Source organism: Mustela putorius, unplaced genomic scaffold (assembly GCF_011764305.1).
Source record: "Mustela putorius furo isolate JIRA1106 unplaced genomic scaffold, ASM1176430v1.1 tig00000151_pilon_pilon_pilon, whole genome shotgun sequence".
Lineage (NCBI taxonomy): Eukaryota > Metazoa > Chordata > Mammalia > Carnivora > Mustelidae > Mustela > Mustela putorius.
Genome location: NW_025421296.1, coordinates 4596468 through 5749900, shown reverse-complemented (window position 1 = coordinate 5749900; position 1153433 = coordinate 4596468). Strand labels below are relative to the sequence as shown.

The 1153433-nt window shown below is 38.6% G+C and overlaps 5 protein-coding genes, 1 long non-coding RNA gene and 1 other non-coding gene across 15 annotated transcripts; 4 read left to right on the top strand and 3 right to left on the bottom strand.

The window, feature by feature from the left end:
* Positions 1-217702: 217702 nt before the first annotated feature.
* On the top strand, positions 217703-828391 carry NKAIN3 (sodium/potassium transporting ATPase interacting 3). Of its 2 annotated transcripts, XM_013046102.2 has the most exons (7): positions 217703-217794; positions 554518-554655; positions 563738-563818; positions 688762-688959; positions 787658-787718; positions 814657-814726; positions 824067-828391. In XM_013046102.2, the coding sequence occupies exons 1-7, from the start codon at positions 217741-217743 to the stop codon at positions 824074-824076; spliced, it is 612 nt and encodes a 203-aa protein (XP_012901556.1). In that variant the 5' UTR covers positions 217703-217740; the 3' UTR covers positions 824077-828391. The 2 variants fall into 2 exon arrangements, with proteins under 2 accessions (XP_012901556.1, XP_044931678.1); XM_045075743.1 differs by lacking the exon at positions 814657-814726 and having other exon boundaries at positions 824067-828390.
* On the top strand, positions 325176-325279 carry LOC123390917. Its single transcript, XR_006605505.1, has one exon. It is a non-coding gene; the product is annotated as a U6 spliceosomal RNA (small nuclear RNA).
* Positions 828392-860108: 31717 nt separating the features above from the next.
* On the bottom strand, positions 860109-882204 carry GGH (gamma-glutamyl hydrolase). 2 transcript variants are annotated; one of them, XM_004772943.2, is made up of 9 exons: positions 881973-882204; positions 878592-878706; positions 873936-873986; positions 870867-870951; positions 868179-868320; positions 865689-865795; positions 865517-865607; positions 862212-862349; positions 860109-860544 (listed from the first exon to the last, which is right to left on the bottom strand). In XM_004772943.2, exons 1-9 carry the CDS (start codon positions 882073-882075, stop codon positions 860423-860425), a joined length of 954 nt encoding a protein of 317 aa, XP_004773000.1. In that variant the 5' UTR covers positions 882076-882204; the 3' UTR covers positions 860109-860422. The 2 variants fall into 2 exon arrangements, with proteins under 2 accessions (XP_004773000.1, XP_044931677.1); XM_045075742.1 differs by lacking the exon at positions 881973-882204 and adding an exon at positions 880223-880611.
* Positions 882205-882250: 46 nt separating this feature from the next.
* On the top strand, positions 882251-907341 carry LOC123390898. 2 transcript variants are annotated; one of them, XR_006605484.1, is made up of 3 exons: positions 882251-882679; positions 888011-888120; positions 907275-907341. It is a non-coding gene; the product is annotated as an uncharacterized LOC123390898 (long non-coding RNA). The 2 variants fall into 2 exon arrangements; XR_006605485.1 differs by having other exon boundaries at positions 882251-882794.
* TTPA (alpha tocopherol transfer protein) lies at positions 897594-916352 on the bottom strand. Its single transcript, XM_004772944.3, has 5 exons — positions 915959-916352; positions 909202-909355; positions 904121-904314; positions 901948-902058; positions 897594-899796 (listed from the first exon to the last, which is right to left on the bottom strand). Exons 1-5 carry the CDS (start codon positions 916160-916162, stop codon positions 899623-899625), a joined length of 837 nt encoding a protein of 278 aa, XP_004773001.1. The 5' UTR covers positions 916163-916352; the 3' UTR covers positions 897594-899622.
* Positions 916353-955839: 39487 nt separating this feature from the next.
* YTHDF3 (YTH N6-methyladenosine RNA binding protein 3) lies at positions 955840-995119 on the top strand. Of its 6 annotated transcripts, XM_004772946.2 has the most exons (6): positions 955840-956144; positions 956638-956662; positions 959976-960121; positions 962449-962534; positions 971498-973096; positions 991997-995119. In XM_004772946.2, exons 3-6 carry the CDS (start codon positions 960064-960066, stop codon positions 992018-992020), a joined length of 1767 nt encoding a protein of 588 aa, XP_004773003.1. In that variant the 5' UTR covers positions 955840-956144; positions 956638-956662; positions 959976-960063; the 3' UTR covers positions 992021-995119. The 6 variants fall into 6 exon arrangements, with proteins under 6 accessions (XP_004773003.1, XP_044931675.1, XP_004773004.1 ...); XM_004772947.2 differs by lacking the exon at positions 959976-960121 and having other exon boundaries at positions 955841-956144; XM_004772948.3 differs by lacking the exon at positions 959976-960121 and having other exon boundaries at positions 955909-956042.
* Positions 995120-1009023: 13904 nt separating this feature from the next.
* On the bottom strand, positions 1009024-1009302 carry LOC101685870 (small nuclear ribonucleoprotein E-like). The gene has a single exon (XM_045075807.1). The coding sequence runs from the start codon at positions 1009300-1009302 to the stop codon at positions 1009024-1009026; it is 279 nt and encodes a 92-aa protein (XP_044931742.1).
* Between the last annotated feature and the right edge of the window lie 144131 nt (positions 1009303-1153433).

Below are 1153433 nucleotides of genomic sequence, written 5' to 3'. Positions count from 1 at the left end.
ACAATTCTTGGGGACAGGACTTTCCACTGAGAGTTCCTACCTTCAAGATCCTGTTATCCCCCATGGCAAGAGTCTAGTATTCTAGTTAGGCTTCTTGAAGGACTGGAGACACATATTTGCAATCTCTGTGAGCTTCCTGAATAGAAAATTACCAGGGGTACACTCATGATAACTGCCTAAGTACCGTGCATTCCATTGGGCATAATTTAAAAAGGATTGTTTGAGTTATCTTTATTTCTCAAACAGAAAATAAATATAATTAGCCTTTTCATTATTACTAGTCTACACTGAAAACAGAATTCCTATGTGTGTTGATTCACTCTTTAAAAATAGTGACTTTTTCTTCTCAAATTATCATATTAATAATTAAAAATAATTATGTACATTAATATATATCTATTCTACTATCATATATATTATATATCATAATAGATGTACATATAAATGCTATATTATGTATATAGTATAGTAGATATATATACAATATCTTATGATTGACATAATTCAATATGTGAAATGTCTGTTAGACACCTATCACACAAACCATTATAAATGTATATATAGTATATCTATTTGGTTTGATACATATAGATACAGATACAGTTTAAGTACAGATACACTTTACTATATTTAGATACAGATATAGTTTATCTGTATCATATATGCTATACTAATTTAGTATTTTATAGAAATATATACACAACCATGAACACACACACAGGTATAGTTTCATGATTTTTCTCCCTTGCCATTTACGTTTACATTTGTAAACACTAAGCATATTATATAGTAGTTTTCTGTGATGGCAGTCAAACAGATTTTCATATTTTGAATCATTTCAAGGTCAGGAAGAAATAGGAGTACCCTCATGTCTTTGAGCTGTAAATTAGAAGAAATGGACTACTTGGATTACTAACAACTTAGATGGCTACGTTATGATTAGGAAAATGTCTTTTTTTTTTTTTTGTAAGATCTTGAACCTCAATGCCTTCTTAATTGTGAATCTTGTAAAGTGTTCAGAAGTGACATTATTTTTTAAAGTTCATGTCCATTAAGCACAGTATAGCCATTCCATTGTAGTTAGGAAGATACTAGAAAATGCTGTCTTAGAAGAGAGGCTGGTAAATTAGAGGCCAATGAACAAAAATAAAACACTTCTGGCTAGGAAACTAATTACATAAAACAATGTGGAAAAATGAAGCTTTTATTTTTAGAAAGAGGAGGAACTAAAGTTAGTCTAATCTACTCTAATTATATTCCAACATATTCTGACTCTGTTTCTTTGAAAGGGCATGTCTGGTAGTCTTTCAGAACATTTGCCATATTTCTTTCACATAATTGCAACTTACCCATCGTATGAGCTCCATCATGGTAACAAATTGAATAAATACATGCACAAATGAATTAATGAATAATCCTAGCTTTGACCATAGAATCCTGGAGAGGCTTTCTGCCGAACTTATTGCAGACATTTGATGTATTAACCAGAATCAGTGGATAAGACGACAGTGAATGGCACTCTTTCCCACGCAGTTCCGGCTCTTTTTGTAGGAGCACTGTCAGTCTCTTGTGACCTCTTAGGTACACAGTGGCCATACCTTTATACTTTGTGCTCGCACCCGTATTTAGAGAGAGACAGAAAAGGACATCACTGTAGCTATTAATCCTGATATTCCTTACCCCCCACCAACCTGCTTATGCTACATTAGGCATGTCCGCTATTTTTCATCCTGATTAGAATGCTATTACTGGTCTAGCTTAAAATAACTTATTTCATCGGGTATAGTTTCATGGTTTTTCTCCCTTGCCATTTACGTTTACATTTGTAAACACTAAGCATATTATTAAAAGCTGTTAAATTAATAGGACATGATAATCTTAATAAAAGCATATAAGTATATGTTATAACCTACACATAGAGGCCACCCAAAACTTTCTACCCAATTCCTGGGCTCCAGATTCCCATGTAGGCTGTTTCCAAGGTCCAGGTACTGGTTTTCAGTGCTGTGGAGTGAGTACTAGGCTGGAAGTCAACAGAGCTAGGCCCTATCGCTGATGAGAAGCATAGCAGTGACCTTGGACAAGTTTCCTAACCTTGCTGAATTTCAGTTACCTGATACATAAATTGAGACTCATGTCATAGAATTGCTGAGAGCATCAAACATGTGCGATTAATTTAAGACAATACAGAATACATCATTAGTAGATGTGATTAAAATAGTATGGGTGAGTTGAACCTTTCCCTACTTTCATCTTTTCATTTAAAATGGACAAATTAGACTGAAAGATAAATTTAGGTCCTTCTATTACTACAAGGCTACAAATTTAATATACTTCTTACTGGGCTGCACCAAGAGTAGAAACAGTTTCTACTTTTGTGTTCTTACCAAGGACAGTGTTGCCTGAATGAATTTCCTACCATACAAAAAAAAATACAACAAAAAATGTTGATTCTTCACTGTCAAGATATGTGCCTGCGTGATCCTCATAACCCTTGGAGCCAAATCTTATGAATCCCAAGACAGCAGTATTTTTAATATGCAGCTTATATCCTACTATCCCTCATTTTTCTTAATCTCAACCATACATTTCCTCTCCTTTTGCAGGAATCATGCCCACATCAGTGTTGTTTAAAATAAGCACTCTCTACTGCTTATAACATAGCAATTGCCTTCTGTCATTTAATCTATTTTTAATTATTAATTCAACAAACATTTAATGAAGACCCCCTTATCTTAGGCAGAAGTGGGCACAAGAGAGTGAAAAAGCAAAATCCCAGTGCAGCATCAAGCAAACAATTTTAGCTACAGCTGTAATAGCTGGAGGGGATTCTGTATGAAGAGAAACATAAAGTAAGATACAATAAGGGATTTCTGAGTGATAGAAAAAAGATGTTTTTCTTTTCCCTCCAAAATTGCTACCAAAAAATTCACTAGAAGTACGCTTTGATACTAAAGTACCACTTCAAAAGGGATGACTACAAATTAGTAGAGGGTTGTATTGGGGATATTTTCCAAGATTTATGAAATACCAAATCAGAATATTCGCAAATCTACAGCAGTATAATTATAGTCGGCATGTGTTTATGTATTTGCCACATGACCAAGCTCAGCTGGTACCACTGCAGCAGAGGTGAGCTGTCTAGCTGAGCCTTGATCAAACTGCCAGTCTACAGAATGGTATTATGTTGCAAAACTGGGAGCTAAGCACCCATCCTGAGACCACAGGAGGAGGCCGCTGAACAAGATGAGTCTATACCCTATGAATATGGAAATAAAATAGAGACTTTGGTCCTTAGTGACATAACAAAGTAAGAGGAATTACCTAGTTGTCAGGATACTGACAGTTAGATAAATTGGCTTCCATTGTCCCCCCTACATTGGCATTATTTTATTCATCTTTCAAAATCACAGGAGATTGAATCCAATCGGTTTGCCTTAGGCCACATGTTCTTGCCTTGGCTCAGGGAAGGCAGGCCATCTCAACAGACACTACCACCACATTGCATTATTGTCTTTTTTGTCTTTCCTCAAGAAGAACATGGTAATGGGACTGATTTAATAGAAGATAGGAGAATAGATGCTTAAGAGTTACAAAACCAAGTGTTTACTACATGAAAAGTCTGTTTTTCCCCACAAACATATACCTTTATATAAACTAAGCATTCTTCATAACTTTATTAATTAAATTGGAATTAAATCAAAATAACATTTTTTAAAGATTTATTTTTAGTGGGGGAGGGGTAAAGGGAGAGAAAATCCTCCCCTAGTGGGGAAGCCCAACATGGGACTCGATCCCAGGAGCCTGACATCATGACCTGAGCTGAAATCAAGTCAACCGCTCAACAAAGTGAGCCACTCAGGCACTCTCAAAATTACATTTTTTTAATCTTTTTTAAAAGATATTGTTTATTTATCTGACAGAGAGAAAATGTCATTGAGAGAGGGAATACAAGCAAGGGGGAGTGGGAGAAGGAGAAACAGGCTTCCGCTGAGCAAGGAGCCTGATGCGGGGCTCAATCCCAGGGCCCTTGGATCATGACCTGAGCCTTAGGCAGATGCTTAATGATTGAGCCATCTAGGTGCCTCTCAAAATTACATTTTTATAGAAGGATTTTAGGTATGCCAAATAGTATACCCTGAAAATTATTTAGTTCCATCTAGATTTTTTTTTTTAACATACATGATTATCCGTATATACATCTCCTAAAATTCCACCATCCAAGTTAGAGGGTCTTGCTTTCTTAAGATTTTATTTGTTTGACAGAGAAAGATACAGCAAAAGAGGGAACAGAAGCAGTGGGAGTGGGAGAGGGAGAAGCAGGCTTCCCGCTAGGCAGAGAGCCTGATGCAGGGCTCTATCTCAGGACCCTGGGATCATGACCTGAGCCAAAGGCAGATACTTAACCACAGAGCCACCCAGGTGCTCCCAGGGGGTGTTTTTGAATGACATTTGTAATACTGTCACAAATACATTCCATTTAAAGTAAGTCCACAATATATTTGTCAAAAACATATAAAAGCAAAACTTTCATTTTTAAAGTAGATTGTGTAAGAGAAAAAGGGAGGTGAGGTTTCCTTCCTTCCATTATTTCCAATACACTTTCCTAATAGTATATAGTAACTGAAAAGTAATGAGAGATGCAAGCAATGATGAAGTCAACATGGTCAGGGATTGGGTCAACAGATTTATAATAAGTTTTTCTACCAACTTGAAGAACTTAATCCAAAATACTATTCTTTGGACATTTAATGTATCTCCTTTCCTTGTAGCAAAATAGACAGGGAATGTTGACTGATGGTAATAGGAAATGATAAACTTTGCTACGGAAACTTGGTGATCCGTTTCCAAGTTTCCTTGGAACCCTGCATCAAAGACAAATGATGTATTTTATGGTGACTAACATAACAATAAAAATTTAAGAAAAAAAAGACTAAGTACAACCCATGAGGAGAGGAACAGGGAACTGGGAACATCCAGTCCCAAGGGATTAACAATCAGCTGTATTTACAGACTGCTTACTGCAGGTTAAGCACTGTATGGGCATTATTCCTTTTGATTCTCACAGCCTCCCATAAGTTGAATGTTATGATCCCCAGTTTACTTAAAAAGATGTTGAGACCCAGCAAGCACAGACAGCTCCCAGTAATTCACCAAAGCAGGATTCCAATGCAGGCCCACCTTACCTCGAACCCTTCTTTCCACAACAACGTGCCACCCCTACCACTGTGACTTCATGGGAAGACTGAGCCTTCCATTAGCTTCTCAGATCTAATCATCAATACTTATGAACTTCTATTACTGGTTATTAAGCCCAGAATCATGTAACTAAACTGCTGATTGCTGCTTATTTGTATCCTTTTCCAATGCAGTCCCTCTCACGGCAGCTCCTCAAAGAGGTTTCCATCAGGTAATCTTAACCCTTTGTCTCACTCTGTTCCTATCACTGCTTTCTCTACAAAGAAGAAAGATGTGTACAATTTTATTATTATTACCATTATTATTATATTAAGTCTTAAAACAATTCTGAGGTAACCTGAAAAAGGTTGATTATTCCTAATTTACTGAAGATAAAACAATCTGATGGTGCAGATATCCAGCATCCTTGAGTTAGAAAACAATGTCGTTGCTACTTGACCCTGTGTCTGCTCTTGCTGCCGCCTCCTGATGGAGGTCACTGCATTAATCACTCAGTCAAGGCACTGGGCAATATTCACAAAGGGGCAATGCTAAAGCTTCAATTTGCAGTTTGCCTCAAACCAAACTCTGGCCAAGTTTACATTATGTGAATTATGTCCCTAAGTTTATCGATTGCTTTTTGCTATTTATTTTGTGAAAAGAACATAATTAAAATGTGATACCACCTGGGGCGCCTGGGTGGCTCAGAGGTTAAGCCTCTGCCTTCCGCTCAGGTCACGATCTCAGTCAGGGTCCTGGAATCGAGCCCCACATCCGGCTTTCTGCTCAGCAGGGAGCCTGCTTCCTCCTCTCTCTGTGCCTGCTTCTCTGCCTGCTTGTGATCTCTGTCTGTCAAATACATAAATAGAATCATAAAATAAAATATGATACCACCTTATAGCACTTCAAAGAAAACTAAGTGCTTCATTTTTATTTTTCCTTCTTGCTATTCCTTACAATCTATCTGTACTGAGGTTTCAATTTTTTGTCTCTATTTTCCAGACAGTAAAAACAGGGCAAAGTGTGCCTGCTAACAAAAACCATTATAGACGATGAGAGTTTTCTTCTAGCTCATTGCTCCTGCTCTTATCTCTCCCAATGCAATATATAAGAGATGATGTTGACATGTTGCCAAAATCTAAAGACTTTCAATATCCAAAATATTTTAAAATATATTTTTACCAAAAAAAAAAAATATTTTTAAGTAAGTGGTTACCCATATTAACTCTAGCCTCAGATATGAAAACCCAAAAGAGGAGAAATAGGATGGAAGGTAAAATCATACAAAAAGAGAATAATAGCTACAATGTACCACTGAGCATGTGCCAGGCATTTTGATAAGTACTTCATATGATATTTATCTTATTAATCATCCCTTGCTATGGCCTGTATGTTTATGTCTCCTACCCCCCAAATATATGTGTTAAAATTCTAACACCCAATGTGAAAGTGTTAGAAAGTGGGGCCTTTGAGAAGTGGTTGGTCATGAGGGTAGAGTCCTCATGTGTGGAGTGAATGCTCTTATAAAAGAGATCAGATGAAGTTCCCTAAGCCTTTCTACTACTTTAGTGTAGAAAGAGGAGTTTATAACTGGAAGAGGGCCCTCACTCAAGCATTCTGGCACTCTGATGGCAGACATCCAGTCTCCAGAATGGTGAGAAATAAATCTGTATATAAGCCACTCAAGCTGTGGTATTTTGTTATAGCAGTCCAAATGGACTAGACATTACCCAAACTTTAGAAGGTTGGTTTATAGAAGAAGAATCTGAGACTGTAAGAGGTTAAAATAGCTTTGCTGATAAGTGGCAAAGTCACAGTTTAAACAAAGGACTTAAATGGACTCTAGGGCCATCATTCTTGGTCTACTGGCCCTACTACCTCTTTGATAAATGCTGCCTTACACCTACTTCTATAAAAGCTCAAGTTCCAAGGACACCTGGGTGGCATAGTAAGTTAAGTGTCTGCTTTTGGTTCAGATCATGATCCCAGAGTCCTGGGACTGAATTCCTGCTGAGCAAGGAGCCTGCTTCTCCCACTGCCTACTACTCTCCCTACTTGTTTTCTCTCTCTCTCTGACAAATAAATAAAATCTTTAAAAAAAGCTCAAGTTCGACAAAGATTCTATATTGTTTGGTACCTACTGTTTTTTCATTGCTACTAATAATAGTTCTTCTAGATATTCTCGTTCTTTTTTAATCTATTCAATTTCTTCCGTGTCAAGATAGCTCTATATTTGAAGAACTTCTCCTAAAATCTCCCCATGAAATTTTGAAAAACAGAACTCCCAGCAGATAGCATTCTTAAATTATTAACACCCATATTCACTCACTCGTAACCAACTACTGACTTACTGTGCCACACTCAAATAAACACTAGGGATATAAAGATGAGCAAGAAGGAATCTCTACACTTAAATAACTTGATATCTGGTAAGAATGTGCTGCAGAGTAGAAAATTACATAAAATGAGAAACAAGTGTTATAATGTAAACATACAAATAAGCTTCCAGAGATTGGAGGCAAGTGTTAGAGAAAAATAACTCTTGAGGGAATCTAAAAAGGCTTCTTTGCTGGGTGTCATTTGAGCTTATCCTTGAAGGATGAAGAAAAATTAAGCGGAATAATGAAGGAATAACTCAAAGCATCTACAAAAGTGTGTTTTCTGAACTGTAGATGCTCTCTGTGTATTACTAAGAGGAAGAAAACATACATGATGAAGAAAAGACACATTTGGATTAGAGATATCTTTGGACTCTGGACCAGATGGTGAACTTACACATGGATAGGTTATTTTCAAATAATGACATCATTTTATGACTTCCAGGTAAAATGTTTTACATTTTTTAAAGTTCCAATTTAAAGATACAATGTTTATTTATTGAAATAAAAATAATCAAAAAACACTGCATACAATGAAATGGATCAATAAATCCTACAGTGATCCAGTTGTGTTCCTCAAAATGTTATGTTATAAAAGTGAATTTTTCACATTTATTAATATTACCAAGACCCCCTCTCAAGAGTTGTACTGTTATTGTTGTTTTTTTAAATTGTCATTTTCTAGATTTACTCCCCAATTCTATTCTTATGGGTAGTCTGTAGCTGGTGATCAAGAACTATATATGAGGTAAGTGTAACTTTCACAGAGAGTGATGTGCTACATGTATCAGAGAGTGTGACTGGCTTACAAAACATATGGTAATAATAAGTTTGAGAAAGATACACACAGTAATGGCTTTAGAATATGCCGCATTTCCCAAGCTCTTTGTAAATTAGTGAGTTTTAAATGTATTTGTTTGTCATCACATCTGAAAATGCAGATATTCCATCTTCTTGAGAAAAAGTCAACTTTAATGAGGCTAGCAGCAAAACATTAAAGTAATAGTGTAGCCATTAAAGCCATGTGGAAATTTTTGCCATGATTTTTCATATCTGCATGTTATATTTAATTGCAACAGAAAATGTTGTAGCCTCTAAAAGTACGTACTTAAAAAAAAAAAAAAAGATTTTATTTATTTACTTGAGAGAGAGAGAGAGAGAGAAAGAGTGCACAAGTGAGGTGAGGGGCAGAGAGAGAAGCAGACTCCCTGCTGAGCAGGGAGCCTGGCACAGGACTCCAGCACCAGAACTCTGGGATCGTGACCTGAGCTGAAGGCAGACACTTAACTAGTTGAGCCAGCCAGGTGCTCCAAGTACATACCCTTTTTAAAAGATGAATTTACCTTACAGAAATGCTTCTTAAAGAAATTAACAGGACCACAGTACATCAGATGTTGCTTCAATGTGTGACTCTTCATGAGGCCTTTTTCCAACTTGCCTTCCCCCAGTGGCCCATTGCTGTCCCTTTATTCCCTGAACTGGCCACCATAGTTCTGAGTTTGTGCTGTTGAAAAAACGAAGCACAGATCCTTTCAATTCTTTAGCACATTCTGTGTCACCTTGGAAACTAAATGTGTGTATCAGAAATCCCACTCTCCAATCTCAAGCTCATCAAGTGCTATAACCCTGCCCTAATTACAGCATCCACTGCCAAGTGCTTGTCTGAAATGTAGGTGAGTCCTCAGTGTAATGAGGATAATTATTACCTTTTAAGATATTTTAAATGGTTAAGCTCTTACTGTAATTAATTACAAAGAATTTTCTTATCTGGCAGGGCCAGGGAATGGGGTATCCTAGTTAATGGATCAACTGAAAAAAAAAAAAAAAAAAAGAGAAAATAAAAGATCTTAGTACTCCAGAGATTCAGTCTGGGCCTGTATGAGATGATTGGATTTTGCCAGAGTGCTCTCCCTCAGCCTGAAGACCATGACATTTCACCATCAGATATCTAAATAGCAGCAAAAGAATTTTGAGAATTGTTACCAACCCCAGGTTAAATGATCTCCCACATTCTTTCCCTCTTCTAATTTATAGGCTTTCCTCGGAGAAAAGATGTGGGATTGAATTTGTTGCCAGTCACCATTTACTGAGCTTAAGACAATGTGAAGCAGTAACAGGAACAGCAGCAGAACTACCATGGGGAGATTAACAACGTCTTTTTCACTTTTCCATTCATGTGGCATAGGAAGGTCTGTGTATTTGTCAAGCTGTACTAAAGTATATTGCTTTTTCTCATTGGTTTAGGTCAAGGATTCCATGTCAAAAATCAAACCAAAGTGATCAAAATGGCCCATTCTGGTTAGCAGTGCAAGAGGTCAGTCTTGTTTCTGAATTTCATTTGCACAATATTTCAAGTTTCCTTCCTACCCTGTTCCAAATATATAATATATTGTTTGAACACCATTGTTTTTAAAGTATTATGAAAGTTTTTTAAAAATGTAGTTGAGGGACGCCTGGGTGGCTCAGCTGGTTGGACGACTGCCTTCAGCTCAGGTCATGATCTCGGACTCCCGGGATCGAGTCCCGCATCGGGCTCCCAGCTCCATGGGGAGTCTGCTTCTCCCTCTGACCTTCTCCTCGCTCATGCTCTCTCTCACTGTCTCTCTCTCAAATAAAAAAAAAAAAATGTAGTTGAGGGACGCCTGAGTGGCTCAGTTGGGTAAGCAGCTGCCTTCGGCTCAGGTCATGATCCAAGCGTCCTGGGTTCGAGTCCCACTTCGGGCTCCTTGCTTGGCGGGGAGCCTGCTTCTCCCTCTGCCTCTGCCTGCCACTCTGTCTGCCTGTGCTCGCCCTCTCTCCCTCTCTCTCTGATAAAATAATCATAATCATAATCATAATCTTTAAAAAAATGTAGTTGAAAAAACACTGTGACCCTAGCTAAGATTACAATGAACTGCCCTCCTTACCTGACTGTGTCACTGAGCATAGTGCCCACTTAGAGGAGCCTGCTTTCTTCTGGAAGCTGTGGAGTATGCTCATTTCTTGAAACTTCTTCCATAACCTCCACTGTAGCATTCACTCTCACCTACTTGTCTGCTGCCTGGCTTTTTCAATCTCCTTTGCTTGCTCATTTTCTTCATCTTGCCTCTTAAATATTGTTGTCCCTAGGATGTTGTCCTCAGCTCTTTTTTGTTTCTGTTCTGCTCTCTCCTTATGTGACACACTCCTTTCATATAGCTTAAATTATGCACCAAAACGTTTTCAAATCTAATTTGATCTCCATTTCTGGAATCTCCCCTTAGCACTGTCCCAAATGCCATCATACGCTTTAGCTAAATAGCATGGAACACGGAGTTCTTGCCACACTCCTCAACCCTGCCCCTCCACTTATATTCTGTAAAGCAATTAATGCATTGTAAATACCTGGTCATTTAAGTTGAAAACATCCCCATATACTTCAAAACTGATTTGTTACCATGTCTTCTCAGATATTGTCCAGAATGATTTTGAACCCATTCCCTCTCTAACTTTCCCATAATCATTAGGCTTTGGTTTCTCCACCCTGAGTTCATGCTAAAAGCTAAAAGCTAAAGCATAAACTAATCTCCCTGACTCCTATATGTTCTCTTTCCTATCCACCCTTAATACTGATACCAGGATAATTTTTATGATATAAGGTATTATTTTGTCTGTCCTCTGAGATATTGCTTCTCCACTTTCACTGAACAATGACCAATATGAAAAGTCCTCAAAAATCTGAGCCTAAAATACACTTCTAATCTTTAGTTCTCCTACAGTAAAAACAAATTATAAGAACCTAAACCGCTGATATTAAATCTTTTCTGTAGAGTCAATGCAACTTCCCAAAGCCTTCTAAAAAATAAACTTTAAAATATTATGGTTTAGGGGAGCCTGGGTGGCTCAGTTGGATAAGCTTCTGCCTTTAGCTGAGATCATGATTCAGGGTCCTGGGATAGAGCTCTGCGTCGGGCTCTCTGCTCAGCAGAGAGCCTGCTTCTCCCTCTCCCTCTGCCTGCACCTCTGCCTACTTGTGCTCTCTCTCATTCTGTCAAATAAATAAATAAAATCTTAAAAAATATATATTATGGTTTGGAGTTAACTGTTGAGTCCTATCGCCATTACTAATACCTTTCTCTAGGATCTTTGTCAGCAAACTTTGTGATGACAAAACAAGCAATAAGGAGCTCTGGGCTGTATACACTCCATCAACAAAGGATCCAAGCCAGAAATGGTCATGACTTTGCTCACCTCCTCTTGGAATTTTATATCCAATGAAAATATTCTTCAGAGTTGGTGAAATAAAGACATTTTCAGATGAACAAAACCTGAGATAACTGAAAGCCCACACATCTGCCTGCAAAAAGTGCTTAAAGAACACCTTTAGGCTGAATAGAAATGTCTACATAGTTCTATATCTGAATGAAGGAATGAGGGCCAGCAAAAAGGGGGAAAAAAGTTTGCTAAATATGAAAGACCTATTTTTAAGGTCCTAATTTTCCTTTTTCTTTTTTTTTTAAATAATTTATTTAAAAGATTACTGGAAAGCGATATCAGCAAGATGGCAGAATAGGAGGTCCCAACCTTCATTCACTGTCCCTACCCCCCGACCATGGAATTGCCAATTTAACAACCATTCATGGATGAAAACAGCTTTATCAGGGATCTGGAAGCCAGGTGAGAGATTACAGCACCCCGGTGGAGAAGGGAGAAGAGCTGATTGGAAAGGGTGAAAACCTGGCACAGTGCAAGAGAGAGAGAGCCCCCCACACCCCGCCCCAGCCAGAGAATTCTCCCCTGCCTTACATGCAGGGACAACAGCTCCTTTTCACTGCAGAGTAGAATTCCTTGGTTTCAATGTGTGATTGTTTAACTATTCACCCTTTGAAGGACATCAGGGCTTCTTCCTGTTTTGGCCTATTATCAATAAGCTGCTATGAACACTGACACATGGATTTTCGTGTGGACATTTTTTTGTTGTTGTTGTTTTCATTCCTATGAAATAAATGCCCAAGTGCATATTCTAAGTCATATAACAATTGCATGTTAATTTTATAAGAAAGAGCCAAGCATTTTCCAGGTGGCTATACTATTTTACATTCCTACCATCAATGTATGACTAATCGAGTTTCTCTGCATCCTTGTAAGCATTTGGTGTTGTCACTACTTTTTATTTTACTATTCTGAAAGGTATACAGAGATACTTCATTGTGGTTTTAACTTGCTTTTTCCTAATGGCTAACTATATTGAGCAACTTTTCATGTGCTTAGTCTCATTATAGGTATATGTTTCAGTGAAGAGTCTGTTCATGTCACTTGCCCATGTCATAACTGGATTGCTTGGGAATTTTTACCTTTAGGTTTGAGAAATTCTTATGTATTCTGGATATCAGTCCTTTATCAGATAGATCGCTTTCAAATATTTTTCCTGAGCTTGTCTTCTCATCCTTCTCAGAAGGTATTTTGCAAAGCAAAAGGTTTTAATTTGGATGCGGCCCAGGCTATTAATTTTTCCCATTAGAATCATACTTTTTGTGTCAAATCTCAGAGCTCCTTGCTTCATTATAGATTAGTAAGACTTTCTATGTTCTTCCTCCTAAAAATTGTTCAATTTTATGTTTTACATTTAAGTCCATTATCTATTTCAAGTTATTTTTGTTTAAGGTGTGACATTTAGATTGTTTTCTCCACCCCCCCGCCCCTAGATTTTACAACTGTTCTAGCTTTTGCACCCTTCTGACAAACCAGTTGTGTGGGTCTGTTTCAGGGTTCTCTATCAAGCACTACCTTAGCACATTTATTGAGCAATTGCTCTTTTAAGCAATATGTGTACTTCACCAATATATACTGTCTTGATTACTGTAATATCTGTTAAAACTTAATGTAAGATAGAGAAGATAGAGTGATTCCTTCTTTTTTATTCCTCTTAGTCAAGACTGTGATTTTCCATAACAATTGTAGAATAAGCTTGTCTATGTCTTCAAAGACCGTACTATCTGATAGAAATTGCACTAAATCTATCCATCAGTTTAGAGAGGCCTGACATGCTTACTCTGTGAGTCTTCCAATACATGAACACAATATGCATCTCCATCTATTTCATCACCCTTTTGTAATTGTCCACATACAGATCCTGCACGTGTTTTATTAGATTTATACCCAAACATTTGATTTTGGGGATAGCAACTGTAAATGATATGTTTTGAACTTTAACATGTTTGTTTTAAATGTATAAAAATGTATTTAATTTGGTGTATTGCTATTATATACTGTGACCTGGTTAAAATTACTTGTTAATTCTATGATTGTTTTATTTCTTTAATCCCAGAGATGTTCCATACAGAAAACCATGTCTGAATCAAATCTGAAAAGAGAGGGAGTTTTATTTCTTCCTTTCTAATCTCTATGCCTTTTCTTTTTCTTGTCTTATTCACAATGGCCTGAATTTCCACTATTATATGGGATAAGAATGATGAGAGTGGGGTCCTTGCCTTGTTCCACTATGCACTGAATTGTTTCCTTCCCCCAGTTCATATGTTGAAGCTTTTACCCCCAATGGGATTGTATCTGGAGATAGGGTCTTCGGGAGTAATTAAGGTTAAAGGACATCATAAGGATGGGGCTCTGATCTGACAAGATTGTGGCCTTATAAGGAGAGAAAGGTCGCTGTTCACCTTCTGTCTCTCTCTGCCATGAAAAATGAGAAAGTGCCCAACTGCAAGCCATGAAGGAAGCTCTCACCAGAAGCCAAACATGCTGGAGTTCCAATCTCAGACTTACAAGCTCCAGAACAACAAGAAAACAAACTTCTGTTGTTTAAGCCACCCTGTTCACGGTATTTTGTTATGGCAACATGTGTTAAGACGTTATCAATCTTAGGAGGAAATATTCACTCTTCCACCATTGAGGATGAATTTAACTGTATGTTTTTGGTAGATGTTCTTTATCAGGGTGTGGAGATTCCAATCTATTTCTAGTTTGCAAGAGGTTTGTTTTGTTTTTCATCATGAATGCGTATTAGATTTTGTGAAATGCTTCTGTGTCAACTGATAAAATTACAAGAGTTTTTTTTCTTCATTCTGTTCATATGATGGATTTTCAAATATCGCACTAGGCTGGTATACCTGGAGTAAGTTCCATTTGGTCATGCTGTATAATTCTTTCTATACACTGTCAGAATCAGCTTACTGATACTTTGGTGAAAATTTTTGTGCTTTATTTCATGAAATATATTGGTCTCTAGTTTCTGGTTTTTTATATCTTTTTCTTATTTGATATAAGGTTAATACTGGCCTTGTAAATGAATTGGAAGATATTCTCTCTCCCTTCTTTTTAAGATCATGAAAAATTGGTGTTCTATTTTAAATGTTTGGAAAAATTATCCACTGCAGTCATCCGGGCCTGGACATTTTTAGGTGTTACATTTTCCTTTCAATGTGTCTGTTCTGATAGATTATGCACAAATACCATCATGCAGATACCTACCCCTTTAATTATATTATTCATTGAAAAGAAATAGGAAAATATTAGCTTATTTTTTCCAAGTATCTTAATGTCCTCTCTTTATAATTTTTCTATTTATTCATTTACTTATTTACAGTTTGATTGAGGTATTATCACATACTATACAATTTACCCATTTAAAGTGTCCAAGTCAATGATTTTTAGTATTCTTAGAGCTTTGTAACCATTATGACCATCAATTTTAGAACATTTTCATCACCTCAGAGAAAGTCCCATACTCTTTAGTTAGCACTGTCCTAGACGCCACTTCCTCTCTTAGCTTTAAGTACGTGCCATTTTACACCTAAAATATTTTATTCTGGGGCGCCTGGGTGGCTCAGTGGGTTGAGGCCTCTGTCTTCGGCTCAGGTCATTGTCCCCGGGTCCTGGGATCGAGCTCCGCATCAGGCTCTCTGCTCAGTGGGGAGCCTGCTTCCCCCTCTCTCTCTCTGCCTGCCTCTCTGCCTACTTTTGATCTCTGTCTGTCGAATAAATAAATAAAATCTTTTAAAAAATTTATTCTGCATGAAATCATGTAGTATGTTTTTGAACTAGCTTTTTTTCACTTAGCATGTTTTTAGGGTTCATCTGTGTTGCAGTGTGTATCAGGTCTTCATTCTTTTTTATGGCCAAATAGGATACCATTGTATGGATATACTGTAATTTTTTATCCAATTGTCTATTGATGGACATTTGGATTGTTTCCATATTTTGACTAAAATGAGTAATGCAGCTAGAAATATTTCCATACAAGGTTTTGTGTGCACATGTTTTAATTTCTCTTCAGTATATACTTAGTGGAATCATTTGATCAAATGGTAACTCTATGTTTAATCTTTTGAGAAATAGTAAAAGTGTTTTCTTAAATGGCTGCACTGCTTTCTGTTTCCACCAGCAATGAATGAGGGTTCAAATTTCTCCACAGCCTTGTCGACATTTGTTATTATTTGAATATTGGAATATATGATTCTAAGTAGAATCATATATTCCAGATAAGTGTGAGAATTATCTCAATGTGGTTTATATTTCCCTGAAGACTAATGATGTTGACAGTCTTTTTGTTGCTTGTTGGCCATTTTTATATCTCTCTTGGAGAAAAGTCTATTCTGTGGTCTTCCCCGCCCCCCCATTAGTGTCATTTATTACCCTGGTTTTAAATGGTCTTGATTTCACTTATTACCTCTAATATGATTTCATTTTTGCATAGCTTCCCCCCTTCCTCTGCCAAAACACATAAAATGTACACATATTTTGTGAGCTATTCCTTCCCTAATCTTGTTTCCTATGTGGAAATTTCTCTTGTAGGTCACAGGAGAATCTCAGATAAAATAAGATCTTTCTGCCCTCCCCTCAATGACAAATCTGATCATCTTCATGTACAAACTTATATAGGAAAAGTGTTAAGGAAGCTAATGGCTTGTAACTTTGTAAGTACTTAGGACATTATGTATCTTTATGGTCACATAATCATTGTTTCTGTAGTTTAATTAAGAAGTTTCCTTGGTGTGAAAATTTTTTTGATCCATTTAGGAGAAGTAAAGATAAAGGAAAATAAAACGAAAACACAAAGTAAGGTAGTAGAAATAAGCCTAATGTATTAGTAACCACAATAAAATTAGAGTGAACTAGTAAATATTATTTTAAAAATTAAAATTATAAAATAAAAAAAATTAAATTAAAAAATAAGATCTTATGTCCACAAAATCCAGATTATTCTCCATCTTTTGTCATATTGTATTATACATAAACCATAGTGAAACATAGACTCTCTCTCTCTCGCTCTTTTAAGATTTTATTTATTTATTTTCAGAGAGAAAGAGAGAGAACAAGCACAGGGAGCCGCAGGCAGAGGGAGAAGCAGGCTCCCCACTGAGTGACCCTGATCCAGGACTCAATCCCAGGACCCCAGGATCATGACCTGAGCTGAAGGCAGCCGCTTAACCAACTGAGCCACCCAGGCACCCCTGGAATCCCTTACCATTTCTTTTTGTCTGTGTTCATATTCTTTCAGTGTGGTGTAGTATATAATGCTGTTATTTTATAGTTTTTCTTTTTAGGCCTTTTTATTAAATTTTTTAAAAAATCATCTTATTCTTTTTAGCTCATGAATGCTAGTTCATTCCCCTAGAATGAATTCGTGTTAGGCAAACAAAACTTTGGTAGTTGTTGAATTTCTGATTTACTAGAGTAGTATTCTCCTTTCCCTGTTCCCATATGCCATTTCTCTTATTCTCCAATTTCTGGGCTACCTTCAATATGTTTTATAATTTCCCTCCTCTGTATACATTATATCAGTGTCACAACTGTTCTCCATGCTTCCTGCAGTGCATTCATTTATTTTTAATTCCCCTATTTTTTTTTTTTCTGCATCTCTATGGTGATTCCTGGAACCTGCAAGAAACAACTTCAAGCACCCTTCTGCAGGGCTGCATATGAAGCCTACATCCTTGTCTATACATAATGCTGCTTCTAAAAACCAAAATACAAGAATGCTGAGTGTGAAAATAAAAGGCTTAAAGAATTGACAATGGAGAGAATAAAATGAAACAACCACTGCTAAGAGTTCTTTAACATGGAACCAGGAAGACATTAAGGATGTGGGGCTTGTGCATATCTGTCTCAAATTCTTAGAGATTTTTGCTGAGCTCAGCTAAAAACCAAGCCATCTACTTATGTTATAATGAACATAAATGAACTTTCTGCATAACATTAGCGCTCGCAACCAGTCACACTTAGATTGATGTAAATGTGGATAATGCAGCACCCATCACCCTTTCTTCAAAACAGCTTATGTAAATCACCCCCCATTTCTCTTTAAAAACTAACTTCTTTTGTCTCTCCAGAACCCATTTTTTATTTCAGTCAAGTCGGCATCCCCCAGATTGCAATCCCTAAGACCCCAAGTAAACACACATATATTATTTTGCAGCTTGCAGTTTTGCCTTTAATTGTTTGATAATACCATCCATGTGGAAATTGTTTCCTTGGCTCATGGGCTGGATGTGAGCAAGAAATCAGTCCAAGCACTAGTAGAAGGACCCGACCTGCAGTTCCTCACCTTCAGAAGCCATGAACAGAAAAGCAGTATATGATGGACTGGAGCAAAATGGAGAGCTCAGGGACTATCTATCAGGGCCTAACTTATGGGAATTGTGAACATCCCAGCCTGTGCCGCCTGTGCAGTGTTGCCTCTGCAGGGGCCCACATAAAGAAAGCCCACAGCTCTCCACTGTCTCTCGGCCCGCAAGAACGACCCGCAGACGAGGTGAGTGGCAAACTTCTTTTATTACTAAAGCTAATGTACTAATGCTAATGGCGGCCGCGCCGCACCAAGCACTTACAGCAGTATATATTCACGTGTGTACGCCCCCCTTCCTGCCCAATCAGAATGCCGTGCATGCAGTGCCCTCGTGCGCTCTTATGTAACCGAGCAGGATTCTTTTGTTCTCTAGCAGTGATCATGCATATATCTCTTGGCTCCTAGTGCTGTTCACGCGCCGATCACGAGCGCGCCCACATTCTCCTCAACCAATCATCCTCATTTCCTCAATCCACGGGCACTCCCGTCTACGTGACTCCTTGCATCTGCTGGATGGCCCTCCACACTCCACTCATACCATTCACCAGGTCACATTTCTCACTGCCAGGAGTGCATGGTTATGCTGTTGATGCTGTCCTAGTCAGAGGACCCTTGTTAGTCCCGAGTTTTCGCATCCGAGAGACCACCAAGGAGCCAAGCACCGATGCAATCACATGAGGGTTTATTTGACAAGCTTAAGCTTGGGCCCAAGTATACCTGACACAGCGAAGTAGGAACTTGGGCCCCGAACCAGATTACAGTCAGAGTTTTAAAAGGCAGAGCAGGGGTGGACTCCGCAGTGGGTGAGGACCAAGGGGATTAGGGATGATGTAAGTCTCCAAGGATTTTTGGAAGCAAGGTCTCCAGGACCTTGAGGGGCTAGCTATTGTTGGGAGAAAGGTTATTTATTACCAATAATACAAATCTTTTTGTGAGACCCTTTAGGTGTATATCAGTGGGCCATATACTTGGGAATGATTCTGGACACTATCTTGGAGGTTTGGAGATAAAGGAATTGTTAAAGTAGACTTACAGGATCCTGGTCGGACCTGTTGGGGTAAGGGGTTGGTCAGGCTAGGATTGTCCTTAGCAAAACCTCAAGGTGAGGGCAGTTGAGTCCCCAGGGGAGAGCCACTCTGTCTGTGTCAAGGGCTTGTCAGTAGGTAAGGAATTTTAATGATTTTCTTCTGCCTGTTTCCCACATCAGCTCAACTTGAGGTGGGATGGCCTTAGTGTTCTCAGCCTCCACACCCCAAAGATACATTTGTGATGGTGCGTGTATGTGAATGCGTGTGTACGGGGGGTGGGGGAGCATGTACTTCTCCTCCCATGCTTGCCCTCACTCCAGGCCTGGCCAGGAGTTTATGCTCTTACCTGACTCAACTCCTGTGCACTTCCCCACATGATTGATACGCTAACTCTTTACCTACCCCCTATGCAGGAACATTTCTGCCATTGAGTTTTCCCACTGCTCAGGAGATCTGTAACAGTTTCCTCTGGTCATTCCTGGACCTTTCCTAGGTTGTCCTCAATCCAGGCTGCCTCTGCATTTGCAGTCAAGCCACCTATCTTTCCATCCTAACATTACATTATATTCCCTTGTCTCTCCTTTCCACCTTGATAGCTGTATCAATTTAGTTTAAAGTCCCCATGACCCCTTTAGAATGACAGAGAAGAGCTATATATTATTTATGAAAGAGGTGAAAGGAGACAGGGGAAAGTAACACATAAATTACCAAAAAGAAAAAAATGGGTGATAGGAAGGATATACTTTTTTTTTTTAGAGCTACTGGATACATACTCCTACTGTATAAATGTGCACACTCATACCAATGTTTAAGCAATAAAAATACAAGAGTCATTCACTTCTTCCACCCCATAAGTCTTCAAATGTGCAGACTTCTCTGTTTTAAGTCCTAGCTAAAAGAAAAAGTTACTTTCTTGATACGTCCCTATGTTTTTATAAATCTATTTCCAAGTGGTCCAATAGTCCCATAAAATAAGTATCATTGTACTGGTTCTAAAAATTTAAGCCTTTTCATTTGATCCTGGTAGAGAGTAGCAAAGTGCTTTAGACTGGTGCTAGTGCAAGTCTAACTAGCAATTTTATAACCAAACTATACCAATAATGATAACAAATGTTTATAGAGTGCTTATCACCTGCCAGGAACACTTCTGAGCACTTTACTCATTTTGTTTTATTTAAAGCTCATCTCAGCCTTGTAAGGATGTATTCTTGCAATTGAGTATATTAAGGCACAGAGAGTTTGAGCAATTTGTCCAAGCTTTTCAGTAAGACACAGGCAGAACATGATTTGTCTACAGGGAATCAAACCATAGAGCTATTAGTCTCTATCACACCTTTATGCAACTCCTTAATAAGATGCACTACTCTGTAGCATGCCATTTTGTATTCAAATTGACCTGAGTTTACCCAGACAAACATGTACAACATTAGGGGGCACCACACACATAAATACAATGTAAATTGTGTGCCTTGGAGAGAAGGACAGCAATAAGGCCTTCAGCAACATGAAATTTCCATGGGATTGTTCTCATCTTCATAATACTTCTGGACTTCTTAAAAAAAAATTATTTATTTATTTGGCAGAGAGAGAGATTAAGCAACTTAATCCCAAGTAGGCAGAGAGTCAGGCAGAGAGGAGGAAGAAGGCTCCCTGCTAAGCAGAAAGCTGGATGAGGGGCTCGATCCCAGGACCCTGAGATCATGACCTGAGCCAAAGGCAGAGGCTTAACCCACTGAGCCACCCAAGTGCCCCGACTTCTGAACTTCTAAAGTCGAGTCAACAGGTCAAAAGAAAACGAAGTTTGATTAGAAGAGAAGTACTGGGGTATACCTGGGTGGCTCAGTGGGTTAAGCCTCTGCCTTTGGCTCTGTCATGATCCCAGGGTCCTGGGATCGAGCCCCGCAATCTGGCTTTCTTCTCATCAGGGTGTCTGCTTCTCCCCCTCCCTCTCTCCCTGCTCCTGCTTGCTCTCTCTCTCTCTAATAAATAAGTAAAATCTTAAAAATTCTTAAAAAAGAAAAAAAGAAGAGAAGTATTGGTGTAATGTTTCTCCAACTCCAGTCAAACATGCAGATTTCTGGGTCCACCTTCCAGTGTTTAGTGTCAGTGGGAAGGCTAAAAAGGATTTACAGTAGTACTGACACAGGCAATGCCCCGAAGGTACAGGAAATGCTATGGTTTGACGGGGGTGACAGGAGAGGAGTGCGGTAAGCAGAAATTGTATTGTCATCTCTGGCATTATTTCCCCCTTGCCTATTCCATCATTATAAAGCTTAAGCTTGTGTTCCCTTTTCAACCCTTGCTCTCCCATATTCACTTCATCCCTATCAACTTGGCTGTCCACCAGCCTTCATAGTTTTATGCTTGGGTGGGTTCCATGGTATATTGTTACTGTGACCCTTATGGGTTGGCCCACATTACAGAACTGGGCAGTGGTATTAGTCCCTGCTCTTAGGCAGCATTCTTTCAGACTGTTCATCAACTACTAATTTGCGGCCATGAATTCCAGCCTGCATGGTAGACTGTCTAGTAGCTTACGTGGCTGTTTCTCACTCCCCTCCTTCCTTATGCAGGAGACCTCTTTGACCAAGACAGTTCCTGTTGATTCTCTTGCTTTTATGCTTTGCCCACAATATCAGGCTCACTATCCCTTCTGGACACCAACTTTCCCCCTGTGCCTTGACGTCATTTTTCTAGAAGATGGCTGTCCTCTAGAGCTAGTAACTCAACCACCCAATGTGCCTAGAAAACACTCAACTATCATGGAGAAAGTAAAATGTGATTTTATTTTAGATCCCAATTTGTCTTACTTTTTTCTAAGGAAAACTGAGCCGAACTACGTTTGGATAGATGCAGAATCCAAGGAAGTATTATTAAAGGACTTGGGAGGAAGTAGGTTTTAAAGACACTGACTTTTAGAAAAGGTTTTTTGACTCTAGAGAGAAAGACAGCTTTTAGAACAATAGGATTGTTTTCTAACTTTTCTATGAAAAATAAAAGCATATTCCAAAGAGAAGATAAGATGACATGATTTCTATTCTTAATAGGCTGGTAAGGCTGACTGAGGATATAACACTGAACTTGTTCGAAATTAAGAGGTGACAAGTGACAAGTATAGATGCTACATATCACAGGATTTCAAAGGAGTTGGGGGGAAAAAAACCCACAACAATAGAGGCAAGTCCTGAAAGGGCTCAGAAAAGAGAGAAAAATTGAGTTAAGCTGTGAAGGATGAAAATAATTGGAAAAAAGCATCCCAAGATGTCCTATTTAAATGTCATATGACGTCCATATAGGAAACTCGGGAGGGAAATGATGAGAGAAATTTATTGCAAAGTTAAAAAACTGCTGAAATTCTTGAGTGCCAGTAAAAATATAAAAATAATAAACTTCATTTTACTGTCAAAGGGCAATAAGGAAGTGTTTTCAATACATTCTTCAAATCTGACCTCTTTGAAGATAGGCAGTAACAATAAGAATAAATGTTGTGCCACAGACCTTTCTTAGAGAAGTCCTCGTCAGGTTTTATAAAGCTCTTTCCTTCAGTGAAAAATCCAGTTTTTTGTGTTCCTTTTATTCAGCTAAAAGAATGATGATGATGCCACCATCAGGAATGTGGAACATACGGTTTTCCATTTTCTATCAGAAAACTCAAAATCTAAATGTTATAGAAATTGTAAATGCTGAGCAGAAGACATTGAAGCAACTTGCTGTACTTCAGTGTGTAATTACAAATCCTCCCTGTGGTCTTCTCAGATATTCAGACCTGCCAGGAACTAATTAGCTGCTGCAGCTATGGGAAGACATGGCAACACAATTCCGTATCTGAATCTGAATGGCTGCAAGGTACTTAATTTGAACAACAGAAGAATTAGAGGGCAGCGGTTAGCAAGTGTATCAGCAGATGGAGTATGCTGCCCAAATGGCTCTTATTCAATTTCAAAAATGAATTGCCTGAAGATTTATTTGGGGATTTTTTTCCCACCCTTTAGAAAGACTTACACTGTAAATACCAACAAGGGAAGCCATCACTCTGTGGTGTTGCCCTGGAGAAGCCAGTATGAGTTTCTAGTCAGCAGCAACATGTGAATGAGGATTAATGGTTGAGGACATCAGGGTCTCAACAGCCAGGCTTCCACGAAGCCTGTGTAACTGAGGCAAATGACAATACCAGCCCACCTGGAAACAACTATCTTTGAATATTTGGGAAATATATTCTCAGTCTATTACCTATGAAGTACCCACACCACTAGTTATTGGTTTTGAACACCACCCTGGCTGGTCCCCGAAGAAGCAATTCACTTTTTAAGTTTTTCTTGAATCCCTTTGCTATTATCCAGAGTTCTCCAGAGAAGCGGAATCAACAAAGAAGATTTATATCTACATCCCTATTTATATCAAGAGAGACAGACACAGGAGAGACAGACAGACACACATACACAGAAACAGACACATAGAAAGAGACAGAGAAAAAGATTTATTTTAAGGAACTGGATCATGCAATTGCAGGGCCTAATAAGTCCAAAATCTGTAAGACTAGCAGGCTGGAGACTCAGGGAAGAGTTGATGTTGCAGCTTGAGTCTGAAAGCCATCCGGAGGCAGAATTCCCTTTTCCAAGGGAGTCAGCCTTTTTCTATTCAGGCTGTCAACTGATTGGATGAGGTCCACTTACAATAAGAAGAGTATTATTATTATTATTATTTATAGCTAACTTTTTTCAAGTGAGGCAATTAGATGTGTACATGTAATACATCCCTTCATCTGACTCTAAAGCACTTTGGATACCTCTGGATTTTCTTTTTTAAAGAGTATCCTAAAACTATTCATTAGAATGTAAGATTATTTTCTAAATTAAGAAAATAATAAAACAAGGGAAACAATAAACAAATAAACAGATACCTGTATAATCATCACTAAGACTAGACAGATGTTTTCAATTTTCTGTTTGTTATTGGTTAGTTTTAAAGAAGACATGGTAAAGACACTGCTAGGCCTTACCTCTGCCCTTCTTAATCTCCTTCCATCCCCCAAAGTAACTACTATCCTGAAGCCAGAATAAATCATTTGCATGTACTTTTGTGCCTCTCTCCAATAAAACTTGTATCCATTAAGAGTGTAGTGTTATAAAAATTTATATCAATTTTATCCTACCATGCCCATTCTTTTGCAACTTTTTCTTTTCCTTTTTTTTCTTGGTGTCTGCTCTAGAGAAACTTGTGTACAGTTTATGCGTAAGAGTTTTAAAAATTAAGTGGAATACTATTGGGGTGCCTGGGTGGCTCCATTAGTAAAGCATCCAACTCTTGATTTCAGCTCAGGTCATGATCTTGGGATTATCAGATTGGGCCCCATGTCAGGCCTAGCATTGAGCACAAGTGTGCTTGTCCCTCTCTCCCCCAGCTCCTCCTCACACTGCCTCTCTCTCTAAAATAAATAAATAAATTTAAAAAAATATTTTAAAAATGGAACACTATCTACCAGCTAAAGTAATTGTATAAAAGATACAGAATTTAGAATTTTTTTTAGAAAAATTTAGAACAATAAAACAATGTAAACTGATTTCTTTAAAACTTCTATTTTTAAAAAGATGACTTCTTTGATAATATATAATACAGAATAACTTCATTTAAAAAAAAACTTGGTGCCATCACTACTTTATCACACAATACTTCTCTATATATGTAAATCCTTTAGTTCATGTTTTGAATCCTGTATTAAAGTCAGCTGAAGGATGCAGGATTTCAATATTACATGTGATAAAACAACATGTAAGCAAAACCTCATCTAACAAAAACAGGAGAATAACTTTTCAATTTCCAAAAACAGTCCCCCATAGGCTATAGTTGTGAACAACAGATCAGTGATGTCTCGGGGCGCCTGGGTGGCTCAGTTGGTTAAGCGGCTGCCTTCAGCTCAGGTCAGAGTCCTGGGATCAAGCCCAGTATTGGGCTCTCTGCTCAGCAGGGAGCCTGTTTCTCCCTCCCTCTCTGCCTGCTTCTCTGCCTACTTGTGCTCTCTTTCCATCTCTCTAATAAATAAAAAAAGAAAAAAGAAAAAAGAAACTCCGTCTCTCTCAGCATCTTGATTGATATGCCAACTTAGTTCTGCAAAAGCTTTAGATAACTCACTGTGTACATTTCCAAATTGGCAGTTCCAACTGTTACAACATCTAAACTGCCGTAAGTAGACAACAGTACATTATTTTTACTATTACCTTCAGACTATTAAAGCTATAGTGGTATGAGAAAAATGTATGTGCACAAATTGCTGTTGTCAGAAGGTATGAAATCAATAAAATAGTATTGTACAGTATTTCAATAGAGCAGATGTCTGGTAAAGTAATGGTAGCTTGAAATCTGTTAGTAAATAAATGTTCTGTAAAACCATGCAAGAGAAAGCAAGTGTGTCAGAGTGTAAGTAGTACACCCTCCAGTTCAGGGGATGAGGCTTAGCAGACATTCTCAGACTTGCCAGCAGGGTCCAGGTAGGTCACACTGAGTATAATGCTCTTCCATAATAGAACTCCTCACAACAGCAATTACAGTGTTATTTGTGTAATTATACAATTAAGGCTTTTCTCGCCTATCAGACACAGGTGAATGAGGTCAGGAACTATGTTCAAACTTTCCAAGACATCATAAAAAGGAATCAAGGTGAAAAAATTTACCAAAATAATTAAAACCAATGATGTCAATGAATATGCATAACAGATCAGATTATTTTTCTTTGCGAATAGTCTATTGCTGCATAGTAAGAAATTCTGCAAAAATGGTGAGAAACTTAAAAGAGTTACTGACAACCATTATCTTGTCCAGAAATGACCCATGCATGGCACACCTCCTGTGACATCCCAGTACTGAAACTTTGGCAGACTTCACCCAGAAATCTGGGGATTCTGCCCAGGTGAGCCCATAAATGGCTTCAAGACATCTCATCCCAGTGCAGTGGCCTCTTCCAACCAGTCAGGTTTGGCACATGAGAGAGGACCTACTTGCCATCGAAATCAACCACTCTGTTTAAACAAGAAAAGCTAGGCCTTAAGCAAAACCTCTTTCCCCCTAAATCTGAGCCAGCTCTCTAACCTCTTCCAGTTAGTATATGATCTTTTTAAAAATGATCTTCATTTTGATTTCTATGTTTATTCTATTAATTTCATTCTAAGAAGCTATCTCAAATAGTAAGCAAAATGTCAGTGTATAATAACGTACAAATATAAGAATTTTTCTGAAGTCACATAACTAGGTCTAGGCCAATACTCTAGTCAAATAGTAGTTGTACTTGTGAAAAACACATCTCAATGGGAGAAACATAACATTTGAGGATCTTCACTGTCTTTTATTGATGCCAAATACAGATACTGAAAATGAACACCTAAGTATATGCTACTTTCTATAGAGATCTGGACATTTCCAAATCATTTTTGCCAAACTCTTGTTAATTTAAAGCAATAAAAATAGGTAATTAATATATAAAGGCTGATTTTACCCTCCTGGTTGAATTCAGATCAAATTTGTTACAGAAAAATTATATTTTTATTTCAGGTACTTAATTCATATACTGGTTCAATAGGAGTTGCAACTTTGAGGTATTCCAGCATTTTAAAAATGCCTAAGGCATTTATAGTGGATATATCTGTTTTGTCATAACATTTTTCACATGACTATGATTTGTTGTGAAATTCTTGGTTATAACTGCCTCAAATTATATTCCCATGAGAAAATATGATCTATTTGTGATATATATACATATGGGGGGGGTGTATGTGTGTATGTGTGTGTGTGTGTGTGTGTTAGTATACAGGACTGCTGCTTCAATCTTTGACCTGGGTGGGGCTTGGTGATAGGGAAGTAAGAACAAGCCCTCTGGGTACAGGGAAGAAAGCTAGGGCAAATGCCCCGGCAAAGGGGAGTTTGGCATCTTTGGGAATAAAACATTTTGCAGTGGCTTCAGTGGATATAGGAAAGGTGATACAGTCAGAGAACTATGGAAGATTGTCTAGGCCAAGTCTAGGTTATAAATTTAGATTTTAATGCAAATCAATTACAAAGCCATGATTGAGTTTTAAGTAGTGAACTGACATGACCAAACTTACCTTTTAAAATGATTTTATTCCTTTTAACTTTGAATTATTGTTATTTTTGTAAATGACTTCTTTGCAAACTGGCCAATAAGTATCTCAAGGTCAGGAACAGGTTTCAGGTAATCTCTTACTCTTCCACTCATAACTGCTTGTGGTGGTTGATTTTAGATATCAACTTGACTGGGCCAAGAGGGCCCAGATATTTGGCTGAACAGTATTTCTGGGTATGCCTCTAAGGGTGTTTCTGGATGAGATTTACATTGGGTTCTGTGAACTGAGTAAAACAGATTGCTCCCCAGTGTCATTGGACCTCATCCAATCCATGTGTAGCCTGAATAGACTAAAAGAATGAGTAAGGAAGAATTCTTTCTCTTTGTGTTTGACCTGCAACATTGGTTTGCTCTTGCTTTTGGACTTAAACTAGGACTGGAGCTCACACCATTCGTTCTGCTGAGTATGGATTTCTCATTCTCCATAACTGCATGAGACAATTCTTTATAATGAACTTATTCTATACGCATAAAATATATAATTATGTAATCTATAATTACATACATATTTCATATATTTAAAATATATAACATCACATATAATATGTTATAAATTATAAAATAAATATTTATTAGTATTGATTTGTATTGATCTATTAATTATATTATCTATTGTACAACATATTACACATTATAACTAAGAACTCTATATATGAATTACTATACATTATATATTATTGCATTATATAATAACATATTATAATATATTATGTATGATATTACTATATATTATAATATGTAATTATATAATGCAATAATATATAATATTATATAATAATTCACATATAGAGTTCTTAATTATAATATATTATAAATCCCCTATTGTTTCTGCTTCTCTGGAGAACCCTAAAACACTATTCAGAATTATGACCAAGAGTAAACAATCATAGAATGTATGAAAGAACAAAGAATGAATGGATTACTGAATAAATAACCGAATATAAGAACAAAATTTTAATATGAATAGGATTAAAAATGCATATTGGACCAATTCTGATCACCTCTAAAAACTTAATGGAAATGAATAGATGTTTACATTAGTGGGCACTTAAGATTTATTGTCGGAGATGTAATTAGTCCCTGAAATTATCTTTCTCCAGAGGTTTGTTTATTTTCTATTCCTTGCATTAATTTTCTTGTTTTACTTAAGTAATCTCTAGCTGATTAGCATGCATTTAAATAGCTAGGATAATTTGTTAAATTACATCTTTACAGAGTTTAAATTATTATAATTATATATTATAACAAACAATTATAAAATAAATATGATATTATAAGAGTAACAATAGGTAGGATAGCGTCAATTCAGTAAAATATTATAAACTTGGAATATTAATGTTATTGACTTGAACTCAAATATTATCAAAAATAAAAGCTTCAGAATAATAACTTCTTATTTTAGTCTGAATCTATTGTATTTTGTCTACCTAAATGCTTTCCAAATGGGTACAATGTAATTAAAAAGGTTTTTTAAAAGCCAAAATTCTCTTTAGATGATGAAATCAGTGTATTAAAATGTTCTCATGCTTTTCTAAATATGAATGACAGCCTCAGATATTTTTCCAAAGTCTGATTTTCACTGTCTATAGTCTTAGAATAGATAACTCAAAATATATCTCTGTTACCAGAATTAATCTGTACATTTAGGCATGTAAACTGTTGTCAAATGTATTTTCCAATGGTTGCCACATCTCATGTGCTCTTCTGCATGTGGCCTGGCCACCCCCCACCAAGAGGGGGAATCTATTCCTCTCTCCTCTTGAAACTGGTTGGGTTTGTGACTGCTTGGACCAAAAGAAAATGAAGGAAGTTCTGCTGTGCATCAGACAAGCACTGACCTTTCCTTTCTTGGCAACTTCTGCCTTCTATCTTCTGGAATGTTCAACCTTAGAATTTATTCTCTTACTTAGAGGTATTCCCTCCATAGTATACTTACGACTGCCGTACAGATGACATATTTAATCAAATACATATTTATTTAATGTTTGGCTGCCTCCAAAAGAATGCAAGCTGCTTTTCACTGTAAAATCTCTGGTACGTGACAAGTTCTCAATAAATATTTGTTGAGTCAATAAAATAATGCCTGGCCTGAAATCATGCCTAGTCTGAAGGACCAGAATCAGTGGAAGCTTCAAGCCCAGACAGAATGCCTGATTTCCTGTAGTTGAGACCAATGAAGATAGATGAGAATAAGACTCTAAGAAACCAACGGCATTTTCAAGAATAGAGTTACGAGAACCCAATTTCTTTTCCTTTTACATTTAATAGTGAGAAGGAGTTAAGCCCAAGAAGGGATTTTTTTTTTTTTTTTCTGTTCAGCCTGATAGGCATGAAGTCCTGACGGATATACGCAGTGGTATGTTAATTAGGGGAAGGAATTGGTGAGTTTCTACAAAAATGCAAATTTAAATATGCTTCTAACTTAGTAAGTTCACCAACATTAATGTAATAAGCTCTACTTTTTAACAAGGATACAACATAAAAATATTTCGTATATACAAGAGAAAAACAAGCTTCCATTTTGGGTGACAGAGTAATCAGGATCAGACCTACCTTTCCTACCCTAAACAACTATCAAACTCTGCTAAATAGATGAAGCAGCTATTTTTAGCATTGGATAACAGGAAGAACGGGACTATGATTCATAAAGAAGAAAACATGAGATAAGCACTACATAGACTCTACTCTCTGCCTGGGAGTGCTGTGTAGATCCCAGTGTAAGAAGATGGAGAATGGAGAAAAATGACCCAACCAACATGGTAAGACAGAGATGTGAGTTTATGAAATGTAGGTGAGGAGGAAGGAGTTCTATCTTTTTGATGACCTATGCTGGGAGTCTCTGGTGTCATTTCTACCACAGTCAGAGGCCCACTCAGATTCTAGGGAAGGGAACCTAGGACCCATCTCTCTCTTTTTTTTGTTTTTTAATCATCTCCGATTTTTACTTTTTTTTAAATTTTGTTTTGTTTTGTTTTGTTTTTAAATTTTTTTATTTTTTCAGCATAACAGTATTCATTATTTTTGCACCACACCCAGTGCTCCATGCAATCCATGCCCTCTCCAATACCCACCACCTGGATCCCCCAACCTCCCAACCCCCGCCCGTTCAAAACCCTCAGATTGTTTTTCAGAGTCCATAGTCTCTCTTGGTTCACCTCCCCTTCCAATTTCCCTCAACTCCCTTAAAGGAAATAGTCAAAAAAACAAAAAGGCAACCCACGGAATGGGAGAAGATATTTGCAAATGACAGTACAGACAAAAGGTTGATATCCAGGTTCTATAAAGAACTCCTGAAACTCAACACACACAAAACAGACAATCATATCAAAAAATGGGCAGAATATATGAATAGACACTTGTCCAATGAAGACATACAAATGGCTATCAGACACATGAAAAAATGTTCATCATCACTAGCCATCAGGGAGATTCAAATTAAAACCACATTGAGATACCACCTTACACCAGTTAGAATGGCCAAAATTAGCAAGACAAGAAACAACATGTGTTGGAGAGGATGTGGAGAAAGGGGAACCCTCTTACATTGTAGGACCCATCTCTTGAGGGGAGAAATGTTAATGGCACGTTGGTGCAAGAGCTTGTAAAATGGAGGAGCTAATTGTAGCCATTCAATTTGCCCTAATAGTAGTAATTACCAAGAAATGGACTAAGTATTTTGTCTCAGATCTGATTCTCCAGGAAATTTTACATAAAAGTCAAGGAACACTTAGGAAGCATTTGCTGTATCTGGGACACCGATTTCCCCTTTAGAATTCATGGACTTCACTGACAGAGGCAAAAAAATAAATAAATAAATAAAAATAAAAAAAAAATAAATAAAAGAAAGGATAGAACTTCTCTTCCACAGTCCAGGGTGCCCTATGTGAGTAGGGCCAACAGTGCACACTCTACTGTGGAAGAGGTTGCAGGTCTTCATCTACATTGACAAGTGTTAGTCTACACTCTCCTCTCTTTCTAACAGCTACATAAATTAGACTCATATGTTTCAAGATGGAACTGAATGTAGCCAATATTGCTGTTAACCCCAGGAACCACTTTAGCTGGTCTTTCCTTATTTTATAATCACTCATTACTGTGATCTTCTTCTTCTTCCCCCTTCCCCAGTCATGAAGTTAGCTTTACTTTATTCAACAGGATTAAATTTCCTTCTGTGTATCTTTGCCTTTGGACACAATCATTACCTGAAAGGCAAGATTCTTTGCTTGCACTGGGATTATCATTTGTTCTCTTTAATCATTATACTTAACCTTCAATGGCAGTTTCCTTTAAAAATTACACATAAAAAAGTGCTTTACATCACTTGGCATCAAGGAAATACAAATCAAAACCACAATAAGATACCACTTCACACCAGTCAGAATGGCTAAAATTAACAAGTCAGGAAATTACAGATGCTGGCGAGGATGTGGAGAAAGGGGAACCTTCCTACACTGTTGGTGGGAATGCAAGCTGGTGCAACCACTCTGGAAAACAGTGTGGGGGTTCCTCAAAAAGTTGAAAATAAAGTTACCCTATGACCCAGCAATTGCACTACTGGGTATTTACCCTAAAGATACAAACATAGTGATCCGAAGGGGCACCTGTACCTGAATGTTTATAGCGGCAATGTTCACAATAGCCAAACTATGGAAAGAACTTAGATGTCCATCAACAGATGAATGGATAAAGAAGAAGTGGTATATATACACAATGGAATACTATGCAGCCATCAAAAGAAATGAAATCTTGCCATTTGGAATGACGTGGATAGAACTAGAGGGTATTATGCTCAGTGAAATAAGTCAATTGGAGAAAGACAGCTATCATATGATCTCCCTGATATGAGGAAGTGGAGATGCAATGTGGGGGAGCTTGGGGGGTAGGAAAAGAATAAGTGGAACAAGATGGGCTCGGGAGGGAGACAAACCATAAGAGACTCTTAATGTCACAAAACAAACTGAGGGACCAGAAAGGGGGGGGGGGAGAGGATGGTGGCATTATGGACATTGGGGAGGGTATGTGCTATGGTGAGTGCTGTGAAGTGTGTAAATCTGGTGATTCACAGACCTGTACCCCTGGGCCTAATAATACATTATATGTTTATGAAATAAATGGGGCAAATGATGAAATAGAGAATGAAAAGAAATTAAACTACCAGCATATAGTTTTACATTCTAAAATTAAAATATATATATATATATATATAATCTTCAAAGAGTTGTATTTCTCATGTCCTTGGAGAAAAGATGTGTGAAAGGGAAAGTGCCAACATTACTTAAGTCACAAAAGGGCTTTATTAATTCATTTGTGCACACCTTCCCATATAATTTACCTTTTCCTAGATAAAGGCTAGAAATATTTACATGTAATATACATATGTCATATTACATGTAATATACATATGTTAGCCCATATCACTCCTAATGTGTGCATTTCTAATGCCAAACTTGAAAATACCTTAATTGTTTTAGTAATATCATCAGTCTGTCTGAATGTTATGTGTGTGTGTGTGTATATATATGTATATATTTTAGCAAATAGATTTTTTTCAGCAAACAGACTTCTTCAATTTGTATTATATTCCATGAGTTTCCAGAAAAATACAACTTTAGCTGTGATTGGCACAAATTTTGATTTAGCTGTACTTTATAAGGAATGTATTAATACTTGAAGTAGTGATCTATGGGCTAAATCAGCCCATTTCCTGTTTTTTGTCAATAAAGCTTTATTAGAGCAACTACAACCACTTGTTTATGTATTGTCTATGGTTGCTTTTGTGCTACAAATGGCAGAGATAAGTGGTGGAGACAGAAACCATAGTGCTACAATGCTTAAAACATTTACTCTTTCTGGCCCTTTACCAAAAACATTTACAAGTCCTTACTTTAGGACAAAGGAAATCAAACTCAAAAATGAAAGTCAAAATATTCATAAATTCTCATCCTCAATAGCAATACCTCTGGTGGAATGTAGGTACTTCAAGAGGGTTCCCAAACCCTTAAGAAGTTCTCAAACAAAAAGTACTTTAAATTTAAGCCAGCACACATTTTTCAGGTATGTCGTAGTAACAGGAATGATTATGGTGTCTTGGAATGCAGAATAAGTTTGTCCTTAACTAAAACATCACTTTCTGGTGATTTAATGAGGTTATCCAGGCAATTTATCTTTATCATATCATTTTTCCTATGCCCCTGCTAATCTGTATATTAGTCTTTTATAAGTAGCAAAAGCAATCTAGGGCTTTCAATGCCCATCAATACCATCACTGGCTCAAATTAATCATAATCACAGTGATAAAAACAAAGAAACAAAAGAACTTTCTTCAAATTGAGGACACTGATACTTTATTACTTTGATTACTCTGATTCATTAAGAAAGTGACTTTATAGATTGAATGAAATTTTTAGAGTACAAATTACTACATTATCCTAGTTTCATTTCATAACTTCAGTTTTTGATTTGAAAGACCATGACATTCTATAAGAGCTACCAAATTATACTGGAGGGTCAAGAAGGGTGAGACAAACTTCACAAATGTGAAGTACCAAAAAATACAGATAACCAAAGAAGGTTATAATTGCTACATGAAAATCACATGGAGCCACAAAACTCACCAGAAATCCAAATGTAAGGAATATTGAAATTAATATTAATTATTTTTGTGTCTTAGAGATCTTGTTTTAAGAGACTCTGATATTCATTCATTTCCTTTTTAAGATGCACTCAGCCAAATCATGTCAGTGCATTATGGACATGTGGCAGTCCCAGCATGGAAGGACTGCATAGACAGTGATAACTTTATTTGTGGTCCATGTGAAAAATGAATAACCATGGGGTGCCTGGGTGGCTCAGTGGGTTAAGCCTCTGCCTTCAGCTCAGGTCATGATCTCAGGGTCCTGGGATTGAGCCCCACATCAGGCTCTCCACTCAGCAGGGAGCCTGGTTCCCCATTTCTCTCTACCTGCATCTCTGCCTACTTGTGATGTCTCTCTCTGTTAAATAAAGAAATAAAAAAAAACTTAAAAAAAAAGAGAAAATGAATAACTTTAATATGGCTCATTAGACATTTATATAAACACAAGTTTAGTTCTTTCTGACCACATAGTAAGACACAACAACGGCAAGAATTGAATGGGCTTAGGGGTGGGGGGTAACATGAAGATAATTTTCTCCCTTAAACTATAAATGTATTTTCTAGGTGTTTTTAATACTTAAAAATTACTCCTGCAGAGAACGTAATAGGCTACTGCAAATCATTTACACGTGACCTGAGGGATGCAAAATAAAAGGAACTTTAATATGTATCAAAGTTTATTGTTACTTTTACAATATAACTAAATGTACATAAGAAAGCAGCACTGTAAGCTATAGCCAACATAAATGGGCAATTCTGACCTAAAAGCCATAGCATAGGGCTGTATGAGCAAAATAGATCATTCTGACGGTCTTAAGTGCTCCATGGGCTTTAATATTTTATACCTTTCCTATTTGTTAATGTTCCCAGTCAAACACAGTTATAAATTGGAATACAGCAGGTTGACTGGGACAGTGGTTCAGGAAATCAGGCATGTATTTAATGGATGATGGATAAAGTTAAGTTTAGTTTCTAAACTCTGTTTTCATGCACCTATTTCTCAAACATTACTTCTTAAAAATTTAAATAATGATACTGTTATGCTGAAAATAAATAAATGAAAATAAAATAAAATAAAAAATTTTGAATGCTTTTATCATTTCATTCAAAAAGAACCTATCCTCATTATAGAAATTCAAACATGACAGAAAAATATGAAATATATAAAGTAGAAAATGCACCATCCCTGTGACTATCTACCTCCTCTTTCAGCCAGAAAACCAATTGTTAATTGTTTTTACATGCATATACTAATATAAACATAAATATATATGCATACTATGTGAGGAAATGCATACATGCATATACTAATATAAACATAAATATATATGCATACTATGTGAGGAAATGCATACATACATAACTGTTTTTTTTTTAATAACAAACATTTTTTGGAGCAGCTTAGGTTCAGAGCAAAACTGAGCAGAAAGTAGAAAGACTTCCCATATATGAATAGCTTCTCCCATTATCAGTATCTCCCACCAGAGTGATAAATTTGTGGCAATTAATTAATATACACTGACACTTAAACTGGAAGTTCATATTTTACTTCATTTTTGGTGTTACATATTCTATGGATTTGGACAAACGTATAATGACATTTATCTACTAAAGTAGTGTCACGCAGAATAGTTTCACTGCCTAAAATACTCTCTCTGTTCTGCCTGTGCCTCCCTCCCTCCTAGCCCCTGGTAGCCTCAATTTTTTTTCACTATTGCCACAGTTTTGCCTTTCCTGAATGTCATAGAGTTGGTTACACAGTATGTAGCTTTTCCAGATTGGCTTCTTTCCCTTTGTAATACACATTTAAGGTTCCTTCCTGTCTTTTCACCCAGCTCCTCTGATGCTATCCACTTATATAACCATAGTTGAATTATCAGAACTAAGAAATTAACATTGATATGATACTATTAACTAAACTATAGGCATTATTCACATTTAATTCATTTTCTCCCAATGTTCTTTTTTTCTGCTCCTGAATGCAATCCAGGATCCTAGAATACATTAAACTGTTGTTTTTTTAGTCTCTCCCAATTGGCTAAGTTCCTCATTCTTTCCTTTTTTCATGACCCTGACACTTCTTATGGGAATGGTCACATGGTTTACAGAATTTATCTCAATTTAGATTTCTCTAATATTTTCTCATAATTAGACTGAAGGTTTTATATTTTGTCAAGAATACCATAGAAATAATGTTTTCCCTTCTTGGTACATGATGTTGCCATATTTACTACTAGTTGTCTTAACCTCAGTCGCTTGATTAAAGAGGTGTATGCTAAGTTTCTCCACTATAAAAATAACTATTTTCCCCTTTATAACCAACAAACATCTTGGGAATTTATTTTAAGGCAAGGTTAATATCCTATTTTTAAAATTCATTTTATTTCTTTTCAGTGTTCCAGAATTCATTGTTTATGCACCACACCCAGTGCTCCATGCAGTATGTGCCCTCCATAATACCCACCACCAGGCTCACCCAACCCCCTGACCTCCAAAACCCTCAGTTCGGTTCTCAGAGTCCACAGTCTTTCATAATGCCCTCCTAATCCTCCCAATTCACTTCTCCTCTCCATCTTCCAATGTCCTCCATGTTATTTCTTATGCTCCACAAGTAAGTGAAACCATATGATAATTGACTCTCTGCTTGACTCATTTCACTCAGCATAATCTCTTCCAGTCCTATCCATGTTGACACAAAAAAAAGTTGAATATTCATCCTTTCTGAGGGAGGCATGTTTCTCCATTGCATATATGGACCATATCTTCTTTATCCATTCATTCCCTGAAGGACATCTTGGTTCTTTCCACAGTTTGGTAACTGTGGCCATTGCTGCTATGAACATTGGGGTAGAGATGGCCTGTCTGTTCACTACATCTATATCTCTGGGGTAAATATCCAGTAGTGCAATTGAAGGGTCATAGGGAAGCTCTGTTTTTATTTCTTAAGGAATCTCCACACTGTTTTTCCAAAGTGGCTGCACCAACTTGCATTCCCACCAACAGTGGAAGAGGGTTCCCCTTTATCCACATCCTCTCCAACACACGTTGTTTCCTGCCTTGTTAATCTTTGCCATTCTAACTGGTATAAGGTGGTATCTCAATGTGGTTTTGATTTGAATTTCCCTGATGACCAATGATGTTGAGCATTTTTTCATGTGTCTGTTAGCCATCTGTATGTCTTCTTTGGAGAAGTGTCTGTTCATGTCTTCTGCCCATTTTTTTGAACTGATTATCTGTTTTGTGTGTGTTGAGTTTGAGGAGTTCTTTATAGATTCTGGATATCAGCCCTTTGTCTGTAATGTCATTTGTGAATATCTTCTCCCATTCCATGAGTTGCCTCTTTGTTTTGTTTAATGTTTCCTTTGCTGTGCAGAAGCATTTGATCTTGAAGTCCCAAAAGTTTCCTTCACCTTTGGAGATACATGTTGAAAGAAGTTGCTGTGGCTGATGTCAAAGAGATTACTGCCTATGTTCTCTAGGATTTTAATAGATTCCCACCTCACATTTAGATCTTTTACCTATTTCGATTTTATCTTTGTGTATGGTGTAAGAGAACGGTCGAGTTTCATTCTTCTGTATATAGCTGTCCAATTATCCCAGCACCTTTTATTGAAGAGACTTTTTTTCCCCACTGTATATTTTTCCCTGCGGTGTTGAAAATTATTTGACCATAGAGTTGAGGGTGCATATCTGGGCTCTCTATTCTGTTAAACTGGTCTATGTGTCTGTTTTTGTCCCAGTACCATGTTGTCTTGATGATCACAGCTTTGTAGTAAAGCTTTAAATCAGGCAACGTGATGTCACCAGTTTTGTTTTTCTTTTTCAACATTTCCTTAGCAATTCAGGGTCTCTTCTGGTTCCATACAAATTTTAGGATTGTTTGTTCCAGCTCTTTGAAAAAAGCTGGTGAAATTTTTATTGGGATGGTTGAGAAAGTATAGATGGCATTAAAAGTATAGATTGCTCTAGGCAGTATAGACATTTTAAGAATGTTTATTCTTCCTATCCATGAACATGGAATGGTCTTCCATCTTATTGTGTCTTCTTCAATTTCTTTAGTTTAGTTCTGTAGTTCTTCAAGTACAGATCCTTTACTTCTTTGGTTAGGTTTATTCTTAGGTATCTTATGGTTCTTGGTGCTATAGTAAATGGAATTGATTCTCTAATTTTCCTTTCTATTTTTTCACTGGTAGTGTATAATGTCATTATACACTGATTTCTGTACATTGATTTTGTATCCTGCCACATTACCGAATTGCTGTATGAGTTCTAGTAGTTTGGGGATGAAGTCTTTTGGGTTTTCCATATAAAGTATCAGGTCATCTGAGAAAAGAGAGTTTGACTTCTTCATTGCCAATTTGAATATCTTTTATTTCTTTCTGTTGTCTGATTACTATTGCTAGGACTTCTGGTACTATGTTGAACAAGAGTGGCAAGAGTGGGCATCCTTTCTTCCTGTAAAATTTTCACCCAAGAATTTCAGCATCCATTTGTGGAGCTTGCCTATAAACATTATTTCTGCAGTGTTTCCTTCATTTTTGTATTTTGTGTTTTGTAATTTTATATTTTGCTCATTTCTTCCAAAACTATTATTAATTAGAATTCTTAAGTCAAAACAAAACAAAACAAAAAAACCTGCCCCTTCTCTGCCATTCATCCACCCACCCGTCCATACACACACACACACACACACACATATGGACTCATGGATATTTATTTGATTCTATGGGTTATAATCCATTACTATGGTTACTTATTTTATTGATCAGTTTCTCCAGCTTTGGCCAAACCTGGGTTTTTCTAGTAGGCTTCTATGTACTTTTGACTTGTCTCTGTGCTATAAGTACTTTTTTATTCTTTGGCATCTTAAGATGTTCTAGGCCTGTCTTTTATTTTTCTCTGCCCCGGTCCTGGAATCAACCAGGTCTCCAAGGAGCCCAGGTTTCTTTGATTGGAAAACAGTATTTAGAAATCAAGATCTAGACAATAATATACTCATTCAACAGGCATTGCTTATAGGTCCTCTCAGTGAACAAAGCAAGGAAACATATGCGGGTATAGTAATCTTTATGTGCATGTGCAAACACACAGGTATATATGCATGTATGTGTGCATGTACATATATATATACACTTATACACATATGCATACATATATATGTATGTGTATGTATTTGAATCAGAGGTATCTATATTACCTCACAATTATGTGTGTGTGTGTATAGCCATGAGTTAATATTGATACCTCTGATTTCAATCAAATACTGTGAAGTTCTTTCTAGATTCCTATTCTTTACCTTAATTCTAACTACTTTGTTAGTAAGAAATCTGGCTCTTCTTATCTGCTATATATATTCACTTATCTGTTTCATGCTAGTAAACACATAAAGTACTTACAGAGCTAACACATACACTTGCAAGAAACAAATATACTAATTAGAATACAGTATTTCTGTACAGATTTTGTTGCTATAGTTGTTGTTATTGTTGCTTTTTTTTTGGCTTTAGCCTTACAGAGGTCCATTAAAATACTGTCTTCCAAAGTTCAGAAGGTTAGTTCTCTTCTTTTCCATACTGTTCAATGTGATTGTGATATTTGTTATATATGTGAATTAAATTGTTACCATTTGTTCCTCATTTTGGACTCCTTCATATGCTACTTGATTTAATTAATTAATCTATTTATTTAGTTACATATTGATGTTTGGAGGTATGTAAAACATTACTATGTTTAATGGTTAAATTATTTAAAAAAAACTCATTCTGAAAAGCATAACTCCCTTTTCATTTCTACCATTCTACCAAAAATACCATTTTTATTCTCCTTTTCTTTCCCATCCAACCCCTTAGGCAACCAAATTCTCTTTAGTTTCTGCTTTATCCAGCATTTCCTTGAACAGATGACCAGATATATGAATATTTTCTTATATATCCCTTTCTCTTACATGAAGGGTAATATACCCTCTTTTAGTCAGCTACTTTCTCTCCACAACCCTGATTTTATACCCATAATTCTGCCTTTTCCACAATGTTATGTTCCATATAAATGGAAGCATATAACGTGTAGCCTTTTAGGGCTGATGTCTTTCACTTAGCAAAAACCATTTGAGACTAATCAATATTGGTGCATGAATCAACAGTTTACCTTTTTTATTGCTGAAGTGTTCCAATGAATAAGTATACTACATTTATCCATTCATCTGTTGAAAAACATAGGGCTGTTTCCATTTTTTACTGACTACAAATAAAGATGCTATATAAATATTGGGGTACAGGATTTTGTGTGAACTGAAATTTTCACATTACTTGGGTAAATAACTAAGAATAGGTATGCTGGATTATATGGTAAATTGTATGTTGAATTTTTTTTTCAAAAATTGCCAAAGGATCTTCCAAAATGGCTATACTCGTTCATATTTCTACCAGCGATGACTGAGAAAACTGACATCTTGCTGAGTCTTCCAATCCATGAAAGTGACTATCTTTCTATTTGTTTAGATATTTAAATGTTTTCATCAATGTTTTACAGTTTTGAGCATAGAGATCCTGCATTATTTTGTCATTATTTTAAACTAGTTCCAAGATATATGTAAGTAAGAAGTACGTACTTTACAAGTACGTACAGGTACGTACTTCTTACTTACATATATCTTGGTACTAGTTTTTAAAGTATTTAAAAGTATTTTTAATGTATTTAAAGTATTAAAATGTAGTTTAAAAAGTAAATTATATTAAGTAAAATTTATTAAGTAAAAATTTTTAAGTAAAATTCCATTTTTTATAGTTGAATATAGGAACAAGTTGACTTTTTTTTTTCCTTGACAAACACTGAAGGTATTTAATGTATACAACTTGATGCATTTGGAGTTAAGTATACCCATTATACTATCACCATAATCAAAATCATAAATTTACCTATTAATTCTAAGTTTCCATCTGCTTCCCTTTATGGAATATTATTTAATTCAATTTATTTAAACAAAACAAAACAAAAACAGTTCTCCCATTTCCCCCACCCCCATTCCCTTACTTTGGCAACCACTACTGATCTGTTGTCTGTATGAATATGCATATATATATACACATATAATGTATATTCATAATATATATCTATTAGATTCCACATGGAAGAGAGATCATACAGTAGTTGTATTTCTCTGATACCTCTATTTGACTTATTTCACCTAGGATAATGCCCTCAAGGTCCTATGGCTGAATATATATATGTCAACTTCCTTATTCATTCATCCATCAGTGGATACTTGGGTTATTTCCATACCTAAGCTGTTTTAAATAATACTGCAGTGAACTTAAGGGCACATATAACTTTTCAAATTAGTGTTTTTCTTTTTGTCTGATACATACCCAGAAGTGGATTTGCTGGATCATAGGGTAATTCTATTTAATTTTTTGAGAAACCTCCATACTGTTGTCCATTGTGGTTACACCAATTTACATTACCACCAAGAGCACACAAGGGTTCCCTTTTCTCTATATCCTCACCAACATTTGTTACTTTTAGTGTTTCTGATCATGGTCATTCTAACAGATATGCCGTGATTACCTCATTGTGGTTTGGATTTACAGCTCCCTGATGACTAATACTGTTGAGCATCTTTTCATGTACCTTATTTAGAAAAATGTCTATTCAGATATTCTGCCCATTTTTTAGTCAAAGTGTTTGAGGTTCTTATGCTATTAACAGTTGTTCTTTATTTTGGATTTAAGTTCCTAATGAAATATATGACTTGCAAAAATGTTCTCCCATTCAGTAGACTGCAATTTCATTTTATTGATGGTTTTCTTTTCTGTGCAAAAGCTTTTTAGTTTGATGTAGTCCAACTTACTTATTTTTCTCTTATTGCCTTTACTTTTGGTGTCAGATTTTAAAAAATCACCACCAAGACTTAGGTCAAAAAACTTACCACTTATGTTTTCTAGGAGTTTTATGGTTAAAGGTCTAATGTTCAAGTCTTTAATCCACTTTGAGTTAATTTTTGAGTATGGTATAAGACACTGTGCTTCTTGGATGTATATATTGTTTCTTCTTCAAATGAAGAAAATTTTCAGCTATTATTTCCTAGACAGTTTTCCTGTTCCTTTCTCTCTCTTCTCTCTTTGGGACACATATTTTGTGTCCCACTCACATGCTTAATGGTTTCCAACAAGTCTCCAAAGCTCTGTTTATTTTTTTTATATTTTATATTTTTACATTTTTTTTAACCTGTTTATTTTCATGAACATTTCCCTTTCTGTTCTTTAGACTGGATAGTCTCTATTCATCTGTCTTCAAGTTTAGTGTTTATGCTCGCTCATACCTGCTACTGAGCTACTCTACTATATTTTTTGTTTCAATCATTTTACAATTTTATAACTGCAATGTTGGGAGAGAATTTCCCAAGTCCCTCATTCTGGTATTTCAGAAATACTGCTTCGGTGAATTCTTTAAAAATTTCTCATTAGCACTGTCTTTCAACAGTTTGGTTTGTCAAGGCATGATTTTCTTTATATTCATTTTGCTTAGGTTTTCCTGAACTTTTTGAGTAGGCATGTTAATGTCCTTCATCAATTTTGTAAAATTCTTGGCCATTATATTTTTAGACAATTCTTCTGTCCTCTTTTCTAGATCCTCTTCTTCTGGGACTTAAATTTCAAGTGTGATAGATCACATGATATTGCATCATGTATCTCTATCATTCTGCTATTATTTTTTTTAATATAATTTTTTATTTTTTATAAACATATATTTTTATCCCCAGGGGTACAGGTCTGTGAATCCCCAGGTTTACACACTTCACAGCACTCACCAAAACACATACCCTCCCCAATGTCCATAATACCACCCCCTTCTCCCAAACCCCCTCCCCCCAACAATCCTCAGTTTGTTTTGTGAGATTAAGAGTCACTTATGGTTTGTCTCCCTCCCAATCCCATACCCACTTAAGCCCCCATGTTGCATCACCACTTCCTCATATCAGGGAGATCATATGATAGTTGTCTTTCTCTGCTTGACTTATTTCGCTAAGCATGATACACTCTAGTTCCATCCATGTTGTCGCAAATGGCAAGATTTCATTTCTTTTGATGGCTGCATAGTATTCCATTGTGTATATATACCACATCTTCTTGATCCATTCATCTGTTGATGGACATCTAGGTTCTTTCCATAGTTTGGCTATTGTGGACATTGCTGCTATAAACATTCGAGTACACGTGCCCCTTTGGATCACTACGTTTGTATCTTTAGGGTAAATGCCCAATAGTGCAATTGCTGGGTCATAGGGCAGTTCTATTTTCAACATTTTGAGGAACCTCCATGCTGTTTTCCAGAGAGGTTGCACCAGCTTGCATTCCCACCAACAGTGTAGGAGGGTTCCCCTTTCTCCTAATATTTTTTATATTTTTTGCAATCATTTGGTTTTATATTTCTTTGGTTTTTGCTTTTGTTTTTGTTTTTTTCCAAAGATTTTATTTATTTGAGAGAGAGTGAGAGCATAAGTAGGGAGAAGGGGTCGAGAGAGAGGGAGATTCAGACTCCTCTCTGAGTCTGGATCCTGACACAGGGCTCTATCCCAGGATCCTGAGATAATTACCTAAGTCAAAGGCAGACGCTTAACCAACTGAGCCACCCAGGACCCTCCTGCTTTTGCTTTTATAACATCTTTCAATAATTTCCCTTCAAGTGTTCTTTTTTTTTTTTTTTTGCTGTTCAATGTACTGGTCAATGTACTATTAAGTCACTGAATAAATTTTCTACCTCAAATACTGTCTTATTCTGTAAATTTTCTACTGAAAATCTCATTAATTTTATACTGTTAGTACAATATTTTTAAGTTTCTTAACATACTTTAAAGTGGTTATTTCACTTTTTTTTTTTCTGTTAAAACAAATCCTTGGTTCTGCTATGGTTCTATTCTTTATAACAATTTTTTCTTTCATTTTTGGTCATACTTTCCTGAATTTGTGTTTTTTGTTTGTTTGTTTGTTTTTGCACGTCATGATGTCTTATCGCATGTTGAAACTTCTGCATTAAAAAAAAAAAAAGTCGGTAGGAAAACATTATATCTAATTTCAAAACAGAGGACATTGAAGTTCCTATGGAACTGGATCTGATATGGATTGTGGCTTTTTTCATTTAGTTCACTTTTGGTTTCAAATGCTTTGAGGGTAAGATCAAGATTCCACATTTCAGAAGGAATTGGGGTCTATGGACTATGAACTCTCAAGGTCTTTTTATGCTTTACATGCATCTTTTGGGGATGCTGGTGAGTTCAACAATACCCTCTCCAGCATCATACACTTCAGGAAACTGTTATCTGACTTTCTGTTTTGGCCTCAGCATGTAGCATATTTCCATATATTTGGAGCCTTTTGGGGAAAGAATTATGGACGGCTGAAGAAATATTTTGCTTCTGGGAATTTTTGAAATAGAATTCATCTTGTCATCCTTCATGCTCCTTTAGAAGTTTGGGTAGTTTCTTCTTATATATGGATTGCCCCTTGTCTATAGAATATTTTACCTCTTGTCCACTCTGCCCTAAGCATAAAAGTAAGGAGTTTCTCTTTTTCTAGGAAGTTTTTATTTATTTTTCTCAAGTTTAGTTATTTTAAGATTCTTTGTATCTTCACATTAAAAAAAAAAAAAAACCTGGGGAAATTGGAAGGGGAGGTGAACCATGAGAGACTATGGACTCTGAAAAACAATCTGAGGGTTTTGAAGGGGCGGGGGGTGGGAGATCGGGGTACCAGGTGGTGGGTATTGTGGAGGCCACGGATTGCATGGAGCACTGGGTGTGGTGCAAAAATAATGAATACTGTTATGCTGAAAATAAATAAAAAATAAATTTAAAAAACCTGAAAATCTTTTAAGAAATGACTTTTTAAAAATCATCCAAATTCTTTGGTTGTTATAGTGAAAGCTATAGCTTCCTGGAGCCTTTAAATACTAACCAGAAGTAGAAGTTTAACTCCAGTGCCCTTGCTAGGAATAAACAAAGAAAAAAGGAAGTATGCCATTTAGAGGACAATGGGGGAGGGCAACAATGGGGGAATTTCTATGTTCTATTCAATCTGACAAACTGAAATCCATATACAGTTAGCCCCTGAACAATATAGTCAAAAATCTATGTACAACTTCTGACTGCCCCAAAACTTAACTACTAATAGCCTACTATTGATAGGAAACCCTACCAAAAACATACACAGTTGATTAACACATATTTTGTACATTACATATCATGTACTATATTCTTATAATAATGTAAGCTAAAGGAAAGTTATTAATAAAATCATAAGAAAAAGAAAATATATTTACAGTATTGTACCGTATTTACTGAAAAAATTCACTTTTAAGTGGACCTGCCCAGCTCAAACCCATGTTGCTTAAGTATCAATTATACATACATACACATATCAGATTATATTATATACCAGATCACATATATATGATATATATATATATCAGCCAACTATATATATATATACATATATATATCAGATTAAATACAAACTATATATATATGTATTTTTACATAGATATATATATATGTATATGTTTCAGATTAAATACAAAGATATTGTTGGAACAGAAGTATTTTCAGTATAGTAAAGGAAAAATCTTTCCTCAATACAGGTAGGTATATTACCAAATACCAACAATAAACACAAATTGTTTTTTCATTGATTGCACCTCATTTTCAGTGGCAATGGCTGTTCTATGCAAATACACCGAGGAAGCTATGCCAAGAAAATATCTGATAACATCTGTCTGAAAATGTTCAGAGCACTCAACACTTGAATCTATGTGGGAAAGAACAAGTGTAAATGTTTTTAAATTATACTGAATGTGTATGGAGACTGCCAAGTCTGACTCAGTAGGTATAACATAGGGAGATACAGTCTGAGTATGGAATAGTCTCTGAAGGGTGAATGCTTCATGCAAAGACCTTTGTGGGAAGTATATTTGTTTGCCCCTCACCGGTGCTTGTTTTTTGGTTTGGACTTTTATTTTGCACTCAAATGCTGCTAAGTTTGGTCTTTCTATGAACTGAAGAAATGGACTGAAAGCAGTCAGAATAATATTAAAAGAGAAGTTGGAGCTGCACAGTAATTATCCTAACAGGTCTCTAACATGTACCATCTCTGTTATTACTAGGTTTATGAATAGTATACTGCACATAAATGAGCCTTCCTTATGGAAAGAGAATATATTTTGGAAAACAGTGGAACCTGGATGTATATCCAAGTATATTCTTCAGCAACTGGGTGACTTTTGACCAGATGCACATTAAAAGAGATCACCCTTTTAAAACTTAAAACCTTTCCAGAGCTTCTTAATGAGATTACTTAACATATTCTACAAGACTGTACCATCCTCTAGTCTAAGTTAGGTTACACGACAGTTTAACTTTTATAGCATAACCACACTGGTCTTCTTTCACTTCCCCAAAGCTCAGCACTCCTCTGGCTTATAAGTTATATATTATATATTATATATATATATATATATATATATAAATTTAACTGTATGTTGTCTACAAGGACTTCACTTAACTATAAATATTCAATTAGTTTCAAAACAAAGGGATGGAAAAAGATATACTGGGATAACATGAATCTAAAGGAAGACTAAGTAGTTACATTAATTTCAGACAAGTAAAACTTTGAAAGCAAGAATTTTCAGAGATAAAGGGTGGTATTATATAATGTTAATATATCAGTTCTCCAGGAAGGTATAATCCTCTTAAATGTATATGCACCCAACAGCAGACTGTCAAAATACAAGAGGCAAAAATTGACAGAACTGCAGGCAGATAGACAATTCCACTATTCCACTTGGAGATTTCAGTACCACATTTTCAGCATTGATAGATAAGACAGACAGGAAAGACTTAAGGATATAATTGACTCGAACAACACTATCAATCAATGGTATCTAACTGACATTTATACACTACTGCTTCGAAGAGCAGAATAAACATTTTTCTTAAGCTTGCATGAAACATTTATCAACATAGACCTCATTCTAGACCATAAAAAATACTTTACATGTATTAAAAAATAGAAGTCATACGAAGTGTGTTTCAGACCACAATGGAATTAAACCAGAAATCAGTAACAGAAAGATAGCTAGAATAGCTCCAAATATCTAGAAATTAAGCAACATAGCTAGACACGAGTCAAAGAAGTCTCAAGAGAAATTTAATTTGAGCTAATTAAAATACAACTTGTTTAAATTTGTGTGATACATTGAAAGCAGTGTTTTGAGGAAATTTTATAGTATTGAATGAATTTGTTAGAAAAAAAGGAAATGCTTAAATCAATAATTTATATTTCTGTCTTAGGAAACTGGAGAGATTAATTTATGTCTAAAGCAAACAGAAGAAAAGACATATTAAAAATTAGACCAGAAATCAATGAAAATGAAAATAGGAAAACAAGAGAAAAATCATAAACTTCAACGCTGGTTCTCTGAAAATAGACACACAAAATTATTAAGTCTCTATCTAGATTACCAAGAAAAAAAAAAGAATACACAAATAACCAATACCAAAAGTTTTATAAAAGGGTTTATCACTCTGAATCCCATGGACATTGAAAGAAAAAAGAAATACCATAAGGAATTCTATGTCCATAAACTTGATAACTTAGATAAAATGGACCAATTGCTTAGAAAACAGAAACTGCCAACACTTACACAAGGAGAAATGGATGATCTGAACAGATCTATCTATGTTAAAGAAATGGAAGCATTAGTTTAACATCTTCAAAAAAAGAAAGCACCAAACCCACATAGTTTTAATAGTGAATTCTACTAAATATTTAAGGAAGAATTGATACCAATTCTTCACACTCTCAACCAGAAAACAGAAACAAAGTGAACACATCCTAATTCAAGTTCTCCAGCATTACTTTAATGTTAACCAAGACATTATGAGAAAGAAAAACTGCATCAAGAATACAGATGTGGGGCACCTGGGTGGCTCAGTGGGTTAAAGCCTCTGCCTTCGGCTCAGGTCATGATTCCAGGGTCCTAGGATCAACCCCCACATCAGGCCCTCTGCTCAACAGGAGCCTGCTTCCCCATCTCTCTCTCTCTGCCTGCCTCTTTGCCTCCTTGTGATCTCTGTCTGTCAAATAAATAAAATCTTAAAAAAAAAAAAGAATACAGATGTATCAGATGTATCTTGATACAGAATACAAACTATCGAGAATACAAATGTAAAGACATAAGAATCTTCAAAAAAATATTATCAAATTATATCCAACATTGTATGAAAAAACTATGTCTTATAACCAATTGGGATTTATTCCAGTTATGTGAGAGTGATTCAATATTTAAAAATTAATCAATGGAATCTCCCTATCAATAGTCTCAAAATGAAAAATGATACGACTATATCATTTGACACAGAAAAAAAGATATGACAAAATTGAACACCCTTTCATGATAAAAGGTCTCAGAAGACTGGCATTAGAGGGGAACTTCCTTAGTTTGAGAAACAGTATCTCAAAAAGCTACAGATAACATCACACCTAGTGGTGAGGAATTGAACATTTTCCCCTGTGTTCATAGACAAAACAAGCATGTTCTCTCATCACTTCTGGTCAATGTTTTACTGGAATTCAAAACTACTGCAATAATTCAAGACAGGAAAAGAAGGGGCACCTGGGTGGCTCAGTGGGTTAAAGCCGCTGCCTTCAGCTCAGGTCATGATGTCAGGGTCCTGGGATCGAGTCCCGCATCGGGCTCTCTGCTCAACAGGGAGCCTGCTTCCCTCTCTCTCTCTGCTTCCCTCTCTCTGCCTGTCTCTCCACCTACTTGTGATCTCTGTCTGTCAAATAAATAAATAAAATCTTTTTAAAAAAAAAAAAGACAGGAAAAGAAGAAAGTATTCAGACTGGGAAAGAAGGAATGAAACTGTCTTTGCCCACTGATGACATGACCCTTCATGTATAAAATCCCAAATAATCAACAAAATAAAATTTCTAGCTCTAATAACAGGTATAGCAATATTATTCCTTCAAACATTTTTGGCTTTTCTCCATTTTGGGAACTCAAATTAAACATGTTAGACTGCTTTACATTTTCCCACAAGTTATAGAGGTGTTACTTGATTTTTATAGTTGTTCTTCTCTCTGTGCTTACCTACCTATCATCTAATTTTTGCTATGTCTTAAAGTTTATTGAATAAAATTTTCAAAAATATCTGATAACATGTCAAACCTATAAAAAATTTTTTCATCTCCCACATTGTCTTCTTCTTGTCTAGAAATAATATTTGGTTCATTTTTATGATTTCTCTCTCTCTTGACTTTAGGTTTACATTTTCTTTAAATTCTTATTTATTTATTTTAGAGAGAGAAAATGGATGCGTGTTTGCATGAGTAGGGGCAGGGCAGAGGAAGAGAATCTTCAAGCTGACTCCCAGCTGAGCACAGAGCCCAATATGGTGCTTGATCCCATGACCCATGAGATCATAACCTGAGTCAAAAACAAGAGTCAGAACGTCAACCAACTGAACCACCTAGGTGCCCCTACATTTTCTTTAAATTCTTAATTATGTTTGTAATTGCTCCATCAGAGGCCCTTACTGATTCCATCATGTCTGTCATATTTGCTTCTTTCTATAGTCTAATTTTTCTTCTGGTTGTGGCTAAGACTGTCCTGATTTTTCATATTCTAGTAAATTTTAATTGGGTACCAGCCATTTTGTTCATTGTATTTTTGTCTAGAGTGTTTTAGTGTAGTGTCTGCTCTTAAGAGTTTAAAAAATGGTGAAGTTTGTCTTGATAAGTAAGTTATTTGTGGAGCAGCTTGATCCTTTTGAGGCTTATTTTTAAAACTTTTTAGGGTGGGTCCACACTAAATTTACTATAGGTGTAAATCTGCCTTATTTCTGAGAGGTGATTACCCAGATTTCTCTGCTGAATACCCTAATTGTTCAGTGAGGCATCTCCACTATGGCAAGTTGTAACTTGAACATTTTAAAGCACTGGGTGATCTCTGGGAATTGTTTATCTTATAACAAAGAGTATATCTTTGCTTGACTTCAGGGTACTTATCCTATACATGAACAAATTATGTTCAGCAGCAAACTCAAGTGGCACTCTCTGCAGATTTCTGGTGCTCTTTTTCTGCACACATCTCTTCGCTTCCTTACTCTGCTTTTAAACTTTTGGCTACTACAGCCTCATTAAATGCAATTTCTGTCTCCTAAATTCAGCAAATTCTACAAGGTCTGCTCTTATATTGTGATTCTGAAAGTACCTCCATGAAAAACCTCAGGATGACTTATAAGCTTCTTTGTTTAATTTTCTCAGGATCATAATCCTGTCGTAGTTGTTGTCCAATGTGTAAAATCACCTGTTTCATAGATTGTGTCCAATTGTTTTTCTAGTTGTTTATGCCAGGAGGCAAAATTTAACACTGGTTACTCCAACATGGTTTACTGTGATATTGGAGCTTTTCAGGCTTATTCTCCTTGTTACAATCAGAAAAGCCATCTCCTGAGTCTTTTTGCCTTCTGGCTAGATGTTAAACTCGTGCAAATATAAAAAGGTTCCATGAAATTATAAACTGTTATTCCACTTGGGGTTTGAATACCATTCTGCTATGAGTTGTGAGTGGTCTCTTGCATATCTCTGAGCGAGGGAGATTTGATTTCCCAGTTCAATATGTACTAAGTCATCAGACAAGACTTAGGGCATAGAGTAATGCTTAGCACTGACCCTTGATCAAGTATAAAGACAATGTGGAGGTGAGTGCTGAGCAACTCTACAAATCATTGTAGTTTTCTAGATAGCAATATTAAGGAACACAAATACTCATTTCTTGGATTCATTGCTGCATGCTAATGTTGACACATAATAACTCTTTGGTGACATAAAATCCATATTCAAATCACGTGGTCCAGGACAAGTGGTAATTTTTAAAGTGCAATACCTTTCACTTAGGCTATTCCCCATGAAAAGATCAGAGACAACATTACAAAGTATAATGTATAATATTACAAGACATAGAAAAGCATGTTAATGTACCATGTTTTCTCAGGTAACTGAAGTATATACCCTTGATTTATACCAATGTCACAGAGACCCTTTCTTCTTACACAGTAGTTTACTAAAATAATTCTGTAACAACAAGTAATTAAAAAAATACTCCCAAATTTCTTGTTTAAGAACTCAAAATTATTGAAGAGGGCTAGGCTGAAATATTCCTCTACTAGGAAGGGAAGGCTGAGTGGAAATTCAATAGTATGTCCAGAGGGACAGTTATCCCTCTAGAATTTGTGATGATTACAGACTGGAAAAAAAAATTCACAATGACTCTGTTTCCCCTGAGAATCTTTGAAAGGTCAGAGACCTGTAGTGTGCATTCCCATGATTACTTTGATGATCTGGCCATTTCCCAGGAGAAAAATTAATAACTTAAGGGTTAAATAAAGAGAAATGACTAAACTAGAGACCATTATTTTTTTTATACATTCCATTTTCTTTTTCTTAAATTTTTTTTCAGTGTTCCAAGATTCATTGTTTATGCACCACACCCAATGCTCCAAGCAATACATGCCCTCCTTAACACCCACCATCAATTTCCCCCAACTCATTTCTCCTCTCCATCTCCCAATGTCCTCCATATTATTCCTTATGCTCCATAAGCGAAACCATATGATAATTGACTCTCTCTTCTTGACTTATTTCACTCAGCATAATCTCTTCCAGTCCTATCCACATTGATAACAAAAGTTGAGAATTCATCCTTTCTGATGGAGGCATAATACTCCATTGTGTATTTGGAACATACTTTCTTTATTCATTCATTTGTTGAAGGGCATCTTGGCTCTTTCCATAGTTTGGGGCCATTGCTGCTATGTGGCCATTGCTACCATCTGGGGTACAGATGGTCCTTCATCTGGATCTTTGGGGTACATACCCAGTAATACAATTGCAGGGTTATAGAGTAGCTCTATTTTAAATTTCTTAAGGAATCTCCACACTGTTTTCCAAAGTGGCGGCACCAACTTGCATTCCCACCAACAGTGGAAGAGGGTTCCGCTTTCTCCACATCCTCTCCAATACATGTTTTTTTTTGTCTTGCTAATTTGGGCCATTCTAACTGGTGTAAGGTAGTATCTCAATGTGGTTTTGATTTGAATTTCCCTGATGGCTAATGACGTTGAACATTTTTTCATGTGTCTGTTAGCCATTTATAGGTCTTCTTTGGAGAAGTGTTTGTTCATGTCTCCTGCTCATTTTTTGATGTGATTATCTGTGTTGTGTGTGTTGAGTTTGAGGAGCTCTTTATAGATCCTAGATAGCAGCCCTTTGTCTGTAGTATCATTTGTGAATATCTTCCCCCATTCCATGGGTTGCCTCTTTGTTTTGTTGACTGTTTCCTTTGCTGTGCAGAAGCATTTGATCTTGATGAAGTTCCAAAAGTTCATTTTTGCTTTTGTTTCCTTTGCCTTTGGAGACATGTCTTGAAAGAAGTTGCTGTGGCTGATGTCAAAGGTGTTACCGTCTAGGTTCTCCTCTAGGATTCTGATGGATTCCAGTCTCACGTTGAGGTATTTTATCCATTTTGAGTTTATCTTTGTGTATGGTTTAAGAGAATGGTTGAGTTTAATTCTTCTATACATAGCTGTAGATGACATATCTTTTAAGAGAACCAGGTTAACTAAAATAACAGTCTAGTTGTAAAATGTTTTGATACATGGAAACAAAAATGAAAACACAATGGTCCAAAACCTTTGGGATTCACAAAGTGAATTTTAAGTGATTTTAAGATGGAAGTTCATAGCAATATAGGCTTACTCAGGGAGCAAGAAAAATTACAAATAAACAACCTAATCTTACACCTTAAGGAGCTAGAAAGTGAAGGACAAACAAAAGCCAAAACCAGCAGAAGGAAGGAAATAATAGAGATTAAAGCAAAAATAAGTGACATAGAACCTTAAAAAAAAAAAAAAAAGAACAGGTTAACAAAACCAGTAACTGATTCTTTCAGAAGATCAACAAGATTTATAAATCTCTAGCCAGACTTATTAAAAAAAAAAAAAAAAAGGAAGAGAACAGACTTAAATAAACAAAATCACAAATGAAAGAGAAGTAACAACCAGTACCACAGAAATACAATGATATGAGATTACGATGAAAACACTATATACCAACAAATTGGACAACCTAGAAGAAATGGGTAAGTTTCTAGAAACATATAACTTACCAAAAGTGAACCATAAGGAAGTAGAAAGTTTAAACAGATCAATTACCAGCTGGGAGAATGAACCAGTAATCATAAAATTCCCAACAAACAAAAGTCCAGGACTAGAAAGCTTCACAGATGAATTCTACCAATCATTTAAACACAAGTTAAGGGCACCTGGGTGGCTCAGTGGGTTAAAGCCTCTGCCCTTGGCTCAGATCATGATCCCAGGGTCCTGGGATTAAGTCCCGCATCTGGCTCCCTGCTCAACAGGGAACCAGCTTCCTCCTCCCTCTCTGCCTGCCTGCCTCTCTGCCTACTTGTATTTCTGTCTGTTAAATAAATAAATAAATAAAATCTTTAAACACACACACACACACACACACACACACACAAGTTAATACCTATTCTCCTCAAGCTCTTCCAAAAAATAAAAGAAGAAAGAAAACTTCCAAATTCATTGTATGATTCCAGTATCACCCTGATACCAAAAATAGATTAAGACACCATAAAAAAGAGAAAAATATCTCTGATGAACATAGATGCAAAAATCCTCAACAAATTACTAGCAAACAAAATACAGCAATACATTAAAAAAATCATTCACCATGATCAAGTGGGATTTATTACCAGGATGTGAAAGACCCCTCTCCCCTTGCTAAAGGCTTGTTTAAGTAACCTGATGTCCCCACAGCACCCCCTCTCCCCTTGCTGAAGGCTTGATTGTCCCCATAGCCAGATGGCAACACATACCAGGATGTCTATTGTCTGTGATCACCCGGTCTGTCAAAAGAAAAGACAAATGAGGAATAGAGTGTACCTGGGACTTTCCAGAGTGCTGAGCCAAGGCCCACCAGAACAAACCGTTGTGTCCTTGCCTTAAACCCAGTGCCTGACAATGCTTGATTTAAATTTACCAATCAGATCCCTGTAACCAAGCATCTGCTTCTGTAAGCTTGCTTCCCGCCACCCCAACCCTGCCCTATATAATCTGCTCCCCAACTTAGCCCGGCGCGCTCAGCCCACAAAGGCTGATGCATCCACAGGCGCCTGTGTAACAAATAAACCTCTTGCAATTTGCATCCAGTGGAGGCGTGCTGTTTGATTCTTGGGTGCGGCTCCAGGGTCTTTCATTTGGAGGTTCCACCGAGATCTCTTGAAGTCCCACCCAAGACTCCAGCCGGTCCCCACCGGGAGGTAAGCTGGCCAGTATCCGTGTCTCTGTCATCCGTGTCTCTGTCTCTCTGTTTGTCTGTTTTTCTGTTCCGTACAACAATGTTGTTGCTCCGTATTTTGGGGCAGGCTGAGAAGGAGTTGATGAACTCAGACTTCTCCCCTGCTGCAACCGAGGGACGCCTCAGGGGTTTCAGTTTACTCCAGGGGACGCCTTGGGGTTTCCGAAGAGGGCCATTATCTTGGGCCACCTGTCGGTCAGAGAGGATCTCTCGTTCCTCCTGACCATAACCCGTAGTCTCGATTTCCGAACCGAACCCGCACAGCAATTTCTATTTTTGTCTCTTGTGTCCAGGCTATCCTGTCGACGTCCTAAGTGTCTATATGTTCTTTGTATCAGTTATGAAGGTAACATTCTGTTTAGGGGAAAATGTCTGATCCGCTTGAATCTGAGGAATGCCTGACTGTATGAATGTTTATGTGGCTCCAATGCCTTTGGCTACGGAGTCTGAGTGGGCTGCACCCTGAGTCTCGCGGAGCGTCATATGGCATAACGGTCATCTACTCCATGGAGTAGCCTGGTCCGGGGTTTATACGGATAGACCTTAGCTAAGACGCTCCTAAGTTCCCGCGAGGGACGCGAGCAGGACAGCACCTGAAAGGTCCCCCTCCCCTTGTCTGCAACATTGTACATATCGGAAGGAAATATAAAAGATAGGTATTAAGAGCTAAAACCAGATTCAATGAGTCAGCTAGTAAATTTCCTCCTGACATATTGGATAATAATTATGTAAATAAGCCTTCTTCTAGTAAACCCAGGTTGCTGGGCCATCCCTGGCAAAGGGGACTCTGGCTTTATTTCTCTCTGTTTCTCCTAATAGATGTGGGAGCTTCTCCCTCACTCACTTCCTGTGTTGATGGCTATAACTGGAGCCAACTGGGGTTGGTGTGACTCGGGACAGAGACTATAGGGAATATTCCCAAGCAGCTGCTGAAACTCTTTGTTTCGGGGAGGTTTCCATGTGTTCTCTGGCCTGACTTAGACTGCCTAACCCCTCCCTGGCTAATGGGAAAGCATGGCATCTGCTCCTCTGTTGGGCCTTATGAGTTCTAAAACCGGGAATCTTTTCTCTGCCTCCTGGCAGCGCTTTGTTTCTTTTGTTTCCCCCTTACGTGTTTCTGTACCAACGTGTGTGCAGCCTGCATGACTGGCCTCTAGATCATGCACCACAGCTCCTTCTCTCTTCACTGTCAAGGAGCAAGAAGAGCACCCCCTGGACCTAACACCCCCTCACTCCAGATCTTCCCAACCATGTCTCAGGTAAACATTCAAAGTGGAGTGGGTCCAGATGGAACGTAAATCAGTGTTGGAACTAAGTTAAGTTTATTGGTTTAATTAAGATAAAACCTGTCTTTTAAGTTATCAGCAGTAAATGTAAAACTTTGAAGTTTACTGAAGGTCAAATAAACTCATGTTATTTATTAAAATTTGTTAGCAAAGAAATAACTAAACTGATGGTTAATTGTCTGTCTCAAAGTTCTAATGGGTAATTGCTGAAGTAGCTTTCAATGTCTTTGGTAACCTGAAAGTTTTAAAGTTTTGCTTGGATGACAAATGGAATTAAATTGTGGACATCTAGGTCTTAACCAAACAGAATAAAATGCTAAGTCGTTAATTACTGGTTGTAGGTTTGTGCTTTTGACTTCTTACTGCAAAGAAACTAAGAGTATTTAAATTTGTTGGTAAACTTGTTTGCCACTTAACTGATTTATAAATTTGCCACCTGAAGAATTCTGTTGAAACAGTTCACAATTGGTTAATACTTAGTCTTCACTAGAGATTAAGGGGTTTCTAAGAGTATCAAATTCTGCTTAGTGTAACTAAGACTGATGGAAATAAGGGAAACTCTATAAAAAATAGATGATAAATAAAAAAAATTTAAGGAATGGGAATACATTTTGTTGAAGATAAAGGAAGGTAATTTTATCCTAAATGAGATGGTTGCTTGGAAAAAAAATGGCTTAGGACAAAACCTGAATGCAAAGGAAAGTTATAGAAAATTTATAAAGGGAAATCTTCAGAAAAGGAATTTTAGCTATGGTCAGGACGGACTAAGATAGACTAAATGAATGGGTTTTTAAGGTACATTACATTAGTACAAGACTAAAATTCTCTGTTCAAAGGATAAAGTTTTCTTAGATTAATTGATCTCCTGTTACGAGAATGTAAATGATTTTCTCTTTGCCTGCCCAGAAAAACCAGTTTCTATGTTTTGTTTTATCAGGTGTTTAACATCCCTAATTATATTTAGGCATGTGCTTCAAAACTTTCTAAGATCTTAACAAATGTTGACAAGATTTAAATTGTAAAATCTCTTTAACTCAGGCTTTTCCTTGATATATGAAGTTGCTCATAAAATACTACTGAACCAATGATAAACCTTGGATTACATTTGGGAAAATACTGTAATTACTCTAGAGATTCTATGCACTTCCTAAAGTTTTAATGTTTTGAGAGATCATCGCTTGATACTGTAATTATGGAAATGTTATATATCACAAAAATAACCTGATTTCCTTGCAGCTAAATTGTAAACTCCCGTGTCTCTTTAGCTGTAACCATATCCATACTGGGTTTTTGTCATTTATAATTATTTTAATTCTCTTGAAAAATGAGTTTTATCTTCAAGGAGATTCCTATAAAGGACTTTCAGGACAAATACAGATTTTTGATCTACTTAAAAATCCTAAAACTGAAATGGGTAAGAATTTCCAAAACAGACTAAAGCCACATTCACTAGATTTAGTAACATGGGACTAAATGAACTAAAAAAAAAAAAAAAAAAAAAAAAAATTATAATGTTATATCTCTTAATGTTTTGTCTTACTTTAAACATTGCTGGTTCTCTCTGATGTTTGCTCTTCCAGACTAGGGATACTTCCTCCTAGTTATCTGTAACTTATAGAAATGTAAAAGTGCTCATTTATAAAAGAGCTCAAAGCATTCAAGCTTTTCTCTCTATCTGAACCCTCTGAAACCAAAAGGTCTCAGTAAGTAAGCATTCTTCCATGACAATCGGTCATTTGCATAAGTCCAATAAGAATCTGTTCTCCTTGTAACAGGAAAGAATTGGAAACACGGGTTATTTTACCAAGGCTTTGACTGGAATGTCATATTTAAAAAGACTCGGATATGACCAGACAGTTTAAAAGAACTAAGGTTGACTTTATGAAACCTGGAGCCATAAAGCCCCTTGGGACTGTTGGCCTGATACCTTGCTTACAGAGTTCCCAGCAGCCTCACCAGGTGAGTAAAGAATGTCACTCCTTGGTAGGTGCGGTCTCAGAAGAGGAATTCGCCCACTGAGGAATTCGCCCAAATCAACAGGTATTGCAGGCATGCCCGATGGCCAGTACAGGGCTTGGCATCTGGCCCAGAGAGGCTACTAAAAGTTCAACCTAGAGATTCCTTATTAAAAGTTCCAGCAAAGCAGATGCTAAAAGATCTATTGATCACACTCATTGTTCTTGCTGAGCTTATGTAAACAATAGGCCAAGTTTGTCAAAACTAAACTTGTTTCACAAGTGAATTAGTCCTGATTTGGCTATCTCTGTAAATGAGGGTTATTTTAGAGAGAAAAATTCTGTTTTAATAACACACCTTTATGGATGTTAAATTCTAGATTTGATTGTCTTTAAATGTTTGTTTACCTAAGCTAAACAATTTGAGGTAAACTTCAGAGAAGTTGTACAATAGCTCCTTTAGTCAATCTTATTATTTTGTGGGGATATTAGCAGACCCCACGGCACATGATTAAACAACTGGAATAATGAAATTGCCTAAAAGCCAGCATACCACACTCTTCTCCCACTTGACAATGATCCTCTGTAATCAGGATATTGTTAAGGTTAGACCACTCAAAGATCTTCTTATTGGTTTCATCCCTTAATCATATTTTATCTAGAGGCCACCTCCGTTGAGGTACAATTGCAAACAGATGCTTTAGCAAAACCTAAAACAGCCCTCATAAAAGAGCCTCAAAGCTCACTATGGGACAGTCCCTAACTGTAATAATGTCACATCAGGTCCAGATTTGTCTTAGTAGCCAAAGGCCACCAATGGATGATGGAGGCCGACTTATTAAATACTGGGCTACACTAACAGAGATGCCAGAAATAAAACTTAAAATTTGTCAAACTTTAAACCTAGTTACCTGTATGCCTGAACCTGACCACTGTACTTCTTTCTCTATAGAGCAAAAATGTTCAGAGATTATTAATCTAGCTTATTCTATATGACCAGGTTTAAGATGCTCCTGTTAAAATTACGAATGACAGTTGGTTTTCTGATGAAAATAGTTTTCATAGAAAGAAGAAGAAAAGTTAGGTGTGCCATAGTGCTCACTAGCACTTTGCCATTGCCAAAGCCTAAGAATTAACATTTATACTGACTCCAAATATGCCTTCCTGGTACCACATGCCCATGGAGCTATTTAGAAGGAAAGGGGATTTTCCTGGAATCATGGGCGCATTACTAAAACCATTACAACTCCTGCTAATATCCCCAACTTGAAACAAAGATGAACATGATCTGTTTTTAAATGGTATGATCACTTAGCATCCATTTTTGTTCCATCTGCGGGACTAGGGGATATCATGTGGCATGTAGAAGCCCTTAATAAATATACTACAAAGGCACTCAATGATTTACTAAATAGCATCTCCCAGCTTAATACCAAAGTGTCACAGATACGCAAGGCAGTCCTACAAAATAGGATGGCCTTAGATGTCCTGACAGCAGCCCGGGGCAGCACATGTGCAATTATCAAGACAGAATGTTGTGTGTATATCCCAGACTATCACAAAAATGTCACAGGACTAATAAAAGATATGAATACCCAAATTAAGGCCTACAAGATCCTTCTCTCTCTCTCAGTAAATGGTTAAGTTCCTGGTTTGAAGGAGGACTATGACTGAATCTCTTTTTTGGGCTTCTCATTCTTATCGCCTTAGTAACCTTAATATGTTGCTTTGTTCCATGTTTCTCTACTTGGTGCCAAGACTCCATTGCTACAATGACTACACCACGACAGACGATCCTTGTCGCGCGCAAGAACACCTCTTCACTGTCAGTGCTGGATTCAGCTGCCTCCACCTTTCGAAACTCCCTTATACATTCCTACCCTGATCAATATTGACCTCAGTAGGTAGAGACAGCTCTACACCCCTATTCAGCACGAAGAAGTTATAGAAGATGAGACCTTCCACTTTCAACCACCTTAAAAATTTAAGCGTCAAAATTGTTCAGGGGGGAATGAAGGAGCAGGAGGCTGGCTAAGGACAAAGCAAGAGCTGGAGCCTTACATCCCCCCTTCACCCATTCCTCTCCATATGTGTAGCATTCCTCAGGCACCCCTGACTGCCATAAAATGATAAATAGTTGACTTGCTAAGATCACAATCCTGCAGGACAGGAGCCTCCCTTGGTTTACAAATGTCCTTGAGATTACAACAAAGAAGTTACCTTATCAATAGCCCAATTTTCAATCGGCCCTTGTATCTTAAATAAACTCGTACAGTTTGTAAAAGGTCACTTGTCAGTAATCCAGACAATGGTACTGACACAGCAATATCAACTAATTAAACAGACCGGCTCTCAAACTGACTTACTTCATGAACAAAGCGAATGGATATAGGATTCTATCCATGATAAAGAAAAAGGGGGGAATGAAAGACCCCTCTCCCCTTGCTAAAGGCTTGTTTAAGTAACCTGATATCCCCACAGCACCCCCTCTCCCCTTGCTGAAGGTTTGATTGTCCCCATAGCCAGATGGCAACACATACCAGGATGTCTATTGTCTGTGATCACCCGGTCTGTCAAAAGAAAAGTCAAGTGAGGAATAGAGTGTACCTGGGACTTTCCAGAGTGCTGAGCCAAGGCCCACCAGAACAAACCGTTGTGTCCTTGCCTTAAACCCAGTGCCTGACAATGCTTGATTTAAATTTACCAATCAGATTCCTGTAACCAAGCATCTGCTCCTGTAAGCTTGCTTCCCGCCACCCCAACCCTTGCCCTATATAATCTGCTCCCCAATTTAGCCTGGCGCGCTCAGCCCACAAAGGCTGATGCGTCCGCAGGCGCCTGTGTAACCAATAAACCTCTTGCAATTTGCATCCAGTGGAGGCGTGCTGTTTGATTCTTGGGTGCGGCTCCAGGGTCTTTCAGATGTAAGGGTAGTTCAGTATTTACAAATCAATCAACATGATACATCATACCAATAAGAAGAAGAATAAAAACAATATGATCATTTCAATAGATGTAGTAAAGTATCTGATGAAGTACAATATCCATTCACGATAAAAGCCCTCAACAAAATAGGTTTAGAAGGAATGTACCTCAACGTAATACAGGTCATATATAAAAAACCCACAATGAACATCATACTCAAAGGGGAAGAATGGAGAGCTTTCCCCCAAAGGTCAGGAACAAGACAAGGATATGAACTCTCACCACTGTTATTCAATATAGTACTGGAAATCCTAGCCACAGCAATCAGAAAACAAAAAGATAAAAATGGATCCAAAATGGTAAGGAAGAAGTAAAACTTTCACTATTTGAAGATGACATAATACTATGCACAGAAAACCCAAAAGACTCCACCATAAACTACTAGATCTGATAAATGAATTCAATAAGTCACAGGTTACAAAATCAATGTGCAGAAATCTGTTATATCTCTATATACTAATAATAAAGCAGCAGAAAATTAGGAAAACAATCCCTTTAACAATTGTACCCCAAATAGTAAAATACCTAGCCAGAGGTAAAAGACCTATACCATTTGAAAACTATAAAACATTGATGAAATAAATCGAAGCTGACAGAAAGAAATAGAAAGATATTCTATACTCATGGATTAGCAGAACAAATATTGTTAAAAAGGCCATACTACCCAAAGCAATCTACAGATTTAACGCAATTCCTATCAAAATACCATAAGCATTTTTCACAGAACTAGAAAAAATTATCCTAAAATTTATATGGAACTATGAAAGTTCTTGAATAGCAAAGCAATTCTGGAAAAGCAAAGCAAAGGTGGGGGTTATCACAACTGCAGACTTCAAGTTATATTACAAAGCTGTAGTAATCAAAACAGTATGGTACTAGAAAAACAAAAACAAAACAAAACAAAAACACCAAAACCCAAAACCAAACAAACAAGCAAACAAACAAACAGACACAGATCAATGGAACAGAATAGAAATATTCTATGGAACAGAACAGAAATAAATCTACAATTATATCGTCAATCTTTGATGAAGCAGGAAAGAATATTCAATAGGAAAAAGTCTCAATAAATTATGCTTGGAACTCTGGTCAGCTACATACAAAAGAAAGAAACTGGACCACTTTCTTACACCATACACAAAAATAAACTCCAAATGGACTAAAGATTTAAATGTGAGACCTGAAACCATAAAAATTCTTAGAAAGGGGAGCATGGATGGCTCAGTGATTAAGCATCCAACTCAATTTTGGCTTAAGTCATGATCTCAGGGTTTTGAGATCAAGCCCTGCTTTAGATTCTGTGTTGGTTATGCAGCGTGCTTCAGATTTTTTCTCTCTCCCTCACCAACATGCTTTCTCTCTCTCTAAAAAACAAACAAATCAAAACCATTGAGAAGAGGCAGTAATATTTCTAACATCAGCCACAGCAACATTTTCCAGATACATCTCCTGAGACAAGGTAAACAAAAGTGAAAATAAACTATTGGGGGACACCTGGGTGGCTCAGTCACTAAGTGTCTGCCTTGGGCTCAGGTCATGATACCAGGGATCCTGGGATCAAGTTCCACACTGGGCTCTCTCCTCAGCAGGAAGTCTGCTTCTCCCACTCCTTCTGCTTGTGTTTCCTATCTTGTTGTGCCTCTCTCTCTGTCAAATAGATAAATAAATCTTTAAAAAAAATGAAAAAAAATGAACTATTGGGACTACATTAAAAAAACAAAGAAACAAAAAAATTCTGTGAAGAGAAGGAAATAATCAATAAAACTAAAAGGCAAACTATTGAATGGGAGAAGACATTCACAAATGACATATCTGAAAAAGCGTTAGTATTCAAAATACATAAAGAACTTCTATAATTCAATACTCCAAAAACAAAAAATCCAATTAAAAATGGGCAGAAAACATGTACAAATATTTTTCCAGAAAAGACACAAGATGGCCAACGGACACATGAAAAAATGCTAAACATCACTCATCATCATAGGAATGTAAATCAAAACACAGTGAGATAGCACCTTAACACCTGTCAGAATGGCTAAGATCAAAAACATAAGAAACAAGTGTTGGTGAGGATGTGGAGAAAAGGGAACCCTCTTGCACTGCTGATGGGAATGCCAACTGGTACAGCCAGTCTGGAAAACAGGACAGAGGTTTCTCTAAAAATTAAAAATAGAACTACCCTTGTAATGCACTAATCACATTACTTGGTATTTACCTTAAAATACCAAAACACCAAAAACTTTCCAAAACACTAATTCAAAAGTATATATCCAACCCTGCGGCACTTGGGTGGCTCAGTCAGTTAAGAGTCCATCTCCTGACTTCAGCTCAGGTCATGAAATCAGGTTCAAGAGATGGAATCCTGCATCAGGCTCCCTGATGAGCAGAGAGTCTTCTAGAGATTTTCTCTTTCCCACTCTGTCCTTGTCCCTCCATCAAATAAGTAAATAAATCCTTAAAAATAAATTTTTAAAAAACCCAAAGCAAAAACAAAAAACCCAAAACAATACACACAACCCTATGGGGGTTTTTTTGTTGTTGTTGTTTTGTTTTGTTTTGTTTTTTTGTTTTTGTTTTTTAAATTTCCTTTCAGTATAACAGAATTCATTGTTTATGCACCACACCCACTGCTCCATGCAATATGAGCCCTCCATAATACCCACCACCAGGCTGGTCTAACTTCCCACCCCCCACCCCTTCAAAACCCTCAGATTGTTTTTCAGAGTCCAAGACTCTCATAGTTCATCTCCCCCACCAATTTCCCTCAACTCCCTTCTCCTCTCCATCTCCCCATGTCCTCCACGTTATTTCTTATGCTCCACAAGTAAGTGAAACCATAAGATAATTGACTCTCTCTGCTTGACTTATTTCACTCAGCATAATCTCTTCCAGTCCCATCCATGTTGATACAAAAGTTGGGTATTCATCCTTTCTGATGGAGGCATAATACTCTATAGTGTATATGGATCACATCTTCCTTATCCATTCATCCGTTGAAGGGCATTGTGGTTCTTTCCACAGTTTGGCCACCATGGCCATTGATGCTATGAACATTAGGGTACAGATGGCCCTTCTTTTCATTACATCTGTATCTTTGGGGTAAATACCTAGTAGTGCAATTGCAGGGTCATAGAGTAGCTCTATTTTAAATTTCTTAAGGAATCTCCACACTGTTCTCCAAAGTGGCTGCACCAACTTGCATTCCCACCAACAGTGGAAGGAGGTTCCCCTTTCTACACATCCTCTCCAACACAAGTTGTTTCCTGTCTTGCTAATTTTGGCCCTTCTAACTGGTGTAAGGTGGTATCTCAATGTGGCTTCAATTTGAATCTCCCTGATGGCTAGTGATGTTGAACATTTTTTCATGTGTTTGATAGCCATTTTTATGTCTTCATTGGAGAAGTGTCTGTTCATGTCTTCTGCCCATTTTTTTTTTTTTTGACCTGATTATCTGTTTTGTGTGTGTTGAGTTTGAGAAGTTCTTTATGGATCCTGGATATCAGCCTTTTGTCTGTACTATCATTTGCAAATATCTTCTCCCATTCCGTGGATTGCCTCTTTGTTTTGTTGACTATTTCCTTTGCTGTGCAGAAGCTTTGATCTTGATGAAGTAACTAAGTTCATTTTTGCTTTTGTTTCTTTTGCCTTTGGAGACATGTCTTGAAAGAAGTTGCTGTAGCTGATATCGAAGAGGTTATTGCCTATGTTCTCTAGGATTCTGATGGATTCCTGTCTCACATTGAGGTCTTTTATCCATTTCGAGTTTATCTTTGTGTACAGTGTAAGAGAATGGTTGAGTTTCATTCTTCTACATATAGCTGTCCAATTTTCCCAGCACCATTTATTGAAGAGACTGTCTTTTTTCCACTGTATATTTTTTTCCTGCTTTGTCAAAGATTATTTGACCATAGAGTTGAGGGTCCAAATCTGGACTCTCTACTCTGTTCCACTGGTCTATGTATCTGTCTTTATGCCAGTACCATGCTGTGTTGGTGATCACAGCTTTGTAGCAAAACTCCAAATCAGACAACGTGATGCCACCAGTTTTGTTTTTCTTTTTCAACATTTCCTTAGCAATTCGGGGTCTCTTCTGCTTCCATACAAATTTTAGGATTATTTGATCCAGCTTTTTGAAAAATACCAGTGGAATTTTGATCAGAATGGCATTAAAAGTATAGATGGCTCTAGGCAGTATGGACATTTTAACAATGTTTATTCTTCTGATTCAAGAACATGGAATGGTCATCCATCTTTTTGTTTCTTCTTCAATTTCTTTCATGAGTGTTCTGTAGTTCCTCGAGTACAGATCCTTTACCTCTTTGGTTATATTTATTACCAGGTATCTTATAGTTCTTGGTGTTATAGTAAATGGAATCGTTTCTCCAATTTTCCTTTCTGTGTTTTCATTGTTAGTGTATAAGAAAGCAACTGATTTCTGTACATTGACTTTGTATCCTGCCACATTACTGATTTGCTGTATGAGTTCTAGTAGTTTGGAGATAAAGTCTTTTGGATTTTCCATATAAAGTATCATGTCATCTGAGAGAGAGTTTGACTTATTTATTGCCAATTTGGATACCTTTTATTTCTCTTTGTTGTCTGATTGCTGTTGCTAGGACTTCTAATACTATGTCAAACAAGAGTGGTGAGATTGGGCTTCCTTGTTATGTTCCTGATCTCAACTGGAAGGCTGTGAGCTTTTTCCCATTGAGGATAATATTTGCTCTGGGTTTTTCATAGATAGATTTTATGAAGTTCAGGAATGTTCCCTCTAGCCCTATATTTTGAAATGTTTTAATCAGGAATGGACGCTGGGTTTTGTCAAATGCTTTTTATGCATCAATTGAGAGGACCGTGTGGTTCTTTTGTGTTCTCTTATTGATTTGTTCTATCACATTGATTGATTTGTGAATGTTGAACCATCCTTGCAATCCAGGGATGAATCCCACCTGGTCATGGAGGATAATCTTTTTAATGTGCTGTTGGATCCTATTTGCTAGGATCTTGTTGAGAATCTTAGCATCCATATTCATCAGTGATATTGGTCTGAAATTCTCCTTTCTGGTGGGGTCGTTGCCTGGTTTGGGGAATCAGAGTAATGCTGGCTTCATAAAAAGAGTCTGGAAGTTTTCCTTCTGCTTCAATTTTTTGAAACAGCTTCAGGAGAATAGGTGATATTTCTTCTTTGAAAGTTTGATAGAATTCCCCAGGGAATCCATCAGGTCCTGGGCTCTTGTTTTTTGGGAAGTTTTTGATCACTGCTTCAATCTCATTACTAGATATTGGTTTATTCAGGCTGTCAATTTCTTCCTGGTTCAATTTTGGAAGTTTATAGTTTTCCAGGAATGCATCCATTTCATCTAGGTTGCTTAACTCATTGGCATATAACTGATGATAAGAACTTCTGATGATTGTTTCTATTTCCTTGGTGTTAAGTTGTGATTTCTCCCTTTTAATTCATAATTTTATTATTTTGGGCCTCCTCTCTTTTCTTTTGGATTAGTTTGGACAATGGTTTATTGATCTTATTAGTTCTTTCAAAAAACCAGCTTCTAGTTTCATTGATGCATTCTACTGTATCTCTAGTTTCTATCTCATTGATCTCTGCTCTAATCTTGATTATTTCCCTTCTTGTGTATGGAGTTGGATTAATTTGTTTTTGATTCTCCAGTTCTTTAAGGTTTAGAGACAGCTGGTGTATTCTGGATTTTTCAGTTTTTTTTAGGGAGGCTTGGATGGCTATGTATTTCCCCCTTAGGACCGCCTTTGCTGTATCCCATAGGTTTTGGGCCAAAGTGTCTTCATTTTCATTGGTTTCCATGAATTGTTTAAGTTCTTCTTTGAGCTCCTGGTTGATCCAAGCATTCTTAAGCAAGGTGGTCTTTAGCTTCCAGAAGTTTGAGTTACTTCCAAACTTCTCCTTGTGGTTGAGCTCCAGTATCAAAGCATTGTGATCTGAGAATGTGCAGGGAATAATCTCAATCTTTTGGTATTGGTTGAGCCTTTATTTGTGACCCAGTATGTGGTCTATTCTGGAGAAGGTTCCATGTGCACTCGAGAAGAATGAGTATTCTGTTGTTTTAGGGTGGAATATTCTGTATATATCTATAAGGTCCATCAGGTCCAATGTGTCAATCAATGCTCTTGTTTCCTTATTGGTTTTCTGCTTGGATGATCTGTCTATTACTGAGAGTGGCATGTTAAGATCTCCTACTATTAATGTATTCATATCAATATGACTATCTTGATTAACAGTTTTCTTACATAATTGGCTGCTCCCATATTGGGGGCATAAATATTTACAATTGTTAGATCTTCTTGGTGGATAGTCCCTTTAAGAATTATGTAGTGTCCTTCTGTATTTCTGACTACAGTCTTTAGTTTAAAATCTAATTTATATGATATGAGAATCTCTACCCAACCTTCTTTTGAGGTCCATTGGCATGAAAGATGCTTCTCCATCCCTTCACTTTCAGTCTGGGTGTATCCTTAGGTTTGAAATGGGTCTCTTTTTGACAACATATGGATAGGTCCTATCGTTTTATCCAATCTGCAACCCTGTGTTGTTTTATGGGCACATTTAAGCCATTCAGATTGAGAGTGATTATTGAGAGATACGTTTTTATTGACATCATGTTACCATTAAGTATTTGTTTCTATAAATTGTCTCCATATATTTCTGCTCAATGATATTCTTAGTATTTTTCCTCTTTTATAGAACCCCCCCCCCTTAATATTTCCTGCAGTGTTGGCTTGATGGTCATATACTCTTTTTTAAACCTTGCCAGTCTTAGAAACTCTTTATCTCTCCATCCATTTTGAATGTCAGTCTTGCTGGATAAAGTATTCTTGGCTGCAAGTTCTTTTTATTTAGTGCCTTGAATACATCTTCCCAGTCCTTTCTGGCTTGCCAGGTTTCTGTGGACAGGTCTGACGTTATTCTGATGGGCTTTCCTCTGTACATAAGGAATTTCTTTGTCCTAGCTGCTTTCAAGAGCTCCTGTCTGCAATTATGATTCATCATTTTCACTATCAGGTGTCTTCAGTTCTTTCTAGATTCTGTGATCTTGGGGGCAGACCTGTCTGCCTCTAGTACAAGAATGCTGGTTCTATTTGCCAGATTGGGAAAATTTTCATGGAGAATTTGTTCAACTATATCTTCTAGTCTTCTTTATTTCTCCTCCCCTTCAGGGATTCCAATAATTCTGCCGTTGGAATGTTTCATGGTGTCATTTATTTCCCTAATTCTGTTTTTGTGCCTTCTAAGCTGTTTGTTCCACGTTTCCTCCTGATCCTTTTACTCTATCTGTTTGTCCTCCAGATCACTAATTCTACCTTTGCCTCAGTTACCCTAGCTTTTAGAGAATTTAGATTAGATCAGAACTCATTGAGAATATTGTGAACATCATCCCTGGTGGCTTTCACTTCTGCCCTAATCAATTTCATTTTGTCATCCATGGCTTTCTCCAAACTACATATTGCCTGGATAATTGTTAGCCTGAATTCCCTTTCTGACATATTGTCTATGCCCATATCTAACAGCTCTGATGCAGAAGGCCCCATCTCTAAATTTTTCTTCTGTTGGGCATTCCTCCTCCCAGTCATTTTGGTGAGAGAGGGCTGAAAATGAGTAGCTGAATGTATCGACCATGGTGCAGGCAAGGTGTACCCTGGAACACTTCTGAGCAATCCAAAGCCCCACCCAAAAGAAAGAAAAAAGAAAAAAAAAAAAACAGAGAGAGAGATAGAGACAGGAAAAAAAAAAAAGAAAGAAAGAAGAGAAGGCCCAGCCCAAATGGGCCCCAAGGTAAGATTTATGAAGTATACAAACAAAAAGACTGACAAAAGTAGATGATGAGATAAATAAATAAATAAATAAATAAATAAATAAAAATGAAAAGAGCCTGGTCAAAAAGAACCCCAAGTGTCAGATTTATATACTACCAGGACAAAAACAAATACACAGAAACACTGGAGGAAGAAAAAGATAGGAGAGTGGTTATAAATTCTCAGTGTGGGCCAGGAAGATTATTTTGATTCTTCCTGGATGTATCATAATATCTTTGTTAAAGGACTCAACTTTCCTAAGATAAAGGGGTATTAAAAACTAGTTTACCTATAGGGGTACCATTGATTGGGGAAAGGGGATTTCCTTGAAGCTTAATTCTATATGAATATTAAAAAAAGGATAAACTAAACTAAAATTAAATTTAAAAAGTTAAAAAATAAAAAAGCAAAAGAAAAACACAGGTATATGTATCAAAAAGTTCAGGTAAAAGGTTATTATAGAATTTGATGTACTGGACATCTGACTGTGATGGTAAACAGGTTAAAAAATTATATATATATAGGGGCACCTGGGTGGCTCAGTGCATTAAAGCCTCTGCCTTCTGCTCAGGTCATAATCCCAGAGTCCTGGAATAGAGCCCCGGGACCTCTGCTCAGCAGGGAGCCTGCTTCCTCCCTCTCTCGCTGCCTTCCTTTCTGCCTGCTTGTGATCTCTGTCTGTTAAATAAACAAAATCTTTAAAAAAAATTATATATATATATATATATATATATATATATCTATATATATATATACAAAATGAACCAGAATAGTGGGAACAAATTAAAAATAAAAGTTGTATCTATGAAGTACTGGTGGTTGTCCTCTTGTCTTTGTTGTTGTTGTTGTTTTCATTGGTTTCCCAGGGGAGGGGCCTGCTGCATTTGTTTTCAGGCAATATTCCTAGAGTTAAGTCCTCCTGCCCCCATCAAGGGGGTGGGCTCTGAGGAAACCAGTTTTTCAGGCTTTTGTTCTCTGGAGGTTTTTTTTGTTTGTTTGTTCATTTGTTTTTCTCTCCCCTTGGCAGCTTTTGATGATTTTTGGAGGGTTAGAGGAAAGCAAACTGCACCCAGACTTCCCTCTCAGAGAAAAGTCTGTTCCCCTCTGGGTGCTCTAGAGCACATAAATTTCCCCTCAGCCACTGGCAAAGCACGTTCCCAGTCACGGTCTCTGGGGTCACAGGAACTCCCGCTTGTACCCCAAAACTATGATAGCCGTGGCTGTCTGGGCAGCTCCAGACTGCCAGAGAGGTCCCAAGCAGGGATAGTGCCCTGAGATTTTCCCACTGGCCCAGGTTGGGAGTGCTCAGACTCTCTGGGTCTGAGAGAGTGCCAGGGGGTGTCTGCATGCACCTCTGGGGGTGTGGGGGGAGCGTGACTCAGACCCTGGTAGCGCAGCGCACACGTGGAGAGAGCAAAAGGCTGTAGTTCTACCAGCTGGTGAGGCTCCCTCACCCTCATGGGAGCTGCCACCCAGAAGGTCTCAGGTGCGCTGGTGACTCAGGGACCAAAACCTGGCTTCTTTGCCACATTCCCTCTGGCTCAGCACCAGCAGTGACTGTCCTGGTGATGAAGTCCCAGAACCTAAGTCAGGTTCGGTGGGGTGAGGAGGTTCGGAGCCGACGACTAAAGAAAGAATTCTTAAGATGTCGTTGGTGCAAAAGGTGATTTATTAGAGCACGGGGACAGGACCCGTGGGCAGGAAGAGCTGCTGCTGCCCCGGGTTGTTAGGAGTGGTTGGTTATATACACAGGAGTTGGGTAGGTGAGGACAAAGGGGTGTTCAGAAGGGCTATTGGGGCAAAGAATACTATCAGGATATTGAAGGCTTAGTTGCTATCAAGTAAAGACAATTGAGAGTCTCCTGGTGGAATGTTACATTCCTGCTATCAAGCATCCTTGTTAATGAGATTTAAGTTTAGAAGAAATTTGACTTTATTTACTTTTCCTTCTACTTCCACCTCCTTCGGTATTTTTATGGAGGGGAGGGTGACATTAGGCTTGAGGAACTGAGTTCTGTGTCTTTGGAAATTGGGCTATTGATAAGGTAACTTCTTTGTTGTAATCTCAAGGACATTTGCAAACCAAGGGAGACTCCTATCGTGCAGGATTGTGATCTCAGCAAGTTAACTATTTATCATTTTATGGCAGTCAGGGGTGCCTGAGCAATGCTACACCTATGGAGGGGAGCGGATGAAGGGGGGGTGCAAGGCGCCAGCTCTTGCTTTGTCTTCAGCCAGCCTCCTGCTCCCTCATCACTGGGTTGAGGGACTTAAGCCCCTGTCCCTAACTGCCCCGATTCCTACAATCCCCCCACACCATGATCCTTTGCTCTTTCTGAGTGCTTTCAAGCAGACTCCAAGTTAATGCTGGTCCCCAGTCCCAGGGCACTCTTGTATTGGGGTATTACTTTCCAATCGGTCACTTTTGGTGGCTCCCTCTCTCTTTTGTTTACCTTACGATTCAGTCAGATGTTCCCACTCCTCTGTACCTGCCCACTGGCATCTTCTGCCCCTGTAGAGATCCAGACGTGTATAATTCTAATCTCAAGCAGATTTCATGGGGGATCAGAGTTCTTGGGTAGGTAATCAGCTCACTTGAGGGTACAGGTTGAAACAGCGCCTCCTCCTACTTCCCCACCATCTTGTCTCCTCTCATCTACACAACCCTGTGTTTACAGCAGCATTATTTATAATAGGCAAACTATGGAAGCAGCCCAAGTATCCATCGAGAGGTGAATGGATAAAAATATGGTAGATACTTATATATACAATGGAATATTACTCAGCCATAAAAAATACTGAAATCTTGCCAATTGCAATGACATGGATGGGACTAGACAGTATAATGCTAAGCAAAATAAGTCAGTCAGAGGTAGACAAATAACTGTATGATTTCACTCATATGCTGAATTTAAGGAACAAAAAAAAGAGAGAGAGAAACAAACCAGGAAGAGAGAGAGAGAGAGAGAAACAAACCAGGAAACAGACTCTTAACTATAGAGAAGGAACTGATGGTTACCAGAAGGGATGTGGGTTGGTGGATGGATGAAATAGGTGAGGGCATTAAGGAGTGCACTTGTCAAGATGAACACTGGATAGTGAATGGAAGTGCTGACTCACTACATTGTATACCTGAAACCAGTATAACACTGTATGTTAACTATACTGGAATTAAAAATATTAAAAAATGTTTTTATTGCTTTTTTTCATCTTGCATAGATTATCATACATCAAATGACTATATTAACAACATTTTATTTATATTTCATTAGATACGTATAGTTCTTAGCACAAGTTAATTAACTTTCCCTTTTTATAAACCTCTATCAATTGTTCTCAGAGGATTTCAAACGATAATTAAGCTTACTCTAAGGCATTTTCACAGTCTTTATTACCACCGATTGCTAATAAGACAGTAGAAAGTAATTCACTTTTTTCAGGTAATTAGAATATTTTTGAGAAGTCTTTGTTATTTTTGAGTATGATAAAATCAATTACTATAGCAACTGTGCTTTTCAGACACAAGCTGGCATTAGAACAAACATAGGATGTCATTTGTTTCATTTTGTTATATTTAGATCTTTCAATAGGCTTATGTACATAGAATTAGGAGTGTTTCCCCATCATCCATATTTCAGAATTCACAAATTCAAATTCAATAGTGGTTACTGTAAGTTTTATACCTCAATAAATTCAGCACAAATCAGTTAAGCCTGAGCTCCAGGCATGTAAAAGAATATAACTGCCAGAGAAAAAGAAGTGTTACTAATATTTTTATTCTGAATTACAAACAAGTTGCACTTAGCTGTAGTAGAGAACTTTGTAATACATTTATATTAATTCATGATCCTGTCTCTAATGAGCATTCTAAATGACTGAATAAAAATTCAGCACATTTAGAAGAAATTTTTATAATAAAGAACCACAAGAACATTTAAAGAAAGTAAAAATGCCCCTGTAGCTGTTTCCAAACCAAATAAAGAACAGACTTTATAATTCCCCATTTTTCTTTTTTTCTTTTTTTTTAACCGGGCAGTCCCCATAGTTAATTGCAACCATTCATTCATTCATTTAGCAGACTAATAGACAGCAAAGTAGTCTACCTCACCCTGGTAATTTTTTTTCTTTTTTTAAAATATTTTATTTATTTGATAGAGATGTAGCAAGAGAGGGAACACAAGTAGGGGGAGTGGGAGAGGGAAAAGCAGGCTTCCTGCTGAGCAGGGAGCCCAATGTGGGGCTCAATGCCAGGACCCTGGGATCATGACCTGAGTTGAAAGCAGACACTTAACCACTGAGCCAACCAGGAGCCCCCTTTTCTTCCTTTTTAAATTTTTAATTTTATTTTTCTTACTTATTTCAATTTAAATTCAATGAGCCAATATATAAAGTACATCATTAGTTTTTGATGTAGTGCTCAATAATTCATTAATTGCATACAATACCAAGTGCTCATCACATCATGTGTCCTTAATGTCCATCCACCCAACTCCCTTTCCATAACCCTCAGTTTGTTTCCTGAAGTCACGAGCCTCTCATGGTTTGTCTCCCTCTCCAATTTCTTCCCATTCAGTTTTCCCCCCTTTCCCCTATGATCCTTGCTTTATTTCTTATATTTCACATATGAATGAAACCATATGATAATTGTCTTTCTCTGATTGACTTACTTCACTTAGCATAATACCCTCCAGTTTCATTCATGTCAATGTAAATGGTAGGTATTCATCCTTTCTAATGTCTGAGTATATCCCATTGTATGTATGAACCACATTTTATCCATCCATTTGTTGAAGGACTTTCAGACTCCTTCCATAGTTTGGCTATTGTGGACATTGCTGCTATGAACACTGGGATGCAGGTTCCCCTTCTTTCCAGTACATCTGTATGTTTGGGGTAAATAACCAGTCATGCCATTGCTGGGTCTTAAGGTAGCTCTATTTTTAACTTCTTGAGGTACCTTCAAAACTGTTTCCAGAGTGGTTGTATTAGCTTGCATTCCCACCAACAGTGTGAGAGGGTTCCCCTTTCTCCACATCCTTGCCAACATTTGTTGTTTCCTGTCTGGTTAATTTTAGCAATTCTAACAGGTGTAAGGTGGTATCTCATTATTATTTTGATTTGTATTTCTCTGATGGCAAGTGATGTGGAGCATTTTTTCATATGTCTATTAGCCACTTGTAGGTCTTCTTTGGAGAAGTATCTGTTCATGTCTTCTGCCCATTTTCTGACTGGATTATTTGTTTTTTGGGCATTGAGTTTGAGAAGTTCTTTACAGATCTTGGATACCAGTTCTCTATCTGTTATTCATTTGCAAATATCTTCTCCTATTACATAGGTTGCCTTTTAGTTTTGGTAACTATTTCATTTGCCATGCAAAAGCTTTTTATTCTGATGAAGTCCCAATAGTCCATCTTGCTTTTATTTCCCTTGCCTTTAGAGACCTGTCCTGAAAGAAGTTCCTGTGGCTGAGGTCAAAGGGGTTACTGCCTCTGTTCTCTAGGATTTTGATGGATTCCTGTCTCACATTTCGGTCTTTCACCCATTTTGAGTTTATCTTTGTATATGGTGTAAGAGAATGGTCCAGTCTCATTCTTCTGGATGCAGCTGTCCAATTTTCCCAGGACCATTTATTGAAGAGACTCTCTTTTTGATTAAGAAAGTAACACATGTTGGAGGAAACCTCTACCCCAGACTTTAAAATCTAGGCATAGGAAGCAGAGGTGTGTTTTTCAATCTGAAGAAAAGTGTTGCAAACTGCTAGAGAACTACTCTTCACAAAGTCAATATCCTGGCATATACTGTTATAATGGGTACATCATGCTACTTCACACCTTCATGCTTTTTTGCCCAACTTCTCCTTCACTTGGCAGGTCTTTGTCAATCTCTGCATCACATCATATATGCCTGGTAAGCACACTCATTGCTGAAGATTGAGTTCAAGCTCACCTCATTTACTAAGTCCTCACTGAACATTCCCTAATTTCTGTCCAATTGACACTTCTATTGTTTAAGAGAATTAGGGCATGGCGTATGTCTCTGATTAGTCAAATAAATTCATATATTTTTTATTTACATAAATACAAACATCAGAAATGTAAATTCCCATTCATCAGCACTCTTTTCTGTAGCTACTTTACATAATGGTGAAGAGTGGATGTTCTGGATTGGACCAGATTTGTTCAAATTTCAGCTTCATTATCTACTAGTTGCAGAACATACAAGTTAAAATTTATTTAACTTTGCTGTGCCTCAGTGTTCCCATTTAGAAGCTGGGGATAACAGCAGCTATGTTCAAGGTAACTTGAAATTAAACATTAAATTAAATATGTATAAAGCAATATAAGTATTTATGCATTAGGCTATCCAGTAAAGAAATTCTGCATATCCATATCCACAGGCAAATTCAGAAAGGAAAAGACACCAAGGAAGTATCCTTTGAATGAGAACTCTCCCAGTTTCTCCAGAAAATGAACTCAGCCTAAGAACAGGGGGCAATGTTACCCAAATAGGCTACTTTTCTAAAGAACAAAGCCACGGAGCATCAGATTCTTTCCTGGCACCAATGCAGCACAACACAATCATGTTTAATTAAGTAACTGGTGTTTGGGAGGTCACCAGGAAACAGACCCTTTCATACACACATTGGTGCATGAATTTAAATTAGTACAAAAAGTTTAAATGATGGTTTGTTTACAATATATGCAACATCCTTGAAGATTTGCATATACTTTAGCAAGTAATTGCGCTTTCAGAAATATATCCTGATAAAACCATCAGTCATGCATGCAAATACATATGAAAGAATACTAGAGCTTCATATGCATTAAAAAAATAAATAAAACTATACAGTGTCCAATAATAAAGTTAATATTTAAATTTTCCAGCAACAGGGTTATTTTCTTTCCATAAAATAAAATTTTATGCAATCAATAAAGTTACATTGTGGGATATGTACCATAAAGAATGTTTATAAAATATTATACTGTAGTCATAGTTTGTACTTCCCTTATACACATGAGGCAGAAAAGAATGAAAGATTTATCTATATGTCTAATCATAAATTTATACACACCCACACAAACATATACACACACATGTGCAGCATGTGCACATACAACTCAAATGGGTCTGAACAGATCTGTACCAAAACTCACTACTGACAATGATTATCAGTAGGTAGTGTCGTTATGCTTACCTGTATTTTCCAAATTTTCTACCATCAATTTTTATGATTTTTGTGAAGAAAACAATTAATGTTCAGAATTTGACCTGTGCTTCCTTTCTCTTTGGTAATGCTATTTAAGTCAGGATCCTAGTACTTTGTAAAAGGTTCTCACCATTTATTCCTCCATCTTTATTAGGGGTGTGATCCTGGCAGTGCCAAGGAAGGAACTGAAACTTCCAGAGGAACTTCCTTTGTAGAAGGAGCTTCCTTTGTGGAACAGGAGTAAGATTTCTGAGTTAATCTTATAAGAATAGTTACCTCTTCTCTTGAAAATATTAACCTAGCTAGCTGGGTGCCAGGTGAGTCTGCATAGGCACAAACAAATTAATAATGGCTTGCCTGGGACCAAGAGAGCTGGGAGAAAAGGTCCAGTTTGGAAGAAAGTTGATGTTGGCTGCCTGGTTGCTTTGGATTATGCCCTCGAACTCTGTAATAAGTTTGTTGGCCTATAAACAGTGAGGATGCCTAACCAAGCTAAATGTTTTAGCTTGTTTTAATGCTTTTGTTCACAGTCAAAAGTGAATCATTGAAAAAAAATATTTAATGCCGAGTAAAAATTAAAGAGAATAACAGCATTTTTTCTAGTAGGAACAAGAGGGTAACCCTCGTCTTACATCTACAAAACTCTTCAGGTAAATAAGAGCCAACATAGTCATCTGAAGTGATAAAATTTGCCCTTTGATTTTTATGCTATAGTGTCTAATCTCTATAGGACAAAAAAGGTCACTGCACAAAATAATGCCACAGCAAATTTTTATTAAAGACTTACACAGTAAATCATAGAAATTATATAATACAAATGATGAATATAGTATTAACTATCATTTATTGCTTATCTACTTGTGTCAGATATTTTATATGATATCCATTCATCCATCCTACAGTATATATTGAACAGTTATTGAGGGGATGCCATTAACAATACAGAAATGACTTCTGCTCTCATAAACAGACTAATGAAGGGTAGAGGCATTAAACAATCATCACCATTAGTCAATTTCCATTGTGGTCAAAACCATAAAAGATAAGTCAAATGATAGGGGAAGACTTTGCTGAAGAAGTGATATGAAAACCATGAGCTACAAGATGGGGACAGAGAGACATTCTAGGTAAAGAATGTAGTATGTGGTACACTGAAAGTCAGGTATTATCTCCATTTGACAGAGAATAACAGAGAAACTTGGGGATTTAAGTAACCACCATCATGTGATTTAATTTAAGTCCCAATGGGCAAACAAAAGAGCCAAAATTTGGACCCAGATCTACGTGACATCAAAATCCATCTTCTGAAATTTTTTATAATAATTGGCTTGATTTCATCTGAAAAAGGTTCCCAAAACTCTAATTCTGTTTGTTTACTCATTTTCTGCTCAAGTACTTTTTTTTTTTTTTAATGTATGGGGTTTTGCTTTTCTTTCTCTACTTTTGATTATGTGAAAATCAGGATAATTGTAATGCTTATTAATATTTAGTGGATTAATACAAAGATACACCTTGGAGTAGCAGTCTAGGGTAATCACATCATCAGATACAATGAGCATTTCAAAGGATTTAAAGAGACTCTAAAGTTTAGAGCCCATTTTCAATACCCAAGCACATATATCTCCTATATTGTTAAGATATATAAGCCAGGGGTGCCTGGGTGGCTCAGTAGGTTAAGCCTCTGCCTTCAGCTCAGGTCATGGTCTCGGGGCCCTGGGATCGAGACCCGCATGGGGCTCTTTGCTCAGCAGAGAGCCTCTTTTTCTGCCTGCCTCTCTGCCTACTTGTGATCTCTCCATCAAATAAACAAATAAAATCTTAAAAACAATAAAGATATGTAAGGCAAATAGTCTTATGTGGACAATGTGAAAGTTTTATTCAGATACCATTTTTTAGTAAAAAAGTTTCATCATATTGGTTATTGATAAAACATTTTAAGTGTGACCAAAAATTCATTTCAATATATTTTGCATCAAAGAAAGACTCCATAAACGATAAACAAGACTTATTAATAAACATATCATCAGATCACATGTTTTTGGTTGTAATTTCACTGTGGTCTATTCATCTTCAAAAGTATTACTACAACTATCTAATACTAATAAGATGGCATTATAACTCATCATCTGAAAATTTCTCTCAAAATACAAAAGAGGCACATTACTTTTTGGAAAACTGGCAGATCATGTATAAGATTTTCATGAGAATTCACTTTCATCACCCCAGTACTGACTCTTTTTTTTAGTACAATATTAGACTGAAGGCTGTCATTTGATACCTCTGGCCGCCTTCTGTTGTGTAGAGAATATATTAGAAAATATAAATTTTGACAAAAATAAAGCCCTGGGACTTGACTACTAACATTATACTTTTATAGAAAAATACTCATTAGGTAATAGAAGTTCTAGCTTTGGGCCCAATTCTACACTGGGAGTTGACATTTTTAGAATCATCCCCTGAGAATTGAATCTGCAAAGAAAAATATTAAACTCTACTTGTACACAAAGCCTGTTCTTTGATTACAGTGTTCAGTTTTTTAAGCACTTGGAGAAACAGCATTCTTGTTTCTACTATTCCTACTGTCCATTCCTTTGCATTCCTTCCTCTCCATTGTGCTAGCAAAGTCTTTACATCTCAACATTTTTAAAGGCAGACCATGTCTGAGTCCAGGATTTAGTCATACAATCATGTAAACTTTCAAATACACCCACTAATACTCACCAACTTACTAATTCCTCGTAAGTGCACTCACATCAATCATTTTGGTCTGATCCTCTGTTATATTCTCTTTTGTCTAATACCCTGAAATCAACTCCAGGATATCTTTCTCTATGCTTTTGCAATGCTTCTGTTGTATTATCTGTTTTTTCCTGATTTAGACTTTGTACATATCTCCTGGCATGCTGACACAGATACAAACACTAGCCCAGTAGGACCTTCTCATTAGTCATCAGGTTCAGAATATAGGTTCACTCCTCCAAGAGCTTGAACTAGCCAAACAGAATCAACTCTCATCTCTGAGGTCTGAATTTTGGTTTAGTGGGGCTCATTTTCCATGATTCTAAATTTTAATAGTTCCCACTTCCCCCCAAATTACCTTTCCCTGTGAGAATATACACTTCCTATAGATAGGTATAAGTATATAATATACCTAACAGGAGATGTACTACCATAATATCTTAATGTATTCTTTTCATATTGTTATCTAGTTTACAGTTCTGTGAGCTAAGCTAACAACCCTCTATAGTAAAGTCTGTGTTAAAATAACTGCTGCAATCTCTGTCTTCTGAGCAGACAGACTGACAACAGAAATTTTTTTTAGGAGTGGCCCCAGGAAATGTCCCTCAAAATGGGATTTAAGAATTGGCTTTCTCATTTCTCAGAGCTTGAATACAATCCCATGTTCCTTGCTAATGTCATAGGATGCTGCATAAATATGACTAATCACATGTGGTTAATGTTAATGAAGTGCCTTCTCAAGCAAGTATCTTGGGGACCATGAGGTTTCTGCCCTGAATCTTATCACAATAATGCTGGCTAAAAAAAGGTGACATGGGATTAATGTCAGGCTGGTTAATGTTTAAACAACTGATTCTTAAAAAAAAAAAAAAAGCCAACCTCTTTGGTGAAAATATTCCTACCTGGCCAGTATCAAGTTGTAAATGTGATGCTACTGAACATGGAGTTGGGAAGAGATGCACACGTCATCTTCTGCTAGCTGGTATAAGGCAGCTCTGATCTGCGGCTGCATGAGATTGATTTTTATGACTGCACTGGAATTCTTAAAAAAAAAAAAAACAATTACAAACTCAAGTCTGTAAATTCTTTTCTTAAAAGAATTTATTTATTTATTTGACAGAGAGAGATGACAAGCAGGCAGAGAGGCAGGCAGAGAGAGAGGAGGAAGCAGGCTCCCCGCTGAGCAGAGAGCCTGATGCAGGACTCCATCCCAGGACCCTGAGATCATGACCTGAGCCAAAGGCAGTGGCTTAACCCACTGAGCCACCCAGGCGCCCCACAAGTCTGTAAATTCTTGGGTCAAGTTACGATCAGAGAACTAAAGAACTTCTATAGCAGTCTTTAAAGAATCTTATGTATGAAGCCACAGGGAAAGTTTTTTCTGAAAAAGTAAGACTTTTGTTGTGAAGGTTGCAGACCTATAAGATAAGCTGGATTCACAGTTTTTTTTCAAAATTTTTACGTGAAAGTGAGGACTATCACTGGGAAAATGTGGGACACCCTGAGGCTTAAAACTGGGATATCTGTGTAGGCTAGTTGAAGCTGAAGCCTCCAGGTCACATTAACACTTCCTTGCAAGTAAGAACAACCTGTCCTCCTATTTCTGAGAAAATCAGTCTCCCCTTGTTAGAATATCTTGCCTTAAATAAAATAATCATGAATATTATCACCATGGGCCTTTTGCCTTCCTCTGTCATGGTTCTTGGAACATGGGTGGTGCTGTAACTGAAGTAGTTGATTTTTTTCTTTATGAGAAAGAACACTTTATACACCGATTCTTAAAGCATGTTTTTAGGGACAGTAGCATCTGCATCACCAGATAACTTAGAAGAAATGCAAATTATTGGATCCCACCCTGGGCCTACTGAATCCTACAGAAATTCCGGATGTGCTCAGCAATTTGTTTAAGAAGCTCTCTAGGAAATTCTGATTCACGCTTAAGTTTCAAAATCACTGTTTAAATTCTGCGCTGAGCAATTTACAACTTTATTTCCTAGATTAGGGGGAGAAAAACTTTAGCATCAATCAAATTATGTTTTTAAAAAGTTATACAAGCTCTTCTAAGATTTCACATACACATTTCACATATTATAGGTAAATGCAATCTTTAATGAAGGATATTATTCTCCCTTTTTATAAAAATATATGTATATGAAATTTATATATTTGCCATATTAAGTCAGTAAGTACTTACGGGATACCATATATGTACCCACTCAAGTGCTAGGCACTAAGGGACAGAAGAAGAATAAATATATCTTTCCTGAAAAAGACATCAAAATGACATTCTATTTATCATTTGTGGTGATTAAGATAAATATTCTTTAGTTTTACTCTAGCAAGCTCCATTGATTAAAGATCTCACAATCCTATTAAGGAAATGAGGCTTATAAAGTAGAAACAGTTAGTAATTAGTACAAAATAATTTCTAGTCAAGTGACATCTTGTATAGTATAAATCATGAATGCTTCATTTGTTAGAGTAGAGGAATTATTGTGAATTAAAAGAGTAGGAAGTCTTCATTGGAAACACTTGAAATGCGGCTTAACTATAAGCAACATTTCTAGAAAGAATAGGATGGAGGGTTTAAGCTACAGAAGAGCACATTAAGTATAATGGCAAGAAGGGGGAAATGAGTAGACGCGCAAGGCAACAAGATGAATGTTTAGAGTAGTTGAAGATATAATTTAATTAAATGAGAGCTTAGTTATATTAGATATTAATACAATGTAGACATAGTTATATTAGTAATTTAACCTCTTTTAACACTACGTAACCCATGACTTACGGAGGGTTTGAAAATGTGACCAGAAATGAATGGATGTAAGCTAATTTGCCTGAGGCCGGTGACGGGCAATAAAGACTAGGCAGGAAAATGGAACAAGACAAGAGAAAATACTGGAGTCGTAGTGGAGAGATGTACCATTTGATCCTTGATTTGACCAACAAGAGATAAATCTAAAACAGGAGACTAGCTTTAGGAAAGGAAACAGTATGACTGCTGAGACCACACAAAATGTATCAATGCATTATCATCTCATGCATTTTTGTCATTCCATCAATGAGTAGGCCAAACTTCTTTGCTCAGTTTTTCCCCTTACCTACCATATTCACCCTTCTGAATTTTATACTGCAGACTGAAATGAGGAGGGGGTCACAGAAGAAAAGACATGAGTAGAATTGAACTAGGAAAGACATTTTGGGGATGGTGGAAATAAGCCATAAGGCATAAGGGATTTAAATGAGAAAGGAAAGCAAGAAAACTAAGTACTGCCATGGCCTATGTTTATCATTCACTGCATGTGCAAAATCAAAGAATACTTGAGTTATTTTGCAGTTGTTTACACTTACTGTAAGTGTTCTGTGTGTTCTTTGCTCTGAGATTGGACCACATGATTCATGTCAGGGTATAGTGAGCATCAAGTTTATATACTATATCTGGTACAAAAAAATGGATCTCTTAAGTAGATCATGAGTTACCCTTCAGCTTGTTCATACCTCTAATGTCTGAAGGAGATCTACACTCTTCATGACTTCCGAAGAAAGTCACCTACTGCTTCCCAATCACTGCCCGAGAACTGTCTCAACGCTGGGAAGGGAGAGGGAATGGAGACAGGCACAAATGTCCTGGAACCATTTGAAACAAGCCTAGAATAGCCTTTAGATAAACCCCCTATTGTGAGTCATGTCATCCTGACCGGGACCCTGAAATAATCACTGTAACTTCAATCATGACTTATATTACTATTATTTTTAGAAAGTATATTTGTGGTTCTCTGAGAAGAGAAAAATATTTTTCTTTTTGGAATCATCCACAAGTTACCAGTAGTTTTCTGAGTAGATAATTATAACAATAACAACACTAAAAATGTTTATTGAGTACTTACTATGTGGCAGGAGCTATTCTAAGTGCTTTACAGGTTTTACATGTAAACCAATCCTCATGAGAAGGGTTCTATTATTCTCACCACTAATCCCAGCTAGTGAATGGTATCAGTAGGATTTACCATCAAGGCCATCTACCATAGATTCTTTGTTCTAAATATTGAAATAAATTTTAATTTGTCAGTGATACATCTAAAAAGATTCCTCACAAAATAGCTGCAAATAAGCCATCCTGAAAAGATGTTCTTAATCTTTTCCTGGAAAGTTTTAAGAATAGAATATTATTACTTCCCATGATTAAGTATAGCCTAATATTTGCACAATTATTATAAATGAAGTTTCATTTTATGTTTCAAATCCAGTGTTTCTCAACCAGGAAAGGTATCATTCCCTGGGGACATGAGGAAATGTCTGGAGACACTGTTCGTTGTCAAAATCAAGGGTTGCTGCTAACATCTAGTGGGTTGAGACCAGGGACAATATCCACAAAAAAGAATTATCTAGATCAAAATGTCCATAGTGCTGAGGTTTAGAAATCATCATGTAATCTAAAACTGTTCTCTTTCCATTATTGTTAAAATAAGAGAATTCATTTCAGTAAGTACTTACTAATCTCTTTCACCTTCTACATTTAGATTATTACATGCTTTCAGGACTCCATTTGCCAAGTTACAACCAGAATCGTGACCTTTATCACTAAATTGTGGGTCAAGCCATCATTTCTGCTTCCATTCTTTTTGTTCTTACGTTTCATTTGCAGCAGTGTAACTTCTCTAAAGCCTATAAGACAATGACTCTCTGCTCCATATCTACCAGTAATTTCCTTTATGGTATAAAATCAACCCCAGCGTGCCTGGGTGACTCAGTTGGTTGAGTGTCTGCCTTCGGCTTAGGTCATGATCTCAGGGCCAAGGGACTGAACCCTGTATTAGGCTCCCTGCTAGGTGGAAAGTGTGCTTGTCCCTCTCCCTCTGCCCTTATCCTTGTTTGTGCTTACTCTTTCTCTCAAATAAATAAGTAAAATCTTAAAAAAAAAAAAACAAACCCAAACTGAAAACTATGACATGCAATATGCCACAGGATTTGGCTGTTACGTAAGCTCAGCTCTTATTACCTACCCAAGATGCTTAATTGTCACTATTTTCCAGGCCCTGGTCTTTTCACTGTCCCATGAATACACCAAGTTTAACCTCATTTCAGGGCTCTGTACTTGGATTTCCTCTGCTATTTATCATTTTCTGAAATAATCTTCTGTCTTTATGTCTCAGTGTTCCATGTTAATTATAAAAGTGTAAGCTTCATGATAAAGCACTTTGTCTTACAAAGTCCATTACATTCCTTATGTCTAGAACAATGTCTGAAATGTAATAGTCCATTAATAAATATTTGTTGAACAATGAATGGATTACTGAAAGAATGAATAAAATCTAAAGGCTAGATTGCTTAATACTATGGATTCAACAAAGTAAACAGTATCTATCCCCCAATCTTCAAAAATGGCCACTTTCTATTCAAGGATGTAAAATATAAAATGACACTCAAAGAACAAGAATGAATTATCCAGGTGGAGAGCAAGGAAAAGGGCTTTTGGTGTGAGTCTCAGGGTTAAGAGGTAGTTGAGCCTATGGTAGGGGCAGCATGGTTGTGCTTGGACAGGTACAGAAGAACCATACTGAGGCTAGATGTTAGAAAGGCACATCACAAAGACCTTATAGACATTAAGAATATGGACTTTATCCTGAGTGACTGGAAGGGTTTTAAATCAATAGGCAATGCTATCATTCTACATAGTGATCAAAGCTTGGAACCTGAATTAATCAAGCCTGCAACGAAACCTCATCTGCATAAAGGGTAGAGAGTTGATGATGAATGGAGGGTTCCTGCTAACGTTTATAACCCAACATTCAGGATTGAATTTAATTCTGTCATTCACCAAGTGAATGACAAAATAAATGGCTCAGTGCCAGTCAAATTCTGAATCAAATGACACTTTTCTACCATCTACCATATATTAAACATTTCACAAACTGCAGAAGACATATTTTTTAACTAGTGAAATCACTTCAGTTGTGAACCCTTCCAGAATTTTCCATTTTTAATAAATTGATTTAATTTTTCTCTTCTATTCATGTGCAAATCTGCTAAATTATGTTTTGCAAAAAGTAAAGTGGTCAGATTCAATCAGACCATTCATTCATACCAGCCAGGGCTCTCAGTAATTACTTTTTATCTGAGATAATTTTAATTTGCCTTCCATTTACATAATAAAATCATTTTGTATCACTCTACCTAGAGCTCAGGAAGAATATTTTAGAATATCAATACTGTGTTTTTTTCATTCTTTCATTTGTTTAACAATATTTATGTATATCCTACTATGTGCAGGGTGATCTTACTGTAGTCATATTAAGCACAAAGATTGTGATTATTTGTGAAGCTCAAATATAAACAGTAATTTGGATGTCTATGAAAAAATAATCCAGATAATTTAGGAACAGTTTGATTTTGGGGGGGTATATATAAATTAGATTGGATTACCTTCACAAAATATAAATAAATAATTTTATTTCAGTTTGTAATTTGTAAACCAAAATTAATGAAAAATAATTTATATGTGAGTATGTTTTAAAAAATGGCTTAGTGTGGTGCATAGACAATGAATTCTGTTACGATGAAAAGAAATTAAAAAAAAAAAAGGCTTAGACCGAGTCCAGGAGATCCTGTAGCTGTAATTGTTTTAATTAGAAAACAAATCTTACTTACTATTGTATTCTCTTTATCTAGCAGTGTTTGACACAGTGTAAATGCAAAATATATCTTTGTTTAATGGAACAGAGTAGAAATAACTATCTTTTTTCCCCCCTACAAATCATTTGGTTGTTAAATTTGACTGATGGGCAATTTATTTAAATGTCTATGAAATCTCCTATTGGAAACTGACTCCACATAATTATGTTCTCACTCTAGTTAGCAACATTTGATACTTACAAAATCAAGGTTATTATCATTTTCCCCCTTTCATGTGTATGCTATTCAATCACTTTTATCACATGGACACCTGTGATTCCCTAAAGATGAGCTTTTGTTTGTACATAAATAATTTATATTCACATTTTTTCCAACTATCAATTTTAACTGATGTTGAAATATGGACAATTTAAGGCATATCATTATTAATATTGAAATAATGTGAAGCTAAGATAGGAGTTTGTTCTGCATTAATGAAGCCCTTATGCAAACTATTTTCTTATTGTCAATTAGCAGGGTAGAAATGTAAATACCAATCTCCAAGGATTCACGAACTTGAACACATGGCAACATCAGGCTTTTAATAGCTGATTTAAAAAAAAAAAAAAAAAAAACTTTGCTGAAACTATATGCTTAATAAAGTTTTAAACCCTGAAGTAAAATTTAAATTTTAGATTAAGCAGATGTGAGAAATGAATCAGTCAAAAGAAAAGAGAATGAAATAAATACATCCAGTCAATGCATTTCCATGGCTTCCTTATCTATTGTAGAATAAATCACAAATCTTAGACTTATACTATCTAACCCCTGCACCTCTCTGACTGCATCTCTTTGTTTTCCCTTTACTAACGGCACTTCAACCACAATGGCCTTCATCTTTTTTTTTTCAGTTGTATTAAGTTATAATTAACAAATAGTAAGCATATACACTTAGAACATTCAACTTGATATTTCAGTATATGTGTACATTGTGAAATAATCACCATATCAAACTAATGAACATATCCATCAATACACTTAGCATTTTTCCTTCCTTCCCTCCTTTCTCCCTACCTCCCTTTCATTCATTTGTTAGTTCCTTCCTTCCTTCCTTCCTGTGGCAAGAACACTTACCTCTTTCTGTTCTTCTAACACATGAAGCTCATTTAGCCATAAGCTTCTCTTGCTTGGTGAGTAACTCCTTCCGATCAGCCCATGATTTCCCACTGGTATTTAGAACAGTTAGATCAATACTATATTTTAATTTAAAAACCAAATCCAAACCAAATAATCTGATTTAAGAAAAAACATGGAATATCTGGATTTAGACAAATGAAGGTTTAAGTCTAGACAGACACTTCTTGGACTTAAACCATCCTTAAGCCTTCTTAGTTTCAACTTCCTCATTGTACAATCTAGGTAATAATAATCTTGGCTTCACAGGCATATTATATTAAAGGCATATTATTGAAGTTTTAACATATAGTAAGCAATCAGTTAGTGGCAGCTAGTAATAAAGAGGAACAAAAAGACAAGTGTGGTTTTACCCACACACACTCTTTCAATATAAGCATTCCTTAGCTTCCTTTACATTATTCTCTGTCCACTTATAATTTTAGTCTGCCATTTTCTTATACTAGTCAAAATGGAGGCTGCCAGAAGTTTAGCTTGTTTCTACTAAGTTTGTACTTCTTATTTTTAATAAATCTGTACAACTGTTTGCTGCACATTATTTGTATAAATATATATGCTAATTAACATGACAGTCCATGTTTGACTAACAATGCTTGCATTCTAAACGCACGGGGTGCAGCCAAATTGGGTTCAGGGTAATTTTGTTCAGCTAAAACTGCCACCAGCATCTGGCTTCCTCAGGCTTTTCATTCAGGGGCCACAGTGAGAGGATTTTGGAGGCAAAATGAAGAGAATCTGCATATGAGCCTTTTGTTCAGGTAGGACAGGTCTGAGCATTTCAGTGATCTCACCCAGAGGGGGTATCATGACACCTCCAAGATAATTGTAATCAAAACTCCTAAATATAGCTCTTCAAATGATAAAGTAAATTCTAACAATGGCTCATGCAGGTATTTTTTTTTTCTTACAATGGGCATCAGTAACGTTTTCACCACCAGCACAAAGATAGCAAGTATGTCATCCATTAAGAAAATTAATCAAATATACTTAAGCTGGGTAACATTTTGAAATTTAACTAATTTTTACTGCTATTTTGAGTAATTCTTCTTCCCTTATGGACTTGCCACAATCAAAATTAAATCTTAAATTGAGACTTACTATATAAGAGGAGCAGAAAGTATAAAATAAAACATGAAAATTTGATTTTTGACCTATAAAATAGGCCTTAAAAGCCACATTAGATCCTATTTAAAACTCAACTTTAAAAGCTTAAAATTAGGCTTTTCTTGGGAGAAACATTTCTGAAACCCCAAAATGGTGACAGCATAAAGAAATAAGAACACACGTTTAAGAAGAATGCATCGTGATATAAGAACAAATGCTTCTGCAGCAGAGATGAAGCCTCAGGGAAGGATAAATTGGATTAATAAAAGCAAGAATTAGTGCTTCTTTCCCCCTTCTGTGGGTAAATCTCCAAGGGGATAGATGTGAGAAAGAAAGAGCCCTTAGATATGTTTCCATATATAGCCCTTAAATATATTTAGAGAGAGATATAGGCCTTCGATGTAGAAGGGCACTCTAAAAATAGGAAGTCTGAAGATTTAGTGGAAGGGTGAAGAAGCAGACAAACAAAAATGGTGGCCAGACAGAAGGAGCATATGCCACTCTCCTCAATCCTCTGGATCCACAGAACATCAAGGAAGAGCCTAGGAATGTCTTCCATGACTCTATAGAGATTTAGGTATGGCACTGACCTAGTAAAAAGATCAGCACACGTAAAGTGTTTGTGCAGTGGTTCTCAAAGTGGGGTCTCTAGATCAACAGAATCAGCATAGGCTCGTTCTATCCTCAGACATAATGAATCAGAAACTCTGCGAGCAACGGTGGAAGTCTGCATTCTAACAAGCCCTCCAAGAGATTAGCAATATTGGAAGTGTGTATTCTAACAAGCCCTCCAAGAGATTTTGGAGTGGTTTGACAACCACTGCTAGTGGATGCTTCCAGAGAATAGAGGATTGCCAGGAATTGTGCGACAGGAACCAAGTCAGGAGGCAGGATGGATGGGCAGAACTTTAGATTGGTTGAGTTTAAAAGTGAATTATCTGTGAAATTACTAAATTTGTAAAAGATCAATCTGTGATTGATTGGATTCAGTTTTCTGCATCAGAAAAATAGGGACTTAAATAAATATAGAGAGAGATATATAGGTCTTCTTATTCTCTTAACAAAAAGACTTAAAATTTTGTATTTCTTGTGTACCTTACGGGTGACATTGGAAATCCATGCATGCTACACATACAATGTTTTTATCCCAAGATTTTAAATTATTCTGTATGAAAGGTATATATGTAAGATGTCCATATATATATATATAATAGATATTATATGAACTGTGTATAATATATACATAATATATACGAGTTCTATACATCACAAATATATTTGAATTTTTTACCATTGTCTATATAAATACATATATACAGGTAATATCTCTCTATATATGTTATATATGTGTGTAAGATCTCTCTAGGTAGTATCTATTAATCTATTAATCTTTCCCTCTTTCCCTCCCTTCCTTTCTTCCTTTCCTTTCCCAAATCTCTAAACGCCTTTAAAAAGTTACATAAGCCTGTTATAGGAATAATAAATAGTAACTGACTTATCTAATTCATTGTCACGTGTGTGTGCGTGTGTGTGTGTGTGTGTGTGTGTGTCTGGTTATGTCTATGGGTATGTGAGTATATTCATGCATGTGCTTTCTTGAATACACAAAGTTTTTTTTTTATCTAGCACTTTGTCTAATTACTGTGGCATACTTTAGTTCGGGAGAGCACAGCCACAGGTCATTAAAATGTTCTGTAATCATTAATTTTTGTACATACTTTTGAAGAGTAGCAGAATATACCACCCCAAATATGCCTTTGGGGCATAAAAAATATATTGAGGTGTTTGAAAGATAGCAAACAAAAACCAAACAAACAACAAAAAAAAAAGATAGCAAACAGAGTAGCAGTTCTGAAAACAAAGAAGTTACACTTCTGTAACATTAGAAAGGGGAGCCTGAACCAGGAAGAAATCTACTACCAGAGAAATTTTTTTTACTTGAGAAAATCATGTACATATCAGAGCAGCCCCTTACCCCAACTTCAGAAACCCCAAATTCCTATCCCTTTTCTTAGCTCAGGATGGTATATATCCTCAATAGTCTCAATTCTCTGGGTACCTTTTGAGTTTCATATCTTTGTGGGACTCCCATATAAACAAACGTGCCTAATTAATTTTTTTTCCTCCTGTCAATTTGTCTTTTATAACAGGTGATGGGGGGGGCACTGAGCCAAGAACCTAGAAATCTAGAGAGAAGGGTTTTTTCCTCCCCTACACTTTCTTTACAAAATTCCATGATGCACACAAGAACTGGAAAACATTAATTCCATGACTATTATTAAAATAGTAAAATGGCATTAGGAAGGAAATTTTTTCCGTAGCCAAAAATAATGCATACACACAGAGAGGGAAGGAGAGAGAGTGAGCGAGCTACTGATAAGGGAGGGAGGGAGGAAAGGAGCAAAAGTCAAATACCTCACACTGAGATAAACAATTTTCTCTATATTTCATCTGTGGAATACTGAATTGTATTTCAGATATTTTGGTCCCTCAAAAAACAGTGACAGCACATTACTGGATTGTCCTTTATTTGCCAATACTGTTTATCCTACACTTTCCCTAAGCACAACCTCTGTGAAACGGCATATAGGATTGCGTTTCTATCCTGTCTGTTCAGTGAGTCTTTCGTGCTGATACATCAGTGCCTCTGCACTTGCTGTCAGGGCGAAGATGTGTGCAACATGTATCCTCTGGTATTGCAGTTCAAGAAACCATCGTGCTGAATAGAAAATCAATTTTCATGTTTCAAGTCCTGTAATTTATTAGTGTTACTGTTGAAGAAGGTGGTTATAAAATTTTTATTTAATTCTAATCAGCATCTTTTAAAGAATACAACCACACATAAATTATAATGGTTGAAAAAGGAAAGACAATTAAAAAAAAAAATGCTATTTCTTCATTCACCCTGACAAACAGAGGTATAACTTGGTGGATAATCTCCTTAGGGTTTTTTATTTGTTTGTTTGTTTTCCACTCCTTTATGACCAACTAATTATTCTGTATGCTGGACTCTCATTTAATAGTTCAATAAATATAATATATTTGTGGTTTTTGTTGCATAATGTAGGTAAAATAATTTTTTGAAGTTAATATACTCACAGGCTCCCAGAACAACTCAAATATCTCACATTTCCACTAATACTATTAATAAAATTACATTGTAAACTCCCTCTGTAAACTTGTAGTCTAACCCCAAAATGAGCTTTAACCCACTGAATGAATCTCCTGATAACAGATTCAGTTTGATTTTTTTTCTTTACGAGAGTACAAACTTTCCATTATAAGATGAATAGGTCTGAGAATTAAAAGTATAAGATGATGATTATAATAGGTAACAATTATCATATAGCTGATAAGTAGAGATGCTATTGCTAAGAAAGTAGAACTTAAAATGGGCTCATGTTCAGTGTCACTTAACTCTGGATTAAAGAATATGTCATATTTTATACCCTCCATTCTAAAGCAGGAAGTATATCTCAAAGTTGGTATTGTTCTCTTTTTAAGAAATTATTTTTCTACCTCTAGAAATACTATTTTCACATGTATTTTTATTTCTTGTCCATAGGATTTTATAGTTTTTCCTATCATTCCATACTCAAACTTTTCTCCTTATATTCAAATAAATTTTCTTCACACTTAAAGTCCTTCTTCCTATGCTTATTTCTATGTTCTCATTTTCAACTATTCCCAATTCCAGGTATCTTTTTAATTTTACCTTGTCTCTGGAATTCCTATCTTATTTCACAGCCTGGATTATATCCTTAGTTCCATCATCAAGTTAGTGATTTCATTTAACTCCTTTTTTTAAGGATGATAAAAATGAACCATCTCTTTGTCTACTCGTATCTTCAACATTCAGAAAGTACAGAACATCTAACTTGGCTACCCCAAAAAACCCAGGGAAGTCATCAAGATGCCATCAGTGGCATTCCGAGAGGCGGGAACTACTATTCTCCTCATCTACCTCCACAAAGTGAAAAGGTATATGAAACCAGGCAGATAACCGTTGCTCTCAGAATGTTTATCCTTACATGGGATAAAAAAGCAAATACTCTTCTCAGACTAAACTGAATATCCAGTTTATTCATAGAAAAAGCATTTGAAAAAGATCAGTAGTGGTGGGTATAATGAAGGCACGTGTTGCATGGAGCACTGGGTGCGGTGCATAAACAATGAAGTCTGGAACACTGAAAAGAAATAAAATAAAAATTTTTTAGAAAAGAACACTAATTCTCTAAGATAGTGCATTACATTGTTTTAAATAATCCCCAAGGGGGTCTGAAAATTTAACTGGATTCCTTTCAGTTATGAAATTATATCAGGAAGCAACTTAATAAACAAGATATTTTGCTCTTTGCAAGAGCAAAGGCATTGAATAATTTTCCTTTGTAACTCACATGCCTATATCTATTTAAGGAATGCCAATACAGAACAGTATTTGTAATTTCCCTGTTTACAGAATTGTCTATTCATTAAATTTTAAGCAAAGGAATGGGTTAACTATTCAGTGAGATTGAGCCTTTCCTGAATCCTAAAATGAATAATGCCTTAAAGCATGATTTCTTCATTTCGTATGGCAGATTATCCAAATTAAGATGTGTTTGAGAGTAACTTGGAAAGGTTATGGGAAACCATTGCCATGCTTATCTCATATTCTATTTCAACTTACAAAGTTAATTAGTCCCAGATAGAGGAAACTTTCATCTTTTCGAGAGAAACGTCTCTTTCCCTAGCTGGGACCCTCTCAGAGACCAGGTCAGCCATGCTGCAGCTTCTCCAGCCATACTGAGGGCGTAAATTCAATTCAGGAATGTCTTCGGAGTCCTACTGAAGCCTTTTTCCTGGCTTTATCAGAGAGCCCTGTACTTTGTGGTTTTGGGATATTACTGTGGCCCATTAATAAAACTGGGAAGCTGACTTATCATTTGGCCATAAAATTCTTTGCTTGTAAGTGACTAGACCATGTAAAGGTCAGGGTAATATGGCAAATAAAAGCTCTTGTAATTTAGGTACAAAAAGAGCAGGGATGAATTCCCAGTTCAGAGACAACCTGTGAGAAACTGAGAAGTTTAAGTCCACTGAGGCCTCGTTTCTATGTTAGGATAATTTTACCGTAATGCTCATTTGAAAATTACAGATAAATGTAAATTGCCTAGAATAATGCCTTATAAACAATATATACAGAATTTGATAAGAGCAGCAGATTAGGTGTGAATAAAAATTAGTTTTCTTAATGGCTTGTGATAATTTACCACATTCATGATTTTCCATATTCATTAGGACTTAAAAGGGAAGAGGCATTATAAGCAAAAATTTACTTGGAAAAAGAAAATAAAATTTCGAAATCATGAAATAAATCCTGGCTCCAAATGAAATCTCCAATTATTAAAGACGGAAATAGTCTAAATGTCTAAAAATCAGAATTACAGGTTTTGTACGTCAAAGCTAAAAAGATAAAAAAGTATTGTGAAAAGGCACTTGCAATGTTTCAAAGTAACTCAGACGCAAAAGCTTTTGCATTCAATTTCGAAGAGTATAGCAAACAGACATGACATTTTTTTCTAGTACCAAACCACTACAAAAAGTCTATACAGCTCTGGGTAACCTGGGTGGCTCAGTTAAGTTGAATTCTTGATTTCCGCTCAGGTCATGAGCTCACGGTCCTGGAATGGAGCCAGGCCTTACGCTTTGGGCTCAGCTAGGAGTCTCCTCCAGATTCTACCACCAACTTCCTCTGCCCCTCCCCCAGACCCCTACCATCTCCCACCCCGCTTGTGCTCTTCCTGTCTCTCTCTAAAATAACTAAATAAATCTTTCTAAAAAGTCTATATAACTCGGGGCACCTGGGTCGCTCAGTGGTTTAAAGCCTCTGCCTTCCCCTCAGATCATGATTCCCTGGAATCAAGCCCCGCTTCCGGCTCTCTGCTCAGCGGGGAGCCTGCTTCCTCCTCTCTCTCTGCCTGCCTCTCTGCCTACTTGTGATCTCTGTCTGTCAAATAAATAAATAAAACCTTTTAAAAAATAAATAAAAATAAATAAATAAGTCTATATGACTTATAGAAGATACGCAGGAATAACGAATTAATTTTTCAGAATTCTGTGCTCACAGGTTATAATTTCTTCTATTAAATAATAGGGTACAAGAGTTAAATATACCAATGACGAACAGTGTAGCCTTTGAGAGGGTTTTTGAAAAGTGATTTTCGTTTCTATAAAGGAAATCATTAATTTCACCAGCTATTTACCTAGGCAACGGAAAGCTTTAGTTGCGCAATTATTTAACTCATGCAAACTATTAAAAGTACTCCCAACTGGCTCAGGCTCACCTGGAATTCCAGACGACCTCGGTAAGCCAGCAAGTGCACTTCCGGAGGACCCCGGGGCCTAGACAACCTGTGTGCCCCTCGGAAACCCTCTCAGCACGACAAGTGTATCCAACATGGACCCACGTGAGCCCTCCCCCTCCCCCGCACAGCCCCCACTCCTTCCCGGGCTAAGTTCTTCGTGCGCTGTTGGAGACTGTCGGAGAAGATGTGACTGCCACGTGACCACTGGTTGCCAGGAGAGCAAGCACAGGCTCCTCCCCCTCATCCCTCTCCCTGAAACCACCCAACACCAGGACCCACTCTGGGAGGCAACCTTGAGTGAGCAAAGTGTTGTTAAGACAGGCTGGTCTGTCCGTGCTTGTTACATGATAAGCCTGTGGAAACCTCTAAAAACAAGACTTGGGCCAGCAGACAGGCATGGAGATCTGGACTTGTCGCCGTGCAAGACAAGTCTTGTAAATTCCTTTGCTTGTGAAACCTGGCACGTACAAATCTGGAGTGACCTGCCTCTTTCTTGAGGCTCTCCTTGCCCTCCGTGTACTGATTTTGAATGTCACCTTGGGAATGACGCAAGGCTGCAAATCAGCGTGTTTTGTTGTATTTGATATTGTATACACATTTGGATATTTGTTACATTGTTGTCCCATTTCACACAGAGAGTCTTGGAGCTTGAAGAGGTTAACTCACCTGGCCAAAGTGAAGGATTGATGTAGCAGGGCTAGAATACAGATCCAGATCAGTCTGTCCCCTGAGCACCCACTCTTTGCCCCCTGAACAGGTACTCTTTCCATCCCTGAGGACCTTGGGTCCCTTCAACACTGCCTTCCACTCCAACAGAATGACTGGCCTCAACTTCTTGATGAAAGATTGCACAGCAGGTTTGGATGAAGATATTTGAAGTGAAAGTTTACATTGCTGATTTGGTGAGTTTATTTTTTGGAAAATACCCTTTACTGTGATATTTTTCTCTGTAAGTGCTTGTTTAGTTGCATCCTACAAATTTAGAAATGTTGTATTTTTATTTTCAGTTAAAAATATTTTACAGTTTTCTCTTCTGAGCGCACATTCATTTGCTCAAGAAGTCTGTTCTGAAAATCCTTAACTCCATTAGATTGTCTTGTAGAAAATGGGTGAGCTGTGTAAGTGTGGCTCTGTTTCTGGAAACTATAATGTTTCATTGACCTATTCTTTATCTTTATGCTGGTGCCACATATTCTTGTTTATTTTATGTTTATAGTACACTTGAAATCTGATAATGTAGTCCTCTACCATTTTTGTTTCTAAAGAAAAAAGTTATTTAGAATATTCTAGGTTGTTTGCATCTCCTTATAAATTTTAAACTCAGTTAATCAACTCTTAGCAGAAGGAAGATGTGGAGGAGAAGAAAGTAAAAGAAAAGACTTCCTAGGATTTTATTGAATTTATATAGCAATTTGGAGAAAACTGACATAATAATGCTATCTTTTAATCCACAAATATGATCTCTTTCACTATATTTAGGTCTTCTTTAATTTCCCATAGCAGTATTTTGTACTTTTCGATATATAGACTTATATGATTTCTGTTAAATTTTTATTTTTGTGCTGTGCTAAAGTTTTTTTGAATCATTTTTCTTAAATTTCATTTTCTAAAATTTTGCTACTAACAAAGATTCTCTCATTGACCAATGCTACTCAGCCTACCCTGAACATTTCAACTAGGCCTTCACATTCAGACTTCTGTGTTCATGTCTACATTGTCCAGTTTTAGTAGAAATCCTGCTAAGATAGTTTAGCTACAATTCCCCATCTTTCCTTTCTGATCTCCCTTGATACCTACTCAAGTTCCTCATCCTCCACCATACCCCAGGTGACTTCTGGTCTCCTGGCTTGCCTTCTGCAACAAACTGTGAAGTCACTACAGCCAAAATACCCCTAACCCATGTGCTTCTTAGTAATTTTCCATCTGCTGACCCCCAACTCTCCTTGGCTATAAATTCCCACTGGCTTGTGCTGTACACAGAGTTAAGTCCATTCTCTGTTCCCCTGCAATGGTCCCTGCACCAGTCACATGGCCTCCCTTGAATAAAGTCTTTTACAGTGCTTTAACAAGTGTTGCTGAATAACTTTTTCTTTAACAGTTAGAATGAATATTTTTTCCTTAATACTGCTACTTTTAAAAACATAGTTAATTTACATAATTTTATATATATATATATATATAATATATATATATATATATATATATATATATACAGGGAATTTATTTCTGATATTCTGTAAAAGGTCCATGTGCCCATGTTCATGAGGGATATTTGTCTGTAATTTTCTTACTTTGAAATTTCTTTCTCAGGTTTGGTTATTAGGGATAAGCTAGCCTCATTAAATGATTAGAAGAGGGTTCCCTCCTTTTTTCCTTCTGAAGGAGTTTGTCTGCAGTTTGTGTCATTTCTTTTTTAAGTGTTTGATAGAAGTCACTGGCAAAAGCCTCTAAGCCTGGAGTTTTAATTGTGAGTATGGTTTGATCAAGATTTCTTTTTATCAGGTAGGTGAATATATTCATATTACTTTTATCTCATCTTGTGTCTTATTTGGTTTTATTTTTAAATGAATTTGTCCATTTCATCAAAGTTATTATATTTGCTGTGATAAAATTTATATAAAGCATATATACGGTCTATAATTCATAGTCACTATTTTGTGTAGGATTAGCCTGATGGGAGCAAATACTGGAAACCATTATTGATTTGATTTGATTATGGTAATCATACATAAGTGCCTACATTTTAAGGAATTAAAAATGTAAATAATAACTGTCAAGAATGCTAAAAATATATCTTGTTTGATTAACTGAGAAGGAAATCTTTGTATTCATTCTCTTTGGAATTCTAAATCCTTTAAAAACTAGTTACCTGATGGGATATAGATTAACATGTAATGTTTTTGCTCTCATAATTAGTTATATAAAAGTTTAGATATCCTATTGTGTACTGCAAATAGATATTTTCAGAGTTCTATTCCTTTTTCATTTTCAAATGACAAAAACAGGTCTACACAGTAAATATTTAATTTTAGCTATAATACTCTTTATATTTACTTTTTTTCCACAAATGTGTTTTATTATTATCTGCATTGTTTCTTTTTTTTTTTTAAGATTTTATTTATTTATTTGACAGACAGAGATCACCAGTAGGCAGAGAGGCAGGCAGAGAGAGAGGAGGAAGCAGGCTCTCCGCAGAGCAGAGAGCCCAATGCAGGGCTCGATCCCAGGACCCTGGGATCATGACCTGAGCCGAAGGCAGAGGCTTTAACCCACTGAGCCACCCAGGCGCCCCTGCATTGTTTCTATCTTTGTTGCTTTGCTTATGCTGGTGCTTATGTTTACAATTTAATGTCCCCATTTTTATCCTTCTTTGCATGTGTGAATCTTGCTTGTCAGAAGTCCTAATCAAAGATATTTTCTCCATGCAGACTTGTCTGATAATCTTCAGTCATAGTGATTTCTCACTTCTCAACCTCTGCAAACTTATTTATTACCCACTCTGTGGCCAAATCACTTTCAATCTTGTCTCTAAATTTTACCTGTATATGCCTCAGTTCCTCACACTAGAAAGAATTGTATCTATGATATTGTAATTTATAATAAAAAATACATATTTGGTGTTTGCCCTTGTTTCTGGCACAGAGCTCATAGGGATATCCTAAGTAATGAGAGAGTCTAAGTGATATGTCTTTTGCTATATTAATGAGAAGAGTTGGGCAAAACCCCAGGCAGCCTAAGGATGGGGGATGGTTGTCCATGAAGCCAATCCTGTCATTAAAGGGTTGGAACTTTCAGTCCCTTCCCATACCTCCAGGGTAGGGAGATGGTCTGGAGATTGAGTTAAATCATTAATGGCCAGTGATTTAATTAAGCATGCCTATTAGTGAAACTTGCACAAAAACCCCAAAAGAGAGTGTCCAGAAAGTTTCCATATTGGTAAACTCATTCAGAATTGGGGAAAGTGGGTTGCTCTAGAAAGGTCACAGAAGCTTCACATGCTTTCTCCATCTATAGCCCTATGCATCTCTTCCACTGACCCTTCCTGAGCTATATTCTTTCATAGTAAACTGGCAATCTAGCAAATAAAATATTTCTCTGAGTTCTGTGAGCCCCTCTAGCAAATTAATCAAATCCAAGGAGGTGGTTATTGAAACTTCCAATATCTGTAGCCCATTGGTGAGGAATACAGATGACAGCCTGGACTTGTCACTGGTATCTGAAGAAGGAATGAGTTTAGAAGGACACTGTTGTGGGGTGGAACCCTTGAGCCTGTGGAGTCTGATATTGTCTCCAGGTCAATAGTGTCAGCATTGAGTTGAATTATAGGACACCAAGCTTGTGCCCAGAGCATCTCTTGATGGTGTGGGAAGACAACCTCCTCCCACCCACACAAAGATCAGATTTGGTGACCAGAACTTTTAGTATCCTGTTTAATTTCAACTGTATTCCAGCCCATTTGTGCAACTTCTGAAGTTAGTGTGTAAGAGTTGAAAGAAATGACTATTTTTACTTTTAGGCATATTTGGAATTGGGATTGGGATATTCTGATGGTTGCTTTGGGTTTATTTAATCACACTTGTGTTTTTAAAGGCCTGGGTTCATTTGTTGTTTATTAATTCAAAATTTATTATATAAACAAATATCATAGTATTCCATTGTCTTACATGAGGACAATGATTTATTGACAAATACCATATTTAAAATAATAATGCTTTGTACTTAGAAAAGATAATTCACATTTCTTGTATTGAGTAGTTGTATTTCCCCCTCAGCCTCTCTTTTACACACACACACACACACACACACACACTCACACACAAATACAGTATGGTTTTTAATGTTCCATGTTTCATAAGACTCTATTCTATTTTGATTCTTTGCTCCAGTAAAGGATTTCAGTGAATTCCATATGCAATAAATGCCCTCCTTTTGATCCTATTGTTCCGTCTTCATTATAACCAGTCATGATGTCAGGGATGTTTTCTATTGCCCCCTCCTTCATAACCCCCTCCCAAAAACAAATCTAAAATAATTACAAATCATTTACCAGGATATATCTCCTGATCACTTTAGATTTTATTTCTAAAGTAATAAGTAAATTATAGTAGCAGAAAGAGGAAAGATATAGTAAATTGCTGAAGATCACTAGGAGAAAATTGTAAATATTACAAAATAATACTATTTTTATGTTATTTCTGAAGACATTGCCTAGGTGCTAAAATGAATTCTAAAATCCCATGAATTTAATTTTTAATAATGTTCCATCACACTATTCCTGTGGGAAAATAGAAATATACTAATAAATGCAAACAACTCTTTTTTGTGTGATAAAGGGAAAAGAAAAGAAATACAAAATCATACAATTTTTTATTTTTTTTATTTTTTTCAAAATCATACAATTTTTTAAAAGATTTTATTTATTTATTTGAGAGTGAGAGAACAACAGAAAGAGCAGAAGCAGGGGAGGGACAGAAGGAGAGGGCGAATCAGACTCCCCATGAGCAGGGAGCCCAGTCAGGGGCTAGGTCCCAGGATTATGACCTGACCTGTAAGCAGACATTTAACCGACTGAAACATCCAGGTACCCCCTAAAATTACACAGAATTTTTGTTAAAGAAATTCTTTTGTTTTTAAATTAGTGCCACCAAATATATTCAAAGTATCTATATAACTCAGGATGTTTTTTCCTTTCCTCTATGGGGAGGGAGTAGATGACTCTTTCAATTCACTTAATACTTTTTCAGTGCAACCTGTTATACACCAAGATACACTACCATTTTCTCAAAGTTAAGCATTCCATGGCAAAAAAAAAAAAAGTCAAAAAAAGAATGTTTAGAGTTTTAATAAAGCTAGAATACTTCTTTGGACAACTGTCAGTTTAAGATATTGTTTCTCAAATTTCATTCCTTATATACTCTCTTCCTGAATTTATCCATACGCCCAACCACAGCGGGGGTATATGTGTGATTTACTCTGTCTCTGTTGGATGGATGAACACAGCACAGCTTCCTTTAGGCATCCTCTAATTAATAATAACAATAAAATTGGGTATTAGATACTAGTTATAAATACATGAAGTATAAAATAAATAAGTTTTAAAAGTCTCTTTCTGATATGATTTAAAATTAGCTGAGGTCCCCCCAGTGGTAGAAGAAACATTGACCACAGTGACAATATGGCTAGCCCCTCCCTCCCCTCCCACATCCTGAATGCAATTGACCCTTTGTGCCAAGTCCCTTCTTTGGCTTCACAACTCCAGGTTTAACACCGGACTCACATCTCTCTCTGGTCTTAACTATTTCTGCCTACGTACCTTACCCAGCCATTCCCTGAAATTGCTACCGAAGTCAGACACATATTATATTTTATTTATTTTTCAAACTTTTTTTTTTGAATGCCATTTCCCTTCTTCTCTCTCCCTTCTATGGTGAAGTCCCTGATCCTTATTTCCTACACCTTTTCGGAGAGACCGCCCATTGTCTGAGACAGACACTTCTCTGACACTTGGAAACACTGTGCTTCCGTTATCCTATTCTAACCATTTAGTAGTTAATTTGTTACGACCCTTTTCCCTCCGATTACTAAACTTTATTCACACATTATGCCAACATGCTGAGAAAGCCTGCTGCCGATATAAAAGTTTAGATTGTTTGGAAAATACCAGGTGGCTATTAGTGCTTCTCACAGTCTGGAAAAATCTGATTTCCTCACCTACTATTTGAATAGATCCTGCCTTGCATAAATTTGATAGTTTTGTATAAATAATGCCAACATTTTGTTCTATCAAACATTGAATTACAGTCTCGACACTGTTACATTATTCAACTATTTCAGGGGTAAAAAATATAGTGTAAAAAATTGGTGTCAGAGCTCAGGATAAAAGCTCCATTATATTTGAAATAGCCAAGAAGGTCTTCTCAGAAGAATGGGAGTTGAGTTGAGATGACTGACAGACAAAGGCGGAGGAAAATGCAAGAGGTCAGGGAGGTCAAGATGCTTAAGAGGAGTAGTAAGGAATCCTTTGTGTCGCAAGCTTCAGATACTGGAGATAAATCTGCACATTAGACCAAAGATGTTTTATAGAGATTCTTTGACTCCATACTAGGAATCTGAAGGAGTGATCGTGCTGCAGGATATAACCATCTTAGTAGTAAATTATACAACTGTTGGGAAAGCTGGGCCATATTCAGATGAAAAAGAGTGCAAAGAGGAGATAAATTGAACTCCCAGCTTAAAAGTATTCTGTCATGAGCCATCATCTATTTATTGAGCATTTATACACAGAAAACATTGGCTGGTTTCAAGGGCAAACAGAAAACAAAGGTAACCCAGACACAGATTCAATCTTTTTCAGGTTTACTCCTTTTAAGTGAATTAAGTCTTGTACACAAATAAATATAATTCATGATAGCAAGTATTAAATGCCATGAAAGAAATAGAGTAAAAATATTTTCAGAGTGCAAAGGATGACAGCATTCCTTCCTGATAAGGAAGGTAAGGATGGCATGAGAGAAAAGAATGACATTTCATCTAAAGACTTAAATTTAGGAAAGCGTAACCACACTCAGTCAAGGAGAGTGAATTTCAGCTGTGGCAAAAGGAACATGAGTAAATGCAAAGATTTGGAAAGCTTGGTGTCTGTTTGGAGAAGAACAGATAATTCAGTTTGAAAACTATGTCAATTCCGCAAAGGATGCTCGCTTCAAGGGCACATTGACAGGTTGGACACTATTTATTCAAGTAATCGTTAATGAGTAAACAGTTCTTTTTTTTAAGCTCTAGTCATCCTTTTATTCATATTTCACTGAGGTCAATTTTACAAGTGAGGTAGAAAGTGGAGGTCAAAGGAATAAAGAGTCAAAGTCAGCTAGTATCATCGTTGAATTTAGTGTCTCTCTCTGTTTCACACACACAGTTTTTACAATCCCTTCCTTATATTTCCAGCCTCTGTCAGAGTTGACGGTCATGCTGAGATGGGAAAACTCGAGCTTTCGTTGCATGTTTAATTGAAAGGACGCTGCCTTCTGTCCCTTGCTGCCCTTGGCTTTCAATCCATCTAAGGCAACTCTGAATGGGAGTCCCCCTCAGCCACCTGCTCTTGCAGCTCTCTGTCCATAAGTATGACTACATGTGGTATCAGGCAGTGGTTCTCTATTGCTTTTACAGTATTTCTCAGGAAGATCCTATAAAGAAAGCATTTTCTCGGGATGCCTGGGTGGCTCACTTGGTTAAGTGGCTGCCTTTGGCTCAGGTCATGATCCCAGTGTCCTGGGATCAAGTCCCACATTGGGTTCTTTGCTCGGTGGGGAGCCTGCTTCTCCCTCTGCCTCTGCCGCCACTCTGTCTGCCTGTGCTCGCTTGATCTCTCTGATAAAATAAATAAATAAATAAATAAATGATAAAATTTTAAAAAGAAAGCATTTTTTCCTTCTATTGCTCTCTTCATAGGTATATAATTAGTGCTAAAATTTAATGAGGGTGATAAAATTCTTAGAATCAATGTTTATGTAATTCCTTGTTGCAAATCATACTTGTTAGCACATCACTTGGAAGTTGGGCTAAAATAAGTTCCTGGGTCCTAAACCCCTCCAGTCTATAATACTTTCTACTTAGCTATCAAGAAAAGAAAGGAAATACACACAAATACCTTGGGGATTAGCATTCTAAGGTGTGTATTAAGAGAGTGTGTTGTCAGCAAGATGGCCAAATAAGATGTCCATCACTCTTATTTCCCCCTCAACAGCAATACTTTGGTATCCATCCATGGACAAAAGTGCTTTGTAGGAGTTTTCGGATCCAAGTAGGGAATTGTGAAACCCTGGTGCAGTCCAAGACTTAGGAGAGCCATTTTGAAAAGGCATGCCCATACCCAGATAGCTGACTCACTAATCGTGGTCCAACAATAGGCACAGAAACAGTGCTATCCCCTTGAGGACTTGGCCACACCCCATCTGGCTTTATTTCTATCACAAGCACCATAGCCAGGGGACTCAGGAAGAGTTTCACCCATCTCTGCATGGGGTAATAGGCATACAGACCTTAATCCCAGCTGTGGCCCCTGAATGGCCTATCAATGGCCCCAGCCTCTCTTAGTCATGGTTGAGGAGCCCCTGAAGAACACAGATTTAGTCAGTCACACAAAGAGCCTTTAGGAAGTCCAGGAGACTGGCAGAGAAGTTCCAGCACAGCACTGGAGGAAAAATATCTGAGATTGGATGCTTCAGAGGGGTAAGAGGAACAGTCTGACTTTCCTTGCAACACCTCTCCCTCAAGGCAGCACAGCTCCCATGCAGAGAGAGCCCTTCTCAGGTCATCTTTTGCCTTGCAAGGAAGTGTGAGCACGTGAGTGCTCACCTTCCCCGGCCATGTAGGGTGATGCCAAACAGGCCATTCGTGTCGGGGCACAGAATAGAATGTATCAAAGGGACTTGTCTTCCACTAATTAGTTATTGGCCTCCACTGGGAGGCCTACCCATGAACTTCCGGGGATGCCTCACGTGTGAATTCTCCCAGCTGGCCCAGGGGCATTCCCAGCCTTCTGTGTGCCTCACCCACACTGACACTTGTCACATGAGATACTCCCTGTGCATGTTCCCAGTGACAGCAAGAGCTTTTGCAGATGGTTAGTGATCATGTGCAAAATCCTGGCCTGAATCTGCAGGCCTGGGGGGAAAGAAAACAAAGCAAAACTTGAGCACACAACACTGCCCTACAGAAAGCAAAAAGAAGGTTGTCAGCACCTGGTCTGGCTTTACAGGGTAGAGAAAAGGCATGAATGTTTAAGAATTCTGCCACTAGAGGAAGTGAAAAGTATGGAGCAAGCATATGCACAGATCTGAGAAAGTCTCCGGATCTCTAGTAGGGCTGTTGGAATTTCTCTCCAAAAGTCAGACAGTAAAGACGAGAGAAGGTAACTTCTCTGTTTTCCATAGTGTGAAGATTTTAAGGAACACACAAAATCAAAGAAGTATGAAGGAACACAATAATTTACTAGTAATTGAATCCAAACATGTAGAGATGTGCAATTACAAAATGAAAAGGCATTCTGTGGAATGGGAGAAAATATTTGCAAACCTTCTATCTGATAAGGGGTTAATATCCAAAATATATGAGAAACTTATACAATTCAAAAGCAAAAAAGCAAATAATCTGATGTAAAAGATAGGCAGAGGGGCGCCTGGGTGCCTCAGTGAGTTAAGTGTCTACCTTCGGCTCAGGTCATGATCTCAGGGTCCTAGAATCGAGCCTTGCATTGGGCTCCCTGCTCATCAGGGAGCCTGTTTCCCCCACCCCGCCTACTGCTCGCTCTGCATACTTGTGATCTCATTCCCTGTCAAATAAATAAGAAGAATCTAAAAAATAAATAAATAAATAAATAAATAAAAGATGGGCAGAAGACTGAAGAGACATTTTCTCCAAAGAAGACAAACGAATAACCAATAAATACATGAAAAGATGCCCAACATCACTAATAATCAAGGATGTGAATATCAAAACCATAAGATGTCATCTTACACCTTTTAGAATGGCTGTCATCAAAAAGACAAGAGATTACAAGTGTTGGCATGGATGTGGAGAGAAGCAAACCCTTGCACACTGTTGGTGGGAATGTAAATTGGTGTAGTCACTATGGAAAACAGTATAGAGGCTTCTCCAAAAATTAAAGATAGAACTACCATATGGTCCAGCAGTTCCACTGCTGGATATTCATCCAAAGAATATGAAAACAGTCTCTCAAGGAGAGACCTACATCCCCATGTTCATTGCAGCATGATTTATAATAACCAAGAGTTGGAAACAAGCTAAAATGTCTGTTTATGGCTGAATGGATAAAGAAGATGTGTTATATACATGAAGTGAATCTGCACATGTCATTTGACCTGCTCTTTGCCAAATATTGACATTTGAGATGAAGGTGGTTCAGCAGTTTTGCTAAACTAAGGACTGTGAGTTCCAATACAACTCTAGAAGTAATTACCAAAACAGCTAAAATCATTCAGATAGTCAAGAAGGACCTCTTCATGTAATCACCAAAGAAACTGGAGATCCTCTTGGGCCTCATGGAGAACCAGAGCACCGAATGCATTGGGCATAGCTGCTGTCAGTAAGCTGACAGTTCTCAGAAAATAATCAGTAAATTCCAGCTTCTTAAAAAAAAAAAGTCATTTCGTCATCAAATGTTAGCAATGTTGCAGTTGAATAAAAGCAGTAAAAATGAAAACAAAGGTGGAAACAGAGTCCTTAGAAACAATACAATGAGGAAAAGCTGTACAAAAGGTTGGAAGTGTCCAAACTGGTCATTCTGGGTAACATCAATCTATAGTTCTTGCTACACTGGGTACATTAGCACAGACTCCTGGAAATTTGTATTGAGTTGATACTGGATGGGGAGTTCCAAATGGGCAGTGGCAGTATTGCCCCCAAATTATGTGTGGAATTCTCAGTAGAAAGACAGTCTAACATTTGTTTTATTAATGCTCTGAAAATTCTTCCTCTGAGTTCTGCTTTTTCCAGTTCTCCCAGTTGGAGAACGAGTGATCCATGTTCTCTTTCTTGATGGAAGACCAGTAGCTAGGGCTTCTGCTGCCACTCAAGTGGCACCATGAGCTTGTCTCAACTGAAGGAACCGAGGAGTGGCAAAAGCACGCAGGTGACCAGGCAACATGATAGGGCAGCACTGCTCTCCCCATTACGTTAAATATCATATGACAGTGTATAGCCTGTTTATACTTCTCAAGTAGTTCCTGGGAAGCAGCTTCTACTGAAGTGAATGTTTTCATTTTGTTCTGCAGGCCCTGGAGTTCTGAGCTGGATTTGAACCAGCTGGATTTTTTTGTTTCGTTTATTAAGGATCTGAAGAATATGATGAAAGATGGGATTGTGAAACATTTTGATAAAAGGAGCCTGGATGATATTTTGATGAAAAAGGATGTGCTAGCTAAAAATACATTTTAGAGGGGCGCCTGGGTGGCTCAGTGGGTTAAGCCGCTGCCTTCTGCTCAGGTCATGATCTCAGGGTCCTGGGATCGAGCCCCACATCGGGCTCTCCGCTCAGCAGGGAGACTGCTTCCTCCTCTCTCTCTGCCTGCCTCTCTGCCTGCTTGTCATCTCTCTCTGTCAAATAAATAAATAAAATCTTTTTTAAAAAATAAAAAATAAATAAAAATTAATACATTTTAGAAAGACTAAGATAGTTGTTAAAAGGCTGATTTGGCATTAGAGCGAACTGGATTAGGGTCCCGGCTCTACCACTTGCTATGGGAGTGTGCTAGAGCAACCTTAAACAGGCTTCCAATTAACCAGCCCAAAAGAGGGTTAGTGATATTCCACAGGCTCGCTGTGAGAACTGAAAAGGGTGATGGACTTAAAATTCACTATAATTCCTGACTCACAGTCTGCACCCAGTGGCAGTTGTTATGCTTATTGTTCTTTTGTAGAATAAGGCTGGGAGGGCTCTCAGTTTTCTTAGGTTAATCATCACCCTTATATGTGATGTTAGCACAGAGTCCAACCTAGGGTAAATCCCTGGTCACAAAACCAGATCCCACCTTTAGAGAGTCCCAGGCAACTTGTAGATAATACTGTGAAATGGATTATCAGTAATAATAGAGGCTGGGAGGTATTTTAGAGAACGTTCTAGGCAAGCTGAGAAAATTGTTTCAACAAAGCAATCGATCGATGTTAATTGATGCATTTGGTTTTGTGACTTCTACATACTCTGAACTCCTGATTGTTACTATGATAGCAATTATTGAATAATTTGTATCCACTTCTCCCCCAAATCTTATAACTATATTGTAAGGCAGATATTATTAACCACATTTCAAACATTAAGACACAGAAGACCAAAATGATTAGGGAACATACTCAAGATCAGAAGCCAAATTGGCAGAGCCCAGATCTAACTCTAACGTGCAGCTCATTTTGTTCTCTCTCAGCCTTGGATTCCTAGCAAATCCTAAATACCATACTTGGATGGGAGCTCCAGTGTTTGGCAGGCACTCTCATGGCTATTTGCTGCATTTGGTGGGGGGATGCACTGCCATTCAGTGCTGTTTCCCTGAGATCAGTTCCCAACGGCTGTATCAGTGATTACAGATTGCAACAGCACTTCCTTTGGCTTGCCTCTGGGAGTGGGGCGTAGGGACAAATGCCCCCAACATGGTCAGTATAAACAGAGGAAATTGTTTGCCTCACACTTCTGGAGGCTAGAAGGCTGTCATCTTTGTCAGTAGGACCATATTCCTTCTGAAACCTATTGGGGAACCCTTCCTTGCATCTTCTAGCTCCTAGTGGTTAGCCGGCAACTTTGGCTTTCCTTGGCTGTCAGGTACAGCATTCCAATCACTCACTGCCTTTATTGTCACAAAGTGCCCTCATGTGTATCTGTCTTCACATGTTCATCTTTTTATAAGAACATTAGTCATATTGGATTAGGACCTATGCTGCTCACGTATGACCTCATTTTAACTTACTTTAATTACATCTGCAATGATCCTGTTTCTAAATAAAGTCACATTCTGCAGTACAGAGGGTTAGGGATGTCAACCCTTTTTTAGGGGACACAATTCACTCAACAGAGAGACCTGCTTCTCTCATTTCTCTTTTCCATACTTCCTAAAGCATGGCCTAATCTACAGTCAGGACCACCCTGGTTTAGAACAGAAATGCTGTCTTCATAGAATAAAATAGAATTCCAAGAGTCAGGAAAATATGCTGTTGATCCTTATGGGATATCCCTGTTGGCTTCTTTCTAAGCATCATTACATGTATTAAAAATAGGATGGGAAATAAATAAAAATTAAGTGTGCCTGATACACTTAGGCAGAGTGGAAATTAAGCCATACCCCTTCTGTGTCCCAGCCTTTATGATTCCTCAGTAGAGCCAGTCTTTGAGACTGCATGGAAATGTTAGGAGTTGGGTTAGAACCTGCATCAAAATGTCACTTTATGATCAAACATTTAGGAGAGAGCCCATAGCCTAGAGGGAGTGCAGATGGGCAGAGAAGAGCAGATGGAATGAACGAGTGGCTGCAGTGGCCACCTGCAAAGCCACACTGTCACAGGCACAGCAGCCTAGTGTGCAGCCGTAGACACTGTAATGGGGACATGCATCAAGCAGGAATTAACCTGGACCACAGCTGCTGTGAGAGCAGTTGACTGGGATGATTCTGGGACTCAGACCCCAAGCAGAAAACAATCATTCCCACTAGAAAGAACTTGAAACTATCAGTAATGCCACACTGTCTTGAAAATTAGTGGAAGTAGAAAGATACTATCCAGATTTTTTTTTAAAGGAGCTCTCTGATTGCATCTTTGAAAGATGGCAAACAGAATCAAGCCAACAGAGGAGGTCGATCATAGGATAATAAGTTAAGATAATAAAAATCAACATGCAGGATTTCCCTTAATGTCATTTCTGAGTACTCACAGATGGAAAGGAAAAAGAATGAATTCTGCACATTTTTGGAAAAGCCTTAATGGGGATTAGAGAAGAGGGTGAACTTTATGTTCAAAGTAATGCTGTACAATGTTAGTCCAATTATCATTAATAAATAACTACTTGCAAAAGTCTCACATTAACATATTCTCACATATAGGTATTATCTGAACCCCCTTTCTAAAAATGTGGGAATCCTGGACACTGTTTATTGCAGAAACTTAGTCCAGTTCAAGGAAAAGTGGGCACATGTGAAAAGGGGTTCAGTCGGGGCACCTTGGTGGCTCAGTGGTTTAAAGCCACTGCCTTCGGCTCAGGTCATGATCCCAGGGTCCTGGGATCGAGCCCCGCATCAGGCTCTCTGCTCTGTGGGGAGTCTGCTTCCTCCTCTTTCTCTGCCTGCCTCTCTGCCTCCTTGTGATCTCTGTCAAATAAATAAATAAAATATTAAAAAAAAAGAAGGGGTTCAGTCTTGCCCGGGCCACACTCTGTGGAACCCTGGGGTGTTGTTGATTCACAACCCTTAGAGCCTACCTGGTATAATCTGGAATTGGCCCCTATACTCAGAGGGCAGGGAGAGATCAAAGAAAGAGGTAGGCCACCCCAGGTTGGGAGGCGGCGATTTTAATAAGCAGAGAGAACTTAATAAGTGGGGCCTGTCTTGGGCAATAGCAAGATAAGTGGATCCCCACACCTGCCATTCAAATCTTTTAAAAGTTTATGAAGATGCCCTCAATTTAGCTACGTATATCATGTAGGTGTTTTCAACACCACACATCACCTTCTCAAGGCAGTGTTCTTGATGCACTCTGGGAGCAGGAGAGGCAAGCAGAACCACATGGGTCAGTTGGCAGTCATGCCTTTTTAATGACATCTTCCAACAGGTGTCAGGCTCTTGGGGAAGAATTTCAAATGAAAATCAGGCAGACCATCCAACCAGTTTATTTATCAAAGGGAGCAAGGTAGAGAGGGAGGTCCAAGTTTGAGACCAAAAGTACAGCATCAGGAACGTGGGTGAGAGCAAGTGTATTCTGAACCCAGGATGTTCAGAGACGCTGGAGGAATGTCCCAAACCAGGGAAAGGATCTTTTATAGAAGATTCTTGGGTGGATCTCAGGCAGAGGAGCAGGAGAAGACACAGAGTAAATCTGGACTGGGAGCTCATTTCTTTGTCATTTGTTATGTGACTTAGATGGTCCCAATTCTACCTCCTTTGGTTTGTCCGACCTACAATTAACCCTACAAGCATGGCATCATAAAGTGAAATAGAGGAAACAGAGCCAGCAGCACTCCTTTTTGAATGGCAGTGACTGGCTGGGTGTCATCTACTCTACTATGAACAACAAGGGCTTATCACAGTAAAATGTCATAGCATTACAAACATCATGTCTTTGTGCCGGTAGAAATAGCTTGAGGAAATATGTGGTCATTTGACACCAAAGTAACCTATGTGAATTTTATTTTCCAATGTTAGGGTTCTGTATACAGGAATTTTTTGTTTCCACAACACTGAATTTTAAAAAACTTAAAGACCTTTGGGCTTGTTTTGTGAATCCTTGCAATATTTTCCTGAGGCAGATGGAGAACAAACACCTTCAACACAGGTGTTTAGATGATCCATTGTACTAAATTATATAATTACAATTATAATTATATTGAGAAGCACCCAGTACGTCTTTTTTTTGGTGGTGTTGTTCCACGCATGCACTCCCATACCTTGCTCCCCTATCAGGATTGTCCTACGTGGGTGCCCATCTTCTATGAAACAGTGACTGCATTTTCCACAGCCTTTCAGGACATCTGCCAGTGCTACCCAAACAAATCCGCTATAATTAGTGAGTTCTAATGTAAATGTTTAATGGAGGCATGGGATTCTTGTCTGATTACTTTGCTGCTGCAGAGAAACAGGACCTAATTTAACATTAAGCCTGTAATTAGCAAATAGAGCTCTTTTGCTAGGGTAAACTAAATCCCTTGCATTTTGACAATAACTTGCACTCAAAATTTAAATTTAAATAACCTAGATAATCATAGCCCTAATTTGAACAAACTAACCTGGTCAATCTCATTTTAGTTGCTTTCAAAAGGTAAATCCAAATCCCTAATTTCTTGAGTGGATTTTACTAGGAGCTATTACTTTGTTTGCTTTTATATTTTTTTTAGTCCTATGGAAATCTTCTACTCCTTCCATAACTCCTCCTTTTCTTTTTCTTTTCTTTTTTTTTTTCCCCCAGTTCTACAGGTACATGTCTGTGTATTCGAAGCTTATGGATTTTACAGTTCATATTAAAACAGCTCAGATATAAATGGTATAAAAAGTCTTAATACACATCTTTGGTTCCCTTTATCAAGAGAAAAAGGTGTCCAGTGGTTCCATGTTTTATGTTCCAAAAGGAGCAGTAGTTTGAGCCATTCTGAATTCTCAGTGTCTCAGAGCACTTGGCCATGGCTGTTGTTGAACATCAGTGTCTGTTTATGACCAGGGCAGCTGATTTTCCTGTATATTTAGTGACATAGATTAGGATGTGAAGACAGGATGTCATTTTTTTCTGCAGTTATTGGTAATGGCAAGATCTTGGGTGTGGCTGTGAAAATGTCTGAGGAGAATGGATGGATGAGACCATGTTGGAGAAGTGATCTAGTGACTGAGAGGCTAGAGTATGAGGAAAATTAGCTACATGTATGCTGAAATTGTCAAGAATAAAAACAGTAGAAAGCCTCTTTCATAAAAGGAGCTAAGAACAAAAATCAATAGAAATGAATAGAAATAATAAAGAAAAAAGGTTATAAAGAGAATTATCTGATACATGAGACTGCAAGCCTGAGGGGTCTTTAGAAGGAAGTAAAAATAGTTTGAAAATAGCAAGGAAGAACAAGTTAGTCACCTGCTCTACCTTCTAGCACAATGCACAAGGTAAGAGAGGACAAAGAGGAAGTAAAGTCTTTGGGGGAGAGCCAGGTTTTATAACATCAAGAACATGGAAAGGAGGATTTAAAGAAGGGGCTAAGCATGTGGAGAGATTTGCTGATAATGGAAGGTGAGGTCTAGAGGGCATGGTGGAAAGGATTCAGAAGTTAGAAGTGGGAAAAGGGTTCAGATAAAGGGATCTGATAAGGGTGTAGAAGCTCTAGGGGCATCACCGTGTTTAGACCCAGCATGCTTGTGATGCCTGTTGAGGGATAAGGAAATGCTCTTGGCGCATGCGTGCTTTGATTGCCCCCTCAGTGATGAAACAGATTTTGGAGAAGACTGCTGTTACAGCAAATGAGTAGGCCAAATTTTTCTTCTGATGTTGAACAGAACTAGGTGTGACTCAGTAACAGTGCCCTGGTCTATTCCAGATACTCTCTATACAGCATTGCCTTCCTTCATTCTCCAAAATACGGGACTTCCTCGAATTCTGCAATGGTCCCTATCTCAAATACATTATTGGGAGTACAAGGGAGCTAAGAAATATTCAAGTTTAATCTTCATTTTACAAATGAGAAAATTGAGACCGAAAAGGATTAAGTACTTTGGAGAACATCTTGCTGAAAGTTAATAGGTCAGAATTATAATTCATATATCTGAATTCTTAAACTTTCAGTTAGGTTTTTTTTTATTGGTTTTTGGGTTTTTGTGTGGTTTTTTTTCCTTACTTTCAGTAAATTTTGAAGTGCCATCTTTTGGCTTCTAAATTATAATAGCTTTAATCACTTAAAAAAAACAGTTTGAGTCAGAAAATACACAGATTATTTAATTCACAAACTGAAGCTTTTAATGTGGTAGTGTTTTGATAATAATACGGAATGTATTCGTATTTCAAACATTTTTTTACAAAATACCTAATACTGTTGAATGAACAATATTAACTTGTGGCCAAGGTAATGTTTTGGATGACCTAAAGACTGAATAAGGAGTGTAAAATTGGAGTTAATCTAGGAACTGCATGTGATGATAGTCTGAGTTCTCTCCTTCAGTCTCCCTGACAGTAAGGAACAAGTAAGAACCGGCATTCCTGCATTGGAGACTGTATCTCTTCAGTCAGTAGGTTTTGAGCTTCCTTTATGAAGGGTTTTTCTCAGGGTGACATTGGACACTAATCTATATTTTTTAAGTGACAAACATAAAGCCCTTGACTGGTATGTTATTACACACCTGAGACATCAAGGTGATTGTATGCTTAAATTCACCATTTGCTGTGGTTTCCTTGTTGCAAAAATTCCATCTTTTTTTTTTTTTTGATAGGATATAATGCCTGAAATATGATTTTATACTGGTCTTTTTGTTTTGTTTTGTTTTGTTTTGTTTTGTTTTGTTTTAAGCGGACAGAATTCTAGCATAGAAGGCAAAGAGTAGAATTTAGAAAAGGATAAAAGAAATGTAAAGAATTAGGTGGAATAATATGTATATTACATTGCTACTCTGTGATTTTCCTTTTTCTATAATGAAAGACAAAAGATTATTTAGGTTGAATTTTATCCCCCCATACACAACTTTCAAGATAGAGCAGTATACACATTCAGTCCAACTTAACTTATAGATGATTGAAGGTCTGAATATACTGGTTTCCAACATTACTACATCCCCTGGACCTCCTAGGTGATATTAAGCAGGTTAACGTCAAGACATCAGTTCAAAAATAAAAGATATCTAATTCGTCAGGTTATGGCACATTAAATCTTCAGCATTAAAATATAATTTTTCTGTAAGTGTTAATTTTCTGTAAAAGATTTCAGTTTCTAGAGAAGCGGCTTTCAGGCTGTCTTTGGTATTCTAAATAAGTTGCTTGATAACTTCATTTTGTAGCTGATAATTGCGGTATGATAGAGAATCTCCATTTCTGTGTTCTGCTTCTCCTGCCTTTATATTTCCTATTCTCTGTACATTTAGTGGGGAAAAAAGAAAAATTAAATGTAAACAACTTATGTATTAACTGCCAGCGTTTGCTTTGCATTCTTTTTTTGTTTTTTAAGATTTTGTTTATTTATTTTTCAGAGAGACAGGCAGAGTGAGAGAGGGAACATGAGCAAGGGGAGTGGGAGAGGGAGAAGCAGGATTCCTGTGGAGCAAGCAGTCCGATGTGGGGCTCCATCCCAGGATACTGGGACCATGACCTGAGCTGAAGGCAGACGCCTAATGACTGAGCCACCAAGGTGCCCCTACCTTGCATTCTGATACAGTATTTTTTCACCCTATGGAGATATCCTTGTTACTATTACAAATACTGGCGAAAATAATGTTCCATTGGGAACAATCATCCAAACTATTTTACCCTTGTTTCAAAAGAAGGTGTAATGTGACATATCAAACATTGTGTTTTTGACAGCTCAGGAGAGCACTACTTGCTCCATGGAAATTACTGTCAGTTAGAAACTGAATTTCTTGGCTCAAGCTGGCCATATTTTCAGAGGCATCAGAGTAATTCAAGAAAAGGAGGCAGGGGAAAGGCTCTGACTCTTAATCTAGCTTAAAAGACGTAAATAACAGGGTCATTAGACAGAAAGTTTAAAACTACATAAATTAATCAGAACTTCTGGAGGCATATTATGAATCCTAGATGAGAGAAAAATATTAGAGCTAAACCATTTCAAATTTTGGGGACATGAGATTCCAGTATCACTTCATATTTTTCCTACATGTTCCTTACAGCAATATTTGCTATTTCATTCTCCTGCAGATGAATTGGTCATGTGTCTCCAAGGGACTGGGCAATCTGCTTATGTGGGATTTTCTTCACATGACCTGCATTAAAATTATTTAATTATAACACGAGCTGTATTTCCTTTCTGAATTGCAACCAGTTTGTATGTAGAAGTATAATTGATTGGGACAAAACAGAATTTTACGGGAAAGCTTAAACTTACTATATTTGCTTAAAAATTTAACATGAAATTAAGGATGAGAAACATTAAATTCAAGTTAAGAAAGGACTCTCCATATAACACTAATTTCCTTGAATATTTCTCTTTATAGTTTCCTTGCCTCATGTCTTTTAAGTTTTATAAACAAAATTGAGAAAAATAAATCACCCATCTCTCCCCTTTCTCAAAACTTTTTATATTTTTCATTACAACATAGAAGTTTTTTGTATTGAGGTAAGGCAAAATGCATCAGTCATTCAGACAATAATACGCCTAAGAAGAAATAGAGAAGATGTACAAGATTTTTTTTTTTAATAATCTTGGGTGATATCAAAGAGCTATCAAGTTTATGGAGAATTAAGGGACTAATATCTAGGGAAACAAAAAATATCCAAGAGGTGATCTGGCTATTAAGAGGGACCAACTTTCTCCTAGATCCTGGATGTCTTAAGAAGGTGAAGAAATCTTCAAACAATTCACAAACTCATGGAGCAAAAACTGGAGTTCAAGGTCTGTAAAGGTGCTTGTTAAGTGCCTAGGGCTCTGAAAATCACTCTAAAAGAAAAGCTAAATTGAAAACAGACCAACCTCCTTAAAGATTTAAACTAGATGAATATCATCTTCCTACCTGATTGGATTGAGATTATATGACATCTCTTTTGTTTTTAGGCTCCTGTCAAAAGTCAGTGCAAATTTTCTCTAGAGAGAGATAATGTCATTATAAGTGCCAGTGACCTTTACAACTATTCAGATTTAATATCCACTGATAAGAAAAAAAATACATAAGTAATAAGTATCATGGCAAAGTGGTGCCTGAGTGGCTCAGTTGGTTAAACATCTGCCTTCAGCTCCGGTAATGATCTAAGGGTCCTGAGTTTGAGCTTTGTGTTAGGCTTCCTGCTCAGTGGAGAATCTGTTTCTCCCTCTTCCTCTGCCTGCTGCTCCCCTACTCCCTCTGCATGTGCTCTCTCTCTCTCTCTCCAGTGTCAAGTAAATAAATAAAATCTTAAAAAAAAAGAAAAGAAAACATGACCAAAAACTAAGAGAAATGATAAAAACTGAAGCTATCAAGAAATTCCAATAATAAAAGCCCTTTCTGGAGAAATAAAAGAACTAAAATCTAACCAAGGTGAAATCAAAAAAGCTATTAATGAGGTGCAATCAAAAATGGAGGCTGTAACTGCTAGGATAAATGAGGCAGAAGAAAGAATTAGTGATATAGAAGACCAAATGACAGAGAATAAAGAAGCTGAGCAAAAGAGGGACAAACAGCTACTGGACCACGAGGGGAGAATTCGAGAGATAAGTGACACCATAAGATGAAACAACATTAGAATAATTGGGATTCCAAAAGAAGAAGAAAGTGAGAGGGGAGCAGAAGGTATACTGGAGAGAATTATTGGGGAGAATTTCCCCAATATGGCAAAGGGAACGAGCATCAAAATTCAGGAGGTTCAGAGAATGCCCCTCAAAATCAATAAGAATAGGCCCACACCCTGTCACCTAATAGTAAAATTTACAAGTCTTAATGACAAAGAGAAAATCCTGAAAGCAGCCCGGGAAAAGAAGTCTGTAACATACAATGGCAAAAATATTAGATTGGCAGCTGACTTATCCACAGAGACCTGGCAGGCCAGAAAGAGCTGGCATGATATTTTCAGAGCACAAAACGAGAAAAACATGCAGCCAAGAATACTATATCCAGCTAGGCTATCATTGAAAATAGAAGGAGAGATTAAAAGCTTCCAGGACAAACAAAAACTGAAAGAATTTGAAAATACCAAACCAGCTCTACAGGAAATATTGAAAGGGGTCCTCTAAGCAAAGAGAGAGCCTACAAGTGGTAAATCAGAAAGGAACAGAGACCATATACAGTAACAGTCACCTTACAGGCAATACAATGGCACTAAATTCATATCTCTCAATAGTTACCCTGAATGTTAATGGGCTAAATGCCCCTGTCAAAAGACACAGGGTATCAGAATGGATAAAAAAACAAAACCCATCTATATGTTGCCTCCAAGAAACACATTTTAAGCCCGAAGACACCTCCAGATTTAAAGTGAGGGGGTGGAAAAGAATTTACCATGCTAATGGACACCAGAAGAAAGCAGGAGTGGCAATCCTTATATCATATCAATTAGATTTTAAGCCAAAGACTATAATAAGAGATGAGGAAGGACACTATATCATACTCAAAGGGTCTGTCTAACAAGAAGATTTAACAATTTTAAATATCTATGCCCCCAATGTGGGAGCAGCCAACTATATAAACCAATTAATAACAAAATCAAAGAAACACATCAACAATAATACAATAATAGTAGGGGACTTTAACACTCCCCTCACTGAAATGGACAGGTTATCCAAGCAAAAGATCAGCAAGGAAATAAAGGCCTTAAATGACACACTGGACCAGATGGACATCACAGATATATTCAGAATATTTCATCCCAAAGCAACAGAATACACATTCTTCTCTAGTGCACATGGAACATTCTCCAGAATAGATCACATCCTCGGTCCTAAATCAGGACTCAACCGGTATCAAAAGATTGGGATCATTCCCTGGATATTTTCAGACCACAATGCTCTAAAGCTAGAACTCAACCACAAAAGGAAGTTTGGAAAGAACCCAAATACATGGAGACTAAACAGTATCCTTCTAAAGAATGAATGGGTCAACCAGGTAATTAAAGAAGAATTGAAAAAAATCATGGAAACAAATGATAATGAAAATACAACGGTTCAAAATCTGTGGGACACAACAAAGGCAGTCCTGAGAGGAAAATATATAGCGGTACAAGCCTTTCTCAAGAAACAAGAAAGGTCTCAGGTACACAACCTAACCCTACACCTAAAGGAGCTGGAGAAAGAACAAGAAAGAAACCCTAAGCCCAGCAGGAGAAGAGAAATCATAAAGATCAGAGCAGAAATCAATGAAATAGAAACCAAAAAAACAATAGAACAAATCAACGAAACTAGGAGCTGGTTCTTTGAAAGAATTAATAAAATTGATAAACCCCTGGCCCGACTTATCAAAAAGAAAAGAGAAAGGACCCAAATAAATAAAATCATGAATGAAAGAGGAGAGATCACAACTAACACCAAAGAAATACAAACTATTATAAGAACATACTATGAGCAACTCTACGGCAATAAATTTGACAATCTGGAAGAAATGGATGCATTCCTAGAAACATATAAACTACCACAACTGAACCAGGAAGAAATAGAAAGCCTGAACAGACCCATAACCAGTAAGGAGATTGAAACAGTCATTAAAAATCTCCAAACAAACAAAAGCCCAGGGCCAGACGGCTTCCCGGGGGAATTCTACCAAACATTTAAAGAACTAATTCCTATTCTCCTGAAACTGTTCCAAAAAATAGAAATGGAAGGAAAACTTCCCAACTCATTTTATGAGGCCAGCATCACCTTGATCCCAAAACCAGACAAGGATCCCACCAAAAAAGAGAGCTATAGACCGATATCCTTGATGAACACAGATGCGAAAATACTCAACAAAATACTAGCCAATAGGATTCAACAGTACATTAAAAAGATTATTCACCACGACCAAGTGGGATTTATTCCAGGGCTGCAAGGTTGGTTCAACATCCGCAAATCAGTCAATGTGATACAACACATCAATAAAAGAAAGAACAAGAACCATATGATACTCTCAATAGATGCTGAAAAAGCATTTGACAAAGTACAACATCCCTTCCTGATCAAAACTCTTCAAAGTGTAGGGATAGAGGGCACATACCTCAATATCATCAAAGCCATCTATGAAAAACCCACCGCAAATATCATTCTCAATGGAGAAAAACTGAAATCTTTTCCGCTAAGGTCAGGAACATGGCAGGGATGTCCATTATCACCACTGCTATTCAACATCGTACTAGAGGTCCTAGCCTCAGCAATCAGACAACAAAAGGAAGTTAAAGGCATCCAAATCGGCAAAGAAGAAGTCAAATTATCACTCTTCGCAGATGATATGATACTATATGTGGAAAACCCAAAAGGCTCCACTCCAAAACTGCTAGAACTTATTCAGGAATTCAGTAAAGTGTCAGGATATAAAATCAATGCACAGAAATCAGTTGCATTTCTCTACACCAACAGCAAGACAGAAGAAAGAGATATTAAGGAGTCAATCCCATTTACAATTGCATCGAAAACCATAAGATACCTAGGAATAAACCTAACCAAAGAGACACAGAATCTATGCTCAGAAAACTATAAAGTACTCATGAAAGAAATTGAGGAAGACACAAAGAAATGGAAAAATGTTCCATGCTCCTGGATTGGAAGAATAAATATTGTGAAAATGTCTATGCTACCTAAAGCAATCTACACATTTAATGCAATTCCTATCAAAGTACCATCCATCTTTTTCAAAGAAATGGAACAAATAATTCTAAAATTTATATGGAACCAGAAAAGACCTCGAATAGCCAAAGGGATATTGAAAAAGAAAGCCAACGTTGGTGGCATCACAATTCCGGACTTCAAGCTCTATTACAAAGCTGTCATCATCAAGACAGCATGGTACTGCCACAAAAACAGACCCATAGATCAATGGAACAGAATAGAGAGCCCAGAAATAGACCCTCAACTCTATGGTCAACTAATCTTCGACAAAGCAGGAAAGAATGTCCAATGGAAAAAAGACAGCCTCTTCAATAAATGGTGCTGGGAAAATTGGACAGCCACATGCAGAAAAATGAAATTGGACCATTTCCTTACACCACACACAAAAATAGACTCAAAATGGATGAAGGACCTCAATGTACGAAAGGAATCCATCAAAATCCTTGAGGAGAACACGGGCAGCAACCTCCTCGACCTCTGCCGCAGCAACATCTTCCTAGGAACAACGCAAAAGGCAAGGGAAGCAAGGGAAAAAATGAACTACTGGGATTTCATCAAGATCAAAAGCTTTTGCACAGCAAAGGAAACAGTTAACAAAATCAAAAGACAACTGACAGAATGAGAGAAGATATTTGCAAACGACATATCAGATAAAGGACTAGTGTCCAGAATCTATAAAGAACTTAGCAAACTCAACACCCAAAGAACAAATAATCCAATCAAGAAATGGGCAGAGGACATGAACAGACATTTCTGCAAAGAAGACATCCAGATGGCGAACAGACACATGAAAAAGTGCTCCATATCACTCGGCATCAGGGAAATACAAATCAAAACCACAATGAGATATCACCTCACACCAGTCAGAATGGCTAAAATCAACAAGTCAGGAAATGACAGATGCTGGCGAGGATGCGGAGAAAGGGGAACCCTCCTACACTGTTGGTGGGAATGCAAGCTGGTGCAGCCACTCTGGAAAACAGCATGGAGGTTCCTCAAAATGTTGAAAATAGAACTGCCCTATGACCCAGCAATTGCACTATTGGGTATTTACCCTAAAGATACAAATGTAGTGATCCAAAGGGACACATGCACCCGAATGTTTATAGCAGCAATGTCCACAATAGCCAAACTATGGAAAGAACCTAGATGTCCATCAACAGATGAATGGATCAAGAAGATGTGGTATATATACACAATGGAATACTATGCAGCCATCAAAAGAAATGAAATCTTGCCATTTGCAACAACATGGATGGAACTAGAGCGTATCATGCTTAGCGAAATAAGTCAAGCAGAGAAAGACAACTATCATATGATCTCCCTGATATGAGGAAGTGGTGATGCAACATGGAGGCTTAAGTGGGTAGAAGAAGAATAAATGAAACAAGATGGGATTGGGAGGGAGACAAACCATAAGTGACTCTTAATCTCACAAAACAAACTAAGGTTGCCGGGGGGAGGGGGTTTGGGAGAAGGGGGTGGGATTATGGACATTGGGGTGGGTATGTGATTTGGTGAGTGCTGTGAAGTGTGTAAACCTGGTGATTCACAGACCTGTACCCCTGGGGATAAAAATATATGTTTATAAAAAATAAAAAATTAAAAAAAAAAGACATTCCAATAATAAAGTTACTGAGTAAGTGTTATTTCTGTTTATGATGAAATACCTGTGATTGGCATGCACAGGGAAATGAAATGGAAGATTGAGAATTTAGCTGAATGACTATAAAAAGTACAAAACAAATTCTACAATGATAACATACAGTAACTGAAAATAGAAACTTAATCAATGAATGTAAAGCAAATTAGACATGGCCATAAAGAGAATTAGTAAACTGAATATTACATTAGAAAAACATCTGATAACATTGCCTGTAAATGCATGAAGCAAGAATTCATATTATAAGATAAACTAGGCATGGGGTGCCTGGGGGGCTCAGTGGGTTAAGCCTCTACCTTCAGCTCAGGTCATGGTCTCAGGGTCCTGGGATGGAGCTCCACATCTGGCTCTCTGCTCAGCAGGGAGCCTGCTTCCCATCTCTCTCTGCCTTCCTCTCTGCTTACTTGTGATCTCACTCTCTGTCAAATAAATAAATAAATAAAATCTTTAAAAAAAAAAAAAAAAGAAAATTAAGAGGGAGATAGGTAGTATAAAAAACAATCACAGATTAGAAGGGACCAAAAAAGTCAAATGTTGTTGATACGAAAATAGAATGTTTCTGTAAAAGAATAAATAAAATAAAACTTTTTAAAAAGCTTACTAAGAACAAAAGAAGAATAGATACAAACGACCTATACTGGAGTGAAAAGGAGATCTCACTGTGTATCCTATAGACAACAAAAATATAATACAAGAACATTAGGAACAACTTCATGCCAATTAATAGCATAAGGAAAGTGCAACTTTCACAAGTAAGTGAAACCATATGATAATTGACTCTGCTTGACTTACCTGTGGAGCATAAGGAATAGCATGGAGGACATTGAGAGATGGAGAGAAGTGAGTTTGGGGAAATTGGGAGGGGAGACAAATCATGAGAGACTGTGGAATCTGAGAAACAAACTGAGGGTTTGGGAGGGGAGGGGGATAGAGGGTTGGGTGAGCCTGGTGGTAGGTATTACAGAGGGCACATATTGCATGGAGCACTGGGTGTGGTGCATAAACAATGAATTCTGGAACACTGAAAAGAAATAAAATAAAACGAAAACAAAAACAAAACAAAACAAAACAAAAGTGCAACTTTCCAGAATACTACTACTTACCAAAGCTCACTTAAGACAATGTAAAAAAATCTTAACAGTCCTATAGCTAGTCTTTCCACAAGGAAAATTCCACAGTCAAAATACAACAATGAAAAAATTCTACCAATTTTGAGGCAAGAAATAACACTTTTTTCACATAAACTCTTCTACATATAGAAAAAGGGGAACATGTTAAAACAAATTTTCTAAGTCCAAATTCGTTGAAACCAAAATTTGTCAAGGGCATTAGTAAAGATTATAAGCCTATACATCTTGTGATTTAAATGTAAATATTCTAAGTAAAAATCTAGGAAACAGCATCTGGCAATATTTATGAAACTTAATGTATCTTAAATAAGTTGGACGTATTTCAGGAATTTAAAGTTAATTTAACATTAGAAATCCCATGCTGTGGGGGAGGAGTCAAGATGGCAGAGAAGTAGCAGGCTGAGAATACTTCAGCTAGCAGGAGATCAGCTAGATAACTTATCTAAAGATTGCAAACACCTGCAAATCCATCGGCAGATGGAAGCGAAGAAGTACAGCAATTCTAGAAACAGAAAAACAACCAGTTTCTGAAAGGTAGGACTGGCAGAGAAGTGAATCCAAAGCGACAGGAAGATAGACCCCGGGGGAGGGGCTGGCTCCCGGCAAGCAGCGGAGCAACAGAGCACAAAATCGGGACTTTTAAAAGTCTGTTCCGCTGAGGGACATCGCTCCAGAGGCTAAACCGGGGTGAAGCCCACGCAGGGTCAGCGTGGCCTCAGTCCCGCAGGGTCACAGAAGGATTGGGGGTGTCTGAGTGTCGCAGAGCTTGTGGGTATTGGAACAGGAAAGCCGGCTACAGAGACAGAGCCGACAGTAAGATCACAGCTCAGGGTTACCTTGAACCAGTCACAGTCTCAGTGAACTCGGAGCGCGGCCCAAGGTCAGGCAGATGGGAGTAACTGGGTGCTGTTCTCTGAGGGCACAGTGAGGAGTGAAGCCCAGGTTCTCGGCTCCTCCGGGCCGGAGACCAGGAGGCTGCCATTTGTATTCCCATCCTCCGGAACTCTACGGAAAGTGCTCAGGGAACAAAAGCTCCTGAAAGCAAACCCGAGCTGACTACTCAGCCTGGCCCCTGGTAAGGGCGGTGCAATTCCGCCTGGGGCAAAGACACTTGAGAATCACTACAACAGGCCCCTCCCCCAGAAGATCAACAAGAAATCCAGCCAAGACCAAGTTCACCTACCAAGGAGTGCGGTTTCAATACCAAGGAGAGCAGCAGAATTCCAGAGGAGGAGAAAGCAAAGCACGGAACTCATGGCTTTCTCCCTGTGATTTTTTTAGTCTTGCAGTTAATTTAATTTTTTTCTTTTTCATTTTTTTTTCTCTTCTTCTGCTAAAATTTTTTTAACTTTTACCCTTTTCTTTTTTAACGTTTTTTAACTAGTTTATGTAATATATATATTTTTTCTTTTTTATATTTTTCTTTATTCATTTTCTTTTTTTAATTCTTTTCTTTTTTTTTTCTTTCTTTCTTTTTGAACCTCTTTTTATCCCCTTTCTCCACCCTCACGATTTGGGATCTCTTCTGATTTGGTAAAAGCATATTTTCCTGGGGTTGTTTCCACCCTTTTAGTATTTTACTTCCTCCTTCATATACTCTTATCTGGACTAAATTACAAGGCGGAAAAATTCACCACAAAAAAAAATAACAAGAGGCAGTACCAAAGTCTAGGGACCTAATCAATACAGACATTGGTAATATGTCAGATCTAGAGTTCAGAATGATAATTCTCAAGGTTCTAGCCTGGCTTGAAAAAGGCATGGAAGATATTAGAGAAACCCTCTTGGGAGATATAAAAGCCCTTTCTGGAGAAATAAAAGAACTAAAATCTAACCAAGTTGAAATCAAAAAAGGTATTAATGAGGTGCAATCAAAAATGGAGGCTCTCACTGCTAGGATAAATGAGGCAGAAGAAAGGATTAGTGATATAGAAGACCAAATGACAGAGAATTTTGAAGCTGAGCAAAAGAGGGACAAACAGCTACTGGACCACGAGGGGAGAATTCGAGAGATAAGTGACACCATAAGACGAAACAACATTAGAGTAATTGGGATTCCAGAAGAAGAAGAAAGAGAGAGGGGAGCAGAAGGTATACTGGAGAGAATTATTGGGGAGAATTTCCCCAATATGGCAAAGGGAACGAGCATCAAAATTCATGAAGTTCAGAGAACACCCCTCAAAATCAATAAGAATAGGCCCACACCCCATCACCTAATAGTAAAACATTCAAGTCTTAGTGACAAAGAGAAAATCCTGAAAGCAGCCCGGGAAAAGAAGTCTGTAACATACAATGGTAAAAATATTATGGATAAGCTGACTTATCCACAGAGACCTAGCAGGCCAGAAAGAGCTGGCATGTTATTTTCAAAGCACTAAACAAGAAAAACATGCAGCCAAGAATACTATATCCAGCTAGGCTATCATTGAAAATAGAAGGAGAGATTAAAAGCTTCCAAGACAAACAAAAACTGAAAGAATTTGCAAACACCAAACCAGCTCTACAGGAAATATTGAAAGGGGTCCTCTAAGCAAAGAGAGAACCTACAAGTGGTACATCAGTAAGGAACAGAGACAATATACAGTAACAGTCACCTTATAGGCAATACAATGGCACTAAATTAATATCTCTCAATAGTTACCCTGAATGTTAATGGGTTAAATGCCCCAGTCAAAAGACACAGGGTATCAGAATGGATAAAAAAACAAAACCCATCTATATGTTGCCTCCAAGAAACACATTTTAAGCCCGAAGACACCTCCAGATTTAAAGTGAGGGGGTGGAAAAGAATTTACCATGCTAATGGACATAAGAAGAAAGCAGGAGTGGCAATCCTTATATCATATCAATTAGATTTTAAGCCAAAGACTATAATAAGAGATGAGGAAGGACACTATATCATACTTAAAGGGTCTATCCAACAAGAAGATCTAACAATTTTAAATATCTATGCCCCCAACGTGGGAGCAGCCAACTATATAAACCAATTAATAACAAAATCAAAGAAACACATAAACAATAATACAATAATAGTAATGGACTTTAACACTCCCCTCTCGGAAATGGACAGATCATCCAAGCAAAAGATCAGCAAGGATATAAAGGCCTTAAATGACACACTCTACCAGATGGACATAGAGATATATTCAGAACATTTCATCCCAAAGTAACAGAATACACATTCTTCTCTAGTGCACATGGAACATTCTCCAGAATAGATCACATCCTCGGTCCTAAATCAGGACTCAACCGGTATCAAAAGATTGGGATCATTCCCTGCATATTTTCAGACCACAATGCTCTGAAGCTAGAACTCAACCACAGAGGAAGTTTGGAAAGAACCCAAATACATGGAGACTAAACAGCATCCTTCTAAAGAATGAATGGGTCAACCAGGAAATTAAAGAAGAATTGAAAAAAATCAAGGAAACAAATGATAATGAAAATACAACGGTTCAAAATCTGTGGGACAAAACAAAGGCAGTCCTGAGAGGAAAATATATAGCTGTACAAGAAACAAGAAAGGTCTCAGGTACACAACCTAACCCTGCACCTAAAAGAACAGGAGAAAGACCAAGAAAGAAACCCTAAGCCAAGCAGGAGAAGAGAAATCGTAAAGATCAGAGCAGAAATCAATGAAATAGAAACCAAAAAAACAATAGAACAAATCAACGAAACTAGGAGCTGGTTCTTTGAAAGAATTAATAAAATTGATAAACCCCTGGCCCGACTTATCAAAAAGAAAAGAGAAAGGACCCAAATAAATAAAATCATGAATGAAAGAGGAGAGATCACAACTAACACCAAAGAAATACAAACTATTATAAGAACATACTATGAGCAACTCTACGGCAATAAATTTGACAATCTGGAAGAAATGGATGCATTCCTAGAAACATATAAACTACCACAACTGAACCAGGAAGAAATAGAAAGCCTGAACAGACCCATAACCAGTAAGGAGATTGAAACAGTCATTAAAAATCTCCAAACAAACAAAAGCCCAGGGCCAGACGGCTTCCCGGGGGAATTCTACCAAACATTTAAAGAACTAATTCCTATTCTCCTGAAACTGTTCCAAAAAATAGAAATGGAAGGAAAACTTCCCAACTCATTTATTCCATTATATATATATGGACCACATCTTCTTTATCCATTCATCTGTTGAAGGGCATCTTGGCTCCTTCCACAGTTTGGCTATTGTAGACATTGCTGCTATGAACATTGGGCGTGCATGTGGCTGTTCTTTTCACTACATCTGTATCTTTGTGGTAAATACCTAGTAGTGAAAGTCCTGGGTCATAGGGTAGAATTATTTTTAATTTTTTTCTTTTTTTAAGATTTTATTTATTTATTTGACAGAAAGGGAGAGAACAAGCAAGGGGAAGAGAGGGAGAAGCAGGCTCCCCACTGAGCAGGGAGCCCAATGTGGGGCTCAATCCCAGGACCCTGAGATCATGACTTGAGCTGAAGGCAAATGCTTAACCATATGAGTCACCCAGGCACCCCTATTTTTAACTTTTTGATGAGCCTCCACACAGTTTTCCAAAGTGGCTGTACCAACTTGCATTTCCACCAACAGCGTAAGAGGGTTCCACTTTCTCCACAACCTCTTCAATATTTGTTGTTTCTTGCCTTGTCAATTTTTTCCATTCTAACTGGTGTAAGATGTAAGTGTGGTTTTGATTTGAATTTCCCCAATGGCTAATGATATTGAATAATATATTATAATGTTATTGATTTTTCATGTGTCTATTAGCTGTTTGTATGTCTTCTTTGGAGAAGTGTCTGTTCATGCCTTCTGCCCATTTTTTGGCTTGATTATTTGTTTTTTGGGTGTTGAGTTTGAGAAGTTTTTTATAGATCTTGGATACCAGCCCTTTATCTGTAGTGTTATTTGTGAACATCTCACATTTTCTGGGTTGTTTTGTTGACTGTTTCCTTTGATGTGCAGAGGATTTTTTTCTTGATAAATTCCCAAAAGTTCATTTTTGCTTTTTTTCCCCTTGCCTTTGGAGACATGTCTTGAAAGAAGTTGCTGTAGCTGATGTCAGAGAGGTTACTGCCTATTTTCTTTTTGATGGATTCCTGTCTCACATTGAGGTCGTTTATCCATTTAGAGTTTATCTTTGTGTACAGTGGAAGTGAATGGTCGAGTTTCATTCTTCTGTATATAACTGTCCAATTTTCCCAGCACAATTTACTGAAGAGACTGTCTTTTTTCCATTGAATAGTTTTCCCTGCTTTGTCAAAGATTAGTTGACCGTAGAGTTGAGGTTCCATATCTGGACTCTTAATTCTGTTCCATTTATCCACGTGTCTGTTTTTTTGTCAGTACCATGCTATCTTGGTGATCACAGCTTTGTAATATAGCTTGAAATCAGGCAACATGATGCCTCAAGCTTTGTTTTTCTTTTTCAACAGTTCCTTGGTGATTCAGGGTCTTTTCTGGTTCCATACAAATTTTAGGATTGTTTGTTCCAGCACTTTGAAAAATGCCATTGGTATTTTGATTGGGATGGCGTTGAAAGTATAGATTGTTTTGGGCAGCATAGACATTTTAACAATATTGATTCTTCTGATCCATGAGCAGGGACCATTTTTGTGCCTTCTTTTCCACCTTTTTGTGCCTTCTCCAATTTCCACCTTTTTGTGCCTTCTTCAATTTCATTCATAAGTGTTCTCTAGTTTCTAGAGTATGGACCCTTCCAGTAATTTGGGGGTAGAATCTTTTGGGTTTGCCACATGAAGTATTGTGCCATCTGCAAAGAGAGAGAGCTTGACTTCTTTGCCAATTTGAATATCTTTTATTTCATTTTGTTGTCTGATTGCCATCACTAGGACTTCTAGTAATATGTTGAACAATAATGGTGAGAGTGTGCATCCATGTCATGTTCCTGATCCTAAGGGAAAGGCTCTCAGCTTTCCCCATTGAGACTGATATTCGCTGTGGGTTTTTCATAGATGGATTTTATCAAATTGAGGAATGTTCCCTCTATCCTTATACTCTGAAGAGTTTTAATCAGGAAGGGATGCTGTATCTTGTCAAATGCTTTTTCTGCATTAATTGGGGAGACCATATGGTTCTTCTCTCTTCTCTTATTAGTGTGTTCTATCACAATGATTGATTTGCAAATGTTGAACCACTCTTGCATCCCAGGGGTAAACCTCACCTGGTCGTGGTGGATAATCCTTTTAACTTACTGTTAGATTATCTTAGCTAGGATCTTGTTGAGAATTTTGGCATCCATATTCATCAAGGATATTGGTCTGAAATTCTCCGTTTTGTTATGGTCTTTGCCAGGTTTGGGGATCAAGGAAATGCTGTCCTCATAGAAAGAGTCTGGAAGTTTTCCTTTTGTTTCAGTTTTTTGAAGCAGTTTCAGGAGAATAGGTATTATTTCTTCTTTGAATGTTTAGTAGAATTTCCAGAGAATCCATCAGTCCCTGGACTCTTGTTTATTGGGAGTTTTTTGATCAATGCTTCAATTTCGTTACTGGTTATTGATCTATTCAAGTTGTCAATTACTTCCTGTTTCAGTCTTGGTAGTTTATAGGTTTCCAGGAAGGCATCAATTTCTTCCAGTTTGCTTGGTAATAATTTCTAATAATTATTTCTATTTCCTTGGTGTTAGTCGTGATCTCTCCCCTTTTATTCATCATTTTATTAATTTGGGTCCTTTCTCTCTTTTTTAGGGTAAGTCTGGCTAGTGGCTTATCAATCTTATTAATTCTTTCAAAGAACAAGCTTCTTCCAGTTTTGTTGCTCTGCTCTACTGTATTTCTGGTTTCTAATTTATTGATCTCTCCTCTAATCTTAATTATTTCTCTTCTTGTGCTTGGCTTAGGCTTTATTTGTTCTCTGTCTATTTCTCTAGGGTGTAAAGTTAGTTTGTGTATTCAGGATTTTTTCATTTTTTTCAGTGAGGCTTGGATGGCTACGTATTTCCTCCAGGACTGCCCTTTAGTATCCCATAGGGTTTGGACATATGTGTTTTCATTCTCCTTGATTTCCACAAATTGTTTAGGTTCTTCTTTGATTTGCTGGTTGACCCAGACATTCTTAAGCAGAGTGGTCTTTAGCTTCTAATTATTTGAATTTCTTCCAAATTTTTTCTTGTGATTGAGTTCCAGTTTCAAAGAATTATGGTATGAGAATATTCAGGGAATAATCTCAATCCTTTGATATCAGTGAGCCCTGATTTGTGACCCAGTATGTGGTCTATCTGGAGAAAGTTCCATGTGCATTTAAGAAGAATGAGTATTCTGTGGTTTTAGGGTGGAATGTTCTGTATATATCTATGAGGTCTATCTAGTCCAGTGTGTCATTCAAAATTCTTGTTTCTTTCTTGGTTTTCTGCTTAGATGATCTGCCTATTGCTGAGAGTGAAGTGTTGAGATCTCCTACTATTAACATATTATTACCAATATGTCTCTTTATTTTGGTTAACAGTTGGTTTATGTAATTGGCTGCTCCCATGGTAAGGGCATAGATATTTAAAATTTGTTAGATCCTCATGTTGGATAGACCCTTTAAGAATGAAACAATGTCCTTCTGTATCTCTAACTACAGTCTTTAGCTAAAAATCTAATTAGTCTGATATGAGAATTGCTACCCCAGTTTTCTTTTGAGGTCCATTCGCATGTAAAATGGTTCTCCATCCCTTCACTTTCAGTCTGGATCTATCTTTGGTTTCAGTGAGACTTGTCGACAGCATAGAGATGGGTCATGTCTTTTTGTCTAATCTACCACTCTGTGCTGTTTCATGGGAGCATTTAGGCCATTAATGTTGAGAGTGATTATTGAAAGATATGATTTTGTCATTGTGTTGCCTGTGAAGGCCTTGTTTCTGTTGATTGTATCTATAAATTTCTGGTCTATATCACTCTTGGCATCTTTCTTCTTTTACATTTCTTGCAGGGCTGGCTTAGTGGTCATGTATTCCTTCAGTTTCTGCTGGTATTGGAAGCTCCTTGTCTCTCCATTCATTCTGAATGACAGCCTTGCTGGATAAATTATCCTTGGCTGCATGTTCTTCTCATTTACTACCCTGAATATGTCTTGCCAGCCTGTTCTGGCTTGCCAGGTCTCTATGGACAGGTCTACATTGTTCTGATGTTCCTCCCTCTGTATGTAAAAAAAATCTCTTCCCCCTCGCCACTTTCAAGATTATTTCCTTGGATCTAAGATTTGCAAATTGTACAATTATATGTCATGATGTCAGTCTGCTCTCATGATCTTGGGAGGGGTCCTCTCTGCCTCTTAGACGTAAATGCCTGTTTCCTTCCCCAGATTAGGGAAGTTCTCAGCTACAATTTGTTCAAATATATCTTCTAGACCTCTCTTTCTCTCACCCCCTCAGGGATCCCAATAATTCCAATATTGGAATATTTCATTGAGTCACTAATCTCTCTCAGTTTGATCCCTTGGGTTTTAATTTGTTTTTCTTTTGCCATCTTGATGTCTTTCTTTTCTCTCATTTTATCCACTATCTCACTAATTCATTCTTTGCCTCATTTACCCTGGTAGTCAGTTTAGTATCCAGTGTAGACTGCATTTCATTCATAGCATTTTTAAGTTTGGCCTTATTAGATCTCATCTCTGCCCTTAGAGATTCTATATTGTTGCTAATATTTTTCTCAAGCCTAAATATCACCTTCATAATAATAATAATTGTTGCTCTGAAGTATGTCTTGGACATCTTGGTTATATCCATATCCATATCCATTAGTTCTGTGGCAGAGGCACAGCCTCTCAATCTTTCCTTTGTTAAAGGTTCCTCCTCTTAGTCATTCTGTTGAGGGGTAGTTGATGGAATGTACAGAGTCCAAAGTATTGACCACAACCAAACAAGATGCACCTGTTTTATAGGGACCTTAAGGTTGTCAGCCTCTTGTTCTTCCAGCCTGTCTTCTGGGAGAGGGGCCTGCTACACTGTTACTCAGGAAGCCCTGTTTGGGCAGAGTTGCCCTGCCCCCTGTTTGGGGTTGGTGATGGGCTCAGTAAAAACCAGTGTTTTGCAGCTTTTGATCTAGTCTCTTCCTAGAGTCAGAGTGGAAGTGACCATATCCAAACCTTTGTCTCAGAACAAAGGTTGTTTATGTCTCAGAGAGATCACAGTGCACTCTTCATTGAGCTCTCCAGGCCACAGTGTCTCTCTTTCTGTCTGTGCTACTAAGACTGCAGCATTCTCAGTTGTGTGCCCCACAGCAGCATTCCCAGCCCTCGCTCCCAAGGTCAGACACATCTCTGCCCTTTGTGCCTCTAAAACTGCAAACCACTGCTGGTTTGCACGTGCACCCCCATAGCTCCAAGTTTCAGTCTGGGAGCTGCCCTAAAGTCCTTTCCCCACAGCTATCGGTCTGTAAGTCTGTGCCTGGTCCCCCATATGGGAGGCTTTGCCTTCCTGGTGCAAGGTCACAGAGGCTCCTTTCCCCTTCCATTATCTTCTGATATCTGCCCACAAAATCACAGCTCCCCACTTCATACCTTGAGACCAGCTGCTGAAGATATTCCGTCTGTAGAGATCCACTTATATCTTCTTACATCTCAGGATGATTTTGTGGGTGTTCAGAATGATCTGGTGGGTATCCAGCTCAATTCAGGGGACAGGCTGAAATAGGGTCCCCTAATCCTCTGCCATCGTTTTTCCTCCTCCTGGAAAAACACTTTTGATAAAATTCATCATTGATTTGTAATCATTTAAAAAAGGCTTTATCCCTGTAGGAATAGAAGTAAACTGCCTTAATCTAATAAGAACAAGTAACTAATCTGAGAATAATCTGTTGATTAGTTGCTGTGAGTATTGTAAATAATGATATGCATAATTATTTTAGATGCCAGCCAAGAACATATTTATTAATGAAATATTGATCACTCCACTAAGATTAGGAATGAGATAAGGATGTCTACTATTACCATTTCTGTTCCACAGAGTACAAATGGTCATAATCAATGCACTAATGCAAGAAAAACATATAAAATACATGAAAATTGGAAAAGTAGAAATATCACTCACAGTATTTAAAGATGGATTTAATTATATATTAAATTATTAACAATAAATTATAAATTATATATTAAGATAATTTACACAATCACACCAAAAAGAATAAAATACTGAGGAATAAACTTGACAAAGGATATGAAAGACCTGTACTCTGAAAACTATAAAATATGATGAAAGAATCTGAAGATGACCCAAAAAAATCCATGTTCATGGATTGAAAGAATTAATATTGTTAAAATGTCCATAATAATTACACAAATTGCATTACAGGTTCAATGCAATCTGTATCAAAATACAATAACATTTTTCACCAAACTAGAATACATAATCCTAAAATTTGTATGGAACCACAGGAGGCTCTGAATAACCAAACCAATCTTAAGAAAGAACAAAGCTGGAGGTTTTACAATTTCAGGTTTCAAGATATATTACAAAGCTATCATGATCAAAATGGTATGGTACTAGAAAAAAACATACATATAGATTGAAGGAAATTGATAGCCAAGAAATAAACCCACATCTATATGTTAAATTAGACAATGACAAAGGAGACAAGGATATACAACAGGAAAAAGATAGTCTCTTTAATAAATGGTTCTGGGAAAACTGGACAGGTGCATGCAAAAAAATGAAATTGGGCCACTGTCTTGTACCATACACAAAAATAAAACTCAAGGGGTGCTTGTGTTGTTCAGTTGGTTAAGGGTAATTTCAGCTCAAGGTCATGATCTCAGAGTGGTGAGATTGAGCCCTGTGTTGAGCTCCATGTTGGGCATGGATCCTGCTTAAGATTCTGTCTCTCTCTCCCTCTGCCTCTGCCCTCCACCGCTCACATTCTCTCTCTCTAAAAAACAAATCAAAACAAAACAAACCCTCAAAATGGACAAAAGACCTAAATGTGAGACCTGAAACCATAAAACTTCTAGAAGAAAACATATGCAGTAATCTCCTTGACATCAGCCTTGGCAACATACTTATGGACATGTCTCCTCAGGCAAGAGAAACAAAAGCAAAAATAATCTGTTAGACTACACCAAAATAAAAAGCTTTTGCACAGTGAAGGAAACTATCAACAAAATGAAAAGATAACCTACGAAATGGGAGAACATATTTACAAATGATCTATTTGATATGTGGTTAGTGACCAAAATATATAAAAACTTACACAGCCTGACACCAAAAATCCCAAATAATCCACTAAAATAGGCAGTGAACCCAAATAGAGATTCTCCAAAGAAGGCATCCCGGTGGCCAACAGATAAATGAAAAGATGCTCAACATCACTAGTTATTAGGAAAATGCAAATCAAAACTACCATGAAACATCACTGCACACCAATCAGAATGGCTGTACATCACATAGAAAAGAAAAATAACGAGTGTTGGCCAGGATGTAGAGGAAAGGGAATGCTCATGCACTTTTGTTGGGAATGTAAATTGGTGCAGCCACTGTGAAAAACAGTATGGAGTTTCTCAAAAATTAAAAATAGAAATATCATACGATCCAGTAATTCCACTGCTGGGTCTTTTATCCAAAGAAAATGAAAAGACAATTCAAAAAGATATATGCCTGCCTATGTTTATTGCAACATTATTTATAATAGTCAAGATGTTGAAACAACCAAGAATCCATTGATAGAAGAATAGATAAAGAAGATGTCTACATACATACAATAGCCTATTATTTCACCAATAAAAAAAATGAAACCTTGCTGCTTGCAGCAACATGGATGGACCTAGAGGGCATAATACACAGTGAAATAAGTCAGAGAAAGACAAATACCATATGGTTTCATTTAATTTGTGGAATCTAAAAAAAATAACCAACTGTACAAACAAATAAAAAAAGCAGGAACAGACCTGTAAATACAGAGAACAAACTAATGATTGCCAGAAGGGAGGAGTGTGATAGGGTGTGCAAAATGGGTGAAGGGGACTGTGTGGGAGGTACAAGCTTACAGTTCTGGATGAAAGGTATAGCATAGGGAATATAGGCTATGCTATTATAACAGAGTTACGTGCTTACAGATGGTAACTACACGGTGTTGAGCATAGCCTAATATATCAAGTTGTAGAATCACTATGTTGTGCACCTAAAACTCATGCAATATTGTATGTTAACTATACCTCGATAAAAAAGAAAGATATAATTTATATATCTCTACAAATAACTTGTAAGAATTAATTTCTAAGTTATGTAATAATGCCAAATAAAATATCAATGTACAAAAATTATTTGCATTTCAACATGTTATCAATAAGGTGTTTAAAAATGAAATAAATTTATCACTTATAATTGCAAAAACATCAAATAGTCTATCTAAAAATTCATGTAAAAAAACATGGATCCATATACACTTCTGCATATAGAAATGAATTTGGGGTGGGTACTGCTGTGAAACATGAAGTAAACAAAAACTTTTTCAAAGATAATAGCATGAAGAACAACAGAAATGCTCATTCATTACTAGTGGGACTACAAAGTGGTATGTTTACTTAGGAAGACAGTTTGACAGTCTTTTACAAAGTTAACACAGTCTTACCATATGATCCAGCAAACATGCTCCTTGGTATTTGCCCAATTGATTTGAAAAGCCAACCCCATACAAAAACCTTCCTGTAAATGTTTATTGCAGCTTTATTGGTAATCTCCCAAAAATGGAAGCAACCAAGATGTCCTTTAAAAGCTGAATGGATAAAATGTGATTCATCACAATATTATTATTCAGAGATATAGAGAAATGAGCTAAAAGGTCACAAAGACAGAGGGCAAAATATCAAAGGCATATTACTAAGTGAAAGAAACCAGTTATGTAACATTCTAGAGAAGATAAAACTATAAAGACGTAGATCAAACATAGTGGATTTTTAGGGGAATAACGTGATTCTTTGTGATAATATAATTGTGAATGCAGTATATTATGCATTTGTCAAAACTCTTAGAACTATGTATCACAAAAAAAATGGATGCAAAATTTTAATTATCATTTAGGAGTTTGGGATATTCCAGAAAGAAATGCAGACTGTGACAAGGAGGTCTAACTGTATTACAAACAAAACAACCGAAAGAATCTCCCTGAAGGGGTTGGGGGGAAGGCGATAAGCTGAGTATTGTTAGAAATGAGCCGCATCTATGAGACAAAAGATATAAGGAACTACACAGAAGCACTGTATTCTAATCGACAAAGTTGTTTCCCATGGGATTATGTGTTACCAATTCTGACAGTTCTATACATGTATACCAGAATGGAACAATTAAGTAAATGTGTGACAGATAGTGGGAGCCAGATTCCTCACTGTTGGAGTGGGAGATTACAATAAAGTGAAAAGAAGGGCCTAAAAATACCCATGGTGGCATCAAACGAATTCATGTTTAGCTTAATGTAGGTACAGATGGTTGTATATAGAAATATTTATAGATCTATTTAAATACACAGGTTATATATCATGTATATTTTCTGCTTTTTGGATAAAATGGCCTAAAAGAAATGACATCCCTATTGTAACTTGCATAGATAGCATCCACATTTTGGTTTCTAATGCTATTCTCTAAAAAAGGGACCAAGGCTCCTTGAAGAAATGGCTGATTCTAAGACTGGGACAGAAAATATACAAGATGAGCCTGGAGCATTTGTAGTGCCAGAAAATAAGAAGTAGCTTAAAAAACAAACCAAAAAACCCAAACCATATTGATAGGAATATCAAAAAAAAAAAAAAAAAAAAGGGGGAACACTGACAGAGCTCCCAGTGACCAAAGCTGAAACAGTTTGAGCAACAAAATGAATAAATAATACTGGATTATTCAGAAATAAATATCACATTTATACATATATAAATAAGAGATTGAATAAATTAATAAATGCAGAAGAGATAAATCTCTCATGCAGAAGAATTCCAAATAATTTAAATAAATACTCTCCACTTCAGGAGGGGAAGCATAACTCTCACTCTGTAGGTATGTGTTGCACATAGTGATTTTCTCCCAAAATGTATGGTAACGGGGCTAAAACTTTATAATGGAGAAACCTGGCAAACACTAACTTCAGCCAGGTGATTAAAGCCAGTGTCGACAAGTCATTAATCATACTGGTAGTATGTGTGCTTATTATGACGTAATGATAACAGCTCTTTACCTCTGTGATCTCCTCCAAGTACCTATAGTTCCAGCTTATCATGAGAGAAAACATCAGACAAATTCCAGTAAAAAGATATTCTACAAAATACCTGGCCTATACTCAGCAAAACTGCCAAGGCCATTAAAAACAAGGAAAGTCAAGGGGTGCCTGGGTGGCTCTAGTTGGTTGAATGTCTGCCTTTGGTTCAGGTCATGATCCCAGGGTCCTGGGGAGCCTGCTTCTCCCTCTGCCTGCTACTTCATTTGCTTTGTGTGCTCTCTGTCTCTTTCTTTGTCAAATAAATAAAATCTTTAAAAACAAAAACAAAAGCAAAACCAAGGAAAATCAGGAAACTGTCACAGCCAAAGAGAGAGGACAGCTAAATTTAATGTGGAATCCTAGATGAGATCCTGGAACAGAAAAAGGACATTAGGGGAAAATCTAAGGAAATATAAATAAACTATGATCTTTAAGTTAATAATAATGCATCAACACTAGTTCATTAATTATAACACATTTATTGGGGTGCCTGGGTGGCTCAGTGGGTTAAAGCCTCTGCTTTCAGCTCAGGTCATGATTCCAGGGTCCTGGGATCAAGCCCCACATGGGGCCCTCTGCTCAGCAGGGAGCCTGCTTCCTCCTCTCTCTCTGCCTGCTTCTCTGCCTACTTGTGATCTCCATCTGTCAAATAAATAAATAAAATCTTAAAATTGTAACACATTTATTATAATAATGTAAAATGTTAATAATAGCAGAAACTGAAGGTGGGTATATGGAAACCGTACTAGCTTCTTCATTTTTCTGTAAATCTAAAACTTATAAAAATAAGTTCCCTTAATTAACTAAAGTTAAATTAAAAATGTGATGAACATTTAATAACAAATTAGATATAAATGAAGAGAAAATCAAAAGAGATCAGAAAATATCATCCAGAATAAAAGAAAGGAGACAAAAAATAGATAAAATAGAAAAGAGGTTAAGAAGCTAACAGAAGAGAGTGAGTGCCAGACATGAGTTCCTGAAGGAGAGAAAAGAAGGAATGGTGCAGGGCAATACTTCAAAAGGTAATAGCTTACCATGTTCCAGAACTGATGAAAGATCTCAGTCTTCACATTCAAAATCCCAATGAACCGAAGCAAGTTAAATAAGAAAAAACACATACCAAGAATCATCACAGTGAAACTGTAGAAAAATCAAAGAAAAAAAATCACAGTAGCAGCCTTTCGGTTGACAAGTGACTTCTCTAAAGCAAAATTGACAGCTAGATGAATGTCTCTGGTGTCCTAAAAGAGAATGACTAGTAACCTTGAATTAATGTCCAGAGAAGTTATCTTTCAAGAATCAAAGTAAAATGAGCACTTTTTTCAGATAATCAAAACCCCCAGATGCCTGCTACTTTAAGCCTGTTCATTTTTGCATCAAACTGTATAATTAAATGAGGCTGTGAAATTACCACTCTTAAATCTTTTAAGTTTGTGATGATTCCCCTAATCCCTGCTATTTTCCCTAACAAGGTAGAGTACTGAGATTTATGATGTGCTGCTCAATAGGAAGAGAGGTGTCCAGGGACTTGGCCCTATATAATCATTGGTTTTGGTCGATGGCATCAATGTTGGGATGTTGCCTGCTGTCTACTCAAGATATTACATTCAGGAACTGTTAAAAATAACCATGAAATGGGATTGGAGTTTAGTTTTTCCAGGAGGTTAATGTGAAAACTTCACTGCCCTTTTATAGCTCATAAGCCCCAAATAAGACTCGGGGTTTGAAACAGTGTTTTGGGTTCCCAGCAGTTAGCTCAGAGACAGTGCCTGAAAGCATGTGAAAGATTTGGTATTTTCATTACACTAAGGAAGTACCCTGGTAAGTGGCTTTTGGACCCTCTGATTATGGTTAGGGAAAATCGCACTAGGGCATACATAATGGATATATTTCAGGGTTCATTTTGAAGTCCACCTTGCTTTCCTTTATTAAAGAAGCTCTTGCCTGTGAACGATTTCAGGATTGGGGAATGAGGGAAGATTGAACCCATTTGTTGCAATGGCACCTGACAGCCTTTTGTTCCCCAAACCCGAATTTTTATTTTCATTTTTGATTTTCTTCCAGGAAACTATGTTCAATTGACCATGACAATACTGTGAATCAAAATGTGTTTACTGTGCCTGTCCTACTGCTTCTTATGATAACCATGCTTGCCTCATACGGTGCTGTGGCTTGGCATTTTGTCACCCTGGGGTCTGGAACATCTCTTATTCTCCATAGCAGAACAGTGCGATCTCCCCAAGTCTTGCTATAAATAGGAATTTGATTTTGGATAAGCACAGGTGGTGATTTAATTAACTAATCTAGCCATTTTATTCCATGGAGTGTTACATTTCTTTCTGGGTTTATGGATAGGAATTGTCACCGCCACCTGCCTTATTTTGCCTGGAACCAATTCCAGCCTTTGCTTGTTACTTGTAATGTTGCTACCCTGGGTTAATTAGGGTTTTGGGATGCAAGCAACAGAAACCCATATTAAAAAACGAAGGAGGTTGATCAGGATATTAGTGGAGAAGCTCACGGAATGGTTAGGTTGCTGGGCGCCATATTGGGAAAGCAGAAAGGAATCAAGGATCTCTGAAGAGGGGGCACGGGTGGAGGTGAAAGGGATAGCAGTTAAGGGGGGGGGGCGATGGGGATCTGAGTCACCATAGTTCATGATCTGTGAATTAGTAGTCCCTCAAAAATTATCATGTTTTTTGCTTCTTTAATCCTGGCAAACTTCTAAACACAGCAAAAATTCAAATGTATGTAGCATACTCCATTGTAATTGCTCTATCAAAAATTCACAAAAGTGTTATTGCAAGTCTATTTTGACATTTCTGAAATCACTTTTTTATTCATCTATTTCCATCAATACAGTAAGAGACAAGAGAACAAATAGTTAAGACAATGAGAATCGTGTTCTATCAAAACTAGTAACAACTATGCTACCTCTAAGCATGACCTTCTTTAATCAGCTTATAAATATCTACCCCCCCCCCAAATAATCTTAAGGTAAGAAACTGAGTAATTATTAGAACAGTAGGTACTCAGATTTCTGGTACAAAATCAACTTGGTAAGTTTTATCAAAAGTATTCAAGAACATGCTGTGGCAATTTCCAGGTTTAAGAAGTAAATGTGCTTATTAGATTGGTAATAGGATGCAAAGTTGAATTATCCTACATCTAAAACCAGGTAATTACCATTAGGAAGGCTTTTATAAACTGAATTCAGGAACAAAAGAAGTAGAAAAGTTCACAGACCAAAAAAATGCAGATTTAGGATATTGGAACAAGTATAACAGAAGCGCTTAGGTGGCTCAGTCATTAAGCATCTGCCTTCTGCTCAGGTCCTGATCCCCAAGTCCTGGAATCAAGCTTTGTATTGTGCTCCCTGCTCAGTGGGAAAGCTGCTTCTCCTCTCCACTTCCCCTGCTTGTGTTCCTGCTCTCGCTATCTCTGTCAAATAAATAAATAAATGAAATCTTAAAAAAAAAAAAGTATAGCATATAAGAGCTAAGGAGACAAAAAGAGCTGGATGTTTCAGATCTTCAGAAAAATAAGAAACAATTCACATTTCTTCTTTTCTTTATCTGCTGAGAATATATTGCCTGGATAAATTAAAGTTGATCCCTGGCTGCTAATGTCATTTGGGGAGACACCCCGTTCAAAGCTTCTGGGGGCTTCTGCAGTAAGAAGAGAGTTCCCCCTACCAGGGAACAGAGAGAAACATTTGGATTGGTTGAACTATTTAGAGCTGTATCTAGAAATATCTTGTAAATGGATGGATAATTACCTAAACTGTCTCAGTTGTTTAGAGAAACATCAGACAATTCTAAACTCAGACTAGATTAATGAAGAATAAATTCTTTCTCCGGCCCTTTCTGCTGTGGCTTTTGAGTAACTTGAACTTGCTTGCCAACTTCAGGGCAGGCAAGGAATGAACGCATGTCTTAGCCATAGTTGTGCTCGGGGACTGGTGACCACAAGGATTAAAAGTCAGAGATTGTCTTCCCGAAGTTGTAAAATAGATTCATGGTCAGTGGAGTGGGTACAAAGACTGAAGTGCAGCTCCATGAACTAATTCAGACTAATTATTTCATCCCAAAACAATCAGACTCAGGTTTCCCTTTAATCAAATGAAGATGCTCATCTGTGAGCTCATTCTGGATTGATGTTCCCATGCTCTGTATTTACTCATTAAGGGAGAATTATTTTATAATGAAAAAAAATTACTGTCACGTATTTCTTTTAAACAATTTTGTCTTTGTCCAGTACTGTCAGACTGAATGCTTATTCGCTGTTAACACTAGGGGTCAGGCTAAGAATAGTCGTTTTCTATGCTATTATGATCTCTATCAGATAGTATAAGTACCTTGAAATTTCAATTTTTTTAGTTATGTGTTCTGAATTTCTATTATATTATTAGATATAATATATCTATTATATATATATTTAGATATATATATATCTATAGATATAATATATCTATGATATATATATAATATATATATATAATATATATATAATATTCTATTATATTTCTATTGCCAGATTACTCATGCATGATTTTAAGAAAAAAAAAATAAAGATTTTCCCTAAAAACTAAAAAAGTAAGGAAATAAAAATACACTTTCAGAGTTTTTAATGCCAGTATTACAAATGAAAGTCTAACAGGCATTTTGAAAGTAAATCTTACAACCCTATGCAGAGTTAGCAATCTCCATTACCTCTACCGAAATACACTACTGTTATGTGCATTTTCCTAACCTTCCCTACTTCTTGCTCCTATTCTTTTCTCTACCCTGTGGAATTATACAGACTATGACAAAAGCAAGAGTTTGCCACAAACTCAAAATAATCTTGAAAGTCAAATAAATGCAGTCATAAAGATGGGAAATTAATAGGATCCACTTTAAAGTTATTTTCCAGTGGATTTTTACCATCATTTTAACACCTTTATGGCTCTAGGTATTTATGTTTGTTAACTGATTAAGAGTATAGGGGCTCCATATACACAAGCGGTCTCTCACACAAATGCACACAGAAATACACACAGTTTGATTTTGCATAGAATTGGTAAGTTATTTCCCTTTCCATCAGTAATTCAAGCAGAGCAGGGAAAAGTATAAAGGTGTGGGCACAGCTCAAAAGAGTTCAGAAAACATTTACAGCTTCATGGGCTATAAAAGTAGAACTGTTCTCAAAGACAATATAAACTGCATTCCTTGATCGAACCTGCAGGGAAATGAAAAAAACATCTTCTGTGTGCATCCCCATCATTCATTTGTCACTTATGTGCCAAGGTAGTGGCAACTGTGTTTCTTTTTAACCAGTATGAGTTAGTGCTAGTGGATCTTTAAGACATTTGTACCCACTGAAAGAAGAGATTCTTCAAGAAATTATTCTTTTTTCAAAGAACCAATGTAATCAGCCATCTCCATGTGACAGTTTTTGCCTGAAGAAGTTTGTTAAGAAGTTAAGACACTGTGCAGCAGACAGGAAAGATCTTCCTAAGCGAAGTTTTTGCGCTTGAGGCAAATACACGGAGCTCCAGGAAAAGAAGCCATTCTCCTGTCAGTCACTTCAAGCATGCCCTGACCCAGTGTGCTTCCTAACTGCCTTTCATGCTCTCGGAAAGCTGAGGGCCGGGCAAGCTCTGGCAGCCAGAATATTTGGATCAATTGACCTTTTATGTCTTTTATTGTTTCCGCTGCCCTTTAAATTCCCCATTAATGCTCTGTTTTCTCCAGAGCATCTTTTCAAACCTAGAGAAGTAGGGTATCTCTTTGTGGACAGAAAATGCTGACACCTCACAGATGAAGCTTGGCAGGTGAAGGGCTAAGAACAGAGCAGACATTCCCTCCCTCTTTCTAATGTTGCTGGTGGAATAGAGAACACCTCTTCATTCACCTGAAGTTTTGGGCAGAAGCCCTCTGCCTTCTCTTCCAGTGGTGAGGTTAGAATAGAATGGATTTTTTTTTTTTTTAAGTTGAGTACATTTCTTAGAACTGTTGCCACCTTTATTCACTGACCACACAGTAGCTGGGTGAGACGCTTTTCTGTTGTTCTGGTCCTCTTGACCCTGAGAAGCTACTCTCCTGGGCTTTCTACACCATCCATGCTTATGCTCTCTCTAAACCTGAACAGTGTGGACCATTGAACCCTGAGGATGGAGAACTTCTTTGTTCCCTGACACAGTCAGCCAGAGGGAAAAGGAGATACCAGACAAAACAGTGGATATTTTTCTGTATATTTCACACTTGAATAACAGCGTTAGTTTGGTGAAACATTGGAAAATACCAGGTCAGCCTGTTGACATTAACATTTTTTAGTTTACACAAATGCAAGGCAAAGAAATTTCAATTTAGTCTTTGTCTGTCCTCCAGCTGATTATGATCTAGAATGTCCCCACTGATACAGATAAGAAAATATTCAAATGCTTTAGCATTACTAAGGATGTCTGGAATTATGTGCTCGTGATGTGCATATTCTTCACGTGTATAGATCTTAATTGCTTGGTTCTCTTTATATATACATTTATGTGTTCATTAAACATCTTGGGAATTATTCATAATAAGTAAATATACTATAGTGACTTCTGATTTAAGAAGGTCTTGCTGTGGATCTGTTTGGTAAAGTAAATAATCCTTGCCTAATTATTTATCCCATGTATTTATATTAGTATTTGGCGTTTGATACATTTAAATAACATGAGTTACATAAATACATGGAGTATTTTGTGTTTATAAGAGATAAGTAAAAATGTAAAGGCACAATTGGTATCATGAAGATATATTATTTATGTACAGAATTGCAGCATGGCATTACTTTGTTAATAAAATTAAAAGCTTTCTTTTAATAGCTGAATTAAAGCCCACCTATGCTTACTGATATACTGATAAGACAACTCGTATTTTGTAATTTTTATACATTTTTACAATTATGTATTTAATTATACAATTGTTCTATGTGTCGTGTCATTTCTTGCTGCATTGATTGTGTTTACTTTCCATTTTATATTTCATTTACTATTTAGACTAGTTGATTTTTTTTTCTAGTAATAACCTTGTACTTAAGCCTTTCTAATGCTCTTAGTGCCCTGATTTCTTTTATAAACATAATTATTTGTTGATTTTTAGTAGTATCTTTTGGCTTTGCCTATTGCCTATACAAAAATCACTGAGCTTATTACACGTTCCTCTTTTGCTCTCCTTTCTTCCATTATTTTAGTTGCATTATTTTTACTTTGTGAGAACACAAATACTTATTTACCATTGTTTCACCTTCCTGCATACCTTAGCCTCAATTTTAGTTCTACACTTCAATAGAATAAATGCTTATCACAATTCCTTTTGCTGAAGAGTTTGCATTATCTCTTGGTTGGCTCATTCTCTAGAAGATTCTTCAAGAGCTTGAGATTAAAGTATAACCTGGGTTCCTGGACATGTAAAGCCATTTTTCTATATCCTTGATAGTTAAATGACGGGTTTTCTGAGTATAAAATCTTTGATTCACTTTCTTTTCATGGAAAAATGCTACCTTTTTTTTTTTTTTTTTTTTTTTTTTTTGCTTTTTATGTTGCTTTTAAGAAATCCATTGTCAGTCTAATTCTCTTGTCCTTTTAAATTATTGATCATTTTGCCTGTAAGTCGAAAGGATTTGCTTGTAAGTCCTAAAGATTTTTTTAAATCATTAAAGTCTTATGGATTTATTAACATACATCTTGGAGTTAACCATTGTTAAGGTCCAATCTGACCAGCTCTCTCGCCTTTAAAAGTATCGTATGTCAAAACATACCTTACCACAGCGAGTGAGTGCAAATAATTCAAAGGATGATAGCTCAGGCAAATGCAAAGTGAGGGGAGTCCCTCAGCCAGGACCTTTTGATGTCTAGGCCTAGAGAGAGACAAAAGGTCTTGGTTCTATGTATATATGACAGGAACCCACCAGGGAATTTTGAATAATGCACACAGAAATACACACAATATGCCAAGGGTGGACCGACTTCTAGCAGTCGCCCTAGTGTGGGGGTAGGCAGATGAGGAGGTAGAGCAGCTGTGATTCCAGCTGAGGTATCTGCTGCTGTCATCCTAGAAGTGTTAACAGTTCAACCCCAGTGTCACTTTGCTGTGAGTGACTTACCGCCTCCAGCTTTATTTCTCCAGAGGCATTTCCAGAAAGGCTCTCAGGTACCTACTGGGTGTTTTCTATAGTTAGAAAGAGTTTTCATTTTATTTCCAGGAATTTTTATATTAAGAAATTAAATATGTGTTCCGTTTTATTATTTTGTTTTTCAATGTCAGAGACTCCCTATTATATGATTTTTTCATATTTGTTTATTTTGCATTTTAACCATTTTGCTCCTCACCCTTTTGACTTCTTAGGTTTACTCATTTTTATTCCTCTGATTACTTTCCTACCTTTCTCCAAAGTCCCTTATTAAATATTTGTTAAAGTCTTTTCTCCCTGGGGCACCTCATATCATTCAGACATCGATGCTATTCTACTTTCTTCTCCTGCCCCACTCCCTCCCCCCTTTTCCACCTTCCCTTCTTCTCCCGTCCCTGTCCCTCCCCCACCTCTTCCTTCTTTTCCTCCACTTCTTCTCTGAGTCCGATCAGCTTATATTTTATTTCTTTCTTAACATATACTTTTCTTATTTTGGCTATAGGTTCACAAATGCTTGTCTGAGGTTATATAATGCAGTTTGCAATATTATGTAAGAGTTTTCTTCTGCTTTGTGGTTGGTTTCCTGAGAGAGAACTTGCATCGGGTGAAACATTTGATTCCCTCTGTTTTCCTCCTGCAGGAGCAGTGCGTGGGTATGACAGTCCAAGTCCGTGCCCTTAGCGGACAGGGTGCCGGTGGAATGGGTTGCAAAGTTCCTGTTTCACGAATGGGAAATTCTTGGTTTGTTTGGTGTATTTGGTTCGTGTGAGAAGAGCTTGGATGCCCTTGATTTTATTGTTTTTATTCTTTTTTCTAGCAGGATCCCAATATTCCCCCTTTGCTTCTTTTTTTCTTCTTTCGCCTTTCAGCCCACAACGGAGGCCACTCCCTTTCTGGTACACTCATCCCTCAAAAACAGTGTTTCTCAGTCTCGTCACTTTGAGCCCCACACACTCTTATGTCCCTTCTCTGCTATCAGTGCTCTGATTTATCAGAAATACATTTCAGGGGGCGCCTGGGTGGCTCAGTCAGTTAAGCATCTGCCTTCAGCTCAAGTCATGATCCCAGGGTCCTGGATCAAGCCTAGTGTAGGGCTCCCCACCTAGCACGGAGCCTGCTTCTTCCTCTCCCTCTGCTGCTCCCCCTGCTTCTGCTCACACTCTCTCTCCCTCTCTCAAATAAATAAATGATCTTTAAAAAAAGAAATATTTAAATATTTTTCAGTTATTTCACACTTACAGTGGACTTTATCTTTCTGAGGGGATCTTTAGATCAACCACAGACGTTTCTCCTCCAATCCTCTCCTCCTCAGCAGCCTTCACAGCCTTCCTCCTAGCGCCCTCCCCGTCTCCGCCTGCTGAAAATTGGCATTTACTTACAGGTCACTGGAAGTTTGTGGTGTTCTCTGAATTCTAGTTAGGCCATTTTCCTGGTTTTATTTGTAATATTGAGTGAGAAATAATACAAAGGAGTAGCCAGTGGGGAGAATGTAGTGTCACAAAGGCAAGGGATACAATTGTCTCAAGAACAGTGGAGTAGTCTATGTGGCTACAAGAAGGTTGATTAAGCTGAAGATTAAAAACGAAACGTTGGTTTAGCGTCATCAGTGGCCTTAAAAAGAGTCTCACTAGTGAGCAGTGGGTACAAAAGACAGAGAAAACAACAGGAGAAAATGGATACAGTACATACAGCAACTACAGAACACTTAATTGAGAAGATTAATTATAAAAGGTGTTTATATTAATTATATTTATATTAATTAGGTGTGTATTTAATGTGTGGTAACTGAAGGCACTGGGGGGTCAAAGTTTTTGCTTGCTTGTTTCAACTTTTAATTTAAGCGTATACTTCCAAAAGCTACATGAATCTTAAATATACTTGATGAATTTTCAGTAACTCAGCAGCCTGTAGACCAAAGAATAGAATGTTACCACCTTCCTACAAGCCCCAGAATTCCATGCTGTCATTAATTACCCTCAGGAGATCAATCTCTATACTAATGTCTGACACTAGTGTTGACAACTCTTTCACGTCTTTCTTTGCAGTGCACTGTATTTGTGAGAATTACTCACTTTGTTGTAAGTTTTTCATTCTCATTCATTGATGTTTAATGTCCTACTATTGAATATACCACAATTTATTTATTTATTAATATGTTGAAGGGAATCTGGGTATTTACACGTGTTGGACTATTATGAATAAAGTTGCTAGTACTAGTCATAATTTTCTAGGTTATAGCGGCGTATTTTCTAGTATATGACTTTTGGTGAACACATGATGAATTTATCTAGAAATGGAATTGCTGGGTCATAGAAGACATACATATGACTATAGCCAAACAATTCTGCAAATTGTTTTTTCTTAAAGCACTGTATAAGAGTTCAAGATGTTGAATAATTTTGTCAACATGCAGTTGCCATTTTAAGATTTCATTTTATCAATTGCGCTATGGTTTTAATTTGCATTTCACTGAACACCAGAGAAGTCATCTGTTTATTGGCCCACTGCACATTGTCTTTGAGAGGTGTCATTTCTAGCCTTTTGCTCATTTTTCTCTTTGATTAACTCTCTTTTCCTCACTGATTTGTAGATATCCTTTTTACATTCTGAGTATGAGTGATTCACTGATGTATACAAATCTATTTTAGGATATGGGAAATTTTAAGTATATTTGTGTATTGATGGCAATAATTTAGCACCTCAAAATACAGAAGTAAAATTGCAGGAGAGAAAGTCTTGAGTAGGCAGTAGGTGATAGGAACGTCTAGTAGGAGGGGTTGGCCATTGTGCCTATCTTGTATTTAACTTACATCTTTGTTTAGAGTTAAATGTTTCTATTATACTATTGTAGATGTGATATTTTAATTCAATAAAATTGTATCCATGTATTGGAATACCTTTACCTTCTAAATAAGGAGAATCTTGATTTAAAAAATAATAAAAGAAAGGCTTTTTGCATGTATATAGAAAGGTCACGTATTTTCTGCTGTGCTCACTGGCTTTCTCTTATGAGAACATATGCCACTGTGCCATGGTATTAAGTCTTAGAATATTATCATTGAATCATTTAACATTTTCTTTTTTGCTGTTCTTCTTTAAGCTAGTCCTTTAAAAAATATTCATTGTATCTGATTATATTCTTGTCTTCTTTTAAAATTTCACTGGTTTTATGGAATATTCTGAAGTATATTTTCAATTACTCACTTGAAATTTTCTTTTTTTCTTACATTTTATTTTTGTCTTTATTTTAGCAAGCTTTTAATTTTTTGGAATTTTAAATATCTCTCTTTTATCACATTTATTTATATTAGTCTCTATGATTTCTTTCATATTTTTATTTTTGCTAATTTTTAAGCTTTTTAAATTTAACTATATATAGAAATATTTTAAGAGCAGGCATTTAAGTAATTCATGCCCTATTTTGAACAGTTTTGTTCCTTCATTTGGTTTTCAATGGATCTTTGGCCCTTTCCAACCCTTTCTGTAGCAAAATGTGTAATCTAAAATCCATAGTCTCGGCTTGCACAGTTATGGGTCATAAGACAATTTTTATAATAGGTGGCCATTGAAAAGAAGAAAGAAGTTGACTGATAATTAATTCTATTCAAAGAAGGTGCCTCCATTCTAGATTAATTTAATCAAATCATAAGCCTTTGTGAGGTTTAGGTGATTTCTTTTACACTTCTGTATACTAAGGAGAGGTTGACTAGGGCCAACGTTCTTCATTATATCATCTCAGATGAAGACAGTTTCTTCTCTGTGGGATCACCTAACAAACAAAAAACAATCTCCAGAAAAAGCAGCATGACCTTGTTTGATATTTCAGAGCAAAAAGAATCCTGACTTCCTCTTTTACTTTAGGGTAAACTTCTTAGTACTTATGCTTATGATTTTAGAAAGCATCATTTTTTAACAAGACATCTGTCTCTGAAAAGTTAGCTGGAAAGCATTCAGGAGATAAGTCTCAGTGGCCTTTCATTGATAACCAAACTCATTATCATCTCATTCTGAGTCCTTCTCTGAGGGAAATAGCTTTCCCTCAGTCAGTTCTGCCCCACTTCCTCCCTCACTCTGGGATATTTTCCATCTGCCTTGTGCTATAATCGCCCCTCCAAATGTCCTCTGTCCGGTAGGATTATAGATCCTTAGTTATCTTCATTGTTCATTATCAGTTACCCAAATGTGAAAGTTTATATGGTAATTCTCCTCAGCTGACTTCTCAGTTTGCCATGCACCTCTGCATAAAATGTACTCTAGAAGCTGGAGGACTTTTCTACCAATAGAACTGGTGAAACTTGAGGTGTCTTAACCTGCATTAGGCTTGCCATATCCAGTAAGCAAATATGTCTTTTGAACCATGGTTGCATACCTTTTCTTTCTAAATTTCTGTAAAGCAAGTGATAGCCTATTTTTATATTGGAAAAACTCCCAGACAATACTTCCCAGTGGCTAACATTACAATTATAATAATACAGGTCTTTTATTTTTCCTCTTTGACTCCAATATTTTTCTTCTTCTTCTAGATGCCTAGATTTAAAAATATAAATTCTCTTTCTCCAAAACTTTTGGCTCTTTCCTCTCTGGCTATAAAGGAAAAAAAAAAGGTAGAGATAAGAGACCTGGCCATCTTAATTCTAATTAGTGAAGGTGGGAGGAAAGTGGCAGATTATCATTGACCTCACAGGCAAACATTTTATTTTTTTTCCCATTTTGCTGTTGATACTTCATAGCGAAAGATAGCATGCCTTATCATTTATAGCTCTCCTACCAAAATTATCTAGGGTCTTGCTTTTACAAAGAATGCTTCTGTTGGTGGTATCATCTATATCCTGACAACTGGCATAATTATTTCCCATGATCAGAATACCATACTTGGTAATGACATTATTAAAGACTTATGATTGGTCGATCGAGACTTGGAAGGTTGATTTCCCGTGGGCTGCTGATTTCCTGATACCCTTCTGACTCCAAGGAAAATACACCTGACCAAATAGACCAATGAGTCAAAGAAAGAAGTCAGCACTCGAAATCTAAAACAGTAAGGTGAATTTGTTGCTTATTGGACAAAGAAGAATTGCACTTGCAGGATACAGTCTCTCTGAATAAAGCAAATGCTATTCTCATATATGTTTGGAGAAGCATGAGTTTCGGGATCAGTGATGTACAAAAGCAAGACCTGTTAGGGATTCACTGATCTTTAGCTGTGGACCGTTGTTTATTAGACTGTGGCCACTGCTGCTACTTTCAGAATATGGGGCTGTCACAAAATGTCTGGCATCCAGATGTATGATTACTGATTTATGGTTTTCATTGATCAATTGAGATTGTTTAATGCCAGATCTGGGAGTTACTTGTTACTATGACCAAAAAACAATCAATCTTTTCCTAGGGAAATTAAAATGTTTTATTTTTCATGAGATATTTTTACACACTGATTTGTACTAGAGTTATAGGTGCCATGTTTCATCTGCTTGACTATATTTTAGCTCCTTGAGGGACCTTGCCTTATAAAATGATATCCCCAAAGCACCCTGCATAGCACCTTATAAAAGCAAGTCCTCAGTGTGTTGAGAGATGCTACATGACCAGCCTCTGTAGGAACTTAGCCACAGTACTATCAGACAAGAAGCAGAGAATCCTTTTCATGGCTTCAAAGAAACATGAATGTGTAAATAAACAAAATATTCAGGCAGAGGTTGCTATAGTCACATCAGACATCAAATCCCCTAGGATACAGAAAAGAGAAAGAAAACTGGGATAGAAACCAAAGCAAAACTAGAAGGCACAGTTCTATAGGATCTTCTTAGTCTCTCTGGCTCCTCAAACCTGTATTCCTCTATGAACTCACCTGCAAGTCCAAGTCTGGCCTAGCTTCTCAGCGAATAAGATCCTCCTCATTTTTCTTTGCTCTACCTTTCCCCAGCTCAACAGCAACTCAACATAATTAAGCTAAGTTTTAATAATAGATCAAAAAGCTAATAGAGATGTGATCTATTGCAGAACATAGGGCTCTCTTTGTGTCTCCACAAGCCGTGCAGTGTTGAGCACTGTGTACTCATGCTGGTAGCCCTGAGTCTTACACACTTGGTCCACCCACTGATGCTAATTTAAAAGATTAGGCATCTTTCAGGGCTCCAGACCCACCTGTGAGTCCAGAGATTCATCTTAAAAGTTTCTGTACTCTCGTTTACTCTAGCTTACTTTGACTTGCAAAAACAAGGCTGGAATTGTTGAGGCTCCTTGAATATCTGAGAATGCCTAGTTTTGTGCTCTGAGACAAGCCTCTAAGACCAAATCAGCAACTGCCAGATCCTCAACTCAAGGAGGAGCCACCCTAGGGGGTCCCGTGTCTTCTCTCATCGCGCTGTGTATTTTTCAGCAATCTTTTCATCCTGAACTCAAACACTCACAAGATGTAACTGACATTTAAATATTTAAAAGGTTGGCTGATGAGAAGCGGATACAAAAGCAGTTTTGGATATTAAGAGGCATTGCTCTAACAACACAGTTTATAGTGCTGTGCGACCATGTGAACACCTCTATTAGAAACATCTGTTATAAATTGAATAGTGAGTAAGATAAGAGGCACAGTAACACAATCCATGCTTAATATCAAATTGAAAACCAATGGAAAGGGGCGCCTGGGTGGCTCAGTGGGTTAAGCCGCTGCCTTCAGCTCAGGTCATGATCTCAGGGTCCTGGGATCGAGTCCCGCATCAGGCTCTCTGCTCAGCAGGGAGCCTGCTTCCCTCTCTCTCTCTCTCTCTGGCTGCCTCTCCGTCTACTTGTGATTTCTCTCTGTCAAATTAATAAATAAAAGCTTTTAAAAAAATTTTTTTAAAAATAAAAAAGAAAACCAATGGAAAAAAGTTTTGATAGATGTCAACTATTTATACTCAATATGAAATATATAAAGATGATGGTATTATTATGTGGTTTTAGAATATGGTATAAGATGGGGGTATGAACTGTCCCTGTGGCTCACTCACACTTTGTGGCAGGTAATGAGTAATGGAAAAAAAAAAGTGAATTGGAGCAATAAGACATCACCAGTTATATACTGTTGCCCCCTGGGATCCCTCAGGAATTCTAAGCAGTAGGAGCACACCAAAAAGGCAGGAGTCCAGCATCTTTCTTATCCTGATGAATATCTCTCGGATAAACAAAAGAATGAATGAATGGATGAGATCCCAAGACTTGCTTCTTTGGGGCCTGAAAGAAGACTATGGCAAACTGTGAGCATAATGGAGAAGAGTTTAGTATTAAGGAAATTGTGCAAGTGGAAAAGAAATTAATAAGGAAAGGTTACTTTGAGTAGATTAATAAAGCTAAGATCAATAAAAAGGAGAGAGAGAGAGAGTCACTTCAGTTCCATAGTTCTGAGTTTATAAATGAAGCACAGATGTTTGGGAAAGATGGATGTGGGTCTTTGGCCTAAAGGTGGGGAGTTCCACAGAGCAAAGGAAGAATGTGGTCAAACGATGATTTGTGCATATGAACACATTACTAAGACTCAGAATTTTCTGGTTTGCTCTGTAGTGGCTCTTTTTAACCCATGGGTTTATGCAGGGACAAAGCCCAAAGGAAAGCCATCATGCTTGAGATGGAAAACAAGCACAGAAATGATAAAGATTTGGCTGTAGAATTGAAGAGCAAGAAATGAGTGCGTGCAAAAAAAGCTACAGTGGTAGTCGTGAGAAGGCATGATGAGACAGGCTGTCTGATTCATTAATGGTGGGAGAAGAAATGTTTAATATTGTTCTGCAAAATTAATTTGTAGACTGAACCACATATTAATTTGACCTTGTAATTCCATTTCTCAGTATCAATTCTAAACACTTAGAAGAGAATTGAAGTAGAAGTAATAAGACATACGGTGCAAAAATAATTATCCTAATTAATACTAAGTTTAAAAATAAAGGTAAATTAAAGATGTTAGATCTATTGAACAGATGTAGATAACTTCTACAGTGATGTTTTTGAAATAATTTTACTGATGTCGTTCAATGGCTATAAAATGAAACCAAGAGAAAATAAGAGTTTACTATATTGTTTATGTATATAATATATAAACATATTCACAGAAATATATACATTTAAAAAATAAAACCAAGGAGGGAGACCTGCGTGGTTCAATTGGTTAAGTGCCTGCCTTCAACTCAGGTCATGATCCCAGGTTCCTTGCTTGGCAAGGAGCCTGCTTCTCCCCTCTCCCTGCTGCTCCCTCTGTGTGTGCTCTCCCTCTCTGACGAATAAATAAATAAAATCTTAAAAAACTAGATAATATACAAAAATATTAGTATTGCTTATTTCTGTAGGGATAAACTTTATATTCTTCCTTTTCCTTATGATTTCCTGAATTGTCTACAATAAGTTTAACCTATGTATTACAACTTAAGGAAATGAAGTAATAGGATTGAGTGACGGCCTGAAGGAAGAAGGGAATAAAGAGATATATCCTATGATTGGTCCTTCCAAAACTGGACTGACTAAATTTCTCTCTCTGATGATGAAACTGTTTTTCTAGGCTCTGACATGACTGTTCATTATTAGAGACCAAAATAAAAAGTTAAAAATTTCAGTGTATCCCCCAAGCTCCTAGGCAATTTTTTAGCAACCCTAGAAATTGCATAACTAACCCAGATGGAAGATGACTAACATAAGCTCATCACCTAAAATAATAGAATAACTAATTATACAAAAGCAATAGTTGATGATAGTACTTTTAAATATGATTTGAGTAGGACAGACAAGAGGAAAGGAGTAACATGCATGCAGTTTCTGATTCAGGCCAAGTACTTTACATGATTCATAAGCCCATTTCTTTGGTAAAAGACAACCAGAATGTGGACTCTGAAAATGAGTAGAAACAGGGGTGCCTGTGTGGCTCAGTCATTAAGCGTCTGCCTTCAGCTCAGGTCATGATCCCATGGGATCGAACCCCACATGGGCTCCCTGATTAGCGGGAAGCCTGCTTCTCCCTCTCCCACTCCCCCTGTTTGTGTTCCCTCTCTCGCTATGTCTCTCTCTGTCAAATAAATAAAATCTTTTTTTAAAAAAAAAGGAAAATTAGTAGAAACAGGCCATGGAGTCCCCCAGTTATCTTTACTCTGCATAGCTACAAGACACTTAATTTGATAACCATTTGTATCACCTAATTTGCACAAGAAATAAAAACGAGTCTTACCTACAATTGAGGTTCAGATACACAGTGACAATGTACAACTATGTCTGGCAGACATCATGGTAAGGAGGCTGAGCTTTCAAGGTCATCTGGGTGAGAAAGCAGATGAGCAGTAAGAGGCAGGTTGTGCAGTAAACCTCCAAGGGCTTATAGAAACTTTCATTCATTGAAGATTGGCTGGACCACACTTCCATAAAGTGTGGAAATGTTTGTGTCACAGGTTAGTACACTTCGGAGAGGCCCCACTGCAGAGGAGGCATTAAACATTGGAATGAATAGGATGATTCATCTGGTACATGTCAGGCAGCCTATGTTATCAGCCATCCCAGTGCCTAAACAGTGAACTCCAGAATGGAGTAACCATTTCAGCAGAAGATGGAGAACATAAATGTGGCAAGATACAGTGTTTTTCTTACCAAGGCAGATCTAGCTGCTGCCATTACTGAAACATAAATCAGTAGGAGTATAATAGTCCAGTCTATGAATCTAACACCATTTTTTAAACTTACCTCTATTTTTAAATCAATTAAAATATTTTTGTACCACGTGTTTCTTATCTTTAGAATTGTAATCACAAAGTAAAATGGTATTAATATTTGTCTGATTCTGCAAGGTAATTTTGCTGAGAAGATTTTTTTAAAAGATTTTATGTATTTATTTGACAGATTGAGATCACAAGTAGGCAGAGTCAGGCAGAGAGAGAAGAGGAAGCAGGCTCCCCGCTGTGCAGAGAGCCCAGTGCAGGGCTCCATCCCAGGATCCTGAGATCACGACCTGAACCGAAGGCAGAGGCTTTAACACACTGAGTCATCCAGGCACCCCTGAAAATATTTTTTTAAAAGATTTTGTTTATATATTTACTTGGAGAGCACACGTGCGCATTAACAGGAGGAGGGGCAGAGGGAGAGGGAGAGAGAAAATCTCAAGCAGACTCCACAGTGAGCACAGAGCCGTACTGGGGGCCTGATCTCACAACCCCAAGATCACCAAGACCAGAATTGAAATCAAATGTCAGCTGCTTAACCTACAGAGCCAACCAGGTGTCCCAGTTTTGCTGAAAATTTTAAATAATTTTCTCTACCAACGTTAATGGTTGGGAGAGCCAACTGTACCTTCTCCTGACCTTTATGACTATAGTTTCCAATTAACACACATTCACTTTCCTGTTCCCCAACTCTTTAGCCAAATCCTTATAATTTCCATGCTTATTTTCCATTTTAAGCATTACAACTTCTCTTCTAGATACCAGTACCAGGTTAAAGTATACTCTGTAAAGAAAGAAAACCAGCAACTTGCTAGTAGGTTGATTATACCTGACATCCTCTACATTTTAACAGACATTTTTTCATTGTGATCAGATTGATCCCTATTCTAGGCCTGGTTTTGTCTTTCTTGCCTGCAGTATGTCAGTCAGGACCATTATCAGAAGGATTCCTAGAGTATCTGATTGCAAACACGGCACTTCATGTAACACTGCTGTAGCAAAGAAGATGCAGCAGTAGGCACGTGATTACGGTATCCTCTGGTTCCACATATACTGCACCATGAAGTGTTTGTTTGAGGTAGTGTAATGTTCCCTTGAATTTGCTAGCTTGGGAATGACATCCTGTGCTATGCTCTTTGCCAGTGTGTTGTATACACTTTAAATCAGTGACCACTGCACATGGTGCATTATCCACATGTAAAATACATGGGTTCAAAAATCAAAGTGGAGGGGCACCTGGGTAGCTCAGTGGGTTAAGCTTCTGCCTTCGGCTCAGGTCATGATCTCAGGGTCCTGGGATTGAGCTCCTCATTGGGCTTTCTGCTTGGTGGGGAGCCTGCTTTCCCCTCTCTCTCTGCCTACTTGTGATCTCTCTCTCTGTCAAATAAATAAATAAAATCTTTTTTAAAAATTATAAAAATCAAAAAAGAAAATTATAAAAATCAAAGCGGAGTGGTAGGAGTGGCTCAGTCACCATCAATTTCAGTGGCTGACTTGGTGAATTTTTGGTACAGTTCTAGGATCTGCAGCTCTGGAGATCTCAGGTAGCAGAGGACAGCATGATGAAGGTCCCAGTGAAGGTCCCGCTAAACATTAAAGCTATGGCAGTGGGCAATCATTGTGTACTTCAGTAAGTCACTTCATCCAATCTTTACCTCTGAGAAATCTGAGGTAAGAAAAGATGAATCTTTCATTCATGGAGTGGGTCTTCCAGGTAGTTGTTGGTGGAAAGTTAGTAGTTCTTACATAGTACTCAATCTTTGCACAAAATGTATGTGTTTCAGAAACACCATCAAGTAAAAGCTTTCAGAATGAGTGACAGTGGCATGGAAGAAAATTCTAGGGACAATAGTTCCACACTCTCAACTCCTAGGAACTCAATACTATGGAGATAGAGTCCTAGAAATTGTTAATCGTATATGTCCAAGGATAGCCTTGAAGTGGAAATCCAAAAATTGATTTGCTCTACATACATGCAAAGCAGGCTCAAGAGCCCAAACACTGGAATTCATTGTTTTATAAACTCGTTAAAGAAATACTGCTTTATCTACCCTGTTGATGACAAAGAATGATATTATATGGGGAAAAAAAACATGGAAATAGAAGACTATGAGTAACAAAATTACTGAGTACAACTGTACATTGAATGTGAAGATGTTTTAGGGCACTATAAGAAATTTGCTCCACTTATTTTCTTTAATGTATTCACAGATGGAATCAGTGATAAAAATTCATATGTTTTTAAATAGAAAAGAGGTTTTTTCAGAAGTATAAAATACAAATTACAAGTGATAAGAAACATTTTATTTTGTGCATCTTGTGGCTTATTTTCTTGCTCAGTAGTATATCAAATAATGATACAATTAAATAATGATATAACTTACAATCAGTTGCATTATGTATTTAATGAAATAAAAAAATAACTGCCTTAGTTAGCATTTTATTCCTCTATAAGTATCAGAAAGCCTGTCCAACAGTGGAGTAAATAAGAATGTTTATTATGTCCTTAACAAGAGATCTCACAGTTGATTTGGAAACTCAACAATGTCATCAATGAGCCAGATCTTTCTTTCCTTTTTCTGTCATCCTGAGTATGTTGGGTTTTCATTTTCATGCCGGATGCTTCATTGTTGCAAGATGTCTTCTGTGTTTTTAGACATCACATCTATTTTCAAGGTAGCAAGAAGGTAAAAGAGGCAATTTATGAAACCTCTTCTTAAAGGAAACAAATGATCTTACCTATCTAACTAGTGGAGATTTTCTTATGTCTCCCTGATGAAAACTGCTTGATAAACCAGTTTATCTAAACCACAGTGGTAAGAGAGTCTGGGAAAGTAAGTATGGAGAGGAACTATCATTTAAGAAAGCAAGACTTTTTTTTAAAAAAAGTGTGTATATTATTGAACAATCCAAATAGCCATACTTGGTTGGAAAGCAGGGCAAGGTTGGATTGCAAACACGGGGGAAGAGTCCTTTGGATTGAGTGATACAGGACACAAACAATTTGTAGAAAGAGGAGGATTGGGTGAAAACAAGAGAGCAGGAGTGAGAATGAGGAGAGTTCTGGCTCTGGGATTCAATCGGTAGCATTCATCATAAAGTCATGGACAAACTGTGTCCAACTTGTTCAGTATCTCACTCTTTCAACAGGAATTATATTGGAACTTCAGGCAGCAACATTTTCATGGAGTTACTGATGTCTCATCTACTATTACTGGTTCTAAGCTCAAGTGGTCCTCTGATTTTCTTAGTTGGAGTGACTTGACACTTACTTGAAATTCCTCTAAGAGGTAGCCTCTAGTATGTTTCGGGTTCTAAAAGCTCCACGAAGAAGCTAGGGATCAGGATATAATCACTCTGTCTTCAAATTGCATGGAGATCTGGTTAAAATGGTTTCTGGCAACTGGCTTTATTCTTTTGTCCTTGTATGGTACTTAAGTCTATTCAGGAACTAAGTTCTTACCTCTTAAACTTAGGAAGCTCCTTGACTAGGTTCCAAAATATAGTCAGTCGACCCTCTCCAAATGCTGGAAATCATTATTTTCTTTCCTGCATTAGAATTATTTCAGTTCCTTGTCTGATCCTTTCCACCGTGCAGTAAATCCATTGAATTCAAGAACCGCATCTCCTTTCTATCCTTAACAGAACTTCTCACTGAATGTACATAGGCAGGGGATAAATCTTGTTAAATGAATGGATATAATGAATTAAGTAAGAATTTTCATCAAGTGTCAGAAAACCTCTGAGAGAAGTCAAAGTCCAGAAGAAAGGCCAATTGCTCTATAGGATCTGAACTCTCAAAGACCTACCTAATTCATTCTTCAAATTCATCTAGAACCATGACCACTTCAAAGTTCTTACAATGATAGCCACAATCATACATTATACACACCAACATTAATTACCCATATGGCCTTCCAGAGATCTATCAGTCATCAGCTATTTGCTTATGTGGATTATAAGCCTATAAATAATCCTCTTTGTCTTGTGGTCATTGTGCCCTCTCACTAAAGGTCTATCCTTCTTTTCAATCCTCAAAGCTTCTATCTTTCCTTCAATTAATGCAAGCTTCCCATAGTTAAGGCTTCCACTGATACAAATACAAGCTTTCCACTCAGATATCCTCAGTTCTTCCCAAGTCAGTTTCTTAAGGGGCTGCACCAGCTATCTCCTGCTGCAAAACTAAATTACTTCAGAATATAGTAGCTTGAAACAGAAAGCATTTCATTATGTTTCATGATTTTGTACATCAGAATTTGGGCAGTGTTAGCTGGTTGGTTCTTTTCTGTATAACTTTGACCGTAATCTTTCAATGGAATTCAGCTGGACTGTTCTAGAAAGTCCACTGGCTTTACTCACATGCCTGCCAATTGAAGGGTCATATCCAGAGAGGTGACTTCAGCTGGGCTCTTCACCTTCCCCATGTAGTCTTAGATCTTCCTGTGGTATCTCCAACTGGGAAATCAGATTTTATAACGATAGCTCATAGATTTAAGATATCAAGACAGAAACTTACAGTTCCTAAAGTCTAGGCTTGCAACTGTTATAGTATCATTCCAACCCATCATGCTGGAATGCTCCAAGGATCTTGTCCAGTGTAGATTCAATGGAAGGGAAATAGATCCAAACTCTCAAAAGGGAAATTTTAAGTAACACAGACATGGTTTCTTTGCTATCATCTTTCCTACAGCCACAAGTTATTTACATTTCTTCTCCTTGCAGAATTCATTCACCTCCAGCAAGATGCCCAAAGTTTCGTCCCATTTGATCCCATTATGGCATCATCTCAAAGTCCATCATCTAGTTATCTAAAATCAGGAGCAGGTTTGGAGGAAGTTCCTTGAGAATGGTTCCTGGAATATGGTTCCTCTTGCTCTGAAGGCTCTGAGCTAAAGAGACAAGTACTCTGTTTCCTACACACTCAGTATACAACGTGAGACAGTTACAGCAACCACAACAGACATCTACCTTCAAAACGGGGAAAAATAAGAGGCACATAGCTGATCCATAGTGACTCTGAATCTGGCCAGGTGCACGTTTCCAGTTCTGGATGCCTGGGAAATATCCCCAATGGTATTTGGATCCACCGTTTGTGAATTTGGGTCATCCTTCCTTTCCCATAAGATATGCACCAGGTGCACTGTATGTACTCTTCTCAGGGTACTTCCTTTCCATAGACTGTTAGGAGACCAATAACAGAATTTTTCTTTTTCATTTCATACTGTTTTAATTCAGTCTTTCAGCTAATACATTCTGTAGGTGTCTAATTTATCAGATTATTTTTCCCTCTGTTAGGTAAAAGCCATACTTACATTACTTCTCAAGATGGCCACTTACCTGTCTTGGGCAACTGGTGAGGGTCTTGGAAAAAACAACAACAACAACAAAAACACTTAACATTCTTAAAAATACTATTGCCCAACAAAACAATCTGTGAAGCATACCCTTATATCTTTCTGAAGTATTAAACGAAGGGTTGTACAACCTCGTCCTGACTTCAACCTTGCCCAGATACTGAGTCTTACTGACTTTGGTTTGAATTTTGCTTTAAGACCAAATCCTACTTTGAGAGTCTTTTGCTAGCTAGAAAAACGTTCCTGGGAACTCTTTATCTTCTCCAAATTCTTCTCAAAAACAGAATAATGCCCACTTCTTTTTTCATGTTTTGTAATAGACTATTTTATCATAGCCGGCATAGTCAACGTTTCAGCATTCTGTCTAGAAATCCACTTAGCTAGATCAATGAGTTCAATAGGTACATTTTTTTAATTTCATTTCTGCAGGTCATAGGCGTTGCCAAACGTCCTGGCATTATATAACCAAAGTTTCCTTTTCCTCAGTTCCAATAATGTGCTCCTCAGTCTCTCTCAAGTATTCATGAACCTCCCAAGGCTCTTCCAGCTTTCACTTCTAGCCTCCTTGAGACCATTCTAGGTTCTTTCTGCCAGGTCCCAAAGTCACCAGTTTTAGATTTCTGTATGGCAACACCTCACTCCTGGCAACAAATGTGGTTCCAGTTACCTTTTTCTCTGGAACAAAGTACCCAAACTTAGTGGCTTGAAACAGCAATCATTGACTGATAACCCCCAACTTTCTGAATCAGCAGTTTAGGCAAGGCTAACCTGGGTGATTCTTTTGCTCTGGGGAGCATCAGTTGGGATCAACCAGTGGTATTCAGCTAGTAGGGAGGCTTATCTGAAGAGTTCAAGTCCCCTCACTCACTGGCACCTTGGAGGGGATGTTGGGAACTTTGGGCTTCCTTGAGCTTCTCTTCCTCTTCATGTAGTCTCAGAGCCTCTCCACATGGTTTTTATAGAAGAGTAGTCAGATTTCTTAATGTGGTGGCTTAGGAATCTAAGGCAAAGACATAAATGGCCATTCTTCCTAAGGGAATGACTCCGAACTGGCATAGATTACTCTCACTGTTTTCTATTGGTCAAACAGTTACAGACAAGCCCAGATTCAAAAGAAGAGAAAATAGAGCCCACTTTTTGATGGGAGGAATGTTATTTACAGCCCTGGTCTTACTCCTCCCTCAGTGTTTATTTTCATAACCTAATGTCATGCTATGAGTCAGACATATGAAAGCCTTTGGAAAACAGCCTGGTACCTCAAGGTTCCGGCAGCATCAGCACCAACTTCAGAAGTTTGCACATCCAGCAGACATGCATTTTTTTTATAAAAGCAGTTTCATACCGACTCACCTTCCTCTGTCCTCCTCCAGCATCACTCTCCTTCGTTTCTTATACGTAACATCCATTTCCTTCTTTGCCACTTCCATTTTCTCCCAGGTAACTGAAGAAAGTCTATCCAACGGTTTCTCCCTCTTTCCTCTCTGGTGTATCCTTTCTCTTTTATCTATATGCTAAACAAAATATTTTGCTTAGTTCTCTTCAGTGTGTCCTCACTTCTTTTAGCCCGTCCTCCATCCTCATCCCATCTCTGGACCTTTCCCTTTTCTCTCTCAAATTCCCTCTGAGTTTGCACTTGGCCAGCCCTTCCTGCCTAAAACGTATGGCACCTTTGAAACAGTGTTCTCTTACAATTCTCCTGTCGGCGTGTGTCTTCTAGTGTATTGTAAGGCGTACAAAGACAAGGGCCTCATCTTTTTGATCACTACTCTATGCCAGCAGCCAGAACCGTGCCTGGAACACATTTGGTGCTCAGAAATTGTTTGTTCAGTAAATAAATTAAAATGATACCATCAAAATTAAATGAAAATTATCAATAATGTTATACCCATTCACAGGAAAAAATAAGTAGAAAGTGTTAAAATGAAATGACAAAGGTACACACTGTCAAACCAAGGAACAAAGCCGATGAAAATGCTAGTATGTTCTTTGCAGCGTTTCTACATAAATGTCCTTCTACCTCTTGCAATTCCACTGTTCAAGATGAAAAAGCGCAACACAAAAAACCTACTTCCAATCCATTCATTCATTTATTGTTAAGGTTAAAGCAGTGTTATATTCATTCTTTAGGCTAAATAACTTTTTGGAGGCTCAGCAGGCAAGTAAATCAACATTGTTCAACAATAAAATTCATTCTCATTTCCTAAAGCCTCAGATTTTGGAGTACAGCCATGCTACATGGAATACTGCCTAAACAATCTATGAGAATGAAAGAATAAAAAGGCTAGATGCCATTTAAAAATAGCATGGTACAACCTCATTTACATCTTCAGGTTCATGTATAATATGAATGGAGGGACATTTTGGAAGGTTCCTAACACTTCTCTTGTTTACTGAATATAGGCAGTAAATGAAGGTTGCATGTTTTGGAAGACTATCTCCATTCTCACTGCATGAGTTTTATTTTATTTTTTTATTTAAATTCAATTAGCCGACATATCGTACATCATTAGTTTCAGATGTAGAGTTCAATAATTTATCAGTTGGGTATAACACCCAGTGCTCATCCCATCACAACTGCATGAGTTTTAAATGCTACATTAAAAACTGGTATATTTCCCCCTCCAGAGTGTAGTATCAGTGCCACATTTGCAATCAGTGAAACTTGGTAAATATCTTCCAAGGCAGCAGGATTGGTTTAGTACACCATAAATGCTCATCACTGCCTCTAGAATATTTTATGTTTGCTTTCTTCACATACTGATAAGATATAATTTTTTTCAACACAGATCATTGATTTTAAAGCAAATGAATCACAGAATGCCAGCCCTGTAAAGGACCTTGAGAAGTCATCTCTCCCATATCCTTGCCTTCATATGAGTTCACCCTAGCCCACTGTGGATAATGTTCATTGATTCCGGTTTTGAACGCCTTTGTAGGAAGAGGGTCCTTCAATTTTCTTCTATAGCACATTTCAGTGTTTAATAACCCATAAGGCTCTCAGGAAATTCCTCCTTATATCCATCCTAAATTACCAACAGCACATGGATTTAGAGTTCAGTCTTAAGTAAATGGAATAAATTACCTATGCTATGGAAACAGACAACCACTCTGAATTTGAGAAAGTGTTGTCTGTGTGAAATAAACTGAAAATATTACTTCTCAGGGATGGAGTAAGTGATTTTCAATCAAGAGCCTTCAACTCCACAAAGTGCTTGTGCTGCGGCAGCCTGGGTGATTGTCATCAAATGGTCTTGGCGAAGCCCTGCAGGGCACTTGTGAGCAACCTGAGCACCAGGGCCAACACAGAAAACAAAATATGAGCCATGACAAGGAGTCAGACAAATTGTGGTCAAGCCGTACAGGTGATGAGTTATGCATACAGGCAGGCATTCCATGCTGATCTCAGCAAACACACTATGTCTGAGCAGACAAGGACAGGCTGAGCCAAAGGCTCCGCAAGAGGGGACATCGCCAACAGAGACTCTCTTCTTAGGAATTTTTTTTCTCGTAAGGCTGCATTACTGTGATTACACAACTTAAGTATTCTCAGGTGAAGTTCTTCCTTTTTGCTTGCCTTCTAAATTCTTTTTTTCTTCATGTTTGACCTTAGCGTTTTTGATAAATTCATTTTGATAAATTCTGATGGTGAAAAGTCAAGAGTTTACATGAACAGTATATGCTATGGATTGAAGAAGATGCTGGTTAAAAAAATAAGCTACTTGAGTTGGCTGGTCATGGAGCAGAGTCCTTATTAGTGGTGTAGCTTTGAGTAAATTATTTAACTTTTTTAAAGCTAAGTTTCTTCAACAGTAAAATAGAGATAACTATATCTAGATCATGAGTTTGCACAAGGATTCAGTGACATATTTCATGAGAAAAGCTTAGTCCTTTTAGCTGTTATCTCACTAGTTAATGTGTGCAAGCATGAACAGTTTACTGTTGAACACAGTTTAGTGTTGACTAAAGTAACTTCATTTATTTTTAATTCAATGAGCATTTGCCTATTATGTACATAAGTATAAAATTCTGGTTCAGACCTTTGGTGGAATCAAGAATAAATTAGAGAAGGTTCTCAATCTCAATCATAAGAAGAGATATGAGGCTACCTAGCACAATGTGGGTACTCAGTAAATATCTGTCAATCAATATTTATCTCAAAAAATGAAAAACAATCACTATAATGCAATATATAGAGATATTGGTACCAAAAAATGTAGAGATAAATGTCATTTAGTTGGGGGGGAGGAGGGAGTAGAAAATTCCAGATGTGTACATCAGAAAAGTGTCATGAAGAGAAATATTTAAGGTTTATGTGGTCTTTTGGACTGAGGTATATTTGTCCCATTTGTCTTCTGAACATCACACATTATTAGCACTTCTCAATATCTTGTTTTTCTGCTTTAGCTGTCCCCTTAAAAGGAGATTAAAATGAAGTCTTCCTATGTTTAAACATCTACAGATCAGTAATGGAATCAGCAATCTCCAGTGAGGAATGTTTCACTCCTCAATTCAAGAATACTTTTTTCATCCATGCTCAAGTCTGTGTTCCCCCATGTATGGTTCTCCCTGTGGTCCCCCCTCTTCTCTTTCTGCAGCCTCTCCCATCTCTTGATTTATTCAGTGCAGTTCAAGTCTCAAGCACTGAATGAATAAAATCCCTTGACCTTCATCTTCATTACCTTCTTTCACACATCAGCTCTACTGCTTAAAAAACCTAGTTCATGAGATTTCTGTTTTCAGTCTATTGTGCAAGGAACTTAGATGTTGCTGCTCCATTCTAAAAACAAGAAAAACCCTGAAGAACTCTTCTTAGAATAAGAAAAGATGTGAGGCCACAGGGCAAATACTAAACCAAATGGACAAGTTTTTTGAAAGATGCAATCTGCCAAAACTCACACAAGAAGAAACAATCTGGATGGACTATATCTAGTAGAGAAATTGAGTCAATAAACAGTAATCTTCCAAAACAGAAAGCGTCAGTTTCAGATGGATCCACTGATGAACTGTACCAAACATCTAAGATATAAATTATCCAGTTGCCATCCCAAAGGGAAGAAAATGGAAGGAATAAAGAAGTCACTATTCCCAAGCAATTTTGAGATTCAATTTTGAGATGAAAACCTCCATCAGTTTCTAGGCCTAAGAATAATCCTCTGCACCTCCTGGCTCCATCTTCTTAGCCCATGGCTCCATCCTCTAGGAATGAGGTTCTACTCTGTGGTCCTCCTTATGCCCTCTGAGTCACTCCTCCTTTTTTTTTCCCCCTAAGATTTTATTTATTTGTCAGAGAGAGAGAGAGAGAACACAAGCAGAGAGAGCAGCAGGCAGAGGGAGAAGCAGGCTTACCACTGAGCAAGGAGTCTGTTGTAGGACTTGATCCCAGGACCCTGGGATCATGACCTGAGCCAAAGACAGATGCTTAAGTGACTGAGCCATGCAGGCATCCCTCATTCTTCCTTTTTAATGAAGAGGAGTGTATTTGTAGCTGAGTGAGTTATGCCAGCCTGGTTCCTATTTATGGAATCCAAAAACATTTTTAAATTTCATCCTCTCTGTCCCTTTCAATCCAATCTGGCAATGTTTCTGCTGATATAACAGTTGCAAAAACTTTGTGGGTTTCCCACATATGTCACAGGAATTCACTCCATTAGACAAAGGCTCATTCAAAGGTCTTTTCTGGATAATTTCATCTCTATTCCTGGCTTCTGTTGATAAGACTGAGAGGATCAATGATTCATATGCATTATCTCTTAAAATAGTTTTTCATGTAACTGAATGCTTTGACCTTTTGATTCTTCCCAGGTACTGGCAAAAGGTTGTCTAAGCACACCCCAGGCTTTCTCTCCAGAGCTTTGTTTTCTGACAGTGAATCTCCTACTATTAGCATCTTTAACAATCCGGTTAAGTGAGAATTTCCCAAATTATCAAATCCAGACTCCTTTTTGCTTACTAGTTCTTCGCTCAGTTTACCTCTTTCCTCCCTAACTTGACTACAATCAACATGAATAAACGAGGCCCTATCTTCAAAACTTTGCTCGGATAAATATCCACATTTATCACCTAGAAGTTCTGCTTTGCACATAAGTGTATGAAACAATTAAGCCAAGATTTCTGCTACTGTATTAGAAGGATCTCATTTCCTCCAGTTTCCAGTAACATGTTCCTCATGTCCTCTGAGTCCTCACCATCAGCCATATTTCTACCAAAATTCTGTTTCTGATGATTTAGGTATTATAGCAGCACCCCCACTGTTGGTACCAAAATAAGTACTAGTTCCTTTTTGCTGTTGTAACAAATTACTATGAACAAAGTGTCTTAAAACAAATCACATTTGTCTTATATTTTTGAAGGTCAGAGGAATAAAATTAGTTATACTGGGCTAACGTGTTATCTGTCAGAGCTAATTCCTTCTGGAGGCTTTGGGGAAAATCAGTTCCTTGCTTTCTCCAGTTTCTAGAGGCTGGGGTATTCCTAGACTCTCGGTGACTTACTCCACTTTCTGGTTCCTTCATCACATTGCCTTATGATTGCTAAATCAGTCAATATTAGCACATATGCTTTTTTCTTGATTTCTCTTTGCTGGGGGACCTGATCAAAAGCAACCATTGTTACTGAAAAAGCCAGTGAAGAAATCAAAAGAGAAGAAAAAGGATTGAATTACTCTTTCTTGTATGCCTCATGGTTATTCTTTTCTGAAAGTTCAGGTGGTTAAAGAAGTGATGTTAAGAAGACCCATACTCCTAACAAAGTCGGGTTAACAAAGATAATAAATTTTGCTACTGACTTTGCATGTTATCCTGAAATGCATTTGGTTATCTGAGATTTTGGCTTAGAGTGTAGATATGGAAAAACCTCTGTAAGGAATGTTCCATGACCTTAATCCTTTTTAACGTTAAAAAAAAAAAAAAAACGCATCAGAATCTTTATTCCATGAACTTGGATCATTCTTGCTTGTCGTTTAAATACCATGACCTTGACAACATTTCTTTCAAATGGTATATTAGGAATAAGCATTGGGAAATTGGAGAGAAAATTGAAGACTGTTTGTCAGCAAACTGTGACATAAGCTAATAAACACTGCTAAACTTGTTGCTGGTGGAAAAGCAAGGGGAAGGGCAACATACTGATTTGGTGGAGTGTACACCATTTGGGGTTCTGATAAAGATTATAATAGTTTGTATAATGGTCACAGTGTTGGATGTGTGAAGGAATAAGACTAGAAAAAATGTCCAATGAGGAGAAGTCAAAATCTGAAGAAGTGATAATAATAAATGGAGCTTTTTCATTTTGTGCATGAGATGAACTATTTCAGTATTTTCAAAATGTGGTGGGAGAATTTAGACATGGGATGTTTAGAGATGGAAGAGCAAAAACTAATGACAGGTTACACACATTTCTGTACTGTCAGGGAGCAAGAATTCTTGTCCTCTTCAAGGATCCTTCTAGCTGGATGAAGAATCAAATTAACATGAGACAGATTAACAGGAGAAAAATTTATTAGAGTATATATGGGGCATCTGAGCAGGCATGGAAATTGCAAAGACAGGCAAAATGAGGTACATATGTCATACGGAAATAAGGAGAAGGAATTAGGGGTCTGGGACTTCAGATGAAAGGAATGCAATTCACGGGGCAGTAAGAAGTAGAGCAGATGTTTGGTAATTAGATGTTCGCCCTGCCATATAGATAGGTCACTCAGATAAAATTTATCTCTGCTAATAATCCTTCTTCTGGGAAGGTCCTCAATTTGCATTCTTCTGTGTAGTTATGGAAGGGGCAAAAGTTTCTCTTGAGCTGGTAGGGTCTCAATGACCTTCAGCTCAGAATCATCTTTATGCAGCAGCAGCCCATCTTGGGGTTGTCGGCCTTTGGCCCCTACAGTTCTAAGAGATATGCATTATAGATGAATTTTAGAAGGAAGAAGTGGAGAAGGAGCATAGGACAATGAGGAGGAGGAGAAAGGAAAGGTGAAGAAGGAAGAGAAGGACACCAGCAGTAATAGCAATGACAATAGGAAAGGTCTACTAGCCCCTTGAGTTGCTTTGATCGCATGGCTCTGGAGAAACTGAACCGGGAGCAGTCTCTTGAAGCTGCACCGGGGCTTGCACAAGGAACAACTCCACAAAACCTGTGACAAGGGCTCCTCCTGGAAGCGGGTGTCCTTCCGGTCATGGTCAGCACTCAAAGTTTAATCTCTGCTCAGCACTGTACTAGGCGGTTTATATCTATTAAATCATTTAATAGTTACAGCAATATTATGAGATAGGAGGAATTATTATCCTTATTTAACCAATGAGGAAAATGAAGAACCAAGAGATTAAGAAATTTGCTTAAGCTAGTCAGTGCCGGAGCTGGGATTTGAACTAAGGCCGTCATGTTCCAGTCATATTCGCATGCTCTTAGCTACTCTGTTACACTGCCTCTCACACTAAATTAGAAGAGGGAGCATATTGAAATGGAAGTTTTAATTAGTATCCACTCAACCCCTTGACCTCTGGCCACCTGGGCAGGGTGAGGATAGATCAATGCATCTCATTTAGAAGCATGGCCAGCAGCGCTGATCAAATTCAGGGAGAACAACAACAGGAATCTAAAAGAGTCACAGTCTGATAAAAAAAATGGTAATGGCTTGTGTTTGTTTAGCAATATGTATCATCTCATTTAATTTCCACAAACATGCTGGCATCAGATGGGAACTATACTTATTTTACAGATGAAAAATAAAAATAAGATTCAGTGAGGGTGGAATTTGCTCAGGGACATTATTTCCAAAAAAGCAAAGAACAATAGGTTTTTTTTTTTTATCAAATCATGTTTTCTTTCAATTGTGTCATGTTGAAAAATTATTATCTGTTGAAAAAAATTATCAGTGAGCATATATGGAATTTTCTATATCAGAGGTAAGTATAAAGAATATAATTGTGAAAGCCACTGATGAGAGGTCATAGAAGACATTCTTTCCCAGGGTCACCTCTTCCAGCATGCCCTCTCGGGGACTGGCTGTCCTTGTTAAAACAGTAAAAACAGGATTGCAAGTGATTTCATTGGCTTTCTGCTCTCCTAAACCAATAAAAGTTAAAAGTAGAAAATGTCTATGCTATCTAAAGCAATCTACACATTTAATGCAATCCCTACCAAAATCCTATCCATTTTTTTCAAAGAAATGGAACAAGTAATCCTAAAATTTATATGGAACCAGAAAAGACCTCGAATAGCCAAAGGAATATTGAAAAAGAAAGCCAAAATTTGTGGCATGACAATTGTGGACTTCAAGCTCTATTACAAAACTGTCATCATCAAGACAGCATGAGATTGGCACAAAAACAGACACATAGATCAGTGGAACAGAATAGAGAGCCCAGAAATAGACCCTCAACTCTATGGTCAATTCAGGGAGAACAACAGAGGATGTTGCAGGAAAAGAATGTCCAATGGAAAAAAGACAGCCTCATCAACAAATGGTGTTGGGAAAATTGGACAGCCACATGCAGAAAAATGAAACTGGATCATTTCCTTACACCACACATGAAAATAGACTCAAAATGGATAAGGGCCTCAATGTGAGACAGGAATCCATCAAAATCCTTGAGGAGAACACAGGCAGCAACCTCTTCGACCTCAGCCACAGCAACTTCTTCCTAGAAACATTGCCAAAGGCAAGGGAAGCAAGGGCAAAAATGAACTATCGGTATTTCGTCAAGATCAAAAGGTTTTGCACAGCAAAGGAAACAGATAACAAAACCAAAAGACAAATGACAGAATGGGAGAAGAAATAAAAATAAGATTCAGTGAGGGTGGAATTTGCTCAGGGACATTATTTTTAGAGTATATATGCAATCAACATATCAGATAAAAGGCTAGTATCCAAAATCTATAAAGAGCTTAGCAAACTCAACACGCAAAGAACAAATAATCCAATCAAGAAATGGGCAGAGGACATGAACAGAAATTTCTGCAAAGAAGACATCCAGATGGCCAACAGACACATGGAAAAATGCTCCACATTACTCAGCATCAGGGAAATACAAATCAAAACCACAGTGAGATATCACCTCACACCAGTCAGAATGGCTAAAATTAACAAGTCAGGAAATGACAGATGCTGGTGAGGATGTGGAGAAAGGGGAACCCTCCTACACTGTTGGTGGGAATGCAAGCTGGTGCAACCACTCTGGAAAACAGCATGGAGGTTCCTCAAAATGTTGAAAATAGAACTGCCCTATGACCCAGCAATTGCACTACTGGGTATTTACCCTAAAGATACAAACGTAGTGATCCAAAGGGGCACGTGCACCCGAATGTTTATAGCAGCAATGTCCACAATAGCCAAACTATGGAAAGAACCTAGATGTCCATCAACAGTTGAATGGATAAAGAAGATGTGGTGTGTGTGTGTGTGTGTGTGTGTGTGTGTGTGTGTGTGTAGTGGAATACTATGCAGCCATCAAAAGAAATGAAATCTTGCTATTTGCAACAACATGGATGGAAACAGAGGGTATTATGCTTAGCAAAATAAGTCAATCGGAGAAAGACAACTATCATATGATCTCCCATGTTCAAAGTGGAGATGCAATGCGGGGCATTTGGGGGTAGGAAAAGAATAAATGGAACAAGATGGGTTTGGGAGGGAAACAAACCAGAAGAAACTCTTAATCTCACAAAACAAACTGAGGGTTGCTGGGGGGAGGGGGGGTCAGGAAAAGGGGGTGGGGTAATGGGCATTGGGGAGGGTATGTGCTTTGGTGAGTGCTGTGAAGTGTGTAAACCTGGTGATTCACAGACCTGTACCCCTGGGGCTAAAAATACATTATATGTTTATAAAAAAATTAAAAAATTTTTTTAAAAAGTAAAAAGTAGAGGGAAGTGGGACTCAGTTCTCTAGATCTCTCCTCATTCTGTAAAATCCTCTGGCTCTACTGAAAGAAATTCACTATCACTATCCATTTTAGGACTGATATTCAAAATTTTGTAACATTTGGTATGGTTCAGGCCCCCACCAACCATGCAGAGGTTGACTGTGGGGGTCAAAGTTACTCCTCCAGGTGGGCCACAGTAGGTGCAGAGAAAGCTCCAGGAATCCAAAAGATGGGTATGTCCTTGAATGGCTTAGGATAATGGTCACTTACTCACTAGAAAAAAAATATTTTAATATTTTAACACCAGCATTGGCCTACCAGTATGAACTAGCTAAATATTAACACTTGCTGCGTTCCTTGAGAGCAGAAACTATGTTCTGTTTTTCATTAAACACCACAGGTCCAAAAGCCTTGATCTACAATTGTGGGGGGGGGGAAACAAAGTAAAATTGTCCCTATTCCTCATTTGGCTGCAAAACCTTTTCTATCTTGTAAGAGACCATTTATAAACTTCATGATTCCCAAGTGAATAGTCATGATTTCCACTGCTGACACATTCATGTGTGTGATTACAGGATATAGCTCAGGGTTACCCTGTGAATATATATATATATTTTTAATGGAAGATGCATGCACTGTTTCACTTTCCTAAAATATACAAAATTCTACATTCAGAAGCACATCTGTTCCCAAGGGTTTAGTTTGAATCAAGGGCTATGTGCAAATACCATCTAACATAGTATATGTTCTGGGATAGAGTGGCTTTGAACACCAAATTCTACACTGTTGAATGTACATAGCTTTTAAAATTTTGCTTTTATGAGAAAAAAAGTAGTAAAGAGAGTGAGAAAAACCAGTTCCTGCTCAGATGTAGTTTACCTAAAGTCAGAGTCAATATTAATGGGATTGGCATCACTTCATTGTTTTCTCCATGAAGGACAGGATTAATCATTCACATATGGACCATTTTCAAACAGAGATCCTAGATAAGAGGTCCAATGACTAATTCTGCACATAGATAATTTCTTGTGGTCATATGTAGAACCCCACATACAGAGAATATTCACGACCCTTTAAATTAGTTATAATGTTAAAAAGCAAGATCAATGCCAATTCAGGGAACAGGGCACTTCACTTTGCCCAGAAATGTTTCCAGTGTTCAAAGATACTCTTACAATACATTGTGAATCGTCAAATTACCTTTTATATGCTTAAAGTGATTTAAGATATATAAGGTCTTAGCCTTTAAAGCTACCAGAAATTGTCTCACTGGAATAATGTGAAAGAAGTATCATTGAAGATTAAAAAGAGAAAGGTAAGAAATCCTAGTGTTTTAAAACAGAGTCATGTGAAATTTCTGCAAATGATTTATCCTGAACCCACTGGAAATCAAGTTTTATCAATGAAGCATTCTTATGGAATCACATTCACTATAATTTGGACAGGAAATGAAAGGAATCCCAGAATAATATGATGATGGGAAGGTGATGGAGGTTTTGAAATCTAAAGAGATTGATGGCAGAGTGGGGGGGAGGGGATATTCCCTATGGTCAGAAAGGGAAAGTGGGAGTGGGATAGAGAGAGTCAACAACCTAAAAGGCTTGGAAATTCTGGGCAGTGAGAGTAGAGCTGACGTGCTGTCTTGAAACATGTGAAGAATGAATTCACAGGCAAGACACAGGAAGCAAGCAAATCCACTGCAAGACCATTGCAATACAACAGGGCTAGAGAAACTGAACCAGAGGAGTGATAGTGAGGGTTCCAAAGCAGAGGAAATATAGAATATATTCCATTTCTCATGTTGCCCTTCTATTTCAGATCTCAGAATCACGCTAATGGGATGGTGACTTGGGGCTGATGGGCTGGAGGCTGATCTACTTTGCCTCTTTTACATATTTCTACATATATATAGAGAGAGGGGAAACCCTGAAGATTAATAAGTATCTACAAGGCAGTGGTTAGAAATGTGCATGCTTCATGAGCAACTGAAGACACACAGCAGTCCTTGCACAATTGCCATAATCTGATGTATTTCTCCATTGTTCTCTGTCATGGTTGTAGGGAAAAGAGCGAAGAATGATGTGCAGGCCTGCCCTTGGTGAGGTCCAACTACAGCAGCACTGATGTTCCTTTTTTAATCAAAGCATCATTATTCTTCTTGATAAACTCTGAGAGTAATGGAAACTACATTGAAGAAAGGAGACTACAATTATATGAGATCCCTTTTTGCTGGGCTGAAAACAAGTGGAAGATAACATTTCATAGAAATCACTTGCATTATACCATAATCCATCAGGTTATTAAACATTTCTTTGAGGATAAAATTCTAAGGTTATTAATCTATATAAAACCAAGTTCTTTAGCCTTGAGGAAAGCTGAGAAAATTTCCCATGGGAACTTCTACTCTTCTCTAAGCCTGAAGAAAAGAACCAATTCAGGTTTTTATTAATAAACGTTTAAATAATATAATGCATATTGTTTTTTAAATGAAACGCCTCTTCAATTAAGTTTCTTTATGTATTTGATCTGCTGGGAAGCATTTGTTAGAGCTTTTGAGATATGAATAATTTAATGAAATATTAAGAACTGGATAAATACGTGTTTACCTGTCTCTTATAATTCCCTTACTGTCTGTTACAATATATTGATATTGGGAGATGTTGCTCCATTGCATTTTGTAACGAATCTTATAGATACTTTAATATAGCTAAGTTGTTTACTATTATTGATGATGTAAAAATAAAAACTATTTCCTGATGTATAACTTATGAAAAATGAGGTTGCGTATTTGAGTGTTGAGCAAGTTTATTGCTCCGAGTAGTATGGGAATTAGCTTGTTCTGTCACTTTGGGCACCTCACAGCTAGGCCTCAGTTTTTCTATCAGTAAAATTAAGAACAAATAAGAGTGATTCTGCCCTCAAGGTATACAGTATATATTCTGGGCACATTTTTTCATCATAATTAAAATATCAGTAATAACACCTATTGTGAGGAATACTTAGAAACCCATTTGTGATATATTATAGGTAATTAATATATATGTTTTAATGAATATTCTTTCATTCATTTCTTTTTTGGGGGGGGCTTATTCCCAGTAAAACTGCTTGTGTACTATTTTTTTCAATCCTCCTGGGCAGAGACAATTAAGAAAACCTAAAGACAGAGATATCTTTTCCAATTGAAAAATTCAGCATCACGATATGGATACTTTCTAATACACTAACAAGTGATTCTGGAAATGCCAGTAGATTTTTTTTTGGTTAGGTTCCTTTCAGAGTCTCCATTAGCAGTTCCTTAGAGCATTCTGATTCAATGATAAAAACATAAACTTGGAGGGCCTGGCTGGCTCAGTCAGTTAACATTTGCTTTAGGCTCAGGTCATGATCTCAGGGTCCTGGGACCCAGCCTCACTGCATCAGGCTCCCTGTTCGCAGGGAGTCTGCTTCTCTCTCTCCCTCTGCCCCCACCTCCCTCTCATGATCTTTCCCTCTCCCTCTCTCTAAAATAAATAAACAAAAATATAAACTCAAGATTTTACTCTCAACATTGAATCATGAAGTTCTGACCACTGGGAAACACGGTCAGAGAAGCTTATCCAGGGAAGAAATAATTCAGCGATATACTTCAGAAGATGATCTTTACATGTACTTTTTATTACAGTGCCTTTACTCATTTGGAAGTGATGGCACGTAAATCAGTTATTGAAATGTCTCTTTAATAGCTATTCTTAATCTTTTGAGATGAAAGAAATTCACCAGGTAGGTATTTGTGAACAGATCTGCACTATCCTTGTTTCAGTTTCAAGTTAGAGGAATCACTGATTTGTTGAACCTTTCCTCATATGCCTTCTTAACTCAAATCTTTATCCCCACTGGGATTTCTTTGAAAAATAGAGTAGTAACTTCAGCCTACCTATCCATTCTTATTCCTTCAGTGTTTGTTGAGCTATATCTGTTGTCTTATATCAGCTGTCCGTATCTAAAAGACATTTATTTGCCCTTATGTATTTGAGAATTCCACTCCATGATTCTAGAAGCAAATTGGATTTTTCAGAACTTAAACATCTTTGTTGGGTCCCTGAATCTGATAGATCTTTGGCTTTTTCAAGCAATGCTATATACTACTTTGTATATTAGACCGCCTTTAGTTTGGGTGAGTACTAATTCCACTCAACATGTATATAACAAGCATCTTCTATAAATTCAGTATTGTATTAGACTCTGTAGAAGACTGCAAAAAGAAGAGAAAATCATCTCCTCACAACTCCGAGTCCGGGGTGTATTCCCTCTGCAGTTTTCTTTCACTGTACCTGAGTTCGGAGATGTCCTGCATCTGCATCTTCCTCTGTGCTCCAGTTCTCAAGCCAAATTTCATATTTTGCAGCTAGAGTATCAACAACTATGTGACAAACCTAAGCATACCAGTAAACTGTGTTCCTCACATGTCCAATTCAGTAATCTGATCCGCATGGCTGGGTGCCCACACGGTACACCAAATATAGATGACTACAAATCAGAGCAAGAACTGGGGCAGAGTGGGTGGCTCAGTGGGTTAAGCGTCTGCCTTGGGCTCAAGTCATGATCCCAGGGTCCTGGGATTGAGTCCCACTATTCGCTCCCTGCTCAGCGGAATGCCTCCTTCGCTCTCTCCCTCTGCTGCTCCCCCTGCTTGTGTGCTCACTTGATCTGTCAAATAATTAAATAAAATCTAAAAAAAAAAAAAAAAAAAAAGAACTGGAGCTGAAGTGACTTCTTTCCAGGCTAACTAATTTTAGTTGGGTAATTAGCCTTGGTCTGCCTGGTAAATTACTAAGTAAATAAATTATCTAGTATCATGATTTCCCTCACTTTTACCCTTGTACACACCCTTGTATCTCCTTGATAAGCTCTCATTCTCCATCTTCCTTTTAGTTTGGACTGGGTTTTTTTTTCCCATTGTCCCAATCGAATGCAAGTAACTTTTGCCTGAGTGCAACCATCAGTCTGTCTGACCTGTTTTGTTGAGTTGAGACACAGAAATTATTATTTTATCTTGTTCCTGGGATTGGAGCTTCTCTTCCCAATGGTCCCTGGAATCAGTTCCAATGAATACTGCACATTGAGCCATGTGCTGGGTCTCAGTGGCTTTGGAGTTTCCTTTAACATGGGGAGGAAAAAAATTCAAAGCTGAAATCAGATCTACCAACCAGAGCCAACTCCTGCAATGGCGGTGTGAGGGTGTGAGTTTCTTACCTTTCAAGCACCTTCCTTTACAAATCAGTCTGCACTCCCAACAAATGTCACCTTTTAATAACATCATTATTCTTCCAGTCACCCAGACTTCAAACTGCAAAGTCATCTTTGGCTCCTCTTATTCTTTCTTGTCCTGTATTCACTTATTTTCCCAAGATCTAATTTGCTATGCTTGTCATTTCCACGGCATAATGACTGTGTCGCTTCCTTCACCTTACATGTCATATATCATTCTCTTCATTGTTCATCTAAACTCCACGTTTTCTGCTCCAACCCGTCGTGCATACAGCCAATCTTTATTAGTATTATGTTAATAATATTAATTTGCTGTTCAAAAGTTTCCAGTGATTTCTTTTTTCCCCACAGAAGAGTGACCTGGTTTTAGAAATTGTGACCTTGCTGAGTATGTCCTCACTCGACCTTATTTCTCACTTACTCACATTATAGCTTCTTATCCCAGTCAAGCTGGCCTGCTTACTGTCCCCAGAACATACATCCTCATGAGTCTTCACTCACTGTTTTATTAAGATCTCTGCATGAAAAGGATGGAAGATTTAACTTGGATGATTTGAAAGATTTTAATTGAAGAGTACTTAAAAAAAAAGTATGGACAGAGGTAAGGAACTCTCTTACCTCTGTAAGGTAATTCCCTCAGGCTAGTATCAGTGGGAATTGTGACCAGGACTAGATCAAAAAGGATCAGAGGCAGAAGTAAATGCTGTAAATTGCAAAGGAAGATTCACGTTGCTAGGATGACCAGAAGAGTTTTTGTGATGGGTGGAAGATCACAGGCAGTCCCACAGGGAATGAGCCAACAGAATCAGTACCCTAACATTGCCTTCTGCCCTCCTTTGGTCTCCTGATGGGAGCTTCCCGTGGCTATGCCCACCAAAAGACTGATGGAAAAGGAACATGGTAATGTCTCCTAAAAAGGTCAGCCTGCTGGCACACAGAGGGGAGTGAAGGCATAAGAAGAATTTTGTAGCAAAAAACAGGAGATATCCAGCATATTTATTTTATTTTCCTTGAATGTGTTTTTACCTTTACTCTATACCCTCCTGCTTCCTCTCCACTTATTATTTTTTTTTATTTCTATACAATGAATACACTCTTACTGGTGCACAGTTTTATGAGTCTTTACTAGTGCATAGAGTTGTGCGGTACTATGGCAGTCAGGATACAGAACATTCTGTTATCCCCTTGACCTGCTCATGGAGTCACCCCTTCTCCCAATCCCCCAGGCTGGTCACCAATGACATACTCTCTTCCCCTGTAATTGAATCTATCCCAGACCATAAATACATATATAGATTTTTAAGTCTGGCTTCTTTTACCTATCAGATCATATTGGAGATTCATCCCTATGATGTATGTCAATTGTTCATTTGTTTTGAATCACTGAAAAGTATTTCATTGTATTATATTATAATTCATTATATTATTTCATTATATTAATGTGCCACAGTTGAAGTAATCCATCCACCAGTTGAAGGACATGAGAGGTGTTTCCACTTTGGTATTATCATAAATAAGTGTTTATAAACTTTCATACAGCTGAGAATCTTACCTGGGGGTGCTATTGCTGGGTCATATGTAAGTGACGTTTTACTTACAAAGCCTTTTGTGGTTGCACTGAGTAATGTTTGGTTTTCGCTTGCTTCACTCTCACTATAGTGCTTGCTGTTGGCATTTTGTTTGTTTTGTTGGTCATTCTAGCATCTGTAGAGTAGTATCTCATCATTTAGATTTCCAATTTGTGATGACTAATAATATCGAGACTCTTTTAAGTGCTTAGTTGATAGTCACATTTATCTTTTTTGGCTCTGTCCAAAATTTTTGCTCATTTTATTTTATTGGACTGCTTGTTTTCTCTTTATATTGATAGTCATTCATATCTTATTATTTGGAAAGTGATTTATATATCATATATATTATTTTTATAGTCATATATTTCTTATTATTTTGATAGTCATTTATATATTTCTTTTAAAAATAATTAAAACTATACAAAAGAGAATCTGTAAACTAAAACAATATTCAGAGACAAATTCATGACTCTTAGTACAAATAATAAAAATGTGAAGTACTGAGGCATACATCACATATAGTGCTTTCAAATGTTTCTTCTAGTTTGAAGCTTATCTTTTCGTTGTCTTAAAAGTGGCTTGGAAGGAGCAGGAGAGCAAAAGTTTATAATACTGAAATAAAAAAGGGAATTAACCACAAAATAGAGGATTTTTTAAATAATAAGACATATGTTTTATAATACTATTTGTATATGTTTGAAAAACAAAATGAAACACTTGGTCTTATTGAAAAAATGCAATTCACCAAATTTGACCTCAGAACAGTCACCAAAGAAGAAGTAGAAGAGGTAGCCAATAATTACAGAAAAAACACTGGACCCAGATGAGGGAGCTCTGACAAACTTTTAAAGATGAGATAATAAAATGCATTATAAGATGCTACTTAAGCTATTTGAAAGCATAAAAAAAGAAGAAAATATTCCAGTTTTGTATTATGATTTCCTTCAACATAATGCAGGGGAAACAGGTGGAGGGGTGGTGGGAGGATACAGATGGAACAATACTTATCTTGAGTGGACAACCATGCAGGTTAGGTGGTGAGCACAAGAGGGGCAGTTGTGCTCTTCTCTGTAAATTTGAATTGCCTGAAATGCTGCGTAAGTGTGGTCTTTAGTAAACGCATAATTTTGCAGTGACTATATAAAACATTTCTGAATTAAAAGTAAAAAAAAACAGTGATTAATAATAATAATAATAATGAATAACAGCAAAAAATCAGAATCCTATCAATAATAAGAGATTTGAGCAATAATTGGCAAGCTGAGACAAGTAAGTAATTGAAATAAAACTTAATAAAAAAAAGGATACGTAAGTTCTAATATATAAAGATAGGCCAAATCTAAATGTTTCTTTGAAAAAGAATAATGCAGGGGCACTTGGGTGGCTCAGCTGGTTAAGCACCTGCCTTCAGCTTAGGTCATGGTCCCAGAATCCTAGGATCCAGCCTCACATTGGGCTCCCTGATCAGCAGGGAGTCTGCTTGTCCTTCTGCCTCTCCCCTCCTGGCTTATGGTGTCTCTTCCTTTCTCTCTCTCACTGTCTCTGTCTCAAATAAATAAATAAAATCTTTTTTAAAAAAGTAATGCAAATAATATTCTCTGACCATGATACATTAAACTAGAAGTTAATTTTTAAAGAGGGTGGAAATTCTTTATAGCCATAATTTTAAAACTTCCTTATAAATATCTCTTGAGTCAAAAGGAAAAACAAATTAAAATGGAAGAATTTCTTTTAGAAATAATTAAAACTGTACAAAAGAGAACCTGTAAAATCAACTAAAACAGTGTTCAGAGACAAATTCATGGTTCTTAGTATGAATAATAAAAATCTGAAAGGTTGGGGCATCTGGGTGGCTCAGTTGGTTAAATTTCCAACTCTTGATTTCAGCTCAGGTCATGATCTCAGGTAGTGGAACTGAGCCCCACATTGGGCTCCCCACTCAACACAGTGTCTTGTTCAGATTCTCTTTCTCCCTTTCCCTTGGCCCCTCCCCCTGGTAATGTGGACTTGCTCTCTCTCTCAAATAAATAAGATAAATCTTTTTTTAAAAAGTGTAGAAGAGGGGCCTGGTTGCTCAGTCAATTAGGCATCTGCCTTTGGCTCAGGTCATGATCCCAGAGTCCTGGAATTGAGGTCCACATCTGGCTCCCTGCTCAGCAAGGGGTTCTGCTTGTGTCCCTCCCTCAGCCCCTCCCCCCATTCCTTCTCTCTTTCCTTCAATCTCTCTCTCTAAAATAAATAAAATCTTTAAAAAAATGAAGGGGAATTCACTTCATAAAGCAAGAAAGAACAAAATAAATACAAAGAAAGCAGCAAGAATATAGTAAGAAAGATAAAGGGGAAATTAATAAACTGGAAAAAAAGAACATGTAATATACATAAATACACAAACTGGTGTTTTGAACTAATCACCCTAATAGACAAATCATTAGCTAAGGTAATCAAGAAAAAATGAAAGAAACATGAAAACACAAAATAAAAATGTCAAGAAAGGTACCTTTTGAAATTATAGGCATGTTAAATTTGTAAGAAAAGACTACACAATTCATTGTAAATCTGTTTGAAAACATAGATTAAAAAGCTAAATTTCTGGGAAAACAAAATTGACAAAACCAACCCCAGGAAGGAGGGAAATTTTGAATTTCAGTGTCCTTAGAAGAAGTGAAGAACTATATCAAAGTATTGCACCCCCAAAAGGACCTCACTCATGTTTTCACAGAGACTTTTTGCAAACCTTCAAAAATCAAATAATGCTATTGCTATAAAGCTATTCCAGGGTTTATGAAATAAAGAAAACTTACAAATTGATTTCATGAAGGGAATGCATAATGATCCCCAAATCTGAAATGATTGCAACAACAATTGCACAAACAACCAAATCACAGATCAATCACATAGATATTGATGAAATTTATAAAAAATCATTAGCAAATAGAATCCAACAGTGCAATAAAAAAGATGCATCATGACTAAGTGGGGTTTATTCCAGGAAAATGAAGACAAATCAACATCAGCATCTTTTTTTTTAAACAAGATTTTATTTATTTAGTGAGAGAGAGCAAGAGCGTGTAAGTGGGGAAGAGGGGCAGAGGGAGAGGGAGAGAATCTCTAGCAGATTCCATGCTGAAAATAGAGCCAGGTGTGGGACTAGTCTCACCACCCTGAGGTCATGATCTGAGCCAAAATCAAGAGTCAGTCAGTAATATCCACTACTGTTAATTATTATTTTGGAAGAATAAGCCAATCCTTCAGACAAGATAAAAAATTTTAGGCATAACAATTAAAAGAGAGGAAAAAAATTATTTTGATATGTAGATTTTATCATAATATAGCTTGGAAATCAAAGGCAATCAATGAAAAAATTAGTACAAACGACAGGAGAATCAGTAATTCTCAGGTTGTAAACTTAAAATACTAAAAAAAAAAAAAAATGGCCCTTTTATAAATCAAACTAAAACAGGAAGTATGTTAGAAAAGAAAATCACCAGTTACTGTATTCAAAATTGTAGAAGGTCTGCCCATTTGATTGAACCCATTTTTTCTGATTTTTAGTGGTATTTTAGATTTTTCCTCCTTTAGGCTTTGCATGTATATTGTTAAAGATATTTTTGAATATTTGGTGTTGCTGTTACAGTAATACTTCAATCAAAAGATGTCCGTATTTCCCAAGTTAATGTATAAATTTCATGTGATAACACATTCCAACAAGTTTAATTTTATTTTCTTGGTCTGGATCCATACAAACTAATCCTAAATTAGTAATATTTTAAAATATTAAATAATAAATAAAGGAGAACCTTCTGGAAAACCCTGAAAAATTAGAATAATTGAGCTGCAAGAGACCAACCATTTAAAAACATGAAACCTCTATAATTAAAAGAGTATACCTCTTAAACAGATTGATACAACAATTAAACAGAATGGAATCTAAAAACAAGTAAAACGTGGAAAATATGTGCAATCTCAGGTACTGAAATGATGGAATTTTTAATTATTAGTTTGGAACACCTTAATAGCCATTTACAACAAGGTAATTTAGAAAGCATACCTTACATGACTCACTTCAATGAACTAAAAATGACTGAAATGTAAATGTATAAATTAAATCACAAAAGTATAAGGGGTAAGTGAGTGAATTATTTTATAATATGGGAGTGAAGAATGCCTTTCCAACTAAGATTCAAAATCCAATAAGGGGAAATGATTAAATAAGATGTGTGCAATTTCATTTTAAACTTTCATTCTAGAATGATACACCACAACTTTATAAGAAGACACATGAGAAAATACTTGCAACTAATACTATAGATAGAGATGCAAATTCTGTAATGTGTTCACAGGTCTAAAGAGTCAGGAAAAGAGATGACTTCTAAAATGGCAGGGTGAGTACCTCCACGGATGCTTGCCCTGCAATACAACCTAATGTTGTGAATATTAGTTTAAACCACCCTCCTAAAACACATATAAAGTCCCTGGAAACTGTGTTAAAGGTATATAAAAAATGAAGAAATATATTTTTAAAAAATCTAATAAATCTGGTTTAGAACAGTCTTTGTCACTTGACAATGACCTACTTCCTTCCTTCCTACCCAGCTCTGCAAGAAGGACACTCCACTCCTCAGGCAAACGTGGTTAAATGTGGTTAAGAAACAGTCAACAAACCAAAAGACAACCAACAGAATGGGAGAAGATATTTGCAAATGACATATCAGATAAAGGGCTAGTATCCACAATCAATTAAGAACTTACCAAAGTCAACACCTAAAGAACAAATAATTCAATCAAGAAATGGGCAGAAGGGGTGCCTGGGTGGCTCAGTGTGTTGAACTTCTGCCTTCGGCTCAGGTCATGGTCTCAGGGTCCTGGGATCGAGCCCCGAGTCGGGCTCTCTGTTCAGCAGGAAGCCTGCTTCCCTTCCTCTCTCTCTCTGCCTACTTGTGATCTCTGTCTGTCAAATAAATAAATAAAATCTTAAAAAAAAAAAAGAAATGGGCAGAAGACATGAACAGTCATGTCTGCAAAGAAGACATCCAAAAGGCCAACAGATACATGAGAAAGTGTTCCACATCACTCAGGGAAACAAAAATCAAAACCACAGAGAGACACCACCTCACATCAGTCAGAATGGCTAAAATTAACAAGTCAGGGAACGACAGATGTTGGCAAGGATGCAGAGAAAGGGGAACCCTCCGACACTGTTGGTGGGAATGCAAGCTGGTGCAGCCATTCTGGAAAACAGCATGGAGGTTCCTCAAAAAGTTGAAAATAGAGCTACCCTATGACCCAGCAATTGCACTACTGGGTATTTACCCTAAAGATACTAATGTAATGATCCGAATGGGCACATGCACCCAAATGTTTATAGCAGCAATGTCCACAATAGCCAAACTATGGAAAGAACTTAGATGTCCATCAACAGATGAATGGATAAAGAAGATGTGGTATAGACACACACACACACACACACACACACACACACACACACAGGAATACTATGCAGATATCCAAAAAGGAAATCTTGCCATTTGCAAAGATGTAGATGGAACTAGAGGGTATTATGCTAAGTGGAAATAAGCCAATCAGAGAAAGACAATTATATAATCTCTCTGATATGAGGGATTTGAGAGGCAGGGCGCAGGGTCGTGGGGAGAAGGGAGGGAAAAAATGAAACAAGATGGGACCAAGGAGGGAGACAAAGCATAAGAGACTCTTAATCTCAGGAAACAAACTGAGGGTTGCTGGGGTGGGGCCGGGGGCGGGTGGGTAGGTGAGAGGGATGGGGTAGCTGGATTATGGACATTGGGGAGGGTATGTGCTATGGTGAGTGCTGTGAATTGAGTAAGACTGATGATTCACAGGTCTGTACTCCTGAAGCAAATAATACATTATATGTTCATAAAATTTTTTAAAAAAGAGAGAGGAAGAAAAGAAAACAGGGTTCCCTTTCCTCCCAGTTCCTAGTCAAGGGCAGTGGTATCTTCCGGGGGAGGAACAGGCTGCTAGGATTTCTTACTATCTTCTCAGCTCCATGTTGCCTAGGCTAAATTCCAAGTATGCTTCGGGGGTTAGAGCTTTCCTTGTCCTGGACCCACTGAGAGAGCAAAGTCTCTGCTCTAGGCCTGGAAGGTCCTAATCCTCTTCCCCCTAGACCTCTCATATATGGAGGTTCAAAGCTGAAAGAGGCCAGCTGAGATGACCTAAGTCTGCTACCTCTAACCGACATCCTGCTCATGAATCAGGAGTGTCCCAGCTCAAGAGGGGCTCAGAGAGAGAGAGTCATGTCAGGGCTCCATGGCTTTCCCAAAAGAAACAGATTTATTTGGAGCTGAGTGTTGGGGTGTTTGAGTCTATTTGGGGCTGAGTGTGGGGTGTTAGAGCCCAAGGTTCTTTCAAAAACAATGCAGCCATTTCTGGAAAGCTAGTAAGAAGACGCTGGTAGCTGCACTATAACAGCTAGCTAAATCGAAGGCCAACTACCTCATCTGAGAGAAGCAGAGAAAGAGACAGAGGGGGAAAAAAATGTCCTCTGGGGATGAGAACAGAATTCAAATACTGGCCTAAAAAAAAAAAAAAAAAAAGGAAAAGAAAGGATAAAAGAAAGAAAGAAAGAGAAAAAAGAAAAAAAAGAGAAAGAGAGAAGAAAAGGAAAAAAAAAAATCCCTCGCAGAAGCTAGCTGACCTTAGAGAAATGTATGCTCCAAGGCATTACTGAAAACAATAGAGCAATTGATCAGCTATTAGTGCATCCAACAGCCACAGGCACAATCAGAGGTCCACGGAAAGATCAGAGAAAGAGACCAAGAGAACCCTGCTCAGATGGCAGCCCTGGAGGGACTGCCCCTGTCCTTGGGCTGCACCCTCTGAGAGGGGATGGCAGGTGCTTTCCTTGTCCGCTGGCCAGTATTCCTCAGGTGACAATCCTGAGGAAGAGACCAAGAGGTCCTGCCTTCACTGGCCCTGACGTCACAGCACTGTTGGAGCACAGCCAATAAGCACCTACTGATGGGTCTGTGATCAAAGGAGCGAGACTGATACAAAGCTAAGGCCAAGCAAAGCTTTATTTCCAAGCATCGAGAATCAAACCAATGGGTCAGGGCTGCCTCTCATAGAGAGAGCGACCACTCCCTGCCTCACAGACTAACTTTTATAGAGCAAAGTTTATGTGGTTGAGCATGGCCATAGACAGGGGCCAATGAGATTGCAACACACAGAGAAAGCTGCACAGTCATGCTAGGTCACACACGGTTGGCCAATTGAATTACAGTTCACCCTATAGTAGCTATTTGAACTAACCTATCACCTTGGTCAGAATTGGTGCCCAAAAGTCAGGGCCCACATTCTTTTTTTTTTTTTTCTTTTTAAAGATTTATTTATTTATTTATTTATTTGATAGACGAGATTACAAATAGGTAGAGAGGCAGGCAGGGAGAGAGGAGGAAGCAGGCTCCCCGCTGAGCAGAGAGCCCAATGCGTGGCTCAAGCCTAGAACCCTGAGATCATGACCTGAGCTGAAGGCAGAGGCTTTACCCCACTGAGCCACCCAGGCGATGCGAGGCCCACATTCTTTAGGGAGATAGTGATTGGATGTCTCCACCTGGCCTGACTCATCCTTGCATTCGGGCTCTCTTATCTTCACCTGACCTGACCCACCCTTGTATTTGGGCTCTGTTATCAGGGACTGGTCGACCATATTTTACTGGTTTCCCAGACTTGCTTCTAAGCAAGTTCCTCGGAGTAGGGGGCGGGGCAGGGTCAGTTTAAGTTTTACTGCATAAACAACAAAATCGCTGTTTAACCGGGATGGAATCGCATTGGCTAAGTAGGCCCTTACACTACTAGCAGCCTTTTTGATATGGGAGAGAATAAATCCCAACTGGACTGTAAACCAGACCTCATGCCTGCAACTTGCTGCTGTCCATACAATGGGGAGGAAGGATACAAGGCTCAGAGTTTTGTTTCTCCAAACCTCCTAGGACTCTGTTGGTAAGTCGTATGTGGGTAGAGGGGAGGGGTAGGAGTGTAGTTTGCTTAAGAGTCTGGGTACCTGGGGGTGCCTGGGTGACTCAGTTGGTTCAACATCTGCCTTAGGCTCAGGTCATAATCCTGGAGTCCTGAAATAGATGTTGGAGCCCCACATCAGGCTCTCTGCTAGACAGTGAGCCTGCTTCTCCTCTCCCTCTGCCTGCTGCTTGCCAGCACACTCTCTGTCAAGTGAGTGACTACAAATCTTTAAACAATAATAAAAAGAAGCTTAAAAAAAGAGTACAGGTACTAGGACATTCTGATTCAATGGTCCTTGGTGAGGTCCCGAAGCCTGTGTTTTTAATAAGCATCCCAGGGACTTTAAAGACAATGACATTTAGGGGCTCCTGGATGGCTCAGTGGGTTAAAGCCTCTGTCTTGGGCTCGGGTCATGATATCCGGGTCCTGGGATCAAGCCCCGCATCGGGCTCTCTGCTCGGAGGGGAGCCTGCTTCCTCCTCTCTCTCTGCCTGCCTCTGTCTGCTTGTGGTCTGTCAAATAATAAATAAAATCTAAAAAAAAATAATAAAAATGAAGACAAGGACATTTAGATCTCAGTGCTTTACTTTAAACTTACTTTATATTAGTGTATTTTACTTTATGTTAGTGTAATTCTCTCCTATACTTTTTAATTTTCCTTAGATTTATATATGTTGAGAAAACTGTTAGTCTTTTGGGGATGTAACTATGACCAGAATTTCAGGAATTACGTCTATGTGAAAAGGTAACTTAAAATCATTTAATTAATGGATTCATTTTATCCACATTTCAAAGGAAACTTGGTAATATATAAAAAAAGAAAGTTCTTGTACACACCTTCTGCATTAAGCACTCTAAATGAGAAGTTATTCAACTCAGTAGCTTCATAAAGGAATACCTTAATTTCAGATTACTTGTGGCACACAACAAGATGTCAGTTTTCCTCCTGCTCCTGTCAGTCTACTCCTAGTCTGTACCTCTTCTATTGTCTATTCAAAATTAGTAAGGAATAGTAAATATTCTTTTCTTGTCTTCAGCAATGATTTTCGAGTTCTCCATGACCTCCGTTGGCCTGTGGAGTGCAACAAAAACATTCCTCACTCTCAAAAGCTTGAAGCCAGAGCCTCCCATTCAAAGAACTCATTGATGGCATGTGCTTCTAGAAAATTGCAAGAAATAGCATACGGGGGAATTAAAAAAAAAAAAGAACTTCTTGGATGACACATCAGTCCAGCTTGAATTCTAAACAGCTGCAAGAAAAAATGTCCCTGAACTCAGGACCTATTAAACTCCAATGTAAAAAATTTTTGTCCACCCTAACAATGAAATGTCACTTTTCATCCCTTTTCCTCTATTTAGAAAAATAAGAGCCATATCCCATATCTCAAAGGCATGGCTGTGGAATATACAAGATTTCAGTAAATAATTTGGGACTGGAAACTGCTAAGTGCTAAGTGTTATTTTAACTGTGGCGCCTGAGAGCATCTGTCAGCATTCCTCCGTGTTGCGTTTGGGTCTGGGAGTTCGGTGAAGGCTAGTCATCCCATTTAGCTTCTTCATGACTCATTGATCTAAGCTTTTAGACACTGCTTGAACTTCATGTTTCTTAGAAAGTTGTTAGAGCTAGTCGCAGACGGCTCACTGGGGACACCTTGGAGTGCCCCAAAGCAATATTAATGATAGCTTGAACTGGATATGTAAGGGAATCTGAAAGGTAAAAAATTATAGGCCTATAGGGTATATTTCCTTCCAGTGCTTCCAATTTTGCTCTCGGGTAGACTTTTTCTAAAAATATGTTATCTGAGTGACTTAAAAATTCCAGTAGCAATAACTCGTCTGGCTGGGACTGTGGGTTTTCAGCATCTCCACCAAGTTTTATGGTGAAGATTCTGCAGAGCAGTAGAAATCTGAAATCTGGCACCAACCCCAGACTCATACTGCTCCTGGGCTCTAAATAATAAATATTCCTTATCCAGTATTCCATCCAGCTACCCTTCCAGCAGGCACGGGCACATTTGTTATCAGTAGAAAACCTGAAGATTCTGGAGCCATTTTGTGTGTTTTAGTTTGGTTTCCTCTGAAAGCAGAGCTTGAGAAGGGGTTATAGGCCAGGTAGTTTGTCTGAGAGGTGATCTCAGGAAGCATGAGTGAGGAAGGGAGAGAAACAGAAAGACACAGAAGGAGGAAAAGGATATAAGTGTGCATTGTTGTTTCCGCTGCCAAACCTGGCAGTTTGTTCAGAACCTCTGTGAAATGAGCAGACTTTCTAGAAATGTCCTCCTGAAAGTCAAGAGGCTGAAGCCGTTATTCACTGGCACTCATCTCCCATTGGTTGAAGGTCACTTCCAAGGGTATTTGCTTCAGGCTATGCCTACAAACAGACCAAGCAAGTTCCACTGGCATCTCAGAAAGCCCTGGAGGGTTGATGCAGGCCATGCTCCTAAGAGGTACAGCAAGGTGAGTCAGAGTCCTCACACCTCTGTCCACTGCAGGTGCAGCGGGAGATGAAATGCACCAGTGGCATCTGCTACAGTCCAACCTCCTGCACTGTTCACACAGCAGCATGTCCCTTACTACATCCACTCAGCCAGTACATTTTCAAGGTGGAGACTGGTTGCAGTTTCTAATAGAAAGCTTGATGTGGGCAGGTATACTAGAAGAAGCTACTGTCCTCCCTACTGTAGCTGGTGTCAAGTCCAAGGTCGGAACTTACCATCTCTCTCTGCAGCTGCGCCTTCTGGATTTCCTGCCCCCTCAGCCAACACTGCTGCAGAGCTCAGTTGCTCACCTGGTAGGGAGATACAGACCTTCCTCCCAGAGGGATCCACATTCTTGATTGCTTTGCCCCCCCCACCTTTTTTTTTTTTTTTTTGGCAATGGTTGTTAGGATTATCCAATAATCATCAGACATAGGAAGGCCCCCGGGGATCCCCAAGTTGCAGCCATACTCCTCTCTTGAGCTTCTGATAGTAACCAGAAACAATTACACTAAAAACAGAATACCTTTTTTTCCTGCTGAAATAAGGAGTCTAAAATTATGAATCAGAGCTCCAGTTTCAGGGGAAATCGGCCCTCACTGTTCGTTGGTGGAATATTTGTTGTTGCTTCTCCCCACCTCCCTCCGCTCTGGACCTCTAATCCAGGGGGTCCTTAGATCTGGAGAGCACCTGTCCTGCAGCTGTGTTGCTGCACATGATGGAGAGTGAGGACATCCACTTGTACCTTTGTTTGATGCGGATGTCTGAGAGTCCCCACCGCGGGCTTCAGGGTGCCATTATTTCCTATGAGGGCCCCATGAAGCTACCTCTTGAGATTACACATTCAGCCTCCACTGAGCTCTGAGCCCTAAAAATGAATTCTGGGATGCATTTATGGTACATTTTGCTCTATGGTTGCAGGAGATAGTTCAAAATGTTGCCATGAGCCCTAGGCATCACTGCCCCAGGCTGAGAGCTGACCAACCTGCTTCTAGATTCTCTCTTCTGTTCAAGCCTTCTAACCTAAGGCAATCAGCAAAAGTGAGGCAAATCCATAGTCTTCCTATTTCCCATTGGCTCATATGGCTCAGGTGCTGGGGCCACGGTGTCACGTGATGCTTGCCTGCGTCCACCCCTCATCCCTATCATATCACCTCACATATGCTTTAATAATCATGATGCGGGCACTCCAGGGATGACGGTCCCCATCTAATCAGAAATGGGGTGATGCTCTGTCGTTGACAAGATCCTGTCCTTGATCCCGTTGTTCAAGAATCACTTCCTGTTCCTGTCTTAGCTTCAGTTACGTTACCCTAAGAGGAGAGCCTGTGACAAGGATTATAACCCAACTGTATGGGGGTTTTTTGTTGTTGTTGTTTTGTTTCTTTTTTCAGAGGTGATCGCAGGGGAATGAGGAAGCAGGGAAACGGAGACAAGATTGAAAAGATGAAAAGCCAATACAAGAGCGCATTATGAGGAAGGCTACTGTAATCAGCAGTAGCTCAAGGTTGCCGGGACTGCTAGAAATGGAGAGAATGCCTCCAGAACTGTCTAGGGCCACCCTTCACCTGACAGAGCCACTATGTATTCTGCCCTTCGAGGCTGCATGTATGCATAGACTGAAAGAAACGAGATCCTACTAAGATGGATGAGAACGAAGGAGAGAATGGCAAAAGATGCAGGGTGCTCGGTCTGTTGAGCTGGCGGCACAGAAGCAGGCTGAGCTTCCCGGGAACTGGCCACCACAGTCAAAACCGAACAAAGCTGCTGTGAAGGGAGCCTGTGTCACTTCGCTCCCTGAGGTGTTCCGGGGAGGAGTAATCCCATCACCCAACCTAACACCCTCCCCACAGTGAACCTCATCCAGGGGGCTGCTCTGCCCATACCACACCAGCACGGGGGGTGGCTGTGTTATTCATGTGTGGAGAGCAGCCCAAGATTCCCAGCGGACTGCCCTGCAGAGGACACAGGCTGCATGTACAAAGGGCTCACAGGTCTTCTTGCAAATTGTGCAAAAAGCATCCTAGGGAGCAGAGCCTCATTTCCCACCACTCCTCACATCGCACGTCAGGGTCTGACCACACTGATCTTGAAATCCCTCCCCAAAGACAGGAGACTGGGGGTGGTGGTTAGCACAGGGCTTGAGGGTGATAGACCGACCGGTTTTAGATCCTGCCCCTAAGCCATGGTACATTCTTGGTCAAGTTAAATGAACTGGCTGTGCTTTTGCTTCCTCAACCTGAACCTGAGGAAATTACCTCTTCCAGACACTTATCTGAAGGATTACATTTTGGTTTTATGTGTTTATGTACATACGGTACGCAGTGTGTTTTGTACATGGCCTGGTGCATAGTAAATGGCCTGAAAACATTCCCTTTGGGGAGCAGCTTTGGCCTGCTGGGTCTGCCCAGTCTTCCCCATCTTCCCCCTATGCACTTCTCCCATGCATCCTTCACAGCCTTCCCTCTGATCTGTCCTGTGATGGCCTTAGTCAGGGTTAGTCACCACACAGCGCTAACAACATTCACAGACACCTGTCATCATACAGGAGACATTGCCAGGTGCCTTGTGAAACACAAATGTCTTCTGCATCCCCCCCCCCACCTGTATCATGCTAGTAACCCTCTTATAAAAGAAAATCACTTAACTCTTATTGACAACACGTTACCATTGGAAGACCCAGGCTATACTTGTCCATCTCTCAACAAACATTCTGGTAAACCAGTCTGGTCTCTTCCATAGGTAGAATCTGAAGTTTGTAGAATCAAAGTCTGATGGCCCCCTTGGGTTTGTAGATGGCAGGCTTGTGCTACCTCGGGTCCTCAAAGAACCAGTTTCCCGGGCAGGATTAGACATGCGTGTGACTTACCCGGGAAATGTCAGGAAGGACGGGTGTGGGAGGGAATAGGTACAGGAGAAAAGAGCCTTTAGGGGTGGTGCCTTGTGAAAAGAGAAGGGACTGTAAGGGCTGGTTGGGTGGGAAGGGCCTCAGACCATCACGCAGTTCTGAGGTATCTCACCCCATTGATAGGAGGTCCCCAAGCAAATATGGCCTGTCAGAGGACTCCCACATGAGGCAAGGTGGCCTGCTGTCATGGCCCTGCCCTTCTCCAGCACTGATGGGGGCAGGAGGGCGAAACAGGGCCTCAGCATCCGGACTGAGCCCTCAGCAGTGTAGCAGCTGGAGGTTCTCAGGAGGCTCTCTAGAAGGGACCCTCTCCACGGTTGTCACAAGCCTCTCTCTTTCCAAAGCAGTACTCTCCCATTTTGCATCTTCGAGCACACATTATTCCTGGCTCGAAGTCTCTCAACAGCTTAGAGTAACATTTGTCGAGCCCAGCAGACTGGGACTCATTCCGAGCAAAGTGTTGTAGGCCTACACATCTAGACCCCATGCGAAGTCCCAGATGATCTGAGCAGAGCGTAATCTGCAAGGACGCTTTGAGTCAGGCAGGCAGAGATGATCGCTCTGATACTCAGCACTCATTATTTCTCCCATGAATGACATTTGGCCCAGCTCATCATTCAGGCTTCCCCGGCCCCAGATGTGTAGAATTTTAAATGAATAGTTAGCTAAGTTTGGGGTGTACTGAATGTTGATCTCTTCTGAGCAGTTGATTGCAGATGTTTTTGCTGCATCATTGGGCTTTGGCTTCTAACCAAGTCCAGGCATCTCAAGCAATGCCTTTGACAGATCTGGAGCTTTCTGTCTCATTCAGTGAATCGTTCCTTCATTTTTCCATCCCCTACACATTTCTTGTTAAGAGATGTTCATGTGAGCCGCGGTTGGCAGGTTGAGTGGAGAGCCTCAGACGCTCTTTTAACGGAGAGCTTTGTCTCTGTCCTGTGCTTTATCAAACAGCTTCACTGGCACTATAATGAGTTTGCCAAGTTCATCTTTTGTCTCTATTGATGAGCATTTGGCTGCTTTTTTTTTTTTTTTTCCAGGAGGGAATCTTTCTCTATCTACGGATCAATTTGGACTTGACGTTGAAAGCTAAGACTTCCTTCTATTTCTGAGCAGTTTTGTGGATAACCACCTTCTACAGTCTGTCAGTTCCAATGCTATTTAGTATCTTTCCTAATTTAGTGTTAAGAGCATTGCGGAAAATATAAACAACCTGGCACTTCTGAGACTTGACACTCCAGCATTAGTCAGTCGCAATTCATCTGTTTGCTTGTTTGTTTCTTTTTGATAACCAGGGACACAGAGAGGCTTTATCTTGTCAACACCCTCTACCATGGCAAATCGAATGCCATGAGTTTTCTCTTTTAGGTGGAGTGACATAGTTAACTAATTTTCTGTTTGGGGGTTGAGGATGCACGAGAGACTCTTGATTTTAACTCCCCAAAGAGAGCTGTGAGTGGCAGCTTCGATCTGTTGAGGAGATCATGCTCTCAGGGTCTGAGAATCTCTGTGGGTAACTCTACTGCTTCCTAAGCGATGAGGTCCAGGTAGAAGAGTGTCCTCCGGAGGAGGCAGCTGGAGACTCTGCGATGAAGTCACTGTTTAAAACCCATTCAACGCTGAAAAGAATACTTCCTCCTTTGACCACCATCTCCCTTCTTACTACAATCATTATTTAAGGATGTAAGTGCTTCACAAACAGCAGCTCATTGTTTTTCAAATCAATTTGTGAGGTAGAAAAGGAAATGGAAGCTTAAAGGCATCATCTTTATCAGGTCTGAGATGGTGATTTAAAGCGATGCCCTTCTACTGCATGAAAGTAGTTTGATCATTCTACATAATGTTTGGTGTCACCTTTCTTTTTCTACATCGTCTTATTTTTAATTAGGTTCCAACTGTGGCATCCCAAATCAAGGAGTAGTGTATCACTGACAAAAATACATGGATAATAAGTCATGCGTTACAGACGGTCTTGCATTGTGCGTACACTTTTCTTCTGCTGGCTCTTTCATTCTCTTTATTTACGGCAAGAGAAAAGAGCTTTTTGTCTTTTTCCTTTGGATACATTTTATACGCCTTGTATTGCATGTTCTGCCTTGTTCTCCTGGGGACAATGCCTGCTGCTTTGGCTCTTTGTTTCTTGCCTTCCATCAGTGTGGCCACTTAGCAGTGTTCTCCTCTCCTTGACCTTGAGGTCTGATATTTAAGGGGTCTTCTTGCACTGTGTCCCCCACATGACAATGAGAACACTATGACTGCCTGGGACCCACTGGCTGTCCAATTCCATTAAGTGAAAATTTATGGAGAGTAGTTCCATGGAGTTATAGGGACACATGCTTTATGATGATTATTATTATTGATTGTATAGGTTTCAGTCCCTTTCTAAACCTGGTATCCAGGGTGCACGGTGAGGATGGAGAAGGTACCTGTGACCTTGGACACAGCTGTTTGCTTTCCTATCATTTGTCCCTGAAGTCTAAGTGGTAGGAAGTCTTTTCTAACTCTTTTATAGACACTAAAGTGGATTTTAATTTTTCATGGTGGTTTTACTTCCTTAAAAGTTACAGTTTTTAGGACTAATCCTCTTTAGATTATGATCTCCAGGCCCTAGAGTTTAAAGTGGAGTCAAGTTCCAACGGTATACACCAAATTCAGGTATGGGCCCAGGCAGACTGCTTCAGGGAAAGCATTTTCAGGCTGGAGGCTTTTATAAAAACATTCCAGAAGAAGAGAAGAAATTATCAGAACTTATTTCTGGCCCTTTATTGTTTTACTCTCCTTTCCAGTTTCATAGAGAGTGACTTTTTTTTTTTTCCTTTTGATCAAAAACAAAGATTGCAGTACTTTGGGGAAGACAATCATTCTATGATATAATCCCTTTCAATAGATGAACACCCTGAATTGTAACAATCCAGAAATGATAACTGATGCCCCACAGTATCCCCAAAGAGGAAACTTAGCGTGATTGGGTTCCCCTATCTGACACATTTCATGTCAGGTAAGGAGAATATCTGTGTGCCAGAGGCCACGTCTGGTCTGTCAGCAGGGGTTTCAGGGAGGGCTGGAAGTGCCTGCCTATGGAATGGTCATCCTGGTCAGTGACTGCTTTGGAAGCCATTGACCTAGTTAACGGTTGTGGGGAGGAGGAGGTCCCAGCGCTGGGTGACCTGTGTTAGAGAAAAAAAAGTCCTGGGGGATAAAAAAGAGCCTCAGGGATGGACTGGTGAAAAGCTCACAGAGAACCATCCAAATGGTGAAAGCCTCTATAGGCTCCATTGTCTTTGCTGCAGGCGGTCTGGGACCTGACACCCCACTGCGATTTTAGGATGAAGTCAGCCCAATGCACAGGGTTCCGTATGTTAGCGCTTTTGCCAGTGGTCCTAGGGTGAGAAAAAAAGGAGCTGTGAATTCCACAAGATGAAGAGAGAGCCTCACCTCTCTAATGCCCCATCTCTCTACCGTATAATGCACCGGAATCTCAGCACAGTGATAAATCATCTTCCCTACCTCACGACCTTATACTCCTCTGTCCCTGATATTCTCATTACATGGAGATGGAGAATAAGTTAAAGAACACTAGGAGGTTTTAACCTGGGCAAGAAAGGAAGGGTGGGCAGTAGTGCAGAGAAATGGCTGTGACCTTGAAAGTAATGAGAGTCCATGACTTTTCCTGCTTCCAGCCTTACAGAAGCCTTTCCAGCAGGATGTGTGTACTGGTTATTTTATTTTGGGTGCTTCTGGATATTCTGTATATTTTTGTATATTTTAAGATGTTCCAGCATCTTAAAAACCTTTTCTGGCTGGGAAGAAACCACACCTCCTAAAGCCAGGAGCATCTAGACCAAGCCTGCCTTTTATATGCAAACTAACCAACCCAGAGCCCCACCTCCTCTCTCTGGTTGGGGCACCTGGAGAAGCAACATGCCTCTGCCCAGATTACAACAGGGCCAGGTCGTGGGAAATTAGTGACCACGCCTTAAACCTAAGGAACCTACCGGAAATCATTCAAACAGCCAATCCTAGCAGTCAGTCCTGAACCGTTTACCCCTCCTTGCCTTGCCTTTCCCTGGAACTCCCAATAAAGGGTCTAACCTTCACTTCCCCTGGTCCTGCTCTCAGCCTCCTCACCACCCTGCATCTTCTCCACGTGGTCCCGCATGCCATGTCTGCACCTGTGAGTGTAAAACCTTAGTCTCCCATGTCCAGCCACACCTGGATGGGTGATCATTACATGCTTTAAGTGTGCTCTGAACAGTTGGGAAATATCTGTAGACGTCTATGACAAGGGTTACAAAAGTGGCTTTTCTTTTAATAAGAGAATTTCTCAACTATCCTTTTCACTTTATTGGACTCGGAAACCAGGCACTGTGCTTGGCCCTGGGGGGATACAAGGATAGGATGTTAGGGATGGATCTCTGGAAGATCAGAGAGTCTATGGGAAAAGATGCATAGAAACAAATAATTGGATATTTAGTGCCGAATGAGAGGTAGACAGCTTGGGGGGGCAAGGCCAGAAGGGAGGGGTTGCCTCCCTTTACATATAGGAGAAGATAGTCTGGGAAGAAGGATCCTTGTTTAGATCCTTGTTTATATACATAGTCAAGTCACTAAATATATATATATATATATATATATATATATATATATACACACACACACACACACACACACACACACACAGACTCACACACACACTTGACTTTTTAAAAAACATTTTATTTATTTATTTGTCAGAGAGAGAGGAGCAGAAGCAGAGAAAGCTGCTGGCAGAACAAGCAGAGCAGGCAGAGGGAGAAGCAGGCGCCCCATGGAGCAGGGAGCCGGATGTGGGATTGGATCCCAGGACGCTGGGATCCTGACCTAACCCAAGGCAGATGCTTAATCCACTGAGCCAGCCACCCAGCTGTCCCTGTACTCGACTTTTTAAAGCAGTTGTATTGACAGATGTCCAAGTTAAGAGGCTGTATGTATGAATTTCCAGGAAAAGTCAAGCATTGTGAGGAAGTTCCTTGAAGAAACAAGTTCTCGGGCTAAAGGTTTCAGGACTGATGGTGCTTGGCTAGTAAAATAGATGCAGAATAAAGCACTTTTAAAATGCTCTATTCTCACTGGACATAAAGCTTATGAAATGTCTGATTTTTCATTACAGATAATTTCTTTAGATTTTACTCTACTCCTGTAGAAAATACTCAACTTAATAAAGAAAAAAAATTATTATCCTCGTCTCTACACAATAATTTTTTCCACTTTGTATTATATATTCTGACTAATGTTCGTATAGTTAAAAAGAGAGAAGAAGAAGAAGAAGAAAGGAAGGAACTGCCAGTCCTATTACACTGAAAACTGTGAGCAAATACCCCCTCGACCATTGAGTCCCTAGTAGTGTCGAAGGCATCTATCCTTAATCTTGCAATTTTTAGAACATATAATACATATAGAGTAGGAGACTGTTTTCTTATTACGTAACTCATGAAAATGACTCTTATTGCTTTATGGTCCCCTTACACACATAAAGAGTAAGGAAATAAGGCTTTTCTCATGCCGTCTCCTAAGAAAGTGCTTTGTGAGCTGCGAAGGCTGGGGTGGGGAGCCCACTGCTGCTTTAGCCAAACTCATGTTGCAAAGAATACAGGATGTGTGTGCCATCTGGATGGGGAGATGGTGCACAGCCTGGCTAAACAACTCCTTCATTTAATTCTTTCCTTTTCATCTGTCGGTAACACAATAAAGGAAATTAAAATCAGTGATCGATTGTGTTGGAGTACATTATCATCAGGACTGAATCCGCAAACAGTGCACCCAAATGAGAAGCTGTTTAATCACATTCTTTTTTTCCATGTATCTAACTCGGTGTATCAGTTATTTATTTAACAGTTATTTTATTCAAAAGAGGAAAAGAAATTTATTTATTCCATTTGAGTGCTTCTCCTGTGTTAATATGTTCTATTTTCCTTGATGAATTTATTCTTAGGAAAATATACAAAAAATTTTATTTATTGAGGGGAAATCATTAGCATTTAACCCCTTTGATACTACTATTTCAGTTTTCCCCTTTAACTATTTGTTATTACTTTATTTATTTTAGTTCATAGAGGTTGTGGGTATGAATTCTGACATTTCAATAGGAACATTAATTTTCTTCATTAGAAATGGCAAAGGGGTGCTAGTCCTTTTACTAATTCAGACTATCTTAGTACCTTAGCTTTCAATGGGGAATTAGTTTGATACCCCAAAAATAGAGGGGAGAAAACAATCCAAAACCCTTTAATGATCAGATTTTTTTTTCCAAGATAATGCCCTAGAAAAATGGCTGATCTGTTGCCTGATATTTGGTTAATTACTCATGTGCTCACAAAGACATTTCATATTTCTAAACGGGTTATGGTACCGAGAGTGACTAAAAGAAGCTGGTGTTATACGGTGGTTCACTTAAAAAATGCAAAATGAATCTGGACAAAAGTTTGAGATTGTTTTAAAAGAATGTTCTTCTCTCCCCCCTTTTAGAGTATTATACTTGATAATTGGAACAGTATTCATGTACTTAATTAACAAGTATATATAGAGATCAATTTTGGAGAAGGGAGCACCCCAACTTCAGTGTTTCTAGTCTCTTTAAAGTGGATTACAGTTGTCCATAGTAGGTAGTTTCGATGATGATGATGCAGCATTTCCCAGAATTCACACAACTGTCACATTTCCAACCATCTGCCTAACCCCTTTGTTCAAAAAGAAGGTCCTAGGATAAGAAGGAGCATTGTGGCTTTGGGTTAGGACTCAAGTATGTTACACTATCCCGGGTCATAGAAGAGACTTATAAATGTTACATTTATAAAATAATGTTTTCTAATTGGGTACTGTTGTTTTATAACAACTTCATTGATTTTTTTTTTTTTTTACTTCAATTTTATGTATAAAAAATCTGTTGAGGGACGCCTAGGTGCCTCTGTCAGCTGGGCATCTGTCTTCTGATCAGGTCATGCTCTTGGGTTCCTGGGATGGAATCCCACATAGGGTTCCCTGCTTAGTGGGGAGCCTCCTTCTCCCTATGCCTACTGTTCCCCCTGCTTGTGCTCTCTATAAAATACTGATTATGTTTCAACCTTCAACATGATAGCATTGATTGTTTTGTTATAGATAAACATATCAGGTTAAAAAAGTTTTCTTCTATTCCTATTTTCAAACGGAGCTTTTACTATACATGGATATTGGATTTCTCATGTATTTTTTCTTGCATCTTCTGAGATGATCCTATGGCTTCTCTCCTTCAATCTGTTAATGTGGTAAATAACATTAAAAGACTTTCTGTTGTTAAAGTATTCCTGCATCACTGGTTATAAGCAATGCCATTATTCTGTCTTACTGAGGTAGATAGATATCCATCCATCCATTCATTCATCCACACATGTGCCCGAGCATACACACCAGTCAACTTAGTTTTGTCACAGCGTCAGGAGAATTTTGCATCTGTATTCTTAAGGAAGTTGGCATAGCATTTCTGTGTCATCTGCCTAGGGGAAAACAGACTGAAAGCCACACGCTAGAGGGACATGCCTCTCTTTCTGTTCCCAGTATCTGAACCTATCTCCACTGGTGGCTCCAGGCATAATAAGACTGCAGTGGCAACCATTCCGGAAGTACTAACAGCATTGCTTTCAGCAGCAGCACTGCGGGGTCCCCCATGGAGCAGGCTACAGGGGCAGCAATGGGAATAATTTAGGAAGTAATAACAGTATTCGCTGCAGCTGGAGCCCCTGATGTGCGAGTCCTCATGGTGGCAGCGCCGACGACAGCAGTAATGGCCACTCCCAGAAGTGTAACTTTCCTAGGCTTTTGCTTAAGGAGCTGGATTTGGACTTCCGAAGCCTTGGGGCACCTGCTACTGACCTCGGGACGACATGATCACTCTTCCAAATGAGAAGAATCAGAGATTTCTTGTCGTTACAAATTTTTGAACAACCTGACCTTTTCATCCGTTGCCCCAGATAGCCCTGTATCTGGATTTCTCTATGAAATGTGATAAATAGGACTCATTTGTGAGCCTGCACAGTGTTTAAATTCTTATTTAATTGCCACTGTCGAAAAATTGGGAGAGATCACATAAAAATACAGTTTTCTGCCTTCTCTTGACAGTTTTCAAGAGAGGGCAGTGCTGATCCAGCTCCCTGCAACGCAGCAGTTGGGTGATGCTGAGCAATGGCTGCCCTCCCCAGTTCACCAGTTTCCCCAGCCAGACTGCTTCCACCTCATACCTCCCGCCAGTCCTGTGCACCTTTTTATTTGCCACACCACTGTAAATGGTGAACAGGCATAGCAGAACTCCAGGAATATTATTTATTTTCTTCGCTTACAAGGCAAGATGTATTTTATACATGACATAAATTGACTTAAACTTGAGTTGTAACGTTGAGAGCCACCTGTAGCTGTTAAATAACAAGTAATTAGATTAATCACATCAATGTCATTTTAAAATTAATCCATAAAGCAGGGTTTTTGTAGTAGTCATTGGTGTTTTCTGTTTTGTTTTGTTTGCTCTTTGTCTTAAGCCTAAGTTTAAAAAAAAAAAAAATGACATTATTTGTGCCAGATTCCTAACTCTTTTTGGCTTTGGATTTTTTTTTTTCTTCCATGTGTATGAATCCTTTGAAGTCAACCAGGGCTGACTGCGAGAGGACTCTTTGTGCAATCCAATCAGGCTAATTTCAATTTTAAGTGCAGGAGACAGGCATGCTTTTCATCGTCTCCTTTGTGTAGCTATGATGGATTGGCTAGTGTTGAGTTAGTAAGATTTCCAGGAAAGGACAGTACAAATGCTGTCCTAAGCAGCCTGTTAATAAATAGACCTCAAGTCTTAAAATCTCCCACTTGCTATTTTATTTTAACAGTAGAATAAAGGTTCACTAAAGCACAGACTACATTTCACTTTGCAGTTTCATCTCAAAAGCTACCAGTATTTACATTCCCACATGATTCTAATAAGAAGTGCAAGTAAGGAATCCCTGTCTAAAAAAATTTACAGATTTGTAAGAGTAAGAGAAAGGAGAGTTTCAAGTTAATTTAAATATACTCTCTAAACATATTCCTGTTTTTCCTTAATTATTTAAAAATACTTTCTAGAAATCTCTTTTCCAGGGATTGTTGGTAGAATACAATGAGATAAGCTCTTTGATACCTAACTAAAATTATATTTAAATTATTATCGTGCGTGTGTTTGTTTTTTGTTGTTATGTGTAAAAAAAATCAAATCATAATATGACAAGAAGCATGAGCTATGTGAAACTTAGGGAATAATTAAAGTGTTTCCTGATGAGTTTCTTTACTTTTTATTGCTGGAATTATTCCAAAAGAAAGAGAAAAACAGAAGTATAAAATAATGATCAACAAAAAAAGAAAACCCAAATCAATTATGTAAACGAATTCAATATCAATTTTCAATTAAAATCAAGAGAATTAGAAAAAAAAAACTGTACTAATCAAAATAATACCAACCTCTTACTGCACATTCACCATAGGTGTGGGGCATTTCCAATGGCTTTATGTTAATTTACTCCTATAATCTTCATAATACTTCTGTGTTAAATACCTTTATCATGATTCTTACTTTACAGAAAAGGAAACAGAAGTAATCTGTTTCTCAACTTCATGGAGCTAATCCCTGATAGTGGAATTTGAGCCTAGGCAATAGGAGTTTGGAGGTTTTACCACAACACATTGCTGGCTCTCTTTTGCCATGCATACATGTTTACATGATTATTCACAATCACACTTTGCTAATGCTTTTTCCATTAGAAATGCACATTAAAAACACCTTTAGGGATCTCAGGGTACATTAATTCTATCTAAATCTGTCCCATACCCTCTTCCCCAGGTCAATTTCAGTTCGATTGAAGTACTTCAAGATCTTTGAGGTCAGAAGTAGGAGTCTGGTGAAGCTTGGAGAAGGGAGGAACAGTTAGATAAGACTTACAGAGCAGTGGACATCTAGTAAATTCATGGGATATAAAATCAATGTACAGAAATCTTTTGTATTCTATACATTCATATTGACACAACACAAAAAGGAATTAAGAAAACACAGGGCACCTGGGTGGCTCAACACAGGGTTAAGCCTCTGCCTTCAGCTCGGGTCATCATCTCAGGGTCCTGGGATCAGCCCCTGCATCAGGCTCTCTGCTCATCAGTGAGCCTGCTCCCCCGACCCTGCCTGCCTCTCTGCCTATCTGTGATCTCTGTCTGTCAAATAAATAAATAAAATCTTAAAAAAAAAAAAAAGAAAGAAAGAAAAAGAAAACAATCCCATTTACTGCACAAAAAATAATAAAATACCTAGGAATAAATTTATCCAAAGAAGTAAAAGACCTGTACTCTAAAAACTGTAAAACACTGATGGAAGAAATTGAAGTCAAAGAAATGGAAAGACATTCCATGCTCACGGGTTGGAAGAACAAATATGGTTAAAATGTCCATACTATCCAAAGGAATCTGTAGATTTAACACAATCCCTATGAAAACACCAACAGCATTTTTCACAGAACTAGAACAAACAATCCTAACATTTGTATGGAATCACAAAACATCCCAATAGCCAAAGCAATCTTGAAAAAGAAGAAACAAAATGGGGTATCATAATTCAGACAGAGTTATATTACAAAGCTGTAGTCATCAAGGCAGTCTGGTACTGGTACAAAACAGACATATAGGTCAATGAAACAGAATAGAGAACCCAGACATAATCCCACAATTGTATGGTCAATTAATTTTCAACAAAGGAGGAAAGAATATACAGTGGGAAAAAGTCAGTCTCTAACAAATGGTGTTGGGAAAACTGGACAGCTGCATGCAAAAGAATGAAACAAGTCCACTTTCTTATACCATACACAAAAATAAACCCAAAATGAATTAAAGATCCAGATGTGAAGCCTAAAACCATGAAAATCCTAGAAGGAAGCATAGGCAATAATGTCTATGACATTAGCCATAGTGCCATTTTTCTAAGTATATCTACTGAGGCAAGGGAAATAAAAGCAAAAATAAAGGATTGAGACTACTTCAAAATAAAATACTCCTGCACAGAGAAGGAAACGATCAACATAACTTAAAGACAACTTACTGAATGGGAGAAGAAATGTGCAACTGACATCATTGATAAAGGGTTGGTATCCAAAATATATAAAAAGCTGATATAACACCCCAAAACAATTGAATTAAAATTGGGCAAAACACATGAACTGACATTTTTCCAAAGAAGACATCCAGATGGCCAACAGACACATGAGAAGATGCTCAGCATCACTCATTATCAGGAATGCAAATCAAAACGACAATGAGATCTCACCTCACATCAATCAGAAAGGCAAGATCAAAAACACAAGAAATGACAAATTTTGGTGAGGATGTGGAGAAAAGGAACCTTTTTGAACTGTTGGTGGGAATGCAACTGCTGCAGCCACTGAGGAAAACAGTATGGAGTTTCTTTTTCTTTTCTCTCTCCTTTTTCAAAGATTTTGTTTATTTCTTTGATAGACAGAGATCACAAGTAGGCAGAAAGGCAGGCAGGGGTTGGGGGGAGCAGGCTCCCTGCTGAGTGGAGAGCCTGATGCGGGGCTCGATCCCAGGACCTTGAGATCATGACCTGCACCGAAGGCAGAGGCTTAACCCATTGAGCCATCCAGGTGCTCCAGTATGGAGATCCTTAAAAAGTTAAAAATAGAACTACCCTGCAGTCCAAGAATTGCACTACTGGGTATTCACCCAAAATACAAGAACACTAATTCAAGGAGATGCATGTACCCCTGTATTTATTGCAGCAGTATTTACAATAGCCAAATTATGGTAGCAGCCCAAGTGTCCCTTGAAAGATGAATGGATAGAGATCTCATACACACACACACACACACACACACACACACACAAGAACATTATTCAGCTATAAAAAGGAATGAAACTTGGTATTTGCATCAGCATGGATGAATATAGGTAGTATAGTGCTGACTGAAGCTTTTCAGTCAAATTTTTCTGTCAGTCAGAGAAAGACAAATACCACATGATTTCACTCATATGTGGAATTTAAGAATCAAATGAACAAAGGAAAAAAAGAGCGAGAGAGACAAATCAAGAAACAGACTGATAGCTATCGAGAATGACTGATGGTTACCGGATGTGAGAGGTTGGGAGGACACACTAAATAGGCAGTGGGGATGAAGGAGTGGGTGTGTCCTCAGGAGCACCGAGGGATGTATGGAAGTGTTGAATCACGCTATTGTACATCTGAAACTAATAGAACACTGTATTTTAAGAATACAGGAATTAAAATTTAAAAACTTAATAAAAAAATCAATAGGTTAGGAAAAAAAAAAAAAGATTTCCTGGAAGGTGGGAGCTGTTCCTGGCCCCACATTACTCCCAATTTCTCAACCTAGAGCAATCTACCCGAAGTCCATTCAAACAATTACTGTTCTATTCTAAAAAAAAAAAAAAGGAATTGAATTCCATGGGACCAGGATGTAATAGCACCTTTCCTTCCATCTCTCTATGATCTTTGGTCTCTGGGTCACACTTTTACATTTAGGAAGAAGTGTAGTGCCTGGTTCATGGATTTTGTTGTTGTTGCTGTTCCAATTCTTGTCATTTTCAGGGAGGCAGAGTTCCTTGACCACTTGATATCTAACTATTTCCATTTCTAATCAATGTTTTTCTCCCTCCCTACTGTGATTGTGATTTGGACCTTTATATCAGCCAGCATTCCTTCATCTTTGGAATGACCTAAACCACTTTCTGCATCTAACACTCAATAGAAATCGATCCTGCCAAGGATGCTCTCTAGTCTTCTTCCGACTGAAATACTGGCCTTCCTTTCTCACTTTATGCTGCCATGTCCCTCCTTCTGGAAGTCTCCTCCTGGGTCTCTCTGCCTTCTATTTGTTGAGGATAGTGGAGTCCTCTTTCCTATATAGACTCCAGCAGACAGTGCCAGGGTTTCATAATGTAGTCACTAATGGAAATTGCACAACAGAGGATAAATACCTAATAAAATTGCCTATAGGAAATGGCTTAGGATGGTGACTTTCTAAAGCATGTATTATTAATGGAAATAACAACTGGTGAAATTTCAGGGTCCTGCTGCGGTTAGACTACACCAAAAAATTTTATTCGAAGACATGTTTATTTTGGCTTAATAGTCAACTGAACATGAAAAAATAATTGAATTATCTACATCAAGTCATTAAAATCTGTCCTTATGCACCCACATGTAACAATTCTACAAACAAAACAAGTTTTTATGTGTGCTTCTCTTTGAAGACACTTTATGCAATATAAATTGTTGAATCATTAACTTTCAATTCAGCCAACAGCACTATAACTTACACCCGAACCGAGCTTGTCTAACACGTGCATTTTCTCCATAGGTCAGGTAACAGCCTTCTAGTGCTTAGGGGTACTAGACAGCACTTCTGTACTATGCTTGGAGGTCATTTCAAAAACAGCAGAAGTCCCAGCAAGAAGGACAAACGAGCAACCGACACGGCTTTAAAATAAGCTGTGAAAGGACACTTGTTTACAGCACAAGAACTGACACGAGAAGGCGAAGTATCACGTTGCTTGCTTTCAGATGGGTCCCTGTGCCGCAGGCATTGAAATTTTCCCCTGCTCCGCACATGTCCCAGAAGGACTGCAACAGTGCTGGGTGTTGACTTGGGGATTACAAATAGATTTTAGCTAGCTGGTGAATTTGCAAATATCAATTGTGTGAATAATGAAGACTACGTATGTTGTACGTGTGTAGTCATTAGTGTATTCTCAGGGTTTTTGTTTTTTTAAGATTTTAGTTATTTATTTGAGAGACAGAGAGAGAGAGAGAGCTCATGAGCCGGGGCGGGGGTGTAGGAGGAGAAGCAGACTTCCCACCATGCAGAGAGTCCAATGCTGGACTCTATCCCAGGACCCTGGGATCATGTCCTGAGCCAAAGGCAGATGCTTAACTGACGGAGCCACCCAGGTGCACATGTTCTCAGGTGTCTTTTACTGATAATGGTACATGATAAAGCATGTTTAAGAACTGACCTGTAGACTCAGGCTCACGTTACTCATTCAGGCATTCCAGAAGCTTAATAATCCAGTCACTAATTATCTCTTCCCACTAGTCTTTTGCTACTACTGCTACTGCTGCTACTATTACTACTATCACTTAAATGTTCCGAGGTTTGCAGTCATTTCTTTGTAATCTTCCTTCTTTCAGACCGTGAGCTCTTAAAGGGCAAGGGCAAAGGCAAGTTTGTGTACCCCAACACTTGTTACAGTGCTTGATTCATTGCACAGTCTCAGGAACTATTAGACCTAGCACTGTTGTCATGACATTATTTTGGGGAACACTGTACTGGATCATACGAGAAAAGAATGCTCTTCCATGTAGAAGAAACCAGTAAAAGAAACCAGTTAGAAGTGTCCAGTGTCAAAGAGAGATTCTGAGGAAACAGAAACTCAGGGCAAACATGCGATTTGGAGATGGCTCTCATTGAAAGGGCACCTCTGACAGCCAGGAAGTGGAACAAAGGAGATAAATTCAGATGTGTCCATTTTCAAAGCTCCTGTTCTTTCTCTCAGGTCATGGTGTCTCTGTTTCAGATAGAGGCATGGAAGGAGAGGAAACCAGATTTGTAGTTTGCAGTAGCTTTTGGTGTTCTATATTAGGAAGGGGTGATAGTTAGGTTTGGCTAAGTGCCCCGGATTTAGCCTATTCAAGTCTTTGGATTCCCAAAGGAAATCCCAAAGACAATGGAGTTTCTAATTTCCTGTTGGGAAAGCACAGTTCAGATTGGTCTTCCTTGGTGAAACTTGCATCCCTGAACTGAGAACTTTGTGACAACTTTTGACTAGGGAGAAGAATGTCTTAGAAATAGACTGTCTTCTGGGCAGAGCTGCCGGGCATCACGAGCTAGGCTTTTGCTCCAGGCATTAAAAGATACGCATTAAGATTGAAGCCAAACTTGTAGTTAGAATCTGGATAGGAGTGCCCAAAGTTTTCCTTTCTCATTCATTATCACAAATTAGTATTGTCATGTACTTTGTAATATGAAGACAAAGCCATCTACCTCCCCATCCTTTTTTTTTTTTTGATTGTCTAATGATGTCTATGCTTAAAATGATGGTGATGCACTCAGAATATTTGTTGTATTTACCTTCACCTGTATCCTATGACTTAGATTCAGTAGTGGTGAGAGGAAGTTTTGCCTGAATTCTTATGCCTTTGTTCAAGTAATCACATGAGAAAAAACTGCCTGTCATCTTTATGTTAAGTTCAGAGGACCCACTCCTCTCTTACGCAGAATAAGTTAAATGTACACAGGCGACTCCTTATGTTGGTTATGATAAGAAGATTGCTTTTTTCCTCCACTATCCCTTTGCAAAGCATTTTGATAAAACTTCCTCTCCGTTTGCTTACAAATACTTAGTAACTTCATCATTTTACATAAACTGTTAATTTCCACGAAAAATGTTCTTTCCCAGCATAAGATAGAAGCATGTGTGAATTTAAAATTAAATCATCTTTATGTCTGTCTTTGAGAGGCTCTACTGAAAATAGGGTTTGCCAGAAACACCAATGATACCATAAAATATTTAGCGCTGTCCATACCAAAGATAACAGCAGACAAAAATCTTCCAAAGCACTTATATCCGGCATGGGGCCAGCCAGTGTTTGAGGGAGTGACAGGGTGGTCTAGAAGACTTACCTGCTGGGGCATCTCAAGTACTCCAGACAGTGGGTATGAACATGACCCCTTCCTTGCACAGGGACAAAGGGCAAAGCACCTGGCAGCAAATGTTGGTTTAACCACTGACTTAGCTTTTTGGATTTGCATCCTCACTGATTCCCATTTTTGCTCCGCGGAAATCTCCCTTCCCCTCCACTGTCCATTTGCCCATGCACTCATTCAAGGAATGTTTATAGAATGGGGAACTATAAGGAGGAAGGCAGCACAAAGAATGAGCCAGGATGCTGCCTTCGACACTCCGAAAAAGTTCTGGAGGACTTGGGCATGATAGGCCTGTCCTTTGGGATTATAGCTCTCTGTTCATAACATTTTCGTTACTGTCAACTATTTTTAAAGAAATATTTTAATCTCCCGACCTAATGGGATTCATGGATGTGACAAAGTTCTCAGTGTTTTTATGACTGCCTCCTTTACCTTGTCTACCATGATATAAGGAAATAAGACATAGTATTTATAGAGTTAAATATGTTTCTTCCCTGCATACCTTCTCTACTCTGTCAAGGAAATAGCAAAAATCAAATTCTTATCACTTATTGAATCACAGTACATAAGAACAGCTATCGTGGATTCAGGGTCTTTTGTACCTAATGCAAATCCTCAATTCATGAACAGAGAACATAAAACTGGAGAATTGGAATGTGGTGAATTAAGTGGGGGAAAAAAACAAAAAGAAAGAAAAAGCATAAAAAATCATCTAAGCATCTTTTAAAAAATTTTTTTAAAGATTTTTTTTTTTTTTAATTTGACAGGCAGAGATCACAAGTAGGTGGAGAGGCAGGCAGAGAGAGAGGAGGAAGCAGGCTCCCTGCTGAGCAGAGATCCCAATGGAATCCCGGGGCTCGATTTCAGGACCCCAGGATCATGACCTGAGCCTAAGGCAGAGGTTTTAACCTACTGAGCCACCCAGGCACCCCTAAGCATCTTTTTAAAAAATGGCCAATGGTAGCATCCCACATGCCAGACTTAAAAGGGGAAAAAAAAAAAATTAAACACAACAACAAAAAACTTGTAGACATGAAATAGTAATGATGTTAGTCATAGATAACTGTATCTCTTATTGCAAGACTATATGTGGGACAAAATTATTTTGCCTCTAAATTATATTACCTAATGATTAGAGAGAATAAACTGATCATATAAGATTTCATAATCTGGCCTACATTACTACTGTGACAGAACAGTGAATTTAGCCTGACGGAACAACACAATAGCCTACATCCTACCCAGGTTTATACAGCACCGTTGCCCACACTAGGATACAGGTGTATACACTTCCTGTTCCTTCCGTCTCCTCAGCCCCCCACTGCAGCAGGCTTCAGGTTCAGCTGCCACTCGAGAACAACTGGAATTCCATCTGGAGTCATGTTCTCTAGCATAGGATTGGGAAAATGGGTGACAGTAAAGTATGTAAGGATGGGCTTAACTCACATGGGCTTAAATATTGGGTGTTTCTCCTGTTGAGGAGGAGACTAGTGTGCACAGTAGTTTCTGCATGTAGCTGGCTGAGCATCTAAAAAAAAATGCAGATTTCTAGATCCCACCCTGACTCATTATAAAAGAATTGGGTTGGGATTGTTTATTATCTTTTGCTTGAATAACACTGTAACAAACACTGCTAAAAGGCTAGGTGGCATACAAACACTATCTTCTTGCTCAAAAGGTGTGCAGGGTAGTTGGGTCCAAGCTGGGCTGGGTTGGCCTTGGGTTCAGCCTTGCCCCACATGTCTCTCATTCTAGAACACACCCTAAGAGACAGTAGCCATATGGGGCTGTCATTTTCATGGCAGAAGGCAGAAGCAAGGGGAATGAAAACATGTGATGGTCCTGAAAGCCCAATTTTGGACTGACCCATCCTCACTTCTGTCTGCATTCCATTGGTCAAAGCAAGTCACATGATGAAACCCAAGGCCAAGACTTGGAAGGTATACTCTGCCCCAAAGGGGAGAGGGAGGAGCAATAATCACTTGGGGTGGGGTGGGGAGTGGGGAGGTCTGAGGGACTAGATGTATCAGTTCTACAGGTTACTTTCATGAAGTCAATCCTATTACCTGTTAGAGGATTGCCATTTGGGGTCACTAGAGAATGTGTCATAGCAAGAGAAATGATGGGCTCCATTCCTTCAGGAGCTCAGCAAATACTTATCATCACTAACATGCACTATCCAAAGATAGAAAAATGTTAATAGGCCAAATATAAGTCAATAACAGAGGACAATTAAGAGTAGAAAGGTTAACAAGAAAATAGACTCTTTATACACATTGAGGATGGAAATACGTGTATCAAGGAAGGCTTCTCAGAGGAGGCAACACCTAGCCTCAGCTACATGATGGATGAATGTTGTATAGAGAAGGAAAGCATGCAAATCCCCATTTTCTCAGGCTTTCCCCCTCCATCAGCTAAATGGGAGGTGAGTGGCGCCTGTGATGGAAGGACCTGAGTCATGTGCTTGCTGGTGGTAGGCGAGGACTAGGAGGGACTATAAGAGCCCTCATTGACTGGCTGTGTCTGTCCCTTATTCTGGGTACTTCTGGTTATTTTAGAACCAAGTGAATTAAAAGATATAATAGCACCTTAGAATTATAAACCTGGGCAAAACATTAACATGGGATCATGCCCAGCTTAAGAGGTGGTTCACATTGCAGAGACTGTCAGTCAAGCAAAATCATTGATTGTATGCATTTATGGCAGCAGAACCATGACAACATTGTTCTTCTGGCAGCCTTTTTATTTTTAATGTGCATTGACGTGTGTCCCCAAAGGTTCAAGTTTAACTGCAGCTGAGCTGGGCCTCTCTCTCTCCATCTTTCTACCTGGGGAGTGTCTGTTATCCATGAGACGTAAGGAATAAAACCCAGCTCATTAATCAGTATGTCATCACATGACTGGAATTAACTAGTAAAGCAGTAAAGCCTCTGAGTTGATATGATAGCAAGTATCACAGGTGTATGTTTCTGCTTCCGTTTCAAAGGAAGACACCATCTGGAAGTTATCCTTCCTGCCAAAAGGAGTAGAAACATAAAGGCTCCTGTCCTTTTCCCAATTAGAACTCACAGACAGAATGAACTCTGCTAAATAGAGCAGCTCTCGTTGGAGATCTCAAGGACTGACGAGAGGCAAGCACGAGAAAACTCTTCTCAGAAGCAACTTTTTCTGCATACAAATGATAATAACTTTGTATTGGAAATGGAATTTGAGGGGCACCTGGTTGGCTCAGTAGGTTAAAGCCTCTACCTTCAGCTCTGGTCATGATCCCAGGGTCCTGGGATCGAGCCCCACATCAGGCTCTCTGCTCAGCAGGGAGCCTGTTTTCCCCTCTCTCTCTCTGCCTGCCTCTCTGCCTACTTGTGATCTCTCTCTCTGTCAAACAAATAAATAAGATCTTAAAAAAGAAAGAAAGAAAGAAAATGGAATCTGAACTTCACACAAACAGAGACTGAGATTGTTTGGCATGAGGGCAAGATTACTCACTGGAGATCATTGTGATACAGAGTCTTAGAAGTAGGCTTGGCATAACCTATCAATGCTGGAAGAGAAATACAGACACAACCGATACAGAGCTTTTGTTTTTTGGTTTTTTTTTTAAGATTTTTATTTATTTATTTGACAGAGAGAGAACACAAGTAGGCAGAGAGGCAGGCAGAGAGAGAGGAAGGGAAGCAGGCTCCCTGCTAAGCAGAAAGCCCGAGGCCGGGCTCGATCCCAGGACCTCGGGATCATGACCTGAGCCGAAGGCAGGGGGTTAACCCACTGAGCCACCCAGGCACCCCGCAATACAGAGTTTTTATAGCCACCTCTCACTAAAAGTGTTCCTAATCCTTAGTGAGGAGGAAATAAGAAATTCATGTCAGCACTCCCACTGTAAAATCTCTCTATGTGGTATATTGTGATGCTTGGTTTAATGAGCATAAATTAGATGCAGTTCTGAGTCTGTGTTGTGGGTGAAATCATTATCTGCCTGCCTTAGTTTGGGCTTTTACAGAAGCAGACCCTTGGATGAGACTTCAAGTGCGAGTGCGAGCAGGTTGTTTGCGAGAGAATTCCTGGAAACCACAGCAGGGGAGTTTGGGTGTGAAACCAAGGGGAAGGGAGAGTGAAAGGTGGGCGATGAAACCCATTACTCCCATGGGCTGGGAAGCTGGGCAACTCTGGAAATGGTACAGAATATGCACTTCAGAGTCATCTCTGAGGGCCCAGGCAGCTAAGGTATTTGCATATCAACTCCTACCAGTCGGGGCTCAGAGTTGCTCTTGGGAGGTGATGTTTCCAGAACTGCAGCCTGCTTCATATGCAAAGTATTGGAGCTGCCAAAAGGAAGTGGAGCCATGTTTCCTGAATGGGATGGGCAACAGGATGGGAGTGAGACAGCCAAGGGCAGTTTGTATCCCCTGTTGGATGCCATCTTAACAAGGCTTTCTCTACGCAGCATGTACTGCTTGGGAAAATTACTTTTGCTCATTTCCCACTCTGTCCCAGAACCAGAGATGTGGCCACTAACCTGAGGACCTCCTCAGGGTTGTTGATAACCCCAAACTTGATTTCTACTTTTTACTTTAATCAATTTATTTTTATATATATGACTTACATTAAAAACTGAACTGTACCATATTTACACTGTACTCAAAATTTGTCAGTTCCATGGCTCAGTATACACGCACTGTGGAAAACGTACTAGGCGAACCTAAGGGGAAAAGACACTGTCTAATAAAATGTACTCTTCTGTGGTCACATGTATATATGATTGTTTTCTTCTTTTTCTTCTGTGGTGATGTGCATCTCTTTCAGGTGAGACCATGGCCTTACTGAAGGCACATTTGGGATCTAGTGAACACAAAGGGAATCTATGCTAACTGGCCTTGAATGCCATTCCTAATTTTTAAGACTGCCTCAGAAGATCACAGTGATCTTACTAATGACTATTCATTTTTGCTCATTACCAATCATAGTCTCTTATTTTGCCATTCAAAAAATAAAGGGAAATTATATGATTGTACTATCTTTATGGTTTAAAAATGTCTAGATTTCTTAAATAAAAATACAAGGGAAAGGGGCACCTGCATGGCTCAGTTGGCTGAACATCAGGTCATTATCTCAGGGTCCTGGGATTGGGCCCTGCATCAGGCTCCCTGCTTGGTGGGGAGCCTGCTTCTCCCTCTGCCTGCCACTCCCCTTGCTTGTGTGCTTGCTATCTCTCTCTTTCTATCAAATACATAAAGTCTTTAAAAAAAATGCATGGGAGGGGTGCCTGGGTGGCTCAGTGGGTTAGGCCGCTGCCTTTGGCTCGGGTCATGATCTCAGGGTTCTGGAATTGAGGCCCACATCGGGCTCTCTGCTCAGCAGGGAGCCTGCTTCCCTCTCTCTCTCTCTCTGCCTGCCTCTCCATCTACTTGTGATTTCTCTCTGTCAAATAAATAAATAAAATCTTTTAAAAAAAATGCATGGGAGAAAGCAAAAGCTGGTTCAGTGTAAATTGTAAGCTTATATCACTGATTTTTAAAATAACACAAATGTATTTATGTGCACTGGTATAATTTTGAGGGATTTTAGATGCATATTAAATTACCATGGACAAATAAAAATTCATCATTCATATATTACTAAAAAAGAATTTGCCCCACATTAGCATGAGCTAATGTACTTTACGTTAGGCTTTACATATCTGATGGACAGCCTCTTCAGGACTGTATATGCCTACTCCACATGTGTAACACATTTTATGTGATTGTTTCTTATTTTTAATGATTTATTTTGGAATAAAATCTTAGACTTACAAAAAAGGTGCCAAAGTAAACCAGAGAGATCTCATATGTTTTCCTTAATGTTACCATCATGCGTAAGCATTCTGCAATAATATGGGACTGATCCTTAAAACAGACAGATGTGAGGAAACTGTAAGGGTTCATTATCTTTAGAGACAAATTCTCTCCATAGATGGTACTGCAGTGGAGAAAAGTGTCTTTTTGTTGTTGTTGACTTCCTTTGTTGGCCCATGGAAATGATCTATTTCATAGTCTGCCTTTTACTGGCCCTCCTAAACATGGGAGAAAAAAGGGAAAAAAAGGCCTTCTCTTTACGTTGGAATACTTAATGCAATCCAGTACATATATAGGCAGATAGAAGAACGCATACATACATACCAAAATGGGTTGGTGGCATTGGGATTTGCTAAGACTTTGTATTAATGTTTTCTTTTTACTTTGAGTTATGCTATCTTTTCTCTTCCTTTGTTTCTGCCAATTATTAGGGGTCTAGCTAAGCCACCATGCAGAGAAATCGGATCTGATCTTCTGGAAACTTGAGAATAACAGAGGGCAGGAGAGCAAATGTTAATGGTAGGAAGGAAGTGTTTGTCTCCAGTTTGAGGACTCTGACATAACAGGCGTGCAGTAATGTTTGTTGCATAGAAATCAAGAGTAGTTGCCAATACTCGGCAGTAAATTAAATGGTGAGAAAAGCTTGAACTTGTCGGTGTCAGTCAGGGCTGCTCAGTGCATGACATTAGAAAAAACTCTAAATGCATATCACTGCAATACTAATTATGATAATAGCAACAACATGATCAGTGTTGTTAGACCGCTGAAGAGTTATGATAGAGAAATATTAATGGAGGCTTATTTTTTAACCCAAACAGAAATAACAAATGGTGTTTGGTTGTCCCTTTCACATTTCAAAACTAATTATTACCAACATTTCTTGAAGCAAGATATACCAAAGGAATTTCCTCACTCTTTCTCTTTCATAATTCTTGCCTCCTCCAGGCTTTCCAGCGACCTTCAAAACTCCCATACCACTTATCCACACCCCCTTCTTCCTCACTTCACCTCCCAATAAAACAGCCCCTGGGGAATCACTTTTAAGTGGTGTGATATAGAGTGCATTCGATAGCAAGATGTATCTCTCTCCTCAGGGAGAAAAGGAATATTGAAATGATAACTGCCCCCTCTACCCTTACCCTCAACCTTCCGGAACATTCACTGCTATGCATTCCTCGAATCACACCTAACTCTACATGTGTTTGGCCACACAAGTGTACTGAAACCTTCACAACCAGGCTTCAAACCCTGCACACGTGTGTCTCCAAATTTTGCTCCAGTGTAAACTTGATCTTTGCTCAAACTGAGCAGTCACACCATTAGTACAGTGTCTGTCAATTAGGACATTGTCTATTCTAATCATGAACTGAAGCCAGTTGTAGGAAGAGGTGTAGACGATTATAATTTGCTGACTCCAAGAAGATGCCAAAGAAGGGGCCCACCATCAAGCAGGTGCTAAAGAAAAAGCACGTATTTCATGCACGTTTAGCAACTTTTCTCAGTGAAGATAGAAAAATGCTTGAGCAGACTGTACATTATCTTCGTTGAACAAAAATGCAGAACTAGAAGACTTTAAAAAAAAAAGTGAAATAATTAAGGTGGCACTTTAATTCCTTCAAGCTCATGAATCCAATCCTTGTACAGCTGACCCTTGAACAACACAAGTTTCAACTCTGGGGATCTGCATATACATGGATTCTTTACAGAACAGTACTGTTGATATACTTTCTCCTCCTATGCTTTTCTTTTCTTTTTTTTTTTTTTTTAAGATTTTATTTATTTACTTGACAGAGAGAAATCACAAGTAGATGGAGAGGCAGGCAGAGAGAGAGAGAGGGAAGCAGGCTCCCTGCTGAGCAGAGAGCCCGATGTGGGCCTCAATTCCAGGACCCTGAGATCATGACCTGAGCCGAAGGCAGCGGCTTAACCCACTGAGCCACCCAGGCGCCCTCCTATGCTTTTCTTAATGACATTTTCTTTTCTCAAGCTTACTTAATTGTAAGAATACAGTAAAGAATACAGTATATAACACATATTACATACAAAATATGTGTTAACCAATGATGTAATCACTAAGGCTTCTTAGTGGGCTATTAAGAGTCAAAAGTTGGGGGCGCCTGGGTGACTCAGTTGCTTAAACATCCAACTCTTGGTTTTGGCTCAGGTCATGAACTCAGGGTCATGAGATCAAGCCCTGAGGGGCTCTGAGCTCAGCGTGGAATCTGTTCAAAGATTTTCTCCCTCTGCTCCTCCCCCACTCATGCACTTGATTTCTCTCTCTCTCTCTCTAGCAAATAAATAAATAAATCTTTTAAAAAGTTATACTTGGATTTTTGACAGTGGGGGAGTCAGTGCCCCAACCCTTGAGTTGTTCAAGGGTTGACTGTGTTTGAAAGTCCTATGAAATTTAGAAATTTGCATTTTATATGTGGTCTCTAGATGAGCTCCCTCCCACCCAGTCCTCTTACTATTGATATAGACAATTTGATTCACTCTGGACTTTAAGGGAGATAGGAGTAGAGTCTCTCAAAAGAAATTTTATTAGGCGTACCTGCTGGACAGGCTCAGTCAGAATAGCATGCAACTCCTGATCTTGGGTTGTGAATTTGAGCCCCACATTGGGTGTAGAGTACTTATTCACTTAAGTTAAAAAAATAAATAAATAAATAAAAATCAAAACCCTAAAAAAAGGATTTTACTAAGAAATTGAGAAAGAGAAGAAAGAAAAAGACAGACTAGAATGTCCTGTATGCATATATATATACACATATGTTTAGTACTTACTATCAACTACATTTATGTGTGTATAAATATATCTGTATACATGATGTGGGAGCTCTGATACTAAAAGTGTCCATTATTATAAATTAACATTATTTCTGAGTGGAGGAGACAGGAAATTACAAAGTAAACAAAAACCTGTTTTAAATGAAAATGCAGCAGAATGGGGTGCCTGGGTGGCTCAGAGGGTGAAGACTTTGCCTTCGGCTTGGGTCATGATCTCAGTGTCCTGGGATCGAGCCCCGCACTGGGCTCTCTGCTCAGCAGGGAGCCTGCTTCCTCCTCTCTCTCTCTGTCTGCCTCTCTGCCTACTCATAATCTGTCTGTCAAATAAATAAATAAAATCTTTTAAAAAAGAATAGAAAAGAAAATGCAGAGGAGTGACTGGAGTGTGATTTCGGACAGTGTGGTCAGTGAGGCCTTGCCGGGACATGACATATGGCTGAGACCTATGTGACGTGAAGGGACAAGGCACATGTGGCTGGAAGATAAAGAACAATGCAAGCCTTAGTCCTCTGGGGCAAGGCATACCGTTTATGCCCACTTTACAGAGGCAAGCTAGACTGAGGGAAACAAGGTGACTTCTCCGAGATTGATAGCTAGGAGGTGGCATAACCACTCACACATCAGATCAGCTGTTCTACTTAGATTATCATTTCCTCCTCAGCTTACCCACAGTCCTCTCCAGACCTCACCCTTTCCATTGTTCTGTCATTTGCTACTGTCTTCTCCACCCCTGTCCCCGAGAGACAGGTCATTCTTCTTTTAAATCTTCCCTACCCTCACAGAAAGAAAACTCTGTGATAGCACTCAGTGCTAACTTTCCTCACACCAGGCTCTACTCCATTCACTCCGCGGCTCTCCCTTCCCACCACCAAGCGCTTGACGGGAAGGGAGGGAATATATCATTTTCCCTCCTTTGCAAACCTGGCAACCAGCACGGCCCTTGACCTAATAAGCAATGTAGAAATGAAGCAAGTAAGACATGTTTGAGGGTGGGAATGAGGAAGGAAGGAAATGAAGGGAGGGAGGAAGATTTTTAGTTCGCGAAGCAGTTCAATTTAGCAAATGAGAGTAAGAGACTGCAGTGAAAAATAAAGGTAACTTCACACAATTTTTAGACTTTTATAGCATCCTCTTATCTTTGCTTCTTCCCTCTTTGAAAGCCAAATGCATTTTCAACTGTCTTCAATGATTCCAGGAAGAAACTCCAGTCCTGGTCTATCAGTAGAGGGGGCAGTGGGAAAGGGAAAGATACTGAAGACTGAATTGGTCCCCTGAAAGGACACTGCCTGGGTGTACTGACTGGGGGTGGAGTCAATGCAAATTCTTATACCTACTTCCTGGAGAGCGGTTGGCTCCAGTGCAGGTGTTTCTTGGGTCCTAAGCTTGAGAGGCAATGGTGAATGGGGTGAATGCGTAAATCATGGAGCTCTTGAGTCAGATTACCTGGCTTTGCCTTTCTTTTCATCTGTTCAGTAGCCATGAGACTCCCTGTTCCCATTTCCATATCCTTTTACTGGGGATGCTCAAGGTGGTGCACTGATCTCCTAGCTCTTGTGAGGATTAAGTGAATATACATAAAGCATTTACACTGGTGCCTGGTGCCTGGCAAGGACCCAGGGTGTGCTAGCTACAAATTTCATACTTTCTAAATAAGTAAATAAAATGATGATAAAAAAATTTATTTTGAGGAGAGCATATGTAATGTGGAGAGAAAGCAGGGACACTATGTTTATTATCATCATCCATCACAATCGTTGGACACGAAGAGACTATGATAATTTCTGGAAGTTGTAGATAGATTTGTTCATTTCCTCTGCTTCTTCAGCTGCCTCCTACAGCTTTCAGAGGGGCTGATGCCTGAAACTTTCTGTCCTGCCCTTTAAGATACGCTAAATCATTTATTTGTCAGGGTCCATTTTTCCTTATTGTTTTCATTCATCATAAATCGTGATGGTTACATTTATTGTTGATAAAAGAAACGTTGATCCTTCATCCCTTGATGCCTTAAAGATTGAGTCAACAACAGTAACAACAACAAAGGGTTCTGACTCCATTTTCTTCTTCTCTATGATAATTGCCAGAAGTGGAACCTAAACAATGAATGTTTTTGGCCTTTTTATGGTCCCAAATCCTGAGGTTATTTCTGTGTCCCTATCAAAATTTCAAAGTTACCATGCAAAGATTTTTCTGGGAGCTATAACTGTTTTCAGTTACAAATGTAGGTCCTGGAGGTACAGTTCAGAAAAAGGCAGTAAATCGCAAAACAAAACAAAACAAAACAGCCCATAACTCCCTTTCATGCCTGCAGGAATGACCTTCCATGTGTAGAATGAATGTTTTAAAAATGCAAAGATCTCTCCTTTTCCTGCTAACCTACCACGAAGGACCCAGGAGGGCAGCAGTAGGTTAGAAACCGGGTTTCTGTGCCAAGTCCTGAAGAAAGCCTCTTGTGACAAATGGCCCGGAGGCTTGCTCCCTGCTCTTCCAGCATGCTGGAGCGACTAGCGTAGTTCCACCAGGTATGGCAAAGGTGCCCATGAAATTTGACTTTGGGCCCCAAGACCTTTGATCCGCTGCAGACCTCCTCTGCTCTCTTCTATTACGTGAGCCAGAACCAGAGAGTCTCCTTGGGATTCATGGAGAGTTAGTCTGGGATTTTAACTCTCTCTGGGACGAGGTTTTATTTCCAAACCCTTTCTCAATTTTTTTCGGAGGAGAAATCATATCCTTATCGCGGAAATATTCTCCATTCCTCGAATACAGACACGCATCCACTTCTCTCTCGCCTTGTCTTCTCTCCTGCCTGGCGACAATTTCAAAGAGCCCTTAGTTGGGAAACCCAAAACAGAGCTCCTCGTGGCGTCCCGGCTCACCCCGCGCTCCAGCCGGCGCAGCTCTTCGCTGTCTCCTCCTCGCCTCTGGCCACGCCAACTCGCTCCAACTTTGGCTCCCAGGCTCCAGCAGGGGCGCCCTCTGAGCAACCGACTGCTGCGGGCCGAAGCGTCCCCGGCCCCGGGAACCCCGAGCCGCGCTCCCAGAGTCGGGCGGAGTAGACGCGCCAGCGCAGCGCCCGCCCGCCCGCTCCTCTCCGGCCGCCGGAGCTCGCAGCCTCGGGTCCCGGAGCTCCGCCCGGCGCTGTGCGACGCTCGCCCCACCGTCCCTGGCTGCTCGCCTCTGGGACCCGCTTCTCCGGACACCAAGCCCTCTCGACTCCCACCCTCTCCACCTCTCGGGCAGCTCAGCAAAATCCAGTCCCCTCCACTACACACGCCTCCGAGGGCGCTCCCCAGCCCCAGCGCAAGCCCCAGAGAGAAAGCCCAGGCCGGGTCTCCCCAGCTAGACCGGCCGCCGAAGGTCTCCACCACCGCCGCCAGCCGCCCCAATTCACGCTCATTCATATTCATCATTCTCATTCTCTCTCTCCCTCTGCCTCTCGCTCTCCAAAGACTCCTAACAAGACTGGCTGAGCCTCCTCAGCGGCACTCCCTTTCATTCATCGCCTCCCAACACACACACACACACACACACACACACCCACACACACACACCCACACACCCCAACCCAGACAGCCCACTCCACTTTTCAGACGCCCACCTCCTCATACTCCCCTCCCCTAAACAGACTTCCACCCACTCACCATCTGTAGCCTCCCTTCCACCCCCCGCCCCGCCCGCCCGGCTCCCCCTCCCCAAGAAGCAGACCTGCACAGTGGGAGGCAGGGACCCCGCCAGACGCTCGGGTCGAGCGCGCCGGACCGACCTCTGCCCGCCCGGGAAACTAACAAAGGCGGTGCGCCAGCCCAGACCCCAAGAGCCGCGAGCGGCGGCCGCGGGCCGGGCAAGCGCCGGGCGGGGGCTGCTCCGGAGTCGGGAGCCGCGGCGCCGGAGGACGCAGATCTCTCCCCGAGCGCGCCGCTCGGACGCCGCCGGCACCATGGGCTGCTGCACCGGGCGCTGCTCGCTCATCTGCCTCTGCGCGCTGCAGCTGGTGAGTGCCCCGCGCGCCCCCGTCCCGGGACCGGCGCCTGCCCTGGGACCGGCCTCCCCGGCCCCTCTCAGCGGACCCTCGGACCCGCACCTCCTGGCGCCGGGTGGCGTGTGAGCTCGGAGCTCCCGGGGGCTCCCGCCTCCCCGCCGCCTGGACTCGCACTGCCCTCCCGCCCCCGGCGCTCAGCCGGTTGCCCTTGCCTGGCGGGAGGGCGCGGTCTCTCCCTCTTGGCCCCGCGCTCGGGGGGTCACCGCGCACCCTGCGGGCGTCGCCTTGGAGGTCCGGGGGCCGCTGCGGCGGTGCCGGAGAGTGAGCGATTTCCCCGCACCGCCCCCCCCCCCGCACCCCACCCCCGGTTGGACCGCTGGCTTTAGCACCCTCCGCATTCCTGCCGAAGTTTCCCCGGGGCTTGTGGGCTTTCTTCTCGGGATGATTTCCAGTAACGTTGTTTAATTAGAAGGTGCTTGCGAGTGCTCAGGCTCTGAGCAGACAGAAACCGCTTTAACTCTTAGAGTTAAGACTAGGGTGAGTCTTACCTTCAGCAGTTTGAAAGGTGGTGCTTGAGGAGTCTTGGATCTCCAGGGAGGAGGTCTGGCTGTGTGGTTTTTAAACAGAGTATTTCAGCCCCTGCGCTATCAATTTCCTTTTAGATTTTGTTGAAATGTTGCTGGTTCAGACAGCGACAGACTGACAGTTGTCATCAGGGAGAGAACAGAGTGGAAGGCTCCATTGGCAGGGTGGCTTGCCGAGGGAGAGCCTGTACTGGGAGGTGAGAGATCCAGAGTGAAGGGGAAAAAGGCTTTCATTTTAGTGTGTGTGTGGGGGGGATTGCTTTTCTAACATATGTCCTATAGGGACCTGGATCTGTGGTCTGTTCCATTGTCACTTGAGGTCAAGACTACAGACTCATCGTGTCAGACTTGTGTGTGTGAAAGATTCATAGACATCTTCTCCTTTTACACTTAAATTCTGTACATGCTTGGCTAAGCTTTCTTCAAAGTGTTGTTTTTTAAAGTCACAAACATTAACTAGTGTATTTTGACTAGCAAGGGGAAAAGCTTTTCAGTGAACTTTACTGAGTAATGTCAGCCCTTGCAGGACTCATTAACTGAGAGATGAAATAATGCTCTTTCTTCGGTAGTTAGCCCTTGTTCCCATGAATGTATTAAAAGGTTTTACTTTTCTTTTGCTTCAGTGTTCCACTCTCCCATTAAAACCTCACTTTAGACCTGTTCTTCATTGTTTACATAATAGGTGCATGATTTATGTATTTATAGACTTGCAATCAGGGGCAAGTTTTCTTTATGTCTATAGGCTAGTCCCTTCTGTCCTGTTGAGGACATATTATACAAGAGGAGTTTCCTGAAAAATAACTTAAGAAATCACCTGTACATGAATGTTTTCTTTCACTAAGGAAAGAAGGTCTTTGGATAATTTACACTTCGGTTCTTAGAAATGAACATGGCTTATAAATTGGAAAAAACTGAATAAATATTTAGTCAACTCTTGACTCTGCAAGATTATCATTAGGCACCCTGGACTGCATAATGTATAATGGCATAATTCTTTCTGTTGTACATGCAAATAACACGTAAGGGTTTTTGATGCAGTGGATTTATCAATACAATTATGATTTCCTTAGTTGGTGGTATAATACATGTGATGATGGTATGTTTGGGTTTCAACTATCAGCCTGGAATGCCTCCCCTTTTCACATACACCATCTCAACTGGTACAAACGCAAATGACTCTTTAAAACTTACCTCATAATTCTATCTTCTCAGTGAAGTGCTCTCTGGTGCTCCAGGTAAAAACATTCACTTCTTTTCCTCGAGTTGCATAGCACTTTGCTTTTTTCTCTGTTGGATCACATTTCATCTTCTATCATTTTATTTGCCTCTCTCATCTCTAGACTGTAAGCAACCTGAGGAGAAGGATTAAACATTATTCATCGTTGCAAAACTTGAGAATTCTTAAGAGAGCTCATATTAGGAGCTGAAATGTATTTTTTGAATGTTTGATAATAATTAACATTTGTAATCCACACAGGGTTTTAGCATAAGCTGTTTTATTTTACTCCTAAAATTATCCTTTGAGGAAGACACTCCTATCACTAGTTGGCAGATAAGGAAGATGATACTCAGAGTTAAACAACTTTTCCAAATCAATAGTTTTCTCATGGTAGACAGGTGTGATGGTAAACCTTTAATAATTGGGTCTCAAACAAAACAAGTATGTGTTATATTACATACATTATTACATTATGATATTGTATAATACATTATGTAGAGTGTATTTAAAGAATGTGTAGCATTCACTTGACTAATATTACTATGTCTACTAATATATGTAATGTTCTTTATCATAAATTTTATATAGCCAGTTTAATGCTGCAGATCTTTTTGTTGAATTTGGTTAACACTTGGTTCTGTAGTTCTGATATGAATGATGGATGATGTCTTTATTTACTTTGAGGAGTAATAGGAAAGTGAAACAAGGAAGCCAGTATTGGAATTTCACTCCATCAGTGATGTGATGTTGGTTCACAACCTCAGAAACCTCTGGGGTGAAATTCAGAACTGGCCCTATCTAGAGAAAGGAGGAGAGACTGAAGGAAGAGGCAGGCCACTCCAGATTGGTAGGTGGTAGATTTCATAAGCAAGGTAACTTACACATGAAGTTGCTACAAGATGAGTAGGTCATTGCCCCACCTTCTAGAACTTAACAGAGTCCTTCACTGGGATCACTCAGGTATATCATCTGGATGGTCTGAATAGCACACTGCTTTCTCAAGGCTGTGTCCTTGAAACGACACCAACAGTGGGCAAGATGTATATTCCAACGATAGCGGAATATAGTAAGGAGGCTTGTATAGTCCTGGTCCAGCTCAAGGGTCAGCTGGCAGTCTCGTCCTTTCAATGACCTCCTTCTTCATCAGATTTCTTTGCTGAGTTGGGTAATCATTTTCACATGCTGGAAAATGTCCTCAGTTTTTTTTGTGTGCGATTGACAGGATAATGACATGGCACGTTTTAGGTTTAATGTATGTTACTAGAAAACATTCTCCATGGCCTTCTGAAGCCTAGATCATCAACAGAACAGAGTTACACCCTGATTTTTAGCATTTGCCAATTTCTTTGGTGTAAATATTCCCACCTTGGCCAGTTTTAGGTACACCATTACATAGTATTTCTAGCATACAGATAAAATAGGCATAAATAACCTCAAAAGCATGGTGAAACTAAGACAGTAAAATTGGAAGGGATATGTTTTAAATATTTAGTACCTCTGTTTTAATATTATTTACTTAAATTTAAGTTTATATAATTTAATTTTAATAATTGCTCTAATTTAATAACTGGCTCACAAAATCGTAAAAATGTAACTGACTCTGAGCAGGTATAAGCCAACTCCAACATGCCACAGGGTAAAACCGGTAAAAACTGGGTAAGAAGATCTAGTGTTCTTTCCACTGAAACCAGCTGTCATTTTTTTCCCTTTCATTTTTTTTTTTTCCTGCTCCCACCAACTGTTGGAAGTTGGAGGTTATGAAGCAGTAAATAAGAGTGGGTGTTGAGAGGGGAATGGCATGTGGAGAACACATTTGCTGAAAAGAATCTGCATGCTAATGACTAAGGGTAACTATGCAGGTCATTAAAAGATGGCACATTAACTCTTTCTAAAAGTTAAAGAAACAAGGGAAGGTTTTTATTATCTCATTCGCATTTCCTCCACACCCTGCTCTGGACTGAAACATCAGGCTGGGAATAGGAATTGGAGAGAACTCATTTTTAGGCTTGTGTATTTGTGAGCTTTGCTTTGCAAAAATCTCGGTCTTTCTACTTTCTTTCTCTTGGTCATTTCCCATCCTTACTTTTTCCCCATGCTTCTACCCCTAAGCAAATTTGTGTATTTGCCCCAGATTTTACATTCCTGTTCTTAATTCTACTAAATGAATTTACAGAGGAATTGAGAAGCCTGAATGCGCATCCATAGAAAACTGTGCCAAGCAATCCTTTCTGAAAAAGCCATTCACCACTGTGTAATGGATTCATCGGGTCACCTAAGGACTTTAAATATATATTTTTGTAAGGATACTTTTCATTTTCCTTGTTTTCAAATAATGTGTATTCTATGGTAATCTAGAAATAAAAAGGAACACCTGATCATTGGCTTTTAGTAAATCATTTTTAGTCGCCACATTTAAAGAAGTCTTAATTGCATTTTTTTAAAGTCTAAAATTGACTCCACACGCCACAGAGCCATCTTCTTATAGGGGCCCCACTGACCTGTTGAACTTACTAGGTTGGCAGAGATTGTTTCCGCAAAGCTTAAGACATTTTCTTCATATCACAGAGGAGACTTGAAGACACATTCGACAGAACTTTTGTCCCTGGTTGTTGTATTATTAGAGGAGATTTATTGCGTCACTTTATGGAAAGGTGACAGCCATATGCCTTTTAGACCTAATAATCAGCAGAACAAAATTGGAAACTTTTGCTTTACAGACCTATAGTAACAGAAACCTTTAGAAAATTTATAGAAAACACACAGCTTTGATCACATTCATAGTCTGTATGTTTTTATTTTAGAGACCATCCTTTCACATTAAAGAAAACTAGTGTTGTTTTTTTCCCTCACAGGGAAAACCAAGTTAACTTTCTCTCCATACCACATTCAAGCTATCTTGTCACCACCTGTGACCCAGTCATGCTGAGGTAAAATGTGTTGAGAGGTGTCTGAATGATGATGGTGTCCTTCTGGTAACATGTTTTAAACTTAGTTTTATGAAATGTAGCACTCATCTGGACGACATATTTGGCAGTGGATGCAGAGATACATTTATTTTGCTGTGTAGATATACTGATACTTTTGCTTTAATATGTTTTTCATTTTATCAGCTCTTTCTTTTCTCCTATGAAATATAATCCTTAATCATTTAGTTTCCATTCCTCCTCTTTATGGAAAAACTCTGGTTCATTTTATGAAACTGAGGAACAGTTAAGGAAATGAAATTATGCTTAGTAACGAGACTGGTGTTATAACATGGTTGCCATTGAAATCCTTAAAATATTCTGCATTAGCAATTTTTTTTTAACAAATCCAGATCCATTTATAGCTTTCTTATTATCTTGTTATTTAAGTATGCATTCGAAGTATTGGATTTGCTTGGGAAATAGTCTATTCTTATGGTGTTGTTATAGGTTGATTTGTGTGTCCTACCTCCCCACCCCCTGCTTCCCAATTTTTATTTTGAAGTCTTCATCTCTGGTAATTTAGAATCTGATCTTATTTGTAAAAAGCATGATTGCTGATGTACTTAGTTAGATGAGGTCATATTGGAATAGGGTGGGCTCCTAATCCGAATGACTGGTGTCCTTATATAAAGAGGAAACTTGGACACGGGTATGCACGGAGGACGAATGCCATATGATGAGGAATGCAGAGGTTAAGGTAATGTTTCTACAAGCCAAAGTTTGCCAGAGAAGCACCAGGAGCTAGGACAGAAGCATGGAACCGATTCTCTCTCCTGACCCTCAGAAGAAAACAATCCTGCCAAAACCCTGTTAGTCTAGCCTGCAGATATCCAGCCTCCAGAACTGTGAGACCACATAATTTCTGGGGTTTAAGCCACTCAGTGCTATTGTATTATGATAGCCTTAGCCAACGAATACTAATCTTTTATTTTTATTCTTTTATTTTCTTAGGACACTAATCTTATATTTCTTTGCGTTTATCTCTTTGTGTATGTGCTTATTCTTTTAATGGACTTTAAGTGCACAAAGGGCAAAGACTTTGATTTACTCACGGGATCTTTCACTCTACCCTACAAAGGGTAAGCACTCGGTATATATTTGGAGAATAAATGAATACATAGATGAATACTAAACTTTATTGAATTTTTTAATGTGCCAGACATTATTCTAGGTACTTTATGTCTATGAAATCATATCGCTCTCACCACCACTCATTTTAGAGATTGAGAAATTAAGGCAAAGAGAGTTTGAGTAACATGCCCAGAACCATACAGCTGGAACCAGTGTTCAGATTCGAGTCTGCACTCTCTTTACTTTGTTCTATGCTTCTTGGACCTGAAATAATCAACAACATTGAACAAATATTCAGAGTCCCTAAGCAGGGGGCATACTGGTGTGAATTATATCTGAGGGCTGAAGGGCTGTCAATAAATATGTAAACAAAGATTAAGTACTCACAGATGTTGTCCCGTGTCATTAAGGAGATGAAAAGTGTTCTTAGATGGGGTGGTCAGGACGACTTCCCAGAATCTGGAAGCTGATTCTGAACGAATGACCAGGAGTTGGTCATGCCTCTCTTCACATGACGACTCTTGGTCATTCTCAGCAGAGGAAACCGAATGGTCAGAGTTGCCAGTTTTAAAAGAGCATAGTGTGTTCCTAGGTGCACAGGAGTCCAGTGTGGCTAGGGTGCAGTGGGAGAGACTGTGTGCTGTGAGCTGGTGTTGGCCACGTGCTTTGACACCTGACTTTGTTTAAGGAGCAATATGGAGCCATTGGAGCACAGTATTTTTTTTTTTTTTTAAGGAATTTTTATTTATTTGTTTGTCAGAGAGAGAGAGTTCATTCAAGCAGGGGCAGCAGCAGGCAGGGGCTCCCCGCCAAGCAGAGAGCCCTACACCGGACTTGATCCAAGGACTCCAGGATCATGACTCGAGCTGAAAGCAGCCGCTTAACCCACTGAGCCACGCAGGCGCCCCCATTGGAGCATTTTAAACAAAGTCGTGCCATCATCTGACTTACATTTCAAAATACCCTCACTGCTCAGTAGAGAACAGATTAGAGGGAAACCAGAGGAAACGGAGTCAGGATGCTCTTCGTTATTCTGAGCAAGAGATAATGCAAGTCAGGCACATGTCATAACAGCACAGATGGGGAGAGGATGGACTTGAGACATGACTTAGGAGGTGGGACACCTAGGACTTGCTGATCTACACATCTTGTATAACAGAATATAACTGGTGCTTTTCACCGAGAGTGCGAGAATTGGGTGTTGTGGGGGTGAAGGTGGAGCAGGAGTGTTTGCCTGGAAGCATGAAGGTTCTGTTGGAGACACTTTGGGATTCTGATACCTAAGGCCGAGTACCTGTAAGGTTTATGAGCTTGGAACTCAGAGGGTAAGACTGGACTAAATATTCAGAATTGAGGCTTATGAGCAACACTGGTCTTTAAAGCCCTGGATGAAATCACTCAGAGAGAGAGAGAGCGTAAGTGCTCCAACATGGAAATATTTGTCTATACTTGTCTTACTTTATTCTTCATAAAATGTCAAGTGCTATTGATTTTTTTTTTTGGAATTTTCCCCCATTTTAATCAAATCATTTTCGTTTTGGTCACTTCCATGTTGGTTTTTCTTTTGCCTAGTTTGTTTGTTTTGTTTTGTTTTCCCCTAAAAGGGTAATCCATATCATAAGATTTTGAGAAATAAATTACTTTCTTTCCCCAGAACTTCATTAGTACTTTCTACTTAAAAACAAAAATTACTTTCTTCATCTTTTCCACCATTCTGTTACAAATTTTACAATGTATATTTTGGGATTCTAGGAAAAATTTGGACAATTATCTTGATTACATAAGGAAGACTTTCAAATACTTTCAATATAAGCAATTCTGACAATATTACTTGAACTTTGGGTATTAGAGACAAAATGCACATTAATATAAACTTTGCAGAGTTTCTTTGCAAGAGTTTGCACGCATGAGCAGAAGAAAGAACAGATCTATATATGTATATTTGGACTGTTTTCTTAAGCATTTGTTTTTTTTATCAGGTGAAGTATGTTTTGCCTAAAATAGCAGGATTCAATTGTTACTTAGTAACAATGACTTATTAAAGATAAAAACAAAAGCCAGAACAGAAAACACAGAATTTGAGGGCTTTTAAGGCAAGATGATAAACAAAGTAGAAGAATGTCCCCCTTCCTTTCTCCCAAGGTCCCAGTGTCCAAATGAAACAATAATAGTGCTAGGAAGAAAAAAAAAAAAAAAATGGAGCCAACAGATGACCAGCACAATGGAAGAGTCCAGGAAGAAAGGAAGCAGAATGTATTTGAGAGAGCCAAGCCTTAATCTAAGGTTGTGTGCTTTGTGCGCTGTGTTGAGCTGTGTTCTGCTTGCTTCAAGTGGAGCCCTGACATGGGGCTGCAGAATTGGCTGCCTTTTAGTTTGGTATTTTTTACAGTTAGCTGCCTAATGTCATTGTGGAGGTGATATGGAATAGGAGAATAAATATATTAATTGTTTCGAAAGGAAAGCTCATTAATGGGTAGCTTTTTAGGACTTTTTGGTAGTTCAGACAACAAGAAGACGAAAAAGACAACGGAAATGATTATTTTTAATTGCTCATTTTGATTTTCTTGTAATACTTCTCATGTCACACTTGGAGGTGATTTTAATATTAAAAAGTGAGATTTTTCAAACATCATTTTGGAGGTGTTCTAAATGTCAGTTTTAGGGAGACTATTTAGCAAAAACTTGATAACGTTCGAGTGGACCTTCTTTCTTAGGTGCCTCAAAAATTCATGCTTGCTAAGTCCCCATTAACACTAATTGATATTAAGTGTGTGAATCTTCATACATTTACAACAGAATATAACATTAGACTAAAAGATGACACTTTATCAATGATTAGTATTCACAATGCCAGTTAAAATGTAGTACAAGCAAATGACACATCACACAAACTCATTTACATTTTTAATTTGGTACATTTTACAAACATACTCGAATAAAATAGGACACAGGCCCTAAATCCCTTTGATAGAACATTTTTATTGTACGGTCTAGGTAGAGAATTGGAGAAGAGATATTTTAAGATGGGCATAAATAATTCTTGTGAAAGCGTTGCATCTTACTTGATGCCATAGGAAAGGTGAAACTTTTGAACAAGTGGATTGTTGTGTTTGCTGCCGGTGAGAGAATCCCCAGTTCCTTGATTTGGAGGAAAAGCGTCTGTCTATTGAGAAAGAGATACAAGAGTGAAGGCCAGTGGGCAACAGGGGTTGGGAAGCAGGGCAAGATCATGGCAGTGTTAATGATCTTGTTCTTTTTTTTCTGGTGGTTTTTTTTTCCTTTTCTGCATAGAGGAGTATTCTTTGGAATGGTTTTCCTGATTAATTGTATTTCAGAATTATAAAGTAGAATTAAGTGTTTGAGTTTCTTCTCTCCACTCTCTTCATGGGTGGAGAGAATGCTTTTCTACAGATGCCCAGTTCCTTTATTAACAAGAGGTATTGGAATAGGATTTTCTATCAGATTCTCGTAAGAGATATGAGGTCAATGGATGTGATGATAAGTTGTAAATCTGTTTCTGACGGTTTCTTTCGATTCCAGTAATTAGAGACTTGGCTCTACTTTGCTATTGATTAATATGTAGTATAATAAGTGCTTGCATGTGGGAAGCCCTGGGCGATAGAGGTTGATTGGTTAAATCGGTTAATTAAGGTACAAAGAAGAATGCTCTACACTCATATGTTTCCTGTACTGATAACTAGCTGTAAGTGAGCATAATTAAGATAACGGGAAATAGAAAATCCTCGTTAATGGCAACTCTTTATCAATTTGTATTTAAAATATAAATTCTTGATGAGGGAGCTCTTGTAAGTGATAGTTTAAGAAAGGTAGTGCATCTTAGATTTGTGGGGTGCTTAAGAAATTAATCTAGAGCTGTCTTTAGCACCATGGCAGGACTATGCATGATTCTTCAACACTGAAGACTCTCTTGTTGGTTCTAAAATATCTCTGAGAATGGAAATTTTTACTATTAGCAAAGTCATCCTTATGTTTTTTCTTTTGTTTTCCTCAAATATTTTATTTATTTATTTGACAGGGAGTGAGCAGGAGAAGAGGGAAGGGGCAGAGAGGGAGAAGCAGGCTCCCCGCTGAGCAGGGAGTCCCAAGTGGACTTGATCCCAGGACCCTGAGATCACATTCTGGGAGCCTCAGGTCACAACCGGAGCCGAAGGCAGATGCTTAACTGACTGAGCCACCCAGGCACTCCTGTGTTTAAATTGAATTTCTCGGGCTTTGATTTCTAATTTCTCTTCTATACACATCCCTTTTATTTGGATGAGGAAGAGCGGGTGGAGGGAGTGAGGCCCTGGAGCTGGCTTGTACCAGCTGGGGAGAGTTCGCGGTTACATTTCTAGAAATTCTGTGAGTCGGTTGTTAAACCCAGCCTTCATTAAAAATTAATTGTATACATTTTAAATTAAATTAAAAACTCAACCCTTCCTGGTTATTTTACTGCATCGTACCATGAACTGTGCTATCTATTGTGTCCATAAGATAGAACATTCTATAGAGCAGGGTGCTGTTGACCTTCTCTTTCCAACTCCACATCTAGTGAGATCATATTGGTAACTAAAAATCTATTATGGTGGAAGTATTTACATCAAGAAAATACACAAACAAAACAAGTCAGGCCCTCCCGCCACCCCTCAGAGGCAGATATTAAACATTTACCAGCATGCTACGGGGCCGGGGCTTTCCTCAGAAGAAAGCCAGTTTTCTTGTCCAAGGAGGGTCTGATTTATACGCCCTTAATGTAACTAATTAATGCATGAATACAAAGTATATTTCCTAGCCTAAATGTTTTATTTATTGCTTTGAGTGCATCTGTAAAATTGTTTAAACATAATGGAGGAGTTTTTATTTTCAGAAGTTCCAATATTAACTGCTTTCATATAATAGCTCTCAGACCTCCCTGTACATTGTAGTTGGTAACTGATTTGTGACTACAGGATCCAGAATTGATAATAATTCCTGAATTTCATTTCTGGGTGACCAACTGTGCTCTAGAATCCCTCACTACAAGGGAAAGCTGTTTCTCCCTCGTGCGTATTAATCGATTCCCATGAGTGCTGGAGGACTTACTCCAGTGCCCGGCTTGGCCACCTGGTTGTGTTAGTGGTTCTAATTAGCTCCTTCCACAGGGATGCCAACTAATCAATGGCAAAAAGATCAGAATACCTCCTTGCATCACATCTGGTTCTTCTAGGCTTCGGATGGGCTTCAGTTTTCTGTTCTCACACTGAAAATCCTCAATGTCATTCCTGAAGGAGGCTCTCGGAAGGAGATTCATTTGAAAACACACTGAAAGATACTTATTTTATTTACTTACTAAAAGTTATTTTTTGAAAAGTAAGCATTGTCACAAATTGGAATAAAATCTATGGCACCTCAGTTGCCTTGTTTCATTCTTTGAACATCTCTGTAGGCAGATAATTAATATAGTCCCATTTCCAGATGAGCAAACTGAAATACAGAGAAATGAAGGAGTATATGAAATTGTTAAGATATGGCTTAAGCCATCAGAAATGTAGGAATGTGGGTAGCAAAATTCTATGTGTGTTACTTTATGACTGGATTAAAAGAGTCATTTTTTCTGGGCTCAGGCCAAACCTGCTGGAAAGACTAATTATTTAAGCAAGCAATTTCTTTACATGAAAGATAATTTTAAAAATGTGATCCAGGTGATTTAAGTAATAAGAAGAGACACTGTAACTCTTTGAAACAGCTTTTATATCCCTTCTGCTTCTGTTAGTAGAAGGTAGCTTCCTCATGATTGATAACTACATTTGGAGTCCCTCGGGAGGCACCCCATTTTATCCTAAAACAAAAGAATGAAATGCAAGTGTTCTGCCAACCAGATACTCCACAATTTTTGCATGCTCTATTTTCTTCAACAGATAAACTGCTTCTGAAATGCTTTCACTGTCCAGATATAACTTTCTTATACCATCGAGACTTCTACTCCCAAATATCCTTTCTCTCCGTGAGAGTTTAAGACATATATATATATATATATATATATATATATATATTTTTTTTTTTTTTTGTTGTTGTTGTTGTTGTTGTTTTTTCCTCTTGATGGGAAACAGCTTCTTGGCCTTGGAGTGTATGACTGTCAAAGATGGGAATGTTACAGTCACACCACTGTCTGAGAGTCCTAAATACAGAGCCAATTAGAGAATCATTAGGTGAAGCCTCCGAACAATTAGGAAGCCTGCAAAGATCCTCTCACCGTCTTTTCAGCTGAACAGAGAGCTGTGGTTGGAAATACAGATGGAGTCGTCCCCGGGGATCTGTCCTTCACACACATGGTTCTGTTGACGCATTTCACAAGTAGGAGACTTAACGTTTTGTAACATTTCATGGACTACATCACACAGAGGAACATTGCTCATCTATTTTTAATATGTTTGTTTGACTAGTCCTGAAGTATCTGTATACATACTTTTTAACTCCTTCTCCACTGATTATATTTTTATTGGAGGGCAGAGGTTTGGGGGAGTTTTTTAAAGATAAAAGTGGTAGTTTGATTTTCTTTTAACACAATACAAAGTACAGAATGCCAATTTCCTTCATATACTTTTCGATGACAAGCCCATTTGATAGTTGAAAAAAATATGAATGGGGTCAAATTTAAGATGCATTGTTTTTGTCCTATTATATTGAGGAAATAATATGATTCTCCTATTTTAGAGGAACATATCAAAACTGATGAGATAATTATTTTTAAACATTTTCAGACATCTGAACTTTATATTTAATATTTATTTATTTAAAGATTTAAAAAATTTATTTGACAGAGAGAAAGAGGGAGAGAGACCGTGAGAGAGAGCACACAAGCACAGGGAGTGGGAGAGGGAGAAGAAGGCTTTCTGCTGAGCAGGGAGCCCCATGTGGGGCTCGATTCTAGGACCCTGGGATCATGACCTGAACCGAAGGCAGACACTTAACGATGGAGCCACACAGGCACCCCTGTATTTATTATATTTTTAGTCATTATAAAATTTGATTCAATTAAAAAATTTGAAATGTTGATTAATGGCTATTCTACCAAGGAAAGTTTGAAATGCCCATAGGGAAGGGTAGTTAAAGCTCTTTTCTAAAAAGAAATACACTTCTTTGGTCACTCTGTATTTTGCATTATATTTAATTACGAGGTAATCTGAAATTTAGATTTGAGTCAAGCAACACCTGCCATGCCTATGTGCTTTCTGTGACTCAAAGCGAAAGGAAAAGCAGTGGAGAACACTTATCCCGCAGGCATCAGATTTGTGGTAATGGATGGTTAGCTGCTGCGTAGCCATGATTTTCTTCAGGGTGGTCTGGAGCCCTGGAGGTTGACCTCATAGGGGCAATCACAACTAGGTGGTAGGATTAACGCTGTAAGAACAACATTTAATGTGATATAATTTACCCCAAGATAGCAGCAGAGTCAGATGACATTAGAAGGATGTTGTCCAGATTGAACTAAATGTGAGTTAAATGATAGTGCAGTAAGTCATGGCAAATTTTATCAGCTTTATCTATGTAAGCCTAAGGACTAAAATCATTGAACATTTCTGGGAGTGTCTGATAATCAGACTTATTTTCTTCTATTACGTTCATGCACAGGGGAAGTGGTGCTTTTGGTGGGACTAAATAAACTACATATTCATGTATAAAGTCCGTTCTATGCAACAAGCACAATCTGCAAGAAGGTTCTGGAGATAACGATCTTAACAGTAATAAGCTACGAACAAAAGAGGAATGACCATCGAATATTGGAATGCACAAATACAGACATGATATGTAGCCATCCACTCTTGTTGGCATTTATCAGATATGTTTAAAGAAAAGAATATGATAGTTTCATGTTTTCGTAGTGAAGTACTTTGAGAAATGTACAATCAATTTTAAAGGGAATGCTAATTCGGAAACAGTTCAGAAGGAAAAATGAAGGAATTCGGATTACTTAGCTTAATGGTAGATTGTTGGAATAACAAGATGCTATTTCAAAACGTTGAAAGGAAAATAACCCCACCCCCCACCCCCACCGCCGTTTTCTGCATCCCTGGAATCCTGGTCCTACTGTGCATATTCTGACTCACCCTAGTTACTGAGCCAGTGTTCACAGAGTCAGTTCACAGTACATATGTCATCTTCAGCTTCTCATTGGTTGCCAGTAAGACTTTAACTCATAGACTTCAATATCTTTTTTTTCTTAGAAACAGAAAGAATGGAAGACAATAGTATAGCAAGATTGCGTATTAAAGATGACCTTTCCAAAGGTGCCCCGTGTTGCTCCTTACCCATGTGGTTCCTGAGCTTTCTTGGTGGTTCCTAAGTCGGACAACTGATCCCACACATATTATTGGCTTGGGCCTATTCGTGTAATAAGATGCAATAACTTAGCACTGTATTTAGTTACATCCTTAGCCTGTGCTTTTTGCATCAGTCTTTGACCACCATGAGAAATGCAGACGCGGAAGTTTATACACCAAGTGTCATCACAGACCCACCTCACTCTGCAAATCCCAGCTGCAGCTTGATCTGTTCAGCTATACATTGTGATGATAAAATTGCAACATGACAGTGCCTATGCTACTGCTCCTGTGACCACCGTCTGCTGCTGTCACCCCATGAATTCTCTCCTCTGTTGTATTTTTGTGGATGTGACACTCTTATGGAGACTTTCAGAGGCCACCTGGAACAGTGTTTTATGATCTGGCCTTTTCCATCCATATGGCTGAGAGAGGAGCCATGTGACATTATCCAGCGCGGTCACTTCCTTGACAGAAGAGAAAAGTGACATCAGAAACTCGTACCTTATGGCAGCACATGGCAGATAAAAACAGGTGCATAAATGGTACCATTACAGAAAACAAGTTTGATGTTAATTTAGGTGTGTAAGTGATCAATTAACTGTCTACTTCTCGAATCATTGTTTAAAATTATCACCCGGACTTTGAGAGTAAATGCACATTTCTTTCTACTACTCCATTTGCTATAGATATGTGTGTGTGTGTGTGTGTGTGTGTGTGTGTGTGTGTGTATAAAGCCACAGCAGTGACTGCTCTATAATTACTCTCAGGCAAAATGGCAGGCATGATCAAATTCTATAAACACTTTTGTCTGAACAATGTGTGTTGTGAAGCTGTGGAAGGAGGTTTTGGAAAATATCTCTATGAAGATTTGAAGAATAGAGTAGATCGGGGCTACTTATTTCTAAAAAGATAGATGCAGCTTATATTTGTCATTTCCCTTAATTGTGATAGATAGGTGTATATATTAAGTACACACACACGATTTATTATAGAAATTGGTTTATGTGGTAATGGAGGCTGAGAAGTCCCACCATCTGCCATCTGCAAGCTGGAAGACCAGGAAACCTGGTGATATAATTCAGTCTGAGTCTGAAGTCTTCAGAACCACAAGGGCTGATATCCAAAGGCAGGAGAAGATGGATGTCCCAATGCTAAGAGAGCAAGTTCTCCCTTCTGCGCATTTGCTTTACTTGGCCCTCTACAGACTTGCTCAATGCCCACCAGCATTCATTCCTGAGGGTGATTTACTTTTTTTTTTTAATTTAATTTCTTTTCAGTGTAAGAGAATTCATTGTTTATGCACCACACCCAGTGCTCCATGCAATACATGCCCTCCATTATACCCACCACCAGGCTTCCCCAACTTCCCACCCCCTGCCCCTTCAATACCCTCAGATTGTTTTTCAGAGTTCATAGTCTCTCATGGTTCATCTCCCACTCCAATTTCCCTCAACTCCCTTCTCCTCTCCATCTCCCCATGTCCTCTGTGTTATTTCTTAGGCTCCACAAATAAGTTAAATCATATGATAACTGACTCTCTCTGTTTGACTTATTTCACTCAGCATAATCTCTTCCAGTCCCATCCATGTTGACACAAAAGTTGAATATTCATCCTTTCTGATGGAGGCATAATACTCCATAGTGTCTATAGACCACATCTTCCTTATCCATTCGTCCGTTGAAGGGCATCTTGGTTCTTTCCACAGTTTGGTGACCGTGGCCATTGCTGCTATGAACATTAGGGTACAGATAGCTTTTCTTTTCACTACATCTGTATCTTTGGGGTAGTGCAATGGCAGGGTCATAGGGAAGCTCTATTTTTAATTTCTTGAGGAATCTCCACACTGTTTTCCAAAGTGGCTGCACCAACTTGCATTCCCACCAACAGTGTAAGAGGGTTCCCCTTTCTCCACATCCTCTCCAACACATGTTGTTTCCTATCTTGCTAATTTTGGCTAATTTTGGTGTAAGGTGATATCTTAATGTGGTTTTAATTTGAATCTCCCTGATGGCTAGTGATGATGAACATTTTTTCATGTGTCTGATAGCCATTTGTATGTCTTCATTGGGGAAGTGTCTGTTCGTGTCTTCTGCCCATTTTTTGACATGATTATCTCTTTTGTGTGTGTTGAATTTGAGAAGTTCTTTCTAGATCCTGGATATCAGCCTTTTGTCTGTACTGTCATTTGCAAATATCTTCTCCCATTCCATGGGTTGCCTCTTTGTTTTGTTGACTGTTTCCTTTGCTGTGCAGAAGGTTTTGATCTTGATGAAGTCCCAAAAGTTCATTTTGGCTTTTGTTTCTTTTGCCTTTGGAGACATACCTTGAAAGAAGTTGCTGTGGCTGATATCGAAGAGGTTACTGCCTATGTTCTCCTTTAGGATTCTGATGGATTCCTGTCTCACATTGAGGTCTTTTATCCATTTCGAGTTTATCTTTGTGTACTGTGTAAGAGAATGGTCGAGTTTCATTCTTCTAAATATAGCTGTCCAATTTTCCCAGCCACTTCCATCCAAAATCTATGGGATACAGCAAAGGTGGTCTTAAGGAGGAAATACATAGCCATCCAAGCCTCCCTCAAAAAAATTGAAAAATCCAGAATACACCACCTGTCTCTACACCTTAAAGAACCGGAGAATCAACAACAAATTAAGCCAACTCCACACACAAGAAGGGAAATAATCAAGATTAGAGCAGAGATCAATGGGATAGAAACTAGAGATAGAGCAGAACCTATCAATGAAACTAGAAGCTGATTTTTTGAAAGAATCAATAAGATTGATAAACCATTGGCCAAACTAATCCAAAAGAAAAGAGAGGAGGCCCAAAATAACAAAATTATGAATGAAAAAGGAGAGATCACAACTAAAACCAAGGAAATAGAAACAATCATCAGAAGTTCTTATGAACAGTTATATGCCAATAAGTTAAGCAACCTAGATGAAATGGATGCTTTCCTGGAAAACTATAAACTTCCAAAATTGAACCAGGAAGAAATTGACAACCTGAATAGACTGATATCCAGTAATGAGATTGAAGCAGTGATCAAAAACCTCCCAAAAAACAAGAGCCCAGGACCTGATGGATTCCCCGGGGAATTCTACCAAACTTTCAAGAAGAAATAACACCTATTCTCCTGAAGCTGTGTCAAAAAATTGAAGCAGAAGGAAAACTTCCAGACTCTTTTTATGAAGCCAGCATTACTCTGACCCTCAAACCAGGCAAAGATCCCACCCAAAAGGAGAATTTCTGTTCAATATGGATGCTAAGATTCTCAACAAGATCCTAGCAAATAAGATCAAACAGCACATTAAAAAGATTATCTACCATGACCAGGTGGGTTTCCCTGAGTTGCAAGGATGTTTCAGCATTGACAAATCAATCAATGTGATAGAACAAATCAATAAGAGAAGAGAGAAGAACCACATGGTCCTCTCAATTGATGCAGAAAAAGAATTGACAAAATCCAGCATCCGTTCCTGATTAAAACGTTTCAAAGTATAGGGCTAGAGGGAACATTCCTAAACTTCATAAAATCTATCTATGAAAAACCCAGAGCAAATATCATCCTCAATGGGAAAAAGCTCACAGACTTCCCATTGAGATCAGGAACACGACAAGGATGCCCACTCTCACCACTCTTGTTCAACATAGTATTAGAAGTCCTAGCAACAGCAATAACACAACAAAGGGAAATAAAAGGTGTACAAATTGGCCATGCAGAAGTCAAACTCTCTCTCTTCACAGATGACATGATACTTTATATGGAAAACCCCAAAGACTCCACCCCCAAACTACTAGAACTCATACAGCAATTCAGTAATGTGGCAGGATACAAAGTCAATGTACAGAAATCGGTTGCTTTCTTATACACTAACAATGAAAACACACAAAGGGAAATTAGAGAAATGATTCCGTTTACTATAGCACCAAGAACCGTAAGATACCTGGGAATAAACCTAACCAAAGAGGTAAAGGATCTGTACTTGAGGAACTACAGAACACTCATGAAAGAAATAGAAGAAGACACAAAAAATGGAAGACCATTCCATGCTCTTGGTTTGGAAGAATAAACATTGTTAAAATGTCTATACTGCCTAGAGCAATCTATACTTTTAATACCATTCCGATCAAAATTCTGCCGGTATTTTAAAAGAGCTGGAGCAAATAATCCTAAAATTTGTATGGAAGCAGAAGAGACCCCAAATTAAAAGGAAATGTTGAAAAAGAAAAACAAAACTGGCAGCATCACGTTACCTGATTTCAAGCTTTACTATAAAGCTGTGATCATCAAGATAGCATAGTACTGGCATAAAAATAGACACATAGATCAGTGGGACAGAGTAGAGAGCCCAGACATGGACCCTCAACTCTTTGGTCAAATAATTTTTGACAAAGCGGGAAAAAATATAGAGTGGAAAAAAGACAGTCTCTTCAATAAACGGTCAGGGTGATTTACTTTACTGATTCCAATGCTAATCTTTTCCCAAAGACACCCCCACAGGCACTTCTAGGAATAATGTGGATGTTCCCCCTACTTTTGTTGAGAAATAATTGAAACACATCGCTTGTATAAGTTTAAGGTATACAACACGATGGGTTTGATTCACATATGTGGGAAATGGTTATTAAGTAGGTTCAACTAACATCCATCATGTCATATAGATACAATGAAAAAAGAAAAAAGAAAAGAGAAAAAAGAAAAAAAAATTCCTTGTGATTAGAACTCTTAGGATATACTCTCATAACAACTTTCTTAGATATCAGATAGCAGACCCCAAATTAAAAGGATGAAGTCATCATGTTGTACCTCGAATCTCTAGTACTTACGTATAACTGGAAGTCTGTACCGTTTTTGCCCACTTCCTCCAGTCCCTACTCTGGCCACCATGCCTGACCCCTACCTCCAGTAACTGATTTCTTTTTCCAGGAGAGTTTTTTTTTTTTTTTTTTTTGTTTTTTTTTTTAAAGATTCCACACAGAAGTGAGATCATATGATATTTTATGTCTGACTTATCTTACTTAGCATAATGCCTTCAAGGTCTATCCATGTTGTTATAATATGTAGAATTTCCTTATTTTTTATAGAATAATATTCATATATTTATCACAACTTCTTTATCCATTCATCCACCAGTGAACATTTAGGTTGTTTCCATGCCTTAGTTGTTGTGAATTTGCTGCTATGAGCATGGGGGTACAGATATCTTTTCCAGTTAGTGTTTTCATTTCCTTTGCCTATATTCCCAGAAGTGGAATTGCTGACTCACATGATAGTCTTTTTTTTTTTTTTTAACTTTCTGAGGATCCTCCATATTGTTTTCTATAGTGGCTGTACCAATTTACAATCCCTCCAACAGTGCACAGGTGTTCCCTCTTCTCCACATCGATGCCAGCATTTGTTATCTCTTATATTTTTGCTGATGGGCATTCTAACAGGTGTGAGATGAAATTTCATTGTGATTTTAATTTGTATTTCCCAGATGACTAGGGATGTTGAGCATCTTTTCATGTACTTTGGCCTCTTTCTTACATTATCTCTGGAGAAATATGTATTCAAGTCCTTTGTCCATTTTTAGTCGGATTATTTGAGGTTTTGTTTTTATTGTTTTTCTGTTTTTTTTGCTGTTGAGTTGTATGTATACAATCTTATATATTTTGGATATTAATCCCTTATCAGCTATATGATTTGTAAATATTTTTTTTTCACATTCTATTGATTGTCTTTTCACTTTGCTAATGACTTTTTTGGAGGGGGGTATATGGAAGCTTTTTAGTTTGATCACTCCCATTTATTTATTTTTTATTTTGTTGCATGTGCTTTCGGTGTCCTATTTCCAAAATCATTACCAAAACTCATATCAAGGAACTTTATTTCTGTGTTTTCTTCTAGGAGTTTCATGGTTTCGGGTCTTATATTTAGGTCTTTAATCCATTTCTAGTTAATTTTTGTGAATGGCATAAGATGGGGTCTAGTTTAATTTTTTTTTAAGTGAATATCCATTTATTGAAGAAGCTCTCTTCTCTCCATTTAGTATTTTCCTCCCTTGTCAAACCTAGTTGACCATATATACTTGGGTTTATTTCTGTGCTCTTGATTCTGTTCCGTTGATCTGGTTGTTTTCATGCCAGTACCATACTGTTTTGATAACTGTACCTTTATAGTATAGCACGAAATCAGAAAGTTATGACTCCAACTTTGTTTCTCTTTCTTAGGATTTCTTTGGGTATTCAGGGTCTTTGTGGTTCCACATAAATTTTAGTAGTGTTTTTTTTCTACTTCTGTAAAAAATGCTCTTGGAATCTTGATAGGGATTGCATTGAAACTATAGATGACTTTTGGTAGTATTAATATTGTAACAATATCAATTCTTTCAGTCCATGAATACAGGATGCCTTTCCATTTTTATCATGTCTTTTTCAATTTCTTTCATCAATTTTTTTCAGAATACAGGTTTTTAACCCCCTTATTGCATTTATTCTCAAGTATTTTATTGTATTTGATGCTACTGTAAATGAGATTGATTTATTTGTTTTTCAGAGAATTTATTATTAGTGTATAAAAATACTACTGATTTTTATACATTAATTTGTATCTTGCAACTTTACTGAATTCCTTGATTAGATCTAATAGTTTTTTCATTGACTCTTTGGGATTTTCTCTATATAAAATTATATCAATTGCAAATAGAGTTAAATTTACTTCTCTCTTTTCAATTCTGATATCTTATTTCTTCTTCTTGCCTGAATGTTTTCTAGCTAGGACTTCCAGTATTATGTTGAATAGGATTGGTGAGAATGGGCAGCCTTTTTTTGTTCCTGGTCCAAAATGGAAAGCTTTCAACTTTTTACCATTAAGAATGATGTTAGTTGTGGGCTTGTCATGTATCGGCTTTATGATGTTAAGATATATTCCTTCTTTGACTAATTTGTTAAGAGTTTTTATCATAAATGAATATTGAATTTTGTCAAATGCTTTTTCTGGATCTATTGAAATGATCACTGGATTCTTTTCCTTCATTCTACTAATGTGGTTTTTCACGTTGATTGATTTGCATGTTTTGAAACATCCTTGCATCTCAGGGATAAATCCTATTTGATCATGGTGAATGATCCTTTTAATGTGCTGCTGAATTTGTTTGCTAGTATTTTATTGAGAACTTTTGCATCCGTGTTCATCAGGGATTTTAGCCTGTAGAGAAATAATGTTTTATCAACTATCCAGCGATCTCTTAGCCCTGTCAAATTGACACATAAAAATTACCATCATGCAGCCATTATTGAGGAAGAAAGATAAAACAAGAATCTTTCAGTAAATGTTTATATGCATTTATTAGGTACATTCCACTTGCAAAAGCAAACATTTTTGACATTTGTTTATTTTTAAAATTATAAATTTTAATTATGTGATTTCACTTAAATGTGATATAAAGCATATTTTATATTTTAATGATGTCATTGAGTCAGTTCCCTTCTTTTTTTATTGACACTTAAATTTTACATTCTTCTGGGAAGCTCTGCATTGCTGAAACTTCTTTGGTTGCATTTTCAGGACACACTTCAGTATGTGGCATCAAAACTGTAATTAGGTGGCTTTAAATTTGAAGGTACAAGGAAATTTGAAACAATTCCAAACTTTTAATATTGCTTACTGCCTTCCCAATCAGTTTGGCTTAAGATTTCAAGTATCTGGAAGTCTGTGGATTCAGATATGCAGTGTAATTCCTGCATTATCATATATAACCATAGTGAAAATTAACAGCACCCTGGGGACATATTTCTCAGGATAGTTCATGCCCCACAAAACTGATCTAAATTGAGCTCTCCTTTACTTCAAAAGGAGCTCATTCTTTCTTTCCCTCTCTCCTCCTTCTCTTCTTTCTTCAACTGTTCTGCTTTCTCTTTGTCCTTTTTTCTGCCTTTCCTATCTTACATTTGTTTTCTACCTTCTATTAACTTCATGTAGAAAAAAGGGAGTTTGAAAGGTTCATAATATATTTTATAATGTCATGTATTATTCCAAAGTGCCAGTTTACTTTTGTACATTATTATTCCCATTTGATATACTTGTAGCATTTAAAATTAACTCATTCCTAACAAAAAGACTATCTGTGAGGCTTTTTAGAGCTTCATCTATGAAAACACAACAGCAAGTGCGATTTGGTAGATATAAACCAAATTTCAGAAGCCATTCCATTCATTCATTCTCCCAATCATCTATTGATTTATTCATGACTTTATTCAAGTATAATTACTGAGGGCTACCCATGTGCTCTGCACCGTGTCAGACGGCTGAATAGGGCAGACATAACTTCCCCCTCAAGGACTGGGGTTGTGTAATGATAAAACATAGTTTAATTAAAACATAGACCAGTGGAACAGAGTAGAGAGCCCAGATATGGACCCTCAACTCTATGGTCAAATAATCTTTGACAAAGCAGGAAAAAATATACAGTGGAAAAAAGACAGTCTCTTCAATAAATGGTTGCTGGGAAAATTGGGAAGCTGTGTGTAGAAGAATGAAATTCGACCATTATCTTACACCATACACAAAGATAAACTCAAAATGGATAAAGGACCTCAACGTGAGGCAGGAATCTATCAAAATCCTATAGGAGAACCTAGGCAGTAACCTCTTCGACTTCAGTCACAACAGCTTCTTTCAAGACATGTCCCCAGAAGCAAAGGAAACAAAAGCAAAAATGAACTTTTGGGACTTCTTCAAGATCAAAAGCTTCTGCACAGCAAAGGATACAGTCAAGAAAACAAAGAGACAACCCATGGAATGGGAGAAGGTATTCACAAATGACACTACAGACAAAGGGCTGATATTCAAGATCTATAAAGAACTCCTCAAACTCAACACACACAAAATGGATAATCATGTCAAAAAATGGGCAGAAGACATGAACAGACACTTCCTCAAACAAGACATACAAATTGCTAACAGACACATGAAAAAATGTTCATCATTGTTAGCCATCCGGGAGATTCAAATCAAAAACACGTTGAGATACCACCTTACACCAGTTAGAATGGCCAAAATCAACAAGACAGTAAACAACAGGTGTTGGAGAGGATGTGGAGAAGGGGAACTCTCTTACACTGTTGGTGGGAATGCAAGTTGGTGCAGCCACTTTGGAAAACAGTGTGGAGATTCCTCAAGAAATTAAAAATAGAGCTTCCCTATGACCCTGCCATTGCAATACTGGGTATTTACCCCAAAGATACAGATGTAGTGAAAAGAACGGCCATCTGTACCCTAATGTTCATAGCAGCAATGGCCACGGTCACCAAACTATGGGAAGAACCAAGATGCCTTTCAATGGATGAATGGATAAAGAAGATATGGTCCATATATACAATGGAGTATTATGCCTCCATCAGAAAGGATGAATACCCAACTTTTGTATCAACATGGATGGGATTATGTTGAGTGAAATAAGTCAAGCAGAGAGAGTCAATTATCATGTGGTTTCACTTATGGAGCATAAGGAATAGCACGGAGGACATTGGAATGTGGGGAGGAGAAGTGAGTTGGGGGAAATTGGAGGGGGAGACGAACCATGAGAGACTGTGGACTCTGAGAAACAAACTGAGGGTTTTGGAAGGGAGTGGTGGGGGTTTTGGGGAGCCTGGTGGTGGGTATTAAGGAGGGCATGTATTACATGGAGCACTGGGTTAGGTGCATAAACAATGAATTTTGGAGCACTGAAAATTTTTTAAAAAATTAAATTAAAAAAAAAAGCATAGTTAGTTACAGTAAATGTCTGAAGCACAGAGGATTATAACATGAGTAATTGTTTTATGTCAGGGTGTTTTTGGCTGAGGTTTATAGTAAGATTGTGGTTACTATTAACATGACCTAAGAAAATATTTGGAATAATTTTTGTTTACTATTTTCCATTAATGTATGACTGTCTATGAGAAGAATTAAAAATCAGAGCCTGGCTGGCTCAGTTAGAAGAGTATGCAACTCTTGATCTCAGCTTTGTGAGTTTGAGCCCCATGTTGGGTGCAGAGATAACTTAAATAAATAAAACTTTATATAAAATGATTTCATCCTGGGGTGCCTGGGTGGCTCAGTGGGTTAAAGCCTCTGCCTTTGGCTCAGGCCATGATCCCAGGGTCCTGGGATCGAGCCCCCCATCAGTCTCTCTGCTCAGCAGGGAGCCTGCTTCTCTTCCTTCTCTCTCTGCCTGACTCTGCCTGCTTGTGATCTCTGTCAAATAAATAAATAAAAATCTTTAAAAAAATTCATCCTTATCCCAAGGAGTTTATATTCTTGTGACTGGAGACAATTAAGTAAATAGATAATGTCAATGCAATGTTCTCTAATACAGAACTTAACTCTGTGGCTGTGAATAGGCATCCAGCACAGGTTAAGAGCAAGGCACGAAGGGAGGCTTCCAGAAGAAAGTTGTACTGGTACAATGTGCAGGATGGTGGCTCAGTGTCAACCAATTTGGATAAGATGACTGATTAATATGGTCATGCATAAATAATTCATGCACAATATTATTGTGAACAAAGTAGCAGGTCAAGCCACATGGAATGCAATGATAACTGAAAGAAAGAATTATCAATAAGCAATGGAGTTTTCTAGTACAAAAACAATCTACCATACCTCCTCCACTAGAGGGAATAATAGGTGTGAGCATTAAAAAAAAATGCTATTGCACCAATATGTTCCTTCACAAATATGCTAAAATTTCTTGATGGGAGTCTTAGTGCCTCTTGGCCCCTCAGAGGGACGTGATAAGGGAATCCCAATCAAGGAGCCCTGGACTCCACTCTTGATTTTATTCTGTAAGACATAGAGGCTATGAACATTTTCAGCAGAGCAGTTAAGATTCTATGTTTTATAAAATACTGACGTCTAACTAAGACTTTATTTGGGAAAGTGGTTTTACCGCTGAGAAGACTCTTAAACCCACTAGTTTAGAAAGTGTTAAGTGGTTGACTTACTGAAATCTAGATTATTTATTTTTATTTACTAAAATTAAAAAAAATCTTTATTAAAAATTCTTACTAGGAAGTTTCCAGATTTAAACAATCAAGATTTTTCTCTTCACATGCATACCTTCTCAATAAATGATGACAAGTTCATTTAGAAATATGCACACATATGAAATAAAAATGATTATTTTAAATACATATTATCCAAACTTCAGACATGTTCAAAGGGGAACATAGCACAAAACAGTTAATCTACACAGTATGGCTTTTAGGGAACTCTTGAGAATTGTGACACATATTCCATTGAAGAAGTGAAGTAGCCTGCATCCATCACTGCCATTATACAATAATTGTATTTAAAGCAGAATTTTTTTAAAAAATTTATTTTTATTTATTTGACAGACAGAGATCACAAGTAGGCAGATGGGCAGGCAGAGAAAGAGAGGAGGAAGCAGGCTCCCTGCTGGGCAGAGAGCCGGATATGGGGCTTAATCCCAGGACCGTGGGATCATGACCTGAGCCAAAGGCAAAGGCTTTAACCCACCGAGCCACCCAGGTGCCCCTACAACATACTTTTTTTTTTTTTTAAAGATTTTATTTATTTATCAGAGAGAGAGAGAGGGAGAGAGAGTGAGCACAAGCAGACAGAATGGCAGGCAGAGGGAGAAGCAGGCTCCCTGCCGAGCAAGGAGCCCAATGTGGGACTCGATTCCAGGATGCCAGGATCATGACCTGAGCCGAAGGCAGCTGCTTAACCAGCTAAGCCACCCAGGCGTCCCTACAACATACTTTTTACTACACTGTATTATTTTCAAAAGTGTAGTAACTCTGTTTTCTGAGTTATAACAGATAACAAATAGAACTTTCTTTTTGTGTTCCACAGTTGAAATTTTGGCTTTTGTAGATTATTCAGGATTTTAGCAATAGAACAAATGAATCAATTCGATTTTCTTTCTTTCTTTTAATCATGAAAAAACTGTATTTAGATTTAGCCAGCTGGACTCAGTTTAGATGATCCCAATTTTGTTGGCAACATCCAAAGCATCATAGTCAGGGGCCAGTCAAACGTATGCCTTCTTCTCTCCATCAGGCCTGATTAAGGTGTTGACCTTGGCTACATCAATGTCATAGAGCTTCTTCACAGCCTGTTTGATCTGGTGCTTGTTGGCCTTGACATTCACAATGAACACAAGTGTGTTGTTGTCTTCTATTTTCTTCATGGCTGATTCAGTAGTCGGGGGAACTTGATGGTGGCATGGTGATCAAGCTTGTTTCTCCTGGGGGCGCTCTTCCGAGGGTATTTGGGCTGCCTTCGGAGACGCAGAGTCTTGGGTCGTCGGAACGTAGGTGATGTGTGGATCTTCTTTTTTTTGTGACGGTGGATGCCTTTCAGCACCACTTTCTTGGCCTTCAAAGAGTTTGCTTTGGCTTCAGCTTTGGGAGGAGCAGGGGCTTCCTTCTTAGCTTTTGGCACCATCTTTGTGAAAGGGCTCAATTCGATTTTCTTGCATATATTGTTTCCTTACAAGGAACCCATTTGTTTACTTTTTAATAGATTACTTAATCAGTGAGCTCTGGTGAAATTTCATTGGGATTTCAATGTTTTGGGGTCAACTATTGGCAGATTCTTCTGTTTTCCCCATTTGTCACATTGCTATTGGCAGATAATATGCTACCTGAACATGAGTCTATTTTATATTTGAAAATGGTTATCTTCTCTAAATTATTAGTCTGTGCCGACATTCCAGATGATCACTTTTTAGTTTATTTTTTAATTATTTGTATGTATTTCCCCCTATTGTAAGGATGGAAGTTTTCTGTTCCACTTGGTTTTGTATTCCTCACAATGCACCCTGATTTACACGTAGGAGCTGCTCAATCGATATCTGTTGAATTTTGGATAAATGAGTTATTGTTTCCTGTAACATCAGGATGCTTTCGGTTATACAAAGCAAAACACATAGATAAAAGTTACTCAAAACAGTGCTATGCAAAATGTGATCCACAGATGGGTATCAGCACACAAACTTCATTTCTGATCTGTAAGGAGCTAAGTAATTAAGTGTTTAGAAACATTCATAGCAATTTGAATTTATTGTGACATTCAAGTGTCTGACCATTAACCTAAGAATTTGTTTTTATTTTACAACAGTTTTTGTTTTCAACGGATCAAAAAAAAAAAAAAAAAAGCACACAGTTTATTACAGAGTGTTTGAGAAGCCCACATTTTGACACTGTTTCTTATTAGATCTCACATAACAAGAAATCAAGAGGGAAATAGGTGCTGGGGTTGGTTTCCCCGTTCAGCAATGTTAGGACTGAAGGTTGGTGTTTCTGGGAATCCTTTTCTTCTACCCTGGTAACGATATGCCTTCAGTGGTTTCAAGTCTCATGTTTTCTCACCAAAATACTCATCTCAGATAAGAAAGAGGTAGATGAAAAAGAGCCTGCCTTTCTTGTAGTGATCTTTTCATCTAGAAAGGGAATCTTTTCCAGATTTCTCCCTGTGCTTATTTGACTAGATTTGGGTCACCCGCCCTCCCTCAGTCAATCCCTACAGAACTCTCAAGGGCCAGTCAAGCATGACCCATCCTCTAAGAGGGCTACCTCCCTGCACGAACAGAGCCGGGGTTCCAACAGCAAGGACTAGGGAATGGCTGTTCTGCACATTTCTCTACAGACCTAACATTATCAGAAATTGACACAACCACTGAGGATATTTTAGTAAGTGGGGAGGTATAATAATAGCTCCAGTTGATAGAATGCCTGTCGTCCTAGGTATTTTATGTGATTCTTCGTATTTTGTACAACTATCCTGTACATAGCCAGTGTTACCCTATTTCACAGATAGGGAAAGGGAAAGAGAGAGTTTAACCATCTTGCCCAAGGTCACATCCCTGGGAGGTAAAGCAGAGCTTAGGAATTGAGCCCTGCATCACGAATGTGTCCACCCAAGTTCTTTCTACTGTGCCATGAAGGCCAGTTTTGTTTAATGCCATTGGGTGATCAGGCAGTGCATGTGGTATCAGAAACCTGGGAAGGGCTGACCCAAGGAAGTGACTTGGGTAGATGCCCTTATTTATTTATTAGAAGGTTTTATTTAGTTATTTGAGAGACTGAACAGAGAGAGCAGGCACAAGTAGGGGTAGGGGCAGAGGGAGAGAGAGAAACAGACTCCCCCCTGAGCAGGTAGCTCAATGCATGATTTGATCCCAGGACTCTGGGACCATGACCTGAGCCACAGGCTGACGCTTAACCGACTGAGCCACCCAGATGCCCCAAGCGATGTTGTCTTTTAAATAGGTAGTCTGAACTAACTTAACCTTTCCAAGTGCTCTCTTGTACATGGGTCTATACTTTCTTACCTTCAGGGAGAAGTCACTCTGCTGCTGTCTGAAGATCACCCTGCCCCATACAATGGCTGTCACTATCAGTTGCTGACCCAAGTGTCAAAGACTCCCTCTCTTGTCATAGGGTTGGACCTAATATGCAGATAGATGTATTCTCTGTAATTTTGCAATCTGAAAGACCATTGCTCAATAAAACTCTTATACATGGTGGATAAGTAGAGCTTGAAACTTGACTAATATGTCAGTACTGTGTATCAGCCACACTGAAGTTTACCTAGGCTTTCATGGACTTTCAGAAACCAAAATGCACCCAAAAGCATGCCAAACACCCAACTTTGAAACACTTCTTTACAACAAAGCTCTTTGGTAAGCTGAAAATTGCTCAGTTTATGGGGTTTTGTCTCAGTCCTATAGTTTTTCATATTCCAATTCCCTAGAAAATTGCTTTTGAGATAAGTTAGATGATATATCTCTGGAGCAGTCCTTTTTTTTTTTTTTTCCATTCTACTGCAGATCTGGGCGTATGATCCTAATTATCTTTGACCATGTTCCTTTCTGCAGGTGAGACTCTGTTCTGGTTAACGCATGCCACATAGCAAAGTTTATAGGTCTGTGAAAATAAGATTTGGAACAGTTATGTTTAATGCCCAAATATGTGGATTTTATTACCACTGAAGATTTTAGCATTTATCAAGCTATGTGTGTCCACCTTTAGGTATGTTTTTCCTATCACAGCCATTTATTATCAATTATACTCAGTTGTGAGATAGTTCAAGTCAAAATTTTAACATACATGACATTTGATGATTCTCATTAATGTTGCCGACTCTGCCTTTGGATGGAAAACTCTAGCATGTACGTAATGTATAATTAAATATCTTCCTCAGATTCACCATTTCATCAGAAGTTATAAAAATAACAGTTGGGGTAAAATAAGTCCATCCATTGTCTAAAAATTTCCATGCAGTTTAGGTTACATAAAATAAAAGTAATAATTTATGTTGAAGCACAACTAATGAAAAAAAGTTTAATGAATTAATTTCCTTTTAGCTCATCTGGAGGTCTTCATGCTTTTTCCATTGTTTGGTAACTCAAATATCAAATGTTTATCTTGAAAACATGTTGTAATATTGGTATTGCAGTAATGAGGATGGCTATGTTGAAATTTGGGATGTCTTGTGAAATAATTTATTATTCTTCTGAAAAGATTAAAAATTGGTATTAAAAATACAACTGATATTTTTAGATGTCATAGCATATATATTTCTCATATATTCCTAGTGTTGAACATGAAGCATATTTATTCTGTCTCCAAAAAAAATCTCAAAGTACTTATAAGGCTGCTTTAATTTTACTTAAAAATAATACAGAGAGTTGAAAATTGAAATTATAAATCAGAGTGGATCTATTTCTACCTGGATTGGAATAAATAAAATTTACTATGACCTAAAGTTGCAACAGAGTAGTTCATGACAGCAAGATAGAGCCACAAATGAGAATTTTTTTTTTTATTGCAATAAGCTCTATGACTTGTCTGTTCTTACTATTGTCTTTATGCCTGAGATTTGTGGCAAGCCCAGAAATTGGGAATTTTAGAAAGAAGGCTCTATGTGGGACTGACTCAGGGAGAGAAGTGAGGATAGCTTGGTTTTGTTGTCTGTGATGAAATGTCAGGGTGTGCCTAAGTATAAATAAACCCCAGCTCTCGACTTGTAGTTTTAGGAGGTTTGCAGGGTAATATGAGCTAAGAATTTCAGTTACCATTTATCAAGCCAATAACATAATGCTTTCTTAGTGTTATATTTTCCATGTAGTGCAGAGTATCAAGAACTGTATTTTAATTCTTTTAGGATACCAAGGGTTCCCTTGGTGTGATAGCATAGGAAACGATTTAGAATCTTTTACCTTTTCTTTTTTTTTTAATTATGCTTTAGAAGTCGTCTACTACAATCCCTTTCTTCTGAGAATATGGAACTAATTTCTGCCGTCATGTTTCTTCAGTGGGCTGAAATCCTGTGGTTCTTCAGCTTTATTCTCCATAACACTTAGCGAAAGTCCACAAGGATCTGTGGTGAGCCAGGGGCAATTTGCCTCCCTGCTGCGGTTCGAGGCAGGATTTGAGGGGTGCAAGTGTTGCTCTACTTGCATAGCTCAGTCAAGCAATTCATAAGAAGATGTGGCTAACGATGGAAGCAGTAATGGGTGGTTAAGCAGTGGGAGAAGTCTGCCCTCCAGCCAGCCTCAGGTGAAGTGGTGGGATCATAGTGTCTTGCGTGTAAGGGGCACTCAGTAAGTATTTGTTGTATAAGTGAGTGAAAGAGGGAATAGATCGATTGACTTTGGGAGTGGAAGTGGATCCTAGATTCAGATCAGTCAATATTTTTTCTTTGAAATTCCAGAAACATTATTATCACAGCTGGGTTCTTAACCTAGGACAGTGGTGCACCCTTCTGCATAGCTAGGGCATTTAGACTTGTGTGAGGACATTTCGGTTATCATGGTTTTTGGAGTGGTGGGGTGTAGGGGGGCTACTGGCACTTAGGGGCTATCAAAGGGCTGAGATGTGAATGCCCTTCCATGAACTGGGAGTCCGGCACAGTGAGGAATTCGTGCATCAAATATTAAACAGCATCCCACTGAGAGCTGAGTCTCCATCTGAGTTCTCAGAGAGGAAGCTTAGAAACAACAGAAGTCATCTCTTTATTAAGTATCCAAATACCCTGTTGGACAGATAGCTTTCAGAAGATGGTCCCTTCAGTCTTGGTAGGCCATTTAGTCTCTGTTGGGACAGCTCAAAGCCATTGTAGCTTAAAAGCAGCAATAGGAAATACATAAATGAATCGATGTGGTTTTGTCTCAATTAGATTTTATTTACAAAAACAGGTGCGGGGATAGATTTGGCTCTTGGGATAGTTTGCCAACCCTTGTTCCATACTTAAAGAATTACTTGGTTAAAATCCAAGTGTAGTATTTTCCTATATCCGTATTATTGTATTGGTTTCAGCCAGTCATTCAAACCAGCTGAGAACCTCTTGAATTTTAATTATCCCAGTTCTGGTTATCCAATAAAAAATTAAGCTCTTTTTCACTTTGTGTCACCTAATACATATATCTATACTTCTGTCGAGTTATTCTCCAAACCAAAACACAGACACCTTAAACAGAATAAGCCTACAAGTGACTCTGTACCATGTAACTAGTTTTTTAGTTTAAAATGATTAGCGGCAGGGGTAATAACTATGTCTGACTAGCATCGTTTAACCATCAGTTAATTCATGAAACTACACTACAGTTATATTACATGGTATACTTGCTGCTTTTTCTCCCATGAATCAAAAGGGGATGGTCTGTACTGTATTTTCTCCCTGAAATCAAGATGTGTGCCTTTGACATGTTCTTGCTTGCCACTCTATTAATGCCAACAAAATTAATCTTGCTCATATAAGACCAACTTTTGGTAATTCATCTCTTCACTCGTATATCTTACAGTTTGCCAAGAAAAGATGTAAATCTGATCAGTCTGGTTCTTGTACCTGCTCCTTTTAAGATATTTGCCCAAATGTGTAACATGACGACACAAATGTCTGACTGTGGTCCTGAGCTCATACTTAATGGATCCAGTAGGGCCCTGGGTGGGGAGGAAGGAGCTAACATAGTCCCAGCTCCTTCCTGCCCTTCTCAAGGACATTAGGGCCAAGGGCTGACCTCCACTACACATCCTGTGAACATTTCAAGGAGATGTAGTCACAGATTATCTAAGAAGTTTATGGCTAAGAATGTTTTTTATAGGGTTTTCTAATTGAGCTGCCTATTATAAATAAACCAGGAATTTACATGATATAGAAACCTGAAGAGTGATAGTCATAGGCGTTCTTTATCTCCATGAGGAATAAAATATAAAAACTAAGAAACCCTAAACTTTTTTTTCCTGAGACAATTTGCGCAGGTGCGCGTGCACGCACACACACACACACACACACACACACACGTGTGCGCAGCACTCATCTGTTACTCTGAGACCAAATTGTGTCCCGTTTCAAAAAAGGAATTTTTTGGAAAATGTGATAGATCAGGGCTCTTGAGATTACAAGTGTGCCTGTAGTTACTTTTACTGTCAAAGAGGAACAATGCCTGACATTAAAGTGATGAGAACAGATCTTAATTGGTACTAACTGTTGTTACTAGTTACTAATGAAACTCAAATTCAATTTATACAGAGACTATGGGCATTTTATGATTATTATTTTTTAAAGATCTTGTTTATTTACTTGAGAGAGAGAGAGAGAGAGTGCGCATAGGGAGCCCAATGTGGGGCTCCATCCCAGGACCTTGAGATCAGGACCTGAGCTGAAGGCAGAGGCTTAACCAAACTAAGCCACCCTGGCATCCTGAGATGGGACATTTTAAAGGGAGAAGGAGGGAGTGGGAGTGAGCAGAGGTTTTGTAAAGTCAAGGAAGTGAAAAATTATAAAAAAGCAGGAACTGGGGGTTGGTCCCTGTGAATCCCTTTTGGGTTTGCCAACTGGCACGTATGGAAGTCCATCTCCTCCCACAGAGACTGCGAGACACATATGTTCGGGTGTTGCCTGGAATGAACAGTAAATTTTTTTGTCAACCTTGAGTTTTCTCAGGCAGGCACTTTGAGGAGGATGAGGGTCATTCTAGGGATGTGACCTAGACCTGTTAGAAACTATGTTAGTTTAGGTCCTTTTAGGTCAAACAAACTATGTTTGTTTAGGTCCTTTTAGGTCACAGTGGATGGGCCTATTCAAGAAGCAGGCTCAAAGGAACCTGACTAGAGTTTTCAGACAGACCCTTTGTCACTACCCTTCACTCATCCTTTGTGAGATTGATGCTGTCTAGGATCCATGATTCCCTGAAGTCAGCTGTGATGATGTCATTCTGGGACTCAGCACTGGGAAAATTCAGTTGGGCCTGAGACTTCTTTGAGTTTTTTCTGCCATTTTCCCCAAGCTGTAAGCCTACTACTTCAGTTGTCACATAATTACTTCAGTTTTTTTTTTTTTTTCTTTTTAAAACCATATACTCTTGTCTTTTCCAGTTTAAAGGCCAGTTTCATGAAGAACTAGTAGAGTAAATCTAGGTGCTATGAAACATGGTCAAATATTATTTATGTTAAAGGAGTAGAGTGTTTTGTAACTTGTATTTAAAGTATTATTTAGTATAATTTAGTGAATCACAGTATACATTTTTTGTCTTCTATAACTTCTCTAATACTAATATTAGTATAAAATGATTTCTGTGACTATTACCATAATGTGAGCCTTATAATTATTTTAATGTTGAAATCAAGAAAATATATTGAACAATATTCACTCTTCTGAATTTTGAATCTTACCATTTATTTTGTTGGAATTTTCTATGACTTTTTAGATGCTGAAGAAGAATAACTATTCAAGGCCATAGCTGTGTAGGCCTTAGCTGTGTAGAGACTCAGGGTGTCTTTTCCCTGGGTTTAAATAGGACCCAATCAGTTGGAAATGTAGGAAAAAAAATTCAGATTGAAGAGCATGGAAGGTTACTAGTGTAGGTCTATTATGTCGGTTCTGATTTTTATTTCGTAAGTTAGTAATTGAGGAGAAGTATTTTAGAATGGTGACAAAGCTCTACATTGCTAAGCAACATCACTGGGCTTAATGAGAGAAAGCTAGAAATAAAGCAATTATTGTACTTCATATGACCTTAAGCTTTATCCTAATGACCATTTATAAAAATTAGAGATGATGTGCTGTGTACTATGCATATGCTTCATATTAATTTTGCATTTACCTAGATATTCAGCTTTGTCTATTAAAATTATGTTTTTTGGTGTGTGTATTAGGTTGACATATTTCCCATTTTATTAGTTCATCTATTCATTTCAGGCACTATTCCATAGAGTGCTAAGAAAAGTTAAAATTAAAAGGCTAGGAATTTATAATTACTAGCAGTCATGCTTAAACTAATGGGAATGGCAATTTTCAAAGCTTTCTTCAGTAGGAATAGGTTTGAGTTATTTAAGTCAATCATCACAATAAAATAATTATTTTGACTGTGTTTATTTTATTTTTTTAAACATGTTCTTTATTTGAGAGAGAGAGAGGGAGAGAGAGAGCACAAGCTTGAGTGAGGGTAGGAAGACATAGAGGGAGAAGGGAAGCAGACTCCCCGCTGAGTTCAGAACCCAAGGTGGGGCTCAATCCCATGATCCTGAGATCATGACCTGAGCCAAAGTCAGACAGTTCACCAAGTGAGCCACCCAGGTGTCTCTTGATTCTTTTAGAATTCAGCTAGTATTTCTACAGTTTATTTTCAGTGGTTAATAAATGCATATTTTCTATTTTTCTGAATTTTATCTTTCCTAGTATTCCATACTTTTACCACACAGGATACTGTTCTTTTGATCTTTGATATGCATATTTTTCTTTTGATTTGCATAATTTAATGAATTGTTAATGGTAGTTAAATTTTATTGATCACTGAATTTCAATTTTAATAATTATGTATAGAATACACTTTTCAAGAGAAAATGCCCCCAAACTACTTTTGAAAATCAAGGATAAATACTATTGAGTTTGTCATTAAAGAATAAGTGTATTTCAGCTAAGTTTTTAACGAACCTGCAAACAGTATTGGGTAGAATATTCTATACATAAGATAGCTCTTTCTTAGGGTATTTTCTGAACTGTGTAATTACTAGTTTGTAATTCAATAGGAAGAGATTCGTATTTTTGAGCATCTGGTTTTCTCCATTATTAAATTTAGATCTGCGCAGGTTTGTGGAGATGTATAGAAGTGTAAGTGGATGAGTGTTATTGATGATGGCTATATCAGCCACGCAGACTTCTGACCCTTCTGGGCAGTCGAGTGTTGCAAACTCTCCCTCTGTGGGCTGTGGGTTGTGGGTGACGACTGACCTCTTTCACTGGAAAGGAAGATAAGTCATTATCCTTCATGTGACATAGCTTGTGTGGTATTAAAATTTATCACCTTCTCTGAAACCATCTACTATATGGCCATCTTTAAAGTTGAGATGAAATTTATTTGTATAAAGCTATTTCCCCAATTAGAAATCCAAAACAAGGGGATTTAAATCTTCTTTTGATTTACGGAAAGGATTAAGATAAGTTAACATGGGCTTAGGATATGGCCTTGAATAAAATTTACTTTATTTATTTTTTAAATCCTGCTTTAATTACCTGTAGATTTCTGCTTCTGGAAGATGAAGTGACCAATATTGAATTACTCTTTTGACATAAACAAGTATAACGCTGGGCAAAATAGATGAGGCAGTGGTTTTCAGGTGTCAGACATCACTTAGTCCGGGACTGTGGCCTTGAGAGAAGAGACACTGTAGGGTGCTTCCTGAAGGTGAAACAGGGGCCTCCCCGGATAGCAGTGGTGACAGGTACTGGGGACTCAGGACTGAAATTTGTGGAGCAGAATGTAGAGAGAGTCTGTGGAACTAAGGAATTGGTGTGATTATGTCTCAAGACACTGGCTGTGGACTGGGCCACACACACTCGTAGTAAGGCTCGGTGTAGCCCAGCACAGAGGCTGCTGCAGGACCAAGAGATGAACATAGAGATGATGTCCTACCGTCCTAGGAGACACTGGATTTCTTGTGGAGCATGATTCAGGCAATTGGTACCACCAAAAGCCATGTTCAGGAGAAAGGGTCATTACTCTAACTAAAATAAAACAAATAGTGAATAAAACAAAACAGACCTGCTATATAAAGCATAAAACCATTTGTGTCAGGATACAGAGATGCCGCCACTAGTGTAACAAATACCAATATCCTTTAAAGGAGGACAGTGTAATTCAGACCCCACATGACTTGACTCCATGATTGCCAGAATAAAAAAAATATATATTAGATATTCAAAGAACCAGCACAATAAATAAAAACATGATCCAGAATTTAGAGGAAGAATAGACAACAGAAATAGACTTCTGGTTGGTTAAAGTATTGGAATGAAGAGACGAAGACTTTAAAAACTTTATTATAACTCTGTTCAAGAATATTTAAAGGAGGGGCGCATGGGTGGCTCAGTGGGTTAAGCCGCTGCCTTCGGCTCAGGTCGTGATCTCAGGGTCCTGGGATCGAGTCCCGCGTCGGGCTCTGTGCTCAGCAGGGAGCCTGCTTCCTCCTCTCTCTCTCTCTGCCTGCCTCTCTGCCTACTTGTGATCTCTCTCTGTCAAATAAATAAATAAAATATTAAAAAAAAGAATATTTAAAGGAAAACATGTCAATGATGCATGAATAGAATTCAGCAGAGAAACTGAAAGTAAAAAAAGAACCAAACAAATTCTGAAACTTAAAAGTAATACATCAGAAATGAAAAATTCCTGTAATGGGCTTATCAACAAATTACTCATTAAGAGAAAAGAACTTAAAGAAAAACCAATAAAAAGTGTAAAACCTTAAGGAAAGAGATGAAGTATTATAATAAAAAATGAATAGAACCTCAGTGACATGTAGAGCAATATAAAATAGAGAGAAGAGGATGAATAAAGAAATAATATTTGAAGAAGCAATGACAGAAGTTTCCCGAAGTTATAAAGAAAAATCAACTTACAGATTCAGGAAATTAGTAAAGCCCAAGAAAAATAAATACAAAGAGAACCAAATGTTATAATCAAACTGTTGATTACCTAAGATAAAGTCTTCAAAGATGCCAGAAAAAAAAAAACAACAACAAAAAGACTCATGATATATAGGGAGTATATATACACACATACATACATACATACATACAAATTATGGGTAATATTTCATCAGCAACAGTGAAGGCCAGAATGATAATGGATGTCACCTTTAAAGTTTTGGAAGAAGAGGGTGCCTGGGTGGCTCAGTGGGTTAAGCCACTGCCTTCGGCTCAGGTCATGATCTCAGGGTCCTGGGATGGAGTCCCGCATCGGGCTCTCTGCTCAGCAGGGAGCCTGTTTCCTCCTCTCTCTCTCTGCCTGCCTCTCTGCCTACTTGTAATCTCTCTCTGTCAAATAAATAAATAAATCTTTAAAAAAAAAAAAACTTTTGGAAGAAGAAAAGGTCACGTGATAACTTAGTGTACTACACCAAGTTAAAAATGTCCTTCAAAAGTCATGATAAAATAAAGAAATTTTCAGATAAACTAAATCTAAAGCAGTTTATTGCCATCGGAACTGTACTGTAAGAAATGCTAAAGGAAACTCTTGAAGCTTGAGAGAAATGATAACAGAGAAAATGAGATTCACAAATAGCAAAGAATAGCATCGGAAATTATAAATATCTAGATAAATATTTTTAATTTATTTCCTTAAAAGACAAAAATAAAATAATGGCATGGCATTATGAGTATTATATTACATAGAGATGTAAAAGATATGAAATAGGAATGGTATGAATAAATGGAATTATATTGCAATAAGATTCTTATATTTTACATGATGTAGAATATTAATTTTTAAGTAGACTGTGATAAGTAAAAGATGCATTTATAACCCCTACAAAAAATATGAAAGATAGTTCAAAGAGGTATAGCTTTGAACCAACAAAGAACATTAAAAAAATGACTATGAAGAAAGCCTAAAGAGGACTTGACAAATTAGCAAATAAGTTATGATGCTATAGAAAATTTCAACACAAAATAATTGCATCAAATAAATTGATTAAACACTCCAATTAAAAGCTGTATATTGTCAGACTGGATACAAACTCAGAACCTTGATATATGCAATTAAAAATCAGAGGTGGGAGTAGTGCCTAACTGGCTCAGTTCATATACAACTCTTGATCGCGACTGGTGAGTTCAAGTCCCATGTTGGTGTAGAGCTTACTTAAAAAAAAAAAAAATCAAAGATGGGAAATAGATGAATGAATAAAGACACACACACACACACACACACACACGGAACATTGTGCAGTCATTTAAAAAGATGAGATCTTGTTCTTCGTGACAACATGGATAGATCGAGAGAGTATATGCTAAGCGAAATAAGTTAGACCGAGAACAATAAGACAAATACCATAGGATTTCACTCATATATGGAATCTAAAAAACAAAACAAATGATGAAACAAACAATCAAGAAGCAGAATCAGACATAAATACAGAGAACAAATTGATGTTTGCCAGAGGGAAGAGGGAGAAAGGGATGGGTGAAATAGATAAAGAGGGCTGGGAGGTATAGGCTTCCAGTTATGGAATGAGTAAGTCATAGGAGTAAAAGACACAGCATAAAGAATATAGTCAATGATATTGTAATAATGTTGTATGGTGACAGATGGTAGCTACACTTTTGGTGAGCATAACAACATGTAAAGATGTTGAATCACTATGTTGTGCACTTGAAACTAATGTAACATTGTGTGCCATCTATATTCAAATAAAAAAAATTTAAGTGTGTGGATAGACACATCATACTGCTTTGTTATATTTGAAAGCCATCCACTAAGAGAGTAAATATCAAAAGTTCTCATCACAAGAAAAAGAAACATTTGTGCATGTGTGTTTATCTATATGAGAGGATGGATGTCAACTAAATTTATTGTGATAATCATTTCACAATGTATCACTGTATACATTATTATGCTGTATACCTTAAACATTTACAGTGTGGTATGTCAACTGTATCACAGTACAATGAAAAAATTAAAAATTAAAAAAATCAAAGATAAAGATAGATATACTATGCCAATAATGAACATCAAGAAGCGAGTGTGCTGGGGCACCTGGGTGGCTCAGTGGGTTAAAGCCTCTGTCTTCGGCTCAGGTCATGATCCCAGGGTCCTGGGATCAAGCCCCGCATCAGGCTCTCAGCTCGGCGGGGAGCCTCCTTCCTCCTCTCTCTCTGCCAGCCTCTCTGCCTACTTGTGATCTCTGTCTGTCAAATAAATAAATAAATAAAATCTTAAAAAAAAAAAAAAAAAGAAGCTAGTGTGCTTTATGAACATTAGACGCAATGGAAATCAGAAGAAAAAGTATTGCCAGTTACAAAGGGGTATTTATAATGATGAAAGGGTCAATTCAAAACAATCTTAAAGTGCATTCAAATTTTGTTTACTTATTTATTTGACAGAGAGGAGAGAGAGCACAAGTAGTCAAAGTGGTAGGCAGAGGGAGAGGGAGAAGCAGACTCCCTGCCAAGCAGAGAGCCCCATATGGGTCTCAGGACCCTAGAATCATGACCTGAGCTGAAGGCAGATGCTTAACAGACTGACCAACCATCTGACCCCTTAGTGTGCATTCAGTTATTAACATAGTTTTAAGACACATTAAGCAAAACCACCAGCACCAGAGGGAAAATTAGATAAAGTCACAATCAACAATTTTAACAACTCCTAGTAAACAGTAAGAAAATCAGACAAAAAGTTAGTCAATAAGGATGAAAAAGAGTCAAACTACACTTTAAGCCAGATCAACATGACTATTATTTATAAAATAATATACTCAAAAACTGCAAAATATATATTCAACATAATCCCAATAAAATAATCTTAATTTTTTAAACAAATTGATAAGCTGATTCTAAAACATATATGGTAAGTAAAGGACCCATATATACAAAGTAATCACGATAAAGAACAAAGTTAGAGGACTCATACTACCTGGATTTAAGATTTGCTATAAGCCTACAATAATCAAGGCAGTATGGCTTGGCAGAAAAACACACACACAGATTAAAGGAACATAAAAGTATACAATAGATTCACATAGCTGGTCTATTCATTTTTGACAAAGGCCCTGAGGCAACTGAACGGAGTAAGAAAAATCTTTCCCACAGACAGTGCTGGAACACTGGATAGACATATGGGAAAATATAAGTTTTAGCCCCTATTTAATTTCATTCGTGAAAATTAATTTGAAATGGATCATAGACATAAACATAAAAGTTGAACTTGTAATTTTTTAGAAGAAGACATGGGAGAATAGCATTGTGACCTTGGAACAGACAAAGGCAATATACAAAAGCATTAACCTTAAGAGAAAAAAAATTGATAAATGGTAGCTCATCATTTTTTCTTCTTTTCAGAAGAAAAGATGTTCATCAAAAGACAAATTTTGCAAATGAAAAGACAAGCCTCTCACTGCAGAAAATATTTGCATTATACCTTCCTGACAAGGGACTTGTATTTTGAATATTTTAAGAACTATTGAAACTGATAATTAAAAGACAAATAGCCCAATTTAAAGATGAGCAAAAGGCTTGAAGAGATACACAAGAATATCTGCAAATGACAAATAAGTATATGAAAAATACTCTCAGTTATTGTTCATCAGGAAAATGGGAGTTAAAATCGCAACAAAATCCTATTTTCTATCCTCTAGAATTGCTAATACTAGGGCCCCTGGGTGGCTCAGTCGTTTAAGTGTCTTTCTTAGGCTCAGCTCATGATTCTGGCGTTCTGGGATTGAGCCCCACATGGAGCCTCCCTGCTCAGTAGGGAGTCTGCTTCTCTCTCTGCCTCTTTCCCTTCCTCTCCCGTTCCTGTGTTCTCCCTTGTTCTGTCTCTCAAATAAATAAAGAAAATGGGGGAAAAAAAAAAGAATAGCTAATGCTAAAAGACAGAGAAATGGTGGTGAGGATGTGGAAAAACTGAAACCCTCACATATCAGGATATAAAATGGTACAGATGCTTTGAAAAACTGGCAGTTTCTTGGAAATGTAAGCATACACTTCACCCCAGAGTTCCACACCTTAATATTTACACAAGAAAAACGAGAACATATATCTCAAAACAAAAACTTGTTCACGGTTTTTATAGTTATTTTATTCGTATTATTCCCAAACCGAAACAACCCAATGTCCTTCGATGGAAGAATGAATAAATAAGTTTTTGTATTACACACCAAAGAGAGACTATGGATACACACAATAATGTGAGTTTCAGAAATATTATATTGAGAGAAAGAAGCCAGACAGAAACTTCTAGAAGGAAACATGGAAGTTCTTACTTTATAATATGTGTATTTGAAGTTCAAGAACTTTTATTGTGATAGAAATCAGAATGGCAGTTCCTTATGGCTCCGGGAGGAGGAAGAGAAGTTGAGTGGAAGGTGGCAAGTGAGAACTTTCTGGAATGGTGAAGTTTCTGGATCTTCACTGGGTGGTTAGCTAAAGCAGTGTATACATTTGTCAAAGCTCATTGAATTGTATAAGTAAGATTTTTGCATTTCACTGTGTGTAAATATTTCTTCAATCAAAGAGATGTTTAAGTATTCAGTTGTAGATTCCCTTTTATGCACTACAAGTCCGAATGTTTTTGATGTTCCCAATTGTAGAAAAATTGTTTTTTGTGTGTTGCACGGTTACCTGCTAATTAGCTTTCCTAGTGCCTCATTTTCATGGCTACAGACATTATACTGTCAGCACTCTTTAACTCAGTTCTGCATTTGTCCTTTCATTAAAAGTCGTGTTAGTGCAGAGACCGTTTCTTCCATCTTGTTAACCATTATATCCATTCTCTGTAATGGCCAATTGATTGTTAATAAATTTCCCATGGACTCCTGAAAACAGGTAATTAGACTATTTTACTTTCAAGGTCTGACTTTCCGTGTCTTTTGATCTGAGGCTCCTATTCTGGATATAGGGAACATACTCCTGCTAGAGTTGTGGATACTTTGTTTACTAAGCAGATGGTTTGACAGAGTGGGCATGGGTGCAGACCTGTGTGAGGAGGTTACCTGGGCTGACTTAGTGGCTCTGAGGGTGTCAGGAATGGGAGAAGAGCCCATGACATGACCAAGCACTCACCAGACCTGCGGAAACCGCCCCAAACAGAAGCTGCACTCATTATATAACTTCCGAAAACCAGTCATCTGGAATGCTTTTGCTTACTGAGTTTCCAAATAAACTGACAATATTTATGCTTAAAGCTTGCAAGTATGGCAGGGTTGCTGCGCTGCTCAGTCGGTTAAGCATCTATCTTCAGCTCAGGTCATGATCTCAGGGTTCTGGATTGAGCCCCCTGTCCGGCTCCAGCCCCCTGTCTGGCTCCCTTCTCAGCAGGGAGTCTGCTTCTCCCACTTCCCCCGCTGCTTCCCCAGCTTGTGCTCTCTCTTTACTCTCTTTCTTGTCTCTCTTTCTCAAATAAGTAAATTAAATCTTAAAAACAAAAAACTTGCCAATGCAGTTATAGATTGGAAAGTTCTTAATTTCAAGCCACGACTTCTAATAGTCTACATTTTAGGTGATCCGTGGGCAAACACTTTATTTAAAACATTCTATGTTTTACATATTTTAGAAATAAATGTAACAGGCCTGTGAAACTCTATGATTCATCTAGGGATACATTTCCATATTTTTTACAATGAATTGATTTAAAGGAAAATCATACAACAGGCAGCACAAAAGTGGCAGGGATTATGAAGGTGATACGTGAAAATGAACGTCTGAAAATACATTCATATGGTTTCACTTATGCGTGGAACATAAGGAATAGCATGGAGGACATTAGGAGAAGGAAGGGAAAAATGAGTGGTGGAAAATTAGAGCCGGGACAAACCATTAGAGACTATGGACTCCACAAAACAAACTGAGGGTTTTAGAGGGGAGGGGCAGTGGGGAGAGGGGTTAGCCCAGTCCTGGGTGTCAAGGAGGGCACGTATTGCGTGGAGACTGGGTGTTATTATGCTAACAATGAATCATGGAACACTACATCAAAAACTAATGATGTATTACATGGTGACTAACATAACATACACACACACACAAACACACACATAAATTAAAAAAGAGAGATTACTGTACCAATGTTCATTGTACCAGCGTTCACAGCAGCCAAGATGTGGAAACAACTTACATGTCCATTGGCAGAGGAATAAATAAGGAAAATGTGGTATATACATACAATGGAATACTATACAGCCTCAGAAAAGAAGAAAATTTCGCTATATGCCACAACATAGATAAATCTTGAGAATGTTATACCAAGTGAAATAAGCCAGTCAAAGAAAGACAAATACTGCATCATTCCACTTATGTGAGCCATTAAAATAGTTAAATTAAAAAAGAAAGAAAGAAGGAAAGAGAGAGAGAGAGAGAGAGAGAAAGAGAAAGAATGAAAGAAAGAAAGAAAGAAAGAAAGAAAGAAAGAAAGGAAGGAAGGAAGGAAGGAAGAAAGAAAGAAAGAAAGAAAGAAAGAAAGAAAATACTATTCTTGTCCATGGAAAAGCTGAAATGCCTTCCTGGACTGCCTTGCTAAGAACTATGAACTCCTTCTTCAACTTTTTCTCTCTTACACCTGAGATGTCTCATCCCAGAATGCCACCTGCCTCCTGTATGTCTGAATATGTTCCCCAGAGGAGAGGCAGCCCTGAATGCATTTGAGAAGTGGGGTCGCTACTGGGTGGGGTTGGTTACTTGACACTGGTGCTGGCTGGTTTGGGAAACTGTGGAACTCTGGGATATTGTCTGTTTTTTGGTCATCATCACCCCTGTGACTAGGATTTAGGGGGACACAGTGGTGGCCCTTTCTCTTTTTCTGCTTCCCGTGGAGCACCACTGTTCTGGTTAAAATGGCGGACCCTTGTGGTACTTCATTTCCAAGAGCATGGCTCATTCAAGATCCAGCAGTAATGAAGCACAGTGCAGAGAATTTCAATAGGAAGAAGGGGGGTAAAACATGGTGTAAGTGAGAATGCAAAAATAACTCCGAAACTAGAAAATCTTGCGTGTAATTAGCTAAAGAGAAGCCACTCAGAATTCTTAGACAAGTGTAGTAGAGATGGCCTCAGTGACATCCCAGTTCAGTCGTATGGATGTACATGCCTCTGTGAGCAAGCTCTTGGGGGAACATTGACCTTTTAGTCTTCAGATTCTTTTAGTGAAAAATGGCAAAACAGTATTTTAAAGCACTGGTCCAGGAATACTCTGGAATGACTGCGTCATTTCAAGTAGATAGATGTCTATTTCTGGAAGATAAAAAGACGCTCTTCTAGGATCCTTCAATACTCATTATAAAACCTCTTCTTTAATCTTTCCCCTGGTATATCCCACGCTTCACCAATTTGAAGGCCCCCAAATACAGGTATTCACTAGAGAAGAAAAAGCCACTGTAAAATTGAGAATGTATGCCTTCTAAGCCATTGATCTGAAGTTGCCAGCTATAAAATCTTGACAAAATATTGCTTCTGCTACGTTATATATTTTATGACAGAGAAGAGACGAGAGAATACACAAATACATATTGTGCACCTCACCTACAAAGATCCTGTCAGCTCCTTTTTGGAAATTCTGGTTTTTGTGTATCTCATTATCAGGAGCTCTGATGTCATTTTAAGGTGTCCTTGGAATGAAAATTACAGTTTAAGAGGCTGAACCTATGACCAACAAAGGCCAAGAGCAGATTGTTACATGGAATAGAGTCGTCAGAGGTCCCTGAGCCCCATCCTGGGCTCTGTCCTGTGCTCTGGTCTAGCCTCTCCTGTCCCTCGCTGGGCTCTGCGTTAGGATTTTAGGTTCCCCTCCATGTGGTTCTCAGAGCACTCTGTGGCATCACAACAGTTATTGCTCTCACTGCCCCTTCTTGAGCCATTTTCTGAATTTTGGATGAAACTCAACCCCCAAGGCCTTTCGGTTCCATCCCTGACCAGTCCTTTCTCTGGAGTCGATAGATCAGCTTAACACACATCCCTGCAGACCTACCTGAGCCAGGAAGCCTGAAAGCAGTAAACTTTTTTTCTTTATTTAGAGCTTTACATGATTTATCAACTCAATTTTCTATACTTGTATGTTGGTGGGGGGAAGGGAAAAGAAAGGCTAAATTAGATACAACTTTTCTCCTAGAAAATGGAATGTGTATTATGCATGTGGGCATATTTATTTATGATGTACAGTCTTCCATTTACTGGACTTGCAGTAGCTTACATATCTTTTTAAAGTGCAAGATAAGATACTTATTTATGTCTGCATCCCAAATGTCTAGCCTAGTGCTTGGTATATTATAGATACTCAGTAAATGTTTGTTAAATCAAATTGAATTTTAAAATAGAGCAGAGATGGTTTATAGGAAGGAAGTGATCATACCAGATGTCTGAATGCAACAGAATCTTATCACTGGGCCATTAATTTGACTCTGAGCTTCCTAAATTCAGCACAGTATTCCCTTTGTAATAAATTGTTCAGGATTTAGTTTCTGACAGAACAGCATATAAGCCTTATTTTGAAAGTAAAAGAATATAAAATTTATCTTAGCAGGCCAAATATAAAAAAAAAGGTAAAACACAGTGGTCAGTATCTTTGACTATGGCTTTTTGGGGTCCTATTTATATAAAAGAAGAAATAATTTTAAAGTGCATAGTTCTTATTTCTGTACTCTGAAAGTAGAAGGCACAATACTATACCGTATTTCAGTGCGGAGATCCTCTGTGGGCCAGAGATAATGCTGTCTAGGAATCTTCTACTTATATTCCACTTAAATATAATAGGACTTGTATAATTTAAATGAATGGATTCCTGTTAAACTATCACTTTCAAATATTAATATTCTTGGCAGGTTCCCAGTGCCAATCAGTTTGTGATTCCCTAGCAAGAACCAGCAGCCCAGCTAGTCTCGGTTTCTAATTTACAGAAACAATCCCAACATGAGGAGGCCCTGTTGACATTCAGTGGTGGGCAGATTAGGAGCTTGATTTGTGTTCTTACTGGAGAGAAGCCAGTTCATTTCAGTATAAGATTGAGATGCAAGGGAGTTTTTACGGGGGAGCTAATGGAAAACAAGTCAGTGGACTTTGTACTTAGAATATAGATACTTGGACAAATGTTTTCTACTATTCTTTGTTTGTTTTTAGAAAATTTATTATGATATATTTCTAAATTTCTTGCAGATCTCTTTCCAGAAAACATAAGAAAGAATGAAAGGACAGTCTCAATGTATTTCAAGTGTGACAGAGAAATTCCTGGATTATTCCCTCACAATCTATTTAAAAATTCGTGGTGGGTCTCCATAGCCTAAAGAGAAGTACAGATTCTTGGCATACTCCTTTCACAATCCAATTCTATTCTTGCTTTCTCTGTCCCCTTTTCTCCACCCTCCCCATGCTATCTCCCTGCCCACCTCCCCTGTGAAGCACACACATCTCATCCCAGCAGTTCATGCTCTAACCATGTTGGCTTGCTCAGCCTTGGCATAACCTGTACTTTCTAGTCTCTGTGAGTTTTCTCGTCTAATGACTTCCCATCCTCACCTGTCAAGAGCCTATCAAAGACTTCCATTCCCACAACTCTATATACATATGTATGTTTATTATATACATAGGTATATTTATTTACAATAGTCAAAATATGGAAGCAGCCCAAACATCCATCTATAGATGAATGGATAAAGAAGATATAGTGTGACAATGGAATATTATTTAACCATCAAAAAGAATGAAATCTTTTGCAATGACGTGGATGGAGCTAGATAGAGTATAATGCCAATAAAATAAATCAGTCAGAGAAAGAGGGGCACCATATGATTTCACTCATATATGGAATTTAAGAAAAACAAGTGAGCAAAGGCAAAAAAAGAGGGTGAGAGTGGGGTCAGCCAAGAAACAGGCTCTTTACCATTGAGAACCAATAGAGGGGAGTGGGGTTGGGGGAATGGGTTAAATAGTTGATGGGGATTAAGGAGTGCACTTGTCATGGGGGAGCACTGTGTGATGTATGGAATTGTTGAGTTAGTATACTGTATACCTGAAACCAATATAACACTAAATGCTAACTCTAATGGGATTAAAACAAATCAAATATATATATTTTTTTAAAAAGGAAGACTTCCAATCCCAGTTTATATAGTTCTTCCTTGAATCCTCTTAGTAAAATAAATCTTTTCACATGATTTTGCTTCCGTTGTGTCTTTTGGTACCACCCCATTATTTCCTGAGGTGTATATTCTTCATCTACACATGAGATTGTCAATTCCCTGAGAACAGTATTTTAATCAGCTTTTATTACACATAGTCCAGTTCTTCCCTCATAATGGATACTCAGACAGTATTTATTGAGTTTATTTGAAGAGCTTTGACAAAAAGTATCTTTCCTCATTCAACATTTCTAATTGAACTGCACAAAATAATCATAATAAAAATTGTAACATTCAGCACTTTGCTCAGTAGGGGTTCATTAACAGATATGTCTTTCTAGTCTGAAGCTTTCCTATAGAATTGAGTCAAAGTAACCTATTAATTGCATAGTTCAGATTCTTGAGAGGACCCAAGGCTTCTACCCTTCCCCAAACACACAATCATATACCTTTTCCCATTTGGGGTCATGTTCTGATATTTCTATCAGTTTTTAGGAGTGAGATTTTAAATGGATCCTTCGATAACTTTTCTCTCCTGGAAATCCACGTGCCCTCTGTGTCCTCCTCAGACTTTAGGAGGTCTAGCAATACCAGGGTTGGTTTGCAGGGAAAAGATGCAAAGTCTTCAATAGAATGGTTTCTTTCCTTGAATTTCTTTTTGTTCATCTCAGTATCACAGTAGTCGGCCCTTGCAGACCCAATTAGGACATGGATATAGAGGAATATGTCCTCGCCTACGACAGGGGAAGTAGAGTAGATGCCTGGCTTATATGAGTAAATAAACTTTATTTATTGTAATTTATTATATATAATTACATAGTAAATAATAAAACTGATTTAGTAGTAAATAATTAGTAAATTAAATGAGTAAATTTTAGAAAGGGTAAGATTGTTTCGGACTCTTATTTTTATATCCAACAAAATTGTTTAATAAAATGGCTTAATATTCAACAAAAATGCATTGGTGCAGCTGATAGGTGTGTCAGACAGTCATCCTAATAATTATAGACTCAGTGTGACTCCATGACAATAATCTGTGCTTTGGAGTTAGGCTGATTTGAATTTGAGTCCTGGTTCACTGACTAGCAATGTAACCCTGGACAGTGTAATAACTTCTGAGCTTCTGTATTGTTATCTCCCAAAATAAGAATATTAACACATTTCTTTGGGGATTATTCATATGCGTCTATTTCATAGCTTTTAAAAAGACATTATTGAATGCTTTCATATAAAATTTAAGATCACTTTTGTAAAAAGTCGTGGCTGCTGGATTTTAATAAAAGCTAGATTATATTTGTGTATTAGAGGACTTGGTGTGGGTGTGAGTGTGTGCATGTGGTATTAAGTCTTTTCCTCCAAGAAAAAAATTGTATCTTTCCACTGGTTCCCATCAATAAGATTTTCACTTTTTTTTCATAGATTTCCTGTCTTTCTTGCTATAAATGTATTCCTTAATATTTTATAGTGGTTTTCTGGTTTTTTGTTTGTTTGTTTGTTTTTGTTTTTTTAACCAGCTGAGGATGAAACACATTCTGATTTACATTTCCAAGTGCATCTTGTGAATAGAGAAAACCTATTGATTTGGGTATATTCATCTTGTATCTGAGCACCTTCCCCAAATTATATATTAATTCTACCAGTTAGTTTACAGTAGAATATCTTATACTTTCTGATCCTATCAGAAAAAGATGCATTTTATATTTTCTTTTTTCTAAAGGTTTGTATAGATTATTTAATTTTCATGATTTACTGCATTCAGTAGAACCTCCGAGACTATGAAGTAAAAATGGAATAGCAACCATTGCTTTCAGCTTTCTGATATCACATGGGTTGATTTCAAAAAGTTGAGGATAATATATACTCTTGGTTTTTGTAAAATCTTCTCTTCTGGTTTTACACAGTGGTTTCCTTGGGATCAAATGCTAATTTGAGTTTTGGTTTTTTTTTTTTTTCAAGTGCTTCCTTGGCATTTGAAAAATGTGAAGTGACACATGAATTTCCTTCCTTGAATTTGTAGATATGGTGGATTTTGGTAGCAGACTTTTTGGTTGCTTACTTCATTGCCATTCCTCCTTCTCCCTTTTTATCTTGCTAATAGAACTCCAATTTATACCTTGATCTGGAAAAGGGTGGCCTCTAAGAGCCCATTCCTAGGGATGGTTAGTGTTACCCCTAAGGTAATTGGTGTAATTGACATCCCATTTCCTTTTATCAGAGCTCAGTCTAAAACCAGGCCTGTGGCATAGTCTAATCAATGAGACCTACGACGAATCCTTCTCTGGTTAACAAAAGAAGAAGAAGACCCCACAGATCGTCAGGAGAGAAAGGTTTTATATTTCTGCCTTCATTCCTGTGTGACCTCTAGTGTGAGGACATGATTCCAGGAGCTGCAGCAGCCCTATCTGCTGGGAGGTAAGGGAGAATGAAGGCAATGAAGAGTCCGTGTTCTAAGGATGGAGCAAGAGAAAGGTTAGAAAACAGCTTGGCAGAGATTCGGGGCAACTGAAGCAATGTAGCAATGTAGCTGCATGATTTCTTTTTTTTTTTCTTTTTATAAAAATTTTTAATTTTTAATTTTTTTATAAATATATAATATATTTTTATCCCCCGGGGTACAGGTCTGTGAATCGCCAGGTTTACACACTTCACAGCACTCACCATAACACATACCCTCCCCAATGTCCATAACCCCACCCCCTTCTCCCAGCCCCCCTCCCCCCAGCAACCCTCAGTTTGTTTTGTGAGATTAAGAGTCACTTATGGTTTGTCTCCCTCCCAACAAAATCCAAAATCCTGCATGACCTGGTCCCTGGCTTCCCTCTTGTCTTGTTGCCTTTCCCCATTGTCACGGTGCTCCAACCTCACTAGGCTTCTTGCTGTTATAAAACACAGCAAGAGGGGTGCCTGGGTGGCTCAGTGGATGAAGTGTCTGCCTTTGGCTCAAGTCATGATCCCAAGGTCCTAGGATGGAGTCCACATCGGGCTCCCTGCTCAGCAGGGAGTCTGCCTCTCTCTGCTCCTCTCCAGGCTCATGTTCTCTCTTGCTCTCACTTTCTCAAATAAGTAAATAATATATTAAAAAATAAAACACAGGAATAGTCTTAATTCAGGAATGTTTCAGGGACTCCCCCTTTTCCTTCTGCCTTGCTAAACTCCCCCAGGTATGTGTGCTGCTTCCTGACTCTCTTCAGGTCTCCGCTGGATTGTCGCTTCGACAGAGTATTTACAAGAGCATCTCCCATCGGGTTCTGCTTCCTTATCCGCTTTTATTTTTCTTCAGACATCTTTACCATATGAAAACGCATTATGTATATATCTTATTTACTGTCTTTCCTTAATTTAATAAAAACTCCATGAGGGCAAAAACTGTATGGCTTCATTTATTGTTGGATCTGGAGTACTTGGAAAAATAACTTGTATCCAGTAAGTCAATCAATACATAGTTGTTGAATAAATGAAAATACATTTGTTATAAAGTTATCCTTTCCCTCTGCCTGCCCTCCTCATGAGATTATTTTCATTGCTTTTACTTTTCCATTTTTCTCTACCTAGAGGTACACCAGTCTTCACCGCGATTCTAGGGTTTACTGAAATAATTTGGCGCTCTTAATTCTACCCTGTATTAGTCTTTTTCTTGCAGTGTATATCTTCAATTTCAAGGTTCTTTATTAAGTTTTTTTTTTTTTTAACAAATCCCCAGTCAGCTTATCTTTACTCATTTTTGTAAAAGGGAGCATTCCTTGCTCACCACTGTTTCTTCTTTTTATCCTCTTTTTCCTCTTCTCTCTATCCTCTTCACCACTTTATCTTCTATCTCTTTGTCCTCTTTTTGCAGTGTCAATGTCCTTTAGCTGAAGACCACCAGGAACACACCTGAAGTCGAGCAAGTTGAATCTGTTTGTGACAGTGAGTCGGCTGATACCATAAGAAACCCATGGGGAGCCTGAGAGGATGATAGAAAGGATTTACAGAATTGAGGTTTATGTTTAGGGATTGGGGGAATGGTTTAAGGAATTAGGTTGGATACTGCAAGGAGCAGATGTAGTTGTATGATTATGCATCTTAATAGCTCTTATCTTCAAGGAGGGTAGGTATGAGTGAAGCTACAGTTAAAATTGCTAGAGTAGCAGACACCATTGGTATTAGCTGGGAAAGGAAGATGTCTGCTATTTTCTGGTTTGGACAGTGTTCAGATTTTGGTCCGAGTCTGGACATGATTATAGAGTAGTCTTGTTTTTGACATGACCGTCGAGGACAGAAGGGTTTTGTCTGATGCTCATGTGCTATGAAATTGTTTATGTTCAATGGGAGAATGCCAAGACCTGGCTCTGAGCTACTGGAAATCAGGGGCTGCTTTCCTCTGTTACCCTATCTTTACATCTCTATTCTCTTTCAATTATTATCTCCTTAAGTTGATTTAAGTATTTTTTCTCTTGTAAAGAACGTGGATGATGTACTATCTGAATTTTGCTATTCCCCAATATCTTCCTTTCACTCTGACACATAGATGGTATAAGATTTTGAGTTTCGTTCTCTCATTTCAGTAGATAGTAAAGGGCATTCCAGTGGCTTGAGACTGTACAGTTGAAAACATAGTCAGATGACACTCCTATATTATCTCCTTCGTAGGTGGCTTATTCTTTTTGTCTGGAACATTGGAAGATATTCCCTATTTTTGAAGCTTAAGAACTTTCACCAGAATTTGCCTGATCTCTTTTTTCTTATTTTCATTCTTAGATTGTGTTTCCATTATTTGTTTAATTACTGTGACTCTCCCAACTGTTTCTTTTTCTCCTTCTGAAACTTTTTATTATTATTATTTTTTTTAAGTTAAATCTTCTGTATCTATCCTCTAGCGTGTGTGTGTGTGTGTGTGTGTGTGTGTGTTTGTGCTCATATCCTTTGGTGATTGTTCAGAAATCTCAAGTATTGGTTTTCTGTAAATGAAGGAAAAGAAATATTGAAGGACTTTGGGCATTCTCCTTCCTGGAAGCATTCTTCCTGTCCCCTGCTTCCCTAGTCCCCTTGAAATCTCACTGCTTCAGGAGTTGGGGGCACTCAGCCCACTGTTTCAGCTACTTGTTGCTCTTCAGAAGGACAGGATGATGTGGTCCTTTGGTGGGGAGCTGATGTCACTCTTCCCCTAGGGGTCTATAGGTCTCTGTGATCCAAACTCATGCTTCTTAATGCTGATCTCTGTCTGAGAATGGGGATAAAATTTTCTACTAACCATTTTCATAGACCTTACAATAGACTGAGTCCTCCCTAACTGTCCATAAACCTAGAAACCATAGACTCTGGAAAAGCTGCCATACTGGAAGGGAGGATAAGGGAGCTGCACTTTAATTTCTGTGTTCCCATAATTCTCTGTGTAAGATTTTTAGAGCACAATTCTGTCTTTCTTGCTACCCTCTTTGGTTGGCAAGTCTATTAGACATGACTTTTCCTTAAATTTTATTTACTTATGTATTTCACAATGTTTATTGAGTAGTTACGTTGGCCATCAAACCTCTATGTACTGAAGCTACAGCAGTGAACAAGACAGGCAAATCTGTGCTTCCATGAAGTTACACTCCTAGTAACCTCACACCTGACGTAAATGTTCTGCCTTAGCCAATACCAACTTGCACATTGGGGAATTAAGCTAGTACATGTTTTTGTTTGATCTGCAAGATTACGTCAAGTCATTTTCAGAAAGCACCCCAGTTTTGACTAGAGCAACATTGCCTTGTCTTAATGTTTGCTGTGAATTATAAAATTCCATTTGGGACTAAAGATATTTTTATGTTTGGAGAAGAGAATCCATATGAGGATTCCTTCCGGGAGAAATGGAAGAAATGGAGGCTGAGAAACTTGCTGTTATTTCCTGCTGGGATACAATTAAAGGAGGAAAAAGGAGAAATAGGGAGAGTCTGAATAACTTCCAGGAGGCAGCCATGTGAACACAACTGCTGGAAAAGCGTTTGACTAACTAAATTAAACGTATCAGTGTGAACTATCTACAACCTATTTCATCACGAACCATCACTAATTTGTAAGGGGATTGAGCATGATGGGAACTTTGAAAGTGCTATCCCGAATAAGCATTTAAAAGAAATTCCATGTGGTTGTGTTTGGAAATCTTTGAATTCATCATCTCATATTCAGGGATGGATATAGCTTATTTACTGGAGTAAAAAATTAGAGATAGTCTACAGTTATTACGATTAACATCTTCAAAAAAAAAATCAAGAAAGGACAAGAGTTCTTTCAAGTGATTGAAAACTTGGATTTTCACGGTTGAATGTTAGAGAAACTGTGTTAGACTTGTAAATCTGCAAATCCGCATCCAGAGGAGAGAAAATAAATACGTTCCTTTGGTGTCCAGTTGCTGTAGAAAGGCCATCTGTCCACAGATGTTCATCAATTAGGGAAACTAGAAATATCTAAATATTTGTGAGTTGTTACAATAAGATCATATGTTGAAAAATAAAATCCCTTTCGTCTACCTTTTTAAAAGTCTTTCTAGATTGAATTTGTATTTCAATCACATCAAGTTTCCTTTTGAAGTAAAGCAACTATAATGAATTTACTCCTATTTGGTCACAAGACTTCTCCCACCAGATTCCATTACAATAAGATGGTTAATCTCCCCATCCACTAATCTGTTTCTTATCTCAAACAGTATTTGATGTAACAAAATTAAACATTATTTATCACTGTAAAACAGTGGAACAAAATAATTACAAAATCCTTTGGAGTTTACTAAAATAGCTTTGTAAAGATATTTTTGAATTTAAAAAGCAAGCTAATAATCTTCAACTTGCATTTTCAGCCTGTCTATTTAATTTTCATGAGAATAACCCCAACCAGAGTGTATTATAAGTTTAAATAGGATTGTTGGGAAAAAATATTTTTTCAGCATTAATAAGTGTCCCTTATAGTGATAAATATTTAATTTCTTATCTCTTTTGTTGAAAATTAGAAAGTGTTTAAAATGTAACATGGCAAATGATATTTTTTTCCTTATTTTGGCTCTCTAAATATTTAGAAATATTAATCTTTATAGACTTTCCTCAAAATGAAAAATAAATCCTAAAAACCATGTATGTCGTAAGAGCATTTTCTGCTAAAAGACATCTGATGTTGCCTGTCAGCCCTCAGTACTGTTATAGAGATATATTTTCCAGAATCAAATACTGCAGCTGGAAAAGTTATTATTTTATTAGAGCCAGGCAATTTTATTTTTAAAAGTGTTTGGTTTGTATTTGTTTTTTTGAGGGAGTGGGAATAAACCCAAATTGGAAGATAAGAAATAGTTTTACGTTTTTAAGATTTGTTTATATTGTTATTAGTGTAGTCAGAATTTCACGAATAGTTATTCTTTATTTTATAGGGGAGTAAACTGATATTGGGGAAAGAAATTTATTAGGAAAATTGAAGACACTTTTGAAGGTCGAAAACCTTTTTCCGAATTTTCTTTTAATTAAATCTAGCTCTATGTAAAGTAGAATAGAACATTATGAAATTAACCCAGAGAGCTAGTATGTTTAGGCCAAGAAAACGGAAATTGGTTCAGTTATTGAGCACAAGATAACCCAGCTGGCTAGCTGAGATCATGCATCACATATGAAATAGATCTCAGGAGTATGTCGAGTGAGGTTTCTAAATAGTTTCTCTATGATTTTTTAAATAAAGATTTAATTTATTTATTTGACAGAGAGAGATCACAAGTGGGCAGAGAGGCAGGCAGAGAGAGAAGGGGAAATAGGCTCCCCGCTGAGCAGAGAGCCCGCTGCGGGGCTTGTTCCCAAGACCCTGAGATCATGACCTCCAGCCGAAGGCATTGGCTCAACCCACTAAGCCACCCAGGCGCCCCTCTCTGTGATTATTAATTTATGTATCCCTAATGGATATAGGAAAAATATGAACTAACAGGTGTTTGGTACGATGTACTTTGCAGTCTTTTTCTCACTCAATTTTTAAACTAGTTTCAAGAGGAAGGTACAGATACTTACCACCTGTCAACAGAAGGCTTCTGGTTAATATGTAACTTGGCAAGACAAGGAGTGGCCATTTGGTTTCCAGAGCCTAAGCCCTTAACCCAGGCACCGTACTGGCTTCTGTGCTTTTAACCACAGCATCACACTGTTCTTTTCCTTATTGGTTAAGTGGATACTGAGGGCCCAATCACTCATATTTCAGTACAAGGCCTGGGGAGGGAAACCATGTCTGTTCAGATGTGCAGAAATGCAGATTACAAATTTCTTGAGTTTAGGACATGGAATTTTTTGTCTTTGCATTTGCAAGGCCTACCACCCGGTGAAGCTCATCATCATAAGCATTCAGAAAGCCAGAATACTGCCCCACATAAGTCGTGCTTATATTTTCTTTTGTCTACCTAAGCCTCACTGTTTTGTTTGTATGGTTTTAACTGAAGTAGAGTTGACAAGCTATGTTGTTTCAGTGATTTGACAACTTTATATATTATGCTATGCTCACAAGCATGCTACCATCTGTCACAATGCAGTGCTATTACAATACTACTGACTGCATTTCCTATACTGCGCCTTTCATCCTCATGACTTAATCATTCGATAACCAGCAGCCGCTACCCCCTTTTCCTGTTCACTCATTTTGCCCATCTCCTCACCCCCTTCTTTCCCTCTAGCAACCATCAGTTTGTTCTCTGCATTTATGGCTTTGTTTCTGCTTTTTGTTTATTTATTTATTTATCTTTTTATTTATTTATTTATTGTTTCTTATTTTTGTTTTGTTAATTCTTTTTTTTTTTTTTTTTTTTACTCCACATATAAGTGAAATCATATCGTATTAGTCTTTCTCTGTCTGACTTGTTCCTTCTAGCATAATACCCTCCAGGTCCATCCATGTTGTTGCAAATGGCAAGATCTCGTTCTTATTTAATGGTGGGTAATACTCCATTGTGTATCTCTACCACATCTTCTTTATCCATTCACCCAGCAATGGATACTTAGTTCCTTCCATATTGTGGCTACTGTAAATAATGCTGCAGTAAACAAAAGGGTGTCTATGTGTTTAAGAATAAGTGTTTTTGTTTTCTTTGGGCAAATAATTAGTAGTAGAATTACTGGATCGTAGGGTAGTTCTATTTTTAATTTTTAAAGAAACTCCATAGTGTTTTCCACAGTGTCTGTACAAATTTGCATCCCCACCAACAATGCAAGAGGGTCCCTTTTCCTTCATATCCTCACCAACATTTGTTATTTCTTGTCTTTTTTGACTCCAGTCTTTCTGACAGGTGTAAAGTGATATGTCATTGTTATTTTTTAAAATTTATTGTTATTCTTTTTTCATAATTTTGGTTTACGTTTCTTTGATGATGAGTAATATTGGGTATGTTTTCATGTATCTTTGGTCATCTGTATGTCTTCTTTGAAAAATGTCTATTCAGGTCCTCTGCCCATTTTTAGTCACATTATTTATTTTTGGTGTTGAGTTGTCTAAGTTCTTTATATAATTTGGATTTAACCCCTTATCAGATATATCATTTAAAATATCTTCTCCCATTGGGTATGTTTCCTTTTGTTTTGTTGATGGTTTCCTTCACTGTGAAAAAGCTTTTTATTTTGGTGTGGTCCCAGTAGTTAATTTTTGCTTTTGTTTCCCCTGCTGGAGGAGCTATATCTAGAAAAGGCTGATATCAAAGTGATTACTGTGTATATTTTTTATAGGAGCTTTATGGTTTCAGATCTCACATTTAAGTTGAATCTATTTTGAGATTATTTTTGTGTATGGTAGAAGATAGAGGTCCAGTTTCATTCTTTTGCATGCAGCTGTCCAGTTTTCCCAGCACCATTTACTGAAGAGTCTGTCTTTTCTCTGTTGAACATTTCTACCTCCCTTGTCATACATTAACTGACCACATACGTTTGGGGTTAGTTCTGGTTGAGCCTCATTTTTTGAAACTCCTTGTTTAATTATAAATTCATAACTTAATATTCATTTAAAATTCTTCTTGTTCTTTTTCAAAGGGGACTCCTAGAGCTCCTAACAGAGACTGAATTTATAAATAAAGAGCATCACCTGGGTGTTCTGAAATTCACTCATATCTTCCTCTTCTTGTTTTTCTCCTCTTCCTCCTCCTTTTCCTCCTCCTCCTCCTTCTTTCTCTTTGCTAGCAGGAGAGCTTATCAAATGGGTGGAGACTTGAGCATATTTATGGATTCTAGAATTTTAAAAGTATGGGTGAGAAGCTGTCTAATGCAATCTTCTCATTTAGAGATTGGGAAAGTCAAGATCAAAAATATTATCTAAGATCAGACAGCCAGTTTGTATCACATATCACATCTAGGGCTCTGTGTATCATAATACTGGCTTACCAAATGAGGGATTATATCTAAATGCATTTAGCTCTCATTAAGTTCTGTATTTATGCATCAGTGATTCCTTGAACATGCTATCCTTCAGGCACTTGGCTTGTAGGGCTGTCTTCGTGCCTCTGTGACTTGTGTGGCTGTCCAGACCCTGTGCTTACTTTAATTGCCATTCTGATATTCTTAATAATCTTGTAACAAGGGGCCCTCATTTTCATTTTGCACTGGGTGCTACAAATTTCATAGCTGGTCCTGTATACTGGACATTGGTGACACAGAGGTGAACATTCGATCTTTCTTTGAGGAATACATAGTCTGATGAGGAGCTGGAGGACACATCGAAGAACAGGACTGGAAGTGAGGGAGTAAATTAACTTTGCCCAGAAAGAGGAGGGGAATTCCAGGAGAAAAGGATAACAAAGAGTTATAGAAATCAGCCAGTGTTGAAATGAACTGTTCCAGTGGCTGTGGTGAAAAAAGCAGTGGGCTTGGGTATGATGTCAAGGGAGAAGAGAACCTGGAGGATGGGAAGCTGAAAGTTATTGCCCTTGTCTCTGCTGGCGATATTGAGGGACTGAACAAGTTCAACAACTATGGGACTGGGAGGTTTGGGGTTTGAATGCATAGGGTTGATGAGAAGTTCACGTGGAGAGTGGGCCAAGATGACTTCAAGACTTCATGTCCAATGCCTGGGTGGGTGATAAATGCTATTAATTTAGACAGCAAATAGGGGCGGGGGGTGGCAGCAAACAGAGCATATTGGTGCTGGTATGAATTTCGTCTCACCCATTTCACCAGTGAATCTTTCTGTGAATTCTCAAACTGCAATGACTTCCACGCATTGACCACCTTCTGCAAACCTTCTTGACTTTTCTGTCTCATCCTTCTGCCCCACCTTTCTTTCACCTTCACATATTTTATACATTTACCGAGTGAAAATGGAAGCCACCATATTCCCCCTCTCCCTACCATCTATCATCATATTTCCCTTCTTTTTACCATTGAACCCACCTTTCCAAGGGTGGCTTAATCTACTCCTGATCCCTTAGCTTCTGGTTTCTCAGGTGGATGTGTTTTCTCTCCATTTTCTTCTTTTTCTACTTTTTCATTCCTGTTAATGTATAAAGATGCCTTTTATTTCCCATTAAAAAAAAAAAACACAATTTCCCCTGTTCTACATCATAAGAATATTTCTAGGATATTCTCCTAAAAATCTCTCTCTACTTATTTTGACACTTATCTTTACCCTTTTCCAGTTTACTCATCAACCCACATAATATGGTTTCCAATCCTGGTAATCTATTGAAATGGCTCTTGCATGTGGCTTTCTTTTTCTTTTTTTTTTTTTTTAAAGATTTTATTTATTTATTTATTTATTTATTTATTTATTTATGAGAGAGAGAGAGAGAGCATAGGCAGGCAGAGTGGCAGCAGAGGCAGAGGGAGAAGCAGGCTCTCTGCCGAGCAAGGATCCCGATAGGGGACTCTATCCCAGGACGCTGGGATCATGACCTGAGCCGAACGCAGCGACTTAACTAACTGAGCCACCCAGGCGTCCTGCATGTGACTTTCTTATTGCAAAGTCTGATATTCACCTTCCATTCTTCATTTTGCTGCTCCTGACCATTTTCCTTGAACTCTCTTTTTGATGAACTTCTGTAGTGCTTTTTTACTTTCTCTCCTTGCAAGATCTCTGCATATGGTGTCTGCATGTTATCACAAGGCAAGAATCAGCCCTGGAGGTGACCTTCTTTCTTACTTCATCTCTTGTCACCTGCTGTCCTCTCTTCAGTAACCTCTACCTCCTAAATTTACCTCCCTGAACCAGCCCTTCCTTCCTGATCCTTGCAGTCTGTTAGCTGTATACTTCCTCACTGGTCTCTCTAGTGTAAGACTTCCAAAGTGCAGCCCTTGATCCCCTCTCTGTCACCCATGTCAACATCTTTGGCCAACTCGTCCATCTCTGACACCTGTTCCAGCCAGTTCTTCTTGACAGAAACCTGAGAGTCTCATGCTCCCCCTCATTTCTTATACCTGGTTCATCAGCAAATCTTTTAGGGTTCATCTCCCAACAGCTCTTGAATGTATTTGCTTTATTCCATTGCCATGACCGTTAGCCTGTGATAAGCCACCACCCCTTGCTGGACGACTACTAGTATCGGCTAGATAGACCGCTCTACCTCCTCTTATTCTCCATATGGCAGCCAGGATTCCCTTTCAAAGAATAGCCCAGATCGGATTCTGCCAACAACATCCTACCCCAATTACGATCCTAAACCCCAGTCTATAACTGAGATTGTATAATCCATGCCTTTCCCTATAGCCTGACCTCCTGCTGGCCTGACCTCCCTGTGTCTGCTTGGCCACAGCCACACTGGCCTTTTTTTCTGTCCTGCAAAATCCCATGCTCTTTCTACCCAGAGCCTTCCCATAAGCCACACCTCCAAAGAGTCGCTTACCCTACTCTTTGTTTTTAAGGGTCAGTGTAATGTCACTTTTTCTAGAGAAGCCTTCTGTTACTTTCTAACCTCATTTTTGTCTTTCATGGCATTTTCCCAAGTTTAGCTGCATATTCATTTGGCGGACTGCATGGATCCCCAAGACCATGTGCGGTCCATGTGCGCCACTAGATCCTGATCACTCACGGAGTCCCAGCGACAGAGTGGGTCCTCAGGAAGTCCTTGTCAGATGGTTGAATGAATCTGGAGAAGTTAAGGATGAGAAGAGAATGTTTTCCCTGTACTTCTAAGACATAGCTTCTCTGAGTTGAGGAATACCCATCTCTTACAGCTAAGCAGTTGGTGTTTTGTGTACTAACATCAAATTGCTACCAAAGTCAAGTAAATGTTTGATTTGGTGATTTCTCTCTTGTTCATAAAATGTATGGGGATCTGTGGCAAGAATTGTACGATTCTATCATTTTTTGCTGTTTTTTTTTGTTGTTGTTTGTTTTGTTTTGTATTCTTTTAATTTGGTTCAGTTTGGTTTGGTTTTTGGAATCAATTCTGAAAACTTGGTGAAGAGAAGAACCTCCTTTCTCATCCGTAGCTACTTGCATTGCCTCTGTACTCTGTGGGGCAGGGTGTCGGGGTGACAGGTGCCGGATAAAGCCCTGTCATGGGTCTGTGTTACAGGAAATGGAGCCACATGCAGTGGTTCTGTGGCCCACCACAAGGACAACTACTGACCACAGGTTATGAAGTGCTCTACCCCGTTTATGCAGGTCTGTCTTCCAGGGCAACTGAGTGTCTGGTTATCTTGCTGGAGTCAAGGCTCCTCAGATGGATAACTTGGGGTTAAAGTGCAGAAGGGTTTTTTCTGCCTTCACAGAAAGGTTTGGCTTCAATCACTTTGTTGATTGTTCCTGCATAGATAAGATCTATATTAAAGATCATTTTAGGGACACATTTTTATGAATTTAAGAGTTAATCGTAATTCAAAACAAAATCTATGAAATAACTCTAGGTTGTGGTGTGTCCTTTATGTAACAGACCTGTATGAAGATGTTCACAGATGGTATATTCAAGGGTTTTTTTAGTTCCTCTTAGAAATGGGACACTAGGGCGCCTGGGTGGCTCAGTGAGTTGGGCCGCTGCCTTCGGCTCAGGTCATGGTCTCAAGGTCCTGGGATCGTAGCTCCTTTAATATAGGTCCTGGGATTGTAGCTCCTTTAATATATGAATCATTACAAAATATAAATTACAGTGGAAAAGAGAGTGTATAGAAGAAAATAAAGTGTATTTATAATAGTAGTAAACTTCATAGAAATGGTAAAGGTCTACAAATAGAAGACTACCAAACTTTATAAAGAATAAAGATTTTAGTACACAAGGTCATTGCTCTATTTTGCAAATATTAAATATATAAAAAGTATGAATTCTCTGTAATCTACTTCGTATATTTAAGGAAATTAAATCACAATTTAATTTTAATTTGCATCAGGCTCTCTGCTCAGCAGGGAGCCTGCTTCCCTCTCTCTCTCTCTGCCTGCCTCTGTCTACTTGTGATCTCTGTCTGTCAAATAAATAAATAAAATCTTAAAAAAAAAAAAAGAAAAGAAACGGGACACTAATGGAACAATACGTGGATGTAGAAAGGCTGTATTTTATCACTTTTGCCAAATTTTTCTTCATTAAAAAAAACAACAACACTACTTTGTTATCAATCTGGGAGTATATTGTAAACTGAAAAATGTGCTACTTTGACCGTGAGTGTGGGTCAGGAAATCGTAAAGTAGAGATTTGAGGAATGATGGTGCTGTCAGTGTTGAAACCCATAATCAGAAAAAGAGTCACTTCTCTTTCACTGGGAGGAGCTGAGTGCCTAAATTATGTTGACCTCCTGTAGTAGTTTTAACAGGTTGCTGTTGTTGACTGGAAGCAACATTCGCATCATCTGTTTGGACCCTAGTTTGTATGTGTGGTTGTGGCTGTAATGTCCATGTGTATGTGGGTGGGGAGGGATGGGGGGAAGCCCTCCTGAGAAGTGGCTATGCACTAAAGATGAAAAAAAAAAAGCTATAATAACCTGAAACATAATTATATTATTTTAATTCAAAATAGACAAGAAGAACCCTTTTGGAACAGATGTATAAACAAAATTAAATTAAAGGAGAAGCAACAAATGAAATTATAATCCTACTGATATATCTCTTATCTCTATCTGGGGAGCATAATTAAATAAAGTTAGGTATGGATCGTAATGAGGTTATCCACTCAAATGGAAAAGCAAAGACAGACTTCAGTAAAAAGTTTTATTTCTAATTATAAAAAAATAAAAATCATGGTTGATTTTAACCTATTATTACCAGCTTTGAAATATATAGTTCTAGTAATTAAAATTAAATGAAGTAAAATGTAGTTGGGATAAATAAAAGTTAAGAAAACCCTATTTAATTAAAATATATCTTTGTATTATAATTTCTAGAATTTATCCTAATTTTAATGCTTGATATCAGATGGGAAAAGTCACAAAATACCTTTTTCATATAAATAATTTAAAACGTTTAGAGAATTCAGCTAGCAAGGAACACTTGTGGTGGGGCAGAGAGTGTAAGATAGTGTCAGAAGGTGCTCTGAGCATTTTTGGTCCATTGAATCCTTAATATGATCCTTAAAATGTTTACTTTCTTTTCTTCTCAGTCAGATTTTGTAGCTCCTTTAATATAGGAATCATTATGAAATATAAATTACAGTGGAAAAGAGAGTGTATAGAAGAAAATAAAGTGTATATTGTAATAGTAGTAAACTTCATAGAAATGGTAAAGGTCTACAAATAGAAGACTACCAAACTTTATAAAGAATAAAGATTTTAGTACACAAGGTCATTGCTCTATTTTGCAAATATTAAAATATAAAAAGTATGAATTCTCTGTAATCTACTCATATATTTAAGGAAATTAAATCACAATCTCAAAGAGAAATTAATTTTTTAAAAAGATTTCATTTATTTATTTGACAGAGAGAGAGAGAAAGACCAAGCCCAAGCAGGGGGAGTGGCAGAGGAGGAGACAGAGAGAGAAGGAGAAGGCTCCCGCTGAGCAGAGACCCCCCCAATGCAGGGCTCCATCCCAGGACCCTGGTATCATGACCTGAACAATTGAGCCATGCAGGCACCCCACAGAGAAATTATTCTGAAATTCACTTGAAGTAAACAGTAGTAAAATAAAAATTAAAAAAAATTTAAGCTAGTGTAGGTATATTAAAAAAATTAATTTAAACACAGACTTTTCTTGTTTGGATGAAAAAATAGAGCTCTAAAACAGGACAGGTTTCCTACAACTATTTCTTTCTATTTTGGAATTTAGTAAATACTGAAAGAAGCATTACAAAACAATGAAGATGGAGGAGGAATACTTACTTAGTGGAATTGTGAGACTGATTAGAAATTTAGGGAAAGATCCCTATAAAACTTACCCTAAGCAGTCAGTTTCTGCAGAAAGATAGTTCTCTCTTTTTTTAAGATTGGGAAATCACAAAAGAAAGTATCTATGATTACCAGAAGAGTAAAAATTGTGTGGTGAAAATTAAAAAGTCAAGCAAAAGATTAATATTTGCAACAGTATAATGAAGATTTTTTATACTGAGTTCAAAAAATAATGAGAATTATTAAAACTTAATAAATGAATGCCAAATGACATTTCTTAAAAAATGAAGATAAGACAATTTTCCAAGAATAAAAGGTATACTCAAATAAATTATAGAATATCTTCTTCATGGAAAAATAGGCAGCATCTTAAAATAATGGTAAAAAACACAGGTAACAACAACAACAACAAAAAACAAAATAAAACAAAAAATATAGGTAGCTACAAACAAAAATTCTTGGTGCAAAGCAATAAAGAAGAATGCAAGACACAAATTTGGTGCAATCTTATTATGAGGTATAAAAATGTCTTAAAACACAAGAAGGGAATACACACATTATGAAATTTGCATAAAAAAGTTGTATAAAGGCTACAGGGTGTTTTATTTTTCCTCTATTAGAAAAGCTTTCATTGTCATCATTTTATAGTTTCTAAATTAAGGATAAGCTTAGAAAGTTTACTAATAAGAATCTGAACAAGTTCATGTACTTGAAAAATAAAAAGCAGAAAAAAATTATAAATTTTTTATAATTACTTTTATTCTCAAAAGTTATACTGTACCCATAAATATAACATTTCCCATTTGATTATCATGATAAATATCTATTTGAAATAGATATTTTATTACACAAGAGAATACAAGTGATATCTTTAGGAGTGGATGATATAAACTGTGAAGTATATTTTTAGCGCTAATAGGGTACTGATTTTAGTTTTCATTTGAACTACTGTTTCTTGTAGAGTGCCACTGGTGGGAAATATGATAATCGTGGGTGTCCTTATTTGTCCTTCTTTTTACATATCTAGCATGCTTCTCTCAGCCAGCTTCCAGTATAGACCCATTTAATCACCTGTGTGAGAACCATCCCCACAATCTTCCTTTAGCTTTATTGTCCACTGTCTTATATCCTCAGTGTCATTTAGCTCTATACCTCTTTCCTCTTCATGTCTCTTTTGTGTTACAGGATCCCTCTGGGTGCTTGGCGAGAGGCACTGGGTGTTGTCTGTAGGGCCAAGGAGTTGGGTTGAACTTTATGGGAATACATATTAATCTGGAAACTACGGAAGGGAGGCCTAGTTCTAAATTCCAGAGTGGCGAGTCAGGGAGAAGCTAAGTCCAGGAGGGAGTCTGGTGGGTAGAGAGGATGAATGAATTCAGAGTAGGAAGCCAGGAGATAAGATTTTACAAAAACCAAATTCTAATTAAATGGAAGGAGGACCGTGCTAGAAGGCTCCAGAAGCAAAATAAAGAATAAAGAAAATGAATAAAGAAAAATATTTTGTGAATAAGGAAAATATTTATTAATAAATAAATATAAATAAAAAATATTTAAATGAATAAAGAAAAATATTTTCATTCATGTCACAAGTATTTCCTGACGGCCTGCACTGGGCACACCCTGGACAGGACTGTGACAGTGTGATCATTCAAGAGTGATGGAGTGTGAGAGCCTGAAAAGGATTTGTGTAGTGAGAGGACAAGCAGTGAAATGATCTACTGGAGGTACGACATGAGTGTGTTCAGTGAGCCTAGTCCGGTCTTACATGTTGTGATTGGCTCTCCCTTTCAGGAAAAGTTAAGACAGCACTAAGAATACATATCATGCCTTCAGGAACAGGGAAAAATTTTCTTTACATAAACAACTATCTGAATCTTGTAGTGCTTCAAGCAGTACATATTGGGAATCTATATATGTTAATGCTATAGTTGCCATTGTTTTCTGATAATGTTCGATGTACTGGAGTGGGCACATTTGTGTACACATTACTGCAAATAGACCTTTTCTATTGCTAACCTTCCCAGAATTGGGTTTCCATCTTTCTCAATAGACATTTCCTAGCAAAGAAGGGGTGTGTGTCAAAAGTATACTCCTTTAGCATATTTTGTGATGAAGCATGCCAGTCAAATAGGGAGAAGAGTGGTGAGTCATGATTCTTGCCCTTGATTACATCTATGTCCAGTGACAGATTGTACAAAACTTTACAGATTGAAAGGGAAAACGTGAAAACACAAGCTCACGCTGAAATACTAGTTTAAAGAGATGAACTAGATATTGAGAGGGATAAAAGCTTTGATGTTTCATTCGTTAAGCTTTAGCGTCCCAAGGATATGAAATTAGGCTACTACTTCTCAATTTGTTGACTCAGCCATTTAAAATACTCATTGGTGCACTTGGGGAATTGTTAAGAATTATAGCTTCTTAAAGTGCTGGCCACTGCAGTCCTGTTCTCCTTGTCCCACTTCAGGTCCCAGGGAGTTAGTCTGAGCACTTTTTTCCTATCTGACTATGGTCAAGATTTATGGTTTTTCTTTTAAATGTGTTAGCTATAACTCTAGGCTCTAACAGTGATGACGATGATGGTGACCATAGCTACGGCCACATTTCTGGAGGACTTATTTCTCCAATAGGAGCATTTCAACTTGAGCCCTCCTGTCTCTTTCCCACTGGGAGTTGGGGAAGATGACTGGCCTGAGGCTTGCAGTTTGGGAATGGTGTGCAAATTGCAGGAAAAATGAATTTTTATCTCTTGATATGTGCTAGGTAAAATTAGAGCTTAAATTACCATGTCTTCCAGGAAGTGAAAGTCAAGATCACAATTTAAAGTAAAGATTATACTTTATGAAAATATTTTAGTGAGATGTAATATAAATTAGGAGTAACATAGTATCTATATGGTTTTAAAAGCTTCTGTACTTTTGAACTCGTGAAGTTGATTCTTGCAAGTCCTGTGAAGTAGACTTGAAAGGCACAATTCTGTCATCATATTTTAAAGTGAGGGAACCAAGGTGTACAGACCCTAACTGACTTGCTTGGAGCAGCAAACTAGACAGGGAAAAATCTTCATGTAGGGAAACTGCAAACTGCATGCATAAATCATTCAAAAACAAAACAAAACAAAACAACAAAAGGAAAAAGAATATCTTGTTTCCATGTTACTCTGTCAATTTCCCTTTGTCTCACTGAGTCTTTAATAAAGTCTTAATATTTTACAACTGGTCCAGCAGAGCCAAATATAATTAAATTAAGCAATTTCACTTGGCCCAGAGTTGTGGCGAGGAGAAGCTTGGATCAAGGCCTGTAGCAGCAGGGGTCTTTGAGAAATCCCTATGGGGAACAAGTATCAGAGCAATCAGGGCTAGCTGTCCCAGTTCTCACCACACTTCTCCCTGGAATCCCGGGGAGGCTCAAATTCTTGTTCTATGAAGGAAGCCAAAGATACCCTTCTCCAGGGAGTATATCCACTCTTGATGGTCATCCTGGCTCTCAACCACATCGTGAGTGTCACTGGGAACTGCCCGACCTCTACTGTCTTAAACTCTGTTCCCTGGATCCCAGCTCCCACCACCTGCTTCTCAACCACACTGAGTTATCAATGTCACATTCCCTGTCAATTCCTCCCTTCCAGTTTTCTCGTTCATCTCGGGAGGTTTACCTCTTCCACCTTAACCATGAATCTCCAGTTCAGCTGTGCTTCTGTCAGTCATTTCAATGCCATTTACCGATCTGCTGTAGCTACCCTACAGATTATCAGCCCTGTGTCAGTCTAACCGTCCACCTGCACTCGGGTTTTTGAACGATGTGGAGAAAGTGAGTCACTGTTGTATAGTTTGTTGCCGATACACATTTAGAGTCTATAATTAAGCTAGACCTGTAGAACTTTTATGGGAATTATGCTCTTTTCCAAAGATCATGTGTTCACATTCCTCAGAATGATTATTCCAGATCTTAATGCATCACTTTAAGCACTTATGTCACTAACAGCCTTTCTCATACTGAATAAAAGACAGGCTGAGCTGGCTTAAATGCTTATTTTCAGACCTCTAGATACATCTATATTCATAGAACTCCTCCCATTCTTCTGGTAGGATTGTAGTGGTGTCTCATTATTTTAACATGCCTTTCCCTGATGTCAGCTTGGTTAAGCACCCTTTTCGTATACCTGTTGGCCATTTGAATCCCCTCCTGTATGATGCCTGTTCAAGCCCTTTGCCAATTTTTCAGTTTTTTAAATTAATTGATATGATGGCTGTTTATGGATCCTGGATATAAATCTATTAGTATTTACCTATGTCACAAATATTTCTTCCCTTGTGTGGCTTTCATTTTTACTTCTTTTTTTTTTACTTTAAGGATTTATTTATTGATTGATTTGATAGAGACAGAGATCACAAGTAGGCAGAGAGGCAGGCAGAGAGAGAGAGAGGAGAAGCAGGCTCCCTGCTGAGCAGAGAGCCTGATATGGGACCCTGGGATTAAGACCTGAGCTGAAGACAGAGTCTCTAACCCACTGAGCCACCCAGGCTCCCCTCATTTTTACTACTTCATGGTTTCTCTCTTGTACGTTTTCAGGCTCTTCCTTTTTCTGCTGCCTCCTTCATGAACCTGATTCCTTCTAGTTGTTAATATATGTGTTCTTAAAATCCGCCTCCTTTACCCGTTCTTAAAATGTCTCCACATGCCCTCTCTTTTTCCTCCACTTTTATTTACTTCTCAAGTAAACGCAGTCTTCTTTTACCTGTCATTCTTTGAAAGCTGGCTGTAACAAATGCTTCCTTACCAACAAAGGCCATAGATACTTTTGGTTTTCTTTTTTCTTCTGGTCTGATTTGAACTCCCTGGAGTAATTTACTGACTTCTCAGTCCTACTCGACTCTCCTCTGCATCCCTTGACTTTCTTGTCCTGACTGTCATCTCCTGTTTACTCAACATTTATTGAGCAGCTGTTGTAGTCCAGGTGCATGGAACTGAACCTCATGGAATCTCCAGTCAAGTGGCAAAGATTGAGTCTGGAGAAGCAGATCATGGTTCAGGATGCAAAAGAGAAATATCAAGGCTTTGTGGGAATAAGAAGGATCCAGACTCGTTTGGCGGATTGTAGGGAATGAGGAAGGCTTCCTGGAAGAAGTGGTGTTTCTACTAAGACTTGAAGGAAAAACAGCACAGCTGCCATCAATCCACCACATTTTATAAGACTACAGAGTTTGAAATTGTAAGCCTGTTTGTTTGTTTGTTTTTCTCATTGAAGATAGATGTCTTATTCTTTCTTGTACTGCTCACACCACGTGCTATGGCCCACCAGTAGTAATAACTCATTGAGTAGTCAAATCATATGTTATGGTGATTTTGAATCGTACCAGATATATATATAATGCTTGGATCTTTAACCAGGAGTTATATGAAGTTTGGGATGACCTTAGTGATTGCAAAATATATTTGAAGGACCACAGGCTGAGAAGGCTGCAAATACAGACGCTCCCCTTTAATTCTTGTAGTGAGGCCCACTGCAGTTTTTTCTACACAGCACTTGGCTTTAATCTTCCCCATATAAAAGTGATTTAGTGGGTTACTCCAGAGCCTGGCCATTTGGTCTAGGTCAGTAATGGTCCCGAACGAATAACCTTGTGCCACTGGACTCAGACTCAGACACAAAACACATTTCCCCTGATGTATTTCTCCTCCATTGTCCTTAAGTATCTTGTAAATAATAGCCTTTACATGTTATGAGCCTTCTATGGACCAGATTTTGTACAAGGTGTTTGGTTAATATTATCTAAGACCTCAACTAGTTCTGTGAGATAGGTATTTTATAGATTAGGAAAATGAGGCACAGAGACACGATGTACCTAGTACTGGATCCCACTGCTAGTGGTGGTGGGCGATTTGAGCTCATGCGTCTCTGACTCTACATCCTTATCACTTAACACATCTCTTTTCAAACTCGGCACTGATCTTTTCCTCTGGTTCTTTAAGGTGTCATTTACTCTTTGGAGACTGAAGTGTTCAAGAGGAGGGAAATCTGATTGAAACTTCAATCATCCATTCATTCCACAAAAGGTTTTGTGCCTCATGCATGGCTGTGTGTGCCACTCGTCATGCTGTGTACTGAGGTTGTATGAAGAGGAATAGCACGCAGACCCCATCTTCAGTGAACGCACAGGTGGTAGGGAAGAGAAGCCAGTAAACGAGTTGTTCCATACAGGGAGATAAGGGCTACCAGAGAGACCCATACAAGGGTTGGAGTACAGCCCAAGCAATGAGCGGGGATCTTTCTTAGCATGGCCGGCATTAGGTAGGCTTCTTGAACTTAGTATCACCGGTCCAGGGACCTCTAATTATCACCCCAACATGCTGAAGTATATGGCTAGACTTGTTCAACTAAAAGACAACTGGCTTAAGTGCCAAGGTGATGTAGCCTGGCCCGCAGGGGTTGTAACTCTTTGAGCTTCTCGGTACAGGTCTATATTCCAGCTTCCCACACTGGTGGGATGAGCAGAGAGGCCAACCTTTGGCTCAAAAGGATTCCTCTGGCCTACTGTGAAGGTGTTTTGTTGCTCTCTCTGTCACCCTGGTCCTCCTATCACTGTTGTGTTCTAGTGTTTGTGCACATGCTACCAACCAGCGCCAAGCTGCAAGGGGCCTGAAGGCTGCTGTGGTGAGGAGTGCACACCCCCGTCGCCTGATAGCTCTCTGATTACCTTTCCCAGGAGATCCTAGGGCTTCTTGCAACTTACAGCCTCTCGGTCCTGGGGAAAGAGCAGAATCAGGATTTAGTCACCTTAGGGCTCCTGAGTGGCTCAGTCGGTTCAGCGGCTGCCTTTGGCTCAGGTTGTGATCCTGGGGTCCTGGGACCAAGCCTCACATTGGTCCCTGCTCAGTGGATAGCCTGCTTCTCCCTCTCCTTCTGCGCAACCCCCCGCCCCCGGCTTGTGTGTGCGCGCTTTCTCTCTCTCTCAAATAAATAAATAAAATCTTAAAAATTAAAAAAAAATAAAAAGGATTTAGTTACCTCATTAGACTTTCCCGTGCCTCAAGCTACACAGGAAATAAACAAAAGCTACTCAGCCTGGGGAGGTAAATGGGAGCATCCTCAGATTTTTGTGTTTTGGACTCTGCCTTTCTGTCTGACCCCTCCCTCTCTCCTGCTGTGTCTCATCAGGATACACACACACACATACACACACACACACTCACACATTCTGAGGTTCCTGTGGGTCTTAATATGACAAAAACAACACAACAACACTCCAAAGTCAGTCCTTCCTTCCTTTTTATTTTATTTTATTTTATTTTATTTTATTTTATTTTTATTTGACAGAGAGAGAGAGAGAGAGAGCACAAGAAGGCAGAGGGAGAAGCAGGCTCTCCACCAAGCAGGAAGCCCGATATGGGGCTCGACCCCAGGATCCTGGGATCATGACCTGAGCCAAAGGCAACCACCTCACTGACTGAGCCACCCAGGTACCCCCAAAGTCAGTCCTTCCAATTTGAGCCAGTCCTTTAAAAGAACAATGGCATATAAAGGAGTGGCATATAATGGAAGTAAATATGAGGGTTACCTGGCGCAAAACCAAAGTCAAAATTAAACCAGGGATATTAACAGGGCTTTCAGCTCTGGATTTCATCTACAAAAGCCCTACTGAGTGTTACCCTATCCCTGTACCCTTTAGAAAATTCTAGGTTTTCAGCAGCTGCCACCACAGGCTGTCCCAAAAATAGCCTGAATGCCACTCCTTACTCAATCTGAGTGTTCCCACTTCCCTAATTACCCTATAAGGCTTCCAAGATGAATAAAAACATGCCCATCTAGCACTGCCCCCTTGACATGTTCAGAATTCTCAAATGCAGCTATTCATTGAGGCATGACTTGGCAGTGTTTTCTGTTTCAGGTTCGCCAAATGGGTAAACCAAGGGCATTCATGTGGGTTACCTATTCATTAGAAAGAAAGCACTTCTCTCTTCTTGCTCATTAGACTCTTCTCCTTCCCTAAACCACATGAATAAAAGGCACCCTTTCTTCTTTTACCTCAGCTGGGTTCCCAACTTCTTTTGCAGCCCTCTTTTATCAAAGGGAAATTTACAGGTCAGGATTTCAAAGAGGAGGCATTATTTCTTGGTGCTATACAGAAAAAGTAATTAAAGTTCATTATACAAAAGCTGTTTCTCTTTAGCTTTTTTGAAAGAAGTTGTATCAATAACAAGGAAACTGTAAACATTAATTTCAAAAATATCATTTTTTAAAAATTTATTTTTTAAAAAGATTTTATTTATTTATTTGCCAGATAGAGATCACAAGGAGGCAGAGAGGCAGGCAGAGAGAGAGAGGAGGAAGCAGACTCCCCGCTGAGCAGAGAGCCTGATGCGGGGTTTGATCCCAGGACCCTGAAATCATGACCTGAGCTGAAGGCAGAGGCTTAACGCACTGAGCCAGCCAGGTGCCCCTTACAATGTCATTTTAACTAACCTTATGCTTTGTTATAGTCACAGACTAGCCCAGGTTAGTTGATCATCAGGCATGTGAATATGTCCATTGGAGGCTTGGGAGTGATTTCCAGCTTTTGTCCATAGAAGCTACTTGATGAATATTTGCTGCATCATGATGTAACCCTTATCCTCTCCATTGTCGCAGAGGTGAGAAAAACTAACAGCAGGTCACCAAAGAACGTGCTGCAGAGGCTCATTTCCTTCTCAGTAACCAAAGCATGTTCTTCTTAGTAAACAAATGCATAAGGGAGAAACAATGATGACAGGACTTAATGTGGTGCTAAGATACTATTATTTAAGGTGTCTTTGTCGAAAGATGCGTGTCCTGGGGTTTCTCTTAACAACAGTGACCTACAAAGGTTTGGGCTGTTAACTCTTCCCACTCGTGCCTCCGGAGAACACAGTGGCGTCCTGATCACGCAGCAAGTCTCTTGAGCTGCACCCTGAACTCTAATGGGTGGAGTGGGTGTACAGTGTCACAGTTTTGTTCCCTGGTCATGATTCTGGACTCCTGCAGACGTTTAAAAACAAGGCCTAGAATTCAAATAGAGCAGGGACGAGTGGGAAAACGTGTTCTTCAGTGGCTGATTTACTGTTTCTTTTGAAAAGAGCTGAGCTCTTGGGTCACTAATTCTGTAACAATTAAAATGAAATGTGTGAAGCTGTTGAATGATGCCTGGGTGAGCCTAGTAACCCAGGGAGGGCTCCAGTGTGTGAGCTCCAGTGTGTTCTCATTTACTGAAGTCATCACAGGACTCTTAAAATAGAGCCAATGACTGAGGATCTAATTTTTAGCCTACTCATTTCCTACCTCAGACATTTTTGAAAAAATTTTCCTCCCCAAGACGTGTTTGCTAACACCTAACTGTTCTTCAGGGTGCCCACGTGAGCTTTGTCCAGACCAGCTAATGCTGATTTTGCAGAAGAGATTGCCTTACAATGAGGACCATTTGGAAATGGTAGCTTCAGGGGGTGAAAGGATTTGCATACGTAATTCAGAAACCATGAGAGAATATGGTTGACTTACCAAACAATAGTATTGACAGGCACTCTGTTACTTTTCTCTTAAATTGGAGATAATACATCCAACGTAGGAATCAACTTATTTTTCAAAAACTTCAATGTGAAAAATAAGATCATTTCAAAAGTCAAGTTGCTAAGATTGCAGAATCTTTCAAAGTAGATATTGAAAATATTGCCTGGTCCATAAAAGAAATGCAGCACCTAAAACTCAAGGCCTAATGTCTTTTTTTTTTTTTTTAAAGATTTTATTTATTTATTTGACAGACAGAGATCACAAGTAGGCAGAGAGGCAGGCAGAGAGAGAGGAGAAAGCAGGCTCCCCATGGAGGAGAGAGCCTGATGTGGGGCTTGATCCCAGGACCCTGGGATCATGACCTGAGCAGAAGGCAAAGGCTTTAACCCACTGAGCACTCAGGTGCCCCAAGGCCTAATGTCTTAATTTTAATGTTATAGGATTCTAGGTGTATAGAATAAAAATAACCCACGTAAGCTGCAAAAGTTGTTACAATTTCAGGACACATAGACACTTAACACATATTTGATGAACTGTAAGGATGCAAATAGGATAAAGAAAGAACAAAGAAATTGAGAGCCAACAGGTATGAGAGACTGGTCTCACCGTTGCCGTGTCCTGGGTCGATGACTTCAACACTCCAGGACTAATACTCTGATTTAGTTGTTTCACCTATCAGGAGTTTAAGCACCGTGGAATGCCACAGAAAATATCTGCCTCTGTTCAACTTGACGAGAGGGACAGACAGCATCCTGCTGTGATCTGTGATCATGTCCTTGACATACGGATGTTCAGGGTGAAGTTCCTACGTTGGCAGAAGCTACTCCAAAGTCACAGGAAAATTTATTTTTGGGTGGACCAAACCTTGCTTTGGAAAGTCTGGAAAGATGAAACGTAGGGAATAGCACATTGCCTCGCACCGAATAGCTTTTCCATGAGCAGTGACTATTATTAGCATTATATTTACTGTAACACGTCTTACCCTTGATTATACAAATCATAAAGAAGTATTTTCTTACCTTTTAACCCTCAGAGTTGCACATCCATTTTATTGCTGCTTTAATTATTGGTAACTGTTTTGAGAAGCGATATTTCTATTAAGTATGACTTGAAAGCTTTGATGGTTATAGATCATTCAGCAGAAATTGGATTTTAGGAGAAAATAGAATTTGAGCTAAGATATTTCATAATTTATACAGATAGTAACGTTGACAAGAGGATATTGCAAAAACTGCAACAGCCTTAAAAACTCAACGTTAATGCGGAATATGGTTGTTTATTCATTAGGATGGACATGTACCGGTAAATTTCACAAAGTGTCCACTGGCTTTGTTGTTTTTCACTGACAAATGTGCTCCCAGAGTTTTTATGTACTTCCACTAGTTTTTATTTATTTATGCATCTATCTTTATTTTTATTCTATTTGTTTTCTTTTTTTAGTTTAAATTTTGTTAGTTAACATCCAGTGAGGCCACTTTTTTTTTTTTTTTTAAGGTAAATAACTCGTGATTTCCTTTCCAAAGACAATGGACGCTGTACTTCTTCCTCTGCATGTTTCTTTAAAATACCTGTCCAGTGTCCTGTAAATCTCCCCAAGGTCTAAGCATGACAGTGTCTCCAGGCCCACCTTCTTTGTTCTTGGGCGCTAATGTGTGGTAATGGGTGGAAAATGGTAATGGTGGAAAAAGAATGAAAGGCCATTCCCTCCTTAGAACCCCTTCTGGGTTCTAAGAACTTGTGGTTCTTGGGTATATTGTTAGGTTTGAGGACCTTGATTCATTGTCATGTGTCACTTTGACAAATGGGCAGCTTGGCCTGAGCCTTGAACCCTCTCTACTCTGCTCTCTAATGATTCAGCCATTGCCCTGAGTTCTGGTCAATCAGTTTGGCCACAACATAAGAAGTAGGGGATGGTGACTCATCCTGGCCTAGCACTTCAATCTAGTCAGCTTTCTTGAACTATTCACATCGCTCTTGGAATTTTGTTCTGTAATCAAATACTGTGATTGAGCTTCCTTTCCATTCATAAGTTTTAAACTGTTTCAGCATTGAAAGATGCAGTGTATACCTGTCATTAATTTGCCTCTACTTGTACTTTTTCCTTGTATTTGTTACATTTCTTACTGTTCTAAGTGCTTGATGATTTTTTCTTACTCTTTACATTACTGAATTTTAGTATAGTGAGAATTAAATTTTATAATTTTTTGCTAAGGAGTTATTTTTATTGAGATATAATCAACATATGATTTGATGTTCAGGTGCCTGATAAAACAATTTGCTATTTGTATGTACTGCAAAATGATCACGACAATAAGTCTGGTTACCGTCCATCGCCACACACAGTGACACACTTCTTCCCTCATGACGAGAACTTGTAAGATCTACTCTCTTAACAACTTTCCAAAATACAAAATAATAATGTTAACTACAGTCGCCATGCTGTGCATTACTTCCCCAGGCCTTATTTCTGGTATAACTGGAAGTATGTACTTTTTGGCCACCTAGAAAGTTCTTGAAGGAGCTCTTGAAAGGACTTGTTTGCCTTGTACCGTACATGGCAGGTGGGTAATGTTGAGGCATTGCCCATGAATTCAGAGTTAAGAACAATAAAACAGCCAAGAAAGGTAAACTGTTAAAGCAGAATACAGGAGGTAAGAACTGAGCTGTGAAAACCTTAATGAGAGTTTTCCCCAGTCAGAGAAACATCTGACTGAATATATTCATTACCTCAAGAAAGGATGTGTCAATCACGAGAAGGTGGCGGGGAGAAGGAGGAGGGGCAGAGGCAGGTATGGCTTGGCAATAGAACACAGAAGAGGGAATCAGAGTGTCACATTTGGACACTGATCATTCAATAACTGATAGTTTTGGTGAAGTGATAGGCTTGGCCAAAGAGCCAGGTAATAGAATTTCATGTTCAGGGTGAGTGACTCACCACTGAGCAGATAGACACCTCAAACCATCCTAGCCCCAAGGCTATTACCCTTTGAAATCATAGAACTTGCCTGGTTCTGATCCCTGGACTCACCAAGAAATATGAACAGGGAGAGCGGATGTGGGTCATGACCTCATCAGTTCTGCTACAGTCTTATTCCTCCCTGTACTTTAGAAGAGTCAAGCTGCATTCTAATCTACCACTTTGGTTTTTGTGAGCTTGGTAATTTGAATACCCTCCCGAGAAATGATTCACCGCTGTAGCGTGCTCACATTTCTGAGTCTCTGGAGCGGAGGGGCCTGTCCTTGTCTTTCTGCTACCACTCCAGAGACGTTGGGTAGCTAAGCAGCTGGCTTCTGGGGACGAACTTACCACCCCGCAGGTGATTCCATTTTTAATGCCCTCTTACCTAATCGCTTTAAAAGAAACAAACAGCTCTTTTTCTCCTTATGGTCTAACCCTCACTCCTTTCTATTAAAAATGTTGCACAAAGAGTTTTATTGTTCTGAAATTCAGTGGAGATCAACAAGTCAAAATTTTACTTATGAACATATTCTCTCTGCTTTTTCTCTCCATTTTTTTCTCTTGTCTTTTTCTTCCTCCCTCCCTTTGTTTCTTTCTCTCTTTTTCTTTCCTTTCTTTTTTATTTTTCTTTTTGACTTCATTTCATATGCATTTTTTTGAGCACGACTGTGTGCCAACTGCTAAGTTTTGTATTCTAGATATACAAAAACCATATAATCTTGTAAGAAGAAAGAGACACATGATCAAATATGCAGTAAAAGGTTAAACATATTTTTCATTGTGGCATGAATTCAATTTAACTCCACAAGTGTGGATTACACTTCTCTTGTGTGCAAGCACTCTTTTGGGTTTTGTGGGAGATGCAAGAAACCAGAAGTCTTGGTTTTAGGTTGTTATGATATTAAACATGCAGGAAATATAAAAAAAAAAACAACTCTAGGCAGAATGTGAGAAATCTTATGTGAATTGTACAAAATATTTTTGTAAGCAAAAAGAGATAGTGCTTCTAGCTGAGGTATTCTGGGTTAAGGTGACTGGTGTCAGGTTGTGCAGCAAGACTGTTAACTGAATTTAAATGGAATGACGTGAAGTCAGGGCAGAGGGATTAAGGTAGGGGGGCAGGATAGGGTAAGGTAAATAGAGCAGGTCAGAAGTGACTGAGGTGCTTAGGCTTAGAGATGACATTCCCTCAGCATAGGACCGTCCACATGTAGCTGGTCAGGAAAGCAGAGCACTTAGTTGGGAGCTGTGGTCCAGGGTAAACAGATAGGGCAGGCTTGGCTGGATGGCTAGGTTGAAGCCAGAGCCAAAAGCGGTTTCCTCAAATAGCTGTGGGAGAAGCCAGTTATTCTGAAAATTGTTTAAAGAAAATTATACATCTTTCACTGCGTATAGGCTGGAGTAGTCTAGTCAGCTGCAGCCCTGACAGACTCCTCAGACAGCCAGCTTTCCTCACACTCCGTGTCTGAGGATGATGTGGTAGCTTGAGGACTTGGTGTTTGTGGGGAATGATGCGTATTTCCTTCAAGCTTGTGCAAGCGTGGATGTTGAGACAGCTGAGTCAGGGACTCGGGAGAGCCTTAACTCAAGGTAAGGAACTGGAAGTCAATTTGTATGGCGATGTTTGTCAGAGAGGTTTTGTCAGAGAAGGCAATGATGAAGAGCTATAGTTGAGGAAGATTATTGTTCCAAAAGCAAGTCTGGATACAGGAGGACTTTTATGGGTATATTGCCACCTCTTTGGAAGAGGTATGAGCGTGGTCAACTAGAATAATTGTATTCTATATGAAAGGTCATCCTCACGGGACATGATGGAAATGGAATCAATAGAACTTGGCGATCAGTTGACTATGGGCAACAAATGAAAAACAAGAGTCATGTCATGCAGAGAACTTGAGTCCAGGTGATAAGCCAACTTCTGTAAAAAGGAAGGTACCATTAGGGGAAGTGGGGAAGCCAGCAAGTGCATAAATAGATTTGGAAACAGAACTTTCAGATCTGCTGAGAAATCTTGTGTTTCACAGCTGAAAGGCTACCTGTACAGCCCACTGACAAATGGGGTGGAGGTACTTTGCTTACCATCAAAATAAAATACATATCCTCTTTTGCATCACTCTTGGAAAAGTGAAGCATCTATGTAAGTTTATATTGCAGTTTGAAAAGGCATTGTTGTTAGCCTCAAGTTGCCTCGAAAATTAGTGAGATCTAGACCATTTAGAAAATACCCTGTTTTATCCAAATAAAGAAGATTGAATAATTCTGTAACTCAAAATATCCACCCATTATGAAACTGTGCTCAAGTTATATACCAAAAGTTGCTTTGCTTTATCAAAGTGGTATTTATTTTACTTTGGATTTTGAATTTAAAAAATAGTAGTGTTCACACATACCTTGTATGTGAAAATTGAAACAAATTTGTTTAATCATGATTTAAGAAGTTGCAAGTGTAACATTAAAAATGTTATAAACTGCTGAAAAACTTTCATTTGAATTGCTAAATTATATGTGCTTATAAGAAGCATCTTATGTTTATTGTAACAGAAAGCTGCTCTGTCTGAATATTTCCTATTTTGAAAATGTGCATTCAAGTCACATTTAGGTCTTGAAAAGCAAGGAGCTGCACATCTTCTAAATTACTACCTATAACCTCCCAAAGTCTTGAGTTTGTTACCTCCAGAGAACCAACCATGAGACTTCAGAACTTTCTAGTTTATTTGTATGATTTTTGGTTGAATGTAGATAAGTATTGATCATTGACATTTTCGGTACTGTTGAAAATAGAGATATGTTCTATATCATGACTTAGCAGGAGGCAAAGATTTTTAGATTTTTTTGAAGCCATCTTGGTTGTTTATATGAAATTTTTGACATATCGGTAGATCTCTAAAAATACCATGCAAAGTTTAAGCTATGTACCATAAATTAGAAAAAATGGAAAAAAATTCCTGAAATTTTTCTGTTTCCCACAATTCTGCTTGGAAATATGTGTCTTGTGTTATTCCTCAATTATACATTAATTCATAAAGCCTGATAAACAAAGAAAAATTATTTTTAAAGAAAGATTTATTTATGCATTTTAGAGGGAGGGGAGGAGCAGAGAGAGAAAATTTCAAGCCGACTCTCTGCTTAGCTCAGAGCCCAACGCCAGGGCTCAGTCTCAGGACCCTGAGATCTTGACCTGAGCCAAAACCAAGAGTTAGACGCTTAATCAACTGAACCACCCAGGGGCTCTGTGAAGAAAATATTCTAAAAATAATTTTTATAAAACAGAAAATTATTATTGATACAATGTCAGGCGGGTGATCTAGTAGTATAACTTGTTCATTGTATTCATAAAATAGCTTTTGTTTTTTTCAGATTGCCTTCTTTATACTGAATCCTGTAAAATACCTTAGTGTGAGAGATAATTATAGGCTAAAAGAAAAGGGAAGATTTAAGTTAAACTAAAAAAAGGAAAGGTACTTAAGGACTTACAGAGGAGAGTAGATGAGGCTGGTGAAAGCAAGCATTTGGTTCCTCTTTTAAGTATTAAAACTTGGTCATTTAAAACCATTGATTAGGAGAAGAGCTAAAGGACAGGGAAGACCCCTATGTTTAAAACATTACAAAGCAGGCTGTAGATATGAATCCTTAAATTGTGGAGAAGAACAGTTTTATATTAGAAAGTATTTAGAAAATAGTCTCATTATATAAATATTACCACACTATGGTAGATGCAAGAGTACATGGGACTTCCTCTTTTTATTTATTTATTTTTTGAATATTTATTTTTTTATTTTAGAGACAGGTGGGTGGGAGGGGTGGAAGTAGAGGGAGAATGCCAAGCAGAATCTCCACTGGGTGAGGAGCCCAACCCCGGGCTTAGTCTCAGGGTCGTGAGATCATGATCTGAGCAGAAATCGAGTCAGATGCTTAACTGACTGAGCCACCCAGGTGCCCTGGGTCTTCTTCCTTTCAGATAAATAAAAATAAATAAATAAATAAATAAATAAATGATTAAAAATAAAAAATAAAATCATTAGCTTGTTAGCTGGTTAGTCTGTAAGATTCTCAGGGTCAAATAAAATAAAAGTGGGTATTGCCTTCCCTTGGGTATCTGGATGAGCCACTGATTAAGCTTAGAAGCTGGTTCTGTTGGCCTATCCTTACGGGTTGTGTAATAAGATCTGCACAGACCCAGAGTCTGCTGTCATCTGAAATGCAACAAAGATGTATGCATGAGACCCACCACCAACCAGGGAGTGACCCCCCTGCCACAGAGTTCGCCATGAAGTTGGGAGTGCGTGGGGCCATGGTAGTGACTCCAGGATCACTCTGAAGGTGAGACGGTTTCTCTCCAGGCCTGGAGGATTTCAGCAGCCAATCTAGAGTCAGAATCAAGACCACCCAATACCCACAGTCAGAAAAAAAACAGCACAGCACAACTTCTGGTCAAAAGGGAGGCTCCTTTGTTTCTCAGATTCATCTCATGACTGAGTCATACCTGAAATCTCAGCCCTTGAAGAATCACTGCTTAGATGCAGGCTTTGATAACTTATTTGAAAAACCTGTTCAAACCAAATCAAACCAGCGAACCAACCAACAAAAAAACTCAATCAACACAAACTGTAAACATGTGGAAAATGTAACATTTAAGTTGTTTCCTGCCATTTTGCATCTTAACTTTATGGCAGAACTGACCAAAATTTGTGTGTTTTGGTGAGGAGATTAGCAGAGAGGGATGCTGGGTAAATGGTGGAGGAGGATAGAAAGGGGAATAAATGGGCTGTGTGTTCTGTGCCAGGTACTGTCTCATTTATTCCTCAGGAGAGTCAGTATTATGAGCTTTATTTTTAGGATGAGGAAACTGGACCCTGGAGATGTGAGTAGTTTGAAGTTCATTCTGATCATAGGTGGCAGATCTACCCTTCCAAATCATGTCTGTCTGACTCCCAACTCCATGATCATTTCGGTGCCTGAGACTGCTTTCCCATGGGAAGCCAAGAATTAGGAGAGGAGCCCACAACTCTGTGAGGCCATCTTGATGACTTCTTCTTCTTCTTTTTTTTTTTTTTTTAAAGATTTTATTTATTTGACAGAGAGAAATCACAAGTAGACGGAGAGGCAGACAGAGAGAGAGAGGGGAAGCAGGCTCCCTGCTGAGCAGAGAGCCCGATGCGGGACTCGACCCCAGGACCCTGAGATCATGACCTGAGCCGAAGGCAGCGGCCCAACCCACTGAGCCACCCAGGTGCCCCCATCTTGATGACTTCTACGCTGATGGCGCAAGAAGGCATACATGTGAGGGCTGCACCTTAGAAGCTATACTTGTCCTGGGTCACCCTTTATCCATTTTCCAGACTGGCTCAAGTCCCATCTGTGATCCTTGGTACCAGTGAGCATTTATCTTAGTGGTTTTCACGTGGGGATGTGCATGCTACCCAGGACACATGAAGACTACTGGAGGTGTGCTTTCTCATGGAGACTTTTAGGAGGGGCAGTTTCCAAATTCTCACCTTCCATATTGTCTTTCATAAAATTGTTCTACCTGAAATATGCCTGTGGCTGAAATGGGCTACGTCTCCCACATTCCCATCATCAAGTTTCATTCTCCCATTCTGCAAATTAAAGGCTCAACTCTTTCCCATCCTTTTTTTTTTTTTTTAATTTTTATTTATTTAAGAGAGAGAGAGTGTGTGTGCACAGAGGGAGCTTGAGAGGGAGAAGCAGACTCCTCGCTGAGCAGGAAGACCAATGTGGGACTGGATCCCAGGACCCTGAGATCATGACCTGAGCTGAAGGCAAATGCTTAACCCACTGAGTCACCCAGGCACCCCATCTATCCCGAATTTTATTGTAGTGTATGGTTCTAAAGGGTAAAAATCACTGGAGGGCCAAAGAAAGGAACATTCAAAATAGTGATGTTAGTATTGAGAGAAAAGATAATATACAGTGACAGAAAATGAAAATCTTAATTATAGACAGATTTTTGGAGAAAAGTAGAATAGATTGAACAAATGTTTTCAGAAAAAAAATACACATGGAAATCAAATTTTTAGGGCATGTGAAATGTCACTATGAGTTCAAGTAGAGAAGGGAGCTATATAAAATTTCTGATCCTTAAAGATCATTCATGTCTTTTGAAATAGATGATGTTAGGTTCACTATAACATTTAGATTCAATGGAACTTCAAAGAACTCATTAGAGTTCACTGATACATCAGTTGCATATAATACCCAATCTTCATTACATCATGTGCCCTCCTTAATGTCCATCACCTTGTTACCCCATCCACCCCCACCTCCCTTCCAGCAACCCTCAGTTTTTTTCTTATAGTTAAGAGTCTCAGCAATTTTATTTTAAAGTACTTTAAAGTATTTAATTATAGTATAATAACAATTATATCTTTTGCAACTTTTTAATCTTTTTAGATGTCCAATCCATAAAAATAAGTTAGTTTGGGGGAAAAAAGATTGAGGTTATGTAAACAAGCAATGTCGGTGCTCAGTTGGTTGAGCGTCGGACTCTTGATATTGGCTCAGGTCGTAATCGCAGGGTCATGAGACTGAGCCCTGCATTGAGCTCTGTACTCAGCATGGAGTCTGCTTGAGATTCTCTCTCCCTTTCCTTCTGCCCCCACATTACCTTTGCATGTGCACTTTAAAAGTCTTGCTAGGTTATAGGAGATGTTCTGAGTTTATAATCACAAAGACTGCCATTCCCAAGAAACTACTGGTAGAAATCTGAAGATTTGAAGCTGAATATTCAAGTCTTCTTCCTAATGAATTACCATACGTGTTTCTGTCTCCAGTTTTCAGTAGACAGAAAACTGATAAGAAGGGCTGTATGAAAATAAAAGTCAGATGAGCAGTGAGCTGACATGGGAACAAAGCGAGTTTAAATTAGCTACTTCTAGCCACCACCACCCCCATCCTGTTATTAACTACTGTTTCCAGCAAAGAAACAAATGCTTTTTCTCTTTGTCTCTTACAGGCTAATTATGCATGGTTTTAGATCCTTAAAATTGTTGCAAAATGCAAATTTGTGTAAACTCTCTTCAAGCCCTTCCTACTATTGATTTAATAGATAATCGAGACTTTTCCTTCAGGAAATCAGTTCTACAGGTTGAGCAAAGTTTTCTCATTGTTAAAGGTCATTTAAACAATGAAAGTTGTGTCTTTGAAAAAAAAATTTTTTTGCAGAATTTTATTTAGTATCTCAATTTTCTTTCCCTTTATTCTGAAAGCTGGAAAAATGATAGCACAGGTATTGATACACAACTGGCATATAAACTTCCCCATGATGTAAGTCAGAATATTTCTTTGGAAGAGCAAGTGCTCAAGGCATAAATGTCAGCAATTTTTTAAAAAGCTTGTATTAATTTTAAGGAGCTGAAGGGGAAGGAGTAGATATTACTGATGGGAATAATAGACACAAAGGGCTGAATGGATAAGGAGAATTTTTTTTGTTGTTGGGGGGGATTTCTACATATTTCACTGCAGGCTCCGTAAAGCATGAAAGTCTGTCCTTTCAGAAACGGGATGGATAAGAATTCCAGCACCTTTTGTAAAAGGAAGCAGACATTAGCATACCTGTTCACAGTGTACGAAAGCCCACATGCAGACCAACTGCCAAGCTGCTTATGGTTGAGTTTCTGTGCTGTGGAGTTTATTTATTTATTCATTCACAACGTATTTCAGGGGGCTACTGTGTATCTAGCACTGGAGATCTTGCTGTCAATAAGAGAAACCCTATCTGTGGCATGAGAGAGAGACACAGCAATGTTTTCAGTTAAAGAGAACTGCAATAAAATGTGTGTGTGCACTGTTATCAGAATTGTTTACGTTACTTGTCTCTCTCTGTTAGACTGATTATGAGCATCCTTTAGTGGGTGAATCCATCTGAGAAATTACCTCTCTCAAGTTCCCATGAAGGCACTTAGAATAAGTTTATAAATTAAGGAAGGATTTAAAATACTCTGAGTTTAATACAATTTTGAAGAAAGTGTAGAAAGCATAACTGGATAAAAAATTTAATTTCCTAAATTACTGGGCACATTTTAGCTCTTTCAGTTTTTCATAGCACACCAGAAAATTCTCCTGCTGTATTAAACTGTCATTCTGCTGACATGTTCCCGACTTGCAGTCTAGCTGTAATGGTGGCCAGTGTCACTTGGGTGTGCCATTATCCAAGCCTTCAGTCAGGCCTTATGGTTCCCACTGCAGTGAGCAAGTGAAAAGGCCCCGTCTTGCTCTAATGACAGCCCCAAGATATATGGAGAAACCAGACCCCTGTCCTTGACTTTAGATTATTGTTCCCTGTTAGGCAGCATCAACCGGATAGGAAGCTGATCTTTCCTTGTGAAAGTGATTCTCCCTTCTGTAATCATTACCTGGCTTCCATTGGGATGTTAGCCTGTATGACATACATCTTCCTCCTCAGCAGGAGTAGAATCTAATGATCAGCTCCCCCGACCCTCAGTTATGTTACATTAGGTTTCAGAATTTTCTTTGATAGGTAGTCTTATTCTTAAGTTGAAGAGAATTCTGTCCATTTGAGGTACCCCTATGATGACTGTATCTTGCCAAATAATATCTTTGCCAATAATCAAAACATTGCATCCTTTACACCAGATATTTTAATATGTAATTTACACTGTATTTCTTGGTAGCAAACACTTATGTGACAAGGCTCTGTCTGTAATCATGAACACTAAACCCAAAATTCTCCAGTGAAGGGAAGTTCTTTGTTACAGGAGATTAAATCTTGAGAACTCAACCTCGTGAAATTTGAGGATGAGATGATTTGCCCGGCTTGCTTGCCTTCACTAACTGTGCTCAGCTTGGAGGACTTTCCTGGGGATAGAATGGCCTGGTGTTTGGTGTCACTTGATCTTAAAGGAAGACTTAATAGATTTTTTAAGACACAATCATCATCATATAGGACACATTTCCTTTTTCCGACAAGGATAGCAAATCTGTTTTGGCCCTTGTTACGGAAGTAACAACCCACAGCTTAGCTGACTTACAGTAGTTTAAAAAACAAACTAGAAAGGGAAATATTGATGAAAATGGAGTTCAGAGAAAGCTCTTGTGTAGTCCATTTCCAGAGTTCTACAAATACAAATTGTAATGTGAACATAATATCACGCATATTATTATTTTACAGATTTCTGTTACATATATTCAGAGCACTTTCAGCCCAGGACCCACCCATCTATTGAACATCTTGACCTCAATTTCCAGGGGAGCCTTAGGGAGCCTTTAGGATTTGTTGCAAATGCTAAGGATGGATGATTTTTAATGCTGTTGGAGTCACCCAATTGTCCATAATACTTCCCGGGAGCTGATTTAGCAAGGGAGCTAGTTTTTGAAGGTTGTTTGTCTTGGGCAATTAGAATAAGAGGGTATCCCTGCTTCCAATATCTAAAATATAAAATGTATCTGAAAGCATATTAACTTGGGGCAATGACAGAGGTCAAAGATGTGGCCACCTTGGTCTAGTGCAGCAATGTAATAGTGTAAATCACTGCACTGGCAGTGAGTTTTCTTAACTGAAGTGCCAGTAACACTGTGAAATAAATGAGTGAAATAAATAAGAGCAGATTGATGTATTTTCATCAAGCTTCCCTCTGTTACAAGCAAACTCAAATTTTGTTTTTGAAGAGTGGATGCAAATATATTAGTATTTGTTCTCCCTGGTTACTGCAGAATATTTGAATATTTCAAAACAAGTTTTTTTTTTTTTCCTGCTAAGCCATATTATAAAGGAAAGCACTATTTAATAGGCATCTGCAAATACTTGCTGAATAAATACTGTATGATGAACCTACTGTAAGTTTTGAAGATCTTATAAAGGTGAATGAGAAAATTAGTTAAGGTAATAAAATTGGGTCAGTGTGCCTGGGTGGCTCAGTCAGTTGAGTGTCTGACTCTTGATTTCTGCTCGAGTCATGATCTCAGGGCTGTGGGATTGAGCCCTGTGGTGGACTCCGCTCTCGGAGGGGAGTCTGCTGGAGAGTTTCTCTCTTCCCTCTTCCTTCACCCCTCCTCCACGCTATCAATAACTCTCTCTCAAATAAATAAAATACATCTTAAAAAAAAGATCATGTCATAGATGGGAAGAAAATATTTATAAAATATATATATTATGAAGGATTGTTATCTGAAATATACAGAGAACTCTTAAAACTCAACAATAAGAAAATAAATGATCCAATTAAAACAAGGGAAAAAGATCTGAACAGACACTTCACCAAATATAGGATCAGCATCATATGTCACCAAGAAATTTCACATTAAAACTACATGCTTATATAAATTTACCCAAAGAGGAGATGGACCCTTGGGTTGCTTCCATATCTAATCTTTTCTAATCTAAAAAATAAACTTATTTGTAAAAAATTACATTAAAAATCTGATTGCATACTCTCTTTCTCTCCCAAATTCAAACTGACCTTTCTACCAGTAATTAAAGACTAAGATTGATTTGATAACAATGTGTTGAATTAATAACATGCATGTTGGAGATGAGTTTTTTTTTATATTAATTTATTTATTTTCAGCATAACAGTATTCATTATTTTTTCACCACACCCAGTGCTCCATGCAATCAATCCATGCCTTCTCTAACACCCACTACCTGGTTTCCCCAACCTCCAACCCCCCCCCCGCCCCTTCAAACCCCTCAGATTGTTTTTCAGAGTCCACAGTCTCTCATGATTCACCTCCCCTTCCAATTTCCCCAAACTCCCTTCTCCTCTCTAACTCCCCATGTCTTCCATGCTATTTGTTATGCTCCACAAATAAGTGAAACCGTATGATAATAGACTCTCTCTGCTTGACAATGCATTAATTTTTTCGAGTATAAGTTGACACACAGTGTTGCATTTTAATGCCTTTTTTTTTTTTTTTTTTTTGGAAACATTACACAAGAGAACTAAAACTTTAAGTGCCAGTCTCTTTTAAATGGCCTATGTTAAGCTGAAAAAAAAAAAAAAAAAGCCAGAAAAAGCCGAAAGAAAGCACTAAATTCCCAACCAGTCAACAGAACAACAAGGCACATTTAAACCATTTTGATTGCTCCCTGGTAAAGGAATGGGATCTTTGAAGATTAACAGTTTGATAAGTCACAGCATCCAACCCGTGAAAATGAAATGTAGCTTTCCATTTTGCTGATAGTCCAAAGTAGCAAATTGGTTATTCTCTTTCTTGGCTGCAAGCTTGGGCATCTTGGACATTTATGTCCTTTACTGGTCTAGGAGAAAAGATAGTATATAAAAAGAAATGTCATCTTGCAGTGTTTTTCTGTCCCCTAATCCCCTAGTTATTAAAGTATACAGATATAATGAATATTTCAACTTTCCCATGAAAATGAATTCAGATGGAATTAGTTCAAAAAGAGTAAATGTATGTACTTTTAATCTTGGAAAAGATTGCTGACACTTTATTCATTCTATATAGTACAGCCTTTTAATAATTTATCCTCTATTACATAACCCATTTTCTGAACACAAAATGTCATTTATTAAATATAGTATCACTGTGTTATCTGTGCCCTTACTTGTAGGGAAGTCGGGGGAATTCAACTTATGATAACTATAATTGGTTTAAATAATAACGTAAGATCCATATGATCAGCACATTTTAGGTGCTGAATAAATACTTGTTGAATGAAAGAGTGAAAATTAAATCAGATTTGTGTATATTAACACCCAATAACATTAACTACTAATTTTAAGGATTCTCTTTGTGTATTAACTAAAATTTTTTATCTGGAGATCATTGTAGATTCATGTACAATTGTAAGAAGTAATACATTGAGTCCCATCCATACTTTCCCAGTTTCCTCCAACGGTAACATCCTGCAAAACTATAGTACAATATCACAATCAGGTAACTGACATTGACGAAATCAAGATACAGACATTTCTGTCACTACACAGATCCCACCTGTTGCCTTTTTTTCTTTCTTTCTGAGTGTTTTTGTCCAATTCTTTTTAAGGTGTCAAAATACACATAACATAAAATTTACCATTGTAATAATTTTTCAATGTGTAGTTCAGTGGTGTTAAATACATTTTTTTATTGTGCAACTGTAACCATCATCCATCTTCAGAACTCCTTCCATCTTCCAAAACTGAAACTCTACTTATTACACAATAACTCTCCACCCCTCCATTCCCTTGGCAACCACCATCTCACTTTTTGTCCCTATGATTTTGACTATTCTAGGTATCTCTTATAGGTGGAATGATACAGTATTTGTCTTTTTGTGACTGGCTTACTACATTTAGAATAATGTCTTCAAGATCTACCCATGTAGTAGCATATGTTACAACTTCCTTACTTTTTGAAGGAATGTGTTCATTCCTTATTCATTCACTCAGTTACTCATTCATCTGTCAATTGACACTTGGGTTGCTTCTTTATTTTACCTATTGTGAATAATGCTGCAATGAATACGTGTACAAATACTTCTTGGAGACCCGGCTTTCAGTTGTTTTCGATATATACCTATAAGTGGAATTTATAAATAAAAATTTTTATAAATAAAAATTTATTTTTAATTTATTGAGGAATTATCAGCTTGTTTTCCAAGTAGTCACACCATTTTACATTCCTACCAACTGTCCATAGTGGTTCCGGTTCCTTGACATTTTGGCCAACACTTGTTCTCTCTCCTCTCCTTATCTCTACCCTTCCTCTCCTCTCCCTTCTCCCCTCCACTCCTCTCCCCTCCCCTTCCTTTTCCTTCCCTCCCCTTCCCTCTACTTCCTTTCTTTCGTTCTCTTTTTTTCTTTCTTTTATAGCAGCCATCCTAATAGATGTGAGGTGATATTGTGGTATTGATTTGCATTTCCCTGATGATGAGTGATGTTGAGCATCTCTCCAAGTGCTCTTTGGCCTTTCTATACCTTCTTTGGAGAAATGTCTATTCAAATTCTTTGCTCATTTTTGTGTTGGGTTTTTTCTTTTTTTGTTGTTGAGTTTTAGGTGTTCTGTATATATTCTGGGTATCAACCCATTATCAGATATTTGATTTGCAAATATTATCTCCCATTCTGTGGTTTGCCTTTTCACTCTGTTGATTGATCATGTCCTTTGATGCACAAAAGTTTTAAGTTTTCATGAAACCAACTTACCTTTTTTTTTTCTTTCAGTTACCTTTGCCTTTTGTGTCATATCTATGCAATCATTGCTAAATCCAATATCATAAAGCCTTTTGCCCCATGTTTTCTTCTAAGGGTTTTGTATTTCTAACTCTTACATTTAGGTCTTTGATACTTTTTTTTTTTTTTTAAACGTAATCTCTATATGCACCACAGGGCTCTAACTTACAACCCCGAGATAGAGAGTCACATGTTCTACTGACTGAGTCAGGCAGGAGACCCAGTCTTTGATCTGTTTGAGTTAGTTTTTGTATATGTTGTTATGTGAGGGTTCAACTTCATTCATTTGCATGTGGATATCCAGTTTACCCAGCACCATTGCTGAAAAGACTGTTTCTCTCCCCCATTATATGCACTTGGCACTTTATTGAAAATCATTTGACTATAAATGTGAGGGTTTACTTCTGGACTCTATTTTATTCTATTGGTCTCTATGGCTGTCTTTATGCCAGTGCCAAACTATTTTGATTACTGTAGGTTTCTGGTAAGATTTAAAATCTGGAAGTGTGAGTTTTCCGATTTTGCTCTTTTTTAAGGTTGTTTTGGTTGGTTGTTTTTTAAGGTTGTTTCAGATTCCAAATGAATTTTAGTATGGATTTTTCTATTTCTGCAGAAAAAGTTATGGGGATTTTGATAAAGATTATATTGAATCTATAGTTCACTTTGGGAAATAGTGACATTTTAACAATATTATGTCTTCCAATTCATGGACATGGGATCTCTTCCCATTTATTTATGTCTCTTTTTGTTTCAGCAATTTTTTTAGGGTTTTCCTTGCATAATTTTTTTTGAATGTTTGTTATTTTAAAGCAATTACCTTAATAATGATTTTTTTTTCTTATTGGCTCAGTTCTTAGTACATTACCATCATATCACAATGTTGCATTGTATATTGATCCATCCGGCTTATTTTATTTATAGGCAGATAGAGAAGAGCTCATCAATTGTGCCTGTGAGCTAAAAATGTGATAGAACAGTTAAATGACATTTAATGCAGAATAGATAAAAAATAGTGTCAATAAAGGGGCACATGGGTGGCCCAGTTGGTTAAGCATTTGCCTTTGGCTCGGGTTATGATCTCAGGTTCCTGGGATCGAGTTCTGCATTGGGGGTCCCTGCTCAGCAGAAAGTCTGCTTCTCCCTCTCCCTCTGCCACTCCGCCTGCTTGTGCTCTCTCTCCCTCTCTCTATCGCAAATAAATAAATAAATAAAATTTTTTTAAAAGCAGAAAATAGTGTCAGTAGACAAACCTATGATTATAATAATTCAGCTTTTGAATTGTATCTCGCTAAGCTCAGCATTACCTTCTATAGAACTCACAAGTCTAATGAAAGGTAAAATAGTTTAATATCCTTTGCATTGTTTATGGTTCTCATTTTCTTGCTTAATGGACCTGCTATTTCAGACATTGTTTTCCTTTGCTTTTTAAACAGCTTAAATGTATCAAAATACCCATAATGAGACAAGGCCTGTTACAAGTAAAGCATGAGAATCTATGGGTAGCAATATATATATTTTTTTCTTTTCAAAATGTAAAGAGATGATGTAGATATTATCTCACGGAGCTTTCCTGCCTGCTCAGCCTTCTGGGAATAAATCACCATATGCTGTTAAGCCAGTCCTCATTGCTCCAGATAGTTTATGCAAAAGAAGACCTTAACAATCCAGAGTTTGTTGTATCTATTTTTTTCTAGTAGAAAAATATATCTAAAAGATAATAAATCAATCTTTTACATATTTAAATTCTCCAGAGTAATTAACCCCAAACTTTGCATAAACTTGTTTACTTTTTATTCATTTGCTGATTTATTAATTAATTCTCAAATATCCATTAGGACTTCTAGGGCTAATTGCAGTGCTGTGCACTGGAGACTGTGAGCTCCCCAGTGATTCCCGCCTCCTGCTGCTCTTGCCCTTGAGTCGGTCCCCTCCCACACTGCACCACATTTTGCCTGTGTGACTAACAGAATATTGCAGAAATCATGACGTGGCACTTCTGAGCTGTAGCTTCCATCTTGGGCTTTATTATCTCTTGGATCACTCTGCCTGGCAAACGATGATGGGAAATGACATCATCCGCAGCTCTGAGGAGTGGCCCATGTGGTGAGAGACCCAAGTGTCCACCACCTGTCATGTGAGTGACCTGCCAGGTGGAGACTCAGAACCAGTCAAATTGCACATTGGCTGCAGCCTCACAAGGAGCCATGTGCCAGCACCATCTGGAAAAATCTGCTCTTGAATTCCTGGCTTGTAGAGCCTATGAGATAAATAAATGTTTGTTCTTTTACTCTGCTACGGAGGGGATCATTTTTCACACAGCGCTAACTAAATGAATACAGAGGTCCGTAGACGAGCAGGACAGTGTCCCTGCCTTCAGGAAGCTTCTACTTCAACAAAACTAGGGTTGTGCTGATTTACTGCTCAACTAAATGTAGGTGCAGTGAGGGCACACAGAAGCAGCTCCTCTCAGTCTTGGAGGCCAGGAGCAGCTAAAGAAACGGTGCCTAATCTGAGGCTGGAAAGATGAAGACAAGGAAGAAACCAGAGGGAAGCTTGGAGAAGAAGAAGCACAGTGATCCAGAAGGGAGAGGATGAGTGAAGGCCTGGGAAAGAGAGAAGCAAGGAAAGTATTTCCCAGGGATGGGGTTCACAGAGGGGTAAGGCAATGGAGAGTGTTGAAAACTGAGGATGGAGAGGTGAGGAGGTAGCCATTGAGGAGAAGTATGGAAGCTATAGGAAGGAGTTTGACTTCTGTCCTAAAGTTCTAGGACAGCCACTGAAGATCTTTCGGCAGGTAGTTGGCTATGGCTGAGGGGCAAGGCAGGGTAAGTCCAGAGACAAGGACATGCTGGCACAGTAATAGGAAGTAGTGGTGGGAGGCTTTGCTCGATGGAGGCTAGTGCCTGTGGACAAGGTGGTTTTGAGACATATTATTGGGTTACAACTGGCAGAATTTGGCACTGACATATATAATTAGGCATATTTGTCTTTCGCTTTCTATACTAAGAACCCAGGAAACCTAAGTCACACCTGCCCCTCCCCTAGACCAGCTCTCTCAGTGATACACATCACTGAAGACCCAGTTGCCCAGACGGAGACCTGGGAATCATGGGAAACATCTCCCTTTTCCTGGCACCTGTATCCAGTTAGCACCCAGATTTTATTTCTTTCTAATGTCTGAAATACTTCTTTTTCTTTCTTTGCCTATTAAGTAGTGTTCAGTAAACACATCTTTTCCCTCAGTTATTGTGATACCTTCCTCACAGTCTTGCCCCTAGCTATACCTTCTTTAATTCTCTGTGCTCTTGCTAGAGCCATTAAAACAGACACATGCATGTACATACAATCACACACACACACACACACACACACTCACACACACACATGCATGTTAATGTGAGCACCCTCCTCCCTGCTCAGACTTGTTTCAGATATAGGTTCCCTATATCACTAAAGTCACAGTCCAGGCTCTGGTTGTTCACTTCTCTAGCCTCCTCTTGTCCCACTCTTTCTCCCCCTTCCAAAGCCCTATGCACAGCCCTATAAACTACCGGGGTCCTATCTGTCCCTTCCAACCTGTGCTCACCTCCCGACTGGACCCCCTCCTCTTCTTTCCCTAGCTAACTTCACATATCTGTGAAGACTCAGCTCACATGTTATCTCTCCTTGGATTCCTAAGTTGAATATCTGATTCCCATCTATACTGGCTCTCATCCTGGTATATGTAATTTGTGGTTCACAGCTGTCTCCCCTACTGATTGGCGAACTCCTTGAAGGCAGGAACTATCGCTCATGCTCTCAGTACTGTGAGCACAATGTCTGGCATAAAATAGACAATAAATGTCTATGAAATGGGTGAGTGGGCAGAAGGAACATTGTGTTCCAACATCCCGCTTGTTTTTTCTGAAGGCTAGAATCCAAAGAACCCAGTCCTAAGCATCAGGGGTCTTTGTTCATCTTTAAGAGTTGGGAGAACTTGACCAAGTCTTTCTTAGCAGTGGGAGGAAGGAATTTGATTTTTATCCTGAGTGAACAGAAAAGTGAATTAATACACTGTAGGGACAAACATCTCCCAACTCAACTAATTTATGTGGTTCCTGAACTGATGGGTTATTGTGTATTTTGGTCTTTGTGAAAGACCAAAATAAGCAGTGTTTTAGAGGAGTACTTTTAGAATGATCATGTGTGACTTTATTTCAGGTATGATTCAGCCGTTGTCTTTCCGGAGTGTTCTCTGAAGTCAGGGAGATCTCCCCAACTGGATGACCTGGGCAGAAACATGCTCTGACTGATCATGATATGAATTTGAAGGGAACAATTAAGGAGTTATTTCCATTTTGGTACTAATAGCAAGCCTTTTTACTTCTACGCCCTTCAACCTGTGTGCATTTCAGCTGCAACTTCAATGGAGGCTTCTGTCAGGGCTGTTAAAAAGACTTTGAAAAGGGAACATGTGAAATCATAAGTGCTTCAGAAATAAGAACTTGCCTTTCAGTCCATTACATTCTTAACCCCTTGTTTCTGCTCAAAAGACTTTGTTAAAGGTCAATAAGAATGTTTAAACAGCTTATGATTTAGGGACGCCTGGGTGGCTCAGTGGGTTAAAGCCTCTGCTTTCGGCTCGGGTCATGGTCTCAGGGTCCTGGGATGGAGCCCCACATTGGGCTCTCTGCTCAGCAGGGAGCCTGCTTCTCCTACTCTCTCTCAGCCTGCCTCTTTGCCTACTTGTGATCTGTCTGTCAAATAAATAAATAAAATCTTTAAAAAAAATTAAAAAATAAACAGCTTATGATTTAGAATTCCAGGAAAGCATATTGTTCTTATTCTAAATATCCATTGTTCATAAGTAACTTGGTTTGGTGTATTCTGAGTTTATATTGTGAGTACAAACAGTAACTCAGCATCACAAAGAATTAAGCATAAACCAGACTGAAACCTAAATTTCAAAGCCTCAAGCTAAAGAGAATGTACATGAGCATTTGTAATTTGGAGTGACTTTCCCAATTAGACAAATGAATAACATAACATCTGCATAGTGCTTTGAAGTTTACAAGAAAAATTTTCATACGCTTTTAAAAAATTTTGTTATAATGATTCAGTGATATTGGTAATAGTATCATTTCATTCTACATATAAAGAGACTGAAGTCTGAGAAGGTTATGTGGTGGGCAGTTCTACTAACCTAAGAATGAGTTGCCATGGGAACCTAGGTCTCCTATCTCTCCTTCTACTTGGTATGACATCCGCTTTCTGTTTCTGTTTTTGTTTATTAGTTTCTTTACAAAATTTTTTTTTTCTAGCACGATTTACAAGATGGTGTATGAAAATGCATAAGCTAATACTTGAAAAATATTTTTGGGTTTCCCATTACACTAGCATAGAAATACATCATTTTACCATCAACTTTTCCTGTAAGAAATAATTTTTTTTATTACATCAAAAAGCTAGAGCTACTGGTCTTTAAAGGATATTTCCTTCAAGTACTCATTGGCATTTTTGAACTTGTGGTTCATTTCACCTTTTTATGACTCCAGAAATTAAATGATTCTTGGCTGTACATCAAAAGATTATCATGTAGTTATTATTTATTTTTATAGCTCAGGTGAATCTGGTACTAGCTTATTATAGTGTGTGTCCCATTGGCCAAATGAAAGCAATCTGGAAATATGACATGCATTTTTAATAATAAAAAGGCAATAATTCTGCATTCTGCAGAGGTGTACCAGCAGCTACTTAAGTGAGGTTTAATGTCAAATAAGAAATACTGTGATGCCCTTACTGAAATCTTGTGATAGTCACATTTATCTGGTCTTTTCCTGAAGTCAGGTGTAAACAACCACTTTGAAAGAGGATTTACTAAGCATCAACTTCATGTATCATTTTTCTTAACTTGTATACCTGTTATGATAAAGTAAAAATAAGCAGTAAAAACTTCCCTTCTGTTTTTAGAGTGGTAGGTATTCTGAAACATTGATAGAGACACAAATGTATATCATTAAATGCTTTACCTATGGCTTCGGGCCCAAGTATCATTATCTCAAAGTATTAAGAAAGAGTAACTAAAAGCCATAGAAAACTTATAAATCTCATTTTAGAGAATAATTACAGTTATCCATCACCAAACTGCTGGCTAGTAATGGCATTGCCTCATTGGATTTTTTTTTTTTTATCCTTTTTTATGGCTCTGGCCTTTCTTCAGGTGTTAAGTCTATAAGCCATTTAGTGGATTTGAAAGGCTAGGAGGAACAGAAGCCTGGAACGCTCTAGTCCTGTGACTTTAAAAAAAGAGCCTTGACACACTATGGAGAATTATCCTAAATATTTGGAATTTAGAAGTGCAAGGCCATGTAGAGATTACCCAGTATTGGTAATATTCCAAAGATATGTTGTATGTTATCAGCAGTGTTTATAATAGACAAAGAAGTTCTACTCTTACGCTACCTCCTGTAGGAGACTGTTACTCACTCAGTGATGTAGACACCAATCAAGTGTCTTAAAATAACAGAAATTTATTCTTTCACAAATCTGGAGGCTAAAGTCCCAAATCAAGATGTTGGCAGGGCTTATTCACTCTGAAGGCTGTAGGGGAGGATTCATTCTTTACTTCTGGGGCCTTACAGATGCATTCCAGTCATCGCCTCTGTCTTCTTCTTCTAAGGATGCCAATCATTGGATTAAGGTACACCCAACTCTGTTGTGATGTAACCAAAATCTGATTGCATCTGGAAAGACCTTGTTTCTAAATAAGGCCACATTCACAAGTTCGGGGAGTTTGGACTTCAAGATCTCTTTTTGGGAGACCTTAATTCAATCCGTAAGAGATCATACTTTTCCCAACTCAATGATTTAGGAGATTGGATATATTGACAATGTGTATTTTTAGTACCAGTGTGAAATGTGTGTTTATTACCCATTGCTGTATAACGGATTACCTCAAAACTTTAGTGCCTTAAAACTACAACCAATGTATTATATCTCAAGATTTTGTGGGTTGAAACATAGGCAGAATTTGGTAGGTAATTCTTCTCTGTGTGGTATTAATGGTGGTATTCAGCTAGTGGCCCTCCCAGAGGGTTGAAGATGGCTTTTATTCACAGCTAGGAGGCTGTGGATTCAGGACTTTTCCACATACTCTCTGAGAAGGTTTTATGTGGCAGTTTAGGGCGCCAAGAGTATGTAACCCAAGAAAGAGAAACTAGAAACTAGAAACTTTTAGTCTTTTAGTCTTTTAAGGGCCAGGTCCAAAAATTGGGTGAGTAAAGCTTCCACCCTATTCTTTCAGTCAGAGCACCCCCAGGTTTAAGGGGGAGAAGGATGACTTTTTGCAGAAGGGGTGTTGTCTACCTTCTGGTCACAGATTACTTCTATTCCTCCTACATTAAAAAAATTCACTTCATTTCAACCTTGCCTTGAATTTAAAGAAGCTGATAGTTAAATCAAAGCCATGTGTGGGTGAAGGTCTCTTGAGTATGGTTCCTCTCAGGATAAAGACATGTGAACTAATGGGAGAATTGGTCTCCCTCCTTCCAATATATAATGCTCAGATAGGGATAGGATAACCCTAGGTTCTCCTCAAAAAAGGAGAAAGTGGGAGGCACATAGCAGTTACTGTTTTACACTGATTTAGAAATCCAACCAGATGCAGGTCACTGGATTCCTGATTAGGGTCTAGACTTTTTCCCCTAGAAGTGCTTGCTGTGGCTCTTCGTTCTGACCTCTGCGTCAACCCTCCTTTTCTGCAAAAAGTTTATAGGGCTCTTGTGTATCAGATAATCCAGTTCACCAACCAAAACACACATGCACATCATTTTGAATATAGAGCTTGAAAATGTAGCAAATTATACAAAGAAGCCATTTTGTCTAGTTGAAAGGGTTTACCAAGCATATGTTAAGATTCACAAAGGCTTTCTTTTCTGGCAGAGAGTGTCTAAGATGTATAATTCTTAAAGACCTGAGAAGCCCTTTGGAGCATTTACCCCACGGCCAGGTGGTAGTCCAGGTTTAGCCTTTGTCTTGAGGTCGTTTCTGACTTTGCACATCCATTGCTGTGGAGCCTGAGATGAGAGATGGTTTCCTTTTTCACATCCAGCCTGCCCCGGCTCCTTGGTATTTACTTTTAATCTGCTCCCAAACTCAGTCGATCCTCTGTTCGCTCATCGCTCTTCCCGTATTTCGCGTTTGGCGCTTCCTCCAGTCTGCCAGTTAGTCTTCTCTGCTGAGTCCACACATTCATTAGGTCCCTTTTTCCATTTTCTTCATGATCACATGCAACACTCGTGCCAAATTTTCAGCCAATTCTGAGAAAGTATCCCATATTCTCCAGCTTCCAATGACATATTCTCACTGACCCTCAGTGCATCACCAACATTCTTTTCAAGGCCCTTGCAGAGTTTACTAACAATTTCTTTAAAGTCCTTCCACTAACAGTCTCCTTGAGCCCCTTCCTGCTTCTCTTTGCTGCCTGATTCCAAAACGATTGACACATGTCACGGGGTTTATGCAACACGACACTACCAGGTAATGAATTCTGTTCCAGTTTTCTACTGTTGCATAAAAATCTACCCTAAAACAAGTGGCTTAAAACAATAACCATTTTATTAGACGTTGTGATTTTTGTGGATTAGAACTACAGGCAGAGCTTGGGTGAGAGGTTGTTCTGCTCTAGCTGGAATCATCTGCAGTCCTTTGGAGGGGCCTAGAACCCAGATCAGCAGACTTTGTGTGAAGGGCCGTGTAGAAAACAGCGGGAGGTACTGCCTATGAGGTTGTAATGTGCAAGTCACTACAGGCAATATGTAAATAAGTGACTATGGCCGTGTTCTAATAAAGCTTTATTTACAAAATTAAGCAGCTGCCCTACAGATCACAGTTTGCCAGTGCTTGATCTGTAAGACCCAAGAAGGCTTCGCACATGCGCCTATTACTTTCATGAAGATGGCTAGAAGGATAGACTTCTTTCCCTCTTAGGTAGACACAAGACTTCTCTCCATGGTTTCTCTAGGGTGGTAGTCTAAATTCTCACACGGAAGCTGAGGCTCCGCAAGTGAGAACTCTCAAGAGACAGGAAGTGGAAGGTGCCAGGTTTATGAGGTTTAAGCTTAGAAACGTGCACTGTGCCATCATTTATGCCGTTTTCATTGGTCAGTGCAATCACAGACTACCCCTCCCAGATTGAAAAGGAAAAGACATGACCCTTAATGGACTCTCTTAACGGAAATAGTGTCAGATAACCTGTGACCATATTTAATCCAACATAATGGGTGACTTTAATTTAACTCACTTATATATGAGACATCTTCCTACCCTCACCTTCTTACCCCTACCCTTCCTACCCTGTTGTAACTGGGCACAGATATGAAAACAATAATCTAAGATGCAAAGCAGAATGAAACATATCAAGGACAGGAACAAAGTCTGTGAATAAGGAAAGGGTTTTCCTCGACTCTCTCAGAAACCCTGTCTGCAAGTTAAACTGCCAAGGGAAGATAACAGGAAAAATACGTGCAGATTTATTCAATATAAGCTTTATGTGACATGGGAGCGAAGAAATGAAGACCTAAAGGAACAGACCTGAGTGTTTTATTCTATGTTTAATGAAGGGCAGGTGGTCATGTAGAAATGAAGTTACTATAGTAAACTGGGAGAAATTCAGCAAGGCTTCTTTTTAGGAAAGGATCTTCCTTTCCTGGACTAGAAGGAGAGTACCTTTAATATAAGAATTTTAGAATCTGACTCAGGGGACAAAGGTTGGGGGAAGGTCACACTGACCTGCTCTTCTGGTTTTGCAAACTCCTTCAGCTTGATATGCTAAGATGCCATATTTTAGGGTAGAATGTCCCAAACCACATTAGTTCCCTAATATAATAAATCTCAATATAGGCATGTGTTTTATAAGTAGTCAGTAACTCTTGTTTTATCTCTCTTACTGACCAGTGTAGTGGTTTTCAATTTGTTTTTAATTGGAACCTATGATTTACATTGTGACCCAGAATAGAGATGCACAACATATACACAACAAATACACACACACTCATATACACTCATATACAAAACAACTGTCTTCAAGTGACAGTCATTCTAATCCTGTACAGTGTACTTTGATATTTTCCATTTTCTATTTTTTCTATTGTATTTAATTTTTAGAACTTCTCACCATTGTCCCCTGAATTGATTTTGCAACTGCAGATTTAAAAAAAATTTTTTTTTTGTTTAAAGATTTTATTTATTTACTTGACAGAGAAAGAGAGAGAACGTGCGTGGGATTGGGGTACAGAGAGAGAGAGGGACAAGCAGACTCCCTGCCGAGTGGGGAGCCCAATGCCAGGCTTGATTCCAGGATCCAGAGATCACAACTTGTGCCGAACTCCGATTCTTAACTAACTGAGCCAGCCAGATGCCCCCACAACTGCAGTTTGATTTCATAATCTGTAGTTTGAAAAATAACTGTCCAGAAGAGGCAGAGGACAAAGAGTCTTATGGTCATAGTTGCACAATAACTTATTGTTAAAATTTATTCCTACAAGAAGATCTGGGAATTGATCTAGTAGGGGAATATGAAAGAACTTTTCACACCAATTCTTTGTACAGTGGTTTCTCTGAAAAAACATATGCTGAGTATCTTTTGATGTGTGTTATTTGATTCTCTGCCAATGATGTGTCTGTTAATTCTGAGCTGCTCTGATAAGATAGTAGTTTGAAGGAACCATAAAACCTTAACTTTGGTGGGTTGCCAAAATAACATTATGCCCTTGAGAAGTCCACATTTTGTGAAAAAAAGTTTGAAATTTTTCTAGTTTGTGTTGAAACTGTATATTTGTATCATGTTAAGGCATTGAACTAGAAAAAAATAGGGGGAAAATGACCTATTGAAAATAATTATTTGATTATAAATAATCAAATTATGAAAATAATTTGATTATAGGATTCTTTATGACAAGTGTACAATGTGGCCATTCTTTAGTTTTACACTAAACAAGAGTGTACTCAGTGCTTGGAATGCAGCACTAAACAGGACCTCACAAATTTGCCGTCATGGAACTTCCATTCTGCAAGGACAGATAGAAGAAAACAAGTAAACAGACAAAATATCTGTGAAATGGGACGGATTATATGAAAGGAGCAAACATGAGCAGAAACTGAGAATGTTGGAATCAGCTCTTGACAAAGAGTGGTCAGGGAGGGTCTCTCTGAGCAGGTGACAATTAAGGGAAGAAGCATGAGAAAGGAGCTGCCTGTGATTAGATCATGGGGAAGAGCCTTGCAGGGACTAGGTAGAGTCCGGGATCAGGATGTGGTTTCTGTGTGTGGGAACTGAAACCCCAGAGTGAGTGAAGCCTAGTGAGTCAGGCTAGGGAGTTGTAGGAGATGGGAGTGTGAGGGAGGTAGCCAGGAACCCATCCAGCAGGGCCTCAGAGACCACAGTAAGGACTATGGAATTTTTTTCCCCCCTTTAGCCCAAGAGGAAGTTACTCATGTGCTTCTGTAGGAGAGGATGAATTCTGGTTTATGTTTTAAGAAGCTAAAGTTTTACTACTGTGTAGAGATTGAACCAGAGAGAACCTTTTTCTCTTAGACTGTAGGGGAGGAGAAATAGGTTTTCCTCTGCCGTTCTTGGTTCTTGGCTGTAACATCCCTCTAATAAAAGACAGACCAACAGGAGAAAAGCCAACAGAAGTTTAAAACCAGTATACCTCCTGTGTGCAAGGTAGGTACTTAGGAAAATTGAGTTAACTCTCCAAAATGGCCCCAAACTTCTCCACCTAAAGATAAAACAAATGAAGGGTGGGGAGTCGTGGTAGGTTATCAGAAAAAACTCTGTAAAAAAGGATAAAGTTGTTATGCAGATTTAAATCCAAGCCTTATCCACTGATAAGAGTTTCTAGAGATTTAGAGTCATTCTTTTCTTTCTGATACAGAGAACCAGATATCCTGGGCTGCCTGGGTGGCTTTGGTGGGTTAAAGCCTCTTCCTTTGGCTCAGGTCATGGTCTCAGGATTCTGGGATCCAGCCCCACATCGGGCTCTCCGCTCAGCAGGGATCCTGCTTCCTCCTCTCTCTCTCTGCCTACTTCTCTGCCTACTTGTGATCTCTGTCTGTCAAATAAATAAATCTTAAAAAACAAAAAAAATAGAAAGAGAGGGAAACATCCTTACAAATGAAGATTTCTCTTATAAACATAAATGCTTCTTACAAAAGGATAACTTGAATTTCATTTTAGGTGCTTTTCCTGTTTGCCAGTTTTAAAAAAGTAACCAGCTCAAAATAATCAATGTGTCAAAGAGGTGTATTTTGAGGGTGGCATATTCTGCTCCCCTTCACTACCTATTAAAATAATGACATTTTTATGTATCTAGAAATTGCTGCATGTACTTTGGTGCTATTAGATTACTCTTTGAACTGTTGGCTACAGCATGATTTCTGTGATGCTTATTTTAGAATTCACAGGACATACAGACAACTCATTTGTTCGCCATTAACAAATCTGAGACCTTTAAAGGTGTAAGGGCCTATTTAGCCAGAGCAACCTCACCTCGGTTGAACAGTCATTTTGTTGTTTATTCAGTAAAACTTAAATTGACCGTGCCCCACCTTTAAATAAGGGGAACTTATTTTAAAGCAAGTCCGGGAAACCAGTCCCAGGTAACAAAGCCCAAATACAAGGGTGGATCAGCTCAGGTAGCGATAACAGCCTGAATGCAGGGATGGGTAGGGTCAGGTGGCGACTTCCAATCAGTAAAGTGGGCATACTGTCTCCCTAGCTATGAAGGAGTGTGGGCCCCGCCTTTTGGGCGCCAGTTCTCACCAAGGCGATAGGCTAGTTCAAATGTCTATTATAGAGTAAATTGTAATTCAATTGGCCACCCCTGTGAGACCTAGCGTGATTGTGCAGCTATCTCTGTGTATTGTAATCTCATTGGCCACCTGTGTGTGGCCAGGCTCAACCACATGGCCTTTGCTCTATAAAAGTTAGTCTGGGAGTCACGGAGGGGTCACCTCTTTGCAAGAGAAGTCCCTGGCCTGTCAGTTTGATTCTAGATGCTTGGCGGGAAATAAAGCTTTGCTTGACCTTTGCTTTGTATCAGTCTCACTCCTTTGACCATGAACCCATTATTGCGGGACCCAAAATGGGGGACCCAACAAAGGCAAGGTAAAAAAGCAACAGTGGGAATTTAGAAATATTTGTATTTACTTATAAATTCAACAGGGATTGCTTTTCAGGTAACTGTAGTATACCCTGTCTCTTACTTTACAGTGCATAATTTGGTTCCAAATATATTTATAAAGTTTTTTAGGACAAAAAGAAGGGGATGGAAATCCTTACATTTTGGGCATCTGGGCTGAATAGCATGTTAACAATAATAGGAAGTCTAACTGAAATTAATCCTAGAAATTACTGAACTTGTGAGTTAGAAGAAACCTTAGAGTTCATCTAATCAAAATCCCTATTTTACTAAGAGGCAGAAGAGGTCACAGAGTTAGTTGGTGATTCCTTCAGTCAAGGTAGAGTATCAAAAGCAACTGACTTAAACTATGTGCATTAACTCTCTAAAGAAACTACTTCACAATAATGTAATTCAATAAAATACCTTCAGTTTCTCCATAGTTTTTGCGTTTTCCAAAGAAGAGTCCAAATTGATGCCCTTTTGTATAATCCAACAGAAAAAATTATTTCTAAAATTTAGATCCAGGAGGCAAAGCAAAAGCAGAAATTACTTATTTTGTCAATAATGGTATCCGTGAGGTTCATCATGTTTCCCTTTTTCACTTTGTGTCCAGGAGCCTCAGAGTTAGATTAACCAGATTATAGAAATTTTCTCCCTTTTCATTCTGTTGTTTCTGATTTCCTGTTCAATTCTCTTATTTTTTTTGTAGGCACATTTTTGTTGTAAGTCACTCCAAAATGCCTTTTGAATGCTATTGAACTATAAATTATTCAGAAAAAACAATTGTTAGGGACAAAGTCAAGACTGTAATTTAGGTCCTCCAGCTCTCAATCCAAATTTCAACCCATTGCGTCATTGTTGAGAAACATTCATATCTCTATTTTTTCCCATTAGAGAAAAATAAAAATTAGCTGTTTCTAGTACTTTTGTAAAAAAAGGATATGGGGGCACCTGGGTGGCTCAGTGGGTTAAAGCCTCTGCCTTCGGCTCAGGTCATGATCCCAGGGTCCTGGGATTGAGCCCCGCATTGGGCTCTCTGCTCAGCGGGGAGCCTGTTTCCCCTCTCTCTGCCTGTCTCTCTGCCTACTTGTGATCTCTGTCTGTCAAATAAGTAAATAAAATCTTTAAAAAAAAAAGGATATGAAGCAAAAGAGAAGTCTGTCTACATCTGTCTCTATAACTTTGGCTATAATTTCAAAAAATTCATCACACCCTTAACTCTCAAGCAAAAAAAAAAAAAAAGAGAGAGAGAGAGAGAAAGAAAGAAAGAAAGAAAGAACAATGAAAAATTGTTTTGTTTTATTTGTTTAGAAATATGGAAGTATTTTATTGACCCTCAAAATTGTCCAGTCTTGTATGAATGCCTATATATTCACAATCAAAATCTGGGACAAATTTGTGTTTTCTTTTGCACACAGACTGTATCCACAAAGACCAGTGCAATAGAAACCTTTTACATGAAGCTTTTCCTCTCTCACAAAAGTGTTTGGGTTCTTGCTTTCTGAATCCATTAATGTATTTGAATATCACCCAGTCACAAACTGTGGGACATCAGGTTGTCGGGCCCCCACCATAGCCCCCCACCCCTGCCCAGTGGAGAAGGCTGAGACTTCCGCACAAAGGCATACTCAGAGTTCTTGATGTTTTTCATCTGGTGACACCGTGTTACACAGGGCTGCTCTATCCCTGGTGCACTGAAGGAACTAAGGGTTACTACTGTCACTGCAGCCTCAGCCAGCATGGCACAGCTGCCTAATGTTCTCTGAAAAGAATATATTAATAATGTCAAAAGTTGGGTGAAGCCATCAGTCATGACAAGAGCTGCCCTTGAGAGGTTAAGATTCTGTCTCAGAATCTATTGGAAGCCATGGTAGATGTTAGAAAGTTGGAGTGGGGCATACTTTCATATAACTGCCAATATTCCAATAATAGCCTTTGGGAGGAGAAACTGAGAATATACTTGTAGAGGGGGCACATCTGATGAGAAGAGCTCAGTGTGGAAAATACAAGCAGAGAATGTTATTTCCAGCTGGTACACATCATATTTCCTTTATTATCATTATTATTGCAGAGGACTAAGAAATGACATTGATTATTACTAATCCTTTAGAAAATCACTTTGGGGCCCATGTTATGGTATGTAGCCCATAATCCCAACTGATTACATTGCATTCAAATCCTGATTTTGGGACATGACACCTGGACTACTCTGGGCAACAGACTTAATTTCACTTTACCTCCCCTCTTCATCTGCAAAAGAGGGATAATAGTAGTACCTACCGTGTAGGATTGTACTAAGGATTAATGAAGTAATATTTATAAATTGCATTGAACACTGCCTGACATAAAGTCAGCAGAATTTGAATAGTTATTATTTTCATATAAATTTTCCTATTTACTCAGTTGGAAAGTTATTTTCCTAATAAAACATGATTCTCTCATTCATATATAAATCATAAAACTCCTTACTTTTTCTCTTGGGACTCAAGTCCTTCCAGCTCCATTTTCCAGGCATCCCTGAGGACCACTCAGGAATGGACTGCAACAGTAATGGGTGGTCTTAAGTCCGACTCCTGGGCCCCAGCATCTCCAAGAGGATCCTTTCACTTTTTTCCTTGACCAAAACCTCTTCTCCTAGGCTCAGAGGGTAAGAGTTACTCCAGTTTTCTGTCCCTCCTACACCATGTAACCCAGAGTTCATTACCTTTTTTTGGTAAAGCAGCCAAGGACTGCTTTGGCTACCTCTTGAAGCCAATGAATTGCTTCTCAGAGTAGTATTTTTAAATGTATAAAATAAAACACAATGGATGACAAAGGAAATCAAAGATATTGAAATAACACTTATCAAAGTGTTTTTAAAATGTTGCAAGAATGTATGTGGTTGCTTATTTCTACATTAAACAGCAAGCTTTATCAAAGGACCTAATAACTTCCATCATTCCAAAGTGGTGAGGAGCATAACCATTGTTTGAAAAGAAGTATAATAAGTATCATCTGAAATAAAATTAAAATACTGTCATTTTTATTGGCAACAAAGTCACAGGTAGTGCTAATACTACTATAGTTTGTTGCCTACATTCAGTAATTGAAGATGGTGATAAATTCCAATTCGATATTAGTGAAAATAAAAATATATTATTTTCTCATTTAAGTTGACAGAATCCCAGAATTCTAGCCAAGGTCCCTTAGTGGATACCATGTCAAGGATCCCTGTTCTAATCCCAGATTGAATGAATACTCATTCCTTTCTGGTCTTGGAGAAGGAAGGAAAGAAGAACATTAGAATGGGTCAGCATCCCTGACCCAGACTGCTGTGCACCTCTCTCAACAGCATCCTTGGACCTCATCTTCCCAGTAACCTACCCCCACTGTCACTCAAGGCTATTTTCTAGACCCTTGGCTTCCTACTACCATTAGCTAGTTTCTTTCTTTCTTTTGATATAATTGACATATAATTTTTGTAAGTTTAAGGTATACAATGTGTTGTTTTGATACCTTGTATATTTTAATAACATTACCACCAGCATTACCTAACACCTCCAAGAGATCACAAAATTTACATTTCTTTTTTGGGGAGAGAACATTCAAGATCAAATCTTTCAAGAACTTTCAAGTCTACAATACAGAATAGTTAACTATAATCACGTTGTTGTGCATTAGATCCCCAGAACTTACTCATCTTCTTGCAAGTTTGTACCCTTTGACCAATGTCTCCCCAGATCCCCACCCCCACCCCCAACCTCCAGCCCCTGGTAACCACCATTCTACTCTGTTTTTGAGATTTCAGGGATTTTTTTTAATCTCACATATAGATAATATCATAGAAAATTGTTTTCTTTGTCTGATTTATCTGATTTAGCATAACGCCCTCAAGGTCCATCCATGTTTTTGCAAACGACAGGATTTTCTTTTTTTCTCATGATTGAATAATAATCCACTTAAGGCTATTTCTATGTCTTGGCTATATGGAAATACAGCAACAAACATGGGAGGGCAGATATCTTTTCAATATGCTGTTTTCATTCCTTTAGATATATATACCCAGAAGCTGGATTGTTGGATGATATGGTGGTTTTATTTTTTATTTTTTTGAGTACCACCATATGGGTTTTTTTTAATAGTGGCTGCACCAATTTACATTCCCACCAACAATACCATTTCTCCGCATCTTTCCCAATACTTATCTTTTATGTTTTTTTTTTTTAAAAGATTTTGTTTATTTGAAAGAGAGAAAGAAAGAGTAAGCAAGAGAGAGTGAGCACAAGCAAGGGGATCATCCAGCAGAGGGAGAGGGAGAAGCTGACTCCCGGTTGAGCAGGAGCCTGATGCAGGGCTGGGATCATGACCTGAGCAGAAAGCAGGCTCCTAAATGCTGAGCCACCCAGGGGCTCCTATCTTTTGTGTTCTTGATCAGAGCCATTCTAATAGATGAAGTGCTATCTCACTGTGGTTTTGGTTTGCATTTCCCTGGTGATTAGTGATGTTGAACATCTTTTCATGTACTTATTGTCATTTGGATGTCTTCTTTGCAAAAAAGGTTATTCAGCTTCTCTGCCCATTTTTAATTGGATTGCTTTTTTTGTTATTGAGTTGTGTGAGCTCTTTATATATTTTGGATATTTGCCTTCTATCAGATATATGGTTTGCAAGTATATCATTTCCAAAAATTTTCTTTCATTCTGTAGTTTTTTTTTATTTTGTTGATTGTTTCTTTTGCTGTGAGAAAGGTTTTTAGTTTGTTGTAGTCTCACACGTTGATTTTTGCTTTTGTTGTGTGTGCTTTTGGTATCATATCCAAAAAAAATACTGCCAAGACCAATGCCAAGTAGAAATTTACCCCTTATGTTTACCTCTAGGAGTTTTATGGTTTCAGGTTTCATGCTTAAGTCTTTAATCTCTTTTGTGTTAATTTTTGTAATTGGTATAAGGTTAGGGTCTAATTTCATTCCTTTGCATAAAATTATCCTGTTTTCCCAACACCATTTATTGAAGAGACTAGCCTTCCCCTACTGAGTATTCTTGGTTTCCCTGTCAAATATTACTTAACTATGTGTGTGAGAGTTTATTTCTGAGCTCTTGATTCTGTTCCACTGATCTCTGCCTGATCTTATGCTAAGACCACACTGGTTGTGATTACTATAGCTTTGTAATACAGTTTGAAATCTAGAAGTGTAGTGTTTGCTTTGGCAGCACATATACTAAAATTGGGACAATACAGAAGTTAGCATGACCCATGCAGAAAGATGATCTGCAAATCCATGTAGCTTTCCATATTATTTTTTAAAAAGAAAATCAGGTATCACAATGAGTCCAGCTTTGTCCAATGTTTTCTTGCTTTTCTGTCAGCGTGATTATATCTAATGCTGAAAGTCAGGTATTGAAATTCCCTACTATTATCGTGTTGTTGTCTGTTTCTCCCATTTTTTTTCAAGATTTATTATTATTATTATTATTATTTTGAGAGAGAGAGAGAAAAGAGAGAGAGTACCCGAATGCACATGAGTTGGGGAAAGGGAAGAGGAAGAGAATCCTTAAGGAAACTCCCCACTGAGCGCAGAGCATGATTCAGGGCTCAGTCTCATGATCCATTAGATCACAACCTCAGCCAAAATGAAGAGTGGGATGCTCAATCAACTGAGCCACCCAGGTGCCCCTCTCCTATATCTCTTAGTATTTGCATAACATATTTAGGTGCTCCATCATTGGGTGTGTATATGTACAGTTATTATATCGTCTGGATGGACTTGACCTAAGTCACTTTATCATTACATAATGACCTTCTTTTTTGTAGGTTACCATTGTTGGTTTAGTTCATTTTGTCTGATATATGTATAGGTGCCCCTGTTTTCTTTTGGTTTCCACTTGCATGGGATATCTTTTTCCATTCATCAGTTTGGGCCTAGATGTGTCCTTAAAGTCAGTCTCTTTTAGGCAACATATAGTTGGGTCTTGTTTTTGTTTTTGTTGTTGTTGTTGTTGTTATTTGCTTGTTTTGAAATCTATCCATCCACTCTGTCTTTTTGATTGGGTAATTCATTCTATTTACATTTAGAGTAATTACTGATATTTAAGGACTTACTAATGCCATTTTCTTAACTGCTTTCTGGCTGTTTCATAGTTGTTGTTTTTTTTTTAATTTATAGATTTTATTTATTTATTTGACAGAGAGAAAGATCACAAGTAGGCAGAGAGGCAGGCAGAGGAAGAGGGGGCAACAGGCTACCTGCTGAGCAGAGAGGCTAATGTGGGGTCAGTTCCAGAGCCCTGAGACCATGACCTAAGCCAAAGACAGAGGCTTAACCCACTGAGCCACCCAGGTGCCCCCTGTTTCATAGTTTTATTGTTACTTTTCCCTCTCTCTTATTATGTACCTTTGTGGGTTGGCGATTTTCCATGGGGTCTCTTTTTTAAAATCTTTTCACTAAACTTCTGTTATTATTCTGTTGTCACATTAAAAATTCCCTTGTTTAGTAAAAGTACTAAAAACTGTACTTAGTATGCTGTTTATAGGAACTAGCCCTTTGAAATGAATGCAAAATTGCTGTGGTATGGAGACCACATTTTGATTTCTCATAAAAGAAATGGGAGCCATTATGGGCAATGTATAATGACTACTCAAGTGTTGCTTATTATTTTTGAAGTGAATACTGCTAATATAAGGGAATATGTCAACAAGTTTAGGATAAAAAAAAGCAACTTGAAAAGGCCTTTCATTTTGACATGGAAGTGTGGATTGATTGTTGAGATTCAGAAATACATTTGACAAACAAGCGGGTAGGTAGGGGGTGTTATAATGGCTTTTGGGTCATCATAGCCCTTGAGCTGGATCTTGATGGACTTCTCTGAAAACCGAATAAATAAAGCACTTTTTGAGGTCAGTGTGAAGTGAGGAATAGTAAACATCAAATAGTCCATTCTCTGTGACTCCCATTTAGAACAGTTGATGTCAATGGCAAATATACTGTATATAAGCACATGATGTACTAATGTTCATCATGTATATGTATTATACATAAGCATGTAAATACATACTGTGTTTCTAGATATCTATATTTTGAATTACTGTTATCACAATAATACTCATGCTTGTGGTATTTCAAAGTTCTATACGGTAGGGGGAAGAACCTTTAAATGGCATTTTAAAATGAGAACGTTTGATTGCCTTCTTTTTTGAGATTTTTTTCCCCCCCCATCTAGGGAGTTCAATATTTATACATAGGCTTTTAGTAGAGAGTAGTGCATTGTGTTTTCTCCACTCTATATTTTGCTTTTCTTTATGAAATGGCAATGCAAAAGGGTGAACTGCATGATCTACTAGCTACTTTATAGTTTCTAATTGCTATATTTTTAATCCTGCAACTCAGTTGCCTGTATGTGTTGACTGAAGTCAGTTTTCCAGCATGCTAAATAGGGAGTGTTAAAATTAAGAAATTTGAAATTGTGTCATGTACCATATAGGCTATAAAATATGAAATTTCAATAATGTTTAAAACTTTTTTACCTATTAATGAGCTTCATTTTCTTGCACTAAAATGGTCTTGGAAATAATCACATATACATTTCAAAGGCTTTAAAATCATCCACATACACAATAAGTGTGTATGAAGGGGATGATTAGATCTCCAATTTTGCTTTAGAAGGTATGTAAATGGTAAGACTTGGCTATTGCTGGGTCTGCCAGATGCTTCTGCTTTGATGTTATGGAGGTTGGGCTCCACATACCACCAGAAAGATGGATCTGAGTCCTGTTATCCTATATTAGCAATTCACTCAGGAATCATCAAGGCCACTGCAGACCATAATACTTAAGCCGGGTTCTCCATGATTCAGAGAAACCACAGGGTACTATAATTCAGTGACCATCACACAAGAATTCAGATTGTGATTCAAAATGGGCACAGTAACTTCTCAGCAGTTTTATTATACAAGTAAATGAATGCTGAAACATCCCAGTTTATCTTTCATTTATTATGGTCAAACTAAAATTCTAGTAATGAATGATAGCATACAATAAGGGAACTGTGGACATTTAGAGAAGTAACAATGGCATACATTCTTGAAGAACCAGTTCAAACTCCTGCTTTGGATAGATACAGTTACAAGTGATGCTTTCCATTATAAACTGTAAATTGGTTCTGGATGATAGAGTAGTAATTGAAGGCTTTAATGTGAAGACATCTACTATAAGTTCAGTTCACTAAAATAAGAGTGCTTGGATTGTCTATGTTCTCTATAACTTAAAATGACATTTATATGAAGGAAAATAGGAGCTTTTGTTGAATTAATTTTATCCAAAGAGGAGAATATATTGGTGCTTTAGACTGTGGGAACCTCAGGAGCCCATGAAACTATTAATGTAGAAGTCACAGTGGAGATAAAAGAAAATGTTGGGTATTTCCAGATATGAATCTTGCCTTTTCTAAAGAAGATATCAGAAAAATTTAGAAGAAAGATTCATCTCCATGTTCAAAGATTCTGAAAAGAGAGATCATCTAAGAATGGATAAGAGACATTCAAAAAGCAAATCCTGACTATACAATTACAAATGATCCTAATGCAGATGAAAAAGTAAACATTTCTATGAAAATATAAGTAGACATATAATAAATCAATCTTTGAAAGGAGATGCACATAAAAAGAGCACAGAAAAGGTGCATAACTAAGTAAGGATTCTGAAAAAAGAGGAAGAAACTTTTAAAAAAATGCCCGAAAGTCTAAGACCTAAAATGGGATGTTGTTTTGAAAAATGTTAATAGTTTTAAGAAATAATTTTGCAAAAATAATTGGTGCAAGGATAACAAGAAGGATGTGATAGGCTCACTCCTGGGATTAATAAGCACAAGTTACAAAATTATAATGAGAAAGCAAGAACTAACTATTCCTCATTGCTTCCATTTTGTCTAAGTACAAGAGTGAACTTCAAATCAAAAGGAAGAGACTCTTCATCATTCACATAAGAGATCAGACAATGAGAAAGTACTTAGTTATTTAAATAAGTCAACTCTCAGAAAAATGGTTAGGTCTTAAAAAGAGTTTGAGGATATGATCTTAGATTCACTGTCAGTGTATATATTTTTTTTTCTCACAGTCATTTTTTTCTATGAATATACTAGGTTGTCAAAGGTAAGCAATCTTGATCTTTATTTCAAAAATTGAGGAGAAGATAAACTCAAGCAACTACAGATTATTATACTATTTATCTCTAGTGAGGGCTAATAAACAGAGCACAAGGTGAGTATTTTGAAAAGAATGTAGTGATCACTAGGACATCTCCTGGGTTCACTAAAAACAAGTCATCTGACTTAAATGACATTCTCTCTTTTTGTAGGGTCACTAATCCCAGAAAGTCTGCTTGTCGGGTTTGTGGATAACGTGGTTTTTTTAGGCATTGCAGTTAAATTTAGTGACATTACCAAAACTGAAAATGTTTCTGTTGGTTTGCATGAAAGGAAGAAACAGACAAGATGATTTCTATCATCTGTCTATCGATCAGTCTGACACCAGAGGGGGCAATATATATTTAACAACATTAATGTACAAATGGTCAGTGGTTTCAGTTTCTCATGGTTGCTCACAATTTTTATGGGAGCCCCTTGCATCTCTGCCTCCTAAAAATAGCGAACACAATCTTAGCTTGCTTGACAGCCATGCAATGCTGAAATTAACAGAACTCTTAACTGAGCAGTCCTCATCTGGAGCATCCAGTCTTGCTTTTGAGCTGTGAGCTTTAAGACAGACCCTAATAAATATGAATTTCCTCACCTGAGGAGATTGAAAACCATGTCATATGAGAAACTGTTGAGATGGCTGGGGGATATTAGTGTGGAAATGATTAAGCATGATGATTATATTCCAGTATGAGAAAAATCATCTGCTCTACTTGTTGCTCACCCAAGAAGTAGAACTGACTAATGAATATGAGCCAAAGCCTATCTGTCCCATTCAAAAGGGACCAAGAGTGTCCCTGTTTTCAGATCCCGGGTTTCAGATAAGTCCCCTCCATTTTCAGATTTTCAGTTTAAGTTTAGCAGAAGTGTTAACTGGCTGCTTACTCCTTGAACTTGACCAGGTTATTATTCAAACACACCTGACCTAGAGTATCTAATTCTAGTAGTAATCATTTGATAAATAACCCCGTATGGACAACGAGTCTAAGTATTTCCTGAGCCTTAAGCTATTTCTCAGTATTTCTCCTTTTTATTTCTCAAAATACATCATTGTATTTCTTTTGTCATAGTTAATTGTGCAATCAAGCTGTGTGTACAAGGTGGTAGTTAGTTTCCCCAGATACCTGGAAGGCCATGTGTCTTCATGTGGAAGTATAGCAATGGGATTTAGAAAAAGATTTATTTATTTACTTGAGAGAAAGAGAGAAGGCAAGAGTAGGGGGAGGGGAAGAGGGAGAGAGAGAGAGAGAAAATACTCGAGCAGACTCCCCACTGAGCATAGAGCCTGACGTGGGGCTTAATCCCAGGACCCTGAGATCATGACCTGAGCTGAAACCAGTAGTTGACCAACTTAGCCACCCAGGTGCCCCACAATGGGATTTTAAAAATACTTTATTTCAGTAGAGAGTGTTGCAGTAAGCTCCTCTCCTCTAGAAAGATGGGAAGATGAGATAGCTGAAGTTGGAGAAGGGAATGGATTTCAGGAAAGCTAAAACCTAGGTTTGGGCAAAAACCTAACCAGACAGATAAAGATTGGGACTGCCCATGGGTGGTAGAGAAGACAGACTGCAGTTTGTCCAGTTGGTAGATACCTGCATACATTAGTGGATAAAGGTGGTTCTAAACATAAAATCTCGGTAAAGTTGAGGGAAAGAGAAAGCTTTAAGAAAGATGTGATTGGAGAAGCAGAGGTTGAAATTTGCTGTCTGCACAAACACAAAAGCTAAATAAATACGTGATTGGCATAGCCCTGGGTCCCACCAGAATCAAACACACAGAACTAGTTGGGGTCTTTCTAGGAAGAGGAAGCAGGTCAGGCTTATGACCAGGCTGTTGAAGTCCCTGCAGTTCATGGGAGCCTGAAAGGAATGTGGTCTCTCAGGCCATTTCCATCTAAAAGATAACTGTTCAACCTGTCCCAGTATCAGAGCGTGAACCGAGATGTATCAGGACCCTCTCCAGGTGAATCTCTGTCCCACACCTACCTCCCATTTCTCCCAGAGTCTGAAGACACACTTGCTGTCAACCTCCTTACAACTTTGAGGGTTGAAGTTGTGTTCTGGCAAGAGCTCTATTCTCTTGACAAATTAGTATTTACATTTAGCTCAGTGTGGTCCAAAATATGTTGGAGCTCTTTTTGGAGTTTGGAACTCTCATGGGGATATAAAATGAGGCAGCTGCTTTGGAAAACAATATGACAGTTCCTCAAAAAACAAAAAACAAAAAAACAAACTTAGAATTGGCATCTAGCAGTTACACTTCTGGGAGTATACCAGAAGAAGTGGAGAGTGAGACCTTGAGGTTCGTATGTTCGTAGCCGCATTCTTCACAAGCCCAAAGCTGGGAACAATCCAAATGTCCACTGACAGACGAACAGCTAATGACAAATCTGTACAATGGAATACAGATTGTAATGAAGTCTTGACCCATGATACAACAAGGTTGAACCTTGAAAACATTGTGTTAAATGAAACAACCCAGACACAAAAGCACAAGTACTTTAGGACTTGACTGACGTGAGACACCTAGAGTAGTCCGATTCATAGAGACAAAAGTAGAATGGGGGTGACCACAGGCTGCTAAGAGAGAAGAGGATGTGAAGTTATTATTTGATGGGTCCAGAGCTTCTGTTTGGGAAGATGAAAAAGTTCTGGAGATAGTGATGATATTTGCACAGCAATGTGAAACACTTAATGCCATTGAACTGCATGCTTAAAAATGGTTCAAGTGATACATTTTATGTATTTGATTTTTAAAAATATTTTAATTTTCTTAGTGTTTGGATCAGTTTTAGATTTACAACAAAATTGAGAGGAAAGTATAGAGAGAGATTTTCTTTTCTTTTCTTTACTTTTTTTTTTTTTTAAGATTTTATTTATTTGAGAGAGAGAGAGAGAGAGAGAGAATGAGCATGAAAGGGGCGGGGGACAGAGGGAGAAGCCGGCTCCCTGATGAGCAGAGGGCCTGATTTGGGACTTGATTCTGGGACTCCAGGATCATGACCTGAGCCGAAGGCAGTTGCTTAACCAACTGAGCCACCCAGGTGCCCGAAAGTATAGAGATTTTCCATATAACCCTGCCCCCGCCCCCAGTATAATATTATTTTCGTACATTTTTTCTTTCTTTCTTTTTTCTTTTTTTTTTACTAAGGATAAATATACATTGACACATCATAATCCCCCAAAGTCAGTAGGTTACCCTAGGGTTCACTCTTGGTGTAACACATTCTATGGGTTTGGATAAATGTACAATGACACCCATTCATTTTTATAAGGTCATATAGAGTATTTATACTCAGAGTCCTCTGTGCTCTGCCTTTTCATCTCTTCCTCCCTACCACAGGAACCACTGATCTTTTTGTTGTCTCCATAGTTTTGCCTTTTTCAGACAGTCATAGAGTTGGAATCATACAGTAGGTCGCCTTACCAGATTGCATTCTTTCATTTTGCAATATGCATTTAAGGTTCCTTCATGTCTTTTCATGGCTTGATAGCTCATTTCTTTTTATCAATGAATATGGAATATGTCATGTATATTTTAATCATCATAAAAATATCAAAATATGTTGCCTTAGAGAATAATGAGCTCTTTGTCACTAACAGTGATCAAGCAGAGGCTGGATCTATAGAGACAGAGACAGATTTAGATACAGAGATAAAGTTGGGTTTTTGTTGTTGTTGTTGTTGTTTGTTTTGTTTTTATTTTGTTTTTGTTTTGAAAAGTGTCTTACAGCTACAGAGACTGGAGGTACAATCCTGGCCCAGTCACTTACTAGCTGGGTGACTTTGGACAAATTACAATTTCTCCCTCCTCAGGCATCTGATTTATAAAATATATAGTTCCTAAATTGAAGAGATGTTAGATCAACCAAGTAATATGATAAATACGAAATTGCCCCAAACAATCCATTTTGTGGTTTACCAAATGCCCATTAAATGTTAATTTCTGCTGGGCTAATGTACTGAAACGTTCCTTATAACGCTTCAGAATTTATGATTCTAGGAGGAAGTAGCTTTAACAAAAAGTGATGATATTTTTATTTTGAGATACTGTGTGGGTAATCTGAATCCATGGAAGACAGGGTTGCAGAAGTCATGTTCCAAGATGGAGACCAAGATTTTCCTCCTGGGCAGGGTCAGTAAAAGTTATGGTTGAAAAGAGGGATGAAGCTAGTGGTTTGCTCAAAGACCAGGGAGATGTCAGCCAAGAATTGGAGAGAGGACATATCAGAAGAGAGAATTATGCTCCTGGAACAAGTCAGACTACTTTTTGGAGCAAGGACGTTTAGGGAAGTGAGGTAAGGGTGGGGCTGGATGCCGAGTTGCTTCTGCTGTGAGCGACCTTGCTGTTGAACTTAAGCCTGTTTCTTATCTCCTTGCCTGTGTCCTGAGCACCCACTCCGTTCAGTGCTCTGATCAAAGCCTTTCCAACAAGCCCTGAGAGATATGACAATTCCCTTCTGCATCCTACACACATTTCTTTCATAACACATATATCATTTTATTCACTTATGTTGATTCCAACCTATTTATTAAACTTTAAGTGCTTTGTAGGGAGAGGCAATGTCTTCTCTGTCTCCCCAGAAGTTACGGAGTAAGTGAATTAAATAACAAAGTCGTGCAGACAAGGAGGCTAAAAAATGGAGGAGCCAGGCAGACATTCTGAAGGATTCTTTGAGGGAGAAGAAGTAAGCTAAACATCATCTTCTTAAATGGCCTTACCTCTCTCAGCTTGGAAGGTAACTGATCTAGATCTTGAAGAATTAGATAGAAAGCGGTTGCTTTGCTCACTTGACAGGACTTTATCTCACATAGTCTGAATGTTATCTGAACTCCCAGTCACCACAAGGACATTGCATGTTACATTCCAGTTCCTGGTGGGCCCACGTTCTCCCCACTGCTCTGCAGATTCTGCAGGACCACCAAGGTGCACCTTGGGGCACTACCACTGTTTTCTCTCCTAGCCAATGGCTCCCATTGCATAGGCAACACACTCATGATTGTGGGGTGAATGAGTTAATGATAATAATCTAAAAAAAAAAAAATCTCAAGGATTTAAGCCCTTACATGGGCCCACTGCCTCATAATTATTCCAGCTTCAGGGGCCCCGATTTCCCATTCTCAGTCCAGTCAGATAGACTTATGACTTGGGAGTCTCTACCAGTCAGAAGAACAAGAGTCTATCTGCTTTCTTATTAACCGATCAGTAATTAAATCAAATCGACAGCCCAATCCCAGAATGGAGGAGCTTGTGACTTTAAGATCAAAACCTACAAAGCCTCAGGTTGCAGCCCAGGACCAGACAGACCTGTGGCATCAGTATAAATGAGACCCGTGACAAGGGTTAGATGCTCCTTGATGTATAGATCCTTAAGTGAATGTCTGCTTCCTTTACACAAGGGGAAAAAAAAGTGAACTCTGGGACAGGGTTAGTTTAAGTATAGTCTAATAGTTTCTATGTGCATTCTTAGTAAGAAGTATTAGTCTAGGGATTTTAACGCAATTAGAATTTAAATTCTAGTTGCTTGCAAGAAATTACTTTTCATTAGTACTGTGATCTGAAATGGTTTCAGAAATCCCGTGGCTGCCAAGGCACATATTTGATGCATAGCCTGGATCCCCCTTGGTTAGCATACTTGTATTCATTCATTCAGTGATTATCCAAAAAAATTTTGAAGTATGAATGGGATATTATCTGTTTTATAAGGAAATTAAGGCTATCAGATGTATCACTAGATAACAGACTCCTCTATTTTGTTAGACACTTTATGAAGGCGGTAATTATGGTTTATTAATTTTTATATCACAATACCTTTTATAGTTCCTGGCACATAGTAGGCATTCAATAAATACATTTTTATGACTGAGTGAATTTCCTACTCTTATAGAGAAGTTTTATCCAACATGAGTGAATACTTTTTCTTACCAAACGTGAAGAGTGACAATTTCTCATGGTTAATATCACTGGAATTGAAATAACCACAAAGGCAAAATTTAAATATAAAATAGACCAACTGGTTTAAGATTTCAAAGGCATGGTGTTAATAGACATTTTCAGGTTCTGGGAGAACCTTCAATGCTAAAGCTCTAATTGAATGGCTTCTTAAGGAAGTGAGTGTGCATGAGGGATTTGAGAGGACATTGATTACAGCTCAGGAAGAGATGTTTAAGAGCTGAGGTTTTAACTGAATAGAGCATGTTTTGTTTTGAAAAGTAAATGCAAAACATTCAGGTCATTGTTTTTTTTGTTTGTTTGTTAGGAAAGAGGAAACATGTATAACTCAAAGCATTAGACACATGGAATTTCTTGGAAAAGCACTTTTAAGAATTGTTAAACAATAAAAACACAAAACCCAAGAACCATTTTGCCAAGGATATTTCTCTTCTTAACATCAATTATATGTACTCATCGATCTGCAAAGATCATCTAGCCTAGGTTGGTTTCTTCTGAGACAAGTCAAGGAGGGAATGTAGAGAATTGTATGAAATGTGAAGGATCTGAGATTTTAAAATTAGCAAATTCACTGGTCCACAGTTCCATGGATGTCGGTAGAAGACCCAAGACTCCTGGGTCAGAGGTGGAAGTTTATGGCACACAGGAATGACACTAGTCAATCTGTTGGTTATTGTGGTCCCAGTCCCTGACCCCCAGGACCCACAGGGGAGCATGGAGAAGGCCTTCTGACACATGCACACATGGGTTGCATTACAGAAGAGCCCTGAGCTTGAGAGCTCGGAATCTTTTCCAGAGGGTAGAAAGCAAGTCTTCTCTTCCCTCCACAATAGTATTTATCTTTATTACCCTGCGGTGTAAATATGCCTGCCCTTTTCTCTGGAAAGAGACACTGGTCTTTATCTTCCAAGGCTATTTTCTATCCAAACATCCTTGAAGACAGTCCAGAATAAAGGACAGTCGATGCCTCACTCCCAAGAATTGCACAAATGTGAGCAATCCATGAAGAACTGTCTCTCCACAGAGGTGAACCGCTTACGAAAGGCTGCGCAGCTGTCTTCAAGCATAGGCCTCTTTTCACGCCACCATACTATTTCCGCATAAACACCCAAGTCACAACAGCATTTTTAGAACACACAGCTTTTCATTTTCTGGAAGGCTTGCTGCTTCCAATTTCAGAGGCAGACTTTGAAATCTTCATGACAAGATTTAGAGCGTCGGTCCTGGATATTGTCAATTCCTGAGTCCACATTGTTTAGTGCCCCCGTGCTTGAAAGTCAATATTGGCTTCCCAGTTTCAGTTTTGATAGGATTTGATCAGGTGTTTCTTGAGTCGATGGAAACAGTGGTGGTAGTAAAGAATGGAACAGCACCCACATGTCAAATAAGCCTGAATAGAAGGCAGCTCATCGTAGACGATGATGCTCCTACTTTCTGTGTAGGAACTCATATTTTTGTCCAGTCTGAATGTATAACTCTTGGAGATGCAGGTGAAAATCTACAGCTTATTTACAACTTAAACTTAAATTAAAATTTTAATTACTTGTACACACTTCAAATCACATACGCAATTATATGGTATATTAGTTAAAGGCTTTTTCTCACATATCCTAAAACAATGTTATTCTCATTCTTGGCACACATCTTCAACATTTAGAGCTGCTTTGGGATTACCTACTGTAATTTTTTAGGACTGTCATTTCCACATTCATTGAAGCCCTTTAAAATTCAGTAGTTTTTTTTTTTTTAATGATGTTGTCACTATAAGATTTATCTTAAACCATGAATTCATTAGGTAAGTTGTAGGTATGTCATGATCTCTAACATGGAAGAAAGCAATCTACCCCTTCTCAAGGCAATATTTTGAAACTTTTGAGTACAGCATTGGCAAATATGAGGACATAACCCTGAGCATTAATCCTAAATCCAGGTTCTATTTCTTGCTTCCCCCGACTTCTGTCAGTTCATCCACCTGAGCTCCAGAAACAACTCAAATAGAATTGGCTGAGAACATTTTAGACTAATGCAATTTCTTCAAAAGACAGTTAGTTATGAAGTGCCCTGAACCAGCAGAGATTTTGAATATAAGAACTTGAATATAGGAAAACTCCACTTTACTGAGAGTTGATTTGAGGGATGGAGGGTTATATTATACATGTGGTAAATTAGGTTATTTTCCCTGAGTAATTTACATTTCTGAACCTATGTTTCTTATCATTAAAATAAGAAAAACTGTGTATACTGCTATGCCTTAGCATTGTAGGGAGTGTTGGGGAAAATAATGTGAACGAACCTTACAAACCATAATTTCCATGTGTTTGTGTCTTGGTTTGTGACGTCACATCTCTGCCATTCTCGTCTTGATTGTTGCCATCCATGGTCACCTAGCCACTTCACTTCAAATTTGGGAGTCACTTTGGATCTACTCCCTTATCAAACTAATTGCCAACTCCTGCTAAAATTTTTCTCGTGGATATATGCTAGTCTTTCTACTTCTCTCTTCATAACCATTCCTAGCTTTGTTCTGACCTTGCTCATTTTGTTTGACCGGCCCCGTGATCACTTGGCGTTCTTTTCCTCCCAGCCATCAGAGTCACTTGGCTTAAATGTGAATCAAACCATGTCAGTCCTAAGACTAAAATCTCTAAATGTCTCCCATTTGCCTAAACATACCTATAGTGCATTTTTTATTACCAAGTTGTATAAAAAATATTCTCTTAAAAAAAACATTTTAGGGGCGACTGGGTGGCTCAGTCAGTTAAAGGATCTCAGGGTCCTGGGACTGAGCTCCGCTTTGGGCTTCTTGCTCAGAGGGGAGTCTGCTTCTCCCTCTATCTGGCCCCCTCCCTGCTTGTGTGCTTCCACTCGCTCTCTTTCAAATAAATAAATAAATAAATAAATAAATAAATAAATAAAATCTTCCTGAAGAAACCATTTTATAGTGATAAAGAAAATTAGAGGGGCGCCTGGGTGGCTCAGTGGGTTAAAGCCTCTGCCTTCGGCTCAGGTCATGATCCCGGGGTCCTGGGATCGAGCCCCGCATTGGGCTCTCTGCTCAGCAGGAAGCCTGCTTCCTCCCTCTCTCTGTCTCTCCCTGCCTCTCTGCCTACTTGTAATCTCTGTCAAATAAATAAATAAAATCTTTAAAAAAAAGAAAATTAGAAATTCTGTAGAGTATATTCCAAACTCTTATTGTTGACAAATGTTCATTTGCATATTAAAGTCTCTTCAAAGTGTTGGAATAAAGATATTTCTTTCTTTTCCCAAATAATGTTATATTCTCAAATTATTCAATGATCAGATTCTTTTGTTTGACAACCAACGTCAGTTATTGCTCTAAGAAAGACACATAGGACCATGCAAGCCTACAACTAAAGCTGACAGAACTACTGAACTTGGTGCAGGGCCTCTTCTGCTCTCTCCATCCTCCCTTCTCAACTGACCTGTCCTGTTTCCCTTGACCTGAAAACTCTAGTCACTGTCAGCAGAGTTTACGAGAAAAAGGGGGTTTGATTTTCTCAGAGACTGAGATATAATCTATTATCTTCAAGTGCAAGTAAGTTATACTATTTTAGCTCTATATATTTATAATTGTTCTTAGGCAATAATATATCACCTAGTTTTTTTCTTTGAAACAGACATCATCAGGCTGTCCGTTCTTTGTAGACAGCACATATATTTCAAAGGACTCATTGAACACTAGATTTCTTTGGATTGACATTTTAAAAGCAAACCTATTGCAATACATTACTGATTCACACTGTGGAAATAATGGATGGAAAACCAGCATACAGGATATCAACTTCTCAAGCCTCTGTGTTGTTAGTATCTCGGGTACGGATATGGAGGAAAGGCTGGAGTTAGGTAACTGATGCTTTCACCATGAAGTACATAAGTTTTTAAGATTGAAAGTTGAAGCTAATTAATGTTCTTTGACTTTTTTTTTTTTTTTTAAACACTCAAAGGACCTGAAGTTAGTAGTTTGATAATTAGGCTGTTCTTCATTTTCAGACAGAAATTAGACATTATTAGGAATGCTGAAGTACTGGGCAGGTCAATGGCGCATCATTATTAGAGCCATTTAATGCATTTTAATGGTGGTTGATAAGGTACAAAATGCTACGTAAGCCAAAAGAAGAAGTTTTATTCCATTATATGTGAACTGTAGATATAAATGAGCTCACATTTGCATTTAGTATGCATCAGTTCAAAAAATTAAACATTTCCTCTTAGATGTGAGTCATGGAATATGTAATTTGTAAGAGATGACCACAGCTGAAGCCAGCACCCGTCATCCACCCAGGTGCACCTCCAGACCTGCTCATACAAATTGTCCCTCACAGGGAGTTAAGGAAGAGATTTCCTCAGCACTTGGGTTGCTGAAAAGCCATGCTTTAAGTTGTAAGGTTGATCGGTTGAGTAAATAGTTCATTCCATTTATATTCTCATATTATTAGTAAATATAAAACAGCAACTTACATGTTAATTGTCTTATTTACATCAAGCTTACAGATTTCACTGATTTATATAGGGAAGAAAACAAACAAAGACAAGCAAAACTATAGTGCAAATACATCTTGTGCTAAGAATGATTCCCGTTTTCGGGCACTTCGGTTAAGCGTCTGCCTTCAGCTCAGGTCATGATCCCAGGGTCCTGGGTTCGAGCCCTGTGCAGGGCACCCGGCCCAGCGAGGAGTCTGCGTCTCCCTCTCCCTTTGCCTCTCCCCCCTGCTCATACTCTCGGTCTCTTGCTCTCTTTCAAACAAATAAATAAAATATCTTAAAAAAAAAAATTCCAGTTTGTTAGCCATGTTTTAACATTTTAAATGTTTTTACTGATTCCCATAAGATAATATGGGAATAATAATATTATCCCATTAGATAATATTCTTATATTTAAGAATTAATTTTCTTAAAGAACTAAGTGTTGGAATTTGAAGTAATCAATAAATAATATCTTTTCTGTTGGTCTAATTTGGAAATGAGACCAAGGCACAAGCAGCTGGAGATAAAAATATCACTTTCTGTTTTTAACCGATAAAGAGCTACTGGAGCTTATAGCTTATATCTGTTGGTAAGTTAAGTGGATGTACTAACATTTCATGATCGCCAAGCTAGACCATGGACCACTGCATCAGAGGGGAGATTCAAGTCTGCAGAGCAGGGACACTTATCCAAGATGGCTGCCTCTCTTTGGTCCAAGGGAGGAGGACAGAGACCAAATTCCCTGTGCTCCACCCCCTGAGAGGACCAGTTGCTGTCACCTACCAAATGACTGTTCCACAACCCCACAACTGAGGGAAATAATAAAGATGAGATGAGAGCCAGAACAAGTCTTCTCTCAAAAACCAGAAGAGTGACACCAGCATCTTTCCCACTTAGAAACTCTCACTAATACTCCGGATGTGGGTAACATGCTGTGATTTTTGGTAGGTGCACATGTACTTTTACTCTTTTTTCTCAAGAGGCCACTACCCTATTGTCTTGCGGGAAGCCATGGGGAATCCAAGTGTGCCTTCATTCTGCTTCCCTGTGTGAAACATCAGTGAAGCTTGTTGATAAAATTCCTGCTTGACAGGACAGAGCTGGAGTCCAGAGCTATCACAATATAAAAGGCAAAGGAGAAACAGTCCTGCTGTCAAGCCCTGTAAGGCCCAGCAGCCTCAGCTGTGACATCTCTCTGTGACCCATGTCGCTACTTGGCCTGCCACATCAGAAAACTCACTTGAGCATAATACAGCCTCATCGCGCTTGGCCTGGAGTTCTTTCCAGGTTCCACACTGTGCAGCGCCCTCGGGGGAGGGCTTCCCGGGAGAGGCAGAGGTGTCTGTCTGGATTATGGAGCTGCGGGGTAGCTATCACACTGGTAGCTGTGGCTCATCGTGGGAACGTCTGCGCGTCCACATGGGGATCTCCACACGGATGGACCGCTTACTGATGGAGCTTCCCAAGCAGCTTGTGCTTAACCCCCTGATTATTTAAGATCAAAGAACATTTCAATCAGGACATAATCAGGCGGGGTTGCTTGAAAGAGAACCAGTTTTTTATCCTTTGGGAACAGTGAATCATTCTTTCACAATAGCTATTGAGGGCATAGGAAGGCAGAAATACGTATTTCCTAAACCTCATGGTGGTTCTGGACAGCGAGAGTCTTTACTCTTCTCCTAATGAATTATAATGCAGGTCGCTAACATGTTTAGAATGGACTAGGCACTGTTCTAAGGGCTTAACATTAATTAACTCATCTAATGTGAATTAACTCATGAAGCCTCAAAACAACCCAACAAGTTTATACTAACTTTATTTTAATTTACACTTTTTTCTTTTTAGAGATTTTGTTTAGGGGCACCTGGGTGGCTCAGTGGGTTAAAGCCTCCGCCTTCGGCTCAGGTCATGATCCTAGGGTCCTGGGATCGAGTCCCGCATCGGGCTCTCTGCTCAGCAGGGAGCCTGCTTCCTTCTCTTTCTCTGCCTGCCTCTTTGCCTACTTGTGATCTCGGTCTGTCCAAGAAATAAATAAAATCTTTAAATAAGATAAAAGATTTTGTTTATTTATTTGACACACACACACACAGACAGTGAGAGAGGGAATACAAGCAAGGAGAGTGGGACAGGGAGAAGCGGGCTTCCTGAGCAAGGAGCCCTATGTGGGGTTTGATCCCAGGACCCTGCGATCCTGACCTGAACGAAAGGCAGATGCTTAACGACTTGAGCCACCTAGGCACCCCTATAATTTATATTTTCATATCATAAAAAAGTATGGGGTTCTTAGGTTAAATAACCTGTTGAAATTCATCCACTTAGAAAATTTCAGAACAAGGGCTCGAGTTGGTCTCTTAGCCAGAGCACATAACCCTTATGAGAAGCCTCTTCTCAGCCATATAATGTAATTGTTTGTTATCCCTAATAAACTAAGTGCAATTCTAGAAAGTGAAGTCTGTGACTTGTGGTTATTTTGTAAGTTGTAAAGGAAATTATAACTAATGCTATTTATTAGAAAGGATTTTTAGTTTGGGGTTTGATTTCAATGGCATTTTTAGTAAATGAATTTCTTTTTATGGGATTTGGTCTTAAGCCTGTGGGTCATTGCTCTTCTCTGCCTTTCATGTTCATATCTGAAGTAGTACATGATTTATTCGGTTGTTTCCTTTTTTACCACTGGTCTTTTCCTCCCTCCACTAGCATCATAAGCTTCATGGATTAAGTACTTGGCAATAGTAAGAACTCCTTAAATATTTGTGCAATGACTGAATGAATGAATGAATGCAGTTAAGAAGTTATTTATCTAGCTTTCAGTGGCCCCATTTTCTTTCTTGTTGCAGCTTCAAACAGAGGATAACTGCTAATAACTCACATTTTGTAGGGAGTTGAGACAAGTGAATTAGTGGAAAACCCTTGCAGGTCCATGAGTGTGTTAAATGTTGTACTTCATGACTCATCTTTTTAATACGAGTATGTGCTTAGTGATTCATATTCTTAATATAAGTAGGTACTTACTTATTTTTAATTGATGTAAAGTGAAGTGAGCAGAAGAGTTAAGTGTTTAAAAATAAAATGGCCTCTGCCATTCACAGCAGTTGCAATAATGAACAATCTTGTGCCTGTTTCTGCCTCCAGACTTTGCACATGTGGTTTCCTCTTCCCATGGAGCTCACTTCCTTCCCATTCTCCGTGTTAAGTCCCATTCTTTCTTTAGATCTTAGCTTCCATGTCTCTTCCTCTAAGAGGCATTGCTAGGCCCTCCAAGATGGACTGTACTACCTGCTTTGGTCACCTTTATAATGCACTGTTACTTATTCTTTTGGTCTGTTTCCCCCAACTAGACTCTATACAGTTGACCCTTGGCAGCACAAGGATTAGGGGCACCAATCCCTCCTCCTGCCACAGTCTAAAATCCACATATAAATTTTGACTCCCCCAAAACCTAACTAATAATAGACTACTGTTTACAGAAGCCTTACCAAAAACATAAATAGTTGACTAATGTGTATTTTATGTTATAGGTATTTTGTACTGTATTCTTATAATAAAGTAAGCTAGAGAGAAGAAATGTTATTAAGAAAATCATAAGAGAAATACATTTACAGTAGTGTACTGTAAAAAAATCCACATGTAAGTGGACCCATGGGTCTCAGACCTGTGTTGTTCAAGGATCACCTACAGTTCTTGATGGTTGAGATTCTCTCTAGCACTGAGGTTAGCATCTGATACAGCAAAGAATTTCAATCAATATTGAGTGAGTGAGTGAATGAATGACCACCAATAGCTAAGCAAGTAGAAGTACTATTAGAATTACTTTCAGATAAGGGCGCTTGGGTGGCTCCGTCGGTTAAGCATCTTCCTTTGGCTCAGGTCATGAGCCTATGGTCCTGGGATCGAGCCCCGGGTCAAGCTCCCTGTTCAGTGGGGAGTCTCCTTCTCCCTCTCCTTCTGCAGCCTCCTACTTGTGCGCTCTCTCTCTCTCTCTCTCTCTCAAATAAATAAATAAAATCTTTAAAAAAAAAAAGAATTACTCTTAGGAAATGAATTTGGAAAACAGAATAGAAGCGGGGTGCTAGAATCAGAAGGACAAGCTTAGACTGTACATCAGAACGCAAGTGATCACAGTGGTTTCTGGCTTTTAAAGAGCTGGATATGGATTTATCAGCTCATGCCAGGTAATTTCTAGTCTTCTGTGTCAATTCCAGGAGCAAGGAGAATGGACTGTAGCACCAAGAAAAAGAAGCACAGATAACACTTGGTGAGGAAACAGCCGCTGCTGTCCCTGTGAGTCACACGCAGGGCCAGTTTCCCCGTTGGGTACACCAACCCATGAAACAGGAGAAACTGCAGAACAGAAATCATAAAGTCCAAAAAAATAAATTGAGGACATCATAAGGAGGAGAGACATAAAGGAATAGTGTGGGAGGACAGGAAAGAAAGAGTGTCAGTGAAAATATGTAGAGAAGGCGGGAAATCTCGGAAAGAAACAGTAATAACTGAGCTCTGTTCTACAGGCAGTGCCTTGTAGCTCATGCTTACTGATCCTGTTCCCGTTCTTCACGTGTGACTCCCTCTGTGCACACAGAAGGCATCTTCTGGGGCTTTAGATTCTCTCGGCAGTGAATCAGCATGATGATGGCCAGGGTCTTATCACTGGGGATCCTTTTCTGGAATATCCTTTAGCTTTGTATCCTCAGCTCAGATTTTGCCTTGCCCGAACCCTTCAACTGGGGACAGTGGGTGGCTACCTAGCTGTCTGTCACCCTGAGCAGTCTTTCTGGACCTTGATGTTGTCCTTGTAGCTGTTCTTCTTCTGGAAGAGTTGAATAAAGCCATAGTACTGTCCCATGGAATGAACATGCCATCAGCCATGTGACTGAAGATACATCAGCGTATCTTCTAAAACGCTACTCAAATCTTAATGGTTATTATTGGCATAAATAAAATATATTATTCAAAAGAATACAATACAAAGCTGTAAATTTCCAGTGTCTTAAATAACCAGAGGAAAGAGATATTTCTATCTGGAATGATCACACCAAAATGCCAGGGATTAGAGGAAAATAATGTTGTGTCTCTCCCACAAGCTAACCCCTGAGCAAGCCAACATTTATCACAAATTCTACGGGTGAGTCTACTCTCTCAATAAGATAGTTTCTTTTTCTAGCAGAAGAAATGAATTGCTAGTCTGAAATGGGGAAAGTGTTTAATCAGTTCTTAATGTCTTTCATCTGTATTTTCAATACAGATTAGGAATAGTGAAAAAACCTATGTAGAATGATGCAGTGTAACATAATAATGGGGAATGGTTACGCAGAGGATAGTTCTCATTTGATTTTCCTTCTCTGTCTAGAGGTTTATGTGACTTAAAAATTTTTCACGTAGCCTTTTCTTTAAAACCCATTGGGGTATAAGGAAAAGGGAATGTTTATTAGGCATGTTAATGAGTGAATGAATAGTTTTCTATATGTGCTCTGTGCTCCGTTGTAGTTCCATTAAAAGAAAGCACTAAAACAAATTAGGGCATTACTTCACGTGTATATTAATAGATTCAAACCTATTAACATACCAAAAGTCAATTAACAAAATTGAGACTTATAGCAATGCCTTAAAGGTGATTGTAAAACCTTTTTAATTTTTTTCCTCCCAAATCCTTCAACTTCTCTAACTTGGAAAGTTTATGAAACTATAGAATGTGATTGTGAAGAATTTAGCCAAGCCAGTGCTCTTACTAAAATTGTTGGCCTACATCTAGCTCCTACATCTAGTAATTTTTGACATTGATTAGAATCTGGAGTTTAGATTTTATTTTTAAGGGTAGCAGCTTATATGATAGACTTTACCATTTTCATACAGTCATTTCTCTCCTGCATGGAATTTCAAAATCATTACAGGTAATTTTACTCTTCTATTCTTCCCATTTTAATTGATTTTATTACCAACAGGATATTTCAATTCAATAGTTCACTTAAGCTTTTCTTGCTTCGATCAATTAAAATATACATGTGTTAAACATCTTTATTTGCAGAGACATTGACCAAGCTGTTCTTTAGGACTAATCAGTAGAGTTTAAAGAGGGCTTGTTAAAAGATCAGCTCCAATAGGGACAGATTTATAATTTTTATAATTTTTAAAAGATACCAGAGGATAAAGAATCAAAAGAGACAGAATCTAAAAATTGGAATCTAGTTACCTTGGTTTTCAAACCACTTTGCTTTTTTTTATAATTGAGAGGGTTGTTTAAATTAAGAAGATTTGATATTTTATAGGGTATTATTATTATTTTTTGATCTATTTCAAGCATGCAGAAAAAATATATATATATAAAAACCCGAACACCTGTGTATCTCTTTCCAATCCGGTTCTCTCTTGTCCTCCGCATTGCAACATTTGGTGTTTATTTTTCCCCATAATCTTTTTATACTTCATATTTATGGACCTATAAACAGTATGGTATTGTTTTGCATATTTAAGCTTTCTTTAAATATTAGTACATAAAATTTAAATATGTATGGTATCACACTATTATTGCTTTTTCTGCTGAACCTAATGTTTTTGAGGCTTATCTGTATTGACACATGAAGCTTTAGTTCACTTACTTTCTTTTCTTTACAGTATGTTATGCAGAAGAATGGACATTTATGTTATTTCTAGTTTTTATTATTACAGGCTCTGGCACAATGAGCCTATCTATCTGTCTATATCTATATATTGATATATAAATATATATATATATAGAGAGAGAGTCTGTCTGTATATTTATATGTACAGAGATACATAAATATATATATATATATATATATAATGAGCCTGTATATGTATCTCCTATACACATGCTACAAGAGTTTCTCAAAACTTATAAGAGTGAAATGGATAAAGCATGGCCTAAACACAAATCTTCAGCTTAACCACGTCCTAACGTGGCAATTTTCATTCCTCCCTGCAGGATACCAGAGTGTCTATTGCTCTGCTATCTCATTGCTTTCTTACCCTAAGTTTTTGCTTATCTTTTGAGTGAGAAGTGATATCTCATTGATTTGGTTTGCATTTATCTCAGTAGTGTGAGCTTGGACATTTGCAAATTTGCTTTAGATTTTTTTCAAAAATATTCAATGAAAGTGCACTCATTAAAAAATCGGAAAAAGAAAATTCAGGAAGAAAAAGATTGCCTAACGTTCCATTATTTACTGAGAAGTACTACTTGCATTTTCTATTTCAATACATTTCCTCAATGTCTCATTTCTTTTTGAATATTGTTTTTTGTAGTTACGACTGTATATCATAAGTTGATTTTAAATAGAATGAATTCATGTTCTAGTTGGAAGATAAGTTGGAAATACCTGTTTCTGGATGAATTATTAGTCTGCACCATAAAATATATTTTTCTTTTTCATAAAAGAAAAATGACATATGCCATTCAATAGGTTTCAGATGTGCCAAAAAAAAAAAAAATGTTCCTCAAGAACCGTGACAGTGTTGATTACTGTAACAACGTGGCTTTTATGATAGGAAGAAAAGAATGCTTTGATTAATAATTCTAGCTCCATGTTTGGTATTGTTATTTAAGGAATATTACCAAGAATGGAATAATGAACACCATCTATTGTATGAAATAATCATTAAAATTGCAAAACATTCTGTTTGAACTCTGGGCATGAATGTAGCTTCAGAAACTCATTTCCTGTGAGTGGGAGCGGGACAGATCCAGAAGAAAAGCTGTAGGAATGGTGCAAAGTCCAGCAGCCCTCTGCACAAAACAGGATGGAATATTTTGCTTTGAGATTGAAACCCTGTAAAGGTGGATTCACCAGTCCAGTCTTCTCTGAGCCCTGAGTTGTAAATGCGTTTCTGTTCAAGACTGACTGTAGTAGATCTGAAAGAACATTTATAAACATGAGTACATAAGTGTGATATGTCCTGAGCCTTAATATACTGTGGTTTTAGGGGCACCTGGGTAGCTCAGTTGGTTAAGCCTCTGCCTTCGGCTCGGGTCATGATCTCAGGGTTCTGGGATCGAGCCCCACATCGGGCTCTCTGCTCAGCAGGGAGCCTGCTTCCTCCTCTCTCTCTCTGCCTGCCTCTCTGCCTACTTGTGATCTCTATCTGTCAAGTAAAAAAAATAAAATCTTAAATATATATATATATATATACACACACACACCGTGGTTTTAGCCCTTCTGTTGCTTTAATACATCAATAATAACAAGGGGGTTGACAACTCACTAAATTATTCACAAAGTTCTGTCAACATTAAGCTCTGTCCTTTTGAATTTGATGTCCTAGGAAAGCTAAACCCAGGCAACATATTTCATTGTTGTTGTGATTTGGGGGATAGCCTATTTTCTTACTTCTCTCTCTTTTTTTATCTGTCTCTCTCTTGTTCTCCCACCCCTCCTCTTCTCTTTGCTTTTATTAATATTATTACTATTATTTTCTTTGTCCTTTCAAGATGCATATATATCACTACATATATGTCACTTTCTGTTTTTTCTGGCTGGAATGAAATTTGTGATTATATGCATAGTGAGAACTTCAAGGAGATTTCTTGAATTAAAAACTTAGTTCCATTTTCTTTTATTATGACTTCTGTTTCAGTTATTGCTTCTTCCTCAGGGACAACTACAACCTGTGGGTTAGAGAACTATTTTCTGCTCTCCATATTTCTGGTGGTTTTCTTGTTTTAATATCTTTAGTTTTTCTTCTGAATTCTGGGAGAACTTTCCATGTGCTCCAGTTTTTCTAGTGTGTTTTCTGAAATGTAAATTTCTGCCCTCCAATGTGGATTTTAATTCTGTTTTTGCATTTTGTAGTAATTTTAATACGCTTGAATTCATTCCTCATTACATATGTCTCCCTTTTATTGCATGCTGTTGTTTTTAATTTCAGCCTATTCTGCTTTCTGTGCACTCGTGGAACTGTTATAGAAGTTTCTAGAATTTACTCCTGATAACTATGGTAAATTATTTTCAGTGATTTACCTCTCTTTCATTTCTTGTAAACTAGGCTATCTTTCCCTTCTTTGACAAGGACTTATCAAAATGTCATTGCTTTTCTGCTTTGCCTTTTTTCCCTATTTCTAACATTTAATGATAGAAGCATGTGTCAGAATATAACTTAGTCCTGCTTTAATCAATCAACATAAAATGTCTTTCACTCTGATTAGATTTTTTGGGATTGAGAAAAACAGTATTACTTAACTGAAGATTATAACAAGGAATTTATAAATATGTAGATATGCTTGTGAGTCTTTTGCCTCTCTGTGTATGAGTGTTTGCTTTTAAAAAGGGGGAAAAGTATATGTTAGGTTATATGCAGTTATATACTTTAAAAAGTATTTAGTCATATATAGAAGACATTAGCTTATACTATCATTTCTCTAAAAAGATACAAAATGCCATAAATAGATGCATCTTGATTTCTCTTAGTGATGTTCTTCTTTTTAAGAGGGTGAGTTCATTATTTTCTCTGAACTCTGTACTAATATATTTCCCATTTATGTTTCTAACAAATACCTGATTTTCTGCTTGAAGGAGAAAGCTGTCAGCTGAACGAATTCCTTTAGACATTTTTGTGCTTGCGAATATTCACATCACATGTTTTGTGTTAAAATTAAGGAGCTGGAGCAATAGATGCTATTTAACTAGGGGTATGCTTTCTTATAGTTTTGATATAATTTGAGTTTTATATACTTGTTTCTATTCTGGCTTCATCCTGAGATAGTGTTTTTGATTTTTTTTTTTTTAAATGTTTCCAGGTTGTTTTGCAAAGATGGCAACCAATTACAATCTAATAAAACCACAACTTTATGAAGTATTTACAAAAGAGCAGAACACACATTAAGGCAGATAGATCACCTTGGGTAACACTCCGTTAAGTAAGAGCTATAGTTAATATTTTATTAAAACCAATTTGCACGAAGACATTGATTTTTAAAACAATAGCTAGCTTTTACATTCATTATGGCACAATGGAAAACTTCCAACAATAAGGGAAGGCTGAAGGAATTCTTGTCCTATCTCCTTTTTGTCAAAGAAATAAGTCTCAGATGTTTGCCTAGATATAAAGGTAAAATCAAACATCTTTCCATTTACCAATGTCTGATTTTTAAAGGATGCAGTAATAAGTTCAAACAGGCTCTGTTATTAGGAACTCAAATGTACTCTGTTATGAGTGTGCCTTTATTTGAAGAAAAATAGGCTTTAAATGTGGATGTGAGGTAACCATTAAAGGAAGAGATGCTACCTTCAAGTTCACAGTAAGAGAATGAAATCTGGGCTATATCAGAAGAATAAAAATAATTCAGAGGAGAAGCATAATCTCAAAACCAGAGGCTCTAAATGGGAGCATAGTTTAAGAGCAATTCAAAGATCTAAAAATGGAAAACTTGACCATACAGCCTTAAATCTTCTTAATGACAAAAAGGAGATCTATAAATTAAAAAATACCCTTCGGTTTTGGAATGGATAAATGGTGGTACGTCCACAAAATGAAATACTCTTCAGCAATATAAAAGAATGAACTACTGATATGCACAAAATGGGTGAATCTGAAATATACCAAGCTAAGTAAAATATACTTAGCTAAGTAAGCTAAGTAAAATAAACTGGACTACATATTGTATCATTTGATTTATAAAATATTCTGGAGAAAGCAAAGCTAAGGAAAAGTGATTGCCAGGGGCAAGAGTGACTTTATTCCAAAGGAGCAAAAGGGCATTTTGTGGAGGTAATGGAAATATTCTATTACTGGATTATAGCAGAAATGAGCTCATTCTCTGCATTGAACACTATTTGTGGAACTGTCCATTAAAATGGTTGCATTTTACTGTTATGGTAATTATGCCTTAAATTTAAAAATGGAAAATATGTGCCTTCAAAAGGTTTTCAGATTAACAAAATGACCAATAAAGATGAAAGAATTTATCAATTTGTATTTGCAGTTTGGGTATAAAAATAAATGTTGAGTTAAAAGCATGCACACTTGTGTGTACATGTGTAATCATTTCAAAGTCATTCAAAGTTGTTCAAAAGTCATTCCTAATAACACTGAGTGTGTTCTGAGACTTAAATTTTCTTTTACTTTAGTCTGTCGAAACCCTGGAAGGACAGATCTACAGAATCTACTCAGGGATTTTAAGAAAGAGATGACCTCGTATTAGAAACTAAAGTAGACTTTACTGGCATGAGGCTTCCAAGAGCAGTTGAGTGGGCATTGATAGAATTTAGTTTTGACGTGACCCAGTTGGGAAATTCTGGTAGAAGTTGGGCATACACGAAAAGAAAGACTGTAAATCTGAGAAAGCATGAATGCTGCATTTCCCGCTCTGCTGTATTGCCTGTGACTTGTGGCTCCAAAGCTTCTTGCCTTTCCATAGTGGTTTAGTCGTAGTTTGATTTGAGTATAAATAAGGCTTTTCGGATGATCCAAACAATTTTGACTAATGTGGTAAAAATATAGGAAAGTCATGGTCCTATGCTATATGATGTTGCCATTTATTTACTCCTAGTGGACTGTTGGTACCTTTGAGACCTAAGAAATCACTGCTGCTGTCCTAACCATCTGAAAACAGCAGTGCTGCTTCTAAACATGCTGAAAGTAAGCAAAGGAAGAATTTTTTTTTATTAACATATAATGTATTATTAGCCCCAGGGGTACAGGTCTGTGAATCGCCACGTTTACACACTTCACAGCACTCACCACAGAGGAAGAATTTAATAATATATATTATATTCTCTTCTCCCCCCTGCCATATTAGTGCATATAATATTTTGTCCTCACAAATCTTTCAATAAGCAGGCATAATTCATCTATTGCTTGAAAAGGTGTCTTTCATGTAAATTTCAGCTGACCTTTGGGTTTCTGAGTAAGTACTTAAATATTTTTGTTAGTGATGTCTGACCTGAAAGTCCTATTGGACTTTCCAGTGAGACTACTGAGTAATCCTGAAGACTAGCTAAAATGGGGTAGAGTATTTCATTGCATTTTTATCTTTTTTTTTTTTTTAAGATTTTATTTATTTATTTGACAGAGATCACAAGTAGACAGAGAGGCAGGCAGAGAGAGAGAGGGAAGCAGGCTCCCTGCTGAGCAGAGAGCCCGATGCGGGACTCGATCCCAGGACCCTGAGATCATGACCTGAGCCAAAGGCTGCGGCTTAACCCACTGAGCCACCCAGGCGCCCCTCATTGCATTTTTATCTTTATTTGGATGACTTCCCTATGCTTTCCTCACAATTAAAAGTCAAAATAGCCAAAATTCTGATGCAGAAGGATAAAGTGATAACTAAGACCTCTTGTTCTTTCTTTGCCTTTTATTGTCCATCACCTTTTGATCTTAAAGTATACCGTTTAGCAATTCCCTTACCTATTTTTTTTTTAAGATTTTATTTATTTATTTGACAGAGAGAGATCACAAGTAGGCAGAGAGGCAGGCAGAGAGAGAGGAGGAAGCAGGCTCCCTGCTGAGCAGAGAGCCCGATGCGGGGCTCGATCCCAGGACCCTGAGATCATGACCTGAGCCGAAGGCAGCGGCTTCACCCACTGAGCCACCCAGGCGCCCCTCCCTTACCTATTTTTTAAGGGATTTTTAAAAATTAGAGTTTCTATTATTGATTTTGGTTAGGAAAATAAGCATTCTTATACATGCTGTTAGGGCAAGTGAATTCTGGAAAACGATTTAGCAATTTTTTTTTTTTTAATTGTAGAATTCATACATTTCCTTTGACTCAAAAATTCTGCTTCTGGAAAATTAGCTTAAGAAAGTAATCCTGGGTTATTCTAAAATAGCATAAGAAAGGGCGCCTGGGTGGCTCAGTGGGTTAAGCCGCTGCCTTCGGCTCAGGTCATGATCTCAGGGTCCTGGGATCGAGTCCCGCATCGGGCTCTCTGCTCAGCAGGGAGCCTGCTTCCTCCTCTCTCTCTCTGTCTGCCTCTCTGCCTACTTGTGATCTCTCTCTGTCAAATAAATAAATAAAATCTTTAAAAAAAAGTAGCATAAGAAAGTCAGTATGGAGCTATTTGTAATAATTAAATGTCAATTGTGTGAGGTACTATGTTTTATCTCAAATATTATCCTTTTTTGCTCCAGATAAATAGAGGTTACTCCAAAAACCTATAGAATTGTAGATGAATTTTGAAAAACAAGAAAGTCTTCTGTTGAATGTTCTGTCTTTAGATAGGTAAAATATGATTAGAAAATTCTTCTGGCCAGATTTAGTTTTATGGACTCTGGGGAAAAAAACCTGAGGGTTTTAGAGGGGAGATGGGTGAGCCCAGTGATGGGTATCAAGGGGGACACGTATTGCATGGAGCACTGGGCGTTATATGCAAACGATGAATCATGGAACACTACGTCAAAAACTAATGAAGTACTATATGGTGACTAACATAATAAAATAAATGAATACATAAATACATGAAGAAGATTTCTATGTTGAAATTCTTCATTTTAAAAATCAATATGACTTCATAAGAGTTAACTAGAGTTCTTAGAGTAATTATCAGAAATCTCATTTACTTAGCAATATTTTTTGGACCCTTTATTCTTACGAGAGGGCGGAGATTATACCAATCTCTTTTGCTCCCATGTCTTATTGCATTCTGCCAGTTTGGAAATTTAGAACCCTTCTAAACCAAGACTTTTGGATAAGTTATTTCAGACATTCAGTTTAGTTCCCAGGAAGAACCTTTCCAGTGGAAATAATGGATCATTTGATGTAAAATTGCAAGGCAAGCAAAGCAAACCAAAAACTTACTTAAATGAAGATATAGGTTACACTTTATTGCATCGAGGAAAAGAGTGGTCATTATTTGCAGCAGTCCATCGACAAAGATACTTTCTTACCACAAAGAGGTTCATTGTCACTTCAATAAGTTATAGACTTGACTCCCCATGCCCTCTGTAGAAATTATACTTTTTGACCTCAGAAAGCTACCCAGCTTACGATACAATACATACATACAATGAGAATGGTATCAGTGGCCTGCTTTGGAAGAAAACCACTTTGGCTAGTGCAATTCACTAAAAATTCCATGGAATATTTTCAGTTCTGGGCCACAGATTTCTACAGAGTCTGAGTCTTAATTCATTAGTATTGACAATCGCAGTCTAACTCTGGTAGGCCTAAATTGTTAAAATTATGCCATGGTTTCCCCAGGAGTGAAGCAATCCCTCAGGTGCCTGAGAATTCAGGAGTCCAGGCCAAGAAGGATTATTTGGAAGCTTTAGCAAAATGAGTGTTTTCCCCCTGGCAGTTTGCTGCTAGTTTTCAGCTATGAGTTCGATCCATGAAATGAGGGTTTCTTAGTGGCAAACTACGCATCGATGCAATGGTGTGACTTTATAGCTTCCCGGATTCTGCTAGCAAAGGAAGCCCTGGCAAATGACGCAGTCCTAGAAGCAGGGGTAGGGAGTGGATTTGGATCTTTGAAAGGCATCTGGCAAAGTCCCAGTCGGTGGAACCTCAAGCAAATGTGTTGTTAAAATTCGAAGTTTTTAACCTAACTCTAGTCAGCAATGTTACAGTGTGTTACGTGCGACAGCCCGTGTGTCATGGCATGGATGGCAGTGCTACAGCTTCTCCCTGTCCCATTTGAGTAAAGGGGATCATTTGCATATCGAACTTCTGGCAAAAATAATCACAGCTAAAATCCACGTGCACAAAGAGAGGGCTATCCAGTCTTAGGACAACATTTACACAGTGGGCTTGTTAATTTGTTTTGTTTTGTTTTTTAGATTTTATTTATTTATTTGTCAGAGTCAGAGAAACTGAGAGAAAGAGAGAGAGGGAGAACACACAAGCAGGGGGAGAAGCAGGAGGAGACACAGACTCCCTGCTGAGCAAGGAGCCCGATGCAGGACTCTACCCCAGGACCTTAGGATCATGACCCGAGCCAGAGGGAGATGTTTAATGGACTGAGCCACCCAGGCATCCATACACAATGTTTGTTTCCTTTATTTGCAGATTTGTTAATCCTTTTATTATTTCCTATGTGTAAATGCTCTGTTCCCCCCTGCCCCAAATTAAATAATCCCTGCTCCTTTAACTGAGATGTATCATTTGAAACAAAGTGATGATTCTCAACATTGAAATAAAAATCAGTCTTGTGCATTTTGAATAAACCAGACAGGCTTTTTCACCCACCGGCTGCTTGATCTTCAGCCAGTATTTTTCAGCTCAGACATTTGAATCTGTCACCTGTAAAATGGGAGCAATATGATCTAGCCTCTGTTCCTCACGCAATGTGAAGATCAGTTAAGTCAGTTCTACGAGCACGGCGAAGGATAGTGCAAAGGCTTTGTTACCGTTGAACAAGCACTGCAGACTTTTCCTTGGAAAACACGTTTGAGACCCATAGCTAGCATGCCCTGTCAAGGAGCTAAGTAAACCCCACACCACAACGTGATTCCAGGGGTGTGTCATGGCAAGAGCTCAGATCGGAGAGTGGAAGCTGGTTGTCTGAGCTACTCAGTAGGTGTGAGCCCACGAGTCATTTATTCAGGCAATGAATTTCAGCTGGTTATTGATTCATAAGAACACGATCGTGATATATTTAGGACTGTCAAGTGTCAATCCCACCTACCCAATTTACTGATTAAAGAGACTGGGATTTCATAAACAGAGTATATTCAGAACATATCCTTCCACCCAGAGAGGCTGTTTGGGATAAAGGCCAACCAGTTCCAGAAAGAGTCTCTGACAGTGTTAATTAAGATGGGTAACTCACGTGCACTCTTAAAACTCCAATTAGGAAAAAAATCTATTGGACAACAGTAACTTCTCAGGTTTTGTTTTGGACAGATCTTCCGTCCATGTGTGTGGTTGCTGTTGTTGTGTGGCATTCTTGTCTGTAGCAACTTTGGCTGATTCTTTCTGCGACCTCATGTTTGCTTAAGTCCATGTGCAAAGTTCTTACTTGATATTGGGCCCAACGTTAGGTGCTGGGAACACTGCCAAGGAGAGGGCAGACATGATCCCTGGTGCTAATGAAAACCATCCAGATAAAATAAAAAATGCAGGGGGCGCCTGGGTGGCTCAGTGGGTTAAGCCTCTGCTTTCGGCTCAGGTCATTATCTCAGGGTCCTGGGATAGAGCCCTGCATCAGGCTCTCTGCTCAGCAGGGAGCCTGCTTCCTCCCCTCTCTCTCTCTGCCTGCCTCTCTGACTACTTATGATCTCTGTCTGTAAAATAAATAAATAAAATCTTTAAAAAAAAAAAAAACTTACTAAAAAAAAAAAATGCAGAATTGCCACTGTTGAGAGCTAGGAAGGCACAGCGTATCAGGCCATGAGGACTTCCCCATGGAAGAGAAAGTCACTACAAGAGCGTGCAACTTCTCTCACTTTACTCTGGGAACTAAGTGTTCTATATTCATGGACACTCCGCACGTGACATACTATGAGGTATTAAACTAATAGACTCTGACTTGGAATTCAGAATATGTGCATGGCTGGAGAAAGGCCTTCTCTCAGGTCCTAAGCTCTTTATCTTCTTTTATTAACTTTGCCCTGAATATATCCTCTTCCTGGTGACTCTGGAAGGTCTAGGCCCAAATTGCATCTCCATCGGCTCTCACCTTGTTCCCATCTCTAGTCCACTAGCACCCCCGGGAAACTGAAATCCCCGCCATTTGAAAATCAGGTTTTCTAAATAGAGACTCCCGAGTGATACATTGCTCTCCTCAGGGGCCTGCCATTGTCTGAGTCCCCCTGTAGCTTGTGCCTTCCGTTAGGCTCCAATGACATTTTCCCTGTGGACAATCTAGGTTCAGACTCATGTTTTCACACGTAAAGCTGTGATGACTGCCTCTAAGTCTTGCTTCTGGACTCCAGCTTCCAGATGTATTGGAAAGGTCCTGCCTTCCCCTACACTGCCATGTGGTGCTACGACTCCAGACCTGGTTGTGACAGTTACTTCCTGAAGGAAGCATGAGTGCAGCCAGTGGGGAGTCAGAAGCAGTTCGGATGGCCACCTTCAAGAGGGAGGTGATACTCGCGTTCGTCCTGCACAGCAGATTGAACTGACATGGGCAGAGAGAAAGGAAAAAGAATGAAGGCCTTTCCTGGTTGAAAAAAAATCACGGGAGCATAAATGTCAATGGGAAAATGCCCAAGTTGTACTGGAAAGCAGTGGATGAACTTGTGGGACGTGTTTGGTTCTCAGCACATGTCCTGTGTGCCAACCACGTGCTAAGTTCCCCCGAGATGTTGCAGATTAGAAGGTGACTAAGATTCTGTTCCTCAGATTCTGACGGGGAAGTCAGGCGTTGATCTGAAAGGAGAAAGGGGACCATGTTATGGTGCTTTCAAAGGTTGAAATATGTTCAGACCCCATTTTTTCTGTAAAAATACATTTTGGATGTGGCTCTGGATGATTTAAATAAATGATATAAAACATTTTTCCCTCTAGATGGTGGCGGATATATATCTAATCTTACTGTCTTATCTAGAATGGGGTCTGTGGAAGATACTTGCTGGAGTCACAATAGCTACTTTTATGCTTAACTACTTTAATGCATATATTTATGCATATATATTAATTACTTTATGCATATATATTTTTTCTCTATAGAGCATGAAATAACCCAGTAGGAAGACCTACGTTTTATGCAGATGAAGCATTCTATACTTTTTTCATGAAGTTCTGTCATTAGAAAACTTTAGTATATAAGCATAAGTTTTGATGAGGAGGTTAATGTAATGGAAAATTAACAATAGAATAAAAACACATTTTACTATCTAATTAGCATTTAATTAGGACTGAATTTTCATTTCTTCTATTAAAAAATGTTTGCTGGGAACCTGTGTGTTCTTCTTTCTAAAAATTTCTCCTCTTTTTCTCTCTGCTCTCATACCCCCCCATACCAATACATAATTTTATGTATATGAGCACATTTTTCTCTTTATTCTTCCTTCGGAATAAACCTCCCAAATTCCCTTATTGGGGCATGTAAAAAATTATTGCAGACTTTATTTTTCTTATAAATGCTTCATTTCTTAGAACCATTTTTGGTATAAGAGCAGTCTCTTTTAAACATTTTGCTTGATTGTTAAGCACAATTTTTGACAGACTCTGTACATTTAAGGGATCAGAAAAGAGAAGACTGAAAATGGTGCTTATTTTCAAGTCCATGAAGGGTGTTAATGTGCTTCCCCTATTATTGCCTTTACAGATTAGAAAAGATCAAGTGCTAGATTCTGTAACATCGGTAGATATGACCTGTATTTCCTTTGGCACAGATTCTCCGCTAAGAGCTCTTAACACAGGTAATCTCTTCAAGCTGGCGTTTTCACTGTACAGGTGAGGATAATGAGACTCCGGCAGCTTATCAGCATAGAGCTGGAACTTGAATCTGAGTAGACCTCCCTGCCATTCTGTCTTACTGTCTGAAGGAATTAACTGTATTTAGGAAAAATTTTCCTGGAAACTAAGGTTGTTAAGTCGTAACATGGATCTGTAAAGGAGTTTGGCAACTAGTATATTAACACGTTTAAAGACATGATAAAATGGTTTTGTTTGAAATGGCTTACAGAGGCTTCTGCCTGAAGAATGAGAAAGAGACAACAGCCTTTGATAGGACCTAGGATGTCACAAGGGGATTTTTTTTTTTTAAGATTTTATTTATTTATTTGACAGAGAAAGACAGTGATAGCGGGAACAGAAGCAGGGGTTTGGGGGCGGGGGGTTGGGAGGAAGAAGCAGGCTTTCCGCTGAGCAGAGAGCCCTATTCGGGACTCGATCCCAAGACCCTGAGATCATGACCTGGACCTGAGCTGAAGGCAGACGCTTAACGACTGAGCCATCCAGGTGCCACACGGGAGGATTTTTAAGTGAATACATATTTTGCACTTTCAGAGGTTAAAGAACTCACTCATGCCTCCATGGGATAACCTCACTATCAATTGTCTCCAGGCTTTCTCTTTTGCCCTAAGTCTAGTTCTTTCTATTTCTCCCAGATACCACTTTCATATAATGAGCTTTCCATCTCTCTATCCTATGAGATAAGGACCCGAGTAGAGGCTGGAGCATTCCAGGGATATCTTCAGGCTTATCAAGACAATTAAAATAAAAGAGAGAGAGAGCAAAAGACAATTCAGTGGGTGGATGCCCCAGTTGCCAGCATGGGTCATCAGCACCCAAGGAAGGCCCTTTGCTGAGCATGTGTCTGTCAGGGCCCTGAGGGAGGGGACAGCTAGCAGGGCTAAGAGCCCCGTGCTGGTATCAGAGAAGCCTTGTCACAAGAAACCGATAGGAGAGGCGGTCTAAAATCTGTGAGATAAGCAAGCTTCCATTTTCCACCCTGGAGTTTCCAAACTTGAGTAATTTCTGTTTAACATTCAAGTGAGATAAAATGAGAGCAAAACAAAGGAAAAGCTCCCTCAATTATTTTAAAACATTATAAAAGCCTAGGTTTTCACAATCTACGGCTGCTACTAAAAATGTGGGCACTTAAAGCAGATCACAATAGGTGAGCTCAATCAAACGTTCATGTGTGAAATATAAGCTCTGTTGTAAGCCATTTTGAAGAACTATAATGCCAATAAAGAGCAAATGGTAATGGATTTTTTTTCCCCCTGTGAGGCACAGATGGGGACTTTATAATTTACTTCTGATGGGGCCTATTGAAAAAATCCTATTGTGTTCTACTTTTGAGTATCCCTGTTTTTAAAAATATCAATTACTTGGTTTTGCAATTAAAAACATAAATTAACTACGCTTTATTCCATATTATTTTTTCTAGAATCATAAAGGTGAATAAAGTACTATTTCCATACTTATCCACGACCCTTTATTACTTCTCAATGTTTGAAACTTTAATTAGTTTGCTTTTTCTTCCCCTTGGCATTGATAATTTTTCCTATGGTCAAAATTTTTACCTACTTCTTTATGGGAGGACCTTTAAGAATACAGAGAATCAGTTTTCTTCCCCATTCACCAAGAAATTTTTATGTCGCCCATCAAGTTGAAGCTAAAAGTTTATTCTTTGCCTAAAGCTTCAAGCAAGCATGAAACCACTTTGATACGAGGGTGCCTTTTAAGTGTTTCCTTCAGTACCCACAGGAGTCATCTGATCCTTTGCTTAAAAAGTGCTGTTTCATTAGGATGGTGCTTTCTTTAAATTAAGGGGGACGAATTTTACTAATTAGATTAACCATGGAAATGAAGTTTTGTTTAGCAATGTGAAGGTTTGCTGGACCCAAAGTAGGCAAAATGGCCAGTTATGGAAAATAGTTGGATTAAACAGATTTACTCTGGTCTGGGACTCTGATAGATGGGATGGGGAGATTTTGGTCCGCAGCCAGCTCTAGAGCCCAGTTCTTCTGACTGCTAACTTAGTGCTCTTTCCAGTAGATGATAGCTGGTTTAATATTAATATCAATATATACATATTTATGAGTTCTTTCCTAGATGTGAACATAGAATTTTTACCCAGCCGCATGTGCAGGTTGACTTTTCTCTCTTCTTCCCTCTGGTTCACTCCATCAGTCCTAAGCTAAGAAGTTGTTTGTTAGGAAGGACGAGGGAGCCTGTGACCCCTTTTTGCCCCCAACAGTGAAGAATTGCTCTCTATCTTTCGGGACTGCACTGTATTCAGATATGAGCTAGCACCATGTCTAATATTTTGAGTATGAATCATCCAAAGATTCAGTGATTTTATTTTTTTACTTTTTAAAAAAATTTTATTTATTTATTTGACAGAAAGAGAGAGATTGTAAGTAGGCAGAGAGGCAGGCAGAGAGAGGGGGAAGCAGGCTCCCCGCTGAGCAGAGAGCCCTATGTGGGTTCGATCCCAGGACCCTGAGATCAGGACCTGAGCTGAAGGCAGAGGCTTAACCCATTGAGCCACCCAGGAGCCCAGATTCAGTGATTTTAGATGATTTCTTTGATTCTAAGGATTTGATATAGACAAGGAAACCAAAATAATATAAATAGCTTTCATTAAAAAAGTCATAGTCAAAAATACAGAGACTCCAGATACCACGAGGTTTTAAGGCTTAGAACCTACAGATTCCCAAGGGCAACCAAGTCAGAGGTAACAAGTAGGATTACAGTGGGATATCCTAAATTAAGAAATAAATCAAAGATCTATAACATATCATTGTAGTTTGTTGTAAGAGATCTTTTCGGTATTATAAAGTGCAAGTATTACATAGAACATCTGTTTGGCAGTGTTTTGTATAAAGGAGGTGCCCTATACATATATATGCTGAATTCATTCATCTTGGAAGCCTCCATTTGTTGAAACTCTCATTACCCATGGGGTGCAAGGATCTTTCAGGAAGTATTACATGACACAACATAAATTTAGGATCAGAACCCAGAGAATCTTATCTGTTTCTTAGAGGCATAAATTTTCCCCGAAATAGTGCTCCACAATGTAGATTATCATTTTCATTATCATCATCATTTTCATGAGCATCTAGAACATCATCTTCTTTTATTGAGCACTTTATACCAAACTTTCTACAGACCTTATCCCATTTAAATTTCAGCCATGACCCTCGGGAGTATTATTTGCCTCATTTCACAGATGAGGACATCGAAGTGTCAGGTGGGTATTCTTTTTTTTTTTTTTTTAAAGATTTTATTTATTTATCAGAGAGAGAGGGAGAGAGAGCGAGCACAGGCAGACAGAATGGCAGGCAAAGGCAGAGGGAGAAGCAGGCTCCCCGCCGAGCAAGGAGCCCGATGTGGGACTCGATCCCAGGATGCTGGGATCATGACCTGAGTTGAAGGCAGCTGCTTAACCAACTGAGCCACCCAGGCGTCCCATGTCAGGTGGGTATTCTTATTTCCATTCACATATTATAAACTGAGGCTCAGAGACATTACGGTATTTACTTAAGTCACTCAGGTAGGAATGAACAGAGCCACAATCCAAATAACCCAGGTCCTACTTCAGTTCAACTCCTGTCAATTCTGCATGATTTCACAGTTAACATGGAGAAAGAGAATTGTTCAATTTTTGTTTTGGTTTGCATGCATAAAATTCATTTGTTTTTGGTATAGGTCTATGAATTTTGACAGATGCATAGTGTCATAAATCTACGACCACAATCAATACACAGAATAGTTCCATTATCCCTCCAGATTCCCTGTGCTATTCCTTTGTAGTCAAACCCTCTCCTACTCCTAACCTCTGGAAACTACCAATATGTTCTCTGTCTTTATTCCTTTCCCTTTTTCAGAATGACACATAAATGGACTCTCCAGTATATGGCCTTTTTGCCTTGTCTTCTTTCACTTAAAGTAATGGATTTGAGATTCACACAGCTTGCTGCGTATATCAACGTGGATAAAACGGATGCTTACAACTACCATCATTTATTTATCCATTCAGCAGTTTGGGATGGCTTCATCCCAGGACTGGTGGTTACCAGCCTATTGGCCAGTGAGCCTCAGTTCTCATCGGCATGATCTCTGCTGCATTAGCTTGGGTTCATTCATATGGAGGCCCCTGTGTTCCAGATCTGTGGATGGAGTAGAGCCTGTGCTCTGGCCCTTCCTTTCTCTTGATTGTCTAAGCATTTTCCCATCCTCTGCTGACATCTAATTGGCTACTATTCTGTGGACCAAAGAAAGTCACTCGGCTAAGCCCCAGGGTTGTGGTGTGGAGAAAATGACTCCACTTTTTGAAAGATTACGTGACAGTCACATTTCAAGTTGCATAAAATCAGGAAACTTACTTATTACTCACTTCAAATTTCAGTTTACTCATCTTTAAAATAGTTATAATAATATCCATTTATAGGATTGTTTAAAAAATTAAAATTTTTTACTTTAAATGGAAAGCTCCTAATAAAGCCTCACCATTGATGATCAGTAGATGTGATTATCCCTGGGTTATCTGGCAAGGTTGCTATTAAGCAAAAAACACTGGGATATAAAGGACATGATTGATCTCTCCCAGCAAGGAATGCTAGTCTCTGATTGTTCTGTCGCCTCAGTATTATTTTACATTAGTTATTTAAATTAGGTCTAATTTTTAAAATAAGTGGTAAATATGAATAATAAAAATAATAAATGAATCAATTTATAATATGATAACTCTTCCTTTCTGACTTAATGTGGCTACTGGGGAACAAGTTAAAAGCAAAGCTTATCTTGTGTATTAAGGTATACAGTATAATTCCAACAGCTGATACTGTAAGGCAACACGATATAGTTGAAAGCCTGTTGGGTGGTGTTGGAAGATCAGAGTTCGAACACAAACTCTACCATTTACTGAGTTGCCTCATGAGAGTTACTTAAACTTGGTTTCATTTCTCTCATCTGTAAAATGAGACTTTAAAAACTCATTTCGTTCACTCCACGTGCCACTGTGAGCATCAAGTGAAATAGTGCACTTGTAAACTCCAAATCGATACATGAGAGAGAGGAACAGAGGTAGTAAGCCATGCATCCCATGCACATGATAACAGATTACACTTGTCAGGATTTGGGATGCACATGAAAGGTCATAGTGCTTTTAGTAAAATTTTCTGTTAATTCATATGATCATCTTTACAGATGGTCGTGAATTCCCTCCTAGGCCAGGCCAGGCAGGTAGCATAATTGAACTGAGTAGAAAACAACAGAAGTGGTAGATCCTGTAGTAAACAGAGGAGCTCTCGTCCCATGGAACAGGCAATCAGCGACCACTATTTACTTCTACATGAATGTTGCCGCCTGGAACCCTGGGCCGCATGGTAGAGGGGCCCATGTGATTTTTCAATAAAGCTGGTATACGACATTTATTTAATTGTTTGCCGAGGTAAATATACCAAACACACAGCTGATCAAGTTAAAGTATGCTTATGGTGGAGTCACCGTGCGGGCTGCCATTCACAACCTCTGATGGAGCATGTCACTGTCAGCTTAGTTCTGCCGTCTTTATGAAACCTGCCATGCAAAGCGATTCATCTTACCTTCAACAACTTGTGCTTACATTCAGAAAGAACCCTTTTATTTTATGGAGGGCACATGTGAATAAATAGATTCTCACCTTTGTTTCTCTTAAGGACAATCTTACTCCAGTTAGAAGGACGAAAAAGCAAAAGCCTGACTGTTGTGGCAATACTCCCCCCTGTTCGGCACATGTCTTGGTGCCGTGGTAACACTTCGGGAAAGTCTCTTAACCACCATCTTTATTTATATAATGAAGGCATTGAGGTAGATTAAATCTGCAGTAATTCTCACCTCTAATATCCTATGTGTCTACAGTGAGACTGGTAGTAATTATAATTTTAAACATACTGTTCAATGTGGTTTTCTGTCTTATCTTGGGAAAGGAGAAACAGTTTAACTCTGCTAATGGCATCTTGTTGCATACAAAAAGATTTCTCTTTTATATAAATAAACAAATATTTTTCCAAAAGTCCTCCCATAGTCCATGGTGTTTTTAGCCTGGGTAAATTTAACTCATATGCCTTGTTATTTAATGGTATTGTGGGGTATCAGAGTAAATTATTATCTATTACCATAGAAAACTGGCTTTTAAAAATATTTAATACTTTCTCCAAATGTTTGTTCAATAGTAGACTTTAATTGACTAATTTGGCACCATAACAATATATGATACTAGCTTCCTGTGAATCAATATTTATATTACAGATGTTCTTGTGAAGGATGAAATGTCTCGGTTTTTATAAATGTGTATTTTAAGACCCCAAAAGTGTTTTCTTTTTCAGATTAATAATTTATATTGATTATCTCTAACATTCAAACCCTGTTAGATTGCCTTGTCTTTGTTCATTTATAAATATAGCCACTTTCAATTTAATGTTAAGCATTATATGTGGGGCATGAATTTATATCATGATTTTGGAAAAAAAATCTAAGAAAAAATTTGTCATACTTGGCCATTGCTTTTTCAGATCCAACAAAATCATATATGGTTGCAGATGAACTTAGACTTAGGGTAGTTGGAGAAAAATCTTCAAGCATTAAGTGGACTAAATGCAGTTCATATCTAATTAGCTACTTTTATCAAAGCTTGGCCATTAGATTGCACACCAAGTCCTACCTTAGGCACTTTACGGTCATTACCTGAATTAATTTTTAAAATAACCATCAAGGTTGCATTATCTTAATTTTTTAAAAAAAGACACCAGAACTTAGTGAGATTGTCCAACTTTCTCAATTACTTTGTCTCCAAATTGGGATTTAAGCCAGCTCTGCCTGCTGGTAGATCTCTGAGCTATCAGAGACAGCCACTGAGTGCTCTTGGGCATAAAGTGTGTGCCATCCATTTCCAGACAGTAGTCCTTTCGGTTGTAACAGAAGCTGTAGCTCACCAAACACTGTGATCAAGCAAAAAAGTGCGCTATCAGCTTTCTTTCTTATTTTTTTATTATGTTATATTAGTCACCATACAGCACATTATTACTTTTTCATGTAGAGTTCCATGATTTATTGTTTGCGTGTGATACCCAGTCTTCCATGCAATCCTTGCCCTCCTTGATACCCATCACCAAGCTAATCCATCCCTCTTCCTGTCTTCCCTCTAAAACCCTCAGTTTGTTTCCTCGAATCCATAGTCTATCAAGGTTTGTCTCCCACTCTGATTCCCTCCCCCTTCATTTTTCCTTTCCTTTTCCTAATGTCCTCCATGCTATTGCTTATGCCCCACAGATAAGTGAAACCATATGATAATTGACTTTCTCTGCTTGACTTATTTCACTCAGCATAATCTCCTCCAGTCCCATCTATGTTGATGCAAAAGTTGGGTATTCATCCTTTCTGATGGCTGAGTAATATCCCTTTGTATATATGGACCACATCTTCTTTATCCACTCATCTGTTGAAAGGCATCTTGGCTCTTTCCATAGTTTGGCTCTCAGTTTTCTTAATGGGCCAGACTCCTCACACCCAAAATACAGACCTCTCTGGTGAAACTGCACAGAAAACAAGAGCAGGCCTCCAAGTATCAGCTTATATTGGCCTCATCTGCTTACTCACAGGTAGAGACCTTGGGAAGGACAGGCATCCTAACTGAAAGTATTTCAGGCAGGGGGTGGGTTGGGGGTGGGGCAGGAGGCAGGGAGCATTGCTCCCTAGAAACTGGAAACAGCCCCTCTTCTTCCCACCGGCACACATTTCAACCACAGAAGAATGAGATCCAGATTATCACCACATACAAGATTCCTGTCCTTTAAAACCTTGATTCCCCCACATAGAGAAACATGGCCCAAATATTCTAGCTCCCAACCTACATGGGTTCCTTTTCCTGTGGACAAGAGAAAGAGAGAGAAATACAGGTAGAAATGGCCTCCCCCAGCACTTCCATATTAAGACCAAGGTGGAAATGAGAAGGCTGTGTAATAATGTCCCTCTCCGGCCATCCCAGGGCAGGCCTCAGGCACGTGTGCAGAGGAATTCTCTTGGCTGCTCTCTCTTTAGGGTACAGAAAGTGTTTGCTGTCACCAAATAATTCTCTCTTTCCTCTTCCCAATAACTTATATTAAATAAATTTGCAGAAAATGAAGACTCGGAGTATTTTTGTGTAGCATATCTGGATGTAGAAATAGGTACAGGTGGGTATTCAGGAGAGCTGATGCAAAGCAGAGTAACTCTCTATTGGGTAGCTTCCTGATGCAGTTTCGTAGTTGAGGGTAAGGCAATTAAGTCTGTGCCATTTTAGTATCATTTATTGTACAGTAATAATAATGATTTATCTTAGATAATGTTACTTTTTAAAAGATTTTATTTACTTATTTGACACAGAGAGAGCCCGCACATGAGAGAGAGCGTAAACAGGGGGAGCAGCAGACAGAGACTGAGGGAGAAGCAGGTTCCCCGCTGAGCAGGGAGTGCAAAGCGGGATTTGATCCCAGGACCCTGAGAGCAGACGCTTAACAAACTGAGCTACCCAGGTGCCCCTGGCAAAAATTAGGCAAATTATTTTGCCTAATTTTTGTTACTGTTGTTGTTTGTTTGTTTGAGAATAATGAAATTCAGTTCAGTCTAAAGAGAGTCTGATTTGTCTTTCCTGCCTCTGCGGGGATCAACTTCCTGTCAGTACTGGAAGCAACAGTTGCCTGCGCAGATGTGTATGCCTTTTTTGCTTGGCACCCTGGGAACTTCCCTGGGTGGCTCTGTGGAGTCCACATCTCTGTCACAATCTCACTGGTCAGAGGGATGGCTTTTATTCACACAGTCCTTTAGAGTGGTCTTAAATAAAATGGCAGTAATTGGGTTGATGGAAATAAAGATCAAATTCCGGGTGTAAAATAAGGCCAAAACCATGAGATAACATTACATAAAAAAAGCATGTGTTGAGATTATACCTGGTGTTAGGTAAGAGATGGGAGAATGAAGTCAAGGACAAACAATAGTTAATATGTAGAAAAGTAATTTGGATAGTGAGGGAAGAAGAGAAAAGATAACCTTGAAATGGAATAAAACAACGTTAGGAAATCCTGTGGATAAGAAGTGAAATGCATAGAAGTATGACTTCAAAATAGATTTTAGTGAAAATGAAGCAATAGGAAAATAGTGCCAATCTTTGAAATATACTCTGCAGATTACAATAGGAAATATTAAATACTACGTTAAATTTTTAAAACTTATATTATTCAATGTAATATGAAGACAAGTGTGTGTGTGTGTGTGTGTGTGTGTGTGAGAGAGAGAGAGAGAGAGAGAGAATATTAGATTCATTTGGGAAGAGCATATAGTATCAAAAACATCACAAACATTTTCTCATGTTTTATAGAGTGAAATTGTTATATGGCTTATTCTGTCCCAATTGAGATAATTTTGATTTGGCTCATTAATCTCTGACCCTTTCCTAGTAACAACAACCACTAGACAACTTGATAAAGTTCTACTTAAAGCCCTACATATTTACTTAGTAGAAAAAAAATTAAGATTGCTAAAATACCAGAGCTGCCAAGTATTTGAACATTCTAATAAAATAAGCTTATGAGAAAATTTTCAGAACAGGTCCATACTTTTGAAAATTGTTATTATTGAATATTTCCACTCTGTGGAAATAAGTAGATAAGTTTATTGGCAATTACATGATTCCAGAGCAATTCAGAACTCAATAAACATGTAACATGGAGAAATGTTTATTGCAGACTTGTAAAGAGCATTTTGCTAAGTATAACTTTTTGAAAATATGTAAAATTGGTTGGACATTTTTGTAGCGGAGTGAAGCTCACTTTTAGAGTTATTTTGCAAGTCTAAGGATAGAAGTTAGATAAGCTTTACTATTAATTATAATGGGAAGTTGAAACATTTGAATTGTTTGGGGAAATTCTAGCTACATAAACTTCAAAAGTTATCTTGGTTTCTTGGCCACTTCATTATGCAAAGAAAAGCACAAATGTATTATATGCATTGAACCATTAAATGGCAGTCCAGCGAGCCATTAAAATTAATAGGTCATCCAGGAACAGGATAGATATAGCAGGAGGGGGAAAAAGCAAAAACCAACAACAACCATGTTGATTAGCTGTCAAAATATTGCATCTGTTTGGTAAGATGAACAGAGAAGCAACTATTTTTGGTAATTGTCTTTCCATTTCCATCACCATATTTTGTAGATGTTATTGTCTTTAAAAGCAGCAGATTAGATTTAAATAAAAATATTCTAACTCCTCTCTTCAGAAATACTAGAAATGAAATGTATGAGTTGGAGATAAGAAAACTTGATTTCATATTCTGCACATTCAATCTCCTGAACTAAATAGCAGCACAATCTTCACATTGACAATGTGAGGAGAAGTGTTGGTTTATTGACATAAAACGTTAAGCAAAAGGTTAAGAAAGGTAATTGCAGTGCAGGCCCCTATATTCTTTTTAAGTAGAATCTGTGTTCATGGTTCGTAGAAAATGTAAATGAAGCATTATTAGCTAGGAAGTGATGCCAGGTGAAACAATTTTCTTGAAGAAACCAACGTGTTTGTATTTGCAGTATCACTTGATATTAATCAATTTATAGTCTATAAATTGATATCACTTTATATTAAAGTAACATCACTTGATATTTCATCAGTGTTTGAGGAAATTCTTTGCTTCATCAGAAATTCTTCCTTTATGGCATCATTTGGTCTTATAAATAATTTTTGGATAAGAAAAGCATCTTATAAATTTGATGTTACCATTTTTGGTAATTGTCTTTCCATTAAAAAAAAATGATTATGAATTTAAGGACTCAAACTTTACTAGTTACCATAGAGGCTTATAAAAAATGTTATGAAACTTGCTCATTATGGAAGGTCATAAAAACATTAACACTTATCTACATGATGCATATATGCCACTGTCGCAACTAGACAGGCAAAATAAGGCTTCAGTTTGTAGGAAAGCACAAATGTGCAAACACATACACACAAATGCACACGGTAACTCATCCAAACAATAGAATGGACCACAACAGTCTTTAATTTCCTATATTTTTTAAAGTATATAGGAGTTAAGGACTATCATGCCAGAAGGCTGAAAATTACCAATAAAATACATTGGTAATATTCTACTGCCAAAATTTACTTCTTGTTTACTATGGATAAAAAGATGTTACGTTTCAGATCTTATGAAAATTATAGACCAATCCATAATCTAGGAGCCGTGCTAAAGAATTCATAAAATAATGATAAAGACAATATATATGTTGTAGTCACAGATTCAAGTGGCCAAGAATGCAACAGTATTTTTTTGCAAATGTTAAACTTCAAAATCCAGGTCCCTATTCCCTCTGATGTGGACAGTTTGATCTACTTGGATAACACTGGAAAATTCAGTATTTTTTGGTGAATTCAAAGTTTAAACTCAACCAGATTTGAGCTCTCAGTCCCCCCACTCCTCCATCTGATGGCATCTATATTCCAGTGTGGGGGCTTGGGACTGTGGCTCGTGGTCCTCAGGGAGAAGGACATCTGTTCTATGGTCATCCACCATCCTCTGTTGACATTCATAATGGTATCTTGGAGCTGCTAGTCTTTGCTAACTGACCCTGTCTTTACTGCATCCACTGCTGGAGACAGCTCACATTGTTTCTATGAGTATGATGTTTCTGTAGTCTTTCCTAAGAACACTTACTGTTTTAGTCTTCACCCAGAAATCAGAGGTCTCATCCCCAATCAGATACCTCTTCTCCAAAAGGAATATCTACACAGGACTTCTTTAATTCTCCTTCCCACTCCACACTTGGACTTTTCCTGGAGGACTGGTAAGATACAAGAGCCCTTCTCAGAAACCTGCATTAACTGAACTTCTTGCCTGCCTATGCTCGCTGCCTGCTTGTATCAGTTACCTACTGCTCTGTAAAAGCCACTCTAAATTAGTGGCTTAAGACCATCCATTTTTTTTTTGCCCATGAATAAGCAAGCTGGGTTTGTTTTCTGTTCATCTTCTGTGAGGTCATTTAAGTGGCTGAGGTCATATGGAGTCTCAAGTCAGCTGATGGACCCAAGGTAAATCTACCCCCATATCTGGTGCCTCAGTTAGGATGGCTAGAACAGCTGAGAGGACCAGCTGGACCTCTCTTTACACAGATTCCCCAGCCAGTAGCTCAACTGCTTTCCATAGCCAGAGTCCAAATGCGTAAAAGCTGCTGCTGCCAGGCTATTTACACACAACTTGTAGCCATCTTGGTCAAAGCAAACCTAAAACTAGCTCAGATTCAGAAGAAGGGGAAAATAGTATCCTAGCACTTCATGTGAGGATAAGAAAAATTAATACAGACTCTCCACGCCACTGCTGACAACTTTCTCTGTCTGAGCGGGAAAGGAGGTTCTTTGGTCAACATGAATTCTCACCTCCTCTTAAGTCCTTTCTGTTCTTGATATTTTGGAGATTCGGACATGAACATTTATTTGCTAAAGGTTTTGAGGTTTATTTTAGGTCACAAATTAAAATTTGGTTGCATTTGCATTCTCTCTTTCTATGAGGAAATACAATTCAGTTTCAGGGTCTCATTTGAGTAGTGAGTGGGCCATGGGAATGGGAGGGGACAGTTTTAATAAACAAATGTACATAACTTATTGGTTAATATATCACCTTCTTCACATACATATTTTTGGTTCATTTGTTTAAGATGGGGCATATCTTTCATCTCCCTGTTCTTAGGAAAATGCTTACTTAAAAAAAGATGTATTATAGAAAAATTTTGAAAATTTCACTCATTGCCGCAAGAATCACTTTCGAAACCTCACATTCTAAGAGAAGTTGAAATGTATGCAAGTGTCCCCTTTGGAGAAGGTTATTCTGTTATTCTAAGGGTGGATCTCTGGTCCGAGAAGGCCCACTCAGGATTTGCTCACGCCCTCTATCATTGTAGTACTCACTGAGGGCTTCATTGGAGTGAAGGGCCACTTCAAAGCCTCTTCAAGGCCAGAGCCAAGAGGTGATGTAGCCCAATAAGATCACAGGGACCCCTCATTTCATTCCTCTCCATATTGAGAGTACAAGCATTTTGAACTGAGCAGCTAACACATAAACACTGAAACACATCATCTGAACGATCACTACAGATTAAGCTAATTTATCTGCTGTCTCCTTTCTGACTCGTGGGGGAGAATGAATGGAACTAACCGTGTAGTATGGAGTAGAGACCTAACAGTGTGTAGTGTGTTAAGCAGAGAAAATACACTTCTATTGAAAAAGATAAGACTCTGTAGAGTAAGACTCTACTCTCCAAAATAGTAGTCACTAGCTTTGTGTGGCTATTGAATACTTAAAATTTGACTAGTGAGACTAAGGGAGTTAATTTTAATTTTAGTAGTAGATACCATATTCTTCCATCAGTCATAACTTTACTGTTTTTAGTAGTTATATTCTCTAAGGACTGAAAATTTACTATCCAAATTGAGATAAAACACATACCAGATTCCAGAGACTTAATATGAAAAAAGAATGGAAACCTCATTAATAATTTCTATATTGATTACATGTTGAAATGATAATATATTGAATTAAGTAAAATATATTATCAAAATTAATTTTACCTCTTTCTTTTTATTTTTTTAATGTCCTGCAAGGAAATTTAAAATTACTATGTGGCTCACATTGTATTTCTGTTGAACTCCCCTGGAGCAGACTCTTCAAGTTAAAACTCCCAACATCATTTAAGTGTCCTGAATATCAACTATTATTTAAAAATAGAAATTTTACTTTTTGTTTTATTGTCCTAAGAATATAAATTATAATTTCATTTATGGCATTAACAACAATTTACTGACAACCTACTTTGTATTAAGTCCTTTGTGAAGCATCTGGAATGTGTTGTACCTATGACATAAGATTTATGATCCCAATTTTACATATGAGGAAGCTGAAAGTCGTAAACATCAAGAAAGATTGCATTGCAATCAGAGGTAGAATACAGATTTGGGGTCTAACTCCAGAATTTGCCAAATAGGATTTTTTTGGTTAAAATTCTTCTATTAGCCCATAGTTTATGTATTTAATTCGGTATTCATTAGATATTCCAGAGGGGACAGATTATTACAAAGGTGCAGAGGCTACAATGGCTGTACTGAGTTGGAAAAAGAGAAAGAATGCTAGTGACTGAAGAGTTTTGTGCAAAGAGAAATGAGGTTGGCAGGGGCTCAACTGCATAAGGACAAGTGTGTATTTGATTCTAAATGACCCAAGTCCTTGAGAGTCATTGACCAGAGGAGTGACATAATCTAATACCCATTTTAAAGGACTACCCTGACCTGTTTGTAAAGAATTCATGTAAAGGGTCAATATAGGAGTCAGGCCACCAAAGAGGTGTTTTTGCCATTGTGAGGCATGAACTGAGGACTTGAGGACTACTACCGAATAGTTGAGGGGTATGTTCTCGAAGTAAAATGAACAGAATTTGTTAATGAGAGGTATTAAATGAATTTATATTGTTTCTTTGTAAGTGTCTTGCTGAAAATTTAACTCCTGGATTTAGTGGAGTGAGCATTTCAACATCTATTTTTAAAGGCTAGATGGTATATAGTACATGGAATGAATGAGAAATACCGGAATGTGTCAGGTGCTTTGGTAATGAATCTCAACAAAATGGAAAAACTAATAGGAATCTGGGCTGGATTTGAGATAAAGACATGGAGTCCAAGGTTGTACCTTCAGTCATTCACCCATCATTATTATTATTGTTGTTGTTGTTATTTAGCACTGTGCTAAGAATGAAAATGCAACAAACAAGAAAATGAAAAGAGTTCTTTACTCTTGTGGCACACTTAGTATGCATCTTGGAGTTACATTAGTGAATTCCTTATGTGGTGCACATACGACTATGATGAGGCTTTGTTGGATTTTGTATTTTCTTATCTACTTATTAAGATGAGGCAGTGAGAGATGGTGCGTAGGAATCCTCTTGTGTCCTCATGCAGGTTAGTATTGTCTTCTGGTTTAAGAGTTCTTCTGTTAGTTCTCTGCTTGCTGAGAGCAATGAAAATGATTCTGGACGAATGTAACATTACCTGTCCACCCAATGAATTCTCTCACTTAATCAATAAATGAATTAACATTTTTTAATAAAGGGTGTTATTCCATTGTCTGGCTATACCATTTTGTTTCTCAGCTCACCACTTGATGGACATTTGCATTGTTTCCTATTTGAAGCTCTTTGAGATATTCTTTGGAGTGTTCTAGAAGAATCGTCTTAAAACTCCCAGCTCATGAATAGCATTTCTACTGTGAGTGGCATTCTTTACCATGTTCAGGATTTTAGAATTTCATGGGAATGCCATTGGCCTTGTGGCTGTGAAGATACTGATCCTTACTACCATCTTGACATGTAATTAGAGTAGAAAATAAATTTTATCATCCCATCTGTGCTTTTAATTACCTATTTCCTCAAAAAAAAAAAAAAAAAAGAAAGAAAGAAAAAACAAACCAGAGATTCTAAATTCACACTTTGTTGTTTTGTAGAGTGAGGATTTGATGGTATCAGACTTATTTTGTTTAAATTAAAGCATTTCTATCATGAAGTATGTAGTTCTTTTTCCTTAGGAGCACAAACTACTCTATGGGCAATAACTCATTCAGATCTTCACATTCTGTGGAGGGTTATAGGTGATAAGTAGTATATCCAATTTATAGGGAGGACAATTGAAATAGAGTGATGTGGAAAATTGCTCTGAGTCACTGAGCACAGCTCTAATGGAACTCAGAATGGAATCGGGGTCTCTCGACTCCCAATTAGTTCTCCATACACTAGATCACACTACCTGTGCCCTCAGTCCTTGGCAAATAGATGATAAATTTTAAATAAAGCTAACTCTCAGTTACCTACAATTATCTGCAGATTCTGTTTTACAGTCATATCATTGATCTCTAGCTGGTTATGAGGTTTCTGCTGGCATCCTTCTGGTTAGCTGTCTCATTGTTACTGTGCAGAGGCAGGAAGAAAGGCAAATAGAAAGGCACTGATGGAAGCAGAAGGGTCTTGCGTGTGGGAAACCCATAACCTAGAAAGTTTGGGGAAACAGAATAACGGTTGGAGAGCTGGATGGTGAGGATTATACTGCCCTCAATTTCATGCAGATAGATGCAAATTGAAATGACATCTTAACCTTATATATCATTTCCCACATATAAAGAAAACATAAAGACAAATCTAACCCACCACATGAATGAGGAGCCTTTGAAGCTAGAGATTGCAGGGTTCCTCATGGTTCCTGCCCTTCCATTCCAATGCACTATCTAGTTTCTGATATCAAGGAAATGACGAATCTGTAGGTATATGGTAGTCATGTAAAGATTTCCAGACAGGGGTGGGGGCAATTAAAACAAATATGTCACAAAATTCAAAAGGAAATTATTTCAAATTCTTAAATTTCACCTAAGTAGTAATTTAGTCATGGTGCCTTGAAGAAGTAAACTGAACTATGGTCAAGATTAGCCTAACGAATGATTACTATGCTGTTTTATTTATTATTATGTTTATTTTGATTCCCCCATGATTTCTAACGTGTCTTCTTGAAGATCAGATTTGGCTGTGCAGGTTAATATTAGAAGTCATAGCCATAGTTTATATGCAATAAAGCCATTCAACTTTATTTTTTTTTTCTTTGGATTACCTGGAGATATTTAATTTTTTTTTTTTTTAGAAGATGAACTTATTTTTTTTTTTAGAAGATCAACTTAGGAAACATATTCATTTTTGAAATTTATTTAAACAAGTGATGATCATATAAAAAGGGAAAATGGAAAATATGGTAAGTCTTCAAGATAATATAAATGGTGTATGTGATCTCTGAAAGGGGCTTTCTCTAAGATTCTGCTTGACTGGGAAGACGTGTGTCTCGTGAATTGTATTCCAGCACTTAGGACAGTGCTTTGTCTATAGGCAGCTGTCAATCAGCATGTTAATGGTCTAAATGAACAATGTAGAAAATCCAATTTCAGGGACTTGTAGAATGCAAAGGACATGAAGAACTGGAGAAAGTAAGCATCAGTTTATCATTTAAGGTATTTCAGCTACAGAGGAAATAAGAAATGTCTTACAGATATAAGAGTTTTTTTTAGCATTGTCAGAAGCTGAGAAAAAGGTTCTAATGTAGCAGAGCCAGCGGATGGTATAGGAGAGAGAGGAGTGTTATATAGGATAAGATTCCTGGACACACAGGAGGGGATGGGACCCCAAGCAGAAGTAGCAGGTTAGTCTCAGATGAGAGAAGAGAGATTCCTTCTGTTCATTCAGAAGTGAGGAGGAAAGGGAGCTCATAATTAAGGCTGGGCAGTTGGGAGAGGTCCTCTATGGTGGATGCTCTCTGTTCTACAAATTAGCCCTTGCATGGAGAATGACTAGAAGTATTAACCGTGGAGATGTGGAGAAAGCATGGATAAGAAGAGCATGAGTTCCTGGTGGCACAGTCACTAAGATGTGGGACTCTCTTGTGGCCATTGCCCCCGCAGGAAGGCCCAGGGATGGAAAAGGAGATCATGGTCCACAGAACCACCTCGTCAAGTGGGTCCTTCCACAGTCCCTGAAATCACCTAGATAGTGGCAGGACTTGGGTGGAGATGAAGTCTAAGCACCAGTAGTAGAGTCTTCAGTAAATGTGGAAAATGACAGGGAAGTAGACAACAAAGACACGGAGAGTGGCCTTGGCCATGTGGCCTAAACTGAGTGCATACTCAAGCAAGTTAAATATTCAGACTAGATCAGATAATGAGCCAACAAACTCTACCAACTGTGATAAATCTGGCTTTCTGTTTTCTTGATAATAAATACTTATCTTTTTATTCAGTTTTTCCTTATATAAGGACGACTACATGAGAAAAAAAAATCCCACAGGAATATTTCTAATTGTGCAATAGTTTGTTCTCAAATTAGAAAGGGAATCTAAGCTAGAGTTATTTGCACAATTCTAAAATAAGGATTTTCAAAAGTGTAGACTGATTAATGTAAGCACCAACTGCATTCCTGTTTATGTGCCTTTGATAGTAAAATAAATTATTATACATACACACCCTGAATGTTGTATCAGAATCCACTTTTCATTATTTATCTAAAGCTTTTTGGGAAATGCGATTGCAAATATTAATGTTAAAAGCTATTTTGGTTACTCTCTCTTTAATAGCCCCATGATATTATCTTTATAAATATAGCTTTAAGTTGGCTCTTTCTTTTTCAATTATTTAAGGAGGTAAATGAAGAAAAAAATTATAGATAATATGTGTATTTTCAAGTATGATTTAATTAATCTTCACAGTTGCTAAACCAGAAATAGAGTGATCACTTCCAAGTTTACAAATGTGCTAGGTCAGTACATTCAACAAAACTCTTACAGGAGTCCCAGAAATACCTGCATTCCAGTGAACTCAAGTTCTTCAATCCTTGGAGAACCATATTTGCATTTTTGCATTGCTAATTTTGGTAATGCGAAAATATTTTGCATTGATAAGGACTTTTATTAATGCAAAACAGACTTCTGCCCTAGTTTTACATGGTTTTAATATTAATAACAATATGCCTGAGATTATGCCACATTTCAATGTCAGTAAATCGGTGGGTGGAACAAAATGTGAATAAATTATTCACATACAAACACGAGCAGTCTTGTTTTTCAAAAGCTGGGCATTGGGGAATAACAGTATAGGTGAGAGAAAAACAAACTGAATAGGATGCCGCTGCAAATGGAAAAGGGCACACAAATACATTTTGGAAGAAGTGCGCATTGCTAACTTGTATGTGGGCATCATTAATACGGAGTCAGTTTCCATGTTAAATCTCACAGATGTTTAAATAAACAAATACAGGGGCACCTAGGTGGCTCAGTTGGTTAAACGTCTGCCTTTGGCTCAGGTCATGATCCCAGGGTCCTGGGATTGAGCCCCACATTGGGCTCTATGCTCAGCAGGGAGCCTGCTTTTCCCTCTCTCTCTGCATGACACTCTGCCAACTTGTGCTCTCTCTCTCTCTGTCAAATAAATAAATAAAATCTTTAAAAAATAAATAAGTAAATTACAAAGTGTAAAGTCTAACAGCCAAAGATCAATTTTATCCCACTTTATTCTAGTCAATAAATATTCAGTGACAACTATGTGCCAGAAACTGTGCAAAGTGCAGATAGACAACATGATTATAAAAACTTTCTCCCAAAATGTGAGTTATCTGGATTTATTTTACAGATTCTCACATCTTAGCTTTGACTTTATTTTGAAATAATTATGATCTCCATACTTGATAGGCCTATGCTCACAGAACTTATACATAGTAGGAATTGCATAAGTATTTTTATAAGGAACAGGAAAATCAAGGGAAGAATGGATAAACATTATATACTTATATTCTGAAAATATTCATTTCAGAGAAATAATGTGTTGTGTGCAAAGAGAATTCAAAGTAAAAATACCTAAAAGTAAAAATACTCAAGAATAAGTGTAACTCCTGAAAATTTTGAAGAAATGAATGGTCTGACAGAACCACGCCAATATTCTCTTCTGAAATGTGGTTTAGCATGTCTGAATTATATTCCCCCTGAACAGAAGAGGAAAAATACTACTGAGCCCTTTCTATAAAGACGAAATATAAAAACTGGGACTAATTTATAACTGAAATAGTCTGACCAGCCAAACTAATAAAATAAAATTTGCTTCTGGGCTTTGTGAGAAGACTTTAAAGAAAAAAAAATGTGTGTAAAGAAAGATTTACATTTGGCTCTCCACTTCTGTCTCCAATAAGCATTGCATGATTGTATCATTCATTCAGGGAGTGACATACTGTGAGTTTGACCCCGTACAATTCTGCACATTCGTAGGCACTCCCATTCAGCACTAAGCCTCCCTACCTTAACCCGTGACATTACATTTTTTATTTCTATTAATGCAGTTAAAAATGTAGTTTAGGTGCAACTGGCTGAATTCAGTTTCCAAGGTTTTGTCCCTAATATGATAACAGTTCTCAAATTAAAACCCATCTGGACCTCTACATTTCCTCATGATAAAGTCCATGCTCTTAACAAGACTAATGCAGCCCTAAGTGATCGACCCTCTAGCCTCAAATCTGGTTTCTCTGTCCCCAAGGTGGGTGTGTTGCTGCTCTTCTGACAGTGTTTCCAGCAGCTCACCTTCCTCTTAACTCTGGGCCTTGGTAGTTTTTTTGCCTATGTTCCTGGAAAACTTTTTCCTACACTCTCCCCTTGGCTGTGTCCTCCCTTCTCCTCACATTTCACTTTACTCTTTACTTCCTTAGGGAGAAAATAGGTAGATCCTGAGATTTGGGCCAGATATTATGTCTTTTTACTTACTTCTGAATTCCCAACTGCTAACACTCTTACAGGCCTGTATTGGTTATTCATTCATTCATTTACTTACCATTCAACAGTTATACACTGAGCATCTTCGATAAGCTAGTCATTGCTGTAGGCATAGAGAATACAGTAGTAAATTAAAATTCCTTCCTTTTGGATCTAGTAATGAATAGCCAAGACAAAATAATTTCAGAGAGTGGTAAAGGCTATCAAGAAATAAATCAAGAAGAAGGTAAGATGCTCACAGGCTTTAATTTGAGCTGCTACATAGCCATGTGATGCACTGAAGATAGGGCATTCTAGTAAGCAGTAGTAGCATGTGCAAAGGCCCTGTGGTACATGAGCTAAGCAAAGTCAAAGGACAAAAGCCAGCCAGAGTCACTGGAGCAGAGTGACAAAACTGTGGAATGACAGATCACGAGGTCAGAGAGCGGGCAGGAGGTACTTCAAGTGGGAGGTTACAAATCATGGTACAGTGTTTTGATCTCATGTGAATTGCTTTTGGAAATCCTTAGAGAATTTTGGGCATGATGTGACTTTTGCTTTAGTAAAATCACTCATTGTTACTTAGAGAATAAAACAGGGAGTTGAAAGCAGAGAAAGAGAAGCTGGGAAAAGGGCTGTTACAGCAGTCTAGGCAAGATGGATGATGTGGCTTTGACTAGGGTCAGCAATGAGAAATGACTGGATTCAGGATCTCTGAGGAGATTAGAGTTGGCAAGATTTTCCAACAGATTGAAGGTGAAAGGTGATAGAAAGGTGATAGAAATTTGGTTCAATTTTGTTGTTTAAATTAAAGAATCATAAGAAAAAACTTGGATTTTAGAAGCCTGCAAAGATGTTTCACTTGTCATAATTATGTTTGCAGTCATTATAAGGGAAAAGTTAATACCTGAAACTTCTAAATGCACATCATATAAGTTTCTTCTAAAACTTAACTAGTGTAAGGCTCTGCCTGTGGGACTGTTTCCACAATTATCATTGGCCAATCAGTATTTATTAGTGTTTGTTAAGAACAAAGACTCAAATTTACTGCCTAAGTTTTAACCTGTTAGTGGTTTTGTAAGCTGATGCTTATAGCATCTCTTTGCCTCCTTCTTGATCTATAAAATGGAGGTAATAGAGGTAATAGTAGAAACTGTCTTCATATATTAAGGTGAGAAACACAGGAGTTCATATATGTAAATCACTTAGAAACCTGGCATAATAATTCATACTCAGCAGTGTTTGTTATTATTCTCTACCTTGGACAGAACTCTGGTATCCTGTAGTGATAACACTATTTTTTTATACTTGAGGATTAATATCTGTACTGCTTATAAAATGTCGGTACCATAAGAGCCAATTGCATTACCATTCTTTTCTATCAAAGGCTGGTCTCCTATTTCTCTGGGAACTTTCCTGCATAGTTTCATTCCTTCCCCTCCTTAACAAGGAAATATGTTAAAAAATGGAAGATGGAGTGGGTTGAATGGAGTCCTTGAATGGAGTGGGTTGAAAAAGTAGCATCAGGGTGAATCACATACATGCCTTTGGGAAGACAGAAGCTCTGTGGGACTCCTTGAGGATTAGGGCCATGAAGGAACCAAACAGTGACATGGACCAGACTTCACTTCACTTGCAGTAAATACCACAGTGAAAAGTAGAGGATGGATTCTTTTACCCGTTGATGTCACAAGCCATGCTGTCCAGCGTCCAAGTGCCCATGATGAAAATTGCACAGCCCACAGCCAAGACAGAATGATAAATAACAAGTATTTCTTTTATGTTTTCCCTTTTTTTTTTCTCTCATCTGAGTTCCTCTTAGCTGAAAACTCACATGTCTCCTCTTAACCCCTTACTCCCCCCCAAATACCTACTTCCCTTACTCAGTTCTCCTTTTTTTTTTTTCTCTTGTTCTTTATTCCCTCACTCTTTCTTCTTGCTTCTGAACACAGCTTCAAAAGGATAATTCCATCAGTGGTTGGACTTTCCTTAGAAGTTGGGAAAGGAGAAGAAACTAAAACCACATTTGTCTTTAGTGGACTAGAAGAGGGAATGGGAAGGAAAAAAATATATACACTTATTCGTTATTTACTGTTTCCATAACCTGTATCCCTCTCAAACACACCACATTTATTATCTCGGAACGTGGATCAGCAGTATTTCACAAGATACCACACTGGGTTAAGGTCCTATCTGAAGGCTTACAGAGGACCTGTTTCCATGCTTGTGAGGTTGTTGGCAGAGTTTCAGTTTCTCGGAGGCTGTTGGGAGCAGACCCTCAGTTCCTATTTGGCCTTTGCCTTGAGGCTACCCTCAGATTCTCACCGTGTGAGCCTCCCATACATGACACTTGCTTCATCAAGGCAAGCAAGGAAAACAGTCTACTAAGAAGAAGGAGTCAAAATCTTATGCACGGGAATCACAGAAGTAATTTCCCATCTCTTTTGTGACCCTGTTGCTTAGGAGCAAGTCACTAGGCTAGAAGGTAGTCGAGGGCAAGGGCTTACACAAAGGTGTGACTATCGGAGGCTGGGATTTGGGGAGCCATTTGAGAGTTGGCCTGCCACAACTAATAATTTTTATTTGGTCACAAAAGTATAAGAATTTTATAGCCTTTTTTTTTTCTTTCCTAAAATTACTCTCTAACGTTAGCTTTGGCTTTTTTGTTTGTTTGTTTAGTGTATGTGGTATATGTGTCTGTCGTGACCTCAGTTCTGTTTCTCTGACCCAATTGTCTACTGATTTTTCCCACCCTTAGGTTAATACTAATTAGCTCATGGCTGCTTCCGGTCCACATCTGAATATTCCCTCCTGGTTGAGGTAATCACGTAGATCAGATTATACATGTGTGTCTGGGTGTATGTACATATATATTTAGACATACATATATATATGTCAAAAACATCGAAATACAATAATATATTTCACTCTTATTACTGCTCTTTCACTCTTTCACCTGTTCCTCTAAATTATGGAGCTCTTAACTTTACCTTCCATGTATTCTGGAATACACCCCATTTCTATGCCATTTCTCTTGTTTTTGTTCCCCACCCCCACCCCCATCTATGACCTCCTCCCTTTTCTCTTTGCCTTAATCTTGCTCATGTTTTAAGTCTAAATTCATGTGTTCTTGATGGGTCTTTGTCTCTTTATAAGCTCACTAATTTCTCCCTTATCTTAACTAACAAAGTATTAATAATTTATAACATATAAAGTTATCACTTGACTGTAAATTATTTTGAACCAGTATCCACTTGTTTGAAATTTATGAGTCTCCTTTCTCTAATAAGTTCTTTGATCAATATTGCTCACTGCACTATAACCAAGGATGATTTATATTAGTCACCACTAAAGTTTAATGAAATATTGTTCCAGTGTCTTTCTTAGGGAAGTCATGCCTTATACTTAATCTCTAACCTCAATGCCTAACATTTGGCTGAACACACACAAGGTATTTAGTAAATGCTTATTGACCTGGTATGGGGAATTATTAAATATTTAAGGCATGTAGATAATTTCATTGAATATGTTTTCAACATCATAAAATGTAGAAGGTTATACCTTTCTAGAATTAGTATCTCCTTCAATGTATAAACCGTATGCAAACCCTTAAGAGGGACCCTGCATAAATTTAGCAAACACATAGAATTTATATGATGCCCAAGAGTTTTTCTTCAAACACAGGAAAATAAAATTGTAAGTTGTTCATGATTAAAGCTAAATATTTCTTTAAAACAAAAGGAAAAATAGGATACTTTATTCATTCTCACTTTAAAATAATATTAATTTATATTCTAAGACTATTGTTCCCCAGTTTCTGGGGTCTAAACTTTGCTCAAACACTGGCCCTGCGATAGAATTTTGTACTTATAATGTTAAAATATTATATTTGTGTACATTTTTTTTTAGATTTAAAAGCATTTTTTAATGAATTTCCACTGATTTAAACAAAGATCTTTAAGTACAATAAATATTTGAGAATTTTCTTCTTCTAGTATGTATCCTTTAACACTACATCTGAAAAGGGGAATTGTATTTTTCTTAAATTTGTATGTGATTATGCAAATAAAATAGACCACTTCATTGTTCCATGCATATTTTTCTGGAAAAGGTCAATGAAAAACATTCATTTAGAATAAGCCTCAAGTGGTGTTGCAATTATTTTTAGTTGTTAGTAAAATACAAACAGTTTCCTTTATCATAATTTAGTTAACCACATTGCTGATGCTGTAATCACGGACTGTCTTAGTACATCCAGGCTATTATAGCAAAAGTAACATGAGCTAAGAAGCTTATTAAAAAACAGAAAGTTGTTTCTCTAGTTCTGGTGACTGGAAGTCCAAGACCAAGGTGCTGGCAGATTGGTGTCTGGTGAGAGCTGATTTCTTGTTTCACAGATAAACCTTTTCTTTGTGTCTAGATGCTGGGAAGGGTTAGGGAACTCTGTGGGGTCTCTTTCATAAACGCACTAATCCCAATCATGAGGACTTCGCCCTCAATACTGAAGCACCTCCTAAGTCCCACTTTCTAACACTATCATTTTGGGGGTTGGACTTCAACATCTGAATTTTGGGAGACATAAATATTCAGACCATACCATCGACCATGTTCAAGTGTTTGTAATAAGCTAGATATATAAAGGCAAGACATTTACATAGAGTTTTTCTATGCAGAATTCAATTGGAATGATTTTTAAATATTGCTTTTTACTGATTTTCAAAATAGTGCATTGTTATTATAGAAAAAAGGAAATCATAGGAGATGTTAATAGAGAAGAAAAAAAAGGCACAGGTAATATCACCACTCAGAGATAACTAATTAATATATTTATGTAGTCCTCCCTTTTTCTATGAGTGTATATATATGTGTGACTTTTTCTTACTTTCAGAAAACATGTGATCATAGAAGTAGGTTCTTTTTTTTAACTTAACATTGTATTGAACTTATTGCCTGACAACAGACAGTTTTCAAAAATATTATGTGTAGTGGCTATATTATAATCTATCATATATTTATCTACCATAAATTTTTTATGTATCACAGTTTATGTACCATGTTTTATGGTACATAGTTTATGTACCATATTTACCATACTATTTATGATGCCATATATGTATCATATGTACCATAGTTTATTATCTTTTTTAGATATTTTGATTCCCCCCCCTTTTTTAAGATAATGAAACTTTGAACATAGCTCTAGGTATTCATTACATTATTCATCACAATAGATTTCCCCAGTGGAACCACAATCTCCTAAGACTCTTGATAAACACTTTCAAAAAATCTTTTTAAAGACTGTATGAGTGTATATGTGTGTCTAGGGCCAATAAGTATATTTGTGCATTTATGTTAATAGCAGCTCCTGGAGTTGTGACGTGCAGAACTCCCACAATTAAACTTTGATTACTCCTACCTCCAAAGTACGAGTGTACACATCTCACTTAATGTCACTAATATAAATATAATCACTTTTAAAAACAATGACATTACAAAAGATGCAAAAGCCCTGAGCATCAGTTAAGGTTCAGTCTTGATTTAGCAGAGACTTAAAAAAAATGTGGTGTAAAGAAGGTAGAAGTTGGTTTTTCCTCTTACTCAGGGGTCTAGAGGTAGGCAGAGGGGGGACCATATCTGGGAGTTGGGTTCTTTGTCACAATGTTTTCCAAAGACGCTTGCTGTTGTAATTATGTTTCCCCACCACAGCATTTTGCTGCCATCCACTTGGTCTAAGTTAATACATCCCCACAACCACCATGTTCCAAAAAGGTGATGGAGGAGGGGTATAGCTCAGTGGTAGAGCATTTGACTGCAAAAAAGTGATGGAAGAAAGTGAAAAGAAGAAAGGGGAGCCAGAGCTTTCCTTCCTTTCAAGGATACAATGCAATTTGCTTATAAAACTTCTGTACACAGCCTATTAATCAGCACTGAGTCACCTGGCCGAAGCTGCTAGAGAAATTGGAAAACAAACTGTTTATATTGGCCTGTTCTAGACCCAGCTAGAAACAAGGATTAATTGAGAGAAAAAAGAAGAGCAGTTTTGAAGGATGGTCTTACCTTGCCATACAGAGATTCTTAAATTTACCCTGTGTTTGATTACTATAGAGGGTGACTTTTTTTAATACATTTACACAGTTTTGTGAATTACAGAATAGTTCCCTCTGCTAATTTTTTTAATTATAATTTTTTATTTTTTTAATTTCTTCTCAGTGTTCCAGAATTCATTGTTTACGCACCACACCCACTGCTCCATGCAATACGTGCCCTCCATAGTACCCACCACCAGGCTCACCCAGCTTCCCACCCCCTGCCCCTTCAAAACCCTCAGATGCTTTTTCAGAGTCCATAGTCTCTCATGGTTCATCTCCCCTTCCAATTTCCCCCAACTCCCTTCTCCTGTCCATCTCCCCATGTCCTCCATGTTATTTCTTATGCTCCACAAATAAGTGAAACCATATGATAATTGACTATTTCTGCTTGACTTATTTCACTCAGCATAATCTCTTCCAGTCCTGTCTATGTTGATACAAAAGTTGGGTATTCATCCTTTCTGATGGAGGCATAATACTCCAATAGTGTAATGGACCATATCTTACTAATCCATTCGTCCGTTGAAGGGCATCTTGGTTCTTTCCACCATTTGGTGACTATGGCCATTGCTGCTATGAACATTAGGGTACAGATGGCCCTTCTTTTCACTACATCTGTATCTTTGGGGTAAATACCCAGTAGTGCAATTGCAGGGTCTTAGGAAAGCTCTATTTTTAATTTCTTGAGGAATCTCCACACTGTTCTCCAAAGTGGTTACACCAACTTGCATTCCCACCAATAGTGTAAGAGGGTTCCCCTTTCTCCAAATTCTCTCCAACACATGTTGTTTACTGTCTTGTCAATTCTGGCTATTCTAACTGGTATAAGGTGGTATCTCAATGTGGTTTTGATTTGAATCTCCCTGATGGCTAGCGATGATGAACATTTTTTCATGTGTCTGATAGCCATTTGTATGTCTTCATTGGAGAAGTGTCTGTTCATATCTTGTGCCCATTTTGACATGATTATCTGTTTTGTGTGTGTTGAGTTTGAGGAGTTCTTTATAGATCCTGGATATCAGCCTTTTGTCTGTACTGTCATTTGCAAATACCTTCTCCCATTCCATGGGTTGCCTCTTTGTTTTGTTGACCATTTCCTTTGCTGTGCAGAAGCTTTTGATCTTGATGAAGTTCCAAAAGTTCATTTTCACTTTTGTTTTCTTTGCCTTTGGAGACATATCTTGAAAGAAGTTGCTGTGGCTGATATCGAAGAGGTTACTGCCTATGTTCTGCTCTAGTATTCTGATGGATTCTTGTCTCACGTTGAGGTCTTTTATCCATTTTGAGTTTATCTTTGTGTATGGTGTAGAAGAATCTTCAAGTTTCATTCTTCTACACATAGCTGTCCAATTTTCCCAGCACCATTTATTGAAGAGACTGTTTTTTATCCATCTTTTCCTGCTTTGTCGAAGATTATTTGACCAGAGCTGAGGGGCCATATCTGGGCTCTCTACTCTGTTCCACTGGTCTATGTGTCTGTTTTTATGCCAGTGTTATTTTTCCATTTGATTTGGTTTTTGGCAAGATTTTTGTTAAATTATTATTATTTATCACATTCATTTCTTCAAGTATTTTTATAATGTTTTTGGTTTCTTGGAGTCTTACGGGTGATGTGGTCAAAATCTACAATGACAATTTTGTTTCTTTTATACTTAGGAAGTTTTCCCATTCCTCAGGATTATATTCATCAATATTTTACTCTAGAATTTCAAAAATCAGCTTTCACTTGTAATTCTCTTTTTATCTGCAGAAGTTTTTGTTTGTTGGCTTTTTGGTTTGGGTTTTTAAAAATGCTAAGAAAAGAAATATCCAACCTGATGCTTGTTTTTTTTTGTTGTTTTTTTTTAATATTTTATTTATTTATTTGACAGACAGAGATCACAAGCAGGCAGAGACACAGGCAGAGAGGAGGCAGAGAGGAGGAAGCAGGCCCCCTGCCAAGCAGAGAGTCTGATTGGGGCTCAATCCCAGGACCCTGAGACCATGACCCGAGCCGAAGGCAGAGGACTAACCCACTGAGCCACCCAGGCACCCCTGATGCTTGTTTTTTAACAAATAATTAATGGGTTTTCTTTACTAACTTAAAAAATAATTTATTTGACATTATATTGAAAATTTCATAAAATGTGTTGTGTTCTTCAGTCTAGCATCTCTTTAAGGATTGTCAGTTCTATTTTGTTGCCCTCTCCCAGACCGATTTTGAGCTAGGATGTGTGAGTATGGAGTATTCTAGCATGATCCATTCAGGATGTTTGGTGTGACTATACATCACTATCAAATACTTTGCCTATCACTCTTGTTCTTTAGTTTTTGCTTGTGTCTCACACTCTAGTTTTTCTACCTTAATGGAATAATAAATATTTATTTGGTAATTGACACTTCAAACATTTTCTTAGCTTTTCTTACTTATTTGTTCTCTCAGATTTGTTTGGTCAAATTTTTAAACAGCTAATTTGCTTTTGTTTGGGACTGTATTAAAATGTTAAACGGGAGGGGTTAGTTGATTTTGTAACACTCTACCCTTTTATTTATAAGCAGGGGTGTATATTCAAATATACTTTGATGTCTTATTGAACTCTTGTAGTTTTTTAAATGTACATAAAGCAAATTTCTTTTATAGTAATTTTTAATATTTTACATTTTATATTGCTATGGGGAATCAAATATTTTTCTAATATAACTCTAGCAAGAAATGTTACTGGTTATTACGCATCCATCTTTTACATGACACTTTACTGAATCATCATATTAATTTAAATAGTTTCTTTACTTCTTTTTTTTTTTAATTTATTATTTAACAGGGAGAGAGAGATATCACTAGTAGGCAGAGAGGCAGGCAGAGAGAGAGGGGGAAGCAGGATCCCTGCTGAGCAGAGAGCCCAATGCGGAGCTCAATCCCCAGACCCTGAGACCATGACCTGAGCCAAAGGCAGAGACTTAACCCACTGAGCCACCCAGGCACCCCTCTCAGTTTCTTGATTACACATTCATCTTTTCTTTTAATGAAACTTGATCTGTTATTTCTGTTATATGCCTTCAAACATTGGCCAGAACTTCCAAAATAAGTGACTAATATCTATCTTCCAAACTTTTTCTAATTTGAATTGTAATCCCTCTAATATTTCACAGATTTCAGGGTATGGAGGGGAATATATTCTCAAAGATATGATTCAGTAGATCTGGTATGTATACAAAGGTGGTGAAAAGGAAGTAGATTATGTAGACATAAAAAAATCCATTGGATGGATCATAACCAAAATTAATAAATCTTGAAAGTTTTCAAGAGAATTACATTTTGACAATACAGAGGCAAGAAAAATGAGAAGTTCTGATAAGCTGTATTATGGATTAAGGATGTATTTAACACTTGGAATTAAAGTTTACTAGGTGCCTATGTTCCAGTAATATATAGATATGTGTTTGTGTGTGTGTGTGTATATAACTTTGACTTTTATATATACTTTTGCTTTTATACACACACACACACACACATATATATACTTCAAAACTAGGAAAAATGGTATAGAAAAAGCTTTTTATGTTTAAATTAGTATACCTTACAATAAAGTGTATTTGAAGGATCATTTTGTTATTACTTTTAAAAATTATTCATGCAAAGATTTAAAGTACAAAATAAAAATAAAAATGCCTAGGAGTATCTTTCCTGGCTATACTGAGCATTAAATGAGCTCTGGAATATTTCCATCATTTGCCATTTAAACTGAGTAAATGGGGAGGGTGGGAGAGAATGGGAAGAAAAATTATTCAGTGATACTCTTCTTATGATGCTTTATTCCAAGGTGTAATCACTTCTTAACGAAGTGCATGGTGTGCTATTAGCAACGACTCCACTGCCCGTGGCAGGAACCCTGAAGACTTCATAAGAGCAGTCAAGGAAACGCGAACAGTGGTTCTACTCTTCTAGTGATTTTCAGCAAATGGGATTCAATTAAGCACAATAGATAGCTCTTCAACTGGTCTTAAAAAGCCTTCAGAGGATGTGAACATGCCTAAAAAGAACAGTATTTCATGAAACCACTGATTGTTCCTTTTGGCAGAGGACCTTAGCCAGCAGTCCATATTTAGCTACAAGGTATGACATGTTACTTGCTTTCAGTTAAAGATAACATGAAATACCAGAGAATTTTAGGAAACAACTTACATACAGTTATTATTTTAGCATTAATGACTCCTGTTAAGTGCTATCAGAGTGGAAATTCTGACACCGAGAAGGGCATTTACCCAGAATACTTCCAGGTCAATGATGCACCCTATAGTGTTTCTATGTAGTGTTGTTAGCATCCAGTGTTCGGAACCTCACAGATTTGGGGTTGGATCTTAGGCAAATACCCCACCTGTCTAAATTCCAGTTACTCATCTGTGAATTAATAATTATTTAGAAATATTATCTATTTCTGCTTTTTTGGCTTATGAAACTTGAGATGATAGGTTGTGTGTGTGAGAGAGAGAGAGAGAGACAGAGAGAGAGAGGCAGAGAGATATCAGAATAGTCTGGATCATAATAACACTAAATACATGATGTTTCTTCATCATTATCATCAATATCATCATGATCAACTTTGTACAGTCATGAAGTTGCTGAATATCTTAGCCAGGCATATTTGTGTGTGTGTGTGTGTGTGTGTGTGTGTGTGTGATGTAGTGATTAATGATACATAAAAAGCTAATATGACATTCTAATATTAGTTCTACCTAGAATCTACTCTTCCAAAACCTTTCAGTTTTTATTGTAAGCTATAGCACAGATGATTTCAGAGCCTCAGTTTTGCAGTGAGGCATTTGTGGGTGTTTATGTATATTCCTCAAGGACATTTTGATGATAGTCTATAAATTATGGAAATTCCCTTCATCCTTTCACTGCTACAAATGGCTCAGGATAATAATGTCATTAAGAATTCATACCCAAGAGGAGGTGAGACTCCTTCCCTCCATCCCCTCACTGCCACCTCTCAGGCCTCGATCTTGGGACAGGGCTTTAGCTTTTCTAGGAGCATTCTAGGGCCCACAAGGACTCATGCTTGTTCCTCACCCTCCAGAAAGCTGCAGTTCTGCCCATCAAGGATTCATTAGTAATACTGAGCCTCTCGTTTCCTCTATTATCCAAAGTCAAGGATTGCTTTTCTCTAGTTTTACGACTGTGAGGGATCCTTCAGTGCTTTCTCTTGTGTCACTATCTGCTTCCGTTGCCTTTCTCCTCAAAGGGTATTTTACTCATTATCTATAGATGGTCCTCCATTAGGCCTCCCTTTGGACATATTCCTTTTATAAGAATTGCAATTTTGTCTTTCTAGAAAGCAGAGCCTGACAAAGAGGGCTGATGGCAGGTATTGTATGGGGCAATATGATCCACAAAGAATGAATGAAAAAGAGGGAGAATTAAGGAAGGAAGGAAGAAAAGGAGTAGGGCATCTGTCTTTATTTAAAATTCTTATATTTGGCTCATCATTGATTTTTCAACTTAACTTTGAGTTTCTTTTAAAACTTACTTAAAAATATTCAGTATATTCGGTACTTAGATGTTGAGGTCCTCTTAATTTTTCATCCAAAGCAAGTGCTTACCCACCGTGCCCCAGTTCCAACCCTGTCTGTGTCATGAGTTATCAAGCTGGCTGCCAACAAGTGAAACTGACTGTCTGATCCAGGACCTTTGTTCCTCAAGGTGTACTGGCAGAATTTGGGGGCCATCCAGCAGTGGGGAGGAAGTGGGAAGAATGTATGAGTCATCTTCCATTTCTGTTGCTTTAGATTTTATTCAATGGGTATTGTCTCCTTTGCACTCCAAGGGTATGCATGTGAGAGCACGGGGAGTGAGAGGCACATAAATGGGCAGAAGATGAGGCACTGTGTGGTTGTGGTTATACCTGCATGAAGGTGGTCAGAGGTCATCCAAGTTGAAAGACGGAGCAGATGAGGTAGAGAAGATGTGAAAAGGTGACTAAGAGGAGTCTAACAGAATCTATCCCTGGCACTATTCAGCCACTTCAGTGCCCTCCATTGGGTATGGCTGCCATAATAAAATGAGAAAAAGCAAATGGCCCTCACTTCTTCCCAGAGAGAGAAAGAATGTGTTCAGTCAGTTCACAGGATGTGCTTTAAGATGGTAGCCAGTAGCACTCTCTGAAAAGCTTAATGCAAGCAGGTTAGTGGAATCAGCTAGAGTCTCTGTTTCTGTAGCTGGGCTCAAGCGTGTGATTGGTATTTATTGCCTCCTTCCTCCACTACACATTCCAGATTTCCCTCACTTTTGCACAATTCTTGGGCTGACCCATGTGACTTGCCTGGTAGGGTGACTTAAATCTTCCTTTCAGGGCTGTCTAAATCTCCTTTTTTTTTTTTGCTGTTACTTTTTCTTTGGTATTTTGGGGTAATGGTCATTGAATTTTCTAATTTACTCTCAAAACTGGTCACAGAAGTACCAAGAGATGTCCTATGGGATTGCTTGGGTCTCAGACTTACTCCTCCCTGGCCCCACTTTTCATGATAATCACAAACCTTTACCTCCACCAGTACAGCAGCTCCTTTATTTGCTTGTGGATCTGCTGGGATGAGGAGCTCAGCAGGAATCCGGATGGCTGTGACTCCAAGTCCCGTGGTACCTTAATATGTCCTTTAGCAGAAGCATTCCCCTTTGGGATTTAGGATCTCTAACCCTGCATAGCCTAAAGCTGCAGGGCTGGGCACATGTGTTCTACCAGTGGGTCTCTGCCAGTGATTGTAAAGAAGGGCCAATTCTATTCTATCCCATGGCTTCAGGACCCAAGCAGTCCAGCTCATGGGGACACGGGAGTATATATTGGCAATCAATTCAGTGAATGGCTTGTGTCCTGGACATCAGCACTGCAGTCCCACAAGGTTTTGGTTTTAAGCTTGTACTTTAATTGAGGTTTCATCGGGCCATCTCAGTAGTCATGTTTATAAACTGACTACTTCTGAGTGACTGTGTACATGAAGCCAATGTACATGTCATGATTGGTCCACTTCTTTTATTCTTAAAATAAGTTCCTTTAAGTGAGGAAATGCTATGTGCAATACCGTTCAGGTACCTATTTGGAAAGTCATGCTTCCAAAGGCTCTGCAGCCAGGGAAAAAATATGGAAGAGTTGTTACCTTGGAGGAGGATAAATCGTTATTCTCCAGGGTGGAAGACATCTGATGTAACTAACTTGCTGATAAAGGCCAGATCATATTCCCAAGTCATGGTGTCACAAAGAGGGCTCAGGGTAAGTTTTTGCTGCTCTTAGGCTTGGGTGTTCAGCAGTGGCAGTCTAGGTCAGTCTTCCAGAAAGGGAATCTGTGCGATTATATCTATTCATGCCCTTTATCTCTGTCATCAGTACCTTCTGCTCATGGTATCATTATACCTTGTATAACCCTGACATAATCAAGAAGTTCTGGCTGCCATTTATAGGATGAGTCCTCCTGCTTGTTTAGAGCTTTCACATTGGTAGATGCTTTCCAAAGGGCATTAACACGTGACGCTCTCTGGACCTGCTGAGGCCCCGTCCCAGATATGTGCCTTCCATCAAGCGATGGGCTACTGCTACGTCCACCTGAACCCGTGCCTCAGCGGATATGATTACATCCAGCTTCACGGGGTAGTTCCAATTGCATAGGTGATTTGTATTCTAAAGCCAGACATTTATTTAAAAAATGTAATTGGCATTTCCATGTTACACATTTTAATGTTTAGGTATTAGAGTACTAAAGCCTAGGTTTGAAAATAATTTTTTTGTTAAAATTTCCTATTTCCTTTTGAAGCTATTGGCCTTAAGTATATCAATAATAAAGGAGATATAGAAGTTGTATAAAATTTGAAGATTATTTAGCCTTTAAAAAATAAGTGTGTAGAGTATTACACATTTTGGGCTTCATGAAGTTTGGGCACCATTCAAATAGGTATCTTCTGGATTACTAAGTTTGAAGATTTACATTAATGGAGATTACATTAACAGTAAACCAAATTTTAAGAAGAAAAATATTCTCTGCACAGTTCATAAAAACAGGCTCAAATAGGAATTAGGTCCCCTTTCAGATGTCTTTAAATACTTAACCATAAATTAGTTTTTAAAAACATTGCAGTGGATTTTATTACACCGTGATCCTTAAAGTTTTACTAAGATAGGATTTTGTTAATGTCTGCTTTTTATTCAACCGAAGTTCAGAGATTAAACAGCCATGCTACTTAGGAATAACATCAACATTGAAAGACTTTCTTTAACACTTCATCAGGCGACTATGTCGGATCTTAAACACAGCCAACAGCCCTTTCAACATGGTCAGGCATCCATCTTAGCCTTCGTGGCTGAAAAAGCACAGCACAGGGGTTTAGAGATTGCAAACCCAAACAGCTGAGTGCCTAGGACAGTCCCCACCAGGAGACGGATCTTTCTCCTGTCCTCAGCTCCACTCCTCCAGCTGTCTGCTCCTATGCAGAAAGTGTCAACTTTCTTGTGCCTTTGGGTACTAAACTCTGGCTGTAGCCCAGCCAGGCAGGTGTTGCAAGGTGAAGAGAGGTACAACACGGCTGTGAGATCCATCCTCCATGATCTCCTCAGCTCCCCTTCCATTGGGGAGTTAGGGAGCAACAGGTCTTTTAGAAAGTTTATACCAAGTTCAACTCCTGTTGACAGTTCCTGAGCACAGCTGTTTCCCCTGGCTTTCAGTGACTTAGCATTCCTGAACTGAAGTCTAATTGTGTATGCCCTGGGTGGTGCAGAAGACTTGGTCCCCCATGGCTTTGCTCTTTGGGGAAGTAGCGTTTTTGGAGAACACCACATGTTATTTGCCTGGGGTGGAGTTTATTTTTCTATCTCCACTGAAAACGCTGCAGGAGAATTTGGCTTTCAGTGGGAGTCCATCTCTCTCTCTCTCTCTCTCTCTGCACCTGCCTAACAATGAGAATCTGCTCTCCATAGCAAACCAGTCTGCAGTTCCTCACCATTTGGGACCAAAAGTGTATTGAATGCTTACAATATGCTTTATGTTTATATAATGTAATCCTTATAAGAACCCTCAGGCAGAGGTCCTACTGTCCCATTTTTAAATATGGGAAAAACTGAGATACAGATTAATTGAATAAAGTGTAGCTATGAAGTCTTCCAGGTAGACTATGGGGAAGCTGGAAGACAAACTAAAACCTGTAGAACTCTTTACAGAGTAGTGTAAACAGGGCCTGAATTTAGGTCTGTGGTTGATGAGTTCTTTATCTCAGTGTTACAGATAACACTCAGATAACAAACCTACCGAAGAACTAGAGAAAACGAAGATACATGGTGTTATTTTGTTTGGGGGTAAAATGTCAGGCAGTAAATTACAGATTGTGTTTACAATGATTGTTGAATGAAATACATCATTAAATATCTAAAGCAGCAAGATTTCTTAAACGCTCTGTCATGATAAGGATTGTTTCTCATCTGTATTGTCTTTCTGTGCAAAATTACGTGGTTTGAATGAACAATACTTTAATTGATTTTTAAGATTACAAGTCTTTCCCTTTGTAATGACCACTGCATACTGCAGCAAAATTGGAATGCGGAAAGTATTCTGAATGCCTGGTCAACCAAATGAGATCCCTAGTGACTGTGAGAAGAATTCAAGAACAAAATTTCAGCTTTCCAGGTTTGCTTAACGCTTTGCTGAAGGCTTACCTTTTTAAACCAACACTGGGGTGACTTAGAAAATCACAAATAGCAAACACATGCACATGTCCCATCACTCCTATCTTGCATTCATGGAAGACTTGACTAATCAATTACTAATCACATGCTCTTTCCCATTGAAACTGAATGTTGTCTCAGACATTTTTCAACATGGGGGCTTGAGGCAGCACTGAACATTTGCCTTGAGTTATTACAGGTCTTAATTTTATTTTCCATCTCTGATGTAGACATCTCTACCTGCACATAAGGCTAAAAAGGAAATATTAATTTCTTGTTATGCTTTTTATGTATTGTCCTAGACAATGGAAATAGAACAGTTAAAAATTAAGATCATTTTTTCTTCAGAGTAGGCAAACTTGTCGTAAGAGACCGATGACTACATTTATCTGTTGATGGATAAAGAAGATGTGGCATATACATATATAAGTGTACACACACAACACACAATGGAATATTATGGAATATATATGGAATACATATGTGTATGTTCCATAATACATGTATATGGATATATGAATATACATGTATATATTCCATGAGGGCCCTGCATTGGGCCCTCTGCTCAGTGGCGAACCTGCTCCCCACTCGTTCTCTGCCTACCTCTCTGCCTCTTGTGATCTCTATCTGATGAATGAATAACATCTTTTTAAAAAAATGAAATCTTGCCATTTACAATGGCGTGGATGGAACAAGAGGGTATTTAGCTAAGCGAAATAATTCAGTCAGAAAAAGACAATTATTATATGATCTCACTGACATGTGGAATTTAAGAAACAAAACAGAGGATCATAGGGGAAGAGGGGAAAAAGTAAAATAAGGCGATACCAGAGAGAGAGAGACAAACCTAAAGAGACTCTTAATCAGGGGAGGAGTCAAGATGGCGGAGAAGTAGCAGGCTGAGACTACTTCAGCGAGCAGGAGATCAGCTAGATAGCTTATCTAAAGATTGGAAACACCTACAAATCCATCGGCAGATCGAAGAGAAAAACAGTAATTCTAGAAACAGAAAAACAACCACTTTCTGAAAGGTAGGACCAGCGGAGAAGTGAATCCAAAGCAACGGGAAGATAGACCCCGGGGGGAGGGGCCAGCTCTCGGCAAGTGGCGGAACAACGGAGCACAAAATCAGCACTTTTAAAAAAGTCTGTTCCGCTGAGGGACATGGCTCCAGAGGCTAAACCGGGGCGAAGCCCACACGGGGTCAGCGTGGCCTCAGGTCCCGCAGGGTCACAGAAGGATCGGGGGTGTCTGAGTGTCACAGAGCTTGCAGGTATTGGAACGGGAAAACCGGCTACAGAGACAGAGCCGACAGTAAGCTCACAGCTCGGTGTTACCTTGAACCGGTCACAGGCTTGGTGAGCTCGGAGCGTGGCCAGAGGTCAGGCAGACGAGAGTTACTGGGCGCTGTTCTCTGAGGGCACACTGAGGAGTGGGCATCCGGGCTCTCGGCTCCTCCAGGCGGCCGCCATTTGTATTCCCGTCCTCCAGAACTCCACGGAAAGCGCTCAGGAACAAAAGCTCCTGAAAGTACACCCGAGCGGATTACTCAGCCCGGCCCCTGGTAAGGGCAGTGCAATTCCGCCTGGGGCAAAGACACTTGAAAATCACTACAACAGGCCCCTCCCCCAGAAGATCAACAAGAAATCCAGCCAAGACCAAGTTCACCTACCATGGAGAGCGGTTTCAATACCAAGGAGAACAGCAAAATTCCAGAGGAGGAGAAAGCAAAGCACGGAACTCATGGCTTTCTCCCTATGATTCTTTAATCTTGCAGTTAATTTAATTTTTTTTTCTTTTTCATTTTTTTTCACTTCTTCTGCTAAAATTTTTTTTAACGTTTACCCTTTTCTTTTTTAACGTTTTTTAACTAGTTTATCAAATATATATATTTATTCTTTTTTATACTTTTCTTTATTCGTTTTCTTTTTTTAATTCTTTCCTTTTTTTTTCTTTTTCTTTCTTTCTTTCTGAACCACTTTTTATCCCCTTTCTCCCCCCTCATGATTTGGGATCTCTTCTGATTTGGTTAAAGCATATTTTCCTAGGGTTGTTGCCACCCTTTTAGTATTTTACTTGCTCCTTCATATACTCTTATCTGGACAAAATGACAAGGTGGAAAAATAAACCACAGAAAAAAGAACAAGAGTCAGTACCAAAGGCTAGGGACCTAATCAATACAGACATTGGTAATATGTCAGATCTAGAGTTCAGAATGACAATTCTCAAGATTCTAGCCGGGCTGGAAAAAGGCATGGAAGATATTAGAGAAACCCTCTCGGGAGATATAAAAGCCCTTTCTGGAGAAATAAAAGAACTAAAATCTAACCAAGTTGAAATCAAAAGAGCTATTAATGAGGTACAATCAAAAATGGAGGCTCTCACTGCTAGGATAAATGAGGCAGAAGAAAGAATTAGCGATATAGAAGGCCAAATGACAGAGAATTTTGAAGCTGAGCAAAAGAGGGACAAACAACTACTGGACCACGAGGGGAGAATTCGAGAGATAAGTGACACCATAAGATGAAATAACATTAGAATAATTGGGATTCCAGAAGAAGAAAGAGAGAGGGGAGCAGAAGGTATACTGGAGAGAATTATTGGGGAGAATTTACACAATATGGCAAAGTGAACGAGCATCAAAATTCAGGAGGTTCAGAGAACGCCCCTCAAAATCAATAATAGGCCCACACCCTGTCACCTAATAGTAAAATTTACAAGCCTGGGGTGACAAAGAGAAAATCCTGAAAGCAGCCTGGGAAAAGAAGTCTGTAACATACAATGGTAAAAATATTAGATTGGCAGAAGACTTAACCACAGAGACCTGGCAGGCCAGAAAGAGCAGGCGTGATATATTCAGAGCACTAAATGAGAAAAACATGCAGCCAAGAATACTATATCCAGCTAGGCTATCATTGAAAATAGAAGGAGAGATTAAAAACTTCCAGGAAAAACAAAAACTGAAAGAATTTGCAAACACCAAACCAGCTCTACAGGAAATCTTGAAAGGGGTCCTCTAAGCAAAGAGAGAGCCTACAAGTGGTAGATCAGAAAGGAACAGAGACAATATACAGTAACAGTCACCTTACAGGCAATACAATGGCACTAAATTCATATCTCTCAATAGTTACCCTGAATGTTAATGGGCTAAATGCCCCTGTAAAAAGACACAGAATGGATAAAAACAGTATCAGAATGGATAAAAAACATAACCCATCTATATGTTGCCTACAAGAAGACACCTCCAGATTTAACGTGAGGTGGTGGAAAAGAATTTACCATGCTAATGGACATCAGACGAAAGCAGGAGTGGCAATCCTTATATCAGATCAATTAGATTTTAAGCCAAAGACTATAATAAGAGATGAGGAAGGACACTATATCATACTCAAAGGGTCTGTCCAATAAGAAGATCTAACAATTTTAAATGTCTATGCCCCCAACGGGGGAGGAGCCAACTATATAAACCAATTAATCACAAAATCAAAGAAATACAGCAAAATAATACAATAATAGTAGGGGACTTTAATACTCCCTTCACTGAAATAGATCATCCAAGCAAAAGATCAACAAGGAAATAAAGGCCTTAAATGACATACGGGACCAGATGGACATCACAGATATATTCAGAACATTTCATCCCAAAGCAACAGAATACACATTCTTCTCTAGTACACATGGAACATTCTCCAGAATAGATTACATCCTCAGTCCTAAATCGGGACTCAACCGGTATCAAAAGATTGGGATCATTCCCTGCATATTTTCAGACCACAATGCTCTGAAGCTGGAACGCAACCACAAAAGGAAGTTTGGAAAGAACCCAAATACATGGAGACTAAACAGCATTCTTCTAAAGAATAAATGGGTCAACCAGGAAACTAAAGAAGAATTGAAAAAAATCATGGAAACAAATGAGAATGAAAACACAACGCTTCAAAATCTGTGGGACACAAAAAAGGCAGTCTTGAGAGGAAAATATATAGCGGTACAAGCCTTTCTCAAGAAACAAGAAAGGTCTCAGGTACACAACCTAACCCTATACTTAAAGGAGCTGGAGAAAGAACAAGAAAAAAAACCCTAAACCCAGCAGGAGAAGATAAATCATAAAGATCAGAGCAGAAATCAATGAAATAGAAACCAAAAAAATAATGGAACAAATCAACGCAACTAGGAGCTGGTTCTTTGAAAGAATTAATAAAATTGATAAACCCCTGGCCAGACTTATCAAAAAGAAAAGAGAAAGGACCCAAATAAATAAAATCATGAATGAAAGAGGAGAGATCACAACTAACACCAAAGAAATACAAACTATTATAAGAACATACTATGAGCAACTCTATGCCAACAAATTTGACAATCTGGAAGAAATGGATGCATTCCTAGAAACATATAAACTACCACAACTGAACCAGGAAGAAATAGAAAGCCTGAACAGACCCATAACCAGTAAGGAGATTGAAACAGTCATTAAAAATCTCCAAACAAACAAAAGCCCAGGGCCAGACGGCTTCCCGGGTAATTCTACCAAACATTTAAAGAAGAACTAATTCCTATTCTCCTGAAACTGGTCCAAAAAATAGAAATCGAAGGAAAACTTCCAAACTCATTTTATGAGGCCAGCATCACCTTGATCCCAAAACCAGACAAGGATCCCATCAAAAAAGAGAGCTATAGACCAATATCCTTGATGAACACAGATGCGAAAATTCTCACCAAAATACTAGCCAATAGGATTCAACAGTACATTAAAAGGATTATTCACCACAACCAAGTGAAATTTATTCCAGGGCGGCAAGGTTGGTTCATCATCTGCAAATCAATCAATGTGATACAACACATCAAAAAAAGAAAGAATAATAACCATATGATACTCTCAATAGTGCTGAAAAAGCATTTGACAAAGTACAGCATCCCTTCCTGATCAAAACTCTTCAAAGTGTAGGGATAGAGGGTACATACCTCAATATTATCAAAGCCATCTATGAAAAACCCACCGCAAATATCATTCTCAATGGAGAAAAACTGAAAGCTTTTCCGCTAAGGTCAGGAACACGGCAGGGATGTCCATTATCACCACTGCTATTCAACATAGTACTAGAAGTCCTAGCCTCAGCAATCAGACAACAAAAGGAAATTAAAGGCATCCAAATCGGTAAAGAAGTCAAGCTATCACTATTCGCAGATGATATGATACTATATGTGGAAAACCCAAAAGACTGCACTCCAAAACTGCTAGAACTTGTACAGGAATTCAGTAAAGTGTCAGGATATAAAATCAATGCACAGAAATCAGTTGCATTTCTCTACACCAACAACAAGACAGAAGAAAGAGAAATTAAGGAGTCAATCCCATTTACAATTGCACCCAAAACCATAAGATACCTAGGAATAAGCCTAACCAAAGAGGCAAAGAATCTGTAATCAGAAAACTATAATGTACTCTTGAAAGAAATTGAGGAAGACACAAAGAAATGGAAAAATGTTCCATGCTCCTGGATTGGAAGAATAAATATTGTGAAAATGTCTATGCTAAAACAATCTACACATTTAATGCAATTTCTATCAAAGTACCATCCATCTTTTTCAAAGAAATGGAACAAATAATCCTAAAATTTATATGGAACCAGAAAAGACCTCGAATAGCCAAAGGAATATTGAAGAAGAAAGCCAAAGTTGGTGGCATCACAATTCCGGACTTCAAGCTCTATTACAAAGCTGTCATCATCAAGACAGCATGGTACTGGCACAAAAACAGACACATAGATTGATGGAACAGAATAGAAGCCCAGAAATAGACCCTCAACTCTGTGGTCAACTAATCTTCAACAAAACAGGAAAGAATGTGCAATGGAAAAAATATGGCCTCTTCAATAAATGTTGTTGGGAAAATTGGACAGCCCCATGCAGAAAAATGAAATTGGACCGTTTCCTTACACCACACAGGAAAATAGACTCAAAATGGATGAAGGATCTCAATGTGAGAAAGGACTCCATCAAAATCCTTGAGGAGAACACAGGCAGCAACCTCTTCGACCTCAACTGCAACAACATCTTCCTAGGAACATGGCCAAAGGCAAGGGAAGCAAGGGCAAAAATGAACTATTGGGATTTTATCAAGATCAAAAGCTTTTGCACAGCAAAGGGAACAGTTGACAAAACCAAAAGACAACTGACAGAATGGGAGAAGATATTTGCAAACGACATATCAGATAAAGGACTAGTGTCCAAAATCTATAAAGAATTTAGCAAACTCAACACCCAAAGAACAAATAATCCAATCAAGACATGGGCAGAGGACATGAACAGACATTTCTGCAAAGAAGACATCCAGATGGCCAATAGACACATGAAAAAGTGCTCCATATCACTCAGCATCATGGAAATACAAATCAAAACCACAGTGAGATATCACCTCATACCAGTCTGAATGGCTAAAATTAACAAGTCAGGAAACAACAGATGCTGGCGAGGATGCGGAGAAAGGGGAACCCTCCTACACTGTTGGTGGGAATGCAAGCTGGTGCAACCTCTCTGGAAAACAACATGGAGATTCCTCAAAATGTTGAAAATAGAGCTACCCTATGACCCAGCAATTGCACTACTGGGTATTTACCCTAAAGATACAAACGTAGTGATCCGAAGGGGCATGTACAATGTCCACAATAGCAGCAATGTCCACAATAGCCAAACTATGGAAAGAACCTAGGTGAGCATCAACAGATGAATGGATCAAGAAGATGTGGTATATATACAGAATGGAATACTATGCAGCCATCAAAAGAAATGAAATCTTGCCATTTGTGACAACGTAGATGGAACTAGAGCGTATCTTGCTTAGTGAAATAAGTCAAGAGGAGAAAGACAACTATCATATGATCTCCCTGATATGAGGAAGTTGTGATGCAACATGGGGGCTTAATGGGGTAGGAGAAGAATAAATGAAACAAGATGGGATTGGGAGGGAAACAAACCATAAGTGACTCTTAATCTCACAAAACAAACTGAGGGTTGCTGGGGGGAGAGGGGTTTGGAGAAGGGTGATGGGTAGGATTATGGACATTGAGGAGGGTATGTGCTTTGGTGAGTGCTATGAAGTTCATAAACTGGGAGATTCACAGACCTGTACCCTAGGGGATAAAAGTATATTATATGTTTATAAAATATTAAAAATTTAAAAAATAATAAAAAAATAAATACAAAATGGCTGGGATAAATTAATAAAAAAAAGAGACTCTTAATCATAGGATACAAACTGAGGGTTGTTGGAGGGGAGGTGGGTGCTGAGGGGGGTGGGCGGATGGGTTACTGGTGGTGGATGTTAAGGAGGGCACATGATGTAAAGAGCACTCTGTATTATTAAGATTGATGAATGACAGGCTTGTGCCTCTGAAACCAATAATACATTATCTGTTAATTAATTGAATTTAAATAAAAATGTTTTAAAAAAAGAAACCAATTATTAAATCTCAATTACTTCATCAAATAAAAATTTGTCACTTGTACAAAGCCCATTGCAGATATTACTGATTAGGTGGCTCCATGGGGGAGCTGTCACCCAAGGAGTGTTGCCAGACACCCTGCTCCTTCTAACCTGTGGCTCTGCCATCTCCTAGCTTACTGAGAAGAGAACCCGAGAACATGTGTGCTGTTTAACCCCGGCAGCCTGGAAGCGACATCAATTATGTATATTCACATCCATTAGCCAGGGAAGGTCACATGGCCTCAACTAAATGCAAAGAGACTAGAAAATTTATTACTGACTCGACTTCTTCTTCCTAAGAGAAATTGTGGAAGGACAACCTGAATGTTTTAGTGGTCAGCTAGTTAAGTTGGGGAGAAATAGGCATGGTACTTTACTCATGGAATTTTCTAGTTAATATAAGCTTTAGTCCCCATCTGTTTGTTCAAGTTCTTCATTTCTTTTTTTTTTTTTAAGGATTTTATTTATTTATTTGAGATAGAGATCGAGTAAGAGAGAGTATGAGAGGGTAGAAAGTCAGAGGGAGAAGCAGACTCCTCGCGCAGCTGGGACCCTGATGAAGTACTCCATCCCAGGACCCTGGGATCATGACCCCAGCCGAAGGCAGTCGCCTAACCCACTGAGCCACCCAAGCACCCCAAATTCTTCATTTCTAGCAGCATATATGTCCTTTTAAAAATCTAAGATCATATAGATGTATAGTGTCTAAATTTCAAGCTATCCATTTTTCTTGAATTAACATAAACTTGTGTGCCTCTCTATTATCGGTATTCTTTTTTTAAAATATTTTATTTATGTATTTGACAGACAGAGATCTCAAGTAGGCAGAGAGGCAGGCAGAGAGAGAGGAGGAAGCAGGCTCCCTGTCGAGCAGAGAGCCCCATGCGGGGCTCCATTCCAGGACCCTGAGATCATGACCTGAGCTGAAGGTAGAGGCTTTAAAACCGAGCCACCCAGGCACCCCTGTCACTGGTATTCTTATTCTTCATAGCTTTACCATCACAAAGCTGTCTTTGGCACTTTCTACTCTCCCTTACTTAACCAGATCTATCCAGTTTAGAAATAATGTTAAAATTATTTTTCAGCGGGGTTTTTTTTTAATACTTTTCCTCCATTCCCCCAATCCTATATCAACTTGAAATTAGCATTGCCTTTCTCAAGAGGTATTCCTATTTCCATCCAAATCACATACTTTTCACAGCTGGCAAATTTATCTCCCCATGACTTTTTCTAACATGTGATTTTTATCCTTTTTTTCTAACATGTGATTTTTTTCTAACATGTGAAATTTCTATATTTATACTAAAGTTTCCTTTTTCAGTACATACTGACACCTCATTTTGTTAGGATATGCCCGGGCATGAAGCATTCCCTATCATTGTATCTAGGTGAACACTGACTTTGTGGGAGTAGTTCTCTAGCTGTTGTTTCTTATCTTCTCTGGTTTTGAAAGGAAACCACACCCTCTGCTGCTTCCTCCTTGTGAATTTTGGATACTAAAGCGGAGGGTTTCTCTATGTATTCTTTAACTCATTTTCCCAGGAAGGGAAGAATTATTCTAGACTGCACTGTTTAATATGATAAGTATGAGTCACATGTGTCTATTGAACACTTTAAGTGTGGCTGGTCTGAATTAAGAGGAGCTCTAAGTTTCAAATTCAGTTGAGATTTCAAAGGCTGAGAACAAAAAGGTAACGAAATATTTCCTTTAAAATTTGTGTCTATTTTTGGTATTGAATTAATATTTTGGATACATTGGATTAAGTATATGATTAAAATTAATTCCATCTAGGGGCACCTGAGAGGCTCAGTGGGTTAAAGCCTCTGCCTTTGGCTCAGATCATGATTCCAGGGTCCTGGGATTGAGCCCTGCATCAGGCTCTCTGCTCAGCAGGGAGCCTGCTTTCTACCCTGTCTCTGCCTGCCTCTCTGCCTACTTGTGATCTCTGCCTGTCAAATAAATAAATGAAATCTTAAAAAAAAAATAATTCCATCAATTTTTTAAAAATTTTTAGTATATCTCAAAGGAAAATTAAAATTTCACATGCAACTTACACATGTTCTTTGGACAACCCCATGCTAGATAGGCTGTTTTGAAAATACAAGTGAATGAGTTTGGTTACATAGCCTTTGTGGTTAAGTAATGGTCATGCTATATGCTGTTTAAAAAGACTGATGCTGTGAATCTGCTGTTGATTTGGTTTGGAGTCCATGCATAAGATACATTCTATTTTTTCTACTTTATATTGTTTTTCCTGGTAAGTTTAATCATGAAAACAAACCTTTAAATATTCTGAGAGTGTAATTTGACTTGAAAAGTCATTTGAAAAAGAATGATTAATGAATGCACCAGTTGGTCTTAGAAAGTGTGCTGGCTTTCTTCAAAATACAAGTCTTGGCATTCACTGTGACCCTGAATGTCAAAGACATGCTTCCTTGATTAGATTGTTTTGTTCTAGTGTCACAGCCTCAACAATACATTCCTGTTTTGCCTACACCATATTATTTGAAAATCCACTATTATATTATATGGTGACATAGACTGTAGGTACTTAAATGTTTTACTTTTATGAAAAATTAGGATATCTGTCAGAATAGAAAATAGCATTTAACATTTCTTCTGCTTTCATTGATTGATTGATTGATTGATTGATTCTTACAGTCACAATTTATCTCTTTCACATTTTTCCCAAATTTACTTCATCAAGTAATCATCAAGACCATTCAGTCATTAGGTTGAGAATGTCAGGTCAATATCTGTTTAAGTCTCTCAGGTCTAAAATGAAAGTCTTGTCCATTTTGAGAGGATAATGATGAGAACAGTGAATCTGCAGTGACTTCATTACCTAATTTCCATTTTCATGAGGATAAAAGGCATTTATGAAAAATTTGATCATGGATATTTGTTAAGAAGTCCTTGTTAACTTCTTAAAGTAAACCTTCCTAAAGAGGAACTCCACCAATCAGTGAGCTGAGTTGTAATTTTTAAAAAGCTAATTATTTCAGAATATGAATTTAGGGTGAGAATCCACTTCTTTGATGGTCAGACAATGCAATCTTAAAGTGAAGGGATGTGTATAAAAAATCAGTAGTGGCTAGTAGTCATTGCCATGGTGACAGACACCTTGAACTGTAGGTGGCCTTTTGCGTATGACAATATTACCTTGTAAAAACACATTTCTTTGGCAATCCAGCACTTATCATTGGGTAGTTCCTCTTAAGAGAGTTTGTATACTGTGGTACTTTTCCCAGGTTTGCTCTATCTTCTTGATTCTTTGTTTTTGGTTGATGAATTAAGAGCTTTAGTAAAATAACCTCGAGTGAATATTTCATAGAGACGTTTCATAGAAGAAATACTGAAGAAATTTCTGGTTTTCGTTTTCCACTGTTTGCTTTCTAGTTTGTTTGTTTGCTGTTTTTTTTTTTCCTGTTCTTTATTAAATGTATCCTTGTTGAGATGTTATTTCACAAACTGGTGATTTTGGTAAGAAAAAACTGTAATCTGCTTATGTCAGTTAGCTTGACCACCATGTAGATAAGGTGGCAACATGGGTAATAAAGACCATATGGGAATCTCAGAAAGCACTTGTAGGTGATAAAGATTCTCCCGGGCTTGAGACCTTTGTATAAGGTAGTGCGTGATTTATATAAGGTAGAGGTGATTTGCTCTTGGTCTTGATGGAACCTACTGGTAGTGTTGCTATCAATCAACAAAGGGAGGTCAAGATGGTCATTTAGCCCAGTTCTTTATTAATCCAGAGAAGCTGTAAATATACATCCTTGATATTATCAGCAAACGAGCTTATTTTTATGACAAAATTATTAATATGATAAATGTAAGTTCATACATTTTATAATATTTGGAAATGTAGTGCGTTGGTGTTTTGCTTTGTTTTCTTTTGGCATTGAAATAAAATATTCCCAATTCCTCAAAAACTGGAAATATCCTAGATCTCTCCAGATTTCTACAAGGTTCTGCTATCATCTACTGAAAGAGTAGCTAAAAGACACCGTGATGGATTGGAAAAAGCCTCCGAGGCTATAATGTGCTCTCAGATCTTTGCTGTAGTAGCTGCTGGCTGAGACAGCTTCAGTTTCCTTACTAAGGTATAGATAATACCTTAAAGGATTTTTTTTTTAAGATTTTATTTATTTATTTATTTGACAGACAGAGATCGCAAGTAGGCAGAGAGGCAGGCAGAGAGAGAGGAGGAAGCAGGCTCCCTGCTGAGCTGAGAGCCCAATGCGGGGCTTGATCCCTGGACCCTGGGATCATGACCTGAGCCGAAGGCAGAGGCTTTAACCCATTGAGCCACCCAGGTGCCCCCTTAAAGGATTTTTTGAAGAAGAATTGAGGTAATGTGTATTGTGATACTGATAATTGCCAGTTACAAAATAATCATTAGCCAAGAATGTCATTAATAAAAGAGATGACTGATTAGTATTTTTTTTTCTATACACAGAGAATGTCCCTTTGTGCAAAAGCTCGACCTCTTTCATTCTGACTAATGGAATCAGGTTTTCTAGGTCTTCTCTCAGAAGAACCTATTTATTGCTAACAGTGGACCCATTGATAGGTACACTGAAAGTGTATCTTCTGCCATCTTTGTTTATGAACACACTGCTGTAGAGTAGAAGTCTTTGATGCTCCATGGGAGCATGGCTATCAGTTCTAGTAGACTCCGTTCTTTATGCTACAGCTGCACTGGTAAATGCATCTACTAAATGCATCTACTCTTTTTTTTTTTTTTAATTTGAAAAAAAAATTACTTATTTGAGAAAGAAAGAAAGAGAGAGTGAGAGCAGGGAGTGGGGTAGAGGGGGAGGGAGAAGGACAAGAGCCTGACATGGGGCTCCATCTCAGCACCTGAGATCATGACCTGAGCCAAACAAAATGAAGGCTCAGAAGCTTCGCTGAATGATCCATCCCAGTGCCCTGCATCTCTTCTTAGCATGTCCTTAAAAGAAGCCAATATAGAGACTTTGCATTTCAGAGTTAGTATTTTTCTGCAGTAAGAGGGTAGTTTAAAAAACTGTCTTAAATTAGAAATACGATAGGGCTGTAAATGAATTATGAAAATCAACCCCTGGCAGTGAAAGCATATACTTCTGTGAAAGCATATTCTTCTGTGGTACAACCAGTCAGAATGCAGGAAGATAGAGGGCTCGGCATAGTGGGTGACTTCTTCTAGGAAAGGAGCAGCCAGGAAAGAACCGTGGAAGGAATGGAAGTCCATGGAGCTACTGAGTAATCGGTAGGGTGTCTGTAGAGTCTGAAGAGGGAAGCAAGCACCATAAACATGGCACAAAATGAGTTCCAGTGGAAAGAATCTGGCTTCCTGAGGAATGGCATAGCAGTATGATACAGGATAAAATTCGTATGAGAAAGATAGGGAGATAATGTATTCTTCACATTCTACAAATAGGAATGACTTTGCATTTTATATAATTGTTACTTGGAAATCATTCTTCCTTTCATTAGGTGAGTTTTCTTAGGTCACATCTGAAGACAGTTGGAATCAGAGAGAGAATCCTGTGGTTCTTGGTTGGGTTACTTTAATTCTGACCATTAATCAGGCTGAAAGTGGGTGTTCTGAAAACTTGAAAACTAATTCTTTAAATATATTTGACAAAGATCATAAAGAACTAACATGTATCTGATGGGTTTTTCACTTGTAAGTCCACTTTTTAAGTTAACTATAGCTTGTGTTCAAAATAAACATATTAATAGCATTTAATTTATCAACCTTATTCTTTTATTTGCCCGGAGCTCTGGTTGAGCTGATTTATGTGAAGCTGACTAAGATAGATGACCCACAATAAACCAATATTGTATTTGTAATTGTGAATTCGGAGAGGTGAGTGTGGGAAACAATAATAATTTCAGGTGTCTTTTAACAACTAGATTAAACTATCACAAAATGAAACAAAATAGTATCTTTGTCTTTGTTCTTACCCAAGGCTTATATCTGAAAAGCGTTATTGCTGCAGTAATTGATTTTCTTGTATTCTAAAATAACAAAGAATTTTTAAAATGCTTTCAGGTAACCTTAAAAAAAAAAAGGTGATTTATTTTCTGCTAAGTCTTGTTAGCAATCGATGGTAACAAGGACTGTAAAAGTGCCTTAGAGAATGCTTAATTATCTGCTTGAGATGCTCTAAGAACAACCAAAAGAAAGGCATAGAAAAAGTTAATTAACTTTCTCTAAGAACTATATCCACCCAATTAAACCATAACTGACATACAGTTATCCCACGTCATAACCTTTTCGATGTTGAAGTATAAGAGAGAAAATCATTTTTAGCAAAAGAAATAAAATAAATAATAGGAATTGAGAACCAAACAGTTGACTACGTGGGTTAACCTCCAAAAGCTTTTCATTTGATCATTTCACTTTTATAGTCTCCTCAATTTACTTGTCCTTAAAAGATGGCCAAAACACTCAAAATAATCCATAGAAATGCACAAAGAAGGTCTCTGATGTTGTAAAAATACTAAGGGAAATGGGCTCATTATGATGGCTCTTCACAAGTCTGAAATCATCAGAGATGAGAAATCCCTGCAGAAGTGCTTTTATTTAATTTCCTAGATGAATACTGCCTTTCCAGTCAAGGAAAAACGTAGCCTAAGCGCTCTTTTATCACTTGGAGGAACTTCAAGAGATAGGAAAATTATTTCCTTACAAAAATAGACAATCATTTTAATGAGCTACTTCTATGTTAGGAGACAGGACTGTAGAATGGTCTAAATTTGTGACCCAGAAAAACCCTCTATCATATTGATGTGACTTAAGGGCTTATGCATCAAATTAATCTGTGACAGAATTAGCAAGATATTTGACATCTGTCACAGTATTGCACATTATCTTTTTCCATGCCGTCTTTGATCTTCCTTGAGAGCCCTGTCAAGGGAAATCGCCTATCTAACAGAGAATGCATCCCAGTTTAAGCCCTTTAGCCTGTACCATGTGTATTGAATTTTGAATATAGATTTAATATTTGCTCCAAACATTTGCTTATCTCTCAACCTGAGCATGCAATAATGAGTTTAAGAACCAGAAGTTGTTTTATCCCTTGGAATCTGACTTGTCATTTAGAAGATGGCCGTGAATTTTACACTACCTCGGTCCTCTTGACCCCAAAGCAATTCTTAATATTTGATTAGCACTCAGCATTGTCCATTACACCTGAGCACTTGGTCCATTTCAGCGACGTGGTCCATTCAGAACCAGGGAACTGAATCTGTCTTATTCTGAGCATATGACAGCTCACTAATCACTCAGAGTAGTTTGTTGCCCTCTCAGTGCCAAATGGAATCCTCTTTAATTAATTACTCTGACAAAGCATTTTATGTTTGTGAAAGTTTAATAAATGTTGTGGCCCTTTAAAGGTAATTTAACGATCTTGGCATTTCTTTATTTTTTTTTAATTTCCCCGTTGCCTTCCTCTCTCCCTCCTTTCTTCACTTCACTCCTTCCTTCCTTTTTAAGTAAGCTGTAGTCCCAGTGTGGGGCTTGAACTCACAACCCTAAGATCAAGAGTTGCATGCTCTACCAACTGAGCCAGCCAAGCACCCCTAGACATTTGTTTAGTCAAATAAAATATTAATGATTTCAGTTCAATACAGCTGAAAATGTAGTGTCATTAAAGGGCATTTCCTGCTAACTTTCAAAACACAAATGTGTGGGCCATCTCTAAGCAGAAGCATCAGTGTCTTCTAAAACATTCAGTTTATTAGTTCAGGTTATCAATAGTCTCTTGGTAGGAAGTGCGGAACCAAAATGATCAACTCATAGAATTTGGTTAAGAAAAAGGAAAAAACCAAAAAACAAAAACAAGGGGCCTGGTGGCTCTGTCAGTTAAGTGACTGCCCTTGGCTCAGGTCATGATTTCCAGGTCCTTGGATCAAGCCCTACATCATGCTTCCTGCTCATCAGGAAGTCTGCTTCCTGCTCTCTCTCTCTCTCTCTCCCCCCGCCCTGCCCCCATTCTGTCCCTCCCCACTGCTCATTCCTTCCCTCTCTCTCTGTCTCAAATAAATAAATAAAATCTTTAAAAATATAGGAAGAAAAAGACAATAGGTTCACCAATTATAAAAAAGGTACTACTTTGGGGGTGCCTGGGTGGCTCAGAGGGTTAAAGCCTCTGCCTTCGGCTCGGGTCATGATCCCAGGGTCCTGGGATTGAGCCCTGCATCGGACTCTCTGCTCAGCAGGGAGCCTGCTTCCTCCTCTTTCTGCCTGCCTCTCTGCCAACTTGTGATCTCTGTTTGTCAAATAAATAAAATCTTAAAAAAAAAATGTACTACTCTTGTAGGGTATGTTGCTAATGGGGGAGGTTATGCCTGTGTGGGGACAAAGAGTATATGAAAGATATCTGTACCTTCCTCTCAATTTTGCTGCTTTAAAAATAATGGCTTAAAATGCAAAAGACAGAGTATTTACAGATATTAGTAAAATAAAAATATAGTCTTTCATATTCATCTCTTAGATTACTAGAAAAAATATAGGCAAAGTTAGAGCAAATACTGTCTTCACAGATTTGGTAATATTATTTACATTTTATAGTGATTTCTTAAGCCCTATGTTCAATGAATCCATTTTTAAAAGCTCTTTCAGAGATGGGAATTTAGGTATCTTTTTTCTTTATAAGATGATGGGGATTTTTCTTTAACCAAGTCCCAAATTTGGGGGTTATTACTTTAGATTTCATTGACATTCAGTTTAATTAATTGAAGTGGACTAAAAGGAGTTGGACATTTCCTTGGCTGAAATATCTATAGCTTCTCCCTTGTGTGGTTTTGAAACTAAGTCTTTAATGACTATGAAAGTCAGACAAAAGCATAGAATCAGACCTTTCAAATCTTGTCAGCCTTTTGTGTGTTTGATTTCCAGCCTACAGTCCATTTGTCCTGCATATTTTTATTGAGCACTGACCAAGGGGGAGAGTCTTTGCTGAGTCCCAGTGATGCAGGTACAAGCAAGACAGGCTCACTCTCTGTCCTTGTGGAGCGTATAGTCAGTGTGCGCTTCCTGCTGAGCACACCAAGGCAAATAGGAAAAGAGCTGCTGAAGGAAATAAACATGAAATACACAATCACAGCCCGAGATAAGGGCTCCCATAGAGATCTGTGTTGACATTCTGGAAGAAGAGCTCTACTCTTTTTAAGAAAGTCAGAGACATTGTTCTTCATCCGGGGACATTTGTTCTGTGATGTGAAAGACATTTTGCAGGATGGGAATGCTACTAAGGTGGGTCCCGGAAGGACTCTGCTCTCAAATTTCACAAGGTGGGAGAGTGGGAGGGGGAGAAAGAGAGGGCGCACAGTGAAACAAGGAAGAGAGTGATGGGCAAAATGTGGGATGAGACTTCAAATGATGGGGGCTTTACTCCCATTGGGACCAATCAGGGAACAATTCCTGGGCACAGTGACACGCGAGGTAGCTAGGACTATCGCCACATGCTTTTCAGTCCTGAGTAGGTCCTGCTGGGTGCTGGGGTGTTCTGCTTTTCCACAGCCTGGGCTATGTTTGATAAAGACCCAGCGATGTCTAATTTGAGGAGAATTCTGAGGAACGGTCACTTCTTTTCCCCCAACTCTCTACTCCTACACCTGATACAAGTAACGAAAGAAATTACATCATAATCAAGCCATTTCTTTCTATAAAGACTTTAAACTATATCTGAAAGGACATGCCACTGGATTTAAGTAAAGATTTTTTAAAAAACGTCTTTTGAAAAGCGTGAGTCCTGGATATGTTTTGTGATGAAAAGGGTTTCATGATGATTCAAGCTGGAAAGCATTCATTCTGTAGACCTCTCTTGAAAACCAACTATACCCATGTGTGTTAAGGAGCTTAGAAATCCTGTGGTTAAAAAATAAACAAGCTGACCTTGAACACCTCTCTCTTCCGTGATTTTTCACAGAATCTCTGTTCACTGAAAGAGCTCTGAGATACATCCATCATTCTTTCGTATCATGATATGCTCCCTTTCCCAAGAGCAGACATTAGCCAGGAGAGTGCTTGAGACTCTGAGCTCCGAGTAAGGGATGGAAAGATGAAGGGTGGGGACAGGGAGGAAGAGGGAAGGAGAGAAAAAGAGGATGAAAATAAAATGAGGGTTTTTGATAAACGGACAAATTTGTAGTCATCGCTAATCCCTCTAGCTGCTGAGGTAAGACCGTTCAGGCTCTGCAATTCTACCCTAGGGTTTGCTGATGGGTTTTTTGTGCCCTACCTTTGGCTACTGGAAGTGTGAAAACTTTATTGGACCTCAGGGCTAGGCTTTTTGATGGTTAAAGGCAATTCCTCCTGGGGGCCTAATAACCAGCTCGTGATTCACAGCGACATCAGATTCCGACAACTGAAGGTTGTAGACTCAATAAAATCTCTCCCAACACAGCTCCTTTACGTGTACCCTTACCAAATCGATGTGCTGACAGAGTTACAATGTGAGGGGTATGCAGATTGGATTGCTGGGCAAATGGATCATAGGTAGAGTAAAAATAGCCAACTTAAGGAGATGTATGAAGTAAACGAAATAATTTTAATCCTTACAAACTCGCATTGATAAGGAGTTGTGGCTAAAAGTAATTATGCTAATTTTTAATTAGCTGTGCCCCTATATATAAGTATATATAAGTGGCCCAAAGATAATATTCACCTCTTTTCACCCCCTTAAACTGATGAGAAATTAACAGGTATTGTTATTAAAGATTACAAAGTAGCATATATTCATTAGAAATGTGGAAAATACTAAAAATATATTTCAAATATAAAAATCACCTCTCTGGTGATAAATAATGATATTTGGATGTATGTCATTTTAGGAATTTTTTTCCTAAAATGTACATCTAAGCAAGAATAAGATTTTAAAACTTCGTATCATACTACAAAAACTGTTTTGTAGTCCTTTTTCATCAAACCGTGATGACAAAGGGTGCCTGGGTAGCTCAGTCAGTTAAGTGTCCAACTCTTGATTTCCGCTCAGGTCATTATCTCAGGGTTGTGAGATCCAGCCTCGAGCCTGGCTCTGCACTGGGTGGGAGCCTGCTCGAGATTCTTTCTTCCTCTCCCCTTCCCCACTTGCACTCACGTTCTTGCTATATAAGTAAGTAAGTAAATAAATAAATAAAATAGTTAAAAAAAATGTAGTGACAGTACTTTCCCTACTCATTAAATATTGTACACAGTATGCCTTTATATGAACATACTGTAATTTTTAAACATATATAATCTTCTCTTTTATTCTCAGTGTTTTAATCTCATAAAAATATGCTGAAATAAATTCTTAGCTGTAAATCTTTTTGCTTGCCTTCGATTTTTTGTTTTCCTTCAAAATAAATTCCCAAAGGGGAGTTGATGGGCTTGTGTATATGAACGTATAAAAACTATAGCATAACAGATTGTCAAATTGCCCTTCGGATATTACATATCCACAGTCCACCAGAGGGTTTGTGGAAGGGTCAATCCTCTCCCCATCCTCACTAATGAATGAAGGTTTTAAAGTGTCAAGAAGTTTTGTTGAAGTCTCTTATCACTCATATTTTACTCGAGTTTTAGGAGCTGAATTCTAATTAAGGCAGTCAGGTGAAGGTTTTCTGGTTCCTGAGTGAACCTGAATTCAGAGCTAAGAATTGTACATTAAAGGTATTTCCTGAGAAGAGTCTAAACTGGGCAGACATCTTTTACTTATTTAATTAGTATTTAATATGGATATTTTGAATGAGGCAGAATAAAGCCATTACATTCTTTCTTGTCAGATTAAGTGGTTATAAAGCAGCTGTGAACACCAGCTTAATGAATGTAGAAATTCTACTTTACTATTGATAGATTCCAATTCTCATCGTTTTTGTTATTAGTTGTTAAATACACAATAAGGCAATTATATTAACACATGGAAATTGAAGACAGCCTCCTTTTTCAGATATCTGTTTTGTTCACTTAATTAGAAGTTATCACATGTTGATCGATATCCTAAAGTAACAATGATACAAATGTCCAGTGGCTTTCCACAGAAATGCTACAGAATCAGAAATCTACCTTGCAGAGTGAATGGTGATGGCTTAGGCGACGGAACAGATGCCATTTGCTCAGCAGTTTGCATTTAATCATGCTTCTCAAATGTGGCAGGCTTTGCACAGACAGAATTAAGGAATTAAGATCCCTGCAAAGTGAAAAAAAAAAAAAAAGTGATTTTGATGTGTGAGATACACCCAAGGGGGGGTGCGTATTAATATGAATTAGTGAGATACACCCAAGGGGGGGTGCGTATTAATATGAATTAGTAATTACATTTCAATCTGAATAGCATGTGCCAAAGTAAATGAAAGATTGTTTTAGATTTTTCCATATATTGTTTTCCTAATCATTTTAATTTTCATTTCATGAGGTTAAAATAGAGGTAAATGAGTTAGAAAGGAGAGATGTATGATTGCAAATTGCTATTATGAGATGTGAAATTTGCAAGATTGTTAGCTTGGGCAGAAGTAGAAGAGCTTTCTTTTGGCATCGAGAGGCTGAAAAGCATATGAAAAACTGTGAGGCCATTAATGACCTACAATATCAGTCAGAATAACTGAGACAAGAAAATAAGTACAGTTCCCCTTAAAGAATCATTATAAAACATCTCCTGAATAGAAACAAAACTCTAACCCTCTTAGTTAAAGAAAGAAAAATTAAATTCGCTTTGCAAAATAAACTCTCCCAGGCTTAAAGATCTACACAGATAGCAAAATATTGAGATGTTTTATTTATACACAGTCTCCATTTTACGTGTGGATGTGGGCATCCTGAAGCATTGATTGATGACTGGGCAGTGTTTTTCTGTCACTTCTAGCAATGACTTAAAATGACTTATATCTGCCTTCGGCTCAGGTCATGATCTCAGGGTCCTGGGATCGAGCCCCGCCTGGGGCTCTCTGCGCAACAGAGAAACTGCTCCCCCCCACCTCTCTGTCAACTTGTGATCTCTCTCTGTCAAATAAAAAAAAATCTTAAAAAAACAAAACAAAGCAAAACTATGAACTTAGAAATGTCTCATGGCAAAAGTAATCGCCACCGTGAATATTTATATATGAGCAAAACTGGAAGGGTCTTTGATATCCAAGTAGGAAGCTTAGATAAAATTATGATGGTCCATCTTCTTGATGGCATCAATAAAGGTATTTAAATTTAGGGTTAGGAAGAATTTATGATGGCTTTGGGAAAGTGCGGCAAAAGGGGTAAGTTATCAACTATGTAAAAACCTAAACATAACTGGAAAAACTACAGATGTCAACAAAGACTGGAAGAAAACACAACAGAGGTTTAACATTATTTGGTCTTCTGTGCATGGGTCTTGGGTGATACTTTTTTATCTTCCTATGTTCCCAATTTTCCAACTTTTCTGTAATGAACATATTGTTTTTATAATTTCATAATGCTCCCTCCTTTGCAGGGCCCTGTGGCTCCCGTGAGCAGGGATGAGGTGGAGGGAGCATAGGATCACTGCTTGCTGCCCCCCACCCTTTCTTCCAGCCCCTTGTTTTGCCCTTCTTTTGACAAGTTTCACATTTTTCTTGTATTTCTTTCCATGGGTCATGGTCCCTTCCTAATCTGGAGGGAGAGAATAAAATTAATTTTTGTTCCTTCCTTCTTTAGCGGTCCTTTGTAGGGGAATCGTGCGCTCAAATCAAACGCCGTGTTTCCAAATAGAGTCACATTTACACTGACGTCCAGTTGCAGTGGCCGGAAGCCCCGCCTCCCCCTTTCTGTGGCTTCTGGGTACACCAGTGATTCTATTAGCTCACAGACCAGTCCGTCGCCCAGAATCACCTTGGGCCACCCACCATATTGTCTTTCCTCAAGTTCCACTTCTCAAAGATACCCTTGAGGCCAGTGGCAGGAAAAGCCACCAGTAAGATGCCATTCTCTGTGCCAATATCCCCAAAGTTGCTGTTCCTCAGGTGGCAGAGCAGTGCTGGTGCTGGGGAGTGGAAAAGGCCAGTGTATCCGAAGTGTGGAAGCAACCAGGAGGTGTGGCACACAAGTAGGGGAAGGAGGTAGGCAGACCAGTCATGCAGGACCTTTCCAGACAAATTAATTAAGGATGTTAGGCTTTATTCAAGGGTCGCTAGGTAGCTCTTGCAAGATTTTAAGCAGGGCAGAATGATCTATCTGTTGTGAAAGGTAAATGTTGACTCCGGCTATGGTCCACATTTGGGCAGCGGGGGTGCGGAGGGGATGCACCAGGATTAGCATCCACGTCCTCTGGGTCATGCCATGTGGTCGCTTCCCACCACTTCCAAGAAGGCTCTGAAGAAGGACAACTTGCAAATCACAAATTGAAAAGGAGGCATCACATTTTAGGAAGCTGGTCGGACAATTACCATGCAGCTCCAGCTTTTCCGTTAGTATAATTTTGATCCGGGCTAGCCCAGGCTTTCACTTCTTAAAAAGATCAAACTTAGCAGGTATTTGAGCCTGGAAGCAAGAAAGCAAATTAAAAATACCAGCATCATTTTGGCTAACGAATAGATTTCCTTCAAGTGTCTCCGCGCTTCAGCATTCATCCTGAATTAAAAAAAAAAAAAAAAAAAGTATCCAGCACACAGATTGTTCCCCCTCGAGTTACTCTGGGTGTCAGACTTGGCAGTCTTCGTACTCCATCCAATCTAATGTGGACTCATTAACATTTGTACTTAGCCACATGGACTCAAATGCTGAGTGTTCGGAACATTTGCAGGCAGATGTTATCAAAGATGTTCTCTTTTCACAGTTTCCTCTGTTCATTTGCATTGAACAGCCATTGCCACCAAAATGAGGTGCAGGCTACGGACGTTTTTCTTTGTTTGCTACTAAGTTACGAGCATGTGCTTGTGTTGGGGAAGCATTTTACTTTACTGCTTTGAATTAACTATTGTTCCAATCCTGGTTTAGTGTTGCTTTTGTTGTTTGGCTTACTCTGTTGGGCGGGAGACACTATTAATGTTGGGGGGGGATCTTTTTTGCATGCATTTGGATGACGATTTTAATGGGAAGATGTTCTGGACCCACTTTTTCAGCAAATTCTCCTTTCTTCTTTGTAACTGGGATTGGATGCCCTGTTTTTCCGAAAACGTGCATTTTGTTTACTCCCTTCTGCCATTCCAAGGTCAGGGCAGTTCTTGAATTAGCAAAACATCATTATCTGTAATATTGATTTGTCAGTCTTCTTAGTTACCTTCCCTGCTGGACACCGAAAAGACCGGGAAGATAAATACCAAGGACAGAATCCAACCCAAACTAAAGGTGCCCTTCAGGTGTGAATTTTATGACTTCTTTGGTCTTGTTCAGAAATTAATGTCAATCAAAGCTCAACCTCCACTGGGGATGAAAAGCTGATCCAGACTCCGAGAAAATTTGCAGCTGACAAGGCAGCATTTGTCAGCGGACGCGGTAGGAATCCGTTTAGCCAATATATCGACTAGTGTGTCACTTTCGCCAAGTCTTAGAAATTAAGGTTCCCTCCTGTTTTCCTAAGCCACAGTCTAACTCTGCCTTTCCTTCAGGCCTCTCCCATCTCCTTTCATTGCCCTTAGGTCTCCTTCATCTTCCTACTGGCTGGTTTCATTTTTCTGCCAGCTGGTTACCCACCTGCAAACGCGTTCATGCTGGCTCCTTGGTCTTCGGTCAATTTCTCATGGCTGTACCTTCTCTCCTTTCTTTTTCTCATCAATAGAGCGCTAAGGACTGTGCAATAAAGTTGGCAATGACATAGCTTCACCGTCAGACATTTTTTACTCTCTTGACACCCAGTGTTCCAGAAAGATTAATCTGGCCGTGGGGTGCCACAGGCAGGTGGATCAGTTTTGTGGCTATTGCAAGAGTGTATTAAGTGTGAGGCAATAACGGTTTGCACAAAACTTTGGTTTCGAATACCCTGAATTATTTCAGAACTTCCATGACTTGCGCACGTTCTGCTCCCAGCGTCATCCTTGGAGCTGATGAATGTCCTTTCGAACGACCATATGTCCTCTTCCATTCTGAAGGCTTCATCTGGGGGTAATTAGTTAATGCCCTAACTTGGATTATCTGTTTTCTGTTCTGTTTCTATTTTGTTTTTACCTTTTGTCACTACGTCTGTAGTTTTAAATACAGGTAATCTATAGGTCTCATTGGTTGAAGCAAAGGGCTATGCTTTTTCTTCTTTTTCTTTTTCTTTCTTTTTTTTTTTTTTTAAGTAGCACACGATCTAACGGATAATACGAAAGAATTAAGCTTCCTACTATTTTTACTCACTATAGCTGTAGTTTTTTGTTTTGTGTTTATTTTGCTTCTTCTTGGTATGTGTTTCTATCTGATTAGATAAGTCACTCCCCCCGCCTCCCTGTCCACCAAGTCCTCATTATAAATGTGTTTAGTAAGAGTTAATATAATTACGGAGCACCTGGGTGGTTTAGTCGGTTAAGCGTCTGCTTTCCACTTGGGTCATCGTCCCTCAGTCCCAGGATCCGGCCCCACATCGGGCTCCTGCTCAGCAGTGGGGAGTCAGCTTCTCTGTCTCCCTGTGCCTACTCTTCCCCCTGCTTGCACTTCCTCTCTCTCTCAAGTAGATAAAATCTTAAAAAAAAAAAAAAAAGAGTTTAGGTTTACAGTGTTGTCTCTTAGTGAACAGAGATAACTCCCATTTATTTGGGTCTTTGATATCTGTTAGTAGGGTTAATAAGTAAAGTTTTAAAATAAAAAATTTTATAATGTTTTATTCATTTATTATAATTGCAGGAATTCCTAGATATTTTGTCTTTTTGCTAGTTGGAGTATTATCTTACTTTCTATTTTATTTTCTATACAGTTGTTCCTGATGTAGAAGAATTCTTTTAAGTTGATCTTGTATCTGACAATTTTCCAGAACTGTTTCATTATTTTGAATTTATCTGTTAATTCTATTAGATTTTCCGTGTAGATGAATATATATTTGTCAATAATGACTTCTTATCCCTTTTCCAGTCCTTATACCTGTTTATTTTATCTTATTTCACTTTTTAGGAACTTCAGTACTATGTAGAAACAAATAACATAACATAACATAAGGTAAAAAAATAAAATTCATAAGTAACCTCTTTGCTTCATTTCCTCTTTTAAAAAATATGCGCCACTGCTGTATATTTATGAAAATTGTTAGGAGAGTGAATCTGGAGAGTTTCTATCATAAGAAAACAATTTTCTTTCTTTCTTTTTGTTTTTTTGTATATGAGATGATGGATGGTAACTAAGCTCGTGGTAATTGTTTCATGATATATGTAAGTCAGGTCATCATGCTGTACACTGTAAACTTATATATTACTTTATATCAATGTTATGTCAATAAAACTGGGGAAAAATGTACCAAAGTTAGTCCATTAGTATATTGCCTTTATCGGGTTAAGGAATTCTCCTATAATTTTACTTTTCTCAGAATTTTTATTTTGATACTGAATTTCATCAAATACCTTTTAAATAAGAAAATCCTATATTTTTCCCATTAATTCATTAGTTTGATCAGTTGAATTGGTATACCTACCAATTCATAGTAAAACATGCTTATATACCCAAATCAAATCTTACTTGTATGTAACGTATTCTATTTGCTAAACTGATGTAGAGGAACTAATTTATTTAATTTGGACTTTCTTTCACACTTGAGAAATGTCCATACAAATTTCTTTTTTCTTCATTATCCAGTTTGTATTATTCGTCACTTGAAAGTTTAGTTGAATTCTTTGTAAAATTTTCTAAGCCTTGGATTTCTTTTGGTGGAAAGAAAATGTGTAGTTCACATTTTAATTTTTCAATAGTAATTGTCAGATTCATTAGACCAATATTACCAGTTTTGGCATTTTGTATTTTCTTAGAAATGTATCTTTTTTAAAAAAAAATTAGAGTTATTAGCATATGGATGAAGGTCATATTATTTTAAGCTCTTATATCTGGAAGTATTTCTTTTCTTAATTTGTTTACTTAGATCTTTTCACCTCCCATCTATATTTGAGAAAAAAGTCATAACAGAAATTTGTCTAACTTTTAGTATTTTCAAAAAACCAGTTTTGTTTGTTCATCTCTTTGAATTGTTAGTATTTCTTGGTTATGTTACTGATTGCTGACTTTTAATTTTATTTTCTTTTTATTTCTTTGGCTTTCTTGTCTTTTCCTCTTCTTGTTTCTTATCTCCTGTGTTTTCATTTCCTTTTGTTTTCCAATAAATCCATTTAAAGCTGCAGTTTTTCTGTGCCCTTTATTAGCTGTTGTGCCCTTTGTTAGCTGTGTCCCACATCAGTTGATGTGTAATTTTTTTTGGTCATTTAACTTTAAACTGTTTCTCATTTCCCATACTATTACCATTTTACTTCATTTACTTAGTCATAATTCTTAGTAACAGATATATAAAGTTTTTAGTTATTTTTTATTGATTTCTAATTCCTCTAATTAGTGAATATAGTATGTATGATATCAGTTCTTTGAAGTTTACTGAGGTTTCCTTTGAGAGTAATTTTCACCATTGACTTTTGTGTGTGTTCCATACATACTTGAAATGGTTATTCTGGTTAGTACGAAATTATGTATGTATCTGTTAATTTAAGCTATGGGTCATCTTATTCAGGAGTTCTAGACATTTCTTTATTCTCTTATCTTTACCTATCAGTTTCTGAAAGAGTTGTCTTCAGATTCTGTCACCGTTGTTCATAATTTTTACTATAGATGTGATAATTGACTCAGTTTTATGTCAATATAGACAAATACATACATAGATATGATATTGGGGCCTTTTCACTTATGATTATTTTTGGTAGTGTATATTGTCCTTCAGTGTGGCTTTTTTCTATTTTTTTTTTAAGATTTTATTTATTTATTTGACACAGAGAGAGAGATCATAAGTAGGCAGAGAGTCAGGCAGAGAGAGAGGGGGAAGCAGGCTCCCTGCTGAGCAGAGGTTCTCAATCCCAGGACACTGAGATCATGACCTGAGCCGAAGGCAAAGGCTTAATCTACTGAGCCACCCAGGCGCCCCTTCAGTGTTGCTTTTAATTTACTTTTGTCTTAAATTCCACTTCATCAGCTACTTTAATTACCACTACTAATTGTCAATTAGTTTATATTATTTTCTTATTTTATCATTTTCCTTCTCTCCTCACTTTATTTTTAATTTTTCTGCATCTTTTTGTCATTAATGTATAGCATTACAGGTAATATAATATTGTTAAATCAATTTTTTGATAATTAATTAATATGTTTAAATATATCATCTCCCCTCCATTATTTTTTTCTTATTTTCTGACTACTTTTTATAGTGTAGACCTATGTATTTTCTCCTTCATAGTCTTTCTTTCCTTTCCATCTTTTTGACTTTCCAGTGCTTTCTACTGTAATTCCATCACCTGACCACTTTTGGCTGTGTTCCTTTGCCATCCAACTTATCAAATTAGGTCATTTTTTTATTATGTTTCCACAACTGTTATCTCCAGTTAGTTCCTCCTTTAAACTGTTTATTTTTACCTCTTATTTTTATTATCCTCCCTTATATCTTTGAGGATGCTTATTAAAATTATTTCACCTCTCCTTTATTATTTCTGTTTCCTTTTATGAAGGTTTTCTTACTTAGTCATGTTTGGAGTTTACAGAGATATTTTTCTTCATCAGGCACTATTTGATAGGTATTGGGATAATTGTTTTTTGTTGTTGTTGTTTTTTTAAAGATTTTATTTATTTATTTGACAGACAGAGATCACAAGTAGGCAGAGAGGCAGGCAAAGAGTGAGAGAGGAGGAAGCAGGCGACCCGCTGAGCAGAGAGCCCGATATGGGGCTCGATCCCAGAACCCTGAGATCATGACCTGAGCCGAAGGCAGAGGCTTAACCCACTGAGCCACCCAGACGCCCCTGGGATAATTTTTAATGCACACAACAAACCTACAAAATAAATATATTTTTAAAAGATTTTATTTATTTATTTGACAGATATAGACCATAAGTAGGCAGAGAGAGAGATGAAGGGAAGCAGGCTCCCTGCTGATCAGAGAGCCTGATGCGGGGCTTGATCCCAGGACCCTGAGATCATGACCCAAGCTGAAGGCAGAGGCTTAACCCACTGAGCCACCTAGTCTCCCCCCTACAAGATAAATATTAAAAGTATTCCCATTCCACCCATTAGGAAACTCTGCATCAAAAGATTAAGTAGCTTGTTCACATTAATGCAATGAAATGAGTAATGGAACAAGATTAGAAGACTTGCATTCTGACTCTACCAACACCCCTTATACTATACTATTAATCACTGTAATATATTCAGAGGGTTAAAATAGATATATTCTTCTCAATAACCATAAAAAATACAATGAAGGGAATAAGAAAGAGTGGTTATTCCGGGCTTATACCGAATGATTGAGTTATTTGGAGGATTTGGAACTTGAGTTGTTATTTTTCATGAAGATGGGGTATGGGATTATCAAGGGGTAAAGGAAATAGAGTTAGTAATTTTTGATTTCTAACAATATGCCAAGCATTACTTTAAGCATTTTACATATACCCTCAGAAGTAAGTGATGTTATTATATCCGCTTTTTTATAAACAAAAACATCTCTGAGCCCCAGAGATATTAAAGAAGTTGTCCAAGGTTACATAGTAAATGCTAGCACTGAGATTTGAATCTGGAGCAGCTCATTCCTGAGTGCATTCTCCTATTTTGGCTTTACTTGTCTTATTATACAATTACACAGAGCAGAGAAGAGGCAGAAGTTGGGACTAGGGAATCAAGGAGGCAGATTAAGAATGGTGGCTAGGGATAGTGGCAGCCCCATTTTATACGGGCCCCCCCATGTCCTCTGCAGTCCTTTCTCTTGTCTTCCATATGGTTTCCCCTCCCCCAATAAAAATCTACCCTCAAAATGGAAACTGCAGTAACCATATTTCTTCTGAGTCTAATGGTAAGAGACTACAATAGAGGAAAACTAGAGACTCCAGAGCATTTCAGACCTATAGCTATTTGTGCTTGATAAGCAAGAAACTGAAAACCATAGAGTACAACGCACCTTTAAAGAGATGAGTGAGGGGCACCTGGGTGGTTCAGTGGATTAAGCCTCTGCCTTTAGTCATGAAGAGCAGAGGTCAAGTCTCTGCTCAGGTCATGATCTCAGGGTCCTGGGATCCAGCCCCGCATTGGACTCTCTGCTCAGCGAGGAGACTACTTCTCCCTCTCTCTCTGCCTGCCTTACTCCCTACTTGTGATCTCTCTCTCTCTCTGTTGAGTACATAAATGAAATCTTTAAAAAAAAAGAAATAAAGAGATGAATGAAGGAGATGTGGTGACAACAATTCAGAGTAGTAAGAAAGTGATGAAGTGTTACAATAGCAATTGGTAACGTACAGACAGTGACAACTAAATATCCTGAAAAGTTTTTCTGTTCTGGTCTGAGTTAAAATGCTCATATGGGTTCATTATGATTGCTGATTTTAAGATTTGACCGTAAGTCAAAGAAGTTTAGGTGAAACTATCAAAATGCTTTTGATAGTTGCTGAGTTAGCTGACAGAAGTTTATGTAAAGTGGTCGTAGGGTCTTTCTTAGTAATAGCCTAAAGAGGAGATCTTAGGCATATGAATAGCACTTGAGATACAGTTAGTATTGTCAAAATTCCTTGTGTGTGGCATCAAGATCTTGACCCATGGCTAGCTTTTACTGGTTTTCAATAAAAACCATAAATTATTAAAACATATGGGGAAATTGGAGGGGGAGATGAACCATGAGAGACTGTGGACTCTGAGAAACAAACTGAGGGTTTTGGAAAGGAGGGGGTTGGGGGGTTGGGTGACCCTGGTGGTGGATATTAAGGAGGGCACGTATTGCATGGAGCACTGGGTTTGGTGCATAAACAATGAATGCTGGAACACTGAAAAGAAAAGAAAAGAAAAGAAAATGGAAAAAATAAAAAACAAAAAAATGGGTATTAAGGAGGGCACGTATTGTAGCAATAATGAATCTTGGAACACTGAAAAGAATTAAATAAAAAAATGTCAAAATTAATAGTACATGTTGTTTTCTTTTTTTTTTCTTAAATTGAAGTATAATCGGCATATAGTATTCTGTTGGTATCAGGTGTACATGATAGTAATTTGATATTTTTAGACACTACAAATGATCCCTATGATAAATCTAGTTACTGTCTGTCACCATAAAAAACTATTACTGTATTACCAACTGTATTCCCCATGCTGTACATTAGGTCCCCATGTCTTAGTTATTTTATAACTGGAAGTTTGGACCTTTTAATCCCTTTCACCTACATTTAATACATGACTATTTTTTAAATTGCGGTAAAATGTACCCAATATAAAATTGACCATTTAAGGCATTTTTTAAATGTACACTTCAGTGGCATTAAATACATTCACGTTATTATTTAACTACTACCAACTTCCAGAAATTTTTTGTCGTCCCAAATTGAAGCTCTGTACCCTGTAAACAGTAACTCTGTATTCCCCTCTTTCCCTAGCCCCTGGTAACCTCTGCTCTACTTTGCACATTTGTGAATTTGATTATTTTAAGTAATCTGGATTGTTCACTTTGCTTAATGTCTTTAAGGTTCATCCCTGTTGTCACATGTGTCAGAATTTTCTTCCTTTGTAAGGCCAAATAATATTCTAGTGTGTGTGTGTGTGTGTATGTATGTGTGCACGCATATACATACATACACACATATACATACTGCATTTTGTTTATCCATTCATTTGTTGATGAACATTTGGGTTGTTTCTACCTTTTCGCTATTGTTAATAATGCCAATATAAATATTAGTATGAAAGACTTTCCTTTTACACATATTATTTAGGTATCTAAAAAAATGTATCTTTTGGAATTAGTGCAGTTTGACAAGACATGAGAGATCTTACACTTTGTGTTACCAAGGTGCCATTCCTGGTGAGATTTTTGAAGCATTTTGTGAGTATTAATTGTAGTTAAGAAGACCATATAATTTATCATACAAACCAGGGTGAAAACAGAAAATAGAATGATTAATATTCACCAGAGAAAATAAGCATTAATCAGGACTGTCTCAAGCAAACCAGGCCTTGTAGTCCTCTCATCTTTTAAGAGGTAATCGAATAGAATCTTTAGTTTCTATTACCAGTGACTGGTAAACGTGAAGTGGAATTATTTTACTTAATCTCATTGGAAAGTGAGGTCTAATAGGAAGTATGGTTAGTAATGTTAAACCATGAAGATTCTATATAGTGAAATAAAGTCAAATCTATTTGTTTCCTTTGAGTTAACCACTTATAAATTCTTTGTTATTTGAGGAAGTGCAATTATTAATAGAGTTAACATCAAATAGATATCTAGGTGCCTGTTGTTTTCCATTGCTAACACTTCTGTCAATAGTCAACCCAAATACTCCATGAGAAAAGAATAATTGGACACAATATGGAAGAATCTTGTACTTTTTTTTAATTCTCTGACATGGACATAGCCAAATGATCCACATAAAAAGGTCTAATAATTATTTCTAAAAGTAATGGATAATGTCTGGCTCTCATGACTTCTTCTTCATTTACCAGAAGCAAAAATTCAAATACTCCAGTGATCCATTCATCCTCGTAGCCAATTTGGTTCCCCACTTTAAATGTCCAGATATAGGGAAGGAATCCTGAATATATCCATATGATGAGTCTTCCAAGTCAGAGCGAAATAAGATAATCAAACCCAGACATCTTTAATTCTTTTGTAGAATTACTGGAGGTAATTAGTGTTTGTTGAAGGAATGGAAAGTATTAGGTGTTATTATTCCTAATGAAAGGAAATAATCTTGATAAGTTAACATAAGGGAAAAAGACAACCTAGATTTCTCAAAATTTTGAATTTCAGAATCTAATTAAGACATGGAGTTTTATGAATTTTATTTCAAATATCCATTATTGGATAAAGATGGGAAAAAGTTGTGAATTGTTTTTTTTTAATCTGTTAATAAATAGCTAAACTTATAATTGATAAATTGACATGATAGTTATTATATATGAGATAACATAATTATCTTTTCTCTCTGGCATGCCACATTTACATCTTTGTGAGTTTTTTTAATAAAATATTTTTCACAAAAACAAAAGACACCCTATAGTTAAGTTCTGCTAAGTCTCTCATATTAGAAGATGATCTTTAAATAACATTATTTTTAGCAGACAACTTTAAGAAGCTTTCCAAATATTAGTCAAGTAAATATCTGTATATTGTGGTCACTTTATATTGGATATACACAATAATATTATCTTTCTTAGAAATTTTTATTTCATAAATATTTCCAATTATTGTTTGACCAACTGTCCAAATTATTCCTTTTTTGTGAAAATTAAGAGATGTTTAATAGACAATGCAAACCATAATTTTATCTCAATATAAATGAATGTACATGTTTCCAATGAGTTAGCTATCAGTTATCACAAATAGCAACAAGGACCTTAGAGCTATGTTAGAAAACTGTATAGCTGGAATTCAGCTCTGCAGTCTCACTTGCTTTCAAGAGAACATCATCCATTCCAAATCAGTGTCACAAACTCCAAAAGACCAGGGGAGTAGGAGAGAGGGGTGTGCAGAGTGGTGAATACAGGGGCCTGTACACAGGTGATGGACAGAAATACAGCTCTCAAGGAAAGCCAAATCAGATGCTTTTTTTGTTTTGTTTTGTTTTGTTTTAAACAGCTAAGGACAAAGAAAAGCCCATGGCTTTCACAAAATGACTTTTCTGCCAGCCCCAAACAAGTCTTACAAAGAGATTTATAATAAGTCTATTGACTTTAAAGGACATTTTCAGGACATCTACATTTTCAGATCATTTGAACTACCAAATGGTAGACCCTTTCCTTCGAGGTTCAGCCGCAGAGTTAGCGTAGTCCAGAAGCTCAGTGTTGGATTTGCAAATACAGTTCATTTTACAGAATTGCCACCTTATAAACAGCAAGCGTCTCCCATTCCACCCACCCTTCTCCCTTCTCCTCCCGCTTCCCCATCCCAGTCTGGCTGGGTGCAGACCATGCTCTGCAGAGAGGGAGCAGTGATGAGGCTGCTCTGCTGCTTTGGAGGGAGATTCTAGAACCCACCAAGGAGGCGGAAGAGGACGAGGGTGACATGAAGGAATTGGAGAACGGGGCTAAATCCACGGAATTGGTCCAGGGCAGGCTGGGACCGGCCAGACGCCAGTGGCCTGGGCAGCGGGCAATGGGGTGCACATGCGGGGCTGGCAGGATGTGGTGCAGGCAGGTGGGATTATAGAGGGAACATTTGGGAAAAGGACTGTTTCACTAATTTCGCCCGCTAATTCTCAGCACATTCTTGTCTAGTTCCTCCTGTTCTAGTGCTAATTCTGCCAGGAGCTCATCTTCGTCCAGCTCTTCTCCAGATCTTCCAGGTTTTGAAATCACTGCTGAAATCTCCTACAAGTCAGCAATGCCCTGCATTAACTCCCCAATGTTATCCATGTTTGTGGTGTTGTAGGCAGCCTTCATGGCCTTGGCCGAATAGTCCATGTTCTTGAGCCTATTGGTGTCACTACTGATGATCTCCAGGGCCTCTCACTGAAATTTCGATGGTCTTCGTGTGCGCTTGACAGGCACCAGTGGCTTTTTATGCCTCTTCTTGGGCTTTAGTGACCAAAGAGTTGTGTACTTGTTTTTGGTGCTGTGGTTTTTAGTGGCAATCGTCTCCTCCTAGTCTTGTCTCCAGGAGTTCCTGCTTACTTAAGTCAAATAAGTCAAATTATCCCTTTTTAAATAAGTTGTCCTATGTATCCATAAGGCTTTATTGATAAAGGAAAAATACACATGTAAATGCTTTCCTTACTTGTTTATACACTCAAAGCATTTAAGGAAATTATGTATGAACTCACTCTGTGTGTGTGTCTCTCTCTGTTTCTATTTCTCCATATTTTATATATACATATGTATATTTCATATTGCCCACTATTAATACAGTATATAATACTATGTATTATATATAATTCCACATGTACATACATAAAAGTTTCTCAATTTCTAAATCAAACTTAAGGCTACAAAAATCCATTTATGTAACACAGATAGGATGACAATTTGACTATTGAGAAAGGCAGCTGAGAAAGTTTTTAGAACTCAACCTGAGATAAGTGACTGAGTTGTGCAATGATCCAGCCATTCGTACAAACGCTAAAATGAGATTATTTTTCTCAAAACTGGTGATAGTCTTTGAAGTTCAATTTAATAAATATAAAATTATCAAAGATGAATCAGCCCTAAAATTTGATGCGTAAAAACAAACAAACAAGACCAGATTGTCATCTAAAATAAAATATCATTAAGCTTTCTTTGCCTGAGTTACCAGATACTAATTTGGAAAATCAAAGCTAGTGGTGATCATGTATTCACTGACAGCCAAATATTAGAATTTTGTAAAGTTTACCTATAATGATTTCCATTTTGGAGGTGAGAAGCTGGTTCAGAGAGGTTCAGTAACTTATTCAAGGTCAGGGTCTCCTAAGTGGGGAAGGCAAAACTCGGTCATTTTTGGTTTGATCTCAGCAGTCAAGGTGTTTTCTCTACCCCAAAATGTCTACTTAGAAGGTTGGGAAAATTTCTTTAAGAAACCCAAACTTGGGATGCCTGGGTGGCTCAGTGGGTTAAGCCACTGCCTTCGCCTCAGGTCATGATCTCAGGGTCCTGGGATCGAGCCCCACATCGGGCTCTCTGCTCAGCGGGGAGCCTGCTTCCTCCTCTCTCTCTCTCTCTGCCTGCCTCTCTGTCTACTTGTGATCTCTGTCTGTCAAATAAACAAATAAAATCTTAAAAAAAAAAAAAAAACCCAAACTTAAAAAAAAAAAAATTTCTGGGGCACCTGGGTCGCTCAGTGGGTTAAGCCTCTGCCTTCGGCTCAGGTCATGATCTCAGGGTCCTGGGATCGAGCCCCGCATCGGGCTCTCTACTCAGCGGGGAGCCTGCTTCCTCCTCTCTCTCTCTCTCTGCCTGCCTCTCTGCCTACTTGTGATCTCTCTCTCTATCAAATAAATAAATAAAATCTTTTTAAAAAATTTTTAAAAACTATTTGCCCAAGATTTTTTTTAATTTAATTAAATTTTATTTTTTTTCAGTGTTCCAAAATTCATTGTTTATGCACCACACCCAGTGCTCTATGAAATACGTGCCCTCCATCATACCTACCACTAGGCTCACCCTCTGTCCAAGATTTTAAGGCAGCATGGTATGCTGGGGAAAAAAATAATAAAACACATGATCATAGGAATCAGAAGGGGCTAACAAGTTTTGCTGATTATTAGTGCGATCGATGACTTTACTTTTCTGAACACTAGCACTTAAGAATGGTACTGTTTGCTCAGCCTCCCCACGTGAATCTCGTATAAGAAAGCAGCAGATAAGAAAATGACCAATTATAGCATTTTCAAAATCATGAGGACTTTCAAAGGTAAGAAGCTAGTGGAACTTATGGCAAATAGAACTTATTGCAGCGCTCTACAAAATGAATGGTTATCAGTATCTTCTTTACTATGATCTAGTTCATCTAGGAACAAATTATCTTGTAGGTTATATCTGAATTCTCAGTGGCATTGGATCACGACCATCTCAATACATAGTATTTAGGCTTCATGAAAGCTCTTATTATCTTTATTTATTTATTTATTTTACTTTATTAAAGGTCCACAGCTCCTCATCTGAAATGCTTAGGGTGCGATGTGTTTCGGAATTCAGAACTTTTCCGGTTTTAGAAATGTGACACATAGACTATAAATTTTGTAAATACCCAGTGGAGTCTGAGACAGAAGTCAATAATCAAACACATTAGTATTTCTGCAGAGTAATACACTAGAATTCTCGCAAGGAGTATAAAGCCTATAAATAGTTTCTTGCTAGATTCAGGTTGGGTTGCTGCCAAAGGAAGAGTGCTAAAACCATGAAAAACTACATTTTCAGATTTCAGATATGTGGATGATGGGTTAAAGCCTATTCGTATGTTTAGTTTCAGAATTATAAAAACAATACCAATATATTTTAGAAGTTTTAGAAAGTGGAAAAGAATGCAGAGGGCGCCTGGCTGGCTCAATCTGTAGAGCATGTGGCTCTTGACCTCAGGGTTGCGAGTTTGAGCCCCACGTTGGGTGTAGAGATCACTTAAAAAATTTTTTAAGAAATCTTAAAAAAAAGAAAATGCAGAAAAATTAAAGAAAAAGCCATTCATAATTGAGAAGAGTATTCTATCTGCCGGTGTCTCTCCTTTTATATGACTAAGATATTCTTCAATATCATGAATATTTTTAAGATGTTTCTAAAATGAACATAAAAAACAAAGGAAAAGGACAGCAGAGATAGAAGAGGTGTCTCTGCAAGTCAGTGACAGAAGATGTAGAGGGCGATTGTTTTAAAAATCTCAGAACTTTTGTAATTTTTGTGAAGAACAGCCATTTAACTGGAGTCTAGGTTTTTTTTTAATTAATTAATTTATTTGACAGAGAGAGATCACAAGTAGGCAGAGAGGCGGGCAGAGAGAGAGGGGGAAGCAGGCTCCCTGCTGAGCAGAGAGCCCGATGAGGGGCTCGATCCCAGGACCTTGAGATCATTACCTTAGCTGAAGGCAGAGGCTTAACCCACTGAGCCACCCAGGTGCCCCTAGATCTTTAATATTATAAGGGATATGATACAGTATGGATTTTAAAAATGCTCAAACTCCATATAAGGCATCTTTCCAGCTTGCTTTCTCTCTTTGGCCCTGGCGTCCAGGAGAACACAGTTCCTACTTGGAGTATTCATCTTATCAATGTCTGTTGAAGAAGCAAATGTTATCTTAGGATTTTCAAACTATGTGGCCTTTTTTTTTCTTTTTTATGGTTTATATTTGCTAACTCGAATGTTTACCATGAGAAAATGTCTACAATGTGATCTTTGGAAGGAACTCTGAATACTTAAAGCACCCCAGAAATCTCAAATGTTTTTCTTATCTGAGGTTGGACAGCTTCATTTAAGTGAAAAAACAAATGGCCTTTAGAAGCTGGACTCAGAAAGTCCTGGGATCCACTAGTCTGCATACTTTTCCAGGATTGCACAGTATTGTATTTACAAACACTTTATTTTTGAGATTCTAAGTGAATGAAACAAGCCTAAGTTGAGAAACCAGGCTTAGTCTATCTATAGTCTATTAAATGTGTTTGACTTCTAGAACGTCAGCCTGCTGTATTTCTCTATCTGTATTTGACTGGAAGCATTAACAAATGGGGAAGGCATCAAATATTTAGAACCCATGAAGCACTCAGGACTGTCAAAGTGATCTATTTCACATACATGGCTTTATGCTAGGGCTTTGTCCTAGCACAAGATTTGTCCATTTATGTCAAATATAGCTACAGTTGCCATTTTCTTTGATTTCAGTCAGTTCTAACAATAAACTTTGAAATACCCTTAAGTTCTGTATCTTTTTTTTCTTTTCTTTTCTAGCCTTTGGGTCATGTGTACATGATTGAGAGGAGTAGAATTCTGTCTTCAGCATGAGTGAGTTTTAAGTACTAAAACACTGAGAGGTAGGTTTATGGTCTAGAAAGAGAACAATCCCCAAGCGCCCCGCATCTACTCCCTTTACTTCTTGACGAGTTTATGCCTTATTGACTTGTCAGAAAAAACTTGTCTTTATTGAAATTTAATAAGCTATATTAAAACAGTACATGACATAGACCACAAGGAAAGCTACCACATGTGGTCCTTCTTTACTGGATTTGTGATCTGTCAGTAGTGGATACAAATGGCTTTGACCCAAGTGAGTCTTAGCAAGAAGATAAATGTGTATCCACATTATCTCAAACCAGAGCCTCGGGGAAGAGCAAAATATACATTTTTAATTTCAGCATTCTTTGTACTGAGGTTCCTAGTGAGTTTTAATGGCTATTTATTGTTCTCTGTACCTTGGAGGGGGTGGTAATTATAATGTGCTTTTGGTGGCTGATTTACTATTCTCAATCTTTATTTCAGTCATTTCTTGCCCTCCACCTTGCTGTCTTTTGTGAATTCATGCAGAATATTATAACCTTATAAATCAAAATCTGAGGCTAAAAACTTACTCTAATGTATCAATTTTTATTTTAAGAATTCCAGTAAATCTGCAAAGTCACTGTCTTTATCAATCAGATATCAAGTTTTAGTGTTATTATCGAACCTCAGTACAAAGAATACTGAAATTAAAAATGTATCATTTTGCTTTTCCCTGAGGCTCTGGTTTGAGATACTGTGGATACACATTTATCTTCTTGCTAAGACTCACTTGGGTCAAAGCCATTTGTATCCACTGCTGACAGATCACAAATCCAGTAAGGAAGGACCACATGTGGTGGCTTTCCTTGTGGTCTATGTCATGTACTGTTTTAATATAGCTTATTAAATTTCAATAAAGACAAGTTTTTTTGTTTGTTTGTTGCAATTTTTAGTTTGAACAAAGATATTTTTGCTGTGCTTATGGTTGAGTGAGCTAATAAAGGTTCTAGTGTACCTTTACTATTTGCTAGAACCTTATTTAAGGACTGGTAAGAACACACAAAAAAAAGTCATCTAGATTTGTTAAAATCATCTGAATGAAGTTCGAAGGGAATGGTGTTTGAATTAACCTGAATCTTAATCTCCAACATTCAAAACAAATAAATGGCTACTGATTTTTAATATGGTCTTAACATCTGTATTATTTTAGAAGTATTCATGAATGTGAACCATGGATGATACTTGGTGTCAGAGAACAGATAAGGTGGGAAAGTAGGACAAGGACAAAAAATATGGCTTTCCCAGACCCAGAAGAATTACAGGAACAAGTGCTGGGATCCTGCCCCAATTACATCTCAAGCATCTTAAATACTCTGTTAACAAGCCAATAGTTACCTTAGGTCTGCACCCCTAAAGCGCATGCTGATTAATCAATGTAATGATAGTAATTATAACACACCCACAGACACACATACGTGTGTGTGTACATGCTTACTATGCATGGGCATTGCATTACACACTTTAAATAATGATTAATTTCACCTTTAAAACAAGCCAGTGAGGGGCTGGTGTTATTATCCCACTTTACCAGTGAAGAACTGAGGCTCAGAAAGGTTGAGTTGGCCTGTCTAGGTCACACAGCAAGTGAACCGCAGAGCTAGAAGATGGAACCCAGGCAGTTTGGCAGAGTCTTGGCTATTAATCATTGCCATGTTCTCTTTCATATGTCTGCAACATAGCTCAGGATCAGAAACTAGAACCTTGAATCCTGCAGAAGAAATTTTGATCCAATTATTAAATAATTAAGTTATTTGGAAGAATGTCATATTATTTTGGTGTGATATACTTTGAAAGCATTACACTACAACCTCGTATAAGAGTAAGGTGGAGATGATTAATTAATTTATTGATTTAATTTCTTTCAATTAGTTTGAATTACATTTGTTTGGAGAAGAGGCAGCTGTCATCTATAGCTCTGGTTATTGTAATTTTAAAGCAGCATATACCTATCATAAAATACAATTAACTAAAAATCAAGTGCTCTCCATTGGATATGCGCACTCTCACTTCTCCTTTGAAACAATCCCAGATGCTGAAAAAATCCAATGGCCATTCCAACATGAATATCAAAGAGAGCAGTGTGATGAGCCTCAAAGGATTCCCCAAATCAATCTGTAACTATTTAGATGGTCATCCAAATCATGCATAATATATGATTATAGATTTATAGATTAGATAGACGATTTATGTAGAAATTAGGCTCCAGTTCTCAGAAGTACATGCTTTCTTATGAGATTTTTTAGAAGACAAGCAAACTGAAATTTGTCATATATTTTCTTTTTTTTTTTTTAAAAGATTTTATTTATTTATTTGACACACAGAGAGAGAGAGAGATCACAAGCAGGCAGAAAGGCAGTCAGAGAGAGAGGGGGAAGCAGGCTCCCTGCTGAGCAGAGAGCCCGATGTGGGGCTCGATCCCAGGACCTCGAGATATGATCTGAGCCAAAAGCAGAGGCCTTAATCCACTGAGTCACCCAGGTGCCCCTCATATATTTTCTAAGTAACATGTACATTGCTACTATCTAAAGGAAATAAATATTTCTACAAAGTATTTGAAAAAGACGTTGAGTTCTGCATATTTTCCTCACCAGTCTCATCCTGAGCACGTTATTTAAACACACACACACACACACACACACACACACACACTCTCACATTCCCATACACATTTCAAGACCGAGAATAATATTAGCAATTCCCTTCTCCAAAGGGATAGGTGTTAGATATTGAACTGAACTTTGGCCAGCGAGGTCAACACCTGTATCTGATAATTCACAAAGAAAGGTTAAAAACACTTTACGGTAGACAAGTTACGTGGAAGGTATTGAGTTCACAAAACGAAAATTGGGTTCAAACAAATGTCAAAGCGATGTGTGATAAAATCCCAGTGTCCGGGAGCCTGGGTGGCTCAGTGGGTTAAAGCCTCTGCCTTCGGCTTAGGTCATGATCCCAGGGTTCTAGGATCGAGCCCCGCATCGGGCTCTCTGCTCAGCAGGAAGCTTGCTGCCTCCTCTCTCTCTGCTGGCTTCTCTGCCTACTTGTGATCTCTGTCTGTCAAATAAATAAATAAAATTAAAAAAAAAAATCCCAGCGTCCTTGTCATCTGCCATTTTTCTGCATTGATTATTACTCTCAGAATATTCCAAATAGCAGTTGACTTACTTAGCTAGACAGGTCACCTGGAATATGTGGAGCGGTAATAAATACCATGTGAGTCATCTGTTTCTAGACTCACGCTGTTTTTAGATATTTGGAAGATCTAGGCTAAAATATGCCATAAAAACTTTTTTGTAGAGTTGCAAGAACTGATTGTTTCAAACTGTGGATATAGATTACTTAGCATCATTTGTAGTCAGGTTTCTTGAGACTTTAAATAATTTGTTATTTTTTAATCCTTTTGTTAGTCTCCTAATTACCAAAGGGTTTCTTTTCTATATATTATAGAGATGGTGATAGGGAATTAATCTAAGCTTAATTAAGCAGTATTCAGAGTCATCAGACATTAAAACTGGAAGCAACCTACAAACTTCAGAATCGGGGGCCCCTTGGGTGGCTCAGTGGGTTAAATAAAGCCTCTGCCTTCGGCTCAGGTTGTGATCTCAGGGTCTTGGAATAGAGCCCGGCGTCCAGCTCTCTGCTCAGCAGGGAGCCTGCTTCCCCCTCTCTTTCTGCCTACCTCTCTTCCTGCCTCTCTGTGTACTTGTGATCTCTCTCTTTCTCTCTCTGTCAAATAAATAAATTAAAAAAAAAAAAAGCTTCAGAATTGACATCTCACTTGCTAGGCAAACTATCTGAGACCAGAAGAGCTAACGCGGCTTAAAGATTACATACTTAGTTTAGCAGAACACTACCCATTCATCAGCAAACTACTTTTTGCTTACCTATTTATTTTCTAGGATACCTTGATTAGCAGTTAAGAAATTTGAAGACCACAACATGTTCCACTCATTATAGTAATGAAACTCACTCACCATACTCAGGAAAAAACAGCACACACAGGGGTGCCTGGGTGGCTCAGTGGGTTAAGACCTTGGCTTTTGGCTTGGGTCACGATCTCAGGGTCCTGAGTTCGAGCCCTGCATCAGGCTCTCTGCTCTGCAGGGAGTCTGCTTCCTCTTCTCTCTGTCTCTGCCTGCCTCTCTGCCTACTTGTGGTCTCTGTCAAATAAATAAATTAAAAAAAAAAAAAAAACGGGGCACGTGGGTGACTCACTTGGTTAAGTGGTTGCCTTCAGCTCAGGTCATGATTCCAGGGTCCTGGGATCCAGCCCTAACATCGGGGCTCTCTGCTTAGCGGAGAACCTGCTTCTCTCTCCCTTTGCCTGCTACTCTGCTTACTTGTGCTGTCTCTCTGTCAAATAAATAAATAAAATCTTTAAAAATAAAAAAGAACACAACAAAAAACAGCACACACACACACACACACAAAAGGGGACATCTTGGGAAGATGGAGTTGGAGGAAATTATAGGTGATGTCCACAGGGAATATGATTACACATTCAGTAATCTTTACACGGATTTGAAATTGCTAGCTTGTTAACAGAAAATAGTTTAACTTGAGGACTTCCTTTTCACTGTTCTTCATTGTTTTTAACGTAGGGAGAATCTTAAGAAATGGAAGGGGAGACGACTTTTCCACCTATGTGAGAACCCTGTTCCTACTGTACACAATGGTCATGTGGATAGGGCACCTAACTAGCTGAATCAGGTGGCTTGCTTTGGAAGGTTTCCTCGGGATAGTTTATACTTTTACCTGGAGAAGCGTGGTATAATTACGGAAGTCAGCACTTGCTTTGAACTGTATGCCAAAATTTTGATTTACCTCAGCTTTAGTATGACTGTTTTCCATTCAGCTGTGTGATTTCTGAGTTACTTCAATTCTTGGCCAAATTAAAAGAATCGTAAATTGGATCAAGGTAATAAATCATCCTAATGTACCTTGCCTTCATTAAAGCAATTCTTGGAGTTCTACATACAGATCAAGGCACTCCCTTTTTAAAAAGATTTTATTTATTTGAGAGAGAGAGAGAGAGAATGAAAGGGGGAGGGGCTGAGGGAGAGGGAGAAAGAGACTCCCCACTGAGTGGGACACTGATGCAGTGGGGCTTGGTCTCAGGACTCCAAGATCATGACCTGAGCCGAAGGCAGATGCTCAACCCACTGAGCCCCACAAGCCACTATTTTTAAAGAATTGAATAGTATCCATGACCTTCTATTTTGTTATACATATCACATTTTTAATTAACTGGTTTAAAGCATTTGCCTTTCTTAGTAGACTTTAAGTTCCATGAGTGCAGGTACTATGTTATTCTATCCATCAGCATATCCTCAATACCTGGCATGTGGTGGGTACTCAATTCATATATATTAAATGAATTAAAATCGCAACCCAGATCCTGAAAGTTGAGGAAACCACGCACATGGGAAGTGTTTAAATTGGGATTGTTCTTTTTGTTTATTTAAATTCATTTGATGAACACATAGTACGTTATTAGTTTCAGAGGTAGGTTATGTGATTCATCAGTTGCATATAACACCCAGTGCTCAGCACATCTCGTGCCTTCCTTAAGGCCCATCACCCAGTCACTCCCTCCCCCCACCCATCTCCCCTCTAGCAACGCTCAGTTTGTTTTATCGCCCTCTCTGATTTTATCTTATTTTATTTTCCCTCCCTTCCCCTATGACCCTTTGTTTCATTTCTTAAATTTCGCATATAAGTGAAACCATATGATACTTGCCTTTCTCTGATTAACTTATTTTGCTTAGCACGATACTTCCTAGTTCCATCCATGTCAGTGCAAATGGTAAGATTTCATTTTTTTATGGCTGAGTAATATTCACAAACACACACACAAACATACATACATACCACATCTTCTTGATCCACTCATCTGTTGATGGACATCTAGGCTCTTTCCATAGTTTGGCTGTTGTTGAACATTGTTGCTATAAATATTGGGGTACAGGTGCCCCTTCGAATCATTCTATTTGTATCCTTTGGGTAAATATCTACTAGTGCAATTGCTTGGTCATAGGGTAGCTCTATTTTTAACTTTTTTTCTTTAAAGATTTTATTTATTTGACAGAGAGATCACAAGCAGGCAGAGAGGCAGGTAGAGGGAGAGGGGGAAGGAGGCTCCCTGCTGAGCAGAGAGCCAGTGCTGAGCAGGGAACCCAAAACCAGCCTCGATCCCAGGACCCTGAGATCATGACCTGAGCCAAATGCAGAGGCTTAACCCACTGAGCCACCCAGGTGCTCCTATTATTAACTTTCTGAGGGACCCGCATACTTTTTTCCAGAATGGCTATACTAGAGTGCATTCCTACAAAACAAGAGGGTTCCCCTTTCTCTGCATCCTTGCCAATACTTGCTGTTTCTTGTCTTGTTAATTTTTGCCATTCTGAATGGTGTGAGATGGTATCTTGCTGTGGTTTTGATTTATATTTCCCTAATGTCAGGCGATGTTGAATATTTTTCCATGTGTCTATTGGCCATTTGTATGTCTTCTTTGGAGAAATATCTATTCATGTCTTCTGACCATTTCTTGATGGATTTTTTATTTTCTGAGTGTTGAGTTTGATAAGTTCTTCATACATCTTGGATACTAGCCCTTTGTCTGATAAGACATTTGCAAATATTGTTTCCCATTCTGGGGGTTGTCTTTTGACTTTGCCAACTGTTTTCTTTACTGTGCAAAAGACTTTTATCTTGATGAAATCCCAGTAGTTCATTTTTGCTTTTTTTTCCTGGTCTTTGGAGACATGTCTACTAAGAAGTTGCTGTGGCCAAGGTCAAAGAGTTTGCTTCCTGTGGTCTCCTTTAGGATTTTGATGGATTCTCATCTCACATTTGGGTCTTTCATCAATTTTGAGTTTATTTTGTGTATGGTGTAGGAAAATTGTCCAGTTTCACTTTTCTACATGCGGCTCTCCAATTTTCCCAACACCATTTGGTTTGACAGTGTAAGAAACGGTCTTTTTTCCATTGGATATTCTTTCCTGCTTTGTTGAAGATCAGAATTGTTTATGGAGACAGGACCATGTTAGAGAGAGATAAGAAAGTCATCTTCAGATATTTGGAGAGTCCTTAAACAGAACAGATTTTTTAAAAATTTTGTTTACTCAGGGATAACATGGAGTTCTGGCGCTAATACTACATGTTTTGGTTCAGGAGGACTTAAAATTAAAGTAGAATCTTCACACATGAACAGAGAGGGCTATCTTGCAAAATGTCAGGTTCTCTGCCACAAGTTTTTTTTCCGAGATGAGATAATTTACTTTGAGTGATGGGTGATAGAGCAGATTCTTTCAATCTGGTCAGGGGATAAACATGCTGACGTTTAAATCCTCTCCATCCATGATCCTTTGGATTTTTGGGGGGGATAGGATGGTTTGTATGATTATTTTTTGTTTGATTTCTGCTTTATTGAGATCCGTGATTGTATGACATTAATGTGACTGAGCACACAATGATTTCCACTTGTGATTTGTAATTTTTATTTTTCCTTTTCTAAGATACTTCCTAATTTCATTTGAAAATCTATCTTCCCGTTTTTCTAGCTGTGAGTTCTTTTTTCCAGGTTGATAATGACTGATAAAAAATATTGAGTAAGTCATGATTTATGGACAGTTTACCCATTGATTCAAATTTACACCAGTAGTTCTTACCATATTAAATTAGGCATATGTGGATATAATCAGAAAGCATTTGAGTCTGTCATATATCACAAATTACTTTTTCCTATCATGGCCATTAGCACCTGCTTATACTACTCAATTTTTTTTTTTCCAGGGAGGATTTAGTCAAGTCTTTTTCAAGTGGATAAAATAGGCATGTAGCCAAATTAGCTAAGCCACTACACTGTAATAGGCTCACTATTGATCACCGACAGATTTTCTGTCTCTTTTGTTTGGATTGTGTCTATAGGTAGGTCCCAGAGGGGAATGGTTGGTGTATTAGTCTAGCTTTATCTGGTCTTCAAATGCTCTAGTTTTACACGAAACAAAAATAACAGCACTACAATAGACAACTCAAAGCATATCATCATCTTCCTGTCTGAGTATCTGCAAGTCTGACTCTGTCAAGATTAATCTCTCTGTGTTATTCAGCTGCTTAGTTGAGGCTGCTGTTTCTGAAAGAGCCTGTGTCTTAAATTCAGCCATCTACTGGATTGTTTACTCCTCATGCTATCTCTACAAAGACTTATCTGCCAAACCTAGAGAGTAAGAAGAATTACAGAGAGGGCGTGTGTGTGTAAATGTTGGTGTTAAATGGATTAATGTTTATAAAAAAGGAGTGAGGTGTTTTAAAAATACAAACATGTCAAAACATACCTGGCCATGGAGAGGAGACTGAAGAGTGAGGTGTGGTTGGGTTTGGAAGTTTTCGACCCAACCCTTTGATGATATGAATAATGACTGTTGATAATTTAGCTCTAGATTCTGAATCAGCTGTCACTCTGAAGGACAGGCAGAGACCATGTCCTTCTGGTCATCTTGGTTTGGAAAAGCAGCTGAGACAGATGGTTTTCCAAGTCTTTCCCTTGTAGAACAATATGCCTTTGTCAGATGGAAGATCTTCTAATGCACTGACCATCCGTTTGACAACTAGCTTCTTCCCAGAGCATATGTACTCCGTATGCCAGCTTTGCAAACCTCGGTTTATGACATTTTCTTTTCATAGAATGACCTTTTTTTCATATTACAGGGTACTCAAAACATTCTGTCATCCCCACATTCTAAAGGCTGCTTCTTCCTGCTACCTGTGTTCTCAAAGTTCCCACTGCATTCTGTAGGGTTAACTCGTGCAGCATTTCTCATAGTTGGTCTTTTATGAAATCTTATTTGTTCTTTCTTTCTGTCTCCTTTTACATTTCAAGCTCCTTAAAGGGAGGATTGACATTTCTATTCAGTTTGTTATTTGTACTCAGAGCTATGTTTCTTTCTCTTTTTTTAAATTATTATTTTTATTAACATATAATGTATTATTTGCCCCAGGGGTACAGGTTTGTGAATTGTCAGGCTTACACACTTCACAGCACTCACCATAGCACATACCCTCCCACCCAGTGTCCATAACCCAACCACCCTCTCCCTACCCTCTCGCCGCCCCCAGCAAACCTCAGTTTGTTTTGTGAGATTAAGAGTCTCTTATGGTTTGTCTCCCTCCCGATCTCATCTTATTTCATATTTTTCCTTCCCTACCCACCAAACCCCCAACTCTGCCTCTCAAATTCCTCATATCAGGGAGATCATATGATAATTGTCTTTCTCTAATTGACTTATTTCACTCAACGTAATACCCTCTAGTTCCCTCCACGTCGTTGCAAATGCCAAGATTTCATTTCTTTTGATGGCTGCATAGTATTTCATTGTATATATATATATACCACATCTTCTTTATCCATTCATCTGTTGATAGACATCTAGGTTCTTTCCATAGTTTGGCTATTGTGGACATTGCTGCTATAAACATTTGCATGCACGTGCCCCTTCGTATCACTACATTTGTATCTTTAGGGTAAATACCCAGTAGTGTGATTGCTGGGTTGTAGGGTAGCTCTGTTTTCAACTTTTTGAGGATCCTCCATGCTGTTTTCCTGAGTGGCTGCACCAGTTTGTATTCCCACCAACAAGATAGGAGGGTTCCTCTTTCTCCACAACCTCTCCAACATCTGTCGTTTCCTGACTTGTTTTAGCCCTAATGAATGTTTCTATGTAGGAAGAAACAACAAAATGTGCAATGAAAGTAAGTTTGGTCCATTAAACCCGAGTTTAATAGAACCCAGCAAATTCTGGATCTCTTTTAGGCACAGTACAAGGCTTATTAGCAACTAGCATTCATTTTACCTTGGTAAATGTTAAAAAACAATGTAATTCATTTTGCAACACAACACTACTTAGCAGAAATACAAAAATCCCTAGTGTGTTCTACATTATAATATTGTATATCTTCTGCCATAGAAGCTAGCAGACATATCCTAAAATGCACCAAGGGTCTGGTGAATGCAGGTTTGATATTAAAACTCAATCCCTTGGACTGAATTTTGTGGTATTTAAAAACTATGTCACAACATGGAAAACTATACTAACTCTTGGCAGTTTGCTCATTTTCATTGCCCCCAAAGCTGAATCTTTTTCACTAACTGCTTTCATTTTGTATATAACCTTTCCTTTGGCTTGTGTGTATTTGTAGATATAGATCTCCATATTCTGGGACTAAAAGTAAAATGTTAATTATGGGAAACTAAGTGAGGGATTTACAGGAACTCTCTATACTATCTTCACAACCTTCCTGTACATATTGTTATTCCAAAATTAAGTTTATTAAAAAATAAATAAGTGAAATGTGCAGAGTTTAGAAAGCATTCTCGGATTAAAACTCAGAAAACTGGTGCATCCCTCAATTTCTTTTAGATCATGAAGTCAGTAGACTAACTCTTGAAAATCAAACAATTATTAACCTATCATCTCTCTAAGTATAAATATACATTTATATGTTTGTGTTTGGATTCACATAGAAGCAAGTTAAAAAGAGAACAATTAATATTATTTGAATCATAAAATAACATTTAATATGTCAATTAATATGTGGGCCTTTGTTTTATTTTTGTTCAACAACATTTTAATGCTTGTTAGAAGTTAGAAGCTAAAGATTATATCTTAAATGCTAGTTAGAGTATTCCATTTGAAGATGTTCACCTATATATCTGAACAATATTATTCTAAATCTTCTAATATAAGAAAAGTTCCCCATGAGGGGTCAGGAGGACCTTCAGGTATAACTATTTTTGGAAAGCAAAATTGTTATTATCAGCTAAACTTTCCAGTTATTCCTGGAAAGCATCAGAGGAGGAATCTTTCTTCATATCAATGACATTTCACATTCCTAAATATATGATTTAGTTATTTATACCTTGAAACAGAGATATACTGTAAATGATCTGTCAATAACTATTTTATAGTGCAACTTAAAATTTGTTTGCAAAAATATCTGGCACTATAATTCATATGTGAACATGGAATGGATATTTCAACATACAGGAGGAATTTCTGTTTTCTAATGCAGTTTCCTAAATGGCTTTCTGCCTATTTGGAAAACATTTTAAAGACTGATACAATATAGTGTTTTCAACTATAAAATGGGAAAGTATCTATTTACAGCTTGCTTTCTTTAGAATATTCAACTCAAACATTTTTATAGACTAAATGGATTCCCTAAGTCAATAATATCCAGAATTCTAAGTTTATGTTTTTCTTAAACTGCCATTATCATATGCATTGCAAGTAATATACCATCATCAGATTTATACTCTAATTGTAAGTTGCAAATGTATAATTACTAGAATTTAACCTCTCCAAATTGATGTAATTCAACCTAATTATCCTGGCTACATAAATGCCTGCTAATCAGCAAGAAAATACTTAAATAAAACAAGAATGCTAACACAACAACAACTACAGAATAAACAAACTTTAAAAGAAGGAAAAAAATCAGGAACTAATTACATCTCCAACAATAAATCATAAATGCATACTATTTTAAAGTATTTTCCTTAAAATAAAATGAAGTCTTTTTCCTGTTCACTTAGATGTGGCCAGAATTGTTTCAGGTATGTGTTTTGAAAAGCAAAATTGTTATTATCAATCAACTCTGTCCACATTGACAGTTATTCCTGTATTTTGTCTCCATTTCAGTAAGCCATCTGATTTTATTAATTTAGTAAACATTTATTCTCAGCTTGTTATGAACTGGACAAAGTGGAGTGTCAAAGAAACAGAAACAGTCCCTGTCCTGAATCTAGTTAAGTTGCTTGCTTAAATAACACTAACTCAAAGGAAAAAAGACACCATCATTTTAAAGTTTAATAAAATCCCGTATTTGTTTGTTTTACTCCCTAAATGACTCCCCATGGGGCTTAAATTCAAATCCAACTTTTTTTTAATAATTTTTTATTTTTTATAAACATATATTTTTATCCCCAGGGGTACAGGTCTGTGAATCACCAGGTTTACACACTTCACAGCATTCACCAAAGCACATGGGATTATGGACAAATCCAACTTTTAACCATAGCCTTTAAAACCCTATGTGATCTAGCTCTGACCTCTCCCTTCTGTTATCTCCTTGCTCTCCAGCTCTCCTGTGCAGCAGCCACAGGAGATGCATTTTGACTTCTGAAAGGAACCTCACACATTCCTGCCTCAGGGCCTTTGCACTTGACTTGCTCTTGTTACTTCTGTCTGGAAAGCCAGCTCTTGCTTCTTCACCTTCCTAGACCCCATAAGACAGAAATTCTAGGAATTGCTTTATTCACATCACTTTCAGGGTTTCTTAGAAACTGTATCAAAACAAACAGATCATATATGTCCCTAGAAAAGAAAAGAAAATATTCCTAACCAAGAATTTTATAGCAAAGAAATCACAGACATGATCAACAACCTTGTGAGAACAAAGATAACACACACTCTTAACTCATGTAACCAGTTTGATAATCTTGAAACACCTTGTCAATGAGTGCTTCTTTTCGATCAGTGTATATAATTAGTGCTTATAAGTACACGACACAAAAATACAATCATTTCTGTCATAAATTTACCTGAAGTTAATATGGAAGCACATAAATCAATAAAGCATGAGTCATTTCATTAAGTGGTATTTTTACTGTTGAGAATTTACAAGACTGAGGGAAGCTGAACTGCATGGTCCAGATCTCTCTTAAAAACTACTAAAGTAGGGGGCACCTGGGTGGCTCAATGGGTTAAGCCGCTGCCTTCAGCTCAGGTCATGATCTCAGGGTCCTGGGATCGAGTCCCGCATCAGGCTCTCTGCTCAGCAGGGAGCCTGCTTCCCTCTCTCTCTGCCTGCCTCTCCATCTACTTGTGATTTCTCTCTGTCAAATAAATAAATAAAATCTTTAAAAAAAAAAAAACTACTAAAGTAGGTTGTGGTCATGTCTTCTTTGTCTCTCTGTGACTTTCTTTACACACAGGAGAGTCACTGTGATGCTCATATATTATGTCTCTTCCACTGAAAAAAGTTTTTTATTTCTGAGCTTACTCAACATTTCCCCCTCTTTTTTTAAACATGGCCTGTGGATTTGCCACAAATACATAGTATATGTCCAGAGTCTTAGGTCTCTGAGCAACTAGTCATGTGACTTTAAGAAAGACCATTTGAAAAATGAGTATATTTTATATTTGATATTTTGTGTAAATGTATTTTATGTAACAATGTCATTGAATAGAAATGAGAATCATGAAAAGAGTAGGGGAGTACATTAACCAGAAGAGGTACCAGAGCTGGCTTGAAGATTTTAAAAGAAAGGAGGTTTGGCCTCCTTTGGGTCTGTTTTCTTGTTTAAATACCAAAGGATTATTCTAGATTGGGGGAAGCAAGTAGGTCCTCTTTTTGTGCCAATTGATATTGATTAGAAGAGGATGTTGTACTGTATAAAAAAGTGTTTTGAGGCCATATATGGGCTTACTGAGGAAGAATACAGATTACTCCTTCAGGTTGGCCAGGGACACAGAATTCAGAAATGGTGCAGCTGTGCCATGTATTGGCAATTCCTGTCCAGGAGGAGAGTTTCCAGTGTTTCTTTTTAAGTTTCTTCACTGTGTTTGCACAGTTTTTCACTATGTGGAAAACCATTTGCCAAAAGTCAAAAATAATCTAAATCCACTATTTATCCCCATCGATTTCTATTTTGTTCTGCTTCGATTTGAAGAAATTTATAACAAATATATGGCCACTACTCCCCTTTTCTTATGTCCTTAAAAGTCCTTAGTTCTGCTTAATGTCTTTTCTGTGCCTCTGGGTAGGCCTTCCCATAATAATTTCCACCACCAGAATGAATTGTCAACTCCTGACTTGTTTCCTCTGTCTTTGCCAGATTCTCAAGATCGGATCAACTAGTTTTAAGTTAGGCAGCCCCAATTCTAACATTTAGTGGAGATCTGTTAGATTTCTACCTTCCTCATAACAATCAAACTTACACTCATCCAACCCAGCATTCTGTTACTTTTCCTCAAGTCCTGAAGGCCTAGAACTTCATTCCTTCCTTAACCTCTGTGTTGACCTGGATCATAAATCTAGGTTGTTTTCTAAAATATGCTAGTCCTCCCACCTGAGCTTCTTGTCCCTGACACTGGAATCCCATTCTCAACTAGTACCAATGGCTGGAGCTTGCATCATGCCCTCTTATTTTCTTTTATCAACCCACGTTTCTCAGGGATGGATTCTAATGTCAAATAATAATAGTCATAATAGAAACATGCTTTTAGCGAGTCATATAGAAGCAAAGCCTGGATTGTCTCATCCTTAAAACAATGTATTTATTTTACAAATGGGAAGTCAGGGGCCTAGGGAAGTTAAGTAACTTGCTGTAAGTCAAAAAGGAGGTGAATCATGGAGTTGAATAGAAGTCCAATGGCCTGGATCCAGACCTATGCTCTGAGTGAGCTCCTGCTTTTTGTTCCTCTGGTAATTCCAGATGGGGTCTGGAATTCTGGAATTCCAGATGGTCACAGATGGGGTGGGTACATTGAGAAGACTTGCCTTCTCAGGACTGGTGCCCAATAAGACCTCTCCATTGGGATGCTTCCCCTCATAGCCCCTTAACTATTTTTATGACTCTATTATTAAATAAATGTGTTCACGGGGTTTTGCTTGGTACTGGGGTTATGTAACAAACAAATCAGGCACTGTCTCTTCCATCCATCTAAGCATCTGGCAGAGGAAAGAAACCTTAATTACATAATTTTACGAAGAATGGCTTCCTTGGGGTTGTGGTAAGCTTGCTAAGGAAGACTGGGGTGCACCAAAAAAAAAAAAAAAAAAAAAAAAAAAGAAGAAGAAGAAGAAAAGAAAGAAAGAAAAAAATGCCTACAGCAGGACCCCCAGACTTATTCTGGAGGGTTAGAGAATCGCTTCTTGGCATCACCAGCTCAGGTGGACAGCTCACTGCTTACTGTTTGACTCACGCTTGACTTCCGTTCCTGGCTCAACCACAGCAAAGTTCCTTTAGCCGAATTCCAGCTGTGAGCCCGGTCCCGGCATGCTTTGTGGCTCTCTCCGTTCACAGCAGCCTCATCTCCACTAATAGAGGTTTTACTAAATATATTAACATATTTCAAGCTACCATTACCTTATCAGACCTCTGCTCTGCTGAAATACTGAGCAATATTGTTTTATTGATTGGGTACCTACTGACGGTAGCAATATGCACACGTGCATTATTCTCATAGCACTATAGCTTTAATAGTCTGGAGGTAATAGTGAAAGTAATTTACTGTCATCTATATATGGCGGTTCGAATGCTGTGGGAGTTAGAGCTGCCAATTTGGAAATTCTGGCCTGCATACAAATGAGTTATCTAAAGTCTTTTCAGAACTAACTTGATAAAATCAAAGAGCAGGAAAGACCAAGTCTCTGAAAAGCCTCGCTGATCTCATTGCCATACACAAACAGAATGGATGAGAACAGGGTTTTTGTTTTGTTTTGTTTTGTTTTGTTTTAAGAATGAAACACAGATGAATCTGCCTGTATCCTGAGTTTTCAGTGGAGTCAATGACAGGGACTGAATGGGAGTTTGCTAACATGACGGCTTAATTTAGTGCTCTGCATCTTTCCACTACCCGCATTGCAGGGTTTGGCGCATGACCTGAAGACAGACCAGAGGTTTAAGAGAAGAAAACACTGAAACATTTGTTTTTGTTTTTTTTTTTCCGCGCCAGTGATAACACTAAGACTCTTTATGTACTCAATCATTCAATACTTTATATTATCAAGGGTTAAATCTTAAAAAGAAGCAAACAGAAACCTGCTATTGTAAAAAAAAACTCACTTTATAGTCATTGCTTTCTTTGGCCTAAATGCTTTTTTTTTAGGAAAAGGAACTTCAGTTCTATAAATATGTGTAGATCTTATTGATTCATTTTAACTGCTGGATAACATTTTTTGGATTCCGTTACACAAATCACATTTCTGTAAACATTGCACAAGAACGGAACAATTAGGTTGTTTCCATTTTTTGTTTTACTGGCATCCAATGATTCAGTGAAAATTCTTAGACATAGCTCCTTGAGCAATCTCATCTAGTTTCTTTAGGATAGACACTCATAAAAAGTGGGAGAAAAACAAATTGTAAAAAGTTATGTGCAGCTGGATTCCAATTATATAAATCTTTAAAACTCACAAACATATTGCTTATGGGTGAATTTATTCATATTACAGAAGTTCAAAAACATGCATGGAAATGATCCACACCAACTTCAGGAGAGAAGGCTTCTAGGGAGGAAGGGGTAAGGGACAGAAGCAACATTTTAGCAATATCTGTAACATATTTCCTTAAGAAAATGATCTGGAAGAAATTGCAATAGGTTAACATCTGTTCAATCTTGGTGAGATAATTACGGAAATATTGTATTTTTCTTATGCTTTTAAATATGCTTGCAACGTTTTGTAAGTTCTACGAAACATTTCAGGCTATTATTTAGAAGAGGAAAATCGTGTATGTACCATAAAAACATTAGAGCTATTGGTAAAAAATCCTATATGCACACACTCCCCTGCCTCCTGTGGGAGGAGGTACATAGGAGTTGGAAAACTGGTTATGAAAGATGATCAAATCCCTCATAGCAGAAGGATTCATGTGGCTATTAACCTAAATGGCACTTTGTACTTTAACTCACCGGGAGAAGCGCTTAGAAATCTTGGGTGTTCAGGGAGCTGACTCACACATGACCTGATAAGGACCATTCAGCCTCCCTCCTGGGATGAGGTGGACTCAGTTATAGGCAGGACTCAGCCTCTGAGTGGGAAGGAAGTTACAAGGCCTTTCAATTGCGCATGACATCAGAACTGGGTCAGGGATTCGTTATAAAGAACACTGGAGTTGAATCCACAAGACAGGTGCGTCTGTGTGGTTCAGACTGTGTGGCAAGGTGGGAAGCCACTGTGGCTGGAGTCAGCCCACCCGACTTTGAATGATGGTCAAGATATGAAGCATTCTGAGACTCAGTTTCTTTACCTCGAAAGTAGGAGTTAACCCTGCCCTGAATGATATTCTTGTCAGAGCCAAATGAGATAACATGTGAAAGTTCTTGGCACCTTAAAAAAAGGTCTTTTCCTCTCTGCAAATAGAAGGGAAAGTCACTGGGGGTAAAAGAGGAAGGAGACAAAGAGAAGCTTCCACAAGACTTCCGCCCACCCCGTCTGAGGTGCCCATGCAGAAGGATCTGAGAAAAAAATCTCATCTCTGCTGCCCCTTTCTTAGACCAGAGAATAGGGCTGGGGTGAAGTGCTAGATTGTACATTGACTGGAAACAGTTGGAAATGAGCGACAAGGGTATTTATTAGATTATGTGTGTATTCCTCAAATGGGTTGGGACACAGCAATCCCTTGATTCTGTTACATGTTAGGGGAAGCTTGCCTGTTCTGACCATGGTGCTTAGCACTGAGCATCCTTGTTCGCATTCTGACCGCTGGTCAGAGGAAAGGAAAGGTATTCCAGGAGGACCGTCCGTCTCTTCTAGGAGAGCTGCAGCAACCCAGACTCACAGTCACTGCTTGTGTCCCTGATCTCTGCTCTGTAAGGCAGTCTGACACTTACAGTCTGACATCCCAATGTCAGTTTCCAGTAGATGATTTCGAAATCAAGTAAGAATCTTTAATACAAGCATTCTCTGTCTGCTACCACTCCTGCTCACTGCTGCTTTTTAATTCTCCCTTTATTCAAATTAAATACCTTACAGTCATTCAGAAACTCTGCCTTATGTTGTCACATCTTCCCACTGTCAGAGCAGTTAATTAGCTCTTGGCAGGTCTGAGATTCTGAAGAGCTCAAAAGATGATTTGTAATTGTGCACTGAAGTACAGCAAGTTGCTGCAAATAAACATGGTTAAAAGTCTATTGTTTGGCATTTGTCAATTTCTGCATGATCTAGATTTCCATTTATTTGTCAGAAATAGAAAGTCTTATTTGTTTCACATTCCTGGAGGTAGAGCCATCATCATTTCTTATATCCGAACAAAGGAAGACTGTAAAACCGAAGGAAAAAACATAAAAAGGAAAATGGGATCTTATTGAAGCAAAAAGCCCTATAAAATCTGAAAAGGGCTTTGCTATGGAAGACCTATACCATAAAATTGATTCTTATTGCTACTGTTACCTTTAAAGAGGTCAAAAATGAGAGACTTACAGCTAGTCTTTCTTATTCCTCTTTGCCAGCAAAATAGAGTCCATTCTTCTTAGATTGGCATTCAGAATCCTCAGGGGTTTTGAACTTGACATATTTCTCTGATCATTAATCCCATAACTTATCTGCATACACATTATGTGATCATTTTGAACATCTCAGTCCTGCTTTAAGAGCCTGACTTAATTTTCATCTGCTTCTAGAAACTTCTTTCCCTACTAGTGGCCCTTCCCTCTTCGTGAAAAATTTAGGAAAAATATAGGATGTCCAGTGAAATTTGAATTTCAGATAAATAAGGACTATTTTTCCAAGATAACTGCATGCAAGTAATATTTGGAATATACTTTACCTAAAACTGTATCCCTTGCATATCTGAAATTGAAATTTAGCTGGATGTGGTATATTGTATCTGGCAACCCTAATTCTTACTCTGGACTCTCGGGAGATTAAGTGTCTTTATCATTCACTTATTAGCGACATTTCCAACTGTTTTGTTGTGTGCCTTCAGTCAGGTCTTAAGCCCCTTAGAAACAGACAGGAGGGATGCCTGAGTGGCTCAGTCAGTTAAGCAACTGCCTTCAGCCTAGGTCATGATCTTAGGGTCCTAGGAAGAGTCTGCTTCTTCCTCTGCTCTATCTCTCTCTCTCAAATAAACAAAATTAAAAAAAAAAAAAAGGGTAACAGAGAGGAATTCCACTTCCAGTTTGGATACAGAAGGATGTGCAAGATCTCAATTCATGTGATAAAAATCAGAAATTTCGGGGCACCTGAGTGGCTCAGTTGGTTAGGCAACTACCTTCGGCTCAGGTCATGGTCCTGAAGTTCCCGAATCAAGTCCCGCATCAGGCTCCCTGCTCAGCAGGAAGTCTGCTTCTCCCCCTGACTTCCCCTTTTTGTGCTCTCTCTCTTTCTCTCTCTCTCATTTTCTCCCTGTCAAATAAATAAATTAAAAAAAAATTCAGAAATTTCCAGGCAACATACAAATAAAAACAATCCTAGTTTTTCTTAAATATCTTGAAGAGTGGAGGGTACAAATAAATTTTAAAGATAACACTAGAGGGAGAAGTGGATGGAGGTGAGGCCAGTTTCTAGGCTGTGGTAACAGAGCCTGGAGCAGACCACAGGCTAAGGAAGGACTGTCTTTGCTCTGACCAGCAGAAACCAGCACATGTTGGGCAAATCTGTATTTGAATCTCACGCTGCCCCAAAAACAAAGGTAATCCTCTTTGTCTAGTGATTCCCTCTTTGGGAATTGTACTGAGTAAGCAGAAGCTGGAAGCCCAGATAGAAAATGGAAAAGACCTCATGGTCTTGCAGCCAGAAAAAAAGACCAATACCTACAGAGGCATAATAATAAATATGACAGGATAAGAAACAATGGAGACAAAAAGAAAATAGAACAAAGGATGAGAGAAATGGTTGCCCACAGATTCACACTACCAAAAATGCTAAAGAGAGTTTTTCAGGCTGAAGGGAGATGGTGCCAGGTAGAAATTCAGATCTACAGTAACAAAGAACTTTGATAAAGATTTTTTATAAAGGGGTGACTATGAAACATCATTTTCCATCTTAAATTTCGTAAAGGTCAATTAAAATGTCTTACACTGTATGTGAAAACATCTACTATTAATTCAGGGTTGATCATGGTAAATTAAGAACGCATATTAAAATTCCTAGAGCAACTATTGTGAAAACAATAAAAAAGAGGAATAACTAAAAAGCCATTGTAGAAGATATGAAAACATACATGTTTATATCACTCCTCTTCAGGAAAACAAAACAACAACAACAACAAAAAAGTAGAGAGAGGGAACAAAGAATAAGAAAGGGCCAAAAAGAGAAGAGAGACCTTGTGTCCCTCTGGAGATCTCTCTGTCTTGAAGTACTTTAATTATTCAGAGCGAATAACAAAGCTATGACATTTTCAGCTCAGAAAAAAGGATCCATTTCAACCCTGTTCTTTGTGAACCCTGTGTGAGTCTGCAGTCATCTGTGCTCATGACTTTTTTTCAACAGTTAATTGAGATCCAGCTTATATGCCCTAAAGTTCACCCATTTAAAGAATACAAGTCAATATTTTTAGTATATTTACAGAGCTGTGCAACTGTTGCCATAACCTAATTTTAAAATAATTCATCATCCTCAAAGTAAGCTTGTCTGCATCAGCCCTTTTCTTCTATCTGTTCTATTTGTTAAATTTGGAATGGTGGGATACTCTGCGTTCACTGAAACGGAATGTCTACTGGTCGCCTCGACGGTCTGCAGTCACCCACGGGTGGTTTTAGACACCAGAGTTTGACAGCCACCTCCATGATGCTGCTCTTTTCTCCCCAGATCCATGGCATTTTGCCTCTTTGTGAAATCTAGGGAGTTCACAAAGATCTCGATCCTCCATGGTGAGAATGGTCTCATTGAAATGAATGGTCCATCCGGGGTTCTGGCAAAACCCAGCTCCCAAAGCACAGCCCACATTGCCTTGTTTGTGATGTGCTCCCCAGGGTGGTGCAGTCTAAGGGCCCCTGACAACTCACATGGATTTAAAATTTAAGATTGTCGTTAAAGGATACGGATATTTAAACTAATTAGTGTAAAACATAGGTAGTTAACAAGAGGGTGGGGTTCGATGTGGTCAAGCGTGGCTCACTGTCTTTCTGAACTTGAATTAGTTTCTCAAACTCAGGAACCTCAAGTCCTTTCTCTAGAACAACACGTTTTTCATGAGGCTGTGATGAGAATGAAATGAAACAAAAGAAGTCGATGACTTGGGGGAAAACACCTGGCATGTGCTGAATACTCACTAGATGTTAATTATTATCATCATTAGAGTTTATGGCTCACAGTTCACCTTAGGATTATACTGGGACCAGTTTGAAGCGTTTCACTGCTCTCTTCCACCAACAAGTAAGAGGCTTAGATTTTACAGTCGTGGCACTTATTTTATAAGATTCCTGTCACCAAGGAATACATATTTGAAACAGAGAGCCAAATGCAATGTAATAAATGGTTCATCTTATTCAGATGGAATTTAGAAAAGTGGAGCGTACGCATTTTTAAAACTATTATTGTAGAAGCATAGACTACAATCATGTTTTGTTTGCTATTAAAGGGCTGTTAGAAGCCTGTGTATGTTGTATAGTTAGTATCTGTTTGTTTCTATGGTAATTCAAAAGACTTTGTACCCTCCTTCACCTACACCTTTTTGGGATTATTTATTGACTTCTATCTGTCTGTCCCCTTTCGTTTCATAAATAAGATCCTGCTTTTCTCTGACGTTCTGAAGTGGTCACAGGAATTTTAAAATTAATTGCTATGTCAAGACTAGGGGGAACAGGAAGAGAGGGAGTACGCTGTGCCTTTAGTATGGAAAGAAGTGCAGTTTGCTGCAAACATAGAGGCAGCTTTGATTGGGGAAAACAGAAAAAGGACAAGAGCAATCAGGAAACTATTACAGATCTCCCAGGCGGAGGGGAAAGTCAGTGGGGAAATGTTCATGCAGGGAGGAAACAGCTGGTTAAAACTGTACAGAGTATCAATCATGTGGGGAAATATACATGGACCTGAGCAGCATGAGAGTCAGGCTCCTTGCCAAGACTGGAATGAGGGCAGAGATGGGCTCAGATTCACACACACACACACACACACACACACAGGCACGTACACACACACGCATGTACACACACACACACACACACACACACACGAAGGCATCTTTTGGAGTCCTTTGCCAGAGACAGTGACAACAGCTCATTCTGTTTCCAGGGGCAGTAAGAAACGTTCCCGTGGTGCTGGGATGAATGGAGAACTGTGGGCTGTCTCTGGGCAGGCCACTGCAGAGGCACCTGGGGAAAAGAGCTGTACAGGCTGTGATTTTCATTGATTTCATGGCTCTCAAAGGGCACTGCTGCTCTCTTATCCTGGCCACAGAGCCCAGGAAACAATTCTCCCAATGGGATGGTTTCTTACAGCTTTCTCTTTTATACTTGCATTTATTGAGCTTCCTTGGGTGAGACAAATAGTTTTTCCAGGAGACAAGGGTACTTGCTTTATTGTGAGAAGGGGACTTTTAGGAGATGTATATCTTAGGATGGAGAAAATCCCACAGAGAAAGAAAATGGAAAAGAGGGATGCAGCAGTAAAACAAAGACAATTGTTGTGACTCCCGTTGAAATATAATCAACAAGAAAAGGACTCATGCAGGTGCAGACCAGAAGTGGAGAAAAAGAGGAATGACATTCTGAGAACTAGGGCAGAGAGAAACAGACCCACCTATAAAATAGAGGAGATTAAAGAAGTAATAGAAAAAATATATTAAGTAGTTTTCAGAACCTACTTTGTATCTAGGAAACAAGCTAACTTCTGTAAGTTCAAATGAAAAAAATATGTATATGTAAGATTATTTTTATAATAGAAGCATTTAGATTATTTTTATAACAGAAGCATCTAAAATGGAGAGTTCTTTAAGTTTGATTTTTTTTTAAGATTTTATTTATTTATTTGACAGAGAGAGAGAGGGAACACAAGCAGAGGGAGTCTGAGAGGGAGAAGCAGGCTTCCTGGTGAGCAGGGAGCCTGACGGGGGGCTCAACCCCAGAACCCCAGGATCATGACCTGAGCCAAAGGCAGATGATTAATGACTGAGCCAACCAGGTGCCCCTGAAATGGAAAGCTCTTTAAAAAACCCTCAACATCGGGGCGCCTGGGTGGCTCAGTGGATTAAGCCGCTGCCTTCGGCTCAGGTCATGATCTCAGTGTCCTGGGATCGAGCCCCGCATCGGGCTCTTTGCTCAGCGGGGAGCCTGCTTCTCTCTCTCACTCTGCCTGACTCTCCGCCTACTTGTGATTTCTCTCTCTGTCAAATAAATAATAAATAAAATCTTTAAAAAAAAAACCCTCAACATCATACTTTTTATTTTTATTGGACTGACATAACCTGGAAATTGATAAGCAGAGAAAGTAAATGGAGAAATGTTCTGTTTTATTATACTTTGTAGGTAATATAGTAAGGTAAAGGTTTGGAAATAACCAGGTTTTCATGATCATTCTGTCTTACACCTAAGATGCTTCTGAGACCTGAAATAAAAATTGTTCTGTAGAAAAAAGATTGGCAAAAAAAAAAAAAAGAAGAAGAAGAAGAAAAGAAAAGATAGTTTATAAAATGAATCCATATACTGTGTGCTTTGGGGAAAGCAAAAAATGGCCACATAAAAAGTCAAGCACAAGAGGGACAGTAGGTGAAATTGTAGTAAACATTAGAATAGTTAAGTTACTTCCAGGGGAAGAAAATGCTCTTCAAATAAAACAAAGAAAAATCCTGAGATGTTCAAAAAGAGAGTTCTAGGTTTCATTACAAAAGTAATTCGATTAAAGGTACAAACATGTCAAAACTGGTAAAATTTTACAGGAAAATATAACCACTGAAGAAAACAATGCAAATGAAAGACATCAAAATTATAGAAATGTGGGAATTTAGCTGGACTTTTATGTTATCTTTAGCACTATATAATAGTATATAATATTGAGTTAAAAAGGATGAAATCTATGCAGAGTGTTTTATATTCGCCCTGAGAGAGGGTGATAAACAGCCAGTATATAGCCTATAAATAACAATTTAGAAATGAAAGCAGGCTATAACTAGGAAAATGTTTAAATTGTGCAAGATTCACAGGATGGACTCTCTCTTAATCAAATAATGTCTTCTCTAAAGAAAAGTCGAATTTGAAATTGAGAAATAAAGTACTTACAAATGTATCCACCTAACCTAAATTAACTGTCATTACTATGTAAATTATGAAATCAAGAAGGATCACCTAATTCTCTAAAGAGTTACAAGCTCTAAAAGCTCTCATATATGCAAAGATAAAGGAAAAGTGCATTCAATAATTAAAAGGACAAGTCAAAATGTCAAAATACAAAATTCGAACCTAAAACTTCAGGAAACAACTTTTTTTTTTTAAAGGAGGAGGCTGTTATCTTCATTCTTGTGTTCTTTGCCTATGAGTGCCTATTTTTGACACAAGTTTCATCCTCACCACTGTGGTTAGAAAGTCATTATATGCTTATCAATTTTTCATATTACGGATGTTCTACAATGTTTAGACTCTTAAAAGAAAAAAAATCATACATAGTCCTATTACTCTAACACTTGCTTGTAATAGTAACACTTATTTTTACTTTTTCTTGTCTATGCTTTGTTCATAAGCTTACCAATTCTGACACAGTAATTATAACATAACTTTTTAAGGAATGTATCCTACCTACAGCCTGGATCTCTGAATTTCCAGACTAACCATTGTTGTGTTGCAGTCTTTATTATACTCTTGCCCTGAAGCACCCCTCCTGACTAGCAAAACTAGATTTCCATGGGCTGTCACTTCCGCTCTCCAAATATTCTACCTTTCATTTCCTTTCCAAAGTTAAGGGAATATTAAAATTGTTCATGTGTCTCTGACTTTCTGATTAAAGTCTTGTGTATGCACATCGGTCTGGGCTGTATATTGCCTCCTAAATGTTCATCAAGGGGACGTTACTGCATTTTGAAGTGGACTAGTTCTCCGTTGAAGGGAACATGAACCACCTTGGTTTTCACCCACTATGTAGGAGTAAGGCTCCACCTTTCCTTGTGACAAATAAAAATGCTTCCACATGTGGTACGCCTGGGTGGTACAGTCAGTGAGGATCTGACTCTTGGTTTTGGCTCAGGTCATGGTCTCGGGATGATGAGATCAGGCCTGCATTGGGACCCTGTGCTCAATGTAGACTCTGGTTGAGTTTCTTTCTCCTCCCTCTGCCCCTCCCCCCATGCTCTTTCTCTCTCTCTCTTTCAAATAAATAAATAAACCTTAAAAAATGGTCCCACACATTCTAAAATTCTGTTTCAAAAGTAGTACTACTCCCACTGAGAATCACTAATGTGTGTGCTAATGTGTGCTAATGTGCTAATGTGTGAGAATCACTGTGTGTGCTAAAGATTCAGAACTGAATAGCCACAAATGTAACATGATCCTAGAAACATGACAAAGAGTTAAGCATGCCAAAGTGTCTCCTTGGACAGGCTTCCTGAAATTCTCACCACTGGTCATTGCCTCAATTATGTATACAATGATAAAAACTAAACCAATAAAACGTATGTCACTTTTACCATATGTCAGACTATATTAAAAGCACTATGTATGTATAGTAATTTAATCCTCTACAGTGAACTCTCTGTAAGGTCCCGTTATTATTTTAATTACTATTCCCATTTTACTGATGAGAAAACTGAGAGAGAGGTAAAGGAAATGTAACTAACAGAGCCAAGTGTTCAGCTGACTAGTAGAAGGGTCAGTATTTGAACCAACACTATCCAGGTCCAGAGTCTATGCGTGCTGTTAATTACCACATTTGGATGCCTTCATAAAAGTTAAGACAGGCTCCGGCTGCCACTGCTAACATAGACTGTAGAAGGGTCAGTATTTGAACCAACACTATCCAGGTCCAGAGTCTATGCATGCTGTTAATTACCACGTTTGGATGCCTTCATAAAAGTTAAGACAGGCTCCGGCTGCCACTGCTAACATAGACTGCACATTCCCTTGGAAGAACAGAAAGTCATGCAGTATGCTGATATTTAGCTATACTATATAGATGGCTCATCAAATATAAGATTAATATAAGACATATATATGGTACCAGGGAAAATACAGTCATTCAGACCCAGCTTCCTGTCATGAATCTACCACCAAGTTGTATAACCATGCACTTGGCAAACATTCATTGCATATCAATATTAGTATTATCATCACTATTAGTAATGATATTTATTTATTTATTTATTTGACAGACAGATCACAAGTAGGCAGAGAGGCGGGCAGAGAGAGAGGAGGAAGCAGGCTCCCCACTGAGCAGAGAGCCTGATGCGGGGCTCAATCCCAGGACCCTGGGATCATGACCTGGGATGAAGGCAGAGGCTTAACCCACTGAGCCACCCAGTCGCCCCTATTATTAATGATCTTCATTATGAATATAAGTAAAGTAGCCCTTTGTCACAGTGCTTTTCAACCACATAGTTCTTTAAAATCAACTGGAAAGGTTTTTTAAAAATCCTTCTTTCCTGGGCCATATAGCATACCAAATGAGCCAGAATATTAGGGGTGGAGGGGTGAGAATGGGGCCCGTTTATTCTATTATTGTAAAGCTCCCTCAAATAATTCTGAAGTGCAGTCAGGATTAAAAATGACATTGATCAGGGGTGCCTGGGTGGCTCAGTTGATTGAATGACTGCCTTCAGCTCAGGTCATGATCCTGGAGTCCCGGAATCGAGTCCCACATTGGGTTCCCTGGTAGTCAGGGGGTCTGCTTTTCTTCTGACCTTCCCCCTCTCATGCTTGCTCTCTCTCACTCTCTTCCATCTCTCAAATAAATACATAAAATCTTAAAAAAAAAAAAAAGAATGACATTAGTCAATTAAAATTCATATGCCCTGCGGGGCAGCATTGTGGATGTCCTAGTTTTCTGGGCACTGCGCTAGGCATGGAGGAGGTTCTCATGCAACTCAGCACTCTGACATAGAGATCACACAATGGGGAGATTTACTACACAGACCCTGGGATCAGGCAAATCTGGCCTCAGACAGGGTCTCCACCACTTCATCTGTTAATTTGCTGGGTCTGTTTCCTTACTGTGTACCCAATGTGATCTGTAGGATCTAGCCTATGGGGGCTTGAGAGACCAGGACATGCAGTATTGGACTTGATGTGTTACTTAAGTGAGCTGATTGCTCACTGAGTATGAGGTGTCTCAGAATTCCAGGATGTAAGCGTTTTAGCGGGAAGTGACTTAAATCTTGATTAATTATGTTGTTATTATCACCATTTTTAGAACTGTAATTTATTAAGCATCTGTTCTATCCCAGGTTCTACATAGCTTGTCTCATTTAATCCTCAGAACAATCTTAAGAGAAGATGCTATCCTCCAGATTCTTCAGCTAAGGCAAGTGATACAGAGAGAAATCGTGTTGCCCAGACTCACATAGCTTCCAAGTGGTAGAATTCAAATTCACATCCTTGCTCAAAAGCCCCTGCTCTCTCCATGATATTCATATTGTCTTGGGTAAGATGGCTTGAGTTACCATTGGACTGCCAGCAGCAACTTGTCAGGTCTGAACTCACTCCAAATTGTCCTTAATCTTGAGAATAAGCGATCTGTCTTGGTTTCTGAGGGGAGGGGTGTGCCTACAGAGACTAAGATCCTTCTAGAAACAGTGGATGCTCTCAAAAAGAGAAGGTGAGGGAGAAGACAAAATATGTGTATTATTTCTCTGATCCTGACCGCTATTGCTCTTAGAAGAAGAGATAAGAGATAAACTTACAGGCCCAGAATTCACCTCCAGAAGTAAATCAACCTTATTAACAATAACAAAGTTCATTCCATGCAAGTACGGTCAGCATATTTGTGTCTCCCTCCCTGGCAGAGGTATTCTAAATAACAACAAAGCAACGGACCAAGGTGAAGGGATGGGAATGAAGAAAGACAATGAGAACGATCCTAGCTGCTTCCCAGAATATTCTAGAATTTAATTTAATTTTTTTTGAACCAAAGATTTTTTTTTTTTAAAGCAACATTTGGCTTTTATATAACCTCTCTCTTCACAGGAACTTAAATGGGAATAAAATCACTGATAGTGTGCCACGTTATAGTGTTCTCAGGATACAGTTGGAGAAGCAGGAATTAAATTATCATTCCTGTTTGGATATAAACACTAGAGGACAGAGAATTGGGATTTCCTAAAGTCCCCCAAAGAGAAAAAAAGTCAGCTCAAGGCACTTTTAAAATGTTCCTGGAGGAGGAATGCCTCAGGGCTAGTTGAGAAAAGCCCTGTGTTTCTATTGAAGTAAAGGGCAGTTCTGAACTGTACTCAGGGGGGAAAAAAAAAATCTTGAATAACTTTTGAAGAAGCTTTCTTTGAAGCTAGACCCCAAAGTCATGAACTTGTGGAGCCCACTGAGGAGTGGTGAGTAGTAAGCTCTGAGGAGATGGGGGAAGGAATCAGAGATGGGGTGTTTTTTCTCAGTGTCTATACAGTGCAGAATTTCTGAAGGCAAAATTGAGAAGTGTTCAGAATAGAATCATTCCCCAGCGATCTGCCAAGAGGCGTGAGAAAGGATACTGACGGGGAACTCACTCATCCCAGGAAAACTTGAACAGCCCCACCAGTCCTGGACCAACAGTGACTATAATACCTGAATGGCTGGCTGGAGACATTTAAAAACCCAATATCTCTCATGCTTTTCATATTTATAATCATGATATCTTTGTCCTTGCATGTATTTGATTGATTTTATGACAGGTAATGCTAAATTGTCCCTTGATTTAGGTATTCACGATGATGTTAATAATTGTTCGAATTATCCTTTAGTACCATTCTTCCTCTTATACTTCCTGCTCCAGCAACACTTAATTGCCATAATTCCTTGCATATAGCACACCACTTCTGACATTCATGCCCTCTCCCTTTTATTCCTCCCACCGTTTAGCCAACTCTTACTCATCTTTTAAGACACCTGCCAGGTGACACTTTCTCTAAGAAGACTCCAGGTTGGGTGATGTATCCATCCCTTGTAGACATAAAAATGTCTGTGCATGACTCTGTCATTGGACTTAACCCATTATATATTAACTATTTATTTCTTTTACCTCAACTAGAACCATGAGCTGCTTCAGAGCCATGACTAACTTCTTGGCCATCTTTAAATCCCCACTAACTAGCAGAGAGCAGTTATGTTAATATCTAATGGAATGAAAATGTCTAGGTCATCTAGAAATCTGCAGAAATAACTAAAGCTGAAAACTCACTTTACTGCCTCCTTATGACTTGTCAGAATACATGACAATAGGTCCACTAACCAAAGAAATCATCCTGTGTTTTGAGATACAAGTAAATATTGAGTGTGATACAATCCTGTGTTACGCAGAGCATTCCTCACTTGAAAATAGGTTAGATTCCACTCAATTGAATATCTCATTTCTCCGAATCTCAGAGTGTATTGCTGAATGAATCTGTGCTGTGAGTGGTGGTCGGGTGCCCATACTCAGCCCACTAGTCCATAAAATCCTAGGTAATCCACACTGTAGCTGACTTTCCTCCCCTGAGAATACTTGCATTGTTTCTCTTCACTCAAATGCATTATGGACTCTGGAGACCTTCAGTATTCTCCTATCGCCCCATTATCACTTTCAGAATGATAATTCCCATTCCTACCCCAAATCCTTCTTCCTCCCTTGCAGTTTCCTGTCCTCTTCTTTTGCACTCCCTTTCACTCATTTTTATCTTAGTGTCTTAGACAGCCCAGGCCCCTGTACCAAAATACCGTAGACTGAGCCGCTTAACACAGGCCTGTATTTCTCATAATTCTGGAGGCTGGGAAGTCCAAGATCAAGGTGCTGGTAGGTTCTACGTCTGGTGAGGGCCCTCTTCCTGATTTGCACACTGCTGTCTTCTCATTATGGTTTTTCTTTGGTATGTGCATGTGGAGAGACCTCAAATCTTTACCTCTTTTTATAAAAGTGTTAGTACCATTAGGAGGGCCCCACTCTCATGATTGAATCTAACCTTAATTACCTCTAACCTTAATTACCTCTAAGAGGCCCCACCTCTAAATGCCATCACATTGGGGATTTGGGGTTTCAACAAATGAATTTGGAGGGGACACAAAAATTCAGTTCATACCACTTAGATTCTGACTTTCCAAGACTTACAAGTGTCCCCTCTTCTCCATCACTATACCTACTACCTACGTCAGGAGCAAGCATTCTTATGGCAGTGTACTAATTGGTCCCTCCATTTCAATTCAGCCTCTCCTCAAATCTATCTTCCGCCTTGCAGACACAGTTACTGGCAAACAAACCTGTTAATAGACACATGAAGTAAAGGGTTGATATAGAAACTTAGCGACTTATCTCTAGCAGATGATCAAATCGGCAAGTACTGCCCTCTTACGGAAGACCCTTTGCTGGCTTCCCGTGCACTGGGCTAAAGTCTACCATTTCTCATGGCACTCTCTGATGGACTCCTGTTTTCCTCACTGGTCTGATATCTTATCACATCTCATCTCCCACAGCATGCTCTTGTCAGACTCTCAGCTTTTCCATGTCTCCATGAGTCTCCCTCTTCCCAGGATACCTCATGCCCAGTCTTCTTCCTACTCTAGCTCTCAACCCCCACAATTTGTCCACTTAAAGAACGTCTACTCATTTTTCACAATTACTCAGCTTAAAGTTCTTTTCAATAAAGTCTTCCTGACCCATTGCTCATTCCCCAGTAGTTGAACTGATCCTATTTTCTGCTGTGTGGGGCCACTGTCTCATGCAGATCTCTGTCATAGCTAGCTCTTTGTTATGATTTTTAATGGGGAGACAGCACAGCATTTACTCTGAGCTGGATCTGATTTCAAATCTCACATTTCCACTCACAGGCTTGCAATGCAGGATGATTTGCTTAGCCAAAACTAAGTGCTTTTTTAATAGAGAGAGAGGAAAAACAAAACAAAAACAAAAACAAACAAATCAGGGGTGGAGTGGGGAGAATGGAAAAATGTCCTCCAGTTTATCCTCCAAGATAAATAAGAATCTATTTCCTTCCTTCTCACTTTGTGAGGTATTTCCTGTCCTCTCAGATGTAGATAAGGGACCCAGAGTGAGGGAACCTTAGTCTTCAGCCTCACTTCCTCTTGCAGCTGTGAGTACAGCACAGAAGAACTCAATGTGGAAACTCCAGTCATCACCAGCCAGGCACAGATTTTTGCTAGGGCTGCATCGGCAATGAGGTTCGCAGGGATTCCCATTCAGGTGTGGACAGTATTCACTAGGCTGTGGATTCAGCCCTTCATCCAGCCATAACAAAGAAATCCTGTGTACAAACCTATCATTGAACTTACAACATTATATATTAATTATCTACTTGCTTTGGTTCACCCAACAGGAACTGAATAGTCCTGGTTGGGCAGTGCCCTGAGCCAGAAGGACACATGATTGTCCATGATTGTCCCAAGGTCGAGGCCTTTTTCATAGCTTATGCATAGCAGGGGCAACTCATACTTGGTTCCTTCTGTCCTTACAGCATCAGAACGGGGACAAAAGTCCTAGACAGAGGATTGGTAATGGTGGTCCTGAGAAACCATGTGTTATTAACTCAAATGTATTTTCTTAAGAGCCATTCCTAAGGAGTTTGGAAAACTACATGGGATCTGCATGTATAATCTCAAGTCAGATGTGTTACATGATTTTTATTTGTTTCCACTACATTGAAAGGAAACTAACATTTTTATAGCACAAATATGCTATATCTTGTTTAAACAAATCATTTGTTCATGTAGTCATTCAGTAGATGTTCACTGTGTACTATGTTCATCGTCTAAGCTGTATGTCTTCTATTGGGATCCGTTTTTTGAGGACCTTTTTATTCCACGCCTAAGGAGTCTGGGCCTTATTCTCTAAGTGTGTAGACCAAGAGGGCAGTGGACTGATGGGAACATAACCCTGTGTCATGCAGAGCAGTTTTGAGGATAAGATGAAGCAGTGAAAGCAGGGAGATCCATTAAGAAATGATAGCATTTATTAGGGGGAAGAGAATAAACTCTAAATAGGGTGATAACCCTGGCAAAACAGAAGAGAAAATGGGTTTGAGAATGATTCTGTAGGTCGACTGGTAAAATTTAATGACAGATCAGATCAGAAGCCTGAAGAGAAGTGTTTTAGCCTGAGTAAGCAAGGGATTGATGATTCATTAGCTGATTGGGAACTATGGGTTCGGGGCAGGGCCGAGGGGTGACAGTAAGTCCAGGTTCATTAGCAAATAGTTGCAAATGAGAGTGTCTGCTTAAGAGTAAGATCAGGCTTGGAGGTGAAAGAAAATGGGGGAACTAAAGCTGTAAGAGAGGATTAAATCACACAAGGCATGCAAAGCAGAAACCAACACTGCTGAGGACAGAGTCCTGGGGGGTGAGGGGAGTGGGGGCACCAACACTGGAGACACAAGTTAAATGAGCCGTCAAGGAGACTGAGAAAGAGGAGAGGAGAATCAGAGAAATGGATGGAATGGTGATGTAAGACAGTTTCAAGAGGGAGAGGTAGACATTGAAGTCAAGAAAAAGAGGGTTCCAAAAAGTGGGTAATTATTTATCTCAAAGACGGAAAGTCGTATAAGGAGTTCGCTCACTGTCTGCTTCGCTTAGGGTCAGAGGGTTTCTTTCCTTGTCTTCTCCTCCTCTTCTTCCCCCTCCTCCCACCCTGCTTCCTCCTTCTTCTCCTTCTTATTCTTCTTTTAAATATTCTTTGTGTAAATTCTCTCATCTGAATATTTGATGCTCCAATAGCTAACTTTTTAGATATTTGGAACATCTCCTCGTGGTAATCTGAAATATGGCTCAAATTAAGCTTGAAAGCAAGTTTCATCTCTGGGACAGCTAACCACAAGCGAAGTAGGCTGACTTTCTCACTTGCATTTGATTTTTGACGTGGTATCTTTGACCTAAGGCTATCTGAGAAAGTAATATCCTTTATTACAGTTTCACAAACACACACAGAGGAAACTTCTGACACACACCATGGAGTGGAAAAATAAGAAAGACATTATTAATCTTCCCAGGGCAGTTTTCCTGTTATTCTTATTACTGCGTGGGATTTTCTTAAGGCTCTATAAATGGTGAGTGGCAACAACTTCATTTCACATCCTCTTTCTCGGGAAAGGCTGCAAAGGGGAAGAAGAAAGGAATGGGGAGGAGGGTCATTTAAAATAGGGGAGATGACAGTTCGGGGAGTTCTCTTGCTACTGTGAGGGTATCTGACGGGGTAACAGCATGGAGGCAAGCAGGCTAATGGAATCAGTCATCTCACACAGAACCAGCCTGAGTCCACAAGCACTAACACCCTTCACACCTTTACTGTCTCTTTCTTTCCGTTAGACTCTCAACCAGAATTCCCGAGGTCCACACCATGCCAGGTCAGAGAGTTCACATAATCAAGATAAAGGCCTAAACATTGAAAATATCCTAAAATGAGTGAATTAGCCTCCCTGCACTTGCTGCACAGCTCAGGCAGTCACTGGCCATGCTGCACTGACCAACTTGAGAAGGCGGAGCACGTGCTCTGGTTTGGTTTCCAAAATGGCACAGGTAGCGCTAAGGAGCTGAAAGAATCTGTACTTCCTTTGTTTTCATAAAAAAAAAAACTCTAAATTATCGGGTTTGCTCAATGGGAAAAGGACAGCATGGATGACAGAGTTTGAAAAAGTTTTGAGGAAATATGACAGGGAACAAGAGATGAGTGGGCTTTGGACATGGACAAATTGAGAGGCCTGCTTTGTAACATGTAAATTCATTCCTCCTTTTTTTAGATAGGAATCTGAAAGAAATGGTACATGTTATATTTTTGGAGGTGAAGACACATACCATGTTTTAATTCAAATAATAATGTTATGCTATAAAAATAATTAAATTTCCATGTTCGCTTTGTTGGCGACTTTTTGTCTTATTGTTTCAGTGATATTCTCCTTTGAAATTTTATTTTTTTTCAAGAGTTTTGAATATCTACATTGTCAAATATGATCACAAAATACATGTGGCAATGCAACGAATGATGATTTGGTAGAAGGGTATTATTCTTAAGCTATAGTGGTGTCATTCAATTCCAATATGACCATGTATCTTGTAAACCTATCACACTCTCTTGAAATGTGCCCATTGTTATTCTTTATTACAGCTGCATTTAGGCCAGTTCTATTGCCTGCTACAAATTACATGTGGGAATAGCATTTGGGGAATGTACCAGAAAAATGAAAAATACCTGTCCATCCTGGAGGAATCTTGATGTGATCAATAAATGTGAGAACTTCACTTTGTAACTTGTTAGATTTCTAGGAAGGCAACTAGACCACTGGGGAGATTTATTGGTCAATTTCACTGTTGGCATTGTTTTATTTTAAAACCTAATTTGTATTTTTATAAGCTCAAGCATTGCATCTTTAAACTGAAATTTATAAAGTTAGATCACTTTGGCTGAATGGAATCCAGTGCTGCAATAAATTTAGCAATAACCTAACCAAGTTTTAGCTCAACCTCCTCAGAGCCCAAAGACACTACCTCATTACCTGCTTTTGCTTGCTTACCCACAGAGAACATCTCAGTGTTCTGGATGCGTTTCAGACTCTACCTTAACTTGGTGCCACTAAACAAAATGTTCTATGTGCTTTAAAGTCTTTCCTTCTTTCCTCTTCCTAATTCTGACCTATCTCTCAGGGATGAGCTAAGTGTCAACTTCCTTGGGATTTCATAGCGCCCTTATGCCCCTTTATCATAACACTTCCCACTTTATATAATTGTTCCATTCCCCCATCCCAATAGATGAGTTCTTTGAAAGCAGAAATTCTTTCTTCTTTGTCTACACTATTACCCACCTGAATGGGTAGCACATCATCTTGATAAATACTTACTATGGATGAGTGAATAAGTGAGGTCATGTCTAATACGTTATTTTCTGGGAGCCCTGTTCTCCTTTTATTTCATGCAAGGCTTATGGTAAACATGAGTGTGTAGGCTCCTTATCATCCTGGGATAATGGGGTTAGTAGAGGCAGCTAAGGATATCTGATGGAGCTGCTGCTAATGGAAGATAAAGAATAATCAACCGCTATGAGCAATACAAAATCTTTATTAAACTTAAGATGCTGAGGAATATGTGTAGGGCTGCATTCATCTGAGAGGTAGTTAGCTAGTGGGGCCTGGAGTTAGTTAGACTTTGATCCATACTGTGACTCCTCCACTTAGCAGCTGTGTATCCATGACTTCCCTTGTAACTGAAGGGGCCACCTAACTTTGCTGGCTAGAGTAAATGACATTGCATATGCAAGTATCCTGGCAGGTTATGCTACGAAACAGCAGACATGCTAAGAGCTCAATTAATGCAAGTTATGACTGTTACTATTAAACATATGACTTAATTTTCAATTTATTTATTTTACAAGTTAAACATACATTTGTTTTGGTCTTAAATTGAATGATACATTAATAGCATTACATTAAAAACTATATCCTGAAATATTTAAAATTAGGTAAGCCTTAAATTATAAAAACATATTAACCTCATCAAGGAACTGTAACATGTTTTCTAGGAAGGTATCTGAGTATATGAAAACTTGAACGTTCTTGAAGGTCTTTGTAGGCTTCCCTATGCCTTGCTTTTAATATCTGAATACTGGAGAAATTTTAAAAACCAAACTCCACTGTAGGTAGATTCTAAGAAATAGCAAGTTCAGAAAATGAAGACAGAACACTTAGCATATTCAAAAGAGCTGTGAGTTTGCATTTTGTTTTAATTATGTTGTTTGCTCATAAGAAATATCAATAAGGCAATCAATAAACCAAGTACATGATACACTGAATTTAAAATAACTTGTAAGTGCTATCTGAGACTGAATTTCCTATCTTGCAAAATGAAATTCTAACATCATCCCTTCCTTAATGTTGCCTGCTGCGTTCCATGAATAGTCAGAGCATGACTTGTATCGGGGTACTGCCAAGAGTAGCCCATGGTACCAGAGATCTGGCTTCAGGTCCATCTCCATTGTTTTGTGATACCTGATCCTAGGTAAATTTGTCAACTGAACCTAGGTTTTATGTTTTATAAATTGGGCACAGTAAGCCCTAATCCAATTTTCTCAAGAGTTGTTTTGGGAGTCAGATGTTAAATAATTTGGAGACATGTAAAGTAATATAATCAAACTAGTAAGTCATAGGAGCTGTGGTCGTCTTTCTGATAGGTCAGTTTGGCTAGGTATAGTCCCTAGTTATTCAAACACTAATCTTGGTGTTACTCTGATGGTGTTTTATGGGTGTGTTTAAAGTCCATAATAATTGACCTTAAGTAAGAGAAGTTATTCTAGATAATCTGGGTGCCCTGATTCAGTCAGCTGAAAAGGTTAAAAGCAGAGCAAGTCCTCCCCGAGAGAAGAAATTCCACATGTGCCCTTGCCTGTGGGGTTCTAACCTGCCCTTTGGGAAGGTCTGTGATGAATTGCAGATTTGCTTAGCTGGGCCTCACAATTGTAAAAGCCAAGTTTAGGAATGTGGGAATATATTAACTCACTGAAAAACAGAAATCCATGAATGTTTACATGTGATTAATAAAGTATAAAGTTAGGGACATCTGGGTGGCTCAGTCAGTTAAGCGTCTGCCTTCAGCTCAGGTCATGATCCCAGGGTCCTGAGATCGAGCCCCACATCGGGCTCCCTGCTCAGCAGGGAGTCTGCTTCTTCCTCTCTCTCTCCCTCTGCCCCTCCCCCCACTTGTGTGCTCTTAATCAAATCACAATGCTGATATCACGTGGGAAAAGCAGGGTATCAAGTCATAGTGGAAAGAGCAAGGGCTTTGGAGTCAAAGAGACTTGCACTATGATCATATCTTGGTGAACCATATCTAATTGCCTGACCTTGGATAAGTTATTTTTAACTTCTCTGAAGCTCTTTGATATTACTTCTTAATGTAAATGGGGAAAAATAATACCTTTCCCTCAAGGGATGTTGTAAGAATCAAGAGATAATACATATGTAGGGCCAGTAAAAATACTATACTCTTGCATTCTCTGAACTTCTTACTGAGAATCAACAAGCCTCTCTTGTGGGTAATTGTTTACTATTTTTAAAAAATATTTTATATATTTATTTGACAGAGAGACACAGCAAGAGAGGGAATACAAGCAGGGGGAGGGGGAGAGGGAGAAGCAGGCTTCCTGCTGAGCAGGGAGCCTTGTGGGGGATTCAATCCCAGGGCCCTGGGATCATGACCTGAGCCAAAGGCAGATGCTTAGTGACTGAGCCACCCAGGCATCCCAATTGTTTACTATTTAAGAGCACTTAAATATCCCCTACTTACTGTGCCACCAGGAAGAAGAAATAATAAATGTCCAACGAAAGTCATCAGATCATGCTTCTCAAATTGTATAGAAAGATTTATTAGTAATCTCACCATACTTTCTTCTAAGAGAGGGACCCCCTTACCATGTCCACTAACAGTGTATATGTTTCTTTTATATCATACCAGACAATTGAAATTCAGGCAGACCACAGATAGATCCCACAGGCCAATAGTCAACTGTTGTTCTAACTTCTGTCTGTGTGTTCTCCTTTGTTGTAATGCCTAGATCCCTTTAGTATTCCTACCTATTTATACATTAAATGTTTCAGAAGTAACTGAGTGTAGGGGCTTCCCTTGGCTCTCCCAAACTAACTACTACGTCTGAATTCTCTTTTGAAAGACTTACTCTAGACTTTTCTCCTTTTGCTTGGCAGAGGCAAACACAAATAATGCCCTCTAGGAATTTAATGGCACAGACAGATACTAGCAGTTTACTGCAGCCTCTATAAAATTTTAAACGCATTGAAAATCATATAAATGGAAGAGAAAGAGGAGGTGTCATATGTGGGAGGGCAAGGACGGTGGGGAGAATTCTGTCTTGGACATTGAGCTCTATTTGAGTAACTGTAGGAAATAACAAGGTTATTGAGAATTATCTGAGTATTATCACCATATTCCTGATTAGTTGGGGAAGCATCTAGAATGGGGAGAGAGGGGGACTGAGAATAGAATGCTGGAGAATACAAATGTTAAGTTGCAGGAAGAGAAAGAGAACCCCATGGAGGAGGCCAAAAGAAGAGATGAAATAATGTGACTATTTTAAAAAGGGTATATTCTGTAATGTCAGTTCCTTCTGAGGGAAGAATCCAAGAAAATTGGGACAAAAAGCACTTATTAGATGTTTCATTCAGGAGGTCACTAATGACCCTAATGAGAACAGTTTAATTGGAGCTGTGAATATAGCCAATGGGTTATAATAGTTTGAATCAAGAAGGGCAAGCGAAGAGATACATACAGGGTTGTAGAAAGTTTCCCAAGAAATTCAGCTAAGAAGGAAAGAATGAAAAGAGGGCCATGCCAGGTATTTTAGTAGATCTAATGGTCCATGAGGGTGTTCAACAAAAAATGTGACGCAGTTGCTTCTCTCTAGAAGTGAGGAGTACAGTGTTTATCCAGTGAGTGTAATGATGGGATTTGATACCATTTGGTCTTGAGTTCTCTCTGGATTACCTGTGAAACTTTGTAAATAATAGATGCCCAAGGCCTATCTCAAATCCAAGAAACCAGTATCTCAGGAATGGAGACAGTCTTCTTTGGTCCTGGGTTTCTTCTTATCTCACCAGATATATATGTATATGTATATGCATTTGTATGTATGGCCCATGAACCACCATATTGGGTTGTTTTCTTCTTTGTATCTGAGCCAACATACTAATTTCAAGATGTTACCCGACTCTGTTTGCAATCGCTCAAATTTTACTCCAAGCACTTACCTTCCAACTGTTGTTCTGTTGTCATAGCTAGTTCAAATGCTCTGACTTGTTACTTCACAAATCTGTGAAAATGTCAGAAGTATAAATTTCCACCAGTTTTGCAAGTATGCTTTTTGCAGCTGCATGTGAATAACAGAAAATGCTATCAGTAATTTAATTAGTAGCAATTTTGGAGGGTAAGAGCAACGACTGTTCTAAGGGCTGGTTGGAAATCTGTCCCTCCATTATCAGAAACTCTTTATTTTATGGTTACCTCTTATCTCTCACTATCCATTATCATATTTTGCTACAGCAGCTGTAGTTAAAATTGTTTGCTTGCTGCACTGCACTTTTGTTGTAACTGTTTTCATGCCCAATTACGTGTAAGTTATGTAAATTCTTATTAAATATTTTGGAATCAAAAAGGAAGAAAAGGTTTCAGGGTGCCTGGGTAGCTCAGTCAGTTAAGCCTCTGTCTTCCTTTGGCTCAGATCTTGGTCCCAGGGTCCTGGGTTGGAGACCCACAGTGGGATCCCTGCTCAGTGAGGTGTTTGCTTCTCCTTCTCCCTCTGCCCCCCCAACTCATGCTGTCTCTCTTGCTCTCTCTCTGTCAAATAAATAAATTCTTTTCTAAAAAAAGTAAGAATAGATTTAAATCAGAGATTGAAGTAAATAGAATAAGAGCATGATTATATAGTCAAAAAAAAATTCACAATCCCACCAAAAAGAAAACAAATCTATATCTGAGAATTAGAAATATATAAATGTGTGCAGAATATAATGAAATGTTAAAAATAAGCACTATATTTGAGAATTACACGGCCTCCTGGTTTTTGTGCTATTTTTTTTTTTTTCAGCAGATTCATTTGATCAATGGGTACAGTGTTAAGGGGGACACAAAAGTAGAACTGCTGTCTATTCTTGGGAAGTAATTAATCAAAAATATGCAAAAATATATTAAAATATACTTTTATGGGATAAGAAGTGTCTTTTTTTTTTTAATAGGTAAAAAACAAAAGAAAGAAAACTGACTACAGGGAGTTGATTGGAGCCACCCAAAGTATAGATATCTTTATCATTTATTGACTCATACATTCTGTGCTAAGCCATTTATCCACATTACCTAATTTAGCATCTCAATATTTCAATGAGCTCCGAATCCTGCTTTATGAATAAGAGAAGTGAGATTCATAAGGGCAAGACAACTTGCCCAAGGTCACACAGCTAATAAGTGAGCCCAAGGGCTGACTTCTAAGCCTGCCCCTTCCCACGAGAAAGCCCCTTGGCGAGGAGCCCCACCCGTGCTGACACCAGCCCAGAGTCCACAGTCCAATAAAGTCAAAGTTTGAATTGGTCTAAGCAGGGAGCTTTGAGTCTAGTAACCAGATATGGAGTGTGGATACCTTTTATGTGTGAGGATAATCTGTGGCATAATGCTTTTATTAAAATCATCATGTTTTATTAACAGCTTTTAATGACATGCTTCCTGCTTATAATGTGTAAACATAAAAGGAAAGGCAGAAAACTGTAAATACATACAAGAAGAAATAAGCTATTCTAAACTAGACTACTAATGATATCTTCTTTTATTGCCTTCTACTAGGCCTCAAAAGTTGACAGAGCCAGTGTTTCATCAGAGATTTACAATCTGGGGAAAAGTCACATGTTTCAATCACTCTAGTGAGTTTCTAGTCTTTACCTTGGTCCTATCTGAATAGTGTTGAAAGGACCGGCTATCAAGGCTTGTGCAGACTGGCCTTGCTCTGTGATCAGATTTGGACAGATCCCCCACCTCCCACCCCGTCAAAGAAACAGCACTATAGAGAAAGGAATTCTGCAGACCACCATCTTGCCACCTGACCTGCTCAACACATCCAACTACTGGAAGTGTGGTAGGAGATCATGCTAGTATGGCTTGTTCGAAGCCCGTACTCATCCATTCATTGATTTGGATTTGCACATGCATTTATGCTACAGACCTCAAAACACAGATAAAGTGAAGGGTAGATTGCAGTGATATTGGGGAATATGGGAAGAATTCTGAAAGACTCCTGCAGACCCTCTTTCAAAGAAGCAGAGCTAAAATGGGTTGTGTGATGTGATTAGAGTAGATTGGACTGTCTTTAGCTCCTCTTTTGGGGAGCAGAAGTTTCATTTGCTCTGTATTGCTTATGCAATTAGTTTCTTAGTGGGAATGTTTTAATTATGGTCTGTGGCCTCCTATTTTCTTGCCTCCTTGCCGATGTAGTGTTCCCTAGTATCTTAATAACTACAATGGGTGTGCTGTGCTTAATGGGTATGAGCTTTAGAGAATAATGCCATGTCTGAACATTTAATGAGTTTCACAATTAAGAAGGCATTGGAGTTCAAGGTCTTAAAAAAAAAGAAGACATTTCCCTAATGATACAGCTGCTAACTGAAGAGTTGATAATTTGGGAAAGAATTTTAAGGCTAAAATAAATTCTTTATTTCTTACCTTGACCAAACTTAAAGTATTTGAAATGCTTTCTGCCTGCTATTTCAAAAAGGAAAAAAAAATCAAAATATATAACTCAATAGTTTTTAGTTATAAAAATACAGAATTTGAAGGAAAGAGCATGACAAATTATAGAAAAATGAACTACTAAACATAGACTGTCTCAGTTGTAGACTTGAAACTAAATAGTAGTAGAAGATAGGGTATATATTCTGTTTCAGCAATAAAAACAAATAATGATAATTGAAGCAATGTTCTCTGAAATACAAGATATGTGGGCAGTGACTTTGAGATACACCCTGAAATTTCTTATCAAGCTCCTGGCTATAGTTGTAAAGGTGTCTACTGCCTTGCAGGCAGTTTAATTTAGAATAAATTCTTGCTGTAGGAGTAGAAAATCCTCTGCTAATCCTACAGTTCACTTCCATCTTATAAGTCTCTGCTTGGTTCCAGACATTTTCAATGGAGATATACCAGAGACTTTCATTCTGTTTTAAAGAAGGCAGTTCCAACTGGGACTGTCAGGAAGCCAATTCTAAGTATCTAGTAGAAGCCTACAACATCCCTGATAACATACACTGGCAGCCAAATTTAAATTTGATCTAGAAGTCCAGGAGTCCTGGATTATGCTGTTGGGGTTTTGATTCCAGTACCCTTGGCCATTGATGGCTCTGTGGGTTCCCAGTCTTAGAGAATTTAGTTTATTAATTTCTGCAGGCTGAGTTTCTGGTGTTGTCCCCTTGGGCTTATTAGCTATAACATACAAAAATCTCACAGTTAACATCGGTAAGCCTGTTGGCGTCTACCATTGAAGTGGCTGAGTAGTTAAGGAGAAAGGGACTAAGTCACTTGACATTCATGAATTCAAATCCTCTTTGCTTGCTTAATTTTTTGTGGAGGAGGTGGGCTTTTAGGACATTGATGGTATGTGTGTATAATGGGTGTATGTGGATTATGAGTGTAGTCTATCATCATAAGTAAGGAGGGTTAGTAATCATCAAACCTTTGGGTTGGAAGGAGGATGATATTTAACCAGGCCTGTTCTAGAACACATTGTAAAACAAGATCCGTGTTTGCTTTGTCAAAAAAGTGACATAAAGATAACAGACTGCAACCCTTGTTATTGAGCAGAGCAGACAGAATTCATCTGAAGAAGGCTTTATTTTCATAGTCTATAGTTTCTTTCTCTCACCCAGTGCCATTGTAAACATTCTATAATGGAATGGCTTTTCTCCTCAGACTCCCTATTGAAATGTAAATTTTTTATCTGATGATGAAGACTATCCCTTAACTGCTTTCCCCTCACCTCATTCCTACCTACAACTCCACTTTCTAACACATGGAGTGTCGTACTGCTTCAACTTTGGTTTATTAGCCCAAATGCCTCCTCACCTCTCACGCTGTACCATTGTACACTGTCTGTGGCATGTTCCTTGCAGTGTTGGCAGAAGCACAAGGGATAGGGCAAGTGATTTTCAAGTCTCTGCTTGGATCACAGAAGATAATCTTGTTGGCCACTGCAAATCGCATGGCCAAGTCCAAAGTCATGGTCAGCTTGGACTGCCATAGCAAAATATCATTGACTGGGTGGCTTCATTAACAGACATCCATTTCTTATTTCTGGAGGCTGGGAAGTCCAAAATCAAGGGATAAGCAGATTCAGTTCCTGTCCAGAGCCCTCTTTCTGGCTTGTAGATGGCTTCCTTCTTACTATGTGCTCACATGGCCTTTCTTCCATGCCTGTGTCTGGAGAGAGATCTCACTCCTTATAAGGTCACTAATCTCACCCAGGAGGGTCCCACCCTCATTACCTAATCTAAATCTAATTATCTCCCAAATACTCCACCTCTAGTTATCACCACATTGGGGCTTAGGATGTTAACATATGAGTTTTGGGTGGACACAAGCATTCAGTCCATCACGGGGTGGTGAAATTCATTCTACTATTTTAGGGAGGAACTAAGAAGTTACACTCACACACCTAGACACCTGAAGAATAGAAAATTGAATTAAATCTACTAAGCAATACATGTATTTTCCTTCATTCAACTCATATCGCTATATCGTAGGACTTGGGGATTGTAACTACAGTAAAGACCAAGAGTGTCAGATTTGATGGATCTTACAGTGCAATGGTGATGACTGACATGGAACAAAGGACAGGTGTGATAATTATTATGATAGGACTTGCCTCGACACACACTATTTTTTTCTGCAGCGTCCTTTTCCCTTAATACCATTTATTTATATCTAATAACAATTTGAAGACTGACTCAAATGTCACCTTCTGGAGTGAGTTGATTTTCAACTGCAATCCTTTTTATTCTATGTTCTCCCACTTTTATCAATTCAGATTCCCTAGAGGCACAAAGGGATTCCTTTTTGATACACAGCTCTGTAGTACTGGTCAGACTGTGCTTTGTGATTATCCTAAATATAACTAAGGTGCAGATAATAGCAGCATCCACATGAAGGACTACTGTAAGTGTGGATAGGTATTCTCTGTCCCATGGCAAGACCTTGGTAATAGTCATCAAGTATCATGCTTTTGAAGACAGAAACTAATTTCTAATCTTTTTGCCACTTGTCTAGGACAGAATGCCACTGAATGATTCCCAAATCCAACCTTAAAATCCTCATGGTCTCTCAAATGAATTTAAGAGGTGTTTCATTGGATTAAAATCTCCAGAAAAAATTAAATTTTATTTATGGTAATTTAGGGGGCAAAATGATGCTTTTGGAGGGGAAATAAAACAGCAAGGCATACAGCATCGTATCTCCTAAGCGAATAAAAGTCACTAAATAGGTGCTTTAATCAAGGTTAGCTAATAACAAGATTAGGACTATTTCCCCTTATTAATAATTTAGGCAGTGTACCTTTAAGGATGTAAGCTGGTCCTCCTACAAATAAAACCTTGAAACCTAAAATAAACAAGGATGGCCCAAAAAAAAAAAAAAAAAAGCTGTATCTCGGTTCCACCCCCGTTTCTTTTCTTTTTGTGTCCTTGTCACTGCAAGGATTTTTCAGCTCACCAATTAATCTTCCCTTTTATTATGTCTTGTCATGGTTGAAGCATCTTTTAAGAACTGATAACAGGAGGGGAGAATTGTTGATTTATTTCAAGAGGAAGATCAGACCTAACACTTTCAGGTTGACACCAACTTCAGTGAGCCCTTGGTGTAAGTGTGTTTGGATGGGTCTGAGCGTGTGAACTGATGGACACTGACTAAGCAAGGTCACAGGGCTTTGGCATTGCAGAGTGACAGAGAACTCTATAAACCTCAGACCTGGTATTTTGCATCTGAGCAACCCAAGGCCCAGTGAAATTAATGTGCTGTGTTAAAGTATACAGTGAGTTGGTGTCAGAGTCTGGATTTGAATCCAATATTCTATCTCTGATCTTCTGCTTTTTGAATCTTGTCAGCTCTTCTTGGAGATTTATGTTGGCAGTTGAAAGCTTTAGATAATGACATTTATCATGTCTTTCTTAACCAGGGACAAATGCTACAAGGATTTAAATCCCAGGAGAAAAATGTCAGACTTTATTCTAAAAGATAAAAAATGATCAGAAAACAATTAGATGTTATTTTTGTGGCATCGCATACCAGTAGAAAGAACTAAACGGAGGGGAGAGGCCACTGAGGAGGTCTTGGTCAAGGAAATGACACTGAAGTTGGACCTTGAAGAACAAGCCGTATTTAATGTCAGTGTGGAGGGAGATGGGGTTTGACAGGGAAGGAGTAGAATATTGTTGGGAAGGAGATGGAGGTCATCAAGAGAGAACCAGAGAAGGCAGAAGACCGAAAGGCACCAGGAAGGGAATGTGATCAGATCTGGGTCTATCCTGGCAGCGGCGAGCCATGGCTCACAGGACCGACTGGGGTTTGCTATGCTGAATGTGATTGCCACCCAAAGCAAAGCATTTCATTGTTTCAAAAAATTTGAGAATATTTAGCAATTATCCTTTTGCTATACTAATATACACATATGCACATATCCTTACACGTGTTTCTTGTTTTCTAGTGATTCCATTTATGTTATTTCTTTACTTTTTCTGACTAGATTGAGCTGAGAATTTCAAGAAGACAAAGAGCATTTATTCTATTTTATTTTTTAGTATTCTATTTGTTTATTTGAGAGAGGACTAAAGTAAGAGAGATCACAGAGGGAGAGGGAGAAGCAGACTATCTGCTGAGCCAGGAGCCCAATGACTCGGGGCTTAATCCCAGGACTCGGAGATCATGACCTGAGTCTAAGGCAGATTCTTAACTGACTGAGCCACCCGGGTGCCCCAGCAAAGAACCATCATATTCTTTCTAAATCCCTTGGTATTGTTTTATGCAAACAGTATGAAAAATATTAGATGAATGGAAAAGTAGGGTGAGTGGCTTCAGAAGTCACATCTCCATAACCCTACCAAATCCTCCTCAACCTGCCTCTTCGTTCTCTTTTTTAAAATCTCTCTTCTAGGGACAGAGTAACCTAGGATACTCCATTGACTATGTCTCTTTCGGGCTTTCTCCTTAGGGCTGGCATGAGTCTTTTGCTATCTTTCATTTGCTTTCTCCATTCCCTCTGAGTTATAGAGCTTCTCTTTACTCATGTCTTTTCAGGTCTCTTCATTTCTCATGTTTATTGGTGGTTCCAAAGCTTTTGTTGCTCTTGAAGTCGAGCTCTAGTCTACTCTCACCACCCTTTATGTCTAGCCATTATGCAAAATGGACATTATTACTCTTGTGTATTCTGTACAGCATGGGTCTAGCCCTTTCCAGAGATTCTCCCTATGGTACTCTGAATATTTGTCTTGTGGTTGCCCACTTCAAAGCCAAACTCGATTTCAGTAACAAACATAAGGCGCTGTACTTCATGTACTGTGTGTAAGTAGTCAAATCATTGCTACTATATGTATGCAAAAAAAAAAAAAAAATCATGAACTTGAGAGACTCTCCTTGGTATTTACTAACAATGTAACTATGCTAAGTAATGAGTCATGTCTGGAATACAGCATTTTTCCTCAGTGAATGCATTTTAAATACCGATATAACATAGTTGGATATTATGCTTAAGTTACAGCGAGTGTAAAGTGGTCCCAGTTTTCTCGATGTGCCATAGAGCTTCCCAGAGCTCTGTCTGCTGTCTATCCTGCAACAGCCCATGTGGTCACAGCAGATGGCCATCAATGGGAGGTGGCCCAGCGATAATGCATCCCCCACACAGCCTCTAGATAATCTACCAAGGCAGTGAGGAAAATCTCTCTTTCTCATTTATTTATATTCGTCCCTCTCCACTCTGGTATTATACCCAATAAGCCTTCCTATAGATATTTAAATATACAGAAAAAAAAATACTTCGACTTTTCTTCTCCTTATTCCTTCATTCTCTGTCCCATCTCTAGTCTTCCTGTCATTGGTAAATGCCATGAAGAACAGGCTCCATTTCTTCACTGCTCCTTAACACTCAGCCCACCTACAGTCCTGCTTCTGGGGTCAGTCAATACCTGATGACTGACCTCATGATGCCCTTTCAGAGTCTATAATGAATTTACTTTTGCAAAATTCATCATTTCTCACCATCCTGTGATTTTTTCTAGTTTATTTTAGCCAACCACCCATTCCTTCTTGACATCCCCCCTCTTAACTTATTTAACACTGTACTCTTACATTTCTTGTCTCCCTTCTCATTCTACTTCTTCTCAGTTTCCCTTTAAGACTTCTCCTTCTCTACCTGCCCTTTAAGTGTAAAATTCTTGGTCTTCTCTGCCCACCTGTGTCCTCCCCAAATTACCTCAGACACTTTCCAGCCATCACCTACCCTCAAATGACTTAAATCTGTGTGCATCAATTATTCTTCTAGCCACCACATGCACATTTGCATCAGCTTGCTGGGCATGGAGGTTCTTCTGGCTTTCCAAATTCAACAGGTCCATAGTAGGAAATTGAACTGTGAAGAACAGCATAGAGAGAATGACCTGTGTACTCACCTCATGGCCATTTTCTCTTCCCCTCTGTCCCTGTCCTTGCATTCAGTCACTGGTCATGTCATGTTGTTCCCACTTCTTTAGGTTCCCTTGAACCCATCCCCAACTACCTATGTCTTGGTTCTTATTATTTGTTACCTGGAGTCCTGCAGGAACTTCAAATTGATTTCTCTGCTTTCAGTTTCTCATTTCACCAAAGCATCCTTCATCCTGCCATCTTGTTTTGTGTTGTGTTGTTTTCCTGAAACACAGCAAAGAACAAGTTAATCTTCTCAAAATCCTTCCATAGCTCCTGTTGCCTTAGCTTACCTATCATTGTCCTTTATAGTGTTATTCCTACCATCTTTTCCAGATTCTTCGCCCACTAGTTTATGCTCTAGTAACACTAGATGATTCAATATCCCCCAAAGAATTATCTAGGTTAATGGCATTCTTTTGCTTTGGAATGCCCTTCTTCCTCAAACAAAATGCTAGTTACTTTTAGCCACTTCTTCCTTTTGGTTCCCTAATACTTGAATATCTATTTAGTGCTTTTTCATACTATTGTAATTAGTATGCAAGTGTTCTTTTTCCCCACAAGTGAATTCCTTGGAGAGCAAACAAGACAAATGTAATAAAGCTAGAAAAAAGAAATAAAAATGGTAAAAGAAGAACCAAGAAAAGTAATCATGCCAATAATAATGTTAGTACAGCAGTAAAGGCATTTACTACAGCAGTGCACAAAACCTCGCTGTGAACCACTTATTAGCCAAGATTTAGTCATTAATTCATTCACTTCACAAATAATTTTGGGGTGAATCCCTTGTGCATAGCACTAGGTATTGGAAGACAACTAAAAGCAGGACAGCTCTGGCTCCTACACTCCAGAATTTACAGGAATAGGTCATATACTTGAACTAGTCACAGAGGAATATATACAGCAGTTCATCTCGAAGGGCACAATTTCTCCTGGTTCTAAACTTTGAGAGAAATTTCCCATTTGTGCTGTTCCATTGGACTTATTGAGTGAGACAAAACATAAGGACTTCAACAATGCTTCCATCATAAAAATAGGAACATACCTTTATATGTTTGTTAATTAAGTCATAATTTTGAAAAGCAATGAGTATGCCCCACTGTATTGTAGGGACCTGTTAAATGGTTGTTGAAATCAAGCTCCATTGTCTGAGTTTGTCAGTCTTTTTACCAAATATAGTCAGACCCACATCCAATAGTATCATTGACATCACATTCAAAATGATTTTGTGCATTTGTTTGAGATATTGGTTCTAAGAAACCTGCATCTGCCAGTCCAGAGTATAGTTTCCTATTGCTACAATAACAATTTACCACAAAACAGTGGCTTTAAAAAACCACATTTATTTTTTATAGTTCTGTAGGTTAGAAGTCTCATAGAGTTCTCACTGGGCTAACAATTGAGGTGCTGGTGGTACTGGGTTCCTTTATGGAAACTCTTGGGCAGAATCTGTTTCATTGCCCTTTCCAACTTAAGAGGTCACCCACACTCCTTGGCTTGTGTTCCGCATCTTTAAGCCATCATTAAAGCCAGTGACATTGCAACTGTCTGGCCATTATTGCAAAGTGAGTATGCCAGAACAGATACTCTGCTTTTAAGGACCCATGTGACTACATGGGACACAACTAAGATAATCAAGGATAATCTTCTCATTTTAACCCCCTTAATTTAATCACATTTGTGAGGTCCCTTTTGTCATACAAGATAATATATTCCATAATTTGAGGATTAGTGTGAGGACATTTTGGGAACCGTGATTCTTGGGGCCACCCTATTTTATTGGCATGTTCTAATTTACAGTGGAGATTGTGACTTCCCAACTATCTGCTCAGGGGAGAAAGCCCATGATGTAATTCTGGACCCTTTCCTTAAAACAACAACAAAAGTTATATTTCCTTATAATCTGTGGCTAATTATGTAGGCATATGTGTGCGTGTGTGACTAGTCACATACATTTTTTTCCCTGTTTTGCAAGGTTAGAAATCAGAAGAGAATGTCTGGGGTGATCATGTCTAAATCAGCTTCTTTACAGGGAACATTAGAGGTCCCTCCTCTCTTCCCCCATCTCTTTGTAATGCTTTGCACTTCCTTACTCTACACCTGATATAGGATGGATAATGGGTTAAAAGCAACCACTCTACTTCTTTGATAGAAGCAAGATGAAGCAATATAAATACCTACCGACACCAGGAAACTCTTGCAGAAATGACTGGTTTTCATTGCTAATGTAAAATGTTTTTGATTGTAAGCATGCAGCTTACGGGACCTTCTGAATAAAGATAATTTTGCACTGGGTGAATAATGTCCCATTGTTTTTCAAAATGTATGAGCGGTTAGAAAAACATATTTCTTTTATGTGTTTGTCAGTTTCACTTTATAAAATTGAAACCGTCTTGGATACTGTGGAAACAACCAGATGGATGAAGATTTTCGATTTGAGTCTGGAATGTGAACAAAGCATGCAGTGCTCCTTGTGCATTATGAGTTCCTTGCTGGGATTCATCTAAAACCAGTGTAATTAGCACCTCAGCATCCATCTAGTTCTGCACACAGCAGAGATTCCATATTCTTATTTGAACAAGAGAATAGTGTTTCAGTTTTTCTCTCTAGTCCACAGTTGTTTGATGGTACTCTTTCCGGTCAACCCAATTTGAATCAGGTAGAAATGATTGGCATGCCTGTCAGATCAGTGTCTCCTACTACAGCTGTCCGTGGCATAGCTCAGGTTGATGTCCTCTCCCAGTTTCTTACAAGGCTTTCTGCTGAATACTATCATCTTCTTCCACATTTAAAAATTATACAACACTGGTTGGAGCCACAAAGCTGTCATCTGTCTCTTTTTCTTTTTCTTTCTTTTTTTTAGTATTCCAGGATGGATATAAGAGACATCATTAATATGGCCATCTCTTCCTTTCTGGTATAAACCTGCTTCTACATCCCACAGTTGGAACCAATTATTCAGCAGATTTAAAGCTTTTCCATGTGGGATCTGTAAAAAGGATCCATCTGGATCCTTTTACCAGGCTGCCCATGGCAAGGGCCAGTGATAGAGTAAGGGCTTGCAGAAAGGACATATAAAGAGATGGACTGAGGTGGCATCAGGTTACCTTCAGAGAGGTCCTTTGAACTCATGCTTTGGTGCCTGAAGGTGCTGTGTTGTAGTTCCACAGTATAAAAAGTGATGAAAAACATCTTGGCGTGTTGCTTCTCAAGCTCAGCTAAAACAGACATCTGTCAGAACTCAGTGATTGGGCTTCCATAGGAAAGGGGATACATTATTATTTCTAGGAAATCATTTCTTGTAGGCCTCCTCCTTAGACAGTCTTTGAAAGCTGTGTGTTGGGCTGGGAAGGAAGTAGGTCTGTGAAAACCTGGAGACTTTGGTTAAAGGGCGGTGAGGTCTCTTGACAAATACAGAGGAGGCACAACCAAGAGGAAGGCAGTGCTTTCAGATAGGAAACCTGAATTGTTCCACGTCAAGCCTTCACAACTGAAGAACGGGGTTGGGTTAGTTATAGGGCATTCCCTGTTTTCAACACTTTGCTTTAGACCCTTTTCATTCCTCCATCCTCTACCTTAGACATCACTTTTTGGATCCTCTTTTACTTTCTAGCTCACTCAAGCCAGGACTCAACCAGCGATCTCCCTTTCTGTACTTCACCAATGTCCACTGTCAATTCAGGCTTTGGCTCTTGCAACCATGGTTGGACCATACCAAACCCCTCATGTGCTGGGGACCTTTTAGACGTGCCTATTCCATGGGTTTGTTGAGAAAACCCTCTCCCCCCATAATGCGATTTTAAATGCTTGGCTGGCTCGAGGACGTTCTTCCACAATGATAGAGTCAATATTCTACAATGGTGTATGATTTAGTGCCTCACTGTTTTTACTTCTCAGCCAGACCTTCATCATCCTGTGGGTTTTTGTATGGGTTTTCTTTCAGAATAGAGATTTCTGAGCACGGCTTTTTAGTAAGTTATTTTTCTTAAAGTTAAAATTTTGTTGGGGTGCCTGGGTGGCTCAGTGGGTTAAAGCCTCTGTCTTCGGCTCCGGTCATGATCCCGGGGTCCTCGGATCGATCCCCGCATCGGGCTCTCTGCTCAGCAGGGATCCTGCTTCCTCTTGTCTCTCTGCCTGTCTCTCTGCCTACTTGTGATCTCCATCTGTCAAATTTAAAAAAAAAAATTGTTGAAATATAACGTACATACAAAAATCTACACCAATTGGAAGTATATAATAGAATGGCTTTCCACAAAATAATTTACCGATATTAAAAACACCTAGAAAAAGAGAAAAGATTGTCATTATCAGTACCCTAATGTCCCCTCTTGCCCCTTGGTAATGTAATGGACTTTTTAAGAAAGGATCGATCTTTTTGGAATCCCTTCTTTTCTCCTCTTCATACTCCTGTGTGCACAGTAAAGGACGATCTGGAGTGAGGAGGCGCCTTTCCTAGTGAGTGCAGCTTGAAGCCCTGTTAGGAGAGCAGAACACCCAGAGGAAAGACAGCTAAAGGACTCCGCGGAAGTCCTTTCCGCAGACTTTGCAAGATCAGTGTGAACTGGATCCGTGACACTAAGACACCGATCAAAGGCAGTAGGAGGGAGTGCGGTGGCTCATTGCCAAGGAGAGCTTTGTCAAAGGCTGAGAATGATATTTATAGACACATTTCTTTGCATCTCTCACCTCACATCATAGTTCGTACCACAGACCTTGCTTTCCTGTCTCAGAATCAGGTTGGCCATCTGCTGTGCCAGCTGTCCAGGTGAAGGGTCCCACCCAGTGATTTTTAGGGTCCTTGTTCTTCACATCCTTTATCTGTCACTCCCACCTATGTCTGTGCTCCATAGGCTAAACCTTCCTTTATTGCTAATGTTGCATGTCCCTGGCTTAACCGAAACAGCCGTGGGTGTGGGATACCTGATCTATGGGCCATTAATGAAATCAGCAGTGGTTGCATTCTTATCTCGAAACACCATAAGCATGCAAGTACCAGAAATGTACTGTGATCACTAAATTGCCCTAAGATACAGGTCCACATTTCCAGTAATATGCCATTTGCCAAGACACTCAGTCTGAAATTGCTATTAACTCTTTCCTCTGACTTTGATTATTCTACTAAGAGCTGTTTTTCTTATCATAACTCTCCTAAGAGTTACATTTTCCATATATCTCTACTACTAACTTCAAGTATATCAAAACTTCTAGACATTTTATTAAATAGCTCAATTTATTAAGAGCCTCCTATGAACAAAACATTATGTTAAGTAGTGGGAAATTAAAATGATTTGGACATGGATCTCGCCCTTGGAGCAAAGTAAGTTCCAGCAAGGGCTGTAGGACATGGACTTAAATACTTATGTTTAAGTCGTCAAAGAGATTTAGAAGGGGAAATAGATGACTGGGAGATCAGAAAAGGAAGAAGTGGGGAAAAAGCACATACTGAAAGTGATACTTGAAAGTTGGGTTGATTTGGGACATATGAAGGTTTGATAGGGGAACTCCTGGCAGAGGAATGGGAATGAATAAAGGGAAAAGTAAACACACAGTGGAGTTTGTATAAGGGAGAGTGAGTAGTTAAGGAATGTATCTGTTAGGGGCGCCGGGGTGGCTCAGTGGGTTAAGCCGCTGCCTTCGGCTCAGGTCATGATCTCGGGGTCCTGGGATCGAGTCCCGCATCAGGCTCTCTGCTCAGCAGGGAGCCTGCTTCCTCCTCTCTCTCTCTGCCTGCCTCTCTGCCTACTTGTGATCTCTCTCTGTCAAATAAATAAATAAAATCTTAAAAAAAAAAAAAAGTAATGTATCTGTTAGAAAGGTTTCTGATGGAACAATAACAAACAGGGCTAAACTAGCTTAACCTGAAAGGACCTTCAGGGTTTATTCCCCAGGAGCCTGCAGGCAGTTGGTCCTGGGATCTGCTGTGTCATCAACCTTCTCCTGTTTCACTCCATCATCCTGAGCATGTTGGCTCTTTGCCAGTTTGCCCTGACAACTGGTGTCAGGACTGAGTCTCCAGTCCATCTCCAGGCTAAGCACAGAGAAAGCAATGGATTTGCTGTGATTGTGTTAGACCAACTTTAATTGAGTCCCCTACAAGAACAAGGTTTGTTAATAAGAAGGAGGAGGAAGAAGAGCGGGGAGGATGAAAAAGGGGAAGACAGGAAGAATAAGAAGAAAAAGTAAAAGAAGAATGAGGAGGAGGAGGAGAGAAGAAAAGGGCTTAACAGTTGACCTTTTCATAGCACAGTGAAGGTTGCTATGGGTAACATTTGGGAGCCATATTATGGATAAACACCATGTTGCTAAAATCCAGTTTTTTGTCTTACTTGCCTTTTTCTTGGTGTTTGACTCTGGACACACCTTCCTTCTCTGTATTAGCCCTTCTCCTGTGTTCTCCTCCTGCAGAACCAGCTGCTCCTTCTCAGTGCAGTTTTCCTGGGGCCCACTCTCTGACTTCCACCTAAATGGTGGTGCTCCAAAGTTGCTGGCCAGTTTCTGTCTTTGACTCACTCCTTCTAAAAGCACCAACACCAGTTCGCCAGGTGTACACTTAACACTCACAAGCTTACAGCACAGACTGCGACTGTGCTTTCCTCTCTGGTCCAGCTCTACATCCTACTCACCCCCTACCCTCCTCCCGTGCTTCCCACACGTGGTGGAATACCACCTTCTTTTTTTGGTTTCACTCAACAAATAATTCCTTATTCAAGACTTCAATTAAGAGGCATTTATTTCTGGATACTTTCTTGCAGTTTGATTTCTGTGACTTCCCTTGAAGTCCCTGTTCCTTCAACCCACTTTTGTAGTTATTTATCTCACTATATTGGGTCACTGACTCAGTCATCAGTGACTCTCTGTGTCTTTCCAAGGCCACTGTAACCTGCCTACCCCAGGCCACTATGAGCTTTCATCCATATCACTGGAGAAATCTTCTTATTTATTTCTTGCATTCTTTTGGCTGTTCTCCAAACTTGGCTTTAGGCTGCAGCAAAAAGATCTTTTCCAAACACAAATAGTATGATGACTGTTCTCTGCTTAAAACCTTTCAAAGGTTCTTATTGTTTTCAGGAGACAAAGATCCTTACCTTTCACACAAAGCCTGACAAGGGGTCTCTCTCTTCTACCTTAACGTACATTTATCTCCCTCTTGCTCTCTCCACCAAAACCCCTCTGACCTGTCATTTACTCAAAAAATGCCGTGCCATCCCCTTCCTTCACAGAATCTTTACACATATTCTTTCCTTTGCTTGGAATATTATCTTCCCCACCTCCACCAAACTAAGTCCTCCTCTTCTATCAGATCGCAGCTCAAGAACTATTTCCCTGAGGAAGCCTTTCTTAGCATTTTGGTCCACATCTTCAGGGACCTGTGTCACCCTCATTCCTTATGTTTATCTTTATTTGTGACCATGGAATTATTTTTATGATTATTTGAATCATAAGTCTAAAAAGTAATCTCTGTGAAAGTATCAGTTGGGCCTATTTTACTCGGGTTTATAGTCCCAGTGTCTTGTATGGGGCCTAGCATGGAGTAGATGTTCAATAAATATACTGTTTCTTTTTCTTAGCAAAAATGAATGAGTGAATTGACTTTCTATTTTTTTACAATGCAATTCTAGAGAACAGAGATAATCTTTATTTAACATGACATCCTCAGGACAATGGAGAGTTCTTTTCCTTGAAAATTACTAAAGCTATCAATGGATGATTTAGTAAATGAATGATTATGAATATCAAGGTGAGGAGTTTAAGACTATTAATGGGAGATTGAGGCTTTGTAAGGAGTTTATTACCCTGGTCAGCTAATCCCTGATACAGTCACCCAGTATAGTATATCTCTTATCTTCCTAACCTGTTTCTTTTACCTCAGTCTTCTCTTTTCAATAATTATTGGAGACCTGGAAACATGTTCTCATTTCTGCCTCCTGTGATGAGACCAAGGAAATAGGACTTCTCCAATATGTGACCACAATTTCCCTGGTTTTAAAGGATCTGGTGTTTTAGATCCCTCTTACTTCTTTTTCAACTTTATAGTCAGCTCTATTTGAGGTTGATACTTATTTTGGGTTTTAGTCCTCTGCAATACCTCCTTTGATCTCAATTTCCACTTTTATGCTTGCTCATCCTTTCATCTAGAAGCTGCACTGGGGAAACAGGCACTTCACAGGATTCCCACAAACCTAAGTCCTAAAGGGCAGTGTCCACACCACCGTTACTGCTCCCGGGAAGTCTTCATTTGTAATGAACAAACGGTATGTTGGGCTGTTGGTATCCAAGCTGCTGCTGCAAATGAGACCATGCCTCTCATGTGGAGAGTCTGTGTATGTAACCACGGGTGTAAGCTCAGGTAAATCCTCAGTTTCAGCCTCACTTTGGCTCTCCTTTCTGATCAGGAAAACTTTTATGTATCGTGTTTTCATTTCCCTGAACAGATAGCACATTAACAGCATGTGACTACCTTCCTAAGAAGTATTTGGACAAAAATAAAAGTAACCACAGAAAGAAATATGACAGCAGGGTGTATGGGAAACTCACTAAGTAAATGAGTTTATCACACTATTTGCTTTCCTACTGGCATGGCAAGATCCATTTCTGAAGAAAAAAATGTATATACAGAATGTCAAAAGAAACTGAATTGGACAGCTCAGTAAGCATCATGTGCATTTCCTTTGGAACACAATTATTGGCAAAAAGTAAATCTCTTGTCAGGGTACCCGGGAGACACTGTCAGCTGAGCGTCTGACCCTTGGTTTTGGCTCAGGTCATGAGATCGAGCCCTGTGTCCAGCTCAGCATAGAGTCTGCTTAGGATTCTCTCTCTCTCTCCCTTTCCCCCTGTCCTACCCACTTGTGTGCTCCTGCTGTCTCTAAAATAAATAAATAAATCTTTTATAAATCAATCAATCAATCGCTTGGCAAAGAATTTGCATTCTTAGAAGACAGAGTTCCTGTTTACCCTCATCTGTATAAATAGTAGTGATGCATCATAATAACTAGATGCCTCGCACTTTGCTAGGAAAAGAATACATGAAGGCCATTTACTGCAATGGAACTTAGAGCAGGATTCAGGCTACATATATGCAAAGTTGCATTGGTTACTTCAGCTCATGCTTACCAACAGACTCTTTACTCAGCTTTTTCTAGAGGTAAGGCATGAGAATAGTTGCAGCCAGAATACAACAGTGCATGTCCATTTGTATTTTCTGTATTCTAAACTTTTAAGTACTGCTTTTCTAAACCAAGTATCCCTACTAGAATGTAGTTAACCTTACATGTAGGTTTCTCTTGCGTGTCATCAGAAATTGTGTACTGAAGATTATTCTCTATTGGGTTGAGTATACCTTAAATTATAAGCCATAGATTGACTAATAACAGCAGCTCAGTTTCTTTTTATATGTGATATCCTTGAATTGTACCATTGAATAGGGATATAGCACTGCAATATTGTTCTTGTGCATATTTTCAAGAAAGCAAAATTCTGCTAAATCTAAAGAAAACAAAATTATGCCAAAGGGTCATTTTGACTTAAACATTTGTTTATATTCATCACTTTAAGAATCTATTTGAGTTGTTATATGTACCTGTAACATATTTCTGAGTTCCATAGCATTAACCCTCCATGTTTTTCTTCCTCTCTCCTAAACCATCTCTACCTCTTCCGTGGCATAAACAACACTCTAGTATTTTTATGCATATTCTCTTTTGTCATGAGGGCAGTGTGTGTGTGTGTGTGTGTGTGTGTGTGTGTGCGCTCATATCCTTCTGGGCTGTTCTAAGAAAAAATCAATTTCACTAAGTCCTGCCAGATTGTTTTCCAGAAAGGTTTTATTAATTTCTACTTTCACCATAACTCTGCATGGCTTTTGTTTCCACACGTCTTCACCAGCACTTGATATTATTTGGGTTTTCTCATTTTTGTCACTCTGATGGAAGTGAAGACATATCTTGTTTTAATTTATGTTTATTAAATTGCTAGTGAGGGTGACCTGTTCTTCATGTATGTGTTAGCCATTTGGATTTCACTATGGATTACCTGTTTATATTCCTTGCTTACTTTTCTGTGGAGTTTCCTATCTTCTTGATTTGTAGGAGTTCTCTTACCTTTTGAAGATATCACCCCTTGCTTATTTTTGATGTAATTCTTTTCCAGTCTATGATCTGTCAACTCTGCCTGCTGAACAAAAACCCAAAATTTAGGGGTGCCTGGGTGGCTCAGTCGGTTAAGTATATGTCTTTGGCTCAGGTCTTGATTTTGGCGTTCTGGGATGAGCCCCATGTCAGGCTCCCTGCTCAGTGGGGGGACTGCTTCTCTCTCTCCCTCTGCCCCAACCTGCCACTGGTTCTCTCTCTCTTTCTCTCAAATAAATAAATAAATAAAATCTTTTTTTAAAAAGTCAAAGTTTAGATATACTCAAGTCCTTCAGTTTTGTGGGGGACAAAAATTTGTATATTTAGGAGTTTCAAAATGTTATTCTATTATTCTTGTATTAACCTTATAGTCCCGCCACTCATAATCTATTTCTAGCCATGATTACCTTTCTTACCCATCTTGACTGTTCCCTGCCCTCCTGTGGTTTAAAGTTAGGATTCAGAGGGTTTTTTTATTTTTTTTTTTAATTGGTAAGCAAGTTTTCTCCCAGTACTATCCACTAAACAATCTACCATTTCCTTGTTGATCAATGGTGCCAGCATGATCATATATCAAGTTAATAGTTATGCAATATTTTTGCATATATGCAGATACAGTTATCTTACACCAACACAACCACACCTCTGCTTATTACTACAACTTTGAAATGTGTCCTCATATATCATAAAGGAAGATCCTTGTATTTGCTCTTCTGTGGGTCAAAGTAACCTAGGATTCACATTACTTTGAAGTTAATTGTCCAGTATCTTCAAAAAAGCTTTCTCTCCAAATTTATTTTGGCAATGCTTAAATTTACAGATAAACTTGAGAAAAAAAATGAAGATCTTTAAAGTATGAAACCATCCATCCATTAACAAAGTATATCTCTTTTTTTAAAAGATTTTATTTATTTATTTGACAGAGATCACAAGTAGGCTGAGAGGCAGGCAGAGAGAGAGGGGGGGAAGCAGGCTCCCTGCTGAGCTGAGATCCTGATGCAGGGCTTGATCCCAAGACCCTGGGATCATGACCTGAGTTGAAGGCAGAGGCTTTAACCCATTGAACCACCCAGGTGCCCCAACAAAGTATATTTCTCCTTTTTGTGTAAATATACTTGACATTGGGGAAAATCGGAGAGGGAGACAAACCATAGGAGACTGTGGACTCTGAGAGACAAACTGAGGGTTTTGGGGGGGAGTAAGGGGAGGGGTGACCCTGGTGATGGGTATTATGGAGGGCACATATCGCATGGTGCATAAACAATGAATTTTGGGGGGCACCTGGGTGGCTCAGTGGGTTAAGCCGCTGCCTTCAGCTCAGGTCATGACCTCAGAGTCTTGGGATTGAGCCTTGCATCGGGCTCTCTGTTCAGCAGGGCACCTGCTTCCTCCTCTCTCTCTGCCTGCCTCTCTGCCTGCTTGTGATCTCTCTCTGTCAAATAAATAAATAAAATCTTTAAAAAAATAATGATTTTTGGAACACTGAAAAAATTAAATTAAAAAATTAAATTAAATTAAAAACTATATATATACATATATATAGATGTGTGTATATATATACTCTATGCAAAGCTTATGGGTTCTTGATTCAGTTAATTTGTAGATACTTAACTAATTTTACAGTTATTATTAAGTAATACTAAGTTTACAGTTATTATTAATATGACATAGGTCAAGTCTTTCTTTTGAGAATCAGCCATGTATATGTACCCAACTTCCACACTGACTCTTCCACTCTGGAAATCTCTTTTCAAACTTCTCAGGTACCCAACTGAGAATTTGATCTTTACCTCACACTCAAAATGCCTCCCCCTTCAGTCCTCTACATTTGAATAGCTGGTACCACGTTTAGCTCCTTTCAGACATGTGGCCATAAATCCTTTACTGATTTTTCAACCTATCCTCTTCTTTACCATCCTATTGAATCCATCATTAAGTTCTATTTTATTGCCAAGATTAATTATATAAGAGTATTTTTTTAAAACAAAATTGGCACATAAATATTGATTGAACAAATGAGTGATTTGCTGTAGTCATTTCTTTCCTCTGATTACACAGGTTGGTTATGACTTTTAGATGGTGGCAATAATATTGTTCTTGCTTAAGCATAAAATAGGTTAATGCTTTGTCACAAGGACAGTGATTTCTACTAAGCTTACTCTCAAAACTTCTGTGGATATTAAGAAGAGTCTATATTTGTCACTGTAGTAATAAATATCTCTGATTTCTGAAGATTTATTTCTTATTAAGCAAAGTCTGCTACAGGTTTAGGTAATTCTCCAAGACTGTTGCTCTCCATACAGGTTTGTGGTGAACCAGGTGAATGAAGTCTTCACTGTCCTGGAGCCACATAATCTGGAGACTCAAAGCATTTCATTGACATCAAAGAGAAAAAGAATATTATGTGGCCTTTCGTCGGTAATTAGAAGCTTTGGAGGAAAGTGACACATTTAATTCCTACTCATTGACCACTGTTCAGAACTGGCAGCTAACTACCAAGAAGCAGGGAAGTTTAATCTCCCATGAAGAATGGGATGTGGGCGAACACTAATAGTTTCTACCACACAGTGTGCATGACCAGGAAAGTAAAAGCAAATAAATATCCTCATCCATAACCAGATGCCCTTCGTGTTTCCTTTCAGTACTAGCATCTTATGATGCAGACTCTTTCTGTCAGAATCATGGATTTAAGTTCTCCCGAGATACTGTGGTGAATAGTTTGTTTAAAATGGACCTGTTATTTTTTTAAGTATAATTGCCTACAGAGCTATATTAGTTTCAGGTGTACAATATAATGATTCAACAATTCAGTACATTTCTCAGTGCCCATCATTATAAGTGTAGTGCCCTTAATCCCTTTGATCTGTTTTACCCATCCCGCACCTACATCTCCTCTGGCAACTACCAGTTTGTTCTTTGCATTTAAAAATCCGTATTTCTGGGGTGCCTCGGTAGCTCAGTCGTTAAGTGCCTGCTTTTGGCTCAAGGTCCTGGGATGGAGCTCTGCATCTGGCTTCCTGCTCGATGGGAAGTTTCTTCCTCTCCTACTCCCCCTGCTTGTGTTCCCTCTCTTGCTGTGTCTCTGTCATAAAAATAAATAAAACCTTTTTTTTTTTAAGAATCTGTTTTTCTATTTTTGTCTTTTTTCTTTGTCTATTTGGTTTTGCTTCTTAACTTTCACAGATGAGTAAAATCCTATGATATTTATCTTTCTCTGTCTAGTTTCATTTCACATTATACCCTCTAGATCCACCCATGTTATTGCAAATGGCAAGATTTCATTTTTTAATGGCTGAGTAATATTCCATATTATATGTACATACCACATCTTCTTTATCTGTTTATCTGCTTTGGCTGCTTCCGTATCTTGACTATTGTAAACACTGCTGCAATAAACATAGAGATGCATGTATCTTTTCAAATTATTGTCTTCATTTTCTTTAGGTAGTCACTCAGTGACAGAATTACTGAATCATATGGTAATTCTGTTTTTAATTTTTTGAGATACCTCCACACTGTTTTCCACAGTGAGGACACTAGTTTGCATTCCCACCAATAGTGCACGAGGGTTCTTTTTCTCTACACCTTTACCAACATTTGTTATATCTTTTCTTTTTGTTTCTAGCCATTCAGACAGGTGTGAGGTGACAGCTCATTGTCGTTTTGATTTGCTTTTCCCTGATGACGAGTGATGTTGAACATCTTTTTGTGTGTCCACTGGTAATTTGTATGTCTTCTTTGGAAAAACATCTGTTCAAGTATTCTGCCCATTTTTAATCAGATTATTTGTTAGGTGTGTGTGTGTGTGTGTGTGTGTGTGTGTGTGTTGAGCTTTAGAAGTTCTTTATATATTTTAGATATTAATCCCTTATCAGATACATCATCTGCAAATAACTTCTCTCATTCGGTAGTTTGTCTTGTCATTTTGTGAATGGTTTTCTTTTGTTGTGCAAAGGCTTTTTATTTTGTTGTAGTCCCAATACTTTAATTTTGCTTTTGTTTTCCTTGCCTAAGGAGACATAAATAGAAAATTTTTCTATGGCTGATGTCTAAGAAATCACTGCCTGTCTTTTCTTCTAGAATTTTATGGTTTCAGGTCTCAAACTTAAGTCTTTAATCCCTTTTGAGTTTATCTTTGTATGTGGTGTAAGAAAGTAGTCCAGTTTCATTCTTTTGCATGTAACTGTCTGGTTTTCCCAGCACCATTTGTTGAAGAAACTGTCTTTTCCCCATTGTATATTCTTGCCTCCTTTGTTCTAGGTTAATTGACCATACAGATATGGGTTTATTTCTGGTCCTCTATTCTGCTCCATTGATCTATATGTCTGGTTTTGTGCCAGTAGCATACTGTTTTGCTAACTACAGCTTTGTGGTATCCCTTGAAATCTGGGATTGTGATACCTCTAGTTTTGTTCTTCTTTCTCAAGATTGCTTTGGCTATTTGGGACCATTTGTGGTTCCATACAAGTTTTAGGATTATTTGCTCTAATTCTGTAAAAAAATGTTGGTGTTTTAATAAGGACTGCATTAAATCTGTGATTGCTTTGGGTAGTGTGAACATTTAACAACATTTGTCCCTCCAATCCATGAGCATGGACTCTTTCCATTTGTTTGTGTTGTGTTCAGTTTCTTTTATCAGTGTTTTATAGTTTTTGGAATACAGGTCTTTCACCTTCTTGGTTAACTTTGTTCCTCAGTATTTTATTCTTTTTGATGCAATTGTAAGTAAGACTTTTGTTAATTTCTCTTTCTGTTACTTCATTATTAGTGTACAGAAAGATTTCTGTATATTATTTTTTGTATTCTGTGATGTTGCTGAATTCATTTATTAGTTCTAGTAGTTTTTGGTGGAGTCTTTAGAGTTTTCTATGTATTTATCATGTCATCTGCAAATAGTAAATTTTACTTCTTCCTTATCAATTTGGATGTCTTTAGTTTTTTGCTTGTCTGTTGTGGCCAGGACTTCTAGTACCATGTTGAAAAAAGTGGTGAGAAGGGATATCCTTGTCTTGTTTCTGATCTTAGAGGAAAGGCTCTTGGTTTTTCACCACTAAGTATGACGTTGGCTGTGAATTTTTCATATATGGTTCCAATTATGTTGCAGTATGTTCCCTTGAAACCTACTTTGTTGACAATTTTTATCCTCGATTGGTGTGCTTTGCCAAATGCTTTTTCTGTATCTGTTGAGATGATCATATGGTTTTTATCTTTTCTCTTGTTAATGTGATATATCACATTGATTGTTTTGTGAATATTGAATCACCCTTGTATCCCTGGAATAAATCCCACTTGATTGTGGTGACTAAAGATGAAGGAAGGCTTCCAAGTTCATTCTACAAGCCAGAATTACCCTCAAAACATATTTGGAGAAAGACACTACAAAAAAGAAAACTAGGCCAATATCTCTGGTAAAGATAGTTGCAAAAATCATCAGCAAAATATTGGCAAACCAAATCCAACAATACATTAAAACAAAGGGTCTGTCTTTAATGTATTTTTTTTTAATTAAAGACTTTATTTATTTATTTGAGAGAGAGAGAGAGAGAGAGAGCATGAATGGTGCGGGGAGGGCTGCAGAAGCGAACTCCTGCTGAGCTAGGAGCCCATTGTGGGGCTGGATCCCAGGACCCAGAGATCCTGACCTGAGCTGAAGGCAGATGCTTAACCGACTGAACCACCCAGGCGCCCTGGGTCTGTCTTTAATGTTCGCTTTTCAGAATTTCAGCAGAAATGAAAACTATCCAGGTGAATATATCTTTGTCTATGTGTATGTGTGTAGCTATATCTATATTCACATCCATCTATGCCTATTTATCCCACTTCAGATGGCATGGGAATGACAGCATGAGCACACCTGCCTGGTCACCTGCCTGGTCATTTTCAAACAAATATGAGTTGATTGTGAGAGCAGATATTGAAGGGTCAAGTGTATTTCAGCACCTACAGATGCCCAATTGATTCCATCATTGAAATAGATTGATGTTTGACTTTGGGCTATTACATAATCATTCTGCATATCAGTTCGTTCATTGCAAAGTACTAGTAGTACTAGAGCCTAACTCCTTGGGATTTTGGAAGATCAAATGAGATAATGGATATGAAGAGCTTGGCACAGTTTCTGGCACACAGTAAATGCTCCTTAAATGATGCTGGATATTAAGGATATATGATTTCATCATGTTATACATATTTTGTTTTAACTTTTGGCATTGAGAACTGTAGGCATCAGAAGATTAAAAATTGTCTTCTAAGAACACAGTAAAAATTACTTTCCCATGACTCTTTTTTAAAAAATATTTTATTTGGGGCACCTGGGTGGCTCAGTGGGTTAAAGCCTCTGCCTTTGGCTCAGGTCATGATCCCAGAGTCCTGGGATCGAGCCCCGAATCAGGCTCTCTGTTCTGCAGGGAGCCTGCTTCCTCCTCATCTCTCTGCCTGCCTCTCTGTCTTCTTGTGATCTCTGTCTGTCAAATAAATAAATAAAATTTTTAAAATATTTTATTTATTTATTTGACAGAGAGAGAGATTACAAATAAGCAGAGTAGCAGGCAGAGAGAGAGGGAGAAGCAGGTGCCCCACTGAGCAGAGAACCTGATGCAGGACTTGACCCCAGGGCCCTGGGATTATGACCCGAGCCAAAGGCAGATTCTTAACTGACTGAACCACCCAGGCACGTGTACCATGACTCTTTTAAAGTTAAAATGAGGGAACAAAAGATAGGCTCTGAAATATGTTGTCTGTGAATTAGAGTTGTTCATTAATGTCCACCTAAATAATCTCAGCTATTGCTAAGACATAAGAAGCAAATCTTTCCATGACCTGGATTGTAGCTGCAGTTTTCTGCTAACTAGCTACAGGATTTAGAAGTGACATTAATGCCTGGGTCCCAGCTTTGTGAGTTCTCCCATGAAGGGATTTACTAGGCAATCTCTCAGAGTCATTTTAGCATTCAAATTCTCATCTCCGGGGCACCTGGGTGGTTCAGTCTGTTAAGTGGCTGCCTTCAGCTTAGGTCATGATCCCATCGTCCTGGGATCAAGCTCCTCTTTGGGCTTTCAGCTCAGTGGAGAGCCTGCGTCTCCCTCTCCCTCTGCCTGCTGCTCTCCCTACTTGTGCTCTCCTTCTATCTCTCTAAATAAAATCTTAAAAAAAAAAATTCTAATATTTAATAGCTTTAACAATGCACAAGGTGGATATACTTTTCATATGCATAAGGACTAAAAAATACATTCCACAATATTCAATGTAGACTTTTGTACCAGGTCATGTACACAGCAGGACTTAGGACACCCAGAAATTGGAGACACAGTCCATGCCCTCAGAGAGCTTCTGATAGCAGGCTGGCTACATTCCTGTTGGTGTTTGCATATGAAAAAAATGAAATAACAAGATGCTGGTATTTCAAAATGTCGAGGAAAAGTTGAAGGGGAAAGTTAACTTGCTAAAATTCTCATGATGATTCATTAAAAGATCTGGAAACAAGGCAGCTCACATCTTCTGTGTTCATCCTCCTAGGTGCTCCTCTGTCAGAACAGGCCAGGTTCACTTTTCTGACCCTTTACAATGGTGCTGTCGTGAATACAGCTCACATCAAAGAAAGGCTGCTGGTCATTACATGTCAGAAGATCAGAATGCATGAGAATATATAAAATATTAATGCTTATGATCACAGGGAGTACACACATAAAATGTTCTTTTAGTATAGTTAAAAGACACCTGAAGAGAGTTCCAAAGGAAAATAAAAACCAGCTTTTAACTTAAGGCAACAAAGTGAACACCGATCCGCGACCCCCCAAAAATCAACTTTCTGTGGGCATCGCTGCACGATCGTCTCTCCTCCTGGACAGAGTTGGTTCTGACAATGGCCCTTTTTTAGCTCTAATCTATGAGGTAACATTTTAATAAATTATTTCCACCTTATAATGATGCTAATATTTTTATACCTAGTTGCCACAAAATAGCTTCCTAAATTTTCAAATTGCCAAGACCTCTTATCTCGTTGAATTTGGCCTTGGAATACTAGTCTCGAGCCACAAACTTCCACACACACATCACCCCATATGTAGCCTAGCATAACCCTGTGCAGATGGGCACACCAGTCAGACATCCTGAGGACTTGTAAAATTCCTTTTGCAGCATTTTTCCCTTTGTTTGCAGACTCCCATTTCCCATCAATCATATGCATAATCATATGCAAGATCTGAAACAAACAATACAAAACAAAAGAAGAAAAAAAAACCCTTTAAGTTGACATGCTTGTATACATTAGACACTTAATTTTGTAACAAGCTGGGATGATAAAACCACGTAGAAGACCTTAAATTCTTTCCCCGGGGTTGCTTCTAATCATGACCTTGTGGTGCAACATTTAAAATCCTGCTGTCCCAGCTTCCTTCCTCTCCTCTCTCAGCCTTTTAGTCCTAGGTCAGATTTATGTTGCTTATGAGGGCTGGTATGAATACCCATTAAGGTATTCTTTTCAGGACTGTGGTAGTTATATGAATAGTTTTTTTGGAAAAGGGAAGATTAGCTTTGATAACATATTTTATTTAACCCAGTGCTTTAGTTCACGCTGCCCTATCAAAATACTATAAACTGTGTGGTTTCAACAACAAATATCCCTCACATTTTTGGAGGCTGGGAAGTCCAAGGTCAGGGTGTCAGCGTGATTGGGTCCTGGTGAGGGCTCCACCCTCATGACCTAATTACCTCTTAACAGTTCTACCTTCAAATACCATCATCATATGGGGGATTAGGGTTTCAACATAAATTTTTCTGAGGAAAGAACAGAAACATTCGGTCTAGAGCACCCCAGTATATCCAAAATATTATAATTTCAACATGTAATCCATATGAAAATATTAATGAGATACTTAAATTTTTCTTTTTATATTAAGTCTTCAAAATCTTCTGTGCATTATACACTAAAAGACATCTCAAAGTGGGTGCTAAGTTTTCATCAGCAATACTTGAACATTATTTATGTCATAAAATTTACATTTGAAAAAGTAAATGTGCCAACCCATGATTTCCCAAACATACTTCATATCTTCCAAACACTGTAAAAAATACCAACCTTTAGACCTAAACTTAAATTTTGTACAATCAAATAAAGTTTAAATTTCAGTTTCTCAATCACACTAGCCATATTTCAAGCACACATATGACTGGTGGCTACCACAGTGGACAGCATGGTTGGAGACTTTTTTATTTTACTCAGATCTGGTTAGACTTTGCTGGAAACTAATATTTAACTCTAGAGTTAAGAGCTAAGGAGAAATAGAGATGATTTTGAGAAACAAATAAATGTCACACACACACACACACAAAACCCACTAATATTTTAAAAGTTTTGTGAGAGCATGGTCCACAAGGCAGGAAGCAGCTTCCTTTCCTGTGGAGAATGTGTGGTATAGGAATTGTTAGAGAAGACATTCTCCATTTCAAAGCACAGCCAGATGTAATGAATAGACTTCCGCTCTAAAGGGAGAGATTATTTAGCTGTGAGAAAAGATTTTTTCCTACTCCGAATAGCAAGTCATGAGAGCGCTTATCCCCAGAGCTCATTAAAATTCGGGCAAATGTACCTCTGTCTGGGATGACTTAGTTGCAGGCTTCCAGAAGGACCAAGGGATTGCATCAATGTTCTCTCAAGGTCTCTCTTCCTGCTCTGATTCTCTGATTCTGGGATAACCCGTGGGTAGAGAGGCCACATGCCAGCTGTTTTTAAATGTTACTATTGGAAGAACAATTAATCTGTATGATTACGTGACTGGCTTGATAGAGTTTTCTAACTTCTTTTTTTCTTGTGTGGAAATGTGTTAATAATGGAGCAAGTACTCCGCTATGAAATTGGGAAATTTCTGGAGTAGTGGAGGAGTCTTTTCCAGGGCCAGAAGTGTTCTCCTGGTCCAATGACAGTAAATCCCATGTTGTGTCTCTGAGAGGCACATGCACACATCTCATTTAAATGGTCTTCAGAAGACTGTTGAGCCAAGGACACATCCATGTTGAATTAAATGCAGAGTTGACGCATTGATCCCACCTGGAAATGATCTTGGGTAGCTTTAATTTTTGGAAGTGTAGTTGAATCATGGACAAAAAGAGCATCTTGGATCTGGACCTAGACTGAAGTTCCATTTCTCCACATCAGTTCTAGTTTACCTCAGAGGATTCATTAATCCAGAGCACTTAGGACTTGCCAGTTTAAAAAAAAAAGAATGATTCTAGAAACTGAAAAACATCTTTGGCTGATGTCATCAAAATCTTTATTCCTGGATAAGATTTAGTTAAGGTTTTCCCTAAGTTGTTTTACTTCTTAGTGCAGGGAAATCGGAATCCTTAGATGTTATAATTGCTTTAAAATATTTTGCATATGAAACGGAAAGCGCTCAATATTTTGGCTGAGATTAGGCATGAGCTTTCTGGATGAGACAGTTGTTAGGAAGCAGTGGAGGCAAGGACATTCAAGTCGCCTGATGACTCTAGTCCTCTCCTGGAGCTGAGAGTAGATTAGAAAGTAAAGAGTCCAAAAAGACAACAGTCTAGGATTTGCTCTGAGGTTAGACCGATCATATTCATACATGAAACATGTATTCATTTAGATACTGTGTTTGATGAAAGAGGGCTGGGGAATGATGTAAGAAAGACATTAGAGTTCGAAGCAGATAGACAAGAAGAATACTTGAGACATCTTTGGTGCTAAAAGGTGATCATATTAAAGCAGGGGGACAGGGCCTGTGGTCAGAAAGAGCTGCAGTGGGGTCGTGAGGGGTGGTGGTCATATACCTACAAATTGGGAGGGGGCTTTAGAGATAGCCTAAGTCTCTAAGGAATTTTGGAAAACAAGGTCTTCAGAACCTTGAGGGGACTTAGCTATTGTTGGGAAAAGGTCATTTATTACCATCTAATAAAACCTTAGTCATGAGACCCTTCAGATGTGTACCAGTGGGCCATATGCTTGGGGAATGATTGCCAACACTTATCTATGGGGGGGGGGTGTTTAGAGATAAAGGAAATTTCTAAAGGAATTTTTATGTGCTAGAGTGGACTTACAGGATCCTGGGGCAGGGGGGCTCAGGCTAGGATTGCCTTTTGCCCTTAGTAAAGTATTAACATCGAGCAGTTGAGTCCCTGGAGGAATGTCACTCTGCCTGTTTCAAGGACTTGTCAGTGGGCCCTATGTAGTAAGGAAATTTAATATTTTTTTCCTTCTGCCTTTGTTTCTTACATCAGGGAATGCTGGCCCTTGGACTGTAACACAATGAGCAAATTTCCCAATATCGAACATGTTCCCCAATATTTGACTATCTAAGCAGATGCAAAATGTTAAGGCAGTTTGGTGAGAAGAGAACAGCTAGGCAAACTTGAAGGAGAGAGTAATTAAATAGCCCACTGGTATTTGCTGCTGCATACCAGAAATCAAGACGTTTACAACTGGGAAGTATTTCCCTGGGGTAGGGAAAGGAAAAAGCGAAGGTCCACACTGTAGGCATGCTCAGCCAAAGGATTTCTCGGTTTTTGTTTTTGTTTTTTTTTTCATTTTTTTTTTCAAAGATTTTATTTATTTATTTGACAGAGAGAGATCACAAGCAGGCAGAGAGGCAAGCAGAGAGAGAGAGGGAAACAGGCTCCCCACTGAGCTGAGAGCCCAACTCGGGACCCGATCCCAGGACCCTGAGATCATGACCTGAGCCGAAGGCAGCGGCTTAATCCACTGAGCCACCCAGGTGCCCGGATTTCTGGGTTTTATCATGACTTCAATGATACCAGGGCTCTGAATGTTGGAAGAGGGTAGGGAGGGAATGCATCAAGAGCAAGTATGGTTCACGCTTCAACGTACGTCCCGCTGTACTTAGGAGCACGGAGCAGAGCAACGTTAAGAACACAGTGAGTTCTGGCTATGAGACCAACAGCACTCCATGCAGCCAACACTTTCCCAAGCCTCGCAGAGAGAAGGATGAATTAGAAAATCCAGCTGGCTTATCCAGCCTTATTATTTTATAGCCCATTGTTTTCTAGAGTATTAGCAGAGCCTCAAGGGATTCCTCCTGTGTGACTCTTTGATCCTCAAGGATGATGAGCTTGCCTTAAAGTAGCAATAGTTACTTTAATGACATATTCCCCATACCAGTGAGCTGATGACAAGACCTCTTATACCAGTCGCATTCATACATCTAATGCTCTAGAATAGTGGCTGTGTATGTGTATGAAAAACAAAACAAAACAAAACAAAAAAAGATGAACAAAAAAAGTATTAAGTTCATCACACTAAACCCAGCCACAAAAAAATTCTAACTAATATGTCTTGACCTAGATTTTCAGTCAAGGCTTCAGTGGTTTTAAGAATAACAAACATGCTGTATCTCTGAATTATCTAAAGATTCACATTGTCATCTCCAAAGTTTTCCACTGCAGAGATTTATGCTGTCATTAGACCTAATTATGAATTAGTGATTGATTCATTTAGGGAATAACTCAACCAAATGGCAGTGAATTGAAAAATGAGCAGGCCCTGAAGGGACACATTGGCAGAGATAACTAATTCTATCTGCTGATGGGAATCAGCATAGGTCATTCAGAAAATAGCCCTGGATGGAACAAATTATTCACCTTCAGTCCACAGTGAGTGGTTTCCTTAGCCTTGCACTACTGACATCAATTAACCCTCATGGCATTCTTCAATTATTTGAAATCTCCAGGCATACCCCATCCTTCTAAGGTAGCGATCCAGAATTTTCAAATTCGTTGTGTTTTCTTTGCAAAGGCTTTAAACTGAACAGTTGTACTATTCTCACTCTTTAGTCTTTTTTTTTTTCTTTTTTAAAGATTTATTTATTTATTTAAGAGGGGAGGGTAAGAGAGAGATGGGGAAGGAGAGGAGAAAGGAAAGAATCCCAAGCAGACTCCCCATTGAGCCTGGAGCCTAACATGGGGCTTGATTCCATGACCCATGAGATCATGACCGGAGCTGAAACCAAGTTTCAGACGCTTAACTGACTATGCCACCCGGGCTTCCCTCACTCTATTCTTTTTTTTTTTTTTTTTTTTTAGTCAGTGGATAAATTTATTTACAAAACTCCCTTTTTTTTAAACTTATAAAACTCCTTAGTACATTATTTTATATTTTATGTTTTTAGTAGCTCTTGAATTGTGAATCCTTGACTTTGTTTTGTTCCTCTAAGTAGCAGGGTGGTTATGTAATTTTGGTTTTGAAAAGTTTTAAGTAAAACATGTTTAGCTAGAGTTCCTGCTGCATTTCCTCCCCTGTCTTAAGGTGCCTGGAGGTATTAATATTAATAGTCATAGTTTCATGTGAACAAGACATAAAACTTAGGTTTCATGGCTTATGGTTGATTAGCTACTTGAATTAAGTAGCTTTGTGAACTTTCTTTTTCTTGCAATATGAGACTGAGGGAGAGATGGGACCTTTTTACATTAGAAAAGACATTGCAGGCAATTTTTGCAAGTTAAGGGTTCGAGCTTCCAGTTCTGACCCTGCAAAGGACTGCAGAAAGGACCATAGGTGGTTTCACTTTCAAGAATAGTATGTCTGCGTGTTTCTTTTGTTTAGTCTAGAATCTTAGCTTTAGATTTAAATCCTATGATTGAAGTACTTGGTGTACAGAGCTGTAGGTCTTCTTTCAGAAGTGTGTATTTCTTCTAAGTTAAAATACTCAGAATACTGAATATTGTGTTTAGAACTGAGAGATGTTACATTTCAAGTATCATTTGGTAAGTGATTATTTGATATTTCATTTGTGGGTTTTTATGTTTCTAGCCTTTTCACATGGAAATACCTATCTGGAGGTGTCCATCTTGACAGAATGGAGATTGCAAATTTGGTCTTCTGTATGTGGTTACTTGATAGGGACAAGATTTAGTTATTAGGCTTTTACTTTTTCTGATACTACAGTGTTGGTGATCCAGGTCTAAAATTCCAGCATAAGGTCGCCAACATTAAAAACATGGGAATATGGAGGTAACAACTGTGGTTCTAGTATTACAAATAAGGTTTTAATTTGCTGTATTAGTTGCACACTATCTGAAGTAGGCAGAATAGGCCATATTGTAACTCACACTTTACAAGTAAACAAATTGTTTCACAGCTGTCAGGACTTGTCTGAAGTTGCACTGCTAGTGAATAGGTGAACTGGAACCCAGATCTTCTGACATCAAGTTGGATGCTCTTGGCACTATTGCAGTTTAGTGTGATGAAGAGCTCAGGCTTGGGTTTGAATTGTGGTGCCACCACTAGTACCTCTCTCTAATCTTAGGCAAATTCCTTAACTTTGTGCCTCAGATTTCTTAGTTTTAAAATGGGGATAACAAGGGACGCCTGGGTGGCTCAGTCAGTTAAGTGCCTGCCTGGTGAAGCCCCTGCCTTCAGCTGGGGTCATGATCCCAGGGTCCTGGGATTGAGCCCCGCATTGGGCTCCTTATTAAGTGGGGAGCCCGTTTCTCCTGCCTACTACTCCTCCTGCTTGTGTTCTCTCTCTCTTTCTGACAAATAAAGTCTTAAAAAAACTGAAATAATGATACTTGGTCCTTTTGTGAGGATTAAGTGCTTAGACAGTAGCTAGCCAATAGTAAGCATTCCATATATGCTTGTGCAGTTGTTGTTACTCTTAACTACAGTGCTAACAAGAACACTGCCTCTTTCCACAGGGATCAGTGTCAGAGTTGAAAGAAAGTAAATACAAGAATATTCAAAGATAATAGATTCAGATGGAGCCCAGGAGAATAAGTAGCAGGGCAATTGATTTTTGGCAGAAAGATAAGGAGTGTTAGTGTGTGTGTGTGTGTCTTGCTTTTAAGCATAGAAGCAATTGGATATCTAAATACAAATAGTTAAGGCAGAGCTTTAGGACAGGGCTAGAGAGAACTATCAGTGCTGAGGAGGTAAATTTTTAAATCACCATCACATATAATATTTGGGAAATTTACTTTGCACCAAAATTTAAGCAACACTAAGTTGTTGCCCTCTATTACATACGGTTCTTAGGGCTTTGTTACATAAGCAGTAAGAAGTTTACCATACATTTTCATTTTTAGTTGTTATACAGAATAAACATATTCACCATTGCTCTAGTATGAATAACAGGGAATTATATCTCCTTAAATTAGTGAATATTTCTTGAGCTCTTTTTTTTTTTTTTTTTTTTTTTTTAAATTTTTTTATTTTTATAAACATATATTTTTATCCCCAGGGGTACAGGTCTGTGAATCACCAGGTTTACACACTTCACAGCACTCACCAAATCACATACCCTCCCCAATGTCCATAATCCCACCCCCTTCTCCCAAACCCCCTCCCCCCGGCAACCCTCAGTTTGTTTTGTGAGATTAAGAGTCACTTATGGTTTGTCTCCCTCCCAATCCCATCTTGTTTCATTTATTCTTCTACCCACTTAAGCCTCCATGTTGCATCACCACTTCCTCATATCAGGGAGATCATATGATAGTTGTCTTTCTCTGCTTGACTTATTTCGCTAAGCATGATACGCTCTAGTTCCATCCATGTTGTTGCAAATGGCAAGATTTCATTTCTTTTGATGGCTGCATAGTATTCCATTGTGTATATATACCACAACTTCTTGATCCATTCATCTGTTGATGGACATCTAGGTTCTTTCCATAGTTTGGCTATTGCCCTCACTCTATTCTTAAGAGCACTCTGTCCATCCCATGTTAGGGACTTGTTTGCTCTCACTACTGAGTATAACTTGAGATCTTGTAAAATGAATACAGACCTTCAAAGAATTCTTGAGATACTCTGGTTTAATAGCTGTGTTAGTTTGGTAATATATATGGTTGTATTAAAGAGGTATTCGTTGCATTTAAAGATTGATTTTGCTCAAGTGTCCATAGCAAAGAGCTCACACAGAACCATCTATTGCTCTGTCACCTCACCCTTTGCAGAGGCTACTGTGGTTGGGGGTGGTGTGGAGAGACCCTAAAAAAGTAAATGATTCCATATAAATTTCTTCAATTACTAACAGCTTTATAATTCCTGCTGTGAGCCATCAACTACACTCAGATTAGCTTTAATGCGGAGCTGTGTACCAAGAATTCTGCCACAGAACCCCCTAAGGAGAGCTGATTACATTTTTTTCCAAATGCTTACTATGGGATGCACACTTAAGAGTGAATTGTAACCTTTTCAAAATTGACATTTCAAAAGAAAAAAACAAATACGAAGTAGTGGGAGGAGGAGGAGGCAGTTGCGTAAGTCAGGAAAAGGATCACATCAGAAGGACTCCTTGTTCGTGGTAAACCTGACAGAGCATTCCACGGAGTGAGTAATTACCTTTTTCTCTTCTTTTTTCCATACCAGCTTCTTGCTCTTCTTTGGAATGGGATAGGATTTGGTGCTGATTAGAGGGGTTTATATCAAAACTTTCACTGGAAGAGTTCCTGCTGTCTTTTTACCATATACATAATTGAAAATTATATTTATTTTTCCAGCCCGTATTTCCTCCATTAAAAATTTAATTACATTATTTTACTATTAGACTTTACCCAAGTGAGTGGTTTCAAGACACATTAAGTAAATCTCTGTATTTAAATTAGGTCAATTCTTGATGTTTTCTCCATAAATTACACATGGAAGATGGTTTTCTGTGGTAAACATGCCCCTTCCATGGATGTAACCACACTGTAATTACCAAGCTTCGCTATTTCTTTCTCATATAGGAATCTAGCACTGTTGTTTCTTCTATTTGTTAGGACTGCAAACATAGACTTTGCCAAAAAGCATATTATCTATACTGACTTAGGAGTCAACAGGAATAAACAAGCACAATTTCCTCAGAGTTGAGAGGAAGGAAATGAAAGAAGGGTGAATGAAAGAAGTGGACACGTTACACATGGTGGAGTGTGAGGGTGGGAGGGAATCACAGGAACTTCAAACTTCAGTCTCTCTGAAGCAGGAGCGGTCCCCTGCCTTAGAATGGGAACAATGGGACATGGGAGAATTACTGTAGAAACAGGAGAGGTAGAAGGTGAAATGGTGCTTGTGGGATGTTGCCAGATAGGCGTAGGGATAAAAAGGGAAAGTACGGCTACCTGAGGCAGGAAGGAGATGGTCCAGAGATATTTGGAGAATATTCATCTGACAGAAGAGGACAGCAAGAAAGATCGCAGGGCTGGGGGCCTAGGATTGGAGAAATCAACGAGGAAGAGAATATAGTGGTCTAAGAATGAGGTGAAAGAACCACAAGCAATAGGGGTTGTACATGAATAGAACAGAGATCCCACAAATATAAGACAAAAGAAGAATCCATTACATTTGGTGACTAAATATGTCAGGTGAAGAATAGTCAGAGATGATGCTGAGATAGCCTTCTTTAGGGACAGGGACTGTGTCCACCTCACTTTGTATTCCTGGTGTTGAGCATAGGGTGCCCATCACCCCTAAACTTAGAACACATGCTAAACAAGCTATTATTCACACTTGAAATGAGACCAGGGAAATTCCAAATTTCTATGTTAAGTAATAATATTTTATAGGTGAGGTTGTGGAAGGACTAACAAATTATGGAGGTGGAATCCTCCTTTTCCACTATCCTACCATTAATAATAATATGCATAATTAAACTTTTATTATGAAAAGTCATCAATAGAACATTTTTGATGAGATATCAGAAAAAGGAGACTATTTTGTGAGGAAGAGGATGGATTTTATTTTAGAGTTTGTGTCAGTTGTAGACCATTTAACTGGAAATGTTCAGAAGATAATTTAAAAAGCAAGACTGGAAATTCAGATTGAGATTGTAGTCAAAACTGATGATGGAGATTTGTTTTTCTCATTCACTTTTTCTTCTCTTTATTTATTAATTTATTCTTATCTACCTCACTTCACTCCGAAAGGGATTTGAGGCAGCTTATAAACACACTAACATTATCACTACATGAAATTAATTCATTGGAAAACTTGGTTAGAGAGAGGGTATGAGTAGAAGTAAACTGTGCCAAGCACAAGTTGATTCTGTCACCCTATTTCACACTGTTTCCAATGGCGGTCACGCACTTGGTTGTGTGGTGAAAGCTTCCAGTGGTCTAAGCAAAGAGGAAAATAACAACACATAAAATTTACAGGGTATAGAGGATCAAATAAGGCCAGGTGTTAAGAAGTACAATATTTTTTACAGTCCCCACAAAGACATGTTTTTTTTTTAAGATTTTATTTATTTATTTGAGAGAGAGACAGAGAGAGCAGAGGTAGGAGGAACAGCAGAGGCAGAAGAACAAGCAGACTCTCCACTGAGCAGGGAGCCCAATGTGGGGCTCAATCCCAGTAATGAAGTTTTAGTATATAAGTGAGGTTCAGTGAGGTGAGTCAATGACCAAGAAAGAATTCTTGAGACATCTTGAAATGGTGGTTTATTAAAGCACAGGGACAGGACCCGTGGGCAGAAAGAGCTGCTGCCCTGGGGCTGTGAGGGGTGGTAGGGTATGTAGGATGGGGTTGGGGGAGGTAAGGAAAAGGGGGGTTTCAATAGAACTTTCATATGCTAAAGAGGACCTATAAGATACTGGATGCCTTGAGGCCTTGCCATTGTCAAGGTTTTTCCCTCTAGCAAGGTATTAACATTAATATAGCTGGGAAATTCCCAAAGACAGTCATATATGTCCCCCCCAGGAGTGGGGGTGGGGGAAGGTTGGAGGGTGTCAGCTTTCCCTTTGTCCTAAGTCAGCCTTCTGTTGAGATCATGACCTGAGCTGAAGGCAGACACTTAACTGATTGAGCCACCCAGGCACCCAAAAGACATCTTTCCCATTGTATTTACAAAGGAGCCATTATATAATACAATGGACAAGAGTTAGAAGAGCATTTTTCCTGTATTAACTATAGTGGAGAATTTCATAAAACCTTTTCTTATGATGTTCCTTGGTACATACATTTGACCACATTATGCTGATGAGGGAGCAGAAGGCAAGCTGAGAACAAAGCACAAGCTGACACCTCCTACTTTCCCCACCCCACTCCCTGGTGGAATATGGGTGACATTCCTCAGGCATTTTTGACTGCCCTAAAGATAAGAGAAGAAAAAAACAAATGGTTAACTTAGAGAGATTATAGTCCTGCAAGACATGACTCTTACTCTGTTTGTAAATGTGTTAGTAGTTTACAGGAAAAAAGCATTCTTATCAATAACCTAACTTCCAGAAGGAAATGTAGATAAAAATAAATGACCTTATAATCGGCAGCCCTTTGACAAATACTTGAGGCAAATGGAATATAAACTTCTTCCTGGAACCTCCCCTCTTAATGTTAGTTCCTTACTAGAGGGAAAAACAACCTTAACTTGACAATGGGAAAGTCTCCAGCATTTCAGTATCTTATAGGTCCTCTTTAGCATATGAAAATTCTTTTGAAAACCTTCCTTTTTCTTACCTCCCCCAAATCCCAAGTATATAATCATCCACCCCTCATAACCTAGGTTCAGCAGCTCTTTCTGCCCATGGGTCCTATCACTGTGCTTTAATAAAACCACCATTTGCACCAAAGATATCACAAGATTCTTTCTTGGTCATCGGCTCTAGACCTCACCCCACCAAACTACAGCTACATTCCAAAAAGTGTATCAGTGTCATAGATTTGAACTTACCTTTTAAAATTATTGTTGTCTCCTTAAACTAGGCTTTAGGTTTATTGAACATTGTAGGAGTTGAGGGGGAAAAATTTTCCTCTTACCCCTCAGGATTCTTCTGGCTGGTTTAAGAATTAAATTGACAGGAGACAAAATAACAGAAGAAAGTCAAAGGCTAATTACTTACATAGGAATCCATATAAACATAAGAGATTCCAAATGAGGTCAGGTAAAATGAGGCTTGATGACATCCTGAGCTATGGAGAGGGATAGGAGTCTGGGGGCATGAAGTGAGGGAAGGCATTTAACAGACTAGTGAGAGGAAATGGTTAGAAGACAATGACCGCCCTATTCCAAAGGTAAGTTTCTTAGCTAAAAAGGAATCTTTGTTAATAGTTCCCTACCCTCCCAGTATAACCCCTCCCTTTCCAATGTAAATTTAGACAATTAAAGGAGAAGTATAGAGCTTGCCATAAATCTGCTGGGTAAGATTGCATTTAACTCAAAATAATCCTCATGCCAAAGTGGCATATTTCCAGGAGATTGGTCCAGAACCCCTTCACAAACATGTTACTCTCTGTTGAACAAAGTGAAAATTTTGTCTTATCTTCATATAGAACAATATCTTTTCTTTTTGAACATGAATATAACCATTTGAAGAGCAATTTGGAAATACCTAGAGAGTTGAATACATGTACATGGTCTCACTTCATAATTCCAACTTTGAAGGAAAGACCTTATGAAAATTCTTACACATATACCAAAGAGTGTATTGGCTATAATGGGGAAAAATTGTATGCAATCAGTTGCCCTTCCCATGAGAGGTTTCTAATTAATGTGGCTAATTATTTAGAGATTTACTGTAGATATGTCAAAAAGAATGATCTAGAAATACATATATCAACATGAATAAAGCTGGAAATGTAATATTTAAAAAAGGAAAGTTGCAAAAAGATATATACAGCATGACACCACTCATATAATTGTTTAAAAAATTTTATATATGGTTTACATTTATACATGAATATATAGTAAATATATAAAATATACATAGGAATGAAAGACACCAACTTCATGTAGTATTTACCTCTAGAAAAGACAAATAGGCAAGGGTTGTGAATGGGACATTAACTGCAATGCTTTCTGCCTCTAAAAAAGAAAAGGAATTCAGCTATGAATATAGTGATGAGTACATTGTATGTATTTGAAATAATTCATAGGTAAAGTAAAAATAGAAAAAATGAGATCATTTAGATATTAATAACTTTCTCCAAATATTCCTATTAAGTTATTATCAGATAGTCTCATGAGGGTAAAATCAACCATATAAAGCTTATAAAGCAATGAAAGTCTATGTTAAAACTTTCTTAGATGTTTATAAGATTATTGCTATTGGTATTATTGAAATTCCAAAAATCTGAATTAATTGTTGAGAGAAACACAATTATATTTTCTTATCTATGAATTCAAAGATATTCAGGGAATGTAACTCTGCTCTGACATGGGGTGAATGTGTGACAATCTTGTGTAATTAGTGAAATGAATGTGTTTCATATTAAACTTTTGGATGGGAACAAACAGCAATTCACATTAAATAACTGGTAATTTTAACAGGCACAAGTTATAGTGTGGCTTTTACAACACCCTCCTTTTGTACTCGGTTTATAGGTCCTAATCAAGTGTGCACAGCCATACCCCATCAGAAGATTGTGTCTTGCACATTGTATGAGGGGCGTTGATTCTAAGAGTGGGTCAGAGGAGGCAACCTGCAGGATAGATGCGCTGGGACATATGGAATGAGAGAAGGCTGAAAGAATGAGAACTTGGGTGAATATGCACAGGAAGGGGGAGAGGGGCATAAATAATAACCATATTCATTGTGCAAACAAATATAAGAAGGATGGCTACAGAAGGCAGGATGAGAGCGGAAAATATCTTTATAGAGAACCAGAGTTCAGCGCAAATACATAAGAACTTTCTAACTTACAGCATTCCAGAAGTGGAATGGGCCCCTCCAATAAATTTTCCATCTTACCAGGAAGCTGACTATTGCTTAATCAGGAGCATTTTGGAGTAGAATTCTGCTCTGGAGTAGAGGTTGAACTGAATTACCTCTGATTATTATATATCTGTTCATGTGCAAGGCAACATTTGAAGTAATGGATTGTTTGATTTCTTTGTTATACTTGACACAAGCTTCCCAGAAACCAGATCCATTTCTAAGATATTCACAAAGGAGTATTTAGTGTTATTTAGCATTATTGATCTCCAGACGTTACTTGATGAGGAAAACAAAAATGCCATGATCTTGGGTAAAATATAGAACCATGGAATATTAGGTCTAAAATGGACTTCATGTTAGAAGTGAGAAGTAAAAGCCCAAAGTCTTCAGCCTTTCCCAAGGCTTTAAAGATCGTAATGGGCAGATCACCGTCCCTTGATAAAAGCTCCACAGTTCTTTCTACCCACTTGGTTAAGGCTTTCCCCATGGTAATCTGCAGTTCAACAACAGCAGCAATACAGGTCCCTGAAGTCACCATCCTGCATCCCCCAGCCACACACTTCTTGACATGTGCTCCACCGGATGAAACAATGTTGGCGCTCTTTCTTCTGTATCAACCATTAACCTTATTGCTCCCTCCCCCCACATCACAGCATCTGGCAGTTCCATGTATGATCACATCAGTGTCTCTAAGAGGTAAACTTCAGTCTTTCTGATCCCCAAACTGGAATCCCTTTATGGACTTTCCCAACCACGGATAGAGGAGCTCATGACTTGGATACGTCACAGTCCCACCCAATCAACCTCCCTGCCTGGGCTGAGGTGAAGACCAGAATCTCCCATCTCAGTTTCAACCAAATGATTCCTCAGTCAAAGGACTGTAACTTTCATTAAAGCTAAGCAAATGGAGTGGTTAGATCCACATTATTGAACATCACCATGAGGTTTACCATTTCTTCATTTTCTTGTTTTTTGAGGGTTTTTTTTTTTTTCTTTGCATTCTGGTCTTATGGTCTTCAAAAAACAAAATACAACATAGTATGGTAATATATGTGACTGTATCTTTATTTCTCTCTCATGATTTCAACATATGAAGTTTGCTATTTTCATAAGTCTGTAACACATTCAGTTATTTTGAGAATAAACATAAAATTTCATGAAAAATTTTGTACATCTTAGTCCATCGTGCTGTGTGTGCCTAACCACTAGAAGTACATTCATCTCTTACTCCTTTGCCATTCCCCAATACCAAGGAAACTGGGGGCAGGATAATGCTTAAGTGTATCAAACAGAAGAATACATCAAGGAATGCCTGGGTGGCTCAGTTAAGCATCTGCCTTCAGCTCAGGTCATGATCCCAGAGTTCTGGGATCGAGCCCTGCTTTGAACTCCCTGCTCAGTGGGAAGCCTGCTTCTCCCTCTCTCTCTGCCACTCCCCCTCTTCTTATGCTCTCTCTCTTTCTCTCAAATAAATAAATAAATAAAATCTTAAAAAAATAAAAATGCATCAATTATTCAAAGTGCTCTACTTTAAGTATTGCACTTTATCAAATGGAATATCTACACAGTATGAATAGAGTACGATGTATTCTGAAAGTCTATCAAATCTAACAAATGCTCTTGATTTTCTAATGCTGATATTTCCCCTCTTGCATTCAGATCCTTGGGCTTTTCTATAGGAGATCAACATACATTAGGCTTTTAATATTTTCAAAAGCAGGAAACAATGGTAGACACTCCTGATTAACCTGAAATTTGGGCATATTTACATAGCAATTGGAGAAGAAATAGTAACTCTAACAACTTGAGTTAGCACATTTTGTTAAGGAGGTGACTGCTATTGAGAATGATATAAAAGGAGAAAATGTCCATATTACACTTCTGTTTCTACAGAGAGGTTAGACCACATATTTCAGGTCTATCTTCTACCCCTCCCTGAAGATTAGAACTTAAAACCTTTAAAATTGAAAAAAGTCAACATGCACAGAAATAAAAATGAATGAGTCTCATGTCATATAAACAGAAAATGTGTATTGGGAGATTAGACCCTTAAATTCACATGTCTTAAATATTGGGGATTTACTATTAAATTTAAATCATTTTATAATTGAATTTTTTTCTTAATTTGGGAAATATATCTGCCATGTTCTTGATAAGCATGTTCTTCAGAATGCTAGACCCAAGAGATGCTGCTGCTTTTTCAAGTGTGTTAGAATTCTGTGTCTTCCAAAATCAGATACAAGACAGTCAGAAGAATGAAAACAAAGGGAAAAGGAAAAGTTATCTTATTTTGTTTTGTTCAGTATATCTCTATCCCAGTGAATCTTTCTAGATGAACTTAGTTTTAAGACATTACCTTTAAACAGTATGTAGACAGCTTTGTAACTTTTGCACATTATTATATTTATTTTTAAAAATTTATTGATTAGGAAACTGCATACTCTATTTTATTCTCAGAGCATTTTGAACTTTTATTTTTCTGTGGCAGTGAAGCACTCATAAAATGTAATGGCCATTATGACAGGAACAGTCTGTAGTGTCTTCCACAAGGCCTGGCATATAAATAAGGAATTGTAACCTAAAGCTTTTTTTAAAAACATAACCCCTTCTGCTCCACAAAAGCAACCACCTTCAACTTTTTTTTTTAAGATTTTATTTATTTGACAGAAAGAGATCACAAATAGGCAGAGAGGCAGGCAGAGAGAGAGAGGAAGGGAAGCAGGCTCCCTGCTGAGCAGAGAGCCCTATGAAGAGCTTGATGCCAGGACCCCGAGATCATGGCCTGAGCCCATGGCAGAGGCTTTAACCCGCTGAGCCACCTTCAACTTTTCAAGCTGATTTTTAAAAAATGTACTAGGTAACTCTAAACAGTATATTTATACTGCTATTTGAATTCTCAACAGTTTAACCAGTCCCTATTTTATTCTCTTATTTTAATTTTTTAAAAAATTTGCACCTCTTTCACCCATTTCTCCCATTCTCCCATCCTCTGCCTTTGATAACCACGAATCTGTTCTCCATATTTATGAGATCTATTTTGGATTCCACATCATAAGAGAGATGATATGGCATTTGTCTTTCTCTGACTTCTTTCACTTAGCATAATGCATTTGAGATCCATCCACGTTGTCACAAAGAGAAAGATTTCATTATATTTTATGGCTGAATTTTATCCCATCATATATATTCCATGATTTCTTTATTCATTCATCCATTGATAAACACTTAAGCTGTTTCCATATCTTAGTCATTGTAAATAGTGTCACAATGAACAAGGGAGTACAGATAATCTCTTTCGGACAGTGATTTTGTTTCCTTTAGATAAATACTCAACAGTAGAATTGTTGGATCAAATGGTAGTTCCATTTGTAATTTTTGGAGCAACTTTCATACTGTTTTCCATAGCAGGTGCAGTAATTTACATTCTCACCAGTGGTGTACAAGGGTCCTCTTCTCTACCTCCTCATCAACACTGGTTATTTCTAGTCTTTTTGATAATAGGCATTCTAACAACTGTGAAGTGATATGTCATTATGGTTTTGATTTTCATTTTCCTGATGATTAATGATGTTGAGCATCTTTCCATGAAGTTATTTGCCATCTGTATGCTTTCTCTGGAAAAATGTCTATTCAGATATTCTGCCCATTTTTTAATCAGATTGTGGTTTTGGGGGTTTTTGTTGTTGTTGTTGTTTTTGCTGTGGAGTTGTTCGAGTTCTTTATATATTTAGGGTATTAGCCCTTAGCTGGTATGTTATTTGTAAATATTTTCTCTATTTGGTAAGTTGCCTTTTCATTTTGTTAATGATTTTCTTCACTATGTAGATGCTTTATGGTATAATGTTGTACATTTATTCATTTTTTTTCTTTTATTGCTTTTGTTTTTGGTGTCAGATTTTTAAAAAATCATCACCAATATCTATTTCAAAGAGATACTGCTTGTATTTTTCTTCTAAGAGTTTTCTGAATCCAGGTCTTACATTCAAGTCTTTAATCTATTTTGAGTTAATTTTTGTGTATGATGTAAGATAGTGGTCAAGTTTCATTATTTTGCATGTAACTGTACAGTTTCCCAACACCATTATTTAAGAGACTGTCCTTTTTCCATTATATATTATTGGCACCTGTGTTGTAATTAATTGATCAAATGTGTATGAGTTCATTTTTGGGCTCTCTATTCTGTTCCACTGCTTAGTCTATGTGTTTTTATGCCCCACCATACTGTTCTGATTACTATAGCTTTGTGATATTGTTTGAAATCAGGGAGAGTGATGTCTCCGGCTTTGTTCTTCTTTCTCTAGGTTGCTTTGGCTATTTAGAGGGTTTTAGTTTTTTGTTTTCTATGGTTTTTTTTGTCTTTTTTTTTTTTGTCATTGCATGCACATTTTAGAATTATTTGTTATATTTCTTTGAAAAAATGCCATTGAAATTTTTATAGAAATTGCAATTGCTTGAATCTGTAGATTGCTTTGGATAGTATGGACATTTTAACAATATTGGTTCTTCCTATTCATGAACATGGAATATCTTTCCATTTATTTGTGTCTTCTTCAGTTTGTTTCATTAATTGCAGTTTTCAGTCTTTTGTTTTCAATATAGAGGTCTTTCATTTCCTTGGTTAAATTTATTTCTAGGTATTTTATTTTATTTTTTAAAAGATTTTATTTATTTATTTGACAGAGAGGGAGACAATGAGAGAGAGAACACAAGCAGGGGGAGTGGGAGAGGGAGAAGCCGACCTTCCACTGAGCAGGGAGCTGGATGCAGGACTTGATCCCAGGACCCTGGGATCATGCCCTGAGCCGAAGGCAGATGCTTAATGACTGAGCCACCCAGGTGCCCCAACTAGGTATTTTATTTTTGATGTAAATCTAAGTGTGATTATTTCTTGTTCTAATAGTTTATTATTAGTGTATAGAAATACGACAGATTTTGGGGTATTGATATGTATCCTACAATTATACTGAATTTGTTTATTAATTCTAACAGTTTTTTGATGGAGTTTTAAGGTTTTCTGTTTACAATATCTGTCATCTGTAATTAGTGATAGTTCTACTTCTTTTTTTCCAATTTGAATGCCTTGTATTTCTTTTCTTGCCTAATCACTCTGGCTAGGTTTTCCAATACTATGTGGAATAGAAGTGACAAGAGCATTATCCTTGTCTTGTTCCTGATCTGAGAGGAAAGTCTTTAAAGCTTTTCACCATTGTGTATGATATTAGCTCTAGGATCATCATATGGCTTTTATTATGTTGAGGTACATACTGTCTATCCCCACTTTGTTGAAAGTTTTTATCATAAAAGGATGTTGAATTTTGTCAAATTTTTTTGAATCTAATTTTACTTGTGTATCCCTTAATTATTATAGTTATTTTTACTGCATTTGTTCCTGAACTTCCTTAAGTTTGTAGTTTTATAAGGGATGAACCCATACCTTTTTTACATATTTACCTTCCTGTGAGATTTATTTTTTCATGTTTTCTTGTTACCAATCATTTTTCTTTCCAACTTAAAGAAGTCCCTCTAACATTTCACGTATAGTCAGGTTAGTGGTGACTTGCTTCTGCTTTTTCATAAAACTCTTCAATTCTGAATGATAACTTTGTGGAGTAGAGTATTTGCGATTAGGAGTTTTTTCTTTCAGCATTTTTAATATATCATGCCCCTGACTTCTGGCAAAGATTCTGCTAAAAAGTCTGCTGAATATTTATGGGGTTCCATTGTATATAACAAGTTATTTTTTCTCTTGCTGCTTTTAGTATTCTCTCCTGTTTTTAATTTTTAACACTTTAATTAAAGTATGTCTTGCTGTAGGTCACTTTGGATTCATCTTCTTTGGAACTCTCAGGGCTTCCTGGATCTGGTTTGTCTTGTTTCTTTCCCCAGGTTAGGAAAGTTTTCATTCATTATTTCTCAAACAAGATTTTTACGCCTTTCTTTCTTCTCCTTCTGGGACTCCTACAATGTGAATATTAGTCTGCTTGGCGTTATCCAAGAAGTCCCTAACATCACCTTTGCTTTTTTTTTTCCCCCTATTTGCTTCTCTAATAACATAAGTTCCACTGCCTTGCCTTGAATCCTTTCTTCTGCTTCATCCAATCTGCTGTTGAACTGTACTAGTGTATTTTTCAGTTTAGCTATTGTATTCTTCAGCTCTTTGACTTCTGCTTGGTTCTTTCTTGTATTTCCCATCTTTTTATTGAAGCTTTCACTGTGTGCATCCATTCTTCTCTCCAGTTTGATCAGCATCTTTATAACCGTTATTTTGAGTTCTTTATCAGGTAAATTAGTTTCCTCCATTACATTAAAGTTTTTTCTGAGGTTTCATCTTGTTCTTTCATTTGAACATATTCGTTTATTTCCTCATTTTGCTCATACTCCCATTTTCTCTGTATTGGTTCTATACAGTAGATAAAACAGCCATCTCTCCCAGCCTTGGAGGGATGGTTTTATACAGGAGCCTTGTCATTCAATGCTGCCCCAGCTATTTGCTGTCTCTCAAACTTTTGTGCTTACCCAAGCAGCCTTTTATATTGTAATAGCTCCCAGAAGTTGCGGGTGTGCCAAGACTTGTCAGTGTCCCTAAAGGAAGGATCTTGGTCAGCACCTAGATTTGGTCTGTTTGGAAGACAGACCCTTAGACAGCAGCTTTTAAAAGCATACGAATATACACAGTTCTGGGAGATCACAAGCGTAAGCCCTGCTGGCCAGGTCATCTGATGGTGTTCCTTGGGTGGCAGTCACAAAACTTAAGGTTCCTGTTAGTGGATAAGCTCTTTCCTGGGAGATAATGGTAAGCTGGAGCAGGCAGAAGAGGAGTACCAAGATGGTGTTCACAGTCTACATTCCTTGAGAGCACTTCCGTAGTTCATTAGATATGCACCAAACCTGGCCTTCTTCACAGAAAGACTGAAGGGTGTGCCTCGGTCTGCTGTCCGCACAGGGCCCTGCTGGTGGCAGCCTACCAAGAACCATCTCTCCAATCACCACAGTCCTGTGGGACTTGGGAATGTGAGCCTTGCTGCCACCAGAGCTATTTGAGCAAGTGGTGTCCCCTGGGTAGAACTGCAAAAACTGGAGTGCCAGACGTAAAGACTAGGGCACAGCCATGTGTAACACTCCCCTCCAGGAGAAACTGGTGTTCTGGAATGTGGCAGAGAGAGAGTATGAAGGTCCAAGCTCTCTGGAAAGGATTACAACCAACTCCTAGGTATGTGTTTAATCTAAAATTCTTCCTTCATAGAAAAACTGAGGGGCTGGATCTTTACTTCTTGCTGTGCCCTGGGTGGGGTAGGCTTTAAGAGCTTTTTCCCACAACATAAACATATTGCTGCCAGGACTAGATAATGGAGAGGCATCCTCTGGCTACTGCTGCAAATATCAGGGAACTGTACCAGGGTATGATCTCCTTTCTAGGTGACACCAATTACTCTGGCCCCATGAGTACACACCTGGTGTACACAAGCTTTTCTGGCCTGCAGAGTCAGACAGTCAAGAGGCATCGCTGGGGGGGCAGCCCTCCATATCAGGGACCAGATGTGTAAAAGCTTCCATCTGGGAGATACGGATACTCCAGACCACAACAAAGGGAGAGCGGAAAAATGACATCCACCATTCTCTCTCCCCAGAGAATGTTCCAGCAAGCTCCTAGACATGTGTGTTAAATTAGATGCTGCACTTTGGGAATCCTGGTCTTCATCCTATCCCTAAGTTCCATCTCTCTGCCACATCAGCCTTCCTCACTGATGATGTAGTTGTGAAGATCAGACTCAGGGGGCCAGAGACCAAAAGTTCTGGAGCCTATACACGTGTGTGTCTCTGTGGGACATGATAGCAAAATTCCCTGGCCACATCCCCAGCTGACCAGAATCCTGAAACTTATATCTTTTTAGTAAGTCATAAAGGTTAAATGATGATGAGCAGTAGGTACCTTTGGTTCTTTCTGTCCCCTTCTGGTGTTCAGCACACCACACTCTGCTACGTATACCTAACATGTCTCATGTGTTGGTCCTAACATACTGATACCTTTAGAACAACATAGGAAGTCTGCCTGTCCTTCCTAAGTTATTTCCTGCTATGCTTAGATTGGATTAGTTGCTCCTTCCGTGTACTCCCAGCCCACTGGGACTTTTTGTTTTTTAATCACAGTGACACTATGCTCACTTTTGAAGTTTTCCCAAGACTGGGTACTTGAAGAACAGGGATCATGATCTCTTTTCTCTTTCTTCTGTATCCCCAGCCCACTGTTGAAGCAGAGTGGGTGGCTGATATATATATACACATACACACACACACACAAACATATATATATATTTATATTTATATATTTATATATATAAATATGTATTTATAAATACATATTTATAGGTATATATCATGACTTATATGTGTTTATTAATGACTTATATGTATTTATATATGCATATATATTTTATATATAATATATAATATAATATATATTTATATAATATAATATATAATATATAAATATATTTACATAAATATATATTTATATATAAATATAATATAAAATAATATATATCATATATTATATATGATATAAATATAATATATCATATATTATATAGATTACATATATATATTTCTGGGTAAAGGAATGAAGGAATAAATCAATGCACAAAATAGTTTAAGATGCATTGACATAGAGACGATCTGAAGTAAAAAAAGTAAAAAAAAAAAACCAGCTGGTGGGGTTTTTCTCCCTACACCTTGTTCAGGTGGTGTCTTGTTTGATTGGGGATGAGCAGGCAGAATGAAGGGAAATAACCTGACTCTACTGCTGAGCAACAACATTACAGCCTGACCTCCTGGTGTGAATGTAGCTGTCAGCTGTACAAAAGCATGCTCCCTCTTAGGGAAGAGGAAGTCTGGATCATCCCCATGTGTCCAGCTGCCTGCCAAGTGTTATCATGACTGCCCTGTTCCCTCAGATGACAGGAATGAAGTGGGGACTCAATAGACCCACTTAGAACCTCCGCGTGTCTGGGAAAACACCTTGTTACTTAGAATTGCCTTGTGAGCCCCAACGGACACGTTCTTTTGACTAACCTTGGCATCTGTTCTCAGTTTGATGCTTTTTTTCTTGAGCACAGCTCAGTCTGGCCAGGGCTCTATTAAACTATTGTTTGTCAGTAACATCCGTGAGAAATGAGATGATCATCTAGCATGTACCATGTCATCACATTGGTTGTGACTATTAACTGAAGGTTAAGGTAGCCTCATGGTGCCAGGAGACACCATCAAGGTCTGGCAAAGAGACAAAGACTTACTGATGCCAAGGCTGTGATCTGGTTCCACCAAGCATACCCTACTGAATTCCCCCTACTGAGGCTTCGTGCCTTCCTGAGCCAGTCCAAAATATAACATCTATATTTGTAGCACAGTCCCAGCAGGGAGAGGAAAACTGCATTATAATGAACGTGTGCATTGCTAGCTACAGCATAATAAACATGATACTATAATTATCCGTGTATTCATAGAGCTGGAAAGCTAATCTCTTTAAGAATTAGTGTCTCCCTGGAAGACAGGTTCAGCATTTTGCATTTGTTTTGTGATGATGCGTGGCTTTGTCCTGTGTTTGTTTGTGTCAGCATTTCAGCAGTCTCTGGAAGAACACCATATTGGAAATATTTTTGAGGTAAGTCTGATTAGAAGTCAGTATCATTTCAGTTGCTTTGTGAAAACATAAATTTTGGAGTGATGATATGTGCCATAGAGGAAAAGAAAACAGGAAAATGGAAAAAAAAAATAAGGAAGGGATTTAGGAAGGGAGTTGTAATTTTTAGTTTGATTAGGTGAGGCGTCACTGAAAATATGACTTAAGGAAGTACTTCATTAAATTGTTATTGTCTCAAGGGAAAAAATGCAAAAGAATGGAATTTTAGCTTGTAGTGACAAAAGCTATTATATAGCTTTTATTATATTTATATTTTATTTATTTATTTTTATATATTTATATTTATATTATATTATTATATAGCTTTGATACTTTCCAAGAGATTATTTTGTAGTATAACCCAATTACAATGGAAAAATGTGGAGAAATTAGATTGAAAATCTACATGGTGACATCAAAAAGAATTCTCCTATACTAAATGTGGCTTGGAATCACCTAGTTCCATGGCTGGAGGGTCCTTATGTGGTCATCATCCAATGCTACCTCAGAAATCAGCATTTCAGGATGCCTGGACTGGGAGAAACATTCTTTGAAGAACATGAATTACATTTGGGAGATAGTTCTCTTCACTATGAAACCCCAGTAAAGGTCTCTCCCTCACTTCTGATGCTTCATTCCTTTGTAGATGGTTTTCAGAAGCTTCTTAAACTTTTCAAATTGTTCTCCCTTTTCCTTGAGAGCTTGACCATTAGTTCGATAGAGAGGAAAAGTCAGTATGTATAAATTGGTAGTTCATATATTCATAGGAATGGTAACTACGCCTGGATTTTTGAAGCCTTTTCTCTCCAGACTCTGAGAAATAGAAGTCCTCCACCATGGGTTTATGGAAAATGAAGTTGCAATAATCGTTATTTTGTAGTATCATCCAAACTTGCAACCTGGCAGATGTGAAAGAGAGGCGGCAGGCTGAAATTGAGAACTGGAGGCCACTGGAGAATGTGGGGTCCACAGAGGGCCCCGAGAGTCGCAGGTAGTGATTGTCCCAGGCTTCGGGTGCATCATCATCACCATGGCAACTTCATGGAAATGGGAAGGATGAGCTAAGCTTTTGCTCAGCCACTGAGTTTTCTGAGGCACTCTGTACTCTCTGATGATTTTCTTGTCTTAGATCTTTATTAAGTGCTGTGATCATGAAATGAAAGCTCTTTGTCTCAGTAGGTTGGTTCCAATGCATGTGTCCTCACCAGTGTTCACAAGAAGGCTAGCTCTGAGTTAGATGGCAGCCATGTTTTTGGGAAGAGTTGAGTTGCTTCCTTTGAAGATTTCTGAGAAGCAGGTGGGGTGACATAGAATATCTAAACCTCCCTGAAGGAAATACATACCAGCCAAAAGAGATGCTAATAAGTAGAACAGCTACCCCTCTGTGGGTTCTGTCATATAATTTCTCTTTGGCTGAATTATGAAATCACACCCACCCACACTTCATTGTAGTGGGAAATTATGTAACTTTGATCATAATTATATATATCTCACCCCCCCCAAAAAAACCCCAACATGGGATAAGTCTCATAAGTGAACTTTAAAAGTCTTTGGCTCTCTCTTATCATTGATAACCTAACAGTGTTTTTTTTTTACTGTAACATGTGTCAGAATTACACTCCAGGGCTTCCCAAAACAGAGTGCGGGGCCCCACCCCAGGATTCTCTTCTGTAGATCTGGGGTGGGGCCCAGGCATTTTCATTTATAACAATTTAGAGCAATTTCTAGTTGTTGATGCTGCTGCTTCTGGACCACACTTTGAGAACCACTGTCTAACAGCTGTCTCCACCTTTCCACATGGCTGCCACTTCCTGCCAGAGAAAAACTTCTTTCTGCAAGGCGAAAATAGGATAACGTTCCATTTATTGTTTTTTTTTTTTTCTTTGTGTATTTTCTGATTTTCTGAGAGTACCACACAATGGTCCCAAAGGAAGCATTCCTAAGCAGCTTCTTGTGAACCAGAGCTAGACAAATAACACTCTGCCCACTGCAGATGGATATTGGAATTCAAACTGATTTGTGTGCATGCTTTGTTTATGAGTAGCATTATTTATAAAACTTGGAATTGGACTGTCTTTATGGAGTCATTACCACTATTCGGTTCAACACAAAGTGATTCCTTTTCGTATCCAGAATTGATAGAGCTAACAGATGAGCCCTGAGTTGCACCCGTATATTGTTCATCTTATACTGTTCATCTTACTAACAACATATGCCACGGTACGTGCCTTGTCTCGGTCATATGCAAATACATGTCATATGATCTATGTCCTATAATATGTGTATACATGTGTAAATAGACACACACATACACATGAGTCATATGTGTATATATGTATATATGTGCATACATATACACACACACACACACACACACACACAAAATCTTTAATTTCTTTTGGATGTGCATTAAAATGTTTTAAATTTCAATGAAATGACCCTAAGTAATTTTTGAACATTTGAACATTAGTATAAGCGGAGCCATTTGGGACATGGATAAAGAAGATTTATAATATTTTCAAGAGCGAAATTCACTTAAAAATCCATTTATTAAGGGGGGCATGTATTGCATGGAGCACTGGTTGTGGTGCATAAAGAATCCTGGAACACTGAAAAAGTAAAATTAAATTAAAATAAATAAATAAATTTATATATCCTGCTGATGCCTTCAGAAAGCAAGGCTGCAAACTCCCACAATGTCAGGCCTCTAGCTGAAGAAGAGAGGGTGGCATGAACTCCTTGCCTTCTCTATTACATCTGGAAAAAATATATATGTTTAAGGAGTAAGCATATAGAACAGTTAATAAACACCTATTATGTGCATGTCGGGCATTAATTTATTTTTTTTTATTTTTTTTTTTTTAAAGATTTTATTTATTTACTTGAGAGAGAGACAGTGAGAGAGAGCATGAACGAGGAGAAGGTCAGAGAGAGAAGCAGACGCCCCATGGAGCTGGGAGTCTGATGCGGGACTCGATCCCGGGACTCCAGGATCATGACCTGAGCTGAAGGCAGTCGTCCAACCAACTGAGCCACCCAGGCGTCCCTAATTTAAAAATGATATTTATATACGTCCTTTCGCGCCATGTAAGATAGCACTTAACCGATTTGGTTGCTGCTGAATTGCATTTGCTCTTAGTATATTCTCTGCAGAAACTGGATAAGGGGATCAGTAAAACAGCAGTGCACGTTTCCCAGATGTTTCACGTGGTAGATCCATGGACACGTTTAAGAAGGCCTGAAAATGCAGGACAGGAATAGGCTTTATGGCCTTGAATTTCTCTCTGGAAGAACCTATAAAACCTTCTCAAAACAGCAGCTGTTTCTTTCTTGTTGTCTGAATTAAATTCTTTCAACAACTGAAAGAGAGTTTAAAGAGGTTGCTTGCTTCGATTCTGTTAAATTATAGTGGAACACTGGCACTGAACCTCCATTCATTTTTTCCCAAACTTAAATGCATTTTATATATGGTACAAACCCTCCTCAGCGTACATTCCCATGATATGCCTGACCCCTGTGGAGAGAGCATTGTGATTTGTAAGCTCGGTATTATTCAGAGAGAGAGAAGACTCGGAAGACAGTGGTAGTCAGCAGAACCGAGGCCCATGTCCTTAGGGAGCAAGGACATGCTAACATGGACATACACTCAAAGGGTGGTTTCTGTGAAAGGCACTGTGGAGCATTGCAGGAAAGAGAAAGAAAAGACAAAGAGTCACCTCTTGCCTTTCCTTGGGAATAAGTTCTGGTGTCACAAGTGATAAAATAGCTTTCATTAGAAATAAACTCTTCTCTGGCCTCGGTTCCCAGGAAGATTCTCCTTTTCTTCATTTGCCTTCATTACCGGTAATTGCATCTTGTTGTATCTAGCAATACCCTCTTCTGTCTTCATGTTTCTCACCCATAAGTTCTCAATCAGCAATTCCTTTGAGAATTAATGTGTAGTTTTATAGAGACTAGGTGTGATTTTTTATTTTTAAAGGAATCTCAGAAAATAAACCTTGTTCAAAAACATGCAAGAGCCTAGTCACGTACAAAGCAGAGCTGGTGACTTGGAAAGTTGATTTCTGCCTTCTTGGCCACTTCGATCAGGTTGCCTTTGAAAGGTACTCTTGCTCAACACGGCATTTGCAGAAACTTGGGCAGGATAATTTTTACTTTTTGACACAATCTCAGAGAAGCCGAGTTCAAGAGCGAGCTTTGTCATCTTTGTGCTGTTCCTCCGTAGTGATGGCAACTGTGATTACAGCCCAGTCTACCCAAGTCCTATCTCTGCTAGGAGCTGCTTCCCCTGACAGAAAGTCCAAGCACGGGAAAAAGGGAAAGAAAACAGGGCCCTGGGGAGCTGTGAAAAATCGTAGGTCTGGCTTATTCTCCAAACATGCCATTTGGAAAGGTAGTTCTTATTATGAAGTAGCTTTAGAGTTGTCCTCTCTCTCTCTCTCTCTCTCTCTTTTTTTTTTTTTATCACAAAATACATCTTAGAACATGGTTCCAAAAGAAAATGGTTTCAGAGTTCTGACCACCATAAAATTCACAATAGTTAATTTCACCCACGAAACTGGTTCTCTTTGGAATTATAAAGATTTTTCTGCTCATGACACATTTCAGTATCCCATAGCAGTAAATCTGATTTCAGCCTTGACGGTCTAAGTTGAATTTACTGTTGACTGTTGTAGTCTTGTGCCATCAGTATGTTCTTCTGCATTACGCAGTACTTGTTCTAGTTTTTCCTATTATCTTGAACCCCAGTGGATCTCTCTATTTATACTAATTTTGAGAAAGGAAATGGATGCAATTTCATTTAAGTGGGTGATGAAATGAACACTAGCATCTCCCTTAGCTCTTTATCCCCTTACCCTCTTTCATTTTCCTTTATATCTTGTACATTTTACGTGTTTGTTTGTTTGTTTACCTACTCCCAAGAACAGGGAGGGGCTCACATGAGACATTCCCTGGATGTTTGGTAAATGAATAAACGATGTTAGTAGGGTCCCACGTCCCCTAGGTTCAAGCTTGATCCTCTCTACCCGTGATTCCTGTGTCCGTGCCCTGAAATGTATATGTCATTCTTACATTGCCTCTGGAACTCCCTCAATCAATCATGAATTCCTTTTGAACTTGAGCACAAAACAAGCAACATCACTCTACAGACATGGCGCCATGAAGAATTAATTCCTGGAACGATAACTCAGTGGGGTATAGAGGTCCAAAACACTGAAGGGAAGTGAAAGGCTTTCCCTGGAACATCTGAAAAGTCAGCTGTAAAAGTGGCAGAAAACAAGTGTAGGAACTTATTTCAACTTTACTGCAGTAGGAAATTGGCCAATTGCCACAGACTATCCCTGCAAATCACCAAAATTAGAGATACTTTCTATACAGGCCTTAAAAAGATTCAAAGGGCTTCTTTCCCTCAGTCACACAAAGACATCAAACAACTTGGGTGCGTTTTTTCTACTTCTCTTTAGAGTAAACATTTTAATATGTGTGGTATATTTCAGCCAAACATATGCACAACAAAAGGCAACAAATAGCCTGTGTGTTGCTTTGTTTTATGTCACTAAAAGTGTCAGCTTTCAGTCAAGAATGTAACATTCTTGACCAATATGATGATATTTTATTATTCTAAATTTTTATTGAATTTATATTCATACAATTTAATAATCAACTACTTCAACTATCCTGAAAAGTATCCACCTCTTGCCTGCTCCACCCTTCCTAATTCCTGCTCCCAAAAGGAAACATTTTAAACTTTTCTAGTTATTTATTTGGTAATTACCTCGAAATCACTCAATAACATGCTTAAGCTGCTACTTCTTGACTTTTTAGCTTTTTGCAATTAGCAATTAAGTGTTCATGGTGAAAGAAGAGGATTTCACATTTTTCTTTTATTCCCCCACCACTCTCAACTCCCTCCCATCCCCATAATTTTCTCCTCCCACTTAGTCAGTATAAATAAATCATTATTTTTGGATAGATCAATATTCAGTATTAACATGATTGTATAAGCATTATTTATAACCGATTCATGCCGTTTACAATTAGATGTCTATTCTTTTTTTTTCTAGATTTATATTCTTAAAATCTTATTTTTTTGTTACTAATTTTCTATATTTCTGTTTCTTACTGGCTTCCCAACTCTCATCCATAGTGTAAGTCTGTCAATATGTTCAAACACATTGGTTATTCCGTCAATTTCATCTTCTCAAAGACATCTCTCTCATAACCCTCTAGCTGGGGTCCTTTCTGGTCCTGCTCCTCAGCTGTCATCTGAAAAGCCCCCTCAACCATCATTTTGGATGTTTGGGATCTTTTTTTCTTTCTTCTACATAGAATCTCCTATTGTGCAAACATGTGTTACGTTTTTTGTTACTCCTTATTATGTTAGAGCACTCTCTCTGGTAGATACCTGAGAAACAGAGTGAAAGAAGTAATTTTTTAAAGACTTTATAAAGATATTTTATTCCATGCCAACATTCAGTTAAGAGTTTCAACAGGGGCCATCTGGCTGGCTCAGTCAGTAGAGAATACAACTTTTGACCTCCAGGTTATGAGTTTAAGCCCCACTTTGGGTGTGGAAGCCTGCTTAAAAGTTAAAAAGCCAAAGAACTCCTGCCTAAGAAAGAGTTTCAAAAGGTATAGAATTCTGGGTTCAAAATTATTTTCCCTCCAAATTTTGAAGGCATTAGTCCACTGTTCTCTAACTTCCTGTGTTAAATCAGGAAGGGCAATGCTGTTCTTTTTTTTTTCTTTAACTTTATTGAAGTATAATTGACATAAAAATTGTATGCATTTAAGGCATACAACTTATATATATATTTGCATATAATATATTGTATATATTGTGTAATAATCACAACTAAGCTAATCAACACATTCATCTCCATAGTTACCGTGTGTGGGGGGGCGGGTAAGAACACTTAAGGTCTACCCGTTTACCTGCTTAGCAAATTTCAAGTGTACAGTACAGAAATTGGTACAGCCATTATAGAGTTTCTTCAAAAAATTTCAATACACAACTACCTTATGATCTAACAATCCCAGTTCTGTGTATATATCCAATAAAAATGAAAATCAGAAGCAGAGCAATACTACACTCCCATTTATATAACAGCATTATTCACAATATCAAAGGTTGGAAACTACCAAAAGATCTGTCAATGGATGAATAGATGAAGAGAAAGTGAATTATGTATGATGTAGCACTATCCAGCCTTTAAAAAGAAGGAATCTTGCCATCTGCACCAACAGGAATGAAGCCGAGACAATGCCATTGTGATTCTAAATCCTTTGTATATGTTTATAATCTGCCCCCCCCCGCAAAAAAAAGGAAAAAAAAAAGAAAATGAAAAATAAAACCTTTTTTTTTTTTTGTAGCCAATGTTGTGAAATGTCATGATGACGTAGCTTGTTAGGGTGTTTCTTATCCATTTTGCTGCCCTTGGTTGAGGAGGAAGATAGTTTATCTGGAGAGTCTTATTTTTGAGCTCTGAGAAATTGCATTAAATTACTTTGTTTTCTCTATTGTTTCTTTGGGAACTCTTATTATTTAGATATTGTACCTCTGATTCTTTTTCTTCTATTTTCCTATATTTAATTCTATTTTCTGAGATATTTTTCAAATTCATCTTCCTTAACAAGTTTTCTATTACTGCTCTATTTTTAAATTTCCAAAAGCTCTTTGTTGTGTTAAGAGTGTTTCTTCCTTATAGCATCCTATTCTTCCTTTATAAATGTGAGCTTTTGTATGTCTAAGAATATAAATGATAGGTTTGGGGTTATTTCAAATTGTGGTTGTAGAAATTTGTCCCCTCTGCCTAGTCTTTGATCAGTTGCTTTTTGAATTTTTTTGATGTCTTTTGTGTTAAAGATGTGTTTTATTGTGTGTTACGTGTTATGTTGTGCATACTCACACACCCACTACCAGATTTTAGAAGAAACCCTCAATGCACAGTTCAATGTTCCTTGTGTGTCCTTCTCTCTCCTTAGCTTTTGCTTTTATTTTCACTACCTGTATACACATCAACATTTTATATACTATTTCGTATGTTGTTAAACATTCAAGTTATTTTTCTCAACATTCACAGTCTGTCCGGAAGCTGACGTGTATTTGAAGGGGTGATCTTTTCAGCAAAGACACCCATTAGAGAATAAACTGTTTCTGAGTGGCTGTCAACTTCCTTCCTTCTGTAGGCAAACCACCCTGTGGCTTGAGACTGCTGGCGACACTGCCAGTTCCACTCATCTCACTTTTCTGAACCAGTTTGTCCCCTGGTGGCTTTTCCCAGAATTCCAGGCTCCTAGCCTTCCTTTGGGTCATCCTGCTCTTAGATGCCCCAGTTAGTGTCTGGAGAGAATTTAGAGATCATTCATTTTCCTTCTATGCCCCTTGCAGAAGGCACATGTAAACAACTTCATAAAAACTTTGCTCTACAGGCTCATGCCTTCAGTTTCTAAGTAAATAGTGGTTCAGTGATGGCCCTATGTGGCTTACTAGCTTTGATGTGACCCCTGTGAGGACCCCATAGGAGACACTGTCCATCACATGGTAGAACTCCATTGGAATTAGTGGAATCTCAGAAGGGATTTGAGCATGGATGCCTGCAAATGCCTCAGAATGTCTACCACATTGGTCTAGAAGGTGGTAGTTCATGGACACCATACTTTTAGCACCCAGAGAAAATTTAACCCTTATCTGCTTTCTTTAAGCTTATCAATTGGATAGTTTGACTAAATCTTCGCCACTATGTAACATATTTGGTGCCTAGAAAACTGGAAACCTCAAACTGGTTTCCTGAATAATTCATTTCCCGTTTTGACATACCTTCTTTTAAGTGTTTTGCAGTATCTAACTGTTTTGGCCTGTAATTCCCAAGATTTGGAAGTTTCTCATTCATTTTTTTGTTTTTATTTTTTTATTGGTGTATAGGTATTACATATAGACAATTTTTAAAGTGCAATGAAATTTAAAAATACATGTGTATCTGGAATGTCACTAACCAAAGGAAATTATTGTGAATGTTTTTGGCTTTTTCTCAAGTATTTTTTTCTTTTTTACTATGATGATAGAAATAACATTGACATATTTAATTTAAAAGATACAATCTGGGATGCCTGGGTGGCTCAGTTGGTTAAGCATCTGCCTTCAGCTCAGGTCATGATCCCAGGGTCCTGGGATCAAGCCCCGCATCGGGCTCTCTCCTTAGCAGGGAGCCTTCTTCCCCCCCCCCCCTCTCTCTGCCTGCTTCTCTACCTACTTGTGATCTCTGTCTGTCAACTAAATAAATAAAATCTTTAAAAAAAAAAGAGACTTTATTCTTCAAGGCCTCCTTAAGAAAATAAATGTAATCACAAAAGTAATAAATGCTCGTTTAAAAATATGGATGAGAGGGGGTGACTGAGTGGCTCAATGTTGAAAATAGTTTAAAGCATAGAAAGATTTGAGAAAATACACAACAAACTTTAAAGAAGGAAAACCTTGAAGAATTTAAGAGAAAAATAGGGCTAGAAAGGGAATTCTAAATATTTGTTCCATAACTCTCTGTTATTTATGTTTTTTTAAAGATTTATTTATTTATTTTGGAGAGAACAGGAGTGCAAACAAGCGGGGGAGGGGCAGAGGTAGAGAGAGAATCCTGAAGCTGACTCCCCTGTGAAGCCTGCCTTGGGGCTCTATCCCAGGACCCCGAGCTAAAATCAAGAGTCAGAGGCTAAGCGATTGAGCCACCCAGGTGCCCCAATAGTTTCTAACTATTCTATACAACTCTGTTGTATGTATCTGCACACAAACCACTTTTCCTACGTATGCATAGTCAGGAAGAGTCCTAAAAGTAGGATTATTTTACCAGAAGACATATAAATATTTAATATTCATGGAAGGTCCAATTGCTTTCCAAAAAGACAGTATGAGTTACTCCAAAAATCTGTAAATACGCCTAACCATTCACCCCACCACCAATACTGCATATCATTGATCTCTAAAGGTTCTGACAATTTGAGCAATAGAAAACATGACTTTTTACTTGACTATGTGTTTCTTGGAGTTGCAGCATCCATGCAAACTGAATTCTTTGCAGGCAGACAGGCTATTTCCTACTGACTGTCGCCATCTATGTAGAAAAGCTGTGTTCCCCAGCATGCACTGCTTCCAGGGCTTGTCCTTCTGTCAACAGTGTTCTCCTTCTGTCTGTACCAAATTAATGCATTTCATGTGTGCACATAACCCATCTCAGAATAGGAGCAAAAGACCTTCATCAGACCACTCATACTGCAATCCCGTTCATTTTCTGGGTGTCACAGTGGGAATGGATGTAGGAAAACTTACTTATGAGAGCAAAGCTGATGTGATACGTTGATGCCTAAAAGAGCAGACTTGCTTTGAATCTTGCATTCTTGGTCACAGCAGCACATAATGAGATACTGAAATGATGGGGAGAGGTGGGATCTAGGTACCTGTGAACAGAATTGCAGCTTTGCTTGATTTCCAAATGGCAAAGCACAAATGGATACTTATTGTACCTTTTGTTATATCAGATATGATTTCTTCCAGATCCTGCAATCAAATCAGCCCTTTGCTTATGTTGCATTTCTCTGAATTTTCTTTCTTTCTTTCTTCTTTCCTTCCTTTCTTTCTTTCTTTCCTTCTTTTTAAGATTTTTATTTATTTATTTGACACAGAGAGAGTGACAGCAAGAGAGGGAACACCAACAGGGGGAGCAGGAGAGGGAGAAGCAGGCTTCCAGCTGAGCAGGGAACCGGATGTGGGGCTCCGTCCCAGGACACCAGGGATCATGACCCACGCCAAAGGCAGATGCTTAATGACTGAGCCACCCAGGTGCCCCTCTCCTCTGAATTTTCACTTTCTTAGTGTCTTCATCATTATCATTGTATGAATTTCGAAAGGTCGTGTCGTTAAGTATGAACCAGACACGGTTTTAAATCAGAAGTCTCTCTGGATTGCCTCTGTGCGAAATATTTTATATAATTTCACTTCTATGGAAACACAAGACTTAAAAAATATTGGAAAGAGTAGTAAAAGAAATAGTAGATGTTTCAGTCTTGCCATTTACACTTAGCATGCCATCCCCAGGGTTCTGAGAGAGGGTGTCACGGGACCCACGGCAGCTTTAAATATTGAATGATGGGATTTGTGACAATGTAGCATATGGTTTTGTGTGAACAATAAATATCTTATTAGATGATGTGTGCTGCCAGGGAGGAAGTGGGTTTTTGAAGCCCAGGCAGCCGAGCCTTCATCAGAGAATGCTTTCCATGACTGCTGTCCAAGGTCTAAAAGCTGGATTGAGGGACTCGCTTGAAGAAATCAGATGAGGATGAGGCCATTAATGAGTTACAACTGTGCCCAAGAAAGACACCAGCAGTGGCTACACCACATAAATTTTGAATGACTTGATGGTGTCCCTAGTGATCTGTGCTTGATCCAAACTGCCTTAATTTTCTGACATTAGAGACATGGTGATTTCATCCCTGTCCTTAGAGAGATCTCCACTGGTGCATCTCCCTCTTGCAATTCCTGACCAGTTAACACTGTCCCATATACCATATCTCCTTCTCTCCAGCCCCCCAGATTCAATTTTCTCCTGTATGGGTTTGTTAAAAGTGAAGGTAGCTAGGGGAGCCTGGGTGGCTCAGTTGGTTAAGTGCCTGCCTTCGGCTCAGGTCATGATCCCAGGGTCCTGGGATCGAGTACCACAGGATTGAGTACCGCATTGGGCTCCCTGCTTGGCAGGGAGGCCTGCTTCTCCCTCTCCCTTTGCCTGCTCTCCCCCTGCTTTGTGTTCTCTCTCTGTCAAATAAATAAATGAAATCTTACAAAAAAAATAAAAAAGTGAAGAAAGCCAAAGGAACATTGTGTAAGGAGGAATAACACTAACAATTAGCCACTATAAAGTCCTGACTTATAGGCAGCTTCAGTTGACTATCAGGGGCTTCTCCCTGCTTCTTCATTTCTGACCAAATGGGAAAACTCAGAGGCCAGTAGGCTAGTGGTAAGGAGAAATAGTAATCTTTTCTCCAGGATGTTAGAGATTACGTTTCCATCATTTGAATTTGCTTGAAAATGCTGGTAAAATGGCCATTACTTAAAATGGCGCCTGGCCACAAGCTCAGTGACGGTACACAGTTTATGAAATTGCCCTTCCTGTGGGGAGCAAGCAAATAACAGTGTGAGAGATGGGCCATTCCTGACCTGCAGGCTGCGAGGAGAATCCTGGGTGGTTCCTTGGTTTCATGGATTGGCAGGCACCATGGCATGCAATGCATGTAAAGTTAAAAACTGGATGTGCACACAAGTTCCTCCGGGCACCAGGTACAAATGGTTCAGATTCTGCCAGGCTTGGTGAGGCCCGGGATTCTACAGAACTCACAGCTCCCAGGTGCGGCCGATGCTGCTGATCCCCATAAGGTAAGCTTATGAAGCCTTACCTTCTGAATCTTTTCATTATAGCTGAAGATACAAACACAACCTCTGTTCGTTTGTGATCCCTTGGGTTGTTCATCTTGCAGGTCTTTCTACTTCCATTCCCTCATGGGGACATAAGTGAACAGAAATCCCATTGTTTTGCTCAATGCTAAAAATGACAAACATAGTTTTTCTGACAATTCCTTCATTCCTTATGATGTAAATCATAGAAAACTAGCTAGAGTTAGTGTTGAGCTTTAATGAACTGAATATAGTCAATATTTTACTGCTTGAAACATTTCACAGTTTGCTGAACTATAAATACACTAGGTGGGAATGTTTGTTAAAAATGCTGTGGCACCTGGGTGGCTCAGCCGTTAAGCGTCTGGCTTCCACTCTGGCTGTGATCCCTGCATTCTGGGATCGAGCCCCGCGTCGGGGTCCCTTTTTGGTGGGAAGCCTGCTTCTCCGTCTCCCACTCCCCTTACTTGTATTCCCTTTCTCGCTGTGTCTCTCTGTCATAAATAAATAAAGTCTTTAAAAAAAAAAAAAAAAGAATGGTAACGCTAGGGCACATGGGTGGCTCAATCAGTTAAGCATCTGCCTTTGTCTCAGGTCATGATCCCAGGGTCCTGGGATTGAGCCCCGTGTCCCAGTCCCTGCTCATCCCCTTCCCCTTCCTCATTCTCTCTCTCTCACTCTCTTTCTGAAATAAATGAATGGATAAATAAAACCTTTAAAAGGAAAAGAATGGTAGTGTTGAAGAAATAGTGTTTTACAGCTTTAAATCTGTGACTCACCTGTCAGGACTCAGGGAAGCCCGGGGTTCCTGCCTTCATAGCATAAGGCTGCCCCTCTGTGTGTCGTTCTCACATTGCTCCAAAGCCAAGGAACAACTCTGCACCCCTTCATCCCTGTGTCCACCTGCCATACACAGGACCAGGACCTGCAAGGGTTCAATGAATGCTAGTGAAAACAAATCCTTCTTGGAATAAATACCTAAAGTAAATGATGGCATATCAATCCAGGGCAATAAAGTGTATCTCAGGAAACAATAATTGCAACAACCTTAACATAATATTATGTTAAGTGAAAAAAAAAATGGATGCAACAACGCATTTCTTTGTATATTTACAATGTTTAAAATATAAATATTGAATACGTAACAAAAAAGAACTTGGGACAATGGAAGCAGTAGGCTAATTATGGATGAGTTAATTTCCTCATTAAAGTATTCCTTTTTTAATATTACAGTTTTCAATAAATTATATAATAAGAAACCACAATGAGTTCTATTTTACTATCATTAGACATCATTCTTGCTTCCCTCCACGTACTTAATTGTAAAATACCACTCTACCTAAGACTCCCTTTAGTGAAATTAAAGACAGATTTTGAAAACATTTAACTGTAAGAGTGAATAAATTTTTATAGATTATGTTAATGCTTTCATTTTACTTGTAAACTCTATAACATTCCCTAAAATTTGATGAAACTCACAGGGCCCTTAAGGAAGATGTCTTGTCCTATCCATTTTATTCTTTTCTCACCCAGATACTCAGCAAAATGACTAATAGGCTGTCAGGAATTCCCCTTATCAAATAGAGTGTAGCCAAACTGTCGCATGCTTAAATCAATTGACTAGTGTTTTCCCCACTGCACTTCTTCAGCCTCTGCACTACATAAGTTATTTTTTCTAATTTAAAATCATGCCTCTAAGACGCCGGGGTGGCTCAGTCAGTTAAGTGTCTGCCTTCAACTCAGGTCATGATCCCAGGGTCCTGGGATGGAGTCCTGCATCGAGCTCCTTGCTCAGCGGGGAGCCTGCTTCTCCCTCTGCCTCTGCCACTCCCCCTGCTTGTGCATGCTCTCTGTGTCTCTCCTTTTCTCTCTCTCTGACAAATAAATAAATAAATCATTAAAAAGAAGATAAAATCATGCCTTTGTTTTCATCTTACGTAAAGTCTAGCCTTAGTAACAGGTATGTGCCTTCATCTTTCTGCTGACAACTGTTATATTTGAAAGTGATGTTATGGGGTAAAACCAGCTAGCAGCTGAGGAGGTCATGTTAGCTTTTTGCATTTTTACAAAGAAGTAAAATTTTTGCTTAGAAATTGATGGCGTGAGTCCTTATTGAAATAGTTTGACTAATGGCAGAGGATGAATCCTTTTTCTTAGACTACCCTACGAGAAAGATTCCTTTCTCTTCTGCAGGTGGACACACTTCTTGCCTCTCTCCCAGCCTTCTCCCTCTACCAATTTCTCTCTCTTTATTCATCCCTCTTTTTCCTCTCTTAAATGATCTACACTTCTGGATAAATGTCTTCAAATTAATTTTTATTCAGATATTTGAGTTCATATTTACACATCCAAATGCACACATACACTCACATCTGTGCACATATATTATGGCACCCTCGTGTTTTCTTTTTTTGTTTGTTTGGTTTTTTTTAAATTTATTTGACAGACAGAGATCACAAGTAGCAGAGAGAAAGGAAGGAAAGCAGGCTCCCTGCTGAGCAGAGAGCCCAATGCGGGGCTCGATCCCAGGACGCTGAGATCATGACCTGAGCTGAAGGCAGAGGCTTTAACCCACTAAGCCACCCAGGTGCCCCAGAGGTAAACAAGTTTTAAAGGCCACGGTTTGGAGGCAAATAGTGAAGCAAAGGAGGAAGAGAAATATTTCGGCTCAGGTCATGATCCTGGGATCCTGGGATCGAGCCCCACTCGTGCTCCTTGCTCAGCAAGGAGTCTGCTTCTCCCTCTCTCTCTGTGCTGGCCCTGCTTATGCTCTCTGTCAAATAAATAAGTAAAAAAAAAAAAGAGTAATATGCTCAAGGAAAAGTCATATTTATTAAACTTCTCTGAGACCGAATGAGTCTTGAATTTTATGCAGATAAAAAGACTTTGGTGTTCCTAGAAAATTAGGTGTGCCATACATTGTAAAAGATTGTACATATTCTTAGAACAGGATTGCCATTCGATCAGAAGTGGGGAGGGGAGAGAATATACAAGATCAAATGAAACATGTCTTTGGTTGGGGCAGGGAGAACAATTTGATATATAAACAAATTATGTTTATATATCTTGACGTTGTAGTCTCAGAAGCACTTTGGAGATCGATCTGCTGGGGTCCTGATTTCATCTTGCTGCTCTCTTTTTCCTCCCCTCCACTGTTGGACTGTATTTGTATGGGTGATTTGTTTGCGCATTTCCTCAATTTAACTGTAAGCCTTGAATGGACTCTGCCACATACTTAGTCCTACACAGAGAATAGAGAAGAAAACATTTTTATATTGAATTGTTGATGCAGAGTATCATTGTGAATAATGATTTGAAGATGAGAAAAGTTGTATTGGCTACTCTGGAATGTATGAATAAAATTTTATCATCTACTTTAGTATGTTCAAGTGCTGCTCTTCCTTGGTGGGTAGGAAGTAATAGGATGAATTGGCAAAGGCAAGGGCAAAAGTTAGGCTCCCCAACTTCACTTGAGTTCAATATTTTTTTTTGGTAGGAAAAAAAATTCTTCTGTAATTTGAACAGAAAGTTTTACGACCAGAGAGTTTTCGATATTTGTTGTTCCTGTTGCTTAGCCACAAACTAGCTTAGTTTGAAATATCAGTACAACTGATGAAGAGCTGTGAAAATAGGGCTTATCTGTGCCTTAGCAATTATTATAAAAGAGAAAAAATAAGGAAGGCTCTTTAAAATGAGAGAAAATAGTATCATATTGTTTGAGTGTGTGGTGATGGAAAAGGGTTGGCTTCTGACTTGCAGACTTTTCACTCAGCCTCCAAAGGTCAGAGAGGACAAAAAGCTATTATGTTCTAACAGGTGTTTTGAGACCTTTGGAAATGAGTTTGTAATTTGAGTTGCATTCAGAGACAACAGGGCTATATCACTGTAAAAACCAACCAGTTACTGTTGCAGGACTTTCTGCAAGAAGACTTTTGCATGCAGAAGTCAGATGGGAAACATGTCAAACGTGCTTACTCTTGAAAAATTGGTAGCTAAACCTTACATCAGAGATCCTGCTGGCCATGTATATTTTATTTGATCCTACGTCTTTGGCTTAAGTGACCACTGTCTTGGAAACATTCGCTCTACCTTTACTCCGTTTGGGTGGAAAAAAGTAGTTTTGATTACATTTCTTTGCCAATGTGTTTAATCAAGTCTTACCACGTTCAAAATACCAAAGCAGCTCAGGATGTGGGTCTTTCCTCTGTGTTTCTTATGCCTTGACCCGGGACATAATTCACATACTCAACATGTAACTATTGAATTCAACATGTTCTAAATATTGTGGTGCAACACATATGCAATCATTGAGGAAATAAAGAGACTTTGTTGGAAATAAAGGACTTTGTTGAACACTAAGCTACATTCACATACCATCATCAGTTCTAATATGCCATTTCCAAGGATGCCTTTCTTTTCTCATTCATTTAAAGAACACTTATTTTGATTAAGTTAGTAGCTATTAGAATAAAATAGTATGCTGACTCCAGAGAGTTTAATGATTTCTTTGCATTGGTGATCTGTCGTTATGCAACACCTGCATTCTCTTCTTAGTTGAACCATAAAGATGAACGAGAGTCCAGTCTTGATAACAGGTTCATTTGCATTTTCCGTTATTATGAATGTTAATATTCAGTGATTAAAGAAGCATCCAGTTCTCATTCAACTGTATCCTGAATGGCACTATGTAGAACAAAGGAAAAGGAAACATGCTATTTCTGAACTTGATGCCAGCCACCCTGTTCTCTTTTGTCTGGCTTGATTATGTTAAAATCTCAGTTAATGCTGTTGACAAGTATGTACACTTACAGTTGCCAGTCAGGCTTCAACTTTCACAAAAGAACTGCTGGAGAAGTTCTGGCCCCGAGATGGCTGCTGGGATAAAAGGCACCTTTGACTAAAAAACACCACCTCTCCCCTCTGTGTGGTGTGACCTAAAATGCAGCCACGCAGCCACCAGAAGGTGACTCTGAATGCAAAGATAGAAGGAGAAAATTGGAGGGTTCATGGTTGCCAGGACAAGGTTACATAAAGTTGGCCATACAATTACGATCATGCTGGTAAATCAATATGTGTTACCATGGAGAGATGGCTAGAAGAGGAAAAACAGATGGTGGTGGTTGTGGTGGAGACAAAGACATAAGATCCCCAAATCTCCTCCCATGTAAAGGTTATACAAAATTTGGCAATTCAGGGAAGAATGTCATGTGTATAGCATGAAGACTTCCCTTACCATTTTATCACATTAATGCAGAATTATGCCATTAAAGTCATCATATTATTTGTCTCTTTATTTCCCGTGCAGCCCAAGCCAAAAAAATAAACTCCACCACTTGACCTGTCAAACCATTGCCCTTATTTCATTCAACTCATGTAAATACCCATTTTATTTACTACGTCTATCATGATTTAAAGCAAGATTGCCCACTGAATATTTTCATTGCAAAAAAAGTTTCCTTTCTTTCTCTGAAGAGAATATTATTTGACAAATATTTATCATAAGCCACTAGCGCAAACACTGCTATATTCTTTGTATGTATGTTACCTGATAAAAACACAAGCTGACCCAGGCCCTGGATTATTAAAGCCTTATATCTCATGCCACAATTTTGCTTTTGAATATTTACATAATGAGAATAAATCTGCAATATATTTTTTTCTGCTTAACACACAGTTTGATCCATGAGTTTCTAAAAACCCATAACTTAATAATGAAAAATCAGATCTTAATCACTATTATAAAAGAAGAATTCTACTTTTATTTGTTCTAATGTATAGTATGAAACAGTAACATCTCTTGCTGGAGAACTAGATGAGTGCAATTTTCCTCTTTGTCTCAAAACATAAAGATGACCTATGTCAGTAATGTCCTAATAAAATATATCAGTGGAATTTTGTTCCCTTGAAATAAGACATTTTTCTTTATCATTCCATAAGAGGAACATGTAATAGAGGCAGTATAATACTTGAGATCAGAAACATCTTTGAAGACATATTTCTGGCAATAGGGTAGAATAATTTTCCTGAATACCACTGATATTAGAAACAACTGTAAATGTCAGATTTTTTTAAGAGTTTATTTATTTATTTGTCAGAGAGAGAGAAAGAGAGTGCACAAGCAGGCAGAGTGGTAGGCAGAGGCAAAGAGAGAAGCAGGTTCCCTACCAAGCAAGGAGCCTGATGAGGGACTCGATCCCAGGACTCCGAGATCATGACCTGAGCCAAAGGCAGTGGCTTAACCGACTGAGCCACCCAGGTGTCCCTAAATGTCAGACTTTAAAATTTTTAATTCCATCAACGAACTAACAAGAAACTAAGTTTTTCTAAACCCGATCTTCAGTTTCCAAGACTCAAAGAAAGAACAGTGAAAAAGAGATAACTCTCAAAGGACCACTGAGGCTAGGAATTTAATAGAAGAACCATTTCATAGACCTGAACCCCAAACAGCCAAAGCTTCAAAGTGAAGGTGAGTACTAGACTCAAGCCCCCTAACCCACCTACCAAAAAATAAATAAAATTGTCTGCCTCCAATCCTGGTACAACATGGAAAAAAATAAAATTTTCTACTGAATGTTCATAAAATAGATTAGTCTCCACATGGATTTGTAAGCAAAATTCACACCACTTGGGTGATCCAGAAAATCTATAAGCAAAGAATTTAAATTCAAGTAGTAGTAGGCTATTAGTGTCTCAAGTCACCTGGCAAATACAAGTGAAAATCCAAAAGCAAATAAAAATCCTTTTGGAGGTTATCTACTTTCAGAACAAATAACAAAATTTCCCCCAGGTGAAGTTCCAAGGAAGTAGACTCAAAATCAACAATTCAGAATATACAGAGAACCAATCACCATACCTGTAAAGCAACAGAAAAAGCAAACTGAATTAAATAAGCTGAATTTAGCCCACAAACATATCAGAGGTAGAATATGAAATAAGTACAAATAAATATACTCAAAGTAATAAAAGAGGTTTGATGTAAGGAAAGAGCAAAAAGAATCATATACAATTAACAGAAATTTAAAAATGTAATATTAATTTTTAAAAACTCAATAAGTTTAAAAAATTCAAAATAATGGGGGAAATGATGAATGGGAAAATATTTTTGAGGATATTATACAGAATGCATAGAAAAAAAAAAAAACAAGAGTTAGGAAATGAAGAAGATGAAGAAAGAGTAAGATGTAATGAGTTCTATGTGCCTGTATGGAGTTCTGGTAGGAAAAAAAGAGAAACAGAAAAAGACAAATGTTAAGTATTTGAAGAAAACTTTAGTTGAGAAGTTTTCAGAACTGATGAAAAACACCATTCTGCAGATGCTGGAAAACCAAAAATTACCAAGAAAGAAAAATTAAAAGACATCAAAACAAAGATACATTATAATCAATCACCAAACTTCAAGAACATAGATTTTGAAATTTGTTGGTGGAGCAGGAAGGAGATATTGTGTTCAGAGAAAAAATAATTAGCTCACTTCTTACTACCACAACTATGATCAGCACATTTTTTTTAATGGACAGAAAGTGAAATATACTTAATTGGCATTGTTTTTAAATATTTGAATGAAATAAATACACTTTCAACTAAAAAAAGAATAGAAGGAGTTTACCACCAAGATATCCTCATTTAACAAATATGAAAATATATTTTGCAGAAAAAAATATTTTCCCAGAGAGAAAGTCTTAGAGACAAGAATAATTGATGAAGAGGAAGATGTTATATATGTGTAAAAATCAGATACAAACACTGACTGAATAAAATAAAAATAATAATGTCAAAAGAGAAAACTATATATAAAAGTTGTTATTTGGAGAATTATATTGTTCTAAGGTCATTCTATTGTTTAGAAAGAAAAGAAAGATAATGGTTAACTATAGACATTGATAACTATGTATGTATATGCTAAGAAGTCTGGTGTAATTGTTTAAAGAAATAAAGTCCATGCACTTGAAACTAATAAGAGGAGAAAATAGAAAGGGGGAAAATGATCATTCCAAAATAAAGGTAGAAAAAGAAGCCTAGAAATGGCAAGAAAAATAAATACAAAACCAGGATAATAAAAGGGATACAAACATAGCATTAATCACACTAAATATAAATGGACAAAATGCTTGACTTAAAAGACAAGGATTCTTAGGTTGAATTGAAATTAAAAGTCCAGTTTTATACTTATGTCATTTATTTGATGTGAGTTCTTTATTGATAACATACAGATGAGTCATATTTCTTAATCCACGTTGTCAATTTCTGTCTTCTGATTGATATATTTAGACCATTTAAATTTAATGTGATTCTTGATATATTAGGATTGAAATTCTAACATTTTATTTTGTATTTTGTTTCTCACTTTTTTTTCATTTCTCTTTTCTTTTCCTGACTTCATGTGCATTTGTTGGACATTTTTCAGAATGCAATTTTGATTTTTTTATAGCGTCACTTAACATATCTCTATGTAGAGCTTTTTTTAGTTGATTCTCTTGGAGTGACGTAATTTACCTCAGTCTATTGGTGTCATCATTTTACCAGTTCAGGTAAAATATAAAACCCTGGGACTTTGTTTTTCTTTTCTCTTTACCCTACCCCTTTAATAATATAATTATTTTAGATATTTCTTCCATGTATATTTGGAACCACAACCATATTATAAATTTTGCTTCAGTCAACAAATATACTTCAGAAAGTTCAAGAGAAGAAGGAAAGCCTACTGTATTTGCTGGTATTTCTGCTTATTGTGTTCTTTCTTCTTTCTTCTCTTTGTGTTCTTTCTTCTTTCCTGACATTTCATGATTATTTCTTTGATCATTTTCTTTCTGTTTAGAGAGATTCTTTTAGCCAATTTTTTAGGGTAAGTCTGCTGATGACAGATTTTCTTGATTCTTCTTTATCTGAGAATGTTTTGATTTCCATAAAATCCTGAAGGATATTGTTGCTGGGTATGAAATTTTCAGTTTACAGTTTCTTTCAGTATTTGAAAAATATTGTGCTCCTTTGTTCTGGTTTCCATAGTTTCTGGTGTTCGGTGAGTTAAAATTATTTTCCCCTGTAATTTAAGTGTTGTTTTACTCTGGGTGCTGTCAGGATAGTTTACCTACCTGTCTTTAGTTTTCAGAAGTTTAATCATGATGCATCTTGTCATGTATTTCTTTGGATTTATTCTGATAGAGGTTCACTCCATTTGTTCAATCTCTAGGTTTATTTCTCTTGCTAGTTTTGGGAAGTTTTCATCCATTACTTCATCAGATGTTTTTTCAGTCTCACCCTTTTTGTCTTCTCCATTTGGAAGTCCAGTGAGAGAAATGTTAAATATTTTGTTATAGTTTCATAGGCCCTTGCCTCTCTAGTCATTTCTTTTTTCAATTTGTTTTCTCTATGGTTTTCAAATTGAGTAATTTTTGTTGTTCTAGCTTCCATTCTATTGCTTCTTTCCTCTGTCCCCTCCTTTCTGTTGTTGACCCATCCACTGAGCTTTTTATTTTACTTATTATATTTTGAGTCCTGAAATTTCCATTTTGTTCTTTAGATCTCCTTGGTTGAGGATTTCTATTTTTTGCTGAGGCTTTCTAATTTTTTATTTGTTTCAAGTATTCTTATAATTCCTTATTGAATAATTTTTGTCATGGCTGCTTTAAAATCTTTGTCAGATAATTTTCACATCTGTCTGTTCTTGGTGTTGACATCTATTATCTGTCTTTTTCTAGTAAGGTTGGGATCTTCTTAATTCCTGGTACAGTGACTTTAAAACCTGGACAACTTTATGTTATGTTATGAGACTCTGGATCTTATTTAAACCTTCCATTTTAACTGTGTTTTTTTGTTTGTTTGTTTGTTTGTTTTGTTTGTTTGTTTGTTTGTTTTTGGTGACACTGCTCTAACAAGAGAAGAGGGTGCAGTAGGCTTCAAGTAGAGTGGAAATACAGATTTCATTTTCAGACTCCTCTGATACCTCTTTACTGCTAGGTGTGAATGGGAATTTCATCTCCACCGGCACCCTGGTGAGAAGAGCCTCATTACCTCTGGGCATGGGTGAAAACATGAACTCTCCACTAGTTTTCAAAGGGAGAGATGCCTATTCACTGTCAGGTAGGAGTGGAAGTTCTAGCTCCCCATATGGTCACCATAGTCACTCCAGGGTGGAGAGCACCCATTATTGGCTGGCAGGGATGAAAATCTCAACTCTCTATTTGGACTTCTCTGACACCATCCTTACCTTATTATATTTTCACTAGGGCAGAATTATAGGCTCCCCACTCAGCCTTCTTGGCTGTGTGAGTGGCTCACTGTGGGAGTGGCTGCACTTTTTTTGGTGGTGTTTGACTGCAGTGGAGTGGTTATTGCCTTAAAGTTTTCTCTCTTGCTGAGCTAGCACGGCCCTTTTCCTAATCCCTGGACTAGAGAGAACAAGTTTTGAAGGACGTTTTTATCTGCACCCACTGACATTTCTGAGTTACCAGTTTTATAATACCAAGTCTGGAGTATAGGGAGCAAAAAGAAAACCGAGGGAAATCACCATCTACCTCATCATTCCTCAGGCTGCTAACTGCTCTACCTTCTTCTGTCTTTCAGAGTCCTATATTTGTTTAAAATGTGATGTGTGAGTTTTGTAGATGTACTTAGAAGAATGATGCAGAAAAGTAAGCCTCCTCCATCTTCCTGCAGGAGAAAATCTTACCTGTTTTTTAAAATTACTTCCTAGAAATTATTGAATTTATTCTTACAACCTTGTTACCACAAATCAGAAAATAAATTTATGAAGCAGGCATGAATGAGAAGATGTCTGTAAACTTTATAAACTGTATACATATTTTTAATATATATATTTGGCTTATATTTAAGCCATAAATGAATTAATGTAAATCTTCAGGGAAAGGCAATACTCTGGTGTAAAAATTCTGAACTCTGGTGCCTGACTGAGCTAGGTTCTCATGTTGATTCTTGAGTGTATTATTTGCCCTTTAAATCTGTGTAAAATGAAAGCAAAAATGCCCTCTTCATAGGCTATACTATAGGTGTATGACACAAAATGTAATATCTTATCACACAATAGGTGATAGGCAAATATTAGCTCCCTCTTCTTCCCCTAACTTTATCAGAAATAGTAGATTTTTAAAAAACAATAGTCCTTCTTTTATATTAAAATGTAAAGCTCTTTGAGACATAGGTCAAAGGATCACAAATATGTTCTGTACTATTAACATGTGAAGGCTAAGTGTGGAACACTCATTATATTAACTGTATATAAATTGTGGGGAAAAGCATTATCCCCACACAGAACTTTACAAATATAGATCCTCAGTAGAAGCAAGGAAATGAGTTGGGCTGAGATAAAAGCTCAAGATGTTGAAAGTCGATCTCTGTATGATCGGCATAACTGCACCAGAGCTCATAAGATTAACACTAACTCAACCTCTGTCACTAACAGGGGGCCCAGAAGACAGATCATAGGATAGGTTCTGTTGTATTTCATCTGTTTGTACACTCACAGTCTAAAACACTGGGTGCTAAGAGACTGATCAAGTTTCACTGATCCTTTGAGAAACACCTTAATCTCCAAAAAATATGAGTGTGGTTAAATCAGTTTGTCCCCTGAAACCTTGAAGATGAAAGACACCTGTATCAAGTTAATGAAGACCATCTCAGCAAATTAGGTCACAGCTATTGGGCAGTGATAGCTGTGAAGAAGAAAATACAGTGCCAGTTTACATCAGAAATACCTCAAACATTGTCTGAGGTTTCCACTAGTTCTACCAGCAAGACCATGTTCCACCATCAGTGGTTTGCAGCCCCTACCAGCTCCCTTCCCAGAATATGGACAGCAACAAGATACTCAAGGAGCTGCTACCTAGTGCATTCAGGACAGCAAGAGAAAGACTAAGAGAACCATAGTAAGAAAAAGAAGTGGTTGATGACATTAACCTACTTTAACACCATCAACACTTTATTGCTTAAATGTTAATTGTTCACTCTAATCAAATAAGAATAGCTTCTCTATAACATTGATGCTTTGATATGTTCAGGATTTGTTTGTTTGTTTGTTTGTTTGTTTGTTTTTCCTGTATCATTTTCTAAAGAAGAAACATTTAATTTCACTCCTAAATGAAAAAATCTACTTCTTGCTGAAAATGTATACTTTAAAGGAATTCTTTAAAGGCCTTCTTGCATGTGGTCTTTGCTACAAATAAAAATGTGAAAAAGCCCTTAAAGAAACTTTTGGCCCATGACCCTCTCTTCTGTCTTCTCATGCTGGGTTGCCATTTAAGTAAAACCTCCATGGGAGTCTTAAATACCACGGCAGGCATGTTCCCGCCAGCTGTTTGTGGGATTGTATAGGTCACCCAGCCTAGGGGGTTCAACTTTAGTGTTCTTGGATCCATTATGGCTCCACTGGAGGGTTGAAATTCAATCTTCAATCACTGTTCTGTAACAAATTGACACTTTGGGCTTTTGCTAAAATAGTTGCCTTATTCCTGGCTTGAGCTATTCATGGACCGGAACTGCATTTCTTAAGGTCGGCTTCTGCCTGGCTAAGGAGGAGTTAGGCTGTGGGATAATTTCTGGAGGGGGAAGGATGCTTAGAAGCCGAATCAAATGATGAAATCACACTGTCTGGAGGTCAAGGGACATCCTTGAAGAAACACTAACAGATTATTCCCTTCTGCCTAATTTTTGTGGAATTCTTACACAGAGTATTATTGATTTCCTGTGAAAGAAGGAGAGAGAGTATCCCCCCCCCTAGTTTCTTCCCGGCGTGGGTTTGTCTTGCATCTGTATCAGTGTCTGCAGTGCTAGAAAACAAGTGTGAAAACCACTGTCTGGATAAAGACTTATTGGTAAAGGGGCATCTGGGTGGCCAGTTAAGCATCTGCCTTTGGCTCAGGTCATAATCTCGGAGTCCTAGGATCGAGCCCCGCATCAGGCTTCCTGCTAAGTGGAGAGTCTGCTTCTTCCTCTCCCTCTGTGATCTCTCTTGCTCTCACTCTCCCTCAGATAAATAAATAAAAATCTTTTTTTAAAAAGAGAATCTATGGGGGCGCTTAGGTGGCTCAGTGGGTTAAAGCCTCTGCCTTCTGCTTGGGTCATGATTCCAGGGTCCTGGGATCGAGCCCTGCATTGGGCTCTCTGCTCAGCGGGAAGCCTGCTTCCTCCTCTCCCTCAGCCTGCTTCTTTGCCTGTGAAAGATCTCTGTCAAATAAATAAATTCTTAAAAAAAAAAAAAAAAGAACCTATTGGTAAATGTAAGAATTCTTTTAAAATGTTTGCTGCCAAAGCATTTTAAAAGTTTACTTAATTATAAGAAGCTCGTTTCTTATATTTAAACCTTGGAGCTTGAAATTTTATATATTTAGTAAAGCTAACTGAGTTGATGTAAGACAAGTGGTGTTTAAAATAGTCTCTAAGAGTAGGTAACCCAGAAGGTATTTTTAGTAGGCTTTAGGTTTCCTTAGAGCATGTTTTTTGCCCAGTTCTTACTATTGTTTCAGGTATTCAAATTATATTTGACTTAACCTAAATTGACTTTTTATGCACATATTGACAGAGAGGAGGGGTCTCCATACCTGTATTAAGTTCAGTGGCAAAGTTCCTTGCCTTGACATAGTATCAAGGTGAGCCATCTACCAATGGACTGCCCACACTAGTTTATAATCCATCTTTGAAAAAAAAAAAAAAAAAGAAAAGAAAAGAAAAGAAAGGATAAGGAAAGCCCACAGATGAAATATGTAACTGACGCTGTAGGATTTGTAAGGAATTCAAACACATAACCTTCAAAACTAATTTTCCTCCTTATTTTCAATGATTTTAACAGTATGCACCCAGCAAGTCATCTTTGGTCAGTACAAAGATGTAAGCCAAGTTGGCCTGGGTTATCCTTCCCCCTCACATATGAATGGCCTTTAAATTCTCATTCTTGAATATTTACACACTGTCTCTGTTCTGATTTCCCTTGTGTTACTCAGTTCAGGGTTCAGTTCAGTGTTCCATTGTCTTTCATGTGAAAACTGTAATACCTTCCACCATGTGCCCTACCTTCAATGCAAGTCTTTCCCCATTACCTCCTTCTTCCCATTACAAAATGAGATTAAGGGGCGCCTGGGTGGCTCAGTGGGTTAAAGCCTCTGCCTTCGGCTCAGGTCATGATCCCAGGATCCTTGGCTTGAGTCCCACATCGGGCTCTCAGCTCAGCAGGGAGCCTGCTTCCTCCTCTCTCTCTGCCTGACCCTGCCTACTTGTGATCTCTGTCAAATAAATAAATAAAATCTTTTAAAAAAATAAAAAAATAAAAAATAAATAAACAAAATCAGATTAAAACACTTCTAAACCTCTGACAGAGGGGTTTTCTACGGTATAATACTATTTATGAAACTCTTATGCATGAGATAAAACCTTTAATGGCTTCTGAACAAGGTAAATCACAAACTCTGTAGCTAGGCACACCTTGCTTGTCATTTTCCCTGATGAGGCATGTGTGCTATACCAGTGTTTAGCAGACTACAGCTCTGGACCAACTGGTAGGTTGGAAATCAATTTAGTTGGTCTAGACTTGCACTGCTAATGAGATACAATAGAATAGAACAGACTATGGCATGCATAAGATTAAACATTGCTTCTTGATTGTTTGGTTTCAGTATGTATGCTGTCTATGTAAAATGTATTTCATAGTGTGGATTAAGGTGAAAGGCACACACACACAGTATGAGAGGGGAAGAGAGAGTTGGAGAGAGAGAGGGAGATGGTGGGAGAAATCTTTCTCTCAAGTAATCCATGTTTGTTGAATAAAAAGTTTTTAGAAAAACTTGAATAGCAATAATGTTTAAACCACGAAGATCCTACCATTCAGTTACAGTTTAGACAGGTAGATTTAATGCTGTATGTTTCTATACATAGATTTACCTGGATAGCAACACAAGGATTTAATACACTTAGTAAGGTCTCAAAATATGTTATTGAATGTCTAGATATGTTTCTCGTTATCAAGTAGAATGTCATTATATGTACACATGATTTTGTCCTACATAATATATTATGATTAGTTTTTTAAAAAAATCAATACCTGATCTACATTATTTTGTATGGATATGTAGTGGTTCACTTTGTCTATATACACTTTTAATATCTCATAATATTGGACACTTAGTTTTCTAACCCCTTCATTATGAACACCACTTTTGTGAATATCCTTACATGAGCAAATATGTATGTGTGTATATATATATACACACACATATATATATTATATACACATATGTGTGTATACATCTGCACCAGGCACCGATTTAAGTATCTCATATATATATATATGTATATATGTATAAATGTATAAACATATATATGTATATGTTATATACATATACATATAAACATATATATATGTTCTATATATATAAACTCATTCTCATAAATTCATAATCTCAAATATATGTTATATATATATATATATATAAGCTCATTCAGTCTACAAAAGCACATGATGAGATAGATTCTATCATTTTACAGATGAGGCGCCATGACACAGAATTTAAGTGTATTGCCCAAGATCACATGTTAATAAGTGACAGTCAGGATTTAAAACTAGCCAGTCTGTTTCAAGAGTCCATGTATCTAACACTGTGCAGTGATCCTTCGACTTGTCTAATTAAGATAAATTCCTGAAAGTAGACTTAAATTTAGTGGAACTAAAATCGACATTTTATGGCACTTTGTAATGTTCTTCTGTACCTTTTGCTTTACTTGTTCTGTAATTAATTTAACAAATTGTTTAATTATTTAATTGATGGCTTTAATTAATTGCTCTTTAATTGTGCTTTTATTGTATTTCATTGTTATTTGTTGATTTAATTGCCCCCACTCTTCTTCGCATGAAAAATTTTGATCATTCTTTGGGAACCATGCTCAATAGCCACCTTTTCTGTAAGGGTGTCTTAAACATGCTGGTCATGCCAGGCAGAGGTTAAAACACTTTTCTCTGTGCTCCTATAGCTCTTTGAACTCTGCTGTACCACAGTGTATATATTTTATTATAATTATTTGATCTATGTCTTTCTTTGCCACCAGAGTATGAACTAGTTTCTCCAGTCCCAGAATTCTGCCATTCATCCTTATACCCTGCCTATGTCCTAGCTCTTGTGAAGTGGTACACGCTGAACAAATGAATGAATTTACACAAAAGAAAAAATAATTGGTTAGGATCAAAAAACTGAATCTCAAAAGAAATCACTGATGACATTCTAATGATTGGATGAAAAGTACATTTGAAACTATTTTATGCTTGTCTCTGCAATCTTTCCCTATTACCTGGATTAATCATTTCATATATGATCTGGTATCATGGGGTTTTTGTAATGCCTGCCATTCAAAGCGTACTCTGGACTCTAGAGAAAACAACTACCACAAGGGCTCTCTCAATTAATTCTTCTTGAAAAAGTCAGAGTATCTTGAATTTGGTTAGTAGAGTGACTTGAAAATACAAACTGCTACATAAGTACTGAGTGTTGTTATTGATCATTAAGTATCCCATAGCCCAAGTAATTTTCCTTATTGACATGAAAGTGTTTTTATCTAGGCAAAGATTAAGGGCTTATTCATAATTTTTATTTCAAATGGGATAGTACTGAGATATTATACGATATGTATCCTAGTATATGTACTGGAAATATTTATGCCTTCCTTTCCATTATCCCTTGTTGGTAGAGCTTTATAGCTACTCCTGTGGACTTAAAACTCTATTTAGTTACATCAAAATCCTAATACCTACATCGCAAGTCTTGAATTTTAATACTACTTCAATGAGTTTTTCTGAAAAGAAGCCTTCCTCTGGGTGCAAGAAGGTTTGCGAGAAGTCTAGTAAAGTAAGTTTGAGGAACAACTTAGACAGTGACACCTGGCATTAAGGAACATACATCCCCTAGCATTCATGGTTCCACCACATTGAGCTACATAAATACTAATGGCTATTTCAAAATCAAGCAGCAGGAAAAGGAGGTGATACATTAAACATGATTTGACTTTATTCATTTCCCTAAATGATTGGTTTCTGGATTCAATGGAATAATCTTTGCCATCTACCCCTACCAAAGATAATACAAAACCATGCAGAAATTGTGAAGCCTTTAACATTATTTCTGTCTTTACTGGATAAACCAAATCACAAGCAGGCCAGACCGTATCTAGAATTCTTGGATCACCAAAATTCGGGTACCTCCTAAGGCTTGGTTAGTCTACAAACACATCAAAACTTCTCTGGAATAGCACCTGCTTTAGCGTATTGGTAAATCTCCAAGTTGTTAGAACTCTTTGTGACATGGGTCTGTGAAACCAACTCATGCTATAAATGCTATTGATCCTTTTTTTAGAGCCATGAAGAAATATTCACAAAGTGTAGCTTGAAAGATAAGACCATAATTTGGCCTTGGACAGGTCTGTGAGCATACGAGTTGGGCACTATCACCTCCCAGCTTGAAAAGTCCTCTGGGAGTTGAGTAGCCATGAGATTTTTAAGCAAAGGAAACCAGGATGATGGTGGTGGAGCAAAGGGCTACATCGATTTCCTGGACAAAAAGGAACCTACTCTAGTTACTCAAAACTTACTTGAAATGGCCTGATACCAATTTAGCTAATAGGAAAGTTAATTAGAGCTTTTAAATTCCCCCTTTAAGGAAAGATTTGATCCTTCATGACTATAAAATACTGACTGCATGAATCCCTAGGCAAGAGGTTAAACAGACGAGTATATCAGTCATACAATATGCTTTAATTTCACAGTCTTTTATGAAACTATGGTTTGGTCAAATACTTTCTTATGATTCTGCCCACATGAAAAACCCTGTTTTGATCTTTTTTATTGAGTCTGCCTCCAGTGAGCAAGGTAAAAGGCCAAGGGGTATGGGAGCAAACGCCAGCTCACGTTTCTTACTGGGAAGTAGATTCTCCAAGGGTACTCGCTCCTTAAGAATGAGCATTCTAACCCAGCTTTTGTTTGGGCAGAAGCTTATTGTGTAGACCCAGCCTAGGTAAATGCCCAGGGAAATGTTTGGTCACCTAAAATTTTTATAGCTCTTTAATTAAGTATAAATTAATTTTCACAATTATTCATAATTATGAGCAATTAAGCAAAATACCATGTGAATCATTAAACATAATATATGGATCAATAAGAAAGTTCCTGTGGAACGCTTGGGTGGCTCAGTCGGTTAAACCACTGCCTTTGGCTCGGGTCACAATCCCAGGGTCCTGGGATCAAGTCCGATATCAGGCTCCTCGCTCAGCAGGGAGCCTGCTTCTCTCTCTGTCTCTGTCTGCCACTCTGCCTGCTTGTGTGCGTGCTCTCTCTGTCTCTCTCTGACAATTAAATCAATAAATAAAATCTTTAAAAAAAATAAGAAAGTTACTGTATTTTAAAGGTGCCCCTATTTGTGTGGGCATAAAATAAGGAAGCAGAAATATTTCTTGATATTGGTATGTGTGGTTAATGTGGGTTGCAGTTAATGATTCATAGATTTAAAGGGAATATTCCTACCTTGAAGCCTGGTGAAAGGAAATGCCTAAACCTACAAAAAAAATTTTAGAGCACAACTCCATTCCTGTTGCCATACATACAGAATAGTAAGCCTTTCCCAACTTTTGTTGAACATACTTTATATAGTCAAATCACACATTCATTTTGTTTCATAACCATAATGAAAACTTCCAAACTTCTTAGAATTTGATTCTGAAAGCTGTAATCCACTAAGCGACATTTACATTATAATGAGTATGGACTACTTTTCATGTAGCCCCAAGTATGAGCTAGGGTTACATTTCTCTCCTATAGTTCCAATGGTCCTATCCCTCCACCACTCAAGGAGAATGTCTGAATGGCTTCTCCATATTTACATTCAAAATAACTGCCCATTCTAATTTGCTGTCTGTCTTTAACCGTGCTTTCCTTACCTCACTGATCTGGTCCTCTTTCTTCCCTCCCTCCCTTCCTTTTTTCCCTCCATCCTGCTTCTCCTTCCTCTGATTAAGATTCTGATTGTATTTGCTTTTTATCTTATTAGGGAAAGAAACATATCCTATTACATCATATTCTTATAGCTTCTGGAGTTTTACTTTCTTTACAGTTCACTTAGAAAGGATTTCATTGTTCTTTAGCTCACTGCTTCATGTTTTACACTGGTGACTGGTTGGTGTTTTGCTTTCTCTGGAGTGTCCTTTAAATTTTCCTGATTTCTCTACTTTGTTGATATCTCAAAATCGTCAAATGTCTCAGTCATTCTCTTCTTTGCTGTGGCATCTCTGCTGGTACTGTCTTTGAACCCATCCATGCTTCTGTGCTCATCGGGGCTGGATGACTTCTGTTCATGCTGCGTTGTATATTTGATCATTTCCTTTCATTACCTTTCTGGATCAGAACTACTGTTTTCTAGGTGCTATATTCAGTGGTGTACAGGTAACGTTTAACATTCTTATAACAAACAAAACCCTGCTTTTTAGCATTTCCCAATGTCCATACTGTACATATTTCCATAATGGTTGATGTCAAGTTCCCAACTTGAGGTCATTGACCATGGATTTGAGAATAGATGCACCCAGTGTGCACTTCCGGGCGTGCTCTGTTGATGAGAACCATTTTGACAGAGATATTTCTAAAATAAATTCATCCTCTCTGAGTTAACAAAGCAACCTGGATCTCATTTAACTTCATTTAGTGGCTCTGGGTCATTATTATTAATGTCAAGCTCTAAGGCAATAAGTGGTGTCTCTAGAGATTATGACATTTAGAGAGAAGATCTTTGCCTATAAGCTAAATGACAAAATAACTTAACATGGAAATTAGATCAAATAATCAAGTAAAAAAAATGCAATGGTGGTTTGTTTACTTTGGATGGACTTTTTGTTGTTAGTTGACTTTTTTAAATACAGCAGAGTTGACTCTTGAACAACAGGAGGGTTAGGAACACCAACCCCTCTCACAGTTGAAAATCCAAATATAACTCTCGACTCCCCCACAATTTAACTGCCAATAGCCTACTGTTGACTGGAAGGCTTACAATAATGAAAACAGTCAATTAACACATATTTTGTATATTTTGCATATTATATATTGTATTCTTATAATGTAAGCTAGAGAAAAGAAAATGTTACTAAGAAAATCGTAAAAGAAAATACACTTACAGTGCCATCCTGTACTTATAAAAAAATTCTCATCTAAGAACCCGTGCAGTTCAAACCCGTGTTGTTCAGGGTCAACTACAGAAACCTACTCTTCTTGGCTCTAATAGTCGTTAAAGCTGCCTTTCTTTTAATTCTCGATATGATCCCCGCCCTGTTTAGACTTGTTCTGACCTTTCAGTTGTGCTCTTATTTCAAGCCACCTGAATCCATTTTTAAGTAAGTTATCAGAGAACAAACTTAATAGATATACTGTCTTCAAGAAAGAAAGCAAATTTTCTAATAAGTGGTGTTAATTCAGCTTCTCTTTCATTATGTGTGTTTTCTTTAATATCATAAAAGAGAATGCTGTCCATGCATCTTCTGACAGAAAAGAAAATGGATTTTTCTCTGTTTGAAAAGTTCACTTTAAAGGTTTTTGTGATGCGCGACAGCTTTAAAATAGGGTTGCTTTTCAGAATAAATTGCCTGCAGCTGCTCTTCAGGCTTTCTTTTTTATCTGAGCACATCCATCCTGTTTGGACATAAAAAACTGCATATTTACATCGCTGATGGGCCAATAAATAAAATGCTACATTTTTAGGGGAAGGTTCCAGGGAACTAATTAGAGTCACGAACAGACAAACGGGATTGAAAACATGGTGCTGCTTCATACCTTCCTCTGATTATTTCGCGTTTTAGCCATTTCTGTGCATCCTCTCATTTGTGTGAGCAGGGGATGGTGACAGATCACTTGATGATCAGGAAATGCCCATGAAATGAATGTGGTTCTGGTGTGGTTGTCTTTAGGCATTTGCTCATTTCTCTTCTCCTCCACAGCTTGCTGAAGGTGAATTTTAACCAAGGTAAATTCAGCTTTCTGGATGGAGGACATTTCTTTATGTCCATGGAAATTAAAGCTATTCAGGCATACACCTGCCACCTAACTAGAAAAATACCTAGGGTACCATTTTCATTTCAAACCTGCAGTTTCTAGTGCCATCAACATAGCTATTTGTTGGACCATTTTATTAGAATTACTATTTTATCAAAGTAAATTTAGAAAAATGCCTGAAAGGTATAAAATTAGTGTCCAAATACAGCAGGTGGAACTATAAAATTTTTAGATATCCAATACAATAAATATTATTTTAATAGGATAATGATATTTTTGACATTCACTGAACTATATGAAATTCTTCTGTTTCATCAATCATACACAAATTATTTAAGTGTAAGTTTTAATACAGTGTATAATTGATTAAAATGTAATTGTATATAATGCAAATGTAATAAACTGTGGCATGTCTACAATTGTAATGGTCCCGTAATTTTTAATTCTCGATTCAAAATGGATTTTGCCTAATCTAGGATGAATTCTCATATATGATCTCAATAAAATATGATCCAAAAGAATTATTTAACTTAGTTTTACATGGGAGTTATGAGTCCAGAACTAAATAAATCACTAAGCTTCATTATGAAAAAGTGGTTAGTCATTATCATCCATGATGGACTAATGAAAGCAAAGAAACCAAATACATTTGGTAATCTATATTTCTTACAAGAAGGCAGGGATGAGTGGGAGATTTGGGTTTTATTTTGTTTTTTTGTTTGCTTGTTTTCCAAAATCATACCACTTCTAGCATTCAAGCCTGTAGTTATTGTTCCAAGTGTGCTATATTAAGCCAATCATTTTATTAAAAAAAAAAAACGATGAACTAGGTGGGCGCCTGTGTGGCTCAGTCAATTAACATTTGCCTTCATCAGGACCCTGGGATCAAGTCACATCAGGCTCCTTGCTCAGTATGAAGTCTGTTGTCCCTCCCCCGCTGCCCTCCCCCCTTCTTCTGGGTGCCCGCACTCTCTCTCTCTCTCTCTCAAATAAATAAATAAATAAATAAAATCTTTTGAGAAATTATGAACTCAGGGTGTCTTGGTGTTTCAGTTAGTTAAGTGGCTGCCTTTGGCTCAAGTCATGATCTAAGAGCCTGGGATTGAGTCCCACGTCTGGATCCCTCAAGATCCCTCTTGAGTGAGAGAAGCAGAAGAAGAGTCTGCTTCTCCCTCTGCTCTCCCCCTCCCGCACGAGCACACCTGAACTCTCTCTCTCTCTCTCTCAAATTAAAAAATATATATATATTTTTTAAATGGATGAACTTATATCATAGAATATGATACTCTAAAATATCTTTCTGAATTTTCTACTGAGAAAATGATTTAAGGAGCATATGTCAAGTTCTCTGGATAGGTTTAAAATCTCTTTGTACTTTATAACCTCAAAGTTATCTTAGCATATTTTCTGAGAGAAGTTGCATAAAATAGTACATGAAATGGGTGTCACAACTCTAGTGATGATGATGTCCATGAGTGTGATTGAAATTGACTAGGCAGCTTTCTCTAGGCATGAAATAAATATTAAAATGGTGTGACAATGCTTGGATTAGATGCTAATGGACTTTCTTTTTTTTATTTCAGCTCTCAGCCTTGGAGAGGCAAATTTTTGACTTCCTTGGCTTCCAGTGGGCACCAATTCTTGGAAATTTTCTACATATAATAGTCGTCATATTGGGTTTGTTTGGAACTATTCAGTACAGACCTCGATATATTGTGGTGGTAAGTTTTATTTTTATCCTGTATCTTGCAATAAGTGCTACAAAACTACTAAATGGACGTTAATGAAATATCGTTAAGTTATTCCCTTGGATATGATGTGGCATTGTTGTTCAAGCCTTTAGGTATTGAATTCTGTTTGGAGATGCTAATCTGTGGGAAAATGACTCAGTGAATGCTTACAGTGAGATCAAAGCAACATGAGTGTGAACACGAGACACATAGATCAAGACAGCATGTAACAGTGAATTCAAGTTTCATGAGGAAAATCAAAACAAGGTTTGGATAGAGTAGGAGGTCTGGCTGTGGTGCAGATGTCATGATGAGACATAAATGTACGTTAACTACCATTTCCATGATGTATGTCACTAAAAAGCAAACCTTCATAACCATAACTATTTACGGATAACAGTAATATAACTTAATTTTAAATGATTTAGGGCATTACAAATGCTTGTACTGAAGGTTATTTAGTACTCATCCCTAATGTATTTCATACTTTATATCATTGAACTTGTCTCCATTTTGTTAAGATAAATTTGAAATGTTAATTCCATACTCTAACTACACCAAACATGGTCAGCACACTCTCCATTGCAGGACAGTTTAATGACATGTATACTGTGTTCCACAATTAAATGGGAGTTATTCACAGTAATTTGTTTTCTAAAAAGAAGGCAGTGTTTTAGGCTACATGTGTAAAGTTCTGAGAATTAAGCCTATATAAGTGATTGTAACTAAGAATAACATACCTAAAATACTTATTAAGCCTAAATATATATACCATGTTCAGAAGAATTAGTATTTTCTTGCAATGCGGTGACATTGCCTCACTAGAATAAAACCCTAGACTTAAACATATGCCCTCTTTCAATTTCGATTTAATCCAGGCACAACTATGGAAAGAATAAAGCCATGCATTTTTCTGTGAATACGTTAGTTCTCTATTTCGAATCTCCAACTGGTTTTTTGTATCTTTCCCCACATCACTGAAGTGACCCACAGCGACTCTGAACTCAAATTGGCTGCCCGGGTGTTAAGAGAGTTTGGTATCACCCAGCCAGCTGCGGGGACTGAACAATTTCTGCCTTACTCTTCTTCTCAGAAAGCCAGCCTCTGCTAAGGCATGTATAATCTGCTAGAACGGTTTCTCATGCACTTGGATTTGTAGCATAAAACACTTCAAAATGCGTAATAGCAAACTATCATACTGGATTCTGTTTTCTAGTTTGTTACTGTAAACACAGCACTTTTACTCACCGCAGACTTTATATTTTATGATTTTGGTGTTCCGCGGAAGCCCCAAATGCCAGGGAGCTGGAAAGCCAGTTACCTCTCTGTAATGAAGCTGTTGGCGCACATTAGGGCCATTACCTGGTCCTGTTGGTAGTACTCTCCACATACTAGCTCCACGCACTCTCACACAGCTACTGTTGAGGCTTCTGCCTTTTCTTTCCGGGAACTGGACTTCTTGCCTGCTTTCAGCCTTCCTACCTTCCAGTATGCCCTTTGCATTTTCCCTAAATCATGGGCTTAAAACACTTCACTAGCTCTTAGCAAGATAAATCTAAGAATATCCTTGGCTGACCTGACCGAGCATGGATCTCACAGGTAGTCCGTTCTCTCTCCCTCCTTTCCTTCCTCGCCCCTTCCTACCCTCCCTTTAAAAAAAAAAAAAAAAAAAAAAAAAAATTATTTACTTAAGTTAACTTTACATCCTATATGGGGCTCAAACTCATGACCCCGGGATCAAGTTGCACGCTCTTCCGACTAAGCCAGCCAGGTGCATCTACCTCCCTTCTTTATTAACTTTCTTCCTCCTTTTCTTCATTAACGTATTCATTCAAATACTATTTATCAAGTTTCTGCCATGTGTTTGGCATTGTGTTAAGTGTGGGCTATGCTGGTGATCAAATACAGACCCGGGGTCTCAGGAGGTGATGAAAAGATTGTGAAAGGGCCATGAGAAGGGTGGCAGGGCTGAGAGTTTGTACACTTCCACGTCCTGCGTCCTGCTTCTACCCGCTTCTCCAGCCTCTCGCCCTTATAGCCCTGCGGTCCTCCAGGGACTGGAGCACACTTCCTTCGTTCTACGCAAGGATTGTTTGGGTTGATCAGTAGTTAATCACTCTTGTCCTATGTCTTGAGCATGTTTTATAATTGGTTCACACTTATGTCCTCCCACTAGGCAGTGTTCTTTGAGAACATGGAACGTACTGGATGCTCAGTAAATACTCGTTTATTGTTTTCCCCATGTAGTTGTTTATCCATTCAGAGTTCATTCATGATAGAACTGGTGTCACTTCGTTCTCTGGTGTCTTTTCTTTTCTTCCCCCTCTCCCTTTTCCCTCTTGGGCATAAGAGGAGGAGGATTTAGATCTTTAAGTGTCTTCAGTAAAAATCTATTAGAAAAACTATCCATGGTTTTACTCATGTTGAATTTCTCTTTTAATGTGGATGCCAATCAGATTTCTACCTTTTGTTTGTTTGTTTGCTATCTTACTTAAGAACGTATCCCAGGACAGAACATATCCCAGAAAGCAATGAGTTGGTGGGAAAGCCCTCCACACCAAAGATGCTGTTGGATTTAATTCTCACAAATACCCATGGGTATGTGTCAGCATTCCTAATTTTACAGACAAGGAAATGTTAAGTGACCAACCTCAGGAGGCCAGGTAGTTAAGTGGCAGAACTGGATGTGTACTGTCAGGTTCTTGAAGTTGATTTATCATGATTATTATATTACATTTAGCCACCAGATTCCAGATGATATGGTAGCATCATGGTATAAATTTTGATATTGAAAAGGATCCTGCCCTGCCACCTCAGCTGATCACAGAATGTTGTCACCTGTATGGGATTCCAGATTGCCTCTTGTTCTAACATGGGTATAAATTGTCCATTTGGGAGAAATGGTTGAAGAATCCTTAATCCACAAGCATGGGAAATCTGTTCACAAAGTGTCCCTTTTATGGGAAGATCAAGTTGTTATTGGGAGGATGGCTAGGCCATGTTACCTTCTTCACACCACGGGCAGCTCATTCCTGAGTTGTTTCCATGAATGCTTTGGTTTGAATCTACCACTGGTGGCCAGGGATTAACTCTAGTATGAAAAAGTCAGAAAACAAATATGGCATATGCCATGTTAATCAAGAGGTGCCTCGGGAAGCACCAGCTTTTCAGTGGCAATGAGAGGAGTCTTGGATCAGAAGAAATTCATACTGAAGTTTCACTGAGCAGGGAGAGAGCTTTTTGATTGAAGGAGATTTTCTCTCCAATTCACCTGCAGTATTCTTAGTATCAGCGTCCTTTGTTGGCTGAAACCATCATCCGTTAAACGTAATCCATTTCCAAATTAAGAGTCGTTTTGGAGCACTGAAATTCATATGGTAAGTTACTGCCATTTCTGACAACAAACAGGGTTTACCACAGCTGAATTTAAAGAATTAATCACCTTTATGAAAATGGCTATGGTAAAGGACCACTCAGAACAACCTCTACAGTGTCTATTGGCAAACTTCTGACTTCTTAGCATGGAAAATCAAAGCTCATAAAAACTGCTCCTTTGCTTACCTCTTCTGCCCTCCCCACTTCCCTACCTCATAGCAGCTATTGTGTTTTCTAAAGACCACATGCTGTTTCCTTGCCTCCTCTGTTTGCATACACTGTACTTTGGGCCTGGAATGCCCTATTCTCCTTGCCCTCTTGGAAAACTCTTATTGCTTCCACTGAATGGTCACCTCTTAGGAGCCTTGCCGAGCACCCCACTCCAGGGTAACATCCACTCCCGTGGATCCTGGTGACACCTTCCACACTAGCTCTCTGCACAGCAGTAACCCTCGCTTCTCTCCTGTCTCGCTCCATTCACCCGTGTCCTGCTGGCAGGCTCACTGCTCCTACCTGTTGCTGTATTCTAGGTCTCTCCTGGTATGCATGGGGCTTTAAAAATACTTATACTTGAATAAACAAGGAATAAATGAATTAAAGTCTATTGGATGAGATTACGTTATAGAATGGACTGGACAGTGATTTCTTATCTCAGAACATACCTACAAGAGTTCAATTAGAGAAACTGGCCTTACTGTCTTTTTTATCTCAATTTGAGCTCAACTGAGGATTTACATGATATGTGATATGTGCTGCTCTGCCTTCACCTACCATTAGCTGACTTACTATTCTTTTTTTTTTTTTTAAAGCAATAGAGTGTTGTGGACTCCTGCCACTGTATTTGAGGAGGTCCTATAGCAAAGACTATTAGAAAAATGCAGCCAATCACAAAACAAAAGAATAGTAATTCCACTCTGGATAGTATCACTATCCAGTTAGCACTGGATATCTGTATCACTACAGATAAGATGCAGTTTGTTATTGTTATATTTACTTTTAGAACACCAAAACAACTTTGTCATATGGTACTTTTTACTGATTGAAATTTATTTTAGCATAGGTGCAAGGTATGAGATATCTATCTATCCATCTACCTATCTACATAGATGTCTATTTAGTGAATACCAAGGTCAGTTGTAGGGTTTGAATACATCTTTGGTGTTTCTTTCACTATAGACAAAATGAAGCAGAAAACATAAAGTACTGTTCTGGAAACAACTGTTTCTTCCTGTCTGTTTATTCCTATATCAAATATTTTAAAATCTTACATAGACATCCCAAAATGAGATTCTACCTTAGGATTATTTAAATCTGTTATTTCATGGGCAGTAATTGAATTAGGCAGTTTTAAATTAATTTAAATGCAAAAGCATTAGCTAATTAAATTATTTTTGTATAAATACCAACTTTGGAAATTAATTCAAAACTGCTTTTAAAAAATTAGAAAGAAAGCCAAATTAATTTGCTAGGTCCACAGTTTAGTTATTGGCACTTTTATGCAGAAAGCTCAGGTGCAAACAAGAACTTGTGTAATTTGAATTGTTATGGGGAAAATTCCCTGCTATGTCATCATAAACCTCCTTCCTGAGCTACTACTCAGCATGACAGTTAAGGAGAGACGAATCATGAGAGACTGTGGACTCTGAGAAACAAACCGAGGGTTTTACAGGGTTGGAGGTAGGGGGTTGGGTGAGCCTGGTGGTGGGTATTAAGGAGGGCACGAATTGCATGGAGCACTGGGTGTGGTGCATGAACAATGAATCTTGGAACACTGAAAAAATAAAATTAAAAAAGTGTCCATTTTCCATTTATTGGTCCTATATTATATCCCCTCCACCAAATATTGGGTGTGAAGTCTTGGGACATTAATTTACTTTATTTGTCCCATAATTAACCTCATATGTAAAAACCTGATTCAGATTGTCTTTAAGAATTATATTATGTAATGTATGTGACTTGCTTAACATAACCGAACACAAAGTGCTTGGTAAATGACTGAACTGTTCAATATATCTTTTTTTGCTTTCACTCTGCTTTTGGAGCAATTAAAATGAAGGGGACAGCACATTACTCTCAAGTTCTTCTGGAAATGAATACTAAAATCCAGAAACTGTTAGAACAATGAGTGAGCAAGAAACCTACTTTTTAAAATCCCAAGTCTAACATATTGTGCATAATACTGTATCTGATTGATGCACATGTGAATAAATGAAAAAATGTTCTTTCTGGTAATTGGAAAACAAGCTCAGGAAGTAAAAATAATTCATGTTATAGACTAATTGCTCAATGAGGAAGAAATAGACTGCAAGACTTCCAAAATTCATTTCCCTTAAAAAAACACTGAACTATCTTTGTAAAACCATGAAATATTCAGGAAGCTACTTAAAACACATGGACATTTTTTGTTTCTTCTAGGCTTTATTTATGTAAATTAGGATTTAAAATATGTGTACTGAACATAGGCAAAGTACAACAAATAAATAGGTAGCTAGATAATTATACAGAGTAATTTTTTATATATATTGGGAAGTTGTTTTCTATACTGCAAGTATATGTATCTGGATATATGAGCATATAAGCATGCTCCATGATAACCAGAAGGTATTTCTTAAAAATGGAGTCATTTCCTTTTTAATTCTTATTTCAGTTGAATTATAAATAAAATAACCCATGTCAAAAAGAATACATATATTGGGTGCCTGCATGGCTCAGTGGGTTGAATGTCCGACTCTTGGATGCAGCTCAGGTCATGACCTCATGGGTCATTGGATAGAGCCCCATGTCTGGCTCTGCACTCAGCGAGGAGTCTACTTGAAGATTCTTTCCATCTGCCCCTCCCCCTACTTGCTCACGTTCTCTCTCTCTCTCATAAATAAATAAATCTTTAAGAAAAAGAATACATATGTTGTCTTAATACTTCCTGTATAGGTAAATGCCTATGGATGTGTTTATATCGCTTTCCCTATATCTCTATGTAGAGGCTTGTGTCTCCAGTGCAGGCTGACATATATCGTTTTCGTGTCATAACTGTCCAAAACTCATTCATACAAATACTTTTTGTTGTGAACAAACCAATATCATAAGAAAGAAGCTTACAGTATGGCTTTTAAAAGCATGTTTATATCATGCAAAACACATTAGTTGCCAAGTGCAAAATAAATTGTTATTCAAGTACATCACCAGCTGCAGAATTATATAAATGAAACTAATTTTTTAAAAACTGACAATTTGGTGAATTGGTCACTTGATGAGTTGCAAAATTTGGTGAAGTAGTACTTCTAAATTGTTCCATGGTCCTGTGCCTAAGATCTTTTAAAATGAAACCTATCACGTCATACTTAAGGATCTCAGCTCTGAAGTCAGAACGTTAGAGCTCCTCTTCCAGCTATGACACTAAGTAGGTGATCAAATGATTTCTCTCTTGCTTGATTTAGAGTGATGGCTGAATAACCTGATCAATATCAAGTACTTAGCACAGTCCCAGGAACATAGAAAGTGCTTAACACAGTACCAAGAACATAGAAAGCAGCAGAATAATAGCTCATGTTATTGTTAGGAATTAGCAGCTGACATTTGGAATCTACTCAGCCTGATAATTTTATCTTTGAAGGTTCACAAGTGGCATGAATCACTTCAGTCACTGAGTCAGTGCAGTGATTTTTAAACAGATTTATTTTATCATGTATTTGTTAAAACCATGAGTGGATTATCTTTTTTAAAAGAATACTTAAACGTCTAAGTTCTCTGTCCTAATAATTAATAATCATATAGCTTTGCAATTACTTTTATTTATTTCCTTATGTTAGTCTTACTTTTTTTTATGTCTTTACTTAACCTTTATCATTGGCTTTTTTTCTCATGACTTAGCAGTCTGCACTGTTCTCTCATTCTGATGGACTCGTAATGAGATTAATTTAGAAGGAAAAATGTCAGATACCGATTAGCAACAGCTTTAAAATTTGTTGTGGTTATTGTGACTTGATCAGTTTGCAAAAAGTTGAGGATGAAGATTAGCTATTTTCACTATTCATAGGAACATTTTGTGACTTATAAAAGTGTATTTCAAGGCACTTGGCACATTTTAAAAACTGTCTAACCTCATTCACATCAGAAGACTTTACTAACAGAAAATACTGGCAGCATCAACAATATCTACAAATACCAAAAACCTCACTGTATATTTTAATTTGTGTTAACTTACTTGCCAACTTCTTTAAATTTCCAGTGATTTTGGAACCTTAACTCATAATAATAATAATAATAATAATAATTAATATTATTATTTATAATATAATATTTATAATATAATATATAATATAATTATATATAATATAATTATATAATAATATAATATTATATAATATATAATTATATAATAATAATTATATAATAATTAATATTATTATTATTTATTATTATTATTCATAACATAACAAAAGTAAAACCCCCTTCACAAAAGATGATGTGACATCAAAGGTAACCACTTATAAAACTTTGCACCTACATGAGATTATTTTGAAAGCCTTTTAAAAATCATAAATGACAGAAAGATACAAAACGTAAATTAAATTTTATGAATAGTTAAAAGCTTTTGATAAGGTTTCCGATAGGAACGTGGCATTTTACACAATGTTTAAAATTCGTAATTTTATATTTGAGACAGCACAGAATAAGCTAACGAAATGATTTCAATAATTATTTTAATTTAACAATAGCATGTGATGATTAAAATCACCGCTAAAAGCAGCAATTTAATTAGTATGTCTGTTTAAGGAATTAAGGATTTATAGATTTTTGTGGTACAGTAAAATGAATAAGAAAACCATTGTATTACATTTCCAGAGTGAATTCCATCCTCAGTCATCCAAGCTAGCCCGTATGTCAGTTGTACATCTCAGTTTCTTCAACCGTGATTGGGTGTATTGTGCCCTAAGACCTTCTCCACAGATGAGTTTTGATCCAAGGCTACCTTAATTCAGACTGACCAATATTCTCAGGAAAGGCATTTCCTAAGACATATTATGCTAATAAAACCAATTAATCAGTAAGGCAATCATGTTTAGAGTCTGTTGGATGTGACTGGAAGGTATAAACCCATTATGGAAATTTCTCATTTGTTTGGTCATCCTTCATCCCATTTCTTAATTTTTGCATATTTTGAAAAAATATTTTACATGATCGCTTTGGAGACATACCCACTCCACTCATACTAAAATTGTTCAATAGGGAAGTTTGTTAATTTTACTCCAAACATCTATTTTCAAACATGGTCTTTTCAGAGATATGGAAGTGCCGGGTTTTGACTAACATTCCTAAAAACTTGACAGGTTAATATTATAACTAAAAGATAGACAAATAACTCACAAAAATTTGCATAATTGTATTCCCTGGAAAAGCTAATACTCAGAAAACAGAAATCAAGTCAGCACTTGGATTTAACTTTATCTGCAAGCCAGCAAAGCACTTTAAAAATAAATCTAGCTTTATTGGCATCTACTGAAAGCCGAAGAAACTATTGGATTTTTAATTTCTAGATCTTAGGGGACCTCATAAGGAGCACTCTTTTCTGAATGCACCCTGCTTCTTCCCAGAAGACTTACACTTATTGACATTTTTATTATTGATTTATTTAGTATACATGACTTCCATCTCTACATTTTTTTCAACTCTTTCTCCCCCTTACCCCCTTTCTTTCTAGTACACAGTATGGACTGCCCTCTGGGTCACCTGGAATGTGTTCATTATCTGCTTTTATTTGGAAGTAGGTGGACTCTCTAAGGTAAGTTTATCATGCTTTTAAAGTACACTTTAAAAAGAGTACACTAATAAATAATTATTATGACTATATGTATGTGTGTGTATAGAGTGTGTGTGTGTGTGTGTCCGTGTGTGTGTGTGTGTGTGTGTGTGTGTGTGTGTGGAGAGAGAGAGAGAGAGAAAGAGAGAGTAATCTAAGTAACTCTAGAAATGTAATACTAATCGAAAATAAGTTTGGATACTGATCAGAAAAGAATGATCTTGGGAGAGTGTTAATTTAATGGGATTTCAAAATTTCAAAACTGGCATTATGGTGGTTTATTAAGCTGTACTGAAACTCAGCTTTTAGTGTATCCTCGTGTCCCGCTTAAAGAGGCTTCATGTTACAATGACAACAGTCCCAAATATTAAGTGAAAAATGGTTTCGAGCATTCCTATAATTTAAAGTGGAAATGGGGATTAATGAAAATGTTAATATAATCAATATGAATAACAAGTCGCTATCTTTGCTTCAATACGAATTCTGAAAAAAAAAGTGTGACAAAGGATGAAAGCCTTATACGTGTAGTTGGAAGGTCACTTGACTAACAACTAAGTGCATCTTGAAATTCTGCTCAGACGAAGAGAGCTGTTTTGATGCAACATGTTACCAGCCTCATTTCTGTCTGTCTATGACTAGTGTCAGCAGAGCACACAATTTTCACGGTGACTCCTGCAAAACCAGCTTTTGATGGCCATCCCAATGTAAAAGCATCTTGAGTAAAGTTTCTAGCTGGGTGTCTCATACATTTTCCTCTTAAACCAGCACAATTTTTATTTGCAGAAATCATAGAGAAGAAATGGAACAGTATAATTACAAGAAGAATAAGAAAGCTGTAGTTTTTTTGTTGTTGTGTTTTGTTTTGTTTCTTTTTTTAGATTTCTCGTTATCGACTCTGTGTCTGCTCACTTACTCTATTGTATGATCGTCTGAAAATGTCTGTGTAACATAATGGTCTCCTACAAGCATTTGCAGCTTTAGATCTTAGAAATTTGCATAGGCCAGCTCAGACTCAGAATTGTAAGGCTCCACTGAAGTCCACTAGAGTAACAAAGAGTTTTTGATTCCTCTAAGCAGCAAAACTCCCTGAAAGATTTTCTCCAGAACCTCCCGAGTTGGTTACTCTTGATTCTACACTATAATAACTTTATAATTAGAACTTGTCATCATTTTCTCACATTGGCAAATGTTTCTGGGAGCCAAAAATGACATTGCTAATACTGACTTTTTTACGAATGCACAAGTACCTACCTTTAATATTTGTGCTATTAATCACATTCTATCTCTAATTTTTAAGACAGAAAAAAGTACTTAAATCAGTGCCTTGCTATCTTCTGTAACGTGCAGGTTATAAAGTAATTTTAAAATGCAAATTTTGTGAATATAATAAATGTGAATAATAAGTTAAGCATAGCATTTTTCAAACCATGGCATTTTATAACTTGTAATTTGAATGGTCATTTTAAATCATTACTGTATGGGGTAGTAATTCTCTTCTATTTTCTTCCATATAAACCAAATTTTCTGGTAAAATATTAGACCAGAAGAAACTGATCCTGTGGAATTGGTAACATGGTACGCTCAGAGGAAACTGAACTTCAAATCCTAAGTCTCTCTCAAATCTTGTCTTTAGGACTTATTAACCACAGGCCCTTAGGCAAATCATTTAACCTCGTTAAGTCTTGGTGAGAGAGAAAAACGGGACCAGTTTGCCGATACATGGTAGTGGTAATCAACTCTTGTGGGGTATGAAGGATTGTTCTAAGCCCATCATTTATGGTGACTCAGGTGATCTTCAAAACAACCCTCGCAAGTGGTAAGAAGGTAATAGCAGTCTTTGTTCCATACCAGTCTGTTTTCCCTCCGCTGTGCAAGGTAACTTCAGCAAATTGCTTTTTGTAACTGCCTTTCTAATATCAATATGCCTGTTAAGGGTTTTTCTCTTTCTCATTTCTTTGGGGGCGAGGTTAAACACGACGGATATACTAGGCCCAGTCTCTCATGTCATCACGCACTCAAATACCATTAGGCAATTAACCAACTATTCTAGGTCATTAAAAGGATAGATGACTCCAAAGATTTTCTGTTGTTCTCCTTCTAGTAACTGCCTCAAAGGCTGGGAACACTTCCCTGGTTAGCCACAGTTGAGCCTCAGTTTCAGTTTAGGAAATCTATTCTGAAAACTTGAACCGAGTTAAGGACATTTGAAAAACCCAAGCCCCTCTGCAACCTTTCCAGACTGGTCTGCAGTTTTTATAAGAAATTCCTTCTCCATATATGCTGGGATGTACTTTTTTAGAGCTATTTCTTGCTAGTTTGTGAAGGCATTTCTTGGCATTACCCACTTGAATAGACGAAAAGAAGTCTCCTTTGGCCTGGTTGTTTGCCTAAAATATCCATTCTAAAATAACAGATCTTTTCCCCAAAACTGGATTCCGATTGATTTCCACCCTATCTCTTCTCAGTGTTATTCCGGTGATAGGAACTGCGTAACCATTTTTATTAACTGTTAGTGCCCACTGTTGTGGGCATGGACAATTCTACATTTGGGCTCTTATAGGGATTCTTTTTTCTCTTTTTAAGACTTTATTTTTTATTCAACAGAGAGAGAGAGGCAGTGAGAGAGGGAACACAAGCAGGGGAATGGGAGAAGGAGAAGCAGGTTTCCCACTGAGCTGGGAGCCCAATGCGGGGCTCGAGCCCAGAATCCCGGGATCATTTCCTGAGCTTAAGGCAGATGCTTAATGACTGAGCCACCCAGGCGCCCCCCCACCTCCATGGGGATTCTTGATCCCAACATCCAGATATTTTTCTCCTTTTTAGCTCGTCTGCCAATCAGCTGTGCATCATGTGTTTGTCACTGGTTTTGAGGGTCCTGATTCTCCTCAGATCTTCCAGAACTTGAAGGAAATTGCTGGATTGTTTTTGAGGAAGGTGTACATGTGTGGTGGGATCAGCGATAATTATGGGTCTGCATTTACATAATCTCCTGGAGTCTCTGTTTCCTTTGAGGAAAACCGCAGAAATAATTTTACTGAAGTGTTGAAAGTATTAAATAAGATAATGCATATAAAGGACTTAGAAAGGATCTTGGTTGGCAAAGAGTGAGGTTTCGGTAAATAGCGTTTCTCATAATTGCCATCAACATCATCATCTTTATTATTATTGAAGAAATTAACAGACATCATGATTCTCATCCCGAAGCCTTCGGGACGTATATTTATTACTATGCAAATGCTGTAACAGGAAAAAATGTAGGACTGAGTGACTTGTTTAAAAAATATGTAACAGTCCCTTGTGATAGGACCTCCGATCTGCATATTAACTTCACAGCTGTAACACTATTAATTAAATCCTTTCCTTCAACATGTAAATGGCTTTTTTTGAAATACTTCTGCAGCTAGATTCTCCCGGTGTCCCTACTGTTCCCCTTAGGAGAACTTTATGCATCTTTGGAAGTCTCTAAGGCTGTTTTTCTGCCACAGTTTAAGATCACCCAGGGCACAATTAATAAGTTATTGCTACTTCTTCGGAGGTTGCAAGACTTGAAATCATTTTTTCCTCCCTAGGAATACATTCAGAATGTAAATATGAAAACTCAACTCATTTGCTACATTTAAAGAGACTGCGAAATAAGTTATGTTAAGAACCAGGTTGTACTTTCTTTTTAATTCCAAAGAAATTGAAGCTAATGTCTTATGCCATGCTCCTGCTTACTCTGACGTGTACCAACTTTCAGCTAATATTTCTTCTAACCTCTTTTTCTCAAAAGGTGAGCAGAGCTTACATGTTGCTATCCTAGAGAATTTTGAGTGTGTCCCATTTTCTAGAATTCAGAATGTGCACGAGCGTAATTTAGACAGAAAAATGAATGTCAACAGGTTCCATGAAGATCTTACTAATCATCTGCTTTGGTCAGGGGCCTTTCAAAACTTATAAACAAGGGTGGGGAAGAGACATAGGTGCTTTGCATTGTCTTCACTCAAAAGGAAACCTACCTTCATTTTTTCCCCTCTATATCATGTTTTAACAACTGGACTTTTTCCATTGGGACCTGATTTGTAGGTATTTTGATTCTTAAGGAACTTTTAAGCCATTTCCCTAGTGGCAATAATAGCACTCTCTGGTTTTTGGGGGTTTCTGTTGTTGTTGTTATTTTGGTTTTTTGGACTTAAATTATCACCATTTCATACAGAAGCGTCCTCTTCTCTTGTGAGATTCTTCAGTTGAATATTTTCCCTGAGCAGCCAGGCAAGATCAATGAGATAATTTTTCTTTTCAAGGCTCATTCTTATTACCTACTGTGAATTGTTTCTCTGTACTTACTGAAAAAATTCTCTCTTACTCAAGATTCATTTTCCTTCAAGGTTGGCTTCTTCCACTAACTGTGGCTTTGGACTGGCACTTTCAAGTAGAAAACTTTTAGAGTCAATTCAGTTTTGTACAGGAGCAATTGCTTAGGAAATAGAACTTCAGTTTCCTTCCACTGTCTACAGTCTATCAATTATTTCTTACAAACGGACTAAATATTTTTGTCTCAAAGAATTCTTATTCAGATGACAGTTTCAAACTAAATCAATGATGTATAGTATATTTCTATTTTATTTAAATAAATGCAACTTACTGAATCTAGCAATGAATGTTAAACTTGGGTTTATCTTTTCCTTTTCGTGATTTCTTCCTACGTGGCCATTTTTCAAAAGGAATCTTGAAATATGATGTTTACAGAGGGGTGAAGCTAAGGGCACAAAATATCTTTATTTGAGAATCATGTAGCAGCAAATGATACAGGAGCATCCTAGAAACCCAGCAAAACTATGCCTAAATTTGGAACCTCAAGAATGGTATCCTATTAACTCTATCGTGAAGTAAATGTCATATCTGTATCAATGAGACACTGGGAAAATGCATAAATTCTTTCAGCTCCCTAGAATAACAATTTCAGGAACTGAGTTAATATATTGTTATATACTTATCCTGCTATCCAGACAGAATGTTTTTGTCTGTGCTATTGACTGGGGAAGATGGAAGTGGTGGAGGATATCTACCCAGTTATTAAGGATTCATAAAGGAAGAGCCATCACAATCTGCTTCCAGGCATTAAATTGACAGAAGACCCAAAGACTTGCAAATGTTTATCTTTATGTTTGGTTCCTTGTGTACCATTCGCCTTTTATATCTAAACCCTTTTTTCTCCCCAAAATAATACAATTATTTTTTTTTAAAAAGGAAAGCAGCATAAACAGTTATGCATTTCTTATACTAAAAGACTTAAACTATACTTTTTCTTTTGGCGTGGATCTAAGTGAACACAACTTCTTAAAACAGAATCTTCAGGGTCCCTCTTTGTGTAGGAAGATCATTGTTTTCCCCTGTAGCTTCTTTTCTATATAAAGAAAATCATAACCTAGTTTAAACTTAGTACTTTATTTTTCATAAATTTCATCAAATGCAAAGTTTTTGAAAACATTTGCTCTACAAATATCATTTGCCCCTACGTTATAGTCCAATGACCTATAGAAACTGAAGCGTGCTTCTTAATAGAGGTTGCGGGGTGGGTGGTGTCAGGAGTTTTTAATCAGAATTTTGTGTGATAATCTTATGCCCTTCTGTAGCGGTTCAAAGAGGTTGTGTTTTTTTCCCCCATAAAAGCAGATGGATGTGAGATTAACAGTAGTTTTGTTGGCTATATGACTAGAATAACTGTATTGAATAAGGATACAGGAAAAAAGAATTGGAAAACTACACAGAAGTGCTTTTTAAAAAAAATTTTGTAGTTTATTCATATTCTTATAATGAACATATGCCTGAAGTCAACTTTGAAAGAAAGGTAAACGTGGTACCTGTATAGCGTTTATTGTCTCAACTCATTGGATTATAATTATAAAATAGTTTTATTTCTTTTAGAGTGAAGGGAATCTCAACTATTTTGGCTCAAACCCTATTTCCAATCCTTATTACCTGGTATATAGATTCTGTGGTAGATTTGGTCATTAAACACTAGTCTCCTGTCTGATTCAAATCTGTGGTGGCCTCACTAGAGCTGTCCATCCTTAAGGCCTTCACATACCCCTCTCTTCTCCCTTCTTGTGTCTCCACTCCTCTGGGAGAGGAGACAGGAAGTAGTCAACTGCTTACTTCACCATCTTATAGCTGCTGTGGATTCTGGTGGATTCTGACATCATGCTGGCCTTAGTCTTTCCAGCTGTTACTAGTGGCTTCGAATATGTCGAATTCTCCTTAAAATTAAATAAATAAAATTCTCCTTGAATGACATTCATTTTTAAATTATTTTATTTATTCATTTGAGAGATAGGGAGAGAGAGCATGATGGGGGTGTGCAGAGAGAAGTAGATTCCCAGCTGAGCAGAGAGCCTAAAGGAGGCTCTAGCCCAGGACCCCAGGATCATGACCTGAGCCACCCAGACGCCCCTAAATGATCTTTATTTTTATTTTTTTAAGATTTTATTTATTTATTTGACAGACGGAGATCACAAGTAGGCAGAGAGGCAGGCGGGGGTTGAGGGGGAGGCAGGCTCCCTGCTGACCAGAGAGCCTGATACGGGGCTCGATCCCAGGACCCTGGGATCATGCCCTGAGCCGAAGGCAGAGGCTTTAACCCACTCAGCCACCCAGGTGCCCCAATGATCTTTATTTTTAATAAACCTTTAATTATTCTAATATCTGTAATTTGTTAAGCCACGGGTTATATAAATTAAGGCATTCTGAGTTGACCATGCCTGCTGAATTTCCATGTAAGCATGATCTTTAAGAAAACTTTGTTGCTACAGAGACCACATTTTTATAGCTTATATTCAAATGCTTTGCTATGTTTTTAAAGACAATTTAAAGTAGCTACTGCAGAATTTTTGATGCAGTCAGTTGAACATAAGACCATTTTAGAACAATGTGTAGAGTGAATAGAACATGAGTAAATGCCATTACGGTTTTGGGATTTCTTGCTGTGATGTTAATTAGTTTGTTTTGAAGACACAATCTTTTTTTATGAAACGTCAATTCAGAGTACAAGCCTGGTGATGAAGAATTTCAGGTGACATTTCCAGTGTTCACAAGATTAAAAAGAGAGCTTGATTGGTTGCATTTATTTACTATTTATTTATTTATTTATTTATTTTTATTTACTTTTTAAAACCAGAATAGCAGCCTATATCATGAAGTAGTTTTATAAAATAAAACACCACAGGGCCAGATTACGACTAACGAACCTTAAGCTCAAGGACCCCGTACAAACAAAGGAGCCTGTGATAACAATTACTCAACACTACTCTCAGATGAAGGCAATCACAAATCATTTACATGCTTTGTATCAAATTCTCCTATGTGACCTGGGGCGGGGGACCGTCACAGGTAGCAGTGGTAATATCTAAGAAGTTCTCTTTGCACAGAGAGTTTCTCTTGTGCTGTGAATGGTATGAGGAAGTGTGGGCCTGATGCCTCAGACTGATTGGGAGCTTGAACTCAAATGGCCCTAAAAGTATTTGTACATAGATCTGTCATGGCAGCCGCCGGGAAGCCCAGTGTGGTCCCACCAGCTGCTGTGGCACACACGTTCTGGATCCCTGGCTCAGAAGGGACGAGCTTGAGAATGCAGGATGATGAGAACAATAAGAAAATCAAACCAGATATATAGGAGAAGATGTGAAAAAAATGATTGGTCAGGAGATTACTGGCAAAGATGACAGGTAGGAAAGGAGGTCTGTTTTGCTTTCTCTTGGTGCAGGGAGCGCTAACAGAATCATTCAGAAGTCTTTGTAACGACCGGCCCTTTAGTACAAAGGTCCTTGTAAGTCATGTCTGCCCGCCAGCAGAGCTGGCTGGGAGCCAGGCTGCAGCGCGCACCCACCGGGGGACAAGAGTCCGGAGGCAGGAGCTATTTCAGCTCTCCATGTCCTCTCTGAGGACGGACAGTGAGGACAACAGAGAAAAAGTGCCCAGAGCAGGGAACAGAGGCACAGGAAGACAGGATGAAAGGGGAACCAGAAACAAGCCCAATGTGTCTGGTAATCAGGGATCAGGCTGTATCTCTTCCACCGTTTGGAAGTTCTCGGCTTTAGTCTCCTTCCACCTGATTCTTGACTCAGGAATAACAGAAGTCAAGCAGCAATAGCCATCCAGCTGGGTTGACAGGAATCATTTGTGCTACAATAAGCACGTTCAAGCATCTGGCACTCGGGGCTCCCTCGGAGGGTGGGCTTTTGGGGGGATCTTCCAGTTTACTACAAAAACCAGACGGAATATTTCACATTCAGATGAAAGGTGAAGTTGAAGAAAAAAATTAGGGTATTAAACAAGTAATTCTAGTCTGTTCTTGTGGAAGCTGGTTTGACTCAAGCTCTCTTAGTTGTGGAATCTGAGTAACAGTAGTTCTTAATTTACTAAAAGTATAGAAATTTTAAAAGCACAAGTTTCTCAGATTAAAATTAAATGGAAGAGGCAAAAATTGAATGAAATTTAGAGAACTGAGAATTTAAAGGAAGGATACCCAATTGTTGAATTAATTTCCAAATGGGAGGTCAACTTCTATGTAGATTATGTCATTTTCCTAGTTTTCTACTATATTCATCTAATTATGTTTTTGTTAAACAAACGGTGGCTGAAATTTCCAGTTACTTTCTATTATCTCTATTCCCCCTTCTTTTGATGAAGAGTCCGGGAAAACCCTGCTTTCCTGTGAGACAGAAGTGGTAAAAAACATGAATCTCTTTCCCCCTGTAAGAGTCTAAGTTCTGGCCACTGAGATAGAAGCAGAAGAATTATGAAGAACTTCTGGAAAGGCCACTAAGGAACCCATACAGTTTAGAAACAGGCCCAGCTTTAGTAACTTAAAGCATACAAATCTTACACTTAATATAAATCTTACAGTTCTTCTGTGGGTCAGAAATCCTACGAGTCTCAATGGGCTAAAGTCAAGATGTCAAATAACTTCTATGTAAAACAGTATGGGAGTTCCTCAAAAAATTCAAAATAGATCTACCATAGGATCTGGCAACTTCACGTCTGGGAATTATCCGAATGAAATGAAATCACTGTCCCACAGAAATACCTGCACCTCCATGTTCATTGCAGTATTATTTATATCAGTCAAGACATGGAAACAGCCTACATATCTATGTGTCCATTGACAGATGAACGGATCAAGAAAATGTGATCAATGTCTGTATGTATTTGATATGTATACACACACACACACAGGAATATTATTCAGTCATAAAAAGGAAGGAAATCTTGCCATTTGTGACAACACAGATGGACCTTAATGACATAAATGATGCTAAGGGAAATAAGTCAGGCAGAGAAAGATACTGTATGATCTCACTTGTATGTGGGGTCTAAGAAAACGGAGTTCATAGGTACAGAGATGGTGCTTGCCAAAAGTGGAGCTTAACGAGTTGGAGAAATAGGTGAAGGTGGTCAATAATTACAAGCTTTCAGTTAGAAAGTTAATCAGTTCTGGGATGCTAAGTACAATATGATGACTGTGATTGACAGTACTGTATACTTTATAGTTGAATTTGCTAAGAGAACAGATCTTAAACATTCTCATCGCAAGAAAAAAATTGGAAGGGATAAATGTCAACTACATTTATTGTGGCAATCATTTTGAAATATATACTTCTATCAAATTATCATGTTGCACACTGTAAATGCAGACAGTGTTATGTGTCAATTATATCTCACTAAAATGAAGGAAAATAAAATAAAATCAAGGTGTCAGCAGGGTTGTATTCCTTTCTGGAAAATCTAGGGAAGAATCTTTTCCTTCTCTTTTCTAAAGAGGCCCTCCACCATCGTCAGTGCCAGCAATGGCAGCTTGAATCCTTCTCATTCTGGCATCTCTCTGATTTCTGACTGCCGGGAAAACTTCTCAAATTTTAAGCACTCAGGTGATTAGATTGGGCTCACCTGGATAACACAGGTTAATCTCAGCATATCAAGGCCCTTCACTTCAATCACTTCTGCAAAGCCCTTTAGTCATGGAAGGTACCATATTCATAGGCAGTGAGGATTAGGACATGGACATATTTGGGGGCCATTATTCTATGACCACAGTGGTGAGAGCCTTCTTGGACTAGGAAGTGACCCTGAGTACATTAGCCATGAATGAGAAAAAAAATGCAAGACAAAGTAAAAAGGAGTCTTGGGAACCTTGTAACTCTATGGATTTTCATACTACCCTGAGCTGCCTATGACCAGAATTCTTTTATAATAGAAAATGTGTTTGGGGGCTTGATAGGTACAGCCAAAAACAATGTCTAACTAATCACATATAATTCTATAGATATTTTTACTTTGTATTTACTTAACTTGAAGCACTGTGCCAGGCACTGGAACTATATTCATTTCTTTTCCTCATAAAACGTCTGTATCCTAGGAACGACACACATTAAATGAGCAATAACAAGAAAATAACAATAACAGTGTTATAATAATGAAGGGAGAAGAGCACGGAATCACAGAGCAGGAAATAAATAAATAAATAAGTAAAGTCTTCACCAGGATCCGAAGAGGTGTCCTCAGGAAGAAGGGATGGGGATTGGACACACTCAGTGAAAAACAGCATTACAAGTACTACTGAGCTGACCTTTCGCAAACACAGACGCTGCTACTGACATACCATAGGTGAGAAACATGCTTTGAGTCTTAAAAATCTCCTGAAATGAATTTGCATCTATCCACCCACCCCCATCCTACACTCTTTTCTCAGACTCTCTTCTGGCCAGCAGATACTGGTGACACAATTCCATGGAATTATATGCATCAGAGCCAAGGTCACTCCCTTTGGGAGGTTGTTCTTATAGGGACATGCTCTAAACAAGGCAGTTATCAAGTTACAGATCATGACTACTAGTGTCCTGGACAGCCACAGTCAGGGCAGGCACAGTCAGGAGAAAATGCCAGGATGTTGGGAATCCTTTGGGGATGATCTAAAGTTAATTTCCCTGTGCATAAGTGAACAAATGTGTTCCTCAAATGCAAGAACTTTGTACCGTACAACTGCACTATTTAGCTTGGAGCCAGTACTGATTCAGAAAGTATTTCAAGGGGACGCCTGGCTGGCTCAGAGCCTCTGCCTTTGATCTTGTCAGGATCCCAGGGTCCTGGGATCAAGCCCTGCATCATCGGGCCCTCTGCTTAGTAGGGAGCCTGCTTCCCCCTCTCTCTCTGCCTGCCTCTCTGCCTACTTGTGATCTCTGTCTATCCAATAAATAAATAAAATCTAAAAAAAAAAAAAAAGTATTTCAAGGAAGGGTAAATATGCTTTTTGAAAAATCCCATGTCTGCTCCTAAAAGAAAAATGGTATTAGGACACCCTTTCAGAACAAGCATTCTCCCCCCACATTTATTTTAGCAACAAAAATTCAATTTGGTTGAGCTGTCTGGGGAGTTGATTTGACCCTGTTTCCAGAACAATGAACAATGGTTTGATGGCATCATTTCGAAACCGTCCATCTGATGCTTTAGTTTGTAACATATAACTCATCATTTTTTCCCTGCCTTATAATTATGGAATTAATAGAGAAAACACTTCCTCAGTATACTGGAAGTATAAAGGGGTATTGAGGCTATTTTAAGTATTAATGTGAGAAAATATTCTGTCCTGCTTCAGGACAGCATAGGAAGCAAAAATGCCAGTTGTGCAGTGAGTTGTGCTCACCATTAACTGAGATACTGAGACAAAGAGCATTATCATTTCCTGTGTACAATTAATCTTAGATGTTGGGAGTGTGAATTTCTCTGCAGTATAAAAGGCAGGCAGGCTACGGTCCCTAATCAATGACAGAAGAGCCTAGACATTGGGTGATCTGATGAATAATTTAAGCCTGATTTGTTAACTGTGCAAAAGTGAAGTTAGCCGTGCAGGGGAGACACATTGTCAATTGCCAGCAATTTACTATGTTTTTGAAAACCACAGGCAGCAATTTACAGAAAAGATTAGGCCAGTTACTGTACACGTGTGACATTTTCTTGATTTAAGATGTCATCCTGAAAGCTGTTAACTGACAACTGGAATTTGGAATGAGGTTATAAAGTTTAGTAAAGAACTGCTTTTATCTAAGAATCTCTAGGTTTCTGCTCTGGGAGACCCCTGAATCCACACCTCCTGTTGGGATTAACGGGGGGGGGGGGGGGGGGGGGGGGTATATGCAAATGAGTCCTGTCAGCGAGGTGTGATGCACCTTCTCTCAGAGCCATTAAGCACCTTTGCATGACTCAGTGCGCTAATGCACTGGCTCGTCCAGGAGAAAGCATGGTAATGGGCCGTTATTTCTTGGAGAAGGAATCGTTGTCCCTATATTTCTCTGGTCCTGTGCCATCGAGGAGGTGTGATCACCTTCATCCTGTACCGGGAGCTCGCTTTACAGTTCTTCATAAGAAGCTGATTAAAGGAAAATCTCCTTTTTATTACTGTAATTTCTTTCTCCATTCTTTTCCCTTTGGGGATTAAGTCAGTAACAATAATTTCTTCATATTTGAACTTGTAAAAAAGTGAAATGAAGGTAGTCTTCACTTCCAGAGGAATTTGAAACTCTCAAGTGTACTGAGGGATGACTTCTATAGAAGAATGCCACGAAGTAGTGTCTCATGGTTTAAAAGTGATTAAACATAACCCGTGACTGGTCATTTGGGGAGCTGAACAACAACAACAAAATGGACTTTGGATGTATTTTGAAATTTATTCCCAGTGTTTACATTAATTAGTTAAATTCTCTAAGGGTTTCTAGCAAGCTTAAGCCTTGCAAATCAGAATTGTAATTGGAATTCCTATTGTAGAATCACATAGGTCAACAGTAACTTCCTTTTTTTTTTTTTTTTTTTTAAGAATTTAGCTTTCCATATGAGAAGTAAGTCAAGACTTCCTATGTGTGTGATTATCAGCAATAACATCAATCTGAAAACTGAGACAAATTCTTTTTTTCTTCTTTCCGTGTTCTCTATTTGCCCATCTTGCTGGGTCTATAAACTCCTTTACAACCTGATTGCAGCTCCTGTGTGTTGCTTTAATAATGTTTTTTCCACATTATCTTTTTCCCAAAAGGAGTGAAAAAGTGATAAGTTTCTTTCTCTTTTCCATGTCCAATAGCAAAGGCAAAATATGAAATGCCAGAACATTACCATAACAGCCAAACATTCAACTACGTAACAGAGATTCATATTAAACTATAACTCTGACTTTCCCCAGAAGTTTTTTTTTTTAATATTAGAAAAAATTAGTACAATGAAAGTCCACATGAATGGATTACTTTTAAAACATTACGTCAAAGACTGACAACTCTAAAGTGGCTTAGGAAATTTATTGTTTTGCCATCAAAGGCAGTAGTAGGAAAGCACGTTAGGCAAACACGTGTTCTCTCTGTGATAGTTTTAGAAACATAGATTTGGAACAGGATGAGAGAGTCACATTCAATTTTTCCAAAATATTCTCCTTTATGTATTATGAGCGTCTATAATTAAGTCATATAAACGTGGACTCTAATTTCCTTAAACTTATCATAAAAGTAAAATCATATTCAAAAATATTATGGAAAGAAAGTTTTAAATGACTTCTATAATCTTGGCTTTGAGTGGGTCTAACCAATTAAATCATAGGTTTTATTATTCATTCTTTGTCTATAGTGTTTTTAATGTAAGAAAAGATGTGCTCCAGAAGGGAAAAAATGTTGACTTATTTAGAGGTAGCTGTGTTGTAGACAACAAAATCAGAATTGTATCTGTTTGACTAAAAGATTAGTGGCATTCTAACAGAATGCCTTGAAGGTGGGAAGCTTTCACCTTTGTTCAAATCATCAGGAAGTGAGTTTCCTAGGTCTAATTCGTGGTGAGTTTACATGCTAAGGTCCCTTGCTGCTTGGATGGGCCTATGATGATTTTGACTTGGCCTATTTCTTTACATTTAGAAACTCTCTACTTTATTTTTCAGTAAATCATCAAAAGCCTTGTGTACTTTATTATGAGTACCAGAGAGGTGGTTTATTATTAGTTTGCATTTATATTGTATTTGCCTTCCAGTAGCTCAAGGGGCTTTACAAAACACGACAACAGTCATCAAAACACTGTCACATATGTAAAGCAAGAAGTAATGCCGGGGTACATGTGCCAAAGGCATAGAGCTCACTGGCAGCTGCTCATTTTCCACATATTTTTCAGAAATAATCTTTTTAGGAATTTTCTTTAAAATGAGGTCCAACTCTCTTAAACATTTTCTTTTCTCAGCCTTGGAATCTGACATTTTTGGTCAACAAATTCATTGAGCATCTGCTCTGTGCCAGATATTATTGTAGTTGCTGAGGATGTGCCTGGAAGATGAGAGAAACTTGCTCTCGCATAGTTTATATCCTAGTTTCAGAGCCAGACTATATAAGCAAACAAATACATGACATAATAGCTTGTTGTGCTAAGTGCTATTAAGGGGGTGGGGGGGCCGGGTAGGATAAGAGGATAGAGAGTAACTTCCTGGAAATGGACGGTGGGAGAAGCTGTAGAAACATATGGGGCAATGCCAGGTCCCCAAGATAGAAGCATGCTTGGCATGTACGTTCTGTGTTGTGTGGCCAGCGTGCCATGAACAAGGTGAGGAGGTCAGGTCATGTGTCTGGAGAGCAGGGCAGTGACAAGATCCTGTGGGAATCTCATCTGCCATGATAAGGATTTATTTTTAGTCCACAGGTAATGGGAACCCAGTGGAAGGTTGAGCACCCTAGAATCAGAGTCAAAAATCACTGCGACTACTGTGCAGGGAATAAGAGGGGAAGCAAGAGGACCCATGGAGAGATAATTGTGGTGGACCAGGTCAGACATGACGGGGCTTGGCCTAGGGTCATAACAGTGGCCACAGGGAGAGTAATCAGATGTGAAGTGCAATGAGAAAGCAGAGCTCACAGAATTTGCTAATGTGATCAGAGGCCAGGGTTATAAGAGACCCTTAAATTCTGTCTCTGCTCCATGTGAAGTCTGGGAGTCGTAGTTTCTCAGCTGTAAGTTGGCAACACTGAGTAAATCAGAGTGTAGCTGAGGACTCTTATAACACAGAGCTCACCTTCGAGCAAAGACTCCATCTCTCAGTGCAAAGGCCTTGAAGCTGGTCAGAAGAAACAAAGAGGCTAGCGTGAGAAGGTCTACTGCATACTAGGCAAGTTCAGACAACTGAAATCTGGAAAATGTATTTTTTAATACTAGGATGCTGTCTCCGAGACTAAGATCATATCCATTATTGACAGTGACCTCTGTTAGGTAAGAGAAACACAACATGGAAGGGAAAAACAAACAAACAAAAACAGAGCAAATTTATTACTGTTCTCATACTTTCTTTTCCTTCTCCACCACTAAGGAGTGGTCCGTCTTCTCAAAGCAGCCTGAGAGGCAGAGACAAGTGAGGTTTGTGAATAAACAAAACCCTGTCCCCATGGCTGTCAGCAAGGCTACCCAACACAAAAGGATGAGAAGCCTTCGTGTTGTCATCTTGTGAATTCAGGCATCAAAGATTATAAATCAACATTCGTGTTTTCAGATTTCAAAAAGGCTTTGGCTCTGAATTATCTGACATTTCTATTTTCACAACCCTGTAATCAGGCTTCGAAACGCCCACTGCCCCACTTGCTGTCTTCCTTGGCTATCCTCCTTGTAACATCTGCATGGAACTTCGTGATCTACCGCAGCTCCCCCCATGTGGCCCCAAGAGTCCTGCCCCGTGCCTTGCATTCCACTGGGCAAATGAGGAAACCGTATCTCTGAGAAGTTAAAATCGCTAGTAAGCACTGCAAAACGAGTGGCTAGAGAGAGAGTCAAACTCAATGTATCAGGCACCAGTTCATGGATGCTTTCAGGGAAGTGAAGTAGACTTGGGGTTGGTGCCATCTAATTGACTTATCAGAATCTAGGAGCAGCCTTGGCCGTCAGCCCAGCCATAGTAAGGACAGGAGGGGTATTTTAATGTGGAGCCAGTTCAAAACTACTGTCCCATCCACATCCATCTAGCTGTGTCTGAGAGCGGGTGTAGTCTTAACGATTACCTCCCTTGCAATGAACAATTCATTGTGGTGGCTTTTCGTTTTTCTTTTTCCCATTATTTATTTAATTCGCATTGCTTTCCCCTTCATTAAAAAAAAAAAAGGTAAAAAATAAAATAAATATCCTTACACCTTTTTCTACCATGTTGCTGTTGAGCTAATAAGCATTCTGATATAGTGCTAATGTTTTTGTTAGACCTCAGGTCCAAAATGGAGAAATCCTATACTGATTTAAGCCATAAACTGTAAGACATAAGATGTGAAGACGATGCTGTCGTGGACAGATAATTCAGACTCATCCTCACCTCTTCGTTGTAGTGCAGTCATGGGACGCAAGTACTTATTGATCTTAGCTGAATTCAACTTGGCAGTTCCCATCCTGGGCCACTTACATTATCCAGGGAATGGAAGCATTCAAGCCTGAAACAACCAATGGGTATTATAAGATTAAAGAAAGAACATGACAGTGGTTTTAAGGGTCTCCCTAACTATTGGCAAGCTAGCAAAATTCTTGTTAAGATATGCATAAGAACACAGTCAACAACATTCTTGAGAAAGAGGAGTGAATTAATTGAAGGCTAACTATGAAAAGAAGTGGCTAGCTTCATAGCTAGAAGGCTAGCTATGAAGTATGAAAAGTTATACATTAAGTATGTATTAGAAAGTTCCATTCTGGACAATTTAGGGATGCCAGGAATAATATGCAAGACATTAGACTTGATTTTCACCTCTATGCTGCCTCTATAACCAGATCTCTCCAAAAGAGGCAACTGTATCCGCTTACAAGTGTCCATTTTAGAACCCGCTAGGCACATTCATGTGAGAAAAAAGATTATGAGGAAAGAACTCCTCTTTCCTCCTAGGGGGAAAAAAAAAAAGTTTTATTCATCGCCGTCCACCTACAACCTCCTACCATTTTCTTTATGTATCAGGTCCTTTTCTCAGCAAAAGATGTAAATGATCTTATTAACATATTAAACAATGGCATAGAAAAGGCTGACATTTCCCAAAGCTTTTGGTCCATGATTAAAGTCATGAAAGTTGCCAGTTATTCAGGCCAAGCCTATAAAGGCCTTAAATTCACTCACTGCCTGAAAGGTCAGGTAAATTAAAGGGAAATATAGGGTTGGCCTTGAACAGTCCGCATGTGGTGATCCTGAGTGCTCTTAAAAGTGGCTGAAATGAGGAAGCCACGCATTAATTCCAGCCAGCTTCCTGGTATTGATTAAGAAGTAATGGCAAGTGCTCATTTGTGGGCAAATTAAGAGATAAGTCCTTTTCAGAAGGTCATTTACATGTCTCCTTTTTAATTAATATTACTAACTGGAAGATTTGCAGTTAAATTAGCCCATTAATTATAAAAGTCATCAGTTTGGAGAGTAGGAAGGATAATTTATTTACTATCAGATCCAGGTTTGCAATCATTTACCATTTCTTCTGGCACCCTACTAGGAAAGGTCTGAAGTTGTGAAGTATGCGTGGGCTGGGTGGCCGTGACCTAAACTGTTTTGTTGTGTTGTTGTTGATTATAAAGGTAACGTAGGAATGTTTTTTAAAAACTGAAAAGTACGTTGAAGGGAAAAATCTATCTTCTATTCTTCCCCCGTCACTCATAGTATTTTAGTATTTCCATTTGTTGAGCTCAGCAATGTATATAGATTCTGTGTGTGCGGTATGTATCTGTATATATAGTATACACATGGGTCAGCATATAGGTAAATATATATACCCTTTAAATTTGTCATTACTTAAAATATAGGTTCATATTTTGCTTTTTCACAGGTTATAAATGGGAGCATTTCCCTACATAATCAATCTCCTTTGAAAACCAAGTCTGAACTCGGCTTTTTATTTGCGGATTTTTATCTGCGGATTCCCACAGGGTTGTAAGAAACAATGCAGAGAGTCAGTACACCTTTGGCCCAACTGCCACAGTGGGCAATTTTGGCAAATTTGCATATGCAAAACCATATAATACAATATCACAACCAGAATATTTACATCGGTACACTTCTACATTTCATCACGACAGGATCCCTTGTGTTACCTTTCTATAGACACATACTCACCTCTAGTCCTTAACCTCTGGAAACCACTAATCTATTCTCTATGTCTATAATTTTGTCACTTCAGAATGTTCTATAAATGGAATCATACCGTCCATAACCTTTAGGGATGAGCTTTTTTCACTCAGGATAACTCTCTAGAGATTCATCAGAGTTATTACATGTATCAATAGTTCATTCCTTTTTATTGCTGAGTATTTATTCTGCAGTATGGACATACCACAGTTTGTTTAACTGGCCACCCTTTGAAGAACATCTGGGTTTTTTCCAACACTTGGCTATTATGAAGCTGCTGTGAACATTTGTGTACAGATTTTGTATAAATAGAAGTTTTCATTTTTCTGAGATAAATGACCAAGTATGTAATTGCTGGATCATTTGGTTGCTGTGTGCTCAGTTTCACAGAAAAGTGCCAAACTGATTTCTACAGAGACTGTACCACCACCAACGTATGAATGATCCAGTTTCTCTGCATCCTTGTCAGCATTTGGTATTATCAGTTACTGACTTTAGCCATTCTGATAAGTACATAGTGATATCTCATTGTGATTTTAATTTGTATTTCCTTAATGGCAGAATGATGTTGAATATCTTTTCCTGTGATTATTTGACATTGGTAAAATATTTCTTCACATCTTTTGCCCATGTTCTAATGAGATTTATTGATTTTTTTAATGTTAAGTTTTTTTTATGTAAGTTTTTTATATAAGTTTTATATATACTTCTTTGTATAGTCTTGATACGAGTCCTTTGTCAGATGTGGTTTGGGGCATTTTCTCCCCATCTGCAGCTTGCCTTTCCTTCCCTCTTAGCAGACTCTGTAGCAGAGCAAACATTTTTAATTTGGTAATATCCAATTTGTCAGTAAATACTTTTGGAGTCAAACCATTTTTAATTTGGTAATATCCAATTTGTCAGTAATACTTTTGGAGTCAAGTCTAAGAACTCTTTGCCTAGCCCTAGATTCTGAAATTTTTCTTACTTTTTTAATCAGTTTTAAGTTTTATATTTAAGTCTGCAATCCATTTTGAATTAATTAATTTAGCTGTAATTTTAGTCTTAATTTTTTTTATTCTGTAATTTTATTCCTTATGTAGGATTGAATTAGTATATTCATAGTAGAACTTTTTTCATTTTCTTTTTCTTTTTTACTGTTAAACCAAGAAATTCATGGGTGATGTGAGGCTATAAAACATATATATATAATATAAAAATAATAATATTTTATATAAAATATGAAGACAAATATTATTATCTAATAATTAAATATTAACTAAGGGTAAACAATGTCCATTGGAACCGGCTTGAGACAAGGGAACTCAAACTGACCTCCCTTCCTGGCAGGCTGCTTTTTCCTGTTCTCCAAAGGTCTAGTCCAGAGTGACATGCATCTCTTCACTCCTCACCCCATAAATTCTTTGATCCACTAAACCCTTTCATCCTCTTTTTTCTTTACACTAATTATTCTTTCTTGTTGCAAAGGGTATCAATCTATTGCTACTGTTGGCGAGTGCATTCAACTACTATCAAACAACCTAAAATTAGGAAACTCTTTCCTGGAAATGAAATTTGTATATATAACCACTATACGACATTTTCCTCCTTAATTAAATATATAATAGCCTTGAATAAAACAGTATTCATATAACTGTTTATAATCCAGATACATCTAATGTAGATGTCTAGTTTAGGAGGCAGATCATAATCCCTAAAAAGGCCATTTAGATTAGCAAACTATGAGGCATAATTAAAAGACTCAAGAGGACAGAAGGATATCAAACAGAGCACAGCCTGGTGAAGAAAAGGGGGGAAAGTTCATGGATCTGGGAATTTATAAATACACTTTCTTTATTTTAACCTGTCTCCCCTTATTGACCTCATAATTGTAATGATCAATATGTTTGGGAGCCAATGGAAATGTCTCAGGGTCAATATTTATTTTTTAAGTAGAGCATATATGACAGAATGATGACATCGAGGGAACATATTATTGGCTACAAGCTCTTCAAGGGGCCTAAGGGCCCCAGAGGAGAGGGAGGAAAATCCCTAAAAAGATGTCTCTCTGAAGACACAGATATAGATAGGAAAAGAAAGTCTATTACAAAGCCTATTACATACAAAGTCTATTACATAGCTTTAGGGAAAGAAAAATTGCCATATTTCTGTTTGGGTAATAGCAATAGAATGTTTCTCAAAACCGCCAGCAATGAGGGAAACTTCTGGACAGGAGCCAGGTCATAAAGTGCCTCTTTTGTCACAGGCCTGGAAGATGATTTCAGATGTTCTTTTTCCCCTCTAAGATGAGTAATACCAGAAAAAAATTTCTCACCACTTTAAATTTATGTGAACCAATCAACATATGCCAAGTAACAAGTAACAGAATACTTATTTAAGAAACAGTAGCCATAATAAAAATGTTATGGAGTATCAATGGTTGATGGTGAGATTTTTCAGTAACATAATAAATAGGTGTTTCTAGGCAATGTAATATTAGTACAAATGGGATATTCTGATTAGAAAAAAAATCATGCATTTGTACACTGTTTAAGTATATAGAAATGTTAATCGATATAGCCATTTATAAAAATTATGACTATGTCTAACTTTTATATTTGTATGATTTCTCCTACTTTCATTACTTTATGCATAAAATGTCCAGTAAGGAATATATTTGCATTAAATAACATTATTTGTATTAAAATAACTGATGTATAATACTGCTTTGATGTGGTATTAAGAGCATAATTTTCTCAGTTCAACTTAATCCTTCATGTTTCATCCATCCATCCATCCATCCACCCATACATCCATCCATGCATCTATCCATACCTGTGACATGTTGAACTCTGTGCTGGCAATATAAAGCTGGGAATAAGGTCTGGTCGTGGTAGATAATTCTAGTAAAAGCTTCAGCTAATTAAGTCCCTTCTCATTCTCCATAAATGCCATCTCACTTAATCCTCACTTGCCCCAAGAAGTAAACACCAATATTCACATTGAACAGGTCGAGAAACTAGAGTTGCCCAAGGTCATATAGATAATAAATGCTGAAACCTGGACTCCCACTCAGATTTTTCTGACTCAAAAGCCAATTAAGCACTGGGCTACCCTGAGTTATCTAAATCCAATGATTATATTTTGGCTCCATTTGAGTCTTGTCTCCACGGCTTAGCAGCTCTGTGAGAGAAACAGATTGCTGAACATCAGACCTCAGGTTCCTCATCTGAAAATGGGGACAGTATTAGTTCCTGCCTCGTCAGAGTGTGATGAATGTGAGAATTAATCTGATAGAGCAATAAATAAAGCATTGGGACCTACAGGTGGAGGACCGGTCTGCCTGAGGAATTGAGAGGAGCTCCAAAGAAGAGGTAGCATGCGAAAAAGGAGTGGAGGAGCAAGAAGGAACTGGAAATTGTCATATCCTCCCTCATTCTCCTTTTATGGGTCTCTTTTGAGATAAAAATCACTGTTATCTCCCTTTTCCTATTATCTACTCAGGAGAGTCAGCAGCAAAGAGAAGTCACAGTTAAGGAACACTCACTAAACGAACGTCCAACACCATTACAAACATTTTACACAAGTTAACACAGCATCACCCAAACAGTAACCCTATGATGAGGAGTTAGAAGTGCTGAGAGTTTAAATAATTTGTAGGACGACAGTTCATGAGTCTTATACTTTGTGTTGCTTAATTTTTGAGAAGGCCAACTTTCCAGCTCACTAAGCCCTTGAGATATCTCTGTGTTTATTAGCCCTCAGCCCTACCCTGTCTACTGGGATATAGGCACCACCTGAAGGCTCATTCCTTCCACAATAAGTAGGAGGGGGCCCACAGTGATTCTGCTATTAGCACATCTCAGGAAAGCTCTTTAGAGCCGCTCAACTTCCATTGATTTCCATGGAGAAAAGCCTCATTCGGATGGGAATGCAGAGATGGATCTATTTGCTCCTGACACGAACTCATGTTTTATGCTGGGTTCAATAATTCCCAAGAGTAGGGAGGTTGGGTTCAGATCAATGAAGATTCCAGAGATTGTTCTTACTGAGCAAACACATCAAGTTGCCTTTTGGGCACAGATGTTGGGATAGCATCAGAAATACGAGATCATGGCTGTCTTGAGGCTATGTGAACATAGCTGTCCATGCCCTCACCAACATCAACCTCTGCAGCATTCTGCAGGAGGAAAGAGGAAGATCCGTGGGAGCAGTGGGGCATCAGGGCTAAGGCAGGGACTCTGGGAACACACTCTTGGTTTTTGCACCCCAGCTTCATCTGCTGGCCTCCGTCTTCCCATCTATAACATGCCCATAGTAATAGCACTGTTTGTCCTGGGATGCCCATACATATCAAATGAGACAATGTATGCAAGGTGCCAAAGTAGTACTCACCAAGCATGAAATGAAACAAGGAAAAAATAATGCACTTTTGTTGAAAACACAAGTTTCAGACTTGCCTCTTGCCTCTCTGTTGCCAAATTTGGCAATGAATTTTGTTCAACAGGTCAGTGAAGGACAAGAGGATATTTAACAAGTTTTTTAATGCATTTGCCAAATCACTAACTGCATGACTTGGACATGCCATGGCTCAAAGGAAGGGTGTGGTTGGTGGGCTGGTGGCCAGGACGAGGAAAGAGGCAAGGAAAAAGTTAATCCTCTGCCTCCTCCAGAAAAAAAATTTAAAAAGCCAGTGCCCATGAATAGCTGTAAGAGATGATAGACAGAAGGTGAAATCATGATTGAGAAATTCTGCATCTAAACTATGGCTCCGCTGCTTAACAGCGGAATGACTCTTGAGCTAATGATTCTCTCTCAAACTTGGGTTTCTTATTTGAAAAACAGGATAACAACACCTCACCAAATTAAATATGCTTATATAGCTTTGCGATCAATAGTGTTCCATGCAATGCGAGCTATTAATTCTCCATTGTATATGTCCTAGGAGAGTCGGATTGCTCTAAGAGTCATCTGTGGGCTACTGTGAATTCCTTCAAGAGGCAGTGAGGCTGCTTTCCTCTTAGACATGGCTGGGACCAGGGAGGCTGGACAGTGGGAGCACATCTTGGGTTGTGGATAGGATGATGGGGCAAGAAGTATTTCTTAGGGGTGCCTGGATGACTCAGTTGGTTAAGCGTCTGCCTTTGGCTCAGGCCCTGATCCAAAGGTCCTGGGATGCAGCCCTGCCTCAGGCTCCCTGCTCAGCAGGGAGCGTGCTTCTCCCTCTCCCACTCCTGCTTATGTTCCCTCTCTTGCTATCTCTATCTCTATCAAATAGATGACTAAAAAAAAAAAATCTTTGAAAAAAAAAAAAAAGAAGAAGAAGGATTTCTTAGAGCATAGAATACTCAGAAGCTGGATGGGAAGGAATCGGGAGAGAGAGATGGTAGGATCGGCTTGCCTCACATGCTGTTGATGCCAGCCCTGGTATAACCACTCAACAATTGCAAGACATGGTACTGATTGCAGCAATTCTAGAAACTTCCTTTTTCACAACTTTTCTGAAGTTTAAAAAAACACTTTTCATGTGAAATATGCACTATTTTTGAGGTAAAACAGAGCACTGGGGAGGGTGCCTCTTTGGTGGTCTTCAGGTTGCTCATTTTGTGGAGGTTTGAAGTTAGATTTTATAGGCGGGAACAGGGTTCAGAGGACAGAAATTGGCTGCTGGTGTCAGAAAGGTCATTCCCGGTTCTGCCCCTGACTAACAACACACATATACACGGGCTCCTAGATCCCATAAGATGGAGTCTACTATTACCAGAGCAGCCTGTATCTATAAGAGCATCTTGCTCTCAGAAACACTGCAGGATCTCTATAAATGCTAGTTACTGTTCTCTTCACCGTGAGTTAAATCATTACCCTGCTTCATGGCTGAGGTCACTGAAGCCCACAGAGGACAAAGGGCATGATCAAGACTATCAAGCTATCGGGGCGCCTGGGTGGCTCAGTGGGTTAAGCCTCTGCCTTCAGCTCAGGTCATGGTCTCAGGGTCCTGGGATCGAGCCCTGCATCAGGCTCTCTGCCCAGCAGGGAGCCTGCTTCCTCCTCTCTCTCTGCCTGCCTCTCTGCCTACTTGTGATCTCTGTCTGTCAAATAAATAAATCTTTAAAAAAAAAAAAAAAAAGACTATCAAGCTATCTTACGCATCAGCTTTGGGAAATGTCTCACGAATCCCAGGGCCCGGAGATGTGACTGGGCCTCTATCCAGGCTTATGTCAGTGAGATGCTGAAGTGTCATTATCTCAATACAGAATTAAGTGCTTGTATATGTTGCTGCACAACAAAATACATTATTGATGTGCTAATGTTTCCCCCGCTGGGTTTATACGTGGTTTGCAAATTTTATACGTTTTGTCATCACCTGTATTTGAAAATAGGATGCTTCTTGACAAATTATCCCATTATCTAACCAATTTTATCATTACCAGTTTTTTTTCCCATTTCCAATCTAAATGTTTCATTTTTAGATTGTATAATGTTGTTTCTTATTATGCAACGCTCAATCACTTTAATTCTTCTAGCCGGTTCTGTTTTTTTTGTTCCAGATATTACTAAATAGTTACCCTTTTCCTCTCAGTATTATATATCTCCAATCTATACATTTGCTCTGTTCTTAATGTTTTTGCATAGGTCATGCCTTTATTCACTGTTACCACTTTAGTTTATGTTCTAGTTTATCAAGAAGTTTTTATAGATTTCACATGCATAAGTCATCGTTTGGAGCATTTCCTATTCAAGACTAGAAAAAAAGAAAGCATATATTGGTATCTCTCCCCCTCCCAAGACTGCAACTTCCGTGAGGGCCGGGTCTGTCATTTCTGTTTTTTGTCAACATTTTATTCCTTTTTTCTTTTTCTTTAAGATTTTATTCATTCATCTGAGAGAGAGAGAGCATGAGCAGGGGGGAGGGGTAGAGGAAGAGGGAGAAGCAGACTCCCTGCTAAGCAGGAAGGCCTATGTGAGACTCAATCCCAGGACCCTGGGATCATGACCTGAGCCAAAGGCAGATGCTTGACCAACTGAACCACCCAGGTGCCCCTAACATTTTATTCCTAACACCCCGCAGAATACCTGGAATATGGTAATCCCTCATACATATTTGTTGAATGAATATTGAAGAGAAGACTTAAATTCATTTTACTTTTATTAAAACAATTGATTAAGCTCTCAGAAATATCTATTTGAAAACATTTTTTCACATATTTGTGAACTACCTAATGTATATAACACACTGGCCCCAGGGGTAGAAAAACAAAGAAGGCTTTTCCCCGATCATGAGAGAAAGACGCAGAAGTAAATAGATACGTCTGGTATTGCTGGCAGATTCCCCGGCCGGTGTTTAGTATGCTCCAGGCCCTATTCTGTCAACACAAATATGAATGTATTTCATCCTCACCACTTCCCTATTTGAAGTACTTATCTTATAGTTGCTCATTTAATTTGCACTATAAAACCTTAGGGGGAAAAATAAACCTTAAGGAGTAAGACCAGTTATTTAGTATCTCTGTGGCTCAGTTTTCTCATCCGTCAAATGGAGTTTTATTTATTGATTAAGTATGTTTTACATGCTTATTCTTCACCAGATTCTGTTGTAGATAGCAAACACAATGGAAAATTATCCTCATCCTCATGATCTTACATTAATAATAATACCTACTTTGTAAAATTGCTAGGAACATTAAAATAGTAAAGTCACCTAAAACAATGCTGGCACATAGCACAATAAATGTTAGGCATTATTATTACACAACAATGTATTTAGACTCAGTAGCTTAATGAATGTTTCTCATTGATTAAAAAGGAATTGACAGAATAAATTGTTCAATAGTGATAAATTCATTATCACTCAGTAAAAAAAAAAAATCTAAAAGTTGGACTGTGATGGATCCAGAAATTTGGGGCAACATATGCTCCTTTTGACTAGAAAAAACTAATCAAAGCCTTTTAAATTCACTCCTATTCATTAGATACATGATTTTGAGTTTATGAAAATTATGTATGGATCTATATCCAAGAATTTGGTTCATTTTGGAGCCCTTTTCTTTTTAAGGATTTTTATTTATTTATTTGAAAGAGAGAGCTAGGGAGAAAACATGAGCAGGGGGAGGAGCAAACTCCCAATTGAGTAGGGAGCTCGGTGCCCCTCATTTTGGAATCTTAGGAAGGTACACACTAGGGACACCAGGGTGGCTCCCATTGGTTAAGTGTCTGCCATGGGCTTAGGACCCTGGGAGCATAGGGCTTCTTGCTTGGTAGGAAGCCTGCTTCTCCCTCTGCCTGCTGCTCCCCATGCTTGTGCGCTCTCTCTCTCTCTGACAAATAAATAAACAAAATCTTAAAAAAAAGGTACGCATACTAGTAATCTAATGTAATTATATCAAGTAATTGTTTAAGCAAGAGGTAGAGTCTCACAGTAAAAACATACTATCGGTTGGAACCTTTCTTCCAGTTGAATATAAATGATGTTCTGCGGTGAAATGAGTTGTAACTGTACAGCAGACAATTATAATGGGATTTAACCTAATTAGTGTTGGAGAGCTGAAACTCTTCATTAAAAGTAGCACTTCATAATCATGTAATAATGAAGCTTCAGTTCTTAAAGGCTGATGGACGATCTGACCCCAAAATAAAATAAAATAAAAATAAAAGGATTTCTCAGTTTTCCAAGTCACCAAAACTGTGACAAGGTGTATCTAGAACACCGTACATACACCCCATCACAGCTCCATCTCCCTTACTCCGTGCCAGTCGCTGACCTGACCCTCCCGGTTTCCCAGCTGACACGGCTTATTATTTTGGAATTGTTCCCTGTTTGGAAGTAGGAGCAAGCCGTTGTGACTTGCCTCAGCTTGCCTTCCCTCTGACTCAGAGGAAGAGATGCACAGCCGCCTAACACCTTCTATTGCCTCTAGAGATTGTTTCTTGCTTTCCTGTGTTTTTATTCTCCGCCCCCACCCCCCATGACACACTGCTGGGTGTTTCTTTTTATCACATAACAAGCCTCAAATCTCCTCTCCAATATTAAGAGCAAGGCACCTTGCCTCTAGAGCCTACTCGGTATCTCTCTTTTGTCAGCCAAGTTTCTAGAAGGACAAATCTATTGTTAGTCTCCACTTCCAAACTCCTTTCAGTCCCCAGAAGGCGGGGTCCTTACCATTCTGAAGGAACGACTCTCTGAAGAACCACAAATGACCTCTCTCTCTGCCAGTTCAAACCAGTACCTGTCAGTCCATCTCTACTAGATTTTTCTGTAGCATTGGAAACTTCTGACCATACTCTTTTCCACTTCCTTTAGAACCCATGACCATCATTCCCGACCTCTACACAGATGTCTCAGCTGTGACTGGACATTTCCCCCTCCATGGCTGCTCCATGATGCCTCCCATGTCAGATGCTGACCAGCACCCTGCTCCTTCTCTGATATTCTGTACCTTAGTGGGGGATGCCATCCTTCACCCAAGACTTCACACAGAAATATGGAAAATTGCTTGATACTCTCCCCTTAATCAATTGAGAACTTAATCAATTGTTTTAATAAAAGTAAAATGAATTTAAGTCATCTATTCAATATTCATTCAACAAACATGTATGAGGGATTACCATATTCCAGGTGTTCTGCTGGGTGTTAGGAATAAAATGTTGGGGGTGACTGGGTGGCTTAGTTGGTTAAGCATCTGCATTTGGCTCAGGTCATGATCCCAGGGTCCTGGGATTGAGTCTCACATAGGCCTTCCTGCTCAGCAGGGAGTCTGCTTCTCCCTCTTCCTCTACCCCTTCCCCCTGCTCATGCTCTCTCTCTCTCTCTCTCGCGCTCAAATGAATGAATAAAATCTTAAAGAAAAAGAAAAAAGAAATAAAATGTTGACAAAAAAACAGAGAAGATGCCTACATCATCCATGCCTACAACATCCTGATGCTAGAATAATTTTCCAGAAGTAAAAATCTAATTATGTCACTCCTGTATTTGTAACCTTTCAGTGGGTTTTTCACAGCTTTTAGAAGAAAGCCAAAACAATAAACAAGATACTCCAAATCCCTCACAAACTGATCTTGGCTATGTTTTCTACTTTCTTCTCTTGACCTTCCCTCACAGGTATTTTTCACTCCATCTGTTCCAAACTAATTTTAGTTTCCAGAGATTTCTCCGTACTCTCACCTGTCTGGAACACTCCTCCTCCCTCTGATGCCTAGCTAACCCCTTAGCTTCACAATCTGGGTCCAGCACCAGCTCCTCTGCCATCCTTTTTGCTGAAGATTAGTCTCTCGTGAGCTCCCCGGGCCCCTCTCCTTTCTGCTATCTTCACATCAGTGCAGTAAGTGTGCACACACTGTTGGTTTGAGAGTCTGTCTGCCTGGGTTTTAAGCCGCAGAAAGGTGGGTACAATGTCTTATTGACATCTTAACCATGGCGCCTATCTCAATGTCTGGCACAGATTCAACATCAGAAACTATCGGATGTTATTACATTGTGTTGACATAACACAACATCAGTGGCTGAGTGAACCTGAAAAGATAAACCCAGTGCCACTTGTAGATGCTGAAATGTTGCTGATGTCACACTCACGGGGACTCTCATGCTTGCCTTCATGGTACGGTCTCTTGGTGGCTACCTTCATTTTTCAGCTATGACATTCCTTTTCTTTCTTTTTTCCTTTCTTTCTTTATTTCTTTCTCTCTCTCTTTCTTTCTCTTTAAAGATTTGCTTATTTATATTGAGAGGGAGAGAGAGAGAGCATGCACAAGCAGGAGGGGCAGAGAGAGAAGGAGAGAGACTCTCATCTCATAACCAACTTCTCACTGAGTGTGGAGCCTGATGTGGGGCTCAATCTTGCAACCCCGAGATCAGGCCCTGAGCCAAAACCAAAAGTTGGACACTTAACCAACTGTGCCACCCAGGCGCCCCTGACATTCCTTTACTTACACATGCCTTATCGCTGAAGTAAGAGCCATGATTTGTAAGTTTAGTAGTTTCATACATCTCTCTATTTTTCAATATAACATTTCTATATTTCTTTTTTTAAGACTTTTAAAGGTATTAATTATTTATTTGTGAGAGAGTAAGAGTGCACAAAGGGAGAGAGGGAGAGAGAAGCAGGCTCTCCCTGAGCCAGATGCCCAATGCGGGGCTTAATCCCAGGATCCCAAGATCGTGACCTGAGCCTGAAGGCAGATGTTAAACTGACTGAGCCACCCAGGCACCCCATAACATTTCTCTATATTTTTTTAAGATTTTATTTATTTATTTGACAGACAGAGATCACAAGTAAGCAGTGAGGCAAGTAGAGAGAGTGGGGGAAGCAGGCCTCCTGTCAAGAAGAGATCCCGATGCGGGGCTCCATCCCAGGACCCTGGGATCATGACCTGAGCTGAAGGCAGAGGCTTTAACCCACTGAGCCTCCCAGGTGCCCCAACATTTCTATGTTTCTAATATATTCTTTTAACATTTTTTTTTTTTTTTTTTACATTTGAGACCCCTATTAACCCCTCAAGGACCACAGCCGAAAACTGCTGGGCCAGGGTATAAAATGAAAAAACCAAGGAAACATTTACAATGTTAACATAAACTTTATATTGTTTTCTCCTCTCAGTTCTGGGCAGGAAACTGAAGGATTCTGTGGGGTTGAAGTAGAAAAGGGTTCTGTGGGGTTGAGTAAGCCTTTAAGACAGTTGATTTATAAATATGTTTAATGAGGAATTAGATTTTAATGGTCCTGAAGGATTGTGCATTTCACAAAATGAGAGACTAGATTCATACCCAGATTCCAAGGAAAATTAATAAAAATATGCCAGATTTTCCTGCCATGGGGGCAATGTTCTACCCACACCCGATTCTGCAGTGTGTGCTCTCGGAACGGAGCCAGAATGGTCCTTGGCTGCAGGAGCGAGCAAGGCGACTCTGTGGTTCTTTGGGCTGTGTGGGAGCTTCCAAAGGTGGGGTAAGAGCAAAGACCTGCAAACCTAATACTCCAGACTCCAAATCGGTTCTCAGCCTCCTAATACCTGCATGACTGAGCTAGCTCCCTAATCTCTCCTGAGCCTCAGTTTCTGCATCTTATAAAAGGGGAAAAAAGGCAGTTCAAACCTCACAGGTTCTCAAGGGCATTATAATTTCAGAATATTTTGAAAGCATGAAAGTAAAAGTATTTCTCTTCCTCTGATTTTTCGTATGACCATTTCCTCTGTGTGGCCTACTGCCCACTCCATCTCCTACCACGGCAGAGGCCTCAACTTCCAAATCCATGCAACCACTTCCTGTGTCCGTAGTCCTGTGAGCACGGATGAGGGTTTCATGTGTGCATCTGCCACCCTTTCTCGTGTCTTATGTCCCATCTTTCTTGCAGTGGGAAAGACCCATTGGGAGATAAGACAATAATAAGAAGAACAGTGGCCACTAACCAAATGTCAGGTCTTTGCATATGTTCTCTCTAATCTGCCCAATAGCCTGACGAATGGGGTCAGTGACCCATAGTAGAGAGATGCGTATGACTGAAGTCAGATGTGTCTGGCCCACAATGGCAGAGGTGCTGGCAGGAACCCCATCTGGTAGAACCCAGTCAGACCTGTACTCACTTGTTCTGAATGAGAGCGGATACACAGAGGGCGTGAGTCTCCTTACAGGGGGTGCCTGTCATTCGTGGTTACTTTTTCACTTCTTTCTTACAACATCTTCAAGAGAGCAACTAATACGGGCAATAAGAGGCAGGAGTACTGAGAATTTACTTACAGAGACGAGACTCTCCCACCTCCCTACTAAAAAGAAGAAGATGGAGAAGGAGAAGAAGATGGTGGATTTATGAAAATATGTTCAACTTAACTGAAATGAAGGAATTAGAAATGTAATTACATAGCGAAGTGCTCTTCTTCTCTACAAATAATGTCCAAAGAAAGTAGGGACTGTACTTCTGAGAAATGAGGAGAAGGGAAGAAGCGGTCTCTGGTGGGAATACGCCAGTTATGGTTGGGAGGGAAGGGATGAGTATTGTGAAAGAACAAGCATGTGTCAGCATAAACTCATGGTAAAAGAGTCTCTACAAGTGTCTTTAAAGAAAGAGCTTCCAAAAATTATAGAGATGGTTTAGCCTGTGAAGACACACACACACACACACACACACACACACACCTGCACATGCTTACATGCACACGTGTCATTTATAGCAAGAGCTCCTCCTATTAGAATTTTCCTAGGATTCTTTGTTAACAATTGTTTGAAATGGACACTAATATAAGTCTCTTTTTAATACCCTTATACCCTCATAAGGTAAAATTTACCATGATAAATAGCATATTTTTTAATAGTTTATTTTTTAGATTTTCTAAAGATTTTATTTATTTGTCAGAGAGAAAGACAGAAGGCACAAGAGAAGCAGGGTCCCCACGGAGCAAGGAGCCCAAAATGGTTTTCAATCCCGGGACCCTGGGATCACAACTTGAGCCAAAGGCAGACGCTTAACCAACCAAGACACCTAGGCGTCCCTAAATAACACATTTTAAAATACAAATTTCCAGGGCACCTGGGTGGCTCAGGTGGTGAATTATCTGACTCTTGATTTCATGTCAGGTTATGATCTCAGGGTTGTGGGATGGAGCCTTGTGTCAGGCTCCTTTCTGAGCATGGAGCCTCCTTAAGATTCTCTCCCTTCCTCTCCCTATGGCCCTCACCCCACAATTTTTTTCTTTTCTTTTTTTTACATTTTAAATACAAATTCCCAAACACCGTGGAACTTGAAAATTCATGTCCATTGCAAGTCACAACAACAACAAAAGGATCTCAATTTGAAGTTGAAGTTCTCTACTTTGAGACTAATCATTAGTTTGTGAAATACAGGGGGCATACTTTCATTGGTGAAACTTTTATCTCTATTTAGGACTTTCCTCATAATTAGGGAGCCAAACTAATTATACTGATATCCTAAACAAAAGGAAATCATGTCACTGGTATAAATTTTGCTACAAAGGACCTCATTAGGGAATTCAGAAATCCCCATTAATCTTATGTTCATACTCTGTAATGATAGTAATTAGTGATGATAAATTGATAGTTGAAAATACACAATAGTTAGCAATTCTCATTTCATCATGATAAACTCTATTCTCCCCAGCTTATAACTGTTTAAAAATTGAATTTTTTGTTCTTTATATTAAATGAAGTTCTCCATTTTACATAAAAATAGAGATTTTTAAATTTTGTATGCATATCAACAGCTATCAGTATTCTCTAAGACATATGAAGTTAGTATATTGAGGGAAAGTATGGTTTTAAGATTATGACTACAGTACAAAAACATTTTAAATAACAAAAGTTATTGACATAAGACATAACCAGGCATGAAACAAATGCTTTCCTCTAATTAATGAAGTTCAGTAGTTAACCAAAAGACCCTTTCTTCCTTTCCATTGCCTGGAGTCTTTGAAGAGCACCCCTGAGGCTGCTCAGAATTCATAGCTATATTCCTTTGTTATATGGACCAAGCAATCTGTGGAAGAAACACAGCACCTGTGTGCATGCAAATGAGCTTCCCATCTTGGCAAATCCTGACGGACCAGGTGATTTCTGCTCTTTTCCTGCCCCACAGGAAAACTTCAGGAGGAAGACACTAATCACATTACTGCTGAGAAATGAGACGCTCTCTCAGCTTAGAGTTTCCTGTGCAGAAACAAAATTATGAAACCAAGCAATTAGCGGGCTTCTTAAGGGAATGTTCTTATCTGCATTTAGTGTTTCATCACAACGAATGTTCAGTCTTGTAGAGCCAATATTAGAAGACCCTAAATGAACTTCTAAGTTAACTTTGTCCTGCAAGGGGCAAATACTATAATTCCTGGGCATTTAGCATTAATTCGTTGGGTAGAATCAAGATGCCTAATGATGGTGTAAATAGTACAGCAGAAAGAGGCCTCTCACCCGTTGTCTGAACACCTCCAGTGCCAGGGATCTGAGGGCAGGGACCTCTGTCTTGCATAAGAGAGTGAGGCCAACAAGGGAAGAACACACAAGAAGATGTAAGGACCAGTTTTCCATGAAATATGCCATCCGTTTTAGGTTGATCCCTTCTGTCTATCACACGTTATAAACACCATCCTGGCAAAGCATAAAAAAATAATGATGGCAGTTCTTTACCCAGTCCAAAAGGAATAGCTAGTAGATTCACTAATTTGGGGAGGAGGAGGGCTTCAGTTGTTATCCTCAATCCAGGAGTATTCTAATAACGCATTCTACTTTATTGAACTCCGTTAAAATCTTGGAAATAGGGCTTTGTCAAAATATGTATGCTTTTAGAGTGTTTGATTCCTAGTCAAAAACCTTACCAAAAAAAAAAAAAAATATATATATATATACATATATATATATATATATGTATATATATATATACACCCATCCTAATAAGGCTGTAACCCCCTAATAAAATTTTTATAAAACCATAATAGTATAAGGAAGATTGATTTTGAGTAAAAACCCAGCTCCAGTATTTTTCTCACCATTATTACTAAAGAAAACAAAAACAAAACAAAACCTGCTTTTCTCCATTCTTCCTACTAATCCTTGATCATAGATCAGGTTTTCCAAATATGAAAGTGATATACTATAAATCAGGGGCTGGTGGTAGGAAGCAGTAATGGGAAATGAGAGACACAGAGAGTTAAACAAAGCTAGAGATAAAATAGGACATATGTCATCAACTTACATCCACTTTTCAAAATCTTCTATAACCATATTGCCCATCGTCCACGTTGTCAAGATGGCCTTATCACCTGTAGGTCTATGTACTCCTTGGAGATTTAATGAGCAAACTAACTATTACACAGTTACAGAAGTATAAAGTTCATTTGGGTTCTCCCACTCAAATACACCCAAATGCCAAAAATGGCAGCACAGTAATATTGCCAATCTTGCTTCTTTTTCTCAAGGCTTAATTGATAGTCTTGCCTCAGTTTAGTTCTCAGAACAAAAGTCCATCCATTCCTAATGCTCTTGACTCAAACCTGATCTCACAGCCATATATCATCTTTTCCTTCCCTAAACCTGAAGAACTACCAGCATGGATAGTTCATGGAGTTCCAAAAGAGTATGAAGGAGGTTGTGTGGTCCACAAACTTTGAGCTGCTCCCAAAGGAAACTTTTGCTTCATTCTTTGCTCTTACCAGTTAGCTCTTAATGCTAAAGGCTAAGAAACCAGCTGAGGCTACCTTACCTCTGGGCTTCCCTGGAAAATGGCCCCAAAGAAGTGTGCAAGTTTGTTCTCTATATTGTACTATTTTGTCACATCTCAGAGTTACAGAAAAACATGTCAAAGCCTGACACTATGCCCTTTAAGTTGGCTTAAAATCATAGAACGCAGTGAGACTTGGTGCAGATAGAGAAAAGGAAAGAAGGTTTGGGCCTGAGAAATCTCTAAAAATCTGAAGGTTGCATCAGAAAGAAGCTTCCAGTAAGATACAGGGGAAACCAAGAAAATGTTGATATTGGGCCTGAGAAATCTCTAAAAATCTGAAGGTTGCATCAGAAAGAAGCTTCCAGTAAGACACAGGGGAAACCAAGAAAATGTTGATATGGAGGTCAAGAGAAGAAGATGCTTCTAGAAGAGAGATGATCAACCATGTCAGATGCTACCAGGAAGTCCAATGAGATAAGGACAGAAATTCAGTTACCAGATCTGGCAAAAGAAAACCCATGTGGATGGGCAGAGAAGAAACAAAGCTCACTTAGAAGGCTTGAAAGAAGGAATCCCAATCATAGGATAAAGTGTAAAGGTGAGGAGAAAGTGAAGAAGGAAAAACTCTCTTTGAAGAATAGTACTGAAAATGAGCTGAAAAATAAGGCAGTGACCAGAAGAAGATACAGAATCAATGGACCTTTTTTTTTTCTCTTAAGTCTAGGCAATATTAAGGCATATTTGAAAGTGAATGGTAATGGTTCTAGCTGAAAATTCACTTGCAAAAGAAAGAGGGGAAATTGCAAAAGCAAGATTGTTGAGTGGACTAGAGGCAATAAAAGTAGAGAGACTGGGCATCGGCAGGAGCATTGCAAAAAGAGGAAAGAAGAACATGGGCAGAGAGTGTAAGTTTCCACTAATTTGGTGATGGGAATGTAAATTGGTTCCTTTCAAATTAATTATCTTTTTTATCAATAAAGAATGGGGAAGGTCATAGCTGAGAATAAGGAAAGGGGCTTTGGACATGGAGAGAAAACAAAGTCAATGATCATCTTAGAAAACAAGAACATGGATGTACTGGGAAACCATGGTAGGCATCACCTACTTTTCATTTGAAATTTGTAGTCCATAACTTTAGTCCTTATCTCTAATTTGGTATTTAGGCTATAAAGCATCGAGTTATTGATAACCAAGAAACTGTTTTGTATGTGCAAATCATGTTTTCCCAAATCATGTGCAAGTTTCTCAGAAGTAGAATCCCAATGTTATATTACTTGCTATCTCCTCCAGGGAATATGTTAGAGTCCTGGCAAATAGGTATCTCATAAGCATTTGTAGAATTTAAGACTGACTAATCAGAATGAAACACTTCAATAAATATTTCTAATACTTCTTTCCTTTGCCCTGTGCCTAATTAACATAGATATTTATATAAATGATTGTGCACACTCATCCTGGCAAACACGGGGTCTGGCTTAGCCCACATATCACTAAGGGGTTCCGGTGGCACTCCTGTGAGTGCCCCAGGGTGAGTCTTAAGTTTCAAAGCCCAGGGCGCCTGGGGGGCTCAGTGGGTTAAGCTGCTGCCTTCAGCTCAGGTCATGATCTCAGGGTCCTGGGATCGAGTCCCGCATCGGGCTCTCTGCTCAGCAGGGAGCCTGCTTCCTCCTCTCTCTCTCTGCCTGCCTCTCTGCCTGCTTGTGATCTCTCTCTGTCAAATAAATAAATAAAATTTAAAAAAAAAAAAAAGTTTCAAAGCCCATTAAATATGCCCTCTGTTCTTCCGTCTGGTCTGGAGCCAGAAGGAGCACCAGCGTGAGATGTCTGTTTCTAGTTTCTTTCTTTGCAGCTGGAGACGAGGGTCATTCCTTCTCAATCACATTTTGGTGCTCAAATTCTTTAATCTCAGTAATTTCTGGTGCTCACCATTATGGTAATAAAAGTCACAGACTGTGCCCTAGAAATAGAAAAGAGATACTTCATTCACTTTATTTTTTTTTCTTAGATCTTTGCTTTTCAACGAGTGGTCCTTGTGCCAGCTCGCAGCATTACCAGAGAGCCTATTAGAAATGCAGATCTTGGGCCCACCTATGGAAGACCTGTTGAAACAAAATCTGCACTTTCAAGGTGCTCAGATGATTCTTAATTGCAAAAGCAAGACTGTTGAGAGGACTAGAGGCAATAAAGTTTGCCAAGTGCTGGTCTATGTGTTAAGAGATGCTTTCAAATAACGTTATGTAGTTGTGATGGAAAACTTTGCAAAACATAAAAATTTCAATTAATTGCTTTGATTTTAATAAAAGCACTCTCTACTACTATATTTCTGGGGGAGGGGGGCTAAATACAGACCTACATAGCAGAAAGGTTTTGTAATAATCGTCAGCAAACCTGAACTCTGTTTTTTATAGGCTGACTTCCATGTAAATTGCACTTAAGAAATTAAACAGGAAATCCCTACTCACAATAACAAAAATGCTCTCAGTAATGCAGTAATACTTTGTAGCACATTCAGTCTTTGTAGATTTTTGGTAAGTTGGTGTGCAGGCCCCCTGGCTTTCAGGAAAGCTGCAACAGTGTTTTGCAAAAGCCTTGCAATTTTATTTCAAGTTGGATCAATGTGGGTAATGAACTCAGAGTTCCAGGTTCTCTAAGGACAAACTCATCTTCATGATTTGATTTCCTCTTTCTTGGTCTATTGCTACAATGCTAAACAATATAATGCACGATATAAACAAAGTAAATAGTGAATTTACACACACACACACACACACACACTCTCTCTCTCTCTCTCCCCCCCCCAAGCAAATATATCTTACTGAATTCACACCTAGTAATTATCTAAAAAAAAAAAAAAAAAAAAAGTTAATCTCTTTCCTTTAGTGCCTTTACCCTAATCCCTTTTCCTGCAGAGAAAGTAGGCAGTTTACTTTATTGAAAGTCATCTTAAATGTAAATCAAATAGTGATGAGCTTCTTGTAAGCCCATCCCTCCTTCCTTTTTTCTATTATCCCTACCTGAAGCTGACTTAGAATGTCTCCATCACCCGTTTTCCTCAATTAATGCATAAGCTCATGTATTGTGAACACAAAGATCTGTTAGTGAATACAAAAAGAGGCTGATGGTCTATAATAAAAAGAATAAAATAAAAATACCCTGGTAGTATCTGAAATGTATACATTAGTAAGCAAAGAAGGGTCACCTTCAGGTTTTAAGAGTATTCTTCTAGGTTCCAGAGGTCAATGGAGATGACAGAAGAATGCTAGTCTTTCTTTTATTATTTGAATTATTTTTTATTTGAATCATTTATATATTTATATAAAAATAATTTTTATATTTATATATATAATTTATATATAAATTATTTTATTATTTGAATTATTTGAAATCATCTTATTGAGCCCTTCTTCTTGATTTAAGGCAACCTAACACCAGGAAAATGAAATAACCAAGTTTATCCAATTAAAGTCAATAATGTGATTTAAATGCACCTTAAGATTTTTAAATCCTGGTATATCCAATATAGTTCTAAAAAGCTAAAATACTACTTTAAAACTTTGATATGGGGCTGCCTAGGTGGCTCAGTCTGTTAAGTGTCTGCCTTCATTCCTTAGGCTCAGGTCATGATCCCAGGGTTCTGGGATCAAGCCCCGCATCAGGCTCCCTGCTCAGCGGGAGGCCTGCTTCTCCCTCTCCCACTCCCACTGCTTGTATTCCCTCTCTCTGCTGTCTCTCTCTCTCTCTGTCAAATAAATAAAATCTTAGAAAAAAAAAAGGATTAAAAGATCTAACAATGTATGTATAAAGGATACCTAAGGGATGAGCTCTTGCTTTCTCAGCAGACTGGAAGGCATGCTTAGCAATATTTGGAATGGTGACAAAAAATTCCCGTGGGTGGATGTTGAGCAACAAGTCAAATAATAACCCAACAGCACATGCAAGGGGCTTTCAGAAGCAGTGTTTGGGGCCGGGTTGAGGGTGGGGGGCGCGGCAAGGGGGCATTCCGCAGATCTTGTTTGTTCACTGGATATGCCATCAGATTTGGGGAGGAGACCCTAGCCTTTGGTTTGGGTTTGGTTATGAAAAAGCACAACTGAGAAGTGTTTGGTGCCAGTTTCAGGCTATCTACAGCAATGCTGTTGACTAGATATGCCTGGTGGGGGGGGGCACATATACCCCCTCAAGCTTCCCACGAATATAGCCCTTTCCAAACCAGTGTTTGGACTGGACAGACCCTTGTGGTCTTACTGTGGTTGCAGGACGCCCTTCAGTAACAGCCATCAGGACACTTTGAAAAAAATAAAGGTTTACTACTTACAGGACCTGGAAATTACACAGCATGCATGCCTGGGGTCTCCATCATGCCTGGACTGGGGCTTCTCCTTTTATTGGGGCCCAGACTGGGGGCCTATGGCTTCATGGGCCACTCTTTATTGGTGAATTTAAAAACACAGGAGAGAGAACTGAGAGTACAGGAGAAATGACTCATTGTCCAAAGGGTCTGAAGATCACTGAGATCTCCAAAACAATGGTACCCCAGTGAGGGAGGTGGCTGGGCTCTTTACCTGGTTTGTGGCTGGCAAGGAGTTCGTCTTTGAACTGGATGCCTCACAATCAAAGCTTAAGGCAGGCACTCACATTACAAAAAAAGGAAAAGAAAACCCAACTCTTTGGGCTTTATGCTACAGAAGTCAACTGCTGCTTTCCTAGCCTGGTCAGGCAAGACTCTTGCAGCTCACGTGATAAGGGGGTCCTTGGTCCAATTCCCCAAGTCACCATCCCACCAGGACTGCAGACACTTAATGACTGAGCCACCCAGGTACCCCCTCTTATTCCTTTAATGAATGAGTCACGGAGGTACAAAATTTCCTCCCATGTCACACCTGATATCTTCCCAGTTCCACGTTTTACTCTTCCCCTTCATGTAAGTGCCAAGACTACATTTCATACGGACTCTGAGGGTTCTGATTGTTTTTGGCAAATGAGGTCCTGTAGACAATGGGAGGGAGGGATTTTCATCTCTTGGGCTCCTCCCTGGGAGGCCATCTCAGGCTGGGGGCATCACTTTGCTTCACACAGGGCCCTTTCCCTCTGGCTGACGTCTGGCTCCTATAGCATCTTCTGGGTTTGAGGGGGCAACACCTAGTCTTTTCTGGGCAGGGGCCCTGCTGCAGGTTCTTGCACTACTGCCTTTTACAGTTCTCCTAGACCTCGTCACTGTCTCTGCAATTATTCCCTTGCAAATAGAGACCTTCTCAAAATACCCTGATGTGAGTGTGCCAACTCTTTCCTTTTGGGACCCTCATTGATACAAATGTCAGACATTTCTATGCTTATCTCTAATAAGGAATCTTACTGCACATGAGGCACAATTTTCTGCTTAAGGAGCTTAGCTACATTTCTTTTTTTTTTTTTTTTTAGTATAGCCACATTACATTTTTCCTTTTCTAGCAAACTAAAAAAATCCTTCAAAGTGACATTTTTACAACACCAGAAGAATAAATCCCCAGCGAATATGTCTGTTTATCCTTTTATCTTTATTATACCTAGATCCCAAATTTCCTAGAAATTCAGAATTAGGACTTTTAGGAAGCTTTTTAAATTCAGTGAATCAGATGTCCATATCATGAAGTCTATGGAAAGGACAACTACACCACAGTTATTTTGGGTTATGCCTGAAAGCTAAGTAGTGGTTGCGTATTGATCATCAGTATTGATTTTGGCATTTTATTTCTGAATGTTTTGGCTTTTTAAATGGTTCCTCAGCAATTAACGTGCATTTGGAAGGTCTTCCTTCTTTGTTGTCCACAGTGCCAAACACAAAATGGATGAGTAATAACTGATCGCTGATTAATTTGTTTGCATAAGTAATTGTTCACGAAGTTACCCACAGCCAACCCTGGAGTTTTGTATAGAGACAGATCATCCTGGCTGTATGGCTTATAAAAATGTGGATTTTGTTGCATTTTCTCCTTAGGTAGGTTAAAGGAACACCCAGAAGGGAAACATAACAAATGTAACTTGCAGGGAAAAGGTCTTCAACTTTGGTTGATTAAGTTATCATTCCCCTAAGCCAAATCACAGTAGACTCTTTATGGCTGATTTCAATGCTAATTAGGAGCCTTGGGAAAGAGAAGCCAAGGGGTGTGAGAATAAAGGTTGGGTGACAGCTGAACAGTGAGACACTCCTCAGTGGTTTCAGGTCACAGGAAATCTTCAGACTATAAAAATAGGGACAATTCTGGGGTGAAGGGGAATCTGTGATTTTTTGAAGATATTGCATGTTCCCACTTTTGACAGATTTCAACCCAAACTTTCTACTTGCAACCAATTTTTGCTCAAAATTTGTTTGTTTGTTTGTTTTTAAGGAAAATCCTGCCAGCAAATATATGAATGAATGACAGTGTTTATTCATCCTTTTGTGATAAATGTAATGAAGTCGTGCTGCTTTGGGAAAGGGGTAAGAGTAGGGAGATACTTGGTTTTTCTGAGATTTTATTGAAATGTGAATGAGGCTAAGGATCCTTCAAATAATCATGAAGTAAAGTGATTGCACAAGGGCAGAGGCCAGGTACTTTTAAAACCCACCCTCCTTAAATGAAACAAGATGGGATTGGGAGGGAGACAAACCATAAGTGACTCTTAATCTCTCAAAACAAGCTGAGGGTTGCTGGGGGGAGGGGGGTTGGGAGAAGGGGGTAGGGTTATGGACATTGGGGAGGGTATGTGCTTTGGTGAGTGCTGTGAAGTGTGTAAACCTGGCAATTCACAGACCTGTACCCCTGGGGATAAAAATATATGTTTATAAAAAATAATTAATTCATTAATTAAAAAATAAAATAAAATAAATAAAACCACCCTCCTTGGGGTGCCTGGGTGGCTCAGTGGGTTAAGCCTCTGCCTTTGGCTCAGGTCCTGATCCCAGGGTCCTGGGACTGAGCCTGGCATCAGGCTCTCTGCTCGGCAGGGAGCCTGCTTCCCTCTCTCTCTCCTCCTGCCTCTCTGCCTACTTGTGATCTCTCTCTGTCAAATAAATAAATAAAATCTTAAAAAAAAGAAAAGAAAAGAAAAACCCACCCCCACTTTTCAATAAAAAGATTACATTGGATTGAAGATAAAAGAATTAACTGAATTTATACAAAGGGATGGCTTTCTGACAGCCCAAAGCCTGGCCTTGCTAAAGTGGAATTTTTCTGGGGTATTAGATGCAAAGGGCATCATTACTGCTGAGCACTAGCTTTGGTTTAGACAATTAAGGGCTTTCTGGGGTTTACAGTCTCAACCTTGGCTCTGGTCATTAGGGCTGTTTTGTGATGCAAATCACCTGAGGCTCTGTTTCTCAATTGTTTAGCCCCAAAACAAATTTCAAAAACAACTTCCATAAGTAATTCCTGGTTAATCTGAAGACTCATTTACATGAAATTAATATTCTACTTTCCAAAAATAGTTCTGTCCTTAATAGCTGTTTTCCATCTTACAATGAAATCTTGAAACTTACTACTTTGAAATACATACCAAATACATCTGGGCTGGAGCATCTGAAGCGAAACACATAAACGGAAATTTCAAAGGTATGTTTCCCTCATCTCATTAGGAAAGTGACACAGAGGTATTGACTGATGGACTAGACCTTGTTAGTCACACACCTACTAAACAGCTTTATCCTCACTAACCCCGTACTGCACTCAGTTCATGGTTTAAATAAAATAAGTCTTAGAAGGTGATTTTTTTAGAGACCTAATCCACTCCTAGTAATAACGTTCGATTATTGTAAACACTTAAACCGCGTAGCTGTGTACAGGGTTAGATCTTGAATCTGGACTTGTGGAACGTTTTATTCATCCGCCCAACTCAAAACAAGTCATTTAAGACACTAAAAAAACAAGTATACAAGATAGTATGCTTAGACATAAATGTCTTTATTGAGCCAGTAATAGCTTGTTCCGAACATAAAGCCGAAATGTGGAGGTTAATTTATTTGTTCCTAATGTTTATAATAAGCCATTGTATTTATCCATTTTCAACAGGCATAGCTTTTACATAAAGTTGATTTCTTTGGAAATCTATTCCATTTTAAAAGTCCCATTTATGATATGAGCCCATATTACATTTTATAACCTTAAAAATTGCCATCAGCAACTTCTATTCAACAGACAATAAGCCGTAAACAGAGCAAAAATATATAATGGAAGTAGTGCACGTGATCATGTAAAGTAGCAGAGAAGAAAATAAAAATACACACGAGCAAAAATTATGATAATCAAAAAAATATTTCCAAGGGTACAATAGGTTAGGACAATCACTAAAGAAAAACTCCCACATAGCCACTTGGGAAAAACAGCAAAGCGAAAGCATAAATGAATAAAAAGAGGCTGAGCTCAAAAAGACAGAGATGAAGAAAAAGGTGACTCGGAGCCCCAGCTCCCTGTACTTGGTCCCTGGCAAGTGATGCTGGTGCGTGTGTAATTTACTCACTTGCCATGAAATCAGTTCTTAAAGACTGGGTTGTGTTTGTTGTTGTTGTTTTAACTCTGTAAGCCAGAGAGGAGACAAACTTGGAAAAACATAGTAACAATTGCATTCACATCTATGTGAAGTTTTATTCTTAGAACTAGTCAGTGGTAAGTTCTACCTTAGAACGTATGTGCTGGAATCTAGTCTTTCTGTCCCATCACTTGCGATTCTGCAAGGAAGGCTGTTCAAAGAGTCTGCCAAGGCAGGACTGCACACAACAGTGGTCTAAAACTCTGAGCAGAAAACTCTGGGTGTGCTGGCTGGCCCTTGACACAAAACAAAAAGCTAGGTGGCAAAACTACTTACAAAGGTGTTTAGACATTAGGAGAATTTTTAAACCAGTCACCGTGCCAGCTTCCGAGGAGAGCAGTTATGAGTAGAGCAGACAGAAGACCTGACCCCGTACAGAAAGCAGAACTAAGTGGTTAAGTGCCATGAGCGCGAATGGGCAGGTGCAGGGGGAGCTTAGGCAGGAAGCGCCCAACTGGACTGTGGCAAAGGGTGGCGACAAAGAAGGGCTTCCTGGAAAAAGTGCTAGGTAGGCTGAGATCTGAAGAATGAGGAGAGGTTAGCCGGATGAACAGGGGAGGGAAGGCAGTTTTGAAGCAGTCTTTCCGTGAAGACTCAGAGGTGAGATAGAACCTGGAGCCATGAGAAAATAAAAATTCAAAAGGGCTAAAGCCTAAGTCCCCTAGGTTGCTGAGAGGCAAGAAATGGGCCTGGAGGAAAAGCCAGAGCATAGGGCATCAAGGTCGCAGGAAACCTCATTAAAGAAGTTTTACCCGAAATAACAGAAAGCCTTTGAGATCGTTTTGTTCTTTTTTTTAAGATTTTATTTATTTATTTGACAGAGACACCACGAGAGAGGGAACACAAGCAGTGGGAGTGGGAGAGGGAGAAGCAGGCTTCCCACTGAGCAGGGAGCCTGATGCAGGTCTTGATGCTGGGCTCAAAGCAGGGCTCGATCTCAGGACCCTGGGATCATGACCTGAGCCAAAGGCAGAGGCTTAACAACTGAGCCACCCAGGAGCCCCTGAGATTGACGTTTTAAAGGATCTCAAAGACTGCTCTTACTCACAACTGGATTGTTTGTACTCTTGGATAACACCTCCCCACTCTCCCACACCACCCCCCAACTCCTGGTAACCATTTGGCAATACATAAATATATAGGACCAACATATTGTACACCTTAAACTCACAGTGTGACATGCCAATTATATCTCAAGAAGCCTGGAACAGATAAAAACAAATACAAAGGGACTGCTTTATAGACGATGGACTGGAGGAATGTAGGCCAGTAGGAAGATGACTTGGAGAAGTTGTGGAGAGAAGATGGAAAGAAGCTGATGTGGCTGAAATGATTTAGAAGATAGAATCATCAGAGTGCTTGGGTAGCTCAGTCGGTTGTGTCTGAATCTTGATATCAACTCAGGTCTTAATCTCAGGGTCGTGAGTTTGGACCCCACATTGGGCTCTACGCTGGGCATGGAGCCCACTTTTAAAAAGCATTAGAAAAAAAAAGAAGATAGAATTGTCAAAGCCTGGTGAGAGACTGGATGTGACTCCTGAGGCAGAAAGGAGAGTGCGAGATCCAGGATGCCAGGTGTCTGATGTAGACAACTGGGTGCCTGATGGTGCCATTCACCGAGTGAGGAAGCATCAAGGGAAGAGCTGGTTGGGTTTGGCACATACATAAGTTTGGGGCGTGTTGAGCTGGGATTCCTGTGAGCCTTCCAGGGAGAGATATCCAGGAAAAAAATGTTTGTGGAGCTGGAGCTCAGAAGAGAAGCCCTGGATATAGTTGGAGGTCTGGGAGTCAGATTGCAATTGGTGATTGAAATCATGGGAGTGGGTGATGTCCCCCCAGAAAAATGTGTGCTTTGAGAAGTGACCTAGGAAGAAACCTAAGGAGGACCATAAGTATGTGTTGATCAGAGAAGGATAGCCCTGTGTCTTAGCCAGGTTTTTTCCTAAGAACCAAAGCCTAAAGTAAAGCCACAGGCTACCATTTATTGGGTGAGAGTGTGCCCTAGTGGGGCAGTTAGACTAAGAGAAGAAAGATAGCGAGGTAGGAAAGGCAGGAAAGCAAACAGGTGGTGGCACATTACCTACTTGGCTTCACATGAAAACAGTCTGATGCTTAGTCAGGGGAGACATCCCCAGGGAGACCCTATAGACTAGTCCCCTTGCTACCAGTCTGTAAGGCTGCAAAACAACATGCAATTTATTTTCCAGTTCCTTCCATTTCTTGCTTCTCATTGATCAAAATGTGCCTTTTAAGATGTTAACTCCCTCAACCCTTCTAGACAGTCTCTGGGGAAGTTACAGCCTCCACAGTTTCAGTCCATTCAAGCCGTAGTGCTGGAGCTTCTGGTAGCCTTAGTAACGGGCAGGATGGAGGTTTGGAGACAGCTGAGTCAGTACCTCTACGAAACACTGAGACAGGAAGTGGTACCGAGAGACAAAGCCGTGTCATTAGTAGGTGGGATTTTGTAAATGATAGAATGGTGTGCGTCTCAATGGATTTTCTTCAGCGAGGAATCAGAGAAAGCAACTGATGGTCTGAAATAATTTGGCATACCACATAAACTGCGCCAGGGGCATCCTGTGGAGAAACCTGAGAAGGAGTTATAGGAGAAATGAGAAAAAAACAAATAATCCCAAAGATGGCAAGAAAATGCCATATTTAAAGAATGAGTCATCAGTGTCAAGCTTCTGTCAAGTCGAATAAAATAAATGCGGAAGTGGAAATACATGGATTCCCTGGGCTTCTGATAACATGCTTCAGTGTTCCTGTGGGAACCATGTCTTTGCCACCTCTGATTTACTTGGTATGGCTGAGTGAACCCCACGCCACGGGTCTCAGATATAAACAACCAGTGTATGAACTCCCTGAACACAGGGATGACTTGGGAGGAAAAAGGCCAGTGGGACTCCATGTCAGGAATTTCCCTGGAATTACTGAGAAAGAGCTGGAAGCCTGGACTTTGAAATGTTGTAAAAAAGAAAATCTTTTTATCCCCCCTTAATTCAGTTTGAGTTACTTTTCTGCCATTCATAATCAAAATATTTCCAATTACTACAGAAACAGGAAAATATTCATTAGATTTAATGACTAAGGTCGTGGATACCTTCAGTGAACACGGTTTCAGTGTAGAGGCCTGGGTAGAATTCAGGGACATTCTTATTGCGTCTTCATTCATTCTCTTTATGCTTAAGACACAGTTTCAGGGACGCCTGGGCGGCAAGCAATTAAGAGTCCGACTCCTGATTTCAGCTCAGGTCATGATCTCATGGTCATGAGATCAAGCCCCACCTTGGGCTTTGTACTCAGCGTGGGGTCTGCTTGAGATTTTCTCTCCCTCTCCCTCTGCCCCTCCACCTATGCTAGCTCACTCTCTCTCTAAAATAAATAAATAAAATCTTTAAAAAAAAAAAAAAGGTTTCATTTCCTTGTGAAAGGATGGAGAATGTCAAACTGAATGTTTATAAAACCCATGGCAGAAAGCAGAAATGACGTCTACAACCAATCTTGGCATCTCAGCACTATGTTTTTCTGGATATCATCTAGGAAACAGGTGCGCTGCATCATCCAGGGGTGGGGGTGGGGGACTCCTCGGTGTGGCTACAGGCCCATCTGTTTTAAACAATTATAAAATCTCCATGATAATACATAGATTTGACTTTAGTTTTTTTATTTTCCCCGAGTACTTAACATTGTTGCCAAGTACATAGTGGGTTTTTATTAAACAAGGTGCCTTCAAGATGCCCAATCTACCTGAGCAAGGAACAGCCCACAGAAGTCACTCAGTCTAGAGTCTGACAGAAAACAGTGTCCCTCTTGCCTTCTGATGGCCCAGTAAAATTACATTTTGATTCCAACTTCTGGAAATGTTTATATAAATTCCATGCATCACAGCTCTCATATTTCTGTGGACGCATCACAGATCTATCTCTGCAGCCTCAATTTTCCTTCACAGCATTTCTCTCATCCACTCTTTTTTCCTATTCAAAATAAATTACAAAATTTAGATGCTCACTACCTCTGGCTTGGAATAGAGTAACACCCCTGTAATTGATCACTGGGCCTCCAGACACGGTTTACTCCATCCATCATCTTATATCCTGAATAATCCCCAAATTACTTAAATACCCCAGCATCAGTTAAATCCTGCAGTGTTAGATCAGATTCCTAAATATCTGTCAGAGAGTTTCACTTATATGTCTGTTTGGTTTTGTTGTTGTTGTTGGTGGTGGTGGTGGTTTTTCTTGTTTGTTTGTTTGTTTGCCTTTTTTACTGTTAGTTGAATATATTTCTGTCTCTTTATTTCTTATCTTTGTGACGTGGTTATGATCCATTTGAGGTTGGGATATGTTTCAGGGGTCTCATCTCATGGGTAAGGCAAATTAAATGAAGAGATATTTTCCATAACTAATTTCACATCCATGTATGCATGTTGGTATTGAATTTCGTGCTTCTCATTATCACTCATAAAGGGCCAAAGTGTGGTGTGGGCATTGATCATAGGCTATGTTCAGGTGACTGCCACTGCTTTGTTTATTCTCCTTATTCCATGAACGCCAGGGTCCGTCCCATTGCAACATGTTTTTAATACATTTTTAGACATATAGTAAATATTAGATTGGTATAAGCACCACTGAGGATGTTATAGGAACATAATGCATCGTGATTTTATACTGGCCGAAGCAACATTTTTTTTTGTATGAAAAACCTTCATTGCCTTTCAAATGCAACAAGATTTTCCAAGAGGAATGCTTTTTTTTATTCCTTTTAACATCTTTGATATAGGTTCTCTTTTTTAGTTGAGGTTTAACTGGCATATAATGTTATATTAGTTTCAGATGTACAGCATAATGATTTAATATTTGTATACACTGCAAACTGATTACTACAATGTAAGTCTAGTTACCGTCGGTCACCGTACATAGTCACAATTTTTTCTTAGAATAAGAACTTTTAGGAGTTAGTCTCTTAGCAACTTTCAAATATGCAATACAGTATTATCAACTGTAGTCACCGTGCTGTACATGACATGCCCATGACTTCCTTATTTTATAGCTGGAAGTTTGTAGTTTCTGGTCACCTTCACCCATTTCACCCACCCATCACCCCTTTCCTCTGGCAACCGCTAATCCATCCTCTATATCTACAGGCTTGGATTTTTATTTGATTTTGTTTTAGTGTTGGGGGTTTCAGTTCTTGGTATGTGGTTTTTTGTTTTGTTTTTTTTTTTTTTAGATTTTGCATACAAGTGAAATCATACAGTATTTATATTTCACTTATAATGCTCTCAGGGTCCATCCACGTTGTCACAAATGGCAAGATTCCACTCTTTTTTTTTTATGGTTGAGTGATTATTCCATTATATATCTGCTTTATCCATTCATACATCAATGGGCACTTCAGTTGTTTCCATATCTTGGCCATTGTAAATAATGCTGCAGTGAACATGGAGGTTCATGTATCTGTTTGAATTACTGTTTTCATTTTCTTCAGATAGATGCCCTGAAGTGGAATTGCTGGATCATATGGTTGTTCTGTTTTAATTTTTTGTGAATCTCTGTACTGTTTTCCACAGAAAACATGCCAATTCATGTTCTTATCAACAATATTCAAAGTTTCCCTTTTTTCCACATTCTCACCAACACTTGTCATTTCTTGTGATTTTTGATGATACCCATTCTAATAGATGTGAGGTGATATCTCATGGGGGTTTTGATTTGCATTTCCTTGATTACTATCAGTGATGTTGAGCATCCTTTCATGTATTTGTTGGCCATCTGTATGTCTCCTTTGGAAAAATGTTTATTCAGGTCCTCTGCTCATTTTTTAAATTGGTTTGGGTGTTTTGTTTTTGTTTTTGTTTTTTAGGGTCTCATTTTGTTTTGTTCTCATTTTTGGTTTTGTTTGTTTTGCTCTTGAATTGTATAAGTTCTTTATATATTTTGGATATTAACCCCTTATTGGATATATGATTTACAAATATTTTTTTCCCATTGAGTAGTTTGCCATTTCATTTTTGTTGCTGGTTTCCCTTGTTGTGTGTTTGAAGTTATTCCATTGTTGATTTTTGCTTTTGTTGCCTTTGTTTTTGGAGTCAGATCTAACAAAAATTATTAATGATGTCAAGGAGCTAACACTTTACATTATCTTCTAGGAGTTTTATAGGCTCTTATCTTATATTCAAAGCTTTAATCTACTTTGAGTTAATTTTTGTCTATGGTATAAAAGTAACAATATAGATATTTTCTTTTGCATGTGGCTGTCTAGTTTTACCAGTACCATTTATTAATGAGCCTGGTCTTTCCCCAATATAAATTCTTGTTTCTTTTGTCAGATTAATTACCCATATATGTGTGGGTTTATCTCTGGGCTCTCTGTTATGTTCCATTGATCTGTGGGTCTGTTTTTATCCCAACACCATATTGTTTTGATTACTGTAGCTTTCTGTCATAATTTGAAATCAGGGAGAATGATGCCTCAGCTTTGTTCTTCTTTCTCAAGATTGCTTTGGCTTTGTGGAGTCTTTTGTGGTTCCATACAAGTTTTAGAATTGTTTGTTCTATTTCTTTGAAAAATGCCATGAGAATTTTGGTAGAGATCACATTGAATCTGTAGATTGCTTTGAGTAGTATATTCATTTTAACAATATTAATTATTTCAACCCATTAGCATGGAATATCTTCATTTATTTTTGTCTTCTTCAATTTCTTTCAACAATGTCTTATAGTTTTCAGTGTACAAGTTTTTCACCTCCTTTGTTAAATGTATTCCTGGGTATTTCATACATTTTGATGCAATTGTAAATGGGATTGTTTTGTTAATTTCTCTTTCTGATAGCTTGTTGTATGTAGAAACACAATAGGTTTTTGTATTGATTTTGTATCCTGCAACTTTACTGAATTCCTTTATTACCTCTGACAATTTTTTGGTGAAGTCTTCAGGGTTTTCTATATATAAAATCATGTTGCCCTCAAAGTAATGAGAATTTCACTTCTTCCTTTTCAATCTGAATGACTTACTTCTTTTTCTTGCTTTAATGCTCTGGCTAGGTCTTCCAATACTATAAAGAAAAGTAGTGAAAATAGGCATCCTTGTCCTGTTCCTGACCTTAAAGGAAAAGTTTATAGCTTTTCATTATTGAGTATGATAATAGCTGTGAGCTTGTCATATATGGCCTCTATCACATTGAGTTACATTCCAACTATACCAACTTTCTTGAGAGTTTTTATCATAAACGGATGTTAAATTTTATCAAATACTTTCTGCATCTACTGAGATGACCATATGGTTTTGACCCTTCGTTTTGTTAATGTGACGTATCACATTGATTGATTTGCAGATGTTGAACCCTCTCTGGGCTAGATCCCACCTGTTCCCAGTGTATGATTCTTTTAAGGTGTTGTTGAATTTGGTTTGCTAAGATTTTTAAAGGATTTTTTGCATCCATATTGATTAGGAATATTGACCTGTAATTTTCTTTTCCTGTGTCTCTGTCTGGTTTTGGCATTTGGTAATGCTGGCTTTGTAAAATGAGTTTGGGAGCATTCCTTCCTCTTAATTTTTTTGGAAGAGTTTCAGAAGGATAGGTATTAATTATTTTTTGAATGTTTGTAGAATTTACCAGTGAAGCCATCTGGTCCTAACAGGAATGCTTTGTTTTACTCTTTCATAGGCTCTTAATTAAACCTTTCAAACTGTTTTAAGGATTTAGAGAATGCCTAAAGGATGTGTATTTTTAAATGAACTTTCATTTGAATATAATTCTCATTTCCTACCAGTACCTGCAAGAAGCAAAACATCTTTTTTGAAAGGGGAAGAGAATGCATTGCAAGATTCTTCCCAATTGGGAAAAGTGGATTTTTTTTTTTTTAAAGAATTACACTGATATATCTCTTTGTCTCCAACCTAAAATTTATAATTTAATTTTCACACATTTTGTATTTATATTTGCATGATAAAAAGGTGCCACATCTTTTTCAAAACCACCTCTTTATGGCTGAATTGCTAGAGAGAGATACCCAAGGAATCAAAGAGGAATAACAATTTTCAAGTCTCATATTGGAGCAATTTGCATAACTCTCTAATATTCACCTCATTAAGTCTCATTAGCAAATGATTGTCTCCCTTGTGGAAGCTTTAGGAGAAATCTTAGTTGGCAGTTTTCATGGAAGCTCAGTAATGTCACTCAATACTTTACATGGAATTATCTCCATCTAGAACTTGGGCCTTCAATATTAAATAAATGATCCAAACTATCTTTTAAGTGAACTTAGAATTTAGACCAGTTAATTTAGTACCCAAAGGCTGTCCTTATCCTAGTGAGCCATCCTGCAGCTTGGCGGAAGCAGCGCCAGACCGGTGGAACCAATCATTTGTTCTCAAAAGAAACATACCATGTTCTAGAAGGGCAAGAAAAGTTTCACATTCTCAAAACATTAGAACAAAAACAAAGCATGAGAAATACCTATTGTCCTTTTCACAGAAACACTTAACAAAAATGTTTCCGAGGATGTCTTAAGGAGGCAGATTCACTAATTTCACTACTTGGAAACCCCGTAGCATAATGGCGTTCGTTGGTGGTTGAGAATCACAACTGGCGTTTTTTTAGAAAATACTTTCTGCCAGAGCCCTTCTAAGCACTGTATGTTTAATCATTGAAACAACTCTTTTAAGTAGACAAGCTTATTTTTTTTCCCCCTTTCACAGAGAAGGAAACAGTCATAAATAACATTTAATGAGTCTGCTCAATGTCCTACACTAGTAAGTATCAGAGGCAGGTCAAAACTTGGGGCTGATACTGAAACCATGTTCTGAACTCCTATGCATTTATAAAGAGATGCTAAAAGGAACAGAACCCATGAAAGCGGGAATGTGATATTCTTTTTGGCACATTAAACTACATTCCCTATTGCCATTATTAATTTGTATCCAGGGCAATAGTCCCATTTTGGCGTATTCGGGATTGTTATGGGATTCTTTTATATGTTAGGGGCTGTATTAGTTAGCTCAGGCTGCCATAACTAAATCCCATATACTGGGTATGTTAAAGAACAGAAATTGATTTTCTCACAGTTCTGGAGGCTAGAAGCCCAAGATCAGGGTGCCAGGATGGTTGGGTTCTGAAGGGAGCCCTCTTCATGGCTCCCTCATGGACAGCCTCCGTGCTGTGTCCTCACATGACAAAGAGACAGCCTATTCTTGTAAGAACACTAATCCTATCATGAGACCTCAATCTCATGACCTCTTCTAATTCTCTAATTCTCTCCCAAATTCCTAAATTCTCTCCCAAAGGCCCCATCTCAGAACACTCTCACATGGAGAGTTAGGGCTTTAGCATTTGAATTTGGGGAAGGGCAACAGTTCACTTCATAGTAAGTATTAATCCAGGTTTGGGGGATTAAAAGTTGAAAAAGACCTGGTTATTTACTGCAAAGAAATAAAAATTAAGGGGATATATAAGCAAGTTATGGCAACATAATACATTCTAAAATAAAGAAATAGGCAAGGTATCCTGAAAGCACCACGGAGTATGCAATTAATTTTGTCTGGGACTTAGGGACAGGGTAGCTGGAAGCAGGTTTTACCAAAGAAGAAACTGAACTAAATCTGGAAGTGTGCATGGTTGGCTAGTAACTACAGAGGGCTCCACCAGTCCTACTCTTCCAGTAGAGTAGAATAGAGTTTGATCTGTTGCCTATATGATCAAGATACAAAGTTCAGTCTTCTTTTATGAGAATTGTTACAATGCCCAGGTTGGGAACACATACAAACCAAATCACCCTTCAGAGAAGCTTGAAACTGACAAGTCTTCCCTATGGCTTCAACGGTTTTAATCACTGTTTTGATCTCTCACTCTTAATCATGACCAGACATCCAAGGGATTACAGATACCTAAAGAAAGTCTTTAAAATGAAAGATAGTGACCCAAGCAAAGCAGAAATAAAATAAACTTAGCAAACCATAGACTGTGCCCCCCTCAAAAATAAAAACAAACAAACAAAAATAAACAAAAGGGAGAAAGCTCTATTTTTAAAAAAAAAAAGATTTTACTTTTCTATTTGAGAAAGAGAGTGAGTAAGAGCACAGGGAGAAAGAGAAGCAGGCTCCCTGCTGAGCAGGGAGCAGGATGCAGAACTCCATCCCAGGACCCCTGGGATTCTGACCTGAGCCGAAGGCAGACACTAAACTGACTAAGTCACCCAGGCGCCCTGAGTAACACCCTACTGTTAAAATTCTAAGAGAAATAAGAAAAGATTTTGCAACACCAAAATAAAAACAGAATGTTTAAAATATTGCAAAAAGCAAAACTGAGCTCTTAGAAATTAAAAAGTTCATAGTAGAAATAGAGAACCCAATAAGAATGGACAAAATTTCTTCCCTAGAAGGAAGAAGGGAGAGCAAAGAAAAGAATATAGAAAAGATACAATTAGAAGAAAAGTTAAAGCCCAACTCCAATGTCCAAATAATGGGGGCTTGGGAAAAGGGAAGGAGGGAAATGAATGAAACAATTCAAGAAAAAATCGTAGGGCAGTAGCACATTAGTCATCAGAATAGAAATCTACATGGCCAAAATGAATCCACAGGAAGGCACAGCACTGAAATTTCAGAGCAGCTGGGTACAATTTGTAGATGCCATAAGCTTCGAAAGAGGGAAAAAAAAGCACACACCAAATATAAAAGATCAAAAATCTGGATGACCAAATATCTGATGATATTTTTGTAGGCACAGTGAAAGCTAGAGCACAAGGGAGAAAAAGCTCCTGAAATGGTAGATTAGAGGGAAAATTCTTTCCTATTTAAAATACAGATCAAGCCAAATTACCAATCAAGCAAGAGTATAATGAAGACACTTTCAGACAAAAACTGATCACACACACACACACACACACACACACACACACACACACTTTCCTCATAAAACACTGGAGGCTTTGTTCCACCCAACAAGAAAACAACAAAGGACAACCCAAACCAAAAATGCGAAAGAGTAACTTATAAGAAATAAGAAAATAGGATCTTTCCAACTAGAGAGAGGTAATGGGGATGCCCTGAGTTGTTAAGAGAAATGCCAGGATGATTGCTGCCTTCAGGCTTAGCTCACACCAAAGACAGGATGAGAGCACATGGCCACAGACAGCTACGTTCTATCCTATATTCACAGTCACTCTTTTTTTCGAAGTTCAGATGTGGCACAAATAAACTTGGAGATGCAGGTGCTGGTGGTAGGGAGAGATGGCAAGAATCAGTATGAGGAGGTGAAATGAGGGACGGAAGCCTATGATGACAAGTCAGCGGTGATTGGAGAGGGAGGGGTAGGCGTCCAAGCCATAAAGGGCCTGGGGACTCACCTCCTTTGCTTTGACCAGAATAAGTCCACTTCCACCTCTTGGATATGCTTTAAATATGGAAGAAGGAACTTTTTTTTCCTGTCAAAATATTGACAATCACTACTCCACGTCGTAGGTTGTCCTTGAAGTATTTTAGGCAGGAGGGTGAGTTTGAATTTTAGAAATAAAGTTTTGGCTTCAGGGTACAGAATACATTAGAGGGAAGAAACCCCATTAGGAGACCATTTAGGAGGTGACAGTGTACAAGCAAGATATTTAAAAGAGTTACAATAGAGTCTCCTGTGTGGCTCAGTCGTTAAGTGTCTGCCTTCGGCTCAGGTCATGATCCCAAGGTCCTGGGATCGAGCCCCACATTGGGTCTGCTTCTCCTTCTTCTTCTCCCACTCTCCCTGCCTGTGCATTCTCTGTCTCTGTCAAATAAATGAATAAAATTAAATAAAATAAAATAGTTACAATAAGGATGTACAAAAGAGGAAAGGACAGAATATGTCCTCATTAAAAACAACAACGGGCAGAATCAATATAGAACTTGGTGAGACAAGTTGTGAGAGAATGATACTCAGATTCCTAGTTTGGATGACTGTGTTGATGATGGTAATCTGTCTGCCAAAATATGAAAACAAAACAAAACAAAAAGGAGCAAAAGTAGCTCATAGAGGAAGAGACGATGTCCATTTTGGATGGGAAATATCCAGAGATACCTAGTAGGCAACAAGATTTAGAATTTAAGACAGAAATAGGCATGTAGTGGCACCTGGGTGGCTCAGTGGTTTAAGCCTCTGCCTTTGGCTCAGGTCATAATCTCAGGGTCCTGGGATCGAGTCCCGCATCAGGCTCTCTGCTCAGTGGGGAGCCTGCTTCCCTCTCCCCACCTGCCTCTCTGCCTACTTGTGATCTCTGTCTCTCTGTCAAATAAATAAAAATTTTTAAAAAACCGGCATGTATATCTTGGCATCCTAAACAATGGGATTATAACATGGGGTATGAAAGTGATCCCCTGTGAAGAGTATATAGAGTGAGAAAAATGGAGAGACATAAACTCATGGCAGATCATGAGTAAATACTGGGCACAGGAAGTTAGGAACACTGAAATTGTTGCTCTCTTGGAAAAAATTGTGTCGGACGTAAAATCAGCCCCGTTTCCTTCGAACTTGCAAATAAAATGAAACAAGAATCATCTGCTCCGGTCAGCTCTCATGGACCCATCTCCCAGAGGGATGCTCTGGAGCCCAGAGGGATGGCTCCAGGAGGCAGCCCTCAGAGAGCACGTGGCACCTGAGAGAAGAGGTGACAGGCTGCCTTCCCAGCACAGTGGCCTCGCTGTCTGGAAAAGCAGCAGCTTCTGTCTGGAGCTGAGTTTGCTACCATTCTGAACCACGGCTACCATTGATTCCCCACTAGGCTCCCCATTTTCCAATTTAGAAAATCTGATTCAGCAACTTGTTTAGATCTCAGACTTCTTTTTTTTTTTTTTTTTTTTTTTTTTTTTTTGACAGAGAGAGTGAGGGAGCACAAGCAGGGGAACAATAGAAGGAGATGGAGAAGCAGGCTCCCTGCTGAGCCAGGAGCCTGATGCGGGGTTCCATCCCAGAACCCTGGGATCATAACCTGAGCGGAAGGCAGCCACTTAACCGTCTGAGCCACCAGGCACCCCTAGATTGCAGACTTTCCAAACTGGCACAGATTTTTAAGCTTGAGAATATTTTTGTGGCTTGCAGATTTTCAGCAGCTATTATTTTATGCATCAGGAAACATTTAGCAAGCTAATAAAACGAAGTAAGTGAGGTGAGTAGAATTATAGAATCCTACGTTGGGGGTTCTTGTGTGGCTTAGGGCAACCAGCCTCATAACTCAGAACTCATAAATTAGATTACAAAACACTTTGTAACGTGTATTCATATTTAAAAATCGTGCTTCCCCAGGACATAAGTTATTTTAGGCTTTGAATTTGTGAATTGGGATAACTGATCTTTAATTTTCATGGTTACCCTAAAATGTCTAATTCCAACCATGCCCCTTGATTCTCCAGCTAAATAAAGTTCTCATTATTCCTATCAACTCTTTTGTAACCCTGGCCCTTACCAATGTTTTCCTTATTTTAAGGAGAAGCTTGTCACAGTGTCTGTTTTTCTGAGGTTGCTTCTGGCTGAGAGTCTTAAGGGCAGATAAAGAAACGTACAAATAAGGAAAGACAAGGAAAGTGACTAGTAAATGAACACGTGACAATTACCAAAAGCTGAAGGTTTTATTAAAAATCCATTTGTGTAAATGAATCCTTTTTAAATAAGAGGGTATTTGTGTTTTCTAAACTCAAGCATTAGAAAAGTCCATTTTCAGTATGAAGCTATGGCTTTCATTGTTTTGGCTATCTTGTTCAGGCTAGAAACTGAATCTATGACATTTTAGCTTTCATACTGCTTAAAAGCACTGCTTATCTATGGAATGCTATCTTTCGAAATAGCCATCTAAGCATGTCTGAAGTTGACGTTATTTATCAGCTGCTCAGAACAGTTTTGTAAATATTTCATAGGTGTACTATGAAACCTCTTAAGATGTCAGAATCCATTTTAGAAACTGAAATAATATAGTATTACCTGTACTGAATGACACTCACTTTAACAGACTGGTTGGTCAATATCCTACATTTAATTATATTCATTTGGGTCCATTTTACATATGCATTATCCAAGAAGCAAAGCATATCCCACGGTGTGCCCATGCCCACAGCCAATTCGCAATAACGGGAAAACAGGGCTCTTCCATCTAAGCAAGTAATCCTTTCTTTCTCGTCGTTTGTGTTCCAAGCCCATCCCCTAATTGTTCATGGCTCCTCTTAGAAAGCTGAGAGAAGAAAAAGAACAAGCCTTCGCGGTTTCCATGTTGCAGGGATCTTTCTGTTGCTGATCACTCTGTCCACAGTGCCTAAAATAGTACCCGCCACCCCCGCACAATGAGCTCCCAGCGTGTCCTTGCGGAATGAATGAACGGTGCCAGCGGCAGGTGTCTTCTATACCATAGTCCACGGAGGTGCTACAGTAGGAAGAGGTCTGCATGAACATACACGAGCACCAAGATCGATTCTGTTTTCTGCCCATTCCAGGGTGACTTTGGCCAAGTCTGTATCTCAGACTTTGGGATTCCTCATATTAGGAATGGGGCTAAAGCAATCTTACCCTCTCCCTCAGCGGGCATTCAGTGGAACAAATGGAGAAGGCTCTGTAAACATCCAAAAATCCAAAAGGACAAAAGAGATCAAAATGACTGACGCTAATGCAGATCTCTTGGTTTATCTCACCAGCCCATGCGCCTCTGTGTTTACAGTCCTCTTTTAATTATTTGCATTAATGAAGGGCAGCCAAAGCATGAATAATCCCAAGCACTTCTGTTTGGCTTTGGAATTATATTTGAATGTGCTCTGTGTACCTTTCGAGTGTGTCTTCTTATGAAATCATGAAATCACACTGTAAAGATCTTGTACTGTGGCATTGGCTCGGGGGTCAACTTGTGACAATCTCTCTGTGTCCTGGTGTGAAAGGATGCTTTGCAGATCCCCAGCCCTGTGACAGTCATGAGATGAGCATCATAAATATAACGCACCATGCTTTGGGAAAACTGAACTTGGTTGTGGGGACGTTGTGCAAGCTTCTTCAGTAAACTTTGGAAACAGTTGTTTTGTTTATTTGTTTGTTTACCTGGGAAGAAATTAGTTGAGTTTCTCATTGGGGACTGAGGCAATAGATGTTCAGCGTTCTAATTTATCACTGCTTGGCACATTATATGTAAACGAGGCTTACCCATTCAGATAATTTGATGGTGCACTTTTGAATAAATGAATATATCACACCATAAAGATACTGAGTCTTTAAAATAAGTACAGTATTCATAACTTCCCTTCCACTCAGTGATTTATCATCGATAAAACATGGGTTTTTGAAAGAGCATTGAAATAATTTATTTGTTTTCTGGTCTATGCATTTGTTGATCTGGATAGTAATTTTATCCTCCCTTTGCAGCAATTGGCCGGTAAACTATTCCTTCCAACTTCAGGAAGTGAAGTATTACCTACTCATTTCTCTCCCTTATGCCTACAGGCTACACTGTAATTCTAACCTGTCCTACTTTGCGATGGACATATTTTTAAGTGTCAGAATGTTCGCATATTTATACTGGAGTGTATATCTGGAATGCAAGGGTTATTCAAGGCTCTTAAAATGGAACAGTGATAAGAAGAAAACAGTGATTAAAAACTGAGGTGCCCAACCCACTTGGAAGCCCCTTCTCCACATGGAATTCTTCATTTACCCTCCAAGTGTCCATCCAGACAGAAATCATGTATATCTCCATGGAATCACTTTGACACTGGGCTTGACTATGCCAAGGTCACAAAGTTAAATTAGCACCACAGCCAAGAGGTAACATGAGGGACACACATTCCAGTCCCTCTCCTGGTCCCTAGTGAGCCGGCTTCTGAGAGATCTACCCCGGTTTGTCTCTCCTGTCCCCAGGAGCAGCACCGACCCACTCCATAAGGACCGGCCTTCATGCTGTGTCTGCTCTAACAGTGGAAGATGCCCTGAGACTTGGGTTCAGATCCTGAACAGAGGACACAGGCCGGGTGTCAGGATAATTACATGTATCTTGTGATGCTTTGGAAGGATTAAATGGGCTGCAACATGAGAAATACCTCAGAGTCCTGCATGTATTAAACTCTCAATTTTTCAGTAGATTAATGTGTCTGTCTGGAACACTGCACCTCTGTTTTTGCTGTCACTGTGACGATGAAGGGTTTATGAGACTGATGTGGCCCAGCACAGTCTGTCGCACTGAATGGAGATGGCCGACTGCTTCTTTGTCATTCCATAATCCCTCCAGTCTGCGCTGCTTTCTGATGTAAGAATTGGAAGAGATATAGCCTGGCACCCTCTCTGGCCAACCAGACACCTCAGGGGAACATCTTAGCTGAACTGGAGCCAAGCCTGAGTCAGTGTCGTGGTTTGGGGGCAACAAGGTTTCCTGGGTGGAACACGAGGCCAGGAATCATGGGACCTGGGCTTTATGCTGGGTCCCAGCACTGATTTGGCAAGTGACCTTGGGCAAACCACTTCCCTTGTCTTCTTTCTATTAAAGGAAGATAATTGATCTATGGCCACACCTCACAAAGATGTAGTGAAGATGAATGTAGGATATTGGGATCTGATTCGGAAGAAAACACCACAGAACACATAATTCGTTTTATAATCTATAATTAAGTATATGGAGAGTGAGGAAGTAGCCACATGTGAATTATACATTCTAAAATTAAACCTTGTGGGGTTTTGTTTTTTTGTTGTGTTGTTTTTTTTTCCCCCTTTCTATGAAAACTGAAGACCCCAGTTAGCTTGGTCTGACATTAGTAGAGACACTGACCTGGAAGACTCCACTGGATGACATAATAGCTGTTTTAATGCATCAGGCAAATATGATACGAAAGCTGCTAGTGAAATGATCAAAGGTAGACCATATAGTCCAGAACAAAGGGCAAAATGAGATCGGCTGTCTTTGATTCACAAAGAAAAGAAATGTGTCACAGATAGTTAGAAACTAAAGGGTCAGTGTCTTAAAACAATGCTGGGTAGGGGCGTACCATAGACAGTAGTAAATAGTCATTCCAACACTATGCAGAACCATCTCCTGAAGTCCTTCTCCATATCCTCTGTGTCCATGTCGCTTGCCAAAGGAAGAAGAAGGATGACTGACAGAGTGAGGCTCAGCCAGCTTGAGTGGACAGCTATCCACTGGGCCCCTGTGGGCATCAGGACACTGTCCTCTCCCTGGTGTCTGATGTCCGCTAAAGGGACATCCTCACTGAGCACGTCAGAACAGCATAGTTGCCATGCATGAAGTATTTCCAACACCCTCCTAGCCCATCTCCAGTTACTCAGCCTAGGCAGTTTGGGAGAGTTGGTGCTCCACAATATAGAATCCTAACACAAACACACTTGCATTATTCAGTGCGTTGAAAGCAGATTCAAAGCACAGATACCCTCCTCCAGGCCCATCAGCTGTATTCCCTGGGTTAACAAGCTCATGCTAATGGTCTGGACCTTTGGATGTTTTCTGTCTCCCCAGCCCTTCCCAGTCAGGCTCCCCTCTCCTTGGGCAACCACGAATGCTGAGGACCGGGATGTTCTTTTCTGTCTGAGCCACAGGGCACCCCTTGGTTTCTGGATGAAGCTGCCCTTCTCATAGCCCCTGGACCTCCAAGTTGACAGGTCATAGTTTAACACACTAGATTTATAAAAACAAACAAAAGAGCACCTTTTTATTTTTTCTGGCTGACCTACTCCTGCTTATCAACCTCTGCTTCCCAGGGCCGGGCCAAGAAAGATCGGGGAGATGTAGATGATCAGTCCCCAATTAATTTTGGTCTAGATCACATCTGTTGGGTAAAAAGCCTGTGGATGTGGTTCACTCCAACCAAACCTGCTTCGCCCCACTCTGCCCTGTGCCTTTGCTACATGGTGGCTGACATACCGGAAGTAACAGTTTCCTGTCCTCCTGATATCGGGATGCGAAAAGAGGTCCTGGCCCCACATGAGGTCTTGGCCTGGTCCCCCTGCACCGGCTCTTTGGTTCTGGCTATCTTCTGGCTGATCTCTGTGGAGAAGAAATAGATCCAGTCTTAACTGTAGAGTCTGCCTATGTCTCTCCTCAGCCTACTTGATGTATCTCAGTGCATTCATTCAGTCAGTCAGGGCATGCTCCTAGGGAGCCCAGCACCCTGCTGGAGAACTCTAGCCAAGGTCATTTCTCTATCCTGTATCCTGAGAGGCCTCTCCATCAGCACTGGGATTCAGGGTCACTTAGCAGTGCTAAAATGAATCCCTCTAAGTCTCCCAGGTCTCATGGCCATCCCTTAGCCCACAGGAAACAGTCATTTCTGGTCTCTTGTCTTCTACACAAGAGCCCAGGCTGGCTGAGGAGAACTAACCCAGCCCCCTTCCTGCCCAGGTGCACTGAGCTATCACACTTACTTCCTGTGATTACTACAAATCATAACCTTGCCCAGCAGTCTCTCCAGACAGTCTGAAACTAGGAACAAAAACATCACAACTCAGATTTGCTGTCAACATTCTCATTGTGCCTGTAACCCCCTCCTGGCCAGGAATGATGGCCACAGGATCTTCCTCAGCTTTTTATGAAAGCGTATTTCTCTTGCACATCCCAATCATTGCTGATCCAGCTGTGACTGACTCCACAGTTCTACTGTTTTCCCCCTTTTGTTTAGAAGTTATTCTTGTTTTAATATGTCCCCCATGGGAGTCATCCTTTACCCTTGACCATCAGATGGGCTTGCTATACAGTGATCCTTAGAATCTTTTGAATTGTCCATATGACCAATTTTCATTGAGTTGAGTTTTGTTCTTTGTGCTGGGAATAAAAAAGATAATAAAAGTCTCTGCCCTTGTAGCACTTACAATCTGGTGAATGACCCAAAGTTTTGTTTTTGTTTTTGTTTTGTTTTTAATTTCACTTTTTATGAGATACTTAATAGATTAATTGGTTGATATATTCATGCACAATTCTTCGAACACCTACTATGTGCATAGCATTTTGAGAGATGTGCGAATGTGGTTGGGAGGCGGTTCAGTGATGAGTGAATCCGGTCTCTCTCTGTAAGGAACTGATCATCCAGTATGGGAAAGATAAGAAAGAAACATGAAAAAGCATGTATCTCCCACACAAGACATGAGTAAGTACTGCAGTGGCCGTACAAGCCAGCTTACAGGGAGATGTAGAATAAAGAGGAATGCATTATGACTTGAAATATTTTAGAAGGCTTTGCCATGAATGTAGAATTAGTGATGAGTCCTTGCAATAATTTGAAGACCAAGATAAGTGTTCTATTTCAGATTCAGAAACCAGAATAAAAGATGTGAAGAGGGCATGAGAAAGGACATAAGGCCAAGCAGCCCTGTGTGGTTCAAGCAGAGGGTGATTTGATAAATGGAAGAAGGAATGAAGTTGAACATGGCAGATCCAGAGGCTCCAAATGTCCCATTCCGTTTAGGCTTTAGGCTTTCTTTTAAATGGCAGTCTCTGAGAAGGGTAGGTGGGCCAATGATTTAGAAGACGGAGGGAGGAGTTGTTTGAAGCAGCAGGGAGAGGACCAATTAGCTGGCTATCACAGGAGTTCAGGCAGTAAATTCTCAGGGGTCCAGATGCAGAAGTCCGCATAGACGTGAAAATGAGGGGTCCAATAGGAGAGACATTGGTAAACCTCAGCTGACAGCACGGAGGAGGAGATCATTTAGTAAGCAGCTGAAGGAGGAGTCAAGAGGCCCATGACTCCCCCCCCCCTTTTTTAAACATTTTATTTAATTATGAGAGAAAGAGAGAAAGCAGAGGGAGGGGCTGAAGGAGAGGAAGAAGCAAGATCCCCACCGAGCAGAAAGAGATGTGGGGCTCAGTCCCAAGATCCTGGGATCGTGACCTGAGCAAAAGGCAGACGCTCAACCTACTGAACCAACCCCAGGTGCCTCGTCCAAGACTTTCCCAACCAGAGTGTCCAGAAGTTAGAAGGTGCTGGGGCAGGGGGAGATTATGACTTATATAATTTACTTCCAAATATCCCAATTACGAAGTGTCATACAGTCCTGACAATTCTAGGCTGATCCACGTACGCAGGGAAGGGTTCACCACATGATACCAGAACATGGGCTCCTGCATCTTAAGCATCTTGTGTTTTCTTATTTATTTTTTTAATTAACATATAATGTATTATTAGCCCTACGGTTACTGGCGCATCTTGTGTTTTCTAGGTAATATTATCTACCTACTCTTTTCCAAAGAGCTCACAAAATGGGCTCAGTGAGTGTGGTGAGACATTAATAGAGGAGAGGGGAAACAAGACTCTGCAGAAAAATCCCACCAACCATAGGAAACAACAGTGACATGCAGATAGTCCTCCATGGGCATTTGCTGAATGAATCAATTGGAACAGTGCCGTCTTTGTGATGGTCTGGAGCTGTGTACGTGAACCTACTGAGTAGTGCTGAGTGGAACATTTAGGTCTTGGTGAAGATATCCGTCCTCTGCTGATAATTTTCCTTATATCTCTTCAGATATTTGGGCCCTTAACTTGAGCCCGTATGTTCTACCTCCCATCCTGTTCCATGTTCTGTGCTCTTCTGTAAGGCCAATTCCTCCTTCTCCTGATAGATTCTATTTCCTTTATCCTAGCAGAAGCTTTTACCACTAAAATGGCCACTTTTCACTTCAGAATCCTCATTTTTTTTTTCCTGTGCAGAGAACATTTTGATAGCGTACCAAAAAAGACAATAATAGCGCCCATCTCTTAACAAAAACAACAAAATCTACCCAACTCCTTCCGGTTTGAAGTCCAGCGAGCGCCCATTTCTCCACACTATAAAGAACACTGCTTGTATCCACCATTTAACTTTCCTTCCATTCTGTTCTTTCCCAAACCCACTGAAATCACACCTTCTATCTCCCTCTCTCTGAAACTGTTCTTGCCAAAGTCGACACAACCTGTCCTGTGGGAGGAGAGGACGACACTCTATAATCGATCCTCATTTTATTTGACCTTTTAGTAACTCTCCATATTGTGACTCGCTTTCTCATTTTCCGTACAGTTTTCTTACTGATGGGATGAAGCCCTAAGCTCCTGCTAGTCTGCAACTTCCTTGACCCTCTCAATCTACCATGATGAATCATTTCTTCTTTTCCTTTATTTTAATTCAGCCTTTCTCAGCCAGGGTTCCCAGAGACCAAATGAAACTCAAGTTCCAGGGCCCCTCACTGCACAAACCCCTTCCAAGGCGCTGCAGGGGATCCTGGCATTGTGCTCACATAAAATTTTAACAAAAGTTGTCAAAGTAATTTGTTCAAACTGTTTAAGACAACTCTCTCTTGAGGCGCCTGGGTGCTCAAGTGGGTTAAAGCCTCTGCCTTTGGCTCAGGTCATGATCCCAGTGACCTGGAATCGAGCCCCGCATCGGGCTCTCTGTTCAGCAGGGAGTCTGCTTCCTCTTCTCTCTCTGTCTGCCTCTCTGCCTACTTGTGATCTCAAATAAATAAATAAATGAATTCTTTTAAACTAACTAACTAAATAAATAATTTAAAAATAAATAAATAAATTCTTAAAAAAAAAAAAGACTCTCTCATGGGATGCCTAGGTGGCTCAGTTGAATAAGCATCTGCCTTCAGCTCTGGTTTTGATCTCAGGGTCCTGGGATCAAGCTCTACTTCCTGCTGCTCCCTGCTCAGCGGGGAACCTGCTTTTCCCTCTTCCTCTGCCCCTCCTCCTGCTCTAGAGCTCTCTCTTTCTCTCTGTTAAATAAATAAATATCTTTTTTAAGAAAGGCAATTCTCTCTTTTCCAATTTTTTCACGTTGCTGGTGACAGGATGGCATTGGAGTGGACATGGGCATTTTGGTCATTTGGTTACACAGAAGTTTAATTGAGAATATATTCAGTTTTAATTTAATAGAGTACATTTATAAGTTTCATAGATAATTCTCAGTGTAGTGTGGGAATGGCTTCCAGGAAAACTGACAGCCCACTGAGCCTTGTTCCCCAGCATCCTAACGCAAAGAGGGCAGTGGTAGGTCTGTGCCGTGATGCAGAGTTATCTATGCCTGACATCGAATGTCCTTGGGGAGAAGAGAAGAATCACGTTTGAACTACACAGAGTCCAAAGCTGGTCTTTCAAAATGGTTTCAATCATGAAAACGTAGGATATATTAAATAAAAATGATACACAATAGAATTAATCAGAATTCTGTCTTTGTAAGAAGTACTTCTCCAATCAGTGAATACATCTGTGTGAGAAGACATATTTTTATGGCATTTCCAACCATAAAAATTTTTTTTAAGTTTCATCAACCGTGCCAGAGTGAAACAGAATTTCTTTTCTCTGTCTTTAAAAATGATATAATTTTTGTTTTGTGCTAATGCAGTTTAAATATATGCAACCAAAAGTAGGGGAAATTATCAGAGTGGTGCAGGCAATAATTTATTAAAAATATTGTGTTATTTGTGTATATAATGTGATGTCTATGATTTTATCAGCTTTAAATAGTTCTCTTTTTGAGATCCTTTCCTCGTAAAAATAATTTTTTATTCCTATCTTCATATCTATAATTATTTGTTTCTTACCTTAAAGATCTAAGTTCTTCAAGTTTCAGGCCAGAAAAAAAACTGACTGTCTCCCTGTCTAGGTTATGGTTCTGAAGGAAGTCCTGCTACCATTTCTGTCTGTCTTTACATTATATCAAATAGACGTGATAATGCTCCCAAATTCCCTACGAGAAAACCCTTATCTAAAAATTGTGCCAGCTTTTGCTTTCTTATTATACCAAAAAGCAGGAAAAGGATTTACTTCATTAAACCCACACAATGAAGTGTTGGATTTGATTTGGTATCATCACTGCCAATCATTTCTAACGTAAACAGGGTTGCGGGGCGGATTAGAAAGCCCCTCCTCTGATACAGATGCCCAATTATGGTCTAAATTCCCCCCTCCTTTTCACTTCCCCAAAGAGGACCAATCACGATATACAAAAATATCACTTCTTGTAAGAGTCAGCTCTTGTGTTGGAAGTGAGTAGAGAATAAAGTAGGGAGTGAAAAATGAAGGACAGCATGACCTTTTCCACGACCTGAAATCCCCGCTCACCACTTATGTTAACGGAACCAACAATTAGGCTGGGCCCGTAGAAGGCAATCCCTCCTGATTTTTACCAAATGGTTAATAACAGATTTGAGCTCCAATTTAGGCAGTGGAAGTCATTCTTGATCCCTCTCTTGCCCTCATACCGTACATTCAATCCATCCACAATTCCAGACAATGCTACCTTCAAAACACATTGGGAAGCAAACCCATGGCCACCTTTACTGTCTAAATCACCTTCATTGCTCACCCAGATTAATACCTGGCTTCTGGCTTTCCTTCCTGCCACCCTGCCGGTGTTTGCCACACAGCAATCAGTCATCTTTCTAAATGATAGTTCCTATCAGATCATCCTGACTAAAAACCCCAGGGACTTCCCTTCAGACCTCGAATGAACCTCAGACTCTTGGCCTGGACTTGACTTCTTGCAAGATCTGCCCTTTCTTACCCACCTCACTTCTGCAACCAGCCTCTTTTACAGTAACCCATCCACAAATACCTTTATAGGGTTCCTCCAAAAAGCTCAGCTCTTCCTTACTCTAGAGTTTTACTTGATGTTCTGTCTGGCTTTCCCTTACATGTAACCTAGATTTCTGTCCCAGTGTCTTTTCTATGAGAGCATGACCTGGACCACTGCTGTCCAAGCATCCATCCTCACACACACATACACCATCATTTGGGCATTCTCTTTCTATTGGTGTGCCTTATCTCTCTTCATAGCACGTACATCTATGACAAATTGTAGTTGCATTTTTCTTTTTTCTCCCTCTAGAGCACAAAATCCAAGAGAACATGGATTTCACTCTGCATCTTGGATGCCTGGGACTGTGCCTTGCCTGGGTTCTGCACTCAGTGAATACTTATTGAATGAATGGAAGGATATCTCTAAAGACTTTTGAAAGCTTTTGGTGTTGTCTTCTATAATACTGATAAGATAAAATCCACAGTGGAATCATCAGTAGGAAAAGTGATTTTTTTGAAATATAGAGCATAGATATCAAATGTCAGAAGAGAATTCAAGACCAGAACTGGTCTTCTCACTTCCTCCGAGTGTTATTTCCATTGCACTATGCATGGTGTCTTTCTAGATGATATGTTAGGTAATAGTATGTTTATCCAAGATTCCCCCCCCCACTAGTCTACTAACTTTTAATAACACATCTGGAACAGAAATGACTAAGTCCATACTAGACAATGCTGACTGTAGATATACTTAAGCAATTTACTTAAAAATAGACCAGTGAAAGGAGCGGGGAGGAAAGGAGAGATTGTGAGTTGATAGCTTTAAATTTTTCTGTTTATCTGTAATTTCTTGATTTTCAAGATATTTTTGTTGTGGGCTAAACGTGTTGTCCCCACAATTCATATGCTGAAGCCTAAATCCCCAGTGTAATGGTATTTTGAGATGAGGCCTTTGGGAGGTGAGTAGGTCATGATGAGTGGAGCAATCTTGATGGGAATAGTGTCCTTATAAGAAGAGACTGGAGATAGAGAGATGATCCCTTTCTGCCCTTGCCCATGGGAGGATATAACAAGAAGTCGACCAACTACAAACCAGGGAGAGTGCCCTCACCATACATAGGATCTCCTGGCATCTTGATCTTGTATTTCCCAGTGCCTAAAATCTTGAGAAATAGATGTTTGTTGCTTAAGGCTCCCAGTCTCTAATATTCTATAGTATAGAAGCCTAAACAAAGACAATGTTTTTTGTAATTTTTAATTGGTTTAGATAAATCATAAATGCTTTCCTTTAGTACAATGGTGGTTATAATTAATGGCTTACATTTTCACTCCCTCTGCCTACAAAGTTCGGATTGTGCTCCTCGATACTGATCATGAAGATAACAAAGTCAGCATGTGACACTTACTCTGGAACTAAACTAGTATCTAATTCTAAAGGAAGCATTTCCTGTTCTATGACAATTCGGAAGGCCTGCCATTCCAAATTCCCTTCAAGAAAGCACTTGTTATTTATTTATAATGAATGCTCTAAGTTGGCAGTGTTCTGAAGGTTGGCTTATCTGTAGAGTGAAGGTCTCACTCACCCAGCAACCCCCTTAATGACTGAGAATGATTGGGATACAACTTTGGTCATTTCTGCATCACGTGGAACTGTGGGCAATTCTTGCTTTAGATCTCCCTTGTTCAATTGGCTCAAATTTTATGAGGTCTGCATTTCAGTCTGAAGACTTATCCTGCTCAGTCCTGCTTCCTCCCTCTCTTCTATTTAGACATTAACCTTCAACAAACTTCTTCCATTTTGCACTTTGTTTGAGGATCCGATTCCAAGAGGACCAAAATGATCCATTTTCCAAATTCCTTTTTTCTTCCATTTTAGGGAAGTGCAACTCATCAGATGAAGTTGTACATAGTAGATAATCATGCTACCATGTACAATCATGACTACACAACAAAAGAAAATAGAGAGCAAAAGGCATACGTTGCAACGTTATAGACCAGCAACACAAGTAGCTTAACAATCTATTCACCTTTCCTTTCCTTTGGCTCATGAGAATGGCGGTACTTTGGTGACCTGGTGCGAGTTGTATTGTGATGAATGGGACTGTCAGAAACTCACTTGAGTATTTAGATATTACATTAGTACATTACATTTACAAGTAGGTACACTCAAGGAAAATGTGATTGCCTCTCCTTCTGTGATGTTTTCCTGCATGTTAAAGAAATCAGCTACTGGGGAGTCACTTGCTAAAAAACAATGATATTCTTTCCTCTCCTCTTCTTACCGCTAGTTTTGTGCTACTCAACTCTAATGGAAGCAAACTCTTAGTGCTTTTTTGTCCAGGCTATGAGTGAAATCTGTGGGGGTTTTGGCTAGCCTTAAAGAATGTAAGCCTGCAAAGCAACACACTATATACTAAAAAGTAAGCTATCTTTGCTGAAGGGAAACACAGAGAGTGAAAACTTGCAAAATTAATTCTACCCTATTTCTTGCTCAAGGATTAAAAAAGTCAGCCCTTTCCTTTCAGGAGAGCCATTCTGTATTACGTGTGTGTGATTTTAGGGGTTCAATCTCTTTAAATGGCAGAACAACAGGTATTTTCCTCCATCTGCAGTAGAAAGAACATCTAACCAATAGACATTTCCACTAAAGAATTGCTTCTGTTCAATTTTTGTGCCTTGAAGAATGTTGGCATTTTATCCTTGAGATATATATTACTAGACGCAGTACCATAGACTTCTGACACAAAGCACAAAGTAGTTACCATGCTGTTAACTCCTTTGGCACTGTGTCTATCTGAAGAGGCAGGAATTTGCCTCAGGATTCCTGAATCTATAGATACGATGATGAAAATGTGTGCTGCTTTGACTGGCCACGACTTAGTCCTCGATTTTTTTTGGAAATGGACCTTTTGCCCTTAGATATGGTCCTGCTAAGAAGGCGATTCACTACCCACTAGACAAGCTAAATAAACCAGATCCTCTCTTTTCTGAGCAAGCACATGACCAAAGGAATTCTCTTCTGGAACTTTAAAACAAACAAGTGAAACCCTCACAGAAGGAATGATTGCAGATATTTTCATCCCGGGGTGGGGGCCTGGACAGGTTAAAATTGGAGAACTATGGTTCCTACTCTCTGGGTTTTGTCCTTCTGTAGCTTCCTTAATTTCCACCTGTTTCTAAGAATAGTCTCTGTTCTCCCACCATTTCTGTGAAGTCCCACATCTGCTTAAGCACATACACTAATGCTCTTCCAAATAAATCTGCTTTACTCAAGAAGCTAGAATTGCTTTCTCTTGCTTATAACAAGAAAGTTTAATGACATCGATGCCGTGATTCTGACTACATTTTTTAAAAGCAGATAAACAAAACCCTAGTGGGGTATGTATTTATCGCGATCCTCAAACACTGAGCGTTAGCAATTATTTGTGTGAAGAAAGAGAGGAGTGATAGATGCTGTCATGTACAGAGGGAGATGTATCTAGTGACTTTCGATCAATTCCTGCTGTTTTCTTCTACATCCTCCTCTTTTTTAGAATGTTTGAGTGTGCAGCCTTCATTCTCATATACTTGAAACTTCTCAGTTTCTGTGGTAGAAGGGCCACCCAGGATGAGAACGGATGTGAATACATGCTACATATATTGATGAGCTGAGCTTTTTGAGAATCTGCCTGACAAAAAATTCTTAAAAAAAATATATACTCATATCGAAGAACACTCTGTTTTATCCTTCAAGTGCTCTTGACAGCAACTTAATATTTAGCTGCTTAATACTGAAGATTTAGTGGCTAGAATTTTATTGACTTGAGAATAAAGGTAAGGAAGCACCATAACCATCTTTTCCTAATGACATCAGAAAGGTGGTTAAGTGTGGGAGAATCATTTTGAAAGAATGAAAGTATGAATTTATCTGTAAAATATTCATACCATGTTCTCTCCTTACCCGGAATTCCCTCCCCGACCTAGTGAACACAGAGGCAAGAACCCGCTGAGCAGTCCCTCCTTTGGGAAGCCATTGGTTGTTTCATCAGAAGCAGAGGTTCTTGCTACCTTGTTTACAGTGTCACTACTTTCTTATAGACATCTACCTCGCTCTTAATTTTGTCCATGTGTCGTCTCCCTCTATTAGGGAAACTCCTTGTGCCTAGCACTGCCTCAATTTAAATTCATGTTATGAATGTCTCCAAGTAATTGTCATTGGGTTAGAGGAAACAACAGTGGTGTCACTGCCATCAAAAACAGAAAAGGTAGGGGCGTCTGGATGGCTCAGTCTGTTGAGCACATGACTCTTGGTTGGGCTCTGCGCTCAGTATAGAATCTGCTTCAGATTCTTTCTCCTTCTCCCTCTGTCCCTCCCCACTCATGCCTGTTCTCTCACTCTGTCACAGTCAAATTAAAAAAAAAAAGGAAACACAAAAGGTAACAGATGAAAAAGAAGCAACGAATTAATTATTTTAATTGCAATTAGTCTCGTGCCTTGCTATTAATTTGTTTAACATGTAGAAGGGTAGAGTTTTGGTTTTGGATTTTGTTTTTTAATTTCTTTATTTGACATACAGAGATCAGTAGGCAGAGAGGCAGGCAGAGAGAGAGGGAGAAGCAGGCTCCCTGCTGAGCAGAGAGCCTGATGTGAGGCTTGATCCCAGGACACTGGATCATGACCCGAGCCGAAGGCAGAGCCTTTAACCCACTGAGCCACCTAGGCGCCCTAGAAGGGTAGAGTTTGATGAGGATGATAACAAATTCCATTTGGACGTGACCATCTTTAAGCACCAGTCAGACATGCAGATGGAGGTGCCCAGCGGGCAGGGCAGCTGGAAGTGGGAAGTGAGTACAGCTGTGGAAGATAACCCAATGAGAGAAGACGTGAGGGGAAGAGACTGTGGGATTGTTAGCGTCCTTTAGCACTGTTACTTCAGAGAGGAGAACAAAGGTTCTTGCTGTACCTTACATGAGAGTGTGACCAATTACAAAATGGGGGTGAAGGGGCAGGGGGTTTGGCATCCAGTTGTCTGCTCCATACCCTCCTCCCCAAATCTTACTTCAGAATATGCAGGCTTGCACACACAGCTTCTATCCAGGCTTCCTGGAAGTGCCAAGCAGTAATGTGGTCTTTGCCCAGCTTTTGTTTAGGAGTGAGGAAGTTAATCTTTATTTCATGTTAATGTTTCTGAGTTTCAATTTGTTCATCTATGCAATGAGGTTAAGAATACATAGCCTACCCGTCTTAAACAATTATCATGAACATTAATATATGCAAAAATCTTTGTAATCTGTGTGGCATTGTAAAAATGAGAAGTGATTCTTTTTCTATGTGTACCAAGATCTTTTTCTTGTGTCGATTCTATTCAATTTTCGGATGCCCTGTGCACTGCCAGATATCATTAAATTAGGCTCTCTTTTTCATGATCAATATACCCATATTTCCAAATCACTTTGATACCTATTTACAAAAATATTTGAATTAGTTATTACAAATCAAATTTAATATTTTTTTCTCACAACCTTTCTATGTACCGTATATGCATTTTTCTTTTCACTAAGCCCTGAGAATTGTATCCAAAATTCATGACGGGCCAGTTTATGCAGGCAATAGGAGAGATCGAGAGTGGGGCAGACTTTCCTTCCTGGGAGAGCAGCCAGTTTAAACCACCCTCCCCAGCAGTGTGCTAGGCACCTGTGGAAGGACTGTGTGGACCTGAAGGTCAGGGATTCTTCAATTCCAACATAGGCTAGAAAGGAAGTGAACTTAGGCCATTGGCTATTGTTTCCTCTGTCACTCATCAAAAGCTGCTGAGTGTACCTCAGGACCACCAGGCAAAGGTATGCCAGGAATGAAGGTAGGAAACCCTGGTGGGACATTCCCATGGAAGCGGAGGGTCATGTCATCTCGGCCTCATCAGATCCCCCTGGTATCGTACATAGACCACAGTGAGGCCGACCACGCCTTCTAGTAATAGTATATGGATCCTGTGATTCTGAGTTTGTTTTTAAATTAGGAAAGGGAGGATTCATTTGGCATTGTTTCCCTATTACTCTGGATATTAGCTTTATTTATGTAAAGTATCCACCCACAAAGATGGGTATCCTGCTATTTTATTGCAATTATTCTCTCGAGAAGGCTATAAGCATGAGAGGTTTTCAGATACCCTCACGGGAGCTGGAAGAGAAACTAACATTCACAAATTGCCTCTTCCATGCCAGGTAGAGTGCTGGTGTTATGCAGGGAGGATAGGAAACTCAACGTTCACGACGGTCTTCTGAAGTAGCCAGGTGACATTGGTCCCCACTTTACAGAACCTCAGAGAGACCAAGTCACTTGTGCAAGGATGTATAGTTAGTAAGTGGAAGGATAGGAAATTGTAGCCATATCTCCAAAGAACGTGTTTGTTAGATTAGAACGGAATAGATATTTAAAAGTGCAAACTCTTTTGGATCCAGCTAAATTTAAATTAATTTAAGTAATTAATAAATTAATTTAAATAAAATTTAAATAAATTTAAAACCAAAATGCTTTAAAAACTAGAAGTAACTTTAACTTTGCAGCTGATTTGGCCATGGTTTATGTATCTGTAACCCAATTTTGGGGTAGTTCCTTGTAAAACAGTCCTTTAATAGGGTGCACATCTGGACAAATCCTGGATTTTTGTATTTTTACTTGTTTGTTTGTTTGTTTGTTTTTCAAATATCTGGTAAGTAGGATTCTGCAGGGAACAGACCCTGAGGTGGACATTACCTGCTGCAGGACCACTGAGGTGTGCTGTTGAGACCCGTAAGAAAGGGAGGGAAGTAGGATTAGCAGATACACTTCCGGTAGAGACCTTGCACCGTTCTGGGGTGAGCTCTGAAGCTGGGGTAAACCCTCCCAGGAGCCCATCCAGGCAAGAAGGCTTGGCCTTTGTACTCCTGCATGGAGCACTGGATATGAAAAGGACCATAACCCTGGCCTATGCTACTTCTTTCTAGAGAAGGTAATTCCTGGGAATGGCCTGAACTGAGAACCATCTGGTCTAGGGGAGACAACAAGGGTACCCTGGTCATTAGGGGCAGAATTGCTACATGAATTACAGTCCCCTTCTGTGTCTTTTTTTTTTTTTTTTTTTGTAAGATTTATTTATTTATTTTAGAGAGGGAAAGAGAGAGAGCATGTGTGAGTGGGAGGAAGGGCAGAGGGAAAGGAGAGAGAGAATCCTCAAACAGACCACCTGACCCAGTGCTTGACACAGGGCTCCATCCCCGGACCCTGAGATCACGACCTGAGCTGAGTCAAATGCTGGCTGCTCAGCTGACTGAGCCTCCCAGGCGCTCCTCCCCTCCTTTGTCTTTAGGGCACTTTGATTCTTATAAGTTTACCTGATATAAGGCCAAGTCTTCCAGGATTCTGAATGTTCTCTTTTTCTGGGATGAGCTACCCACCCCCCAACCATGGCTCTGGTCTTAAGGGCAGAAGAGATGCTAATTACTTTCCATTATAAATCACTCACACTTCTCTAGGGCTTATCTGTTAGAGTGCCAGACGTGGCCAAGCTTGAGGCAAGCAGGATGCCCTTCTCTTTCTGTGTGGTGGATTTTTTCTGAATTGTATCTACGCTGAGGATATAGTCCTCGTCTGCATTTTATGTTTGAGGTTCTCCTAGTGGACTGCATATGTTGGGTATTTTGCCCACTCTCGGTACATAGAATAATAGAGTGTAACAACCAATGGATTAATGTATTCGGTCAATAGTCCCCACATTAGAGGGTGGCCCCACAGATGCTGGGGTAATCCCTGGAATTTTTTTTTTTAAGATTTTTATTTATTTATTTGACACACAGAGAGAGAGAGAGAGAGGGGGGAAGGGAATCAATAGGGGGAACAGCAGGCACGGAGAGAGGGAGATGCAGACTCCCTGGTGAACAGGGAGCCTGATGCTTGATCCTAGGACCTGGGATCATGACCTGAGTCAAAGGAAGGTGCTTTACCAACTGAACCACCCAGAAGCCCCAATCCCTGGAATTTTTGAGTGTTACCTTGTATGGTAAGGTCTTTGCCAGTGTGATTAAGGGTTTGGAGTTGAGTCATTGTCCTGGATTACCCAAGCCCTAACTGCCATCACACATGTCTTTAAGAGAGACAGAAGGAGATTAGACACACACAGAGAAGAAGGTAGGGTAAAGACAGAACATAAAGAAATTTGAAGACATTGGTCCTGAAGATTGTAGTGAAGCAGCCACAAGCCTTGGAATGTCAACAGCCACCAGAAACCATGACTGGCAAGGAATGGATTATCATCCTAGCCTCTGGGGTGAACACAAACTTGCCAACACCTTGATCTCAGACATCTGCCTCCTGGAACTGTGAAGGAAGTAATTGCAGTTGTTTCAAGCCACCTACGCCCTGGTGATTTGTTACAGCCGTAGGAAACTAACATACCCACACTACTCTTCTCAAGACCCTGTTCTCTCCTTTCATGTTTTTATATGAAACTTCCAGAGATGTGAGGAGCTAGGCTGGAGGCTATGTCATCAGGGCAGGCTTCTCACACCAGCTCTGGAATCGGAGAAGCCTGGGTTTATAAATTGACTCTACTGATTTCCAGCTTTGTGACCTCGGACATATGGCTTAACCTTCTTAAGCCTCAGTTTCTCTACCTGCAAAGCGGGGAGGAGTAATAAATTAGTTGGCCACTAAAGTATATACAAAGCATCGGGTACAATGCAATGCTCATTAAGCATTTGTTATTACATGTCCCGTAAATTTTAATCAAATGATATGTACCAAAAATAGATCATTTGATTAAAATAGTTTGATTAAATATATACTGATAGTATGTATCAATCAATGCAAATAAACATATTAGCTATATATTTATGAAGGATTTACTATGTTATTATTTACTACTCTTCATGCCTCAGTTTATTGATCCGGAAAATAAGGATAATAGCAGTACTGACTCTAACAGGCTAGTGTGAGGATTGAGTGCGAGCAATTTACATTGAGGACTTAGCACACTTCAGGGCATGTAAGAAATGCACATTCCCATTAGGACCTCTACGTAGCACTTAATCCCCACCACAGCCCTCTAAAATTGGTACCATTGTTAACCCATTGTATAGACAAGAGTTGGAATAAATTGTTCAAGTTCACACGGCTAGTATTGTCTGAACCAGAAATCAAGCCCAAGTCTGTCTGAGATTAGAGTCTAAGAACTGTACTACACCTACCAATGGAAAGTAACTTTTGCCACTTTTTAGAATTTATCATTTTAGGAAGGATTTTAAGTGTACTCTATAGCATGTAGGAGGGCTCTGAGTAATCTCTCTACCATAGAGAAATTTTTTTTGTTGAGAATAATAAAGAGGCCTATTAGCAATCAAGCTCTTAGGATTTTTCAGGCAGTAGGAAACATTAGCAGATAATTACTGAATTCTCCTGGCTCCCAAATTTCAGCATCACTGAGAAACCTTTAAAATGTTGGTGTTCCATATCACTGTAAAGAATTCTATACTTCCTACATGTCAATGTTAAGTATGACAAGATTCCTGGAAATATAAGAATACTAGGCCCACAAATACTTTGAAAGTGTCTTTCTGATATATTAAAGTGATTATGAGTCACTAAATAAAGCTGTTTTGTGTATGAAGACACCAACACTCTTTCTTAAGTTTTTAGTTTTATTCATTCATTTATTTATTCAACACTTATTGGATGAGTGTCTAAGACATGCTGGACATTATCCTAGGCAATAAGGTTTCAGTGATGAAAAAGATTTAAGGTTTCTCAAATAAAACCTACTTTTTAAAATAATTTTTTATTTCGGGGTGCCTGGGTGGCTCAGTGGGTTAAAGCCTCTGCCTTCGGCTCAGGTCATGATCCCAGAATCCAGACTCTCTGCTCAGCGGGGAGCCTGCTTCCTCCTCTCTCTCTTCCTGCCTCTCTGCCTGCTTGTGATCTCTGTCTGTCAAATAAATAAATAAAAATCTAAAAAAAAGAATAATTTTTTGTTTTTATTAACACATAATGTATTATTAGCCCCAGGGGTACAGATCTGTGAATCGTCAGGTTTATACACTTCACAGCACTCACCATAGCACATATGCTCCCCAATGTCCATAACCCAACCACCCTATCCATACCCCCAGCAACCCTCAGTTTGTTTTGTGAGATTAAGAGTCTCTTATGGTTTGCCTCCCTCCCAATCCCATCTTGTTTCATTTTTTTCCTTCTTTACCTCCCAAACCCTCCACATTGCCTCTCAAATTCCTTATATCAGGGAGATCATATGGCAATTGTTTTTCTCTGATTGACTTATTGCACTCAGCATAATACCCTCTAGTTCCATCCACATCTAAAACCTACCTTTTGATGTCCAGAAATTCATCTAATGAACCATCCCACTAGGAAATATCAAACTACAAGTAAATGTTCTGCAGAGAGGTAAAGCAGCAAGGGACCCCGTGACAACAATCCATTCATTAGACCATTACCAATCTTTTGTTAAGAAACCATTGTGAGGATATAAAAGGGAAAAATTACATGTTCTTCCCCCAAGGAGTTGGAAAGCCAGTTTTAACTACTGTGAGATGGTATGAACTGGGACATAGGAAAAGTACAGAAGAAGTTAGGATGGATCCAAACCAGTGGACAAAAATTATTTCCAGAGAGGAGAACAAGGTAAGGAACTTTATAGTGGCTAGAAGGATGAGTCTTTAAGGATGTGTGAGGTTCCTCATATAGGAATGTGGTCATGTCAGTGAGAAAAGGCATCCTCAAAATAGGGGGGCATATGAGCAGGACAAGAAGGCAATGAACAGCAAGTAGTCTAGGAAGGCTGGAGGAGAAGGAGTGCATGGACAGCTGGGGTGGAAGACAAGAGGACCACGGATTTAATCAGGTCAGAGAACCCTTGATAGCCAGAGTAAGGATCAGACAATATTCAGGGAATAAGAGTTTTGATGCAGCAAAGGACCATGTTCAGATTTGTACTGTGAGGAGTTCAAATGGAAGTGAGGAGTCTGGAAGGGACAAAACACTAACAAGATGCACACCATTTGGGAGGTTACTACAATAGACCAGGTGTAAGGAATGGGTGCTTTTGTGGGATGACGATGATGGAAATGGAAAGAAGAGAGTGGCCCACGATTTATTTTCTGCTGTGGAATAGATAAGATTTTACTGGTGCACATGTGCTGGTCAGGGAGGGTGAGAAGGCTGGTGAAACTGGGTAATGGAAATCCGGAGAGAAGAATGTGGAGGAGAATGGCCCAGTTGACAGAGAACTAAATGAGGGGTAAATGCAGTAACGTGAGAATTTCCACTCTTTCTGCTCTTTGGCTTGCATTTCCTCATTGGATAGACTTTCTGAGTCTAAATATATCAAGATTCAAATCAAATGAGAGGCTCGAGACATTCAATATTTACTAAATGTCTAACCTGGATTAGGTACTAGATATGTTTCCTCTCTTCTTGGTTTCTTTTCTTTTTTTTTTAAATTATTATTATTATGTTCAGTTAGCCGCTGTTTAGTATATCATTAGTTTTTGATATAGTGTTCACGATTCATTAGTTGCATATAACACCCAGCACTCATCACAACACGTGACTTTCTTAATACCCATCACCCTGTCACCCCCTCCCCAACCCTTCCCCCCTGAAACTTTGTTTGTTTCCCAGGGTCCATAGTCTCTCATGTTCATCTCCCTCTCTGATTTCTCCCCCTTCAGATTTCCCTCCCTTCCCCTGTGGTCCTCCATGCTATTGCGTATGTTCTCTTATATGCCTTTGGTAAGACACTCATTACTTTTTACCTTGTCCAGATATTGAGTACCTGCTAACCTCCTCTAATGGGCTGTGAGTGTCTTACGGGAAGAATCCATGTCTGTCTCATTTGCACTGCAGTACATTGCATGCAATAGACAGAAAATAAATATCTGTAATTTGAGCTTATGCAGTCACATAATATTTGAAATAGCCCACTCAGAATTTTGATAATAACTGCTCAATTCCACTCAATACCCACGGTTAGCTTCTGGTTGCCTAATAACCAATTACCAAGTAGCTTATTAGTTTACTACAACATTAATACAGTTCATTTATTAAAATGACTCAGATTACCAAGATGAATATTTTACAGCTCATTCATTTCAGGCACTAACAATAGTATGTGTGTAATTATATCATAATTCAATAATTTATCATAAATTCCAGCAAATAGTTGATCCAGGCAGTAAAAATGTTTTTTTCTATTAACCTAGTCATATAGGTTTTGAAAGATAACTTTGAGTTTTTGAAAGATAATTTTGATTTATCATATAACACATAGATACTAGCTTAAGCCAGAGCTAATAAACATATTTCTAGTGAATAAATGCTGGAACACAGAGAGGACATTTTAGTAACATCAGACCTAGTGATAGCTTTTAATACATACTAAAAATAAGAGCAACAATTCCTCATGGCCCTGAGGGGCCAGAACCAGAGAAACCATGGAAAGACTTGAGATCTTCCAAAAAGACATGGAGATCCCAGGTTGGGATTGACAAGTTTAAAAACAATGCTGATAAACCACGATAGGACAAAAGACAGAGAAAATCAGATATTCCAACATCCAGGCAGGTGATAGGGAAAAGCTCATCTGTTAGAATTGAAGGGGCAGCATAAAACTGACAGAGGAATTGAATCGAACATTCACCAAGAATAGAGACCTTGGAAACATGCTATTTATGGAAAGAGTCACTTGTAGGCTTCCCAGACAGAAACAAGCAAAAGCTAGGAGACACATCCAGAGTGTGCAGGTGGAGGTTAGAGGACACATCTGGTTGGGGTAAGACCTAATAGGACAGAAATATGACCAACTCTGAACAGCATAGGAAGCAGAATAGTCCCAAAGGTAGACATGGCCTGATCCCCAGAACCTGTATATATCACCTTCCATGGCAAAAGGGACTTTGCAGATGTGATGAAGGTTAGGGACTTTCAAATAGGCATATTATGATGGTGGGCCCTGGTTAATGACATGAGCCTTTAAAAACAGGGAACTGGAATGCCTGGGTGGCTCAGCTGGTTAAGTGTCTGCCTTTGGCTCAGGTCATGATCCCAGGGTCCTGGCATTGAGCCCTGCTTTGGCCTCCAACAACCAACAAGGGAATCTATCTGGACCTTAGTCCTACAGCAGTGTGGAACTGAATTCTGCCACCAAGCTGAATGAGTTTGGAGTGGATTTTTTTTCCGAGCCTCCCATAAGGAGCACAATCCTGCTGATAACTTGATTTTGAGCCTTGTGAGTCTCTTAGCAGTTTGCTGCCCAGCCCCTCTGGTGTTTTTGGACTACAGAACTGTATGATGATAAATTTCTATTGTTTTAAGGCACTCGAATTGTGGTCATATGTTATGTCAGGCATAGCAAACCGATATAGATATTAAAAAGATACCCTGTAATTGTCAAGAGGCATGGATGGCTTAGAAAGGATTTTGGCTATTGCCTGTTCTTTCACTTTTCTTTCCTTCCCTACTTAGCCACTCCCCCCCACCACCAAAAAATAAAAAAGAAAGAAAAAAATTGCTGGTGGAAATTCAGCACACTGATACCAGATGTAGGACTAAAGTGAATTCATTATTTCGTTGGGCAAATTCTGAAGAACTCTGATGTTTTGTGGTAAGATATTTAAATCTCTTAAACCCAGAATTCAGTAAAGTAACACATAATGTGTGATTAGAACTAAATCTTTTGATGGTTGGCTTTTTTATATGTCTTATTGTCCCTTTATAAAAATGCTTCACCATATTTCTATATTCAGTTATTCCAGGTAGATAATTAGCCATTTATTTATATAAATTTTCCTTGCTGATTTTATTCAATTATAACCAATCTTGTCTCAGATTATAGTAATTGGGACTTTTTAAAAAGACTTTATTTATTTATTTGACAGAGAAAGACACAGCGAGAGAGGGAAAATAAGCAGGGGGAGTGAGAGAGGGAGAAGCAGGCTCCCCACTGAAGTGGCAGGGAGCCTGATGTAGGACTCAATCGCAGGATCCTGGGGACCATGACCTGACCTGAGCCAAAGGTGCCCTAGTAATTGGGACTTTATTTTTTATTTTTTTTAAAGATTTTATTTATTTATTTGACAGACAGAGATCACAGTAGGCAGAGAGAGAGGAGGAGCAGGCTCCCCGCTAAGTGGAGAGCCTGATGAGGGGCTCGATCTCAGGACCTTGAAATCATGACCTGAGCCGAAGGCAGAGGCTTTAACCCACTGAGCCCCCAGGTGCCCCGTAATTGGGACTTTAAAGTAAAGTTAGAAATACAAGTAAATATTTTTAATAAGTTAAATAACATCATATATATTGTAGAGAAGTCCCAAACTATTTTTGAGACAGTAGCAACTGAATACAGACTTAGCAAATATGAGGTTAGAATTAGAATGATTTCAGCAAAGGAGAAAAGCTTTTTTTGGTGACTATTTAGTCTCTTGATCTTGAAACATGACATATCATATCTAAATCATCATACTTGGTAAGAACAACTAGTTAAGACACTCAGTGTGGACCCTTTCCCAATAAACCATACTCTGCCCACTTTAGAAGTGATAAAATGCTGCTACTTTCAAAATTGCATATGTAATTGCAGGATTACTACATGATGCCTCAATTAGATCAGCTCTGTTTTAGGAAGAACTTTGAGATTATCTGAATGAGATTTCGGCCCATAAAACTTACACATTCCCCTTCCCTTCCTAAGGAAAAGGTCTCAATGTCATGACATTGATCTTCCATCAGGGTTTACAGTCTCCTCTAGAACATTTTAGGTGCAGAGTTGATATCAGTTAATTTATCTGTTATTGTCATAACCATAGACTTTCTATTTTAATTTCTTTTACCTTTCCCATTGTAGCTTGTCATTAAAACTATTTTGTAATACAGTAAGAAAATCACATCATATGGACATTTTTTTTTTCTTTTCCACTAGAAGTGATAAGAGGATTTGAAGTTGGGGGAATGGGCTCTCAAATAATATGAGAACGTGTATCTTTATTTATTTGTTCTACAAGTAAGTTTACTCATATAAGCTACTTAAAGAAAAGTTGAAGATTCTTCTGTATCATTGGACTATGACTTTAAATCACCTCCCAGATGACATGCTTAAATTATAAATTTAAGCTATCCAGTTTAATAACTGGGTGATCTTGAAAGGTTACTTAAACCTATCTTCATCTTCATATGGGGATTATCACACCAGCTTTGTTGTGAGGATTTAAATGAAATGAGATGATGCTGGTAAAGTGTTTAAGGAGAATATCTGGAATGTAGCCAGCTCCCCAAATGTTAGCAATTCTTATTAAAAATGGCAATTAACAGGGAGGAGAAAAAATAAAATAAAAAAATAAAATAAAATAATAAAATAAAATCCACATAAGAAGATGTGGATGTGTAGAGAGGAGGTTGGGGAGAAGAAGGGAGAATTCCTGCCCCGTTGGGAATGATGGTGGACGAGGACGCAGTCATTTGATTCTTCAAGGATACTCTAAAGACATAGATAGTGGTGCTTACGGACATTCTCCCAGTCATTTTTTCACGGCTGCCATTTTTTCCCAAGTACTTTTATACATAAGTAACATCCGTGGAGAGTCTTCTTGGGCTCAACTAAGTACTGAGACTCCAGACCATTACAGACCGCATTGGGCACCAGCACTCAGAAGGATACAGGCAGGAACCACAGATTGCCATTGGGGAATGTCAGATATTCCTGTCCCTTGAGTCTCCTTGAAACATCAAACACATCTAGGACCCACACTAGTTTTCCAAGTCTCATCCATCAGGAGACCCCACATCTTTTGTAGCACCCCCATACTTACAGCTCCTAGAGTCTCCATTAGGGCCATGGCCCTGATTTGGGAAGGCCAAAAATTATGGCTTTCACCAGCATTCCTAATTGATAATCCCAGTCCAGATGTAATTTGTCGATCATGGGTCAATTTTTATCACACGTTTTACGGCTTCCTAACGTAGGTGGCATGTACCATTTTTACCAAGAAGAGAGTAGAGACTTGCCAAAGGTCAAATTCTCACACGGCAAGAGAATAGGTATTATTAACCCCATAAAGGGTAAATAACAATCATGAGCAACTGGTTTACTGAGAAATGATATGTTAGGGTATAAAAATGAAACTCTGCTCTCTGTCAATAATTCACTCCACCAGGGTGCTCCTTGTCAGCCTCTGTCAGAGCCTGTGTCTGCAGTCCAAAGACCTTCTCCTCCAAGCCTCCTCTTTTCCTCTCTCCCTTCCAAGGTGTCACACTGGCATTGTGGACTGAAATTCCCCTGCTGATTTCTCTCTGCGCCTTATCCTTCACAGGCATTTCCCCTCATTAAATCTCTCAAAACTTCTGGTGTCTATTTCACAAAGGACCCTGACCGACAAACCCTGACAGACAAACTCTGCACAACCTGCAGGAAAAGCATGTTATTGGAGAAAGGAAGAGAAAGATGGATATCGACCACTTCTCCCACTTCACCAAACCATTTCCTCTGGGGGAAACAGAAGCGTATAATGTTATATAAGGCTCTAAACTCAAGGAAGTTTTTTTTTTTTTTCTTTCTTGCTGTCTTTCTTTTTTAAGACTAGGAAAATTGATGCAAAATGGATAAAGACAGGCTCTCAAAAGACACAAGTCAACCCCATTAAAGTGTGAATTTCATCACAAGATCACATTTGGATGATTCAGAATACACACATTAAACTATCCTCATTGGAGGAGTATGTGTGTTTTCAACTCTCTAAAAGCAGCAGGAAAACAAAGGAATGATAAGTAAGGGATTAAAAATACATCTTCAATCTTTGGTTCATTAGTCTTCAGAACAAATCCTCAAGGCCCCTGTTCTACTGCCTTTGTTCCTTACCCTCCCCAGACTGGTGTCTGAGCTTAGAGAGGGTTCCTGAATGCCCAGGCTCTGGGTCAGAGTGTGTTCCTTTAATCGTGGGGTCACCTGGTACTCTCTTCCGCTCTGTATGCCTAGATTCTCCTTCCAGACAACATTTCGCTGGATCCACAGGGTTTACGTGAAAATAGGCATGGTCCCTTGTATTCTCAAGCCCCTCCAACCCTTTCTGGGTTAATTCTACAACCACATGGCTCTACCCAGGAAGGACGCTAAAGAGCAGCTCTTTTGGGGCTCCTGGTTGCTCAGTTGGTTAAGTGTCTGCCTTCGGCTCGGGTCATGATCCCAGAGTCCTGGGATCAAGCCCCACATCGGGTTCCCTGCTCAGGAGGGAGCCTACTTCTCCCTTTCTCCCTCTGCCTGTTGCTCCCCCTACTTGTGCTCTCTCTCTCTCTGTGTCAAATAAATTTTAAAAATCTTAAAAAAAAAAAAAAGAGAGAGCAATCTCTTCCTATGAAGCATCTCACTCACCATTAACTCCTCTGTCCTTCATTCACCAATTCCTATTCACAGGTCCAGATTATCTTTTTCAAACTGGTGGGGAAGCCCTGCTTTCTGTTTTGATCTTTCTCTTTAAAATTTTGTCTGTGCCCCTGACCCTCCAGCTTCCCCTGAAGGCATAGACTTCTAAAACAGAGAAGCCAAAAGACAGCAGACCTTCTGACTGTTGTTCCGTATATGCTCCTCCTGGGGCAAGAAGCACAACAGCAACCATCTGCTTTAAAAGGAAGAGCAAAAGGGGGAATACCGAGAGAGGGGAAGAACCATATTATTCTGCCACTTCAGCATATGGCCACACAGTAAATTAAAGTTTGAGCACTGAGAGGAACACTAAAGGTTTCTAATTCTATCTCCTTTTGCATCTTGTCTATTATGTGCTCCTGACAGATGGTCACACAGACCCCATAATTCCACTGACGGATAATTCAGCTCCTCATAAGAGAGCATTCCAGAATTGTCAGACTTCTTAGCGAGTCCATCCTTATATTGAGTTGGCATCTGTTTCCATTATGTCCATCATGGTCCAAAGAACATTGGTCTTGGACCTAAACAGAGAGAGAGAGAGAGAGAAAGTTCAGATAGTCTCTGTAAGCTTCCGTTTCTTCATCTGCAAAATAGAGTTGATAATACCTAACTTTGGAATCCTGGGGAAGATTAAATGATATAAATATATACCTGGTATAGCGTTTGTTTTGTCATTGTAAGTGTTTGCTAAATATTATTCCTGTCCAGTAATTGTCCAGAATCACTCATTCATTCACTCATAAAATACTGACTTAGCATTTTCCTTGTTGCTGACCCTAGAATAGATCCTGATAATAGAGCAGAGAATAAAACACATATATACTTTGTCTAAAGGAAATATAGTGTATCCAAAGTAATTACAAATTTCAAATGTTTAGAAGTGCTTTGAAAGGGGCGCCTGGGTGGCTCAGTCCATTAAGTATCTGCCTTCAACTCAGGTCATGATCCCAGGGTCCTGAGATCGAGCCCCACAGTGGGCTCCCTGCTTGGCAGAGTGCCTGCTTCTCCCTCTCCCACTGCCCACTCCCCTGCTTGTGATCTCTCTCTCTCTCTCTCAAATAAATAAATAAAATCTTAACAAAAATAGAAGTGCTATGAAGGAAAATACCCGGGTACTAAGAAGGCACATACAAAGGAAACATAAAGAATAGGTTCCCCTTCTGTTACACACCCGTTTGTATACATGTGCACGCACGCACACACGACACCACACACACACACACACACACACACACACATAAATAAGCATAATGTATCATCTCTCCCTACAAGATCTTTTTACCTCAAGAATAAACATTCCAATGTTTTCACCCCCTCCAGATAGTGTGGTTACAGACTGGCTTATATTTTCCATCAAAATATGGAACATTGAATGATCGTCTCTTAAATTACAATCTTGGGCCGAATAATAAAGTTTTTAAGTCTCTTTTGACATGGAAAACAATGATGGAAAACATAGGCATTCCTTTTATAGCCTGCACATTTTAAGACCAATTTTCATTTGTTCTTATATTTGCTTCTATAATGTTGAGGGAGAGACAAGTTTTAACAGAAACTATGAACTGTTTCCTTTGGGTAACTTATTTTAAAGTTATAAGTTATCTAGCTCGAGTTCCTAAATTTCTCATCACCGAACCCACTGCTGTTAACTAAACATGTGGCTCAACATGTTTGTGTATCATACCTTCTAAGTAGATGCCTGAAATCTGTCTCTAGTCTCATGCATTTTTTGTTCGTCTGCCTAGATACATGCTTTCATCGATCACAGCACCCACAGACCATGTCTCTTCCCTGCCTCCTCCTGCACATTCCAGCATGGAAGTCATCAATTGGACTCCATCTCACATGGTTCATTTCCTTTTGGTTTTAAGAGCTTATGCTTGCCTACTGCCTGTATATTTTGCCTTTTAGGCAGGCATGGATTTAACCCCATCAGAATTTCCCAAACAATTCATCTAGACCCTTTAGCCCATTAACATACCTTTCACAATCACCATCATTCTGGCAAACCTGCCTTTAAATCCTTTGTGCTTTATTATGTGTTATTCTTATAACATTATGTGTTATTCTTAAAGGATTCTCTTCTTTATAAAACAGACCTCGTTGGAGCTCCCTACACTTTTCCATCAGAATACATTTTATTTATTTATTTATTTTTTTAAAAGATTTATTTATTTGACAGAGAGAAATCACAAGTAGACAGAGAGGCAGCCAGAGAGAGAGAGAGAGGGAAGCAGGCTCCCTGCTGAGCAGAGAGCCCGATGCGGGACTCGATCCCAAGACCCTGAGATCATGACCTGAGCCGAAGGCAGCGGCTTAATCCACTGAGCCACCCAGGCGCCCCCAGAATACATTTTAAAGAGTGTTCAGATATTCTTACTAATCCTACCCAGGTCCCCAGAATTCCTAGGCCCTCATCAGAATTTCCTCTTCCATACCTTTATCTCTCAGACCCTGAAATCATGTAAGTTTGCGTATGAATATGAGGCTTCATCTTGGAGTAGGATGATCATTCCGGTGAAGAGGTTTACGAAGTACCAGTTTGGACCTGTGGGCTCGCCAAGGAAAACTATGAAACTCTGAACCTCTGTTTCCTCAGGTGTTATCAAAAGAGGCTCATTGGCCTCTGGCCACATGACTAGCATGGTGCAAAACAAGCAAACAAACAGAAACAGAAAGAAAAAACGGGTAACTACAAGTTGGTGAGAAGGATCAGAGCACCAAAGGATCTCAGGCCTTGTTGCATGGACACTTCCATGGTGCGCCCCACCCACCCTAAGTGGCTTCCTTCGCATGAGCCGGCTGGGCTGGGCACCAATCACAGGGCTCATCCCAGTGGGACCGGTGTGCCAAGTGGGCACTTCCTGACTACACACATTCACCAGCAGCTACAACAAACGGGGGCAGAGCGTAACAAGGCGGGCACTTGTCCCTGAAAGAAGGAAGGAATGTCTCCCTCCCCCTGTGAATGGATGTGGTTGTTCTCACTGTCTCCCTTGAAAGCCTCATTCTCTGAAGTACAAGATATTATGCCAAGGCAGATGTACAATCTGGGAAGTTTTCCAAATTCATCACTGAAAAGCCCAAGGTATTCAGCATCGACGTCTCCGTGGAGGTTTCTGTCTCTGTGTCAGTCTGCCTGGCTGGCAGGGCCAACAAGTAGACAGTCGTCCAGAAGCTGGGTAGGTAGCAACCCAAGCACTGTGACAAAGATACTTCCAGCCAGTGTCTCAGTTCACAGAGCCTATCAGGTTTTCCCTGAAAGATGCACACATTTCACACAAGCGAAATGTTCCACGGACGAGGCAGCAGCTTGAGCTGGTCTGAATAATTTACACTGTGGGAAAGGGCAAAGTCACGAGCTTCACTGCACAGGGTCTCCCAGGGGAGGTGGAGGGCGACACTATGGTTGTTAACCACTTTCCCAGTTTCTGTGGCGTCCCCTAATACTCGGGATCCTAACTAGAAGCTGTGGACTAAATTACGTAGGTAACGGTTTGTCCCCTCGCTGTAATGCATGAGGCTATCAGACTCACAGTCCTTGCCACCTAGAATACAGGCTCAAGTTGTCCAACTTTCGGAGACCTTTAAAAGCCTTCACAGGTCTTAGAGATCCACAGTTTCAAGTACGTAGTCCAATGTTTTTATAAGTGCTTGAAGCTAAGTAGCAACCTGTGCTGCTTTATCAGGCGTTACCCATTATCTCCTCCGTGGAAATGCTTTCAGCACTGAAGCAGGTGTTCTGGGAGAGAGGCTGACTCAAATGAACCTTGGAGGATCTTAAGTGCCTCCGCTCTGGAATATAACGTGAGAAAGGGGGTGAGATGTGCTTATTCCATTGTCTCTGATTCTAAGTGCTGTTGCAGATGTATGGCTTAGGCAGTAAGCAGGGGGCAGCGGGAGGAGGTGGGAGTCGAGGCTCAGCCTCCATGGTGGGGGCTCTCACTGCACGTTGACCCAAGTTCAAGGAAACGTAGGCTCTTGCATGTTTTCACATAGATTTCCCATTGTCCCCAGATTTCCAAAATTTTTAACTTTAAACATAATTTAAGATTTTTGTTGCTGATGGTGGCTTTTCAGTTTTTAATCCAAGGGAGAAGGAAAAAAATTTTGTATATTTGATAGCATTAAATTCTGAAATTCTTAACAAGGCCCATTGAGCACTATATGTTCTGGGTTCTGTCTTCCTCTGTTGCCTTGTCTCAGGTCACTTGCCTCTGTGAAAGGAAAGAGGCTGCTCTGCTTTTGTTTTTTATCTTACTTTACTGACGCGCTTTATCAAGGCATGGTTCATGGAGTTGACGAGATACAAACCAGACCGTTCTGTCAATTACCTAGTGCTGCATAACAAACCATATTAAAACACAGTGGCTTACAATAATAAAAATTTGTTACTGCTCATGAGGCTTAAGGTCAGATCTTCTGGCACAGTTAAAACTATCCACGTACCCGGGCGCCTGGGTGGCTCAGTCAGTTAAATGAATGACTCTTGATTTCAGCTCAGGTCATGATCTGAGGATGAACCCCTCCATCAGGCTCTGCACTCATCACAGAGTCTGCTTATTCCTCTCCCTCTGCTCCCCCCTGACCTTCATGTGCATTTTCTCACACATAAATCATTGAAAAAGAGAGAGAGGAAGAAAAAGAAATGCTCGCGCAACTGTGATCAGCTCTGAGTCAGGCAGGCAGCTCCGCTCATCTTAGCTGAGTCCCTTCTACGTTCCAGCACTGTACTGCTGATGGCTGGCCTGTCATAAATTTGACTCTTCTCCACATGATCTGACATTGTGAGGAGGACCATCCTGGGCTACTTCTCAAGTCCATAGCAGGGCTTTAAGAGAGAGAGAATGAAGGTTCTCAAGACCACTTAAAACCTAGGTTCAGCACTGACATGCTTTATGTGCTAATCGATTGGCCAGAGCAAGTCTAGAAGCTAGCCCAGATTGACAGTTGCAGAAATAAACTCCACCTCCTTTTTAAAAAATGATATACATTTTTTATTTTTGAGAGAGAAGGGTGGGAGCAGGAAGAGAGGGAGAGAGAGAATCTCAAGCAGACTCTGTACTGAATATACACCTAGACATGGGGCTTAATCTCACAACTCTGAACTCTTGACCTGAGATCTCACAACCCTGAGATCTTGAAACCAAGAGTTAGGAGCTCAACCTAGGGAGCCACCCAGGTACCCCAGCTCCACCTCTTGAAAGAAGGATCTGCAAAGTCATATTACAAGGAGCATAGAGACAGCGGCCATTTTTGGAATCAAGTCACCTCACACGTCAAGGATAAGTTGGATAAGTGGCACAGGTAACAGGTAAGAATGCTTCCAAGTGTAAGGAGCAGTAGGAAAAAAGCACAAAGCATATTACAGAAAGTGCAAAGAGAACTGCCATTAGAACAAAGATTTTGTGTTTGCAAGCACTGAAAACCCGTGGGGTTTTGTGGGAAAGAAGACTAGAAATGAGGTTTGGGAGGGATTTCCATTCCACACCAAGAAGTACAACTTTGTATTATGATCAGTTGAAGGTGCAAAGAATTAATTATGGCAGAGTATTGCTTGTTTGCAGTTGAACACTGATCACCATTCCCTTATTCTTAAAACTCTCTCCCTCTGTAAATTTAATGAGAGCCGCTCTTTCCTGGCTTACTGACTCATCTAATGTGCATTCCTCCATTTTATTTATTAGCTCTCTTTCCCTGTCATCCCCTAATTTTGGGCCACCTAACATTCCATCCTTGGCCTTCTCTTCTCTTTCAAAAATTGCCCCTCAGAAGGTTCATCCGTCCCTTCATTAAGTTTCAGAAGTGCCGTGTTGATGATTCTCAGATCTATACCCCTTCCAGACTCTCTCTTGAGCCCTGGAGTCATTTATCCAGCTACCTCCTGGGTACTCCTCATGCGTTTCCAGTTCATCTTGTTTCCGTGAGTCTTACTGTCTCCCCTTTTATGCTTCATATTCTCTTGTGTATTCTTTTACTAAGGGCCACTATTATCCATTCATACGCATGAGCCGGAAGCTCGGGAAAGACCTAAATATCCTCTCTCTGTCTCTCTCTCTCTCTCTCTCTCTCTTTCTCTCTCTCTCTCTGTCTCTCTCTTTTCACATTGAGTCTTAGGACCTGGCAGTTACATTTCCTACTATGTTGTTAGTACTAAAACACTCCACTTATTAGCAGTGGCTGTGGGTCCTTGGGTTCTCCAAGTTATGTAAAAAAGAATAGATAATTCAGCTCACCTCGTTTTAGTGGGAAGATGATTTCAGTGATGTTGTCACGTATCTTGATCAAGTGATATTTAAGTTAAACATCTTATCTCCCTGAAGCATTCCATAATTTTCTCCCTACAATGTGAGAATTTGCTCCATTACAAGAAGCAAGTATGTTATCTAGAAATTTTGAAAAGAACAAGCTTTCCAGTGTGACTTTTGACCTTCATGTACACTTGGCCCCGGAAATGTCATCTTCGTGTGACTTACAGTCCTGTGGTATATAGCACTTCTCCATAGTTTTAGCAAAAGTTCAGGACAAGCTTTGTGTATATTGCGGCACAAAATGGACTAGGCTATTCCTCCAGGTCTTATTTCATTACTAAGTGAATACTAAAATCACTACCTTGAGGTAAAGTTGTTTAAACAGCTTTCTTCAAACAAAATCTTAGGGGGAAACTCACACATAAAATAAATACAAGAAGATCTGGCTTTGCTGAAGTGAGAAGTAGAAGCATGAGAACTATGGTTCTAAGTCTCCTACCCAGCCCTTCTAAGCACCCCTGCAGGACTTGGGGAACAACTCTAACTCAGCCTAAGGCCCTGAAGAATCCAATTTAAAAATCATGGGCCTCGGGGAAACAGGAGATCAGTATACTCTAGGAAGCACAATGACTTGTGCAATATCTGACCAACGCTAGGAAACAAAAAGAAAAAAGTTGCATTAATTGGAAGAGATTGAATTAGGAATCTTGACTAGACAAATTAAGAGACAGAATGGCTCCATTGAAAACCTTCCCTTTTACAGACTCTAGAATGGGGCCTTTTCTTTTCAAACCCCTGCCATGGCTTCCTTTACCTGAACCCTAAACCTCTTTTCCCTGGACTCATGCAAAAAAATGAATGGATCTTCTTGCTGCCAGTTCCTGATCCTCCCAGTAAGTTAGCAGAATACTTTCCAGAGCCATCTTTCTAAAACCAAATATTACCTCCTTACTTCCATTATCTATAAACCATGAAATAAAGTCTAAATGGCATACCTACCACATAAAACCCACCCCAGAGAGGTTTCCATCCCAATTCTGCTGTCAATTATCCTGCTTTTCTTAACACACATACTATGCTCTCGCAAGACTGAAAGACAGAGATTTTCAAACTTGCCGTATTTCCTATCATCCCTGTCCCTGCAAATATTGTTCTCTCTGCCTCCAATTAGCTTTTCCCTAGAGTCTGCCTCATGTAAGCCCACCTACCCCTCAGCACATAGATTTCATATCACCATCTCCTATCTGAAGATTTTCCTAATCCCTCTCCCTTCAGGCAGCCTTGCTCCCTTTCTCTTATTTCCATAGCACTTTGTACATGCTCACAATGTTTCATTCATCATACTGTATTCCGATTACTTAATTGCACGTCTCTCTGCCAAACATAATTGCAGTTTCCACAAGTGAAAGGACCGGGTCTTACCTTCACATCACTAGCACTTAATACAATAAATGGCTCTGGGAATAGTTCAGTGATACTGGATGAACAGGTAATAAGAGGAAAGCTTTAGGAAAGTAAGTACAGGTGGGAACAGCATGGAGAATGAATTAGAGAGGAAGCCATGTGCAGGGGACCAGTCAGGAGATATTGAGATAATCCAGGCTGGTGATAACAATAATTAGGTGAAACTGGAAATCACCAATGGACATAGAGCAAAGAAGAATATCGGACATCTCTGAAAATGGAATCCACAGTGATCAATGAGGCTTGAAGGGGAAGAAGGAATAATTGGCAATAAATACAAGATTGAGCCTGGAGCTAAGAAGGAATATTTTAATAAGAAGCCTTGGAAGAAGGAGGGAAGCTGAAGAACTCCATTCCAGGTGTGGTCTTCCTGGACTCTATGCTTTGCAGAATAATGGCTCATGCTTCTGTATTCTTGCCTTAGACTTGAAAGCAGAATTCAGAGGACAGCGGGGGCTCAGAATTGCTGACTGCATGACCCTGTCCAAAAGTCACAAAGGAATCACAGTCAATGCTGCAGTTTTTGCCATTGCTCTTCTCCAATGGAGACCACATGGAGACCACATGACACTCAAGTTTTTAAAAATCAAGTGTTTAGTTTCTTAACACCTTAAAAGAATGGTTCCAAGTAAAAGGAATACTAAATATTATATACGTAAATATATATATAGAGAGAGAGGTACATATTTGTATGAAATATGTGTGTATACAAATATATACAAACACATATGCACATATAAAGGGTTTAAATGGAAAACCTGAGCTATAGATTTTTAGTGTTTATCTAGTTTATTTTTAAATTTTTTTTGTTTTGACACTGTTGTTTTTAATTATTTTGTTTGAGTCTAGTTAACAGACAATGTCACATTAGTTTCAGGTATTGTACAACATGACTCTTAATTTTTGATAGTCTTCTGGTGAATTTTCACTCAGTCACATATCTAATCCAGTGCTTTAACACCTATGTTTTTCATGGAAATCTATGTTCGTTATTTTGAACTGTTCTATTACACTTTTTAAATTACTGTCAGAATTTTTTTTTAAAGGTCACTCATCGTAACAGAGTAGGAATGGATCTAAATCTGGATTAAAAGCTTTTGGTGAATCCAGAGCACCCCCTCCCCCAACTCAGGATTAATGACTTAAGGCTCCCTGAAGATTTCATATCTATAGTCAACATACACCATCTTGCCGAGTTAAAATCCTAGTAAGGGACTGGATTAATTCTCCATTTCTGATGAGAAGAGAATAATACCAACAATGATTCTAATTATATCTTGGATTTATAGAGCTCATTTCTTCCTAGGAGCTAAAGGAAGGTCTACATCTGTTAATTTAAATATAGCGAGACAAAGTGATCTGACAAAGGTTATACTGCATGCCAGTGTGATTAGAATCCTGTGTGATTAGAAATCTGGATTTTTTTATTTGACATTTAGTGCTCTTTGTTCAAAGTTCCATTTAGGAAGGAAGGAAGGAAGAGGAGAGGGAGGAAATTGTAATTTATAAAACAATTCTATTTGACATAGGGAAGGAATTTTCAAAAGAGACATCTGTGAAGCTTTGGAGTGTGGATTATATGGAGCTGTGAAATTTCTTTCACTAGAGGTGTTTTAACATAAAGCAGATTCATATATGTCTGAAGTCATTTATAGGACTACTATCTGATTGAGGCAAGGTCTAACCGATTATTCTTCAAGGTTTCTTCCAGTCATATAATTCAATAATTTTTCTGTGAAATGCTCTATTACATTTTTCCTAGTAAAACTAAAAAAAAAGTATATAATAAATGCAAAATGACATTTCTAAATTGCTTCCTTTTTTACTCTACTAGGAAATAAATGGAAGAGACTTGGCCTGAATCTCTTCATGCTGACCTCTCTACAGTCTATTTTCAAAACTATAGGCAGAGGGATCGTTTTAAAACATAGGTCAGATCATGGCAACCCATTGCTCAGTACTCTGCATGGCTCCTTATTCTACTTAGAATAAGAGCCAAGACCTTACCGAAGCCTGTACATCCTGGGTGATCTATAGAAACACCCCCCCCCAGCTCCAGCCTCCCCATGTCTCTATATCCCATCCTCTGGCCTACTTCTTGCCCAGTCTCCTCCAGCTACACTTACCACCTTGTAATCCTGCTGGAAAGATGCCTGCCTCAGGGCCTTTGCCCCTGCTATTTCCTCTACCTGGCATCTTTTTCATTAATTGTTCTCATGGCTCTCTACCTCCCCTTAAATTTTTTCTCAGGTGTCACTTTCTCAATGAGATACCCTCATCACTCCTTATTTAAAATTGCAAACATCCTCCACCCCCAGTGAACTATCTTTTCACCACTTTCCAACATACTTAGTGCTTTTCTTACATATTTTATTTTTTTGTTGTTGTCTTTCTCTTCCTCCTATCCTCTAGCATCTACCCCATGCTAGAATATGCAGTCCTGAAGGGCAGGGCTCTTTGTCTATTCTGTTCCCTGATTTACCTCAAACACCAAAAATAATGTAATAATATAGTTAGATCTAAAATTACACATTAAATCAATGTAAACTGGGAAATGGAAAGATAGTAGAAAGGATGAATTAAAATTGAAAAAAAAAAAAGTTTCCACTTTTCACAAATGGAGTCCATAGAATATGTATTGTGTGATCACGTCCATTAGAGGGAAAAAAGTTTAAGCACTTCTCTTAAACTTTGCTTCTAAGTAACAGGCCTTCAAATATTTGAAGAGAATTTTCATGTTCCACCAAGTGCTTAGTCTATTCTGAAGCAGGGTAATTACTGAACTATTCCACAACTGACTGAAGTTCAAGTTTGTCCAATATCTGAGTCCGTTCTTCCATTTCCCCTTGAAGACAGACGCCCAGAATTAAGTGCTCCCAGCACACAGGGCAGAGAACAATATCCTCTTGCTCTTCGATGTTTCTGCTGTTATTAATTCAGCCTCCAAACATGTTTGCTTTTTCTGAGGCTATGTTAATGACTCCTATGGAGTGCCTATTAAATTTAATCCCTAAAACTCTTAGGCTGCATATTTCCCACTGTGTACAACCAAGTACAGAATCTTCTACTTTTCCAATTAAATCACAATTTGGTAGATTTCAGCCCATGGCTATGTCATGTCAAGACAATTTTGGCTCAGTATATTTACTAACCATAAAGTGAACTTCAACTACTAGTTAGGGATCTTATGCCCTCTATTTCTTTACTTAAGAAACGTAAGTAATTGGAAAAATACTGAAGGGAACAGAGGAAGAAGTGGAACCCTGCAGCGGTCCCCTGGAAACCTCCCTTGTGATTGACATCAAGTTATTAACAAGTACTGTTGAGGTACTATGATGTAAGTGGTTTGAAAGCCACTTCACTGCTGTTCAAATTTCTCTCTACCTTAAGAAACAATATGGGTGCTTAACAACAAGCACCCATATTAAACTTAAGAACAAGTTTTACACAACTGCTTCTTTGCCCGTGCCCTCTACTACCCCTATCAAAGAAAGAAATCCTGATGTTATTGTCTTTACACGCGTGCTGGATTCCTGTGGCCTGCCTCATGATATTTGCCCAGCATTTCTTAATAATGTATCCTAAAATATTTTTCAAGCTACACATCAGTAATTTGCATAATTTCACTTCCGGCTTTTTGAAAATTGGAAAATTAATTTGATATAGCCCCACAAAACCTGTTCAAAAAAGGTCAAACAAGTTCAAGAAAATTAGTATGATATGCTGCATTATTATAAAGCGCTTTGCCAGATTTCTCTATAATTATACTTTTCATCCAAATCAATTACATTGAGAATCTATATTAAACCATGAATGATGATCAATTAAAAACATATTTAATTGGCAGTGCCCTTCAAAATGGAATTAATGCTAATGAAATAAACTGCTTTTGATACTATAGAAACTCTGATTAAATGATCATTGCTGTAACTAATTGGAAAACCCTGCATATCAAATGATTCTAAATATCTGCTTCTCTTCCACTTACTTTTCTACCTTTTGTGGGGGGGGGGGTGTCTCTTTTTTGAACTTAAGATCTTCAAAAACCTTAACCTTTTTCATCCATCGCTTATTCATCCTGTCCCGTCATTTTGTATTGTTAAAGGAAGATCTTAACTGTTGTTTGGCTATTACTAACATTCCTGAAATTGTGAGTACTTAGTGAGAAATTGTGGTTTTTGTGGTAGAATACCACAAAAAGGTAAATTCACAGTATGTTAATGCTACTCGAAGCTATCCACTATGCAAAGTGGAAAAACAGGTAGCCTATGAATTATGACTTCAAATCCTGAAATTTTTAGAGAATATATATATTTTTTAACTTGGTTATTTAATTGCTTCGTGGTGACTTTGAAATTCAGAACACTAAATAGTTTAGGCTGCTTCTCCTCTGTGCTAATGCAGTCAGCTGGTGGGAGTGCTTGTTGAGGGAGAGAGGGGAAGAAATCTCCCGGGGCAGTTTTTTTGGTTGGAATTTGCTTGATAATTCAGAGAAACCACACAGGGTAAAAGGAAGCCAAAGACCAAGCTGATCCCAGGTCTGCGGTGCTTTGGGGCTGGTTGTTACAACTCTGCATCGTAGTTTCCTTAGCTAAAAAATGGAGAAACAGTATTTTCCAGAACTGCCTCAGGATAATTTCACTCAAATGTGGAAGTGTTTTATGAACTATGAAATACTGTGCAGACTCCCAGAAATATAATCTCTTTTGCCATTCATCCCCTAATTCAATCAGAATGGTCAATTTGGTAGACATGTATTATTTAAACCTTGAATTGCGTATTAATCATCACCTTTGGTGAAGAAAAGGGAGATGCAAAAATAACAGGTCTGTGTGAAAAAGCTCCAGCACAGGGGCACCTGGGTAGCTCAGTCAGTTAAGCATCTGACTCTTAATTTCAGCTCAGGTCATGATGTCAGTATTGTAGGATGGAGCCCCACTTGGGCTCCATACTGGGTGTGAAGCCTGTTGGGATTCTCTTTCGCTTCTCAAAAAGGAAGAAAGGAAAGAAGGAAGGGAAGGAAAGAAAGAAGGAAGAAAAGAAAAGAAGCTCCAATCCAGGATCTGAATTACATGTTGTGTCTACCCAGTTTTTTTTTTTTAAAGAGTTTTATCTTAGCACCTTTTTTTAAGAATAATCAATTAACTGTTTCGTTGTTTTCTGTGGTATTGATCGAGTCTGCCACAGACATAGTTTGAAGACGCTAGACTTTCTGTTCCAGGCAAAATAAAATAAATCATCATCCGACCATATTTTCCAAACTGAAAAATATTATATTTTTATACAATTGTCTTCCATCTGTTTACTTTATGGACCCTAACTACTCCACGGTGCTCTTGGCCAGAAACAAATTATTTCTAAATATTATGTTTGCATTTTGATCCTTTATCTTTGCTGTAAAATTATACATAGCTAGTCTTTTCTCCTATAAACCCATCTGTGGTTGCTAAAAAGTAAATTATTTTGTTGAAGGTCAGCATTAAATCCAGCCAGATTTACCTTTTATTAATCCCTGTGTGTTTCTTAGGTTGTAAGCTTTTTATCACTGTGCTATAACCACTTTTTGGCCCCAGAATCTTCTCTCTCATTTTGATTCATAATCCTGCTCTAATGCAATAGATGTTAGGATTTGGCCATCTGGGCATTTCAAAACATGGCATCAGACCAATGGCGTCTATGTTGGATGCATTGTATGATGTTCACCTCTTTACTACACATAACTAACCATTTGCCAAAAACGCACAGCCTGTATCCAACAGTTTACTGCCGCTACATATCCTTTAGTCATGCTTTCTAACTCTCAATTAGAAAAACCTCAAATTTAGTCATTACATGTTTTATAGGTTGTGGAAACACAGGGGGTCCCTCAAACGGACAGACAGCTGAAAAATTTGGCAGCCAGCTAAATGCGAATCAAGTGAGACTCCCCTCAGATCAGATCCGTGATTTACTAACACTCCTATGCTCGGACTACGTCGAAATAAAAATCCAATCCTGTTTTGAGCATTGAGCAAACCAGGGCCACTACACTTGCAGGGGAATATGCAGCAGGGTCCTAAGTGGGAAACTCATGTGAAGGGTATAATCATCTCAGCTATTCAAATTAGCTTTCTTCAAAATGAGTCTCTGGTACCCTGTTGGCATCATTTGGAGACGGGCCAGAGTGAGAAACAGACTGTGCTTTCTAGGCTTCTCTGCTAATTGAGATGGGGCTCATCTTTCCAAATCCAAATGCCGCCTCTTCCTGGAAGTCTCTCCATGTGTGTCCATTTGGAATTGATGTTTCTGTTGCTGTTCCAAAGCACTGGCTTACCTAGCGGTGAATGCAGCAGTCTCTGCGTGCCCCCACGTGCACGGGAGGCCCAGAGCTGCCTCCGTCCACAGGTGCATGTTTTCCTTCAAATTCCACTCATGCGCCCAATGGGCTGACAGCTGCCACTTAACGCCTACTTGACCTACGGAGCTTTTTCTGTTCTTCTTGGAGGATTTAATTCTCTGCCTGCTTGTCTTCATGTCTAGATTACAAACATCTTCAGGTCAATGGCCATAACTTGTTCCTCTGCATAATCCACACAAGTCTTTGCACTTGAAGGCCAAAGAAGGGTAGAGCTTGAGTCAATGTAGAATATCAAATAAAATTATGCAGTTTTCAGTTCTGCCGTGGCGGTGTATGCTCATTTTCGAATTTGAATGTATCAGCTGTCTGTTATATTTGCCATAAAATTACAGTTTCTAAACCAATATTATTAGCATCATTCCACTCAGAAATCATGCAGTTTAAGACAGGAGAGCATACAGCTACAATGTTTATAAAAGGGTGGGTGTCAAATGCGTTAGGAAAATATTTTAAATTGGAAATTGGAGACATTTTAGAAGCAAATGTTTGGTTATTGTGACCTTGAAAGCTAGATTCTTAGGGAGATAGTATGGATACAAAGACAAAATCCCTGTGGCAAAATCATTTTCTGATCAAAATGATAATTATTTTATTTGTAATATCAAGGATGAACACTGATGACTGAGCTAAACACAGTTTTTAGAGTTTTCTAGACGGTTTACATTTTGCAGTTTAGAGGTTAGGGACCAGCACTTTATTTTAAAGGCTCTTGTACCTGGTCACCCATGTTCTGTCATTACTCACAGATCCATTTTTAAAAATTTTAGATGGTTTGATTTTCTATTTGTCTTGTAAATAGTTCTGTCATTGTAGAACCCACTTAACAATATTTAAAGTTTTGTGTCCGGAATTTTGTTCTGGGAAATTTGGGCTGATTGTTTCATTTTTTTATTTCTGAGTCAAGTTTAACAGCTATTAAGACACCACAACATATCAATGTAAACTTCAATAAAGCCACATAATAACAGAAGAATTAAAAATAAAACCACAGGGAATTACGCTGCACTGAATCAAATTGTCAGCATTGATTGCCTCCATTTGCACCAATATTTCATTCCTTTCATTCTGTAACATCATGAGAATGAGTACCATTAGGATAATATATTCCAAAGGAGCTCATTATTTTGGGAGCTTGGGGGACAGGGGTATTGTTCCATGACAGAGCTACTAAATTTAATTGCTTCTACCTTGCAAGTGGTACGTTCATTCATTACTTTAATTTATTAAAAATATATTACCTAAAACCACAGTTAACTAAGTCCTACAGTTGCTTAATTTCCCAATATCCACCATTTTGGTCATCTTGTGCACATGTTATGCTCTGAAGCAAATTCCCACTTTTGTTTTAACAATATCATTCTCTAATTTGGATTTTTAAGATCCACAGACCATTTCAACAAGATAGTCACTAATTAAATACAGGTTTCCACATCTACTCTTAATAAATTCACAAAGTAAATTTTGTTACATCTTGTTTTATCTTATTTTATTGTTTCTATTATTCAATGTTTATTTTATTATGACTCTAAAAACGGTATTCAGAGAAGAGACATGTGGTAAAGTACAGATACTTTTAATTTAAACTTCCCAGTTTCTGAAGAACTTCTTTGACTTTATTTTTGAGCATTTCTAAATGAACTTTTTGTTTACACCGTAGTATTTTATTGTATTTTTTATTTTTTATTTTTTTACACCATAGTTTCTTAAGTACCCAAAAGATCATTTCCCCCAAAATTCTACCTTTCCTACAAAATCTTAATTTTATTTCATAGTTTTACTATTTCCTCTCTGCTTTCTGTGGATATAAATGATAGTCTTTTCTGGAGAAAGAGAGCCGTCTTTGCCGTTAGGGTGTTTGTTTCTTCCAACTACTTCATTTTCCCCTTGTTTACTATAGTCTCTCTCCCCTATCTTAGGGGCTTTATTCAACTGTCTAATAATCCTTATTTTTAAAAGTTGGCAGAGGGAGTGCTTCAAAACTTTCAACACATGCTGTGAGTCTTCTTGGCTGTCTCCTTCATTTAGCACAATAGATTTCATCTGACTCTCCAGCTGATCAGCTATCCCAGAAGAGTCCTCTAGGATACCTGGAAGGTAGAGCCTAACTTCATCCTTGTATGCCTATCCACTTTTCTTAAAACAATTACTGAAATTTTAATGAAGTTTGAAGAGGGAACTAAAGAATATATATGGGTTCAAACCACCGTCTTGACCAAGAATTGTCATTGATTTCTGTATCGTGTTAGCTCCTAGAGCATAACTTGCAAACGTAGGGATGAAGTAAGTAGTTGTTGAGTGAATCGATGTTGAGTAGAAGAAATCTAAGAAGTTGTACAGTGATTATCCTTGCTACTCTTGATTTAGTGCTTTGTTTAGGAAAAGTTTCATTTTGAACTCAAACTGAAAAGGTCTGAAAGTTCTAGAGAACATAGGGATTATTTGTTGCTGAGAACAATGATCTGGTCAGCTGGAATGAAAGACTGTTAAGAATCATCCATTTTTCATTGACACCAATTGGCACAATACGGAGCAATGAAATACCTTTTTTATGGAAGTTAATAGTCCAGAAGTTACATCACAGTTTTACATGGATAATGAATGTGCTAAAAAGTTGTGTAAATATGATATTATGGAGAAATGCCTCCCCCCATTTATTTTTAACTTGCTTATTTAACATATGATACCGTCCAGGGATTTTTCTTATAGTGCTTTATTATTTTTTAATAATTCAGGGTTCCAGCATTTAGTGTTTTGTAATTCAGGGCACTGAGAGATTTAAATCATGGTCTGGCTTGTGGGATTCTGAAAGCCCTTTACGGCTTCACCAGAACTAGTCATGGTTGAATTCTGGGAAAGGAGAAGCTCTTCACAAATGAGGCATCTCATGCTGAACACTTAGCAGATCCTCTCTTTCTGGAAATGACCTACATTTTATGGAAATATTCTCAAATCATTTGTTGATAATTTTCTCCCCCCCCCCCCCATGTTCTGTGTCCTAATTTCTCATGGGCGTTTGCGTCACTCAGACGTTGGCTATTCTGGGCTCGTCTGCCAACTTTCTTGATTTTCTCTATTTTCCATCTCTTCATCCTTTCACACTACTTTGAGGGAGAATCCTTAAAATGTTATCTTCTAGTCCTTCCATCGAATTTTCATGGCACTGTTATGTTTCTTGCTTCAAATACTCTTCTTAAATTTGCATGTTCTGCCTTAACAGCATCTTAATTTTGGCTTGTACATGTTCCTAATAGTTTGTTTGGGTTTTTTTTGTTTGTTTGTTTTAAGTATTTTTTTTCTACCACATAATCTGTTTCTTCAACATTTTTAAAAATTTTCTCAGGTTGGTTCCCCCATCCCTCACCCCCACCCCGTTTGTTAGTTTGAGTCTTTATCTTTGAAAGTTTTTCTTCAGGTTTTTCTTATCCTTGGCTTTCTGGGCATGATTGAAGGAGGGCTTTAATGCCTAACTGGCCACACGAAACCTATCATGGGGGTCCTCAATTCTGAGCCACTCTGTAAATTGACCTGTGTGGGCTATTGGTTGGGGGATTCCAGGTATCGGTGTTTTTGTAGTTCTGCTTTGGAATAGATAAATTCGTCAGGGAGAAATTTTCCAGTTTGTATCTAGAGGGGAGGGAGCTGGGAGCCAGAATCTTGATAGCCAATCAGGACAGGGGCCAGGGGTCTTTGCATTCATTTTGTAGGCCTCTGGTCCTTAATCTCACATGGTCCACATGGCATGACGTGGTGCAAATGCCCTCAACTGTGTGTAGCATTTGCTTGCCCCATGTTCCCTCTCTAGGGAATACATCTCCCAACTTTGGGGGAAGGAGGACACATAGCAGTGGGGAACAGAAGACATAAGAGGTCTAACTAGTTCTCAGACAGATTGGCGCCCAGCTTGCCTGACTTCAGAATCATCCCCGTTGGCCGCCTTTCCTGGAATAATGGGTGCTTGTTATGGTTCTGCGAGTGTAAATTGAGTCTGTCCCTATCTTTCCTACAGCTTTGGGTTCCCACTCATCCACTGACTTCCTTCCACCTTTCAAAACTGTGCGCTCTTGCCTCCTCTCATGTTTCCCCATCCTTGTGGAGTGTGTCTTTAAAATATAGCTCCTTACTATTTTTTTCAAGATTTTATTTTAAATATTTGAGGTCGTGAAGGGGAAGAGGAAAGAGAATCCTCAAGCAGACTCCCTGCTGAGTGTGGAGCCCAACACAGGATTCGATCCCAGGACACTGAGATCATGACCTGAACTGAAGTTAGCCACTTAACCGACTGAGCCACCCAGGCACCCTTTTACTATTGTTTTTGTAGGTGTGATTTTAGTCCCCTATCTTAAAAAGAGACGAAGATAGTTTCACTTTTATTTTCATTTTCTCTTGCATGTACCAATGTCTTACAAACAGTAGACACTAAACTGGTATTTGTATACTTCGAACATATCCAAAACATAATACTACAGCACTTTCACATACTAGAGATTGATATATTTGACAAATTAATAAAACTAAGTATCTGTGTTCCCCTATAGTAATGCAACATATAGATAGCTCATAAGTTTTTTAAAAATCTGTGTTGGAAAAAGTTAACAACATTGTAAATGGGCACTTTATCTACTCCTGTGTTCTTATCTGTTCAACAAATATTTATTGAGAAAGCACAATGTCACTAATAATCACTGAGATTAATGTTTGCATTTTGTTACACAGCGTGTCTATTATAAATTGGATATCATTCAATTACTAGGAGTGTCCCCCAAATGAATTTTATAGGTTAAGATTTGTTAGCTCCCAAATCAAGAACAGATTGAAGTGAACAGTTCTATGATTTGTATGTGTCACTAAATATGACTTTGATATATAGAATTCCTCATTCTGCTACTAAATTTAATAATGCAAATGGAGTTTTAGTTTATTACCTCTGTGTAAAGGTTCATCAGTTTCTGAGAGGGCTAGAAAGTTAATTGTAATGTATTTGGAATCTTTTTAGAATCAGGTTGCTATTATTAATATGTCTTGCAACCCGAATTAAGCCACTAGATTTTGATAGATTGAGGTTTCAGTTTATCCAGATAGTATAATATTTCCTTAGGGATACAGTGTTAGATATTTAATTTCTGTACTTGGTTATTTGATCTATACAACTTTATGGATCAGCAAGCAATATAATTTTCCAGACATGTCTCCATTTTTCATTTTTAGAAAGAGACCAATTGCTTATATAATAGCATGGCATTTCTTATGTAACAGCTTGCACAGGCTGTAATTGGTTTTCATTTATAAAATAAAAAGTCTGAAGTTTGTATATTCAGACTGGTTTATTGAAGGAGTAAATCTTTACACAAAAGATGACAGTATTATTTTTTAATGTACATGATTTTGTTAGGAAAAATAACATGTTTTGATAGATTTAACTCCTAAAATATAAAGGATGATTTTTTTCCATTATAAGACATTAGCATTTAATGTTTTATCTTTTACATCATATGTACACTATGTTGATTAAAATTAAAAAATTAGTTGGAGAGAAAAATTCCGAAAATCTGTTGGACATCTTCCAGATGTCAGATATTCTGCTGAACACTGTATATGAATTTTTCATTGTATCTCCTAACAGCCCTATAAATTTATTGTTATTCGTGTTTTATAGATTAGAAAAATGTCAAGGCTTAATAACAAAATGTAATAAAATAATAATAATACAATAACATTTAAAATCACTAATATTCACTACATGTTAGTGAATACAAACTCCAGTTTGGGGCACTGTTAAAAGTGCTTTATGTATATTATATCTCTTGAGCCTTACCACACAGATGAAATAATGCTGTTATTATTTCCCCCCCTTTTTAAAAGATTTTATTTATTTGAGAGAGAGAATGAGAGGGAGCACCAAAGTGGGGTGAGGGCCAGAGGGAGAAGCAGACTCCCCTCTGAGCAGGAAGCCCTACACCAGACTGGATCCCAGGATCCCGGGATCATGGCTTGAGCCAAAGGCAGACACTTAACTGACCCAGCCACCCAGGCATCCCTATCATTTCCTATTTACAAATGAAAAAAGGAAAGGATGCTTTCCCTCAGAGGAAAAAAAAATAACTGACCCCAAATCCCAAGGTCAAAACTCAGACACAAGTAACGGCATCTGTAATTGATGCTAAGGTAGGACTCTTGGATCACTCGGGAAAGTTTATGCCAGAAGTGACAGAAACTCTGACTCAAGCGCTAGAGACGTGAAAGGCACATCTAGCATCTCACACGCCGGCACCTAGAAGTAGAAGACGCTTCAAAGCTGGTTGACTCAGTGACATCATCAAGCACTCAGGTTATTACCATATCTTGGTATTGCCACGTCAGTCCACCTTCCAAAATCCCAGGTCTGCCCCTTAATGGTTATCAATTAAAGCAAGTTATTTGCTCATCTAAAATATACACAAGTATATTCAAATGTATCTGAGAATGACAAGGTTGCAGTGTTGGTTGAAGACTGGAAGCCGTCCAGGCTTCATAACCCTGTGCCTGTTTGCTCATCTACAAGGTCAGCAGCGTGACAGTGTCTACTCCAAGGATTAAGGCGGTTACAATATGTAAAGTGCTGAGAACCGAGGCTGGCACCTTGTTAAGCGCTACCTATGTGTTGTTCGCTGTTATTGCCGTTGCTGGGTTTTGTTCTTGTTATTGTTGTTATGCTTTATGACAATGTCCAGAGAAAGAAATGGTGTGCTCTCTTACATATGCAGAAAATTCTCAGTCCTCCTGATTTTCTCCCACATCTTGCCAGTGGAAGTTGGGTTTCAAACCCTTTCCTGAAAGAGTCACCAGAAATGGTAAAATATTCACCCTTCGCTCAACAGCCAGGGCACCTCAGAGTGGAGGGTAGAGTCAAAAACCCCGAGGCACGGAGCCCTGCAGTGACAGGTACGAGGGAAGAGCTCTCAGCGACCTTTCTTATCTCCTGTGAATATGATACGGAAGCTGTTAGCCTTGGTGCACTGAACGACTTGACCTAAGGTGTAAGAGAATGAACAAGGAGTAGGTCAGCACCTGAGTATGCCTTTCTCCTCTGTCGTGTGACTGCTGTTTGGTTGGAACACTGACTCCTAATTCAACAATCAGGAGTAGGTCACTGAGGGTCGACTGGCCTCCAACGTCCTCGTCCTCCCTTGCTGTGACCCTCCGGAAGCTGCAGGCAGCCAGCCAGTGACCTTACGAGTAAGGGACTCCTCCCACAGTCCTCTCTTGGTCAAAGGCACTCAGGAGGCCGAGCTTCCCTGCCAGGTTCCTCAAAGAAATGAGAGGAATAATGCACTAACCTCCTGACTTCAGAGAACGGTTTTAAGAACCAAATGATAGGATGTGAAAATGCTCCGTAAATCTGTCAGACACAGTGGTAAAGGATGGGGGTTAATTTACCCCTACAGGACTTCTGATCCATCTGCTAGGGCGCTAGATCAGTCCTTTTCTGATAATGGATTAATGGCAGATGTACAACATTAGAAGCTTTGTGGCTCATTAACCCATGACTCTAGAATCTTAGTTATAAAAGTGAGCAACTTTATAGAACACGTATTAGTGAGGACATTAACAAAATGATCACGATTTAATGTTTCCTAATGGGCCATTATATCCTTTTCGTTCTTGAAGCAGATTAAAAAATACATGAATCTGTGGCATAGAGATTAATATCATCCTAAAGACCTAGCATCAGAACACTGATAGACACATGCGGAGCTGCTCCTTTTGGCCTGGAGACTGGAATTCTCTGGGAAGAAAACAAAAAACAAAAAACAAAACCCAGAGAATAGGAACTATTAGGAATCATTTCTAGAAGCCCATCCAAACTTACCTAGAAATTAACCTGTGCTGATGGTGTATCTGATACCCAAAATTAGTAAGGAGACTATGGCCACATTTAAATGACCAGAGCTTCAATTCTACTTGAGAAATTGGTGGAGCAAAAGAACATTTCAGGAGGTAGTACTGAATTTTACTACAAATGGTGGTTTGACTTTGACTAAAAATAATTCCACACCCAGAATATGAAAGGTGAAGAGACCACAATTCAGTAGGTTATAGGATTATGACCATTGCGAGGTAGTCTAACTTATCTATAGAAAGAATATTCAGTTCCTATCTAAAGTACTTTATTATATTTTTAACCTACCTCACTGAGTAATTTTCCTGGAAACACTGGAATATTCCCTTTAACACATTAACTTCTCAAACTTGAGAAGTGATTATTTTTGGCATGCCTACAGTTTACTCTTTGCTTAATCAATTAGTGATTTCTGCCTAATAGGATTGATATCAAATACAAGTCTTTAAGAAAAGTTGTGTGCTTTATTGTATGTTAAATGCTTTATTGTAATTAAAGTTGTATCTTTATGATACCAAATAATGATAATTGTTATCTAGCTGATTTGATCAAGTGTTAATTTTGAATTCTAAATTAGTCAAGTAAACTTTGAAAATGTCCAATATTTATATTCACAGATTAAAAGCCTTATTAAATATTTTGTTTTGTAATGTTCTCATAAACGTGTTTCTGTATGAATATGGAAATAGGCTTTGTAAATAAAAGTTCAGAACTTTTGATTTTACTAGACAAACAATAATTTACCCCCCAAAATCGTTGTGATGGTGAATCAGGTGGCAAAAAACTAAAGGTATAATAACGAAGTTTATAACTTATTCAGAGCATGACTTTTTCTCAATTATTGCTTAGGATCCTTAACATATAATTGTGGATTTTCTTGGTTAGTATCGCGCACCACTTGTAAAACAGTCTGAGCAAAAATGGCCATGGTAAATAGATCATTTCTTGTTACATCCTTGTGGACCTGTAAAACTGTACATATCTTCTAATTAAGTAATTCCCTAGTACTTTAATCCTGGGGCCACACCTAAGGGACCCCAGGTTAATGGACTAAACTCTGAAAAAATACAGTCAAACCAATTATTTGTTGGTAAGTTTTTAAAAGATGTTTTAATGCATCTTGTTTAATTCATGTAGCACTTTTCCTTAATGCATTAAGCCAATTTATCTGTGTAAACATAGTATTGTTTACAGGAATATTGTTCCTTTTAAACAATGCGGTTGAAAAGACTCAATTGTGGCAAAACCATTTTTCAAAGAAGCTTAGCAAAACACAGGTGGAAGTCAGCTCTCAATTCCGGGCCCAATTCTTCTCATGAGCTGGCATCGAAGGCAAATTTTTCCTATCTCTGCTTCATCATTTTCTTTCTTTGCTATTTTTGTTTGTATAGTCATTCCTCACCCTAAAATAAATATTAATGTTTGTTTTCTCTAAGGCCTTTATAGTTTATATTTTATGTTTAACTCTTTAATACATAAGAAATTGACCACTTGATTTTAAAGCATGTCTCTTTTTTATTTTAAGAACCAATAATTCATCAATGAACATTTATTATATACCCACTGTATGTTTGGCCCTGTGTTAGGTACTGTGTATAAAAGTGAATCCATGCCAGTTATTGAGAAACATAAAATCAGTGGGAAAGACAAGCATAAAAAGATAAACAGACTACAGTGTGCAGGGGACCAAAGGGCAAGATGGAGGCACGTAGATATGCCAGTTGGGGCAGTTTTTCCACTGACAAGGGACCTGCTTCTTAGTGCAGCTAGGATGCTGAGTTCATAGGGTACTCTCATTACAAAGCCAGACTCACTCTAGCAGAAAAGAGTAAGTGTACTCTTGGCTGTAGACTGGCTATGTCCAAAACTGGACAAAAACAATAGAAAACATCTTTGGGTAGTCACTGCTGTGCTACTCCCAATCTCAGAAGACCAGAAAGACCACAACAGTATGTTTGCTTTTCAAGTGAATTGTCCTCAGAATTTCTGCAATGCTGTGGTTAACCTGTGTATGCTATGGAAACAGATTACAGAAGACCTATTTGGAATTTCTCTTTCCTCCTTCTCTCCTGTTTAACTTGAGCTCCCTAGAGTCTTCTCCATGCCGTTCTGCTTTTCCTACTTGTGAGGGAAGAGGCGTGTGTAGAAGGGTGGGGAGCTGGGAGCAGGGGTGAAGAAGAAAGCCAGGGAGCATCTGCCATCACTTCATTAAAAATCAGAGAACTATCAGAAGCAACTAGCCTACAGAAATGTTCTCTGATTCTGTTCACCAGCAACTCCGTGTTGATTAGGAGCCATGGTAGATTTTCTTTGGAATAAGCCGTTGAGACTCTAGTCTACAGCAAGAAACCTTGTAGAGTTCTGGGATGAGCTAGTCTTAGGAATCAATCAATGTCCTAGTCAGCTGCGATCTTGTTTGTTTGTTCTTTCGTTTTTTACTCTGAGCATCTGACTTTGTTCTCATCTTAGCAAAATATTCACAGATAATCCATTTATCTTATGCTTTGCTGACAGATAAGTTTTGACCCTCACCAAGAAGTAATGCTGTGCATTGTCGACATCTTTCATCCCCTGCGTACATTTTTATTAAATGCCACAACTGACCCAGCAAAGACTTACTATAATTCACACACAAACACTAAGCCAAAGCCTTCATGTTATGTGTAGTTATGACCAAATTAAGTATTTATCAAACTAAGAAACTGTAATTTATATATCCTCAAAGTAGAACCTTCTTTATTCAATACTGAGAATCATTATATAAATGGCCCAGAATGTTTTCAATAACACTTCCTGGTATTTTATGATGAGATGATGGCTCTAATACTTTTATACATTCACATTAAATGACAGGAACGTCGTTATTTCTAAATGTTAATAAATAAATATGCATTGTAGTGTATTCTATTATAAGCTATCTGAATTTGAGAGTAGTATTCGTGGCCATGAGTAAAACAAATAACCAAAGAATACTATGAATCATTAAATAGCTACACGGATTCTCAATGGAATTGTTTATTATCTTGTAATTTAAATTCTGTCTTTCACTAATTTTATCTAATGCCTGGCTCTGACCTGTTGATTCCAGATTTATGGAAGATCCCCATAAAATTCTCTTTTCTCCTGGGCCCAACCAGTTGGTCTTTTTCTGACAATAACGGCATTTCTTCCCTCTCCCCTTTTCGTTCTAGTTGTTTTTCCACACACTGTTCACCAAAGCCAACATTGCCAACACCATCAACATACGTGGCTTCCAATAGCAAATCGGTCCCATCTGGTGATTGGCTAGAAGAGAAGCTACTGTTTAGATTCTGGATAAAATGGAGAAGAGGAAAGAAGTTGTTCTTTCCCGTGTTACCATGCCCACCATGGGGTGCCTGGGGTGGTTCACTTGGTTAAGCATCCGGCTCTTGATTTCAGCTCAGGTCATGACTTCAGGGTCATGAGAGCAAGCCCTGCATCAGGCTCTAAGGGGTAAAGTCTTCTTCAGGATTCTCTTTCTCTCCCTCTGCGCCTCCCACCCTTCTGTCTTAAATAAATAATTTTTTAAAAAAAGAGAAAGAAAGAAAAGAAAAGAAAAGATGGCTGCTATCTTTTCAGCAAACTTATTTGACTGCACTTCCTCTCAGTTATGTGATATCGGTCCATCCTTACCTAAGATGCCTCTGCATCTGCCCTTTCCCTTCGTGGATCTTTACCGAGGGCCGCCCGATAGCTCGGACTGCTCTCTGCTATGACGTGGCTTCATGGAGAGAGAATTGTTGGGAAGATTTTTGTCCTTTCAGCCCTTAAGTCACACTTGCTCCCCAATTCCAGTGCCCTTCTTCAGGGGCCGTTCTGCACTGGGATGATAGATACCTTAACAAAGTCACATCTGGAAGCCAGAAATTTAAGTGTAAACATTCCCCAAACAGAGGCAGATGGAGCAGCTAGCATAATTCTTTGCTGAAGTCCGCCTCGATTTTAAAACAAACGGGAACTACCTGGGCTTTTAAGTTGAAATTAAAGTTCTATATAACTTGCCTGAAGTGTTACAGGCTACTCAGCACATGGCCTGAAATTAGAGAACGTCAACCATATCAATGAAAATTAAACTCCGGAGGGATAGAGAGAGAATGCAAGTCGTCCTTTGTATTTCAATTCTCTGATTAAAGGTTTAAAAAAAAAAAATAGCTGATTGCCTGCTACCCAAACAGAGATTTTGTTTTCTTTTTCTTATGGCCGAGGCTGATGAGAATGCCAGGAGAACTGTGCTATACCAGTATCCCTGACCGGGTCCACGGTGCAAATGCTGCTTCCAACAGTGCGGATTCTCCTTCCTCCCCCAAACACGGGCCTTAGAAACAGTGCCCTTCACCAAGGAAACAGACTTTTAAAGGAATGACGGCTATGACAGTAGAAAGATCTGTTTGATCTGTTTCTAGAAAGCCTCCAAACTAACTTTTAAAGGGCTAGACTCCCTCAAAAAACCGTATTTTTTTTTTTAAGATTTTATTTATTTATTTGACAGACAGAGATCACAAGTAGGCAGAGAGTCAGGCAGAGAGAGAGGAGGAAGCAGGCTCCTGGCTGAGCTGGGAGCCTGATGCGGGGCTCAATCCCGGGACCCGGGATCATAACCTGAGCCGGAGGCAGACGCTTAACCCACTGAGCCACCAGGTGCCCCAAAACCGTATATCTTATTCCCAGACTCTGATAAAGAGTTGGACCCTTGGTCAATGATTGTTTTTTGTTTTTTGTTTTTCCCCCAGCCTCAGGGATAGTGCAGGCAGGTTCCAATTACTGACTGAATCAGCCTTCACTTCTCCAAACCTTTGGCCTTTCTGTGCACATAGAGCTCCTGATACACAGTCCTTATCCTTAAATAACAAAGAAGATGCCATCAGGCCTTACCATTGGCTGACAAGATACTCGAGGCATTGTTCTTACAGGAAAAATATAGCAGACTGTGTGAGTCACCTAATGGCTGCATAAAGGACTCTGAATTAAAATAGTTCTAAATAACTTTGTGGTGCAATATAATACAATTAATATAGACAAGAGATTTTAGATTATAAAGTGTTAATTAAGAAAGTATGAAATTTTTTGCCATATGATGGGTAGAGAACAATGATTGTAAACAGACTTTCTGTTAAAGAGCTGAGCAAGAAAAAATGTATGCATTCATTCTCAGAGAAAATCTCATGACCTAATAAGATTTTTAAATTTTAATGTTCCCTAAGTATATTGAAATTACTGTGTTTGTAGGAGAAAACCTATGCTGTTTGACAGCTCTTTGTGTTTAGACAGAAAGAAAATAGGGCAAGCATAGACGGGCACTTGTGGCCTCATACTGTTCCACCTTCAGTCGCTGCAAAGGATGGAACAACGGGACCTACCGGCATTCCTGAAGATGCCGGCTGGCAAGACTCCGCCGCCCCCAACCCAACCTCCAGAAGTAATCCCAGCTCATAGGAGGAGGATTGTTTGGTGGGAGTAGGCAGAATTGTGAAGGACAGGAGGTTTCCTACTTTGGAAAATAGTACATATATTCATCTAGGTACACAGAGAAAAGGGAGCTAAGTATGCTTTCGGAGAAATTAGATGTTTTTATTTAAAAGTAGCGGCTATCTGTAAAGAAAAACAAAAACGTATATTAAAAAACGTATATAAAACGCTGATTAACAGTATAAACAGTTTAAAACGTATACAAAACGTATAGAAAACGTATACAAAAACGCTGATTAACAAATTGAAAACAATGAAATTTTCCTTGGAAAACTTCAAATTCAACTTTAAGGAGAGCTAAAAGTGCTTTTTACTTCATTTAGGGTAATTAAAATTATTGGGCTTAATCACTGTTAGTAAGAATTCACTTTCTAATATGAATTAATTAATGTTTTAGAAGCACCCTGAGCTCCTTAGAGCCTCAGGATAGAGACTTCCATGACTCAGCCATGGGTTTAAAAAAAAAAAAAAAAAATTTAAGAAATGATCTTAAGTAGCATTCTTCCCAAAAGAATTAAACAGTGATAAGATGCAACAGTGTCCATTCTTTAGGTAACGTCTTTGTGGTCACTGGACTTTATACCCTGTGGAATGAATATCTGGCTGGTGATGACTTCATTTTATTTAGATGAAGGGCATAGAACTGTTGTTGACATGAGGCATGTCCGCACTTGGTACGACGTGTAGTCATATCAAAGGAACTAGGGAGACATGAAGGGAAACAATATTTCAAAACGAAACAGCAGCAAGTGGGCAGAGGTGGGCTTTTGTTCTCAGTTCAGGCCCTCCCCACAGTATGGTGCCTAACACTCCCCCACACACATAGACACACCAGAATCTGTATAGAACTCCGAAGACCCTAACGAGGAGTCAAGCAATAAGAATGGGTTAACAAACATCCCTCTGCGGCAGTGAATATCCACCCAGAGTCTGATTTAAGTCACTGTCTCCGAAACTTCCAAATCCTGAGAGGCAGCCTCTTACAAGCTATCCTAGATGGTTACTGAGCAACTTGAGATTGATGGTGATAGATAAGAACCTGCCAGCGAGGTTTTTACCACATCCAACTTTGCCAATTAATCAGACCTCTTTCCAGCCTTCACGATTATTTCAGCAAAGGAAGCAATTAAGGAAAATTGTCTTCTTTTGTAAAGGGGTTTAAACCACACCAGCAGCCACATTCATGGGTCAGAAATACCAATATTGTTCTCTTTATCCAGATACCTTTCGGAAAGGGAACAACTAAAAGGACTATATGACTTTTCCTTCTATTTTTTTCAAAAAGAATTCTATCACATTAAAACAAGTATCTATTTTTTTCTCAAATGAGGAACTTTTCCTACCACAGTTGAAAAATGAATGAGTATTCTTTTCAGGTGGTAAACTTTGCCGGAAAAAAAGAACGAAAGAGAGAGACAAAGAAAGAAAAAACAGATTGAAAAGAAATTTTTCTATTACGCAAATGAAGTAAAATGTGTACATACACGCTTACGAGTGCATGAATTATGAATACACTACACTATAAATAAAACACATTAGTGCCAACATGAAGCACAAAGGTAGCACATTTTTATGGTCTCAAAATCCTGATTAGCATAAAAGGCATAACATTGTGATCAAATAATTATTGATTAACACAAAGACAGAGAAGCCAGATGTGTTGAATGAGCTTAGTAATTAACTAAGTAAACTACAGGTGTTTAAAATTCATGGATTACAAATGCAAGGTATACTGATTTTTTAAAATCATCTGTTAGCAAATCTTAGTGTGCAGTCAGGTGCAGCAATTACATACCAGAAATGTCAGTATCTGTGAATGTACATTATACCTTCACAAATGATTAATGTTTGAAATGTTTTCAGTGCTGAAGTCCTCTGAAACTTTTGGGGGGCTGTTTTACAGGGACATCCCTGGTTCTACCCAATGGACCTGATGTACATCGAAAGCAGACAAACCAATATACAGGAATATACAGCTAATAAACAGACAACTAAAAATCAAATACAAATAATGTTAGGGGAGCTTGACATTCAAAAGAAAAATGAAAGTTCTCTTGCAAATTGCAGAATTTTTTGTCAACTTCTCACCATATTTCCCCTACTCCCATTCAGGGTAGCCCTGTGGTAAAAAGTGGCTTCATTTACATAATCTCTTCTAATGGGACTAATGATTTCTTCAGTCATTATTAGGAAACTGCAAGTTTTTGTTTGATTCCTTCTAATAGCATCAAAGGGCACCCACAGACTAATTTCAGGAAGGAAATTAAGTCTTTGGCTTTTTTTTTTTTTAAGATTTTTATTTATTTTAGGGAGAGAGCCAGAGAGAGAGAGCGAGAGAGAGCAGAGAGCACAACTGAGGAGGGGGGAGGAGGGGCAGAAGGAGAGAAAGAAGCAGATTCCCCTCTGAGCAGGGAGCCCAATGCCAGTCTCGATCCAAGGACCCCGAGATCATGACCTAAGCGGAAGACAGATGCTTAACTGACAGAGCCACCCAGGAGCCCTGGGCCATGGTTCTTTTCCTCCTACTTTTGCAGAGTGTCTCAATTATTTTAATTACACATGAGAAAGACTGCTATTCCTTTGCACACTTACCTTTCTTCAGAAATGCATCTGGGGGGTGCCTGGATGTTCGCCTCTTGATTTTGGCTCACGACATGATCACAGGGTCTTGCGATCAAACCCCACACTGTGCTCTGTGCTCAGCAGGGAGTCTGCTTGACATTCTTTCCCTCTGCCTCTCCCTCCACTTTGTGGGCACAATCTCGCTCTTTCTCTCTCTCTCTTTCAAGTAAATACGTCTTTAAAAAAGAAAGAAATGCATTTGCTAAGATGTCAACTCCAAAATGAATGAAACAGGGAACTATCAATTTGAAAACCCCTGCAACTTCAATGTTCTTATATAGGAAACAAAAGGTGGTGACGCTTTTGAAGAAATTGTAGGGTTTTCGAACACCACGTAATCGCCAGCTTTAGAGACAGCCCTCCTTCCTGTCAACGTACCCATGCTCACTATTCCAACCTCCATCACTACAGTTTCTTCCCACCTTTCTTAGGATCTCATAGAAATGGAATCGTGTGGTATATACCCTATCGAGCCTTCAGTCAACGTCATGTCCGTGGGATTTAACCATGTTCCTTCTTTTTTCTTGTGTAGCTTCCAGCATATGACCATACCACATTTATTTATCGGTTCTACTGTTGATGGACATTTGGGGCACTTTCAGACTTTGGCTATGAAAAGATGCTAAGTTTCTTAGCAGGGAGCCCAATGCCAGTCTCGATCCAAGGACCCCGAGATCATGACCTGAGCGGAAGACAGATGCTTAACTGACAGAGCCACCTAGGAGCCCTGGGCCATGGTTCTTTTCCTCCTACTTTTGTAGAGTGTCTCAATTATTTTAATTACACATGAGAAAGACTATTACAGGTCTCTGGTGGGTATATCCATTCATCTCTCCTGGCTACATACTAGGGAGGGGGAACACTCAATGGTTTCAGTGGGAATACGAAACTATCCACAGTGGCTGCACAAATTCACACTCCCACAAGCAACATAAGAGGAACTTCGATGGATGGGTAGTTGCTTTCTGGGTGTTTTTTGTTTTGTTTTGTTTTGTTTTTATTCTCAACTGAAATTGTGACTCAAAAACCTAGTAACTAAGTTTGTTCATTCTTTTGATATATATGCATGTGTGTATGTGTGTGTGTGTGTGTGTGTGTGTGTGTGTGTAGCCATTATTGGAAGCTTGGCATGGGAAAACAGTGCTGATTATAGATGGTTTATAATCTTGTAGGTGAGTCAGAAACCTGATTATAAAAAAAGGAATGAGTCTTCGCTACCCAAAGATATAAAAGTAGGTGGCAGAACTGGGCACTTGGGAGCACAGAGAAGAAGAGTTCTATCGCCCAGACTTTTCAGGGCTCAGGGATGACTTTCCAGAGGATGTGAGGTTGCCGCTAAAACATAAAAATAAATGGGAGTTGGTCAGGTACCCACGTTGGGGAATGGCTGATTATAAGGACAAGAAAGCAGCTGGAAGTTGATAGTGAAAAATGATATTCTATGAAAAAGGAACAGGGTGTGTGAAGACCAACATTTTAGACAGAACGGTTCAGCTGGGGAATGGGAAGGAGGTCAACGTGGCTGGAGCACAATGGTGAAGGGAAGGACAAGAGTCTGCAGAAGTGACAAGAGGCGGGGGAGGTAGGACCTCTCAAGCTGTCCCACTGAGTTAATCTTTTATCTTTGGGCAATGGGAAAGCCTTGAGGTGTTTTAAAGCAATTAGTGACGTCTATGTGTTTGGGTTCAAAAAAATATCATTCTGGCTGTAATAAAGAAAACATATCTGAGGAAAACAAGAGATGCCAGGAGTTGTATTTAAAAGTCATTGCAGGGGTGCCTAGGTGCCTAGGGGGTTAAGCCTCTGCCTTCAGCTCAGAGTCCTGGGATTGAGCCCAGCATCAGGCTGTCTTCTCAGCAGGGAGCCTGCTTCCTCCTCCCTCTCTCTGCCTGCCTCTCTGCCTACTTGTGATCTCTCTCCGTCAAATAAATAAAATCTAAAAAAAAAAGTCATTGCAGTTGTCCTGGAGAAACAGTGGCTGACCAGTCTAGGATAGTGGCAACTTGGAATGGAAGGACATTTTTAAAATTTTTATCTGCAAGCAGTATGTAATACTTAATAAAGAGTAATGAAATAGTCAACAAATACTCATGTTATCACCAATGAAATAAAGACACATCTTTCCCAACACAGCTAAACCCTTCTTATTTACTGTTTCCTGATCCCCTTTTTCACTCTATATTCTGCATTTATTTGTTATATTTGCATATTTATTTCAAGTGTTACTCTATATATGTGCATTCCTAAAAATTTAGTATTAGTACAACTTTTTAAACTTTATATTACTCAGGTCATACAATATTCTGTTCACAACTTGATTCTTTTTGTCAACATTATGTTCAAGAGATCCATCATTTTTAATATACATAAGCTTACTTAATTTATTTCCACTTCACATAGCCTGTGATTGCATGAATACCAATTTATTAATTTCTGACAGACTAGGTGGTTCTCAACTTTTAGCTGTTGCAAACAACACTGCTAAGAACACCCATATAGAGAGGTAGATACGTGAGCTACGTTAAAGGAAGAAGGTAAATTGCAGAATTGAGAGGCATTACCTTGTTAACCTTCTCAGTGTTGCCACATAATTCCGTTAAAGACTGGTGGTTATCCTGCTCGTGTGTGGCCACCAAGCCACGTCTGGACAAGGGGGAGTCATACCAAGCCTGATCACTCTTCCCAGGATGCTGTTAATTTTACTACAGATTTTTAAAGAATCTAATTTGTGCTTTGTTGCTCCTTTCTATTGGATCTTTGACTTCTTTTTAATTACCTTCTACTATTAGATAGTTCTGTGTGCTTATTCTACTCTTTTTAAATATCGGTCATCTTCAAACATGAAATGTACTTTATTTTTTGTTACATTTATGGTCTGTCTTCCCATACATGAATGTTAGTTAGCTCCAATGGAGCAGGAATTTTTGTCTATTTTATTCATGGATTAATCCAGATCCCAGAATAGCATAGGCACATAACAAATGTTTGTTAATTAAATCTATATTTGTTCATCTTTTCTTCTAACATTTTAACTTGCTATTCTTTTAAAACTATTAATCTGAATGCTTAGCTTATGTATTTTCAACCTCTCTTCTCTTCTATCATAAACATTTAATGCTATAAATTTTTCCCTAAATATCACTTTATGTACATTTCATAAGTTCTGAAATGTGATGTATTTATTGTTATTATTGTTCTCTAAGTGTTGCTTGACACTAAAAAGAAACCTGTATTATCTTCTTAGGCACTACATGGATTAACTATGTACTTAATTTTTAAAATAACCCTTTGCTAATCCTTATAAGAATCACTTTCATTAAAATTGGCAAAAAGTCTTTAAATTACTTTATTTCTCCTATATTTATTGCCTCACAGACATCAGTAATGTAAAGCTTTATTTCATCAACTTGACTAACTTGATATAGAATTCCTACTGGAAAAAGGCAAAATAAATGCTTAATTCTTTCTCTGTAATTACTCATTTCTCAAGTACGATTTTTTTTATAATTAACAAAACATTTTTTCACAGCAGTTAACAGCAAAAGTGAGCAGAAAGCACAATAGGTCTTGTTTAAGTAGCCACTTTAAATATTAACAATGAGTTTTTCTGCCTTTCCTTTTTGATCATTATGGAGTCATAGATTTTCATTGATTTGTTGTGTTTGGTGGGCCTCCGTCTGGGTTCTTTCTAGTGCTCAAATCATTACTTCAGCCAGACAGACTCATTATATTGGTTCCTACATCCTTTTAACATGATTTATCAATTTTTGGAAAACTGTCTTGTTTCTTAGCGCAAAATACATTTCACACTCTCCTTGTTCCTTCCGTGTACCAACACTGGATTTAGCATTTCTCCAGAGGACAAGCTTAGTTCTTATTACAGGGGAGTGTGAACCAGAGGTGTTTGTTGCTACTGGAGTGACACTGTGTCTAGGCCATTTCCGTGGACAGAGATCACTCTCTCTCTTTCTCTCTCTGTCACACACACACACACACACACACACACACACACTACAATACCACTTTTATCCTCAGCTCAGCTTCCCTCTAGCTGTAGGATCCTTCAGTCAGCACCTGGAGTTCTGAAACTATTTTGCCATCACATGATCTTTGCAAGACTCATCTAATATGTCTGAGCCCAAATATCCACTATCAAAGAAGCTTTCTCTGACCGTCTTGTTTTTGTTTTTATTGTGTTATGTCAGTCACCATACATCATTAGTTTTTGATAGTGTTCCAGGATTCATTGTTTATGTATAATATTGAGTGCTCCATGCAGTATGTGCCCTCCTTAATAGCCACCACCAGGCTCACCCATCCCCCTACTTCCATCCCCTCCAAAACCCTGTTTCTCAGAGTCCATCGTCTCTCATAATTCATCTCCCCCTCCAATTTCCCCCCTTCACTTTTCTTTTCCTTCTCCTAATGTCCTCCATGTTATTCCTTATGCTTCATAAGTAAGTGAAACCATATGATAATTGACTTTCTCTGCTTGACCTATTTCGCTCAGCATAATCTCCTCCAGTCCTGTCCATGTTGACACAAAAGTTGAATATTCATCCTTTCTGATGGAGGTATAATACTCCATAGTGTATATGGACCACATCCTCCTTATCCATTCGTCTGTTGAAGGGCATCTTGGTTCTTTCCACAGTTTGGCAACTGTGGCCATTGCTGTTATGAACATTGGGGTACAGATGGCCCTTCTTTTTGCTGCATCTGTATCTTTGGGGTAAATACCCAATAGTGCAATTGCAGGGTCAGAGGGTAGCTCTATTTTTAATTTTTTGAGGCATCTCCACACTGTTTTCCAAAGTGGCTGCACCAGCTTGCATTCCTACCAAGAGTGCAAAAGGGTTCCCTTTTCTCCACATCCTCTCCAACATTTGTTGTTTCCTGTGCTGTTAATTTTGGCCATTCTAACTGGTGTAAGGTGGTATCTCAGTGTGGTTTTGATTTGAATTTCCCTGATGGCTAACGATGATGAACATTTTTCCATGAGTCTGTTAGCCATTTGTATGTCTTCACTGGAAAAGTGTCTGTTCATGCCTTCTGTCTCTGGCCATCTGGTAGTAAGTAACTCCATTCCACACCCCAGTCACTCTCCAGCACATCATCTCCTTCATACCAGTTTTTAAAATGTATACTTATTTTTGCCTACTGATTTGTTTACTTTATTATCTCGCTTCTCCACTAGCATGTATGTTCCATGAGGGCAGGATAAGATCGCCTTTCTTCAGTCTTACATCCTAATGCGTAACTCATTGTAGCTACTCCGGAAATACCTGTTGGCTGGATCGAGGAGATGTCATTGCTTCCTGTAATGGTTCAATCCAGAGAATTAAGCCCCAGAATGAGTACAAAAGGCTTAATTACTTTTTGTTCAGCTTTTGGCCTGTGACCAAAGATACAGAATTGAAAAATCCTAGCAATACCTTCTTATAGAGATGGGAAACAGGAAGGCAAAGTGATCAATGGCCACTTACTTGGAAGACTGCTTTTTTCTTTAAGCTTTTAAAATTTGAGTGTAGTTGCTACATTGTTACCTTATTTCAGGTGCACAACAGAGTGATTAGACAAATTTATACATTATGCTGTGCTCACCGCACGTGTAGCTACTAGTTGTCACCATACAATACTATTACAATATCACTGACTGTATTTCTTATATTATGTCTTTTAATCCTGTGGCTTAATTCATTTCATAACTGGAAGCCTGTACCTCCCATCTCCCTTCACCCATTTTTCCCACCCCTCCACCCCCACCCTCTGACAACCACCACTTTGTTCTCTGCATTTATAGGTGCAGACTGCTCTTTATCTCCAGAACCAGTGGCATAAGCCTAAGTGATTATGACTTGTTCATGGATTGCACAAGGATTCTCTAAGAAAGCAGCAGCAAATGATGAATGCTTCCCAATGGAAGCTTGAATACCTTTTAAACCTTTCTCTAAAGAAAATAACATAATTGTTGATATGTTTGAACTGGTTCCAAATCTTTGTATGATGTGCTCTAAACACTTATACCTCGCTACCAAGCACTGTGTTTATTCTGTGGATGTACAGTACCCTCTGAAATGTTTAGTGTTTAGTGAAAAAAAAAATTAAAAGTGTGAGAAAGTTGTTTTAACTTGTCTAATTCATATTCTAAGATGAACAAGTATTTCAAAAGTAGTTTCAACTGACATGAATTCTGTTATATAAATATAAACCCATGCTAACTCTTTAAAATTGAGCAAGATCTATTTCATTAAATGTGTGCTCACTTTCAGAGGGGCTGGCTCAGGATAAGAGAGAATAAAAAGACAAAGAAAATAGAATACTGCATAAACGTGGATTCGATGACTCTTTGAGCCACAACTAAGGAAACAGGGGGGGAAAAAAAGAATATTAGCAGTCAAGAATCCATTTCTAGAAGTAGAAAGGATTAGCTAAAGTTGAATTAGACACATACCCCCCGCAAAGCAGATGATTGAAAGTACATAGAAGAAAAGACAAAGACTAGCTCCTTGATTAGTAAGAAATTATATAGCGGTATACTATAAAAGAAGTGACTATTGAGCTGAGTGTGGTACACTTCTTGTGAATGGGATGCAAGCAAGTATGTCCACCTACACAGTTCATGAACAACATTTCAAAGAATTCTAGAAATTCCTTCTTGTTTAATTCAAGAAGAAAATGGAAAGTTCGGAATTCACACTAGAGAAAGGAAAGAACTTTTAAACATTTAATTTTGCTTAACTAGATATTAGGGGAAAGCAGCTATTCTGGAATCATTTTCTTCTAAGTCACAGCTTTGTGAGTGTGAGCAGATAGAGCTAACCAGTGGTTCTCCGTGCATTGACTCCCGTTCTCCTTGCTCCCCCTTGAAGCTACCGTCCTATGTTCTCACTACCTTTACCTGCACACTTCAGGAAAAAATACACCAGATTCTCTCTTCTCAGTCCCCTCTATTCCTTGTAATCCAGTTTTTCACTCCTAATACTCTTGCGGTATTGCACTTTATGGAAAACTACCCTCCCACCCCCGCCCAACCAGTCATCAAATTCATTAGTCCTTTTTTACCAGGCTTTGAGTTTCTGGCCTTACCTCCTTCCCTGATTCTGCCTTCTGTTTGGCTTGACATGCTGTCTCTCTCCAGGCTGTCCTCATGCCTTGCAAGCCCTTCTGCTTTGATTTCATGTTTTTCTTCCCCCTCCTTGCTTTCTTCTTTCTTCTTTGTTCCCCAAAACAGTCCTTTGGTAATCACTTACACTTGCATAAAAACAGATATCATTGTTTATATCTTTTAAATTATAAAGAAAATGACAAAGTACCAGTGGCCAATTTTCTTAACCACAATGGGTTTATATCATCACATAATATTCTAACTCCAAGAACTGAAAGAGAAATGATATTTGAGCTACTTAAAATTATTTTAAAGGTTCCTTTGTTGATCAGCCATTTAGCATTAACCCATGTATTTCAAAACTACAGGTTTTGGTGTGGTAACAAAAAGCTTCCACAAACCAAGTGATCTTCTGTATTTATTTATTTTTCTTTATAAAGAACACTATTATAGTTTTCTGTGCTGCATTTCCTCTGATGTGCCTCATATAGGAAATTGACTAATCTTGTGTTAAGGGTTTTTTTCAAATGTTTGAAATCTAGCCACTGAAGGGGCTTGAAATCAGACACAAACTTGCAATACAATTTTATACCAAACGAAGTTAGAAGTTTGAACTTTCAGTATACTTTGATACTACTGATGTTCTCATTCTAATTTTAATACAGCCATTGCAAAAAACAGTACAGTTTATAAATATTTATAGTGCCAACAAATTAAGTGAGAACTACACAGAGAGATTTTATGAGTGTAACAAATATGTATCATGAGTTCATAAATTCACTTTTGTTTTATTTGTGTAATATAAATTTTAGTCCAAGTCATATTGAAAGGAATTTAGAGTCCAGCAATAGAAAAGGCCACTGGTTAAGAATACTTAAAGAGTAGAAATTGCTATGACTTTTGAGATCACGCCAGTTCATCCTGAACCTAATGAATTCTATTAAAACGGAAATAATAGTTTTTCGGTTGTGATCAGGACTAACTGTAAGAGATTAAATCTGATGGTCAGGAAAGGGAGCAGTCAGTGTGCAGTTTTGCTGCAGGTAAATTGCCTTGTATTAAACCGAATTCACTAGCTAAAGCAATTATTTTTCTATAATATTTTCCCTTCAGAGGGCACTGCAAATGATACATGTAGCAAACCGAGAACCAAGGGGGGAAAAAAAAGATGTAAAATGTTTTATTATCAATAAAGTGCTGTAACTGTGAAGGTAACTGAATGATAGGTGTAACAAACCAACAACCCAAAAAAGAAAAAAAAAAAGATGTAAAATGTTTTAATAGCGATCTAATCGGAGGCATACTTACAATAGTAGTTTTTTTTTTAACCCACCAGGATCCTAGGGCTCTCCAAGCAATAGAGATTGACTGAAGCCATGCAGAAGTTCCAGAAAAGGCTTTTTATTGGGCCTTATGCCCCAGCACAAGGGAGGTAGCAGAAAGGAAAGGGTCTTTCAGACTGGATTTCAGAACAAAGGCCCGCAAACGTTGTAAAGGAGCTGAGGCAGGAAAGGACTGATGTTCACGCATGGAGAGATGGGAATTTCTTGGCACCTGCGCCCCTGAATGTCATGCTTCTTCATGTATCATGTGTCTAATTAGCATGTTTATAACATTATAAAGGGGGAAGGAGGGGAAAGTAGGTGAAAGGTCAGCTCTGGGGTCTGCCTTGGCACAGACTGGTTGGTTTGGTCTTCACAGTGGAGTCCCTCTTCCGGTGAGCACCCTGCTTCCTCATTCCTGCAAGATATGCTACTCAGGAGGTATTGAAGGGCCCTAGTGGCTCAGTCCTTAAGGATCTGCCTTCGGCTCAGGTCATGATCCCAGCGTCCTGGGATTCAGCCCCACACTGGGCTCCCTGCTCAGCGGGAAGCCTGCTTCTCCCTCTCTCACTCCCCTTGCTTGTCTGTCCCTCCGTCTAATAAATAAATTAAAGGAAAAAAAGAAGAGGTATAGAGTTTCCGCTACCAAGGAATGTTGGGTTTTGTGGTCAGCGTTCAGGGGACCTGTGTTGGGTCCCCTGCCTTGTTTCCATTTAAATTGAGGGAAATCTAAAACTGCAGAGTAACTTTTCCTACTCGCATGAACGGAACATATTTCTTACCTCATGATTCACGTTCACAGACAGCGGGGAATAACAGGGAGTCCTTGCTCCGGGAGGTCTCACACTGTTTGCTTCCAGCCCCCACCACATATAAGTTTAAGAGCTTTCCATTTCACACTAGTTCCAAAATCAATTTCTGGCCCTTAGAATCGTCCTATGCCATTGAGGTCGGGACTGTCCTTATCCCACTGAGGTGGGGATGAGCATCATTTGTATTGTGCAGTCATGGGGCAGCCCCTGGGCTTCTGAGCAAAGACCATCATGTCCCCGCGGCACTAGTGAGTTCCAGAGCTTCCTCGTGGTGGTGGCTGGGAGATCAACAAAAGCGGACACCCTCCCCCTCCTGGGGCTTCCCTGCAGGTGCGGTGTCCTGGTCCTGGGTGTTGGGGGAGGCGGGTTGCTCCCCATCCTCATGCTTGCTCCTTCTGGCTCCACCATCCAGCTGTAATTTTAGGTTATTTGATCCTGGCTCCTCCTGTATTTTTTCTAATCTATTGTTATGGCAAAAACTGTATGCTCTTAGTTGTTCAAGGCTGACATTCCCCCAAAATACTAAAAAGCCTCCTTTGAGGATTAAACACCTGGGCTGTTGTCTCTGCTAAAAGCTTAGACAGCTTATTTTGATATGTAAATGTCAAAGATTGCCTTCTTTGTTCTTTCACTCTGGCTGTCAGAGGTATTTTCTGGAAAAAATGGAAGATGAAGCACCCAGCTCTCTTTTTAGGGTTTGAGGAATTATAGGGATTTGAGGGAGAACAGAGTAGGTAAAGGGATAGCACAGACTTCATAGCTGGAAGTACAGACTGCATAGGATCAGGTCTGGGGGTCTCTCATTAAAGAAGCAATTTATTTAATTTATTCATTAGATTGGGCAATCTATTGCCCAATCTGTCTTAGTTTCTCATGGCTGGTCTATAACAAGATACTACAAACAGAAACTTACTCGCACGGTTCTGGAGGCCAGAATTCTGAAATCAGTTTCGCGGGTCTGAATTCAAGGTGCTGACAGGGCCGTGTTCCTTCTGGAGCTCTAGGAGAGAATCCTTCCTTATCTCTTCCACCTTTCCTGGGCTTGTGCCCATGTTACTCCTCCTTCTGCCTGCATGCGCACACTGCCTTCTCCTGTTCTTCCTTGTGTCTGATCTCCCTCGGACTCCCTCTTACAAGGATACAAGTGATTACATTTAGGGCCCACTCAGATCATCCAAAAGAAGGGAAAATTCACAGGTTCCAGGGAGTAGGATATGAATGTCTTTTGGGAGGACTGTTATTCAGCTTATTATAAACTGGGTTGGTAATAGTACCTGCACGAATATTAAAGGAGATACAAGTATGAAAAATGCTTAGAACAATGTCTAGCATGCAAAAAAGCACTCATTAAATGTTAGCCCACGATGGTGATACTGATGATGAAGAACAAGAAAATGCAGAAAGGTTTCAAACTGAACAAAATAATTTTTAAAATGAATGAATGTATGGGTCTTGTCTCTGGATTTTTGTGTGGGCTAACCTTAAAATGTTACTTTTCAAAGGACTGTATCTCTATATTAAACAATTGTAATCCAATAGTTTGGGCATATGGCATACACAGTCATTTGTGGTTCTGTCTTTTGTTATTTTTCACTTGAAATTTAAACAATTTTGTTCATCTGGAATTCTTCCTCTTCTTTTTTTTTTAACTTTTTTTTTTTTACTTTTTTTTAATTTAAATTCAATTAGCTGGCATACAGAACATCATTAGTTTCAGATGTCACGTTCAATAATTCATCAGTTGCATACAACACCCAGTGCTCATGTGCCCTCCTTCATGCCCGTCACCCAGTTATCCCTGATTTCTTCCTAAGGTTGAAAATCAAAGATGTGATATAATGGCATTGTCTCCTTTTGCTCTTCTGTCTTTTGCCCACCCAGGATACAGATCTGATGACATTCAACATTTCTGTACACCGGTCATGGTGGCGGGAACATGGGCCCGGCTGTGTCCGAAGAGTGCTGCCTCCATCGGCCCACGGCATGATGGACGACTACACGTACGTCTCCGTCACAGGCTGCATTGTTGATTTCCAGTACCTAGAGGTCATCCACAGTGCTGTCCAGATACTCCTCTCGGTAAGTAACATATTTGTATCATCTGATCTAGACTCTCTTTCGTTGGCATTTTGTAAGTAAACCTCTGCTCACAACCATCTGGTAGATAAAGCCTTAAATAAGCACATGGAGAGCATCCTTTAAACAATGGAAGTAACAGCGAGTATGCTAACATCAGCTCTACTTAATGAGGCTACATCTTTTCCTCCGGGTATCCACTATTTTTTAGAACTAGTTAGTTGCTGTAGTTCTAACCATACATACCATTGAAGGAAATAGCATCGCTGTCCCCCAGAAGTAGACTTGTACATTCTCTACTTACACTTCTGCTACTACTTCTACGTCGAAAGCATTCTTTAACTAATAGTTCCGGAGGAAGAAGGATGCAAACACACTCAATGGCTTGCTCACTCTGGTAAGCCTCATATTTCACATAATAAATCCTTAAGAAAACAAATCCCTCCAAAGAGTTTTCTACATTGTAGTGCCTAACATTTGGTGTCTTGATATAATTCCATAGAAAGGAGCAGAGAGAAGAAATGGCTTGAATGGACCACACAAGGTGTATGTGCCGGGAATCTGTTTGTTTCTTCTACCAGATTGTCCCACCTATAGTTTGATTCCATGTGGACTGACATTAACTTAAGATATATACCATCATCAAGAATGATGTTCTTTTGAGATCCAGCAAGGACTTGGCATGTTAAGTCAATGTGTAATAAAGCCATTCTCAATCACACTTTTTATACAAACCAACTATCCATCTCAGTCCTTCTGTCCAACTGGTTAGAGGTAGAGTCAGAAAAAAAAAGATACAGGCTCAATAGTGAATAAATAGACAACAGAAATAGAAGAGGTGTGTGTCAGTGAAGAACGTACCTTGGAATTATTTCTAGAAAGAAAGTTGAAAAATCCTTACTCTCCCTTATCTACTGCTGCATAACAGACCACTTCAGAATGGAATGACTTTGAGCACTATAAATGTATGGCTTAGAGTTCTGTGGGTCAGGAGCTTGGGCAGGGTTTAGCTGAGGAGTTCTTCTGGTCCACATCATATGCTACAGGTTCATTCCTATGATCCTTTCAACCAGGAGCTCTGCTGGGCTTAGAATATCCAAGAAAACCTCATGCATATGTCTGGTGCTGGCTGCTGGACCACAGTCTCCTCCACAGCCTCTTCCTCCTCTTCCATCTTGTCTTTTTGCAGAAACTGCACAGGCTTTCTTATAGCAAGGCACCGAGGTTCCAAGAGAAACCCAACATGTAGGCATTTATCAGGTATCGACTTGAGTAATGCTGACTATAGCAAGTCATATGACCAAGCCCAAGCTGAGTGAAGGGGGGCGGCTATAAAAAAGTGACAATACCAGGAGCCATGGCTCATTTGGGGCCACCAATGTAGCGGTCTCACCTCACTTGTACAATGTATGAATTATTGTTCTTTGATCTGCATATGTAAGTCCTAAAAAAGTGTTTTAGAGCACATTTAAAATACAACTTTCTAGAAAGATGAAACACTAGAATAAAAAAATCAAAGCTAGTTCAATTAAAGGCGAATTCTGTCCTTGATAAAAAATAGAAAAAGGTTGGGCCTCAATATTTAGGAATTTTTTTTTTTTGGCAGATATAGCAGGGAATCTGATTATTCTTGGTTTCTATATATTACCAAATGTCAATAGATGCTTATCAGTCTTTTCCTATTTTCTGGTCATTCTTTAATCTCCTAGAGGTTACATATGAAACTGTGGCAGATATATATGTTTAAATGATTGTTTTTAAAAAAATATAGAGGTAAATTATCTTAAAATTTTTCAATCTATTTTAAGGTACACAACTACTTTATTATTATACACTAGATTCTAAACTATTATACACTAGACGCCTGTTCTTTTTTTGTTTTAATTCTGAAGCATTTTTCTACAATTTTTCATATCTGGACAGATCTCCCTCCTTTTAAAAATTATTTATAGTAAATTGCTAAACCATTTTCTGGAATGATAGCATAATATTCAAACATTTTATAATCCAGAATACCGTGGAATCAAAAAGTCGTTTCTCCATATCAAATGAATGACAAGGTTACAGTATTTATTCAATAAGGGCCTGAATTGGCACCCAAAAACATACAGTAAGGAGAAATATAAATAAAATAGATGTTGCCACCTAAAAGTACTCATCAGTTATAAATTAATTCGTTGACATATTCAAAACTGTCCACCAGCATGTATGGTCCTGATTATAGAAGTCAGCCTTCCAGCAATAAAAGGATTAGTTGCTCATCTCTGACTTTTCCTGGGTAATACACCTGTGAGATAAGATTTCCAATATTTTATCTTTTTTATATTAAAATGGAATATACCCTGAAATTGTTTCACAGCTGTGAAATTATTTATTATTGTGTGGTTATATGGGCTTTCTATATTTTCCACTTATTTCATATAAATGTGTTTACAATTATTAGAATTGCAATTTTTAATGTGGTGACATGGGAGCAACTGCTGTAGCAGTTGCCTAGCATGTGCTGAGACGTCGGTCTTATTCCTGAAAAGGAGGGTGATGGTTGCAGTATTTAACAGCCTGTGTTGTATGGGCAACAACTTGGCAAAGGGATAAAGCGGTTTGAGATGGGGCCATACCCTGGAGGCCTGTTGAACCAGGGGTTGCAGGGGGAAGGGGGAAGATCCCTTGTCATCGTGCTGGCGGTGCAGAAAGATCTAGAAGGATGCAGGAGAGGACAATGGAAGTGGGCAGGATTATGGAGGGAAGTCCTGGGATTCGAAGGCAGCAGCTCTCTGGCAAAGGGAGAGGAAAGTATTTGAATGATTAACCCATGGATACAGCTCTGCTTTGCTGATGAATCCTAACTGTATTGTCTCACCTGAGAGTAGAGCTTGGAACTGGAAAACATGAAATCCCAGTCGTAAACATCTACAGGGACTACATACAACCCTGACAGAAAGAAACCAACAACAACAACAACAAAAATAGCAGAATTTGGCAAGAAGACAACCACCTGGGATTCCCTGTGGGACCACGTGCCACAACTGTCCCCAGTACCAGAGCTCCAGCTTCCACCCTGGGTCAGTGCTGCTGTCTCTGCACAGCAGCTTCTTGTCTTGGGCTTCCCTCACTGGCCCCCTGGATGAGCAGGAAAGGGAGTGTGGAAGGCAAAGAGGGGGTTCCTGTGGCCCTGATCTCTCCAAAGCCCCTAGTGGGGCTCTTGCAAATTGTCAGAACATCAACTTAAACTTCAGGGTAGAATCCAAAGAGAAACTGTGGACAGTATGGGGAGAGGAACAAAATCGAATCCGTGGAGGAGATGACGTGTCAAGAGCAGTAGCCAAGATCAAGCCATGGGATGATGTTAGTCCCTCCTCTCTGTGAGCACTGCCCCTGCCCTTGGTTCTTTTGCTCATCATTTCTACCGGAAGGACGGCCAGTGACTTCCCAGAGAGTTGATAGTCTTTCTGCCCCCAGTTCTGTCTCACCCACCATCACATGTGTACTTGCTCCCCTGGGAGGGAAGATTACCAAGTGCCAGTCTGATCACTCACTTGCTTTCTGATCACCAGCCAAAGATTCCCATAGGAATATATTGCTATTACTGATGTTCCTACTATAATTGCTCTGTGCCTCTCCCTGTCCTATCCCAGTTGGTCCTTCAGAGGCCAAGGTCTCTATCCTGGTGGGCTGTTGAACTCTTAGGTCTTTAATCCCATACCTGACATCCATTTCCTGAATGAAAAATGTCTTTTCCACCATCTTCATAAGACACTCAATCATGAATTTTTATTCTGAGGACTAAATGTTTACTTAATATGTATTTATTTTCCTCATTCTGGTTCCCTAGAATTCGTTCCTACTCATGCCTCTTGAGAGCATTTGGCTGACTGAATAAATTTCATATTTTCATGAAAAATTTCAGAATTATCAGAGTGAAACAATGATTGAAGGAGCAAGTGAAAGGCCAGTAGCATGCTCCTGAACGCTGTGGCTTGGACTCCTTAATTACCTCATATCCCTAATGCCTATGGCTCTACCTAACACAGAGAAGCTATTCATTCAGAGTTGTTGAGTAAACTGTATATATTTTCTCGACTTTAGTTTTACAAAACACAAAGTGCAAATTTTTAAACCTTGAATGTAATTTACTGAGGCTATGTCTTAATTTTGTTTCATACCATTTGGTAAAGAAAACCTATCCAAACAACATGTTTCCAAGTTATTTCTGATGCAGATGTTATTTGTTTGGAGTTGGGGAGAGTACCGAGGTGCAGGGAAAGGGAAAGTCAATCCACTCCAAGACCGTAAGTCTCCCTGTGAATTCATTCTTCTGCATGTATGTGTTATTTGAGAGGGCCTTTACTAGCTTAGTTACTTTACTCCCATTAAGGAGAACAGCAAGTTTCTGGTGAAAATATAAAATTATGCCCAATTAAATTCCAAACCCTACCCTGTACATATTTTTAAATCAGATTTCCATTCTGGAAACGTAACACCACAGATTTAAAGAAGAAACATATATATGAAATTAAATGCTACAACCTAAAATACAGCACTTCCTTTTTCCACTGGAGAATATAAATAAAATATTTCTGATTGAAAGAATCTCTATAACCAGTTAATCTCATTCTACAGTATTATATTTTATTTATTTAATTACCAAACATCTGAACATGAAATCTTACAAAAGTTGAAATGAAACAAGTAACTAAAATCATATTCATATCGCATATGATAAGCAAAGGCTCATTATCAATAACATATGGGGAAGTCATTTAAATAAATAATAAAAACAATGAAATTGAATCATTAAGTTAATGAAGAATATAAACAAATGTAATCACAAAGGAGAAAATCCAAATGGTACACAAAGGTGTAAAATGTGATTATTTTCAATAGTAACTTGATATGTGCAAATTAAACTTACACTACTTTAACAACTTTAAAAAAAAATTAACACATAACATTGAAGTAAATTTTTACCAACTTACTGGTAAAGACATTCTTTATTGCAAAGCCCATTAAAATGTCTGTACCTTTGGCCCTGTAAGTTCACTCAGTGGAATATCTCCTGAGAAAATAATTCAATAGAAACAAAGAACTGTCTGCATGATACTCTTTTCGCTGTTATATATGATAGCAAAACTAGGTATGTCTATGCAAATCCTGTTCAAGATAGTATAACAATTTATAGTACATCAACATGATCAGTAGATAGATAGCAATAACTATGATAATTTTATATAAAGTTTTATATTAAAACATGGAAAATAATTTGTGATTTAAATAAGCAGTCAAGGATAAGATATAAGAGGCAAAAAACAGATGTGGAATTATGTGTTTTCTCCCAGAATGTTTTTAGGTATTGTGTCACGTTTTTAGCATACTGTTAAATCGTCACGTGATTTGCATAGAAGACTGGATGGGATGTTATAGATGTTTTTCTTGGATCATTAAACATTCCTCAATCTCATAATATTTACATGACCATTTGGAGGCACTCTTAAATCTATAGTTACTACAAGTTATTTTGTTTTAGTGGATTCCTCAGTTCTGAGGTTAATAATAATGAATATGCAACTTAAGGTTCTTTTTCAATTTTTGGCATTAGTTATTTGCTGGCAAATAGATTCATATGCTCATGATAACTATTAAATAATAGGTAGATAGATAGATATATACATACATTATACATACATGCATAGAGATAGATAGATTTTTTTTAAGAGCTTCTTTTTTAAAACTGGTAGACAAATTCTAATCTCTAAACCTGAAGAGATCTTTAAAACTCACATTACCTATCTCTCTTTGGAGATATTTTTACACATATGCTGTCTTTTTTTTTTTAAGATTTATTTGTTTTTGACAGAGAGAGAGAACAAGAAGGGGGAGTGGCAGGCAGAGGGAGACGGAGAAGCAGGTTCCCGCTGAGCAAGGAGCCCAATGTGGGGCTCCATCTCAGGACCCTGGAATCACGACCAGGGCCAAAGGCAGCCGCTTAACCGAATGAGCCACCCAGGCGCCACACACGTATTGTCTTGAATCCTCATTGTCAACATATTCTCCGTCATATGTGATAGGTGACAAGTCTCTCTCTTTAACGTCTTTGGAGGCTGTCCCCATGGTCAGACCTGGGGCCCAGAACACTTCGAGAATGGCTTTTCCATCATCCCCATTTTGTTTGCACATCAATCTATCTGGTCATGTCAGTGTTCATCACTGTTTTCTGCCTTCATATCAAATACATTCAGCTTAAAGATAAATTAAAACTCAATAGGGTGAAAAGTAACATGAGACCACAAGGTACCCTGCAGAATCTTTATCCTCAAAAGGCTGTGTAGATATCCGTTCCATCCGCTTAGATTTGTAAATGCCTCAGTGACAGGAGCAGATAATACTATTGCTAAGTCAGTAACATATGCTCACACAGTTTAAGAATGCAAGTCGAAAGACAAGCTTTGAAATAAGTTCCAATTGCTATCAATTATACGCCTCCAAACATGTAAATAGAGTGAAATGTGGCTTTTTTGTTGTTGTTTTATTTCTGTGTTAACATTTACATTTATTTAACAAGCTCCCAATATGTTTGGAGCTCCTCTGAGTGCTTTGCAAATATGAACTCATTTAATCTTTAAAACGACCCAAGAAGAAAGTATTATTTTATTCATTTTTCAAGTTTGAAAGCCCAGATGTACAGAGAAATTAATTTTCCCAAGGTCACACAGCTTATAATGAGTGAAGCTGACCTCACACCCAGGCAGATGGAATCCAGAGTGCATGGTCTTAACTACTTTGTTGTGCTTCCTTAGGATATTGGAAAGAGCACTTCCCATTTCCTTATAGCTCTTTGCTGAGGTCAGTGATAATATCTTTCAGAGCTGTTAAGGCCCTGAATCTCTTCTGTGTTGGTGAGTTTACTGACAGCTCCAGTATTTTTAAAGTAAAAGAGAGCAATGAATAATTATCCAATAGTTATATGACTTATAAAAGGAATAGTTCAAAATGTTTCCTTTACCCTTGAAAAAATCTTTTTTAAAGATTTAATTTATTTATTTGAGAGAGAGAGAGAGAGAGAGAGTGAGTGCACACGTGAGGGGAGGAGGAGAGGGAGAGGGAGAGACTCTCAAGCAGACTCTGGAAGCACAGAGCCCAACCAGAGGCTCCATCTCAGGATCCTGAGATCATGACCTAAGCTGAAACCAAAAGTAGGATGCCTAACCAACTGAGCCACCCAGGTACTTCCCAAATATCTTTTAACCACATTTTTGTTGTTTAAAAAAAAAGGAAGATTTCAGCACTTACTGAATGCTAAGTATACCAGATTCCTTTTTTTGTTGATGCTTGCGGTGGCTTTCTAGGTGCTACTAACAGGAATAAAATCATAGTCAATCTTTCCTGCCCTAAACTCTTCTGAGAATCACTCTTTCCCAGGAAATCTATTTTTAGCAGTCAAGGATAAGATCTAAGTGCTACCTGAAATTATTAGTATTTAGATTAGTTATTTCCTGTCCAGCATATTGGGTCTCTATGTATTCATTTCTAGCCTCAGAAAACTGAGTCAACAGTCCATGCAGAGTTCCATAAAGGAATCAGTTATTGTACCATCAAAATATTGGGAAGGGTTTACGGTTGTGGGGGAAGAATTGCCATGTTAACAACACCAAAAGGGTTTTGGCTGAGACATTTGTGTTCAGGAACCAGGAGTATGCCTGGTCAGTAAAACTGCTTGTGTTTGAAAGTGTTTGTCTGAACTCTAATTTTAAGTAACATCTTTCTTGTTATTCATGTCTTAGCAGTGTACTCACTCTTTCTTTGAAAGGAGCATACATTTTTTAAAGGGTTTACTGAAATATAATTCATATATCATACAAACCACCCATTTAAAGCATACAGTTCAGTTGTTTTCAGTTTATTCACAGATAGGGCAACCAACACCATTGTCAATTTCAGAACATATTCATCACCTTCAAAAGAAACCTTGACCCGTTAGCTGTTACCACCTATCCTTTCTTCCTCCCCAATCCTAGGCAACAGCTACTCTACCTTCTGTCTTTATGGATTTGCCTATTCTGATCTTTCCATATAAATGAAATCATTTATTATGTGGCTTTTGTGTGTCTGGCTTCTTTCATTCTGAATGTTTTCAAGGTTCACTCATGTTGTATGTAGAGGAACTATATTCTTTTTAATGGCTAAATAATACTCTATCATATATTTACTTCTAATATTTTTGTCTGTTATAATACAAGTACAATATTAAGTAAAATTTTCAGAAATGCACTTAAATGCATAAATCCCTTACCTGCTCACTGATGGAATTTGGCCCAATCTACCATATATTTTGTCTACATATATATCCATGTTTTGGAAACCTCCAGATTACAGATAGCAATTCTCAGCTCTTATAGACATTTGGTCTTACATAAATCTAATACTAATATCACAGCATCTGGGGTTTTAACCACCTAAAACATGTATGCATTTAAAGTTCATATTCTTCTTATGCCATGGCATTCTCCTTAATGGTGTATGTATGATTGGATTTTATTCAGTATGTTAATCAGTTATCACAGACATTTATGTCTCAAACAACAAATTCCATACCATTTCCAAACAACCAAATTAGTCTAACAAAGGACCAGATACTCATGATTATCCCAGACATGTTTGCAGGTTTCTATAAATTATTACTGCCCTACTTGTTTCAAATAATCTGCTAAACATTGATTATTAAATGCAAAAGTGAGTTATGACATTTGGTAGACTTAAATACAATTTCATCAGAGAAATGCAAAGCTTAATTAGAAATCATATCTAGCACAAAAACCATTATATAGAAAATCTGAGATATGTTTAATAATTAATCAAAGCAAACATTGTGACTTGGGCTTATGAAGATATTAAAAAGCAAGAAAGCTCATTTTATTGATGCTTTGCTTAAGGTAATTTAATGTCATTCAGCTGTTGGCAGACATTTCATCTTTAGCCCTAGGTAGGATTAATTATTAGGTAAAAAGAAAAATAGCTTTCATAATAATAAGGATTATTTCAAAAAGGTTTACATTCTCCTTTTAGAAAGATCAAATTTTGTACAAATTCCATAAAGAACATCTTTTGTCATTTCTCATGTTCTTTCTAAATGAAAACAAGCAGTATATCATTCATTCAGCAATACATACTCAGTAAGTCCCCTCTTCTACACAAAGCACTGTGCTAGGCGGCTTGGGGAGGAAAGGATGGAGATAAACCAAACAAGCAGAATCTGACATGATCCTCCCCATGGTATGATTCAGTCTACTAGGGAATATTGGTACACAAGCGAAATGTCAGCGTTCAGATGCCCAAAGGGATAGAGAGCCAGGACTTTGAACTTGCAGGACAAGTTTTGTAACTGGCTTTGTGTTATTCACTAAGAAATATTGTCACAACATTTATACTGAAACTCGCTTGCTCAGCAAGGTTGTGGAGAGAAAAACTCTGGCCCTTGACTTCCTCTAAGTATCTATCCAAAAAGGACTTAATGATTATAAATGGTCAAATTGGTTTAGTCAATACTTATCAGAGTAGCCAGAGAAGATGTCTTTTAGGAAGCGGCATTTGAGCTGAGCTACAAATGAAGTCAATTGGCATGGGGCTAGGAATAGTCCAGAGGATATTCTACCAAATAGGTACACAGCAGAAAGGTACACATGGCCAGAGCCTAGAGAGCAAGCAAGTGAGTGGTGAGAGATGAAATGAGAGAAGGTAGGCGTTAGAGAAGGCATGGTACAGAATTCGAGTTAGATTGTAAGACACTGGCAAGGTACTATTGTGTTTCAACCAGGACAGTGGTATGATCTATGTTTAGGAAAGCAGCTTTGGAGCTGTTTGAGGAATGGATTGGAGAATAAGAATGGAAGAAAACAAGTCAGTTTGTCGGCTATTCCAATAGACCACCTAGAGCGGATGGTGACTTGAACTTGAGTAGAAATGCTTAGACAAGAGTCCTTGTAGGACAAGCGCAAGTGACATGTGAGGAAAAGGAAGAAGTAAGGATGGAACTTAGGGTTTGTATTTGAACAATAGGGTAGATAATGCTGCTAGTTCCTGAGCTGAGTCTGGGAATCTTGCTCTTATCTCTGCTTGACATGTAAAATAATAGCAATCAAACACAGATCATTTTTTGAAATAGTTTTAATAATTAAAGGAATATTTCCAGATCTACTGCGAAACTTAAACACAGTCTGCCTAAAAGAAGCACCATCTAGAGGTAGAAGGTATACCTTTCAGGCTGAAAAATCATGCCATTCTAATTGTTAAAAATTATCATTTCATAATGGCTTAAAGCAATTAGTGCAGTATTGCCCTTTCACATTTAACTAAAAGTAAAACTGATAGCAAAAAAATCTATGAGGAAGGTGATGCTCTTTATTTAATCTGATCAGTGTAAATAGCTTTTTCATTTAAAATTGATTCATATAAAATTTGAGCAAATATTTGTAATGCATAATTATTACTTGATAGCAAAGATAATCAGGAAGCCCTGTAGACAATGAAACATGAACAATTAAAATCTTTAGAATACACAAAGTTTTCAGTAATAAGCTAAACTAACCCAAATAAATAGAAAAGTGTGTTTTAATGCTTGGCTATAAAGGATTCTAAAGCCAGTGTTAGTAATAAAAAAAATCACAAGTATCATAGCTGGGTGTGCAACATGTGTCTTAGTATCTACTTCTGTAGTGTTATCTTGCATAATTTTCTCAAGAATAATGAAAAGTAGGCTTTCTTATCTCTCGTTATATATGAAGAAACTGGCATAAAATAAATATTTTGTCCAAGGTCCTGTGGTCAGTGACTGGGGAGGGGACATCAAACCTGGTTCTTATAGATCCCAAAACTAATATTCTTATTGAAGATACTTCCTTAATACATAAAACAAAAGGTAACATAGATCTAAATATGTCTTTTCATGTATGCTTTGGAAAGATACTAAAGTTCTAAAGTATCAACTTGCAAATCTTGTTCATGTATTTCACAATTTTGTGTAAGTCCAAATCTTCAAACTGTGAGGTTTTTTTGTCTTACACAAAATGTGCTGGACAGAGGAAACATACTGGACAGAGGAAGCAAGTTCTATCCAATTATTATTAATATCCAATTATTCTTGTTAAAGGAGTAAATCATCAGATCAAAACCAAAACTACCAGGTAATTCTTTCAGATGGAGCTTTGGAAGATCTTTCTATACCTATGTGTGAATAGGAAACCATTCTGAGTTCTGAGACTGCGTGAAAAACAAAGAGGAAAATCAGTGGAGATTCAACTTATAAACGGATTTCAGTTTCTTAACCTAGAACACCTTTTCAACCTGTCAACACTTTCTTCACTTTCAGACTGATGGAATGACTATGCTTAAGCAAAATTCACCTGCTTCTAATCCAGAAGTGCATTCTCCTTTAACTCCTTCTTTTCTGGAGCAGATACAGTATATTCAACTTTGATTTTCTTTCCTGATCATTTAGTCAATTTATATTTGTATAGGAGCTACACTGTAAGAAAGGAGTTAATAAAAATGTATATGACCAGAGGTTAATCAAATTGTTAATATGCAACTATATATATTTAATTCTAATTAAGTGAAACTTTGTCATCTCTTATATTAAAGTCAGTATTTTATATTTCATTTCAGCACATGATTTATTTCTATAAGATTAGTGCTTATATTCAACTAATAATATGTCTTACTTTTAGAATACATTTGGGGGCACCTGGGTGGCTCAGTGGGTTAAGCTTCTGCCTTTGGCTCAGGCCATGATCTCAGGGTCCTGGGACGGAGCCCCGCATCAGGCGCTCAGCTTGGCAGAAAGCCCACATCCCCCCTCTCTCTGCCTGCCTCTCCGCCTCCTTGTGATCTCTCTCTCTCTCCCTCTCTCTCTCTGTCAAATAAATAAATAAAATCTTTAAAAAAAAAAAAAAGAATATGTTTGGAAATGCAGTTAAAATTCCACTAATGCTATGGTCTGAATGTTTGTGCTCCCCCCCTGCCAACCACTAATTTTTATGTTGAAATTCTAACCTGAAAAGATGATGGTATCAGGAGGTGAGGCATTTGGAAATCCTTAAAGCCATATGAATGGAGCCCACATAAAATAGGATTAGTGTGTTATAAAAGAGGCTCCAGAAAGATCTTTAGCCCCTTCTACTGTGTGAGGACATAGTGAAGTGTTGGGAATGAACCAGGAAGAGGGCTCTCACTCAACAACACTGGCACCTTGATCTTGAACTTTCCAATCTCTAGAAATGTAAGAAATCAAACCTTTGTTGTTGGCTACCCCATCTGTGGTATTTTATTATAGCAGCTTAATTGGACTAAGACAACAGGGTCAGGCCAAAAGATGTATTTCTAAACTGTTCAGTTCTACTTTGGAAGTCACTTGAATCTTCATTGTTTGTTTTATTGCTGTAATAATTATCAGCAGCAAATATTAATTGATGATATACTTTTGGCCTTACACTTAACTCGGTAGATTCTCTATCTCAGTATAACAGGTATAAGACATGTTGACACAGTCTTACACTGATGATTGTCGATGATTAGAAAGAATAACAGAAAAAAAGGAATGGATAATTATGTGATAACTATTATGTATAAGCTTTGTTCTACACACTTTATAAATATATAATCTTCTTAGCAATTTTATTATTATCCCCATTTTTCAAATAAGGAAAGTAAGGGGAAAAATGCTATATGCCATTGCCCAGAGTCACCGAGATAACACTCGGTAGAACTGAGATTTGAAACAAGGTACTCTGGCTCCAAAAGATACATGGCTGACAGCCTCTGGTCTTTATTTTGTAACAGAGATTGCCTTTAGAAATGGCTTCCAGTTAGATGTAACAGACATTTCAAATCCTCTTTGAAATTCAGACGTGGGAGATGATCTAAGTTCCCTGAAGTGAAACAAGACCTTCACTGCAGATAGTTGATTTAGGAGGTGATCCCAAGGAAGCACAAGGAGAAGGGAATGCAAAAGGCCAGTGAAGAATGGGTTGTTGAACAAGTTATTACTATGAGCTCAGGGCTCAGGTTCCTGGGGATCCACCTTCTTTGTTCTGTGTGTGTCTCCATCCTCCCAAGTTGAGTGCCACTCTAAGAATGTTAAATCCCTGGTATTCTGGGATGCCCAACCCAGGATGTGAGCAAGCTGTCTTGGGGTCAGAGAACCCTCTCAAGCCAAGAATCATGGAAGTCAGTACACAGGGGAACTGCCCACTGAAGTTTCAGGGTAACTCAAGGTGGGCCGAGGGACTAGGGAGTAGGGGATAACAGCACACACTATAGTAAGGAAGCGCAGGTATATATGGTCTTTGTCTGCCAACTTCCAGGTCCCTAACTTTGGATGACAGCACCTCAGTTGCCATGTAGTTAGGCAGCTGCACTCTTTCCTTCTGCATGATGACGGTGCACTCTGGAGAGGGCAGGGCTGGCTCCACTGCCCTCCAGCTCAAGGGTAAAATAGGAATCCCAAGAATTTTCATTCAGCATAGTCCTTGCCCTGGACCCAGTGACTGGTTCACAGATAGTCATGTAAGCTTATTTCTGATACTCAGCTATGTAATTCTCAACTTTTAGGAAACATAAATTTTTCATTTCTGAGGCTACTGAATTGGGAGGGCTTGGATGCAAGTCACCATTGTGTGGGTAGGGCCTATCTGAGAGAAAAAGAGATCTGTAAGAAAGGAAAGAAATACAGACACAGAGGAGCACAGACAGGCATCTAGTTCTGATTGAGCCCTAATCCAAACCAGCCCTACCAATGGACTTTTCAGTTACATGAATCAATAAAGTCTCTTTTTTGCTTAAATTATTTTCGGAAGAATTTCTCCCACCTATACCACTTTTTTATAACATTTTTGAATGTCTGAACAGTATCTTAACATCTGAGGGTTTACTGCCTCATTATTTAAAACCTCAGAATTTTTCATTGAAAGGGGTCTTTGAAGCCATGTAAGCCAGTCTTCCTCATGGTCTACAGCTGTGCTATGCCATGTGGTAGGCAGTTATCACAAGGCAGAGGAAAGGTGGCAGGTCTGAACTGAGATATACTCTAAGTATAATTAATATACACACTGGATTTTGAAGAATTTGTACATAAAAAAATATAAAATATCCCATTGTTAATTTTTCTGTATTGATTATGCATTGAAATAAAAGTATTTGGGATATATTGGGCTAAATAGAATATATAATTAAGATGAACTTGATTCTTATCTTTTTATGTGGCCACTAGACAATTTTAAATCATACATGCAACTCACATTATATTTCTATTGGGCAGTACTGGTCTGTGGCTTCTCTGACAAATGGTGTTGCAGCCTTCTCTTGAACATGCAGCTCATTACCCCTCTAGGCGGCCCCATCCATTATTAGGCTGTGCTAAGTGTTAAAAATGATTGCCTGTAGATCCAAGATCCATCACCGTGAAACTTCCATCTATCGGCACTAGTTCTGCCTCCTGAGTATGACAGAGTATCTACCCCTCCATTCGCATCCAGCTCTTCTGGTTTGTTACTGGAAGATTACCACCCAGTGTATCTTTCACCGTCTGATCTCATAGGACATCACATTTTGACTGGTGCTTTGCTGACAGGATCCTGTATTTGCATTAGCAACTGTTGCAGATTTATTAGCTATGATCTTTTTATATCTCGTGCAAAACCCGGCTCTGTGCCCTTCTGTGAAACTACAGGCAAGGGATAGATTTCTGTTTGGGACCCAGAAAGCTCTCTCATACCCTACATAAGTGTGACCTGGAGAGAAGAAGTTGAGGTCATCTAGCAAGGATGTTTTCTCTTGCCCTGAGTTCAGTCTTGGGAACATGGACATGGAGTTCAGGCTGAGAAGAGGACAGTTGTCAAAAAGGAATGGCTGTTCTAGTCCACTTTTGGCAATCAACAGAGTCTATTCCAATATTACCTGCTCCAACCCAGGCTTTGTGAAGGCAGACTGGTTGTTTAATAGTAGGGGAAATAGCTTCTTTGTCATTAGTATCCTTAAAAAAGTACCAAGAAATTTCATGTCCCCTTTAAATTCAAAAATAAAATAAGTAGAATGCTGCAAATTGCTACAAAAATATGTCCTGAAGATGTTTCAAGTGCTTGATGCTTGCTTTTATGATCAAATAGAATTCACATCTTTCCAGATAGAGTCGTAGTTTAAAACACTATTACTGTCTGTGGTTCTAATGTATTCATTGCAAAGTTGTGAGCATGCATAGTAAGTTAAGTTTTTTTAATTGGGATTCCTTACATTTCAGGATATGGACATTCTTGAAAACAAAAACACCTGTGTCTGCCCCAAACTGACTCTTTTTTCATTTCATGTTATTTCAGCGTAGATTTCATCACTGACCCCTCAAATCCACATTTTAGTCTAGTGATCAGATAGATTATTTTTCTTTTTATTGCAAATATGTTTCCTAAAGAAGTTGTTAAATAAGATAAGTTCATGCCAGGCACTAATTAAACAACCAAGTCTTGTAGACATAATAATGTGCCCTGATTATCCAAACAAGTATCTTAAGAAGTAATAAACTGTGGGGTAATGAATCTAATTCAAAGCATTAGGGCTAAAGCATTTCAGTGCCTTTTCAACATTCATATTTGCACAGTTTCAGTTTATATCAACATCTGATAAAAATGCTGTCTCTATAATGTCCAAAACATTCAGTTAATTCAATTCATTCATTTCAGTTAATTCAATATGAAAAAAAAAAAAAAACATATCCACCAACAAATTGGCAAGCTGATTTTTCTAAAAGAGGTGAGCAAAACAGTCTCAGCCTAAGGTTTTAGAGAGACAATCTTAAAAAGCCAGAGCTTTGATCTTATCTCATTTTCTTCCTTCAATAAGTCATTAAACTGCTTCCTCCCACTTAAAAGATAATCACCTTCAACATTCTCTAGTTTCTCTTTTCCCCTAGTTCAGTGAGCATTCTCTATGCCATCAAATCCAAAATTTCTAAAATCTCATTGTTAATAGCCTACGGTATTGGAACAGTTAAAGTGATTTTTTTTAAACAGATTAGAGATTTGGTCATCCTCTGAAAATCCTCCTAATTTGTACCTTTCCAGCATCTCACCACAGAATAGGTAATCTCTGAGGTCCCCAGTGACTTTCCTCTATGTGATAGGTGGATCCTAAGGTGACTCTCAATAACTTTTTCCTTTTAGGGTTAATGCTCTTGAATGATTGCCTCTCCTTGAGTACTGGCAGAGCCTGAGACTCGTTTCTAACCAACAGAATATGGCAAGATGATGTCCATCCCATGATACATTACATGATATGGCAAAAGTGATGAGATGTCACCCCCTTGATTATTTTATTCTATAAAACTAGGAGGCCATACATGTGGAGGATAGAAGCAAGCAAGCAAGCACAAAGCTCTCCAAGCATAACTGGCTGATTGGGTGGTGGAACACAAATGAAAGAAAGACCAGAAGAGTATGAAAGTAAATAAAAGCCAGGGAAGATTTGAAAGTTGCCTAAATTTTGAGTGTACTCTCTAACCTACACATAGATGCATCAGCAGAGGGTAGAAGATTTACTAGTATAAGGCATTGAAGCAAACCTCTCATCAATCATTGATCAACTAGTAGGCTATTGCAGACATAGTAGTGACCTCTAGGATCCCACAATAAAAAATATAACAGGACTTTTTTTTTTTTTTTTAACTAAGCGGAGAAAAACTTAGCAGTTACATACCAAGTCATATACAAACAAGATTAAACCCAGACAAGCTATTTTAAAATAAAACAAAATAAACTAACAACCCACAGGGGATAAAAAGCAGTATCCAGAGTTGCTATAATTTATTATATAAAATGTTCAGCTTTCAACAACAACAACAACAACAAAAAATGAGATGTGCAGAGAAACAAGAAAATGTGACCCATCCCTCATGGGGAAAAAAATAGTCAATAGATATTGTCTGTAAATGGACTCAGATATTATATTAGGTGACAACTATTTCAAAGCACCAATTATAAAAATATTTAAAATTAAAGGAAATCATGTTTAAATTATTGAATGAAAATATGATGGCAATGAATCAACTAAGGAGTCTCAATAAGGAAATAGAAATTATGAAAAGAAACAAGTGTATATTCAATAATTGTAAGTTACAGTAGCTGAAATGAGAAATTCACTAAATGAATTCAATCACAAATTTGCATGTGGAAGAGTCATTAAACTTGAAGAAATAGAGATTATCCCATCTGATGAACAGAGGAGAAAATTGAAGAAAAGAGTGGACTTCTGAGATCTGGAGACAACAAAACAACATAAATGTAATTTGGATCCTAGAAGGATATGACAGAAATAGTGGCAAACATTTTTTTGAAGAAATAATAACACAACAGCTTTTCAAATTTAATGAAAAAATAAATCTAGAAATCCAAGAAGCTGAGTGAATCCCAAATTAGGACAAACCATAAATATAAGGAATTCCATGCCTAGATGCATCATAACCAGACTGTTGAAAATCCAAGTCTGGAAAGCAATAAAAGAAAAATAACTCATTACATACAGAGAAACCATGATAAAAATCAACAGCTGACTTCTCATCAGAGAAACAATGAAGGCCAGAAGACCATGAAATGATGCATTTAAATTGCTAAAAGTAAAAAACGGTCAACCAAAAATTCTATTTCCATCAAAATGAAAGTGGCAAGTGAAAATAAAATGTACTCCCAGATAAACAAAAACGCACAAAATTTATGGCTGAGACTTGTCTTACAAGACATACTAAAGAAAATGTTTCAGGCTGAAAGGAAAAAACCACCAGAGTATAAATTGAATTAAAAGGAAGAAATGAAGAACAGCAGAAATGGTAAATATGTTGATACGTATAAAAAGTGGCCAAAATATAGTTCCTCTCTTTTCTTTCCACAGTATATTTAAAAGACAAAAGGTTCTGCAAAACAATAATAGCACTGTATTGTTAGATCTCTAATATACATACATGTAACAGCAGAAAACAAGAAAAGGGAATAAAAGTATATCAAAGCAAAGTTTCTATAGTTTACTAGATTTCAGCCAATATTATCCTGAAGATTAATTACACTATGATAAACAAAGATGCATCCTGTAATGCTTTATGAAAAGAAAAATTACTTTTAAAGTGTAGTAAAGAGTCAGTAGAGAAATTTAGATGATACAATAAGAAGACATTCAAATAAAATATATCTTTAATACAAAAGAAGGTCTTGAGGAAAAAAGAAAAAACAAAAAACCTATGAAATGTATTGAAATGCAATGGAAAAAATCCAGATGTAAATCCAAGTATGTGGATAATTATAATAAATGTGAATGTCAGAGAAAAGGCAGAGATTGTCAGATAGATTTTTTTTTTTTTAAAGAGCAACATCCAGCTGTATGCTGTCTACAAAGGACACACTTCAGATTAAGACAAAAATTAGTTGAAAGTAATAAAATAGAAAAAGATATTCCATCCAAATAAGAATAGTAATAGGACATAATAAATATCTGAAAAAAATAGACTTTGAGTAAAGAGATATAATTATAGATGAGTGCATTCATAATGATAAAAATATCATACAACAAGATAATGTGTACACACCTAACAACAGAACCCAAAAGACATATGTGAAAACCAAAAGAATTGAAAGGATACATAAGAAATTTACAAATATAGTTGGATATATCAATACCCTACTCAGAAATTATTACATAAATAGAGAATCAGCAAGAATCTGGAAGACCTGCACAACACTAGCAATTAATTTGACCTACCTGATATTTATAGAACACTTTGCCTAACAACAGAATACACATTCTTTTTAAGAGCACATGGAACATTCTTCAAGGTAGACCATATGCTAAGCCATAAAACAAGCCTCAATAAATTTAAAAGAATTGAAGTTATTCAAAGTATGTTCTCTGACGATAAGAAAATTGAACTGAATGGAAACAAAAGCAACATAATAAAATTTATGGAAATGGAACGCAGCCAACGGTTATTAGAGGGAAATTTATACCTATAACTGAGCACATCAGAAATGACGAATATTTTCAAGTAAATAATCTTAGTGATCAACTTGGGCTTGAAAAAGAAGAACAAAGTACACTAAAACAAACAAAAATAAGGCAATAACAAAGAGCAAAGCATAAATAATAAAATAAAACTAGAAAAATAATAGAGCAAATCAAAATAACCAAAGATTGGCACTTTCAAAAGATCTACAAAACTGATGAACATTTAGCTAGATTGACCAGGAAAAAAATGAAAGAAAACATCAATGACCAAAATGAGAAATGAAAGAAGGGACTCTCCTATTGACCCTATAGAAAGTGGAAGGATTATAAGAGCATACCATGAACAACTTTATGGAAACAATTTAGATAACTTACATAAAATAGACCAAGTACCAAAACTGACTCAAGAAGAGTTTATAAAACTGAATAGGCCAACCACAAGGAAATAAAGAAAATGAATTAGTAATTAAAAATTGCCCAGGAGCATCTGGGTGACTCAGTCGGTTAGGCATTCAACTCTTGATTTCAGCTCAGGTCATGATCTCAGGGTTGTGTGATTGAGCCCTGGATCAGGCTCCACAGTGGGCATGGAGCCTGCTTAAGATTCTCTCTCTCCCTCTCCCTCTGCCCATATGCCCCCTCTCTCCCTCCCTCTTAAAAGGAAAAAGAAAAAGAAAGAAAGAAAGAAAAAAAAGAAAATTTTGCCCAAAAAAGAAAGGTTGAAGCCTGAATAGTTGCATTGGTAAATTCTCTAAAAATACTTCAAAAATATATAATGTAAATCTTTCATAAAATTTTCAGAAAATAGAACACGAAGGGACACTTCTCAACTCCTTCTCTTAGTCTACTCTTTAGACACCAAAACCACAGAAAAACCTCACCATAAAACTACAAACCAATATCTTATATAGACACACAAATCCTTCATCAGAGACTGACATGCGGAATCTAGTAAAATATAAAAAGTATTATTTTTAAATGGAAATCACAATGAGATCATTATTGCCTACTGATATGGCAATAATAAAAGATGGGCAGTAATGAACACTGGTGAAGATTTAGAGAAATTGGAACTTTTATACAGTGCTGGGAGGGCTACAAAATGTCCAGCTGCTTTGGAAAATAGTCTAATAGCTCCTTATAAGATTAAATAGAGAGTTTTCATACAGACCAACAATTTCCCTCCTAGGTACAGACCCAAGGAAAATGAAAACATTCATCCACGCAAAAACTTGTACACAAAGGTTCATAGCAGTCTTACTTAATAATGATCAAAAAAAAAAAAAAAAAAAAGAAGCAACCATAATATCCATCCGGGATATGAAGTACTGATACATGCTACAACATGGATTAACCTCAAAAACATTATGCTAAGTGAAAGAAGCCGGTCACAAAAGACCACCTTATTATATGATTCCATTTACAAGAAATGTACATAACAGGCAAATCTATAGAGACATAAAGTTGATTAGTGGTGACCTGAGGCTGGCAGAGTGGGAGGAAGGGGAGGAATGGGAGGTGAATGCTAATGGGTATGAGTTTCTTTTTGGAATAATGTGAGTGTTCTAAAATTAGATCATGGTGATAGTTGCACAGCTATATAAATATGATAAAATTCACTGGATTGTACATTTTAAATGGGTGAATTCTATGCTATGTGAATTCTATCTCAATAAAGGCATTTCTTCTTTTTTTACAAAAGTATCAGTACTCCAAGGGGGCATTATCCCAGAAATGCAAAATTAGTTAACCTCTAAATTCCACTCTTTTCTTACTCTTTTTCTGCTAGAAATAATAATGCAGTGAATAGAGACGTCTGGGTGGCTCAGTTGGTTAAGTGTCTGCCTTCGGCTCAGGTCATGATCTCAGGGTGCTATGATCAAGCCCCTGTGTTGAGCTCGCTGCTCAGTGGGGAGTCTGCTTCTCCTTTTCCCTCTGCCCTTCCACCCTCTTGTGCTCTCTCTCTCTCTCTCTCTCATTCTCTCTTAAATAAATAAATAAAATCTTTATTTAAAAATAATGCAGTGAACAGAGGTATTATGATCTTTTTAGAGAACTTTTAAGAGACAATACATCACTCCTCTCTTTTTGAATTTAAAATCAAGCAGGAGAAAAAACAACAAACATAAACAAAAAATAAAATTAAGTAGGAAAAGGTTTAGGAAACAGATAAATTAAAATCAGGATATGAGCTTTATTGTTCATAAATCCAATTTAAGAGCATGGCTTTTTTAGATAGGCAACCAATGGGTTTTCTAATCCCTGTTCCCCAAATTAGGTACCCTCACGCTGGACAACCAGGGGCCAGTATTGAAATAAGTGTCAGAGAGGACACAATGTATTCTTTCTGCAGACAGGCTGTCTCTCTCAACCCCACCCCTAAACCGCCCCCACCAAAAAACAAAATGGCTGAATTCAAATGCTTCAAACTCACTAGAGAAACTTTAGTCTCTCCAAATGTATACACAGGGAATAGAGATAGATGCTATAAAGTCAAGTACTTTTGCAGAGCTGCTTACACTAGACATGAAAATCATAATCAAAACTTCCTGTTATTATAAATAAATGTTTTTGGAATAAATAAATGAAGAACAATCACATTTAATAGTGTAGTACTGAATTGTTTTTATCCCGCCAGCATAATTATTTTAAATACCGTCCAGTTGTGTATCTGTGGGGAGCGGTACCTAGGATGTGATTAGAATTTTGCAGTAAAACCCTGGCTCGTCCTGATACTCCCAGGAGGTTGCCACCTACTTCCCAGGACAGGTGGTGTCAAATACAATTACAGAGAACAGCTGAGTCCTGCTTTACTACTCACATTCTCATATAGAAGAATGCATATGGAGTTACTTATTTCAAGGTACATAGTCTTGGCTTCTGGATCCTATGAGAACTAATTCAATCCTCATTACATCAGTTTTTCATCTGTGGTAGAGAGACACCTACTTGGATTGAAATTCTAGTACTACCATAGTCTGGGTAAACGTAGAAGTTCTACTCCTCTATCTGTAAAGTAAAGATAGTAATGGTGTCTTTTTCTTTATTATTGGGTTATTGCAAGGCTTGGAGGTTATACCTGTGAGGAGCTAAGCACAGTGTTCAGCACATAATATGCATTCAATAAGTTTTAGCTGGTAATGATGTCACAAGAACAGCATGCTCATAAAAATAAATTCGCTCAAGATTCACAAGGTGTATAGAACTCCTATGAGCAACATGTCATCAATGGTAAGTATTACATGAAATATCATTGTACATAGATCATCGAAGGCACTGGAAACGAAGCCATAATTAGCTGTAGATGATTTTAAGTGAGATTTTCTGTTAGCAAAAGAAAAAAAAATCATTTCTATATCAGGACATTAGCAGAATGTTTATCCCAGTACTTAGAGGGATAGCTGACATATCTAGCCTTGTTAACAGAGAATGCTTGGAAAAGTTACAAAAAATAGTTACCGAGGGTCTACCATTGGTGATCTAGGGAGCAGTAACAGAAGGGCACAAAAAAGAGAATTGGTTGTGTAATTGCATTCTGTCAAACAGCTAGATAAGCAGCCAGGAGCTTTGCATTAGAATGCATTTGGTTATCCCATTTACAATGGGCTGGTAATCTTATAAATATTTATTGCTGAACTAAAGAAAGCAGCATAAGCTTTTACCCTTTGAAAAGGGTTCGCAACCTGCCCAGTGCCAGTGAAGTATGAAAGCCTGATGATTTGGTTACTCCTTAATATGTTGGAGGCTAGGCTGAGCATGGCACATGGGAACACGGCGGTTGCAGTTGTTGGAGGCGTGCTCCTGGGGGGCACTTGTGAGCATCTGCTTCAGTGGGGGAGCGATCAAACCCACAGCTGCTCTCTTCTCTGACCTGAAGCAGGACAATAACAGAACTCATGGATTAACAGACTTAACCTTGAATGGTTGGGAATAAGGCTTAATTCTTTCTGAATAGACTAACCACAAGAACAAAAGAAGAAAGAACAGGGAAGAAAACACGCTTTCCTTGAGATGATTCTGTATATGTACTGTTATTCTTCCAATGTGGCTTGGAAGAAAGAAACTGATTCTTTCTTCAAAAGGTGTGGCATTGCTCAAGTAATAAATCTATTCTGTTTCCAGTTCTGTATGCCGTGTATGTCCAATAACCAAAAATAAAAATATACCGCTTATCATTTTATAGATCTTTTCATATCCTGTCTACTCCCTGAAAGATTTAGGCAGTAAATAATAAAAGCCCCAAAATAAAAAGACCAAAACAGCTATTGATAAAACAAAGAAAATAATCAAAAATAAAAGAGGAAAGAAGAGAAAGAGCTCAAAATCTGCTGGCTGAGAAAATCTACAATAAGTAAGTAGGATGCTTAATTGCGAACTTTCTTTGTGACTAAAACAAAAAGGAAACCTCAATGCATAAATACTACCATCCTCTTCTTTTTTAAAAAAAGGTATAAAACTGTAATGAGTAAATATGATAATTAATTATGAATTTTGCAGCCAGAAAAAAGAGGAAAACGATGAATAAATACTACCATCTTCTTTTTCGAAAAAGTTATGATGCCTTCTCAAAACTGCACATCAATACAACACCTGCTTCTCTTGCTGTGTTGGTGTTATAATGAGCACCAGAAGGAGTGTCTGGATGGTTCAGTTGGTTAATCTTAAGCGTCTGACTTTGGCTCAGATCATGATCTCAGGGTCTTGGGATTAAGCCCCACCTTGAGCCCTGCACTGGGCTATACGCTCAACAGGGAGTTTGCTTCTCCTTCTGGTCCTCCCCCTGCTCATGCTTGCTCTCTATCTCTCTCTGTCTCTCAAATAAATAAATAAATAAAATCTTAAAAAAAAAATGACTGCTAGTAGGCACTGAGGGATGGGTTCATTGTCTCTGAGGTGTGTGTGGGGGTAGTACATTACATTTTTATTGACAGTTGAAGGGGAAGCTCAAGCTCTACTTACGAATTTGAAGATTCAGAATTCTAATGAAGGAATTCTAGAAGGGAAATAATATTTTCCCCTCTTAAACACCTGTTGTTTCTGATATCTTTCTGGAGATAGAGAGCAAGACAGACATGGTCCTGCTCTCATTATGCTTACAAACTAATAAGAAAGAAATACTTTTGAACAAGTAATTGCAAGTCTGACAATGTTACCTAAAATGATGGGTGCATACTCCTCTTGTCACCAATAGCAAGAAGATTCTACCTGTCCCTGGTTAACCAGACCAGTTTTCTCTGCCTATGTGTGTGGTGGCTAAGAGCCTAAGTTCTAGAGTCAGAATGCCTGGGTTTGAATCCTACACAATGATGAGCTTATATTACCAATAATTAATTCTACAATCTCAGCCAAATTACTTAGCCTCTGTATGCTCCCCGTTCCTCAACTTTACAGTGGGGATACACTACTGGGATACACCTACTATTACATAATTATAATTATATTATTATGTTACTTTGAGGGTTAAATGGGATGTCTTTTCCAGGAATCACATGGCTCCAAGACCATGCTAGCAAAAGCTGAATGATATCTTGAGTCCCAGTTCTGGAGTTCCTCAAACTTCACTTCTGCAGGATTCTGTTGGTCAAAGTGAGTCACAAAACCCATTTAGATCCAAGGGATGGTGAAATAGACTTCCACCTCTTAATGAAAGGAGCTGTGAAGTGTGGTAGCTATTTTTATATTCTTCCACACTGCAGTGGGGATGGAAAGACCACATAGAGTGTAAGATGAATAGATCTTAATGTTTGTTTGGATGTAGGGAAGAAAAAAGAAAGGAATCAATCATGATAGCAAATTTTCTATGCTGAGCAAGTAGGTGGGTAATTTTGCAAATCACTTGGTACTGAATTGAGAATCAGTCCACAATTTGAACAAAAATTTAAAATTGTGTCATTATAAGGGTTTCTCAAACATACTAACCAACAACTTAGGATGTTTTGAGAATCATAATCCTCCATGTTACTTAAATATTGTTGAATTTGCTTTGACTCTCTACCTCAAGGGCTAGAAGAAAAAATTCCTCAGTGTGTGGACATGTCCTGGGTCCCTTAGAATGAACTCTACATATACCCTGATTTATTCTAGTTATGTTGTTTATGAGCCAAACATGAATGTCTAACTTTCTACAAAATAGAGAAAACTTTATCCAAAGGAGTAATTCTTTGTACACTCTGTATATCCCCAGTTCCCTAGAAATTGCAGTGGAAATTATGACATCTTCCTTAATGGAGTACTCCCAACAGTGTAAATGGCCATTCCTCATGTGTGAGAATTAGCTCATTCTACTTAGATATTTCACCTTTCATTCATACAATCATGGTCATGAGAAAACTGTTGTCCGTATTTGGAACGCGGATCCCAGAAAAATTCATAGCATAATCTTACCAAAAGGCTTTGCAAGTAAGTATCATTGGCTATATTGACGTATGTATATGAAAATTTAGTGGCTTTACTATGAATACTCCTAAATATCTCTCCCTCTTTTTCCTTCTTCATCTCTACAGCCACTAACTTAATTTTGACTCTGAATCATTCCTCAACTGGTCTTCCTGCATATAGTTTCTTCCTCTTTAGGCTATTCTCCATGTTTCTAAATGCAAGTCTGATTATTAACTTCTCTACTTAAAAAAAAATTATGTCTCTGCTTTACCCAAACAATTCATCCAAACCAATATTTTCAATAGATTTCAGCATAAATTAACAGGTTAATTTAAATTATTTTCAAACTCCTGATGAAAGAAGGTTACATTACAAGGAAACTGAGTTGTTATTCCAAAAGCCAGATAATTTATTTTCTTCCTTATAATTGAAGTAGCATGTTTAATAATTATTTGGGTAGAAATATTGGATAAATGTATCTAGAGCCTAAAATATTGGTATTTGGTTCTTTTTTCCAAGCTTATTTCATTCTGCATATAAGTGGTAGAGTATGATACATGTGAGGTTAGACATGATGAGTTCCTTTTGATTTTTAGATTTTTTAGTTGTTTAGAATCATCTTTCAAAATTCCAATTTTCTTAGAGTAAAAAATTAAAATGACACATTTACCAAGTATTGGATTGTGTCAGAGATGGAAAGAAAAAAAGGTGGTCCTTGCTTTAAAGGACCTCATGGTCTTTGAGGTAGCCTTTTAGACAGACTTTTAGCAGGTAAGAGGAGTGTAGTGTGGGACTTGCTATTATAAAGTACCAGGTATGAAGGAAGAGTGGGATGGAGAAGGGATCTATTGAATCTGGTGAAATCAAGGAAAGTTTCACAGATGAACTAGCATTTAAAATGTCTAAAAGATGAACAGATGTCTGCACCCCTATGTTTACTGCAGCATTCTTTATAATAGCTAAGCTATGGAAGCAATCCAACTGCCCATCAAAAGATGAACGGATAAAGAAGATGTGGTGTGTACACACACACACACACACACACACAATGGAATATTACTCAGCCATAAAAAGAATGAAATCTCGCCATTTGCAACAGCATGAATGGAACTAGAGGGTATAATGCTAAGTGAGATAAGTCAGTCAGAGAAACACAAATACCATATGAGATCATTCATATGTGGAGTTTAAGTAACAAAACAAACAAACAAAGAAAAAGAGACAAACAAAAAACCAGACTCTTTAAAGAGAACAAAATGTTGGTTGCCACCAGAAAGGAGGTGGGTGGAGGGGTAGATGAAAGAGGTGAAGGGAATGAAAAGTACTTACCTTGATGAGCTCTGAGTAATGTATAGAATTGTTGAATCACTATATTGTACACCTGAAACTAACAGCTCATCTTCTGGTGTTAGGCTGTAGGTCACAGGTGTTATTAGCCAGCTGTCACTTTGTGAATCCATAACCCTCTCCAAGTCAATTATCTGTGACTACAGGAAGTACATGGCTGCTCAGTGGAAGGAGGTGTGGGTGGGGATACTTCCCCAGAGGAGGGTACTGACCTCATCCAGGGGGGTTGGGGTGAGAACCCCTGACTCGGCTTCTGAGATCCAAGAAGACCAACTCTCTGTCACATTTTGCCTTCAACTTCAAGAATATCTAAGAGTGCACCCTAAGATTACCCAGAATATCCATCATCCTCATCTTCTTGAAATTTGGGTGTTAAATAATTACCTGGCATTACTAGAGTTTAGGCCCAAGGGAGGGGAAAAAAGTCACTAATTAAGAAGCAGCAGCACGATGCCCTGTTATATTAACTAAATCCTTTTGAGTGTATAAGCGATGGCTGACAGCCATCCCTTTTCTACTTCCCCATATTAGACATAGTTGAATATCCGCTTTCTGGTTTTTTAGAATAAAATGCCTTTCCGACAATGCCAGAAGCTACTAGGAAAACAAGTGGACTGCAGTGCTGGCAACACTTTAGTCCCTTCTCATCATCCCTTATGTCTTTTTCTTTTCTTTTTTTTTTTTTTTTTTTTTGCCGCCATTAGTAGCCTTCATGCACATAGCACAGTATTTCTCCACAGGAAGTAAGGTGGCTTGACTGGCAATAAATGGCCTCATAATGAGGTGATTATTTTTAACATGTGTAGATTCTAGTCTGGCTCCAATAAATATCAAATAGAGCATGAGATAAATGTCATAGAAAATTCCTTTTTCACTTCCTATGTGGTATATAAGTACAAGAAAAATCCATTCAACTGTCACTAATAAATGCTCTTAATAAATAAAATGCCATCAGGCAAAAATGGAGCTCAGGAATGGTACTTAGAACAGAGTCCTCAAGCTACTCTCCGGGAAAATCCATAGCCCTCCTCCCTCACCAAATCTACCTAAAATGCTGTTCTCTCTGTTAAGGTGTTTGTTGAGGTGAGGCATTGGGAAGGGAAATTGAAAGGTGGTGAGCAGGACAACTGGAGGGCTGTTTTGTTTTTTTGTTTTTTAATATTAGGCTTGGCTTCTTTCCCCTTCATGTCTTACTTTTTTTTTTTTTTTTTTTTGAGGAGGGTGACCAGTGATGGGAGACTTCTTGATAGTTGCCTACATCTCTAAGGTACTATATGTAATTTGTCTCCCAGAACTAAAAAGCAGTCCAGCTGGGTGGAAACACCCTATGTTGGGCAGGTCCCCAAAGTAGGAACTGCAGAGGGAGAGATGGAGAAAGCCAGTGTGACCTTGAGGACACGTAGCTGGGGCCAGTAGTATCACTGTCTCTTAGTCCTGCTGCTCCTTTCACTGTTTTTCCTTCTCGTGCATTAATTATGCAGACATCCATCCATCCATTCATCCACACTCTTTGGAGCACTGCTTGTGCACTTTCTGTGTGTATGTCACAGTGCAGACGACCAGAACTTACCTCAAGACCAGCGATGTCAAAATTCTTGGAGAGCAAGTTTGAGGAATTTGTATATTTTGAAATTTTATTTATTTTTTATTTTTGTTTTTTTTAAGAACACACACACACAAGTTGGGGGGGGGTAGTTGTTGGGTTAAGGGAAAGAGAAAGAGAGAATCCTAAGCAGGCTCCATGTCCAGTGTGGAGCCCCACATGGGGCTCAATCCCAAAATCTTGAGATCCTAACCTGAGCTGAAATCAAGAATCAGAAGCTTAACTAACTGAGCCACCCAGGCACTCCCAGGAATTTGTGTATTTGACAGACTCTAAAGTTAATTCTGATTCTCAGAACTGGGTGAGCCCCACTTATTTAGAGTCTACACATATGTATAACCTGGATTCCTGTCACCTCGGAGGTCACCCTCTTGCTGTTCCCTGTCTGATATTCAAAACTTATTCCCATTCTTTCCCTGCCTCATAAGAGTACAACCAAACAAAAACAAGACTTCTAAAGTTTGTTGCTAATATTTGTAATTGAAGTAAATTCTAAAATTCAGTTCGAGTTTGGTAAAAAAGAACATGAAATGTTTCCCTCCCGGTTCACGGGCCCCTGAACTCCATCCACACACCTTTTGGGTATTTGTGAACCTTGTGTTGAAAAGTCTTATAAATAGAGGTTTTATTTCATTTTTAAAAATATTTTATTTATTTACTTAAGAAAGAGAGAGAGCACAAGCAGAGGGAGAGGGAGAAGCAGGCTCCCAATGAGCAGGGACTCCGACTAAGGGCTTGACCTGGGGCTGGATCCCAGGAGCCCAGGACCATAACCCCAGTCAAAGGCAGATGGTCAACCAACTGAGCCACCCAAGCACCCCTAAGCAGAGATTTTAAAGCAGTGTTGTGTAGTAGAAAAGGCAACTACCCATTTTAGAATTAGGTGGCCTTAAGTTTGGATCTGTGTGCCAGAATTCACTAGCTATAGAACTTTAACTTCTCTAAGATTTAAGTTTTTTTCAACTCTAAAGTGCAATTAAAAGGAAACTAATAACTTATCAATGCTTCTTTTTCAAAAAATTTAATTAGATAATGTAGGTAGTAGCTTGAAACATTGTAAATGTTCAAAAAGATAGATTCAGCGTATATTAGTCATTCCACCCCATGTAAATATTAGTCACCGAAAATATCTTTAGACCCAGAAAATCAATATTGTATGAATTCACTTTAACTACATCAGTAAATGCTGCTTCTGGTTGAAATATCTTTTATTAATTGCATTTTTAAATCTATATATGTATAAATTTATATACATATATATTTATGTAAACATATATAATAAAAAATATACACCTGCATGCGTGCATGTGTATGTTTAAAAATGAGCTAACCCTGACCCTCATGATTCCTTGTAAGTCCACCAAATACCCAGATCAGAGACAATTTCAAAATGTATATCAGTTTGGGCAATAGCATGACCATCTTTAATTCTCCACCTTTAGTTTGGGGCTCAGCACATTAGATGTGACTGGTGATGTTCAAGTTCACGGTGGATGACAGATACTGCCTTTCGTCTCTGCAAAGTGGACACAGCTGCTGTGTTTGACTAGATGATTATGCTGTGCAAATACACACGTGGTACTCAGCACTAACCTAAGTGCAGGCAGCAACCTGAATTCCACACACATAGGCCACTGATGTCTAAATGTGTCCAGAGGTCTGGGCTGACAGAGTATTTTCTCTTACTACTTAAATCTCAAGGGATTAGCCCAGCCAGAGACCCCAGGCCCAGCCTATCTTGTACCGGGCAGAGGAACAAGTATATTCAAGTTCCTGAGCACTGTGCCATTGCATTTAGTAGAAAGGAAGTATAATTTTTACGATAAGAGAAAATTAGTTTTTATTTCAAACACACACAGACACGCACGTGCGCGCACACACACACACACACTGAACCTAACAAGAATTGAAAACCATTGTGGTGAAGAGGCTGTCATTCTGGAAGCACGCCATTAACACTTCTGTGGGATTTTACTGTCACACACTAGTCTCCCAGCAAAGGAAGAGTTTCTAAGGTCACTTGGGGTTGTTCAAGGAGAGCATGGGGTGCTCTCCAGAGCAATTTTTAGAGACTGAAAGTGCCTCTGTGATGTAGAAGAACTTGGAGGAAAATATCCTCTGCCTGTTGTTTCTTCTGTGTTTTCATTGACTCGCTCTTTAATTGATTGTCTGGAAAAGGCAGAATGTTTTGTTTCAGACAAAGATCCCTCTTCAGGAAGCTGAATGTTCTTTTCTCATGATTTCTCTCTTTCTTTCTTTCTCTCTTTCTTTCTTTCTTTCTTTCCTTCTTCCTTTCTTTCCTTCTTCCTTTCTTTCTAGATTTTATTTATTCACTTAAGAGAGACAAATGATGAGAGAGGGAACACAAGCCCGGTAGGGGCTGAGGGAGAGGGAGAAGCAGGCTTCCTGCTGAGCAGGGAGTTGATGCAGGCCTCCATCGCAGAACCCTGGGATCAGGACCGGATCAGACCGAAGGCAGACACTTAACGACTAAGCCACCCAGGCACCCCACACGTTTTGGGTTTGTTTTTGTTTCCTGTATCAAAAATCACTTTCATAGCTAAGTAATAGCACAGTCATGTGATTTGCTAGACCCTGTACCTTAAATACAGAATCCTCTTGTCTACCCAAAGTTCAGAAAAATGCAGTTTACAAATAACAAATGTTGAGAATCAAGTAATAGACATCTTGGTCATAGGTAAATTTGATAACAGGCACTTTGAAGAAATTTGGATACATGTTAATTAGACCAAGGATTTTATCAAAATCTGGCAGATGATGACCAGTTTAATAAGAAAAAAACAGTCATGGGGAAAATGGGTCATCCTTTTTAAACTTTTAATGAAGGATCTCTTCCATTGTACACGGGTGTCTCCTGACTGTGATCTCATTCCTTGTTTCTTCTAATGCCTGACAGAATGTCTGTCTCACGTTTGTTGAGCTTTCAACAAATATCAGTTAAATGAAAAAATGAACAAAGGAATGAACAAAAAAATTTCAAAATGACCAACAGTGTCTCCTTAAGTTCTAAAAAGCATAGTGTTATGGGTTGAATTGTGTCCTCCAAAACTTCATGCTTTGAAGTCTTAACCAGCGGTACCTCAGAATATGGCCTTATTTGGGAAACAGGGTCATGCAATATAATTAGATAAGGAGATCAAACTGGAATGGTGTGAGCCTCTAGTCCATGTCACTGCTGCTATTATAAAAGGTGAGAACTTGGAGACAGAGCTGTACACAGGAAAACATCATGTGAAAAATGGAGTTAAAAGGCCTCAAGGCAAAGAAACACAGAAGACAGGAGGAGAAAGGCCTGGAACAGAACCCTCCCTAGTGACTTCAAAGGGAATATGGTCCTACAGATGCCTTTTCTTTTTTTCCAAGATTTTATTTATTTACTTATGTGATTTGCCAGACCCTGTAACTTAAATACAGAATCCTCTTGTCTACCCAAAGTTCAGGAACATGCAGTTTACAGATAACAAACGGTGAGAATCAATGTAAATAGACATCTTGGTCATAGGTAAATTTAGTAACAGGCACTTTGAAGAAATTTGGAGACATGTTCATTAGACCAAGGGCTCCATCAAAATCTATTTATTTGTATGGAGGATGGAGGGAATGGTGCAGAATGGAGGATAGCTGACGAGCGAATGGCACACTGATTACCTTATCGAAACCATCACTAGAACTTTCCCCAAATCACATATTATGCTTTCACTGTATTATAAACTGGTATTTTGTTTATTAGACTTTTTTTAATAACAAAGGATAGATTTTCTTTGATTGACCTGTCCACGTATGCCCATGTGAACAAATATAATTTATAGATTTTTTTATTGCCCTATATTTCAAATTAATGGAAAATAATATAATAGATATTCTTGTACCCAAATTGAACAAATATTAACATTTGCCATTTTATTTCACACATTTTTTATCAGAGAATAATAGACATACAATATTGTATTCATTTCAGGTACACAACATAGTGATTCAGTATCTGTATACAGTATGAAGTCATCATACTGTAGTTATGTAGTCAGGAAGTTAGATAACACTTTACGGCTATCACTAAAACAACAGCCTTCTCCATCCTTCCTCAGAGGTAGCCATTACCCTAACACTGATGAATATCTTACCTCTCATATTCTTATCTAACTATTGGATATGAAATTACTTAATGTATAGATTATAGATTTTTTTATATTTCTTATTTTGTTTCTTCTGTTTACCATGCTTCGTCCTTGCTTCTTATCTTCTTTCCTTTTTCCGTGAGATTCATCAATATCCTCTATTCTCTTCATTTCTCTTCTGTCAGTTAGAGTTGTACATCGATTTCTGGTCTTTCCATGGTTACCCTTAATGTATCACACACCCACTTCATAGAGAAGTGGGTGTGTGATACATTATATTATAACTTATATTATCATCTTCCTTTTGAAGACACTAAGGACATAAAGTCCTGTACATTTTGATTTCCATCATCCCTCTCTCATTTGGTCTCGTGTTTTGGGTCTGCCTTATTTCTAAGGAGCACAACTAGTATTACTCTTACATTCTTATAGCAGCCGTTTGATGTTTCCACAGGCTTATCTATTTCTTTGGTCACTGTTGCCCCTCACATATCACTCCCTTTGCTGGCTTCATTCACCCTATTCGGGAAGTGTGGTGAACAGTAAATCTGGCTTTGTTGGTTTGTATGTCTTTATCAGAGCTTCATTCTTCTTCTTCTTCTTCTTCTTCTTTTTCCCCAATATTATTTTATTTGTTCTGCTTATCTTCTTTTTTTAAAATTTAATTTTATTTTTTCAGTGTTCCAAGATTCATTGTTTATGCACCACACCCAGTGATCCATGCAGTATATGCCCTTCTTAATACCTACCACCAGGCTCACCCCCGCCCTGCACCACTCCAAAACTTTGTTTGTTTCTCAGAGTCCTCAGTCTTTCATGGTTCATCTCCCCTTCTGATTTCCCCCAATTCACTTTTCCTTTCTTTCTCCTAATTCTCCATTTTATTCCTTATGCTCCACAAGTAAGTGAAACCATATGATAATTGACTTTCTCTGCTTGACTTATTTCACTCAGCATAATCTCCTCCAGACCTGTCCATGTTGATACAAAAGTTGGGTATTCATCCTTTCTGATGGAGAGGCATAATATTTCATTGTAAATATGGACCACATCTTCTTTATCCATTCATCTGTTGAAGGGCATCTTGGTTCTTTCCACCGTTTGGCAATTGTGGACTTGCTGCTATGAACATTGGGGTATATATGGCCCTTCTTTTCACTACATCAGTATATTCGGGGTAAATACCCAATAGTGCAATTGCAGGGTCATAAGGTAGCTCTATTTTTAATTTTTTGAGGAATCTCCACACTGTTTTCCAAAGTGGCTGCACCAGCTTGCATTCCCACCAACAGTGTAAGAGGGTTCCTCTTTCTCCACATCCTCTCCAACACTTGTTGTTTCCTGTCCTATTAATTTTGGCCATTCTAACTGGTATAAGGTGGTATCTCAATGTGGTTTTGATTTGAATCTCCCTCATGGCTAATGATGATGAACATTTTTTCATGTGTCTGCAAGCCATTGGTAGGTCTTCTTTGGAGATCTGTCAGCTTCATTCTGTTTAGTGGTTTGGCTGAACACTTACTCTGACTCGGCAGCTATTATCTCAATACTTTGTCTTCTGGCCTCTACTGTAACTGTCTGATGTTAGTAATCACACTAGTTGGGGAAGCATTCCCAGAAACATGGATGTGTGAAGAAAATACTTGAGATTTTCAGGGAAAAACAATTTTAGAGTAATTAAATAGTTCCAGCCCTGCTACAATTAAGTCTTTTCAAAATAATTCAAATTCTTTTAAATTCAAATTTAAATCACCTTTGACGGCCAGAGGCTTTCTCATCTCACTGAGGCTCATAATCAGGAAATTTTAATAGCTCCACATTTTATAGATGAAGAAACCAAAGTCTACGTGGCCAAATAATTTACTCTGGATTTACACAACTAAGAGATGGCATTGGTGAATGCAAACATCTTCTCATTCAAAACTGGTATAGTTGCCTCTGGAATTAATAATATTACTTTGTATCCTTGCACTTATTTTTATGATGGTGAAAAGAAATGGAATAATATGAATTAAGATACAGAGCCCTTGGTCACTCTCATTTAACGATCACATAATTTATGATTTTGTCTTCCTCATGGGGCCCAAGGTGGAAGTCAGCCACCTAAACTCAAAGATCAAAAACCCCCAACCTGGCCCTAAGGGAGGGGGAAGCAAATCTGTTTTCGAGAGCTAAAAGGCAGGAACTCAGCTGCTTGCTTGAGTAATCATGCTCACGAGTTTTAGATTCAGGGTAGGTTCCCTGAGCCACATGTTGAGAAATTGAAAAATGGCAAAATTGAAAAATAAATGACCTTTGAAATACAGAAGAGTCTTCACTCTGGAGAAAAATGTAATTCAGTTTTCAGGCACATTTCACTTCTTTTATGATTTGAGGATATCGCAAGGCACACCAGCAAGTCTAATGGGATATATTTGGTGGAGTAGGTCATTTCTGGGGTAAAATTTTTTTTATTTATAGCATGCAAGCATGGGAATTAGGGGGACAGGGTTTCACTCTGGCTCTGGTATCCAATTTGCTCTGAGAACATCCACAAGTCATTTAGGCTCCATGGGCTTCAGATGTCTCATTTATAACATGTTAAACCTGAAAGATATGTCTGTCTTTTAACATGTGAGTTCAATACGTTCTTATTTATTAGACAAACTTTGATCTTTTTATTTTATGTTTTTATTCACCACAGTATGTGTGTATGTACATAGGCATATATGTATGTATGTAGATAGGTTGATACTTATTTTTGCTTTCTTTTTTCTCCTTTCTTAACTTCTGTTCAATTGATCATTTCAAATATTCTTGGTCTTATGTATGTGTGCACATACCTATGTATGTATGTAGGTATGTATTTGCTGCTCACTTGGAAATAACACAAATATTTTCTTCCATTAACGATTACCCTTGGGGTTTTTGTTGTTGCTGTTGTTTTTACTTTTTTAAAAATTAGACTTTGGGGTCTCAGAGGGTTAAGCCTCTGCCTTCAGCTTAGGTCATGGTCTCAGGGTCCTGGGATCTAGCCCCACATCAGGCTCTCTGCTCAGCGGGGAGCCTGCTTTCCCCTCTCTCTCTGTCTGCCTCTCTACCTACTTGTGCTCTCTCTCTCTCTGTGTCAAATAAATTTTTTTTAAAAATTAGACCTTTTATTTTAAATATTTTATTTATTATATAACATATGTAGTTAATACAGATATTTATTAAATATTTTAAATATAGATGATGCACAGTTGTAAGAATTTTCTCTCTTTGTGAGGAAGCCTGTATAACCTTACCTAGTTTCCCCCAACGGTAACCATATCTTGAAAACCTATAATACAATATATCACAACCTGGCTATTGACGTTGTTAAAGTTAAGGTACAGAACAATTTCAGCACAAGGATTCTTTCTGGTACAACTCACACTCCTTCCCTCTTCTCCTGCCTATCTCCTTCACCTCATCCCTGATCTCTGGTTGTCACTACTCTATTCTCTATTGTTATTCTAAAAATGTTATGTAAGTGAGTACGTAGAAGTTTGTTATTGGCTCTTTTTCACAGGGGATAATTTCCTCTAAATTCATCCAAGTGGTTGGTTATAACAATCATTCTGATAGTGTTCTTTGATAAGGGTATACCACAGTCTATTTAACCATTTGCCTGTGGGAAGATGTGTGAACTGTTTGTGGTTTGGGACTATTAAAAATAAAGTGGTTATGAACATTTGTGTACAGGTTTTTTTTTTAATATTTCATTAATTTGTTTGACAGAGAGAGTGAGATCACAAGCAGGCAGAGAGGCAGGCAGAGAGAGAGGAAAAAGCAGGCTCCGTGCAGAGCAGAGAGCCTGATGCAGGGCTCGATCCCAGGACCCTGAGATCATGACCTGAGCCGAAGGCAGAGGCTTAACCCACTGAGCCACCCAGGCGCCCCTGTACAGGTTTTTATACAAACATGTTTTCATTTCTCTGAGATAAATGCTCAAGGGTATAATTGGTAGTTTGCATACATCATTTTAAATGGAACTGCCAAACTTTTCCAGAGTGGCTGTATCATTGTACACTCCCATCAACAATGTCTATGGGATCTAGTTTCTCTATATCCTCACCAGCATTTAGAGTTGTCACTTTTTTTTATGCTAGCCATTCTTACAGATACGTAATGAGATCTCACCTGTAATTTTATTTCATTATATATACATATATAATAACTAATGATGTTGACTAATCTTGCATGTGCATATTTGCCATCCATATATCTTGAGTAAATTGTCTGTTCATGTCTTTTGCTCCTTTTTAATCAGATTGTTTGCTTTTTTACTGTTGAAGTTCGACAGTTCTTTATATATTATAATACTGCTTCTTTGTTGAATATATGGCTTGCAAATATTTTCTGCCAGTCTGGAACATTATCATTTCACAGAACAGAGCTTTTAATGTTCATGAGGTCCAATTTATCAATTTTCCTTTCATGGATTGTACATTTAGTGTCAAGTCTAAGAAGTTCTTGCCTAGCCACAGACTCCAAAGGCTTTTTCCCTGCTTTTTTTCTAAAAGTTATAGTTGTATATTATATTAGAGTCTATAATCCATGTTGAGTTAATTTTTGGATAAAGTAGATTCTCTTCCTATGTCCAATAGCTCCAGCACCATCTGAACAAAGGCTGTCTTCCTCTATTGAACCGCTTTAGCATCTTTGTGAAAAAATCAGTTGGGCATAGTTGTGTGACTCTTTTTCTGGATTTTCTACCCTGTTCCACTAACTTCTGTATCAATCTCTCCATCAGTACTACACTGTCTTAACTATTATAGCTACACAGAAGAATTTAATATAAGGTAGAGTGATTTTTCCCACCTTATTCTTTTCCAGCATTATTTTACCTATCCTGGGGCCTGTGCATTTCTGTATAATTTTTAGAGTAGGTTTGTCTATGTCTGCAGAATCATTGGTAGGATCTTGGTAAGAATAGCCTTAAATCTATAGATCAATTTGCAGAGAAATTATATCTTTCTTTGCTGGGTCTTCCAGTGGCATGTCTGTATGAACATAGTTTGTCTCATCACTTATTTAGAGCTGCTTTGATTTCTTTTCTCAGTATTGTATAATTTGCAGCATACAGATCCCTATGCATGTTTTAAGTTTATATTTAAGTGTTAATTTTCTTTTGGAGTAAAGGCATTATATCTTCAAATTTTGATTTCTATGTGTTCATTATTAGTACATGCAATTATGTAATATGCAAAAAAGAACAGTCTTAATTTTTTTCCTTTCCAACCTACATGCCTTTTGTTACTGTCAATTTTTAACATATATATTGAATATGTATTTTTTAACAGTCTAAATTTATTCATTATGTATATTCTCCTCCTTGAATAAGACCATACCACAGCTTTAACCACACAATGAGTGTCCTCCAACTTGTTATTTCCAAGCGTTTTTGTTTTACCTGTTTCAGTTATACACACGAGTTTTGGTTGGCCTTTTTTTTTTTTTTCAAGAGAGAGCAAGCAAGCAAGTGAGCACTGTGCATGTGTGCACAGTGTAGGGAAAGGGGCAGAGGGAGAGGGTGAGAGAGAATTTTAAGCAGTCTCCATGTGCAATATGGAGTGAGATTCAGGACCCTGAGATCCTGACCTGAGCTGAAGTCAAGAGCCTGACACTTAACTGACTGAACCACCCAGGTGCCCCTTGGTTGGTCTCTTTTACATTATTAATAGTTGCTTAAAATTACTGACATATCCTTTCTGTGTTCATAACCTTTCCTTGAAAGTTACCTCTTCTCTCCAAGTTCATTTCTTTTCTTGCTGAAGCACTGCCTTTAATAGTTGTTTTGTATATGAGGTGAGGGTCTTGGGTGGTGAATTTCCTTGGTCCTTCAATGTTCAAAAATATTTTTCTTCATGCTCATTTTTATATGCCTGTTTAGCTGAATACACAATTTTAGATTGATTCTACTTTGGATATGCTCAAAATATTTAAATATAAAGTTTTAAAGATCTGGTCTGCAAATTTTTTTTTAAATTTTAAGCTATTTTTCACTGGCTCTGCTATCAATATTTGGTAATAAGAGATCTCCTGTAAGTGTAATTACTTTGTAGGTAATTTTTCACTTTCCTTCTGATAGCTGTTAAGATTCTTTATCTTCAGTCTGTGGGAGTCTTTATTTATTTTTATTTACTTTGGTCAATACTTACAGTAGAATTTTGATGTGACAGCTCATTTTTCTTCAGTTCTGTAAGTATTCCTTGTATCTCTTAAAAATTACTTATTTCTTATTCACTCTAATCTCTTTTTCTAGAACCACAACCAGATGTTTTTTAGAGCCTTTGTTCTATCCTATATGTGTCTAAATTTTCTTTCACTCTCTCTTCCTTTCTCTTTTCTTCCTTCCCTTTTTGCCTTCTTCCAACGTAGAAATGATCTCATTTATTGATAGTTATTTCAATGGCTAGTTTCTTTTAAATTTTTAAAATCTTTTTTTAAATCCCTAATCTAGCTATTCTTCCTTTTATCTCCGAATGATTATTTTTTATAAATTTTTCTTCTTTTTCAATTGATCTTTTTTCTTTTTATATATATCCGTTTGTTTGCAAGAGAGAGCACAGGGGCGGGAGGTGGTGGTGAGGGGCAAAGGGAAAGGGAAAAGCAGGTTCTTAGCTGAGTAGGGAGCCCAACACGGGGCTTGATTCCAGGACTCCAGGATCATGATCTGAGCCAAAGGCAGATGCTTAACCAACTGAGCCACCCAGGTGAGCCTCAATGGATGTTTTTTCAATTACCTTTTTGAGTATCTTTAAAGTACATGGTTTGAAGCTTTTGTTAGGCTCATAGTTTTTTTAAGAATCTGAAATAAATCATATTCTTATTTATTGTTGTCCATCTTTCTTAGATAAAGTTATCCACATATTCTAGAATTTTCACTGGTGAATTCATTTTGAGTGGGAAGTTTTTGTTTTTCTGTCTTTCTTCTCCTAGATTCTCCCTCTCCATGTCCAGCCTTTGGTCAGCAGTCTTTGTCCCTACCTCCATCACTTATCCTAGGCTTTCAGTTGAAAATCAGGTCTTAGAATGAATGTCAGCTCTCTCCCTCTCTGAGGGTGAGGATCCCACAGATCAAGCATCTTGGTTAGTTCCTATTATGAAGATGAGTGTTTTTTTCTCTCACCTCCTGAGAGCATCTGGGAGCTTCCTGTGAAGCTACATGTTCAGGCAACAAGCCCTCAGCCACACATGTAAAAAGGGGAAACTTCAGTGAGCTTGTCTTTGGTAGTTTGTGGCAAGCTCTTATCCACATTTATCTCCAGTCAGCCACTGCTGGCTCCCACACCAGAGACTAGCAGGCCTGAGGTTTCATCTTCATCCATCATTGTTGTTTCTTTCTTATTGCTGATTTTATACATACTTAACTCATTTTTGGAACCTGTAACTTTTTTTATTCTCTCTTTTTATATTTTATTGTTAAATATTTGAAACAGAGGAGATATACCAGAAGTTGAACTGCACCAATTGCAGCAAAATCTGAACTAGAACTAATACTATTTTTTCTGTGTGACTTTATGACTCAAATAATTTTAAACTTGGAGGTGAATCTTTCATCAAAACTAGGGTTCTACCAAATTATATAGATTTATACACACACACATACACCAATATGATAAGTTCATTAAAAATTGGAGAAAACTGAATATGGTCTATAATAATTAACAGTGTTTCTTATTTTGATATTTACAGCAGTTCCATATGATGTCACAGGGAAGGAACTGGATTAGAGCTCGCTGGACTCAGTGTGCTATTTTTGCATTTCCTGTATGAATATGATTATTTCAAAATAAAAAGTAAAAAAAAAAAAAAAAAAAACCTCCCAGGATTATAAAGTCATACAAATGGTAGATTTTTTAAATCATTTTTATGTAAGAATTAGGCAGTCTGGTGTAAAAACAAATGATACGTCCTAACAAGGAATGGACAGGATTAACTGAATTTTACCTTTATCTCCTTTTCTTCTGTTCATATTTCCATGCCAACTTCTTTCTCCAAGTATGACCTGTCTTCTTTCTTCTTTATTCATTTCCTCATTCACTTAGAAAAAAGTTATGAAGCACCATTTGTGTGTCATGTTTGATTTTAAGCTGTGGAAATACAAAGATGAATAAAATAATGCTTCTGTGCTAGGGCTTTATAGTCTATTGGGAAAAAAAGATATGTAAACACCAGTACAACCACCTGATGATTCCATGCACTTAGTACTACAGGAGCTCAGAGGTTGAAAAATCTGTCTTTCAGAGTCAGTGACAGCATCCCAGAGCAAACATATGAGTTCAGTTTTAAAGAATAAGTAAAGAGTTTTCAGAATATGACAAATTTTATGGGCTAAATGGCCTATCACTTCAAGAAATGGTGATATAAACAAAAAGGGGATTGGGTGAATTGTTATAGATTAAAAGATGCTGAAGAAACATACTAACAGGAGAACAGAGGGCACCTGGGTGGCTCAGTCAGTTAAGCGGCTGACTTCTGATCTCAGCTCAGGTCTTGATTTCAGGATTATGAGTTCAAGCTTCACATTGGACTCCACACTGGGTGTAGAGCCTACTTAAAAAAAAAAAGAAGAAACATGCCAACTAAATAAAATATGAAATATGAAAAGAGATAAGATAGGATAGTTGGGAATTATTAAATGTTTAATAGTAAATTGATATGGATAAAATATAATGTCTTAATAATGATAGTAGTTAAGGAATTATTACTCATTTTGTTAGATAATCTAATGAATTATTATTGAGTTTATAATAGTCTTTTATTTCAGAGTTACAAACTGAAACATTCACAAATAAAAGGTAATAATGACTGCAATTTACCTTAAAATACTACAGAAAATAAAATTGTAGATGATAAATGACACAAAACTGACAAAGTTGTCAACTGTTGAAGCTGGTTGATCGTGAATGGAAATTCATTTATACTATTCTTCTTATGCTAATTCTATGTGTAGGAATTTCCATAATAAAAATTAAAATATATTCTTTAATCATCAACATTTTTCAAAACAGCTTCAGGACATTTAACACCTGATCTTCCCTTTAATTTATTCTGAATCATAGACAGCATTGATTAGTATTTCAGTCACGGTGGTAATATTTTTTTCTGGTTCATGGTCTTTTGTATTCCAAATAAGTATTGGCCATGGCATCAGGCAAAATAACAATTTATTGGACCTATTTGTGTTTCCTCTGTGGATTGGATGAAGATGACATATTTTTTTCAGAGAGAAATACTTGGGGGAAGATCTCTTTGTCTTCATTGCTACTGGACTTATGAATGATTTTTTTTTATCAGCTCTGAAACTGTAAGCCCATACTTTTGACTCTGAGGATAAGCTGATAGGATTTTTAAAACTTTCTACCCCAAAGGTTTGCAAAAAAAATGAAAAACAATTTTAAGAATTGACTTCAAATAGTCTCAGGTAAACAAATTTTATTTTTTAAAAATCTGCTAGATGATGGAACACCTGGGTACTTCAGTCAGTTGTATCTGACTCTTGATTTCATCTCAGTTTATGATTTCAGGGTTGTGGGATCACCCCTATGTTGGGCTCACTTTAAATTCTCTCTCTCCATTTCCCTGTATCCCTCTTTGCCCCCACTAAAAAAAAAAAACTGGGGCGCCTGGGTGGCTCAGTGGGTTAAAGCCTCTGCCTTTGGCTCAGGTCATGATCTCAGGGTCCTGGGGTCGATCCCCGCATCGGGCTCTAAGCTCAGCGGGAAGCCTGCTTCCCTCTCTCTTTCTGCCTGCCTCTCTGCCTACTTGTGATCTCTGTCTGTCAAATAAATTTAAAAAAACTCTTTAAAAAAAAACAAAACCAGCTAGATGAAGGAAAAAAGAAAGGGAAGGTCATTCCAGGTTAAAAAAAAAATAATATTGGGCATTTGCTAACTAATAAATTTTTCTGAACTTACAAATTTGTATTTAATGTATAAACAAAAGAGAATGAATGCAGGTTTGAAATAGGGGAATAACAGAGTTGTGTTCGTTTTTTAAGTATCTCAGATAATGTGGAGTGTGCAATAATGGGAGGATAATCTGGCAACAGATACATCAAAAAGAGGAAGCTTCTGAAATGAAATAGTCCCGACAAAAGTTAATGAGAGCCAGAACTATACCATGGCATTAGGAATGGAAGCAAACGCTTTGTCTGAGACAGATTTGATTAAGATTTGGATGCTCAGTGGAAGAAGAGACAGGAGGAAGAGTAGCCCAGTAATAACATCACTAGCCAAAACTGGAATATGGATCTTAGAGCAGGTTTGGGGAAGGGAGACATGAATACTATGTTAGATATGTTCACCCGAAATGTCTACAGGACATCCAGGCAAAGCTGAGGATGACAGCTTAGGACTAGATGTTAGTTTTCTTTTATTGTGGTAAAAGATATGCCCAGGGAAATAAAGGTAGAACAAGACAAGATCAAAGGCAGAACCCTGGTGAACCCACAAGGAAAATGTGGGAATGAAGGAGTTGCAGGTTAAAAAAGGATTGGGCAGAGATGAAGAGAACAGTAGGAAAATGTTACCAATCTCAGTAAAGCTTCTTGGGATTGGTGAGATTTGAGGAAAGGCTTGATTATGGAAGAATACCATGTTAGGGAGCTGTAATAATCCATAAAGAAGAAATGCTGAGTAAACAAACGTGAACATGAATGTGCGTATTTAGCTCAATGAATTGAAGCAATTCAAGTCTACAGAGCCTTTATTTTTAGTTATTTTTGCAGTATTTGTTTTATGGTAGTCTTTGTTCTCCTGAACCTAACAGAGGCATAATTATAAGCAAGAGTATTTTAATTAATGCTGATTGCATTTTACCCTGAAACACCTGCAAAATTCAAAGCCTAAATTATCTTTTGTAATAATGAGCTACAGAATTTGAGCTTTTGGCTTCTATAAAATGACAGTTGAGCTCAGAATTATACCAATTATTGCCCAGTAGAATGTCTTTCCTCTCTTTATTGATAGTAAATGTTTCCTTTTATTTTTTACCTCCAGAGTCCATTCTCAAATATCTAACTGCCAAACAGGTGATAAGCTGTGGCAAATTTTTACACTTCACACAAGAAAGACAGGGAAGTAGTGGATTTCATTTTCTCTTTTGTTTATTCTTTTTATTTCCTCTTTCACTAGATTGAAGTCTTGTCCCCCTACCCAAGTTCAGCTTTACTGCTCAAACTCTTAACGTCTTTCTCATCACTAGAAAAAGTTTCTGTCCAAAAAAAAACTGCAATCTTAGAAGGAAGAAAAGGAGTTGATGACTGGTTGATGTTTTCCGTCATTGTAAGAATAGAGAGGACTTTTTGAGCCAGAAACAGAATTGGAGGAGATAAGACTGCTTCCTTTGACATTTTGAAACATGTCATTATTTTTGAAGTTGTTGTGAATTTCTAAATCATATATTAAAGGATATATACCTGTATGTTCTAATCCACATCTTCATCATGTAAATTTAAGTATTAGTTGAGATTATAAAAAATATATACACATACTAAAAATATCCTTCCTGAGGTTCTATATTCATCTCATTTGGAGGACACAGTGGGTGGGAGATTCCAGAGTAATCAGTGATGCCAGGTCTTTGTGTTCATGTCATTCAAAAGGGAAAGTTAGGATAATAATAAATTTCTTATTTACTGCACACTAGAAAAGGAACCCCACCAAGGCTGTACCTTTGGGCGCATCTATAGCCTGGGTATCGAAAAGCCAGTATACAGAGGCTGATGACCAAAGCTTCAGATTAGTGCTGGGAAAAAATTCCCTCCAGGATACAACTGTGAAAAGCCAGTTTCTCATTACTAGTGTACGACCTTGTGTGAAGTTTAAATTGGGTTGAGCAAGGTGGCCAAATCCTTCTGTTATCAAAATGAAGCATATTGTCAAAAGAAAAAGGTACCAGCTGATCCGTCGGGGTTGTTCTATTACTGATTTTATCTTCTTGATGGTAGGGCATAATTTATTTCCTTTCATGGGAATGGGATGGACTATTTGAAGGATTCTGAGTAAAAGGCATTAAAAGGAAAATTCTATTGCTAAAAATACAAAAAATAGACAGCAGTTGGAAGATTTTTTAGTATGACAAGAGCGTTTCAATGAAGTGCTTTCAATGAAAGCATTAATATGAGGTGAATTCTATGCTAATGGATCTTTAAAGCATCTGACTTTAACAATTTGATTTGTCCATAACGTACATGCTAGCTCTGTGAGGCTTAGCACTATAAGGAAGCTATTGTAGAATACACTTATGCCTAAATTAACGAAACTAGGTGAATTTAAAGAAGACTTACATTGGAACCAAGTTTGGGAAATGTTTCTCAGCTCTCATTTTCTTTTTTTTTAATATTTTATTTATGTATTTGACAGACAGAGATCACAACTAGGCAGAGAGGCAGGCAGAGAGAGAGGAAGGGAAGCAGGCTCTCCACTGAGCAGAGAGCCCGATACGGGGCTCAATCCCAGGACCCTGGGATCATGACCTGAGCCGAAGGCAGAGGCTTTAACCCACTGAGCCACCCAGGTGCCCCATCTCAGCTCTTATTTTCTGCACAGACATGGAAGGGAGGGTGCGTTCAGTGCTGTTATTGTGTTATACTTGCCACTTGTAGGTCAAGTGTTCAACTGTGTCATATTTAGCCTGAGAAGTCTCAGGGATCACATTTGGGAGACCTTCACTTCTGTTGAAGATGTTCCCCAGTGAACAACTATATGAATACACAAGAAACCATAGATCATTTCCCTCTTGACACTGCAATGCTAAATTGCCCATTATACTGAACAGGGAAACTCACCAGGTTCTATTTCAAGGATGTTATGGAGTTAGAGGCTGAAAGCAAATTCACACATAGCACCTATGAAAAGAATCATTGCTTAAATTTGGTTTAAAAGCTAGGAAGGTCCTGGAATGTCAGCAAAATGAGAAGGTAGTATTGAGAAGATAGAATCCACAGATTAAGAAAGCCATTCATAATTTGATACAAACCTATCCTTCCATTTCAAGGCTGCCAATTCCCATTGTGTGGCTCAATTGTAAAGTATTGATTAACTGTGGGAGTGCCTTCCACCTTTACAATCACTATAGGGTTATATATTTAGGACAACAATTTCTGACAGATGAGTAAGGGCAGCTCCTAATTCTCATAAATGTGTCATTTGGGGTCAAAGAAGGGTTGTTCCAAACTTATCCTCTACAGTATCCAAAATTAAACTCCCACACCAGCTGTCTTAGATTGAATTCTGTGAGAAACAGACTCTGAGATGGAAATTTGCATGCCAGAAATTTAAGAGAGTGCGTCCTTAGGATGAACACCAGGAGGAGGTGAAGGAAGCAAGGCTGAACAGATAGGAGAATTGAACTGTGGTGCAGACTCAACAAAGACATCAAGCAATCCCACAGGGAGCTCCTGGGCTGTGACAGCCCTTCAAAATTGTTCGCTTTGAGGGAAGGAGACTTGGGTTTTATGGTCCTGCATAGACCAGCCATTGGATATGGACCCTTTGTGGAGAGGGAACCTGACCTAGGGTGAGACAGACCTAGAACCTGACCTTCAGTTGAGACCAACTTCCAGAAAGTGATTGAGTGGACAGCCATCAACACTCCTAACAGTTGAGGGATGAGTACATGGTCCCTCATGGGGAGCCTGAGGAATGTGCCAAGACATTCACCACACCAGCCTTATCTCCCAGTGTTCTTATTGTTTCCCCTGTCCATTAATGTAACAGATCTGTGCCAGATACTCAATCAATTGACCATAAGATGTCTGCTCGGTTTTGGTATTTAAAGGTGAATGGAAAATGATTCTGTATTCTAAGGGGGAAAAACACAGCAAAAAATAGTTATAAAAAGACAAAAATAGACTAGACTATAAATAGACTATAATCATGGTCATTGCAATGAGCTTTGGGAAGGCAGAAGAGGGAGTTTTACTTCATGGGGAGGTTCAGTCTGTCTTTCATGGAAGATGGAAAGCTTGAGCTCAGCACATTTATATTCCAATTTCCATGCTTCCCATGTGACCTGGAATGCCCTCTCCACTTTTTTTTGCCTATTTAAATCCTCTTTCTGGCCCTGAGCCAGTTCTAACTACTACAACAAGCCTTCCTTAATCAACCCACCATTTGCTCTTGAAGAGTGCTGTTCAACACAATCACAGTTACTTCTTATACTACATGTCGCTTATCATTTCATACAGGTGTCATGTCACACTGCCTAAATGGTAAACACCAAGACAATAGTGGTTGAAACCATACTAGCAATGACTTAATAAATGATTCTCACCACAGAATATAGAGCCCAAAAAGACACTAGAGATTATCCCAAATTGGGGAGGATTGGGATTCAAGAAAGGAAATCATGACTTTCTAAGGTCTCCCAGGTGACAAAATAAAGATTTAAGTTTAGGACCAAGTTCACTGATACCCACCCCCTGCCTTACACTCTGTCTTCCAATGAATGAAACAATACATAAGTCTCAGTGTTAGCAAATTTAAGGAAACATTGGAGAACACATTAGGAATTAGATCCTCCCCAATAATGGATAATTTTTTATCAACCCATCAAATGACTTTGCTTATAACTGCCATACATTGCTCAGTGTTAGGTGTTAGGCTAGATATATGTTAGGTGTATGTTTAGGTTTAGATATTTGTTTTTGGTTTTGTTTTTGTTTTTTTAAACGATTTTATTTATTTATCAGAGAGAGAACGGGGGAGAGAGCAAGCACAGGCAGACAGAGTGGCAGGCAGAGGCAGAGGGAGAAGGCTCCCTGCCGAGCAAGGAGCCCAATGTGGGACTCGATCCCATAACGCTGGGATCATGACCTGAGCCGAAGGCAGCTGCCCAACCAACTGAGCCACCCAGGCGTCCCTAGATATTTGTTTAGGTAAAGATCACAAGTGTCTCTTATTACAGATTCAACAGAGGTTGGGGAAAATCCATAATATAATGTGTGTTTCCAATTGAGCTATTACGGAGAAACTGGAATATTTTTGTTATCTCTGTAATCTCCACAGTCTGCCTCCAAAAGTGCCCAGGTACTACCATGAGATATAATGAAGGAGTAGTTTAATTAGTCATGACAACCTGTATTTTTGTGTGTGTCTGTGCTTGCACACACACACTTGTTCCCTTGATATATATGTCTATTTGAACCAGTTGCAGTTGAACAAACTGAGTGAAACCAGGGTCCCTCCACAGACGGACAATCAGATTTACCCAGAGATGTTTTAAAAGAGTCCCGTGTCCCACTACGTGGAGATCTTCATTGACTGAGTATGAAGTGAGGTCCAGCAGGCTACTATGATGAGTTCCCCAGGTAATCTTCATAGGTAGCCCGGTTGAGAAGTCATATTGCTATAAAGGGTAAGGTAACAGAGCTTGGTTGCTTCTTACCCCAGAGGGTGATGTGGCCGCACCACCAATTTACGGCCCCTGTCTGCCAGTCAGTTTCGGGCAGCGCCATCAGTCACAGAGAGGTGTGGAGGGAGAGATGAAGGACACAGCCGCAGCCATGCCATGAAAAACAATGCAAACTATCTACCTTATGTGCCATATCAAGAACATTCTTGAGGGTGGTTTATAACAAATGCTTCTCTTAGTATTGAAAGGCATGCTCCTGGTTCAGGCCTCTCCCTCACGGGTCCTCACTGTGCTACCAATTCTAACCCCCTGTGTGTTTATCTCTAATCATCATGCTGGAATTCCCAAAGAGATACTGCATTCAATGATCTGTGGTACTTGAGTCGCACTTCCTAATGTAAGAGGACAACAGATGATTGGAAAGAACTTGAGAGCTCTTCGGGGCCTTAAGGGCATAAATAAAATAGGTCTTTGCAATAAGAGTTTATTTAATCTCCAACAAGTGGGTGCATGTGGGTGTGGGAACTTAAAAATGTAGTCCAAAAAATAAAGTGAAGAAACTTAGATTCATTTAAATTTGCTTAACAACACTAAGTATTTATAATGATAGCAGACAGAACCATACTCAAAAATATGATCAGAGGGGTGCCTGGATGGCTCAGTGGGTTAAACCTCTGCCTTCGGCTCAGGTCATGATCTCAGGGTCCTGGGATCGAGCCCCACATTGGGCTCTCTGCTCAGCAGGGAGCCTGCTTCCCGTCTCCCCTGCCTGCCTCTCTGCCTACTTGTGATCTCTCTCTCTCTGTCAAGTAAATAAACAAAATCTTTTAAAAAATATGATCAGAAGGCTTTACTGACTTCTCTGTTCTTTTTAGTTCAGAAGAATTATTTTTAAGTGCTGTAGGCTATTAGTCTGCTCATTTGACTAAATTCTTAAGAAAAATCTTTTTTGCTAAAGTATGACTGATATACATTTGAATAGTCTCAGGGCTGTGATATGATTCAACATTTGTATATGCTGCAAATGATCACCACTGTAAGTCTAGATACCATCCACTACCATACAGAGTTACCAAAAAACTCTCTTGTGATGAGAACTTTAAGATATGCTTTCTTGGGATCTTTCCAATTTGTAATAGAATATTATTGACAACAGTCACTATGCTGTACATTACATCCCCATGACTTATTTTGTAACTCAAAGATTGTACCTCTTGACCCCTTCTTCAACCATTTTGCCTACCTCCCAACCCCCCCCCCTCCTTTCTAGCAACTACCAATCTGCCTTTATGAGTTTCATTTTTCATTTGTTTGTTTTGTCTTTGGATTTCACATATAAGTGAAATCATACAATATTTGTCTTTCTGTCTGCCTTATTTCACTTACCCTCAAGGTCCATCCACGTTGTTACAAATGGCAAGATTTTGTTCTTTTTTGTGGCCAAGTAATATTCCACAGTATATATACCAAAACTTCTTTATCCATTCAGCCAAGAAGTGACCACACTCTGTCACCTCACCCTTTACAACCATACGATTTCCAAACCTGGTTACCTGTGAGAATTAGCTGGGGAGCTCTTCATATGATGCTTCTGGACTCAGTTTTTCTGGGCTCATCCATTCAAAATCAACCTTGTTACAATGGAAAGGATAGAATTCTTCTAGATGGGAAGTCTTATTTAGCAAAGTTAGAGAAAAAGGACACTTACCCCAAGGGAATTTTCATATGTACCACTTCAAAGAATGTAATAATTCTGAATTCTTTTGAACCCTGTCCCTGAAGAGAGTCCTAACAGGCCCCTGCCTTCTTGTAGATGCTTTAGGGTTAACAAATGAATCTTCACATATGGTCAAGGCTCTATTCAAATTGCTGCTTTTGTGCTGAGTCCCAGACAAGTGAGTCTGTGTGGGAGTACTTGAAGAGTAGCATTTCCATTCCCTAGCCCTATGGTTCTCCTAGGCCAACATCCCATTGGCTTTAAAGCCAGACATTTTGGAGGCTTGTTGCTATGGCTCAGTTCCCAAGGGTTGAGGTGCCTGATGTGAGGCACAAAACCCTCACTTCTCAGAGAGAAACTCTGGATTTGTGAGATTCTTCCCAATTGTAGGTCATTGCACCAGGGGACGGGGGAAGGTTGTGAGACCATGTCTCTGCCTCTTCTCCGCTTGATGTGGTTCTTTTCTGCTTTATTGTAAGGAGCTGTTCAGCTCTTTTTCGGGTTCCTTTCAGAGAGAGCTATTTCATATGTAGCTGTGGATTTTTGTGTTATGGGAGGAAGTGAGTTCAAGATCTTCCTATTCCAGCATCTTGAGCAGCCTCTCTAATTCAGAATTATTAAGTTCTCTAAGGTGGTATGTATGAAAATTTCCTTAGTGCACGTGTCCTTTTTTCTCTAACTTTGTTAAATAAGATTTCCCATCTAGAAGAATTCTATCCTTTTCATTGTAACAAAGTTGATTTTAAATGGATAAACCCAGAAAAATTGAGTTCCATCCCCTAAGCGCTCCATAATTGCCAAATAACAGGAACTGATTGCTCCAAGACAAAAACCTGATCTCATTAGTACCTGCTGTTTTGGTAGAGGGAAGACAATTATATGTGAGGGGTACTATGCTTTTGGAAATGCTAATTAATTATACCTTATTTATTGGAAATGCAATGCTCTCCATATACTGCAGTTAGGAAAACAGAGGAAGTGAGGACTTAAATAGCTGAGACATTCTGAATTGTAACAAATCATAGTCACTTGTTTCAAATCTGGGTTTCTAAGCTGGTTTGAAATCAACTTTATATCCCTGGTGTTTCTTTCCCCTTTACATCTGATGGCCCGTCAAGGTCTAGTAGTATGGGATAGAAAGAACTCTATCATCTGTCAGGTTTTAGCCAAGCTAAGCCAGACTGGGTAATTTAATTTTCTTTTTACAGAGGAAAATAATTGATGCATGCATAACAATGATAGTAAATTAAAATTCTTCCAGCCCAAACCAAAGGGCCAATGACAATTAAGAGGTAGCAGCAAGGCCCATGCTGGTTTCTGACAAATTAAATCTCTTTGTGTCAGTGTTGCAAAATTGTACAACCATGCTAAAGTTTTTATACATTGTTTTTCTACTGCTGGCTGACATTAGTAACAAATGGCTGAGAAGAAATGGGATATCTTTACACACCAGGCAGAGAGAGGGTGAGGACTTTCAGTTCTCACAGCCTAGTAATTTGCTTTCTCTGCAATACACATGTCTAGGGTTCCAGGGGAAAATAAAAGAACAAAGATGAAACAACAACAGCATTGCTGACCTTGATTTGTTCTCATAATGTGTTCTTTAAATGTATCCATCTATTGTTTCAAATATGTGGTTACCAAATGCTAGAATATGGGAATATGCATAGTTCACTTAAAATCTTTATGTAATTTGCCATTTCACCTAAATCAGCTTCAGGACACATTGGAAAGAGGCAGAAAAGCTGGGTGTGTCTCTGACATTTGCTCCTAAGTCCAGTAACACCCTCAAGACTCAGCTCTACTCCTGTTACCTTAGTGGGGGGGAAGGGCTCAGATAGAAGTTTATAGACCCTTTAAAATTTTATATTATGCAAATTTTAAAACAGATTAAAGTAGAAGCACAGTATAATAAAGCTTATGTATTTATCACACAGCTTCAATCATCAGTAACAGTTTCCAAACTTTTTGATCACATACTCTTATCACTGAGTTAACAAGAACTCATACACAATTTCTGTATAAGTTATGAACATGCATTACTGTATCACCGTATCATTCACAACTTAAAACACACTTCACAGGTATCTGTTTTTAAAGTATGAGTTTAAACATAATGAAGTTTTGTATGAGAATGTTTATAGCAGCTTTATTTGTGAGAGCTAAAAACTGGAACCAATCCAAATGTCCTTCAGCGGGTGAATAGGTAAGCCAACCTGTCTAGTCACAATGCAATGCTACTTGGTAATAAAAAAGAACAAAGTAGTGATAGATGCAACAACATAAATGAATCGCAAAAACATTCTGAGAAGCCAGTCTCAAAAGGTAACATACTCTGTTGTTTCATTTATTTGACATTCTTGAAAGGACAAAACTGTTGTCATCGAAAATTAATCAGTGTTTGCCACCAGTTATAGGCAGGGTAAGTATGTGATTATACAGAGATAACATAAGAGAGTTTTTTTGAAGTGATGAAACTGTTCTACATCCTGGTTACACTGGTGACTATCCAAATCTATACAGGTATTAAAATTCATAAAACTATACACCAAAAGCAAAAAAAAAAAAAGTCCATTTTATTATAAGATAAATACCAAAATAAGTAAAGAGAAAAATAAAATAAAATTCTAATATTTTCTCTTTGTACTCCATTGCCTCATCTTCCATCTTTGACTTGGAAGCCAGTAAACTAAATTACCTCTAAATTCCCTTTTAGTGATCATAATCTGAAATTATGACATTACTATAACACATTTTAAAACCAGTCAAAAATCCTTTCACACTTATCCCATTGAGAGGTAGGGTCTATGTCCCCTCCCTTCAAATCTGAGAGTGCTGTCTCACTGCTTTGACAAGTGCAATACAGAGGAAATTATTGTGTCCATTTCTGGCACCAGATATGAAGAGAATGAAAGCTTCTACTTACTTCCTCTTGGAACAATCAATCTCAGAAACAAATCACCACGCTAGGAGGAAGGAGAAGCAGCACAACAGACAATTCCATGTAGAAAGAAACCAAGGCTCTCAACTAACAGCCTTCTGGCTGACCTCCCAGCCAACAACCAGCCACAACTGGCCAAACCTATGAGTGAGCCATGTTGGAAGTGGATACCCAGTCCAAGTAAACCACGTCAGCTGACATCATGTAGACAGATAAAGGTATTACCACCAATCCCTGCCCAACTGGCAGATTCAGGAGCAAAATTAATTACTATGGTTGTTTTAAGCTGCTAAATATTGGGTTGTTTCTTATATAATAATAGGTAACTGAAAGACTTCCTCAGAAAAAGTAGCCCTCAGAGTCAGGAGTATTAGTGTGTCAACCTCAACAACCTGCATTAAAATTGTCTGAAGTTTTGTGAGAAAACCACCCCCCTGCATCTCTCATCAACCCTACTGAAAAGAAATTTCTTGAAATAGGGATTCAGAAACCCACATTTTTAACAAGCTGCCCATGTGATTCTAATGCATACTAATGTTTGACCCCCAGCATTTCAGACACCCTGAAAAGATTAATTGGAAATAGCTGAAAAGATTAATTGGAAATAGCTGAACCTAGGAGGTGATGTCACATGTCACTACCAGAAAAGATAAAGAAATTCAATAAAGAAAGTAAAATTACTACAAGCAAATCAGGTAGAGAGGTCCTTGAGGTAAATTCCTACTATCAGACAAAACAGAACTCAGCAGAGCCTAGAGTCTACATGGATATGAAAGTAACAAATAGTAAGACCAGGAGTATTGCAAAGAAGGGGTAGGAACACTGATGTTCATTAAGTAGCCACATTATATTCATAGGATGTGTAAGTCCCATGATTTTTATGAATTTTGACAAATTAAGTAAGAATGACTTACTATGGAGGCTAATGGGCTAATTTTTTACACCTTTCCTCTGTAGCTTAATGTAGTGCTTTTCATAAATAAATAAATTATTTATTTATTTATTTATGAATGAGAAGCATGATTATAGTTTGTAAAGTGGTTTTTATATCTATAATATATATATTATACAGAGATAAGATAAGAGAGTTTTATCTATAAGAGAGTTATATCTATAATATATATATTATATATATAATATATATATTTTATATTATATATATATATTATAGATATAAAAACCATTTTACAAACTATATAATCATTTTTGATAACTCATATAATTAATATATATATTATATATATATAAATATATGTATAAAATGGTTTTATATATATATATATAAAAAACCATTTTACAAACTATAATCATCTATTTTTTTAGCTACAAATTTTTTGTTTATTAAAACTATTTGTACCTAAAGTAGACACCTGGAAAATATGTTTCCCACCTTCCAACACAAAATAAAAGATATTTTTTTTATTGCCACATCCCCTTCAAGTTTACTTTGAAATGAAGTAGAAAATGAGTAAACTGCAAGAAATCATCATTGTGTTGTAATCAGTAAAAACAAATGCGATCAAAAGAAGAGTCAGGACTTCAAGGTGTTCAGAGAGGCTCCAAAAGACAGAAATGGAAAAGGCCTAAGATTTACAAGAGAACATAGAAGATTTCTAGATATACCTTCACAAGCCAGTATTTTTCTTGTTTTTGTTTTTGTTGCTTTTGTTTTGCCATGGCTATAAGTCATCTAGAACATAATTAGATGTTCTTGAGTAATCTTTTGCTGATTACTTATCAAGTAGTGTCTAAGATTTATATTTAATTATTACTGATTTCTCCCTCTAAGAAATAAATCCAAAAATTTTTCCTCTGTACTCAAGAAAGTAAAGCGAATGAACTAGATTTAAATCTGAGTTTTAGTATTAAAACCCAAGGGTTGATGTAAACAGTAAATAGCATTAACTTGGGAATTAAATAATCAAATAATAAATGAGAACACACCACATACAGGTCCCCACAGGTAACAAGGACTTGGTTAAGTTTATTTACCTTAAATCCTTCTAAAGTTAAATTAATTCCTTTGCTTCTTAGGGTCTCTGTTACAACTTTTTTTTCTGATTTTTTTGAACATATGCTCACTTTCATAGTTTGATACAACTATAAAATTAGCTGTACATATGAGTATAAGAGTAGTTGTATTACTAAAAACATTGTGCTAGGAAATAAAATACAAAATTTCCACTCAATTCCCATGTCTGGAATAAATGTTTTAATATAAAATACCTTTTTGTTTTAGATCTAATATAATACATAATGCCCTGTAACAGTAAATTATAAGTAATTCAGCAGATTTATTAAGTATAATCTTGTCTTTTATCCACAAGTTTTAAGACTTTGACTTGCATAATGCTAGACTGGTCTTCTCTGACCATCTTCAAGATTCCCTTTTAGATGGAGGGAGGAGGAATTGGAGGAGGGAGGTCAAGAGGTACCAACTTCCAGTGATCAGATAAATGAGAAGTAGGGATGTAATGTACAACATGAGGACTATAACTAACACTGCTGTGTAACATATATGGAAGTTGTTAAGAGACTAAAACCTAAGAGTTACCACAAGGAGAAAATTTTTTTTCTTGGGCGCCTGGGTGGCTCAGTGGGTTAAGCCACTGCCTTCGGCTCAGATCATGATCTCAGGGTCCTGGGATCGAGTCCCGCATCGGGCTCTCTGCTCAGCAGGGAGCCTGCTTCCTCCTCTCTCTCTGCCTGCCTCTCTGCCTACTTGTGATCTCTCTCTGTCAAATAAATAAATAAATAAAATCTTAAAAAAAAAATTAAAAAAAATTTTTTTCTTTATATTTTTATCTATATAGATGATGGACATCAACTGAATGTATTAAGGTAATCATTGCACAATATGTGTAAATCACACCATCATGCTGTCCACCTTAAACTTCTATGGTGATATATGTCATTTGTTTCTTAATAAAACTAGAAAATAGAATTTCTTAAGAAAGAAACAAGATCCAGGGCACCTGGGTGGCTCAGTCGTTTGAGCCTCCAACTGTTGGTTTGATCTCACAGTCATGATCTCACAGTCTTGTGGGACTGAGCCCCACGTCACGTTCTGTGCTCAGTGCAGAGTCTGCTTCAGATTCTCTCTCCCTCCAACTGCTCTCTCTCTCAAGTAAATAAATAGATAAAATTCTTAAAAATAATTTTAAAAATTAAAAAAATTAAAAATTCCCTTTTGGTAAAACCATAAGACAAAGTAGTAGCTACTCTATTTAATATTGTAAGGAATTGGGGCACCTGAGTGGCTCAGTGGGTTAAAGCGTATGCCTTTGGCTCAGGTCATGATCTCAGGGTCATGGGATTGAACCCTACATTGGGCTCCCTCGTCAATGGGGAGCCTGCCTCTCCCTCTCTCTCTGCCTCGCTCCCTGGCTTATGCTCTCCATCCCTCTCTTTCTGTCAAATAAATAAGTAAATCTTAAAAAAAAAAAAATTACAAGGAATTCTCTGACGGCAGTGAAACTGGAAAAGGAACAAAGTCGCCAGTGTGGAGCACGGGCTGGGTAATGGGCAGATGCAGCTCACCAGTGAGCTTGGGTGAAGGCTCCTCTCTGGGTCTACCTCATACGCTTTGGCTCCAGGGGCTTCCACATTTCTGTCAGAAGGTCCGTGGTGAGAAGACTCTTGCATGAGGCAGTGTCTAGAGATAAGTAAGAAATAAGACTCAGGAGCCGACATGATCACTTATACAGCATTTAGTCAGTTCAGGGAGCTGAAGACACAAATATCTGAAGAGTCAAGCAGGGAGTGAAACCTAAACCTTTTAATAAACAAAAAACAAGCTTGCCTGGAAAGTTGAAGTGTAATAGGTACATTTATTACTAAAGGGAGTAAATGCAATTTCTGCTAAATTCACTCACAGAAAAGACTCGACTCCTAGTCTTGCCTCTGTTTGACATTCCTGTGAGATTCCATTATTTGTTTTCTCAGAAAATATTAGCAAGGAGTAGCCGCTTCCCAGTGTTAGGACCTTGTAAATGACATTGTGTATAATGAACTGGCATTTATTTTTAATGAATGTTATCTTCTTTTTATCTTCACAAACTTGCAATTTATTTAAGATGTGTGAAGTGGACTGACTCTGTGATGCACATGAAATAGGGCAGGTGATGCCATCTCCATTTCAGGTTAAAACGTTACTCTATGATATTTTAAAATCAGTGACTAATGACTTAGTAATGATCACAACCCTTGAACTGAGCTGTGAGTATTTGGTAATACAGCTACGTAGGAGAGACTCCCACAATCAGTGTCAGGCAACTGAAAGATTTCCCTCCCCATGTCTGAAAACCACAGCAAAATTTTAAAGTTACCTTGAAGAGATTTTTAATTATTGAGTGGAAAATTTTTTATTCTGAATATGAAGACAATGTGAAGCATTGCATTATAGTACTCAAACATATGGCATTTTTGTTGACAAGAGAATGGTCTTTCTATTTGAACTCTGTAGCTCAGGATTTATCTTTTCCCTCTGTCTACTGCTTTAGAATAACTTTCACAGTAGCTAGATTTGATGAACTATGATGTACTATCAAATAATACTCGTATTATTTTTTTTTAAGATTTCATTTATTTATTTGAGAAAGAGAGTGAGTGAGAGAGAGACCATGAGTGGGAAGATCAGCAGAGGGAGAGGGAGAAGCAGACTCTCCACAGAGCAGGGAACCCAACACGGGGCTCAATCCCGGGACTCCGGAATCTTGACCTGAGCCAAAGGCAGATGCCTAACCAATGGAGCCACCCAGGCGCCCCTCACATTACTTTTCTAAACTCAACATGCTTTGGAGTTAATGAGAAACAACCGACACTGAGCTAATTTACTTTGTCTCTTGTGCCGAAAACAATTTGAGTTACAAAAGCAATTTACCTTTAATATGACCCAATATGTCCCCCCATCCGAAGGGAATCCTTGAACCTAATCTTTAAAGTTCTTTGGCTGTGTAGTTTGTAAGAGTTTATCAAAGGTCTATTATACACAGAGTACATCTGAAGAGCTAATGAGAGCAATAAAAGTAAAGATAAGCCCTCTTCACTCTTGAAAACTTGTTAGGAAAATAAAATGGAGATGGAGGAAGCAGTTGAATCCTAGGACTTAGAAGTGTGTGATGGGTATAGAAATGTGTGGGGAAGGCATCGTTTGGAGTGCTTTTCTGAACCCCATTGGAGACAGCCGAGATATTTAGAAAGAGATTTGTGGATCTGGAGGAAACTTAAGAAATGGAAGATACAAACAAGCAAAATCACATAGCTAGGAGAATTCAAATTATTTCATCATTGTCATCGTCTTAGATGTGTAAATGTCATTCTGCTCTCAGGTATGGGCTCCATAAGTTTTTTAGACAGAAAAGGTCCCTTTTTTAGGACTAGCGGAAGCGGGTAGTGATTGTTGGGGGAGCTATTGACTATACATAGGGAAGATTTTGCATGTATATGATGCAATGCTTAGGTATAAGAATAGAAAAACTGTCACATGTTTCAGTTTGCACAAATGATAAAAATATTACACTGTAATTATATCCAAGGAAATAAACTCCTTAGCATTTGAGACACTAATTTCCAGTCATTCCAGGAAAATATAAATATGTGTCAAAGTCCTTCAGCTTGAACCAGACAATGATGTTTATATTCCTGGGGTCACCAGGATAACTTGGACTCTTCTTAGGGAAAGAACATGAGTGATTTTTATTAACATTCTTAGCTTTGGAAAACTAAGGGAGACATTTCAGTGTGCACTGGGGGCTTTTCCTTGCTCCTGAGGGCAAAGGTTGTAAAGATTTGGTTCCAACACCTAAACACCACTGAGTGTAGGTATTTCTGATATAATCTCATCTGCCTTCTGAAACATATCTGCTCTCATCGCCCTAACAGGCAGAAATACAACAAAGAAGCAAGCTATATATCATACTGTTTTTGTCTCTACTTCTTTCCTTCTTCCAAAGGCTTAATAACAAGAATTATTTGTCTTTCATTAATTTTAGCTCCCTTATTCATGCACACTCTCAATTTCTTAATTTCCTTTTCTTTTTTTTTTTTTTTAGCCAACCTAAAATATGCTAAGCCTGACAGACTATCCTATTTAAAGGTTTTAGAGTTCTTTGCCTATGTTAACAAAATAGACTTGACACCACCACAGAACATTCTTGATCTTGTGGCTCTATCATATGGTTTTGAGTTTCTTAAAAAGGCTCTTTCAAATGAGTGGGAAAAACAAAAGATTTTCGTATCTGAAGTAGTGATGTTTTAGGCCTTTAAAATTATAAATAAAAGGATCTAAATCTTTTTTTTTTTTTTTTTTTTTTTTTTTTTTTTTTTTTTTTGTAGAGACCTCTTTTGGATGACTTGGTATGAATTAGATAAATGAAATCAGATGTGGGTTTCAAATTGTAGAAAATTTAAAACATTTATAAAATGTCTCCACTGCACCCAGGAATCACACACAAGTTACAGTATTTTCTCTTTAGATTATAAACTATACAGGGTGGGGCGTCTGGGTGGCTCAGTGGGTTAAAGCCTCTGCCTTCAACTCAGGTCTTGACCCCAGGGTCCTGGGATCAAGCCCCGCATCGGGTTCTCTGCTCACTGGGGAGCCTGCTTCCTCCTCTCTCTCTCTGCCTGCCTCTCTGCCTACTGGTGATCTTTGCCTGTCAAATAAACTAATAAAATATTTAAAAATAAATAAATAAATAAACTATATAGAGACTGGGGCTGGATTTTACTTTCATGCTTATATAGTCACTTCCACATATATATTTCTCCCTCCATAGCATTGCTCTTAGTAAGCATTCAAAAAGTATTTTTGAATGAATGAATGAGTGGCTTTTGTAAATAAAAACCAAGCTTACTGTTAACCACTAGGGGGAACATGTTTCTGCCTTACATCTTCCCCAACCCACATTATCCTTCAGTTGCTGATTTCACATGGAAAAAAAACAAAAAACTCAAAGGGATGTTGACTTATTTAGTGAACTAGTTATATACTGAGAGTCTATTATGCATATACCATTGTTTAACATAATTTGCTTAGTTCTGCCATAGACAGGTCCACCAGGCTTTCTAACAAATTAATTTTTCACTGTAAAAAATGGTTTTTACCTCTTCTCTAGGGTGTACTTTATTTAAATCTGGACGGTCCGAAAACACAGTGAAAGGGAAAGTAAGACTTTCTTTCTTCTGGCTCCTGTCCTTTTACCCCACTTTCTCCATTTTTTACTGTTAAAAAATGTTTCTGTGAGGAGATCTCCAGAGGGCCAGATTGCCTAAGAGAGTCAGATTGATGATAGCTGTGCTGTCCCGATGCTGATTGACCTTCCAGGATGAAAGAAGTTCCACAAATAAATTTTATAATTCCAAGCAAGGAAAATACGACGGGGATGATTTCTCCAACCCTTTTAACAGTAGTACACACTATTTTCAGTCCCAGTTCTTATGTTAAAAAGTTGGCAACTCAACCCACATAAAAGAAAAAGATACAACGATGACAAAGAAAGGAAAGCCTGTGTTGAATATATGACTTAGTGAAAGCAATCACCTGAGCAGGTGTGAATAGCATCTCATCATTATAGCACCTCAGGGACTGCTGTGCATTTCTTCCTTGTGTTACTCTCTCACATGTCCAGGGGTGACTTTCCAACTGAAGAGGTAACTAGAGAGTTCTCACGTCTACTACAGCCAGGCGGTCACAGTCAGCAGCCTAATAGCCCCCCAAAGATAGGCACGTCCGAATCTCCGGAACTTGTTAGAATGTTACCTGATGTGCCAGGAGGGACTTTGCAGATGTGAATAAGATAAAAGACCTTGAGATGCGGACATTGTCCTAGATTCTGCAAAAGAGCCCGGTATAATCACGGAGGTGTTTAAAAATGGAAGAGGGGAGCCGAAAGTGAGTCAGAGACAGGAGACAGGAGAATTGAGCTGCCCTTACTGGCCTTGAAGATGGAAGGGGGCCCGAGGCGAGGAACACAGGTTGCATCTAGAAGCTGGAACAAGCAGGAATGGGATTCTTCTGTAGGGACGTGGGCACTTTTGACTTCCAGGACTGTAAGATAACACATTTGTGTGGCTTTAGGTGCCTATATTTCCGATGATTTTCTAAAGCAGCAAAAGGAAATGAATAGAGTGTTTTCTCAGGATTTGTTTCTGACCTATGTCTCCTGCAAGGACCTTGCCTGTAAGAGGGGGCATTCAGCGCCCAGCCTCCCCCTCTCCGCTCTGCAGCCATTTACACTAACGCTGGACCTCTCGTCTCCAAGCCAACGAGAGGCCATTCGAGAAGTGAGAGAGCTCCAGGATGATCTCTTTGGTCATCAGGGGTCCAAAACTTGATGGGAAAGGTCCTAAAACCTGTAACTACTAAGCGGTTCGAGGCACTTTGCAACTTCACGATAAAAAGCTATTTGTATGCTATGACAAAGAAAGGAAAGCCTACGTACGTTGAGTGTAGTAACAGTGTGTCAGACTGTAGTAACAGTAACTGCAGGGCAGGAACCGAAATACGATTTTAAGTGCCCCAAACATGCAGATCATTGGCCTGGCTGATATGACTGGGCATTTGGGGCCTGGAAGACTTTTTTCTGCAGCTCAACTTATTTGCATCTCTGTCTTGAGCTTTTAAAAGAAAGGATTCCATTATTTATAGAAGGCATAATGGGGGAGCTCTCCAGGGTTACTGTATGTAAATCTGTGTAGAAAGGGACCGCATCCCCAGAATAAACTAACTCTGTAGCAACAGTCTGTTTTTATGTCCAAGGATGATTTATGTCTGGGGACAGTAGGGATTCCAGATCCCTTTCAGAAAACTTCAGATTAACTTCATGGATTCAGGAGACTTACTTAAGCTTTAGGTCAGCATTTACAACAAAATGTGGCATCAGGCTAAAAGAAAATGTTTATTTTTAATCCAAGAAGGGGATGGAGGATGTTTTTGTTTCATAAGAAGATCCTCACTTCATTGTCCTTGCTAGATCCTATTGTAATTTCCTCTGGCCTCAGTCTGAGCCAGTGTCCCCAACCTGGCCTGAATGCAAACACGAACTCGTCGTTATTTTGTTCTGCATTCGTTTCATCACTACTAAACGTTGATGCAGTAGAACTGAATGGGATCTTCTTGAAGGGGGTTGGGGGAGTGTTGGGGCAAAAGATAAGAATGACAGAGAATTGGGGCGCCTGGGTGGCTCAGTAGGTTAAGCCTCTGCCTTCAGCTCAGGTCATGATCCCAAGGTCCTGGGATCAAGTCCTGCATCGGGCTCTCTGCTTGGCAGGGAGCCTGCTTCCTCCTTTCTTTCTGCCTGCCTCTCTGCCTATTTGTGTTCTCTGTCTGTCAAATAAATAAAATCTTAAAAAAAAAAAAAAAAGAATGACAGAGAATTACTGGTGAAAGGAGCAAGTTCCTCGTTGGTGACTGGCCCCATTTGGCCTTCCCGTAGACATGGGTCACTGCATGTGTGTCAGGGGACAGGAGTATTGGGCCTGGGCAATTGAGGAATCATGGTGGCCCCAAAAGTCCATGAATTACCCTGTCATTACCCAGCAAGAAAACACGATCTCTGCCGTTTTTACAGTCGTCTAAGGCCTCCAGTGCCACTTAACCTTCATGTCCCACATATGAAAGGAAATTTAGATGAAATAAGGCCTGTTTCACCCACCAAGTACATTGTACACAGTCATAAGTCATTGAGGAATAGCTGCCCAGACACAGAACATATTTGGATATGATTCGAAATGAAAGGGAGTATTTTGTCATGTGCTTGGTTTTTGTTTTTTGGGTTTTTTGTTTGTTTGTTTTTGTTTTGTTTTGTTTTTAGTTAATATAAAGGCAGATGTCCAGCGTTAGGGATGCCTTTAGAAATGACATATTCTCAATTCTGTCTTTCCCACACTGGTTCCATGTTTCATAAATCTTCTTCATAATATAAATTTTTTACAAACCTGCTGCTTAAATAATAAAAAAAAAAATTCCTCTACCTAACAGAGTGGACTCCTTGACCTGTGTCTGTTCCCCCTGCCCCAGCCCCCTGCACACCTTGCCCAAACAAGACATTCCACAAAAGAGATGAAGGGCTTTTGCAGGCAAAATTCTCAGGGACCTGAGTCTGAGTCCTGTACAGAAGAAATATTGGATAGGGACAGAATGAATGATAAAAGAGCATCGGGGCAGGATTGAACACTTCCTAAGTAAATAAGGAAACATTTGTATTTATTACCTTTGCTTATCATGGTTATCCCAGAAGATGCTACATAAAACTGGAGAAAGGAAAGTTTTAAGCAGACAGTCACATAATAGGCTACAAAGACACTAAAACATGTGTTTTCAGGCACAATATTCTAGCAAGCAGTCCTGTGAATAAGAGTAAATGGGCATTATTTAAGCAGGGATTGTACAGTATTTTTTTTTAAGATAAAAAAGAGTCACCTAGGGAAAAGTTTTGATTCACCATGCACCACAATATGCTACTATATATTTGATTTAATTTTCTAATTGTAACATTCACCCTGTTTTCTGCACTCTGTTATTTTATTTAAGTAAAATACGTCTGCTTTATGATTCTTATCAACACACAAAGAACCAGAGTCTCCCATCTTTTTAGCAGATACAGGGTGAATTCAGGATGTCAGATTTCCAAGACTTGATTGTAACCCAGAAGACGGGAAAATCTCACTCAGTACTTGAGTTTTTAAAAATCCATACCTGATCACACAGCTATCAAAGAGGAAGAAAGATCAAAAACACTAAAGTGATGTATAAAGGGCAAGGAGAGAAAGCCTGTGTGCTTTCAGTCCAGGAAATGATGAATGCGTAACAGGGAGGCTTGACCTAAAAGAGGTTTGACAAATGAATTTTCTTGGAAATCAATGACTAGATAACCAGGATAAGATTTATCCAGAGCATAAGAAATGTGACAAGTGGTTCAGCTTTTCCATTTTTAAAGATGAAGAGTTGGTTTGAGTCACATATTTAAATTCAAAAATTTTAAAAATTGTATCAGTCTTTTGCTATGTTTTAAACATAAATTAAATTGTTAATCATTGGCAGGATTTAAGTTTCCATATGATCGTTTATGAAACAACGCTGCCAATGATGACATGTCAAATTTCCACAAGAAAGCATAATTTTCTTGCTGTCTTTTTTCCAAGTTAAAGGGAAGTTTAGTTCCTTTTAAAGAGCAAGACTTTCTTACTCCAGGTAAGAAAGTACAATAATACTTAATGGGAGGACTCTTGATATATAAGCAAAATCAAATAAGTGTACATATAAGTTTAAATTCCTTTAAAGATAATGAGCTCTTTTTTTTCCTGTTTCTTCAGCCTTTATAAGTAATAATGCAGGATTTACTAGATCTTTCTTACCACTTACCACTCCCAAACGAGCTATTTGTGGGTCTTATTCCACTTAGAGTCACATTTGCAGAAACAACGCTATGTCCCAGGCAGTAGTGCTGGCCATTCCTTCCAAGGGTGCTGATTTTAGTAACATAGAGAATGCAGCCCAGTAAACGGAAGGGCAGAGAGAATGAAATTTTTAATAGCTTTGCTCTCTTGGTGCTTTGTCTGAAAGAATCACTGTTACACTTGACATTTGTTGCCATTTTGCTTTTTCATTTTGAATCGTGGAGCCAGACCAGTCTGTGTGTTGAGGGGAGAAAGAGAGATGACCTCCGAAATGTCAAGAGTAATACGAACGGCCGACTGTAAGTTTGGAGAGGAGGACGATGGTGTTTCATCCATCTGTTTAAATGCTGGCTGTGGTGTAGGCACCTGAAACAATAGTAAGAAGCTTTTTAATTTTGCAAGAAGCACAATAATAGGATATGAGAGATGTGGCTTCTTTCCTGGCATAGGTCAGTGGTGTGTTTGAAGCAGGTGCCACAAGGAGCAAAGGGGAGCTCTGGGCAGATCTAAAGGTTGTCTCACTCCTGCTGCTTCCTACTTGTGACTTCAGGAGGGTACACAGCCCCCGAGCTTCACTTTCCTTATTGGTAAAATGCAATAAAACTACCTACTTTGTGAGGCTATTGAAATTAATAAGATAGTGTCTGCGAAGTCCCAGACCCCATCAGTGCCATTTTGCCTTTCCTCCCTTGTTTCTGTCTTATTGTTGCAGATAATTTATACTCCCAGGTGATCAAGAACTTGGCCTACATTCCTTGTAAGAACCTGGCCCAGCTACACAGGGCAAAGAGATCTAGCAGAGGAAGTTCCTAACTCACTGTGGTGGGTTCACTCCTGCTTCTTCCTGCTGGCCGAGTTCCTAGTCGGATCCTAGGGGTGTTTGAGCAAGCACTGGGGACAGTCAGTGCTGTTTGCCCACATTTACTTGCCTGTGGATTTCAGGTCAAGAGTCTACCAGTTGACAACTCAGAACTGTCAGGTGAATTTCTTTGTCTGATACAGAGTGATCTGAGGCCAAATGCTTGACTTTGAGTTGCAGGTGGTGACTAGGAGTGGTTAAATGTCCACGACAGATGATTTTTCCTTTGTGCAGACATTGGAGCTGTCCTAGAACTGGGCCACTAGTCTGGCTTCATTTTAGGACCAGCAGTAAGCATTAGGCCAAATGCCTAATCAAGGCCTAATATAGGCAAGGCAAATAGGTTTCACCTTGCACAGCAACACATTTCTTGGTAGTGAATGCCTAGGGAGCTGTGTGTAGAAGAATTTCAAGACCTCTTCTGGGCTCAGAACAAATGTGTGCCTTGGCCAGTGATGATGTCTGCTGTGGGTACTGGAGAGGATAATTGGGGCAGACACGATAGGTTGGAAACCTCATTCCCTGGGTATCCACAAAGTGCTGCTTTACTTCAATAGGGGCATAGGCCATTATTCAACAGATGTCCATATTCACACACATAGAGCACTGTGTAATCACTGAGTTATTCCTTTGTTGAGGGGTGGTGCTGACAACACCACAGACCCAACATCCAAAGATAATCTCAGTCTCTGGTAAGTGCTACAAGAGGTTCTGGGTCCCCTAATAATTTTGAATGTCATCAAAGATATTCATTCCTGGATATTGCCTAGTTTTCATGACCTCATAATTCCAGAGGTGCAGGGGCTTGTCCAGAATGACTTGAAGTCATCTAAAGCCAAGGTCAAGGCTAGCTTCTGCTGCTTTCATTATCTCTTCCAGCAGTGAGCATACATACTAGGGTATAAAATAACACAAAATGTGCCACTTCTAACACAGAAATCCTAGAACTCTAAAATATATTTAGACTCTTTAAACCAAAACCCTGTCTGCTTCCTACCCCTCTGCCTGAGCTATTGATCTTCTGCCAGGAACATGTATTCATGATCAGTCAAAGATGGCATCCCATGGAGAATTTAATGAAAGAAATCTACAGTAGGGCCCCATCTGCCCATCAGCTGTCTCTTCTCGTCAAGAAGAGAAGCAAAGATGCACATCTGTGCAATGAGTACCAGGTGTTAAATAAAATCGTTATCCCAAATCAATACCTTCCCACTGACTCCTGGCTTGCTGTATTAGCACAGGTGAATGACAGTTTATACCAAACAGGGATTCCTGAGAACACATAACTAGTCATAGTCATGAAAAAAAGACCAAAAAAACCCCTATTTTGAACTTCTTATGATCATTGTGAATGTTTGTTAAGGCCTCCTCTTAACAAACATGATCTTAACATGATCAGCCTCCTCTGATATGATTATATTAGGCTGTTGCATAACCTGTTTGAGACATTTTTATTTTTCTTCTCCTGACATTTCCAAACTATACAATACAAGTCCCATTATGAAAACACAAATTAAATACCCAAGTCAGGAAGTATGCCTTTAATGCCTTTCTTCAGTGGAATTTTGGCACTCAGATCTCCTATCCTTTGAATGGTATGACTGTATTGGAAGTGTCCACAGTTCTCTACTTGGCCCATTTTCTAACTCAGTCTAACTCAGTCATTTTCAAATGATTTTAACGTGAGAACTCTTTGTGTTTTGTTTTTGTTTTTGTTTGTTTATTTATTTCACAAATAAAGTTTCACCAAGAATCCTGTATTAGTTTCCTAAGGCTCCTGTAACATAGTACCATAAAACGGGTAGCTTCTACAAACAAAACTTATTATCTCACAGTTCAGGAGGCTAAGTTTTCAAAATGAAGATGTCAGCAGGGTTGTTTCCCGCTGAAGGCTGTGAGGGGTAATCTATTATGTGCCTCTCTGCCGGCTTCTGGTATTAGCTATCTTTGGCATACCTTGACTTGGAGAAGTACCCTCCTCTACCAGGAAGGATGAGATCCTCCCTGTGTGCATCTCTCTTGTATCCAAATTTCTCCTTTTTATAAAACACCAGTCAGGGGCACCTGGGTAGCTCAGTCGGTTAAGCGTCAGCCTTCAGTTCAGGTCATGATCCCAGGGTCCTGGGATCGAGCCCCACATTGGGCTCTCTGCTCAAGGGGAGCCTGCTTCTCCCCCTCACTCTCTTTCTGTGCTCTCTCTCTTTGGGAAAAAAAAAAAATCACCAGTCACATTGGATTAGGCATAATTCTAAGGATTAACTTTAATCATCTGCAAAGACCCTATTTCCAAATAAGATCACATTTATAGACATTAAGGCTTAAGACTTTCGCATCTCTTGGGGGAACACAATTCAACCAGTAACAAATCTCAGTGGTAAAACAGAAAGTGTGAATCTGCTTACCTTGGATGGGGGGAGGGGCATAAAGTGCCTGACACCTTCTTCTTCCTTGCATTCCTCCTTCTTCTCTCTTGACGTACCTCCAAACCACCCTGAGCTATGCAAAACACAGTTTGAGAAACCACTGTTCCAACACAATGGGTGTACAACAACCAGATATTTCAGTATTTCAGTAGCTGTCAGAAGACTAGCAAGAGTTAACCTTTGCCATCATCACAGTGTACACCTTAAACCTACACAATATTATATGTTGATTATATCTCCATAAAGCTAGAAAAAGCTAGAAAAAAATCCAAGATAAAAGATACTAGTGTAACATTAAGTCAGTCCTAACTCAGACCTATGACTTGTTTTTGCTATGAAGAATAACTCCTGGGAGGGAGCACAGGAAGGCTATGAAGTCCATAGGGAAGATTGTAATGGAACGGTCTCCTGTCTGAATATCATTTCTGGGAGTCTCACCGCATCACTTTGGAGAGCAAGGTATTTTCCACCAAACCCTCACTACCAATTCACAAAATGATTGTGTCATTTCCTTATGGGAGCCAAACCTCCCATTAGCCATTAGCACAAACCAGCAGAACCTCAATGACATGCACGAGTCAGCCAAGAACAGATTTATTTACTGGCCCTCTTCTTTCCTCTCACTGCCAGATCTGGGACCTTCCCAAATCACAGAGCCAGAAAGCCAATTCTAAGCCCTCTGCATTTTAATTTCCAAAGGCCTCCTGCTCTCCAATTGCCTGCTATACAGGCAGAATTTGTCCATCTTGCAGCCCTGGCCAGAGCGTCTCTCGTTCACCTTGGAACAGCAAAAGTAGATAGGAGCACCTGCTAGCTCTTCAATGGGGGCCCCACACCTCAGATCACCACCTTTCATCCCCTCCATCTTGTGTCTGCATTTGTTTTTCAGGCACATTGGTTTCTATCAAGTTCCTTGGGATAGAGCTAGGAAAATACTCTCATTCCATGGCTCCTGAGAAATCGGTATTTACGCCATCAAGAAGAATGATGGCCTGGAAGGAATATTCTACCAGAATCCCAGGATGCAATCACAAATATCTCTTCCAGACCTTCATAATCCATCTCCATCATACTAGTGGATAAACCAAACGTCCCATCAGCTCTGCTCTAAACGGACATATAAGTCCCTTAAAAGTCATGCGAGAAAACCCACAAGGTTTATGGAGAAAATGGGGTCAGGGAACAACTCAGAAACTTTATCAGTGACTAAAAAAACAGGAAGCTAGTAAAAGGGGTAGCACAGTTTTGCATATACGAAATGGTTAAGAAATGTATACATACTCTAGTAATATGTTGTTTTTCCTTGAAAAAGACGTGCAGTTTACTTGCTGAAGTGGATGCCAGAAAGGCTGCCGCTTCTGAGTTCTTGTGGAGAGGTGGAAGAAAAGTTGTCTGAAATTCGGTGGGAAATTGTAACTCTACTAGGGGATGAACTTGGCTTATAATGCACGTGGGAAACCAAGGTACCGGTAGATTTTGAGGCACATTCGTGTGTGCAATTCGTGTATTCCTGCACAACTCAGTCCAACAGGATGCAGTTTTCGGCATTCACCTGTCATTTCTCATGGACAAAGTCATACATAGACAAAAGCCAGACCTGCCCTCAGGTTCAAATTTTTCCCTCATGTAGCAATCACACTGGGACAAATCCACATTTTCAAAACAAGCATTAGAGATTTCAGAATGCATTGTGCTTGGGGCCACACCTTCCATTTTTACCCTCCGTCAGAGAAAATCAGACGAGCCTCTTCCAATGCACCCATCTTCTGCCCCAGAATATCCCTTGACACATTAATCACCGATTTTATCATTACTTTTCAGCACCCACTGCCCTCTGCCCCAGGCCATTCTAAGGCAAGGGAGCAAACATGTCTGGATGAGGCATTTTGACTAACAAAAATTCCAGGAAAGTCGTAGAGACAGGAAACCAGGTGTCCATTGTATGCCTACATTGGACTGCCTGGCTGCAAAGCTGGTAGGAAGCCAACTTCACCAGACTTTTGTCGGAGGTGGGGGGGGATCCAAAAATTGTCCTGAGAATACAAAATTCAGCTTGCAGTAACAGCTTATGATAACATCGTTATTCATCTTAGGTTTCCTTTCTTTTTTTCTTCTTTTGGTTGAAAAATTTATTTATTTGTCAGGGAGAACAGCAGGCAGAGGCAGAAACAGGCTCCCTGCTGGGCAAGGAGCCCGATGTGGGACTCGATCCCAGGACCCTGGGATCATGACCTAAGCCAAAGGCAGACGCTTAATGACTGAGCCACCCAGGCACCCTTCCCTTCTCTTCTTGTATGGCACTGAATCACATATAGAGCCTCCCACTCAGTACTTTAATCCACAGAAATAGCCCAGAGAAAGCAGGTTATTTGGGGTCCCTGAGGAATGGCATAGATAGTTATACTATCCAGGATGACACCCCACCCCCACTGTGGGAGGCCTAAATTTAGTCAGACACAACCTGGCCACACATGTAGACACAGAGGTCTCCTGAGCAGATGATAGCATATTCCTGATATGGGGGAACAAGAGCAACTTTGACATATGCTAGGGTAGGTTTGATTGGGTCAATCTTTGAGCTGCCTCCAAAGAGAAGAAACTTGCTTCAGACCTTGTTCTGAGCTTTTCTTTCTCTGAAAGCTATCTGGGATGCTTACCTTGGGCTTCAGCCTTCTTGCAACCTGATCCCCCCCCACCCATCATTCTTGCTTGGACCAAAGTTGAAGTCTCAGTTTCTTCCTTGCTGGACTTTTGTACTCTGCAATGACTCCTGACAGTGTAGATGGTTCCTTTGCCTCTTGCCTTGCCAGGAACTGTGATGTGCACTCCCCACTCCTCACTATTTTCTGTTGGCCATCAGAGCTCCATTTTCACAATTAATCTGTTGGGACTGCAGTTCCCCTTACCTCCCAAATCAAATCTCTTGCCCTTCTTTTTTACCTTTTTTGAAGATTTATGTATTTATGTAAGAGAGAGAGAGAGTGCAAGTGGGGAGAATGGCAGAGGGAGAGGGAGATAAAAATCCTTCAAGCAGACTCCCTGCTGAGCCCAAGGCGGGGCTTGACCCCAGGACCCTGAGATCATGACCTGAGTTGAAATCAAGAGTTTGCCACTTAACCCACTGAGCCACTCAGATGCCACAAAAATCCCTTTTCCTTCTAACTCTGTCTCAAACTGCATCTTCCTAGATGAGCCAACATTAAGGGACATTTCCCCAGGTTATGACCCCACAAGGAGCTCATGGGTGTCTATTGCACCATATGAGAACAACCTCATACATGTTTTCACTTTGCATCATTTTCAAAGTACCGAGAGAACTCATTGTATTATTTAAGGGAATCAATTTAGTGACTACCTTGCAAAAGAAATGCCACATTCATTCTTTCCATATAGTATAACTTCAAGGCTCTTTTGTAATTTGTGATTATACTAGGATATTTGCATATTTGTTACTAATAAACTGCATTGCTGTTTTGATTAACAGTTTGTCAGTTAATCAATGTTTGATATTGTGAATCATTTTAGGATAAATCTGTGGGCAAGTTTGAAATAGCAGCCTTATGTCCATTTTACATGAATGAAAGACTCAAGAAGGTAGACTGATCTCAATGTGAAACGAAGGTGCTGACATGGAAGCTTCCTTCACTTACTCTCTGGTGCCGTACATGAAGCAAATGAACTCTCTTGATGTCCACCTGATGTGTTTAGGGCCCCCCTTGTTTCCATGCATTATAAAGTTGTGCTTGTCCTAACTAAATTTCTACAGGCCATACTATATTTACTACAATCCGTTTGATCTGCGGTTCAGTTTGATTATCAACATGGATAACCAGAAACTGAATTTACAAACAGGAATCCAAATACAGAAGCAATATTAATAAAACTAAACAACTGTCCCTTCTGTATTTTCATTGCCCCTTCTGCAATTTAAAAAAATGCTTTGACTTTCTGTTTGTATAAGAAATCCAATGCATCATATAAAATATAGTCAAAAAGAAGAAAGAATGTTCATGAAAGTAACCGAGGGCAGAAACCCTTGGGTGGCTCCGTCCTTTGAGAGACCAGCTCTTAATTTCAGTTCAGGTCATGCTCTCAGGGTCCTGGGATCAGGCCCTGCATTGAGCCTTACACTCAGCATGGAGTCTGCGTTAGACACTCTCTCTCCCTTTGCCCCTCTCCCTACTCACGCAAGCGTGCTCTCTCTAAATAAGTAAATAAATAAATATTTTTAATAAGAAAGTAATAAAGTGCAAAGTAGTTTAGTTTTAAAAATAAGGTGGCAAATAATTTAAATGTATATACATACACAAACACTTTGGAAACCAATGGATGAGAACATAACAAAGTCACATAGGAAATAACAATTAAGACAAAGTAAAAATTAAAATACTTCAAAATTGAAAACCAAAGAGATTCAAGAAAGCTGACTTATTGAAAACATGAACAAATAATTAAAACTTGACATACAGGGTACAATTTAAAAATAATTTAAGATGTTTTCAGAGAAGAAAAAAGAAAGGAGATATTAGCATTTATTATAATATCTGGGTTTCCTCTTCAGCTAAAAATTATGAAAAATTCCTAACTGTAAATAAAATACACTCAAGATTCTCTGAAATCATCTGAAAATCATTTTGGAATCCCTGAAAATCATTTTGGAATTGGAAGATATATTGAGTGACGTATGATTTTTGCAAGAGATAGGATACAAGTCAGAGACCTGAAGAAATGGAAAGAATAAAGACACAAGAAATAACACAGACACCGAAAAAAAATAAGAATATTTCGCAGAGAAGGTAGATAATACAAGCAGAGTGTGGGGTCTTAGATGAGGAAGAAGAGCAGTAGGACTGATTCTTTTCATAAGCTAAAAAGAGCTTAAAAGTGGTTTACTGTTCATCCCACAATGCAGGAGTGGTAGGTCCTAGATTTAAGTGTCTGTGCTTGTGCATATGTATGTGTGTATATGTGTGTGCATGTGTTTTGCATCTGTGCATGTTTGTATGTGTATCCACAGGTCTGCATGCCAGTGTACGCATGTGTATGTGTGTGAAGACCGTGGAGAATCTAGATAATTTAGTCCTTCATCTCACACATCCCTAAAACTGTATTGCTCTTTTGATTAGTAGTTTGACATTTAATCAATATTTGATACTGTGAATCATTTTAGGATGAATCCATGGACAGGTTTGAATCAGCAGGCTTATCTCCAAATTCCAAAATAAATTTAAGTGAATGAAAGCATAAGAAGGTAGAGTCATCTCAATGTGAAATGAAGGAAGGTATAAAGTGAAGAAAAGAGTATTTTACAGGACTACTTCTTCTTCATTTTTCTTTTTAATTGGGGGAAGGAAGCAGAATAGTCTAATGGTTAACTCATGGTTTTTACTCAGACATCTCTGAGTTCAAACTCTGATATGTCACTTCTGCGCCATGTCCCATTGGCCAATTTAATTAGTCTCCCCATAGTTCGGTTTCTTAGTTACATAATGATGATGGCAGTAGTTTCTTTACAAAGCAATTTTAAGAACTGAGTTAAAGGGGTGCCTGGGCGGCTCAGTCATTAAGCGTCTGCCTTCAGCTCAGGTCATGATCTCAGGGTCCTGAGATCGAGTCCCACATCAGGCTCCCTGCTCAATGGGAAGCCTGCTTCTCCCACACCCACTCCCCCTACTTGGGTTTCCTCTGTCCAATAAGCAAATAAATAAACAAACAAACTGAGTGAGATAACGTATAAAGACCTCAACATAATGTTTGGCACAAAGTGTGTAATCCATATATGATAGTCATTGTGATCATTATTTACTGATAAACACATCAAGTCCTTAAACAAAATAAGACACACACACCAGAAAGTCCAACAAGAAAAGCAGGAGATAAGAGAGGAGTGAGAATGGGCCTCCCTAGAACCAGTCCTAGCTCCAAGCCTTGCTCACAAGGGAACCTGCAGCCTCAGCTACGATAGACCCCACATTCCTCCCCGTTCTCCTCTGACTGACCACACAATCACCCTAGAAGGAAACCCTTACAGACCAGGGATAGTGAGCTGCTGCAATAAATTTCATAGTAAAGTACTCTGCCTCGTAGTAAAAAATATTATTTAATGATGACAAATCTAATGCCCTGTTGTTTAATTTAGATATTTAAAGAAACATATTTCCTATTCTTAATCGCTATCCTTCACTAATGGTCTAAGAACATAGAATGAAAAGCTTTCCTGCAAGCCATTTCCCAGAAAGCAATAGGTCACCTGGTTGTACACGTATATTTATGCTGAAAATATGTACTTACCTTCACAAACACATGCACAGAGAAATGTAGCACATCCAGCTGTGTAAGTAGGAAATGGCTTGAAGACATATCAGCAAATCAGCAACCGACTCATTAAACTGACAGGAAACCTTGTCTCACATTATTCGAAAAGAATATACTGGGTCTGACTAAAATGCATTCAGAGACCAGTTTGAAAAACATCTTTAAAGGAAACAGTAAGGAAGTGTGGCTGGTAGAAAAAGGAAACAGATGCTCTCACTAGAATAAAAAGCCAAATTACAAATGCTTGAGCTTTACAACAGTTTTGAATAACCCTGTATGGTGCAGCGTAAGAACTTTCAGCTTTCATGAATGCAAAAGTCATTTTATCCTACCAGTGTTAGAGCATTTTTTTTTCCTTTTCATGTTTCCTTTTCATTCATTCTTGGTTCATTTCATTTTTTTTCCTCATGACCTGGCACTTTCTTCCATTACAATCTAGGACTATACTAGCAAAGGGAAATGGACCAAAGAGACATTTATCTCAATAATTCAGGCAGAAATAACTGATACCTGAAGCAGCAAGATGTTTTAGACAAAAGAGAATTTTTGCTTGGATTAACCCCAGACCTGGTTTGGTTTCAGACATAAACGAAGGTTTTGAGATCCCACAGTGCTGGGATTCTGATCCCTCTAGTGCACTACCCGAGCTTTGGGACCCTTTGGTGAAAATGGCACTGTTATCATGTACGTGAATATTTACTTCTGGACACCACTACGCACCTCTCATATTCTGAAAAACCACAGTGATGGAAAACTGCATGCATCCAGCATTTATAAAGCCCCACAGGCTCAGCTTCTGAATTCTCGAGTGCTCAGTAGGAGGGCTGTCCTCGGGCGCCCTGCCTTATGAGGGCATCTCACCTAGCATTTCCAGAACCTGGCAATAGACGTCAAGGGGCGGAGCTACGGCTGGAGAAGACATCTCCCCAATCGGTATTCAGACTGTTCCCACCGCTGCTCTCAGTGGAGACTGGGGAGGAAAGTACACGGATTGAAGCAAAAAGTAAAACGATCTAAAAGGTGCTCTCTGAACATGGCTCTGTTGATGGGGATGGAGGGCAAGAGAAATACAAGCCCAATCATGGAAATGATAGGCTGGGAAAGTGGTCTAGATGTCCTCTGAAATGGCCTTGGCCAAGAACGTTTGGAAAAGAGATGCCTGTTCTAAAGAGAAGATATTTTTAATGTTTCTGAAAAATATTTTTAAGAAAGGAAATTTAAGTTACTGTGTGTTGGTGGTGTTTTTTAAATGGGCAAATTATTTTAGGAGAAAAATGAGTGATATCTAATGAGGAATAAACTAAATAGAATTCACCCAGGAAACTGAAATCAAGCAGAATTCATCAAATTTAAAAGGGATAAAAGGAAGGATAGAGACTTATTTTAAGATAACAAGGTAAAAAAAATGATCAGAATTTAAAGAGGATCTTTAAAAGAATAGACATTCATTTGAGATTAGAAAGAATGGAAATCACTGAACAAAACCATCTGCTATTCCCATTCAGCTTTGGGAAAGTGGTTGCAGGGAGAGGTTTCTTTTTCAGTTGGTCTTCTTTAGCCCCACGAAAATTCGTATTGAGAATAGTGGATCAAAGACTGGCTTTTGTTTTTAACACATTTCCTCAGAGGGCATTTTTCCGGTATGGAAAAACGGTTCTGCTATGGAATGATTCTAGATGTTAAAGGCAACAGAAGACTCGCTTTACCCTAATGCTTAATATTTACACTTTTTTTTTCTTTCAAGCAGTGGCCAGATAGAGCTCAGCAAATAAGCATAATGAGATGAAGACAATGTTATTTCCCAGACTTCATGGTGGAGGGAAAGCCCACGTCTGGGGCGGCTGCAGCTCTGGGCGGTCCTTCCTAGAACCAAGCCCTAGAGAGGACCCCCAGGGAAGAGAAGAGCAGGGGGCTGTAAGTGGGTGGGTACAGGAGGGGCTGGAAGGCACAGGACGGGAGTCCCTCCCGTAACCTTCCATGTCCTTAGTAAAATGACCATTCTCACCAGTTTTCTGGTGGAAAATCATGAGAAACCAAGGCTCTGTACCACAACTAGAGTACCTCAGTTGTGCTTTCTCCAGGGGGCAAATGAATTGAGAAGGGAAATTAATAATATCCAAGCTTGCAAACAGAAACAGATCCACTTAGGATCTTGACATACAGCAAAATTGGTGCCTGCAAACCCACAACAGAGAGCTCTGGCAGTGGGATGGCTGGGGTGGCGGGAGGACTTGGGGTTCACCTCAGTTTGGACCCAGGCATCTTCCACATCTGAGAGGCCCGGAGACTCCAGTGGCATCTACAGAATAGAAGGTCCATGCGCAGCGCTTGGGTCTCCTCACGATGGCGCAGCTACAAAAGCAAACACAGGAACATCCACGTTGACAGCGGTGTCCATGTCCCCTTCCTCCCAAGCATGAGGGAGCAGAACAGACTGCTATGTTGGGACATGGTTGTACAATTGTGGACATTTGTTTTTTAAATGAGTAAGAAAGGGATCCCTTGCCAAATGGCATGGTGGACAGAAGGGATATTTCTCAGAGGGGGAGGAGTGAAAACCATGAGGTCCTGTGTACTCCCAGTCAAGAGTGCTGAACTGGGCTGATACCCCTTCAAATGGTCAGTTAGAAAGTAACAGTCAGGCTTTCGTTCACTTACTGTGATGGTCCAAGCGAGAGGCAGGAAAGAGGGTACTGGCTCCCCCAAGGTTTCATTTTTCCCCACGGAATGGGACCAGCATGAAGGTCAGTTGTATTTATTGGAAGTGGGATGTGAGGAATCATCTCACTGCCAAGGGAACCCCGGATTAAAGATTCCTGCCCTTTTATGGACCTGGGGGCCAGGCGGGAGGAATCAGTAGGGAGTAAAATGAAAAGTACTGATTTTTTTTTTTTAAGTACTGAATATTGAATGAGAGGAGAGAAAAATATCTTCAAACCCCCTCTTCCCCATAATGTGGTATCAACAGAAGCTGCTGAGAAAGGCCTCCACTGAGAGCTGCCTAATCATAAGGTCTCCAAAGATACAGATACAGATATGCTAGACACTGTGTGTGTGTGTGTGTGTGAGAGAGAGAGAGATCTCAAGACTGGGTCCTTGACTACAGCCCCCTTCAGAGACAAGCAAGCACTGGTGTGCACAAAGTCTGGTGTGGGAGGGCCACTTTCCCATGAGACCTGCCAAGTAAGGACTCTGCAGTTGCCTGTGGTCAGGCTTGAAGTAGCACACATTGGATTCGGACCTAGAACCAGCATCCTCACTCTCTAGTTAAAATTTCTAATCTGAAAATAATAAGTTATTTGTCCCTACCAAAATCTGATTCTTTTATACACACAATACAATATCCTTCATTTTCTCAATAAATAATTAGAAGGAGGCTTCTTTTTCTGATAAATGGCAGTATCAACGTAGAGAGATACAAAGAAATCTAATAGAATACTTTGCATTTCAGCCAAGGATCAGATATGTGCAATAACTTACTTTGTATTCAGCTTCCCCCTTTTTTTTTTTTTCTGATTTTTCCCATGTTCTAGAATGTTCGGAGGATTTTTTAGTAAGGCAGTAAACATACCAGACGTTTGAAGAGAAGAATATGCTGCTTTGTTAGTTTTACATCTCTTTCTGTGAAATAAGTCATCCCACAAAATTCCAACTGAGATAACTGCTTCATTAATCAAATCATCCTTTTCTTATCAGTTATTTTATCCTCTCAGAAAAAGCAAAACCTCCATGTGTAGTTTGGCTGCTCTGACATGAGAGTTTTGTGGGTATCCATTAGCATATGCATTAACCACTGAAGAAACTCAAGTTACCAGATCCTCAATGAATACTTCTCCGTAAGGGAACTTTATCTGTGCCGTTGCAGTTGTCCTTGAACAGAAGGCATCAAGGAAAGAATCGTCTCCAGAGGACAGATAAGAGAGTTCAGTGCTTGGCAAGCCCCCATGAACTGTTCCACCTTGCCTACTTAGGTTATGGTTCCACCGAAGAGAGAGAATGGTTTCCTGCAGAGGTCTGGCTTCAGGTTCAATCCAGCCCCCAGAGAATCTTACCCACAAGTAGAGGTCACAAAATTTCCTTCCACTCTGGAGACTTCTCATGGGCCTGGACCCCCAGTCCCTACCTTAGCACACGTATGTAAGGCTTACAGCCTGCCCAACACTACCTAATCACTTTGCTAATGAAAATCCATTTAATCCAAACAGAAATTCCATTCATGGACTAGATGTCATTTACTCTCATTTTGTAGAAGAGCATCCAGATACAGAGAGAGGGAGACATGGGCTAAAGATAACACATCTAATCAGTGCCAAAGCTGGGTTAGGGCGCCCAATGGTCTGGCCCTTTTACCACCATGCTAATCCTCTCTGCATGAAACAGAGGGACCACATGGTTCCCACGGTTCCTTGTGATCTTGCAGTGCCTCCAACCAGATTGTCTAAGACCTCAGTAGATGGAGGTCCTTTCTCAAAAGCCCCACAATCAGCTCCACAACAAAAATAGCATTTATTTAAAATCCCGCGTCCCATCCTCCAGCCATCTGAGCCCAGAAGTTAGCATGGAGAAGGGACTAGTTATTTTATAACAGAGTTTTGGGGTAAAAGGAGGTAAAGGAACACGATTAAAGATAGAGTCCTTCAGTAAGCACACTTGGATTTAAATACACTGATCTATTTTCCTTCAACTCAGGAATTTTTAAAGATGTAATTATGGTCTAATCCACCTATGCCCCATTCCCCAGATTCCTCTGTTTTATGATGAAGACAAAGCAAGTAACTGGTGTAGAGATCCTTTCTATAGGGCCTTCTGATTGGAGACTCCTGCTTCTAGCTGCCTTGTCCTACTTGTCACCTGACCTAGCCCCAGGTCTACTGAATACTGGAAAGAAGGGGCATGACTATGTGTACAGGTCCTGGGACTGTTCATTTAAATTCAATAGAAGCTTCACATTGAAAGTCATTACTATATTTGGTTTAATCTGTATGTTTAATTTATGTAACATACTGACCTTTTTAAAAATAGACTATTTTTTCTCTTTCGGTTTGATTGAGATATAATTAATTGACTGACACACAGCACTTTGTAGTTTTAACGTATGTGACAAAATAACTTGATTTTTATATAGTGTGAAATGATGGCCACAATAAATAAGAATTAACATCCATTATCTCATAGAAATGAAAAAATTGCTTCTTTCCTTGTGATGAGAACTTTTAGGATCTACTCTTTTAGCAACTTTCAGCTCTATCGTACAGCAGTGTTAACTCTAATCACCATGCTGCACATTACATGCCCAGTATGTACTTACCTTATAAGCCAAAGTTTGTACCTTTTGACCACCTTCTTCCAATATTCTCCCCACCCCACCCACATTGTCTCTAGTAATCACAAATCTCATCTCTTTTTCCATGAGGTTTTTTTTTTTTTTAATAGACCTTTAGAGCTTGTTTATGTTCACAGGAAAATTGAATGGAAGGTACAGATATTTTCGGTATAATCCCTGCCCCTCATAGGCAATGCCTCGTTATCAAAATCCCACTGGTGGGGTACCTGGGGGGCTCAGTCATTAAGTGCCTTCCTTCGGCTCAGGTCATGATCCCAGGGTCCTGGGATTGAGCCCCACATTGGGCTCCCTGCTCAGCAGGAAACCTGTTTCTCCTTCTCCCTCTCTCTCTGCTCCTGTTCTTGCTCTTGCTGTCTCTGCCAAATAAATAAGTAAAATCTTTTAAAAAAGAAGTTCCACAATGGCAGTATATGAGAACTCTCTGTCCTGTTTTCTCAATGTTGCTGTGAACCTTACAATGCTCTAAAAATTAATTTATTAATTAAAAAAAGAAAACACCAGAGTGGTACATTTGTATCAATCAGTGAGGCTCATTATGGCTCATCATGATCACAGACGTTCATCACGTGCATTAAAGCTCATTTCTGGTGCCCGTACATTCTGTGAATTTTAACAAATGTATAATGACATGCGTCCATCTTTAGAGTATCATGCTGTATAGTTTCACTGCCCTAAAACCCTTCTGTGTTCCATCTATTCGTCCTTCCTTCCCCGACTAATCCCCAGCAACTACTGATGCTTTTATGTTTCAAAATGTTTTGTATTTTCCAGAATGTCATATTGTTGGAATTATATGGTGTATAGCCTTTTAGATTGGTTTCCTTCATCCAATAATACACATTTAAGTTTCCTTCATATCTTTTTGTGGCTTTTGTAACATTTATTTTTAGCATTGAATACTCTTCCATTGTCTGGATGTTCCACAGTTTATTTATCCTTTCATCTACTGAAGGACCTTTTGGTTGCTTCCAGGTTTTGACAAGTATTGATAAAGCTACTATAAACATCCATGTATAGGTTTTTATGTGGACATACGTTATCAGCTCCTTTGAGTAAATGCCAATGAGTATGACTACTGAGTCAAATATTGAGAGTAACTTTAGGTTTGTCAAAAATTGCCAGACTGTTTCCAAAGTGTATCATTTTGCATTTTCCCTGTCAATGAATGAGAATTCCTATTGCTCCATATCCGTCCAAGTATCTGGTGTTGTCAATGTTCAGGACTTTGGCCATTCTAGTAGGTGTGTAGCGCTATCTCATTGTTACTTTAACTTAAAATTCCCTTATGACAGGCTGTCAACCATCTTTGCATATGCTTATTTGCCATCTGAGTATCTTCTCTTGTGAGACGTCTCTTCAGGTCTTTGGCCCACTTGTTCATTTTCTTTTTATTATTATTTTTTTTTTTAAGATTTTACTTATTTATTTGACAGAGAGAGAAAGAGCACAAAAAATGGGAGTGTCAGGCAGAGGGAGACAGAGAAGCAGGCTCCTCGCAGAGCAGGGAGCCTAGTTTGGCCTCCATCCCAGGACCCTGGGATCATGACCTGAGCCGAAGGCAGACACTTAACCGACTGAGCTGCCCAGGTGCCCCATCACTGTGCATTTTCTTATTGCTAAGTTTTAAGAGTTTTTTTTTTATACTTTGGATAACAGTCCTTTATCGGACATGTCTTTTGCAAACATCTTCTCCACTGGTCTGAGGAAATCTGAAGAAATATTTTCTTCACAAGTCAGTGGCTTGTTTACTCACTCTCTTTACAGTGTCTTTGCAGAGCAGAAGTTTTTAATTTTAATGTTCATCTTATCAATTATTTCTCTAATGGACTGTGCCTTTGTATTGTATCGAAAAAGACATCACCATATCCAAGGTTACTGAGACTTTCTCCTCTATTATCTTCTGGGAATTTTATAGCTTTATGTCTTACGCTTAGGGCTATGATCTATCTTGAGTCAATTTTGGGGAATGGTTTTTCAGTGTTTTTGCATGTGGATATCCAGTTGTTCCCACACCATTTGTTAAAAACACTATATTTACTCTCCACTATCCCAAGCCCATAAGTCCAATGGGCAGCAAGCAGGATGCTCCCAATTGTAAAAGATACTGAAAAGCTGTCCAGTGGTTTCCCAGAGGGGTAGATCTCCTGAGGCTGAGAATTTACTATATTCCATTGTCCTATGTTAGGTCAGCTAATCATACTCACATGGGTCTGCTTCTGGCCTCTCTATCTGTACCACTGAAGTGTTTGTTTTCTTTTATTCCTTCCCCAACAGGCAAGTTTTGAATGGGTCCCTTTTACCTTTGCTACCCTTATTTGGGAGGTTCCGAAAACTATATTTACTATTTAAGCATGAGTTTATTAGACAAACGCTGTGTTCCAGGAATGGACTAGGCCTGAAGAACGATAATATAAAGTGAATGCAAGATAAAAATTTAAAATTCTGTTGAAGACCAGAAGAGGTCCTTCTAAACACCGCCAATAAAGCCCTATGTGACTGTATCAACTAGAGATGCCAATAGTAGATCCTGTGGCTCTGTCTAGGAGAGAGCCATCACTTCCCACTGGTAACATCGAACCATTATGGAGTTCCGATACTCACCTTTATTTAAATCTCATTTTTATTAAACTATAATTGATATATAATGTTAGTTTCACATGTACAGTACATTGGTTCAACAATTCTATATATTGTTCAGTGCTCACCACAGTATGTGTAGTCACCATACAACATTATTACGAGATTATTTACTGTATTCCCTATGCTGTACTTTTCATCTTTGTGACTTACATATTTTATAATTCCAAGTTGGTACCCCTTAATCTCATTCATCTATTTTGCCCATCTCATCCACTTCCCCTCCAGGAACTATCAGTTTGTCCTCTGTATAAATATCTTTTTTAACTATTAAAATACACCCAAGGAGAAGGGGAATTTGTTCTGGTTCTTGAAAAGCAAGAAAAAATATGTACAGTGGTATATTATTTAGAGATTGCGATACTGTGATTTATAATAAGAAAAATAGATTAAGTATATTTAGGCTTTATCCTGTTTCTGGCATAGAGATCCTAAACACTCTTGAAATTTCCTAGGTGAGAAGAGACATAAAAGTGTCTTTTATTGTATTAATAAGGTGTCTTCAGGACCACACTAGTGGTAAGTTCTGGTTGCCAGGACAACCAATCATGTGATTAGAGGGTGGGAACTTTCAGTCCCCTCTCCCTGGCCTCTGGCTGGGAAGAGAGGCTGGAGGTTGAATCAATGTCAATGATCGGTGATTTCGTCAATTATGCCTATGTAGTAAAGCCTCCATAAATCCCCAAAAGGATAAGGTTCACAAAACTCCCAGGTTTTCGCACACATGGAGCTGAGGAGAGAATTGCTCACTCAAAGAGGGCCTGGAAGTTCCACAGCCCCTCCCCACCTACCTTGCCCTCGCATGTCTTCCAACTGACAGTTCCTGAGTTACACCTTTTATAACAAATCAGTGATCAAGTACATAAAATGTTACACTGGGTTCTGTGACCCACTCTAGCGAATTCATCAAACCTTCCCAATTTAAGCGTGGTATATTGCAGTGGCTGTAAGCCCAATTTATTTCATCCATGCTCCTCAGTTGAACAGGTCTTCAGCTCCATGGACAGTTCTGACTATTGGAATCCACAGTCCCTTCATGAATCAGTTGATTTGAAGCAGCATTAAAATGTTTTAATAGGCCCCTTGAAAAGATAGCAGGCCAACATTTACTAAACTTTGAAAAACACTGTCCTTCCAAGGGGATTATTGAAACATTTTTATGTGCTAACAGCAAATAAGGATACTGACCACCAAAGAGATCTTTGGCAAATGAGCATTGATAGTTCTGTCTTGGTTTCTGATTTTCCTTTTGTTAGGTCACTTGAACAATGATGAAAGGGTATGTCATGTAGGTAATTTCCTCATTCAAGCCCACCTCCTACACGCAGGATGCAGGTAAACACTTGAGCTATTCAGGCTAGTTTTTCCTTTCAACTGGTTTATGTTCCAGGAGCTGTTTTCTGATTTATTGGAAGGTAATTTGTCTGCCCCCAATTAAAGTGCTTAATTTCCCCTGTGTCCTTTAGGCAGTAGTGTAGAAGAAGCAACCAAGTATGACATGTGTTCAAACATAAAGAATTATCACTCCAAACTTGTGAGTTGAGTTTTCTTCTGCTGCTGTCACCAGAGCACACCCTGAGTGTCTGTGCTCTTGACACGTGCAAGCTTGCACACTCACCTGGGAACCCTTCGGCCACAAGGGAGACCAGATTTCGGGGCCCCTTCCCACAGGGCTGGCCTGTTCACCCAGAAGGGAAGTGGGTGCCCCCTTCTCTGGGTGCCATGTCTGCCACACACACGGCCTCTCTCACCATTAGAGAAAGCCCTTCTCCACCCACTGGCTAAGGTGCCATTTCACAGCTTTAAGATGGTTCAATGGGTCCATCCCTTTAATATTTTATCCTTTGGAAGACTACAAGATGGCTGTGGTTTTCCTTTCAGGTCAGTGCAACGTCTGAGGATATCTGAAAGGGAGCAAGGTGAAGGGTGACACAGGACCCCTCCAGAGGCCAGAGAGTAGAGAAGGGGGTGGAATTCAGAGGCAGAGAGAGCCAGCAGGACTTCACTATTAATTACTGAAATACTATTCTTATTTAACCTTTCAAGCAGCACAAAATGTTTTCCTTAATTTAGCGATTTACATGGAGATTTCACTATTTCTAAAATGTAAATAAATTCTTGCTAAGAATGAAGACTGGGACTTCCTCTCTCTCTCCTTCCCTCTCTCTTTCTCTGCATCTCACTCGTGCTCCTTGTCCTCCTCGTGCTCCTCGTCCTTCCTCTTCCTTCTCTCCCCGTTCTCCCTCCCACCTTCACAGAACAAATATGATAGTTGGATGAGAGGAGCAGAGAAGGGATGCCGAGAAACCCCTGCTGAAAATTATTTGGGAATCCCTCATAAGTGGAATAAAGCTTAAATTCCTTATATTCACAGGATTAAAACTGCTAGTAAAAGCAGAAATAGCAAGAGTGGGACTGATGAATATGTGTGAGGTAGAGAGTACAATAGATTCCTGTGTTGTTTTTGTCCATTTTAGCGAGGATTAAACATATTTTAATAGTTCTTTGCTGCACAATTGTTTAATTACTTTTCTGAGCAGCGACATCTGTAAGTATCACATAAAGCAAAATCCCTCAGAATTTAAAAACAAAACAAAAACAAAGGAAAGGATGCAGCATGATAGCCAAAATAACATTATCTTCTAGTCATAGGCTAACGTAGAAAGGTTAGCATTTCACATGACATCTGGAAAATCCTTTCTAAATCTGCTCTCATACTAGTCTTCACTAAACATTAGCACCATGGGGGTAAGAAGGCAGACATTTTAAAAACTATCGTCCTATTAACTGATGTGAGATAATGTTTCTTGATCTAATGAAGTGTGAATAAGATTTATCTTTATACTTTCCAGGCTGTGGTTATTAGCCCCCTAGTGAAATGCTCAAATCATATACTTGAAATTATAGATACAAATATACTGCCAAAGGAAATAAATAAACAAAGCTGGGTTTGTCACTATTTCAAGTGAAATAAAATGTAAAGAAAAGAAAACCTCAAATAGGAAGATTGAGAAGAAAGGTGCTCTTGTGTCAAAACTGCCGCGGTTTGATTAGGTAAAATGTTAATTAGGTACTCACTTATACATTCTTCTGTTTACTTCCAGAAAAAAAAAAAATGATACTCTCTCCTCCAGGAGCTTGTCAATAATTTGGAAAAGTCAGACATAGAGGCAAAAAATACTAAAGAAATGGTAATGAGATGTGTCAGGTGGTGATAACTAGCTCTTTGGGCCGCTCTCCTGATCTACAAAATAAAGTCGAGGAGAACCCTAATACTCAGTAGACTCCATTCCATCTTAAAAGTGTACATGAGTGGGACTCATGTGGCTCAGTCAGTTAAGCTTCTGACTCTTGACTTTGGCTCAAGTCATGACCACAGGGTCCTGGGATAGAGCCCTGCGACGGGAGTCAGCTTGAGATTCTCTCCGTCTCCCTCTGCTCCTTCCCTAACTCGCACACTTTCTCTCTCTCAAATAAATAAATAAATAAATCTTTTTTTTTTAAAGTTTATATTAGTTTAAATAGTTGACTGAATAAGAGGACAAAAAATTGTGGGATTATTTCACACAACTATAGACAGTCAGTGTGGGATTCTGGATATAAGCAATTCATTGTTCTCAACATGCTTGAGGCAATGAGCTCTTTCTCCAGACAAATGCAGAGACTCACAAATGTTTGCATAGAATTTGGTGCTCAGGTCAACTTCTTCACCTCACCTCCCCACTCGAGCTTCCATACCCCACCTTATGTATCCCTGTGCCCATACAATAAGAGGAAAGACTCAAATAGCCAAGAGGCAGGCATTAGGATATGAAGATGCCAGAAACCTTGAGACTTCTCTTTTTTTTAAAGAGCAGCAACTGTTCAGTTTGGGCTGACTATTGATATGCAGGACTTCACATCTAGTTTTTTTTTTTCCAGTTTTTTTAAGGGAAACTTAATTTGACATTTTTTGTTATATCTTCTAATGTGATCTCCCAAAATGATGTTTTATTTTAGCAACGATCTTAACATTTTAAGGAAATGGTATATGAACGAAATGGAGTCTATTTGTGGCCTGGGTGTAGACAAAGGACACCAGTTTGTGATATTCACTCTAGTGACTCAGTGTATATTGAAGAAGCCTGTGGCATTTAGTGGCATGATCTGAATTACTTCCTTCATGTGGCTGTATGCACTCATGTATACACACAAATAAACATACAATTGGAAAGGTAAAAAGGGAAGGGGTCTTGCAGACACTGAAATGATCCATGATCAAAGAGTAGGAATGATGAGGAAGTATGGGATGTTTGGGTGAAAGAAGAAATATTTTTCCTAGCTAAAGGAAAAAGAAGATTGACTTCACAGTAAAACAAGTCTTGAAAAGCAAATGGAGATGTTTGTGTGAGCAGGAGATTCTTGAATGATCTTGACTAAATGGATTCTGATCACACAGAAAGATGTGTGTCTCCTGTGATATTTGCCATAAAATGACACTACCAACGAACATTTACCATGCCATTAAATAGATTAACTCAGTTATATGATGACCCAACAAAGACACAAACTCCTAAAACAGATTTTCCCCAGCTATTGATTCGCTTGTTATCAATCATAAATATGAATTCAAAATCTTGGAGATCTTATTTCAGTGGCAAAAATGCTGGAGCTTTCATGATTTGCATAGTGACCCTGACGTAAAATTCTGCAGAAAGCAAAAAAGAAAATCTGAGTTGAGCTGAATGTCAACTTGCATGCCAATTTCCATTCATGTACAAATATCTGATTAAATTCATATAATACAGCTGGGTCCACTTTCATCTTTAATGAAAAGAAAATTTCACCCAAAGGATGTGAAAACAGGCATTGGAAATTCAAACTGTGTTTTTCTTGAACATGCACAAGAACTCAAGGTTCTCATATTACTCGTTTCACTCTTTTGCTTTCTTGTTTGTGTTTTGTTGTTGTTATTTATTGTTTGTGTTTATTATCTGTGACTGTCTCTTATGGCTATGTTCTTGGAATAAAAACTCCAAAAAGGACAGAGGGGGTGATATAAAATTTAAATTTCCCTCCCAGCCCCTAACCCAGGGTATTGTCAATTTCCCTCCCAAGAGGCAATAGTGGATATCCATTCGCAGGTAACCTTCTGAGAAATACTATGTGCACACAGTACCAGTGAGTAATTGAATTAAGCTACATATTTTTAAAAAGCCTAAATAACAGTTATTTAGAAGTAGGGATTTGTTTTTCTCTCATTCAAGAGGAATCTGGAGGCAGGCACAGCAGGCCAATAATGCTAGCTCCATGGACATCAGAGACTCAGGCTCTTTATCTTTCTTCCTCATTATTCTTGGGACACAATTTTCACCCTGAAAGGCAGTTCATGATCACAATATGGTGGCTACAGTGAAATCAATCACAACAACATTCCAGCCAAAAAGAAGGAAGAACAAAAGGGCATGCCTCCCGGCAGCTAGGTCCTTTTAAAGAGATTTTAAAGTCCCATACCACATCTAATTGACTAGCCCTCCGAGGGGATAGATTTTAAGCTGGGCATTTTGCCACTCCCAAACATTGGAGTTCTGTTGGTAAAGAATAAAGGGAGAATAAACATGGAAGAGGCAACGAGCAATCTACTACAACATACAAACCAATAAGAATATATATTCTCTTCTTCCACATTTTTTAAACAAATGGTGGCATATTATAAATATCCACATTGTTTTTTATTCTAGCTACTGCATTTATTAAGTTTTAGTAGGACCAAAGCCAAAGGATCGAACCTGGAGCTGATTCCTCCGAGAGACAGGTTCTGCCTGACCCCAGCTGCTCATAATAACAGTTGCTTTTTTCACTCCTTATTGCTCAAACAGCAGTCTGCAAACCACCAGGATCTTGCTAGAAATGCAATATCTAAGGCTCCACCTTAAATCTACCTGATTCAGAATTTGCAGTTTAACAAAATCCCATAAAATGTGTATGTGCATTTAAGTTAGAGAAGTAGTGAGTACCTTACCCCCTTCTACCACCCCAGTTTAGAGAGAACCAAGATTGGTAGTATGTTAAGAGCCCTCTCCCAAATAGCTCTTAGGGTCTGGAAGCAATTCCATGTTCTAAGATGGATAGCTGATAAGAGCCCTGTACAAATGACGGCCAGTGTGTCAACTGTATATACTTACTAATCTATTCCTAACTATGCTGTCAGTCTCAGTTCTGGTTCCTTCCTCTACTCCCTACCCCATCTCTCCTAAACTAGAAGGAAGGTGGCTTCCAATCCCAGTTGCCTCTCTCCCTCGTTTCTAGGCTCCCTTTTCTCATGGAGCTGTTCTTGCTTCTAGTCTCCTTAACTCTTCTTAAATCTGTCCCACTGGTTTTTAATCCCTTGAGTCAAGAGCTCTGAGATGGCATCACCACCCCAAAGCCTGAATGCTGGCTTTCATTGCTTTCTTGAATGAGGACAACCTCAGCTAGTAACAATAGTCAGGATCAGAGATGACTTTGATCCTCTCCTGAAGTTTGTTTTGGTTCTTCCTCCCCAGATCCCAGGCAGATTTTTCTCTTACTAAGTTTGTGCCAAGCCTGGACTGTCCCTGCTTGCTCTCTTTTACCCAAGGAGATATCAACATAACACCAATAAGGACCACGCTGCTAATGTCAAAGAGTGACTTGTTGCTGAGTCCTACCATTGACCTAGAGTCTTTTGGTCTCTGCTGCCACAGTAAGAACTGCTTGTGGATGCTGTGGCCAGGCTGAGAAACAGTGGTGGATTAACTGGACCCAGCAGGGATGACGATGTGGGAGCCTGGCGGAACCTAACACTTACAGTCAACGTGGAACGTAGTGCCAATACTATGGGAATGTGGACGGATAAAAAGGCCATTAGATTTGACAAAATGTAGGCTGCTAACCTTTAAAAGAGCAGTCTCAGCAGAAAAGTAGGGCCAGAAGCCAAATTGCAGTGAATTAAGGAAGAAATGCAAAGCAAAGGAAAGGCAGCAGCTGATAAAAACATTCATTTCAGAAATTTGTGGGTGGAAGGAAGAAGCTGTAAGACATAACAGAATCAAGTGACATTTTTGTAAGATAAGGGGAAACTAAACGTTTTTGAAGGCATAAGGGAGAGTCTGTGAAAAGAAGATATCACAGACAAACTCCAAAGAGCAAAAGAAAGATCTTTGAAAATCAAGATAAGAAAACAACATCAGTGAAGGGGGTTGGTTATCATAAAGAGGAAAGATTCCTTACCCTCAGACACATCAAAAAGGCATAATGGAAAAATATAGGAAGAAAATACAATGAATTGTGTCTTTGGATAGATTATTTGGTTTACTTTAACTGTCCTACACTCAACAAAGTAATAGGAAATATTAAGGAATGTGTTGAGTTAAATGTGGAACTTTCATAAAACCAAAGATTTTTATTGTAGGAAAAGCTTATGGAACAATCTATTAATGTACTCTCTTCATCTGAAGAGATGGGAACCCGTGAATGAGTAAGATAAACCTATTTGCCAAAATGGGTTTAAAGGAGTCTAGTGGCTGTCAGGATTTGATGCTGTCTGGAAGAATCCCTAAAGATCGTGTGCTAGAGATGAAGACAGAATTTGCCAAGTAAATGAAGCCAAAGCTAAGGCTGAAGCCAAGGGTAACTTGAGAATGGAGATGAAAGCCAAAGTTGCAGCTGAAGCAGTTCAATGTAATTTATTTGTAGGACCTGAGCATTATAGTTCTACTTTACTTTGTGACCCAAGAGCGGGGACAAGAAAATGAGAAGCAAAAGTGATAGCGGGTTGGGGCTTAGTGTGGTCTGTTGCTGAACAAGAAGGAAGGAGACCCTATGGCTGTAGGAGCACAGTATGAATGACTTGCTCAGTCAGTGGGGAACCTCTAATAAAACGAGCATCTTCATTTCAGATCTTGCCCGGTGAGTGCAGATCTTGCCCAGTTTGAACCGTGTCAAAAGCATAGACCTTTGCAGACTGAAGATCTGTGATTGATTCCAGACTCTACTAGTAGCTCGATATGTAACCAGAAGCAAGTTATTCAGATTTTTGGGCTCCTCATTCATAGAAGAGTGATAATAATACTCACCTCACGAATATGTTGTGAAAATTAAGTTACCAAGAAATTAGCACTAAGTACTAGCCCTGGTAAATACTCAAAATGTGGCTACAAATTGTTCCATTGGTCTCTTCTTCTAATGAGATGTAAATATGCATGATATGTAAGTGGATATAATCTGTCTTGAAGTATTAGATTATTACTATAAAAATACAGTATAATATATGCCATCTAGATATTCTCTAGAATTCTCTGTAATGAATGAAATCATTCTCTCAGCTCACCCTCACACCATGTAAAAAAGTAGAGCGCCATTCAAACTTAGTAGGGAACATATACTTTCTGTAATGATTCTGAAGGAGATAGCCTTGGGGGACCTTGAATGCCATCTTAAGATGCCATATATTTTTTTAAGTTTTACTTGTTTATTTGACAGAGAGATATCAGAAGTAGGCAGAGAGGCAGGCAGGCAGAGGCGGGGGAGCAGACTCCCTGCTGAGCAGAAAGCCAGATCAAGGGCTCAATCCCAGGACCCTGGGATCATGACCTGAGCCGAAGGCAGAAGCTTAACCCACTGAGCCACCCAGGCACCACAAGATGCCATATTTTTAAAGCTTATTGAACACCATTCGCTCCCACTGAGTGTATATGGCACCAGAGCTTCCTCCCACACACTTGCTACCTTTCAGGGCAGAGTAGGGAGACCCAGCTCGAACTACCATTGAACCAATGCCTTCCTCCTGGGTTGTCCACACAGCAGAACAGTTTTAGTCTGATTACTGATGAAGTAGAACTAAAACAGGAATCAGTAGTCCAACATAATGCCAACTATTCTCATCCTTAAATACCTGAAATAGAAGCAGAAGTGCCATTTCATTTCACTCACAACTACATAAATAGTATAACCTATTTTTAAGGATATTTATGAGTATAGTATATCTACAGAGATTTTTTAAAAGTGTAAATTAGATCTTTAAGCATCTAGAAATCTCACTGGCTCCTAAAGTAAAATATTTTAAACCAAACAACAACAACAAAGATTGAAAAAATTGTTTTTACACTACCTTCTTTCAGTCTTACCCTCCTTATCCAGCCAAAATGTCTCTCAAGAGACACTGAAGGTACATGAAAGGGGTACAAAAAGACTCAATATGCTCTAGTAAGCTAGACAGAAGATTCAAAACAAGTCCTAAGGAAAGAGGTTTGAGTTGTCAGTGAATTCAGTAGCTCAAGATGAGAAAAGGGAACTGAAGGTCAAACAGGCAAGTCTGAGGTCAGTCTGGGTAGATGCAGGAGGAGGGGAAGGCTCCTGCCCAAGCCCAGCTTTTACTCCAATTTCCTGAACCTGATTCCCATTTGAAAGGTCAGGTGAAAGGAAGAGGCAGAGCTCCGTGCACCCTGGCTTATTTAGGACTCCGCAGAGCCAGGAAGACATGTAGGCTCACCCGAGACTTCACCCGTCACATTCTGACCCTGTCACAAAAACAACTCTTTATCACCAAACTCCACTTAGAAGAATCTTTACATATTCAAAAATTCTGAGTTTACATTTAGGATTGTAAAGCAGCTAAAAGCCAGATGAAGTTTTCCTTAATAGAAACATTTTTCTTCAGATTACCTCATGACACTTGGGTACTGTAACCTTACCCAACTATTCACACGATATCATTGAAGAATTACTGAAATTGACAGTGAACATTTGGAAAAGTCCTAGGTAAAATGATCTACCTGAAAAGGTACATTTGTTTATTTGTTTGCTGTTTAAATAATGCTCTTATTCTTCAAACAACTTGCCACCAGAAATGCACAGTCTGACAACTACGCTCTGCGAATCAGAGTAACATTTGTGTCCTCTACGATATTGCTGAGCTGGCTTGTGCAAAGGGTCTGCATCACAAAAGCATGTCATTAAAAGGCTTATCTTCCTTGGTAGAAGCCAGCAACCCATTTGTTTTCCATTTTGACTGTCTATACAAGTGCTTCCTATACACGTAAGGGCAATAAATCCCCAAAGCCCGAATAAATGCGGTGCTGTTGCTGTTGTGCATTTTTATGGTCATCGTGGAGAAAACAACTTATTTCCATATTCATTGATTCATTTGGAGCCCAGCGTGCCAGTGGGACTCTTAGGAGATTGAACCAAATGTCTTCAAATAATTTCAGGCTTCAGTTGGCATAGGGCACTTCCATAAACAGACATAACTCTAATTCTGGATTCCTGAAGGAAACGTAGGGACAGCTTGACTAAAAACAAAAAGAAGTTAGGACTCACTAGGATTCACAGCCTCCCCAGAGTGATCCACATAAATAAAAAACCAGTTCCTCCTCTGACTTCTTCCCCTGAAGATCCCAAGATCCTAGACTTCTATTCTGCTGGGCACGCAAGAGAAAGCAGATGGGCGTGGGTGACAGTTGCACAAAAAGGCCCTCCCGGGAGTCATAGAGAAAGAAATGTGTCCACACAGCACTGTGAGATGAGACTGTCCACCAGCTGCCTGTTCTTCAGTCCCAGGGATTCTTTGATCACTCCCTAGGAAGGAAGGATATGCCTGCTGTCCAGTCCAAAACTCAGGGTGAGCCATGGCACAAAGCTGAACCCCTACCCCCTTCTAGAAGAGAAAGTCAGAAGATTCTCTACTACACTAGACTAGGAAACAACCATGTGTTGTGTGTCTGGACTCTGACATACCTCCAGGGCATGCTGAAGTCAGGCTTGCTGTGAGAGTTGAAGCATTACCATCCATCATGACAACCATTATATCACTTCAATCAGGTGGCTGAAAAATTCTTACTCCATTGTATTATTTCTCCTTCCTTCATTGAAGGAAGTAGTGTGCATTTGGGAACACATTAGCTACCTTCAATATACTTGAACTGTTTGGTTTCATATAAACCCAACCAAGAGTTAAGTCATCAGTGAAAAGAGCTTAATATCCCATTTCTTTCTACATGTTTATGTCCTATCCATCTTCCCAAGATGGTACAATCACTGGCTTGTACTTGTGTTTATTACATGACCCAGACATTATCACAGCAAAGCAGAAAAATCTATGGAACCTATCAAATCAGGATAACAGGTGCTGATGCACACAGGCAGAGCTGGTTTTACGTCAGCTGAGTAACAGGGTAACTGGTGTGGAAATTTCAGGGCTGCTAATGTGCTGGAATTCTGAAATTCATCTCCTTCATTCTAGCCATACTGGTTTCCTTCCCACACTTTGCTTTGACATCCATGCTTCCCATCATTGCCTTGTTCAAAACCATTTAAAAAGTACCTTCTTTGTACGAGGCAAAATACTAAGTTTCAGAACTTAGTCAAGCAAAGTCAAGTTGAGAAAAAGTTTTCACGTTGAAAGAGCCTGGCAGTTGAGACAAACATGCAAATTGATAAAACGGGCCTCCATGAAAGAACCCGAGGATGTGCCAAAGAAGTAGAAGGAGTAGATCTTCTCCCTGAAGGAACCAGGGCAGGACTCTGGGGATGTGGACTTGGCATCAGCTCCCAGAGGAGTCCTGCCTTCAAAAACCTACTGGGAAGAGAACAAATGGATGCATAACTCTGACTCAAAGTGATATTGGGAACTGCCATTAGAGATACAAAAACAAAGTACTGAGAAGGTTCAGACTAGAGGTGTTTTCATGGGAGAGATCAAAGAAAGTGATGTTTACAACAGGGCTTAAAGGATGAGAGTGTCTGTGCAAGCAGAGATGTGAGACTGGGTTAGGGGGTTGTGAGCAAGCGAAGAATGGGATATGCCTGGGAGCTGGAGCACAGCTCATGCCAGAGAATTGTGGGGAATAAGCCTTGAAAGCCAAGTTGAGGCAGGATTATAGAGGACTTGGAAGCAGATAAAAGTGATGTGTGCTTGGATAGACAAATAATCTTTGTTTTCCGTTACCCCCAAATTGTGAATCATGATTTAAAAAAAAAAAAAAACGTATTCCTCTTGGAAAACAAACGTGCTGTATTAATGTCTCTCTTTAAAAACAAACAAAAACAAAACCAAACAAACAAATTAAAAACACTAAACTAAAGCTGAGACAAACGAACAAAAAAACTACATTGACCTCACATCTTTTTCCAGCTACTATTCCTTTCTCTATTCTCCTTTTCCAAAACTCCTTGAAAGAATTGTTGACATCCTATTTTCTCTTGAACCCACTCTGGTCAAACTTTTGCCCCATTTTCTACCTGAACAACTCCCATCAAGGTCATCCATGTGCTCCACACTACCCAGTCTAGCGGTCAAGGCTCATGTTCATTGTCCTTAACTTACCAGAGACCTTTGGCATGGTTGATTGCCCTTGGTTTTGGGGGCCGGGGGGCAGAGGGAGATGGAAAGAGACAGAATCTCAAGCAGACTTCACATCCAGTGTGGAGCCCAATGCAGGGCTCAATCTCCTGACCATGAGATCATGACCTGAGCCAAAATCAAGAATTGGACGCTTAACTGAGTCACCCAGGCACCCCACCCTTGCTTTCTTATGTCATTGTACTGAATTCTTAAGTCACTGAAAAGGTCAAGACTGTTCAGTCTCTTTACGGATTCTTGGTTTCTCCCCAAACCCTAAATGTCAAAATGTTCCAGAACTTCATCTTTTAACCCGTTTCTCTAACTTCACTCATTTCCTTATTGTGATATAGCTTTAAATACCATCTATAGATACATTGATAACTCCCACATTTATAATCAGTCTACCTGATCAGTTTCTCAGGATCGTGTTTTCAGCAAACAACCTTTAGGGATGAGGTCACTGCTCCCCCATCCTACCCCAACAAGGAGTAGGCTTGCTTCCCTTTGCTGTAAAAGTAGCTAAACGCTCCTCTCCTGTAACGGAACCCATTATATGTGCAGGGGTCCATCATGGCCCAAGGAGAACGCCTCAGAGATATAAAGTTGATGCTGGCTGCTGAGCTCTAAGTAATAAAGTCCTTTGTCTCTGACCCAGCATCCATGAAACAGTAACAGGCTAACTTGCTAGCTTATAGAGTCAATCCCAAATGCTGCACAGTTCTTAATATTAAGTACTTATGCTTCCTTTTATAAGCAACTTAACACTTTAACCCAAATAAATTATATATAGAAGGGTTTACTCCCAAATGTTCAAGTTTATGACTTTCATAAGGATAAAGCTCTACACAGAATGAAGTGTTTGACAGAAATGTTTTCTCCCTCCTCCTATGGATGGCTTTGGCCAAGACCTTTACAGAATTATTTTGGATTTGAGGAAAAATTGACTAACAAAGAACATTTTAGAACCTGGTACTGTGTAGAGAAACTTCTGGCATTCCTTAAGGAATCTCTTAAACTTTAATGCTTAAATGTTGATGCGAATGCTGAGAAATTTAGGAAGGTAGTTGGGAAGTTATTTTTGATCAAGGATCCTTTTAGCTTCCCTCAAATCCACTGATTCGTTCACCCTAAGCCAGGGCCCGTACAAGCTCTTCTGAGTTCCTTAGATGAGATTTTTCATCCATCTGCTGCATCTGAAAGTGATCCCTTAAGACAGTCATACTTCTAGAGACGACTCATTTCTCTGATTCATTCTTAATGAAGATCCACAACTAGCAGGACACATAGCCAGTGGCTCTCATCCTAATTTCTACATGTGTGAAACCAAATCCTGCCAACCCTTATGTAAGGCCTGTAGGCCAAAACAAATCAATCTCATAGACAAATCCTACTTGCAAAAACGACTCAATCTCTTACACAAGAAGTGGTGTTGGAATCTAGTCTTAATGTCATTTGCATTCATTTACTATGTCAAAAAAGATGGGATCTATGCAGTCAGAATTCGCAGTACTTGGAGAAAATCATTTAAGTGTTCTAACTATAGAGAATGGATGGCTTTAGTGGGAGAGAAGTGTCTTTAAAATTACTGACTCCTTCAAAACTATATTAAAAGCAGACATAATTGGGACTATCCTGGTATTATTTACTTTATGTGTCTTTGCTGTTGGCAAGAATGCACGTTATTCCATTTCTTGGAGATAAGCAGAACCACAGGGACTATTTCAACTCATATTCTTGGAAACCAAGAACTATACAACAGTCAGCCATCAACAAATTGGTGATTAACATGATGTCTAGACAGGTTCTCATGAGAATAACATTATTAATTAAGCGGCAGTTTGGTTAATCATGATAGCAAGAGTAATTTTTGGAATAAATATTTTATTAGTGTGCCCATCAATAAAGCAAAAGTAAAAGAATATATGTTAATTAATTCATTTGTTGTAACATTGAGATTAAGGCTGGCAATTTCTGTTTGAAGGCCCAGAGAATGAGCTAATATTTTTAGTGTGGCATGTCTTTATCTTACTGCTTCAGCTAATGGTACTGTATATTTCAATTACCTAGCCAAAATTCCTTTCTTGTCATCTATCAAGATATTATTAAGCTCCATTAGTGAATAACTGAACTTGACAAATTTTCTGTTGCTATACATTTATCTGTTCTTTTAAAACCGGGTGTCTCCCGTTTCATCAGTAACAAAAACTTCACTGAATGAGGAAAGATAGTGAGCTGTAACTATAATTAAGACCCCTATTTTACTTTCCATCAGTCAAAAGACTCATTTGGAAAAGAAGTAAATATACTGGCCACTTCTCTTCAGTACACAGACAATAAATCTTTCCAGAAAATACAGTTTACCTGGTATTTTTGGTATAACTCATAGCACTAAAATTACAAGGAAGAAATATAAGGCAATAAAATTAAGTAAAAAAAAATTTTTCTTAAAAAATTATTCAGGTGAATAATTCAGGTGCTCTCTTTTATCTCTATAAAAGAACATCTGAGAAAGCTTCCAGGTTGGTGAACACTTAGGGATTTGTGGTGCACTCAAGAGAGCATGGGAGCTCTGCACTTTTCCCCCACACCTTGCCTCATACATTGCTTTCATCTAGCTATTCCTGAATTATATCCTTTTCTAATAAACCAGTAATTAACAGGAGACCACAAGTTATATAAGGACCTGAAGAACATCCTGAGTGCAGTGAAAGTGGTGCATGAAATTTCAAAGGGAACTTCAGAAAGCCTACAGGAGATCAACAGCAGTGAGTGGGACAGTCATGAGAACCCCATGACCACTGCAGGGAATAATGACCTCCTTTAGGAAGACTACCAAGAGAAATGAACTGACCAGGCTTTGAGAATCATGGAAAACTATGTAGTTTCATTCAGCGAGATGAAGAAAAGAATTGCTAAGTGGATTGGAAACTCATGGATGGAGACCATGCCCAGCACCACCTGGAAGTGATGCATTATGCAAGAAGAAAGAGGAGGGCAGTGTGGCCAGGCTGAAGAAGAGTTCATCAAAGTCCAGACTGTGTTTAAAGCTAACTGCAGGGGCACCTGGATGGCTCAGTGGGTTAAGCCTCTGCCTTCAGCTCAGGTCGTGATCTCAGGGTCCTAGGATCGAGTCCCATACTGGGCTCTCTGCTCAGCAGGGAGCCTGCTTCCCTTTCTCTCTCTTTGCCTGCCTCTCTGCCTACCTGTGATCTCTCTCTGTCAAATAAATAAATAAAATCTTAAAAAAAAAAAAAAAAGCTAACTGCAGTTGTTGCAGTCTGAACCAGGAACCACTAAAGGAGCTGCCTATTCTTTATAATAATGTTATAGCCTGTGACCATCTTCCAAAACATTTCTAAGTTGAGGGACATCTACGGGGAAATGAACAAATTCAACCACAATTTCTGTGAGGTAATGAACAAGCTGGAGAAGCAGAATTCCAAGAGTCTCGCTGGTGAAGGGACCATCAACCAGCAACAGATGCTCTTTGGTGGTCTCTTCCTTGGTTCCAACACCTACAGTTCTAGCCCTCTTAGCTCACCAGTCCCTCTGCATTTTCCTGAAAGAGTGGGATGAAATCCACTCCAGCAAGTGAAGAAGAACTAGCATCTGAGCCTGCCCCGTGTAGACAGTCTGGAGGTGAATTCCAGATTCAGGTTCTTCATCTGCAGGCTAGTCACAAACCCTAGATAGATTGTTCTCTGTATTGAGCTTCACTCTTTGACACAGGGACTATCAGAAACATTTCCTTTCCGAATGTTATTTTATAAGGGGGAGGTGGGGATAGACTTCAACAAGAGAGAGAAGTAAGACACAGACTGTATGGCCACTAATTAGGTATGTATTTGTTATCAAAGTACTCCAGAGTAATTTTAGACTCGATGGGATGGATTCATAATTCTGTCCTCCAGGAACTGCTGTGTCTCCAGCTCCACAAAGTAAGAACTGCCTTCTCAGTATGATAAGTACAGAAAACAACATGAAAAGGTAGAAAGCCTACACTTTGGCACCTGCATTTATTTAACCACTAGTAGCCAAAGTACAAATTATCTCTTCAATGTCATTGTATGATTAATGACCTCAAAGTTAATGCATTTTCTTATGGTATAATTAACAAAACAATTTAGTATTTAAATAGAATTTATAGTCTCAGAGCATTTCAAATAATTAAGTAGATGATTGGTATTTAATTTACAATTAACATATTTTGATTCCTTTTATAGCCATAAAATTGGCTATTAAATAGTAAATAAATAAATAAATAAATGGCGACTAGATATTAAAATAGTTGTAGTAATAATGAGTGCTACTACAAATTGTTCTTTAAATAGTCCAAACTTAAAAATATATGTTCTGAATAATTTGAGGTCATTTTAAAAGTATGAGAACTGGAAATCCCAAGTCAAAAGCTAAGTCAAATATCTAGAAAATATTTCCCATTCCTGTGTACTGTTTTATAAAGTTATAGCAGCTAAGCAGTAATAGAAAAGCTCTTTAAAATCACAGCTATTTTGGGGGCACCTGGGTGTCTCAGTGGGTTAAGCCTCTGCCTTCAGCTCAGATCATGATCTCAGAGTCCTGGGATGCAGCCCCAAATCAGACTCTCTGCTCAGTGGGGAGCCTGCTTTTCCCCTTTCTCTTCCTGCCTCTCTGCCTGCTTGTTCTCTCTCTCTCTGTCAAATAAATAAATAAAATCTTTTAAAAATAAAATAAAATCACAGCTGTTTTTTAAAAACAAGATTTTTTTCCTATTAAGATTCACAGACATCATTACTATATACTCTTAATCTTTATTTTATTGGATTATATAGGCTCTTCAGTTCTGGATATTTGACATTGATTCTTAAAGTATTTTTTTTTTCTCTTTTGCAGTTGGTTGGTTTTGTGTATGCCTGTTATGTGATCAGTATTTTCATGGAAGAAGAGGACACCTGTAAGTACTATTGTAGCTACTTGTGGCTTTATTTTGGGTAAGCTATAGCTTCCAAAGTGAATCATTGGAGGACTATGAAAGCTTTCATAGCTGGAATTTAAAATGACTGAATGAAGCCCAGTAAAGTCACAATCAAACGTTTGCAAACAGAACTGCTCACAAAGAACATGACACTAAGGTTTGAAACTCTCAATCCCTACTGTATGTGTGGCTGCCCAGAGTCGTGGAGATCTACAGATTGTTGTCATACCATGTCGTAGTAACTTTTCTCCAAAGATCTAAACATAACGTGGAATAGAAAATTGGGGATTATATTATCCATGATCCATCTTAAGTATGCTACTGAAGAATTTTGACATCTGACTGATAACAATAACATCAATACAGTACATCATAGCAAGAATTCTAGCAATGCAAATTGTATAAAATGCTCCACAAAACTAAAAATAACAACCTTCAAGGTGAGATGTAAAAAAAAAATTTTTTAAAGAAATGCCATAAAATAACTAATAGGATGCTAAAAAGCTAAGTATTCATGTTTCAGCAGAATACTACCAATGAAATAAAAGACAGAGAGGACCTGACATTACCTGGGCAGAGGTTTAGCAACATATGCCAAAAGCCCACTGATGCATAAGGCACATTTCGGTGCAACTGTTATGAGCTCATGTGATACCAAGGAAAATTTTACTTTATTTTTAAAAAATAAGTCATTATTAGATAAACAAATCACATCCACCTATCTCAAAGTTTCAGTTATATCATTGCAGTTACTGTCTGGGTTATAAAGTTGACCTTTTAAAAAAAAACAAGGATGAGTGTCCTGTTAGCCATGGTGACCTCTTTCTAGAGCATAACTCCAAAGGGGTCTGATGAATGCTTCCCACAGTACATGAGCTGGAATCCATGTGAGGATTTATTTAACCAACTGGAAGAAATATGGGACCCTGAGATTAAATTCTCAGGTAGTGAAAATGTGTGAACATACTGCATTCTATCTTTTACACTGGCTTAGGGGTATTTTTTTTTTTAAATACTAGATGAACCAGAAAGTTTTTTGACATTTCAGAAGTGCAGTTGTAATGACAGCACTTCCCACTCTGAGGTTAACGTCAGAACGTATATTTTCAGGAGTTCCATTAGTAGCTTTCCAATCTGACATAGTTAACCCACAGAAAATTAGCAGCAGGTTTCCAACCTACAGCTGAGATAGGCTGTATCTCCAAAAACATGAGACCTAAAGGAAATTATTAGAATAAACACTTCAAAAAAACAAAAACTAAAACAAAAACACTGCCTGATAAATCCCAACTGAATCCCTTATAAAGTAAGTTTGAATCAGTACCAAAAGTGCCTGTTTCTTGTTCTCCTCACTGAACTCAGAGGCTTTCATTCTCCAGATTACTGTATTGTGCGAGAAGAGGCAGATTCATCAATAATGTTTTCTCAAATAAAATTAAGAACAAAAAAAATAATGTTTTCTCCATTAGAATAAATATATACAGGACTTTTCCTTGAGGCTTGTGATTTTAAGCAAACCTTGGAAATCCCAAATGACATGCAAAAGAAAAGGCTCATCTACACTGGGTAAAGGATTTATTTTGACCTTCTGTCAGTCTTCTTTCAAAGTAATAATGTCGGTGGCTATGGATTGTATTGCTACTGGCAGATATTATAGTGCTGTTGACTTTGATGTCTTTAATTAGCTTACATTTTTCTGTAGAAATCTCTGAATCAGTTATTAGAATGCTCCTCAAACTGGCATTCACGCAGCTGCTGGAAGTCCATGCTATTAATGGTTTAATTCCAGTGTTTGTTAGGAGGGCCACGCATTAAGTTACCAGGAGACATCTAGATATAGTAGTCGTGTTACCATCAATTCAAACAAAACATAGAGCCAGAAAAAGTGTGGTGGGTGCGCAAGACAAAATAAATGTGCCCTACACTGACTTGACATGATGATCTACTGGAAGAAAGACGACAGGGAGAAAGCAATCACAAACCTTTTAGTCTAATAGTTCTCAAGTGAGTGTAATTTTACATTTTTTATTGAAAGAAGTCGAAATCAAAGTGCAGTTGTAATTAAATTGTCCCAGAGTCTTCAGGAGGCAGATGTGAGCAAAAGAAATGTCTGGAAACCAATTGCAATGATCTCATAGACCAGTCCAATCTGTGCCAACACTTAGCTTTCAGGTGCAATAATGAACCACCCTTTGGATGTGACATTACCGACCCAGAGTCAAAAAGAGGTGTCTTTTGATTGTTTTTTTCAAAATGTAAACCTACAGTGAGAAAGCAGTACTGGTAGCTTTCCAATTTGTCTAAGTATACTTCTGGAAAGCCAATTCTGAGAGGTAACTGCAAATATATAATGTAATGTCACAGTATTTTGGCAGACAATGTATCATTTATCATTTCAATTCCTATTCTAACTAATGAAAATCTCTGCATTATTCAGAATGCAAAGTTAAGCCTTGTTCTTGGACTGAAAGCTGTCTGCCAGCCTTAAAAATTAATAACAGCTACCCACTCTCTCCTCTGCACCGCCTAAGTGGTTCTATGGGACTAACATTTCAGCTGATGGACATGTCTGAAGGGTAATAAATGCTTGAGGAAACATTTATTTCCAGCCACCCATCTTCTTAGTTACCTTTTGGCCTCTTCTGCTAACTATATCTCTTCTAAAGACTCGGATTGCAGGTCAAAGACAATGAAATAAAAAGCTCAAACAGGGAAGAATGCTGTTCGATGGGGTCAGAACTTCCCATCACTCATTCCAACAAAGAAACCTATTTATAGCTCTTGTTTCATTTTTATTTCTTTTTTTAATATCTATCAATCTCTACGAACACTTTTGTGAGACCAGGGTATTTGGAATCTGTAATCACAAAAACCTGTCGACGTCTTATTTGTGAATCATCTGCTGCTGAAAATGAACTTGTAGGTTTGTTACTATCTTGTCACACTTACGAAAAAGAATGTTTTTAATTCAGGGAAGTGTGTAGGCAAGGCAAAAGATGCTGAAAAATAGCATTAACGTATGTAAATATTACTTCTTCTACCGAGGATCTGTTGTGAGCATGACTGCTTCTGATACCAGTTTGTAAATTGCACCTGGGACATCGTTTTGGTCTCACAAAAGCCAGTCTGGGTTGCATACGTTGAATAGTCACAGAAAAGTATATTGACAATCCTAAGATTTAGTTTTTGAGAAGGAAATAAATCCCCCCCAGATGCAGGTTTGATAATTTACATTGAAATTCTCAAAATGACTCTTTATGCCACCATTTGACCCTTGCTAATGTACTTTTGGGGAACTTCTCATTGGAAGGAAGCATGACTCTTGGAAAAATATTCCATATTCTACTGTCCTTGAGGCTTCCTGCAGGCTGGTGTTCATGTATTTTCCTCTCTGCCCATAAATTCCTTTTAAGAGTATAAGATGATATTACCATAGCAGTGATGTGACTTGGAAATAAATAACCCTGTCTACCTTAAAAATAAAATAGTCATCAGCAAAATTCATTTCTTTGGTAACAGCAGAGGAATCGTAATTTGGGACAAGCAAATGATGGGGAACCACAGGCAAGTCCCAAGAGACAAAGGGAAAGTCGGCTGTTACTGGGTTGTAGGAGGAAATTAGGCAGGGTTATTTTAAACAAAAGTTGGCTGGAGAAGAACAAGAAAGAGTACAAAGCTGCGGCATTCCTCATTAGTTTAAGCGTGGTTAGTGCGTTGCTGGAACAGGGAGGAATCTTCCTTCTTTTTCTTAAAAATGGAAGATGAAATTCCTATGTGAATAATGTCTTCCCTTGTCAAGATAATTCTTACCTTCCTTCTTCCTGCTGATACCACAGCCTGGTGCACGCGTGAGAAGTGCCCCTTCAGCGCTTCCCTGTTCCATTTTAAAGATCTATTGATTTCTTCATTTTGAGAGAGGGGTTGGTGGGGCAGCACGGAGGGAGAGAAAGTCTGAAGCAGACTCCCTGCTGAGCTGGAGCCTGATTCCATTTTAATGGAGATTTCCTTCATTTATTTTCACAACCCTTATCTCCTCCTAAGAATTTCCCTAGGCAGGTAATGGGAGGACAATTGGGTGGTTTGGATGTTAACTTCCCAGTATCCCTTCCTGGCTCTGAAATGTTTGGAGAAGCCTTAGGGAAGGAGAGTGACCTAAAAGTGGGGCACCAAGGGAAGGAGAGAAATCAGCAGGGGATGGAGGATCCTCAGAATAGAAAACGTCCATTGTGTGAGCTTTGCAACACACAGGCATTTGAAGTGGAGGGACAGGAGAATTTGCTGAATCAGAAACAAAAATGCAGGTATGATCCTTCAGTCACAGCCAACGTTTCAAAGGAGTCAGAACATTTGTTCAATAAGCCATCAAGAATCTACTGATTCGCAGAGGATAAATTTCTTTGGGTAACTACACAGTGGGGTTGCACCCAACTAACCTCACCACAGTGTAGACTTAGAGCCTGAAGCGTCTCCCCTAATTTGATGAGAAGACTTTATCAAATAGCTACAGAATTACTAGCTAATCTTCCTACCAGAATAGATGATTGGTGAGGTCAGGATCTTTTTTTTTGTTCCTGATTTAATCCTAGAGCCTAGAAAATGCCTTGCACATAGTGATAAAGAAATGATTGCTGAATTTATAGCGCTAAATTCTCTTGGCCTAGCAACTCATTTTTAAAAATGGATTTCAAAACCCCAAGATTCTCAAATTTAATGAAATGATAGTGCCTTACATTTAAGAACTGAGTGAGATGCCTGATGCATGAACAAATATTTATGTTTGGCAAATGGCATTCCTGCATCTCTTTAATAAAATTGGATGAGTCTTAGTAATTTTGAAGGTCAAGATTCAGGGAAATGGATTAAATTTCTACTATGCCACATCAGAGCAAGAGCTTGGGTTTGTCAGTTCATGGACAAGATATCACAGAGGGAACAGGGACCTGGAAGATAGATGCACTCACAGAATGAATTCAGTTACAAAATCCGGCCGAGGGAAGAGATTCACTATCCAGAAGTTAGACCCAGCACGGTGGTGACCTCACCTAGCACCACACAGGGAAAGGTAAGGCAGGACAGAATAGGATCCCAGCTACAGTGCTGTGGTTCAGAGACAGACTTCCAGTCCTCGGGTAGGTTATCAAGACAGTCTCTCTCCATAATGGATGTGTTAATTAACTCAACAGTGAGAATCCTTTCCTAGTGTATGTATACATCAAATCACCATTTATTAAACTTTAAATATATCACAATTTTATTAGTCAATTATACCTCAATAAAGCAAAAGGAAGGAAGAAAGAAACAAAGAAAGAAAATTTTCCTCTCAAGAAGAATATCATAAATGCCCAAATACCCAAACCAGTCAATCAAGTAGGAACTCTCCACAGGGACCAGAGAGAGAAGCCCTTTTACTAGAACCAGCTCCAAAGTCAGTGCTAAAATCACCATGAAGTAGAGTCTAGACAGTTGCCCATTTTACTGAACCGGACTCTTCTAAGTCAGCCTAACTGGGGACAGTCCACAGCCATCTTCTCTAATCTCCTCATCTCCAGCCACATCTGTTTTCCTCAATCCACCAAACTCTTTCAGAGAGGCCTCTTCCCTCTGTTGACTCACTAACCTGCATACATCCTGCCCATCTCCGCTTAATTGTCTCTCCCAAAATTTAGCCACTTTCTCTCACTCTTCCCAGGCTGACTGAGGGCACCCATGATCTATTGTGAGATGCTTACATTGCACCTCTTCCTTGGAAACATTTAACATAACTGGATTTTTCCATCATCATGTCCCCAGGACCAGCCCGTTTCCTGACATAACGGACACCCTATACAATAGATAATGAGTGTTGAATGAGAAAGTATGAATAAATGGACTCAGAGGATGTTTGGGGTTTCCACTGGCAGAGACGAGGGAAAAAGTGTTTCCTTCCCTAATCTCTGTTTCCACGTGTGTGAATGACACTCCTGACACAAGCTAGAAACTTGGGCGAACTCCTTCATGCTTCTCTCACCTCCCGCATGCAGTCAGTCACCAAATGAGACATTGTCCCCTCTTTTCAAGTAACCAACAGCCCCACATGTTTGTTTGTTTTTAAAGATATATTTGAGCCAGAGAGAGAGTAGTGGGGAGGGGCAGAGGGAGAGAGAAACTCAAGCAGACTGCGCACTCAACTCAGAGCCCAATGTGGGGCTCCATCTCACAACCCTGAGACCACGACCTGAGCCGAAACTGAGAGTCAGATGTTCAACCAGTTGCACCACTCAGGCGCCCCCCTCCACACACACACACACACACACACACACACACACACACACACGTTTTTTAACATTCTTCCCAGGGATACCTTCTTCTCCATGCCTCAGTACACCCTAAGCCTATCTCTGAATCTGTGCTCAAGTTACATTTTAATTAACTGCATCTCCTACTTGTAGCCGGGGATTGTGTCTTACTTACTGTAGGATCCCAGGACCTGATTCAATATCTGGAACATCATAGGAAACGAGCGTGTGTTTGTCATACATTTATTTTGTTGTACACACCCCCAGGTCTTTATGTTATCTTTCGTATCTCTTTCCTCCCACCTTACAAGAATTTAAATTACCCATTCCCTGCATGACAGGAAAAAAAAAAATCTCATTAATTCACAATAAGGTATAAATTGGTTTGAGTACTTATATTCCCTGGAGATTTTCATCGGCTACTTGTCCGAAAGTTGATACCAGTAAGCAAAGAACACCTACTACCCCAGCGTAGGTTTTCATGTGCTGTGTTTCTACCTGAAATGGGATGGTGGAAATTAAATGAAGGCGGTCCTAACTCTGCCAGGATCTAGCTCTTTTCACATCAACTACTCGAATCACCTCCGAGGAGATCCCAAAGGCCCTCTGGGCTCTAACACTGCGGCTCTGTGGAAGATGTCCGAGCTGGGTGTTATCTCAAGGCACAATCAAATGCATCACATTTTTTACATTCGTTTACAAATGGTAAATACCAGCAGCTGTTGAAAACATCCTGATCTTTCTGCCTCAGACTGATAGTCGATGGAGTGTGACGCCCCTTAAAGCAAGCCCTCTACACAAATGCCTGTCACGCTCAGGGAGGCACAATCACAACTCTCTACAGGCCTGCTCCGGACAGGCTGGAGCTTCCTGGTGCTCACTGTTAGCCAGTGGCCTACCATGTGTGGCCTGCCCTTAGGTCGAGAAGGAAGAATGTGGGATCTGCCATCCAGATGGCCTGGGATGGAAGATGAGGGATTTGGGAACCAGATGTGATTATGGAGGAGCAGAGTCAAAAGTAAAAAAAAAAAAAAAAAAAAAAAAAATCCACACCCTCCTGGCACCCTAAGTGCACAGTGAGGGGAAAAAAAAATGGGCTATAAGAATTATATATGGATCCTATGCATTGGTTTTATTCTGGATTATTAGTTGGAAAATTTAGGAGCCTGGGAGAAGAGCAACGGAGAGCTTTCTGACAGGACTTCCAGTCTCCATTTTAATGCTAAATCCAGTATCCTTACCCCAGCGCTTCTCAGGGAATACACTGATCTCTCCTTGTTCCATCTGTTCCTAAGCGAGCCTGATGCTGCAGAGAACAACATGGCCACACCCACTGTCCCTGGTGCATCTTCACCATGTCCCCCGTGGGCACGCCTCTCACTCATTCTGAGTCAGCGCCTTCTCAACTTTCCTTAAAACTACAGTCTTTGAGTTCTCTATCCTCACTTCAGGGAGGAGGAAGTGGACCCCAGAGAGGTGAGGTGACTCCCACCACCCTTGTCCTCCTCCGCCCCACACTCTCAGCACAGAGACTCGACCACTAAGGCTCTGTCACAAAGAAAATGGAAGCCAAGTAGGCAGGAGTCCCTAGAAATTCCTGGAGTCTCTCTTGCATCAGGACTGTCTATATATACCCACGATTATTTTCTTCGTGACAGAAGAAGAGGGCTTCATTCCCTCCCACCTAGTCAGGCGCTCTTTCCATTAATTATTCCTTCTCTCTCTCTCTCTCTTTCTTCCTCTCTCACTCTCTCATTCTCCCCACCCCCCTCATCTATAACTCTCTCTTTTTCCTCCCCCTTCCCTGCCCAGTTTCTTCCTCTTGATGCATCTTTTTCCTTAGCTTATGAATAAGGTCACAAAATTAAAAAACAACAACAAAAAAAAAACAGTGATTACCCTGACACCTCCATCCCCCACACCTGGACAGCGAGCTTTCCCATCCCTCGTGCTTCTTCCCTCCCTGTTCAGAGTTTTCCACAAAGTAGTCCAGACTCACGGTGCTCACTCTCTCACCTCCCACTCACTGTCGGGCTGCTGCTGCCAGGCCTTCTGTTCTATATTATTACTGAAAATGCTCACTCAGAGGCTGGCAATGACCTCTTAATTGTCAAATTCACTTAGAGCTCATCCAGCTTCATTATAATTGATGACTTTGGTCACTGCTGACTGCTCCCTCCTTGAAAATTTTCTGTTCTGGCTCTCCCATCTCTGGAGTTTTGCCAGGCAATTCCATCTCTTGGACAGCACTTATCCTACCAATTAAAAATTACTTCTAGGGGCACCTGGGTGGCTCAGTAGGTTGAGTGTCTGTCTTCTGCTCAGATCATGATCCCAGGGTTTTGGGATGGAGCCCTGCATCGGGCTCCGTGCTCAGTGGGGATCCTGCTTCTCCCTCTGCTGCTCCCCCTGCTTGTGCTTTCTCTCACTCTCTGTCCTGCTCTCTGTCAAATAAATAAATAAAATCTTTTTAAAAGATTACTTCTAATATCCATATGCACATTAAGCAGATTTCTGATGCAGGCACAGGTAACAAATTTTGTTTGTTATGCCAGTAAGAAATTTTGAGTTAGTACTTACCCTGCCTCGTTTGGGAGGGATGACTTATCACTAAGTCCTTAAAATGTTCGTTAACTTGCCATTTTTAGTAAATAGCTTATATTCCCACTGTTACGCTGAAGCATTTTAAGTAAGATCAGACAATACAAAGAAGCATTTTAATGTAAGACCAAACAATAAAACAGATGTTTATCCCTTTTAGATAACAAAATGGCACATAATATTCTCAAGAGCTACATTCTTGGACCAAATATTTAATGGAAATCTGATTTTATAATTTCTTTAAAGAAATGTCATACAAGGAACCAACAATAAAGGGCGTGTAAGGAACACTCATCTTCATGTGCTTTTACTAAGTACTTTATTGACTAAGAAAAAAGGAATTTAGTGTTCCTTCTGGGAACAATATTTGGGACTGGAAACTAAGTGAGGTATTTGGGAGTATTCCTATAACTTGGATGCCAGCATGAAAATAAAGTAGGAGAGCAGTAAGAGAATTTGTTTCTTCTCCTGAGTTGTATGCAGTGCAAAGTAAATTAATTCTAAATTGTACCTAACCAGGCTTTTAGTTATGTCCACATTTTTTTTTCCATAGAAGGAAACAGGAGCACTCTCTCTCTCTCTTTATCTCTCTTTTTCTCAAACTCTCTATCTTTCTCCTTCTCTGTCTCTCTCTCATTTGCACTTGCTCTCTCTCTCTCTCTCTCTTAGATTGTAAGAACAGAAACTCTAGATTGGACTTAATAGTCAAGAGAACCACTTTCTTTGCCGCATGTAGTTCAACCAACTGAAAAGCTTGTAATATTTCCCAGCCCTTATTGATTGAATACCACCTTCACAAATTTTGTTATACCTACGTACACACTTGTGCCAAAGACTGGCCAGCTACTCATTAGACCCATTTGTTTCTTTTCCTGGCACATAGCTGGACTACTTTTTCCACCTTCCTGTAGTCAGGGGTCCCATGAGGTTGAATTCTAGATCATGGAAAGTGAGCAGAAGGGATATGCCCCCTTCTAGGCCTGGCCCCTAGACAACTTCTACGTGTGGTTCTCCATACTCCTCCCCTTTCTACCTGTTAGATACAGGCAAGCACAGACGCTTTGGAGGCCACGTGTTTAAAATGGTGCAGCTACAGTATTGAAGGGACCTGGGTCAGGGTCATGGCTTGGAGGAAGAGAGTTGACCACACAAATTGAGAAGAGGGTGATGAATTCCTTTGAGGCATGAGGCTCTGAGAAGCAGCCCAGAGGGGATGGTCAGGGAAAGGGTCTCCCAGGCTTGGAGACCCTGAAGTAGTAGGCAGGAGTTCTACCACCGACGGGGAGTTGGAACATTCCAAGTATTCCACAAAATGTCAGTGCCTCCTGTGTGCCCAGAAAGGTCTCATGGAGGACATGGTTCCAAAGCTGAGACCTAAAGTATAAAAAGGAAGGGGCAGAAGGAGTAGCAAGTGCAGAGGGACTCCCTTCTGGGAAGAGTCTTCCAACCAAACAAAGGCTTGACTTCGGGACTAGTTTCATATCGGCTGCTTTCAAAGGTCAAAAGGCTATCTGAACTCCTCTGGCCGGCCCACTCTGAAAAGACTAGTGAATTAAAAGGCAGATTGCATCAGTTTTAAACCCTTGTTGAGTGGGAAGATTACAGGAAAAATGATGAAAAGCATACCATTTTTTTTACATGTAGGGAGACAAAAGAACACACAGCTTGGATTTCAGTTTTGTTTTCTTTTCCTTTGTTCTATATATGCCCCATTTTCTGTTTATTCAGCTACATGTTTATTTGGAAAAGTAAATTAAGTCTGTTTTTTTTTTTTTTCTTATTTAAGGAAAACAAAGACTTTTAGTTATTGGTCCTGAAGTTAAAGCCAAGGCTCATATTTTTACATTTTATATTATATTTTCCTTCTGAGATAGCAAAGATGCAAGAAAACAGGTGAAGTCCAAAGTGTTTGTAGGACTTCGTCACTGTGCATTTTCTGATGGCCACGAGGGAAGATTTTCTGTACAGGAAATTCTATCTGTTTCGATTCAGGGTTTAAAATTACTATGCAATTTATTAAAGTGACAACATTTTGAGGATGCCTGGGTGGCTCAGTCAGGTAAGCATCTGTCTTTGGCTCAGGTCATGATCCTGGGGTGCTGGGATTGAGTACTACATGGGCCTCCTTCCTGCTCAGCAGGGTGTCTGCTTTGGGGAGTCTACTTCTCCCTCTGCCTGCTGCTCCCCCTGCTTGTGTGCTGTCTCCCTCTCTCTCTCTGACAAATAAATAAATAAAATCCTTAAAGCAACAACATTTCTAAAAACCTGTTTTTTTTTTAAACTGTAGATGCTACATAGAATGTTTACTATTCCATTTATAAAATCTAGTAAATTTTAATGATGACTTTGGGGGGAATTTTTTTTCTCTCTATAGTCGTAGAATATACATAATACAAAATTAACCATTTGAACATATTTATGCGTATAATTAAGTGGCAGTAAATACATTCATAATGTTCTATGGTATCCCCAATATCCATTTCCAGAACTTTTTCATCATATCAAAAGAAGCTCTGTCCCTATAAATAATGACTCCTTATCTCCCTCTCCCCCAGCCTCTGGTAACCTCTATTCTGTCTCTCTGTGTTTATCTATTTACTTTCTGTCTCTGTGTATTTACCTATTCTAGGTACCTCATATAGATGGAATCTTATAGTATTTGTCTTTTTGTGTCTGATTTATTTCATTTGCCATAATGTTTTCAAGGTTTATCCATATTGTAGGATGTATCAGAATTCCATTCGTGTGTAAGGTTAAATAATCTTCCATTGAACTTTCAATCACTATTTGATCTACTTAAATTCAGTAGTCTAAATTCCTTTAAATAATCTGTTCCATTTACAGTTTAAACTAAAGCCCTTTAAACATTTAACCTGCATTCATGAATTCATTATAATTATCCTTCTTCTGAAGCCCTTCAAAAATTCACCCTGATAAACAAAACACTCACTAGTTTTTAAACTACCCGAACAAATCTAATAAATCTAATAAAATAAGCCTATACGTCTATTGAATCTCAAATTTTCTTAATTATTACACAAATCTAATGAAGTTTTCCCATGTCTTTCAACTTAAAATCACAGGTGTAAGATTAATTACCCAATTCAAAATTTGAATTGATTTTCTAGGGTGAATCTGCCAGAGCTAACATAATCTGTCTGACTCTGTTGAGAATCACAAAGACTGTACCTACCAAGTAAACACAGATTGTCCCAGTGATTACAAAATCCTAATCTGTACTTCATAAAAGAGTTTTAAAACTGCGGAATTAGCTTCCTTTCTCCCTCTGTAGTCAATTCCTAGTGTTAGAAATGCATTTCTCCCATAAATAAGCATCGCAAACATTTGAGCTTGCTAACTGCTGAGGGATTTTCAGCTGGCAAGCAGAACCTAAATTCCACTAATGGATTTATGGGTTGTTGTTGTTTTTTCTAATAGTTGGTAGAACAAGAGGAGATCTCATTCCATACCCTTCAAATATGATTAGTTTAGCAGCCCACAATCCCAGGACTCGGATGACATTAGATTTCAGTATGCAGAAGACTTTGCTCGTATGAAGAGGTTTTTTTTGGTTGGTTTTATACATGCTAATTCTTTAAAACATTTTAACGTCTTTCCGTGCGACTTCATAGACATTCGTGTACCTCTCCATGTACTGACATCCACGTACTTCTTCCAACCTATCAGGTGATAACCTGATAGAATTCTGTGTTCATTCTATATTCTAGGTAAGTTATCAATTCTTGTAGATATTTAAATACCTTTAATTGGATTCTGCAATTCTCTCATATCTCTTCTTGCTCCATGCTCACTGACCTGTTAAGATCCAGAAGTATTTATAGTCCAGACTCAGCACATTATTGTTTAATTTTAAAGCTTAATCAAGGTTAAATAGCTAACTCTTTATTGATTCATCCCTTCAAGAAACAGTTATTGAAAGACTTCTGTGTGTTAGGCCACAAGAGTACATAGATGAATAAGACTTGGTCCCTTTCCCAAGAGATTTTGTGTTCTAATAAGTGAGCCAAACATGTAAATAATTACAGAACAGCCAAATGCAGATAATGATCTCTTTAAAGTAAATCACATGTACAGAAAAAGTAAGCAGAAGCTAACTGGGTCTCAAAACACCAAGCATGGCTACTCAGAGCACGTGAACATGGTCTTAAATGAAGAATATTGCATCACAAGGAAGGAAACAAAGAAAATACATCTTAAATACTGGGCAAGATATGTCAAAAAGGCTTGGGGAAACCATAAAATAGTCAAGAAGGCCTAAGGAAAACCTGCATTACACAAAATGTGATGAGTAATTGCATATGTTCAGTTCACCAGGTGAATGGTGGGGGTCAGCTTTGAGGGACCTTGAATTCTGTCTTACACCAGTGATTCTGAACCTATTTCATATTTCAGCACTCATAGAGAAAGCTAACACTTCTAGGCCACTCTGTGGTAAATAAATCACTTTTCTCCCAGCAAGAAATGACTGGTCCAGAGGGCTTGCTACCCCAGGCTAAATACACACACACACACACACACACACACACACACACACACGTATGCACACCAGGGAATGAGGGAATTGATATTTTATCACATCCATACATACTCAGGTCACACTAGTTGGGATGTTCTGCTAGATGATGTAGGGTCAATAAATGGGTTTAATCTTGAGAAGAATAAGATCTGATTCAATTTTCTTTGAACAGAAAGAGGAAAGGACTTGCGAAAAAAGATCTCAGAGGAAATGGCACTTTTTTTTTTTTTTTTTTGATAGAGATTGCCGTAGGACAAGGAGAACTAAAAGTAATAATAGAGGCCACTAAAAAAATAATAGTATTCAAGGGGAAATGTCCAGAATTATAGAAGCAGATAATAAAAGGACTTATAGACAGACTTCAAAGTCAACAAGTATTTGTGACTTGATTGGCTGGATTCAAATGAAAATGATAAAAATATATTGGGGGAAAACTGGATAACTAAGAAAAATTAATTAGGGAAAAATTATAACTGTTTAGACAATTTTTTTAAAGATTTTATTCATTCATTTGACAGACAGAGATCACAAGTTGGCACAGAGGCAGGCAGAGAGAGAGGGGAAAGCAGGCTCCCTGCTGAGCAGAGAGCCCAATGTGGGACCCGATCCTGGACCCAATCCCAGGACCCAATCCCAGGACCCTGAGATCATGATCTGAGCTAAAGGCAGAGGCTTAATCCACTGAGCCAACCAGAACCCCTGTTTAGACAAATTCTTAGGACTGTTTTTAACCCTTACCTTTTTGAGCATTAGTTGCCCTGTCAGCCATTCCATGCTACTTTATTGACCTCAGAGTGATTTTAGAAATTCATTATTCCATTATTTAGAAACTATATTAAAGTGGGACACAACTGTCAGCACTGATTTGGGGAACATCTGATTCCAGAAATCTAGACCCAGGAGGGCAACAGAAGTGAGAAATGTAGCCAAATAGAAATGAAAAACGGATGAGTTTTCAGGATTTTCTTTTTTTATCTTGTTTTCTCTAGAGTAAAACATTCCTCCAAATGAGCCCCCAGTAGGGACATGGAGGCCTTCAACCACCAATGATTCTGTACAGATAGTGGCTGAAAATTACAAAACTTTGGAAGGGCTTTCGATAGAGCTAAATAGTGGTTGAGAACAGCGAGCAGCCATTCCATCCAACTAAGATTACCTGAAGGGTTAAGAGTGTATCTACTCAGATGCCTGGGTGGGTCCGACCGTGAAGAGTCTGCCTTCACCTCAGGTCATGATCCCAGTGAACCGGGATCAAGTCCCACATAGGCTCCTTGCTTAGAGGGGAGGCTGCCGCTCCCCTTGTTTGTGCCCTCTCTCCCTCTCACCTATTCAAATGAATAAATAAGATCTTTTTTATTTTTTTATTCTTTTTTAATTTTTTTATTAACAGATAATGTGTTATTAGCCCCAAGGGTACAGGTCTGTGAATCGCCAGGTTTACACACGTCACAGCACTCACCATATAACATACCTTCCGCAATGTCCATAACCCCACCACCCTCTCCCTAGTCCCCCTGCGCCCCCCAACCCTCAGTATGTTTTGTGAGATTAAGAGTCTCTTATGGTTTGTCTCCCTCCTGATCCTATGTTGTTTCATTTATTCCTTTCCTACCTCCCCAAACCCCACAGGTTGCCTCTCAACTTCCTCATATCAGGGAGATCTTTAAAAAAAAAAATTTTTTTTAAAGAGTGTATCTACTCTAGCACAACAGAGCTCAGTTTTTGTGGCTTTTGAAAGAGGTGAGTCACTTTAAAGAGAATAGAAAATGTACTCTTAAAGATGAAGCCAAAAGGAAGAAAAAAAATTATCTACTGTCTGTCAAAATATGAGAGAAACAAAACTCAAGTGTGTGTGCGGCGTGTTGAGGGGGTAGGAGAGCGGACGCAGATGTGTCACTGGCATCTTTACCAAGTTGGCACAACTCTTGCAACTAAGAGCGAGGCAAGAAGCCGCAGTAACAGATGATTATTATCAGAGCATCCTGCACGGACACTGCCACTAAGTTCCCCTGCAGAAGAATCAAAGATAAAATACTAAAGTCGGGCCAAGGGATCGTTACAGAATGACTAGAATAAGCCTATCACTGGATCTAAAGGAGTAACGCTGAGCACGTTATGAAGAAGTCGCTTTGAGGACTTCGCACCAAGGGAATATATTATCTACAAAGAATCCCACGGAGCGATTTGAAATACCGAGAAAAAAGATCTCCCCTCGGGCTTTGTGCTACGCCCAAAGGTGGGGTGGTGGAGGGTAGGAGGGCAAGGGAGTAGAGAATAAAAGCAATGCCAGTCAAACGCTCAACAAACGGTGATGGAGATGGTCACGTGTGCCCTGAACGGGCCCGGGGCCCTTGGTCCAGACTCGGAGACTACTTCGCACCAGTCTTGGTGAGAGGGAGGGCTATACTCCCAGATGACACTCAGCTCCACGAATTCTACTTCTACTGAGCTTTATTTCCTTTCTTGAACCAGGTCTTTATATAGGGAAGCATACCTTTCCAGGATAAACCTCAGGCTACAAAGTGTGGCACGCTAACTGTGTTGCCCTTTTCCAAACTAGCTGCTCTTTCTAAACAAGAGAAAATCAAACTAGACACAAATTCAGTGTAAGTTCTTCAAGGTCAGGCACTCTTTGGGAGACCAGGGGGAAGAGAATGTTGGAATTCTAATGAATCATGGTTATGCTAACCTAAAGGAAGCTTCTGGAATTTCAGAAATCAGTGCTTGATGGGAATGTGCCATCAGAATAAGATAAATGGGCCAATAATACCAATAACAACCTGTCATTTGCTGTATGCTTTCTGAGTGTAGCCCTCCATGGCCACTGCCCCATCTAGGACAACCACACCGGTAGGTGGTCACTGTTCTTATTTTATAGATGAGTACAATGAGGCTTTCCCAACTCACATAACCTGTAGGAAGTGGAACTAATACCTGACCTAGATACTTCAAGTACCAAAGTCCATATGCTATCCAACACCCAATTATGCTTTTCTTTCCAACAAGGATAACAACCAAATTCTTCCTGAACAGGAAGAATAGACATTAGTCTATTAGACAATGTCTAATATCTATTAGACAATGTCTAAATAGACATTGGTCACTCACTAGATTAAAACCAGGACATTCATGTTTAAATATTGAGTAAGAATATAAATTAGTTGCACACTGTGGAGAAAAATAATGGGCTAGCCTATTAAAATTTAAGTGGAAACAGGGAGTCATATATAATGTAATACATCCAATGATCTTGCTCCAAATCCATTGTCTTGTTTTATTTAGCTCCGAACACTAAATATGCAAAACTTATCATTAGAATAACGGAATCTGAAGATCTGATTCAAATACTACAAAACTGTGAAAACAACCTTCTTCCCTAATGCGCTCTCCCCCCCTCGAACAATGTGACAAAAATGTAACTTTCCTTATTTTCACAAAAACAGATTTTTCTTTCCCATGGTAGGCACATCCCAGAAAACTTAGCCATTTCAGTAATTTTCAGCCACCTCAGAGAGGAGCTCAAGGAGGGCTGTCCTCTCAGCCCTGATTCTGAGGTGAAGGTTGACATGGTGGCATCAGATGTGAGGGGGCAGGGCTGAGCATCCACTGAATTGTGTGCAGTGATCCCACCGTGACCTCAGCTGTCAACCAGGTCTCACTCTTGGCTGTTAGCACTCTGCATATAAACCATAGTGGAGTCTGGGACCCTAGATCAACTTCCTGAGTTGACCCTAGATCAACTGCTTCTTCTCTTACACCCTCCATATCTCACAGGGCTCTTGTAGTCAACCCTAACTCTTGTAGTCAACCCTAACTCAGAACCATAAAGAGAGGGGAGTTCAGGAAAGTCCATCTTAGATAAATTGACACATTACAAATCACAACATTTAATGATAAAAATGAGGCATTACCTGGGTAGCGCAGTTGGTTAAGAACCTGACTCTGAATTTTGGCCCAGCTCATGATCTCAGGGTAGTGAGATCACCCCACATTGGGCTCCATGGAGCCTATGGAGCCTGCTCAAGGTTCTCTTTCTCCCTCTCCCTCTGCCCCTCCCTCTCTAAAAATATTTTTTAGAGTTAAAAAAATTAAATTAAATTAGGGGCACCTGGGTGGCTCAGTGGGTTTAAAGCTTCCACCTTCAGCTCAGGTCATGATCCCAGGGTCCTGGGATTGAGCCCCGCATTGGGCTCTCTGCTTAGCAGGAAACCTGCTTCCTCCTCCTCTCTCTCTGTCTGCCTCTCTGCCTGCTTGTGATCTCTGTCTGTCAAATAAATAAATAAGTAATCTTTAAAAATGTTTAAATTAAATTTAAAATACCTCAATAAGCTTTAATTAAGTTGAAATTTTAAATTGTTCCAGTTCCTTTTGGAACTTGTACCTCCATTCCACTTGATCCATAGAATTGTGTCCTAATATAATGTTTAACCTTAAATTTTTTCTTATCCCATCATACATCTCTGCAATGAAAAATTGTTCATAAATTGAAATCGTATTTTCAAGAAATGTTATTTTTCATGAATAAAAATTCTTAGTTTGTATAGCCCCATTATCAGTTTTAATTCTTAAATTAGGAAATTTCATGGTTTGTTCTTATTTCAGATTGTTTTATCTTTCTTATCTGTCTTATTTCAGATTGTTCTTATTTCAGATTGTCTTAACTAATCTTGAGTTGAGTCTTTCCTTTTTCATATATCTTTTAGGATCAGCATTTTGGTTAAACTACTGAAAGTTTTACTGGGATTGCTTTGAATCCATTGATTAACTGAGCCACAAATCAAATTATATCTTTATAGCATTGAGTTTCACAATCCACGAATGTTTTCTATTCTTCCAATTGTTTAAGACCCTTTTAATTTCTTTCAGTATGTTTTGTGTAAAGGACTTGCAGATTTTTTGGATTTATTCCTATAAATAAAAATTTAAGGGGTGCCTGGGTGGCTCAGATGGTTAAAGCCTTTGTCTTCGGCTCAGGTCATGATCCCAAGGTTCTGGGATCGAGCCCCAAGCATCAGAGAGCCTGCTTCCCTTCCCCTCTCTCTGCCTGCCTCTCTGCCTACTTGTGATCTCTTTCAGTCAAATAAATAAATAAAATCTTTAAAAAAAAAAAACTTTTTTAAAAGATTTTATTTATTTATTTGACAGAAAGAGAGAAAAAACTTTTTTAAAAAATTTTATTTATTTATTTGACAGAAAGAGAGAGAGATCACAAGTAGGCAGAGAGGCAGGCAGGCAAAGAGAGGGGGAAGCAGGCTCACTGCTGAGCAGAGAGCTCGATGCGGGGCTCGATCCCAGGACCCTGAGATCATGACCCGAGCCAAAGACAGAGGCCTAACCCACTGTGTCACCCAGACGCCCCTTTAAAAAATTTTTTAAGTTTTTCCTGTGACCAGGTTTTAAGTGTTAGTTTGTGTTTGGATGGGGTTATACTTACAGTTATTGGCTACCAACATGATTGAGCAACATAAAACAATTCATCAATATGTGTAATACGTTTCCATTTCCTCAGTCAAGTCGATAAACAATAATTGCAATTATAACTGTATCCAAAGAAAACTTAAACATAAAATGAAACATTTAGTGGAAGAGTACTTCTTAATGAAAGGGGAGTGTTTCTTTTTTTCGACTGGTCCATGTACTCATGGGTGAATATTAGTTATTGCTAGGATGAAAGAGCCTACCTCAAACAATTTCAGTATGTGGTACTAGTGTTGTATATATAGAAATTTTGCACACAGAAAAAATATAGGAATGGAAAGACTTTGGTTATAGTGAAATCATTCAATTATTTTAGTTCCTTGCTTTTGAGGAATTTTGCCGATAGTTTTGAGGTCCTAGCTTTTACCAGGCACTGTTCTAGGTACTGAGTATATAGCAAGGAACAAAATCAGACAAGATCAGACAAAAATACTTATTTCATAAAGCTTAAATTGTAGTCAGGGTGTCAGAAAATGCGTAAGATTTTTTAAAGGAAAATAAATAATACAGCATGGCAAATAGCGATAAGCACACAAGAGAAAAGAAAGCAGGGGAGAAGGAAGGACAGGGGGGAGGAGTGAAATTATAGGGAGAGTGGCTGAAGATATATGTGAAAAAGTACACAGTGATCTAGTACCAAAACATATTTTCAAGGTACTAAAATTTATTACAAAATTGGTTTTGAAAGCAAAAAAAAAAACCACAAAACAAAAAAAAAAAAAAAAAAAAAAAGGAGCCACCTACCTGGTCATGAGTAGCTATTATTTTATCATCATGTGAAATTGAAACAGCTGTGTTGTTTAGTGACCTGGAGGATGATAGTAGGGCACCAACATAAGATTCCAGATGGCTGAGATTAATACCTTTCATGGTAAAGTGGAAAGAAGACAGTTGTGGAGGAGGCTGGAGAAACTAAGAACCAGAACGGCATCAGGTACTTTCTCAGGACACATACATTGGAATTTGGGCAATTTGAACAAGCACCTGAAACTGCACCCCATTTGCAAAGTCTGTCCATCTGGGCATGCATTCCCCAGCTGAAGACTACTGGTCTCTTAATGCTTCCCCTCCCCTCTCCCTAGGACAAGGAGAGGCTGGATATTCTGGACAGACCTGGGGTTCCTCCCAGACTCTCCAGAATCTCCCAGTGACCGCTCCCAGTGTTTTCCAGACCAAACTGCCGGTAATGGCAATGACAGTGATATCGGGTCTCCATGTCTGAGACAGAGGGGGACAAGACAGAAATGAGAAGAGCCCATTTCGCATGGCTGTTACCAGGAAAGAAGAGGTAAAAATGTTGAAACACTCTGATCTGGACAGCCCAACCTCTAGGACTGAGGACTCTGCTCTCCTGGCCCGGAGCTAACTTATCCTTGAACATCACAATGGGTGGAGGTGCTTCCCTTTTTGAGTTACACGCACTTTCTGAAAGGTGGGAGCCATTTTAAACTCCCTGCACCATGAAGAGAACAACAAGCAATAGCCATTAAGGTTGCATTTAGGTGTCTTGTGTCTGCCTGAAGGGCTCTTCGGGTTCCTAACGCCATTTGGAACAGGCAGCACAAGAGCCCCGGCCACCCTCTCTGGGCACCCACAGTGTTTCAGGGCACTGGCCAGTCACTGTGCCCACCACACACCCATCATGGCGCCAGGCACAGCCAGACCACAGCCTGCAATTTGGCCCAGCACAGCATGCCCTCTGAAGACTCCGGTTCTGCAGACAGCAGATGACAGCAGATCAGTGATGCTGCAAAGTAGCTCATTCCCTAGTAGCGCAGGCAGAGTTTAGTTGCCAGCTACCTCCGAAATCACTGGTCTTTCCTAAAAGCCCTCATTATCTGCAGGGTGCTGCAGAATCCTATCTGTGTGAACTCAGTTGGTGGCAAAGCCTCTACCTCGGCTTTTCTCTTATGAATTCATATCACAGAACAAGTAAATCACAAGGCAACAGTCCCAATATTTGAGTTCTTGATGCCCTGAGCAATGCCTCCTTCAGACTTCCTGGCAACTAGTACAATCAGTGTGTATTAGAACTGTCTCCTATCCAAATAGCAGGAACAATGATAGACCAGGAAGCAATTCGGAATAGATATGTTGATTGGGTCTCATCTTCCTGAGTCTTTACACTGCTCTGAGTTAAAGGTAATGTTCCAGGGCCTCGGTGTTTCTTAATTCAGTGACATGCAACACGCAGCTTAAGTTGGATCAGAAGCAAAACACCTATATTCCAGTAATTATTTGGTGACTATAGTTAAACCTGGGGCATACATGATAGCTTGTGCTCTCACTGGAAATGGCACTGCTTCAGGTCCATGTTTAAACAGACGTGTTTGCTGCTTCAGGTGTACACAATCAATCGGGTTTGCAATGTCTGAGTGAGGAACCGAGTCAGTAGCCCTGAGTTGCATATTGGAGACTTCATTTATGACAGAAAGTTTCCTGTAGTCAAATAGAAAAGTTGCAATTGGTTGTGTATCTTTCACAAGGGGAAAACAACCCCCACACTGTACAGTGAGCTGTTGCTTTAAATCTAGAGGAGATTTGTAATTCCTTCAGGTCAGGGAGAATCCTCATCAGGGATATGGAATGCCTAAAGTAACCACAAAGATATTTGGTTACAAGTAATATGATTTCTTCCAAGAAGTTGCTTGGCTGTGCTGTTGGAAGTTGGCACAGGAAATACATTCGAAAGGACGGCAAACAATGAGGTTTCCTGGCTGCCGGCTGTCCCTGTGGGATCTTTTATAGTAACACCTCAGTTTCCGAGAATGGGTAAAGAGAACAAGGCTTTGCTTTTCTGGACAGCTGAGGCCAACTATTCGAGACTTTAATACAAAGTATACAGAGTGTACAGAATTCAACTTCATTGTCCTTCAGGTCTCCCAGCAAACTATTCCCCCACACCCACTCCCGCGTCCTTCTGCCCGAGATCCCCATATGCTGTTCTCACTGTAATAATTAGATTTCGTGGGAGTTTCCTTTGCATTCCTCTTCTTCCAGTACCTCTGAAAACTTGTCTCTGCCTTTTTTGTTCCTTCTCATGTTTTGTTGAAATGTATCTTAGTTCTACTGGAAAAATTCCTTAACTCAGTATCTTCTTACATCTTTCTCATGAAAATGAATTTTAGAATGCATAGTAGCTTTACTTTCTTAATCATATAATATAATTCCCTTATGGAAAACTTAAAGGCAAAAAAGTCTTGCCTATTGACTTGTTTTCAAGTCTTTTGTTAAGTTATCTTTTAAAAAAAAATTCATTTTTTAAAAGCATTTGACATCATTAGGGAAAAAAGAAAGCTTTCAGAATCAGCACACTCACCCTCCATTTAGGCTCCAATTTACTGCTTTACTTGAACAATCTTCCCATTCTGGTAAATGGCAAGAGTTGGTATACATATAAAAAAATAATTTTTATACAGGAGCATCATCATCTCATGGCTTGTAGGTTTCTGTTGCCAAAAAAACCACGTTGCCTTCCATCCATAAAGAATTCTTGATATTTTCAGTTTCTTAAGTATCTACCTTTTTTTTTAAATTACCTACTTTTCAGGGACGCGTGGGTGGCTCAGTGGGTTAAGCCTCTGCCTTCGGCTCAGGTCTCAGGGTCCTAGGACTGAGCCCCGCATCAGGCTCTCTGCTCAGCAGGGACCCTGCTTTCCCTTCTCTCTCTCTCCCCACCTGCCCGTCTGCCTACTTGTGATCTCTATCAAATAAATAAATAAATAAATAAAATTACCTACTTTTCAATAATTTTTCCTTAATAGTTACCGTTTTGGAGATTTTGTCTAGTTCTAGAAGCTTGATGTTTTAAATTTTACCAATGTGCGCTATTTAATTTTAAAGATTTGAAAATTTTACCTCACACTAGAATTCTGATATGTGAAGAAAGTGTAGCTCATTTATCGTGCCACCCACTGGGATGACCATGTGTCCTTGTTGGGTTAAGATGGTCCCTGTTTACACAGGTTGTCCTGGCATCCTGTCTAGTTTAGGTTTTGTCCTAGATTTTTTGGTTTTCAAATGAAATATTACCATTAATAATTGTATTAGGGTAATTTAGGTTGGGTAAGCTGATAGCACACCAAGCTCAAATTCTCCTCAAGATGTGTGAGAAGCAAGTGCAATGAGTAGAATTCTCCTTTTAGCACATGGTTAAATATGTAAGAAAACCAACGCCACCACCCCCATCCCGTCTTCTCCCCAAGTCTTTAAGGATACAGTGGAACTAGGACCTTTCTTTCAAGGAGAGCAAGTAGGTCAATCAATGATTAAAAGTAGGTGTTTGGACAGGAGTAGCAGAGACAGCTAACTCCTTTCAGTGCCAGGCAGAGGTGCACCAGCTCATAGCTGCAAAGTGGGGTTAGTAGAGGGCTCTCAGAACTGTAACTGCCTCCCAATGAAGCTGCAATGTTTTACTGACAAAAATAGAAACTCTCGTTTTCAAAATGTATATGTATATATAAATGTATATATAATACCTATAATATATAGTATATACCTAATTTTATATCATACATTACATATAAGTGTTTACATACACACAGTAGCATAAATAAACTATAGTATTTTTTTCTTCATTCAGATTTTATGAATAATGCTGTTATAAACATTTATGTACAAATTTTTGCAAGGACATAATGTTTCCATTTCTCTTGGGTCTGTACCTAGGAGTGGAACTACTGGGTCATATGGTAACTCTGTTTAACCATTTTAGGAACGATTTCCAAAGTGCCTGCACCATTTTACATTCCCTCCAGCTATGTTTGAGGGTGCTAATTTCTCTACATCCTCACTAACATTTGTTATTATCTGATTTTGATTTGCATTTACCTGAAAACATTTTGGTAATGAGCTTGATGTTGAAAACAAACAAAGAACTTGAGCATAGTGGAATACATTATCTGTCTTTGCTTCTTTTCATCCATCAGAGTTAGGAACATTTGAGCCTTTAAAGAAATATTTTGAAAATCAGTCTAATTTTCCTCCAATAGTTGTGAGCATTGTTAGAAATGAAACTTCTACATTTTAGTTGCATTGCATTCAAGGTCAGTTGAAAATTTAAATTGAATCATTCAACAGATGAAGCACCCCCAAATCATCCTTTGCACCTTTTAGTAAATGGCAGTAATTGAGAATTTTATAAAAAGGAGAATATTGAAATTAATGCAGACCGAAGAGAACCAGGCAAATTAAATAATGAGAACTCAGATGTTAAGCAAGATTTAATTTTTCAATTTTATAATTTCCTCTTGAAATATCTCGACTTGAGAAAAGACTTTTTTGATAGAGCTCCTGTTTTTAATTGGACGAATTTATATTCTGCACCAAAATGAAAACAAGCTGATTTATGAGAAGGCCTAAAAATGTTGCAGCATTTATATTTGATTTTTAAAAATCATAAAGAGATAACAATTTATTTTGTTGTCTTATACAAATCTTGGCAAAGATACACTAAATGAAGGTTAAAAATAACAGTACCTGGGAGAGTATTTGGACTAAATAACATTACACATATCCACTCTTAGCAAATTTGCTTGGAGATTACCAGCGCCTTAATGGAGAGTATTTCCATAGTTAAAAATATTATTATTTACATAGTTCATTAAGATATCAACAATTTCGAGGCACCTGGGTAGCTCAGTGGGTTAAGCCTCCACCTTCAGCTCAGGTCATGATCCCAGAGTCCTGGGATCGAGCCCCGCATCAGGCTCTCTACTCAGCAGGGAGCCTGCCTCCCTCCCCTCTCTGCCTATTTGTGATCTCTGTCTATCAAATAAATAAATAAAATCTTTAAAAGATATCAACAATTTCATCTTTACTAACCATAAACATTTTTTGAATAAGATTATAAATTAATCTATAAAAATAATAAAACCATGTTGAAAAATATGTATTGCAGGAATATTCTGCTGATCTGGTATATTAGAGATAGAGATGGCAAAGGAGCAGATTCATATAGTCCATGAATTTATACCAAAAATGATTCTGTTCATGTTACATTTTAATGTTCAAATGATCAATATAAAAAAGTTTTCTTTTTGTTTGGCTTTAAAGCATACAGATATCAGGGTGCCTGGGTGGTTCAGTCAGTTAAGCATCCGATTCTTGGCTTCTGCTCAGGTCATGATCTCGGGGTCCTGGTCTCAAGCCCTGCACTGGGCTCTGTGCTCAAAAGGGAATCTGGTTGAGATTCTCTCCCTCTTCTTCTGCTCCTCCCCCTGCTCCCTCTCTCTCTCTCAAAAATAAATAAATAAGTCTTTGAAAAAACTGTAAAGTATACAGATATATGCTATCTTTATTATTATAAAAGATTTTACTTTGAATATGATTTTTCAATTGAATGATTTTATTCACAAATGTATATATTTATAATTTTGTTTACTTACAAAACCCTCTTTAACTTTGGAAAGTGCCTTGTAATCACATGCTCATTCAACTTTTTTTTTAATTTTTTATTTTTTATAAATATATATTTTTATCCCCAGGGGTACAGGTCTGTGAATCGCCAGGTTTACATACTTCACAGCACTCACCAAAGCACATACCCTCCCCAGTGTCCATAACCCCACCCCCTTCTCCCAACTCCCCTCCCCCCAGCAACCCTCAGTTTGTTTTGTGAGATTAAGAGTCACTTATGGTTTGTCTCCCTCCCGATCCCATCTTGTTTCATTAATTGGTGTGATTTTCCTTCTAATTTCCCACCCATTGGTCAGCAAGTTGGAGTCGATGTTTGATTAGATATCTGATCTGATAAAAATTTTATCCAATCCAACCACTTAAATGGTCCCTAAGCACTGCTTATTCTCTCTGGGAAGATCTTTTCAGTGTCACAGACTGACTCCTCTTCCACTGTTTCTTTCCCTAACATAGTGTCCAGGTAACTTATGTGACCTGGTAGGAAAAGGATGGGCTTCAGGTTCCTCTAGTCTCCAAGGGGATTGCCTGGAAATGGTTCTTGCCACCTGGTTGTTGTGTACCCTACGGGACTCCAAAGTTCATGTCTACACAGTGATCTGGTGAAGCTTTGATTGACCCATCTTATCTCAGCTTCTTCAATTGAGGTAAAAGGATACAGCAGGCCAGGTATTGATCAACTACACCCAGATTAAGTCAAGGCTTCAGTAGAACTTCTGGTAACCTCAGACAGGAGCTCCTCAAGGCCAACACAGTCATCCCTCTCTAAATCACAGGTCACTGACATGCCTGTCTTGAGCTAAGGATATGACACAATATTACATACCTAAACACATGCTCCCTCATGGAGAGTTCAGTGTCCCTCTATGCCTACATATATGTTCATGTTATAGTGCCATAATATAACCAAAGTTTGATGTAAAGTAACCAATACTTTTAATGGATTACCCTCCCCCAAAAGAACAAAAGATGTAAACTAAGATTAGCCATGGACATTGTGATTGGAAAAGAAAGACAGAAGCTGTGATCAAAACGAAAAGAAATTAGAATGAATGTCATCAGCATAGTGGTTCTATACAGACTGTGAGACCAGTACCGTGCAACCAGAGAAGAGATGAAAACTTCTTTGCAAAAGATGCCTATTTGTCAAGGATGGCTTGAGGACAAAAGGCATGGACATAGATTGTGTGACTTCTCAAAGGTCTTTCTAATGATGTCATAAATATTCTTAAGTACAAAAAGTGGATTCTGGCAACAAGACGAGAAGGTATATCTTCTGATATATAGGGGGAAAGGGCATATCCGTATGCCCAAACACATTATTTAAAATCTAATGTTATTTAATGTTACTTCATTTTTCACTAAAGTCAATAACAACTTTGATTTTGTAGTCCATAAGAGCCCAAGTTCTTAATGTGTTTCTTAAAAGTTCCCTGGTTTTTGACCATTGCTAATATTTTTAGCAGTCTTTTATATTGAGTACACGTTTTTCCATTTGTGGTAGACAGATTTTTTTGTTGATATTATTTTCCCGTGTTCTATTTTAAACACCTAGTATTATCTGTGTTTTTATATACACATTTATTCACATGGGGCTATGTTATATTTTCAGTTGATTTCATAGGCGGACTTGATGCACACTCCTACTACCAGGATCATGTTGAGTTAAAGCCTGTTAACCTGTAAGTAAAGGTGTGATGAGATGGAAAATATTAATCCTTCTAACTTGGTCAAAACTAACCAAACCTGAAATAATTTGGACCTGCTACTACTAATCATTGGTTTAATTTTCCACTCATATTTAAACCACACCTTTTACATGTAACCCAACATCATCATTATTATTATTCATTACAAGAATAATTTGAAATAGGTAACATGGTTTATGTTTCTAAAATGGTATTTTTGTTGACTTTTTTCTTGTCAGAGGTTGATTGCCAAATTGGAAAAAAAAAATGATAATGTAGTCTGTGAGAAGAGAAACTAAATATGTAAGTTGGGGGCTACATTACAGAGGGAAAAGAGGGAGAAAGATTAGGTTAGGCTCCATGTGTGTCATGTCAGGGCCGTTCTGGACAGCCCTGAGACTTGGTTCTCCCACCTGTAAGATGATTTCATAGGCAGAAGAGGGAGGATGGATTCAATGGGATGACATAAGTACAGCGTAGGTAAAATTGCCTATGGCTGTGCCTCATTCTCAAATATTTGACTAACTCTTCCCAGAGGACATGAAAGCAAGTCAACAGCTGCAACAAAAACACCTTAACCTGAACAGATGTCAGTTGAGTTTAAGGAAAGAGCTGTGGTCACCTGATTGGTAAAATACCAGAAAGCAAGAAAATAGATACAGTGACTCCATTCCTAGAAAACTTTAAGTAACAAATAGCTGCTGAAAATAACATCTATCCTGTGCTAAGCATTCAGCATGGATTGTCTCTCTTAACCCTCATGGGAATACTGTATTAATGAATAGTCCCACTGCATTAAAAACAAAACAGAGGTGCGTAGAGATTAGACAAATTTCCCAAAGCCGCACTAGTAGTCAGGGGTAGAGCTGGGATCTCTTCTGATTGATAAGCTAAGACCACCCCTGATGCTGTGGACTTGTTCAGATGACCTTCCTGTTCTTTTCAGCCCAATGGTCTACAATTCCGTGGTGATAAAGAAAATGATGTAAAACAGGTTCTTCTGTGAGAAACACACAAGGAAGTCTTCATCTGCCACCTCTTTGCCATCATGATTCCTGCCCACCTCTGCAGCCCCACCTCCACCCCTCACCCCCATCCTGGAGAAGCCTGCGCTGGCTCCTCTAGCCTCTCCAGCTTGAATTAGTTTTATTCTGGCAGAATGATCTAAAGGAAACATAGCTCACAAGCTACACAAATCAGCACTGTGCCTGTCACATGATAGATGTTTAAATAAATGTTGGTTTCTTAAAGCAAATCCAATTTGGAAAATCATTCACCTAATATAACACTCTGGAACTAAGCAGTCACCACCTCATTACTCATGCTACTGAGTGCTCGTAAATGATGTGCTCCAAAAGTTGATATTTGTGGATCTGGGGAACTTGGCAGAGATTGTGACAATAATAACGATGATGAGTGCGTTAGAAGTGAGGAAAGAAGGGAAACAACGCCTAGTAGTGGCTAGGAGAATCTAATGTGCATTTGTTATTTAATAAAGAAGGTGATGAATGAGACCTTTCATCTCCACTGTGAAAAAAAAAATAACCCAGCAGAGGAAATTGCAATATGAAAAATGCAGGTCAGATGTAAGAAACATCTTTCTATTAAGGAAGGTTATTAAAATTGCAATTGATTAATGTTGCTAATAGAATCTCCTTTTTTGAATGGCATGTGTATCCATGTAGCTGACAGTGTTTTCTGGCATGGCCCAGGGGCAAGTGACTGCCGTCTGTGCTCCCTCCACTCTGTCCTTTCTCTGTGAACCAAGAGTACATGAACTGTACCCATGAGACTACCTGAAAGGCTTTGATCAACTCTACTGCCTCCTCAAAGGGTTTTCTCAACTACCCTGTTCTCTGACGAACTCTCAGACCTTTTTAGCTGAATGCAGCATCAACTACAGGCTGCAGAAAGCGATAGAACAAGTTCCTGCTTTGACAGATTATGCGTATTACTGTCAGATGAATATGGAAAGCCTTTCAACCATGAAGAGAGTAGGAATCTGAAAGATCAAACTAAACCTAAATTAAAATCCTTGCGCATGAAACAATTGAAGAGGTCAGTACTGTGCTCCCCGCTGGTATGCAAATAGTGCTGTTTATCCAGTTGGCATCAGTCAGCCTGCTTGCTTTCTTCTAATAAGGCCATTATCGGATTCTGTAGTGCCCAGCTCAGTGATGTCATATCACCACCCAGCAACAGGTTGGAGAAAAAACCAGGCTTCTGTATGACTTGTCAGACAGGGAAGGGAATGTTGGTGTTTTACTTTCATTAAGTCCCTTTAATCTCCATAGAGTGCAAAGCCAGGTTTTATGAGGAAGCCACTTTAGTAATGGAATCGTGAAAATCCTGAGCACACTCCCAAGTCCACATATGTGGAAGGCTAGCTTTTGAATCTCAAGGGTAGTTACAAGCAGACAGTCCATTGCCGATTTATATAGGAAGCGTTCGTTCTCATGTTTGATTGTGTCTTTGCTCCTAATCATAAATTCCCCATTTGTGTTCCCACAGTCACATCGTGGGTGAATGTGTGTGTTGGGGGTGATGAGATAGGAGAAGGCATTTTACATATGGAGTTACACTTGCAGGGGCGGGAGATGGACTAGGGGTTGATACCTGAGCTAACTTAGGAAAGATGATAAGGAGTTAATCGAAAGCAGAAATAATGGGTGTCCCCTGCATGGAGGCGAATTTGCTTGGCCATTCTACAGAGGGTGAAGCTGAAATTCATGATTATCCAATCTAGAGTTTGTCCTAGGGGTCACAGAACCTGAGCAAGCCTAGCAGGAAGCAGATGTTTAAGCAGAGCAGGAACCTTGATGGCTCCTGCCTGGGATGGCGCCGGAGCCTCAGCAGCCATGGCTCCACCATTTAACAACATCACTCTTCATACCTAAAGCTGTGGAGATGCCAGCCATAAAAAAGAGTGAGATTTTCCCATTTGCAACCACATGGATGGACCTAGAGGGTGTAATGCTAAGTGAAATAAGTGAGACAGAGAAAGACAAATACCATATGCTCTGATTCATATGTGGAATTTAAGGAAAAGCAAATGAACGAAGAAAAAAAAGACCAAAAAGAAAAAAAAAAAAAGACTCAAATACAGAGAACAAACTGATGGTTATCAGAGGGGAGGTGGGGGGAGGGATGGGTGAAATCGACAAAGGGAAGACGAACACTTGTGATAAGCACTGAGAAATGTATGGAATTGTTGAATCACTATAGTGTAAACCTGAAACCAATGTAACATTAGATGTTAATTGTACTTGAATTTTTAAAAAAAAAAAATGTGTATAGGTAAACAAGATTCCCACTATCTCTACCTCTCCCCAGCGAAACCACAGCCAAGGGACCAGGCTTGGCAGAATCAGTGGGGAAAGAAGATCCTGTGAGTTTGACTCTAGTCTGGCATGGGGAAGAGACACGAGAGGTGTAGAATAAGAGGAAGGCCTTGGGTGTCCCCACACCATCCCCAAACACACACTATGAGGGGATAGGGCAGGGCCCATCAGCCTTACACTGGTGAAATACCACACACACACACACACACACACACACACACAAAATAAAGGGGCATCTGGCTGGCTCCATCAAGTGTCTGCTTTCTGCTCAGGTCATGATCCCAGGATCCTGGGTTCCAGCCCTACATCACTGTCCCCGTTAGTAGCGAGCTTGCTTCTCCCTCTCCCTCTGCACCCCCGACGTGTGCTCTCTGTCAAATACATAAATAGAATCTAAAAATATATATATATATTGAAAGTGCAAAGATGCTATAGAAATGATTTCAGTGGATGTTGTCTGGGTCTGGCTTTGGGATATGCGACCCACCAGTCAGGGACAACCTGTGTTGGAGTCCATCTCCTGGCACAGCCATCTGTGAGGGCGTTGTAACTCTCAAATAAGATCCTGGGTCTCTGCCAGGGCCTCCTCCATCCCTGCCACCACACGCCGACACCACCTTTCATGAGGGGAAACAGCAAGCGTGGCTCTTGTCATTGGAGCCGTGAAACACATGGTCAGGGGTGGCTTTGAACAGAACACCTACCAAGCCGCTGATTATGGAGGCTGTAGTAATACCAAGGGGAGAGGGCTAATAAAAGCAGATTTACTTTTCAGAAAGAAAAATCACTTTGGCAAAAAAAAAAAAAAAAAAAAAAAAAAAAAAAAAAAAAAAAAAAACAAAAGAAAAAAACATGCAACTATGAAAGAGACATGGAACGTCCTAGTGAGCAGCTAAATTAAAGTGTGTCAAAATCAAGATGGTTAGCAACTGGGTAGTGGGAAAATCACACTCTATGTGGCAGTAATTCTTCAGATAGAAATAATTAGACCAAGGTACTTCATCAAAAAAAAAAAAAAGCAGCAGTGGAATTCCAGAGCTGGTTCTTTTTTTTTTTTTTTAATATATTTATTTATTTGACAGAGAGAGGGATCACAAGTAGGCAAAGAGGCAGGCAGAGAGAGGGAGAAAGCAGGCTCCCCGCTGGGCAGTCCCTGAGATCATGACCTGAGCTGAAGGCAGAGGCTTAACCCATTGAGGCACCCAGGTGCCCTCAAAAACTGTGTTCTACAATAGAGATAGAGAGATTGGATGACGTTAGACATTTCTATGAAGAAGATGCCCCACGACTGCCGTTGAGAGAGACTTTATAGAAAAACTTATTCCCCCACGTTCAGCCAATCTGTTTCTAAGGTTTCCAAATGAGAACTTGACTTTTCTCTCGCATCTACACTTGTCTGATTGCCTTGGCTGGAGACTCATTTTTCTTCACAAAAATTGTCACCTGCTAGGTGGCTGCTGCTGATTGAGTGTCGGCTCTTGCAACGCAATACGAGGACAGATGAGGCTAATTCCCATTTTAGGCGGGTTCTACCATCAGCGCTCACTTGCACCTTCCTTCACTGCCTGGTCTCTCTCTGCCTCTAATGGTCCAAGGCCAGAGGAAATTGGCCTCTATTGACTGGCTGCTGGACAGAGTGGAGACGGTCACACCCACTTGCTCTTCCCTGAGAAAAACTCCTTCATATCAGTGTCCCTGTAAGTTGGTGCCAGACCACTTTGCACTCACAGCACCTCGATTAAGAACCGTGGAAGAGAACCAAACAGAGGTGCACGTGTGCAGATGCATAGGAAATGGGGAGGTCAGAACAATGTGCTTTCAAACATTCATTTAAAAACCAGGAACCGTCAGGGAAAGCTGGGTGGCTCAGGGGGCTAAGCCTCCAGCCCTGATTTCATCTCAGGTCATGATCTCAGGGTCATGAGATCTAGCTCCGAGTGGAGCCCCACAGAGCCTACTTAAGATTCTCTCTCTCTCTCTCCCTCTGCTCCTCTCCCACCCTCCCCAAACCCCCACTCCCCACCCCCACTGCAAGCAAGATCTCGCTAAATAAATAAATAAATAAGCCAGTAACCATGGAGGAACCTGGAGTCTACGACCTGCATTCTCTCCGTCACCCCTCTTTCTCGATCAAGCCCCTAAAGATTAATAAAATGATAACTCTCTGTCCTTATCCTGTTTTCATTTGCCCTTAATTGTCTTTCACACTTCCACATTTCTCTATCTATTCTTTCTGTCCCCTGTGGCACACAGCGCAAGGTGTCTGTAATCTGCTCGAACGGAGGGCTGTCCGCCCTTCCCATTGCTGAGTGTAGTGTCGGCGTTGGAGGATAGCTGCCTTCCATTGCTAAGTGTAGCGGAGTTCTGCTGCCTAAGGACTTCCATCAGTCCCTGGAAACGGGGGGCACTGACAACAGGCATTAACTTTCCCCCCCAGAGCCTCAGGAATGGAGAGCGCAACAACCTGTAACACACCCAGCCCCTTCTTGGTTGTCCCAGAGAAGAGCCAGGCTTCCCTGCGCGCCTGCCTTACTTAACTCCAAGGGCTGTGCTTTGGGCTTCGTGCTCCTCCTCTCTTCTGAGCACTTTCCCTCTGTCACTGATCTTAATAACTCTGTGATCCATCCTAGGAAATGACTAATTCATTTTAGAAGCTACGTAAGAACATATTCTAATGTGTGGCCATCCGACAATGTAGTGGTGAAACGGCCATGTCTATATGGCTCAGACTCGTCACTAGGCTAGTCCGTTCGCGCACCACTGTTCTCGCCAGGAAGGACTGATGCCACCAACAGCGCAGCCAGCAACACGCAAATAGGGTCTGCCATGACCGTGACCGATGGTCAGTCATCTGCCCCGTGCCTCACTGGGGTCACTGAGAACTTCTTATTTGACATGTGGCCTGACTCACTGCCCCCAGACCCTTGTGGAACCTGGTTCTCACATTGCCTTGTAAAGCATGTGAAGCCTTTTCCAAAATGAGAAAACTCGCATCTGCGTGGCGCCCTCCAGGGAAACTGTCAATTCCCGTCTTTCCGAGAACTCTCGGGAACCTTCTCAGAACTTGTCATAGATATTAACAGCAAGAAAATAGATTTACCCAGTGATAAGGAGACATGGAGCACTCTCCCCCTCCCCCATTAATCGACCTAAGAAAAATAACTTCATTTTGCCTGTTTCCAAAAGAAAATATCCTCTGACTTTAAAATTAAATGCAATGAACATAAACCAGATTTTATGTTGGAAACATATTTTGTTTGATTTTATATTCACAGCAAGAAATACTTATAATCCCACATTATGACAGGTTCTGGGAAGAAACAAGACATAGGAAAGAAAATAGAGTACACAGATATCTTACACACACACACACCCCAGAAGTAATATAGAGATACTTAGAAAAGCAATAGAAAAAAGATAATGACAGGCCTCTCAGAAGACACACTTTGAAATAACATCACTATGTTATTATTCAGTTTTATTCTGACTTAAGGGTAGGTACCCTCAGGTAACTACTAACATACCTATGAACTTCTGAAGAAAAAAAATAGAGATATGATCTTGTGGTTCCCAAAACTCAAACTGTTCTACCCAGATTCATTAATCAATCATAGCCCCATTAAAAGAGTGACGACTAGATATTATATGTCTCCAGATGTGACACAATGAGAAGACACAACACCACATATGAAGTATCTTGCCACAAGGTCAAGCTTGATCTTGGACTGAACGTGTAGAAAAAAGAAGAATAGAACAAGTTCAATCTCACCACAAAAGATCAACGTGATGGGTAAACCTAGAAGTTCCCCCAGACTCCCATTAGTACTACCACTAATGAAAGAACCTCCCCTTATGTTCTTATCCTCATTCTAGAAGAGATTCACTTGTAAGATGGATGGATGAGCTTTAAGACCTTGAATCTCCTTCCTAACTAAGACACTGTATAAAACAATAAAAATTCTGCCATTATAATCTCATCTCTTTATCTTTCTGTTTCAATCCCTGCTAAATTACAATGGGGTAGGGGCACCTAGGTGGCTTAGTCAGTTAAGCATCTGCCTTTGGCTCAGGTCATGATCTCAGGGTCCTGGGATCAAGACCCAAATCAGACTCCTTGCTCAGTAGGGAGTCTGTTTCTCCCTTTCCCTCTCCCTCTGTCATCCCCCTCCTTGTGCTCTTTGACTCTCTCTCTCTGTCACATAAATAAATAAAATAAAATAAATTACAATGAGGGAAAATGGTAGACATGTGAGCTATAAGTCTTCCAGAACATAGGAAATAGAGGAGCAGAGACAATGTGATAGGGAGAAGGGGACAGAACTCAAGAACTCCAACTCTTTTTTTTTTTTTTAAAGATTTTGTTTATTGGACAGAGGTCACAAGTAGGCAGAGAGGCAGGCAGAGAGAGAGGGGGAAGCAGGCTCCCCATTGAGCAGAGAGCCTGATGTGGGGTCAACCCCAGGACCCTGGGATCACGACCTGAGCCAAAGGCAAAGGCTTTAACCCATTGAGCCACCCAGATGCCCCAAGAACTCTAACTCTTGAGGCCTGCAGGAGGGAACAAAACTTACATGGAGGAGAGTGGTTACCAAAAAGTAAAACTGGAAAGTTGGAGGGTTTTTTTCAGCTATTTCAAATGATGACCCAAAAGGTCTACTCTGGGCTATAGGAAGAGTCATTGAACTGAGTTAACAGAAGAGACTTGCTAGGATGGGGCTATAAAATAAATGCGAAACACAGCCTCTACCAGCAGGATACTTATAATGTTGTCCCAGAAAGGAAACTTACATAACTGAGTGAAACAATCAGAGCCAAATTAAATGTGAAATTGAACACCATTAGCTCCACAGGGGGTACAGCAGACAAGGTAGGAGTTGCGGCCAGCAGGGGGAGAAAGCAGTATGGCTGACAAGGGAGTACAAGTCTGCTGGGGACAAGAAACATCAACCGAACCCTATGGATGAATAGGATTTGGAGCCCCTAAGACTTTTTTCACGAGAGAAACAGAGAGAGCAAAAGTATTCAACAAATACTAAGTGCCAGCGATGCGGTGGACAGTGCACTGGGGTTGATATTGTGGGAAGATGTGTAAGCCCGAACCACCACTTCCAAAGGCTCGCTCCCTAGTCAGAATCGATAGACAAGACTAACTAGATGGGAGTGTGTATTCCAGAGAAACAGAACCAATAGTGTGTGCGTGTGTGTGTGTGTGTGTAGAGAGAGAGATTTTAGAGATTTTAAGAATTTGGCTCATGGGATAATGGGGCCAGGCAAATCCAACAAGTGTAGGGGCAGACTGGACACCCAGGGAATGGTTGATGTTACAGTCTTGAGTCCAAAGGCAGTCCAGAGGCAGAATTCCTTCTTCCTGAGGTCACCTCAGTCTTTGTTTTTCTGTCCTTTTAAGGGACTGAATAAGACCTACCCACGACAAGGAGGATAATCTGCTTTATTTAAAGTCTGCTGATTTAAATGTGAATTTCATCTTAAAAAAAAATACCTTCACAGCCACCTTAGGTTGGTGTTTGACCAAGTATCTGGGTGCCCTGGCTTACCCAAGCTGATACATAGAATTAACCATCACAGGATGGGATGTACGTAGGGACATAGATCAGCGTATGAAAGCCAGATAAAGATGATTCTTGAGCTGTCAACCAAGAGGATGCTGTAGGCTAAGGATGTACCTAGCAGTTTAGAGACATGCTACTACTCTGTCATCTTTACCCCAAGGCAACCAAAGGCCATACTTTTGCATCGGTCCTCCGTCCCCTCTCTCCCAGGAAGGCAATCCTATATTACAATTTTTATAGCTGATTGCACACCTAATCTGAAGACTGGGGTTTTTTGGCTTTCTTATTGCTACAATTATATACACAGACCGCATGGGCAACACCCAGAAGCTACTTTGCCTTTTGAGAAGCCTGGATGACTAGAAAGGAAATTCAGCTTTCAATTTTGAAGTTCCTTAAAGCGATCCATGTTTTCTGTTTTAGGTCGAAATAAGTAATGACACTGACTCTGAAACACGGCTGCTGAACTTTGAGGAATTCAGGCACCACTGAGAGCACCTCTCCGCATTGACACATCTCACCTCCTCCCAGAGGATGGACTGCACCTCCCTCCTTCCCCGCGAGTCACCGAGTTCTTTGGTCACAGCCTATGTGTTATTAGCATTGTGCGCTAGAGGTGTAGGTGATCGGGTGGGTATTTTTTAAGTCATTTTCTTCTTACATGAATACTTGTAAATTATTTAAAAATTGTTTTTTCATTTTTTTAACAATATTTAATGTGAGGCATGCAAAATGAAAAAACAAATTCATGAAAGCCTTCTACAGTCTATTCTAAAAGAAATACTGGTTCTTGTATTGAGGTGTCCAGTCAATGTTGCTGAGGACCGCAGTTACCCTATGCCTGATGGACTCTGCATTAACAGATATTACGGGGGGCTATTCACCATGAACTTAGAGCTGTGACAGCTGGTGAATGGGTGCAAACAGGGGATCTGGGTTTCAGACTGACCATGGGGCATTTTCTTGACACCACACGACAAAACATGAAGTCCTCCTTCGTTCTCAACTTTCCAGAATGCAGAATAACATCACACTGTCTAAATTTCCAGATTCGTGCACGTTATCCTGTTCTTCCTGTGTTCTGGAAATTACATCATGGGTGTATAGAAGAGTAACATGATTAGCAGACATCTTTCTACTTTTGGAGGGTACATGGGTATCTCTGGCGTTCGTATTTTCTATTCTTTATCCCAGTTCTGACACTGGTGTCCAGCCAAAACATACAGCTTCTAGGCTTGGGAGACAGAAATCACAACCATAAATCTGCAATCAGGAATGTTGCTGTTAAGATAACCAAAAGGAGCTTTAAAATGGTGTGGAATCTCTATAAAGGCTTCTTAAAAAGATACTTACATTTGTTCAACATAATTTTTGATCATAATTTTCCATAGAAAAAAAGAACTGCTTTGAAAGCACATCACAGTTTTTCCTTTTGTACTTTCAATTATTATTTCCCATATCAAAATAAATTTTGCTCACTTTGTACAGCAACCAACATAAGGTCACCCATAGATCATAAAATTGTGTACGTGTGCACTCCTTCCATCCAAAAGTTGTTAACTTAGCCCATACATCTCTAAGAAGGCAATCTATAAAACATCTAAAATCACATGAAAATTTTTGTATGTGTATAGAGGTTCTTGTTTTCTTTTGGGAGTCTATATATTGTATGAGACTCTGTTAAGAATCAGAACCAATACAAAAGTCTACCCTGGTTCCTCCCAGTTCACGACTACCACTGTGGCATTCTAAAGGCTCCTTTTAGTCACTAGAGTTTGGATTATGCCCCTTCAGTCAGGAGAATCACTCTGAATCCCATCATTTTTCATTCTACTGAATAAACCCAACTCCAAAATGAAGAGGAATTCATCTGAAGGGACCTCAGAAATGATCAAATCCAAGCCGCTATTGCATGGTTGAGGGATCTGAAGCCTAGGGGATTTGGTGGCCTGGTCCAGAATCCTGCCTGTATACAGAGGGGCAAGAGCTATGGCCAAAGGAAGGGGAACTGGAAGGCAAACAGTAAGTTTGGGTCCAGGCCCCCCACTCTGGCCTTGGACAGTGCTGGACGTCTTGGCCTTGGAATTTTCCTCATCTGTAAGATTGAACTATAATTGCTACCTCCCAAGGATGAAGTGAGAATCAGATGAAATGTAAAAAGTGTCCTGGAAACTCTGACACCTCATATTTGAAAGAGACAGTTAGTATTGTAATATCAAAACAAGTGGGGCCTGAGTTCTTGCCATACAACCACGTGCAATGAAAGGCCCATGAAAACACCAAACTCTTCGACGTTTTCTGAGAAGTAGCTTGAAAATATTGCCAAATTTGAACAACTGGAAACACCGAAGACTAAAAATTGCATTTCCTAATTAAAAATAACTTCTATATTTTGAGATTAATCCATATGATTTTTATGGGTAAAGCTAATAGGATATCAAGAATGTAGAAAGTAAGACAGGAGAATAAAAGTAATATGTCAGTATTTTAAACTGTCATTTCATTGTCCCCCCCACACACATGCACAAATAAAACATAATTAACATTTCACAAATTAGCACCATACTAACTTTTGTTGCTGTTCTAACTTCGTGTAAGTGTGTACATACTGGTAAGGTGCCCTGGAGAGTCCTACACCCTGTGTCACTGCAGGTGACAGATTGGAGGAGGAAATCCTTACACTAGTGATTTTTTTTCTATGGATTTTCAATATCGGTGACTACTTAATATGGTATCCCAGCAATTTGTAATGACAGTTCTAAAGTTCCAGAGAATTCACCTCTCATCAGAGACAAGTTCAATCGATCCCCTCTCCTCCCTCTTTTGCTTCTCCCTACCTCTCCTCTCCTGGCTGCTCCTTCGAGGTTCTGCTTCCCTACGACAAAGGAATGAAAAGAAGTGCTGAGCTTTGCATTAATGCTCAGCGGTCATCCTTGATCTGGGTCTTTCCATTGCAGGGCTGTCACGGTCGCTGCTCCTTGGGAGGGAATGCCTCCAGTTCTTGCAATTCTTGCCTTTTGTTTTAGGGAATCCATCCAGCACTGAGCATTCTGTGGGGCTTTCAATAGACATGTTCACTATGTCTCTATTTGTGCCAGATCTTGGCTTCTCCATATGCAGTGTGTGTGTGAGCAGAGTAAGGGAAAATGGATGTTCTCTGAGCCTGCAGTCATTTGCCTGAATCTCAGTATCCTGAGAGACGGTGCAGCTCTGGGTTCAAGAGTCCTCCTCAGAGGCGGTCCTGGTAAAGCTGAGGCTACAATGTCCACTGCCCCATGAGCCCCCTGTGCTAACTGGAATGCAGAAGGGGAAAGTTAAAACCAATGTATTTTTTTTTCATCTTTGCATCACTTTGGTATCATGGCTTATAAAACCTTGGTGAATCCTGCCCCATCTTCTATCTTGTGTCAACAACGGCTTATCCTTTCTTAAGTGTCTTCTGCTGGCATTGTGTGGAGCCACAGGCAATTGGGAGTCTACCTTCTATTTCCTTCCTCTTCCACTCATACTTCATGACTGCCAGAGTTGAGCAGGGTAGTCACAAGGCGTGGAAGGCTGTTCCAGAATTCTCAGGAGACAGAACACATCTTTGGGTGTAGAACAGTCTACATCAGAGAAATCTCAAACATCTCTTTGGAAAAGCTCTAACACCACCACCTCCCCACCCCCACCTATCTTAAGAGTTTCTCATGCCATATAACATAAGGGTATGTGTCCCTGAGCAAAACATGTTCACACCATCCAAAAACTGAAAGGCTTTTGACTTACTTGTTTTGAAGATAACTTGACATGTTGCCCCAGCAATATATTGACTTCTTTCTTTTTTTCCTTCAGAAAAATAAGCACCGCTCTTTCCTATAGACCTAACTAAGGAAGGTAGCCAGCTTTAAGAGGCCAAGATCTAATAAAATATAGCAAGGCTGCCATTTGTCTCGTTTGATGAATGAGGCACTCATGATTGGGAGGAATTTGTGTTCACTAGAACCAGCTAAAATGTTTGTTGCAAAGCTGAGGAAAACCACCATGATGCTGCTAAATCGAAAAGCAAATAAAAACCAAAATTGCTCTTTTCAGTCCTTGCAAATTAGGAAGGAATCTTGCCAAAAATAAACATCTTCATTTCAGACCTAATTTAAAAATGTATGCTATCCCAAAATGTGGGCTCACTATGGAGTGAATATTCTGGCTTATCATTTCTAAGTAACTTGAGTATGTAACTAGGAAAACTTCTACAGTTCATGAGAATCCAAACCTTCTAACTTGACATTTTAGCTCAAGGTAGTAACTGCTTTCAAGGAATAACTGAATTAAGTAGGAAAAAATACAAATAATTGATCTTTGTAAACTTAAAACCTTGAATGTCTGTATTTGTTGCGTCCTTCCCATTTAAGAGTAATCTGTAACCTTTTCTGGATAGGTTTGTGAAAGTGTCTGTGAGCCCCATTCAAATATTCGTGAAAAACGGGCCCACAACCCAAGGATGTTATGTCCAAAAGCAGAACTGAAAAAAGAAATCATTGCTCATACAACTGCATAGTATGCAATGAAGAAAGGGGCAGAGATATTTTAATTGTGGGAAGATGTATTTACTAATAAAGAATTCTCCAAAAAACAAAATTCTCAAAAAATTTAAAATTTATAGATAGTTTCCCTCTTTTCATCCTAAAGAAGCTTAATTTCTTTATTGAGGGCTAAAGGGGAAAAAACATTTGTAGAAAATGGATAAACTTTCTTTCTTTCTTTTTTTTTTTTTTGTTTGTTTAAATTTATTTGACACAGAGAGATCATAAGTAGGAAGAGAGGCAGGCGGGGGTGGAGGGCGGGGGGAGTGGAAGCAGGCTCCCTGCTGAGCAGAGAGCCCAATGCCTGGCTTGATCCCAGGACCCCAAGACCATGACCTGAGCCTAAGGCAGAGGCTTAAACCACTGAGCCACCCAGGCACGCCAAGTATAAACTTTCTTAAATATCAATATTTCTAGGATGGGACGCCTGGGTGGCTCAGTTGGTTAAGCAGCTGCCTTCGGCTCAGGTCATGATCCCAGCATCCTGGGATCAAGTCCCACATCGGGCTCCTTGCTCGGCAGGGAGCCTGCTTCTCCCTCTGTCTCTGCCTGCCACTCTGTCTGCCTGTGCTCGCTCTCCCTCCCTCTCTCTCTCTGACAAATAAACAAAATCTTTTCTAAAAATAAATAAATAAATAAATAAATAAAATATCAATATTTCTAGGGGAAAAAATGGTGTCAGATGAAAAATGAATCATCTGCCTTGGACCTGCAGATATATAAAAGGCAAGAATCATGTTAAATGCTAAACATTTTAAAATATGAAATATTCAAAGAATCTAAAAATAGGCTTTGGTTTGAATTTGAGAGTTAAATTAAGTAAAAAGAAGATAACAAAATGGGGTGGGGAAAGGAAAATGGAAGGAAGAGAGGGGAAAAGAGAAAGAAAGGGAGGGAGAAAGGAAAGAAGGAAGAATCCAAAACTGAAACTCTACCTAATTTGGATTGGGACTTATCAGTCCTTCACACAGAGTTGTTGTGCTTGTTTCTTTGAGTGACTAAAAACAGTGAACTATTTCCATTGAGGGTATGCTTTTTATTTCCTCTTCAGAGTTAGGTTTTTTAAAACACACATACACATACACACACACACACACACCACACACCACAGAAAACAGTTTGATGAAACCAATGATCTACCTAGTTATTCTCATAGAACTTGCTTTGGCAGATGATCTGGTCAGTTTATAATAGTTAAGATTATATTTACCTACAAGTGAGAAGAAGAAAGAAAGAAAGAGAGGGAGGGAGGAAGGGAGGAAAAGGAGAGAGAGGTAGTGAATGAGAGAGAGGGAGGGAAAGAGGACGGAAGGAATGAAAGAAGGAAGGATCTACAGGTGAAAAGAAAAGAAAGAATGAACAGTGGCTTAAACAAGATAGAGCCTATGTCTCTTCATATTTCAAAATTCTGGAAATAGTTAGCAAAGAGCTGCACTTGGATTCCCAACAAACAAGGACCCAGGTTCATTACTGCAGCTTCATTATGTGTCCTGCCATTCTCAAGCTCTAACATAACTCAAGATGGCTGCTAAAGTGCCAGCCATTGCTTCTGTATTCCAGCCAAAAAGGAGGAAAAGGGGGCAAAGAAAGGTGCTTCCTCATTTAAAGACATGTCTCAGAAGTTGCACATACTACTTCTGCTTACATCCCATTAACCAAAACTTGGTCCAGCCTAAGTTAACTGCAAGGAAAACTGGGAATTATAGTCTTTTTTCTCTGTAGCCTTGTGCCCAACTAAAAATTAGGGGCTTCTCTCTTAGCAAGGAAGAGAAACATATATTGAAGACTGCTTAGCAGTCTCTGCCACACAATTCAAACTAGTTCTTTCTCTTGATTTTTTGAAATAATGTTTTCATTTACTTTAATTATAATACATATATACTTCAATACTGTGAGAAAGTAATCACTGGCTCTGTGAAATGAGAATTTCTACCTCATCTTTCTGCCTTTCTTCCTAGAAAAAAAAAAAATCCATGACTCAAGATCCTTTTATGCTTCCATAATTCTGCAGAGTATATTTTAGCTTTCCTTTTCTGGAAATTAAATTTAAAATTCAAGAGCCAATCCAATGTTTTGCATGGTCCTTGCTATTGTACTGCAAAAATAAATTTTTCTTCTATGGCCATAACTTTTCAACTTTTTTATGTTAGCAACATCTTTTCGTCTGGATTGATTAATAGCATCATTATTTTCTTTTTATTCAATTCAACAACTATATATGGACTTCGATACATAAGAAGTGGGCAGGATATATAGGTGAAGAGTATATAGTCCTTCCTTGTTATTTTTTCTCCATAGAAGTTGGGCCTGTGTTTCCCTTCATTGGTTTTCCAATAGCATATTGGCTAGAGTGGCAGAAGTATTTTAAACTACTTGATAGTCTTTTTCCCTAAGAAAAAAATACAATTGAAGGGAATCATAAAAATTTCCTAATTACATTTTATCATACATCCCTCCTAGGCTAGGTTGTGGGAGGGGGCAGAAAAAGACAGAGAGAAAAACAGAGACAGAGGAATCTTCCAGATACTACTTACTCAACCACGTCCTATGAAGTGATTTCCGTCACTGGAAAGTGTTATAATTGCCTATTACCCAGTGCCTACAAATTTGGCAGCCATTACTAACAACTGAAAGATTAGTTGACTTACTCATTTTGTACACATGTATCTACCCGCAAACTTCAACACTTAAGTATACCCTTTTCTAAACAATCACATCGCTAAAATGTGAAGAGCATAAGGTTATTTTAAGGAATGAACGTTAAAAGAAATATAAGATGCCTAAAGCCAGAAACAAGATGTCTGGTACAGTATCAAGTTGTAGAGTAGAAATGACCTCAGTGATTCAGTTTACAGAAGAAGAGACGGGCTGGTAGCTGCAGCAACTTGTCCCATGTCCCATTGGGTCTGCTCTACAAGTTCTCAGTCCAGTCTTCTTTACTCATTCATTGGTGGCCACCTGCTGTCCCAAGTCCTGATGGAACTAGGGTTTGGCTATTGATTGCAGTCTGGTGATTTTTTTTTCACCTTGTCTTCAAAGATCAGAATAGCTGAGGAAGACACCTGCTGTCGGCTCCTCCCACATCACCTTCCCTCTGCTTGGATCTGAGCATCAGAAACGCCCCCGAGGGGCTTTCATCTCACCATTTTGCCTTCTCAGGACAAATAAAAATTCCCAGACCTCAGATCCCTGCTTATTGCTTCCCAAAAGACAGAATAGCTCAGTCCAGCCTGCCTTCTTCTTTCTTTACTTATGGTTTAAACATAGTTCCAATCTGATCTTATCAAGACTTCTCACGCTTTATTGTCAACCAATGAAACGACTGGCATCAGTGTCTTCCAAAGACTTTTTTATTCACGAGGAAGTGATTTCACAAATCATTTCTTGACGTTGCTTTTTAACTGCCTCGTGTAGTTTCACTTCTGTTAAGCCTCTTTCTTAAAAGGGAAGTACTCTCTGCCCCTTCTGGCTTCTTCAATTTATTTCAAACCTAAAGTAGCAGTCATTGAAGGCAGTTTTACAAAATAGTTGGTTTGGGTCACCCATGTAATATGAAACCAACAGCTGAATCATTGTGTTGATTCCTATTGCATCCCGATAACAATAATCCAAATGGAATATTATAACTATGAATGCTAATCAGCATTCCCATTTCTTCATCAGAACTTGCCTTATGCTTTGCAGCCTTCTCTTTGCACTCACATTTTTATTATTATAAACTGTCACATTTAACCCATTTATTCAACCAGCACCTAGAAATATTTATTTAGGTTCTTCTATGGCTTTTCACTTTTGCCATCGCTCTAGGTAACAAAAAGAGTTTTCTCTGCAAGACACTTTTAGGCAAAATATAATGTATGGAGCACCACGTTCAGTAACTTGAGAGGATGAAATTTGGGACAATTCGTGTGGCATACTTACTTTGTTTTTATAGGCCAGGCAAAGCTTATTAATTCCATTCTGTTTATTATTTTTAAACCCTTTGGTTAGTGTGGTGAATTTTTTAAAAAATCAATTGATTGATTTTGGAATTCTTAAGATCACATAGGGTTTTCGTTATATAACTCAGATTCTGAAGTTCGCCCAGAAATCAAAATCTCATGGCCCTTTGTGAAGTATTTTTGTGCTCCTAGGCTTGCAAAGGCTTTGCTCTAAAATCTCTGAGTTTGAGTCACATTGGTCCCATTAATCTTTGTCAAGAAGGAAGTTGCGGGGGACGGTCAAAAAGGCCAAGTCCAGATTCTGTTTTATTCTTCTCTCATTTGTTTCAGGGCCCATGGCCATCAACCCTCTTTGATTTTAGTCTGCCTCGACTTCACATTTCCACAGGGATAAATATGGGGCCGCATGATAATTACTACCCCTTTAAAAAAAAAAAAATGGAGAGTTTTCATTAAAGCGTCCCGGCCCATCCATGAGGCCATGTGATAAATGCGAGCAGCTCAGAGTATCATCAGCACCAGTATCTGCTGGAGGAAGACTATGTCATGTTTTCTTTTAAAGACATAGCTATTTCAATTTCATCCTGTCAGACTCAAAGGGAATTTGGGTATTAACACTTCACAACACTTCTAAGTCCTTTGGGAGAAAATCCAAAGTGAAATTTCCAATTCTGTTCCTTAAGGAAAATGCCCTGCCTCAGAATAACAAAGTTATTTCTGATCCTGTGACAGAAATGTATAGGTGAGAATTCCCACTGAGACCTTCTGAAACACACTAAGGAATTTTCTACCACTGTAGGTAAAAAGACAGAAAATTTTAAAAAACAACAACAAAAAAAACAAAAACAAAACACAAAACACAAAAAACCTGTATTCTCACTTGTGCTTACCTTTCAAATTTTTCTGAGACTCCCTTTGTGTGACAAGAACTCTGCCACTTGGCAACCTCATCTGTCCTCAACAGAACAGAGAATCAAGAGACAAATAAAAAGGCTTTCTGCCTATCCTGGTAAATTTTATAAAATCCAATCCGCACTCTGTAACTCCTGCCTTTCTTCCATAGAAAAGCTCTTCAACCATTTATTTAAATCCTAGTTACTCTTAATTTGTACTATACTTAATGTATACGATTCTAATTACCTTAATGGCTTACTTTTCAATCATATATCCTATCAGAAAATCAGAAAGGGAGCTTGGTATAAAATAAGCAGAAATACCAAAAGTCAAGTAACATACTCTCTCTAAAAGAACAGACACAGAATACTAATATAAAAATTTGTATAGCACAGTTGTCTGGGGATATCTAAGGTGAGAATGAATATACTTGACAGAGTCTGTGGGCAACATTGCCGTGATTCAGGGAGCCCCTTTTATATTCATATGATGATCCACATGATATTTTTATTTTTTCGTTTTTTTGATATTTTTATTTTACCAATAAAAATATTTACTGAGAATTCAGAACAGGAACCCCTTACTCAAGATACTTTCTTTCATCTGTCCAAAAATTATTTTATACACTTTTATTTAAGTATGATATTTTACTCTCGTCTCCTGAAAAAATTTTCAGATAATTATATGGGTCTTCAGTGTCTATGGTTTGAATAGAAGCCCTTTAAGGTAGCACTGCTCTGCCTAACCTTACATTACATGTTGACCTTCTGGTCAACACAGTCTTTCCTAAAAATTAGGTATGTAAATTTCACTTTGGAAAACCACGATTCAAATGGTTAAAGTGAAGATGCTTGGGTCTTTGAAAGGTTAAGGTATCTGTAATACCAAAGACATTCCCTGAATGTCCTACGTAGGAGCCACATGCTAGTGAGAAGACGTCTCTGGAAACAAATGAATAAAGATTTTCAATATGGCAGCCCTTGGTATTACTTCTCTGAAATTTTCCCCTTTGATAAATGTCCTCCACCTCACAGTCACCAAATTGTCTCTTCTGGTAGAATGCCTTGATTTTTTTCAGTGGCAAAGACATCAAAGTCCTGGGATATTTCACAGAAAAGGGAAGCCTTAGAGGAGAGCATGAACACTGAGCCCTTCTTCCTTTCTCCTGCCCACATTCACCAAAATAAACGTATTTCCTGATGCATTCTTGGCCTATCAGCATTCTAATATGGGAAATCTCTGCCTTGAGAGTGGCAGCACATATCAAACTGGGGCGTGCACATTCTTTTTCCCTTACGGATCATTCCGATTTGTTCCTTGGTGTGTAAAACCGACTGTACGCAGAGGATACTATTGGTCTTGAAGTTTCTCTGCACGTAGTTGCCGTACTGGCATTGGGTACAGCAGCCGCATGGGTGAGACAGGGTTAGGTTAGCCCGTTCAGACTATATCCCGTGCCAGTATCCACTGACGGCATCATAAGGTTGCTGGTCTTTTTTTTCAACACCCCCCGCCCCTCCCCCCCAGCAGAACACCTTCAAGGTGTGATGTGTGCAGGCACCAAGAAAATCGTAACAGAGTTTTCTGGCAAGAAGCTTACAATCCAGTTGTCAAGAGGAGTATTAACCTCACACTTCTTTTTAGATTTTATTTATTTATTTGTTTGTTTGTTTTTGTGAGAGAGAGCGAGCCTGTGCATATGAGCAGGAGGAGGGGCAGAGGGAGACGTGGACTCCTCGTTGAGCAACCCAAGCCAAGACTCGATCCCAGGACCCTGGGACCGTGACCTGAGCTGAAGGCAGACGCTTAAAAGACGATGCCACCCAAGCCCCCCTAACTTCGCATTCCTACGAAAGCAATGCCTGCTAGGATGCTGCACAGCCAGGTCCTCCTGGGAGATGCTGGGGCTTTCCTTCTTCTGAATGGAGAGTCCCCGCAATCTCAGGAGGAAGGAGAGCCTGTTTGCAACCTTCCTCTCTCTCTTTGTGACTCAACAATCACTTAGCTAGCATCTACTTTGCGCAAGAAGCTGGGAGTGACCAAAACAAATCAAATACACAACTTTGCCTTGAGAAGTTTACAAAAGAAATCCGAACCGCTTTCAGGTGATCAGAGAATTGTCTTCTTTGAATTCAAGTTCTGGAAAGGACACCTGTTCACTCTGTGATCTTGAGGTCTCATGAGGCCACACACGGCCCCATTCGTTTGGGCCAGCATGTGCCGCACTTTTTCTTGTGATGTTATGAAAGAGCACATTGGCAAAATGAGCCCCTGATTGCTCAGGGCATGAACAGCACATGCCAGAACTGCAGTCACTCATTTCGGACAAACCAAAACAAGTCTGAGGGACCTCGGAATTTGTAGGAAAGGCAACAAGTCGATAGGTCCTAGCAATCAAAAGCAATCATGGCCACCACTTGCCTGAGTGATAGCAAGAGACATTTTCCTACTATATCTGGGGTGATCTGAGAGTGGTGGCCTGGGGCCTTTTTAGATGGGTCAGTGCTCAAATAAAAACCAGACCAAACAGGTACGGGGACTCACTAAAGGAGCAAAAACAATGCTAAATGCAGTCTCCGTGCAACTATGGCATAATTACAGAGATTATGCAACACATGATTGTTTCTTTAATATCGTTTCTAACAAACTGGATGTTTTTATTATTTTACAACAACAACTGCTGGTACTACTACTACTACTACTGCTACTACTGAAAGCACGATAGCAGGATTTAATGGGTGAGAATGCCTCTAAGTCTCTTGGTTGCTGTGTAAGAAAGTCTGCTCTCACATCTGTAATGGCAGCTCTGCCATCTTGTGGAAAATATTGGAAGTACCGAAAACATTTCCTTACATTTCAAGGGCAAGGATCTGCTGGTTAAGGAAACAGGAAGACAAGGACATCGCACCTCCTGTCTATTTCTACATATTTTTAACCTTTAACATTTTTACCAGCAGAAGTCATTTAAGAAAAAAAAAAGTTTCAGTCTCGAACAATTCTTAGATCTCTTGCCAACAATTCTTAGATCTCAAGTGTCACAACCTTGACACTTGCAACTTAATGTAAAAATCTTGAATGATATTTTGTACCAATATGAATTTCTACTGCTCCCAACACTGTGTAGTGACTTCACTGTAAATTAACATCTTTTCTACAGATTTTTGAGCCACCAGGTGAATTAACTGAACAAGTTGAATCCTGTTAGGAATCATCATAGATGATGTTGGTAGCCCATGAAAAAATGAATGTCTTTTTTCTTATATAAACTGGTAATGAGACTTGTTTTCACAATTCCTTTTTACATTTTTGTGCATATAATACCTGTATATTATACTCCTATTCTAAAGTGACCAGAAAGTGTTATTTAATAGAAACTACATACATTTTTTATGTCTCTATAGACCTTTTGATTCTGGGTACATTTACAATAAGTTAGTAGTAAAATAGACTATTCTTTTCAAGTATGAATAAAAACGTACATTGAAGTAAAAGGTGACTACTGTTTTTAATCGCTTTTTCCCCATTACAGTGTGTATTTATTCTAGTAAAATCGAGAAAGGAATGCATCTTGAGTGTCCCTTCATTCTGATTTCATGGAAAAGTTGTCGTGAGCCACGTGACCATAGGAAACCCAGTCTTTGACCCCAAGAATTTCCAGGCAACCCTTCAAGGGTTCAGATGCTCTGCAAATCCAGCAGCATGTGGGCTCATCGCAGACAGCTGCCCTGGGCTCCTCTGCTGATGACTCAAATTTCCTGCAGCCTACTCCTGGCAACCTCCTTCCACACAGGAACATGGGTTCTCTTGTTATTTCCCAAGGAAAGCTAACACAAACCTTTACATTTCATTAAACCGAATATATTTTATTAAGGTTGATGATCAATAAAAGGGTCAGATCCCAGGAAAGAAAAAGCTGAAAAGTGCATCTCAGATACCAGTGAGCCTCGAGTCATTCTTAGATCACCCTCACAGGGCTCTCTTCTTAACTTCTTGCCTTTTAGCTCCTCGCTCCCAGGGACACCTGAGCACTGTTGATTTCGGCACTGCTTCCAGGTCAGGTTGCCGGAAATACCCTCCATCAGGTGCCAACCAGGGAGTGAAATCTCCTTAACATCAGTGTCGCCTCCATGGAGTTTAAGAGAATACTGCGATTTCTATTAGTTAGCAGAATAGTTAACGTTGGACCCAACAAGCGCACACTGGATCACAACAGTGAAAGATTTTGTCTTGAACCCAGTGAGTAGCACCCCACAGTGGGTTCATCCCAGAAAAGAGGGAGAGGGATGGTTGCATTATGTAACAACTCTACTTGCACAATTAATTTTTTTCATAATTCTAAAACAGAGCATATTTCCTTTTTAAAAAGGCAACTGGGGGAGATGCTGGTTCAGTAGTAGAGTCTAGATTCTACCCTTAGTGATGCAAGCACAACAACACAAAAACCTATAAATGTATCAAAAAGACTGAAACATCATCTCAGAGCATCCGTGTACTTATAAGCTAAATAAAGAAAAATGGAAATTATGACTCTTATTGCCTTTTCCTTCAAATGGGCTTTTGAATGCCTATGTCCAGCTGGGCAAATGGAAATTTTATTAGATATTTCTAATACGTTCCATAAATTAATCATGGCTATGAATTTAAATACCGGACTAGCATATATTCTTTCCTTAGTCTAAGTATATGTCAAATTTTTTTTTCCATTTTTTTACTTGTGTCAGAATACCTGAGTATTATCTCTTAGCTCCTCCTCTCCAGTCCCAGTGCCCCTGCCTTAGTCCTGGCCCTTATCATTTCTTAATTAAATAGGATCCTACTGAGGTTGAGAACCTCCATATTTCCCTAAAAACTCTGCTTTCAATAGATTTCTAAAATGACAACGCTGAGCTTTGTTTTATCAGCCTGCTTAAAATCATGAAACAAGATCAGGCATCAGATTCAAAATCCTTAGCTTGGTATGTAAGATCTTCCATTATCTGACCCCATGTATATTGCCAGCCTTGCCGCACACCCTGTATGTTAAGTCTTTCACACCCTGTATGTTAAGTCTTTCTCATGCTTTCATCCAAACATTCCTCCTGCTTTTCCATGCCCTATTATTTGGGAGCCCTTTTTTTTCTGTGTGTAGAATTATCATCTTTAATCTTAGATATATTTATTCAATCTTTAAGATGTAAGTCAAACATTGTCCCATTAAAACCCAATCAACATATAATTATGGGGCCCTTACTAGGTGGAAGATTCTGAATCCATTAAGCAGGGCTGACCTCTCTATACACTAAGAACTTTGGTCCCGCTTCCATAATTATACATCGAACCCTAACTACAGTTACCGTGTTGTGAGTTTTCTAAGTGTTTTATAAATATGAATCACACTAGCTTTTTGGCAGTCATATTGCCTGTTCATTTCCATTCATTCTTCCATCACCTCGAGCCATAAGATTGGGGTTTCCCCACGTGTGCTACTACTGTTAAGTGAAAACTCCCCACCCAGCATCTGTGCAATGGGTTTATTAGACACAATTTTAGGTACATACAGTGAATTCTTTCAAAGTTAATTTTGTTAGATTCAGCCAATCATTTCAGTATAATGATATGATTTTGAATTCTGATTTTTTAAACCAAACTATTGGTTATTATTCTCAGATTCATGTGACCTATGTATATTCAAACATCTTTTTATTCAGGAACCACAAATTATTAAGTAAGATGAGTTAGAAAGTGATTATAGCCAAATTGCCGCATTATTCTCCTCAGTCAGCCCTCAGGTGCCTCCTTAGACTCTGGGATGAAGCTCTATTTTAGGCAGAGCACCATTCTGAAATCCAGAGTCATCATTTCCCTAATCTGTGTAGTGTTCTTTGAGAATTAGTTCCTAAAGACGACAGGCAGTTTTTGTCAGATATTATAAGTCAAGTCTTATTTGGGATTTCCACTAAATTCATCACTTTACGACTTTTGAAATCTACCTTCTCCCACTTTTTGAAAATTCTCACATTCATTGCCCATTTTCAGCATTCTGATCATACCTGCAGTTTTGTTTATTCAATTTTTCAACAAGTAGTTATTAAATGTCTGTCATGCCCCAGACACTGTGCTGGACTCTGGGGTTCACCTTGAACTAAACAGATGCAACTTTTCCATTCAAAGCTTTCACATTTTGATTGTTTGTGTCTTGAAAGGTTACAGTTTGGAGAACCAGACAGACCATTATTTTATATAGGACTTCAGTTAATTATTACCAGTGTTTTGTCTAGTAAGTTATACTTCTTAGCAGAGATGGTAAAGATGGTAAAGAAATGCTAACCATTAGCATCTGCAATTATAAAATTTCCCAAGGACTAAAGAAAATTCCCAGGAACGTGGCCTCTAAGAGCTGTCATGGAGCTAACCTCATCTCAGTGAGCAAAGACAAGTCCAATAATCACATGATGTGTATACTTGAGTAAACCAAAAAAAAAGATTAAAAATAAATTCAGATTGTGCTTACATACCACGAAAACATAATGCTGTGATAGAAAGTAAATCAATGTGGAATGAGGTCCTACCTTCAATAGAGTGAACAGGTAACACTTCAGATTTCGATGCAAGTGCAAAGGTCATGAGATGGGAAAGTGGTGGACACAATGAAACCTCCATGGTTGGAATACAGCAAGTGTGGATGGGAGGTACGAGAAACGTTTGGGAAGTGGGAGGTAAGAAGTAGTAACCAGACATCAATGAATGTTGAAATTTTATTCCATGGGAAACCACTAGGGGGCCTTAGGCCCTGATTGACCATGGATAAATCAAATTACCTCCAATGGTACCTCTTTGGGTAACAAATACCAGCAAACTAGGAAGAGCACGCACCTTTGGAAACCAAAATTGTTGGCAAAGAATGTGGATATTGCACTATTCCTCTTACTTACGCAGAAGCTTAATTTAATTTCATCCCTCCCTGTCTTTGCCATTTTAATCCTTTGAGAATACACCTATGCCAACTCAGAGCGAAGTATATGCCTGTTCAGTTCACTGTGACGTGTAATAATCCCGACATTAGTCAATATGTTGGAAGTAAAAATTCGATCATAAAAGACATTTCTGTTTCCAGATTATGTAGCAATTACTTCATTAAGGTTGCTTTCAAAAAGTATTTTCTCCCCAAAGCTGATGTCTTCTTAAATGGTGATGTTTAAGGTCTCTAATGAACACCTGTGTGGACTGAAACATCAGAACTAATGGAACCTGGTTCTGTCGTCATTTTGGTGATGAGAAATAAAAAAGACTGGGTAACTTCAGTGAATACAGTCTTTTCAAAGCTCTTTGATTGAACACGTTCCTTAAGGGCCAAAGTGTCCTGGAGAATAAAAACGGCTAAAACAGCCTTGCCGGCCTTGTTCTCAAGCAAACATTTTCAGGGAAGTGGGGTGGGTGCGCAGAGGGGAGGTGTTCCTTCTCTGACTTTCCTGCCTCCCGCCTCTAGTCTTTCTGCATTTCTGATACTTGGGACCCTCCCTGCATGTGCTCTTTGGGTCTCCACTTCCACCGATCAATAATTTCATGTCATTTGGTCAGTGAAGTTTCTCAGAGTCTGAGCTTCCTATAAAAGGAGGCTACCCCATTTGGTTGTTAAGGGAGAAAATACATTTAATGCAGATAACACAGGTGGAGGTATATTAACAAGTGCCCTACGAATGTTGGCCTTCCCTAACTCTCCCTTCTCCTCTCTTCCCCTGTCCATGCCAAAGGCCAACAAGTTGTTCTTATAGCCAGGATTCACTTTGGCTATATCCCTTAGAGTCCCAGGGCTGAAGGCTAAATGGCATAGAGTTTAGTACCCCCAGAAGTACATTCTAGCACGTGGAATAAATTTCTATTTTTTTTTTTTTTAATTTCAAGAGGTTTCACAAAGAATTATCTGACCTCTTCTGCTAATTAAGAGAAGGTTTTTATTTAAAATTGGGGGAAATTATAGAATGAAGTCAAATCCTACACCTCCTCCTGTGCCTTCTTACTTGGAAGCTTATGAAGACCTAGAAGTATCTGGACAGGACAGCAACTTTGCCAGCAGAGACCAATCCAAGGAGAGAACTAATATCTAGTTATGGAGGGCACAAAATTTAGGCTCTCCTGACTTGATCTCATAAGCAGAATTCAGGACCCCAAGTTCATCCTGTGTTCTAGCTTTACTAAAGGTTGACATGGTCTAAGGCTTTGGAGACTTTCATTTCCAGTTGTACAAGAAGGAGGAAAGGTGGGGTGCCTGGGTAGTGCAGTTGGTTAAATGTCTGAGTCTTGGTTTTGACTCAGGTCCTGATCTCAGGGTCATGATCTCAGAGTCATGAAATGAAGCCCCACTCTGGGCTCTGTGCTGAGTCTGTGAGGAGTCTGCTTGAGATTCTCTCTCCCTCTCCCTCTGCCTCTCCTCCCTGCATTCTCATTCTCTTTCTCTCTCTAAGATATAAATAAGTAAATCTCTTTTTAAAAAGGGGAGGGTGACAAAAAGTGTAGAAGTGATTTCATGGGGTTAGAGGGGAAGGGTGTCAGGCGCCATGCCTAGAAATGGTGCTTATCACTTCTGCCCATGCTCCTCAGACCAGAACATAGTCATAAGACCCCACTAAATAGTAAGGAAAGCAGAAAAATGGAATCTAGCTCTGGCCCAGAAAGAAAATGGAATAGAATATGGCGAGGATACAGCAAACTGCCACACCAATCTTTTATTACAAATAGTTTTGTTTAGTATTTTTTTTCATTGTAATGGGAATTTCTGTTAGAACTTTAGCAATATTTAAGGAAATTAGAAGATTGAGAGCAAAACAAATTGTCCTTGGCCTTTAAGCTCCCATAGAATAATATCATCTATCCTAATCTGAATCTTTCCATACTTCCTACAAAAACCATAGAGAGCAAAGGCTGCTACCCTAGAGAAGAAGTACCATAAAACCTCCACTCCTGAGAGAAGTGTCTCTCCTTTGTCCCTTCTCCCTTTTCTGCCTTCTTGACCCCTTGGTTTCTCAATCTTTCTGCTACCCACCTGCTCGTCATGCTTAGTCTCCAGCTCAGTTCTAGTTGATTTCCAGTTGAGCCAGATGTTGGTACTGGGGAGATGGAGCTTGCTGTTTACAACCCTGTCAGGAGCTTCCCAGCACCCATACCAGAGGGCAGGGAGCAACTGAAAGAAAGAGGCAGACCACTCCAGGTTGGTGGTGGCAAGTTTAATAAACGAAGGGAACTTACATATGAGGCTTGTCATAGATGCCGGCAAGATGAATGGATCCCCGCACCCGCTTGCCAAATCATAAGTTTCCAAAGAGACCCTAAGTGGGCTCAGTCATGAACACCACGAAGATGTTTTCAACACCCCATCACCATCTCAAGGCCATGTCCTTGGAGCAGACTCTCAGAATGGGAAAGGCAAGTGAACCCACATTCCAAGGACAGGAAAGGGGGTGAGGTGGGTGGACCTCAGGTAGTGGGTCCAGCCCAGGAGTCCATTGGCAGTCATGTCCTTTCAATGACTTTGCTCAGTAGAGATGAGAAAAATACCATGTGCTCTATTCCCTGAGTTGCAATACCTAAAGCTTCTGTGTTCCTTTCTGGCTCAGTGAGATGAGAGGATGCGAGGCAGGAGAAGGAGGAGAAGACAAGTCCCCCATCTCACTGAGAGTTTCTTCTCTGTTCAGCAGGTTGAGAGCTAGGAAGCAAAGCATTCCTTCAATGGATCACAATCTAAAGATGAAAAAGCCGTATCTCATAAACCCTATTATCTAACTTCAGGCCACTAGGTTTATTTCCTTTACATTATTCCCAAGCCTTTTGTAAACTCTTGTTAACTGTATACATTACTTGTGTGTATGTGTGTGGGGGGGGGGCATACATTGGAATACTATCAGTGTAAATTTGACATTACATATTACCATTAAGGCTGGACCTGCTCTTTGACCCAAGAGTTTCTAAAAAGTTATCCTACAGATTTCACCTATGTGCAAAGAAGTTATTCATTTTTTTTTTATTGAAGCATTTCAGGAGTAAAATAAAGACAAGAAGCAACCCAAATGGCTACCAGTAGGAAAGTGGCTAAATAAATTAAGGTGTAACCATACAGTGGGTCATTATGGAGCCATCAGAAAAGAATAGGGAATTCTGTGCTGGAGAATTTCCAAGAGAGCAAGGGAAATGGCCACGTGTAGAAGCCTATGCAGTGTGTTACCGTGTCTAGAGGGGAAAAGGGGGAGTCATGTCAGTATTTGTCTAAGAATATCTCTGAGAGGTTATGAAGAAATCAGTTACCCTGGTCCTCTCAGGGTAACGGAGATGGGCTGGTAGGTCCCTGGGGACATAGACCAAGGAAAATATCTTTTTAGACTTCCCTTCTAGAATCTCTTCAGGAAAATTCGAGTTGAAAGTAAAGAAACAAAAAGAAAGAAAGAAAGAAAGAAAGAAGAAAGAAAGAAAGAAAGAAAATAAACAACATGTTTTGATCTTACACCATAAGTGTCACAACTCCTCATCAACTAGAACGGTCAAAGGCAGAAGCATGTCCTTGGATCCAGTGTGAGGAAGGCATGGTGAGGGGAGTGCAGAAGCGTAGAAGCTTCCCCCACCCCCATGTGCAGAGTCCCTTTCAGGTACCAGTGAACGTATATCCAGGTTTCCTTTCTTTTTTTTTTTTTTTTTTTTAAGATTTTATTTATTTATTTGACAGAGAGATTACAAGTAGGCAGAGAGAGAGAGGAGGAAGCAGGCTCGCTGCTGAGCAGAGAGCCCGATGAGGGACTCGATCCCAAGACCCTAAGATCATGACCTGAGCCAAGGCAGCAGCTTAACCCACTGAGCCACCCAGGCGCCCTCCAGGTTTCCTTTCTACTAAGGAAGGTGGCGTTTTCTTTCATGGGCAACGAGATTCTGTTTTCACACAGTTTCTTCGGCTTGGCTGAAGCTCAGGAAAGTAAACAGCAAGAACAGGTGAACCGTAAAATTAAGCCTACATCATCGGAGTGTTAACGAAGGCCATTAAATCTGTCATTTGGGATCCAAATATTGGAGTAGGACTCTGACGATCCTGTAAAGTGGTACCTAAAGGAGAATAATCTGGAATCATAATACAGCAAACAGCATGATGGAAACATTGGAAAAATGACTCAAGCTTTCCGATTGGTATTTACATTAGCACATCCCCATCCTTTAATGACATAAAGGGAAATAGCACTACAGATGCTTCATGGACCAGGGCGCAGGGTATCTGGAGGAAAAGCAGATGGTCTATGTGGATCGAGAGCATTTTAATATTCAGCAAATAAACCACGATTAGGTGGGCATGGCGGAGGCATCACCTGTGGTATGTGTAATCGTGGAAAGTAGACATTTCCGATGCTTGTCCTCTATGCCCCTCAGGAGTTCATGCAAGTGGGGCGGACTGCAGGCAGGAGCGGGGGGGGGGGGGGGGCGGTGGGACACAGCGAAGAGGCCAGACAGCACAGGAGTGGGAGCTCACAGGGTGATGCAGACAGTATCAGCGCGGACCGGGGCTGCCCAACCCGCGCCGTGTCCCAGCAGGTAGGGAAGACCCTCGCGCACACTCCCCCGTCATTCGTGGGGCTGGGTGTGGAAGGAGGCTGGGTGCTGGGAAAAACGAAAGCAGAGATGAAAGCTACACTGATCTATGTTAGAAACATCATGGAGACACGTGGGGAAGAGAAGACTGGGGACAAGGCAGAGAGAAGGAGGGGAGGCAAGGTGGGTGAGAGCCTAGTGAGGCAGGAGCAGATGAGGACGACTCTGTTCCTTTCAGAACCAATGATGTCCACAGGCGTCCGCAGGAAATCTTGGCGAATTTGTGGCGCCAGGCCCTTGTCCCCCTCCTCTGCAGCCTCATAAAAAAATAAAATGAAAACTCCGACTGAAGACGTGTATGACTCTGCAGTGCTTTACAGAATGAGATTTACAGTTTTTTCTCTGTGTGGTGCCACGCTGACAAGTATTTTGAGTTGGAAGCAAGAAAGCTTGGTGTTTGGGGGGCTTGGATTATTAAAATTGGGACCATGAACCCAGCACATCTCTTTGGTATATATTTGATGCTTGAGGACAAAAACCCCAGTGCCTGCTTACTAATTGTGGTCAGAGGCCTTTGAGACCTTTGGGTTGCTGGGTTTTGTTACCTATTTTATGAAGGAGGCCACATGGACATCACCTTCCATAGTGGAGTCAAGTCCTACTCGGGGAATGATGTCAAGTCCTACTCGGGGAATGATGTTGGAAAGTGAGTGCAGAAAGCAAAAGCGAAGAATAGCCAAAATTTCCATAAAAATGCCATTTAAAAAATATACTGTGATTCGGCGCTCAGCAACAGTCCTCCTCCGCTGCCCACTCAGGACCCGCTGGGTTAGGGGTTTTTCAGTCCTGAGTGCACAGGTCCTTGTCAGCCACCAAATGGCACCAACCACCCCCGGGCCGTGGCGTAGGACAAAATACAGTCTCCACCTTCAGGAGAATTGTGTTCTAGCTGTGGAGGCAGAGAATACTTCCATGAGCAAGCAAATCAAATTGCATCCGGTAGTTTTATATGCGGTGGAGACAAAGCAGGCAAAGGGTAGAGGCAGCACCAAGACAAGAGTTATAATTTTCTGGAGGGGGATCAGGGAAGGCCTCACTGAGAAGGAGGTTGAAAGAAAGACTGGGTAGAAGGCAGGGCCAGGAGATGGCAGCTCTCTGGGAAAAGATATTTGAGACAAAGCAGCTGTGCGTGCAAAGGCCAGGTCAGGGAGCATGCTTAGCAGGCTCAAGACACAGGGAGGGGGCCAGCAGCGCTGGTGGCTGGCAGGGGGCAAGGAAGGCAGGGCTGGTGGGTATGAGCTGGGACCCAGATCCCTGAGACCCAGGGTGTCAGTGCAAAAGATTGGCTCTTACTCTGAGTGAGTTAGGAAGAGGCTGGAAAGTTCAGAACAAAAGAGTAACATGAGGGAGATTTCTAAAGATTCACTTCTAAAGATCATTTCTAAAGATTCTAGAATTCAAGAATCATTTCTAAAGATTCACCAGATTTCTAAAGATTCACTCCAGCTCCTTCGTGGAATAAGGAGCAGTGGCAGGGGAGGAAAGTGTTGCAATACTCCAGGTGAGAGATGGGGGTGGATTGGACCACAGCAGTGTTGGCCACACTGGTGGCAAGTGGCTGGACTCTGTGGTCACAAGTCAGAGGAGCTAGCTGACACAGGACTTCACAGTGGAGGGATCAGGTTGTCACCCCTGGACCTACTGATTGGTCTTCCCTCATGAGAAGTGGGAAAACCATCACAGGACATTGTGTCCTTCCTGGAGTGATTCAGGAGGCTGTACTTACCAAGTACTAGTACACGTATTTCTGTCAAGAACTTGATCTTGCTTCCGATCAAATGTGCACAGCTAACATCTGGTTTACAGGAAATGTAGGTGGCAAAAAGACAAAATCAGAAAGGGGGGACAGTCTGGGGGACAACTGACACAACTTCTCCAATGAGGTGGTGGAATTTTTTTAATTAAAAATTAAAGGATGGGGACTGGTTTGTGAATGTTTTCTGCGTCCAGCCCTGTGTTTGCACTCGGCACTGACCCCACCTTCTGGAATCCGCTTCCCCTAATTCCCCTCCCCTCCCTTAGCCTTCCTTACTCCTTGCCCCAGGTTCCTACTCTTTCAATTCATTTTGTATTTTTAGTTATTTTCCTTCAATATCATGCTATGAGTTTATAGAAGAGATTTTTCACTAGACATTTCTAAGAATCTCAATTCTAATTTTCTACCACTCCTGCTATATAACTGTCTATTGCTGGTAGGGGTTTAGACAATGGGTCTGAATTCTGAATTCTATGTCTGAATATATCTAAATTCTATTTAAACATGTCCTTCCTCTGAGAGAAGATTTGTGGAGATTTTCTGTCCTCTAGTTTTCTCAAAGGTGGTTTCCATGGGTATTTTTTCCATTCACTACGCAGATTGGTCCGTGACTAGTTGGCTTGATCTGCTATAACAAAAATGCCAGAGATTGGACTATTTAAACAGCTGAACTGAAATCTATTTTCTCACAGTTCTGAAGGTTGGAAGTCCGAGATCAGGGTCAGATTCTAGCATGGTCAGATTCTAGCAAGAGCTCTCTTCCTGGCTTACAGACCCTGCTTCTCACTATGTGCTCACAGGGCAGAGAGAAAGAGAGCAAGCTTTCTGATATCAATTCCATCACGAAGGCCTTATCCTCATGACCCTATTTAAATCTAATTACTTCCCAAAGCTCCATCTTCCAAATGCCACTACACTGGGGGCTAGGGCTTCAACAAATGAATTTTGAGTAGACACAATTCGGGATGGGCACTCTCTTTGATTTTCAGTAAAAATTCAAAAGGTGCTTAAGAAACTATCACTGCATCATGATCCCAGCACCTGAAATCTGAGAGAATTTTCTGCTGGGTTGTGTGTGGGTATAAGAGAAAAAAAAAGTCAAAGATGAATCTACAAGGTTCAGTCTGAGCAAAGAAAGATGGAAGTTTCCATTTACTGAGGTGGAAGGAAAACCAGGACTCCAATTTTTACTTTTGAGTTTGAGATGCTTATAAGGCATCCATGAACAGATGTAGAATAAGCAAGTAGACAATGAGTCTGAAGGTCAGGAAAGATCCAGGCCAGGATACAAATTTTAAGGTAGCCATGCTGTGTTTAGAGCCCTGAGACTAGAGAATACCAAGTAGGTTAATGCAGAGAGAGGAGAGAAGAGGTTCCATGATTGGACTCATGCCAATCCAGTGCTTAACAGTCAGAGTGGTGAGGATTAATCAACTAAGATTACGAAGCCACAGCTAGTAAGGTCCAGAGGGGATCAAAAGAACACGTCTTCCTGGTGCCAAGGCAAGTCAACCTTTCCTAACGAGAGAAGAAGAATCCAGCTCCAGGGCTCAGGCAGTGATCACAGTCCTGAATATGGAAAACTTAAGTTGAGTCCACAAGATGCCTTTCTTATTTGTCTTAGATTTTATATGCTCCAATGTCTTCATTTAAGAACTGTTGACATTCTAAGCTTTGAGTTAGGCACAGGACTACAAAGTAAATGACTACGGTCTTTCCCCCTCAGGAGCTGGCTCACATTCCAATGGAGGAAAGGGTAATACAGTAATAATCTCCATGGAAGGCTAAAAGACCCTGCAGAAGTCACGGTCTATATAGAACCAAGTGTGGATGAAGGTCAAGATAGATTAAGTGCCCTCACAAAAAGTGTGTGATGAGATGGAGGATTTGGGCTGCAAAATGTCCTATTCCAACTGTGTGGCTTTGGGCAGGTTACAATCTCTGAGCATCTGCTTCCTCATTTGCAAAATGTGCATAATAGCAATAATAATAATTTATACTACAGGATGGATGTGCTAATGAAATGAGATGTTTATCAACTGCCCAGTCCAGGGACTGTGCAGGCTCTCAGCAAATGTCAATTTCCTCCGTGTGCTTTTGCCCTTGTACGTTTGAGCTCTTTAATCACAGGTAGGAGGTAAATGTCTTTAGGTTAGATAGGAAAATGAAGATAACAGAGGCTCAATTGCAAGCTAAAGGTCATACCTTTGTAAATTGTTGAAGATTTAGGATTAGGAAAAAGCTTCCACAAAATAACTCGCCTATAGTCTTCACAAATTCAAGGTCATGAAAGACAGAGACTGAGGAATATGTTGAAGGACACTAAGAAGACATTAAGCATTAAATATATTATGTGATTCTGGGCAAGACATATGGAAACATTTTAGTAAGTTGTGTTGATGCTGATCATTATACAATATTATATAAGAGAACATCCTTGTTACTAGGAAATATACATTGAAGAATTTAGGGGTAAAAGACAGCACCTGTAATTTAATCTCTTGTAGCTCAAAAAAAGAATGTGTGCATGTGTGTATAGAGCAGAGAAAGAGAATGATAACACAAGTGTGGAAAATATTAACAATTGGGCAATCTCAGTGAAGGATATATGGGGATTCTTTGTATAATAACTGCAATTCTTCTATAAGACTGAAATTATTTCAAAACAAAAAAGGTTTTAAAAAGAAAGCTTCCGTTATGAAAGGCAAAGTCAATGACTTCTATGTCATAATGATTTGGGAAATCCTATAGAGGAAAAATAATCAAAATTAGCAGCCAGACTTTGGAGTGGAAATATTAAAATGGCCCCAGCCAGAGACCTGGCAAGGTTCAAAGAATTCTGGAAGCCCTAATTAGAAGTGATGGGAACTGAACTAGTAGTATCTTGACACAGGTTCATTAGTGCAGCAATGGTCCTTTCTTTAACATACAATTCAACACAAGGGCACTGTTGTGTGGTTTCCAAGAGGCCCTGGAGGCACCACAGCTTTTGTCAGAACTTTCTGTTTGAAAGCAAAGAAAAGGTAAAAGCTTAATTGTAGTACCAGAGCAGCCAATCCACACACATCTGATTCTACCTGCAAATGGCTGGTTGGGGATAATGCCTTCCAGAAAATTATATACTGTGATTACTCTGCCACTTCTTGGAAGCCTTTTATTCACATAAAGGAGAAGTCTTTAAACCCTACCCATGCTATTTTAATTGCAACATTTCAAAATCTAAATGATTAAGCCCGCCTTAATTTAACATGTGCATTCAATTCTCTATTTCTGGGAAAGAATCATCACATAGAACATGGAAAATGTACATATGTACAAAAAGAAAAAGAGGAAGTAATAATCCTAATATATTATATAAAAATATAATTATATATATTTATGTATAAATATATTGTATAAAATGAGTGAACTATAATAAGGCCTTGGGAATCAATTAGTTACCAGAATTTATAAGAGCAGGTGCAAATTCGCCCACAAAAACCAGTGGAATATAGTACTCCAGACCCCACATCCCCACCAAAAAAAAAAAAAAAACCTGTTAAAAATTTTTAAAAGACATGCTATTCTGTTAAGTCCAAGGGATGTGTGTTGAAAACTTTCCATTTAAGAAAGTAAATGAATAAATCCCATTGAGAAGTAGTAATAGAAAACAGATTAACTAAGAAAAATCTTCATGAGAAATGTATATGGAACTACTTAACTGAATTAAGAGATATAAAAGATACAATGTATATTTCTATATGGGAAAAGCTAAACCTAATGATGCCCATTTTTCCCAAATTAATTTATAAGCTTATTGTATTCCAACTAAAACCCATGTCGGATGTGGGAGGGTTTTGAGGACCCAACAAAATATTCCTCTATTTAATCTTAATATATAAATAGGAAAAGATATCATGCACACCGTAAACTAATATTATGCTGTATTTTAAATGGAATTTAAATTAAAACTTAAAAAAAAAAAAGAGGTCAAAACAAATTCTTTAAAAGCCAGTAACAGAAATTGGCCTTACATTGAACTCTATTACAAAGACCTTATAATATAACTAGTATGACTGGCATAAGCAGAAATTAAAGAAACAAAATAATACAAAATGGATACCAGTGTTTATAAAAATGTGGTATATTTTATTATAGACAGCATCGTCAACAAGGGGGAAGAAATGCTTATTTGATAATGCTGCCAGAAAAACCATTTGTAAATATGGAATAAAAAATACCTGGTAAACTCGGGCCACACTCCAAAATGAACTTCCATAGGTTTACAGAGTCAAAAAAAAAAAAAAAATCATACCACAGAAAAATCAGGAAAAAAATAGAAAATAGAAATAAGAAGATGGAAGCGCTTTCTAGGCTTAAAGAAAAAAATTAACGAACATCTAAAGAAAAAAAAAAAAAATCTCGGGCGCCTGGGTGGCTCAGGTCATGATCTCAGGGTCCTGGGATCGAGTCCTGCATCAGGCTCTCTGCTCAGCAGGGAGCCTGTTTCCTCCTCTCTCTCTCTGTCTGCCTCTCTGCCTACTTGTGATCTCTCTCTGTCAAATAAATAAATAAAATCTTTAAAAAAAAAAAAATCTAGGTCTGGACCAAGGTGGCAGTGTAAGAGTCTCCTGAATTTCCCTCCTCCCAGGGACCCTTTGAATATCACAACTGTACACAGAGCTGTTCTCTCTGAGGGAAATCCTGAGACTTGCAGAGGGATTCGGATACATCAGGGAACTGAGACTATATCAGCATCAAGGTGAGTAGGAAAGCCCAAGGCAGGCTCTTGCCACAGACCCCCGACACAGTGCTCTGCAGTTGGGAGGGAATAACCCTTCTCCCAGCATCTCTCTGAGGAGGCAGAGGTTTAGATAACACATCTGGTACCCCAACTTTTCAGGATGGCTCCCAAGATGGGCCCCAAATCACCTATCTCAGAAAACCAGCGGGGCTTATACCAGAGAGTCCCACAAGACTACAGCATACAAAGAAGCCCATGTTAACGGGCAGATGTACACTCCCTCAGCTCAGCTGACCCCCAGGGCTCTTGGTGCAGAGGGAGCCGATGAAAATGCAAATTATCCAGTGTTTGCCTGGAAGGAATTTAACTGCCTACTTTATACAAGCTGCTGCCTGAGGCTCCTGCTTCTAATGAACAACCAAGTGGGTGCTGAAAGCAGTCTGTCCCAGACCCAGAAGAGCCAGGAGGCATGTCCTCCACCTCCCTCTGGCTCACTCCAACAATAAAACCAGGTTGACAATATCTCCTAGATGGAGTTTGTCCACACATCTAGTGCCCCAACATTGACAGCCGTCCACTGAGGGATGGGCCCCTAAGTCAACTACCTCTCATAGTCTACAAGGCTTGAATTCACCAGTCCCAAAGGGCTAAACAAAACAAAGAAGCAGTTTTCAAACAGGGGCAGGCATGTCCCATGGCTCCACACTTGGCCTCAGGACAGAGGGAGGGAGGGAAAATGCCCATCTCCCTGGTTCTGCCTGGAAAGGACTTAGCCACCTATGTTCCCAGTGCAGTCTGACGGTCACGTCGCTAATCAGCCTGCATCTAGTTGATAACAGCCGTTCTCCTCTTTGGTACGCTGACAGTCTTGGCACACCCTCGACTTCTGGGAGCCACTAAGAAAAAGGGACAGAGGCCCGCATGATCATACAGGCTTGAGAGTAGACCAGGAGCTTAAACCATGTCTACTGACTTCCAGAATCCATCTCAGAAGCCAGGGAGGAGTGTCACTGAACACTGGCAACATTGTATGTCAGACACCACAGTACCTTGGGAAGATGTGGATTTTAAAAATAGAGCCAGGGTCCACTCCCTGAGGTGTCGGGGGCATCCAGGACGTCCCTCTGAGTGACCTTGGCTGTGCCAGGCACTGACCAGCAGCCAGAGTCTCTGTTTTATCAGAGGAAGTGAGGAAGTTGTCAGCATAAAAACTGTAGTCTTTGTGAAAGAGGCACGCCCTTCCATTCCTACCTCCTAGCAATGGTGTTAGGCAAGCCCGTCATACAGTTGGTCCAACGGAGATTGCTCTCTGTCCCTATCTGATAAATTCTGTTGGGCCTTGGGTCTCTGAATGAGGAGTAGTAAACAGACAGATCTGACTCTCCAACAAGGGTTCCAATATCCAAGCACCAAATGCGGGCTGAGATCAGATGTTGGGAGACTTGGTGGTCTATGGATACTTCAGCTTTTGTGGATAAGCAAGGGGGCAGGAGTGGGGGATCATGCGCTCTGGGGATAGCATCTACCATTTCTCTGAAGATGCCATCTGAATCCCACAACCGTAAGGGAAGGGAAATAGGAAAAGAAATCTAAGTAAGAACTTCCTAGGGGCATGTGGAGACTGAATGAGGCACAGAGTCCTCTGGCTGAGGCACAGAAGACACAGGTAGCTTATGAACCACATTTTCTAGCTTCTGTATTGACGCTTTGACATTGGGGCTTTCCTGACGGGGAAAGGGCTGCCCCTATCAGGGCTAGCTAATTCCTAGAGCTCCCAACCTCTCCTCACTTCCCACCTACTTTATCAGGCTCTTACTCATCAGGACACTGCTGTCCATCCTAATCACCAGGGACAACCGTTATAGAACTATGGGTGGCCCCTACACCCTGAGTCTGCTGAAATTATGCAAACCAGCCAGTGCTAGACTGGCTTAGCCTTTTTACCCTGATTTGCAGTGTTCCTTCCCACAAAGGCTGCAATAAATGTTCCTTCCCCTAGTTCCCTTGCTCTCTCTCCCTGACCAAGGTGTGTGACCCTGCATGGCATGACATCCCCCTTCCTCTTAAAAACTACAATAAATAAACCATCTTTTCAATGACAGTTGTCTTCTATTGTCCTTGCCATACCAGAACAAAAAATTAAATTTACATTTTAAGACAGTAGCTGATGGGCTGATTGTCAGCCTTGAGGCTAACAAATTTTTAAGTTCTATTTCAATGCTTTGAAAAGGCCACTGTGTCTAACTGGCCTGACACTAGGACAAAGATAAGTTCACAAATGCAGAATTGAATGGATCCCTTCCCAGTGCTTCCAGTGCCTTGTGGGTTGGCTCTGGAAGGATCTGTGTCTTGTATAGGGCACGTGGGTACAAACCCATTACCTGGCCAGACCAAAGGACTACCAACCACACACAGAATCATAAGTTAAATGTGATGGTTATTTTAAGTCACTGCAATGGGAAGGGGGAGTCATTGTACAATAAAAGCTAACTGAGGTATTGCCCAGCACCCCTGAGGTTAGCATTCCCTCAACCTGGAGATGGTGGGTTCCACCCAGACCTGCAACCCCTTTCCTGCCCTAGAGACCTGGGTGAACACCATGGAGATCACAGATTTGTGCAAACAGGGCCACTGACGGCTGGGGGTGCATATGAAGGTATACTTGGGTAGGCTCAGGGAAGCAGCCACGTCCAACCCTAGGAGGCTCCTGCCTCACCAGGCCACCACTCTGAACCTCAGACTAGGAAGACTAGTCCTTCAACTTTCCTTCTCAGGCACACAGGGAAGGACTAAATACTGTCATTGTGGCACTGCTATTTAAAGCTTCATGGGGGTGCCTGGGTGGCTTCATCGGTTGGGTATCCGACTCTTGATTTCTGTTCAGATCGTGATCTCGGGCTTCTGGATGGAGCCCTGCAGGAAGTCTTTTCAGATTCTCTCTCTCCCTCTCCCTCTGTCCCTCCCCTGGCTTATGCCTTCCCCCACCCTCCCCCCAAGTAAATAAATAAAATCTAAAAAGAAAAATGAAATAAAGCTTCATTGGAGATCATAGCCTATACACAAGACCAAAATGAGGCCTCTTATCATTTCCCCCTCAATTTAACTTACCCAGTGGATGCTGGGGCCTTCACCACGCATGGGGACATTCTGCTCGGGTTCATTGACCACAGGCAGCTGACACGCACACGGCTTGAGGCCAAGGCTGGGGCTGGAGCCCAAGCTTCTACATCACGCAGTGAACCACAAAATGAGGTAGCCCACCCCAACGACCCAGAAACCTAAGGGGACGGGGACAGGAAAGAAAACACCTGAATATCAAACCCTCTCTGGGGGAGAGACCAGAGGCAGAAGAGACGGAGTAGGAAATTCTGAGTGGCTGGTGGCCCAGAGTAATTGCTACACAGGAGGCCTCTAAGGTGGTCTGCAACCTGGGCATTGAGAAAAAAGTGGTGTAAGTATCATCCAGGGTGGCTTGATAGTAAAGATCCTCCGTGCCCCAGTCAGGCAAATGCCGCATCTACAGATGGGGTATCTCAGTCAGTTAAGTCTTGGCACCGGATCTCACCAATGAGGCATGCCCCCACCAAAACACAGTCCCGTAAATGACAATCTCCCCCTGGACTTGGGACGCTTGTCTGGGCCGCTCCTGACTGGGGAGTTGGCTCACACTTCAGGCTCTCTTCACTGCAGTGCCTCACTCCACGTTCCATCTTCCAATTACCGCGTTGCTCTCACCCTTTTGGCTTAGTGCTCTCTGACTCCCTCTGTGTACTCTGGCTTGCATTTGCCTCACTGCCCCACTTTGGCACATTAAACAGGATTCCTGCCCTGTCTGAACCCTTGACCCACCTCCTACATTGGCCAATCCTAGCCGCCAAGACTAGGTCCCGACTGGGTCATCCAGTCCTCCCAAAGGGCAAGGACCCAGCCAACTAGGATGGCCACACACCCAGCAATACAAAAACATGTTTTTGACCCAGTTAACAAAAGCAAGATACAACCTATATTTGCAAATAGGTGACACCACACTAAGGGGAAGTGACCGTTTTTAATTTAATGTAATTCTATTATCATGGTTATATTATTATTGTTCTAAAATCTATTCTTAGTTCAAACTTTGCTTTATGTGACTTTTACCCTAACATTGGGGCCAATCATAGTTGTTAATTATACCAAAATATTTGCATATATTATTTATTAGCTACTTTGTTTCTGGATCAAGACTCATTTAGATTCTTCTGACTAGAGAAGAAAAAATGTAATGATCATTTTCACATCAATTTATTTTATAAAATTGAAAGAGAAAGGGCAGTAATTGCCATTCTAACTGCGCAGATTGAAAACTTTTATTGTCTTATTCAACTTTATAAAAATGGATGAAATTAAATTTTTTTTAGAGTACCGAAGAATGTAAAAGAAAAAGGAAAGTATCTACTCTGGGCTGAAAAACCTGAAGCACAATTTTACAGGATATGAAGTGCTCAGAGAATGAGCAGAAATTTTCATGACTGTATGAAAAGTGTACGATTTGCCCAAGATAACAGGACTGAGCCCTTGGCCTCTGACGCCAGGACTCTTGCCACCCTCATCCCACTGGGAACTAGTTGGAAGATATGATAGATAAGCCAGAGAAGAAGAAATTGTGACTTTTAATTTGCCAACAGTTCAAGGTAGTCCAGGAATAATGTTGCTGAACTAAAAGAAATCCTGTTTAAATCTCATTAATGGAAATATGGCATCTACCCAATGCCCACCAGGATAATGGAAGTACTCTTCCATTCTGAGAGTGTCTAATTCTCTCAAACTTTGAGCTTCTCCCTGAAAAGTTTCCAAGATGAATTAACTTAAATGCTGAACTACAGCAAAAGATATTAGGTGTTATTTTAAGTTTCTACAGACTAACTCTAAATTAGGTTTATGAGAAATTATGATAAGAGAGAACTGGGAGCCTAAAATATGCTAAATTTACGCAATAACGAACAATTTCAATAGAAAAACTAATGATCAGGGATTTTTCCTTAAATCCAAAAGAGAAATTAAGACAAGATTTAGAGTACATCATGTTGAGAAACTTTCATCTATGGGGGGAAAAATCCAACATCAATGTCTGTTTAAAGTGCTTCTCCTACATGGACCTTGCTCATTGTACATGTTCAAGGACTACCTCTTGATTGATTTGGTGTCTTCAGCATAGGTCTTCCCAGAAGCATCTCTATTATGCGAAGCAGAAAAACAAAACAAACAAACTCCTCTAGTCTTAACATTGCTCAGTTTAGGTAGAAGGGGAAGAGGGCTTGGGAATTGTGTCTATAGACCACAGATTTATGTACATGAAATGAAATTACCTGGCCCTTAAAAGATACTTAAAATTGTTCCCTTTCTTTTTATTAGGTCTTTTCAGGACCTTTTCATAGATCAGAAAATAAAATACCTAGTATTAGGTATAAGCTTATGTTTACACAACCGTTAGTTTTTTTAACTGACATATAATTGACATACACAACATAACGATACAATAAACCATTAGTATTTAAATAAATACAATGACTGTGCTATGAAACATTCTTTCAGTTCCTGGCAACCTCCTAAAATCTACTCTTGTAAATGGCTGAATGTAAACCCAGGTGGTTAAACCTCAGGTTAGCTTGTTCTCTTCTGACATCTAGTGTTTCTGATTCATTACTGCAAAAATACCTCTGTTCATTTTTAACTACTACTAAAATGAAAATGCTACATGGAATGAAAACTTTATTCATTTTAGAAGGAAATTTGTTAAGTGGGGTAAAATTACAAGATAAACAATGACAAAGCTTTTGTTTCTAAGGAGCAAAAGACTCCTCTCTTAGTTCTTCCCATGTGAGAGAAGTGCTGTGTTTTCTCGCTAGTCTGATAGGTTAAGACAGAGAAACCCAGCCTGGTCCCAGGGCTGTCCATGACTGCAGAGAAGGCAGGGGAAATGATAAAGGGGCACCGTTTGCCATGTACTGGGTTCAAATACTTTAGTGGGAGTTATCATTGTGCTCTGAGAAGCCACAGGACCATGCTAACCTCAGAAATGCAACCTGATGAAGAACAAGCACTTGTGTTCTCTGCAGTATGGAGATGAAGACAGCCCAGATCCCTTCAGAGAATGTCTTGTGTCAGGCCACGAGTTACAGAAAGTTGTGAGCACTCAAAAAATATCTGGCTGAATAGAAATGAGTGATGGCCTGTTCTTTTGAGGCCAGCATTCCCATTCCATTTGAAATGTTTCACATGGGTAAGAGGATGGGAAATGCCAGAGGTAAAGACTTTGGGAGTTGTTCCCCCAAAACCCTTAGACACTGACGTCAGCTGTAGTCAGGAGAAGAATCCTCATTAGCCATCTCTAATGCACAGAAAGAAAGCCACATTTACCCAATCCTTCCTCCTTTAGTTCTTTCTTCCTCTTTGTTCTCCCCATCCACATGTTCCCTCGCTCACCCTCTGTCTTTCCGCCTCTGCTCCTCTTCTGCCAACAGAGAAGGCTTGATCCTCAGTGTGGCCCACAGAGCAGTGGCGTCAGCATCACCTGGGAGCTGGTCAGAAGAGCAGATCCTCAGGCCCAACTGACCTGCTGACTCAGAATCTGCATTCTAACAAGGTCCCCAGGCGATCCCCCATGCACATAGGCTAGAAAAGCACTGCTCTAAACTAGAAGCAGTAGCAAAGAAGGTCGGGCCAACACACCAGCTCTCACAACAGGGATAGATGACTGTGGCCATGATCTGGCTCAATGCAAGGGTCTTGGGTCCATGAGAGGAGTCTTCCATGAACCTGGTATGAAGTGTAGCATCTATACTTCAGATCCTACTGCTTCTTTAATGTCTCTTTGTGCAGTATCGTCACTGCGCCCCTTGGGAGCTAGGGCAGTATCACCCTTAGACACAGGCAAGCCAAGCCCCTGCTCCAGACTGCCTGGTATGGCTCCCACTTTGGAGTACCTTCCTCAAAGTTATCCAAGTCCCTTTCCAGCGCCTGGGACTGACAGGTCAGGGCAAGGTGCTGTCTGGGCTATGGACCCCACACCTGGACCTGGTCTTGTGTGGGTCCTGGTCTTGGGAAGCACATGTCCCAACTTCTCCTAAGTGCTTCCACAGTGGTGATGAGCCAGGCATGGCCAAGTTATGGGGTTAGGGCCCTCTGAGGCTAGGCAGACCTGCTTGGGCCCTTACTCCCATTTCTCTCCTTCAAAGTCCTGTCCAACACTATTGCATTTGTGGGTCAGCAAGATGTCCTGCCTCTACAGCCTATGCAATTGCACCAGGTCCTGTGGCCAGACTCCAGTTCTAGGAGGGTATTTCTGTAAGCACAGTATTTCTTCCACAGGATTGCAGGAGATTGGGTGGCCAGAATGGTGTTGACATACCGATTTTAAGGGACTCTCATGATGGGCATAGGACAAGTTCAGGGATGTAGGTTACTGGAGATTCAAGGCCAACCCTTGGGCTAGAGCTGCATGTGTGAGCCTGTGTATTGGCCGTTATGCATCCAACTTCCAACTACAGTGTCACTTCCGGACTATAGAATGCAAAAGTAGTGAGGTGGCAACACCCATCTTTTAGCCTTCAGGCCTCCAGTCACCAGCACCTGAGGTGGTCACTCCACTCTTACCAGTGGCTGCACATGATGGTCAGGCAGCCCTCCAGGGGCAGCTGGCTATCTCCTCCTATGGCTTCCCTGTTGCTTAGTAACATCAACAGGCATCTTTAATCCGTCCTCTCTTGCCTCCATTGACAGAGCAACAGCAAGCTGCCCTGGGTCAGCCTGAAGTCAAGACAGACAAGAAAGGGACACTTGTCACCAGGATGGGACTGTTGGTGCCATAGGAAAAGCAGGAGTACTGTCAACTTTAAAAGCAATTCCATTCTTGGAATAACGTGTCTAGCGTAAGGACATAAAAAAAAAATTATATACGTGGTTGGAAAAATGGAAAACTTCATTTAAGTATGAAAGAAACCACAGCTGATATTTTCTCTGATGTGGTCATCATAATAGAAGCACAAGTGAGAAACTTTGGGAGCAATTAGAGGCTGGTCTTCATGGCAGGTTGGATGCTACGGCATCGTGAGTCATGATGAAGTCAGGATTAAGGGTTAACAGGGAACTTCTGCAATCAGGAAATTTATATTTCAACACAAGTGGGTTGGGAAGAGCCCTGGCAGTGTATCACATGGCTACCTTTTTCTAGAGGTGAGAGCCATGAACTTAGCTAGCAATAACACATTGGACAAGTCTTCACAGCATCTTTTTGCTCATGGATAGAAACTAAATCTGCCACACTTCTCTTCAAGTTCTGTGAGCTGATTAAACATGTAAATACCTTTCAATTTCTATGTTCTGTTTGGATTTATTTGCCCAAAGTTTATGGTTTGCTTTGGTATCTTCAGGTTATTGTTCCCATCTTTCTATACATAAAATCCTTCCTCATCTCCTACACCACCTTGCCCACTCTGTTTCCCGTGTTTCCACTTCTCCAGCAGCAGCTCTGAAGGACTCATGAGAACAGAGGCATACACACTGTCAACAACTCAAACTATCCTCTTTTCTGCTTTTTTTGTCCTCAAGGAATTCCTAAATTTCGAAGTTGGTGAGGGTACATGGGATGGTGAGGGAAGCGCAGATTGAGAAATGGTTAAAATGTATGCAAATAAATGTATGGCAGCTTTCAAACTACTCTCCAAGGAAAGAAAGTTTACTCCCCAGTGGTCACAAGTACTTACTGAGAGCTCATTGTGTTAAACATTGTAAGAGATAGAAAGTTCAAGACCCATGCTCTGCATTCAGTAGGTGTGCAGTTTAACCGTGGCGCTGAAAAGGCAGAAAAAGAAATATGTGTGTATACACACACTCTCTCTCTCATGTATGCATACTCACACACCTTCTCATACACACACACACCCCAATACTCCTAAGACTCAAACGAAGTAGGATTTAAAAAGCATTTAAAAAGCATCTTCGGCAAGGACGGGGTGGTGGATGGCTAGGGGAAGGTATTTATTTCCACAGTCAATCAATGTGAAAAAAATAACTGGTATTTTCAATACATTTGTTTTGTTCTAATCTTCAGGTTTGAGCTTTTCCATGAAATACACAATTATTTAATTATCAAATTGATTCATTATCAAATGTGATATAAATAGTCCAAGACACTGAATGAAGAATCAGAGCCAGCAACATCCTAGAAAAGGAATCTCTGTGGCTTTCCATTGTGCCATGAGTAGCAAGTCATTGCAACAGTTTAATCATGGAATGATTCAAAATTTCTGTTAACACATTGCAGGCTTTCAATCAAATATATAACTTTGCTGAAATGAAGAAATATTTCCAGTATAAACTGGACGGAACTGATAAATCAGTGCTTCATTCTCTTCAACCTCAGATTCAAATTGATGACTGTTTTTCCGAGCTGCAAGAAAAAGACAGTTTAATTTTTTAAAAGATAGGATAAAATTTTCCAAAGTCTACTTTATAACATTTCTTCGTATAATCAGCAGTATTAAGCAGGGGAAATACCACCAGAAAAGGAACAATGCCTTATAGGATTTCCCCCAAATAAAGCAGCACTTGATTGATCACCAGATCCAGTGAGGGGCTCACCCTCCCGCTGACCTAAACACTCACTGGGGCCTACTGTGTGCAGGACTTGCCACAGGGCCCGGGGATGGAAACTAACCAGGGCAAGGACCTAGCACTCAAGAAGCCTCGCCTAGTAACCATGCAGAATCTTCCACCGTGTGGTGCTTTCACAGTCTGTCCTCACTGAGCTGCTCCCAGAAAAAGAGAACAGAGACTGCCAAAGGTGAGGCCGATGTGGAAGTGAGAGGTAAGGCAGGAAATGTGACAAGCACGGAGGCACAGAGAAGTCAGCTGAAGTGGGAGTGGGAAGCAGGGAAGGCTCGGACTTTATCCTCGAGTGGAAATAAATACAGGCTTGCTGTACTGTTTTAGAAAGCCGGATGTTGGGAAATAGAGATAAACAGCCCCGCCAAGTGCTAATACTGCAACACACTCCACCTACCACCGTTCTCCTTTAGTCCCCTACACAGGACACGGGAATGTTCCTTGGGATTCATAGTGCACGCAGGAGAATCTTGTTTTCAGTTTGGGGTTTTTGTCATGAAACGACCCATTCAACTGCCCGTAAGCAGAGTGAATTCAGGAGGAAGTACTTTCCTAAGTACTGTGTAAGGAGGAGGGTTGATAAAACTTCAGGCAAGCTGGGAGAGGGGGGCAAACACAGCGTGTGGGAGTTCACAACCCGCCACAGTGATGCCCTGTCCCTTGCAGCAGTGTCTGTAGCTCTCACACCTGTATCACTCAACGAAAACTTAAGCACTGAGGGGTGGTTGGGTGGCTCAGTCAGTTGAGCCACTGACTCTTGATCTTGGCTCAGATACATGGTCTCAGGGTCCTGGGATCGAGCCCCGCATTGGGCTCGCTCAGTGGGGAGTCTGCTTGAGGATTCTCTCTCTTTGCCTCTGCTTCTCCCCCCTACTTTCTCTTCCACACTCGAATAAATAATCTTTAAAAACAAAAAACAAAAAAACTTAAGCATCTAAAACCAAATTCTCAATTTTGCCCACAAACAGCACAAAAATGTCTCTACGAAAGAGCAGGAAAAGCTTATTAACTGTGTCCATTGTGCCAATGCCTGCACACAGGCAGCCTTAAAATCACAGTCTGATGAGCATATATTCAATTTAAATCTTCTTGGAAAAATAACATCTACTTTTCAGAGAATGTTAAAATTAAAGCATTATTCCTAAAAAGAAGAGTAATGAAGCAAATTTTTAAAAATGTATTCAAGAAAGAAAGAAAAAAAAGAACTCAATCTTTACATTGTTGTTCAGGAATTCAGTGCACTTCAGAATGTCCAATACCGTTAACTGAAATAATTGTCCTGGTTTTATCTGAATGCTTAGTATCTCAATTTCAGGGCTTTCACATGATTTAACTTTTTGTTAAAGTTAAACTTACTGAACATCTATAGAGCAGAAGTGTAAAGAAACTTTAGACAAGGGCAATTTCCTCCAAAACTACACTAGACAATACAATTATATACCCACATATTACCTTCAGCAACAAAGAACTCAGCTAAATAAAACGCAGCCTTCACAGCATGAGGTGCATGGGAAATGCCTTCTAAATTCCCCCACTCATAAGGTGCTTTCTCTGGATGCCACTGGACACCGTACACTGGATACTTATACCCTGCATGAAGAACACAAACAAGTAAGTATTAAGAATGGTCGAAGGGGCACCTGGGTGGCTCAGTCGGTTAAGTGTCTGATTCTTGATTTTGGCTCAGGTTGTGATCTCAGGATCCTGGGATCGAGCCCTGTGTCAGGTCTGCTTGTCCCTCTCCCTCTCTCTACTCCTCCCCCCATCACGCATGCTCTCTCTGTAATAAATAAAGTCTTTTAAAAAAAAAAAGCGGTCTAAGGTATTATTACAATGGAGTTATGTTCTATATCCTACGTAAAACATTATTTTATAACTCACGATGTCAGAGTAAAATTATGCTCATTCTTCCAGAGACAAAATAAAGAATTTCAATTCACAGTGTGAACATTCACAGTACATTTCACTGATTTTCAACCTTGTACAGTCTGTAATATGATTTGCTTTCGTGGGTAATCAGAGGGAAGTAAAATACTTGAGCCTCTGAATACCCCAGTTCAACAGTCAGCTGCCCGTGTGATCAGTGATACAAGTTTCTTCCACCATAGTTCTCTTTCCCTCCCACCATCCTGCCTCTTCATCCTTTCCCATAATGATGTATTCACAGGACAATGAACTATGCCACCATTTTTTGTCCTTTTATGTAAGCCAGTTCTTCTCAGCCTAAATGATGTCCCTCTGTCTGTGGAATGGTTCCCACCCTCATAGCCGGTGTTCCACAGGGGTCATCACAGGCTACCTGGAAAGTGGCTTGGTGGAGAGTTAGGAGGCTACCGAGGAGTCCAGGTGGAAGGTAGTTAACGTAGAACAACAAGGCTAAGCTGGAGGGAGGGGAGGTATCATTTGCAAGCATCTGGGGAGCAGAAAGTGGCACACATTTTTCAGAGGTCCAGAGGTCGAGAACGAGGGCAGGAAGTCAAGGACAACATCTAAGTTTCTAACTTAGAATGATTTGGTGAATGGCAATGCTATTGTTGAAGCAAAACACAGAGGAAGGAAACCTTTAAAGAGAAGATAGTCTGTTCACTTCCCACTGGGCTCAGCAACCTTTCCCAGAATTCCCCCAGGGAATTATTGTATTTCTCGTAAACCATTCAAACTTTGACCTCCCCGCCCCCAAGCCAGTGACAAGGCCAGTTTTGAGTAACACAAACTACACCCACCAGTACCCTGGCCTCTCACTGACTCGAAGACTGTATTGTTTCTGTAAGTTTTCATTCATAGTACTTCACTTCCTTGCACAGTAGTGATTGTTTGGCCAGGAATTGCTCATTTTCCTTAAAACTTCATAATGTGGAATTCCCTTAAAATCTGGGATAAATGTAGTTTTCTCCACAGAGAATTATTTATATTCACTTCTGCCATAAACGCTGGGACACTCTCAGGCTGAGATGACTTGAAATGACTTGAGATTTACTGACCTTCCCAGTGAGTTTCATGCAGGCCATGGGTGACCAGCATGTCATATGAATGCTCAAGCCTTATTCACCACCATCCCCATTCCCTTAGGGTCAAGGTTCAAGGTGGCAATTGTTATAGGTCAGCAGCCAGGATTTGTTGAGGATCCCACTGCATGGAGGACTTTCACAGTAGGGGGTTCCTGAGCTTCCTCCTAAGTTCTCCTGATTCAACAGTAATGCTGGCTTAAATACTTCACTTAATAATATAATACCATACAATCCATTAATTCTACTACTGGGCATTTTACACAAAGAAAACAGAAGACTAATTTAAAAAGATATATGCACCCCTATGCTTATTGTATAATTAATAAGAGTCAAGATATGGAAGCAACCTAAGTGTCCAGTAATACATGGATAGATAAAGAAGATGTGGCATATACATATAAGGGAATATCACACAGCCATAAAACAGAATGAAATCTTACCCTTTGAGAAAACATGTAGCAAGAGGGCATTATGCTAAGTGAAATAAGCCAGACAAAGAGAAATACTATGTAATCTCACTTATAAGTAGAATCTCAAAAACAATACGAACAAAAGACAGAAACAGATTCATAAATACACAGAACAAATTGGTGGTTGCCAGTGGGAAAGGGGATGGGCAAAATAAGTGAAGGGGGTTACAAGTTACAACTTCTAGTTATAAAATAAGTCAGTCACAGGGATGAAAAAACAGCACGGGGAATATAGTCTATAATACTGTAGAAACTTTGTATGGTGATTGGTAAGTACACTTCCCGTGGTGAGCACTGCATAATATATAGAATTGTCAGATCCCATGTTGTACACCTAAAACTACTATAATATTGTATGTCAACTACACTTCAATTTAAAAAAAAAGTACTCCGGGGCGCCTGGGTGGCTCAGTGGGTTAAAGCCTCTGCCTTCGGCTCAGGCCCTGATCCCAGGGTCCTGGGATCGAGCCCCGCATCGGGCTCTCTGCTCCGCGGGGAGCCTGCTTCCTCCTCTGCCTGCCTCTCTGCTTACTTGTGATTTCTCTCTGTCAAATAAATAAATAAAATCTTTAAAAAAAAATAAAAATAAAAATAAAAAATAAATTAAAAAAAGTACTCCACTTCACTCCCAGAGGTTCTGGCATGAGTATCCTGTCACTTCATGAATGTATAGGTATCCCTCCACTTTCCAAAAGGCAACATTTTGCTATTTCACTGTTATGAAAACTTACATTAGCACAGTATCAGCTTTTCTTCATAAAAGCAAAAATACTCTTCTACTTTCTTTCAGGGAGCAGAAACAGGGACTCATGCAGGTCTTTCATAAAAACAAAGTGACTTAATGCAAACTTCTGGAAAGTAGAAGAATACTCTTTGCTTTGTGCCTTTGTGGCTTAGGAGTTTCATAGGAAGGCTCCACTTTTGGACAGTGGGGTAAACTTTTAGGAAGTTTTTTGGACATGAGTCATGTTTTTTGTTGTTGTTGGAGGAGACTCTGTCATGGTACTCACTCTATAGCACTGCTAGAAACAGAAGTCATTTTCTCCATTTACTCTACTCTCCCTTTATGCTTTACTCTCCTTCATCATTCCATCCATCAGATGACGGAGGTAAATCACAACTGACTTGGAACATGGAAAAAAATACATCTCCTATCCCCAAAAATTGCCTTAGCTTCTCTTTACACCCCAGAGTAACACAATTTTATTCATAAGAGAAGTATAAAATTAATATATATATACATAAGTGAAATAAAGTATATATGTGCCACGAGATATACCTTCCATGGTTGAAATAAACTCAGTCTTGCCATCTGTATTTGTAGTTAATACATTGAAAAAGTTCTTTAACTCTTCATTCATCGTAAAATTCTAGAGTATAAAAACAAAACAAAATAATTACTTCTGTAGTTAATCTAAATGCATTAATTTTACAGTTAATTAATGTAATACCGTCACGGAGAGGCTCCACTTGTGGAAATTTGCTGTCAGGGGTTCCGTTGATAATGACTTCAACAAGTCAACAGGAAAATTCTGGAACATTCTGCTCTGTGATGCACCTGAAATAATTTAAGCACAAGAGAAATAATTTAAACACAGCAAAAATCGGGACGCCTGGGTGGCTCAGTTGGTTGGACGACTGCCTTCGGCTCAGGTCATGATCCTGGAGTCCTGGGATCGAGTCCCACATTGGGCTCCCAGCTCCATGAGGAGTCTGCTTCTCTCTCTGACCTTCTCCTCGCTCATGCTCGCTCTCACTGTCTCTCTCTCAAATAAATAAATAAAAATCTTTAAAAAAAAAAAAAAAAAAACACAGCAAAAATAAAATCCACTGATCTATGGCCAAAAAGGCCCATTATTAAGACATAATCAAGATGAATAAATGATAAGCAAAACATATCATTTCCACACATGTATCCTAGTCAAACACAAAGTAAGTTTAACATACAAATTCAAGTATGTTCCATATTCAAGTACTATTCTTCTAGAATTTGAACAAGAATTACTAAAATCCTTCTGATATGATAATTATCAGGCCACCATCGAGTAAGCAGAAAATTTTAACTTGAGTTCTCTTGAAAATAGGGACAACTTACAACGTGAATATGTCTTTGTTTTCTCAGGAAACAATCCAGAACATTAAACATATTTTCAAAGGTATTTGGAATTTAAATATCTAAAAATACCAACAGTGTAGGAAAGAACATTACACAAGCCAAGAAATCTCTACTCAAGATCAAAAAGAGCAATTTATCTTGACACTAGCACTTGCTAAGTGAAGCCTCTCATTCAGCATGCTAATAATGGCTTCCAAGAGAATTCCTGCTCCTCCGATATAAAAATCTTCTTTATATAAACTTGGTTTTTCACCACATACATCCAAAATTATCTGACCTAATACATGTACTTCCCACAGAGTTCTTGCAATGATTAAGATAATGCAAGAAAGAGCTTTGAAAACTATAGAGCATTCTATGGGTTCCATGTGTAACAACTACTGCTTTCCATCCACAATCCTTACGAGAACAGGAATAGTTGACAGCACTCAACTGTGAGGATTCAGAGATCAGGTAACCTACAAGAATTTACACAGAGTGCTATAACAATTTTCCTGGTCTTTGCCCTGAGTTCCTGACAAGGAGCTTCTAACGCTCTCAGAAATTCCTGCAAAATAGTAATTTTTCGGGGGCGCCTGGGTGGCTCAGTGGGTTAAAGCTTCTGCCTTCGGCTCGGGTCATGATCCCAGGGTCCTGGGGTCAAGCCCTGCATCGAGCTGTCTGCTCCGCGGAGAGCCTGCTTCCTCCTCTCTCTCTCTGCCTGCCTCTCTGCCTACTTGTGATCTCTGTCTGTCAAATAAATAAATAAAATCTTTAAGAAAAAATAATAGTAATTTTTCGTAATGCTAACAAGGGGTCTCACAGGGGGCCCCTAGGTAGCTTCAGGAGGAGGCTGATCATCAGAAACATCGACCACATGATTAGAGTAGGTTAGGACTTGAGCCAGCCTGATTTCCAGGGATGAAAAGGGGACTGGAGACTTCAGTCACAGAGCCAATGATTTATCAATCTTGCCTTTGCAATGAAACCCAGTAAAAAATTCTAGACAAAAGAGCTCATAGGAGTTTTCCAGTTGGGGAACACACTGACAAGCCAGTAGGGTGATGTGCTCTGACTCAACATGGAGAGGACGTGGAAGCTCTCCAGTCCCTCTGGGATCTCAACCTTTACAACAAAATTGTTAGTGCAAACACAGCACCTTCCTGAGTTCTGTGAGTCATTCTGGTGAATTACTGAACTTCACGAAGGGTCATGGGAATCCTCACAATTGTGGCTGATTGGTTAGAAGTGTGGGTGGCCTGGGGATGTGACTTGTGGCTGTATCTGAAAGAAGGGACTCATTGGGAAGATAACTTATAACTATGGAGTCTGCGCTGACTCCTAGTGGCTAGTACCAGAATCAAAGCACGGTACACCACAGCTAGGGTTCAGAGTACACAGCCGAGGGAAGATGCTGTACTATCATAATTCCTAGCCCGCATGTGTAAGAGTTGTCTTCCAAGCACTTAGCACAGTAGCTGGAAAGCAGTATCTTACTTAATAGTCACAAACAATCCTCCGAGGAAAACCTTTTAAAATCAGGAAATTCAAGTCAAGGGAGGTTAAACCATTCCCCTAGGCAACAGGGATGAAGCTAGGACTCAAACTCAGGTCTGATTTTTAGAGGTCTTAATCATGCATGGTTCTGATATTACTACACGTAATGAATTATCAAAACTCAAAACTCCTAAGCCATCTTCATAGTTCAATACGTCGTCGACATCGTCAGCTTGTGTGAGTCATCTAAAAATCAGTAAACATTATGAGCGTTTCTGACACAGATCTTTGCCACTTACTCATCCTGCCCAGGTTATATTTTTAAAAGGGTCAAAAAGAGAATTCTCACCTTTAGTGAAGTTCAGCGGCATTGTAATTCCATCAGTATGAGTGAGAGTTAATAAGGACTTTCCACCACTAACCAGATATGAAAGCTCTTCGAATCCAAGGCAAGTACCCCATACAGGAAAATAGTCTCCATCGTCAAAACTCTTCGCAGAATGAAAGAGAAAACTAAGCTTATTTTAACGTTTCAAAACAAAAAATTGTACCTTTGATTTGTCATTACAAGACAGGCACCTGAGTCATGCATGTGTTTCTAAAGAATTTTCCAGGATCCATAAGGAGCCTATCACTTAATCTTTCCTCAGACCAAGCTCATACATAATCATTCCATCTTAGTTAATCAAATTATTCAATCTCAGCTGTGCTGGGAACGAGACTGACATCTGCCAGGCAACTACCAAGCAACAGAAGTAGCAATTAGGGACTGCAAATATCAAAGATAATGCTAGACAGAAGTCTATTGATACATCTGCTACAGATCTTGCTGCTTTGGATGATTGTCTGCTTTGAACACACTCTGAAGTCCTTCCTTCATTATCTTGGAATTTACAGTAATAGTTGCATCACCGCACCTTCAGCCAATTAAATTTAAATCATGGGAAACCCATGATCTGGAAGGAGAGGAACAGTCAGTAAGGAAAAGGCTAAGCAAAAGTAAAAAAAAAAAAATTTGTATAGAGTAAAAGTTGTCAACTCTTTGTACAAAAAAAGTACAAATGTATTGAGCTTTTTCAAAGGGAGTCACAACAACTAGCACGAATGGGGAAAAAGTCTTCTAGAGAATGAATTTTTGGGTTAAGTAAAGATTAAATCCATATGTACTGTAGTTACAAAACTGAGTTGTGCAACTTTTCTAAAAGCAGTGATTTTCCTGCATAGATTGTAAAATATAGCCTAACAATCACCAAATGAGGAAATGGTTAGTGTTTTCTTTTTCTTTCTGTTACTTACTGAAAAAAATACAGAATTACATTAATTCCTATACTTTCTAACATAAGGTAGGATTTTTAACACTTTCTATGCAGGTCTGGGAAATTTTACTTTTAAAAGTTAGAACTGCATATGTGAAGTCAAAAGGCCTACAGCATTTACTTATAATAAACACAAAGGAAGGTTTAACTACTGTTTTTATATGTACCAAATTTCATTTTGCGACTAAAATGTTAAGTCCTCGCTTGCTGGCACCACATCTTTCACTTACTGTGGCTCCTCCATGGAGCCTAGCAGAGCAAAGGACACAGAGTAGGACTGACCAGATCTAAGACTTCACTTCTCAAAGCTCCTTCAGTGAGAGCTGTGTGGACCCCAGTGGCTGTAGCTAAATAAGTTCAAGGTTGCAGAGCTTTTTTCCTTTGCTTTGAAATCTTCAAGTAGTTAATTACATTTCAAAAAAGTAGACTTTGGGGTCTTGAGGGTGAGGTGGCTCCTTTTTTTTTTTAATTGAGCAAGTTGGTTACATGTATTCAAAAGAAAAAATGACCACTTTATAATGTTCGTATCTATTTCCAAAATGCATTTTAAATCACTCACATTATAAAATTTCCACTTTCTTCACTTTTTCAAAAATAAAACCCTTTGAGCATATACTCAGTACATGGTACCATACTGTATGAAATGAGGAATACCTCAAAGGGTATTAAAACCATGAAATCTGCTGAGATGTGAATAACTAACCTCAAGATATTCTGTCTTCTGATACAGAAGCTCCTGAAGGTCGTGGACCCTGTCATCTTACCAAGTGGGAGCTAAATAAATGTTTGAACTATTCTACAACAAAATACTCTAAAAGTTAAGAGGGAATGGGATACCATTCCTGTTGGAGTTGGGAAAAAAAACTCTACAGAAGTGGAACAGCATGAGGGCCTGAAAAGATGGACCAAGTTGAGAATTACGGATGGAACAGAAGGAAGCATACTGAGCTGATTTAAAAGTAGAAGGACATACAATATATGCTAGAAATGCCAAACTGGCTTCAATAATGTGCAGAAGGAAAAACTAGGAAATGGGGCTGTGGACACACAATCTATGTCTAGATTCAAAGACTATGAAAGGCTACAGATGATTTAATCTAAACTTTAAAAGTTTTTAAACAAGTATCTCATATGCTAAAATTTCTTTAGGGAAATACTTAAGGGCGGGGCGAGATACAAGGGCCAGCAAGATTATAGTTCAGGAGCAAAACAGTAAGGATCTGAGGTGGAGTGCGAAGGCAGGCACAGTGTGACACACTGCAAAGGACTCAAGAGGCTCGGCCTGGTGACTGAATATGGAGTCTAGGATAACTGTGAAGAAAGGTCAAAGTCCATCCTATTTGACCTTCCCAACCTATTTGACCTGACCTTACTCCAAAAGTCAGGACGAAGAGCAGCTTTCAAGAGGAGATGAGAATTAGTAACATAGGAACAACGCCTGATACATTAAAAAACAAAAAACAAAAAACAGCTTATTAAGCCAGCATGAAGACCTGGTTCTTATTAATGAACACTAATACAGAGGGCCAGTGTGCGGGGCTCTGGTTCCCTTGAAAGCCCACAGGAAACAGGGTGAGCGCCCCTATAGGCTGTTACAGAGCAGGAAACTCAAAAGATAAAGGGTAATTAAGGGAAGTATTAACCACATGAGTCAGACAGAATTATCCTCATGGAAAATTACAAAAACCCACCTGGAGTAATAGGTAATAACTGATATCTACCTGTTTGGCAAAGTCGTAAAATTTTTTGGCTGTGAGAGCATAACCTGACTTCTCGAGATTAACGCTTCCTCCAGGGAAAAGGATCCTGAAGAAAATCAAATAGGGTGCATTTCAATCCCACGGCCCACAGGAAATAAACACATTTTTTGTTTTAAAACAATTTTTTTCCTTATCACGCAAGCAACAGATCATTAAAGAAAACTGTGGCAAAAAATATATAAAATATTCATACTCCTACACATTTACACTCCTACACATTTGTAAACTGCCACAGTTAACAATACTTCTAGAAGCCCATGTTCTTCCAAAACTTCTTCAATAAACATGTTCATTTTTGAGATAGAGTGTGCAAAAGTTAAGGATAAATAGGTGGGGGGAAGGAAGGAGAGTACACAAAGCTAGAAATAAGTCAAGATAAAATTCCAGGTACACCTAGGTCTAAATCAAGCAATCAGTGATGCCAAAATCAACTGGAGGCCCGTAATCAGGAGTCAGTTTTGGCTCACGGAGAATTATTTTCAACCATAAAGAACAAGCTGTTCATAATAACATATGTAGGCTAGAATTAAATATCCATGAGAATTTAATTTTTTATTATCACCCTGAAATTTCTTCCAAAATATTCACACTATTAAAAAAAACTTTGAAAAAGAACAAAATTACAATTCTGGAAAAAGTTTGGGAAAAAAGAGGGGAAGTTACGTTTGATTTTATTTTACTCTACCCATAAAGGAGAGATACAGAAAAATATTTACTGTGTTTTTGTATCGACTTTTTAAATTAACTTCAGTTTTAAAATTTATAACAAGTCTTGAAATAACTAAAGATATTCAAAAAAGATTACAAAAGCTGGATTAAATGTATTAAAATTTTGAAAATACTTAAATATGAATTTGAGATATGTGAACACTCACTTCTTTTTAAGAGAGAGCATACACGCAATTACGGGTGGAGGGGCAGAGGGAAAGGGAGATACAGAATCCCAACCAGGCTCCATGCTCAGTGCACAGCCTGATGCAGGGCTTGATCCCACGACCCTGAGATCATGAACTGGGCCAAAACCAAGAGCTGGATGCTTAACCAATTAAGCCACCCAGGCTCCCCGAAAGTTCACTTTTGAGACTATTGTTCATTCAACAAATATATTCTGCTTCTTGGTATTAACTTGGAGAGACAAGGATGAGGAACTTTTCATAGTCTGGTAGAAAACTTATAAACTATAAGGTAGATCCATGCAGAAAACCCTACAATTAGAAGTGGTTTAATGAAGACTCAGTAGCAGTTCTCCCTTTTCATTCACTCAGGGTCTAAAAAGATGCCACTGATCAAATCTAGTGTGTTTAATGCCAAAGTCCTTTCATAAAATAAAATTTGACTATCTTGCCCAGATTAGGAAATCCCTTTAGAAACAAGCCTTTTCATCTCTGTATTCCTCCACAAAGCAGTATGAAGTCTACTGCGCAATAGGGGTTCAATGAAGGAGATTCTGAAGTTGCATGAGAGTGTAGTTCATTTTCTGGTATATATTTTTATGTGTATTTCTGAGTTTCTACCATATATTCTGACCTTGACTTACTTTCCTATGCCAAAGTACACATGCATAATGGGCACTATAAATGTTTTACTCACACCTTTTTTCCTTTTTTAAAGTAGTAACAAACACAGTTTTTAAAAGTGGAAAAAATAAAAACTCTTTATAAAAGCTTTATCATAAAATAGACTCCCTGCACCCAAAGTCCAATAAAAAAACAAACCACCATTAGGGGCGCCTGGGTGGCTCAGCTGTTGAGTGTTCGATACTTGATTTTGGCTCAGGTCATGATGTCAGGGTTATAGGATCAAGCCCCATGCAGGGCTCCATGCTCAGTTGGTTGTCTCTTTCTCCCTCTCCCCACCCCCCCACTCCTGTCTTGCCCCTGAGGGCATGTGCTCTCTCTCTCTGTTCCAAATAAATAAATAAAAATTTTTAAAAACCACAACCTTTAAAATCTGTGTGTTTACCTTATAGATTATACTGTGCTAATCTCCTAATCCTTACCTTAAAAAAAAAAAAAGCAAATGGGAGTATATTATAAATACCATTATGTGCCTTGCTTTTTTTTACGTAACAATATCACATCGATCACATGACCATAGTGATCCAAGCCAGTATCTACAGATACCTTCATTTTTTAAATCTGTAATAATACTCTATTATATGCATGCTGTCTTTTTTTTTTTTTTTAAACCCAGTTCCCAACTGATAGACTACCCGGCAGTTTCTAAACTGTAGGTATTTCAGACAATTCTGCAACGTGTATGTTTGGGCCTAAGTTTCCACATAACAGGGAATATATTTATAAAATAAAATTCCTTCTGACCGATTTCCTGGGTCAAAAGGTATGTGCATTATTTCTGAAATGAAATTTCAACAGATATTGCAAAACTACACCACAGAAAACTGTATAACTTATACACTCGTAAAGTATGAGAATACTTGTTACCTCACAGCCTCACTATAGAATATTTACAAATTTTCTGATCTTTGTCAGCTTGTTAGTTTAAAAAGTTTATAATTGCTATAATTAGGTAACCTTTAGTTATGAGTAATGTTGAACATTTTTCATGTGATTAAAAGCTTTATTCTTTTGAGCTAGTCAATCACATATTTTGTGGTGAAGCCAGAGGACAGAAAACTTTTTTCCAAGTTCTATTCAAAATGTCTTCTGAAAGATAACCAATTATTATACTCAGGTTTAGGACTTCTAAATCCCCTCTAAGCAAACAGTATGTCATGCCATTCAAAGTGACCTCAGAACATTTGAGACAAGCATTAAAAGAACAACGATAATGTCACACGTTAAAAAAAACCTAAACATATCTACTATGCAACATTTACTTCTTAAGCTGCCTTCCCTCTGCAAGCTCTGTCATCTCTCAACAAAACAATTCCTATAAAAGAACCCAGAACACTAACATTATACCACAATAAGATAGTTACACAGAAACATGTAAGTTTCTAAGTATGTTTTTGCAAATGCAGACTATATCCATCTCATTCCCCGGATTAAATCAACGCTGCCAACTTACCCATTAATAGATTGGAAAAGCTTTTCATACTTTTCAGCTGTAAGATCAGGCCTGAAAACGATAAAACAGTTATAAAACAACCATTTCCATGCCTAAGGAAAAAAGTAAGGCTATAAGTGAAGTCCCCACATTAATTGAAAAAAAAAAAAAAGAAAGAAAGAAAAAATTCTTAAATACCAGACAGTATTTCTCTCCCTTCCCTTCCTAGAGGTATTTTTTCAAACTACATACACATCACATACTATAATTATATCCTTGTTTTGGTAATCAGACAAGTAAACATGTTTTGCTGTGTTCTCATTTAATACTGTGAAGTACGTGCTAATATGGAAAACATAAAAGACCATGAGATCGGGCAATAGTAATTTCTCTGCTCGCTGAGAACTATCAAAAACATGTAAGGTAGGCGCCTGGGTGACTCAGTGGGTTAAAACCTCTGTCTTCGGCTCAGGTCATGATCTCAAGGTCCTGGGATCGAGCCCCACATTGTGCTCTCTGCTCCGTGGGGAGCCTGCTTCCTCCTCCCTCTCTGCCTGCCTCTCTGCCTACTTGTGATCTCTGTCAAATAAATAAATAAATAAAATATTTTTAAAAATGTAAGGATATTCAGTAGTTTTGTATAAAGATGAAATAAAGAGATTTATTAGTAAGTTTCCCTTAACTGCAGGCAGTTTGGGCAGATAAAAACAATACATACAAATGCCAAATCTCGGGTTCATCCCACTCCCATCACTAACTGCAAAGATCTGGAGACCACTGTGTATCCAAAAGTCAGAAGAGTTCAGATCTAGGGACAGGCTACATGCACATCACGGTAGACGGAGCAATTATGCTGCAGCTAACTTGCCTGGGTATTCTGTAGCTCCTTTCATCGAACACCACTTAAGAGCTCCTAACATCACCATGCTATTGATGATTTTATCCCCTTCTCCAGAAAAAAAGTAATGGGACTCATCTGTGATAATTTCGTTAAATCACAGTAAAATGAGTTTGCTCTTCCAAAAGTTCAAGAAAATGCAGGAACGAGAGAAGAGAGCATCATGGTTATGAAATTCCTGTAAGAATTTTCCTATATTAAACACTCTTCTGGTTCTATAAGAGAATAACAAGGAATGATGCCCTCTCAATCAGCCATAAAAGAAGTAGGTTTATGATCAAATGTCAACCACCGTCCACTTCTGCCCCAGGGAATGTTTTAGGGGGAGTCAGAACACATCTCCCATTACTAATACACTTATGATGCCCAGAACTTCGCTGTACTTTATTGTGCTAGGTTCTTTTCTAAGTCCAAATGGGGTTTACAAGTCCGGGTCTATTTAGAAGTTCATATGGGTACCTGGATGGCTCAGTCGGTTAAGCATCGGACTCTCAATTCTGGCTCAGGTCATGATCTCCCTTCCTGTTAGGTTTCACATTCAGCGGGGAGTCTGCTGGAGATTCTCTCCCTCTTCCTCTCCCTGTCCCCATTCTTGCTCTCTCTCTCTCTCAAATGAATACATAAATCTTTAAAAACAAACAAACAAGCAAACAAAAAAACAAAAGAGGGGCTTCTAGATGGCTCAGTCAGTTAAGCGTCTGCCTTAGCTCAGGTCATAATCCCAGGGTCCTGGAATGGAGCCCCGAATCAGTCTCCTTGCTTCTCCCTCTCCCATTCCCCCCGCTTGTTCTCTCTCTTGCTCTCTCTCTCTCAGATCTTTAAAATAATTAATTTAATTTTTTTTAAAAAGTTCACAATACTCCTCTTCCCAGCAGTGAACTATAAAGCAATGGGTGATATTGCAGTGGTGCTTACCTTTATCTTAGATGGGAGAATAAATGGGCAAGTGGTCCTGACTCAAGAAGTGACAGGGAGATTCAAATGTGAGTCCATGTTCCCAGTGTTCTGCCAGTCTCATCTCCCCAGACTGGGTCAATAAAAAGGGAACCAAACAGTCAGGATCCAGAATCTTCCCCATGGACATTTAAACCAGGACAGTCATCACTGGAATGGATTTAGATCACTCAGCTACATTCCAGGGACTTCCCCAGCAAGCCCTGCAGGCTGGTTTTAGTCATTTCATCAATTCTACATAAACAGCTCCCATACTGTCCATGACTGGACTTTTAGACCCTGCCGATCATTCTTAAGGGGCTTAATTGCTGAGGGGAGGAGGGGATGAAGTGTCATGAACTCCCGTGGCCCAGAGACTGGACAGGAAAGACAGGCCAGATCCTTTTCTTTGAATACAGATATTATTTGCATGTTGTCAGACTGTTGAGAAACTGAAGACCTTCTCAGTAGGGTATGAAAGAGTTTATTTTCTCTTTAACTAAAAGAAAACTGCTTAAGCCCGGTGATGACGGCAGATGAAACAGTTTCAGCAGTGTGAAAAGGAGTTAACAGGCATTGCTGGGCACTTGATTTATTTAAAGTCAGCCCCAGATGACTGTCTTGGAAAACAAACAAGCAAACAAAAAAAGGTCAGAAATTCAGACTTTTATAAAGTCTTCTTATTTGTAAATGTTTAGAACTTTTTTTTTTTTAAAGATTTTATTTATTCATTTGATAGAGAGAGGCCGCGAGAGAGGGAACACAAGCAGGAGGAGTGGGAGAGGGTGAAGCAGGCTCCCTGAAGAGTAGGGAGCCCAACATGGGGCTCAATCCCAGGAGAGGAAGAAGCTGGCTCCCCACTGAGCAGGGAGCCTGAGGTCGGGCTCAATTTCAGGACCCTGGAATCATGACCTGAGCCGAAGGTAGATGCTTACTGACTGAACCACGCACGTGCCCCTAAAACTGTTTTTAAAACAGTGTGTGAACAAAACACATTTTACAACCAGAAGCAGCCCGTGGGCTGTCCCATGCTACCCCCCAAGAGGATGCTCCATTGGTCCCACTAGTCCCACAGTGGGGATTTATGATAACCTCAGGGTACCAGGCACCTGAGAAGGTAGAAGACCAAAACAAACTTCTTTATCTATTCCAGAATTCTGCCTAAGTCTCCCATCCTCCTCCTGTTCCCTTCTAAACTATGGAAGTTGGCTCCCAGCATCCAAAATCCAGAAATAAAGTCAACATTGTCAGTGTGAACATTTCATTCCCATTCTATGTGGGATCATCCCTTAGAGGTTACTCTGGGAATTTAGCTGCCATGTATTACATTGTTTCTGTAGGATTAAATGATTCTAATTCCAAGCAATGTACCTTAAAATGAACTTTTGAAACCTGAGCTGGAAATTTACTTTCATGCTGACAGTCATGTTTTCAGTGACTCTGTCATAAATATCAGCATTCTGCTGCTAGTCATTAGGTTTCAAAACTTTCTCAGTTTCAAAACATCCCCAGTTTCAAAACTTCCCAAGTTTCAAAACTTGTTCAGTTTCAAAACTTGTAATTCTCAGCTATTCCTCCCTATGTCCTTTCATTCTATTAGTCATCAAATCTTGCTAATACTTTTAGAGAACACTTCTCCATTGATTCTACAAGTAAGCCACGCCCTTGTCACTTCACGCCGAGCCTACCTCTGGTCTGCACCTGCAGACCAGTCTCTGAACTGGTCTACCTGCCTGTGTCTCTCCCACTTCCCACCCAGGTTATCAGCACTAATGTCCTAAAAAAACACTAGCAGAAAAAGTTCCCATGATCAAAACTTTGAAATGCTGTTCTGAAGACTGTACGTTACTTCCTCAGGTCTAAAATTCCAGTGTTATCTGAGTTCCAAATAAAGTTTCATTTGAAAAATTAGATTTGGTATAAAAAAAACAAAAACGAAAAATGAATGTCAAAAGTAAATGGGTAGAGATAGTTAGTTAAATGTAAAGATCAAGCAAGAAGATGATCTTAATAAGCTAAACATAAAACCATTTTGTGGTATAATTCTTTCAGTTGTAATGTTTGCATTTTGACTATTATTGTTTTATTTGAACAGTTTCTTTCCTTTGTTATAGCTTTTTAACATGGAATTAATTACATAAACAGGTTGCCCAAAGCAACCAGCTGGGCTTTGTATGTGAAATCACTTATAATGAAATAGACAGGAGAGCTGGAAGATTCTAAAATATGTTAGTTTTGGGTGAATAGATATTATAAATACTTTCAAAGTTTTGTCTGTTAAAAAATTCAATTCTTTCCAAATCAAAATATGACATGTCATTTTAGTCTTACTAGGGCATTATATCACAAAAAAATAATGTAGCACCTTTAAGATTGGAATTCTTGTAATTTATACTGAAGCAACACTGCAGTGTTAGTCATTTACAAACCTTTTAAGTAGAGTATAAAAGTATTTTAAAAGTCATCTTCTTTAAAAATCTCTTTTATTGCATAAGTGTTTCCTCTCCCTAATATTATAGAATAAAGCTGGTTAAGTTATCCATTCTTTTACTCCATTATTTTCCAAATGTCTGATGACTTCTACTTTCCCTGGGGTATAGGAAACTATCATTTCATTCTTTACCTAACATGTTTGACAGACCTCTAATAGCACTATAAGTACAAATACCTTCCTACTTTAAACAATTTAATGGTTCTAAGCATTAGATTTGGCAAGAATCAGGAGTAATGTTACCACATTTAAATGATGCAATCATAGCAAAGGAAACATTAATTTTTGAGCTAAAAATTATTTGAGATAACACAGGAGTTTTTATGTATACAGTGTAAAAAATACTGGCTCATACCTTATTGGTACAACTCTTGCACCTGCAGACTCCAGATACTTTACATAGGATGCAGCAATATAGTATTTTCCCAGGCTTCTCATGTCCTTATTACGGGACGTTTGCATTAATACTCCTAAATTACAAAGGAAGGAAGGAAGGAAGAAAATGAAAGAGTGAAAGAAAAAAATTAAGAGGGGGTGGAGGGAGGGAAGGGAAGTGAAGAGGGAAGGGAGGGAGAAAAGGAAAAAAAAGAAAAAAGAAAAGGGAAAAGAAAGAAGAAAAGGAAAAATAGTTTTAATTTCAAGCAATTTCCTTTTTTTCTTACTCAGAAACTGAAACACATCACAGTAAAAATACCACTATTTTGGGGCGCCTGAGTAGCTCAGTCCGTTATGCATCTGCTTTCAGCTCCGGTCATGATCCCAGAGTCCTGGGATTGAGACTGGCATTGGGCTCCTTGCTCAGAAAAGAGCCTGCTTCTCCCTCTGCCTGCAGCTCCCCCTGCTTGTGTGCTCACTCTCGCGCGCTCGTGCGCTCTCTCTCTCTCTGACAAATAAAATCTTTAAAAAAAGATATCAATATTTAATTTGCTTAATTCACAGAATTAAATACAAAACTTCTTCTGTAAGTACAGCAATAGACTTTGGGAAAAGACAGTGGAAGCTGATCTAAGTTTTAAGTAATTGCCTTTCTCTCTCACCGCATCAAGGAGACCAAGTAAGCTCCAAAGCAGGTTTACAATAGCACCAGCCTCCTTTATACAACCTAGAATCAATCTCACATCCTTAAGTCTAGAAGAAGGACTCTCCTCTCCCACACACTCAAAGGCACACTCTTTCCTTGACAATAAAGCAGAAGAGTGGAAATATCTTGTCTACATCTCTCCAACATCAGCAACATAATCTAAGCAACCAACATATTGCCTCCTCCCCTTCAGACTATTACAATAGCTTCTGAAAAGGTCTCTCTGTATCTTTTCTTAAACAATCCTCAACAACTGCCACCAGTGCTCCACCTGGAAATAAATCTGATCATATCACCATTCATTCATTAACTTCTTCATTCAGTATATTACTGAATCATAATATATACAAGGTACTGAACGTGCTGGAGACACATGAATGAACAAAACAAAAATCCTTCCCCTGTGGGCTTTGATCCTAGTATGTGGGAGGGAGAGAAGAGTGGACAAATAGTTAACAAGATAAAAAGTTAAAATATAAAGTCTGGTGACTGGAGGTAAATGCTAAGGAAAAAAAAGTAAAGCAGAGTAAGAAGGTGTGTTTTGGAGAAGGGGAAGAGTTGGTCCCATTCATTCAGGGCAAAAAAGTCTTACATATGATGCTAGGCCAGGCAATACCTCCCTGAGCAGGTACAACATGACATTTGAGCCAGAACTTCAGAGAGATGAGGAAGTAAGCCATATAACTGGAAGAAGAGGGATCCAGGGTGGGGGAAAAGCAAGTGCAAAGGCCCTAAGTCGGGTGTGTGCCTGTCACATCTCAAGGAGTCTATTAATAGAGCTCCAGGAGCAAGGGGAGAAAACAATAAGAAACGAGATCAGGGATAACAAATCAATGGGACCATCTCCTTGTTTAAGTATCCCAGTGGGTTCCTAGACGTTCATAAACTCTACACGGCCCACCTACCTCTCAGGCTGCCTCTTACCACTGAAACCTCAGCCCCAGCACAGTACTGGCATCCAATATACATCAAAACATGTCTGTCTGGAGATACACCTGTGCCAGTATCATTCATTGCTTCACCATCTGGAACACTTCACAGTCTCTGTAGGCCACCTGACATGAAGAGATGTCTATACCAATCACTTCTCGATTTCCAGCTTGTCACAAAAATTGGAATTTGTCAGGCACTCAGTTAACACATGCCAAATGCCAAAATTTGTTAAGACTGTTTTATTGTTGTGGATAAGTAAGATGGTCTTCACTGAGGAAAATGAAACGTGTCAGGGAAAGAATGAAGACGTGTCACAGGAAATGAGGAAAGCAGTGGTACAAGGCAGGCAAGGTGAAGTGCCACAAAAAAAAGGTTAGGGTTTGGGGCATGTGAACCTAAGTACCAGAAAGGAGAAAAAGTACATTAGAATAGGGAAGTTCCACCAACTTCTTCCCAACCCAGCTCCTTTACCCAGCTACTCACTTTTCCCACCTGTGGGGGTTAAAAACTCAAGATGTAAGTCCCTCAAAATGTGACCAAAATTCCACCCATAGTTTAAGGCCACCTCACAACTCCGTGGTTTCCTTCGCACTTCTAATTCAATGCCTTGAACACAGTAGGTGCTTAGTTAACTATTTTGTCTTAAGTGATGTGACTAAAAGCACACTCCCTTTTTCTATAATTGACCCTGGACTACCACTGTTTCTAGGAAAGGAAAAAGAATCCCCCCACCCTTTTTTCCTTTTTCCCTCCTCTCTATACTCACAATTTCCAACACACTACATAGAATTTTATTTTGAGTTAATTCTCCTTGGAGACTCTAACCACCATTTTAAACAGCTAGGAAATAAGGCTTTCCAAGTTCCAAATATTGATACAGAACCCATTTGAAAATCAGGCCTTAGCAATACTTATGGGGAAAAAAAAAAAAAAAACAAACTCATTTACTTACCATTTATTTACAGAATATGATGCTCCTCTTCCCAGAAGGGAAAAGAGTTTGAATGGCATAATACTACCTCTAAAATAAAGCCAGTCTTAATTGTCTAACATAAATTGCTTTTGGCAAATTTTAATTCCAGGCTGATGGATTTCTCCCGGGTAGCCTTCCCCTTCCCTGTCTCGAATGTCTGCTCGGATAACGCAAACTGATTTTACTCTTTAAAAACATAAATTTGTTGGACACGAAAAATTACATGCTTCACTTTAACACCACGTAGACCTGACATTAGGATTATACTAGACACTTCTGCCCTCCAGTGCTGAAGATGACAACAGCCAAAGTATACCATAATTTCTTGATTTTGGTCAATTCGGTTTTTATAGGGATAATACAATGTGCCTTAAAGTACGCCCTCGCTCCATGAAATTTTAATAAACGTAACATATGTCCAGAGTTTGGTGAGTTCGTGGAAATTCCTAGCTCCGAAGAAAATTCCCAGCTAAGAAGAAAACAATCCGCAGGCTTCTTCTCCCCAGCGCACCCTGCTCCCTGCCAACTTCAAGAGCCAAATGAATCTGAGGAAACCACCAGGCATTAGCTCTATTTCGGCACAATCGAAATGGTGCTCGGCTCTTGCTCGTGCTACAAATGAAGGCACAGACGGCAACCCCGGACTCGGGTATTTCCAAGGCCGGACGGAGCAGCTGGAGCCCAGCAGCCGGCAGTGCCCAGGACGGACACCCGGCCTCAGGCCCGCGGCTCCCACCCAGCCTCCTTACCGATGATGGGATTCTTGGAGGCTAGAGAGGCGCACAGCCCGGGGCTCGCCGCCCCGCACAGAACCAGGCCCAGCACACACAGGAGGCGCTCCAGTCTCGCCATCGTGCTCGCCGCCTCCCGCCGCCTTTCAAAGGCACAGCTGGCAGGGCACCCTGGCCTGCTGCAGCGGCGGCGGAGGCGGCGGCGGCGCCGTACGCGGTCTCCGGCCCGCGCGGGGGCGGCCGGCTGGGGCGGCGCTCCGCCGCGGGGGCCTATGGGAAATGCAGTTCCGGCGCGCGCGGCTGTCTCGGGGCGGGAGCCGGCTGTTCTGGGGACGCAGACGCCCCTCCTGCCCCATCGCTTGGCCCTCAGTCGGCCGCCCGTGACCCCATGGCCGCTGCCTCTGCCCGGCGGCCCGTGCGGAGAAAACCACAAACTTCTGGGTGGGCGTGGGGTGGGCGGAAGCTTCCCTTTCCACAGTTCTATGGAGGTGACCTCAGTCACTCCTAACGGAGCCCAGGTTCTGGAAGGGGAACCCCTGGGTCCCGGCCTGACCGGATCTTGTAACCAGGCAGCAAGCGCGGCTCGTGAGAGATTCCAGAAGTCGCCTGAGAACTTGGTGCCAACTGTAGCTCCCGCCTGAAAGGCCAGACCGTGTTATTAGGAATGCTGAGAGCCGAGTTGGGCACTCCAGCGTTCCACGGAAGGATAGACAGTGACTTCAGAGGTAATTCCACCTCCCGCTGTTTGTTGTCAGGGTCGAGGCAGCCGGAGGAAACGAAGGGAAGAGGAAACATTCGCGGATGTGAACACGTTCTCGGGCGCGCGGCCTCACTTCCAAAGTGCGTCGAGGAGGTGAACTCCCGGGGCATCCCCTACAGAGGGGACGTCCCCTTTACTGTTGGCCTCAACCAGACTTAACCTGCCCTACACTTGGGAGCAGAAAGGAAAACTTTGGTGCCTGGGCGTTAGAAGTATTTTGAGGGCTCTGTTTTAAAACTGTAAAAAAAGCTTTGGAATAACTAGGCATATTTGGGTGGGGAGGTAGATAAAAGAAACCTTTTTCTTTCTGTGTGAAAATCTAGAGATACATAGATGATGGCTTATACTAGGTGGAAGTGCCCACCTACAAAGGCCAAATTAAATTGAGAATAAAAATCCTGGACGAGTATTGGAAGTCCGTTCAATCAGTGCCGAATTATTGAGGATGCAGAGGGGAATTGGACAACGTCTTTTGGGAAAAAGTTTATAATTTAGTAAGAAAAGACAGGAAGAGAACTTGACTTGTGGAGAGAGCAATAATAGAGTTTTGTTATTCAAGAAGAGTGAATGCATTAAGTAGTCTGGTTTGACAAGAAAATAATGCTACTGTAGAAGGGTGTGGTGAGAGATAAGCCCGAAGGAGGTGGTTAAAGATATTATGAAAGGCCTTAAGTGCTCAGCTGGTTCTGAGCATAATTGAACAGAGGAAGGGCCTCGGTAAATATGAATTTGTGGCGTTGGAGCAGATATCTATCTGCAGAGGAAAAAATCATTACCTGGCATTTTACACAAAAATAAACTCCATTTAAATAAAGATGTAATAACAAAATATATTCCAATAAGAAAATATAGTAGTACGTGTTCATGACATTGGTGGTTAGAAGGATTTTATAAAGCATTGTGTAAAAAGATATAGATGTTATTGGAGAAATATAATAGATTTGACAGTGCTATAGTTTTGAAACTTCTGTATAACTTTTAAGAAAGTTAAAGATACGGCACAAACTTGGAAAATATATTTACAAAATACAGAATTTTAAAAGTTTATTTCTAGAATATACAAAGGACTTACTAAGAAAGGACAACATCCCAAAATAAAACTAGGCAAAGACTATGAAAAGAAAAATCAGACCTTCAATAGTCATCACATCCATCAGACTGACAAAAATGTAAACCTTGAAAATAATAATTGAAGTATGTAGAAAATGGGAATTCCTTAACACTGCTAGTAGAATTGTAACTTATTACAACTATTATTGAAAGCAGTTAGAGAATACCTGGTAAAAGTGAAGATGCATGTATTCTTGAGGTACCTGGGTGGCTCCGTTGTAAAACATCTGCCTTTAGCTCGGATCATGATATCGGGGTCCTGGAATTGAGCCCTCTGCCCTGTGCCTGGTTCCTTGCTCAGGTGGGGGCCTGCTTCTCCCTCTTCCTCTGCTGCCTCCTTTCCACACCCCGCTCTCTCTTTCTTGCTTTCAAATAAATAAATAAAATCTTCTTAAAAATGCACATATTTTCTAAGACAGCACTTTTCAGACATACACGTATACCCTAGGGAAATGCTTGGATGTGTGAACAAAGAAATAGACATAAGTATGTTCTTTGTAGCATTTTTTGGGTAATAGTGAAATCTTAAATGCAATCTAAATGACTTATAAGAATTGGTAATAAATTGAAGAATTGATAGACTATTAGAAAGCATGAAAATGAATGAATTCGAGTTGCTTATGAACAAATATAAATCTGTATTGTTAAGAGAGAACAGAGATAAGTTATACTTGGGTCTAGAGGATAATGTCAACCACCTGAACTAGAAACTCTCCACACATTTTCAAAAAAATATTATGTACAACCAGTGCAAATATAATTATATGTGATTCAAGCCTTTAGCAATATCAGGAGACAGAGGGTACCACAATTATTAGAAAATTATTAGAAAATTGAATTTTAAAAAGCATCCTCCAGGGCGCCTGGGTAGCTCAGTGGGTTAAAGCCTCTGCCTTTGGCTCAGGTCATGATCCCAGGGTCCTGGGATCGAGCCCCACATCGGGCTCTCTGCTCGGTGGGAGCCAGCTTCCCTCCATCTCTCTCTACCTGCTTCTCTGCCTACTTGTGATCTCTGTCTGTCAAATAAATAAATAAAAGATCTTAAAAAAATAAAATAAAAAGCATCCTCCACTCCTGCAAGACATCTAGATGCTGAGAGTGGAAGAGGCAGGGCTTCAGAGAATATTTGGAAAATAAAAAAGGGAATGGATGATTAAGCAAATTATAGGCAAAATCAAACCTTGAAAGAAGATATCAAACATTAAGTACCAACATACTGAACACAGCCTGGGTCTTGGTAAGTTATAGCACTGGCTGTCAAGATGGAACTTAAAAATAAGAGACCAGAAGTGGAAGCTTCAGAAAGCATTACTTTTGAGGAAGAATCAGCTACGCTGACAAGTGGGTAGTGTCCCTTAAAGACATGGCAATGAAAGGAAAGAAAGAAGGGGGGAAATTAAGGATTCTACAGAAACAGGAGAAATAAGTCATGCCAGTCACCCCACCTCACCCCTACCTACATAAAACTGTCACCACAAAAACATTATTTGTTAAAGGAATTGTACTTCACTATACTGATGGAATAAAATACTTTTCACATAGGAAATCATCCACAAAAGACTTATTTTTAAAAATCAGACCAACACAATGCAAAACTATTCTAAAATGAAACAAAAAAGGTAAAATGAAATTAAAATTATCCCTCAAAACACACAAAACTGTAAGACCAAGCTCCAAACTAAAATATTCTCAAACAAGCATTAGATATATGCATATATGTGTATGTAGAAAGTCTAGTTCACAGCCTAAGAACAGCAGTGGGCAGAAACAGGAAGGAAAGCCACAAGAGTTGATCTAATCAGGAAAAATTTGAAGGAAAAGACAAAAGTGTCTCACAAATGAGGAACAAATTACCACTAAGGCAGGAAAAATTCAAGCAGAATTTTAATAGATATCAGTGAAGAAAAGAAGGAAACAACTAAAGGAATGAAAATGACATGAACAGGTCTGAGAAAAAAATGCTTAAAATGGAAGGCAAAGAAGATTCAACATATGTATTATTGGAGCCCTGGAAGAAGAAGAAAGCAAAGCAATGGAACAAAAGCAGTATTCATCACTACAATCCAAGAGACTTTCTGTAAATAAGAGAAAAATGGTAAAATTGAAATGAACAACTCTGGGACTTATCCTAGTAAAACTATTGGATGTCAAGGAAAAAGAAGAAATCATGAAGGCCCCTGGGCAAAATAACCAGTTTACTAATGTGGATAAGAATATTGGCATGACCTCACACTTTTCAAGAGCAACATAAAAATCAGTGCAATAAATAATGGAGCATTATTTTAAGAAAAATTCACATAAATTCTTAGATTTCTGTATGCAGCTGAAGTATGAGGGCTATAGAAACACATAACTGTTCTCAAACACCTTTCTTGGAAAACCATTTAGAAGATGAATTGCATCTAAACAAAAAATGACTTGGAAAATATATCAAAATAACTGATGGTGAGCATTTAATATACTTAATTGTAGTGCTAATACTAAAATAAGAGTAGGGGCATGGGTCAAAGAGTAGAATATAAACATATATTCTGCCCAACAGGAAGAATGCAAGTCAAAAAATTAGGGGAAGGGGAGAGAGGAAAGGAAAACTAAAATAAAATCACCATGTATAGGTATTGGTGGGAGTCAAAAGGTGCCATTTAAATCTCACCAACCAGATAGAAAAAGTTAAGAAAAGAACAAAGGGCATGATAAAAGTTGTATAATTAATTATACCTATGCACATAGATACAAGGTAGATAAATCCTAGCTGGAAAAGAGAAAGTAGTGGATTTTTTTTTTTTTTTTGGTAGTTATATAGACTGAAGAAAAAAAATTGGAAAATATAAAATACATGGTTGGATGTCCCCGTGGGACATGTGCTGAATTCTGGGATGGTAGCAGAAACTGAGGAAGATTGAGTGGAAAAGGCAGAGTGAAATATTCACTTGTCTTGTAGAGCTTTGGAAACAAACTTCCATCAGAGGGAGGGAGCCTTCAGCAAACCCACAATAGATGCTTCAGGGCATTTACCACATTTTTAACCTGTGAAAGATGGGCACTAAGTTTAAAATCTGCCAAACGTAGACCTTTCAGGGCTGAGAAAGAAAGAGAATATGCAGGGTATCAATCAAAAGCCCAAGAGAACCAGGGCACCTGGGTGGCTCATTTGGTTGAGGACTGAATTAATTTTGGCTCAGATCCTGTTCTCAAGGTCCTGAGATAGAGCCCTGCATTGGGCTCCATGCTGAACATGGAGCCTGCTTGGGATTATCTCTCTCCCTCTACCTCTACCTCTTCCTCTGCTTTCATGCCCCACCCCCTCTCAAAAATTACTTACTTACTTACTTAATAAGCCCAAGAGGAACAATCATGAAGAATGGGGATGAACCAGAGATGGACTAAATGTTATTAAATTAGCAATCCAGCATAAGATCTGATTGGATTGACTAGTTTTTCATTCTATCTGACAAAGAAAAGAGAAAATAATTGCTAATGGAAAATATCATCTGTAGCCTCTACAGTTAAATGCAATGTCCCACATACAATAAAATTTTTTAAAAAATATGAGGAAGCAGAAATACATAATAGTAATACAAAAAGAAAAGTAAAATCAAAGGCCCATAGATGATCCTGATATTGCAATTAGAAGACAAAGCTTTTATTTTATATAAAATATGATTAACTTTAAATAAAATGGGGGAAAAATATAGGCAAAAATGGGTGAAAAGTTTTTAGCAGAAAATTAGAATCTATAGAAAAGAATTTTTAATTATTTTGTCTAAAGAATAATGTCTCTTTGTTTTGTTTTGTTTTAAAGATTTTATTTATTTATTTGACAGAGAAAGAGCACAAGCAGGGGGAGTGGGAGAAGGAAAAGCAAGCTCCCCACTGAGCAGGGAGCCCTACACAGGTCTTAATCCCAGGACTCCAGGATCATGACCTGAGCCGAAGGCAGACACCCAACAGACCGAGCCACCCAGGTGCCCCTACTTGTTTTGTATAACAATTTTAACTGCAAGACAGACATAACATCAACAATGGATCTTGTTTTATTAGTATGTGTGTTCCTAAGACTGTAAGCACTGTAAGTAATCTAACAAAAACAGCTAAACAAAAGCCTTAGTAAGTTTAATACATATAATATAAAGCAAAAATCAAAAGTAGGCACCTAGAGTAAAATTGAATTTTTCTTCAAAATCAGGAAGACAGCACAACAGAAATCACCACTGGATTGTCAAAGAATAAAACAGACCACTGGAGCTAACACACAAAACAGAAGTAAAACTGATACCTTGTCTTCCCACTGTGCTGGTATGTATGTATTTACTTTTTCCCCCACTGTATTTGTATTTAGATGTGATAAGTAAAATCTCCAAAATTACCTTTTTCCCTCAGATCTGCTTAGGGATGGTTTGAAATGATAATGTTTATTATTAGTAACATGTTTTTCTTAAACATTTATAATAACATTATCCCATCTAACTGGCCCAAGGATATATTTTTGTCCACCTCTGAAAGGGACAACCCTTTGTTCACTTCTAAGCTTAGATGTATTAGGTAACTTGATATTCCACCCTAATTTTACATCATTTACTTACAAAACAAAATTCATGTCTGAGTTTCTCAAACCAGTTTTTTCTTAAGAGTCAGAGCAGGTTTTGCTACTAGCCACTTTTACATTCTTTATTGCCTCTAGAGAAAATCACCAACAATATTTGACTACACATACCTGTGGATCACTTGTTGTTACAAGTACCACTGACTGTCACTAAAACAGAGTCCTAGGTGCTGCTCATCTATGAGCTATGACATAGGTCTCCAGTCATCAACTACCTGCAGATCATGTGTGAATTATCTATCAGTAGTAGTGTGTCTGGCTGCACCCTAGAATTTGCCTAGCCTCTTCTGAAATACCTTGTTTTAACACTCCCCCTCTTCTACTGTTCTTCATACACCTTGACATCCGAAAGAGTAGTGGTGGTATAGAAAGAAATACTCCAGCACTAGTCTTCGGTAGGACTGGGAAGTGGCTAACAGGTCTCATCATAACTGCACTGGTCTCACTCTTTAGTCCAAAGAGTGTTTGAGGAGATCTCAGATGGCTTATCTCTTCAAAGGGGAGAGCAACCCACTTAGTGAGGCCCCACTAAGGAACTCAACAAGCCACTAGAAGAAGAAGGGGAGGGGAAAAAAGACGAGGAGGGAATAACAGGATAAAGTTAGGAGTATTATCAGTGTGACGTACATCCAGAAGTTGAATCCAGTCACTCCTTAGGCATCTGTTTACTTTTAGTGAAACCAGTAAGTTCAGTAGAACAGGATATACATCTCTGGGGGCAGGCAATGGTTTATTATTCACAAAAGAAAGGACTCTTCTCTAGTATCTTCCTAAGTAGGACTCCACTGGAAACAGGATCCAAAGACTTAGAACCACCAACCAGAGGAACAACTATGGCCTTTAGCTAAACCCTGTACTAGATAGTTTTTGGTTTAGAGGAGGGTAGAGGGAAGCTGACAGGAGGAAACCTCAAGAGTTTTCTTTTATGACCCTGCTGGGAAGGAGAAATAAACCATCCTAGAGCTTAGTAAGATGACAGAATCAGAGTGAACAGAATTTAGCTCTATCTCTCTATCTCTCTTATGAAAGTGTATAGGAATGTTTGAAACCAAGTGTTTGTTCACTAAAGTAAAGAAGAGGAATTTCTTTGCAAGTCTTTCGAGTCATTGTGATATCCTCTAGATGGCAGGAAATTAATGTAGCTTGCCAAGAACTCAGTGGGAACACATGTATAAGAACAAAAAGTTTAAAAGTGGTTGAAAAGGGAAAAACTGAATTAATTTTAACTTGAAAATGTATGTTTGGGCACCTGGGTGGCTTAGTCAGTTAAGCCACTGCCTTCAGCTCAGATCATGATCCCGGGGTCCTGGGATAGAGTCCTGTATTGGGCTCCTTGCTCAGCAGGGAGCCTGCTTCTCTCTCTGCCTCTGCCTGCATTTGCTCGCTCTCTCGCTCTCTCTCTCTCTGACAAATTAAAAAAAATGTATGTCTACTATAAAAATTTTTAAAAGATTTTAAATGAGCTAGCCTTCCCACATGGATTTTTTTGTATTTTTTAATTTTTTTTGAAGCATGAGACTAAGGGTGTGTGGTTGGCTCAGTTGGTGGAGCATGCAACTCTCGATTTTGGGCTTGTGAGTTTAAGCCACATTTTGGTGTAGCGATTACTTAAAGTCTTTTTTTTTTTTTTTTAAGAAAAAAAAAAGCATAAGACTAGAATTAAAACTTCAAAAATAAGGTAAAGCGTTGTTCCCAATCCATCCCACCCTATTTCCATGCTTTCTAAGTAAAACAGATTCTGGAAGAGATCTTTTGTTTTGCTAAGGGAGAGGGGTCGTTATGGATTTAGAGAAGCCCCAAAGGAGGCCAGAAATGGGACATAATGAGGGATGAGGGAGAAAAAGAGGAAGGGAAGAGAGGTAAAGAGAAAGGAGGAGAGGAAAGGGGGGCGAATTGGAGAGAGGAGAAAGACAACAAACAAAAGAGAAAGACTCTTCAAAGGTGCATTGTGGTTTTGCTGTGTGATCTGCAATTTTTGTCCTTTTTACCACTTCTAAGTGGAATCTTTACTAGAAGTCTACATTATTTATTAATGTTTTATTGTCTGTTTTGTGTGTCTGTGCCAGATGAGAAGTTTATCTTAACACAGCAACTGAATGAGAGCTGAGTTAGCTAAAGGAGGCCCAGTTACATCTCTGAATCTGTATAAAGCATTCATGTAGCAAAGGGCTTAGTAAAGCAGAGGTAAAAATTGTAATTCACGGTATGTACTATGGTGCACAGACCTGTATCCCTGAAACAAAAAATACATTATACATTACTTTAAAAAGGGCGGGATATAAGACTCAACCTAAAAGAGCTCCCAATGGCCAAGTCTAGAACAATTTGAAAAACAAAATAAATAAGGTAGCATTGATTTAAAATCCAAAACGTAAAATAAATATCCATGAGACCATGAAAAAAAAATTGTAGCTCACAATCTTCCCCGGAAATCCTCCATTAATTCTAAACAGACCTCTTCTTGACTATTGGAGAATGTTTCCATGGCTTACATCAGAGACAAAAACTGGACAAGCAAAGAGGTTTATTTTGTTCTGACTATTGCAATTTGGAGTGTAACCCAAATCTGAATATCCGTGTCTCAGTGGTGGCTTTGCCTTAGATTTTTGTGGAAAGAAATGAACACATGGCATTTAGGAGGTTTACAGTGGGTGTTGTTTGCAAGCAGAAACCTCAGATACCTGAACAGGAAATATTTTTCTCTGTAGTTAGCAAGTTTCAGAAAGACCAAGAGTTTTGATCTTAGCGAATCAATCATGACAAATAGTTCTAATCTTAATTAATCAATAATGAGACAAAGAATGGGAAACTGGAGGGTCTGTGCCTGGCTTTGTCAGCAGGTTTGGGCAAAAGAGAAAGGTCTGTGTTTGTTGGGTTTGTAAAATATAGTTTGTCTCAAAACAACCTTAGAGATTAATTCGTGTAGAATTTTGGTCAAAGTTTGGTAAATGGACCACAAAGTCAGCATTTTGTGTTGGCACTGTTCTTGGAGAAAGAGCCAAACCACCTGTGGTGCTCTGACAGTAGTCTAGAACTGAGAAGGATTCTGGACAAAAGCACATGATTGGGGTGCTGGGGGTGGAATATATATAAGATTAGAAAAAAATATTAGAGACTGTGTTAAGGAACAAAAGCAAGACAGAGACCATTCAAGTGGATTCCAGAAAATTAGTGTTGGAAAGTCCTTTGACAGTGGGGTCAGGACTGTGGTGGCAATGGGGTACATTTCTTCATTAGCAACTTGAATGTTCTTGTTTATGTCCTAAATGTCAGAGAAATTTGGGGGAACACATATGCAGCAGTCACTTCAAAAAGCACATGTCTCCCCTCTGGGTGCAAAGATCAGACTGAGTGCCAGTCAGTTGTGGAGCACTGTGTGTTGAGTCTTTTGAAGTTCTTGGCCAAGAAGTTCAATGTTCTTTATCACATCATTTGCAGTGATGGCTATCTCCTGTAGCAGGACATGGAAGATGTGAGAGTTTTTCTTTTTAAGATTTTATTTATTTATTTGAGAGAGAGGATGAGCAGGGGAATGGGCGGAGAGAGAGGGAGAAGCATACTCCCTCCTGAACAGGGAGACCGATGCAGGGATGGATCCCAGGGCCCTGGGATCATGACCTGAGCCCAAGGCAGATGTTTGACCAAATGACACACCCAGGCACCCCAAGATGTGAGTGTTTTGACTCAATTCTTGAGTAGCCCACAGTGGAGATGCTCCAGACAAAAAGGTGGCTCAAATGTGGTCAGGCACAGCATCCAAGTCCTCAAGATCTCCTGCCAAGCTCTTCGCTTCCATTTCAAGGGTGTCGTCAGGTCCAGGAGAGAGAGGAAGAATATAGTAACATTTTGGGTCAGCCTTTGCATTTTAAGGAAACATAATTACTGGTAGACTGTCCAGATCAATGATAGTCATTGAAGAGGACAAAGAGGAATTTAAATACTTTAAGGAAGTGGTTGGGCTACATATCTGTAAGGACTCACAAGACTGACTAGGTAATAATGAGCCTGCCCAGTGCTAGGAGATATCAATAGGTCTGCTCCCATAAACGAAATAGGTGTCTTTTGAAATAACCAAAGAAAATGGGGCAATTTTATTTTTGTGATATAGAAGCTGAGAAAAGGTATGGCTATAAGGAGACTATCCTGATTGGGACTTTTCCATACATAAAACTTCAGTGCCTCCAGATGGCAGCACCCATGCTGGAGTTGTTTGATTTAAAGTTGCATTTTCTTGGGGTGTCTGGGTGGCTCAGTTGTTAAGCGTCTGTTCTCAGCCCAGGTGGTAATCTCAGGATCCTGGGATCAAGCCCCTCATCAGGCTCCCTCCTTGGTGGGGGGACCCACTTCTCCTCTCCCACTCCCCTTGCTTGTGTTCCCTCTCTCACTGTGTCTATCACTGTCAAATAACTAAATAAAATCTTTAAAAAATAAAATTGCATTTTCTTCAGGAAAATAAAGAATAGCTACAAGTACTATCAGTATTCAGAGTAAGAGATGTATAGTTGGCCCGTGAGCAGCACAGGGGTATGAGGCATCAACCCTCTGCATAGCTGAAAATCCTCATGTAATTTAGACTCCCCAAAACCTTAGTTACTAAAGCCTACCGTTGACAAGAACAATAACATGAACAGTTGGTTAATACATAGTTTGTGTGTTATATGTATTATAGACTGTGTATTTGTCACAAATGAAGCCAGAGAAAAGGAAATGTTATTACAAAAATCATATGGTTAGAAAAAATACATTTATAGTATTATACTATAAAAAATCTGCATATAGGTGGACCCATGCAGTTCAAGCCCTGTTGTTCAAGGCCAACTGTCCAGACATAAACTGGAACCTAGAAAATTCTTGTTTGTGGAATTGCCAGAGAAATAAACATGACTTTTCTAAAAGTGGTCCAGATTGGATTTGGTTATTTGTTTAACTGGTACAAAATATAGGAAAAATGCCCTAGCATTGTGTGGGGAACAGCTAAGCTGTAGTTTTAAGGGTGGGAAGAAGAATTTGAAGAAAAATGAAGGAAAGGGTGGACAAAGGCAACAATTTAAAGAAAGATGTTGAGTAATCTCAGTTTTGCAACAGCCATCCAAAGGTTTTAGGGGTCCTGAATATAGGTAAAGTAAGGAATAGAGAAGAAGGTATAGCAGGGCAAAAAAGAAAGACATGGTTTAAGGAAGTTTTGATGCAAGTCGGTAATAGAAAAATTGAAGGAGGATAACAAGAACTATAAAGGAGAAAATATGTATATATTTTTTTAACACCTGTGGATGATCTTATTCTGGTGTGTTAGCTAGAAGCTGACCACTTTATGGTATCACACAGTTCTTGAGAAAGCAGTCTACTCCATGTCATTATAGGGGAGGAAAATTTCCTTTTTTTCCTTCTACTCTGTCTGTTCCCTGACAAAAGATAGATTAAAAAAAGGAAAACAATTTATACAATGTACATTGTGTGAGAGAAATCTCAATGAAGAGTAACTCAAAGGGTTGGTTAGAACTTGGGCTTAAATTACATTGGAAAAGGAAGAGGGATTCAAGTTTCTAGGAGTGGTAAATTGTGGGAACGCAAATAAAATATATGGAAAATTAGTGGAAGGTAAGGGCTAATAAAGTTTACTATATAGATTCCTTGGGACTGATAAGGATCTGCAGTTGTCTCCAATGATTAACTTTTGTTGTTCCTGGTAGAAGAAAGGGGACATTTATGTCCTGTTTTTAGGTAAATGGGGGAGGGTGGAGAGCTTTTCTTGTATCTGCTTCTCAATTGCCTTCAGCTCAAAATAATCCTTATGTCAAATTGACATATTTGGAGTGGGGGTGGCATATTCTGTCACCTATATCATCATCTGCTTCTGCAGGCCTTGCCAAAGACCTTCAATTTAAGGTTTCTTGTTGAGGTGGATTTCTATTTGGCATTTATTTATTTATTTATTTATTTATTTATTTAAGTTGTGTAATGTGAATCCAAGGTTGTATTCTTTGTTTTGGAGTAGTTTTGGTGGAAAGGCAGACAGTGTATTTTGGTTGAGGACCACCCGCCGAAGTGTGTCTACCCCTTTCATATAGGGGCAAGCTATCAGTAACAGCGTGAGAAGATGGAGAAGATTTGAGATTTTGAGTTGCAGGCACAGAACCCAATCAAGGAGGTCAGGGACATCTCTTTAGCCATGATGTATAAGGGAAAGGCAGTGGCAGAAAAGTTAGGGAATCGATTCTGGCGATAGTCAACTAATTATAGAAATCCTTGGGAGTCGTCTTTTGGTGTTGGGGAGAGGGAAATTGATAATGGTGTTAACTTTTTTTTAGAAATAGAGTCTCTATTTCAGGGAGGATATCATGAGCTAGCACTTATGGGCTGTTCTTTGATGTTTAGAGATGTTGTGTCCCTTTTGGGCAAGAGCTTGAAGCCCAATTATTTAAATTCCTTAAAATAGAGAAATGGACTGAAGTCTGAGACAGAATAAAGCCCAACAGGATAGAACCTTATCGCTGTAACACAGCTAACATTTGGGATGAGAGAGAGAAAAAAAGGAGAGAGAGAAGGTTTAGTCTGAGGGTTTGTAAGGATGCTACTGAGGACTGCATCCTGTGAGTATTGACCCTGTGCTAGTTGCTGGTTAGATATGGATTATACACAGGTGAAAACAACCATCTGCATTTAAGATCACTTTCCAGCAGGGAGACAGCCAGGTAAACAATAAATAAAAGCTATTATTATAAAAAAAAATAAATTCAGTGACGTAAGGATTGTTTAATACCTCCACACAGAGGATTCCCAAGTAGGATCAAGGAATTTTCTGGAGGGTTAGAGTTTTCCCAGATGTGACAAGTGAGCAGGACTCTGCAGACAAGCAGCCGGAGAAAGCAAGAAAGGACATGGAACCAAGAAAACAGTAAGAGAAAGGTTCAGAGGACACACTACACGCATTTCCCCTCCCTCCCCTCACCCCTCCCTTGCTACTGATTCTGAGATGTCTTGCGTGGAGGGGGGTGAAAATGTTGAGTGCCTAGAATGTAGGTGGGGTTCAGAGTCCTGCAAAGTGAGGATAGAAGAACAGGTTGGGCCTGGTTGTAAAGGGCCTCACATGCCAATTAGCAGTTTACCACACATGCAGTGCGGCTCCCTCCAAGTTCAGGGGAATAAAAACTTGCAGAAACAGAACTCCGGCAGTGGTGGAAGGGGGGGGTAAGGACAAGAATGATGAGACGCTGTATCTAATGTGGAAGCCATTATAGCAGGTCTGATGAGAGATGACTAGTCTTAGAAATAGGCTGAGGTCAGACATTTCCAAGTAGGACTGGTGGAATCTGGTGGCCCATGGAATTCTCTGGGAGGAGCGCGGTGGTGGTGTGGGGGTGTGGATTTTATAGCCAGAACTGCCGAGTTCAGTCTGATGCTGGCATTCACTAGCTCTGTGACCCTGAGCCAGAAACAGACACATTCAAAGTTCAGGTCTCTTCTGTAAAAATGGGCATAATGCCATTTACTTTTTTTTTTTTTTTTTTTTTTCAGCCAAGATTGAATGACACAACGTATGTGAACCTAAGTTCTGGCACAGAATAAGTAGTCCATGGTTCGAGTGCCCTTCGGCAGGTGTTCAGTGCCTCCCACAGTTTTTGTTTCCTGTGCATCTTTCTAGGGAAAGTCTTACCTCTTGTACCCCTTCCTCCCTCCAAAAATTGTAGGACTCTTTACTGTTTCTCAGACATGGCCTGTTCTCTCTTGTCCCTGTCTTTGCTCATGCTATTTCTTTTCTTGGAATATCCTTCCCCTCCTCAGTTCTCATTGTTCTCTAGGGCAGTCCATTCACCTTAAAGGCTCTGCTTCAAATTGTACCTCTTCTCAGAACACATTCTCAGTTATCCCATGTGGAAATTAGCTTTCCTTCCAAAGCATTCTATTGGAACCATTCTAATGACCTGTACACTATACTGCACTTTACCTGGCTATTTTAGGTAAATATTTTCTCTCTTCTAGGCAGCATCTAGTTAATTTTTCCAGTCACTGTAGTATTTAATTCAGTGTATGGTGTTATCAAAAGTAGACATTTGGGTTGCGTAAGTGGCTAAGCATCTGCCTTCGGCTCAGGTCGTGATCCCAGGATCCTGGAATTGAGTCCCACATAAGGCTCCCTGCTCAGCAGGGGGCCAACTTCACCCTCAGCCTGGCCTGCCACTCCTCTTGCTTATGCTCTTTCTCTCTCTGACAAATAAATAAATAAAATCTTTTTTTTTAAAGTAGACATTTTATAGATTAATATGATTGACTTGGGTAGAAAAGAGAGCAGTCAAGGAAATACTAGCTGTGAGGACAGGAGGAAGATGCCATGTGTCCTTGCTAATAAGGAAATCAGTGGAGAGGTATTGCTGCCAATCCTAATTTTATTACCCCCATTTCTAGTTCTGCCTTTGTAAATCACAGTTTCTCCATGGCATCTAAGAGTGGCAAAATTCAATGTATAAGGCCAGTAAACAGTGTTTCAGACAACACAATCCTACTAGTATACTAAGTTTTCCGTTAGTTCGTAGGTTTGACCTGTTTTGTGAGCTATAGGCTTAACTTAGATGAGCGGCAAAGACAGTATTTGCTCTAGTACTTCGTGTTATTTCTGTAAGAAAAATACATAGTATAAATATCATATATATTTAAGTATATAAGTATATTATATACTGTATAAAAATACTTAATATTTATACTATATGTTTAATATATTAACATATATTAATGTTAATTACTAATATATTTAACACATAAATATATTAAAATACATAATATAAATATAAAATCACAATCTAGGTTAACTGCAGATTGTTTCAAAATTAAATTATCTGATTAAGTAGCAAACTCTTTTTTCACTTAGAAGTTTTAACTTAGTAAATCTGCATGGCTTAGTTTCATGAAATTAGTTCATGGTCCTTTTAAGCATAGCAAAAGACACTAGAGGAAGATGGTGTTGAATTCAGCAGCCTGGAAAACCAGCCTGTAATGAAAACTTACAGAGGAAAAATTAGCATTTGTGTAATGTACCCAAGTCAATCTTATTAATCTACAAAACTTAACAAATGTGATAAGTTTTTCTTAAACTTATCTGTAAAGAAAAGCAATTATTGCAAATAAATGCCTAATATTTATATTGTATTTAAAAATGAAAAAGAAACAGGTATTGTTTACGTGAAAGATCTTTATTTTCTTTTGAGAAATATTAAAACATATAAATTATTGTGCAGTTCACTAACACAATGAGCGCATGTTAGCGTTAACTTTATAAATAAAAGGCACTTCTGGCACAATCACGGTGAAGTAATAGAGACAATTTGATAGTTATTCATCTTACAACCTTATAATATTGCTCATTTCACATTGTTCTTTCAGTTTGCTTCAAAGAATTGTTGCATTTAAAAAAAGTCAGTCCCATCATGAAATGTACTTCTGTTAATTGACGTATTTTCATTTTTTTTTTTACTGTTAATAACATCGCCAGTGAATCACATCTAAGAGACATTTTTAAATATTACCCTTTAGTCGTACACTTCACAGTGTCATAAGAAAGTGTTTTAAGTACCCAAATGTAAATGAAGTGGAACTCAGATATAAACCTTTTTTACAGTGGAATAAAAGTTGGGTAAACCAGAGCTTTTTGTTTTTATTGTTTATTCTTTTCAATGATTTTATTGTGCTATTATTTCTAATTATACAATGTTGTGAATTGTATGATTTTTAAAGGAAGGTACAAAATTTTTTTATAATTTTTTATTTTTTATAGTTTTTATAGAAAACAGCATGATGTAATTTTTTTAGAAAACAAGCATGATGTAATTTTTTAATAAAAATTATAATGTAAAGTTAGATTCCCAATGCCAAGTCAAAATTAAATATGTTCTCTAAAGAACATTCACAAGTGCTCTCAATTTTTTCATAGACGGAGAATCACAAGTATCAGCTCACCTGATTAGAATAATTTTCTTATAAAGAAAAATGCTCTTCATATATCCTTTCACAAAGATGCTATTGTTGTATGATTAATGTTGAAACCCAACTAAGCTAAACAATATTTAACAAATTTTGTACCATGTGTTTTTTTTATTTTAAGTCTTAAAATTAAAAAATTATGAAACACTATAAAAAGTCATAAACTGAAAGCCATATTGACATTGTATCTTTCTTAATAAGCAAAATATTCTTTGACATAAACTATAATAGAAACATCACATTTTAACTACTGTTTTTTTAAAGTACACATTAATTATAGAATTTGGCTAAAACATTCTGATATGTAGTAAACGTCAAATTATTTCATACATAATATGAAAAGTTCCAGGTGTAGCTGACAGTGATTTTTTAAATGTAAACGTTTCCTTTCCTTTGTGTAGTTGTGTTATTGTTCAATTAAAAATAGAGTCATGTCTGTATGACAATTAAATATTATTCCATTTCTAATTCTCTGTGTAGTCATGATAAGAATAACCAAAAACTGATGTCACAATTACATTCTTGATTTATTTGAAAATGCAGGAAAAGTATTTAAAAACTATCAGCTATGCCTGAAATATTTCCTAAATTATTTTTGATTATCAATTGTAGCAACATGAGTAGTTTCATGAAGACCTCTAGATGCTACATATAATACTTTATGGTGCACAGACTCTTCAATCAAAAGTTTCTGTTGTGCACGTGTGCTGAAATAGAACTTCCCTGAGATGAACTATCTTGCTGTCCCATAGAAAAAACTCTGTAAAACTGTGTTCAGATTTTAATCTGAATTATAATCTAATCTGACATTCACCCAAGATGGGTATTAACAGATTTTTATCATCAGTTGATTTGTACTAATACTTCTTTTCTGTGGACTATTTATACATTTATTACTCAACCAATGTAGTCAGATAACTTGTGAAACTTCAGAAACAGCTACTTTAGGAGATAAATTCAAGTATAAAAATCAGGAATCCCTTCTATGCTTTTAAGGTATACAAACATTTAACTACTTGAAAGATGAAGAAAGTGCATTTAAAAAGTCAAGAAGTTTCCCAAATATCCATGTTGCTCATGTCAGAAGAGTTTTACAATTTAAAAGGTCAATCAGACAAGTACTAATTAGCTTAAAGGATTTTTTTCCTTTCATTCATATAACCAGGTAGGATCTCACTCATGTATTTATAATTAGGAAGTCATTCACATTAAATAACTTCTTCTCACTGATTGATCTGTGAAATGCTGCTGAGATAATTTTCAGACTTCATTATAAAATTTGTCCACTCCTGACAAATGTCCTCCATGGAGAATTCTGCACCACCATATTCCAGAGGAAGAATGTCTGGGAAATGCTGAAGTAAGCTTTGTTTGTAATTGTTCCCGTGCAGGTGAATCTGAAATAGCCAAAATGTTTTAGAAGATATGCCCTCAGTATCTCACTAGATTACATATATTTCAAATGTAAAATCAACACCATAAAATAAGGTATTCTAATGACTTTCAAGATAGGAGAGCATGTATAAATGCTATGCCCTTTATTTCTCTGCTTATGTAAGAATTATACTTAAATTTCTATTGTGCTGCTTAGGAGTCTGACCATCTTATTTTTTTAATATGTATTTGTATTTGCATATATAAGATTTATAAAAATAGATTCTGTCCTCTTTCAAAAATAGATTTTTAAAACTCCAAATAAAATCATTTTATACGTTCTATTTCCTAATGTATAGGTGATTCTTAGCAAAATATCTGTTTTAGAGATGATAAAACTATATTACCTGGTATTAGTTCACATGAATTAGAAGCATTTATCAGTGCACACAGCTACGTATATGGGGAGTATTTTACGTGGTACAGTTGATGGATACTCTTGGCTAGTACAGAATTAAGAGACCATTGTTGATGGTTGAGTACCTTAAGTTTTCAAATAGTTAAACTATAAAAAGTGACCATATGATACTATGAAATTAATATAAAGACTTAGATCCGTCAATTAAAAGCACATCTTGCTAAAAATAAATAAGTTCCTTTTTCCACCTCATAGGGTAAACTGTTCATCTATACAGTCAATGATCATTTAAAAGCAGCTACTATATGCTAGGATATGAGAACTGAAAAACGAATGAAACAAGTTTCTTATACTCGGGAACCTCACAGTTCCAATTCTTGATTTCTTCTGAAATGTTTAAAATATCATCAGCTAATGAAAATTCTATGATTTCCTCAGAAGGGGGAAATTAAAACATTCACAGGATAGTGCCAAAAAGTTGAAAGGGAGGAGAATGGCTTGATTGGGTCCTCATCTCTCTTACTTTGGCAAGTCTGTTTCATGTCAATTACCTTTCCCTGAAATACTCCACCTACCTTCTCAATTTTTAAATTTCTCTTTCTTTTTTGCTCATATTCTCCTACTCATTAGGTTCAGTTTTTTTGGTTTTGTTTTTGTTTGTCCAGAATACAACTCAATATAGAAATACCTATTTTTAGATCTTTCAGAGTTAAACAAAATGTGTCAGCTATTATCAATCTACACTGAGGGAAGACAAAAATGAGCCCTCCAAAATTGACTTTTCTAAAAATACTAACATGAAAAGTGGCCTTCTTCACAGGTGTGGTTCTTCTTGAATACGGATAGAAATTCCTACTGGGTAACTCTACAAATTATCTTTTATAGATTAACGTAGAAAAGTGGTTGCCATTCTTGGGAATTTAAATTTTATTTTTAATACTTGAAAAATCCTAAGAGATATTAGATATTCACCTGAAATAAGGCTCCACAAGCTTTGCTTTAATTAATGTGACATTAAGTCACATACCTTGGGTACTGTGGTTTTCAGTTATGCATGTCTAATTTAAATACATTTTTTTATTTGCACAGATAATACATTTATATAGCTAGAAATCAAAACAAGATAAAAGATAAACAATGAAATGCCTTGGTCCCTACTCAAAACTCATCCACACCTCTACTCTATTACATAAGTTAGGTTGCTTTCTTGTATATCTGTTCAATGCAAATATAACTAGAGATTCTAACTTCTCCCCTTTTTATACATAAGGTAGCATGCCATAAAGACTGTTCTTCCTTTTTTTATTTCACTTTACAAGCCATCATGAAAATCTTACTGTATTCCATTGTGTTGATGTATCTGTTTATTTAACAAGTTCCCTAATGACGAACACTTGGTGGTTTCTAGTCTTTTGCTGCAATGAATCCTCTTGTATCTGTAATTTTTGTTTATGTGCTTGTATAGCTCTGGGATAAAATCCCAGAAGTGCGAAGGCTGTAATTTTGATAACTATTAGCACACTGCCCTTTATAGGGAATAGACCATTTTGCACTTTCACCTCAATGAATGAGATGTTGTTTCCCCCCACAGCTTAACTTAATTTTTCAAAATTAAAAAGGAATTTTAATTTATAAAAATGGTTTGTTAGATAAATACTTAAAACACTGGGGAGGGGAGGTAATAATTCAATTATTAAATAAGAAGGATTGGAGCATTTGGTACAGAAGAATAATGACTTGAATATGTTTTACTTACCCGTTCCTTAATTTTTTCGGTCAGGAATGGTTTAATCATGGAAAAGACAGCATGGAAAATTATTGGCTCATTTATCAAATGGATACCACGGACTTTTAATGGAAAGGAATCCTTTTGAAAATAAAGAAAAAAATTGCTAATAACAAAGCATAAATCAATATATATTCCTTTTGACCAGTCCCTTCTCTAAACACTTGCTACACTTAGTGCAGACCTAAAGTGGGATTTTATTTTCAGAATTATCTATTCCATCAACACAATAGCCTGCTTTGCAGTTCACAGTAATTAGATTAAGGAAAGATCCCTAAAAAAAGGTTTCACCTTATAGCTTAGGCAAAGTATTTTAAGAAACACTTGCATCTTTGTAAGTAAAACACAGAAAATATATTCTCCAATCACACATAAATGTTCTTTCAAAGAACCAATGAGTCATTTGGACATTTATATTTAACAAATTTCCCTAATTTTAATTTTGAGTAAAAAATTAAAATTTCATGGAAGTTGAAGGAATAGTAAACACACAATTTTAAACTTTCAGCACAGGTATAGATAGGTCTGTCACATCAAAGTAATATTGATTTATTTAGAAACTTTAAAAAGTTAAGAGTTAAAAAAAAAAAAGCACATCATCAAAAGTTTTCTTATCCAAAATGTGTTAACATACAGATTTCTCCTGCCAAATTTCTTTCATGCAAAATTCTTTTTTTTCCCCCTATGCATAGTTTTTACAGATGTGTTATTAATTTGGAGATTATCCTTCCAGGTTCTTTCTATGAATAATTTTATTTTAAACATAATTGCCAATATGCTTTCTAAATAATTTTCACCCTGTTTTGTTTCAGTAACATAATACAATTTTTGTACATATCAGAGAGATAGAGAGCACAAGTAAGCACAACTGCAGGCAGAGGGAGAGAGAGAAGCAGGCTCTCTGCTGAGCAGGGAGCCCGATGCGGGGCTCAATCTCAGGACCCTGGAATCATGACCCGCGCGGAGGGCAGCCGTTTAACCAACTGAGCCACCCAGTCGCCTTCATATCATGAGTCTTACTATTGTGATAATCTATCAAATGGATATACCATAATTTTCCTATTTCTGGATAAATAAGCTATTTCTAATTTTCATCTATAAAAATTGATGCTATAAGTAACTGTATTTATCCGAGGCAATTGTGGTTATAAACACAACTCTTACACTCAGATGACCTGACCTGAATTCTTGATTCACTACAAAATGCATGTGCTTGGGCATTGCTATGTCATCCCTATGACATAGTTAATCTGTAAAATGGGAAATATAATAGCCATAGGTTTGTTTGGCCATTAAATGGTAATGTACTTGAGATACTTAGTGAAGTATCTGGCACATAGTCAGCTACTATTGTCATTATATATGAAGTCTTTACTGTATTTCAGCTTATTCGCTGGTTAGGTCCCTGAAGTAGATCTGGATCACTACTGGATCAAAGATGATGGCCATCTTAAAAAAAACCTTTGAATTTCTGAAAGAACTGTATGAATTTATACCTACCAAGAATGTAACATTTTATTATACCATAGCTATAAATATTGTTTTGAGTCAATTTTTTAATTTAGGAAGAAAATTTAAGTAATAGAAAGAGAAAGATACCATGTTATTATTTAAATGCATAAATTATTTGGCTACTAATTTTGAACATATTTTCAGTTTCTTGCAACATTCTTTCTTTTATGAATTAATAATATTTTAGTTTCTCAACAATTATGATCTCTCTGATACGAGGCGGGGGGGATTGTGGAGGATAGGGAGGGAAAAAATGAAACAAGATGGGATCAGGGAGGGAGACAAACCACGAGAGATTCTTAATCTCACAAAACAGAGGGTTACTGGGGTGGGGGGGGACAGGATGGTTGAGTTATGGACATTGGGGAGGGTATGTGCTATGGTGAGTGCGGTGAATTGTGTAAGACTGATGATTCCCAGACCTGGGAATACCTGAAGCAAATAACACATATGTTAATTAAAAAAAAAAAAAACACTTTAGTTTCTCTTAGCATTACTGAATTCTGTGTATCATTTTTAAATTATTTAATTTTCTAATTAATGTACTATTCTCTTGCCTTGTTGAATATATAACTAAATTTAAATCTACTATTTGGAATTAGTATCCCAAAGAGTTAAAATATACACTTACTGTAAGAACAGCAGCAATCTTCTTGGCTACAGATGGGGTAATTTGAAAAGCATGAGAAAACTGCCAGCCTTCTAGATCAAAGATAGCCTTGATACCATTCCGCTGAGTTTCTACCTCCTGTACAATAAGCTCGGATGTGATTAGACTTACACGAAAAACATCATAAGCTGTGAAAACTTTTGGATCCCATTGTGCTAAAAAAAAAATTTAAAAATAACATATCTCAGTATAGTGTAAAGATTCAGGAAGATTTACAATAGGAAACTACCTCTTTTGAGACTTAAAAGATCAGTAGAAATAAAAACATGTACAAAGATCATGGATTCAATAATGGATTAAATTGGTGGTCCAAAAACATGTTCCTGCTTTTCCCTCCATCCTCAGATCCCTAGCGAAGAACAGATTTGTAAGAGCATCAGGGAGAAGAGATTGAATGCAAACTGGATTTGATTGCCAGATGAAGCTACAGCCCATAACATTCAGGAGAGGGATATGGCTAAAGATGAAAATGTCCCCAACTATGCTCCCAGCTCGGAGGTGTTAGAAATGGGAAAAGCAAGGGCTTTTGGATGATAAAGGATTATAAAGAGTAACTAGGGCCCTATAGTAACCAAAGAGGTTGCTAAGGGAAATGCATGAAGAACAAATTGGCAGGCTCATGTGTCAGACACCCCTCCGTGGCAATAGCACATAGCTGCCATGTCTGTACAGGCCAGAAAAAGTAAGTGTGGGCTTTGGAAAAGAGCCAGGGAAGCACTCTGGTAGTTGCCCATAGCCAGAAGAAACAAAAGACTAGTGACATACATGTCATCTCCCCTCCCCTCACCATCCCTGGACAGGCCAGGGCAAGCAGAAATGACAGGAATGGACAGGCAAACAGGTGATCTTAAAAGAAGATACACATGCACTAAGTATTATAACATTTTAAAAATTACAAAGAAGTGGGGAACTGCACTCAACACACAAAGGCACGAAAACCTAAGAGAACAGTTAATACAGCAAGAGACATTAAAAAGAAGCAAAATAGTTTCAATGAGGGGAAAAAAAGGTAATGTAGGCTATTATTATAAGAACTGGTTATTATTTAAAAGAATCAGTTGAGATTTTGGGGAAAAAAAAAAGATGATAATTCAAGCAAATCTCAGTCAATGGGACAAACCCAGAAAAGACATAACCAATGATTGTGTAATGGTTTGGAATACCAAGCTGAGGAATTCTCTGAAAAGAGCCAGGAGTTGGTAAGTATGCATCAAAAGACTCATGCAGCTAGCGACATGTAGAAACCAGAGTTTCAACATCCAAATAATTAGAGTTCTGAAAGGTAATAATGCAGAGAATAGGGAAGAGGGGAAAGAGGAATAACAGTAGAGAAAAATGTTCCAGAGCTGAAAAAAATGCAAGTCTTCATGCTGGAGGTTCCAAGGAGTGCCTAAGGAGACAATGTGAAAGGAAAAAAAAAAAAAAAAGATTCATGATTAAGTAATGGTAAAGTTTCAAAATACCAAAGTTTCTGGCTTGGACAACTGGGTAGAATGGAGGTACCACTAACTGAGATAGGAAACAGTGGAAGAGAAATGTTTTGGGAGGAAAAGATCGTAAGTAGTTTTGGACATGTATAAATGGTGACTGAGAGACACCCAGTTGGACACAGTTGGAATAGGGTGCTGCTCGCATGGATCCCCGGGGGCAGGAGATGGTAGGGTGAAGACAGAAATCTGAGAGTTGTTTGTGCTTGTATGACAGCCTGCGACTGGGATTATTTTAGGTCTATATAGAAAGTAGCATGAGAGAGAAAGCTGAGACCAGTGCGGCAAAGAATTTCAGAATTGCAATAGTGGTAGATGTGGTAGATGCAATAGTGGTGATGCCGACAAAGGAGACTCTGACCCTTAATAGATTTAAATGTTGTTGGGGAGTGTCTACTGGTGAGGAAAAAATTGAAGATAGAAAAGAATCAGAAGTATTCCCAGAATCAGAAGTATTCCCAGAAAGGCACAATGGGTTTGCCCTTTGCTTTTTAAGAGCGTCAGCTGCCTGTAAAAATTTGAGTAATCAGTTCATGGATAACGCAGCTCAAATATACTATACTACTTCAGACCTTGGCAGAAAGCTACAATGGTGAAAAATATGAACAGAACAATTGAAAACCTGCAGTCAAGAAAATAGTTACTGGCCTAAATTCCTAAGCTCACCAACATAGCTGTCTAGACGTGTACTGTCTGATGGGGGAGCCATTAGCCATGTGTGGCTATTAAAATTTAAACTAATTAACATTAAATAAAATTAAAAATTCAATTTCTTAGTTGCAAAAGCCACATTTCAAGTGCTCAACAGCCACGCATAACTAATGGCTATTGGAGAACAGTTTCATCATCATGGAAAATTCTATTGGATAGCACAGGTCTAGACTCAAAGCTCCTTTAAGGCAAAAGAAAAACATGCCTTAACTTCTTAATTCCTTTTCCAGCATCTATTTAATATTTATTGAGTGCTTATCATACATCAGGTAATGCTCTTATTTCATTTGTATCCCACAATGTAATGCTCACAGTAACCCTATGAGATAGGTTTTTACTATGCCTGTTTGATAGAGGAGAAACTGGGGTTACAGTTACATAGCTGCCCATGTAGCTAGAACAGAGCAGAGCTGCAGTTCCAACCTGAGTGTAGAACTTGTATTCCTAAGAACTAAGCCAGAGTCAAAGCTTAAGACTCACTGTTAAATTTTATTTTTGCTGCTGCAGTATAATAGTCTCAAAAGGCATAAAATTATATCCTCTGGCTTGTAGGCAAATAATAGCAAAAACTGAGTTTCAACTTGTGTTGTCCTGATGAACCAGAGAAAAGGTCTCTGTGCATTTTCTCTTTGCTTTCACTGAAGAGATGGTACCTAGGGAAAGATGGTTATGCTAACATTCCACCGGGAAGCTCTACCACAGATTTCCTTCTTTTAGTTTTGCCTTTAATTCAATCACATTTAGAAAATTAATGAATCTTAATCCTACCCTTTCCTTTTACTCCTAAACATCTTCTGAGTTTTCCCTTTTCATCCTAGAATAATATCTTACTCTACATAACACACAGGAAATTTGCTGCATGCCCTTCTGTTCTGACCATCACTAACCTATGTGTTTTCTTTTTTCTTTTATTTAAGATTTTATTTATTTGACAGAGAGAGAGAAAGCACAAGCAGGGGGAGTGGCAGGCAGAGGGAGAGGGAGAAGCAGACTCTCCGCCAATCAAGAAGCCTAATGTGGAGCTCGATCTCTGGACCCTGGGATCATGACCAGAGCTGAAGGCAGAAGCATAACCGACTGAGCCACTCAGGCACCCCAACCTACATGTTTTCTTGATTTTAAAATCTCTTTTAGTTAAAGGGTATACTTAAATGCTAATGTACCACAAGAAACCTTTTCTCTAAGCAATAGAAGACAATTGATGCAGTGTTAAGACATGTATGTATTTATTTATTTACTTATTCATAAAGCTTTTATTTTTAAATACTCTCTATACCCAAAGTGGGGCTCAAACTCAGAACCCTGAGATCAAGAATCACACATTCCTCTGTCTGAGCTGGCCAGGTGCCCCCAGTGTTAAGGAATTTATGATCAAAGGAGCATGTTTGCTCTTTCACTGTCCAGGTATCACTTTTACTTCTTAACTTGCCACAGGTAATTTATGAACAAGCTTGAAAAAACTCCAGCCAGCCAGTACAGAGCCAGGACACTTGCAGAAAGAGTCCCCTGATGGTTTTAGTTTTATGTTCCCGGAAACTTCCAGTAGCCCAGATAAAATATAAGATGCCCTGTTACAGCTGAATTTCAGATAAACAACAAATAATTTTTTAGTATGCATGGGGCATACTTACACTGAAAAATTTTACCCTGATTATCTGAAATTCAAATTCAAGCTGGACATACCATATTGTCATACAATCTATGTTTACTCACTACATAAAACATACATACTATCTTTCCTCTGGCCACTCTTCCTCTAAAGAACTTGGGGAACCTCGTTCATCATCCTGGAAGACTGATAGGGCAACGAAAGGATAGGGCAGACATTGTGTTGTCTGTTTTATGGACAATGACTTCATGACTGACCTAATTGTACTTGACACATAAGCTGAAGCAAACAACAGGAATCATTCTACTTGGTCTTCTGGTACCCTAAAGAAATAAATGCAGAGCCTCCTTGCAAGGTCATAAAGAGTTGAGTTAGAGGCATGTATCTTATCTATAATCCAGGTAGGAAAGCAAATCTATAAATATTCTAAAGCTCCCTGGAATATTTACAGATGTAAATGTAAATTTACATCTTTGTAAATTTACAAAGATAGTTATCTTTGTCCTTTCCGCTAGGCCACAAGAAGATGCTGGGAGCAGCGTGAGTTCTTCTTCATTACACACCATTTTTAATCACACTCAGGCTAAGGGAAGGGACAGTCACCAACCTATAGGAAACACTAGAAAGGCCTAATGGTAAAAAGAGGAAGCTGTGACAAGAGGGGTATGTGGAATACAGTGTCTTTGGCACTACCCAGGGATGCTGCTTTCCCACTGGGCCTTCCCCCATTCCAGAGAATGAGCCCCTGGCTCCTCAGTCCTGGGTCTTATCCAACTAGCCCTCACTCACTCCAGAAATATTTACTAGATACCTACACCATGTGCTAGGTCCTGGTTTCAGTGTTAGGATACAGTGAACAGAACAGACAAAATCCATGCTCTCGTGGAGCTTGTGTTATTATGGGTCAGAATTCATACTGGTTTCCTACTAAGCATTTTCTAAACACTTCACCTTGATCTTTTTCACACACACACACACACACACCCCGCCTATATTTCTCTACTCTGTTTTCTTTCTCTCTTATTTTATACAGCTGACTGTGTGGAAGAATGGAAGCAGAAGAATTTTCTCACAATTGCCATTTTATTTTTTTGAGGGACATTATAATCTAAATTAAATATAAGTTAAAACCTGAAAAGCCAAATTCTTAAATATGGACACCTAGACCTTTCAATATGGCATCCAAAAAAAAAAATAAAGAAAGAAAAAGGTAAGCAGCACTGTATATGACTTACCAATTCTGTAAATAAGAACTTTGCTGCCAGTGGGGTCTCTGGCTCGCAGGACTCCAAGATAACCAGCCTTCAGAAGACCAAGAATACTTCGAGGGCACAGATCTGCACTTATTTCTGGACATTCTGCTCTCCACTTATTATAGTTTTTCAGTAACTGGAAAATAAAATAAAAATTGTCTACATAGGGCATACATGGTAAGCACTTATAAAAATGGAAGCAAATCTCTGGCATTACAAAGGGCCCTTACCATCTGTTATGTCAGGATTTTAATCTGGGGTATTTTTTTTTCTTTCCTTTTTTTTTTTTAGTTGTAAAAACTTAAGTTCCCTTCAGCAACGATCTCAGGTGCTAAGACTTCATCACAAATTCAAAGCTAAGTAATTTTGATTTGTCCCCTATGGTTGGTAGTCTCCATAGCTACCAATAATACCTCCCCCTCCTGATAGACACATGCCATTCATCCCGTTACAGATGGGATTCAGTTGATTCCTCCCCTCAGAATCTGGCCGGCCTTACATTTTGCTTCAGCAGAAGTGACACTTTGCTAGTGTAGGAAGGCTGGGACTTTCTGCCTTTGCTTTTGGGGACCCAGAAACCACCTAAGAATAAGATTACTAATTAATCTGTGTGGAAAGAGGCACTGGACAACCAGAGCCCATCTTAGTCTGCTCTCCGCCAAGTTCCAATCTGATGCAATGTGGATCACAGATGAGCCATCCCCACTCAGCCCTGACCAAATGAGAGAATCACAGACAAATAAATAGTTGTGGTTTAAGCCACTAAATTTGGGGGTGATTTGTTACTCGCTAATAGAAAACTGAAACATCCACCTTTAGTCTGTTCTGAAATAAGGAAAAATAGAAATCAAACAAAGTAGCTCTACAAATATTTTTGGAGCATCTACAATGTTCTATACACTGGGTAGGCACTTGGGTTACAGCCATGAGCAGAATAAAATGCCTGTTCTCATTGGGGGCTGACCCGCTGGTGACAACTGGGTCACCCAGGTCATGTTATGTAATGAAAAGTTAAATCACCAGGCTGCTTCGTCAGAAAAGCCTGGACTCTACCACATATCACCTGTGTGATGTTGGGTAGATACTTAACTCCTTTGTGTCTTATTTCCCCCCATCTGCCTTGTGGGGTTAAGCATAAAGCATCCGTGGGCATAATGAGTAGTTACCACTGCTATTGCTATAATAGGAAGGTTATTTGGGTTTATTGCTCATCTGTGTATCTTAGCGCAGGTTTATGTTGAGGAGAACTAGAATTTTTTTTTGTTTCATTTTCTTTCCTACAAAAAAGAGCTAAATCAAAGATGCAAAAGAACATCTCTGTACCATTGCTATACTTTCTACTAATAGGAAAACAACAGAAACCAAGTTTGTTAGTTGTGGTATGCATTCCGAGTGGAACAGTATGCCCGGATAGTAGGTCTTGGTAAAGTATGGTCTGAAGGAATCTTGTTGTCTTTTCATTCTGAAAGAACCACCAATAATGGTTACTCTGCATTTACAAGTAATACAGATATTGCCAGTATCTTAGAGAATACTATAATCAAATTATGCATTTAAAGTCTATTATGGTTTAATTTTCCTCTTCAAAATATTTATCATTCTCAATTTTTGTAACATGACAATATGTTTGAGGGTTTTTTTGTTTTGTTTTAAAGATTTATTTGATTATTTTGAGAGAGAGAGCACAAGCAAGAGGGAGGGGCAGAGGGAGAAGGAAAGAGAATCTCCAGCAAACTCCACACTAAGGGCAGAGCCTGAGGGAGTCCTCCATCTCACAATCCTGAGATAAAGACCTGAGCCGAAACCAGTGTCAGACACTTAACTGACAATGCCTTCCAGGTGCCCCAACAATATGTCTATTTTGAGTTCAAAGAGGTCTACTAGTGGGGCGCCTGGGTGGCTCAGTGGGTTGAGCCTCTGCCTTCGGCTCAGGTCATGATCCCAGGGTCCTGGGATCGAGCCCCGTATCCGGCTCTCTGCTCAGTGGGGAGCCTGCTTCCTCTTCTCTCTCTCTCTCTCTCTCTCTCTGTCTACTTGTAATCTCTGCCTGTCAAATAAGTAAATAAAATATTTAAAAAAAAAAGAGGTCTACTAGCAATGGGGAATGGAAGTTTAGATAAAAGGAAGGGACGAATTTCATATTTGAGACTCACTGAAATAAACATGACAGGTGTAATCACAAAGTCGTAATGACCCGGAGGAGAAACTACAAATGCAAATTTTAAAAGGCAAGCAGAGGGTGAAATTCCAAACGTGGGACACCAGTAATGGCCTGAAGAAAGAGAAAAGCTGACTGGACTGGAGGAGCAGCGACACCATGGTGCACAGAAGGGACGAAAAAGTTATTTGTGCCGCCTGCCCCCTCTCCTCTCTCTCTCCCCAGTGTTGTCTAACTTTCTCTATCTCTGTTTTCTCCCTCTCATTTCTTCATTTAATAAACTTCTCTGAACTCTTTTTAAACCCATGTTGCCATGGGTTAAATAAAACTGCAAGGTAGGAAAGAAAAAAGTCCCCATATTAGCCAACAAAGAAATAATTGGTGACCTAAATAGCAATTTCCAAAAGGAGAAAGAACAAAAGGCACATTGTAGATTCTGATATATTCATTCTATGAGTTTCTCCTCCTCCTGTCTTAGAGGGCATCAGAATAAGTGTTAAACGAATGTTACAGTGCTCATTACTTTGATAGTTCCCTCAGATATGAAAAGCCTTTTTAATTCTGATCCAAGCAAAACGCTAGAAGCAGCATATTAGCTCTTATATAAAAGTGACGATTTTAATTTCCCATGGAATTATACAAGTCGGAGCTTCATTAAAAGGGATCTTTTAGGTAACAAGCGGGGTCCTAAACTTGTTCATCTCTGCAGAATGCTGGGCACCCAGAAGATAGGTACAAGTATTGAATGAAAGAATAAACTAATGCATGAGTAAACAAGTCAAATTCACATACTTGAAAAACTGACTTTTCCTTAAAGATGCACAAATCACTCTCCTGCCTTTGACATTTAACTTTCGCAAATTGAAATACCTAAACCGGGATCTTTGATCATTATTTTTCTGCGGGCAAATAAACTCAAAATTCGGCTGACATAAGTTATATAAATGACATAAATTGCTACTGAGCAATTCTCAAACAGATCATCAAAAATCCACAACTACAAAAAAATTGGCAGCAAGTGAACATTCTTTACTGGAAGGCACCTGTTTTGGCCATAATTAGGAATAAATAAATGTAAAAAGTTAGGATTTGTTTTAACTATGCTTTGTAATAGAGTCAGTCTCTTCTCACATTTTTCATGTACTTTTAAACAAAATAACAACTATAGCTGTACTGCCTTTACAGGGTTTAGTGGCATCATTTCAGTTCCTTCTCACAACCAGTCTGAGAAGTAACGATTGTTACTCCATTTTATGGATGAGACTACTAAAGCTCAGAGAAGTTACACACTTGTTTAAGGGCAGTAACTCTCAGGAGCAGGGTCACTGGGACTGACAGGTGATATGATCAATTTTACACTGAAACTGACACAGTCGCTGAAACTGACAAGTGATATGATAAATTTTACAAAAGAAGCTACAGGAAGAGTCAGATTTTTTAAAGCTTCCAAGACTTCAGGGAAACCGTAAAAATACTTACAGGATTAAAAAAACAAAAAACAAAAACAAAAAACTCGCCACATGGAGCAAAAACATAGGGAACTGAACCACACACTTATAAAAGACAGATATTCACAGGAATCTGTAGGACACACTGAGGTTAACATTGGCAGTTTTATGTTCATTGTTTTGAATGGAAGGAGCAAGTACAGTATACTTGTGAGCACAGGCTTTGCAGAGTTCAACCTAAGTTCAAATCCCACCTTTACACTTATTACCTAATTTTGGACTAGAAACCACATCTCAGTTTCTTCTAAAATGAGACAATAATTAGCTAATCCACGCAAACACTATTTACACAATACTTGGTGCTCTATAAACTTTTAGAATCATAAAAACTTCATTAATTCACTATAACTTCAAACACAAAAACTAGAATGAGAAATTGCATTGTAACTGAGGGGCTTATCAAGCTTTCTTCACATACTAAAACTATAGGACTTTTCTATTATAAATAAGGGAGTTTGAATTGAATTATCTGCCTTTATGGAGGAAATTAAAAAAAAATAGTTTCACCCTCTAAGCCTTTCCTTTTCCTTTCCACTTGGCAGGAAAGTAAGGCAAAGAGTTCACAGACAGAAACTTGATCCCTATCCAGGGGATTTAGACCGTCTTGCTAGCCAATTCCTCAAGGACATGGTGAAATGAAAACAATTCAGGAAAACAAAGAATACAGAAAACAATATATATATATATATAAAACAGCTTCTGGAGGTAAATTTTATTCCTTCTTGTGTTTAGACATTTCTTTTGAAAAGCAGCTAAAATGAAAGCAGCAAATCACACTTTTTTTATTATTAGTGATCTCTACACATTAATATGTTTCATTTAAACTGCACTCCTCATAGGACCTAAGATTGTCTTTATATTCAGTAGTTGCTGGGTAAATATTAGTTTATTACTCATGATGCTGGGATACCTGAGTAACCATTTGACAAAACAAAAATAAAGCCAGATTCCTATTTCATTCCTAACATCAAAATAAATCTCAGTAGGTTAGCAACTCCAACATTCAAAAGAGAAGTCATAAATTACTAGAGAAAATTTTGGAGGAGAAAAGCTTTTAAAACAATCAGAAACCATCAAAGAACAATCTAATCGATTTATGTGATTACATAAAAATGTTTAAATTCTGCACAGAAAAAAAAAAGTACAAACAATGTCAAAAGATATCAAAATAGGGCAAAGGCTTATTTAATACATAAAGATACTTTATGAATAAAAAACATGTATGTATATTTTTGTGAACAAAATGGAAGAAAATTAACAAATGGTAAAAACAGCTAACTGGAAAATAATTTAAAATATATTTTTAAAAAATATGGAAGATGATTAACCTCACTTATAATTAAACAATCAAACAAATGCATATTGTAATGAGAACCAATTTCTTGCCAAGCGGGTTGACACAGATCATAAGGTCTGATAGTACAGTGTAGGTGATAATATGGAGGAAAAGGCACCATTTTGTAATACAAAAGTGATAAAATTAGTGCAAACACTTTGAAGGAGAGTTATATTCATCACCCCTGAAAATGCATACTTCACTTCATCCAGGAACTTCACAAGTTGAACTTAGAAGGATATAATCCTATTTTTGCACAAAGACAAATGTATACACACTACAATATCTAACAATATCTAGTCAGTAATAGAAGAAGCCCCACTTGTCTTGTTTACTGTATCTTGTGTACTGCCAGGCAAATTTTAAGAGTTCAAAAAATAATCATTGAACGAAGGAATGAACAGCATATATGGGCATTGCCATTGGTGAGGATAACTCTTCTATCTAATAATGGGGGACTGGTTAATATATTTTGATATAATAAATCCACACACTGGAATAGTACACCCCCCCAAAAAAAGAATAAGATGTATGCCCACATACTGAACTAAGCTCGTCTCTATGATAAATTAGGTAAAAACAAAAAACAGATAAACAAGGCCAAATGTAAAACACATATATATGCTTGTGTGAACACAGACTAATCTAGAAAGATCAACAGGTACAGTAATTGCTTCTGGGTAGATGACCAGCACAATGAAGGTTTGGGGTGGGGAACTTCTCTCCTTTATTAAGTTCTTTTAGAAATTTACTTTGCACCCTTTACTGTTTATGATTTTTTTAATCACTCACGCTCTTCATTTTTTCAATTAAAAATCAGTTAACAGCATCAACAAACTCAAACTAGGTCATGTTGCTCTTCTGCACTATTCTACTTCCCATGCCTCCCACCTCCTAATATGACACTGCGGAAGCCAGTTGGCAGAAGGGCTAGATCAGGTTCAATGGCTGAGTGCTTACTATATATATATCGTCAACCTCTGTGCTGGGTATGCCTTGTTCTGTTAAATTGGTGAATGTTCAAGCCTCGAAATCAGTGGGGTAGGTAGGCTTTTTCACCATTACTTAACAGAACAGGATGCTCAGCCCAAAGCGACACAACTCAAGGTTTCATCCCTCTTTTTTGATTCCTGTCTTCCCATCTTCTTCAACCATCTGTACCAAGACCACCTCATCTCCCACCTTTGCACTCAAAATATTCTGGACTGCTTTACCGTCCCGACACTTACGTATTATTCTTAACAATGGCACTATTTCGCTAGAATTTGGCTTCAGGACGTCAGTTTTTCTGGCAACTCCGTTTTCTCCACCACACGTGGAGTGATCTGCTACAACGTGATAAATCTGGGTTTCCTACTTCGCAGCTGTCACTTTGTTTCATATCACTGGCTTTGCGCCAGGGACGGGAAAGGGATCCTCCGCCCCCCACCCCCAACTGGATAGGTTCGGGAGATCCATCTAGAGCACAGTTCCAGTGTTTGGGGTCAACTGGGCCATCAGCCCAGAGCGCTCCAGCTTTTTCCAGGTTTCGCGTTTCCATGGCTCAGAGAAAGTGGAAGGACCGGCGCGGGATTTCTCCGAACACCTGCAGCCACCGCCCAGCGCCCGGTGCGTTAGGCGCGCGTACCCTCCCCAGGGGCGGCAGGCAACTCGGCATTTCACAGAGGTCTGGTCATGCCTCTCTGGTCCCCAGCCCTGCCGGCGCGCGGGGAAAATGCCGCGGGGAAGCGCGCTCACCCGCCAGGCCAGGTCGAGGTCGAAGTCCCGGGCGCGCAGGAACCGCAGCAGGAACGAGTCGGTGAGTGGCAGAGGCGTCGGCGGAGCGCCGGCCGCCCGGGCCCGGCGCCGCAGCTCCGCCAGGCTGGGCTGCAGCAGCGGGGAGTGGTCGGGCAGCGCGCTGAGCTGCAGCCCCGTCGCCGTTCCCGGCCGCATCTCTGCCATGCCGGTCCCGCGCTGTCGGCCGCCCTCATCGGGGCGCCGGGGAAAAGCGGGGACTCCGCGCCACCCTCCGGCCCCTCCTCCGCTGGAAGCTGCCCAGCGCACACCCCCGCTCCCGCCCCGCCCGGCCGCGACCCGCCTCTCACACCCGCGAGTGGGTGGGCGGGCGCCTGGAGCCACGTGGGATCGCCGCGGTGCTACTCCTTCTGGAAACCCTGGGTGGTTAAGCCGAGCCTTGCTTTCTCCGGTTGAGGGAAGTCCTGGTGTTCACTGCCAAAGGGAAGATGTCAGAAAGTTTGTTTGCGTACACTGATAGAGATTAGCTGGGGCATTTTTCTCTCTCTCTCACACACACACACACTCACACACTCTCCCTCTCTCTCTGCTAGAAAAATTGTTTCTGTATTTTTCTCCCCAGCCTCCCTTTCCTCCCTTCCTTCCTTCCTTCCTTCCTTCCGTTTTTCATCTTGAAGCTGCCAGGAGTCTTAAGACAACCTTTTAATGGCACTGTGGCCCACTCATTACTGAGCACTCCTTACTCTTATTAATGCTCCAAGCTGACTTCTCACCCCAAACTGTTGCCACAGCGGCTTCTAAAATACACATTCCATAAAGTCACCTTAAAAAAGTCAATAATCTCGGCCCCTTCCTCCGAATTCAGACAGTCTTCTCAGTTCTTGCCATTTTATTCTGTTAGTGACATATACAAATGAATGTTTAGCGAGTGCGCCCCCCCCCCAAAAAAAAGAAAAGAAAGGTTGTAAACACCATGTGCTACCTCCATTACTATGTACCACTGGGTCTAGTCTTTCGATTGACAATCTAAAGATGTATGGTCTCATCTAAGTCATTCCAGGTGATGAGGGTCAGGGAAATGATGTGGAAACCAGAAGGGATGTCAAATTGGGCTTTTCTCTACCCACTGCAGCTGTCCTAGAATTGACCTGGGTCCCCCCCGGGAATCCATGGGACTAATTCTTACTAACTCTTAAATAGGTAACCATATACCAGGTAAATGCTAGAATTGCGCAAACAAATAAAACCAAATCTCTGCCTTTAAGAGAGAGTGGCAGAGAGACTGGCCCCTTCCCTGCTTAAAAGAATAGTTACTGAGTTGCAACTCAAAGTTCCAGACTTTGTTCAAAGTGCAGAGGGTACACCTATAAACAAAACAGGTAGAAACACCTGTCTTGAGGGACTGCTCATTCTTGTGGAGGGAGACAGGCAATAAACAAGACAAAAAATTGAGGAAATATGACATGAGAGATGGCGATCCATGCCATGGGGAAACAAAAAGTGATGAAAGGGGCTAGCACCAGCAGGGACGCAATGATGTTTGAATGAACACCCAGAAGAGGAGAGGAAGGGGTCGATCATGCGAGGCTTTATTCAGAGCTCTGAAATAGCAATACAAGGGAAACCAGTCTTCTCTAGTAGTTTAAAGTGTTTAAAAGTGAATTAAGAACATATATACAGCATGTTCTTTTCCAAAATTTTTTCAACACATTTTTCTACTTGTTTTTAGAAACCAACATCTGCTTTTTTGAAAATGGGCAGAAAGTTCAGCTAGAGATCATGGAGACTAACTTCTTTCACAGTGAGGGAGACTAACTTCTTTCACAGTGAGAGAGGAAGGCCAATTGAAACTCTATCAGGTAGGACAGAATTTACATGTTCTTAGACAAGAGTTACCTGTCACTGGTATCACTTTTGTACAATGTACAAAGTTGGGACACAGCTCAGATAAAATCAGAATCCAGTAATCCAGAGGGTGTCATCTGGAGTCTACACGGTACATAATTTTTCACTGGAGCACAGATTTTTCCTAAGTTGTTTGAGAAACCTTATTTTAAATTTTTCAATGTAATATTTATCATGGAAAATTTCACAGATTGAGACGATAATGGTGAGTATTAATGCACTACCTAATTCAGGAATCAGTGCCATTTTGCCAGTCTTGCTTTTTCTGCCTCTGTCACTTTTTTAATGAGCTGAAATATTTTTTTAAAGATTTTATTTATTAATTTGAAAGAGAGCATGAGCAGGGGGAGGGGCAGAGGGAGAGGGAGAAGCAGACTCTCTGCTGAACATGGGCTCCATCCCAGGACTCTGGGATCATGACCAGAGCCAAAGGCCAACACTTAACTGACTGAGCCACCCAGAAGCCCCTAAACTGAAATATTTTAAAGAATACTTACAGATCATTTTTTGCTGGTAAATACATACTTTAATGTGCATGTTTTCTTTCTTCCTTTTTTCTTTTTACATTACTACAATACCTTTTTCACACTAGAGTTCCACAATATCATCTAATACCCAGTGTTGAATATTTTCCATTTCCATCTCAGATGTGCAGTCTCCCTTTCTCTCTCCCATTTGTGTGGCATGAGGCTGACTAATTGATTTCCCCAATATGCTCCTTGCCCTCTGGCCCTCAGTTCTGTTTGGCAGGAGGCACTGACCAGAGATAGGGAGAGTTTGAGGTCAAGGTCTTATTCCCTCAGCTTCCTTCCCATGGGTTGCAACAAATCAGCTGCGCCCCTTTATTGAAGGCCACCATGCCTTTGAGGCAGCCCTTTCTAACCCCTGCAGCTACTCCCTCTGAGTTTCCAAAACTACCCACTCCTTGTCCATTCAGGTCCATATTTGTTTGCTATGGCTGCTGAAACAAAGTCCTACAACCAGTTGGATGAAATGATAGAGACTGATTCTCCCAGTTCTGGAGGTAGATGTCCCAAATCCCAGTGTAGTCAGGATTGGTTGCTTATTGGGAGGCTCTGAGGGAGAATCTGTTTCATGCTTATTTCTAGCGTCAGGTCCTTGCAACAGTCTTTGGTATTCCTGCTTTGTAGCTGCATTGCTCCTGTGTCTGCCTCCAGGATTCCGTGGCCATCTCCCTGACCTCTCTGGGTTTGTGTCTCGATGCTTTCTTCTCAGGACGCCAGCCACACTGGGTTAGACTGGACTCTAAGCGAGTATGATCTCATCTTAACTTGACTGTATCTACAAAGACTCTATTTTCAAATCAGTTCACATTCTGAGATTCCAGGAGGATGTGAATTTTGGGCAGAAACCAACCTGGTACAAAATCTAAGGGTGGTAGTGATTTGTGTTCCCCATCATCCTACTGTTATAAACAGCCCCCTTTATTAAGTTTTCCTAAATTGTCAAACAGGAGTATGCCACCTGTTTCTGGTCGGAACCCTATCTACCTAACCAGTCTTGCACATTAAGATGATCAAGATCTCTGAACTGCATTATATAAGAAGAGAGGGGAGTTTGCACAAGAGTGAAGATTGCAATCCTTTGCAAAGGCAAACTGGGTCTGATTATCCTCACTGATAAAAATTGGAGAGCCTGTTTTTAATGTCAGTAGCACAATGTTTTTTTGTTCCAGTTAAGATAGCAGGTTGAGAACCTTAGCTAAAATTGGCATCACCACCTGACTGAGTTTGCAATAACCCATAGTCATCTTCTAATACTCATTTGGCTTTTGCGAACTAAAGGAGTAAGTTAAATAGCCCCAGCCTCTGCAGGTGCCTAGAGATGGGACTGCTTTTGTTTGACTGTTTAGAGGATACCAGAACAATGGCAGTGCTGGGGTGGGGGAAGCAAGGTGGTCAGTTTCAAGGGCCTCTATTTGCTTTTTCTACTATAATAGCACTTACTCCACGGGTTGTAAACAATATGGGGATTCTGCCAGGCACTAAATATGTTTAACTGCATTATATATTCTGCGAAAGAAGGAAATGACCAGAGGCTCAGTCTTCTATTTTATCAGATCCACTGTTAAATGGACCCGGGTGAAGACTTCACCTGTCTCCTGATCTCCATAAGCCCCATTCTGACTGGAGACCATGAAGGTGGTATTTGGGAGCTCTGGGCATTACCTTCATAATGTCTGGTAACCCTCAAATACAGTAAGTATTTCTTTTTCCCCTTGCTCTATTGCTCAGATAAATGGCTACAGGTACTTCTGGACTGGACTTGGAGGAAAGATTCATACACCTTCTGCAGAATAGGAAATCTCGTAAAGGACCTAGCTTCTTCCTCAATGAAGGATCCCCACATCTGTGAAGCAAGCACTTATATAGATGTGTAAGCTGGCACTCATTTCTTCTTTTCTGAATCAGGCGTAGCATTCTTTAGCTGTGCATTAAGAATCATGTGGATTAGTAAAGTAAAAATTGTTCCCCTTGATAGGAATATTATCCTCACTTATTGCTGTCAATCATTTATTTGAAAGTGACATGTTAAAGCCTATAGAAAACGTTGTTGATTTAAACAAGGACTTTTATACTCCTACTATGTGCCAGGCAATATTCTAAGCTCTTTACAAATATTAACTCATTTGGGAAAGAGTATGCAATAGGAAAAAGTCTTTTCAACCAACGGTGTTCAGAAAACTGGACAGCTCCATGCAGAAGTAATGTTTAGAATTGTTGAATCACTGTATTATGCACCTGAAACTAATATAACATTGTATGGTAATTGTACTGGAATCAAAATGGAAAAAAAAAAAAACCCAAATGTTAACTCAACTTATTTTCGCCACAATCCTACAATGTAGAGTCTATTATTCCCATGTTACTTTTAAGGAAACTCAGTAAGAGAGAAGTTAAGTAACTTGCCTAACATCACACAGCTGGTAATTAATCCAGTTAAGATTGTTTATAATTAAGACTTAATCATTATGCTATGTTTCATCCAATGTGCAATTATTTTTCCTAGGAATTTAAATTGTGGAAAACAGATTATAGAACATATAATTATAGAATTGATTGGGTCAATGAAGTCTCATTATGAGTAAAGATAAAACCATTGAGTAAATATTAAGTGTTACTAATAACCTATCTTTTCCCCAGATACTGTGCTAGATATTTTACACACATTATTTCTAATTTCACAACAGTGCCGCAATGTGGGTAATATTATCCTGATTTAGAAAGAAGAAAACTGGGCCTCAAGAGGTTATTGTTATAAAACCTGAGGCCACTTGGCTCTTAAACGCTGAGCAAGATGACTAAAGCCATTTCTTGACATGACAAACTGCCTACCTGAGCCATTGACATATTAGGATCTGCGATCACTTGATCATTCCTAATGGAACATTGGTCATTGGCTTAATTAAATTGAAAATCCAACAGCCACGGATGAATTCTAGATTAGCTCTACTTACTCAAGTGCATATCTTTTGCTCATTTGGAATCGGAGAACAAAATCACACAATGATTCTCATATTTAATGATAACAGAGGAAACGGTGTTTCCTATGGTAAAGCTGAGAAGTACGAGCATTGGGGGTACATAAGGGTTTGATTCTTCTCATCTTCCTTAGTAGTGAAGGGCTGAGCTGTGAATCTTAGCCTTCCTCCTCACTGAATGGGGATGGTTTTTACCACGTGGATTCAAAACAAATGAGATAACATATGTGAAAGTGTAGTATAAGTAAATAAAAACTTAAAATAAGAAATAAGAGCCCTTCTCTTTATTGCCCGTTTATTATATTTATTATTGATTAATTGATTAATTTATATTTTATTTGTTAATTTATGTTATAATAATAAACAAATTTATTATTTTATTATTATTATGTTTATTGACATATAGATTCAAAATATATATTTTACTAACTCTACCCCTCACCCTAAGAGAACCTAAGTGACCCTAGTCCAAACCCTAACCCTGACCCTCATCCTCACATGCCAAAATGCTTACACACATTCTTTGTTTCATGGCTCTGACATTGAGCTCTAATTTAGGTGACTACTCATCCACATCAGCTAATTTTGCATCTGCTACTTTGGTTTCTACACCGCCAGCTGAATGATCTCTGGATCACATGAGTGATCTGCTCAGTGTCTGTGCTTACTACTGTCCTTTCTGACCTTAAACAGTGACACCTTATTCTATCCCAAATCCCTGAACCTTGGCACGTTGCTGAGGTATGCATTTTCAATGCATTTTACATCTCTGAAACTGGGATGTATCTAAATGGTTTCCTACAATTGCTATTGGTCTGGCCGCAGTTGGGATACAGTAGATGTTGCTTGCCTACATCAGAAGGGCCAGGATGAAGATGGGCAGACGGAATGTGAGTGACCCGGAAGCAAATCCAAAGATGAAAAGAGTGATACAAACTTTTTTTGTGGTAAAATATTTATAAGGAAATATTTATCAATTTAATCATTCATTAAGTTTACAATGAAGGGGCATTAAGTACATTCACAAATTATTCACCACTATCCATACCTAAACCTTTGTTCATTATCCTCGACCAAATCTCTGTACCCATTAACCAATAACTTCCTTCCCTTCCACCCCTGGCAACACCTAGTCTACTTTCTGTGTCTATCAACTTGCCTCTAGTATTTCATATAAGTGGAATCATATAACATCTGTCCTTCCGTCTGATTAATTTGACTTAATATGATGTTTTCTTTTTTAAAAAAGATTTTATTTATTTATTGAGAGAGAGAGAGAACATGTACATGAGAAAGAGAGCAGAGTAGGGGAGCAGAGGCAGAGGGAGAAGCAGGATCCCCACTGAGCAAAGAACCCAATGTGGGGCTCCATTCCAGGACCCCGGGATCATAACCTGAGCCATACACACACGCTTAGCCAACTGAGCTACCCAGACTTTCCAGCATAAAGTTTTCAAGATCCACTCACGTTGTAGCATATATCAAAATTGCATTACTTTTTATGGATGAATAATATTCCATTGTTTGTATGTTACATTTTCTTTATCCATTCTTCTGTCCATGGGCACTGGGGTTGCATCTATTTTATGGCTATTGCAGCTCCACAGAAGCTGCAGTTGGTATTATCTTGGGGCTCTAGGCTGGTTCAGCTGGTAGAACATGCAACTCTAATCTCAGGGTCATGAGGTGAAGCTTCATGCTGGGTGTGGAGCCTACCTTAAAAAAAGATTTGTAAAAAAAAAAAATAATAATTAGAGTACTCTTTTATCCCCTGTCAACCAAAAGATTAAGAGGATAGACTAAAAGGTCATGGGCAAGAGATGGGGGCATTGGTGAATCAGATGTAATTATCAGCATTTCCAATGTCAAAATAAAGTAGTTCTACTTAATTGTAAACCTAGCGTGGAGTCCAGAACCAAAGGGACTTAGTTCTTTTATGGATTCTTTTCAACAAATGCTGCATTTTGATGCTACAAAGGATAATAGTTGTGTTGGAAAACCATGGGCTCGTTGACTCTGGATTAAAGAGTCGCTGGATGGGAAGAGTTTAGGAATGCATTAGCCAAAATACATTGCTAATACCACCTTCTACTGAATCTAAGTTTCTGTACATTCTAAGACAATATTTTATGTATACATATTATAAAAGTAAAGATGCATTAAATTATGATGCATTGCTATGGCGCCACAGATTACAATACATCTCCAGATTTCAGCAATGTAAAAACGTGAAAAAAATATGTTTTAGACTCAGTGAAATGCAGTATTTCCCATTTTATGTATTCATAGGAGTTACGGGGTTGTATATGATAAAAATATCTAAGCCTAAAAAAGCTCTTCCTATAAACATAAAATAACAGTATTTGGGTGATAAGAAAGCATTGTATGGTAACAATTTTCTTTCTAAGAGATGCATAAAATAGCAGTGCCATTTACAATCAATGACATCTTAGCTTTGATAAAATAATAAATCAGCTTTCGCTGTACTTTGATTCTGTTCACTTCCCAGTCTTGGGTTAAAGCATGATTCTATCTCCTGCTTACCAGTGTCCATGTCTGTTGCTGTCTTTTATTTAAGAGGTACAACGTCAAGTCCTGACAGTTTGAACCAATTAAATCTTTTTAAGACATTGGTGGTAGGGAGGGGCTCTGGAAGTTCTGTATTCTGTTGCTGAGTTCTAGGTGTGGACTAAGTTTTGCAAGCCCTGATGATTTCTGGCCCAGATAGGAACTACAGTGCAACTTTTCTCCTTAACACATAATAATCAAGATTGTATTTCCCAAGCTGGGCCAAACAGTGGAGCAATTTACCTGGGGTTTTGTTAAAGAAAGAGATTTTCAGGTCCATCCTGACCTATTAATTAGAAACTCCAGAGATGAAGTCTAGAAATCTGGATTATGAGAGACATCCGGGGGATTCTTAGAATAAAGCAAGTTTGAGAATCACTAACTGAAGACAGTCTTTTTTATCTCCGTCACCTACAGATTTTAAAACTATAAAATTGGCATGATATCAGCCCTGTGTCTGTCATACTGGAGTTGTCATACTGATCAAGGAGATATCATGGAGCTGTCTGAACTATTCAAAAGAGATTTGCTCAATAATCTCACCTTTAAAAAACTTAAATTTACCTTGCCTAAGTTCCACTTAGCTTGCATGCAGGAATTCACATCCTCAGTGGATAGTTTTAATTCTGTCCTGTTAAAATATACTCTAGTTAAGGAAATGATCATAACCATAGCCTAAGTCCACATTTATTACATAATATCTGGTGGCCTGAATTCCACTCATTTAGGCACAGAGACCTGATCTGTAAGGCTTTAGATATATAGTTGGGGGTATTGTGCTATTGAAGTTACCCTAAACTCATTTCATCAAAGAGACCTACAAGAAAATATTTGCATAATACCCTCTAGCTCCATCCACATCGTGGCAAATACAAGATTTCATTTCTTTTGCTGGCCGCAACAAAGTAAGTCAATCAGAGAAAGGCAATTATCATATGATCTCATTGATATGTGGAATTTAAGAAACGAGGCAAAGGATTACAAGAGAAGAGAGGGAAAAATGAAACAAGATGAAACCAGAGAGGGAGACAAACTGTAAGAGACTTAAATCTCAAGAAACAAACTGAGGGCTGCTGGAGTGGAGGAAGGTAGAGGGCTGGGGTGGCTGGGGGATGGACATTGGGGAGGGTGTGTGTTGTGGTGAGTGTTGTGTAAGATTGATGAATCACAGATTTGTACCCCTGAAACAAATAAGACATTATATTCAAATAATAAAAAGAATAATAAATATCAAAATTAATAAATAATAAATAATATCATTAATATTATATAATGTATTATAGTATATCAAATAATAATTAACTAATAACTAATTATTGTTAATTATTAATTAATTGCTATTAGTAATAATTAATAGCTAATTATTAATTAATATATTATTACGATAAATAACAATATAATGACACATAATAAAATAAGTAAATAATAAAATATAATAAATTTTAAAAAGGAATAAGAAAGAATCTTAAGAAAAATATTAGAACACAAAACAACAGTTTAATCACTGATGCAAGGACATGGATCAGAAGTAAATTTGAAGGGCTTTGTGTTGAAGACATTGTTAATTTTTGCTATGAAGTTCCTGTGGCTCAGGGGCGCCCGGCTGTCTCAGTCAGAGGAGCATGGGAGTTTTGATCTTGGGTTGTGAGTTCGAGCTTCTTGTTGGGTATGGAGATTACTTAAATAAAAAACTTTTTAAAAAGGGAATGAAAATACTTGCAAACCATAATGTGTAGGAGGAATCATGACATCTCTTAGGAACACTGACCCATATCCTTAACCCACATAGCTTTTTCTTGGTAAAGTCACCAATTCCACGTGCACGTTATAACTATGATAAATAATGTAGATCATAAAATGGTGACTAACGCTGAGATCCTAACTTCAACTGATTGCCTCCTTGAGAAATCATGTTGCCTCAATTCAGCATCCTTGGAATACTGAACAGATAACTGCCACGTAGTTTCATGCTCACTGAATATTGAACTGAGGAATGGGATTTTCTATTACATACATACATGCTAACTATGTGCCAGAGATCATACTAAGCACTTCACATGTTATGTCAATATACACTGGCAGTCGGTTTGAGAGAAATCCTGACATTCTCCAGCCCTAATAATCTCTCTTACTTGTAAAGTGACATCTGTGTTCTAGGCACTGTGCAAAATCATATGAGGATTTATTTTTGACACACTAAACGCAAACAGCTTATTTCAAAACTTAAGTGACAGAGACTCATTCAGTCTCTCTTCCTTATCTAAAAAAAGGGAAGAACTGGACTAGATTCTTCATTAAGTATAAAGTTTAAAGCTCTGAGTCCATCAACTGCAATTTTGCTCTCTCCATTAGTACCTTAAATGACAACATTTATATCCATTAGAGAATGTAAAAGTCTTTGCATGGAAGAGTTTCTGTATGGGGGAAAAGTAAAATGAATATAAGTAGCTACATCCATATAGCTCATGGTATGAATAATCAACACTCCTTCCCTAAGGGATCAGCCATCCCCAGCAAACAGAATGACAACTACAGAGTGATGATTGAGAAAGGACTTTTATATGAAGGAAGCCATTTCCTGTTCTGTAGCTATTACCTAACAACAGATTAAGAATACAAATAATGCCAGTTTGTCTCATTTTACACATGAATGTGCATACATAAGTTTTCTGTTATATGAAAATCATGTATACAGATTATCTTGTTTGGGAATAAGATTGTCTTATTAGAAATAAATGATTCTGTAAAGATTCTGAAAGGAATGAGGCAATCAGGCATCTACAGTCTGTTTATTCAGTGGTGGCCTCTCGTACCCTATCCAGTGTTGTAAATATCCAAAGACCAACTCTGGCATGTGTTTACCTAGCCTTGCCCTTTGAGTTAGCTCTGGAGCCCAACTATGTAAATCATCCAGGTTCAAATAGTACTTCAAAATAGAATTTGCTTTTGTTTGTGCTACATAAAATTTTTATATGTATACTTTTTTTAATATGTGCAAGGGAATATTATCCAACCATTAAAAAAGAAAGAAATCCTGTCGTTTGCATGGATAGACCTAGAGGACATTACTAAGTGAGATACGTAGCACAGAGAAAGACAAATTATGCACAGTGTCATTAACCTGTGGAATCTAAAATGAGAAAAAAGAAACAAAAAACTGCTAATTTGGGGCTTAATTTGTTTCTCTTTTCTAGCTCCTTGAGGTGTAAAATTATGTAGTTTGGGATTTTTCTTGTTTCTTGAGGCAGGCATTTATAGCTATGAATTCTCTTAAAATCGCTTTTGCTGAATCTTAGTTTTGGTATGTTGCATTTCCCCTCATTTGTCTCAAGATATATATATTTTTTTATTTCTCTTGATTTCTTTTTTGACCCATGGGCTGTTCAGTAGCATGTTATTTAATCCCAATATATTTGTAGAATCTTCCAATTTTCTTCTTGTAATTGATTTCTAGGTTCAGACCATTGTGGCCAGAAAAGATGTTTGAAATGGTTTCAGTCTTCTTTAATTTATTAAGACTTGTTTGGTGGCCTAACATATGATTTATCCTTGAAAATGTGCCAGGCACACTTGAGAAGAATGTGTGTTCTGTTGGTTTTGGATGAAATTCTGAGCTTCTCGTTGTGAGACATTTTTTAAAAATGTGTTTTTTGTTTTGCTTTGGATTTTTTTTTTTTTAATAATCTCTCAAGTGGGGTTTGAATGCACGACCTTAAGATCAAGAGTCACTAGGTCCACTGACTGAGCTCACCGAGCACTCCATGAGATATTTTTTGACTACTAATTCAGTCTTTTTACTTACTCTAGGTTTCTTCATATTTACTATTTCTTTTTGCTTCAGTTTTGATAACTTATGTCTTTCTAGGAATTTGTCAATTTCATATAGGTTATCTAATTTGTTAGCATACGATTGTTCTCAGTCTTCACTTATAATCCGTTTTATTTCTGTAATGTCTGTAGTATTATTCCCTTTCATTCCTGCTTTTAGTAATGTGAGTCTTCTCTCTTTTTTTCTTAGTCTAGCTAAACTTTTGTCAATTTTGTTGATCTTTTCAAGGAATGGAATTTTTAAAAATGTATTTATGTTTTTAGTAATCTTTATGCACAATCTGGGGCTCGAACTCATGACTCCAAAATCAAAAGGCACATGCTCTTCTGACTGACCCAGCCAGGTGCCTGCAGAACCAACTTTTTTTTTCATGGACTTTCTCTATTGTTTTTCTATTTCCTATTTTATTTATCTTCACTCTAATTTTTTTTAAATTTATTTTCAGCGTAACAGTATTTATTGTTTTTACACCACACCCAGTGCTCTATGCAATCCGTATCCTCTCCAATACCCACCACCTGGTTCCCCCAACCTCCCACCCCCACCCCCTTCAAATCCCTCAGATTGTTTTTCAGAGTCCATAGTCTCTCATGGTTCACATCCCCTTCCAATTTCCCTCAACTCTCTTCTCCTCTCCATCTCCCCTTGTCCTCCATGCTATTTGTTATGCTCCACAAATAAGTGAAACCATATGATAATTCACTCTCTGTGCTTGACTTATTTTATTCAGCATAATCTTTTCCAGTCCCATCCATGTTGCTACAAAAGTTGGGTATTCATCCTTTCTGATGGAGGCATAATACTCCATAGTGTATATGGACCACATCCTCCTTATCCATTCATCTGTTGAAGGGCATCTTGGTTCTTTCCACAGTTTGGCGACCGTGGCCATTGCTGCTATAAACATTGGGGTACGGATGGCCCTTCTTTTCACTACATCTGTATCTTTGGGGTAAATACCCAGTAGTGCAATTTCAGGGTCATAGGGAAGCTCTATTTTTAATTTCTTGAGGAATCTCCACACTGTTCTCCAAAGTGACTGCACCAACTTGCATTCCCACCAACAATGTAAGAGGGTTCCCCTTTCTCCATATCCCCTCCAACACATGTTGTTTCCTGTCTTGCTAATTTTGGCCATTCTAACTGGTATAAGGTGATACCTCAATGTGGTTTTAATTTTAATCTCCCTGATGGCTAGTGATGATGAACATTTTTTCATATGTCTTCATTGGAGAAGTGTCTCTTCATATCTTCTGCCCATTTTTTGATATGATTATCTGTTTTGTGTGTGTTGAGTTTGAGAAGTTCTTTATAGATCCTGGATATCAACCTTTTGCCTGTACTGTCATTTGCAAATATCTTCTCCCATTCTGCGGGTTGCCTCTTTGTTTTGTTGACTGTTTCCTTTGCTGTGCAGAAGCTTTTGATTTTGATGAAGTTACAAAAGTTCATTTTCACTATTTTTCCTTTGCCTTTAGAGACATAAATTGAAAGAAGTTGCTGCAGTTACTGCAACATATTCTCCTATATTCTGCCTATATTCTCCTCTAGGATTCTGATAGATTCCTGTCTCACGTTGAGGTCTTTTATTCATTTTGAGTTTATCTTTGTGTATGGTGTAAGAGAACGGTCGAGTTTCATTCTTCTACATATACCTGTCCAGTTTTCCCAGCACCATTTATTGAAGAGACTGTCTTTTTTCCACTGTATATTTTTTCCTGTTTTGTCAAAGATTATTTGACCATAGAGTTGAGGATCCATATCTGGGCTCTTTACTCTGTTCCACTGGTCTATGTGTCTGTTTTTATGCCAGTACCATGCTGTCTTGGTGATCACAGCTTTGTAGTAAAACTTGAAATCAGGTAATGTGATGCCCCCAGTTTTATTTTTGTTTTTCAACATTTCCTTAGCAATTTGGGGTCTCTTCTGATTCCATACAAATTTTTGGATTATTTGCTCCAGCTCTTTGAAAAATACCGGTGGAATTTTGATCGGAATGGCATTAAAAGTATAGATTGCTCTAGGCAGTATAGACATTTTAACAATATTTATTCTTCCAATCCAAGAGCATGGAATGGTCTTCCATCATTTTGTGTCTTCTTCAATTTCTTTCGTGAGTGTTCTGTAGTTCCTCAAGTACAGATCCTTTACCTCTTTGGTTAAGTTTATTCCCAGGTATCTTATGGTTCTTGGTGCTATAGTAAATGGAATCGATTCTCTAATTTCACTCTAATATTTTTTAAGATTTTATTTATTTATTTGAGAGAGAGGGAGAATACTCTAGTAGGGAGAGGGGCAGAGGCAGAGGGAGAAGCAGACACCCTGCTGAACAGGGAGCCCAACGACTTGGGGCTTGATCCCAGGACTCTGAGATCATGACCTGAACTGAGGGCAGATGCTTAACTGACTGAGACACCCAAGCACCCCTATTTACTCAAATCTTTATAATTTTCTTAAATTATAAAATTTAAGAAATCTGCCATCTTTGAGTTTAGTTTGCTGTTTTTTTGTTTTAGAACAACAGGTCCTTATGGTGGGAAGTTTGGTTATTGATTTGAGATCTTTTTTAAATGTGCACATTTATAGCTGTAAATTTCCCTCTGAGCACTGTTTTCAATGCATTCCATGAATTTTGTTTTGATATGTTGTGTTTTAGTTTCATTTATTCTGAAGTGTTTTCTAGTTCCTTTATGACTTTTCTCTTTGAAACATTTGTGGTTAATTTCTACAGATCTGTGAATTTTCTGGTTTTCCTTCTGTTACTGATTTCTAATTTCATTGTGGTCAAAGAAGATACTTTGATTCAATCTTAACTTATTGGTATATTGATATTATTGATTAAATCCTTTTAATTTTTTTATGAACTAACATGTGGTCTATTTAGGAGAATCCTCCATGAGGTCTTTTTTGTTTTGTTTTGTTTTGTTTTTTAGAGATTTTATTTATTTATTTGACAGACAGATCACAAGCAGGCAGAGAGGCAGGCTCACCGCCGAGCAGAGAGCCTGACACAGGGTTCGATCCCAGGACCCTGGGATCATGACCTGAGCCAAAGGCAGAGGCTTTCACCCACTGAGCCACCCAGGCGCCCCCCTCCATGAGGTCTTAAGAAGAATATGTATTCTGCTGTTGTTGGGTGGATTGTCTTATAGGTGTCTATTTGGTCCAGTTGAGTTATAATAAGTTCAAGTTTTAATTTTCCTGTTGATCCTCTGCCACACTATTCTATTCATTGTTGAAAGTGGGGAGTTTATTTTGTTTTCTTTTATTTTTCTATTTTATTAATATCTACTCCTATCTTTATTATGTCCTTGTAATATTCATTCTTGTACCTAGGTCTCTCTATGTATCAATGACTATTTCTTTAGATATCTAGCACTATTGGCTTAAAGACTATGAACATTTTAAAAAAGATTTTATTTATTTATTTATTTGAGAGAGAGAGAGAGAGAGTGAGCGAGCATGGGCTAGGGGAGGATAGAGGGAGAGAGGGAGAATCTCAAGCAGACTCCAGGCTGAGTGCAGAGCCTTACTTGGGGTTTGATATCATGACCTTGAGGTCATGACCCTGGAATCATAGCCTGAGCCAAAATCAAGAGCTGGGCACTCAGCCATCCTAGCCACCCAGATGTCCCAAAAAGTATGAATGTTTTAAAATATCTTGATACATGTTGCTAAACATTCTTCCAGAAATATCAAGATATTTAATAAATGCACCAGAAATAGCACATAGTTGGGGCGCCTGGGTGGCTCAGTGGGTTAAGCCGCTGCCTTCGGCTCAGGTCATGATCTCAGGGTCCTGGGATCAAGTCCCGTATCGGGCTCTCTGCTCAGCAGGGAGCCTGCTTCCTCCTCTCTCTCTGCCTGCCTCTCTGCCTATTGTAATCTCTCTCTGTCGAATAAATAAATAAAATCTTAAAAAAAAAAAAGAAAAGAAATAGCACATAGTGTATGGAATGTAAGGAATAGGCAGGTTAAGATTTTTTTTTTAAGATTTTATTTATTTATTTGAGAGAGAGACAGGGAGAGAGAGCATGAGCAAGGAGAAGGGCAGAGAGAGAAGCAGACTCCCCGTGGAGCTGGGAGCCCAATGCGGGACTCGATCCCGGGACTCCGGGATCATGACCTGAGCCAAAGGCAGTCGTCCAACCAACTGAGCCACCCAGGCGTCCCAGGTTAAGATTTTGATACAGCAGTGCTATATTAGTAAGGGATGGGTAGCCAAACAAGAGTCAGATATGTAAATATATCAGTTTCCTATTGTTATTGTGACCAACTGCCACTAACTTAACACAAATTTATTCTCATACAGTTCTGGAGGCCAGAAGTCCGAGATCAATTCTACTGGGCTAAAATGGAGGTGTTTGCAGGGCTGCTTTAGTCTGGAAGGTCTTAAGAAAGACTTTAGTCCCTTGTGTTTTTCAGCTTCTGGTCTGTGTTCTTTGGCTGTGGTCCCTTCTTTCCTCTTCAAACCATATCTCTGCTTCCATTGTCATATGGCCTTCTCTGACCTTGACTCCTCCTGTGCCCCTCCTATGAGGATTGCTGTAACTAAATCAAGCCCATCCTGATAATCCAGAATAGTCTCCCCATCTCAAGATCCTTAATTTAATCACATCTGCAAAGTCCCTTTTGTCATATAACATTTACAGCTTCCAGGGATTAGGATGTAGATGGTTGGAAGTCATTATTCAGCCTACCAGCCCACTGGCCTTTTATAGACAGTAATAAAATCTGACATACTTTTTAGTTGCCAAATCTATCTGATGGCACAATATTACAACTAATGGCATTAAAGTTCACTTGAATGATTGATAGTATTACCAGAAGAAAAGCTGAAGAGTATATATTAACATGAGATAATTGTGTGATGTCTGAAACCATGAGCCAGAGAGATTACTGGGGGACCAATGTACAGCAAAGGGGGGAATTTCCTGAGCCTTGTTGATAAAGAGCTTCTGGGCCAGAACAATTAGGATTTTTGCACAGACTACTCTAAATGTCATACATAATTATATGCATGTAATCATCAGTGTGCCATAATTTTGGATTACTGTAGCTGAATATCTGAAAGTTGAGAACTGCTAATAATTGGAAAATTAGTGATCCAAATTTCTTAAAGCACTATACTGTAAACTAGGTTCCACAAAGCATGGTCCAGATACCTCTAGTTATTTCCAAGGACCTTACAATTAGGTTATGTTTGTTAAATGTGTGTAAGAAACCATTGTTTATATCATTTAGTGTAAATCAATGAATTGTTATTATATTTATATAATATATTTAAATATATATTTATATTAATTGATTGAAGGAAAGGGAACCACACCTCGAACTACAAAATAGGATCAAAAGTTTGAGAACTAGTGGATTTAAAAAAAAAAAAAAAAAAGGCAATCATTTCACTACAGCATCACCTAGTGGAACTTTAGAAGAAATCAGTTTGCTTTTTTCTATCAGTCTTGGAAAGGCAAAATGTAAAGTGAATGAAGGTTCATTTAAAAGTAAGCTCAGAATAGGAGGCCTGGGTGACTCAGTCCATTAACCTTCCAGCTCAGGTCATGATCTCAGGGTTCTGAGATCGAGCCCTGTGGGGAGCTTCACGTGGAACCCCATGCCAGGCATGGAGCCCACTTAAGATTCTTTCTCTCCCAGGTGCCTGGTGGCTCAGTGAGTTAAAGCCTCTGCCTTTGGCTCTGGTCATGATCTCAGGGTCCTGGGATCAAGCCCCACATCAGGCTCTCTGCTCAGTGGGGAGCCTGCTTTCTCCTCACTCTCTCTGCCTGCATCTCTGCCTACTTGTGATCTCTGTCTGTCCAATAAATAAATAAAATCCTTAAAAAAAAAAAAAAAGATTCTTTCTCTCCCTTTACCCTTCTCCCCCACCCCCTCTCTAAGTAAATAAATAAATAAATAAATACTCAATATAAAATGCATTTCCCTAAAGTGATCAAGGAGACTAATATGCTCTATTTAAAAATAAGAAACAACTTTATATTTGTAAAAAAAAATACCATTTTTTGTAGTTACAAATTGAGAAATATTCATTTTATTTATTTTCTAATATAAGAAAGTGTACACTAGAATAAAAGTCATTCACAATTTCACCATTCAAAAGTGTGTGTCATTTCAAACATTTTTCCTAAGTCCATGTGTATACATTTATATTTATAGTGAAGTTTATGTTGTAATACTGTTTTCATTTAGCATTTCCTTCATTTACATTAAGTGGTCAACTATTTATCATAACAATATTCTATGGATGAATCCACTAAAAATAGAAATAAATTGAACATATGCTTTGGCTAACTAGCAAGAGCAAAAAAATTTTAAAAGACTGCCTCCAGTCTGAGTCTGAATGAATTTCCACCAAGTAGCTACTCAACTGCTCAATTTATTAAAGATCAGTTTCTTCCCAATAAAATAACTGGAAATGAAGTTGACTTCTATAGTGCTGATAGCAATAAATGACACAGTACAAATAAAATAACGAGGACTTAGAGAGATTATCAACAAATATAACCATACCTATGTTTGTTGATTCAGACTAAATAGACACAAAAATCATTTAGTAAAGATGGAAATTCATTTTATGATTATTAGAATTAACCTATCACAACTAAGTTTTAAAACTCCTTTATTACTGGGGTGTCTGAGTGGCTCGGTTGGTTAAGCATCCAACTCTTGATTTCAGCTCAGGTCCTGATCTCAGAATCATGGGATTGAAACCCATGCCATGCTCCATGCTCAGTGGGGAGTCTGCTCAAGATTCTGTCCCCCTTCCCTTCTGCCCCTCCCCTGTGCTCCTTTCCCTGCTTGCACTCTCTCTCTTTAAAATAAATAAATCTTTAAAAAAAAAAAAACCTCCTTTATTACAGTTAGTAGAATTTTTACAAATCAGTAGGATTTGTTTAAAAATTAAATTGTATTATATAACTCAATAAAATGTTTAGTGTTTATATACATTTTATTATACTGTCAAAAATTCAGCAAAAGTGTATCCAATATGTATAATTTTATGGAATTTTAAGAATAATGTCGCTTCAACTTTCACCTCTCTGTGAGTAATTGACTTATCAATGTCTAATGTCCTACTTTCCACATCAAATTTGGGGTATCTTCATCTATGAACATATTTAGGGTGCTTGAAAAAGTGAAGTTAACTATTAATATTGTTACATGTATTTTTAAATTTTTTTTAATTTTTTCTTTAAGATTTTATTTATTTATTTGTCAGGGATAGAGGAAGAGAGAGCGAGCGAGCACAGGCAGAGAGGCCTGGAGAGGCAGAGGGAGAAGCAGGCTCCCTGCTGAGCAAGGAGCCCGATGAGGGACTCCATCCCAGGACGCTGGGATCATGACCTGAGCCGAAGGCAGCCGCTTAACCAACTGAGCCACCCAGGCATATTGATATAGTTTCCACTACTCCTTTGTTATAAACTGCCCTAATCATTATCTTTATGCATCTTTTGCACCTTTGCCTGCAAGTCAGATTATTTCCTTAGGGTAAACTCCCTAGACATGAAACTGTGGAAGTAGCAAGAACTTTTGAGTAGAAATAATGTCAGGTCTCACAGGCTGTTCTGTAGGGGTCCCTGGGTGGCTCAGTTGGGTAAACACCTGCTTTCAGCTCAGTTTATAATCCCGGGGTTCTGGGATTGGGCCCTATGTCCGGCTCCCTGCTCAGCAGGGATCCTGCTTCTCTCTCTCCCTGTGCTGCTCCCCTGTTTGTGCTCTCTCTCTCTCTGTCAAATTAATAAATAAAATCTTGAAAAAAAAAACAACACAGTAGAGTGCATACAGGAGACTAAAAATCAACTGTACCCCTGTTAGAAAGATCAAAACATCATAAAATACACCACCAACAGTTGTGAGGCTGGTAAAATGAAGTGTATTCAACATTGTTTTGTCCCTTAATTTTTCTATGGATTCCAGATGAAGTTGGAGAAATTCTGCTGGTTTTTCTTTTAAAAATTTTAATTTACTTATTTGACAGAGAGAGCGAGCGGGAGAGGGAGAGAGAGAAGAAGAACCCACACTGTACCGGGAGCCTGATTTGGGACTAGATCACAGGACTCTGGGATCCTGCTCTGAGCCCAAGCCAGACACTCAACCCACTGAGCCTCCCAGGCGCCCTCTGCTGGTTTTCTTGATTTTTTTTCTTTAACATCATTCTCTCTTTTGTTTTTTGTTTCAGTAAGCTCTACACCTGTCCTTAGAGGGAGATAAAGAGTAGCCATGCTCTACTGAGTGAGCCAGCCAGGCGTCCCTTTGTATCATTCTCTTCTGAATCCCTAAAACAGCCTCTGCATTTTCAAACACAATTCTATGTCTTCGGCTGGAGTGTACATGACAAACTTTATGCTCCGTATTGATATACCTAAGAGATTCTGCACCTTTGGTGCTTTTCTATTTGTAAGGAATTTATTTATTTATTTATTCATTCATTCATTCATTTATTTATTTATTTATTTATTTGACAGAGAGGTGCTTTTCTATTTGTAAGGAATTTATTTATTTATTTATTTATTCATTTATTTATTTATTTATTTATTTGACAGAGAGATAGAGAGAGCCAGAGAGTACAAGCAAGGGGAATACAACAGAGGGAAAAGGAAAAGTCTGATGTGGGGCTCGATTCTGTAATCCTGGGATCATGACCTGAGCTGAAGGCAGAGGCTTAACCAACTGAGCCGCCCAGGTGCCCCCTAACTTTGCTGCTTTTCAATGTTTATCTGGTGCTTTCTCAAATTCTCTAGCTACTTTGGGATGACATGTTGATGAACCTGGCTATCTGGTTTAAGAAGATATATTTCACTTCTTCTTCATCTTTGGAAATGAGACATATCATTTTAATTTCCAGAAATTATTGTTTTCACTTGATGTAGTCATCAGGAATTGCTCTGATTGTCAGCTCTTCTCAGCACATTCCTGGACCACCTGTTCCCTCATTTCAACCTGCTGGGCTCCGGCCAGGCTTCCTTGCCTTCCTCTCCCTCTCAGGTTCCCATTTCCATAAGCCAGGGCTCGGAAGGCATAGCTTCACAATATATTCTAACCACATTCAAGTCCATTTCTATAAGAGAAAAGAACAGCTTTTTCGAAGAAGCAACATAATTATGGTGAAAGTGTCTCCCGATTACCTATATTACGGGCTATTATTATTTTCATTTCACATTTCTTAAACTGTAGGATTGAACATTTTTCACATTTACTGGTTATTTGAATGTCTTCTTGTCTTTGTCTTTGCCCATTTTTCTATTGGAAATGCATCTTTCTTCTTACTGATTTGTAGATTAGCTTTATCCATTAGGGATATTAACCCATTTTTCCTTAATCTGTGACTTATTTTCTAATTAAAAAGGTAAAGATAGTTGCATGTGCCAAGGTCACCTCAAATTTAATTTCTGCAACAGAGCGCAACATTCTCCTATCACATACTGGCACCAATTTAATATGTGTGTAAACCTGTCCATAAGAACCCCTTTCTTCTAATTTCCCAGGCTAGAATCTTCTAAATTATCTTTAACTCTTCCTCCTGCCAAGGCCCTTATATCTGCAACCTATCTCCAAATCTGTCATTTTTTTCCTCAAGGCAAATTCCTTTGTCATACCCCACATCTGTTTTTGTTTTTGTTTTACGCCTCCTTAAGCAAATCCCTTTCTCATGCTTCAGTCATAGCAATGTTATAGAACTGATCTCCCGGCCTCCATGATTCCCCAAAGAAAAACAATTTTTCTTCTTTAAATCTCAATGGATACTTGTATAACTTGGGGATTGACCTCAGGCAGGGAGAAATGAACTGCCTGAATTCCAAAGAAAATGTAGGTCTTAGAAGTTTTTAAGCATGTGAAAGAAGGCTGATGATGGTATCATTTTAAAAATGTGGACATACAGGTCAAAAAGAGGATCTGGAGGCATAGAATTACAAAATCAAAGAATTTTAAAGCAAGTTGAACAGATTGTTATCAAAACCATTCATCTTACAGGTGAGAATATAGGAACACAGAGAGACTGAGAAATTTGTTCAAAGATACAACTAATTATTTTATATTTATATACTTACAAATTATGTATATTATAAAATACACACAAGCATTTATGGTGTAATGTAAATAGGAAGTACATACTTTAAAAACAGTTTTATTTTGTCTTGATGGTACAAAAATTCTTTTTGCTATTACTATTAATAATGTTTTCAGTGAGTGGGTTACCACTTTTTTTTTAAAGATTTTATTTATTCATTTGAGAGAGAGAGGGAGCACAAGAAGGGGGAAGGGCAGAGGAAGGGGGAGAAGCAGACTCCACACTGAACAGGGACTGGATATGGGGCGTGAACCCAGTTCCCTGGGATCATGACCTGAACAGAACAAAGGCAGACACTTAACCAACTGAGCCACCCAGATGCCCCTGGGATTATGGATTTTTTTTACAGCAACCCAAAAGTCAAGTTGTAAGTTCAGTTTATTTTGATACTTGGCTATTTTAAAAAGAATATATCACACAGATATGTAGATCCAATACTCATTTTTCAATTTGATCCACTTATTCAGAAGTTTTTATTGAAAATTATTAGTAAAAAATCTACCTTTCTTAATGTCAACTAACTGTTCTTGACAAGTAATTGGAAGGTGCTGTACTTTCAAATTTTAAAAAAAGTGAATCCCATGGGTATGTCTCATTTTAAAGTGGAAGTATTGAAAGGAAGTTAGAAAAATCTGTTCTAAAGTTTTCTAAGTATGCAGAGGTAAGAGAATTTTTACAGATGATATATTTATATCTATTTCAAAATAAAATAAAATAATTATTTCCAAATATCCGTTTTCAAAATGCTTTTGCTTCTTTTTTTGAAAACAAAACCAAAAACAAAATAAAACTGCTTTTGTATTTATATTTAGAATGTTATATGGGCGGCGCCTGGCTGGCTCAGTCAGAAGAGCATGAGCTCTTGATTTCAAGGTCGTGAGTTCGACCTCCATGTTGGGTGTCGAGATTACGTAAATAAAAATAAAATAAATAAACTTTAAAATGTCATATGAATGGACAAATCAAATGTGTGAGTGTTTTTAAGTAACCACTAGGTGGAGTAGTATTAAAAGTCACATCAAAATTAAGGTCAGCATAGTGGGAAATTTTTTTTTAACTTTTTATTGAAGATTAATATATATATATATACACACCATGTACAAGTAATTAACTCCAAAAGGACGACAGACCCAGATATTAGAGCTAAAACTGTAAAACTTTTATAAGAAAAACACAGAATAGCTTTATAGTCTTGGTTTAGATTAAGATTTCTTAGGACAAAAGAAGCATGAATCATGAAAAACAAAATGATAAATTAGACTTAGTAAAAAAAAAATTCTGGTCTCTGAAAGGTACTACAGTGAATAGAAAAAGAAAAGTCACAGAGTGGGAGAAAATGCTTCCCAAACATATGTCTTATTAAAGACTTACAACCCAAATATATAAAGAACCCTTATGAGCCAGTAATAAGGAAATGAAGAATCTAATAAAAAGACGCAAAAAGAGTTGGACACATCACTAAGGGAGAAATGTGGATGGCAAATAAGCACACGAAAAGATGCTCAACATCATTCAGTGTTAAGGAAAAGCCAATTAAACCACAATAAGAGTACTCTATCTGCACAGCTATTAGAATGTCTACGATTAAAAGGGGTGACAGTAACAGGTGCTGACACGGAGTAAGTGAACTCTCATATGTTGTCGGTGTCCATGCTGAAATGATACCACCATTTTAGAGAAACTGTTCAATGGTTTCTTCTAACATGTACTTACCGTACCACTCAGCAATCCCATTCCTTCCTATTTATTCAAGAGAAATGAAAACACTGCAAAGTTTAGTGGGCAAATATCTACTAAGGAGAAAAATTTGGAAAAAAAAAAGTGCTCATTAATTGGAAAATGGATAGAATAGCTATATAATGAAATGCAACTCAGCAAGGAATGAAATTCAACCTATGCAATCAAATGGATGAATCACATGATTCACACGATGCCACAATGAATAACTTATCCTATAAATGTCATTCTGCAAGTCTCTGTGTGTGATATTATCAGAAAATTATGGAAAGGGGGATTACTGGGTCAAAAGCCACATGCATTTGAAATTTTGTAATTTGGAGAGATGTTTCAAAATTGCCTTCCTTAGAGGCTGTACGAACTTGCATTCCCACCAGCAGTGGAAAACACTCCCATTTCCTCACAACCTCATCAAAAGAGTAAGTAGAACTTGGGGATGATTGCTAATCTCCCAGGGAAATGGTGTCTCAGCAGGGATTTGGTTAATATTTCTCTTTACACAGAAGCTCCAATATATTACCTGGTCTTCCCCCCTGCTCCTCTTACACAGCCCTGAGGCGCTCACACGTTCCGTACCAAGGTGTTCTGAACCTGCCATATAACTTCATACCCCTGGGCAATTATACAGATGGTTCCCTGTGCCTGGAATGCTCTCTCCTCCACCACCTGCCCAGTCAACCCCTGCTTATCCTCCGAAACTTACACACATTTGTGAAGCTTTTCTTGATGTTGCTTTCCTCTGAGCTACGGTTGTACTTCTTATGCACAATCCAACATGTCATGGTGAATCGTAATCCTTTTTCCAAGTCACTGCGAGCTTCTGAGCATATTAGAAAGTGTCTCTAAGTTCTACAAGACGAGGGCTTCAATTCATTTAACTCTTTATTCTCAGGCGCTGGTAGGGTGTCCGGCACAAAGAAAGACCATGGCAAATGTGGGCTGATCCAAAGGAAGGGTCTCCGCAGGAGCGAATATGTTTCTGTAAGTACCTCTGCATGAAGGAAGGCACGTCTAGGAAGGAAATTTTCTGATGAGTCAATCTAACACTATAATTCTGTGTTGAAGGGTCATTTGTCCCAACATCTCCTCCTTCACATTTTCTTCATTTTATTCGATTATTTTTTAAAGATTTTATTTATTTATTTGACAGAAACACAGCAAGAGAGGGAACACCAGCAGGGGAGTGGGAGAGGGAGAAGCAGGCTTCCCGCCGAGTGGAGAGCCCTATGCAGGGCTTGATGCAGGGCTTGATTCCAGGACCCAGGGATCATGAGCCAAGCCGAAGGCAGACACTTAACGACTGAGCCACCCAGGTGCCTCTCCTTCACGTTTTCAAAATGAAGATTTATGTTGTTGAACTGGTAGCCCAATAGGGTCTAGAAACACACCTTACAGGAGAAGGTAGAAAGAGAGAGCAAGCATTTTCATTTTATGTTGGACTCCCCCATCGATAAAGGTTACAGGGCACAAGATGATCTGAAATGCTGGCATAGAAGAAATTCCCTGCCTTCTGTGACAGCTTAGGGCAGGGGAAATGCTCCTGATGGCACTGCAAAGCAAGGTATGGGAGAACATTCGGCAGATATCTTGAAGCGAGCACATCTGGAATGTGCCCCTCACAGAACCACTGTCTGGGCCTCTAGTTTGGACAGCTGTGCCTATGCTCTCATAGAAGGCCTTAGATCATGAGTCTCTCATCTGTACCAAACACAAATCTGTACATTGGTTTAAGCTGAAAGACCCAGGAAGCATCTTCATTATCTTCCCAGCAAAAATATAATGCCTGGAAATAAACAATTTTATATATCTATACCTCACAAGCTCAGCAGGAAAGATGCATTTCTCACCCTTCATGATCAGCATAGAGGCTTTTGTGTAATTTGTGGATAATGGGTTAATAAAGACAAGAAACATTTCCTTATGACACAAGGCCACTTCTACAGAATGAGCACAAGAGAAAGACAAAAAAGCACTGTTCTATGCTACTTAACAAAAATTTGTTAAATAACCATGTGCTAGGCATCATGGTAGGCAATGGGGAGAAAAAGTTGAATAAAATATAGTCCACCCCCTAAAAGGAGCTTATAATGTAGTTCTAAGAATGAAACCATCTCTAACATCATACATTTGTACAATGCTTTTAAGTTTACAAAGTACTGTCATGTATTGCAAATTCACTGCTCTGTCCCCTTTCCACACCACCAGAACACAGAGGCAACCAACAAAAGGCAAAGTGCTATGGAGAGTCAAAGAGAAGAGATTCCTTGTAGGAGGGTGGTAAGGACTGGGTAAGAAGTGAAAACTTCATGAAGAAGAAAACATTCTAGATGAGCTTTGAAATGTGAACATATTTCATCAGACAATGATTGGTGTCATTCCTTATAATAAATAACTTATGCATATGCATAAAGCCAAGAGGATGCTAGAGACACATTTTTGAGGAAGCCCAAGGAATGTAATTTGACTGCAATAGAGTATCAGAAGAAAATAAAACTGGAAATAAAGGCTTGGGAAGGTATGCTTAATTTTTTGAGATTTAGGGCTAACAAATCAAATGAATGAATTATGCTTTAATTCATAGGTAGGGGATCAGTTTAGCTACTTTGAAAAAATTCTTCATTTATTTCAAGCTATGCTGCCTAGATCCCCATCAAAGTCACTTGATCTTCTATGTCTCCCTCCCAAAATATTACCAAGGCTCCCCTTTTCCTCATCAGTCACTGATCAGTTCATAGACATTTCTCCTCTCCTCCCATTCTCTTCCACAAAGCAGTTGTTTCTAGGATGAAGAAATTTTAATGCTCTTTTGTTTATTTCCTTGTTTGTGGTTTCTGATTTCCTGTAATGAGCAGAAGTGTTTTAATAATACAAGACTATTGGGGCATCTGGGTTGCTCAGTGGGTTAAGCCTCTGCCTTTGGCTCAGGTCATGATCCCAGGGTCCTGGGATCGAGCCCCGTATGGGGCTCTCTGCTCAGCGGGGAGCCTGTTTCCTCCTCTCTCTCTCTGCCTGCCTCTTTGCCTGCTTGTGATCTCTGTCTGTCAAATAAATAAAATCTTTAAAAAATAATAATAATACAAGCCTATTTTTGAAATATAATGTTTATTAATACCTTAGATTATATCCTCCAAGTTTCTTCTATATAAAACATAAATGTTATCTTTCTGTAATCTAATGTCATGTGTACCTTTTGGCAATTTACTAATTATTGGATATCTAGGTGATATGAAATTTTTGAAATGATGAATAGTGCAGAGCAGTTAAAATTAGATGAAAAAATTAGTATTAAACAGTACAGTCCTGAGGTGCCTGGGTGGCTCAGTTGATTAAGCATCTGCCTTTGGCTCAGGTCATGATCACAGGATCTTAGGATATAGTTCTAGGTTGGTTTTCCCTGCTCAGCAGGGAATCTGCTTTTCCCTATGCCCCTCTCCCTGCTCATGCTCTCTTTCTGGCTTGTTCTCTCTCAAATAAATAAAATCTTAAAAAAGAAGAAGAAGAAGAAGAAGAAGAAGAAGAGGAGGAGGAAGAAGAAGAAGAAGAGGAAGAAGAAGAAGAAAAAGTACAATCCCGCTCCTGTGGGTGAAAGAAAAAGCAAAATAGGCAACAATTCTTAAAGATGCAGAAAATGTTACAAGACCACCTCCATGACCAAAATGACACCTTGTCCAGCTTGCTTTCCGCCAAACCACCTTTGGCCAAATTATTTCCAGCTGAAGAGTAATGCTACACTACGTGGTGAGCAGTGTGCTAGGCAATGATGACATCAAGATGAAATCCCTGATCCTTATCCTCAAGGAGCTTAAAGAACCAGGAAGGAATATGAGCAGCACAAGGGATGTCCAGGTTACTAAGGTATACAGAGAAAGGTATCTAACTGCACCTGATAAGATCAAGGAAGGTATGGAAGATCAAGATCAAGAGGGTATGGAAGAGAGCCCTGAAGGATGGGTAGGCAGGTTCTCAAAGAAAGGGCTGGGGAGAAAGGAAGGGTATAAGGATTTCAGGGCAGAAGCAACAGCCTATGCAAAGACACAGTCAAGAGTGAATGTGGCACGCTGAGAGAGTTCTACACGTATATTGAGGTTAGCAGGTAGGAAAATGTGTGTGTATGAACTGGTGGGAATTAGAGGGAAGATGGCAAGATAGAATTCTAGAAAATGAGTGTGCTCGGTATAGTACTCTACAGTGTGGAGAACTTACATTTTTATTTATATGTAGTTTAGTTTATATCTTAAAAAAATTCTTCTTGTAATGTGACTTATATTAGACCTCATGTTACTGCAATAATACAAATATACAAATGATTAAAAATAAATTTGGCTTGAGTTGGTTGGCTCAGTAGGTAGAATATGGGACTCTTGATCTCAGCATCATGAATTCAAGCCTCACGTTGGGTGTAGAGCTTACAATGAATGAATGAATGAATGAATGAATACATAACACATAAATAAATTTGGCTGTATTGGGGATAAATGCTCAAAATTGTTTTTCTGGGTTCAGTGAAGCTTGGATACAACTGCTCTAGGTGAAGGGAAACCATGATGGGCTTGAAGGAGCGGGGAATGGCAACAAGATCTGAAACTTTGGCAGCAGGGTGGAGAAGGGTGGATGGGAGAGAGCATCCGGGGAACTCAGAGGCATTAGTCAAAGTGAGAAATGATGAGAGCCTGAACTAGGAAGAGGGGATTGGCGGGACTGACGAGATTCGGAGAGAGCTTGGTAAACTGATGTTTTGTGCAATGCAGAGGGGAAAATGGATAGAAATTACAGAAACAGAAAGAAGAGGGTGGATGCTGTGTGAAGCAATGACAACAGATAAGCCAAATCAGAAGTCAAACGCAGAAACCATTAATTCAGCAATATCACAGGATGTATATTCTGGTGTAATATTTGTTTGTAATATTTGCTTAATGCAAAAATGCATTTTAAGTCCTTAATGTCCAGCCCCACAGATATGATACAATAAACGTGTTGTTGGCGGCTGCTGACCCAGAAGTAAACCCACATTATCATATTATGATCAAAAGAAACATGTGAGATGTAATGAATTCCACTGGAAGTGGTTTAAAGTTCTGAATTCATTTATACTTGTAGAAAACCATAAAATGTTGTGAAAGATAATGACATAATTACAGGAGCAGAGTCTCCAAAACCTTTAGAAAGCTCCCATCTAGACACAATATAAAGCTACAGATAATGTCTAGAAATAGGCACAGGGTGTAGGAGTGAAACATTTTTACTCATCAGTCATTGCAAGTTCACTTGGCACATTGTGATAGAATGTTATTTTAAATAATGGGTAAACTTTCCCTCTTGCTTAGACCTAAATAGGCTCCATTACTTTATCTTCCAGCCAACTTACCTAGCAAAGAAATCACATAATAAAAACAAACAAAACTTCCTTCAAGCCCAAGGCTATTCTTCCCTATGCCCACTACTCTCTAGCTGTGCTGGATTTCACTGCTGGGCAGGACTGGCACTCAATAAATATTAATTGAATGAAATTGAGCCATATAGACCAAACCTACAAATCAGGGATATTAGGCCAGAATCTTCATCTATAGAGTCTTATGTGTGAGAAATGAAACTTAATTATTCAACTTGATTTCTATTTCCTTTTTTAAAAAAAGATTATATATATATATATATATATATATATATATTTTTTTTTTTTTTTTTTGAGTAAGGGGATGCATATGAGTGGGAGGAAGGGCAGAGGGAGAAAAAGAAACAGCCTCTCTGTTGAGAAGAGAGCCTGACTCAGGGCTTGATCCCAGGACTCTAGGATCATGACCTGAGCTGAGGGTAGGCACTTAAATGATTGAGCCACCCAGGTGCTCCTTGATTTCTATTTCGAAGCATCGTTTTACCTGGCTGGTACAAATTTTATCTTGGTCTATTTAGTATCTTTCCCTCTGTTTCTCTAGTATTTGCATAAAGTCAGGATACTGAGATGAAATCTCATTTATCTGCTGTATCATCTGTCCCCTCCTTCACTTGAGATATCAGTTTGCATCTGGCCACTTTGAATTAGTCCAAAAAGGTTTCTCTGGAGAATTCCCTTCCCTATTTTATGACTCTTTTGAGCAAGGGTTTTTCTCCTCTACCTGTCACTGTCCTTGGGCCCATGGGACTCATTCTGTTACCTCGGTACTGCAATGGGCACTTAAGGCTTCCTCTGGGCCCTGTTGCCTCCCTGGAGCTTAGCTCAGAGGTAAGCTCGGAGCTCCAGGGAGTGGGGACCTCTCACACCCACTGGCCTGGTGCTGCATCTGTCACTCAGCAGGGACAGCACTTTTTTCCTAGGGCACCAGCAACATGTGTCATCTCCAACTCCTGAAATTCCTTTCAGCCCTGGGGATTCTCGTTTGTCAGTGTGTACAGAGAGACTGTGGAAGAGAGCGAGAGGAGACTGTGTTCTTGCTGATGCTATCTTTCCATTCCTTTGTCTATTCATTAGATCTTGTTATCTCTAGACCTTTGCTTTTATTTACTATTTTTAAAAAGATTTAGTTATTTGGCAGAGAGGGGGGAAAGAGAGAGAGAACAAGTAGGCGGGGAAGCAGAGGGAGAGGGAGAAGCAGGCTTCCTGCTGAGCAGGGAGCCTGATGGGGGTCTCAGTCCCAGGACCCCAGGATCATGACCTGAGCTGAAGGCAGAGGCTTTAACCCACTGAGCCACCCATGTGCCCCTCTGCTTTTATAACTCAAAGACCGGGAAGAGATTCATTTCAACTCCCCACAGCCACATTCCTTCCCTGAGTACAAACAGAAAAGCCTAGCTTCTGCTTAAATATGGAGACAGGACCAAGGGGATACAAGGAAGTGTTGACAAGAGAGAGGGTTTGGGTGAACACTGATAAATATTGCAAAATTAGTATTCTGCTTCAGATTCATAAGTAAAATCTTGACTCCTGAATGAAATATTTCTCATGGGTTACTGAAAAGGAATTTGGGATTGTTTGCATTTCTTAATCTGAGAATGAGTTAAAATGCCATCACCATGGTGTTGTATAGGAAAATTGCCTGGTGTTTTCTTTGAAAGAATATTGGCTAAGTGCCTGCTTGACCCAGATGCTAGACAAATGCTTCTCAATAGCCCTGTGACATAGGCATGGTGATCCCATTTTTAGAATTAGGAAATTGAGCAAGTGTTAAAAAAACTTAAGTTCACGTAGCTTTTCAGTGGCTTGGTAATAATTTGAAGCCAAATGCATACAACTGGAAAAATCCACGTGTTCTCTTTATTTTTCATTGTCTCTCACAAAATTCAGGATTCATGAATCACATTGGTCCAAGATAGTATTTTTTTTCAGTTTTTTATTATTTTTTTAATTCCCCCAATAATTCTGATTTTCTTTTTAAATTAAGTTCATCTGATACTCTTGTTTTTTTAAAAGACTTTATTTTTTTTTGGCAGAGAGACACATAGCAAGAGAAGGAACAGAAGCAAGGAGAGTGGGGGAAAGAGAAGAATGATTCCCACTGAGTTGGGAGCACGATGAGGGGCTCCATTCCAGGACCCTGGGATCATGACCTGAGCCAAAGGCAGACGCTTAACGACTGAGCCACCCAGGTGCCCCAAGGTCATCTGACACTCTTAAAAGGGATTTGTAAAGGATTGTACTGGTTTTCTAGGACTACTGTAACGAACTACTACAATCTCAGGGCGGGTGTTCAAATAACAGAAATTTATTGTCTTATAGTTCTGGAGGCTAGAGGTCAAAAACAAAGTGTCAGCATCTTCATGGTCTTGCTTTGCCTCTTCCTCGCTTGTCGTGGCCTGCAGCTGCAACACTTCAATTTCTGTCTCTGTCATCACACTCTATTCTTCCCTTGTGTGTGTCTGTGCTTCTTCGAAGGATACCAGTCATATTGGATTAAAGATCTCTCCTACCTCATCTTAACTACATACATCTGTAATGGGTGTGTTTGGTAAAGATACTGGGGGTTAGGATGTCAACATATCCTTCTGGGGAACATAATTCAGTCCATAACAAGTATGTTCTAAGTACTTTAAGATTGAGTTGTTACAGGGGCACCTGCCTGGCTCAGTCAGTGGAGTGTGTGACTCTTGATCTTAGGGTTATGAGTTCAAGCCCTACTGGACACAGAGTTTATTTAAAAAAAAAAAAAGATTGAATTGTCACAGTTTAAGTAACATAGGCACCATTTTATATACAGAGAATTAACCATCTGGTCATTAATATCTCATAAAGTTAGAAGAAAAACAAAAAATAGTGAGTATGTGAATATCTCAAATTTTTCATCATTAGCCACACAGTTTTGGATTTTGCAGTTTTTTTTTAAACTTAAGTGCTCAAGCAGTGTGCAAAATGCTCAGAATAATTATGGATCCGTTCCTGATAACAACTATTGTTGCAAAAACACTTAATAGTTTCATAAAATATTTTTGGACATGATTTCTTTCTAAACACTCAAAACAGCCCTGATATATTTTTCTTCATTTTAGAAATTAAGAAATTGACACTGAGAGGGTTAAATACTTGTTTAAGACATGCCTCCAGAAGAGGTGGTCTTCGCATATGAACCAAGATTGTGTTAGTAAAATTCTGGAGCTCTTATCACACATTTTGCTTGGTACATTTTAATATTTAATGATGGTGATAAAGAAGATGGTAATAATGATAATTGCTAATGCTTACTGAATGTTTACTATCTTTGGAGGACAGTGGCAAACACTGCACATAATCATCTCTCATTTAATCTTTTCAAGAACCCTAAGAGGCAGGTGCAACACGGAAGCACAGAGATGGAGGGAAATTAGCCCAAGGCTACAAAGCTCGTAAAGGTAACTGCCAGGATACACACTCAGAGGTCTTACCCCAGAGTCTGTTCTCTGAATCACTTCTATGTGGCCTCCTTGACCTTGGGAAGCCTTCCTAGACAGCCTCCATTTCAGAGACCTCACTGCTCAAGCTCTTGTTACACTATAGCAAACCAGCTTAAGAGGGTTTATTGTCATGTTACAAATTAATGTATGACCACCCAAATAACTTTAAGCAAGCTACTTAATATCTTCAAATGCCAGTTGTCTCTAGTGTGAAAGGGAGATATACCACAGTGAGCTTAAATTTAATAATATATGTAAATGACTTGGTACATATTGGCCGCATAATAGGCACTCAACTTATTTTATTTATGAATTAAGTGATATGATAGTTGATTGTTTAGAAGGTGCTCTGGGGCTTGGAGAAGGGGGCAATTGATTTTGACTGTAATATACTTACAGGATAAGTAACAGTTGGATCTTAATGAGAAAATGTTAACAGGTGAGGAAGGGTGTGCTATCATCTGAGTGTTTAGTCCCCCAAAATTCTTATGTTGAAATCGTAATGCCTAATGTGATTGTATTAGGAAGTGTGAGGCCTTTGGAGGTAATTAACTCATGAGGTCAGAGCTCTCACGAAAGAGATTAGTGTTGTTATAAAAGATAACCCCCTACTCCCAGAGATCCTGCACCCCTTCTGCTAATGAGGGTACAGCAAGACTGTGCCAGCTAGGGGCACCTGGGTGGCTCAGTCAGTCAAGCATCTGTTTAACTCAGGGTCCTGGGATAGAGTCCCACATCAGGCTTCCTGCTGGGCAGGAAGTCTCCTTCTCTCTCTGCCTCTGCCTGCCAATCCCTCTGCTTATGCTCTTTTTCTCTCCCTATCAAATAAATAAAAACAAAATCTTAAAAAAAAAAAAAGTGCCCACTATGTATCAGAAAGAGGGCCCTCACTAGAAAGTGACCAACCTAGGGCCTCGGTCTTGATTTCCCAGACTCCAGAACTGTGAGGAATATATTTCTGTTGCTTCTGAACTACTCAGTCTGTGCTATTTTGTGATAGCAGCCTGAAGGAACTCAGACAGGACTTCTAGGCAGAGAAGTCTTTTGGAAATAAAAAGATGATTCTGCAAGCTGCCCCTGCCTCGAAGGACAATGGGGATCACAACATTGAGCACTTTCATATGAAATTATGGGAACTTATGAGCCCCCCACATCTATTAATTCCACCAGTGCTGATGAGTAATTCAAACAACATCCCTTCTGCAGCTCTCATCAGTTTGTAATTCTATATTCACATGTGTGGACTGCTGCCAGTTACCCATGTCACTTCAGTAGTGGCAGAAACAGATGCCGCCAGGCACTGGCCCCTCGGGCCTTCTCTATCTTAAGCCCAAGGGATTTACTTGATCCTTTTCTTCTCTACAACTGTCGCACATACAGCCTGAGACCAATGAGCCACCATACCGGGAGGGGAGAGGTGAGCACTTTGGTTTGTTGCTGGCTGGCGAGGGAGCAGTTCCTTTATTTCCACAGGTACCCTGCTGGGCTGAAACCAGTGGTAACTCATTTCTCATTGGCCTGGGGAGAATTCTCGTGTCTAGTCCCATTGCACTATTGGGGATGGGGGAGGGGAGGGAGTTAAGAGTGCTGTTACTATTAAGGACTCTTGGAGAGGATCGGGACTTTTACAAGTCAGCAATTTCAGGATTCTTGCCCTCCTCCCCTCGATGATACCACTATTGAGTTACTGCTTTCTGCTCCTGCTCGCCATGCTCCCACCATCCAGATTCTTTCATGTCCATGTAAATGTTATTCACTCTTCAAGGCCCACTTCCTAATGTCTACTGATCTAAAACTTGAGCACATTAATTTTATTATTTTGGAAAAGGCAGAGGACTTTCCAAAAACTTTCCTAAAACTCGTTCAGGAAACTAGCCTAATCGTCTTAAGAACTATGGTTATGTCCAGCTCTAGCATTTGATCACCTACTATTATGATCTAAGTTTTGTCTTTGGCAAATGAACTATATACTACCTATCCTACCTCAGAGGACTGAGGTGATGCTCATATAAGAATGTAACTCACAAACTGTAAATCACTATCCAACTGAGGCATTAATGTGGCATATTTTCTCTTCATAAGTAGACAAGTTCTTTTGAGTGTAAGGATCATTTCTTTTTTGCAACTCCCCCAGTGATTCTTGATGTGCTATAATCACAGAAAGCATCCAGTATCTGTCAATTAATGAGAAACAGTATTATTTTTACTAAAGAAGAGGTCTTTTGGTCCGTTTTAGGAACTTTGTACACTCTATTATTAAATATAATTTAATTAACATATCCATTTACTGTTTTAAAAATTTAAAAATTTTAAAATTAAAATTCAAAATTTTTAAATTTTCAAAATTTTCTGATTTTTGAATGACATTTACAAACAAGTATTGTCTTTTTGCAGTCTTTTACAATCTAAATGTAATTTTACTGCTTATGCTAGACTTATTAGAAATATCAAAATTTTCTATTTGAAGTTTCTGATTTAAAAAAAAGCCCACTTATAAAACAAAACTGGAATTCTTCAACATTTTCGCATTAAAAATGAATACCTTTCCTTGTAAAATCTTTTATTTGATACATATGTGAAATTCAGGGAAGTACAAATCCTTTTTAATAACATGTACTCAGTCTTTGAGCTTATGGTGGATTTAGTATTGATGAAAATGTATTTTTACTATTTTTAAAATTTTTAATTTCAGTAGAGTTGACATACAATGTTACATTAGCGTCAGGTATACAACATAGTGACTTAACAAGTTTATACATTATGGGATGCTCACCGCAAGGACAGCTATCATCTGTTATCATGATACACTATTACAATAGCATTGACTATATTCCTTATGCTGTACCTTTTATTTGTGACTTATTCATTTCATAACTCGAAGCCTGGATCTCCCACTCCCCTTCACCCATTTTTTCCCATTCCTCTGTCCCTTCCCCTCTATAGGTCTGATTCTGCTTTTTGCTTATCCTTTTTTTTTCCCCCAGATTCCAAGTGAAGTCATATTTGTCTTTCTCAGTCTGACTTATTCTTATCAAAATATCTTCTAGATCCTTCCCATGTTGTTGCAAATGGCATGATTTCATCCTTTTTTATAGCCATGTAGTATTTCTGTGTGTGTATGTGTGTATGTGCATCACATCTTCCTTATTCATTCATCTACCAATGGACGCTTAGGTCAGTTTCATATCTTGGTTGCTGTAAATAATGCTGAAATAAATATGAGGGTGTGTATATCTTTTTGAATTAGTGTTTTTATTTTTGGGTGAGATAAATGCCCAGTAGTGGATCACACAGTACTTCTACTTTTAATTTTTGAGGACCCTCCATACTGTTTCTACAGTGAATGGATGCACCAATTTATATTCTTACCGACAGTGTATGAGGGCTCCTTTTTCTCCACATCTTTGCCAACTGTTATTTCTTCTCTTTTCGATTTTAGCCATTCTGACAGGAGTAAGGTGAGAGCTCATACTGGTTTTGATTTGCATTCCCTGATGAGTGATGTTGAGCATCTTTTCATGTGTCTGTTGGACATCTGTTTATTGCCTTTGGAAAAATGTGTATTCAGGTCCTCTGGCCATATTTTATTGGGTTGTTTGTTTTTTTTTGAGAAAAATGTGTAACTTAAAAAAAATCAAGCTAAATCTGATTTTCGAATGGGCTAGAAGGCTATATCTGACATTCTATGACTTAACCACCACTTTTAATCAATTATAAATGACAGATTTGTTTAATCTACACATTACTTTCTAATATATTTTACACAGAGAATCACAGTATTCATAAAGAATTTTGCTTAATAACTCAGTATCATAGTATGCACCTATAAAAGGAGAAAGGAACTCTTATTTATGGGGTCCCTGGGTGGCTCAGTGGGTTAAGCCTCTGCCTTCAGCTCAGGTCATGATCTTGGGGTCCTAGGGTGAGCCCTGCATTGGGCTCTCTGCTTCGCAGGGAACTTGTTTCCTCCTCTCTCCCTGTGCCTGCCTCTCTGCCTACTTGCGATCTCTCTCTGTCAAATAAATACATAAAATCTTTTTTTAAAAGAACTTATTTATTACTTACATTGTGTCAATTCCTATTCTTGTTACTTAATAGTTGATTCCTATTATTCCTGGATCCTGTATTTGCAAATGCCTACTCAGTTAAAATTTATTTGTAACCCTACAATCAATACTCTAGTGCTAAGTAAGGAAGTCAATCTGTGTAATTATGCATACACAGTTTACTACTAACTAGCTATCTCTCATGATCTATCATCCCTTTCTTCCTTCTTAGTAAGCTTTCTGACATGTGACCACCCAGAATGGTTTCCAAGTTTCCTTCAACCAGGTATTTTCATAGGACTGTATTCTAGTTAGTTGGAGATAGGTAGAAGTAGGTAATACAATTTCTCAAAATGTCCATGAAGGAAAGAGACATGCCTTTCTTCACCTTGCTTTCTGTTGGTAGGAATGTGATTACGACACTGAGTAGCCATCTTGGATCACAGGCGGAAGTGTTATCATGAGGATGGTGGAACAACTGGGTAGGAGGCTGGATAGCTAACACTGTGACAATAGCCCAAGCCCTGGACTGACAACCTCCAGACTTCTTTCATATGAGAGAAAGACAGACCTCTAGCTTAAGTTTCTGTTATTTTGAACTTGAAGTCACCTGCAGCTGAACCTACTTTAAACTGATAGAAAAAGTCACGTGCAAACACAGGGCTGTTGCTTAAGCAACAGAGCAGAAGTCTACTAGATAAGGCATCAACATGGGCGGTGGGTAAATGGGGTTGAAACCTACCCTACTCACTCTTTTCCAAGCTTACAGCCATGTTTTGTTTATCAAGAACCTGATATACCAGTGGCCCCATAGAAAAGTTAAAAAGTTTGTCTAGAATCAAAACTCTAGAGAAGCATTTTTCAAAATTTCATCTACGTACTCCTGGAGCCATTGGAAATGATTTTAGGTAGTCTCCATTGATGTACTTCAAAAAAATATTACTTAGGGATGCCTGGGTATCTCAGTGGGTTAAGCGACTGCCTTTGGCTCAGGTCATGATCTCAGGGTTCTGGGATAGAGCCCCACATTGGGCTCCTTGCTCAGCAGGGAGGCTGCTTCTCCCTCTTCCACTCCCCCTGCTGTGTGTGCTCTCTCTTTCTGTGTCAGATAAATAAAATCTTAAAAAATCGTATTTAAGCGGCGCCTGGGTGGTTCAGTAGCTTAAACCTCTGCCTTTGGCTCAGGTCATGATCTCAGGGTCCTGGGATTGAGTCCCGCATCTGGCTCTCTGCTCAGCAGGGTGCCTGCCCCCTCCCCCTCGCCTGCCTTTCTGCCTACTTGTGATCTCTGTCAAATAAATAAATAAAATCTTAAAAAAATCATATTTAATACCAAATTAAATGGGCTTGTATTTCATGATAGTTACCACTCCATTCTGCAAGTTCAGACCTCAGTGCTAAGAAGGGCAATGACCAAGGAAGGAGACTGCTGAGGGGCAGGAATGAAAGAGAACAAGCTCATCAAACATGTCATTAGGTGGTATTTTATGGTGGCTAGAGTACAAGTTCTGGAGCCAGACTGCCTGAGTTTAAATTCCGCTCTCTGTGACTAGCTGTATTTGGGCATGTTTCTTGACTTTACTGTGTGCCAGTTTTTTGTAACAGAACTAACACAAAAGGATGGTGTGAGGACTTAAAATAATTATTATAGTGCCTGACACATAATGTCCACTCAATAAACATAACAAACATAATAAAACACTCAATAAACACAAGATATTAGCACCATTCTGGTAATTATTTAGCAAAGAAACCCAAAACTAGCTATGCTTGGTTGTTTTTTTACCCCCTGCCAGGAATTGTACATATGACCTTACTTTACTTTAGTTATCAGGAAACTAAGGCTTAGAAAAATTCAGTAACTTTCCCAAGGTTATGCAACTAATTCTAGCCGAGCCAGAATTCAAACTCAGATTGGATTCCAAAGCTATGGTTTTTAACAAAGATAATTAAGGACAAGGCCTGCAAGATTTCGCAAGCTTCCTCTTGTATCCTCTTTCCCCAGTCATAGAATGTAGCAGCAAACTTTTTCACACTATAAGGAGTGGAGGATGGGTAGACCAGAGACTGAGAACAAGAACTGGAAGCGTGGGAGAAGTCTTGGGAAGTGGCAACAATGATCAGCCTGAGCAGAAAATCTGGCTGAGGCCCTGGCAAAATGAGAGAGCATGGGAAGTTGACCAGATCTGAAAAATGTCTCTTGGTGATTTATATGGAGCAGTGGACTCTCAAGATAAGTTTCATTTGTATTTCTCAGTGCTTCTAAAATGCTGTTGCATCGTGAAACACAAAATGAACCCTATAATTCAACAATTTTATACTTTCTCAACAATCACTTATCCGATGGCTTTGATAAAGAAAGGATTTAGTCATCCAAATTATTTCTTTTTTAGAGTCCACGTCATACCTGTTAGGCAAGGAATCCGCCTTCATTGCAAAGATGTTATTTCAACAAAACTCTCAAACTGTTGCAAATCAGCTGCTTTGGTTTTGCCAGTTTGCAAAAAAAGTAGCTGAAAAGTAACTGAACCAGTTTCTTTTGAAACTAACTTTTATGACTGAAAAACTTCCTGCAACCATCAGTATCTTTCCCGAGATTACTTTGTAACATTAGGAGACGGGAACACAAGTGCAGGAATTGGGTGGTAAATTCGACTCCAGAGGTTATGGATTAATGAGTTATTCCGGGCACGTGTCTGGGGTTTGGTGAGAACGAACACTTGCTGGCGAACCTCCTCTCTGCTCTGATGCCCAGAGCTCTAACCCAGCCACTTTGGCTGCACGTGCTGGCTCGTGCGGAAGGCCCAGCATCTCCGTCCCGAGGGCGGTTGACTCACCCAGCCGCCCACGTGGCTTTGGGTGGCCTCAGGAGGCTCTGGCGGAGGCCGGGCCACTGTTGCTCGCTCACCCGGGGCGGGTGGGCTGGGGCTGCGACGCTGCAACCCACCAAGGTGCTCTCTGCCAGCAGGAGGGCACCGCTGGCACTGCGTCTTCAGCCCCGCTCTAGACCCAGGCAGCCGCCGCCTCCCGCCCAGGCCTACTTCCTGCCCAAAGCGCGAGGGCATCCCGCTCGGGCGGGTTTCCCGCTGCCTCCGCGCGCCGCGCGTCCTGTAGCCCGCGAGCCGCACGGAAGGAAGCCACTGAAGCGTCCCTGGAAGGTGGCGCTCGCAGCCGCACAGGCGCACTCCCTCCCCGGCGCATGCGTCCAGGGGCCGCCTCGCGGTCCCCGTCTCCGGTGACGTGGCGATGCGCAGGCGGAGCCAAGGTCGGTAGCTGGCGGGCGCGCGGGTGGGGGAGGAAGAGCGAGGTGAGGAGGGACGTCAGAGTGGAGAGCGGAAGGTCAGGGAGGCTCGGAGCGGAAGTGAGACTAGGGAGTCTGTCCGCCATTGTGGACCCGAGGAGCGAAGAGCGAGAGGGGGAAGAGGCGCCTGCACGCCGAAAAGAAGGGCCCCTTCCACGGACCCCCGAGCGCGAGGCCCTCTTTCTGGCTTCAGAGCGAGCGGCGGCAGCGGCGGCGCCTGGATCAGTCACTCGGCGGAGGGCGGCAGCCAACTGCTGTGAGTGCACGGGGAGAGGCCCAAGCGGCGGCGGCGGCGGCGGCGGCAGCGGCAGCAGCTCTCGGGTTGCGGTGAAGAATGTCAGCCACTAGCGTGGATCAGGTGAGGGAGCAGAGGCCTCAGGCTCGGTGAAGGCCCGAGCCCTGGAGCTCCACCCTCGCGTGGGGCTTCGGCTCCTCCCCGTCGCCGCCGCTGCCGGCCCCATAACGGTGCCTTGGGCGCAAGTTGCTGCGGTCCTGCCGCCCGGGTCGGGGCGTGCGCCCTGCCCCGGAGCCTGCGGCCGAGACGGGAGGCCGCGGAGCTGCGGTGGGTGGGGGAACGACCGCTCCTAGGGGCCTTAGGGCACATCTGAGGGCGGCAGACGTGGGGCTGAGACCAGGCGAGCTCTGGGAGACGGTTTTCGAGTGGCGGGTAGGAGGTTTGAAGACTGGGGGTGGTTGGGAAATTGGAGGCTATGGAGGATGTGGTGGGTTTTACTCCTACGCGGATTGTTGAAAATAACTTGTCTTTGATAATGTCTTTGATTAACACACTTTCTCCCCCCCCCCCTTTTTTTTTCCCTTTTCATTACCACACCTTTCGTCTTGCTGCGCAGAGACCTAAAGGGCAAGGAAATAAAGGTGAGTTTGAATATTTTTATCTTATTTCCTAATGTTCGTCTGATGTCACTTTTAAACTTTGCCAGGGCCTTTTTGTTTGATTTTGCTCCAGGTTTTTTGTTGTTGTTGTTTGTTTTGAAATGTATGTTTAGAGAAATATTCATCACGGCCAAAGCAGTCAAATGCTATCCAAAACTTCGGTAGTTCTTGCTTTGAAGCCACTTTTATAGAAAGCACAGTGGTCCAAAAAACAGTTTTCTTAGTTGTATTTCAGTTAAGGAGGTATTACGAATGTGGGGACATTTCTTTAATTTTGCAATTTATCTGTATTATGTAACTACTACCACAAAAATTTCTCCAATTGCGTACATATTAAGTGGATATTATGTTAGAAAATGCAACTCAAGTTGTATTTCATGTCACACTAGTGAAAAACTGTACTGTTAACCACTGGTTCTAGTGAAGACAGTTATAATGAGGCAGTAATATGAGAGAGATCAAAACTGAACAGGCATGTCATCTTGCTGTGTAGCCCTGATTGCAAGGTGTGACTCAATCTGGTATTTTAGAAAGGGCTGGAAGAGAAAAAAATCTGTAAGGTTTCTGCTCTGGCTGTATGATTTACTCTTCAGTTTAAAAAACAAACAAACAAAAAAACATAAACCATTGAAAGTGAAGCATTTTTAAAAAATAAGTGTATTTTGGGTCTATTAGTATGGAACAATACAGTCAACTGACTGAAACATGACATTAATCATGTGACATTAGTAAGTATAGAACAATAACTGCTTTCTTGGGATAGTGCCAGTTAACATTACAGTGAATTATATATTTATAACATTTTGTAATAGGGCTTGAAATTAGACCAAATTGAATTATGCTTCCTGTTTTTTTTTATTTCAGTTAGTAAAGTATAACCTAGAAAATAAGATGTGCAATAGCTTTTTAGATGTAAGTCCAAGGTTTTTATTGGTGCTCTTTATATTCTTAGGGTTTTTATTTGCCTTTGCAAATTTGAAAAGAGTAGGTTCTGACAACTCAACTCAGTTAATTTTCTTTGAGTTGTAGTACAGTTTGAGAATTTGCACATTCCAGATAAATGGCACTGTATCAATGTAGCATAAATTTACTGCTTTATTTTGATTAAAGATGTATTTTGGAGGAGTATACAGAGTTAAAAGTTTAATTTTAGAATTATTTTCTGTTGTAAGCATATGCCTCAGAATTTGATATTGTTTGTTTTAAATGTTACAATATTTATTTGTAAATTTGAAAAGAATGATCCATTAATTTTTTTTTTTTGCTAGTCTGCTCATGAGGAAGTGTATAGACCTGGAGATATATGAAATCTGTGGTCATTATTGCCTAGCATAAATTATTTTATCCTAGATCTGTGGGGAGGTGGCACTTTGCAAGGCTATTTGAAATACTAAGTGTTTTGTGTTACCTGCTTTAAGGTAAGTATGCAAGTTCAATGAAGTACTTACTTGTTTGACAAAATAAAGTAAAGCATCTAGAGCATTGTAAGCCATTACTCAATTACTGTAAGTTTGATTGCAATATAGTCATTTCACTTAGGTATGTCCTACTGATATCTCTGGTATAAATTATCTATGACAATAATTGCATATTGACATTTACAAATAAGTATTTTTTGGTTGTTAAAATAATTTTGATCCATCAGTATAATCTCTTTTAGGTGTATCTATACACACACAAAGTATTTATTTGGATAGCTCTCTTTTCCAAAAAATTTTCTTTCTTTCACCCTTATTGTTCCATTCATAGTTTATCCAGGGGTAGAATGTTGGCCTGGGATTCCTAGGAGACCTGTGTTCTAATACTTCTGTGGCTACTGACTTGCCCAGTGAGCTTGAACACATTGCACCTTTTGGTCAGAATTTCCTCTCTATCTCCAAAATAAAAGTGATAATTCTAGCTGTAAATCGTATTGTATATTATGAGGAATTACAATTACAGTAGTCCATTGCTCTAGTTGCCGTTTTATTTGGTGGATTTATTTTCACCTTCCTCACCTCATGTATTTTTAAGATGCAGGGAGACTGTTGCCTAAGACATGGCAGAAGGGAAAAACTCTACCGGCCTGAGTATTGGTAATCATTTAAGATGCTTTAAAATGGTAGATGCTGCAAGTGCACAAATACACATATACATCACTTGTATTTTTATGCCCCTGCAGGGAGAATTACAAGGCGAAGGCAGCACCTCCAGTGAACTGATACAAGTAGCTATGTGTGTGTTTGAGAAAAACTACTGTGCCTTAGCTGACTTGGTTTTCAAGCTAGTAAAATTGTTTTACAGTTACTCTGTTTACTTTTGTGAAGCAGAAAGCAAAGTTATATTTTTTGAACTACAGCATGAGTATTCTAAGAATATGAGTATTAAACTTGAATTCAACTTCTCAAACATGAAAAATACATGTTGCTGAGGAGTTGTCAGAGTTCTGAAACTGTAATCCTTTTCAGATGACTTAATTTTAGAAATGCTGTTTTTCTTCTCTGAATTATCTTCATTTGACACTGTGAGCCCGACACCTGTCTTAGTTTCTTTGATTTTTCTAAGATTTTTTCTGTATATCCTTAAGGATTTAAGTTCACTAACAGAGCTAAAATTTGAAAGGAATTCTATATCTCTTTGTAAGGCAAAAATGCTATCATAGTATAAGTAATAATTCTAGGCCTACTTTTTGTAAGTTTGAGTTCTTTTTAGTTAATACATTTTCCTTAATTAGAACTCTATTATCCTTGGCTAGGGTAGTACTGAAGGATAGTAGAAATTTAAGGATAACTCACTATTAGTCTGTAATTTATTTATTTATTTATATTGGTTCATAATTTGAAACTGATTTTATATCACTTATATTTATTAATAACCAGAATTTTTGTTGCCAGAATATAAGGGTACCTCTCCTTTCCCTGCAGGCACCATAGATAAAAGTGTCAGATCCTGTACTCCTAGCAGCCTTACTGCCAGCTTCCTCCTGGTGCCTTAAGTGTATAAATAGACAAATACATGGAAAGGAGTTTATCTTTTCCCTCCTCTCTTCCCCTATCCCTTCCCAACAGAGAGACAGAATTATTTGGTAAAACTGCAGTTTAAAAGAACTAGGTTGAATTTGGCTGTATTTAGTGTTTCAGAAAAGTGGTGGAAAATGTAGTGTTTGGGCAGTATTCTTTTGTATCCTCTCCCCACAGTCCCTCAGGAAATAATTGCAAAGCACTTTATTGTCATTTTAGGCTTCATTTTATTATTAATCCTCAAAACATTCCTATAAGGAGATAGAGGGTATATGGTATTGTCGCTGTTTTTGTAGGTGGGAAAACATGATGCACAGATCTGTTGACTTTCCTAACTTGATGTAGTCAGGACCAGAGCAAAGAATCACCTGGCTCCTAAGGCCCATGTTCTATCTTGATTTGACTCTGCTTCATAGAGCAGAGGAAACAGGCGAAGAATCATGTAAGTCATCTGTTCTTTTTTCCCTGAAGAACTTGTACAGACTATGGAACTGGCTTGGATATCTTTGCTATTTAATGGCTTTCAGTCTCCAAGACATTAGATTGTCATTAAGTAATGTTCAAAAACTGCAGTCTTTAAAGACAGTTGAATTTCTTAAGGAAAGGTATGCTTCTGAAACTCAAGGGCTAGCTTCTTATTCAGATTCTAATTTAATGCAAATTGCTTGTCAGTATTCATGAAATACTTTTAATTAAATATTTTTTCCTTAGATTGACATACTCCTTGAATAATCTTTTATAACTTTTAGACATATTTATGCCTCATTTATGCACAGACTGTAGACTGTATATTTACTTAGTGCATGAGAATATTTTGTTCTTAGTCTCAGCATCTTAGAAAGAATAGAACAGAGGAAATGAGTAAGAATAGCACCATAATATAGAGTTAGGTAGATTTTAAGTGAGTACTTGTTTAATATATTTATTAGCAGCATGGGCTAAATTTCTGAGAATTAATGAATGCAAGAAATAGTTGTAATTTTGAAATGAGTAACTATTTCAGATAACAACATGTATTAGTGTCATAGTCCAATGGTGTAGTGAGGAATCCCCACCCCCCCCCAGCCCCGCATGGTAATAGACCATGCATAACCGCCTTTGATAAAGGGGTTAGAATCTCTTGGACTGAAATGATTAGTCCACCAGAAATAACCTAAGGTACCCCCCTTCTTTATTTTTGTTTCTAGTGGCTGTTAACGTATTTAAATTCTAGGGAGCACATTTAGCTTAACCCTGGTTCTTGCAGTCCTTACCAAATACAGTTAAACCACCTCAGAGGAGCCAAGATCAAGGTGACCTTCATGTTGCTCTTGTGATTTGAGGGCAATGTAGTATCATGAGAGGTCTACTTTGAAGGCTTCACAGAGTGGTATTTCTTTGACTGATCATTGCTACTCAGTGGGTGGCAAAGAATGAAGGGATTTTTATCTGTCTCTGCTCCCATGCCACTGTCAGCTTGTAATACTACATTTTTGGTGATCAAAACTCTTGGAAGATTAGGGAAAATAAAAATGTAATGATACTGTAGAGGAACACACAACTTAAATCCATTGCCCCCAGCCTTAATTTTTAATAACTTTGTAACACTGTATTTTTAAGCAGTGAATTTTCAGATTCTGAAAGGTTTTGTTGTTGTTGTTTTTAAGGGATTAGTCAATATCCATAAGGAACTTTTAGCTTTTTTCATCTCACATGTGTTTCAAAAGTAGAATCGTGTATTTAGACAGTGTCAGCATATCAGGTTCTAGCCTTGGAAAACTTTGGTTTATGTGGTCCTAAAGTAATTTTTAGTCCTTTTTGGATCTTGTAATATTTTATGTAATAAAATAGTCAAGATTATTGAATACTGTCTTTGAATCGACAGATGAACTGAGGTGGGTACTGTTAATAATCTCCTTGAACAGAGAAGTAGAGTAGAGAGGCTAAGTCACTAACTAGAGATACCCCGCTTCTCAGTGTTAGACTTGGGATTCAAACACAAGACTTTATTTCTAGCCTGTACTCAAAAGCACTCAAATACCATTCAGAGAGTAACAACTTTATAAAGCATTTTTGGAAATGATCTCTGAACAAACACAGCATTATAAATTATTCTCTGGTTTTCTTATGTGTTGGAAGAATAATCATGGTTATCTTTAGTGTCTTTGTACTTTCAAGAAAGCTTTCATAATTTTTTGGTTTAGAACTAAAGGCCTTTTTATTTAGATTATTTATGATTTATTCATTGTGATAACTGCTTCGATAAATTTTAGCCACTTTTTTAAATTTGAAAACATTTAAGACATTTACTCTAACTTAAGTTACCAAGGAAAGTTATTTCATCCTTTATTTACCTTTCTTGTACTAAATTATATAGAGATTTAACAGAGGTAGAGAACATTGTTCAGCAATCAGTTATCCACAACACTATTTCAGGTGGTTATTTTAGATTCAAATATAGTATCAGGGAACCCTTCCAAGAATTTAACTGCTTGCTACAATGTTGAAATTGAGATTATTTGCATTATGTTTTTGGTAATGGGAAGTATGTATATAGTTTATATTTATGTAATCTTGGGTATATACAAGATTTGTAAGTTTTTGTTTGCACATAAATATTTGTACCTAAATTGAGCTAAAATTTTTAAGAGGATTTTTTTTTTTTTTAAACAAAAGGAACAACTCAGGATAACTTTTTCTGAGTTGGTCAAAATATACTGAAAATGTTAGGTTATTCTGTCAGTTTCATAAAGATAATTACCACACATCTAATATAAACATATTTTTTAGTTTCAGTACAAAACGGTTCGATTCATCAAAAAGATGCTGTAAATGATGATGATTTTGAGCCATACTTAAGTAGCCAGACAAATCAGGTAAGTCTGACAGTCCCATATTTAGGGAATTAAATTTACCTTAGTATTAATGGATTTTTCAGATAGATACTTTAATTGAATGAGGCTAACCATAACATGTATTAATCTAGTGTGCCTGCATAATGAATAACAGTTGCAGGTTTGTGGTACAGGAGAATTCTTTAGAAATTCTAGGTGGCTGAAATTAGATTGTGAAATTAAAGATTTGAAGATGGACATTATTTGTGTATGGTATGGTTGGACTTCTTTTTTTGAACTTTGAAAGAATTTAACCTTTTAGTTTAATGTTGCTGCCATATCTTCATAGCTAAAGCAAATTATCAGGTTTAATTAGCTATGCATTTATGGGAAAGAACTAGTTATAACTTGAATTTTGGTTAAATGTAGTGTTTTCTCTTTTATAAGTATTCCAATTTGAATTTCATTGATAATTAAAGTTAATACAACATAGGGAATAGAAGATTTATAAACACATTTGCCTTCTGTATTGTAGGCTTGGAAAATTTCACCAAATCAAACTGGTACTTTTGAGGTTCTTTTGTGTTTGGATTTTTAACAGATAATTGTGTGAGTTTGTGTACAGGTATAATTTAGATTTAAGAATTGAAAAACGAAAGAGAATTCTTTGATCTCTTTGGTCTCTATATGCCATTTCTGCATTCGTTTGTTAATATAAATTTAAAAAATAAACTTTCATCATTAACCAGTTTCTTGGAAAAGAATATTCTATAATAAATAAAACTGCTTTTTTTTTTTTGCTTAAAAAAAAAGGTATATGAAAAATGTACCATGAAATCTTACCTTCTAGATATTTTTTAAACTGAAAGAACAAGAAACCAGATATCATTGCAGGCCTTTAGAGTTGTAGGGAAAGTTTGAAAAGTAGTTCCCAATTTGTGGTATGTAGGATTGTTTTTAGGAGTGTAGAGAGCCATGATTATGTTCAAACTGATCTACCCCTTGGTCATTTCTCCTTAACCACCCCCTTCTATCTGTTGATCTACATTCCTAGCTTGTGTTGGGAGGGAATAAATAAATGAGAAAGAATAAAAATGGGTGATAAAATCTATCAATGTTTGGCTGCTCATAAAAGAATGAAAAAATTCATTTCATACTTACATAATCTGACTTTATGATCTTTCCACTTAAAGGTTGTGAAATAACGTATAACTAGAAAATAGGAAGATCATTGTTTTGAATTGCAGTGCAAGTTTTAAAAGAAATGTTCAGTATTCTATTACTTGGGCCCACACAGTAATCTCAGTTAACATCTCTTATGGCAGTGTTTCTTTTTGTTTAGAAATTCTGATATTATGAAGTGTGTAGTAGATACTGTCTCAAAAAGGTCTTCATGATCAGATAAGTTTGGGAAATTGTTTTAAATATTAAGTAATAGAATTTTTTTGCTACTTGATTTCATACGTTATGTGTTATAATGTAAGATGATTTTCTAAGACAAGGATATAGTTGTGAAGATCCTCTTGACTTATTTGTTCAACCCCTGTCTTCAGGGAATTTTCATGGAATATAAATGTTTGAGAATTGTAACCAGTAAGAATCCTTTTGTTTTACTTGGTAACAAATATTATATAATACATTTGTCAGAGGGGCTTAGAAGATTTTTTTTTTGTTGTTGTTGTTTGGCATTCTACAGAGGTGGTTCAGGCCTGCCTAGGGAAAACTAGGGGAGGGTACTCTTGATCCCTCTTCTGCAGGAATCAGAGCTGTCCTCTGCTTTATCTGTTTTATATATTGGAATTCTGCATAAGATTGCACTTGTAAATAAAACTTTGAAAGTGTCAGAAAACTATTATTTTTTTAACTGTGGAAGAGATTTATTTAGTGAACCCAGTTTTTAAATTATCACACTAAAGTTTCCTTATGTTGGGACAAAAAAAATCTGTAAAAGATTTGTTTTAATGTGATGTTTAAAAAGAAAATCTTAATACTTTCTATTAATTGTTTTTTTCTGGTATTTGTATATTCATGTGCTATTTAAAGAGAAGTTTTAAAATTTGATACCACTAAGGCTGTTCTGTCCTCCCTCTCCTTGTCAGTACTAAGGAATAGGTTTTTAGCAATTAGCTTTCTATAATACTAAAAATAATATCTGTAACCAGGACACATACTTACCTTTGAAAGAGTCCTCATGCTATAGCTTGTTGGAAACTGGGTTTATTGGAGAGAAAAATGGAAAATTACTTGAAATCTTAGAGATGATTTGTATGAGAATTTAAGTTACCGTAATAACACCTAGGTAAAGGAGAAAATTTTAAAAAATTGACCCTTTAAAGCAGGTCAGTGAAAATTAAAAATTATTGGTGAAATATCTCAAGTAATTACTTACATATTAAAATTACACAAGCATTTATAGTTCCTTGTTCTGATCTAGCTGAAATGTTTAATTAAAAAATTTTCAACTAAATGTATAATATGTCTTTAAAATTAAACTCCATCTGATTTTCATATTATGAATAAGAAAAATGAATCTTTTGTCTGGAAAAGTGTTTCAGTTTTTAGCTAATGATTCAAATTGTTTTGTATTCTTAGATCTAATTCAGATCAAATCCAGGGATACTTTAAAACAGGTTGTTGGCCTTTTGTGGTAGTGTATTCTAGTGCTCAGTTTCTTAAAGCAGATAACTTTTGTAATCACTTGAAAAGTAAATGTTTATCCTTCGGGTCTTAAATTTAGTTCTCTAAAGTTCCTCAGAATAATCAGATAATTAAGTTGATTGGAAAGTTCAGGTTTAAATAGTACTGTTAAAGATCCCATGTAATTTGTGCATATAAATTTGAACAACAACTTGGAAAAATTAAGTTTGAGTTTGTTGTCTATATGGGGAAATAATTCCTAGTCATGTTTGTCAGAGAAGTGGAATAGAGAACAAAGAAAGGAAGAATATTTTGATTTTTGTTATTTATTGTCCCGGCCATCACTGCCCTTAGTTAAGGGTTTCATTTTTTTCGGCCTATTGGAGTGATTTTCTAAGTAGTAATTCTGTTCTGTCACTCAGCAATCTTCTTAAAATCCAAGTCTGTGCCACCGTCATGTTAAAGAGTTACCACAACTTCACAAGAGTGGATACATTTGTTATATGAGGGTCCTTAAAATTGCTCCATTTCCCTCCCTGCCTTGTCTTTGGTCAGCTTTCTCCAGTTTGTAAGGGAATAGGACTCACTATTTTCTAGGAATATAAATATTTTCCAAATATTTTTCTTTCATGATCTCACTTTTTGTATTTGTATTTATGATCTGTATACACACAGACTCCTGTATCTATCCCTTGATGAAGACTCTTTAGATTCCTCCCGTTATCTGCTTACCTGCTTTTTGTTCTAGAATGCTTGTTTTGCTTTGTTTGTATTTCCATTACAGTACCTATCAAATTGTAGGGGATATGTGTCTTCCCCACTAGACCTGGGAAGTGTTCCAGGTCAGAGTCCATGTTCTTCATCTTTTTGTCTCCAGTGACTGGCACTGTATCTGGCACATAGTAGGCATTTATTAAGCATTGAATAATGAATTGGGATATCTGCTAGAATTAGGGAACAAAGAATTACAGTTGATGAAATATTTAGGTTAACTGGGTACCATGTATAATACATTTTTTGGTGACATCCTTGTGATTAGATATGTGTTGAGTATACTTTGTGAAAAGTACAATAATTTTTTTCTTAAGTTTTAGAAGAAAATACACATAAGCATTAAAAATACTCTAAACCTCACTTTAATTCAGAAGTGAGTTCTGGAGTTTGAAGTTTTCATGTCCTTAATGGAGAACAGTTTTTGTTTTTCTCTGTACAAAAGTGCTTTTATTGGTGAATTATGCCTTTTCCTTTATAATTGAACTTCTGGGATATTTATAGTGTCTCCTTTCTTGGAAAGAAAGTAAAAATGGATCTTAACTTTCTTTGTGAAAGACTAACTATGGTTGAGTTGTATTAGAATGTCTCAAGTCAGAGCAGTAATCCTGAACTTCTTGTTCAAGTTTTGAGATATTAGAGCAACAATCTATATCATAAGGCTAAGAAATAATTATGTGATATTAAAATTTTGAGGAAGATCTTTTTTTGTTTGTTTGTTTTGTATTTCAGTTTTCAAATTAAAAAAAAAAAAGGATGCCTGGGTGTTTCAGTCAATTAAACATCTGCCTACCGCACAGGTCACGATCCTAAGGTTCTGGGATTGAGTTCCACATAGGGATTCCTGCTCAGCGGGGAGTCTGCTTCTCCCTCAGTCTGCCACCCTCCCTGCTTGTGCACGTACACCCTCACTCGCTCTCTCTCTCTATCTCTCTGACAAATAAAAACAAAACAAAACAAAACAAAACAAAAAAACCCTAAAGGTAAAAGGCCTTACTCCTACACTTCCATGTAGCACTTTGTAGTTAGCACAGTAGATTTTTAAAAGTCTTTACAGTTGGTAAGACCAGCAGGTATTATCCCTATTTTAACCAACAGATTCAGGGTTAGAGAAATTACATGATCTGATTAGATCACTGACATAGAAAGTAAAAGATTAAAGAACTGAGTCCATATCCTGGACTACTACATCACACTGAGAGTTTATACTCTTTAAGATCTGGAGTAAGTCTGAAATTATATCATGTGTTTGGTTATTAATTTACATTTTAAAGGGGCAAGTTAAGTTGTATTAAATATAACGATTGTTGATTGAATATTTAATGGCAGTGTATCTTTATTTTCTTTTACTTGGCTGCTTTCATATAGCTGATAAGTACCTGGGATGGAATTGAAGTTTAGGTACCTCATGGCTTCACTTCAACCTTGTGTTAAATGCCCTACCCAGATTGTGTTTCTAAGTTTGCACTGTAGGTAAAGGGTTTGTGGATCTGTTGTTACGAGTATGTTTCATTATATTCAGTGATTTTTGAAATCAATTCATAGACTTATATAAATTGATGTTATTTTTTCCCTTCCAAATAGTTCTTTGACTGTGAGGGAAACATCAAACATTTCACATCATTTGGTTTAAAGTTTGCATATCTTTAAGAATATAGTAAAATTTCACTATAGTTGACCAGTTTCCAAGTTAAGAGTAGACTATTAAAGCAGTTATTTGAACATAAACTGTTACATTGATTATGTCTCATTATCACTGGGTTTGAAGTAAAAGTGAAAGTAAGTTTTCAGTTGTTATTTTCCATCATCAGTAAGTGGAACTTTTGTTCCTCTTCACTACCAAGGTAGATTCCTCCGATTGATATTCCACATAGCTAGCAGAAATTAACAGAACATATTTTTAAATATTTCCAGTTACAGTTGAAGCTCTACTAACTCATAATGTGTTGACCATATTTTACTTTGAAACTGGAAATTTCCTGTAGCTTTGTTCTTACTGGAACCCAAAATGAAGCCTTGCCTTTAGAAACTGGTTAAGTACTTTGATGGAGCTAAGAAAAAAAACATCTCATTCAGCTGAAACTACTGAAAAAACTGGAAAAGTAAATGGTTAGTGTTGTTTGATAAACTGCAGAAAGCTAGCCACTTACCCAGGATACTCCAGAAATAACGGTGGTCGCAGTAACACTGGACAGCTCTGTAGTAAGACAGGGAGAGCAGTGTACATCTGCTTATTATAGCCAGAGCTATCTGTTTGATAGTAGTTGTGACTAATGGAACACATTTTAAGTAACTTAAACTTAAATTATTTTGGTAAGAATCAATAATTTACACATGAAGTAGTAAAAATTATGATTTAAAAAAATACATGATAAGATATCTAATAAAAGTCATCATACCCAAGAGTTTGGGCCTGGTCCAGCCCTATAGGTCACAGAGTTGGCAGAATTTGTTTTCCCATTCCCCAGAGAATATGGGCTTTCTTCTTTTAGGAATTAGTACAGATTAGATAATCAGTTAAAACAGGGTGGATAAACTGTAGTCCAGTTTGTGCCCTGTTTTCTTTAAAAAAAAAAAACCCTAAGCTCGAAGTTTTTTAAAGGGTTGTTTAAAAAAGAAAAAAGAAAAAAAAAGACTGAGTGACAGCAACTAGATATTATTTGTCTTGCAAAGATTGAAATATTTACTCTTTGACTTTTAGTTTGCTAGTGTATGAATTATTATGGAGGTAGATAAATTAGGAACTTGGAAGGTAACTGCAAAATTCAACATTTGTGATGGTGAAATAACAATATTCGGTGTAAGTTAGGAGTGTAATTTTTGCAAAAACTTGATTATGAGGCATGAACTTTAAAAACTTTCTACCTCTGGGTGCCTGGGTGGCTCATTTGGGTCTCATGTCAGACTCCCAGCTTAGTGGGGAGTCTGCTTCTCCTCCTCATTTTCCTTCTGCCTCTCTTGCTTGTGCTCTGTCTGTCTGTCTCTCTCTCAGATAAATAAATAAATAAATAAAAATAAAGCTGTCTGATTTTCCACTCTCACATCCAGGTAAGGACGTACTGAAGTCCAGATTTCAGTGCCAGCATTGTAAGTTGAAAGTTTGAAACCGATTACCTCCCTATTCAGCACAGCTCTCTTGCTCTTCCCCTGTTCACTTCCCTATGTTTTGTGTCTCTAACTGTAGGTGTTCTTTTAGAATGAATGAATCGGTATTTTTCACAATGTAGGCATTCAGTAAGTATTTGTTTGATACAAATAATAAAGTAATATGAGGATCTTTTTAGCAACTTCAAGAAAAAGATAATTTAAAAAATATGTTAATAATGAGCACCTGGGTGGCTCAGTTGGTTAAGCATCTGCCTTCAGCTTGGGTTGTGATCTCAGTCAGGGTCCTGGGATCAAGTTCTGCATCAGCTTCTCTGCTCCGTGGGGAGTCTGCTTCTCCGAGCTCTCCCTCTGCCCCTTCTGCTGTGTGCTGTCTGGCGTGCGCTCTCTCAAATGAATAAAATCTTTAAAAAAATATGTCGATCTATTATATATGTTATCCTGGCTGACCTATTCATTTTTATTAAGTCTTAAGAGTTTTATATCACAGAGACCTTCTTGTCAGTCTGAAGCCCTATGAGTACTTTTATTTTCAGCAGATAATTTAGTGATCAGATTATACACGTGTGTGAGAGAGGGTGAGTGAGTGAGTGTGTGTGTATGTGTGTGTGTGTGTGTGAGAACTTCATGGGTAGTAAAGTTTAGTCATTACTAATTTCTTCAAGATTTTTTTCTTTGAAAACCATTGCTGGTGATTGTGAGCTTTCCTCAGGCTTCTCTTGTATTAAATATGGCAGTTAGTATTTCAGTGTTGGTCTGTGTGATGATGCTAGTACTATTGTGGTTCCAAAAATGTTCATCGATTTCCTTCATACTAATAATGTGAGCATTCTTTGAATATATTTTTAAATGTAGTTAGTAATTATGTAATACAGTTAAAGAATATATTCGGTCAAATTAGTAAACAGTAACACATTTATTTCCCATTTTGAATATCGTAAAATGTATTGAGTATATTTAAAAAGTCATTCTTTTCTTTAAATAATACTAAGTAATGGTTGTTTCTATTTTTAAGTCCAGGTGTTGCTGGAAATACCCAGGAAATCTATGTCAGAATTATTAATATAAATGTAACCTTTATTTGATTCTCATAAGTTATTTTTATATCAATTATATCAGAATTATTTCAAAGGACAAAATATTAACTTTCTCATAGACAGTGGACAGTTTCAACAGTTGTGAGGTGTGTCGAAGTAACAGTAGTGATAATATCTCAATGTTCAAGGATAGGCCTTTAAAAGGAATTTCAGACGAGTTCCAGGTAGTATCTGTGATGTTACTGTTACATATTTATATTGATACACTTTCTTGGGTGGGAAAGTAGTGGCATCATAGTTCTAAGAGTAACAGGAAAAAGAAAAAGTTAAATACTTTTCTCCAGGGAACTTAGAATAAGAATGCCTATATAAATTAAATAAATAATCAGCCTTCAGAATGGTCCACCCTTATAGGGGGAGTACCAGTTGTCCTGACTGGATATTTTCTTAATTTTTAAATTTTGCTTAATTCTATACATTCTAAAGGTCTGTGCAATGTTTTAAAAATCACAACTAAACCAGAGTGAAAATCTATACTCAGACATGTTTTTGGTCCAAGAAGTTCATTTCAGAATACCCTTAAAATATCTTGTTTTTTACATTGGCTATTAACAAAGTTGGAGGTTTTTTTTTTCTTTAAGTAGAATTTGGTGCCTTCATTTTTGGCAAATTACTAAATGAATGATTAGTTTGTATTCAGGACAAACAATTTAATTGCAGTAATTTTGGGGAAATACAGGAACTTAACAGTTTCCAAATTAAAACTCTGAATAGGAAAGTGATTTTATTGGGTAAAATTTGGAAATTTGAGTACAAAGAAAAGAGGCACCTGTTAGCCCATCATTAAAAAACCATAGTAAGGATTTTGGTTGTTTTTTAAAATGAGCAAGACAAAACAAAACAAGCAAATTTAGATGATGCCATAGGTATAATCTTGAATCGTTACTTTCTTCTCAGTGTGAGAAGAAAAAAGTACAAAATTTAATTGCTGAATTGGATTCCACTATATAGATAGGTATACTATAGCTCCTCTGTTATTTGGCATAGCTTCCAGATTTGTTTAATCTTTGCATATAAATTTTTGGATACATCAGCTGCTTAAAATAAATTTGGCTGTAAATGATCAATTTGTGTCTGCGAGTTTATAATTCAGATTTTTGTAGAAATGATGGTATTTTTAAAATGTGCCAGAAGATCTGACTCTTAAAAATTATCCCATCCTACCCATTTCCTCCCCTCCCAAAAAACCCCTGCAATTTTATAACAAATATTTTTAAATTAAAATACCAGCAAATTTTTGCCTTGATAAAATTGGATTTGAACTTTTAATTTTATCTGGAATAGGTGCGTCTTTTTCATTTATTTAAAACTACTTGATTTTAATTTTTCAGAGTCTTTTTTTCCCTTGCTCTTCATAGGATATTTCGCTCCTGATTATGATCTTTTGTCTTCCAGAGTAACAGCTATCCACCAATGTCAGATCCATATATGCCTAGTTACTATGCTCCATCCATTGGATTTCCATATTCTCTTGGGGAAGCAGCATGGTCCACGGCTGGAGACCAACCTATGCCGTATCTGACAACCTATGGACAAATGAGTAATGGAGAACATCATTATATACCAGATGGTGTGTTTAGTCAACCTGGGGCATTAGGAAATACCCCTCCATTTCTTGGTCAACATGGATTTAACTTTTTTCCTGGTAATGCTGATTTCTCTACATGGGGGACAAGTGGATCTCAGGGACAATCAACACAAAGTTCTGCTTATAGTAGCAGTTATGGCTATCCACCTAGTTCTCTTGGGAGAGCTATTACAGATGGACAGGCTGGATTTGGCAGTGATACTTTGAGTAAGGTGCCTGGCATTAGCAGTATTGAGCAAGGCATGACCGGACTGAAAATTGGTGGTGACCTGACAGCTGCAGTGACAAAAACTGTAGGTACAGCCTTGAGCAGCAGTGGTATGACTAGCATTGCAACCAATAGTGTGCCCCCAGTTAGCAGTGCAGCGCCTAAACCGACCTCCTGGGCGGCCATTGCCAGAAAGCCTGCCAAACCTCAACCGAAACTTAAACCCAAGGGCAATGTGGGAATTGGGGGTTCTGCTGTACCACCACCTCCTATAAAACACAACATGAATATTGGAACTTGGGATGAAAAGGGGTCAGTGGTAAAGGCTCCGCCAACCCAACCAGTTCTGCCTCCTCAAACTATAATCCAGCAGCCTCAGCCATTAATTCAACCACCACCATTGGTGCAAAGCCAACTGCCTCAACAGCAGCCTCAGCCACCACAACCACAGCAGCAACAAGGACCTCAGCCACAGGCCCAGCCTCACCAAGTGCAGCCCCAACAGCAGCAGCTGCAGAATCGCTGGGTAGCTCCTCGGAATAGGGGAGCTGGATTCAACCAGAACAATGGAGTGGGCGGTGAAAACTTTGGTTTAGGTGTTGTTCCTGTCAGTGCTTCACCTTCTAGTGTAGAAGTGCATCCAGTGCTGGAGAAGCTAAAGGCCATAAACAATTATAATCCCAAAGACTTTGACTGGAACCTGAAGAATGGACGTGTGTTTATAATTAAAAGCTATTCTGAGGATGACATACACCGTTCAATTAAGTACTCTATCTGGTGTAGTACTGAGCATGGTAATAAGCGTTTGGATGCAGCTTACCGTTCCCTGAATGGGAAAGGCCCACTCTATTTACTCTTCAGTGTGAATGGCAGTGGACATTTTTGTGGAGTGGCTGAAATGAAGTCTGTTGTGGACTATAATGCATATGCTGGTGTCTGGTCTCAGGATAAGTGGAAGGGCAAATTTGAAGTTAAGTGGATCTTTGTCAAAGATGTTCCCAATAACCAGTTACGGCATATTCGCTTAGAAAATAATGACAACAAACCAGTTACCAATTCAAGGGACACTCAAGAGGTACCCCTAGAAAAAGCTAAGCAAGTGCTTAAAATAATTGCTACTTTCAAGCATACCACCTCAATCTTTGATGACTTTGCACATTATGAAAAGCGTCAAGAAGAGGAGGAAGCCATGCGTAGGGTAAGAGTATAGTAATTTTTTGTGTAGGGTCTTTTTATTGGGGTGGTGTGTATGGATGGGTCTTCTTTAATGTTACATTCTGAGTTTAGGAGCTTTACTCCAAAGGAGACCAACTACTTAAAAAACAGAACCCTGCAAACTCCCTTCAGGGCCTCTCGTGGCACATGGGCATTTTCTCGTCCCAAGGGTCGTCCTTATTCTGAATTTGCCTGTTCTTCATACTCAGGTGATAAAAGTCATTGAGTTGTGTTCATCAAAGTTCCATAAGTTCTGCATTTATAACCAAGCAGATTCAGGAACTGGTGAGGGGCTCTAATACTAATACTAAAATTAATTTTATGCAAAAATGTGTTAGGTATTTGAAACAGCTTTTATTATAAATGTTTCAGTATTATTTATTTCCTGTTTATGAGAAGTAAAACAGACTTCCCCTGAAATTCTTTTCTGAACCGTTTTGTAATTTGTACACTTAAAGCAGTTGTCCAAAGTATAGTAAGGATTTGACGTGAGGAAGACAACTAAGAGTTGGGAAGGCATGGGCTTTTAGATTTTGACAGCAGAGTTTGATTTCTTAGTCTGTTATTGACCTTTTGTGGCACTCTTAAGGGAGACTTTCCTGAAGTTACACACGGTTTCTGCTTGATTCTTATAGGCCAGAATTTGATCATGGGGCGCTCAGAGCAAGACATGGCTGGGGAATTTTTTTTGTGCCAAACCATGAAAAAAAACTGGGGTCCTGGTTTTAAGAGGAAAAGAAAGGAAGGATGGAGTAGACAACTAGCAGACTTTTTTCCATAGAGGGTACATTTAAATTTCTTTTTAAATGCAGCAGGGATAAAGTTAGAAGCTTTTTAAATAAATTATGTTGGTTACTATCGAGAGCTCTTATGTAGAAATTAAGGTAAAGCAGAAACATAACTCTATAAAATGTCAGTAATTTTGTTTCTGTGTATGAACTTACATGTCTTACGGCTTCTTCGTCTATGGAGACAAGGAAATTATTTTGGTGAACATTCATCACTGGTGAATAATAATTGAAATAATGATTCTAAAGCAGCTGTTTGTAAACCTTAGGGCACTTAAATTATTGAGATGCTTCTTGGAAAGACAGGTTCTTGAGACCCACTGTAGGAAAATCTGATATACAGTTGGTCTTTGAACAATGTGCAGGTTAGGGGTGCCAAATTCCTAGTTTGGAATTTGTGTATAACTTCTGCCTCTCCCCAAATTTAACCATTAATAGCCTCCTGTTTACAGGAAGCCTTGCTGATAACACAGTTGACTAACTCATATTCTGTATGTTACATGAATTGTATACTGTAGTCTTATAATAAAGTAAGCTAGAGAAAAAATGGTATTAAGAAAATCACCAGGAAGAGAAAGTACTGTATTTTACAGTATTTGACAGAAAAAAATCTGTATATAAGTGGGCCTACACAATTCTTACCCATGTGTTCAAGGGTCAGCTGTATTTGGTAAGAGACCTCGTGGTGTACATTTTTAACAAGCTCACCTAGGTGATTCTGGTGCTAGTGATTGCAGTTAAATGTGGGAGAATGAGGAAAAAGGGATCAAAAGTATCTCCTGAATTTTTAAGCTTAGCGGTTGAGTAAATGGTCAGACTGAACAGCCATTACAAATAGTGTATCAGGAGAATGGATTTGGGATATGAGAAGTGGGGTGCAGGTTTTCCTTTTAGGATGTGCTCATTGTAAGATGCTTTTGAGAAATACAGTGAAATCTCTGATTAAGCAGTTAGATGTGGGAGTCAGATTTGGGAGCTTTCTGTTCTTAAATAGTTTCTGTGAAAGTGGGATGAGATTGTTCACGGAAAAAGATGCATGGCAAGGAATTATTTCTCAACTCTTTTTTTTCCCTTCCACCACTTAGGAGAGGTCACCCTTGTATGTCTTCTACATTTCTTCCCTACCCAGTCTGAAAATTTAGTCCTAGTTTTATTTATATAATTGTCTCAGGAATTGTTTATGACAGTTACATATTGTTTTACGTCAGCACAGTGATTTAAAGTTAATAATTTTTTAACTTTAAAATTGTACATTTAAATTGTTTCATGGTTTACTGCCAGTCTTGATGATGTCTGACCCACCTTTGACATGTTTATCTTCTTTTTTTTTTTTGACTCTTACGTAACTTACTATTTTTTTTTTTTTAGGAAAATTAATTTGGTATATATATTTGTTGATTATATATAATATAAATATAATACATTTGTTAAATCCTTCTAGATTCAGAAAATGTCTTTCTTTGGCCATGATATGTGAACAGTAGTTTACCTGGATATAAAATTCTTAGGCTACAAGTTTCTCATTCAGGCTTAGATTTATAGTTATATATTTATATTACATTATTTATAGTTTTATATCATGGAGAAGTCTGAGGCCAGCCTAAATTTTCTTTCTTTGGAAATAGCTATTTCTGTGTACTACAAAAGATTCTTAAAATATGAACATGTATTTGGAATGTGTTTAATATGGACCTCTATTATAATTTTCCTTAATCCTTTGTCTGTCCTTATTCCTTTTAATTTATATTTTCTTTTTTCTGGTTATGTCAAAAAATATAGTGCATCTTTGTCCTTGGGTGCTATTGGTTCTTTATCATTTTTCTCTGTATTTGGAGACTAAAATTTGAATTTCCATGTCATTATTTTGGTTTGCTTTGTGTTGGTTTTGTGATCTGTCAAGTTTTGAATTCTTCGGTGACCATGTTAGTTTGCTAACAATATTACATCTAGTTCCCACTTATATCTGTTGATTTTCTTTTTTGTATTTGATCCAGAGTCCATCTTGTTCATTGAGCACAAAGCTGACTGCCTAAAGCTTATTTCTGTTTCCTGTATTTATCGTTTTTGAAACTTCTTCCTCTTTCATATGGTTTTTAACTTGTTTCTTTTTTTAAATTTACATACAGTAAAATTGTAAATTCCCTTTTTTTGCCTCTTTGTAGTCAGATGCTTCCTTCCCCCTTTGGATTAATCTGTTCTCTGTCTCTGTAAGGCATTTTCCATAATGTCATATAAACAGAATTACACAGTGTGTAATCTTTTAAGACTAGCTTCTTTTACTTAGCATGGTATCTTTGCAATGTATCAGTGTTGTTTTATATATCAGTTCTTTGTTACTTTTAATTACAAAACATCATTCCATTGTGTGGCCTTACCACAGTTTATCCATCCAGCCTCTGAAGGATTTCTGGGTGGTTTCCAGTTTTTGGAGAATGTAAATGAAGCTCCTATAAATTCATGTACATATCTTTTTTAAAAGTTTTTTTTTTTTTTTTTTAATCCTGCAGTATAATTCACTTTATTGGAGTGGGCAATAAAGGAGTTTTAACACATTTGTAAATTTGTGTAACGACCACCATAATCAGGATACAGAATAGTTTCATCATCCTTGGAAAACTGTCTTGTACTATCCCTTTGTATTGTATTCTTCCTCCATGTCTAACCTCTGGCAGCCATGATATATATATATATATATTCCAAATCATATATATATATATCATATATATATATTTATAATTGACACTGTTAGTTTCAGGTGTACAACTTAGTGATTCAACACTTTCACCACAATAAGTATAATTACTGTCTGTCGCCATACAAAGGTAACTACAATAATTAACAGTATTGAATATTTCCTGTTCTGTTCATTTGGTCTCTGACATTTTATTACTGGAAGTTTGTACCTCTTAATCTCTTCCTCCTTTTTACTTATTTTACACATTCTCACCCCCTCCCCAAACTCCTGTACCTTTTTCTGTATTTATGAGTCTGTTTCTGTTCTGTTGTTTTTTAGTTCCACATATAAGTGAGCAAAATCATGGTATTGTCTTCAACTTATTTCACTTACTGTAGAATAACTTATAGGTTATCCATGTTACATATGGCAAGATTTCATTCTTTTTTTTTTTTTTTTTTTTTTAATGGCCAAGTAATGTTCTGTTGTGTGTGTGTGTGTGTGCCCCATCTTTTTTAGTCATTCACCTATTGATGGGCACTTGGGTTGCTTGCATATTTTGGCTGTTTATAAATACTGCAGCAATAAACATAGGGGTGTATACATATTTTCAAAATCATGTTGTTTTCTTTGGATAAATACCCAGAAGTGCCATACTGGATTGTATGGTATTTCTATTTTTAATTTTTTGAGGCACCTTCATACTGTTTTCCACAGTGGCTGCACCAATTTATATTCTGACAAACACTACACGAGGGTTTCCTTTTCTCCACATCCTCACCAATACTTGTTAACTCTTGTCGTTTTGATACTAGCCATTCTGACAGTTGTGAAGTGAGAACTCATTGTGTTTGCATTTCCCTAATGGTTAGTGGTGTTGAGCATCTTTTCTTGTGTCTGTTGACCATCTGTCTTCTTTGGAAAAATGTCCGGGTCTTTAACCCCTGATTGGATATGTCATTTGTATTTTAAGTATCTTCTCCCATTCAGTAAGACTGCCTTTTAATTTTGTTGATGGCTTCCTTCACTATACAGAAACTTTTTAGTTTGATTCATTATAGTTTGATTAGTATCACTTCTTGTGAAATGGTATTTTAAGACTCATTTTGACTTATTTCCTGTGATCATTGAACCTGGAAGAGAATCATTCAGGTCAGGTATTTGCTCCAAAACAGGGTTGTTCTTTTCTTTCTTCTTTTCAACGCTTAGTGTTAGTTGCATCTTCTCTTCCTGCTGCACATAATGGAGATGAGAGAATGATGTTCATTGTTGACTTCATCAGTGTAGTGTTTCATCAGTCTGAGAGAATGAGAAGGGAGAACCAGTACATGGATGTGCTAGTAAGTGTAATTTAACTTTGCTTTAAGTTTGAAATTACCATATAAGGTAACAGTTTTCCCTGTTTGTTAATTGTTTAGCATTTGTGATACCATGTATCCTTGTCCAGTTTTCTTTCTGGCGCTGTTATCCCTTGTCCAGGAAGAATGTGTAGACTTTTATTTGTAGATTTTCTCTTAGATAAGCTCGTGCTTGCACTTTAGCTTTCCAGCATAACTGCTTTTAAATACTCCTGCATCCCAGTGATGAAGGATGTGTTTGTTCCCTGTCTGTTATCCGTCCTCCTTGGCTAAGGAGGATAAATCAGTGGTGTGTTGGTAGAATTTTATTTTTTTTACTTGTTATGCCTTTTTTCTTTTTGACATAAAAGGATTTGCAAGTCATTGTTTAGTGTGACCCCTCTGGTATTTTGCTGAAATTCTTCAAACCTTGTGATATTTGGAGGTCATATTTTCCCAAGTGCATAATTCTTCAGTCTTTGGGTAAAGTAGGATTTCTTAAGACACACAATAGCACTAATTATAAAAGAAAAGATTGATGAAATTTGACCAAATTGAAATTTGTTCGTCAAGGGGCGCTTACTTGGCTCAGTCAGTAGAGCATGTGACTCTTGTGTTGTGAGTTCAAACACGATGTTGGGCGTGTAGAGCTTACTTGAAAAAAAAAAAAATCTGTTCACCAAAAGATGCTTTAATGAAACTGGAAAGACATGTTAGGCACTGCAGAAATGTTGGATGTAGCTGACCAAAAATTAGTATCAAGAATATGTAAAGAACTCCTGTGAATCAGTTTAAGAAAAAGATGAACCCAATTGAAAAATGGGCAAAAGATGGATAGTCATTTCATGAAAGAGGAAACAAATATGGCTAATAAATATGTAAAAATATATTCAGTCTTATTAATAACTAGGGAAATGCAAATTAGGACTATAATAAGAAAATAGTTTATATCCATTCATTTGGCAAAATTAAGAAATTTGATGATATAAGGTACTGGAGAAACTAGATCAATAAAATCTCTTCTGCAGTTGCAGAGAGGAGCATTGGTAATAGCTATGTGAGGAAGTAGTTTTGCATTCTCTTACATAAAAGCTGAAATTTCATATACCTTTGAATTCAGCAGTTTTCCTGGATTATACCTAAGAGAAACTTCCCAAATACCCGAGAAGACACACAAGAATGAAGTAAATAGAATGAAGTAAAAGGACTGGTAGAAACCTAAATGCTCATCAGCAGGAAAAAATAGCCAAAATACATTGGTGCCTTAGTAGTACAGTAGTACAGATTGAGAATGCAACAACATACATGAATCTTTTTTCCTTCATTAGTTTGTTTGGAAATAATTTTCAATTTATTTGGAAGAACAAGAATAATACCTGAAACACTCATATGCCTTTTATCCAGATTTACCTATTAACATTCTTCCCTGTTTGCTTTATGTGTGTGTTCGTTTTTTTAACAATTGGAGAATAAGTTTCATATGTCATGGTTCTTTACCCCTCCTCCCCAAAACGTATAGTATATATTTCCTAAGGATAAGGATATTCTCTTAGATAACCACAGTATTCTTATCTGTTGATCTACAGTGTCCTTTATGCCTTTTTTCTAGTGTAAGACCTGGGCTAAGATCAGGTAGAATAGCCTAGAATAGCCAAACAGTTTTAAATAGTAAAAACAATTTTAGAAGGCTTATACTAATCTGGCCCCAAATCTTTGCCTTCCAAAGGCAAAGATTTGGGAAGATTTTTTCCTATGGTTTTTCATAGAGTTTTTAGTTTTAAATTTTAGATTTGGGTCTGTGGTTACTGTAACTTTGTTTGATTTCTCTCCCTTGTGTGTTCATGTTTTTATGACGTTCTTAGGCCTACTTGTGGTAGAAGACAAGGACTTTAAGAAGCTAATTCCATCTTCTCATCACTGGGTCTTTGATTGACTTTTTTTGTTTGTTTTTTTCTTCCGGTTATTCTGACAATGGAGTAAGTCTCCAGGTTCTCTTGCCATCAGAGCACTCAGTGGAAGAGTTTGCTAGACGTCCTGTCAGGTTATATAATACTTAGAAAGTCATGCTCTGTCTTTTAGAGTAAGGGGTATTGGTGAAACTTAAAACTGGAAGAGAAATCCATGCTAGTTATCATAGTATTTGCCTACTTCTTTATTCTTAGATTTGAACACATATTTTTGATATATTTGATTAAAATCAAGCTTAATGACAGGAGCAGCCAAGACAACTCACTAAAAGAATTTAGGGAGCAGAAAATCATTTTAAAAAATAAAACTAATTTGTTGTTAGTTTGGATTCCTATGTAAAAAGAAAACTAGAAAATGTTCTTGGAAATGAGAAACGTGAATGTGCAAATAAAAGTTAGTGAGCAGCAGATAATAAAATGTTCATGTTTTAAGTCCAGTTGATCTGAAATTTCAAATCAAAGCAATTTCCAAATGTGGAGTAATAGAGATGAAAAATATATATAAAAGATGAAAGAAGTGATGGAAAGAGGGGAGAGGCCCACTGTCTTTCTAAAGGAGTTTTGAAAAAGTAAGGAAAAAACCAAAGGAAGAATGATTGGAGAAAAATGCCCAAAGACCAAAGATTTATGTTTTCAGAAGGAATGGGCTCAGGCTGAGTAACTAGCAGTATTTTTTCAAATTGAAAAGAACTAAAGGCAGGATAGAGGGAAAATCTTAAGCTCCCTGAGCAAAAGACAGATTACCTACTGCAGATGAAGGAGAATCAGATTATCATCAGAATTTTTCCATCTACAACTCTGGATACTCGTACAGAAAATCTTATTTCAGAATGGAGGGGAAGAGGGTATATAGAATTACGTTCTTAAAGATGTATCTTAAAGATGTCACATTATATCATGGAAGGGGAAATGCAAAATAAAGATTCCAGGTGTGCAGGAGTAGTCACATAGCCTTCATGAGAAAGTAACCTGAAGAAGTTTTTCAACAGAAAAAGGAATTCAAGAAAGGTAACGCCTGTTAACTGGTTATACTAGAATAAGTCTCTCTCAACAGGGACTATGCATCTGATAGGTGTTCGTTGTATGTAGTTTACCTCAGGACTCTGTGCATCTCCACTCAGTCTGTTAAATTGGTGCTGTGGTCTTTGAAGCCTGACAAATGAAATGAGCCCTCAGTGGGGAACCAGTGACCTTGGAGAAGTGAAGGAAGCTAAAAAGAAAATAACATTTCTAGCCAATCATGTTCTCATTGGAACATAAGCTCTGTGAGAGCAGGGCTTGCTTTTTTCTCTGCTGAATCCCTAGCACCTAATGATTGGCAAATAAGCAGATGATTAACTGTTAACTGAGTAGATATTTTGAAGAATCTCTTTCCTTTTGTAAAGTTTGAAAGCTTGAATGAATTTTTATTTATTGGTTTAAATCGCTGCACTTTTTTTATTTAGGAACTATGTACTTGGTCATTCAAGTTCCATAATGAATGCTGCTTTTTGGTTTTTCCATCTGTAGAAATGGACACTAGCGTATAAAAGATTTAATTATAGTTAGAGCAAAATGTTATGAGATGGAATGGGAAGGAAAGATTTGAAGAAGGGTAAATAAAGGGAGTATTTTTCTCATCTTTCTAAAGGTAACATAATTGTTTAAAGATGATATATCAAGCAGTTGTGCTTGGCATGTTATTTAGAGTCATAAAGACAATCACTAAAACTAAAAATAGTGTGGCTTCTAGTGTAAGGAGGGAGGAGAGAAGGAGAATGTAACATACTCATCCACTGTGATAAATTACCTGTCATATTCAGTGGGAACGGATAGTGTCTGCATTGAGAAAACAAGAAATATATATATATATATACACGCACACACACACACACAAATATATATTAGTATATATACTAACACTACTTAAATAGTGGCAACCCATTAGGAGGAACTTAAAATAGAAAGGGTTAGAGGTGGATAGAGGAGCTTGCTTTTTACTTTAACTTGCTCTTTGTATGTATTACTTCTAATAATAAAGCTAGTTTAATTAGAAAAATGAAAGAAAACAAAGAACCAATAATGTTCTGGCTGTATTTGTACAGATAAAATAAATTCAAGTAGTCTGCACAGCAGAATTTACTTTTGACTGTTTAGATAATCCTTTTATTGAAATTTTACTTTTGTTGTACTTGACCGTGAGTCATTTAGATCCTACTAGTTTCTTTCATTCTTATAAATCCTTATTGACCAGGAAACTTAATCTCAAGTGAAATTTTTTGTTTAATAGTTTTTTCCTCTCCATATAGAAATTAGACTTTTCAGTTGCCTGTAACTTTGAGATGAATTTCCAAAATACAGCATTTACCTGTTCGTACAGAAAGAGATGAAAACCTGCAGTTTATGTAGAATAAAGTAAGACATAATTATAATAAATTTGTTATTAAGTGGTTTTAATTTCTAGAATCTTCTGTGTATTTTATGTATACTATATTATATTGTTAGGTATTTTTAGGCTAGAGTAAGTTTTAGTATCTCATACAGTATTTTTTGTGATGGGAATAATTTTGATTCTGAGTAACCCAATCTTTGTTAATATACTGAAGTCACTTCAACAATAATTATTCCTGTGATAACAGTAAGCATTTCCCTGACAGTTCTATATTTCTTTTTCTCAAGTAGAACACTTGGTTTAATGCTTTCCCATTAATCAAATTATAGTTCTTAGGATCAAGAATGAGTTGAAGTCTGTGCTCAGCCACCTTTTGGTAAATTTTTTTTATGGGTGGACTTTCTTTTTTATGAAGTGAGTTGATTATGATTAATAGTAACAAATTCAGTACATAAAATCTTGTTTTTCCTTTGATCTTTACAGTAAAATTTGGAGAATATTTCTTTGGAAAGTAGATTTTGGCACCTGGATACCATAAACTTTTTTTTTTTTTTTCTAAAGTAAGCTCCACATCCAACATGGGGCTTGAATTCATGACTCTTAAGATTTCACGTACTCTACTGACTGAACCAGCAGGTGCTCGGATACCATAAACTTTTTTATACTGCATATTTAAGTGACAAATTCTCTGATAAAACATTGAGTGACATGTTGTATATTCAAGATGATGCAGTTAAAAAAAAAAAGATGATACAGTTTTAATTGTCGTAGACTCTTGTTTTGAACTTGATAAAAATTCTTTGTAGGCCAGAGGTGAGAAAAGAGGTGCTTTAATTTAACATTTTATAATACTGATTTGTTTGTTTTTTTCTTGGATAAATATTTTTACCCCATAGGAGAGTTAGTAGCTGTATTTTGTTCCAGTGCTGATAAAGAATTTTCAGAGTTTCAGTTAAATGAACTACCGGTATTTACTGGATTAATTACATACCCTTCGGAGATACCATTTTCATACCTGTAATGGTATGAACAGTCATTAAATTTAATGGTATTTCAGTTATTTTTCTTGAGCAGCAAATACATAGTTACCTGCAGGAACATATCTAAGTTAATATGAAATATCTTTTTTAGGTTTCAGGAATTAACTCAAATTATTGAATTATCTTTCCTGTTTACGTCTAATAGTTTATTTTAAAATTTTGATGTGCAGTTTCTTTAGAAATTTACTTATATCGCACTGTATAATTACTGAGTGAAACTGACTTTACTGTTTCTTGGCAGAAAACTTTGAATTTATTGAAAAGTATTTCAATTCTTACACATTCAATACTGATATTTTTTGGATTTGAAATAACATAAGGGAATAAAAAAGATTACAGGATATATAATAAAAGAACTAAGATATAAAAAAGCTACTAATGAACAGTTCCACTTGTGAATGAAAGTCTGAAATGTAATTATTTTATTACTTTCATTTTATTGTAAGTAGACTAAAATCTGATCCAAAATGGAATTGGATATGAATTCCTTTGGCTTTCAGCGCCTCTGTTCTTGGGTCCTCAGACCATCCTTTTTAACCCACTGAGCCACCCAGGCACACACACCCCCCCCCCCCCGCTTTGTTTAAGATTTTATTTATTCATTTGACAGAGATCACAAGTAGGTAGAGAGGCAGGGAGAGAGAGAGAGAGAGGAGGAAGCAGGCTCCCTGCTTAGCAGAGAGCCTGATGTGAGGCTCGATCCCAGGACCCTGGGATCACAGACCATCCTTTTTATATGAGAGAACTAGCATACATCTTGTATTCTGGTCAGCCTTTATCACCATATATTTTGATCCTGTATGTTCTTAAGTGTGGTTCCTTACTCAGTCAACAGATAAATATTAAAGGTTACCAGTAAGCCGCTAATGATAAAGAGCCCTTTCTTTGTGGAATTCAATCTGCTCGGACATACAGACATTTAATTTCTCTCAGTGAAATTTTACATTTGTTGGTGTTGGGGACCTGCACATGTCTCTTAATGAATTTATTCTAAGTATTTTATATATGTATTTTTTAATTTTTTTTACTGTTTTATATTTGTAAATGTAATTGTAATTTCAGTTTTTTCAGTTGTTCATTGCTGGTTTGTAGAAATATTTTGTATCCTGTGACTTTTGTAAATTCACCTATCAGTTCTCTTAGTTCTAATAGAATATCCTTAGGATGTTCTGCCCAATAGTCACATTGTAAATAGAGACCATTTTATTTAGTTTGACCTTTATGTTTCATTTTATATATGATTTTATTTTTTAATACAGTGTGTCTTGAATGTGAAATTAAGTGAAAACTAGAAAATCAAAATAAGGCTACACATCCACAAAAAAGTTAATTTAGTGTGATGAATGATATTATTTTGTTGAAACTAAATCACAGCTCTAAACATGAATTAGTTCTAATTCTAGGACTTCTTAGAATCATGTTGTTACTCATTTGGACCTAAACTAACACATACTGTAGCTGTTCTCCATTTTTCACTATTCGAAGTTACTCTTAACTCTTCCATTTTATAGCACACTTTGAGATTACTTGATCTTTGGATGTACAGATGAATTGTTTATAAATTACCAGACTGCATATACTTACTCAAACCTGAAATACTTCTTTATTGTGTAATGCAGACTTGAGCACTGGAATCTTTTAAAGCAGTTTCTTTATTATAGTGTGGTTGTGCCGAGGATCAAGAATGTTCCTTCTCACTTACATAGAAATGTAAGTCTAAAAAAATTGAAGAATTGGCTTCCCAAAACAGAGTCTCCAAAGCATAATCATGATCCTTTCCCTTGATGATTTTTTTAAAATTTTGAATTTATTTTACAGGATAGAACTGATCTGTTTCCCTTATATTCTTTGTCTTTTGCTTTCTTAATGCCAAATGATTGATCATGTTTTTGGGATAGTGCAGGTCAGAAGCTTATCTCAGTATTAAAACACTTTAATGGATCTGGACAAATGTACAGCTTTTGAACAGCTGGGGGTTTTATCCATCTGTTACTGCCCTTGTTTTGCTCTCTAGTGTGAAATTTTTCAGTCAGTAAGCCAATCTGAGTAGATTTTATTCCTGGTAAGTAATTAATTTTTCTGAGGAATTGAATGTTATATTTTAACTGTAGTCATTCTTTGTCTATAATTTTGTCTTTTTTTGAAACATGACTATTCTCCCACCCTGGCCACTGCCTCCGCTCCAGCTCTTTTTTTTGTTTTTTAATTTAAAAATGAAGTCTGATAATTTACTTGTTTTAACTTTGGGATGTAATTTTAACACTTTTCCCTATAAATAATAAAAAGAAGCAGGGCAGCCATTAAATTAACAATACCCTGAAGAACATCTATGCATTTCATATTTCTATGGCAATATGATATTTAATATATTTGGGATTTGTATTTTTCTAGCTTTTTATTATGCTTTTTTAAAACTTGATTTTGAATAATTTTTACATTTACAGAAATGTTACAAAGATAATACTGGATGTTTCTGTATGTCTAGTTTCTCCTAATACTGATATGTTACATAATGCTAGTATGTTTATCCAAACTAAGAAATTAACATTGGTACAGTACTATTAACTACAGATTTTTTTTCCAGATGTCCCCACTTTTCCCACTAATGTCTATTTCTGTTGAAGATCTGGAAAACCATTTTATATTTAGTTTTTATGTCTCCTTAGTCTTCCCTAAGCTAGGACAGACAATTCTTTGTTTTTCCTTGTCTCTCATGGTTTTAACACTTTTGAAGACTACAGGGCACATGTTTTTTAAGGTGGCTTTCAGTGTCAGTTTACCTAATGCTTTCTCATAATCAGACTGAGTTTATGGGAAGAATACTGCATAACTAGTGTGTCTTTCTCAATCTAATTATAGGTAACTTAATACTCAGTGATACTAATTTTGATTACTTGGTTTAGGTTGAATCTGCTAGACTTCTCTAATATAAGTATTTTTTTCCTCCCTTTGCATACTGTGTTCTTAGAAGCAAGTCAGAATGTCCAGCCCCACACTTTAGAGGAGGAAAAGTAAGCCCTACCTCATGCAGGAAAGAATATTAAAAGAATTTGTGAAAAATTTTGTTACTTAGTTGTTATTTATTTGGCTCTTGTGTTTGTTCTTTTTCCTACTTCTAGAATATTCGTTTTGTCTTAGATCTATTCTACGGTTCTCTTATTTTTATTTTTTCTTTGTGATTTCTAGCTCTCTTTTTCTGCTTTGTAATTTGAGGTAATTTTTGGACTTAATATTCTACTCCTTAAATAAGGCAATGAGCATTTTGAAGCCCTTTCATTCATCTACTGAAATTTTCAATTTGAAAGTCAGATTTTCAAGCTAGACAAAAGGTGTTTGTTGCATTTGGGTCTCAAGTGACTGCCTGCCTGCTTTCTCTCTGTCTCTCTTTTTCTACCCTCTTTCCCCCTGCCACCAGGTATTCACTGGCTCTTTCCGCAGTTCTCTTTCATTGTACTTATATTCCTTGTGCTTATTCTCATTTTCTTTTTGGATGGTGAGACTTCTTAGATACACAGTTGCTTTTTCCCTTTTGGCTTATATAATCTTAGTTCTGGTTACTGAAATATCATTAATAGTGATAAACCTACCAGTGATTAAAAGGAAGTAAGTTATCTATTTGTAATGTTAAGGGCAAGCTTTTGGCTCTTCGGAGGACACTGAAGAAAATTTTGTTTTCTAGCTGTTTCCTAGGTAGGAAGTCTTAGCTCATCCATTATGCTCTGTCAAAAAGACATGGGTTAGCAAGTAAACTTCCTCCTGGAGCTCTTCTCCACTGGCCAAGTTCTGTTTCTGGGCCTTAGGTTCATACATTGGTCTTCAGTGTCTACTCAGCTCAAAATGGGGAAGAAACCCTATACCAGAGACTGAAAAGCCCTCAAATCTCCAAATCTGACTGGTTGAGACCTAGCTGTATTATTAATGGCAAATGAGAGAAGGAGGGATCCCTGCAAATTGTTTTTTGAGTTGTCAGTCATTGTTAAAATTCTATGAGTCACTTTGGAAAGTTTGTGTCATAAAGAGTGTTTGTTTAAAGTGCATTCTTCTGAACTATCGCTAAAGACATAGCTCTTAAGGTGTACTGGACCATGCTCCTTTTGTATAATTCAGGTTTTTTCCTTCCTGTATTACTTCCCAACAACACACCAGTACATGTTATTTATGATGACAGTTGTGTAATATGTATGTCATTTTAGAATAGCACAAGAAGTTATCACTGATAGCTCCATATTGCTTAATCTCATATTTCTAGTGGTCTGTAGTCAATAGCATGCCCATAGACCTCTCATTATATTTAAATACTTATTTAATGTTAACACTGTCGGGCTCCATTCTAGATCTTGTTAATATAAATATGAGTTTTGTTGTCTTAAAGCCAAGGTATTGACCATATTCAGGAAGACCTGAGTTTTGTTGATGGACATTTATAGTGCTAAGGACTTCCAAATATGTATAAACCGCCCCCCCCCACCCCCACCCCGGGCCTTTCCTCCTGTCTCCAGACTCCTATGTCGGACAGCCTATTTGATACCTTCTCACAGCTGCCTAATAAGTGTCTGAAATCTAACTCCCCTCTTTCTTTGCCTGCCGCAAACCTTCTCTATGTACAGGGCGCTACTGCTCTTCCAGTTAAGGGAACTCATTCTTGACTCTTTCTTTCATAAACTCTGTCTCTAATCAGTTGATACATCAGTAAGTCAGTCTTGTTGATTCTGCTTTCAGAATGTATCTCAAAACCAAGCTCTGCATCTTTCTTCACCATCTAAGGGCTGTTATTATTGTACTGGATTATTAACTGTGCTAGTTTTACTGGCCTTCCCATTCTCACCTTTGCTTCTCTACATTATTACCAGCAAAACAGCCTTAGAAGAGATCCTTTTGTGACAAGTGAGACTAAACTGTTACATTCTCATTCTTCTCTTGACACTGTTAGTATCAAAGTATTGCTACCCTCAAAATACTCAGGAGATGCTCCCCCTTTATCTAGTCTCTGGAATAGTTGGTGTTAGTTTAGAATGATCAGTTCTAGGACAATTAATTAAATGTACTATGTGAGTCTGGAGGCTCTTGGCTGGCTCTTGGTCTCAGGGTCTTGGGTTTGAGCCCCAGCGTTAGGTGTAGAGGTTACATACGTGCATGCATACATACTTACATAGGTATATAACAAATAAAAACACGGGGGCACCTTGGTGGCTTAGTGGGTTAATGCCTCTGCCTTCAGCTCAGGTCATGATCTCAGGGTCCTGGGATTGAGCCCCGCATCGGCTCTCTGCTCAGCAGGGAGCCTGCTTCCTCCTCTCTCTCTGTCTCTCTGCCTACTTGTGATCTCTGTCAAATAAATAAATAAAATTAAAAAAAAAAAAAAACCGAGGTTTTGTGTGGGGTAGTTTTTAATCATTGATTTATGTTCTTTAGTTATTAGAAGGCTCTTCTGCAGGTTTTCTGTTTATTCTTGAATTTAGTTTGGTAAATTGTATGTAGGTAAATTTTATTTTTAGGAAGTTGTTTTAAGGTATTTTTCATATTGGCATGAATAGTATTTTTATTTTTTAATTGTATCAGTCTTCATGATACTTAAAATGTATCTTCGTTTTAAATCAGTCCTTCCAGAGATTTTTCTGTTGCTAGGGTTTTTTTCCCTCTCCAGACACTAGCTCTTCCTTGCAAACACCAATTTTTATTCTCTTTGGTTCTATTTATTCTTGTTTTCTGTTTCATTATTTTCTGCTGCAATCTGATTTCATTCCTTCTACTTTTGGGGACTTATTACTCATTTCCTAACTTACTGAGTTGGATGATAGCTCATTATTTTTGAGCCTTTTTTTATTCTTTTCAGTTTTGCACATGTACATTCCTAAGTGTTTGGTGGGCCATAGACTAAGCATTTTCATTGTACTGATGTAAAAATTTTTGAATTTCCATTATGATTTTTGGGGAGACTTTTAGGAGTATGTTTTTAGAATTTCCAAATGTTGGTAAGGTGTTTTGTTGTTGTTTACCTGTTTTTGCTTCTAAAACTGATGTCAGAAAATGTGATGTTGTATGATGTGGACTCCAGTATTTATTTAGATTTGCTTTCCAGTTTGACATGTAGTCACCTTTTTTGGTGGTTCATTGTGAACCCTGTAATTGCCTCGGTTTTCTGTCTTATGTATATGCAGCCTACATTTTTATTAATATTTCCATTTTACCAATTACAGAGAAATGTGTTAAATTCTCCTGCTGTAATGAGAAGCCTGTAAAATTTTCTTTATAATTCTGACAACTTCTAATGTATGTAAAGTTTTTTTAGTTTAATATTGTGTCATAGCTTATTTTAAAAATGTCTATTATTTAGTATGTAGTGACCGTTTTATCTCCCAACAATGGTTTTTGCCTTTAAATCAGTTTTGTCTGGTAATTATATAATTCTATCAGTCTTTAGTTGGTTTGTGTTGTCTTAGATCTTTTCATTACTTTTAACTTTGTGTCATTATGTTTTAGGTTATTTTCTTGTAATCATGTATAACTGGATTTTTGAAGCATCTGAATTGTTTTCATTGATGAACATACATTTTTTTGATGCTTGATATAAATGTGTATTTTTGCTGTCTTATTTTGTACTTTCTAATTAAATGTAGATCATTCAAGCCCCCCACCCCCGACCCATCTGTTCTATTGGATTGATTTTTTTTTCCTCTTTTTCTGTCCACTGAGTTGGAAGTTATGCATTACACATATAGATTTATTATAGTAAGTGTAATTTTACATATTTTAAATTTGATCCAGTTAAAGTGCATAGTTGATTACTGTTCAAACTGAAATAGCATCTTTAACTTCTATTTAAGTAATACATGATCCTCATTGATACAGCTGATCATCTTCCTTGAGTTAAATTTCTCTTTGTCTTACATATCCTTAAATAGTGCCTTTTTTTTTTGTCTGTACTTTTGGGGCCCTTTGTGGAGTTGATGAATTTCTCTAGATTTTTATATCTGGCTAATTAAAGCAGGTTTCAAGATTTTTCATACAAATCTATCTGTTTCCTTCCATTTAAAACTGATTTTATGTTTAGGCTGTTTTCTTCTAAGCACTTAAGGCCTTTGTAAAATTAAACTGTAGCTCCCCAGTACCAAATTATCTTTTTTTTTTTTTTTATGTTGTTGAATTTTTGTTTTTATCCTTTTGAAATGTGATTAATTAGGTAGCTTTGTGTCTGCTTTCATTTTGTTTTATTTAATTTCAGAGTCTTTCACTGATAATGTGTGTATAAAATGATTTGTAGCTATCGTGGTAGGGATTTATTTGATTAGCTTTCTGTATAAAGTACTATTCTTCAAGTTCTAGGAGTAAATTAAAATAAAAAAGGAATTTAGTAACAAAGAAATTAAAAAGTTCTCTTTGGAATGTAAAATACAGTTTTCTTTCTTTTTTTTTTTTTTTAAGATTTTATTTATTTATTTGACAGGCAGAGATCACAAGTAGGCAGGCAGAGGGAGAGAACAGAGGAAGCAAGCTCCCTGCTGAGCAGAGAGCCCTACTCGGGGCTCGATCCCAGGACTCTGAGATCATGACCTGAGCCGAGGGCAGAGGCTTTAACCCATTGAGCCACCCAGGCGCCCCAAAATACAGTTTTCTGATGCTGTCACAGGATGGGAACTTATTTTGATCAGTTGCAAAGTGCATTCATATTTATTATAGAACATGTAATGCTCTTGGAAATATAAAATGGAAGTAGTGAAAACAGAGTGAGTCTTATAATTTGTTTAAACACAGGTAATTTTCAGAGTGTGTTCTCTGGACCAGCAGTGTCTGGATCACCTGTGAACTTGTTTAAACTAAAAACTTACAGGGGCACCTGGATGGCTCAGTTGGTGAAGCATCTGCCTTTGACTGGATCATGATCCCAGGGTCCAGGGATACATCTTCACATCTGGCTCCCTGCTTGGTGTGGAGCCTGCTTCTCCCTCTCCCTCCTTCTCCCCCTGCTTGTGGCTCTCTGTCAAATAAATAAAATCTTGAAAAATAATAAAACAAGATGGTGCAAACAGAGTATATGATGCATTCACTTGATAGACATGCACAACGCTGGTCATCCTTTTTTCACAGGCAGAAGTACTATAGATAAATACTTGGTTAATAAACATTGAGAAAATATCAGTCAGTTTAATTTTTGTTCAAGGGATTTCCACTTAAAGGAAATAATAAATAATCATGTTTCTTGATAGGGAAAAGTTACAATATAATGAATGTGAGAATGTGATATAGAGGAAGTTTGTGATTCGCGATATTTTTTAGTTACTACTAGAATCTTAACGTAATACAACTTGAATGCAATTTAATGCAACTCTTCCTTTTCTCCTAACTCTGCCTAGCCAAAAGTTTTCATATTGTTTCAGAGGCCTTTTTGTCTGTTTTGATACCTCACCATTAAAAACTCATTGAAAGGCCTAAAAACACATTTCATACTCTCCTTAAAATTTCTTGGGAAGATAGGGTTGTGGAGAGGGCCATACTCTCCTGAAATAGGTCTTTGTGTTTGAATTGCTTAATTTTGAAATGTTTCATGGTAATCAGTCCTCTGTGGTTGTGTGCAGGTAAATCTTTTTTACTTACTCCAATTAGTATTTGAAGAAGTTTTTATGAAGATGGTTTGCATTATAGTACAAATAATTTAAATTTTTAAATAATGGTGGTATTTTATTAAAATTCTTTGTGTTTTTCTTTCAGGAGAGAAATAGAAACAAACAATAACCATATGAAGATGTCCTGTTAGAATTACAACACTAATGATGTAGACTCTGGAAATGCCTAATAAGTCAAAGAAGACATTATTAAAGCTTTTTTTCTGCTTAAGGTGACATCTTTGAACTCTAACACAGAATTGACTCTTCTTGTAATGGTTTTCATCAGCGCATCTGCCCTTATACTCTCACCAAACACACTTGAGAACTGTAACTTCGTCAAGCACTTTCTGTCCTGAAGCTTTTACCAGTATCTGCTGTCTTTTGTAATTATGCATCCTAGCTAAGGCACAGAAGACTGAATGAATGCAAGGATTCATTAACTCTTTGAATTTGTTAAATACTAACAGTTAACCATTAGAAGTGGTTCAATGATGTAAGAGTCACACTGCTTCAACTTTTTCTTTGTTGTAGTTTTTAAATTGTCAATTTTTAGCTATTTGACAGATTAAAAGCAAAATAATCATGCCATATTTAGTCCTGGAGTTCAAGTCTAAATGTTTATGTGAAAAATTATTGTAGTAAACTTTTAATATGGCAAAGCAACCTTAAGCTCTATTTTAGCCAAATGAAACATAATCTGAAATTATATTAGAACATTTCCCTTGTCTTCAAACTGTTTGGTGTAACAGAATATTGATATGCAGCTTGGTGGATTTCACCAATTAATGCACATTCTTCTCCCCTCCTTCCCCCAATAATATGTATACTGAAAAATGTGCATTTGTCTGAGGAATTATTTTGTTTGCTACCACTTAATGAATCTCAAAATTTTGAGTAAATGTACCTCAGTCTAATCAGACTTTTTATGACCTTTATAACTACATTTAAAACCCTTTAATTCCTATTTCTGGGTGTTTGCGAGCCTGATTGCTATCATGAAGTAAAAATTTATTACTCTAGGTATTCACTAGCTAAATAAACATAGTTCTTGTTTAGCGAGCATATACTGTTCCTCAACTCTTTTCTCCAGCTTTTGCAGTGTCCTGGCATCCTTAAAATACTTTGAAAATATGGCCTTGATCCATGGATTAAATCAGTATCTAAGTGAATGTGTTGATGTTTTATTGATCAGATCTATATAAATGGGAATACAGCATATATCTGGGTATTCTTATAGTTATCTTTTTAACATCTTATTTTTTTCATTAATTACATATCAACATTAATTTTGTAACTTGAAACAAATTGATTTTGTATAATTAAATGTGTCAAGCATCTGTATTAACTGATTTGGTGGCATAAGGTTATGAAGATAATGTACCGCCCCTTATATTACTGTTCCAAAAGGAGAAAACTATGTAGAAAGATACATTAAGGGTGAAAATAGCAATATAGTAGATTTGAATACCTTGATGTTTTGCATTACTCCATTTATGTTTACATCATGTTTAGAAATGTTTTCATTTACTATAGTCTTTGGTCACTTCAATTCAAAAATTTAGTGACAGATACTTCTTTGAGGCTTTCATTTATATAATTTTTTTGTACAATGTTTTCTTAAATGTACAAATACTGTATTCAAGTGGAAAAAAATACAGTATTTGTAATAATTTTAGCTACTTCACAGTTCTTTGGTAGTCCCAGTGTAGTTTTATCAGTGTTTACTGAAGGGAACATCAAAATGTTAATGGTGTATTACAGAATAAAGTCTTTCTTAAAGGAAAATTGCACCTATTTTACCTTTTTAAGAGTAAGCCATGAAATCTTGTAACATGTCTCTTAACTATTTATAATGAAAATTGGCATTTGGGTATAGTCACCATAGCAATGGTCTACATCCCTAAGATTATATAGGTAGGACATGTCAAAGATGACTGTTGTCACTCTGGAGGTCCTATTAGACAAAACTGTAAAGGGGTGACCTTGTAGGAAGGGTCTGAGTCCTCTCTCTGAGGTTCTCTTTTTCTTGGTGCTTTATTAGTGACTCTGAATATTTTTATAAAACTAGTTACATTATAAGTGGATTCAAACTTGTTTAATTTACATTAAGTTTCTATGTAAGAAGTGTCACTCACTCAGCAAGCAGGCTGATTACAGTAGCAGACTCTGATGTCAGATGTAGTTGAGTAGTCTATTCATGGTGAGGAATACATCCCAGTGCCTTTAACCTGGATTTCTAATATTAAGTGAAATGGGTGCAGCATTCCTTTGGGTGGGGGGGACAAAATAACAAAACAAAAAAACTTTTTTCAAAATTGGTATTTTTTTTTTCTCATTTAAGTTTTCTTCAGAGCACCTGCCTTCTCTTCCTCTTTGGTCTGTCAGTGTATGGCAAAAAAGTTTTTTTCTCTAAGCGAAATTATTACAGATTGTCTCAATAGCACAACTAACTAAATATTTCTTAACTGTAGGGACCAAAAGGAAGAGAACCTGGGCTCTACAGCAGGAGACACATCATCAAATGTTGGAATAATCACAAATTAAGACATTACTGGCCCAGCAAATTGCTTACTTTTAATACTTTTCCAAGATCTGGTTTGACTGTTTCTAATTAAAGTTATCGTATGTGGGTATTTTATTTTGAAAGGTATTATAGTTTGTATATTTAACAGTAAGGGGGAAAATGTAACCAAAATTAGTATTCTTTCTCTATACATATTGGTACTTGAAGATTCCTTTCAGAAGAAACCCCAGCCTTTTCCTAATTTTTAGTACTTAATTCCTCATTTTAACTCGAGTGATCTTTCTAATTAAAAAGCTGTGTTCTTTTTGAATACCATGCATGGGGGTTAAGCTGATGTTAAAACAGTTTGCAATAAAAAAGAATCAGCTTAAATCATTTAATCATTTCAAGTGCATTCTGCATCCTATAAAAATAAGTTTGAAAAACTTAAGAGAATTGTGTTTTCATTAAGTTTTGCATATCTTTTGTTATGCCATGTAAATTCCCTTCTTTTTCGTATGATTAAAGAAAGGTTATGATAAAATGATTAGTTCATTTACATTCACTTGTAGCAATTACATGAGAAATTGAATTTTGTCGTGTTTGGGTTTGTTCATTCCTGTGAATGATGGTACAGTTAGGTGAGATTTTCTGTTATGGTACCCAAACTCACCATTTGGTCCTCTTTAATCTTTGAGGGTTTCAATAAAAATTGTTCACTCATATCTGTGTTTTTTCCATTTTATCTTCAAAAATATGTATTGCCTGCCCTATTATGGATTTCCTGATTGATGGTTCTCTCGAGTACAAATAGATTGTATCGCTTGTTTTAGTTGGCCATTTAAATTAACTGGGGAAATTAAAGAGAGGGGGATAACAGTTTATCCTAATCTTTATCCGCTCCAGTGAGCTTATTCAATTACATGCTCTTAATACTAAACTTAGAGCAAAAGAGAAAGAGGCCTATTTGTTTTCATGTAATAGGAGGAAGTGGTGGTACCAGCTGTCTAATAACCCTAATCCCCCATTCTTGGTACCAGGGAATGCTTTTCTAACAGTCTGTATGTTATCCTTTGGGATAGATAGAGCTTATGTAGATCGTGATGAGTCTGGCTGCTGCATTGATTATTGGCTGGGCTCTAAGGTACTTGTTCTGATGGAAGAAACTAAAGAGTTCTGTGCTGTCACAGCTTAGATTTGTAGAACACTGATGGTATGTGATGGAGGCACAGTTTAACAGATTCACCCCAGGTGTCCCACACTGGCATCATCAGAAACCTCCTTTTTACTGGTCATTTCCTAAAGGGAGGGTTTGCATCTCATCGGCATATTTATATTCAAGGCTACTCATTTGTTGTTGGGACCCTAATTCTTACCTGCCTGGCTTTATCTTGCTTAGTGATGCTAGGTTTAGTAAGTCTAGTCTAGGAACTAAAATATTATTGTAGTCTGAAGTTAACAGGCTAACTCAAGGCTTTCTAATTACAGTACTTGTAATTGCATGATCTTGAGGTGTACTCTTTGCTCATTCCTTTTGGTGTACTAGTGAAAAGTAGAACTATGTATCACCTACACGTGGTAGTAGCAGTTTAAATACAGTTTATTTTTAAAATACTGCACTAAGTTCAGAATTTGTCTGCTCTCTAATTTGAGTTGCCTGTGCAGCATTGGGACTAAATGTAAATGAAACACTATTTTTGTAAAACTTAGAATGCAAGGAAGATCTAAGTGCAGGTCGTAACACCGACCGCTTCCTCATCCCTTCCTGCCACCCCACTCGCACGTCAACAGAATACCCCCTCATAGAATACGCTTATGGATGTAGATATTTGAAGGTTGTTTAGAAACATTATTGGCTCTGTCTGACATGTCTGTAATCAGAATGGAATTAGCATATAGCTGAAGATCTTAGAATTGAAAGTTGAAAGACCAGACTTTGAGTTACTTCTAACTGGTGGATCGATACTGAGCAAATTTCCTTTGTTTCAGTGCACTTACCAAGAGATTAGTGTAGAATGCCTCCAAGTTCTGAAGTTTTATAATTTAGGATTTTTAAAAAGATTTTATTTATTTATTTGAGAGAGAGCACAAGGAAGAGCAGAGGGAGAAGCAGACTCTCCGCTGAGCAGGGAGCCTGGTGCGGGGCTCAGTCCTGGGACCCCTGAGACCATGACCTGAGCCACCCACCCACCTCTATAATTTATGATTTCCATAGCTTTGTACACTGTGACTTATTCTAGCAGTGGTGAGTGTTAGGTCTTGAAAAGTTTGGAAACCAATATAATTTTTAATAGTCATCCTTTATTTTCAGAATATAAGTAATGAAGACCCCAAATTAGATTTTATTCATTTTATTTGATGGGAATATGACCACTGCTTCCCTTCAGTGAATTTTGAAGTTCAGTGGTACAAAATCTTCATCTTTTCCATAGTATTGCTAAAAAGAGACAAGGGAATGTGTTCCAAAGAAATCCAAAGTTTTTTGTTTTTTGTTTTCATTTTACTGCCATTTTACATTATCCTTATGGATTTTTTTAGTACAGTTTTTTAAAGAACAGTTTTACAAAAAAGTTGGGGAGACAGGACTGAGCTCCGATATACCTTGCACCCAGCTTTCCTTATTAACATCTTACATTAATATGGTATGTTTGTTACAATTACTAGACCAGTTTGATGGTACATTATCATACTTCGCTTGAGATTTTTAAGTTTTACCTCATGTCCATTTTCTAGTCTGGGTTGCCATCGAGGCTAGCACATTACCTTTAGTAGGCCATGTCTTGTTAGGTTCCTCTTGGTGGTTTCTCGGACTTATTTTTGAAGATCTTGACAGTACTGAGTACTGGTCAGATAATTTTGTAGAATGCCTCTCTGGAATTTTATCTCACAATTTTCTTAGGATTTGACTGAGGTTATGAATTTTGGGAGGGGGAATACCCCATAGGGAAATTGCCATTTCCATCACATCGTAGCGAAGATGCATAGCCCCGGCATATGCTCGTTGATGTTGACCTTGGTCACCTGGCCGAGGTGGTCTTTCTCCATTGTAAAGTCACTCTTTCTCCTTGCTGAAGAATCAGTCTACACTTCAGTGGGCAGTTGTGTTCCCCCTTATCCTCGTATTTTTGAAGAAGAATATAAGAATATATTTTATTACTACTTAGCCTCATCCCTCAATGCATTTTTCTTTCTGCTTGTATCATTTTAGAACTTTCCTTTCACTTTCTCCTTTTCTCAGTAGAACAGTTGTATATTGGAGGAATTCCAATGGAGGAATTCTAATTCATACCTACTCCCTGAGTTCAAAATCTGTGTATAGAATGATGATTTTAACAAAGGGATTGAAGATAAATAGTTTTTTTTTTTTTTAAGATTTTGTTTATTTGACAGAGATCACAAGTAGGCAGGCAAAGAGAGAGGGAGAAGCAGGCTCCCCATTGAGCAGAGAGCCCGATGTGGGGCTCCATCCCTAGGATCCCGAGATCGTGACCTGAACCGAAGGCAGAGGCCTAACCCATCGAGCCACCCAGGTGCCCCTTAAATAAATCTTAATAAAGGACATTTAGATAAAGGCAAAATATCTTGATCTTATTTGTAAGTAAGAACAGATGGTCAAATCTGAACAAATTCAGATTTGGCTGGGTTGAAAGCCCTGAGTTCAGAGCTAAATAGTTAGGTTACAGTGCTTCTTTCCATTAAAAAGAAAGGGTGATTTAAATAGCTTGGCATCTGTCTTTTGATGGAATTCTTTTGAAATAACTTCTGAGTCTGCTGCATAATATTCTGGCAAAGAGCATGGACTTTGGAGGCCTACAGACTTGTCCTTAAATTCTAGGTCTATTAAACTAGATCCAAGCCTAGCTTTCCTCATCAATTAAAAAAATTAAAAATAAAAGAATGAAAACAGATCCTTTTTCAGAAGGATTAAATGCGGTAACACTCAGAAAGTGCTTATTAGCACAGTCCCTGGACCTGTGGCAAATCTTCAAATATTAACTGTTCTTTTTTATTCAGAATTTAGAGAATTAGGAGAATTTAAAATTTATTGATTGCCATTGAAGATTTCTCAGGGTAAATCTTCACTAACACGCAGTTTAGAGGTTGTAGAAAACTGATAACTTTCAATTCATAATGTTCTATTACTGAGATCCTGAGAACAGTCACTTCCTGAATAAAGCTTAAATTACCATTTATCTTTGTTTTGCCAACTTTTGGTTTCCAGAGTTTTAACTGACTGTCAGCCATACTTTTTCTAAATAAGTAAAATGTAACAACATAAAATTAGTTTCTATCTGGCTAGAGCAGAGCAGATGGCAGAACCAAAGGCAAATTAGACCAAAAGGAAAGCAAATATGGGGGAATAACATAAGAAAACCTATAAACAATAGAAGAACACTGAAGCCAAAGATGAAAATTAGATCCTAAGAAGTTTTTTTTGCTTTGTTACAGACACTCCTTGATATTGATACCATTTAAGTGTGTTAGTATCCAATGACAAAGCTAAAACAATGTAGTAATGAGTTTGATGCCTTTTATTCAAGGGAAAATAATCCATGAATTAGGCAGTACAGTGCCTCCCAAGCTGCAGAGCGCGCTTCCTGAAGGATTTTGGGCAAGTGCCAGTTTTACAGAATGCTGGAAGAGGCAGGAGGGAAACAGGTCATGACTGGTTAGCAGGTCCTTTTTTCTAGGGTAAGGTGAGCTAGCTAGGTTGAGTTGGAGGACTGTGATTGGTGTGTGTGCGGTTTCCTTGACAGGTGTCTCAGGTGTAAGTGCACGCCGACTTGGGTTCAGTTTCCTCACAGCCTGGCCACTGGGGCAGCCTCCATTTTGTGAGTGCCAAAATACAAATCAACTATCATTAATAAATAGTAAGGGCTTCATCATGAATGGTAACAATTTAGAATGAAAACACTAATGTGTATGTGTTACCTCCTTGTTTCATCAGCTATACTATGCAATGTAGAAGCAAGAGGTGTTTGACATCCACGAAACAAGATGGCAGTTTTAACCCTCCTAGTATGTATTTGAAAGAAAGCTATCTTAGGGTAAAAACTTTACAGGTAGAACTTTAACACGATATCATTGCATGCTAATATTGAAGCTATGATCTCCTGCTAAGATACTAAGTGTGTTATTTGTGCTTGGGCTTGCTGTATGAACTGACTTGCATCCCCCTCTGTGAAGCACCTGGTGCCTGGAGCACACTCGGTTCGTGCATCTCATGGCTATTCTGTAGTTTGTCCATGTGTGTAAGCTGCCCAAGGGTCATCTGGGCTTCTGTCTAAACTCACTGATTCCAGTTGTACTTGTTTATTTTATTGTGAAATTTAAATATGTAAACTGATAAAATGTGACTGAATGAGTTGTTTCTATGAAAACCTAAATTGGCGGCTTTGGAAATACCTGATAGAGGTGAGTTGTCTAATTAGGTGTAGATCAGAAAACTGTAAGCACTTGTCAGCAAAGTCAGAAAAATGTGCAAGTTTACACACAGTGTATGAGTGTATCTTCAGTTCTCACTCCCGTGGGAAATCTTAGGTGATGCATTAAAGGTGAGGCATGGTATGGAAGAAAGACATCAGGGAACTTGCATCACCAGATTCCTATTCAAAGAAAAAGTCTTGGACATATATCAAATAATTGGTGAATTAAAGTATATGTCTCTTTTAAGTTACAATGCTTCAAGTTTTTTTGTATCACTTCTTATGAATCCATTCCTTAACTAACACCAGTTTCCTTATTTAACACTGTTCATTTTTAAGATTTTTAACCTTAAATTATTCTTTTAAAGTCTGAAAACTTTTTTGCCTCTGCATTAAACAGATTAACCGTTTTCTGCATGCGGCTGCTTATGTACATGTGTAATGATAAGCTGTTATGATATCTTTGCAAATAAATTTAATAAAGAGAAAGAAGTATTCATATCACTTAGAAAATGGAATGGGCTAGCACTTACATATTTATTTCAAATACCTAAAGTGTAAGAAATGTTTTCTGTATGAAATGCTGGAGAGAAGACATACACCCAGTAACAATTACTAGTATCTACATTGACAGCCGTAGAACTCTTGTCAAGTTTTGGAAGTTGCCTTGAGTAAACCACTTCTCTTTTGGGAAGAAAAGCACTTGTTTCCTTTCTAAGAGCTTATATAAACTGATGGTTCCCCCCATTACTCCCTTTTAAAAAGGAAAAAACAAAGGAAGGAAAAGTCAGCATTAAGTAGTTACTTTGGAATTATGTAGCTTTGGCTTTCCATATAGGCTTATTTTTTTTTTTTTCATTTTGATTTTGCTTGTTGGTAAAAACAAACGAAAAACTGATAGAGTGCTTTCCTATAGCATATAAATGAAATAAACTATTCACATTAGTATTTATTTTCGACTGGATTAAATGATTTTACAAAAGAACTTTTGAACAGCTTTCTCTCAAAGGTTCAAATATTTAAAAGATCCATCAATACCAAGTTTTATTTACATGTAGTTACCCATCTTCTTTAGTTCATGTTTATAGTTCTTTGAGGAAACCCTTCCATTCACAGTGAGGTCTTAGCTAGTTTCAAGGAAAATCTCAGATGTTTCATTATTGTGCATCTTTTTTTTGTTTTTTTTACACAATTCAGGAACTTTGCACAAGCTCACAGTAGACACACAGATTATTTACTACCTTAGAGTGGATCTACTTCCCAGTACTTACTGGACTCTACAGTAATTTTATTAATAATAAATCTACCACCAATAAATGTCCCATTTGTAATATACAATATTCACAATATATAATATTAATAATGTCAAATCTATTAACAGGTTGGGTAGCAGTACTCAAAACACTTTAGTCTCAAGACCCCATTACACCCAAATTATTGAGGAATCCAAAGAGCTTTTGTTCATGTGGCTTATATCTTGATATTCATCATACTGAAAGTGTTCAGTCTTTGAAGTATCACTTCCCATGTAATCTGGAAAACTGGACTTGTGCCCTCCTGAGAGAATGAGAGAGGAAAAGTCTTAGTGTGATTATGAATATATTTGGGCAGACCCCTTGGGACACCACTTCTCTGAGGCACACTTCGTTGATGGACTGGGGGTGTTCATACTCCACTGAGTGGATGGGTATCCTTAACAAGATCTGTCAAATCACTTCTTGAGTTCTGTCTTGGCAACTCCCCACCATACACACTCCCAGGGCCCCTTACCTTCCTGCAGGTGCATACCAATTTTTTTCCTTTTTGATCTATGAACATAAAGTCAAAAACACATCTCAGCAGATTCATTACAAGGGGTCTATTGATTCATTAGATCCGCCTTCTTTCTGCCCTGTCACTCTGCTCCAGCCACACTGGCTTTTTGTCCCCCCACAAACCCAAGATGCATTGCTACCTTCAAGTCCTTCTGTTCCCTGCCTGTATTGGGTATTTGCTCTCTTCTCTGCTGCAAGAACTTTCAGATAGTAAGTCCCGCATCGCCATATCAGAAGTAGTTACTCTGTTATACTATTGTCTTACCTCCCATTTTCTTCCTAGAACTTATCTAAACTTTTCTGTGTATGGTCTTTGTTCTGTAAAGCGTGACATTCACAAGGTTAAGGGACTTAGTCTTCTTTAGAGCCCTAAACCCTGCCCAGCACAGAAAGTGCTCACGAGCTATTGGCCTATGAGTCATTCACAGCTTCTTAGATTGAGGAAGGCGCCAAGTCGCCATCACTGCTGTCCTGGTGGCCTTCATTGCCTGGGAACCGGGAAGTCAGCCTCTGATCTGGGGATGCACAGAGTAGGAGAAAGTTGGTGCTGTTAATTACTGCTTGGAAAAACGCTATGTGACATTCATTTTCCTTATCAAGGAGCAAGCTGACTGCTTGCTAGTATCCCCACTGCCCTTCAGTAATCTCTCTAACTGCTTTGGAGAACTGCCTCCTTTCCTCCCTGCCTCCTCCCTCCCTTCCTCCCCTCTTTCCTTCTAATTCTAATTTATTTATTTATTTATTTAAAAGATTTTATTTATTTACTTGAGAGAGAGAGAGCATTAACAAGGAGAAGGTCAGAGAGAGAAGCAGACTCCCCATGGAGCTGGGAGCCCGATGCGGGACTCCGGGATCATGACCTGAGCTGAAAGCAGTCGTCCCACCAACTGAGCCACCCAGGCGTCCCTTCAATTCTAATTTAAACTGGGTTTTCTCTGGGTCAGATAAGGGGTGGGAATCCAGTGATTTATCTGAGATCATTCAGACTGCGGGAAGGGACCTGGGAGATGATTCAATCCCAGTTTACAGATGAAGGAACGGGGGGCGCCTGGGTGGCTCAGTGGGTTAGGCCGCTGCCTTCGGCTCAGGTCATGATCTCGGGGTCCTGGGATCAAGTCCCGCATCGGGCTCTCTGCTCAGCAGGGAGCCTGCTTCCCTCTCTCTCTCTCTCTCTCTCTGCCTGCCTCTCCGTCTACTTGTGATCTCTGTCTGTCAAATAAATAAATAAAATCTTTAAAAAAAAAAAAAAAAAAAAACGGGCTGGAAGGCTCTGATTTTTCTAAGATCCCAGAGAGTGAGACCACTAGGACTTCAAGCCCAGAGTTTCTCATTCCCACTTCAAAGCCAAACACTTCTAAATCTGGGCCCAAACCTTTCACATAGTTCACTTAGTTGACTGACCAAACAATTAAATTCAGCTGTTCATTTTCTTACTTGTAAAAGGAGAAATATTCTCACACAGATTTGTTGGAGAATGAAATGGAGAGGCCCAGTACATGGCATCTTGAAGCCCGCGACTTCTCAGGCTTTTTCTCTTCCCTCCTGTGGTCCTGGCTGCCCACAAGTGGAAGATCCTGTTCTTCTCCTAATTCGGTTACTGTCTCTTTCCTTCTTTGCATCCAGCTGTAGATCTTCTTCAAAGCCTCTTTAGCTTCCACTTGACCAAAAATTGCCCCCCCCAAGTGAAACATTAAACATTACATTGTTAAAAATTAGTCTGATTTTTAGAGATGGATGTTTCCGTGTTATGGAAGCATATATATCGCTTTTCACTTCAGAAATGTAAACACTTCTTTCGGTGAGACTAACCCCTCTACCATTTAGAAGAGGTTGGGTCATGCAATGATCATTATTAGTGGCCCAGGAGGGATGGTTTCAACTGTAGACAAAGTGGTAAGGATTTTATCGACTGACTCTGAGCCTACCCAGTTTAAAGGGGTTCCAAAGTGAATAATTACAAAATAAAACAAAGATAAGAATATTTTTGGAATTATCCAAAATGACAGCAGAGGGAGCTATTGAGGTTTGATTACACTTTCCCATTGCCCTGGTTGAGGTTTTTTTGTTTTTCTTTAAACTATAATATTTTGACTTAAGGCTTTCTCATCTCAATAGAAATATGCAAGAAAACTTTTATCATATCGAAGGATGTATATGCAGTTTGGGGGATTGCAAAAAAATGAAGCTTTTTTATTTCTATCGCTCGCCCCCTCTTTCAATTCCTTTACCATCCCTAGAATTTCTATAAAAGTGGTTGAGCTATAAAATAATGATGATTTTATGGTGGCAGTTTTAGAAACGAGTCTGCTTACTATGAATCTGGGTCGTCAAGGTCAGCTGATCTGAAGGTCGTTGTCCCACACGGTGATTTTGTCTGATTTCCTGGGACCTCTGTTGGGTTTCAAAAGTCTTTCCAGGGATTGCTTGTATGATCCCTATCGCTCTGCCTGGCTTCAGTTATATGGGATGGCATAGGAGACGTGGAAGGGTTAAAATTTACAGCACTGTATGAAAAACTCTCATTAGAATGGAGGACCTTTACACCTGGGACTAGGGTCGCTTTGTGCGTTCACGCATGTGTGTAGTATGTGGTGGATGGGGATGAAATGGGTGGGCAAAAAGTTTGCTTCAGGCTTTCTCACAATCTTCTTTAGGTCACATCTGTGTTTATGATCTACTTCTGCTTTTGATGCTTTGGCTTTCCGACACGACCGACTGTCCTGGTGCCTCCTAAGTGGATCCTCAGCCTCAGTGTACCCCCCCACTCCAAGCCCATAATCTTTGAATTCTTCTTCTAGGATTTTCTCCCTTTGGGCATGAAATATGTGGGGATGTAGGGATGCTCCTTGTAGTATTATTTGTGATAGCAAATAATTAAGAAATGGAAACAAGTCCATTTGTCTCAAAAATAAACTGTGGAATTCCTTACAACGAAGCAGTCTACAGCCTCAAATGCTTATGTGGAGAGACGTTGGTGTATTTTAAATTAAAAAACTCATGTCTCATATGATTTGAGTGATCTGTACCATGAATTTTAAAATCGAACACATAATTGAAATAGAAGACTTACATAGAATTTTTACACATAATTTAAATGTAAAGCAATTGTTTGAGGGATTTTATAGATAAAGTTCCAGAAATACATGCAAGACATTCATAACAATGGCTAATTCTGAACTATGGTGCTGGACTTGCTGGGTATGAGGGCAGAAAGAGGAGAGATCTTGCTCTTTGTCTTACATCTTTAGATATACAGAGCTTAGAGCTTATAATTAATAAAATAATTTATATTTAAATAAATAAATCTATTATCTTCCAAGATCGAATCCCAGCATCAGTGTTACCCTGAAACCTTTTGTAACTCCTTGGTCTGATTTTAGACAGTGTTCCAGTAGTCCTCTTCTCTCCTTGGGACTGCTTTATGGGGTAGAACTTTAATGTCAGGCATATCTGGGACAAAATGATGTTATATTGGGCAAGATATTGAACCTCCTTTAGCCTGAGTTTCTTCACTGGAAGACTGGGAACATTGACACCATATTGCAAGATAGTTATCGGGGCAGGTAAACTTATGCAAGAGCATGACGACAGGGAGATGGAGATGGTCGACAAGAGGTAATAGGTGTTTTTTGTTTTTAAGATTTTATTTATTTATTTATTTGTCAGAGAGAGAGAGAGAAAGAGCACAAGCAGGCAGAATGGCAGGCAGAGGCAGAGAGAGAAGCAGGCTCCCCACTGAGCAAGGAGCCTGATGTGGGACTCGACCCCTGAACCCTGGGATGACCTGAGCCAAAGGCAGCGGCTTAACCAACTGAGCCACCCAGCTGTCCCAACAGGTGTTTTTTCTGAGGATGAAGGTTGTTTTCCCTATTCTTATAGCCTGATACTTTGTTGAAGAAATGCAGTAATGCGTTATACACTAGGTTTTTCTTCTGTGGTATGACATCATTCTCTAGACCTTTGTATCAAATTGTACCTGAATTATGTCTCATTCACTTCAAGCTGTACTCTCAGCTAGCAGTTTGGATGAAAAGTCTTGATTATGACTTCATACCAAAGGCTGACATGTTTCCAGTGGTCCTCTAATGACTACCCTAGAAGGTAAGTCTAATGATGACCCCAACGCACCATATTAGGACAAACACAGTTACAGAAAATTCACAGTGAAGTCTTGGCACTCTCAAACCAACTGCATAGGTAGTTTCTATACTGCTGATGGGATGAGTTTTTATCTGTGCCTGAGGACATCAATAGCCTGCATCAGAGATAGTGGGTGGTTTATAATTTTAACAGTGTTCCTCGCTCTTATGAGCTCCCCCTTTTTAAAGTCTCTTCTCCCATATTGCTTTCTCTTGTATTTTATTCTGAAATCATAAGCAGTACTTGTCCCGTAGCAGTCTTGGCAACACAAAATTTTGAATGAATGAATTAATCCATGATTTGTGCCCAACTGTGATAATATTCCCAGGCACCTAATTTTATGTCATTTTGTTTAATGAGGTATAATCAAACATTTTCTTCTGCTTCTTGAGAAGCATGTAGATATGGCAAAAACCTGATCAACTTGATTGTTCCATAAAGATATAAATGCTACTGGCAGAGTTCACTTGTTTAGAAGGTGCTTCTGGAAGTTGGTACTGCATTAATGTGAGAAGGTGATACATCCAGGTGAGCAAAATGCAAGTCAGAAATAAACCCTATAAAAATTCAGTGCAGCCTGTCTCCTTCCAACAACAAAAGCTGGAAGTGTTCTTGGTTTTAACTTTCCGTCTCTTTTGACACTTTGTTTTTTTATCAGCAGCGAGAGATGTGTTAGTTTGTCCTCTTTTTTCCTTTTTAATTTGATGAAGTGTTTTAATTTTTTCCTTTGTGACTACTTCCACTGCTTCCGTGTTTTGAAATTCCACCCCTATTTCAACATTAGATATGTATCTATTTTAAACTTTCCTAATATTTTTATTCTTTTATATTTATTTGTTTAGAACTTTCTTTTCTTTCTTTCTTTCTTTCTTTTTTTTTGGTCTTCTGTTTTTAATCTCTGCTTTAAACCTCCCCCTCCCCCAACCAAGAATAAATTAAAGATCTATTCTTCTTGATAGCTAAGATTGTAATCCCAGGAAATGAGTCAATGAAAAATATGTCCTCATCAAATAGCAGTAGCAAAAGCTGTTCTTAATGAAATGCATGGTTCTACCAAGAGTCTAGAGCTGAACAAAGAAGTTAGATGATTATCACAGATGACCACAGCTAGAACCTTTACCACCAAGTCAGTATGCCAAGTTATATGTATACCTGGGAGGAAATACTTCTTAAAATATGTCTCCAACAATCCTAAATAAGTTATTAAAGTCATAACAAATGGCCACAGTTTCTTTATCATGCCTCTGATTGGGAGGTAGACTTTATGTCTCCTAAAGATCTTCCCTACCCTGTGACTACTTAACCAACAAAAGACACGGTTAAGAGACACTTACCTAAGTGGGTGTAAGCCTTAACAAGGTCTAGAAGCTTCTGGTTTTACATTTTTGGGAGCCCTGATTGGCCATATAAAAAATCTGGCTGCCCTATTGGAGAGACCACATGACACTACATGAAGAGAAAGATGGGTCCATGCCAATGTCTGAGGGAAGCTTCAAAAGATTCAGTCTCATCCCCTTCTGATTATAACCTCATGAGAGAGCTATCACAAAATTTGCAACATATGGGGTTGGCTTTGGCTTTGGGGTGGGTAGAAGCTAGGAGGGACTCAAGGAGACTATAAGTGAGGCCTGGAAGGATGGAGTAGAAATTGTCATTGAAGGTTGGAGAAAAGATGACCTGTGTTACCCATAACCAAAAGCTTGGCAGAAAGTTGATAGAATGGAAAGTAGCAAATATATCTGACGGATCTACGGCCAGAGATTTGTGCTCTATAGCCGCCCAGCAACTTTGCAAGGACGGCATCGATATCCCTATTACCAAGGTGAGGAAATTCAAACTAGAGGAGATCTTTTCCCAATATCACACAGCTGGTAAATCACAGAGTCATACTTTTAACACAGTTTGGCTAAGGGATTGCCATGCTATCAGTGGTTTTCTTTCAGCTATATATGAAAAAGTATCCATAGATAGAGATGAACTGGAGAAGAAATTATTGAATTTTTGAGCAGAATCTAAAGGAGACATTTCCAGCAGAGACTCTTAGAGACTTGGCAGGTGTGTCAAGTTGATGAGAAAACAGCAAGTGTTCTGTTGTTAGAGGGTGACTGGCAGCACCTAGGCTGTCTCACATGTAACCCAATGCCTCGAGCCATTATGTAAGCTATTCACTTGGGACAGAATCATGCTCTATAGAAAGTCTTTGGATTTCTGTTTCAATGGTTATAACATCGCCAACCCATGGAGAATTTTTCCAGCATGATAAAAAGTTGCAAGCAATACCATGGAATAAGCTATCCAAAGCGTGAGGGTGTAGCTTCTTCAAACTGCTTAGAACAATGGAAAAAATGGCAAGCCCCAAAATGAGTTCCATACCCAGAAAATGACTGAGGAGTTCTTAAAATCTGACCTTCAAAGTGGGGAACTCTATGAATTTTGTTGTTGGTACCTGGAGGCCCTGTGCAGGAGACTGTAATGATTGCCCAGAATAGATACCTTCCTGTCCCCCCGAAATAAGCGATGTCTCCGCAGTCTGAAACAAAACGAAGAATGGGAATAAAAACGATACCCCTTCAAAGGAACCCAGCAACAAGGCCATTTTGATATAGATTAACAGGAGTTTCCCAAAGAAGAGATGGATTGAGTGAGCACTACCAGAGATGTCCTCTGGTAGCTGGAGGTTGATCACCATAGAGGAATCTAGTTCTAAAGAGGCACTTTCTGTTTTAACTGGGTGGAATGCTGCCTCTTGGATCCCACCGTCCCCAGTTGATTATAAACCAGATTTCTCCAGTGCTCACTCCATCCATCTCTTCTTGGGAAACCCCTGTTAATCTATATCAGGGAGCTTTCTAACCTTACATTCTTATGTCCAGATTTACAGCCTGTAAGGAAAAGACAGATTAAGGTGGGACCAAAAAGGAACTGGACCTAGAAGAAACTCTCTGACCCTAGAAAGAACTAAAGATCTTACACTCCATTGAGGGTACAATGGCATGGGTTGGAAGGGTTGGGGGCGCAAACTTTTAAGGTTTTTTTTGGCTACCATTGTTCACATGATTATCTTATCAAGCTTTTTGGTTTTTTTTAATGGAAACAATCCCGCAGCATTTACTGTCCTCTGGTAATAACATAAAGGTAATCAAAACAATATGAACAAATGTTTTAGAACTACACTTCCAACAAAGGACATCTAAAAACAAACAAACTACATGGCCTTCTCAAGAACTTCTCACTTCATTGATCATTTCTAGTTGGAGACAATTTGGAGCCGGATAATATTATCTCCTTCTGGCATGATCCGACCCAGTTGTTTTCTTGACATTGTTTTAGAATGAACCTCTTCTGCATCATCTAATACAAGGTTCATGTACTCACCAAAACCAGTGATACAGCCCTCTATTTGCATGTTCATTTGCTCGTAAAGCCACACCTGAATCTGAGATTTATTTTGTAAGTATCTGAAGATGAGGTTGATGAGCTGTACCATCACGTTCTGTACTTTTTGGCCCTGGCCAGTGTATGCCATGGTGGAAGCTAACCTTTTACCAGGTTCTTTGGAGTAGTGAGAGCCACATATTCAATTGACCAGATTTGAAAAAAGGAGTGAAATGTGGAAGAGAACTGTAGTCATCTGGATTGGGTTGCTGAAATCACTGTTAAGCACTGCTGTTGTTGTTTTCATGGAAAATGTATTCTCCGTATTGATGCTAGAAAGATGGACATCACATAAGTTTACATAATTTAATTACAAAATGGCAACCCCTCAATCCTGAGGTATTCTATTGATTTAGGAGCAAGTTACTGAAAAGCTGGATCATACAAAGGCATGAATGCCAGGAGGCAGGGTTTGTTGGAGGCCTTCTTAGAGTTAGCAAACCACAGACCCCATAAAGAACAGGTGGCAATGACCTTAGAGCATATACTAACTCACACGAGAGCACAGGAGTTAATTTTGATAAAACACAGAAAACAGCCAAATTCTTGGGAGCAATGTGCTATGAGGCTCAAATTGTGACTTCTGAGACAGTAAAGAAAAGGTTATCTACCCTCTGGCCCCCACTACCAAAATGGAGTCCAGTTCCTTATTTGACTATTTGGGTTGGAGACAATGTTGCCTTGATTAGGCATTTTGTTCATCCCAATAGATAAGACAACATGAAAATATGCTAAATTTAGCTGGAGATTTGAGCAGCAGCAGAAAAAGAAGCAGAATAATAGGCTGTTTCAGCAGCCCTACTCTTGGGGCTCATGGACCCCAGGATGTCCTTGCAGTAGAGGTACCAGTACTGACAATAATGCTGATTTGAGCCTTTGGCAAAGAGCAGTTGGTTTTCTGAGGGTTGAGACAAATGAAAAGCTAATGGTCCTACTGGGGGGTGGCAGCAACTGGCTAGACCAAAGACGATTTTGGAGCACTGAATGTGATAAGGTCAGGTCAGCACAATGGCCTAACTTGAAGGCACCCTTTGTTGCTATAGACAATACTCTTACGGGCCAGGTGTGTTTTATTTTTATTGACTCTTGAGCCATGAACAGCAGCATAACTATCTGGGTACCTGAGTGATAACTGACTGGGTATATCAAAGACATATCTCTATGAGGCTGTGGGCTCTGGAAAGCCTTTGGTGAAGCCAGATAGGACATTCTTGTATCTCATATGAACATTCTTTGGAAAAGTCCATACTGAGATAAGATTCAGTGAAACGATGTGGCTGATCAGGCCTACACAGCCTAGGCAGGCAGCATCAGTAACTGAATATGTCCTTACATGCTAATTATATTATCACTGCCATCTTGGGGCACTGTTTTTACTGACTGACTTGTATTTTGGTTATAGGTTGCATTTTCCTGCTACTTGGCATATCTGGCATGATTTCAATTGGCATTGTAATCTTGAGTGGTTGAGTTCCTGGATTTTGTTGTCTTCTTTAAAAAAATAGTTGAATTTTGTTTTAACACGTTGAAGATGTTACTTAGAGTTTAGCTTGATTTTTGGAGGCTTGTTATTAAGTTTTCTCAGGGCACATCAAGAGTAAGCATTAATGCGGTGCCTGGGTGGCTTGGTGGGTTAAGCCTCAGGTCATGATCTCAGGGTCCTGGTATCGAGCCCCGCATCAGGCTCCCTGCTCAGTGGGGACCCTGCTTCTCCCTCTCTCCCTGCCTGCCTCTCTGTCTAGTTGAGATCTCTCTCTGTCTCTCTCAAATAAACAAATAAAATATTAAAAAAAACAACAACCCAATATCCCAACAAATTTGGAGGGATTGAAATCATATAGCTAAAAAAAGTCTGGAAAAAAATCTCCAAGTATTTAGAAAATAAATATTATTCTTCTAATGAACTGTGGGCCAAAGATAACATGTAAAAGAAAGTTAGAAAACACTTTGAACTGATGCTATGGAAAATAAAATCTATTAAAATTTATGGAATGCAACTGGAAGAGTGCTTTAGAGGAAAATCTATAGTTTGAAATGTTTATATTAAAAAAGAAGATAACTTTAAAGTGAATTATCTGAACTTCCACCTTAAGAAAGTAGAAAAAGAAACAAATAAATGTAGAGTAAAAAAAAAGGAAGGAAATAATAACAGGAAGAATAAAAATTAATGAAATAGATAACAACAGTTGAGAAAATCAAAGAACCTGAGAGATGGTTGTTCATAAAATAAATAAAATTAATAAACATCTAGCTAAACTAATCAAGAAATAAAGAGATGATGCCAAAATAACCCAAACCAGAAAAAAAGAGGAGTTATCACAACAGATTTTACAGATATTCAGTAGGTAAGAAAGATACATTAATGTCTTAATGCTCATAAATTTGAAAATGTGGGTGGTAGGGGTAGCTTATTTGAAGGAAAAAATATGAAAAATGAATTAAGAAAAAATGCTTTAAATTATGAATCTAATTTATTTTACAAATACATGAAAGGACCCATATTTATAAAATAAATTTGATTCATAATTTAAAAGCATTCACACACAGAAAAACTAAGTCTTATGATTTTACTGGTGAATTCTGTCAACGTTTACAGTAAAACACACACACAGAAAACATACCAACCCTACTCAAGCTCCTGTCAGCAAATTGGGAAGGAGGGACTATTTCCTGATTTATGTATGAGGCCATCATAAATAAATAAATAAATAAATAAATAAATATTATATAGGTCTTGAACTAGTGAGGTTGATCTAAACAATGTAAGATTTGATAACATTCAGTAGTTGATTAATATAAATTGCCATATGGAGGAAAATCACATAATACTCTCAAAACATACATAAAAAGCACTGGACAAAATCCAACACACACTGATTAATAAAAACTGTTTTCAAACTTAGAACTTTGTTTACTTCCTGAAAAGATATCTAAGATAAACTTTATCAAATATAGATAATGGTAGAAGACTAAAAACTTTCACACTAAAATTGGGAGCAAGGTGAGTCTACCTGCTCTCATCCCTTGTTTTCAAGATTGTGCTTGACTCTTAACTGATGCAGTAATTCAAAAACAACATATAGAAGCCTTCTAGGCTGAAAAAGAAAAGGCAAAATTCTGGGGCACCTGGGTGACTCAGTTGGTTAAGCGTCTGTTTTTGGCTCAGGTCATGATCCCAAGGTCCTGGGATCATGCCCCATGTTAGACTCCCTGCTGTGTTGACAGCTTGCTTCTCCCTCTTCATCTGCAGCTCCCTCTGCTTCTCCCCCTGCTTTTGCTCTGTCAAGTACACAAAATCTTAAAAAAAAAAAATAAGAAAAAGAAAAATTCTCTTTATTTGCAGATGACACGAATATCTATACAGAAAATTCTAAAGAGCTTATAGAAAAAAGTACCAAAACTAGTTAGAGTATTCACAAGTTTACAGGACAAAATTTCATTATAAATAGAAAATCAATTGTATTTTTATATTCCAGTCATAGCATCCAAAATCATAAATTGCTTCAGGAAAAATCTATCTGATAAAATATGTGAAAGATTTGTATGTTGAAAGTTATAAAACTTTTCCTTTTTCAAAATTTATTTGAGAGAGTGCGATAGGGAGCAGCGGGGGAGGAGGGAGGATCTGAGGAGGGGGGAGAGGGAGGGGGAGGGGGAGGGGAAATGACACTGTGCAAAGAAAAGCTGCCAAATAAGCACAGGAAAAGATGCTTAACATCATTAGTCATGGGAAATAAAAAGTTAAAATCATAATAAGATACCTATCTATACTGAGTAGCATGGCTGAATTTAAAAAGATTGACAACAACAATAACAACAAAAAAGATTGACTAGACCAAGTATTGATGAGGATGTAAAACCACGGGAACTCTCATACATTATTGAGGGAATGCAGAATGGTAAAATCAGTTTAGAAAATAGTTTGGCCATTCATGAAAGTTAATCACAAATTTAGCATACATCTCTGCAATCTCATATATACACCCACCCGAGAGAAATGAAAACCTCTATCTGTATATCCGCCAAATGACCTCTATGCAAATATTTATAGCAGCTCTCTTAATAATTGTCAAAAATCAACCCACCTGCCCATCAGCTAGAATAGATACAACCTATGTCATGAGATGTTCAGCAATAAAAAGAACAACCTATGATATATGCCATATCATGGATAGATCTCGAAAGCATTATGCTAAATGGAAAAAACCCAAATACCAAAAGGCTATATACTGAAGATTTCATTTCATATGACATTCTGAAAAAGGCAAAACTTTAGGGACAGAATTAAGATGATCGATTCCTAGGAGCTGGGGCTGGGGCTGGGGAAGGGTCCACTGTGGAGATTGATCAAAATATTCCCACTCTTGATTGTGGTGGTAGCTACATGACCATGTATTTGTCAAAATCAGCAAATTTTATACAAAAAGATGAATTTTGTTTTATGTAAATTATCCCACAGTAAACCTGACTTAACACAACGTTATATTATCTTTCGAAAGGTCTATGGTGGTCATGGATTTTTAATTTTTATGTTTTGGTCATTTTTTTCCTGTTTTAAGAAAAAATACAAGTAATACAACTTTTACAAGTAATTCCTACACATTGGAAAAAATTACCTCAAGCTATTCAGAAGGGTGTCAATGAGAAGTAAGTTTCCTATATTCTCTGTCTTTCCAGTTCTTCTCCCTGAATTAACCACTTGTTTAAAAAATTTTTTTAGGTTTTGTTTTTTAAAGATTTTTATTTATTTGAGAGAGAAGGCTTGAGGGCATGTGCACACAAGTGGGGGGCAGTGGGAGAGAAAAAAGTGGACTCCCCACTTAGCAGGGAGCCTGAAGTGGGGCTCGATTTCACGACGCTGGGGATCATGACTTGAACTGGAGGCAGATTCTTAACCGACTGAGCCACCCAGACACTCCTGAATTAACCACTTTTAATTATTTTTATTTTTAGCTTTTTCAGTGCTTACCTCACTAGCCCTACATTTATCTCTAGAAACTGATTTATTAATTCACATAATACTCATTGTCTTCATACTCTGAAAAACAAGATTTTTAACTCAGATTGTCCCACCTTTCTAACATTAATTTTTATGATTTTTGCTAGTATTAATTCTCATTGATTACCTGTGTACATTTAAAGAATACTCCAGACACTATCTTTAGGCATGTCCTCTTGACTCCCACTGAGGAAGTCAACATGTCTGTACTTCCCCAACACCTCCTGTCTTCCTTCAACTTCCCAGCTTCAGGGGTACCGTAGTTTTCACATAGTCAAGGTTTGTAGCACTTATATTGTCCCAATTTTCTTACACAGAAATCAGTTTAAAATCTTGCAAAATGTTAGACTGGGTACTGTAATTTTCTTGTACAGCTATTTACTTCTTTTGTCCCCCTCCCTTACCAATGGCTATCTTTTCTTAGTGATGCTAGTTTATACCTAATTTATCCATATGATTAAAATCTTCAAGACTTTCTTTAGTTTTGCAGTGTTTTCTCCTTGTATTTATTTGATTATCTTCTACCTTTCTTGTATGTATTTTCTGTTATTAGAAGTTATATTAGGTCATTTGAACTCTCTGAAATAAGCCATGTCTTCGCTTTTGTTCTTTTATCAAAACTTTATTCTCAAGTTCTACACTTTGATAGATTTCCTCAACAGTACTTCTATGAAATGTTTTTCCCAAATATCTGGTGATGCTTGGTTGTTTGCTTCTACCTATGAATGGAAGATTAGGTAGACTATTATAGGCAGTTTGTGTGGCTTGTCTCTGCTATTGAGCTTCTTGAATGGGAGCCCTATGTTTGCTTGCTCACTTATTTATTTATTTATTCAGCAAATATGTAATGAATGCTTATTGATGGTTTCAGGAAATACTAAGACTACTATGGTGAGCAAAATAAATCATGATTCTTGTTCTCATGGACCTTATTATTTAGAGAAGGAGACACAATCAAATTACATTTAAATAAATGAATAATAACTCACTGCTGTATAAGAAAATGACCGTAATTATATGAAAACGTATACTAAAATGGTTTTATTAAGACATTTTTGACTGCTTGTGACAGAAAACCAACTGAAGCTGAACCAAACCACAAGAAATGGTTCATTTAATGAAGAGTTCAGGTCTCAGATGATATTGTTAGAAATCTCTCTCTTACTATGGACTCTGAAAAACAATCTGAGGGTTTTAAAGGGGTAGCGAGTGGGAGGTTGGGGGAGCCTGGTGGTGGGTATTATGGAGGGCACGTATTGCATGGAGCACTGGGTGTGGTGCATAAACAATAAATTCTGTTACACTGAAAAGAAATTAAATTTTAAAAACTCTATTAAAAAAATATATATATATAAAATAAATCTCTCTCTCTTCTTTATTTTCATTCTTAAGAGGGTTTTCCACAAGTAATGACAAAGAGGGCACCAGTAGTCTGAGTTTATATCCTACAAGTCTCACAACTCCATCTTAACCACCAACCAGGTTATAACACCTAACTTAACTGTCTTCTATTACTTAAGCAAACCCAATGAACATATGTCTCTTTCAACAATTTCATAATGGCCCCAGGACCGTTTTGTTGACCTGGCTTGTGTCATCTGTCCATCTTTGAATTTATTTATATGCCTGAGAATATGGCTGGGTATGTGTGTATCCCTCATTGACAGATGGGTAGAGTCAGCCATAAAAACTTAGATTGAAAGAAAAAAGAAAAATCGGTCAAGACAACAGATGTGTGGTAGAAAATGCATATGCATGTTTCAGCCCCACCTTTGTTGTTGCGTGGTGTGTGATAAGGGTAAATTAATCATCTTTCGGGGCATTTCCTTCCCCTTTAAGGAAACATACCCATTTTGCATGGTTTTGAATATATGACCTAATGGTTGTCACATATCCCGCACAGAGTAGCCACTCAATAAATAGTAGCATTACTTCTAGAAAAAGAATATAAAACTCATGTTACATGCGCTTACAGCCTGGCTTAAAAAGAAAACATTACCATTATATCTGATTCCCCCTGTGTACCTTTCCTTGATCACATTCTCTTGTTTCCAGTAGGATATAATTTTCCTGAAATTACTGGTTCTCATTCTCATTATTCGTGTTGTTTTGCATACTGATAAACTTTACATAAATAGCGTTACACTGCATTTTTTCTTCTCTAGTTTGCTTTTTTGAGAGGGTTCAAAATTATAGTCGTGAAATTCATCCATGCTAATACATGTACTTGTAATCCACTAATTTCGGTTTTACATCATATCCTAATATATGAATACATAGCAATTAAAAAGCTATATTCTCTTCTTAATGGATATTTAGGTTCTTTATGTTGTTTTTCTACTAGAGATAAGATTGCTTTGAAATTTCTTATTCATGTCTCCATGTAAATACAGAAGAGTTTTCTCTAGGGCACATATATGGGAATGGAATTACTGAGGTTTAAGGTATGATCCTTTTCAGCTTCACTAGATTCTATTAATTTTTTTGGAAGTTGTTTTAATAATTTATGCTCCCATGGGCAGTGTTTAAGGATTCCCATTATTATTGAATATGGGCAGAGGAACTGACTAGACATTTTTCTAAAGAAGATATACAAATTACCAACAGGTATATGAAAAGTTGCATGACATCAGTCATCACCAGAGAAATGAAAATCAGAACCACAAGGAGATATCACCTCACACCTCTTAGAATGGCTGTCATCAAAGACATCTGATAACAACTGTTGGTGAGGATGGGGAGAAAGGGAACCCTTGTGTACACATTGTTGGCAGGAATGTAAATTGGTGCAGCCAGTATGGAAAAAAGTATGGCAAATACTCAAAAAAATTAAAAATAGAGTTACCATAGGAGCCAGCAGTTCCACTCTGGGTATGTATCTGAAGGAAAAGAAATCACTATCTTGAAGAGATATCCGCACCCCTATGTTCACTGCAGCATTGTTTACAACAGCCAAGACAAGGAAGCAACCTAAGTGCACACTGATGGATGGATAAGGAAGATCTTTACATGTATGTGCGTGTGCACGTGCACATATGCGTACACACACACACACACACACACACACACCCCGAGGAATATCATTCAGCCATAAAAAAGGAAATCTTGCCTTTTGTGACAACACGGATGGACCTTGCGGGTATTAAACTAAGTGAGATAAGTCACAAAGAGAAAGACAAAGATTGTATAATCTCACTTACATGTGAAGTCTAAAAAGCCCAAACTCCTCAAAATAACGAATAGATTGGTAGTTACCAGAGGTATGGAAGAGGAAATGGGTGATCAAAAAGTATAAACTTCCAGTTACAAGATATGTAAGTTCTGGGGATGTAATGTACAGTGTGAAGACTATGGTTAACAATATTATATATTTGAAAGTTTCTGAAAAAGTAGATATTAAGAGTTCTCATCACACACACAAAAATGTAACTATGTGAGGTGCTGGATGTTCATAAAATTTATTAGGGTAATTATATCATCATATATATAGATATCAAATCATTATGTTATATGCCTTAAACAAATACAATGTTATACACCAATTACATATCAATAAAACTGAAAAAATGTATTTCCCATTGTTCCTCATTATGTGAAAACATTTATACCACCTTACCGTGCTGACAGAAGATGAAAATGTAAAAAAATTAGATAGTACAATGGAGTAAGTGCCTTCAATTTGTATGACAGGAACATAAAAGAAAGGTAATAAGGGATTCTGAGTATCTAGAAGCATAAAAAAGTGAAAGGGAAGAGACAATTGGGAGCATCTTCTGTGTGAAATAAGGCAGGTGAAATCCCATGGGATCAAGCTACTAAGTTGAGGCTCGGCAGGTTGCTGGGGCTTCTTCCACTATTCATAAGATGCAAAGGGGGCGCATATCTCTCATATATTGTCCCTCGTGTGCCTACTTGGCAGAGGAATCACTTTCAGATATGTCTTCTCTCACAACACATGAATAAATCCTATCAGCTCTGATGACATGGTTCCCTTTGGTATCCTGCATCTCTATTAACTATGAAATTTTATGTAGAGAGATTTTAACTTCTGTATTTGGGTATCAGGGACTTCTAATTTAACACTATATCATGACCTCTCTCTATTCATACACACACACACACACACAGAAGTCATATAATTTAGGACAGTCAGATTTCTTTAGCAGTCTCGAATTTTGACAATGAAGACAAGACCTATGTTAATAGACAGTGATGTGATCACAACCAAAATTGTCAACCACAGAAAGTTTTAATATTCCTTTGAGTCCAAAGAAAAAAAATTCTTCATCTTATTACAGCAGCTGGGAAAGAAACAAATGTTTACTTTTGCTTAAATATAACTAAAACTGAAGGACAGAAAATGTGACATTAATATATGTTACTGGAGTAAGCTTAAGTTTCTATATTCAAAGAAAAAGGCTAAATTAGGATAACTGAGATATCAAATTTGCTTCTGAAGCAGCTCTCCCCCACCCCTGGCTAGTGAGTTTGGAATGATTTCTCAAAGGAGAAAGAAGCAATTGTGATCTCTCTCCTTAGAGATGGTGTTGGCAGTTTCTCGAAAGAGACACAAGGACAATCTGATCTTCTCATGTGACAGCCCTCCTCAGTCTCTGAACTGAAATGATCTGCTCTCTTACTTCGGTCCATCTTTTTGTGTTGGTTACATATATTTTTGATAATCTGCTTTGTGCCCCCAGCTCTGAAAAGAAAGTTGAATTTATTTCCAGTGAAAAAACCAGGGAAGGTCTAAGGTCTAAGCAACAGTTTGATAAGTAAATTGAATTGAAGCCACTGAGTAGTTTGTATTACTGCGCATGTGTGTAATCTTCCAACAAGTAACCCTAAAGAGGTTCTTTCATATCTTCTATGTCTGTATTGAGTTTAAGCTTGTTTGCAAAGTTTCGAGTAGAGATGTTTAAGGGCTACATAACAAAAATGGTGAAGTAAGTCACCTGTGATCACAAACCTTATCGGGCAAATCAGCTGTCACAGCAGGGATTCGAAAATCCATGAGGGGAGGTGGGAGGGAAGAAGACATGGAGAGTTTGGGAAATGAGAGACTGGTACTCTTGAGTTACACAAGTCAGCGAGAGAGAGAGGGAGAGGGAGAGAGAGAGAGAGAGGAAAGGAATGGGAGAAGGAGAGAGAGAAAGGAGAGAAGGGAAAAGGAGGGAGAAAGAGGAGGGACATGAGAATAAGAATGACAAAGAAGGGGCACCTGGGTGGCCTAGTCTGTTAAGTGGCTGCCTTCAGCTGGGGTCATGATCCTAGGATATTGAAACTATGTCTGCCTAGGGCTCCCTGTTCTGCAGGCAGCCTGCTTCTGCCTGCCATTCTGCCTGCTTGTGTTCTCTGTCTCTTTCTCCATATCTATGTCAAATATGAATAACTAAAAAAAAAAAAAAAAGAAGAATGACAATAAAAACAAGAAGGCAGGCGCCTAAGTGGCTCAGATGGTTAAGCGTCTGCCTTCAGCTCCTGTCATGATCCTGGGGTCCTGGGATCAAGAAGCCCCCTGCTCGGCGGGGAGCCTGCTTCTTCCTCTCCCTCTGCTGTTCCCCTGCTTGTGCTCTCTCACTCTCTCTCAAATAAATACATAAAATCTTAAAACAAAACAAAACAAAAAAGAAGGAATTTGCATCTCCTGGTAGAGAGTGAATCCTCCAATGGACACCAGGCTCAGGTGGGGTAGGAAAAATGGAAGCCAATGTTGCAGGAGGGGCGGGAGGAAGAGCCACCTTAACTTGTTATTAATCCAAAGAGCAGAGCCTCCTTCCTCCCTAGGAGAGAAAAGAATTAGATTTTCCAGGCTTCATTCAAGTGATAGATGGGAAACAACTCTAGTCCTCAAACTAAAGATCAGTCACTGTGCTGTGCCAGCCACCAAAGGTGGTGAGACAGCTTTTCAAGAGGTACACTCACAAAGAAAGAGGCCGCCTTCTCAGAGGGTATTTTCCGGATCTGGAGAGACTTAGAACTTCTTTAGGTTGCTGCCACCGCAGCAGGAATGCCAGCGTGTGCTTAGGAGGTTAGGAGAACCCAAGTCACTGTCACTGGGATGGACAGCTGGGAGGCCTGTGTGGAGGGGGGTTCCACCCAACCTTTGGGGGGCCTGAGGTGAGAGAACAAATTGAGACCTACGTGCCATTTGCCTAAATATTTAAAAGTTATAAATGGAGGGAAAACACTTTTCTCCTCCTGCCATGATCACTCTACATTCAAAATGACCTAGAGAAAATTCAGGCCGACTTAGAATTCTTGGATTTCTCAGAGTTTCTGATCAGAGCATGACAGGATGGAGAGCTGACTCAGCTCACAGTTGCCCCTTCTGCTCCCCAGCACCCCACTCTATCCTGCACCAAGAGGGCTTTTCTGTATGTATGTGAACCTCTCAGTGTGCTGCTCAAACTGTCCACAGGCCTCTTCCCATGAGTAGCCACCCCTCAGAGGAAGGAGAAAAGACCTGCACTGTCTTATTCTGGAGGTGTAGAGTGACCTGGTAGGGCTCCTTGCCCTGCAGGAAGAGGCTTGGTGACAGGAAGGCCCGAGCAGGACTGTGGATAAGAAAGCAGTTTGTGGAAAAACCCAAGCCTGCATGGCAAGGCAGAGCTCAGATTCTCCTTTTTCCTCAGTTGGGGAACCAAGTGAAATGATTTGCTAAAGGCAAACAGGGGGCGCTAGCATTCCCTTACTCTCGTGATTTTTGGAGAATGCACACTTGTGGGTTCTCATGGTATTTCCACCCTTAGTGTCATGGGTAGAAGAGAAGTATTTGACTAAAATGGAAAATCCTATTGAGAGCCACATGTTCTAATGATCAATTTTCCTCTGTTTCCTTCTCACATCACCCCAGTCTCCATAAGCCCTAATTTCTCGTTCCTGATTCACATTCTTGGGAGACTTGCCACCCCCCATCCCCCCAGGATTTCATCAAGCACCAATTCCTGTTTTCATCCTAAATATCTCTAGATTCTGTCCACTTCTCTCCATATCAATTGTCACCGCCTTCCTCCAGACCAGCAGTATTTCTCCTCCCCTCTGCCAGATCTCCTGTCTCCATCCTTGGTCATGGCCAATCTGTGCAGCCAGAGTCTGCTTTTAAAAATGCAAATCAGATCATGCCACTTTCTGCTTCAAACCCTCAAAGGCTTTCACTGCTGTGAGAATAAATCCAAATGTCTTCAGTGGCTCACAAGGCCAAAGGAGATCTGGGGTTCCTCTCCATGTTCAGTTCAACCCACTCTTTCCTTTGTGCTTCATGTTGTGTCCATGCTGGACTTGTTCCTACTCTTGGAACCAGGTAGACACCCTGGTCTTTCTCACACCCCATTCTCTGTTTGAAACTGTCCTCAACTGGGCTTCATTTGTCTAGCTAACAAAGGCTTATGTATGGGCAGCTTGTTTGGGAACAAGTTTCCAGAGAGTAGGAGTGAGGGGCTGGAAGAAGGGAACAGAAAGAAAATGAATACAAGGGTCTTCTATTGATCTGACGCCCACTAAGGGCAAATGCTGCCTGATCCTCCTGGGACTTTGGGAGGAAACTTATGACATATGTTTGCCTACAGACTGAGAGATGGAACACCTATTTATCCATTTCCACCCTTCCTCCTCCCCTGATAAAAGGAGGCCCCATGGTTGTTAATGCCCCCACCTGTCCAGGCAAAGCTTGTATGTGTGTAGAGATAGTTCCCTGGATGTCCCACAACGAGGGGCAGAGAAACCTCAATGCAGGAAGTGGGAGGCATGGGAGAAAGCACACTAGCAAATGAGACCTGAGCCAAGAGGGGCAAGATCTGCACAGAATTGGCTGGGGCAGCAGTGGCTGGGATACGAGGTAGGCTCAGAAGATGTGAAGGGAAGCAAGAGGGTGTCTAGTTCATGGAATTACCTGCTGGCCCACCCCATGTCCTGTTCTTCTGTTCTCTTCCTCTCACCAGCTGCTCTCACTTCCTGAACACTTGACCACTTCTATCTATTTGCCAAGCTGTTTATCTTATTTTAGGAAGCATAATAGAGTGCAGTGGTTCTCAAGCTTTAGTATGCTTTAAAATCACCTGTAGGGTTTGTTGAACTAAATATTGCGAGGCATTTTCCCATAATTTCAGATTCAAAAGGTATAAGGTAGAACCTGAAAAATTGATATTTCTTTTTTATATATATTTTAGTTATTTATTTGACAGAGAGAGAGACACAGTGAGAGAGGGAACAGAAATAGAGGGAGTGGGAGAAAGACAAGCAGGCTTCCAGCTGACCAGGAAGCCCAATGTGGGGCTATATCCCAGGATCCTGAGATCATGAACCAAGCCAAAGGCAGATGCTTAATAACTGAGCCACCTAGGCACCCCTAGAATTGGCATTTCTAGGATGTTCTCAGATGATGCTGATGCTGCTGGTCTGGGGACCACACTTAGAGAACCACAGGTGTAATGGTTACAACACAGAATCTGAAGTGGGACTGTGTGGCTTTGATTCCTGGCTCCACCATCTACTGGGCATATGATCTTTGGAAGTTAAAGTAAACCTATGAGCCTCATTTTCATCATCTGTAAAATGGGGATAATAGCAATGCCTACTTGACAGAGTTGTCAGGGATAAATGAGTCAATATCTACCGTGTGTTTAGAGGAAGGCCTGGCCTCTAGTAAGCATTCTTTCATTGTTTACTGTTAATATTAATATTGCTTCAGTAATAACACCTCCTTTACCTCCCCGGGCAGAGCTATTGTCCTCAATCTGAATTCATATAACCACCTCTATTCCAGTGCACCATGTTGTGTTGGAAAGAGCTGGTTCTACCTGTTTAAAGAACCTGGTAATGGTTAGATGGCAGAAGCTATTTTTGTCCATCATTTACTTTTGAATTATCAGTGATTTTCTCATAATGAGGTACTTCATAAATGTACGTGGAACAAATAAATATTATTATTCACCATATTTATTGGTCTCTGTGATGGTTAATCTTACGTATTGACTGGACTAAGGGATGTTGGAAGATCTATGGACGCACCTGTGGGTATTTCGAATCTGTGGACCCAGTAAAAGAAGATCGTCCTCACCATTGTGGGTAGACATCCTCCATCTTCTGAGGACCCAAGTAGAACATAAAAGGCAAAGGAAGGGTGAATGTGCGCTCTCTCAGTTGGGACATTCATCTTCTCCTTCCATCAGACAAGTGCTCCTGGCAGATTTTCAGATTTAGGTGGGGACTTACACCCTTGACCCCACTGATTCTCAGGCTTTTAGATTTGGACTGGACTCCACCACAAGCTCTGTTGGGCCTCCAGGTTGTAGGCCATATGTCTTGGGCCATATGTCTTAGCCTCCATAATCATTTGGCCAGTCTCTTACAATGTGTCTCATTCTACACATCTCTACATAGGCCATTGCTTCTGTTTTCTGGAGAATCCTGACTAATATGGCCACCATTTAGTATTTGCAAAAGCTCACTAGGATGTTCTGAATTATTCAAAGAGATAAAGAGATTAAAGGCAGTGCTACCCATTTAAGACTTCCTTTTACTTCAGTACTTCTCAGGCCAGTTGTCTCTACTTTCTTAGACTTCATTTACTCCTCAATCTATTCAGATCATTCTTCAGTCTCTACCACTTCATTAAAGCTTCTTGCACAGGGGCTTGTCAACCTCTATCCTGCTGAATGTAAAGGGCAGGTCTCAGGGTTAATGACAACTGCATTTGATTTGATCACCTGTTCCTTAAAATGCTCTCCTCTCCTGGATTTCCTGACACTACACTCCTGGTTTTTCTCCTGCTTAATTTCCTTTGTTGATCTCTCTTCCACCTCATCTTCCACTATCCAGCCTCTAAATGACTCAGTACCCCAGGGCTTGCTCTGGGCTACTCTTTTCTTCTCCATCTACAGTCTGTCCCCAGGTATCTCATTTGCTTTCATGGTTGGAAATACCACCTACTTGCTGATTATATTAGAATTGATATTTCCAGTCTGCTTTGGTCCCTTGAGCTATAACCTTGAAAATCTCACTGCTCACATCTCCACTTGGATGAGTAATAAGCATCTCAAATTGAACATGTTTGCAGTAGAGCTCCCCAGCCTCACAAGTCCTGTGCCTCACCCCCGCCAACCCCCAGCCCAGAGCTGTGCTCTGTTTAGTCTCAGTAAATGCTCAACCTCCAAATCCAGGGACAGCCCAAGTCTTCCTTTTTTTCTTACCATTCCCATTGACCCCTCAAACATATTTATTGAAATCACTCACTTTCCAACTCCATGGCCCCAAATTGTCTCTGAGCCCCATCATCTGGCACCAGTCTACCTGTGACAGCTGCCCACGAGTCCTGCCAGCTCAGACCACATCCATTTGCCACATGGGAACTAGGGGAATTTAAAAAAATATAAATTAGCAATGTCTGGGTGGCTCAGTCAGTTAAGTGTTCAACTCTTGGTTTTGGATCAGGTCGTGATCTCTGGGTTGTGATCTCAGGGTTGTGGAATTCAGCCCAGGGTCAGGCTCTGCTTAGTGTCTGCTACAATTCTCTCTCTTCCTCTGCCCCTCCCCTACTCTCTCTTTCTCACTCTTTCTAAATAAGTAAGTAAATAAATAAGTAAAATCTTTAAATATAGGCAGAAAATCCATTTTCTGGCCTATATGACCCCACATGAGGAGGACTCTGCCCTCTGGGAGCTTATCTCATTTTCTCTCCTCCACCATCACACACCAGCTCCAGGAATGGTGTCTCTTTTTCTGTTTTTTAGTCCCTTGAACTCTCTGCAATGGAGTGTCCTTGTCCCTCCAGCTGGAAATCTTTCTGTAGTTCTTTGGAAGTCAAGTTCATTCTTATTCTTCTAATCTCAGATCAAATAGCCTCTGCTCAAAAAGGCCTTTCTTAACCACCCAATTCAAACTAACCTCTTAGTTATTACCTAATTGTGTTGATTTCTAACACTCATCGCATCTATAATTACATTATCTATTTGTTTATGTGTTTATTGTCTAGTTCTCTCACTACAGAGTAAGATTTATCAGGGCAGGATGGTTTTTTGCATTATTCACCACTGTATTCTCAGTGCCTAGTGTAGTTTCTGGAATGTAATAGGCATTTCATAAATATGAGACGAATTGACATTTGTTCAATGTATTACTTTCTGAATGCCTATGGTTCCTGGAAGGATGCTGTGAGTAGATAAGAAAGTGTAACCTAAGGTGGTTCCAAGTTACTGCTGCCATATCTGTTTACCATATCAGAGTTAAGTCTTTTAGAATGTAAATGCTAGAATGTTAAGACCCTTACATATGTATATACACAGTGGTGGGCATAATCAAATCCTTAATAAATGCTCTTTCAACATGATAATAGTGCTTTGTAGTCAGTTATTTTGGGTAGCTATAAATTCAGAATGGATAATTAAACTTTTGAGAAAGAATTTACAAGTGTGCATGACTGGGCAAGATATATTATTAATTTAGGGATTAGATTTACTCTCAGAAAATGTCATAATTTGTTTCAAATGGCTGCACTTGTCTAACTTGAGGGAAAATTACGATTGGCAGCCAATGGATCAATTGTAAAGCTTTTTTGTTGGGGGGACAATTGCTTTTGTGTTCACTTCTTGCATGATCAAAACTCTCTTAAATATGTTACCCAACTAGAATAAGATATTTATATTTCTTTCTTTTTTTAAGGGTTTTATTTTTAAGTAGCCTCTATACCCAAAGTGGGCCTCACACTCACAATCCCAAGATCAAGAGTCCCATGTTCCACTGACTGAGTTAGTCAGGTACCCCAAGATATTAAGATTTCTAATAGGGATGATAGAACAATTGCAATTTCATGTATTAATTTTATATTTTTAAAGGAAAATACTGAGAAATGAAAACAAAGGCAATGTGGTAGGTAACTTCTGACAGGGCTTGAAACGATTCCATCTCCGGGCATTCTTGTCCTTGTGGGCCATCCTCTCCTTTGCGGTAAGCTGGACTTAGTGATTTACGTCTAATGAGTAGAATGTGCAAGGATGAGTAATATCATTTCCAAAATAAAAGACTGGATTCTGTCTTGTTGGCATTCGCTTTGGCTCCTCTCACGTGCTCGCTCTGATGAAACAAGCTGAAGGGGTTGGCAGAGGGCATGTGGAAGTGATGAGGGAGCAGGAGGCTGGCGGAGGACAAAGCAAGAGCTGGTGCCTTGCACCCCCCCCCTTCATCCGCTCCCCTCCATAGGTGTAGCATTCCTCAGGCACCCCTGACTGCCATAAAATGATAAATAGTTAACTTGTTGAGATCACAATCCTGCAAGACAGGAGTCTCCCTTGGTTTGCAAATGTCCTTGAGATTACAAACAAAGAAGTTACCTTATCAATAGCCCAATTTCCAAAGACACAGAACTCAGTTCCTCAAGCCTAATGTCACCCTCCCCTCCATAAAAAACCGAAGGAGGTGGAGGTAGAAGGAAAAGTAAATAAAGTTAAATTTCTTCTAAACCTAAATCTCATTAACAAGGATGCTTGATAGCAGGAATGTAACATTCCACCAGACTTCCAATTGTCTTTACTTGATAGCAACTAAGCCTTCAATATCCTCATAGTATTCTTTGCCCCAACAGCCCTTCTGAACACCCCTTTGTCCTCACCTACCCAACTCCTGTGTATATAACCAACCACTCCTAACAACCCGGGGCAGCAGCAGCTCTTCCTGCCCACGGGTCCTGTCCCCGTGCTTTAATAAACCACCATTTTGCACCAATGACGTCTTAAGAATTCTTTCTTTAGTCGTCAGCTCCGAACCTCCTCACCCCACCGAACCTGACTTAGGTTCTGGGACTTCATCAGAAGGACCTGAGCAGACTCATCCTTATCACCACTATGGAGCTGAAACCGTCCGCCCAAAAATTCTTAATGAACCAAGCCCTGCCAATAACCATCTCAGTGAACTTAGAAGCAAATCCTTCCCAGTAGAGCCTTTAGATGAAACCTAGACTTATACAATACCTTGGCTGAAGCCTTGTGAGAGACTCTGACATTGAGTTCCTAGTTAGATTTAGCCTCGATTCCTGATGCACGGTAACTATGAGAAAGTAAGTACACACTGTTTTTGTTGTTTAAAGATTTATCGATATACTTGAGGGAGAGAGAGAGAGAGAGAAGGAGAGAGTGTGTCGGGGAAGGGTGAGGGAGAGAGAGTCTTAACCAGCTCCACACTGAGCCTGGAGCTTGATACGGGGCTTGATCTCTTGACCCTGAGATCATGACCTGAGCTGAAATCAAGGGTCAGAGACTTAACCGACTGCACCACCCAAGTGCCCCTAAGTACACCTTGTTTTAAGCCTCTAAGTTTTGGCATAATTTGATACATAGCAATAGAAAACTAATATAATAAACTTTAAAACAAACATTAAGGGGACTGGGTAAAAATAATAATTGAAAGCATATTTTGTGCTACACCTTTACCTGTATTGTCTCATCACTATTCAGATCAACCCTGTTGTTCACTCTTGACTGGCAGTGTTAGGGACTTCAGCAGAATTAGCATGCACAGTTACTGCATCCTGAAACTTCCACTGGGGCTTTGTGCCAGTTATCCACTTATTGCCTGTCAGTTCCAAATTCATCTTTCAATACCTACTCTGTAATAACAGACAGGCTAACTTTAAATAATTCTTTGGTGTGGACTGATGATCACACACATTGTACACTCCAGGTCCCTGCCCACCCTGGCACCCCAATCCCCTCTGTTGGCCTCAGGTTTTCTCCTGCTGCTCTCCCAGTGCAGACGTTGGGTGCCCCAGACCCCTTTCCTACACTGGTGCCCCTGCTTCCTCGGCACACCCGTGTGCCTGCCCATCTGCCAGAGCTTTCTTGCATCACAGAGGGCTGCTTTCTGTCTGCCGCATGACGGGGGACCAGCAAACTTCTCTGGAGATTTAGTGGGCTGCAGTCATGCCTTTTCCACTGAGATCTGAACCCTGACTGGGAGAGAGGACGGCCTCTTATGTTTGTCTCTCCTTGGGTACTCTTCCTTAGCTCTGGGGCACCACATCAAGTTTTCTTACATATTAAAATTCCCCTTAAGCCACAGTGTGGTATTACTTTATATTAAACTTCCCCTTTTTAAATCACTGTGTAGACTTTGTCTCCTGACTGGACCCAGACCAATCTAGGCCTCTTGAGAAGCACATACTGTTCTCTAAAGTCTTAACTAGCCCCCTGTGACCTTCTTCCCTCTGATTCAGAGAAGCATGATAGAAAGAAAAGCACCAGAGGCAGGGAATCAAGGAACCTGAGATCTATGGTCCTATGACCCACGGACTGTAAAAACTCAGGTAAGCTACTCACTTCAGTACTCAGGTCTGTGAAATCTATACTGTCCTGTCTGTTGTGTTAACTCTAGGAACTTCTCCTGTGACTAAGAGCCAAGCTCCTTTACTGTGACTAAAACACCCAAGAACTCAGGGTCTACAAGGAAAGGGGGGAGGATAGATGTGGAATAAATTATTGTAATACTATGTGGATACTTCTATAGTTGTTATATGTACAAAGAAAGCCTAGAGGAGAAGGAAGCCAGTATCTGTACTTAGAAAAGGAAGGGAAGAGATGATATTTTGAGTCCCTTCAGTTGAATAAGCTGGAGAAGGGCCTTTCAAGCAGGTAGGGCAGCGTGTAAAAAGGTGTAGAGGTGAAATAAGAAACTAATACTATTGATAGCTAATAAATTTGGAGAGAATTTACTATTTAATCCTCACTAGGCTAAGAGTTTTATGTGGAATTTAAATCTCACCAATCAATTCTAATGAATTAATTGTCATATAAACCCCATGAGTTTGGCTAAAAAAGCCCCTGGTATTGTTGAATCTCAATAAAATATGTCGAAAGACCGAAAGTTGAACTGTCTCTATTTTGAAAGCAAGGAAACAGAGACTCAGGCATGTTAAGTAACTTGCCCATCATACCCAGCTGTCTGATGCTGAGCTGTGTGTTACACTGGGCCGTGTTACACTGGGCCACAGAAGGGCATGAGACGAGGTTGGAAGGGTGAGCAAAGGTACATCATAAAGGACCCCTTGCCACCTCCTTGAGCCCAGTTTCCACAGCTGTAAAGTTAAAGTGCTGGTCTAGAGACCTATAACTCATAGAGTCTCTGCCTGCTTCAATCCACAATGTTCTTAGGGATAAGATTCTGAAACCTTATTTTAATTACCCATTTGCCCTTAATACTCTTTCTTCCATGAGATTTTCTGAGCTTAGGAGGAGAAGATGAGTATGCTTCCAAAGAAAGGGAAATAGGGTTGGGTCATGACTAATTTCCCTAGGTTACTTGCTTGTGAGTCCTGGGAATCTGGGATACTGATGGTGGCTGGGTGGGGGTGGGTTGTGTACTGATTGAGGCAGATGGGCTGAGTGTCCTCACACTAGATGGGTGTCTAGGAAGAGGAGGTAATGGGATGTGTAGGTGTGTCTTCTGATTTGTCCCACAGATACTGAGTTAACAACAACTATCGTCTAGTATGAATATAAGCGTATCTTGGGGATATTGTACACTGGGTTCCAGACCATCATAACTTAGTATTGCAGAATATTGCAGTAAAACAAGTCAAATACAGCATTTCTTTTGGTTTTCCAGTGCATATTAAAATTACATTTTCGCTATAGCATAGCCTATTAAATATACAATAGCATTATTCCTAAAAAGCAATGTACATACCCTAATTAAAATTACTTTATTCCTAAAAGATATTAACCATCTTCTCAGCTTTCAGTGAGTCATAATCATGGATCACAGAGCACCATAGCAAATATAATAATAATTTAAAAAGTTTGCAATATTACGAGAATGACCAGAATGTGACATAGAGGCATGAAGTGAACAAAGACTGTTGAGAAAATGCTGCCAATAGATTCACTCAACCAAAATGGTGCCAATAGATTTGTTCCACACATTTGCTCGATAGTACAGAACTTTCATTTGTAGAGCATGTAGTATCAGCAATGTGCAATAAAAGGATGTATGCTTGTAATACTGTCAGTGTCTCCAATCTCGGTGGCTATGGGTACAGTGAGTTCTCTGCATTAGGCTCTCTCCAAGACACAATGGACGGACAAGAGATCCATGGCAGTGGAGTAGAAAAAGCACAAGTTGTGAAGTTAGCAATGGCTGTAGATCCTTGCTCTGACACTTACTAGCTGTTTGACCTTGCTCATAGTCATTGCACCTCTCCAAGCCTCTGTCTTCTCATCTGAAATGGTGAAATCAACACCCAAGTCATAAAATTGCAATTATGCTTAAATGAGTTATGATGTACACGGTTCTTCTTATAGAATAGGGGTTCAACCAAAAGAAGCGGGGATTATTATTAATTGAGGTATTTCAGGGTCAGTCCACTATTCTTGCTAAAGCTGAGAAAAGATGGGGGAGGCAGGTCGAATGAATGACTCGACGAGGGTTGAATATAACATTTTAATGGATATAGATTATTTGAATGATACCAACTTCAATTCAAGTTTTATATGAATTTTACTCTGCAGAGTTGATGTCTGTATTAAAACCTCTTTCCCTGGTATTTGTACTCCCCATCCATTGTTCTCTAAACCTATAATATCATCATCACTCTTAATTCCTTGGTGACACCTTATGCTAACCCATAGCTTCAAAGTATGTCCATTGTAATTACTTTCCCAAGATATTTGGTGACAAGTTTGATCTCATTATAAATTGCTGAATGCTTGCTGAAACCAATTCTATTGACCTTGATCTTTTGAGAAATTGATATCCTTCTTTGTTTTCTGCTTGACTTCATGGTGTTCTAACAATTACTGAGATTTATTAAGGTGTTTCAGAAATTGTTTCTTCTGCATTGAAAATAAAGTTTCCAGTGTTTTATAACTTAGAAGACCTAGAAGCTCTTATTCTGCAAAAGCAAGCTTTTCTTAGAATTGGATGGTTTTTGCTTTTAGGAGAAGCCTCTAATAGATTTTCTGAGACTTCATACATGCCACAAAATGCTTAGAGAAACAGTCTGTAGGACAGACATATTGCCTTAAAAGGTTTGTATGCAGCCAGGCCAAATTCTGAATCATGTAGATGACATTGGACAGTGGCAATAGGTTGTTCCTGTTTCCAAAAGGGGCAGATCCATGGAAAGGGAAGAAAAAGAAAAGAAAAATGACAAAAACCAAGAATACCCTCCCATGTTGGATTGAGGTTTATGTATCTGATGTTGTTGAAAACTGTCAAGGTCACTAACAAACCGAGTTGGTAGTTGGTGTGATGTACTTGTACCATGATTGCTAATGCCAATTCCTTCTGTCTCCGTCTCTCCCTCTCTCCTCCTCCACCCCTCCATTCTTCTGTCTTCCTCCCTTCCTTTCTCCTTAAATTACTAAATTTAGAACGTCTTTATGTGTATGTCTGCATGCATGCCTATATATGTGCGTATATATATGATTTTACATAAATGCTTAAATGGGATATCATAATGTTTTTAAGGCTATAATTTTTTCCCTCTTCTTTGTTTGCCTCCTCTTGCCTCTCTCCTTTCCTCTTCTCCAAATCAGGAAGACCCTACCCCTCACAAATGTGTTTTACTCAGTGTTCTATAGTTATAAACAAACTATAAATATAGACAGACACACTCATATATGCAAAAGTACACAAGTCCTTCCTTCCCCCCTTCCCTCCCACTCGCCTTTCCTCCTCCCCTTCCTTCCTTCCTTCCTTCCTTCCTTCCTTCCCTTTCTCTTAGGTTTTGGGTTTTCTCACTTCTACACCTAGAGTATACATGTAGTCTCTTACATTTTATTCTAACATTTTTGTTTGTTTGTTTGTTTGTTTTTTTCTTTTTTTTTAAGATTTTATGTATTTATTTGAGAGAGAGAGATCACAAGTAGGCAGAGAGGCAGAGAGAGAGAGAGAGAGAGAGAGGGAAGTAGGCTCCCTGCTGAGCAGAGAGCCCGATGCGGGACTCGATCCCAGGACCCTGAGATCATGACCTGAGCTGAAGGCAGCGGCTTAACCCACTGAGCCACCCAGGCGCCCCTTTATTTATTTATTTTTTTAAATTTTACTAATTTATCCAGTTAACTCTTGCCTAAGCTGGAGTTTGTTTTGTGTGTATAGTGTAAATACAGACCCACCTAAATTTATTTTCTTCTTATGGAGCACCGGCTATGCCATTATGTTTTTTAAAGTAGTTAGTTCATTACTCATGAAATTAATGTACCCTTTGTCTCATATACGTTAGGATCTATTTCTGGGTTGTCTATTTTATTTCATTGATTTATCATTTTTAATCTATTTCATGTCAATACCATGCTAATTTTTATGATAGTGGCTTTATACTATATCTCCCATTGTCATTAGATTTTAAAATAGTTTTCTTGGCTGTTCTGAATATTTATTATTCCACATGATATTAAAGATAATCCTAACAGAATAAAAGATTATTTTGGGATGTTAATTAGAATTACATTAATTTACATTATTCCTTTTGGGAGAATTGACATTTTTATCATTATCTTCCCATCCAAAGATGGTACAATGATGCATTTGTTACTATTTTGTTTTATGTCTTCTGGCAGTGTTTGCACTGTTCTTCTTATATGTGCTCTGTTCATATTATTACTGCTTTATAGTTTTTGTCACTTCTGTGAATGGAGTATTTTTTCCATTTGCATTTGTAAATGCTATTATTGTTGCAGAAAGAAGCTATTGATTTAGGAGTATTTACCTTGTATGCAGCAGATGGATTATTTCAGTGAATATAATGATCATATTTACCATTCATTCAACAACTATTTATCGAGCACTCTTTCAAGCACTCAGGATAGAGCAGTTGACAAAACATGCAAAACCTCTGCCCTAATGGAACTTATGTTGTCATGCTTATGGAACCAAAGGGGGAAATATGGTCCTGATCATGGAGGGTAAGTGATGTGATAATCGAAGGAACAGACTTCAAGTATTTGTACAGCTTAACAGTGTCCCACAGGTTGTGCCAAAGCAATGGTGAACCAAGATAGTCTCTGTACCACTCTTAGAGGTTTCCACAGTCCTTCTTCCCCCCAATCCCTCTACTTCCCTATGACATGAGCTCTTTTCTACATCACATGCTTTCAGCCTTTAAGTGCTCTGAGACACATCTTTTAATTTACGGAAACAGAATGCATCAAAAATCTGTGTTGTCATTTGGAATTTATGAAAAGAGGTAATAGGCGACAGTACTGTTATTTATCGAAGCCCTTCTAGAAACCAATTAACTAGTTACTATGTTACCTTCCACTCTCTTATCCACACATCTACAGACTTTTTATGGATTTAATCACAAAACAATGTTGAGTGCTTGGTTAAGGTGTAAATAGATTATCATTCCTCCAATACTCCTGTGTACTCATTCAATTATGTCCAAAGACATGATGTGATCTGATGTAGCTCAGGCTCTCACAAATGTGTACTGATAAGTTGGCTATGTATCCTCCTTTCTGAGATAGACAAAATTAACTTCTTGGTTGTGTTTTCAAACACTTTTTGAGATACTGAGATACAAGTCATTTTAGTGATTAACAATTGACTCTGTCTCTTCTGGAATGTGACTCACATCGTTTTCTATAGCTCTGGAATAATTCCTTTGATGACTATAATAAATCAAAGATATCTTTTCCAATAATTTGCTGCCTCATAATCCTGATAAGATTGTTAATCTTTATTATTGCCTGTCTAGACTCCCTCATCCAGGGGTTGATTATGACAAACTTGAATTGTACATTAATCCCTCTCTAGTTTGTTTTCAAGCTTATTAACTGAAATTTATAAACTAATTTCTCTTTATAGGCCCCTAGAACAAGAACATTACACTGGATTGTTTCGGAGGCTCCATGTACATCGTAATTGGTGACCAATAAAAGATTCTATAAGTAATTTAGCTATTAAGGTTTTTGGGGAGGGCCAAAGGTAGACTAGTGATGAGCTAACTACATGGCAGAGAGCAGTGTACTGAGTGCCTGATAATCATGTTCACTGGGAGTGTAACCATTAGAATCACGCCAGGGTGCTCTGATTTCTCCCTTCTCCATGTTGCAAAGAACCATGTACACTCTCTGTGTCATACTAATGCAATTACTTAATATTTCTCTAGTTACTATTGGGAATCTCCCAGCTAGTCATGATGTTTCTTGAAAGTGGAGCTTATGTCTGTATCAGCCCATTTTTGACTAATCTTTATCACCTTGTACAGTGATCCATGCAATCACACAACCACTTAATGGATGTTACTGACTTGCAGGTTTGGAGGGTTAAATCTGTCCAGGCTGTCCTGAGTGGGGTTCTGTAGTCAGTGGAGCATGGCACATCCAGGAGATAAAACCTCTCATGCTGTTTTTCTGCCACAAAACAGACTAATACAGACATAACAACTTAAGGCTAAACATCTGAGTCAAACCCTCTGGGAAAGCAGAGTGTATGAAACGACTCTTGGTGAGTCAGTGTTAGCACCTGGGTAGCAAATTACCTCTTTTAAGACATAGCAGGGGGTAGCAACTGGCTATCCAGATGACACCCCCTTCTGTTTTGGAATGCCCAGACAGGTGGAGAAGGATCAAAATTAGAATTTCCCTCTTACTGGGTCACTGGGAGGAATATCCCTGGGCTGAGAACTTTGCCCTACAAGGAAGTCATTTCAAGGTGTAGGTTAATTCAGTGAACATTTTCCATTTCCCCAATGTTTGAGTGTAAATTCCTTGTGTTCTTGGATGTTTTGAAAACACCAAGAAATATTTTGCCTTTCAAGAGGCGAAACTTCTAGAATGAGGAGTAGTTGCAAAGGAACTCTTCCTAAATATTTCCATGGGAAGGGTAGAAAGCAGGTGATTGATTTGCACTTTAGGCAGAAGCTGACTGGAAATTCAGGCTTACATTGCAAATAACTATGCATTCTCCTTGAGTCTAATATATGTTGCCAGGACAGGAATTATAGTAACTTGTACCATTAAACATTTGCTTACTCTGTGTCAGATACTTTATATACATCCACAGTTAATCCTCACAACAAAGCTGAGGGTAAGTATAATTATCTCCATTTTTCAAATGAGGAAATAAGGTATAGAGAATATAGAGCAGCTGGGTTATTTACCAAAATTCACTTAGCTAATAAGTAGGATCTTGTGTGGCCCGGGTCTACAGCAATTGAACTGAAAAAACCCATGAATTTTTAAACTCCATATTATACTAACAAAATAGCATGAAGGGGCCTTAGCAAAGACTATTCTTCGTTGTTTGGGATTGTAGTCGTAGGCAGGGACTTTGCTCTATACAGTAATTAATAATCCTCTATAGAGCATATTCAACTGAAGAATTTTATTGGACATGTTATCAGTATAAACATGCATTTATAAATTCTCCACTTACCTTTACTTTATGGCAATACGTTTAAGGTTGCAACAAAATACACATTCGTAGAGCTCAAATTGTTACATATCTATATAGATTTTATTTTAAAATTCTAGTAGAGAACCAGATTTGGCCACCAGATGGCAGCAATGTAGGATTTTGAAAGCCTTTCAAATAAAAATCTTTCCAGAGACTATATACTTAAATTTTATTAATTCAGCTTCTGCCCTATTGAAATATACCTTTACATTATCTGGCAAGAAATGTGTATTTCATTTTGGCATAAGGAAAATGAGCTTAAACTCTGAGTTATTGGAAGCCTGGATTAATGAGGTTTTAATATATAGACATGTTTACAATAATTAACAGGATAAATTCTTTTCTAAGGAATCTAGTACATTAATTATAGAATGTAAATGTGTAGTGTCAACTACAGATGTTTTTTATCTTGAAGTAGAGGAGACAAAAGCTATACTTGGTTGCATTCTGTTAGCAGTAGCTTAAGGAAGACCATGGACTTCATGATAATTACACTACATTTTAATAACAGGGTATGATTTAGCCTGTTCTCTTTCAGTTAGTCTGAATTAGTGTTTATTTTGTTATATATCTCACACCAAGTTCCGATACGGTAATGGTAGAAGTAGTGATAATAACGATAATAACAATAGATCACATTAAAGGAGTTCTGAATAATTGACCAAGCATTTTCCTATATTTGATCTCATTTTGTGATTAATAGCTGGTAGGCTGATTTACATATAAATTCAGAAAGATATCACAATATTAGTTCAGGGAATACTTTCCTCACTCTTTCTTACTCTCCTAGATGATTATTTGGGGAAAATGCCATTGCATTCAATTAAGAAGTTGCTGATTTATGAAGGACAGCATTTTATTATTACTAAACCTGACAGGACAGCCTACAAGATGATGGATTGAGATAATTGTCTCAAGGGAGCCGTCGAATCACAGAACTGTCCAGTGTTGAGACAGAGTGGGTCCTGGACTGAGATCCATAGGACTCATATTTCACACTAGAGTTGCTATATCCCTGTCTTCCTTGCCTTTTAAGCAAGGTATTGGGCTCAATAAACTCCCTTTCTGCTTCCCCAAACCTATGGCTCTCCTGCAGCGTGCTGTGTGGAGCTCCTGACAAAGAGCTCAGTTTGGGAAACATGCAGGAAAATAGATGCTTAATTGCATAGAAGATCATCTTTGTCCCAAACTCTTAGAAGATGGATTCCTGAGGGAATCCTTTCGGTAAGAGTTAATATGTCCCTCGTGCGTAACCATTAGTGAGGTTTTGTAAAATGACAGACAGCATTCTTGGATTGTATTCAATTTAAAATTACAATTAAAAAAAATTAAAAATCACTTAACTCCACATCTAGTGTCAAACCCAGGACTTAACAGGTTTCCAACACATCTGAGAATTCATTAGCATTCCTTTTCCTTTGTTCTCTGACTTCTCTTGACTTCACACTCAGTGCTCAGTGTACGGATTCTTCCTCAGCCCTGTGAGAAGATCTAAAACTCTCTGTCTACAATACTCAGTTTTTAATGCAGAACAATTCCTCTCCCCAGGCTAGTGTTAATTATACTGTCAGGTTGCAGGGGTAGAGTTAGCTCAGTTAGAAAGAGAGAAAGAAAGAAAAAGAAAGAGAGAAAGAAAGAAAGAAAGAAAGAAAGAGAAAAAGAAAGGGAAGGAAGGAGGGAAGGAAAAAAGGAAGGAAGGAAGGAAGGAAGAAAAGATTTATGGATAACTTGAGGCGCATTTCTGAGGTTGGTAACACAGCAGAAGCACTGGGTAGACCCAGAATTAAATTTTCATACGGCCCTCTGTTTGGATGCATGCCAACACTCAGGGGTCGGTGATTGAGTGAGTTAAGGATAATAATCCTTTCAATGTTCGGCTCTATCTGAGACTCTTCAACTGCTTTTGATCTCGGAAGAATGTTTCTGTTTGTCCGTACAGGACAGATAGGGCAGGCTTTCCCCTCGCTTTTTGCATGGGGATCCAGTATGCTATGTTCTAGGACCCAACAGTCAGCTCCACTTCCCTACAACCCAGCTGCTGGTCAGGACGTCTGTCTTGTTCCCCCGGCTGTCTGACAGCCCGGTGGGGGTGGAGCACACCGCTGCCGGCTGGGCCACCTGCCCTCTGCCTGGTCTTGAGCAGCTTCCTCAGGCTCTCGCCAACTGTTTCATCAGTGGTGACATCAGATGTTAACAAGGATCCTGTGTGCAAATGTATTTGCACACATATTGCCTGGGACGTGTTTAATTCCCCTTGTTCCTTGCTGTTCTTTTTAACCTCTCCTCACATTTTTCTTCCAAGAGTGATAGCCCCAAACGCCTCCTTCCTGTTTCATGTTCTTTCTCTGCATATTGTATTTTCTTTTTAAACAAATTTCTTAATTGAAGCATGATTGACATAGAGCATCATATTAGATTAGGGTGTGTATATTCCCTTAATAGAATGATTCTCAGACTTCTGGATTTAGTGGATTTGTAAAACTTAAAGACAATTTTGAGGACTGAAATAAGGTTACAGACATTTTTTTTGGCCAAGTTTTTTTTTATTTTTTTAAACCTACCATCAGGATGCCTGGGTGGCTCAGTCGGTTAAGCGTCTGCCTTTGGCTCAGGTCATGATCCCAGGGTTCTGGGATTGAGCCCCACATTGGGCTCTCTGCTCAGCAGGGAACCTGCTTCCCGCTCAGCCTCTCTCTCTTTCTCTCTGACAAATAAATAAATAAATAAATAAAATCTTGAAAAAACAAACCAAAAACCCAAAAATGTGCCACCTGCTGTCACCATTGTTTCATAAAGGATGATATGTTACCACACCATAAGTAACGAAAATGTGAATTTTTTTTTTTAGATTTTATTTATTTATTTGACAGAATGAGCGCGATCACAAGTAGACAGAGAGACAGGTGGGGGTGGGGGGGAAGCAGGCTCCCTGCTGAGCAGAGAGCCCCATGTGGGACTGGATTCCAGGACCCTGACATTATGACCTGAGCCGAAGGCAGAGGCTTAACCCACTGAGCCACCCAGGTGCCCAGAAAATATAATTTTTGAAATACAGGACAGTTTGTAGAAGTAATATATTTAGGCTGACAGGAATGGAAGCAGAGGTGCTGTCGCAGTTCTCTGAGGAAGGTGTCATAGGCAATAAAGGGGACTTTTGTCCCCTGCATTGGGGAAGACAGACAAAGTGTCTCTCCCCTAAATCACATATAAACACCCACAGACAGCGGGAGTTCGCCAAGGTGTGGCGAGGTGCATTGGAAAGGTTAGTGGGCCACTGGCAAGAAGAAAAGTAGGGTGAAGGAGGGGGAGAGATAAGGAAGTGGGCTGAGTTTAAGAGGCTGTGGGGCAGAAAAGTAAGAAAAGGCAAAAGACTTTCCAAAGTTTTGTATTTTTTCCCCCAGAAACTGAAGTAAAAAAGTAAATTAGTTTCCAACTATTTAGAATGAGGAGCTGATTTATTTTTTAAAGAATCTTTTAATTAATTAATTAATTAATTTTAGCTTATTTGAGAGAGACAGAACACAAGCAGAAGAAGTGACAGAGGGAGAAGCTGACTCCTTGCTGAGCAGGGAGCCCAAACCAGGGGCTGGAACCCAGGACCCTGAGATGACCTGAGCTGAAGGCCTACGCTTAACCCCACTGAGCCACCTCAGGCGCCCCTCTTTTCTTTTCTGTTCTTTTCTTTTCTCTTTTCTTCTCTTCTCTTTCTTCTTTCTTTCTTTCTCTCTTAGTTTCAGAATTTTTTGAGTAGAAGCAAGTTGCCTTGCTTTGTGTAATTCACTTTCATTTCATGTAAGTTATTGCTATCTATCTTGGCTCTTCTCTTTGCCATGGATGAATTTGGGCATCTGAGGGCTGGAAAGCCGCCTGAACCCCTGGGGGGAACTGGATGTCATCCCCGTCCCTCACAGCGAAACTCTCACCTGCCCTCTCCACTTTCCCAGGCAGACCCCTGGGTGGTTCTCTTGTCCTTGGTGGCTCTTAAGTGACTCTGCTGTGGCCTTTAGTGCCACTCTTGACTCTACAGATTTGTGGCCCCAACTAGGGCCAAGTGGGAGCAGACTCTGCTTCACTTCACAGATTGTGGGGTTTTTTTCTTCTTTTTGGAGATATAATTGACATATAACATTGTAGTAGCTTCAGATACACACATAATGATTTGATATATGTGTATATTGTGAAATGATTACCACACTAAGCCTACTTCCATTCACACATGGAGTTACAGTGTTTTTTCTTGTGATGATAACTTTATTTATCTTAGGTTTATTCTTTCCACCACTTTCAAATATAAAATCCAGTATTGTTAGCTTATGGTAACCATGATGTACATTACATTCCCAGGCCTTACTAATCTATCACTGCAAGTTGGTACATTTTGACCACCTTCCTCCTTACAAATTTTGCACTAGCTTCTCCAAAGGGTTGCTAGATTTTTAGGTAAAGTCTCCAGAGATTGGTCCAGGATGCACTTGAAAAATACCACTTGGAGGTTCTTTTTGGGGTTCCTAAATATTGGGGGGCAGAGTAGATGCTAACTGCCTCCCGAGGCTTGTCAGCCTCCATTTCCTTCTCATCTGCCATAAACGTTTCAAATATTTGCTAGATTAATTGGGGTTTCCCTCAAAGTAGACTCTGGGTAGAGATTTGGGCTAGAGGTCTCCTGGGGAGAACGCTCTCTGTGGCGGAGTGAAGACAACAGGCTTGACCCCGGGCCAGGAAGTGTGGAGGCGGTCCCTGCCCAGTCTCTCATTATTGGGGCTCTTGGCACAGGGATGGCTCTTTGGCCTTTATAACCACTGGCTGCAGACTGCCTCGGGAGGTGTGACTTGGCCACAGGATTCTCTTTGACTAAGGGAAATTAAGGGTTTGGGATGGAATGGAGCATTGCCGCCTGGCCCCCAAGCTCTCAGCAACAGGGTGTTGAGTATTTCACAACCCCACAGTCTTAGTACAGCAAGAACCTATCCACTCCTTCCTCTCAGGGCTTTAGGGCAATTGCAATGCAGGGTCATTTAGGTTTCCAGAACTCATCACAGATCCCAAAGTTCCCTGTCATCAGGTTTTTTTTTTTTTTTTTGAGGAAATCTCAGAGGAATTCCTGAGAGGTTCTTGAGTGGGTTTACCACCCCTGGCAGTCCATTTTAATACTGTCAAGCCTTATGTAGAAGGTGTGGCTTATAGACACTCTTTTGCATGTTTCTGGTATGGTTGAACAACTTCTCCAAGGTTGCATAACCACCATTAGAAACAGAATAACTTCAAAACCATGCTAATTTCACCATCTTCCTGGGTGTCTTCTCCATCTGTTTTCTCTACTTCTGATGAAGTCAGCATTGCTGATTTGTCTCTGCAACTGCTTCTGCTCAAGGGACTGGGAGTCTTATCTTGGCAAATCCAGAGGACAGTTTTCAGTCTCATTCTTAACTTGATTTCTCTTTAGTATTTAACTACTGACCAGTTCCTTAGAAAGTATTTCCTTTTTTTGGCTTCCATGATATGATACTCCCCTGGCTTCTCATTCTGTATCTTTTCTCCAGATGATTTTATTTACTTTCATGAGTTTAATTACTTTTTATAGGCTAAACCCATATTTCTATCCAAGATTGGATTTTTGAAACTTGTATCTATCCACTTGCCTGTGAACATCCCTACTTCAGTGTTCTACTGGGCCCACTAGTAGACAGTCACACCATTTAGCACTCTTTGCTTGCAAATTTGTATTGAACAGAAACAGCATTTGAACTTGCTTAGGCCCCAGAGGAAAATCTTAGATTTTGTGACCAAGTCATGGGAAAAGGAATCAGGGGCTCTAGTGCACAGGAAACTTACCCCAGTCCCTCTCACTTAGTCTGGCTTCTCTTGGTTTGTTCCACCAAGTATTTCCTGGCCTTTCACTAGATAGGTCCTATCTCAGAGCATCGTATCAGGAGAGGGAAAGAGCTGCTTTCTTCAGTTCCATTTCAGAACCAACTGGGAAGCACCCTGTTGGCCCATTCTATGCAAACCCATCCTAAAGCCTGATCCCTGTCGCATAATAATAATAATAATAATAATAATTAACAAATTTTTAGGCTAGCTCGCATTACTGAATACATTTGATGTGGCAGGCACTGTGCTTAACATTTTGCATGTATTGCTTCACATAATCTTTGCAATAGCTCCTTATATAGGCACTATTATTATCCCCACCTTATAGATGAAGACTGAGTTAGAAAGAAGAAGTAATTATGCAAAGTCACACATCAATCAGGAGAAGACACAAGGAGTCAAATCCAGGTGGTTAGACTCCAGAGTTTGTCTGAACCATAAGGGCTCTTCAAAGGGGCCAGAGGGTGTATGAGTATCAAATGAATAAATAAATAAAGAGACAAGTTTAGGCTACATGTATTTTACCACATTTTTTTTTAAATAAAAAGGAAAAATAGATAGAGCACAAATTTGCCATTTTATTTGTTTGTTTGTTTGTTTATTTATTTAATAAATTTCCCATGCTAAAGTGTATAATTCAGTGACATGAAGTGCATTTACAATGTTGTGCTATCGCTATCAAGTTCCGAAACTTTCCCAAACAGAAACTCTATACCCATCACACAGCTACTTCCCATCTCCCCTCCCAGGCCCTGGCAACCACAAATCTGCATTCTCTCTCTACAGATTTGCTTATTTGGAGATTTCACATAAATGGAACCATACATGTTTTCTTGACTTGGCTCCTTTTATTTAGTGTATGTTTTCAAGTTTCACCCACATTGGAGCATGTGCTAGTAGTTCATTACTTTTCATGGCTGAGTAATATTCTGCAGTATGGCAAGACCACAGATTATTTATGCATTTATTGGATGGTGGACATTTGGGTCGTTGCCACTTTTTGGTGATTGAAAGTAACGCCTCTCGGAACACTTGTGTATTACAGACAAAATGGTCACGCCTTGTGTGCAATTTCATCTTTTTGAAATATCCAGAAGGGGCAAACTCCATAGCCTCAGAGAGCAGATTAGTGTTGTCAGGGGCTGAGGGGAAGGGAGGATGGGGAGTGACTGTTTGATGGACATGGGGTTTCTTTTTGGGATAATGAAAAGGACCCGGAGTTAGAAAGTAGTGACAGTTGCATGACATTGTAAATATGCCATGGACTGGTACAGTTTTAAATAGTTAACATCTTTAAATGAAAAAGAAAAAGGAAAGGGAGAACAGGGAAAATCATCTGAGGAATGTTGACTGCCCACCTTAAGCTGAAATGGCCCACAAATAAATTCAACCTCTGCTATGACTTTCAAGCCAGTTCCTTTTCGAATGTCCCCATCACAGTGACTACCACAGCCCCTCACATAGTTGCCCAAGGCAGAAACCCATGCCCTCTTTCATTTCCCCTGCTTTCTCATCTCTGATAGCTGACACTTAAGAGGTGGTATATCTATCTGCATCTTAAACGCATCTCAAACGCATCTCAAATCTTTCCTGCCATTGCATTACTGTTATTGCTATTATTGGTATATACCAATGGTATATACCATTGATTGTGTGTTTCCTATGAAGCAGTTGGTGCCATAAGGGCTTCAGTTCAGACCACTCTTGTTTTCCACACAGATTTTGCACTTGTCTCCTAACTGCAATAGATCTTCATTGCCACCTTTCTGTTTTGTTCTATTCTGTTCTAAATTTCTTACTTGCAGAATGATATTTCTAAATCACTAATCCACATATATGACTTCCATTCTTGACAACTTTTGATAGTGATGGTAATCACCCTTAGGCCAAACATCAACTTCCTTAGAGGAAACAGAAGAAGGCTTCTTTTTTTTTTTTTTTCCTTTTAGATTTTATTTATTTATTTGACAGACAGAGATCACAGTAGGCAGAGATGCAGACAGAGGGGGGCGGGGGAAGCAGGCTCCCTGCTGAGCAGAGAACCTGATACAGGGCTCTATCCCAGGATGCTGGGATTGTGGCCTGAGCCGGAGGCAGAGGCTTTTACCCACTGAGCCACCCAGGCGCCCCAGAAGAAGCCTTCTAAGGCCTTCTTTTTTGACTTCACCATTTCCTTAGCCCTCAAGCCTCACTTCTCCCTTTCCAGCCAGCTCCTCCTTCCAGACATCCCAAATCACCTACTCTTTGTCAAACACAACACCACGCTGTCTAACTCACCTTTGTGCTTTTGTACACGACATTCTCTTTGCCGCTGACACACTTCCTGTTGACTCTCTGCACGTAGCCATCTCCCATTCAACCTTCAGGTCTAAGTTTAGGTGGCACTTTTTGTGGAAATCTTTCCCTTTATGGGCTCCCGCACCAGCTCCCTCTGTTACTATACTATAGTGCAGAGGTCAGTGCAACCCACTGAGAGCTCCTTGGGACTTGTATCCTTCGTATGACCTTCCCAGTGCCTTTGCATGTCCCAGAGATATAGGCTGACATAAATGCTGATTGTGTGTCATAGAGCTGTAACACAACCTCTAGAAAGCTGATCCTGACATTATGGGAGAGTAGGATGAGCTCATTGCATAGACTTTGTCAAAGTAAGGGTTCACTGCATAGGCCTTGTCACCGTGATATGCCTCAGTGTTTCTATGTGTCAATGGGAATGAAGAGGAGGGTTTGTGGTCTAGGTTTCCCAATCCATACTGTGCTTCATGCCACTAATAGGGATCCTACAGAAACTGGACAAAGGTAAATGATAAAGTTGTAAAAGAAAATGGCTATAGAGTCCTTGCTCACAGATTATGGCCAAGCCTTTTTTACAGTCTGCCTTTAGTTTTTTGAAACAGGACATTTCAAAAATACTAACTCTTCCTCCTCCTCTTCCTCATCCTCCTCCTCCTCATCATCACCACTAATAACTCCACATTGCAAATCTCTATTATTTTCCCTTTACTGAAAGTAAGTCAGTCTGAAGGCTTCCATTTCATGGACAATTATTACAGATTATACTGATGCAGAGCACATTTAATGACAAGAAATAAAAAGGATTGACTGTTACTGCAGACTTGTCACATTTGATAGTCTAGAGAATTTTATTTCCCTGTTGTGTAGAGAAGACAGTGTAACATCTGAAATGTGAGCCACCACATTCATTATATATCCAATTCTGCCACCCATTAGCTTCCCCAGTTGACTTTTGAGGGCACATCAAGGTATAGAATAGGTCTCTCCAGAAGCAAAAACAACCCACAACTATTTATCTTTACTCTGGTCATGGAAATAACAAGTCCTCTAATCATAACAGATAACTAGGGAGATTCTCTGGGCAGGAAGAAGGAAACATATTGACTGTTCATGCCCGCTTGTCTCCACAGGCCATCCTCCTGAAGGGAGATTAGACACTGACAGTTTTCTGCTATGACTTCCTGTAGCCTGTGGAGGCTCAGGAGGAGACAGAGCAGAATTTTAATTCCCTTAGAACCTGGCTGTTTCTGCCTTGTTGAGGGAGGCCATGCTTGTTTAGATTATCCCTGGTACTTTGCTTGTCCCGGTCACCTTGGGACACTACAGTCCGAAGTGCTGGCCTAGAATCTAGTAACGAAGGAGAAATCTAGCAGGTGGGGCTGGCTGATGGTTTCAGAGATTGAGGATTCTTGGGCCACTTCCCAAGGAGCTGTCTGGTACAGAGGAAAGGTTACAGGCTTCAGAACCCACCAGACCTGGCCCTGAATTGCAGCCCTCAGGTTTATGTTGTGTCATGGTTACTAGAAATTTCTGAGTCTCAATTTCATCACCTGGGAAATGGGCTTAAAACTTCTGCCTTGGGGTGCCTTGGTGGCTCACTAAGTTAAGCATATGCTTCTAGCTCAGGTCATGATCCTGGGGTCCTGGGATTGAATCCTCCCTCCTCAATGAGGAGCCTGCTTTTCCCTCTCTTTCTGTCTCTCCACCCCCCCGCTCACACTCTCTCTCCCTATTTCTCTCTCTTAAATAAATAAATAAGATTTTCCAAAAAAAATAAAATCAAAAAACAAAACCCGTGGAGCTCCTGGGTGGCTCAGTCAGTTAAACGTCTGACTTTGGCTCATGTCATGATGCAGGGTCCTGGGATCGAGTCCCACATGAGGGTCCAATATTGTCAGGAAGCCTACTTCTCCCTCTTCCTCTGCCTGCTGCTCTGCCTACTTGTGCTCTCTACTTCTGTCAAATAAATAAATAAAATCCTTTAAAAAAATCTTAAAAAAACCACAAACTTCGGGGCACCTGGGTGGCTCAGTGGGTTAAAGCCTCTGCCTTCGGCTCAGGTCATGATCCCAGGGTCCTGGGATCGAGCCCCGCATCGGGCTGTCTGCTCCACGGAGAGCCTGCTTCCTCCTCTCTCTCTCTCTGCCTGCCTCTCTGCCTGCTTGTGATCTCTGTCTGTCCAAACACACACACACACACACACACACACACACACACACACAAACTTCTACCTTGAAGTTTTATTGTGAGGAATAAATAGTAATACAAAATTACAGAGAGATCCTGCTCTAGGATATCTCTGTGCTTGTCTGCCCTCAACACACATGACACAGACCAATGCAGTAGCATGCCATCCTCCTTACAAACTATGAGATTGATGGTCATTGCCATAGCACAAAGGAGAAGACAGGTTTAGAGGGGTTGCAACATCAGACAGTTAGTAAGAACCAGAGCCCAGGGGATCCCAGGCTGGTATGTCCCAAAGTTGTGGCTGTAACATTGACACAAGTTTTTCTTACACTTAAGGACCGTCTAACCCCTTTAATGGGTGGGGTGGAGAGAGGGGATTCTGGGATCCCTATTATGGATGTAAGTTATTTTGATTAAATGTTACTAAATTTCCATAGGCTGAAAATTAAGTATATGTTTGATAGTATATGACATCATTGCTTTGCTCATTACGCATTGAATATGGTGCTGATTACTAAAGGTGTAAGAGCTTTTGAAATCCGTGTCACTCTTCTACCACCTGCCCTGTGAAAGTTCAATTCTGCCCCTTTCTCCCTACCAGCTGAACTGCTGTGAAGCCTTTTGTCTTGTAGCTCTTGATGTCTTTGGTCTTCATTTGGCTGAAAAGCAGGTTTTCCATATTAGGTTCACTTCTGTTGATTTTACATTAGCCTAGAGCAACTTGGTGCTGAGGTCCATAAAAACACATTGAGATAGGCACTTTACTAAACTTCTCAAATTTTGGTAATGGACAGAACTTTTTAAAAGGAAAAAAAAAACATGTTTCTTGGCTTGATTAGGTTATTAGGCTGTTAGCTATATGATTCAAAATATGCTTTTATTACTCTTGGAAAGACTCTTAGTTTAATGGAGATGCATAATTTAAGTATTTTGCTAGGAATCCAAATGCTATCAAGAATAGAGCTAAGCAAGGATGTGGAGGAAAGGGAATCTTTGTGCTCTGTTGGTGGAAATGAAACAGGTTCAGCTTCTGTGGAAAACGGTATGGAGGATCCTCAAACAATTAAAAATAGAACTATATGTTCCAGTGATCCCACTTCTGGGTGTGTATCCTACGCGAATGGAAACATTGTCTGGAAGAGGTGTCTGCACTCCCATGTTCACTGCAACATTATTCATAATAGCCAAGGTAGAGGGGACAACCCAAGTGTCAGTTGAGAGATGAATGAATAAAGAAAATGTGGTATATAAAAGAAGAAGGAAATCCTGCCATTTGTGACAACAGGAATGGATTTTGAGGGCATTATGCTAAATAAAATAAGCCAGACAGAGAGAGAAGGACAAATAGTGTGTGATTTCACTTATAGGTGGAATAAAAAACCACAGCTACAAACAAATACACAAAACTCATAGAAACAGAGAGCAGACTGGAGGTTGCCGGGGGCTGGGGAGAGAGAGAAATGGGAGATGTTGATCAAAGGAACAAACCTCCAGTTCTAAGACTCTGGGCATCTAATGTGCAGCCTAGTGACATAGTTAGCAATACCGTGTTGTCTACTTGAAAGTTGCTAAGAGAGTAGGTCTTCAGTGTTCTCACCGCACACACAAAATGGCAAGTGTGAGGTCACAGGTGTGTTAACTAATCTTATTGTGGCAATCATCTCATAATATATACATATATCCCACCATCATGTTATATGCCTTGATCTTAAATTTACACAATGTTATATCTCAATTATATCTCCATAAAGCTGGGGTGTGGGGGGAGAATACAGATGAGGGCTCCCAGTGATCTGTGGGCTCTATCCTGGGTAACACGTTTTTATACAATGTTGCCCAGACAGTAAAGGTACATAGAAAGTATTTTCTCCAGCAAATATGTGGCAGGTGTTGTAAAACAATTATATATTTATTTCATTACATTTTTTTCCTTCCCTTTTCACTGAACTCTTGTAGAACGTGAGACTACAGTTTTTGTTTTGTTTTTTTTTTTTTACATTTTTAACTAAATTTTTTGAGTAGGCGATATATGGTCCAAAATTTTAAAAGCCTATAAAAGATATCCAGTGTTGAAATGAATATATTTATACATTATGCAGGAACTGGTTAATATTCTTGTTATTTTTCATCTCTCTGCCAAGCAAAAACATAAATAATCTTAGAACGGTATATAGAACATATGGCTGCCAATGAAGCAAATTGTTAAAAGCACAGATAAATAAATGTAGTATAAAATACACCTATGTATACCTACCTGGATTCTCCCTTGGTAGCAGCAACTGAGTTTTGGATAGAAGACCCCCAATATTGATGAGAAAACACATGATGTGTTGGAATGCATTGATCTTTAGTCAGTAATTGGCATGTTGCTGCAGTACAGAATAACATTTCAAGATATTGAATCTAGGAGTTAGATTTGTGTACTGGGAAGGTCTGAGAGAACAGATGTGAAATGGTAAGCCAAATGAGTGTGTGAGTTTTTCACATCTGTCCCTTTAATTTTCTGTATTTTTGCTTCATTATCTGCATCGTTGGAATGCTGTATCTGTCATATGCCAACAGATGGCAATATTATAAGATCATTTTTTTTCAAGATGGTTAAAATGAACGACATTTTCTGCAGCTCCCAGATTAGTCAGATGGAAGAAACAAGATCTTTATTGGTTGTCTCTTTGGTATTACAAAATCTTCCTTTTCTAAAATTTTCATAAAATATTAGCAAAGTTTTCTCATCTCACCGCTGCCTCTTCCTGACTAGTTTTCTTTTTTCTTTTTTTCCTATCTAAATCCATCTTTGCTGGATTCTATGTGCAAATCTTGATATATCTGCTAATAATGAAAGCAACATACAAAATTAGCGGTATAACTAGTTAATTAGGTAGATGAGGCATATAGAGTATTTAATTCAAAGGAAATTTCTTTGTCTTTTTGAGAACAGAATGTGAATAAACCACAATTATATCATCCCTCCTTTTTTTTTTTTTTTTTTTACTTAACCAGTTGTTAGTCTGGCAGACGTGTTTTTATTCAAGAACTGTGTGTTTGTTTCAATAACACCTAAAGAAAGCATACACTGTATGGTGGATACTAAGCTTTTCTTCTCACAAGGTAAAGGATCTTGTAAAATTTGACTACTGTGACAGGAACTCTAACGACATTGAAGGAGCTTTGAGCTCTGGCTCTTGGGATGAGCTTTGCACAAAAGGCTTAAGATGGGAGAGGAATGAGCTTGAAGTTATTGAACATGTATTGTTTCTGGGAGGAGGGGTAGCCTCCTCTTGCATCAACTTTATGCAAAGCAAAACCCTATTCTTCCATAAGTCCTCTATGTCACTTTCTCGGTCCCTTTCCCTCTGTCCACCCACGTGGTCCTGGGACTATCTCAACCAACATCTCTTGTAGAGGACGTAATCCATGTTTATCCACAGATTTTTCAAACAAAAACATATGTTAGAGTTCAAAATACATCCCCAGGCTTGATGACTTTTGGAATGCCATTCCTGTATTTCAGCTACCTCCTGGACTCTTGGTGCCTGATGGATTCACCCACAGTGACCTCAAATGCAATATGCCCGAGAGAGTTATTTCCCTCCCAGACCAGTTCCAATTTCGCATAATCCATTTCTCACTGTGTACAGATGAGAGAACTTTCCCAAAGTGTGCTTAAAATCTGAGTCCTGAGAGATACTCCACCAGAAATGTGTGAGAAATTCTGGATATGTTATCCTCTCTTTGAAGATTCACAGTGCTTACTAATGTAAAAACTCAGAGAAGACTTGTGCAACAAAATGTCTTTAACTCAATTTAGCCCAACATTGTCCAAGCTTATTTGAATGTAACACCTGTTGACATCCAATGAAACTAGTGTCTGGTGGAAACCTGGGGAACCCAGCCTATGAGTCATTTTTTAGTTTTCCCTTTCTCCCCCTCTACTGCTTTAAAAGTTGAGGTAGAATATGCATATAGCATGACCAATAATATTAAACAGACATATGATTTTATGTATATGCTCACCTGTGTAGCTACCATCCAGACAAAAATAAAGACCTTCCTTCATTTACTGCATTTATTATGCTGTGCTGGGGCTGCCTGTTTCCATGTCTGCCTCCCCACTGGACGGTCACTTCCTTGGGAGCAAATGTTCTTATATGAAATTTAAAAAATAGGCAAAACTAATCCCTGGTATAAATAGAAAAATAGTTACCTCTGGGGATGGTGCAGGAGGGGCTGTGGGGAGACAAGTACAGCCTGGGAAGGTACCTGCCAGAAAGTAATGGGATTCTGGAAATATTCTGTCTCCCACCTGTGTTCACACTCATGGAATCTTTATGATGCTGTGGTTTTTCTTCTTAAGATTTATTTAGTTATTTAAGTAATGTCTGCACAAAAGGTGGGGCTCAAATTCATGATCCCGAAACCCAGAGTCCCATGTTTCACTGACTGAGCCAGCTAAGTGCCCCCCACCATGATACTATAGTTTGAATGGCCCTTGATGCTTCTTGCTTTCTTGTTTTTTTTTTTTGTTGTTTGTTTGTTTTTTGTTTAGATGTATTTATTATATTAGAGAGAGAAAGAGAGCGTGAGAAAGAGAGAACAGAACAGAGCATACAAGCAGAACAGAGGGAGAGAGACAGGCAGACTCCCTGGGGTAGGACTTGGGGGGGTTGCTGATTTGTTGAGGGGCCGGATCTCACAACCCTAAGATCAGGACCCTGACAACAGGAGCTGAGCCAAAACCAAGAGTCAGATGCCTAACCGACTGTGCCACCCAAGCATTCCAACCCTGCTAGCCTTCTGTTCCCATGTATATACTGTCTCCCCTCTGGGACAGCAGCACTGTTGTTTGGAACTCTGCTCCTCTCCCTTCCTGAACCACCACCTGCAGTGCTGAGACTTCCCTATCTCTGTCCCTATGTCTCAGGACTGATGTCCCTTGCACCTAAAACTGAGTTCAGAAGCCCCCCCACCTTTTTTTTTGCATCCACCACATTCCAGGTTTTCCTTCATTTACTGCATTTATTACGCTGTGCTGGGGCTGCCTGCTTCCATGTCTGCCTCCCCACTAGACGATCACTTCCTTGGGAGCAAATGTCTTGATCATTGCTGTAGCTCAAGACCTGTTTTTAAAAATCAATTCAAAGCAGGCTAATAAATTTCCCTGCTTCCTGTCTCAACATTTTGTCTTGTTTTCCTTCCAAGTTCTTTCTAACATCCATGTCTTACTGGGTTTATTACTCTTCCTCTAATGACTGTCCAGTAGCTTCCTGAGGACTTAGAATGGAGACCAGAGCTCTTCACCTGCCATTCGAGTACCACATGTACTTGCTTCCCTCCACCCCACAGACTGTGTTTCCTCCACTCTCTCTTAATCACCTCTATCCAGAGACCCACAACCCTCACCATCTTAAAAAATATCAGGGACTCTTTTTTTAGATCTTTAAAATTTATTTGACAGACGGAGATCACAAGTAGACAGAGAGAGAGGGGGAAGCAGGCTCCCTGCTGAGCAGAGAACCCAATGCAAGGCTAGATCCCTGAGATCATGACCTGAGCCAAAGGCAGAGGCTTTAACCCACTGAGCCACCCAGGTGCCCCAATGTCAGAAACTCTTAACTTCCCAGCCTATGTCCATGCTTTTCCCTCTGCTGAACATACCTCCACTCAGGTTGTTCAACCCACAGGGTGAACATTCATTCATTCATTCCTACAGGTATATCTTCCTTTCTGCTAGTTTCCAGGGACTATTATATGCACTGAGATACAGAGGTGAGCAAGAACTATAAATCCCTACTCTCAGGGAGCCTCCATTTTAGCATCATGAAAACAATAGTAAGATCAAATGAGTGAGATAATTCACTGTGTCTGAAAAAAAGGTTGTGAAGTGAGCCATTTCATATGTTAAAGACTACGCCTAAAGAGTGTTCTTTAAAATGGTGTAAACATCAACACTGTTTTCATTGTAATCATCTTCTTGGTTTTACTGAGCTTTTGAATTAAATTCTGGGATCTCCCATATCAGTATTTTTGTATCTTTTACATGTTGATTCTCTCAATGGTTTAACAAATATCCCAGGTAGGCCTGAAACTAATATAATAGTGTATGTCAACTATACATCAATAAGACAAATTTAAAAAATATGTCCACAGACTTTTTCCTAATAACACGTCTACAAAAATTTAAATATGAGAAGCACAAATAAATTAGACTTCAAGTAAGAGAGGTTAGTGATACTTAATACTGCTGTAAAGCAGTTAGGATTTTTAATCATCACCTTGAAGTAGGAAATCAAAGAGGTCTTATGTTGTAGCAGAAATAGCAGTAGGTGAGGACCTCTTTAGCTTATTTTGATTCCTGACCAGCGGACTCTGTGACTTTGAGTGATTCACTTGGCTCATTGTGCTCGTCCATGAAGGAGAGATCTGAAGTTGAAAATACCTGAATTCTTTTCCAGTATTAAAGTTTTCTTATCAACTGTGGTAGGCCGGAATAGAAATAACTATATCTTACTTCAAGGAAACCTCATTTATGAAATTTTGGTTATCTTTATTCAAGAAGTTAAGACTTACAATTACTTTTTTGCCCTACTGTTTATGTAGTGTTTACTGTAGTAAAAATCTCAACATTGCTAGCTGTAATGACAGTCTCAGACCTCATCTTCTCTGACTTACCAGTAGCCCTTGACAATTATCATTTGCCCCTACTTGTTGAACCCTTTGTCATACAGTCTCCTTGTTCCCCTTTGCAGACTACAGGTCTCCTTATACCTTCCCCTTTATCTTGCTGACTTTCACACAGTGGTGTGTGCCCAGGGCCAACCCCAGTTCCCTCTTCTATCTACATTCATTCTATGCTATCTATGGTTGCGTAACAAATTACCCTTGCATTACCAGCTTAAAACAATACACATTTACTATCTGATAGTTTCTGTGGGTCAGGAAGCTGGCCATAGCATTGACTGCGTCCTCTAACCTAGGGTTTCTCACAGGGTTGCAATAAAGCTGTCAGTGGACCCCAGGGTCTTATGTTGAAGGCTTGACTGAGGAACAGGAATGGGTATCCAAGCTCACAGTGTTGGTGGCAGGTTTCAGTTCCTTCAGACCACAGTGATGAAGGCCTCAGTTCCTAGCTAGCTGGCTATCGGCTGGAGGCCACCCACAAATATTGTCACACAAGCCTCTCCAACATGGAAGATTACGTTATCACCCTTTATTTTTTATTTATTTATTTATTTTTAAAGATTTTATTTATTTATTATTTGACAGAGGGAAATTACAAGTACACTGAGAGGCAGGCAGAGAGAGAGAGAGAGAAGGAAGCAGGCTCCCTGCTGAGCAGAGAGCCCGATGCGGGACTTGATCCCAGGACCCTGGGATCATGACCTGAGCCGAAGGCAGCGGCTTAACCCACTGAGCCACCCAGGCGCCCCGTTATCATCCTTTAAATGGGATGTATTTCTACCTATTCCTGCTTGCTGTAGTTAATCATAAAATTAATGATGTGTAATAACCATCTCAAATCTAATGCATCCAAAACCAAGTTCCTGATTTACAGCACCCCCCATCCAAGCCCTAAATATGTTTTTCCTGCAGTTCTTGCCATCTCAGGCAATGATAACTACATTTTTATAGTTTCTCATGTCAAAAAACCTTACAGTCATCTATGATTTCTTTCTCTCACCAAACCACCAGCAAATCCTACTGACTCTACTTTTAAAAGACTTATATCCAGGGGGTGCCTGGGTGGCTCAGACAGTTAAGAATCTGTCTTTGGCTCAGGCATGGTCTTGGGATGCCTTTGGCTCAGGTCATGTGGTCCTGGGATTGAGCCCTGCACATGGCTCCCTGCTTGGTGGGGAGCCTGCTTCTGCCCCTCCCCCATTCCTGCTTTCTCTCTCTTTTTCTCTCAAATAAGTAAATAAAATCTTTATTTATTTATTTTTTTAAAGACATCCAAAACTCAACAGGTTTTTGCTATGTCTCCTGCTACCATCCTGGTCGAGGCCAACAACATCTCTTAGATTGTTGCAATCAATGTTGTAAATAAATTATTTCCCTGTTCTGCCATTGCTTACCCTTGAGTCTGTTAGGAACGCTGCAGCCAGATTGGTCCTGTTGCAATATAAGTCAAATCATGTCTTTTTGTCTAGAGTCTCTCAATGGCTCTTTATTTCACTTAGCAGAAGAGCTAACACTCCTGTCATTGCCCCTAAGGCTGTACTGGAGGTGGCTCTTTGTTTTCCTCTCTCATTTTATCTTCCCTGCCCCCCATCCCCACCACCCACTTGGCTCTAGCCACACTGGCCTGCTTACTGCTCCTCGAACACACGAGGTGCGTGTTTTAAAATGTATCCTGGATCTCTTTTCATCAGGGAGATAATAAGTCATGCACCCATCGAAATGACTGTCATGGAGGAAGAAATTTTAACTCACAGTTTAGAAGCAGAAGGCTTGGCGTGCCATGTGGGGCCACACAAGGAAGCACCAGGGCCAGCCAGGAGGTAGAAGGAATGAGGAGGAAGTATGGACAAGTGACTTTATTGTGGCTTCTTCAGGCAAAGGGAAACAAAGCAGAGTTTAGTAGGTTTAGGATTGGCGAGTTTGAATAACTTCAGTGGTATCTGGGGACTAGGGGATGTCTCTAGTTGTCTGATACCTGCTTCTGGGATAATTAGTACAGGGAAATACTGGCCCCGTGTAGAAAAGCCCAATAAAAAGAGTGGCTGCTGAATAAGGAGTTTGGATTTGTTCATTTGCATATGAAATAGATATGCTCCTGGAGTGAATTGTTTGCTATCTCTAGGAATTAAACTAATCCCTGGAGGGAGGGTCAATCTCTCCAGAAACAGCAAGGGCCCAGATGACACAGCAACAAGAATACAGAAAATAAGAAATATAGTTACTAGAGCATGCTCCCCATCTAAGTACAATTACAATTTTTGTTCCGTGTGTGTGTGTGTGTGTGTGTGTGTATGTATATAGAGTCATTTCCACAAATATTTGCATAGATTTGTTCTCCATAGAGACTTTACTCAATATTATCCTTTTGTACAGGCCTTCCCGATGACCACCCCACATAATCTGGCTCTCTCTAGCCTTAAGCCATCATTTCCTTTCTCCTATCCCGTTTTTTTGCTTTTCTGTTCTCTTTAGCACTTTCACTTTGGACATATACCTCCTTACTTATTTATCGTCTCTCTCCCCCAAATAGAATATAGAGACTTTATCTGACATATATATGTTATCTGATAAATATAAAATCTGATGTATATATCAGATTTTATATATTTCATATTATATCTAATACAATAACCTACCTGACGAGGGAACACAAGGCAAGTGGAGGACACAGCAGAAGCTGACACCCCACACCACCCCTAGATGGGTTATGTGTGACATTCCTCACGTACTCCTCGTTGCCCTAAAACTAAGGAAAGGAAAAGCAAACAGTTAACGTATAAAGATCGCAATCCTACAAGACATGAGTCTCCCTCAGTTTACAAATGTCTTAGAATCTGCAAGAACAAAGCATTTCTATCAATAACCTAGTTTCCAGAAGAAAAAGTGGATGCAATTAAATGTACTTGTAACCTGCAGCCCATTGACAGATACCTGAAGGGGGTGAGTGTAATGTTCCTCCAGGAAGCTCCCAACTATCTTAATGCTGATGCCTTGCTAAAGGGAAAAACAACATTAACTTGACAACATAAGGCCTACGATATCCTGTGAATCTTCTCTAACATATGAAAATCCTTTTTGAAACCTCCCTTTTTCCTAACCTCCTACAATATATATAATATATATAATATGTAATATATATTACATATATAATAAGTAATATGTAATATATATATTACATATATAATAAGTAATATGTAATATGTAATATGTAATATATAATCAGTCATCCCTCACAACCCTGGTGCAGCAGTTCTTTCTGCCATGGGTCTTGTCCTCGTGCTTTAATAAACCACTATTTTGCACCAAAGACATTTCAAAATTCTTTCTTGATCATTGGCTCTGGACCTCAAACCACTGAACCTCCCCCATGTTCCCCAAACCCATCAAACCTATCTATCTACTTACATAGAGAGAGGTTTTGCTGTGCATATCTGTCTCTCTTTATATATCTACGTTCATTTCTGCATCTGTATCTATACACACACATCCAGATATAAAATATATCCATCCGTTGGACCTGAATAAATGAAAGGCTTAGTATAAGATACTGACTGTATTTTCTTTTACAAAAATGGACCAGAAATGATGTTACACCAGGCAGCATGATGTGTGTGACTGTTAAAATGTTTTAATTCATATGGTATCTCCAGCAAGAAAAAGTAGTTGATGTTTTTTCATATACCACACTCTCATAAACACATGTATGTAAGAGAGACAAGCCCAGCTCCTGGGCTTTGGGGAGATGATCCAATAGGAAGATTCTGCTTCCCTGAAGGTGAAGAGCAAGTGGGACTTCTGTACAAAGGACTGAAGCTCCATTGACATTGAGGACTTGGTGGGCCCAAGCTTTCTGTTTGAATAATGTCCTGAGGCCCATTCTATGTTTCCTGTGGAGGATCCTTGACAGAAATGCAGCTCAATAAAGCAAGTTATGGTCAGGGAGGGACTGATAGCATCATATTTGCCATCATGCACATCAGTCCCTAGAGGATAACTGTGTGTGATCCGAGAGTACCCTGCCCTGAACCAGGGATGGGAGAATGGAGGAAGTGAATGGTCATGCCTTTTTCTTTATGTTTCCCAGATATGAAAGAGCCCTCTTTTTCTTTAATAAGAGGTGGACCTAAGATGCTTAGGTTGGTTAGTACAAAGAGTTGGGTGCTAGATGATTGAATTAATCTGGCTCATCTAGACGTCATTGTAAAATGCAACATTTGCAGCTATGGGCCACAAATCTGTTCTTTGGAAATTGTGTATAAGAATTAGTTTCCAAATGCATTAAGAATTAAATTTAAAAACCCTAATATTTTAATAGTACTTTACATCCTGGAAAATTTCCAAGGATTCTTACATGAGTAACTTCATTTATTCAACGTATATTTATTGAACATGAACTGTATGCTAGGCTCTGTGCTGGCTGCCATAAAATGATGTAAAATAAGGACAGGTATGAGGCTTATGATCTAGGGAGGAAGATGGTAAGAGACCAGTACTGATACAAGTGAGTCTGATGACCTAGAAAAGCAGTGGCTTAAGGGGCAGATCCTCCAAGGTCATAGTGAAGTCTGAATCTCAGTAGAAAAATCAATGACAGGAGGATATTGAAATGTTCTGAGTAAGAAAGTGACATGATCTCATGTGGGACTCAATCCTCCTTCCAGACAAGCAGTCCCTAACTCCCATAGGATGTTTGTTCTTATGTTTGGTTTTTTATTTCTTCTTTTCTTTTTATATTCCTTTAGCCAGATTATGGCTATCACAGCAAAAAATAATTGCTAGATTTAAGGAAAATAAATACTCACCAATTCACACTTTCTACTCTCAGCATAATAACAAAAGAAACCTTGTGTAGGAGATAAATCCAAGTTTGATCCTAACTCTACCACTGATTATTTGTGAAAATTTGAAAAAAATCACATACCTTCCCTATCTCTCTACCTCCAAACTATAAAATAGTCCTCTACTCATCTATGTGATTAGAAGCATGAAGAATGGAAAAGATGTAAGGGAGCTCTTCCTTTCTGTTCCATATCAAGCTTCATGATGTCAAGAGAATTGGCTGTTGGCCAAGTCTTACAACTAATTGGTTGTTGGTAATTAGGAGGAATACAACAACTTGTTTTATTAAGTAGTGTCACATTAGGGTATAACGGCTGTGAGAGTGGGGTCAAGTTCAATCCTTGCATCTTTGATACTTGTGGTCATTATAAGGGTCTGACCTGGGGGAAGCCTAATCTCTTGCCACTTTGTCTTTGCCTTGACTAGTCCCTGAGGAAGAGCACCTGCTACTTTCTCTACCATGTGAGGTCCTTCAGGCAGTTTATGTTTGGACATGCTGTCTGCTTTTCCTGCTTCTCTCTCCCCAAATGGATGATGTGGACCAATTCATAAATGGTTGTAAATCCATCTTCCTTTAAAAAAAAAAAAGCAAAAGCTTCTTTCACATGGTTAAAGCTGAGAATTAGCACTTGGGCACAACAGAGGATGGATTTGCTGCTTTGAATTTAGGTTTTCATTTGTCAAGTAACACTTTCCCCCTATTTCCCCCCAAAGCAGTTTTTTCCCCCAGAGTCTATATTTATTGCAAAAATATAGAGCCATGGGCCAGATTTTAATTCTGTTAAACTTCCATGCAATGGATGCTCAAAAGAAAAATGTTGATTAAATTTCTACATAAAAGCTAGAAATTTGGAGGCAAATATTTTCTAAGATATAAGTGCTTCTCTAGATGTCCTTTCTCTAGGGCTTTAACTATTAATTTAGGTCCCAGGCCCACTCTATATTTTCCATTTGCCCATGTGGTTTGATTATAAGCAGTTTGTTTATGGAAGCTAAATGTCTTGTTTTTAAATAAGATTGTGATATTATTACTGCTCATGGCAATCTCCCGCCTAATTTAATAATTCACATGGTACAGTTTCTCTAATTGAATTGTGTGAGTTATAGACTGTGATGGGGGACTCCAAGCTACCTGTTGTCCCAGAGCTCTTCTCATTCCCTCTGAGCAGGAGGCTGAAGTTTACAGAGAGATCTCTTGGTAAACATGAATTTACCGAAACACACACTGAGACCAATGGGGACTGTTAAAAGCTTGGATAATGTAATAATGTCACCCATAGCTCTGGGTGTACAAACTGCAGATTTATGCAAGTAATTAATAGTGTCTTGCCAAGAGAGTCGGTAGGCTTTTCAAAAGGAATCTTTCTTTGTGCCTTTTGATATTTAAAGAGCTGTAATTACAATGGCAGAGCTCTGAATTCTTTTTTTTTTTTTCCGTTCTCTTATACACATTAATTTATGGACCAATCCAGTATTACAGACAAGCTAATGAAAGAACCACATACTCCCTTTATAATTTTTTTTTACAGTTTCACTTGTGTGGCTGAATGTAAAGTAGTTAATGCTATAAATAAGTATAATGATGTATCTCTTCTCTCAATTGCCAGTTGTTGATGCTGTTGTCTCACACAATAGAAGAAAAGAATTGAATTTAAATCTCTACCCATCTCGTTTCTTCTTCTCTCTTGTGCGCCAGTTAAGAAATTCAAATGTTTCTGCCATTATGAGGTGTTTAAAAAAAAAATACTCAAGCTGGGTTCCCCCCTCCCTTCTCTTTATTTTTAGAGTTATGGAAGACTCAGAAAAAAATTACATAACTTCTGCAGACAGCTTATGCTTTGCCAGTTTCAAGGTTTAGCATCTAAACTCCTCAGGAATGATTTGTTTTCTCCACCTAGCTTTATGGATGTAGAATTAACAAATAAATATTGTATATTTTTAAGGTGTATAAGGTGCTAGTTTAACATACATGTACATTATGAAATAATTACACCATCATAATAACACATCCATCTCCTCACAGTGACCCGTGTGTGTGTGTGTGTGTGTGTGTGTGTGCGTCTGTGGTAAGAACAGTAAAAACTGTCTCTTAGCAAATTTCAGGTATAAAATTCAGTGTTATGAACCGGAGTGGCCATGCTATGTGTTAACTCTCCAGAACTTCTTCATCTTGGAACTGAAAGTTTGTATCCTTTGACCAACATCTCTTCCTCTCCCCAATTCCCAGTCTCTGGCAGCCACCAGGCTACTCTCTGATTCTACAGGTTCGACTTTTTTCGATTCCACATATAAGTGAGACCACACGGCATTTATCTTTCTGTGCCAGGCTTAGTCACTTAGCATAGTAACCTCTCTCACTTTGGTCAGAGTTGGGAAGGAGCCTCCTGTGATTAGAGCATGTAGATCCCTGGTCTTTGGGTTGTTGTTCCATGTGGGATCCACTAACAGTGAACCTCCAGCTGTTCACAGAGGTAGTTCAGCTTCTTCTAGGAATACTTGGACCACATGCATGTATTCTCTGAGGTGTTTGAATTTCCCTTTTAAGGATTTGAAATGATGTTCCCTTTTCCTACAAATGGGCCATTCTTGTGTGTGACTTAACTAAAGGCATAAAGCTTACTAGGACATTTTACCTAAATAGACTTCTGCATACAAAGTTAAGTAAGGCCCATATTCATGGGATTCAAATAACTGGGGGCCAAAATATGGGCCACAATCATATTATTTTTATAAAGGCTCCAGGGCCAAGACTTCAGATCATTTCTGCATGCAGTGTTTCACGTGAATTTTCCAAATGAAATACACACTGTGTTGCACTCCGTTCTTGGGACTTAATAACATGTTCCATAGGACTGACATCATGAATGCTAATTCTCTTCATCTATTTATTGTATGTCTCTCCTTCATGAAGTTAGACTGTGAAGGAGCCTCTGCAGTATCTAATCCAATTTCACTTATTTCATGAATGATAAAGCTGAGATCCAGAAGAAGGAAGTGTTGTGCCAGGGTCCAACAAACAACTGACGGCAGAGCCAGGATTTAGGTCTCCATTATTCATGGACAGCATGTCCTTCTGTACTGTTATCATTAGTTTCAATGACATCTGTCAGTTCAACGGTCAGAGTAAGAACAATCATTCTGCTGATTTCTCAGTTTGTTGACCCTTTTAAACTGCAATTTCCTTGAGGGCAAAGTCCTTATGTGTTTAATTTGCTCCTTATGGTACCTGGGAGAACTTTATAAAAGATAATGAGAGCATACAATGTGCATTGCACTCCAGTAGCAACACAGCATAATTTTTTAAAACTAACTTTGGGTACCATAATCTTGACACTGCAAATGTTTTGGTGAATCATCTGGTTCAGCTTAACAATTCCAGAAGGGAGTCATTAAATTTAAACCATATTAACAACAATGAGAAGACTTCTTGAGAAAAATAGAACCCACATAATAGATACAATTTAATAAATATTTAAGCATAGTTTTCTAGACAACAAATTGCAGATAATACATAGTGGATAGGCTAAGGACTTTAGCTCTGAGTTGGTCCTACCAAAATCATGTGTTTGGTGGTCTTTTGGGAAGTTGTTTACTAATCTGTGATGGCATTTCAAATTTGCAGTAATTGGCTTTGGAAAGTTCCTCCCTTATATCAAAATTTTTGTACTAATTGCAAAGAATTGCCAGACACTTTGTCTAGATTTGTTTAAGGTTAAAACTCTAAGTACTGGGTAATTGTTAACTGTATTTCCATAATAGTATCTGCTATTGTGTTAATCAGCATGAAGAAAGAAGATGGCCTTCCTTTATGGGAAAATGGGAGTGCATGCTGTTAAGGGAAAAAAAAATCATGATGATTGTTAAAGACAGTAAGGAAGATTTTATTTGAGGGAACTCCTACAATGGGGTTTTGCAGAAGAGGAGAGAGATCAGGAATTCATAGCCAAGGAGGAGGTGGGGGGCAGTGGATAGAAAATTGCTAAGAGGAAACATGAAGAGTGAGGAGGGGGATTCTGGTAAACTGACCTTACAGGATTGTTGCTGAAAGCTGGCCAGAGTAATCACATATGGAGGATGGAGAGGAGAGGATGAAGAGAATCCTGAGGTAGCAAGATTCATGCTAAAATTGGACAATTCAAAGACAATTCAATTCAAATACAGAAGTCCAAAAGTCAAGACCTGATCGTAAAATGTGCCCAGAAGAAGCTGACTAGAGTCAGTCAAGGAGAGAATCTCTGTCAAAGCCCAAGAAAGAGAGAAGACAGGTGAGAGGGTATAATATCCTGGTAAGAATGTTAATAACCAGACTCATTAATGGTGTTTTATTAGAGGGAGTCCTTATCCATGGAATATTTTAGCAGGATGTCTCTGATTTAGAATGCTTATGGCAAACAAACATATCTATGGATTTATAGGACATGCCCTCTTAGAAAATGTCACAGATATATGACTTTTGAGTATTATTCAAAGATAGAACCTAGAGTGCACTCTGCGAGGAGGGAAAATAATACTTTACCTGGAGAGCACCCTCATTGCTTGGACCCAGATGTTACATCTAGTGCAAAATGTAAGAACCTAGAGAGTTCTTGGGATATCAGAACTCATCCTGCTGTATGTGTGTACCTTGGCTACTGTATTCTTGAAATTATCAGTAAAGCTTGATACTGGGTAAGTAAGATCCTTGATTCCTTTGAGTGACTTGGCCACGTGATCCTTTGGGTTAGCTCATCTATGATACAGGAAACAAGATTCAGTTTCCTTCATTGTTCTTTCTCAGTGATGCCCAGTGTAGTAGTGATACCAATGTTTTCCCTGATGGTTGTTAGTCTCTACATCCTGTGCTGAGAAGGCTAGTTTATGTAATTTCTTCTTTTCATAGAGGTACAACAGACGAACTTCTAGACTGAACATTACCTGAAAAAGTCTCTTCAACTCTGAAGAAAACATCAATTCTTTGCATTCCCACTTCTGAATTCTACAAAAAAAATTCTCTTCTTACTGTAGCTGCCTAGATTTTTATTGTCTTACAATTTTGCAACTATTGTGTTTGTGAGCTCTGGGTAAATCATAAATAGTCATAACAATGGTGATTTCTCTTTGGAATTACCAATATTGTCCATTCTTTGTATTCTTCTTGAAAGAAACATGCTTTTCCTAGTCATGGGTTGAGCAGTAGACTAAAAGTCAGATAGATGTCTCATCCTCCTTCAAATTACCCTTCTGAATTTGAATGGGTAATTTATTTTCTGATCTTTCCTCTCTTCAAAAATAGAGTTAAATGTTTTCCTTTTGTGGCAAAAGTTCTCAGTCTATCTGTGTATGTGCTGAATATACTGTGTGTATGTAAGAGACAGTAAAATCTGTTGCCCTTGGTTCCATTATATCAGGCAGTAAATGTAATATCAAATGCTTTATAATTGATTTTTAGATAATAGGACAACATAATTTGTGAGTTTTTAAGATAAAATATTTAATGTACATTCAATAAAATGATAATAATCCCATTAGACTGATTGGCAGACAGATTTCTGGAATACAATTTGTAAGTAAACGAAATCTGTATTAACTGCATCAATCTTTATGACTGTCTTTTATGAAATTATAGTTTTAGTGAGTAACCCTATATTTTCATACCTTTTATTCAGTGGGAAATAAACTTTTTAAAGCTGAAAAAGACTTGTGATGGATATGTGAAATTCTGTCCAAGGTTAGAATAAAAACAATTCATTGACCTCTGTAAACATATAAAATTGAACCAAAACAAGTTAAGAATATATTCACCATTTATACCTCTAGTCCTTATCTGTATTTATCTTTTTTTTCCTTAGTGTGTAGCTGAAAGAAGAGTCTTTAGAATATGTATGACAAAAATCAACGATTTTAATTTTAAAAGTATCTAATTTTAAGGAAACAAAACTGCACGAAAAGTTGCATAATAGCATGCCAGCTGTTTAAAGCATATGTTTGAATTCATTTCAACAACCATTTATTGATCACTGTTAGGTGCTGTCTTTAGAACTACAGATACGCTAGTAAACAAAACAGATAATCTCTGCCCTCATGAAACTTGTATTCTAGTGGGCAAGAAAGAAAATAAAGTCAATATTCAACTTATAAAATATATTTAAAACTGATAAGTGGTAAGGAGAAAAAAAGGAAGAAATTTTGAGCAAAGAAAGTGAGAGTGCATCTTGTCTATTTGGGGGAAGAACAGAAGGAACAGTTAGTGGAAAGACTCCTGTAACAGGAGTGTCTTGAATGCTTGAGACTCAATCAAGAGGCCAGTATAGGTAAGAGCAGAATGAAAAAGGAGAGCCGTAGAAGATAAGATCAGAGAAGGAAAGAGGGTGTGTGTGAGTGTGTGTGTGTAAGTGTGTGTGCAGACATGTGCATATACATGGACAGGCAGATTGTGTGAGGCTAGCTTACTCTAGTGATTTAAGAAATCATTGGTAGGTTTTAAGCAGAGGTGAAATATTCTCTGACTTAAGTAAGTTTGATGCATTCAGTACTGGACTAAGATAGGAACTTCACAGGTAAATACTCGAGACACAGATTAGCAAGACTAGAGAAGATTAAAAGGAACTTTTGGCTTGCAGTGTTGAGGATATGTAGAAGCAGAGAGACTAGTTTGGAAGATGCCGTGATAGTCCTAGGCAGAGGGGATGGTGGCTTAGACCAGGACTGGAGTGATGGACGTGGTGGGTATGGTTGAATTCTGTATTTATCGAGAAGGAAAACTGAATTTCTGGATAGAATGGATGTGGAGTATTAGAGAGATAGAGAGGAGTTGGAGATAATTCCAAGGTCTTTTCCTTGTATCTGCAAGAATGGAATTGCCAATAACAGAGACAGGGAGGACTCCAGAAGAGGAGGTTTTGAGCCTCAGTTCTGTGTATGTTAAATTTGAGATGTCTATCAACTACTCAGATGGAGATGTCAGGTTGGTAGCTAGATATCTGGGTCTGAAGTCCAGGGCAGAGTTCTGGGCTACAGATATGAATCTGGTTAGATATCATTCACAGCCATGGGTTTGGATTGAGATCACTGGGGGAACAAATGGAGATGAGACGCCACACAGGAGAAACCTGAGGAACTTCAGTGTTAAGAAGTTGAGATGAGGGACGCCTGGGTGGCTCAGTTGGTTAAGCAGCTGCCTTCGGCTCAGGTCATGATCCCAGCGTCCTGGGATCGAGTCCCATATCGGGCTCCTTGCTCCGCAGGGAGCCTGCTTCTCCGTCTGACTCTGCCTTCCACTCTGTCTGCCTGTGCTCGCTCTCTCTGACAAATAAATAAAATCTTTAAAAAAAAAAAAAAAAAAAAAAAAGAAGTTGAGATGAGGGGCGCCTGGGTGGCTCAGTGTGTTAGGGCCTCTGCCTTCGGCTCAGGTCATGATCCCACGGTCCTGGGATCAAGCCCCATGTCGGGCTCTCTGCTCTGCAGGGAGCCTGCTTCCTCCTCTCTCTCTCTGCCTCCTTCTCTGCCTACTTGTGATTTCTCTTTGTCAAATAAATAAAAAATTTTTTAAAAAGTTAAAAAAAAAAAGTTGAGATGATGGGTGCTTGGGTGTCTTAGTTGGCTAAGCATCTGCCTTCATTCAGCTCAGGTGATGATCCCAGAATCCTGGGATAGAGTCCCACGTCAGGCTCCTTGCTCAGTACACAATCTGCTTCTCTTTCCCTCCCGTGGCTCTTGTGCATTCTTCCTCTCTCTCTTCTCTATCCTAGTCTATCTCTCAAGTAAATAAATAAAATCTTAAAAAAAGAAGTTGAGAAGATGAAGAACAACTAGTAAAAAGCTATGTGAAGGGGCACACAGTGGGTAGTAGGAACAACTAAGTGAGTGTGGTGTCAGGAGGGCAGGTGAAGACTGTTTTTTTTGTTTTTGTTTGTGTGTGTGTGTGTGTTTTAAGATTTATTTATTTATTTGAGAGAGAGAAAGAGAGAGAGCGCATGTGTGAGTATTGGGAAGGAGAGAAGGAAAGAATTTTCAAAGAGACTCCCCGCTGAGTACAGAGCCCCAGACAGAGCTCCATCTCATAACTCATGAGATCATGACCTGAGCCAAAACCAAGAGCCTGTCGCTTAATGGACTAAGCCACCCAGGTGCCCCTGATAACAGTGTTTTAGGGAGGAGAGTGATCAACTGTGCCCAAACTGTTGACTGCTTTGGAATATGATCTACTGACATTCTATCTTGAGCTTTTACAGATTCTCCAGTATATGTCATCTAAAAGATTAAAAAGAGGAAAATTACTATAGCACAACCATTATTTGAAATCAAGCACTTTTCCTCCAAGAAGGCAGAGTGCTATTTTTTTTTTAAATTACTTTTTGGGAGAATTATCAGAGTGAACTCATATGAGTTTGTATACTTATATGTTGGACTATATGCTACTGCTCTGTACAGTTTAGAGCAAACTGTACTTGTGTAATACATAGTGATTTATTTGGCCTGGGTCACATTTCATATTTAAAATTTAATAATCAACTGTGAACATACCCTTTACAATTTGGCAAAAATACAAGTGGTTTCTTTCCATCTACATGCTAGATACAGAAAATGCCTGCTATTTATACATAGCCAATCACATACTTCTGGTTCTCTGAGGTTATTTTTTGTACCTTGTACATTTGGAAAGATAATTATCCATTTTTAGTGTGTAAAGTTCAAGGAGTAGACAAACATTGTACTAGATGATCTCTAAAGCCTCACCCAGTTCAAAAATTCTAAGAATAATACTTATACCAGTGGTTTGTATTAAGGCAGGTTGAATGGGGGTTGGAATTTGGCAGCCCTTCGTTCAAATAAGCTGGATTAACCCCACTGCCATTTCTCTTAGGGAAAGGCAGCTCGGCTTTTTAGAGCATATAAGTCATCAGTAAAAGTTAGATTATAAAAGTCTTCAAGTCACAATCATCCCATAGAGTAATAGAATTGAATGTGACTTAGGCTTAAAAGTGAAGGAAATGAATTTTTAGTTAAGAGCCATGAAAATCAGCACTATTTCATATAGTTTAAATAGACTGCTATTCTTGGTTCAATATAGGCATTCACTCAGTTCAGTTTCCTTGAGTTCAGAGGTAATAAAAAGTTTCACATTTTTCTTTAAATCCAATCAATTTTGGAAGGGCCTATAAGTTTTAAAGCTATTTTTTGTTTAAATGGCATAACTATTAATTTTTCACTGCTAATTTCAAAGAGAGATGCTACAATCCAAATCCTTCTGTAACTGCTTAAAGACTTCACAGAGACAGCAGGAGATGACACAACCCTGGAGAAATCTTCCACTTTTCAATTCTTTTCTAACATTTCTAAGAGATTTGAAAATTGGGCAGAATCTTCGAGAATTTCAGCACAGAAATTTCCTCCTCAGCAACAACTCCTTTATTATTAGCATATTGTCAGCAGCAGTCCTTCTTTGGGAATGTTCCAGAAGGTTGCTTCATTAAAGGGATTTTCTTCACTGTTAGAGCTAGTGCTGGATTATGTTCATCAAAATTGTCTGAGGTGATTTTATGGCTAAAATGCTGTGGAGCAAATTTGAAGTGATCACTGTTGAGTAGGATAGGAACTTCACAAGTAGGTACTTGAGACACAGATTAAGATCAGATTAGTTACCATCTGAATTTCTAGAAGAGACTTTATAGACTTATTTTCCATTTTAGTTTTTGGAAGCAAGATTTTTGTCCTGCACATGACAGGATGAACCCAAATAAAAAACCTATTTGTTGATATGGGAAGCTATTCGGGTGTGGGAATGAAGGAGCGCAAGTTGAGCTCTAGAATGTTCCCTACGCATATCTCTGAAGGGCTGCAGCTGCTTAGGCCCTAAGCTTCCACAAGTTGTCTTTTCTCTGGTTTTATAATCTCCACTTTTTCAAGTTGCTCAGGAAGAGATATTGTGTTTGGGTTTTGACCTATTCGTGTATATGTTATTGTTGAAAAATGTACTGTTAAGTGTTATTTGGTTTCAGAGCCCAGGATTCCTTCTGAGGATGCCAGCCTGGTGGAAGGAATTCAGGGCCTGTGTGCCGCACATTCCTGGCGCTGTGGAGACAGAAGTTTTTGGTCTGAGTCTAGATGCCAACAGCCCCTTTCCTGAGAGGCTGCTTTGATATGTAGTCAGAGGCTTTGTTCAACCTGGGCTGAGGTGCCAGTGCAGTGGGTTCATGAATTTTCTTCTGAAGATCCTCTGCCCAGAATCCAGTGGTGCCCAGACAGAGGTAGGTGCTAGAAGAGGATCATGGCTGCTTGGCAGGGGAGGGTGTAGACCAGGCCCGTGTCGTTACCTGCCTGGTGGCTTCCAGCACCAGACCCTCTTTCTCTTAGGGTGAGTTGGCAAGCTGGGTGTGAAATGAGGGTCTAAGTGAGACCTATATCATCACTTTCACTTTTCTTTTTTTTTTTTAAATTTTGTAATTTTTTATTTTTTATAAACATATAATGTATTTTTATCCCCAGGGGTACAGGTCTGTGAATCGCCCGGTTTACACACTTCACAGCACTCACCAAAGCACATGTCCATCACTTTCACTTTTCTGATAGACTTCTTCACCCACAGTCAGGACAAAATTACTGAAAATGTAGAAAAAATATTTTTAGAGAATTTAGAAAAAGTAGTACAAAGAAGCAATTAAAATACTCTCTATGTCCACCTGTGTTAAGTATTCGAGGTGTTTCTCTCAAATCTTTTCAAAATGTTTGTACGTAGATAACTCTCCTTCTCCCACGCCTCCCTCAGAAGATGCCCTGGTTGCCTCCTTCACAGAACCCGTGACACACTTAGGCCTTGATTTCTTCTGCATCAACCTACACTTATGTGAATATCTCTTCTTGAAGTTTCAGAAGATTTAGGTCTCTTTTCAAAGCTTAATGCTTCAATGTGCTCCCGATGACCCCTGCGTGGTGGGCCCTGTTTACTGCCCTGCCATTCCATCTTGCCTTCATCTGGCTGTTTAACATCTCTTCCATTTTGGCCCTTCATCATTGGTTAGAAATGTGGGCATCCACCCTGATGGAGTCTCAACCACGCTTTGCCTCTGGTGCTCACCATAAGCTCCCTCTTCCCATCATAGCAAACCTACAGAGTCATTGGCTCTATTTTCTCACCTCCCATTCACTCACACTTTTTAGTGACTAGTTTTATTTATTTATTTATATTTATTTATGAGACAGAGAGAGTGTGTACACATGAGAGTGAGCAGGGGCTGGTGTGGAGCGGTTTGGGGTGGGGAGGGGCAGATGGAGAGGGAGAGAGAGACTCTTAAAACAGCCTCCATGCTTACCGCAGAGCCTGATTGGGGGCAGGGTTGTTCAATCTTAGGACCCTGGGATCATGACCTGAGCGGAAATCAAGAGTTGGACGCTTAACAGACTGAGCCACCCAGGTGTCCCGGTTTTATTTTTCAAGGAGTTTTAACAATACAAGGGGGGATCAAGAAAAACTAATCTTTTCTCTTACTTTGTATATTTGGTCTCCTGGTCCCACCCACAAAAGGCAGCTATATTAGGAAGATCTCGGTCTTCCAGAAATATTTTGTGTGTTGGCAAGCATGTATGTCCCCTTTTCCTCCACCCCCATTGTCTGTCTGAAGAAAGAAAACAATGGAAACATGCTAAACCCACCCTTCTGTACCTTGTTGTGTCTGGGTTTTGGAACCTGGGTTCCCTTCTCAGCCTTTCTGCTTCCTGGAGGGGCTCTGGGCTGCACACTTCCCACCTCAGGCAACCCTGGTCCTGCCTGGGCCCCCCTCCAGCCCTCTGTCCTTAGAGGTTTGGTAACTATTCCATCCTGGCTGTGTCTTGTGTGACTATGTCATGGCTGTCCCTTCCCCAAGCTGGGAGTGCCATATGATATTTGGCAAGTGACTAGGTAGATGGGTGTGAGCCTCTCTCTCATCCTTCATCCAGGAACCAGGAGCATCCTGAGTAGAAATTTAATTTATTGGAGGTCTTCAGGCTGCCATAGGTCAGGATGGGCCTGTGGGAAGGGGTGTTGGTCTGGACGCTGCTGAGAGGTACTCAGTGGGTCACACATGTACACACATCTAGTCATGGGGTGGGGTCCCTGGGCCTTATGAAGTTCTGCACTCCTCCAGAGTATCCCCTTGCCCAGTGATAAATAAAAACACCTTAACTGGCCAAGAGAGAGACTGTGAAAGAAAAGAAATAAGTTGTCTTCAGTAGTCATTTTCTAAGCCTTTTGAACAAGGGGACCCTTGTTTTCATTTTGCCCTGGGCTCTGCAAACAGTTTAGCTCACTTTGATTGCAACCACCTTGGGTTGCATGGGTACCATCATGGGTACCAACCCCAGCTGCTTTCTCAATCCAGTCAACCAGCCCGCCCAATCTATGCATTCCTCCAGCCAGCTGTCTCTCTGTTGTTCATAATGGCTGGCCATTTTCTGCTCTTCCCCTTACGCCTCCACCTTTCTCTCAGTAAACAGCGTGATCTCTTACTTTAGAGAAAAAGGAATAGAAGTCGCCAGTTGAAAATCTCATGATCCTAGCCTGTGTTTCTCCCACTCCTTCTTTACCTCTTGTTACATGGGACAAAGATGCTTCTTCTTACCCAGTGTTTCTCCTTCACCTGTACCCTGTGTTCTACCCTTTCCTGACTCCCCAGGAGTAAGCCTGATTGTCCCTGTCTCTCTTAAGAGGTAGCATGCAGCAGTGGGAGAGTATGAGCTCTGGAAACATGGCCTGGGTCTGGATCCCAGCATTTACAGTTAATACTTGTTAATCTTGTTAATACTTGTGTGACCTTGGATGACTCTCTTCCTTGCCTGTGCCTCAGTTTACCTATCTGAAAATTGGGTTAATAATAGCATTTATTTCTCTTTGTTGTTATGAAGACTAAATAAGTTAATATTGGTAAAGTGATTCAAAGGTTGGCACAAAATGAGTGTTATAGAAATGTTTATTTAATGAAATTAAATTTTTAGTCCTCTTAGTCTTTTTACTCCTTAGTCCCTTTAGTCCTCTCCTTCATCTCCAAACTATTCCCTCCTTGACTCCTTTTAGTCTATGCAGTTCTCCCCATATTAAAAATGATGCTTTTTGACCCCCAAGTTCCTTCCAGATATAACTCCATTTCTTTTCTCCCTGCATAGCTAAATTTCCTTGGTGTTTTCTGTGTATACAGACTCTATTTCTTCACTGAGCCCTCTGCTCCTCAGCTCCCAATATGCTGTCAATCCCACCATTCACTGAAATTGACCTTGCCATGAAAATACATGCATTCATGTCACTAGACCCAATATATACACATGTACATATACTTTACTCTTATCTGATCTTTCCTCTGCACTTGTGATTTTTGATCAGTTGTTGAAAATCTCTTTTCCCTTATTTTCCATGATGATGCCTTGTCATATTTCCTCTTCCATCTCCTTTACGAGACCCTCTTTTTCTGGCTATCAATTAAATGTAGGTTTTCCTCAAGGTTCTCTCTCACTTCCTTACACTTGACACGTTCCTTAATGATTCCAGACACCCCCATGGCTTTGATGACCATTTATAGACCGATGATGCCCACATACGTATTAATAACCCAGATTTCTCTCCTGAGCTTCAGATTATATTGTCCACTTTACCACTTGGATGTTCTAGAGATATCTCCAAGTCACCATGTCTAAAATTGAATTTATAGGCGCTCCATCTACTCTAACTTGCTCAACATCTAGAGTTCTGTTCAATTATTTTCTTACCCACAGGATGAACTTCTTTCTCTTCCATATCTTCCATGTTCAGGCTCTTGGCAGCCAATATTTTCTCTTGTCAGTCCCCATCTTGGCCTCTGAACTTCAGCCTGAATGAACTGATTGCTCTGCTCTGAATACATAAATCTCATGCTTCCACACTCTGTTCCCATAGACCACTTCCTGGCCTCCTGGTAAATACTTAGCTATCTTTAGATGCTCTGTGAGGTTTCTGTAACTGTTCACAAACTCAACTGTGCATGTGTTGACACTTTGGTTTTTTCCATACCTCAGGCTAATTTCTGTCTATTTGCTCCTTTTTTAAAAATTACAGTACTGGGAAAGCTAATCTCAGTCCTTCTTGGAGTTCCTTTTCTTGTCTAAAGTGGAATCACCATTTTGGGATATAACTTAATTACTATAGGTTGTTGACAATCACCTGTGTCTGTTCCTGTCCAGATAGCTCTAGTATCTCTAGCAGCTCTCTAGTAGTTCTAAATCCTACCTGGTACAAACAGGTTATGGTCAGGTTCTCAGTGCTTCCTGAGTACAGACTCACAACCAATTTTTCCTCTCTGGGGGAGGGGTGGGGGGGTGCTTCTTGGCATCTCTTTAACAGTATGAATGAAGGTAGTCTGTGTTCTTGTTGCTTTCAGATGTGCTGATCACTCTATTCTGCTCTCAGTCGGCTGATACTTCTTTCTAGGATGGGGTGTGCACTGGGTGTGAAGTTCTAGTCTTGCTACTATTTATTTATACTCCAGAATCTTTTTTTCCCATTTACCTCTCCAGTTATTCTCTCAGTTATTCTAAGGCCTGTGTTGAAAACCCAAATCTTGCAGAATAAGGTTGGTAATACACAAGCAGAATGGGTGTGCATAAGAGATAATAAGGAGTGGTGGGGGTGAGGTCCATTTAAAGGGGTAGCCACTCCTCAGCTCCAGCTCACTGATGCCACAAAATATATCTGCCTGAAGTTGGCACAAGTTCCAGACTTTCGAGAGAAGCTGGAAATTTAAAGTCTTGTGTGAAATAGGCAAATTTGTTTATGTTGGCAGCTAATTCTAAATTTAGAAAAAGATTGCTTGAACCAAACAAATTGTATCTGTAGGCTGCACACACCCCATGGATTGCTGGTCTGTGAGTGGCCTCAGTTCTCGGAGCTTAGGCTTTTGAACAACAAAATCCATAAAGATTATAACGTAGTTCTTACATAGGAAAAGGGTAGGAGGGAAGTATCAGGGAGCAAAAATCCCTGCATGTTAATATTTGAGAATGTTATCTTGCCACGCCTTTCCTAATGATCTTCATCCCGGCCCCCCAAACAGAAGTGATTATCCACACCCTCTGGCTTCACATGCTTCTCTCAAAAGAGAACTACCATAACTCCAGTAGTAACTTTATGTTTTCATCTTGTTTGTTTATATGTTGTTCATCCTCTCATCATGTCTTAGTCTACTCATGCTCTTATAACAAAAATACCATGGACTGTGGGCTTATAAACAATGGAAATGTATTTCTCATGGTTGGAGGTTCAAGGCACCTGAAGATTTCGTGTCTGGTAAGGATTCATTTCCTGGTTCATAGATGACCAGCTTCCTCCTGTGTCCTCACATGGCAGATCAGCGAGGGAGCTCTCTGGAGGCTTTTTTATAAGGGCACTATTCCCATTGATGAGGGCTCCATGTTTATGACCTAATCACCTCTGAAAGGCCCTGCCTACAAATACCATCACATGGGGGATTAGGGTCTAACATGAATTTTGAGGGACACACAGACATTCAGTATGTAGCACACGTTAAGTCCCTTGATGGGAATTCCATTAATAAGTTTTATTTTTGTAGCCCACAGTTTGGCATGTGCTCGGAACAGGAATTTCAAGGTAGAAAAGGGAAGGAACACTCCAGAGAGAGAGAAAAGCCATGGAAGGACAGAAAGTTAGGAACCACAAGTGTTGTGTGTTTTTCCAAAAAGCTTTGTAGGGTTTTAGGTTCCTAAGAATATAAATAATAGCAGGAATGAATAGAGGGGAGGAAGAGGAGGCATACAATACGGTAATAAGCTATATTTACAGCTTATATTTAATCTTTAGGTGATAGGGAATCCATGAAGTCATGTTTTTAAAGGAATAAAATAATTATATTTCATATTAAAATATGGATTAAAAAGCAATGTTTGGTGGTCATTTGCCTTTACGGCAGTCCAAGTTGTTGAATGCCCACGTACGTTTCAGTAATTTCCCCCACTGTAAATTTTACCCTTCAAAACTTCAGTTCTTGTCCACCTTCTTAGAATCCCCTGAAGCTAGAGTACAGGCATGTGAACTTTTCACATGCAGCTGGGAGACACGGATCTGGGTCTGAGCAAGGTCGAGTTGTTGGCTAAGTGTGGGGAAGCTAGTTTTACGACAAGTAAGCAAACAGACTTATTTGGCTCTTTGGAAGCAGCAATTGCAGAGTCCCTGGCCCTCAGCCTCAGTCCTCCCAGGTAACAGAGGATGGTGATGTCGGTGTTTTTACTAGAACCGCCCCGGTTGTATGTCAGGTATTATTCCTAGGGGCATGGCTCGGTCTGGATCTCTGACCCTTCTGGAGATTCTGTGAGCTGCTCTGAAAATGGAGATTCTGTTACTTGCAACAAGAATACTGATCAATACAAGATGACACCAGTCTCTATACTGTCTTCGTTCCAATGAGAGCCAATTAGGGCTTGCGTCAGGGGAAAGCTCAGAGATGGATTCACAGCACTGATTCAAAAGGTGTTAGGAAAATTCTCTCTTATAGATGTCATTGGTTAGATCTGAAGGAGAAGGTTCAGAGAATAAGGAGAACAAGTCATAAGAAATGTTGAAGACAAAAGAAAGGAAATTAAAGGGCTTGATGCTGTATGGCCTCAAGTTTCCACAAGACCAGATGAGGTTGTTTGCTGTGAGCAACAGGGGCTGGCTGGAGGGCCATCAAAAACATTGAGACGGTCACAGTGGTTAGTGACCTGGAAGTGAGAACTGAGGAAGGAAATGGCTGGTCCTGGTCTTTCAAGGAGGCCAGTAAATCCTAAAGGGAGTTAGTAGACTAGAAGAATAAGAAAGTCTGGTGGCTAAAGAGGGTTGTTCCTATCATTCAAGTTCTTGTCTGGTACCTCCAGACACTCAATAACTATTTGATAAGGGGGTGAATGGATCCAGTCTTACCAGAGGAAAACAGATAGAAAGCTAGAGAGAAGGATGCAATTTAAGATCTTGCATCTCATGCTAGACCTTTGCTTTCTCTCATTTGCATACTAAATGTAGGGCTGCAGATGGCTTCCTGTTATTACAGCTGCTGAATCGACTTATATTGGCTGCAGAATTCTATTGCCCTTGCCCTAGAATATGACCTTGAAGTGTTGAAAAATTCTCTGGGCTTGTTCAGAAGACAATAGCAAAAGCAGGATTAAGGTAAATGATGTGTCATTTAAAGGTCATTCAGATAATTCCAAGGACAGCTAGAAGTCCTTCTTAAAGTCTGAATTTAGATGTAGAAGCTTGATAAGTCCCTTATTTTCCCTTCCACGTTGTCATTTGATTACTTAAACATTACCAGCTTATTTTCTATTTTTGATTACATTGCTTAACATTTTGTGATATCTCTTCTTTTCTCCTCTGCTTTCCACACTTCCATTTTTAATAAAGAAAGATGAAAGAAAGTGTGCCTTTTCTACTTGTTAAAATAATTTTACCTTTGCATCAGCATGTTTCTCGCTTTTTTCTAATTTGTGAATATGTAACTATTATAACAGAAGAGCACAACAGCATGTCTGGAAGTCTGTCTGAGATTACAGAATCTCTCTTCACATCTAGGAGATCCCAAAAGACCAATGAAATGTGCTGAATGAATTGAATGAGAGCTTGTGAGGAAAGGTTAAATGGATTGGGATTATTCATTCTGTATAATAAGGGAATTTGCTAAAAATAATATTAATTTGTCTCAGACAATGTGATCTGTTAAAAAGAGAAAGTATAACACATTTTAAAACCTTTTTTTCTCTGTGAGTCTTAAAGAGACATACGTACCTGAGCTGAGCTGAGGGAATTTCTGGAGGTGTCTGATTTTAGGGTTCTAACAGGGTCGTCAGGAGAGGGAAACTACACAGAAATTCGAACAGGGAAAGTTTAATGTAAAAAATTAACTATATGTATTAATTATAACAGGGAATTGGAGTTACAAAGGATTGGCTAGTAAGAAGTAAAGAGAACCTCAGAAACTACAGGAGTCGCAGGTGTAAGGAACATCCACTGCTCTTAGGGCTGAAGTGAAAGGGGAAATAAGGAAATTATCCCATTTCTCCAAAGAGGAGACTTCTCACTGGCCCCCAGGTGGACAGTTAGTCCTTATTGGAGAAGGCATGGTTGTGATTCAGTGATTGGCAGAGAAGTCACTGTGGTCTTGCTCTGGTAGAAGTTGATAGAAACCCACCCTCTGGAACTCTGTAGAAAGCTGTTCCCCATGATATCAAGGACATTTTTTGATAGGGAGGTACCGCATTGTAGACGGTCTGCTACAAAGCCTTCTAAAGAAGGAGGGCCAAGGGAGCTGTTGGCTGCTGGGTACTGCAGGAACTGGCCAAAGGAAATGCTATGAGTGCTGTAGGAGCTGAGTTCTGAGATGCCTGCCGCCATGCCACCCTCTAAACCACGAGAAAGAAAAATCCCTTCTTCCTGTAATGTCCCTCCAGTGCCATCTACTGGCAAAGCTTACATGCCACTTGGCAGAGAAAAGCTAAAGGATTCCCTATCAATTCTTGTTAAGCAGGTAACGAAGGGTGATTTTGCAGATGAGACAGGTAATAAATTGGTAATTGGTCCAGGGATATTTTTGAGAAAGTGACAGGTAAGCTGGAAAGTGGGCTAAGGGAAGAATTCTGGCTTTGATTCTAGGATGCAGTGAAGAGATTGGGTTATATCACATAGATCCCACCCAATTCCTAACAGTCACCCTCAGTTCTGCTAGTTGTTCTCTGTTGGGTTTACATTGCTTTTGAAATAGCTTGTTAGCCCGTTGGGCTAGATATCCTTTTTGAGTTTTGAAGAAATCTATTTGTTATTGGTATTGCTGCCAATCGAGAGAAAATACTCCTTATATTATCGGTTAGCTTAGATTTTTTTTTTATTGATTAAATCATTTCTGAATCTTTTCTTGGCACTTAATGTATAAGAAAAGAAACCTTGCTCTTTGCTCTATCTAGGTGGATTTTTGGTTATTAGAAGAGACCATTCCAACTCTGGAACTTGGGTACTCGCATTTAAAAATATTGTTTACACAGTGAAACACAGTTGAGGAAAAAAACATTTCTTTCTCCCCACACTTATTTGTGCCAAAAATTATTTCCATTATATTAAGAAGTGAAAAAGCCATAGGCATGGAAAAACCGTTCAATAAGTCTTGTAAATACTTTTTGGTGTAAGTCTCAGAAACAGAGAATAAGGATGATTGAGTAAAGAATCCTATTGCAAGACAGATGGTTTTCAATTCTCTGTTTTCAATAGAACTGAAGGAGATCCTCATGGCCTTTTGGTTGACGGATCATCAAATAAAAGACTTCAAATGATATATCTCTTGCTGATACTTTTGGAGAATAATTTAGGAGTTTAGAGTACTCAGTTACATTGTTATGACAAAATTCCTTATATTCTCATTTACTCATTTATATGCACAATGTTTCTTAGCGCTTACGTATTTGAAAATGAAAAATAGAATACAATTTTTTTGACTATATCTCATCCTACTGGTGAGTGATATTCATCCACAAATATGCAGACTAATTGAAAAAGTAAAACAGCCTCATGCATCCCACTATAGATTTTCTCTAATGGGAAGTTACTGTGGTAGGTAGTATTCTTAAAATGTGCTCCTAAGAGTCCTGATCCTTGGTTAGTTAAGCAATCACTAACCTAGGTACTCTATGAAGGGACATTGTAGAATTAAATTTATTAATCATTGACCTTAAAATAGAAGAGATTATCTTGGATTATTTGGTGGTCCCAATATAATCCCTTGAACCCTTATAAGCAGAAGGGAGGGTAGACGTATCAGAAAGGGGAGAAGAAGGGGAAACTGAGAGTTGGTGAGGAGTGAGAAGGATATATCACACAGGTGCCTGTTCTGAGGCAGGCAGCTACCCAGAGGGACACCTCTAGGAGCTGGGGGTAGTTTCTAGCTGACAGCCAGCAAGGATATAAGACCTCAGCTCTATAGTTGTGTAGACCTGAATTTTACCAACAATATGAATGAGCCTGGAAAGGGAATCCCCCCTCGGCCAATGGCCCAAAACTTTAGGAGGGAATGAAGCCCAGCTGACTCCTTAATTTCCACCTTGTGAGACTTTGAATAGCTGAACGAGCTGCGCCACATTATACTAGAATTTCTGACTCACAGAGCAGTGAGATAACAAGTGTGTGTTTTAAGCTGCTAAAGTTGTAGTAATTTGTTAAGGTAGCAATGGGAAATGGATAGGAACTTGTTTTGCTTCATAATATTTAAATCAATATATTCAATGCATCTTATGTTTTGATCAATTGTAATCAATAGTAATATTTAATTTGATAACATTCTTAAGGAAAAATATCTTTAACATTTAGAACTAAATAGTCGCAGAAAATAAGTAAGTTTAATTTTAGTTTACATACTTTTTTCATTATTTTTATAATCAAAGAATAAATATATTGTTAAGAATAAAATATATTATGTCAGGATCAAATTCTACAAAGGCTGTGGAACAGAAATATGCATATAAGGAGAAAATAATATAAAATAATATAAACATTTTCACCATTAAAGGAGAGCTTGCTTGCATATATTTTAGAAATGGATGAGGATGAATATCAGAGTCATATAACATTATATTCCATTGAATATATTTAAAAGAGCGATCCTGTAACTTAATTTAAAACAATCATTATTTGTGCTATGCTAGAAATAATATTTTGCAACTATTTAAGTTATGGTGAAAAGCTTTCAATAGCTACTTAAAAATAAGCAAGAGGGCACATAGTTTTCCAAAATTCCTCCAAGGAGCAAGCACACAAGAAACTATGAAGCCCATTGGCATGTAGGACTCCATTTTCTCAGCTTACCCACAGCATTACCTTCTGATTGGGGCAAATTAAGGAAAGCATCTGAAGCTCAGAGGATTTAATTACCCACTGACTAATTTTTCTATTAAAGACCAACTGAACCTCTATAGAGGACCCATATCATATATTTACCTTATGTGAGTCCAACTATATTCACTGGACAAATTAAAAAGGCGAGAAATAATAAATAAATAAGAAATAGAGGAGAGAACTAACAACTTGAATTGACTGGACAGGTCTGCCTGGTTTTGATCCAACGCAGGTATGTCCTGAGTGGGAGTGAGATGGCGCCTCACGACCAGCTATCGCTCATGGTGTGGGTACTTCTTGCTCAAGGTGTGTGTCCTTCTTCATGCTGAATTTTATCCCAGTGTTGGAACACACACGCTGTTCTCACATCACGGCCCTACCCACAAGCCACCTTGCTCATCCCTTGCTCAAATGAAGAAACAGCACGTATTTGAGAACCTACCTCTGGGGCCAGGCAGGTTATTTCAGTACAAAAGAAGAGACATTGGTCCAGGTTTTGTCGTATAGGATTTAGCTGTCTGAGAAGTCTGCCTTTGAAGGGCTTTACATCACTGATAAAATTCTTCATTTTCTGCTCACCTCAGGAACCTGGTTCTCTTTCTGCCTGTCATATCTCTCTCTGTTTTTTTTTTTTTTTAAGATTTTGTTTATTTATTTAACACAGAGAAAGAGCACAAGTACGCGGAGCAGCAGGCAGAAGGAGAGGGAGAAGCAGGCTCCCCGCTGAGCAGAGAGTCCCCCATTGGGCTGGATGTCAGGACCCTGGGATCATGACCTAAGCTGACTGAGCCACCCACATGCTCTCCCCTGTCATATTTCTGTTAACAGCTTGTCCATCTGCTTGGTCTCCCATGCTAGACACAGAGGATCCTAGCCTTCTCTCCCTTTAGTTCCCTCAAAGCACAGTCAAATCCTTCAATTCTGCTCGCTCAAATTTTATATTGTGTCCCTTCTCTCTGTAAGTCCAGCAGCAATTCAGGTGTTCTGGTTTTTTTTTTTTTTTTTTTTTTTTTTAATAATGTAGGCTCCACACCCAGCATGGAACCCAACACAGGGCTTGAACTCATGACCTCAAGATTAAGAACTGAGCTGAGATCAAGAGTAGGACACTTAACTGACTGAGGCACCCCTGTGGCCTGGCCTTTGTAATTGTCTCCTCTGATGCAACCCTTGGAACTCAGTGCCTCAGGACAATATTTTTCAAAGTAAATCTGCCTATGTCTCTCTTCCACTTAAAACTTTTTCTCAGGGTAATTCCAGTCTTTGCTGCCTTCTCTCTCTAGCATTGTTGCTCAAACAAACCTCTGTTCCATGCCTTCACAGGACCCTTCATTGATGCCTTGCGTGTTGCCTTCTTTCTGGTCTGAGAAAATCACCTTACCCTTTAAGAATCAATGCATACACCATTGAGATCTAACAAGCACCCTCCCACCCCAAATATCATGTTATGCTCCCAGGGGTGTGTTAGGCATTTCCTCTGCATAGACTTTGTTTAAATGACATGACAACCAATGAGGTAGTCGTTATTACTTCTATTTTCCTAAACTCAGAGATACTACATAACTCGGAATCAAATGGGTCATCAGTTTCCATGGAAGTCTTGTTCCACAGGAGTGATGTGGTGTGGGGGAGGTGGGGAAAGGGGGCACTTATTCAGGATCTCCACAATTTCTCTTCTGTAAAATGAGGGTAATAGTGCCTGCCAGCAGCACTTTCCTGAAAATTGGCAAAAATATTGAAAGGCAACTGCTGAATCCTTAATAAATATGGTCCAGCTCCTCCAAGCTAGCCATTGAATGGCTTAAATGGAGCCTTAAATGGAGGAAAAGAGTGCCTGGATTCTGTAACCCCAACTTTTGCCTCCAGGATCCTCCTCACTTTGGGCGACCATTGCAGGCTTCCAGCAGGGGGCACCACTCTCCTGGTTTTCACTAAGGTTCAAGCACAAGTGATCTTCCCTTTAATATCCCAGAGTACAGGCTGGAAATCTTCACTCAAAATTAGGCACAATGAAAATAAAGCCCACATTAAAAGTAACAGAAAACTAGACAATTGGGGCTGGGAAATCTAGATTTCCTGGAGTTACACAGACATGTTCCCGGACTACTAACTAGTGTTAGTGTGTGATCTTGGCTGGCTTCTGAGGTTCGAGCTACTCATCTGTAGACTGAGAAACCATGCAGAAACATTGTGAGAGTTGAATTTAGCCCTTAAACCTGTATTTATTGAGCCCCAAGCTAGGCATTCAATGACAACTAGTATTGGAACAGCTTTTACTTTTTGGCATACAGTCTTCAAAGTGCTAATACATATTGGCTCACTTAATCCTCACAACAAAGGGTGGAGGGTTCTACCTTTATTCCCATCTTTTGGATGGCAAGAGTAAGGCCCAAAGAGGTTTACAAACAGGCACAGGTCCTATAGCTGGTGACTGATATATCCAGGAGTGGAATTCAGGCTGCCTGGTTCCAGGAGCTGGGGCTTAACTCCTATGCTACATGCCTCATGGTGTGAGTGGAGATTCTATCACCATGGAGTTTATAATTTAGTGTTGTACACATCCAAAGAAACAAAGAAATTCATATTAAGATTCAAATAAATGCTATCAAGGAAATGAATAAAGTTACATGGCAGAGAACAATGTGGAAGGGATGTTAGAGATCCTTCAGAGGGTGATCAGGGGAGTTTTCTTTGAGAAGGTGACAATTTTGGACTAAATGAGATAATGTGTTTGTTAGGAGGAAATCTGGGTACCTTGCCAATACATGCCCCCTTTCTTTCCTTTTATATATAGAAATAAAATAAAAAAAAATTTTCTTGACCCTGAATGACCTCTTGGCCACCCCAAGAGGTGGACATCCAGGGAGAGTGTGTAGACCTTTTTAGGCAGGGGATATCATCTTCCTTGTTCAGATGAAAGCTATGGAAACCAACAGGAACTCCAACACTTGAACAATTGGCATATAGATGCTTAAACATTACTTTGTTTGCACATGAGCTCTTTTATTAGATAATTGAGAAAATGTAGCTATTTACAGGTGTTGTCACTTTCCTGCCTTTAACAATTTGTTAGATTTCAAAAGCATCAACTTAGTTCTGTTGTTCACAATGGCTTTGAAAAGGTTTGAGACTTCTGAAAATTCATTGAGGGTTAGCAGCATCTTTGCCTATGCTTTTTATTTAGAAATAATAGCTGCTTTCTGTGGCAAACCCATCATTTCTAATTTAACGGGTAGTACTTCAGTAATTGAACTAGCTTTTTGAAAGCTACAATGGCAGCTAAGGAAATCATAATAGAGGACTAACAGAAGATAAGTGGGGAAAAGGACACATTACCTCTTTTTGCTCATCTGGTTGTTATTATTGATAATAATAATAATAAAATTCAAAAAATTGATATAACTGTCTTTTTTATCATCGTTTAAAATATCCTTGGGAATGTCATAGGAAATAGCCATTGTAGCAGTGCAATGAAAATTATAGTACAGTTAAAAAAAAAAATTGGCAATGGTGGGTTCTGCCTGACAATTGCTGCCTGATATTTTGAAAGCAAAATAGTCACTTAAATATTTTTAGGCCATTTCATGAAAAAAAAAAAAAGAAAACAAAATCATACTTTTTAAAGGTAAGCTTTCCCCCTTGTCCTTGTCCTTTCCTGATAGTGATTCATTTATATGTAGGGAATGATGGCAGGCAGACTCTGACATGGCCCCAGGGTTGTTCTCTGCATGCTGGTGTTCATGCCCTGTGTCAGTCTCTCCTTCAGAGTGCAGGCTAGACTCAGTGACTCACTTCTAACAAGTAGAATATGGCAGAAATAATGGGATGCCACTTCTAAGATTAGGTTGTACAAGATTGTGACTACCATCTTGGGTGCTTTCTCTTGCTCTCTCTTAGATCTCTCACCAGGGGAAACCAGCGGCCATGTTGTGAACAGTGGTGTGTAAAGCCCCACATGAGGAGGAGGTATGGCTTGCTAACAACCACATGAATGAACCCGAAGCAGATCCTCTGTGGAAAATGACCATACCCTAGAGATGGCAAAGCAAAAACAAAAACAAAAACTGAAAGGAGCCTTTGTGCTCAACACTATTGGGTTACCACTCAGGCCTGGGCCACCATTTTGAATGTATAAGTGAGAAATAGCTTATATGTTATATATTTTACACAAGAAATAACTTCTTCTATGTTATATAACTTCTGTTATATAGGAAATGACTTAAATGGTATAAAACAGAAATAAACTTTTTTCTTGTTGTAGCAAACTCTCATTGAAGCAGATTAATCTGTGTTCTGTGGCTATGGAATTTATTTGGAGGAAAGATGAGGCCCTAAAAAATAAGCAGGATACTGGGGTGCTGGATGGCTCAGTTGGTTAAGTATCTGCCTTCAGCTCATGATCTTAGGTTTTTGAGATCAAGCCCCGTACTGGGCTCCCTGTTCAGTGGCAAACCTGTTTCTTCCTCTCCCTCTGTTGCTTCCTGTGCTTGTGCTTTCTCTTGCTCTGTCAAATAAGTAAAAAAATCTTAAAAAAAAAAAAAAAAAAAAAAAAGCAGGATACCACCAGGATGGGGAAACCCAGGCTGGGGGGCCAAAATTGCCAATTCCTCCTACATCTAATGCCATTGTCTAGCTAATTAGGTATATATCATTTTGTGAATTAAAGAGTTAATTTTTTTTTAAAAGATTTTTATTTATTTGACAGACGGAGATCACAAGTAGACAGAGAAGCAGGCAGAGAGAGAGGAGGAAGCGGAGAGCCCGATGTGGGGCTCCATCCCAGGACCCTGGGATCATGACCTGAGCTGAAGGCAGAGGCTTTAACCCACTGAACCATCCAGGCTTCCCTAAAGATTTAAATTTTTTTTTTTTTCTTAGCCGGTTTATATTTTTATTTTTTTAAAAAATTTTTTATTTTTTATAAACATATATTTTTATCCCGAGGGGTACAGGTCTGTGAATCGCCAGGTTTACACACTTCACAGCCCTCACCAAAGATTTAATTTTTGATGATAGCATTAATATACTATCAAGTTAGAATTCCTACTTTGGACCTATACCTTGGCAGCGAGTTTCTTGTTTATCAATTCCCCTGCCAACCGATGTACTGTGCACTATTCATGGGCAACATTTTATGCAAAAGAACTCTGGATCATGGAATTTTTGAGCTGTAAGTGACCTTAGTGAGTAAACAGCTAGTCCATAGGATCCCAAATTAGTTTGCCTTGCACAGTCTTCAGGGAAGCTTGTTGAAAAGATAAACTCCTCCCCTACCCCCATTCCCGTACCAGTTCTCCTCATTCAGTGTAGTGGGAATTTCCATATTAGTTGCTCTTTGTGGACACTCTCCAGTTCTTGAGAGGGTAAAGAAGTCCTAGTTGCTCATACATGCTTTGTAAAGGAGTCTTTTGGAGGAGACCGTGCCATTGCCCCTTACAGTCAATGAGGCTGCTCTTGGGTGTTGATCATTTGTTGTGTCTTCATATAGATCATTATGGCTTGCCATCCTATTTGCTCAGGCCAGTCTGATTTCCTTTAGTAGCAAGAAGCTTCTGAGGATGGCAGCACCCTGAGACTTTGCCTAGGCTTTTAAGTCCCTAAGGCTTATTATTCCTGGTCCCCTCAGGGGGATTTGGTATTTGGATATGCTCCTCCAGAGCTGTCTGAATCTGGATGTGCTCTGGAAGCTGTAATCTTCCATTCTCTGGTGTTCTTCCTCTAATGATTGCCCAGGGTGCATTCCCATACCTCCCTATTCTATCCTTGGTGCCCCAAAGTTTCCATACCCTACCCATCTGAGGAGATCCGTGTTGATTTCTTTCAAAGCCTAAACCACAAAAGCTGGTAACTTACACCCGCAGGTAGGGGGATCAGAAAGTACAAATGAAAATGCCCACGGGGCTCAGTTGGGTGGTAACACAGAGGTGGACCTAAAGGGGGAGTGGCCTGATGAACTTGCCTAGCACACACTCAGCCTAAAGGGGAAGGTGCTCCTTATGTGTTGTTAATCTTGTTTGGACAAAAATGCCCAGTGTTGCCCAATCTTGTGATTTTTCAACAGAAGACAAAAATTTGGATTTTTTTTTTTTTTCAAATGTGCGAGCTCCATATTTTAAAGTACTGACAATGTACTTTTCTTTTTTTAAAAAACACAAAATGGGTTTTACTTTTGAAAGCCAAATTTCACTATAGGTCACTGGTTTATAACCTTGAGCTAGAATTTAGCAATATAGGTCCTGCTTATATTCCTGGTGTAGAAAAGAGAAAACATCCTTTTGATTTTATACCAAGGAGTATCACGCAAGTAGAGAAAACAAATAACAAGACACCCATTACTTTCTCAATAAATCATCCTCACATATCAGTTATCATGTTGCAGGGATTAAGTGATAAATAGAATAATGATAATACACAAAGCACAGTATCTGGCACATGTTTAAACAATATTTAGCTTTCAGCTTATATCCTTCATTTCTGTTTGCCTATTATATGCTTCTGTTCTGTTTGCCTATTTTTACACTAGCACCAAACTCTTCATTCCTATGACTTTATAAGATATTTGATAGGACAAATATTAATTTATTTACATACATGCACACATTTAAACAGATGAAATCAGAGTCATCCAGCATTTTCACTGGAAAGGGTGTTAGAGTTAATCTAGCACCTCACAAATGAGGAAACGGAAGACTGGGAAGATTAAGTGGCTAGCTTAAAGTTTCCCAGCTTGTGGGGGGTTGTGTCAGGTTGTGTTTGATTTCTTGTCCAGGTCTTTTGTCTATACCAAGGTTCTACAACTTCTTGTATCATTTGAATGTATTGGATATTTCCACCCTCTGAGCCATTCCTCATGACTAAGGCCTTAGTTACAAGGGATCCTGCAGAGCAACATGCTAACACATAAGCTCATGTTCGACTCCTCCTGTTACGCTGGGGGTGGGTGAGAGTGGGTCTAGGCCTAGGCAAGCTGGACCAGGGCACTGGTACATAAACTATTCTGAGAACTTGAAGACAAAATCTCATTAACGTTTTGATATTTCCTCTGATGTGCTTTGTCATAATAGTAAAAGCAGGTAGACAGAGAGAAAATAATGTATGGTAGAGGCCACTTGCTGGACGCTTAAACTAAGGCAGCAACATGAATGTAATTCAATATTGATAGTTAGGCATAGACTGTGTTTCTATTTAAATAGATCAAAGCTAATTCAAATTTAATTGAAAAAAAATTTGCTCCCCCTTTATCAAGTCAAATAAAATTTTAAGTATTTGTGCATTGATGGCTTTCAGGATGAGTTTAATTTACTTCTTTTCATTGGAGAACCTTAGAAACTCATGGCTACAGCTGGGACTAAACATAGTAATGTAACATATTAGGTACTTCTGAAGAGGAGTTGGGTTACTGTGAATACCGTAGACTTTTTAGTCCACTCTCACTGCGTACTTTTGGGGGAATCTATTTATGTATTCATGCAGACATTTACATATCATAATAATAATATTGTCACATGATAAAATATAAGTTTACAAACTTAGGTGAGGAATAAGTATAAACTTATTTTCCTATAACAAAAACTAGGTATTAATGTTGTTTGCTAATCTTTCAGGATTTGTTAAAACCTAATTTCTACCTATTCAAACTTCTTTTCTCTTTGGTTCCATCATATTTCTTGGAAACTTAAATGATGCCAAGGAACTGGAAGGAGGGGAGACATCTGGTCCTCAGCTGTTATCTGTCCTCATTTGTATCCACTGATGCATCTGTTAAACTACCTGGTCCTGGTGGGTGGTCCATGAAGGTCACTGTTGAGTCATCTTTTGTTCCTGCCATATGGGCCTCTTCATGTTCAGCTTCTGTTACTGTTCCTTCAACACCACTCTTGAGGGCACACATTGTAACTTCCAAGCCATACAAGAGCTCAGGCAATAATAGTGAGACCAGGCCACCCAGACCCCATCAAATCATATGGGGTTCACTCCTTGCATACACACAGGAAAAGAGGGGTGCAAGTCATGGATATGATGTTAACTTCTCTCTGCCTTCTTTGACTCTGATAAGTCCTTCATTTCTATAATGAGAAGCCTTCCTGCAAGAACTAGGAAGTGCCATGTGTGAGAGGCTAGAATGTTACCCCTGTACTGAGGCTTATCAAGTCAACCTTAGACAAACAGGGGCAAATAAAACTTATGCCCAGGACTAGAGTAAATTTCATTTGCAGGGATACAATGGGATAGATGTGATAAACTCATATTTTTGAAACATTACTTAATGTTCTCATTTCTCCAATTATTCAGCAGACTATTTCAAAAGGAAATTAAAAAGAATCAGGGAAAAATAGAGGGAAATCAATTCTTAGTTTTTGAGTGGCAAGAGCTATACTTGTGCTGCCCTTACCTAGCCCATGGCCATGTAGCTATTCAAATTCAAATTAATTAAAACTAAGTAAAATGAAAAAGTTCTTCATTTACACATTTCAAGTGCTCACAATAGTCAGATATGGCTATGAAGACTCTGTATGTATTGCTCAGAATTACAGATCATTTCTACCATGGTTTAAATTAGATATCTCTGAGCTAGACATAATGAATAAAAGTAAAGCTTTCAGCCTCTGGGTCTTGAAAGGATTTCCCTGTCTGGGGAAATGGAAAAGGATGAAAAAGGCATTAGAAAGAAAAGATAGTGGGGGAGGGGATCATCTGATAGAGGTAGAGTTCACATATTGAGATACTCACTATCCATTGGAAAATGCTATCTACTGCTGACATCTGGGAGCTGAGTCAGTGCTCAAAAACCATCTGGTCTCCATTTAAGATTTCACCATACATAGCCTGCCTTGAGGAGTTGTGCCAGGTGTTTTTCCCTGTGGTGTGAGTCATAGGAGAATTGTTGTTCTATGTCTGACTTCAAGGCACTGAAAAGATTTGAAGTGTGATGCTGTAGGTCACAGATAATGCAGAAGATAGTGTAAATTAAGAGGATGGTAACAAGATCCTTAAGGCTTTTTTTCCCCCCTTCCTTTTTCTTTTCTAAATGGTTGAATAAAACCATGTTCAACTCTAGAAAATTCAGCACTATCACCATTAGGGATTCTTCTTCAGATGTTCCCAGAGGGCCTCATTTAGTTGGTTAACAATTATTTTTCTGAGGGTTGTGGGAAGAGAGAGCAAAGATGCCAACTGATAAATAGATGTAATGCTGGGAGGGTATTGTTCTGAAGTTCTGCCTGTCAATTTTCTTGAATTGTAATGTTCCTGGATTTCAATATCGGGATCAAAATCTATCTCAGGTTATTCCTGGAAGACTTCTACTTTCCCTAACTCACATTTAACTGTTCCCCTCTTCCTGTGTTCTAGAAGGCCATAAGCCAATCCTCCCATTAAAATATACCTTCATGGGGCACCTGGGTGGCTCAGTGAGTTAAGCCTCTGCCTTCGGCTCAGGTCATGGTCTCAGGGTCCTGGGATTGAGCCCCGCATGGGACCCTCTGCTCAACAGGGAGCTTCTCAGCATTTTCCCCCTCTCTCTGCCTACTTGTGATTCTCTCTGTCAAATAAATACATAAAATCTTAAAAAAAAAATGCTTTCACACTTCTTCATAACCTCGCTTTAATAAATGTTAGATTATAATCTCCATGAATCCAGGATCTGTTCCTTATCCCAGTTGTTCCACTGTTATTTAGCCCACAATAAAAACAAACAAACAAACAAACAAACATGTAAATTGTAAAAGCAATAACCTAAAATCTGTGAGAGGAGAAGTAAAAGTATGAACTTTTAAAATTCTGTTGAAGTTAAGTTGTTGTCAGTTTAAATGTTATAAGTTTAAGATATTTTATGTAAGGCTCATGGTAACCACAAGGGAAAATCCTATTGTAATTATACAAAAAGACATGATAAAGAAGTGGAAGCATACTGATACCAAAAGACATCAAAACACAATAAAAGGCAGCAGGATAAGAAACAAGGAACAACAGATCTATAAAATAATAAGAAAGCAATTAAAAAATGATAATAGTAAGTCCTTACTTATCAGTAATTACTTTAAATGTAAATGGAATAAATTCTCTAATTAAGAGACATAAAATGGCTGAATAGACAGAGAAAAGCACAGTAGCCAATGATACACTGCCTACAAGATACTCACTTTAGCCTTATAGACACATATAGACTGAGAAGGAAGAGATTAAAAAAAGACATTTCAAACAAATGATAAACAAAACAAAATTAGGGGTATCTATACTTAAATAAGACAAAATAGAATTTAAACTAAAAATGATAAAAAGAGACAAAAGAATTGATTACAGAATGATAAAGTGATCAATACATTAAGAAGATCTAATAATTATAAATATTTATGCACTCAACAGTGGAGTACCTAAATATATAAAGAAAAAAGAGAAGTAATTCCCAACTAAAAAGAGAAATAAAGAGTAATACAATAATAGCTGCAGACTTTAATAACCCCTCCCAAATATGGATAGATCATCCAAACAGTGAATTAATGAGGAAACCGCAGATTTGAACACTACAGACTGAATGGACCTAACGACACATATAGAATGTTCTATCCAACAGTAGCAGAATACATATTCTTCTCAAATGCATGTGGAACATTTTCTAGGATAGACCATGTGTTAGGCCTTGAAACAAGTCTAACAATTTCAAGGAGATTGAAGTGATACCATGTATCTTTTCTGAGCACAATGACATGAAACTAGAAATTAATAACAAGAGGAAAACTAGAAAATTCATAAACACATGGTAATTAAACACTTTCATGAATGATTAAAGAAGAATTAAAACAGAAATAAAGTTCTTTGAGACAAACAAAAAATGGAAACACAAATACTGGAACTTGTGGAATGCAACAAAAGCAGTTCCAAAAAGGAAGGGAAGCTCATAGCAATGAACACCTACATTAAGAAGCAAGAAAGACCCCAAATAAACAACTTAAGTCTCTGCTGTAGGAACTAGAAGAAGAACAAACTGAACCCAAAGTTAGCAGAAGAAAGAAAATTGTAAGGATTAGAGTAGAAATAAATGAAATAGAGAAATTAAAAACAAAGAAGATGAATTAAGCTAAGAGTTGATTCTTTTAAAAAAAAACCACAAATGAAAAACCCTTAGACTAACCAAGGAAAGTTATAGTCATCAAACCAGTATGATACTGGCAAAAAAACAGACAAATAGACAAATGGAACAGAATTGAGAGCACCGAAATAAACCCAAGGATGTGATGTAATAATTGACAAAGGAGCTGAGAATATTCAATGAAGAAATAGTGTTTTTAATAAATGGTGCTTGGATAATTGAATATTCACATGAAGGAAACTGGAACCCTATCTTATACCACTCATGAAAATTAACTCAAAACAGAAACCATGAAACTCCTAGAAGAAAACATAGGAATAGAAATCCTTGACAATTCTTAATCCTTGGTTTTGGTAATGATATTTTGAATATGACACTTGAGGCACAAGCAGCAAAGTTAAAAATAATCAAGTGGGGTTACACCAAACTAAAAACCTTCTAGACAGAAAAAGAATAAAGTGATGAGACATTCTATGGAATGGGAAAAAAATATTTGCAAACCATACATCTGGTCCTTACCAGGTATTGGTTGATTTCCAAAATATATAAAGAACTCTCACAACTTAATAACAAAAAACCTCCAAATAAACCAATTTAAAAATGGGCAAATGACCTGAATAGATATTTTCCAAAGAAGATCTACAAAGGGCCGACTGGGACATGAAGAGATGCTCAACATCACTAGCCATTAGGGAAATGCAAATTAAAACCTCAATGAGCTATCACTGCACACCTGTGAGAATTGCTGTCCTTAAGAAGAGAAGAGGTAACACATGCTGGCACCAAGCAGAGAAAAAGGAAGGAGGGAAGGAGCCGTTGGACACTGTTGGTGGGACTGAGATACAGGATGCATCTTCACAGCATTATTTGAGTTCCCCTTAGCTGGCACTGACTAAAATCATATATTTACTGCTTGAATTTTTAGTTGTACTAGTCAGTAAATTCCTTTTTCTGCTTCAGTCAAGTTTGAGTTGGTCTTTCTATCATTTGCAGTGAAGAGAGTTTGACCAACACAAAATGCTAGTAATTGTTACCTCTTTTTATTTTAGAGTCCTCAAGAGAAATTTGGGCGGGGGGAATCTCAGACCTAGGGATGACTTTTCCCTTCTGAGTAACTGCTTTGTTATATGAACACTATGTCATATAGTGTTCTGCTTTGGGCAGAAAGTTCCAAACCAAATTTTGGATTCACTTCTAGCCAGTGGGTAGAGTTTTATCATACTTTCTTTTTCTTTCTTTTTTTTTTTTTTTTTTTAAATGTACCAACACTACTTGTGGCTCTTATTTTTATTTTTCCCACTTTTATTATTCTTTTGACCTGATTTCATCATCTATTTTTACTTTTTCTTGTTTTATTTTATCTCTGTAAGCCTAATTTATTTTCTAGCAAAGGCAGTATATAAATAAATAAACAGGTCAAATGAGGACAAAAATTCTGTGGCATTCTGTTTACATTTCTATTGTCAACTAAGGACATCTGCTTTTTTTTGAGAAGATATCTCCTTAGTGTATAATAAATGTCACTGCCTGCCTGTAAGAGATAATGTGCACAATTTTGGATTTCTTAGTAGGATTGTAGCTTTGATTACGTTTTTTGCAAAAAAAAAAAAAAAAAAAAAATTAGGGGCACCTGGGTGGCTCAGTGGGTTAAAGTCTCTGCCTTCAGCTCAGGTTATGATCCCAGCGTCCTGGAATCGAGCCCCCATTGGGCTCTCTGCTCAGTGGGGAGACTGCTTCCTCCTTTTTCTCTGCCTGCCTCTCTGTCTACTTGTGATCTCTGTCAAATAAATAAATAAATAAATAGATTTTTAAAAAATTATTGTTTTGAGGGGAGAACATAGGGTCTTAGTTAGGTGGTTGTACAATTTCCCCCTCACAATGCAAACGTAAACAGGACATGAGTAAATGGATTTACTAGAAGTGGGGCACCATGTAGGGAGTGTCAACCTAAATTACTGGTTTGGTCATTTTTTTCTGTAATATCTTAAAGTCTTTTTAAATTTAATTTTTAAATTTATTTTGTTTTGTTTTATTTATTGTTATTATTATTATTATTATTATTTAGAGAGAGAGAGAGAATGTGAGTGGCAAGGGAGGGACAGAGGGAGAGAGAGAGAATCCCAAGTAGGCTCCGTGTCCAGAGCCCCACATGGGGCTCAATCTCATGACCCATGAGTTTATGACCTGAGCTAAACTCAAGAATCAGACACTTAACCAACTGGTCCACCCAGGTATCCCTAAAGTCTTTTTTCATATGTTGTTTCATAAATGTGAGATTCTGTGGTCAAGGTATGTTTTCTCCACAATTACTTTTCCTTATAAGTTTCCCTAACACTACTCTAGTCCAACGTCTCCTGGATGGCTCAGTTACTTAAGTGTATGCCTTTGTTTGGCTCAGGTCATGATTCTAGGGTCCTGAGAGCCCCATATCAGGCTCCCTGCCCAGTAGGTTCTCCCTCAGACCCTACCCACCACCCCTTGTTTTCTCTCCCTCTCTCCCAAGCAAATAAATGAAATCTTAAACTGAACAAAACAATAGTCCCGTCTTTTATCCTCCTGTTTCTCAGTTTTTGTAAATGTCCACTGAGTTTGCAGCCATCACTCACTGCAACTTCTACTCTACACATTGTTGCCAGAATGATATTCCTTAGACACTTGGACAGGCATGTTGTGGCCAGGTCAAGTCCTCCCCGTGGTTCTTGGGGATGATTTCAGAATCATCTTAAATGGGGTCACTTCCACTATTCCCACCTCAGTAACATCTGTCTCCTTGCTGTATTCACAACAGAATTTTCCTCATACTTTTCTTCCACCTCAAATACCATCTCTAAAAACTCTCCTCTCTTTTTCTGTTCTTCTACATCCTACAGTTTTCGGGTTTAAACAGTGCAATTCTTCCGAGGTGTTACACTCTGCTCAATTCTTTCTTGTCTACAAATCTTGGACCATAGGTTCTGATCCTAGCATCACATTATGTGCAATTGCATGTTTATTTCTCTAAATAATAATTACATATATGGTAGTCTTTTGTGCAAAATATTTTGATGCTTAAGAATAAATAAAAGCTGTTTTTAAGCTTTTATTTTTTAAATTTTTAAAATTTTTTTAAAAGATTTTATTTATTTATTTGACAGACAGAGAGCACAAGTAGGCAGAAAGGCAGGCAGAGAGAGAGGGAAGCGGGCTCACCACTGAGCAGAGAGCCCGATGTGGGGCTCGATTCCAGGACCCTGGGATCGTGACCTGAGCCAAAGGCAGAGGCTTTAACCCACTGAGCTACCCAGGCACCCCTAAGCTTTTATTTTTTATTCCCCAAATATTTAACATAGTGCTACATATACAGCACACATTGAATAAAAGCAAGCTAAATAGACTATGAATTAGGAAACCTGAAATTCACTTACAAGTTTGTTTTTGCTTAGCTATCTGACCTGGCTCTAGTCAATATTTTTTCTTTTGAGTCCACTAATTTAAAATAGAGGACTTAAAATATGAATGCCAAAGACTTTCTGGAAAGAAGAATTATATAGGGGCAGTCAAAGGAATGTGAACAATTAAGGACACACTTTTCTTCTTTGTCTTGGTAATGACTGAAAGAAATTTCCTGTTAGAGCAGTCTAGTAATCCCTAATACCTATATTCTATTCCTGGACACACACCTACATTAGAACTTTCAGGCTCCCTTATGGTAAATGTTGTCCCCACATTGAATTCTGGTCAAGGAAATGTAAGTGGGTCATGTGCTTCATTGCCAGTTTAGCTGATAAAAATTCTCATAAGTTTTTTGCTCTTTCCCCCTGTGTGCTGGCAGAATGGAGAGAAATTTGGATTGGTGTGGGTGGGGACAGGTAGAGAAGGTTCTTTTCTTCTTCTTGGGCATACAGTTGGACCATATTTCCTAGAGTTCAGTGCTGTTAGTTATGATTATAAGATTGAATTCTAGCTGATAAAATGCACCAGAAGTCATATGCCCAAATTCCAGGTCTGGCCTGTCAAATCCTCCCACTTTCTTTATTCCTTGAGTAGATAATAACTCCAAGGACAGGGAGGAGTGTGGAGCTGCAAGATGGAAGTAACCTAGATCCCATGAAACATAATGAAACAGAGCACCTTCCCTTCTCACCACTGCAAGATAAAACAAGAACTGAGATTTCAGGGTTTATTTATTTATTATAATAGCTATCATTATTTACCCCAAGTAATACATGTTTTATGGGCTAACTGGAAGGATAACTACCTTGGATAATTTTCAGCTTCAGCTAGCAGAGACAAGTTTTTCTATCTACATTGTTACTGCCTTGAATTTTTATCCAATAATCAGCACATTTGGGTCACCCAAAGTATGGAATACCATAGACTAGAAGCTCCCTGAATATACAGACAATGCCTGTCTTACTCCTACTATATCCTTAGCACTCAGCACAGTGCATGGCACATAGTACGTACTCAGTAAATACTTTCAGAATAAAGCAGTCAATCACCTCCAGTGACCAAGATGTAGGTGTGAGTTTTCCTGGTTCGCTTTGCATCCATCAGATCAAATATATGTAGGGACTAAGAATTGATTCAAAGGTTTTATTATGACAAACTGGGAAATCTATCTTTGTTGACTTAAAGCAAAAAACATTAATGTAAATATAAACTTATTATTTAAAATGTTAAATAATTTTTCAAATAATAGCACTTGGAGCTAAAGTAAGAATCTGCGCTATTACTTGATTTTCTTGAAGTAAAGTATTATGCAAAGGCAAAATGTGGTCACACAGAAACTATATCCATTACTTGTTTAGCTGTTGTAAAGCCCTGATCTGGGAGGGACAGTAACAAGCTCATAGGCAGTCAATAGGGAATAGGAGGCTTTGGGCCACTTTTACACTTATTTCATTTTATAAAATCTTTACCTGCCTCTTTGTCACTATATAAGTTATGTGTTTTCAAGTAACTGCATGACCCTCATTTTGACCATCAAACATTGAACTTACAGCACCTTTAGCTCAGAAGCTTTATAATTGGTTCTTGGTTTACTAAGTTATGTTTCTAGTGGTTTCCATGGAAATCATAGTAGAAATGGCACTGTGTGTCTGAGTTAGAGCTGCCCCTGAGCTCTAAAAAACCCTTGATATTTCCCTCGATACATGGAGCCAGTTTTCGGGATGGAAAGCTTTGCAGGATGCCACAACCTCTGGCTGGGTCCCCAAAGCTACAGTGACTCAGATAATTGAGGAAATTTGATATTTTGGCTAACAGTTTTGGTAATTAATTAAAGAACTTTTACAGAAACTAAATTACCTAGATTGGACATCTTCTTTGGTCTCCAGTTAGCCGGATCAAATATGAACACTTCAATTTAATTTGGACTCATATCTTTAGTAGTAGTTGATGCACGACTTTTATAAATATGAATTTATCCAGATCATTAAAAATTCTGCAATCTTTTATTCAGGGAAGAAGAAAACCGGAATACTGTATATCTTAAGAGTATTCAATGGGAAATATGTTCTTATGTTTTCATGATAAACTGGAAATACATATAAATCTTTTTATTAAACTTTGTAACCATGTGTAGACCTGCTTGGAGAATTGGCCAATCTACCTAATTTCCTGTTGCCTTTGTTTACTAATTTATTACATAAAGTTTCAGTGAAGTGGGGGTAATGAAGACTGAGATTTACTCTGACAGAAATGACTTTAAGAATCTCGACAGAGTGTACATTACTAAAGTGTATTAGCATGTAAATTTAAGTAACATTTATTGAACAGCTATAAGAAATGACTGGACACATATTGGACTGTTCTAGAAAAACGAATATTCTGCTTTATTCATTATTGACATATAGTGCACACATGGCTTACCAATTTTCAAACAATCTGATACAATATGATAGATTCTAAAGTCATTCTAACATGACTTAATATTTGATGATTCAGAAGTCACTAACTGTGTGATGTGGATAGTATATTATGAAAATCAATTTATAGAATATAATATTATAAAGATTAAATATGGGAAAGATTGGATAGACATCCCTCCTAACTCCTTAAAATTATTATTTTAACTTAAATAAAAAATTATTATTTGGCAGTTTTATCTTGACCATAAAAATAGAGCTCAGGAAAATCATTCTGTTTACTTGACCATTCCAATGGCTTAGTCTATGACTAAAAAAAGAAATTAATGAATAGTAAAAATTAAGGTGCTTAAATATAGGTAAATCTGATTGGTAAGAAAAAGACTCTCAAGATTTACCAGTGTACTTAGAGGAGAAAACAAACAAACAAACACAAAAACTGATCTAATGGTTAAAATGTGTGTGTGTGTGTGTGTGTGTGTGTGTGTGAATTAGAACTGGAAAGTACCTAGTCTACATTCATAGAGGAGTAAACATGTATGCTAATTAAAGCTGGGGAAATCACCTTTGACTGAATATGATCACATTATCATCTTTAAAAACAGGAAACAAGATATTTTGAGTAGATTTAAGGTTTATTATAGAATATGGAAATTCAGACCACGAACCCAGTAAAGTCATTGATATTTCCCATGTCATTTGATTATCTTACCCTTCATGGGATGCCAGGTTTTTATAAAAATTTTTTTTATTTCGGTGTTAACAATTATTTTTTATATTCAAGTCACAGTACTCAGGATATTACAGCTTCTGATATTTGAATTTAATATCCTTATAGGACAACTGCTGAATCCATTAGTTAGCCATCTGGCTTAGGGTAGCTTGCTGCTATTTCTTAAGGGTTTCAAATTCTTGAAATGTTTTGTACTTACAATCATTTGCATTTTAAATGTGTGCCTGCATGTTCATGTATATACTGACATCTTGCTATATTTCACTCTTTTAGAGCTGAACGAAATGAAAAAATGACTTCCAAGAAGATTCAGTAATTAAAATGCCAACGTGATCTTCTTACGAAGTTCTATCCTCAAGTGTATCAGTTTCTTATGGCTGCTATAACAAAGTGCCACAAGCTTATTCGCTTACCATTCTGGAAATCAGAAGCTTGAAATCCGTTTCACTGTACTGAAATCATGGTGTTGGCCATGTCTTCCTCTGGAGCCTCCTTTTCCTCACTTTGCTAGTTCTGTTTCTCGTATTATGTGTCTTGTGGCCCTTTCCTCTAACTTCAGAGCCAACACCTTAGCTTCTTGCTTTAGTCTTCATATTGTCTGCTGTCTCTCTGTAGTTCAATATGCCTCTGCTTCCATCTTACAAAACCCTTGTGGTTACATTTAAGACCCACCCAGATAATCCAGTGTATTCCCTTCATCTCAAGATAACTTAATCATGTTTTCAAAGTCCCTTTTGTTATATAATATCTGTAGTTTCCAGGAATAAGGGCTTGGATAAATTTGGGGGCCAATATTCAACCTTACAAGAAAGGGTTAACTCAACAAGCCTGAGTTGCTCAAACCTGGTACATCCCCAAGGTCTTCAGAACTGGTTGTTGGTCTGGACCCCAGGAGATGACCCTAAGTCCATGGAGTATCCTATTTGATAAATTTCCTCAACAACTGAATGAAAAAGTATTATTAGTTTCATTTTACAAGTGCTGAGATTCTGGATGGCAAAGTCTGATTTCACACCAAAGTGGGACTAATTTGAATTCTGTATCCTTCCGAGTATGAAAACTCCTCAAAAAGCAGACATTCAATCAGTGATGACTTATGCTGAATATCTCATAGAATTTTCCCAGATTACAGTGACCACTGCCTCGAAGGTAGCATTGCATTCTATCAGTACCATCCTTTTGGCATCTAGTCATAGATTTGCCCCATGGCTACTCTTACACTCATGCCTAAAGATTTACATCTGAAGATTTTTCCCTTTAACAAAATAGTACCTTAATAAAGTGTAGAGATCATGCTTAAACATTGCTGTAAATTACACACTACATAGTTGAATGCCATCTGCATAGTGTTCTTACTGAGTAATTATTTTTTTCTATCATGGCATGATATGGGATTGTCTTATCTTATAAGTTATCTTGTTATCTTGTAAGGTATATGTAGATAGCACACATTGTTTTTTCCCCCCTGAAAGAGAGCACCAGTTGGGGGGAGGGGTAGAGGGAGAGGGAGAGAGTGAGAGAGAGAATCTTAAGCAGCCCCCCAACATAGCATGGAGCCCAATGGAGGGGAGGCTTCATTTCATGACCCTGAGATCTTGACTGGAGCTGAAATCAAGAGTCAGATGCTTAACCAACTGAACTATTCAGTCAGCCCATAGCACACTTTTGAAATTTGTATCTTGCATGTAATTTTTCCATAATTTCCTGGATAGTACTAGCATATGGTAAATATTTACATAGTAAAAAGACAGCATGGGGGTGCCTATGTCCTGGGAACGATCCCCACATTGGGCTTTCCAGAGTGGGAAGCCTGCTTCTTCCTCTCCCTCTGCTTTTGTCCCTCCTGTTTGTGCTCTCACTCTCTGTCAAATAAATAAGTAAAACCTTAAAAAAAAAATAAAAAGGCAGCATGTATACACAAATATGAAATCCCTGATGTTGGAATTTCCATATCTGTCTTGGTGATACAGTGTTTGGTAAAAAGAGGTAAGTAAAAGATAGCAGTATTTGTTACTATTAAGTGAAAAAGTTATCTGATTGACCCTTGAATTTCTTTTGTTAGATATTTACAGTTTCAGGTCTACAAGTGAAGGACTTCTAAAGAGAATTCCTGAGGGCTTCCACTGTGTTTGAGACACTCTAGTGAAACCATTTGCTAACAGATCCAATGACATTGAATGGGAATTCACAGACTAAAGTGAAAGACTTTCTTAGTCCTCATTGCTTTTCAGGTAATAGCATTTATTTTTTTCTCTTTTGTTGAAAGTGCAAGAGTTAACTATGTCCATAGTTAATAAATTAGAAGAACTTCCCTTCTTTCCTTTTATTAATTAGATCAGGGAAAGAGGACAAAAAACAATGATAATTTTTATATATAACACAGCTTCTTTTTTTATTATGAAGGAAAAGTTGTTTACTTGAAAACATGTATGAAATGATTTTTCCCCCAACATCAACTATTGATCATTTCTACCATGACAAATAGATAACTAAAACATTCTGCTTTTGAAAATATGTTTTTATGTATTTGACATGAAGGAAAATATTGATCTTGTTTAAACTTTCAGAAGAGTGTTTCACTTGAGAACATTAGTGAAATCCTGTGGTAGAAAGGCAGAAGCAGAAAAACTGTGATATCTTTTCTTCTTCCTACCCATCATACTCTTAACAATTTTTTTTTTTCACACAGCACTACACATTCTCACTTTCTCTCATATGGTCCCTCCAGACTTCTTAACACTTACAGAACACTTGCAAGACTAAAATTTTTTCTATCTAAACCATGCTTTAAAAAAACCCCCAGATTCTCACAGGTAAGAATAAAAGCATTCTCATTAATTTTAATGAGTATTTAATATATCATAGTTTCGGGGAATATTTTTTCCTTTTAAACAAGGACTCCTAATAATTGCTAAATGACAATATTTTCTGCTTAGTATTTTCTCTGCTTTAGTTGGTTTCTTAGAACTGTATTTCTAAAAATAGGATGACCAACAGATCAATTACAAAGGAAATAAAAAAAGGAAATCTATGAGTAGTCATGCTAAAAAGAAACATACCAAAGCCAAATAAAACACCAAAATATTTTTCTTTAGCAAATTTTGCACTTGGGGAAAAAAAAAAAAGGAGAGAGGAGAGAGAGAGAGAATAAAGGAGTCTAAGCCAGTAAAAAATCATTCACTCTGTTAAAATAGCACCACTAGTCTTACTCCCATGTTTTCTCTTTGTTCTTGAAACTTTGTTTTTAAAGGCAGTGGAAGCAGCCTCAAGAAATAGGAAGTTAGGTCTTAGCTGGGGTCATAAACTTATTCCAGAACCACTGTATGTGGTGGTGGTTATAACTGATGGTAAGACAATCTTGGAAGATTTTTTTTTTTTTTACTTTTGGTGTTCACCTAGGTACTTTCCCCATCATGTTAACATCTTCCTTAAAAATATTTTCACGAAGGAAATTTGTAAAACACAGAGAAATAGACAGGCCATAACTAAACTGTCATATATCTATGACCCACATTTAACAATTTATTAACATTTGTTCATATTTTGCTGTATTTATTCCATGTTTTAGATTTATACAATTTTATTACTCCTAGGTTTTTAATTTTTTTATTGAGATATAAATGACACACAATAAAATTCTTCATGGTTAGGTGAATAATTCTAGGAGATTTGACAAATGGATACAGTCATATGGCAACTACCAGAATCATGATATAGATAAAATTTTCTAATGGCTATTTGTAGTCAGTTCTTTTCCTCTACTAAAGCCCTGGTAAAGCACTGAGTTTTTTTCTTTCTGAATAGTTTTGTATTTTCTAAAATTTCATATAAATGGAATCATAAGGTAAATACTATTTTGTGTTTGGTTTTTCACTCAGTATAATGCTTTTGAGAGTCATCCATGTTGTTGAACCATATCAGTATTCTTTACTTTTTATTCTTGATTAGTGTTCCATTGTATGATATACTGATGTTTTCCATTCTGTAACTGATGGACTCTTTGGTTATTTCCAGTTTTTCGGTTATTCTGCATAAAGCTATAATGAACATTTGGGTAGACATCCCCCACCGCCCCCCGCCATTTCTCTTTGCTGACTACCTAGAAGTGGGATTTGGGATTAAGTGGTGAGTGCATATTTAAGTTTATTGAAAATCGTGTGCCATTTTGCATTCCCACCAGCTCTTAATGAGAGTTCCAGTTGTTCCACATCCTCACCAGTACTTCATTATATCAGTCTTTTAAACTGTAGATATTCTGGTGAGTGTGTTAGTAATACCTTAATATGTGCTTTAATGACTAATTATAATAAACATCTTTTATATGCTTATTTGTAATTTGCATACCATCTTTTGTGAAGTATTTGTCTTAATCTTTGCTCATTTAAAAAAATTAAGTTGTGTGTCCTCTTATTATTGAGTTTTAAGGGTCCTTTATATAATTCAAAAGACATGTTCTTTATAGGATATGAATTTGAAAATATTTTTTTCCCTGGCTCTGGACTATGCTTTCTTTTTCCTAACTGAATTTTGAAGAGCAGAAGTTTTTTTGTTTTTTTCTTTTTTAAGATTTTATTTATTTATTTGGCAGACAGAGATCACAAGTAGGCAGAGAGGCAGGCAGAGAGAGATGAAGGGAAGCAGGCTCCCTGCTGAGCAGAGAGCCCAACGTGGGGCTCAATCCGAGGGCCCTAGGATCATGACCTGAGCTGAAGGCAGAGGCTTTAACCCACTGAGCCACCCAGGTGCCCCGAAGAGCAGAAATTTTTAATATGATGAATTACAAATTTGTTTTGTGGTTGCTAATTCCTGATAACAAAGAAATTTTGGCTAAGCCAAGATCAGCAAGATTTTCCTCCTTTAAGAAGTTTTACAGTTTTCCATTTCAAGTTAAGTTATATATATGATATTAGGTGAAGATCCAAGATTTTTCAAAAATTTGAAATTGTTCTAGCACGATTTGTTGAAACAAATGATCATTTTTTCACACAATTATTTTGCTAACTTTGTTAAAATTAATTCCCTAATGATATCTGAGACTATCATGGACTCTATTCTATCTCATTGATTTTTTTATGAGTGTCCTTATGCCAATATTACAACTGTTGTGATTATTGTAGTTTTCTAGCAAATCCTGAAATAATGTATAAGCCCTTGATGTTGTTCTTCCTCCTCAAAATTACTTGGCTGTTCTTAAAACAAAATAAAACAAAAACAAAAACAAAAACGAATGAACAAAATCAATTGGCAACTTTTGATCCTTTACATTTCGATATACATTTTTAGAATCAGCTGGTCAATTTCTACAAAAAAGTCTCCTGGGATTTTGATTGGTATTGTGTTGATCAATTTGGATAGATTTGACATTTTAATAATATGATCTTGTTATTCATAAACATGGTCTTTCTCTGCATTTATTTAGGGCTCTCTTAATCTCAGCCATGTCTTATAATGTTCAGTGGACAAGTATGGAACATACTTGGCTAAATTTATGCTTAAATATATCTAAGATGTATATCCATGTACTGCCAAGTATCCTTGGCTTTCTATATGTCTCTCTCCTCTGTGGCTATGCCTTTAGTCTTTGGCTTCTAAAAAAGTAGTCATTGTCATGATGGTAATTTACCATTTATTTGTTTACTTGATTAATATAAATAGCTAAGACAATTAAAGACAATTTAAAAATATCCATTTAAGGATGCAGTTACTGATACTGATTCTGTTGACCTAGTATTCATTATGTATTGAATTTCTGAATCACAGAAAACTTCTTTTTCATATTATGTAGCTCAAGTCAGTTCCTATGTATTAGATTATATCAACTTGATTAAATTTTCTTTTATATATCTCAACTGGCAGTCATTTCCATGGGCAAAATAATGACCTTTGAATTATCTTCTTACTTGATTAGGACATGCTGTATTTTTTTAACCTCTTTCTCTTTCTTTTCTAAATCAAGATTTAGTCATCTTAATTAGAACTGGTAGACCCTACAGCCAAATTTTAAATCAAGCCAACAGTCTCATTTTTTTGAAATGGCAGTGGGCACTTGTATGGGGAAATCTTCCCTTATTACCATTCACTATGGTCGAAGGAAGCAGAGCAATTACTGTTGCGGAGTAATTTAATACTGTTTTATTAACATGGTCTTTCATCTTTGTAAGGAGTTCTGGGATTCTGAGGATGTCCATTTTCTGTGAAATACTATCCCATTTGAATAGATTAATTCACAATCTATAGTTATAAAAACATAAAAGAATAAAGATGAACTAAAATCTGAAGAGAGAAGAAAATGTAAGAATCAATTAACTTGCATCCTTTTTAAACAAAATTATTATACTATTACCTTTAATAATTAGATACACTTTCCTATTTCTTACCTGAGCTATTGTTCTTTTTTTTTATGTCAGGTACTTGATGTGTTACACTAGAGAGCAGGAATTAAAACTTGACTATTGGTCCCAAATAATTTAGAGTTTAAATCATTCAGATAAAATAAATGGTATAAATGGATGCTTGTTTTTAAAAAAGTGGATGGATATTTTAGCAGATATTATTTGGTGTTTAAATTATAGTTTACTTTTTCTGTCCAGTAAGTTTCTTGGAGAAATGGTGTTATAGGCATTTTAGAGAATTTATGTGAAAGGAGTTTTTTTTAATGTAATGCTTTCTGTGTAAAAGCACCATAGAAATATAAAGTTTTCTCATAATATTTTTTCTTTTAAAAGAAACTATTATTTTTCCCAAAGGGAAGTGAAGAAACTAAATCACAGAGAAATGAAAGGATTGTCTTGTAAAACTAGATAGTCTTTAATTCAGTTGAATAATTAATTTATTCCTCATACCTGAGAAGTTCTTTTTTCCTCCAGGTCAGAGAATTTGTGTTATGTTGGTTTCTCTATGTATTTTGCATGTTTTGTATGTCTGTATTTCCATATGTGTGGAATAAATTTGCTACATGGCATAGAAAACATAAAAAAAGCCACACTCTATATTTTTTAATTTTCAAATAAAATTTGTCTCAAGCCCCATTTAATGGTAGTAGTTTCAATCCTTAGAATGATATTCTCCTCCTCAGCTCGAGTTTCTCACATTTGATCTTAACTTCAGTTTGAGAGTCCCACTGTGATGTCTTTCTGGCTCTCTGCAGTGGATTGTTACCACGAAGCAGTGGCTCTTGTGACCATGATCAATTCCACCTTGATCTGTTGTCCATTAGCAAATAGGTGTTATTTAGGCTTTTTCCCCCTTTCTCTCCACCCAGGAGCTGTAACTATCTGTGGTAACAATGGAGATGGGTGTTAGGAAACTGTTTCTCATTGGATCAGGAGAGTGTCTCCTCCAGAGCCCTCTGATTTTTTCAAGACCCTCAAACTATGCTTTAGATTCCACCTAACTCATGGTGTTTTATTTTCATAGATACTATGATATTTTGATTTATAAGAAATACATATTTGGTCATTGTTTTCATTTCTGGCACAAAGCTCTTAAAATCCTTGGCATTTCCTAGGTGATAAGAGCAGAAAATTGTCTTTGACTATGATAATGTCACTTTTGGAGTGTACCTAAGGATCGTGGCTGGTTGTCATGAGAGCCAACCATGTGATTAGAGAGTTTGAACTTCAGTCTTGCCACCAAATCCATGGAAAGATTTGGTGGCTGGATATTGAGTTAAATCATCAATGGCCAATGATTTAATCAATCATTGCGGAAGTGTTCTTTTGTAATGAAGTCACCGTAAAACCTCAAAAGGACAAGGTTTGGAGAGCTTCCTGGCTGGTGAACATGTGGAGATTTAGATAGAATGGCGTATTCAGAGTGGAAATGGGAACTCTATGTACTTTCCCCATATCTTGTTCTATGCATTTCTTCAATCTGGCTATTCCTGGATTATATCCTTTTATAACAAACTGGTAATCTAGTAAGTCAACAGGTTTCCTGAGTTCTGTGTGCCACTCTAGAAAATTAGTTGAACCCAAGGAGGAGATTATGAGAGCCTCTGATTTATAGCCAGTCATTTAGAACTGCTAGTAACAACCTGGACTTGGAATTGGCATCCTGAGTTGGAGGGGGTCGTTGGAACCTCCAGCTTACAGTCAGTTGGTCACAAGTGATGTAGGAAAGATGTTCAGGTTCAAAACCAATGGCCAAGAAAGGATTCTTGAGACATCTTTGGTGCAAAAAGATGATTTTTTTAAAGCATGGGGACAGAACCTGTGGGCAGAAAGAGTAGCACTGGGGTCAAGAGGAGTGGCCCATTATATACTTTCAAGTTGGGAGGGGGTTAGGGATAGGATAAGTCTCTAAGGAATTTGGAAGCAAGGTTTCCAGGACCTTGAGGGGGCTAGCTATTGCTGGAAAAGTTTATTTATTACCTTCTAATAAAACCTTAGTCATGAGATGCTTCAGATGTATATCTATGGGCCGTATGCTTGGGGGATGATTGCCAACATGTATCTTGGGGGGTAGAGTTAAATGAAATTTTCAAAGGAATTTTTATAAGTTAAAGTAGACTTACAGGGTCCTGGGAGTTGGGCTAAGATTTCCTTTTGCCCTTAGCAAAGTATCACCAACGAGGCAGTTGAGTTCCTAAAGGAATGTCACTTTGCCTGTTTCAAGGACTTGTCAATGGGCTGTAGGTAGTAAGGAAATGTGCTACTTTTTCTTCTACCTTTGTTTTCCACATCAAGAAGCACAGGTAATAACTTGGCCTTGTGATTGGTATCCAAAGTGGAGGGTGGTCTTGTGGGACTGAATCCTTTACCTATGGAATCTGATGCTATCTCCAGGCAGATAGTGTCAGAATCAAATTGAATGGTAGGACATCCAGCTGGTATCCTGAAGATTTGCTTGGTGGTATTTGGGGAAACCACCCCACATTGGAGTTTGGTATAGAACCCTTTTAGGTACAATGAAATGTCTGCCAACATATTTCCATCTTTTTTAGAGCAGTGAACAAAAGAACACTTCTGCTTCCTTAGAAGCTGGTTGATGTCTGAAATACACTCCTGCTGCACCTGGGCAGAGCAAAAATCTTTTTGAATTTTCCAGGGACTTAAATCCTTGCTGCCGGGTCATGGTGTCTGCATGTGGTTTGTCTACCAGGGAACACACCCAAGTGGCTGGATACAGACAGGGGCCAGTCTCTGCACAGGCAGTTCTGAGTATTCTCCAAATCTACAAAATAACCATGATCATTTTCTCAAAATCATTTTGTTCCAACAATAGAAGCTATAATACATGTTGGGGAGCATTATGCTTAGAAAGACTCTTAGCAATGGGGGGGGAGAGAGTCCCATTATGCAATATAATACATTTGCTTCAAATATGTCACACCTTTATATAAAAAAAAGCACAAATCTGGCTTGATGTTTGTTCATCAGAGCTGTCATGAAATTCAATCTTGGTCATTTGGGGACCACTTTTTCCTAGTCCATCAGAATCATATAGGAGCCACAGAACACACTTAGTCTAGAGCACATTTCCTCAATCTTGACACTATTGACATTATGGAGCGGATACTTTCTTGGTGGGAGGGACTGTGGGGAGTTTAGTAACATCCTCAGCCTCTTCCCACTTCCACCTGAGATCTGGGTGCTTCTCTGAGAAAAGTAGAACTATTCCCCACCTCCCCACTCCCTACTTCAACTGAGACAACTGAAATGCCTCCAGGTATCAGCAAATATCCCACTGAGGACACATCCCCCTTGATTGAGAACCACTGGTCTAGAGCAATTGGGAAGAAGCCAAATTTCAGTTCTATTTTTCCTTGCTGCCACTTACCTTTGTCTCTGACAATGCCTGCCTGTCATGGGCTGAAGGCTTATGCGTCCACTTCCCTCTTGCTGAGTCATGAAGATTTTTGTCAAGGCTCCCAAGCTTATTGTATGGGCTTTTTAGGTCCATATACAATGATTCTTCTTAGTTATTACAAGGCCCAAAAGTGCTGCGTACACAGAGTAGAGCCCTTCTTGGGAGACCCTGTCTTCCACTGTTTACAGATCTAGCTGTTTCTGAGTTCAGATCTTTTTATTTCTTCATTTCTACACTTCCTCTCATCTTAAAAAATCTTATCCAAGTCAGTTAGAGTAAGACAAATGCCATCTGATTTCCTCATATGTGGAATTTAAGAAACAAAATAAATGAGCGAAGGAAAGAAGAGAGAGAGACACACACACCAAGAAACAGACTCTTAACCCTAGAGAACACACTGGTGGTTTCCAGAGGGGAGGTGGGTGGGGGGTGGGGAAAAGAGGTGATGGGGACGAAGGAGGGCACTTGTCATAATGAGAACTGGGTGATGTATGGAAATGTTTAATTGCTACATTGTACACCTCAAATGAATATAACTGTATGTTAAATATACTGGAGTTAAAATAAAAAAAAACTTAATAAAACTTTTTTGATACTGCTATGGAATTACTTTTGAGAGCTGGGAAAAGTGGAACCACACTTGCAGGACACAAAGTGGTGGTTTCCTCGTCAGTGCCCAGTATGGGACAATGTAATCAATCCATCCTCTTTTACTGATGTTACTATTCTATAGTACTTCTCCTTTCCTGCATTCTCTCTCTTTTTCTTCTTTCTTGTGTCTTCCTCTTCTGTCCTGATCCAAAGAAGGCAGTTAGGAGCCCAGCAAATCCAGTTATATGAGAAAGAATGGGAATATCTCTGGTTTCAGAGAAGGCAGAGCCTGGGAGTTATGCCCATTTTCCAAAGAGAAAAACAAGTTGTATGTGTTTGGATGGGACCCCCAAACCATTTATTGTAAAGTGTGAAATATAACATTAAAAAATTTTGAAATGCCAGTACAATGATCTGCTTCTTTCTTTCATTCCTTTTTCCAAATTCTTTTTGTCTGCATTCTTCAGCTTGTAAGCAAACACTGCTCAAACCCTGAAGTCAAGAGCTTTGACTTATTTCCATAGGTGAGAGTAGAGACCCTGGGGAGCAATGGAAGTATTTAGTGGAAATACTTGGCCATGGGAGGGGTGGCTAGGATAATTTCTTAGAACATTAAAACAAACAAACAAACAAACAAACAAACACATTGAATCAAAGTGAAGGCTGGAGCGGGATAGAGATTTTTCTATAACTTGGGAAGGAAAAACTCCTGGTGGGGTTTCCATGGCTGGAAAAATCACTAATTTTCCTTTTCCTTGTTCACAAAAGGTCATGGGGCTTATTTAGCCCCTGGATAATATAGTGCTCATACTCTCAGAGAGTTCCCAGAGCTGATTCTCATCCAGGCCACCCTTTCTGAACTAGTCCCCCAGTGTCCCCCCCCACCTCCAAGCCTCTGGAGAATATTGATGAGGTCATTCGGGCCTGCCTCTGACTCTTATCACCTCCTCTCTCTAGTCACTGAAGGTAAATGAAGGACAGTTTAATTTAAATCCCAGAGTACCATTTTCATAGTTGTCTGGACTCATCTTTACCAATGCTCACTAGCAGCCAACACTCTCACGTCATTTGTACCTTAAGTCATAATCCAGCAGTATCCCAGATAATGTTGCTGTATGTAACAGCATTTTTAATTTATTTTTATTTTTTTAAAAGATTTTATTTATTTATTTGACAGAAAGAAAGTGATCACAAGTAAGCAGAAAGGCAGGCAGAGAAAGAGTGGGAAGCAGGCTCCCTTCTGAGCAGAGAGCAGGGAGAGCCCCGATGCAGGGCTCAATCCCAAGACCCTGAGATTATGACCTAAACTGAAGACAGAGGCTTAACCCTCTGAACCACCCAGGCACCTCGTAACAGGATTTTTAAAAATAGACTTAATTTTTAGAATGTTTTCAGGTTTACAGAAAAATCGAGTGGAAGGTAGAGATTTCCCTCATATGCCCTGCCTTCCATATGCATGGCCTCCTCCATTATCCATAACCCAACACATAACCCCACCACAGTGGTACAACTGATGACTATATTGATACATTATTATCACCCAGAGTCTGTAGTTCACATCATTATAATAACATGCCAAGTTGACTCACATTATACTTAGGTACTCAAAGAAAATACAGTTATCTACCAATTTATAGCAAAGTAGGCCAAATATACTGAAATAAAGGTATAAATGGTAAGATAATGAATATCACTAAGCCTAAAAAAAAATTAAAGCTTCCCTCTTCCATGGCCAGTGTACTTGGCTGTTCTTGCATTGTTCTCTCTGCCCTCATAGATAAACACTTATTATGAATTTTTACTTTATCATTCCATGTATTTCTTTTTATTTTTACTTCATATTTATAGAATATGAGAGATAGTCAAGCATAGGGGTTAACAGCATACACTCTGGAATAGAAATGCCTAGATATGATCCTGGGGCACCTGTTTACTAAGTAAGCAGTGTAAAAATTATTTAACTTCCATATATCTATTATCTATCTATCTATCTATCTATCTATCTATTTATCTTAGTTTTCCTATCTGGAAAGTGGGGATATGGGTAACTCATTTTTAGTATGTGTAAAATATTTTGAACAGTACCTGGTGAAAGGAAGCTCAATAGTAACTGCCTGCAATTATTATTATGTTAAACCAATAATTTTTCACCTTTCTAAGCTTTATAGAAAGGATGTATTATGTATATGTATCCTTTTGCATCATTCATTATCATCTTGATACTATGTTTGTGACCTAATATTTATTCATATCAATACACGTAACTTTCTTTTATGGTATCTCATTGTGTGATATTATTCCAATTTATTTACCCATTCTTCTGTTGAAAGGTATTTGGGTCCTTCTCAACGTTGTGTAATGAATTATTATGAATATTTTTGTATGGGTCTCCCTATACTCAGGAATAAGACTCTTTCTTTCTTTCTTTCTTTCTTTAGACTTTATTTATTTGAGAGAGAGAGAAAGAGTGCACAAGCACAAGCTGGGGGAGGGGCAGAGGGAAAAGCAGATTCCTCACTGGGCACTGAGCCCTGTGTGGGACTCACCAAAGGGTTCTATTCCTGGATGCTGAGATCATGACCCGAGTGAAGTCAGACACTTAACCAACTGAGCCACCTAGGCTCCCAAACAGCAAAATTTCCTTATATACGACAATAGAATGTTTTTAGATTCTGTTTGTTTAATAAATAATTGAGTAAATGTATTCACAATTTAGCTTCCCAATCCCTACCCTTCCCTAGAAACACATTAATCTCTCTAGATAGTGGAAGAGTAGTATAACCCTCTCCCTGTTCTAAGTGGTCTATTTTGGATGTCTTCTATCTTTGAGTAGATGCTAAATTTTAATATTTCACTTCGTCTCCCTGCTCCTTGCTAAGGTGTCCTCTGAGTTTATAGGATGGGTAGGCCTCCATGATCTTGCAGCTGCAGGGGGAGGTGAAAGGGGTCTGATCCTTTTGCTTTTCTAAGGAACCTTGCTGACTGCATGGCCAGCCTTCTCTCTGGTTTGGCATTCCCTACTAGAGATTGTGATCCTAACTGTATTTACTGGTTTGAAATTGCCACATATTGAAGCTGTTTTATCTGATTCTCAGTCCTCTGCTGTTTCCCCAGCAGTTTCAAGAACTTGGCAGTACCCACCTTTAGTCAAGACAAATGGTGACTTGGGCTTTTGCAGCAACTGGACAGGATGCGAGGGGTCAGGGGCCAGGAGTACTGCCTGTAGCTCAAGGAGCCATCATACATCTGGGCTGTGACATTGCTTCTGTGTTTGGCTGGCTGTGGCCGCATGGCGTCCTGGGCTCCACTCCCTCTCCAGGACACACAGCTATCCAGGTCGGTCGGTGTACTATCCCCCTGCTCGATGTTCTGTGGCTTTTGCTAACTCTTCAGATGCTTCTATTTTGTCTCCACTTGGGGTTCCATCTCAAGAGGGGGAAAGAGCAGGGAGTTGATCTCTCAACTTTATTCTCTTCTCTTGTTGAAGAAATTCATGTGGGCAAGAAATGCTGGGATTCCCCACCCTTTCTTCTTTGGAAAAGACTTCCCATACAGCCCATCTTTTTGACGTGTCCTTGCTCTGCCCTCTCCCCTTTGACCAAAATGTTTAGAAGGGATGGAGAGACAGAAACCTGTTTAAGGTTAAGGGCACAGACAAGAGGTATTCACAGCATTAAACTTGCGACCCAAAGGCCAAAATACCACCTTCAATAGGGAGAGCACTACTGACAACAACAGGATAAGAAACTTCAAACCAGATCCTGAAGGGGAATCAGAATAGGTCATTGATGTAGTTCATGTGCTTTATGAGGCAGACAAAAACCATAGATTCCATGAGAACTTGCTGGGACCAGAGATCTGGCTCTGTTGAGTAATTTTCACATGCAGTCAGGAGTACATGGGTTATGGAGCAGTGTCAGAGTTTAGCCAAGGCAAGGGAGAATGGGAGTCAGCAGGTGAAGGAAGCTTAATGTGGGGCAGAGCAGAGGGTACAGGTGCCATCATCCGTGTGGCCGGTGGCAAGAATGTGTCTTCACGATTCCCTCCCGGGCTCTGCCTCCACTACGTGGGGACAGCCAGTGCTGCTCCACTCAGAACTCTGTTAAGATCTCCCTACAAATAATTTATATGCCTCTCAGAATAAGATATTTCATGTCTTTTGCCTCATAATAATAGGTTTAAGGAATTGAGGTACAGTGAAGAAGTCAAGGTGACCATTTCAGATCCTCATTACCTTGCTCATAAAAGAACCCTATAAACTTGCCAATATTATTACAAGCTAGTTAGTTCGCGCCATCATTACATTTCAGAGGTGAAGGGCCATATTCCCTCTGTCTCCTACCCTTATATGGCGGCTCTCGCAGGGCATCAGTGAATTAATTCAGGTGCGGTAAATGGAAAGGACATGCAAAGGCTTCCAGGGCAGAAGCAATTTCATGAAAAGAGAGCAGAGAGCTTAGTTAGGAAGCTCTTTAGTGTTTGTGAAAATCCTCTCTTTAGATATTAGTTATGGGAAGAGGAGTTAGAATGTAACATGCAGGAATTAGAGAGTCTAGTTGCTTGCAGAAAAGGTGCAGGTTAATTAAAGATTCAACATTTTCACCCCTGAATGCAGGATAATGTTAGCTACCCCAGTAGCAATTTCATAGACTAGGCTTAATGATTTGATGACGAGACATCGTAGGGTTTTACCAGTTATGAGATGACAGGAGATGGGAAGCACAGTTAGCTGGAAGGGACCACAACAAAGGCTGACTCTCTCTGGAAGACACTTTAACTCTTTCTCACTCCGAAAAGATTGCATGAATTTCTGGAAATGGGCAGATGTTGGTCCGAGTTGAAGGTCTTAGCCAAAGCTTTTATATATGTGTAAATAAATTTGTAAGATTCAAAGGGATGGAGCCAAAAAGACATGTTCAAATAAAAGGGCAAGAAAAAGAAAGAAAGAGGAAAGGAATCATCTAGAGTAAAAGGAAAAGTAACAGAACAGTAGATCTGAATCTCTCTCTGTCTCTCTTTGTCTGTCTCTCTCTCACACATACACACCCTCATGCGCACGTGTGCACATGCACACATGTATGCTCAGTGTTGTTTCTGGTATTAATCTGGCCATGTTTCTTAATCTGGTAGTGTTTCATAACCATATTTATAAAGCCAAGTTGCTACTGCTGGCTTTCGATCTCACTGAGGGCTAGGTGGGTTAATGGAATCTTGCACTGGTTCTGAATATCAAACCTTCCAAAGTGCACAGCCAAACTCCATTTTCTATAACAAACCATAACCATCTCCTAAACGATGGATAAGAATGGCTCGTTTTTCCCTCTCCTGCACTGTCACGCTCCAACAAGGACACTGAGCTCTGATCCTGCAAGTCTTCTCCCAAACCAAAGTCTTTTCTGATTTCTAAGGTTAAATTAGACTTTGGAATTGGGACAGACGTGTATTCTGTTAGTGAGTGTTGACAGATTTTCGTTATATTGAGACCAGAGAATCAAGTGGCTGGCCTCTGAGAGCCGAGGCAAGAGAGAGGAAGAAGAATGTGCTGGAGTGTGAGGCAGGAATGCATTTCCTGGGCTACACAATGTGCAGAGGTGAGATAGGACTCAGGAGGGATGTTGCACAGAATAATACAAGTCTCCAGTGAGAAATCCAAATCCCTGTGATTAGCATCAGTAGCAGTAAGAAAAATGAACTTTAGCAGAGAGAGGTAGCTTGCCATTTGCCATTGTTTTGCTACGAATTCCCTGCTGGTCCTTTATCAGGTTTTTTTTTTTTTTTTCTTTCTTTCTTTTTTCTTTTTTTTCTTTTTCTTTTTCTGGGTCTGGAAGGTTCAGGACTAGTTGTTTTTAGTGGACAGCATTCTTCTTCAGCTCTCATCCCTGCAACGGTACTACAGGGTTAACAGTTACTAACAGCAGACTCTTTCTGGGGAAGAGCTACATAATGTTCAAGGGGACCTAAAATAATTTAGTTCAGCAAAATACCATTATGATCGGCCAGCTCCAGCAAGTGCTGCCGAACCGGCAATAATTCATCTGCCTCCTTTAACAACTCCCATTTAAATTGCGTTTGAACACTGAAAACAAATACGCTTTCACTGTATGTCTGAAATCTTCAATACAGCTTCAAAGTTCCAGAGGAAAATACTGCATTGCAGCTCTCCTGTTTTTGCTGAGAATCTCTGTTGGCCTGTAGCTGGTGAAGGAGGGGCCCCCGCAAAGGCAACCTGTTTTCAGCTCAACTCAGCAGATCCCTTAGCTCCAGAATATAATGAGAAAAACGTCCTCAGCTAGCTTGGGTGCAGAGGCGGCTGGGGAGACAAGGTTAGATACACAGGTACTAATTAATCAGGTTTGTTATCTTCATTTATTCATGTAAAAAAATGATTGGTTGTCAGGCAATACATATTCTTCAAATAGTAAGACGCTTTTTGCTATTCTGGAGAATGTATGGAACAGCTCCAAGATGCCAGATAGATTTTGGCTATTCCCATAGGCCCTGCATAACCACAGCAGATGGACATTTTGGGTCTCGGCCGTTAGCAGACTAGTCAGAGAAAGGCTTATTGCAAGCCGAGCAAGATTTAGTGGGACGTTTATAAGATAATGATGTTCATGCATGCCTACATTCACGCATGCATTCTCCAAGCACTGAATGACTATTTCTACCATAGTCTCGACGCTGGAGATGTGTATAAACAAAATCCAAACCGTCTGCTGCCGCAGTTGCCTCCTTTTTTTTTTTTTTTTTTAAAGATTTTATTTATTTATTTGACAGATCACAAGTAGGCAGAGAGGCAGGCAGAGAGAGAGAGGAGGAAGCAGGCTCCCTGCTGAGCAGAAAGCCCGATGCAGGGCTCGATCCCAGGACCCTGAGACCATGACCTGAGCCGAAAGCAGAGGCTTTAACCCATTGAGCCACCCAGGCGCCCCCACAGTTGCCTCTTAATCCTCACCAAACTGCAGTTCTCTCTGGTGTCTAAAAGTCCCTGCTCCCTGGCAGCCCTGGCGGGCTCCAGTAGTCTGGCCCATGCTGGTCACTTTATTTGTCTTTAAATTTTTTTTTTTTTAAGATTTTATTTATTTATTTGACAGAGAGAGAGAGATCACAACTAGGCAGAGAGGCAGGCAGAGAGAGAGGGGGAAGCAGTTTCCTGCTGAGCAGAGAAACTGGGATCCTGGGATCCAGGACCCTGAGATCATGACCTGAGCTGAAAGCAGAGGCTTAACCCACTGAGCCACCCAGGTGCCCCTGTCTTGAATTTTTGCTGCTAAATTTCATTTGCTAGGAAGTGGAGCACACAAGACACACGAACATCTCTTTTGCTACAACTGACTTGTGATTGAGGGGCTACTGCACCCTCATTTTGCAGATGGGGACTCCGATGTCAAGCAACTTGCCAGAGGTCACTTGTCTGGTGAGTGGCAGAGCTGAGATTCCGACCCAGGTCTGCATTCCAGCCAGAGTCCTTAACCAGTGCATCTCTGGTTACCTTGCAGTGGTGTGGGGGTGGGGTGTCTTAGTGCCGGAAGAGCAGACTGAGCACAGCAGAAGCCCATTAGAGGTGGCTTATTTTATATTTTGACCATCCTTATGAGAAAAAGAAAAAGAAAAAAAAAAAAAACGCTTCAGCTTTTCCATGGCAGTCATTTAGGCTCTTGGGGTGTATATCTGTACTAAAGAACTAGTCTGCCAAAGGTTTGTCTGCTCGTTCTCTCTCCTCCCATCAGTGCGTAGTGTTATCTAATGCCTTATTACGGTGTTTTCTCCTTAAATCAGTTATGATGGGTTTCTCTTGCAACACATCCATCTAAAATTCTGTTTCAGCAGCCCAGTGCCTTTTCCCTTTAATGGTATACAGAGAATCACACAAGAAAACCTACTGTATGAGACGAGTGTTTTTCCACAACAACACGCAGCTTCTAAAAACCGTGTCTCGAGTTTAAACAGAGAAGCCTTGGCTATTGCTCCAAAAGCAGGTTTGTCTGGGGGAAAAATGTTTTGCAGCTGAGAGCAGTTTGAAAGAGGCTTTTGGTGAGCTTTTGTTCTTGCCTGTTTAACAGCTTAAGGTTTAGAGAAGCCTATGTGAGTTCACCTTTTGCATTTGAGTCCAAAAACTGAATTCATTAAAGATCTCTCTTGAGCCCGCCGTGAATTTCAGTGCTCCTGGGAGGACGCTCCAGGCTCACTTAACTGGTTTGAAATCGTATGGCCTCAGGCTCCACTGTCTTTATTTGGAGGAGGATGGAAGCCGGGGAATTAGTTCAAAAGCGGCAACCTCTTCTTCCCTTTCCTCTCTAATTTCTGTTGTTCAGCCTTGGTTCCACACTATTTGCAATATTTTAAGAACCATTCCCGAGGACGTAGGTCATTGCAGTTAGAATTAATATCATTCTATCACCTTCTCTATTACTTTTCATGTTTGCACCTACGTAATCCATATGTATGTGATTTGGGCCTCAGAATTTTGGAGGATGAAAAAAAAAAAAAACCCACTGCAGATCTTTTCTCCAGCAGCCCCAGATGGAGTGTTTACTTGTTTCTGTTTGTGGTCTTTGGGGAGGTGTGTGTGTATTTGTGTGCGTGTATTGGGGGCTGGGGAGAGGGAAGAGGAGAGAGGGAGATAGAATATAGAGAATAGAGATGACTTTGATCTCTGACCACTGGATGTGTAGAAGATGTAGGTATTCTCTGCAGAAGGGCATCCAGGAGGGAGGAAATAGGATAAACCTGCGGGGGATGATGTCTGTGGTTTCCTAATTGCTCTGACCCACTTTTCCCCTCAGTTTAAATCACAGCCTGCCTATCTATCTATCTATCTATCTACCTCATGCCTGCTCATTTAGAGAGCGGCTGTTTATACTAAACACCTGTTATTGCCTTTTTTTTTTTTTAAAGATTTTATTTATTCATCTGACAGAGAGAGAGAGATCACAAGTAGGTAGAGAGGCAGAGAGAGGAGGGAAGCAGGCTCCACACTGAACAGAGAGCCCGATGCAGGGCTCAATCCTGATCCCGATCCCGATGCGGGGTTCTGAGATCATGACCCGAGCCGAACGCAGAGGCTTAACGCACTGAGCCACCCAGGTGCCCCCTATTATTGTCTTTTGATGTTCTAGTTAGTTCAGCTACATCGGCCAGCAAGAGCAGATGGGGAAAGGTGGGCCAGGAAGTGACTGATGCTGTCGTCATGGGGCTGAAGTGTGGGACTCCGTAGAGGAGCACTGGAGGGCAGGTGGCTGAAGAACTAGGTGTCTTGAATGCGAATGTAGGATATTACTCCAGAAACACCGTCTGGACTCCAGTCCCTTCTTGGATCATGGTGGGACTTTGATTAAATACTTAACTCCTCAGCCTCAGAATCTTCATTTATAAGACAGTAATAATAATGAAACTCGGTTTTTAGGTATTTTGAGAGGATTAATGAAGTAATCAATGTAACGTACTTTACAGTACAGTGACTGGTACAGAGTATGTGATCAATATATGTTGAATAATAACTGGATCGCCATTATTCTTTAGTGACCAGATGTGCCAAAGACTGGCTGTTTCTTTCTGATCCCATTTTCCTTTCCTCCTGGGCGCACAGCTACGACACGTCCCAGTCTTCCTTGAATGAGCTGAGGCCATTTGCTGGGCTACATGAAATGGCTTGTGGGCAGAAGTGGGTATACCCCTTCCAGTTCTGGTCCATGAAAGCCTCATGTGCAACCCTCTGGTTCTCTCTCTTCCTCCATCTGGTGGACAAAGCCAAGACACAGCAGGAGAGCCCGAAGTATCAAGGGATAGTGGAGCAAAAGTAGGAAGGAGCCGAGTTCCTGGATGACTGTGTGGAGACCAAAATCCTTCTTCCTCTTAACCTCCGTCACCAACTGGCCTTGAGTTAGAAATAAATTTGACTATGTGAAGCCACTGGGATTTTTGAGTTACTGTGTTCCGTATTAGTGAGTTTTACCTTATGACACAAGATCTCATGCACATGTCAGAGCATGTGGTGATAATCTGGAAATCCATATTTGAAAATGTTCTTACTTTATTTTTGACACAGGATTGGTTATGTAGTGATAAATAAATCACCACCTGGTAAAGTGGATGGAAAAAAAAATGATGTAGTATTAGATGGAAATAATCAGAATTGGGCTAACCTAGGACTAAGACAGAGACACTTACATAGCCTCATAAGGAGATTATAAAAAAAAAAAAATCAGTCCTTCTCTGAGTCATGCTGGTTCATGGTGGTACAAACAGGTGTCACTCTGTAAATGCTCTAAGGGAGTATGTGAGTTTACCTTTTACTAGCACCAAGAGTGAAAGTGAGAGGTATGAGTTCCCTTTTTTATGACGTTTGAATATAATTCCTTTTGTGAACTAGATCCAACAAAACAAAATACCACCCTTCCACCTCAACAACCACCCTTCACAACACTGGAGATAATGTTTTTCCTGATCAGCCTAAGACTTGGTATAATATTTAAAAATCACATGAATGAATTATCAGGAAAAAAGTTATGGAAGAAATAAGTAGGAAGCATAATTAGAGTATGGAAGTCTTGGCCTCCAGGATTAGCATGCTGCTGTCCATGGTTGAAGGAATTACTCCGCCCTATTGTCCTTGGCCTTCAGTGCTTGGTGCATATGGTTAAAATGGAATTCAGAGCCCCTACTCTTCCGGGTAACTAATGGGGCAGGTGAAAGACAAGTGTTTGAATGTAGCAAGAGAGAAAAAAACCTAATCCCTTCAACAGAGCTTGAACATGTGAAGGGTAAAAGGGGTGTTGGGGAAAGGAGCAGCTTATTATCGTCCAATCTTCAGAGCACCTGCGCTCCGGTTAGGGATTTGAACAAGGCACTCGGAGGCTGCTCTTCCCAGTACTCTCAGGTCACTTATATAACTCAAGAGTTTTCAGATTCCAAAGTGCCTGATTTCTATATTGTTGCCAGCATGACTCAAGCTCTTCACTGACTTTAATGGACATTTTAAGCACCTTAATTTATTTCCAACCATCAAAATTGTTTTCAAACCTCTTGTTTTGTTCAGAGATTACTCCCTCACTTAAAATTTGTTTTAGATTGAAGGACAGAGAAGTAACACTGTTTAACTTGCGTCTGATGCTTTGAGGGAGTGAGTCTGAGCTGCGATGAGCCAGAGTCTGTGATTATGGCTCTGATGGGAATACTCTGGTTTATATACCTGCAGTCTGGAAAGCAAGCAAGGGCTCTATGCTAGTGTTTAAACTTAACAATTACTTCTGAAACCAAGTGAATGTAACCTTGAAATTGCAAATTAAAGCCAATGCATGCAGTTCAGCTTGAAGAGGTGGTTTCTCAGGGCACGTGGGGGAGGGGACAATCATTTAAGCCTCTGACCTTTGATCTCAGGGTTGTGGGATTGAGCCCCACGTTGGGGTCTGTGCTCACGCAGAGGCGGTTTGAGTTTCTCTTTCCCTCTCCATCTGCCCTCCCCCTGACTCTCTTTCAAATAAATAAATAAATCTTAAAAAAAAAAGAATGAGGTGGTTTTTCAACTAATTATGCTGAGCTCTGTAAGTTAACTCTAATTTCTATACTCATGTTCTTCTCATATTTTCTTGTCTAAGTTTCTTGACTGTTTTATCTGTTCATTCACTTAACTCATCCATCCATCCATCCATCCATCCATCCATTTGCTCAGTGAATTTACTGAGTTTCTGTTATGAGCCAGACACTGCCTAGGTGCTGGGAATATTAAGTATACTAACAGATCCTTGCAGAAATCTCCAGGTTGTGGTTTTTCCAACCTTTTCATTCATGTACAGCCCCTTTCTTGGCTAATTCCTGTGCCATCCTCTGTAAGACCAGTCTCCCAGTATCATGTTAGCAATTCCTTTCCAGAGCCCAAAACCACCTTGACATTTATCATTGCTGCATTCCCTTCAGCCAAGAACCAAGCTTGTACAATGGTAACAGAGTAGAGCTCAACTAGTGGAGACGGGGCCAGGGACATTGGGATAGTAGCATGTGATAGAACATAGTTATGTATTTGGGGTAGGTATCAGGGGGCTTGAAGATGACTGATGATTTATTTTCATAAGACCTCTTGGAATATCACAGTTGGGAAGAGTTTAATAGGTTATCTCATCCAATTTCCTGAGAATCAGAAATCTTTTCTACTATATCTGTATCAGATCAAGATCCAGCTTCTTCTTTAATAATTCTAAGGAGAGGAAGCTCATTCATCAACACATTTACATATTCTTCTAACTGTTATAAAGTTCTTCCGTGTATTTTCACTGATAATCTGCCTTTTCATAATCTCAACACATTGGTCCCTATTTTTCTCTTTCTATGCAAACAGGAAGAATATCCGATTTCTTTTTTGTGTCACAGCTGTATTTTTTTTAAAAGTTATTTATTTATTTTTTAAAATTTATTTTCTGTGTTCCAGAATTCATTGTTTATGCACCACACCCAGTGCTCCATGCAATATGTGCCCTCCTTAATACCCGCCACCAGGCTCACCTGTCCCCCCATCTCTCTCCCCTCCAAAACCCTCAGTTTGTTTCTCAGAGTCCACAGTCTCTCATGGTTCATCTCCCCCTCCAATTTCCCCCAACTCACTTCTCCTCTCCCTCTCCCCATGTCCTCCGTGTTATTCCTTATGCTCCACAAGTAAGTGAAACCATATGATAATTGACTCTTTCTGCTTGATTTATTACACTCAGCACAACCATTCTTCCAGTCCCATCCATGTTGATACGAAAGTTGGGTATTCATCCTTTCTGATGAAGGCATAATACTCCGTAGTATGTATGGACCATATCTTTTTTATCCATTCATCTGCTGAAGGGCATCTTGGCTCTTTCCACAGTTTGGCGACTGTGGCCATTGCTGCTATGAACATTGGGGTACAGATGGTCCTTCTTTTCACTACATTTGTATCTTTGTGGTACATACCCAGGAGTACAAATGCAGGGTCATAGGGTAGCTCTATATTTAAATTCTTAAGGAATCTCCACACTGTTTTGCAAGGTATGGCTACACCAACTTGCATTCCCACTAACAGTGTAAGAGGATTACCCTTTCTCCACATCCTCTCCAACAGATGTTGTTTACTGTCTTGTTAATTTTGGCCATTCTAACTGGTATAAGGTGGTATCTCAACGTGGTTTTGATTTGAATCTCCCTCATGGCTAGTGATGAGGAACATTTTCTCATGTGTCTGTTAGCCACTTGTATGTCTTCATTGGAGAAGTGTCTGTTCATGTCTTCTGCCCATATTTTGACATAATTGTCTGTTTTGTGTGTGTTGAGTTTGAGGATTTCTTTACAGATCTTGGATATCAGCCCTTTGTCTGTAGTGTCATTTGCAAATATCTTCTCCCATTCCATGGGTTGCCTGTTTGCTTTGTTGACTGTTTCCTTTGTTGTGCAGAAGCTTTTGATCTTGATGAAGTCCCAAATAACTGTACTAATGTGGACTTTTTAATTTGCAGATAGCCAAACCCAACTTTAACTAGCCTAAACAAAAAGGGGGAATATAAAAAGGATGCAGAGTTTTCTTATGGAAACTAAGAAGAGAAATGCACAAAGGCAGTAGGCTTCAGAAATGATCTGGAAATCAGAGACTCAAAAGGATCAAGATTCTCTCCATGTCTCTCATCTGTGCTTTAACCTGTGCACCTCTCATTCTTGCTCTCTTATTCTCTCTCCTATACTTCCTGGAGAGGACAGTGGTTTCTGTGGTTGGATCAAGTTCTACCCCTGAACAAATCTACCATTTTTTTTTTTTTTTTAAAGTAGGCACCACATGTGGCATGGGGCCCAACACAGGGATTGAACTCATGATCCTGAGAGACTCCAGCAGAGACCAGGAGTCAGATGGTTGAATGTCTGAGTGTCTCAGTCAGTTAAACACCTGACTCTTGATTTTGGCTCAGGTCATGATCTCAGGACTGTGAGATTGAGCCCCGCATCAGGCTCTGCGCTGGGCATGGAACCTTCTTAAGATTCTCCCTCTCTGTCCCTCTACTCCTTTACCCACTTCTTTAAAAAAAAAAAAAAATAAAAAAATAAATAAATAAAAGACTTGGGTGCTGAGCCACTGAGGCACCCCATATCTACTGTGTTTTGAGGGTTGTGTCACATAGGAACATGGCTGTTTCACCTATGTGGAAAAAGGAGAGGAATAAGACCTTTTTCTAGATGAAAAGGTAAGTGATTTTGCACATTCTGCAAACACCACATATTTGCAAATATTTCTCCTAAATCTTATCACCAGACTATATATGTCTAATTTCTGTAAATTTTTCTCAGATAAGTCAGTTTTCATAAAGATACTTTTCTTAAAAATTTTATCATGAAAATATGGCTTCTAGAACTCATTACAACAGATATATTTGATCAATATAGAATTAAAGTCATCTGATAGAAAGCTGGAGACCTCTTAAGAGATATTTTCCCTTAGAACTTACTATTTTGCTTGACCTGGAAGTTTCCATTATTGGTAGCAGTTATGATCCCAAAGAAATTTTTCTGTACAGAGAATTCAGAATGAAAGGCTGAATAATGACATTGGCCAAGGACGATCTGAATCCAAAGCAAAGTGAAATCCTATTAATAATATAACTGGAAAATTTTGCCCTGAGAACATTGGCCTATTACTTATACCAAGCTTTTAGAGACATATTGTCTCCTTCAGTAGTTAAAATTCATGAGCTACAAATAGTAAATTCATACAGCAAATATTTTTTCTTTATATACTGTTTATCTCATTTATAATGGGACTTATGTGGTACTTTAAAAATTACTTCATGTTTTATAATTGGTTTAAGGTTTATTATTTCCTAAAATAACAAAATCATCTTCACCATTGCATTATTTGATTAAATTTAATAAATCATTCATTAAGAACCAACTAAAGACATGAATAAAGGTATTATGCCAGGTCCTGGGGTTGTGGAAGTAAATGGCTTTTGAATTTCAGGAGTTCATAATCTAATGATACTCATATGTAAGAACACATACAAATGGTAATGGAAGGTGTATTTCTGGTTTATTTAGGGCAGCTACAAAAATCAGAAGACAACAAATACAAATAAAGGGCAATATGGAGATGTGGTGAGCCATAGTGTTTTGGGGTTGTATAGACATACTCTTCAAGCCTGTCTCTGTCAATTACTCTCTATGTTACTTCAACAGGGTGAAATCTTCTTTGAGTCTTACTTTCTTCATCCAGGGAATAGGAAGAACAATATTTATCTGACAGGGTTCTAGGGAGAATTAAATAATATCATAAAACTCTACCAAGTACTGTTTCATTTTTTCACCCCACAAACATGTAGTAGCTTTCAATATGTTAGAAGATTCAGACAAAGGAGCCACCAGTCACAAAATAATGTGGTAAGTGCTGCACAGAAGATGGGATTTAAGAGTTTGGACTTTACTTTTTTATTTGTTTGGAAATTAGAAGCCATGGAGAAGTTTCAAGAAAAATCTTACACTTCCAAATGTCCATTTTGGAGAACTAACTCTGATTGCAATATAGTGAATGGATACAAGGAGGGAGACTGGTGGGTGAGACACTTGTTTGTAGCGATTGCAGAAGTCCTAGGCTAGAACTTCTATTCTGGACTTCAGTCCCAGCGGAACACAGACAGTAAGAGAAGGCTAAAGAGGAAGGTCCAGGTACAGGTTTATTGGCTTGTTGATGGGCTGAATGTAGAAAAGAAGACAGAGAGAACTGAAGCATGGACCTGAGTCTTAAGTGCCAAAAGATACAAGGAAATAAGTAGCTTTGGGGTAAAGAATAATCAATTGGCTTCCGGGCATGCTGAATTTGAGATGGCTGTGGGACATTAAGGGGGAGATTTTAAAATAGGTATTTGGATCTTGAAGAGAATAGCTAAGGAGAGAAGTCTAACCAGAGACATGGCTTTATGCTAAGTGAATTAGTCACGAAATCTCTCAGAGGCTGTGTGTGAGAATCCACTTCCAAGGGGTGCAGTGAGTAGTATGCACATGGACTGAACGCTGGAAAACCTGTAATCAGTAGGATGAGCTGGCACAACTAGTCTTTTGCTAGCATGAATACATCCAGAGTTTTCTTATTTAATCAAAAAACCATTCAACCAACCATTTATTCATTGCCATCTAGGCAACAGGATTGTTCTGAGGTAACAGACTTGCAGATCAATTAGTCAGAAGTGGTCACATTGGGTTCAGTTCACATCACGACTTGGAAAAGAATGTCTCTGCTTCAGAAACTATCATAGAGATACTACAACATGAACAAAATGGTAAAAATTATGGTTTAAAAATTTATTCTTGTTTTTTAAAAAATACTTTATTTAATTATTTGACAGAGAGGGAGAAAGAAAGAGATCACGAGTAGGCAGAGAAGCAGGCAGAGGGGGAGGAGGAAGCAGGCCCCCTGCTGAGCAGAGAGCCAGATATGGGGCCTGATCCCAGGACCCTGAGATCATGACCTGAGTCGAAGGCAGAGGCTTAACCCACTGAGCCACCCAGGCACTCCCTAAAAATTTATTCTTGAGAGACTTAGGAATCTCATAAAAAATTTCCAGGAAATCAAAAGCTTCTGGTAATGTGTGATTCACAAGGAGGAATGCTTCATCTTCTGGCCAAAGGTTGACTGTCTAATGATAAAAAGTCATCTTTGCCTTCTCTCTACAGATTTCTCATATCCAGCCAATTGCCAAGCTTTAGTAATTTGACCTCATGGATGATTCTTATCTCTCTTTCTTCCTTTTAATTCCTTACTTTGGCACTAATTATCTCACCTTAAGCTTTCACTTTAGATGCCTTCCTACCTTCCAAACCATTTCACACTACGCTGCATGTATCTTCTGAAATCAGTGGACACAGTCCAAGCTGGCATTCGATTTCCTGAACAGTATACCCTGAACCTGGCTTTCCTCCCTCATTCATTCAACAAACATTACAAGCACAGCTGAGAAGTCAGAACTTTTCCAAATGTGAGATGCACATTCTTATCTGTTGACAGTTTTCCCCCTCCTCCTTCTTCTGCCATGCTATTTTTTCCATCTTCTTTCTTACCCATCGACGCTCAGCACTGAGTGCCTACCTACCTTCAACCACCAGCCTAAATACCTCTTTCCTTCAGATGTACAACCTTATCACACTAGTTGGAAATCCATCCTTTTCAAAAGAAACTTTATTATACAGAATTTATCATATGTTACTTTTAGTGATTTATGTAAATTTATTCATTTATTATTTATTTTTATTTTTATTTTTATTTTATTTTATTCATTTTTTTTTTTAGAGAGGGAGAGAGAGAGAGCATGAAGCAGGGGGAAGAGCAGAGGGAGAAAGAGCATCTTAAGCGGGATCCACACTCAGTGCAGAGCTGGTCGTGGGGCTTGATCTCATGACCCTGAGATCATGACCTGAGCTAAAACCAAGAGTTTACCACTTAACTGACTGAACCACCGAGGCACTCCAATGTAAAAATATTCTCTCTACTCAAATATAAGCTGTCCTAGGACAGCTTATGTTTTTTATTTTTGTGTGTCGTACAGTGCCTTCCGACACAGTAGGTACTTAGTAAATTACCGTCAAGTACGAATCTGAGGCTATAGCTCATAACCTTCCTTATTTTAAATACACCCACTTTAGCATTCCTCAGAGCCATCCCTCCTCCCCCCAGGATGAGTGAAAGTTTGGCCAAGGATTGTTCTGACAAATGTTCTGGTATATGTGAGTCTTAACCTTTGTTTAAGTAATTGAAATTCAGTCATTCAGAGAATATTTATTAAGAGATTATTAAATCTCAGAAGTTACTGCACCAGGCTCTGAGGTTACAGAGCGAAACAAGACAGCCTTGCCTTGGAGGACTCCATAGTTAAAAAGTTCTGTATTAAAAGCATGTTTGTAATGCTGTGGGAATCCTGAGGAGGGAGCTCTAACCTTGCCTGGGGAAGTTGGAAAAGACCACAACACCATATAAGATTTTGTTTGACAATGCAGGAATTTTCACTTAACATTCAATCAACAGAATTTATTGCATATCCAATGCTGTGTTTGCACACTTGCCTGTAGCTGAAATATGTTAACTTTTACCCAGTAAACATGTCCATAAAATTCAAGAATTTTTAGCTTATTGTATCAGGCATTATTCTAAGAATTGCAAAGACAATATCTCATTTAATTCTCTTTTATGGAATAGGTACTATTCTGTATCAATTAAATATGTTAAAAACACTCTGGGTACAAGAAGCACGAGTTAATTGTTTATATTAATAGGCAGGACTGGGATTTAATAGAGTCATTCTGATTCTAAAATCTGTTTCCTTAACTATTGTATTACATATTCAAAGAATTCTAGCAGGCCGTAAGTTTGGAAAAATTATAGAAAAACCATAGCAATCATTTGACATTTACTGTTTTAAAACTGGTAAAGCAGGCCTAAAAAGATAGCTACTTTTTCTTTAGGGTAAAAAATAGTTTCAATTTAGTAAAAAAGCATTTCAGGTACTATTTAAGGTACAAAACAATCAGTAAACCAAACCTCTATAGAACTGTAAGGTTTGTGAAAACATGAGATTCTTATAACTAGGAGAAGAGAGCAATGCCTTATATTTCCTTTCTGAAAATGGTCATCTGACTTCACTTTTTTATTGCTATATTCACTTGCATTGTTTAAGATTTAACTTCTGTGCACAGCTACTTATGAGAAGGATTTCTGCTTGTGCAAAAGCTTCAAAATCATTGTTATTTCTTGCCCTCCTCCTTAAGTGTAGTTTTGACGGGAAGGAAGTCCAGATTTTTTTTAAAGATTATATATTTTTTAAGTAATCTCTACACCCAAAGTGGGTCTCGAACTTTTAACCCTGGAATCAAAAGTCATATGTTCTACCAACTGAGACAGCCAGGCACCCCAGAAACTTTAGTTTTTAACATCAGGTCTCTCCAAGTATATTTCCAACAGCTCAGAATCTTCCTTTTTCCCTCTGAAGATTAATTTCTTTTGTTCTTAGTGCTGTGGATTTTGAAAGTTTGATTTGATTATTTTATCAAATGTAGGTCATCAGACCATTTCATTTGTTACTCTCTTGGCCTACCAAGCTTTGATTTTTATCACTTCCCTCTGAGGTGATTAGACTCTAGAGCCTGAATATCCTTTATCGTTTAGACACAATGAAAAAGTATTTGTTAACATCAAGAAAAAGAGCTCTCAGTGGTTCAAAATATTGTTTCTTCATAAGAAGAAACTAGCTTCACAAATAAATGTAGGAATCATCGAATTATTTGCTAAGTTACTGAATACTATCTGTTAAAAAGACCTATCTATTTAGATAAGTTTAGAAAGTCAGTCTGCAAGGTATATACCAAATTGTTAACACTGGTTTTAGGTGGAGGTTGGGATAAAAATAAGAAGTATGTTGGAGTTTTTTGGAAGATCTTGTATAGTCAGAAAAAAGAAACACTTTAACACAGGTAACTTCCACTTTGATAAAAAAAAAATTCTTTCTAGATATAATCACAATAAAGAGTACCTATTTGGTCTGGTATTTCCAATGGACCAGGTTAATTGTGGTTTGCAACCAGAATACTCTTGTTTGGTCACATGTGGTGTTGCCCTGACATATGGATACACCCCAACTTTCCTTTTCAAATACCTTTTATCAGTTACCCAAAGTTTTATTCTGCAGAGTATTTATTGACTATCATTAAAAAAGACAAGAGGTAACAAGTATTGGTGAGGATGTGGAGAAAAGGGAAACTTGGTGTGCTATTGGTGAGAATGTAAATTGGTGCAACCACTATGGAAAACGTTATGGAGGTTCTTCAAAAAATTAAAACAAGAACTACCATACCATCCAGCAATCCCACTTCTGGCCACATATACAAAGGAAATGAGATCACTATCTCAAAGGGTATCTCAAAGAGATGTTCATTGCAGCATTATTTACAATAGCCAAGATATGGAAACAGCCCAAGTATTTGCTGATGAATGACTGGATTAAAAATGTGATTTTATATATATATATATATTATTATATATATATATAATATATATATAATATATATAATATTAAAATATATATATAATATTTGTATATATATATACACATATATATATGTGTATATATATACACATATATATATATATACACACATATATATATGTGTATATATATATATATATATATATGGTGTAACATTTTTCAACCTCATGAAAGAAGGAAATCTTGCCATCATTTGGGAAAACATGGATGAACCTAAAGGACATTATGCTAAGTGAAATAAGCCAGACACAGAAAGACAAATATTTTACGGTCTTATTTACATGTTGAATCTCAAAATTTTAAGAATGGTGGTTACCAGGGGGCAAAGGGGGACAATGAGGAGATATTGATCAAACGGTACAAAGCTTCAGCCTGTGGGATGAATCAATTCTGGAGATTTAGTGGATCATTAAATGGTGACCATCATTAATAACACTGTATTATAAACTTGACATTGTTTAAGAGAGTTGATCTTAAGTGTTCTCATCACTTACACCAAAAGGCATAACTGTGTGAGGTGGCCGATGTGTTAATTAATTGACTGTGGCAATCGCTTCACACAAGCATCATGTTGTATATCTTCAACATATACAGTTTTATTTCCCAAGTATGCCTCCATAGAGCTGGAGAAGAAAAAAAAGTAAACTCAAAATGAAAATAAAAAACTTTCAAGTATTCACAGAGATGGGCTTCCTAGAATGTGGGATGGTAACCAAGAAGGAACCCTCCAATAAGTTAGAGACGATAAGAGCCGCATTAGAAGTTTGGGTAGAATTGTAACTAGAGGGGAGGTTTGAATGAGTGGGGGAGGGAGAGGAAGGGAGAGGAGGAGGAGTAGACTAAGAAGAGTAAGAAGAAGGAGGAGTTAAAAAGAAGCAGAAAGGGAAGAGGGGTTGGGGGAGAAAGAATGACCCTTACCTCATCAGAGAGAAGTGGAGCTCACATTTTGGTATAGGCACAGACACACAAAGGCACACACACAGCAACTTCGGCACTTTTCCTAAAATTGGCCGGCGCACAAAATTTCGACTAGAGTCAGTCAGCTGGCTAGAAGCGTGTCAGGTTTGTCATAGTCATGCCGCCTTTAGGAAGCTGTGTTTAAGAAAGCAAAATTTAGGCCCCACTATGAAAGACGGGAAAGAAAGCAGATGGATGAGTGGTATTTCTAGGAGTTGTCAATCTCTCAGGAATCTTGAAATAGACATCATAGAGGGGAAGGAACTGCCTGAGAAGAGTTGAGAGCATCCGTATGGAGTGAGGCAGGACTAAAAATGGCCTTGTGGACAGGAAAATTGGTAGAAGGGAACACTATGATGCGGCCAATTAAAGTAGATTAATGCTAAAGGGAAGGACCTTAAGATTTTAGTTTATTTATTTGTTAAAGATTACTTATTTCTTTGAGAGACAGCGAGCAAGAGAGCAGCCTGAATATGGGGAGGGGCAGAGGGAGAGGGAGAAACAGACCTTCTGCTGCACAGGGACCCCCAAGGTGGGGCTGGATCCCAGGACCCTGGGATCATGACCTGAGCCATAGGCAGATGCTTAACTGACTGAACCACCCAGGCGCCCCAGGAGTTGAAGATTTTAAAATGCAGTCTGTCCTAACAGTTAGGCAGTATGTGTGAAATATGTATTATTTTATAATTTGATAGTCATGATATTTGAGAGGTGAGAGGTGATCACGGGGCCACTCAAGCCATGGGCGTTTTTTAGTCACTTTCTCCAGTGCTGCTCTGTACAGCTTGTGTACTGACTCAGCCTAGTCCTGGTTCTTCAACTTGGAATGTGAGCCCATATGACAAGCTGAGAGACAGACATGGAAGATGGGGCTGATGCTTCCCAGTGAGTGTGTGTGGAGTGGGTGCGGACAGATAGAGGCATCATTACGGATTTCTGTGGGTGCTCTTAGAGGAAGAAGATAACTCTGTAGCAGATTCTCCCCGCCCCCAGATTCATGATGGTATTGTTGGCTTATAGCATGTACGTTTCATATGAGTAATGTGATGATTTGATGCACATATATTACAAAATGATTACCACAATCAGGTTAACACCTCCATCCCAGAAGTTTATACCCTTTGACCAGCCAACATCTCCTCATTCCCCTTGCCCCTGGCAATCACCATTATATTCTCTATTTCTATGAGTTTGGCATTTTTATATTCCAAGCCTAAGTAGGATCTTATAGTACTTGTCTTTCTCTGACTTACTTCACTTAGCATAATGTTCTCAAGGTCCGTCCATTTTGGCACAAGAAGCAGGGTTTCCTTTTTTATGGCTGAATAATATTATATATAATATTATGTTATGTATTATATATAATAATATAATATTATTACTTTATAATAATATTAATATTATATTTTGTGTATATATATATATATAAAATGTGAGATAGAGATACAGATATCTCTATCTATCTCACATTTTCTTTATTCCTTCATCCATTAATTGATATTCAGTTTATTTCCATGTCTTGGCTGTTGTGAATAATGCTGCAATGAACATGGGTGTACAGAAACATCTGATATCCTGCTTTTGTTTCCTTTGGATATATACCCAGAAACAGGATTGCTGGATCATATAGTAGTTCTATTTTTGCTTTTTTGAGCAATCTCCATACTGTTTTCCATAGTGGCTGCACCAATTTATATTCCCACCAACAGGGCACAAGGGTTCCCTTTCTTCCACACCCTCACCAACGTTTGCAATCTCTTGTCTTCTTGATGACAGCCATTTTAACAGGTGTGAGGTGATAGTTCCTTGTGGTTTTGATGTGCATTTCCCTGATGATGAGTGAGGTTGAGCATCTTTTCATGTACCATTTGGCTGTCTTCTTTTTAAAAGAAGGTCTATTTGAGTCTTCTGCCCATTTTATAATTAGATCGTTTGTTCTGCTCTTGAACTGTATGAGTTCCTCGTATATTTTGGATATTAACCCCTTAACAGATGGTTTGAAACACTTTCTCCATAGGTTGCATTTCCTGTAGGCTGCATTTTGTACATTTCCCCTGCATTCCGTATGTAGGCTGCATTGTCACGTTGCTTACCGTTTCTTTCGCTGTATATAAAGAAGACGGACAGTAGGATAGAATAATCACCACTGCTTATTGTATCAATCCGGTTTTCCATATAATGATTTCGGAATTTTAGTGGTCTCCAAAGGAAGCATCCATTTCTCTCTCATTACATAAAGGCTGTGAGTTGGCTCTCGCTCTGCTCAGTGTTGTAGGCCATCTGTAATTCCACTCCCGGTGTCTCCTCATTCCTGGATCCGGGCTGAAGGAGCAGCCCCTGTCTGGGACATGGTGTTCTTGAAGCAAAGAGCAAGGGCACAGAGCCGGTGGTGGCATATTGAAAACTCCCTTGTCCACTGACATGCACGGGCTTAATGGTGGGGCAGAGACGTGTACCCTACCCCCTACCAGGAGGCATCACAAGGACAGAGGTGTATAATCTGCTAACACAACAGAGAAAGGATAATTTGGTCAATAGCAAGAGGTACAGTATTAATAGCCAGCTAGGTCTTAAGTTTTATTATACTGGGCTTTGGGTTCCCTGGGTATATGACGGGAAGGAAAGAAGCCTTTGATTGTTGCTGTGGCAAAGAAAAGGATCTGAAAGTGTCCCATGTCCATCCATTCCTAATTATCTCGTATCATTTTACCCCTGAAATTAAAAATGAATTCAATACTTAAAATGCAAATATAATTAGAAATGCAAAGAATATAACAATATTAAAAATGCAAAGGCATGCAAATATAAATTATGTAATTTATCTTTTTGACATATCTTGTCTGCAGAGACTTGTGCTGACATAATTCCATCTTGTTTAGTTTGCAGATAAAAAAGATAATCCCTGATACCGTGTGATTACGCTGGAGAAAGCTCCCCTAAACCATCATATGGGGAAGGAAATAGCGGGGCTTCCTACACTACCTGCTAGTATTAAAGGAAATGGAAAAAAAATACAGCTTGACCTGCCCAGGTCTTTCATCTCGATTGAGTTAGCAATTTAACCCTCAACATCTTTTTCTTGGGATTGCTTACTTAACCATTTTAAAGATGACAGGCGGTGGTTATACGGCAGAAGTATGCTATCAGCGGTCTTCTGCTTCCCCGTAACTACTCTCTGTAACCAACTTCCTGTGATTGAAAAGCCTAAGATATTAAGGTCTGAAAATTGAGGTTTTTGAATTGAAAGGGAAACACCTCCATTTTAACCATGGTGCAGGACTCTGGCTTTTTAACATAGTGCTGTAGGAATCTTTGCAGGGAATGTTTTTGAATTTGAGGTTATTTTTGCCTTGGTTCTTTCAGTAAGTGAAATAAGAATACTAAGCTTAAAATGCTATTAAGTGTGATATGAGGAGGAATGCAGATTTTGGAAGTGTAATCATGTCTCCTCGGCTGTCTTCTACCACCAGTGTGAGGCTGATGAGACGACGCGATGCATATGTGTTGACGGCTGTGTTTGAGAACTGAGTCGCCATGTGGCATTTTTACCAGACTTTGTTGAACACCAAACTCAAATCCTGCTCTCAATTCAGAGGCCTTTTCCAATTACCCCCATCCTCAGTGAACTCTCTAAGCTGTGATATTATTTTTTACCTTTCCCCCCAAATCGCTCATATGGTCTCCCACTTGGTCTGGCTCATGGGGGCAAGGCCAGACCCAACCTGTCCATCCCTGTCCCAGCTCCCAGCACAGGCTTGGCAGGGAATTGGTTCTTCATCTGTATTTGTTGACGGGATGGATGCATCGATTTGCATTATCATCTGATTGCACCAGTGAATGTTACTATGTTCAAGGGCTGTGAGTTCCTTGCAGTCAAGGGTCATGTTGTATTTTTGGTGAGCTCCCACGACACCTCACAAAGTGTGGGCTGGGCACACAGGGGTGGATGTATGTGATGTTTGTTGTGATGACTCTCAAAGTTCTGTTATGTTTGAGACTTCAGGGTCACCCCCTCTAAAGGGGCTCAGTTTAGTCTTTTAACATGATACAGCCATGAATATTTTCAGCTAAGAACCATAAGAGTGTGCATATCCACTTGTTATGTGCCTCACATGCTACCCCACATCCAGAAGGTCAATTGTAGAAATGAACTGAATTCTTAATTTTAACTATGATTTAGGGGCACCTGGGTGGCTCGGTTGGTTAATTGCCTGCCTTCGGCTCAGGTCATGATTCCAGGCTCCTGGGATGGAATCCCGTGTTGAGTTCCCTGATCAGCGGGGAGCCTGCTTCTCCCTCTCCTACCGCTGCTCCCCATGCTTGTGCTCTCTCTCTCTGTGTCAAATAAATAAATAAAAATTCTAAAAAAAAAACCCCAAACCAAAAAACAAATCATGATTTAGTACTGCCTAGCTATGCTGACAAAATCTATAGCTACTTATCACCTAAATGAAATATCGAGCAGTTAATAAGACAAATTAAAAATGAGACAATTGATTAGTTAAGTGAGTATAAATATCAGTTAGTGCTGAAAAAATATTCTATTTGAATCATGGACTCTTTAAAGTAGAAAGAAGTCTTTGAGTTTTTGCCAATCCTTGTAGGACATCCACGGGGAGGTATCCAGCAAATTATAAACTCAGACACCAGATGACCTTGGTTCCAGCTCTGGCTCCCCCCATGTGTGACCATGTTCATTTATTGAACCTCATCCCCAAAATGTATAACAACAGTGTCTACCTTCCAGGACTGCGGTGAAGATTACAAGAGATAATGCAAGGAAAATACTTAGCCTAGTACCAGGTAGAGTGAATGCTATATAAAAATAAGTTATTATATTTTTGTTGTTGTTACTGTTATTTGTCGAATACCCATGGTATGCTAAGAACTATGGGCAGGCTGCGATAAAGAAGGCCTGGCTTTAGAAATCCATTGATAACAGTTCCCAATCATTTTTATAAATGACCACTTACTGAGCCCTTACTTAACAGACGTTATGTCAAATATTGAATCCTTTTTGTCAGTGCTTAGGACAACTTTTTTGTGAGTTTGGAAATTGAAATGTGGGAAAGCCATGTGACTTTTGCCAAGGTCACCCAGCAAGCACGTAGGGGAATCAGGAGTCAGATACAGGGCTCTGGCTGATTTCTGTAATTTGTAAGGAAAAACCTCCAAAAGTGATGTCAGGAGCGAGCAACAACAGTACTACTGCAGGGTAGGTCTCTTTAGAAAGGGATCTTTAGAAAGGGATCTCTTTAGAAAGAGATCATTTCAGGGTAGGGGTTCATTGTAGAAAATCCCACAGGGAAAATGACACTGGACATGTAGAATTTTAAAAGAGAGAAGTAGGCATAGAGTTCTAGTGTGGACCCATAGGAGCTCATCATTTTTGTAGATAAAAGAAGCCAAATATTGTTATTTTCCTAGAGTTCAACCTAGAACAATTTGTGACAGTGGTAATGGCCTGGACAAAGTTTAGGATACGGAGAATTTGAATCCTCTCCTGGTTTTCTGATGAGGAATCCTGGATGTTGGAGAGAAAGGAGAAAATAAAAAAAATGTGTCCAGATTAGGGCTTAAAGATTCTGGGAAAAGGAGAATTCATCTTCAGTGGGATGAAGTTCACAAAAAATTACTGATGCCACAGTTGTTAATGTGTGGGGATTTTAAATTGTTTTGAACATCCTTTGGTTTTTCGGTGATTTCTATAAGATAAAAACAAATGATGTCATTCAAGCTGTAGGGATCAGTAATGGCATTGAAGATGCTTTCCCAAGTCACTTAAGGTTCCTGTGGAACATTACTGGAGTCATCTGGAAACTTAGCTTTCATTATTTTAAGAAGGGATATTTATCAGATGCCAACACCACTGCAAACGTCCCTTCTGCTTCAAATTCTCCAAGAATGCTTCCTTGATACAAAAGTGTAAGGATTTTACTCCACAAGGTAAAAGGGTGATTTCTTACTTTTCTGATTGAAAAATAGAGACCAAAGTGGACACTTAAGGACTATAAATATTTCTGTTTCTGGAATGATTTTATATGCTTTGTTGCCCCAGAGTGATTATTTATCTGGAAAGCTAACACATCCGCACTGCACTTTGTTCTGAACCCACACAGGCTGTGTTGCAGGAATAATTCTTCAGAAGGAAGCCAGGGTGACATTATTCACAAAGGATCCTAGTATAAGGCTTTTTCCAGCCTACCCACACCTGTCTCCTGGGACTTTTTTTGGGTCAGCCCCCAAAAGCTACCTTTTATTTCTAGAAACTTCTGGAGACGAGGCCTGAATACTGTCTACTGCCATTGTTAAACACTAGACAATATACCAGATCCTTTATTTCATTTAACCTCTCAATAACCTTTTTATGACTACTACTGCTCTTATATTATCATTGTTATTAATCTTCTATGTAAATTTTACAGATGTAAAAACTGAGGCTTTGGAGAAAAATAAAAGAGACCTAAATTCACATCATTTCATTTGCGACTTGGTCTCACTAACTCCAAAGCCCATTCTGTCTATCGGCGTCTCGGGGGAGCCCCCCCGCACAGTCAGACATCCTCTGTCCCATCTCAGTTCAGCCATCACAATGTGTTGACGATTTTGCTACACACATCATCCTTATAAATCAATGATTCTTAGCTGGGGGTAGTTTTGCCATCAGGAGACATTTGGCAATGCCTGGAAACATTTTATATTGTCACAGCTGGGGGAGGTTCTCCTGGGGGGTCTGGGAATGCTGCGGTGCATCCCACAGTCCCTGGGATGGACGGCCCCCACAATAAAGGATTATCCAACTGATGAGTCAAAAACCAAGGTGCAGAAGCCCTGTCTTAAATCCGCCATGCTTCCTAATCCCCACACTCATCCCCATGTTTCTCTGTTCTGGAAATCTTTGTCTAGTTTCTGACAACCTATGTTTATTTCTAGACAATTGAAAAAACTGAATAATTAATGTAATCTTCCCATGATCAGCCTTTCATTAATATCTATTTGAGGAGGTGATTCACTAGACACTGCCCAGCGCACTAGATCTTATTTTTCTATGGAGAGTTTATAAACTTAAGCAGCCTTTTTTCCTAAACCCAGAAGAGAAACAGTAGGAATGTGATACTGCTAAACTTAACATGCAACAGGGAAAGCTTTATATTCTCAGAGGTTGAGGGGGCAGAAAGATGTTCCTCAGGTACAAGAGGGCTAGGGGAAGGGCAGCACCATGTTTCCTTGGGGGATTTGAGGGAAGTCATCACCTCCTTCCTGTTCAAGGCAGCATAGCCCCGTGGAGGGTGCTGGCTTTCAGAACTCTACCAAAAGAGGAAGGGATTTGTTATGGTGGGTTGTGCAGGGTACACATCGCATATTTATGTCAATACCTACAGATCTATGAACATACCGATTTCTTTTATGGCTTGTTTTTGGTTTCACCGCTGAATAATCCTGCCAACGATAGAAACTGTCTCTTGTATTTTGCTTTGCCCACGTAAACACAACTACGAACTCTGCAGTTACCCTCTCTGGGCTTGCAGACTCCTGAACTGTTAGATGCTCTTTAAATGAAAAAGCTAGTATTTACTTGCTATGCTTTGCAAAACAGCTTTAATTGGGACATGTCATCATAATCCTCTCAGGACGAATAGCTCTACAGATTTCAATAAGGCCCCAAACAAACATAATTTAGAATAAGACAAGCTTCCCAAATCCTGAATTCCTAGCTTTTGAATTTCTCTGAAGTGAGCCTTTTAGGAGAGCACAAGCCAAGGCCTTACCTGATTGCATTATCTCAGAGTAGCCACAAGAGGGCGTGTGAAGAACACAATCCTCTTTGCAACTGGGCTTCCAGAAGCCATTTCCTTGATGAGACAGCCTCAGCGTCTGTAGTTTCCTGTATTCTGAGCAGGTGGAACAGATCCTTAGAACAGTCACTTCCACATCTTTTTAACATGCTGTCTACACAGAAAGGGGAAAAAGGGAAGTTTCTGAATGTGGTTTGGGATATTCTGTCTTGGGTTTCCCCATAATCTGGAAGAGGGTCAGAAAAATCAGTTCGTGCAGGCATTGTACCCCTTTTGACTTAGGAGGAACTTTGGCCATGCCAGAAATGGCCAAGGCTACTGGGATGACTTGGGATTTGAGGGGAATAAATCACTCCAAGGCTGAAAGATTTTCCTGCTGTGATTCATTTCTGCCAAAACAAACAAAAAATAACCAACCTGATGATTTAGTTTGCTTTTGGCATTTTCAGAAGAAGAGAAATTATCCTCTCTCTTCTTTAAAACACTAAGAAGAAAGAAATAGAAGTCAGAGTCCCAGGTGCCCCCCTCACCCATTTATGTGCTACTGTCACAGGTGGGCGTCCCACAGAATTAGGAGAGCTCAGGTTGCTTCCAAGGATACGCAGAAAATGACTGTTAGATAAGGTGCTCTGGGGACAGAGGACAGGGATCAGTTATGGGGATCCCACAGGGTGGAGGTTCGCAAATTTTGGCATACATCGTAATCACCCCTGAATACTTGTTCAAATACAGAGTTTTGGGCCTCACTATGAGATTCTGATTCAAGAGGTCTGAGATGGGACCTGAGAATGTGCATTTCTAACAAATTCTCAGGTGATGCTGATGTTGGTTGGGGACCACACCTTGAGATTCCTAAGTCAACAGAATTACTCCTGGGGTTGAATCTGGGCATCTATAGCACATGAGTTCCAGTTAATGTCTAAGATTCCAGCCTGGTTATTAAGATCCTGAAACTATACCACACAAAGACCTCCCTGCTGACTCCTTGCCCCAGAAAGTGACCCTTCTGAATTGAATGAAACCTTTCGGTTGCTTCCCTCCTTCCCTCAGAATACCTCAAACCTCTACACAGGAATAAATTCCACAGTCCTTCTGATAGTTGTGGCCTCTGTTTTTAAAATCCTAATGCATGGGGAAGGTAGGAGCAAATGGATTCTATACCAAGTTTACCAGAGTTTACCAGAATTTATAGATTGATTCCATCTCTAAGTGACCTCAACAAGATGCTTACCCTCGGAATATATTCATTTTCTCATCTGTGAAGTGAGAACCAGAGCTGCACCTATTTCCCTGGATGGCTGTATGAGTTAAATGAGTTAATATCTAACAGCACTTTGAACGATGACTCATACATTATTCTTAATAAATATCAGCTATGTCACCCTCTCTCATCTTCACTTTTAGTATCCATTTCCTTATATGGAAACTTGAACTTAGAAGCCCCCCAGTTTCCTGGAGTGTGCCCTCTTGCTGGAAGATTCATGATGTTACCTTTAAACCTCTCCCCTGGCTCAATGACATGGCTTCACCAGGATGCAGAGGCCAGAGCTCAGGTATGAAGGTCGATTATAATTTTTTTTAACAGAATGTTTGGTATTTTTTTAAAGATTTTATTTATTTATTTGACAGACAGAGATCACAAGTAGGCAGAGAAGCAGGCAGAGAGAGAGGGGGAAACAGGCTCCCTGCTGAGCAGAGAGCCTAATGCAGAGCTCGATCCCAGGACCCTGAGATCATGATCTGAGCCAAAGGCAGTGGCTTAGCCCACTGAGCCATCCAGATGCCCCTCCGTTATAATTTCTAAGGGGTAAAGGTAAACAAACCATATAACTGGTTTAAGGTTTATTAATTTTGAACAATCTGTTATGCTATTTTGTCTTTGTGATTCATTAGAATGTTCTAGGGAACTGCCATTCTCTGTGCCTTGCAATACGAAGCAGCAGCCAAATAGCAGGGAGAGAAAGAGGAAGCATCTTCCTGGTCAGATAAAACTATTCCTGGCACACTGCTGTGTGACTTGAAGAAAGGGCTTCACATGCCTGTGTCACTTCCCTAAGTGATGAAATGGGTATAATGATTCAAAGCTGGCTCAGCATCACCAATCATGCTTTCTGCACATTTCCATACATGATATATGACTAACTGCTATTTAATTACTTGTAGACTTCAAATAAATTTCATTGGTGTGTATATTTATTTTTGCCTCTTTATGTAAAGAAATTATTCACTGAATAGGTTATATATTGTCAGGATGCAAAATTGGAAAAGCTGAAAGGGATGAACAAGGAAAGAGAAGCTTGCCTCCCATACTTGTCAGCCATCTCCACAGTGTCCTTACACTAGGATTTCTTATTATTTTTTTAAAGAATTTATTTATGTATCTACTTGAGAGAGAGTTAAAGTACGTGTGTGAGAATAGGGGAAGGAGCAGTGCGGGAGCAGACTCCACGCTGAACATGGAACCCAATGAAGGGGCTCGATCTCAAGATCCTGAGATCAAGAGCTGAGCTGAAACAAAGAGTTGGATCCCTTACCAACTGAGCCACCCAGGCATTCCCACTTATATATTTTTTTAAATTCATAGAGTATGCCCCCATATGTCCTATCCTCCATACACGTACTGCCTCCCCCACTAACAATACCCTCCACCAGAGTTACCATTTGTCTTGGTCCATGGACCAGGAGGGACACATCATTATCATCCAAAGTCCACAGTTGATGTCAAGGTTCACTCCTGACATTATAAGTTCTGTGAGTTTCAACAAATATGTAAAGACATGTATCCACCATGACCATATCCTATGGAATATTTTCACTGTCTTAAAAATTGCTTAGGCTCCAGTCTCTTCATCTCTGCCTCCCAACCAAACCCCTGGCAAATGCTGGTCTTCTTACTGTCTTCATAGTTTTGGCTTTCTCGGAAAGTCATCTACTTGCAGTCCCACAGTACATAGTCTCCTCAGATTATGGTGTCTTCCTGTTAGTAATATACATTTCAAGTTCTTCCATGTCTTCATCTGCTCATCTGGTTGTTCATCTTCATCTGTTTGTATTCACCTATGGAAGGACATCTCGGTTGCTTCCAGGTTTTGGCAATTGTGTATAAAGTTGTTATAAACATTTAAATGCAGGTGTGAATAGATAGAAGTTTTCAGGCTGAAAAGTTTTAAGCAACCCCTCTGAGATGTAAAAGAAATCTTAACCACTTGAGACTAGAACTGTTTTGTGTATCTGACCTGTATCCTGGGTGGATGTTGGCATCAAACACTTAGGATGATCATGGTCATGGTGCTTTGAATAGAAACATCCCCTGGAGTGTGTGCACCCCCTCCCCACACCATGCCCAGTGACATTGGCTGGGATGAAATTGAAATGTTTCCCTTTTGATCACTCTTCTTTTTTGCCTCCATCTGGGCTTCTGTCCCGCCTCCAGATCCAGGCAAAGCTTGCTACTGTTGATATGAGGATCACTCCAGTGTTCCAATTTGAATCATCTCCAGTCTGGCTTTTTCCATCTCCAACTTTCACTTAGCATGTCCAGCTCCCACATGGTGTATACATTTGTGTCTATATCGATTGATATCCATCTCTATTTTCCTTTACTAGATAATAAGCTTCCATCTTATTTCACTACTTCCAAAATGTTATATAATGATTTGCCGATAAGATATATATTTTTAAAGATTTTATTTGTTTATTTGCCAGAGAGAGAGAGAGAGAGCACAGGCAGGCTGAATGGCAGCAGAGGCAGAGGGAGAAGCAGGCTCCCCACAGAGCAAGGAGCCCGATGTGGGACTTGATCCCAGGACGCTAGGATCATGACCCTAACCGAAGGCAGCTGCTTAACCAACTGAGCCACCCAGGCGTCCTGCCTATAAGATATTTTAAGTCTACATTTATTGATAGTACAAAACATTCATTGTGTTGCAGTTAAGAACTATTTAACTAATCAGATTCTGTATCCTGTAGAATCAAAGACGGCAGATTCTTAAGAAGCACTGCTCTGAGGTAACACTAGCTAATATATTCCAATATTTAGTCCATATTGGCACAATGATAAGTACTTTCATATAAATTATCTCACTTATCCTGATGAAATTCCCATTTTATATACAAGGAAACTGAACCTTAGTGGAGTTAAATAACTTGCTGGAGGACTTATGCCAATGGATTGTGTACTATAGGAATTCCAAGATTGGCATATCAGGGACCATAGCACATAAAACACAAAACAAATATTATCTGTCACATTAAAGTGAATTTTGTAATATGAGTTTTCATCAATTTCAATTGGTATATTCGTGTTTATATGACTAGTGTCTGTTTTCCCCAAAGACAGAAAGCTCTTTGAAGATAGGACCAATTTTGCTCCATCTGTCTCCTGTCCTGAGCAAATTGTCTGGTCCATTTAGGTATATCTATCTATGAATGATCTGTCTTTTGATGGATCAAGAAGTTCATCTCCTGATACATCGACCCCACTGTAAGAATAAGGCATTTTGGAAGCTGAGAGTGAATAGTTACCATAAGAAATGCATCACAATCTCCCAGGACAATAGTGCCCAGCCATATTTTCCATTTTTCAGATTAATTTCTGGCATAGATCTTTGATAGAGAAAAAGATGCATTATTATGCAAAAGGAGAGATAACTAGGTCAAGGAAAGTACATTTTCTAAATAATTTGTATATTCCTATGAAGGATCTAGAAATTTAGTATGGAAAGCCCAACCACCTTTAATGCATGTTTGTTGTTGGGATTACAGGACTGTACCTATCTATGCATTATTAGTTATAACTCAGAAAGAAGGAGTTTATGTCCTCACTGAGCATTCTCAGCCCAAAGTGGCTATGAGAGATTGGGGTGCTGTCAGAAAAGACAGTGGAAACAAAAACAGACTATCCCACATTTTCCAAAATCACTGTGCTTTTGCTCTTGATATCCTATTGTTTAGAGGTTCAGGTTTTAACTTTTCAGCCTGGCATTAAAAAAAAATTCCATTTTATGGCCCTCACATACACGCTCAGCTTTACTGAATAGTCCTCAACAGGAGCTCTGGTCCATGGAATGGACTCTACTGTCCCTCTCCTATGTCAGGTCACTTTAATCTTTCCTTTTGCTCAGACAGCATGACTTCAACTACTTTCTCTATCCATATTTTCTCTAATTCCTTAAAACCAGGGCTAAATGCAGCTTTTTACTTTTTCCCGATGACTTCAATATATACCATGATTGTTGTCATAGTTTAGTAGTGTAGCTAAGCATTCAGATTCTCAAGCCAGATTTAGGTCAACACAAGGCTTCATTATTTGATCTTTAGGTGATCCTAAGGGAATTATTAACTTCTCCAAGCCTGGTTTCCTCATCTACAGACTGTGACTAGAGAAAATGACCTTATAAAATTGTCATGAGAGTTAATGAACTTTTTGCAATGTAAAATGTTTCATTTTAAAAAATCATAACCCTGGATGCTTAAGTATTTTAAACCTGATTTAACTGGAGGGTGACATGAAATTAAAGGAAGAGATAACCACTTTGGTATATAGTCCTTTAATCTATATAGTCCTTTAGTCAAGCCTGTATGATGCTTTAATTCATTACTGTTGCGAACACAAAAAGAGAATTGTTCTACTAATGGCGTGATGAAGTGAGGATTTTATGTTCAGTTTTAGAAATGTGAAGTCAACAAAAGTTTAGGACATTCAAGAAGAAGCGAGTAGGCAGTAGGATTCACAATTACTTGTATCTGGGGATGGGGAGGGTCACTGAAGCGAGCCGTATATATGGAATCACCTAGGAAGAGAATACAGAGTATGAAATGAAGAGGATCCATGATCAAGGATTATAGGCTTGCTTGTAGGCTGCATGGAAGATGATTAGTTTGCAAAGAAAGTGGGAAAGTGAGTAGAAAGATAAAAAAAGAAAACAAAACAGTGCTAGTGCTAAGTCCCCAGTGGAGGAGACTATTTCAAGAAGGTTGGCAGTCTGAGGACTAAAAAATAACCATTGTGTTATCTCCAGGAGGCCACTGCTGACCTTTGTGGGCTGTTGGAAGATTATTTGGGGTAGATCAAGGGGAGACTGGGAAGATTAATTGGGGTGGATTAAGGGGAGACTGAGAAATAGAGATATCAGGTAAAAAAAACCAACAACACCTTTTTTTTTTTTTTTTAAAGTGACAAGAGAACAGAGATAGGGGCAGAATATAGACTGCAATGTGAGCTCTGTTAAATTTTTTTAAGGGGAGGGATTTAAGCATATTTGAAGGCCAATGGGAAGGATGCAGATCTGTTACGGACCGAATTGAGCCCTGCAAAATTAATATATTGACGTTCCAATCCCTAATATCTCAGAATGTGACCTTATTTGGATATAGGTTCATTGTAAATGTTATTAGTTAAGATGAGGTCATACTGCTGTAGGATGGGTCCTAATCTAAGTGACCGGTGTCCTTATTAAAAGTGGAAATTTGGTTACAGAGACACAGACAGGAGAATGCCATATGAAGATGAAGACAGGAATTGGGGTGATGGTTCACGAGTGCACAAGGAGTGCCAAAGATTATCAGTAAAGTGCTAGAAGCTAGGAGAAGACACGAACATAATCTATAGTCATAGAAGAACTCAATTCTGCTGACATCTTGATTTCTGACTTTCAGCCTCCAGACTGTAAAACAACAAATTTCTGTCATTGAAGACAACTAGTCTGTGGTACAGCAACACTAGAAAATTAATATGAGATCATAGGAAGAAGATGAGTATACAGAGGATAATTGGTAATGTTAAGTTACTCAGAAAGTAAGTGAAATGGGATCCAATTTGATAAGGAAACTGACAGAATATATGAGATATGAGTAGACCTGTGTATTTGCTCTTAAAAAGATGATGGGTTTCCCATATGATGGCTTCTATTTTCTCTGTAAACTAAGAGGACATATAATGTGGTGAAAGTGAATGAAGAAAATGAGAGTTTGGAGAACCCACATGAAGTTGGTGATAGAATTTAAGCTAATTAGCTAATTGGCTCTGTTGTGCGACTCTCTTCGGCAATGCTGAACTGTAGGGTGTGGTCACAAAGAAGTGAGACTGGATCCCCCGGGGCTGGGGAGCCAGCAGGACAGGACAACCGAAATATAGAGCATCAAGAAATGTTATTGACTATTATTCTATGGAAGCTGAACTGGTGGAAGGGAAGAGCTGGGTTTGAAGGAGAGAGTTGATGGTTTGGAGAAAGTAAAGGCATCTTACCAAGTCTGTGGAATGTTTGTGGTGGGAAATGTTGAATAAGTCAGTAGAAGAAAGAGATGTGGAGGTGGGACAATTGATTATCGGTGATGACAAGGTTTAAGATATGACAATTTTTGTAGCTAGACCAAGACAAAGAACTGAGAGACCATTACACCACAGCGTGAGATGGATTTGTTTGCTTATTTAGCAAATAATAATTGAGTGCCTACTCTGTGCCAGGCACTCATCTACATTTTGGAAACAAAACAGTAGCCAAAATAAGCACAGATTTCTGCCTTGCAGAGTTTCTCATGGAAATAGTCAAATAATAAATATATATATGTTAGATAGGTAGATTATAATAGTGCATTAAAAAATGAAAGTAATGGCACAGGATGTTTGTATGTGTATTACTATTTTAAGAAAGGTGGTCAGTGATACACTTCTTGATAAGGGGATATTTGAACAGAGACCCAAAGGAGTTGAGATAAGCTATGTATGTATCTATCTGGAAGAACATTTCAGAAAGGGGAAATAGTTCAGTGCAAAGGCCCCAAAACCATGTAATTGCTATAAGATGTCCCATTAACTCCCTTGATGTAAACAGGTCTTCTTCCAATCCTAGTATTTCTGTAGTTTCCTCTCAGAGAAGGCCTCACAGGTGTCTGTAGAGGTATCCTCCCAGGTGTCCTTACAGATGTCTTCACAAGAGCTCTGTGATGAGTCTGCGCTTGCTTTTGCTCTGGCCTTCACCCCCTCTGCTGGTGAGGACCCAGGAGGTCTGTGCTCTGTGGGGCACAGCTAGCTTTCCTGTGGTGGTACCAGATATCCTGCTGGCTTCCCATCTTAGGTCCAGAGGGACAGGGTCCTTGCTCTTGGCCTGTTCCTGTGTCTCTATAGGACCTGATAACTGCCCTCTAGAAGAGGCCTCCCCATTGATGGCCACTTCTCTGCACTGCTGACATTGTACCTCTAGCTCTGGAAAACAGTAGAAATTCCCATCCCCACTCATCCTCTCCCAGATGGAAGTTAGGGGCAGGTGGTGCCCGTCACAGGAAACAAAATGTCTTACTAGAGAGAGGAGAAGCCCCCAGCCAAGTTTCATCTCATTTCCACTCTGAGCACAACCACTTGGCATATTGATTGGCATCACTATTTCCAGGAGAGAACAGGCTGTGGTTTTGTTATGACACCAAAGAAAAAAAATCAAGAGAGTCTGACATTGGATCATTTCTCAAAGTCTAGGTTATTTGGTCATATTCACAGTTACTATTTTACCTGTGAGGGAAAAAATCTAATTGTCTTCAGCTTTTTTTAAAGGACGATGATCAGTTACATAGGTAATTGAGGTCTTATTGTAAATTCTACATCATAAAAGGCCTGGTATTGTGAAGTGGGTGCAGTTCAGAGAGTAGTGACATGTTATGTAAATCAATATTTATGAATTAATAATTTTATGAAAACTCATCATAGAAACTCAGTATTTAAAGAGCTCCCATAATGGTTAATTTTGTAAAGTGATTAGACATCCCTTAATTTATTTGCTAGGTGAATCTGTTCTTTTCATACTTTTGCTCACAGTAAATCACATCTTCATGTTTATTTATATACACATGAGCACTTATGTGGGTGCATTTGACTAAATTTAGTGGGAAACTTAGAATAAATTGTAGTTACTACAAATAGTATGAAATAGGGGAATGAGTTGAATTTTTCTTTAATCTCAAGAGAAAAATAAAGGAACCTATTTCATTCACTTTCTTCTAGAAGATGAAAAGTTTGAGACTTTATGTTTTTGAGAGGGTTCAATATTCCAAGAACATTCTAACCACTATAATCTTTATACCTAAGGTGACATTTTTGAAAAGAGCCGGGCAAAGAGACTAGCTCTATAGTGGCCCAAATCTGAAATGTGCAGACTTACACAGCATGAGCTGATATTTCCTCCCAGCCAGGTAGCCTCGGAGGAATGGAGCTGGCCTGTGCTCTGACATGGCGCTGTGGAAGGGGGCTGGGCAGCCTTCTCCCTTCTCCCGTTGGTTCTGGTCTAGGTCTCCCTGTCCTCAGGGTCCTCCGTGCTCAGCTGCACAAAAAGTATAGTTTTTTTGGATACCGTCTGTTTATCTTATGATCCATACTAATCTCTCCTTGCTCTAGTGACTTACCTGTTTCAGGATTTGGGGACCACAAAAGCCAGTAAGTCCTTTCTCTTTATAACCTGCCATCCAAAGACATTTTTGATGCTCAGATAATTCCCTGCTGTTTACAACATCAGAGGTGTCCTCCAAATAATTTTCCCCTCTTAACTTCAATAGTACCATTTCTACTTTTCATCTGACTTGGTAGATAATAAATCAAGAGACAGAAGAGAGTGAAAAAAAAAAACCCTCCTTTATTGTCAATTCTTTTAATTTTTTTTTTTCAGGGGTTATTTACTCAAATGTGGTCTTCAATATGTTCTTACTTTTCTATTTTCCCATTTGGTGAACTTCTTTCTCTTCTCTTTTGAAAGTGATTCTATAATTCTGTAGAAAACATTATTGAAAAGTATATTAATTCTGTGACAGCTTTCTTCTGTCATTAAACTTAATCTAGTCACCTTGGTTTAGAAACTCTAGAGAGAATATACAGGTTTCTTAAAAATAGGTATCCGTAGCATTAAAATGATGCAGTAGAACATCCCCCCACCAAGTAGAATGTGCATTTGACCATTTCCCCAAGTCATGGGACTTATATATATTAGTGGAGATAAACTTAGCATCAGCAAGAGAAAGCCTTTGGTCAAACTGGCTTAACAAAGAGGTACTTGTTTGTCCTGTATCACAGGAAGCTGAGGAAGAGCACAACATCCAAAGAAGGAGGAGGGGCTCCTGGGCTTTCTATTGGCTTTGTCTCTCCTTGTGTCTCCTTCTTAGGACTAAGAAAAACACTTTTGCAAAAGCCCTCAGTATTTCCTTCACTGGAATTGACTAGAGTAGAATCACATGCCCATCCCTGATCTGATCATCCGCAAAGGGAATCTGAATGTCATGACTGGGTTAGGCTAATCATTCTGGGAGCCTTGACTCTTCTTCCAGACTTCCCAGTTCACTGACCCTCAGTCAGGCTAATTGTTTGGGGGTGGCCGCATAGCTCTGAAGACACACTGAAACTTCAGTGTAACGTGGTATTATAAGATGGCTGCTCATTTCGTGCTCTAATGTCAGACTAGTTAAGGACTCAACTGCATTATTAGGCAGCTTAAATTAGTACCAAGCCAAGTTCAGGCTGGTAGGAGGGCAGGCGAAATGCCTTTGGGAGATTATCCACTCTTAGGGTTACTTTACCAGACACATTTAGTAATGGATGCCCATTACCCAGAGAAGAGAGTGATCCAGGGATGAGAGCAACCCTCCCTTGCATTTAATTCAGTGTGAGTCAGAGTGCATAAAGCAATCTTCTGGATTATTGATACGAAACTCTATTAGGACTTAACTACCACAAGGTACTTATTTACAAAAAGATCTCTCTGTGTAAGGCCAAATTAAACAACAACAAAAAAATGAACAGATTTTTTTTTTTTTTTTCTCTCATGAAACTGGCTCTTCCTCAATCCTGTCTCCTTACTTGCCTGAGTTGCAGACATGGGCATCATCCTCGATTCTGCCGTATTCCCCATTCTGTAGTTCTAATTCATCAGTGAGATCACACATTCTATTTGCAGATGAATCGGAATTCTTCTGCTTCTTTTCAACTGTGCTCAACCTTACCAGTGTTAGCTCTAGAGTGGGCAGTGGGATGGGCTGCCTGATGATCTCAGCTCTTTCCTTGGTTCCATCTATATCACTGTTAAACCCTCCAATCCAGTCTTAAAGCATCATCCAGTGGAGCCTTAATAAAGGCTAAATTGTACATCACTTTTTAAAACCTTTTCATGACTTCCTGCTGCCTTAAGACTAATATACATACTCTTGGAATGGCTTACAATGTTCTGCAGGTCAGGTCCCTGCTTGTCTCTGTAGTCTAATCTGGTGCCGTGTTGCCTCTGCCCAGCCTCACTGGGCTACTTCTGTTGCTTGGACAGAGTTAAATTTTTCACTTACACTGTTTCTTCTACTTTGATCGTCTTTTCCTATGCTCCTTTATGTCAGGCTCCTGGGTCATTGCTTTTTCATGGTGGCTTTCTCTTCTCAGCTTATTTACACAGACCTGCTCCCTTGGAGGAGCGGGGAGATTGTTCTTTGCCCACAGAACATTTTCTCAGTTGGTAGTTGTGTGCCTTTGTGTCTCCTTATCTGTTCTCTGTATCTCCCATTAAAGCTGAGGCTCCAAGAAGGCAAGGACTATGTGGATCCCATTCAGCACTATCCACCATTCTCAAGAAGAGGGCCTGGGTCTCAGTAGGTATTCTGTGGATGGGAGTGCAATGAACAAATCCCCTAAAAATGGTGATTCCCTTGAGTACAGGATATGTCTCCGTATTCCTAACGTCATCTCCACCACTTAATATGTCTCAGCGTCTGTTTATTGTTGAACAAATGGGTATCTCTAATTAAAACAATAAAAATTGGCAGCTCGCTACAGATTCAGGAGATATGAGAATGAATTTCTCATTATTTGAAGAGATTGAACTGCATCATTAGTAAGTACTCAGCAGAGTTTGTGATATTTTCAGGTAAGTTTAGTGCTTGCAAAATGGTACAACACTATTTCCTTAATGAGAAGAGATAACACTTGAAGAGTCAGAAAGTCAGAAGAAAATAATTGCAAACAAAGAGAGTGGGAGAATCACCTCATCCAAATTTAATTTGGTCATATGAAACATCCTAATAGACTCACAGAAGGTTGAAACAGCCAGAGAAAAACCTCTGGTGAAATACAAAGCTAAGCCTTATCTTTGTTAGGGTCCCATTTTGGACCACCCTATGGCTAGTGAAACCTTTTTTTATCCATGCTGACAAATGCTATCTCTTATAGTATTTGCCATATGTCACACTGTTCTAGTACATTAACTCATTTAAGACTTCCAGAACCCTACAAGAGGGGTTCTAGTATTATGCCCATTTTATTGAAGCACAGAGAGATTGAGTGAATTAACAAAGATAATAAGGTTAGCAAATGGCAGAACTGGATTTCAAACAGAGGCCTATTATTTTTATTTTTAAATTATTTGTTTATTTATTTTAGAGAGTGGGGGAGAGGCAACAGGAGAGGGAGAGAAAAACTCAAGCAGACTCCATGCTGAGTGAGGAGTCCATGGTGGGGCTCAATCTCATGACCCCAAGATTATGAGCTGAGCCTAAATTAAGAGTTAGTTGCTTAGCTGACTGAGCCACGCAGGCACCCCAGGCTTATTATAATTTTTGTAAAGCAAAAGACTTCCTTAGATCACCACAAGGCAAAAAATGAAAGACGAATATGAATGAGCATTATAAATGTTAATGATCACTGCCTTCTGTATGGTCCTTGTTCATTGGGTCTTAGAGAAAAGAGCACTCCCAAAGTTTAAAAAATAATTTTAGGCAAGCACAATGTACTATAAACAAGTGAGTGTATAAGATATAAAATGAAACGCTGGTTTGTATTATAAACAGATTCTTGCATAGTTCCTTAGAATAGAATCCTAGTAGTGGTATTTGACAGCTGGTACTAATTGATTAATAATGTAGGGAGAGATGAAGAGATAGTTGCCTTCAGGAAAGCTGGCCCAAACTGAGGATACCTCAGCCTACTCACCTTGCTTACCTCTGGGACCTCAACTTCTCTGGGTCTCAGATTCTTCAGCAAATTAGGACACCAAGTTAGATGACCTCTAAGTCTAGCCAACCATACCCTTGAATAATCCTATACAAAAGTATTAATGTGTTATTAATGTGTTAATGGGATGAAAGTTGCATTAACTATCCTATTATTTTAGACCAATATTTTCATGAAACCATCTTAATTCTATCATTTCTAGCTCGGTAATATTTCTTGCCTGGATAATCGTCTTCAGCCTTAACTTCCACCCAACCCACTGAAGATACTGAAGAATCTTCAGTAGCTGCCCTTTCCTCAATACAATGTGCTTCTGAAGAGACAGAAACAAGTATTCCTACTTTAAACCCTGGGCTCTTCTCTACCAAGCCTCAGGGAGCTCTTGGAGTACTCCGGCTCCTTTTGCATTTGCTCTCGTTGCTCCTTCTGCCTGGAATGCTACCTCTCTATGTCCCTTGGTTATAGATTGAACATTTGCAACACTTAGGAAAATGTCAGTTCACTTATGAGCCTTTCCTGTCTGCACCTCCATGTAACAGGTTCCCTGTCTCACTGCCCCCCCTTCCCCCCACAGATAGAACTGACCATTTCTTCTTGGGTGTCTCCTCTGCCTCAGACCCAAATTTTCTACCTGAGATATTTCAATATCTTTTGACTATCAACTCCTTCTAACACTGTTGACAGTAAAGAAAATGTTACACCCACTTTTGTTTTTCTTGCGTTTAGCATGGTGCCTGATAGATGGTAACAGCTCAGTAAAATAAATGTGAATAGGGAGAATGAGAAAACATCAACTGATTAAAAAGTCCATCTTGCTTTTAAATTTTGAAGTTTTTGGCTGAACACATTCAACAGATATGAAAAAAATGTAAAGTGTGGAAAAATTTTTCAGGGAGGAGGTCTTTCATTCTATTGTCCATATTGTTTTCGGCTGCTTCTGATACCATTATCACTTCTGGCTCTTATAAATAAAAATTCTAGGATTTTCTGGTGTCGGATATGATATAAATGCTCCAATATGTCTTTTGAAAATACTCTTCTTTCATTTGGACAGAGAACCAGAAATGCTGGATAAGAGTGCATATGCTACATTGGGAATTAACTGGAGAGAATAGTGGCTCAGAATTCAATAATTATTTTAGGCTGCCTTTTCAAATTCAAGAAACCCAGACACTTATATGATTTTGCAATATTGCAGCAAATGGACCAGAGCACAGATTCCAATATGTGAAAGATAGATTTTACACACATGCTTACATTTCTGATTAATTTATTCATTATTCAACTGACATTCATTGAACATCTTCTTCTGCCAAGCACTCCACAAGACGCTTTGGATTAAAAAAGTGGATCAGAGGACAGCACATTGATTATTCTGGACAACATCCTTGATGCTTGGAGAGGCTTCACATTTGATTGTGGGCTCGTGATCGCCCCACCTGAATTCCAGAACCCCATCTCCTCTTGGATATCTTGCTGTCTTTCTTTCATTTACACAGCCCTCTGCTAGTTTCCCAAATACCTCAATCTGCTCCCACATTTGGGGCTTTGGGTCTTTGACCTGCTTGTATCCCTCCTATGAGAGAATTCCACTCCTCTATTAGGACTTGGTGTAGGAGTCAGTTCCTCAGGGAAGCATTTCCGGTGCTCAGGACCAGCTCAGCTACTCAGACTGTAACAGTGTCCCACAAAACTAATTGCACCACAATTAGTTAATACTGCATATAGTTGTTTAATATTTTTAATATTTTTATATTTTATATTTATTATTTTATATTTTAATAATATGTTTTCCTGTTGGAATATAAAGCAGATGCGGGGACTGTGTGTCTCTTTTCCCTTGTATACTTCCAGGGTCCAGCACTGTCTTGGTATACTGGTATGTACACTGATATATAGAGTGACCTCTGATAACCATTTACTGAAAGAGTAAATGAAATGATAATGGGAGAATTGCTAGCATGGCCTGTTTTCCCTTGCCACCTCATGGCTTGTATCTTGCTGTCTCCTTTTCTTATAGAAATGCTTAGAGATGGAAGGACAGTCACTCAGAGAGACTCTCAGGGAGCAGCTTTTTTTCCTTCAAGAGATTTATTACATATTGGAGCTTAGTGAGGAGGTCCTGTGCTTGGTGGTGACCATCTGGCTTTATCCGTGCCAGGTCCTTTTCAGATGGAAGGAATGGAGAGGAGGGAGTAACTGATTGCCCTTCCCAATCCAACATAGTCTTAAGAGAATAGGAAGAGAACAGCTTTTAGTATAATGATAACAATCTCCCTGAATGGAAGGCAGAATTGAGTTGCTCATTTGTGGTTAAAACAGGACTTTTAAAATAACAAATTTAACAAAAGCAGTGAGAATCAGTAGCAGAAACCAAAACATGTAGCAATTTATTTTAGAAGAATGTCGTACAAAGCAATCTCACCGTGGGAACTTGAAAGACCCCAGATACAATCCTGTTCTGTAGAGGCCCTTGAAATTGACTCTGGCACTGAAGGGATTCTAAGCAGTATTACCCATGGAGGAAGAGGAATGGGGTATCGATCACAATGTCATGTTCTGCCTTCTTCTCAAATTACAAAGTCGGAAGCAGACCAGAGTTGAGGGATGGTGTCCTTATTCTGCGTGTATCCACCTTGCACAGGTTATGAGGTTGGCTAGTCAGTGCCTTCCTAGGGCTTGTTTTCAGAAGGCCCATCTCTCATCATGATCTCAGTATCGCTCCCAGCCAGAGAGATGGATTGCCTATGAGATCTCTTCCTGGATGCCTTCTCATTTGGCTCTAAATCAGGTTGCCCTAAAATATCTGAACTTTTCAGAAAGGGTTAGGGAAGCCCCACCGAGCATAAAGGACACAGCAGAACGTGACATCTTCTTCCTCCCTGGAGATGTGCAAATTCAAAATGATATAATTTTAGCTGAAGCCTTGTCTGCTTACATGACTTTTAGAAATCTCATTATAATAAATATCCAGGGACAGTGGTTTTTTTCTGTTTGCTTTTGTTGTTGTTGTTTGCTTTTTAATTTTTTTTTTTTTTTGAGAGAGAGAGAGAGAGAGAGTGGAGAGGGGGAGTGGGAGAGAGAGAGATTCTGAAGCAGGCATCATAACTCTGAGATAATGATCTGAGCCGGAATCAAGAGTTGGACACTTAACTAAGTCACTCAGTTGTCCCCAGGGACATTGTTTTCTATGATCCTAATCAAAATCAGAGTTGTACCCACTCCTTTTTAAAAAAGATTTTATTTATTTATTGGAGAGACAGAGAATAAGAAAGAGCAAGAGTGAGAAAGAGAGAGAGAGCATGGGGGAGGGGCAAAGGGAGAGAGAGAATTCTCCCCACCAGACACGAGCAGGGAGCCTGACCTGGAGCTCGATTTCAGGACCCTGAGATCACAACCTAAGCCAAGGACAAATGCTTAACTGACTGAGCCACCAGGTGCCCCAGAGTTGTACCCATTCTTATATACCATTCTCTTGCATTCCCCAGAGATTCCAAGGATCCGTATTCTCTAGGTGGGGTTTACCACACCTTTGCAAGTTAAGACCCTTTGATTTATCTGTATCAATAGCTCAGTGTCACCTAGGGAAACTGAAAACTTTTGGACATTATCCCAGATCTATTGAATCATACACTCTGGGACTGGGGCCCTGCAGTCTGTGTTTTAACAGATTAGATAGGTCAACTTGTCTGAAGTTGACTTTTGAGCTAATCAAATTAATAGTTCAAGAAAGATTAGGAAGCAGTGGTTTAAACTTCCCAGTACAAAACTGAATAATACAGTTTAAAGCAACATTATTTACATATCATAATAAATGACTAATCATAAGTGGTTTTATGAAATGGATTAATACGTATAAAATAGTGCCCGACACAGTCTAATGTCTGGATCAGAAAACCTTCTACTTTTTCTCTCTAAGGCCCCAGGTTAGAGGTTGATGCCTACAGTGAATTTGTGAGATGTTGGAACCCCTGAAAATTTGGACCCCTAAATGCACAAATGACCTTCTTCTTTCCACTCCCTGTATATCACCTATGGGATGTGACCAGAATGAAACATGGACTTCTGTTGTAGTAAGCCAAAGAGAACTTGAGTTCCGGCGAGTAAAATACCACATAATTGAATTCTACATATATGTAATTCTCCAACATGAATTTTAGCACCAGGATGAGATGCTTTAAAGTTTCACCCAAATGTCTTTCTGTGGCAAAGGTCGAAGGCGACTACATAAACATAGAAGTATAGGAAAACATGCTGTGCTTTTCCAGGCATCATGAATATTGACATTGTAGCTACTGCTTCTCTGTTGAAATAAAAGGTTGTGTTAGAATTGGTGTGGTGGGGGCGCCTCGGTGGCTCAGTGGGTTAAGCCTCTGCCTTTGGCTCAGGTCCTGATCTCAGGGTCCTGGGATTGAGCCCCTAGTCGGACTCTCTGCTCAGCAGGGAGCCTGCTTCCCTTCCTCTCTCTGCCTGCCTCTCTCTGTCTGTCAAATAAATAAATAAAATCTTAAAAAAAAAAAGAATTGGTGTAGTGGTTAAATGGATTCTGTATTGGAACAGAGACGCATTCAGATTCCACCAGTTACTAGTTAGGTAACCTCAGGAAAGCCACTGGGCATGTCTAAGGATCAATGACTCCATTGGTAGATGGGGATAGAGTTGTTGTGAAGAAAAAAGAGATAAGTGTGTTGAAAAGTGCTTATCACAATTCTCAGCAGGTAGTCAACGCTAACTATTGCTGTTACTTTATATAGATTGGGAATGAAGAGGAGAGAAAGATTAACATCCTGTTTCAGAAGCGCCTCCCCCATATGCCTCCCTTCCCCTCCCCCCAGTTGAAGAGCCCCTGCCTCGCGCCAGAATCATATTGCAGGATAGAGGTTATGTGCCAAGCATGAAGGGAGTGCATTTGTAGGAGAAACAGAAAAAAGACGAAGGGAAACTTTGTCTTTCCATATGCAGACACTTGCATAATATTTCCTTCTTGAGTTCTTGAATCCCAACGAGAGAACTGAGCGTATGTTTTGGAAGAAGACTCATGAATTAATATTTTTCCCAATAGGGAAGCTCACAGAAACTTTGAAGTGTTTATTAAAGAGTTGATAATGAGGAGAAAACTTTTTGAAAATCGTATTAAAAAGTACCTCCCAAACTGCTTCAATAATTTAACCTTGGAATCACAAGACTCTCCTGGAATAGAAAGAATACATTTTTCTCTCTCCCCACTGTCCCTGGTGTATCTCATGCATGCTGAGAGCAGTGATGGCCTCTTTCTAGGAGTTGGTGGTGAAATGATACTCTTTTT

Coding starts and splice junctions, on each gene's coding strand:
- NKAIN3 (XM_013046102.2), top strand. CDS start 217,741: ATGGGCTGCTGCACCGGGCGCTGCTCGCTCATCTGCCTCTGCGCGCTG. Junction 688,960..787,657: donor CTGTCCAGATACTCCTCTCG/GTAAGTAACATA, acceptor TCTCTTTTGCAG/TTGGTTGGTTTTGTGTATGC. Junction 787,719..814,656: donor CATGGAAGAAGAGGACACCT/GTAAGTACTATT, acceptor TTATATTTTCAG/TTGATTTCATAGGCGGACTT.
- GGH (XM_045075742.1), bottom strand. CDS start 880,331: ATGAATGATACTGGCACAGGTGTATCTCCAGACAGACATGTTTTGATG. Junction 865,796..868,178: donor GCCGCTGAACTTCACTAAAG/GTGAGAATTCTC, acceptor AAATTATTTCAG/GTGCATCACAGAGCAGAATG. Junction 862,350..865,516: donor GTTTATTTCAACCATGGAAG/GTATATCTCGTG, acceptor TTCTTCATGCAG/GGTATAAGTATCCAGTGTAC.
- TTPA (XM_004772944.3), bottom strand. CDS start 916,162: ATGGCAGAGATGCGGCCGGGAACGGCGACGGGGCTGCAGCTCAGCGCG. Junction 909,356..915,958: donor ACCTCGACCTGGCCTGGCGG/GTGAGCGCGCTT, acceptor TTTATTTTCCAG/TTACTGAAAAACTATAATAA. Junction 904,315..909,201: donor AGTTCTTATTTACAGAATTG/GTAAGTCATATA, acceptor TTTTTTTTTTAG/CACAATGGGATCCAAAAGTT.
- YTHDF3 (XM_004772946.2), top strand. CDS start 960,064: ATGTTCTATCTTGATTTGACTCTGCTTCATAGAGCAGAGGAAACAGGC. Junction 960,122..962,448: donor GGAAACAGGCGAAGAATCAT/GTAAGTCATCTG, acceptor CATATTTTTTAG/TTTCAGTACAAAACGGTTCG. Junction 973,097..991,996: donor AGGAGGAAGCCATGCGTAGG/GTAAGAGTATAG, acceptor TTTTTCTTTCAG/GAGAGAAATAGAAACAAACA.
- LOC101685870 (XM_045075807.1), bottom strand. CDS start 1,009,302: ATGGCATACACTGGCCAGGGCCAAAAAGTACAGAACGTGATGGTACAG.